Source organism: Manacus candei, unplaced genomic scaffold (assembly GCF_025592945.1).
Source record: "Manacus candei isolate 608988 ecotype Guabito, Panama unplaced genomic scaffold, ASM2559294v1 h1tg000046l, whole genome shotgun sequence".
In the NCBI taxonomy this organism is placed as follows: domain Eukaryota; kingdom Metazoa; phylum Chordata; class Aves; order Passeriformes; family Pipridae; genus Manacus; species Manacus candei.
This window is the reverse complement of record NW_026138094.1, coordinates 13,632,459-14,765,809: the sequence shown is the minus strand read 5'-3', so window position 1 is coordinate 14,765,809 and position 1,133,351 is coordinate 13,632,459. Positions and strand designations below refer to the sequence as shown.

Genomic DNA, 1,133,351 nt, shown 5'->3' with positions numbered 1-1,133,351 from the left:
TGCTGGGTTCCAGTCTGTCAGAGGCACCAGTGCCCCACTTTTTCCTGGGGAAGCCACCTCGAAATGCCTTTGAGAACAAAGGGACAGCCAAAGCCACGGGGCTGTGTCAGAGCAGGCTGGACACAATCTCTGAGGCTGGGGTGAGACTTCAGGTAGGATGTCCCACAAGGGTCTTTTTTTATCTTGGAACAAGGATAGAAGAAATTTAGTGAATCTCCATTTATGTTGGGGCAAAACTTACCCTGAGGCAGCAGCTCAGGGAAAAAAAGTGTAGCAGAAAAACCAGAGAGGAAAGTGAGCTGGTGATTTTTTTTTTTTTTTTTGTATCTCCTTCAGCAGATGTTCTCACTCTTATTCCCCATTCCAAGATGGGAAATACTTTTTATTGTTTATAATTGATATGTTATTCCCTGTTCCAAAATGGGAAATACTCAAGACACTCCCAGATTAGTCCATACAGGTTCTGAGGAGGGTCCAGTCTGAGTGAGGGAGTGTAAACCCTGACAGGGGGACTCTCTTGGATTGGATTTTTGGCAATACTTTGGAATGTGTAGGTCTACGGTAAAGCACTTAAATATGTGTTTATTTCTAATAAACCCTTAAGTCCTGTTGATTTCAAAGGGAAAAGTGTAAATTAGTGAACCCCCGAGCTGGACTCTGATATACACAGAATCTGCCTTTGGAGAGGTCTTTGCCAGCTGAACCATCCAAAATGCATCAAGAAATCCCAAGGCCACAGAAAAGATTTACAGAAGATGTAACTTTAAAATCACAATATCTTAATCTCAACTGAATGATGGAACTGCACCATCAAGCTGCTTGAACTTTGTCTATCCTTTGTTTCATACACCTTCTCCAAAAAAACATGTGCTTAGGATCTGATCTACCCTTGGCTTGCCTGAGCTCAGTGTGATAAAGAGCAGCTTCCTGCAAAATCTCTCCATCTCTTTATGTTGAAAGGACATTAATTTATGATCTACATTCCTCTTGTTCCATCACATTCCCTGGTTTGTGCCTTGAGCACACGGAGGGATGTGGGAGCTCCACTGTATCACCTGGAGGTGGGAACTCCCCAGGCCTCTCCAGCAGGGAATGCTGGAGCCTCTGCTGGGAAAAGGGCAGGGAACTGAGGTAGTTCTTGGACTCTAAAGAAATTAATACTGAAATTATGCACCAAGTCCTGGGCTCAGTGATCCCAGCCCACAGCCTTTCCAAGCCTTATAATGGCTCTAATGATCAGAACATGATGGAAACTGTGATATATTTATTAGCATCTTCCCCATAATTAATTTTCTTTACAATATTACTGTTCCCCTTTTTTCAGGGCTGCTGGTGGGGGATGACCTTGTCTTTCTTCCTCTCAGCACTGCCCATACATGTCACTCGTAGAGCCATAAATCCTCAGCGCCGCTCGCAGACAAGAACAGATGATCCCGTCCTATCTGGTGCATTAATGTACCAGCCAGCAGGACCCAAACCACAAAGGGAGCCTTGTTGATTGTGTCACCCAAAGGCAGCAGGCAGGAAGCTGAGGGACAATACTGGGCATTTACTTCTCAGATGAACAACTTGTGATCTTGCAAATCTTTCTACGTTTGCTTTCCTATAATTCTGCCTGGGCTTCTCTGGCTGCTGCCCCATCTGTGGGTTGCTCTGTGTGCAGCACACCCCTCGGTGTGTCCCCTGTTTAGAAAGCTAAGCAGAGCTTTGCTAAGCAGAGATTTGGAAGAGCTTCAATGACTCCTGAATTTGTTACTTTTTCAGCTCGTGTTCTCAGCTGAAGTGCAGGACAAAGTGTGTTCTCCTTTTATGTGCTCTGTCAGTGTGGTCTTCAGACCATCTGGAAGTGGCCTGTGGAAAAGGATCGAGGAGTTTGCCAGAGACAAAACTTTTCTCTCACCCAGTTTCTGTCTTCATTTATTGGTGATTTATTATGCTGTCAAATGGCCTCACTTGCACCCCGAAGTACTGTGCTCCCTTCTCAGGGAAAGAAAAACCTTCGAGAGCAGTTTTCAGATTTATAAGTGGAGGAAAGGCTGAGACTTGATTTGCTCAAGGTTATACAGAAAATCAGTGTCAGGTCATGAGCAGGACCACTCAGACCCCCTAGACCCTGTCCAGGTGATCAGGTTATTAAACCACTGTTTTAGGAAATAAGCAGGATGTTTTTTCCCTCAGTTCCTTGCGATAGTTTGTATTTTATTGAGAACACCCAGCTCAATGAAAGCACGTGCTTTTAGGGAACGTTCCTGGCACAGAAATATGTTGTCAATGCTCTATTGATCCACCTGCTCAAGCCAGTTCAACAACACAGGGTAACTTTAATTCCTTGTGATAGCTTGCTCTTTCTGCACTGGCTCTTCTGATCTTCAGAGGCTCACTCTTCATGCCTGATTAGGATTGTAATTCTGATATTATCTTCTGCTCTGGTGTCACATTCCCATATCTGCTAGAGAAACTCTGTAAAATCTTTATCTCCCCCTCCATTCCGATAGATTTCACCAATGCAGAGCCTTAACATCTTTTAAATCCTTTCTTAAAAAATATTATTTACCTTCCTTCCAGCCCAGGAGCTGTGGGGATTTTAGGCTGTGTGTTGAAGTGATAGAGTTTGTGCAAGAGCAACTTTGCACTCTATTCATTCAGCTTTGTCTTTTTTTTTCCCCTCATACTCATGTCCATGTAACAAATAGTTGCTGTTTCCTTCTCAAGAGAGCAGATGGTTCAAATAAAAGCAGGCGAAGATCAATGTGTAGTTTCTGGTGTAACTTGACATCCTGGCCTAAATGGTGCTTTTGTCTCCTGACACAGCACTTCTGTTATTTCATTTCCTCTGAATATTATATCATAACAAATGTGGTGCTTCTTGCAGCGTGCTTTAATGTGGAAATCCCAGCGTTAGAAATCAATGGAGTTAATTAGTAGTGATGAATGAGGGAACATTAATTGCCAGACTGGCCATTAGGATTGCAGGAGGTCACGGGGCTGTCGGAGGGGTTTAACTGGGCAGCCTCAAAAGTCAATTCAGTTTGTTGCCCTGTGTGCAGTTGGGTCAGTTTTATGATAGTGCTAATTAAATACCTCGAATAGAAACTATTAATGAAGGAAATAAGTTACATATCTGCAAAAATACATCAATGTATCAATTGTTAAATTAACACAATGATTGTCCCACTCTGTAATGGGGGGTCACAGTTGACTTCATTAGAATTATTTGAATTTACCACGGTGTGACTGAAATAAAAAAACCCTGTCAATTGTGATTTATTTGCTGACTTGCTGTGCCTCAGATTCCTCTTACTATTCACTGAGGAACTCTACAGAAAAACAAGCAGGGGATGAAAGTCACTGTTTCCCCCCTGCCAGTCCCTCGGAGCAATGAGGCAGATCTGGGCAGTTATTGGTGTGCAGGGGTGGAACAGACACTGGCTCTGTGAGCAACTAATCCTGATTTTTTCATTATCATTTCCTGTCTTGGTGTTGTGCTGGGCTCTCACCCAGCGTGACTGTGGCAAAGTTTGATAATGTCACAGAGCTTTAAAAGGCAACCCTTCCCTTTCACTATGTCAGGAAAGGAGGAGAATGCCCAAGTCCAAAGAAAACCCTTTTCTTCTTGCATGACATAACCTCTTTCGTGTTTGAAAGTGGAGTGCCAGGAGTTGAATTGCTTTGCTATTTAATCTTTACTAGAAGCAGCCCAATTTAGCCTTTGGAAGGGGGGGGGGGGAATTGGAGAACAGCAACAAACAGGAATCCACGACTGTCTTTGTGGTCCAGCTCGCTATTAATGGACCCGGGGCAGGCCAAGCTCTTGCTCAGAGCACAGCAGGTTTTTATTTACCAACAGAGGGCTTTTGGTCTTTGTGGCATCACGCTTTCCTGCTTTTACACAAAACAGGAACAAAGCTCGTGTTCACTTGATGAAATGTAAACTGACTTCCACTAAAAAGCAAACTCTTGCCCTCGCAGTGGGTTGTGTTACTTTGCAAACCGAGTCAAGGTTACCGAGTTGGAGTTTAAGAATCTGACAAGTTATCAAATATTCTGAGGATTCTGATAAATATTTTGGGGTTTTTTCTTTACATCTCCAGTTACAACAGTTGCCTGATATCTTTCAGCCAGTCTATTTGAGTGGAAGGGCATATTCACACTCTGTAATGAACCCTTGCCGTGGCAGCAGTTGGGCTGGGTGGGCTGGTGGCTCAGATCCAGAATTAAGGATTTGTTTTGGAGGAGCCCAGCTCCATGTGATCAGGTCACAGCTGGAGCACAGAAACACTAATGCAGAAATTATAACTTGTTCTTGTGGCCTAAATTAGTTGGCAAAGTATCTGGAAATTAAGAAATCAACATGCTTCAATTATTTGCTGGTTTGGAAAATCTTCCTGTAGCTACTACACGTGTCCCAGCTCCCACCTCATGGAAGAGCTGTCCTTCCCACAGGCTGGATCAGCAGGAAAAGCCCTAGCCAGGTTTTCCCATCAGGCAGGGAAAAAAAAAAAAAGGTTGTGAGCTGAAATTTCAGAGACCTCTCATCTTTTCCCTTTCCTTATTTAAAAAAGATAACAAAGGAGAAAGTTAAATATAAAAAACATTCACATAATACTAAGAGCAAAGAAAGTCAGGATTGGGAAATAAAACTGTTAAACCTATATGTTGAGTTGTACCTGAATGATCTTTGAGATCCCTTCCAACCCAAGCCTTTTTATGATGATTTCTATGATTGTATGATTTTTAATTTTTGATTTTAATTTCCATTCCCTGCCAATGGGTGTGTCCAGTCCCCCAGCATTCCCAGGGAATGACATTTCATCTCAGTGCATTAGAACTTGTCTGAAACTGTCCTGTAAGTATTATAATGAATTCATTAGAATGGACATTTTTAAGCCAATCAATTTTGATGTAATTATCACGGTGGTGTTTATTACTCAGCAAGGCAGAACAATGAATCCCAAACAGCTTTTGTTTTATTTATATCAAATGCCAATATATTAAAATAGTTTCTCTGAGCAGCAGAGGGTTTCCTTCTGCGTGGGGAATTATCCTGGGCCAAGCTTTGTTCCATTCTTTCCTGGTTCTAAATGCACCAGACCCAGGAGTGGCTGTGACAGCAGCGAGAGGCCAGGTGGGAGAAGTGCCATGAACTTCTTCCTTCTCCTCCTGAAGGCAAAATCTGTCTTCTTTGGCTCTTGAGACTCAGCTCTTCTGGTGATGCCTCCCACAAGCTCGTTTTGAGTAGGACGATCGTGTGGCACAACACTGAGGGACCGAGGAAAAAACTTTTGGAGACACCTCTTGTGTGTAGGAACAAAATATGGAAAGCTGAATTTCCAGGTTTAGGGCTTGGAGCAGATCTTCGTTGTGGATGTGCTTTGGGTTTAGGCTTGTGAGCTGCCCCACAGATCCCATGGAACAGGCACTGCAGTTCCTGCCCCAGTCCTGCTCTCTGGAACAGGGATTGCAGGTTCCTGCCCCAGTCCTGGTCTCTGGAACAGGGATTTCAGATTCCTGGTCTCTGGAACAGGGATTGCAGGTCCCTGCCCCAGTCCTGGTCTGTGGCTGCAGGAGGGATCACCTGGAGCACATCCCTGCTGTGCCTGAAATGCACCTTGTCCTGCAAAATAAATCAGTCACGGGGCCTTATTTCTTCTGCAGTTCTTTGACCTTTTCCTGTAGATGGAGGAAATGTGAAATGTGTGGTCCAGCACTGAGTTTTTGTGTGGAATGCCTCAGGCACAAAGACAGGTGCTCCATGTCCTGCAAGGGGCAGGTGGTGCCTTTTGTGTGTTGTTTTCCCTTCTGCATAAAAACTGCCCTGAAGTTTGATCAGCAGCCAGTTGAAACCAACTGTCATTGATTTCACTGGGTTTTGGACAAAATGTTGGGATAATAAACCCCAATATCTCCTCTTTTTCACCTCTGAGCATTGGTAACCTGGGATGGGGCTGTGGAGGCTGCTTTGTCTCATGGCAGTTGGCCAGACTTGCTCAGAAAAAGTTCCAGGTTCTAAGTTTCTCAGCAGTGGATTCTGCTGACACAAGTAGGCAGTGTCAAAACATGTGAAAGACTAGCAGTTGCTTTTTTTTTTTTTCTATCCTAAGACTGGAGGAAAAAAAAAAACCTACAAAAGGATTTCCTACTGCCCTGAGCTAAACTGGGGACTGTGGGTCCTGTGCTGGCTGAGTTACTGCTTAGAGCTCTCCCATCTGTCCCTCTGGAAAGTCTTACCTGAAAGGAATAAAAGAGGCTGTGAAGGACACGGGAAAGAAAACCAACCAAGGAGCAATAAAAAGAAAACAGTGAAATCTGACATTATGGGAAGAAAGCTTTTTTCAAATCCCAGGTGAAAGCCTACCCAGCGATTTTTCATTGGGCATCTAATTGATATTTTTTTTTATTTAGAGGATTAGCACATTGCTGGATTTTGAATAATTTAGGTTTAAAATGTGATTTTTGCTGGTCAGCAAAGGCAACAGGATTAGAAAACTAAATTTCCTGAGCAAAGGGGCACGTTTCCCACATTTAGGATGGTTGGGCGGAGCAGTCAGAGACCTGATTCCCTAATAAACAGCCAATGGAGCTCCCCCCATGCCCACCATCCCAGTGTGCAGGGGCCTTGATCAAGAGCTCAGGTGAGAGAACAGATGGAATAAGGAAGGAATAATTTCAGCTTATGACATTTCAGTGGGGATTTAAATGTATTTTTTCCCCAGGAAAAGGTGATGTTCCTTTTGGTTTGGGATTTTATCCCAGGTTTACTCTGAGCAGAGCAAACAGTTCCCAGGGTTAATGGTGGCCACAGCTTTGTTCTCTTTAGCATGTGCTGGGTGATCTCCCAGCTTTGCTCGTGTGGTATCCCTGTTATCCCCTCTCCAGCTGGAAATGAGTCTCACTCTTCTCAGTGGGTCATGTCCTTCTGAACTTTCCAAACCCGTGGCCTGGAATGTGGCATTTGTTGAGGCTCACTTCGGATAAATGGCTTAAGAACAGTGTCAGAGCAGCTTCCATCAGATCACTGATGCCTTCCACTGAGGCAGGCCCAGGAGAGACTTTTCTTTCTAGAAGTAGCAAACTTAGTTGAGCAAATCCCAGCTCTCAGACACGCCTGCCCTGAGCAGAACGGGGAGAATTAATACCTTTTTACTCTACAGAAAGTTGGACAGCTTGGCTGGTGTTTCAGTTAGCTTTAGTTTTGCAGTCAAGCACATAAAGACACTCACCTGTTCCATTTGCCTGATTCCATCAATTTGGGAGTGATTGGCAGGTGAGGAAGTTACAAAAACAACTTTTTCTGCCTCCACAACTTCTTCTGCCTCCTCCTTTCTCTGGTGTGAAATCCTTCTTCCAAAATGTGTCGTTCCTCCTGTGGAGACCCCGGGGAGGAGTCTTTCCACACCAGGCTATATTAGGTACTGGAATATTCCTGCACAGTTGGCTTAAAGCATATGTTAGACTGTCTTCAGTAAAAATGGCTAAAAAGTCTGTTTTCCTAACCAGTAAGATTTTGTTTTGCCAACTGATTTAATGCTCAAACAGCATTGTTACAAAACCCACACCACTTGTTTGGAGTGCCTGTTCCTTGTCATGTCAAGTGCCTCCTGGACATCTATTTTGATCCTTTTCTTAGTCAAATGTGCTTCTTTCACTTTGCTGCTTAGGATTCTGCTGTTTCCTATCCAATACTTCCAAAAGGTACAAAAGACATCTGTCCATGTAGATTTGAAAGGAGACAAGGTTGCACCTTAAACTTATAGAAACTGAACAACATAATAATTAAATTACAGTGTCTCTGCCCTGGAAATATAGATTTATGATAACACAGCATTAAGTCTTTTCTTCTCTCAAGTAATCCATTTAAAGAGCTCCCTCATCTCATCCCAACAATACTTATTGAAAGATTCAGACCTGGGCTCATACATCATCTTTAATGTATTCTTATCTAAACTCTGCCATATTCCAGGGGATACATTTTTTCAGATTTTACGGAAAATTTGAATTCAAGATGCTCCTTGAACAAGGTCTTTACCTGGGAATCCTCACCCACCTGTGGAAGCAGATGTTGTTGCCTGAAGAGCACTGTGATGGCAGCAGGAGGGGCAGAGCTGCTGGGCACGTGTTGGGGCAGAGGAAAAAAAAGGAAAATAGAAAAAATAGCCTTAATATTCAGCAGTCTGAAGAATCAAAGAACTATTTTGAGCAGATTTCAGAACAGACAAACTCTCCTAAAAATGATTAAAAATGTATGATTGAAAACTGTTATGTCAAATAACTAATGAGTTTAGAGCAGGGTGGGAACAAAGCCTGACTGTGGAAGGTGCTGAGTCAGCACTTGCTGATGGCCCACGAGGGGGTTTGGGAAGGAGGTTTTCCAGGACTGAGGGACCAGGGTTGTCATCCTGATGCAGCAGAACAGTGCTGACACTTTGAAGGGATGTAACAAAGATCCCAGAGAGGCTGATTCAGGTTCCTGGTTCGCACTTTGAAGGGCAAAATGGCTTTTTTTCAGGGCTGTTTTAAACCACAGATTTTGCAGAACTGGGGAAGGGAGTGACAATCCCACCAGCAGATAATCATTTATGGATCAGGGAATGATTTTCTCCTCTGCCCTAATGGCATTTTCCCACTCAAGGGAACCCAGGCATTTGTGTCCAATATTGCTGATCCAAGTGTTGCCTTGTTTATTAACCAGGGAAGGAGCAAAGGCTTAATTCCCAACTCACATGGAAGTTCCTTGGCATCTTTGTTGTCAGCAAAAATATTTTAGCAGCAAAGTGCATTATGAACAGAAGCAAATTAATATCTGGATTTTACTATTGTCAGGAGTTACAGGGAGAGAGTATTAAAAATCTATTTTTATGTAATGATTTTTTTTAAGTATCAATTTTCCTATTGGCTTCTTCAGGAGAATTTTTCTGGAAGGTGCTGTGCAGCATTTGAAGCTGCTGCATGACTTAAGTGCTCAGATCTTGGAGGTTTTGCAATCAAGGGAATTCTAATTTAGCTAAAATTTCATTTTGTGATGCCATAATTTTCATAATAATTTTCTGTGAGACTTTAATCTTACAAACCACTAAAAAATTGCACCTTTTTATCTCATAGTTTGGGCTATATTTTACGAAGTACTTCAAATTATTTGCTTTTTTAACTGGGAATGCGTATTTCCTTTCTGTATCTAGGAGTGCAATAATAAATGTAATTAAATTTTAGTCACTTAAACAAGCTTAGCTAGAGCATCTTCCTGCAACATGCTCTACAATTTAGCTTTCCAAATAAACTCAGTGTGTCACTGATGTCCAGAGAAGATCAATAGAATGGAAATTACAGTTTCCCTGGAAGTGCTGCAGTGTTTTATTTTTACTCAGTTGCCTTTGCCCTGCCAGAGAGGGCACGTGGCCATCCCTGCCAAGCACTTGGAATACAGGGAAGCACAGAGGGAATATCTGCAAATGATGCACAGTTTGTGTTCCTTTCCCTTTCTGGGTTTGCCATCCCACTCTGGGCAGGTCCTGAGCTGCTTTGTCTCCCCAGCAGTGTAGGGAAGTTTTGGACCTGAACTTTGCAAGTGTTTAAGCAATATTTTGGAACCAGAGGAGTGGGTTTGAGTGTCCACACCCACCTGTGCACCACCTCCATCCAGATCCCTGCAGGACGTGACTGGTGCTGGTTGCTGGGACAAGGTAGGGACAGAATTCCAGCCTGTGGGAAATGCCCTTGCACTGCTGGACCAGGGGTGTGATTTGTTGCCTTGTCTGCTGGATTCAAAGTTCCTTTTAGCTGCAGGTTCAGGGCCAAGAAGCTCAAGAGCTAAACTTGAAGTGTGCCTGAATATTTGTGTGTATTTCTGAATATTTGTGTGTATTTCTCACCTGGTAACGATGCCAAGCTCACCCTGAGCCAGGCTTTGGCACAGGCTTAACTAGTCCAATCCATCAGGAGCAGCTCCCAGGAGGTTGTGCTGCAGCAGCACAGGAAGGGCCCAGAGAGCCACTTTGGGAGGGCAGTCTCTTCTTGGTGTGATTCCTAAACAGAATAAAATTAAGGCCAACACACAGAAGTTCTTTTTTTTCCCAAGGTCTGTATTTATCCTGCCTTTTTCCAGGTTCCCCCTTGCTGTCATTGAGATTCAAACTCTTTCAGCCACCACTTATCCAAAGAGCAGATTCCCAGGCCTTTGTCTCCTCCTTACTTTCAATCTGACATTTTTATATTTCTCATTTGATGTTGATAGACTTTGGCTTCTCCTTCTAATGATAATTGGATTGGGGGTGGTATATGTGTACACACTCTTCTGTTTGTTCCAAATTGGGATCATCTCTCCTGTGCTGTGGTGAATAGACTCTTCCCAATGTTATTGTGAGGAATGAGAGTCCCACAGGAACCTCTCCCTGGCCTGGGTCCTCACTGTGGTGACTTCCAGCCCTTGTCATGATCCCTTGTGGAACAGCAGCACAGAGGGAAACTGCACATTCCTGTGGCAAACTGTGGGGCAAATCTCTTTGGTACTTTCCAGAGCCCAGGATATGGTTTTATCTTCTCTATTTCCCCTACTCACTGTGAGTCTTATTCCTCAGCTTCTGAAAACCATTCAGGATCTTGGGAGGGAAAGTTGGTGATCTCTGTGTCCTGGCCAGCCCCTAAACCCGAGCCTGAGAACCTGAGAGAACACCCCTCCAGTGCTGGGGAGTCAGACTTGCCAAAAACCATTTTAAATATTAGAAATAGGTGGAAGATGAGGGGAAGGGACTTCAGCCTGCACTGTTTGCGTTCCTTGTGCTGACCAGTGGTGGCATTTTTCATCCCAGAAGAAGGGAAGTGTTTAATCCAGCACCCTGCATGTGCTTTCTCTCCCTGTTTCACCGTGCCTTTGAAAGAGAGCATGAAAAATGCATAAATTGGACCCTGGTGTTGGACAGATTATCTTTTGTATCCCTTGGGAATGAAAAGATTTTGCTGTAGGGCTTCCTGGTGTGTTCTTGAGCAGAGCAGACAGACCTGGAGCCCTTTGCTTTCCCACTTTGCAGGCTCTTGGAGTACAACTGAGGTCCATGCTGGAGCAATGTCATCCTCCCAGACAGGGGGGAAAGCACTATCAGATAATGAGACTGTGTCATGAAGATGTAATAAAAATCCTCAGGAAATTAATTAATGCACATGTACAATAGCTACTTTACACCACAACACTTTAGCCATTTAAAATTAGGTTCTTTTTAAATAGCAAAAGCAATTAGTCTGCTCTGACTGATTGCTGGCCAATTTTTTTTTTTAATGCCAGACTTTTTTGATTTATGGCAGTGAAAAAATTAGGAAGGGGAAGGGTAAAATTCAGTGGTGGCTGTTCTTAGCAAGAAAAGCATCAAACTCTACAGCTGCTTTTTTCTGGGCTGCAGATATCTCCTGCCTCCTGCAGTCCTGAGGTAAAGCTTTGAAACTTTTAATGCATTATTTCACAAGTATTAGCTCAGTGCTGCAATAATGTTTACTAATATCTGCCATGTTCAGATGGAAGAGCTGGATGGTATTTTTTGTGTTAAATCTCTTCCTTCTTAAGGAAAAATTATTCAGGCTGAAATGTCCATGTTCTTTTTGGTGGCTTCTTGGCTTTTGGAATAAAACCTCCTGAAGTCCCTGGTGCCATGACTTTTACTTTAATAACACTAAGGCAGAATAACAGCTGGGAAAGCTAAGCAGGAACTGCAGCATTTTCATGGAATGGCCACTGGAATGACGTAGAAATTCTGCTTTTGGGGCTGGATTCAGCACAGATCTCTGCTACAACCTGACTTTGGTTCTCCTGAGAGCTTGGGCTTGGGCTTGTATTTCAGCATCTCTTTGACTCACAGCTCAGATTTGCAGGCAGGAAGTTTTACAACGTTTTTTGCAGCTACAAATAACCAGGAAAATTCCCTGTGTCAGCTCCTGTCTCTCCAAAGGTGGGTGTTGTGGAGAGACCTGGAGGAGCTGGACAGACCTGTGCTCACGGATCCTGCAGAATTTTAGGCCAGTCAGGAGCTTTAGCTGTGGCTCATTCCCCTCCTGCTCCCAGCCCATTCTGGTCTCCCATGTCCCTCCCTTTGTGGGTGTTCTGCCTGCCTGGGTTTCTTCAGGAGAGGACACATTTCCTTGGATTCTGCACGACCCAGAGCAAAATTAGGACTTCACATTCCTTTTCTTTGGTAGAAAGGGAAAAAATATTGAGCAAGTGACAGAGAAGAGGAATTGCAATGCATATTAAACAGAGAGTGATTGCTGACAGCATGCATTATGGAAAAGGGGAACCTGCACAAAATGAAATACAAACCTTGCTGGAATTTAGCTGTTAATTTAATGTATATTATGGGATTTTCAGGTATTACATTGTCTGGTGACTGCCCAGCTTAAATTTTCTCGCCGTTCCCATAATGGTGCTCTCTCTGTTCCAGCTCCATGGGAGAGAGACTGTTCATAAGAGAATGTACAAGAAAAGACAGGACAAGGAGAATGGCCTCAAACTGCCAGAGGGCAGGGTTAGATGGGATATTGGGAAGAATTCCTTCCCTGTGAGGGTGGGGAGGCCCTGGCACAGGTTGCCCAGAGAAGCTGTGGCTGCCCCATCCCTGGACCTGTCCAAGGCCAGGTTGGACAGGGCTTGGAGCAACCTGGGCTAGTGGAAGATGTCCCTCAGGGGGTGGAATGGGATGATCTTTCAGCTCCCTTTCAACCCAAACCATTCTGGGATTCTGTGGTTCCGTATTAAACTTCTTTTTGTTGTATCAGACTTGTCTGCCATCACTGGTGTGGATTCAGAGAGAATCATTCCAGAAAAAATACTTACCTTTTTCTCAAGAAGAACGTGCTCAACCCTGTGGAGTGTGTGGTTTTTCAGTCTCAAGGTTTTCTCAGTGCTTGTGAAAACCTCCCGAGTTCTTCTGTCACAGCATATGAGAGGCTGAACTGGGATGAGTGATAGTTGTGTTCTGCTCAGCCTGGCTGAGGAAAGCCAAAAAATGTGTTTGTAAAGCATATTAAGTTGGAGTGTTAATAGAAATTCTTTCACGTTGAGGTGTTGGGCAGTGCAGGATTGGTGACAGGAGCCTTTGCAGGCAGGTGAGACAGATGACAGAGCACTGAGAAAGTCCTGTGTGCCAGGAAAACAAAAAATGTGTCTGCTTTTCTGTGAGGTTAGTAAGTTAAAGAGGCTGCAAGGCAGGGAGCACAAAGGGCTGGGGAAAGGAAAATATGGGAAATAACAGAGAACAAGAGGAGAGATGGAGGAGAAGGTGCTGTGTGAGGGGAAAGTGGGAAGGATCTGAGTGCCCTGATCTGGGTTATGCCAGAGAAACTCGAGATTTGCATCCCTGTAGAGCATCGTGGCTGTGACCTGATGGATCTTGGTGTTCCCCATCTGTTATTGGTGAAGTCTCCTGTGTGTCACTTTTGTAACAGAGGGGCTTATTCAGCAGGAATTCTTGTCCCCAGATCAATGGCTCTGGCTTGAGATCGTAAATTCAACAGCTTTTGGCTGGAGCTGGAGATTCTGTACTGCATAAGAGAAAATTCAGATCATGGCCATTCTGTGAATAACATAAAAGCCAGGTGTCAACAGACAAGCTGGAGAAAATGCAGTGATACTTTTTCTGTCACTCCATGACGTTCACAGATACTTGGATTTGGTGCCAGTCAGGTGGGACATTAACATTGTATAGGGGTGGCTCAGCATGGAAAAATAAAAGGATTGTGCTCTTAGTAGGTGTGGTTGAGGTAAAGCTGAGGGAAGCTGCTGACAGATTTGCTGCAGTGGATTTTGACAGAAAATTTGCAGGTTCACAGTCTTGGCAAGTGTTAAGTACTCAGATTGTCTCAGTTCCACGGAGCTTCCCAGGAACTCGGTGTGTTGCAAGACAACTGTAAACAGCTTTTAAAAAACCTTCAAGCCATCAGTTGGGGTGTGTTTGACACCATCCAGGGTTTTTTGAAATATTATTTAGTGATGCCAAAACTTTTAAAGACTTTAATTGGTAATTTAAATAAAATATTTCACCTGGCGTAGTTCTGATATGACCCAGTGAGGAACAGCCCACAGAATCAAGGTGCCTGTAGCTTACATGAGCTCTCAAAGAACATCCCTTTTATATGCTGGGCTTTTCCCAGTTGTCCTTAGTGTTTGGTTTTCCCATTAAATTCAAGGCGTGATCACCACGAGATGCTGGAGATGGGCAGAACTCTTTGGAAGCTGCTTCCTGCCCTGTGCCACCCCTGTAACACACCTTGGAACGGGGCACAGGAATCCACAGCACCAATCCAGGCCAAAATGATCCCCAAAACACCGGGATTAGAGTGTAAAGCTGTGATGAGCTGAGGGTGAACGGCTCCAGGGCTCTGTCTGCCAGGATATTCCCTGCTGAGTCTCTTCTTCCAAGAAAAATTCACATTCTATCAAAATGAGGGTGGATTGTCTGCCTGATGCCACTGTCCTTCTATTTTACTGGGTAAAGGAAAACTCTTTCTTCCCAGCCTAAATAAGAGCCTGGATCTTTGGCCTATAAAAGCTGTCTCCCTCTTGATCTTAGATGATGGATAATTACATATATTCAAAGTGTGGCAGCTTCATATTTTCCTTTTTTTCCTCTCTCTAATGCCGAGATATTTAAACCTTCAAAAAAGTTTTCATAAAAGAAACACCCCACCTGTTTTCCCCTCATACACAGATAAGTAGGAGGCTGCATTTCTGTGAAGAAGGTCCCTTGTTTTAGGAGTTATTTTGACAGATTTGGAGCTTTCAGGGCAAAGTGCCAACCTCACCTTTTCTTCAGGCAGCTGGTGGGGCACTGAGCTGGTTTATAAGGAGTTATCATACAGTGATTACTGAGATGGCTTGTGGTAATGCTATAATGGCAGTTCAATTAATATGATAAGATCTTAATTGGTTGTGTAGAATATTGTCTTTAAATCTATGCAAAGTGCCAAGGGGACAGCAGAGGTGCACATAAATCTGACTCAGCCCAGACTGCCTGTGCCTCTCACTTGCTTAACCCCAGCTTTTAGACCACTGCAGGCACGGGGGTCTTGCAGACACTCATTTTTCCCCAGTGACTGATATTGGTGCTGAAAATTCTGTCCACAGGAGGGATATAGAAAGGACCAGTCTCCAAAAACAGCTCCTGCTCAGGGAAATGAGATGCTTGATCAGCAAAGGAGTCTGACAGGTGTATCAAAGGCCAAAAGAGTGACCTGTGGGCCTGAAAACACACTTTTCATGAGTTTCAGCTAAAAAGTTGAGCTTTTTAGGTAGAAGCTTTAACAAATCTGCAGAGCTGAGCTCAGTTGGTGACTCCTGGGCATGTCCAAGTTTAGGAGTGGAGCTCTGGATAGCAAATAAAAGTCCAATGCCAGAAGGCTTCAGCAGCCCATTAGGAGTGTCTTCAGCCCCCCAGAATTCCCAGACCAGTTTCTAATCTGGGAACTGGGCACAGAGGAAGTCACATGACAGGAGCTGATAAGGGACCTTCCTGGCCCTATTGTACACAGATTTACCTGGGCTAACAAAAGTCACAAGACCTTATCTGTACCAAAGGCATTACTGTAGGAACATTGCAGTAAATAATATTTAGTCACCTGGTTTAGATTGTAGTTATTTCCACTGAGGTTTGTATCATCTGAATGCCATGGGGCACAGGAATGTGTGAGCCAGCAGGGCTGTCAGACTGATCAGAGTGTTTGCAGTTCATAGTCGTGGATTCACAGAATCTTTTGGGCTGGAAAAACCCTCTGAGATCGACTCCAACCACCCCCCAGCACTGCCAAGGCCACCACTGACCCACATCCCCAAGTGCCACATCCACATGGATTTTAACTCCCTCCAGGGATGGGGACTCCACCCCTGCCCTGGGCAGCCTGTTCAATGCCTGAACACCCTTTTGGTGAAGAAATGTTTCCTAATATGGAACCCAAACCTTCCCTGGCACACCTTGAGGCCATTCCCTCCAGTCCTATCACTTGTAGCTTCATATTTTCTTTATAAAGAGACCCAGAAGAGAATGTGTTAAAGTGTCTGTTGGTGTTGCCAGGTTGGATGGTCACTGTTGTAGAAATGGGGAAGAGTTTTAGAAAAACAGCAAACCAGGGAGGCAAAACACCTGAATAGCCCAGGGGGTGATCAGGACACCTGGAATATTTTACTCGAAGTCTTAAGGTGCTTTCCTGTGAACTTTGTGGTGTGGCCAGTTTTGGTTGTTCAAATACAGAGTTCCCAAGAATTCCCTCACTCTGCACAGATGTTCAGCCCTTGGAACACACAAACACATCCACTGCTGGCAAGTCAAGCTGGTGCTGTTTTAAAAATCCCCAAGGAGCCAAGACAAACCCTCAGCAATGCTGTAGCTCTGCCCTGCAGTGACAAACAAAGCCCTGGGGAGATGCTCCTGTTCCCAGCACTTGCTGCTGGTTTCCCACTTCCCAAATATCGGTTGTGTCACTGGTGTGGTGGTTCCTGCTGCAGGTTCATGCCTGGAGCTTTGCTTTGCTGCTCCAGGTTAATGTTGCAAAGGAGCTGTGGTAGAAAATGTGTGGAAGGATCTGAAAGATGGTGACTTTGGGCATCAGTTTTGACAGTTTTACACAGGGGGAAGGGTTTGGAGGAAGTAAGAAGAGGTGCTGGTGGTTAAGGTGAACAGTTGGAACATGGATGACGTGGAGGAGAAAGGAACCCCCAGGGATAATAAAATTCAGTAACTGCTTGATTTGGGCCCTGAGGGCAAGAACAACCTTCCAGTACTGAGAGGAGAGGACGGTGCAAAGACTCAGAGGTTTGGACATGGTTTAATAATTCAATTTCTTGACTCTGAAATGAAAAAGGATGTTCAGGGAGAGGCAGAGCCCAGGCAGTCACTAATGAAATGAGCTGCCCAGTTCAGGGCAGGCTGGGGGGGACATGCTCTGCCCAGCAGCCAGCTGGGCTCTCACAGCAGCTTCACTTGCCCTTCCAAGTCATTCTGCTGTGCACAAAGCTGATGCTGAGCTCACACAGATGTTTTGCTGTTCCTCCTCCTCAGTGCTCAGGTTGTTCACCCCCCAGTTCTCAGAGAGCAAGGGAGCGTTTCCTTCACCGGTTCGGGCACATGTTCCCTCAGCTGGAGAAACAGTCTGGCTTTATTCTGTTTTTCCACCTCTGCCTTTTTATTAGGAAAGAGGACTGCTGCATCTTTAATGCACTACTTTACAACCTTTTATGTGGAAAGATTAACAAAAAGGAACCACACTTAATTTAAGATGACAACTTAGGTTTGCCTCTGGATCCTTTTTTGGCAGACGTTCTCTGAGTAAATTACATTTGACAACCTGAAATAAATTCAAACCAAGATTTATGCCTGCATTTGCTCACAGGGCCGTGGTTCATCAGCCTGTGTGGTTAAAAAGCTATGAAAAGTAACAACTAATTTAAAAATTTATTTTTAGACAACCTACATGGGCTACCGATGCTAAAACTTTGGTTTAAGTAACATCAGGTTTCTGAACATGTGGAGGCAATTTTTCAGTTGATAACACAGTTAGTTATAGATGTTTGTGCAAGAAAAAAAGAAAGCAGCATTAGAAAACAAGAAGAAATGAGTCATAATGATACACTTTCAGTGGCAGTTTAACACAGAAAAAGGTTTTAAAAACATACCCAAGGACACGGCATCTTTGAAAACGTTCCCAAAGGAGAAGTCAACGTTCGCCGAGATTGCCAGAATTTACTTTAGCTATTACTATGGATGAATAATTATGCTCAATTCAGCCAGTGATATGGGTTCACTGCAGGTTAATTGGTAATAATGGGTTTCATTCCAAACAGTGAGGAATGATTTTTCAACAAAAAAAAGTGCTCTCCCTGCGAGCTGGAGATGTCCTTGCTCCCCGGGCTTCGGAGGCACGGCAGCACGTGTAGGACACCAGGGCTCCTGGCTCCGGGGCACTGAGCTGCCCTCAGATCCTGTGGCTGTTGGCAGGGGATGGAACAAGCTGGAGGAACATCTAAGCTGTGCAACCTTGTCCTGCTTTTTGAAAATTATTTTCCTTCCCCCCGACTAAAATTTGAGGCTGGACAAAGGAGAACAGAACGATCTCGTTCAGATCTGCGATGCAGACAGAGCTCTGTCTCTGTTCCGTGGGTGTGAGCACCGAGTTAGTCATTTGAAGTTGATATTAATTGGACAAAGAAGGATTTTTCTGTGCTTGTGCTGCTGTGTAGAGTTCTCCATCCCTCCCTCAGTCCTGCTTGCTGCACCAGATAAATAATAATGAAGCAGGAATAAGTCTATTGATTGGGATCTGGCTGAGAGCAGGATCTGAGCCTCTCAAAGCAGAACCTTCTCTCCCTTCAGCATCTTCCCCTGAGGGATGGGCATCATTTGTCATGTGCACATATTCCCAGGAATGAGGAATATTTGTGTGGGAGACAAGAGAAGATAGGAACACAATTCATCCTGGGTAAGCCTCCTCACCCAGGTTACACCCCAAGTCATCTCTCTTTAAGTGTTCTATCAAATTCTTCCATCCTTCACCTTCTGTGGATGATTTCCTCTCTCAGCATTCCAGTCCTTGTTTTCCCTTTGTACCCAAATTGGAGCCTCTGCATTTGAGGATCCCAGTGACTGTATCAGGAGCTCTCCAGACAGCAGGGAGTAAATCTCTGCTTTAAAAAGAAAAAAAGAAACCCCTCAAAATGTAGTCCTTTCATTACTTTAGTTCAAAAAGAGGGAAAAAAACCCCAACCTCTGTGTGTATGTTCAGAAGCTGCTCAGTCTAGTTCTGTTGGATTTGTATGCAAGTCATTCCATAGAAAGAGAAGTTAGAAATACATGAATAGGACACTTCCAAGGTTGAAATATTTGTGCTGTTATTTTCTCCTCTGCCCTAACTGATTTTTTTTTTTTGTAAAGTTCCCCAGAGAGGAAAATTCTATTATAGTGTTTGGCTTCTTGCTCACTTTGATGAGTCAGATGCACCACACCATGCCTTGGGATCTGTTAGAGCACATGGAGACTGGATGGACATGAGCACCCAACTGTGCCTGGGAATGCTTCCCTCTCAGCCCCCTGAAGCTTGGAATCACAGCACTGTGTGACTGTGCCCCAGGTGCCATAAAGCCATGGCTGAGTATCCAGTTGTACCCAGCCAGGCTGGCCTAACCAGTCAGCTCTGCTCCTCAGCCTTTCTTCCAAAATATTCAACAAGCCCAGCCTTTCCCATGAGCAGCCTCTGCTGCAGGGTGTGGGAGCAGAGGTGCAAATGTCAGAATTCAGGATGTTCAGACATCATAAGAGAAGGCAGCAGTGGCTCGATGGGTTGTTTAACAGGAGGTGTGACAGAGATCAGGCTCAGCTCCTGCTCCCCTGGGCTCTGCCTGGGGCTCTGGATAATGGACTCAGCTGGGATTCTGGGTCCTTCCAAATACAAGTTTTAGGCAGTATGGAACAGGAGGGGCAGGCCCTGAGCTCTGCTCTGTGGGACCAGGAACAGCACCCAGGGAATGGCTGGAGCTGTGCCAAGGCAGGGTCAGGTTGGATCTCAGAAAAAGGTTGGATCTCAGTTGGCACTGCCCAGGCTCCCCAGGGCAGTGGGCACAGCCCCAGGGCAGTGGGCACAGCCCCAAGGCTGCCAGAGCTCCAGGAGGGTTTGGATGATCCTCTGGGGCACAGGGTGGGATTGTTGGGGTGTCTGTGCCAGGCCAGGAGTTGGAGTCAATGATCCTGGTGGGTCCCTTCCAGCTCAGCATGTTCTGTGATTGGGATTATCCTGTTGGACATTTATGGACAGTGTGGCCTCTCTCTACTCAGTTTTCCAGTGTTCTGTCTTTTGACCATGCTACCTATATCATATAAACCTTCCATACACCTTGTAGATCTTCTTGTTGAAAAGTTTCCATTTCAGTATTCTCTTAATTTTTTTTTTAATTTCTCCTTGATTTAATCCCGTGTGATCCTTTCCCTTCCTTGCTCCATGAAATCCTCAGGCACAAGGAGGTTTTCCTCAGCTGGACTGTCCTAAAAGTCAGTCACCTCCTCTTATGTCAGCACAGGTAACCCTGAAACACTGACCAGCCCTTGCCTCTTCCACTGCCCAGAGGTGCTGATTGCTCTGCCCACCATTAATTACACCTCCTGGAATCTCACCTTGGACTTTTAAAACCTTATGTGGTGTTTTTTCTAAAAGATTGTCTCAGATACAAATTGCAGGTAATTATCTACATCCATCATTCTTCCCTGTGTTTCATTAAACATGGAATTGTTCTGCACTGGTGTCTTGACTTCTCTGTTTCATTTCCCTTCCTGCCCGTTGGTGTCATTAAGGAAGTTTTGCTTCCAAGGTCTTCGAAGGGCAAGTGGGATGAAATCCCAGGGATTGGAACACCACATCTTAGAACAACACCACTGCATTCCCCCCCCAAAATAATCAAACCTACAGCATATGTCTTGGGTAAAATAACACTTTGCTTCAGGCTTTCTGACTCCTGAGAGCTGTATTTTACCCTGAGGAAATATTTTACTGCTTTTGTTCCCCAAGTCTGCCACTGGAGTGATATATATTTATATTTCTATATAATATGCTCTCCATGCAAAATCTGAGGTGACCTATACATCATGTGTTCAGGCTCAGGAAGCTGGCTCTGATTTCAGGGGCCAGGGAGGAGCTCTCCTCCACTCAGGGAGGTTATTCCAGCCTGAAGTTGCTGAAGGGAGTGTATTAAACCCTGAGATTGTTCTGTGAGTGCAGCAGCAGAGCTTTTCCAAGTGCATTCCTTGCAATGTAAATCACTTGGATTCAAATCCTGAGCTTAAGTGAATTGGTGTCATTCCACCAAAGCCTTGAAACAATCCAAGATCTCTGCTCACATCCTCAGGCAAGTGAGAAGGATATCGTGTGATGCTCTGATTTAGGAGTGGATCTAACACTTTGAAATGTCCAATTAAAATCACAAAGTTCTTTGCATTTGAATGAATTTTGAACAACACAATCCACATAACAAATGAATTTGGTTTTCAAAGGAAGTGTTGAAATGTTGCTGCTCTGGCAGCTGAGTGAGTTCTGCAGATGTGACAGGAACGCTCTGAAATGCAGCAAAACTCTTTTTGGACTGTGGTGAAGAGCAAGAAGTTGTTTTACCTTAGAATAGAAATGCATAAAAGATCCATAGGATAAATGATGGGTCTGGAATGTGGGGATCAGACAATCAGATTATTTTGTCTCATAACTGCAATGAAATTTAAGTTACACAAGGATGAGAAGGAAAGATGGGAAAGAGCACTTGATAGAGGTGCAGGTCCTGGAGCAGGGAATGGAAACCTCCACGTTGGACAGGGCTTGGACAAACCTGATCTGGAGGAAGGTTCCTTGCCCATGGCAGGGGGTGGAACAAGGTGACATTTAAAAGTTCCTTCGAACCCAAACCTTTCTGTGGTTCTGTGAATATCTCAGAGGTCAAACATTTGGCATAGTTCATATGAGAAATCAGGTATTCATATAAATGATAAAAATGATCCCCTGTTTGCTAGTCCAGGATCACTTGCAGGCCTCCAGCATGTAAATAGTGAGGGATCTGAACTACTTGGGCTGCTGGTTTGACTAACTGTGGTATTTTTAATCTCCTTTTATTTCTATAATATTTTCAGTTTTACAGGTACTCAGGTCCAGCAGTGACAGTGACAATATGGTGATTTTATCAGCTTAAGAAAAGCTCCAATTCTCCTGTGTTTCTACATCAGGATGTGGATTCTTTCAACCATAAGCAGAACCTTAATTATTTATATATTGATTATAAATATATATAAATTATGTCTGACCCACACTCGAGGAGATTTATTGGTGTAAAATCCACCTGTTGATTTTTATTATGCTCTAAGGAGTGGGAATGGGTTTGATTGATATCCCCCAACGATATTAATAATATTCTTTGTATATTTTAATGAGTGTAACTCAGCTAAATGAGGATACAGATCTGCAGTGCCAACATATTAATTTTGGAGCGGTACAAACACGTATTTTTTGTTAATGCAGCTTTTATGTTCCCCTGTAATTTCTGGAGCTGATCCCTGTGTTGTTGTGCAGGAGCACACAGGAGCAGCTCCGGAGTTATCCATCACAATTTGGAAAAACTTCCCAGCAGTGTGTGGGTTGTCTCCTGCTTCCAGGGAGGATATAATTCACTTGCTGCTTTCTGCTGCTGAGGAAACAGAGCCTTTCCCTGAGAGCAGCAGGAATTGGGCTTTAGTTACGTGTTTTTACCTTCTGGTGATCACAGAATCCTGGAGTGCTTTGGGCTGGGAGGGACCTTCAGGACCATCTTGTTCCAGTCCCAGCTCCCACCAGACCAGGTTACTCCGAGCTCCATCCAGCCTGGCCTTGATCCTCATATCTCATCCCTGTGGGAACACAGCACAGCCTTATCTCACAAGGGAAATGCAAGCTATTTTTCCTCACCTTTCCATGATATATCCTGGAAACATCTCTTTATGAAACAGGGCAGAACAGGAAAGATTAAATTGTGCTCGGTGCCTTTTCCTGATGATGATCCTGCAAACACTTGGACATCAGTGAGGTTCTTTGCCACCTTCCCTGGAAATAAATGGTCCAGTTAACAATTCCACTGATGCCAGTCAGAAGGAGCTGGTTATATCATGCTCATGTTTATGTATATCCATCGTTTGTGTGGATAATGTTCCTATAATGCTGCACAAATGAGTGCAAGTTGAAAACCCCAGCCCTGTAACTGCATTTCAGTGTCTGCCTCTGGTCCCAGGGAGAAGTGGTTGAAGTAGAACCATGAGGAAGGTAAAAAATAAACTAGAACATGGAGCTACTTTACTGGTACAAGTGTTGTTGATGGACATTAAGGTCTGTCCTGTACAGCCCTGGCAAAAATCAATCCCTGATTTCCTTCAGTGTTGTTTGATAAATTGTACAGTGGCTTTCCCAGTGCCCAGTTGAGCAGAGAGCTCTGGAGCTGGGGCAGTCCACGTGTGCTGCTGATTTAAAGCTGTGGGCTCATTTCTTTCAAAGTTAGTGGACAGAAAGCAATCAGTGAATTAGATTGTGAAAAAGTAAAAGGCTTGCAGTTTGTTTGCTGCCAAACTCTCCCTTACCCTGATTTACCAACCTCCCTAAATCCTTGGGAGGTCTCTGTATCTCACGTGGAGTGGCCACTTGAGCCAGCACTCAGAGCAGACACTTTGTGGTGTGATGTTGTTCATCAGAAAACAGTTTGGGCTTTTTAGAAAAACCAAGTCCCTTTTGGTGCCAGTTTGGGCACTGGCTCAGAGGGTTGTAAACCAGAAGGTGAAACATTTGGAAAAATGCTGCTGGATCTCTCAATCCTCAGAGGTGCTCCCAGTTTTAAGAGAGAAAATGTTCAGGAGTTTTAAACCCAGAGACTTTATACACACTGCAGGATAATAAATTATAACTTACTTTGAAATAGCTGATCAAATAATTAGTCATTGCTTGCGTTTGTCTTCTTGGTACTAGTGAAGCAAATGCTAAAATCCCACTGTTTCCATATAAAACAAGTAGCAGCTAAATACCTGTTGAAATAAGAATCAAATTGGTGGTTTTAAGAACCACCAATCTGTAAAAATTAAATTTAAATTATTTTCTAGTGCATTTTTCACAATGAAGATATAAAAAACATATCTGGTGCATTTTCAGCAATCTGTCATCTATTTGTGGCATTAAACCTTACAGGCCCTTTCATCTGTGTAACATTAGCCCATATCCTTTCTTTGAAAGATCCAGCTTTAGCTAAAGCTGTGATTACTTTGTTAAATATGTGTATGGTGCTCTTGCACAGGAATCTTCCTTTTATCCAGAGGTCTCAGAACTTGATAGCTCTTCCCATTAAGAAAGTAAAAAAACTTTACCCTTCCTTCAGAGATTCATCAGGAAGGTCAGTGCTGTGTTCCCTCCGATTTCCCAGGCTCAGCTGGGAGCTGATTAAAGCTGCCAGCTACAACTCGTCAGTTTTGGCAGAGACAACTCTATAAACTCTTTGTTATTCACTTTGCTGTGTGTTATAAATATATTTATCTTCTGCTGTCAGGCGTGGACTGGACAGGTGCTGGAGGAGCAGTTAAGCTCTACCATTAATCTCTCTAACAATGTCATTACTTGGTAACTCAAACCAAAAACATGGGCAGAATATTCAGGAACTTTCTCTAGTTCTTCTTCCAGGTGACTGAAGTGGTTGGAGGAAAAACGTTTGTTATTCCAGAAGGTTTCCAGCAAGTCTGTAAAGTCAGAGTATGTGACTGTGGCTGGTGCTTTGTATCTTTGGAGCCATGTTGTGGGGCTGGTTTTGATATTCAGTGTGTTTGATTAGAAAATTCAACAAACTTGGGTAATAAAGACTGTGTTGGACTGTGCAGGTGGCATTTTAGGAGGAGATCATCATCGTGAGCTCAGACCAGCTTTGGACAGAAGCAGAGTTGCTGGGCAGAACAGGACTGAGCAGAAGTGTCAGTCCCAGGCTGTAGAATGATGTAGAAATGTAACACAGATTTGCAGGTTGGTGACAGGAGTGTTTCTGGCCCAGGAAACAAAAAAAAGATACAAAGACATCTGAGATTTATGAACTGTGGCATAAAATCAGTGTCAGTCCAGGCCCCTGTGTGGGAGCATTACTGTGAGAGCTCTCCAGGCTGAACAAAGAGCAGAGGAATGTGCAGAACTGGCTGGGGACATTCCAGTCCAGGTTCTGTGACAAAAAGCCCAAACTCAGAGGTGCTTCCAGGCTGTCTGTGTGGGGTGTGTGTGTAGCAGAGTGATCAGAGTGGGACATGTGCAGGTTGTGCACCAGGGAAGAGCTGAAAGCAGTGGAGAGGGAGCCTCCAGCTGAGTCTGGGCATTCCTGAGCTTCCCTGTGTTTGGGACCCAAGCATTACCTGGAAGTGTTACTCTCTTCCTGCTGGTAAAGTCCCATGAACACAGAGATCACATTTTGCCACTGCAGGTCCAGGCATAATACTGTTAGTCCTGGCCTTTTCCCAGTCAGGTGGAACCTGTGTGTAAAACCAGGCTGTGCAAAGTTAAAGGCACTCTAGAATGCCCTCAGTGAAGCACAGAGTATCCCATGTTGGAATGAGGCTCTGGAAACATGGGGCTTTTTCTTTGAAGTTTGGTCTAAGACTCTTGAGACTTAAAATTAGACAGGGATAAAGACAAAGCAAAAATAAAAAAAAAAAAATGCTGTGTGTTCTGACCTGCAAAATGTCCCGGGAATTGCAGACCCAGTGGTGCTCCGTGGGTTTCTGTGGGAGCACACACAGCTGTGTGTCACATGGACACAGCAGTGGGAGCAGGGGTTCGGAGGGAAGGGAGGGCTGAGCCCTGGGGAATGAGTCCAGGGAAGTGCCAATGCTTCCTTAATCCCAGGATGTCAATGCACAAAGTTGTCTTTCTGTCAGAGCACGAGCACTGGCTCTGAGAAGGGAGGGTTCCTGCTCAAAGGAGAAAAGCTGCTCATCTCCAGCTGCCAATATTTGGAAGGGAACTGAGGCAGTTTCACAGGCCTGTTCTTCATTCAGGTCAGGGGGTTGAGCTTCTGCCTCTCTAAATTTAGGGGCTGCAGTATAACATAAACTCTTATAAACAGGTGTGTGGCAAAGCATTCCTGTTGCTTCTCCTGAAAAGATCTGAATTAGCTTCAAAGTAGAATGAGGAATTTTTGAAATCTTGAGAACTTTCTCAAGGATGTGAAACCACATGTTGCCTTTCTCTAATACTGATGGGTTTCAAAATGTGACATCATTGTGAGTGTGGGACAGACAAAAGAGCAAAGGGCAGAGTGTGATCTGGGTGGGCAGAGGGGCATCTTTAGAATCTTCCATCCTTAATTTCCTGTCCCTGCTTTGCAATCTCGTGCATTGTGCCTGTGTGTCACTTGTTTCTTTTATTCCTCAAGGGTCACGAACAAACAGCATCATTTTCTCTTACTTCTGGACTCGGCTGGAATATTATTTCCAGCTGCAATAAATTGAAATCCGTGCTGATACACAGCCCTTCCTCAGAGGCTGTATTGTACTCTGCTCTCTGAGCTGGGAGAGGTGTCTGTTAGTTATACTTAGCATCACAAGCAACGTAAATTTAGTGCTTTAACAAATTCCCTCCTGGACTTTTCATCACCAGAGCTGATGTTTACAAGTTTGAACATGCTGTTCTCTTTGAGACAGTCTGTTGAAGAAGTGGGAATCAGGATGAAGAAAGATAAACAGAGGATTTCTTCCAGGTCATGTCTGAGTGATAGTGTTAATGTGTACATGCTTGTAGTAGACTTTAGTTTCTAGTTATAATCAATACTTGACATATTTTCCCCATGATTAAATTAAAGCTGGGAAAGTGAGATTTCCCTGAGGAGAAAACAAGTGGCAAAAGAGTTCACTGGTGATCTGCATGTAATCGAAATAAGTGCTGCAATTACCTCCAGTCCATTCATTTCTTTGTCCCTGTTCCCTCCCCCTGGCCTGGTGCCTGAGAACTTTTTCGTTTATCAACCACAGCAGAGAGAGGAATAATTTATACACGTGGACTTGTTTTTTTAATGCTCTGCAGGATTTCATATGAGGAAGGGAAAAGAACCCAAGTCAACGTTGCCACTTTTAAGGCTGTATTTCTTCTGCATAATATTTTGCAAACAAGTCTGTAGGCACTGAGTGTCCTGAAGGTTCTGTGTCACAAACCAGGTGATGGAGTGATCATGTTCTCCATGGCTGGAAACTGGGACACTTTAGGCTTCTGGAAGGATATTTTTACTTTCCTAGAGGTTGCTTGGTGCTTTCTTTGCCTTGTATCCATTGGTATTTTTGCCAGGGGCTGGGATTTCACCCTCCTGGGCTTGGGCTCCTTGTGGGATGTGGATCTTCACCACAACACCTGCACTTGGGGCTGAGCAGCTCGTGGCTTCTCCTCCTGCACATCCAGCCCTGGCTGGGCACTGCAGTCGGTGTGAGTGACTCACCTGGTCCTTTAAGGACAGTTCCACGAAAATGAAACCTGTTAGGAATCAAAATAACTTGAAGAAAGGACGTCAGGTAGAAAAGTGTGGCTGGAACCATTTAAAGAATATTTTCTAGAAAATTATCCTCGACCTTTCTCTTCCCACACCAGCAGTTTGATTGGATTCTGAATGAGCCTTTTCAGAGTCCTCCCTGTAGGTCAGCCAGAACTCACCTGCCCTGGGAGCAGCTGAAGCCTGATTTCTTTGTTTCTAGGAATAGAACTCAGCAATCATTCTGCCATTAATGATTTCTGCATCCTGAGTCGCTTTCCCTGTGGCTTTTTGAAGGATTAACCATTGGAAACAAATTATTCTTTTACACCTCACAATTTGTTTTAGATTTCTCTTAGACCACGAAAACAACTGAGCTGTTTTGAATCTGGAAACTTCATATAATAAATAAGTCGTCTGGTTTTTTATTTTGAAATGAAACTTTCTTTGTGCACTGCTGTTGAACTATGAAAAACCTTTAAAAATACCTGACAAACAAAGCTGTTTAGACAGTTTTTCCTGTGAGAAGTAGGAGATGTGAGATGAGATGCCACAGGAATGTTGTCATTGCTGCTGCATTCCTGAGGTACCAGGTAACAGAGGAAGATTCTGTTCACATGCAAAGCTGGAAATTATGGTCCCATTTAATTAAAATTAATACCTCAATCTTTATGACATTAAGTGAGAGCAGTCTAATGATCATCTCTATGAAGCCTACAGTTATTTACAACCCAGATGTTTGCAGAAAACGAACCAACCTCTCGATTTTTGTGTTGTTAAGGAACTCCTGTTTGCTCATTAAGTCCCCACCTCCGTGCTTGGCTCCTTGAGGCAAACACTGTTTATGACACATCCCCGAGTGCTGTTGATTCCGAGGAGAACAGACAGAAACTGGGAATGGTTCTGCCTCAAAAACAAGCAATAGTTCAGGTGTTAAACTACCCGTGTGGAAAATTGCTCTGACAGTTATGATGTTGTTCCATCTTTTGCTAAGACTTAAACTATCATTTCCTTCCAAGGCATTCCTGTTGCACGTTCCTCAGCTCACACCCCCTGCCCTGTGCTGCTCCTGGGCAGCTTTATCACCCTCAGTGTTACTGTTTTATATTGAATTATGAGCATCCAGCTATTTATCCATAAAGAAATTAATCCTCCTTAGCCTATAACTAATATGAACCCAGAAATTGTATTTGTTTTCTAGGTGTGAACTTTGGATGATTAAAGACAACTTGAGGTGATTAAGAAGAATTTGTAAAATTGAATGTTTGATTCTACAATCCTTTTCTTTCCTTTTCTCCTCATTTATTATGTTGTGGGATTTTCATCTGGGAAAACTAAGGGGTATCAGAGTTCTTGCCTGTCCCTTGCTTGGTAGACTGGCATTCCAGGTTTAATTTAGGAGTCTAATGAGCTTCTCAGGACCATGATGGACTGGGTTTTAATAGAGGAAGAGTTGGATGACCTGGTGGACTGTAGTAACAGCAAGAAACTTAATAAAACAAATGTAAAGATGTACAGCCAGGGCCTAACAATGTGAATCTTTGCTGTGAGGTAGAGGCTCATATGGATGTGACAGAGAAGAGAGGTCTGGTTCTAGTCAGGGCTTGCAGCACTGGTTCAATGAGGTATTTTTGTGCAGAGATGGAAAAATGTCAGGCCATTTGCACAAGGCAGTGCTTCTGCAAGGTGGAGTGGGATGGGAGAGGTCAGGAGTGAACAGAAAAATAAATCTGGCAGAAAGGAATAGAAACCTCTCTCACGTGAAAACTTGTTTATTCATGAACATCATAAAGCCCTTTTTTTTTTAATTTTTTTTTTTGAGGCCACTCACAGTACCAAAAATGGCAGCATGAGGAGCAGAGTGTCCCAGAAGAAGGCTCAGATGTGGGGCTGTGTGATGGCACGGGCTTGTTCTGTCACTCAATGCCAGTGATTTGCAGGGCTGATTGCAGGCAATCATTAATCACTGGGTATTGAGCACAGCAGCTCCTTCACATCTGGGGCAAGAACAAGTGGCACCTCTTTAGCCAACCTTCTGCTCTCAGCAGTTTCAAAATAAACCCAACTCTGAGACATGAAGCAAGATCGTTATTATTGTTATTGTTATTATTATTATTATTATTCCCCTCTGTGTGTCTCTTATTTTCCCCAGGAATTTAGAGCATTGGAAACCTCAGTTTACTTCTAAGTTCAATGTTCTCCACTCTTGCTGACAAGTGTGCCACTGAACAGGGAATGTCCTGTGTGGGATTAATGGAGCTGCTGCAAGAATATTGGCAGTTTCTGAATATTATGAAGCTACTCTGTATGGGTGTCGGAGAGAAAATATGACAGGTGTTCCTTTTTTCCTCATCTGTATTGGAAAAGGCTCTTGCAAGTCAGGGTATTCTCAGATTCTGGGATTAGAGTATTCTCACCAAACCCAGGGGCTCAGTTACTGTATGTAGCTGATATTAAGCAGGAGCATTAGGATATATATTTCCCAATTTATATATATATATATTTCTCAAAGCCATAATGTCTTGGGAAATGGGAGCTAACTGACATGACTATTAACTGAAAAGCTGCCATATGGGTGTTAATACAGCACATTTATTCCACCCTTCTTTCCTAGTTTAGGCCCAGCCCTATTAAACCAGACCTGATGTTTCTGGTGAATCCCACGGCGTTTTATAATAACGACAATTTTCCCTTCACCTCCTGACAATCAGGAAAAGTTTCTTAGACATCTTTACATCAGATTGGAATATTTTTAGATGTAGATGTTTCTCTGTGTCTGGGGTCTCAGGCAGGCAAAGTGAGTGGTGGCAAAGTGTTGCATTCAGGAGCTAATGAAATCCTTCTCCTCCTGTAATAGCTGTTCCCTAAGGATTGCAGTCATTCCTTTGAAATCCCTGCTTAATCTCCCCACTTATTTATTTTGTCAGGAACTTCAGTCGTGCTGCTTTGCTGTCAGTCACCCATTGTCAAAAGAGAAGAGAATGTCATAAAATATTCTGTTGGTGCCGTCCCAGAGCTGAGGAAGGATTTACCTGCAGCCTTTGGAATTGAGAATCATTTATGACGTGGCTCATCTGCTCCAAGTGGTCCTGTAAGGCAGGAGAAACTAGAGTTAAAGGTGACTCATAATCCCAGTGTCTTCTTAGAGTATCCTAAACAAGAGCCATTGATCTAAACAGAAGTTACACTTATTACAGACTTCATTTTTTAACGTCCATAATTAGGTAATTCTCCGAAGAACTTGTATTTTCATTAATTAACATTAAATGTCATTAGCAGTCAGCTGGGCCTGATCAAAGGCAGATAAGTTTGTAGCAAGATTTCTGAGCAACAGCCCAGCATTTCCTAATGATATTATTGATTTGCTGCTCCGAGGGATCCTCACGGTGAGTGATCCAAAGTGGCCCTGGCTGGGGGTGCTTTGAACACCAGGAGCCTCCCACAAACCACTCCTGGGCCCTGCTCTGCCTCTCTTTTCCAAGGTGATGCTTTCATGGACTTTGAAAGCTGGCAAAGCGTGTGCTGTGTGGCTCCACATGAAAGAGGGGAGAGATTTGGGATTTTTTTCCTCCCGATTTTAATCACTGGGAAAAAGATTTTAAGATCTGTAGGCGGATACTTCTGAACAGTGGAAATAATGTGGCATAGTTGATTTTAATTAGTAGGCCAGCCTAAGACACAATTTCCCATAGCTCCCTAGGACTTTTTATATTTTTTATTTTTTTTTAAATGAGTTTTCAGTACTTTTTTCAAAGGTAATGATGCATTCATACTTCCCAAATTTAAATTTCATGTGAAGGCAAAAACTAAAAAAGGAAAAAAAAAAAACCACCACAAGTCATGAGGTGAATATTTGATTGGAACAAATGTGGATCTGAGCAACAGGAACAACCTCAGATGTGTCTTATGTAAGTGCAGTGCTTTCATAGGAAAATGAGAAGGAATTGAGATCAATGACATAATTATGAAACGTTACTCTTACCCTTAATTGCTTATACTTAAGAACATGAAAAGGCTGGTTTTTAAAGTCTGTGTATGTGATTAGTCTGTTCAGTTGCCTGAAATTTCAATTCGTGGTAATAAGGTGAGATGTTCCTGGTAAATATTTTGTTTAGACTGGGAAGTGTGAACATCTTTTAGAGCTAAATCCCTCTCCAGATTTCCAGCTGGCCTTTTCGTGCCTGTTTTCATTGAGATGTTAAAGGTCTGAAGGGATTATTTTAACCATACCCTTCTGAGAAGGAACTTGAAGACAGAGAAAATATAAAAATCTCTGTCAGCGTCAGTATTAAAAAAAAAAGTCGGAAAAAATGAGAAGTTTACTGTAATTTTTAAAAATCGATTTGCAATTTTCAAATTTTCAAGCTCTTAGAGTAACATTTTAAGAACTTCTGCCTGCTCTGGTTCCCACCTACTCCTTCCTACTCCCACCTTCTGTTGGAGTGCCTGGTTAGCAAACCAAAGAGTTGGAATGGGCAGAGAAATGAATGTCTGGGCTGGTGGGTGGCTCCCAACTCAAACAAACAAACAAACAGCAAAACACAACATCTCCCCATCCCCATTTGTGGCTCTGTCTGCTTTGGCTTGGGATGAGGGCATTTAACTCCTCAGCCCTTGGGAGAAAATCCAGAGGGTATTTCAAGGTGTATTAACAACACATTCCTCCAACATCAGCGTGAGGAGCTCTTTGAATGGCCCGGGATGTAAAACAGTCATTGATGATTTATTCAAATACTTTGGGGCTGAGTTTTGAAATCATGGAAAGTGTTGCTTTAGGAAGAGATGAGCTATGGTTTGGCTTCTCCCTGTCTGAAGGAAGGGATTCCAGGGAAAGAAGCAATGTCATGTGGGATGAAAGACAGGAGGAAGAGGGGATTAAGGCCAGTAAGAGTCTAATGAGGGGCAAGAAGAGAGTGTACAATCACCAATCCTGATTCCACTGGTTCTAAACTCAAAGTTCAGACATTTTCATCCACAGAGAAAATGTTTTGTGTTCAGTGGTAAAAGAGGGATCACCAAATTACAGGATCTTGACCCTTCACCCTGCGGCTCCTGGCACCCCTGGAGTTCCAGGAGCTCTGGAATTGGGAGTGAAGAGCCAGAGGCTGCAGAGGTTCCCTTGGAAGGGGAATAGTGATACAATTGCCTGCAGGGAGTTCTGGGAAGGGCAGGTGGCTGTTGATCCTGGGAAGAAATCCCCAAGCAGTTTTAAATGGGATTTCCAGAGAGGTTTTGGGCAGCAGGGTGGGAGATAACAAGCTGATGGTCAGAAGAATGTCTGAGGAGGCAAACAGCACTCACAGATGGTACCTGAAGAACTGGGGCAGATGGAAGGAGGAGACCTTAGAAAACCTTCATTACTAGAAAAACCTTCAGTTCTGTGCTCTGGAGGAGAGAGACCAAGATTATTAGATCATACTTAAAAATATAAGTTGTCCACAAGTTTGGTGCTAACCAAACCAAAAGCCTCAAGGCTTCTGCCTTTTTTATTAACTGTACTGAAATTGTATCTGATGGGAGAGGAGAGGAAAATGGGGAACTCCCTTCTTTCCTGCCAGCCTTGTGTGCCCACTGTGGAGAGGAGGACTTGGCATTGGTTCTGTTTAGTGGGATATTTGTAAGGGGTGTTTGCTCAGAGTGTCTCAGCTCACAGTAAGCTGTGTTAAGCTTGTGATACACTAAGGTAAAAAATGTATAAGCAACTATTAAGCTCCAATTCTTTGGCCTCTGCAGAGAGGTTAATGAAGGTTAATAAAGGGAAGTGTTCTCTTCCATCATCTGAGTGCTGTGGGGCTGAGAGCAACCTGGAGAGGGCTCAGTCAGAGCACTCAGCTGATGATGTTGGTGAGGGAGGAACACAGAGAGAAAACTGTGCTTGTCTTACCTTGTGGAAAAACCCCTTAATTGGTACATCTGTAAAATGATGGAAATTAAGCTCTAAAATTGCCCCATAAAGTCTGTTATAATTTTTTGTTAACCTTCTTTTCTCGAAGTAGTTAAATAAGTTTTCAGTGTCAAATTTAGGAAGAGGGGGAAGAGGAAGCCAAGGTGGTTGCAGGCACCAGTTGTTCAGGTCTGGTTTTGTCCATAGGGATTTTTCCAGCTCCTCTTTTCCTGCCAGGAAGCAAACACTTGCTCTAACCTGAGTAGCTCCAGTTCCATCTGCATCAGACTGAGCTGGCATGTGCAGATCCTCTCCAGATTCAGTTTGGCACAGTGAACTCAGTGAATTCAACCATTTACACCAGTAGATCCTTCAGTCCTTGCCTCTTCTTTCTTTTCTTCTGCCTGAGATCCTCCCCTGCAACCCCTCAATTCTTTGTGATTTATTCCTGACTGTTCCTCCCTCAGCTCTTTGACAGACGTTTTGCACAGTGCCCTGTTACTGTAAGCCAGGTGCTCTTATCCTTAATGAACAATTTCCTGGAAAAGAAAAAAAAAAAAAAGAAATAAACAATAGATAAAGTAGGTCATGGAGACAGCAGAGTCAAGAGCTTTGCATAGTGATGGAAAATTAAATAAGGCTGGGGTCATGTTCTCATTTATCTCTCCTGTTACTGCTCGAACAGGGGCTGTGATGGTTCCTGGAAAGGTGAGGATATTTTGGAGGACTGTTTGGATCTACTGGGTGTTTTGGCCACAGTCTCCTCCTTTCCCTGCTCCACCAGGAGCAGCAAAGAGGGTCAGCAGTGTTAGGCTGGGATGTTTTGCCCCTCTCAGCCCAGTCAGACCCTGCTCGGTGGGTGCAGTGGGTGCTGCTTGGGGGCTCCGTGGAGGCTGTTCCTGGGCCCCCCTCTGTGCCTGAGGGTCCACACTCCGTGCTGGGTGGTCAAGAGCTGCAGGTTTAAGTCTGGATTAAGACATTTTGCTTCTCAAAGAGCCCTCCCTGGGCCCCAGGGGGACCCTTGAGGCCCAGCACTCTCCGTCCTGGTTCACAGGGGAGTCAAGGCATGGAAAGGGATTTGGGGTCTGAGTCTTGCCTTGCTGGGACATAAATGACCTCACATTTTCCTGTGCATCTTGAGCCTCCTTCAGAGGTGTTTTTTGGGAGATGAGCTTTAGGCACTGTGAATAGTTAAGCAGCAATATTCTGCAGCTCTTTTCCCCCTCATAGCAGTGACCAGCAGGGATTGCAAAGACCTTCCCACACCAGGACGTTCTCCATGGCACAGCTCTGTGTCCTAGAGGAGGGCACATCTGCTCAGCCTGTTTTCCATGTTGGATGCCCAAATCCAGGAGTTTCTAGCCAGGCAGCTGAGTGACCACCCTGATTCTCCAACAGAGATTTGGGCTCTGAAAATCAGGTACATTTTTTGGACCCCAAAGTTGAGGCTTTTGGCTTTGAGATGCTTGAACCAAATACCAACCCTCCAGTATTGATGCCACTCCATGTATGTCCTGTAAGAAACACAAGAAAACACAAAGGGTTGTTGCAGCTTCTGAGGAAAGCTCTTTTATTTCAAGTAAAATTGGAAAATTGGCAGTTTTTACGTGGCCACTCTAATTCTTAAGCCATTAGAAATGTAAAAATTGATTTAACATTTATATTTAACAGACATCTGTAGAAAAATTTATATTCTGCATGGGCTATCAATGTCTTCAATATCTATGGAGTTAAAAACTCTTAGGTGAAGATTGCAAGAGGCTGAGAGGAAAATGGAATGTGGGAAGAGGGACATTCACGTGCTGCTGTAGCAGGGAATGCCAGGGAGGATAAAGCTCTGGGAAAACCCCCAGGAGAGCAGCTGAACATATTGGACCAGTGAGGTCAGCAAAGGTAGAGAGGAAGAGGTAGCAAACATTGGTTCCTTCCTGTTTTATAAAGATACTGAAGATAAAAAGCAGCATTTAAAAAAAAATCATATTCAGCTTCAGTGTTCATTTTATCCCAGTGTTTGGTTTTGCTTTATTTCAGTTGGTACCCCAAAAGTTCAAGGAATCCACCAACTTTAAAGCCAAATTGGGAAAACTGAGTCTGGATTCTCAGTGCAGCTCCAAGGCTTGCAAATCAGCCTTCTCCCAGAAATACTGCACTGTTTGGAAAAGGAGAGACAGGTCTTTAAATGAAATATGAGCTGTAGCACTGGGATGTGATGGTGCTGCTGGAGATCAACAGCCATCAATCTGTGTTACTTAATTTGTCCCTGGCTCAGCTGTTCACTGTACTTGGGACTTTTTTGCTTTGTTCCATTTTATTTTCCACTGAGATAAATGAAGACAAAAAGAAGGGTCCAATTGTTCTTGACAAATAGAAGTAATTTTAAAAAATATATAACCATAAAAGATATTCTACATTTTCAAACCACCTTTTTTTTTTTTTTGTTTCCTGACTTTCAGAGAATCGCAGTTTATTTATTTCACTGTGTGTCTATTGAACACCCTTTGATTTCATTGCTCCTTACTCCCATTTTCAGGTCAACTTCATGTGCACTCTTTCAATGCTGTGAAAAATTCACTTGCAATAAATGGTTGGGGTTTTTTAACTAAATATTTAGAATATTTAGAAAAATGTTTGCTTTATTTATCCTGGGTGTTCTGGGGACACGAGGCTGTTGTGGCTCTCCAAGTGTCTGAGGAAGCCCATGTTGCAATTGTTTGGGTGGGTGGCTGCGTGTGAGCTCACTTCAAGCTCACTTGGCTTCTCAGGAGTTGAGGTTTTTTGATGTGTGTCAGCTCCTTTCTCTTCTGAAGGAATGTCTGTTGGAGGCATCTTGGGAATATTCATGGGGTAGGGGATATAAATATATATAAAAATATATATATCAGGAGCCAGTGACTCCCCACACAGCTTCAGCAGCTTTAACATTCCACTGAGCAGAGGACTGGGATCAGTAGAGGGGTATCAGAGCCTGCCTGCCTTCCCTGGCCATCCCTCCTGGAGCACTGGGATGGTGGGATCAGGGCAGAGGGTTGAGCAGCCAAAGGCACAAAGTGGCTCTTCCAGACTTTCCTTGTTTACCGTGTTTTAGTGGAGAGGGTTCAGAGAAAGCTGCCCCGGGAGGATCTCTCAGCTTGCAGGAGGTTGTTTTCTCTTGAAATACTTCAGAGGCCCAGGATTTTGCTCTCAAATCCTGCCAACACCAACTTGCTTTTGGCAGGAAGCACCGTTGGAACATCAGCCATCCCCTGTCCGGACTGGCAGGGCTTGGAAGAGCAGCTCAGGGCTTGGGCACTGGGAGGAACACGAGGGTTTCAGGGGGCCTGAGTTTGGATTAATAACTTCAAGGGCCAACTGTTCAAAGGGCTGCCTTCCAAATTTACACTGGTAGTTGAGTACAAGTACGAAATTATGGGCAGAAAATCACAGATAATCTTTTTCCAAGCTGACCTTCCTGAAAAGGAGCCAGCAGTTATCTGGCTTTGGGCACCTGTTCAGCAATGTTTTTAGGTGTTGTTAATGTAATATTTTCATTATATTTCTGCTGGACTATTGATTAACTATTCAATTATTTCAGAAAAGGAAATTCAGTGTGGTGGTGAATAATAGCTCTTTGGGTTGGTAGTTGTGCTTTGCACAAGGGCTGGTGGGGTTTGTGTAATGCTGACAAAATCCTGGGTCTGCATCTCTCTGTGTGTGTTGGTGTGGATCTCACAGAGTGGATGGCAAATGCCAGACATGTTTACACATTGTTGCTTCAGTATCTAATCACTTTTCAGTTTGTGATAAGCTGATTTTTAAAGCACCTGGAAGGACAGCCTGTGCTCTTCCCCTCTGGAAGATACTGAGACTTTGGGAACTTGTGTGTCCTAAATTCCACCTGAGGTTCCAAAGCCTGCTGCTGCTGGTGGCTGTGGCTGAAGGCTCAGTGCTGACCTCCAGAAAACACTGGATGCAGAATTCTCGTGGAATTTGAACCACCTCAGCCCAGCCCACTCTGCTAAACCAGCACCAGGGCTTAAATCTTTGCCACTGTGATTTAAACAGTCTCAGACACACAGACTCTTGTCTTGACAAACATATTTCATTAGCCATAACTAAAGGAATTGCCCAGATTCCTTGCCTAGTGACATGTCTCTGTGGTATTTTGACCCACTTTTCCTCTGAGGTCACTGAAGGAACAATCCTGAGCTTCCAAAAATAACATTTGATAGGTCGAGGAGCTCTGACTTAATTATTTATTCCTGCTTTGCTCTAGCCAAGCTCCCAGTGACTCCAGAAATCAGCTGGCGAGGGTGTTACCACCAAAGCAGATCTTCAGGCTCCATAAGTTCTCCGTGGCACTGTAACAGTGTTCACTGCACCAATTGCAGCTCCCACTGGGGTATTTTACAGCTCAGAAATTTGAAGAGATTGGGATGTTCAGATCCCACTGAAATCAGCCCCCCACCCAGTTATGGAAAACTGAGCAACTGTGGTTCAAAGAATGTGAGGGGGGGTCATGAGGTCACTGCAGCAGTTGGGACCCTGGTGTGCTTTAAAGAAAAACCTTCTAAAATGACATCTTGGGAAATGGAATTGGTTCCTTCCTTGGTGCTGACCAGCTCCTGCTTAGGGAATGATGTAGCAGAGGTGGTGATTGCTGAGACTGAGCAAACAGGACTCAGGGTGCAGCTCTTTGTACCTGATGTCTGCCCTCTAAACTGTGCAAACCTCTGAATTTTGCTTTTATTCTTTCATTTCCCAAGCCATGTTAATGACATGTTAATTCTTGTCTTCCCTCTCCCTCATTAATTGTGTGAGATGCCAGTGGAGGGAACCCAGAGCACAGTCTGGTGTTTCTGCTCCTTCTTCCGTCCCTTGGATTTCTCTGTGCTCGGATGATAAGAATCACATTGTCAGTGTTTTTGTATTCTGTACCTGAGCCTTCCTGGAAGTGTTTATCTGTTTAAAACAGCTTTAAATTTTCATTAAAAAACAAACAAAACCGCAGCCTGTCATTGGCAATATTTCTGTTGGTCACGACAACAACTTTTAGAGGTGACTGGTGAGGTTGAATGGTTTTGTTCTTGACTGCCCAGAGTAAAACAAGCTCTTCTTAGCAGGTATCCCAAGCTCTGCTTTTCTTTTTTTTCAGCCCTTTCGTGGTATCTCAAGTTATTAATCCTAAATGGAGGCATCCAAAAAACCCCAATGAGTTTTGAAACTCGTGGCCTCATTTAGCTTTCATAACAGCTTGTTTCGAGCAAAACCTGCTGTGGAGCCAAATGAAGTGTGTGTTTAAATGATCCCTTGCCTAAACTATCATGAAAATTTCAGATGGGATGAGAAGGAGGGATAGCACCAAGGGCAGCTTTGTTGGAAGCTTGCTGCTACTTAGAGACTGAAATCCTGGAATCAGCAAATCCTCCGTCGCTTTAATGCTTCTCCAGTGAAATCCAACTTTTTGTTTCCTGGCTTAACTATTCTCTTGCATTTTCCTCTGTTGCTCACACCCAAATACTAGCACCCATTTTAATTTTGGTGCACATTTGGTAGAAACTGTAATTCAGCACAGAAAATGATTTATCTGGATAAATATAATAGGTTTATGAAGAATCAACGTGGCTTTGTAAAGGTTTCGTAAGTTGTTAAAGCTCTTTGAAGGAAATATGTGGATCAAGAAGATGCTGTTAGAATTCCAGAAGGCTTTTGCAAGGTCTTTCATCAAACTTCCTGAAAGAAATGAAACTTTCTTGTTGGGATGTTAACACAAGGAAAAGTCCTTATGTAAAAAAAATGTTGAGGGAAATGATAAGGAAACAAATTTCTGGAGGCTGGGAGGGTGTAAAAGGGATGTTTGTTCTTAAATCCTTTCCTGGTCACTTTGCCTGGAAGCAGGATAATGGTATTGGGTGTGATATGGCACAATTACGTTGGGATATCTAATTATTTACCATGATTTATCTCCTTTCTGCCTTGATTTGTTCCCACTCCCCCAAACACGCTCCCTCTGACCAGTGTTTTCCTAATTCATGCTTCCCAGGGCCAAGCAGCATCCAGGAGCTTTCCCCTGCTATCCTGGGAATGTGCTGGGTGTCTCCATGGGCTGGGAGGAGTAAAAACAGGATCCACTGGGAATTTTTAGCACTTTGAGGTAAGACTTTTAACACGCCATCACTTGGAAACTGGTGGGAAAAATTCTGGCAAGGTTAATTGGCTGCATGGACATTTAAACATCTTCAAAAGCACACCAGGATTTAAGAATATTGCCTGCTAGGGAAAGCCACTTCTGTAAATGTTTTCCCTGTTTACAGCTGGACATCAAATTAGGGTTTTCTGCCTGGCTTAGAGCACAATTCACCCCAAATTGAGAGAAAAGCTTTCAATTTAGAACTCTGTCATAGACTGGAAACTCTGTTTGAATTTCATGTCAAAGTCACATTATGAAATATTTTATGACAGAGATGTCAGAGTGAAATGTTTCACCACCTCTGGCCCTGAACAGGAAAGTCTCTAATGGTCACTTTTAGTTGGATTTTCCAGCCTGTCAGCCCGGGAAGCAGAGGAGAAATTCAACCTGTGGTTTTGGTTTGCTTTTTCTCCCCTCAGCCACTTAAAGTGCATAAGAATGTGACCAAAACCAGGTCCTCAACACTCAGAAAAAGCTTTATAGGTTATTTATTTCACCCAGCAAGGATTCTTTGAGGTCTTATTTTCTTTGCACGTGGGCCACATGGTTGTCTAATCATCTGCATCTCCTGGTGTCTTTGCAAACCCCAGCACAGTTTCCTCAGCAAAAGTGTTTGTAAAGTGACTCCATAGACAAATAAATTAATGATTTGCCACCTACAGGATTTCCTATAGTTAAGATCTGAGGCTTTTTTTCTGTGATGGAACCAGTGACCTGTATCAGTATTGGAAGTGAAATACTGACATTTATTCAGAAAGGAGCCAGGTATGAGAAAATGGCCTTAATGAGCACCAGATACCTGATGAGTTCTAATTAACAGCGTGTGAGACACTTGTGAAAGAACACCAGGTTGTATTTTGCATTGAAAGAGTCTCTTTCTTGCTAAATTGTACCTAAATTGACTCCTTTCACTCCTGAAAAGAAAAATCAACCCTGGAGAGACATGAAGTCAGAGTCCAGGTGGGGATTACACAGAGGACCTTTGTGTCAATTATGCTGATTGCCTGTCCTGGGAGAGGGGCAGGCCCTGGAAATATGGATATAATTTGGCTGTATCTTTAATGACATTCCAGGAATTGTCCCCCTGGAAGGCTGGTTGATGCTCCTCTTTGGAGAACATGACCCAGGGCAGGAACTGAGTGTGTGCTGTGGTGAGCAAGGCAAGCTGCAAACCCACTATTAGGTGTCATTACTGGGCTCTTTTTTGATGTTGGTTTTTAATAAATGTGCTCCTATTTTTAGAGTTTTATTCTGACTCTTGTAATAGCAACCATTCCATTTTGGTGTGAGGGTTTTTCTATTAACGGTGATCAAAGTGAAATATTTCATCTGAGGTACAAAAAGAGACACTTGAGATGAATGAGGTTCTGCTGGATTTGGGGAGTTGGATGGTTCTGATCTATGATCTGACTTACAAATTTAGGAAATTACTGGCACAAAGCAACTCCATTACAAACAAATAATAAAATGGCATTAGCATTAAAAGTTTAGAAAATAATCTAGAACCTCTTTCAAATACATTGCAAAAAATATGCCAGGTGCTATTAAGGCTTATAAATAATTCTGTGGTGTTTGTTTGATTTAAAAACTAAACTGACACATCATTTTCTTAAGAACAAATTGAGGTCTCTGAGAACTACAGAATTCAAATATGTGGCTGCTTTAGTGAAATGTGAGAGGTCTCATTCTCTTCAGAGTGAGTGAGGCAGCAGGACTCTATTCTCATTTATTTGTATTATTTTAGGGAGTACTTTAATATAAAGGTTATATAAAATTGAATATAAAAAGCCAGTAATTTCCAGCAGGAATGGATGGTCTTAAGAGCATCTTTCTCAGCATCCAGTGCATTATAAGCAAATCTTTCTGGAAAGTTTGCTTTCTCCTGGACTCAAGGGCACTACCTTCAATTGCTACTGAAGGAGAAGAAATTAGAGTGGGGGAGAAGTTTGATTTCTACTTGGAATTAATTATTATTTACCTTTCAGTTGCTGATAACTGATGGAAGGCGACGAGTGGGTGATAAATTCCCTGTTCCCAGGCAGGTTGTCTTTCCTCCTGTAATTAATTCAGCCCCAACCCAAACTGCTGAGGCTCTCAAGGAGTTAAGGTGAGCACAGAACTGAGTTTTGATTTAACTCCCCCCCTCTGAAGGTTTGCTTTTGCTTCAGCAGGGTTGTCTTGAAGTGAACTCTTCACTCCCCCATTTACTCAGTCCTGGCTGTCCCAAAGCCGTGGAGAAGGAAGAAAGGGGTTCAGTTCAAACCTATAAATACAGTGCTCAGGAAAACCTGTCCCCTGCACTTTGGCATGACTCAAATGGTGGCAGTGGGATAGTTAAAGGCATCTTTGGATGATATTTGTGTTAAAGGGTTGTCTCTGAGCTTGAGGAGCCTCATCCTTGGGTGGTTCATGTCCATTGATCCCTGTTTTGCTCAGAGAAAGTCCAGTTCTGCTCTCCAACAAGCTCCAAGTGTTTGAACATTGGGTTTGGTGGATTTGTGTCCCATGGGCACTTCAGGACACTTTTTCTCCATGGAGAAGCAGTTCCTAGGGCAAAGGGGGGGAATGGCTTTTCCATAAACACCCCCTTGCCTCGTCAGCCCTCTGGATTTCCAGAGGGAGCTTTTGCATTGTTCCAGTGGGGCTTTGGGACAGCCCTCAGGTAAAGAATGGGCACTGCTGGACTTAAATCCACTTCCTGAGGAACATTAACATTAAATCATGTTAATTAACATTAATATGACTTACATGGCTTAAGACCTATCTCTGGGTTTAGCAGAGCTCGAGGAATAATTTAAAGGATGAACTATTGCTCCCACTGGGATTTTGACTCCAAATTCACAACGGGTGTCCTTGAAGTGGCTAAGAAGGCTTTGAGTCAGGAGGTAATTTCAGAGCAGCTTTCCTGGCTCTTCATTCTGCTTTGTGATGGGCTCTTTATGCTGGGCTGTATATCAGTGCCCTGCAGAGCAAACCTCTTCACATCCCTGGGCTGCTCAGGACCACGAGGCAATGAGCCATGTGTTTTTTTGATGATCATATGAACATTCAGACTATTTTTAGGGCAATCTCCTTGCCAGGAATAATTTCTAGGACTTCTGATTTGAATGGTGAATTATGTGTCCACCTTAAATGCCTGAAGTGGATATTTAAAAATACTTTTTCCTGACTGAATGTTTTACAGATTAACACCTCTGATGCTGTTACATTTAAAAGCAACTCTGTATTTCCTATGATGATGATGATGATGGAGCCATGATGTATTTCCTATGTATTTTGTATTTTTTGACTGAACTCGTTGGGGATTTCTGGGCAAACACCACAACTTTGGTTTCAAAGCCCCAAGCAGGTGTGAGTCAGTACATTTACCAGATGAACAGTAAGATGATGAAGAGACCACACCTAATGAATTTGATACAATGTCTTTTCAGCTTCAATGCAAATATTTTTAATTCATGTTCAGTGTTCTGCATAATGGGCCCCAATGCATTTTAAGTGATTCCCCATCTAAGACCTGAAAAGTGCATTGATTTTCCTTCCTTCACGCAATAATCATTTCTCAGCCCCAGCCTGTTCTATTGACACCTGTAAACCCCATTTAAATAAATCAAAGGGGGCATTTGGGTGTTCTTCCACTTGCCTATAGCTCGATGGAAGAACAGATTGTTTTATACCTCAGTGATTTATTTGTCAGCACAGACAGCCAGTCATAAAAACAATCAGTATCAGAAATGTTCTTTGGAGGAATCATTGGGGCTGTCAATACCTTGGGTAGCTTGATCATCTAATTCATTGGGTTTATTAGGTTGAAATGTATAAATTCCTTTTAGAATGGATTTGAACTTTTAAAAAATGATATTTTTTTAGTTGATTGTTCTTTCAAGTGTTTTGGTTTGTGAATAACTCCCCAGGATTTGCATTTGCACAAAAGTAAGAAGGAGAAGGCTGAGAAGGATGTTGTCTTCAAAATTGGCTTTAATGGCTCTACTTTCTTTTTTTCCATCTAGATACAACAATGGTGGCACTTACACTGTTCCAGTGGATTCTAAAAGGGCTTATCTTGACTTTTCTGCTGGAAACTACTCTGTCCCTAAATCCAGATGATCCAAATGTTTGTAGTCATTGGGAAAGGTAAGGTGTCACCTGCCAATTTTTAATTTTTTTTGCTGACCATTTCAAAGGCAAGCTGAGAGCCACACTTTGCTAAATACCACCTTGTCTCAGAAAAAAACATGGGTTTGCTCTACAGGAATTGTACTTTTGAGTGCCTTGGAGGTTTTGGAGCATCCCAAAGAACTGTTCTAAAGCTACAGCTACAGAACATGGATCCCTGTGTTGTGTCCTTTGGGAAGCTCCTCCAGAGTTTGAGCTGGAGAATTGTTTGCATTTATCATGGAGAGACCTACAGAAATGCTGGCCTTGTGCTGTCCTGCTTCTGTCTGGTTGTTGTTGAGCAAAACTTGTTGATCTGGACTAAGTTTTAAGTCCTTCCTGCTGCAACACTGGGGCTGTTTCTGCATGGCCTGAACTTTGTGGCCCTGCCTTCCAAATCCGTGTCAGCATCAAAAAGTGCATGAAAGGCCTGAGCATGAAAGGCCCTTACAGGTAATTCTTGTTCTCTCCATTGTTCCAGTGTCCTAAAAGTGGCTCTGAGCAGGACAGTTCTGTGAGCACAGAGAGACCCCCAAGCTGTGCTGGGGCTCACCTTCATGCAGGGGCTCTTTGCAGAGGCCAGAGGTCCTGCACTTGTTTAACTTGCTAAATTTCCACTTCTATTAATCCCACACTGCTGTACACTTCAGCAAAATAAACCCCTTCACAAGAGCAAAAATAGAATCATATTTTAATGACACTGGGTTTTGAGGCCTTAATTAGGGAATTAACTGTTTGTAGGTAATGCAAGTGCAAAGGAAAGGCTGGGCAGGAGAAGGGATTTGCAGTCTGGGTGGGGAGGTGAAGTGCATGCAGAGCACAGGAATAAAATATTGATTTTGTCTGAAGAAAGTCAGCAACCTCGAGACCCAATCAAGGAGAAACAAAAATTAAATACAAAAATTGATTGGTTGTACTGACCAAGATGACTTTGTTAGTTAGATGTTAATAAATCAAAGGGAAAAAGATTGTTAGGGCTGTTGCTAGATAATAAATGGGATTGTGAAATAATAATCAAGGTTTGTGAGTGTTTTACATTAATAAGGAGCAATGTAAATATTTTACTTTTTAGTATTAAAGAAATAAAAACATTGTTGTCAAACCTGTGATAGAGGGCAAAGGAACATCTGGGGTTGGCTTGTCTAGAGGGGACAAGACAAGCAGGGCAGGAACAGCCCAGTCTTCGATTTCAAGCCAATCAGACCCTCCAAGCAAATGTTTTGGGTGCAGCCTCTCAGGGTTTAACCACATCAGCAGAGGAGAAGGAAATCACTTGGAGGATGAAGACAATCAATGTAATGAGTGACCCAGAGGATCTAATTCCTGAGTCCTGGCCCTGCCTGGCAGGATTTCAGTGTGGATTGGAGCCCTGATAAAGTGGGGCTTGTTTGTAGGTCAGCCCCTGGCACTGCCAGTATAATCACAGGACTTAGCATGGCTGACTGGTGTTTTGGGGTGGAGATTGCTGAATTCTTAGTGTTGTTGGAGCTCTCATTTCCAGTCAAATTGCCCAGTTTTCCTCCATATCCCTTCATTTGCACAAGGGGAGGTGATCCCATTCCAACCCTCTGTCCCAGTGTTCCAAATCTAAACACCACTTACCTCTCGTGGCAGTTTGCAGGTAATTCTGAGATTATTTCTGCTACAAATTAAGAGGCTTAAATTTGTGCAGCACAAAAATAAACACTCTTCTACTTTTTGCTGATCATTTTATTTGCTTGGTGAACCCAGTATTTGAAGTAATGGTGCTGCTTCATCACAATATGAAGTGGGAGCATCCCATCCTGCTGGCAGAGTGCTGAGGGAGTGTGAGCCCTTATTGCTGTGGGGAACACAAGTAAAAATTAACTTCCAGGCAGGAAGGCAACTGAGACATTCTAAAAACATGGTGGCTTCCTCTCTTTGAAAATTTGCACTAATAAATTAACCAAATACACATTTCACTTTCTAAACTTCCATGAATTTTAGTACCATTTGTTTCTTTTCCAAAAGGGGAAAAGAAACTGGTTTCATTGCTCATATTGATACCAGTTTCCACTTCCAAACTTTTCAGGAAGAGTTGTAGTTGAAGGAAGCCCTTTTGTGCTCTTTGATAATGACCAAAGTTTCTAAGATTATTGATGTAATTATTTTTCCCCCTGAACCTTGGTGAGCAGCATATCCAGGGCACTGAAACTTTCTTTCTATGTCCTTTTCCAGCTATGCTGTGACAGTGCAGGAATCTTATGCTCACCCCTTTGATCAGATCTATTACACACGATGCACAGACATCCTCAACTGGTTCAAGTGCACCAGACACAGGTAAGAGCTGATCCCCAGAAACTCAGACATTGGAGAGTCATTTTGCCCCTTTTTATCTCCTCACATCCCTCTTATTTATCCAAATGTTTGTGGTACTCTACTCCATATGTACAGAAAGATGGGGTTCAGTGCAGGGTATTTAGAATTCCAGAGAGATTTGTGCATGAAATTTGGGTGAAATCAGTGGTAGTCAGTCCCTCCTGGGGCCACTGGCCCTGCCAAGGGATTGGAAGTGTTTATCACCTGACCAAACTCTCTTTTCCAAGTGGTCAGTGCTTGTCCAGGTTTATGGGGGGAATTTCACTGCACCTCCTAAACTGTGAAGGATCAGGCATTTGAGGATTAGTGGTAATTAAAAAGGGATCCACATCTGAAATCCTGCACCCAAATCTGCACTGAAAATCAGCTAAAATGAGGATGGATCCATTTCTAGCACTGGCTGAAGAACGATACCAAAGAGTTGTTTTTTTCTGAGGCTGCAGGATATCAGTGTTACATCCATTCTGGTTCCAAAGTATCCTGATAAACATGCACTAATATTTCTAGGGAGTTTTGGAAGCCAGTTGGTCTCTTAACTTTCATGCATTCAGTTGCAAATGGGCTCTTCAGCACCTTCCCACTGACTGTGGGGTTGGAGCTTCTGTGTTACAGTGTTTAGAACTGAACAAGGCTGCAGAACTTTCTGGGGCATGGTATAGATTGGAATGCAGCAGAGTGAATTCCATCAGTTTATCTAACACGGGGGACAATAGGCTTTGTTCAATTTAGGTAATTTCCATAAACTAACAGGAGCAAAGCTGTTTTGAAATGTTTGCTGTAAATTTTGCAGTTTAAATATAACTTTTGTAATGCGGGATCACTGCTAATGCTGTGAATCAGCGTGGAAAAGCTACAGAATGCTTCACACCTTTTAATTCCTGGGGACTGCAGCATTGTGGGGAGGAAAAGGAGCTTTAAATACTGAACTAAGACTATAATGTCACTTTACAAGGCCCGAGTTCCTTGGAAGGGTTGGCGAGCAGGAACAAATCACTTGGGGTTAACTTGCCAAGGTGTGTCCTGAGAGCAGTTCCCACCGTGGTGATTTTGTTGTAGCAGCTGCCACAGTGGTCTCTGCTGGAGATCCCGTTCATTCCATCGATGAGAGCTGACCTGGCTGACGTGCAGAAATAAATCATTTATTCTCCAAGAAGCTCCTTGCCCTTGCAGTAGGACTGGGGAAATGTTTTAAGGAAGCAGCAGCCCTAGGAAGGGCTCCAGTGACTGAGTGTCACGAGCCCCGTGTTCATAACACAAGTTATATTTCAAGTTTCCAAACAAGCATCGATTCCTTTCTTTATCGTGGCTTTTAATATCAAAAGCCTTGGCGCGTTAAAAAATAATTATCGAATGCTCTCCTTACCATAATTTAACACAAATATCATTGTGAGGGGAGGCATCGATTTGCAGTGGTGTCAGATGGCTTTGTGTCCTGTGATTTAGGATCAGTTACAAAACCGCCTATCGGAGGGGGCTGAGGACGATGTACCGGCGGAGATCCCAGTGCTGCCCGGGCTACTACGAGAGCGGAGACTACTGCATCCGTACGTACAGAGAGCCTGGGGGCACAGCCACGGGCACCTGGGGGGCTGGGGGCAAATTCAGGGGGTATTGCTGCCATCCTGGCCTGCAGCAGCAACAGTGTGGCAGCAGGAGCAGGGAGGTGATTCTGCCCCTGGACTCGGCGCTGGTGAGGCCACCCCTGGAGTGCTGTGTCCAGTTGTGGGCCCTCAGTTCAGGAAGGACATGGAGGGGCTGGAGCAGGTCCAAAGGGCAACAGAGCTGGTGAAGGGACTGGAGCACAAGTCCTATGAGAGGCTGAGGGAGCTGGGGGGGCTCAACCTGGAGAGGAGGAGGCTCAGGGGAGACCTCATCACTCTACAACTCCTTGACAGGAGGTTGGAACCAAGTGGGGGTCAGTCTCTGCTCCCAGGAACCAGCAATAGGACACAAGGGCACAGTCTTGAGATGTGCCAGGGCAGGTTTAAGTTGGACATCAGGAAGAAATTCTTTCCAGAGAGAGTGATCAGCCATTGGAATGGGCTGCCCAGGGAGGGGGTGGAGTCTCTGTCCCTGGAGGTGTTTAAGGACAGACTGGATGAGGCATCAGTGCCATGGGCTGGGTGACAAGGTGGGGTTGGGTCAGAGGTTGGACTCGATGACCTCAGAGGTCTTTTCTGACCCAGCTGATTCTGTGACTCTCTTAGGGGCTGATTTTCAGACCCTCCAGGTCCCCCTGGTTTCAGTCAGAATTGCAGATCCCCAATGTTCCAGGTCATCTCAGGTACATGCATTTGAAGTGCCTGAGTAAGATTTTGCTGAAATCATTGGGGAGGGAGTAATGAAGTTCCTCAGTGCTTTCCTGAACCTGAGCTTGCTTTGGGGAGTAATTAATGCAAGCATTCACTAATGTTAAATTAGGGGAACTGAGAACACTGAGGAATAAACTATGGCACAGTTTAAGCAGCAGCAGGGTAAAGTTTCTGCCTCTTACCTTTGAAACTTCTTACCCAGGTAAGAACAGTTAAAATCTCACTGGTTTTCCATGGTTCCTGTCAATAATTTAACTTTTTAAAGCTTCTCAAACCTCTGAAGATCTTTGTCCCAGCTACCCTGTGTGAGTTAAATAAAAAGCTCTGGAGTGTGTTAGGCCAGTTCGAGGGAGACAAAAATCCAAATGGACCTTTCAGCAATTAGTCTGTTAGTTAAAAATGTCACATGTTTTCAGTATTGCAGCTTTCTGAGTGTTCTGCATGTGCCACACTTTGCTCAAAAGGAGAGTTGAGCTGGGATTTCTTGTCCAGATCTTGTGTTGTGGGATTATAACACAAGAAAAACACAAAGGGGTTCTGATCAGCATCAGAATCCAATTTTTATTGGCAGATTTAGAATGCCATGGAATAAGTTAAATATGAAAATGATACAACTATCCAGCTATGTTTAAATATCTTGACCTTGTGCTTTGCAGCTGCTTCTTTCTATATCTGTTGATGTTTTTATCTGAGTTCCTGTGTTGGATTTACATTGTAATATATGAGCAGCTCAAAAACATGGATGGACCCTGATCTCATTTTAAATGACCTTTATGCCAAACAGTTACATTAAAGGGGCTTTGGACTGTGAAAAATCACCAGCCTTTTGAGATAAGGCACTGGAATTATTTTACAGAAAGAGTAATAATTTGCTCTTTTGAAGTGCAAAGTGCTGTTACTCAAGTCCTGAAAAACATCTATAGTAACCCATTGTCTTTGGTGAAATCCTCCCTGTGTTAAGTGCGTACTTACCTCTAAATTCTTAGGTGTCAATACCATTTCAGCAGTTGTTCCACGTACTTTTATTAATAACAGTCTAGAATTCCGTGACTCAGAATCCTGTCTGGCACAGAGCATATTTATTATGACTTTTCTCTCTGCCATCTATTGATTTCTATTTTTTTTTTTTATTTTTTAATTGCCATACTACTTGCAACAATAAATCACTGCAGAGGTTTGTTACTTGAGGATTCTGATTATTTGAGGGCATTAATGTTTATTTTAAAGTAGTTTTGTTTTTTTTACTGTTGGTATTAATACTCAATGTTCTGCTGCTGCCAGGTAAATTTTGTCTTTCTGTGGTGGAGAAAGAGCAGGAGACACTGAAGTTTTGCTAATGCAGAGCAGGCAGGAGGTATCTGGGCAGAGCAGGAGCTTCATGTTTGACACAGAGCAGATAATAGTGACATTTTCTCTGCTGTTTACATGTGCACCACTCGGGGCCTTGTGTTTCATTATCTGCATGGTCAGCACAGCACAATTCCTGCCCCAGGGACATCCTCCATCTCTCCTGCCTGCAGATGGGAGCAGCAAGTGCAGCTGAGGGAGAAATGGTGTCAGGGGAGAAGTTCTCCATCGTGATGGATCCCAGAGACTTGGTCTCATTGTTTTGGTACCACAGAGCAAAAAAAAACCACCCCAAAACAAACAGAAAACCTCCTTGAAACTCTCTGACCCCACAAGCAACAGTTTGGAGGCACAGCAATATTTAGCTGATGGGATCCTTTTTGTGTCACCCCATTTGTTTGGAACACACGGAGCCCTGATCCCATTTGTTTTGTTTTGTTTTGTTTTGCCACAATACATTCCTGTGCCAACAAGCAAATTCTCTCATTCATCATTCTTTGCAGTCTGCACTGAATTCCATTTTCATTCCTGGAGGCACCTCCCTGCTTTTGCCTTTTTCCTTCCCTTTCCCAATTCTTTTCTTTACTCCGGTATTTTCTGCTGTTTCCTTGTTCTCCCATCCCACGTTCCTCCAGACACATTCAGTGCTGCTCCTTTACTTCCAGAGGAGTCAGGACACAGAATTGCACTTTGCTGTACTGTCCCTGGCAGGAAGGGAGGGAAGGGAAGCTCCAGCCCTGCAGAGGAGGTTCTCCCCATCAGGCAGCCCTTTAAAATCTCTTCCATTAGCAACCTCGGAAGCCACGACAACATGGGGAGGAGGGAAACATCCTGCAGTGAGCCTGATGATCAAAAGAAAGTTTGATTAAAAAACAGTGTGTAGATTAAAGGCTAATTGGTTCTTCTTTCATTAATAGCAGTCTTTATTTCTTGCAAAAGTTAAATAGCTTTGTAATTAACAGTGACATGTTTAGACTAGAGAAGGCTGAGTTTAAATCTCTATTAATGACTGTTTCTTGGGTGTTAAAGCAGGAGTGAAGGCTTTCAGCTACTGTTTTGATCTTTTCCCTTCTCATTTACTCATTTTTAAAGGAATGTCAGATATATGGCTTTATCTTTGTCCTCCTGTTGGGACTTACCAAATGGATTAGGTCTAATAAAATCTATGCTCAGTTCTAAATAACCAAGTTGACCCAGAGCTTCTTTCTCTGCCACTTCTCTGCTGTCTCCTTTGCCTTTTTGAGATCTGTGTATTCTGCTGCCCCATAAAATGTGGAATTCAGGCCCAAAGTCCAATAATTTCAGTTGGCCAGCCCTTTAGCACTGAGGCTAAACAGTTTTGGGGTATGAAATCCTGCCTCCAAAGGGCTTGGAATATTTTTGAGTTGCAATGGTATTGAAAGAAACCCCACCTGAAAAATGCTGCAAATGCACATCTGCATTTTTCCCCCTCCCCTGGTCTCTTAGAAAAGGTTGTTGCCACAGTGGGAGCTTTGCAAAACGATTCCCCTTCTCTGAATGTTCTTAGACTTGACAGAGCTTTTCCCTGAGCTGTCCCTGCAAACAAACAGCCCAGTGTGGGCAGTAAATCAGAGCAGGGATGATTTACTGTACTTTGTATGCTAAGGTAAGCTTTTGGCAGAGCAAATGCATAAACTGCAGAAAATCTTTTTTTAAACAACCACAGGGTTCAAGTGCCCTTCAAGGTTTTTCGTAAGGATGTTTTAAAATTATATTGCCTAGATTAGTATCTGTGGTAGATAAAACATCTCTGAATACTGTGCTGCTCAGAAAAAAAAAAAAAAAAGGAGTATTCCATGGCTTTTCCATGCTTTTTACCCTGTGAGGAGATGGTAATTGAATAGTTGCCTTTAAGAATATGTCAGGTGGAAAGATGCCCTGTGTGCTAAGTGGAGGCATCTTTGTCTGAGAGACCAAAGCTTTGTTCAGTCTGTCCATTTTCATCTTATTCTTGCACAACAGATTTGTACAGAAGGGATGTTTCTTCTGGACAACAAAGGGTCAGAGACCTGAGCATCAGCTGGGGCTGCAAACAGCAGCTCCTGACAGCTGACCTGGGGCAGAAAAACCCAGCCACAAAACACAAACTTGGGCTATTTGAGCTTTTAAGTGGTTTTTTTTCACTCTCCTACCTTACACTCTTTTTCTAATGTCTAAATCTATGCAATGTGACAGGATGCAATAATGACAGGATTAGTGATTTAACAATCTGATTTGCTGCCATTTGTCTGTCATTCAAACCTGCCAAAATCCAGTAGAGTTATGGATTGACCATTTCATGGTTCTTTCCTCTCTTGGCCAAGTTGTTATTGATCTCAGATTGTTTCTCAACACTCAGCTTTCCACATCACAGTTGCCACAAGCACCAGCAGGGCCCCTTGACTTTGACAAATCCTTCTGCAGAGGAATTGTTAGTCCCACTGGTTGAATCTGTGTGTCACCCACAGAGGTGTTTCACTCAGGCCAGGGGTTGGGGGCATTATTATGTGTGTATATATTAATTATGTTTGGATTTATTAATTATGTTTGTATATATTTATTATGTTTGGATATATTTATTTTCCCATTTTTTAGGCTCACCTTTAATGAATTTCAAAACCAAATGAGGAATGTGCTTTTAGTAGCTGACTGGAGGGAATTATGCAAATCTGGGACCGGATTGTTTTCAGGATTTTAAATAATGTTTCCTAAATTCTGTAATTCCAATAGCCATGCCAACTTCCCAGCGTGATGGATCCTTTTATAGTGCAGCCATATGAACATTCCTACCTCAGGACTGCACTCCCATTTACAGGGCTGTGTGTCTAGTGGAGTTTTTGTAGTCTTTGACAAGGCTGCCTTATTGGAGCCATATGGCTGGATTGTTAAACATCTGTACCATAGGAGTAACAATTCCAGAGCTTCCTGCCATCTGGATGAATTACAGTCCCTGCAATTCCATGCATATGCTGCAGCACCACACCGACCCCAGCCGAGTGTGCTCCTGATGGAAGGAAAAATAATGGCTCCTGTGATCAGTGCAAAACTTGTACACTCCTAGAAAACGTTGAATCAGGGGCTGCAACTTCCTGAATATTCATAATGTTTGTCCATGTGTCAGATTTGTTGGTTATTTTCACTTTATAAGGCAGCAGCTCATTAATATTTTAGAAGGAATGTTGTCCCTCTGCACTTCTCGCCTCAGTTTTGAATTCCTCGTGGTGAGCCTTCCTGGAACTTGAAAATACATTGTTTGAAAGCTGCTGGACTTTGGAAATACATTTTTCTTATCTTTATAGACACATTAAAGCTGGTGCTGGTGCTTTCTGTGAGAGCCTCACTGTTCCATTATTCAAGTACAGAGTTCTGTACATCAATAATGCAACCTAAAATGAAGGGAAATGCTAGAGCAGGACACAGATACTTCCTATCAGGGGACATCCTTTTTCTCTGTCTGATTTGGGATGTATGAGAGCAGGAAAATGGTGTGGAAGGCCATTCTTCCTATAGTTATTAATTATAGAATCAAAATGCCAGCTTTGAAATGTCTCCTTTTCTGTGTCCCAGAGATGACTCCATACATCTTTTCCCAGTGAAGAACATAGGGAAAATTATTTGGATCCCGTGTTCCAATGGGAAACTGAGCAGGAACAGGCTTTTTCTTGCTCATGCTGAGCATTTTGGAAGGCAGGTGTGTGTGGGCAGGGAGAGGGGGACCCTCTGAAAAGCGGGTCAGTTCATTTTGTGGCACAAAGTGAAGCCACCAGGTGAATATTCAGCCTAAAGATACTGCAGAGACCTCTTTGATGGGAAGGTGAAGCAGCCAGTTCTCATCTCCCATCCCTCATTCTATATTTGCAGTGTCTGGGTGCTGATGGATTTCCAAAGATGCTGGTGAGGAGTAGGAATGAAATAAGGGAAGGACTCCTGGAAGCAGGTGCAGGAGAAGGAGGAGAAACAAAATATTCGTAGAAAGGAATGAAAATAGCACAAAGTCAAAAAGGAGGGTATGCTGAAGCTTTGTAATGTCTCAGGGGGCTTAATAAATATCAGAGGAAAAATTATGCAGGCATTATAGTTGGAAAAAGATTTAGACTGTTCCTAGTGTAGCACAAAAAAGCTTTTCTGGCTGCTTTGGGCGGAGTCAGTTGGATCAGTATAAAAGCACACTGGGAATGTAGACACAGAAGGAGGCCCTGGATCCAGAGTACTCACAGTATTCCTGCTAATGGCCTGGATGGCTGGAAGCTCCAGCAGGATCAGAGAAAAAGGCCCAAGAACCGTAGGTGTCACTCATTGCTGAATTCAAGGAGAGCCATGCAAGGTTCGGTCCATTCACTTGCACACTTCTGGCAAAGTCAGGCTGGGCCCAGCTGCTCTGAGTCAGATCCACCAGGTTTGCCTGGGCATCTTCAGTCACTTCATCCTCACTTCCACATCTCCTTTGGTGTCCCAGTGCCCTTTCCAGCCCTCCTGCTGCTGGGATGCTCCTCAGGGTGGTTCCTGCCCTGATCTCCTGTGGCCTGGAGGGCACTGGTGCTGTTCCATGATGGCTTTGGGGCTCAGTCCTTCTCATCTGCTGGGATCCCCTCCTGGTGAAAGCAAGGCCCTGTGCATCCCACAGAAGACTGGTTTTGAGGACATAGACAGGCCATTTGCCATTTGTACGATTATGAAAACACGAAATTCCACAAGATCTTTCCCTCCAAAAGAGTTTTAGTCCATGAGTAGTCCAGGCATGTGGTGAGCTGGGTTAACTTATTGAATCCATAGGGGCAGAAAGAAGACAGGTGTGTGAAATTAAACATGTTTAAAATTGAAGTGAGAATCACAGAATGGTTTGGGTTGGAAGGGACCTTAAAGATCAGCTTGTTCCAACCCCCAAATCGCTTTCTTAACCACTCCTTTACATCCCTCTCCCATTGATAGATTTATTTCTCTTGTGCTCTAAAGAAGTTTTAAAGCCCAGGAGAAAATGAGGCAGAGCTGGAGAGAGGAAAAGAAGATACTTAAATCGAGATGGCCTTTAGAAAGAGCTTCTGATGTACATACAAAATCTGAGACAGCATCTTTTTCTGCTTCTTTTCTGTGTTCCTCTGGCTGGGTGTTCCCCTCCCCAGTTCACACGTTTGCTCTGGGTGTCTGGGAGGGTTCCATTATGAGACAGGTTCCTTCTTGGCTGGAAAAAAAGAGCTACTGCAACCTGTGCCAGGTGTAAGCTCCAGTCACCCCCTTCCTCATTTCTAGGCATCTTACAGGTTGAAAATGTGAATAAAGATGGATCAGAATCACCCCCAGAACATCTGAAGTGCCTGCAGCAGAATGATGGCACAGCACAGGGCGTGGGTTAACCCCAGTGCTTGCTCACTCACAGACCCACACTCCTGTTCCCTTTACCTGCTGGGATGGGAGAGGAGGAAAGGAGTGTAAAAGAAGGAAAACTTGTGGATCAAGGTGAAAAAAGATGTGAGTGAGCACGAGGAGCAGAGAAAGCCTCGATGATGTGCACACACTGCTCAGCAGGAGCTGGAATACCGGGAAAATGAACTCCAGCCCAGGCCATCCAGCCACGCTGCAGTTAATAAAACACTCATCAATATGATCCTCATGAAATCTCCTGATGGGTTTTTTTTTGTCTTTCCACCTCTTAGTTTCAGTGGTGGCAGGGGAGTGCTTGGGAAGCTGGAGCGAGCCACTCTTTGCAAATGTTTTTCCCTCGGTTCCGAGCCTTGGAAAGGCTGAGCCGGTGCTGGCAGGAGCTGGCAGGGCTGGCTGGGGGTTTGTGGGCCTTGCTCTGCCCCCTCAGCTCTCACAGCCATTTATAGCACGGCTCTGGATGCCCAAAATCCGTCAACCTGTGCAGGCAGGAGGAGGCTCTTGGCTACCTGGGTGCAGTTACTTCCAGCTCAGCTGCTCCCCAGCTCCTCCGGCGCGGGAATGAGAGTGGCTGGAAGCCTTTGGCAGGTGGAATTTGGCCCAAAGTGTTCAGTGCTTTCAGCATCTTCCTGTGCAGAATGTACATTTCTTTTCTGGGAACTTTTGGAACGCTTGTCTGTAATTATCCCATCCTTTTAGCACTCCCTCTCCTAACAATACTGATGGAATTCACACTGGGAATGCCATGTGAGCCTGATGTACAAAATACCATTCCAGGCATGTGGTGTGATCCTGTGCAGGGCCAGGAGTTGGACTCCAACAATCCCTGTGGTTCCCTTCCAGATTCTGTGATTCCATGATTCTGTTAAACCATTGTGTTTATTGATGCTGGTTTCTCAAATGCTGGGTGATACCTGGGAGTGGCTTTACTGGCTGGGAATTTAGAGAGGTTGTCATTCCCTTTGTTCCAAATTAACTTGGTTTTGTGTGGCATGTACTCCATGTCTCGTGGTAGGATAAATTATTCCATGGATTTCCAATTGCTTGTGCAGCTGCATCCATTTCTGAGGAAGATGTGAGAGCCTATAAAAATCAGCCAGTTACTCTGTGGCTTAATGCAAACAGACAGGACCTGTTAGGAAAGAAGTCCTGAAAATTCGTAGAAAGCAATCACATGTTAAAATATAAAGTACTTACAACTCTGAAGCATAAATCATTTACAGCAAAGTGTAAAAATATTAAGATGTCAAATTGTGCAGCAGATCACTGTGGGACTTCAGAAAAGAAGCAACTTCTTCCTATTGAACCTGACCTCTCACCTTGGCTGAGAACTGTGGATACAAACCATTTCTAAGGAGTGTTCACACCCCAGCAATAGTAAATGATCTGCAGACTGAGCTCACAGAATCCCAAAGGTTTGGGTTGGAATGGACCTTAAAGCCCATCCCATCCCACCCCCTGTCACGGGCAGGGGCACCTTCCACCAGCCCAGGTTGCTCCAAGCCCCATCCAGCCTGGCCTTGGACACTTCCAGGGCTGGGGCAGCCACAGCTTCTCTGGGCAACCTGTGCCAGGGCCTCCCCACCCTCCCAGGAAAGGATTCCTTCCCAATATCCCACCTATCCCTGCCCTCTGGCACACTGAGCTGTGCTTTCCTGTGGATGTCCCAACTCCTGGAGCTTTACATGGCAAAGCACCTTCCTGAGCCATTGGCAGGAGTCACTTCAGTGGAGTGGGAGACAGGGAAGGGAATCTGCAGGAAATCTTCACAGGGCAAGGGTCAAAAAGAGCATGAGAGGGTAAAATGGGTGGTAGGACTGAACTGAAGATTCCCAGAGTGCCCCCCATGGAAATGTCGTGTTTGCAGTAGTCAGTGGGTACATCAGTGCTTGTTGTGGTTCCCTGATTGTTCTCAGTGACAGAAGGTGATGTGGGCTGGAAAAGCATCTGTTAACATTTCATTCTCAGGGTCAGAGCTCTCCTAACCAGCCATGGATCCTTCCTTTAGAACCTGTTTATCCAGGCATTCCTTTTTTTCTCTCTGTTACAGGATTATAGCTTTCCACTTCAGATTTGGGTATTCTTGCACATAGTTTCCATTTTAATAAAGGGTTTTTAAGACTCCCCAGGGAAATTTTTCATGCAGCTTCAGTCCATTGCAGATTTGATCACAAAACATTTTTGAATAATTTATCTTAAGCTCAGTATTTCTAACATAGGTTTCGCTTTTGGAAGCCTCACTTTCTCTGATGCAGTAAGTCAAGAGGTATTTTCAATCTATTTAATCCCAAAGCTTTCCTTCTTTTTATCAAGATTTTTTCCTTTCTGAATACTACAATTTACTTTTCTCACTGTAATGCCCTGAAATCCATGTGCAAAACCACTAGAAAATGGCCTTACTTGGAAAAGCTTACACTGTAAGTATGTAAATCGAGTCAAATAAGGAGATTTTCTCTGATTAAAAGCAAAAAACCATATATGGAACATGTTATAAGGAGGCTTGCAAAGAAATTAAACCCAGTGTTCAGTGTAGCCCTTGGGATTTGCTGTCACACACCTGCATTCCCAGGTGTCATGTTTTAGGAAACACCCAATTTAAATAGAATTCCTTTTAAAAGCATTACTGAAAGAATCCAGAATGATCTTTTGAACAAGCACTGCAGATGCTGTGTCCCATTTCCCTTGTCATAAAGAGCAGCCATCTTCAAGAGCTTCTGGGAACGTGGGGAAAAGGTCTTGTTTCCAGCTCCCATCTTTTATCTGCAGGCCCCAGTGTGGATCCCAGGAACTGGAAAGGATCTTTTACCACATGTCATTAGCAGAAAGTTTCTCTAGGCATTAGAAATCAAGAAATTGGGCTTGATCCCAAATCAGCTGAACTTCTGCAATCTGAAGTCGGTGACAGAAAGTTTAAATGAGAATCAGCCCCGTAATTATATAAAAAATTGCTTCCTGTGTTGTCTTTTTTGCAGTTCTTTGCAGAAAGCTGCCCTGAAACACGTTGCTGTGGTTCCTTTTGAAATGGGAGAAAAGGGAAAGGAGCCTGCATTTAAATATTCCATCCCCAGCACCGTCGGTGCAGCTTAGACATGAACGTGCTCTTCAAACAGAGCCTGTCCTTGGTTTCATGGGGGTGACCTTCACTTGCATCTTGATTTGAAATGAAATCTGAGATGTGTTGGCCCTCTGGGGCCCGTGCCTGGCCTCAAGGACAGCTTTGCCTTTAGAAAGTTGTCCATATTCATCCTATTTTGGTGAGAAACAAAGAAAGGATTGTTGTCAGATTGACTGGATGAATTTTGGAATAGGAATGAAGAAAGATTTTGTTTGAGACATCAATAGTTTACTCAACTTGCTGCAGGACTAAAAGTTTTCTGGGAGAATCGGTGTAATTTAGTTTTATTAAGTGTTGCATTGCTCAGCAAAGATAACCAGAAGTGTCCTGCAGCCCAGATGGCTTCATCTGTCTACTTTTGATCTTTTAGAAACAACATTTTGGATGCCCCCATCCTCACTCTATCACACAGCACATACTCTGTACCTATGAAAATCAATCAGCAGTGGAGCTGTGTCATTTACTGTCAGAAAATAGAATTTTCTTGGCATGAGATCCACAATTCAGGGCAAGTCAGTAATCAGAGCACCACGGACATGTAGCAGGGCTACCAGATGCAGAAATAAATATTTCACTGGAACAGCAATATGATGGAATTTGTACACAAAGAAATGCTCTCAATGCCCTGAGTGTGGAACCTGTAGCAAAATAAGCAAGTGCTGTGATTTTGAGGTGATTTACAGATACAAATGTTTCAAACAATAAATTTTTTTTTTTTTTGATTTTCTTTGGCAGTATCCTCTGTGCTCCCTCTATCTCTGCTGAAATCAAACAGCTACTCAGCCAGGGTTGGAACCTGTAAATTGCTGGGCTCTGTGAGTGCTGCAGTCACAGCAAGAAAGCAGAGGTGGCTGTGCCATGAAGCAAAGCATGGGGATGTACCAGAGAAATTCCTGTAGAGAGGCTCACTGGGCTGGAAATGCCTTCCCCCAGCTGAGGAGCTTCCCACAGTCCTGCCCCAGCTCTACCCCGTCCATCTGTCACTCAGTTCTCACCTTCCTCACCTGCAGGGCAGTGGATGTCCCTCCAGTCTTTTTGAGGTGGAAATGTTTGCTTCTGATTTACCACTTGTAGCCAGTTCCTGACTCTGTCCTTCACCCCTGGCAGCTCAATTCCTACAAATCCCAGGGGAGCTCTGACTCCAGACAAAAATCCCTGGAGTGGAGAACAGGCATTCCCAGCAATGTCTGGAGTGTGGTTTGATAGCACCTGCCCTCACAGGTGGTTTAGTAGCTCAGGCTATGCTTGATCATCTTCTGGTAGGTCTGGCTGCTGCTCCACATGTTGGCAGGAAAGCTGAAAGGACCAGGAATCTTCTCCTCTATTCCCAGCCTGTCAAGACTTTCATTCCCCAGGCAACAACAACAAAAAAAATCCCCTTAAGAACAGAATGATTGAGAAGAACTTCCTCTGGTTTTGGCACAGGAGAATGGCTTCTTCCCTCTTCTCTTCTCAAAAAACCTGGAGCTTCCTGCAGGCAAATCCTATTTGACTGCGTTTAGTTTTGGTGGAGTGAGGTCTGCTGGGCCCTGTACAGAGAGAATGAAAGACAGTGCCAAGAGGAGATGTTGATATTTCTGCATTACTTAGAAAAAGATTTTGCTCCCCTTTCTAAAAGTACCACATAAAGCACAATTTGCAGGCAAATTGTCATTGAGTTTGTTGGTTGGATGAATCAAGTTCCAGTGGAAAATTAACCAGTGAAAATGTATTTTCTACAAATTGCTGGAAAGAGTTGGTCGATTTACCAAAGTGGAAGGAGTAGACAGAGGACACAGGAGGGGAAAAGCTTTCCTGGGTCATAGATCCTGCTCTGCTGATTCAGGATCTCCCTTAACCTCATTAACAGTTTGAACTGGTGCTAATGATTGTTTTGAACCCGGCAGTGAGGCAATGGGAAATCGTTTACCAGGAAAACTGAAATGCTGAAATTATCCCACAGAATAATATCACATTAGAACATTGATCAGCAGAATTGATCTCAGCATAACCCTTCCCTCTCAGCATGGCAGAACACAATGATTATTTCTAGTTGAAGCAGTGGCAGAAAATGAATAAAATCAGTTCCAGGCCTTAAGAGATCAAGAATTATCAATATTTAGAGGATCCCCAGTGAGTTCTCTGGGAGCTCAGATTCACTTTCTGTGGTGGCAGTGAGGAAGACTGAGCCTTAAAAATTGCTAAGTGATTTGGGAGTGTGACTTCCCTTGGAGTGGTCAGGATTTCACCTGAAGGAGGAATTTCTCTCTTTGCCCCACAGAGCGCAGGTTTTGTGGCTCCTGATCCCTCGGGAGCACTGGGGCTGAGCAGGATCCCTGTGTGGACTGACATCCCTGCCCTTGGGCTGAGGCCTCTCCTTAGTGTGACTTTAGTCATGAGACTGTTGAGATCAGGCCTTAGGCAGAGGCTTTGTCTTTCCTGCAGGATTTGCCTTGTTCTTAAACTCAACTCCCACCTGCCTTTGCACACATTGCTCTTGCCAGAGCTGGGCTGGGACTTTATCTCCAGGCTGAGGGATTAGTGTTGCTTTTCCCAGCCCTGTAACTGTCCACTTTGCAGGGCAGATGCACTTGAGTGCTCAGAGTGCCTTCCCACCGTCCCCTTCTGTGCTCTGCAGTCCTGCAGAGCTCTCATTGCTCTCCCAGCTGAAGGTGCAGCGTGGCTGAGCCCCCTGAGCCAGCCCCCTGAGCCAGCCGTGCTCTCTGAGTTTGCTGTCACACCCTCAGACATCATTAACTGCTCAGCACTGTCTCCCATCCCCTCTCTCCACCAGAGCAGATGAAACCAATGGGGCATCAAAATGCCACAAAGAGTCTGTTAAATGTGTGATTCCCATCGACCTCTCCTCTTGCAGCTCTGACCTTCTCCTCTGTTGCTGTCACTGTCACTGTTGCCGTTCCTGTCTCAGGGATGTGCTGCTCCAGCTCAGCTGTTCCTCAGAACCAGCCTGACTGGGATTCCAAACTGTGCTCCACCAGTCTTGCATTTCTCAGAGCTTGTAGAAAAAGTGACAGTCTCTTCCCTGCCCTGCCCTTCCCCTGGCACAGTTTACTTCCCTGTCCCCTCCCTAGGGAAAGGCCCACAGCAATGGATTGGAACATGGACTGGACAAGATTCTCATCAGTGCCAGCTCCTCCAGTGACCACTAAACTGTGGCCATTCCTTCTGGGAGGGCCCTGAGAGTCTGATTCACTGGGATCTGGCTGGAATTATTCCTGGACCTGTAAACTAGCCCATGTCACAAGCCTGGGACACTCAGTTATGGCAGGAATGTGGGAGGCCCTGTGTTCACCTCGTTAGTCATCAGAACCCCAGGTTGCCATTTATCTGCTGATAGAAAGGTAAACTAAACCACCATAGATTTTATGGCTATTAACAAATCTTCACCTCTCAGCAGATTGATAGAGGGATTTACTGGTGTTCTGTCATTGATGGCACTGCCATGTGTCAGATTCTGCTCCTGGGAGAAGACAAAAATCCTCAAAATGTGTCTCCACAATTCTTTTACTTCAGACATTCACAAGTCATTTCTGGCTTGGCCTAATCCCTGAGCTCTGCCTGGGTGTCAGGAGTGAGGATAACACACCCTGGGATCAGATCAATACCTCCCTGAGGCCATGGGCAAACACTCCCCATGGCCCAGGTGACAAGAAAGACCATTGATCCTGTTCTGATTGCATTGATGCAGAGTCTCTAATTCCAAATCTGCAAAAAAAGGGATGGAATTGCACCTACAGGAAAAGAAGCTGATCTTGTGACCCATTGCTGTTACCTGATCTGCATCAGTCTCATCTTTCCTTTGCTCACATTGATCTCCTTGGGTTTGTATTTCTTCTCTGGTACTTTCATGGGAAGATGAAAAGAGGGGTTGCCATGCTCTGAAACAATGAATTCCTCAAAGCCTGAGCAGGCTTTGAGATCTCTTCATCCTTGAAAGTTGCTAAACCTTGCATGAAAGTGCTTTCCAAGGTGATAAATTAACGGATGTATCCTGAGTGATGACCACAGAAATAGGCATTAGGCAATGCAAAGAACTATTATCCCACTTCATTGGAAGAGTTATCCAGGAAACCATCAAATTGTCTGCATTCCTGAGGGAAATCAGTGATTTAGAGAGGGAATCTTCCGTTCCACAAATAAGCAATAATCTAAGAGTGAGGAAAACCTACCTGGATGCATTAGCTGTGGTCATCTTTCTTCTGCTCCCACACCTCCCTTCCCTGAGCACAGGCGGAGAGAATCCAGCCAAAAGCTGACTCCAGGCTTCTCTAATGAAGCTGATATTGTAGACTCAGCACAGCCTGGATCCAGGCCAGTACATTAAGATGGAAACACCAGAGAGGCCCTGAGTGAACAGATTCCTAATGGATAAGGAGCAAGAATCTTCTTCATCTGTTTTCATCTGCTTTGACCTCGCTGCGTTATCTGAAACCACCGGCCGTGAGATAACGGCTGCTTCACCTCGCAAAATTCTTCTTTCCCCCAAAGTGGCACGAGGGGCTGGGGGAACGTGTTAAAATGGCCCAAATTGTTTCAGGGACACATATTAAACACTGAAGGAAAACATCACTTTTTCCCATTAAATTTCTGCTTTGTTTAGACCAGCAGCTCTCAAGCACAGGGCAAACTGGTGAGATGAGCTGAAATTAAAATACCAGCAAGATGAAAGAAAAAATGCAGGTTTACCTTTGGTTAACAGCAGATAAATGAAACTGGTCAGAGTTTGGGCGAGATCACTGTATTGTGAAGACAAACTGGCAGACACTGCCTGAGGCAGGGCAGAGAAAAGACAAGTATTTTGGAGCAATGTCCTTGTGCCACATGTGCGGTCACAACAACCAGGTCATTCTGTGCAGTTCCAGGCGAGTGCCTGAATTTCTCATTGTGTCTCACAGTAGCATCCATATCCATTTAGCAATGTTTTCCATTATTATAATGTATCTACACTTCTGTGTGCTTTCCATCACCTCCTGGCTGCACTGCCATCCCTGGGCACAAAGCCCACGGAGCCCAGGAAACTCCAGAGCATCCGGAACGCTCCAGCAGGGCTCTCCTGCAGCTCACACTGCCATGAGGGAGGGCAGCTGTTTTCTGCTCTCTGCTCTGGGTTCCTGTACACTTTGTAGTTGTCCTGGTCTTTGTTTGGAAGATATTTTGCCTGCCTGGCACAGCAGAGTGGGAGGCAGATGGAAGTTGCTGGGTCGGTGGCTCTGAACTCCCCCAGGTCCCCAGGGCCACTGCAGATGTCACCACAGCCACTGCAAGCACAAGTTGTGTTGCTTGTGACTCTGTCTTTTGTGAGATAAACACGCAAGTTATATTTTTGGACAAGGTAACAAAACCTTCCCAAGCTAAATCACTCCATACTTATTCCCCTGGAATGAAACTCTTCCCTAAATGCACTTTGACCTCCAGGAAGGAAGCTGGGAATGTGACTGTGAGGTACCAGAGGTCAGCGTGGTGATGAGCAGGGTATCACAGGGTATAACCCCTGCAACTTCCCAGTTTGGGGCCACACAGAGGAATGCAGCCCCAAGGAAGGCAGAGGAGCTCCGGTTTTGTCTGGGATAAACTCCCTGTGGTGCCCTCAGCTGAAGGAACTCTGCAGTGGAAGTGTTCTCTCAGTCTGCTGCACTGAGTAGTGTTCTCCTCCACAGCATTATCCTGGCTGTGTCACACCTCTGTGGAGAGGAGACCAGGGAAACCATTTCAGATATTGAAATTTGAGTTCTGGACAGCAATTAAAAAATCAGTGCTGGTGTTAGAGAAACCTGTGTGGCCACTTCAGGTGGGAAAAGAGTTTAATCTTCAGGTCTGTTTCCCTGGGGATTGACCTTATATGTTAAAAAAAGCCCCGTGTGTAATTAAAAAGGAAGTGATAAGCATCAAAGGAGTTGTTGCAGAACCCTTTTGTTGCCTTTATTGCATGATAAGGAGCAGTGGCTGTGTAACCTTGAATGTGGGCAAATAACTCATGCTGAACACATTGCCACAGAGATGGAATTTTGGCAGGGCTTTGATCTGGGTCGTTTTATTGCGGGGCTGAATCAAACGACAGGCTGATGTTAAACTCCCGCCAGGAATGCTAATGATGCCCTGATCAATGAGGGGCTGGATCACTCAGGAGGAGGGGTCCAGGGAAAAGGCAGACACGAGGTGTCTGGAATTCCAAAGGTTGGAGAGCTGGGGCTGCTGCACTGGCAGGAATTATGTTCCTTGCGTGGCTCCGAGTTTGCTTTACTCCAGGGGCCTTTGGCTGAGTGCTGGACAGGACAGTGTCAGAAAGTATATACTTAACTTTATTTTTCTTGACCTTTATGTGCAAGTAATTTTTATAGTTCCATTAACTAGTAAGATCATTTGCAAACCCCTGAGCAAAGTGTATTATGAAGAATGCCTTGGGGACCACTGTGTCCTATTATGTTGAATGTTAATAGAATGAAAAATTAATTCAAACTCTAAAGACTAGAGCAAGGCAAGACTTCCCTTTTATAGGAGAAATTCAAAATTTTATTTGCCATGATAAAACTTTAGAGTTGTACCCTAATATGACCTTTATAGGCCTGATTTGAATCAGGCAGTGCAGGAGTCTGATTATTTGCCTCCCTAAATACAATTATTTATGTCAAAGTTTCTCCTTTTAAAAAAGGGGGATTCTGTGACCCCCACATGGGATTAGTCACTGGTGAGCTCACAGCTACTTGTTTAGCCAGTTAATCAACCAGAGATCAGAGAACCTACAGTTCTAATGAGTGTCTTTACCTTATTTAACTCTTTAATTGCTCATTAAACATTGTCATCTTCAGCTATGCAGGACTTCAAAACACCTAAAAACAAAGATGCAGCTCCTTATAATATATTTTTATTATTTTCCATGTCACTGAATGCTCTAGAATGAGGAGTTCCATCTAAGAGTCTTCCTTCCAAGTCTCACTGCACTTTTCCCATGGGACTGGGGCACTTCTGTCCATAGATGAGTGATCAAGTAAACTTTATTAGCCTAATTATTTATTATTCTTCCATATTTATGTTAACATAGTTAAGGTGTGATATGTCCCTGTGGAAATCAATTAAATTTAGGCAAGTAATGAGGAGGAGTTTTGTTATTTGGGAAGACCAAAGAACTAGTTCAGCATCAACCTCCTTGCTGACAAATTTTGCCTTGAGCTCAGAACCAGCCTCGTTAAAAGGATAAAAATGTTGCACATTTTACATGTAAGAATGATTTATTATTGTAAATAATAACCAGCCATTTTCAAATGATTGCAGGGAGATGTGTATATTTTATTGGAAAATCCTGTTTTTCCAATATCCTATCTTGAATTCCATGTTACAGCTGTAGACTGGGATGCCTCCCTGTCTTCAGAAAGCTGATCTGGAGTAAAATAAATGCACAAAAGATTAGGACAATTAGTGACTGGAGAATTAGCCATGAATATTTCATGCCCACTGCAATTCTGTCTAAACACAAGATATGAAATGAGAATAAATTGCATTTTTGACACGCAGCAAACGTGGAAAGGAAGTGACTAATTTAGAAGGATCTTGCAGTGGGTTTAACGAGACAACACTCCAGTCACTGCTCACTGGATGACCTTGAAAAGACAGGACTGCACTTACAGCTACTGCATCATGTAGTAAAATTATTTACTTTCCTCAAGCTATTTTTTACTATTTGGGGTCTTAATACACTTTCAAGACTGGACTTCATTTTATCTTAGGGACAGTCAGAACTTGAGTGTGATGTAAGAAGCTGCTGTTCTGTAATATAATAAAAAGTGTCAGTTTGGAAAAAACTTTATTATGGAGTAAAACTGCCAAGCAAAGGAATTTCTGGTGTTGGAGTTTTTCCTTACAAAGGGCTGAAGTGACAAATGAATTTATTGCTGTCAAGAGACCTATATTTTATTTTGGTCACTTAGCAATAATTAAATCTTGGGAGTAATTATTCTTTTGTGCATGTGTTTGCTTTGTTTAATATTTTTAAACCAAACATTGCTCTCTAAGGCACAGTTGAGGGTATGTTTAGCATCCACTTAAGATGTTTACAATGCTGTTGTTTCCTTTAACAGCTCTGTGCACGGAGGAGTGTGTGCATGGGAGGTGTGTCTCTCCTGACACGTGTCACTGTGAACCAGGATGGGGAGGCACTGATTGCTCCAGTGGTGAGTAAACATTGCCAAAATGTGATAAAGATACTTGTTGCTGTGAAAAACAGGCCTTATAAAGCAGTGCTCTTGGAACTTGGATGCATTAGGTCGAAAAATGAATTTTGTCTGTTATTTTGTAATAATTAATATTGTTGGGGGGGTTGGAATGAGAGGATCTTTAAGGTCCCTTCCAACCCAAACCATTCTGGGATTCCATGAATATGTGATAATGTCCTTTCCTGGGATAATGACATTGGCCTTTTGTGCTTGCTTTTTACAAAGAAATGTGAAATGCAGTGGAAGATGCTCTTAATGCTTTTGGTTATTGGGAAACCAGTACAGATAATAGAGCTGTATAATGAATTTTTTTCTCTCTTAAATCTTTAATACAACACATTCTTCATGAAATACTCTGTGGAGTGTTGGAGCCCTTTGGAAAGCCCTCTCTCCTCATAGAATTCTTGTCCTGGTAAGCCAGTGGGAGTTTTGCCATTGACTTTCCAGACAGCCCTGGATTGCCTTGGCATCCATACCTCAGATCCATACTGCAGGAGTTAGGGAAGCACCTTTTGCAGGGGAGTTAATCCACACTTTTCAATTCTTCCAGCTGGTGAAGCTGTGTTTGTTAAACTCTCTTAATTGGCAGCTGTGAGTTCAGGTCTCTGTGGTTGGTTCCTGTGGAATGGAACAGGCAGCACAAACATCTGAGCTCTGATGTAACACAGGCTCGATATCTTATTGACATAAAAGAAATAAGCTTGTTAAATGAAGTCAATTTGTGCAGCAGGCAAGTAAATAAAGGTACACGGAGAGAGAGATGCTGTGAAATGAAGCTGAATGGATGTTTCATTTTGTGTTTACTTCCTCCCTTTCTCCCAAATTGATTGAGATCTTGAGAAAAAAACATAATTAGCAGGCAAAGAGGTAACAGAAAAGAGATCTATAGAGGGAGGTGTTAGAAGGGAATGGGAGTTAAATGTGACAGAGGAGGAACCTCTGCAGAGGTTGAAGGCAGTGGGGCAGCTCTGGTCAGGTTTTGTCTGCAGCTCTGGGGTGTCCCTCAGGCACAGCAGGAAAGGCAGCAGGGAGGGAGGATTGTTGCCATCCCTGGAAGTGTCCAAGGCCAGGCTGGACAGGACTTGGAGTAACCTAGGCTAGTGGAAGGTGTCCCTGCCCAGGGCAGGGGGGTGGCATTGGGTGGACTTTAAGGTCCCTTCCAACCCAAACCATTCTGGGATTCTGTGATTCTAAGGATGGAACAAGGGCTGTGCTTTGGGGTTTGAAGCAACCTTTTGGGATTACCTGGCATGTAGACAAGGGAAAAATTGGGCAGCATAACTTACTAAATATTCATCTCTAACAATACATTAAAAAAAGAAAAATAGTACCTTAAATGGTGAGATGATTGTAAAGATTCTCAGGAACTCATTTTGTCTTTTGATTAGTCTCAGGATTGGATATGTTTAACCTACCAGCCAGTATTTGTACAGTGCATGTGCACTTACAGAAGTTAAAACTAATGATAATAATAAATCCTGTGGCAATATGGACACACACATACAGATGTATACATTTATACACACAGAGTCACAAACTCTCCATTCTGGGTGAAGATGAAAGGAAAGGATGAGATGTCAAGTGATCTCAGACTGGTCCCATGGGCTAAAACTACCCAGTGACTCTTATTAAATTGCCCTAATCTTGCAAGTGGAGATAAAAGAAAAAGAAGGTTTTTGCTATATTGAATATTTAGCTTTTTAAAGTAATTAGGAATATTACAGCAGTGACAATGATGGAGATAGAAACATTATTCATAACTTTTATTTCCGCGCTGGGCACCGATCCAGGGCATTTCATTTATGAGGTTTCAGCGGTGGAAAGGGAAGCGTTGGCCAATTCCTAAATTAAATATGCCCTGCTAACTTCTATAAATGATAGCCCAGGATTAGCTTAAAAACTTAAGCTTTCATTTTATTAATATAATTAGTGTGTTTGCTGGCCTATAGTGCCCATTGTCTCTCCTTCCATTTGTTATACGCTGGGCAACACGTGTTCCTGGCCCAGGGGCTGATCCCACAAGCACTTCCCAGTTTAATGCTCGGGGGAGTGAATGGCCTCATGGAAGTCAGCTTTTAGTGCACACTAGAACTTTGGGTGACTGGCCTCTTTCTTGTTAGGGGACTTTGTTCAAATCAAAAGGTTTCAATCAGGGGATCTCAGTGGAATGCAGTGCATTGTTACTCCAGGTATTTCCAAGGAAGAAGGGAGAAGTGGGAGCTTTGCCCATCTGAGGTTAACCAGGTTTTTCAGACCCATGATCCATGTTTTGAGTCCTATCTTACTGTTACCCAGTCAGAATGTGGAAAACATTTTTCACTTCTGCTAGAATAATCTATCACCTACTTGGAATAATCTATGCCTACTTTCTTACTGTTACTGCTTCAGTTTTGTGCAGCTACTCTGAAGGTCACGTGTTTGCGGTGCCAGATGTGGTTTGGGATGTTCCTGCAGGGCTGTGCTCGGGATAAACCAGAGCTGTTGGCTGGATGGTGCCACCCCAAACCCATGGGGCTCTAGAACTTCCCTGTGTGGCCCTCAGTCCCGGGGATTTTGTGCAGTCACAGGCATATTGCTTTTCATGTTGGCTCTTTGAAGCGATTTCACTGGGGAAGGGATCGCCAGCCAAAACACTCCCTTTAAATTTAGAAAATCTCCCAGGAGCTGGAATGGTTTCCTGGATGATCTCTCCTGAAAGCAACGCTGAGAAGTGGAGCCTCCCTGACACTGGGGGTCGTGTGTTGTCATTTATTGGAGAAGATCTAAGGCCACTCTCTCTTGCTGAGATGCTATTTCAACAAGACCATTATAACTTTCTAAAAGTTATTTATAACTCCCTGGATTTGATGGGTGAAATTCAACCATAAGCAGAGCTCCAGCACAAGGTCCAAGTGTCACTTCAGAACCAGAAGTATGTTTTTATTATTTCGGTGTGCCTGTGACAGGAGAGGGTCTGGATCGTGACCCTGAGCCCTGATTTCCCACGGGGAGGCAAGGCTTTGGTGTTAATGCGGTTTCCCAGCGTTATCATTCTCCCCTGGCTAAAATATTCTCAGTTAAATGTTTGGAATAGCTACAGCTACAGCCTGTAGCCATGCAAACAATTTAATCATCTTGCTCAGCCTTGGTGTCGTGCTTTCCTAGAGCTCAGCCTGTAAGACAACAGTCACCAGACTCGCTTTTCGGTGCAGCTTTCCAGTGGCTGCTCACGGTACATGTTAGAGTTCATCTGTTGTCAAGGTTAAAATAACTTCAGATGAATTGCTAAACAATTACAAAAACCCCAGTGCCATATTCAGCTCTGCATGTCTCTGTACCTGTGTTTTACTGCATGCTGTTGTACATCTGTCCATGCCCACAGGCCTAGCCTTCATTTCATGCTATAAAGCTGCAATATATTAAGGCTTGATTACCATAACAATAAAAAGAGAAGTAATGAGGTATTAACTAAAGAAGCTCTTGAATGAAATGTTTTCAGCGTTTTAATGATGCCAAAAACTGAAAGGAAAAGTCTTTAAAAAAAAAACCAACCATACCTTTCCCTTGCCTTTTAACTTGTTTTGTTAAAACCATGCCTGTTTTGTCCATGCAGTCTGCACTGTTGTTTTGTTTAAATACAAAGCAAAATTGCAAATGCTCTGTGTGAACTTACCTGCTCACCTGTCCAATTATTTCAAAGCAATTAACTTCAAACAGTTGAAGTTCTGGTAGGAATATAATTGCCTGTTGGTGGTTACCTGGCCTCTTCTGGGCCTTGCTAACAGCCATCTGTATTTGCAGGCCTTTAGGCCCCAATCCAGCAAGGATTTTCTGCTTATCCTTAACTTAATAAATGATTAGAACTTTTCATCTGCTCTAGATTAAGTGTTTAGGACATTGTTGAGTAAATTTTGAAGAAACAGCTAAAAAAGACCTCAATGAAATCTAAATAAGCCTCTCACAGAATTCATCAGACCTGTGAGGAATAAAGTGGTCTTTCTTTCAGGATGTTAATCAGGCAATATATTTGAAGGATATTTTGACTCTCATGAGCGTTTTTCGTTGTGAGGAATATCACAGAAATCTTTCTGCTTAACAGAAGGTTCACAGAACAAGGGGCAACAGGTAGGAAAAAGAAAGTTCAGAGCAAGAACCCTGAACTAAAAGGAAGAAGCCTCCAAAAATTGTGTGTGCCAGGTTGAGAAATGTCAAAATGAACAAACACAGAGGTTGTAATGCAAAAATGAAGTGGTTTTTGAAGTGTTTGCTTTGCTAATAGTTTTGGGGAGAAAATATAGTACTTGCCCAAAGTGTAATTAAAGAGCTGCTGTCACAATAATGCCAAGCCATCGTTCTTGTTGCTGTGTCACCCAGGGCAGAGGGATGGTGGTGTTGCTGTCTGGAATAGCCTGGATTCATATGGATAACATAGTTTTTCTCTTAAAGGATGTTTTGTACAAACGGGAGCAAGAAGCTATTTCATCTTTATCTCTTTGTCAAAAATAGCCAAGGTCATCCCAACAGGCAGGTGTAACATCCCAGCAGGATCACTGGTGAGGGCCCAGCCCTGGAGCAGCTGGATGCTGCAGCCCTGGAGCAGCTGGATGCTGCAGCCCTGAGCCTCGTGATGAATGAGAGTGGCAGGGCTGGGGCTCAGACTGAAGGGGCTGTTTGACAAGCTGTGCAAAGCAACAGCACAGCTCCCAGGAGGAAATGGAGAGGTTTAAAGGGAGGCTGTGGTGGTTTCCAGGCTTGATTTTTGGCATCCATGTTCTCAAAATGCTTTGAACTATTTTTGGAGAAATGAAGTTCAAAGGAAAGAGTCCTGAGTTTTGAGTACAGGCTCAAACAAAATTCAGCCTAATGTGAGAGACTGATCTGCCAGACTCATTACTTGATTTTTCATCCTCAGGTTTTTAGGATAGGATTGGCTGGGAAACCACCAGTGACCACCAAAGAGGGGCAAAGGTACAAGACCTCAGCTGTTCTGAACTGTTAGTGGGCCACAGGGACATCTGTTCATGGTCCTTGCCTGGGAATTTGTCTGTGTGTGGGTTTGTATCTCAGTGACTGTGTATCCAAGTGCCAGATGAGGTGACAGAACCAGGTGTGATTTTCCTTTTTCCCCCACAGCCCCCATATTTCATTTGTCATTCCAGCTGTTGAGTGTAGATGCTGTTTCTAAAGATCTGTTTGAAGCTGTTAAACTTCAGTTGCAATCCAGTCTTAATTATTGCTTTGGCTGAAACAGAATTTCATATCCATAGCATGTGGACTTCAAAGTTTTAATACACTTTTCATTTAAGCCAAGCTCAAATTACAGCTTAATTTTGATGTGATTTGCAGACTGGGTGACAACTGCATCATGCAAAGAGATGCAAATGTGTAAAAACAAGCTCCAGTGAGGCTCATATGAGGATCTCTCCATGGCAATTACAGAGTAGAATTGATTTCTGCCTCTCTCGGCTCTAACAATTTGCTCTTCCTTAAACTTAAAAAAACCCCACCCATCTCCCTTCAATCACTGCTGAGCTGGTGGAATCAGGTAAACAGCTTGTGTTTAATTTTTGCCTCTGCTGGATGTTGGGCCCACGCACCGGGGCCTGGGCCCCGGGTTCCATGTGGGAACAGTCCCTGTGGCAGCAGCTCTTCCCGGGCCCAGCCCACGCAGGACAGGCTGTGACAGGAGTGAAGAGTAAACACAAGCTGCTGTGCAGTGCTGTGGGAGCACAGCAGCATGGCCTGCCTGTATTTTTACACACATAACTTGGCTGCTTTAAACTGGGCTAATCCATAATTTTTCATCCAGTGGGAATGTTGTGTCTCTTGCTGAAGCTCTTAATATCTGCCCAGCCGTTTGTGGCTGCTTCTCCTCACTCTGGGAGGGAGATGGATCCTCTCAGCTTCCAGGAATTAACCACTTTGGAGGTGCTGCAAACTTGTGGAAAGGTGCAGGAATCATGTTAGCCAGGACATTTCCCACAGGAACAGGGCTGAGCAAAGGGCAACAGTTCGTTCTGGAAAAGGAAAAGCAGACCCAAGATTTACTTTGGGAAGGACCTGCTCTCTGTACTTCCATGTGATTCACTGATGATGAATAGATCAGCTGCCAGTTTTTCTAAGCTTGTACTAAAGCAAGTGAAAAATAGAAATTCAGCACCCTTTGTCCTTTCTCTTTTCACCTTCATCTTCCCTGTCAGAGTCTGGGAGAGTTCTTCCCCCCTAAATCTAAATCTGGTTGTGCCTGAAGCCAAGGCAGTCACAGATCATTTCCCCAGCAGTCCCAGAACCCTTTGGGACTTCCTCTTTTGGATGATTTTGAAGAGTCAGTTTTGCTGACCTGACTCCATCTGCTCCAGTCCCTGGAGTTCTGTCTTCCAGCTCGGGCCTTGCTCTCAAGGCTTGATCCAACCTTGTACTTCATGCATATGAATAGTCCTTTTAAAGTCAATAAGGAACAACCTTATTTAAGTTAGATAAATACTTAAGCCATCATCTGAATGGGAACTTGAGGGATGAGGTGGAAATCAGGTTGGTGAGGATCAATTTTAGGGACCAGGAGTTACTGAGTATCATCCAGGCTGAGCACGGACCTGGCTTTAGGGCTCACAGCTACAAAACGGGGGGTGAGAGGACAGGTAAGGACCAGGGACCACCTGGGCATGTCACCTCACATTGACCCACTCTGCAGCCCCTGGAGAGCTGTACACGAGCTGGAAATTCCGTGTTCCATGGCACCAAACTGTTGGGCAGTTCTGTGTGCTGAGAAAATCTGGAAAATCAGTCTGATTCCTGCTGAAACCAGTGTGGGAAGCTGTGGGCACACTTGTGTATAAAGCCCTACTGGCTGCCTGTCACTAGGGCAGCATGTCAGGGGCTGATGCTTCAGAAGAGAGTGGGAAAAGGCATTTAGATTTTGGAGCAGAGAGCTGGGTGTGAAGCCTTGGGAGCTGACAGGGTTATCCAGGGAGGTTCTGTCCCACAGCAGGAGCAGTGTGTTCCTGAGGTGTGTGACTGAGCCCCCCCTCCCACAGCAGAGCCCTGGAGCATGCCTTTCACACCCAGGAGTGCACTTCAGGGTGTAACTGTTCCCTCATGTGGGGAATGGCTCCACGGTTGACTAAAACTTTTCGCTTTCAGGATAACTTCCAGTAAATGAAACCATGGTTACAAGTATTGAATGGGCTAAACACATCCCCATGCAGGTTTGTGTGGTTATGCAAGGGGGAATTTGGCTCCCAGACATCTTTTTTGGCTGCCAAACTGGTGAGAGCAGAGCAGACTTCACAGAAAGGCAGCACATGTGTGGGGAGTTGTTAGTTTTATTAATTTGACTGAGGGTTTTTCTCACTTTAGAGTAATAGCTATAAAAAAAAAGAACCCACTAAAATATCCTTTTTAATGAACTGAATTGTTAATGCTGAATTTCATTGCTGGAGCATCTTACAATAATGTGGCTCTAAATGTGCACTACACAAATGAACAGACTTTAGATCAATTTAAAAGTACCATTGGTATAATTTTATGGCCTGGTCACTAAGAGCTGTCAGAGAAAAGAGCAAAATTTCCTCTCTCAAAGCATAGGCAAAAATCTCAACTGTGGACACCCACTCAAAAATATTTCTGGGATTTTTGCCTGCTAAAAAACAAGGGGAAAAAAGTAGAGTAGTCCTTGGGAAAGCTTCTAAAGCACTTGTCTCTGTGTTAGGCATGGTGAGGTATTTCAGGGAATGCTTGGAGAGGGCAGAGCTCAGCTCACTGTCCAACACTAAGGAATCAGAAAATCCCCTGGGAGCTGTTCCAGGCACTTGAAGCTGGAGAAGCCTCAGGCCTGCTCTGACTTTTTCTGGGTTATGAATAACTGTCCTCAAAGACATGTGCTCTGACTGGGAAAGGCCCTCCCACCCCATCCAGTGCTCTGAGGATTTTTTGGAAGCTGCTGTTCCTCCCAGTTACAACACTATTTTCTGGGCAGTCTTCAAAGATTGAAATCAAAAAGGGAAACCCGAGGTCTCATTCAAAAATTAGGCTTGAAATCTCCCTTTAGGCCTCCAGCAGCTAAAATGTGCTAGACAATGACAGATATTTGTCACCCAGTGTTGGACACAAGCCTTGCTGTGTGTGGACACCCCAGAGCTGAGGCACAGCCAGGAAATCGTTCCAGCAGCACCAGGCACAGGGGCCAAGGTTGCAGGGAGGAAGGATGTGGACACACAGCTTTCCCTGGCAGTGTTTCTTTGCTTAGATGTAAATCCCAGCATCTACATACAAAGATGCTCAAACACTGTAGTTCAGAACAGAGCAGCTGGGTGTATTTGAGTGTATTTTAGCTGTGCCTTGGCTGCTGCCCTGACCGGTGCCCATCCCTCGTGCCCCCTCCCCTCCCACCCTGCCACCGCCCTGCTGCTCGGCGTGGGCAGTGTCTGTGCCAAAGGAAGTGTTACACGCTGGGATTTGTCCTCAGGCTTCACCCCTGTTTTGTGGGAATTCAGCTAAGCCCCCACAGGGTGGGGAGTCCTTATTTCTTCCTGATTGCCGTGGGAGTTGAGTATATTTGTCGTGTGGATTGGCTGGGCCCGTGTCGCAGCTGAAAAGGGACGGCAAACTGTGGTGGGCTGGGAAGAGCTCAGCCATCAATTAATATCCTGCTAGAGATGAGTGAGGAGCTGATGTACAGCTGGCCCTGATGTCTTGGGTGGGTTGCAGTTAAAATACAGCCTGGAGGCAGCTTTACTAACTTTAGAGATGTGATGAGCAGATCTGCAGGGGACTACACAGAAGTGATGCAACATGGCAGTTTAAAATGAGAGGAATGAGAGTTCCTGCATTGCCTGATGGGGATATAGCAGTGGATTGAATCAGTCTGCTATTTATTGGTTTTAAAGGTCTTTTCATGTCAATAAAATACTTGTGTATGCATAAGAGATGTCTTTTAGAGCAAAAACTGGAGATGAGTGTGCCATTATACAGGTAACACTCCTTGGGCTTTCTCCTTAGCAGAACCTTACAGTCACTTGCTTTTCTAGTAGCTTCTCCATGCAAGAGCAGGCCATGATGATCTTAAATCACTCTGTGCAAAATGGGAAAGTTTCAGGGAATATTCTTTGTTTGTCCCAGTGTTTCTGCTGTTGTGAGTACGATAGCAAGGTTCTGAAGTGAAATATTTTTGGAATTTTCTCTGAGAAATTCTGTTCTCCTAAATAATGCTCATGCAAATCCCTCTTAGGCCCCTCAAATGATACCCTGATACTTATTCATAGTCCTGATAAAACACTGAAAGAGTGTTTGCCACGGGAGCAGGTATCTCGTGTCCCCAGTGAACTGGATGTTTGTTGACAGCTTGTCTGCCTCAGTGATGTGGAGAGGAATAATGAGATAGCAGAGGACTTAACAAGTGCATATCTTCCTGTAAATCCGGGGCTGGCAGATCAGAGCCCTCCCTGCACCGCTCCAGGTGAGCGTTTTGTTCTCACTGCTAATCTTGCTTTGGCAGGGAGTGCACAGAGCCCACAGTTCTCCATAAGGAAGAGCATTCAAAATGAGGGAATGTGTCGTGACCAAAGGGATAAATGAGCAGATGGTGAGCCAGCATCATACCTGACACTCCAGAGGAGGTGGTTGTAGCATTCCCACCGACTGCAAGTTGTGAACACAGCCCAAAGCCAGGAAGAGCAGGGGGAAGGTGATGGAGGCATGGAATAAAAAAAGCAGGGCAAAATAAAGATTGAGACATGACAGGGAAGGAATTTTGGGGGAAATGGGAAAATAAGCAAGGCGAGAGAACAGCCAGGAGCAGGTGGGGATAGAAAAGGAGGTCAGTGCAGGGAGCTGGACTTGGGGCAATACATAACTGAATTTGGATGTCTTACAGTTGAACACTATGATGCATGTGAGGCACCCAGGATTTCAGCCTCGTGAGCAGACAGCTACTGGCTGATTCTACCAGGTAGAATGTACAGGTTTTGTCAAAATAAGGAAGTGAAGTGGAAGGAGAGAGGATGGAATGGCAGTGGGAGGTGCCACGGGCAGGGCAGGGAGGGTGAACACTGTTCTGGTTTCAGCTGGAATGGAGTTATTTTTCTTCCTGGTAACTGGTCCAGTGCTGTGGTTTGGATTTAGTATGAGAATAATGCTGATAGCACACTGATGGTTTATAGTCTGTTGATCAGCAGAAAGTCAAGGACTTTCCATTTTCCCTCTGCCAGGGAGGAGCTGCACAAGAAGCTGGGAGGGAGCATGGCCAGGACAGCTGAGTCAAACAGGGCAAAGGGACATTCCAGACCATGGAATGTTGTGCTGAGTGTATAAGCTGGACGCAGCTCATTGGGAGTTGCCTATCTCTATTATTATTATTATTTTCATTATTATTATTATTACTGTTCTTAACCAACATAGGTCACCTTCTTCCTGTTCTTCCCCCCATCCCACCACTGAGCAGAGTGAATGAGTGGCTGGGTGGTTTTCAGCTGCCATCTGGGGTTAAACCATGACAAAAATTTAAACCAGGTGATAACCTGACAGGAGAAGGATTTAGAGATGAAGTGCTCTGGTTAAAGTGCCATTTGTCTCTTTTTGGTGCCAGCAAAGAAACCTGTTTAAGTGTTTATGGAGGGGTGTAAACATGTGTTCTATAGCAGTCATGGGCACTATGGCTTCAATAAACACTGTGTAATGTTCAAACACGAGGTATTGAAGTGGGATGCTGGAAATTATAGTGCATTCAACTGCCAAAACTGCCTTTCCTGGGCCTGGAAGGATCGTGCGAGCAAAGAAAGTGCCGTTTTCAATAGCTGGGGTTTATTTTGTTCCTGACAAAAAGGTGAGGTGAAATACCAGGAATTTTGCACATTAAGGAAAATTTATACAGTCAAAAGTTCACCTGTATTTCTCTACTGCTGAAAATACTTTACACCTTCAGTCTTGACCCTTCCTTATGGCAGTTGATTGCCTTGAATGTGTATTCTGGAACAAGCACATCCCCCAGTCATTTCCTTACAGCTCAAAAAGACCTGATTCAGTGCAGAGAAACGGCAGGATTTTATTTATTAAACAGGCCTGTGGTAGCCCAGCAGAATATCTGAATGTTTGGGAGTGAAAATGAGAGTTCAGAAGACCTCAATCTTGTCGAAGAAAGCACAGTGAAGGCCATTTGTCAGGGAAGCTGGGAAGAGACCCAAGTGTCACAGACAGGGGTGTCACTCTCTTTGTAATGGCAAGAACTCATAAAATATGATCAGTGACCTAAAAGGTGTGCAGAGGCAGAGAATAACAATGCACATGGAGTTTCTGGAGTGTGGAGTAAAATAAAAAGAGACTTTCTGGTACACAGAGGCTTCTACTTAAAGAACTGCAGGGAGTTCACTGGGGAAAGGTGGAAAAGAGAAAGAAAGTGTGTGAGAAAGATTCCCATGCACAGCTCCTTTGCCACAGTGAGTTTTATCCACTTTCATGGCTTTGGGGTGTGTGGTGCCAGGAGGATTTAGGGCCCATTAGGAATAACAGCAAATGCCAGATGGAAATGGGGTGTGTATTGTTACTGAGAGTATTTTGTAGCAAGAAGAGCTTTGTGGGCATCAAGCAGAAAGAAGAGGGATTAAAAACTCGTCCTTTGATCTTGGAGGGTGATCATTTGACAAAAAAGGCTCTGCAGGTCATCATTTTCATTTTCAAAAGCTTTTCTGCCCACCCCACAGTGCCTGGGTATGTGAGGGCCAGGGGCTACCAGGCTACAGAACCCCGTCCAGAATGCCAAAAAAATACATCAAATTCAGGGCAGAGGGTGAACTTAACCTGCAAAATTCAAATTTTAACAGAAGATAAAACGGGAAACAAGGGACATTTTGGGGTAGTTTAGAAGTAAGAGTTTCTCACCTTCCTGCAGCCTGCTCAGATCTCACCTTTATGAACCCCATGGACTGAGCTGCAGCGTTTCAATTATGTAGCAGGAGGAGTAAATCATGAAAATTGATTACAGGCAAGTTTTTAGCCAAGGACCAAAGCCTGATACCCTCTCTGACTTATTTAGATTGCAGTGATAGTTTCAAAGAAAGATCAAAGCCTGGGAACAAACTGCAGGAGGAGGCAGGTTTGCAGGGAGACACGAGGATTCCTGTGGAAGGTCAATTTTTCCATGGAGATTGCACACTTTGCTGCTGGGGTGGGAGGTAGGGAGGCATGACTGGAAGCTTGAGGGATTCTTGAGAATCCAGAATAACCTTTGCTTCATCATCTGCTGCAGCCTGTCTGTTACTGCTTCTCAACTACATCTAGTTCAGTTGGGAGAACAGTGAGATAATACATGCATTTCTGCAAATTATACCTTCTAGGATAAATTCCAGCCACTGGAATTCCCCAGATTGCAGATTGGGAATGCCAGTAGAGCATGGTAACTCTTTTGCTGGGGTTATGATACACCTGAGTTTCAGGACAGAGCCCAGTGGGTTTGTTTTCAACATCAGGTGTAGGATTTACTTTTGCCAGAGCTTATTCAGAAATCTTTTGAGAAGAGGGTCTTGTTATTTAGCCTGTTCATGCAATGTGGTGGTGACAGCCCAGTTCTGAGTTTCTTAGGGACCACCCCCCAAGTCTCACCATCTTTCACCCTCAGCCTCTGGGCTCCAGGCCCCTTCAGAGTGCTCAGACTCACAGCTCAGAGCTCAGTCAAATACAAGAAGTTCCATTTAGGCAGGAAAAAGCTCTTCTGCTGTAAGAGGGGTTAAATGCTGGAATAGGTTGCTCAAAGAGTCTGTCCTTGGAGATATTCAAAGTCAACTGGACAGAGTCTTTGGCAACCTGTTCCAGCTTACCCTGCTTTGAGCAGGAGTTTGGACTGAATGGTCTCCAGGGGCCCTTTCTGCCTCAGCTGTTCTATGGTTCTATGAATTATTTTATTCCTGTAACTTCAGTGATCTCTGAATCAGAGCAAGAGGCTAGATATGGTGGAAAACATGGAATATCTGAGCAGGAGGTCAGAGCATTCTGAATGCCCATGGGAATCCTCTGCATGTAAGAGCACAACTCTGTTATGGGGAGCCTGTCCAAAGAATTATGTGGTTGTTCTCATTCCAAAATCCTGAAATGCCCTGGAAATCCTTATGACAGGATGTATTTTCCTCAGCATATTCAACAGGATGAGTAGAATTCCTTACTCCCATTCAGGAATTCAGGCTCTGTTCCCAGCTCTGTTTCTGGACTGCTGCATCATCCTGGACACGTCCTTTCCCTCTGTATTCCATTTCCTGGTGTATGGAATGGTGATCCTGAGTGCCTTTGGGCGGGATCCTGGACTTTCTAGATGAAAAGTGCTCCGGAAGAAATAGATGTTTCTCCTTCAAATGAGGAGATGAAGTGTTTGTGCTGTGAGGTGACTGCCTGTGTCCTGTGTGACAGGCAGAAATGACATTAATGAATGACTCTGACACGCAGTCGTGATGGGGCTCCCTGTGTTACAGATGACCAGATGTTGGGTTGTTCTTCCAGGATGCAACATGTTTGGATGTATTAGGAGGTGCAGTTTTGCTTTGTGTATGACTATGACAAATTGAGGCACAGCCAAGCCGTTAACTCGCTCCAAGGCATCTTTCACGCTCCATCCCTTCCATGAGTGATAGATGGTATTAAACCCCTGCTTTTTTTTCCCTTTTTTTTTTTCTTATGAGGAAAAACACATTGTGGATAATGGAAAGAAAATCATCAGTGCTAATATTTATCCCAACTTTGTTTTGTATCTGCGAGTTCAATGTGGTTTTAATTCACTTTTCCTTCTCTTCTGCTTCATTTGCTTTGTTGTTGTAAAGGACGTTGTTGCATCTCGGGAGAGCCTTGGATTGCATTTTGATCACAGTTTTATTCATACAGAGCTACACAAGTGGAATTATTGTGGGTTCCTATAGCTGACAGCAGAAACTCAGCCCTTGTCAGATGTTTAAACTCAATATTTAACATTTCTGAGTGGTTGCTCTGTAGCAGGTACAACTGCTCTCCTCAGAAATTCCTTCTAAGCTGAGTAGAGAAGGAGACTCAGGTAAACTCCACACATTCCCTTTGGATGGTTGGATGCACAGGAAGGGGCTGTTAATCCTGAGCAGGTGGGGCAAGGGAGAAACATGGAGAGAAGGAACATCAGATTTTGCAGAGATGAATGGAATTGCAGGGCATTCTCTGGGTTGAGCTGGTATTGCCCTAATGGGAGAGCAGCAAACAGAACACAGAGCTGTCTGTGGGGAAACATTCTGCTTCGTTAAGTAAACTAAAATTTACATCTCAGTTTTGGTTCTCAGGATCTTCACAAATTCTCTTTGGAAATCCCTGCAATGGGACTGTGGCCAGTGCTCTGCCTAACAAGGAAGGTGCTTCCCCTCCAAGTTACATGGATTCTTTTAATCCTGTGTTTTCTAATGCAGATAAAAGCCCAAAATTCTCCCTTTTCAGTAAGTCCTTCCCACCTGAAATGGTAGTACAGCACAGCACGTTAAAGTAAACTGGAAATGATGGAGAGTCCTGATGGGGAGATGTTCTGACTGTCACTCCCAGTTTCCATGATGCCTCCTGTGCTTCTTGCACAACACAGGCTTTCCACACTTCTCTCCTGAAATGGAATAGTTCCTTTAATAAAATCAGCCAAGGTCAGCACAGGTACATGAGTCACTGAGACTGTCGTAACATTCCAGAAAGGGAAGGTAAAATTATGGTAAATTAGGTTAAAAATCCTCTTTTTCTTCATAACTGAGAATTTCTTCTTATACTTCCATCACAGTGGGATTCAGGAGGGACCCAAACTTTGAAGTTTTCTATTTGGGATAGGACACATTTGTGGCAGAATTCCTTTGTCAGTGGAAGTCTGTCCACAGAGCATTTTCAGGGCTGCTCAGCCCTCTGGGAGGAGAATTATGAGGTTCTTCTGCCACTTATGTTTCCTTGAAGATCTCAGATCCAGCTCCTATCCCTCCTGAAGGAGAATTCAGTAGTTAATTGATGTGGTGTGAGCTCTCTGCACAGAAACTGAGCTTCATTTTCCCTGGACACTGCTTAGGAAACATGTTCATCACCATCCACTCCTCCAGGACTGATTAGCTCATGTTTGCTCCTCTCTCAGTGTCTTCCTCTAGAGCCACGGATTTTCCTGGTTTCAGTGCAGAAATGGAAATTAAATGTCAAACAAGTCTCTGATATTTCAAAAGAGACAGACATGAAAAACACAAACATGGCCAGAAGAAATGTTTAAAATTTTATCGTGGCCCATCCTCAGATATCCAGGGGCTGATCCCATCTGAGCAGGGGCTCTGTGGAATTGCGTTTTAAGGAAGTGGACAGACCAGCCCCAGTTGCAGGATTGTTTGGTTTACTGTAATTAGGTAAATTAATCAGTACATTAACTTCTAATGCAGAGCAGAGTTCGGAAATGAATTGCAGATATTTGCTGTTTTGATAGGATTTGGAAAACAAACCCCTCCACAGCAGGTCAGCACTGCAAGGTACCAGAGCTCTGTAAACTCCAAAATATAGTACAGAGAAAGTTATACTTGGGTTACTTGTTATTTTCAAGAGATAGAAACAGATTTGTTTGAGTTAATTATTGCACTTTCATCTAAATATATAAACATCAATGCATGACAGCCTTGGCCTGACCTGTAGTTAATAGAACTATATTCCAAACCCATGAAGCAAAGAGATTCCTCCCTGTCCCTTGCTTGTGATGTTCCTGCTGACATCACCTGCATGACCCCAGGAATTGTTTTTCCATGTGGCTGGGATTGTTCCATGTCCTGCATAAGGGACAGTCTGTGTAGCACCTGGATGATGGTGCTGCCAGACTTTCCAAGGACTCCCCCACCACAACCCTTCATATGTACCCCCTGTTAACAAAGGGACATGACAGGTAATGGTGACCATGAACTGGCACGTTCATTGAGCCTTTCTGGTGTCTCTTCGCTCATCCCCCCTGTTATGTCAGGCTTTCAGCACAGGGGTTCTCTGGACACATTAAACATGAATCAGTTCTTTAGTTTTAGGAGCTGAGTGCAGTCCTGTATCTCCTTAACAAACCCCTCACAGTGAGCAGTGTCACGTTTCTAAAGTGTGTGTGTCTCAAATAAATATGGGCCAGAAAGTGGGTGAAGTTTTTTCCTTATTGGAGAGGGAACTGGGATTTATACTGAGGCATGGCTGACATCACCAGTTCCTGAGATCCCCTGGCATGGGATGCTACTGCCACAGCCTGAAGTTAAGAAATGATCCTTTGTGCTGGACCCCTTTGGCTGTTTGTCACTGTGTCCCCCCTTGTATCTCTGAGCATCTCCCTTCTATTGCTTTCTGCTTTTATCCATTCTTTTCCTCTGCTTCCCTCCCTTATTGCCCTTAATCCCTCCTCATTCCTGGGTGGGAAGGGGCCTCCTGAGCTGCAGTTCCACTTGGAGTTGTCCTGATTGCCTGATCCAGGGGCAGGGGGGAAAGTGGGTTTCAAGGAGCTGCCTGTGGCTTTACCCACAGCGAGACGTTGCAGCACAGCAATGAAATGGCTCTCAAGCAGAGCAGGGGCAGGATTTTAGTGCCTGGAGTTCTCTGTTATTCCTTGTTTTCCATGGATGGCCCTGGTGCTGCTTGGGTAGCCCGGCTGAGAGTCTGCAACACCATTTTACATCACAGAAAGGTTCCTTTACTGTGCTTCAAAATGCCAGCCTGCCTTTCCAGGGCCCCAAATACCAACTATTCCATGTGGTTATTGTCTTAGCCAAGCCACTGTTTAAGTGGAAACTGCCAAGTGTGCCACCAGTGCCACACTCTCACGTAAGAGTGGAAAACAGAGACAGGCAATCAAAAACACTTATTTAATGTAATTTGTGATTCTGTGAATTCAACGTTTGCAAAAGCTGCCAGGCTGCCACCCAGGGGGATTTCAGCAGTGTGTTCCTGTATTTGAACTTTGAGTGGGGAGAGGAGAAGAGGGGAATAAAAAGAGGCATACATAAGGGTTTATGAGGCATTTTCTAAAATTTAGGGAATAAGAGTCCATAAAATACAAGACGACTTGGATTCACTTCAGTTCAAATAATGGGCAGAGAATTGTTTCTGCAAAATCCGTGATTGCTGCTGAGAAGCATCACAGTCACCATCTGAGCCTGCTTTCAGGTGGCTTTTCAGTACAGGTGTCCCTGCTCCAAAAGTCTAATTAGAATGAGCAGAGGCTCCATTTCTTCAGAAATTGAACCCAAACCAATCTGAGATTGGCAGGTTTTGGGAGCAGGTGGGGCATGATTAGTTTTGTGACTCTGACCAGACACTGCAGCGAATCTCCTGGCACGTGGCACCTTCCTGGTGTCTTTTGTTTGCTTATGATCATTAAAAAGTAATTAGTGAAATTAAGGAGTTCTGACTGTAAGGCACTGCCTGTTTGAGGACAAGATGGATTCTGGGGGAGAGTCTTAATTTAGTTCCTGGCCCAGCAGTTCAGATTTCACGCCAGAGATCAAAATGTGCATGGACAGGTCTCTGTGCAAGGTTGTGCCTGGGGGAAGAGCCCGAGGCTTCTCAACCTGCTTTGTGTAGCACTGCAGGGTGGGGAGGACCTGCTCCCCCTGCCCTTTCAGGACACAACATTTCAAAGATCCCAACAGTTTCAGGCAGCTCTGGCTGTTGTGCAGCTGAGGGAGGGGTTGGAGACAACCAGCACGTTCCTTCCGTGGGTGGGGAGTCCCAGGGAGCAGCAGCAGCATCTCTGGAAACAACACCTTTCCTACCTATCCAAGAGATCCTAACCAGCCACTGAAACATCTGGAATTGTTGGGGGCACTTCTTAAATTGCTGTGCCCACCACCTTCCCTTTAATCTGTAAGTCAAATCCTTATGCAGTTGTTCCCTCTAGTAGAAATTACCATCAAGACCCCCAAACCTGTCCAAAGTGAGATTGTTAGGCTTGAGAGAAGGTGAATATGCAAATATTCTTTCTAGTTATAGGGAGTTGAATTATTTGTATCCAACATAACTTTTTAATGCCCCCTTTTGTTCAGCAATTAATATTTAACAGTCTCAAATAAAACTGTCAAACAATATGTTCTTCTCAATGCAGTTTTAAAATATCTACCAATCCTTCATACTCTGTTATAATAAAACACTGGGATGGCTGATGTGAGTGGTGATTTAATTTGGATATATTAGTATGAAGATGAGCTTTAATATTCCTCTTTATTTTCTTTAGAATCATAAAATCATAGAGTGGTTTGGGTTGGAAGGGACCTTAAAGTTCATCTCATTCCAACCCCCTGCCATGGACAGGGATGCCATTCAGTAACCAGGTTGCTCCAAGCCCTGTCCAACCTGGCCCTGGGGAGGTTCCAGGGATGGGGAATCCACAGCTTCTCTGAGTTCCTTATCTCACAGAGGGGTTTGTGTGTGTGGGTGCAAAAATGTAGCAAGAAAATGCGAGTGCACTTGGACGTTGGTGACTGTCAGGTGTCCATTGGGTGACTTTTCTCTTGCACCCATTTTTAGGCTGCCTGGAAAGGTATCCCAGTTTAATTCTCTAGTTATAAGCAATTTGCAACTTGAGCAATAATCTCCATAACCTTTGCTGGAGCCGTGTCCTTGCTGTAATAGGGAAGGTAACGCATTAGTAGGCACATGCTGAGCTCGGGCTGTACCTGAGATTTAATGATATTTAACTCTGGACCTAATTTCAGTTTACAAGCGATTACACGCTGTCCTCTGGGACATTGCTGCAAAGAATTTTCAAATAAGTTGCAAAATAGTGACGAATTAACTTGTAGTCTTGTCAAAATCAATTATCTTACATGACAGCTCAACTCCAGTTTTCTGTTTGCTGCACTGCAGCATGCTAAACATCAGCCTGAGCATAAACACAAAGTCCTTGTGTGTCACACTCTGGAGCAGATTGATCCTGGATTTCATGGGATGCAAATCTCCCGGAGGCTCTGTGGAAATGTTTTGCTTACATTCACAAACCCGGAATATTTCCTGTCCTGTTTGTAAACTGTTGCTCTGTGCAATCATATAAGTGTGAATATAATTTCAGCAAAACATCCTTCTGGGTGTTGACTTGGGTTGATCAAAGTTAAAAACCTCCTTTTGGGTGGATTTTGCCAAGGCAGTGCCAGGTGAGACCCTCAACCAGGTGCATTCTGCAAACTTGCTCCGAGGGGGTGGCCGTGCCCCTTTCAGGTGAATGAAGGGATGCCCCTGGTGTGCTGGGGGTGCCTTCACACTGATGACATGATCAGTTTGAGTCAGGGCAGATAATGTGGGGAATGACCATGGGATCTTTAGGAAAAATGTCAACAACCAGTTGGATACAGCAGTTGGATACAACAGTTGGATACAGCCAGCCCCCTCACCACATCTGCTGGACTTTTGGAGGGGAAATATCCTCTGCATGTAAGAGCACAACTCTATTATGGGGAGCCTGTCCAAAGAATTATGTGGTTGTTCTCATTCCAAAATCCTGAAATGCCCTGGAAATCCTTATGACAGGATGTATTTTCCTCAGCATATTCAACAGGAAGAGTAGAATTCCTTACTCCCATTCAGGAATTCAGGCTCTGTTCCCAGCTCTGTTTCTGGACTGCTGCATCATCCTGGACACGTCCTTTCCCTCTGTATTCCACTTCCTGGTGTATGGAATGGTGATCCTGAGTGCCTTTGGGCGGGATCCTGGAGTTTCTAGATGAAAAGTGCTCTGGAAGAAATAGATGTTTCTCCTTCAAATGAGGAGATGAAGTGTTTGTGCTGTGAGGTGACTGCCTGTGTCCTGTGTGACAGACAGAAATGACATTAATGAATGACTCTGACATGCAGTCATGGTGGTGCTCTGGTGGAGTTCTGGAGAGGAAAAGGGGAGCTGGAAGAATCCAATGAATCAAATCACTTTTTCTGTATTGAGCAACTTAGAGTTAAATTTTCCAGCCTGGAAAACCCACAGATCTCATTGGTCCCTTCTGTTCCTGAGGCACTCACTCTGCACAGAGCTGGTGCTTCCAGTCCCAAACATTTAGGAAGGCAAAACGTAGCAGTTTGTATTTGTAAAGGTTTCATCACCTGCTGTGTACAAAGACATGTTATCTGTGAAAGCATAAATTCCCCTACAAAAGTCTGTAATTACATGATTATAAAAATGCACAGAGCCACTTTATCCTGGTTTCTGTCTAAAAGGCACTGAAGCTGCCAGGGCAGCATTTTGCTGCAGGGTTATGATTGGCTTAAGAGGAATAAAAGACAGTAAAGATCCATCAACATCTGTTTAGGTCAGAATCACTGTGGGAGAGGCTGCTGAAAGTTTGGAGTGGTGGAGTGCTAGAAATCTGTTTTGCAGGTTTAGCACTCGAGTTGGCTCTGTGGAGGGGCCTGTCAAATGTTACTACTGAGAGAAATACGTCTGGGATTTGTATCGCTTCCAAGCTTTAATTCCTCTGATATATTTTGGAGAACAAGTGTTACTGCAATAGTAGATATTCCTGCCAACAGATTACTGAACCAGGAAAATACTATTTCGGATGTAGTGTTGTAGGTAATGAAGATGGAATAAATGACCCAGCCACAGAAAATAACGTCAGTCATTCATGAATTGCAAAGCAATAAAACAAACATTCCAAACTGAGGAGATTCATTTGAAATGTGTTTTGGCTTGGAACGCTCAGGAAATTTGGTATGATAGATGTCCTGAAGTCCAGGCTCTAAGAAAACTGTCAGGAATCAGCAACTTAAGCTTAAGAGGCAGAAATTTGTATCTGGAGATGTTAGAGCCAGGTTCATATTAGTTATCGAAATAGAAGATGGTAGAAATAAGTAGAGATGGTAGAAATGAGTGGTAAGGAGTAGGAATAGGAAAAGGAACTGAACAGCAGACAAAACTATGTTTTAGAAGTCAAAATATGTCAGGGATAAAGTGAGATTTGCCAAAAGTCAAGCTGAGTTATGCCTATTAAAATGAAAAAAATAGGAACTGTGGAAGTAAAAAGAGAAAAGGAAAGGCTGAGGGAGTCCTGCTTTAGGGGAAATGCAACAGGACACTGGTGTCACCAAAGCTGGGCAGAGCATTTGTCCAGTTTTCTACAGGGATGATGAATGTGGGGTCAAAAAGAAGATGAATAGAGGGGAAAGAAAGAACCACAAAATATGTGAGGTGGGAGCACAGTGTGAAGGCACAGGGATGTTCCTGTAAGAGATCATCTGCCAGCTCCCAAACCACAGCACAGGGAACGTGGCCTGAGAGCAGAAATTTGGTAATAAACCTTGCCAAGGTGGAGTGAGGACTTGGCAGAGTCCAGAACATGCAGGTTCTTGCAGGTATTGCCCGTGAGGGGCTCAGTCCTAATGCAGTGTCCTGTTTGAAATCCCGTGGGGTTGTGGGTTACAGGGATCCAGCAGGGCACAGACATGGCACCCAAACCACACTGAGCACAGCGTGGCCATGGCAATACAGCTGAGTCACAATCCAAACAGGATTTCATTCCTGCTCTCTACAAATCTCTGTAAATCTCTATAAATGTTCACTGTTGTGACACCCTGTGTCCACAGTTACTGGGAAGGAACCCACTGCTCTCTTCAAATTATCTCCTTCTTTGTCCATGTTTTATATTCCATGTTGGGATTTATACCCTCCCCATGCTGGTCTAGACAACTCAGAGAGACAGAGATTCATTCCTTGGTCACAGTATCATGTACTTGCAGAAAATCAAACACACTTGCTGCATTTAACAGGGTGGGAAAATAATGTTCGTAGCTACAGGCCTGTTTTTCCAGTCAAAATAATATAAACATCATAGAATACATTTTGAAGAAAATAAGAGAATCAATTGCCTAGAAGTAAATGAAAAATGGATTAAAATAGAACATATATTTATCTAAGGTAGATAGTACAAAAGGCAGCTGATAGCTTTCTTTGATAAAATAACCAATTTTCCAGGCAGAGGAAACAGTGGAAAATGCTTTGTAAACATAAACAAGTGGAGGGAAATTGCTGCCTGATGGCTTCCCTGGAAACGTTGCCTTGCCATGAATTCTGTAGCTTCTGGGAAGTTAAGAAAGAAATGATGTTTGAAAGTAGCACATGAACCAGGTAACCCCCCCCGGGCATCCAAGCACACCGTGTGTGCGGTGTTGGAGCTGCCTCCTCCCGGCCAAATTTGGGATCCATGGTCAGGGTGGGGTTTGCACCATTCCACCACATCCCCTGTGTACCAGAGAGAGCCCTAATTCCTCAGGGGATTGGGGGGATTGGCACGTGGGTGAACCTCCCCCCCTCTCCCAGGATTCCATTGTCCATCCTGGATGCTCTTGTTTATGGAGCAAATAAACTGCACTTGTGGGAGGGGCAAATCTCCGGGCAGGACAAAGGTGCTGCTGCTGGGAACGTGTGTATCCAACTGGGAGAGCAGAACAGAGCCTGCACTCTTCCTACGAGGATGTTGCAGAAGTTTGAAACGTGCCACTGGCAAAGGCTTTCTGAAAGAACATTTGTTTCCTGATGAAAGCCCCTATTTAGGACTCCACAGTTACTTTTTAACTCCTAACTCAGCCCCAGGGTTGACCTCTGTGGGCAGTTTGAGAGCCTGCAGCTCCCAGGGCAGGATGGCCCCTCGTGAAACCTCTTCCCATGAATGTAAAGATTGTTTTCCTGCTGGGAGCACCCAGTTCCTCATCGTGGTGACAGTTCCCAGGTTGCCCTGATAGGCATCGCTGTCAGTCATTATTCCAGCTTAACATCCCCTCCTGCTGACCCCTGAATGGTGGATAAAGCAGGAGGGGATGTTCCAGCTGGGCTAGGTGGGGAGCACTCCTTTATTAAAAGCACAAATAAATTTATTTTGTAGAATTCAATTTGACTGTTACCCTCAGAAAATAACTCATTATTATCTATAGCCAGTGGCAGTGGGAGGGGTGCCCCAGCAAGATGAGGACTGACTTGTGACAACCATTTAAATATCTAGAGTGACCCCACAGAAGCATCTGGGTGCTGTAATCCTAGTAGAGGTACCTGCTCAGAAGAATAAATTCCCATCAAAACCTTTTCCTCGGAATTTGTGAGGATCCTGGGACTCTGAAAGGTGACATGGTACATCTACAGATACCAAACTGGAGCCTGGAGTGGAACCTCTGCCTTCAGAGGTCATGTCTGACTGCACCACTCATGTGGTTTCCAGGCACTTTCCATCATTCCCAGGTGGAATATTTTCCTTGGAGAGAGTCTGGGCCTTTCCTCCATAAGCTCTCTTGTGCTGGCTCCATTTTTCACTCATCTTTAATAAGCAGCAGGAAAGGACTTAGTGAACATACTGAGCTAAAGGGTGACATTCTAGTCCTGGAAGGCAGTGGGGGGTTTGGAATTGGCCTCAGTGGGGTTAGGATTTCATGCACAATATTCATTTCCTTCTTCAGGAATACTCACGGCTGCACTAATGTAAATAAATATTACCCTGGAAAGTTATCCAACTGCAATTACTTTTTGCATTACATCCTAAATATCTACTTGTACATGACATTTACTAAAGAAAAACACTTGCAAATTGCATGTTTGATTAACATTACATCTTTCCCAGTTTAAAAAGGGTATGGTAATTGAAAGCTGCATTACTTAGAAACCATGAACTTTATTTGAGCTCTTCTCTGTAACTGCAGATCTTCCCTTTTTTATTGAATATTTCACTCTGGATTTATGAAAGTTGATAACAGGTGGAAGGAAGGTCCTGTTAGAGCAAACAGCCCAGAACAGGAAGGTAATGAACAGTTCCTGCTTTGTCACTGAGCAAACAAAGGTGCCCGTGGAGGGAGATGTGGGTGCAGAGACGGGTCAGGTGGCAGGACCTTCCACAACCCCCAGTTTGTCGGTGTCTGCACCACTGGGAGAAGGTTCCAGAAGCAGAACAGTGTCTTGTGACGTGTCCTGTGAATTATTCTTGTGAAATGCCATCTCTGGAACGTTGTTCTCTCAACTCTGGTGTCCAGATTCCACACTGGTGCGTTTCCAAGGAGTTCAGCCAGGTATCAGCTGATCCCCTCCCAGGGTGGTGTCTCTGGGTGCTGTGGGATGAGCTGAAGGAGATGTCACAGGTAGTGCATTCTGAATTAGAAATGAGTTCCTCAGTTTTGGGAGTGAATATTCTGGGACTGCAGCGGTGTTCCCGTGGGAATTATTTATTTGTGCTGTCTTCCAATTTCTGTATGGGAACTAAGCCCAAAGTCAGTCCCACAGTTCAGTGCATTCCTGTTTGTCCTGGTGGGAACTGCAGGTCCTGGGGCTGGTGGGGAGCGAGGCCACTGACTCTAAGGGGGGGCAGGGTCAGTGTGGAAATGAATATGAAGAACATTGGCTCTAAACCTAAATAAATCTTACCTGTGCTCTTTTGTTGCCTCCTTATGATGCATGTATGATATAAATTCTCAAAATCTATTTTTATGCTATTGCCAGCAGCCTCCAAGTGGAGTAAGTGAGAGTTATGGCCGTCATAACAGCATCACTTATGAGGGAATAAAAGAAAAGACAAACATGTCCATACAGTACTTGTAAATCTGTTGTAAACTGTGCTCTGTGCTTTGCTACAACAGTGTTAATTTAATCTGGGTGTGCAGTTGATACAGTAAATTCACCGTGCCCTAAACTTGTGAACTGATTAATTTGTCTAAATATTGGAGTCAATTTTTGTATATAAACCTCCAGGAGCTTTTGAATGGGTGATGGTTTTGTAGGGATGAAGTCAGTTGGCTGTTAATTTGCAGTTGTGGTTCATCTCTGATTGCAGTGGGACATTCAGAGATGTTGTTCCCCAGCAGGTGAGGCAGGGGCCACATTCCAGCATAGGCTCCATATCCCACCTTGGACTGATGGTGGGGGCACAACCCCTGCCCTGGTGAGCATCTGATGGCAACAGCCATCCCTTGTCCTGCTCAGGGCAGGGTGTGGTGCTGAGATCAGAGCCCTGCCCGGGGCAGTCCCGGCCCAGGGAGGAGTTCAGTGTCCTGTCAGGGGGTCACTTCACTGCAGGCCCATGGGAGGGGTTCATCCCAGCCCATCCTGTGTGCTTCTTTGTAATTCTTTGTAATTCTTTGCCAGGACTCTCAGAGATACAACTGGGCAGTGCTTTGGTGCCCCCGGGATGTCCCTTTTTGGGAGTTCCTCAGAGCTGGGCTGTGCCTCCTCCCTGCAGCTCCTTTGGGAGACTCTGGGGTTTGGTTCCACCCTTCCCTCTGGCATAAGGCATGTCCTGGGATGGTGCTCTAGGAAAGATCTGAGCAGCAGACAAAGCTGAAGGAAATGCAAGCAGGAGTTTTGTGAGAACTCCTCTCAAACACTAATACACAATATAGTCCTGTGGAAGTTTCCCCTCTCACACAGGGGTTTATGTCTTTTTAACCCCTCAGGGCACCCCACCTACATTCATTTTACCTTCTCATCTCATTATTCAGAGGTTTGTCACACAGCTCCAAGAGGCATTCCTAGAAATGTCATGACTTTTTTCCTTTCCTTTGGGCCTGGCCCTGTGCAGTGTGCTCATTTTCAGTAAGCTGTGCTGATTAATAGCTGTATTTCTATCCATTTTATGCCCTCTGCACTCACTGGAGCAGCCAGGTCACCAAGCAGTAGAGTGAAAACTGGAAGGAACCACAGTCAAAGCACTCGGCTGGAAAACAAATAAATAAATATCACACACCTTTTTTATGGAAAACATTAAATAAACTGAGTCTGAGGAAGATACTGCACTTGAACTATCCAGGCCTTTGAAGTACAGGTCTGTAATGTATTATTTGTCGTGTATCTGCCACTGCTGCAATATCAGCTAATGGGGGAAAGGTGCTTTAATGTCACTTTGGAGTGGAGAGGAACAGGCTCAGTGAGTCAGAGGCTGCAGGAGGGGATGTTTTGGTGCTGCTTCAGTGGCTGCAGGTGAAGAACTCCTGGGTTTTCCTGATGACCGGGGTGGAGGGCAGTGCAGTCCTGCTCAGAAAGGGAGGGCAGGGTTGGGTTTTCAGTGGGGGAGTTACAGCTCCAAGAAAGATCCAGGAAAACACCCGTATCCCTCCTCAGCCCCAGGGCAGAGCATCCCTGGGAAAGGCAGGCTGGGGTTGCACTCCTTGGAGGAGCTGGATAGTTGGGCAGCTCTGGGCCCTGATCCACAGGGCACAAGCAGGAGTTTTGTTCCCACTGAGCTCACAGGAAGGAGGACTTGGCTGCTGTCCCATCCTCTGCCCAGCCTGCCCCACAAGTGTCCCTCTGCAGGGAGAGGAGGCATTGGCTGTAACACCTTTGCATGTCCTGGTGTCCTCACCAAACAGAACATATCTGCAGAGATCTTCAGAGAGCTTCTCATGCCCTGTGTTCAGCAGAACTATGATTTGGGAGTGAGTCAAAGAGAAAAATCCACCTTTTAGCATTCCTTCTAATCCAGCATCCCAAGGAGGCAGCCATGGCTTTTCTGTGGTGACAGAGGAGCTGTGACTGGTGTCTCTGCAGCGTGGTTGGTGGACAGATGTGAGTGCTGAGAACTCACACACAGTACCTGGGTTTGTGAGGAATGTCTCTGGCAGTTGGAGCAAATGACTGACTCCCATGGCTGGGAGAAACCCCCTCCACTCCAGCAGCCAGTTCTGACTGTGGGCCTAGGGTGGGACCGGTGGCAGTTTAATACATTCTCTCTCCTCCCCCAAATGATGGAGGTAAAAAAAAGTTCATGTAAGATTTTATAGTAAAGCACCCCAGGTTTCTTCAAAAGAAGGGAAGGAACTGCTGTGTCTCCTCAACATGCTGCTCAACTGGAGTGGTTTAAATATCTGTAAAAAAATGTTTACTTACAAGTTGCATAAGCTCCCACTTACTACTGTACATGAATTAGGGAGGATTCTGTTTCAGTGTTACTGTACTTCTCATATTTGCCACTGACAGCCTATCTACACCACATAAATAATCTCTAGAGCACCTAATTTAGTACTATTACAGTCCAGATGAAATGTTTATGTAATTTCCCTTCTTTTGAGATAAACTTCAGATACAGAGAGAAAATTGACTGTAAAAATGACATTGTAGGACTCTATATTTATCTCCTCTCAGTGATTTCCATAGCAAATTTACTCCATTTACCAGTTGAAGGCTTTTTTTTTTTCCTCCTGTTGCCTGATTGTAAGCATGGCAAACTGAGCATGAAATTGTGCCATCATGGCCTGTTTCTCCAGATCACACTTGTCACACTTGTAATCTCAGCAGAGGCAAAGGACAGATTCGGTGTCTGGGCTGCACTTGTAGCTGGGATCCCTCTGTAATTCCAGAGAGGCTGTTTTATGCCATGGCACCACACCTCTGCTGTCCTGGGCTGGAGGCAGAGAGGGACGTGCTGGTGTAAATATTCACGGGGGTGATTTGCAGCCCCAGTCGGGAGCAGCACTTTGGTGTGATGGGCATTGTCAGGAGGCAGAATTTAAAGCCTTTGCCTCTAGCTGATTAGTCCCATATGCATCCTTTGATGCTTAAAACCAGGGTTCTTTTCCTCAGGGCAGTAATAAAATCATCCTTTTCTGTCTCATTGTCTAACTGCAGCCAGAGAACTGCAGTATTTTTGGATATTCTGCCAGTCTGCCAAAGGCTGTTGGTGGGTTAAAACAAGTTCCTAGTGAGGAGGGGAGGCAGGCAGGCAGGAGCAGACACACAGGGACAATATAAATCTTATTTAAAGAAGAAAACAAAAGAGGTCTTTTACACCAGATCTTTACTTTTTTCCCTTTACTTTTAACTTTATGGATCTTTTTACTGTTACATCTTGCATTAACAGTGATTTCAGTCCAGTATCTTTTCAGCTCAGATTCATGTTGAAATGCCCAGTGTCTTTGGTAAAACAAAGTAAAACTCATTAGAATTGTTTTGCATAATGTGTAGAAGGTAAATCAAAACTGTGATCTCAGTCAGAGTCAGGGAAACAGCAGCAAATCCGCTGCAACCGCTGAGCAAATTGTCATAAATACCAACCCCACGGGGCCTAATATTGGAGAGCACTGAGAAAAGTGGGTGTATGTGTGGAGAGAGATCATGGAGCAAGAGATCTGATGGATGTGGAGTTGTGTAGTGTAGATGCATTTAAATATCACATAGATTTCATGAGGTTCAGAGTATGTGCTCGAGATGAGATTAGGCAGCATATGGTCTTGGTATCTGTGACTGTCAACACATCCCTTCTCCCTTCATCCATAGAAAACTGTCTTCAAGAGGTAACCTGCTGGTGGGAAAAATCACTTATTTATTGGCAGTCTACTCAAAAAGCCAAACTTAAAAAGCAAGAGTGACATATTAGAAAGTATCAAAGATTAATTCCAATTAAATATCCTTGTGAAACGTTTTCCTAGAGGGCTCTATTTAAAGGGAATGGCATAGTCATTTTGGATAAAACCCGGGCCCTTTCTGTGGGTTTGTTTTGTCCATAGTGACACAGGTGACATTCAGGGAGCATCTAACCCATAACCTTTGAGCTGCTCCATCCACCACCTTGTCTTAGTGCCAAAGAAAATTCAGCTTTCCCTGGCACCGGGTGGGGGAGGGAATTTCTGACTAACATCCACTTTTGATGTGCAACAAAAATGCCATATGGAGTCAAATTGGTGATCACTGCTGCTTCAAATAGAGTGTTATTTCTTATTTGTGACATCTTAAAAAAAAAAATTCCCGTAAAGCTTGTCTTTTAGTGCTGAGCCCCCACGTGTTCTTGGCCAAGTCCTTGATGAAAACAGGGACCGACCCGGAGAGGTCGGTTTTACACAGGGATTATTTTAAAGGGTCTGTTATTAATAAATTTTAAAGAACATCCTTTTAATCCACTGCTATACCCTCTGATTAACATGAATTCATGTCCTGTGAGGGTCATGGCATCCCAAAGTGTGGCTCTGTAAGGGGGGGGGTTGTGCAGAGAGCCCCCAAACTGGCGTGTCCCTGCTGCACCAAGGTGTGTGCACAACTCCCAACCAGGGGTGGCAATCAGCTTCCAAAAACTTCCAGCCTTTCCACCTCCTTCCTCTTCTCACTGGGGATAATCCTGACATTTAGAAGCTGCAGACAAATGCTGCAGTAGGGAAGGCAATGCCTTTTTAATGGAGACTTGAGCTGTAGCTGGGAGAGTGTAAATGTGTGTACACAATTTGCATGCATTTCAATCTATAGCTCCTGATGAATTGCCATGGAATGTTTGATTCAGGGGGGAAAATAGCCCGTGTAGTCACCGTAATTGAATGAAGTTTATTTTAAATATTCTAATGTGGGAGCAAATCCTTGTCTGCAGAAGGCCAAAGTGAGCCTGTGTGCCTATGAAACCACATTTCAGCCCCCAGAACAGACCTGGAGTAATACACAGACCTTGTGTTTGCTGCTGGCACAGAGATAAGGCCCACAGAAGGCTTGGTGGCAGTTATGGGTTTAGGATACAGGTAAATCTGTCACTGACTGGGACCATGTCCTTGGTCCTTTTTGTTCTCTGTGGCTTTGGCCATCTGTGGGCTCCTGCCCTAGCCCTGTGTGACAGGTATGTACCTGTACCTAAACATTTCCTGGGGGACATGCAGGGCTTTAGCATGAGCTCCAGGAACCCACACAGGACTCTGGCTAAATGTGAGGTGCAGCAGTGCTGTAGATATCTAAATTTTGGGACCTGACTGGTATAGACTGGGACAGGTGGAGTTCCCAGCTCTGTGTCACAGCCTCAGCTCCTCAGTGTCACCTCTGTAGCTCTCTGGGTGTCGTGATGAGCCCAGTGGCAGGAGAACACAGCCAGGGATAAGGTGAATTCCCTCTGCCAAGCTGCTCCCTATCCTAACCTGACCTTGATTAGTGGCTCTGGGAACAACTGGGACACTTAGAGTTTCATGATCTGGGCAAAGGCTTATCTCCCCAAAACCAAATCCTTCAGCATTTCCTCCTCCTCCTCCCCCGTTTTCTGTTACAAACCCAGGTTTAATTGTGTCTTTTCCTTCAGTAACCTCATTTTTAGGGTAAAAAATACAGAAGTTGAGTAGAATCATGTTCCATCCTGTGAAATACAGCAGACACACCTTCTTGTCTATACATGTGTTTAGTTACTCATTATGGTCTTAGGTTGAACACTTCTAGAAAAGACCATCCAGCCTCTTCCAAAATTGTCACATTAGATATCTATCTATCTATCTATCTATCTATCTATCTATCTATCTATCTATCTATCTATCTATCTATCTATCTATTTTTATATATCCATAACATGTAATTTATATATTCATAAGATTTTAAAAAATTCCTTCTTTTCCCTTTTTTTTCCTGTGGGTATGAGGCAGGAATTTTTTTATTCGGTGAACTTGATTTTTAGAGAACTCAAGACATTTAGGAACATGGCAGAACTGGTGCAGGGTGGAGCAGAAGCAGGAAGGTATTCCTAGAACACAGGAGCTGGAATAACCCAGCAGGTTTGGCACTGAGCCCCCACTACTTGTACCATGGCACTGATGACTCTTTGAGGTGAAAAAGGACATGATGGAAATGGGAACCAAGATAAAATGTGCATTATTATCCATCCTTTATAAACAGCCAGTTTTACAGAAGTGACAAATTCAATTTATTTCCATGAATTCTTCAAGTTGCCTGGAATGCCAGGAAACAATGTGATCCACCTGGATTTTTTGACTTGTCTCAGACCTGCAAGGAAATCTCTGGTCCACAGATGATCAAGATTAGTGTTTGCTTTGCTTCTGTGAAAGGTTACCTGTAGAGTGGCTCACATTCATTGGGAAATTTATTTCCTGATGAATCCAATTTACATTAATGTGGGCTCATTAAAAGATAATTATTGTGCTGAGAAGAGGACCTCAGCATCCATCAATAGAACATCTGTAATTGTTTTAGTCGTGTGATAAAGAGATAATTCTGAGTTCAGCTTTTCATAATGCCACTCTTATAAATGTCAAAACTGGATCCTTATTCTAACAGATATGGCAAAACTTAATTACTGTGATAATTATTATCAAGAAGCAGATGTCTAGCACCAGCTCACCTTCTCTCCATTAGCAGAGGATAGAAATCTTTAATGTTTTAACAATCAGGACTTTGAACGAGACTGCAAGGGTCATAAATGTTGAAATATCTGGAGCAGCCAAGTTTTGCTTGGGGGGAAATTGCACTTTTCAAGGCAGCATTTGGAAGACACCACTGAACAGTGATCCAGCTGCAGAACTCTTCTGTAGTTTCCCAACGTGGGTAACACTGGAATAGATTTAGTGAAGACATTAAATAGAGAATTTGGTTTTATGTGGGGAATTTTGCTCCCTGTGTGGAAGCACACACTCTGATTTTGGTTCTATAAGCTGCCTCACCTCTGCTTGTCATGATATAATAATAAATAACAGATACTTGCATTTATACCTTTGTGTCCCAAGTGTTTCATAGCAGTAACTAATTAATCATCACAGCACCTGCATAAACTGGGAATAGAGTACAACAGAGTTCATGTTCTTTAGCCTTGGCATCCCAAAGTAACAGCTCAGTAATTTCTTCTTGGTGTATCTTGGTGTATGAAAACATGTGCTTGATAACAGGAAGGAGAGAATAAAGGGAATGACCAGTCAGGAAGAGGCAGAAGGGCAGGTAAAGGATCCAGTCCAGTGCTGGAAATCCATGGAAACTGGTGTGTGTGTGTGTGAGGCGCTGGGGGATCTCCAGATGTGCCACTGAGGGAACATTTAATTCTCTTACCTGTCCTGATGTGACAGTCAGACAGTAGAAAATATCCTAACAGGGAGTGCCATGTGACTGCAATTTTTGGAGCTGGAAGTGGAATTAAAGGGCCAAATAGACCTTATATTGTCCCTTCCAACCCAAGCCATGCTATAATTCTGTGTCAGCAGCAGCTCTGCCACGCCACGTGCATCTCTAGTGAGCACTGAGTGAGGTTCTTTGCTCTGCCTCACTGGAAAACTTATACAGAAAAAATACACATTTATTGATGCCTGTGACAGTCAGAAGACCCAAACAGTCAGGAGTAAATTCATAAACACTCTTACTAGAGGGGCTCTAAATGCCTGGCAAAACCAGAGAACTGAAAAGAAGAGAAAAAAAAAACTCAGCGCTGTTTGATTCAAAGAATATGCATTAAATTCTCATTCCTAAGGTTTCCTTTCTAGTTTGTACTTGTAGCAGGCACTTGTAATTGTAAGGACATTTTTCAGCCTGAAACTTTGCTCATCTGTTTAAAGACCATCCTCAGTAGGAACCGGGTCACGTGTCCGGCTTTGGTGAAGCGGCTGCAATCCACCACTTTAATTAAAAAGTCTAATTTAAAATTACAAATGTATTTTTCAACCCATTCTTTCAGCGATATAAATGCTGAGATCCTTTGTGAAGGGTAATGGTTGCTTTGTGTAGTACTACAGTTCTCAGTGTGCCTCAGATAACATCAGGCTCCTTCATAGCCCGGCCAGGCAATGAATCCCAGTTAATAATGATGTTTGGGACATTAGCACCTTTCATCTGGAAATACTGAGGGAATACAGAAACAATACTGAAATCTCAAAGCAGACCTGCTGATGGGCAGCCCAGGCATGGAATGTGGGCTGGGATTCATGTCTCACAGTGGGTCAGGCTCTGCTCTTTACACCCCAGGCTCTCAGATCCTTCCTGTACAATGGGCTCGGAGCCAGATCTAACATTGTATTTTTATGGTGCTGCAAAGCACAAAGCACCTCCCACTGCTCCTTACATTTCACAAAGGTGGGAATATGACTGTGAGAAGGCTCGGATTCAGGAGTTCATCCATATTTAGAAAGGCATTTAGCACATCCCAGGCCAAGTTTATATATGCATGTGCATGTGGTTGAAGCAAAGAGGAACTGTAGGACTGCACTGAGCTCCCTGGAGGAACATCCAGTGCTCTGACAGGGGCTACAAGATACAACAGGGTGAGTCTGGCACCAGACCCAGTCCTCTGGCTGCCCCAGCTGAGTGCTTTCCCACTTCCATGCTCTTCTGCCCCACAGAACATGTGCCACATGCTCCCAAAGATATTCCAAAGACACATGGCTTCGTTTACTGGAATTACTGCAGAGCCTGAAGTTGCCATGAGTCCACCAGTGCAGATCACTGAGATAGTAATGCTGTTTCTACAGAAGATTTTTTATCTTAAGCCATCCCATGATTAGGAGAAAGTTGTGTATATCACAGTGAAAAGCTGGGATTCTTGAGTTCCTTCCAATATTTTTAAAGGATATCAGTACCACAGATCCAGTAGAGAAAATATACCTGTCTGTGGAAAGTTAGATGGAAATAGATACAGACTGTACCTGCAGCTGAAATAATGACTGGAGCTGTCTCCAGATGAAGAGCACACATCTGAAATACCCCGTCACAGAGCATTTTTTTCTGAAGTTAAACCTAGACAGAATCTCTCCTGAGAATAGGGAAAATTGATTTGCTTACTGAATTGCTCACAGGAAAAACTGATGTTGAAAGTTAAAGTAATTACAAAGAATGGAAAACAATTGGGTCCAAATCATGAGGTTTTTTTTAAATCCCTGCTCCTGCCTTTGACGTGTGCAGCAATGCAGGTGTCTGTCACAGCCAGGAGAGGGGATGCATAAAGACATGAGCACTCATTGAGCATAAGCTGGAATGGCTGAAAAACAGATCTATAATTTCTTTCTTCTCTCTCTTGCTTGGTTTACCAAGCTGTCCCTGGGGTGCTCATTGTTAAACATATTCATAAAATTCCTCCAACTTCAACAGAAACGACAAATGCAGAGAAAAATCCTCCTTAGGGTGAGAGCTGAGCAACACCAGTAAAATTAGCCCGTGGCTCAGGTCCTCCCTTGGTGTAAATTTACACTTCCACCCCAAATGGAGTGTTGGGGTTCACACCAGCTTGTTGTGTTTGCAGCATTGCAGTGACAGCTGAGTTTGGCTCATCCTGCTGGAGCAAATAGGAAAAAGAGAGAAGAAAATACCCTTTGCCAGCACTTTCAAGAGGATCTTCCTTTGTGATGGAAGTGTTTGTATTTTAATAAGTGCCCTTTTCACACAGTCCAGCTACTTCTTCTTGAGCCTACAGGGGAATGATACAAGTGGATCCTCAGTGGGTGACAACTGAAGGAGCCTCAGCAGTGCAATGGTCAGACTCTTAAAGCAGAAACCTGCAGCTCTTGGTCTGGAGCCCCTCACCTTTAGCAAAGAGCTCACTGTGAGGTGAGACAGAGCAGCCAGAAAAAGCACCTGAATTATGCAGTGAATGATACAGACCCGAATTTTCCCCCTGAGGAAGTCCCTGTGCTGCTTTAATGGTGATTATGCAGAACCAGCTCGGGTTTGTTGCCCTTTCCTGTCCTCGTGTTAGGAAATAATGTGTGTGCTCTGCAAATCTGTGATTTCTTTATAAAAGCTCCATCTCATGCTTTTGAATCCATATCATATGAGATATCAATCTGTCCACTTTTGTCACTCTGAATACAATAAGTATCAAGCTAATAACAATGACTGATAGAAAACCAGATCCTCCTGAAATGAGGTGTGATAGCTGAGAGACTCTGTTGATTGAAAAAGAACTAAAAGCCATGTCAGCCTGTCACCTTGCACTGACACTGCTCCCTGCTCAGCCTTCATTCTCCTTCCATCTGAGCACCAATTTCTGCTGTGACAGAGCCCAGCCAGGCCCCAGAGCTGGAGCAGGGCTTGGCCAGGCAGTTCATCCCTGTCCCCTCAGCTCAGCACCCTCCAGTCTGGCTGATTTGGGATGTGCTGCTGAGGAGGCTCTGCCTGAGAGACACTCGACAGACCTTGAATGAGCAAGCAGCAGCATCAGTGCTATTTTTAAAAAGGCTCTAACCTTCTGTTGTCCTCATCATTGATTTGTGATTGGGAAAAAAAAGAGAAGAGTAGGATTTGATAGGTGACCTCTGACATGAAGGAGCACAGCAGTGCACAGCCAGAAAAGCCAAGGAACAGGAGAAAAAGAACACAGGAGAAAGTTTTAGGTACCTCTGATGCATCACACACGTGTATATGACTGATAAAGTATAAGAAACCATATGTTTCTTATTCCAATTGTCCTCTTCACCCTTCTCTCTGAAGAAAGGATAGTAATGAAGTTTTATTACACATAAAATTAGCTTCTCTAAGTGCTACCATTAACTGGATAATAAAAAGAGTTGCCTGAATGTTGCAAAAGAATTGTTTTTTAAAATGTCAGTTAATTGCTAAATGACTCCAGCTCCTCTCCATCTACTTTATCTTTGCAACAGTGAGGACTTCAGTGGCTGACTGGAAGGTTTTATGTCCCTCTTCTCCCTTCCCTGCAAGGGAATGTGGAAGACAGAGAGAACCTCTTCCACACTGCAGCAATTTTGGTGTCTGTCCCTGTGTCCTTTTAGTGTCCCCAGGACAGACTGGCCAACCAAGTAACCAACTTCTTAGGATGTTCCCTGGGACTTGGCCAGGCCCTGGCTCAGCCCTGCTGTCACCTAAACGTTCCAGAAGGAAAAATTGCTGAAAAAATGATCACAAACATGCTTTCAGGCATAACAGAACTTCAGAAGGAGTCTTTCCTGGATTTGTGGGGCAGGGCTATGAACCCTGAGTAGGGTTTTAGCCTGTTTTAGCACTTGCCTGAGATGAACCACCAGTGAACAAGCAGACAAAGGGCAGTGGGACACGGGGCAGGTGGAGGTGAGGGGCAGGTTCACACCAAGAGGAGCAAAGCCTTTTTGGAATCCCCTTTCAAACATGTTTGCTGGTGTTGGGCATGGTCTCTGTTAGGCTGGGATCACACTCCTGCAGGACCTGGCTCTGCCTGGCTTTGCCCAGCTCAGCTCTGGGGTCACTTTTGTCTGGACCCTCCTTGCTCACAGTGTCTACTTACTGAAACCTGGTTCAAGAAAGCTTTTAAGCACGGCTTGAAAATTAATCTCACGCTTTGTTGAATAGAAATGGTTTAAATTGAAGCATCTGGGTAAGTGTCTGGCTGGAGTAAGTGATGTCATTATGAGCAGCTTTGGAAAAGCCCATCAATTGTGTGCTAATGCCTGAGCAACCCCAGGCAGGGCAATCTGACCTGGGAGCAAAGGATCCCAGGGACATGCACAGAAGGTTTTCTGGCTTTATCCACAGCTTAAATTACCAGTAATAGAGACCTGTATCACTGCCTTACACACCCATTCATCCTGCAGGAGTTCTGCTCAGTTTATTGGATGGATTACTAGGAAGGAAGTTTGGCTCTGTTCATATCCATGTCTAAGCATGTCAGGTCTTCTCATAGTGTACAGAAAAAAACACTCCTTTCCATCACATCCTGTTGTCTTTACCCTGTTCTTCTTGGATAAATTGCCTCTTGACTCAGATGTCAAGATTAGTTCCTGTTTTATTAAAAGCTGGTAGGAACATGCAGCAAACAGGTTGAATTTTCTGCAGCAAAAATGCCACCTCCAAACTATGGCCAAACTCAGCACCAAGTTTTAACAGGGACCTCAGGGAAATAATTAGGTATGTAAAACTTGTCAACAGCAATGAGGACTCATGTCCATCACCAGAAATGTAACTTATGACTGAAGAAACATATTACTTGGGGCCACATCCAGCACGGATTGTTTTGTGTAAGATCCCACTGAGTTCAGTGAGAATTCCTTTATGGAAACAGTGGAATGTGGCACCCTGGTCATTGCTTCTTAAGGGACTTCAATGACCTCAATGACTCCTCTGACTGTAGCTGCCCCACAAGACAAGGGGGGTGGTCTGAAGGTTTTCCATGATGTGGTTCTGAGGTGAATGTGTGAGTGATGTAGAAAATCCAGGTGAGAATTAAGTGGGTCATCTGAAGTGCTTGGGAATAAACTCCTCACCCTGCACTGCCCAACTGTCAATTTTAGATAGATTTACAGGGGAAAAAAAATGTTTTCCTTAATTTGCAGAGTTTATATTCATCTTCTTGAGACAATTATCCATATCCTGGCACATGGAAATGTAAATTTTATTTAGGTGTGCTCTCTGAAGAGAGATCAGAGGAATCTTAAATGTCTTAAAGCAAATCAAACTCTCCAGATATGGTTGTGCTTTTGAATATGCAAAATCTCATGTCTGGAAGGTCTTTTAGCCAGGAGTGTCTGAGCTGATAATGTTGTTTAGGCCATTGACAGTCCCAGAGTTCCTCTTCCCACAATGCAGATGTTCACAGTGATGAAATACTATTTATGAGTAAAGAAAGATGCTGTTACAATACTCTGGTAATGAAGGGAGAATTCTGTGGCTTCATTGCTTCTTTGTTAAACACAAAACCCAATAAAGGGATTTGGAGGATGTCTGGGAGGGATAACTGGGAGAGAGTGAAAAAACAGGGAAAAGGAGAGAATGGTTGAATGGTATAGATAAGAACACACAGAGGCAATTCCCTCTGGTTTATATTCTGATCACATAGCAGTGTTACTCTGGAGTAACTCCTTGAAGCTAATAGTTTATAAAACAAAATTAGTCTGGAGAGAAAAGCAAAGATTACAAATTTGTAAGAGGGGAAGAGGAATTTGACCTCATCGAGAGACATTAGTGAGGAATAACTGGGGGGGGAAATTCTCAGAAGTTGTGAATTGCACTTTGAAAATGGATGTAGGATCTACCTGCCTCTGCTGTCAGGATTTCAGGAAAGCACCAGTACAAGAAACTTTGTACAAGCTGCTCCTCCAGGGCCTTGGCAGTCGGGGCTGAGCTTGTCGGTGCCCCAGCAGTGCCAGAACCACCCCAGTGAGACCAGCACAGACACAGCCAATGCAACATTTGACACATTTAAAGCCAGGGATGCTTCAGCTTTTAAGCTTTCTATCTTTTCTGAAAATAAGATTTAGATTCCTGATCTGAAGAGCTTTGGAAGGTTTCCTTGTGGCAGCGATTTGTGTTTCCCTGGGTGAGGTGGATCTTCCTGTTGGCTGCTGTGGCCAGTTTAAAGGGTGACAGTCACTGCACTGGGTTTGCATGGCCAGGTTTTGGTAGTGGAGGACTACAGGGGTGGGAAGGTTCTGTGAGAAGCTGCTGGAAGCTTTGCCCATGTCCCATGGAGCCAAAGCCAGATGACTCTGTGCTAGCCGAGGTCGAGTCCATCAGCGATGGTGGTAGAGCCTCTGGGATAACAGAGTTATGATGGAAAAAAACCCAAAACTGTGCATTTGCAGCTGGTGGGAGGAGTGAGAACATGTGAGAGGAACAGCTCTGCAGACCCCAAGGTTGTATTTCCTCTCCCCTGTCCAGCTGACGGGAGGAGGGGCTTTGGAGGGCAGCCGGTGCCCAGCCAGGTACAACCCACCACAGTCACTGTCCAGGCAGCACATTTGGACTCACTGTTTGCCAGGCTGTGGTTAGTGCAGTCTCTGCAATGATTGGTGATTTCAGGGTGTTGTTTTCTAAAGAAGTTGAAGGCGCTTGGAAATGAACTCCTGAAATACTGTGTACCATGTTTAACTCTTTTGCAAAGCGTTCAGGAGCATCAGCTCTGTGAGGAGGTGAGCACTGTGCTATTAAAACAATGCCTTTTCAAAGCTCTGAGCTGCTGCTAAAATGTTACAATAAAAAAGTCATTCCATCCCAAACACATTATCGGTTAATGCAAACACAGGATTTTTAAAAAGCCATTACAGTCCTTGGTGCTCAGAGCAAGGAAACAATAGAGTGACTGCAACCTCATCCCGGTGACCTCCTGTGGGACCCAGTGTTCCTCTGCAAGAGTGTCACAGCGGGATTGTGACTCTAATTAGGGGACAATAGGCAGCAAGAGCTCCAGAACTTTTAAACAGGGTCAGGAGAACCTTTTGATCAACTAATAGAGTCATCTTGGGATGAAAATCGTGAATGTTAAAAGCCCATTTCAAAGCAGCATTGGAATAGAATAAGCAACACTTCAAGCACCTGAGATCAAATAAGCAATTGTTTTGGAGAAATCCTTGATCAAAGAGGCAGCATCATCAGGCTGGGAGAGGGTGAAATAAGCCTCCAAAATTCTATATATCTCAAAGCATGATACTGCACAGCCAGGGGCAGCTGCACCGTGCAGGAGCTGAGGATCCATCCCTACCTTCAGCACTACAGGAAACAACAGAAGTATTTTCCTACTTGAGTTCCAGATGCAGGGAGAAAAAAGGATGTTACCGAGGGGAAAATGCAATATGCTGAGCAGCTGGTGAGGCACTCACAGGCAGGGTGAGATCTCAGCTACAGGAATGGCTCCCCCACCTCTCCCCGAGCCAGAGTGCCAGGCAGCAGAGAGGCAGGGAAGATTTGGCTATTAGGAGGTGCAATGAAATATCCTTGTGCTGGAGAGAATTAACATGACTAAGTGCAGGCTTCAGCTTCTTGACTTTTTGTGTGTTTTGCACTTATGTAACATAATGTAGCAATAAATAATGTGGTATTGCATTAGACCATATGTTGAACATTAGCATGAGTGATGTCACACGCTAATTATCATGAACAAATGACCCATGATTTAAAGAACAGTATTTTAGAGATGTGCAAGTTTTAACCCTGTTTTGAGTGAAAAGGTGCAGCAAGTGCCAAGCAGGTCCTTGGTGGCAAGGCTGGTGAGGTCAGTGCAGGTTCTCAGTCCATGGGATAGGGATAAACAGGGATCCTGGCTGGGACAGAGCTGGAGACAAACACATCTCCAGCAAGCTCAGGCAGGGGCTGAGGGGCCAGGGCTGAGCTGAAATGCAGCCTCTGAGTCTCTGGGCTGTGGGCGGTGGTGCCAGGGGAGGCTGGGCAGGGCTGTCACGGCCCAGCAGTGCCCCCAGGACCCTGATGGTGCAGCCCAGTATGGACAGCAGGGCTGGAATGGAGCTACCAGAGCGTTCTCTCCAGTGATGCACTTCCAGGTTGTCCAGGAACAGCCTTGGAAGTCACTCTGAGCTGTGATAACCCTCTCCAGAAGGTTTGGTGTCTCAGGTCACGCACGGAATCGAGGTTGGAAGAGACCTCCACGATCATCCAGCCCAACCCTGTAGCATTGGTTCAGTTTGACCAGCATTTGTCTTTTGGTTACCAAATGTAACTTCTTTCCAAGCCAACTTCTTAACCATCCCATCTTTGATAACCTTCCTGAGAGTGATGGGTCAGATTTGGAACACATTGTCCCCTTTGTGCAATGCAGAGGTTACAGGAGTGTCCAGCCCTTTGGACTTTGAGAGTTGTGTAACAAACTAATGTTTAGAGACTATCATTCCTTGTTTCTCTTCTTAGAGTCAGGCACAGCATAGATATTTTTGATAAATTATTAAATACATCCACCAGGTAGTCAGGTTGAGCAGTGTTCATCCTAAAGGCTCAAAAAATAGTACACTGCAAGAGCAGTTTTTACTTATTATGCAAGTCTTCTTCTGCAAGCAGAAGTGAAGAGTGGGAGAGGTGGAGATACAATCCCATGTGTTGATGGAGTGATTACTTCAGGAATTCATTTATGTTTGCTAAAAAACTTTATGCAGATTTGTCCAGGTCATTTGGAACTCTGCCTCTCAACTGTGCACATGCTGAGGATTATGAAACCCCACTGAGTTCTCATCCTCTGAATTCTTTTTATCTTGTTTTCGCTTCAGACTGCATCACACTGAAATTTAGTGGGAATATGTTACATCCCTCACTGCAAAGTTACCATAATGCATTTAACATGGCCTGCATATCAATTACATCCCTGTGATGAAGAATACATGGATTAAAGAGTCTGGAACGACACATATGAAGAAATCAGGAATTTAGTTGGATTTTATAACTGTGGGCTTGGAGTCAGAGAGAAATAAAAATGCTTGGTTTTCAGTGAGAAATAAAAATGCTTGGTTTTCCTTCCCTTTCCTTCCTTGGGCAGCTGCCCAAATGTTGCATCTCTGAGTTAGGAGAGGGAGTTGGGTTTGGCTGCTGTACAGATTCCACATTCACTGAGCTGCTTTCTTCATTTAGTGAGCTCTCTCTCTGAGCAACACTGGCTGCATTCATCTTTATTAGGCAGCAATGGGAGTCACTGCACGGGAAGCCTTGATCCTGAGTCCTGCATAAAACTGCAGCCTGCAGATGCTCTAATCCTGCAGCCTATTAGCACAATAAACTTATAATTGATATACAGGTATAAGACTTCCACATCACCCACCTGAAAGCCAGGAGTTATGAAATTTAATAAACTGCCTGTGTCCTTGGAGCTGTGATCTCCCTTCATTGAGGAGAACAAAATGTCCATCAGTGCCCCTGACAATTATTAGAATCATTGTTAATGTACTATGAGAAGTAATTCACCATCAGGGCAATTTCTGAGACACAGTAGGCAAATTTAAAATATTTTATTGTGCTAATATTACAGTTACAAGTGATATTTTAGAGCAATTTGCCGTGATAATGTCAGTGCAGTGCTAAGACAAGTAGTTCCTTTTAGTGCTGTTCACAGAGAGGCTGATATCCACAGAAATGTAGCAAAGCCTCTGAAAGGCTGGTTTAATACAATGAGAAAAGGAAAATCAGTGTGATATGGCATAATTGTGAAGAGGAAAATGCTGGATGGGTTTCTCTGAGTGCGTGTCGGTGCCTGCTTTGGAGCAGTGCTGGGTAACATATTGCAGCCACACACCCCATTGACTGCACAACAGCTCTGGTGCAGTGTCATTTCCATCTTCTCCTCCCTAAGAAAAATAGAAACTCCATAAACACATGCAAAAATAGTTCACTTACCTCCAAGGCACTGTTTCCCCACATTTCTGGGATATTAAGACAAACTAATCATGTCTGTAATAAAGAAATGCTGTTTTCCCTCAGCAGTGTGCAAGGGAAGCACCATCTTCCTGGAGATGTGTATTTGATGAACTGCAGCAATGATTGTTTGATTGATTTAACTATCAGAGAGGTTATAATAATAATAAACCAATTCAAAACATCATTAACTAGCAGAGCATTTGAAATAATACAAATGAGACATTGATTCATGGGCATGTTCAAGTTTACCTTCATGTGCTGTTGGGGTCCTGAAATATTTAGAGGCAGTTTACACATAATTATGGGCACTTGTGTGGTCCTGCTTTCTTGATCATAACTAGTTTGTAGCCAAGCAAAAAACAAAAGGAGCATCTTTTGTCCCTAAAACATAAAAAGAAAATAAACAGAAGGAGTCAGGAAAAAAGCAGAAGTTTACAGAGAACTCAGCATGGGATGAGAATGGGAACCACCTCCAGCCATCCTTATGGAATGGCTGTTGGAACAGTGCATATTGGGCAATGAGTGACCTCAGGTTTGGTTTGGAAGGCTTTAGAAAGCAATGGCTCAGCAATGATTTTCTTTGTGATGCCTTTTTTTTGTGCTCCCTCCCCTGTTGGTGTCTCAGTTCTGCGTGTGGGTGTCAGTGCCCTTGTGCCTCTTGGTGCAGACACGTTCCAGGGATATCTGGGAGCTGTGGGTGCCCAGGGGAAGTGCTGACCTCTGAGGCACTTCTGTGTGAGGCTGCCATGGGATCAGAGAATGGGAATTCCATGGCTGTGTCCTGCAGGCCACACCACACCAGGACAGTTTGGAGGATCATCAGCATAAATGCAGACTTTGTCATGGGGGCTTCCCCATCTCTCCTTCCTTCTGACACTGTGACATTCTTTACATCCAGTGGGGAAATCTGATCCTTGCAGAGAGTTTAGAAGCCACAGAAGAAGCTCCTCTTGCCCTCCTGAACCCACCAGAGACCAGGTGGCCATTAAGTGGCTACTGGAGGTTTCATTCACATTTTCTACAGTTCCTCTTTTTTTGTGGCAACACAGGACTTTCTTTAACTAGGCCACACATTTATGATCAGATACTTTTATCCTTTCTTGCCAGACCCAAAGTCTTTTCTCCTGTCCATAATATTCTTTGCCTGATTCTCCTTCCTAATCAATGTAGGCAGTTTTATTAGTTACAGGATCTAATTTAACATCAAAAGAATCAGACCAGCTCTCTGGTGTGTGTGAATGACTGGCAGACCTGATTCAGGGAACACATTTAGGATTTCATAGGAACCAGGGTTTCTGTCTGCCAGCATCACTGCCTCAAATGCAGGGAGAGCTGAGGGAAACCGTGGTGGGTACAAAAGCAGCAGTAAAGACTTTTTTTTTTTGTGCCAGATCCCAAAAGTGTGCCTGTGAAAATATTTCCTGAGGCAGCTCTCCGTCAGCGCTCCTCTTAAACCTTTTAAGTCAACGTGTAATCTGGTAAATCTCATTCATCCAGATAGATGGATTTGAATGGGAACTCACCCTGCGAGGGAAGACTGGCCAGGAGAAGATAACAGTTCTTATTTGTCATTCTCTGTTATTGTAACCATATTACAGGGGATAATGAAGTGCAAGGGACAGCAATTAGTTGGTGGCAGCACAAATGATAAGCCCAGCACCAGCACTTCCATAGACTGTGGTGAGCAATGCAGCCTATTGATTTAACAGCAGCTTTTCTCCCTTTCACTCCCTGGTAAAAAACAACACTGAGATTTATGTGAGCAGGACTGTTTTGGAATACAGATCAGGCTGGAGGAACACTGGTGTGAATCCTTGGATGCTCACAGTTTAAAAAAGACCAGGCTAGGTTAATTCATAAAGTGCTTTCCAAAGCAGGCTGAATGCCGTGTGCTGCTCAGTGGGGCTCCTTGGCTTTGTTCCTCACACCTGACTGCCTATTAATCTGCCTTTTAACTGGGCCTGCATGGAGCCACACATGCTTGGAGCCACCAGCAATGGATCTCTCTCCAGGCCTCTCCGAACTGGGTCACCCTTTAGCTGTTGGTTGGCGTTAAATTATTTCCTTTTTGATTCCCAAGCCTCTCCGTGGGGCTGTCTATTGTCATGTGCTGGCACTGAGATTGTGGAACAGATTATGGGCAATCTGTCAGTTCAGGCTGTTCAAGGATAGATGAAAAATTAGCCACGTGTTGCTCTCTCACACTGAGAAATTTGAACAAAGACAACAGAAAAACTAGTTTTCTCCCATTTATTATTCCATTATTATTGCCTATTAAAATAAGGTAAATAAAGCATGAAGTGCACCTTGAATAAAGAACTCTATTGATGTCTGGCATTTGGAATTATCTGAATGTTCATGTGGATCTCAATGGAGAATAATTTCAGCTGTCTTGAGTCAGCTTCCGCAGACCACTTAGAGGCTGAACCCCAACCCAAAAATCACCTTTGGTTGCCCCTAAGAACACACTTCATCTGTAAGGATTGAGGCTAAATGACTACAGGGGATTATGCATTTAGATTAGTTTGTAATTAATGTCTCCTTGCACAATTTAAATCATTTGCTTCCTCTTTTCACTTGAAAACGAGAATCCAGAAGAATTTATTGTTGATCCTCAGGGGGGTATTTTAAGGTCAGTCCAAATCACAGGCTTGGAATACAACCAGGCCATGAACATTGTAGGAATAATTGTATGGACTTCCTGAAGTGTCCCAGGCCAGGTTGGCCAGGGCTTGGAGCAACTTGGTCTAGTGGGAGGTGTCCCTGCCCATGGCAGGGGGTGGAACTGGGTGATCTTTGAGATCCCTTCCAGCCCAAACCATTCCAGGATCCTGTGATTCTCCATTCCTTCCTCCCCAGTGCTGGGTTGTGTAACAGAGTGAGTTGCAGGCTCTGCCTTTAGCAGGGTAGGGCTTTTTTTGGGCTTGTCTCTGATGAACAGATATTGTCTGCCAGGGAACATGTTTAATATTTTCACCTGATGCTGTAGGTTAAAAAGAGAATTGTGTTGGAAATTTAGTTCTGCAAAACAAGCAGTGAGATGATAAATGCCATGAAAAACAACTCCAGTCACTGCAATGCTTAATGTTTTCTAGTCTTGATTTTATATCAGCCCAGTTATCACTACAATGTTCATATATTTAGAAGACACATAGGCAAATTAAGAATTGAATACATAGAGCTTAGAATAAACAATACTAATAACCTTTCTACAGCATTAAGGAAGCCTGGTTTTATGTCCTAAAAAAGGACATTCTGGCAGTGGCCGAACAAGGATGAGAAAGTTGTTTTGAGTGGGGAATTAGCTGGTGGAGTGATTTATTAAGGGACAAGGGATCTCTCCCAGCCCTGTCCCTGGTTTAGATGGTCTCTCTTGCTGTCTCTTGGCCAGGGCAGTCACTGGAAGATCCTCAGCTCTTGGTTAAAACCAGAAGCAGCCCCATAAATGCTGCACCTCCTCTGCCCTCTGGCAAGTTGTAGGAGTAATGATCCAAAAGGGTTTAGGAGTTTTATTGCAGCAGGGAGGCAGCAGGGGTCAAATCTGCACCAGAAAACCTATAACTAAGTCTGTAATTCTTTTATGGGCAAAGCTGCAGGGATTTCTGCTTGATTAAGGGTTGCATGATTGAGGCCAGTGACATTAACAGGCACAGTGTCCCCTCTGCATCTAAAATAGTGATCAAACATGACAGGCAAAGCCATGTAACAGCAAAATCTCAACACTTTCCTGCTGGCAGGAGCGGCTTCATGCTTCCCATACACACGCCAGCTCTATAAATTGAATTTATTTCTCATTTTTTTCTGCCATCAAGGCGATTTTTTGGAGCTGCCCTGTTGTATTTAATGTGTGTCTTTTGCCTGTCCAGGCTCTGCCCCTCCCCGGCGTTGTTTGGGGGCTGCCTGATCAATAAACGTCTCTGCTCAAGTGCTTTGCCACTTCAGGGCTCAGAAATGAAAACAGGAGCTCCAGCTCTCTTTTACTGGTCGTGACAAATTGATTCTGTTCAGTCTACCCTGCGTTTCTGTCCCTTCATGTGTGTGAGGAGGAGGGGGTTTCTCACCCTTCCCTGTGCTGGGCCAACTGGAATTCCCAAATCCTTCCCGAGATTTGCTGTTAAGTTTGTCTCGTGGCCACATAAAATGGGAACCGGTGGGATCCTTATCATTTGAAACCATTTATGTTCTGGCAGTTAAGAGCAGTAAAACAGAGACTGTCCATGCAGAAGGAACCTGCCCTTGTAATTACAATTTGCCCGTGAATATTCATGGTTGTGCAATTAGGGGAGGAATTATAGACTTAGGTGACCACTTGGGCACTTTATGGCCAAATGAAAAAGTAACTATTCATAGGTACAGGTGCATCTCTGTTTGCTTTAAAAGACACAACAAAGAGCTGTTGGATCCCCAGTGGAACCATTGGTTCCCTTCCCCAGGAGACAAGAGGACTGGCTTGTGCTGAAGGAAGGATTTTTATCCTTGCTGCACAAAACCTTACCAGGATTGTTTTCCAGTTACTGTTTTGAGCATCAGCACAAGTTCAGGAATGGATTGATCTGAAACTTTACTTATAATTCCCTAAATATATCCACAGTTTACTCTGTTTTGCAGCCAGTTTTGCTGAGACACAGAAGTACCAAGTGCTTTGCCACTTGCTTTAGCTTTTTTTCTCCTCTAAAAAGTCCATTAACAAACACTTTTATTGTTCTTAAGGGTTTGTGACACACATGAAATGTAGAACTTGCATTTCTTCAGAGCCAGTTAATGAACTGAGTGTGCATTGCTGTCTGTTGGAATCTGTCCCTGAGATTTCCAATTCCTTTTGCTTAATTTCCATGTTCTGGAAGTTTTAAAACTGTCAGCAAAGATGTTTTACCAGACTTCACATTCCGGCAGGAACCTGAACCCTGGTTTCATTAAGTGTGGAAAGGGATGCCAGTTACATTCCTTTTCCTCAGATCCCATAGGAGGAAGTATAGGTGAGCAAATCCCATTGGTGAGCAAAAACTGCTGCTGCAAGAAAAAAAGAGCAGGTAAAATATGTATCCACTGGAGAAAAATTAAAAGAGCTTTAGTCATCAATGCGGAACACACACACCACCTAATTAAATAATTGAAATTAAAGCAAATGGCATGAACTAATGAGTGTAGTTTGTGATGAACACTCAGCTCCCATTGTGCAGACAGACTTTACACGTTTTAGGTGAGACATTTTGGGGGGCAGAAGCTGTCTCTGAGTGTTTGTACCAGGGAGGAGGGCAGTGAGCAGGAGATGGATCTCTGCCCTGGCATCCAGGTGTATCCCAGCCCTGCTTCCCTGCTGGGTGACCTTTGGGAAGTCACAGCTCCTTTTTGACAGTCTCTGGAAGCATTTTGTAGCCTCCTCTGGAGTAGCAATATTTAGGAACAAAGCATTATTGTCCCAGTAATGTGTGATTTGAGTGCTGCTTTATCCTGCAGGATGGGGCTTAAACAGAATTTATGGGATATACTGGCTTGTGCTGGATCTCTGCACAGGAGTGAATCTTATCCAAGATCAATACAGTCATTCCCCTGTCCTGTGGTTTTTATGTCTTCCACAACATAAGGGAATCAGGTCCTTCCCCAACAAAAGCACTATGCCTCTGCCATAATTGTTAAGCTTGGGAATTGGGTAAACACTAAATTCTGGTTTTCCAGTGTTTTCCACTTCTGTAACCACTAATGAAATTACAGTCCTGCTCAGAACAGTGTGACATCCTGGCCACGTGAAAGGTATGTGGGAATTGTCAGCAAGCACAAGTTTTCAGTGGAAAAAGGTTTAAGTCTTCACCTGCTGACTAACAGGGCGGTGCAGTGTTTTCAGGAATGCACGAGGAGTGGTATTTTCAAGTTCTCATTTTGATTTTCCATAAGATCTGGCCACCTCTGATGGGCTGGGGGAGCCCAGCACCGCTCCAGCAGAGACTGGTGGGAACAGCAACTACAACAGTGAGTGGTTTCCAACAAATCCCATGGCTAATGTAGGGTGGTGGGATCTGAGGGAGCTGCTTCCAGCCTCTCCTGGTGTGTGGTTTCTCTCTGGAATGGCACATCATGCTCTGGACCCCAAACCTGGGGGATGCTGAGCCAGAAACTCAAGGGACTTGAGTAGTTTCATACAGTGTTTCAGTTAATTGGATTAACTTTTTAAACTTGTCCCAAACCTGTGCTTTAGGCAGCTGGATGGATGCAGTTTGTAATTCCATGTCCTTAAACACTGTCCAGTGCTCACCTGGGCTATTGGACACCTCCAAAAAACCCACTGGAGACATGAGATGCCTTCTGCTTCTCTCTAACATGGTGTTCCTGGGGTTAAAGAGATGTCCTGACCTCTTCTGATCACTAAAGACATTGTGCAACTTCATGTTAAACCAGCTCTGGGTCACTATGTCCTGGCCAGATTTCAACTTGGGTAATCACTCAGGGCCCAGAATTGGAAATTATCACTCATTTTATGTATCATCCCATTCCATTCCACTAAAGACCTCGTGGTACTTTACACTAAACCACTCTAGGTTAGTATGTCCTGGCCAAATTTCAACCTGGATAATCACCCAGGGCCCAGAATTGGAAGTTACCACCCATTTTATGTATCATCCATTCCACTCTGATGCCAGTCAGGAGGAGCAGTGTTCCTGGTGATGTGTATCAGGAACACTCTGAGGACCAAACCTTCTGGCAGCAGCTGCCTGTGGTAGAACTGCACCCACTTATACCCAGAGCAAATTTGATCTCAGTTCCTCATGCAAAGCATCTGCTGGGAGCACTTAGTGCAGGCTGGGAAAACAGCACCTCCAATGCACCGGTGTTTGCTCCTTTAATATATTTTGGCATCTGTGTGGGTTTGTTTACAAAGCACGTGGAGTTAAATGTCATTGAAAAATATAATTAAAAATCAATTAAGAGACCATTTTAAAAACAAGGGGTTGTAAAAAATGGAATTTACAATAATAACCAGACTAAGCATTTGGCATTTACATGTCTGCACCAAATAGCAATTCCCTTGTTAGCTGTGCTTGAGTGACAAGGTACTCCCTTATCTCCTGGATATAAATTCCAATATTCTTGTTATTACCGGGACAAATAAATACCTGCATAAAGACTTCTTGCACTGCCAGCTAACACCAGCTGATTAAATTCAGGCAATTGTTTTTTTGTTCTTGTCTGGGCCCAGTGCCAAAGGTATCCCATTGTACAAAGGGCCAGATTTTGCACTCAGTTTATGCTCAGTTAAAGCAAGGTAAATACTGTGCTACTGATACAAAACCTGAGCACAGAGAGATGTTTTGAAATGTTTTAATCTCCCATATGAAACCTGGACATATTTAGAAGCAGGAATGGAAGAGGTGTTTGGCCTGGAACACGATCTGATGGTGGTTGCAGCTGCTGTGACCAAACCTCTCCAAGGTCGAAGGACACAGAGTTGTGCTTGGACCCTGTGAGGTACAGATGTCCCTGTGGCACATTTTGGCTTCCACAGAACTATAGCCAGAGAGATGAGTGGCAGTGTCTCCATAAATCCACTGGGATGTGTATGTCCGTGTGTAACTCGTGTGTATGATCTGGATCCTCGGCCTTGCTCACATGAACAGGCTTTAAACAGTAGGAGCTCAAGGACTTGCTGTGGGATCAAACATCCCAAATTTATATCTAAACCTTAGGTCTTTCTACTTGTCAGTACTCATGGTCTGCTTCCCCTTCCTCTTCTATCTTCATCATGAGCAGCTGGGGGTATTCCTGAGGTTCTTGTAAAAGGAGTGGAGATTAAATTTATAAAAATTTTAAAAATCATAAGCACGTAGGACATACCAGGATGGGTGATAATGTCCAACTGTGATGATTCCATGGTTGAAGGGAAAGGGGCAGGATGACTTTTTGAAAGCTCTCTGCCAGTGCCTGTGTCCATTCCTGTTCTCCTGCTGGCAAGGTGGTTGGTTCCCTCTTCCCTGCTTGGGAATCACCTGGGAGAACAGGGAGGTTCTGCTGCTGTGCCTCTTCAGGGGGGACATGGAAGGTTGGTGGTAGTTGCTGCAGTGGACCATTTCTCCCAGGTTCTGGGTTAAAGTGATGTGTGAAACATCCCAGCCCCTCCTGTTTGATTCCTTGCTGATTGGGTTCCTCTCCAGGGTCTGGCTTTGCAGTTTTACTCTCACTCCTCATTACATGCACAGACCAAAAAGAATCAAAGCCCTCTTGAAAATCTGACATTGCAGCCCTTTAGAATTTGGACGATATGAAGAGTCTGTTTCCCCTATTTCTGATTAATCAGAAGCTTCACATGTGCCACCCTGTGCTCTCATCAGTTTAAGATGCAGAAATCAGCTCCTTTCTTTTCCCATCCCTTCCTCCTTTGTCTCTTGAGATCGTCATTAAACTCTCACTGTAACACTCCATCTCAGTTTTCAGATCCACGGGTGCACTTGCAGCAGCACCCTTACACATGTTTTATGGGGGGGATTGCTGCAGGTATTTGTTCCTTTTTGATTTCTTCTCTCATTTTTTGTCCCATGTCCAGCCCAATCACAGAGGTCATTGCCTGTGCCATCCTTGCTCCACCCCAAGCAGGCACCACACTGCCTGAGCCCTCACCAGGCATCTTCCCTCTGAGCCAGGCCATTTGTGCTCAGACTTGGAGAGAATGTGGGCTTTTTTTGTGTTTGCATATGAACATCTGCTTCAAAATCCCAAGCCAAGAAAGACAAGAAGCAAATTAAACTATTTGTTCTTCTTTCTCTCTCTTTAATATCAAAGTCATTCCTTACATGCTCTTTAAGCTTCCCCTTTTGATCAGGAGATATTAAAAATGGATCTAAACAACTCACATCTTAATCATATTCCTTTGTGAGAGCAGGGGAAGAGTGAGAGGGAGCTGGAGGGAAAAGCAAAAGCTGGTTTGCTGCTCATGTTCCTGCCAGTATCCAACACTATTAATTCCCTGCCCTGGGAGCAGGAGGAGTCCCTGTCCCTCCAGCCCAGCCCTGGTGCAGAGCACGAGGCCTCTGTGACATTCTGCACCTTGAAATCAATCTCTGCCTGTGCTGGAGCAGCCTGGGAACAATTCCCTGTTGCTCTTTGATTTGTGCTTGAGACCTGGAAAAGGGAGCTGTGAGGATGACTCAGATATTCCTTCTTCCCCCTGGGCTTTCTTGCTGTGCCAGTCACTCTTCTGGATGCCTCTGTTGCAAGTTCTCAAAAATGTCTTTAAGAAAAGTCCTAGAAAATGTCTCTAAGAAAAATGAAAAATGTTTTCACAGTCCTGTGCAGATTTTGGACAAGATTGTTTACTTCAGTAGGCAAAACAATAAATTATGGTGCTATTTGCTTTCAATCAATGAAAAATTAAAAGAGAATAAAATAAGGTTTAGCTTTTCACAGGAAATTGGTCATTCTACACAAACCTGAATTCATTCTTTGATGAGATCACAGATTTAGTTGCAAGGTCTATTAGAGTAGCCGTGCAAATAAAATACATTTTTGTGCCACGTTCGACTCAGTGCTGAAGGATATTCTGATTTAAAAAATTAGCACTATACAATTATCAATAACATGCATTAATAATTGAATAAAAGCTAAATGACAGATCTCAAAAAGCAGCTGTCAGTGTGGAATAAACATCAAATGTATTTCTGGTGGGCTTCTGCTATTAGACTCCCTCCTATCAATATTTACATTAATGATCGAGGAGTAAATATGAAATCTCTGCAGCTCAAATTTGTGAATGACAGAAGAACTGGCAGAGCACTGGTGAGGACACAGCGTTCACAGGAGCCATCTAACCCAGCTGACTCATTATTTCAGCATTCCTAGAGGAAGGTTGAAATTTATCTCCGTATTATTGGCATCCCTGCCCATGGCAGGGGGTTGGAACAAGACGATCTTGAAGGTCCCTTCCAACCCAGGCAATTCTCTCCCTTCCAACCCGAGTCTTTTTATAATTTCTAGGATCCTATGATTTTCTGCAAGGAGCTGTGCTTGGTTCTGTGTGCTCTGGGAACTCACTGTGTGTGAGGCAGGAGATGACAGGGTTTGCCAAGCAAAGGGATCCAAGGAAACAGTGGGTTTGTCCTTGGGCCAGGTGATTCTCTGCCCTTGAGTTTAACTGGCACAGCCTCGGTCGTGTCCCTATCCCTGGAATCCAACATCTCTCCAATAAATGTGTCCAGTTTCCTGCTGGGCTGAGCCCCTGGGCTGGGTGACCCCAGGGTGGCACCAGTGACAGGCTAAGCCCTGCCCTGATTCCTGGGGTTTCCCTGCTAAAGCTGGGACTGATGAGGCCAGGGAGGTGGGCTGGGGGCTGATGGGAGCAGCATTTCCACACCCCTGCTGCCTCCCCCCAAGAGCCTTGTCTGCTCAGCACTGGAGATTTCTGAGGAAAGAGGCTGTGAAGAACAAATGTGATCCCTTTTCTGCTGATGAGGCACCTCAGAGGTGAGAGGGCACCTTGAGAAGAGGCTCAAATGCTTGAAGACCCCACAAGTGAGCCCTGGATGATTTCCAGCAAAAAAACCCAATTGGCACCTCATTTCCATGTATCTGAATTCAGTTCAGTGTTGTGGTTTTAGCAGAGAGTCAGCTTAGGTCAGTGCAAAGATTTTGATTTATTTAGTGAGCTTTGCACTGGACTTTGCAGCCAAAGCCTTCTCTTTCCTCGTGCCTTAAGGACACTAAGGAATGGAATGTCATCCTTAAGGGAGGCACAGAACCAGGAGGATTGTTTTATACTTGCGTGAGTTCCAGTGTCATGGATAAGAGCTGCTCTTCCTCCTGCTCTCAGGTTGGCCATCTCTCAGTGATACTAAAAACCCTTGGAACAGGAATATTACAATGGTTTGGGGAAGATCTCACCATGCCCTTAAAGGGGTGTGAGGTTTAATGGACAGCTCTGTAAATGGCTTTGGTTTATGGACTTCACACACTGTAAAAAGGCAGCTCACTACCCACAGTCTTAATTAGAGTGCTCTGGACTATTAAGGGGGATGTGGGAGCTTTGTCTGTGCCAGACAGAAATCACCTGGTGTAAATCTTATCTAGGATGCAGTTTGGGGGAAAAAAAAAATCTCTATTTAGACTTCATATTCCAAAAACATCTAATTGCAGTAAAGTGACAAACCAAGACATTTCAAGTCTCACACACAGCTCCTGCCAGAATAGTGCAGATCTGGGAGTGTTGGAGCTCCCACAGGAGTTAAATAATGGTATTTATAATCATTTGTAAAGCCAGTCCTGTGGTTGTGTAATAGGAATGAGCCTCACATCTCCTACAGCACAAACTTCCTAAATGAGGGATGAAGGAAGTTCACGTCTGGTCATGATTTACACACTGATTTTTGATTCCAGAGTCACATCTCGGTAACTTGCAAGCCAGAGGATCGTGACAGCAGCCCAGGCCTCCTCTTTCTTAGGACTCTGTGGGCACCTAATGAATTCACTGTGAATTTTCCACTGTCAGTTTAAAGTTTGACTCCATATGCCAAGATCAGTAGTTCTTTGTCTTTCCTTCTACTGAGGGAGCCTAAACCAAAGTGTCCCTGAATGCTGAGCACTAAAATAGCTAAACACAGCAGAAAAACCCTTAGTGAGCTGCCTGGCAGCCATCCCCTCTCCAATGTACTCTGCAGGTCCATGGTTACCAAAGGCCCCATGAACCCAGAAACCAGCCTGCCAGACAGCTTCATCCTCACATCCCTCACATCCCACACTGCCTTTTTGCTTTGGGTTGCTGTGGTTCCAGTCAGCCTCTCCTTCCTCTAATTGGCAGATGTGAAGTTGTCACCCAGAAAAAATAGTAGTTCCAGGGGAAATCTGCATCTTTGAGTCACACAAACCCTTGCAAATGTTTCCCAGCTCACTCCACTTCCAGTGTTAATGAGCTGCTGTGTAACACCTCCCTAAAACTTTACAAACATCCCAGAACATGGGCAGAAGAACCTCCTTCAAGCCGGGAAAGCCCCCTGGGACAAGGCAGACAGGAGGACCTGCTCAGCCTGGGAGCTCCAGCAAGGCTGCAGAGGCTGCAGTTCCACCTTGCCTTGTAATATTGTAAGATTTATTTTCAGATCTTATCAGCAATTCACTGTGGGCTGCTCTCTGCTGAGCAAAATCCATCCATCAATCTCCTTCCGTGGCCGCGTTCCAGCCCGAGCTGAGGTGACAGTTCAGTTGTACTAATGATCAGCCTCACACTCGCATCCACATTCCCCCCCTGGTCTGATTCTTCTTCTCTTATGATAATTTAATTGATTGAGCACACTGGCTTCTAGTCAAGAAGCTCTTCTCAGCTTAACTCTCGCCTTAAAAAAATCACTGCTCAACATCTCTATAATTAGAGTTAGTTGCTAAACCCTGTATCCAGGTGATTACTGGTATATGAGAGGGACATATCTTGAACTGATCAAATCAGGGATTTAAGAGAAATGGCCTTGATCCATGTTTCACAGTTCATTAATGTCTTCTGCTTTGGGCATTTCCCCCTTTTTTGGTGTTAAATATAGCTGGGTTAGGAAGGTTCATGTGGAATTAGGACAGTTAGGGGTAATTTTGTATTCATATCCCTGTTATTGTTTGGGGAGGCTCAGTATGGCTCATTAATATTGCATTTCCAATGGAAAGGCACTCAAAAACCAAACAGTTCAATGATGTCCTGGAGCTGCAATGCAATGCAGGAATGTGCACTGCAGTGAGCTTTGGGACCAGCTCCTCCTTCTCCCCTTCCTTCCACAGGGCACTTGTTTCACAATACAAACCCAAACCAGAGGACATGACCTGAGGGTTTCCTTTGGGTTTTTTGTACCTGATTCAGGCACTGAGAGGCTCAAGAAACCAAAGGAATGTCTGGAGTGACAGAGTGTGACCATGTGCTGACCCTCCTGCCACAGAGGTGTATTTTGGGCATATCTGTACAAAGCTCCCACTGCAGAGCTGGAACTGCAGCTGGGGAAGAGGGGGAGGACAAACTGAGCTGCCTGGTTTGCTTTGCAATCACTTGGTGCAAGGTGAACATCCAGGATGTGGAAAATCTGCATCCAGAATTACACAGAGTTAATTAGGAATTAACCCCTTCCAAACCCAACTGTTCCCCTGCAGCCTGGAGAGAGAAGGTTCTGGTGAGACCTCATTGCAGCCTTTTATTCCTTAAAGGGGGTTATAAAAAAGAAGGAGAGTCACTTTCCACACAGACAGATGGGACAGACCAAGGGGAAATAGTTTCAAACTAAAAGAGGAGAGGTTTAGATGAGCTGTTGGGAAGGAATCCTTCCCTGTGAGGGTGAGGAGGCCCTGGCACAGGTTGCCCAGAGAAGCTGTGGCTGCCCCTGGATCCCTGGAAGTGTCCAAGGCCAGGTTGGATGGGGCTTGGAGCAACCTGGGATAGGGGAAGGTGTCCCTGCCCGTGGCAGGGGGTGGCACTGGATGGTCTTTAAGATCCCTTCCAACCAGACCATTCTTATCCCCTACTTCTCTGTGAGGAAGAACTTGGGGCTGATTTCAGTAAAAGTGAGATCATGCTTTACATGCAGAGGCCCCTGATTTTCTTGATGCAACGTGATCTGCTTGCTAGAAATGACGACACACAAAAATTGAATGTTTTGGGTGGTTTTTTGTATTTTTTCTTTATAGGAAACACCAAAGTAAAATTTGATTTTGCTGGATTTATGGCTTGATCACTCATCCGATTAAGAATAACGATTCCACTGCCTGACCTTGTCGAGCATCAGCTATGAAATTTGAGATGATGGCCCAAACATTTTTGCAATACAACTCTTGGCTAGTGCCTGACAGTCTATTGACTGAAATACTGTCAATGCCCAAATGAGATTATAACCACAGAAGGTCCTGATTGCTTTGGTCTGTTATTCAATACACTCCTCTCTTACAAGCAGCTTCTTGGCATTTTTTCTGGGCAAACGTAGACTTTTCTTCCCTGACAAATGGCACATCAGTCGGTCCTACAGACGGACTCTTTGCTGCAGTTTTTGTGTCCTCAGAAGACTCATCTCTAACAGGAGCCCTTGTGTGGTGTCCCAGCCCTGGGCTCTGGAATGGCCTCTCTGAGCCTTGTTGGCTGCTCAGTTTTCCGGGAATTCTGACCCAGCCGTGCTGGAGAGGCCAGGACAGAGTTCCACAGCTGGGCAGGAAAAGGAGGACTCCAGTGCCCAGCTCTCATTTCATTTAAATGAGCAGAATTGCTTTACTTCCCCCACAGGTATAGCAATTATTAAGAATTTATATTGCTATTCCTGGTGTGTAACAATGGACAGAAGCTGTGTTTGCACTCTTAACCTTTGCTGTGAGGTGGAAAGAGAGAAGCAGCAACAGTGGCTCTTATGAGACCAGATATATCTGCACCATCATCCTTTTTATACTTTGGGAGACAGTGAGTTTGTGCAGTATCATCCTTGGACGTTCCCACTGCGAAAAATAACTAGTTAATGCCTTTTTTACTTTCTTTTGTGTGTTTCCAAAATAAATCTATTCATCACTTAAACAAATCCAGCCAGCATTGCTCATGTATTCTGATTTTTCAGTTAAATATTGGTTGTGTTTAAATATAAATATTGCCCAAAATGCAGCATTAATATTTTGCCTACTGAAATGCAGTTCTGGATCTTATGAAAATTTAAACAGCCCTTATGCACATGAAAGTTTTTTTTTTTGTTGTAGTTTGCAAGGTGCTGTAACAATAATTACCAGAGTGCATCAATCATTTTTCATTGCCTCATTTGTATCATGGGGATAAGTAGCTCCAATTAAAATCCCATTTTACATAAATAGATATGGTTTGTATCAAACCACAGTCTGTTTCCACTTCTGGAATGCTGGCCATAGGAAATCTTTTTCATTATTCAAAGTGTTATGATGTGTTACTGCTTATCTTTTTGTGCTTAAAAAGACATAAGTCTGCAGGCAGACATGCCTTAGTGCAGGTTTGGCAGGGAACAAATAACTGTTACTGTAATTATCTATCAATTTTACTGTTCCAAATATTTTAGCCAAAAAGCTAACTAGTATAATCACATGTTTCTTACTGACACATTATAGTTTGAGTAAGCAGAACTGAAAATGTTTAATATGAATTAACAGCTTTAGGAAAAAATTGTAATTCTTCTATTGCTCGTGATTTCCCCTCTATCACAGCAGCTTTTCTGCTAAATGTGCTCGTATTTTCAACTATTGTGGAAAACCAAATGAGGGGAAACTTGGGGAATTATCTTCTGCTATACTATGATTAACTCTGCAAGGAAACAAGCTGACTAAAAATCAGGCTTTCCCTTTCACAGGAGCCGGTTCCAGCCCCAGGTAAAGGAATCCTCTGCCCTGTGTTCCCTGGGGGAATGGAGGGACGTGTCTCTGCCTTCCCATATTGGGGCAGTACCATCCACATTGGCTTTTCTTCTCCTTTTTGGGCTGGTGTTTGGCCCAGCCTTTGGATCTCCTGGAATTTTTCCTTAAAAACCTGGGAGCACCTTGGTTCCAGAGGGCCAGTTCAACCCCACCTTTTGCTGCAAAGCCTTTCTACGCTTTCAAAATTCCCTGTGCCACGAGTGGCTCTTTGCATCATTTCTGCAGAATTTGGAGCTCAGTGAGCAGAGAATTGCAGGAATCCCAGTGTTTCCAACAAAAGGACTAAACAGTAACTTGGGCCACGTTGTGCCTTCTCTGCCCTTTTCTTTCCCCACTGCTTCTGGAGCCAGCAAAGGGAGGGCACAGCAGTGACACTGTGGGGAGCCCTGGCTCTGTGTGAGCAGCTGTCGCTGGCCTGGCCACCCTGCTGGCCCTGTGAGCACCTCCAGAGATGAGCTGAGCTGGGGAAAAAAATAGGGAAAAAAATCCTGGAAAGAGACTGAAGCTTCAAACTGAGAGTAGTTGAGATTAGATGTTGGAAAGGAATCCTGAGTGAGGGTGGTGAGGCCCTGGCACAGGTTGCCCAGAGAAGCTTTGACTGCCCCATCCCTGGAAGTGTCCAAGGCCAGGTTGGATGGGTCTTGGAGCAACTTGGGCTAGTGGAAGGTGTCCCTTTCCATGGCAGGGGGTGGAACTGGATGATATTAAGGTCCCTTCCAACCCAAGCCATTCTGTGATTGCATGATTCTATGAAAAACGCAAGATCTGGGTTAAAATACATCCTGAGGTCTTTACTGCACTGCGCTTAAAGAAATGTTCTGGGGCTGTCCAAAATGAGGGCAAATGAGGAACTTACCCCAAATGATTTACCTCAGTTCTACAAGAACTTCCCCAATTGCTGCCTGAGCATTTGCTGTTTGCCTGAGATCAGTGTCTCCCAGCTTCACCTTCCCGCTGCTCCTGCTATGACTAAACCCCTTATTTGTGCCATAAGTTAATCACCAGATTCCTTCTCTGGAGTGCTGAAGCAGTAGATAATGTCTGTGTTTTTATTTGTGGGTCAGGAGCACGGGTTCATAGCTCAGGGATCATCAGCACCGTGAGCTGACACCAGAGTCTGTCCAGCTGCTGTTTTCTCGCCGTCACGCAGCAGGAAATCGATGGTGTCAGGAACACTGGGATAATTCTACTGTTACAATCAATACGTGCTGATTAAACTAGTTGTGTCTGTTGGGTAAATTTGCTGCATCATAATTAGAATTATTAATTAAAAATAGGAAATCAATTGACACAAATTAAGCAAAAAAAGAAATTTGCTTTATTTCTTTGACACTCTCTCCAGAGGCCCCAATAACTGTGACAACGGGGACGTGACCGAGTGGCACTTGTCAGTTTTTTAATGCTGTCCCGAGTTTTAAACATTGACTTACAAACCCTGATAATGCAGCTCCCAGGAAATCAGACCCGAGATGTCGTGTGTGGCAGAAGCAGTTATTTATTTTATTACAGTTAGTCATTATTCCCTGCCTATCCAAGAGGAAAAAGCGGGAATCGTGTGCGTGGCACCGGGGAGGGGAAGCGGCTGGGGAGCCAAAGCCTTGGGGAGCAAGAAGAGCCCACCCCCTTCTCACGCTGTTTTCTGTTTTCAGTTAACAAGGATAAACAAATTGATCATTTCTGTGCTGGTTGGAATGTGTTTCTCATTGCTGGCCACTTCCTATAATGTGCTTGTGACCTTCATTATTTTCAGGGGCGTACTAAGTGGGACACTGAAGCAGGGACAGTGGGAATGTACGTCTACTTTCCTTGCAGATCTTTATTTGCCTCTCTCTTATTTCTGGATTTTGTGCAGGGGGTTTTTTTTCCCCTTCTTTTAACCTATTTCCCTCATTGCTCTTTCCTTACAGACTCTTCCTTTCCTCCTGGTCTTAGTGATTTTCTTTTTTTCCATCTAATACTTTCAATCCCTTGTTGTCTTCCCCCTGTTCCTTTTAGACACTGCAGGGATACTTTGGGTCTTCATCCTGTGCTTTGCTCACCTGCAGCCAAATGTTTTCTCTGAGCTTTCACAGCAGTGAGAGATCTGAGGGCAGAAAGGACAATTGGTTTGGGTGAATGTGTGACTGGTGATTGCTGGTGCTGGTCAATATAAAGCACTTCTACTAATCATTGCTGGTAAACTTCTTTTCCAGTGGCATCAAACTCGCTGGAGTTGGTGGTGTTCAGCCTGGAGAGAAGGTGGCTCCAGGAAGACAAAGCCCCTTACAGGGCCTAAAGGGGCTCCAAGAGAGCTGGAGAGGGACTTTGGACAAAGGGGTGGAGGGACAGGACACAGGGAATGGCTTCCCACTGCCAGAGGGCAGGGTTAGATGGGATATTGGGAAGGAATCCTTCCCTGGGAGGGTGGGGAGGCCCTGGCACAGGTTGCCCAGAGAAGCTGTGGCTGCCCCTGGATCCCTGGAAGTGTCCAAGGCCAGTCTGGGCAGGGCTTGGAGCAACCTGGGCTAGTGGAAGGTGTCCCTGCCAATGGCAGGGGGTGGGACTGGATGATCTTTAATGTCTCTTCCCACCCAAACCATCCTGGGATTCTGTGATCTCATTCACACTGTTTTCTACACCTAAACCTGTTTTTTAAGGTGTTTTACAATAACAGTATTTCACTGGCATGTATTTCCAAGACCAGTCAAAAGTAAGAGCAAATAAAAATGTCTTTAGTTTAAAAGCCAAGACAGATTGAGTGGTTTGCACAAGAATCAGGAAAAGCAGAGTTGTTAAAAATCCCAATTCCAAAGACTTACGGTCGTGTCTCGGGCGGGCTGAGCACGCTGCCAGTTCAGACCTCCCTGGCAATTGGGAACATACAGGAGCAGGGAGGATCTATCAGATAGATTTGAGCACAACTGTTGAGTAGCTTAAGATTAAACTGTAAAACCTGGGCATCAATAAAGAACCTTACAGCAGTAGTGTAAATAGTGCAAAACCAGGTGACTGTGCTGGAGCAGAGCCTGTGAGGAGGAACGTTGGCAGCTCCGCTCGGGGTGAGTTGTGCTCCCAGTGGGAAGTAATAAAGAGCTCCCACAAGGAAAATGGGGCTGTAATTGAGACTTGAGAAAACAAGGGCTTGGATCGACAGCTTCAAATCTTTTTTACTCAGACTCAGCCCGGCAGTATTTTGTGGGTGGCAGAACAAATCCGAGGATAAATCAGGTTATAAGGCTACGCTGGGAGAACAAGTGGTGTCTTTTGCTTTCATTTCGGTGGGCTGGGGATGGGGCTTGTAATTAGTGTCTGTGCTTTCTAAATCTGTGGTGTAATATTTGTTCTGTGTCCTGGCTGGCAGCTCGGTGGCCCTGCTCCACGACAGGTCCCGTTGCTGTAAGTGAGATGTAAACAGTGGTTTGCCTGTAATTGCAGGGCAGCAGAAATCAAGAGCAAGGTTATCTTCCGAGGTGTAGCTATGATGAGCTACAATTACTGCTTTTTCAGAGGCTCAGAAGGTGGAATTAGTTAGCTTATGCATCAGATGTGCTTGTTGTTGCTTGGCAGTCAAGTGGTGTTTTGATTTTTAATGAAATTCAGAGTATTTGCATTATGAGGTTATAATTGTTTTGAAGTCCGTGGGTCTAAGAATTAGCCTGAGGTCCCTTGGCTGTCGCAGGGAAAAGTAACACCTACAAATCTGTGTTCACCTCTGACATGCTTAAAACCTCAAAAAAAACCACTGCTCTTGCCTGTAGATAGTTGATAGTAGAGTCCTGTGTTTAGAAATGCACAGAACCGATACCAAACTTTCCAAAATCGAATCTTTTTCCAGACTGCTATCAAAGAGTTGGCTTTAGCTCTTCACAGAGGTCCTCCTGCAATTCCCAGGAAAGAGCAGGGAACAGGGCATGGATTTCAGTAATGACCATGACCAGAGCCAGCCTTGCAGTGAATTAAAAGATTTTGTGAGGCAGTTGCCAAAAAGGCCTTGCTGTGTTTCTCCCAGCTCCGTTCAGCTGCTGCACTGCTGCTGCCAGGGAGTCATTCCAGGATCCACTGACCTGCTGGGTTCAGGAATCAGAAAGTTGTGAGATGGAGTCTGGCAGAGGCTGATTGAATTGCCATGTTTACTGCAGTTTCTCAACAACTTCCTTGCTTTGCTAGCAAATTTAAAAGGTTAAAAATGCAGATTTTTAAAATTATGTGCACCTGGGTTCTCGAGTCTCAGTGGGAAGTCACCTTCTTCAGCTTTTAAGTGCACAGACCCAATAATTTCCATACCTTGATACTGATCCCCCAGTTTAATTTTCTGTGTGCCTTTCAAGGGTCGAGGATAATTCTTGGGCTCATAATGTTGCTTTCAAGTCTTCCTTCTCTCAGCTCTGCCTAGGAATGAGTGAAATGAGGCAACAGGAGAGGTTTTTTTAAGCCTTCTCCAAGATTTACACCAGCTCCCTGATAAAATGTTAGAATGCTTTTACTTTGACAGAAATTAAGGATGTGCCAAATAGAGGAGTCTGCCTAGATGGGAGTTAGAGAACAGTAAAGCATTTAAATTTGCTGGCTATGAGGGCTCTGTGAGGCCAAGTCCTTCTGGGACAATATGAACTTAATTCATTTACTTGTAACAATTTTAATTAACAAATATTTGAAGAAGCTCCAGCAGTCTCTGTATGTGGAGTTTTACTGCCTTTTGGATCCCTTGCCTTGCAAAAATTCCAATTCTGCAACCCTGGCAAGCAGCAGGGAAACAAAACCTACCAGGTCCCAGCACAGACTGTGGAAAAATTTGCAGCAAATATTGTGTAACTTCTCTTGGGTTTGGTTTGTCAGAGCCCAGGTGAGGGTAAGAAACAATGGCAGAAGAAAACACGGAGAAACGACTTGTGTCCAGGGAATGTCACATTCCCTTAAGGAGAATGGGGGAGCTGGGACCTGTAAAACCAGGAGGGAGAATCATATAAAGTGTCACTCAATGTCCCTGAGTGGGATGTGGTGGGAGTTCCTGGCTGGGTCCCTTCCCCAGGATATTCCAGGTCCTGCACCAGCCGTTTCCCACTGCAGTTTGGATCCCAGGGCTGCTGTCTGTACCAACTCCACACTTCTTTAACATTATTATTGATGAAAGACAGAAAAATACTTTACAAATTAATCTCTGCAGACATAAAAGAGCCATTTTTCATCTGTTTGGTTCAGCACAGAATTATAAATGTAGCGACAAAATATACTCTGAAGTATTTATAGCATAAATCTACACTTTAGAGCTTGGAGCTGTCCTATCTCAGTGCCATCACTGACTTTTTGGGTAGCTTTGCAGTTTAATGTAATTTGCCTGTCTCAGTTTCCCTTCTATGAAATGGTGATAAAATACATTTTCCAGCTCGTAGATGGACTGTGAGAATTAGTCAGTGTTTCTTTGGGACTTTGGTGATGGAGGCAATTCTATTGAATGTGCAAAACCACATTTACATACCTAAAAACCCTACACATTTTGATCTTATTGCACAGTTTAGAACCCAAATTGTTACACATTGTCACTTTTTCATTATACCAGCCTACTTTGAATTTTCTTTAGCAATGTACTCTGAATAATTAATTATTCAACTAATAATTACCCCTTCCAAATAAAACAACTTGATTACTAAGCCTGATGAGGAAAATCCAGGCAGGAAAGAACCTTTTCAAAAACAACAACATTCTGCAGATATCCTTAATATTTAAAGAGTGAGCTATATTTAGTAAATTCTCCTGAAGCAGGGGGGAGAGGAGCGGATGCTAATTTCCTGTGTCATCAGATTTGTGCCTGTGTGTCAGCAGCATTCCTGAATCACCACCTACTCCACAGTCCCATCCACCAGGGAATAGCCAGCATTTCCCTGGGTGGTTCCTGCTGAGCAGGGAGGAAGAGGCTCTGCTGGGGGGGTCATGTCGTGTTCTCCTCATGGATTATTTAATGTCTTGGGGGGGTGCAGTGTCTGCTCTGCTGGGATGTTCTGCAGGGAGAAGAGCAGGAGACTTGTGCCATCCTTTTCCAGGTGGCACCAACATAACCCACAGTGGCCATTCCCTACCAAAGATGATTCCCTGGCTGTAAGGGGCACTGGATTGGGCCTGAGATGCTTGTGATGGTCAGAGGACAATTTTGGTAATGGTCTCCTCAAAAACCCTCTTTTCCCCTTGTGATTTTTTTTAATATGTATCTCTACTGCCACTTGGAAAATGTAGAGCTCTGAACCTTAAAGGGAATCTGGCATTTAAACCCCTTAATGCACAGATGCTGTGTTCTCTTCCAGCAAAACCCGCTTCCCTTCCCTGCTGCCATCCAGCCAGGAAGTCACGTATGTCTGTTTTGCTTTTTCCTCTTCAGTGGCAGTTGTCACTAAAAAAGAGAGAAATTAAATTAATCCAGAGAGAAAACTGTTCCACAGAGACCATTCGTGAAGGTGGGATGAACCTCCAAGAACTGACACCCAGAGCCAGGCCCTGGAGCTGCTCTGTGGGTTTTCCTGGTGTCTGGGAAGCTGACCCATGGATAATGCTGGAGGCACGAACATGTTGTTTGTAAACAGTGAGGAAAAAACATGTGGAGTGATGATTTAGTGTTTTCTGCCTGCCTGACACTTGATGGCTTAATGCAGGAATCCACAATGGGGGAACTGTTCCGAAAGCAGCGGCTTCCATATGGCTGGGATTGTGTCAAAACATTTCAGCTCAGTACACCCTAAACTGATTGTGAGGATGAAGAGTTTTGATCATCCCGTTTCTCAAAATGTAAAACAGTTCAAGAATTGTCTGTTTTTAACATCATAACAAAAAAGTTTCACTTCCCAGTTTAGAGCAACTTCTGGTTTAGAAACTGGCATTAATTTATACTTCTGTGAACAACGCTGGAACGTGGTGGGAAGTCAGAAAAAGAAAGATGTCAAGGTTTAGACATCCAATCTCAATAATTTGGGAGAAAAGATTTTCTCTTCCTGCCTGGCTCTCCAGGATGAACCCCAAGCCCCAGCAATCCCCAGGGGAAGCCACAGGGACACGGGGATGTCTTTCTGTCCTGCTGAGCTCTCGGGGTTGTGCTCTGGGTGCTGAGGGGGATGAAGCACAAGCTGCTGGCGCTGGTTCCGAGGCCGTGGCTGCTTTGCTCTCTCAGCATTAACATCCTGGAGAAGTGGTGCAGAAGAGCTGCAGCAGTGGTGCAGTCTGAGGAGCTGCTTCAGGGACACCGGAATTTTACAGCATAAAACTCCCCTGGTGCTGGGCTGTGTGTCCTCTGCCACCCCCAACCCACCCAGGGACACCCAGGTTTGGCTCCTGGTATTTAACTACCCAGTCTTTGCCTGCCTCTCTGATTATCTCTTTATTAGCAGCACATCCCACATCTCACTACTGGAGTGGTATGAAAAGAGGGTGTAATATTCTCATATTTCAGTATTTTTTCCTTTTTTTTCCCCCAATAATTTCATATTTGCTACATTCTGTTGGTAAGTTTAAGAAAGGTTTTGCAGAGACTGTGCTGAGTCTCACAGTGTGTTTTGATGAGTGAACATTCTACTTTTTACTGGGTCACACAGGGCAAGACTTTTTTCCAGAACTGTTTCTTTTTGTGTGCCTGAAAGGGACATTACTATTAATGGTTTATAAGAGAAAGACAGCAGTGTATTTAAGAGATCTGGAAGACATTAGGTAACATTAAAGAGCCATGTGAAGGTTCAAGTATGCCTAGAAGAAAAGAGAACAGCAAGCAGTTGGTGTGGATACCTGCACACAGCTTTTTGTAAGCCTTTGAACTGTTTTGGATATAAAAGACACCCCTATTTCAAAGGCCACTGGGCCTTCAGCTGCTCTCATTCTCTCTGAATGTCTGTAGGTAACAGAATTCACACTAGAAAAGGTAAGATTTTTTTCCTAGATTCAGTTACTGGGGCAGAACATCCTTTAAGCTGATCTCGTTTGGCTGAAAAGCAGTGCACAGGTAGTAGCTGGAGTGATTGGACAAGGGAGAGCAGTTTGAAAGCAAAAGAGGAGAGATTTAGCTTAAATGTTGGGAAGGAATCCTTCCCTGGGAGGGTGGGGAGGCCCTGGCACAGGTTGCCCAGAGAAGCTGTGGCTGCCCCTGGATCCCTGCAAGTGTCCAAGGCCAGGCTGGACAGGGCTTGGAGCAACCTGGGCTAGTGGAAGGTGTCCCTGCCCATGGCAGGGGGTGGGACTGGATGATCTTTAAGGTTCCTTCTAACCCAGAACATTCCAGGATTCAGTGATTAGACATTAGGACAGGACTGTAGTAAAGTGGTTCTTTTCACTCTCCAGCTACAGTGTTGGAAATAAAAGCGAATCCCACAATCCACAGTGTTTACTTTATGTTTCATTATCAATGCAATAAAATAAATTGCTTATTGACCACCTTAAAAACAACTGATGAGTCAGGGCTGCGAGTTAAGTTATGCATGAAGGATGTGCTTGTAAATCCTCTTGGAGGTGAATCTTTATGGCACAATTTGAAGCTGGATATAGCATTTATTCTATATGCATGTCTGGATTTTACCCACTGAAGGGCCAGTCTTTTTGCTGCTGTCACTTTGTCCCTGACCTGCAGACCCCCAGGTGAAGGGACACAAATCCCTGCGTGGGAATGAGAAGAAGGAACGTGCTCCAACTCTTGGCTGTTTTAGTGACAAGAAGCTTTTCTCCTTTAAGCACTGCAAATAAAGGGATATTGCATATCTGGCAAAACTTCAGCAGGGTGACCTTCGGTGCCTGGTTTATGCACTGTGAAAAACAAGGAGCTGAGCACAACTCCCGAGAGCTTTGGGGTGGATCCTGCTCGGTCCTGTGCAGTCACAGGGGGTGCAGAGGTGACTGCAGTGGTCAGGGCAGGTTCTTTCAGCTGGGTGGATTCCCCAGGTGATGGACAAAGTTCTGCTGCCCAGTTGCAGGGTGTGACTGAAGGGCATCCCGTGGGTCTGCTCCAAACTGCATCAAAATCAGCTGGAATTTCTGGACTAAGAGGGGGAAGAGGGGTTGCTTCTGCTCCCACAGCTGCCTTGCTGGGCTCTCAGCTAAAGACTGTTCAGAGGAGCAGGTAGCTGTCCATGGATGTTGCACATGGGTTTTCTCACAGATCAAGAGCTGCAAACCTGCAGTGACAGAGACCTCTCCCAGCAGCTCTGCTGCCACCACTCCTGGGCCCCTCCAGTGGCCTCTCCAACACTTGTTTGTTGGAGGATGCATCTCCCCCCTCTACCTGTCCTACAGCGCTTTAGGCATATCCAATGTGTTTCTGCCCCTTTTTGCAGAACTGATTTTACTTCTGTGCAGAGGCATTACAAGGAAATTTCATTATATAGTCAATGAAAACATCTAAAGTCCATTATAGATGTTGAGAATGTTTTACCCAGTTGGAAGACAGAATGTGGAAGTAAGTTTCTTGCAGATCTTATTATTACAATCCTGTCCTAGACAATAATAATGACGAATTGATGGAAGTTTTGCCAGAGCAAAGACTGCTGGGTTTCATACAGGGGAAAGATAGTATCTTCATTTAGTTTTATTAGACTCTTGATACTCTGCCCATGTATTTTTTAATTCACCACAGTAAAATTCTAATTAAAGAACAGACTTTGCCTCCCATTAATATGACACAAAAAAAAAAGGCATTTTAAAGAATGCAGCATCTTTCTCTACAAAAATTATAATGAGAAGACAAGCTGCCAGCGTTGTATAGAATGTTGTCGCTCCCTTATGAAGCGTTTCATGATTTTAAACTCCTTGTAAGATCTAGAGTGTCAGTAGAGTTAAAGGCTCATTAAACAGAGCAGTAATTTCTACAAAAAGAAATAGGAAATATTCTCAGGTTTTTTTTAATGTTCTAATTTTCACTTCTTTTGAAGTCTCTGTCAAAATAGCTCATGATGAAAATTCTGAAAACGCCACACTTTGATATCTGTCAGGAGTGGAAGTTGTTTCTCCCTCTTTGCTGCTTCCAAAATATATCGGGTTCATTATGGGATTTGATGAGGCTGACATCCAGATACTCAACTTTTCTTTGACTTGGAGTGATTTTGTTTCATTTATCCAAAATACCAACCTTCAGCTAGGTAACTGTTGTAAGCATTCCACGGAATACTGGAGGAATGTTCTTTAAACAAGGATTACGTTGGAAAGAAAATGTTTCCTCAGAGGATTCTAAATAAACTGCAGGGTCTCTGAAGTGCTGTGATTGAATTAGGTACCACATGTTGGAGACTCAGTGACTAATGAGATCATCAGCTGAGATTAAATCAGGGCCCAAATCAGCCACATGTTTCGTATCTGATTCAGACCATGAGCTTCAGGGAGATCAGGACAATCTTTCTGGAAGGATGAAAATCTGTTCTCCTGTCCTTAAGAAAGGGAAAAAATAGGCAAACACAAAATGAGATTAATTTCCTCCTGTGAGTAATAATCTGTCAATTTGGGGGAAAATCAGCTGATGTTCCCTTCCATCTTTCCCTTTCTATCTGATGAAGACTGGTCTATAAACTCAGAAAACGAGACTGACTGCAGTCAGTCACTCTCAGATTAACTCCAGGTTTTTGCCCCTTGGATTGATATACAAAAGCCTATTTACATATGCAAAACAGGTGCTCTGGGCAGTCTTGGAGTCGTAAACATTGAGAGTGGCACTTTCTTCATTGCAATTGTGTGTGTGTGTGTGCTGTGACTGAGAGTCTGTCCTTGGAGATAAAAGGCCCGTGCAGACTCCATTCCACAGGACCCAGGTTTGGGAAACTTCGGGCTGCAAAGCTGCAAGCTCAGGAGTCAGCAAATGCCAGGGTGTGTGAACAGCACCCTGTGCTCACATAATGAGAACAAATATCATAATTCATAGGCTCAAGTACTGAATTACTGCATTACTTCCAGCCTTTTGTCTGACATCTTATTTTGGTGACACCAACTTTATAAGTCTTATTTACGTGTGATGCTCCCACTCTGGGTTGGCTTTCCTTAAAAAGCAAATGGGGAATATGAAAAATCCCTTCAAGGGTGTCATCAGGAGGGTTCATCAGCATGGACCAGAGCCAACCTCTGGTGTGTGGGTGGTGGGCTGGGAGGAGAAGGTTCTCACCCTCCCTGTGGGGCACTTCCTACACGGAGATTAAACAGCCAGTGGCCCTTGGTGCTCCCAGGAAAAATTGTAAAAGGACTCCTGCTAAGGCCCTGAAGCCTTGAATTGCAAATTGCTTTTAATGCAGATGAAGTCTTTGAGGAATGTAGGTAATGAGTTGTCCAGAGGTGGCCCTGAGTGTCTGCAAATGACATTTTTTATTAGTTTGATCAAGTACAGGTGGATTTTCCCTGGGGATGCAGGAGCACAGCCCTGGGTGTGGGACAGTACTCTGTCCATGGAAGGGGTCCCAGCTGGTTGGGAAAATCATGGAATTAAAGCACTGGTCTCCCTAAGTGTTTGTAATAATATTTTTGAAGGGCACTTCTGAAAATCTGGGTTGTTTTGAGGTCAGTCATAGTCCATAAACCTGTTAAAACTCCAAAGTAAACAGTCTAATAGGATGAAGATGTTTTTCTGGTTTAGAATCAAGTAGCTCAGTGAGTGATTTTCCAATAACCTGGCTCATGCCTTTGGAAGGGTGTTGGTGTGTGAGGGACTCGGGACTGCTCAGAGCCAAACCCAAAGTGCTGGGAAGTGTCCTTGGAAGGGAATTCCCTCTTCATGGACCTTGTTTCAAACCTATTGCTTGGCTTCTGTTTCCAGTTGTGTTGAACTGCCAAAGTGAGTGGTGTTTGTGCAGTGACAATACAGGGGCTGTAATTTTCCTATTGGATCAAGTGCAGGGAGTAAAAATAATTGATTATTTTTACCTTTTTATTCATTATATCCAGGCATATGTTTTAGCTTTTGCTGTTTCTTTGCCCAATTCCAAAAAAAAACCCACCCAGAATTCAAGCTACATTTCACCTTAATTTGTATTCATAGAATCATTCTACAATAGTTACATTAAGGGGAGAATCCAGTACTAATTTCAAAGTAAATTCTAAAATAATCTCTCTTAAGCCATGTCCTCCTAGATTTAATAAGTTAATTTTATTTCCTGTTTGCATTTTTAAGGGCTGGCATCTCATTTAAACATTACAAACCGAATTTGGAAATATTCCAAAATATTGACTATTGACTGTGAGCTGCATTCCGTGCTTTAGCAAATCTGCAGAAAGCTGCTCTAAAGTGTGGATTAATTGAAACTCCCCATCAGCTCAATGTGGTCCTGAGCATTTAGACCAAGGAAATCAACACTGGGTATTTTTTAGCTGTGCCTTCTGCGGGAATGTTTGTAGATGTGCCACTGACTCTGCAGACCCAGGAATGGTCACTGGCTGCAAAAGAGACCCAGGGAGGCTTATGCTGATGAGAACAAAATAAACACAGACCTTGAGACCACAGGTTCAGGTGCTGCTGTGAGCAAAGATGCTGTTTTCATATTAACAGTGTGCCTGTGCAGGGATGGCAAAGCTCTGGAATAGCCCTTTTGACTCTCTCTTGTCAGGATAAATCACTCAATAAATGTCATCCCTTCCTCGGGACTCCTTTTATTTATCTGCCATTTGTGTGTTTGCTGCATTGTGCCTGACTTGTGCTGCTGCACTAAGCACTGGGTGGCTCTGTGGACCCAGGACACAGCAATTCCCTAATCACTGCTAGAGGGATAAACGGCCCTTTGGGAGTGAAGCAGCACTTCCAGCGTGTCCTGGTTGTGTATTTTATTTCCCAGGACAGAACTGGTAACAGGATGAAATAGCAGAAAAACATCTTCACTGAAAGAGGGGTTAAGCACTGGAACAGGCTGCCCAGGGAAGTGGTGGGGCCACCATCCCTGGGAGGGTTCCCAAAACAAGCAGATGTGGCACTTCAGGATGTGGTTTGGTGGGCACGGGGCTGTTGGGTCGAAGGTTGGACTTGGTGACTTGGAGGTCTTTTCCAACCTTAATCATTCTATGATTCCATGATTCTACATGCAGAGCCTGCAGTAATTATCCCTCACTTCAAGAAGGAACTGTGGTTGGGCTAGGAGTAGGGATGGCCAGAGGAGAAAACCCCTTGGTGCTGCATGAGCTGGAGAACTCTTGGTGCTGCACTGAGCAGTCTCTCCACAGGAGGATGAATCCCTCCCCTGTCATACCCTATGCAGACAAGTGTAATTATGCTTAGGCACCCAGCACCATCCTTTACAGAGTTATATTCATTTTTATCGGTGGCAATTATTCCCCAGTCCTATTTTTGAAGGTGAAGAAGTGACTAAGTTTGCACGTTTGCCAGGGAATGTGGGCACGTGACCTGAAATATGGCAGCTCCCTTCAATGTAGCATCTCCCAAGAGAACAGTGGCTATTTCAGGCTCATCCCTCACAGGACTGACATCCCCACACACAGCTAAGGGGAGCATCTGTACCTCCCTGACATCCCCCCTCTCAGGTTGCTTTCCTTATTGATGGTCTAGTTAAAGTCTCTGTATCATTTTGACATTTTAATGGCATATACATTTAGAGTGGATCGCTCATGTAAGCTTTAATCAGCTCTCTGTTCACATGTTGTTGCTGTTATTATTTATCTCTATTATGGTAACACACAACAAGAGCAGGATTAGGCTGTGCTAGGCTGGGCTTGTCTTTTAAGATGGTCTTTCTAAGCCCATGGGAGAAGGTGCTGACGATCCCGAAGTGCAGCGGGATCCTGTGGCTCTGAGCCTGCTTTATCTCAGAAACTGGAGTCACTGTCACAACCAGCCAGGATTTGCCACACTGGTGGATATAGCAAAAGTACATCTTGGTTGCTTAAGTCTTTGGTTTCTTCTGGTTTTTAATTTTCTAGTAGGAGCTGCTGGACCCCAATGCTGTAGCTGGTTACACGCTCGAGCAGTCTCACACTCGAATAGTCTCACACTTGAGTGAGCCTGTTGAGCCCAGTGGAGTTAATTGTCTGAATAAGGACTTGGATTTAGCTTATCATCTCTGTATCTGCTACCTGTGTAAAGGCACAGAAGTTATCACAGTGCAGATCTCTGAGTTATCATATAAATATCACGTCATGTTCCAGTGAAATGACACAGGTAAAGAATTTACTTCCAACTTCAGTCTGTCACTGCAATATGGGACCTAAAGGAAAGAGGGGAAGAAAACCAATAGGGATTGATAAACTCTGAGCAACACAGATCTTATTTTCATGTGAGGTTAAGGCAGTGTAAAATCAGGTGAGGGGGATATTTCATTATCACAAGTTTTACACTAACACCTTGCCAATGATTTCCACTCAATTCCCTTTGCAGTTAATCAGCACTGGATGAATTGATAGTGCATGAAATGGCCCTGCTCAGTGTGACAAATACAGGGCTTGAGCTGGTGGCTGAAAGCAGGAAATATTTCCCATCTGAGGCAAAGACTTAAATCTAGAGGAGTCCAACCTGGCATTGAGTGTGTGTGATCCCATCACCAGTGAGACAGCAGGATGTTCTCCTTGGTTATGCACATCCACTGTGTTCACCTTGGTTTTACACACACACTGTGACTGGTTTCCAACCATCTAGAGACCTGTAGTCAATCCCTGCAAGTAGTTTTAGGAACAGAAAAGAAGCAAAGGCTGTGTCAGGCATTGGCAATGACACTGTACAAGCCTCATCTTCCGGTAATTCTATTTTTTCTGTCTTCCCTGAGCTTTCAGATGTACTTTAATCCTCATTTTTATGTTCTCTCCTTAATAAATCCCCATGAAATTCATATTCTTAGCAGCTATCTGGTATGCCAAGCTGCTTTATTTTGGAGGTACTTAAACCATTTGGGCTCACTGCTTTGCAACATGCACTCACTGATGCCTTTACTGAGAAGCTTTTGGAAAAATCTGGCAGCTGGTTTTCTGGTCACTGCAGGTTTCTTTTCCAGATTTTTTTTTTTTAAATGATTTTCCAACCAATGAGAGGAATTTCTGCTCTTTCCTTCAGCACTTTGCTCTTCCCTTTGGCTGGATTGTGGAGTGAACTTTGGTACATGGAGAAAGCAAGTGTGTGACCAAATATCAGTAGTAAATAAGTGTTCAAATAAGATGGACTTACAGAAAAGGAGCTGTGGGTGGGGGAGGCACTGGACAGGTGAAACAAGATGCTTGAACTGATGATGAAAAATGGTTTTCCCTTCCTATAGAGGTTTTCTTTTTCCTTCACTTTCCTTCAAAGTGAAAAACAATAACCCAGCAGACAAATCTGATGGTTGGAGCACCCACCCGAGACAGGGAAGAGCAAGGATAGAATCACCTCTTCTAATGAGTGTTATTTACTCATATTAAGGAAATTAATTGCAGCTGGAATTGTACCAGCCCAGAACAAGGCACAATGTGCAGTTGGGGCTCTGATGTGAGGTGTGGTACAGGAGGAATCAAGTTCCCAAAGCAGGCAGGGTGAAGTTTGATCCCTGAATTCCACTTCCCAATGCTCAGGGCCCTCAGCTGTGCCTGTGTAGTTCGGATTTGTACCCTTGTGGAGGTGCAGAACTGCATCCCTTGGTGTTCAAGTTCTGCAGAAAACAAATCATTGTTTCTGGAATGGAAATTGCTGGGAAGCTCCAGCAGCTCCAGCAGCTTTGCTCCCTCCCCCGAAGGCTCACAGAGTCTTAGCAAGTGTCTGTGTGAAATAAAGATAGATCATCTCTTTCCACAGATTCTCAGTAATAATTTAAGTCTTATAAAGAATAAGATTTTGTTTGCTGGGCTCCCAGTGGTGTTAGAGAGGAACTATCATCCCTGTTTGCAGCTGGGGGAGAAGTGAGGCAAAGCAATAAACTGTGTGATGTGAGGCACGAGCAGGACTGTGCACAGGAATTTGCTTTCTGCAGGACATGAAACCAGCTCTCTGCACCTGCATCCTCTAGGACCCTGCAGATCCTTTTGGAGACCCTGGAATTGTCTTCTGTGGGTTTATTTTGGCCTTTAACACTTGCTCAAGAAACACGAGTTTGTAAACTGTAATCAGCAGTGTGGGTGGAATAATGTCTCTCTCCTTCCTCTGCTGGGAATCCTCAGAGTGTCTGACCAAGGAGTGTCCCTCTTCTCAAAATGAAGGATAAAAATACTGCCAAAATGAACTGATAGATGTTGTTTTCCAGCGTGGGTTTAGAGCCGTGTAGTGTAGAAGGAGAGGGCTGTGAGCTTTCCAGGACAAAAGCATCAGGCTTAAGTGAGCTTTACATTTACCTCACTAATCCTGGAAACAGATCCAGGCCTGGGAAGCAGCGCGTGGCACCTGGGGATTAGTTTCCATGTTTGCAAACAAAAGTGGTTGTGGAGCCAGCTCTGTTGCTGGGATTACTCTCCCCTCTCCTGCCTGGCAGTGGGTTTTACAGGAGCATCAGGGTTGTTGGTGTGATTGAAACCAGCTCTCCGAGCACAACCAGCTGGAGCTGGAAAGGGATGGGATCCTTGTTTTCCTGCTGATGGTTTGCTGAGGAAAGCTGGAGCTCAGGTGCTTGCTTTGAGCTCTGCTCAGTGCACAGCTCAGACAGGTGTTGTGCAGGTGCCAGTTGCTGTTCCTGTAACAATTTGGGACAAACTGCTCCTGTAATGCTGATTTCCCTCTCTCATCTTCCAAAAAGAGGAGAAGGGATTGGGCAGGACTGTCACATGAAGGGTTCTCCCTGTGCCTTAATGCCTTCTGTAGGGAATCTCCTCTCCTTGTCAGTGGCCAGAAGGTTCAGGGTCCTTCTGTGTTCCTGTTACTCACACAGCAATTACCTGGCATACACATTCCATACCTTCATCCCTAAGCTTGGGCAGCCTCAGGTCATCCTGTCTCCAGTGTTATTTTCTTCCCTCCCATCTATTTAGTCCAGAAAACACAAAAAAATTAAATTAAAAACAAACAAACATCCCACACACAAAACAACAACAAAACCCCCCACCAAAACAACAACAACAAACCACCAAAAAAATGCCACCAGACAAAAAAACCCCAACACCAAGGAGAAAACCTTCTTTAGAATATCTTATTTATTATCTTATGGGAACAGTACAAAGCAACTGTGTTTGATGACATTATTAAATGGACAGGATTTGCTTGGCAGTGCCACCTGCCATGAACCACGCTGCAGGCAGGATGTGATCCTCTGCCTCTAATTCCGCTATAAATTCACTCCTTCCAGCTACCTAAGAGCACTAAGAAACAGGATATTAAAAGATTTCGGTCCTGATCCAATAAGGGTGTTAAAGAAGTCCTCAAATTTCAGCGTCACAGCCGTGCTGTCGTCTCCTCGCGCGCTGAACCCGTCGCTGGGCATTGGGAAGTCTGGGGGTGCTTCGGAAAGTTCCGGCACCCGACTCTGCCGTCGGTGGGGCTGGGAGGGGATGCTGGGGCTGCCCTGTGCCCGCCAGGAGGGTGAAGTTTGCAGTGTGTGTTTGCAGGCTGTGACAGCGAGCACTGGGGGCCCCACTGCAGCAACCGCTGCCAGTGCCAGAACGACGCGCTCTGCAACCCCATCACGGGCGCCTGCGTCTGCGCCGACGGGTTCCGCGGCTGGCGCTGCGAGGAGCTCTGCGAGCCCGGCACCTACGGCAAGGCCTGCCAGCTCCAGTGCCAGTGCCACCACGGGGCCACCTGCGACCACCAGACCGGAGAGTGCCACTGCGCGCCCGGATACACCGGAGTCTTGTGAGTGCCACCGCGGGGGCGGTTCCGCGCCTGCATCGGGCGCCTTCGGTGCCGAGAGCGGTTGGCAAAGTGGGCACGGCGTGTTTGGCACTTGCCCTTGGAGAAATCAGGTGGTAGGATGGAGATTAAATAAAGGAAATCTCTCTTTTTTGCTGCTGGTTAGAGCTGTCTGCAGCACCTAAAGGGGCTCCGGGAGAGCTGGACAGGGTGTGTAGTGATATAACAAAGGCTTTAAAGTGCCAGAGGGCAGGTTTAAGGTGAGATATTGGGAAGGAATCCTTCCCTGTGAGGGTGGGTAGGCCCTGGCACAGGTTGCCCAGAGAAGTTTTGGTTGCCCCATCCCTGGAAGTTTTCAAGGCCAGGTTGGATGGGGCTTGGAGCAACCTGAGCTAGTGGAAGGTGTCCCTGCCCAGGGCATGCCGTAAAACCAGATGATCTTTAAGGTTCCTTCCAACCCAAGCCATTCCAGGATTATATGATTCTATCATAATGAAATACAATACAGTGCTAAAATGAGCTTTAAAATCCTTTATATTTTCCAGCTTGTGCAACACCTCTACCTGTTCTTAATTTCAGAATGTGAATACAATCCAAGTTACAGCTGAGTTTTTATAAGCAATTGGACTCTCTCCTCATTAGCAGTCCAGTGCAGTATCAAATGAGACTTAACCATCCCCAATTTATTTGACTTTCAATCTAAGTGAGAAAGCATTGCTGTTAACTATATCAGCTTACTATCTAGGGGGTAGATTTTAAGCATAGTGAGCAGGGATTTAGCTGTGTGACTCCTATTAACTTCAACAAGAATCGTGTAGCTAAATCCCCATCCACCACACGGAAAGTTTACCAGTAGGATTCACAAAATGTGCATATTAATTTCAGGACAGCAAGCAATAGTTCCTTGTTTAAAATTGCCCACAGTGTAACATCAGTTCTCATTAGAGATCTTTCAGCAGTTTCAGAAGTAATTATGTTTTTCAGAATTATTTAAGGGGAAAAGAGAATTCAGTCACTGAATTTGGTTGGAGATCTATTACAGGTGACTTAATACTTTTGCAGTCTATTATTATTTGTTGACCTGCAGGAAGGGGAAGATAAAAACTAAAGACAATGTTAACCCTCATAAATAAGTGATACACCTTTTGAATATTTTATTTAGCACCTGATTTCCTCATAGACTTGTGACCTCAGCTGTGGAAGCACTCACTGCTAAAGACTCTGCACACTGTTAGGAGTGCTCTCCTTGACACCAGTGTGTCAGTTCTCAGCAGGGCCAGCCCCTGATATGTGGTAGGAACATCCTCATCAGAGGACAGTCAATTAGGAGAAGAACACTCTGTAGTTTCAGAACCTTGATGCTGAAAGCACCAATGTAGGAGACACTCTTTTTGCAGGGATTAGCTTTACATTGCCTCCCCACGAGTACTGAGAGAGACTCAATGAGCTTAAATAGCCTTTAAATGATGTTGAGTCCTTGCCAGTCCATTATACACTGCAAATGTTAACATTCAGTAGCGACTGGAGAAATTTCAAGCATTTTAATCCCCTCCTTTTATTCTATTTGCAGTTTCTTTTATTGCCACATCCCATAATTCACATCGAAGGCTTCATCTTGCAGCTCATATTTTCCTGGGCTGGTTTAATGGTTATGAGTTGTCCTGTTGAGATGGGTGGAGTTTGGGATGTGCAGAAAGGTTACACACAGGCATCAGCCTTCCAGGGCTGGATCCACAGCACATAAACAGAAATTAAAGGAATCTTGGCTAACTGGCAGTGCCAGCTGAGGCTTGCAGAGGTTTCATTGTTCACACGAGGGCTCCCATGATGAGCTGTGGGGTGGGTTTTCCTCGTTTGCTGTTTCCTGTGCTGATCTCTTTGTTTTCTGTCCTTCTCTCCCCCGAAGCTGTGAGGAGCTGTGTCCCCCCGGCAGCCACGGAGCCCAGTGTGAGCTGCGCTGCCCCTGCCAGAACGGGGGCGTCTGTCACCACATCACCGGGGAGTGCTCCTGTCCCGCGGGATGGACGGTGGGTACCACTCACACCCAGCCTCCTGGAGGGCTTGGAGTGTGATTAACTAACCATTTCATTGCTCACTGTCTCAGCTGATGCTTCCCTGAGTGCCTGTCATGTGTATCTGCTGTTATTTGTCACGAGGCTTCAACGATTCCGAAACTGGGATCATCTTTGTGTGCACAGGCCACAATTCTGGGACCTGGCACATCCCTGGAAGTGTTCAAAAAACACATAGATGTGGCACTTGGAGACATGGTTTAGTGGTGTCCTTGCCCTTGGAAGTAGGGAGAGAGGTTAATTTAGACTTTACAATGCTTCTCAGAAGCACTTTTGAAGGACTAGATCTCTGTGCTTGGGAGGGTGGTGTCCTTGGCCATTGGTTGGACTCAGTGACCTTAGAGGGTTTTTCCAGCCTAAATGATTCTGGGGTTCTCTGACTGGTATCTGCCATCATCAAGTTTAAAAATCATCAGTAAATTAAGAGACAAAGGGATTGTCTCCAGGTTACAGTTCCTTGGAATATTCCCTGCAGCCTTGGACACTGCCCTCACACAGGACAGAAAACTCAAAGCTCAGCTTGACATTGTCAAAGGCACAAACTGTCCTGTTCCCCTTCAGGAGAGAGGGAAAGGGAGAATCAGGGAGAATTCAGTGGCTCAGACTGTCAGCAGAGCAGGATTGAACCCAGGACAGAGGTCAGTTCAGTGTCCTGCCCTTCCTCAGGCATCATTCCCATTGATTGCCATAGATTTGCTTGTACCAGGGGTTGCTCTGGAGAGAGACAATCTCTAACCTTTAATCCTCTGTGTCAAGAAAGCAAGGCCAAACATTTTTAAAGTCCTCAACGTTATCAATAATGCAATAATTAACTCTCCTGGGGTTTGCCAAGTCTCACAGGCCTTCGGACCATTTAGCTGTACTAAATTTCCTGGCATTTTTCCTGTATCTGACAATTAGTCTCTTGGCAAACTGGCTGGATTTTAATGCGTGCAAGTGCTCTGAATTTTTATTTTTACGTGGAGGGCCCTGCAGATCATCAGACAAATGTGTGTGTGGCTTCTGCTGGGGACCTTCTACCTGCTGGAACACGTGAGAGAGTTGCTGGAGTTCCTTTACATCCATCAAATGCTGCTTCCATTTGATCACAGCTGCTTTGAGTTCAGAAGAGCCAACCATGAGGAGCTGGTGGCTTGAGAGAGCGTGGGAGAAGAACATTGTTGCCCATAATTTTTGGTGGAAGCTGCATATGGAAAATCTCTTTCTAACTGGAGAGTTAGAGTTTCTCTACCTTGGCTTTGATATGAATATGACACCTTACCCTCACCTGGCCTTCAGTGGAGGCAAAGAAAAGGTTCTTTCCTTGAGTGGGGGAGCTAAAGGAAGGAATTCACATATTTTTGAGGGCCTATCAGTCTATTCTGGCACTTCCCCCAGGAAGTGATCAGTAAAGTGATTAACATAAGAAAAAGTACAACTTTTTCCATCTCCTCTTCTGCGTGCCAAGATTTCTCAGAATCCGAGTTGGTTTGCTGTACCCTTCCTGAACTGTGTTTTATCAGGAGTTTTCTTTTTCAAAGTTAAACCATCAATAAACAGATGAAAATATCAGAATAGAGCAGGAATTTTTACATGTCTTTTAGGATGCAGCAGAGACTATAAAAAAGAGCCACAGCACTGGGGCTGCACAGCAGCTCTGGTTGTATCCTGGCCCACTCCTGCCCAGTTCTTACAGCCTGGAGTTTCTTCTTTGCATTTTTAGGAGCCCAGAGAGACTTTTCTGAAAACTGTGTTGTTGGCTGCTCTGTCCCCAGAGGAACCCTGGAGTTAACAATTGATGTCTGAAACAAGCATAACTGAAAATTGAAGAGAGAGATCAAGTATTCTGCAGAAAGAAACTGAAATTATAAGTAAAAGCACTCAGCTTGTAAATGTTGAGATTTTAAGTATAAAGGGTCTCTCCAGGGTTTTAATGAAAAGCTGGTAATTCAGTACACAGAGAGGGATAAAATATGGGTTTTTTCATGCTATATTTTTAACTCTTGGTGGTTGGAATGGTTTGGGAAGTGAGACATGAGGGGGCTGTGAACGAGCAGGCGAGATGGGATTGCTAGACAGCATTCATTTTACTTCACACTGAGGATTTCTCTGACACCAGGAATTTTACTTGCTGATTTTGAGGCTTGAGACTGCATGTATGTACTGAATATACCATCATTTTGAAAGGAGAGAATTCTCCCTGGATTTATGCAAGTGCAAATCCACTTGGACTTTATTGCTGCTGGATGAGCTGCAACTTTTATCCTTTCCTGGGCAGGCTTATTAACAGGAGCTCAGCTCCCTTGGGAGCCTGGTGGGACATGCAAGGGGAGGCAGGGAGTGGAATAGGAGGAAGTTTTGGGGTTCTGAGCTTCTTCCTTGGATACACCACCTCTAAAGCCTGGTTCTTTCATGGCTTGTGATTTCTTTCCTCCCACCTAGTGCAGATTCTCCCAGAAGAACAAGTTGTATGGATGATGTCCTGTGGGATTTTGCCGTCCCAAGGGTTTTTCACCAAGAGGATGGTGGCTGACAGCATATATTGTTGAGCCAGTCAACAAAATGTGGCTGCCAGCATCCCACAACTTTGGGCTTTTTCCACTTGTGTGCCTTTGTGGCTGTGGGAGCCAGTGGGAGGCTGCTTTAGGGTCTCATTAACAATTTACAGGTTTAATTCTATACATCTTTCTCATTTGCTGTATTAAATTCTCCAAGCACTCTCAGGAAGTGGGGAGAGAAGTTAATTTAGCATTTACAGTGCTTCTCAGAAGCACTTTTGAAGGACTAGATCCCTGTGCTCAGGAGAGCTGCAATCTTTGCTGGCATGACAGAACATTTGTCACTGGCAACACACCCTGCTGGGTCCCAGACCATCGTGGTGCCATGTTAATAAAACACATTCTGCTGATCAGTTCTTTCTCATTGAATCTGGCCTTTATGAAACAGCTATAATTTGTGGGTTTATCTGGTTTTCTTTCCTTGGTGGTTTTCAAACTTAGGGATATGTGAGAAAATGGAGCAGAAAAAAATCTTTTCTGTCCCACAAAATACAGCAAACTATGTCAAAAGCAGAAGCTGATGAAATCAGGGCCTTAAAAAAGGTGCTGATGGGGTGAACTTTGCTGATTAGATGTATAAGCAGCAGGAAACGTTGGGCTGACATTTGATCCTCCAGAGAGGGATGTTTTGAATTCCCTGAGTACGTATTAATGCAAAAACTACGCCTGAAGATCCTCTTGGCTCTGGGGGGATGCATCCCAGAGTATTGCTTTCTCATCATTTGCTGATAGAAATCCTGTTCCTTTTGAGACATGAAGGGAGAAAGTATTTATTATCAAGATAAATGGACACTTAGGTTTTCTGATATATAGTGTTGTGTATTACTCAAGTCCAGAGACACCAGTTTTTAATGCTGTAATCTGAAAGTTCTTGAACTGAGGCCAGCCTGGCTGTTTTACAGCCAAGCAGCCACCTCTCACTGCTTGGGAAAGGCTCAAAGTGTCTGTTTTATGGTGACATTGAAGAGCAGCCTCTCCACTTTGGGCTTGTTGACACAGCTAAACTTCCCCAGCCCCGAGGAGTGAAAGCAGCCGTTATATTCCTGGTTTATATTTTGTATAAACTGTGTCTAATATGTGCTTTGTTCAAAACCCAGAGCCCTCAGGGTTTGCTTAGGGAAACAAGGCTTCTGAGAGATTAAACCAAATAATCCCAGGGCCAGACAAACACTGGTTCTGTCTCACGCTGGGCACTGTGGTGGCACTGGCAACAGCGCCACTCGCTGCAGATGCCAAACATTTTCCATTATAGGACCACAACTTCAGCTCCCAGCACTGCCAGCCTTGTTTTGGCTGGAGTTCCTCAGCTGGATCCCAGCCCTGGGCTTTATGTTTGCTCCCAGAAAAAAAAAAAAAAACAACATTCTAAGAAAGTCTGAGGAAATCCTTGTAAGGCTTCGATACTTGGCAGGGGACATTATGGGATACCCAGAGGGGAAACCACCAGAGTTTGGCAGGTAAATTCTCCAAATACATGACCCCAACCAACAGTGAGCATTCCCTGCCTTGGGGCTGAGCAGCTGGAGCAAGGCTTGCCCAGGAATTGCTTTTCCTTGTGAGCAGTGCCAGGGTGCCCAACAGGGACAGTCTGTCCGTGCTTCGCTCTCGGGGGTGGTGAAACAGGGAGGGAAAGGAGGAAACAACTCACAGATGGGGATTTGGGTCCAGATGAAGGAGAGCACTAAAAGGGAGTCTGCAACAAGGATTTGGGGAGGACTGGAATAAAGAGGCAGGAGGGCAGAAGGCTGGGAGCATAAATGGGGAAAGGAGGTCACCAGCAAGATGTGGAGTTGAGGCAGGGCAGGGACTGAGATGTGACTCCGGGGCTGGGGATAAGGAGCTGGGAGGATGGTGAATGAGGCATCCTGCTGATGTTCAGGGATTAGGCAGATATTCCACTGCAAAATCCCTTCTTCTGGCCAAAGGCTGCTGCACTGCTGATGTGATGCTTCTGTGTCATTCCTGGGGGCTTTCTGCAACTCTCCCAACCTCTTGTTCCCATCCTGCCCCATCCGTGGCTTACACAGGGCACTGGCAGGTGCCATTCTGTGCTGAGTGTGGGGGCTGGATGGGAGCAGAGGGAATGGAGTAGGTGGGATCTGAGGGGTAGTACCGGACTCCTCCAGCAGGTGTATTTGGTCTTCTTTGTGGTTGGCTGAGGAGGGACTTTCTGAACAAGAGAGATGATCACAGACTATCAGAACTCGCACAACTTCATCCTCCCAGCGCAACCTTTCCAATAATCCCTTTCTTCCCAAATGTTCTCTACTCAGGGTGTGTCCAACAACATTTCAGCCTCTCCATTTCACAAAACCCCACCAGCACATACCAGAAGGTTTGTAGCCTTCTCTGTTTGCTTTTAACCTCTCCCAAACTTTCCTGGACCTTTACAAGGGGCAGTGAATCTCCAGCTGCAGTTTACAGGGAGATCCAGAGAAGAGAATTATCAGGGAGTGGACAGTGGTGAGAAAAATCCCTCCTGGAGTTAGACAGGCATTTACTCTGGTAGCAGAGTTTTCAGACTGTCTTTAGCACATCTTATACAGATAAAATATTGCTGCTACCCTCACTCCTAGGTTTAGCAAGAAGGACAATAAAAATCTCAGCTGCATATAGAAATTTATTGCATTATGGATGTTGACTGAAATATTGCTCTTTCTGCAACATTACCAGGGGCTGGTGTGTGCACAGCCATGTCCTCCTGGAACCTTTGGAATCAACTGCAGCCAGGACTGTCCGTGCCACAACGGAGGACACTGTGACCCCGTGACAGGAAAATGCATCTGCACAGCTGGCTATATAGGAGACAGGTAAAAACCAACCCCCCAAAAGCCTTTCATTTTAACCAGGGATTGTCAATATTTATATCCCTTCTAGGACAATCTTCCCCTCTGAAAAATGGTGTTATGTTTCTATTGCTCCAATTAGGTTCATCCTTCTGAAGCACTTCAAGCAATATAAATGTGGCAATGTTATTACTTTTTATTGGCAATGCTCTCCATTTACGGGGGTTTTTAATATAACTTTTAAAATTTAATGGATTAAATTTAATTTAGATATTTACAGTGATAAATTTAATAGAGAGCATTACATGTTTACAAGATATGTAAATGAACTATCTTTGTACAAATTAATATCCTCAAGAGTAAGCAACACAGCAAGTTTAATGTCTCCTTCAGCCCTCTGTGCTGCTGTAGCACTGATCCATCTCAGCCACCAGCAAAAGGTGATAAATCCTCAAAATTTATAAACGAGAGCCTTCACCCATGAATCGATCAGAGGAGATGATAATATTGTTTTACCAAGGTGTCATGGATTCAGCAAAATGACTACACAGCAAAGTCAATGAGGGATTGCAGCACGTGCTGGCTCAGCCCTCCAGCTAATCCTGCCTGCCAGAGGTTGGGAGGTGCAGTTACAGCAGCTCCCGGGGCAGCTCTCCCTGGGGGCTGGGCTGAGGCACCTCGTGGGCACAGCTCACCAGTGTGCTCTGCTACAGCCCTTCCTCCTGTGTATTCCCTGTTTTTATGAGCTGGAGGAAGCTCATCTCCATATACTGACAATGCTACAATTATACTTTTATGCAGCAAAGCTCCTTAGAGTTCCTCCTTTGTTGCCTCGCTGTGTAACCAGCAGGTCTCTGTAGCACAAAAACATCCAACCCCCATCCCTGGGGGGTCAGGAGGCTGCTCCTTCCATCACACAGGGAACTTCCTTGTGTCCATGTTATGGACAGTGATAATTGGAAGAGGCTCAGGATTTTTATGGGATTGGATGTGGTGGAAAAACTAATTACTTCTAAATAATTGAGTGAGAGGACATCGGTGTGACTCTGTTCCCCATCCTCCACCTGGAGACAGTGCTTCCAGCCAGGGGCTACCAGAGAATTACTGTTTCTCTCCTTGTGGAGACTTTTCACTAAAGGAAGCAACTGCCCATCCTGGATCCTTATACTGGTGACCACAGTTTAATCCCAAACTGTTCCCAGCGCTGGCCATGCTTGGGAAGGCTGACAGAGCCTCTGGTTCCAGGTCTCCTCATTTGGTTGTTGCACATCCTGATGGATTCCTGGCTGTAGGTGAATGAACAGTGCTGGAGCTGCTGGGATCTCCCAGCCAGCAGCCTGCATCCCCCTTGGGGATGAGGGAAGGAGATGGGAAGGTGGTTTTATTGCTGATTGTCCTCCAAGAGGGGCTGGAGAAGGTGGCTCAGGGAGAGACTGGGCAGAGGAGACACCTCAGGGCAGAGCTGGCAGGAGCTCACAAGGATTGTCCTTGAGCAAAGGGACTGTGGACTCATCAGATCTGGGCCTGGAGAAAAGTGGGAGACGTTTGGACTCCAAAGAAAGATGTTTCTTGGGAAGACAGAAGCAGGGAGGGAAAAAAATAAGGCACAGCCAGTTGGGAGAGGTGGAAAAGAAGCAAGGGAAGGTCACATTGTGGACCTGTATCCAAGCAAAACCCTAAGGAATGGCTCATCTTCCCCATCCTGGAGCAGGGAAGTAAAAGACACCGAAGGGAGAGGCGGGAGAGCAGAAATGCAGGGGTGTGGAAGGATGAATGGGAACAGGATTAAAACAGGCAGGTAGGAAAGCTCTGCCAGCAGCAGGGCAAAAGTGCAGAAATTCCCACCTTTCAGACAGGTTATTGGAAGGTTAAAACAGGTTTATCTGTCAGCCTTTAACCCCCCTTCTATAAAGGGAGGGAGACTTCAGGCCCATTATATCCCAGTGGAGCTGTGCCCCTCTGGTTTGTCCTGAACAGACTCACCTGCCCTCACTTGGCTGGGGGCTCTGCTGAGCAAATTTGATGAGGGCAGGAGTAAGGACAAGGTCTTTAAAGAGTCTAAATTGCTTTCCTTGGCTTTGTGTTCACCCCATGTGGGCAATGGGACAGATCAGTCAGCTCCAGTTTAGCTTAAACTCTCGTTTTACTTTCTGGATCTCACGGGAGTTACAGCACGATTGCAAGGAGAGCAGGAGAATCTGCTGCACCACAAAACAGTGTTTTCTTTCATGTCTTACAAGGCACTGAAGAAATCTTCTTAATAATAACTGATATTGTGAATAACCTGCAATAAAAATATAAATACACTTTGCCTACTATCATCTTTAAATTATCAATAAGTACTGTATAATGCTACGGTTCATCGTGGTGTGCAGAAGATAATAACAGAGAGTTAGATAAATATCTGTGGAGATGAAATGGTCAGACAGGGCTGTGTGAGTGTAATTGCCACACTTTTGTTCCCTACCTGTTTTCCAAGAGTGGCACTGCACTAAATCTCCAGGAAATTGGCAGGCACTGTTAATAACTGCAGGATGCTTTGTGCTCACAGAAATGACTGGATCTGTCAAGGAAATGTATGTTTTACAAACTGGAAAGGAATAATAGCAGAGGCACAGTTAGAAGCTGAGGATGGAGTGTCTCACAATTCAGTGCCTGACAGGAAAAGTGAACATGCTGGTTTAGCTTTGTTTTCCATTTTGCCACTAAATCTAAAGGTTGAATCTTAACAGAATAAATATCACATTTTTTTGAACTATGCGAGCAGATTTATTCTCCTGTTGTTGTGTTTGTAGCTGGATCTCTTATCTCCTGGTCGGTGTATTTTGGATGGCTTTTCATATTTGTCTGTCCTACATAAACACAATCACTGTTTCAAAACAAAGAAAGAGAAAAGCCTAACAAACTTTACAGCATTATTCCTTAACAAAAAAGAAATTATGGAAAAAAATCTAGGTCCATGTACTAAGTTCATCTGTTAAGCAGGCTGTCTTCTGTTTAATATTTTGTGAAATTGCTTCCATTAATTCTACAGGTGACAGCCATATTATCCTATCCCAACCCAAATAATTATAGTACATATTAAAGTTCAGTGGATATTATAATACGAATCTCCCCAGATAGGCAGAAAGCAATGTAAATTAAACAAGAAACATAACTAGGGCTTAGCAGCTCATTTTGTAATTTAATTGAACAATGTATCTGGTTGTTAATGGTGCTATGGACACATTAGATTGATATGTTGCAAAGGAAAGATGTTTAAGTAGAAAGCTAATTCCTGCTGTGATTATTCTCGTGTTCCAGAGGAGTCATTATTAGTATTCTTTGTATAAAATTCATTAGCGGGAGCTGCTTGATCTCCAAATAAATAAGTTGGTTAAATTGTTAGTAGAAAAAGGCTAATTATGTAAATGGATTAGGTCGTCAATATTTCATTTCCAGATGCTTTTCTCCCTGCTAGGTAATGCTTCATCTTCTATAAATATGGAGTGATACAGAGCACTATTGACTAAGTGTTCATCCCGTTGAGTGCAGGGCTCTCCTCACGAGCAGGGTCTGTGCAGCAGTGGGGAATGAGGAGCTCAGTCCCCTCCTCCTGCACTTCCTTTGCTGGGAGTGTTCCAGCCCCACTGCTCCCCTCCTTTCTTTGCTTGTTCTGCTGCTGGGGATTCTGCAGGCTCTTTCCCTGTTTGTCACAAACTCCTCTCTCCCTGGGTCTCATATGAACTCCTCACCTTGGATTTGTAACCAGCAGCTGTGGTGGTGGCTGCTGGAATTCAGTCCCTGGCTGGGCCTTTCGCTGTGTTCGTTTATTTTTAGTAAAACGTGATAATCTGAAGCTGCAAAAGTAATGCCCTTCTTATATACTGCCTGTGTTCATTGCAGTTTTGCCTGCCTTGCATCACACATTAATCTTTTATTACTGATCATTATATTAACTCTCACCTGCCAGCTGTGAAATGACCTGCAGAAAGACATTTAACAATTGCCTCCATCCACCGAGTTTACAGTATACACTTTAATCAATGCTCAGGCTTAAATTAATGCTGATAGGCAATTTCCAATGTCTGGCATCCATGTGATAAGGGAATTGGGCTTTTCTTGCCTTCTTTTGCTGTTTTTATGAACTGAAAAGGCCTGTCTGTATTTCACGGTGGATCATGTAAACTCTAGTCCTGACTCATTGCAGAATTTTGAAACCACTGAATTATGTCAAGCACAGAATCAGTTGCTTTCTTTAGGACCTTGGCTGAGCTTTTCCAAATAGGAAATAGTATGAACTCTTAAATTGGTTGTGTAGGACAAGGAGACAGACTTTTTGGCAGATATGAGAATGTATCCAGTAGGGAAATACTTAAAACAGTGGATGGAAGGTGCAATTCAAAGCAATCTGTGTAGAGTGTTTACAGGTTCCATTTTTGGGTGTATCAAATATTAAAAACAGCAATTTTGAAGAAGATTCTTCACTAAGGAGCGTGAAAGTGATTTTTATTGGGATTTTATGCTGCTGAGCAGCCCTGGAGTAGGAGAAGAAAAAGTAAATTTAAGCTTTAGTTACTCAGAACACACACAAAAGACAAAGGAGTTTGTTTTCTCCTTGTTGGTATAAAGCTGATGCAATGGCAGCAAAGAGGGCAAGTAAAACTGGACATTGCTGGAGAAACTTTGCTCAGTATTGCTTAGACCACATTCCCTTTGAACCCTCAGCATCATTAGGAGGATCATGTGCTTTCAAGGAAAGTGCACAGTCCTTCTGTGATAAAGAGAAAGCAAACAGGAGAGGGGTTTTTTTAATCATTTATTCCACATCAATTTCTTATGGTTGGTGAATGGAATTGTCAAGGTGCAGGAGAGAAGAATGCACTTTGTGAATGAAGGCAATATTAAGTAATGCAAATGTTGCAGCTCTAATTGGGCAGAGATTAATGCAGTTTCAGGTAACAGCCCTTTCCATGCCGGGATATCACATCACCCCGACGAGACCATCGGTTCACAGTGTGTGACTTAACTAAAAAGCAGTGCTTTTGTATTTAGTTCATTAACAGAGACATTGCTGTGCAGAAGGCTGCAGCTCTGACTGGCTGCCCTGTCCCCTGTATCCCTGCAGGTGCCAGGAGGAGTGTCCCATCGGGACATACGGCTTCCAGTGCTCACAAGCCTGCGACTGCCAGAACGGGGCCAAGTGCTACCACGTCAACGGAGCCTGCATCTGTGACCCCGGCTTTAAAGGGATCTACTGCCAAGAAAGGATGTGTCCAGAAGGGTTTTATGGCCTCAAATGCAACAAGAGATGTCCTTGCAATATTACCAACACCCTCAGGTATGTACATCATGTAATATTGCAGTGCAGGGAGTGGTCAAATAAAAGCATTGGGAAGAATTCAATTAACTGCACACACTGCCTTTTTCTCTGTAGTTTTAAGTACAAGCATAGACAGTTCCTCTGGATTGCAAAGCTTGGATTTAAATGACCTCAGGTTTGTAACCATAAGCCTCAGTTCAGCCATCTACTGAGCACAGATCTGTTAACAGCTCTGGTAACATCTGAAACAACCTGACACACAGCTTTATCCTGTAACTAAAGTCTTGGAGGCATAAGGACCATCAGGTGATGCCCATATGTGTGTATAATAACCCACTGAAGTTTTAAAAATAGAGATATGTTTACTCAAATCCATCATTTTGGCTTTTTTTTTATGCCATGGGTTTTCTTGTTAGATCTACAGACAGCAAGGGGACTTTCAAAATGAAACCTAATTTGCTTCAGTTTATGTCTCGTGGCAAATTACCCTGTTGCAAACACTTGAGGCAGATGTATAAATAGACTGAAATCAATATCCCTGAGTCAGTCTGTGGAGCTGTAACACGGTTGACATTGTCAAAACAGACTCCTCATGTGAGCCTATTTCTGCTCCTCACTCACTGTGTGCGTGTGGGAAATATTCAGGAAAATAAATACCAGGGAATTGTACCTACAGTGGAATCAGCCTCGCTTAAAAGGTAGGGTTTTGATGTCTTATTCCCTTTTTTTTTGCTTTTTTTAGGATCTTATTCTTGAGGTTCTCATTTCTAAAAGTCAGAGCCACTTGAGCACCTTGAATTGACTTTCCCGTTGCAGCCTTGAATAAGTTTTCCAAACCTTGGAAAAACAAAAAAGAAAGAATTTAAGACTCTTCCCTATTATCCTCTTTGTTATCTTTTGTAACTCCCTGCCTTGTTTCCTGACTGCTGGAATTGCTGTTTGGAGATTCCTCCCTCCCTCCCCTGCAGTAAAGGAACCTGGACAGCCAAACCCCACCGGCCTGCTGTCTCATGGACCCGAGTGCCACATTCCTCACCTGCTCCATGCTGAGCCCCTCGACTCCCACTGCATTCCCCCCCTTTTGTGCCCATTCCTGTTCAGCAGGCAGAGCCAATTTAGGGTTGTGTGTGCTTCAGAGGGAGGTGGGATAATTGATGCCCGAGCAAACCTGCCCTTGGTACAGACATTCCTCAATTTCCAACCAGACAGGTGGGGACCTGACTGTCCTGCAGATGATGACAAACCTGCCTTGGATCTTGCTGCCTGCTGAAATATAAACACCCCCAATTAAGGATGCAAGCAACAGCTCCTAATTTGTGTGCACACTCACACTCACACACACACAAACACTTCAGGCAAATCTGTCTGTGTGCTCGAGATAGACCCTGTTTGTCTCAGTCTTGGGAGTAAACAGGTGATTTTCTTTGTGAATTCAGCTGTGAGTGGTGAGGCTTTGTTTAACTGAAAGTCAGAGCTCACAATGGATTATTTAAAAACTTGTAATTGTGGTGATACAAGTCCCATAGAGCAAGAGAGCTGCAGCACTACTGGGTTTGACAGCCAGGATCCAAAGGGTTTGAGGCTCAAAGGGAGCTTTGTACAACAGGCTTCCATCGCTTCAGATTATGTTGTGTATCATGAAATCATTGCAAAAATAACATCCCTGAGGCATGAGCTGCACATTTTACACAAAAGGTTAGTGCTGTGTTGTGCTGAGGATGTGGGATGTCTCAGGAGTTACTGCAGAGGGAGCTGAGTTGTAAATCCCTGCCTGTCACACACCGCAGCACCTGGCACTGGGCATGACTCCAGCCTGGGGTAAACACAACCTGAATTGCTCCTCAGGGTAAACTGTTCTTCAGATGTGCTGGAGGGTGGGAATATGCTCATGGACAGTAGCTGACACTGTGTCTTCACCCCTCCTGAGCCTGCAGGAACCTGCCTGTGAGCCCATATTCCCATAAAGGTGTAAACAGAGTGGAAGAATTGCAGGCCATGGGCAAGGCTGAGCTTGGCTGATGTTTCTCAGCTTAGTGCTCAATTCAGTAAGAGTATTTTAGGTGGGTTTGAGGGTGCAAGAATTCATCCTGTGTTACTCAGAGGGGTGCTCTGAGGGTTTGCCAGAGGGTCTTTCCTGAAAGAACAGACTGGCACCATCCAGCTGTGAGGAAAGAGGAGGCCTCAGGTTTGAGAGAGCTCAGAAAGGTGAAGGATTGAATCCTCTCCCAGCTCTTTTCTGGGCATGTGGTCATTCCTACACACCCTATTCCTGCTTGCTGCCTGATGGGTACATTTTATTCCTTCCCTTCCATCAGTGCTCCATCAGCCTCCCTTGCAGCATCCTCTGCTGAGATGGTATCTCTGGTTCCTTAATAAATGAGTCTAGTCTCTCCATTGATAAAATCTCCCTTTTTTCCTACATCTTATCACTGCTGTTATGGAACAAAGAGATATCAGCAAGCTGTAGATCTGCAAATGTTCTTTCATTCATCCATGGGATTTGGGCTTTCCACTTTTCAATGAGCTCCAGGAGTGCTGTCAGTTGCTGAGCTGATGGAAAATGACCTTTTCCAAAGGCACTCCACGTTCTGAACAAATCTTTTTGCTCATTGTTTAACCAGTCCCATACAGGGCACTCCTCTTCCCCCCCTCCTCCTCCCGTTCCTCCCTGAGTGTTTATCCTTACTGGAACTGGGGTCTTCCAGAGTGGTTCATTTGCTGACAGCCATCTATTTTCCCCAGAAGCAGTTTGAGCTGTTGGCTGCTTGTTGTGGTCCTCAGGTGTGTAGGATAATTAAATAAATACTTGTAGAAGGCGAGGGAAGCTCCTCTCCCTGGTTTTGACTCATTTCATCTGGTTATTGGAGAGTTGACTGGAACAGAAAGTTCTGGGGGCTTTGAGGAGCAGGTTGAGGAGGAACATTAAGAAGTACACAATCAGCTTTTCCACTTTCATAGATCTATCTGTTTTAATGTCTGAAGAGATCAGTGTGATCATCCAGTCTAACCTCCAGCATGGTAAAGGTTGAAGAACATCATCCAATAATTTCTGCATCAGAGCACAGTGAAAGGCACTTTGTGTGGGACATTTGAACAACCCCTCGACTGAGATTTAGAAAAGGTGATTTAGAACATGTTGGTGACTTGGACTGTCCTTCCACAGGAAAGGATACACCTGTAAAAAATCCTCCTCTGCAAAAAGCCCATGTTGAGACAGCCTACAGTTTTGGAAAGGAATAATCCTGGCTTGGTCTTTAAAGCAGGGAAGAAAATGAACAGCTGGAATAGTCTTGGCCACCCAGCCTTCTTGAACACTGCTGTGGAGCCAGGGTGTGGAGCCATGTGCCTTTGGGAATGTCTTTCCAAGGTCACAGACACGAGAAGGGAAGGAAGGCACTGTGACAAAGTAGATCTTCAGAGGCTCTAATTCCTGCCTCAGCACTGACAGGTTTGGAAGGACCAAACCCCACAGAGTTTGTGTGAAGTTTTGCCTTGACCTGAGTGGATAATGTGCTGCATGAGGCTGGCTTTGAAGATGTGCTGGACTGAAGGAGTGGCCCTGCAGCCTCATTGTGGCCACTTCTTTAAAACAAGAGGCATTTTAGTAAGGAAAACTGAATGTAGTATGGACACCAAGAGACAGAAAATACTGTTAAATAAGGATTAGGGCTGTTGCTAATGAAGATGAGATGACTGGTACTAATGTATAAACATAAAGTCAGAAAATTCTCTGGGAAGAAGTTGTTTTGGCTGAAAGATGTGTGGAGAACAAATTCAGAGTTTGGAACAGACTGTGCTGTCTAAAGCATTTCTTTTTCCAATTTGCCTTAAGAAAGTTACCTGTTTTCCTCCAATTACTTCAAAATTAGATGCTTAAAAAACTTAAAGGTCAAAAATGCCTTTGTGTTTTTCAGTTCAGGTAGTAAAATTCTTATAAATAAATCTTTTATTGCTGTAAATGTGGCTCAGAAGGGATCATACAGAGGCTTCCAAAGTGCAGGAAGAGCCCTGGAGCACTTTCCTTCTCAGCCAGTGGACAGCTCCATTCCCACCTCAGCTTGGCCTGGAGCCCCAGGAACACTTGGCTGCCTGTGCTCACCCTGGGTTTTCTCTACACTCTTCCTTCCTGTGCTGCAGGAGACTTGAAGAAATGCAAGTTGTTAAGATTCAATGCAAAATACTATTGTACAGCACTGCCAGAGTTCTGGAAGTGTGGCAGGTTCCCTTCCTGTTCCCAGCAAGGGTTGGAAGGCAGGTGTTAGTGGGTTTGCCTTTGGGATCCTTCTGGAACCCTCCCGTTCTCTCCCCCACCCATTCAGTGATCCTCCTCTAGAGGAATCCTTTGTGTTCATTGATTTCAGTTTATTGGGGGCACAAGAAATGCCCCCCATACACTGTGACCTGTGCTGGCAAAACGTTCCAGGGACTTCTGGCCTTGACAGGTGCCTTCAGAGCAGGAAGGGAGGAATTCTGGAAATATTTATTCAAATTTCTAGCTGTACTTCCTATTCAAGCTTTATTCTGCCTCAAGCTTTCCAACCTCAGTCCAAAGAGCATTTAGATCACTGGGCAGTCTGGATGCACGGATGGTTGGATGGATGATAGATGCATTTCTGAACTATGTTATGTGTCTGGGTACATATTTTGACCAGAATGAAGTTGTACAGAATGCCAACAGAAGAGAAACATTTCTGACACACATACATCCAGACTTAAACTATATCATAACCTGCAATGTATTTACTATGTAACTCTACTCACTTTAATTACTGGAATTGTTCATACCTCCCAGATAAAAAAAAAAGAATTAATATAAAAACTGTTTAGTGATATCAGCTGCAGATCTTAAAAGGGTTTCCAAAGGAAGAAAGGCATCACTTTAGAAATGAGAAAGATGAAGCAGAAAGAGTGAGTTACATGGCCAAGATTCCCTGGCAGGACTGGGGAGGGAACAGCTGCTTTCTGCAGTTTGGAAAAGCATCTCAGTCTCAGCCCTGCTCAAGTTAACGCTGCATCAGGCACCTCAATTGCCAAACAAGTGCTTTTGACTCAGGAGAGAAACAAAACCCTGATCTGCTCAGGCTGGTGACAGAATTGTCCTTGCTGCAACGGGAACATGGTATGGATGGAGGGACCCAAACATCTGTGTGGGATTTTCCTGGCTCACAGTCCCATGAAAGAGTGGACAGGGCTTTAGTGGGGCTGATGTGATCTCACTTTTCTGCTGGCCCTTGGTTTGGAGTCAAAGCCCCCCCATCTCCTGCAGATTCTTCTGCAAAGCCTGTTTGCTTTTTGATTCTTATTTTAGTACCTGTCAGGAGGATTTTTAGTCCTGGGTACAGAGCTTGCATCCCATGCAAAAGAGCTGTCCATGTTGATGAAGGAGCAAACCTTGGAGTAAAAGCTCTTCCCGAGTGTAGTATTTTCAATTGAATTGTCATAGACTGATTCCAGCTGCCCTGATCATACATTACCTTTGAAAGATTTAATTTAGCCAACAGATGCAGTTCTCATGGAAGCATATGATACATGCAGTAGTAGTGGAAACAGAGAAACACAAAATCCACTTTAAAACACTCCTTTAATGTTGAGCTTTCTGCTCCTATTAGGTAATGATTAATGGACACAGAGGGGGAAAAAATGGGCTTTTATTATTTTCATCTGAATGTTAAGAGGTGCTTTGTGAACAACCATAATTTCAGGGACCGCTTTGTCAGAAGAATTTCATGGATGGTAGTTTGTTAAGCTGATTAATTGTTTTAATTAGTCAGTAAAATGCTATTTATGATAAAACATATGACACTTACAGAATTTGATCCTTCTTAGTCACAACAGTATATGACTAACCTCTCCTACCAGTAATTGCCTGAAACATACTTGGAAATTACATTTTATGAGGTTACCTTGAAAATTAACATATACAATATTAATTTTATAGGTGTAAAGAAACCCATTCAGTCATGTCTACAACCTTAAACTGTGGCAATAAATAATTATAAAGGAAAATGAATCGTTTCTGTGAGGCAAAAACCCAGGAGACAGGTCCACAGAGAGGTGCCACCTTGCAGAAGTCCATCCTTCTTGTTCTGAGAATGATAAAGAAAATGGGATTTGTACAAATATTGTTTCTCATCTCCCTCACTGAGGGCTGGGCAGAGCCATTATGGTACCACAGCCTCAGCTTGGCTCTCCTGATGTGGGAAAGAAGTGCCCTAAGGAAACCTGGGAGAAGGAAAAATGCTGAATAAAGATAAACTGTTTCATGGTGGGAGGAGCAAAGAGTGAGTCTTCCACCCACAGATCCAGAAGGGCCAGACATTGTCCGGTCTTTTGGGCTCAATTCTCCTTTCTCCTCTTCTCTCCATGTGGTGTGGAATTGGCTGCATGGAAATGAAAGCCAGAGGATTAATGTTGCTCATTATTCAGCATAAAGAACTTGACTCATTTCCCTGCTTGTCCTCAGTTCAGTCCCAGGGCTCCTGGTGGCTCCTGTCCCAGATAAATCCCAAGGCTTCAGGCGGTGATCAGTTCTGGGCACTGTGATTGAATATTCCCTGCAAAACTCCTCTTTTGAGGAGGTTTTTCCCTTCCAAAGCATTTTCCTTTTTACCCGTGCCTGCTGAAAAGTTCTGCTGAGCTGGCACTCCTGAAACACAACTGACAGTGGAATGGGATGGGATGGGATGGGATAGAATGGAATGGAATAGGATCATTTAGGTTGGAAAAGACCTTGAAGATCATCAAGTCCAACCATCAACTCAGCACCACCACCATGTTCACCCCTACGCCGTGTCCTCAGGTGCCACATCCACGTGTTTTTTGGACACCTCCAAGGCATGGTGGTGACTCCACCACCTCCCTGGTGGAGTCAGAATAGAATATTCAGAACAGAATAGAGTATTGTGCCCCAGAACTCAGGTTTATCTTCACAACTCTCTTGATTGCATTCCTCCATCCGCTGGAGTTTCTCCTAACCCTGAACATCCCTCGTGGCTGTGTTACAGCCAGATAGTCCACCACATACATATCCTACAGCCCATGGATTGATTGTGGCGTGGTTGATGGCAGTGATCCAAGTCACATTGATTTGAGAGTAGAAGAGCATGAACTCCAAGGTGTAAAATAACCAGTGCTGTGGCAGTTCCCAGGTGTTTGGAGGTGCTGTGCCAGGCTGGTGTTCAGCACCATGTTCCCTGTTCCCTTCCTAAATTACACAGCTGCTGATGTTCACCATCCTTAACAGCTTTAGGTTTGCCCTGTTCTTAGATGTGCTGGGCTGTATTTTCCCCTCCTGTCCACACCTCACGAGCATCTTGTCTGTCTCTTCTGTAGCTGCCACCCCCTGTCTGGAGAGTGCAGCTGCAAGGCTGGCTGGGCTGGGCTCTACTGCAACGAGACGTGTCCCCCGGGCTCGTACGGCGAGGGCTGTGCCCTGGCCTGCCCCTGCCACAACGGGGCCGACTGTGACGGCATCACCGGGGCCTGCTCCTGTGCCCCCGGCTACATGGTGAGTGCAGGGGGGAATGCTGGGGGGTCATAACTCTCTGCACACAGTTAAAGAGGATTTTAACCTGATTTCACAGAATATTTGCCCAGAAGTGGCCGATGCATGTGTTTGTCCTCCGTTCTGTGAAAATTCCACATCATTCTCCTTTGAGCAGTGTCAACTCACTGCTTCTGGTCCTGTGCTTAACACCACTGCTGTAAGTGTGTCACTAAAATAAAGATGTGGTTTCCCATCCTATATTCTAAGTCAAGACGTAACAAAAAGGATGTCAGGTTATTGTCTGCCTGGAAGAGCAGAGAAAGAATTCTCCTGGCCTTTCAGCAGGTTCCTTGTCAGTCACAGTGTGATTTTAATAGATGGAGATATTTTAAAGTGTTGCAAATAATAGAGCAATTTATGTCTTTTCTGAGCCCGTGTGGCAGGTGTCTTTTACCTGAGCATCAGAAAGAGCTTCAGACGCCCTGAGGTAAACAAGCACTGCGTTTTAGAGGTGAGATATAAAATGGCTGAAGAAACCAGCCAAGATGAAACATCAAAAATTCAGAATTAACGATTGCCAGGTTGCAGGAGAAAGTGTCAGGGTGTGGATCCAGGTGTCCAGTCCTGCTACAGCTGGGCAGAATGGAATCCTCTCTAATAAGTTCCCTGCTCATCCAGATGTGAAGCCCCTCTTGATTCAGGAGCACACCATGCAGGAGAAGTGCAGGCTGTGTTTAAGAAACAATGCTTCCTAAAGGAAAAAAATTACTTTGAAAAGAGAATTCCACCAAAATTCATGAGCAGTTGTCTTTCTGTGTCCTTGATTTTACGTGATCTGTCCCCACAGGCCTATCTATGCATTTTCTATATTATTATGAATTATAATTACCAAGTTTATTAGAAATCAAGGGACAGGCAGCACAACTGTGTGACAAGATCCATAGTGGGTGGGTCCTGTATGAGATTAGTGGGATGTTAAAACCTTTTCAGCCTTCTTTCCTTCTAAATCCACACGTGAGGTTGTGATCACCAACAGGCATCTCCAGAGCTGTGCAGTTGGAGTCATGGCTTAAAGACACTTTTGTTCTCTGCTTCATGTCAACAGCTGAACCTGAAAGTTGGAGGTTCCATCTGATTTCCAGGGGTTCTCTCAGTGCCAGGTATAAAGAGATTTATTTAGGTGTGAGGGGCAGGACTCAGAAGTATCTGTACAAGATACTGGTACTTAAAGGTAGGGAAAAAAAAGAAGGAAAGGTCTTTAAGGTTTGATTCCCAACTCACACTGACAGAAAACAAGGATTTATCTTCTCTGTACAGTGGTGATAGACAAGTGGAGGAAAGATGAAGGTGGGAGCGTGTTAGTAACAAATACAAAATAAAAGATGCCAAGATCCTCCTTCTTATCAGGAATGCTGTTTGAGTTTGCAGCACAAAAGTATTTTGGGACCCTTTACTGCCCACATTTTCAAAAAACATACCTTGTCCAATATATATTGCCCCAAGGCAGCATTTTTGCAGGCAGGAAGCCTGGGAAGTTCCTATTGCATTGCTTCAAAACAATATTTAATCTCGTAATAAAGAGCTTTCTTGCATTGACATTTAAACAGCTTGGTTATTGAGGATAGCTCTATAATCACTGAAGCATATTTAGGCATTAGTATCATTGCTCTCACATAATATACTATAATCTCTGGCAATTAGTCCAGGAGGGGAAGTAAAGCCTTGAAATTGCTAATTTATTGCCTCTGAAGCATATTTGTCATTCGTATGCATGCCAGATGACTTGAGCTGCAGTGGTTCTTTCAAATGCTGCAGAACACAGGCTGCACAGAAAACTGGACAGGAACCTTTGCTTCCCACCCGGAGTGTCCCACCGGGAATGCTCCTGGGCAGGGAGAAGGTGCTGCCTGCAGGGGAGGTGGGAGATGCTGTGGGGCCAGAACCCTTCAATGACACGCTCCAAGCCTGACTTTCCCTTCAGATATTCCTGCCTGGCTCTTGCTGAGGCAGCAGGAGCTTTGCCTGTGGGTAGAATTTTGCCCTTGGATTCAGCAAGTCTGGGAGCGGTGGCACAGTGACCCCTGGGTGCAGGATGTGTCCCCTGGCAGAGCTCACCGGGGAGTGGTGCTCATGCAGAGCTGGGCAGAGCTCATTAGTCAGAAGAGCCATAAATGAATCCCTCCCTCTTGCTTTTTCTGGCTTGGCTGATGCAGCCACACGGGCAGGAATTTTGCCGTGTGATTGGAAAGAATAAAACCGGGAGCAACATCTTACGGTTTGCAGAAATGTTTGATCTGCAGATCTTACAGAGCAGAGCAGGCTGAGGGGTTTCTGAGGAAGAGCAGGTGATGGGAGATGGGATATAACTGCAAAATTGAACTGCAAAGGCAGAGAGGTTGGACCCATAGGATTTTGGGAGTACTGGATGCCTGGAATACACAGTGCCCAAGGAAGGACGGTGTTTTCCTGACAAAGCACTCCTCCATCCCACTCCCCAGCACAGATGGTGTGTTTTTATCTGTGCCCTGTGTCAGGGCAGCTGGGCTAGGTTTCAGGATGAATCATCTGCTCTCACAGCCAAAACAGGGACATTTTGTTGGGATGCAGAACAAGCCATTAAAATCACAAAGCATCTGGTCACCTTTATTAAATGTATTAAGTGGAAAGGCAGCCATCCCATAGGTTGATGTGGATGTGAGCAGAGCATTTAATTTTTGGAAGTTAAGCAGATTCAAGTTGTAAAATAAAAATGTACCTTGTAGCTTAGAAAAAAAAATACATTATTTATTAGCTGTGACATTTCCAAAAATTCAAATGCCAAAGCTACATAGTGGTGAGCTTGCAGTTTTGGATAGAATTTCAAAACATTTTCTCTCTTTTTTTTCGGTGATTATTTTGGGTCAGACTCAACAACCAGATTTGCACATTTCTGGCTCTAAAACCAAATGACACCATTGTAAAGCTGTTATTGGGTGTTGGTACAGGGTGTTTATGTGAGGTTCTGATGTGACTGTGCTCACACCAGGGGATGGTCTGTTTTAACTCTGGGGGTGTCTGAACCACAGAGCAGAACCGGGTGTAGATTTGACTGAAAAAATAGCTGAGAGATCTGAGTGATCCACAGTTGAACCCAAACCAGCCAGTTCTTGGAGGCAGCATTCAGGGCAATGCAAATAGGATCATAGGAGCAGAGGAGACAAGAAAATCTCCTTCTCCCAAATCACAGAGCTGCTCCCCATTGCTCCAGCAGAAGAGTCCCCACCACGGGCCTGTTGGGAACACTGTGCTTTTTGTGAAGGGAGGAGAAAGGCTGGACCAATTTAACTGAGATGATTGCAGGGAATCACCATTACAAGCACACCAGTAGGGCACTTCCCTGGAGCTGGTGTTTTAGCATATTTAAGTATTGCCTCTCAGCACTGATGTGATGAATTGCCAGTGATGCTCTTCTGGGTGGTTTTGCAAAGCCATTTACTGCCATCTCATTTGTGGCAAGAAGGAGCCTGGTAAACACACACAGGGAGTGCACAGATTAGCCTTAAAAAGTACACAGGGAGAGTCTTTACTGGTGGAAATTGGATCCTCACTCCCACATGTAAATGGTTGCTCCTTGCAATAAATTACTTGGATGCAATTAGAGGGATGGTGAGAGGGGTTTTACTGACTTGTACCTCCCCCTCCTTCCAAATCCTGCTCCAAGATGTTCTTCTGCAAGCCCACTGAACTCAGTTGTGCAGGAGGGACATAAAAGAAATCAGGATGTGCCGTGTCCTCTCTTCTTTTGTTTTTGGTTCGTTGAATTTTATTCCTGTAATTCAATAAATGTGGTGAAGAAGGCCAGAGGATATGAATTAAATATGACAGGAGACCACAGGAATCCTGACCTTGTGTCTCACAAGGAAATCTTGAAACCAACCCCCTGCACGTATCTATCAGCATTTTAGCTGCTGAAGTCATTATAAATGCTGTTGAAATACAACTAAATTCACCTTTTCCATTGCACAGCTAATTGCAACTTCCCTGCAAACAGTGGCTATCTAGAGACCTCATCCCGTGATAGGCCTTTGTTTCTTTATGGATGCTTTGTTTTCTTCTTTTGAAAAATGGATTTAACTTCAAATGCTTTCATTCTGTCTGTTGTGGCAAGGAGAGCTGTAGTTAAAACATTGCTCAGCCCGAGACACTCTGAGAAAACTTTGAGCACTTCTCTGTGGAACGTGCGGTCAGCCTTTACTTCAGCGGGCACTTAGGTCTATATTTCACCTCCAGATGACAGAACTTGTATTACTTTAAAGAGTTCATCTATTTATGCTGCTATTTTTTGAAGACCTGTCTGCTTTTATTGAGCCCTGCATGCTGGCAGGCAGAGCGGGCACTTCATCACCCAAATGAAAGAATCCGTTCTGACATTTCTCTATCCCTTGACTATATTGGTAGATCCCACACAGGCCAATCACATACAGCAGAGTATGGAAACTGGAGCAGTGCTGACCTCTAACTAGAAGATTTTTCAGCTTTTGGAATGTTACTTGGATTCCCTAAGACCTTCCAGGATTTATCCCAGTGCTGTGCATCCACAGCCACTCACGTCTTCTGTTGGCGCTGCATCAGAATTGCCTTTTAAAAACATAATTAATACCTTTCAAATATATGTCCTTATAGAAGTGCTTGTGGGTTTGGATCCCTGGCTGAGCTCAGTGGAAATCTGGGCACTTAAGAACTGAAACACAGGCTTAATTTCGGTCTCTAAGTCCATAATTTTGTCTGGCATGCCAGAATTTCTCAACATAATGTTTTCTCTACCACAGGGGTACAAATTGCTGCCAAGTTTTACATCAGAGTAAAAGTTTACAGCCTGCCTGCTCTCTGGAGTTAAAGTCAGCCCCTGGAACACACAATTAACCATAGCTGTAGCACTTAGTAAAAATAAGTATATATTATAGTGCTATAAAGCCATTCAAATGCACAGCAAGTGTATAACAAACTTTGCATGGGATAATCTCTCAGTCACTACAAAGAGCCACACACAGGCCAGTCTTGGTCTGCTCTGTTCCTACTCAGTGAGTAAAATGACCAGTTTACTCTTCCAGAGAAATGAGGAGGACCATGATTTATGTGTTATCTGTAGAGTTCAGAAGGACTTGCAGGTTGAGTCTGTTGAGTATTCCACCCATAACTCGTTTCCTTCTGGCATGTATCATATCTCTTGTTCCCTGAAGAAAACATACAGGAGAGAAAAAACAATCTTTCCCTCTCTGTTAAGAAAAATGGAAGCCCATTCTCCTGTCCTATACCTTTAAAATTCTCTCTGTTGTCTAAAAGAGAAAAAAAGTAAATAGAAAGGAGCACCTTATCTTCAATTGAATTTTCCCTGAAGGACCAAAGTCCCAGGTAGGTCTGGAGGAATTTGAAGAATCGTTGCCTGTAGGTGTTTTCTAAACATACAAGGTACAAATTTATCAGAATATTCCCTCTCTTCTACATATTTACTTTCATGATTTTTCTAAATGTATCATTCTTCACCACTTCAGAAGGAAGCAGGGAAAAAAGTGAATGAGACTTCTTTGTCTTATAAGCCCCTGGTTCGGTAGTAGAATTATTTTATAAATTTCACAAAATTCTCAACATAAAAAGTGAACCTCAGGTTGGAGATAGCAGATCTGGTTTGGGGGCTTTAACTCATTTAAATGATCCGTTTCTCTTTGAGATAATTCCAAAAGTACTTCAGTGGAAGCTCATCTCAGAGCAACAGGGCACCTCATCAAAAGGTTTAAAAAGAAAAGACGAGGGGAAAAAATCTTCAATAGAGCCTGTGTCCTTTTATCCTTGATTTACCGAGCATATCAGTTACCCCCCTTTGTTAAGAGCTCTTTTCATTTCTAGGTATAAAATAAATTCAACCATTTTATCAAGATGTTCTTGTTACCAGCCACCAGTATAAATTTTACTTGCTGTAGGTGGGGGAGAGGTTTTCTGGCACAGCAGTTGTCCAATTAACTGGAGTATTACAGGCAGCAGGAATGGTTTGCCCAGCCTGGTTTCATGAATTACCCAAGTGCACGAGGAAGATGCATTTTTTTCTCCCTGGTTTCCCATTTGTGTTCATGACCCAACATCTCCAGCCCCTGGTGAAGGGCGAGGAGCAGGGGAGAGAGCACAAGGAAGGGCACCCAGGTGGGTCTGAGCATGGGCTGCAGCTGGCAGAGAATGAATTATTAATTAATAATAGAAGTAAAACAAGTTGTGGAGCTGCAAGAGCCTTGTTTGCCACACATTTCTGTCCTTAGTCCCCCGGTCTCTCCTACCCCACTGCAGGAACACTGGCAGGTCTCCTGTGACACTTTACCTGGCAAAGGACACTCAGGTGGGCTCATGGACCTCAAACTCACATAATTCCTTCCCTGTATAACCAGATTAAAAGAACCATGGATCACACACACATTCCCTAAAAAGGAAAAGAATTTTGCCTCAACAAACACTGAATATTAAGCCAAGATGTGGAAGAAACTGATTCCTATGCTCCCGGCCTTTGAACTCTTTCCTGTTTGTTGGTTTTCCCTTTGTTTCCCCCAGTCATCCAGAAGTTTTAAGTAGAGTTAATTTTAAGAAGGTTGGGAATATCCTGCTGTAGCCCTGACTTAATTCCTCAGCTACCCTTCAAGTCAAGAAACATAGACAAGGGAAAGGCAGAGCCAGCCCAGGAGGACTGTCCCTGCTGATCCAGGAAGCAGCACAAGAGGGAAAGTCCCTGCTTGGATACAGAGAATAGTTTCTTTTTGCTGAAGAAACAGCAAAAAGACCTGGCAGATTCAAAGTGTTCCAAACAGATTTGAGAGGTTCATTTTGTCAAAGGCAACGAGAGAGAAATGCAGCCTCTTTGATAACAGGTATCAGTGTCAGTTTGAGGGCTGGGGGTGATGTGAAATACAGGGTTATGGGAAATTCAACTAAAATAAGTGTAAAGAAATGGAAGCTGTTGCTGTGCCCTGGGAAACTGTGATGGGAGAAGTTAAAAATCGTATCTACGTGGTATTTGAAAAGTGGACAAAGATAAAAATCCTAATAATTGGGAGACAGTCAGTCACAGCAGCACAACCAGGTCCTCTGCACTAACTGTGGCTGCATCCCAGGTACCTCTTTCCTGGTTTTGGTCTCTGAAGAATGCACCTTGCATTTTCTTGATGTCTTCTAGGTAGAGATAAGTCTGAAAGCTCATCTGATAAGTTTTTAAGCTTACAAATTACTTCACAAGGGGATGTGGAACAAGAAGTGGATCTCAAGCAGGCAGGAAAACCCTCTGTTCCATACAGCCTGAGAGTGAGCTGGGAAAGTGTTCTTGAAATGAAGGAACTGCCACTTTCTCATTGGAGAGAAGTTTTTCTCTCAGCTGGGCAGGAAGTTGGAAGGCCTGAGTTTATTAAGAGAAATCAAAACATCTCACACCCAGTGTTTTGGTGCATTCCTCACATAAATGGAGGTCAGGGATCTTTTATACCTATCGAGATTTTTGCATATTCATAGACCACATAAAAACTACCTCTTAATATCCCTTTCTTACCTACTTCTCTATGCATTCAAAAAACCATATTTATGTGTATGCAATGGCTGTACTTTTATTTTTTGTGGGCCCTTGGGACTAATAACAGACTATATATTTTTGCATCCCAAAGCTACTCCATCTGATCCAGGCCAGGTCAGTACAGACTGAGAATGATCTTCCTGGGCTGTGCAGTGGCTGCATGGAATGACTTGGTCTCAGTCCAGCTCCCTGTGGATCAGTGTGTCCATCACAAACCCCATTTCCATCAGCAGCGACCGGCAAATTTCCTGGCACACGGAGGAGCCTCTTTACCATTTTCCCTTCACAAACCACTGCCTTTGGTCAAGCTTGGAGGCCTGGCTGTGTGATCCATTTTGAGGTCCCTGTAGGACTTTTTCTGGGGACAAAGGGCACAGGTAGTGACAGCTTTTGGAGCAGCCCTTCGTGGGCATTGCGAGCCCCCCGGATTGTCCTGCTCCTTTCCCACGTGGCAGGTGAAGTGGGAAAAGTCAGTCCAACCTTGAGGTGGCCCTGCCACATGTCATCTAGGAAACAATGGGCATCACCTCAGTGCCAGGGAGCTGGATGTGGGCTAAACCTTAGCAGCTCACAAATGGATTCTTCTGGCTCTGCTGAATTACAGGAGAAAATATCCCCCATTCCGATCCCAACAGGGAAGATCATTATGGGGAGGCCACCTGTGTGTTCCCAGGCCTTCAGAACAAGCTGCTCCCCTATTGATTTTGAAATCAGTTTTTTATATCAGTTTTTTATGGGTTTTTGTGTCAGTGCTGTCTGTTGGGCTTGGTGCTGCTCTCCCCCAGAGCTCCTCTTGACCAATTAGTCGTTTCCGCGGGAGCACCGGCAGCCACAGCCTTTGGGAGCCTCTGTTTTCCCAAACCCTGGCAGTGCTCCTGTCACACCTGGCTGCAGGAGCTTAACAAAGGCTCTGCTCCCACCTCAGGGCATTTGTTGGATGCTTTTGAGCAGGTGAACTATTGTACCAGAGTATTTAACAAGGTCATGGGATGCAAGGGCACAGTGGTTCTCCCTCAGCTGTGGAAACTGCATCCCTTTCTTTGAATTCAATGGAACTTTTCAGGGCCTTTTATGAGCTATTCCATTTCATTTTCTTTGCTCACTCTCTTGTCAGTGCACAAGCTCCAGAAATTGCCTGTGACAACTCAAATTCTACTTTGTCAGCCCAAGTTTACCTGAGCACAGCTGCTACCTTCGGTGGGATCGTCCCAGATACACAAGGGGGGAGTTTGCCTCAGTGTCTGCCTCTACTAATGAGAACTTATTCAGTCACACAGTTTATAATTTGATAAGAACTCTGAGCAAGTCCCAGGTCTTCTCTTTCTTCTCATATTTACTTTTCCTGGGCTCTGCTGCAGTTTTATTTACCCGAGGAGCTCCAAAGTTTTCGTAAGTGGGTCCAAAGGAACCAACTTGGTACAGAAAGCCTGAAAGCCTCTGCCTTTGTTGCTGGTTGACATATTTCATGTGTTTTATCCTTAATTGGCAATGTGGCTGTGTCAAATTGCATTTCCGTTCCTGGAGCCTCATTCAGAACCAGTGGAACTCAATATTCTGTTCAGACTGAGATATTTGATCTGAATTTTGCAGAGGAATAAACTGCTTGCCAATAGCAGTGTCTCCTTTCATCTATTAGGCTTCAAAATGTGTATCTTTATCCACACTATCTGTGGGTCCATGCATTAAAGTGTTGGTACCTGGTAGTTCAAACTGCAAACTGACTTCATTAAAACCACCTAAGGATAGGATGAAGTCACAGGTTAGTTTTGCATTTTAGTTCCTGTGCAACTATACTGTCAATGGGAAATACTTCATCCTTTACAGTCAGACATGTGGAAATGGAAAATCCTGCTTTTGTTTCCTTAGGCCAAAGAGCAGCTGAAATTTCACCAAATTTTGAACGTCTTGGCCGTTGGAGTTTTGGATTTAGGAATATCTGAGAGAGATTGAAGGGGATGTCTCTTGTCTGCCTGTGTGGGCCTGCCAGGTTATTTACCAGCTTTTCAGAGGGTGCATCACAAAGCCCATTAGCTTAAAGTTGATAAAGTTGACATATTTTCTTTTTTAGATACCTTTTTTTTTTGGCTTTGATCCTTGATTCCTGCTGTGTCCAGCACATGTAGCTCCTCCTGGACTCAATCCATGGTCTGTGGGAGCAAGAGTCAAAGTGTGGTCTGCTGGACTGATTTGAGACTGTGCTTGGACATTCTCCTCAATTGTACAGCACTGCTGTGGGAGAATTCTAACAGAAAGATTGCAAATAATGCAAAACTATGGGGATTGTCAGGATAGCAGCAAATTTGGGGAAAGGTTCCTGTTGCTGAATGAATGGGTGTGTTGAAATTCAGTGTTTAAAAATGAAGAGTAATAAACTATGGGAAAATATTGGTAGGTAAATACACAAAAGGTGAGTTCTAATTTAATTCCTGCCATTCAGGGAAGGAGATCAGGCAATCACTGTGTGGAGTTTTCTGAAAGACTCAAACCCTCAATGAGTCTGAAAAACCCAAATGAATCTGGAGTGCCTGATAGAATAGTTACAACGATCAGGGAGAGAATAAAACAGGATGGAAAACCCATTTTTGTGGTATTGTGTAAATCCATAATATATCCAAATCTCAAATTATTGCACACAGCTTGCCTGATTCCTGCTTACAAAGGAGAGAATGGAAGGAGTGACAAGGATCATCTTTTATATGGAATGGCTTCTACAGAGAGTCACTTGATAAGGTGGAACTCGGCTCCGAAAGCAGATGGCAGAGGAGGATCCGATAGAGATCTGGGGAAGTGGGGATGGTGCAGGGAACATGGACAAGGAATGGTTATTTACTATTTCTAATAACACAGGAACAGGGGGCAGCCAATTAAATGATTGCACAGCAGGTTTGAAGACAAAGAGAGTGCTTTTCACGGAATGCGTAATTAAATTGTGAAATGGCCCCATAAAATGAGAATAAGAGAGTGGGATGGTTTTGCTTAGAAAAGGGGTCACCAAGGGTAGGTATGTGAGAGGTCTCTCACTCCACAGGGGAAGGGGAAGAAGGAAGGTTTGCCTGCTGGTTATCACAGTGTAGGAAGTTTCCCAATTAAAAATCAGGCAGTGGGTTTGAAGCAAGTAGATAAAGATGGTTTTTTTCTCCTTTGTATTTATAATTAAACTGTGGATCTTCTTGCCAGAGGATGTCATAGAGGCCGAAGGAATAAATGATACCTTTTATTTCCTGTTTTAGCTACTGTCCTTTTTGCAGAACTGTTCAGACTTGACAGCCAGAGCCCACATTTATTATTGCAAAAGAGTCAGGAGGCTACAGTTGTTCTCCAAGGTGGATCTGGGACTGTGCCACTCAGGCTGTGTGGACAGAGCAGAAACCATCTCTCATTTCCAGGCAAAGGTGCTTCCATAAAATAGCTGGGGCAGAATTGTCACAGTTCCCACAATGGTCTGAAGCACCCTGAAATGCTGACTTGTGTTTCCAGATGGCTCAGGCTGCTCTTAGTCACTGATCTGTGCTGCCCAAATGTGGGAAAGAAAATGATGGAACCTCACACAGTGTGTTAAAATCTTTCCTTTGCCCCAGTGGTAACCCCGACTCAGATGACTCCATTTAAAAAAACAGAAGAAAACAGCTTTTTTTTTTTATTTCTTTACCACTGGCATTCAAGGACTGTGTCCAGTATTTTGCCATGCTTAGCCAGCTTCTGTCCCCCAGCTGGGGCACAAGTTGCTTGTTCAGGTACATCTTGAAGAGTTCATGCAGGGATATACTGCTCAGGGATGTAAATACTTCCCACTAACTTGAAATAATGCACATGATGCCTCAGCTGTTTGACTTTGTGGGACATTTAATTGTGATCTGGCCACGGGTTTTGGAGAATTTTAGAAAAGCAGCTGATCAGAGTTGACTGTAGTGACAGCAGTGAGCCCCACAGATGTTTGAGCCTTTACATCTTTCCCAGGGTTAAGTTTAAAATATTCTGAGGGTTTGTTCCCTGCCCCACCTGTGTAAATCTGCAGTGGCCCTATTCCAGGTTTAAATTGCTTTAACTAGGCAGGACTTGGTTATGCAGCTGGCCCCATACTGGACATTAGTAATCCCCCTGGTACAGAGATGATTGACCTGCCCTGATGATCTGCCTGTTTTACCCAGTCTAAATCCAATCCCCTATTTTTGGAGAGGTTCCTCCTGGATAAATGTGTTTTCTGGTATTTTATTAGGTGAAAAGTGCTGACTGTATAAAAAAAAATCTCGTTCAGAGGTTGATGATCATCTCTTTTGCTCTCCACACTACTTTCCTTCTGAATACATTTAATTATATGATGCTGTATTCATTGCCTTGCTGACACTAAAGGGCTCTGCAGTTAAGCCTAAATACTAAACCAGGCAGATATTCAAGTGCTGTAAAGTCAGTTTGAGATGTTTTTGCCAGCAAGAGTCCTGCACTGATTTACAGGAAGCAAGAGGGAGGGTGAGATCTCTTGCCTGCTTTCTTTATTGAATTCTCTTTCTTTCTTTTAATGCCCATATTTAGGTGACTTGAACGGTAGGAATGGATTTTTTTAATTGCAGATAACTGATTGGTATTGGGCATATTTTTAGTGCAAACTAGAAAACCGTTCCCTGGTGGTGAGGGGGATTATGGTGCTCAGAGAAATCCAGCTCAAGTTTGCTGACTTTTAGTATGCAAAATCCAATTTTTGTAATGAAGGTTTTATTTGTGTTTGTTTTCACTTGATTTCATGGAAGGGAAAAAAAACCTCCCAAAGCTTAAATTTGCAGCTTTTATTCATCAGTTTTATTGTGCCAGAGCACTGTTCCTTTTGGCTTTATGGAGCATGTTGGAGTTCAGATGCTGGAGGGCAGGAGAGGGGTGAGATTCTGTGCACCCCCCACTTCAGAGGGTGAATTCCCAGTGGATTCCCAGTGGGAGAACCTGGTCCTGGTTCTTCTGTGGCCTTACTGAAGGAGTAACATGTGTTACACCAGTAAGAGCCTGTAACAGGCCACAGAAAATATGTTTGGGTTCATAAAACAGGAACCCACAAAGTTCAACCAGATTTTGTACAGACAATTTGGAAAATAACAAACCACAGTTACTTTGTGGTGACTTTTACTCCTCTTACAGCCATTGCTCCCAGCTTTGCTTTTCAAAACAAAAACTTAAACCATTAAAATTAAATCAAATCGTATTTAATAATGTAAGTGCTTAAAACTGACATTATTTATAACATTTTTACTTACTACTTTCTTTATAACAAATGAAGTTTCCATTTTGTTTGTGCGTGTTCTGCTGAATATTTTTGATCAAATACTGAATTTAAGGATTAGTACTTGTAGTAATTTTTTGAAACTTGGCATTTACTGTGAAACCTACTGTATGAATTAGCATATTAGCACAAATTCAGAGGTGAAATAAGGTGCTGACATCCATTTTTAAAGGCTTGTAAATCCTTGTAAGGTTATAGGAAGCAAAGAGAGAAGTTCTGCTCATTCCCAAAGGTATCTGTGCTTGGTCACTATGGCATGTCCATGTTTTTCAATGTGCCCAGAGCATGAGGTGCAGCTTTGCAGATGGCTCTTAGAGGGGTTTATGATTTCATGAAAGACTTTGGCATTCAGGCTGCCAGTGGTTGTGTCTTTGGCTGAGTCATGAGCTCTGAAGTCACTTTTGAAGTATAAGAAAACTCTTTCCCATCCCTTCCACCTTACCCCATCTTTCCCATGAAAAGGCCAAAGGGAAAAGGAGTCTGCATAAGGTAATTTTAGATGTATATCAAACTCCAGCACAGCTCCATCACATCATGTTACATGTAAAGGAGCATTTGTCAGTGCTCAGTGATCACCTGCCCACGGAACAGCCACAGGAACCTTCTCCAACCTTTTACTGCATTTTATCATTAGCACCAATAATAACCTCTGCAGGGAGTAATTAGTAACACCCAGAGGGGAAAGGAATTCTGCCAGAGGACATCATTATGTCTGGGGAACTAAAGATGCTGTGTAGTAAGGTCATGAATAAATGGTTTGAGCCCAGGGTGGAGGACAAGCCTGGTGCAAGTACAGAGTTTCCCGCTGCTGCTGAAGCTGCTGCAGAGCAGAGTCATTGCCACTGAACACCATTAAGGAAATTAGTTTGCTCTGACAGTTTGTGTTGCCGGATACCATATGTTTACCTTGAGGGAATGTTTGTGGAGAACCACTCTGGGTTAATTGTAAATGTCACAATTACATCAGTAAATATACAGAGGGGTGTCTGTGATCTGCATCGGTGCTCAGGCACCGTGTCCCGGCACGCCGGCGTCCCACGGAACGTGTGTACATAGGAATAGACGCTCTCAGGTGCTAAATCCATGCTGAGCAGCTTATCTGGGCTCACAGGCATCAGGCACAAACAGCCCCAGCCTTTGGTGTCTCTGCTCTGTGTATTGTTACACACAGAAGGCACTGCACCGTGCCCTTCTTCCCCTTCAGCGCCGAGCACCGAGCGTGGCTGTGCCAGGGGCTGCACCTCTAATTCACCTGCCCAGACACACAGGGAGGGGCAGGGAGGGAATCACACACTGCTAAAAATCTCCCATTAGCTGGAGTCCCATTGCAGGCTACCAGAGGTTCCAGTATTTTGCCTTTCAGTGCTGTCAGTCCCCCCCCCCAGTAATCTGCAGGAGTGGAGGATTTTCAACACCTTGACAGATTAAACCTCAAGAGCAAACCTGTCACACAGGTCTTTGTCATGCAAACTTGAGGCCAAGTTCAATAACATCCTGTTACTCTTCTGCATTGCGGAAGCCTTGAAAAATTGATTTTCTGTTTTGCCACTGAGTTCAGTGGAACCAGGGTTTAGCCCTCCAAGGGAATTGTATTCCTGTAGATTGTAGCTGCTTCTGAAATCCTTAATTTCACATCCTTAAATAGTCAGACTTTGAGATAGATAGACCAGGTATGGGTGCAGACTTTGCTGGGTGTTGTTGACCATTGCTGGGTTATTAACTCCCCTATTGGTCTGCAGTGCTTTTTTTTCCCCCCTTTGAAAATGCATTTCAGAGATTGAAAGGCCTGATCCAAAATGTACAGGAATAAATACAAGTCTGTGTATTGATCACCAGAAAAGGATTTTAAAGGGAGTTGGTCGTTGTTTACAGCAGGAATGTACTTTAAACAGAAACAAGAAATGTAATCTGTTAGGGCAACATTAATCCAGGGAAAACACTTTCTGGAGCGGCCAGAGCTTGTTAACACAGCAAACACCTAAGGCAGCACTGTGTCTTTAAGCTCTACTAATATTGAACAATAATAATTTTGGTGGAAGAAAATCTTCCCCTCTCTCCCTGAACAGAAACAAGACATATTATTGACTGCCATTGGGAAAGATGAATGCGCTGGCCCTCGGAGTCTATTAATATTTGATGCTGATGGATGTGAGCTGGCAGCTGAGTTATTAATGGGGTTTGGTTCCTTGGACCTCACCCACAATCCATAGGGGAGAATTAACCATAACACAAGGACTGGCTGCCCAAACCTCTCGGGGTGCTGGGAAGGGCTGTGAGTAACAGCAACAGGGAGTGTTTCTGAAGTACTTACAGGTATGGACTGTCACAGGTGGGGCTGTTTACATCCCTGCCACCATTCATTCTGATTTAAAGGGCACTTTTTGGTCACCTTTAGGGTCACAGGATTGAAGTGTTCCCCTCAGGTCTGGATTTCAAACAGAAGGAGGTTCACTGAGCAGCTGTGGATTTGTGGGACACCCCATCCTTGGTGGCCCCTCCCACACTGTGTGATGGTGTGTGATGCAGAGCAGGGGGCAGGAATGAGCTGCTCCACACCCAGCAGGGTTTTCCCAGGGCTGGCCCTGACCCCACATCCAGTTGTTTTCCATCATTTATGTTAGATTTGACCCCTAAAATTAGAAATAATACATTGGATAGATGTCAGGGGGAAGTTTTGATTGGCTGGGCCTTCTAAGTGAAAATGGTGAAGAAAATGAAGCGCTTTGGAAAGTTTGTGATGTCCATATGGGTCATTCTGACTTGGATAATAGAGATGTAAAATATCAAGTTATTTATAGCTCAGTTTCTTAACACAACTTTAGCATTTTCAGGGGTATATGTTTGATTGAATTAGCTACTCCTTCCTAGCAGGGATACCACATCCAGGCATTTACTGTCCTCATTAACCTCCCGATCTTAATAGAAAAAAAGAGAATAATCAACATAAGGAGCACAGCTGTTGATTAATTTTACTAAATAGGATAGAAATATAAAGTGCCATATTGCAAGAGTGAAGATTCAATACAGCACATTTGAAATCAGTTTATTAGAATATATAACTCATTAACAGCTGGATAGACTTGTACTGCAGCATTATCCACTTGGGCAGGTGGTGAGAGGGAGGGAGAATTTACATATCTTTAACAGTACCTGAATGCATTTAATTTCCGAGGTCATTCTCCCAAATCAAGTTCAAAATGTTAATAACAGGGTGTGCATTTATAATTAATAAAATCTTAGAGCCAGTGCTATAGTTCAAGTGCATTTTCCTCTTATGTAATTAAGAAGTTAAGTGTATTTGGCAGTTGTCACTCAGAGAGCTCTGAAGGTCTCGCTTGTCAAACCTGGGGATAGAAATCTCATTAAGCCAGGTATTTTTTTTCAGTTTAGGTTTGTTTGCAAAGTAAGTGTGTAGGTGGTGGGCAGCCAGAATGCCCAGCCTCTGTTAGTCCATAAAATAAAGCACATTAAAGTAAATGCCAGAACTCAAAGCCGTGGTGAATAAAGATGGAACAGCCTGATGTTCAGCTTGTAAGAATCACAGAATCATCTTTAAAGTTGGAAAAGACCTCTAAGGCCACCAAGTCCAGCTGTCAGCCCAGCACCACCACTGTGTTTACCACTAAACCATGTCCACAAGTGCCACATCCACATGTTTTTTGAAGACTTCCAAGGATGGTGACTCCACCACTGCCCTGGGCAGCCTGTTCCACCTCTTTCTGTGAAGAAATTGTTCCTAACATCTAATCTAAACCTCCCCTGGTGCAACTTGAGGCCACTTCCTCACCTTATTGTCCTGTCACTCACCTCACTGCAACCTCCTTTCAGGGAGTTATATCCCTTTGCTTTGGGATTCCCAAAGTGTGTTTGAGTACGGAAAACCGCAGAATCCACCCCCGTTGGGCCCTGGGCCAGGAAGAACTGACCCCCAAAGGAGCTGCTCTGCAGTCACAGAACATCAGCTGAGGAATGGAAATCCAGCAGGTGGATTTCCACCTGCTGCCTCCACCCCTGGCCCAGGTGGTGTTTTAGAGGCATCTGGATGTGGCACTTGGGGACACGGTTTAGGGGTGATTGATGGTTGGACTCGGTGATCTTGAAGGTCTTTTCCAGTCTTGGTGAGTCTGTGAGTCTCTGGTTGGTTAATCTGCTTCCCAAGGGGATATTTTAGCTCCGCATCACTCTGCTCCACTTTCCTTTTCAAAGGAATTTTCTTCTCCTTCTGGATCACTAGTTCAAATCCAGATAAGGTCAGTTGTCACAGAAATTATTGGCAGTACCAGCAGCCCTGTGTCGGACGTGGAATGAGTTGGGAGTTTCGTTCACACATGGTCTGGGTCCCTAAGTGGCACTAATTGGCTGTCTAATTGTCACACACAGGAGAAAGGCAGAGGATTGATTAGGCGTGGAGGCTGAGTGCCCCTCTGCCAGCCAGGCTTCCTGGAGCTCATTCCATGGGCATGCTGGCAGGGTAATGAGGGGCAGCGTGCTTTGGATTCGCTGGCTGTCGAGGCAGCATCTTTTCCTGCCAGGCCTTTTCAGGGGAGCTTGTTTTACTCCACCAAGGTCAAAGATACCATCTTTTACAAACGCTGCCTTCGCTCAAAAGTCAGGGGCTTGCAGGATTTGCTTATGAGCAGCACATATTTAACCGTTTCCTTTGCTCCCCCCAAACCCAAAGTTTTTTGTAGAAAATAGGATGAGTCACTGTGGTGTGAGGCAGAACTGCTGTAGAAAACATAGGGGGGGTTATGGTGCTCAGAAATCTGTCCATATTCCCTTTTGCTGTCTCAGTGTCTGATGTGTGATGTACAGGCTCCTGGAGGTAACTTGCCACGACACAGGAAACCTGACGTGGTGTGCATTTATCTCCTGATAAATGGATCCTCCTGTCAAACAGCAAAGCCTCTCACCTGCAAAACCACGTTTTGACCAATGTCTTTTCCCCTGAGCTATGGTATAGGTCACACCGTGCAATGTAGGTGCTTTTTAACCTGGAGTAGGTTCTCTTTCTCTGACATAGAACTAAGTCATTAAAGAGTGACTCACTGAAGTAGTAAATTTAGGAGCTAGTTTGTGATGTGAAAGGCAGGACTACACAAAGAATCAAAAATACCTTGTATATGCTAATGTGTGTAGGCCCAACCATAGCACTTAGTAAGTTCATTAAGGCTTAAACCTCAGTTAGTGAGGTTAAACTACAATTCCTTTAAACCTTATTGTGCTCATATTTTAATTCCCTTGTTGTATCAGATGAACAGTATTGGTAAGAATTATGTCTCTCAACCACACAAGCTGATCAGTGCATACAGTGTTACCAGAATGTAGTGCTGAAATATGCTATATTTCTGTAAAATGTGAGTATTTCCTCTCCTTTCCCTCCCTTTCCCCACACCTGGAGCAGAAACAGGACAGGGCCCATGTGTTCTGCTGTGTGCCTCCTCTCTCTGACATACACATCCCTCCTGTTCAACCTTCTTCCTAAAGTCCCAATCTCATGCAAATTAATTGAAAACAAGTGCAGGTACCAGCTATGCATCAAAAAGCTCTGATGCACCTGCCATGTCGTTTTCCTCTCTGCCAATCTGTGCAAGATGAGCATGCACGAGATCCTTTAGCTTTTTAACAGCCCTGTTCTTGGAATATATTTCCCCAGAAAAGCAGAGCAATCTTTGCACGGTTTCAGACTGTATATTTTGTGATTAGTGTTTCGTAAGTGATGTTTTGCTTAATGATCTAACATCTGTTCTAGGAGGTTTGTTTTTGTAACTTCCCCACCTCCCGCTGAACGAATGCCAGAAACTTGTCCCTTTCCTCCAAGTCAATCAAAGCACTAATTGCATCATAATCAGGGGAAGCAGCAGTGACTGCTCAAGTGCTGAAGACTCAGCAATCAACTCACAACTCTCTGCTCTCTGTGTGGAGAGAGAAAGGCTCCCTGTGCCGAGATGGGAATTTCCTGCAATCCCGATTTCTTGAGCTGACTCTGGGGTTTTTTGGGTTTGCAGGGAGAGGACTGCACCATCACCTGCATGGCAGGAACCTACGGAACCAATTGCTCCTCAGTTTGTAACTGCAAGAACGACGGTGCCTGTTCCCCTGTGGACGGGCTGTGCTACTGCAAAGAAGGTAAACAAAATTAGGATTTAGCCATTGTGGGCAATTTGGCATCAGTGCTTCTCCCCTTTTGAAGTGGCACAGCTGTGCAGTCAGTAACCCCACTATTTTCTTGTCTGCCCAAGTATCCAAGCTCAACAGGGGCTTGACTGGATGTTTTGTTTCTGCCTTGAGCAGGAGCCAGACTTCCCTGCTCTGCTGCAGGAACAGGTCACAGAACTAAGTGTGTTGGCAGAGCCACAGCTCCTCTCCAGAGGAAATGCAAAGCAATGCCCAGATCATTGGGATGGTTTTCTTTATCCCTTTGCTGCCCTGTTTGTCCAGGATTGCAAAGCCCCTGTTCTCCCTCCCTGCCTGGAGTGGCACACTGGGCACAGGGGCAGAGGCAGCTTCCTACCTGTCTTTCCTCCATCCCATTGCTCTGTTCTGTGCCTGGCCATGTTTATCCTCACCAGACCTGGCCTGACCTGCAGACTGCCTGCCCATCTCAACCTTGGGCTGGCCCCAGTCCTGCTGATCTGGGCTCCTGGCTGACCCCAGCTACCAGCCCCATGCTGGGACTGTGGGGTGGGCACTGGCTCTCTGCCCTTGCTGCCACCCTCAGCTGCCAATCCTCCCTGTGCCCTGACACTGGGACACCCCAGCCATGTGCAGGTGTCCTCTGTCACCTGAGCCTGCAAGGGGTCTTTTATCTGGGGAAACAAGAAGTCTTACCTGCTCCAGAGTCTCTCTGCAAGACTGACATCCTTTCTTCCCCCATGTGTCCATAATTCCCTCATGTGCTTGGTGGTGAGCATAACCCATGTATCCATCCAGCAATCCCCTGAGAAATCTTGCACTGCTCCACAGCAGTGTCTCTTATGTTCCCCCAGAATCCCAACATGAGCTATGCCCGTCTGACACACATAAGCCCTAAACCAGAAGTGAGGCAAATAACGATAAAATCTGGCATTTCAAACATGAATTAATGGATCACTGTAGAACCCCATTTAATGAGGGATTATAAACCATGAGTTACTGCTCAACTCCATTACATACAGCTGCAGTGTAATGAAAGTCATTGTGTGGCTGGTAGTTAAGATTTGAGCCTTAATGGCTAGAAATGATGGCCTTGGTCTTTTTTTAGGTGTAATAGCTGCTTTATATTAAATAGCATTGTCAAAAAAAAAAAGATATAATAGGAAGCAAGAAACAGGCAGCATCAAATGGCAAGTTTCTTGCATCCCCAGGGGTCAGCAGGTCTGCAGCCTGACAGGCAGCACAGCCTCTCTTGTGCTGCCCCAGCAGTTCCCAGAGAGGCACCAGAGACCTTAAACTGGTAAGAGCCAACACAGTGACACCTTCATCCATCCCCCTCTGCATGTACAGGTGCTGGGAGATGAAGCTGGGAGGTCATAATAAAAGGGTCAATCTTTGACACCAAAACAGTCTTAATTTACACTAACAAACCAGTCCTAGAATCACAGAGCAGCTGCTGCCTTTCTTGCTGTCTCTACCTCACTTTTTTCATGAAAACATCCCAAATGCTCTTTGTCTCTCCTGTTTCTTTAGGGTGGCAAGGAGTGGATTGCTCTATTCCATGTTCAAGTGGAAGTTGGGGTCTGAACTGTAACCAGACGTGTTCCTGCACCAACGGAGCTGCCTGCAGGCCAGCAGACGGCTTCTGCCTCTGCTCCCCGGGGTGGCAGGGGGAGTTCTGTGAGCAGCCCTGCCCTGTGAGTACCACTGGGGCAGTTCTGTGCCCAGCCCTGCCCTGGGAGTACCACGGGGGTGCTCTTGCACCCCCTTTACACCACAGCCCTGCTGAACACAGAGTAGGGCAGCATCTCATTTTGCCTGGCAATGTCTGAAGGAAATCATGTGTAAATAACAAATTGGGGTTCTAGCAGCTGAGTGGATGTATTATACTTTGCATTATATTTTATCAGAGCTGTTGCTGTGTTATCTGCATTTTCTTGAGCATCATTTTTTAAAGTGATTCTTCATTTGGTTCTGTATAGAAACATTAGGCACTGAGTTTCTATCTTCTCTGTATGTTAATTTAAAAGATGCGACTCAGCATTAAGAGGGACATGATAGATACTTTTGCACATTTCAGAACAAAAAACTGATTACTGAGAGGCTTTTTTTATTTATATTTTTGAAGGATGGAACATATGGTCTTAATTGCAGCGAGCGTTGTGACTGTAACCACGCCGATGGGTGTGACCCTGTCACTGGGTACTGCTGCTGCCTCGCAGGCTGGACAGGTAAAATTAAGAATTACCTTGGTAAACCTTGGGGGTTTGTTGATTTGTTGATTTTGGGGGTTTTGTTGAGTTGTTTCGCTTTGCTGTTGCATCGTTTATAGCACTGGACTCGTGACTGCAGCCTTTTAAATAATAGATTGAGACAAGATCAGCTGAACTCGCCCATATTTGAATCACTGGTGATGGTGACGATAATTGGCATTCATTAAATTTGTATTCAGATGAGTTGAAGATGGCTCCAAACCTGGAGCCAGATGTTAGCCTTCTGGAAAAGCATCCTCAGGAGGAATGCAGATCAGCTGGAAATCCTGCAGAGTTTTTCTCCTTGAACAGCCCTTTCCACGGGGGTGCAGCTGTGGGCCGGCAGGTCCCGGGAACGTCATACCTGGGATGCAGATGGGGCTTTTCTGAATGCTGAGAGTCGATACAGCTGCTCCATCCTACAAAACTCAGGTTTTTCCCCATTTTCCTATGCTTCTTCTCACACAGAAGGGCAGTTACAGGGAGCAGATCAGTGCTGCTGTGACAGAGCTCTCGTGGTGACACAGTGGCAGAGAGGAAAATTCCGTGAAGTTGGAGAGTCCAGGCTGGAGATCTCAGTGCAATTAGACCTGCACTTGACTCCACACTGATGGTCTCTTTGCCAGCCCTTGACAGCTGACACAACAGCAGTGGGGGGCAAGTTATTGACCCAACCAGTATTTCACACTTTGCTGCCTAAAATGCTGGTTAATGTCCCTCCGCTCTCTGTCGAGGCCCTGGGGGGAGATAAAGTTCTGTTCTTGCCCATAACTGCAGAACCACCAGTGGCAGTGACAGTCAAATTGCATTTATATTAACAGCGAGTCATTTGGAAAATTTAATTGTTTTTCAAACAACTACCAAGCTGAAGGAATGTGTGGAGCAAGGCAGGCTGCTCAGGCAGCCAGGGTTTGGGATCCTGTCACCTTTCCCCTTCGTTTATGCCTCAAAGCAATGCATGCCTTCTATTTCTGGTGGAGAGGACACACACTCAGCTCCCAGCAGCATGAAGCAAAAGCAGTGAAATTATGCCCAGAACATACAATGGAAATAATCTTATAAGAAGTAAATAAAATTGTAAAAATAGGACGTTCTGCACATTGCTTACAACAAAGCTACTTTTTAAGGATACTGGGCCTGCGTTGAAAAGGGCATTTTTCCTCCAAGAAAATCCATTTTAAAATCTCACTAGTATCCCCTCCTCCATCCCCTTGCCTTCCTTGCTGGCTAGAGTGCATTCATCTCTCTTTGCCATCAATATATCCATCTATCAGGCTTTACAACTCTCCTGTGCATTATTGATGATCAGCAGAGAAACAGCTGGTGGGCTTTTCCTGTAGCCATTGTGAGTTTCTTCAAGGGAGAAAATGGTTTTTAGAAGTACAATAAATTGAAGAGAGATATTTATACACACTTATTCTTAAAGTTTATTACACATGCTTCTGGATGTAGCATTCCAGAGGAAACTGCAGGAAATGAACTTTGCAGGCTGTGCAGACTGAAAGGGTGGCTTTTTCTCGAAGGCATTTGCAACAAATACTTTGTGCTTACTCCCATGCACATCTGTAAATGAACTTCACCTGCAGATACTAATTACTCTAAGTAAAGGTAAAAATAATTTCTGATGTCCTTCTTCTTTTAATTTCCATATTGGGCAAGATAAATGTGTATTACCTTGCAGGGGATTAGCTGCAGCCTAAGCACTTTATCCTTCAACGTGCCCCTGCAGTTCTGGAACTCCTTCTTCAGGATCACATTTCAGGGAGGAAAATATTATGTTCATATCCAAGACCAAGTTGGAGTTGAGACGTTGACAGGGCCGTGTAAGGTGGAAATGTTGATAGACAGAGCCAACATGTGTTTTGTCAATTCTCCTTCCAATGTTTTTTCCACTTGGCTTAGCACCAGACACAAGGATACATTCTGCTCATACTAGTTTGAAAGTATGTAATTTAAGAAACTCTTCAGCTAGATAATTATATTTTCATATTAAGGAGTGTGGCATCAGTGAAAGATTAATCTTATCTGCAGTTGTTGTGAACTGGGCCATGATGTGTATTGCGGTGCATTTTATAAATATGAGGTGATAAATAATTCAGGCTGAAATTTTTGCATTCTGGATTTGGTACTAATTAGGCATGGCCTGAAAAAGATCAGAAAAGTTCAGGATCATGGAACATCTGAAGGTTTTCCTGCCCACTCACACCAGACACAGAATTCACGTGGCTTTCTGATCCTAACAGCCACAAAACTTCATCTGAAACCAGCATATTCTGTGTGTTCATCCCAGACGTGGGACTCCCTCTTGATGTCGGTGTTTTATGTAGAGATCAAGGGGAAGATTGAACCCATTTTCTTTAAAGAGGTTTCAAGATGTTCCTCATATAAACCTTCAGGGACTGATGGATGGTAAGGGAATGGAGGAGGACTGGGAGAGGAAGGAAGGAGGCCTGTCAAGAGGAGCACACAATGTAAGTTAATAGCAGTCTACCATCCTTTTATGATGTCATGACTGCCACCCATCAAGACTCTTATTGAGGACAGTGACCTTCTGTGGGTACCAGCTGGGGAAGGTAATTTTCAGGAGCTGAGTGTACCTGGCAGATGGAAAGATGATGAAGAGATTCCCACATATCAGCCAGGAGATCACAAAGCTGTGCAAGGCAGCTGGATGCATAAATAAGCACACTGGCACCAGGCTGCTCCGAGACGTGCATATTCCCTTTCCATTGAGTTCCGTAGGGAATTGCATGTGTGCAGCCAAAGGCAGGAGTTAGATCAGATCTAGAGATGATTGAACCCTGGTGCTATTGCTGAAAATTACTCAGCCAAGCACACAGGCACGTGGAATCACAAATGCCTTCAGAGGAAGCAGAACGAGCAGGACATTTGTGCTTAAAAGTCAAAAAACACATTGGATAAAGGCTCTCATGTGGTGCAAAGTGAAACTTGTTCAAATGTTGGCTAAAATCAGATCTGTGACCTGATGCAGAGGTGAGTTCCCTCCACATGAAGGAAATGTGGGATGCAGTAACACCAAGGGCACAGCCTTGCACTGGATGGAGTTCTCCAGCTTGTACCAGCACTGCATCCACATAACCTCACCTGTACAAATAGTACCCTGGAAATGCAAAGGAGAGATGATCATATCTACTGCTGATTCAAAAAGGAAAAGTGTAGCCCTCAGAGGATCAAGTCTTGACTGATCAGACTGTTTTCTAAGGATTAATAAGGGTCTCTGGCTCCTGCTCTGCCGTGCATTTTATACACAGACACTGCTGTGCTTGCAGCTCTGTGTGTGTGTGCACAGGTACCTCAGAGCTCCCAACATACCAGTCATTTGTGGAAGAGGTGTTATGTTGTGTACATTTAGGTTAGAACGAAAATGCTTGAAGTTGGAGTGCTTGGCTGCTAATTGCATTTGGTTAATTAGGGATCCTGCACACATGGAATCCGTGGAGGGAATGGAAGCACAGAAATGCCCTGTGGTAGAGCAGCTCCTGGAAGCCCTTTGCAAGCAAACAGGTCCTGGAGAAGCAGGCAGCAGTCTCATCTTTCCCAGGTGCAGCCTTCTCTCCTGGGTGCTCAGTGACAATGTTAAGGTCATAAATATCAATTAGTCTCCTCTAATTATTAATAAATAACCTGAAGCTGGACAGAAAAGGATCAGCTGCCCTGGTGGCCCTATGGGGTGAGCAGGGAGGACGTGGATGACAAAGTTCCTGTGGTGGGTGCAATGCTGGTGGCCCTGGAGGTGACAGCTCCAGCCAAGCCATGTGGGGTTTGCAGGATGAGCTGCAAACCCCCTCGGGCTGGTCCTCCCTCCTCGAGGGGGCTGCTGGCAGCACGTTTTGTGCCAGAAACAGCTTCCTCAGGTACCAGCTGGTTAAAATCACGTAGCCTTCAGCTGGCTCACTCAGTACAAACCTCAGTAATTAACTTAGTCATGGCTGCTGGCCTGGCTTTTAATTTCTGGAGGTGTTTACTTTGTGCTTGACCTGAGGCAGGTGAGGGCTCTCTGGGAGGCCAGACCCAGCCGGTGCCCGTCCTGCCTCCAAGACCCGGGTCCATCCTCTTCCCAGTCAGCCATCCTGCTCCCAGACAGCTTACAGAAGGAAAGCCACAGGCCTGGCTGCTCTTCACACCGAGCTCTGCTCCTCCCTCTGATGAGTCTTCAGGTTAATTGGGGCAAGTGTGTCTTTTGTAACCTTTCAGCTGTTACAGGGGGATTAAATAACAAGTGATCTGCAGGGGGACGTGTTCCTGCCTCTAAATGTTAAGGTCAGTTAAAATCCTGTTTATCTGAATTCCTTTAATCTGAAATGCTGTCTTATCTGCAGCTTGTTCTGCCTCTCCCTTTTTGTCTGGCGCTCTGGTTTTGCAGATGCTATCTCAGTTATCCACTGAGCTGGTTAATCAGAGGCTTCTCTCAATAGGCAAAGCCAAAGTTTATTCAGTTTATTTTAACATCCCAAAGATGTGTGGGGAAAACAGAGTGCTGCTGTGAGATGGAAAACATAAAAGGGTGCATCCCATAGTTAATTATAAAAGAAGCCCTCATAGATTTTCCTTAATTAATCAGGATGGCAAACACAGGTATGGAAATGATCTGTGCTGAGGAACAAACATCTTGTTATTGCCTTGGTGCTTTTCACCTTCAGGCTTCATTCCTGTCTCATAGGAGCAGCCTCCCCCTTTGCTGTTACATCCAGGAAATCAAAATACATATTTCCCTGTCCTTTACAACCTCGATAACTTCCATACATTACCAGCAACATAAACTCTAATTGTCTCTTATCGTGTCCAGGTCTGCAGCCCAGTAGTTGTGGGAGTCTGGAGTTGTAGGATTTCCACGTGTGGTGGTGTGAGGGAGTTAATGGGGTCAGCAGTGTCACTGGTCACAGGTCAGGTGAGCTCTGAGGGAGGATGTGGCTGTGAGCATTTGCAGGCTGCCAGTGACATCTGCACTGTCACTCAAACACAGAAACATGTTTCTTCCCTCTTGTGGACACATTAATTCAGGAAAACTGATAAGCCTGTTACTCAAGGGAAGGCCTTTTTGAATTTTAAAGAAACAGTGGCCACTTTGACGGGGAGCTCTAAGGTATTTTTAACTTCACTTTCTCGGAGTTCTTTGCAAGAAGGTGAAAAACCTTTGAAATAATAAAAAAACCAACCAACCTTTCCATAAAATGCATTTTGTTTGTATTAATAGGATTTTTCTTCCATTGTAGCACTATCCCATTTATAATTTTAGGGCCAGATCCTGTCCTCAGCTGAAACCCAAATAATTCACTTGTCAGCAATAGATCAACCCCACGAGCATGTTGATATAATTGGGAGCTGACTTTTCCATGCATATTTAAAAAGAATCTAGGGCTTGTTTCATGCACCTCCAGGTTTTTAGCTGAAGATCCACAGTATTTTAGAATTCACAGTGTCGTGGGTTGGCTTTTTTTTTTTTTTCCATCAGACTGTTTCATACCACTGGTTTGTAACACAGAGCCTAAAATATCAGGATGGGGCAATAGTAAGTTCCTATTAAACGTGCATTTTCTAGATGTCTAATCCCATTATCTACACCATATTTTGCATTTATCACTTTTGGCAGTCTTATCCCAGATTTTTAAATTAATAATTTATTTCTGTGATTATTCTGTATCCTTACATTAGCTTTAAACAGACAGGAAAACTAGAAATTTCCAGAGTCAGTCTAAAATGGTGCATTTTAGCCTCTCTTCTGGCCTCTGCCTTTCTAATGTGGGAATCTTTACCATGTGAAAAGGTGTGCTTACTCTCTGGATTCGACAAGTGCCCTTTAGTCTATGAATGTAAGATAAGCTTATTAGAAATTAGCTTTAATTTTTCATTGACTTAATTTCAAGTGAGTTGATAAGATTTTAATGTCAGGCTGTGCTTAAAAATTCTCTCTTTGACAGGAACCTTTAAGGATGGTTCCTGCTGATACAGGGCTAATTTTCAAAAATCTGAATTATGAAGTTATATCAAAGACTTCATTGATGTCCTGACATTAATTATGTCTGTGTCTTCCTTGGCAGGTATCTGGGGGCTCCTGGTTCTCATTTGAGTGAGGTTTGGTTGTGTTTATCCTGTGCCAGATTTTGTATATATCTCACCTTTTGTGAAATCAGTTGGATTTTTGCCACTCATTCAGTGGGAGTTGGATCAGACCCTTAGACTATAATTATCATCTGCAGTAAGGCTACTGCTAAACTTCAGCATGTATGCAAATCATTGCAGTATTAAGTCTTACAAACACAGAAGATATACAAGTTCACCTATCTTTGTATTTATTTTTAGGTTTATTTTCACTTATTAAAGGACAGCTTTTAAATTTATGAGGAAAGACATAGCTTGGATGGCATCCTGGATGATGCTAATTTAATGGGTTCTAAAAACATGAAACTCCATTCTAGAGGTACCCAACCCATTTTCCATTTTAACATTTAGCCATTCTATATATAAGCTTGGCTGTGTGTACAATAGTCACCTATAAATAAATGTGGGCGAGAAACGGTGAAAAATTATTTGTGCACGTTTCAGCAGACAAAATCCTGGATGTTTGACATGCTGTGTGTGGAAGGAGAAAAGGAAAGATCACTCAGTAAACAGCCTGCAAGCTAAAATGGGGTGTACATAAATATATATAGTGGAGACTATTGACAAGAGCATTTAGTGACAGGACAAGGGGGAATGGCTTCAGACTGACAGAGGAGGGTTAGATGGGATATTAGAAAAATAGAAAAATTCTTTATACCCTCTTCTTCCCTGTGAGGGAGATGAGGCTCTGTCACAGTTGCCCAGAGAAGCTGTGGCTGCCCCATCCCTGGAAGTGTCCAAGGCTGGGTTGGATGGGACTTGGAGCAACCTGGGATAGTGGGAGGTGTCCCTGCCCATGGCAGGGAGTGGAATGTGATGGGCTTTAAGGCCCCTTCCCACCCAAACCATTCTGGAATTCTATGATTCTATTTTTTATATCTATCTATCTATCTATGTATATCTATATCTATATATAGATACGTTTTTGGTGAAAGAGTTTGCAGTGAGAAGTGTTGTAAACATCTTCCTCCCTGTTCTACACCAAGGAGAAAAAGTTGAATTTCAGTCAACGTTATTAACAGAAAAGGCTTTGGTTGTACCCCAGCTCTTGCTAAGCTGCTCTTCTCTCATGGCTCAGGGGCTGGAACATTTTTGGCTGGGAAAACAATGCAGTTTTTCCCACTTACAAGTTCCTCCCTCCTGTTTACCTGCTGATGGTCTGCTTGGATCTTTCCCAAGTTTCTCTTCCCAGTCCTGAAACTGTGTCCAGTGTTTGGGGAGCCTCTAAAGGGCTGCATGAGCTTAACTCCTTTTAGCACCGTTTTCTTCAGGTTTGCCCCTTCTGCTCATGGAAACCCTTCCTCCTTCTGTAGTGCACCCTGGAGAATACCCTGGAGCAAAGGGAACCACATCATCCTTAATTTTAGCAAACACTTTGACTTACCTCATTTCTTGTGAGGTAGGTCTCTTGCCTCAAAAGCTTTTATTGCATAAATTCCCCGGGTTGGGTGATTCATATCTGGAGATTTCTCTAGATAATTAAAAATAGGGGTAGGATTAGAGCTCCACAGAGGTACATTAGGGTCTGAGTATATTACTGGCAGAAAAACACTTACATTAATGGGTGCATAAATCGCCCATGCAAAGATGAGAGAAGGGACAAGTTAGAATTTTTCACTGGCTGCAGGGAAAGGCTTATTCTTCATTATTTAGGACCAGATCACAGAGCTTCCATTTAGATTGATGGGCTGTTACACTCAGGAGCTGCCCCTGCAAAGCCCAGGGGTGACTGATGCCTGGCGAGGGAAGGAGGGGCTCCATGGCACCAATGTGGGGGAAAAAGTCAGTTAAAAAAGCATTTGAGGACACCACAGAAGTTCACAGATAATGTGAGTGTGGCTGCTGTTATCTTTGCTGAGTAGTTTCACTATATAAAAACAAAAATAGCTTATTTGCAGACTGGATGAGCAGCCATCAATTCTTAATGTTTCCATTTAATTTTATGAGAGATCCCTTTATGTTTTCTTCTATCTGCTGCCCTCCCCACACTGATTTTCTCATTCTTCAGCATTCTTAAATGCTGAGCTGTCAGGAATTGAGCTGTGGAGCTTCTGACTGGATTTCAGTCAAACATTTCAGGGTTTGCCTCAGGTAGGAATAAATATAAAGACGCAAAAAGTGATGGAAAAGCATCAAGAATTCTTTGTGAACTCTTGTTTGTCTGCTGTCATAACACCTCTGAGCAGCTGATCCACAGCTTGGACAGGTCTTTCTTTATGTTCTTATTGCGTTTTCTACTGCCTTTGATAGACTCAAGCAGCAAAATAGGAAAGCACATGGATCTAATCTCAAATACAAAGCTGATTTAAATAGAATTGATAGGGACAACATAAGTGTAACAGCAATAAGTGCTGGGGAAAGAGAAGAGAATCAGGTTAAAGGATCAAAGACCAAAGATCCTAACCAAGCGTGACTCACCAAACTCAGGCCTCCACAGCATTGCCTGCAAAATCCAGTGCCTATTTTTGCATGAAAAGCAGTTCTTTCCAAAGCTATTCAAATGCCAGAAATAAGAGATTATTATGACTTCATGTCATGTTGAAAGACAGGTGGAGGAGAGCACAATGTTTGTGTTGGATTCAAACGTCTGCTGAAATCGTTCCTGTCATTCCTAATTGATGTTGCATCTGTCTTTACATTGGGACTATTGAGGGGAAAGAAAAAAAAATGCTGAAGATCTTATTCAGAGAAATAATTACAGTTATACACTGGTAGATGTAAAATTAAAGTACATGGGGGGAAGGGAGTTACATCCTATAATTCATCAAATTCCTCCGTCCCTGAAAAATAATTAGATGCTGGGCAGCACACAGGCACTACTGCAGAGGCTACTGTCAGGGGGATAGCAGTGGTCAAAAATAGGCCACTGGTTCTCATTTATTCCGTCCATTTTTGCTCTTCTATTGTGTTTGGAGTATTAGTTTCCAACTATCCAGAGACACAGCACAGAAACAATGGCAGGCTTTATTAAGAGCCAGAGACGTAATCCCCAGGCACGAGTGCAATTGCAGAAGTAAGCTGGAGAGGGGAAAAAGGGAGTTTTACTTATATCTGCCTTTCAGGAATTTCACCCTCCAAAGTCCTTCAGTGTGATGTAGTTACAGGTAGCACTAAATCTGCATTAGTTTGACAAACTTCCTTGAAGGCACTGAAGATTATTAATGGAAGCAGCCTATGAAGAAGATCTTCAATAGGTGCCTCACAACCCAGTTGTATGGCCTGGAGGGTTTTTTTTTTTCCTTTTTCTTGCTCCTTTTCCTGATGGTTGTATGGATGTTTAGCTTAATCCATCCCAGCCTGATCAGTAAATTTTAATACAAAGAACCAACTTCTTCTGTAAAAATTGCAGCTGCTCCGTGAAAATCAGTGACACTGAGGCACCAGACACCCCCCTCTCTGCTCACTCTGCACCAGAGCTGGGCTGTAATACATGATTTATGTTATTGGGATAAAACATTTGTCACTGATGGGTTTCCATCAGCCAGTACTGTTGCCAGACACTGAGTTGATCCAAGGGCTGGAGCCCCTCTGCTCTGGAGCCAGGCTGGGAGACCTTAGAGCCCCTTCCAGTGCCTAAAGGGGCTCCAGGAGAGCTGGAGAGGGACCTGGGACAAGGGATGGAGGGACAGGACACAGGGAAGGGCTTCCCACTGCCAGAGGGCAGGATTAGGTGGGATATTGGGAAGGAATATCACCCAGGGTTGTGAGGCCCTGGCACAGGTTGCCCAGAGAAGCTGTGGCTGCCCCTGGATCCCTGGAAGTGTCCAAGGCCAGGTTGGATGGGGCTTGGAACAACCTGAGCTAGTGGAAGATGTCCTTGCCCATGGCAGGGGGTGGAACAAGATAACCTTTGAGGTCTTATCCAATGCAAACCATCCTGGGATTCTTTTCCTCCCTTATCTCTCTCCCTGCTGCTGTCTTTTATCAAGATGCCAGTTGCAGTTCCACATGGGGAGATTCCTGCACAACCCACTGGCTTCCCCTGTGGGAAATCTGGGATGGAGTTACACCAGACACTCCCTGTGTCCCAGACAGCAGCTGCTTGGCCACTTGGTGGTAAACTGTCCTGGTAGTAAAGTGTCTCCTGTAAGGAGAAAGGCCTTGGAAGAGCTGTCCCATGTAGCTGTCCCTGAGAACAGGGCAGTTGTGACTGCTCTGGTGGGTTCAGCTCAGCCCAGGTTGTGTTTTCCACAGCACTTCAGGCCCTTAGGGCTGGTTTTCCTTCCCACTGTGTGTGCAGAGCAGGTTGGTGTGGGGGAGTGAAGGCACTGCTGGGGCTGTCAGCTCAATGCCATGTACAGAGCAGGCCAGAGGACAGCAGTGGGAATCCCACTGGAGAGCAGCCAGTGTTTGCAGAAATCCAATACCCCAAATCCACACCGGGACAGGGAGGGTTTGTGGCTGCTGTGTCACAGACTGAGTTAAAGCCACAGTGGGCTCTGCTCTTCCCTGGGCTCTGCCTTACTGCAAGAGTGCAAATCCTTTGCCCACATCCAGTGGATAACTACAATTTTATATAAGTTATGTGAATTTCAGTTAAAGTTCACCTCCAGAACATTGTTTAAGAAGGTCTTGGAAGTGTAATTTTATACCAGTGTCTGCAATTGTGAACCACAGCCTCAGGCTGGAAGATAATTCCCTGGTATCCAGGCAATGGAGTTTATGTATAGAACTGCTTCCTGCAGCTTCAAGGACTTCTTCTTCTGATAGTTGTCTTTCTAATTTCTGTATCATTGCATGTGAAACCAGGATTTTGTTCATAAATTAGGAACCTGTGGTTGTAAGGTGAGATAATACAGAGGTGTGTCAACTTCAGCAGTTTTTGTAGTTCTGGAAATTGAAAACTAATTGCTTATCAGAAATGTTCATCAGCAAGGCCCAAAGTAAATATTGAAGTTTTACATTACAGAAGGTTCCTGCTCCACTGTAAAGTAGCTGGGAGGGATGGACTTCCCCTTCATGCACCCCCAGGGTCGGGAATTGTCCAGGTGCAGTTTTAACTTCTCATTTACATTTGCAATTCAGTTTGTGGGGGAGCCTCCAAAAAGAAAATCTTCCATGAGAATTACCTTGGAGCGATATAAAGTGATAAAAACTGATTGCAGCCCCATCTTGGTTGTCTTCTGGAGATGTATAAATAAATAAGTGCTGTAATGGGTGTCAGTGGCTTCTAGAAGGTTTCCTTTTCTCCCTTTACATTTCCTTACAACAATCAGCTCCACAATGACTCATTCCCTTCGTTAGGAGTGGGAAGACATCCCTCATTACTCATTACTAAAGGAAGGACTTTGCTGCTGCACGGAACAGCCCTGGCATTTTAATTCAAGTTCCTTCCATGAGAAAGGAGCCAGTGGCATTCTTCCCCAAACTTTGTCAAAAAGAGACAAGAAATAATGCTGTTTAATTGTCCCAGTTTATAAATAGCCCATTCACAGTGACAGAATTGTAATTTTAGTGCTGCAGTCAGGAGGAAAAATACAGATTTTTCTACATTTGTGCCTGAATTTCATTGCTGGGAGCTCATGCTGAGACACTCAAAGCTATAAATGATCATATATGTGTATTTATAAATACAAAATGCATTTATTTATTTACAATTTATTGTCTGACTTTTTAATTACAGAGCACTGTAGATATATTACATAAATGCACACACAAAGCATTTGTTGTTTAAGTAATCCAAGGATATATTTGATTTCAAACTGAGCAGGGAAGACTGTTTAAAATAATTGTTTTTCTTGATTCCACTAATACAAATGTTCCTTGTCTCTTTTTGCACTCCCCTTTTTCAGATTTATTTACTTAGATAGGAAGGAATTGAGCTTGTATTAAGTTTTTACTGTATTTTAATGTGGTTTTTATTAAGCTCTACAGCATGGACCCTGCCTCTTTATAAATAAAGCTATGATCATGTATTACTAGAAACCACATTTCAAACTGTACTTTTGCCAGACTTGGTTAAGATTTTCTAGGAAGGGACATTATAATTGTGTGATTAATCTTCAGAAAAGGGAAATTTTGGCTCTGCAGTATTTCTTACTGTATTAACTTCAGAGATTTATAAAACCAACTTGAAGCTGCACCGTAAGTGTATTTATAATGACTTTTAGCTGATTTAATAATCCTCCAAGTTGGGTGGCTGTACAGATCACAGCCTCCCAACTGCAGTGCATTACCTGTGGCATCCAGATGAAGTTATCAGAGGGGCAGGAAATTACTTGGGATTGTGTTTCTCGGTGGAGATGCACTAATCCAACCCCTGGCCGCGGCGGGGGCTCCGGGACGCTTTTATCCCATTATGCAGCAGGGCCATGTGCATGGATGATAAAGAACATCTTGCTGCTGAAAGCCCAGCTGAGGCGTGTGGGCCCCGCCAGGTCAGCCGGGAGGGGCCCGGTGTGGTGGCGTCGGCAGGAAAATTTTCCAAGCCGGGTCTGTGATTCGTTTTTCCTGGTGTTATCAGTCTCCCCTGCCAGTGCCACTCCCTGCAGCTGGCACTGTTTAATGACCCTCTTAGTTCATGATCCTGCAAATGGTTTTCCATCCAAGGAGCCCTTGATCATGCAAATAGCTCTGCTAATTGCAGGTGCTGGTACTGCCTTCTCCCAGCGAGCACGAGCCTCTCCGACACCAGATCCTTAGATCACGTTTATATATGACATAACGTGGCACAAGGTTGTTTTTTAAAAGCCACCAGTTAAAACAAAATCAGTTGAAACCATACTAGAAGCCTCATGTTAAGTTTGTTGGCCCTGTGCTTTTTTTTTTTTTGTGTTTCCAAGCTTTGCTTTTCGTGATAATAAATATCAAACAACCACCCTGGGAACGACTGGAGCTGGATTGGCAGGTCTCAGTCTCCATTTAACATGCAGATGATCAGCCTGTGCTCACATATGGCCACTTGCTAGATCAGAACTTAGTTCATTATCACAGAGCTGGCGAGCTCTGGGTGGACGTGGGGTCTGTGCACAAAACCCCAGAGCACACTGCCTTAAGCAAGGAAGGGAACAGAACACAGCACAGAGCTGAATTTACTTGTGTTCAAGAATCCAAACACTTCAACATGTTTTTCAGAGCCCTGATTTTTCTTTTTTAGGTCTTCCAATTCACAACAGGTAAGTAATCAGACTTCAATCAACTGCCTATTTCCAGACCAGTTATTTGAGCTATTTTGTGACTTTAAAGCAATTCCTGACCTTCATCTCTCAGATGACATGCAGAGTTTCTTTAATGGTGCTGAGGACTGAACAGGAGCCCACTAACACCTGCAGAACTCACCTCTCTGGCGTTTTCTTAATTTTCACTTTATTAAGCAGATAAAAGGAGAGCTGTTTCCTTCCCAGGCTCCCTCGTTGGCTCTGTGAGGGGCTGCGAGGCATCAGTCCAGCCAAAAGTTTCTTTGATCAGTGAGCAGAGTAAGCTGTGGGGAACCTAATGTGTGTCTTTATGTCTTTAGGCATCCACTGTGACAACATCTGCACCCAGGGCCGCTGGGGCCCCAACTGCTCCATCTCGTGCAGCTGTGAGAACGGGGGATCCTGCTCCCCAGAGGATGGCACCTGCGACTGCGCCCCGGGATACAGGGGACCCCTGTGCCAGAGAAGTAAGATTTTCCATTCCTGGCAGGAGCAAAGCAGGTGGAAATGCTCCTTTGTGACACCAGTCAGACAAACCCACGGTTTCTGAGCTGCTTTAGCTTCCTAAGGGCAAAGCACAGCCTAAAAAGTGCTGCTGGATCGGGAAGTCAGGACTCCACTGCACGGAGTCGTGCCTTGTGTTTCTTCTTCTGGTCTGCTGCACCTGGAAGTCACAGGTGACCTGGAAGGAGCAACACCTTTCCATACCAAACCTGGCAGGACATGGATCTGCAGTGAAGTCAGGAGACCTACAGGAGACCTTTTAAACAGAGTCAGCTATGACCCATCACATAATGACAAGTGGATGAGCCTTGGCATCAAAATAACAAGTCTATGTTTTCTTATATGCCAGAAAAAGAAACACAGCAGCCTGAAATAGCTCCTGTCTGATGCTCTGCTGCTCCATATTAAAATGTGCCGAGCAGATAAAACCCCTCTCATTTGCTTTATCTGGGAAGCTGCATTTGCCCCTTAGGGACCCTAATTCACTGATCCAAACTACACACAACCATCTTCCTGTGTAAACAAGAAGTGGATTTGTCTTTTTTTTCTGCAGCAGCTCTTCTTCTTCTTCTTCTTCCTGTAAGACATTCTGCATTCCCAGTTCATACAGGCCCTTTGATTTCACCAGTTACACTCGACACTAGAACACACTCATCTCTAAAAATAATTTGTAGCTGACAGTTTTTATTTAAAGCCATTATAACAATGACCTCTAGCACTGCTGTAGTTAATGGCCTATAAGCATTTCCATTATAAACCCCAATTTCCAGGTGCTTCAGCATATCTATGTAGCTGTAAAACCTCTCTCCAAGGCTAAAATGTGGCGCTCAGAGCTTCGGGGAATTGGGGAAGGAAATGTTTCACGAATTTGAAACCTTAAGAGTGCAAAACTTCCAGAAGTTAATAGTTTCTGACCTTTCTGAGATGAAAAAAAACAGCTTAGTTTTATCAGCTGATGGCACATAGGCTATAAGAGGCAAACCTTGTTCCCAGTTTGCAAGCCCAGTAATCAGGCTGCTCCCCGAGGACATTTCCTAGGGATCTAATGGGGAAAAATTTTCTTCCTGTGAATGCTTCTGCTATTGCCTCGTGTTGCTGAAATGCCTCTGTGAGCACATGGCATGGGAATTCAGCTTGCTTCCATCTCTTCTGTGGGACTCAGGCTCAAGCCTACCTGGTGAGGAGGACACCTCCGTGGGTGAGGGCGGCTTTAGGTTGCTAAGCTTGCTCTCAAAACCATCCACATTTTTCTCTTGGAAATTCATTTAGAAACAGAATTTAGCCTGTGCAGGCAGCACTGAAGATGATACTGAAGATGATTCTCAGCCAACTTGTTCTGTCGGTGTAATCAGGATTACATGAGACACCGGGATGGTTTAGTGCTCTTAAGCCTGCAGAAATGTCTCCAGCAATGATCCAGGGTGTTTTATAGCTGGTATATATATCAACAAACCTGTCAGCTAAGTTCCAGCTGGAAATGTGCAGTGGTGTAAGAGCCTGACACCCTCTGTGAACATACAGACCAAGAGAAAATTCTCATTTGGTGGAAAAATAGAACGGACGTGATAAAGTAACCGCTGAGCCGGAACTGTAGAACAGAGAGTCACAGGAGTAAAAATAAAAACACATAAAGTCATTTTTACAGTCACTTACTGCAATTTAACATTTCTTTGTGTTATCTGTTGCAGTGAATGTTTGGACAGCGGATGGTTTTTCACCCTGCATGTGCTTAGAAGCAACAGTCTGTGTTTAGAAGAGATACTGAGCTGTAATCTTGGCTCTCTACCCTGTGTACAAATTCTGTAATAATCTCAGGTTTTAGGCAAATTAAGCACACAGTTCGTGACAAGTTTCCTCAGCTATCCTGTGTCATTACTGATGCAAATCAGATGATTTTATATGCTGTTACCATAATTACCATCTTTACATTCTGTTCATCACTGATGGCTGCAGCTCCTGCCATGACATATATAAACTGTCTGCCCCAGGTGAGCACAGGTATCACACCTCATAGGTTTGGAAATCAGCTTTTGGCATAGTTGTTTAGACATAAAATATTGTTTCCTAATACACCTTCTCTGAATTCTCAGCTCGGTTTCCAAAGGAAATGATATTCTGAGTTTCTGTTGTCTCTATATGTGTGTTTCTCTTCCTATCTTAAAAGCTTTGGAATGTGTTATTCTCCATATCTGCAGTAGGCTCTGAGGTCTCAAACATCTTAAACTCCCATGTTTTGTTGAAGAGTTTATCTGGAGCAGGTTAGAGAGACTCAAATGAATGCCCTGAGAGGGGGAGGCTGCTGAGAACTCCACTGTGTTATTGAATAGCCAGGGACTTACATGAGATTGGAAGGTGGGAATGTTTGAGCACAGGAGCAGTTTTCCTCAGAGCTTGCCCTTCATTAGACATGGAACAATCCCACAGGCTTCATCCTTGCAGCTGTCCACAAAACCGTGTTTTTCTAAATAAAGAAGTAATGGTTTGGGATTAAGACAGAGAACTGTCAAGCTCTCAGCAATGAGAAAACTTCAGAAAACCTGTGACAGCTGATTTTGTTTTGTTTCCAGTTTGCCCCCCTGGTTTTTATGGACACCACTGTGGCCAGCCCTGCCCCCAGTGTGTGCACAGCAATGGTCCTTGTCACCACGTGTCGGGACACTGCGACTGCCTGCCTGGATTCTTTGGCCCTCTCTGCAACCAAGGTACTGAGCCCCAAACCCCCAAATTCCACCTCCTTTCCCAAGTGTCTGTGACTTTGCAGCAAGGCCCATCACAAGGTTCCTGCCTTTTTCCCTTGTTTCAGCAGTTTAGATCCAAAGAAATTCTTTACTTCAGAGGGGAAATGCAAATAGGTACTTAGTCACCCTTTTGTAAATATGATGTGCTCCTGGTTTCATAAATCCAGGTCTGCAGTGCTGGATTGAACTGACTATGGAATGAGACACCTGCTGTAAATACATCAGCATCCAATGGGGTCATTTTTCTTTCTGCTCAGCCTCTCCTCCCCTGCATGTTGATGGCACCTTCATGGGATCTTTTGCAGCAGGACCTGTAGGTCCTGGTTAAGGGCAAGGCCAGCTCAGGTGCACAAGGCCAAACACCCAGTTACTGTTTACACCTCATTTGCACTGTGTTGGACCTGGTTGGGAATAGCTGAAGTCATGGACACGAGTGCAGGAGACAGAAAAGTTTGCAATGAGGCAGAGAAAGTGAGTTAATTTTCACAGGTGAAGAGCAGCTTCAGCTCCCCCACATTCCCATCCCCTTTCTGTTCCTTTGGAAGTTACTCCATTTTTAACTGTGTTCGATTTTCAGTTTTATCCTAAAAATACCCACAAAAGCATTCAGTATTCTGCAGTCTCAGTGGTTGCATCCTGCTGGGGGTGTTTCCTGCACAGGTATTTAAAAGAAGTGGCTGCCCTTTGTGAAGTCACCATCCCTGCAAAAATCGAGTGACACTTTTTAATGACCTGCTTGTCAGTAAGTTGTGAATTGCAGGCAGCACTTATGCAAAATCATTAAACATGGAGTAAGTATGTACTGTATTTCCTGTGCTGTATAGTCAACTAAACATTATACCAATTAATTTATTAAAATGAACATATTTCAGTGAATTTGTCCATTTTATGTGAAACGTTAGCCAGATTTCAAAGCATAAGCAGGTCTAATTATCCTCTTAAGAAAACTACTTTATTTTTGCTCAGATGTTCAGCACTTCTGGTTTTACTTTGAAATGTTGATCTATCCAGTAAATTAATTTTAAAATATTCATGTCCTAATTAAAATCAATTTGTGCTGCAGTTTGTCATAATGAGTTAACATGTAACTTTATTTTGTAGAAAGAAAAATGTTAATTAATGTTTTCCATTAAAAAATGTGAAACGAAGATTTCACTTTGGAATTTTCATCTCCTTGTGCCATCTCCTTTCTGGCAGCAGGAACATTCTTCCACTAGCAGCACATGCTTGTGAGGAGCTGTGTAACCCCCCAGAATTGCACAGGATTCTGAGCTACAAATGACTAAACAGCTGTTTTATGAATATCTTTCACAATCATGTAGCAAGATGGATTGATAATAACCTGTTATCGCTGCTGGAACACACCTGACATCCCACAGGGACTTTGGGAGTCCCACTTCAGAGCTTTTAGGGCTAATTAACATCACTATCTGGGTTGTACAATCAGATTGCTCCCGAGGAAAGCAGCACCAGGCCTTGCTTTACAGCTCTGTTTAAAACTGGTTGAGACATTTAAAAAGGGCTTGTGTTTGGATCTCACATCCTCACAAGAGAGCTGACGTGTCAATCCACAGCCAGGTTGTTTCAATTAAGGGGAACAACCATTTGGTCGTCTGTCTGTGTTGACATTCCAGAGGGCATCATCCCATTTCCCAGAGACAGGAGGTGCTCCTGGGGAAGGAACAGCTCTCCCTGTGTGCACCAGAGCAGTGCTTTTGTGAGGTGTGACCTGGTGCCTTTGCCAGCAGCTCTGTTTGGATCACAAATCTCGTCCTGATCCATTAGCATTCCATGTTGCAGTACAAATCAGCTCCTATTCTGAGGAAGTCTTTAGAGAACTACTTTTTTTTGTACCTATAAAAAATCATTGAGGTGATGTTATCTATCTCCATCTTAAAGATGCCGTAAATAGTGCATGGAGCTGCTGGATATGGAGCATTGGAAGTGACTGATGGTGTGGCCTCTGCAAGAGCCTGGGCTGATAGATCATTTCAGTTTTTGCTCTGCCTGTGATTTGAGGGCTTTGCTTTCCTCCTCTCTTTGTGTCTGTGTATTGTTCTTTTCACTGTGGCTGTATATTGGGTTTAGTTTTATCTCTTTCCAGTTAGGAACTGTTCTGTTTAGCACATAATTTGAAAGCCAAACCCAACTTTATCCACTCCTACAGATAAGTCCACAGTATATAGAAATACAGAAAACAATACTCTGCACATTCTTAGCTTTCTGCTGTAGTAAGAGTAGAGGATGGCATATTATATAAAACCCAATGAATCACAGCTCAGGATTTCAATCTGTGGCTGATTCACAGTCAGGATAGATTGAGGTCACCTGCAGAGACTACTTTTGAGAAAGTGAGAGAGGCTGAAGTGGTAAAACAGCTGCATAATTCAGGAAAGTGCCTTAATCACTTTTTTGACATTGCTATTATTTACCAGGATACAAGTCCAGTTCCATTTGTTACACTCTTTGCAAAGATGGACTGTATGTTTTATCTTATTTTGAAAATACATCTGTTTTTGTCAGGGAACACAGCCAATAAGAGCCCAGAAATGAAACATTTCATTCGTTACTGAGCAGAGCTTTCCATCAACTTTAACGTTAAAGATTTCCAATAATTTGGTGGGAGGTTGAAGATCTACATGTCTATTAGTTTTCTGTCACTGTGCTTGGGCTCTTAGAGGATGACTCTAGAAAAATAAATTTAGAGTTTCTTTCCTTCCAACTTCAGGACTAAGCCAGGTGGGCACACAGGGATAGGTGCTGATTTTTTTGGATGCAGCACATCTATTTAAGAGCTCTCAGTCAAACATACATATAATCCTTGGGAACCACATTTGCAGCTTAATTGCTTCCCCTTTCCAAGTGTCCAGGTCAATCCCTTCCAGCCACTCACTCGTGGTGGCTGCTGCTCATTGAATTCTCCTCAACTTCCCTGTTCTCTTCCTCTGCCAATAACCCCTTTTCTCTCTTTGTCTCTCCTCTTCTCATCCTTCCATACTGCCCTTCAATCTTTGGAATCTTCTAACTATATTGGCTTCATTCTCCAGCAGAAAAATGGATTTTGAGATCACTTTTTCCTATTGTTTTTATGATTGGGATGTGAGCAAAAAAAAAAACAAAATTAGAACTCCAATACTTTCTGCCTTTTCCTTCTTTCCAGAAGGTCGTTGCCCGTTCGGCTTCATCGAAGAAAAACGTTGCGATTCATTTTATCTCTAATTGCTGAATGTTAAACTGTGACTTCTTCATGTCCATTCTGGAGAGCCCTCAGTAACCTGCCTTGTGTTTCCAGTGTGTCCCAGTGGGAAATACGGGAAGGACTGTGCCGAGGTGTGTCAGTGCACCGAGAACGGGACGTGCAATCCCATCGACGGATCCTGCCAGTGCTTCCCAGGCTGGATAGGCATGGACTGCTCTCAGAGTAAGCAAAGTGTTGTCCTCCCACCTCTGCTTCAAAGTGACATGTTTTTGTGTTTGCTTAGTGTTTTCTGAAAGTTAGAAACAGGTTCTGGGGAAATCCCTGAGGTTTTACAGCCACTGCCTTACTCTCTTTATGGCTTATTTCTCTTAATTAATCTAAGTTAACTCTGGATTGAATTAGTTTCTGCATTTGGAGTTTGCAGAAGCAGTGACTGGCTTTTATTCCAGGAAAGGGAGGTCACAAGCTCTTATCAGAAAAGAAAGCTCCATGCTCCCTTTTAATTTCTAGCTGCATTCCCTTTTATTTATTTTTTTGAAATCATTTTCTTTCAGCTGTTACATTTAGAATTTATTAACCAGTAAATGTTTTCATGTACCAACCCCCCAGAATTGAGAAATTAGGCGGCTGAAATATTTCTATTAAATGTAATTTAATTGTAAAAGTCAACGTGGGCTTGGAGGGATGGAGGATTTCTTCTTGAAAATTGCCCAGGTAGAAGATTGGCATTTGCTGATCCCAAAGTGTCATTTCCTGAGAGCATCCCTTAATTGAAGCTGGATCACAGAGGGAGGCAATATCCGATCATTCAGAAATGTTACTTCATATTCAGGATACAACTAGCATATTAGACAGCATTCCAGAGTAAAATATATTAAACTTCAAGTGATAAAGCAGGAATCGGATAAAAACAGACGGCTGTAATTTTGCTTTTATTGTGTGTCTTCCACAGGCAGAATATTGCTGTCACTCAAAAATGGGGGGGGGGAGAAAAAAAGAAAGCTGCTCAGATTCCTCATTATATTTAGCCATGTAATTGGGAAATGACTGTTAGTTTCTGTTAACCTTGACAAAAGATGGTTTTTCTTGGAGAGCGACCATTGCCAGTCCAGAAGGCAGAAGGACCTGGTTGTAGCTGGTATGAGCCAAGGGGGAACGTGGCTGTCTCCTCAGTCACCTCCTTGTAAAGAGGGTGTAGCTCTCCCAAGGTGATCCTGGCCCACACCAGGCTCCCGTGGGCACCTGGCCTCACCTCCCGAGCTATTTCCATCAGACCATTAACCTGGAATGACCCGCAGTCGGAGCCGCACAGGAGAGAGTTTTAGCTCCGACTCCAGAGCCAGTTCTGGATTCTCTTACAGACCCTGCAGCTCTGCCTTACAAAGGAAAACTGGAGCAGGCTCCCCAGGGCAGCAGTCACAGCACCAAGCCTGTCTGTGAGGCTCCTGGTGGGATTTTGGGGTGTCCTGTGCAGGGCCAGGAGTGGCACTCGATGATCCCGATGGCTCCCTTCCAACTCAGCACATTCTGTGATGCTATTTCTGGGTGCTTATAGCACAGATACTTTAGGCCAAGTCCTGGTCAGCTTTACATTGTGTGAGTTCAGTGACCTTTTGTTTGATTAACGTCATGGCAGGTTTTTTTGGCTGCTCATTCTGGCTTTAGGGGTGTCTGTCATGTGCCAAAAACTTGCATTTATCGTCTGAGCAGGAGCCACTGGCATCCATGGAAGTAGGCATGGTTTCTGTACTTTCAGGTTTCCTGGGAACTGTGCCTTATTAATTCATGTCTTTAATAGCAAGCCATGGAAAGTGCTTTTTAAAGCAAAAATATAGTTGTTATATTGAAGGGCTATCATCATTTTGGATCTCTTAGTCTGGCACTAATAACTGTAACTTACTGCATTCATTTTTTTGGAGGGAGGCTTAAAATAACTTTTTAAAATATATATTAATATTGTACTTGTTGAAATATAAAATAGACCCGGAGATTTTAATTTAATATTGGTCCCATCAACAAAAGCAATCTGAATTTGTGGATGGGAGTTCATATTGGAAGAAGTTTTCTTTACATTTTTTACGTAATTGGAGCAGCACTCGGTGCCTCAACTGAATGTGGTAATTTTAGTGGTTGATTGCATAGCAAAGTAAACCTGAATAGCTGGGCTTTATTATGCAAGAATTCCAGAATGTCAAGAAGAAAATTAAATTACCTCCATATCTTACAAACCCAAGTCTAAATTGTCTTCACAGATAACGCCAGTAAGGCAGAGGGAGTGCCCAGAGCACACAGGGGGACGTGGTGTCGAGGGTCACTGGTTCTGTGGTTCTGAGTGCAGAGCTGATCTCTCCACATGACCCACCTGGGGAATCATGGAATCATGGAATCCCAGGAAGGTCTGGCTTGGAAGAGACCTTAAAGCTCATCCAGTCCAGGCAGGGACAGCTTCCACTGTCCCAGGTTGCTCCAAGCCCCATCCAACCTGGCCTTAGACACTTCCAGGGATCCAGGGGCATCCACACCTTCTGTGGGCAACCTGTGCCAGGGCCTCCCCACCCTCACAGGGAAGAATTCCTTCCCAATATCCCATCTAACCCTGCCCTCTGGCAGTGGGAAGCCATTCCCCCTGGTCCTGACACCAAAGGTCCTTGTCCCAAGTCCCTCTCCAGCTCTCCTGGAGCCCCTTTAGGCACTGGAAGGGGCTCTAAGATCTCCCTGGAGTCTTTCCTTCTCCAGGTGAACCCCCCCAGCTCTCACAGCCTGTCCCCAGAGAAGAGGGACTCCAACCTTGGAGCATCTCTGTGGCCTCCTCTGGACTCACTCCAGCAGCTCCACATCCTTCTGATGTTGGGGATCCCAGGGCTGGAGGCAGCTCTGCCTGTGGGGTCTCTCCTTTGCAGAGCAGAGGGGCAGAGTCCCCCCTTTGACCTGCTGGGAGAAATCCCTGTGCCAGGGCTTGACAGCAGGGGAGAAGCCACAGGTTGGCTCCAGGGTTTGCAGAGCAATTTCTGGCTGGGAAGAGCCAGTCCCTGGCTGGGAAGAGCCAGTCTCAGTCCGGGAGTCGCTGCAGCTCTGCCGTGTGAGGTTCTGCCCTCGCTGGTGTCTCGCAGGTTCTCCCTTTGTCCTTGCTCCTCCTCAGCACTGACACAGTATCACTGCTCTTTTTTTTTTTGTCAGCCGACAAATGTTTTTTGTTTCCACAGCCTGTCCCAGTGGGTTTTGGGGCCCTGACTGCTTTCATTCCTGCAACTGCCACAACGGAGCACTGTGCAGCCCCTACGATGGAGAGTGTCGATGTACCCACGGCTGGACGGGGCTCTTCTGCACTCAGCGTAAGCCTTCCAGGGACAGGGAATCTGTCAAAGTATGTGCTGCTACCTCGTGTCTCTCCCAAGTATTGCAGCCTTCCCTCGAAATCCACCTGCTTCTTACTCGGGATAACCTCACATCACCCCAAAGAAAACACTCCTGAAGCTTTCCGTGCTTTTTTGTGCCTTTAAAGGAAGGGCAAATAATTTAGATTATTGATTCGTTGTCAAGATTTCCACAGTCGATGTCCCTGCTTGTTAAGGCCCCAGTACATGTGGCCTGATTTAGGATTTCTCTTCCTAGTGCCAAATTACCAGCACTGTACAAGAGGAGATCCAATTCTGCTGAGCCTTTTAAGAGGACCCTTTCACTTGCAAGTAATTGATTGATCTCTGGTCTTTCAGAGAGTTTCTGTTTAGCATCTTCTTTCACCTCTTGAAAATGTGGTTTGTATAGATGGGTCAAGTTTTCATTCCTCTGGAACACTTCAGAGGCAATTCTGTAAGAGATGAGAAACATTACTTCAAGAAAATTGGCTGTCATAGTATTTCTGCATTTAGACCATCAAATAAATGTTATTAAACACACACAGGCTGAAAATCCATAGATTTATAGGCCTACATGTTTTGTGCTGATAACGCATCTGAGTTTGGCTTTCAGCTCATTTCTTAGTCCTTCCTTCTTCTGATTCCTGAAAGGTTGCCCAGCTGCTTTTTATGGAAAGAACTGTGCCAACGTGTGCCAGTGTCAGAATGGAGCTGACTGTGACCACATCACCGGGCAGTGCACGTGCAGGACTGGATTTACGGGCAAACAGTGCGAGCAGAGTAAGTACCAGCGTGACCTCGGGTTTCTGCTTCTCCAGGGAGGAGGGGAGTGTTTCAGAATTCTCTGCAAAAATAGGCTCTTAAATGAAGTGTTGATGTCAGCCCCAGGCACCTTATGTAATCCATAGGGAGGAGAAGGTGCCTGTGGAAAACTGCATAAAGAAATACAGTGACTCCTCTGCCAGTTGGGCCTTTTCGTTCCCAGGCTAAAGTTAGGTGAGGGAAAGCAAGTCACTGCACTCAGTGCTGACTGGATGCAGCCTTCCCAAAAAACTTGTACCTAATTAGTAGAAAAATAGCCCAAAAGCTGCATCGTGCCTTGCTAATGCTGTTGAGAGCATCAGGTTTCCTTGAGCATGAAGGAAGACAGAAGGGTTAAAAGACATAAATCCTTTCTGCTCTCTGCCTTCCAAGGAATACTGGGGCTTTCCTGCATAAGTGGTTATGCTATAGATGTGGAGCAAGTAAAGATTCATCTTTACAGGGAAAGCAAAGTTGTTTGCCATTTTGGGAAGGATCTGTGTTTAGTTAGAGCAGTGAGCAAGTGTTTAACAATGAACTCCAATTACCTTCCAAGGGACCTGGCATGTTTTACTGGAATTGTTGTCCATGTCCCGCTGGCATATTTAGCAGCCTGTGCCAAATGGCTTCTTTAAAGAACACAGAATGAGGGTAGTGCAGACTGGATGTGCTGTAGCTGAATAATGGCTTGTTTGTCCAGTATAGTAAATCACAAGAAAATTCTCACACACTGATATTCTAAATGCAACATAAAATCCATCTCACCTTACCCAGGCATTAATTCCACAGGGTTCCCTTCCTTTTTTTTGGCAGTAAGGTAATGCAGGAACATTCCTGCTAGATTTGCAAGGGAAAGCTTTAACTGGAGCTCACTGCATGGATCTTTATGGAAGTGTTTGTACATGTAACTTAATTCAAAAACATCTTTTTGCACACACTTGCATTCAGCAAAGTGAATATCTCGGGACCAAATGTGTGTGCTCATGGGGGATTATGTATGGCACCTCTGTAACTCTGGAAGTGGCCAACTTACTGTGAATTTGGGTACAGCCCTACTGCAACCATCATCAAAACAGGAAACTAAAAAGTCCCACAGTAGAACTGCACATTAGCAGATTTTATACAAGAAGCTACTTTTTAATTCGACCTCTGTACAAAGCCTGAGGCTTTCTTTTCTGTCCAAAATACAAATGTATTTATTTATCTGTTTTTCTGCTGTTTAATCTAAAAGAATCTCTTCATTAAGGCTCCTTCCTTCTCCAGATCCTGCTGAATGGGCAGTCACACTGCATTGCAGATGAAATGCCTAATTGCAGGCATCATTTCTGTGGTGCAGTCCCAAAATTTAGGCTTTATTCATTACAAGTAGGCTACAGGTTACTGTCAGAATGAGCATTAATTGTAAATTTTTTTTTCCTTATTTGAGGACCAGCAGATTAAAGAAAGAGATACAACTTTAATACACACTGCAAATCATTACACAGATACTGGCTAGAGTTCTTTACTAAATATTAAATTTTGGCTACTAGAAGCTACTTAGAGACTGACACTGGGGAGGTGTCTCATGCTATGCAAAACATTTGCAGGGACACACAGAGAGTCACACATTAAACAAGATATTTTCTATAGTATCATAACAAGTGTGAATGCTTTCAGTAATGCTTCTTCTCCATGGAAATAAGTGGGATGTGACAGACATTGTTTCTTTCAATTTATTATTGAATAGTTCCTCCAGAAGTAAAGTCAGCTGCCTACAGATTTATTGTAATAGCCCATCATGATAATTGTATGAATAAATTTCTCAGCTGGACATTCAATCATTTCGTCTTTGATAGAAATACAAAGACAGGACAAAAATTCCTTCTGTATCAGGAGTCCTGGTACAGAAGCAGAGCAAATCAAACCATTCAGGTGCTCAATTCTGCAATTCCACCTACAATGTTCTGTTCACCTGCTGGCACTAGTAGGGATGAGTAGGAAAGCATGTGGGATTTGTTTGGTAAAACTCTATTGGGTTCCTATAAATGTTCATTAAAACTTTTCTTTGCAACTACTCCATGAAAAAAAAAATCAGTAGGGTGGTGGAGAATGCTAAGCTTTTTCAAGGTGTTGTCTAAAGCTTCTGAGCTCATGCTCTGCCAAATTCTGAACATTTATAACTTTTAAATCCTTTGTGCCTATTATTGATTTCGTCCTTGGGAAGTCTTGTAAGACTTTTCCAGAAAGTTACAGCTTAATAAGTAATAAATTGTGCATGAAATACATTTATCTTCTGCTTTAAAATAATAATAATCATCTCGCATTAGAGTGTTATTGTGGAGACCCTGAAACCAGGGAGACTTTTCTACAGAATTTTCCATTGCACCCATTCCTGAAAACAGCAGGAATTCTTTCCAATGTTTTTCCTTGGCTTCCCAGAGTGCTCACCAGGAACGTTTGGTTATGGCTGCAAACAACTTTGTGAGTGCATGAATAATGCTACATGTGACCATGTCACGGGGACCTGCTACTGCAGCCCAGGCTTCAAAGGAATCCGGTGTGATCAAGGTACAGTGGGATTCTGTCTGTAAAACCCCTCTCTCTTTCTCTCTCTCCCCCTCTCCAGTGATGTACTTGCTTTAAAAAAAAAAAACAACAGTATTTCAAAAATGAAATGCACGATTCAATTTACAGTGTGTTATGAATTACTTTTAACAGCGGCTCTTATGATGGAAGAATTAAACCCCTATACTAAAATTAGCCCTGCTCTTGGATCAGAGAGGCACTCAGTGGGAGCAATCATTGGAATTATTATTCTCCTTCTAATTATTATGGTCTTGCTGGCACTGTTTGTGTGGTATCGACGGAAACAGAAGGAGAAGGGCCATGACATGCCAAGTGTATCTTACACTCCAGCCATGAGGATGACTAATACAGATTACTCACTTTCTGGTAAGGGTCTTTTTATGTTAATCAAATATAGACTTATGTTCCTGTGTGTTGGGGAAATACAAGTTTCTGTGATGTGTAACACGTGTTACTGAGCCACAAAAATAATGACACTTCCGTTCTTCCCCTGAATACCGTGATCTGTAAACACATAACAGGGACAGGAAAGCAAATATCAACTGATTTAAGCTGCTTTATATGTAGAAGTTTACTTAGCACAATGGAGGATGTACCCAGGCAAGAAATGTGCTGCATGGCCTTTAAATCACCTGCATTCCTTTTGCAGTGCAGAGTTTTCCCTTTGTGAAACCTTGAGAAGCCTTTTCTTGCTTGAGGAAGGGGATTGACTGGGTCAGTGTTGCAGTTTGTGATTTGAGGTGTCCTGTGTGTTGTCACTCTCTGCTGAGCACAGACCTGTCCCTGTCATCTAAAGAGCTGGTGTGAATTCTCTTCCCAGGAGCTGATGAAAGCAGGAGGGAGGAAGGGGAAGGCTCTTTGGAATCACAGCATTCCTACTTCTTTCTGTCTTCTGCTACTGCTGTGGAGTAGCAGTAGCAGAATCTGCTTTTCTTGGCAGACTGGCTAAACTTTGCAGGATCTGATCTCCTTTTTAACACTGTCATTCTTCTTCATTCCTCTCTGGCCAATATCAGAGAGGATGCCAGGCAGGAGACAGATTTACTTCCTTTTGGTTTGCTCTGATCTGTCTCTGGTGGGAATCTCCTCAGGGTTTGCTGCCCTCTGACTTCTCTTCCCTTTAAATGGCTAAAACTGTAAGTCCAGTTGAGTGCAAGCTCCTGAGACAGGCAGAGGTTGGCCCTGCAGCTCTGCTTCCCCAGGCCTGCAGTGCCTTTTTCTTTCTGCTCTCTCCTGTGAGTGCACGAGGCCCATTGGCTTCTGTGCTGTCTAAGGGTGACATGGCTGGAAGCTTCCTTCTGGAATTCCCTGCCCAGGATGCACCTGGAAGGAGCCTCTCCCTTTAATGATAGCAATGCCTGGCTACACCTGGAAGTTAATCCCAGATCTTCTCTCATGGCACTGTGACCTCAATCCTCGTGTCAGGGACACGTTTTCCTGCGATGGCACCTCCCACATCAGGGGCTGCCTGTTGAATACCATTGACCAAACTCACATTTAGACCACTCAGTAGAGCATTCCTTTTTCTGGTAGCTACAAGATGGGGGCAAAAGTCATCGTTGGATTTCCTCCCATTGCTCCTTATGTTTGAATTTTAGCTTTGCTGGCTCTTGCTTAAGCTGCCCCTTTGGGTGAGAAATGAATGAAAGTGTTGACAGAGGGGGTTCATCTAATCCTTGGCTAATTGCCAGCACAGCTTGGCCTGAAATTTGTCATTTCAACACTATTTGAGGAGCCAGACCACAAACATGCAAAAGACAACTGTGGCCCATCTCCACAGCACGGAGGCTCTGGGTTCTGAGAGAGCAGATCAGAGACCCTGGCATGGAAAAATGTCCTGAACTTTTCAGTGATCCATTTCTATCACATTGGCACCTTATCCATCTGTGTACAAAGCCTGCTCCACCTCATTTATCTCTGTGCTTCTCTAGTTAATGTGTGTGCAACCCAGCATGTTTGAGAGACACAGCTCAGACACTTCAAAGTAAGGAGAGGAATATTGTTGGGAGTTCCTGAGTGGAATTATTGAGCAGCTCCTTTCAGAACAAAAATCTGTCTTTTTTTTTTTTCTCCATATTTTGCTATGAAATGAGACTTCCCAGTGGACCTGATGGTGTCCCAGCCTCAGACACTGCAAGAAGTCTGGAAAAAGGATAATGCTGGGAAGGAATTCTCTCATCCTGGAAAGTTAACACAGACAGATGACTTTCCTCCTCAGCCATAGAGAGAAAGCCATGATGTTTGAAGATGTTGGTAGCCCAGGACTGTGTTTGTAGGTTATGGCCTCATGGGCTTTAATTTGCCGTGTAAAACGTCCTTCACGTTCCTCTCAGGTGCAGCCACCTATCCCAGAGCTCCTGATGCCATGTGATACTTAACTCCATGAGGAGAAAAAAATATTTTAGGGATGGCTGAATTCCTGGATACATCATAAACATCTGAGGGATCCCATTCTTCAGCTGCATTGAACCTGGGATCTCTTGTGGTCCTGGGGCAGTGACAGTGAGGTTAATTCTGGCCCTTGTGGCACTGTTGCTCCTTGTCAGCCCAGTTTGTGAAAACCCTCAAGTACCAGTTCCTCACAATCCCAAACAGCTCCAGGTCAGTGGTGTTACCTGGGCTTCTCTAGGAAGAAATTGGATAATGGTTCTTCCCTGTCCATCTCAGTCAGTGATGGAGATGCAGAGATTGGGTCTTTGCTCTCTCCTTTCTTCGTGCAGTCCTCGTAGCAATAGATATTTTATCACTCAGGAAGCTACAGTGGAGTGGGGTCAACCATCTCTTTCTGGAGGTCACAAGAATGATTTTCTTTCTTCTCCCCCTTGGAAAACTCTCCCATCTGAGCTTGCAGAGGAAGGTTAGGAAGTTAGAAACACACTGCTCCATCTTCATCCCATTATAAATTGCCTGCAGGTATCAGCATTGTTTCAAGTTGTGGCTTTTGTTTTAGAAGGGCATTTACAAATTCTAGACAAAGGCTTCTGAAAACTCCCTGCCAAATTCTGACTGTCCTCCAGTACATTCTCTCACTGAGAGACTTTGTACCCATCAGTAATTACCATCCCAGCTTGGGCCTTGCCAGTGCTGCTTCACCTCCACAGAGCAGAGGCAGGAAAAGGTGCTGGTGTGCACCTTCCTCAGCAGGAAATGGGGAGGTGGATAGTGAGACAAGATCAGAGATAAGGAATATCAGGATGGCAGGACCACACTTGTGTATCTGAGTACAAGTGTGCAGGTGTGTGTTGCAGAGGATCTGAAGGACAGAAGCAGTGTTGCACAGAGGAAACAGGGATCCCAACCCTCACCTGGAGGTTTGTATGTGGATTAAGGGCAGAATAATATGCAGATGTACTTGTCCAATGAATATAATCCCATGTAAACTCATGTACTTTGGCAGGAATTCCACCTGGATGGCTGCAGTCTCCAGCTCTCTGTGGGTTGTAACATTATGGCTCTCCTCAATCACTAGTTATTATTTTGCCTGTTTGCTCTCATTTGGGTAATGGTGGTGTTGTTTCAGAACAGAGTCACACACACAGATCCCAAGCTCCTGGAGGCAGCAATTTCTTCCAGCACATTAATTTGTTTCTGGAGGATGTTTTTGGTCTTTGTGTCCTCAGCTCTCCCAAGGCTGATAATCCCTGCATATGTGTGAGAGAGATTATAAGGCAGGGAAACCCCCTGGGCAGCCCTTGGACCCTTTTGCATTTGTGGATGAAGGATGTGGCAGCAAAACACACACTCTGCCCAGCAACCAGAGGAAAAGAAAACCATCCATGCTGGGAGAGCTTATCCACAACACTTGGATCTGAGAGCAGACTTTCCCAAATAAGCCTGAAATCAAAATGGTGCTCCCCAGCATGAAAACAGATTTTGAAGTGCAGGTTGTTTTGTTCAAGGAGATGGGGACAGAGAGGAAAACTGTGTGGCAGTGCTGGAGAACAGCATAGATTTCCTATTAGGACTTTCACACAGACTTGGGTATGGGCTGAAGTGATGTCTGAGGTCTTACCAAGGCCTTGACAAACTTTCTGGGAGGGGCGAATCCTGTGCTGAGAGCCAAGAGCTAAGCAAAGCCTGATAAAAATAAAGCACCGTGGATCCTGAAGCCCAGACAAGACACTTCCAGAAATGATCTGCAGTTGATGTGTGGTGGGAGGTGGCAGAGTGAACCCTCCTGCTTGGAGCCTTCAGCCGCCTCAGTGACACTGTGTGGGCAGAGAGGACCCACACAGAAAGCAGAAAGCAGCTCCATTTAGCAGTTGAGAAGTCTGGGTTGGTACTGACTGCAGTGCTCACTTAGTCCCTTTTTTCGTGCCCAGTTTTCACACCACTGTCCTGCAGCTGCTCCAGGGTGGGGACTGATGCTCCCTGTGTCACCCCACAGCCTGGGCTCAGTCCATCAGGTGATAAACCTTCATCCAGACCTCTCGGGTCTTCCTCTGGAGCAGCCTCAGGCTTGAGGGACTCACAGCAAGACTCTGCCATCATGTGTCCCTTCACAGGTCTGATCTCCCCATGGTGACATTAACAGCACCTCGGCACTATTTTTGTTTTGTTTTAATTTAAATAATTTCCTTTCTTTTAGGCATTTAAGTTTTTCATTCCCGTTCAGAGCAGAACAGAATTCTCCCCTTTGGGAAGAGCAGGGGGGTTTTTTGTGGGTTGTGGGGTTTTTTGCTGTTTTGGTTTTTTTTTTTAAGCAGGGACAGCATTAGATTTGAATTTGATTGAATATTTCCAGCCAGCAGTTACAAGAGCTTCAGGAATAAATGTGTAGAAAATGGACTGTGCTATGAAGGTAAATCAGCCTGGGTGGGTACTTAAGTATCGACCAAATGGAACTGTGTAGAATGAGGAATTCTGAGTACAGGGTGGGGATAAAAGGGCTGTGGTGATGTGTATGAGCTCAGGGTCATTAATTCAGCACTGTGCTAAGTAGTAGGGCAGTCTGGGAGAGCTTTATTCCAGCTCCTTTTGGGTGCAGAAAACAAGCTATGGCCAGATAAGCTGGGGGTGAACTTGTAAGGTGTCAGGTGGTCCCTGCCCTCAGCTGAGTGATAAGGGAAGGGGAAGGCAGAGCTGGTGTGACTCACCCATCAACACTCACCCACAGAGCAGACAGACCCAGAGCCAAGTGTCCATCTTTAGCTGGGAACACAGGTTGTGAGGAGGGTGAGGAACTGCCTCGTGCCAAGCCCCCCTGAGCAGGCTCAGGGCTGTGTGTGAGCAGCTCTGTCTGTGTTTGTGGGGGGTTCCAGCCCCAGTTCTCACTGGCAGGCCCCAAGAGGTAGGTGTTTTATGTTGATTTTATTGCAAATGTCACAGAGTTAGAGCTGGGGAGGTGGCAGAGCCCTGGCTGCAAGAAGTTCAATGCAAAGACTTCAGCTCTGGAATCACATCCTGATCTACTTCATTAGCAACAACCCCGGAAAACAACTAGGACTCAAAGGCTCTGCTCTTACAAAACAGGGCTGCCCTGGAAAATTCCTATGCACGTTTCAGCAGAAAAGAAGTGCTTGGTCAGACCTGCACGAGCAGCTTCCCCTCAGCCACAGCACTTACGTAAGAGACACCCTGCAGATAGAGGCCCTTCCTTGAAACAGGATACGCTGCAGTAAATTAAGCTAAATCTAGATCTCCACAAGATGTCAGCAAAGCAAAGTGCATGTTCAGAGCGAGGCAAAGGCAGAGGGCAAGGGGAGAGGGGTGGTGGTGGCTGGGAAGCCCCTCAGTGCCAGCCGGGGCCGTGCCCTCCCTCACCCACCGCTGCCAACCTTCCCTAAAGGTGTGGGGGGTTCAAACAGCCACCCCAGCACTTCATTACCCTTCCCACATGAAGGTGTTCCCTATAACCGACCTCTCTGCCTACAGTGTAAGCCTGGGGTTTATTAAAACCCATTCATTTGCTTTTTACAGGGCTTTGTTGTTTAAGTGCTGCTGCTTCGGTTTGAATTCTCCATCCGTTCTTCTGATGGTACTTTGAAATATTTATCAATTTGTTATGCAGCTGGAACCAGATTGGGATTGATGTTTTCATTAGAACTGCCAGTATAAATATGATGCCTTTCTTGGTAAATGTGTTTATAAGTTAAAGCGAGGAAATAGATAAAATGTCTCTGAAGATAACAATGTAACTGCCCAGGTTTGCCTTTCAGGGCTCCAGATTTCTGTTTTAATAAGCCTTTATACAAAATGTAAAATGTTTGGGACTTCTTGGTATGGTTGTAGCACCTTGATTTCCAACTTTACTGCTGGTTTGGTAACAAAAGGTTTAATTTTTTTTCATAATTACTTCTGCTCAGTAGCTCTTAAAAGTTTTAAACTAAGGAAGCAACTGTGTTGCAGCCCATGCATTTCCCAAGTTTTGCATTCCCTCCCTCAACCTGCAAAGCAGCTGGACTGTCAGGAATGGCTTTTTTAACATCTTCAAAAAGATAATGCTGCGTTAATTAACTATCTTGCTTTTTTCTCCTATGTGTAATGCTGATAGTCAAGAGCTTCACACCACAATTCAGGATAGATTGTATCTGCAGATGTTTTACAACACCCAGAACTCTAACCAAGGTTTCTAAACTAGATTGTCTCTGCCGTGTTTTCAGTTTCTTAAGGACTGTTGTGGCTTCCAAAGTACTTTGTGATGACTTGTTTTCTCCCCAGATGTATCTCAAGGTAGCGGCAGTGTACACTGCTTTTCCAATCCCAGCTACCACACTCTCTCATGTGGTGTGACCTCACGCTTCTTTCCCAGTAATCTGGATGGAAACAGCTCCAGTAAGGTAGATATTACCCCACCCCACTGCAGCAATGTTCTTATCAGTTCAAGGAAATCAACCCAAGCACTGTCTGTTGGATCCTGCTGTCTGCCAGCTTGATTTAAAACTCCAGGGAAAGGTCAGCTTTCCCCTCCCAGTATCTTTCCAGTCTCTGGGAATGGTAACTGGAGTCTCACATGCCTGTCTGGGTCAGCAGGGCTGGGTGTCTTAGCAACTCTGAGGTATTTTGGTTTCTCAGAAGAGATAAATAACCAGATAAATATAATTATCCATTAAAGGAACACAAGTAAATCAATGAAGCATTAGGTCACTAATCTCACTTGGCTATCCCATTGTTTCCCAGGCCAGCAGACACACAAATTCCCTGCTGACACAGACAAGCAGATAGATGCAAGAATGCACCTGGGGTGCTTCTGAGCACTGTTCTGACTTACCCAGGGACATTCTGGGAGCTCTGCTGTCACTCCTGGCTCTCCAGAAGAGCTGTTCCCACTGCACTGCTCAGACATCCAGGAGTACCTTCCTTATCACATGTTGCTATTGATTCCCTCAGATCATTCATGGACAAATCACCACTTTGGCAGTAGATTTAGGTGTGGTAAATGGTAAAACAGCTCTTCCTTTGGAGCCTTAATAAGCCAAGGTGGGACAAAGCACAGGGAGAAAAAGGAAATGCAATTGATTTCATCAAGGTTGTCAGCTTTAAAAATGATGGTACTTGCAGGCTGTGTCACCTTAATCCAAATGTAACTACTCACTGGAAAGCCATAGGAACAAGATTAATGCCAAAAAGACAGTATTGTATGAGACAGGCAAAAATATCTCTACATGTGCTCCTGGAAGTCATTTCTTGGTTATTAAAAGAAAATCTCATTAAAATATAATAAAAAGGCTGGCTCCAGAGATTTCTCAGAGAAATGTTTAGACAGATGTGTAAATATGTTTTCTGATGTAGATGGTCCCCTTGCACCATGCATTTTTGCTCCCCAAATTGAAAGTGCAAACGCTCATAATGTCAAATTTAGGATGAGTGTCCATCTGGGCCACTAATCCTGTTGCAGAAATTTAAATGAATTCAGAAAAGGTCAAAGCCAGCACCTCTCCTGGATTCCCAGCCTGCAGTGCCATCTCCTCACAGAACCACTTCAAATATTAAGCTGCTGGAAAGGTTTAAGCCCCAAGTGATGCATTGGGATCAGCCTGGAAGCTGCTCCCCCTGCTTGCAGCACTGGCTGTCCAGAGTCAGTCAGCAGCTTGTCCTGGTAGTCACTGAAAGAAAAACCAATGGATTTAGTATTTTCAGGGTGTTTATCTCAATATATGGCCTGATATTTCCTTTAGCTCTCTCAGCATCTCACTTATTAATGGGAATGCTCTGCAGTACTGAAGAGCTGAGATGGCCAAAAACAAGCTTTGTCTGTCTGCAGCTCTCCAGCCAAGTGAGACAAAGGAGCACATAAAGCCCCACTGGCTGCCTTAACGAGTTCATTTCCAAATCAGTTTGCCTGGTGCCATTCCCACTTTCTGCAGAGAAATGTGCACAAGTTGTACTTGGAGGATTCATTTCTTTATGGTGCCAGCTGGGGTCACAAAGGAACCAGCACAGATGCAAAATGAAAAGAAATGGCAGAGGAATCTCTGAAGTGCTGAGCCAGAGCCCTGGATGTGTTATCTCTCCAAGGAGATCATGCCTTGGGGTGATGGACTGGAGCCATTCCTCTCTCCCTGCCCTCAGAGACAGCTTGGGCCACGTACAAGGCAGGACCCAGGAGATGCAGCCCTTGTTCCAGCCTGAGGAGGGGCCTCTCTCCTGTGTTCCCCCATCCTCTCCTCTCCCTTTCCCTCTCCCTCTCCTCTCCTCTCTTTCTGTGTCTTATTTTGCTTTTTCTCTCTTCTTCCCTCGGTGTTCTCTCCACTCTGTTATCTTTGGTTTTTTCACAACTCTTTTCCTATTCTCTTTTCCTATTCCTATAATAATATTTTATTGTATTTCCTATTCCTATTTCCTTTTCTCACCCAACTCCACACATATTATTCCTGTTTTCCTTCCTGCTCTCCTCTCCCAGCTCCAGGATCCCTGGCTCCAGGGCTCCCAGCACAGCTGCCCGGCGCTGTGGCTGTTCCCTGCTGTTCTCAGGGGGCACGGTGGTACCTCCCCCAGGGAAGGAGGTGGGTGAGGGTGGCTGAGGGCAGGAGCTGAAGGGCCCAGCACTGCACTGAGAACCTCACTTTGGGAGATGGGTCTGTCTGCATAGGATGGGAGCAGTGCCCAGCTTCCCACATCCCTCCCAGGACCAGAGGGAAGGTGTCTCACCTCCTCATTTCCCTCTGCCAGACAGACATTTGGCCACTGCTCAGGACCCTACACATGTCCTGGAGGTAAATCATTGAAGTTGCTGAGAGACAAATACAGGTGGAGGCATTAAAACCCACAGGGCAGGGTGGTTGTGCCAGTGGAGCAGGGACTGGAACACAGGCAGGAGGAAAACAAGTGGGAGGAGAAGGGGGAGAGTATGAGAAGGGACTAAAAAAAGGCTTGGCTGCTTTTATGTGGCAGAATGAATGCTGAGGGGGAGCATGATTGCCATCTCTAAATACAGCAAGGTAAACACGAGGAGGGAGGGGAGCTATTGAAGTGGGATGACAGCCCTGGCACGAGAACAAATGAGGATGAACTGGCCACGAATGCATCGAAGCTGGAAATTAGATTTCTAACATCAGATCAGTGAGATTTTGGAATAGCTTCCTAGGAAGACTAATGGGACAAAGAAATCTGATTACTCTTAAAATGGAGCTTGATCAGCTATCTAAGGGATTATGTGCCTGGGTGTCTGCAGTAAAAGGCAGCAGGACTCAGGGACTCCGTGATCAAAGCCCTTCCAGTCCTGTGTCCCTGAAGCCTGTTCCAGCTGCCAGCAGGAGCTTGTTGGGCTGAGCTCTGTCTCTGTGCAAGGTCCAGGAGAATGGATCTGCATCTCTGGGGTTAAGGAGGAGGCAGAGGCTCCAGCATTCCAGTGCTGGACACCTTGCACAAGTAACTGCTCTCCACGTGTGAGTGGGTTTGCCAGGTCAGCTTGAGTGACACGCTGGAACCGTTGAAGTCAAGAGATATTTTACTGTCACTTTAAGTGAAGCCAAAACTTGACCTTTGCTCCTACAAAAGTTTTGCCTTTTTTTCTAATGACACGTGGAGCAGCAAATAATAGTGATGCTGCGAGTTACCCAGGGGTGTCAGACATGAACTGGAGTGAAATTGTGCCACAAAATTAATGCAGCAGATTTTCCAAAGCAGATAAACAGAGATACACTCCCACCTCCACACCTGTGTCTTCACATCAGAGCTCTCACTGCTTGAGCTGAAGACCAGATTTCAGATGCTGAGGACCTATTTTTCTCAGAGGGCATTTGGCAGAACCACTCTCAGGGCTTCAATGCCAGCTCTATATTTGAGTTTTTGAGTTGTGCATTAAAGTGGGGATATATCTCACTTTTACTGAACACTGCAAAGCTTGTGAAGATTCCTCTGTATAAAGCATGGGGCTGCTGCAATGGTCACAAGCAAATGGAGGATTCTCACCTTGAGCTTTTGCAAAGCTCATAATTCCACCCTCACCCCCTTCCAGGTGTTGCTGGTTTCTACAGACATCATAAAAATCAATTGCTATTAGATGTCCTGAATTTTTAAAGCCAGCAGTTTCACATCTATTAAAGGAAGTTCTAAATTCTACCAAAGACTTCACATAAAATTAGAAACTGCAAAACAGAGGTCACTGGAAATGGTCTGACTGGATGTCACCCAGCTCATAAAAAGGAATTCAGCCACAGAAAGCATCATTAAAGCACCTTTGACTAAAACTTACCCAGGAAAAAAGGAAGGCTGCAAATACAGAATGGCTGCAGAGCATCCAGGATGGGCATGAAAACTGAGCAGCACTGGCTTGGACCATGGAAATCTGAAGCCAGTAGTCAGGGAAATTAATGGCAAAGCTCTTATTGATTGCTCTCCTGGAGGATAAAGGTATGATGGAGCTCCTGCCAGAGCTTCTTTGCCTAATCACCATGGACTTCAAAAACCTGGGCATTGACAAATGGCTGGGGGTGATCAGGTGGCCACTGTCATCTAGGCAGCTATTTCAGCCAGGCAGAGAATGACTTTGCTTTGCTCATGCTGGTGTCTCATTGATCTTAAAGGAAAAGTTGCCAGATGTGAGGTAGTTTTAACCAAATTGCTAAAATTACCAGCTAGGGATTTTAATGGAGAAATTTATTGTGAAGGATTTCTTCCTTCAGAAAAGCAATTTTGCTTCACACTAAAAATTGAAGTATTTTCTATCTTAAAAAAAAAAAAAAGTTAACAAATTATAGTGTGTTAAGAAATGATAGTAGCACAAAGAGACAGCTATAATCACATTTCTTCCTAATTGCTGCATTCAGAAAAACTTAGAAATGTCCCCAAATCATTTCATTAAAAAAAATCAATTCTAGCCTGTAGCTCTTCATGCCAAATTTTAGGTTTGTGAGCTGATTTATAAATCCTGCAAACCCAGAGCTTTTAATAGAAACCCCAAGACTTTAATAAATGTGCTCTAAGTGGTGCAGCTGGGTTGGAAATCAGCATTTGTGTTCTGGCTGCGAGTTCTGAAGAGAAGGACGAAGCCATGGGCTCTGAGAACTGATGTGCCAAGGTGTGTTGGGCCAGGATTCCTCCTTCAGTGGCCACATTCCAAGCTGATCTGCTCCTCATGCCCTTGCCATTGCTGTTTGCCTGGCTGCCCCACTGCTCCATACCTGTGCCTGCTGCCAGGCTGTCCATTCCCAGTTTGGGGGAAGCACCAGGAGCTGCTCAAGGATAAAGAAATGGCTCCTGTGCCATCAGCTGGGAGATGCCAACGCACAGCCCGTGCCAGGAGCAGGAATGTGCAGCCACAGCCACTGCTCTGGGGCAGGGATTGCTCTGGAAATGCTGCAGACAAGCAGCTTTATCAGCTGTCCCCCTGCTCTGGGCATGTCCTTGAGGAGAGCAGCTGGAGCAGAGGTGCCTGATGAGCTGATGGCACGAGTTACCTGCGTGGGAACGTGGACAAAAAACGAGAAGGAGCAGGAGGAGCCCCGGACACAGCGATCACTGGAGCTGCCTGGTGACAGATTCATGGGCTGCAGGGCCTCAGGGGACTGTGGGGATCATCTGGCTGCACTTCCCACTCAGCACAGGGCACAGACTGCCCTGAATTAATGCCTCGTGCAAGGTCAGCACTGGTGGCTCCTCAGCAGAGTCTCCTTCAGCCAGTCAGGTTTGGATGGGTTTGGAATGGGCTCCTGGGCTGGTGGCACAACGGGACCACGTTTGTGACCACACCTGACTACATGTCCTGAGAGCACCTGGGAGCTCCTGGGAGCTATGTCCCCCTTCCCTCAGGTGGCATATCAGGAATTTCCAGGAGTGCTGGAGGACTCCAGGATTCCTGCAGAGCTTCCTCGGTGCCCAGGGACAGCAGGATCACTGCAGGCACAGGGACAACATGGGGCTGCACCCTTGGGGGGGTGGCTGTGGCACTGAGGGCTGTTGGACAGGACTGTGAAGGTGGGTGAAAACACCTTTGGACTGTGGCTGTAGGTGCTGGGTGTCAGCTGGGATTTAATATCCCAACAGACTTCAATACATCAGTGGGGTTTTTCTTTGTTCCAGATCTAAAAACCCACTGAGAAAGCTAAGCAAAAATTAATGAGAGGTCAGGAACAATGAAATGCTGTGGTAATTTTGAATACTTTCTTTCAGTTTTAACCTCCTTTTTGTTAAGCATTTTCTTGTAAATACAGTAAAATAGCAGAGCTGAACCCTCTGAAGAGAGGCAGGAGGCTTCCCAGTGTGGAAGCAGACACGGGAGAGCAATGATGGATTCATAATTAATTTTTTAGAAACAGGGGTGGGATTTGCTCTTGAATTGACGCCTCCTCAGGACCAGCTGTATTGCATCAGGTGTGGCTTTCAAGGGTAGAACATGAAGGTGGAAAACTTGGCAGCTTTAGCAACTACAGTGATTCCCAGACCCTCCTTGCTGGGTCACTTGCTGATCACCAGGGGCTTTGTAGTGTTAGAGCCCCTTTTTGCTGTGGTTCCCCAGGCCAGAGGAGCCTTGTACCCCCAAACAGCAGCCCCTCCCCTTCCACTGACCACAGAGAGCTCACCCCAGAGCCCCAAATCCCCTGTGCCTGCCTTGGTGTTGTGTTTAACCATCGTTCTGCTCAGTGAGGCTTTGACAGACGGCAGAGAAACCCAGAGCACATTGACAGGGATGGTCAGTACACCTTTTCCAGGCATTCCCACCACAGCAACATGGGATGTGTCCATTCCATGCCTCAGGCACACAGAGGGTCCCAGCTGCCACGCTGGGAGAGTTGTTCTTCCAGCAGCAGCATCTGGATGGCAGCCCTGGGCTCCTCTCCTCGCTGGCAGATCTGCACAGGGCTTTGTGCTTCACTGTTGCCAAAGTGATTTTCCTTGAATTGAGAGAGCTCTGTCACCATCCCATCTCTTGTCACTGAACACACAGATGTCTCAGCAGATCCCCTCAGTTCCAAGCAGCCCCTCTTTGCATGCTGATGTGGGTGGGTTTGATCCATCCATCTCCATCAGTTATTTTGGAGCTGCCAGCATGTCACTCCATGTCCACAGGCATCCAAGTCGTGGTACTCAAGGAAATCCTGAATTTTCCAGCATGTTTTTGTTCATTGCTTGGTGAAGTGACTTTCCTTTGTGATTTTCCCTAATGCTAGTGAACAGTTGTCAAACCCATATAGATAAAGGGCTGAAATGTGAGGCCAAGGTAACAGTCATCTCCCATTTTTATTCCTGACATCCTTGGGCTGGAGTCTCGGGTGGGAACTGTCTGTTTCTTCCAGCATTAACCCATTATCATACTTTTTGAACAGCTCAGTAACAAAATCCTTGACAGAGAAACTGCAGACTGGAGACCCTACAGCTATCTGAATGAACTAGGTCAGTAATTTTTAAACACTTTAATCACTTTAGTAGACTTTAGACTAATTCCAGACCCAAGTCAGCCTTTCATAAAGGCATTAACAATAATGATGAATATTGTTGTTGTCTTTATTTCACCATCAGATTTGCCAGCAGTGAAAGGTGGAGAATTGAGAATTGTTTCCTTTACCACAAACCACAGACTAGGAGAGCAGAGTCAATATTCATTCCAGCCTCCCTCCCAAGGTTGCTGGGTTGAATCGCCATCATCTACTCCATAAATGTTTTTTTAAGGACTGACCGAGGACATTAAAAATTCAGATTTGGGATTTTTTTTTTTGGTTTTGTTTTTCCTTTTCTTTCATGCTTAATAAAGCTCAGCACTAAATGCTGGCATGTTGATGGAGGTGTGGAGCCTCTGTGGGAGCTGGGCCGTGCCATCCGCCCTTATCTCCCGGTAAATCACACCCTGCCCCCTTCTCAGGCAATTCTCAACCACCAGCCGGTGCAGCCAAGCCAAGAGTGAAGTTTAATTACCTTTCCTGAGTTTATTCTCCCTGGCTTAAGTTTTAACAGGGTTTTCAGCAGCTCTTAGCTCAAGTCCTGCCCAGATTTAGTGCTTTGGATGGTATTTGTTTTCCTATCTGAGCACTTGGAGTTTGGCTTCTCAGTGGCAGAGAAGCCATTTGCCCTTTCCTTTGCTGGGATTACTGATATCTTACTGAAAATATGCTGTAGGGGGGGAAAGTGCAGCATTAAGGGGTATTATGGGATTTTTAAGGTCAACTATCTCCCAGCTCACATGGCACAGGAATGAGCCCAGGGCAGCACCAGGCATCACATCCTGTCACAGCTCCTGGCACACCCCAGGCCTCGCTCCAGAGATCAGGCCTTCCCTGCATCAGGAAAATCACAAACCTGTCAAGCTTCAGTGCAAAACCTTCTCATCATCAAAACCATTAATGTGCTTTGCTGTATAATAACCTGCAGAACTGCTGTTGTGCTTATCTGTACATGACATGGGGGCCAAGGGGGGTCAGGGTTTCCAAATGCTCCTCAGATCAAGTTAATTTTCCTTTTACCGTTTTGCTGCTTTTTTTTGCACACTTATTTGCTTTATTTGTGTTTATCTTGCTGTGTCCTGAGCTCCCTGTGTGCCACATCTGTCCTGCATTCATGCATTTTATTTTACTGGCAGAAGCAATGCCAAATGCCTCTGCAGTAAGAAGTGCTAAATACTTTAGCTTTTAGCTAAGTGGTCTCCTGCAAAACACTCAGTTTCTCCCATGACATTTTTGCATCCAGGATACCTTTTTCTTTCTTTTTTTCACAGTAATTGATGAAAATGAGATTTTTTTTTTCTTCCTTTTCAGTACCAGAATTAATGTCTGCTCATGCTGACTTTCATAATGTTGAGTTCTTGCTCAGATCAAGGCCATTTTTATATGAAACTGTAAAATGTTTTCATTTCTCGGTATTACTTTGGTGCAATAAAAGCTGCAGATTCCACCTGTGCAAATTTCAGAAAAGAAGTGAAAATCTTCAATGTTGAGTTGTAAACATGAAATATTAGTGAAGCCCCGTGGGGTCACAGAGGGGATCTTGACCTTCAAACTGCATCAGGCATGGAAGTACCACAGTTAAAGACATGATGCACCTTCTTATCCCACTTCCAGCCTTAGGTTTATGACACAGATGCCCCAGCTCGTGCTCTGGAAGAGCAGCCAAGCATTGGGTAGGGCTGGATTCAGTTAAAAAGAGTTAAAATGGCCTTGGACAACTGCACAGCTCCTGTGCTGTGACCCTGAAATGTCCTGGAGAGCAGAGGTGTAAGTGAGCAAGAGGTGGGGGAGAACTTAAAGGGAGATGGAAGAGACATTGAAGAGAAATTTGGAATGGATGGAAACCTTCAGCTCTTCTGGTCACCCCCCTGCCAGCGACCCCTCCGACTGTGGCAGTGATTCCAAAGGATGGGACCAACCAGATGAGGAGCATCAGGCTCACAGGGGTGTCTGTAGGCTTGTTGGAATTTGCAGGTGTCCTAAATATTAATTATAGTTGAGAGAAAGGATATTGTAAGAATACCTATGTGAAAGTTAACTCGGACACTCACCTTCTAAAACCTGCAGTCATAAGGAGTTTTCTTAATTCCAGTGGATCTCACCAGGCTGCAGGTGTTCTACCTGTTTTGCAGGACTTTTGTTTGCCAGGTTCATGTTCTTTCTTTCCAAGTGGGGAATGCAGGGACAAAGCCTGTATTTTCACTACTGGCACATTTGCTTGTGAGCTTCAAATATGGGGCTTTGTCAGAGAGCTGGTCTTGTCTGTTCTAGGGATGAGCACGAGTAATTCCCATGGACATGGGCTTGAGAGATCAGAGTTTGGGGACTCTGGTGCCAAGAAGAGGCAGTTTTGTCACCTCCCTGTGTGTCACTGCCTTCCCAAGGCAGCCCAGTCCTAGTTACAAGGAGGGGCTTGGCTTTGCAAAGTTCTCTGGTCTCCATCTCCTGCTGCAGAACAGGAATTTGACTGATCTCTGCTGCTCTAGTCCTGTCTGCATTGAGCAGTGGCAGATTCCAGCTTCCAGCTCCTCTCCCAGGGGAGTCAAAACTCCTGAACCACATCCTGAGTTCAGGGAGGGTTGTTGTGCTCGTTGGCTGCAGTGCTGGGCACAGTGAGCTGCAGCAAAAACAGTTTTATGTGTAATGTTTTTTTAACAGCAGTCCTTGATGCAGAGACTAAAGTGTGATTTGCAGCCCATCGTGAGGGACTCGAAGCTGAATTTATTCCAAAGGACCAAAGCCACTAAGTTTGATTCACAGCTGACTCTGCATTTTTCTCAAAGCCAAGAGGTGTGGAAAAGTATTTCCAGCTGAGACCCTGATTTCACCCAGCAGATAATTTAGCTTCAAAGTTAAACATGGACTTTCATAAAATGCCACATTCCTGGCCTGTTTAGGACTTTTCCACATTAATGACTTCTGCAGGTTAAAGAATAATGTGTCCATCATTCATTTCACCTCCTGAGGAGCACAGCGAATACACAAAAACGGGTCATAAACCCGCAGTATCATAAGAGAGAAAAGAGAAAACTAAAGGCAGAATTACAGGGAATAGGTTGGGAAGGGTCATGTAGGGCTCCCAAGAGCCCTCCCTATGGGTCAGCCTGGGTCCCCTTTGCTTCCCTGCCACAGCCCCTCCCCACTGTGACCTGTTGGGAGCTCTCCAGCTGCTCCCACCCCAGCCTGGTGTGAGTTCTCCTTGCTGGAGGCACCATGTGAAGCTGCCCAAACACTGCTTGGTGTTCCTGCCCTTGGAGATTTGCTCAGCCCTGGCAGGAGGCCGTGTGATCACCAGGGATGGCCTTGGGGAGCTCCACTGCTGGGAAAGGGAGCCCAGTCCTCTTGGATGGCAGCCAAGGGATGAATTAGCTCCATCCTCCTCGCCTGGGACTCTGCCCTGGCAGGAGAGAAAACCAGCACTGAGCTAATCCTGCTGTGTGACAGAGCTTCCCATACCTCCCAGTCAGCCTTGCCCTCTGCATCAGGAATTGGCTCAGGATCAGAGGTGGAAAACAAAGCAGAAGGTGCTCCAATGGATTGGAGGGGTCACTCTTGGCCAGAAGGGGAAGGGCCCCATCACAGGGAGCACGGTGGTCATGCACCACCAGCCCTGTTCCTGTGCTCAGGGCTGAGCTCTGAGAGCCAGAGCAGAGAGGGTGGCTTGTCTTTGATGTGCCACTCACACATTTATTGTCTAATTCAGTCATTTTCCTTATTTAGCAAAAAACCCAAAGGTGTGTTGATAAAGGCACTGGTACAGCACTGCCTGTGGCTGTGACAACTTTTCTGCAGAGACCAGAGGACACTCAAGGACAAATAGCTGGGAAGCCTCTGGGACACACTGTTTGCAGGGCTCTTTTCCCAGCCTAACTGAGTTACTTGACTGGGAATCCCATAAGACACAAAGACATTTCTCAGTAACCAAATTTGTATTGATTTTCCTAGTCAATAAGAAATACCAGACTCTATAGTTAAAGAGATTTAAAGGCTTACATTAGATTTGCCTTTTGATTGATATCGAGGGTAATCTGCAATAGTGGAAATGAAAGAGGTTCCCATCCCCTTCTGTCTCTGCTTCCATGAGGAAGAGCAAGTTCCTATGGAGGCACAGCTCTCTGCACTGTCAGACCACAGTGGGCACTTAGGGACTGTTGTCACATCAGCTATTGAACCATGCAAATTTATGAGCAAAGTCATAGTAGGTAATTCAAGCAGATTGTAAACACCTCAGATCTAAGGCTGTGAGTCAAATAACCCACTATCCACAAACAAAACAAAGCCTAAAATTAGTCACAGAGTGATGCAACACAACCTGCAGACTCAGGTTGGAAAGGACACGTTTCAGGCTTCTTTCACTAATCCAAGCCAGTGTTTCAGTAATGAATGTACCAGCAGATGATTTTTTCCTGATCTCCTAATGGATGGCTGTTCTTGGTAACCCTGCTGCAGGAAAGCCCTCCCTTCAGGGAAGCTCTTAAGCACATGCAGAATTCCAGGCGTGCACAGACTCCCCACTGAAGCTGAGTGTGTGCTCACGGCTGAGGATGTGCTTAAGAGCCTCCCTAAATGAGGGCCCTGATGTACAGTTTAGAGGGAAGAATATATGCTGCTCAGTAGTCAAAGCAATCCAATTTACATAAATATTTATTTGTTTTCCATTATATATCATTTTTATGCAGGTGCTTGTGGGATGGATAGACGTCAGAACACATACATAATGGAAAAAAGCTTCAAAGGTATGGTATCCAGTGCTGCAGAACCCTGCCAGGTGTGAGGAGGGTGTCCTAGAAGAGGTGAGATAGGAGCCCCTGGGAGAGAGGCCGGGAGAGACAGGGAGGGACAGAGCCATGACCCACACAAGCTGCCTGCTGGCAGCACTCCTGGGGCCATGAATTATGGATTCAGGCTTCCCAGGGCCACAGGCTCCTGCCTGGCACAGCAGCACAAGGCTAAAGGGAGGGCTCAGCTGCAGGGCAGGAGGGGCAGGTGGAGCTGGCTGGGCAGGGGACACTCTTGTAGGACCCACTGGCCACCCACGAGGATCTGGTGGCAGCTGCTGAGGACAGCCTGGGGTGCTTCCCTGCTCTTGGCTTAAGCAAAGCCCCTGGAAAACAAGCTGCCCCTGCCTCGTGCCCTTTGCTGAGAGGGATTTGGAGAACAGCCCTCCCTGAGGTCGTTGACCCCTCACATGGCAGGAGAAGTTATGGGCACTGACTCCAGGGCAGGTCTAAAAAGGGATCCGGGATGAGTCCTGAGCACAGGGCCCGCTGGTTTTACATTTCACTTGTCCTCCAGGTTTACATTCAAAACATTCCAGTTATGCCTGGACCACAGGAGCACTTGGCACAGTGGTTCCCACAAGCTCCTGGCAGGTCGGGCTGGGATTTAGCACATGGAACTTGTGCTCCAGAAGGTGGAGCAAGGAATCTGTCTCCTGGGAATAGGCAGGATTCAGGGAGAGGTCCTTGCTGTGAATCCAAGGCTGTTGTGTCTGTACATGCCTGGGAATGTCCCTCCATCAGCCAAGGAGGGCACTACCACAGTAATGTCCTGGAGCTGCTCTTGGCTGAGTCGTGGGGGCAGAACCTCACACAGAGCTGGGTTCCAGACCCCCACTGCTCTGCCAGGCCTGAGGTGCTCCAGAGCCACACCTTTATCTGAACTAACAAGGAATATCCAAAGCTGTTCCTCACACAAAGCAATGATCAGCCTGTAGCCAGGCTTAGAGGTCAATAATCACTTTGTAGCTGCTCTTTTCAAAATACAGTGGTGCAATATTTGCTAAAAATTCACCTTACTGCACAGAAACACCAAAGGAAACCAACAATCCATGACCCAGTCTTTCTTAAGAAAGCTAGAATTAAAATATTAAAAGGGTTATGTACATATATGATATATATTATATACAATATACTCAATCCACTGGTTTCAGCTCCTTCAGTGATTCTCTTTTTCAGAAGAAAAATCTTATTACATTATAGCTAGTTGTTCTCTTTACATGGAACTATTAATTTAATTAGTTTAAAGTAAATTACTGTGTTTACAAGGTTTAAAAGCTGCTTGAAACATGCAGCAGGAGCTCCCATCCATAGGCACAATCACACAGAGGGGAACCAGTGGGAACAGAGGAAAAGAATCCCAGTGAGAGGGAACTATGAAATGTATTTTCTGTTCCTACGTATTTTGCTTATTATTTAGGATCTGAACCATTTCTTTTACATGTTTATCTCCTTATAAATGGAAAAACCAGGCCCAGAAGCCATGTCAGGGCAGCTGGGGAGTTCTTTGTGCTGCTCAGCTGCCTCAGACGGGCACGGCTGGCGCTGGCAGGGGCAGAGTGCTGGGACACAGGGACACACCTGGCTTCCCAGGGATTTTGGGGAGCTTACCTGCAGGCAGTTGGCAGCTGAGGGTTCTCAGAAGCAGCTGCCTGTGGCTGGCTGAAGGTTCCCACAGTCCCATCTGAAGGTCAGTTCCTGGACCTAGGCAGCCCCGGGGCTCTGGGGCAGCGTGGGCACCCCCAGTCCCAGGGGAATTCCTTCCAAAAGGAGCTGGGAATGTGCCCCATGCTCAGCTTGCAGCTCTTCCTGCCCTGCCAGGTGCAGAGTTAGCCCTGACTCACCAAATTCCTCTGAAAGATGGAGAAACTCCCAGTCCCAACCAGTTGGATTGTGTCAGCAGAGAGGCTGGGTGGGCGGGGGCTTGGTTTTTACCTGCTTTCATCCACTTTAAAAACCTGGTCCTTTCCCACCTGTGTGGTCCAGCTGGGGAAAGCTTCTCCTGCAGCTAAAAGTGGTGTTTGGTGCTCCTGGACCAGCTCAGAGCCTGGGAGGGGGCACAGGGACCTGGGGCTGAGGTCAGGCTGTGGTGGTCCTGCACCACCACCCCCTTCCCCAGTTCTCCTCCTCGGGGCTGGCTGGGGGCTGCCCCAGAGCAGGACACCAGGAGAGGGGTGTTCCCTGTGCAGCCTGACACAAGGAATGCTGCCAGTGGAGTGCAGGGGGTCAGGCACAGAGGTTTGGGTTTGCCAGGGTTGCTCCCAGTGTCTGACAGAGAGGAGCAGCAAGGGGCTGGGTGGCACAGTGGTGGCACCTGGTGACAGGGGCTGAACAGTCACAAGATTTCCAGAGCAGCTTTCTGAGCAGCTTCTTTCCTGTGCATGGTGCTCAGTGACACCATTTCCAAGCTTTTCCTTGCAGCTGAGTCCTTTTGTATTTTTTAGAAGTATTTTTTTTTAAATGAGTGCTGATGCACTGGTGGAATAATGTGACCTCAGGCAGTAACATTTTAAGGAAAAAAGCCCTACTCTTTGCACAACAGCCAGGAAAATCCCTGGAGCTGGAAGCACTAATCTCAGGGTTCAGCCTGGTTCATCTGGGGTTTGTACAGGATGTGTCCCCACTCCTGAACAGCAGCACTGAGCCCTTGCTGTGCTACTGTCCCTGCAGCAGCCAGGGTTGGGCAGAACAGGGACAGCAGTCAGCAAGGCATGGCATCCCTAAGGGGGATTAAATGGCAGGAACAGCAGGTTCTACCTGTGTGCAGCACCTTTCCTCAGCACTTCCAGTGGGGCAGTAGGTTCCAAGGCTTGTCACTAGGATGCCAGGGGAAATTCAGGGCAAAAGAGAGGAACCCAGTCTGTGGGAGGGACATTTCCAGTCCCTGCTAACAAAAATAAACCCTCCAAAGGTCTGGTGATTGGTATCCAGGCAACATAGAAGGCAGGGAATGCAAAATTAGAGCATATTCCCCATATTTCTCTGGAAGTCCAGCTGATCCAGTGCTTCCAGTGAGTCCCAGCACTGTGGTGACAGTGCCATGGGTCGAGCTGAGCTTCCACCTCCATGAGAGCTCCCTGTGGGTACAGGGGAGGATGAGGAGGCAGCATGGCCAGAGCTCACACAGGGCCTGCAGCACCACGGGCTGAGAATTTCTAAACACCCTTGTTCTGGTTAAATTAATTCATGAAATGAAATCTGACAATCGATGCCAGACTTCTTAATTATCCCCAAATTACCTTAATAACAAAGTAACTCAGCTGTTTCTCCATCCCTTAAATTCTCCATGATCCTGCCCACAGTGTTTCTGGTGGGCTGATGGCTCCCTGGTGTGCAGCACATTCCCAAACATGGGCTGGTGCTCCATAAAATATATTTATTGTATCCAGAGCGAAGGTCTGATCCCAGGGTAGACACAGAGCTCCCGTTTACGTCAGAGGGAATCTGCTCCTGGGCATGTTGTTTCCCAATCTCTTCTGGGGAAAGGCAGTTCCTGGGAGAGGCCAAACGAGTCTGGCAGCCTCGGGGGTGTTTGATGGGAGTCTCCCTGCACGGTCCTGGGAAGGGCAGGGCTGGTGCTGAGGGACACCTGCCTGGCAGGCAGTGTCAGCCCTGGCAGCAGGGCAGGTGAATTTTAGCTTAGGAAAGTAAAAGCAGCTGAGCTGGACTTAATAAAATAGCTGATGTGCTGGGATTTTTACCTGTGCCAGCTCCAATGTGCCCAATTCCATGAACAAACCAGCACTGACCCAGCACAGCTCTGCAGGAGCAGCATTTCTCACTCGGCCCTTTTTTGCTGTAGTAGTCTCCAGTCCTTTATAATTGACATTTTATTATTCTAAGCCCAGCTCTGGTTTGATTTGTTCCCTCCCAGCCGTGGTGCCGACAGGGAATGCTTTGTAGTGGACACTCAGGGCACAGGGAGGATCCTGCCTTTTGCCCCATGAAGGTTTGCCCCAAAAAGTGTTGCTCAGCAGCACAGCTTGAGACAGAGAAGGAAGTTTGTCATAATCTCCCTGTCTTGCCCCAAAATGTAGAGCTGGCTCGTTGAAGGCTGCCCAGGCTCTCCTAACAAGCACTACAGACCAGGAGCTGTAACTTGCTGCCAGGGAGAGCTGAGCCTTTCTTTGGCTGAGAATGGAATAAAAACCTCAGGAATGAGTGTCTCCTCATCCAGCCATGTCCCTGAAGCAGTGAGTGCTCCCACTCTGGCTCCTTGTCCACGTGAGAGAGTTCACTCATGCACAACCCTCCCACTGACTGAAGGCTGGGGCCCAGTCCAAACAGGTCTTTTCAATCCAAAGATTTTGATTAATGGATTAATTCATTTGTTAGTCCTTGTCCATGGTCTCCTCGTCTCTCACACCAACAGATCCCAGACTCTGGCACCTGAATTTGAGTCACACACACAGAACAAAGGCCAACAATGCTGAGCTCACTCATGTGCAGGAGCCTTTGGTCTCCCAGGGTCGCTCCATCGTCCTGTAGAAGGATGGGATGGGATGGGGCATTTTCCCCTGACTTGTACTGGGAAGGGGTTGGTGAAGCTGGAGGGCCAAACCCTGTGTCCAACAGCCAGGGAATTTCAGTGTTCCTTGGTTCCCACGTGCTGTGATGTACCAAACCAGGCGTGTTTCACTTGGAAGCAAAGGCACTGCTAATCTCACCCAGGCTGGTCAGACAAGGAGGTTCTTAGTTTTATAAGTAAATAAACACTGCAGTGGTGCCAGGGCCTCTGCCAGCCTCCCAGCCCTGATGGTCCCAGCACGTCCTGCTGGTTTGTTTGTGGTTGAGCTGGTTTCACTGACCTTGAGAGCTCAGGGCTCTCCAGACTTGCCGGTGTCCCTGGAACTGGAGCCCAGAAAGGCAACCCCTCGTGCAGGTGGCAGGGCACGACCTGGCACCTTGCTCAGGGCTGAACCGAGGCGAGGGGCACCAGGCCCAGGGGGTGATGGACACACAGACACAGACAGACACAACCCCAGAGCTGGTGGAGGGAGAAGCACACCCAGTGGAGCAAACCTGGCGAGAGAGGGAGCAGGATGGGGCTCGGAGACGAGGTTTGTAAGGGAGGAGCGATGTCGTGTTGTCTGTCATTTCTTAACCTGAATTTCTCTTTTTGTCTCCCATACTAGACAGCGGGGGCAGCTGGGATTGCAGCTATTTTGCAAGTCCCACTATTTCACCGGGAGTATTTCATATATACCAGGATCTGCCTTTGTACTGTAACCCAGCACAAGAAAATGCCTCATCTTTCATTGCATCGCTCTAATTCTAAATTACTGGCACTGCCCAGCAGGATGCACACGGCAGCAATGGCACGTTCTTGACTGTCAATGTTAAGACTTATTTATTCTCTATTGTTTTTTATTTTTTGAAGCAAGACTGGCACTGTACCTTGCAGCAGGCTGGCACAGCCCAGCCAGGGTCACGGGCCGGTGGTCACAGCTCTTGTTCCCCCCACGTAGCACCTCCGTCACCGTCTCCTTCTCTCCAGGGGAGAGGAGCAGGAGGTGTTTGCAGCAATGGGGGGGGTAAAGCAGAGCAAAAGTGAGGCTCAGACAGAGTATTGACCCCCCCTGTGGAAACCCAAGTGTTCCAGCTGTAGGATGCTGGATAACCCCAAACTCTCAGGGGGCCACACATGCAAAGGCTGCACTGGTGCAGTTCTGAGCCTGTGGCAAAGCTGTGCATTCCAACACAGGGCCTTGGATGTGCCCAAAGCCCCGGGACACTCACCCTGCAGCTGGCCCAGCAGCCCCAGTCCCAGCAGAAGGTCCTGCCTGCAGAGCCGACTCGTGGTCCCGGGCGGGGTTAAACACGGCTCCTTAGGAATTAGGGGAGGGAGGGAAGGCACTGCCACCTCAAATTAAACGTTGCAGTAAATGACAGCTAGAACCTTTTACAGCAAAACCTTCGGTACTGAGCAGGTTTCCATTTCTTTCCTGCCAGTGAGTTGTGGATGCAATGGTCTGGAACACCCAGAGCACAAGCGCCGGGTGTCTGTGCTGGATGCGTCGAGGATCCTCCTTACCCCCTGTCCCCTTGTCACCCCCAGCCTTCCTGCAGAGGCTCAGCTGTAATTAACTGAGTTAAGCTAACGACCCTCACGCTCCCACCCCGCTCTTGTTTTGCAGATTATATGAAAGAGTCTGTGTGCAGCTCCAGCACTTGTTCCCTGAACAGCAGTGAAAACCCCTACGCCACCATCAAAGACCCCCCCATTTTAACCTGCAAACACTCCGAGAGCAGCTACGTGGAAATGAAATCGCCTGGTCACAGGGAGTCCCCGTACTCCGAAATGCCAACTTCATCCACAGCCAATAAAAACATCTACGAAGTTGGTAAGCAGTGGGTGGCACGAGGGCTGCTCCAGCAGCTGGGGGGTTCAGTGCAGAGGCTGGTTTTCTGCTTTCCTGACACAAGTAACCTGGACTTGGCACAGGGCAAGGAGACACTGGCAGTGGGGGGAAGGCCTGAGCACTGGTGTGTTGATTTGGGGAGCTAAGAGCTGTGGAGGTGGTATCCTGAGCTGAAAGGGACTCACAGGGATCATCAAGTCCAACTCCTGGCCCTGCACTGACACCCCAACAATCCCACCATGTCCCTGAGCATGCTGTCCAAACCCTCCTGGAGCTCTGGCAGCCCTGTGGCTGTGCCCACTGCCCTGGGGAGCCTGTTCAGTGCCCTGCCACCCTCTGGGGGAAGAACCTTTTCCTGATATCCAGCCTAACCCTGCCCTGGCACAGCTCCAGCCATTCCCTGGCTCCTGTTTGGTGCTTTTCTCCCTGCTCTGCCCCACGTGCTGCCTCCTGTGCTGCCCGTGAAGCTGGAGGGGGATGAGATGGTTTTGGAGGCCGACGTCCTGTGCTTGGACAAAACACACGAGGACAGTGACTGGTTTTGGGAGTGCTGCTGGTTGCCATAACCCAGTTTTCCTTGCTCCCCCAGAGCCCACTGTCAGCATAGTCCAAGACGGCCGCAGCCGGAGTGCCAGTTACCTCCAGAATCCATACGACCTTCCCAGGAACAGCCACATTCCTGGTCACTACGACCTCCTCCCCGTCCGGCACAGCCCGACACACGGGCCCTCTTGGGACAAGCAGTCTTAAAGGGATGGACTCCACTGTGCTGCCAACACAAACTGTGAGGAAGCAGAGGAGAAGCCGTTCCTTTTCCACGCTGTGGGATGCTGACGGATGTGGACTGGCTTACGCAAGGACCTGACGTGACACAACATCAGCTTGGGCCAACTGCTGCTGCATGATGTTATTTATAAAGACATTTTTATATGGGTAACTGGAACTAACAGAACCTCCTCCACGTGTGGCTGGAGTACATCACCCCAGGAAGGTGTCCACGTGCTCCAGGCAAAAACTCTCCGTGGCTTGTATTCTAACCCTGGCTTTGCTGTAAAATAAACCACAAACACATGCTAAGTAGAAGGACTTAAAGATGTACATTTTTACCAACTGCATCAAGAAACCTTTTACCTTTAGGAACAAGGTGACTGGGAATGCACTGGAATTGATTTTCATCTTTGTCATGGGAATGGACATTTTTCTGAACGAGAGCAGGGAAACTTGTCATTTCACTGTCAGGACCCCTCATTTACTGCCACCACCACGTGCAGCCTGTGCAGATCATGCTCGGTAATTAGCATTGGGATTTTCATCTTTACACTCAGTACCAGAGGGTTTGAGTTGAGGAATATTAACACAGACACTTTCTGTGCCGTTTTTTAAATCTTTCCAAATGTCCCCTGATCTTTGCTAATGACCATTTCCACAATGAGCCTCCCCCCCACACTTTACCACGCTTCTGATTGGCACAGATGGGCTTTAATTTTCCTTATACAGCTTCTCTTTCGTTGGCTAAATCCAGCAGATCTGTTAGGCCTGTAACCTGCTGCACCTCCCTTTCCTGCCCTGGGACAGTGCAGGTCTGCACAGACCAGCCCTGGTTTCATTTCCTTTCCCAAAGCTGAGCCACAGCAGCTTCTCTCTCCCATCTTTTCAAACCATCTCCTCGTGGTTCACTTGTCAGCATGCCACTGATGACACCCTTTAATTTGCTGGGCATTACCCTGTAGTGCAACGTTATCCTTTGGTGATTCTACCTGAAATGTCATTAAATGGAGCTGAAACTGGGTTTTCTTTTTCAGCAGCTGTTTGTGAACTAAGTATCACGGGGCTGACCCATGGTGAAGTTTTGCATTGCACCACCACAATTATTTTTTTTTTAATTTATAATCTTTATTGACCTAGAAAGTAGAGTACTTGCCGTTAGTTCCTTGTAGATTTTGAGCATGAAGTAGTATTGACTCTAAGTATGTAATTTTATTAGGCAAACGTGGAAGTAGCAAGTTGATGCCTCTTAAATATAAAGAAATATTCTGTTGCACATTCGCCAGCCTGGTGGAAGCAGAAGAGAACGGAACCAGATCCATCAGTTTGCTCAACACGATCCCTTGGGTGAGCTGCTGGGCTTGGGACTGGAAAGAGAAGCTCTCCAGCTGGGAGAAAGTGGCTGGATCCTGTCTCTGTGTCAGACCAGGATCACTTGGAGCACCGTGGAGGGGCCCATCCTGTCCCCACAGATGGGCTCAGCCATGGGCTCAGCCTGGGAGCCCTGTCCTTGGGAATCCTGCCCTGGGAGCCCTGTCCTTGGGAATCCTGCCCTGGGAGCCCTGTCCCTGGACATCCTGCCCTGGGAGCCCTGTCCTGGGGAATCCTGTCCCTGGGAGCCCTGTCCCTGGACATCCTGCCCTGGGAGCCCTGTCCTTGGGAATCCTGCCCTGGGAGCCCTGTCCCTGGACATCCTGCCCTGGGAGCCCTGTCCTGGGGAATCCTGTCCCTGGGAGCCCTGTCCCTGGACATCCTGCCCTGGGAGCCCTGTCCTTGGGAATCCTGCCCCGGGAGCCCTGTCCTTGGGAATCCTGCCCTGGGAGCCCTGTCCCTCGGAGCCAGGACCCACCAGGTGGTCAGGCTGGCTCTGAACCCCCCAACCTGAGCCCAGAGACCCCCCAGGCTCCCGGAGCAGCCGATGTCCATGTCCCAGGATCATTCCCACACGATTCCCTGAATGCTGCATGTGTGCATGGGGGCCCTGACCGAGCAGCAGTAGCAGTTTTGTTTTCCAGGAAAGCCTTATTTGAGATGTAAGTTATTTTGTAGGGCCAGTAGGAACATATTTTATGTACATGAGCGGAAAGACTTACCTCAAAAATATCAAGAGAAAGGCAGTTGGATAAGGAATACTCTTGTGGAGCCCTACCTTGTCACCCAGCACAAGCAGCCCCAGCTGCCAGCCTGACCCATGTTTGTGTGTTGCTGTAGTTTGCAATGAGACTCCAGAGAGCAGAGATGCGCTCAGTTGTTGTGTTGTTTTTTGTTTTTTTTTCAAAGCAGGATTTTGAAACCAAATGCAATGATGCATAGAGCTTAAAAGGGAAAAAAAAGCAAGCAAAACCAACAAAAAAAGGTACCTTCTTGTATATTAGCATCAGCTTAGGAAACAGGCACCAAAATGGCAATACTTTTTTAAGGCAAGACAGATTTGTAATATATTTGTTCACTGTGCAAAGGTATCCTACCTTGTACAAAATAAATTGAATTTCTCTCACCGTGTAGTTCTCAAACGTACTCATTTGCAGAGCAAAGCTTTCAGGCCCTGCACAGGTCCGAGTTCTCCAGGTGATGGGGCTGCTCACGAAGGGGCTGCCCCCCCCTCAGCCAAAAACCCCCACGGGCACCAGGCGCAGGACAGAAAAGGCAGGATGGCTCAGAAAGGCCAGTGCTGTAACTCCAGATTAACCCGGAGTAAGGCCCAGCATCAAACCAAAAGGTAAGTGGCTCTTTACACCTTTCTCCCAGTTCCTCAGCAGTTTGTCCTCAGTGGGTCTGAGTGAGAGCCCTGGGGATGCCCAATCCCAGCTGGACAAGCCCCTCACACCCCCCAGAGCAGTGTGGGGTCAGTGCCAGCACCACTCACTGATGTTCACATCCTGCACCTCAGCGGGGTGGGCACAGTGCCCTGGGCCACTCGCAGCTTCCCAGCCCTTCAGGGGGGGTGAAGGTCCTGGAGGATCCAGCCCAGCACAGTCACCCAGCAGGAATGGCACACAGGACACATGGAAGCTGCCTCAGCCAATGAATCAGGAGCACAGACCGGCAGCAGAAACACCTTCAGAGGGAACGACTCCCGGGCAACGCAGCACTGCGACTGCTGGAGCTTTCCAGCATTTGGGCCTCACCCTTCTGAAAATCTTGTTAACTAAAGCCCAGTGTGTAATCTTCTTATTTGACAAGACACACTCAATAAGCTATTTAAGGCTGGAAATTCATCAGGTTGAACCGATGAAATAAGTAATTCCAGCTTAATAAAAATGTCTTTTAATCACAACAATTACATGTCCTTTCTGCTTAAGAGTCAGAACCTCAACTCCCATCAAACACAGGAGCTACTGATGCTCATGAACAGCTTCATAAGTGATAAAGTTGGGACTTTCAAATATGTAAATGACAGCAAAAACTTTTGGCAAGAAAGCCCATTGTGCAGCATTAAATGGAGTTCTCAGAATCTCAGCAAGCTCCTTTCAGGGCCCAAAGCAGTGTCTGTTGCCATCAGTTGTCTCCCATTAGCAAGGAAGAGACACTTCAGTACACAAGTAATGCCAATTATGGAGCAGAATGATTAATCAGCAGCCAAACAGGAACAGTCCCCCCTTGGGTCAGCATTCAGATGGAATAATGTCTTGCACTGTCTCTCCCAAAGCACTTTGGGAAGCACCTTCCTGCCCCTGGAGTGTCACCCAGCCCAGGCCAGGCAGGAGCTGCTGCCACAGCCCAGGGAAGCACAGCACAGACCCCAGGAACAGGAGGCAAAGGCTTTCCCAGGCAGGAGGTTCCTTCTCTGTACATACACCACTGGATTATGCTTTAGAAGTCTCAGCCTCTCACAGGGGTTTCTGCTCCCACTGGCTGTGCTGCAATTCCAGCTGCTGCAGGAGGAAGAGTTTTGCCTAAAACCACACGAAATCCGGACCTGATGTGACAGCTGAGTCCAGTCACCTGCTTACAGGAATGAGAAAAGGAAGTGGAGTGAAACTTATCCTGCATTTCCAGATGACAAATTTAGAGCTTGGCTGCTGCAGGGAATCAGTTAATTCCAAAATATGCTCCAGTCTGGGCAGAGAAGGTGCTGCAAGAACAGCTCCCACAGTAATCCAGGACCAGGCTCACTCCTCATCCTCAGTCCCAAACTGCCTCAGTCTCCAGAGCCACTGGCACTGCCCCACGTGCTCCATGGGTGCTCCTGGCACCACTTCACCAGGACACCCCAGTGGGATCCCAAGCTTTCATCCTTTCCTGCAGAAGGAGCTGTTTGTATCCCACAGGATTTTCTTTCTCATGGCAACGTGGGAAAAAAACCCCCAGGTTTGTAAAAGCTATTCAGAGGTTTGACTGGAGTGAACCCACAGAATTCCTGAGTGTAAAAGCTCCCTGGAGCTGCCAAACTGCCCTGGCTCTGAACTGCAGCAGCCCCAGAAAGCTGCAGACCTGCTCTGAGGGAAGACAACTGTGTTACACGACCCTTCCAGGTCCTTTTCCAGGGGCACTTCCACTTTAGTGTCTTCTCACTGCCTGCTCCAAGAAGCTCATCAGCTTCCAGTAAGGAAAAACCTTCATGTCAAATCCCAGTCCTCCCAAAAAGTGCACCCAACACCACAGTGAGTCGTCCCCTGTAATTCTTTATTAGAATCATGGATGAATATATTTTAAATCAATCTAAAAAAATAATGAATCGAAGTACAGTACATGCATAAAATACAAAGTAATTTACAAACAGATCAAAGGAGCATCTCCAGAACTAATACCAGGAGGAGAAATGGAGTAAAAAACAAGAAGTGACCGACTACAGCAATGCCTTCCGTGTGCCTCACACGTCATGAGCACCGCGAGACAGGAGGGTTGGGATGGAACACAGCTGGAAGTGCCAACCACATTTTGGATGTTCCACACGGGTCGTATCAGAGTTTGAGAAACATCCCCCACAATCCATTACTTCCCTGTAATTGTATAAATAACTGCAGGCATTTACACAACAAACAGTTCCTCTAAATAGTGTAGGAATGCAGTGCCCGTAGCCCCAGTGCCAGGGTTGGTATGTTTAGGAATAGCAGAGAGGGATGTGCAGTGACAGAAGGCACAGTTCATGTATCCCTGAACAAGCAAATCCGACTGAGGGTTTGTAGGGAGCGACAGACAGCAGGAAAACTACTCCAGATGGTTTTGTTCAAGAGCAGACAGCAAACCACTGGAATTATTTAAAAATACTGGATCAAACAGAACTGAAAACTAAGGCTAGGTAGTTGAAGTTGTTGATTCATCAACTCAAGCATTCGAATATATTAATATAAGTGGCATGCATTAACAGGTGTGATGTGTGATATGTAATATGTGACAACACCCTTCAAGTCTGTGTCCCATAAAAAAAAAAAGGCATCCTCAAAATCCTGATACCACCAGCACTGTGGGGGCCAAGCCTCAGGCAGCACAAAAACAGGCTGCAAGCTCCAGGGTTGGAGTGACCCTTCCCCAGGGATGCAGCTCCCTCACAAAGGGCCCCTCAGTGCAGCCCCAGCAGCTCTGCCTCACATCAACCTCCTCTGCAGCAGGTGCCAAACCACAGCACCTCAGTCACAGGTTGCCAGAACCTGCTACTTGTTCTCGAGAAATTCTCTTTTCTCCCCCATAATACTCTACAAAACTTCACTTGACAACCTGAAGAAGCAGCCAAAAACATTTAACTTACATTAAAATTGCACTTCAGAGCAACGGGCGCTTGGCCAAGCTTTAGGTGCAGATGCAACACCTTCAGACAAGGAAAGATTATCCTGCCCAGAGATACTTTCCTCGTTTACCTGACAGTAATTGCTTTGTGAGGAGCAGAACAACAAATTCAAGTGCTCACTAAAGGTTCCTGTGCTCTGACTAATGGGCATCGTGTTGGGAAGAGATCAGTTGAGTTCCAAACAATTTACTGACCCCAAACCGACAAGTCGGCGTTGGGAAAATACTGCAGCCACATCCAAGAAAGAGACTGATAAACACTGAAATCAAAGTGTCTTAAGACATGGAGAAATTCAGAAGGAATAAGCAGTGACTAAACACAAGAATGGAACCACGAGAATTACAAATATATTTAAATCTTGGACCTGGGGAATATACACAGCCTCTTAGGAAAGAATGGACAATTTATATATTCTGACAGCACTGCATCTTTGGTTTGTTTTCAGTGGTGGGGGGGACATGGATGGGAACCACGTTGTTGCTTGGAGACATATCATTCTCACGTCTGTCGGACATTTGCTTCTGGGAGACAATGCGATAGATCTCTGCAGGGTGAGAAAGAGCTGATCATTATGAGCACACCAGCACAGTGCCAGCCAGGACTTACACCTGGGGGGAACCAGGCAGAGCTCTGGGATGACACAGGTAACACAAAGAAGCTTTCACAGCAGGTTCAACTGCGGTGCTTTCTAGGTTCAGAAAATAAAATGCATTTTTGCAAAAGAAATTACTTTAACAGCTGTTTTGCTTGCCTTGAGATAAGAGTAAATGGACAGAATTCACGAATTCCTTTGCTAGAAATCAGAAGCTATGTGAGCATCCATTTCTTCTGAAGGTCCTTAGGACTCTGTGGATGGGAGTCACATGTTTGCTCATGTATCCACAGACAACAGCAGGATTAAAGGGAACCACTCCAGATTCCTCTCCCTGATAGGACTGCAGGGGCAATTCCTTCTCTCTCAGCACACCCATCACGTACAACACCTTGTCTACCATCCCAACAGTTCTAAATCTTCAGAAAAGGTCGATTTAGGCCCAAAAGGGGAGACTGAGCCCCTTAAGCAGCACATAAAGCCTTTACAAAATGTGCTGTGTAAGAAAAGTGGGCTCCAAACAAAGAGATTCTGAACTCAGGGAGCGCAGGTTAAACCCCTGTGCCTTCCCAGCACCTGCAGAGAGCCCTGCCCAGTTCCTGGGGTTTGTTAGTGGACAGTGATGCTGCACAGAAACTCAGAGCAGCTACAGCAACATTCACTTCAGCTGCACAGAGAAAGAGTAGAGCATGTGTAGCACTTCACCCCCAGAAAGGAAATAAAGCACACCAAAAATAGAACGTGGGGAACTCACTTGCAAATTTGAGTTTGAAAACCATTAAAGTTTAAAAAAAAATAGAAGCTTGCTAAAGGTCAGCTTTACAACAAGCTTGGAAGTGTTTCAAATCCAGCAAAAAGCCAACAACATCCCATCTTCTGCCTTTTCACAGAGAAAAGTGTGCTGGCAACAAACACACCAGCAGTGCCAGCAGCAGAGCCCCCAGAGCAGGGGGCTGTGCCCACACCCTGTTTCCACGTTCCATGCCCTGTCAGAAGGTTCCAGAGAAGCCCAGGCTGCCACAGACAGGGTGTCTGCACTTCCCTCCTGCACAGCAAAGCAGGAAGAGCCCAGCTCATGAGCAGCTCTGGCAAAACAAAGTGAAGGTCCGAGTTCTTTTGGGGGTTTGGAGTCTCATATCAGCTGGATAATGACTGTCCAAACACACACATCACCTGATCCCAAACCAACACACGGCACTTCCATCAGGAATTTGCCATTAGTGAGTAGCCTTTGTTGGGAATTTTGATGAGCTGCTGCTTAGTGCACATCCTGACATCATTTCTGAAGTGGAGCAGCCTTGTGCTGAGAGATCCTCACACAGCTGAGTGCCTGTGATGGGATGAGATGGCACTGAGGAGCTGAACAGGGTCCCTGAGAAGCCAGGCTTGAAAGCTGTCCCCCTGAGGCAACAAGCCAGCACTAATTTAAGCTGCCAGCACAGAGGCCAAGTGCTCCCAGGAAGAGCAGGAGCAGGGCTGCACACATCCATGGGACTGCTGGCAAAATGGACATCTCTCATAGACACCATGCTGGATTTATGGACTGCACAGGTAACATCTACCTTGGAAAGAACTGGGCCTCCAAACTGACACCTCAGACTGACACCTCAGACTCAGACAGGGACAAACTGTTCAGAAAAGTGAATTTTACACATGCATTCAGTACAGATCGAGTCACTGAGGCAACCAAACAGGAGCTGCACAGGCAGGAGGATTTTCTGATATCACCCTTCCTCGAGCTCACTCTTCTTTCCAACAAAGAGCCAAACAATTCTCAAGTTAAGTGACCCCCACAAAAACAGACCTTTAAAGTCCCCTGCAGCCCGTTGTGGGAACCAGCAGATAAGGATCAGCTGGGCCCTGGAGAGCCTGTGTGTGAGGTGGGAGGAGCACAGCTGGATCTGCTCCGAATTCCTCGGGACAAGCCTTGTGCTCCACTGCCCTGCCCCAGCTCAGGGCTGACAGCCAGTTCACCTCCAGGAGCAGAACAATGGCCTTTCTGAATCAACAGGAAAAGCCTCTTGCCACCTTTGTTACTGGGAACTCTCCAGTAGCACCTCCAGCAGCAGCCATTCTCAGTTTCCCAGAGAACTTCCTGAACAAGTTCATGCAAGTCCCTACAAGAGCTGTCACACACTTCCTCCACCCTGTAAGCCAGGACTCACACAGGGGCACTGTGTAACACCCTCATCTGACAGCAAAGATCTTCAGCAAACAGCCCCAAAGCCCTAAAAACAATCTTAACAGCACCAGTTCCATTACTGACAAAGGCTCTGTCCCTTCTGACTCTGGGAATATATTCCCATAATTCCCACTTCCACAGTCTGCCCAGCAGCCCTGCAAGTGAATCCCCTTCCAGCACTCCCAAGTTTGTTGCTCCCTGCTGCTTCTCCCTCCTCTGCAGTGCAAACTGGGTGCAGCCACAGCCCAGATACCAAACCCTGCCTTTCCCTGGGGGAGCTGCACTGTCACCACACAGAGCTGTGCTGCTGTGACAGGGGAGGGGGAACAGCCCAAAGCTGCTCTCACTGGGGCAAAATGCCCAGCAGCAAAGCCTCCAGTGGAACTGTGTGCAGGCCTAATGAAGATGTGAGGTTTTTAATGAAGCCACAGCACTCTGGGCTCTGCTCAGTGACTGAATGAGACCTTATTAAGGACACATTCAGCAGAATGCACCACTGCATAATGGGGGACTGTGAGAGACAGGCCTTGCACTGTGAGAGCTGAGAAAAAGGGATGTTGCTGCCTAGGCCAGTCCTTGGCTGCTCAGCCTGCACTGGGGTTTCATTCCTTTTCAGGTGTACAGAGAAAACAAAAGAGGAAATCCCTCGATTTTTTGATGTTAATTCTCTGATGTTGTTTCCTTGGTGATGGGATTCCTTAGAGATGAAACCACAGCAGAATGCAGTATGGGAACAGAGACAGCACAGAGCCAGGCAGACTCCAGTTTACTTTAAGGATGCTTTATCCTGCTGTGAATGCTCAGAGTGGCTGGGATCATAATACCAGTCTCTCCTATTTGCCAGATGATACAAAGCAGCTTTGTGTGCACAACAATCAGCCCTTGCAGGCCAGACATCTTGGAACAGAAGAATTTGGATAGGGACCACTACTCTAAGCCACAGACAGAAAAGGTCCCCAAAACCTCCTCTGGAATCCACAGCAGGACAGGAAGCCCACTAAATGTACAATATAACCCCTCTAAAAGTTCTCTCTAATACTAGGAGAGGGAAGAAGAGCTTTTATCCCTTCTTCCACCTGTAGCAACAGATCACATACTCACTTAGGCTGTGCTAACTACAAAATGGACTCATATTTCCCTTGGCCAAATAATTCGAAGTGGCTTAATCTGAAAATCCAGGTGTGGGTAAATGTAACATGGACCCTTCTACACCTCCAGGGAAAGAACTCTCACAAGTTTCCAATAGTGCCCCAACCAGAACAGCTTCAGGAGGGCTGGAAAGAAAAGGGGGTTGCTGCAGACACCTTGGCCACGACAACCTGTTGAGGAGATTTCCCAGGAGCTGGAAGAAAGTCTCTGGAGCAGCCTGGGGTGTCTGTGGAGCAGCTCCCAGCACTGCAAATTCCAGCAGAGCTGGTGCAGCAGCACATCCTGCCCCTCCTGTCAGACACCTCTGCTCCAGCCGCTGGCACTGCCTGCTGGCTTTGCCAACATCCCTCTCCAGGGGACAGCGAGCATTCCACCCACAGGCACTGTGCTGGGAGGCTGCCCTGCCAGCACACCATCCATGATCCTGCAGGGTGACTCCAAAAACCACATTCCTCAGATGACTGCTCCCCTCTTTCCTTCAGTGAGCCATTAACAGCTAAAGGCAGCTGTGAAGTGTTATCAAGGAGTTTATTGGCAGAACAGTCACAGCCCAGATGGAGCCGACCTGCTGCTAAGGCACCATTTACTTCATCTTTATCTCCCTGGAACAGCAGCTCCTGTCTGGAGAGAGCCACATGCCCACTAATCACAAGTGTTTTTTCCAGCACAGTTGATCTGACCCCTCCTGAACATGGATCCTGTCCACAGGCCCAAGAGCTCTGTGCCCTAAACACTGTCACAGCAACGTGCAGGGCACTCTGACATCCATGGAAAAGCAACAGCCTTGGCAATCTGTCAGAGTCCTCTGAGGGCAAGTTTTAATCACTTGCTTACCCATTACAGACCACTCTGCTTACAGAAATATTAAACCAGGGGGGGAAAAATCAAACCTTCACCAATTAGAATCCAAACTAATTTCTGGAATAAAAGGCACTGCTGGAAGCATGTGAGGAGAGAGAAAGCACAGCCTAGGCTGTGGCCAAGAGGTGAACTGCTCCCCATGGCAACAGCAGCGCATCCTCTGAGCATCACACAGCTCTGAGGGAAGCAGCAGCAGCCCAGGGCACACAGGGAACTTTCCACCTCCTCAGCATCACTCAGAGAACATAATGGTCCAACAGCAGATGGGGACAGCGAGGTGACCAGTTTATAGTGGCTGTGACAGCCTTGGGAGGGAACAAACACTGCCTGATATACTTCATGTTGTTTTATTAGTGCTGGTGTATGAACGTTAATTAACTAACCTGCATCTGAGAGCCCCAACCCCTCTGCAAGCAGGAGAAGCAGCAAGGCTGTTTGTTCTACATGACACACAGCACATCTGGCCAGAATCTGACCTCAAAGTCTGGGTGCTCCTGAGAGAAGGGACACCAAGGACACAGGTCTGAAGGAGGAAGCCTCAGGTTTAGCAGTTATAAGTGAGCAATGTCCTTCTCCTGAAAAATCCATGTGCATTTTTGACAGGACTGCCTTTAGGCAGGTGAAGAAAACAGGAAATGCAGCAGGCATCCCAATGGCACTGCACTCAGCCACTCCTTAGTCATCCACCCTCTGATGGCAGTTAGTCATGTAGGGAGTCAATGTATAAGCTCACAGAACTTCTCTCTTTGTCTTTTTCATTTTGTGCAACACTGAATAACAAATGACTACATTGAAGTTAAAAGGGAACCACATGGTTTAACTAAAGAGGAAAAAAAAAGTTCTTTATTCATCTACCACTTTTAGCTGGTGTCTGCACAGGAGCACTTAGGAATCCACTGTAAAAACACAATAGAATCAGAACTGTTGGAGGCTTCTTACAACCAAGGATAAGACAAGAAACAGATGGACACAGGCAGCTAATACCCCAGCAGCCTAACATCTATCTCCAGTGCTAAGCTGTCCATAAAGCATTTCAAACAACTGAAGAAATGCTACAGACTTTATATTTTTACTGCAATAAATAACTTTCTAGCTCGATCCTCACTGTATTTTCCAGTATGACTACCAAGTCCTTCTTGGTGTATTTTTAAAAGAATGCCTAAAGTAGCTGGCAAAGAGGAAAACAAATTCAAATCTAGCAAGGTGCCAACGTCACAGCAACAAGATCTGATTAACAGACACACAGTTATAGTTCAGAAGTGGGGCCACTGCTCATACCAAGCAGATCATGTATCCTGGCACATGCTACATTGGGAAAGAGGGAGTTTAAATTTGCAACTGGAAAACATGTTGGAGGCACTCAGAGAAAACAGGGAGACTGCCTGGCACACCTAGAACAGAGTCACAACCAGAGGAGTGCCTCAGATGTCTGAAAGCTCAGACCAGAGATTTAGGTGTGTTTGCCAAAGCTGAGAATGATGAAAGCTCCAAAACCACACAGGCCACTGTGTCCCACTGTGCCCTGGCTGCAGCTGACAGGGGGTAACACAAAAGTCCCATGACAGCCAGTGATTTCCACACCAATTTGTGAATTCCTACCCCAGCCTTTATAAGCCAGGGTTAAATTAAGGTCCCCCACATTGTTGTAGTTGAGTGTCTCAGTCTTAACAAGTTCTGCCTATCTAAACAAGGCTTTAAACAAAAAGGAAGTACTTTGTCCACAGAGCATAAAAAATGCAGCACTCACTGCTGTCACACGTCCCACAGGCCAGAAGTCCAGGCAGGACTATTAAATGCAATGACAGCAACTTCCCTGCAGCTCAGGAGTCACTGTGTCTCCAAGGAAGGATCTCTGCTCTTTCATCCCTTCTCCCTTGGCAACTGCTGTGGGCACCATTAAAGATGGAGCCAAACTAAATTGACTTCTCCTTTGATAAACAATGGCTGTTCTAACTTGATGCCTGCATGAGACAATTCCCTCCTGTGGGCACTCCCTGTAATGGGAGATGGAAGCTGAAACACAAACCAGGCTGACCAGAAACCTGGGGCAGATCAAAGTGAGCGAGGATTCATTCCCGAGTTCAAGGCTGGCCCTTCAACTGTGACACTTTGAAACTGGACTCCAAATCTTAGGGCTAATGAAGAATGACTGAATAGCAAAATTTTTAAACACTTTATAGGCAAAGAAAGCCCCATTTGCATCATATCTGAGCAGCCTTCTGCCCTTCCCCCTTGAAACACAAAGCACTGGATGACTCACCTGTCAGAATAGTCTGGAAAGCTGCTTCCACATTTGTAGAGTCTAAAGCAGACGTCTCAATAAATGACAAACCATTCTTCTCTGTGTGGACAGAAATACTATAATTAGAGAGGTATATCATACATCTGCTTCCCATCTGGAAAAGCTTCTGTGCCAAATAATATCTGTAGTGTTCCCGATGAGACACACAGGTATCAAAAGAAAGTATAACAAGTTGTGGGGTTTTCCCCTTCAGGTGATCTGAAAGTGATACCACCCAACAATAGAATTTGCACCCATCCCCAAGGACAGGGATCAGCCCAGTGCTGTGTTACTTTAAGGCACAACTTCCTGCACTCCTGAAAGGGAGAACCTGTTACAGTTTCAAGAACTGTATGAAGAAGTTTCCTGGATTTTCTTTAACCTCATCAAGTTTCTCCACCTCCCACCTAGTATGTCACAGCAGCTTATTTAACAGAGAGGGGAATGACACTCCTCCAGCTGCAGGCAGGAATCCTCACTGGCCAGAAACTCTGCCACTGCAGCTACAGCAAGCCTTAATATAAGAAATCCAGCTACACTTCTGGATGAAAAGAAACTGGGCCTAAAACAAGGCAAGATTTACAGAAACCAGAATTATTGTTCACAGACCTTAACTGTGCAACAAGAGTCACAAAGCCAGTTTAATGACAGTCTCTTCAGCCACGGTACCTGTGTGGGGCTGCAGATCAGCTGGGGCACTGAAGGCAAGACACAGGGGCAAAGCTGCCACCACACAACTCACTCAAACCTACAGCCACAGGCACAGTTTCTGTGGGAGAAGCAGTGCACAGGCAAGAGAATAACTGGTTTAAAATTACCAAGTGCCTCTGGCTGATTCTTGAAATGACATGCATGTTCTACAAGGCCTCCTTTCGGCCTGAATTAGCCGTGTGACACCGAGGGACACGGCCAGCAGCAGCTCTTCCCTCCCACCAGCAGACTGACACGCCCAGGGGCGGGCAGGCAGATCCCCAGCCAGCACCGGGACCGACTGTGAGTTCACCCACCCGCGAAGGCTCTGGCCTCGTCGGTGGGGACGGCCCGGAGGTGGCGCAGGTCGCTCTTGTTGCCCACGAGCATGATGACGATGTTGCTGTCCGCGTGGTCCCGCAGCTCCTTCAGCCACCGCTCCACGTTCTCGTAGGTCAGGTGCTTGGCGATGTCGTACACCAGCAGTGCCCCCACGGCCCCGCGGTAGTACCTGAGGGGAGAAGGGCGGGAGAGCGACGTCAGCGGGATCAGAAGCGACACATTACTGGGAAATAGCTGTTATTGAGCTGCACAGAAATACCCAGGGAAGCGGAGCAGCCAGACGAGGTTACAGCACAGGACCAGCAGAGCAGCCAGGACAGCTCAGAGCCTCAAACCCCATGTTTGTGGGGAGAACCCTCCATCCCAAAAATGGAACTCTGGAGTCAGTCACCTTCCACCCCTGATCCACCCCTGTGAAGTGTCCCCCACCCATCGCCGTGGGTGCAGCACGGGCACGGCCCAGAGTGATAAAGAGACTGAATGACTCACTGGATCATAAAAATGTCAACGTGATCTACTCCCTTCACAAAAGGCCACTTTAGGGCCCAAGAGGCACAGTAATGCATTCAAAAAGAAACAGGCTGTGTTCTCTCACCTCACAACTCCCTCCAGCTCTACTGAAATCCAGCTTTTGCTATGCTGTTTTTTTCCAATTAAACAAGCACACACAAAGTGAGCAGTCTTTCCTGGCTGCTACAGGAGGGTTTCTGCTCTTAGGTTACCACTGATAAAACCTCCAGGAACACCGATATTACTTTATCATTCACTTGCACTGAAATGAGTCTCTCAAAGCTCTTGCAATTCTAGGCTTGAAATGCCCCCATTTAGGTGTCACGAGAGCACAGAGCAGTAAATCAGTCTGCACAGGGACACACTAGATCAGGTTTCTGGGCTGAATAATATTTAACCTTCCTCCCACCTCAGGCCGCGGATATTACCTGATAAAACACAAACACCCCCTGTCTGCAGCTCCTGAGGAATCGGAAGGGCCCACAATTCCCCTCCTCAGCCAAAGCTTCTCCCCAGCCCCCCAGGGGTCACTTACGCTGAGGTTATGGCTCGGTACCGCTCCTGCCCTGCAGTGTCCCAGATCTGAGCCTTTATTGTCTTCCCATCCACTTGAATGCTCCTCGTTGCAAACTCCACTCCAATGGTGCTTTTGCTTTCCAAGTTGAACTCATTGCGAGTGAATCGAGACAGGAGGTTGCTCTTGCCTACCCCGGAGTCTCCAATAAGGACAACTACAAGACAAGAGCAGCATAAGGATCAGATTCCAGGTGCAGATGATGCATCGACAGTCACCTGCAATAAACATTTATTTTTGGGAATGAAGCATGAAGGAAAAGAATGGCAACACTACCACGCTTGTCATGGATCTGCTGCCCAAGGGTTGGAAAACCTGGAAAACCAGAGCTGCCACATTCACCAGCATTTTGAACAGACACTAGACTGGACTTTTACTGGTTACATTTCAGTCTCCTTTGCCCAGCATGGAAGAACATTCCTCTTCCAGGAAGAATGTACGAGGCTGTCACTGCAAAAGTTGGGGACTGGTTAGATTTCACATCCTTGTAACAACATTAGAACTAAAAAACAAAACAAAATCCCCACAATAACACAACTGAAATCTGCTTTGCTGAAGAAGTTCAAAACGCAGGGCAAGCAGCAGACTCTGCTTTACCACAGAAAAATCTGTGAATGGAAAAAAGAACCAAACCAAAAAAACCCCAAGGCCACCATCACCCTGAGAGACAGTTTGAAATGTTTGCTGAACCACAGCTCTCTGCCCTTCTGCAGCCCCTCTCTGCTGTTGTGGCTCCTGGACACATCAGGCCAAAGCCTGGAACTGCTCTAAAACACTGCTGGGGTATCAGTGGGATTCAGGATTGGAACCACCATCCACACCCTTCCCTGACTCAGTTTGACTCATCCCAGCACCAGTGCCAAGCAAACTAATTGGAGGGATTCAGCTATGCTTGACAAGAGAGTGAGAGAAGGTTTAAAGTCCAGTTCCTTCAGGAAAACAGTCATGAGGATTCACTGCAATAACCTGTAATGCTGGTTGAAAGGTGCAAGGTTAAGTGTAACTTAAAACTCAGTCACAAGATGCAGGACATTGGATGAAACATGTTCACAACCTGAGTCACACCAGCAGGAGCCTCTCAGGATGATCTTCTGCCCTTAACAAAGATAAGGTACCAAACCATTAGTGAGGGGAAGGGAAGAAAAAGAGGATAAAATCCTTGAGAGGAAAGGCTGATAACTAAGAGTTCAGCAGTGAATCAATATCGGGCCAAGCAAAAAACTGCACGCTCAGGTGACACAAAAAATGTTGTGGCTTTGCTTCTTTAGGAAAAACCAAATACTTGCTAAGTTACACACATCATTAACAGCTGAGACACCACAACACAGTGTTAAAGATTCTGTGTGGTGCAACAGAGCGATGAGTGCACCAAAAACATTCAGTCACAGGAGAAACCCCCCATGGAGCTCAGTCTAGCAGTGCAAACACTCCCATCTGCTGCTGCAGCCCTGTGCACATCACCTCCTGCTTAAATAATGCAGAGCAATTCTGGCAAATGGGACTTTGCTCTGACTGGAAGGGCAGAGCAGCACCTTTTAAACTCCCTCCCATAAATGAAAATTGCAGCAAACATTGGCTTCAAAAGGCCTTGTGCAGAACACTTCATCAAAACAAACATCTTCCCAGCTTCCCCTGCCAGCTGACTCAGCACACAGCCAGCCAAGCTCTGAACTTGCATAAAGCAGAGTGGCTCTGTTAACCACTTCTGTTTATGAAGATCACAAGTGCAGGTAGGTGGCAACCCATGCTGAATGCAAATAGGAGTGTGCTTTCCTCTGTGCCAGGTCAGCACTGCTCCGTGTGGCTGCCCCGACACTGCTGAGCAGCTCTGCTGGCACCGGGGATGCTAAATCGTGATAAACCTGGGGCAGGGGACAGGGCACGGACTGTGTCACCTCCCCTGGCAAACAGCCGTGGCTTCCCTCTTCCACTGGCAAGTGAGTTCTCCAACACTGTTTTGGCAGGTTTAGGCCATGGTTTTAGATGACATCATGTTTGTAATCACTGGGACGTGTTACACACAAATGTGAGCTCCCTTCACACACCTCAGTCCTGCATCACCCAGCACTAGCTCTGGCAGCGGCCAGAAACTCCTCTGAACAAGGAAAACAATCCACATCCATCATCTCCTTTTCCAACAGGATGCATCATATACCTGTTAAGTATCCCCTCAAACATAGTTTTATTGTTCAGTGCAAACCCCACCTTCAAGTCACTTAGTAGATGGATCCCTTTGATTCCTCTGCCAGGTTTTTTTCCTTACCTTCTCTGAATCCCACGCTGCTTATGCTCTGAATGGTTTCCAGCACCAGATTAGTGTGTCCCAATTAAAAGGGGAAAATAATACTTTCCTCCTTGAAGTCAGCTATTTCCTCTGCTTAATTGGGCCACTGCAGCTCCTCTTGAATACAGGCACGAGAACAGCTTGGAATGTCAGCAGGCGCCTCAGACTCCTCACACCTTCTGCATTTCTGCCAGTCTGGGCAAGTATCACTCTTTAAATACAATTATGAACTGAAACAGCTTTAACAGCCACTCAGATTGTGTTATTCATTGCAGTTTTGCTTTCCTTATCAAACCACTTTGTTTTGATATTTTATACTACACACTGCTCCGAGGTATTACATTCCTTGCATAGAAATGCAGTAGGAATGACCCTGGATGGCCAAGTCCCATTCCCAGTTTCTGGGAGGGAAATGACGTTATCTAGGCCATGATAAAGCTAATTGTTCCTGCACACACCCTTTTATTGGGCTTTTCTTCCAGAAACTCACTCCTAATGGTTAGAAATTGCCTTCTAATTTTCAGGAGAAATTAGTGGTGTCCATGTGCCAGCATCATCCATTAGCTTATTAGAGTCCTCTCCCAATGGTGTTTACACTGGGGTATTTACAGAAAGCAACCACATCTTTTCTGGGCTTTGTTGCATTTGCTAAACAAGCCAACTTGTCAAAGGGTTCCTTATAAACACATTGTCCATTTCCCCAAACACCTTCCCTACAAGTTTTTCCACTTCTTTCCCACACAGCCAGAACTGCACACATCACTCTGAGATCTCCCTGTGATGCACAAAGGGATTTTAATATTTCCATCTCTACTCCAGGCATACCTGGAGCTGGAATTATTTTTCCTGACCATTTCACCTCGATGGCTCAGTCTGCCTGTGGTCAGACCTAATTGTTCAGCTTTAAGCTGTGAAACTTTTACTTTGCCAAACTCCTATGAGTCCCCAGGCATAAAACCTCACATCCCAAATCCCAGCTCGTCAGGAGGACTGCAGTCATCACCAGCACACACTCTGACTGACCCTGTCCCAACTCGCCTCATCAGCAAATTCCTGCGGTACATCAGCACTGGAAGGAGGAAGATCTGGAGGAAATGTTTTAGCAAGTTCAGCCACAAGAGCCAGTCCTGAAATCCATCAATAACCTGCTTTGGACCAGCACTTCCCTCACAGGAGCAGCACCTTAGGAAGCTTCACAGCCAAGGAAGATGGTATTGGCAGATCTGAAAGCCATGGAAGGGATCTCCCAGCCCCAAGCCACTGGTTTAGTGACGGGACAGTTCAATACTTGCAACCATGTGCTTAAAATCAATGCATTTGATTTTCTACAGCAGTTGCTACCCCAGAGGTTTAGGACAAACACACAAGCATTTGGTGGAGAGAAAAAAAAGTTTTAAAAAAAAAAAGAGTATGAAGTCCACACTACTGTAAAAATTTCACTCTGTAATTCCAGTTTTATTTCTGTAGAAGACCAAAATAAGAATTCAATTTCCTAAGCTGCATGAGAAGCAATTTAGAGAATCATGCTGAGGAAGGATTATTAATTTTTCACCAACATTCCAGCTCACTCACTCAATTTTTATTTCTGTTAAACCTTTTACTTAAAAATTTTCAGAAAATACTTTAATTATCTCATGAAATATGCTACTGACAAAGTAATCAGGTTGAAAATAGAGTCCAGCAGCACTGGCTTGTGCTGTCTACAATAAAAGTTATTACACAAGTCACACAGGACATAATTTAAGACAAGACCACCAGCACTAGGGAATTACAGTGGCTAAAATCACTTGTCTCTGCACTGAGCTGTGCTATAAAGAGACATATCAATAAAAAGTTTGGACACGTCTTCATGATCCCAGAAGAACCTGCTGATGAACCTCATCCTGCCCACTTCAGCTGGAGTTTAAAGAAAAAATGGATAAGATGACTTGATTCTACACTCTGCAGGCAGCAGGTGATAACATGGTCATGACTTGTGTTAATCTCCCTGCTCAGCTGTGCCCCCCTTTTATTCACCCCTTTTCTATCACAGAGAGAACTGGCCTCTTAAAGGCCCTCTGGGGTCGGGGTTGTTTGTTCCCTGTCCATATTACAGGGAACACCTCCAAACACCTCTGCAGTAAATGGCTACACCAGGAGGTTTGTTAGAGCACAAAACTGCCTCCACATCTAAGGCAGTGAAGGCCAAGGGCTTCCAACCACTGTCCAAACCAAGAGCTGCCATGAAACCACTTTTCCCAACACGTTTATCTAAACACGGGGGGGGGGGGGGGGGAAAGGGCTTTCTAAACCCCAAACCAACAAGTTGGTTCAGTTTCAGAGCATTTCCTCAATATCAAAGGGAAAAGTTGGAGAAATGAACGTGATGCAAAGCAGGGAGCAGACAGTTGAAACTGGAGGTTTTCCTAACAATAAGCTGAATGTCACCACAAGGCAGAATCATGCTCAGAAATGAGAAGTGTGCTCCCAAATCCAGAGTTCCAGATGGTTTCAAGGTGCAACCATAACCTTCCTGAGCTTTGTCCACAGAAAACTTCTCCTACAAGTGACGGTTCCTTTGATAACTACTCGTCTACTGCAAGCACATTGATCAAAAAGATAAAAAAGTTCCTGTATTTAAGCCAGGGTTAACTTATTAAGTAATAAAGTAATATCCTTATAGTACCATTATACTTTCCTCCTATTAAAATTAGAGCAAGATTTCTACAAACTGCACTTTATAGGCTTTGTGTTTCCTCAAGGGCAGCGCTGGGAACAGCAGGCACTGCTCTCAGCCAAACCCCAAAAGCATGGAAGAACACAAAGACATGTGGCTGGACAAGAAGAATTTAACAGAAATTGTCTTTTTCAAGTCAGGCTTAAGCTTTTCTGTATGCTGAAGTGTTGCAATAGAGTCAGGAGAAGGGTATTTTGTAACATGTTCATAACCCCAGAACTCTCCTACTGGATTAAGTGTCCTGATAGACCAATGCACCCACACCCACAGTCTGACCATCAAGAACTGATGTCCAAGAAACATTCTGTGTAACAGAACACTCTAATCTCTGTCCCAGCCAGCCCTTCCTCTTCAAACAAGCAATACCTTCAGGCTTGCCATTGTCACCATCACACTGAAATGCCCCAACCAACACTGTTCTTCCTCTCTAAGTCTGTGCAGGCTTTCGATTTCATTTATAGTATTTATGGCAATGCACCACTCCAGAATTTGCATATACATCTGTGGGACTCTGTCCTTCTGCTTTCACCTGCTGCCCAGTAATAGAAGCATTACAGATATCCAGAGAAATTATGACAAACAGAGATACTTTCCCTACTTGCCCTAATGACTCACTGTTCTAATTCTGATCAAGTTGTACATCACTTCAGTATAAGGGCTGTGAATCCATTAGGTCTCTCTTCTGATTATTTTGATGCCTTTCTCCATCGTTTTAATTCTACAATATCCCTTTCAAAATGGAAATGCTTGTCCTATCTGCATTTCCACTCCATTCCCAAGATGCTCATGTCTCAAATTCAAACGCTGACCTAACGTTCCCCCGAGTTCCCATTTCCTTTTCCAAGAGTGTTTACCTACCCCTTGCCTTTTTGACCAGTGCCTAGTAAGGAGACATTCAGTTCACAGACCTACTTGCAATAATTTCAAGATCATTCCAGAGCGGTGACAGCTTGTTTAGAACCACCATCACCTCTGGGAAGTTACAGAAGTTTCCAGGATTTGTATTACTCTGCATTTTTATGTTATTTCAGCTGCCACATTAATCCCAGTTATGTGACACTGCATCAACTTCCTGCAGTCCACTTTAGCTGGGCAAAACCCAAATGGCTCATCTTCACAACAGCATTTCCACACCATTCCCAGCTCTCCCAACAGTTTCTATGAACCAGGCTCAACAGAAAAAGCTTTAGGAGAGGCAATCAAATAAACCAGCCCTGAACTTCTCCCTGTAACTGGATCCAAGCTTTTTAATTCCCCAATTACATAAGGAAGTAGGTGTAATAAAAGATAGGAGCTCTCCCTGAAAACTCACTGATATTCTCAGGCTTTCACAGCTAAAACATTAATTACAAGCCCACTGACAGAACTGCAGGAACAAGTGAGAGCAACTCAAAGGTTGTGATAACCTGAACACAAGTTCCTGCAATAAGGCTGCTGGATGTGATTGAACCAGTGCCCAGCAAGGCCCTTGCCAGTGCTGCAAGCTGAGAAAAAAGGCCCTTCTGGAACTTCCTGATTTGATTTTAATATAGTACAGATAACTGATTCATAGCTAGAAATAATACCACTTTCCACATGGAATTGGATAAAACAGGTAACAAACGAAAAAAAACAAAACCAACCAAAAAACAACTACTCAAAGTTATGACAGAAGCTTAAGGGTACAGAGGAAAAAAACTCTGATGTTTTCCTTTACCTTCATGATGACAAGCATGGGGTCTCTCACCATCACATCATAACAATCAATGCTCTAAATTCAAATTTGCAACACCACACCACAACAAACAAGTACTTTTTACAGGACTTTGCTTGCTTTTACAAGAGGGCTTAAAAAAATTGGACAGTGAACTTCCAAAACCTCAGCACTTCTGCACACGTTTCACAGCGTGCTGTATGAACCTGGACGGCAGGGGTGGCGTTTTACTCTGCGGGGAGAGAAAACTGGGTATTTAACTACAATCTGCAACGTTTTACCCCAACTTGCTGCTGTACGGCAGAGTGCAGGGACATCAGCTCTGGAAAACAAGGAATTCCTGCCCTTCTCTGCTGGGAGCCAGGACAGGCTGGGAGATCCAGGCCAGGCTGGGAGATCCAGGCCAGGCTGGAGCAACCTGGGATAGTGGAAGGTGTCCCTGCCCATGGCAGGGGGTGGAACGGGATGGGATTTAAGGTCCCTTCCCACACAAACCATTCCAGGATTCTATGGTTCCATAATCACTGGGCGTGGAACAGCAGGTACATTCACCCCTCGCCAAGGGCTCGGAACGCAGAAGGCAGCAAATCTCGCTCTTTTATTAAATTAGTGCATCATTACGAACGCTGAGCGTATCTCAGCCCCTCGGCAGCCCTGTTCAACAGCCGGAGAGGGGCCTTATCAACCTTGAGGAGTCCTTATCACCCGCGGGCATCCTCCCCGGCGCTCTCTCCTCGCCAGCCCGCCGCCTGCCCCCGCTCAGCCCCCGCCCGGGCACCGACACAGCCCCGCTGCCCAAACCCGCCCGAACGGGGCATTCCGGGCCGCGGGGGAACCCCCGAGAGGTGCCCGCGGCGCTGCCCCCGCGCCGAGTGCCCCGCGCCGCCTCACCTTTGAACAGATAGTCGTACTCGTCGTCGCGGGTGCCCATGGCGGGGGTCGGGGCGGCGGCGGGTCGGGAGCGGAGCGGGAGCGGGGCCGGGGCCGGTCCGTCCCTGCAGCCGCCGCGGCGCTTCCGCCCTGCGCGCTCCGCCCGCCCGCCCGCGGCCGCTTCCGGGGCAGCGGCGCCGCCGCCCGACCGCGCCCGGGGCGGTGCCGGGGCCGTGCCCGGCCCGCGTTACACCGAGCGGGGGTCCCGACCGGCCCCGAGCCCCCCGGCCCCGCCACAGCCCGGCCCCGCCACAGCCCGGCCCCCGCGGCGGCTGAGGGGGCTGCGGGGATGCGCTGCGGTGGGAAGGCACTAGGGGCGGCCGGGAGAAAGCACTAGCGGAGCGGTTCCATGGTGTAATGGTTAGCACTCTGGACTCTGAATCCAGCGATCCGAGTTCAAATCTCGGTGGAACCTGATACTTTTCTACCCGCTCTTCGTTTTTTTTTCTTTTCAGCCTCATGTGCCCAAACGATGCACGGACACGCTCCGAGCTCCCCAGGTTCCTGTTCCCAAACGATGGATACGCACATTCCGAGTTCCCCGGATCCTATGCCCAAATGATGCCTGGCCACACTCCAAGCTCCCCGAGACTGTTCCCAAATGATGCACGGACACACTCTGAGCTCCACGGGCTCCTGTGCCCAAATGATGCCCACATGCACTCTGAGCTCCTCAGGCCCCTTCACACACACGTGTAACGACCACATCTCGCATCACCTCTTGCCCGGTGCCCACCAGCCCATCCCTGGGCACAGTGTGGGTGCCCTTCTGCCTCCACGGACAGACGATGACTTCACCCGAAAGCCATCCACAGCCACAGGGCAGCTTGGGGTGGGTTGGCAAGAGGTCCGCAGGTCTCACAGATCCTTCCTATGAACTGGTCTCAAAAGGGCATGTGAAAACAATGGAGCTCGTGGTGGAGGTGTCAGAGCTCTTTCAGCTCATGAGGTGTAAAGGGGCTGCAATCACAGGCCCCTTCCCCACTGCCTACACTGCCCCAGTCACCCCTGTGTGCCCCTGTGCCACGGGAGACACCAGCTCTGTCATCAGCTTCCCTTGGCACAGGCTTGAGACCTAAAAAGCAGAGGATAAAAATAGCACTCGCATCCAGATGATTAAACCAAATCCCTCTAAAATGCTCTTTTCCCACCAGGCTGCCGTTAGCAGCAGCATGTTTGCCATGGCTGCACTCAGTGGCTGTGTCATCATTCCTGTGCGTGCAAAGTAACCCCCGGGCACCGGCAGCAGCGCTGGGCATCAGTTACCGTCTGCTGGAGGGACAACGAGCCAGAACGTGATCCTCTGCCTTTAAAAATAAATAGTTCACGCTGCCTCAGAGCCTCTGAGAGGGGCAAACAAAGCATTAATAATGGAGACACAGCAAGATGTGAGCCCAGTGTGTCCCACCACAGGAGCACAGTGTGAGATTGGAGCATTGGAGTCCAGGCTCACATCCTGCCACCAGCCCCCACATGCCCAGGCAGATCATGCACCTCCAGCTTCTTAGAGGGGCACAAAACCCAACAAGCATTCAGGGCTTCACATCCCCAGGGCTCTGTTCCATGTGTCCCGTGGGAATAATTGCATGTGCCAGTTTCCATAAGGGCATTGCAAGGCCAGACCTTGGCAGAGCAGAGAGCACTCTGGTAGTGTAGCAGCAAGGTGGTCTCTGTGGTCTTTGGATTCATCCTTTTTGTCTCCAGATAAACCCAGAACACCCAAAATCTTGAGTCTGAAAATGCTCATCCCGCTTCTGCCGCCCCTCTCAATCCTCCAGTGTTGAGAAGCACATTAAAAGGATAATGGATATTTGTCTGTGGAGAGGCTGGGATGTATTTATAACTCGGCAGTTCAGGTTTCCATCTCACATCCTATTTGTACTTCTCCATTGAACTTTGTTGCTAAAAAGCTATTAATTTTCACTTGATGCTTCTCAGACCTGGTTTCATCCTCCAGAATTGCTATTAGTGCAAAAAACACTAAAAAAATTACACAGATGAACTATTTTTAATTATTCTGCAAGAGCCGTTCTCCTTTCTGTGTTTAGGATTTTGTTGGTGAGCCTGGAAACACCCTTTATTTACATTTTTTGTGTGCGTAAGTGTTACTTCCTCTTGCACCAAATTGCAGATGTTCCTCATCTGGAACTGGCACATCCTGTGCAGGACATCAGGGCAGAGAGTGAGGGTAGTGGCTCTTCTGGTTGAGCTAAAAATCACAGTCCCCGTGTTGCTGCACTGCTGTCACTTGTTGAACATCAGCCATTACGAAGCAGAGGCATTTTTAGCAATCATTTTTACCAAAACATGGACATTTGTGCAGATTGCCATGTAGCTGAGAAGCAGTGGGGGCTCTTTCTAGCTAAGCCTGTTTAAATGCATTTGATCATTTAAAATCAGATTTTTCATGGTGAAAACTGAAAGAGCTCTGTGTCTAAAGAAGAATCAACAGAGCAGGGCACGAGGAGAGCACTGGACTAGCTGGGAGCTCCAGAAATTAAAGTCTTATATCCTGTTCAATCCTGGGTTAATTTTGTTGCTGTTCAGGCCCCAGATGAGAATATCCAAACCCTCAGGAAATGTCACTGTCAGCACAGGCTGGTTTTGGCTGCTCTGCTCTTTCTTTGTGTCCCCTTCTGGAGCAAGCAGGGATGGGGAGTGGGATGGGATGGCCCAGGACACCTGCCATGCACATGAAACATGGCCAAAAAGCAGAGGTCAGGCCTGAAAGAACAGAGGGCTCTGTGCTCTCTGACTGACAGCTTTTAATGGGAGAACAGTCACTCAGCACTGGCATTTCTGCTGCATTAATTGCCATTAGTGTCATCCTTGCGGGAACACTAAATTCATGGCAAACCTTGAATTAGCACACTCTCGTAATTCCTAACTTAGGCAGAACCATTTGCAGAGGCAGCATGTTCCAAGCAACTGGAGCAGAGACAAGGAATGATACTCAGCTGGGCCTTGGATGTTCAATTAAGAGAAGAAAAGCAGCAGAGGTCACACTCATAACTGCGTATTTATGGTTCTGTTCTGGAAATTCATACAGAGCTGCCAAAAGGGCCCAGCACCATTAATGTGCAGATGTGTGTCAGGGCTCCCAGCTCCGGCTGCCCCAGGCACTGTGTGCAGGCTCTCCCTGCACCTGATTTTCATTTCAGTCTCCCACTTCCCTCCTCCCACCAGCTCCTGAGACCCTGAGAGAAATCCTGGCCTAATAAAGTGGAAAATCTGCCACCATCTCCGATGGCTGTAGCATTCCTACAACAAGGTCAAGGTCTCTTTGCAGAGCACACCAGTGGTGTTTGACATGGAAGCGGAAGAATGTGAAAGAGGGATGGCCACTATTTGTTGCTGATCCCAGTTTTTCAGGCTTGGAAATCCCTGCCCACACTTTCCCAAGCCCATCGCCCTGCAAAGCTCAGGGAAAGATTTGGAATTGGAAATCGCAGTAATTCAAAACTGTCCTTGAATGGCTGTTGACCCAAATTCCTGTTTTCCAGATGAAAGCAGCCCCTGGCTTCCCTGGGGCAGAAGGCAGGAAGGACAAAAGCAAAACCCCAGAACCTACTCTGTTTTATCAGAGGAGAAATATTTCCTAAGGGGAAAATCCAATCAATACTTTGCAATTTCCTAACAATCCATGAATCATTGCAATTATACAGAGATAATTCAAGCTTTCCAATCCAGCTGCTAAATTAGACAAAAGCGTACTCTTAGCACACTCTACCCCCAGTTTGACACGTCAGTCAGAAAAAAACCCCTTCAAATATAAAATCCATGCACAGAAATAAAGAAACCCCACTCTTTTTTAAAACCCTGGACCAAATTAAAGGGTCTACAATGTGCAAGGAATTCTATTTTTCAGGTAATTTTGTGCCACAGGTAGGAGTAATGAAAATACATGGAGTCAAAAGGAATTTTTCTGCTGATAGCTCACTTGAATTCCACCATCTGAGTTCTGCAGCTCTAAGAAGAAAAGATATAAGATGAAATAGACCAAATCAAAATTAATTTCTAGATCAGCCTTTTCTTTCCTAACCTTGAGGTTGGAATAAAAAAAAAGACCTGGATCTGAATAGGGACCTATCCAAAAACCAAACGTCATCCTGGTTTTGCTGTTCTTTAGGGGTCTCAGCAGCACTGAAGAGTGGCAAGGGAGCAAAAAAATTAACCACCTTCTGGAGACATTTTTCACTGAGACAATACTATGGAATAAGCAGAAAGGAAGGGAAGTTTTCAATGTGCTTTGGGGAGGAATTGAGTGCACGCCTCGATGACTTGGTGTTCCTTGTGCTGTCAAAATGAAGTCTTCAGTTTCCCACATCCATTTTGGACTCAACACTCATCTCTTTGTCTGCATCCGCTGCCTCCGGAGACATCCCAGCAAGATAACACTGGCAGCCCCAGGATAATTGCTGGCCAGGATACCATTTCATAGAACCATCACTCCAAATCTTCTTCCTCTTACACGCCCTGCCACAGAGGTTTATTTCCTACCTAGAGTCAAAATCTGCTCGATGTTGGTGTTGGTTCCAGACAAATAGAGCGACAGCAGAGCAGCCATTGTCACGTGGCCCATCATCCTCTAATTTGGATTCGAAAGCGAGGCCCTGGGGAATGAAGAAGGCAGTTTGGCTTCTGTGGCCAAGTCATTCTCTGCTGAAACAACCAGCATTGCTGCTTGGCTGTGCTCAGCATGGAGATGTTGTGAAGCTGCACATTTGTACAGGGAGCCAGGCTGAGACTGTAGAACTTTGCTCATTAAGATCATTAGAGAGCTGTCTGATGGAACAACTGGGATGGCTTTGATCTGGCAGAATACCCTTCCTCCTGTTCCCAGACCTTGGGAACCATCCAGTTCTCCACAATTATTTTTTTCAAGTCATGCAAACAACACTCTTTGGGTTTTTTATAGGTTGCAATAACTTCTTCAGGAAAACTGCAGGTTGTAACAGCTATAACAAGATTAATTTATTAAATAGAAACCCCGATATTTCAATGATTCCTCTATAAATATATTCACAGTTGGTTTTGCCAAGAAAATGACAAAATGTTTCTGATAATCCCAAAGATATTCCCTATAAATCCACTAGGTGTCCTACTGTTTTCAAGCAATTAGGCTCAAGGTTTGTTTGGGTTTTTTCCCTAGTTTTGCTGGCGAGGAATTAGTTTGAGGCTTTAGTGGAATTAGGTCTGGGTTAGCAGGTTGGAGAGACGTGTACGTGTGGTTTGTGTGACACAGCAGGACATCCGGCTCACGGCGGCAGCTCTTTTGGCAAATGCCACTAATGCTTCCCACAGAGACCAACTCAAGGTTAGAGGCTGGAAGAGAGGAGGGAAAAGAATCTGCCTTCCTCTCTTGGGAATGCTAAACAAGATCCAGCCGAGCCAAATCCTCTTTTCAGTCAACCTTGGTCATCTATTTATAGGACTGCTAAAGTGAGCCCAACGCTGACCTCAGAGGTGGTGGCAGCACATGTTTAACCTTCATCAGAGCTGCTCAGCACAGGCTGCAGTTGTGACATTCCTGGTCACTGCTCCAGTCCCTGATGGGTGTCCCACTGCTTGCCAAAGGCCAGCACAGCACCTGCTCACGAGGTGTCCTGTCACTCCCAACAAGGAGGGCATGTCAAATGCATCCCAAGGAAAACAAGCTGAAAAACAGCCAAAGGGTAATTTTCTCATCTCAGAAAATACTTGAGGTGGAGTGTGGCCATTGGAGAGTGGCCAGATGCTTGGCTGCTCCCTCATTGTGTGGCCTGGAGCACACACATCGTATCCACCGTGCAATCCAGGACATCCCTCAGCCACCTGGGATTTGGTGCTTGCACTGAGCCCCAGCATGGCAGGTTGGAATTCTCTGAAACAGCCATCTCCTAGGTATTGAAAAAGCACCTTCATTATTACAGGGTTTTTCAGTGCTCAGAAGTGTGATGGATCAGTGAGGGACAACTACAGGGTGGTGTTTATGGTCTTGTCACTGAAGCACACATCACATGCTGTGCAATCCCTCCAGCCTTGTTTTCCTGAGCAGTGGTTGTTCCATTGGCAAACACCTCCCCATTCACCCTCATTTCACAGGGCTGCCACAGCTTGAATCTACCCACATCTACGTGAGGCAAGTGAGGAGAAAATCGGTTTTATTTTCTATTTAACAAATGCCAGGGGCAAAGATGCTCTAAAACAATGAGATTCTCTCCTTTTCCAGTAGGTGCTTTACGGCCAGAAGTCCTGCCCAGAGCTATTGGCTGTGCAAACAGGCACTAGGCAAGGTGTCAGCACCAGTTTAATCACAAGCTGCATGGAGAAATCAGAGGGGGAACAAGAGCCTCCTGTCCTTGGCCCGCCAGGATTCCTTGCCATCAGGCATTGTGCATCCCAGGAAGCGCCGAGCATCTGTCCTGTGCCATGTGTTACTGCACTGCCTCTCTTCCCTGCTATTTGTGCTGAAGGTATGACAGTCATTTTCCTGACAACCTGCAAGAAGAAAAGGATCTTCCTCTGTGTGGATCCATAGGCACCTGCTGCAGCTCCACGCAGCGTGCACCATATGTGGCTGAGAGGGGGTTTAACCTGGTCCAGCGTGTGTTTGCTGTGCCACAGAACAATCACCTCGAGCCTTGCCATGATTCAGAGCATTATGTGTGGGAGCCATCTGGTCCCGTAGCTGAAGGAGCAAATGGAAAATGTGATGAAAGCACAAACAGTCACAATGAGAGAGACTGAAAAGATGTGTTGATATTCCAAGCAGGAGTCTCCTTCCATGGGGGGTAATCTCATCATCCTCTCTCCTGCTCCTTCCTCTGGAAAGCTGCTGTCAGGCAGGTTGCACTCTCAGCTCAGTGAGTACAAACACCTTTGGAATGCTAAAAATATGTTTCATGTGCTTGAGCAAACCTCCTGAGACAAGAGTTTTCTCAGCAGCCAGCTGTGCAGTGAGTAAGATGTGCCAGCTGCTTTGGAGCACAGCACATTTTACGGAGCTTGGATTGATCCAGAACTCTGGCTGGTTTAAAATGTGCTCTCGATTAGGATTAGTCACTAATATTTTCTCACTGCTGTGCAGAATTACAGCTCATGGTTGTGACAGACTGAAAGGAGTTCCTCCTCAGCTTGCCTAGATGTTCTCAGCCCTGAAGTAGAGATGAATTTTGGAGGGACTGGAGCACTGAGGGAGCAACAAGGAACTCAGTGCAGTGGATAGGGTGGAGTTTAGGATGGCTCGGATTTGTGTATAACGGGTCCAGGATTTTGGAGCCAGTCTGGGTTTCCCCCATTCTGGCCCTGGTTTCTGATGTTTGAAGGGCACAGGGAAGGCAGACAGAAGATGCTTATTTTAGTACATCTCTGCAGGGAATGCACACGTTTCAGACAGGTACACATTTGTTTCCTCTGACACCAAATTAATGGGAATTGATGTATTGATTCTGCAATTCTCCTAAAAATTGCTTCAACTTTTGGCCTGTTCCCAAGCTGGTTAAATGCAATGTGCACACAGTTCAAGATATATATTTAATTATTCTAATATTAATACAGTTTCATAAATTCAGTTCCCTGTGAAATCCAGAAGATAATAGGATTGAGAGCAGTCCAGAAAGGCAAAGGTATCTGAGGCTGCATCCCCAGCATGGACAGCAGGTCAAGGGGGGGATTCTGCCCCTCTGCTCTGTAGAGGTGAGACCCCACAGGCAGAGCTGGGGTTGGAATTGGATGATCTTTAAAGAGCCTTCCAACCCAAACCATTCTGGGATTCTATGACTCAATTATACAATAATAACCTGATCAGTCATTTGTCACTCTCAAGCGTTACATCTACTGTATTTATGAATATTCCCACATTTAACTAATTACATACTGTCAAAGTACCCACCTTATGTACTGTATTTGTAGACTATGGGAGCATCTCTGTGCCATGGAGGCTCCTGGTCCCAGAAGGAGAATGGATCTTGTATTAGGAATGGAGTAAGAGTCTTGCATTTTCTTCTTTGATCACTGTGGCTCTGCTTTTATGATCTCACCAGGAAAGTTACTTGATGTTTCTATATTTTGAGTGTCAGCATGGCTCCTGCAAATGTTTGAAGTCATCCTTGTGCTTCATTTATTTTCCAGCAAACCATCCTCCATCTGCAGTTTAAGAATAGAACATAAAAAAAACTGCATAAAACCCCAAAGCACAGAGCATAGAATTTCTGGGCAAAATTCTCTTCTCACCTACGCTTTCCTAACTCTGGAGTAGTGTCTTCATCTTTCTCATTGTTACTCTGAACCCTGCTTTCATCTCATGGTGTCTGACCCAAAGGATCTGCCATACATGGTTAAATCTGATTTCATCACAACTGTTGCAATATCCTAGACAAAATTACAGTCTCAGAGGAACTACATAAAGATGCCACGGGCCTCAATATCCTAAAAATATGCTGCTGTCAGTGGTTCCCTGTTAGTAGTTTTCCATGCAAATGAAAATCCTACAGTGGTGGAGAACTGCTGAACTATGTGGAGCAGAGATTTTCTCCACACACACAAGCAGAGAATCTGCACGTTTTGGCTGAACTCCCTTTTAAAAATTCATGTTTGAGAGCTCTTTCTTTAAACAAAGAAACGGTTTGCTCTAAATTGTTTGGTATTTATTTTGTATAACTCCGTTCCTTGGCTGTCCATGCTATAGAAATGCTGTTAAGCTCCAAGAAGACAGATTGCCTGGACTGGAAGCCCCAGCCCTGCTCCAGGGAAGCACATGGCTTCCTCATGATGATTAGGATGATTATAATTACTATTCAGTATACAGGGCAATTGTTTTTGGTGTTTAAAACAGAACAAAACAAAACAAAACAAAGCAGGTTTGGAAAGGAAAACAGAACATGAGGAAAAAAAATAGTTGTTAATAGGAAGTGGTTGACCTTCAGGAAGTAACTCCATATGCAGACTCTGCTATCTAGCATTTCCAGTCATCAGAAAATGGAAAAAAACCCCTGCCTTTAAACATCCCAAAGGCCCTTTAGAAAACAGTGCACCTCCCTTTCAGTAGGTATAACCTTTTACATCTCCTGTCCAACAGCTGCTGGTGTCAAAGGCCAAGCGAGCAGGACGTGGAACGCAGAGCCTGAAGTTTTTCGGCGGTCGCTGGAGGCAGAACCATCTCAAGCTGTAGCAGATGTTCACTGGCTTCCTGTCTGCCTATCAGCCCCACAAAGGCACCTCGGTGTGGTTGTTGTGCCCGGGGTAACTATGGAGACCCCAGCCGGGCTGTGCGGGGCCGATACGCCGAGCGGGCCCTGGCGCAGTCGGCTGTGACCGATCAAGCAAACGTTATGGTTTCTAAGAACTCGCTCTCGTTTTTCCATATGTACATGAGTCATTCCCCCCACACGGCAAGGAAGTGGCAGAGCACAAAATCACTTCAGAAATGCCTTTCTGAGGTGAGGGTGTTACTTTGGCTTCAGTGTGTTCACGTTTCATATGTTGTTTCTAGTACACCGTATAGATCCTACCAACTGTATTCCTCCAGAGCCTGGAATATGCTCCAGAAGAGAGTTCTTAACCATCAGTTTAAATATCATTTCCACTAAACATTTTTCCTTGCTGTTTTAATTCCTGTTTATATTCATCATGAGCTCCTGTAAATTATAACTTTGATATGAATGATTATATGCAAGTGTTAGAACAGTGCTCAATCTATTTTAGGGCTTTGAGATAGTTTAATGAGACTGATTTTTACACTGATGCATTTAAATTAATATGCATTCCCAGTGCAGGCAAGACCCAGGGCAATTAAGTTTATTACTTAATAGACAGGAGTGCTTTTCCTCCATGAAATAGAAGAAATAAAGGAATTTACTTTTTATAAATTCTAGCACAGATGTTTTGCTTTAATAGTGACAGAAAAGGATGGTTTTGGAATGGTTCCTGTGCCCATGCTGAAACTGGAAACCAAAAGTGACAGCTCTGATTTACCAGTGGTAGAAATGGTTACAGATATTCCCATGGGAAACAAAGGATTTCAAAGGAACAGTGTCTCTGTTGGTGTTTGCCACATATCAGGGAAAAAGGTAAACATTATTGCCATTTTTAAATTGTTGGTAGCATTGCAAATCCCTGTTGACCTGGAAAATGCAAACAGTGGGCACAGTGGTCTCTGGAGTGCTCCTTCTAGGAGTGATAATCTGTGAATTACAACTTTTTTATGGTCCATGTTCCGGGAGGAACTGAAGCCCTTTGGGACAACTGGTTCCAGGGGAAGTAGGTGTGGATATGCTTTTGAGAAAATGAGCTTCCATATGAAAGCTGTGGACCTAAAATTCAGTCACCTTCCTGTCCCCAAAGGCGAGCAACAACAAGGCAGTGCATGAAAGAAATGAGAAAAGTTGTTGAGATCAGGATATGAGGGACTTTATGCAAAGGACAGACTTGCAGGCAAAGGTGGATCTGATGAATGCAGCGATGGAAACTGCCTGAAGCTTCCGGGAAAACAGCACAAGTACAAAGCTGAAAGAGGAAAAGAAGGAAAAAGGGGACCCAGGGATTAAACTCGGATGAATTGGGAATGTGGAGGAGGTGAATACAATTGTTTTGGTGAGTTCCTGGAAGGGATACAGTAAATATATTTTAAAAGCAACATATTGGCACTTGACTGGATAAGAGAGTTTTTGTTTGAAGTATTTGAAAATTGAGGTCAGTACTTAGACTTGGACTGTAAGGGGTAGCACAGTTGGAAGCAGGATGGATGAGATGGCTTAACAGGGCTTCATTGTAGTCAAATTAATTCAGTTTAAATAATTAATTCTCTTTTAAATTGACTCCACTCTGCACACTTGACATTTTGGAAAAGCTGCCATTGCTTGGCCTTCTGGTAAATGGTTTTGCATCTGTTTTCCATTGTTTCCCTCTTGAAAAACAAATCCTTGTCACTAACAGGAACCATCAGCAGCATGGAACAAATTGACTTGCCAAAGACATTTCCTCCAATTCCATTATTTATACTGGAAGTCTTTTTGTTGTATCGAGAGTCAGACTGTGATTTTTAAAAATTGCCATTTATTAAGGTAGTTTTTTACTGTGTTATGAGTCAAATTCAAACTTGGTTATGTGAATTACTTTCTTTGCATCAACATTGGTCATACTTTTTTCAAGGAGGTGATGAACCAGTTAAATTAATCACCAATTCACAGTTTTCTCTGCCTACCTGGTTTTGTAGAGCCCCTTACTGTTGCAGCAGAGGATGCCCAGGTATGAGCCAGACCAGATACACCACTCTCCCTCCTCTGCTCTCAGCACATTGATTTTGAGCCTCAACTGGCTGAGATTGAGAGGATCCATAATATTATTTGGCACAAATTGGGTTAAACAAATAGGGTTCGTATTTTACTCTCAAGGTGATTTGGTTTGTATTTGCTCTCATATCCTTTCTCAGCTGCAGGCTGTGGGCCAGTTGCTAAGACAGTGTTCACCTCCTCTAAACCCCCCCATGGCAGCGGCAGTGATACATGGCAAAGGAACACAACCATTAATTTGGGGGATCTGATGAGTTTGGGGGCTCCCTCAGGTAACCTGGAGCCAACTCCCAGAGAGCTCAGCAAAGGGCAGAGCCTGGGCTGACCTAAATTCACGGTGACTCACCGGGGAGATTTACTGTTGTTACTCTGTTTTGCCCGTTTCTCAGCAGTTGCTCACACTTGCAACATGGACACTCTTACCTGACCCAATCAATAGATGAGCAGTTAGGAGCCAATATAATACAAGATAATATTGTAATAAGAGAAGGGAACATTCCAAAGCAGTTACAGAAGGATTTCAGATAATTAGGAGAGGAGTTTGGGCAGTGATACAGATACAGAAAAAGCTTCACCCGAGATAAAATAACAGATACTAAAAATATCTGTATTGAGATGAAATCCTCATGACTCAGTACTTGAGCCAACCTCCATTCTCTAGGAATTAGTAAGATAATCATGCAAACAGGGCAGATCGTGGTCTATCACCTTGCTCCGGGCTTACACTTCCACTTCAAAGACGCATCTTAGGCTGAAAAAGGACAGACTCAGGTCTGAATTTTCAGGGAAATTGCAGATTTTTGAGGTATGTTCTGTAGCTGTAGCTTTTTAAAAAATTGGTGGGTTTATTTCTACCTAGAAAAAGTTTAATAGGGAACACTCTGGGTCTTGAAAGGCAAAAACACTGACAGCAGGACCCGAGACACATTCTTTATATCAACCAGAACATAATTTTAAATACCTGTGACTCTGTAGCTAATAGCTGAGGAGTGATGAATCCAGCTTGCAGAGACATGAAAGTGCCATTTCTTCTTTTTTTTTCATTCTGCACGATGTGTTTCCTAACTAGATGCATAAGTATTGAAAGTCCTGTAAGTATTTAAAGTATTTGGAAAGAAATGAGTATTTCGAAAAGTATTTTGACTTGCTGCAGAGCTTCAGGAAAGCAGAAACCTGTGTTAGGACAACACCAGCCAAAATCTGGGTCAAATTTCCCGTGCAGATGTGTCAGAAGCATTTTGTTGGAAGCTCTCCATGACAGTTAGTGAGAAGAGTGACCCAATGTTTTCTCACTGTACAAAATAACCGTTCTGTTTGATGATGTCATGGGCATGAAGCACTGCTTGTGTTTTCACAGCCCAGGCCTGTTTAAGCTTGTTTGGGAGCAGAGATTTCTTCTCTCAGAACACTCTCAAACAGGGAGTCTGGCAAATCTCTTTGGTACATCTCGACTGATCTCAATCAGTTTTTGGAATTTTAATGATCTGGGTTTATTTCCAGATAATGACTATTTATGTAAATGAGATGCCTCATAAATAAATACGGGAATTTTTCCATAATATTAATTACAGGCTTTATGGTTCAAACACTTAATATCCTAAAGGTGCTGTGTAATATACTAAATGGTGCTGTGGATTGTCTTTGAGTTTATTGACTTAGTTATTTTGTTATTATATTTTAACTTGACTTACATATATTGGACTGTGTTTCCTGAACTAAAAGAAGCTGTGCAACGTGCCTGGATACATCAAATGATATCAAAGGACCATAAAGATCAAAATGCATCATCATACAGTGGAAGTAGCAAATGGAACCCAGATTTCAGAATGTTTTCATGTAAGAATCAAATAAATTAGTTTTACTTGGAGAATCTCAGCTTAAGTGTTGTTAGCCATTTACTCAAAAATGAGATAGTTCTAAATTAATTATAATCCTTTGCACTTCTATTGCTGCTTCTCTTGAGAATCTCAATAGTGTTCTACAAACATTAATTAAGCCTAATAGTACTCCTGAGAAGTGGTTAACTGACAGATACACTTCACCCCTCATGATATAAGTGAACTCTAGAACAAAACACAAAAACTTTAAACAGCAGGACTACACAGGAGTTTAGAGCCTGAAGTAAGTCAGGCAAAACTGTGGGGAATGCTTAGGTAATCGAATGCAATTGCTTGGCGTGGCCAGGATTCGAGGATAAATAAAAGTGCAAATAATGAGGAACTGAGATCTCTAGTGAAGGAAAGTGGGTTTTTATCTGATGTGAGAGGAGATACCACAGTGCCACAGTGTCACGTGGCTCTGGGTGGTGAACTGGACAGATTCAGAGGAAAACTGCTATTTGCAGAAATCACCTCCAGATGGGCCAAAGAGCCGGAGCCCACATGGAACCTTTCAGGCTGATGCCTGAACAGCAGGGACAGCAGTTAAGTCCTTCTCTCACCCCTGAGGGTACAGGAGCTGCTGAAAATAGCAACAAACCAGCAGTATCAGTGTGTACACTGACAGCCCCAGACTGTTGTGTTTGCTGGCCAATCTGCATGCACAATTTCCTTCCTGATATTTCTCCAGAAAGAGCAGCTTTTGTTATCTTGCCCTACTGATGACAGCAATACTTAAAACAGGTTAGTGCTGGCACACACAGCGAGTTGGCTTTGGTACATGCATTAGGACTTGGACCATCCTCAATCAACCCTCCTGCTGTCCCGTTCCCACAAAATGTGCTACAAATATTTGTCTCAGAGCTTCCAGGGCCTACGGGAAGAGCCATTCCAGAACATGCTCCAGCTGTGCACAGTTATTTGCCTGCTAACAACAGGACAAGAGGTATGGCATCACCTGCTTGATTCCCCCAACCCACAGCAACACAGCAAAGCACAAAGTTAACTGTTTTCTCCCTGATTAATCCCAAAGGCTGTCCCCTGGGGCTCTTACCATCCCATCTTTGAGAGCTGCTCCATGCTGCAGTGCCTTGTGAATAGTTTTAGCAGTTGCTGAGGGAAACTTTATGATGCACAGTCAGAATTCTCAGATGCACACTCTGAAATCTTGAGGAAGCAAATCAGCACTGGAAAGTGGAATGATAATGAGTTTGCATCAGAATTTTATTTCTAGAAATGACTTGGAAGCAGTTGGATCTCCTCCTTGGATACATTTTTCTTTCCTTTTTGTTTTCCAGCATTTCTGTGCTTCTGGGACCACAAACTCTCACATAAATATTGGCAATACATCCTTGCTGAGAAAGTCTACCTACTGGAGAAAAATTTGCTCATTTTATCCAAGCAGAACACCTAGACAATGCAATTAGACAATCAGACTTTATCCTTACTCATATACAGTAACATTCTTAATTGCATTTGTGAATTGTAGTTCATGACATACATGACTCTGATGCCTAATGAACTGCATGCTTCTGCTGAGTTCGGTGGCCTTTGGATCAGACCCTGTGTTTGCTCCATTTCCCATATTTTTAGCTGCTTCTGTAAGTTCTTTACCTAGAGAAAGGTCTGAAACTTCTTTTTTTCCCCCATATATGCATGATAACTCTATTGCCTGTTATATAATTTATAGTCAGTAGTTTCCCTGGAGTGCAAAAGGCTTTTCAGAAATACTATACTTGAATCAGTAAAAGGAAGGGTAGCTGCACTGTTGTACTGCTGCATCATAATATTTAGATACTTTATTATTTCATAATCTGTCCTAGAATTTAATCATTCTGAGCAGGGACAGTCTCTTTATGTAAAAAGGGATAACTTCCAGATTTTCAAATATGCATATATTAAAAAAAACCATGAAGATGTTGCTTCATTTCTAGTGTGATCCCATCTTGCCAAAGGCTCCATTTCAGTGCATAACCCTCCGGATGCAGATCCATTACTGCACCATAAAGTGGGTTACTGGACAGGGGAAGGCAATTCGTCCTCTGAAATGCACAGTCTTGTTTTGCCAGTTATGGAGTTTATAATTATCCATTATCATTATCTTTATGATTGTTTTTACCAAGGTTACAGATAGGTCTATTCGAAAGATGCTCTGTTGGGTTCTCTTGGAGCCTCATCCTTCTCCCCGTAGGTGTAAATGAGCGGTGCACACAGCACAGCCAAGTGAGCTCAAAAGGAATAAAACTGGTCAGAAAGTGAACAGACTAAGCCCTAAATTGCACACTTAAGACACTGAAATCGTTTTGCCTATGGAAGCCAACCTCTGCCAGGAAAAACTGGGAATAGTAATAGCTGGGGCTTTTTTAAAGCACTGCTGAAGTCTCATGAATTATAAATCATCACATCTCACAATCCTGGGACAAAGTCAATTACAACCACGTCCTGGGACAAGGAAGTCCTCCCTTCTATTCCTGGCTCTGTCACTGACCATCTGCCACTTGTCCTCTGCCTTGCTGGAGTTTACCCATGTGTAAAACACAGTTAAAATAAGCTAAACCATACTCTGAAAATTACTTGAGTGCCACAAGGTAGAAATTTGGGGTTGTAACATGGAAAGAAATGGTTCTGTGGTTGCCAGTCTGCAGAAAGCCACCATGTCTCGCTGGCTGCACTCCGGGGGAGGCTAAATCTGGCTGCCAGGGCTCCACCCTGCACTTGAGAGGCAGCAGAATCCCACAGAAATGCCTGGTGCCAGCCCACCTGCACTGCATGCAATTGTTAACTTGTTTAATTAACTTACTACGCACAACAAGAATCTGATCCAACACTGACTGGGGTTAATAGGAAGAATTCTGCTGACTTAATGATCTTGGGGTTGGTCTCCACGTGCATGTAGAGACCACTGCCCAGAGATCCTGAAAATCCCGGGGAAGGGAAAGGCTTTGTTTGAGTGACACATAGACACATCTCTGTGCAATGAGCCTGGCAGGAGCTGGGCACACAGTAAATCTGTCTCTGCCTGTACAGTAGCACTATTCACTGGTGCTGCTCTTTATTCACAAATAAATACAGCACTGCAGCCATGATTCCTCACAGACCCTTTTGCACATGGTTTCAGATGAGCCCTAATGCGGAAAATTGATGACAAGCTACGCAGGAAAGCTTTGCGGTGAGATTTGTTAGGAAAGGTGACTTGACAAAGGTGGTGACAAGCTAATAATGAAATGGAACATTGCAATTAAATGTGCTGGTGGGGATGAAAGTGTGCCAGAGCCGAGAGTGTGAGCAGCAGGTAGGTCAGGGAGAGAAAGCAGCAGAGGCTTGATGGAATCGGGTGGGAAGGAGGGGGAGATGTAAGAACAAGAAAGACAGGACAGAGATAAGCACCGTTGGCTGTGATGGCAGCATTGGGCAGAAACTCCTCTGGTGTTTGTGTCAGGCCTTGCACAGCGAGATCCCCATCCTCGACAGCAATTTGTTGACCTTGACACAATGTGTAATTAAATGCAGATAATCCTAGAAGGACAGAAATGGTGGAGGGAAATAAATCAACAGCAAATCAAAGACATCTACAAAAAATTTTACCTATAAAATGAGCTGAAAACTGCCACAGAATATTTAAGAACTTTGTTTCTCTAAAATGAAAGTTTCCATTACGAACAGTCAAGAATATTTTCATGGCTGTGAACTTAAACCCTGCAAAGTGAACTATTCGTACATCTGTGCGGGGATTTTGCCTCAGTATAACAGCAGCTGAAACAATACTCTTAGAAGTAGGAACATACCCATTAATCTTGGGTGTTAACACTGAAGGCTAAAAATTATGCCCACGTGAAAAACCAGCAAAGGCAGAGAGAACAGAACACTTTGCATATCAAAATTACTATCACAAGCCACTTCACCATTGCTATTTACTTGAAAAGCATTTCCAGGATTAAAACATAGCAGAAACTGATTTGGAAAAATTTCTACCAGCACTTTAAATAATTTAATGCTGCTGCCCGGGTAGAGACTGGCTTGTGTCAGCTGTGGCGTTTCCTACCTGAGGGGTAAGAGGAGCAGCATTTCTGCTATAAACAATCAAATTAATAAAAGCATGTGGGGGAAAAAAGCCCTGCTCTGTACTTTTTTGCTTTTATATTCTCCTATTTGGTCGGATTTCTCAGAGGGATGAGGTAAACCAATACAGCAGGTTTGAACACATTCACAGTACAAATTCAGAATTTCACATGGATCTTGTGTCTTTATGACGAGCCACATCTAAACCCTCAAGCCAAACATCTAGAAGGGAGGGAAGCTTGAATTTAAAGCCAAAATTGTATGGTGGGATCCTATCCCTAAACATCACTTTGGTATAAAATTTGGATACTCAGGGTTGCAGATGTCAGAAAAGTAGTATTTCTGTGTTGGTACAGGCAGGAGGACTCCTTCTGTAGCGCTCAGCAACATCTTGACACGCTGCACTAATCTTAGCTGCGCGCACTTAAAAGATTATTTTTGTCCCGGGTTCTTTTTCTAGTCTTTGATGCAACAGCCTGCTGCGGGTTACATCAAGCCTGCAGAAAATCCCTCGGTTTTCTCAACCCTGGTTTTCCAGACAGCCGGCACCTCCTCCGGGTCCAGGCGACGGGCGCCGCAGGTGAGCCAAATCCCGGCCTATTTGGGCCGGAGATTGATTTCTGTTTAAACTAAAGATGCCGTTTAGATCAGAGGGCTGAGGTGGGGGGAGGTCTGCGGTCTGTGCGTTGCGTTTTAGACGCTTTCACCGAGGGCGCCCCGCTCCCCCCTCACAGCTCGGAGCCGCCGGCGCCGCGCTCCGTGAGGGGGAAGGCGGGAGCGGCCGGACCCGCGGCGGGAGCGGCGGGGCCGCGGCGTGAGGGGAGCCCTCAGAAGGGAGCGGGAGCCGGCGGGCAGCGGGGCACGGCCGCCTCCCCCTCACGAAGCGGCGGGACCCGCGCCCGCCCCGCCACGCTCCCGAGTCACCGCCCGCCTCCCCCGCCCCGTGACAGCCAAGATGGCGGCGGAGGGGAGGGGGGATCCCGCCTGAGCCGCCCACACGGCGGGAGGCGGCGGGGGCGAGCCGGGCTCCGCTGGGATGCGATAAGGGCGCGGGCACCGAGCGCGCTGCCCCCCGCACTCCTTTCGCCGCCCGCTCCTCGCCCTGCGGAGCGCGGCCCTCGCCTGAGGTGAGGGCGGCGGGGTTGTCACCGCCGCGGGGCGGGGGGTTCTCCGCGGCGGTGCCGCGGATCGGGGTCGGCGGGCAAGGGGCGTGGGGCTGTCAGCGCGGGCGGGGGAGGCCGGCGCGGGCGGGCCGGGGGCTGGGGCGGCGCGGGGGCGGCGGGAACTTTGCGCTGGGCCGCGGTGGGAGGGGGTAAAACTTTCTCCTTCCTCCTTGTCCCCGGCGGGCCGAGGCTCCCGCCGGCCCCGGCCGGGCCCGAGGGGCTCCCTGGGGGGCGGCGGCGGCGGGGCCGGCCGAGCCCTCCCCGCGGGCCGTCCATGTTGCACGGGCCGGGGAGTGCGTGTTTGTGTGCGTGTGCCCCAAATCCATCCGTGCGCGCGTCCCCCCGATCCGTCCGTGCGCTCCCCAGACCCAGGCGGGTGTGCGTTCCCCCGATCCCCGGGTGTGTGTGTGTGTGTGTATGTATGTATGTGTGTGTATATGTGTATGTATGTGCGTGTTCCCCCGTCCCCGCGCGTTCCCCGGACCCACGTGCGGTTTTTCCGCGCAGCAGCAGCGCTGCGTCAGCCGGAATCGCCCCGCGGCTGCTCAGCCCCTCGGTGCCGTGTCTGCGTCCCGGTTTTCCCTTCGGCGAGCCCGGGTTATCCTATACCTGGATTAATGCGACGCGGTGCTAAAAATTAGCCCTGACATTTTTATCGCCGTTCCGTCATGAGGTCTGCGCGTAGCACAAGTTGCTGGCCAGGGGATGGTGATATTTAATAGCTTCCCGGCGATGGTTGTTATTCTGGAGTTAACTGCGTTTTGAAACGTGCCGCTTCTCCTTTGCTCAAAATGAGGTCTTGACTTGGTGCCTGACTCTGAAACTTCTTTTTTTTGAATTAACAGAGTGGAAGTGTGGTGTTCTGGGCAGCTTTTTACTCTATTTCACAATTTTTTTCTGGAACTGTTGCTCAAGCAGAGGTTTCCGTAAAAAGTGTTACATTACAGTGCATAGTCTTTCACTTTCTGAATGATTAAACCCAAATATTTAATCTTGGCAAGTATCTGGTGGTTTAGGGAAACTAATTGAGTTAGTCTAGCCAAGGAAGGTCGAGGGGAGTAAATGGATTATTTCTGGTTTGTGTGTCTAGCAGACAAGTCTTACTTTGTAAGAGTCTCCTGCTTCTCTCATCTTGTTAAAAATTTTATATATTTAGGGTATTGGTGAAACTTCCATATTGCTTTTAGAGTATTGAGGAGTTCACTTAAAGTGAACATTAAAGCAGAACTGCACCTCTGGTGAATTTAGCCAAGTTTTTTAGGGTTAATCATGACTTGGCAGTGGGATTTTTTCATTAACAAAAATGGAGCATTAGAGTTTTTGTGGTTAGCTTTTGGGGAAGGGGAAAATTGCAAGGAGCTCTAAAGGCAGAGCAGAAAAACCATTAAGCTTCTCTACAGGCTTAAGAGCTTCTGTGATGTACATGTTTTACTTGTAGAAGCATTGGAGTCCAGGTGGTTGAGTACTTTCCTCAAGTTATGAGTGGCTTCTGCTCCTTTGGAACAGGCTTTACCCAATGGCTGCTTCTAAACAGTGAATTTATTAGAAAGTAACACAAAAGATAAGATCTGTTTCTGCAAGCAGTAAGATAAAAGGCACAAAGACTATTTTTTTGAAATATGGGCTTCCTAATGTTTTCCCAGTATTAGGGATTTTCATACGTGTGAGTTTTCATATTTTTTGTAGCAGTGTGGTTGTAGGTCTGTGTTTCTGGTGAGTATCTTGTTCTATAGGATATAAGACCAGTATGGTGCTTAATGGAATTACTATATGTGTTAATGGCAGTATTAGCAATTACCTAGTTAATACAGCCAGAGTTAATTATTAGTTAGTAAAAGCACAAATATTGACACAGTCTGGCACACACTATGGAGCTCAGGTGAGTGGAGCTGATGCAGGTCAAGCGTTAGGAACAATGTAAATAACCTGGTTCTATTTAGAATATGTGCTTGAAAGGGAAAGTAGCAAAGTAGAGAGCAGAGCCAGCTGGTCCTAAAGGGAGCGAGGCTGTAACTCGTCCAACTGTTCTGTGTGACTCTTAAAACAGAACTGGGGGCACCACCACTGCCAGAAGCCAGTCTGGCAGTTTTTAATCTACAGGATTTTGTATTGAAGGGTTTACTAATTTCTAGGTTAATTCCTGCTGTGGTGTGTGATAGCTGCAGAAAACTGTCTTGTGACTCTTGAGAGAGGAAGATGATTCTTGGACCAAGCTGAATGATAATGGGGTTTGTTTGTTAACCTTGAGGTTTGAAAACTGGATAAAGAAATTTGCAGCGTCACTTAAATATTCAACATCCTTTTTGATTTCCATCGTGCTTCCCAGCAGCTGAGTTGCAGTGACTTTTGCAAGTCATAGTTGGCTGAAATGCTTTTTATAACAGTGGCTGCAGGAACAGTTGTGCTTCGTGGTCAAACCCAGACAGGCTGAGGAATGGGAGTAGTGCAATAGGTACTTAGTCAAACCCTTTCTCAATCTTAAATTTATCTCCCAAAATGAAGACTTGCAGAAAATCTTCTTTCCATTTGTTGTCCTTTACTCAACTTTGACCTCAGTTTTTAAATGCAATGTCGGCACGACCAAAAAGTTGGAGGCTAAACGTTCTCCAGTTTAAGTTGGACTGAAAATAAAAAGTCAACATAACCTTGTCACCTTGTTCAAACATAATGTTTGGGGGATTGGTGGTTTCCAAGTCTGACAGAGGCTTCCAGTAGTTAATGTTTTGATACACGTGTACCTGTAGAATTAAGGTATTTGTTCTGAAGCTTCCTGGAAAGAACTGTAATACTGAATAACACTAGTAATGAAAGAACCAAAAAAAGACACCCAAATAATTTCTATATAAGTGCCTTACCAAAACATGATGCAATTTATGTGGCTTGGTGCATTTCCAGTATGTTTCTCTTGTTTGTTATAATATTTTAATCAGGTTCCCTGGAATGTATTAAAATTTCAAATTGTTGTTATGATGACTCTTGTAAAAAAACCCAAACAGAATAACCCCCCCAAATCAGCATGTTCCCTCCCCACTTTGCAGTTCCACTCCAAAACCAAACCTGTTAAAATTTAGGACCTTTTGAAGACAGTTTGGGTTGAGCTTTCCCTTACACAGCAGTGCAGGTGTGGTTTGAAGGGCTGAGTTCACTTGTCCCTTGTCCTTCTGCTGTAGCTTCACTGAGTGGTCCTGGGCAAGAGCACAGGAAAGGCCCTGGCTCTCTTCCCTTATATATCAATTCTGCTTTTAAATAACATTTGCTACTGTGGACACAAATAATGATTTTTTTTTTTCTGTACTAAAAGCAGCAAATCCTCTGGAAGCTAAAACCAGTTGTGCCTTGCTTTAATTGAGGGATAGCCAACAGGTAGGGGATGAATATGTATAAACAGTGAGTGCATCATCACTGTTCAACTCTTGTTTAAAATCAGCTGTTTATAACAGTGGGTACTGACCAAACAATTACTTGAAGTGAATGAGGTTCTTTCCTATGTTGCATAATAATTCTTGGATATTTTCTGCGGTCCTTCATGTTTAGTCTATGCCTGGTCTGGAGGTTTGATCGGGGACTGCTCTGGAAATACACTGCTGATGCATTTGTGCTCACAAAGTGCCCCCACAGACTGCAGAGTCAAAATCAAACCCTGCAAGGAAGGCTGTGTGGGGCAGTGCTGCTGAGAGCTGGAGCACTCATTTCAACAGTCTGTGATGCAGAACTAGTCACTGGTAGTTCCCTAAAGAGCTCAGAAACAGCACCAGGAGGAAATTGAGAAGTGGAAATGAAAGACTTTAGAAAGTGTTGGCTGGCCCAACTCTTAAATGGTGTATTTTTACCTTTTCAAAGGTAAAAATAAAAATATTGGATAGATTACATATATCTAATATGTATCTCTCTAGTAGATGTATTAGATAGCAGTTCTGTAAAGGCTGAAATAGAGTGAAGTAAGTAATAACAGGAGGAGAGTGAAAAAAAGGAGGAACTATGATCTAAAAATAGGAGAAGAGTAAGGAGGAGTGTTAGAAGTGAGTTAGCCAATTATATCCTCCCTGTTTAATATTTACTGTAAATTTTGACTTTTTTAATTTGGGTCATTAAAAATCATTCCTACTAACGAATCAAATAATTTCAGTTTAGCCATCTGAAATAAAAATGGACAGGCAGTAAGTGTGATGTGTGAGTTGTATGTACACATATGAACATGAGAAAGCCCCAAGAGGAAACCCCCACTTGGTGTACAGGCTTTATGCAAACACAGAGAAGGGCCTTGGGGGCTGGACTGTTGAGTTTTGGTTTTGTCTTGAGCTTCAGAAGAAGCTTGTGGGCTTAGGGAATTATTCTCAGTATTCCTAACCCTCCAAGATCAGGATCAGCAGTGGTTACCTGGGCATGTCATTGCTCTTGAACTAATACTGTGATTTTTGGGAGGAGACCCTGATGTTGCTTTATTTTGCTGGCAGGGAAACTGTCCCAGCAGTACATGGTAGTTGATATATTTGTAGCTGAGCTGCTGGTGGTACTTTCCCACTTTTTTGTCTGTGGATGAACATTTTGGTAACTGGATGTAGAGATTTAGTAGATGAGGGAGGTATTAGTGAGTGCTATCCCTCCATTAAACCTTTCCAGTGGTGTGTAGATGATCTGCAGAGAGCAGTTACAGCCTGGCAGATGCTGTCTTTGCATGTCAGGCACTCTGTCTATAATTGTCATCATCCAGTTGTCCAGTTTTCTCATCTTAGAGGGCATTTTTGCTGACCAAAGGCAAAAAAAATCACATAAAACATTTTAAGTCGCAGTTGAGGTCTGTTCTTAAATATAGCAAAATGTGTTAGAAACAACTCCCACCTGTCTTTCCTTCCAGCATGCCTTAAATTTCAAAATTTAATTTGGGTAGAGAATGGTTTCAGAACAAAACTGAGGTTGGCATGTGTGCCCAGACGTGGCTGGGTGAAAGCAGGTCACTTCTGTCGCTCTTGGTTGATGCACTTTGACATTTCCAGCTACAGATTTTGGGTTTGAAGCTCAACATTGGAAGATTTGCTGCTTTCATTTGCCTTTATCTGCTGTGCCAAGGAAAACAGAACATTGTGTTTGGGGGATCTCTCCTTTTAAAAAGTTGTCGTATAATAAGTAGTTGTACAAAAACCATGGACCAGCCGCCCTCCTGAACTGTGCTTTGGATGAAGTAATATTTACATTTTATAGTGTTTGCTTTGGCTTTCCTCCCCCTCATTGGCTACAATTTGTTTTCTGTATCCCTCCCTATAAACACAGTTGTATTTCAGAAATCCTTTCCATTCTTTAGTGGTGCCTGTTGGCCATAAATACTGTAATCTAGAAAGAAAAGTGGAGGTTTTAAGACTGATTTGTCTCTGTCACGAATCTTGTGGGATACTTGAACATCACTTCCTTGAATTTTTGGAAGCAGGGTTGAATTTCATGGGGTTTTCCTTATCATCTTGTATTTTGAACAAGTAGATCTTTTACTTTATTGGTGGAGAACAACAAACTCGTTGTAAATATGTTCTGCAAGATGCAAGTAATACAAAATAGAGTTGCAGGTCTGACTGTCTTTCTTATGATGCATAAATATATTTTTATTTTTTATTTTTCTTGCATATAGTTGTCCTCGTTGGCTTTCCAGATAGGTGACTAGGAAAGGAGTTTTTTGAAGTGTCCATGGGGAAACTATTCATGTGTTAGTGCTGCTGAATTCCTGGACTTTTTGCAGCTGTGCTTGAGGTCTGCAGGTGATCCCTAAATTTATAATTTCTGACACTCCTGGAAACTTGATATTACAGATCAGACCATTGGGGGAAATTGTGCAGTGCTACTGCTGCCTGCTCTCTTTGTAGCCTTGTGTGAAAATGTTCCAAGTCAAGAACTGGAGAATAACTGGCTGTGACTGGGGCTGGTCCGTGGTGCTGTGGGGGACAGTAAAGAGCAAGGAGACTGTGTCACCCACTGGAAGCAGAGTTGGAATAAACTGGCTGGATGGAAGAGTGTGTGTGTATTGCTGATTGTGGAGTAAGACTGATCTGCTTAAATATCAGAATCTTGCAAAGAAAAATGATTTGAAGTAGGCTTTGGAAGGTTATTGGGCTGAAAGAGCACTTTGGTGGCTGGCAGAGTCCTGGGAATGGACATGAAGGTATCGATTGTCAGAAAATAATGGAAGAGTTGAGATCATTTGAAGGGGCTGGCTCAACTGTGCTTTGATTTAGTTTGGTTTAAAGCATCAAATGTTGTTTGCATTCTTAAAATATCAAATTTTGTGCTGCATTGATATTTTGTTTCTTAAGTTTAAAGTCTGGTTTTGTACTTTTTTAATAGTCAAGTGACATGTAACCTTACCTTAGCTAGTGGGTCCTACAACAATTCACAGAGTTCATTTCATGTGACTGGAGCAGTGGAGTGTGCAGAAATTTAAGTTTGAACAAATGTGTGCATTGTTTAATTCTTGTTTTTACTGTTTCTATAGGGAATGAAACTTTAACAAGAAGTCTATGTTAAAGCCTGGCTGACAGCAAGAGAGGCAAAGTGTAGAAGCAATGCCCTGATGAAAAGGTAGGGAACACACTGCTAGAGTTGTCAAAAGGCTTGTATTATGACCTGGGAATTCCTGTGGTACTAGAGGTGCTTCTGCTTTGTTCCCAGGATTGTTTGCTTGCTGTGAAGGAAATGCTGGGGAAAAAAGGCTTGTCTGATAACTTTTACCAGGCAGCTTTGGAAACATGAAGCTTTTTCCTTGTGTAACTGCAGTTATTCACATGTTCTTGAGGCTGTTGAGCTCTCATGTGATTTGTGCTGTGTCATGGCTGAGAAATGGTCCTGAGCAGCCACAGCAGGACTGCCTGGTCCAGTTAACTTCACTTTGTTCTTGCATGACCAGCTGCCATGTCCCTGTCAGCATCCTTCAGCAGGGTAATGCAACAGTACCCATGGGATGAGTTGAGTTACTGGGGACTCTTAGAACTTACTGACAATTTTTAATAATTGGCCACCAATTTGTGTCTCTTCATCTACTCGTCACGTGCCTTCAAAGGAAGGAGGTTCTTGGAATATGATTATGTGATGAGTACTTTAAAAAAAAATCACCATGTTTTAAAACAGTTCAAAGCTTAATTAAAAAGGTGTGTTGCAGAGCCCTGCACTGGTTTCCAACCTGCTCTAGGAGACATTCATTCCTTGTTTACAAATGGAACATGTCTTTGGAGTCAGGCTAACAAAGTAAAGTGTCACCTGCTTTAAACAGCAAATGGATCTAATAAGGAACTCAAATTAATAAGCCATTTAATAGTCTCAAAGAAAAATGCAGGAAGGAATGAGGATGAAGGCAAGGAAGATTAAAAGATTACAAAGCAGTTGTATTTGTCTGCCAGAGGTGGACTGGCAAAACTCTTCTAATGGAGCCAGATGGTCCTTGCTGCTGTCTGGGAAAGCTGGCTCTTGGAAGAAGCTGGAATGGCTGGAGTGGTTCTTCTGGTCTGCAGCCACTTACAAGTTACCTCTACAAAATTCTGTGGGTAGGAGCAGGTTGTAGGAATTAAATCAGGATTTTTTTCCTTGCAAACAGCGCAGTGCAACTGCAGGAAATCCTGCTTCATGAAGCATCACTCCTGTTCCTGCTGCACATCCACACCAGGTCATGTGGTAGGGAAAAGCTGATGTGTGCTTTTCTCTTAGAGCATTTGAATGAGAAATGTGACCTGTTCAAAAAGCTTGGACACTGGTTGAATTACAACACTGGTGACAGGCAGCAAGAGTTATTAATTAGTATTCCCTAAATGTTTGTGAAAAAATATAATGATATTAGAAAATTAACTTGAATAAACAACGAAACTCAGTTTACTCTTTGTCTTTCAGCAGAGTAATCAAGCTAATAGTTTGTGGTTGTGTGGGAGGATTATCTGATTGTTTCCTCTGTTCCCATATTTTTAGAAATGGCAAAAAGCCCTCTTCTCCCACATTTATATAGTCATGATCTGCAAAGTCTGTGTGTGTGTTTAATAATGTTTTTACAAGCGACTGTGCTACTTGCAAGGTTTGGATTCTTACTGATGCTTCTGATGTTCAGTTTATAGTGGTATTAATTATATGCAGTCCATTAAAAATGATTATCATGAGATGGCTCAAAGACCATGGATTGCACTTGTTTCCAGGGACTTTTGTAAAATCCCATGGCATTGTCTTCAAAGTGCAGCCTTTCATCCTCAGCTTACTGAAGTGTAGAGAAGCAGTTGAAGCTTCTCAGTGTGGCACTAAGTGTAAATGTTGAATTTCTTCTGGAACCAGTTGCTTTAAGCAATGCTGTTGTGCACTGTGACTTTTTCTGTTTTCTTTTTCTTGCGTGTTTTTATGCTTGGTTGTTTTGGGGGTTTTTTTCAAAGCTGACTTGCTGTACTGTGAGATGTGTATAACATGCTTTGAAATACCTTCATGGTAAAAGCTCCTCCAGAAATTATTCAGATTCATCAGTTTATGTGAAATGCTTTTCACAGAATGATTGTTTGTCACTGAGTTAACTCACAGTTATATACCTCCTTTCTGGGGTCTGCTAACATGAAGTTGGCATGTCTGCTCTCCCACTAACCAGATGTTGAAAATTTCAGTATCAGGGCAGCTCTAGTAAAGTCTAAGTCAGCTTAAATAAAATACCCCTGCAGTATATCTTCTGCATTTTATCCCATTTTTAGCTGGAAGCCTTTGTATCAAAAGAGAAGGACGATAAAACCTTGATAGAATCCCAGAATGGTTTGGGTTGGCAGGGACCTTAAAGCTCACCCATTCCACTCCCTGCCATGGGCAGGGACACCTTCCACTAATCCAGGTTGCTCCAAGCCCTGTCCAACCTGGCCTTGGACACTTCCAGGGATGGGGCAGATTTGAAGGGATGATGCATCATCAGCCAGGCCTTTTTTCCCCCCCTCCCTTCTGTAAAATCTGCATTAAATTATGAAAGTCTTGCTGACTTGTCTATTATGTGCTATAACCTTAGGAAGCAAATTTGTGTGGTAGCAGGTGTTTGTATGTAGGGGATTCTAATTTTAACTGGCTCTAAATGAGCAGAGCTTGTCCCAGTTTTTCTTGAAAGTGCTTTTGGGAATAAATGAATGTTTGAATTTAAGACTTTTGGTATAAACTTAGTATGAAATAATGAATAGTGAGATAAGTCTGATTCTTCAGTATAATATATATGTCTTTGTGTTTATTTGTGATGCTGTCTGGGCTGATTAAACTGGAATAGGGCTGCTAATACATTGGAGTTAAAAGGCTTGCTTGCAATTTTAACAGCCATCATTTGTAGAATTTTTGATTACTAAAATATTGGTTTCATTTCAGCTTAAAAGGCATTGTGAATCACTCCAGAAATCAGTGTAGGTTTGTGAAATGATGCTGGTGGGAAAAGGAACAAAACTTAATATTATGGTAGCTAAAATGTGGTATACCATGGTTACGTTTTACAGAGAATTGTTAATGTTTCAAAGTAGTTAGAACTTCAGTCCTGTTAGCTAAGAGATGTCAATGTTTGGTCTTGTGTCAGTTTAAAGATGCTTTGTGAAGTATCTTTCCTCTCTCCATGCATTTGTTCCCAGCCTGTGTGGATTCCCTGAAGCCAGATGGACAGTGAGATAATAGGCACCATATGCAGAGGCTGAATTTGTGTGTCTTTGGATATATCACTCAAGGAGGAGTTTGAATTTGTAGTTATTACTTTCATGTATGCTGAGGAACATATTCCAGATGTTTCTGAAATAACTGAATTTAGGTTAAATTAAGCTTAGTTTTGTGACTGCATTCTCTGTTCTCTCCAAGCACAAGCTGAGCAGTTATTTTCAAACGGTTACTCTGCTGTACATTGGTGATTGTTTCCCAGGAATCGTGTTCTGAAGTGTCCCATATTGCCTATTAACCATATAGAAAGAAATAAAGGTTAGATAATTTGGGGGATATTTTCTTGGCATTTTCTTGAATGACGTAAATAACCTTGAATAAAAACTTTTACTCATTTCCTTGCAACTTCAGAAACTTGTTGAGTGAGTCAGTCCAGCAAAACACAACCAACCTACAGAATAAGAGCAGGAAGGAAGCTGGAATTGCCTCTCTTGCAGTGGTTGATGAGTTTGGCAGGGGTGATCAGGCACAGCCTGACATTCTTCCTCCTTGAGCAGGAACTGGGGCTGGAAATCTGAGGCCAGCTTGAAACAATTTGATCACATGCTCAGTATCAATTTATGACATAATTTTCCTCATTACCAGTGAGAGATGTCCAAATTTATTTTGTTGTAACAAAAAGTTGTTGGTAAAATCCAAGAAGTTTGATGAAGCTTAATACTCAGCTACCTAGACCAAAAAATAAAGGGAAATAAAGCAAAGGGAATAAAGGTTCCATGAAAACTGAAGTCTTGTACCAGCCACTCAAACTGTTTTAAATTCTGTTAGTGCAGTTTCTGACTGTCAGCAAGCTCTTGAAACTCCTGCATGGTAACAGTTTCTCTTGCAACAAAATTTTGCACCCAAACAAAATTAATTTAACAAAAGGGAGTCTTAAATAGCCTGTCTGGTTTAAAAAGTCTGGAACTCGATGACAGTAAACTTCCTGAAGCTACTTTAGCAAGATTCCAGCACATATGAGTGACTTGGATAAACATTTTTAGCTCATTTGTCAATACTCCATGAAACAGCATTTTTTTAATTTGCAAAATCAAGCTGTAAAATAAGTAAAACGTGAATTTTAAGTGGCTTGCAAAGGCATTCAAGAGCTTCTGACAAAGAGAAAACTGAATCTCCTGACGTGTAGTGCCATGCACTGCTTGTCTTCTCATCCCACCACAGATGTGTATCCTGAGCTGAAGTTAATTTACAACATTGGCAGCAAGCACTGCAAAAAATACTGTACAGGAAGAGTTCATATGTAAAGAATTCTTTTATCGATGCATTCCAGGAACAAAGAATATAATTTCCCAACACAGTTTGGCTGGAACAGCAGGACTCTATTCCTCCTCATTCCGAAAAACTTCATGTGGTCTTGAATGTTTTTGTTTCACAGTGGTCTGTGCTCTATTGAAGTGGACTCAGTTTAAGTGTTTCGTATAAAAGCTGGTATGTCCCTGGCTGTGGATGAGTTGCCTGTCAAGGATCTGAGTCCCAAAACACTGTAAAATGAAATGGTATCAACTTATAGCCTGAAAAAATACTCTGTGAAGATCTGGCCTTGATATCTGATGTAAAATCTTACAGCTGCAAATATTATATCTTTAGAGTAATCAAGACAGCCTTTGCATATATGTTTAATATTCAGGAAGGAAATTAATTGCAGATGAAGCCTTGGAAGATCCATTGTCATGGTGAGCTGAATGCAGTAACAGACTGTAGGCAGAATACACAAGAACTGCTTTTTGGCCCAGTAGTGACCTGTTTGCAAAACTTTGCACAGAACTTTGATGTTACTGCTCCTGTTGTTCAGCTACTCCAGTGTGTAAATTAACACAGAGAGTCCACTCTGGTTTTCCATTCCAAGATTTAACAATTAACTCACAAGACTGTGGCTCAGAATCCCAAATTGGGAAGGGTGTGATTACAAATGAAAAGCGCTACGTGATCTGACGCTGAATCTATTCCTTTTGTATTCTTCTACTGTGTGTTTTTAAAAATAAACATCACCTTATTACTTCTGATATCTTCTAATTGCCTTCACAGACACTGGCATCCCTTTCTTTCTCAGCAGTTACAACATCTTGTGATGGAAGATGGAAGACAAAGGGGCCCGTGTTGCCGACTACTTTGTCGTCGCAGGATTAACGGACATCTCCAAACCACTGGAGGAGGAAATCCACTTCAACGACGCCTGCCATAAAATAGCCAAGCCAAAAGAACCCATCACAGATGTAACAGTGCTTAATAAATCCCTGGGGGAGGAAGTTCCCCAGGGATATAAGTGCATAGATGTCACTCCCTCAGGCCTGTCTGCAGATCTCAACAACGGCAGCCTCGTAGGACCGCAGATATACCTTTGTTATCGCCGGGGAAGGGACAAGCCCCCACTCACTGATTTGGGGTGAGTGGTTTTTCTGCTCCAGTGGGTGCTTTTCACAGCTTTATTTGACTAATGAGCAGATAAGGCAGGTTTCTTTAAGTGCCATACTTTTTAAATACAAGGCAAAGCTCTAAACAGGAAGATATTTGTTGTCTTGAGAACGCGGTAACCTGGTTTGGTAGGGAAAAGGAGTGCTGAGTGGATTTTAATGACAACTGTGATCCTTCACATTTTGGAGTTTTCAAAGCCATTTACAGTTTTCAATGTATATACTTAGATTGGGATAAGATGCTTAACCTATTTAATACAGAGTGAAGAGAAGGGAGTTGTGTGACATTCTTAGCATCAGGAAATGAATCTTTAGTAGACCTGAAAATAACACTGTTTTGCAGTAAACAGAATGCTTAAAAGCAATTATATGTGAGGAAAACTAGTATGATTTTGTCATGAAGATCTTTTGTTAGAATGCAGTTTGATATAATGTGATCTGTAAAAATGTTCAGAGAGGATGTAAGAGGTGCTGTTAAATTAGTATTACTTGGTTACAGTTCTCAGTGTAGTGTTGGTATTCGAAGTGCTTTAAAAATGTACCTTCTCACTTTTTTCCCATCCCATTTTAACTAGGGTTTTATATGATGGGAAAGAGAGAGTGAAGCAAGGCTGTGAAATAATCCAGACCACTCCCTATGGTCGTCCTGCCAACATCAGTGGCAGTGCCTCGTCCCAGCGCGTGTTCATCACCTACCGCAGGGCCGCCGAGAACATGACCCAGAACGCGCTGGCTGTCACAGACATCTGCATCATCATCCCCAGCAAGGGAGAGACCCCCCCTCACACCTTCTGCAAGGTCGACAAGAACCTTAATAACAGTATGGTAAGACTCAAAATCTGCGTTTTGGGCGCTTGGTACTCAGCGATGTAACGTTTGAGGAGTATTTGTGGCAGCTCGTGGAGTACCTGGTGAGAAATTTTGAGAAGTGCTCTCCAAAGATAAAGCAAATACTGGAAGAGTTGGAGGATTACATTCCTTCGTTACTGCTTGGAACAAAGTATTTTTGGAAGCCTTGGAGCAAATGTTTTTAGTGCTGACTTGGAAATGCTGACTTCAGCAGCTTTGGATTGGTCCTTCAGAACCTGTTGTGTCACCAGAGGTTTTACAGATGTGGCTGTTTCTGACACTGATTTTACTGGTGTCATGGGAATTCTGTATCTAACAAATAGTTTCTGTTTTGTTCTAAAACTCTCCCATCACCTACAATGCTATTTTATAAATGTTAATCTCCTCAGTGGTTTCACCAACTTCTTATTTGAAGAAAGTTGCATGTGAGGTGATGTTGGAAGCTGTTGACTGCAAACCTGTTTAAACCCTTCACACGGTTCCTGACCTGCTAAATTAATACACAGGTGTCACAGCACTTGGATTTGCAGAACCCAGTCTTTAGGTGTCTCCTGGTCAAATTTGCAGCTCCATTTCCTGGCACTTGTAGGGTTCTCAGAAGTCAGTGTGCTGATGAGGATGCTGACTGCATATGCAAGTAGGATCATGTTAAAAAGATCCTGGGAGCTGATTTGTGCTTGTTTTTCAATAAATGCCTGTAGGCATTAACAAGTGGATTTCTCAGTTCTACCAGTCCCTGTGTATTGTCTGGGTTATGGAAGTTCTGTCTTACGGAAATTGTTACATCTGTGTTCCCTCTGAGGGTGCTGGTCTTTTCTGTCCCATGGCTTTCCATGTTCTTTATTTTCACGTCCAGAATTTGAAAACTTAAAATTATTAACAGTGTGAGGTTTTCCTCCACTCTTTTCTATTACATCCTTTTGTTATATTTCATCACTTAATCCAGTAATTTTTTTTATTTTACAGTGGGGCTCAGCAGTATATTTATGTTACAAAAAGTCTGTGGCAAAAACCAACACCATATCATATAAAGCTGGTATGTAACTACTATTTAGCCTTTCCTTATCTTCAATTCAGGATGTAAAGGCTCATTTGTAATGTGATACATTTTGTACTGAAGAATTATTGGACACTGTCTTGCCATTATCAAAAAGGGAATCTTTCCCTGAGGAATTCTTTTAAAACAATGTCCTAAAATAAGCCTTAGAACTATGTATCATGACTATTTTATTTTAGAATTTTCTTTTAGTGGTAACTGTCTTTTAAGGATGTGTGTGTGTATATATATATATATACAAACAGAAGAAAATAGCACAAAAAATATTTGATGCATTTGCATGATCACTTTCTTAAAGAAACATTTTGAAGAATCCTGTAGACTTCCACACTACCCTGAGTATCAGTGGCACTGAGCTCTTTAAGTATTTTTGGATTGTGTATCGTGTTTATTTTGTTGTTTTATTTATAAGACAGAATTAGATTTGCTGTGACTCTGATGAAACGTGTTGGGTTTTCATTTTTGGTTTTTTTTAAACCCTGATTTTGTTTGGCATGCAAGTCATGAGCATGATTCAGACTTAAGCTTTAATTCACTTATATCCCTTTGAGATGCTGCTCTCTGTAAACAACAGGAGTTTAGGTTGTACTAAAAGGTGGGCAGTAAATTTGTAAATAAATAAAAATGTGGTAGCTTGCACAAAATTTTGGTTCTGGGTTGGGGGGAAACTCCACTGCCCTTCTTGATTACCAGTTTTTACTGCTTATTAACGTTTCACTTTATATTGGAAAAGTGTGTAGTGATGCTGTTCTCTGATGCAGAGAAATCCCAAATCCTTTCCTGCAGTATCCCTTCTCAGTTTGCAGTCCCCTGGGCTGGCAATCAGACAGGATGGGTTGCTCCAGCCATCTGATGTAACTGAAGACCTGAGTGCTAAAAGCCTCTGCTTCAGAGCTGCATGTTTTACAGCTGGGTTTGAAATGAAGTGTAAACACGCTGGTCTCACAGCACAGTAGCTGAATCCTTGGCTGAGGTGGATCAGTATAATTAATTGATTCTATTTATATTAAAAAAAAAATCTAATGTTTAACATATATATATATTTCTCAGGGAACTTTTGTTGGCATAATTGAAAACCTCAGTCTTATTTCTCAATTATTCATGGTACCGTTTTTTAAACTGGATTTTAAATCTTTGTTTGTACTGATGATGAATGTGAAATATTACAGTATAACAGCTGAGATGCACAAAGCCTGCAAACAGAAAAAGATGAAGTACTTATTAATAGTTCCTAGAATGGAAAGTAGGATTTCAGTCCAAGGCTTTAGTCAGGTGATTACTCCTTAGGCTGTGGCAGCATCTCCCCTTCCATCTCTTCCCTAATTTACAACTTTACTGATCTTCTGAAGTTAGTGTAGGCTCACATATGAATTTTCTAGGCATATTTTGTGGAATGAGCTATTACAAATCTCCTCCTGCTGTTCCTTCCATAACTACCTCTTTAAACCTTCCCTTTCTAGGTTTAATATGCAGATATCCTGAAGAAGATTATGAATCATTCCCATTACCAGAATCTGTGCCTCTTTTTTGTCTGCCTATGGGTGCAACCATTGAATGTTGGCCATCAAACAGTAAATACCCTCTCCCAGTTTTTTCTACCTTTGTGCTAACTGGAGCTTCTGCAGAAAAGGTACTTTGAAAGCTTAAAAAAGAAGTTAATAATTCAATTTAAAAAATGTGGTTGTTTATCTGTTCAGGATTATGATAATGAACATTTTCAGAGGTAAACTTGAAACCTGTTCATTTGGGCTTAATTCAAAGGCTGCTGTAAAGAGTGACTTGCATTTATTTCAGAGCTGGACTGTTGATCATAAACCTGTATTCCTTTGCTTTCCAGTCCTGTTAGCCTGTGAAACTAGAGAGCTATAAAATTTGACTGCATATACATACAAGTATTCTATTTTTATTGCAAGCATGGAAACGACCTTGCATGTACATACTTGTTCTAAAAAGTAAATTGGATGTCAGGGAATACTGCTTTGAGTTGCATATAAAGGATTTCTAAAATAGCTCTAAAGGTAATTGTAGGAGCAGTTGACTGTAGTTGTACTCTCCATAATCATTATTTTTCTCTCCCTTAAACAGTTTCATAAATTACTCTTTCTCATATGACTTTTAAGTGTTTTAAATAATTAACAGACAGTCTGGATTTTCACAGCCATAAGAATATTCTGGGATAAATTGCTTCCAAAAATGATGCATTAATTCAGCTTTTCAAGCAGTAACACAGACTTGATTTTCCTTGTGTGTTTGGGGTTTGTTGGGTTGCTTTGAGGATCGAGGCCGAGTTACTGACTTCGACCCCACGATGTTTTCTGCAGGTGTATGGTGCTGCTATTCAGTTTTATGAGCTGTATCCTGAAGAGAACCTCACAGAGAAACAAAGATCTCAGCTGGGCTTGGCAGCTGCTGCTGAGGGCAAGTCAGACACGTGCAGAACAGTTCAGACAAACAAATGCATCTGTCTGCTCTCCCACTGGCCTTTCTTTGATGCTTTCAAGAAGTTTCTCACCTTTCTGTATCGTTACTCCATTTCTGGCCCACATGTCCTTCCCATTGAAAAGTAAGTCATTTCCAACATTCACAATGGTGTTTGCAGTTGATAAGAGCTCTTTTTTTTTTTTTTTTATTCTAAATTTCCCGTAATACTTCTTTACTTTAGTCATCAATATAATGGTTACACTAAATGAAACACTTTTCTCCTGTGATTAAATGTATCTTTACCTACTTCCTGAAAAAGTCTAGGTTTTTATTTGTGATTTAAGTGCCTGCAAAGGTCTCTGAAAGCTGTTTTAATTAGCTTTGCACCCTTTAGCCATAGTGAGGAGCAAGATTATAAATCCTTTCTTAATCTTGCACACATCAAGTCAGGAGAATTAAATACATAGGTTTGCATTTTTTCAAATGCCTATTTGTAGTGTAATGAAAGATGATAAAGCAGATGGAATATTTTGCACTAGTAATTCTCCTCTGTTAGTGATAAATAAAACTAATTTCCTTCTCACACAAAGGATTTCACATTTTAAAATGCAGTGGAAGTCCTCACACCCCAGAAGTGGTCGATACCTGTAATTGATATGTAACACCATTTAACATCTCTAGGCTAAAGTAACATTTTACTGCATCAGATTTCAAATACACCATTTGCTTTCCTGTTTTATTGCATGGCAGTCTTTTTTTCTGCTTAAACTTCAATATTAACTTTTATGAGGAGTAAGTATTTCTGGTGGTTGTTTGTCCCCTTCATTATTCCACTTCACATCACTGTACTTGTTTTAAAATTCTAAGAGTGTAAACTTCCAGTGATGAAGATGAAGGTTTTTGGGTTTTTTTTGGTTTGGATTTGTGGTTGTTTTTTTTTTAAGCTGAGGTTTTTGGGATTCTGAGTTTTGTGAATGAATAACATGAGAAGTAAATATAAGAAATGTTTAATTTTGATTTCTGTGGATTTATTTGTCTATTCTGATTTCTCTGATTTGTAAACTGACTGGTCAACTTACCCTGGATGATTCAAATATGATTCTAATATATTATCTAGCCTGGTTTCTCTGGCTGTTTGAATGAGATGAGTGTCTGTGCCATGCATGTATTTGAACACAAGCAACAGCCCCTTCCCTTATGTGATCAATATTCCATATTTTGACCACCACCTTCATACACTGGTAGTGGAGAAAAAAATCCCAAATCAATGTTTATTTGTGGATTTGTCTGAATTTCTTCAAAATTTGGGTGGTTGTCTGTGTCATAATGGTTAGAGTTGCAGAAATCCCATAAAGGATGTGCTGTAGCATTTAGTTTAGGATGGAATAGCTGTTTCTCCTGAGTTTTTACTGATTGCATGTCATTCTTCTAATGTGAAAGTATCTATTATGTAGAACTACACCTTTAGAACTTATGCAAGTTTAATCAATTCATAAAACTGAGAACGTGGTCAAATTCTTAAAACATTTTTCTGTATTTGTATATATGGAAAAACTTTACTTTTTTCATCAGCAATTTTATATAACACTTTCTATTTAGAAGTGAAGAAAATGGATGAGAAAAATGACTCTCTTTGATATTCAGCTGTGAATATTTTTTGCAAATAACCAGTGCTGGTCTCTGAGGGATGGTGCTATTTCAAACTCTCTCTGAAGCAGGATTATAAAATGGTACTGTGATATTCAACCATCAATATTTCTACTTTACAAATTTAAAAAAAAAATTTCTTTGAATTTTTCAGTCTCATAAACCAAGTTTGTATTCTGAAAGATAATCTGGCCTCTCATTTTGGTTGTAACCAGGAGAAAAATAGGTTTTGAAGGTCAGAATATCCTGTTAGGGTTTAGGTGGTGGGGTTTTTTTTGTTCTCTGTTTTCTGAATGAGTATGTTCCATTTTTTTATATAATGATCTCTCTTACTGGACAAAATTTTGTCTTGTGGTAAAGCAGTTTAAGATTAATTTCTACTAAATCAGTATTTTTTTCTTTTCCTCTAGACACATTTCCCATTTCATGCATAAGGTTCCTTTTCCATCCCCTCAGAGGCCAAGAATTCTAGTTCAGGTAAGTGTAATTTTCTTTAATAACTGTATCTTAAGTGAAGATAAAACAGCTGTTGAACAGGTTAGTGAATGAAAAAATGTAGTTTTTATTTCCAAATTTTTTTTCCTGTTTTTTTTTCCCCTCTGAATTCATACACTTAACAGTGAGAAATCTGTAAAAATTTTGTTTCCAGTTTCAGGCTTTAGTGAATTACTACAAGAAAGTGTTCAGTGAGCTTAGAGCTTAATTTTTTTCAGAGTATATGGAAATTAATGAGAAACTATTCAAAGGCAGCATCTGGTTTGACTTTGCAATAGCTTTTGAACTGTTTTCTTCTTGCTACTGTATGGAGGCTGAGTGTAAAGTAAATAAATAAAATTAAATGCAGATGTGAAGTGTATATTCATGATTACCCCTCTTCCCAAGGGGCTTCATCCTGTCCTCTCCATATTAGTACTAGTGAGACCTGCAAGAGCCACACACATTAACAAGGGGCACTTTATCCAAAATGACCCTTATTCTGTCCTACCTGCAGGGCTGGGAGTGAAATAATTGCAACAATTGTTACCTGTTATTTGAAATTTCAGCTGCATCACAGTTGGCAGGAGAGAGGAAATCCTGATCTCAAAGGCTTCTGAAGTGTTATTAAATCTTCTTTTTATTTCCTCCTAGGAGGCAGAACGTTAAAATTTTATTGCAAAGATATCTGTTCTAGTTGTAGTGTTCTACCAATCCTGTGGTTTTGATTAAGTCATTACAAAATTGTTATTCTCTGTTATTTCTTGTGTAACATAAAATATGGAGAGCCCTGTGCAGTTTTCAGTCTTAGTTGTGTAGCCCATGTGGTAGTGAAGCTTTTCAGAGCAAATACAATCTTGGGTTATGTCTTTATAGTGTGTAGTGAATATTGAAGATCCTCCTCACTTACTTGGTTATTCTAAAGAAGTTGATATTTCTTACTCTTACTGAAAAGGGGCTGGAGAACAGTCACACTGAAACTGTGTCTGACACTTCTGTCCCTTTTCTTATGGAAAGTTCAATTCAAAACCCAGGAGTTTTACATCTTGTTTTGGGTTTTTTTGTATTCACGTTCAATGAAATATTTGTGCCAGGAAATACTAAGCACGTATTTACAGAGAGTAAAATTGAGTTTAGAGAAAAGCATTTCATTTTTTATAGCCTGAAGTTTTAGGAAACTCTGTCAGAGTATACATGGGTGTATATTCCAGACCTGGATAGAAGTGTTGTGAAATGATGTCTGTTTTATCTTACTTTCAGTATGTTTTGTGCATCAAATTAGTACAACTGTAGTAGCTGATAGTACAGACATAGAAAACACTGCTTTTACAGTAGGCAGTGGTGGTTGAGGTCTGTGAGTAAATACTCCCTTCCAGCTGCTTCCAGGGACTTGAGTTGTGTTTGAAACTGCACTGAATAAAAAAACCCAGATCATACCTAAGATTTTCCCCCAAAAATAGTGTGGGAAATGCCTGTATTATTGAAAACTACAAGCTTTTAGGATCTCATTTCATGGAAGAAATGTAATTCTCTCTGAAGCTTGTTAACTAAAGCATGGTAGCGTTTTGCTAAACAATTCTGCAATATCTGTAGAATGTCTTGCAGGTTCCTATAATGTGCTTTCTGAAAATGAGACCTGGTATATTTTAGTAACTGTGTGTGCCAGTCTGGATGTGTAACCCATTCTTAGATCCTGCTTAGCATCTGTTACAAGTGAGAGAGAGAGCTTGGCATGTCTCTGACTTTTTAAGTCTCAAAGAAATTACAGCCATTAGGAAAACACTCCGGAATGTTCCCATTTTGCAGCTGCCACCGTTGATAGGCTCCTTCTGACCTGAAATCTGCTGGACTCTGCTCTCCATGTCCTACATCCCCTTATTGCACAGATGTTCCTGTGCTAATGACACTCTCACAACCTGCAAACTTGAAGAGCACACAGAGTAATGTTTCTCCCTCTGGAGAACGGGGGCAATAAGTGCCCCTTCTGCCTGAGGGAGACGTGCTCTTCAAATAGAGATTTAATTGTGTTTATCTGCCTTTGCTGAAACACTGAAGTCAGAGGACATCAGGCTGATGCTTCTTTTCTGGGAGTAGTTTATGAGGGTTGCCTCAGGCTGAAAAATGAGTCCTTTGAATTCTTCCACTGAACAGGCTAACGGTGCTGGTGGTCACAAGGTGACTCACTGGAAGACAAATCCAGCATGTGGAGTGGTGTGGCCATCCTCATTTGTCAGGGAATGGGATGTAGCAGCAGCCTTTGTCAGCTCTGCTATGTGAAACATGCAGGGAAGCAGCATTGCAGGGACTCCTTAATTCCAATTAATGTTTGCTGAGTCTCCAGGCACAGCCCTGGGTGACTGAGAGCTTCTAGGTCATCAGTCTTACCTTCTGGCTTCTGTCATCTGGTCACCTGCAGTGGGTCTGGGGTGAAACAAAAGTGAAACGTTACTAAAAGTTGTCAGAACTTGCAGCTTAGTTTTTACAAGTTACAACTTACTGAGTTACTACTGCTTTTATACAAGAAAAAATATAGGGAGGATTAAGCCAGCTGGTATCTGTTACCTGGGATTTCCTGTGGCTGAAAACAGCAGCTGAGCTTTGATAAACTGATTGTGTGTTGGTGGTGTTGTACTGATGAGTCTTCCCAGGCATGCTGAATATATGTATGAATATATGGTTTTGCTTGATGTCATGTCACTATAAGAAAGAAATGTGAATTCATAGGATCTTTGTCTTGGATCTTCAGCTAATGCAAATTTTAAAGATTCTGTCAGAGCTGAGCAGTCTCTACCAGTCAAGAGCCTAATTCTCATGCCTTCTGAAGAAAATATGGCTTTACATTATGACCTGCCATCTCTCCCCTTCATGAATTTTTATCCATCTCTTTTCCCCTAAATCCAGAATGAATTCCCCCCCGGCCCCTGAAAGCTGTGTATGAACTGTGGGTCCTCACTGCCCTTAAAATACAGAGGGCTTCATTTTTCAGCAGTTAATGTATTCAATTTTCTGCAGCATTAGCTGGTTTAAAGTCCTCTTTATGAATATGCAATATATTCAGTTCGGACCAAGAAGGGAAGATTGTGCTTTGCCCAGTTCTTATTAAAAGATCCTGATGCATGTCATTGCACAGCACTTCTTATAGTGCTGTACAACTGGGATGTACAAGGTTCAGCTCAATTTAAATAATTTTTAAGTGTTCTTTCTTATAGTTGTGTGATTTCCAGTAAATATTTCCAAAGTTCAGAATAAACATGACGTATTTTAAAATCTTTTTCCAGTTATCTCCACATGATAACCTGATCCTTAGCCAACCTGTGTCATCACCTCTCCCACTGAGGCAAGTAGCAGCATCTTCTGTAAATTGTGAAATGTGTTCTGATTTATGTCTTGGAAGAGATTTAGTATTTTGAGTTGCAGTTGTGTAAATTAACTCACCTCGTCTCGTGCCTTTGGAAGCTGGTGTTCCTGAAGTTTGTTCAGATTAGACCTGACAAGGATACATTCTTAATTAACAATCTATGGCAGGTTTTTTCAAATAATTGTAGCGGTTCTTGAGGCAGAATATAAATTGTTAGATGCCCTTTTTAGGAGTTGGTGCCTGGGCTCCTAAGGTAGTGCAGCTTTTGGATTGCAAAGGGAATTCAGGAGTTCTGTGACTGTCTTAACCTTCATGTCTCAGTGCAGGAGAATGATTAATGAAAGACATGTTGTCTCCCTGTAAATTGCTTCTCAGAGAGAAAAGTCATCATTCATGTGTCCTGAAAATAGTCCCAACTGGTTAAAGAGTCTCAGGGAATTATGGTTACTGTTGGGAAGTGACCATTCCTTACTGAACTGTGAAGTGTACCAAATAATCTTCTTTAAAGGAAATATTTGCAGATTTACACTTATTTTGTTACTGAACATTTCTCTTTTTATTGTGCTTTGTAACTCACCAGTGTGTATGTATTGTGTTTATATCCTGTAACAGTGGAGGCAAGTTTTCTACACTACTTCAGAATTTAGGACCTGAGAATGCAGTGACTCTGCTTGTGTTTGCTGTGACAGAACATAAAATTCTCATCCACTCCCTGCGACCTTCTGTCCTCACGAGTGTCACAGAGGCATTAGTCTCTGTAAGTACTGGGTTTTAGTCGTGTATTGTATCTGTAAATGGAAAAAAAATGGGTTTTAGATAAAATCTGGTATTTGTAGTAGTGCTGTTAGCCTTCAAGGTTGCTTAAAAATAAAAGATACTAGAGAGAAAAAACTAATACTGCTGATGATATCCTACAAAGACAAGAGAAAGAGTAACTGGAAAAGTTGAACCTGAAAGAGTTGCTGGTTCTTTGTATATAAATATTGTAAATAAGTGTTGTGTTTGGTCATCACAGTGCACTTAATACAAGTTCCTGATTTTCCCAACTAGCACTGTATTATCTCCTGTGGAATTTTAAGTGCACGTAGTTTTCCTGCCTGTCATTACTAAGCAATTCTTTGCAATCTCTGCTCTACACAGTCTGCTATCCTGAAGAGCTTTTCTTAATGGATTTTTGAGAAATTAGTGCATTTTTTCTTTAATAGTCTGCATCTGGATCTTCAGTAAGAATTATCTGCCGTGTTAAAGAATTTTGAAGTTAGTGTGGTTTATACTTGCACAGACTGTATTACACACATTTAACCTGTGTTTTTGTCTCTGCATGTTTTCCAAGATGATATTCCCCTTCCACTGGCCCTGCCCATATATTCCTCTCTGTCCCTTGGCACTGGCAGATGTGTTAAGTGCCCCCTGCCCATTCATAGTGGGAATTGATTCAAGATACTTTGATCTCTATGACCCCCCTCCAGATGTGAGCTGTGTTGACCTGGACACCAACACAATTTCTCAGTAAGTATTTAATAATCAACTATTTTTCTTCCATGTTAATTTTTTTTTTTTTGCTTCGTGTTTTCAAAGACAAAAAGTAGCCTTTTGGAGGGCTGTTTCTTTTAAACCTCTGAACTTCCTAATGTATCATCCTTCTTGAAATGAACATGCTGGAGATGATATCTCCTGTTCAACACAGCAGAGTGGAGGCCCAATCATGGCACATTATTGCCTTTTATTCTATTACATTAAAGTCTTATTGCACACATTAGCACTTTTCCTGGATTAACCATGTTGTCTCTCACTTGATTATCCCTGGAGGAGAATTCTCATTTTTCATGATCAGCTTTCTCAGTGTTGAAGAAATTCTAATCTCTTTTTATGGGCATCTGCTTGAAAATTATAACAATTAAATCATATTCCACATGAAACACAGGAACTTCACATTGAGAATTAGAGATGTGAACTGTCATGGGTGAGAGAGTCTTAATTAAGCCTTAAAATCATGCCATCATTAACAAACTGAAATAACAGTATTGTAATATTACTTCCTCATCACTGTGTGGAGTACTGCATTTTTCTGTAACACTAATTAATCTACTATCTAAATTACTGGTAAGAGACAGCAGTGCACTGATAAAACCACTGGGAAACATTATATTGTTATGATACTGAAAGCAAAGAATTATTACCTTGTGTTGAGGTGATACAAAAAAAAGACAGAAGATGGTAAGGCTTCTAATTCAAGATTCTAATACACACAAATGAATTAAACTCGTAATTTCAGAATTAGACTGTTATTTCACTATAGTGCTGAATATGCTCAGTATGTACTTGGTGTAACATCTCAAAGTCTTTGCTCAGGATTCTTTTGTATCATCCTCCTCTTGGTAGCAGATTTTTAGCATTACTGTGCCTAACTCTAAACTTTTTCTTCCTAAATTTTCTTGTGAGTTTATTTTTGCTTCAGCAGTTGTGTGTGGATTTAGAGAAGTTTCCATGTATTAGGTATTTGTCAACAGAAATTTTGTCAAGGATTTTGTGCTGACACCAAGTTGGTGTAGCAGTTATTCTCTGAAATTTTTAGGAACTAGTTCAAGCTAGGCTGGGATGATTTTGGCTTTGTTACTTTTTGGTCAAGAGGAACATATTTTTACATTTCTTCTGATGTTTGTCTAATTAACTACATATTCATTAGTTGAAAACAATTTATTTCTAGTTATTGTTTTCATTCTACTTTAACTGATTTTTCTGTGCATTTTCTTAGAACATGTTAATTCTGTGTCATCCCAGGGAAAAAAAGTATCAATCAAATGTTTACAACTTTTGCAGCTTTGTAACTTAAAGGGCAATGAGTCTTCCTGGTGCTCTCTTGATAAAGATCATTGGAATTTGGAGTTGGAATTTGTTTTATCATGATAATGATATAATTTAAGTCCAAATCTATGTGCACTAAACAGAAAGCAGTTGCCATATCAGATTAATTTTGGGTTACTTCATATGTTTTAGTCACTCTCTCCATGCAATTTAAGTAATTACAGCTCAGATCATGACATGAGTGGTGGTTGCTGATGCAATGACAGAGGATTAATACCATTAATCCATCTTTTATGAGTTGTAACTGGATTGATTTCAGTGCTGGAGTGTGGCAGTGTAATGATCATCCTGAAATATGGGGCATTGGTTGGATGGCTCTGATCCAACCTCCACACAGTAAATCAAATTTGACTTTGTTGGTTGGTTTTCAGTCCTGTTTTAATGGAGTAAATTTGGTATATTCTCCAGTTTCTCTGGTGGGGTGGAATATCCTCTGAACACATTCCAGTGTACACTCATACTCTGGTTTTTTCCTTTCCAGAACTGGAGACAAGAAAACTCTTGCATGGAAGATCTTACCAAAGAAACCTTGTAAAAACCTGATGAACACTTTAAATACTTTATATCAGCAACTGGCAGAATGTGAGTAGGAAAGTACAATAATAAGGTTTATGTTGGATGTGTGTGCCACATTAGGAGATAAATAGGTAATTAAATATGTTCTGAAGTCACCAGTTCCTCTAAACATTTTTTTAGTACAGAAGGTCAGAACCTAATAAAGGACTTTTTTTTTTGTCTTTAAAGTCTTTTCATATCTTGACAATTGAGGTAACTTTGACACTCAAGCTAACAGTACTTTACCTAAAATTTGAAGATGATAATAATACATTTAAAGCCCCAATGTTTATAAATGTTTAAGACACAATTATTCTACAATTTCTAAGTCAAAACCGGTTGTTGATAGAATCCTCAAATATTGCAGGGCAAGGTTTGTTGAACCTTGATGTGAGAAGCAGAAAAATGGATAGAGATGATGTTAGTGAAATTCATTAAAGTGGAACACTCTTTTTAAAGGCTTTTTACACCTTGATGGCTACTGAGCTCATTGGAATTTAGTTGTGTCCTGATCAGAATGTACAAACCCAGAAGTTTATTGGGATGTGCTGCACAAGGAAGGGTATAACTGATAGGTGATGAAAATTACCTGTTCCTTCAGAATTTTGATGTATTTTATGTGAGGCCTTTTTTCTAAAAAAATTTAAGCCTTATGTTCTCTATGTAAAAATAGAGTGGTAGTGATCTTAAATTCGTATTAGAGTAGGTTGCTTAAATGTGATATGAGTGTAAGGTTGGCTGTAATTATATATAAATGTGGAGAGACAGTAATGAAACCATCCTTGCACTTTGCTGAGACATAACTAGAATGTTACCATACTCTGCATGTAGCAGTGAAGTTTTAGCTTTAAAATGTAGATACAAATACCTGAATTTAAGAATAGAGATTTTTCTAGATCTTTTTTGAAAAAACTTTCTCTCTGTTTCAGCATTTTGCAGTGTGTTGTATTTTAATGGCTCCACTCTGCATCTGGGTGGTGTTTTTCTGCATATATAGGTATTTAATGTGCATTATCTGCTCTTTGGGAGCACTTTGAAATGAAAGGCACTGTTAAAAAAAAAGGTAACACATCCCAATTATGTATTTGGCCTAAAATATGTTTCTTTAATCAGCTCATGTATAGATTTTCACATGTTTTTACAACCAGCTTTCTTAGAGGGCTTTTTAAAGCTCTATCTATGCTGGTTCTCTCTGTTGCTGTAGTAATTACTTACAAGATAAGTATACCCTGCTTTTGGTGTTATCCAAAGTTACATGAGTTATATAAGGTCAAGCAGAATCCATTGTTGCATATCATGAGTGAATTGGCATATATTTTAATCTAGTGCAAACTTAATGGGGTTCAGTAATCAGTGAATTTAGTAGCATAAAGAGAATATTTTTTACCATTGTCAAGGGGGGGAAAAAAAGGAAACCATTATAATGTTTTGTTCACAGTGCAACAGCGACCTAGAGAAGATGCATTAATGGAATTGGCAATGAATGACTATGATTTTAATTCTGGGAAGAAGTTGCATCTGTTGGATCTGGAGATCCAGGAAGCATTTCTGTGTTTCATGGCTTCAATACTGAAAGGTTACAGGTCTTATCTCAGGCCAATAACAGAGGCACCCTCTGAAACAGCCACGGATGCAAGTTCTCTCTTTGAACTACAAGGTGAGAAGTTACAGACTTGGTTTGTGTATATTAATTTATTATTTTAGATTCACTCTTACATAAAGAATAAAGGCATTTATGTGTTGGTGTTGTAAATGGTGGTGAAAATGTAAGTGCAGACAAAATTACGCAGAGTGGCAAAGATTGCAGAAAGGTTATTGCTCATTAGTGGAATTTATGCTGGATTTTTGGTCAACTCTTCTGTTCTGGGCATTCTGACTTGCTTCTGATTTACTTTACAGGTTTCCTCAAGAGTCGGGACCGTTCCCATCAGAAGTTTTACACCCTGATGACCAAAACCCAGATGTTCATTCGCTTCATTGAGGAATGTTCCTTTGTCAGCGACAAGGACGCCAGCCTGGCCTTCTTTGATGACTGTGTGGATAAGGTAAGTCTTGGTGTGCACAGAGCTTTGAACTTCTGCTGCTGGTTACATTACCTGATACAGGACAAGCAGAATATATTTGAAGTGCAAGTCTATTTATATTTTTCCTTTTACTTCCTTGTTTTCCTAGTCACTGTAGCCTTCCACTTTCCTTGTTTGTCAGGCTTTGTTTCATTTTCTGCTTCAAATTCTTGACTGTAAATAAAATATGAGAACATATATGGCAGCTTCTGAAATACTGTCCCATTGTGAGAAGTGCAAGAAGAAGAACTGAACTGAAACCCCCAGTCTTATATCCCTGTTTTTATGAATATTACAAGAAATTCCACACCCAGTTGCCATCTTACAGGCTACCTGTAACACTATTCTGGGACACTGCTGTTTAAACAGAGTGCAGTTATCTGGGATTTCCTGGAAAGTAGGTCACCTGCTGTTTATTCCACAGGAATTAATACTGAAGACTGATAACTGCTATTTACAGTTCATATTTATGGATATCTTTAATGTGGAAGTGCAGAAGAGCTGTTTTGAAAAGAAGTGTGAAAGAAGTAAAGTTTGAGAGAAATGTAAAAGCATAGTCTAATGCTGCTTAATGCTCTTCATAGCTTTTGCTACTCTCGATATTTTAGTAGGAGTAGCTCTCAAAACTCTGCTTTCCAGTTCTGCAGCATGACTTGCAGGAATTCATGTGTTATAAATTGAATTAATTGCAAACATTTCTGTAATGTAGAGTCGATTATCCTATAGCTCAGTTAAAAACTCTCCAACATGCAGTGCTTGCTTTGCTGTGCCAGTTTGGGCTTAAAAACACAAAATCTCATAGACAGAAATACCCCAGTGACTGAACCATTGAGCTGTGCTTGGTTTCCATTGTGCTACAGTTCAGTTCTCTGGCCAGAGTTAAATGGGATTTTTATTCAGAATGCAATGACCTTTTAAGTGTCAAATTCTACCTGTTACGTTTCATTTCGCAGAATGGTTTATGAGGGTGCTGAAGTTGATGCCCTCATTGTAATTATCTTGTCTGGGAATTCAGACAGCTCTTCCAGAACAAAAAAAAAGTCATGCTTAGGTTGTTGCTGGCACTGTGAGACTGCACATAACCTGTGGAGCTGTTGGGGCTTTCACCTTTTCTAAGAGGTTAAGTAGCCATTCTTACAGCTGAAAGAGAGACTTGTCTGTTCCACTGCCAGTTATTTTGCTCCTTGATGCCCTGGACAGCTTCTTTCCACTGTAAAAAACTGCTCATGGCAGTGCTGTGAGAATAAATTTTACAGGAAGCATTTGTACTTCTCCAGCTTCTGTTTCTGGCACGGAGGATTTAATTCAGTTTTATTGAAGGGCCAGCTGCTTCTGTGCTAGTGGTAACTGTGGGGAAACTGAGGCACTGGCAGTACTATGCTCTTAGAATTGCTTGTGAAGCCAGGTTTTCATTGATATGAGGGTTCCCATGTAGGATTTCTTTGAACAATTATATATTTGCCTCATCTTCTCTTTCCTGCTTCTTCTTAATTTCTCTTATTTCTGATACTCTGCTCACCAGTAGCATGCAAAGTAAAATATTGATGTATACCAAGGATTGCTGTACCAACTAGAGCCTTAGCCAAGACCAGATACCAAAATTGAATTATTCCAATAAAGTCAATATTTATTTGTATATTAATGCCTTTCACTGGGTGACCCAGGACCTGGCAGGGTAGGCATGAAGGAGTGGTGTCATGGGTTGGAAGGTGATACAACACCTTCTTATGGGCAGTTACAGGCCACTGGGTTGAGACAGATTTCATGTACTGTGAAATTAGTTATCTATAAAATATCATCTAAGCCCTGCCTCAGATAATTTGGAAGAATAGTTTAAGCTGAAGAGTAATCTCTTCTGCATGTTATTTGGTCCTAGACAGCAGCAGCAGAGATTGTAATTGTAATTGATTGCCCATTTTGCTGGACTGAAAGATCTGGGGTAATTGTCTCACAAGTTTTCATTTTCCCAGGAATTCAAAAATTATCTCAATTCCATGCATATTTAAGCTACTGGCTGGATTATATTTCACTGGTGAGACTTGTAGCTGTGGGGTTTTTACGTCCTTAGAAGTATTTAAATTGCCAAGCAAGGTTTAGTTTATTGCTGCTTCTCAGCAGCCATATGTTCCTTCTCCTTGGCTACTTCGATTTGTTAATACTTTCCATCTGTCTCACGCAGCAAAATGTGTAATTAAGGACACCTCTTTGTATGTTTATCAAACTTTAAATATTCAAGAATTTTATTGAAACTACTTGATATGTTTGCACCTCACTGAAGGAGATAACTGGAAAATGCTTCTTCTTGTACATCAGTTCTCTGTTGCCAAACTCTTAAGGCATGGAAAACATGCATTCTTGAATTCCACAGGTTGCTTATTCAATTCTTTGAAACAATGTACAATTTGGCTGTAATTTGGTTACCATTTAAATTAGAAAACCAAAGTTACATCCGTCCCCCTTTAATTTTAGTAAGGTCACACGTTTTTATTCCCTTATCTCTTTGGAAGCACGTGTATTTGTGCAGTCTCTACAAGTAATCACGACATTAATGACCCTTTAAGTGACTGCAGTTGCTGGATGGTGGTGTGTGTAGGTTCTGTGTACGTCAGACAATTGGATAAGTTTTGGTATTGTTTTCAGTGGTTAAAATAGAGAAGCTAGAAAATAGCTCTTAAAAACAGATTTCAAGTTATTGCTGCAGTTAGAAACATAGTTCTAGAAATGTATTCAGTAGGATTAATCTCTTTGTACTGCTTTTTTTTAGCTGAGAACAGTCAATTCAGACTGTTCATAAAACTTGGATTATTGGGTTGGGGTACAGTTTACAAAAAAGATGCAACACTCAGAGCTCCCAATACAACTGTGCAAGGTGTCCTTCCTTTTAAGATGCTGCTCTTTGATGCAGGTACAGACTGTCCTGCTTGACCATTTAGCTGTAAGAGCAGAAAACACAGTGCTGCTGGTAGAATCTTTCTCTTTTAACTTCCCTTCTCCAGGTGGATATGGACAAAAGTGGGGAAACACGGCTGATTGAGCTGGACGAGTCCTACAAGAGCGAGCACACGGTTTTCATAACCCCCCCCGAGATCCCTCCTCTGCCAAACGGGGAGGAGCACCCTCTGCAGTACAGGTGAGCTCAGCACACAGCAGGATGCTGCCCAAAATCCTGACAGTTGCCCTTGGAGAGTGTAGTTTCTGGGTTCTTGTGATAAAATTTTTCCGGTCCCTTTTTGTTGCTCACGTAAAAACGTGTTTGTAAAATGCCTGGTGTGCCAGCTCCTTTGAAGTTTTAATTCTGTGTGTGTGCACATGGAAGCAATGATGATAAAGCTGGCTGTGTGATCACAGTACATGGTGCTGGCTCTTGACACCTTTTAAACTTGAAATTGAAATAATTGGACCCAGTCCATTGGGCTGTTGCTACTATTGATGGTGATACAACCTGCAGATACTCTTTGGAAAGAGAGTATATCACAGATTCACTGCAAACTGGTGTTAGTGATTTAGTAATTGTGTCAAATGGGTTTGTCTATTGGTTTCCTTATTAATTCTGAGAAACGTTCTTATATCTAATCTTACTTAATATTTTGGAAAGTTTGATATCGTTCATATTGATTTTTATAAACCTCTGTCATGTGATGCTCACTAGGGACTGAGCCACACAGATTATTTTCTTTTCTTAACTAGAATCAATACTAATGCATTTGACACATTAATTAATGAAAATGCTATGACAGCAAATGTATTTATCAATTTAAGTTCCTTATGCTGAATAACAGGTTAAGAGACTGTTTGTGCAGACATATGAAATCATGCAGAGGGATTAGTAAACCACTTTGTCAACCATGTCTTTAAAGGTTTACTTTAGTGTTTTCTATTTCCTGTGAAGCTTCTGGTGCAACTGTAATTGATTTCCTTTGCTATTATGTGACATGTTTTGCTTTGGATTTGACTTGCAGGTCTTAAGTGTTGCTTTTCTTTTACAGCTATAATGGATTTCCAGTACTAAAACTAGAATTGTTTGAACGACCTGAAGGATTTCTCACAGCACCAAATAACAAACTGTCCTCAAAAGCCAGTAGCCCCAACAGCCCATCACCGATGTTCAGGAGAACTAAACAGGTACTTGCAGGTATTCTTGGAGCATGAGGTGCTTTGGAAAGGGCCAGGTTGAGTGTGGCTGTAAATTCTGACTGGTTCTTCACTGATTCAGTGACTGTGCTGATTGTTCTTTTGATGTTTAGCTGTGCTTCTTGTCTGCACCATATCCTACAGGGCCCCTGTGCACGTTGCCACTTGCAAACTGTAGGGCTTCCACATCTGCTTCTTTTCACTATCCAGAGCTTTTAGAGGGGCTCTAAAGTTTGAAGTAATAGACAGAAAGTTAAAGAAATGCAAGGTTTTGTCCCTGGAATATTGCACAGCAACTGTTTTGATATCACTCACTCTGCTTTCATTCTTTCCCACTTTGACTACTTTGCTGATATTAACATTGCATTTTCTTTAGGTGTAATGCTACATGTTCAGTTTTTAACATGTAAGTTTGTGTCATGTAAATACAGACAAGTAATCGGTGTTTCCTTCCAGGAAATCAAATCTGCACATAAGATTGCTAAGAAGTACTCATCCATCCCCCAGATGTGGTCCAGGTGTTTGCTACGTCACTGCTACGGCCTTTGGTTCATCTGCCTGCCTGCCTATGTCAAAGTCTGCCACTCCAAAGTCAGGGCTCTGAGAACTGCCTATGATGTGCTGCAGAAAATGCACACCAAAAAAATAGACCCACCTGATGAGGTAAAACAGGTCAACCCCAAAAGTCTAGAGGGCAGCCCTTGGGTTTCGCTGAGGGAAACACGCGTTTGACTCACTGTTTTTCCAGGTGTGCTACCGGGTCCTCATGCAGCTCTGTGGGCAGTATGGGCAGCCTGTGCTGGCTGTGAGGGTGCTCTTTGAGATGCAGAAGGCTGGCATTGACCCCAATGCCATCACTTATGGCTACTACAATAAGGTAAGAGGTTTTTGGAACGGGGTGAGGGGGGAAAAAATATGTGATTTTATCCAGGCAAATAGAAACGAGCAGAATAAGGGAGCAGTTCAGGTGTCATTCTGTCATTTCTGGTGATGGGAAGAAATAGAAGACAGAATAATTGTGTGGTCTTTGTTTTTGTAGGTATAGAAATCTACTGTATAACTGCCAGTGTAACTCAGTGTGGAATTTAAGTTAATGGCTTGATTTGTCCTTGATGTTTCCAAACCAGGCTGTTCTGGAGAGTACCTGGCCTTCCAGCAATCGAGGTGGCTACTTCCTGTGGATGAAAGTCCGGAACGTTGTTTTAGGAATAGCACAGTTTAAAAAAGCATTGAAAAAACTGCCAGCAAGCACCACACATACACATTCTGGTAGAGTATTCACATCCTTCTCTTTTTTTATTTCTGTGCTGATAAGATAGTTATTCCAAAAATCTTTCTTTTGCGGGTTTGATAAAACTGTTTTAGAGAAAAAACAATTCCTGCATAATTTTTAGAAAAGTCTCTTCTTTTTGTCTTTGAATCTGAAAATCTCCTTTTTATTTATTGTATCACCTGTTCAGGGGACGATATGAACATGAAATTGGTGATAATTATCCAAATTCATACAATAACCAGTCTCATAACTGGCAGAAGCTTCTGCCCAGCCTTGCTTTTTTTTTGTTTGTTTTTCCCTTTTTTTGACCTAAGTTAAGAGGCAACTAGAACTAGTCCTTGAGTTTGCAGTACTGTTTGCAGGTTCTGTGTACCAGCTGCAGTGATAATTTTTGTTTTTATCTAGAATATAGTACAGTATCTGAGGCTTTCCTTCTCCTTTCAGTAAAGATTTACGTGATGTGAACATGAAATGGTTCTATGGCCATGCCTGTAGTTTGTCTTTTCCATAGGTGCTACTTTCCATGGTATTTATAACTTACTGCCAGTAAAGCAAGATAATGCATTGTAAACTACCAGCAATATAGTTTAGTTGTAGTTGACCTTGGAAGGCCTTTTCAACATACACACAGAAATATATGAAGATCATCTGACTCATCTTTCAAAGTCCTCCAGTGATTCCAGATATGTACAGATAAATCTTTGCCCTGACAAACAGAACAGATATGATGGCCTTATGGTGAGATTATTTCTCTTAGACCCCAGAGACTTCAGTCCTACTTCTGGCTCTATCATTAACCTTTTGGATGACCTTGAACAAATTTGCTTTATTTCTGCCTGTTCTTCATGAAGGTGACCTTCCTGATAAACCACTGTTTTGAAACCCAGCCATGCAAAGCATCATATAAGAGCTTAGCAATGCTGGTTGCAACTCAGACTATGTAAAACAAGGAAGTGTAATCAGTCCTTCGCTAGGTAAACTTCCATTTATGTAATTAATACTATTTGCTTTTGACATCATCTGATTTTTTGAGATTACTTTGCATGAAAGCACCTAGGTAGAATGTGCAAGCCCAAAAACCGCTCCATAAATTCCAGAATATTTTGCTATCTTTACAATAGCAACAGGGTTTTTACCCTGTCTGTAGACATTCAGAGCAGTATCTGTAGGGAAAAGAGGGGAGGGAGCTTTGAGCCATGTTGGACCCTCTTGATCTGGGACAGGTGTTTGCTGGTACCACCTAAACTGCAGGAGAGTAAATGCCCTGGTGCTGGGGGACTGACTTGGATAAAGGACACGGAGCGTGTGTGGCTTGAAATGCTCCCTTAGTTTCTGTCTATTATAAATCCTTATTTATCTGCTTAGTTAATTTGCTTTGTGACACCCTGGAAGATGAGTCACCATGTTGGTGTGAAGTAAATTTGGTTCTTGAAATCACTCAGACTATATTGGTCATACCTGGGGCAGCGTTTTGTCTTAAGAATGACCCCATAAGTGTCTTGAATATTTGCAGGGGGTTTTTTGGGTGATGTTATTTTTATTTTAATCTTGTTTTGCACACAAAGTCGTGGTTCCTCTGCATTGTTTCAGGGGTTTTTTTGCTTTCTAGAATAAACCCATGAGAATTAGATGCATTAACTATGCTAAAATCAAACAATGTTTAGATGCCTCTTAGAGTTCTTGAAAAGATGTGACATTTTGATCAAATAAACCAGGCAACAGAGTCAAAGCCAAGTGGTGCTTTAGTTCAGTATTTAATCAGAAATGTTGCCAATTACCCTTTAATTTCATCCTGTAAAGCATCACTTCAATGTTTATACTGTGAAAGTAAACCAGTCCTTTTTATCTTTTTTTTTTGTGCTTGGTGAAATGTTCACTGTTAATTAGAATGTACTTGATAAGAGGCCTTTGAATTACTGTGGGTATTCAATTTATTCTGTTGAACAATGTCACAGTATTAAATACCATAATTGCCTTTATTCTGCCATCACCCTGCTATGATAGGGGGACTTTCAGACACTGGCAATAACACATCATTCAAAGAAGAAGCCAAGCAAGGGAAAGCTTGTCTTCAAGACATCCAAGAACAAAAGGAGGACAAGAGAGAGAGTGACTCCAGTTCTTGTATGTATCTTGTGAATACAGATATCTGGTTCATTTGGGATAAATAAGGATTTCAGCAAGAGCTAAGTGGGACAGCTGATTTTCTGCACTGAGTGTGTGTGATAATGCCCATTTATGCCCTGCTTTAAGTTCTTTCTCTAAACGTAATTTTCTGGATGTCTGATGGTTTCGCTTTGAAAATTACAGTTCTTTTTTTTCCTCTCCTCTGTTTCAAATAAGTGATAATGGCAACATAAAGGCCTAATGATAATTATAGCTTAATGGTTTTGTCTTTTAAAAAAATTAAATTGCATTAGAGACATGATCTATAGAAAAGCCTTTTCTATCACTCTATTTTCTTTATAAATCCCATAAGAGGAGAACAGCTGAGTTTTTGCAAGTCTGAGAGATCTAAATTACCCAGCTCCTTGGAAGTCTCAAAATTTAGGAGATGCATCAGAAATGAGAAGGGGTTCTTTTCTTCAGGATTTACATCTGCTGCCCTTGATCCCCTTAACTGCAGTTGAGCAGCATCAGTTTTATGCAAGCATATAACAGATCAGAGTGGAGTAAAAATGTATAAGTACTGCAGATTCCCATATATATTCATTGAAAATACTCTTCTTAATAAAAGTTCCCCCAGTAATATAATTGCTCAAATTTTTCAGTGTGCTTTCCCCTACTACTTCAGTTAACCATTCCCATTGTCAAGTGGTGCAAAAGTATGAGGAAAATAAGGAATTAGTCAAGTTGTTTCAGTGTTTTCACCACAATCTTTCTTCTAGCACTAGCATTTCTTCAGTTTGCTTGAAAAATTGTCTTACCCATGATCATGATAACATACGTATAAGATTACAAACAATTTATTTAGGTTTAATAAAACTTCCGAGGACACAGAAAGTGTGAATTCTGATGAAACTTGTATTACTTTTAGCCATAATTAGGACATTCGTGGCTCTTTATAGTAATATGATGTGCTGAAAATGTTTTGCACTTCTGGATACAATATGATAATATTTAAGTTGCTTGAAATCCTTTAGAGAAGTAATTCTCTCTTTTGGAGAGTCACCTGCAACAAAATTTATCTTCCCTATCTACAAGAGGTAAATGTGAATACTGTAACACTTGCGTAGTCGTGGGGATGATGAGATGAACAAGGGTGGTCTTAATCTCCACAACCACCACAAATCCTAGTATGGCTTTTGGGCTCTGTGTAGAGGAGCAAATGGAACTTTCAGTTATAAAAGTAATGCTGGGAATTAAACTCTAAATAACAGAGCCCAAGCAGGATCAGCCCGTGCATCAGGGGATGGGTGCAACGTGCTGCCTCCTAATCCTGAGAAGTGATAGAAACTTGAGACTGAAGAGAAGTGGTGTTGATTCCCCAGAACTGTCCTTCTCTGTGTGCAGTGTCTGAAGTGGAGAGCACAAAAGGCAGTGGTGACTGCCTGCCCAAACTGAACTACCACAGCTCCAGTGAGGACAAAGCCACTTCCAGCATCGTGCGGCTCAACGGCACAGTTGACAATCCCATGGCAGAAGGGAGCAGGGGTGAGTGGAGGGAAAATATTTGGGTTCTTGTTCAGTTTTGTGTATATATTTAACTTCCAAGGAGCTCTGAGTAGTGAGACTGAGTTGAGTTGTCCACTAAACTTTCAGTATTTTATTGGTGTGATAGCAGTGGCTGATGAAGTCTGTGGGAGTGAGTTTGTTACAGTCACCATATGTTGTGTCAGGAAGATGTGTCTCAATATTCTCCATTTCCAGATTTTTTTCTTGTTTGCTCTGGTTTTTTTGCTGTAGTTAACATCTGCTTGCAAAATCCCAAAGTCTTGTTATTTTCTTATAACCTCCAGCAACTAATAAATTCCTTCAGCATGGAAAAGAAGTTTCTATCAGTGCAATTAAAAGAAACTTGGAGGTGTTTTCACAAGTCTTCTTGATGGTGTCTCTCAAATTACTCTTGGCTTGTATGATTTATTCACTCTTAAATGTTTTATTATCTTTGTCCCTTCCTAAGAGTTATGACCATGGTCAGCTCAGCATTTCAACCCCTGGCACAATCATAGTGAATTCCCTCTCTGTGTTATAAAATGTTTGAAAGATGAGGCAAATTTGCATTCCTTTGTACTTCTGTTCAGTTTTCTTGTATAGCAACAAATAGAGCACCTTGTTTCATCTGTTTTTCAGAGCGTTCTGTGGGATTGCTCTTTACGTCATCTTTTGAGGATGCCAGTGAAGCAGAAGTTATAAAAAGTAAATCCTTAAGAAAGAGACATAAAAGTGCAGTAGAGCCTGATTTAAGGGAGATACCATGGGAAAGCAGGAGCAGGACCCTGAGTGGGGATGGCCTGGTGGGACTCATGATGAACAGAATCAATCAGGAAGCAAACCCTGGAGAAATGGTTGAAAAACTGGGAGCTGATGCCAAAATCCTGTCCAGTGCATTGCAGAAAAGCATAAGGCCAAAAACTCTTAATATCAGAACTTCCTCTTTAGGATCTAAGAGAGAGAGCCTGGAGAAAGAATCCAGTGATGAAGATGCAGCTTTTGATTGCAGTTTTACAGATAAAACAGAGTCTCCTGTTATCTTTGATCTGGAAGACCTGGATGCAGAACCAGAAACTCCTACAGCACCTCCAGTGAAATCCTCCAGTGAGAAACCCAGAAGGCTGCAAAGGAGAAGCAGCTTTCCAGTAAAGCCAGTTGAAAAGACAGATGTTGAAACTGGATTTGACCCACTGTCTCTGCTGGTTGCTGAGACAGAACAGCAGAAAGAGGAGGAGGAGGAGGAGGAGGATAGAAGTGTTTCCACTCCCTCTGCCAGAAGAGATTTGGCTGAAGAAATCGTGATGTACATGAACAACATGAGCAGCCCTTTGTCCAGCCGTGCCCCGAGCATTGAGTTGCAGAAACCCTCCGATGACAGAAATGCTAATAAAAAGAGCCCCACAATCATCCAGCCTTGTAGGAGGTCCAGCCTTCCCCCAAGCTCCCCAAGGCCACCCAGTCTTACCAAATCCAAGAGTTACCAAGCAAAAAATGAAGAAAGGCCAAGGGACAGGCTTTGGTCCTCCCCAGCTTATTCCCCACACAGTCCAGCCAGGGAGCAGCCACAGGATACAACCAGTGCATTAACATTGGTGTCATCACCCTCATTCAACTTGGACACTCTGTTAACACCCAAGTTTGATGTCCTAAAAAGCAGCATGTTTTCTGCTGGAAAAGGGGTTGCAGAGAAAGCAAGCAAGTGGTACTCCAAGTTTGCAATGTATGCTGCATCCTCAAAGGTAAATGTTTGGGATACAAGTTCCTATAAATTAAGGAAAAAACCTTGTAAAGCTCTAATCACTGACTCTGATCTGATAAATCCCCCGTTTGAATGACATGTATCTTTATAAACTATGTACACTTAAGTTGTTTTAATCATTTTTTCATTTACCAGGACCCTAATTTTATTGTCCTGAATAAAATTTTAGTCTACCCTGGGTTTTGAGTGTGTTTATAATGAGAAAACATAAGTCTGCATTGATGTGTTGACAGAATGAAGATTGCTCTGCTTTCCCTTTTTAACCTAAAACAAGCCCACTTAAATAAGCAATACTGGTTTTAAGCTTTTATTGCTTTTAGGAGAAAAGGGAAATCTGCTTGGATTGATTGCCAAAGTGATTTAAGACTAGTTTTGGTCTGAGGTCACTTGTCAGAATGTTCATTGTCGCTACCAATTCAACCCAAAACCCTTGGGAATGAAGAGAGGCACAGTTGCCTTGCCTATCCTAATGTATTCCTACAACTGCTGATAATTTTTGTAGCAACGGTGGGAAAAAGTTACAGGGTTAAAATTGTTACATTTCCACTTAGTTATTTTTATTATGAGAATCTTTAAAAAAATCCTGTGTAGCTGTTTAACCCAGAGTGAAACTTGCCTTGTCTGGCATCAGTTCTGAACACAGATCTGGGATTTTCCAGGGAAGGAGGTTCATGCCTTGAATGAACTGAGACAAAGAAGGCTACCCCTTTTTTTTCAGGAATATTTTGCTTTCCAGTCATTTTCTCAGTGGAATTGTGTTTTCTTCTCTCAGGATCAAAATTCAGACCGAGCAAGTGTTTCATCTCTTGGAGCTCTGGACTCAGAATCTACTTCTCTCACTGATGAAGATGTCTGCAATGATTTTGAAAGTGCTTCCCCTCAGGAGAATGCCACATCAGAAATTAAGGGCATTGGCCTCAGCAGGACAAGCCTGGAAAGCTCAGCTTCCCACGATGGCTCAGCTAAACAATTTGACCAGTGTGGTAAGAGAAGCTTTTGCATTGCATTCATCAGTCTGTGACAAAACAAAACTATTCCAGTTTTAGAAGTTGCTCTTCCATAATTCTCAGTTTGAGATCATCCCAGTGACTAGTACTTTTTCTGGAAAGAGTGAATTTTTCCTTTCCTACCTGCAAACTATTACTCATACAGATATGTCCACGTCTATGGATTTTGTTACTGTAGAACCTTGGTTTGGGGTTCCTTGTGAAATAATGTGCACAAATCCTGTTTCTGGATGCTACAGCTATGCAAATAGGAGACCCTTTGGGTTTTTGAGTATTCATATAATCATCTTATTTGTGTAAGCTGTACAGCTCCAGAAAATTTCTTTAAAAATATTCTCTAATGGTGACTTTATTGCTCTGATTTTGTTTTCTAAAAGTAATACAAATAAATTTTTAAAAATTGTTATCATTTTCTCTAAGCCACAGTTGAAGCTGATTCTCAGACAGACTTTGTAGATTCTTTTCCCAGTCTGTGCTGGATAATTGGTCATGGCTGTGGGATGAGTTTCTGTGCTGCTGTCATTGTGAGGTACAATGTGTTAAGCACAATTGGGATGAGAGGAAGGTCTGTACACTGAGATCCCTGGATCTGGCTTCCCAGTTCATGGGATGTGGAGGAACTGGAGAGAGGCAATGGAGGGTGGCCTGGAGATGAGGGATTGGAGGCTGAGGGGAGCCTGGCTCCATCATGGTGCCAAAGAGAAGGATCAGGGATGTCTGCAGTCACAAACAGCACCTCTTACCCTTGCCTAGTTCTTGTCCACATGGAAAGTGTGGGTATGAATTACTTACAATTTATTTCCAAGCCACCAACTGTTGTTATCAAAGAAAACTGAACATATGGAAGTTCTGTGTTGGTAGCTTTTATTTTTGCCTTGGTTGGTGCTGGGCAGATGGTGGCCCCACACTCCACAGGGCTTACGAGTAATTCGAGTTTGTTGTCTTCCACCACACATTTTATAACTGCTGCATTGTTTGGGCAGAAAAACAAGTTGCTAAAAATGCATTTTCTGAATAACTAATACTTCGTGTTTCTTCTGTTAGCAGGCTCTCTTTCAAAGTTCCCTTTACCTGACAAATCAGAGTTGATATCTTCTTGCAGTACAAGCAGTACCAGTGTGTTCCACAACTATGCTATGGAGGTACAGGATGATTTATTGATTTTAAGTGATACACTAAAAACATATGTCTTTAAATATAGATGTTACCTGAACCTCTGTTAAGGTTCAAAGCTTCAGACTAAGCCACTGAAAGATAGATGAATATTTTTGTGATAGAGTAGATTTGATTTCAAATCCTGCTCTAGAAAGGTCTTTATTGCAGTCACACCTTTTGGTCCTTAAAGCTGCAGTTCTCAAGAGTTTGAGAATTGGATGCCATTGAATTCAGGCATCTAAATCCCTTGTGGAGATAAATTTGTTTGAAGTGAAAATACCAAGCCTTAAATAACACTGTGTTTAAAAATATGAAAGAGAACTAGCTATTTCTTGTTGTATTTTCTGGTAAGATCATTTTTCTTTTCACTGTTAGGCTGCTTTTGGTTGGCTCTTTCTTCTATTTCTTTTGTTTGTTTGTTTTTCACTGGATTTAGAATAATGACTGGTCATTAGCATCCTTTTTTCCCCTCATTTGTATAGTAATGATAGTCATTACAGAAGTGTTTAAATTCTAATAACAATTTATGTAGCTGTGTAAATATTCCTGTGCGGTTATGTTTGCAAACAGATTACAAATGACACGTTATTGTTAATAGAAAATATTAAATAGCTGATTTTAATCTGAGAAGCCATAGAAGGATGAACTTGTATGCAAGTGGTGTGAGGGGGTTCACCAAAGGGCAGAGATTTTGGCTGCAGGTTTAAGTACTTTGTGAAAGAAGAGTATTTTTGAGACCATGTTCCCGTGTGTGCAGGTCCTCATCTCCAGCTGCTCACGGTGTCGGACCTGTGACTGTTTGGTTCATGATGAAGAAATCATGGCAGGCTGGACAGCAGATGATTCCAACCTCAACACCACCTGTCCCTTCTGTGGCAACTTATTCCTGCCTTTTTTAAGCATAGAAATCCGAGACCTTCGGCGGCCGGGACGGTAAGAGCAGTGCCTGAGTTGTCCTCAATTTTGAATGCTTATTATTGGGAAGAGGTTTTTGTTGGGTTTTTTTGTTTTTTTTTTTTAGATCAAATTAAGATTTTTTCTTTCCCTGCAGGTACTTTCTGAAGTCCAGCCCTTCCACAGAAAACATGCAGGTCCCATCCCTTTTTTCCAGTCAGAGTGGGAAGTCCTGTAACACCACAGCTGCTGTTGGCCTCACTACGTCTCTGATGTCTGTTCAAGAGGATATCAACTCAAATAGGTAAATGTGCATTTCCTGCATAGAAATCACTCAGGTTCTCTGTGGGATATGCATGTACTCCTTATGAACTGAAATGCATTTAATAAGACGCTCTCTGAAGAGTAGAGATTGACTTGAGAGAGGATCTCTTTGCTGCCTCTCCCTTGTCTCAGTTGGCCACATCAAGCTTTCTCTGCCATTTCATCCCTGATATAAAAATTCGTGTTGGCATTTGTAATTCTGCAAGTTTTATGAGCTCTTTTGAGGATGTTTGTGTTCATCATCAGTGCAAGGAATAAAAGTTGCACTGGAACATGAATGAGTGTGGTGGCTGACAAGGCAGAATTCGAAGTGTCAGGTCAATTATTTCCAGTTTATTTCTGTCTGTTTGTGTACATGTCTGAGAACTCAGAGTAAGACAAAAACCTGAGATTATTTACTTTTTTCCTCTCCAGTAGCAAATCTAAGCAGCATGACAATGTTTGTGCCAGAAGTATCCAGATCCCCTCAGGAAGAAGACAAAATACGTCTGGGTCAGAATGTACAAGTCACCCTGTGGCAAGGAGCATCAGTACTTTTGGTCCTTTGGAAGAAGATGGGAAGGAAAACCAGAAGATCAGCCATATCATTCCTACTGGTAGCCTGCCTGCTACTTTGCAAGGACCAACAGTGTGTAGTTTTTCTACCTTAAAAGTCATTTTTTCATGTGTGCCATAGATTAGAGAAATGTGAAACAAGCATTAACTAAGAGAACAGAACTAACCTTCCTAAATTACAGGAAATACTAGGTTGTCTTATTTAAACCAATGTTAGTTGTAGCTTTTAGATGTTGGTGTGTCTCATAGGGAACAAAAGCATTTATGAGACTTTGTAAAGATAGTTACCTTTGAACTAAAGGCATTATTTCTCTTTTATTCCAGGATTCCTTGGGCCTGGAATGGCGCTTGCCTAGTCCTGATCCTATAACAGTTCCTTACCTCAGTCCTCTAGTGGTCTGGAAAGAGCTTGAAAGCTTACTTGAAAATGAAGGGGATCATGCAATAACAGTGGCAGACTTTGTAGATCATCATCCCATTGTGTTCTGGAATTTGGTCTGGTATTTCAGGCGCTTGGACTTGCCCAGCAACTTACCAGGATTAATACTTTCTTCTGAGCATTGTAACAAGAACTCCAAGGTATGACATATGAGAAGTGCTTGTTTTCCCATATAGGAAATCATCAGGTAACAGAGTAACTCTTAGAAATGTCTTACAATATGCTGGGCCCGGTCCTGAGTTGGTGAATAATTTGTGAACTGAAGGAAAATCTGTGAAACTCTGGATCTTGGGCTCAGCAGTACATGTTTAACTCCTGCAAGTCAAACTGTAATTTGTGACCCTCAGTTTCAAAGAGGATAAGTTTCTAATTAGTTTTATTGCTATTTGAGTAGTTAGGCAGTAGAAGGAGGAGGAATTTTAGATTTTAGGACTGTAGGAAGATACACAAAATACTATGTCACTGAATCCCATTCAGATTTAGCTTTCTCTAGTTTTAATAGCAAAACTTTTTACCATGAGGCCTGTAGATGTGAAGGTATATGTTAAATACAGAAGTCCTTTGTCATGACTTTGTAATAAAATACTTTTGTGTGCATTCTCCTGTTCAGATTCCACGGCACTGTATGTCAGAGGACAGTAAATATGTTCTTATTCAGATGCTCTGGGACAATATGAAATTGCATCAGGATCCGAGGCAGCCTCTGTATATTTTGTGGAATGCTCAGAGTAAGTTCTGTTCCTGTGGGGTTTTTGGTGGTGTTTTTCTGACAAGTTTTCATTTTGAGCAACTGAAGCCTGTGTGTTGAGAAAAGATGTCTTTGTGGATAGTTCACCCACGCTACAGTACTGTTTTTTGATCATACTGCTTTTTGTCTTGCAGGTCAAAATCGCACTCTTTTGTTTGAGAGTGAGTGTTCAGTTTGGTGTCGCTCTTCTCAGTTTGTGTGACTTGTTTTGGGAGGGTTCTGTGTTGGGCAGTAAACTGCTTGAACAGATTGAGTTTGCCAGCATTTTTGTTTCAAATCATTGACCTGTGTTGCCAGTGACTTTTTCTTCATTGGAAGGGAGGAATAAGAGGGAATACTTTCAGTGACTCAGTTCATCCACTTAGCTCATTGCCTTATTTCTAGAATTTGCTTACTAAGAATTTTGTTGCCAGTGTTGGATCATCTGCCTGAAACCAGCTCATGACCCATTGCAACTGTTGAGTTTTCTTATGTGCTTTCTGTGTTTTACACTGATATTCTTTTGGATTTGATGTTTTTGTTCACTACATACATGTCGATGTTTTCACAGCTTCTGTAGCCTCCCACCCTTTTTTTTTAACAACTTTCTGCTCCCTGCATGAAGACTCTATTTATTCTTACAGCATTTCTAATGTTTTTCAGCCCAGAAGTACCCAATGGTGCAGTTGTTGCAGAAGGATGATGACTCCTTTAACCAGGAGCTCTTGAGGAGTATGGTGAAGAGCATTAAGATGAACGATGTGTATGGACCGATGAGTCAGATATTGGAGAGGCTGAACAAGTGGCCACATATTAAAAGACAGAGGTGAGAGCACCAGCCTGCCTGTGTGGAGGAGAATTTGGCAACAATGAGGGTGTTGTAATGTGAATTACATTTCCTTAGTGTGTTTTGCAATGAAAAAAGCACTGTTTTTCATCAGTGTTCTCAAATTTGTCACTCAGTCTGTAAATAATCCTTTTTTTTCATGATAACTTTCACAAACTTAGTTTCTCCAATTTTTTCATAAAATGTTGTTGCTTTTTCCTTTCCCTCTCCCGTTCACAGCCACTTCTTCTTACCTCAGAATGAAATCAAGTAGGGAGTGTGTATATGTGTATATTTTATTAACAAATGTTATTTATATGTTAATGGATTTTTTAAAATAAAAACCCTAGCCTTATTTCTAGGGTCTAAGGGTAGATTTGGGGGTTTAAATCTTCAGTAGAGAACAGAAGAGCTAAGAGAGGTTAGGTTTCATATTTAGGAAGGTTTTTCCATTAGCAGTGGAATTAGTGAAAATTATTTCCTGTGAGTTTCTGTTCCCTGGATTTACTGATTTATACTGGGTTATAGAACAGTCTTGTCAACAGCTGCAGCACTGACAGGGTGTTTATTTGCTTGTCTGCTTGCTTTTTCAAGCTAATACAGAAATGCAGAAAAGCAAATTGGAATTTGGGAATGTGGTTGGAACTTGCCTTAAGTGCATGTTTCTCTCTCCATGTACTTGGTACAACTTCCACAGTCGTTGCCTTAAGGACCTCCCATGAGTGATTTCCATATGTAGGGAATCCAGGGCATTCCCCAGAGGTCAGAAATGACAACATTTTGGAGGTGGCACCAGGAATTATGTTCAAAATGCCTCTTTCTAAAAATAACTTTATTTTTAAATGCTTCAATCTATTTTTAATATAGATTGTTTTGTCATATATTGTTGCAGTATAGAAATTAACTTTTTATTTTTACCGTTTCAGGAGCCTTTACAGAGAAATACTGTTTCTTTCACTTGTTGCCCTGGGAAGAGATAACATTGATATAGGTGAGTTTTTTCAATTATTAACTGAGCACAGATGATGAGTGTGTGCAAACTAGTTGTTCAGCTTTTAAAAAAAATTAGATGAGTGCCACTCTGTGGTAAGTGCCAAATAAAAAGGACTTTATTTTTTGCTGATAAATGAGCTGTCATGGCATTTGGGTGTTTCTGAGCACTAGGAGTTGTTTTTCCCTCCCTGCAGATGCTTTTGACAGAGAGTACAAAATGGCCTATGACCGACTGACCGCTAATCAGGTGAAGAACACTCATAATTGCGATAGACCCCCGAGCACTGGAGTGATGGAATGCAGAAAGATTTTTGGAGAACCATACCTTTAGATATTCCTGGCTAAAGAGGTGATATCTCTGACGTGTACCTGTGTAAAATAACCACTTCAGTCACAAGGAACATCTCAGTCTTCAGTGTTGGAGAACGTGCGTGCGTGGAGGCCTCGGGAAATTGGGCCTGTCTGCGGTTGTGGAGATGGACAGAGAGGAAAACGGGCCAAATATTACTGCCCTGCTCCCTTGTCCTTTCTGCAGATCAATGTGTAGAAAGGAAGGTTCTAAACAAAATCAGTTCTTTGACTTGGGACAGCAGATTACAGCTCCCTTAAAACAAAAAGTAAAGAAAACAGGTGGACAGAAACAATGCACTGAAACTAATGTGAGCGAAGGAAATGCTTCAGAATCTATTGTTTACATAGAATATTCATGATGTTATGAAGAGCATACAAAGTTGTATTATACATATTTTAAATTGTTTATAGTAAGTTGATATTTTTTTAATTTTTTTAAATTACTGGAGTGAATTTTAAATGGACTTGCTGCATAAGCAATACAGTGCTTATTTTTTTTGCAGTACACTGCTATTTATAGTAACTTGTCCAGTTACTTTTTGAAGAGTGATTGGTTTTAAAGCAGAATAGAAAATGTTAACCTTCACCTAGACAGTACTTAAGATCCAGGATTTCTCTCATGCACACTTGGAAAACGTGTTACCACAGCAATCAGAAGGAAGGTATGGTAAAAATCTGTAAAACTCTACTAATAATGAACACACTGATGTCTCTGTAAAACACTTCTGTAGAAATCTCCTCTTCCTCTCGTGTTCCCTTCCCTCCCCACTCCCCAGGAAAGGGAAAGCCTGTTGAAGAGTCCTACAGATTGTAATGGAATCAGCCCATCTCAGCTGTTGGCATTTGTTGGTGTGACCTCATCCCAGATGGAGCACAAAGCAAATGCAGCAGGTTCCTCACAAACCGCAGCGTTCGGAGTCTCGGTGGTTGTGTTAAAACACACTAAATATGACACGTTCATAGTGCTAACCCAAAGCTCTTAACTGAAGTACAGACAGCAAACCTGCTACAGGGAATTTATAGGGAATGTAACTTATTGGGGCATATTGTGCATAGTTAAATGTACTTGGAATGTTTGGTCTCTATTTCACAGGCAAAGCAACTTTTTTTTCTCTGAAGAGAAGCTCTGTGTCAGTCCTTGTGGTGGAGTCATGGCTTTTGCCTCATGTTTTCTTGTTCTAGACATTTAAAGAAATGTTCTGTGCTCTCAGTCACATAGCAACTCCTCACCAGAAGGTAGGCTACAGGGAAAATATCAGAAGTCTTGTGTGGAGGTGGGAAAGCAGACATTGAACTGTATAAAACACCCTAAACAAATTAAATCATGCTTTAACAAATAGCTTTATTTTAAGTAATCTTAATGCATTTTCCAATTCTAATTTCTTTTAGTTGTTACTGTTAGAATATTTCTAAATATCAGCTGTTACATTAGATTTTATATGGCAGTCTGCCTACCAGCAGGTGTTTTTAAAAACATCTTTAGTTTGCAAGTGTAATAAACCAGCAATATTTAGTTAGGCAGAAAGTGCTAAACTTTAAAGCTCACATTTACTCTATTAAATGAAATAGAGCGAGCCTTAGAGGCTTACATGAGAAGTAATGCTGCTATGAAGCTCTGTAACCTCCTCCCAGACCTCTGTAAAGTCCTAAGAAGATGGTGCCCTAAGGAGAAAGGGTTTAAAACATGCAGAGCTGCAGGAATGTGCTGTTGATAATTGCAAGATGCAGGATACAACTTCCATCGGGTAATGCCTCTTCTCTAACGTGCTGCTAATTATGTAGCTGACCTTTTTGAAAGTATCCCCCACCCTGAGGTGGAGCTGGCAGTGCTACCCTCAGACCGTTGTTCACATTTAATTTATTTTAACCATTTTGATGCTCTTTGTCCTGCCACGCTTGTACAGTGTCCCTCGTGCATGACATGGAGCTCCTTTCCTCGCCCAGGTACATGGTAAACACACCCCTTTGTTCTTCTGAGCTGTTGTGAAAAAACAGGCTATTTCTGACCATATTCCCTGTGATAGCCCTTAGTGTGCATGGATGCTCTGCTCTGTGCAGCAGGAATGCTGCATTACCATGGAAAACTCGCCTGCAGTAGTTGCTGTGTATTTGAGCTCATCCCCGTGTTCCCAGCTCCCTGCAGTTCTGCTTCCCATGCCATTTACCACTGGGGTAGCCACTGTATTATGGGACCTTCGGGCCATGAAGGAGAGAGAGCAAGTACTTTTTCCAGAGCTGCCGTGGTGCTCAGAGGGGCTGAGCTATGACCAGGCTTCCCACCCCGTCCCGGTGTGGCGGAAGCGCCGAGCCCGGTCCGTCCCTGGACACGGCACTGCCGAGGTGTGTTGGTGCAGGTGATCCATCCCAGTCCCAGCTTCCTTGTAAGTACTTCCAGCTGCCTTCAGACTTAGAAACCCAGCACTTTTGCTGCTTCATTCCGGTGTCCACAGTCCTGCAGTGTTACCAGACAGTAGGTGCTGCCCCAGGAACAGGATTGTCCCTCAGCCTCCCAACAGTCCTTCAATATTCCTGCATCCCCAGCGTGGCACTCCTGAAGCATTGCTGATGTTCATTGGGGTGTGCTTTTGAATTATTAGATCATGTAGTGGCTCATCAAGTGACATCATTATACTTAATGAATTGTTTAATAAGGTCTGTTGCGAGTCAGTCCACTGTAGAAATATATCAAAATAGAGTTGGAATAACAATACATTATAAATGGGAAATTTTCCTCATTCGAGTCATAACGTTCCAAACGTAGGTCCCGAGGTGGATAATTTTTAAGCATCATGCAATTCAGTGTTGAAACAGTTTTCAAATCTCACTGTCCTTTATTAGAAAAGCAATTTGACTATATTTTCCAATACTGCAAAGATGGATAAATAAAATATTTGAGACATATTTTCAATTTAAAATTTTGTATGAACTGAATTTTCTCCTTTTGTGTACTAAATAATGCTTATGTCCAAAACCTTAAACAAAGGTTTTACATTTGCAGTGCAATATATATTTTGCTTTACTTATGGTTCCACTGGAATAATTATTGGAGATGAAATACCGAAATGTGAATAGGAATTGTGCTGTTTCTCTGACACTGCCGTGTCCCATTTGAGAGGGTTTGCTGTTGGTTCAGTTACAGCCTGATGAATTTGACTTCCACTGGCAAATTAAATGATTTGTACCCCAAGAAAGAGAAAATTCCTGCGTGCAAAATCTTTGTGTAACAAATGGGAGATGCAAACAGTAATAATAGAGAGGGGTATTTCTGGATATTATCTCACTGGGATTTAAAAATGGTACTTTGTTAGTCTGCAAGCAGCACTTTTTAAATGAATGGTTGTAGATTTGTAAATATGTAATGTTTAAATTTTATTTACCAAAAACCAGTATGTTGGATGTTTGCTTTGGTTTGTAGTTCCTTTAAAATAAGCAAAGTCAGTGTTCACAATGTTAAGTTTTTTTTTCTGTCTCATCCAAAAAAAAAGAAGTTTTACAGTGAGTCAATAAAAAGCTTAAAATCTTTCTGGTTATTTTCATTAACATTTTATTAGATGGATTAGGAACGTCTGCAGCTCTTAACTGCATTGTTTGCTCTCGTGAGGTGTTAACAATAACCCTCCCAGGTTTGTTGAGGTCAGTGGCATTTTTTCATCATATCTGTGTAGAAAACAGTGCAAACAACAGGAATTAGTGCTGGATGCAATAGTCTGTAAATAGCAGGGATTAGTGTCAGGATGAAAACAAACCCCCAGCAGTTCAACTTCTTGTTGCAGTATTTGATTCCTGGCTTTAGTTTTGATCAGTGGTAATGTGCTATTGTCACCCCAGATCCATTTTACATTGTAGTGGTAAGATGTAAATCCAGGTGATATCACGTTTTTGCACTTAACATAAATTTTAGGGCCTGTGTTGCAAGATCAGGTACGGATTTAAAAGGATCTTGGTGCAGTTTGAGAGAATTCACTGCTGAGATGCAGCATGTGAGGCCACACGGTGACGTTAAGCAGAGGAGTTGTGTAGAGGCCTGGCCACATGGGGCTGGTTCTCTTCCCCCAAACTAAAACACTGATTTCAGAGAGTTTGAGCAGTCCACTGAGTAATTTAGAGTGTGTTCCTGAAGAATTTCTATAATGGGTAAACATTTTGTGCTGAAAATCAACTCCATTAACTTGAGGGGATCAGCCATACTGAAAACTGAATGCATCTGTATCACATCAGCCTTTGCCAGGAGTGCATAAACATGTGCTATTTGATAGTGTATCTGTTCTGATCCTAAAGAAAAACAGCAAAGGCTGACATACCACTTGAGATTTATTTATTTTTAGCAAGTTAAAGATATTTTATTCTCAGTAAGTTTGTTACAATTCTGGTTCCTTTTTTTTCAGTAGAACATTTGCTACCTTAAACCCCTTTTGATGCTGCTGTATCCTCACACACATCTTGAAGTGTCCAGCCATCATACAGATACTGGGCAGGATATTATCTTGTCTTCTAACATCACACTGATGATCAGAAACACAAAGTAAAGAGCAAACATGGTGAGCCCCAGCATTTTGTTCATTTTCCATTTACAGACAGCGATGGAGATAATCACAAACAGGAGCATGAGGAAAAGGAGAACAATTGCACAAAACAAACCATTGCTGCTCACTGCCACGGGGCTGAGGCCATTGAAGACAGAAAAAAGGAACCAGGGAACTGGCAAGCTGCAAGTAAAGGAAAAGTAATTGAAATAAATGTTTTAAGGCAGTTCATTTTCTGCATCATAACTAAGCAATTTTTCCAAAGTCTTACAGGGGGGAAAAAAAATGCATGATTGCATTCCATGTAGCTCAGCATAAATCTAAACTAGATGTTGTTTGTATCAAAATTGCATTTGGATAATGCTTCCACTATCATAGTGCAATCCAAGAGGCTGAAAGGACCTATAAATTAAATGTCTTGGGCTGTAATAAAGAAATGTCCTGATGCTTTATGATGGAAGATACAGGCACTGATCCTGCCCTTGCCTGCACAGGAGCTGGATGTTTCTGAGTGACCAGATCTTGTTCCTGCCTGTAAATCTTTGATGTTTACCAAAGATTTCTTGAATTTTTGTCTTGAAAAAATGGTAATTTTCTGTTGATTGAGAATTAGGTGAAGATGGTGGGCTGAGCTGTAACACTTTGTCTTTCCTGGCTGCGTTTGGGTGTTGTTTGGTTTGGGCTTGGGTTTTTTGTTTGTTTTTTTTAAAGGAACTGGTTGCCCAGCTGCCCTTCATTTAAAGACAGCTAAAATTAAATAAATGGGTATGTTTGGAATAAAACCAGCTTTGTATTTCAGAAGAAATGCATGTTTTAGCACTGAACTGGTACTCACCCAACAGTGATATCAAAGATGTTGCTGCCCACAGAGCTGGACACAGCCATGTCACCCAAGCCCTTCCGTGCCACAATGACACTGGTGATGAGGTCAGGGATGGATGTTCCTGCTGCCAGGATGGTCAAACCCATAATTTCCTCTGATATCCCAATTGTTTCCCCAACCTAATCAACACAAATTGGGTAGAGCTGTTGGCACTGGAACAGGGACTACAGTTGCTCTGTGCAGTTTTGGGGTTTGTGCCATACCGGAGTTAAAATAATCTGAATCCCCTAAACATGGGAGCATTTTGCTGCTTTGTAGGATTAGAAAGTTAAATTTCAGTGTCTGTTGATCCTGGATTTGCTCTGCAGTGCAGGGAATCTGATCACAGTGATGCCAACACTGAGCAAGGTCAAGTCAGCCACAGCACAACTCTGCTGTCCTCAGTCCACCTCTGCTGGATGTTGGCCACTTTTTCCCTCTCCAGATTTAACATCAGCTATACAAGATCTGAGGGCTTTTGGAAATGACAGGCCTTGGATTTATGGTATGATCAGCTATATTGTGCATGTGCAATATATCACTAAATACAGAATGGGGGGGTGATTCTACAAGATGGAAGTATTATTTCCCAGAATACCAGGTGAACATTAGGGCAGGGGGAGTTGAGATCATTTAGCAGCTTCCAGAATCAGACCCTTTATTTTCCTAGAATTTTAATTAGATAATGGATAATTATGTTCTGCACAGAAACATTCATCAATGAAAAGTCAGAATTAAGATAAATCTTGACAGTACTTTTCCTTTCATTGCACTTTCCTTTCACTGATGCACAAACTCCCTTGGAAGCTCTTGGAAAAGAATGAAGCTTTGTCAAATCAAAAAAAAAAAGGAAATAGAAAATTCCCTTTTGAGTTCTAACAAAACAAAGTTTCTACTGTTATGATGGGCTGCAGCTGTAATTCATGAGATAAAATGCCAAGTGACACTGTTGCCTCTCTCCATCTACTAGTTCTGAACTGGTGATTTGCAGAGAGAACACAAACCCCTCACCTGGTGAGCCCACCACACCATGAGGTAAGAGAACACAGCAATCCAGAGGATGGATCCAAAAAACGTGATGACAAAGAATTTTTTTGAGTCCTGTCAAAATCAAGTTTGGAAAGAAAAAAAAAAAAGAGAGAAGTTTCAGGCAAGTTAATAATCCCCAGTGAAAACTATTCACCCGAAACACTTCCCTGCAGTTGATTTGCTTTAACTTGGACCCTGGTTTCTATTTGTATTTCTGGTTTTCAGCTCGATTAGGTGACCTGTAGTTGCTAGAATTTGTGGTTTATTAAATTAAGTCTCTGTACAACGTTCCACTGCAGCTGGGCCTCCTGTCCCACCCCCTGCAGCAGTAACAGCACTTCAAGTATGCAAAGGCTGCAGACATGGAAAAATGGAGCTGGGGACTCTTGCCCAGAGGAAATCTATAGCTCAGTTAATGACTCCAGTAGCAGAAAGAAGACAGATTCTTACAGGGTTCCTGACGTCAGGCAGAGTGCTCCAGAGAGGAAAGACAATGGGAAAGAGGAAAAGGTAAATGGCTTGTTTTTTCCTTGTTTCTGGCCATTCCAGAGATAAGGGCTCATCGTTTTCATCATCATCATCATCTGTGCTGTCCTCATCACTGTCTTCCTCACTCTCAGAGCTGCTGTCTTCTGAGCTGTCACTGCTTGATGAGGGCTGTAGATCAGGATAAAAAAAATTAAAAAGCCAATGTTTTCACATCTCCAAGGAGCTGCATTTATTCCCCCTGGCCTCACCTGGGCAGAGCTCAGATTTGTAACAGGGCTAGGGGCACCCACAGGCCCCATCTCACTACTGTGGGCAGGATCCAGGCTCATCCTACCCCAGCACCTGTGTATTGTCAACTAAATTGCATCTGTTAACTAGAACCACCTTTTAGATGAGGTTTTGACACAAACTGTCCTTGAAAATCCTTTCCTCATCAGAACAGCCAAATTACATCACCTGGAAGGAGGGATTTGGGGAGCAAAGCAGAACTGTACACAGGGGAGCACAGGACAGGCACATCCTGGGATCTTCCCTTGCCCTGGAGTACCCCCCAGCCTCAGAGGAGTGGAAAATACTATACAGGATCAGTTGGTGTCATATTTTGGACCTGATCTGTGTTTGTAAGCCAAAATGTTTCAGCCAAATATTAATAAATCACTTCACAGTCTATATATAGCTGCCAGTGACATAAGTTGGATCCTGTCCCAAAAGCTCTGGAGAGGGAAGAAGGGAAGTACATGTGAAGGTCAGCCTGGAGGGAGCACTTCCTGCCTGTGACCCTGATTTCAATACCTGTCCATCCTGTGGTGCATCTGCCTTCTGTGTGGCTTTGCTGGGCTCAGAGTCATGGGCAGGAGTTACCTGGATGGTGCTTGGGGCCTTCTTTTCCTCTTCTGCAAAAAGCAATAAGAAGGAACACTGGGTTTAATTGTCAGGGGCTCACCTTCCCCATGGGCAGCAGGGAGATCTGACCTCCCTCCCAAAATGTGTGGCATTTCAGGTGAAACCCTGTCAGACTGCCTAGGTTGGTTGTGATTAGTAAATCTGGGCAGAATCTGACCCTCCTGGAGTAGAATGAGACCTTGATGTTCCTGTGATCTCCTCTCCAGAACTGCTGTAAGAGACACGTGTAACAAAAGGGAAATGCTAATTACCTCATCTACAGCTGATGAGTATTTCCTGGCTGCTTTCTGGATTCTGAAGATCTTACTAAAACCATCCTTAAAAGCCAGAAAGGATGTAAAGCCTTGCTTCTTTTTTGTTTTGGGGTTTTTTTTTGGTTGGTTTTTTTTTGTTTGGTTGGGTTGGGTTGGGTTGGGGTTTTTTGTTTGTTTGGTTTTTTTTCCAGTGAAGCATGGGAGCATTTTCCAGGGAGCTGCTTCTTCAAGGCTTCTGAAAAATGACTTGGACGTGCTGCCAGACTTTAATCCCTGATCATTTGGTGGGGATTCTAAAGCAAATGGCAAAGTGCTGACACGTACAAGGAAACAACTGCAGTGTCCTCTGTGCTGTTCCTGTGTAGCCAAGAGGGACACGGAAACCTTCGTGTGTAATAGTGTGGAAACAAGGACAACACAGAGCACAGGTGAAGTCAATGAGATGTTGGTAACACACACAGGCAATTGTTTTTTAAACAGTATTTTTCTCAAGTTTAGGCTCACTCAGGTGAGGCCCAGTGTTGTGGGATGCTGAGGTCCCTGTGTTGTGTGGAGCTGGGACCTTCCACACAAAAGTTTCCTGTTTTTCAAAATCTCCATCTTCCCAGGCAGTACAAACCCGTGTTGTAGCACAGCCAGCTCAGCCAGGCTGTGTGTCAGCAGTGAGAGAGAAAACCCAAAAAGTACTGAACCGCCAGAGGTCAGGGTCAGATGGGATATTGGGAAGGAATTCTTCCCTGGGAGGGTGGGGAGGCCCTGGCACAGGTTGCCCAGAGAAGCTGTGGCTGCCCCATCCCTGGAAGTGTCCAAGGCCAGGTTGGACAGGGCTTGGAGCAACCTGAGCTAGTGGAAGGTGTCCCTGCCCAGGGCAAGGGTTGGAGCTGGATGGGCTTTAAGGTCCCTTCCAACCCAAATGATTCTGTGAATCTATTCAAGGGAAGAATGCACAAACCCTTAGACAGATACAGAAACAATCAGTGCAGCTGATTCCCTCTGCAGGAACCTTCCATGCTCTTCTGCAAGTCTGGCAAATTTCCAAGCTAAACTGAAGGTCCTTTGTTTTAACAGACACCTCAGTTTGAAGGGTCTACCAAAGACCAGCAGCACCCAAGTGCTGCCTGTAATGGCCTGACTTCCCTTCTCCACCATTCCATGGCCACTTCCACTACGTCCTTGTAGCACTCCCTGCCCCGTCTCTGTCTCACTGAGGGCTCCTTTGGGATGGCTGTTCCTGCCCACACCCATCCACTGTTTCCTGCTGCACTGTTACAGCAGCCTGTGAGCAGCAATAACACAGACCTTGTGTCAGACCCTGTCTCAGTGCCAGCCCTGGGGTGTTGTGTGCTGGGAAGGTGAGGGCTGGCACTGCAAAACCAGGCAAACAACTCTTGCACTCACCTTCTGGCTGTGGGCCTTGTCCATCCAAGGTCTCTGCCTTGGCCGTGGCCATGTTGCTCAGGATGTCAACCCTGTCTTTAAATTTTTCTGTGGATGAGGAGGACATGTCCATCAGCAGCTGTCAGCTGTGAAACCCCCTTTACCTCCCCCCTACACACCCATGCTCTTGCCCCTTTCCTCTTCCATGGCCTGCAGCCAGCACTGACCTGTGAGCTGTTTGGATGGGACCCCAGGTTTTGGCTGCTGCTGTTGATCATGGCTGGCATGTTTAAATGTTAGTGCTGGAGCAATTACACCAGCCATTTGAGAGGTAACTAATACTATCATATTCTAAAGAGAACTAGAAGAAAGAGAAATCCTTTCCAGGTCATCAGTGCAGAAGGGTATCTGTACTTCATAGGAAGCAAATGCAGAAAGAACAGAGGAGGAGTTTTAGTGCAATATCATCTTGTTCCTAAGGGACTATTGATTTTTTTCAGGCTAGATTATGTGCAAACTAAAACTGACACCTTCCTCTTGCCATGTGGCTGTTGAAGAGGCCTTAGGGTGCTACCTGCAGCCTGGGGACCTGATGGTAAGGGAAAATAAAAACCTTTTATCTTCCAGTTCCCTGGAAAATTATTGATTTCTCTAAGTATACACAAGTGTCTGCTCTGCTCTGCTGGCACTGATCTAAATTCCTGGTGTCCAGGCTGTGTAGGAGATGATCTTCACCAGTGCAGGGTCCAGTGCTGTATTTCTGGGATTGCTGGGGGCTTCTTCCACTGTGAACCATGTTGTGCTCTGCTCAGATGAGCTGCTTTATTACTGGCTTACAGTGAACTGTGAAACTCTGTGTGTGTCTCCATAATTCAGTGTTGTGTTCAAATCTCTTAGTGCTGACTCTCACTGAAATGGGACAAAACAGAGGCTCAGAGAAAAGCCCCATTTTCTCTACTCTGTGCCCTCTGTTGAGCTGCCCACCCCACAACTCAGCTGAGGGTTGCAGGGTTTGCACATGGACAGGAGCCACAAGGAACTGGCCACGCTCTGCTTGGCTGGCGTGCAGGGCTGTAAATTCATTTCCTCTGGAAGTTTTATCACACTGATTTAATCCACTGTGCTGTTGAGTACACAACCAGAACAGTGCTGTTGTCATCTGCCTCAAGGGCAGGGCCCTGCCACTTTATACATCACTGTGATACTGATATAATAAAAATTGCAGGCCTGAGGCCATGAGCTGTGTGGGCAGATCAGATTCAGAGCTGAACCTCACAAAAATCAGTAAATTCTGGTGTATGTCCAATAACTTTGTCCAGCTCAGACATTAAGACCTCAGGGGACAAGTCCTATTCTGGTGAGATTCCTGTTAGTGTCTGACAAACATTTTTCACCAACTGGAATTTCCACTGAGCCTTGGAATGAGCACTGGACTGAGATGAAATGATGATAGAATCCCAGAATGATTTGGTTTGGAAGGGAACTTAAGATCACCTTGTTCCAACCCTCTGCCATGAACAGGGACACCTTCCACTATCCCAGCTTGCTCCAAGCCCCGTCCAACCTGGCCTTGGACACTCCCAGGGATGGGGCAGCCACAGCTTCTCTGGACAACCAGTGCCAGGGCCTCCCCACCCTCACAGGGAGGAATTTCTTCCCTATATCTAATCAAAATGATGATTTTTTTTCTCTTTTGAAAGGCTGGCTGGGACGCAAGAGCCTGACTCTTCCATGCTCCTTGTCAATCCTGAAGCTCACCAGAGGGGATGGGAAGCATTTTGCTTCCTTCCCCCTGAGCTGATGTGCTGGGACATGCCTGGGTGCAGGGCAGCACAGAGGTGATCCATTGCTCCCAGTCCCCTCTAAGCACTGGGCAATGCATCTTTCTGTTCAGCTTTTCCCTGAAGCTGCTGCAAAAGCTCCTGTCAGCAAGGTCAGGGCGGTCAGGCTCAGCCTGAGGGAGATTATATACATTGAAGCTCCTGGCTCCCTGCCCTGGCCCAGGCTGGGAGTGGAGCCCTCAGCATCCCTCTGTCAGCACAAACAGATTAGGCCCAGGCCCCTCTCCAGTCCTCAGGAGATCAGTCTCATCTGGAAGGGTGTTAATTCCTCTGACACACAATTCCTGTGTGGACTGAGGCTGGAGGCAGAGCTGGCTCTAAGCTGGGCTGATCTGCAGGTCAGCACGGGCAGGAAGGATGTCCCTGATCTCAGTCCTTGCTGTGCTGGATTAGCTGTGCAGGGCAGGGGCCCTCAGTCCCCTGGGGCATCCACTGCTGGCAGCTCTGTCCCCAGCTCTGAGAGCCCATCACACAGGACAACTCTGTGTCCAGGGGCCCTGAGATGCTCTCCAGGAAAATTCCTGTCGCATGGATTGACAGCACCCAGGCTGGACTTCAGGTGGCAGCTGAGCTTTTACCTTGAATTTGGCTCTTGGGTTTAATGCACTCTTTGGCTTTCACAACACAATCAGCAGGAAGGATTTTTTCTTTACAATTTAGCATGAACCTGAAGGATTTGGAGATTCTGCTGTCTAAAAGTGGAAATAAAAAACCAAACTCATTATTCCTTTTGCTCCTTTGTATCTTGATTCCTTAACAAGTGATGGAATGCTAAGGAAACAAGGAGAAACTGTAGCTGCCTTCAGCTTCTCACTTGGCTCTGGCCTGCAACCTTGCCTGCTGCTCTGGGCTGGTCTAATTTCCAAAACCATTAGCTTGTTAACTGGGGCATACTGAGGACAGGCAGCTCTGCTGCTGGAGCCTTTTTCTTCATTCAAAAACAAAAGTTAGCTTCTGCCTTCTTCCCTGCATGACTGGACTTTAAAGGATAATCTGATGGTAAGACTGGAGGTTCAGCAATGAGAGGGTTCCTGAGTATTTCCAAAATCTTTTTTCTTTTCATTCCCCCACAGTTCTCTCTGGTGTCAATGGGGAAAATCCTGAAAAGATCTCATGCTCTGCTTCTACACACTTCCAAAGAAAGTGGGGAAAAGAATAAAGTTGCTAGAAATTCCTCATTAAAAAGAATAACCTTCTGGAGAGACTGTTGTAGCCCATCCTTGCATCCCTTTGTGTCAGACTGAAGTACACGTGCTCACACTCCCATCTAGTGGCTGCTGCACAGACAGTAACTCACACCGTGCCTGGCTGCTGGGACAGGCTTAGGTTGGATAGCAGGAAAAATTTCTTCATGGAAAGGGCTGTCCAGCCCTGGCACAGGCTGTCAGACCAGTGGTGGATTCCCCATCCCTGGAGGATTTAAAAGGTATGTAGATGGGGCACTTAAGAACAGAGCGGGGGAGTGCTGGGGGAGCAGTTGGACTCTTGGAAGGCTTTTACAACCTAAATGATTCTGTGGAATGAGCAGGGAAGTTCTCATTCAGAGAAGATCCAAACTGCCCCCCACCCCCAATACTGTCTATTCAATATAGTCCTTGGAATAGCAGCCTCTGTAGCAGGGACAGTGGCTTTTACAACTGCATGGAAACCTCCCAGCAGCCTATTCCAGGCTGAACTGGCTGGAACTGTCCTTGGCCTCATCTTGCAACTCCTGCTGAGGTCCCAGGGTTTCCCCAGGGCACTGGCCTGGACCAGAAAGCCAAGTGTGTGCTGGCCTGGGGTGGGAGATGCTGCACAGAGACATCTGGAGGTGTGGGAAGGATGAGAAGGTGCTGGGGGGAGTCTCTGAGTGGCAGCAGCCCCTCAATCTGGCACTTTTTGATGCTCAAGGCAATGGCATGTCCTCTTGGAAGGTTTTGGCATTACCCTGGTGCTGTTGATAACACCTCTTGGGGGAAGAGGAGGCAAGGGCAGTAGGGCAAACTGTGATGAGTTGTTAGGCTGCCTAACAGGTTTGGATGCCTTTCCCAGACTGTCAAAGCAGACACTTCTCTGCCTTGCTGTCCTCACCCAACCTCCTTTGTTCCCTTGATCAGTTTGTGCAGCTGGGATTTTGATCTGGAGAGTCCTTTTTGTAACCTCTATGAGAGCCAGGAGAGAGGTGTTGATCTGCTTAGCTTCCTTCTCTCTTTGAATGGACAGCAGGTAATCTCTTAAGAACAAGTAGGGCAGTGGAGGGGTGGGGCATGAGCTGAGCTAGGGAAGAAAATCTAAAAAAGTCTTTTTTTATGTGTTTCACTATTTCTTGGAAAATGAACCTCCACAGTGGGGTCGAATTAAAGTTTAATACAAAGCAGCATGTTAAAAGTCTGTGTACAAAGACCCTGGCTCTGTCTGGAGATGAGGCTTCTCTGCATCCTGGGCAGTTTAAAAGAGTCTGGACCTGAACTGATCTTTCCCTGGCCCTGGGGAGCTGCCCATTGCCTGCACTGTGCTGAGAACACACTTTGCCATGGCAGTGATGGCACCACAGCAGTGCAGGGGAGCTTTTAGAGGTGCTTGGTGTCAATCTAAACCATATAGAATTGGCCTAACCATCGTAATTGGAGCTCATTTTGTGATTTAAATCCCAGCTGGGATATTAATCACTGTCAAAATGATAATTCTTCAAGGGTTTTAACCTCTTTTTGTGCTGCTGTTTCAGGGCTGGGGTGAGGTCTGAGCTAAGAAGAGGAAGGAAGACACGACTCATGTTTGCTGCCCCTGCAGTCAGAGAGAGCAGAGATGGGGGACAGCAGTGACTGTCACCACTTCCAGGGACCCCAGCAGCAGCTGCCACCACAGCAGTGACCAGCTTGGCACAGGCAAAGCAGATGTGGCAGGACCAAAGCATGAGGTGTTTGTCCTCCCAGCACTGGATCAGAAGAGACATAGAGCTCCCGACACTACCTGTGACATGCAGAGCTGCGTTCCAGGGGTGAGTTGCTGACCCCAAAACACTGACACACACAGCCTGTGTTCCCAGTTAAACCACTCTGCACCCAGGGCAGCAAACCCAAGTCCCTCCAGTGTGGAGCATCCACTCACCTTCTGCCAGGGGGTCCAGGGTGTGGATCATGAGCTGGAAGATGGTGCCGCGCATCTGGGAGTTGTGCAGGGAGGCCGAGCTGCTGCCCCGCTGCAGGGCTGGCCCAGGCTGTGGAAAGGCACAATCCCAGTCAATCCCAGTTCCCTCCTCCACTGGCCAGCCATGGGCAGACAAAGGGGCAGCAATTTAACCAGCAGGGGAGGAATGAGCTGTGCAGTGTTTGCTGGGGGGGAGGACTGACCCTGCCAACCTCTGCTCTGGGAGCCCAGGCAGAAAATTAGCCACAAAAACAGGTAAGGAAAATCACTTTCTGAATTTCTGTATGCCTGTTCAAAGCAGAGGATGAATAGCACTCTGCTGGTCAAATCCACTGGGGAAGCCTGAGCTGTCTCCTGGTTTTTATAAAAAGCCCTTTGAGGACAGGACTGAGCCAGGTGTCCCCTTAACAAGGTGTGAGCATTGTGCCTGATACGAGACAGGCTTTGTCCAGTTTTTTTGCCACAGAATTTGACACTTTTATTCATGACCTGACATGGGGAGGGGTTCAAAATGCAATGACTTCAGATCCCTGTGAAGTTGCTTAGACCTACCTGCAGCTTCCTCACATCTGGTGGCTTCTTTGTTCCATCATCTGCAGCTGCCCCAGTGCTTTTCTACAAGCAACAAAGAATGAAAATGACTGATCCCTTCTGCTGCTTCACCTGCTTTTTTAGGATCTAATGATCCCTTAGGCTGCTCTCTGTGAGGAGGTGGGACAGCTGACACCAATGACTTGCATGGATGCTACTGAAAGAGCCTTCCTCAAATTCCAGCAGAGTGAAAGTGCAAAGGGGTATTTTTTTTTCACAGTGATTAGCATTACTTTCCAACATTTACAATTTCTGTAATTTATTTCTCCCAAGGGATAGGTCCAGCAGCTCTGTCATGCTGCTCTGCATTAGTGAGAGTTTTCTGTCAGCTCCAAGTGCAGGGTTGGATTCAATTTGTGGTGATTGATGTCCACAGTGATGGGTGTCACTGCAGGATCTTGGACATGTACCCCACTGGAATGTAGCACAGGAGCTGTCAGGACTCCCAGCTATGGGCACTGGGTGAACATCAGACCAGGGGGAGGAAGGAGAAGCAGTTTCTCAATTCTGCACCACTTCAACCACCCTCACCCCCCTTCCTCCCTTCCCTTAAGTGATGTGGAGCACCAGGACCAGAAGGCAGAGCATGTTTGAGTGCCAGGGACACACAACTGACCAGCAAAGCCTGCAATGTCAGATGAGAGTTTGAAACCAGGTGGTCTCTGCTCAACAGCTGCAGTAGCACAGGTCAGGAGAACAAAGGGGCTGTGGGAGAGCTGAGAAGGGACAGAGGAGGAAGGAGCGGGCTGGCACACTCAAGATGGCAAAGCTCAAGTGTTCTGGAGACCCTTCCTGCCCAGAGCTGCAAGTCTGAAAGGGTGGTTGGCTCTGGGGACACCTTCAGATACTCTTTTTGTGAGCAGTCAGCTCTTCCTTCAAAAGACACCGAGGGAAGGTCTCAAATCTGGAGTTACAGCCACAAACCTCCTGAGCACAGAATCCCCCTGAGCACACCCAGCTGGGGTCAGGGCATGGAATTAGGTTTGGGCACTTGGATCTGGTTGCCAAATGCTGACCAGGAGAGCTAAAGCTGCCAAACCCCTTCCTGTGCTGCAGATCAGGTAACAAGTGACACCACCAGCGTCCCACCTGGCTGCAGGGAGGGAAAAAAGAATTTCCTCCTACACCTCTCAGCCACAAGGGGCTGGGACAGAAGCCTTTTCCCCCTGTTTAACACAGAGTAGTCCAATCTTGTTCCTAGACTAAGAATGTGTTCCTGCAAGTGTTCTTTTTGAAACTTTTACAACAACCAAGAAAGCAAAATCCCACATGTGTCTTTGAAAGCAGCTGAGCAACCACAACTGAGTCCTTTAGTAATTGCATGGTAGTGATGTTCTCTAATTTCTTAGAATCTCTCTCCAGATTGCATTTCCCTCATTTTATAACCATAATTATTGACCAGTACCTGTGTTCTGAGGTTTGAATATGTGCTTTTTGAAGGAGATGTGGTTTTTCTTTATGGTTTACACTAGAACAAATTATTTCCAACTTGCCCTCTGAACTCTAAGGACACCAACCTTTCTCACATGCTCTGCTGATGCTGCCTGCACAGCACTGAGCTTCTTGTTCAACTCCTGCTTCACCCATTGCTCCAGGTACACGTTCTGTTTCATGGTGAATACGTATGTGGCATAGGCAGTCAGTAAAAGGAGGCTTTCCCACCAATCAATGACACTGTCTAGGAAAAACAGGATGAGCATCAGTAAGTCTACAATGTAGAATGAGATGTCTCTAAATAAGGGCCACCATGTCAGGTGGAGTATCTCCCTGGAGAAGAGGGCACAGGTGCCAATGACAAAGAGGATATTAAACACTGCTGAGCCCACAATGGTACCGATGCCGACATTGCTGTGTGAGATGAAGACACCTATGAGGGAGGTGAAGAGTTCTGGTGCTGATCCACCTGCTGCCATGAAGGTGGCTCCAGCCACATCTTCAGAGATCTGCAGCTTCTCTGTGATCACTCCCAAAGCAGGGACAAAATACTCATCACACACTATGGCCAAGGCCACAAACACATACATCATGCCAAAGATGTGAAGGACAACCCACCCTTGCCTGCGTTCTTCCACACTGAACAGGTCCTGGGGATATTCTCCTTTGGACTCATGGGGTGGTTTTTTGTCTGGGTGGCTTTCACTGGCATTTTCTTGCTGTGGGGTTGTATCCACTGGAGTAGTGACGGGCACAGCTGGCTCAGCATCCACATATATACAGTGCCTTATTTTGGGTGCTGTGGCATTGCCTCTCCCAGAAGTCTTGTTGCTGGGGGGGTCCCTGGAGGTCACTTTGACAGGGTCCGTGGGTTGGGGGGCTGTGTGTGATGCTGGAAGGGCAGAGGGGCTGAACTGGAGCTGGTAGAGAGAGAGGACCAACACCGTGGCAAGAAAGAAAAGGATTCGGTTCCTTCGTAGCCGCCTCCTCCGTGGCAAATGCATTTCCTGAAGGTTCAGAATCCAGAGCTGTGTCCAGCAGCCACTGGAGACTTCTCTTGGTCAGCAATTCGAATTTACAGCCACCATTGGAGCTTCCAACTGATCTTGAGCATCAGGAGTGGAACTGCACAGCACAAGATGCAGAATCCTGCAAAAGAGAATCTGCTGTGAAAAATTAAGTACTGCAACTTACCACCATTTGGGCAGCAACACTTCACTGGCACTCTTGTATTTTTCAGTAAGAAGAAATGGACTTAAATGAGTAAAGGCAGATCTAGATCCAGGGTTTAGTTTATTTTTTTTATATACGACTGTAAGTTGTGCTGATTAATAATCAAAGGTTTGGCTTAATAGAGAGGAGTTGGCTGAGACAGTCCAATCCAAGCTGAATTCTGATTCCACCAAATGCCCACATCCAGGAGATGTTAAGGACTGTGTTTTCATTGGAGTGCAGTTGCTATTCTGTAATATTAACAACTGGGTCAGAGTTCTGCAGGAGGAGAGGATACAGCTTCTGTCAAGGAACCGACTTTTAATTGCTACAGCTGATGCTCTGAAGGCAAGATCAAGCTGGTAAAACCTCCTTCTAAACCAGTTATTCACCAAAATAAGCTCAGCAGGAGGATGGGAACTGCTTGAGAATTCCCAGCAATGCTGGTCCGTGGCTTTCCAGCCTTTCACTCCCCAGGAAAGTGGCCAAGCAAGGGTGAGTTTTTTCCCTCAGTGTGAGGAAAACGTGGTTCTGTGGTTCTACTAAAACTGGGGGTGCTGAGCAGCCATTTGTTTCTATGACTACATCTTTCCAAGCCTTTCTGTAGAATTCAGAACTGGCAAAGTGGAATTGTAATCATACCTTTTATTAGGGGGTAATTAGCATATCTTGAATAATTATTTGAGCAGCATTTAGAAAGGAAGAGGAATTGTAGATGCCAGAGAGACAGATCCTGCAGCTGTGACAGTCTGGAGACAGGGATTTGGGGCTGGACAGCATCTACCCTTTGGCACATCTGGAGTGTTCTATATTCTAATGTTTTACCTCAAAATATCACTCTCCATGGATTATTTTTCCTCCAGAGTGGAAATGTTACATTATTCTTTAACTGGATGTGAATCATAGTTTTCTAAACCATTCTCAGATAAGCTCTTCATGCAAGTTATCACACACTTACCCTCTTGCATAACACCCAGGGAATTAATCAGCCTAAATTTCTTGCAAGACAGGCATTATTATCTTCATTTAAATATCTGGGAGGATCACTAAGGCAACACTAATAGAGGGTCATGGGAGTACCTAGATAAATAGATTATATAAGCTTTGCTTTTCATATGTAAAAGGATCATAAACATGCATGTGGCAGAACTGCATAATAGGTATAACAAATTGGACATTATTATAAAATAACTCTCCTTAACAAAGACAGGAGAGTTAAAAGAATGGCCTAGGGAGGACACAGACATGTGCACATACTTAGGGTCAGTTCTAAGAGCTCTCCAACCTTTCACAATTCCTGACCACCAACCTCTTTGTTTCTCTAGCCTGGTTAAGTTTAGCAGCTTTCTTACAGTTAACTCCTGGTAAACTCCTTTTTCTCAGCTCCTGCCTCAGCCAGGCAAGATCCAAACCAATCAAATAAACCTCCCCAGCCTACCTTCCAAAGACGTGTCCAGGAGGAACAGGAGTTCCAAGGGCTGGGTGTAGTGCTGGAAGCTTCTTTGGTACTTAACAGCCCGGTGGGAGATGCTGTTGCAGAGGGAGATGGATGAAAATGATCCCATTTTCAGGAGGTCTCCTCTGCCAGCACAGCCCTAATGCAAGGGAGGGTCAGGTGTGAAGGACACCTTAGTGGGGGACAGCCAATCCCATTTAATACCCACAGGCCCTAAGAGGATTAAGCAGTATTGTATAGATTTGGGTCTATCTCCGAAGCCAATACCTTTGTCTGCTGCCCCAGGTTATTCCCAGTGTGAGGGCAGGTGATTATCTGTGTTACAAACTACAGGATTGGAGCACCAGCCATGGACATGGATCACCCTCACGGCAGCTCCAGGGGGCAAATCACCCTTAAACAAGGCCCTGGAGCTCCATTTTGAGGCATCTCCTACAGCTGACAGGTCAAATGCCATTCAAGCACCTTTGTCACAATGTGTGTCTACTTTGCAATGCCAGAGGGAGCGTTAAAACTCTTTTTTTCTTTCTGGAAAAATCACTCAGCTCCCACGCCAGGAGCACTGATGCAGAGGGAGGCAGCAGCCCCTCACCGGCACAACAACCTTGGGATGGTGTCCAGGACTCTTCTGTGGCATGGACATGGTGCAGCTCCACAGAGGAAGAAATGACAACAGTCCTGGCCAGAGATTTAATGGTCACAACAGCCTGATCATCAGATTTGTCACAGGGAAATTAGAAAATTGTTGTTTGATTTTGGGCCACTCGTGACAAGAGAGACATTGAGGGGCTGCAGTATGTCCAGGGAAGGGAATGGAGCTGGGGAAGGGGCTGGAGCAGCAGGAGGGGCTGAGGGAGCTGGGGGGGCTCTGCCTGGAGAAAAGGAGGCTCGGGGGGACCTTCTGGCTCTGCAGCTCCCTGACAGGAGGGGGCAGCTCCCAGGGAACAAGGGACAGGAGAAGGGGAAATGGCCTCAAGCTATGCTAGGGAAGGTTTAGATTGGAAATTAGGGAAAAATCCTTCATTGAAAGGGTTGTCCAGCCCTGGCGCTGCTGCCCAGAGCAGAGGTGGAGTCTCCATCCCTGGAGGGATTTAAAAGCCATGTAGATGTGGCACTTGGAATAGGGGTGGCTTTGGCAGTGCTGGGGGAGCGGTTGGACACGATGATCTTAGAGGTCTTTTCCAACCTGAATGATCCCATGATTCCATGATAATATTAAAGCAAACCGCTGTCTGAACGCACAGCTCCAGGGGCACATCCCCACTTTGCAATGGCATTTATTCCCTTCCCCCGTTCCTCACTCCCACAGCTGGGAGAAGGAGGCCCACTGCCCAGCCGGGATTGCTTATCCCTAACCCCTTCTCCATGCACAGCGGTCATTTTTACAGCGGCACCGCATTCCCACAACTCCGACATCCCACAGAACGCTTCCCGCCTGAGCCCCGGCCCTTCCCGCCCGCGCCGCGCGTTCCGGGGGGACGCTTTCCGTGTCGGACCCATGGCGGCGCGGCGGGCCCAGGGTGAGCAACACCAATTCCCTTCCCCCGCGCGCCTCCCTCCGCTCCCCCCGAACATCCCGGGAGTCTCCGGGAGCGGCCCCGCGGAGCGGGAAAGGGTGGTGGGGAGCGCTGGCTGCCGGCTGGGCGGCTCCCGGAGCGCCAGGGCTGCTCCCCTTAGCGCGGCTCAGCTCCCGCCGTGTCCGGGCCTTCCTTTACCCCCGGCGGGATGAGCTGTGTGTGACCCACTGAATCTGAGCCAAATCCCACGTTTTGGGCGAAGTGTTTCGGGGTCAAGGGTAATTGTCGCTTCTCCCCGGGGTCAGTGTGAGGGCGAGCTGCCTCCTGCGTGTGACTCCTGGGGTTAAGAGTTGAGTGGTCTCCGTGGGCCCCTCCCAGCTCGGCACCTTCAGTGATCTCTCCGTAACTTTGATAAGGATTTGTGCCTTTTCCTCCCTTGCAGGCGGGTGATCGCAGTTCTCCGTGAGGGCAGCGGGAGGAGCAGCTCGCCATGCCCACGGTGGTGGTGATGGACGTGTCCCTGTCCATGACCCGGCCCGTGGCCGTGGAGGGCTCCGAGGAGTATCAGCGCAAGCACCTGGCGGCCCACGGGCTCACCATGCTCTTCGAGCACATGGCCACCAACTACAAGCTGGAGTTCACGGCCCTCGTGGTGTTCTCATCGCTCTGGGAGCTGATGGTGCCCTTTACGAGGGACTACAACACGCTGCAGGTAGGGAGGGTGCAACACAACAGCGGGAAACCCTCAGCATTTTAAACCAAAATCAGCCAATTTCACCAGCAATCGGGAGAGAAATTGTGTGTTGTGGTGTCATCCTGTGCACGACATCTGGAATGGAGTGTTTTGTCGTTATTTAAGTGTAGGGGAAATCAGCGGGTTTGAAACATTTTGCTGTTTTGTGGGTGAGCCCAGGAGTGTGGCCAGTTAACTTAAAAGTGGGGATGGAGTTAAACATGGGAAAGAGCTGCCTCAAAGCTCTAAAACTGGTTGTCTGATGTTCCTGTGGTTTTGCTCATGATAAATGGCGCAGGATGATGTCCTGGTGACAGGACCATTGAGAAGGTCAGGTGATTTGGCAGAGAGAAGGTGCTTTTGGGGGTGTGTAGCAGTTGAAGCGGGGCAGGGATGAGAATAAGTGATTTTAGGCCTCACAGATGTGATGGGAAGTTGGGAGGAGGAAGTGAAAGGGAGGAAATCCAAGAGGGAAGTTTCCCATGAGTGCAGTAAGACACTAAAAGCCTCCGAATGCAGTAAAAATTGTACATATATATCTTGTTATCATACCTAATATCAGGAGGAAATGACACATTGCTGTCACAGGGCACCATGGTTTAGGATTGTCCATTGTGGGACAAACAGATTTTCAAAGAAGTTCTCTGTTCTGTTTGCAGATTTAGAGCAGTGTTAAGAGTACCAGGGCATCCTCTCTGACTTGTTTTCACCTCCCTAAGGTGTTCATTTGAGGAATTCTGAAAGCCAAGAACCCAGCCAGGCTCCTTTAGCAGGTTCATCTCACAGCTGCACCCTGTGTTAAGTGTGAGGCTTTCACTTCAAGGAGAAAAGCTGGTTTATGGATGCAGATGGAAGGTTTAGGGTTTGTTACTCTCTCTGCCAAAGAGTTTTTGTGAGACAAACTCCTCATGAGAGTTCTCTCCTTTCTGAACCTCTGAGAGGCTGTAGCTGCTCTGACACCTGCGAGGATTTTCTCAGCTAAATGTTTCTTGTTAGACTTTGCTTCAGATTTTGACTTTTCTGTTTCTTTGAGACATACAAAGGATTTTTTTTCTCTTGAGGAGCTCTGTTTATAATATTATAATTCTTTCAGAGTCAGCTGTCATTGTCTCATGGTTTCATTCATCATTTCTTTACACCTTTCTTTCCCTTTGTGTAACAGTGCAGTTGTGTGACCATGCAGAGCAAACATCCTGACTCACCAAGAGCCAGGAGTGACTGGTATGTGTCTCCTGGGAGGAATATTCCCCCCAGGAATGACAGTGCTGTTTGTCTTTGCAGGAAGCCCTGAGTAACATGGATGATTATGACAAAACCTGCCTGGAGTCAGCACTGCTGGGGGTTTGCAACATTGTCCAGCAGGAATGGGGGGCAGCAATTCCATGCCAGGTACACCTGATTTCACTGTTCGTAGCATCCAGTGCATCCTGAGTTTTCCCTGGCAGGGGGATTGGAACTGGATGATCTTCAAGGTCCCTTCCAACCCAAACCATTCCATGATTCTGTGATTCTATCCCTGTGAGTTGCATTAGAAATGTAAATGTAATTTGAAAACTCTGAATGCTCTCAGACATGCCTGTGCTACAGACCCACAAAGAATTAGTGTTTTGGATGGATCTGGAATGGGAACAGAAGGTGATGTTTATTTAAATATTCAGCAGTAAAACCTAGGCTGTTTCCTGTCCAGTGTGTTGTTGTTGTGCAGTGGATTATAAAATATGGCCCAGGAGCACCATTGTGCAGGTTTGGCATTTGGTCTGGGTGCACTCTGCTGGCCCAGGAGCCTCACTCGGGGTGGAAAGGGTGCAGTCACACATTCAAGAACCTTCCTTCCCCAATACCTGATGCTTTCCAGGGCTTGTAGCAGTTCCAGGTCTCAACCACCAGTGTGGGACTGTGCTGAGTGTGTTTTGATCTGACTTCTTTCCCAGATGAGTCATTTGACTTGCAGCTGCTCACACACTCCAGCCAGCCCTCAGAGCTCTCAGCCTTCCAGATTTGCTGCCTCTTATGGCAAAGTTTGCTTTTAACCCTCAGTTTTCTGAGACACTTGATGTAAGTTCAGTAATTTAGCAGCTCAGTGAGCTGGAAAGATGCCTCAAGCAACATTCCTTAAGGAGAAAAAGGATAGAGGTTTATGGGTTGGGTAGTGCTTCACAATCCAACGCTGATAAAAGGCCCCTGGGAACAGCAGACATTCAGAGCAAAGAACCAGAAAGGTGTAAAAACCAAACAGAGATTAAACCTCAACAATTTGGTCTCTCATTTGTGTCAGGGCTCATTTTCCTGGCACTTCAGGTGGTGGTGGGGTGATGAAAGGCAGTGGGGAATGTGCTGTCAGGGGTCTTGGACTGGAGGAAAACATCACTGGTGAGCAACAGTTCAGATGGGAGCTGAGGAGACTGGAGAGAGAGAGAGAGAGACTGAGGATGGGGAGAGGATACAAATCTGGATGTAGCAAATACACATTGAGTTTGGATTGAATTTGATTTTCCTTACCTCCCAGCCAAAAATCATGCCTGCTGTTGCTGTGCAGTGCTGAAGGAGCAGCTCTTTCACTGCTCAGTGTCTCAGCTGAGTGTAAATGATCCCATTATTCAGTGTAACCTCTTAGTGCAGGTTCCCACAAGGATTGAATGTGATGTGCAACTCAATAGAAAAATGTGTATTTTTGCTCTAATAGTTCTGAGCAAACTGCAGCTGTGTTTGCAAAGAGTGAAGATAATTAATACTACTTTTTTATGGTTTCTGTGGCTTGGAGTGGAAGTCGAGTTGCCCTCCAGATTCTGCAGGAGAACTGGGCTTTATCTTCCACCTGGAAATAAGCCTGGAATCCTTGAGTCCCTCAGCATCAGGCTGCTTTTTTGGCACTATAGTCACTGTGCTTCTGATGTACACTTAGAAATTAAATTTATGGAATTTAAATTCCGGTGCAGTTGCCTAATGACAAGGAAATGCATATTTGCCATGCACAGTTTGAATCAGGATGGTTCAATCTTCTGTTTTCTGGGAATTTTACGCGCGGTCCTTCCCTCAGCCCGGCGGAGGGAATCCCGGTGGGAGCGGGGTTTTTCCGAGCTGCAGGAAGGCTGCTGCGATGTTTCGGTGTTGGTTGCGCCCTGCAGACAGGAGTTCTCCCCGTGCTGTCCCCCCAGGTTGTCCTTGTCACCGACGGCTGCCTGGGCATCGGCCGCGGCTCCCTGCGCCACTCCCTGGCCACGCACAACCAGCGCAGCGACAGCAACCGCTTCCCGCTGCCCTTCCCCTTCCCGTCCAAGCTCTACGTCATGTGCATGGCCAACCTGGAAGAGGTGATGTCCTTAACACCTTCCTTCTGCTCTGTTGTGGGGGATAACTGCTGGGTTTTTTCTGAATTAACAACCAGGGCGGCACAAAACGTCCTTCGATGTTCTTGTGCTTGAGGTGTGCTTGACATTCCAGTGTTAGTTATTGGCTGAAGTGTGACTGCTAAGAAGTTTATTATTGCACTGTTATTATCTACTACTGCTGCATTATTGTAGTAATCTTTATAAATCATGCCAGTTTCCCCCTGGGGAATATTAGGCAATTTTAATTTATCTGCTTATGTTGTTACCATTACTGCATTAATTACACTGAATGCTTTTGTGGGGTTTTCTTAACCTACAGTTAAATTCTTGACTAAATGAATTCTGTTGTAAAGATGCTCAACTCTTAAAGTATAATAGCTTTATGTGGAAATGTGAGAGCAAAAGTGAAGTCTCCAAGCCACTGTCCAAACCAGCTTCCCTTAGTTTCGAAGAAAAAGTGTTGGTTTTCTTTCCCTTACTTTTCTCCTGCAAATCTGAATACCAGCTTTAAAAATCTCCACAGGAGTTAGAATTCTGCTGAATAAACAATGTTTAAAAAGAAACCTATTTGACTAAGGTTCCTTAGAAAAGGTTTTATTAATAGCATTGCTTTTGACCTGACACCAATATTCCTGTGTCCATACAGAAGGATTTTCTGCTTAGGCATCAAATAGATATCTCAACTTCAAGGTCTCTTGTCAAGGATGATCCTTCTGATTAAATTGATGGATTGAAGTGTTGTTTACACATCAGGATAACTGGGAAAATGTTTAAAATAATTTTTCTATTTCTGATAAGTAATAAGAGAACATTACCTGGGAGACCAAGAATGTTGCTTTATTTTGAAAGAAGTGAGATAACAAAAAATCAGGAGAACATCCAATCAGATGCTTTTTGCTGTGGTGTGTATATTTTCTTAAAACATACTGGTTAATAAAAAAGAGAGGAAGAAGAACACTCAACAAAAATATTTCCCTTTGTTTTTTTACAGCTTCAAAGCACAGATTCCTTGGACTGCCTGGAAAGGCTCATTGATTTAAACAATGGGGAAGGGCAGATTTTCACCATTGATGGCCCCCTGTGCCTGAAGAATGTGCAGTCAATGTTTGGGTTAGTAGATAATAGGCCTTTGGGAAGGTTTCCAGTTAGTATCTCTAAAGGAAAACAAATACAATAAGAAATCTGGTGATATGAGATGTTCTAATTAAACTTCTTTTTCCTTTTATTTTATGATCTTGTTACCTGTATTTTCATCTTGACCTTCGCTGGTTAAGGTCAATATTTATTTTAATTATTGTGTAACCAAACCATAGCAGTTGTTTAAGCTTGGCAGACAGAACACAGTAATTTCCACAGCTATTGTTCATTTGCCATCAGTGTGATAAATGTGCTGCTCTGTTCCATAATTTAGCAACACTAGAACTATTAAATTAACTGTAGCTTAAAAAAAGTTTTGAGACCTAAGTTAGTGTGCTTTAGACAAATAATTTCCATTTGGTATGTTTTATGTTTTCCTTAATAAGTGTTTGTGTTCTAGAAAGCTGATAGACCTGGCTTATACACCATTCCATGCTGTTCTCAAGTGTGGCCACTTAGCATCTGATGTGCAAGTATTTCCCAGACCTGAGCCTTTCATTATAGATGAGGAGATAGACCCCATTCCTAAAGCAATTAATACAGGTAACAAACCTTTGATTGCTTTTTGACTTAAACCCATTTGATTTCTGCCTTTTCACTGCCAGCTGTGTAGTTACTGTTTCATTCACCATCTCAATCCATCTCTGCAATTATCACTCACTGACTGTGTAATGTTTGGGGATGTGGGGACAAGAACATCCTCCTCTTTCATCCATGAGTGCCTGGTGAAAGGGCTAGAGTGGGGCAGAGGCACTTGCAGAGCTCAGGGTGCCAGTTTTTAGAGGCAGAGACTGGAACACAGCCACAGGCTGCTTTCCATGAACACCCTCATAAACTTCATGGGAGACAGGAGAGATGTGTGGAAGAAGGGGCTGCATTTTGTATTAGAGTTGCCTTTACCAGAAAGAATCTGCAGGATCAGGTGAGGCAAAGCAGCATCTTTCTGGAGGTTTCTTTGAGGAATCCATTAGAAGTGGAATCAGGAGGAAGTGGTGAGGCAGCACAAGTTGAGATTTATGAGATTTAGGTTCTCTGTCATCCTGGCACTTCTTGCCAATAGTAAATTATTTTAAAAAACAACTGTACCAAGAAAAACCTTTCTCAGCCCTCCCACGAGTGCACACTGCTCCCATGAGCAGCAGGTATTTCTTTCCTCTCCTTTGGCATTTCTAAAACAGGAGTGGGTTGTTACAGTGTAAAAGTCAGTGTCCACAATCCTGTATTTGTCAAGTAGCACAGCTCGTGGGCAGCTGTGTGTGATGGAAGTTATGTTATGTTTTTATCTTAAAAAGTCATGGTATTGTGAATGGTTATTAACATTCAGAGACCCCAGCTGAGGTTTGGGTTCTCTGTGCTGCCTCATTGCTTCAGAAAACAGTGGTGTAAGAAGTGGTATTAAATTGACTCCATCCATTTCAGCTGTTTCCACATCTGACTTAAACCTGTTGTCTCCCCACAGATCTAGAAATTGTTGGGTTTGTAGACATAGCTGACATTTCCAGCCCTCCTGTCTTGTCCAGACACTTGGTACTGCCCATTGCACTTAACAGAGGTGAGCAGGTTTGGTTTTTTTCAGCAAAAAACTACCTCAGGCTTCCCTTGTAATGTCTGTGGTGGTTTAGACTAAAAGCACAGATTTTGTGCTTTATCAAAATGCCAGATGTCAAGTTTGTGTGCTGATGTTAAAATTAAAACCTTGAACACAGGGTTTCTTATTTTGAATACTGTGTTCTTTGGGAAGTTCATAGAGGGACCAGGGTCCTTAAAGCATCATTGTTTGTAGAACATGCTAAACTTAAAGCTAAAAATAATAATGAGCCATGAAATATGTGGTGCAAGATGAATATTTAACGCCTGTGAGTACAATGCAGTGGAATATTTATGTATCATTATTGTACTACTTTGCCCAAACAGTTCATTTAGCAGCTGTTTGTTCTACAAAAGTATTAATTAACTCTTGCATGCAGACAGTAAAGGGTGGTGTCATGGGAAGAGAACTGGTGTGTTTGAATTTATTCTTATGTTTTCTCTTTGTTTGTCTTTATTCTTCCCCAGAAGGGGATGAGGTGGGACCTGGGATCACAGATGACACCGAAGATGAGAATTCAGCAAATCAGATTGCTGGGAAAATCCCCAACTTCTGTGTTTTATTACATGGCAGCCTCAAAGTGGAAGGCATGGTGGCTGTCGTCCAGTTGGGGTATGGAGCTGGATGTCTGCCTGAAAAATCTCTTCCTTTGCTCATTTGTGCTTTATTTATAAATTATGTTATTTATATCTGTGTTCTGTGCAGAACTCTGCACTGCCAGACAAAGCTGTGGATTTCTAATCACAGAGATGTTTCTGCCAGTACAAATTGCAAAACATTGAGCCCCCACACAGTGGGAGGGAGGCAAAGTCTAGGCACAGGGGTGGAAGATTTTCAGCCTTTGGGGCTTTGCTCTTTTCCATAGGCCAGAGTGGTATGGAATGCTTTATTCACAAGCTGATAGCAAGAAGAAATCAAACCTCATGATGTCACTCTTTGAGCCTGGTCCTGAGCCCCTGCCATGGCTGGGGAAGATGGCACAGCTCGGCCCCATTTCAGGTACTGCTTGCACTCCTTTGAGTAACTCTGACACAGTCAGTGTGCTGTGCATGATTTTGCCAAATCTTAGTAGCTAAGCCTGTTTGTTTTCTTTTTTTTTTCCTCTCAGATGCAAAAGAAAATCCTTATGGGGAGGATGACAACAAGAGCCCTTTCCCCTTGCAGCCCAAGAACAAGCGCAGCTACGCCCAGAATGTCACAGTCTGGATTAAACCAAGTGGCCTCCAGGTAAAATGATGAGGTTTTGGTGCTTCACTTTGAGCAGCAGTGGCCATCTTAGCAGGAAAGTGGGGTCTGTGTGTGTCCTGTCTGTTTAAGGTAATTGCTTTATTGCTTTTCTTTCATTTTTATGAACACTGCCTCTTCACAGTGTCCTGATTAAAATGCAATCAGAAACCATAGCTTGTTTCATGAAAGCTCTGTCTCCAGTGTAGCATCTGGCTTGGTTTATTGGATTTAGTATAATTACCATTTCTGCTTCAGCCTTTGTGAGCTGCAATGTGTCAATGGCCAGGATAATTTATCAATAAAGAGTTGAGGTTTTTTTCCTGTAGCTTTCCCCAGCAGTTGCCAAGATTTTTGTACTTTTTTTCCCCCTCTTTTCTGCAGACAGATGTACAGAAGATCTTGAGAAATGCAAGGAAACTCCCTGAAAAAACTCAGACCTTCTATAAAGTGAGTAACATTGCAGGCTGGCCCAGGTTTGACCCATGCATTTAACAGAAGAAGCACAGTGTCTGTGACTGTGGGATGTTCTGTGCAGGCTTGTAGGGCTGTAAGAACACAGATGCTCTGCAAAGGAGACATCCTGAGTCATTTTATAGGGTCTGGTTTCCATGCCACCATGTTCTCTGTCAGGGTGGCACAGACATGTCATGTTTACAGGTGTCCCTTGTGCCCCCTGCTCCTTCCACGGTGAACTTCTTTACAGATTTCATGCTCTTGTCCAGGCAGAAATAAGCTGGAGGATCAGACAGAAATAGGAACACAGGTGTCATTCTGAGTCTGAAAATGTCTCTCATATTTTGTCTGCAACTGAAGCAGAGAGAGACAAAATTCCAGGCACATTTGGCCACATCACAGTAATCCATAACTGGACTGTAGCTGGAAGTTATTGTCCCTCTTGCAAGCTTAGTGCTGAAGCAGTTTAGTATTGTAGCCCTCAGAGACTTGAGGAATGAACACCCTTCGAAGTGCACATAAGCACTGTCAGTTTACAGTGAAGAAAAATCAATATATCCACATTTTATGTGGACACTGGTTCAAGGCAGCAGTTGGTCAGTCAGTGAAGCCTCAGCTGGAGCCCTGCTGAGACAGACAAAGTAACTGAATGCACAGAGGAGAGAAGGGGGGATTTTTAGGAAAGGATCAAGGGAAATCCAAGGGAAATCCAACTGTTTAGTCGTGCCACTGTGATCATCCTCAGCCCTTTTTTTTGAAGCATTTCTTACCTCGCGAGCAGCTGGGCAGTTTCCAGCAGCCGAGCTGTGAGTAACCATCACCTTTAAAGAAAAAGAAGGAAAACCACGTTTCACATGAAGGCTCGGAGCGGCGTTAAAAGGGAGTCTCTGTGCTTGCAGGAGCTGAACCGTTTGCGGAAGGCAGCGCTGGCCTTCGGGTTCCTGGAGCTGCTGAAGGGCGTGGCGGACATGCTGGAGAGGGAGTGCACCCTCCTCCCCGACACCGCCCACCCCGACGCCGCCTTCCAGCTCACCCACGCGGCACAGCAGCTCAAGGTGGCGAGCACCGGAGCCTCGGAATACGCCGCCTACGACCACAACATTGCCCCTCTGCAGACAGACTTTTCCAGCAGCAGCACTGAGAGGATGTGAAGCCTCCATTTCGGGAGCTTCTCCAGGCTGAGGCTCGAGTGGTTCTGATTTTCTTGTCCTGTTTACTTTTTAGGGCTGTTTAATTACTGTTTGGAGACCTTCCTGTCCAAAGGGGGATTTTGCATCAGCGCTCTCTAAACAAACGTAGCGAGTTCGTGGTGGCTTTAGTCAGACCTGGAAACTGGGGAAAGTGTCCCAAGGCCAGTTATGGTGTTGGATGATGGGTGGAAGTTATTCAGTAAAAAAATGCCGTTTGGGGCAGCTCGTGGCTTTTGGCCTCTCCAAAATGCAGTTACTACGTAACTGAACTCGCTGGTAAGAGTATCCTAAAAGGCAGCTACTCCACTTTATAATAAACTTCATCAGTCCAAAGAAAATGTGTGGGAAGCAAGATCAGAGTTGGAGCTGATTTCGGGGTGTTGGCCCTGGTTTTATACCCAGCCTGACAGCCAGCCTGTACTGCCAGAGCGAGTGTTATCACTGGCACTGCAGTGCTTATGTCTGTGAAAGTAACTTAATCTTGGGGGACATTTTTTTTATTTGCATAATATTAATAAAGAGCAATTCTTCAGGAAAATTTAAGTTGGATTTTTTTCCGTTTTCAGAGCAACCAGGCTGTGTGGCCTAAAACAGTGACCTGGCGAAGGCTCAGCTTGCAGCTCTTTATCACATGTCAGATACCAAATTATACAACTCCTCGTGTGCAGGGAAAGAACAACTGAAGGAAAGCAAAATTTGGTTGTAAATCTTTATTAATAGAAACACATTCTTGCTGAAGGACTAAAGTTCAGTAGTGTAAGATCCATGACAGCCTGCACTAGGTACCACAGTTTCACTGATGGATACATAAGGATTTCATAACAGAAGTTTAAATGCCCAGAGGAGAAAATGGAAGTATGAAAGTGATCCTTGCTGTTCTGTTGCTCAGCTAGTTCAATCCTTGGACATACTTCAAACATAGGTACAGTGTGTGCTAAGTGAAAGATTGTGTAAGTAGTGCTCAGCTCTCCTGAGTAAAGTCAGCTGTGCTCTCCTATGAGTGGGAGTCTGGAGTATCCCCAAAGAGAACTTGGATTACACCTCTTTTGAGAGAACACAATTTGTGAAGTGCAGCGTGGAGCTTGAACAGGTTCCTTGTTAAAGTCTCCTTATAACAGTTTCCTTTCCTTTACAGTAACAATCACTGGGTCCATATCACAAACATTACGCTGTTTGTTACTTTTTGTATAGAAAATAATTTTTCTGGAGGATTCCTATGGTTTTACAGTAGAAAAAGACAACCAGTAACATAGCACTAAGCTAATGTGGACTGCTGGCATTGCTATGCAGTGCCCTGGGGCAGTGGCAGTTGGGAAACAATCTGTTCATAACCACAGTACAGTTTAGAGTAAACTTTCTGTACACCTCTGAACTGGATTAAGGAGGCCAGAGGGATCTGGGATCAGCTATGGGAGGCTCGGGGTGAGGGGCATCCTGAAATAAAGTCAACTGAAACAAAGGCTTCCAGGTGAGACAGTGATGAACTGCAGTGTGGGGGGAGCTTCTCTTTTGTTGTGTTCTTGCTGTTGTTTAACAAGCACAGAAAAAAGGGTCCTTCAGACCCCATGTGGGATCTCCCTTACTGAGGTTTGATCTGTGCTATCTCTATAAATAATAGAGTTTATTTGACCCACTGCTCCATCCCACCAGGGGCCAGTCAAATCAGACACACCAACCTCTCTGCTGCAGCCCCAAATGGAAGTAGAAAAACAATTTTGCTGCCTTGCTCAAGGCCATAAATACAGGAGCCACAGCAGTGCCAGGATCCACCAGTGGAGCCCCATCTCCCATGACAGTTCCACGTTCTCCCTTTGGGTGGGATGGAGTTCTTTGGGGTTCCCATGCCAGGAGAAAGCTGGTACCTATGTTTCCTTATTTTGCTCTGTTTCAGTGCTTGCTTTGCCAACCAGGAAAGCATTTCTGCCTCAGAGGGGCAGCTTCCTTTTCCTCAGGACTGGATAGGATGTGTAGCTACAGGAATACAGGTCCACACAGCACTCTATTCTGTTAAGGCTGAACTAGAAACAGGCTAAGTGATAGCACTGAAATCAGCATTAGCTACTTCCAGTTTTAATCCTGCAGAAGAAAAGGGGGGTATGTGCTGAGCAAGTTTACCCCAGTGGTTGATAAACACCCAGACACTGTTCACAGTGGTCTCAGACTGTGCTCCTCCTGCCATCAAGATGCATCCCAGGAACAGCACAGGCCAGCTGAGGGCATATCCCAGCCTCAGAAGCCCTATCTGCATGCAATATTGAAAGAGCAAATCTCCAATTAAAAGATAAACACTATTTCTATTTAGTGCTGCTCCACTGATTATAAGCATTTCATATGCAGATAATAGGATTTCTTTCTAATATGCTGGTTGACAGGATACAAGTTTGTTTAACTGCTCAATGGTAAATGCCATGCACAGGTGATGGAAAGGGAACAAAATCCAGGATATGGAAATGTTACCTGAATTCACTATGAAATCATGAAATCTAGCGTGGTCGTTTCATTTTTACAAAATTCTTTACATTACAGAGGGTAAAACCATAAGAATTGAAGGCTTATCTTGTCATCAAGTGAGACAAGAAAGCATTGCAGTCCTCCCTCACTTCATCTTCCTCTTCTTTGGTCCAAGGTGCTGTTTCCTTTGCTTGTAGAGGTGACGGAAGTTTACAAATATCCCTGGAAAAGAACCGAGCATTTAGGTAGGACATCGTTTTAATGCTACCAGATTAAAAAAAAAACAATAACAGAAACCAACCAACCAAACCACCACAGAAAGAAATAAATTATTTAAGGGTGTGTGTAGCACTGAAAGCTAATGCAAGTGTTGTTTTGCTGGGTGAGGCAGGAGTTGCTGCACAGGCTGTTTGGTTTGGCTGCTCAGAAGGTTGGTTTGTCACCTTGTGACACCCACTGTGCAGAGCTGTGGAGGATGAAACAGGTATTTTGGAGTGAAACTCGATTAAAGGTTGGCTTTAAGCAATGTCTTAAGGGGAGAAAACTAGTGAAAGCTGAGTTTAAAATTCCAGGTTAGCCTCTAGAGAGCTGTGGATACCCAGAGTGCTGGGTGTGCCTACAACAAAGTTAAATTGTGTTTAAAAGTGTAACACCAGAAACCAAGTATATAACAAACACCTTTCTTCTTTAAGTGCACTATTTAAAGAACCTTTTGTATTGTTTCCTGGAAAAACATGACTTCATGTTACAGTTGTTATTACACTGCAATGTTTAACTGAATTGCTTTAATTTGAAATTATGTTTAGATTTCCACTAAATCATTGCAAAGCTCAAATACCACATGAAAGGTGAAACTAAGTACTCTAAGGTTATAAATACATGTAAAAATTATTCTTTTAACCCAAGTTAATGCTGATAATTTGTTGCCAAGGTGTCCTTCATGAAGGGCTAATCAGTTCCCCTTCATCACTGACAAATTTACATGAACAGGCCACAAGGATAATGCTTAACCTCAAGCAGTTTTGTGTTGCCATGGTCCCCAAGATGCAGGAATTTAATTTTCTTTGAAAAATCTACTTATTCAGGGGGAACTGGCCTTTATATTTCCATAGTGAGAAACACAACTAAATACTTACCTAAAAACAGGGCTATAAGATATATTTGAAGCACAAATGGGAACTGGATTGTGACATTCAGTGGGTTTGGCAATCCCAGACTAAATTTCCCTGTTTCACTGAAGATTGGGATGGATTGGACGATGCAGACAGCTGAAAGCAAAGGTCACCATCATCATCAAACACAGATAAAACGTACAGTTACCCAGCCCACACCACCTATTTCAGGCTATTCCCTTCTTATTTGCTCTCTTTCATTAATTGCAGCAGTTTTGAGGCTGTTCAATGTGCAGTGTGGTGGGAAGCAGCTGAGGCAGTGCAGCAGTGAACCTGCCTGGTGAGACACTGCTCCCACACCCAGCTGCAGCCCCCAGGGCCTGTGCCAGCAGCATTTACCATCCACAGATACCCACAGCAACCAAACAGGCACAGTCCTTCCCCTGCTTAGTGTTGGGCAATGCCCAAACCTCCTCCTGCCTCCCAGACACGGGTCCTGACAGGTACAATTACAACACAACCATCAGCCCCTGCCTGTCCTCTGCAATGCCAAGGTAATGTGAAGATCTGTGAGCTTGAACAGAGGCACAGGCAATGATTCAGTATGAAAGACAAAACACTTCCTCAAAGCAAATCTATGTATCTGTTGTTCTATTTTATTATTTTTAAGTCCAGCAGCCAGGAAAAAAAAAAAAAGTTATTTGCCCCACCTTGAATTCCTTATTTGTTAAATGTCTTTTCTGGACATACCTTCTGACAAGCCCCCTAAGGGGTAGAGAGGGATCCAGACAGTGTAACGGAGCCAGGTCAGTGGTTTCCATTCAATTCCAATGCAGGAAAGCATGTAATAGGGATACCTACAGCCAGGGGGGGAACAGACAGACATGGTTTAGAATGAGGGAACAGACACTGTCTAAAATGGAAGCTGCTACTAGATTTAGTCTTTTGTATATACACTGTGTAGTGAATACCATTCCCAAATGGCACAAGAATATTCAAAGCATTGCTCCTATGGATGACATGGACACACAGCTATTTGGAAGCTTACAGAACTCATATTATTATTATTATTCTGAACACATGGATGAAGGCAACTGCCTGTCTGCCTAATAAACCTTTCAAAGTACTTCTTTTCCAAGAGAAACATCTCATTTAACAACAGAAATTCAAAGCAACTGAACCCTCAAGATAAAAAGCAACAGGGCAGTATTACTTTAGTCTCCAGCCTTATCCCAGCTTTTGGCAGATGGAACAACCCAGGAAGGTTGTGACAGTCCATGACTCAAGGAGCTTTTTTTTACCCTCTGGGGCCAAGGCATTAATGCCACCCTTCCAGAAAGTACAAAGATGAAAATCTTCTTTACAGAGTCCTTGGCAACAACCACATTGTTCTGTGCACACCTGCTGGGAGACAAATCCCACCGACCTGAACAGCTCAGTGATACTCCAGAAGTAAAATATGAAGAACACCACAGGTTTGCTCTGCATTTCCTCCAGGCTTCCAAGGATAACAAACAAAACAAAATTCCTTCCAAATATCTGTTTCAGAAAAACAAATTAAGGAACAGTCACACTCTATCAAGAGAAAGGGCAAGTCTTTGCTGTCAGAACCACCCAAGATGTCTACTCTTCACACATCTGAGCACACAACTGACTCTGCAGCTGAGCTGTGACCTGCTTCTCTTGAGTGGGCATCTTGCTCTGTATTTGGGCACAATCCAAGGGACCCAGCCTTAAATCATCCACCCTTGTTTTTATGCACAACCACCACAGCCAGGATAAAAAGGACACTGGCACCAAACCAAAATCACGTATTTTTTTTATCAGCTTCTTGCCTTTGCTGTCCTGCACTCTCTTAGCTGGGTGATGGAAGGAGACAGCCTGCCACAGCCAAGACTGGGAAGCATGGATTCCTGCCTCTGGAATAATAAATCCTCTAGCCCAGTGCCAGTGAAGTATCACTTATTTTAGTAAAGTCTCAAACTTGTGTAAAATAAGCATTTACTTTAAACGTAAGAGCAAGGAGAAGAATTTTAAAACATCACCTGCACAACAGAAGGTATCAGAGGGGATCTGACCAGTCCTATTAGTGAATTCATGATCTCCATTAATGCCAGGGTCTGACAGAAATACATCATATCAGAAATAGTGTGGAATGTGTCATAGAAGGAATCTGCAAGACACAGGAAGCCAACCATTTTAGAGAACAAATGAATTTCCATGCTCGGGAAGCTGGGGCAGCAGCACAGCTTGTGATAACAGGATTCTGGCTGCATTTGGAAACAAACATGATGCATAATTATGTAACTTCTTTACAGGCCTTATCTTGAACTCACAGCAGTTGGGCCAGAAACTCTGCTCAAGTGCTCCATTTCACACACAGAAGGATCATGAGCTATTTCAGTAATGACTCTACCAAAAAAGCAAGAGTGCTGTACCTCAACAGAATGGATTGTTCTTGCTTCAAAACCAAAATATTCTGCCCAGATCATTTTCAGAAACACCAGCATTGCAGTGAGAGAGACATTTTGCTCCAGCTGATTGCTTTAGGAGTGATCCTGGCAGAGCACAAATATCATCATAAAGTACACAGCTCTAATTTAGAAGAGGACACTGTTTTTTTACCCTTGACACTGTGATGGCCTTTGAGAGGCTTTTCTTGTGCTCTTTGGCAACGTGTTCATGGTTTTGTTCCTAAATATGTCTCTCTTAAAATTTTGCTATTTAGAAAGTCTTAAAAACAACACTAAAAACCAACCCAAAACCCCCCGTGTAAACAAAACAGTGCTTATTACTTGCCTTTTCCTAAGATGAACAGTCGTACTGTCATGTTCACAAAAATCCAAGAGAATCCCAGAAACTGCACAAGATTATACATGATCAAATATCCCTTCTTTAGGTGTTTGAAAGCTGAAATCAACAATAAACACATCAGCTGAGCAGAGCACAATGGTAACACTTGTGCAAACCAGGCTTTCTGAGAATAAAGCTTACAAGGAAAAGGGAAGCTGTTGATCACAGTAAAAGGGTTCTGCCTGCTTTTACCATCTGATAGAACTCAGTTACTGCTAATTAGATTTTTTACATTCCTCAGGAACTGCAGTCCATTTTGACTAAATTTCTAATAGCTCACAATACAAAGATCCCCTCCAAGACACGCCAAGCCACTCCAAACTGCTCCAAAGAGCTGAGGTTCTCATCTCAGTGACAAACTTTCTAAACCCCTTTACCCACTAAAAAGATACAGTTACTTACGGTCTTTTGGGACTCTGGATTCTATTTTCATTTTGTTAATCTTTTCTTCTTCCTTAAAATGAAGGATAAGGTTTTAAAGACTGTTACTGTACCTAGCAAGTAATTTGTTCACCATACTACTGCAGAGCTAGTGGGTTTAAAACTCAGCTAAGCAGCCAGTTGCTAGAAGGTATAAATTTTCACTGGCATAAAAGAGCACATTCATCATCCAGAAATTATGGTACTGTAAAAGCCAGAGGGTGTTAACCAGTTATCCTGTCTTCAGTGTGTTTTGTTCTGGTAATTAGATGCTTTTGCTGAAGAAGCCTCTGTTTTCTGTGTTAATTCTCAGTTATTAGTGTGCTGTTTCTTACATGACCCACCAGTGACCTGAAGGGAACTGAGAACATCCAGCCCAGCCTGCCCTTCCCACTGTTCCTGGCACTGCAGTGTCCCTCCCTGCTCCCAGCTCATGGCTGTGGAGAGGAACAGGGCAGTGTTTGTTGTAAAAGGGATTTGCAGGAATGTGGTCTGTTCCAGTCTCTCCCAAGTCAGTCCTGCACCTCCCTGCTGCACTGAGCTGCTCAACCTCAGCAGGTGGTAGGAATGCACCAGCAGGGCCTGTCCAGTGGCTCAGGAAAGCCTTAGAAATCCTGCTTCCCAGAACAAGCAATGCCTGGGACTGTTGCCTCTGGGCTCCACATGGCACAGGGATATGATCCTCCTATGGATCAGGACACCGGGCAAGGCAAGGAGCCAGCACACAGCGTCCAGTTCCAATTCCAACCAAAACGTGCCTATTGCTGAATTCCTGCTTACAGCTTGAACAGTTTCACCAATTCTACACAGGATCTATATGAAATGCTCCCCTTGCTTTGTGAGTGGCAGCACAGGCCACGGGTGCCCACAGGACTGACCTTCTCCTTCAGCTCCATTTCCGCGTCCGACTCGTCCAGCCAGCGGTCGAAGTCGGGGGCCAGGAACAGCGGCCGCTTCTCTTGCTTGGTGAGTCTCTCCCACCAGTTACTCTCTTTCTTCTGCACAGTGATGTTCAGCTGCCTCTGGGTCACCCTGCACACAGGCTGAGGGCAGACACAGGGGCTCACATCAGCAGAAGGACTAAGAAATGAGTTCTGAGACCGAGTTGACACCCCAGTTCTCCTGACCAAGGAGGTGGGGATGACACAAACTGCAGCACAAGCATCTCTCTGCCAGCCAAGGCATGGAAGCAAAGGGCAGCCCAGTAGAAAGTGGCAGCTGGGATGGTTGCAGGACTTGATGAGCAGTTTGGAAGCCTGCTCATAGCACAGCACCACTGCATCCCACCTGGAGACAACAGTGTGGTCATTGTCACCCCTCTGCACAGTGGCAGCCCAGGACCTCTCCAACCTTACAGCCCATGGCATTGTCCTCTTGGAGCCCACCCTTGCTGCCCCCATCACATCCCTCTGCACCTCAAGGCTGCTCTGGGTGGCACTGCCTGTCAGACCAGCTGAAAGTGCTGCAGCAGCACCAGGAGCTGTGTCCTTAACTGAGCACGTTGCCCCAGCACTGCCCTGTCAGGGCTGGCTGGATGCTCCTCAGACATCTGAAGGCTGCAGCTGTAATTTACAGCTGCTGTGCTTCGTCCTTGCCTGCCAGAGGCTCCACCTCACTGCTGGCCAGCCTGGCACCAGCCAGGGGAACTCATGGTACACATCAAATCTAAAGGAGAAAACCTTGGACTGTGATACTTCCCAGTCCCAACCATCTGTGGTTGCACAGAATTCAGTCTGTTCTCCTCCAGTCCCCCCACAGTGACTCATGGTGACTCACAGACTTTTGGAAGGAGGCACCTCTACAGAGACAAGGACTTGCCTTCCAGGCCTGGCTCCCAGCAGAGCCCACGTCTGCCAGCACAGGGGACAAGCACAGGCAGTGACAGGCACCTCTCCCACACTGGGGGCCAGGCAGGTGACAAAGTGGTGGCCAGACCCTGGAACCAGGAGCTGTTCACTGTCTGCCACCCACAGGTGGCAGGAGCCACACCACAAAGCTGCCTGCTGGCAGACCCTGGGAATTCACCCTCCGGCATCTCCTCCCTTGTTGGAGCAGCAGAGGTCAATGGTGGCTCTATCCCCAAGTCAGCCAGGAACAAGCAGCACAAATCCTGCCCTGGTAGCACAGCCCAGAGTTCTCCTTTTCCCTGACAGCTCTGGGAGGCAAGGACAGACCTTCCACCCACTTGTGAGTAGCTCAGAGGGGCGGCTCTTCCAGGCAAGCTCTCTCCTGTCAGGCTGCAACAGGGATTAGGGGAACATTTCTGCAACAGGAGCCACAATGTCTCACAACCTAAGAAACCTGCACAAGCCAGAAAACATGAGTTCTCATGACTTTCTGCCTTTTGTCAAAGCTGCAAAAGCCATAAAACATCACACTGACACTTTGCAGCAGTGTTCCCCTGCTCTCCAGTCAGGGTTGCATCAGACAACACATTGCTGGATTCTCCCATTATTTTGCTGCTTTAAATCTTTAAAAAAACTTAAAACTGCTGTTTAACAAGCCATACAAGCAAGGCCCTGTGTCTGTTAGAGCTGACCCATGGGAGCACCAGCTCCAGTGAGGTGATTTGCAGTAAGACAGGAATGTGGCTGAGCACTGGGATGGAAGAATGCCACATACAACTTGGAGTTTGCAACAGTTATGGAGTCACCAGGAAAACCTAAAAGGCATATTATGGACACAGCACACAGCCAGTTTCCTTTCAGGAGTTAGAAAAGTAAAAATACCTACTTTAGGCTCGACAGGCTCAAGGAACTCGATCTCAAATTCGTAGATGTTGTCCCCTTTGGCACCATGACCCTGAGCTAAAAGACAAGAATCAAGTCAGTGTGAAGGTCCCAGACAGTTCCACACACCCCACCTGCACAGGAGGCTTCACACACAGAAATATTCAGCAGTTATTTCACAGCACTTCCCCCACCTTGCAGGGAGATAAGAGGAAACCACAAGACAACGGGGAAGACACCAAGAGCCCAAAATGCGGCTTGGAGGGGCAGAGCAGGAGTCGGCAGCTAAAGCTGCTGTAAGTCTGCACCCCTGGAAAAGGGTCCCTGCTGCAGGGAGGCAGTGTCAGATTCCCAAAGGAGGGATTCAAAAGGCTAACTCAAATCCAGCTGAAATCTCCTGCCCTGGGGGATTCAGGCTCTGCACTGGTGAAAGAGCACCCAGGGAGAGGGGTGCCTGCTGGGCTTGTAGGATTGATGTGGGGAAGCCCTCCCAACAGCAGGAAATGAGGTAATTCCTCATTTCCCACACTGGTCTCGTCCCCAGAAGGGCTCCAAACCCCTGCACTGTGTTTAATTCCCACCCTTCCACGCTGTAAACTGATCCCAAAGTGAAGACGGTGCGGAACTCCCCCTATCAAATGGCCTGGCTGCAGCACACCAGGGAGGCAGCAGCTCCTGGATGAGGCATCTTAAAGAAATTCAGGAGAAATAAAAGAGAAAACCCAATAGAAGCAGTGACAGCAGGTCCACAGCACTACCCAAACATGCCAACCAGGACCAGCTCCACAGTACTGGAATGTGCAGCTGTCCAGCTGCCCAAAAAACATCTTTGAGGGCAAGATCTGCTTTACCTTCCAAATGGAGCCCTAGTTCCTGATGTGGAGGCTCGATAACAGTTGCACACAAGGTCTTTGTGAAAGGAAAAGCTGCTAGGAGTTCTCTCTGGGGTTTGGCTGACCAGGGACAGGAAGGATATATGGAAATTCCACTAAGATTTAAATATGGGGAGGTTGGGGTTTTCTTGTTAGATAAGATAGGGCTTGATGTAGTTCCCAGGGCTGGAACACAGAGGGCTGTGGGTGGGAGCCTGACAGATCCCAACATGCCTGTCAGGGAGGCTCCTGCCAGGATGGGGACCAGGCAGCTCATGGTGGGGACACCTGGGACAGCAGGGAGGGGGCAGGCTGAGACACCCCCCCCCCAGTGAAACCCCTACCTCTGAAGTGCAGGACATTGTCGGTGATGGTGATGTCCGGGTTCTGCAGAGGGAGGACGTGTGTTAGGTGGCAGCTCCCACGCCCACAGGGATCAGTGCACCCACCCACCCACCCATGGGGGTCCTGTCACCCCACGCCAGCACAGCCCTCCCCGGACCCTGAGCACAGACCCCACCACTGCTGCTGCCTGTGGGCAGGGACAGCCCCCGGGGAGGTCCCCAGGTGAGTCTGCCCGAGGGTCCCACAGGTGTGTGTCCCTAGGTGTCCCCAGGTGAGTCCCCCCAGGTGAGTCTCCCCCCTTTCAAGTGACTCCCCCCTGAGTGTCCCACACGTATCCCCCTCCCCACGGGTACCCAGGTGAGTCTCCCCCGCTCCTTGCAGGTGAGTCCCTCCAGGGTATCCCCAGGTGTCACTCCCCCTCAGATGCTCCCAGGTGTCCCCCTTCGGGAATCTCCCCATAGGGGTCCCCAGGTGAGTCTCTCCCCCCCCACCCCTTGCAGGTGAGTCTCTCCCGGGTGTCCCCCCTCCGCAGGTGCCTCCAGGTGTCCCTCTGTGGGTGTCCCCCCACGGGGGTGTCCCCCAGGTGTCCTCCCGCCGGCTGTCCCGCAGGTGTCACCCCCCGGGTGTCCCGCAGGTGTCCTTACCCAGCTGTCCCCCTCTGAGTGTCCCCTCACGGGGGTGTCCCCCAGGTGTCCTCCCTCCGGCTGTCCCTCAGGTGTGTCCCCCTGCGTCCTCCCTCTCCGCAGGGGAGTCCCTTACCCGCCCCCCCCTCCCCGCCAGGTGTCACCCCCCGGGTATCCCGCAGGGGTGTCCCCCCGCCGTACCCGCACGTCGCTGAGCTCCACCCTGAGGAAGATCTGGCGGTGCCGCTGTGCCCAGTGCACGTGCGGCCTCAGGCTGGGCCCCGCCATGGTCCCGCACCGCCGGGGGCGCTCCCCGCGCCTGCGCACTGCGCGCCCGCCGGGGGCGGCCCCGCTGCGCCTGCGCGCGGGGCGGGGCGGGGGCGACCGAGCCCCCTCAGAGCCCTCAGAGACCTCGGAGCTCTGGGGCTGCCGTGATGGGCAATCGCAGCGTCGTTTCGGCTGGAAAAACCCTCCCAAACCGAAAGCTTGGTGCATTTTCATGCTCTTGATTACATTTGTTGAGAAAATAAGGCGGAAAATAAGAGGAATTTATTGAGAAATTAAGGAGAGTTTGGGAGACACGTAATATATGTGTGTACATATATGTGTATATATATATGTAGATAGATAGATAGGTAGATAGATAGATATGTAGAAAGAATTACTGCCTATAGTGGTACTCATGCTTAAAAAGTTCATGGAAAAAAATTACATGTAGAGAGCATTATCAGTTTTTTAATGTGTGAAACTTGATCAAAACAAAGTAAACGAGTAGCCCACAGCAGGTTTTAGAGTACAGTGTCCTTGGAAAGAGGGCACTAGTGTGTTAGTGTAAACTGTTCCCTCAGCACTGACAAGATACCTGCTAAATGTCTGCAAGTGCCACATCTCTATGGCTTTTAAATCCCCCCTGGGTATGGGGACCCCACCACTGCCCTGGGCAGCTCTTTCCAATGCTTTACAACCCTTTCAATGAAGAAATTTTCCTAATATCCAACCTAAACCTACCCTGGTGCAACTTGAGGCTGTTCCTCTTGTCCTATCCTTACATGGGAGAAGAGACCGGCCCCATCTCAGCCGTGACCAGGGGAGGATAGAAATGTAGAAAATGCCAATCCTGTGTGCTCCAACCTCTTTAAACTCCTACACTGCCATTATTCCGTGCCCCGAGACCTCCAAGCACTGGCACAGGCTGCCCAGGGCAGCTGTGGGTGTCCCATCCCTGCAAGTATCCAAGGCCAGGTTGGATGGGGCTTGGAGCAACCTGGGATAGGGGAAGGTGTCCCTGCTCATGGTTGGAACGAGATGAGCTTTAAGGTCCCTTCCAACCCAAACCATTCCATGATTCTGTGATAAAAAGACTAAAAAGTGACAGCACTGATTACGGTGATACTTCCAAAAATGATGCCCCTTGCTCCCTCAGCAGCTCATACAAGAGCCCTTTGCCCATGGCCATCCTCATTCCAGCAGCAAATCCATCCTCATTCCAGCAGCAAATCCATTCTCCCTCCATCCCAGCTTGGCACGACCTCTTCCAGCCTTAGGGTTTTCTGTGTGAATCTCCACGTCGGTGGGAGACACGGACCCCGTGCCCCAGCCTGCCCTGGATGGAGGATTCCCAACCTTTGCCACTGCTGGGGCTGTGCAGCTACTGCAGAAGGTGGGCAGAGCTGTAGCAATGATCTCCAGGCTGCTTGATTTGGGAACACAAACCCCAGATACCCTTTGGGGCAGCGGGTGGGGAAAAACAGTGTTCAGGTCCCAGTGTGACCCAGGAATTCCACCTGCACCTGCATTTACCAGGGGGCACCTGCAGCAAAGTTGTTTTTTCTGGTTTATAGGGGGGCAAAAAAGATTTCACTTGACAAAAGGGAGCTTTAGTTTGGAAATTCAGGTGCAGAGAAATGAGTGGCTGAGGGGTCACTGAAGCCTGCGAGGTGTTTTGGGGCAGTCACTGCTGTGGAGCCTGGGAATGTTTGGAGGGCTCACTGCTTTGGAGCCCAGTGGTGTTTTGAGGCTTCACTGGAGCCTTGAGGTGTTTTGGGGGCTCACTGGAACCTGAGGAGTGTCTGGGGACTGACTGCACTGGAGCCTGGGGATGTTTTGGGCTGTCTCTGGAGCCTGTGATTTGTGGGCTCATTGCTCTGGAACATGTGGATGTTTTGGGGGCTCATTGCTCTGGAGCCTGGGAGTGTTTTGTGGGAATCACTGCCCTGGAACCTGAGGGTGCCCCGTGCTGAACACTCGTTATTAGCAGATGGGAAATTATTATTTTTTTTTCTGCTGTGGGCAGCGTGTCCATGTGGAAATGGTGGCATTTGGGGAGGGCGGGAGAGAACGAGATTTTTGAAACCGCGGGGTCCCGGCGCACGAGGGAGGTTGCAAGACCTGACCCCCGTTCATTGTGCAGTGTGTATGCGTGTCCCGGCCCCCGTGCAAAGGGTGAGGAGCGTGTCCCGTATCCCGTGTCCCGTATCCCGTGTCCCGTGTCCCTGTCCCCGTGTCCCGGGTGGGTGTCGCACCCCCGCAGCCCGGTCATCCTGGCCGGCAGGCGGCGCCCTCGCCGGTGCCGCGCTGTGCGGCCCCTCCCGGGAGCGGAAGCGGAAGCGGAAGCGGCGGCAGCGGCCCGGCGGGGCGGCCCGGCAGCAGCGCCCGCGGAGCGCCGGGGAGAGCCGGGGTGAGTACCGCGGGAGCCTGGGGCGGGGCGGGGAGGGGACTCCGCGCCGGGGAGAGCCCCTGGGGTGGGCGGGAGGAGGGGGCTTCACCTAGGGCGGCCAGGCCTTCCGCCCCCGGCCAGGCCTGGCCGCTCCCCCGCCCCTGGGGGACCCCCCTGGGACCTGCCCACCGCTCCCTCGGGATCTGCCCCGGGCCGTGGATGGACCCTTGGGATCTACCCCCGGCCATGGGGGTCCCCCCTGGGATCTGCCCCCGGCCTTGGGGCTTCCCCCGGCATCTGCCCTCGTCCGTGGAGGGATTTCCGGGATCTGCCCACCGCCCCCCCCCCCGGAATCTGCCCCCAGCCTTGGGGGTCCCCCCTGGGACGTGCCTGGCCGTGGAGGGACCCCTGGGTTCTGCCCCCGGCCGTGGGGACCCCTCCGGCATCTTCCCGGGGCACAAGCCCGGGCCGACACCCCCGTGCCGGGTGCCCGTTCTCGCTGTTATCGGCTCGGTAACGTTTCCTCCTGTTCGGTTTTTATCTTTTTTGCTGTGAGAAGTAGGTCGGGTTAAGACGCAGCAGCACTCGGGTGTAGGTGGGGAAAGGAGACTTTTCTTTGTTGGAATCGTGCAGATTAAACGGGTTCTGTGATTGAGGTTTGGAGGCTCTTGTCTGAGCACAGCACTGCTCTGGGCACGCCTCGGACCCTCCTTCCAGCTGTACAGGGCTGTTCTATTCTGGGGGGTTTGTGCTATAAATAGCGTCGACAAAAGAAAGACCTTTGTTTGTTGGGTTTGTGCTGCCAAAGGTGGATCCAGACCTGCTGGGCTTTGCTTTTGGCAGTTTGTGTTCGAACGGGGTTGGGCCAAGGTGTGGGACGTGTCTTTGTCACTCCTCTGAGGTGTCTCAGCGGTGCCGAGCTGTGGGAGAGCTGCTCCACCAGGGAGCTTTGCCAGCTGCCCAAGCTCTGGCCTGGGGATTCAGGGATCCTTCAGAGCCTGTTTGCTCCAGGGAAGAGCTTTATTTAGGCTGCATTAGTGCAGTCTTTCCATCCTATATATAGAACCCCCTCCCTTTGAGGATTGACAGTCCTACACCTTGGATTCTCCAGGAATGAACTGTGTGGCAGGAGTTTATGGCCTGGATCGTTTTGGAGCTGCCCTTGGGTCTGGGATTTACAGTGGGAGGACTTGATTTCCTCCTGCCAGACATCTGTGCTGATAATGCCAGCTCAGCTACACTTGTTGAAGCACAGCTGAGTGCGGGAGGAGATATCTGCTCCATAAACAACCTGCTGGGCAGGATGGGGCTTGTGCTGCAGATAAATCTGTCTGGGAAAGGCTTTTTACACAGTGTCCCCTTTCTCCTGGTATTTGCAGTTGTGGCCCCGGGGTGATAAAATAGTGGTGGTCGTTTCTAGACCCTTCTGAGTTTTGTTTGAAAGGAAGTGCAAACAAATCCAATAAATTATAGGAGAATAATGGGAGTAAGGACATGCAGCTGTTGTGAATGGCCTGATGGTTTCACAGCAACTACGGGTGTTGTTTCTTCTGAGCAGTTTGTCCCTGCTCTGGCTGCACTCCTGGTCATCCCCCATTCCCATAGCAGTGCAGGGAGGGGGCATTTGTGCAGATCACAGGGGGCAGGAGCAGAGAGGAGCTTAAAGGGGAAGAATTCATCCACTTCATGAACTAAAATGAGCAGTTGGTATGTGAGGGTGTGGGAAAGGCCAACAGCCATAAATCTGTGTCTCCATGAAGTCCTTGCTCCCGTTCTGAAGAGCCGAGTGGTGCCTTTGTTTTCCAGAGCAGGAATCTCTTTCCTATCCCTCTTCCTTGTGCTGTGGGGTTTATTCCCCACGTGGAGCGATGGTTTTCTTTGCTGTGGGGTGTGCTGGGGGTCTGCAGTGGGGCTTTGCTGGAGCTGACCCTGTGCTGTCCCGTCCTTCCAGAAACATGCAACATGGCAGCAGCCATGGAAACTGAACAGCCGGCGCTGGAAATCTTTGAGACCACGGGTCGGGAGGAGCAGGTCCCGAGGGAGGAGCAGCCAAAACTGGAACCTTTCTATGTGGAGAGGCATTCCTGGAGCCAGCTCCGGAAACTGCTGACGGACACGCGGAAGTATCATGGATACATGATGGCAAAAGCCCCTCACGACTTCACGTTCGTGAAGAAAAACGATCCTGAAGGGCCCCATTCTGACAGGATCTACTATCTGGGTAAGCTGTGACAGCCCCTGTCACTGCAGGGCTGTGGGGCTCTGACTGCTCCTGACAGCTGGGATTTCTGGCAGTTACACCAAAAGAGATTCCGGGCCACACTGGCTGGGAAAAAGTCAGGAGCATGATCTCAATGTCTCCTTAAAACTTGTGATGTAACCTCCCATGGGAATGGGTGGGGGTGACCCATTAGAGCCGGAAAAGAACTGTAAAGTGTCCTCTGTTCCCAAGTGTTGTCCAAGTGTTCCCAAACTGGAAGTCTGTTCAGTCCCTTTTCTCTCACCCCTCTCCCAAAGCTGTGCAGGTTTGATCTCCTCTCTCTCAATGACAGATATTGGGTAGAACCTTGTTCTCCTTAAAAGTTTCCTTCCAAAGCAGCGATGATGTGTCATTTTAGAAGTCCTTTGTGCCTCAGCTGCTGATGGAGCAGGTTTTCCAGGGATCCTGTGGGGAATAAATAGCAGTGTAGGGTGGGGGCAGCTCAAAGAGTAAATACTTTTCTCAACATTTTTGGTCTTGATAAGGAAGAACTTGATGCAGTTTGTTGTTCTTGGCCTTGGTGCCTCACTTGGGCATTGCTTCACTAATTAATGTTCATTTGATAGAAGTGATTTGGCTCTGCGAGTGATACTGTGAGCAACCCTCTGGATGGCTCTTTGGAGCAGCCTTTGTGGGAGAGGAATGCTTTTGTCAAAAGCTGCACTAGATGAACATGAATCTGTGAAAACCTGGATTAGGGAGAGAAGGGAGAGAAGCAATGGCTGGAGCAGAGGCCTAGGAGCCAGAGCCATATTCTATCCCTACTGCTCACCACTTAGGCTACTTTGCTTAAGCTCAGGTTTGTGATTCACCAGGTCTTTGCACGTGCTGTGCAGTGACATGGCCAGAACACTGCTGGTCAGTCCCTTTTTCCCCTTTTCAGAGGATGGGGATCATAATCCTTGAATGGTGCTGAGTTCAAGCACATCACAGGGGGGTTAAGGCTGAGCCCCTGGGATGAGCTCTGGTTTCCCAAGTGCTGCTTCCTGAGCTTGGCCTTCCCTGGAGCACACCTGGCTCCCTCTGGGCTCATCCCCATGTGCCTGGGCAGGAGCCTTCAGAAATCTGAATAGCACTGAGGGAGAGGAGCAGGAAAGGGACATTCAAACCTCCCTAAAGGATTATTTTTTTCCATTATCTCTGAAACACGAGCTGCATCATGTATCCCACTAGAGGATTTGGCAGAAAGGCCCTCCTTGATTTATAAAGCTTATGGAATAAAAGGGCAGCAGGAAGACACAGACATGCTTCAGGCAGAGTGGGGTGAGCCTGGGTGTAATTCCTTGTCCTCTGCCTTTTCCATGAGTTGCATTTCTGTGAAACAGGGAATTCCCAGAGTGGGGCTGCAATGCAGAGACCATCAGTACTTTCTCTTGTAGGAAGGGCCTGGGAAACTTTCTGGAAATTCTGTCAGAATGAATTATTAACAGAAAGCTAATACACCTTTTGTCTTTATTTTCTCCTCCTTTTCCATAGCAATGTCTGGGGAGAACAGGGAGAACACACTCTTCTACTCTGAAATCCCCAAAACCATAAACAAAGCTGCCGTCCTGTTGCTTTCCTGGAAGCCTCTTCTGGATCTTTTTCCAGTGAGTCATCATTTCTTTTTCACTTCAAGGACGTGGGCTTCAGGCTTGCACCTGTAAGCCATCATTAAAATTTGAAGTTTATTGTCTTAAATATTTTAAGATTCTCCTGCAGCCATCTCAAAGCCGAGCACAGCTTTCTCCTGTTTGGAATCATAGCCTCTGTGTGTGCTGGATGATTCCTCCTTTGCTGACAGAGATGGAAAATTCTATTTTACATCCAATTCTGTGCTGTGAGATCCTGGGGATTGCTGGAGGAGCCTGCAGTCTCCAGTCACTTCCCTGCTGTCTTGCAGGGGAAGTGATGGTTCCCCCGAGGATCAGCCGGTGGCTCCGTGACTCATGTGGAGCAGAGCATCCCTTTCCCACTCACTGCAATGTGCATTCCCTTTTCACTGCTGCACACAGCAAGCCTGCACCATCCCATCCCAGGCAGCGTGGCAGGTTGGAGGCGGTGGGACAAACCCCACATGGCATGAGGTGTATTTTTCCCCATGTTATCTCCCAGGGCTGTCAACCAGACATAAAACCTGGGCTGCGCTCTCCTCCCACCAGACCAGTCACTGTGTGTCTGTGAACATGAGCAAAGCCTCTCCTGCTCATTCCAGAAGTAACAGACCTTCAGGCTGGTCCTTCTCATACCAGGAATATTGGGAACAGTGCTGGTGTGCTAGGGAGGGGTGGCTGTCAGGTTTACGGCTGTGTGGGATCCGATCGTGGCCTGCACCTACGAGTGCTGATGGCAGCGGCAGAGCAGGAGTGGGCTCCCAGCCGGCAGCAGGATTCCGGAGGAGGAGGCAGTCTGCACAGCCATCTGCTGCTGGAAGCTCAGCATGCAGGGATGCTCCAACAGTGAGGCGTGCAGAGCAGAGGTGTGATTGTGTTCTCTGCCTGTTTTCAGGCCATCCTGGACTATGGGATGTACTCCCGGGAAGAGGAATTGCTGCGGGAGCGGAAGCGGATCGGCACCGTCGGGATTGCCTCCTATGATTATCACCGGGAGAGTGGCACCTTCTTATTCCAGGCAGGGAGTGGGATTTATCATGTGAAGGATGGAGGCCCTCATGGATTCACTGTGAGTTTGCTCCTCTTCTGTCTCTCTGCTCTGGCCAGGAGCTCCTTTGACTTGGAGTGAGAGCAGAGGGCGTGATCATCATCAGTTATTGCAAATGACCTTGATAACCCTGGAAAAGTGGAGAAGTCCTCCACAGGGATGCATTTCCATGGTCCTAGAAACTCAGATGGAGGATTACAAGAAATGGTAAAAACCATGGCAGCAAGGCAGGACAGTAGATATTTTTAAATTATTTTTCACGACTAGCAATGTCCATATAAAGCAACAAAAGGTTCCCTGCTCTTCATGGAGTCAGAAGTCACATCAGAGACAACTTCAGTCCCCAAGCTGCACTTCCAGGTCACTGTTCAGGGGCAGTGCTGGATGTGTTACACCACTTGGCTGTACAGCTTGCAGAACAAGCAACCTTTACTCTGCTGGTGCTGAAGCTGGACTTCAAAGCTGAAATAATTTCTCATTATTACAACAGATGCCTGGTGTCTGTCTAACCCTGTTGTCAGGGGGAATTTACTGTACCCTGAGCTGCTTTTGGAGGACAAGGTTGCATGTTCTGCCAGCCCCTTTTAGGGTGCTGTTTTTAGGAGTTTGCCAGGATTCTCTAGACAAGCTGCCTTCTGATTTGGGGCTGATCCTCAGCAGTGGGGAGAGAACCCTGGTAGAGCCTGTACAACCATGGTACAAGCACAACTTTCCCTATAAATTACCTGCATGGTATTTTTGTGTGTTTAAAACGAGTAGATTCATCTGTAAACATGTATTTGTAGTCAGTGTCCACACTGCTGTGGCCTTCTGAAAATCCAGGTTACTTTGTGTGTGTTCATGTGTCATCATTACTTTTTTTGTTGTTTTTTTTTTTTTTAAAATTCCAAACAGCAACAGCCATTGAGACCCATCCTGGTAGAGACCAGTTGTCCAAATATCCGGATGGATCCCAAGCTTTGTCCAGCTGATCCAAATTGGATTGCGTTTATCCACTGCAACGACATCTGGATATCCAATATAGAATCCAGGGAGGAGAGGAGGCTGACGTTTGTGCACAATGGTAATTAATGCACCCTGAATCCAACCCCTGCACCTCCTCTGCACTTTTTCTTGCCAGACTGAAGTGAGCAGTGGCACTAAAGGTTCTCCTGAAATCGGGCTCGTGGCCACTGTTTATCCCACCTTGTTTGTCACGTTCTGCACGGTTCCCCTGGTGCACATACTGTGGGATGATTCTTTTCCCTGCACTGTGGAATCTGGCAGAATGAGTTGTTTGGTGGGTACATATGGAAGGGCTCTTCTCCTGAAACACAGCACATTGCTTTTTACTGGAACAGCCTTTTTTGTGTGTGGAGGAGCTGTGGGTGGAATAGAGCTGGAGGAAAGTTTCTGTCAGTGAAATCAGGCTGCAGAGACTTTGAAAAACAATTGAGGCAGTTTCTGAATAGCACTGGGGTTTCTGCTGGCCCCTCATACTCAGTGACCTGGGTCCTCACTTCTTACCCTCTCCAACTCTATTTTAGACCAGGAAGAAAGAACATGGGAAATTGTGGATAAAACACTTTTTAAAAATCAATTACATTTTGTGCTTAAACTGTGTAATTTAAATTTTAGTTAATTAAAATTCCTGACACTTTATAATAATGCTTTAGATTATTCAAATGTTAAATATTAAAATATTATGTAAGTACAGTAAAAATAAACTGTAGCAATGACTCCTTCTCAGATGATAATTATTTATGGAGCGCTGCTAAGTTACCTCCAGGGTAACAGGAAAAATATTGAAGCCCTATGGATATGTCATCATGTTGAGGTGTTATGTAAGTCTGTTACTTTTGGGTTGCACAGGGAATGAAATACTGGTGCTTTCATTTTTCTGAATGTTGATGTTTTCAGTTTCAATTGTTCAGGAAAGGTTTGGGTTGTTTTTATTTCTTTGATTTTCTTAAAAGTTGTGATTCCACCTCACCGAGCTCAGGTAGAGAGAACATTTTCTTTTTTGACCAATTGAGAGCCTGATTAGGTAGGAGTAAGAGGGGAGGATGGCTTTCTTTTCCTAAAGGAAGCTGCCATGCCAGAGAGGATTAAATCCTCCCTAAATAAATCAACAGGGAAGGGTGGAAGCAGAAGACAAATCTGCTGAGAAGTCAGATTTATTATCGTGTAGTTCTTCCCAGGGGGGTGAACTCGGGTCATGTTTGGGATAATGCAGAACTGGTTTGGTTCTACAGCACATCACAAACTAATTCTTTGGTGTCTGTTTTTCTAGAACTGGCCAATGTTGAGGAGGATCCAAAATCTGCTGGCGTGGCCACTTTTGTGCTGCAGGAGGAGTTTGACAGATACACTGGCTACTGGTGGTGCCCAAGGGCACACCCAAGTAAGTGTGGTGGATCCAGGCACGAGTAGTGACTTCTCTCCTCTGCTGTCCAGGGCAGAGTTGTTTTTTTTTCTGTTACTTGTCTCTATGCAAGATGGAAACTTTATAATTTCTTTTGATCTGTCAGCACTGGGTATGTTACAGGGGCCTTGTGAGCACTGGAAGAATAGACTTCCCTTCTCACAACAGAGGTGGGAGTTGTAAGAGTCTCAGAGTTTTGCTTAATGAAACATGAATCACAGGCTTTGTTGGATTTTTCTTCTTCCTTCCAATCTGCTTGTGCTCCTGAGATAATTGATGCCTGCAATAACTGATAACGAGAGCTGTCCTGTTAATTCTGCAATGTTAATTCATTTACAGCACTGGATGGGGGTAAAGTCCTTCGAATTCTTTATGAAGAAAACGATGAGTCAGAGGTGGAAATTATCCATGTCACATCCCCCATGCTGGAGACAAGAAGAACAGATTCCTTCCGGTACCCCAAAACTGGTGAGAGCCTGAAGCTTTACATCCCTGTGTCTGGGAGATGTGGAATTTCATTCCATGTACCTGACAGCAGTGACTCTCCAAGCCTAGAGCAGGGATGTGTTGGAGTGGTGGAAACATGTTTGGGGAAGCTGCTCTAGAGCTTACATGGGTCACTGGTGACTGTGCTGATGCTGCAGCCATGGGGTTACTGAGGGCTCTGTCTGGGTGTCAGGAGTTGGCAGAAACTCTCTCTGATGGTCACTATTTTGGAGCTGCTCTCTCAGATCCTGGCAGATCTGAGTTGTTGAGGAGCTGGTTCTCGTTACAGCCCCGTTTCCTGAGGGAACAGCTGCAGAATGACACCTTTTGGTTTTTTGGGAGGGTTTCTGTTTAGCTGCTGGCAGTGCCCTTGCAGTTCAAGTTCTGAAGGAGTCAGTTCTCCAGGATTGCTCTTGGACTTTGAACAGCAAACTCAGCATGTTGCAGCCTGCCAGGAAAAACTCATGTGGTCATATTTTTGAAAAAATGTATGATCTGGAGGCTTCAGCGAAAAGAGGTGAGGGCAGGCTTGAAGCACATAAACTGGAGTGTCACTGGAAGCAGGGAAGTGGGATTTAAGCAGACCTGCTGAAGTCTGATTCAGTCAGGTGTGAAGAGTTTGACCCTTCTGAGATGTCCCTGCTGTCACAGCAGGGCATGTGGCTCACAGATAACAGTGCTTTGCTCTCTTTCCTCACTGCTGAAATCTTCATTTTTTGGACAAATATCTTCTGTTTGGGTGACCTTTCCAAGCTGCAGAATTCATTCAGATCTTGCAGATGCCCTGATCCACTGGGAAAAGTCTTCTATTTTTCCTCATTTACTACTTGTTTGGAGGAGAGGGAAAGGTTCACTTTGAGCCTGGGAAGCAAGAGGTGACTCCTTGTGGTTTTTGTGGTGCTTGTGGACACCCAGATTTCTGAAATTATTCAATGCAAAGAAACTGAGCTAACCAAAACCCAAATAAAGGTTTTAGTCTGTGGGTCTCAGCTTCTAATGTGAGCTGCAGGGACAACACCCCTTTCCTGTGGAATGTTATGAGGGTAAAGCTTGAGGAAGTGGAGAACATTCTTCCCTGGGAGAAGTAAGGACTTAAATAGGTTGGCACTGTGATCCAAGGCAAGTAGTTTCACCTCAGTGCATCAGGTTTGGTGAAGTGGGAGCACTTCACAGCAGCATTGAGAATATTCAGAGTACATGGAATTGCCATGTGACTCCTTGTGGATCAACTGGCAGTGGATTTATTCTTTAAAGTCCCTCTTCCCTGTGTGGAACAGGGCAGGGGCTGTACAGCAGGATGAGTTACTTCTTTGTGGAAAGAGTTAACTTTAGATTTTCACTGATCAACAGAAATATGGAACTTTATTATCTTAATGGCACTAGTGATGGCAGTAGGCTTTTAGGTTTAATTTTCACAGTTAATTTTCACAGATGCTTTTTAGCACTGGGTCATTTTCTATGTACTACCTTGAGAATAAGAGCCAAACAGGGAACCAAAGCTTGCTTTGCTGTACTGATCACTCCTGAGCATTTACTTCCAACTAGTATCTGCATCCATTGACTGTGAGAGAGAAGGCTGACTGTGACAGTAGCATGTTTGCAGGATTACAATCCACTAAATCTCCTCATGTTTACAGTTCCCTACCTGGTTCTGTGCTGTCTCACACAGGCATGGAGGTTATGTGATCAAAGAGCATTCTGCTGTTTGCCTTTTCCAGTTCTGTGTGAGTAAGACCACAATAATCCCAGCAAACAACTGGTGCCTGACTGGTCACATCTGTTTTTACAGGTACAGCAAATCCAAAGGTCACTTTCAAGATCTCTGAGGTGACAATCAATGCAGAAGGCAGAGTAAGTCTTTGTTCTGTTTGTTTGCCAAATACATAGAATTGCTGTGATTCTTCTTTGGTAACATTCATTTTCCAGTTCAGTACAAAGGCACTTTCTTGGTTGTGATGGCTTACTGGCTTCTCTGGAGGCAGTGCCCTTGGCTCATTCCTGGTGTCTGTGTGCAGCAGTGTTTCTCAAGGCTGTGCTTTCCTTCCCTACCACTGGTGTAAAAACCCAGCTGCAGAGCAGAGCATTTTAGGTGTGGGTGGTTAGACCTTCTGTGACTGATCTCTTGATTGGCTGCAGATATTGGGAAAATTTGATTGCAAAGACAATATATCACCTTACAAAACCATATGGAAAGAGATGAACTTTGCTGTTGCCCTGGGATTTTTTAACAGATGCAGAAATTTCCATAGCCCAGTCCAAGACCTTTGGACAGCTGGGAAATCAATCTTACCAAACAGATACAGTAACAGCCATAAATTATGGGGATTCTTCTACTCTTGAGCTCCTTCAGCCATCAGCAGTCACCTGTTGGGATAGTGATGCTGGTGTCAGCCAGCAAAGGCAGGGAAAGCCTTCAGGACCCTTTGAGTACCACTGGAACTTGTTCCCAGTCCCAGCAGGAACAGACTGCAGCACGTTAATAACTGGAGGTCATGCAGGATGTTCAGCACCTGCCCATAAAAGCACCCTCAGTACAAACCACCTCCCCTTCCCAGAGGGGAACTGAGAGTTCCAGTGAGTTGTCCGAGATGAAGGATGGATTTGTGAGCAGCATCCAGGCTCCCTGATCCCAGCCCTGGCTGTACTGGTAGAGTGCAGCTCTCCTGCTGTGCTGCAAAGGCTGAACAATCTCAATTGCATGAGCTGCACAGAAAAAGTCTTCTGTGTCCAGACTCTCATCGTGCATGAAAAAACTGGTTGTGGGGGTTCATCTCAGTGTCACTGAATTGCTGCTTTGTCAACAGATTGCAGATGTTGTGGATAAAGAGCTAGTTCAGCCCTTCGAGATCCTCTTTGAAGGAGTAGAGTACATTGCTAGAGCTGGGTGGACGCCAGAAGGAAAATAGTGCGTATGTTACTCCTGTCTCTGCTCAGAGGGTTTGGGGTGATACAGTCAGAAGCAGATTGTAGCGGTCTCTCTCTTCTTCCAGCTTAAGCCTGCTTTCACTTTTACATTACTACCAACTCGTTTGTGCAAAGGGGACCATTTTTCCAAAAGCCAAACCAGGCTCCTCGCTGTCTCTCTCCCTGGTCCCTGGCCCCGCTGCTTTGGTTTTGGGCACTCGCAGCCTTTGGTGTGTGTGTCCTCTCAGCGTCCCTGTGAGAGAGAGTGCAGTGCTATTGTCCCCATTTTACAGATGGGGAACTGAAGCCCAGAGAGGTTAAGTGAGAGGTCACGCAGGAAGTCTGTGGCTGAGGAGAGAAATGAGCCCAGTCCCCCAGGCCCTAGGCTAGAGCCCTAACCACTGGACCATCCCTGCTGACCAGACTTACTGATCAGAAAACCTGCTGTAAGTGCTACTTACATTTGCATGTCATTTTAACCCTGTAGATGATGTAGTACAGCGTTTCTAACTCACCAGAAGCTTCTCCAAAAGGGTTTTTCACCAAAAGGGTTGTCCAGCCCTGGCACAGCTGCCCAGGGCAGTGGTGGAGTCCCCATCCCTGGAGAGAGTTAAAGGCCATGTAGATGTGGCACTTGGGGACATGGTTTAGTGGTGGGCTTGGCAGTGCTGGGGGAACGGTTGGACTCGATGATCTTCAAGGTCTTTTCCAACCTAAATGATTCCATGATTTTCCAGAATTGCACTCCTCCAGTTTTTGAATCTAAAGATGGCTTTCACATTTTTAGGTTTTTCCCCCCCTCAAATGTGGAAGGAATCCAGGGACACATTTGCTACATTATCCTGCTTTTTGCAGGATAATTGTTAGAGCTACATGCAAAACCATCAGAATATGGCAGGGGCTGCTGCCAATCCATTGAGGTGCCAGTGTTATTCTCTGCCAGGTGTAGGTTTAAAGCAATAGTATTTTTACAAGCATCCTGAAATTTCAATTCAGATTTTTCTGCTTCATTATTCCCTCTGATTTTTCTCTTCTCTTTCTCCCTTGAAGCACAATTCAAATCAGGGAGAATGGAACGAATTAAACTTTTGAACCTGCAGTGCTTATGCAATATTGAAATGAAGTGAAATAGGTTCTCGTGTTGTGGAAGAAATTTGTTTATGTGGGTGAAATTTTGCACGTGACTTTGTGCTTAATTTGCAGTCGAACATTCCTGGCTCCCCCAAAATGCCTGGTGCTAGTGAGTGTCTGCTGAGATTTTCAGGCCTGTGTCATACTCATGGTTGCATGTTATTTTCTCTAATATCTGTCTCCCCAACAGCATCTGGTCTATCCTGCTGGATCGCTCCCAAACTCGGCTGCAGATAGTCCTGATCCCTCCTGCATTATTCATCCCCACAGAAGATGATGCAATGGAAAGGCAGAAACTCATCGATGCTGTCCCAGATTCTGTTACACCTTTCATTATTTATGAAGAAACAACAGACATCTGGATAAATGTAAGAATTTGAATTTCAACCTTCTCTGACAGTTTGTAGCACTTGAGCAGCGCTGGTGTTTTTTGTGCTGCCTAAGAGAGGGATCCCACTGTGCAAGTTCTGTGCATATTCTGTGCTTCCTGCTGTTAAAAACAGTATGTAGAGAACAGGAAGATTTGGGATGTGAAAACAAGAGCTGCTTTGCTTGAGGCTGCACAGTGTTCAGAGGCAGGAGCAGAGCCCAGGGCTCTGGGGGTCCTGAGCACCCCCTTGCCCACAGTGTTACTGCCACTCTGCAGCTTCTTGGTGCTGGTCCTTCACCACCAGATTAAATATTCTTCAGCCAACAAAGATGTAGCAAGATGATAGTGGGTGAACAAGTCCTGAGAGTCTGCTGACAGGCACTAACTCCCTCCTGAACTACTGTTTTTGGTGAAATAGATTGGGGTGTGATGTTGCGGCAGGTGAACAGCAGGGCCTGTGCTGTGACCAGACACTGGTGTGCCTGGTTACTGCTGCAAAAATGTGCCCCTCCTCACACTGCTGCAGATACAGATCCAAGGATCAAAGGGAATGCCATTGGAGGTGTACCTGGAGCATCAATCACTGGCAGGTGGCTGGATCTTTCAGCAGAGAGCACTTGCACAAAGCCTTCCAGTGAATGGTCCCTATACAGTGACTGCCCTCTATGATACCAAGTTTTCTCCTTAGCAGTGGTGTCGTGGTTTCAGGATGGTGCAGTGAGTTTTCCTTCCTCCAGTATTTTTACTGGCTGGAGTGGTTTTTGACTGGCAGCTCATCCTGTGCAGATAAATGCTTCCAAGTCCCTCAAAGGGTTTTCCCTTGAAGGAAGAGTTCTTGATGAGTGGGAAGATGACGTGAGCTCATCTTTCTTAAAATAACCCTTCAGTTGAGGGCTTGCAGACAGCACAGGACAGAGGTCTGCAGGGCTGGACCCACCCCTGTGACCAAGCTAGAAAGGCAGGTGCAGAAAAACTTCATTAGTTTGGTGACCACCATATAGAGTTAGACTGGCAACAAGCTGGAACTGTAAGGATGCGGCACTGGCTGCAGATCCCCCAGCTCAAAGTGTAACTGGTTCTCCCAGTAAGGGACAGTGCTGCACCCAGTTAGCCTGGACTGTGTGGTGTGTGTTGAGCACCAAGAGGAAGGTGTTTTGTGTGACTAATTACAATAACCCACTGCTCTGTCTCCACAGATCCACGATATCTTCCATGTTTTCCCCCAAACCCAGGAAGATGAGATAGAGTTCATCTTTGCCTCCGAGTGTAAAACAGGATTCCGGCACCTGTACAAAGTCACCTCGGTGCTGAAGGAGAGCAAATACAAACGGTCCTGTGGAGGCCTCCCTGCCCCCAGTAAGGGAAATTATCCTTTTGCTTTAGTTGGGCATTTGCTGCTGCCTGGTGAGGAAATAAATGTCCTTCCAGCTGGCAGGAATTACTATCTTATTGGAAACTTCTGCTGTTGTCCAGGAAAGCTCTTCCCTGTACAGTCATTCCTCTTGAACAGAAATTCTCCTGTTTTCAGCATGCATTAGTTTTAACCCTGACCCTTCCTTATGGACTAGAGGGAAAACTTTCCAAAAACCAGATGGGGGAAAAAAGCTCCCTGTGATACTGTGAGACTTAGTTGGCTTTTCCTTGTCACTGCTGGGGTTTGGTCTTGCTCAGATGCAGGATGTCACTGTGTGCAGAGCTCCCAGAGTGACTTTTCCACAGCATGTGTCCTTTAATTTGCAGTTTCATGCTGGGATACTTAATTTACTTGGTGTGTGTTAAACTGAACTCTGCATGCACAAAAAATACACCTAATTTTCCTAGAGGTCCTAGTTTCATGCAACTGTTGGTGGGTTGTTTTTTCCCAGGTAGCCTTATATCCTGGGTGGGTTGGATTTCTCTGAATGCATACGAGTTTTTTTCTTGTTATATCTCCCTCGTTCTAAGGGAAATTAGACTATCTTAGAAAAGCAGAGTTGTTCCTGTTGCAAAATTGCCCATTTTTTGACACTTCACGTTCCCTTTACCCACCCATTTTTTAAGTGTAAAACCTTTATTTCTATGCAAGTGACAAAATACTTTAAAAAATATAAAAGTAAGTCCTGTGAATCCTTTCACATATATTTCACAGAATGTTAAGTAACCCCAGACCTGACATTGTCTGGGGAGCTGGCAGAGCTGGGGATCTGCTGCAGAGACAGGTTGCTCTTGGGCTTAGTTCTAGGAAAAAAGCTTGGGAAGAGGAAGAATTATTGTGACTGTGTTTTGTAAAAATTTAAAGTGTAAAATCTCTTTATGTTTGTTATTTGCAGGTGACTTCAAGTGCCTCATCAAAGAGGAGATAGCGATTACCAGTGGGGAATGGGAAGTGCTTGGCAGACATGGATCCAACGTAAGCCCTGCTCTTCCTGCACAGATATCCTGCCACACACACTGCAGGGAGATGGTCTCTTGGAGGGATCACCATAATCCATTAATCCTGTCTGGTTTTAGCCAGAATACACAGTGTTTCTGTTCAATATAACTTGTCAGCTTGCACAAGGAGGGAAGGAATGCTCCCCAAACTGCTGCTCTTCTAACTCTGAGCTGGGTGAATTCTTTGATCATTTGAATCAAACAGCAGCTCACATAGAAGTGTTTTACTGGTTTGGTCTTTGTAAAGGACTTGGAAATCCTTCCTAGTAATTAGAAATGGGATTGGGGAATGAGATGTACAAGTTGACCTGAGTTTGAATCTGTTCTGCTGTCTGCTGTCCCTCCAAAAGAAGGGACAACTGAGGAATATTTAATATAGCAGGGAGCTGCTGCCTTGATTTCCTTCTGGGATGGTTTATATCCTACATGATTTGGGAAAGGATCTGAAGAGTGTGGAGGTGACAAAGAATGGGAGACAGTTATTTAGCACAGCAAACAATAGGGGAGACTGGGAACAGCAAAGAATTTATGTGAGAGAGCTGATCAACTAGGTGTGAAATGCAAACTGTGACAGAGTTGTGGACAGTGAGAACTGTCATTTGGCTTTTATTCCCTGCGGGTTGCTGGGCTCCAACTCAGCACTATGGAAGTGGGCCTGAGGGGAGACCTGGAGGCAGAAGAACTGGGTATTACTTTGATAAGGAACAATCTTGAGGGATGTGTTGTCTGTTTTGCTTCTGGCAGATCTATGTGGATGAAACCAAGAAACTGGTGTACTTTCAAGGCACAAAAGACTCACCTCTGGAGCATCACTTGTACGTTGTGAACTACGAGAATCCCGGGGAAGTGAAGCGACTGACAGAACGTGGATACTCCCACGCCTGCTGTGTCAGCCAGGTCTGCCTGGGGGTGCTCTGCCTTGTCACCAGGCTTATCCTTCATCAGTCAGCAGCCAAGGCAGTAATTATGTATAACAAAAGCACATTTTTTGCCGTGTTGTGGGCTCCTGTACGTTGTACAGTCGGTGTGTAAAACCACCCTGGAAACCAGATTTGACCTTCCAGTTCATTGCTCTCCAGGTCACTTCAGGCAAGAGGAGACAGGATGAATTGTTGGAAACTCTTTGAGCCTGACTCTTTTTCTGAAGTGGATTAGAGAGCAGTGACCAGAGGAGATAAGCCTGGGATAGCACTGGCTGGAGTTCCAGGCATCCAGCTGGGAATTCATTACCCAGAGGGAGGTGTGTGACCAGGTCCTCCTGCCACTGTTGGCTTTGCAGGTGTATCTTTGGCTTTGTAGTGTTAATATGAGCCTTGCCAAGGACTGTAGCGTTTCAGAGTCAAAAGTGCTCAGACTTCCTGCTTTAATTTGGTCCATAAGCACCTTCTGAAAGATGTAGATACAGAAAGAAATGTTCAGTTTTACTTGTGCCTCTGCACTGAGGAGTTCAGGGCATGCTCTTTTTCTCCCCAGGACTGTGACATGTTCATCAGCAAGTACAGTAATCAGAAGAACCCCCACTGTGTGTCACTGTACCGGCTCACAGGGTCAGAAGATGATGCAGCTCACAGGACAAAGGAATTCTGGGCTACCATTTTGGATTCAGCAGGTAATGGCATGCATGAGGAACAGGAAAAGGACAAGCAGGGTCACAGGATGAAAGATAACCCCAGCATATGCTTGCTTGAGATTTGCTCTTGTTGTGGGTGACTGGACTTTTGTCTGAAACGCAGCCTTGTGTGAGGAGTTCTTGGAATTACAGGAGGGACATTTTCAACTCAGCAACAAATGGGCGTAAACAGACCATGAAGGAATTTATATGGAAAATACTAAGTTTTAGCTCAGGGAGGGATTTAAGTGCACTCCTTTATGCTGTGCAATGTGTCTTTTCATGGGTGTGCTCCTGGGGAGGGGTGTGCACTTCTTAAACAGTGTGTGCTGCTGCCTGCTCCTGGGATTGTGGGACAGCTCTTGGGCTTTGTTTTCTGTTGTGTTTCTGTTCCCTTTCATCTCACTTTCCCTAAGGCATGCTCCATATCCTGTGCTTTCCACATACTAATGTGTGAGTCCTAAAAGGGGGTAGGAAGGGACAGGACATCTGTAATGGCTGTCAGGGGAGAAGAGTTACTGTTGTTAGCAGGAGAGCAGGGATGGGAATGTGATAGGGCTGAGAAAGCTCACCTAGGGCTGGGGCATTCCCTGTCTCTGTCTATACCCAGCCACATCCACTGGAAAGCATGGGAGAGCTCTGCTGGGATTACAGTGAGGCTGGTGACAGGGCAGGGCTGAAGCAGAACTGCATTATTCATCCATGCCCTGTTAAAGCAGGCTCCCTGTTCCCTCCCATGGCAGGCCCTCTTCCCGATTACATTCCTCCTGAAGTGTTCTCCTTCGAGAGCTCCACGGGGTTCACGCTGTACGGAATGATGTACAAACCTCACAACCTGCAGCCTGGGAAGAAGTACCCCACTGTGCTCTTCATCTATGGAGGCCCTCAGGTGAGTGGTGAGCAGGGGGTGGGCTGGCTGGCCCTCTCCTGCAGGAGCAGTTCCTGCTCCATGCTGAGGGCAGCATGTGGTATTTTACCTGTTTGGTGCGTGGCTGCTTGGCCAAAGGTGCTGTAAGGAGTCAGGATTTCCAGGTCTTGGATTGAGGCACTTCCCTTGTCTGAGAACAGCAGCAGAGATGGAACTGGGGCAAAGGGGAGTCAGGTAGTCCCTGTTCCCAGTTCTATCTCCCTTTCCTCTCCAGGTGCCTCACTGGAGCTCAGTTCAGCTCTTCATACCTGTGACACAGAATGGGGGAGGAGAGGAATTCAGCAGGGAGTAGGGGTCTTAAAAACTTTACATTATAAAAATATAAACCATTTAAAGGAAGGGAAATAGAAATAAAATCAGAAGTTGGATTAAGAGGTGACCTCTGGATTCTGATTCACGTGTGGTTGTGCTGCTCTTGTACTCCAGGTACAGCTGGTGAACAACCGGTTCAAAGGAATCAAGTATTTCCGACTGAACACTTTGGCCTCCTTAGGCTACGTTGTGGTTGTCATTGACAACAGGGGCTCCTGCCACCGAGGGCTCAAGTTTGAAGGAGCCTTTAAATACAAAATGGTAAGTGGAGCTCTGAGTCTGGCTCTGTGCTCAGCCAGAGGTGGGTCTGAGTCCCAGTGTTACCTGAGCTGAAGCACTGGTTTGGTGCAGGTGCCCAGCACTGCCTGGGTTTGGGGACAGGAACTGGGTATAGGTGAGATTTGAGGGAGGAAAGGTGCTCAGTGTGGGAAAGACAAAATGTCTGTGAGGTGTGAGGCAGCTCCAGCTTGGCAGCCCTGACACACAGTGGTGCCTAAGGGGGGCTGTGACTCCCACCAGCTGCGATTTGCAGGACGCTTCCATTCTCAGCATGGGTTACTCTTTGGCAGCAAAGCTCTGGAGGTGGTTTCCTTGGGAAATCCTGGGAATGAAACTGTTTCCTGTAACTAGCAGAACTTGCCTCTGCCTGTGCCTCGCAGGGGCAGATAGAGATCGATGACCAGGTGGAAGGGCTGCAGTACTTGGCGTCGCAGTACGACTTCATCGACCTGGACCGTGTCGGCATCCACGGCTGGTCCTACGGAGGATACCTCTCCCTCATGGCTTTAACACAGAGGTCAGATATCTTCAGGGTATGTTCATGCATTGAGTACTTACTCTGGTGGTGCAGACAGAATTTTTCCTTTAATTGTGTGACCTCCCATGAGTGTTCACAGCACAAAGACCTCGGAGCTTGCTCTGGACACGTGAGGGCACAGTGCAGTTTCTTCAAGGCTCTTCTATTTGGGTGACTTCAGAGAGAAGTTGCTTTTCTATTTATTCATTCTGTGGTGTTTCTAATTAGGCTTCCAGGCTTTGGTTATTTTTTTGGTATTTCACAGACAGCAGATCTAGAAATCCGTGCACTCTACCTTTGGGCAGAACACATTTACCATTCAAGAAGCCTGGCATGGCAGAGGAGTGGGGAGTTGTTGGGGTAGGCCAGTTTTTCTGGAATATCTGAGTCTGTTCTCATGAGCTGGGGTGAGGAGGAGCAACTGTTTCCCCCCAGTCAGCTGAGCACAGATGGATGTTCCCTCTCTGGGTCTGTGTAAGAGAGCTTGAAACTGTTGGACTGTTGAGCTCTCAGTGACTTAGCTGTGCTGGTGTAGCTCCACCAGTCTCAGGTCACCTGTGCTGAAGGTGCCTTAGTCTCAGCTGCTGCCCACTTTGTGCCAGCTGAGCTCTTTGTGTTGTGAACCAGGTAAGAGAAACCATCCTGCTGAAAAACAACACCTCCTTCTCATCCTCCCTCTTTCCTGCCCTGAGAGAGTAGTTCCTTTGCAGACAGATCTATTCTCAGATCAAATTGCCTGTGGTGCTTCGTAGCAGTGTGCTCTGAAGCAGCCAGGAGGGCAGGCTGGGGATGAGGAGAGGTGCTGAAATTCTTGTGATTGCCTGACTTTAGACCACTGTAATAAATGTCCAGACTGCCTTTGGGCACGTCTCAAAGGCAGAGGTGTGGGAAGAACTGGATATTGCTCTCGGGGTGTGCTTTGTACTTTGTGGCTGCTCTTGCTTTCTCCAAGTCCGACCTTAATATTACTGGGAGGTTTAATGATTATTTGTCTCAATCCATAATGATTGTTATATTTTTACTTTTAAAAACGCTTACCTTGCAAAGGGGAGGGTTTGGGTCTTTTTTTCCACAAACCTCTCTACAAGCTGGTGGTAGCTGAGTCCTAGGGAGCCGTCATTCCCAGTTTCTGTTAGATATTCAAATGAACCTAAAAGCACAAAAATCCACAAAATCCATGTCCCTCAGCAGCCCTTGCAGGTGATTTTGTTTCTGATTTATCTGTAGGATCTCCCTGTGTTCAGCACATGTGGGTCATAGCCCAGCCGTGCCACGTGTGAACTAGGGGAGGGAGGGTGGGCAGTGCTTTGTTTTTTCCACAGTTAAAGCAGGATAAAGCTGGGGGAGGGAGGGACATGCCTGGTCAGGGGTTGGTGTTGTCATTGCCCTCTCCTGTGGAATTCCCAGGTGGCTGTAGCTGGAGCCCCCGTCACGCTGTGGATTTTCTACGACACGGGATACACGGAGCGTTACATGGGCCACCCGGAGCACAACGAGCAGGGCTATTACCTGGGATCCGTGGCCATGCAGGCTGAGAAGTTCCCTTCTGAGTGAGTTTGGTTCTGCCTCTTGCCTTCTGCTTTTCCCACCAGGAAAGTTCAAGCCCCACGGACACATTTTTATCTCCCTGTTCATGGCAGTTGGGTCCTGGAATCACAAATGCTCGCATTAAATAATAATTAAAAAAAACCCACCAGTACCCGACACTAATAATACTGGAATGAACATTTGTATAATTACAGGCCATTCCATGTAATCCTTTTCATAGTAGCTATAATTAAAGAGTATCTTTTATGTCTAAAGAAATGACAAACATATCTTCAGCTGTGATTAGCACTTCAGAGCCACATTAAGTGGAACAAAAATTAGTTGATCAGGATGTTTTCTGCCTGTTCTGAGGCTATGTCAGCACAGCAGAGCAGGCTGGGACCAGGAGCTTTCTCACCAAAGAGCTGACAATCAGCAGTGTTAAGCAAGGTTTAAGTCCTTGCATTGTCCAAGCCAGGAAATATTGCTGAGAATAAATAAGATAAACAGATAAAAGGTCTGACTGTGATATGCACGTGCAGGAAGAACTTTCAGAGGAAGAAGGAATAAGTTTGGTCCATCCAGAGCAATTAACAGCAGTGAAGTCACTGCCTTTAATGGAAACGTTTTTTTTCCAAGGAGTGTTTTTGAATGGATGTGTGTGGACTGTGAAATGGCTGGGATGCTGCCTAGAACTGTTTGCCTCTTGCTTTTCCCAGACCAAACCGCTTGCTGCTGCTGCACGGGTTCCTGGATGAGAACGTTCACTTCGCACACACCAGTATTCTGCTCAGCTTTTTGGTGAGAGCTGGGAAACCCTATGACTTACAGGTAAGGCCAGAACCAGGGTGTAAAGGTGATGTGTCTGTCTTTGGGGAGTCCAGAACTAGAACTTGCAGCATGGCTGTGCAGGGCAGCTTGGAATTCTAGGATAAAAATGTAGCATTTGAGCCCAGCATTTGTTTAAAAGTAAGATTTTACAAATAAACAAAAAAAAATGGGCAAATGAGCAGCTAAGGCTGCTCCCAAGGAGGTCTCAGTTGGGAGGCAGTGCAGGAGTGTTCATGCAGTGTGGAACAGGGTTATGAATTTGATTAAACCCTGCTAGTCAGGCAGGTGCAGCCCAGGTATCCCACACCACACTGGGAACTGGGAATGCCCTGATTGACGGGATGGCTCTGGGCAGGAGCTACCTCTTCTCAGCCAGGCTCAGCCCTGGATCAGGGGGTGCAGTGGGTTCTCTCTGGGTTCAGGCAGTGGAGGATGAGGTGTGTTAGCTCAGAGTTAATGCAGGGGGATTCCACGGACATTTGGAATGTGGCTCTGGGACGGGTTTAGACGTTGGTGCCCGCAACTCTTGTGGATATCTACAACTTTTTTTTCCATTTTTAGATCTACCCTCAGGAGAGACACAGCATCAGGGTGCCTGAGTCAGGAGAGCACTATGAACTGCACCTGCTGTATTACCTGCAGGAGAACCTGGGCTCTCACATCGCTGCCCTGAAGGCCCTGTGACCAACCCCTCCACTCCGCTCCACGGGCTGTGCTCCGGACGAGGAGGTGCAGGGAAGGAGAGCAAACAGGATGGAACGTTGCATTCTGGTGCCTGCCACACGTACACACATGTACACACACTCACAGACACTTTTTTTAGAGAAGTAAATTTGGTGCCATACAGGAAATTAAAGTACGGTGATTTAATAACTTCGAAGTTTAAGCTGTAAATAAAATCCACTGTCTGTGGTATAACACAGTACCATGGGTGTTCTCTGGGGGGAGGAGCTGAAACTGAAAATAATGTCCTTCTGCAGCACCAGAGCTTCACTTTTTAAAAGCATTATGACATAATTGATGTATTTTTACAGTGTGTTCCTTGGTATCTTATTACATAATACTGGATGATTTGCTCACTACACAGCAGGATTTTGTTTACCTGAATGGTTACAACTTGTATTAATTTTAAATGCTATCATATAGCTTTTATGCTTCATGAGGGGGATGTGTCTCACTCCTTAGAAGCTGGTCACAAGTTGGACACATCACCTCTCTAGATGTTAATTGTTTTTTAAGAAGAAAGACTTTTAAGCTGCCTCCTAATGAATTTAAAGTTTGGATTCAGTTCAGTTGATACCAGGTTCTTTGATTCCTTCTCCCCCAGGATAAATCATTCTCTTTTTCTTCCAGCAACTTGAGATCCTATCCTGATTGTACTTGATTTCAATGGGGAAGTGAGTTGATATTTTACTGTGATATGGACATAACAATCTTTTATTCTGAGGTGCAAACTAACTTAAGTCAAAGAGCTGAAACTCTGTAAATTTTAAAACAAGCTTCAAAGTGCATCCCACTGACATTTTTCCCTGATGTTCACTGTGGAGCTGGGTTTGCAATACTCTTTCCTTACCCTCACATCAGCATGATATAGGCATCTGCATCCTGTTAGGATTTTAAAATTCAATACTCTTAATTCTGCAGAGGATGTGGGGCAATATGAACTGTTACATAGAATTTCCTGCTGTATGAGGGACTTTTTCCCAGGCTCGTGCTCTGTCCAGTCCCCTGTTCCTGGGTCTTTTCTAGCACTGCTCTGTAGCATGATAATGATGCTGATGCTGTCTCTGAGAACCCCTTTCCGTGCAGCTTCAGGTAACCCCACAAATCCTGGAGGGATTGCAGTCCCAGTGGCTTTGCTGGTGAGGTTTTAACTACACAGCAGGCTTGGCTGAAAAGCATAAGGGTGTGAGGGCACTTTTAACTGGCAACAGATCGTTTAGGATAGAAATCCATAGCAAAATGATTCTCTTTAATCCAGGAAATTCCACCCCTGGGACTTGCCTCTGAGACTCCAATAAGTTTTAATGGTTTTCTTAGAAACCCAAGAACTTCCTTTTCTTCCTCGTTTGGTGCTAGAGAGGAGCAGAGCACGATTTTCTTTTCATCTGCTGAAAATCTGGAATCACTCTTGGTGTTTACACTCTTAGTACTCCACATGTTGTAACCTTGTACTTCCCTTGATTTTTGTGCTGTTCAGCTCGATCCCGAAACTGGGGGATTGAACAGAGTCTGGCTGTGTCGGATCAAACCGCATCGTTTTCCAGTTAAACTGCTGGCCTTGGGCACCGAAGCAGTGGGAGCTGGTGCACTTACACGGTTGTAAAATCCCTGTGTGAGAACAGGATCTGGGATTTGGGCCACACAAAAGAGCCAAAGCCAACAGGCCTGCAGTGAGGGCGCGTTCCCTCCGCAGCGGGGAGGTTCGGTTTGGGCTGTTTGCTGGTTTTCAGACCACAGTGATTGCAAGTGGATCAGTTAAAATGCCACTGGCAGGTCAATAACGGGTTTATTTTGGGAAGGGCGTGGCAGGGAAGGAGCCTAGCTCCTGGAATGTCTTTTCTCAGTGGTTAATTGTGGCTGAGGCAAAGGCAGCATCCCACTGGTGTGTGCTACAGTCAGCACTGAGAGAGGAGAAACACAACAGTGAGTGGAGACAAGAATAAGCTGTTCCTCTGGAATTCCACTGTGTTCCCAATGTGTTTATGCTGTATTATATATACATATATCTATATCTGTTCATATATACATATATGTATAAAATTACACGTGGATGGTATCACCTTTTCCAAGGTTGTTTATATTTTGTTCAATATTAAATTAACTTGCTTTTTTGGGGTGTTTTTGTTCTTTTTCTAGAGGTGATTACCCTTGAATGTAAATGTATATGATTTTTAAGATGAAATCGATCCTTTTGTTTAAAAAAACAGAACAAAAATGGCCTTCATCAAACAGTGCTTTTTTTGGGGAACTGAAGAACTGAATGTTATGCAAGTAAACCAGGCTGGGTTTGGATTTGAGGCAGGATGTGATTATAAGCGCTGACATATAACTTTTAATAATGCATCCTTCCCCTGTTTTAAATATACACATCGAAAAGCTATTAAAGTACAACGTACTGTAACTGCTCTGTTTTGCAACATAAATTATGGATTCTTCCTTTCCCACCATTTTCTTTCCTTTTTACCGTAGTTAAGCACTTTAAGACCCCGTGCTCTCTTATCCTGTGGAAGTGCTGGAGGATTTATCACCAGAGTTTTGTAGTTCTTGCAGAAGAGATGCCTTAGATGAAGTCTGATTCCAGCTAAATTCCCAGTGAAGAAGGGCAAAGCCTGTTGTGATCGAGACTGCAGAGGTAGGAAGGTGGTGTCAGTGCTGAGGGACTGTTGTATCCATATTTTTAGGGGGAGTGGTATTCCTGCACCTCCTATGGTGAGGTGCTGACCTTACAGTCCTGGAGATGGGAATGTTGCTCGAGGAGGTTTCCAGCCTGTTTGATATTTGGGATTATACTTTGTCACTTTCTGCATGTTAAAAAAAATCTCTTGGTTAATGTGAGTTTTCAGCAGAACTAGTGAGATCCTGGGGGAGCACGTGCAAGGGAGGTTGGAGGAGGAAACCATCCCTATGGCTCCCAAACCAGAGGCTGGAATGTCCAACAGGACACCTGCCCTGAGCAGGGGCAGGACTGAGCCTTCCTTGGTGGTGGCACAGGTGTCTTTGAGATGAATGTTTTCATATATTTAAGGGTATATGTGAAATATGGGGATCTGAGTGCTGAGATACTGAATTGTTGAGTGTTGGTGCCAGCAGTTCCCCCCCTTTTGAGGTGCTTGGGATGGGTTGTGCTTGTTTCTGGTGGAAGCACGTTCTTTCACCCCATTTTAATGCAGCTTCCAGTGATGCCTCGTGAGTGTGGGATGTGCAGAGCTGTTGGGTTTCACCCCCACCCCCTTTGTTTCTCATGGTCTCTTTTTATTCAGAACAAAGTAAAATTAGTACCTACCTACAACTGCTTATTTTTTACAAACTCAATGGAATAACGAGCTCAAAGCACTGAGTAAAGCTTTGAAAATAACTAACTTCATTGTATTAGAATGGAAAATGCATTCCCTACTTATTAGTGGTGTTTGGGAATAGGCTATGGAAAAACTTTCTGAGTGGGATGGTGTGGTAATGCTTGAACCCTGGAGCACCTACGTCTGAGACTGGGTGGGAAATCATGGAGAACTCACAAACTCCCATCCCGGGGGTCCCAACCCGTATTCCCTGCCAGGAGAAGTGGGTTGTGTTCCTGCTGGGTGTCTGTGTGTCAGACAGGCTGCTGGCATGTGACACCCAACTTCTGCCAAGGCAATAACCGAGTCTCAGTAACTGAAGCATCAGCCAGATGAGGACACTGCCTTGAGCTGCCTGTTTGAGTACCAGGGCCCTGTAGGGCCTTCCCGTGTGCCCCTTTGGAGGGGGAAGAGAGATCTCCCTGTTTTTACTTGGCTGTTGTGCACAGTAGAAGTTCAGGTGTTTAATTTGAGAACATGAAGTGCCTGCTGTTTGCATTAACAAAATTGCATGTCTCACTCCAGTGGGTTTATTGGGCTCCCTCCCTCCCACCCTCCCGAGCTCCATGGCTTTTAATCATGTAAAGTGGAGACATTAGTTTTGCTGCATTTTATTACGAAACCTTTGTTGCAATAAAGATGCTGCTAAATAAATTGAATTAAATGTTGGGTTTCTTCCTACCCTATTTTCAACTGTCTCTCTCCTTGATTTAGTAGAGTTTGTGTGTAATTAAATCTCCCTCCTCATTGTGGGAAGGCAGCAGCGATGTGTGTTCGGTGCACGTCGGGTGTTCCGCAGAAGCATCTGCCATGTCTCCTGTCCCTTGTGGTTTGGGAGATGGATACCGTTAGGATACCATCAGGAAGATCAGGCATTTCCTTGGCATAACTCCGTTCCCTCTCCTGAGTGTTTCCATGGGAGTGCTGTTTCCAGCCCTCGGCAGCCACCAGCCGGAGCTGTCGTACCGGGGATGGCACGTCACAGGAGGTGACCCTGGAGTCAAGGCTGGGGGACACAGGGACCTGTGTGTATGGAATGGACTCCCCAAGAGAGGAGATGTCCCTTGCTCCAGTCAGCTTGTGCTCGGCCTCCTCTGTGTCTCTGTGAGCAGAATGGGCTTGGCAGGCACCCCAGTTCCATGTAGTGCTGTCCCAGGAGGTCTGGGGTAGCTCAGCACAGTCACAACTCATGTTTTCACTCATTTCTGATTTTTCACCCATGGGGAAGCACCCCCTGTTTCAGTGGGAGGGAAGCACTGGCGTGTGCTCATTCCTACACGAGGCTCCCAGTTTGCAATCCTTAGTGTGTTTATCCATGGAGGTTTTTGAGCCCCAGGGGAAAGGAGTGAAGATTTAGCCTTTCAGGGCTGAAGTCATGGTTTATTTTTAGTGTTTGGGGTCGCAGTGCTGGTCTGGGAGGGGGTAAAGGGAAAATCTTTCCTGGGAGAACTTATGGCCTGGGCACAATTAACCTTCTCTTCAGTTTATGGGATTAGTAACAAAACTGCAAATGGTAGCTGGGATTAAAGGGCTGCATTTTCCTCCCCAGCATCAAGTCTTTTCTCAGGCTGATCATCCTCTGGGCTGCTCCTGCCAACAGACCTGTGGACAACCTGTGCTGGTTCACCTGAGCTCCTCGGCACAGGCACGAGCATTGGCCCCACTGGGCTGCACGTTTCCCAGGGAATTCCCAGTGCCAGGATTTCCTCTCTTGAAAGCAAACAGCAAAGGACTGCTCCAAGGTGAAAACCAACAGCAAGAAAATGATGACCCAAAAGCAGCAAGGTAAGAACCTGTGGGAGGAAGGAGCAGGGCTGGGGCTGCATCCTGCTCCCTCAGCACCTGGTGCTGTGCTGTTTGCATCCTGTGTTGGGTTTTCATGCCGGGAAAAAAAGCCCTTTTGCTCTTCCAACAAGGATATTTTGGCCAAGACACTTTCACCGTTGCCCTCCCTCTTTTCCTTTTCTCTTCTCCTTGAGATTTTGTTGCAAATAGATGAGTAAATACCGTGTACGTTCGTGTGGGAGCAGCGGTGGCTTGTGGTTTTATGATTTTCCCCCAAGCTGTGATTCATTGCTTTTTACATTTTTTAATCTATTCCCCGCACCCCCTCCTGCTCTCCCTGTCTCTGTGCAGCCCAGCAGCTGTCGTTATCAGTGAAATGACTTGACATTATTTTGCTGTACTTTGTTTCTATTCATTGATTTGTTGAATGAAAACTATTTATCTGGCACTGACACGCGAGATTGGAGCCTTTCAAGGAGAGGCAACTCTGCGGTATAATTTTGCTCCGAAATGAGCAGAACGGGAGCTCCACATTAAACCAGCCCAGCTGAAATCCCTGGCCCCGTGGTGGTGGAGGAGAAGCAGCAGCTGCACAACCTGCAGGGCTGGTTTATGGGAAAAGCATCTTTCCTTTTCCTGCCTGCCCCTGGGCAGCCCTGCTGGGGAAATTGGGGGTTGCTCTGGGGTGGGGATGCCGGGAGGTGCAGGTGGGGAGGCAGGGGCTAGGCAGCAGGTATGTGGTGTCTGACGCTGGGGGCCCCAACACCTGAAGGATGTGGTCCTACTGCAGTGAGTCTGGAGGAGGCCATGGAGATACTCTGAGGGGTGGAGCCCCTCTGCTCTGGAGCCAGGCTGGGAGAGCTGGAGGGGTTCAGCTGGAGAAGAGAAGGCTCCAAGGAGACCTCAGAACCCCTTCCAGGGCCTAAAGGGGCTCCAAGAGAGCTGGAGAGGGACTTGGGACAAGCGATGGAGGGACAGGACACAGGGAATGGCTTCCCACTGCCAGAGGGCAGGGTTAGATGGGATAGTGGGAAGGAATTCTTCCCTGTGAGGGTGGGGAGGCCCTGGCACAGTTTTCACAGGGAAGCTGTGGCTGCCTCATTCCTGGAAGTGTCCAAGGCCAGGTTGGACAGGGCTTGGAGCAACCTGGGCTAGTGGAAGGTGTCCCTGCCCATGGCAGGGGGTGGACAAGATGATCGTTATGGTTCCTTCCAACCCAAACAGTGTCTGGTTCTGTGATTCCATGATTCTTTCTGGGTGCAGGTGAGTCATTCCTCTTGGCGTGATGAACACAGCAGCGTTGGAGCAGTCTGGCCCTGCTTCTTTGCCTCCCATGTTCTCCATCCCTGTAAGTTCATCCCCTCTTTAATATCAGTCATCCAGCAAAACTCACCCTCTGGATCCCTCCTGGGACTCAGGAAGTCTGGAGAGAGGGTTGCATCTCTCTAAAAACAGGGGACAGTGGCTGCTGTGATTTTAGTTAAAAAAAAAAAAAAAACCAGACCTGGGCACTGCCACCTCAAATGCCAGAAGATGGTTCCCTGCCAGCGCTGCTCAGAAAAATCCCACCTCCTTGGCGCCATCAATCCCATCCGCACAGCTTGAAGGACACGTTTTGCCTGGGGAATACGGTCTTGTTTGAGGGATTCAGGATCCCTTTTTCCCACAGAGCCCTGGCTCCTTTCTTCCCGGCACAATCAGCCCTCTCGCCGCTTTTCTTGCCTTTTCTTCCACCGCTTTCCCACATTCTGTTCACACCTTCATGAATATTCAGAGGCCATTGGCCATATGAAGCTATTGAGGGCTCTTGTTAACACTCCTCCTAATGACATGCACCTTCAATAGAAAACAAAAACACAGATAAGAGCTTGTTAGCGCAGACCCTTGTTCCCCACCTAACAAGGTTTCCATTGACTCGGACACTTGTGGTGACACATTGCTTGCTCTCACTGTTGCCTCTTTTGATTTGCGACTGGCTTTTACCGAGGGGTGGGTTTTTTCCTTCTATTTTTTCCCTTCTTTTTTTTTCTCCCCCCCCCCTTTTTTTTTTTTTATTGTGCAGTTTTAAGCTAATTAAGAAGGAGGTCAGGTCTCCCCGAACAAAGGGCTGCAGCGGTACAATGCGCCTCGGGAGCGGCGTGCGGCGCGGCCCCGAGCCGCCCGTGGGCTCTGGGAAAGCTGCGCCGCGAGTGGCACAGGAAGAGCCGCAGTTGGGTCAAGAGGTGATTAAAGCTCTGAAAAGGGGCTCAGACCACCCGCCGCGGTTCCCAAGGGCTCCCCGGGTCCCAGCCCGGCTGGACATCCGCGGCGGCCAAAGCACCGTGGGGTGACTCTTCCACACTCGGCTTCTGCGAGGTGCTCCCAGTGATGCTGCCCTCAATTTATGACTGTACCCAGAGAGCAGAGCCCCGCAGCCACATCCCCAGCGGCACCGACTGCCACCGGGCTTTTCCCTGGGACAGGAATCCCGTCGGGCTCCGGCAACTCTTCTTTTCCCTCCTCCGGTTGTGCTTTGCCTCCCTCCCGCCGTCACGGCTCTGCTTTCATTAGCCGGGCCCACCCATTCGATAGCGAGAGATTCCTGGATTGTTGTTGTTGGGTGTTTTTTTTTTTTGGCCACACCTCATTATTCCTGCTATTATTAGGCTCTCGCGGCGTTGTTTGTCATCTTGTCAAGGCCCCGGAGTTTCTATGGATACTGGTCCCCTAAGTGGCCATGCTATCAATTAAGACAGCTCCGTGTCTGAACCCTTCCCGGGGACTTTGCGAAGATCCAGAGATAATTTCCCTGCAGTGCTCTGCTCCTGACGGAGCTGCATTTTCCATAACGACCGCTGGGTCAGAGCTCAGTGTATTCGGGTTTTCCAAGCCTCAGAGGCAGGAGCCACCTGCTTGGCCAATCGAATCAGCTTGAGGGTGATGAGGTGAATAATAAACCACCCAATAACATATATATATATATGTATATGGCAGGCTGTAATAAATAAGCAATAATGAGATAACCGTCACAGTGATGGAAGTAGGAGACCAGTGAAAATAACTGCCATGGAATAACAGGATGTATGCTTTATTTTGCTTTTCTGAGGCTCTCTGGGAGGAGGGAAAAGCCTCCTTTTTCCTTCTTCATGCTCAGCTTGAGGGCAAACAACTGCGGAAAGGCGAGAGGATGGCAGGTGTTCCTTCTGAAAATGAGACTGCTGAAAGTTTCCAAGTAGAGCAATCGAAACTTGTTTTCCTTATGGAAAGCACCATAAGCAAGCAAAATGAAAAGCACATTATTTCCAGTGGGAAAAGCAGGCAGAGGAAAATTATACTGGGTTGGTCGGGACTGGGAACAGGCTGAGCACAAGGAGTAGCACAGCAGTTTCTCACTCTCACCATTCCTTGCACACCCAGTATGTTTCCACAGACAAACTGGCGTCACGCAGATATTTTGTCTCTGTGCCTGTACCAGCTTGGTTTTGCCCTCCCTGTCCAGGTGAGCCCGACAGAGGCACATTGCTGGAGCTCCCCAGCTCCCAGCCACTTCATTTTCCTATTCCCATCTGCAACCGTAAAATGTAGATATTTAATGATTTCTCAGAACTATCAGGAGGTTTGCAGCCTTTCAGCCAGAGAGAGACTGTTTGCATTTACTCTCTGGTGAGAATTAGTATCTGGGGGCAGGAGGCAGCAGGGGAAAAGGCTTTGATTTGGATTTGAGTTTTGGCTGGTGATTACGATTCTTTATATGCTCTAAACCAGTTTATCTCTCCCTAGGTGGACGTGTGCTGCCAGCAGGGCGATAATATCCATCGAGGGCTGCCCAGAGGTCCAAGGAATAAACTCATCTGTTATTAGCTAATACAAGGAAGTGATTCGATATGGGTCTCAGAAGCTGCAGTAGATAAATAGGATGATAAATGTTGGCATTAGCAGACGTGACTGACTCCTCTGTCTCTGTGATTTGGTAGTGCCCAGTAATTAAATAGTTGGAGTCTAATGTATTTTAAACTAGAGCCGCAGCCTGTAAATCACGGAGATTATGCTCTTCCCTGCTGTGCGCTCTCCGGGTCAGAGGAATTCCCACTCCTGAGCTGCAGCTGTCCACAGCCCCAGATGGGTATCGCATCAGTCAGGACCAGGAAAGGCAGCACTGCTGGGCCTGGGCTGTAAACCCATTCCCAGAGCCTTTCCATCCCAGCAGGGCATCGTCTCCAGCCCCAGAAGGATCCCAACCCATGTCCTTTCCATCTTGGGTTGACTCCTCAGTTGTGGCTGGAGCAGCTTCACGTCCACAGGCACCTGAGGTCACTGCAGATCCTAAAATACAGGGGGCAAAGCATCCCAGGGGGGTGATTTCCTCCCAGACCCTGTGCTATGCTGTGTGGCTGTGGGAGCATTGGCCCCTTGGGCTGGTTTTGCCTTCAGACATGATTTTTCAGGGCTGTTGTTTTCAGTGATCACCAAGGTTTAGTTTTCTTTGCAGCCAGACCTTCTGCTAAATTAAAATGGTTTGTCTCTTTTTTTTTTTTTTAATAGAGGTTGTCCAAGAAGGAAACCCAACTCTTCCCAGAGCAGCTTGAAGCCGTGGTTGAATTAAAAGTGACTTTTTCTCTTTATGCAGAACTAATTTTTTTCTCACCTTTTAGTGGCCAAAGCTGACTCTTCTGCTGGAGGTTAGTTGTATTACGCAGAATTTCTCCATTAGCAGGGGATGGATTTAAACATTTCCATGCTATTCAGCCATTTTATACCTTTTAACACCATTCCTGGATTAAAAAGGAATGAAAAGCTCAGGCTTTCACTGGGAAATTTCTCTGTGATAACTGGCCACACATTCAGCAGACATGGCTTTACCAGAGCCCTGCTATGATGACTCTGAAATGCTGTCTGGACCCATAGCTGGGATAAAACCTGTCCCCACTCTTCCTGCATATAATTATTTTTAATAAAATCTATTTGTACCTCAAATTCTTTCCTCTTCCAAGTGTTTTATACTAAAAAATTCTGCTGTATGTTATGGTTATGGTCTCTGAGCTCCTCCTGCTGCTCTGCACTCAGCAGCCACGAGAAACTTTCCTCTGAGGGGAAAGATAAAGATGAGTTCTCCTGTTTTAGCTAAAATAGACGTTTCTTTACTCTTTTGATTAGCAGAAGGTGATGATTTTCACCCCACAGCCTGAAGCCACCACTAAGGTTGCTTTCGGCAAGATCAGCAGCAGTTTAACGACTGGTGAGCAGGAGTTATTGGAGAGGAGTTGTGTTTTGGAAAGCATAAGGTATAACCTTCCCCACTGGGCTTTGCAGGGAGTTGGATTATCTGTAAATCATCCTGTGGCTCGATTTTTTTTCCATAGGCTGTTGCTGTTTTGCCTTCCAGGTTATTTTTAGCCCATCTGTTCCAGGTACTGCTGTGACACATGGCCCACACAAACCCGAGGGACTTCACCCTGGGAAGGGTCAGGTATTGGCTGCCATCGGAAATCAAAGGACACGGGGACCTTCAGACTCTCCTGGCTCAGTGGTGGACTGTGGTAGGGTTAAGGATCATCCCCCTTTCCAGGTCCCACTATAAGTCCCTTCTTTCCATGCTGTTGTGCCTGTCTGTGCTCCATCCTTTGAACAGAGGCTGCTCCTTACCTTGCACATGGGGCATCGTGGGTGGGATACTCTGCAGGCTGTGCACAAACCAAAGGGATAAAGTTTTCCAAGCTGTTGCTGAGGGTTTGAATGAAGGAACAAGTGAGCTCGTGGCTGTTGGACCAGAGAGGCTGTTTGGTTCTGAGCATGGAGCCACGGAAAAAAGGTACTGGGAAGTGTTGGTGTAGAGCTGGCAGAGCTGCCCAACGGCAGCTGGAAGCTTTTCCCATGATGAAACATCTCTGGAAGAAATTAATTCCCAGTCCTGGATGACCTAAAGTCCTAAGAGTTGAAGAAGAATGAAAATGCCCAAATCCCTGAAGCTGGAAGTTTAGGTTTCCTCCAGCCTGGTCCCCTCCTAACCAGAGCCCCACCTCCTGCAGCAAATGGTGCCTCTGGTTGCTAAATGCTGAGAAGTAACTCAAAGCAGAGTGGTGTGTGGAAAGCAGTAGAAGCCACCTGATCTGATTCCAGAGGGATTGGGATGTTTTTAGCCAAGTGAGGTGATAAATGGAAAATGCAGCTGGATGTAGATGAACACAAAATGATAAATTGTGGCAGTGAATGGAAAGGGTGGAAAATAGCAGGGGCACATCAAAGGTGGAACAGCCAGAAGGGAGGCAGGGGTTGCAAAAAATCTTTGGAGTAGTGCAGATAAGACTGGATGAATGGAATAAAGTACCCCCAGACCCTGCTGTACATCAGCACAGGGCTGAAAGGGTTGCAGAGGTTTCCCACATACACAGCCAGCCCAGGGCTTTGCAGCAGGGACAGGGACTGTGTCCCAGGAATTGCTCCTTACAGCCCCTTTGCTCTGCCACCTCTTTTAAAATAGGAATGATGGGTCATTACTGCAAATGTGCCGAGTTAATTCATTGGGTTTGTGTGTGTGGAGTGGCAAACAGGAAAGCAAAAGGGTTCAGGTTTGCCTGCAGCCACCTTTTATGGTCCAAGCAGCCAATTTTCTGTGTAGCTATAATAAATCACGGCGACAGACACACAGGATGGTGTTGTCTTTATGTAATTATTCCATAAATCGCCCCATTTTCTCCCCTAGAAAGCCCTCCCAGTCCATTCTCTTTTATTTGCTGGAGTTGGTTGGTATCCTGAACACAATACAATGAATGCATTTGAAGAACTTACTTTGTAAGCAAAGGGTGAGGAGAGGGAGCCTGCTGCTGTTTCCATCACGGCTGTTTGCTCCAAGGGGGATTTGCAAAGCAAGGGAAACAACCTTACAGCTCGGGAAATCGAGCGTGAACTCCAGGGCTGAAGGGAAAGCATCTCCCTGAAAAGCCAGTCAACACAGAGCCGAGCTGCCAAAGGCAGGATGGGTGAGGGCACGGGGAGAGGGGCTCTCCTCCTCCTCCTCCTCCTTCACTCAGCTCTTCGTTTCACGGGGCTGTGGGTTGAAGGTGCCTCCTGTGCTCCCTGTATTTAGCTCCCACCCTGAATTTTGAAATCCCTCACCATAGTGACAAAGGGAAATTTTTGCATCTCTGAGTTGTCCCTGTGCAAGTGACATTTTAGGGCCCTTTGGCTTTCCAGCTGCTGCAGGCGGTGCCATCGCTCAGCCCGGCAAAGTCACCTCTCTGAGCGGCATCTCCAAACCATCTCAGCTCCCTCCTGCCCAGATTTGCTCTTAATTCTCTTATTCCTTTCCCATTCCCATCCCCTGGCTAACTACAGTTCCAGGCTGCTTAGCTGGAAGCTCACAGACCAGGGCAGGTTCTGCCTGCAAGGAGCCAGATAAACTATTCTCCTGTGGGCACTCGCAGCTTTAAAACCCCAACAATTTGTGTACAGCGACACTTTGGGGACCTCTTGGCTTGGCTGGTGTTTTGATAACTGAGCTTGTGCTGTTTCTCTCTCCCCCTGCCCTGTAGAAGATAGTTTTTTTAACAATACAGCAAGTGGGAAGGAAAAAAACAAGACCTTTTCTCAACAAGGATATAAAACTTCCATCAAACTGGCTGTGTCACTAGAGACCCAAAGGTAATAAGTTGATCTTACAGATGTATAATAAACCCATTTATTAGGTTTTTATTTTAAGAGTTGGTGGTATTAATTAGATTGATATGGCCCATAAATCACTTGATTTGGCTGAGCCCTCAGATACTTGTAATTTAAATTAATACAAGTGCAGTTTAATTAATCTGATTAAATCCTGGGACAAGCAAGGCACTGTTTGCAGCATCCAGGAGTATATCCTGGGGAAAAGGAGTATTTTAAGTTAAAGCAGCTTCTTCATCAGAGGGCCAGGTTGGCTCAGCTGGTGAATCAAGGTACAAGAGTGGAGCTGCAGAAGATGCAACACAAAAAACAGCTACTCTGGCTCTGCCCTGAGACCTGGCAAAACTCAACACAGCTTCAGGGCCAGGAGGGGCTTGAACTTCATGAACTCATGGCAGCCACTCTGGTTTTGGGGAGTCCTGATCATCTTTCTTCCTTTGGCACCAATAAATGAATTCTCAGAAGGTGAGTTTGAAGCATTGGTGAGCATAAACCACGACCTGATCTCCTTTGTGGTCACTAGCTTGATTTTTTTTCTCCCTTCAGTGCTGCTGAAAGGAGATAACGTTTCTTTCCAGGAGGGAATAATCCATGAATTGGTTCTTCCTTGCCCAGAGGACTGGGTCCCTGCCAGGGAGCTGCCGTGTTCCCCAGGCCATGAGCAGACCTGGACAGGGGACAGAGCGTGCTGAGGTGGAGGTGAGTTGGTGTGTCCCATCCAAGACATGCCTGCTCTGCTGTTTCCTTCCCATCCCCAGTATTTCCCCCTGGTGATGTTTCTGGGTACAGGATGGGGGTAGTGTGGATTTCATTGTGGATGGAATGCACCCTCCTGTGGGATACACACTGCAGGGTGCTCTTACAGCAGTGCACCCGTCTGCTTCCCAGCCTCGAGGGTTCCTAAACCTTCTCCAGGTGGGTAACACCAGCTACACCACTGGTCTTTCCATCTAGTTTTTCCCATAATGCTCTTGCCTGACAGCTCCCAAAATTGATGTTCCCTGCCTGCACAGCCCAGACAGCTGCCATGTAGCCTTCTCCCCATGATTTTGCTAATTTGCCTTAATCTCGAGTTTAAGTGAGCTCCTCTATGGATAAGAGTGGAATTCAGACCCTGTGGTCTGCCCTAGTTTTCTCTGTTGCCCACAAGCTGTCCATGTGGGATGGTGGTGCAGGTCTGGTGTTTACACTAGCTCCCCAGAATCCAGATGGAAACCCTTTCCAAGGATACCATGGTATGTTCAGCAGCAAAGCACCAGCCCAGGGCTCGTGCAGCCGCAGGTTATTTCTGTTCGAGTATGGACGCCATAAAATATGTTTTCTTTGAAAGCAGGAGATAATGCTATTACAGCACTTGGATTAATCTAATATTCTCCTTCATCTTCAAAAGAGAATTGCCTAAATTGCCAGAGAGAGGCACATTTTATGAGCCCTTCTTAAGGGCTATCAATCAAACCCTCCAAGAAAGGGCACTGATGCCCTTTTGCTCGCGAGAGGGGAATCGGATTCCCCACGGCTTTGCTTCCAGCCCGCTGCAGCCTTCCCGTGTAATCGCTGCCTCACAAATGGTCTGGCCATCATTTTCTGCTACTGGTCCAGAGAAAAAACCCACATGGAGGAAACCTGTAAGAAGAGAGGGAAAACAGCCCAATTAAAGGCAATGATCTCTTAGCTCTCTGCCCTCTCTCCCGCCTGGATGAGGCAGATGTAAAACAATAGCTTTATTTGTGCAAGTTTTAATTGGGTAGTTCAAAGGAAGCAGCAGAGGCTCTTTTGATCTCTCGGTGTGTTTGAATGCCACGTTGCAATGGTGCCTGCTGGCCACGGCAGTGACCTCTGGTGTTAATTAGTGTTTATCTGAAATCGAATTAGCCCACAATCGGGAGAAAGCAGAGCGAAAAGCAGGGGATAAGCAGAGACTGGTGCGGTTCTCAGTTAGAGGTAAAAGCAGGTCTGCTGGAGCTGACGTTAAAATAACTCTGAGAACATTAGGTTTTCACTTTGTTTTTCTAGCACTCTTGGTCAGATGGTCCCATTTCTCTTCCTAATACCCCGTGCTGCCTTCATCTTTGCTGAGTCTGCTGGTCCGCACCGCTCGTTGGAACTTAAACCATAAACCAACACCGAACAATGATGCATTATTTATAGCAGACCGAAGGCTGCAGGGTTGACAATAGTGCAAAGCTTCTCTTTCTTGTGGTCAGTAATCCATAAATAAATACATCATCTATTTAGGTTTGCAGAGCTGTCTGATGGATGGGAATAGCCTGCATTATACAACGAGGGTACTGAGGACGCTGTGAAAGCCACCACCTGCTTTTGGGGCAAACTGGGTATTTCTGAGTACCAGCAGTGAAACTCCTGAGGGAGGCAGGGGTGCAAGAGCTGCCCAGTTGCCTTCCTGGTGCTCATCTCTGGGGCTCCCTCAGGTAAAGGGCAAGGGGGTTCAGAAATACATAAAAATATCAGGTTCTCTGCATGAAATATTAGCAAAGACAGGATTTTGTAGCTAAAACCACCTCAAGAGACAGTTATACTGTGCTGGTTTCTGAGTGGAGAATAGCCAGGGTTGTGGAAGTCAAACATCTGTCCACCACAAACATCTGCAGGCCTTCAGTGTGTTGGACTGGATGAAATCCCATCCTCAGATCAGATCCAGATCTCAAAGTTTCCAAAGTGCAGGAATGGTTTTTTTCCAACCTTACTTTTCCCTCCTAAGCCTGTTTCAAGTGGACACCAAGCTGGACTTTGCTGCTTTGCACCAACAGCGAGCTGGCTGGCGTGGAGCAAGTCCCCCCCAAAATATCCTGGTGACACTGACTTCATGTCCTTGGGCAAACAGCTCTATATTTTCTGGGATTAGCCACAAGAGGGTGGCATGAGGATGTGCACCAGGCAGCCTCCCTGCTTCGCTGCATGGCATTTTATAGCCAGCTCTGTAGATTCAATAAAACTTCAGAACAGATCCTTATTTTTGGCATATGAACACATTTCCCACTACAAAGGAGTCTGATGGGTGTTTCTGATGGCAGCACTGGCTGTTCCTTGATGTTACATGTGCTCTTTATACTTAAAACCAGGCTTAGTTAGTAGGTACCACAGCAGCACATAAAATTTAGACTATTTAGGAATCCAAACTTTTATTGGTCCTTGGTAACTGCTGTAGGGAGAAGTCCACAGATGTTGTTTATAAACTAATATTATTTTTCATGGTCCTGCACGTTTATAAGACAGTGATGTTCCACACAACTGCTCTGTAACACGTCGGGATGGTTCTTGTAAGGTTTTATTTGGTTGTAGCTGACAGTGAACAAGCCCATTAAAAAATATGCACAAAAAAGACTCAGTGACAGGAAGAGAGACTGACTGAAATGGAGCAGACTCATTTCATTTGAAACCTGCCCAGCCTGGATTGCCTTGACATGTTTTTTTCTGAATCAGACTGTCAGTAACCTAACCCAGGTCACTCATCTTGAATAATCACAGAATCAAAGAATGGTTTGGGTTGGAAGGGACCTTAAAGATCATCTTGTTCCCACCCCCTGCCCTAGGAAGGGAGACCTTCCACTATCCCAGGTTGCTCCAAGCCTTGTCCAACCCGGGATGGGGCAGCCACAGCTTCTCTGGGCAACCTGTGCCAGGGCCTCATCACCCTCACAGGGAAGAATTTTTTCTTAATATCCCATCTAAACCAACTCTCACTTTGAAGCCATTTCCCCTTGTTCTGGCACTCCATGCTCTTGTAAAGAGTCCCTCTCCACCTTTCTTGTAGGTTCCCTTCAGCATCAGTCGTTGTGTCTCTGTGTAAGGCACATTCACATTTGATTTTCCAAAGCCTCATTGGGGTGTCCCAGGAAGAGCAAGGAACAGGGCACTGTCCAGGTAACAACACAAATCAAGGAGCAAAAAACCCCACTCCCAGTTTGATGTGCAAAGCTTTGTAAATGCTGGAACTTTTTTACCTTACTTTAACATGATAGTTTTCCATGTGCAGGCAGAGAGGTGATGCTGGTGCTCAGAATCCACCCTCCCCTCGCTCCTGCTCCATAGCCTGGCACTCTCTGCATCAGAACTCCACATCTTTGATTCTTCTGCAGGGTTTGAGTCTCTGCTCCCCCGTGGCTCTGGCTGTAGGACCAGGGCCCTTGAATGCAGAAATCCCTTTTGCCATGAACGTATTTTAAATACAAGCTTCCGAATCTCATTACGTGCTGCCTTTTCCTCTTCCATTCATTTTCCTCCTAACAATGCACCTGCCAATATCTGCCCCTGAGCTCCATTTTAAGCAGCGTTTTCCATAGTTAATGTCACACTCTTGCTCCCAATCTATCTTTGGCAACTGCTGACTGCCTGCAGCAGGACCAGAGGAAGAGGGAAAGCCCTCCCTGGGTATAACAATAACACAACACCCATTCCTGGAAGAATGATGAGATAGGCTGTGTCATAAATATTTATAAGAGCGAGTGTAATGAAATGGATGTGTGGGATGCTGAGTCTCCCTTAGGGTTTGGTCATCACATGTTTTTCCCCTCTTTTCTTTCTTCTCTGTGATACAGAATTGTCCTGATGTCCCCGGGTTGTCGAGCAAATTGCTCATTGTGTTGCTCACTTACACAATGCATGTTATTATGTGCAGCCAGCTGCTCCTGTTTGGCATTGCTGGCGCATACGGAACAGGAGGCTACCGCCACTTTCCTCGTCTGGAAGTCAACGTTCCCTCCAGCGCCAAAGTTGCTGCCAGACCAGAAGAAGTCTGAGAACAAAGCGAGTCCTGGTGGTGAAGTTCCCCGAGAGACTCCCTTTCTGGGAATACCAAGGTTGCAGTTTTGCAATGAGTTTGAGCAGATCCAGCTTTGTGCTGCTGTTGAAAGCTTCCTCCTGCCTCTGTCTGTATATTCCTGTGGCTTTCCTTGTGTTGGCACTAACTCCTGGGTGATTGCATGGGGAGCTGGAGCAGGGGACTGATTTTGTTGTTATTGTTGTCGCCAATTAAGTTTTCAGCACCATCCTTTCCTCTGTCCAGCTCCAGGCTCATTCAAGCACTAATGCTGTCACAAAGGAAAGAGCAGTCAACTCTTCTGGTAATTAGAGCAGCTTAAATCAGTCATAAAATGTCAATCTCAGCTCTGCAGCCCTGTCTGGAGTCAGGGATAGGCAGAAACCAGAGCAAGGCTGTGTTTGAGACTGGGAAGTTTAATCCTGCTTGGGAGAGAAAGTACCTAAGCTGTGAATCTTCTTGCTCCTCACTGCTCTCTGAAACAGCTTTCCCGCTGTTGTTCTTTTATTTTAGGGGGTCTTTTTGTTTAGCAAGCCTTGGTTTTTACCTGTGTTTGTTTAGTATCTTCCACAATTAGATTCAAGTATTCTGAATCCTGCATGGAAGTGGACATGGGCTGCTTAGTGTGGGTTTGGATTCAGAGCCTGGAGAAATTCTGGTTCAGATCTCTCTGTAACACATGCTGCTGGGCTCCGAGGCCTCTTGCACTAGATCAGCCTTTCAAAAGCATAGATACCCCCTTGGCTACAGGCTGGATGAATGGGAAAACCCTAAAAATGAGGGGTTTGGCCCTTGAAATGGGACTTTACGCCCTAAAAATGTGTCTCTGGATGTTCAAAATGCCTGCTGAGCTAAACAAATTTATAGCAGCTTTTGCTGGACTTCTCTAGTTAGCTGTTATTCCTGGGATCTCAAACAGAGATATGTACTGTCCATACACCTAACTCACAAAAAGTTTTTGGAGCACAGAAATAATGTCTCTTAAAGGAGGAACAAAAGGCTGAACTACAAACACCTGCCACTTACTGCTGCTGCTCTGCCTGTCACACTTTCTTCTCTCAAAGTATCAGAGGTTTGCAGCTACTGAAAGGCAGAAAGAAACTCCTCATGGGCAGGAATGGGAACGCTGGGGAGTCTGTAGCACATAAATGGGGGCTTTTGCTGCTCTAAGTATTGGGGCAGAAATGCCATTATCCAGGGAAGGAATGTCCCTTCTGTTGGCAGGGCTGCTGTCACTTTGTTCTTTACAGACTGACAGCCAGGGAGTTATCCACTCCTTCCCAAATCTACAAAGTGACTCCTTCTTCAGGCTCTCCCTCCTGTGTGAGTGCCACGGGAAGTGATTTCACCTCTGTGAGCAGACCTGGTGTCACTCCTGCAGAGCACAGGTGTTGTCAGTGTGAAGGAGCTGGTGCTCCGGGTGATGTTACTGCTGCTTTCTCAGCTCAGGGGCTCTTTGCCAAGTCATCTTATTTTTCTTTTCCCCAGGGATAGATATTCAAGGAATATATGTTGCAAGCTTGGGTTTGTCGAAATGCTGGTTTCGTTCCTGTTTCCACAGACATGCAAGAAGACAGAGAGGTGCCACAGAGGAATCAAGTAACACTAATATCAGAGAGCTAACGCAGGAGTTAGACCTGGGTCTTTCAAAGCTGGTGGCTGATTCTAACCCCCACCTGTTGACACGGAGCTGGATCAATGCCTTAACACAGGCAGGTGGCCTTAGCCAGAGCGTGCAGTATCTTGCAGACCATTAGCAATTTTATTATTTATATTACCCCAGACTTGCCTGACTGCAAGGTAAAGTCTTCCTTGTTTAAAGGGAGGGAGAAATGTCTGAGATTTGAGGAAAAAAAGAGCAGAGCTGTGTCTGAAAGAAACCCCTGACAGGCACAAGGAGATATTCCTTTACAGCCTACTTAAAGCAATTTGACAGCAGCCTTAAAACCACCTCACACAGAAAGGAGCAAGTGGGAAAGGCCCAGAGAGAAAGGAGGGTTTGTGGGTATTGTTAATCTTTACCTCCACGCTGGCGTAGGGCAGAAGGGAGTGTGGATATTGCTATCCCCTTTTCTTTCCACAGGGGAGGTGAGCAAATGGATGGTGCAGGAATGGGGTTGGGGGATTTGCTGTGTCCTTTCTACCCTCCTTCCCAGCAAGGTGTGCTGTGAGTGTCCACCTGATGCTGGGCAAAGCCTCCCTGTACATCTGTCCAGAACAGGGGGCTGCTGCCTCTCAGGGCTTGTCTGTGCTGACAGTGCCAAGTACAAACTTAGAGTTGCATCACTCACAGGAAACCTGCTTCCCTCCACGCAGCCTTTCTGGTTTCATTTAAGTTTTTATAGCTCATTATATAAGCTAATAAATAGGAGGATCAGGATTAAGAAGGTTTCTTTTTTAATATTCCGCATAGCTGGAGCCCTCTCCACATTCCACCCTGCTGTGATAAAACATCCTGGTGTGCGAGGCAGCTTCATCTCCCTTTGGAGGCCAAAGCAGACCTGCTCCAAATGCGGCTGCCCTGGTGTTCGGTGCCACGTGCCAAAAGAAAGGTCTTGGTGTCACTTTCTCTCAGGACCAGACCTGCACTTGTGGCTTTACGGGTGTGTGGAGCTCGTGTCTGGGACCCAGCCAAGCCAGGGGCAGCAACTTTGGGCTCCATCTCTCATCTCCCTGCCTCATGGAGATGAGCTGGGCTGGTGGAGGGGTCCTGCCTCTCTCTGCAGTGATGGGCTGCACACGTGCCACACCGTGGATTTTATTTGCTTTATTTTTGCAGAACAGGCTAGGCTTTGACGCCCAATGAACAACACCCGGAGAGCTGTGCCCCGAGACCGAGCCCCAGCAAAGCGATGGCGATGCGGTCTCTGGTGTCCGATTCCCTCCGCTGCCCAGCCCGGTGGTCAGCGCGGGAAGACCCGGCAGCACCGACGGGCAGCGGGGCCGCTGAGGCGGCACCGTGAGGGGAGCGCGGCGGCTGCGGGCGGCGCAGTGCCCTCCGCGCTCACCCGTACCCGAACTGGAAAAAAACCTAAAGAGTTTGAGGGAAATATTAATTAAAACCCCCACATAAAATGTTATAAATGCTTGTGGCTTGTGGAGCCGCCGTCGGAGCTCCGCACCTGCCGTGCCCTCCTCCCTCAGGGAGCGGGACCGGCCGAGGCGTCCCCGGGCAGCACCGTGCGGGGAGCGCGGCGGCTGCGTGCTGCGCGGTGCCCTCCACACTCGCGCGTGGCAAAACCGGGGGAAAAAAACCTGAAGAGATGTGTGTGTGTGTGAAATTAATTAGAACACACACATAAAATGTTATAAATGTTTGCGGCTGGCGGAGCTGCCGGCGGGCGGAGGAGCCCCGCACCTGCCGTCCACCCACCCCCCCCCCCCGCCCCTCAGCGAGCGGGGCCGCTCCCCCCGCCCGGGCTGGCAGCAACCTGTTGGTGCGGGCGCTGCCGGGCGGCGGGAGGAGCCCCTCGGAGGGGCGGCCGGGCCGCTGACAAAGGCGGAGCAGCGGCAGCCCAGGGCCGCCCCCGGCAGCGGGGCCCGGCGGGCAGCGCGGGGCTGGGGCTGGGGCCGGGGCGCTCGCACAAGATGGCGGTGGGGCGGCGGGAGAGCGCGCTCCCCTCGTAGATGCGGCCGCGGCGGCCCCTGCTCCCGGCGCCCGGCGGGGCTTACATGGCGCTGGAGGACCTGCTGCTTTGTCTCTGCTTCTCCGCCCTCACCGTCCTGGCCGTGCAAGGTAGGTGAGGAGGGGAAGAAAGGAGGCTGGGAGGGAGAGAGGGAAGGAAGGGGTCGGTGCCCCCCAGCCCGCGGGCGGTTGCGGTGCCACCTGCCCTCGCTCGGGCAGCGGGCGGTTCCGCGGGGTGGGCTGCCCGGACGGGACCCTCGCACCGCCGGTTCTCACCCCCTGTACGAGCCCTCTCTCCCGCTTAGTGACTATTCTGCCCCAGTCACCCTTTCCCCCCTTCAGTGGCCGTCCCGTCCCTCCGTGGCCATTCCCCCCTCTCTCCCCCATCCCCTTCTTCCCTCCCGAGTCGGGCGACAGCTGCGCCCGTGGCCTCAACCCGTGCCTGGACGGTGCCTCCTTTGGGGTCACCTTTGGAGGGTGACCCTGGGGGTGACACCCTCTCATTTGGAGGGTGACACTCCGCACAGGGCCCCCCCTCAGTGGCGGGGGCAGCGGACCGGCAGCAGCGTTCCCCGGTCTGTGCCTGGACAGTGGCAAGTGCCCTCCGGAGGGTCAGTGGCCGTGCCAGGCTGGCCGGGGATGAAGCGCTTGGCCGGCGTGGCCAGAGCAGGCCCAGGTGTGTATAATGGGGACCCTCGCTGCCCTTCGCTTCGCTGCCGCCGGCACGGAACGTGTGGCCAGGCAGATGTCCCGTTGGGCAAGGAAGTGACCCACACTCCTCGTGCCCGAGTTTTGCAATGGTTACGCAAAGGGCTCCGTGCGGGGACACACGTACACGGCCGCCGGGCGCGTTTGGGACTTTCTGCGGTTGCTGTCGAAGTTTGCACCGAGGGTCAGTCAAACTGTGGACCTCGGTGTGCACAGTTCATTCCCTGTGCATGCACGAAGGTGTAGGCTGGCAGAGTCACTCTGAAAAATGTGAGATGTCCCTCCTAAATGGGTTACTTATGGTGGAGAAACCATCCCTATGTCATTGTACATTTTTATTCCTTTTATGATGCATTCAGGTTCGGCAGAGCATAATAACAGCACGTGGATGACTGCAGGGTTGTTTTCTTTCTTTTTCTTCCGAACATTGTGAGCTGCTGTGAAAGGAGTAGGTTATGAGTCGACATAGGTGCTGTGGTAGAAGTGAATAACGGTACATGTAAATGGGCCGTTGTCACCAGTGCCTGTGGGTTTTCCTGGATGGATGGCAAGCTCTGACCCCACCAGCAGCTGGGCTGGGTGGGAGCTGCATCTCCAGCTAAGTGGATCCCGAGGCTTGTAATCGAGAACAATGATCTTTAAAAAAAAAACAACAGAAAAAATGGGGGAGAGTGGAGTGGATGTTGTTTTTCCAAACCCACTTCAACAAGAAAAGTTCAAATGCTTTGCGGGAATTTACAGTTGTGGCTTCTTGGCGTTTTTTGCAAGCAATTAGGCAACGAGTGAAAATTGTTTCTGTTTGTTTTCTAACAATGGGCCACATCTTGTGTAGGGAGGCAGGGAGTGCGTCCGTGCAGTCCCTGGACGTGCGGCTTGGTACATGCTGATGTGCTTTCCAACAGGTGGGTTTGATTCTGAAAAGAAAAACATGGACTTGTTTCAATGTGAAATTAATTTGGCAGAGAGTTGAAATGGTTTTGGGAAAGTCTGTGTTTGATCCCAAAGCCCATGTGTTTTCATCCAAAGTTCAAACCTCGCTGGGTATGGAGTACCTAAGAGAGAAGTAGAGTGGAAAACCTTCCTCCCCTCTGGACTCGATGGAAGCAGTGGCACTTGCTGCGGATGTGATCCAGTGTTTTTGAAAGCCTTCTGCTGTCTGACTTTGAGCCTGTTTTCCCTGCAGTAGCAGGAAAGTATTTAAGGAAAAAAAACAACCACAAAACAACCCCTCTCCAGTTGACTCCGGCAAGGGGGTTGTGCTGGTGCCATTCCTTGGGGCTCTCTGCAGCGAATGTGTTGATGGGAAGTGGGCTGAGCTTTCCATCTGAGGGATTAGCTGAAATCCATCTGGGTTTGTGTCATTTGGGTTTGTGGTTGAGTCCTTTTGCTATGGAACAGATTTCCTTTTTCGACATCACCTTGCTTGAGCCGTGATTTGTTTTATCCTTCCTGTTACGTTCTCCTTGGCAGCATGACCCCGCTGCCTGCTGAGTGCCTGTGCCGGGGAAGTCGGCATTCCCATTGTTTGGGAATCACTGTCACCCGCCTGCGGATCCGCCGGCCCCGTGCCTGTGGTGTTGCAGTGTCACTGGTCTGAGGGATGGGAGATGCAGGGATGACATGTTTCCTATGGCCCCCAAGAAATGGGGGGCACTGACAGTGCCAAACCTTGTGTGCACAGCGAGGGTTTGCCTGTATCCCATTTCCAGGGGCAGGTCTCTCCCACCAGAGCTTGCTGCCGCTGTGCCAGAGCTGTTGTGACAGGCTGCTCCAAAGTGGGGAATGTTCCTGCTGGCATTTCACTGTTTCTCTTCTGGCGTGTGAGCCTGGAGGAGAAACAGCTCAGGCTTGGTTCTGGTTTTGTTTTCCCTAGCTTTTCCTTCTTTTTTTTTTTTAATGCCCTCTCCTTTCACTACCTTGAAGTCCAGAGTGAAGCAGGACCTGCTCGTTTTCAGGCATCTCCTCCCTCTTTTGCAGCAGAGTTTCTCCCGGCAGCTGCAGCAGGTTTGATGTGCTGCAGGGGCCCCACGGGGGTGGGTGACTACTGGTGGTGCCTGAGCCACCTCGGGTGCAAGTAAGAATGGAAAATAAAATGTCTTGCAATCTGCCTTTCCTGCAATGAAGGGAGACAATTCTCCCTGTGTGCAGCCTGGTTTGGAGCTGGCAGCAGCTTCTGTGGGACAGCACAGAGGCACCAGGGCTACATGATTTCGGGAACAGCTGAGCTGGGCTGGGGGTTGCATCCAGGACATCTCACCTGAGTGCCCACTGTGATGCTGGGCCAGTGGCTTCACCTGCCCTGGAATCCTCATGGCCCATCTTTAGACAAATGTAGAGATGTTCCTCTCTGTCAGAGGTGTGGAGAGGATGAAATCCATCCCTGGGGATGTAATCCATCAATAAATGCTCAGCATATATGTGATCTTTGTCACTCTAGTGTACAGCTATCCTGAGGACAGGGTGCTGGGCTGTCCCATGGATTTCTGACTCCTGGTCCCATGTTGCTTGCCAGATGATTTGAATTCTTACCTCCCTCGGGGCTGCTTTCCCAAAGGCTGGCTGTTCTCCTAGGGAAAAAATCCAGGTGCCTGTGAACCAGTCTGGGCATTTGCAGCATAAGAGATGTTGCTTTGCACCATTTACACGCTCCTCTCCTGTTTAAATGGCTGCAAGGCCATTAAGCCTAGTCATGGTTATATAATTAAGATGGGAATTAATATTTAATCTGATTGTAATTTGTTGCTGGAATCCATCCCAAACTGTATCTCTGCATGAGGTGAGTGGGTACCTGAGGGAAAACTGAGGCCAGTGTTACACATAGGGGATTTTTTGCTTGGACACTGGCAATTACAGGCCTGCCTTGGGTGACAGAGAAACCCTAACCTTTACAAACCCTGAGTGATCATAGTCATTTTGTTATCAGTAGGAAGCAAATGTTTGTTTTATAGTCAGCTGTAATACTAGAGGGGATATGGTAAATCCCTGTTATCAGTATTTGCCAAGTGCATGTTGGGCCAAAATCAACTCTGGTGCAATTTTGTTACTTTCTGGAGAAGAACTGGACCTGCTTTTCTACAGTATTTTTAGCCTGGTTTTTGAAGGGGAAGAGCTGTCGTTGTGCCATCTGGTTGTCTGTCCATCTCCCTTTCCTTTTTCCAGTAATTCTGGATGTGCTGGTCAGTCACAACTGGTTTGAATATGGAGAACTTAGGGTTTTTGCAAATAAGCAACCAAATAGAGGAAAGAAATGCAGTTTCTGCATGGACTGAAGGAGAGGCACCAGCAAACCTACCTGGGAAGGAACCTGAAGTGCCTCAGCTGCTGGTAGAGCTTTGAGCAGGTCGTGCACCTTGTTTGGGTGGGACAGGGCAATCCACTCACAGCACACAAAGCTGCAGGAAATCACCATCTCAAGTCTTGTAGACACTTGTTTATTTTTGGAGTCTTTTCTGCTGTAAAACACGCTGTTGTTTTATGATTACACCAGTGTTCATGTCACAAGGCTTGGTGACTCTTTTGCTTTCCTCTCTTCTTGGGAAAGCACTTCCCAAACACAGGACTTGGAGCTGCTGTGACTTTGACTCTTTCCAATGTCTTTGTGATGGTCACTTGCTGTCTCTGCCTCAGTTTCCCCATTTGTTCTGCTGGGCAGGAGATGCTGTTGCACACTGTAAACACGAAGAACACCATCACTCTAAGTGCCCTTCTTGCATGTATTAAATCCCATGAGTAGGGGACCTCCAAGTTCTGCTTGTGCTTTTCTGACTTAACAGCTTGTTGGTGAGAGGATCCACAGTTGCTAACCCTGAATCTGCCATCTTCACAGAAAGCAGGATTGAGCTGTGTTTTCACATAGCCCCTACAGAGCTGCTAAACCCCCACCAGATGTGGGGGGAAGTCTGAAGAGCTTCTAGTTTGTCTGGCTTTGAATATGCTGAAGTCATCCTTGAAGCATGGTTGAATCTCCTAGTTCTGAAAAGTAATGGAGCCTTCAAGGGAGAGGAAGAGCTGATGAGTGTTTCCTTGCAGAAGGGCAAATATCTGCTGGAACTGCAGCTGCTGAGAAGGGAAATTCCCTGGGAGGGCCCAGCCAGGTGCCATCAGCCTTGTTTGAGCTAACACTGTCCTGTGTGTGGGTGTCAGGACACTTTGTGAGCGTGGAGGTTGTGGAGCTTCTCTCCTGGACGTGTTTTCCTTCATGTCACTGATGCCCTTTGGTGTCTGTGTTTCACTCAGATCCTCTCCTGCTCCTAATCCATGGAATCCTGCTGCTCTGATATGGGCTTGCTTTATCTGAGAAGTCCAGCAGCTGCTGTGTCTTATCTCCGTGGGTAATAAACATACTTTGTGGTGGTTATGATAAGCAATTACTGTATTCCAGGGAAACTTTCATATCAGATGTTCTGAAATAATTTAAAAATCTTTATCAGCATTTTAAACGCAATTGCCTGTTAGTGCCATATTAAATCCAGCTGAGCTGTTGAATAACCTGGTTTTTTCTATCCTTTCCTTTATTTTTCATATTTTAATTTTTTTTTCCAGATCTCTCATGGATTTCTGGAGGACAGGTCGTTAATATTTAAGGTGTGTTAATGAAATGTGAGCATCCCCAAGGCTTGCTCTCAGCCCAAATTGGTAGGAGAATTAAAATCTAGTGTGTGAAGTGTTGCATTTGTGCACAGTCTGCTGTGGCCCTTTCCCTTGTTCTGAGTGACTTCCCTGTTCCCATTTCCTGCTCTGGTCTTTGAACCACATTCCTTTTGGAGTTGGGATGGCTTAGCACCTTGTTAAATGCAAGACTTTGAGAAATTAAACTGTTAAAATGGTGCTGGGATGGCAGAACTTGCAGAGATGTGGAGCAAACTGGGATGCAGAAGCTATGCCAGGCTGGCATCAGGATGTGATAAGGTCCTGCTTTCTGTTTCACTGTCTGTGCTGGGAAATGTGCATCCTTGATCGTTTCTAAATTGACTGTCAATAGATGATCAAGTTAATTGGTGTGACCAAAAGGTCATTACTTAATGGGATGGATTTCTCGTGCCCTGTTGTGCGGATACACTGAGGGTTTTGGCAAAACCTCTCTGTTCATGCACTCAGAGATTTGATAAATCTTCTTTTTCAGAAGCATCATCAGTGCTTACACATTCTAAAATTACCTCAAATTTTGCTCTTAAGGCAGGACTGTCTTCTCTGTGGCTCTTGGCTGGCTGTTGGATATGACTGCAGAATGGGTACCTGTATTTTCCAGACAAGGGCGGAATTTTCTCTGATTTTATAAGAAAACTAGTCATATATTCACTAAGTCCCCCCCATTTGTTCGTTTGTTATTGCAATATTTGTTTGTTTGTTGTTGCAACTGAGAAAGCTTTTATGTTCTTTTGGAAGTCTTTGTCCCTTTTTTGTGCCTTTTTTTGGCTCATGGTCTAGCGAAAAATTCCACTGTGCTCCTTGTAGTGGTGATGTGATGTGCTCTTACCTTTCTGGAAATACCAGTGCTGCCTTAAAGGAATGATAACCATAGTCCTTTTCACCATGTTGACCCAGAGGGACTGGGCCAGTTGCAGCCCATTTCTGTGTCCTACCAGTCCCACTTTTCTGTTTTACTCCTGGCAAAGCCTTGGGAGAGCTTGTAAGTAAGAGACAGGGAGCCAAAAAAAAAACCCAAACCAAAAAAAACAGAACAAGGATTGGGGAGGGCAGAGAATTAGCAGATGTTCAGGCTGATGGGAGGGGTTTAGCACATGGTTTGGGGATGGGACCTGCCCCTGTATGGGAGATAAGGGTTGTGTAGGAGGTTCTGGGGCTTGTTTGGGGTTATCTTCAGCAGGGGGTACAAGTGTGGCATGGGGTGGAGGAGCGGGGACTGCAGGCTTGGCTCCCTTGTTTCCTACTTGATAGGTATTTCCCCTTGTCACAGAGGCTCAGGCAGCCCTGCTGCTGGAGAATTCAGGCTGTCACAGGAGGGTGGTCATGTGCTCCACAGGTCTGTGTGGCCTGAGAAGATGCTTATGAAGGCATAAGCATCCCTTTTTATCTTATCCGAGTGCAATTTGCCAGGATAAGATAAAAAGGGAAAAAGAATCTCAGCATCTGATCCAACACCAGCTCCTTTGCTGGGTTGGCAAAAATTGTTTAGATTCTCCCTCCCAAGAATGGTTCTGTAAACATAATACTGCCTATTAGCCATGTAAATTACTGTCATTGGTGGCAATTGTGATGGAAAGATAAGTATCTTCAAATTCTGGTTTGATTTACCCCTGGTGCCCCCCCAGCTTGCTAAGCAGTTGTTTGTGTCAGTGCTGATTGCTGCTTTTGTCAGAGAAATCAAAATATTGATCAAAATTATTTAGCTCTGTGTCCCCTAGGTCACAGTAAATGCAACTTTTCTTTCTTTCCCTTTGTACTCTTCTCTCTGTACGGAAAACAAAGGGAACCTTTCCTCGAGAAGATGAGCCATACGTTCCCAAAGTCAAATGTCAGCCGCTTGAAGAGGGTCCTCAGGAGCAGACTTCGTATCTGGAGGCTTTCCTCAAGAGTCTGTCAGTGGAAAATCTGGCTGGCAGCACCACCACAAGTGCTATTGTGGGGTTTTCTTTACGTGCAGAGTGGGGAGAGAAGGAAGTTTCTCCCAGCTGCTGGCAGAGAAGAGCTTCCCATTTACTTCACGCTTGTGGCTGCTGCCAGGATTTGCTGTTTAGCAGCAGAGGAGTTAAGTGAGGGGTGAAAGGCTTCAGCAACACTTCAGCTTCCAGGCACGAGGCTGAGCTGTCAGATAATTCTTCTCACTCTTTGTTTTTTACACCAGTCAAGGCACTTGGGTAGTTCTGAATGTTTTAAGGCCAGCGAGGCTGTGCTGCTGTCGTGTGTGCTGTGGGAAGCTGAGCATGTTCCTTGTTCCAGGTTTAATAGTTGTGCTTGAACAAGAGCATCTCTTAAAAAGCAACATCCACTTCTGACTCAAACATTTCCTGTGGGTGCTTGTCCATCTCAGCCCCTCGGGAAGCTGGTTTGGTGTCCTTGCTCAGTGCTGGGCACCTTCAGTCTGAGTTTACCTTGCTGGGGTTTAGAGGGGTGTGTGAAGACAGGTTCAGGTATGAAAAGCCTCCCTGTGAGGATGTGTACACTGACCACGTTTCCTGTAACCTGCTCTTTACTAAGCCAAGTACATGCAGGTCCTTGATTTTTTCACCTGTTTTTCATCCCTAATCTCACCCTTCTGTAGCTGACACTAGTAAGTAAGCCCTGCTTTTCCCAGAATTGGGTGTTTGCTCAGCTGGGGAAATCTCTTCCTACTTCAATTCAGAGCCTGATTTCTTGGATTTAGACCCTGCAATTCCCTGGGGGCACCTGTTCCCTCACAGCTCAGTGCAGAGCTGCTGTTCAGCTCAGGCAGCAAGTGCTGGATGTGGGTTTCCAGATGTGGTGGGATCAGAGCCAAGCAGAGGGAAAAATAAAGAAACCTTTAAGCTCTGAGAGTGTCTCTTTGCTGAGCAGCCAGGCTGTTACTGAGGCAGATTTTGGGTGTTGCAGCAGGACCCTCACACACAGGAAACCAGAGGAAGCATCAGGATGGGGCACGTGTGTGTAACTTCCATAGGGATTTTAAAGAGAAAGGCTAAACTGGTATATGGTATGTGCAGGCCTGTAAATGAAAATTCCTGAATATTTATTTGTGTATTTTAAAGTTTGTGAGGTTTAAAAAATGCTGCCCTCCTAGGGAATATTTTCTTCTCACCAGAAACTTGTTAGACTAGAAATTTGACAGAACTAGTTTTTATGACATTTCCTGAGCTGAACTAACTGTGTGTTTTGGAAGGGGGAAGACAACGATGTGGATGTGTGTTTTTATGTAGATTTCATTAAAAATGTGACTGGGATTATCCTGCGAGCTATCTGAGCGATGTGAAGGTCTCTGCTGGAAAATGCAAGTGATTATAGGCTGGTGACTAACAAATAATCCCTGGCTAATACAGGGTGGGCTCAGTTAATGTTAATCCCTGCTCAACAGTAGTAAAAGTTAGATCAAGGAGATTTTGCAAGGCTGTTACTGACCTGAATGTGAGAATGATCACACAGCCTTCCCTAAAATGAAACTGGCTCTCTGGAAGAGGCATCGTTCTCATCATTTGCCTCTTACACTGGAGAAGGAGCTGCTCAGAGACCCAAAATTGCCTGGTTATGAAGATGAGGATTTCTCCTGTGCTGGTGTTACATGCTGAGGCACAACAGATCTCATTAAAAGAGGAGCAGCAGTAATTAGTCTAGATTAATGGAATAAATCTAGTTTTAGTAATAAATTGAGGCTGGATTCCTTGGTCCAGAACAGCCACCATCTCTAGTGCTAATCTAGCAGTTGGATACACAGAGGCAAAACTCTCCTCACTGTGGAGAGAAGTGGGTGATCTGGGGTGTTTTTGCTGAAATCTCAGTGTAAATCCAGGTGTTGTTTTTAGGTGTGTTTTGGTGAAATAAACAGAAGCCCAGAGACAGGCAGGGAAAAGCATCCCAGCCAAGCCTGGACCCCACTTGATCCATGAGGGCCCCAAAGTGGTGTGACAGTCCCCACAGGAATTCTGCTGCTCGGATACTGTGCGTGGAAAGTGTGTCCTTCACCATTTGGAAGCAGACCCAGGGCTTTTACTGCTTTGTCCTCAAACTGTCAGGTTTCAGCTGGCTGCAGCTTTGGAAAAAGGAAAGATTTATGTGCTCTGAAGAGAAACTTGGGCTGACAGTGGGTAAATGCACTGTAGATGCTGGGAAATTAAACAGCCAAGTAGGTGTGAGGGGTTTTTGAAATAGGCAATGAAATATATTTTCCCTGTGTTGTTATGAGAGATGTAAGTTTAAGTTTGGAAGTGGGAGGGCAGATTTCCACCCATTCTGACCCTCAGTTCTAACCATGTTCAAAAGGTGGTACTGCTCCTTGTTTTCCTCCACCTGCATGTGCATCCCCATAGCCAAGGATCTGGGCGTTATGTTGCTGTTTTTCCTGACACGATCCCTGAGCTGTAAGAGCTCACTGCATTTTCAGTGATAACTGAGTTTGCAGATTACAACCAGATCCTGTCTTTTAAAACTGGACTAGGTAAGAAGTTAGGCCAGGAGGATCAAAGTCCCAAGGTGATCAGGTCCTGGGTAAGATCAGTGAATTGTGTAGCTGTGGGCACTCCTTAGACATAATAGTTTAGCATCTCCTTTTATTATTTTCTGTGTCAAACCTGCCCTCTTATCTGGTGTTGTCCAGGCGAGGCTGGCTGGCTGTGTTGATAAGGTACCTGTGGGGGTTAGGTGATAACAGGAAGGAGCAGAACATGGCCAGATAAAGCCAGGGGTGGTCCACACCGGTGGAGGGAGCTGGTGTCAGACACTGCAGGCCAGACAGTGAAGCCCAGAGGGTTTTGTGACCCTGCAGTGAATGGTGACAGGGCTGTGCCTGGACAGTTATGCTCTGTCTGGACTGCCCACGCTGTCTGTGCTCTGCAAAATTAACTCCTGGCCTCAGCTCCCCTCACCTTTTTCCCTTTTGTTCCTGTGCTGTGTGGGTGGTGTGTGTGTCCTTGTCCTCCCAGGGAACGACTCCTCTCTCGGGGTAATGTGGGCTTGCAGTGACAGTGGGCCTGCAGTGACAGTGTCTGCACTGAGCTATTAAACATATTTGCCCATTAGTTCTCTTTGTTGCTGTTCTGAATTGTCTTCTCTTCCCCTGTGTGCTGGCTCATTATTTCTCATTAATTCATGGTTTGTGCAATTACCTGGGAAATGCAGGAGAGTTGGCAGGGGTTTGATGAGCCTGACTTATCTTTTTGGGGGTAGATGAGTTTGTACCAATACAGCGTGGAAGAGTTGGTTCTTGTCTTTTCAGAGTGACAAGTTGCACACCCTGGCCTTGCTGCAGGAGCTCTGTGGGACAGGGTGGCTGTTTGGAGAGAGCTGGAAAGCACAAGGAGCAGGAAGAGGGTCTATATGTGTATTTTCTTGGGTACCTGGTACGATTGAAACTAGAGCTGTTCTTGCCATTCTGTGTCTTCTCTGTACTGTGGCACTTTACACCCTGCCCTGAGGAGATTCTCCAGACTTCAACCCCAGCCTATCAAGAAAATGTGAGCAAACAAGGGAGGCTCTTTGCTTGACTTTAAAAAACCAGAAATGTACAATAAATAGTTCCAAATACATGCCAGGGGATTTTGTTTATTGTGAGAGCTTTCAGCTCAGAGGAGTGCGTGTGTCTTGGGATGTCACCAAAGTGACACCCCTGCAGAAGGGTTCTCTGCCCTTTTTCTTTGAAGATAGCATTTCAGGTAAGAACAGAGGTGTGATCTGGTCCCTTTTTGTGAGGAAAAAGCCAGCACACAGCAAGATAAAAGAGCTGTCACTGGGTAAAATGTGGTAGTTTGGCTGCTTGTACCTTATGTTTTACTGACAAATATGTTGTGCCACTGGTTTTCCCATGTGAATGCTCCCAATTTTTAAGGGTTGTATTCATACGTGGACTTCCCAGCTGCTTGGAAGGACCTCTTGATGGAAGCTGGACTAATCTGTTTGCTGGATGGCTTCCCAGCTAGACTTCAGGCTGTTGGTGAAGGAGCTTTACCTGCCCTCCTCCTCCCATTTTTGTGTTCAGGTGAACTGCAGAATCTCATTACCCATGGCAGTGGCAGGGCTTTGAAGATTTCTGACCTAATTATCTCATTTGCGCTGTGAGTAGCAGTAATATCCATGTGCTGTCAGGGAGACTTTGCTATTGTGGCAGCTGTACAGTGGTGGGAGAAAAAGGCCTCGTGAAAGGGCTCATGCAGAGGGTTTGCTTCCCACAGCAATGGGCTGGCTCAGGCTTCCTGCACATTCCAAGATGAACAGGTGCTTTCCTGCAAGATCTAGGTGGGGTGAATGTGGTGTAAGTGAGAAGGTACCATTTTATGGACTCCATCCATGGCCTTGCAAATGCATTTTTGGGGTTATGTTTGTGAGGGTCCAGCTTCCAAGGTTAAGTTATTTCTTTGTCAGGACTCTAAAAGCAGATTAATGTTGTGTAGAATCTGCCATTTGACTAAACAGCATCTGTGGAGGGGCTCTTTGGTTGTGGCATAGTTTTGTGTTCTCTTGTTCTCTGGTGGGTAATTAATTACAAAGGAGGTGGGTTAAATATAGGAAGTTTCAGTGGTGTGTGAGGGCTGAGATAGAGCCGTGTGCTTGCACATCATTTGTGAGTCTCTCCTAGAGGCACCTTTCCTGTATTTATTCTTGGATACAAGGAATCTTCTGCTGTTTGAGTGAAACAGGTCTGTTATTAACTCTAGCTATTCCCACCCTGAAACTTTATCAAAGTGTTGCCACATCTCTTGTAGGTAATGAACTTCTGAGGCAGGCATGGTCTAAGTAATACTAAACTGTGTGTAGCAAGAGGGGAAGGAAAAGGAGTGTGGGAATATTTGAGGCCTTGATCATCAGTTGAAGGAGGAGGAATAAGAAAGATCTTTGATGATTAAGATCTTTGATCTTGAAGATGATGAAAAATTCAGAGATATTAGAGTGTACTCTATCCTGGTATAATTTCTTGGGTCTTTTTGGATCAGTATCTCTGTGCTGCCCCTGTGTTAAGGAAACAGCCACAACCACGGCCAAGAAGGATGGAGGATGGTAGTCACCTGATGCTACAGGTGACTGGTCCCCTGAGGGGCCTGTAAGAGCTGTTTTCTTTGGCCTTCTCTCCAAGCTGTTGGTTCAGAGTCATCTTCCAAGTGTCTGTGTGGTTGTGGCTGGGTGGAAGGCAGTGGGTCGGCTCTGGTGGCACAGGAGCTGTCACAAAAGCTTGGCAAAATGCTGGTTCTCCCTTCCATGGTCTGAGAGGTCTGATCTGTTGTGAAGCCAACCAGTCTCTCCAAGGCTATTCTCACTCCCAGTAACCCTCCCTTTGGCTTGTATATCCAGAACACTGATTGCTGAGTAAAACAAGTGTGCAAAGTCAAGTAATCCTTGCACATCTTGAGTATTGCTTTCCCTTTCTGTGGTTCCACATAGCAGCTGGGAGAAAGTTGGTTTGGAAAACAAAGCTGTTAGGAACTGTTTGTTTAGACACAAGGCAAAATGAAAGTGGAAAACATAATCTGTCTGTCCCCCTCCGCCTCCCACCTTCTTTTTGTTTAAAATGTCCACATGCCATTTACTTTCAATAAACAAAAGATGTTTCTTATAAGCTGGTGTTTACTTGTAGGGGAATGTGATTTATTAGGGAACAGAAATCCCTGCTCACGCCTATGTTTTCAAACTGGAGCAAGAGTTCATAATTTTATAGACCTTTCAAGAAAAGATTTCCTAAAGCAAACAGTGAGGAACTGTTAAATTACAGTCACGTAAAACAACAGTGTAATAGTGTGATTGCTCAGGACTAATGGCTTTATTATTCTCTAACAAATAGGAGTGGTTTGGGCTTGTGGGAGATAATGTAACTAACTTCAGATTCCTCTAGTCCTCTTAACAAAGGAGATAAGGACTGGATGGGTGTTTAACTCCAGCTTTCATCCAGGATCATGTGGGAAAGAGCAGCTTTCAGAAAAGCCATGTAGAGTTTCTCTCTAGAGCCTGAGAGCCACTGGAGTCTCACAGTGCCCCTCTGAGTTAGACAGGGTCTCACTCCCCCAGCATTTGCTTGGGGTGTCTCTGTGACTCGTTTTCTCTTTCGAGGGAGTGAGAGAGTGATACAGCTCTGTCCAGAGTCACAGGTGGTGGGTGGGGGCTGTATTGGGGCCTCTCCTCACCCTGTCAGCTCACAAGTCCTGCAGGACTCCCAGGCAGTCAGAATGCAGTGTTCAGGCCAGGACTTCAGGAGTGAGCTGCTGTGGGTTCTGCTGAATTGTTCAAATCCCTGGATGTGAGCAGCAATGTCCTTGCAGTGCCTGGCACTGTCATATCTGAATCCCACTGAGCCCCAGGTTTGGACCTCATCTACTCTTTGCTTTCCACAGCTGCTCACATGGGGCTTACGTGAGTTGAGGTGCCAGATGCCTGGCCTTGCCTCTGCCTTGTGTGTGTGTCACCTCCAGGTGCTGATGGTGGTGAAAACGGCTCCTTGAGGATGGTCTGTGCTCCCTCTGCAGCTCTGCCAGCTGTGCAGGACACTTTGTCACTGCAGGTAGTGAGAGCTGTGACAGTTTGGGTGGTCTCAGCTGCAGCTCCTGCTTCCTACAGCCTTGTGGTTCACATGTGTCTGAGGATTCCTGCCTGGAGCCTGGGTGGGATCCCTGACAGATGCACAGTGCCCTGGCTCTCCTCCAGCTCCAAGTCGTTGCAATGACCTCTGCTGAGACATGTGTGTTGAGAGGGACCCATCTCCTTTGCTTATGGGTTTTTTTTTCTCCTAGTTCTCAGCTTTTTCCTGTATATCAGGCTCATTTCTGGCTACCCTACATGAGGCACTGGATTATATTATTGGGTTGGACCCCCCGGCACTGGGGTGTTACACCTACACATGAGCTGCTGAAAAACCTTGTACCAGCATAGCTGGTACAAAGATTATTTCTTCACTTAGAAGAAATAATCTTTGCGAAGAGAGCTGTGGCTTGTAATGAAATAGCTTTACAGTGACATAGTTTCAGTGCTGCAGTGTGTCTCTGCTGGTTTTCAGGTTATTCCTGGCTAAAAATATTGCCCATTAAGTCTTCTGGAACAGGATGTAACCGTATTTTAAAGGTATTTTATTCCTGTGTGTTATTGCTAAGTGGTTTAACTGATACTGCATTTGGAGACCTACTTTGTAGGATCTTTTGTCTGAGGTGGAAGTTGAGGAGAGAATTAAGTGAGCGTTTCCGATGGTGAGGATGTGGTGCTGGCATGGAAGGCTGGGGGGGCTGGGAACTGGGAGCCAGGACTCGAGATCCACACTGGTGCCTGGCTCTGACTGATCGGAGCTGCTGGACCAGCAATTTCCATTTCTGGTCTTCCCTACCCCCAGACAACGAGAGAGACAGAACTGCATGGAAAAGAGTTTTACCACCTACTTCATTTGAAGCTGGATGCACTTGAGATGTGTTGAACAAATGGACAGTAGCCTTCCTTCTCCCTGGGGACAGCTTTTACATGGATGGGAAGCTACAGATGGGGCCCAAGGCAGAAATGCAAATAGGCAGGGCTGTGATACGAAGCATTTGGCAGCATCGCAGGCTTAAAAGCGTCGTCCCCACGGCTGCTTGATCCTGCTTTCTCAGTTGTGCTGACACAGCTGGTTGTGGGCTGTACTGTGAACTGTGCGAGTGGAGCTTTGACCTCCAAACTGTGGGATTAGCAGCCTTTGCTGCTGGCACCGTGGAGCTGGCCAAGCCCATTCCATCCCAGAGCTGCTGGTGAGAAGCCCTCAGAGATGTCCTCGCTGCGGTCACAGCTTTGCGGAGAAGAGCAGTAGTGAGCACAAACAGCTAATTAGTTTTTATAACCCTCTTTTGTTTACTTTTGGAGACACGAGTCCCTCGCTCGCTGGCTGGCTCCCACTCAGTGTGGTGACAATGTCAGCGCGGGTGTGGGAGGCTCAGGTTACACGGGGAGAGTTCACACAGGTTTGGTTTCAGCGCAGGTCTTGTCCCCGAGCTGTTCCAGCACTTTCCTGGCAGGAGGCAATCGGTGTCAGAACAGGTTTGGCCCTGAGACTGTGGAAAAACCCCCAGTTTTGAGGGACAGATCTCCCGCAGTAATGAGTTCAGTGATGGGCTGAGTGTTTTTTGTAGATGATGAAAAGGTCAGATCTGTTGCCTGGGTTATGTAGAAAGGTTTTGTTCTGGAACAGGCTGCTCCTGATCAGCTCCTGTCTCTACTGAGCTGCCAGGCACTGCTCTAAACTGTTTTTCCTGTATTTTCCCCATCAGTGAGTGTTGGAGAGGTCACTTTTTCCTACGTTTTCCTCATTGCTGAGTGCTGGAGAGTTTACTTTTTATGTTACTATGGTTTTTTAAGGCTGGAAAGTTTTGAGTTCAGATCAGCAACTTTAAAATATCCCTGGGTTTGGAACCTGCCCTACTTGGAGTTTGGTTTTAATCACAAGTTTTAACAAATTGAGTCTATTGAAAACATTCTCAGTGAAACACCCTCATTTTTTTTGTTCTCAGAACCCCTTAGCTATCTTGGAAGAAACAATATTTTAATTGAAGCCATGATAAAAGCAGAGCGGCAGCAGTTGTTGTAAAGCTTAATTTATTAAACAGCCTTATTTTTAATGCAAAAAAAAATCTGTAAAGAAAAAAAAAACTGTACGCTTTAAAACTGTCAAAATAAAACCTACAACTTTGAAGTCTTAAAATACTTTGGGAAATGCTGAATGTTTTTGACTGGTTATATGGAACAGCTGAACTGACTTAACTGGAACAAAATTAGAGGAACAAAGAGGTTTTGTTTCCAGAGTGTATTCTTTGCCCTTTGACAGCGCTGTCTGGCTCACGCTCCAAGTTAGATACACGGAGCAGGTCGCTGTCAGCTTCCCCCCCTGTCCTTAGACTTCCCACATAACCAACCCACTGGAACAACAATAATATGCTTATAAAAGGGCAAAAATTACAGGGAGATTGGGGGCAAGAGCAGAACTTGAACCTCCTGTAACTGTTGGGTTGGTTTTTTTTGAAGGAGTCTTGTATTGATGGTGCCACATGTCGGTGTGGGGGTACCACAGGCTATCAGGGCTTTTCCTGGCTGGTTGTTGATGTTGCATCCTGCACAACTGGACCTTCTCAACATGATCTTGAAGTAAGAGCCTTGCTGTCCATAAAGATGCTCTGAAAGTCTCCCAGTGTTCTCTTCCCATGTACCCACATCGTGCTTTCATCACCAAGAGGGTGAGATGGTTCCTATGCACATGGGGTATCCCTGGCATGGTAGCTGGCACCCCGGTGCTCACGTGCTCTGTTCTTCTGTCATTCAGGGCTATTTGCATGAAAACAGCCTCTCAGAAAAGTCAGTCTTCTGTTGGGGAAGGGTAGACAGCAGGAGGAGATGAGCAGCTGAGAAACGGGTCTCTTGTTTCCATGCAAATATCCTATAAAGAACAAAAGAGGGGGAGAAGCGTGCTCAGAGATGGGGTCTGCCAGCAGAAAGGCTCCAGAGTTGTTTTCCATGAGTGGCATCAGGTCCATGTGAATGTAATTTTTACACTGTTGTGGCTGTGGGTCTCCTGGGTGAGTCACAGATGCTGCTTTTGTTTTGGACTTCTCGAGGGCTAAATCCTCTGTCTGTGGGAATTTTACTGCTGACTTCACTACCAGAGAATTAGGGCTTTTGGGGTCTGCTGCTGGAATGAGTTGCCTCTTGTTCCCAAATCTCAGCTTGTATAAGAGGTAGGATGCAAATTAACACAGCAGTTGCCTTGTGTGCCCCTGGTTATATCACTGTGCCTGGCTCTGAGTGTCCTGGGGGTGGATTTCACTGGCTTTAATGACTGCACTGTGGTTTCTTTCCCAGTGCATAGGAAAGTGCTTATTTCCCTTTCCTTGGCACCTGAGTGTGTTGGGAAGGTGTCAGAGGGTGGGAAACCCTGCATGCCAGCTAAAGCCACTATCAAAGCAGGGCTGTGAGCAGCAGCCTTGCTGGAGTTGACTTTGAATGTCTTGGAGAGAAAGTGGGTCTGGAGATAGGGACAGTGCTGTGATGTGCTCCAATCGATGTGTCAGTGACAAAGAGCTCTTGGGGACTGGCTGGCATTCACTGCAGCAGGAGCTGGGCTGGGTTAAGGCTTGGCTGCTCAGAGCTGCCTGTAGTAGAGGGAACCAGCTTGATAATAAAGGTAAGAGGAGTATCTGCACGTCTCCCTCTTCCATCACTGCCCCAGCAAGGCACAAACCTCCGTTCATCAGCATTCACGTCCTTTGCACCCATGGGTATGGAGTGAGTTGCAAGCCAGGGCTCTGCTGGAGCAAATGCACATGGAATTTAGTAGCTTCCTTAGAAATAAGTATCAGCAAGATGTCAGAGAGGTTAGGCTCATTACGAGATCTCATTAATTCTGTGGAATACCCTGTAGAGAATATATTAATATTCTTATTCTGTTGACATATATTAACATATATAATAGTTGTATAATTGTTACTAATAATTATGATAATAATAAGCTTCTTCTCGTAGACATGTCAGAATGGATATTCAGAAGTCCCTGTAGGTACTTTTAAATCACAGTTGATGGACAGAGGTGCTGGTGTTCTGAGAAGTGCCAGTTTTTTGCCTGCTCCTGGCTGGGAGCAGTGTGAACCTGGAGGCCAGATTTCACAGGAACAGTTGATAGTGTTTATCAGCACTGGTTGGCTGGCTCAGGCAGTTTGGGTGAGGATGTTCTTATGCTTTTAGCTGGAAATTACCATTCCCTACCCTGATGTTTGCTGCCATTCAGCAGAAGCACCTTAATTTGAGGTGTGCCTGCTCCTGTGCCATTGCAGGGCTGCAAAAGTAAAAGTCACCCTCAGCCTAAAGCACCAGTTTGGAGAAGCCCATTCTGCTTTGCCTTACAAGAAGATCACTGTCAGTGACACTCTCATCCGGGGGTGTCCTTTCTTACCAACTCCAGGCTTTTCAGATCCTGCCCCAGATGAGATAAAGGTCTTGGTTGTGTGTGTTACGTGTGCACAGTTGCTACCCTACTAGGCCAAGTCTTGACACTGGTTGTAATAGAAAACCAGAGGGTGCCCTGATTTTTAAATCATTAAAAGAACTTGAAGACATTCAAGAAGCTTGGAGCTTGAAAGGTTCTGGATTTAAAATGTCTTCTCCTGTTTTCTTAAATATGAAACCTGCTAACAAGCACACGGAGACCCACAGCGACTACAATGCAAAGCTTGGTTCAAAGGGTACAGCTCTTCTTGATTTATTGGAGAACATTACCCTGTGGCATATCTGAAAGCCAGATACAGGGTGACAAAGCAGCATGCCTATGGCAAAGCAGTAATATTCACAGTTGTCCAAAGAAAGATTTAACTTTTCCAACCAGCTTTTACTGATGCAAATTGTCACCCGCTGTGTTGCAATAAAGAGCAGAAATAACTAAATATGAAATGCTGACTCCTAAAGGGGAGTCATCTGAAGTGCTTTGTGTTGCAAGATTTCATGAAAATGGTTTTGAAATGTTCTGCTGCCTTTACCTTGCAGAGAGGCCAGTGGTGCCAGCTGGCAGGTGCTCTCAGCAGTGCATCATCCCGGGGGTGTTCGGGGTGGAGCGTGAGCGCTGGAACATCCCGTCCGGCTCACAGGGGTCAGAACAGGATTGTTCCAGCAGTACCTTTTTTTTTTTTTCCTTTTTAAAAATAAATAAATTAAAAAAGGCTTTGTCCAGTGCAGGTATAAAAGTCTCCAGCTTGGTTTCAGTCTCTTTTTTTTCCTGGCAGCAGTTCCAAATCACTCCCTTCCCTGGCAGGGGATGGCTCTCTAAAGTACATCTTAGGGTTCCTGCTCTGTAGGATCAATGCAGGATGTGTTCAGTGAAGGTCTCTTTCATTAAGTTCATATTATACAATATAAAGGGCATTTTTGTTCCTAGTGTGACCCCTTTGCTCTGTGTTGTAGGTAACTTGCATCCTGGTGCCCAGTGTTATAGCTCCTGCTTCCTTTATGAATTGCTCTTTCTGCTGCTCCCATTGTTATCCTTGCCTGGTTTGGGGTTTTGTGGTGTGTTTTGGGGTTTTTTTCTGTTTTTTTTTCTTTATTTTTTTAATAGCCTGCATTAAAGTTGTATGGTCTTTACAGCAGATATCTTGGGCTTGGTTTTATTTTATGTTTATGAAGCATCCAGTACAGTTTTGTCTTGATCTTCAAGCAAGACCACCCCAAGCTAAACACTCCAGCCTGTAGTCCTTATCCTGCTGAAGCTCAGATGCTCTGGTTTCCCGGGGTTTTGCCAAGACCCTGCTGGGCCAGGTCCAAAAGGTGAATTCAGACACCACCCAGCTTCTCTAGAACTTTGTTTCCAGCTTCAATCCTTGCATCCTCTCCCCTCAGTCTAATTAAAACCTGCTGTAACGAATGCTGTGAAACCAGCTGCCATGCCTTGGCAGGTAGCAAAGCCAGGGCAGCGAAACCTCCAGCTAATCCATCCATGCTATGAAGTCATAAGAATCTTGTTAATTTTTAAAAAGCCCTTGATGCCCACTAATCCAAATCAATTTTCATTTCTTTCATAAAGTCGTGCTTCCATTTAGGCTTCAGCTAAGAATTACAGCTAATTTGTTCGATTTTATAACAGTATAATTGAAAAAGTGATTTTAATGTCCTGGCAACCATATTCCCTTTCTTTGGTTGTTAATGAAAGAATCCATTAAAGTTAAATGATTTGGGCACAGATTCAAGTTGAATCGCCTGAATATTCTAGGGGAGTGTTTCTGACCATCTGCTGCTCTGTCATTGGCGTTTGTGTTGTAAATGGGACTGAGAGAAGGACTTCACAGGTCTTGTTCGAACCATTAAGCATAAAATATCATTTTAATTTTCTGATCTCAATGTAAATAGTGGAAATGCTCAGGAGAGTTGGGTCTGCTCTGGTCATAAAATCGCTGCTGGGCCGTGCTTCCACGTCCTTTTTCGGGGATCTCATGGCTGTTTGTATTGATTGCAGCACATCATTCAGGGTTGTGAGTTCCTTTTAATGACAGGCACGACAACTGGAAGTGGAGCCTGTGAAGGGGAAAGCACACGTGATGGAGAAGTGTTTTTCCTGCTGCCTGGAGTCAGGGTCGCCGTGTCCGTCTGGTTGCAAAGGGAGCAGTGAGTCCTACACCGGGCTGGGAGCGGGAACAGGGACAACTAATACATGGGAGCAGCTGTTGTCATCGCCTGCTCCTTTGCATATTGCCCTGGTGGGTGAGTTAGGGCTCTTGGGCCAAGCTGGCACTCAAAGCACAAGCCTTGTTTGCCCAAGCAAGGGCAGAGTCAGAGGGCTCATGTCCTTTCCCTGTATCACACTCTTCCTCTTTCCTTTGCTGCCAGGCTTTCTTGCTGTGCTTGGTGACATGGGACATGCCTGACCTGCTGGAAAGCAGGATGGACAATGAACCACACCATGGAATCCACTGGAGCTGGCTCTGACTCTCATTGGAAGTAGATGAGTCTTTGGGTGTTCTGTTAAAGCTGGAAGTGTGCTTGTCTTGCAGCGTGAAAAAAAAAGAAAATAAAATCACATGCAGTGTGTTTATTTGGAAATGTTGAAGTGCAGCCCAAGTTTCTGGAGGCCTTTGAAATGAGGGAGAGGCAGGGTGGGCTCTGTCCGTTTGCTCCAGAGCTTTACACTGCATTTTGCATCTAAAAGTTTGAGTTGCAAAGGGTGAAGAATTGTCTGGTAGAGAGGATGGGACTTGTTGGTTGGGAAGTTTGGCTGCAGGATTCAGACCTGCAGTGGGGACAGTTGCATTCCTCTGGGCATTGACTTTTCCCAATGTTTGAAGTTGGGTATGATGCTTTTTCTTTTTTTTTCTTCAATTTCTGTAGGGTGGTGAGATCTCGACTGATAAAATATTCACTGTTGGAACTGAGCATTTTTCGATTGAATGTATTTATATTTGTATCTTTGGAATATACAAAGCCATTAACCCAGGGGAAAAGAGCTACAAAATACACTTAGAGTTTTAACTGTAGCCCAGAGGTGAAGGATCTTTGTGTATTTTATTTGGCAATATTGGCTTCTGGTTAAGTGACTATTCTCAAGAGGGATAATACTGGAGCTTGTATCATACTGCATACTTTTAGTTTTCTGAGGCATGGAGAGATGAAAGTATATCCTAAAAATATGCTAAACTGAAATAGTTGAAGTGTAAAAATAGGTAACATAACAGATCTTGTTTCAGACTCCTCTGTGTTGTTTGCAGATCAAATGTGTGTGCGATGAAGTAAAATCAGGAACTTGTGCATCTCACAAAAGCAAAATGACTGGGTTTCCTTTCAACATCAGTGAAAAATGCAGGAAGTCGTTATGTGTTTAAATGTTTTCCGTGAAGTCATGCAAATCTAAGGCAGTCATTTTAGCCTGATGTGGTCCTTTAAACCAGCAAATCTCAGGCTTATTCAGCTCGGACCAGTGCTCAGCAGCACAATTACAGTCACTGCAGCAAATGGGCCTTCTGATGTTAACACCAGCAGATAACAAAAATAGCATTTAATAACTTTCATTAGAGTTAGTGTTTCTAGGGCTTTGGGGCTTTGCTCTTTCAAATCATTTACATAATTTGCAGGTACAAGCTGCTGTGCCAGACTGTCCATCTGATTCTCTCTCTGATCAGAGCATATTAATGCACTTGTTTGATGGTCTGTTACCAGTAATTACCTTGGATTGCATTAGGAGCATTTCCAACATTGCAGCTGGTCTGTATTTTTCACTAAGTGTATTTCAGGGCCCAATTACAGGACTCTGATGTGTTATTGTTCCAGTGTGCTTGTTCAAGCTTGTAATTTTAATGTGCCTCCACACTGTAAATCTCTGGATGCAAACCCAGGGCTCTGTCCTGAGTTCCCCACGCATCCCGTGCCTGCAGCAGCTTCTGTAGGGATTGTCTCAGCTGTTCCTCACTGAATTTTTGAGAAGGGAAGGACTAGAGCCAGGAGGTGGAGGCTGCCTTGGAGATGTTTGTTTATAGAGTGAAGCCTCAAGGTTGGTGTGTGGTGTGCTTGGTGTGGAGCAGGTGGGAAAGGCACAGGAACAGCTCAGCTCTCCCTGCCTCGGGCAGTGTGGGGATTGCAAAGAGGTTTTCAGTGATTTTAGTGTTTAAGTCACTTTGGCACTTTAATAATCATCCTTCAGCGCAAGGGAGGCTTACACTGATAGTCCTGTACACGGGGACAGCCCTCCCTGTTCTGCTGTCAGCACTGTGAGGCACCCTGGGGAGAAGACCTGAAAAAGGCTGAGTTCAGCAAATCTAGATTTCAGCCTGTTCTAGACTTATCTGCCTTCAGAAACCTTTCTGGGGTCAGAGAGGAGAAATACGAAGGCTTAACCTTTGTGAAAGTCAAGCACTTTACCGTTATAATTGCCGTTGACAATTCAACATGATGAATAAATTATTACTGCTATTGATTTGTTTCATCTTTCTGGACCATTTGTTTGCAGGGGATACATCAGAATAACACACATCTCGATGAGAATGAGCTTGATTTTGAGAGCTGGTGTGGTGTTTGTCCCTGTCTGCAAGGCATCATCCAGATATTTGGGCAAACCTGATGCTTCTATAGGAGCATGAGAGCATTTAGTCCTTTCTAGAAATCAGTTGATACTTTATTAAGTTGGAGTTTCCAGGGTTACACGAGCCACGGATTGGTGGCTTTGATAGTCTTGAGTGGCTGAAATGAGCAGCTACAGTTGACTTTAGCATTGGGAGCACCTTTAAAACTACTTAGATGGGGACGTTTTCAACTGTTTTATTTCCCTGATATTTTCCTTGATGTATGTTATATTTATACACAAAGATATTCACTTACCTATGTGAAAAAAATGAACTCAATCCCAGCCTAAACCAGCACATATTTACTGTAATTACAGCTTTAGATGGTATCATTCTTTACAGGTACGACCTATAAACAGCAATGCAGCATTGCTTGTGTTTCAGATAATGTTTCTTCCATGCCATCCCTTCTGCTCTCTTGTTTTTAACTGGGGATTTGAAGAGGGCAAAGCCCAGAGGCTCTTGCCCAGTATCGTTCTTCAGGGAGATGCTCCACCTTGCCCTGCCAGTGCTCATTCTGGGTACCAGTGTGTGGTGCCAGGACAAACCTGAGCTGGGGACTGACCAGGACACTGCACACCATGACCTGCAGCAGGATCTGTGCAGGGTGTGAGGGGACTGCTCCTGGCATGGCCTCATACCCGGCCCCCTGACGTGGGGATGGTGACACTCTCCGTGTGCTGTCTCCTGCTGCCTGCAGTGCTGGGCTGGCACCCAGCTGCTCCTGAAAGGCTGGGATCAGCTTAGTGACAGGGGATGATCTGAGAGTCCCTGGCTGCCAGCTGGATAAATACTCCTGCAGCAGTGGGAGATGATGCATTATTAAATAAACCATCTAGGTTGCTTATATGCAGAATTAGGATAAGGCTGAATTCCCACTGGTGAGCACTGCTCTGCTGTGGCTGGATATCAAGTGTTAATAAAATGGTCTTTCCAGCAGCTCTGGATATAGCTTTTAGGAGCCTTCTGTTCCAGAGAGGCTAAATGGGCGGTGCAGGTATAACTTTCTTGTTTGTGTTGCCATTACAAGGTGGAAAGTTCCAATAACATCTGGTCATTGGAAAGGGAATGTAGGGATCTTGACCCTTCCATCTCATAGGCCTTGTTATGGTTGAATGGAAGAATGTTTTCTGTTTTACTGTGCCATGGGGAGGCTGAAGAAGTGATGCATGAGGGGATTTAGGTGCCCAGCTCCTCTTGCAGCCTCCCATTCTGCAGAGATCATGGGAGTGGGGTGCTCCAAGCCCAGAGCTCCTCCGGCTCTGCTCTCAGGGCTGATGTTGCTGAGCTCCCAGCATGCAGACTCTGTTGAGACCTCCGTCCAGATTGCTTTCTGGGTCACCACTTGCAAAGTGCAATTGCCCTAAAAACAGACTGAGACCAAGCTATTGACTTGTAATTGTCAATGCATAAAGTTTCCAAGAAGAAAGAGGGCTTTGTGTTGCTTTAATGGGGACACACTGAAGTATAGAAGCTCTTTGAATTAGACAATGGGAACGTAAAGATTTTCTACAGCTCTAAGAGTGTCTGAAGAGCATCGGCAGAAGGTTGCATTAAGCAGAACAATGGCACAGTAGTTGGCTTGCTGAGAGGTAGGAAAACCCTTTGGAAGTAGTAACTTCACTTTTCTTCGGTGCCGTTCACTCCCAATTAAATAAGATTAATTGTGCTGTTGAGTTCCACGGGTTCAACATCCAAAATAAATACATAAATTAAGGCAGGCGACAGTGCAGAGGCTCAAATGCAGTTTGAATTCCTGCCACCTCCTGCGGGATGTGGAGGAGAGAGAGGAGCCCTTTCCTCTCGCTGCCTGATCTCCCACAGAACACACACGACGGCCGAGTGCTCTGCTCGCCTTGCCTGAGCCGCTTTCCTTGTTCCTGGGAAGGTTTTCTTTGGCTGGAGCTCTGCAAGGTGCACAAGCCAGTTCCAAAGTGCCAGATGTGTGTGGAATAGGAAACATGCTGGCCAGGCTCCAGGCTGTGGGACCTGCAGCACAACAGCGGCTCCCCAGGAAAGTCTCTGACTGCCAAGAACTAGAAGTGATGTCAGCTCTGGAAGTGTGTCAGATTAGAAACCCTTGTACTTTGCTCCCTGTGAAGTATTAATCTCCCAAGGCCTGTGCTGTAATGGGTCCTGTCTGGCTCTGTGCAGCTCTCTTTGTTTTGGGCTGGAAGTGTTGGAGGGGGTTTCGTGGGAAGGCACTGGAAGCTGTCATTCCTTGGCTGCTTTGGGCTGTGTGTCCTTGAGCTGCTCCCTGGGCCTCACTCAGCTGTGCTAAAGATGGGCCTCCCCTGCCTTGAAGTGAAGGTCTGAGCCTTGGAATTGCTGAGTGGGGGTTGTAGGAGTGGGCTGGGGGTTCTAGGAGTGGTTGTGCCTTGGGATCTTGTGTGTGCCTAAACCTCTTTGACTTCCCCCAGCTTGACGAGTTTGTTCAAGAGAAGATAGAACATCTCAACCAAATACTGCCTTTCTGTCTGCCTTAGGGACCTTACTCAGGGATTGTGGATCAGGTGATTCCAGCTATGTCAGGTGCTGTCCAAAAACACAGAAGCACAGATATGCCAGTGCACAGAATCACATCCCTTTGGGTTTATGCCTGTATGTTTTGTTTTTACAGTAATTACTAAACCACAACTCGTTCTCCTCTGCACAAAGCCATTTGTCCCCTGTTGAACAGTAACCTTTTATTTGCTCATGCTGTGTAGCAGAGCTCAAGGACATCTTTACTGCCGATAGCCAAAATTTCACCAGGACAAGCATCTCCCTTGTCTGGATTTTTCCACCTTGATTTAAGTGGTTAAACCTCAGGGAAGGAGAATAGCCCTGTGTGCAAGGAGACAAGTGGGAGTTTGTGCTGTTCTTAGCCATGGAGAGAAAGCTCCCATCTCCATGGGCTTGGAGTATTGCACGTCCTGGATGTGCAAAACACTGCTGTGAGGGTCTCACCTCTGCCCAAGTAATTGCATTGTCAGGGATCTGTCGGACCTCGCTGTGTTTCTCGCTCACACTTCACCTGCTTAGTTACAGATTTGAAATTGCAAACCCAACAGAATCCATTCTTTTTCCCCTTTGCTCAGTGGTAAGTTTGGCTATTCCTGCCTCCCTTTGATGCTGAGGAGAGGAGGTGACAGGAGTGGAGTTTGGCTGTATGCTGAGATGTGTGATTGGGGAAGTGATGTTGGCTGGTTTAATGCGGGTTTTCAGATGCCTGCCTTGGCTCTGAAATCAGGCTGGCAGGGGCTGTGCTCCCACGGAGGGCAGAGGACAGCTTTGTGCCTTGAAGATTTGACGACCTTTGTTCATTTGAAACGCCTTGTTTTTTTATGCCACTCAACAGGAGACTTTTTAATTTACTTCACTGGGCCTGGACGCTGGAGGTGGATGGATGGCTGATGGAAGTGAGGAAATAGATGGAAGAAAAAGAACATTTTTCTCCTGGGCTGTTTTTATGCACATTATAGCCTAGGGGTTTGCAACATGGGGGAGAGTAAAAAAACCCTGCAGAGCCTGGGTCAGAAAATATAATTCTCGTGGGAACAAAATGCTTTTAACTTGCTGCATCAAAGACCCTCCCTTCCAGGGCATGCTCTGTGTTTGAATACATCTGCATTCCTCCAGAACTCTGTGTGTGAATGCACATGTATGTTGTGTATATCTATGTGTAAGTGTGTACTTTTACATGATTTATAATCTCGAAGCCGTTCCTATCTGCCTTGGAATAGCTCAACAGTTGAACCTACTTTCCGGAGGAGTCAAAAGCAAAAAGCTCTCCAGGTCCAAAGCCCAGGTCTGTAGCTGGAACACCTGCCTGGAACTGAGGTGTGAAAAGCCCTCCTGGCTCCTGCCCTGGAAGCCCCCCTTGACTCCGTTCACCACAGCATCACCTCGGGCAGGGCAGAGGGTGAAGGTGAGCAGGAGGCTGCACGAGCACGTGGCTCTGTGCTTTAGCAGGGCCCTGCCCATTCCTGTCACTACAGGGTGAAGAATGGAGGTTGGAAATAGTCAGGAGCTTCTGTAAGCACTTAACATTCCTCATTTCATTTGTCTTTGATCTCACTTGGACTAATTTTACTCTCTTCTGATCCTTTCCCTTTAAGGGGCTTTTATCTCATTGTCAGGCTTGCTAATTTAGTGCAGTGTTTTGAACCAGACCTCCTCCTACATTTCCAGAGCCTGGAAGGTATTTTTTCCTTAATCAGGGGGTGTTTATGCAGTTCTTTGAACATCTCAGGACAAGACTCATAGTGGGGCTTTTTGCAATGCCCCGTTTGGGTCCTGGACCCTGCTGCTCAACCTCTGTATGCTCAGTGGCCTGTCCCCCAAAACTGCAGTATTTTGGGGCTAAAAGGGCAGGAAGGAGGGCTGGATGATTTGGGACAGGTCAGAGCAGCCTGATGTTGGATTGGAAACTTCATTTGCCTAGCAGGAGGCCTTTCCAGGCTGAGCTAAATAACAAATAACACTGGGTTGTCACATGTGTTTGACCAACCAACTTGGATCCAGGTAGGTTTTGACTTTGTGGAAAAGAGCTGGGTGATTTGGGGATATAGAAACTTCACCACTTGTTTTTGAAAAGCAAATACTACTTCTTGCTGTGATGGAAAGTATGGAGCTGTTTGTTCTTACTCTGCTGAAAGCAGGTTGAGTGAATTTTTTAAGGAATTGAAGTTTGAGAGGCTGATAATTGCTTATTAGCATGGGAAGCTGCACTGCAGATCCCTGCTCTATTCCTGGCTGCCTGAGCCAGCCAGCTGTCCCCTTGTGCTTCACCTTTGGAAGAGGAGGAATGTTTCCAGCAAAATGCCATTCTAATTACTGTCTGAAGAAAATAGAAAATAGGACAGATATATGGGCCGTTCCCCAAGCGATGAACAGGAGCTTCTAAGGACAACAAATGTAAGGGAAAGCAAAGAATGAGGACTTTGGAGAAATGTCTGGATCGTTGCTTCTCCATGGATGAGGGTTCTCATGTGGATGGGAGTTCTCATGACAGCATTTGAGTTGCCTCCTGTCCTTAGCTCAGCTGAGTTCTCCCTGGCCACAGACTGTTAACCCTCCCCTGTGTTTGGCCTTGTCACCTGCACAGGTATTTGGGGGGCTTGATTTCTCCCTATTTCATACAGCGTTTTGGTGCTGGCTGTCTTAGAGGGAAGGCTTCCAGGGGCAATGTCTTTCCAGTACGTTTGGAGCAGCCTTTCAGGTTCATGTTCCCTTGCTTCTGCCCTCCTGTGGAGCCACTGAGTGAGTTCTGTAGCTTGCTGTGATCCTCGGAGGACTAATCTGCTCCAGGAGAATGAGTGGGCAGAACTGCCCTTGCGGGAGGGGTTTGGTGGCAGTCCCTGTGTAGTGGCCTGGATCTGCCAGGGCTGTGCTGGCTGACAAATCCAGAAATTACATTGTGGTGTGTGCATGTGGGGAGCTCAGTGGCTGCTGCTTCTGGCTGTGCCTTCTTTCCACACAGTGTGAGTCAGCAGTATGGTGGAAGCATCCATGCGGGAAAACCCTAAATCCAGGGACTTGCAAGCAGCTCTGTGTTGGCAGTGGCTGCCCCTTTGTCCTGGAGTACAGCACCTGGCTGTTGTGCTGACTGTGACATGGGCATCTCTGCATCCTGCTGGAGTTTGGCTTTGGGAACTGGGAGATTGCCCCCTGGACCAGCTAGTGAAGGTGACAGTGCTTGGGGCGGGGTCTGTTCTCTCCCATAATGATGGCAATCAACAGCCAGCAGGCAAGTAGGGACTTGTGGAGCCTCCTCATCACTGAAGGGACAGAACTGGCCAACTCCAACTCTTGGTGGTTGTTCTACCACTCAGCAGCGATGGCAAACCCGACAAGTTCCCATCCCATGGGCACCGAATTGGCCCCGCACGTGGGCAGGGTTGAACCCTTCCTTCCAGGGGCACCTGCGGTTTCTGGCACACGCCTTGAAATAATTCCATCTCCCTGCACGTGTAATTTTGCGTGTCATTGCCCCTAATTGCATGCTTAACACACACTCTTTTAAAGTGCAGCCCTTTTATCAGCAGTAGGTAGTAGCAGGTTTAATAGGGTGTTTGAATTCCTATAAAATTAATCTGTAGCCTTCTGCGATAGGAGACGGGCAGGGAGCCATGTGGTTCATATCCAGTGTTGATAAACTTGTTATAGAGGCAGGAAACATTTCTGATTGGAGCAGTGACAAAATAATTTGGAGCGGAGCCATAAAAAGAGTGGATGGTGATGGTTTGAGCACAGCAGAGATTGAAATTGCTGGTGTGTGGAAGCAGCGCTGCCAGCTAACATTGACTTAGTGTCTCTGGAGGACTCTAACGGCAAATGCATTTTATTAATGGCAATATTCTTTTAGGAAATGCTGAGCATTGTTTCAGAGGTGGAGCTCCCCTTGAGTACGTGGGTTTGGAAGTTGGCCAGACCAAGATCTGCTCAGCTGAGCTTGCTGCTGGTCACTGCTCCGGCCTCAGGCTGCAGCAGGAAGGTTGCCTAAGGGCATGTGCTGGGTACTGTCTGCTAGCAATTGGAATATCCTTTTCTAGTGGGAAAAATGCACCCATCCATTCTCATTCTGGCTTCACCTATAAGGGGTAAAATGCTCAGAGACAGCAGGTCATGTTTTTAGCCATTCTTTTGTTGTCTTTGCTTTGAAACGAGTTTCCCAGTCGGTGAAAGTCAGTGGGAGTTTGCTGTCTTAATGGATTCCCAGCTGGACTTGAGCTCTTACTGCCACTGAGAGGGGGACCTGCTCCAACCAAGTTGTGGTCACTGTTATGGGGATGCCATGCTGGGCCTGGATACCCGTGCAACTTAGTTGTCCTGTGGGGGTTGATCAGCCTTGGAGGAGGCTCTGGTGTGCAGGTGAAGGGGAGCCTTTGCTTGTAATGGGCAGTCATGGCAGGTTGGGCCCTTACTGCATCTTCTGTGCTTGCTCTTGCTGTTGCCATCACTTCACTGTCTTCCAGCTGTTTTCTGCTTGAATCTAGCCTGGAAAAAGCAAGTGTGGATAGGAGGGTTGGCTGCTGGACCCAGTGGAGGGTGGCAGAAATGGTGCAGGTTGTGCAGCCACAGGGGTGTGTGATGGAGAATGCAGGGTGCAAGTGTCATGGGAGGTGCTGGCCACCTCGCAGGGCTGAATTTCACCTGGTGTCTCCAGCCATGCTTCCTTTGCTGTGTAAAACTGGGATGTGATTAACCAAGGAAAGCAAACCCTTCTGCAACACTGTCTTCTCTTTGCAGGGAGCCTGTTGGAAGGGGATTCTCTGGACCTGAGCTGTAGTGCTGGTCCTGCAAAGGTGATACTGGAGCCAAACCAAGAAGTGGTTTTGGACTGTAACCTGACCCCTGCTGAGCAAGTGATCAACATCACATGGAAGAAGAATGGGTTTCCATTAGTGGAGCAGGAACATCTCCACGTGCTTCCGAATGGATCGCTCTTCATCTCATCCCAGGCTGTGGCAAAGGACAGTAAAAATCCCAGTGCTGAGGGGAATTATTCCTGTGTGTCTCACAGCTCCCTAGGGACTGTCACCAGTCAGACGGCTGCAGTCAGGTTTTCAAGTAAGTGTTCTGGGTTTTTTTGTTGACCTTCCTTCCCCTCCTGGTATTTATACAGAGCACCTGCTTCCCTGAGAGTTTGAGATAAAATGTCTATGAAGTCAAGTTCTATTAATGATATATAGGGGATTAGGGATAGTCCACAAATAAGCAGCGTTGACTTCCTGTTATCCCACTGTGAGCACCCTGTGTAACTCTCCCAGGTAAGTGCCATCAGCCATGAATTAAAAACAGGACCCTCCTCACTCTCCAAAGGCAGGGCTTGTTTTTGCAGGGAACTTCACAGCCCCGAGGGCAGCACCTTGTGCCTGGGGAGGTGACTGGGGGGGGTCTGGCTGTGACAGCTTGTGAGGTGAATCTCTCTTGGTAATGGAGGAGATGAGGGAAAGGGCTCTTCCAGGTGGTTTCTGTTTGGATCTCTGAGAAGGACATTCCAAAGTCTGAACCACTGAATCTTTGCATGGTGTTCAAGAATAAAATTCCTTTGTGTTCAGGGCTGGTTCCTGGAGCTATTTTAAGGCTGTGAGTGCCGATAAGTGATTCCTTGATGTACAAAACAGATGAGGTTAGAAAATAATGCAGATACAGCAACACTTCTCTCTAGTGCAGTGACTTATGGAAACATTGCTGAATGCAGGTGCACAGGACACCATCAGGGCACTTGATCAGAGCTGTGGTGGGTGAAGATGCAGAGTGGATGTTCTGACACCCTCTTTACACTGGGATGTTTTCAGCCTCTGGTAGCCCAGGCAGGGCTGTCCAGGTTTGGCCAAGTGGGTGTTTCAGGCTGTGAGTGCTTTGCTGTAGAAACCAGCATTGTTGATGAAGCTTTGCCAGATCAGGGGGAAAGTCTTTTACCTTTGCAAATGTCCTGCTTTTCTGCTCAGAAAATGTTTAGCATGCAGCAGCCACAGATTGCTGGTCACCCATCCCTCCTGTTCCCTCCTTTCTGTGATTTGTGGTGCCAGGTAAATAGCTGGTTCCAGCATTTTGTTAAGTGAAAGGACCCTGAGGGCTGTGGGGATGAGTCAGGGATCCTGCATGGAGGTATTTTCTGGGGAGGTGGAGGTTGGAGTCCTGGAGTAGAAAAGCTGTCAGGAGGACAGGAGGATTTATTCAGCTGCTCCTGCCCTGGTTCCAGACAGCCAGAATCAGGATATATTCCCTTTTAGGAGTGATTTGTGTTGAAGTTTGCACTGTGCCTCTTGCCTGGTTGCAATGATTTGTGTCTCTCTTATGGTCCTGGGTTTGGTGTTTGATTTCTCATGAGTGAGAACAGTGGAGACACCTCAAAACCAGGAGACTGATTTAAATTGCCCTTCCTTCCCCCTGGATTTTTCCAGAGGAGCCTACATAGGTGATGCCTCTTTCCATCTAATTCTGGGTTTCTCCCAGAAATGGGGAACTTCAGGTGAACTCTCTTTCCTTGTGTGTACTCATGTGTCTCATTTTATTACCATCTGCACAGGGAAAGTGCTGCCTCTGTGGCACACACATGCACCTGACATACCATAATAGCCACTGCTGAGCAGAGAGCAGTGAGGGGATTGATTAATGAAATGCATCTCTGCTTCAATTTGTTCTGTGGGCTGGGCAGGAGCCCTTGCTCTCTGAACATTCAGCTGGAGCAGGTGAGGATTGTAAAAGCTGTTTGCTTGTGGATGGAGTTATTCTTTGTGCTGATTGCCCTGGGCGCTGCTGATCAGGACAGGGCAGTAGAAGAAAACCTGTTCAGCAGGTGGGATGTGTTATTCCTGCCATCAGCTTGTCCTTCTGGCCTGGAGGGCCTTTGCTTCCCTGGGATGGCGATCCCATGTGGGGATGTGGGTCACTCTGTGTGTCACCGAGTCTTGCAGTGACAGGTAGGAGGGGTTCAGAATACCTGTCTTTCTCTGCACTGCTTTGGTGCTGTTAGTGTGTCTGCCATGTTTCAGGGAGTCCCCTTCTCCTCCCTGGCAGCCCCAGAGCAGCTCTGGCACCTCTGTGTAAGGGCTGCCAGCTTCCAGGTGGAGGGAGGGGACGCTCCAGGCAGCAGTGAGCCTGGAGCTGGAAGAGGCTCTTTGGAGCAGTCAGGCTGGAGTGATGAAGGTTGCATGGTGTGTGCAGGTTGTGGCACTGACGACTTCCATCCTTCCACCGTGGCCCAGGAGTTCAGTTTGTTGGCATTCTGTTGGATAAACATGTGGCTCAGAAGTGCCCAGTGTTCCCTGGCACTCTGTGTGCCACCGAGGGAGATCTGTGCCATGGTCCCCATCCACAGCTTGTGGCAGCGGTGGCCGTGGCAAATGGGGAGGAGCAAGGCTGTGAGAAACGTGGTGGGAGTGTGTCTGTTAAATGAGCAGCTGCTCAGGCTGATGAATCAGGTTGGTGGGTTTCTCAGATCCCTGAGTGTTCCCACATGGAAATACCAGGGGCGTTGTTGTAGCTGTGGGAAGGTGTAGCTTTCTACCTGTTAATAACTACATTGGTGGAGATTTGTTAAAGCTTTTAATTTAGCTTAAACATTTTGTGCGAAGGGAGGTTGTAGAAAATTACAGTAATTGTGACTGTCAGATGAAGACGTTTGCTGTGCCTGGAGGGAACGAGCCAGCGCCTGTGGCTGCTGGCAGCGAGCTTGGGAGGGGTTTGGAGTGTTCCTGCACCTGGAGGCCAGGCCAAAGCAGGAATCAACCCACATGGGCTCTCATGATCCTCTCTCCACACGCACAGCGTCTCTCCTCTGCGGTGCACGGTGTGTATGGGATTTGAGGAACAGCAGGCTGGGATTTGCTCTTACTTTAAGGATTTATTTTATGGATTTTATCCTATTTATTGTGTGGATTAGGTGCCTAGGTGAGTGAAGGCTGATGACTGTAGGCAGAGCCAGGCTGGGCAGGGTGAATGCACAGGCTCTGGACCATCCGTGGATGTGCTGCTTTGAGTAGGTAGGGAGCTGGTGGCTGTGGAGAGCAGGAGCAATCCTGTGCCTCCGTGTGGCCCCTCAGGCCGAGCCTGTGCTGGCTCTGCCCTGGGGCCCTGGCAAATCACTCCCATGGCTTTCTGTGCATGTCCCCCTTCCACCCCCGGCCTGTTCAGAGGTGAGTGGCTCAGGGATGGGTGATCTGGGTGGTGTATGTGATCTCAGTGGGGGCTGAAGCCGCCCCCGTCTTGGAAACACCTACTAATAATTACAGAAGGTACAAAGAGGACGAGCACACAGAGTCTGGGGGCAAAGCGCTGTGGGAGAGAGCAGCGAGCCCCTTTCAGAAGGCTGAATTCCTTGCATAGACTGCATTTTCTGCCTAGGGTGTAGTGTTGCTGGCTGGCAGTCTTTCCAAGCTCACAGCCTCCTGCATGGATCATGCTGCTGGGAGAGGGGGAGGGTGCTGTGTTTCACCATTCTGCAGTCACCCCTGGGCTCAGGGCTAAAAGCCTTGGCACACACGGCTTGGCTCCAGCTGGGTTTAACATGTCAGCGGGGAGGGAGCTGCTGCTCCACTCCTGGAGGCGCAGAGCCCGCAGAGCCCGGCACTTTGGCATGTCACCGAGGGCAATTTGCTGTAATGCTCTTCACCTTCTCACCTGCAGTGGGTAATTTTTACAGAGTGGCCTATTAAGGTGTTCAGGATAATCAGTGTAAGGGGCGAGGAGGTGTTTTGTGGCTCGGGATGGCTTTGCAAGCTAAACCTTAGCCGAGGAGTGGAAAATAATGTTGAGTGTGTATTGTCTTTGTTTGCCTCTTCCCCTCAAGCATCTTCTTTCCCTGCCTCCCTACGTGAAAACCTCTCACTTTGCAGCACTTCTGCAGCAGCCCCTTCCATCAGAACGTGTTTGTGGGGGGAGAACAGCCCCTCCAAGGATCCCTGTGGCCCCGGGGTGAGCAGTGTGTTGGAGCCTGTCCTGCACTCACTGTGACTCCTCTGTGCAGTGCATTGGAGTAGCAGGACCTGCTCTCCAGTGCTCTCCTCCCACAGCAGCCTTGCCTGGTTCTTTTTCCTCCCAGCACCAGCTGTTACCACCACAGCTCTGAGCCTGGGTTTGGTAGCACTGGAGGTGCTGGACATGTTCTGCCTCTTCCATTTCACCCTGGTGCCCCTTGGGATGAGAGAGGGATCACAGCTTTGATCCCAGTGTTGGCCTCAGTCTGATGCAGATGCTTGTGGAGCAGTGATGAGCCTGACCAGCACGATTGTGCCTGAGCCTTGCAGGGCTGAGATCCAGAGGTCTTGTTCAGTCCTGCATCAGAGGAACCTTTTCACTGTTCTTACCTTGGTTTGGTGTTGCTTTCTGTGCACAAAAGATCCCTGTTTGTGTTCCTGTCCTCTCCTTCACCAGGGAGGCTTCAGGCTGCTGCTTGCAGAGGCGATTTTTTCCAGTCTATCCCTACCCCCACTATCCTCATCCTGTCAATGGAATGTGACGGAGCAGCTCAGCTTCTGAGTTCTCCCTGCAAGAGTTATCACAAGAAGGTACTAACAGCCAAACCAGTTTGCTGGGCATTGCCAGGGCTGAAGCTTTGGCACCCACAGAGCTCCCAGCTCTGCCGGGAAGCTGTGACTCTGCTTGGGAAGCCTGGCTGTTCCTGCTGCTCCGAGCAGAGGGACACTCCCTAATCAGGGGCGCTGTTTAGTCACGCTCCTCCACATCCTAATGAGGAATCTGTCACGGGCACATTTCTTGGCTCTTTGCTTTTGAAGAGCCATTCCAGAGCCCAGCACAGCAGGCAGATGGGGCTGTGGATGGAGGTGAAGGGCAGGATTCGGTTCTCAGCAGGGAATTTCAAGCTTGCAGGCACAGGTCTGGCAGCTGATGGGCAGGAATAGCCAGGACAGGTTATTGCCTGGTAACCCGGGTAGCCCAGGAGGCTCTGTCACCTTTTGTACACCACTATGATGCCACTTAATAATGAACAGCAGAGAGGCAGGTGACCCAACATGAAGCAGAGGAAACAGAGATGCCTACAGATTTCTTCTTTTTAGAAGGATTCCTCCCTCCCATCGTGACCTTCCCAGGTACATGACCCTCCAGAGCCTGCCAAAATACTATCATTTATACCTGTGGGATGAAAAGAGAATAATGGGAAAGATGATTAAGGATATTTGCTGCCAGGAGAAGCTTGTTTTGATGGTACCATCCTGAACATGTGCTGGCACTTGATGAATTTTCTTTAAACTCTTGGGTTCAGCAAGTTTTATTAACATGAGCTTAAAAGATCTTGTAATCTGTAGAAATGACTCTGTGTTACGGGGGGCTGCAGTGTATATTTGAGCATACTAAAGCAGTTGGCTGAATTTAGGCCTTACATATTAATGTCTTTTTCAGGTTTTTTTTCCCAGAAAAATATTTTTCATTGCCATTTGTATGGAATTGGAAAAGTAGACTTGGTGGACAGCTGGTGGGAGAATTTGGTCTGTAGCTGCTGCGGAGAGCAATGAGTTCCTTGAAACATGTGATAACTATTTAAATTAAAGAAAAACACTAATGACAGCTGAGAATATGCCGAGGTTAAAATGGGTCATGTAAAAGTATTTCATTTTCAAAACTCTACATACTTTCTCAAACTAGCACCGCAATAAAGCGTGTTTGTGTGTGCATGGATGTTTGTGTGTGTGTGAGTGCAAAGAAAACTTCAAGTTTGGAGTCCTACAAAATCCAGAGCAATGATGGATGTTCTTGGAAAGCGGTGGTGGGACAAGCACATGATTGTTTTGGAGGGCCAGAAGGTCACTTGGGGTCCTTATGAGCACAGTGCTGTGCTTGGCCCAGCAGTCAAGTGTGTTTTCTGGCTGAAATTGATGTCTATTGTGCCACGTTGAGGGTTTCTGGCACCGTGTTCCAGCATTGCTGGATGGTTTGTGCGGCAGGGTGGGTTTCACAGCAAGGGCGGTTTAACAGAGACGTATTGAAAGCAGGAGCCAGTTCTTGTGGTGGAGAAGAATACAGGCTTTCTGCCCCCATCCAGGAGCCTGCATGAATATTCAACTCTCCACCGTGTGACTGAGATGCCTTGAGGTTATGCCATTGATAGGACAGATGCTGACAGCCCCGGGGGAGGATTTCTGCTCCCAGAGTCAGCAGGGTTTTGCTCTGTGCATGGAAGGGGGGGAAGATGAGGCAGCTTCGTGTGAAGGATGGACAGGGTGCGGTCCAAGAGCAATCCCAAACCTTAGTGCTTTATCTCCAAAACAAGTTCACCCTATAGTAAAGACACATGCAGACAGGGGTGAGCCTTGGAGAGCAAGCAAGTGTCCTGGCATTTATGAAATCCATCGTCCTCCTCTTAGCAAGGTGTCTTTGTCCCCTTGGCTGCATCCCGTCTGCTTGAGTAGGATAAGGTTGGTTTTTGCAGGTAGGAGAAGGAGGGTCATAGCCCTTTCAGCCTCTGCCCCTGGTCTCCAGTACTGCCAGCCTGTTGGCAGTTGTTTCGTGTAAATAACTTGCCATCTGGCTTTATTCTTCCTCTTGCCTTGCTTTAATTTCCTGTGGCTGCAGGAATGCTACAAGACAAGGGGAAACTCTCATCTCTCCGGCTGTGGCATTTCCCTTCTGTTTCTCATTGTGCATGTCCTTCCCAAACTGAGCAAGGGAAAAGACAAGGAAGCAATTTAGGAAGGTAGCTGCTGAAACCAGCTAATTGCCTGCCTTTCTCTCACGCTGTTGCCTTGAGGGAGAAAATAAGGCAAGAAGCAAATTTGCAAATTGAAACCTTTCGGTTACTGTTGCTCGGACTGCTGAGGGTCTGCAGGGCACAGGAAAGGGAGGAATTGCGCTTCAGGTTATCTTTGGGAGAGAAAAGCCTTCCTCATAGCTCATACATCATAGCAGGTTTGCATTGCTCAGCAGAAGCACTGAGTTATTAACTTTCCTTCCCTTTTTCTTTCCCCAGCATTGTCACGCTTTTTCCAGCAGCCAGAGTCGCAGACGGTGGAAGAAAATGGCATGGCCCGGTTTGAGTGTCGGATCGAAGGGCTGCCCTCCCCTGTCATCACGTGGGAGAAGGACCATGAAGCTGTTCCAGCAGAACCCAGGTGATTCCCTGGTTGCTTTCCTGGGTTAGCTAGAAAAAGAGCAAAACAGAACCTGACTGTTCAGGATGTGGAAATCCTTTCTAAGAAGGTAGAAATGATCAGGTTTGGGCCTGTTAATTAAGTGATTTAAGAGGAGGTATTCGAGGGACCCATGCAACATATAAAACACCTAAATAAAATTAACTTTCCCCCAAAGATCCAAACCACAGAAGACAAAAACTCAACTTGATATTGTGCTGTGTTACAGCACAGGACCTGTGTGTGCCTGGGACAGGGCACAGCAGCTGCAGCGTGGACTGCCCTTGGCTCATCCTCTGGTACAAAGTGAGGTGGAATTCTTTGGGGGACTGGGACCTGGCATGAGCGATATTTCTCCATTTGACCATGGGGTACTGGGTGTACCCAACTGAACTCCATGATGTGGTTTTTCTTTTTCTGGTTGTGGCTTTAGAGGCAGTTGTTTTCTTCACCAGTTTCCCACACGGATTTATCTCAGGGTTAATGACTCTTCTAGAGCACAGTGTGTGCTCAGTAACCTGGGAGGTCTTTCTCTTTGTTTTACTCCCACGTTGGGAGGGCATCTAATAAAAGACCCTGAATTTTCCTTTTTTTTATTTTTTTGGAAAAGATGAGAGTCCTGCAGCATGATACCTTTTCCTTAATGAAAGTCAGTTAAAGGCATGAGAAGGGGATAAACTATTAGTTGGCTGTTAGTTGGTCTGTAGACATGACTTCTACAGGGGATCAGTCACTGAATTGTCCTTTTGTTCTTAAAAACTCCTTTTCTTTTCTGCAGAAGGAGCTGTTTCCTTCCCAGGGAAGTTAATCCAAGAGGCAGGAGAGGAAAGAAAGGGGTGGGGTAAGGTTTAGGAATACTTTTGCAGCAGTGGCTTTCTGTAAGAATAACCACTTATATCCTTGAGTCCGAAGTGTGGCATCTAAAGGTTTATAGGAGGCTGTTGCTTTGTAAGGAGAAGAAAATTAATTAATAAAAAAGGAAGGGGAAAAAAAACCCAAAAAACAAAAAAGAAGGGATTGCAGGGAGAAGTGTGCCATAGATAGGGCAATGGCTTTTTAATGAGACAGCTCGATGGATATTGTGAAATTACTTGCTCAGGGATTGCTTTCATCACAGGCAGCCTGAAAATTGTTTTCCTTGTAAAAGCCAGGCCATAATCTCTGGCTGCAAATCTTGCTTTTTAAATCATGTTCTAGCTAATATGCTTTTTCAGAAGGATTTGCTTTTTTTTGTTGTTGTCTAGTTGTTGTTGGATTTAATATAACCGGCTTTCGAAGGAATTAAGTGAATTCCAGGAAACGCTGGCTGCCAACCAGAGCTCTGTGTTATCCTCCCTGCATCGTGCCTGAGGACCGGATCTGAGGCTGCCCTGGTTGCTGTGGGCTCCCTCCTGTGCACACAGGGATGAGCCTGTGCAGATGCAATCCTGTGGCTGGGCAGGGGTGGGGGGGATGATTTCATAGTCCAGAATAGCAAGGTTGGGAGGGGTGCAAAATCAGGCTCTGAGGCTGGAGATACAACCCTGGAGTAGTGCTGTTACACCAGGGCTTGGGATTCCTTTTAAGACAGAGAGAATAATCGTGGAAAACTCACATTGCTTCCCCCTCTTCTTTTTCTGTTTCCCCTTTTCTCTCTCCCCCTCTCCCCCTCTCCCCCTCTCCCCCTCTCCCCCTGTGGGCACTCATTACAGCCTTTGCCCCTGGGTGCAGGTTCTAACATGGTGCCACCTCAAAGATACTGAAGGCTAAGCTTAAAAATTAGTTAGACACCCTAAAGGGTAGTAAAGTGCTGATTGGTGTTTTTGGAATACCTTTCCTGTCCCTGTTCAGGACGAAATCTAAACTCTGTGCGTGAGTAAGGCACAGAAGTATTTTGCAATTCTGGCTCTGAATTATGTTGAAAAAACACAGTCTTAAATCTGCAGCAGCTGCTGAGAGGTGGCTCGCAGGATTTCTCTAGACTGCAGTTGCTCTGGGGTGTGTGCAGCATCTCTTGGCGTGATCTCTTCTCTCTTTAGATGCTGGCTGGGTTTCATATCAGGCTCCAAATTGCCGTTTATTTTCTCTAGAGCCAAGATGAGCACTTGCTATGAACCAGAGGCCTTTGGAGGTCTGCACAGCACATTCATAACCTCCAGATCACATGCTCTGCAATCACAGTATATTTTTCCACATTTTGGCTAAGGGAGGGTTTTATCTGTGTGAAGAGTTTATTTCTGTGCAGTGTCAGGAGAGCCTTAATATGGCTCATGTTCAAATAGGGCTCTTGAGCTGTGAGAAAAAGGACTTGCAGACTTTGAGTCTGCAACAGAGCTGCAGGTTCCTCACTGTCCTGAGGATTGGTGCTTTGGTCTCTTCTGGACACCTTCAAAAGGCTGCAGGAAGGGTGTGCTGGCAGTTTACTGGGGAGAACATAGGAGAGGGAATTGGACTGTTAGTGCTGGAGTGTTCTGTGAGCTGTAGGGTTGCAGGTTTTGGACACAAGGCAGCAGTGCTTGATTTCAGTTCTTAAGCACTGCCCTGATGAGCAGCTGTGAGCCCCTCTGTGCTCTCAGGTACAGTCTGCTCAGGGAGGGGAACAGCTACATGTGCGTTCCCTGTTGCTCTTGCTCTGTGTCCGTGGTAGTTGTGCCCTGGTCTGAGTGTGCTGCCCTTCAACCTGCTCCAGGTGGGGCACTTGCCTTTCACTGCCCTTCAAGGCTGGCTCCTGTGAGATCCTGACACTGCAGCTGTCAACAGCAGAACTCTTGAGACTGCCAAGGTTCCGGTGTGTCTGTCTGTCCTTTGGTTTTTGTGTTCTGCTTAATCCACAAAGAAGGTGAGCAGACAGAAAGCTCTGCCCTTTGCGTGGAAGAAAAGCCCTCGCCAACTGTCTGCTCTGAGTCATCAGGGAAACTTCCTTGCAGAGAGCCTGGGGATGGAGCAAGTGCCCTTTCAGGCTGCCTGGAGGCTTCTAGTTCAGGGCTGCTGGGGTCCTGAAGAGCTGGAGGCTTTGTGAGCAGCTAGGAGAAATGATAGATAGAGAAATCCTGCCTTTCTTCCCTGCTCGCTTCCCCAGCAGAGCAATCCTTACCTCTGCCGTGCTTTCCCAACAGGATGTACTGCATTAAATAGACCTCTACCTTGCTGAAGGGATCATCTGAAGCTCTGTGTTGATGGAGTCTTCCCACTCACCCCCCTTGTCTCCAGCTCCTGCTCACTTTAGAAACACAGTGGCTTGTTTTCTGCCCTCAAGAGAAGCTGAGAGTGTTGGGCATGACTGTGGGCACGGTTCTGACCCCACTCTGAGAGAAGAAAAGCCACAGGCAATTTCCAGAGGTCCTTCCTAGCCTTGTTGAATCTGTGATACATAATTGGAGTGTCTTTTTGTGGCTGGGAGATGCCTTGCCTGGTGTTTGAAATATGTTGATATTAATTACAGACTCAAATAGCAGATGCACGACAAAAATAAATATTATCGCAGTGGGAGGCTTTCCCTCCACAGAGCTGAGGGGATGCAAATATTTGTCATCTTTCTCCCAAGTCCTGATGAGGCATCCTGATGAGGGCTTTTGGGTGCTGCCTCCTCTGAGGTCTCTGGAGCTTGATCATGAGCAAAGTGTCTTTGTAAGTAGCGGGATCGTGGCTTTAGGGATGTAAAGCATTGTGGCATTGGGTTTGTGTACATGGGAAGCTTCAGCTGGTCTGTGTCCATGAATCAGGCTGTAGGATTGTGCCAGTAGAGGCAGAATGGTCACTGGAGGAGCTCTGGTATCTCTTGAGGACAAGATGTGATGAGCTCAACTGCAGCAGCTGAGGTCCAGGATTGATGCTAGACTTGTAGCAGGGACATTTGTCTCTAGAACAGACTGCTTAGGGTAAGGGATGTGTTTCCATTACTGCAGATTTAGGAAAAATGTTTGCAGGAGCAGATGTGTGTTTGGGGATCGTGGTTTGAACGCAGGATGAGTGATCTCTTAAGGTCTTCCTGGCTCCATGACCCTTGTTCATGGCACTCCAGCTGTCTCAGCACCTGGAGAACCCCAGTTTTACTGACTGTGATCTTTGTGGATGGCAGGACTGGCATTCGTGGTTATAACTTGTCTTTGTGCTGTTCCCGTGGAATAGCTGCTATCCCTGCCCTCAGCAATTGCCTTTGAATGTGTCCTCTTCATAATGAAGACTGATAACCCAGAGCTGCCTGTCAAACCTCAGCAGCTCTGTTTATATAGAGACTTGCAATTAAAAATGGATCTCATATATAATTAAAAAGGATCACGTAGGCTTTGCGCCTTGCGTTCAAGAATAAAGAGGCTGCCATCTAGGAATCCAGGCAGAAAATGGAGATGCTGACAGCCAGCTCCTACTTTTATGCTAATTGCTAATCATCAGCTTTGTTCAGTGTAATGCAGCAAGGATTGTGTTCATGTCGTGAGCCTTGTAGCCATTTCACTCCGTGGAAGTGTTGCTCAGTAGCACCCCATGGGCAAATGGGGGGATTCTGAGTGCCCAGCTGTAAGTTTGTCAGCTTGTGAAAAGCCAGAAACTTGTGGAAGGAGGAAAGGAATCACCACAGCCTGGGAATGGTGCAGATTCAGATGGCTGTGCCGCGGCTGCTTTGGCCCATGAAGGTGCAGCCGTGTATCAGTTGGTCCCTTCGTGCACTTGAGGTGCAGCAGGAAAAGGATGATGTTCAGACTTCTTTGCAATGTGTTTTTTTCTCTGGCAGCCAAATCTTTGTGAAAAGCAAGTGCTGAAACTGGCTGTAGTGTGTGTTCAAGCACCTGTGTGCTTGGAGACATTACAAGTGTGTACGTAGATGTGTGTGTGTGTATGGATTTGATTTGTCCTGTCAGATGGTTTGTGTCAGCAAAGCCCTCTTAACCTGGTCTCTCAAACACAGATTCTGTATTGTGAAGACTCCAAGGTGATGGATAGGTCTGTATCTGCTGCTTTTGAAGAACCACAGGTTGGGTTGCTCAGAGGTTTCTTGATCCCACTCTGCCGTCATTACCAAGACACGAGACATTTGGCAGGGAAAAGGAAAGGATAAAAGGGCTTTGAGGGATCAATAGCTTGGATAAGGCACAGCCTGTCTCACACTCTTCCTTTTGCTCACTCAGGTTTATAACTCTTCCCAATGGTGTCCTCCAAATCGTGGATGTGCAGGAGAGTGATGCCGGGGCTTATCACTGCGTGGCCACCAACGCCGCCCGAAAGCGCTACAGCAACGATGCCACCCTGAGCGTGGTGAAAGGTAAGGAGCTGGCAGGAACCTGCTGGGCTGGGCACAGGTCTGCCAGGTACTCACTGTATGTGGTGGCAAGCTGGGCTGAAACACCCGTGGCCATCCCTCCTGCTGGCGTGGCTCTGCACGTGGCCAGATTTGGCTAAAACTTGCAGAGAAGGCGTTTTGTGAAAGGTTTCTCTCTTTACTCTGATGGGATAAGCAGGCTGGGTTGGGAGGACTCCTTTGTGCTCTGGGGCCATTAGAAGGGCTCCCTGTTTGCACCTTAGGAAGTGCAGCATTGTTGCAACTCCAGTGGCCTTGGATGGCAAGACAAGCGAAGGCTAGTATGGACAGAGGAAGGTGTTTCTCAAGTGAGCAAGAGAAGGAGTTGGAGGCTGGAGTAGTTGGCAGGACTGTGTCTGCCCGGATTGCCTAGCACAGGCCAGAGGAGGTTGAGCACAGTTACATCTGACTTGCATGCTGTGTCCATATTGCTGGCTCTTTGCTGGTGCTGGGTAGGCTCCAGGGATCTTTGTGTGGTATTTGGGAACAGCCTCAGCTGGATTTCCTCTAGTGACACAGGCCTTTGGAGCAAGGCTCTGGGTGTGAGCTGTCCTTCGCCTCCCAGTCTGGGCCTCAGTCTCTGAGTGCATTTTTCTTTGTAAACCAAGAGTGCAGTGGGCAAGTCTGGACATGAGAACGTAGCTGAGATCATGAGTGCAGTGGGGGTCTCCAGACTCCAGCATCCTTCCCAGCACGCCTGGCTGCCTCCCCAGCATTGTATAATCCCCTTCTGCGAGTGGACAAACTCAACAGGGCTGGGAGTCTGGCTGAGCTGTCCCTTCTCTCAGGACAGTGTCCCCCTGCCACGTCTGTCCCCTGTTTGTGATGACCCCGGTGTATTTTGCTGGCAGCTTTAACCTTGAAAGCTCCAAAATCCTTCCCAGCCCCTTTTGTCTTTGTTTGGGATTGTGTTGCTTGGCATTCTGCTCCCAGTGTAATTTCACAGCGATGGCTTTGCTGTTCATCCATCAGCAGGGAGTGTAATTAACTGTGGAGCCTGAGAACACACCTCTGATCAATGGATTGTGTCGTGGAGGTAATCTGGGAGGAATCTGCAGTGAATTCGTGAGCAGTTGAAAGCTCTGTATCTAATTGCCAGCCCCTGCCAGATCCTCTGTGTGTTTAATGAAGCACAGAGCCGAGGGGAGTGCTTCCCGTGGGCAGTTCCACACTCCAGAGACAGCTCCCGTGTTGGGCACGGTTTGCCATCGATAACTGATATTGATCGAGCTGCAAAGGTGAATTCGCTGTCCTTGGCATCATAACTCGTTCTGCATAATTGCATCTTGTAGCTCTGCAATGTTTAATCTGCTTTGCAAATGGAGGCAGTGGAAGAGGTTAAATGGGAAGCGTTCCTTCTGGAGCACCAGCCGGCCCAAGCAGATTTCTGCCTGGAGTTCTCACCCAAATCTCTCTTCTGCAGCACCACACCACCCGCTGGCTGCTAAAACAAATATGCGAGGTTGAGTTTTTCACCAGATTGAGCTGATAGTGATGAAAAACATGCCTGTTAAATCTCTGGGGTTTTTTATAATTGGGGAGAAGTATCTCCAAGACAGATGGGACACTGCAGTGACCTGTGCAGGCTTCAAACTCCTCCACCAGTGACTGGCATGATATTGATCCTTTTCTGTTTCATCACTTCACCATCAGAGGCACATTTTTGGATGCCTGGACTGGCTTGAGGAGTCTTTCCTCCCTGTTCAGAAGCAGCTGATAGTAGTTAGAGTGATGTGGTCAGGCAGAAATCCTTTGCCAGTTTCGAAAAAACTAAACCAAAACAAACAAAGAATTCCAGGAAAAATAAAAACACAAAACAAACTGAAAAACAAAGAAAAAGGAACAATAGCCTGAAATTACAGCTATTTAGTGTTGCTTGAGTTGCTTGTTTGGAAATATCAGGGACCAAACTCTTATGTGTCTGCAGGCAGGAGCCACTAAACTATTTCCCTCCCTGCTGATGGCTGGGGAGTCCTTTGTGCTGAGGTAAGATGATAATCCAGCTTTTAATTCCTGCTGCACTGCCAAAGGCCCTGGAAAAGGTTTGTGCAGTGGGACCATGTGTCTCCTTACCAGCTGTCCTCTGCTTTGGTGTCCCTCTGGCAGCACTGGCAGTGCTGTGTGATGATGATCCAGTCTGTGCTCGGGGCAGATTTTGGGGTCTTGCTAGTGATGATACAAATGCTTCCAGCACTCAGGCCTGGGAACATCTCGTGTTCATGCCCCTTCCCCTGCCAGACAGGGCTGATTTGAACGGGCTGTGCATAGCAAAAGAATCTGTTTCCCTATAACTCTTCTGCCCAGTTGTCCTGTTCCCGTTCCCCCTGTTGCCGATGTGATGGCTGGGAATTGTTCCATCTCCCTTATTAAAGGCCTTTTCCCAGTAAAGGCAGCAATTAGCATGACACCTCCTTCTGTCATATCTGCACGACCTAAAACCCCCAAAAGTATTGTTTCCCTGGACAGCATGACTTCCCCCTCCTAGGGGGAATTCCAGCTGTGCTGTGTGTCCATGCTGGCCTTCCCCAGGCAGGGCAGGGAGCGGCGGTGCTGCAGATGTTTCGGCTGTGCAGACTTCATGGTGCAAATTTCCAGACCTTCCCTGGGGAAGCTGGAAGGGAAAAGAGAGCAGACGGGACAGCAGGATACAGTCACGCAGGCCTGCTGTCGAAATAGGGATAGCTTGGATTTTCCCCTTGGATCTGCACCGCTCCCCAGCGGACACAGTGCCAAACACAGCTGGTAGCTCCGTCCCTTCACCCCTCACCTGGATAGGTGATGAATGCCCAGCCTTCTCTGCCAAAAAGGGCATTAGGAGCTGCCTGTGGGATGCTTTTCCCAGGCTCTGGGTGTGCGTGCTGCTTTTCCCTGGGGTCAGCTGTGTCTTGTTTCTTGTAGCAACTTTTTCTGGAGGCAGGCTCTGGAGCCCTGCTCTGAACTTGTATATAAAGAACAAATTCCCTGTGTGTCTTGATTGTGTTCCCAGTCCCTGACATGCACATGGAAGTGTTGCCACGCTTCATAAAGCAGCTCTCAAAGAGGAGTAGCAGAAAGTCTTGGGGAACATGACGTGTGGTCTCAGTAGGTCACTTTACCTGTCACTTCACTTTTCCCCTCCGTGTCATGCACACGCTTGCTCTCTGTGTGTTTTCATGGGAATAGGGACTCCCTCTTGCTGTGTGTTTGCCCCACCACTGGCACAATGGGGCACAAATAACAGTCAGAAGCTCTGCTTCTGCTGGAACAGTAGATTTTTGCAAGGACTTTATCCCTTCTGTTTTTAAATGACACAAGGAGTGGGACTCCCCCTAACTGGCATTGCATCATCCCCATTGAATGAATACTGGGATCTTTCTTCTCCACAACAAAGCTCAATTTCACTTTCCTGCAGTTCATCCTATTAGTTGTGGTTGCACAGTGTTGGGAATCAAAAAATTCTTGTTCCTCCTTGGTTTTTAATCTCTTTGAGTATGTACAAACAGTGTGGTGTCCCCTAAATGACCTAAAGAAAGGATCTTGGCAATTTTAGAATCTAATAGAGATTCTAGGGTGAGAGAGGTACCAGACGTTCAAACAAGACCATCCATTTTGAGATCCCAACCCCACAGCTCCTTCCTGTAGATCTCAGTGTTGGTGTCTTTTCATATTTACTGGTTATTGCAGAGGAGTCGTCAAAGTATGGTTCTGGGAGCTCCTGGGTTCTACTTCCCTCTCTGTTGTCGGGCTGCAGAGGAGAATCAGTTCCTCAGCACTTTAATTTCGGTAAATAGGGATAATGTAATAAATAGCCTTGGAGTTGCCCTTTTGGAAGGGAGTCAATCTGGAGAGTGATTATGGGCATTTGTTGGCAGAGGGCTTTGAGGGGCACGTGCAGAGGGATGTGCAGACATAGACCTCAGTGTGAATGTGGGATTTCTGTTCCTCCTGCCCTCTGCACCCTATTCCTGGTCTGTGTGTGTGGGGTGGCCGTGGTTGCTGTTACGCATATGGGGAAAGACCTTTGCCTCAGACAAGGCTGGCAAGAAGCAGGATGTGCAACAGCTTTCCCCCAGTATCAACAGAACCTCTCTCAGGGGTGATGTTTGTGCAGTGCTGCTCCAAATGATCCTCTCCCTGTTCTGCAGTAATGCAGAGACAGGAGAACAGAGTGGGGCGATGGGTGGGGGTCTGGGCTGAGCCACTGAGGAGTCTTGCAGCAGCTGAGCACGTCCCCTGTGAGCTGGGATTTAGTGCCGTGTTATTAGAGATGACACTGTGAGATTGCCGTTGGCAGAACATCATTTACGCTGACAGTTGTAGCAGCTCGCTGCAGCAGTGTCCCAGGAAATGGATTTTTCAGCCAAATATGTGTATGAAATACAATAACAGGGACAGAGCTTGGAGGCAGCGAAACACCTTCAGGTTGTTTTTGTTCTTTTGGTGTTTGCATTGCAGTGGCTTGCAGGAACCAAGGGAGAGCCTTGGTGGTTCCTGCTCCAAAGGGCTGTAGGAAAACAGAGCCGTTGACTGGGCTGAGCTTTGGGGATGGAGGGGAAGGTGCTGATGAAGTGAGCAGCGCTCGCAGTTGGCCACCACCTCGCGCAAACAGACGTACTGTTACCACAAGTGGATTTTCAGTCCCTGCATGTGCGAATGACGTGCTGGATGCTGCCTTGGCGCTCAGCCTGAGCCCTAGCACCACGTGCTGGGCTTCTCTCGCGGCTTCCTGCACAGGTACCGTGCAGTCAGGGGACAGGGAAGATTGGATTTGGGTCAGTGCTGCTCTGGTGTGACCTCCCTGAGTGCTGCCGGGCATTGATCCCGTGTGTGCTGCCCTTGGTGGAGAAGGGCAGCGTTATCCAAGAGTGGAGGGATGGTCCTACCTGGACAAGGGTGGTCTTCCTTCAGCAGGAACCCATATGGCAGAGGCAGCAAGATCCTGCAATGCCGTGGGGACACAGCTATCCACAGCTGTTTGTGGGCATGGGACACTGCTTCTGGGAGGCAAGAGTCATGGGAATGTTTAGGAAGAGAAAGCACAGGGTGGGATAAGGCAGAGTCATGGGAATGTGTAGGGAGAGAAAGCACTGGTTGGAATAAGGCAGCTGCATTTTTGCTCCAAATGGTTTGCATAATCATCAAGTGATGGAGAAGGAAACATCCCAGTTCCAGCCTGGAATTGCCACGTTCCTGTTCCCTGCGCCTCGTCTGCTGGGTACAGACCTGTCACTTTTCCCCCCTCTCCTTTTAGCATCCTGTTTTTCTTTGCCCTCTGGTCTCTCACTTCACTAGCAGTTAAGCAGGGAACTGCTCTGCACTTGGCATCCCAAAAGCTCAGCCATGAGGACTCTGTTTACGTGTGTTTCACAGCTCGGGTTTCCTGGGAAGCAGGTATCTGAAGCTGTTTGCATAATGCATGTGATGGATTCTGTAAAATGCTCTTGATCCTGTCTGAGGCAGAAGGTGCTAAGCAAGCCATGGTAAGTGTGAATTCAGAGGAGATACACAGCATTTCTATCTTAATAAATAGATCATTAAAGCTAAAAGTGCCCTTTTGCCCAACAGGAGCTGTAAACTTTCACTCTGTCTCCCTTTTGCTGAGCCTGGCAGTGCTGGTGATTTCAAGCACCCATGGAACAGGGTTGGGACCACAGATTTTGGGTGAAACTTGTGAAGGGCTGGTGCAGGTGTGCATCAGGTACCCACCCAAACACACAGCTCTGCTTGGCTGGGATTTGTAGGAGGCCAGCATGGATCCCACCCCTCACATCACTGAGGGAAAGCTGCTCAGAGCTCAAGTGTCAGCAGCTTGTTCTGGGAGCCCAAGGGGGAGTTCCAGCTCAGCTGTCTGTGAAGTTTGGTGGGGCTCTGATATGCCACACTCCTGACAGCTCCAGCAGCCTGCAGTGACAGAGGGTTTGATACAAAATGCAGAGCCCTCACCTCCCATTAAGCACAACAGCTAAGCCCGAATGGCGCTGAAGTGAGTGGCAACAGACGTGTCAAGGATAATAGAGCAGAACAAGGGATGTACAGCTGGGAATAGGTGAGCTGTTTCCAGGTCCTGAGGGGAAACTGGTCTCTTCCACACGCGGCATTAGCTTGAGCTGTCAGATGTGGCCAGCTCTGCCTCCAACTCCTGAAGAGGAGGGATGGCTGCATTCAGGGGTGGTTTGTGGTCCTCTGGTGTTCTTCATCTTACTAATCCAAGTCTGCTGTGCTTTTGAGGCCTACTGGAATAAGAGCTGGTGTTTGGTAAGGCTCAGACTTAAGCAGGGTGTAAGCAGCAGGCTCCATTCAGTTGTCCTTGGAGAGCCTTTTGATGGTGGCGTTATCTTGTAGTGCATCAGCACATCTACACTACAAGGATCACACCTGGCCTCTCTTGGAGGGTGTGGGACAGGCTGTGCCTTCGTGGTGGGGCTGGAAGGGAGCTAAGAATAGAGACCATAATTAGGTCAGCAGCTTGCAGTGGGCTGTGGGACAGGAAGGTTGATGGGTTGTGGTTGGGCTCCTGATGACACTTGTTAATTATTAATCGCTGGTGTTACAGCAGCGCCTCAGTATCTCTCTGAGGTCAAGGGCTAGCGGTGCCCTGCGGCAGTGACAGCATCCAACAGCTGGAGTGAGGATGTTGGAAGTGTCTGGGGGCAGAGCAAAGCTCATGGTCCTGTTGCTTTAGACATGAGACAGACACATGGAGCAGCCTTGTCCCTGTTTCCACGACCCTCCAATGTCTTCAGGCCCGGTGGTGCTGAGGAACAGGAATGGGGTGAGTGGGCCCAGCTCGTGGGAGAGGTTGAGTCAGAAGCTGAGCTGTGCTGCTCTGAGTGCTGCCTTGGATATCTTGGATGCCAGGGATCACTCAGAACACAGCTGGGAGTTTGCCTTCAGTAGCTGAGAGATGTTCTTGCCCAACTCTGTTTCCAGTGCAGCTGAGGGGCAATGCCACAGGGATTGTGGATGAGAATGAGAAGCAGGAAGAGAGGAAGGATGGGATAAGGAAGACTCTGTGTCTTCAGGCACAACCTTAGACAGATCAGGGCTCTCTGTGGCACTCAAAAAGTGTCCGGCCGAAGGGCTTTGACAGAATCTGTGGGTATCAGTAATGATCTTTCTCCATGGAAAGCCAGCTTTTCTTCCAGACTTTTCCTAGAAAAACAGATTTGCATTGTCCTGAGTGAATGCAGATGCATCCATCTGCTTTTAGTTCTCCCTTCCAAGTTGGCAGTCTCCGTTTGCTGCCAGACTGTGTTACTGTGGGCTCCCAGTGTGTTGTGTGTTCACAGCGTAGCTTGTGGGAAGCATTCTGTGTACCTGGCACCAGGGAGACCCCACCACGAGATGCCTCCCCAAAATGTTCCTCTTTTCAAAGCTGTGCATGGTAGCAACATGAGGGGCCGCCTCTGACAGAGGGAGTGGGACAGAGCACAAGCTGTGGTCACAAGGAAAGCAGGTTGTGTCCTCCTGCACGGACCAGGGCCTCCAGCCTGATCCCTCTCTGCCTCCAGCCTGGTCCTTCTCTGCTGTCACTGGATGTACGTGAATTGCAAATGGATCTGATGTTGCAAATAAATCTGAATTGCAAATAGATCTGATGAAATAGGTGTCAGCCCCTGGGAAACATCAGCCTCAGAGCACAAGGAGGAAGTGACTGGAGTGAAATGTCTCCGGTCACTGAGGCAAGGTGAGTAAGGAGGAGTTTCAGGGGGACTTGTGAGCCAGAAGGGCCTCCTGTTGACCATGTCCCCATTTCACTTCTGTGTAAGAGGCAACAAAAAAAAAAAACCTTACAGGTTTTTTCCTTGGAAATTTCTCCTGCATCATCCTGGAAGGTGATGTGCTGGCCTAGGAAAATGACAAAGAGCTGGTGTAATGATGGTTAAAAATGACATGAAGATGTTCCCACTGAATACAAGAGGCTGGCAAGTTTATGTCCTCAGGCCCAGTTGGTGTTTACTGATTTGGACGGGTGTCTATATTTAAAGCACTGATACTGTGGCTTTTGTTAGGGATCTTCTGATGCTCTCTGGCTGTTACTTTTGCATCTTCACTTCTGTGAAAAGCTGTGTTATGAACTCTGAGCAGATGGAGTCACAGAGATGCTGAGATGTGCCCAGAGCAGCACAGTGAGTTAGTGGCAGAGACCAGGGGAGACTTTCCCTTGAACCACTGGAGCAGAGCCTGGCCCTGCTGGGAAGCTGGGACATCATCCTGGCTGGTTACCAGCCATGGGACATTCCTGCTGCACTGTGGAGGTTCCTGTTGTGGTGGTAACTTTGCAAAGCAGCCTCTTGCAGCCCTTGTTTTTCTAGACTGTTTCTGGCAGCTGCTTGGGAATGGCTGGGGCTTGCAGTGCTTTAAGGGCTCAGCTTGAGTAACATAAGCTGTCTGGGTCTTAGGGTTAGGGCAGGGAGACTGCTCTGCTGTTCTTCAGACTGGAGATAGACACTCAGGGACACTGAGGTACCTCTGCTTTTTTCTTCACTTCTCTTTCTTGCTCACCTGATCTAAGGCTCAACTCTCACTGTACACCGAGGGATTTTTTTATAAGCAGTTTGTTTACAATAAGGTCTGTGATGTGCCAAGAAATGCTTATCGATTAGTAGTTATTATCTAAAACATTATCAGTGCTGCTCCAACACTGTCTTTCAGGCAGCTCTCAGCGTCCACTGTGCCCTGAGTTTGGGTTTCCTATTCCATTTGCCACGTTCCAGCCCATGGTCCACTTCTTCTGCCTCCTGCAAACTCTCCGTGATGTATCTTTAAGCTTCCAAGGATTCTTCAACCCTTTAGCTGACTTGGGCTGTGGCAGAAACCAGGAATTCCCAATTCTCAGCAGCTCTGTGTGCAGTGGGGCTGCAGGGCCGGCGTGGCCCCTCCTGTTTATTTTGCCTGGCTCCGGCTCGGGGCGGTGCAAATGGAGGCGCTTCCAAGCGCTCTGGGGAAGCGAGCAGGAATTCGTCGTGCAGTCTGGCTGGCTCCCGTCCCTCTTGGCGTGGTGAAGAGCAGTTCCAAATGCGTGTACGCAAACAGAGAGCCAATGTTGACAGCTTTTCAGGAGCTGGAGTGGTGGGCAAAGCACACCCCGGCTGCTCTGCGGCAGAGCTAAACGAGCCCTGGACGTGCAAAACTCCGTAGCCTGAGGGACCAAGGGTTTGGGGGGTGGGGGAAGAGCACCCCTAAAAGTCCACGGCGATTCCTGGAAACCTGCCACTGCTCAGCCTCTTCCTGGGCTTCTGGTTACAGAGAGTTCAAGGTGTCAGCTTGTGGCTGAGCCAGTACATTAAAGGATTTAATTTCCGAGCTGAAATTTGTCAGCTGTATAATGAAATGGAGAGGAATGAAAGAGGGCTGCCTGATGGCCCCTCTGCCTGTCTGGACTGAGATCCATGTGCTCCCAGGGCTTCCAGACACAGGACATGGAGCTGGGCAAAATGTTGAACAGGCTGTTTCTCCAGCCAAGAGAGAAGCCATTCCTAGAGCAGCCTCTCCTGCCACACTCGTGGAGAGACCCCAGAAGCTGTGACAGGTGCTGGTCTGAGGAGTGTGCCCAGGTAGTAAATGGACACTCCTCATCCAAACTCATTAACCTGTCTCCATATCTTTTTTTAATCATAGAAGTGTATTTAATCTATTAAATTCTCCATTTTGCATGTTTATGCAAACATGAGAGGAGTGGATTTTGTGAAGTGTAGGTTGGACCATACATTTTGGGATCTATTTGCTGACTTCTTTGTTGGGGATTTTATGACAGTAGTTTGAGATACAAGTGCTGCATGTGGAGATCTCTTAATAGCACTAAGAAAGTGATTGAACTTCTGTGTTTTAATCATTTATTCATGTTTCTTTGTGTGCTGCTTTAAATGCAACAGGATACGCCACTGCACCGCTGCAGCAACAACTTAGTAAGGAGGAAGAGAGACTGTCCTCGTTCCAAAACATGAACATAAATTCTTCCCTGTTCAGCTTTTCAGTTCAATGTTTGCATTGACAAATGCATAACTGCTTACAAAATGTTTGGAAGACGTGAGGTAAAAAGACAATACAAAACTGATTTACTGTGCTCATAGGTATTATTGGACAGAAATAACCTGTTATGACAATACAGTGACACTGTGCAGCAGAAACCGAGTTCCTTTTCAGCCTCCCTTCCCAGGCGACTCCTGTGGTGACCCAGACACTCCACAACTGCCTGGAAAGGGAAAGGAAAGGAACATTTCTATGGGCAGTGCTGCTGCCACATTGCACTGGGACAAGTTCTGCTGTCCCAGTACCAAAGCATTGTCCGTGCTGGAGTTTCTGCTGTGGCACAACACCTAAAGCTCCTGCAAGGCTTGGGAATCAAAGGCTGCAGAGGAATTTTCAAGGCTGAGAACCATCAAAGAAGAACCAAGTGTTTGGTGAATTGAGTCCATAATCTTGTAACTAAAAGTCACCCCTTCAGTGTCAGGAAAACAGAACTTGGATCCAAACTGCCACAGGCACTGGTATAGCAAACGTGGAAGAAAAAGCCAAAAAAGGAAATGGTAAATTTTGGAAAGGATATGTGGTTGCAAGAGCTGTGTTTGAGGAGGAAAGGAGGCAGTGTTTGACTTGTGATACTTTGGAGAGGCCTGATTTAGGGTGTCAAAAGGGCAGCACTCAGCTTCTGTAGTCACTTATGAAAAATCCCTGGTGCCAGTCCTCTCTTGGCTGCTTTGCTTTCCTGTTTGCAAAGCTGTGCCTTGCTGTGTTTGGGTGAGAACGGTTCAAAAAGAAGAAATGCCTGTTGCTAAGGGTGCTCAGGTGTGAGATCTGATGTTATTTATATTGCCCCCAGAGCAGATATTCTGTAGTGTTCAGATACAGTTGGGCAAGTGTCTTGCCTAGAGATTTTATTTGCTAATTATATCCTGTCCTGGGTCTAGTCCAGAAGTAGAAATAAATTACAAATAAATTTCCAGGACAGTGTAAAGGGAGGAGGAAGGCAGGTCTGGAGGATGTTTTTTCTCCTCCATAGCTGCTGTCAGCTTTCTTCCTGAACAGTCTAGGAGGTCTGTGAGTTATCCCAGAAAAGGGAGAGAGCTCAGGAGTGGGAGTAGGACACGCTCTGCAAACACAGCACCCGCATTTTTGAAGGTGTGTGCTTTGCAATGGGTAATTTGCCCCTTTATTGTCTGCAGAGTAACAGCAGTGACAGCATTGACTTTCTCTAATGAACAGCTGCTCAGTGCTAGGATCTATTCCCGGAGGAGGCTCGCAGGGCTGAATAAGGTTTCATGCTCCTCCTCCAGAGAGGGTGAGAAAGTTCGTGGAACAGAGGTTGTTGCTTGATTGTTGGATATCTCCAAATCTTGACCTGCTGACAGCTGAGAGCTGAATGTGTCGCCATGCAAGTCGTGTTTGACCTTCCAGCACTTTTACGGAGGCAGGGTGTTTATGGAGTCGGGAGAGAGGTGTTAGTTCCCAACCAAGAAGTCATCCTCTTGTCACTGCAAACGACCATCACAAATTGGCTGAACAAAAAGCATTTTCCTCCTGTTGCACTGCCTGAATTCTTCGCTGATGCTCTGCACTAACGAGAGCAGGGAGGCGGGAGAGGATCGCTCTTGAATTATGGATGCATTAGAGGCAGAGCCAAGTTATGAACTCTTGGAGTTGGAAATCACTGATGTATGTTATAACTTAAGCCATGACCTCAAATAAACATTCTGAGCTTTGTCCCAAGCAGCTCCCTGTTGACATCCCTGCTCATCGTTCGCCTTCGCTGTGAAACGACGCAGCTTGGATTTGTGGAGGTCAGGCAGGAGGTCTGTGTGCTGAGAATCTGTCTGGCTCACTCACTTGCTGTCTCCAGGTTCCCTGTGCTCCCCTCCCCACCTCATTTTGCTTTTATAACACATGATCATAAATGATGTGTTGTATTTCCTCTGTGCCTGCCCTGAGCCCAGCTCCAGGCACTGAGAGATGCCTGTGAGAGCAAGGGTACAACGAATGGAGCACCCAAATTTGGCCTGACTCTCCTATCTCATGACAGGCAACTGAGAAGTCCTCTGTGGTGAGTCGCTCAGAAACAGTAAAACTGAGGAGAATATTTTGAAATATTTCTGCAGGTGATCAGTGAGTCTCTTGTTCTGTGGTAGCACCTTTGGTGTCTCCCTGTGCAGTCACAAGCGTGTGCACAGGTTAACAAACTGTGCAGGAAAAGAGCCGCATTCTCCAACTTTCAGTGCCCAGAGGATTTCCCTCAGTCCTATGCAACAGTCCCAGTCACCCCAGAGCCATTCCTGGCACCCCATAGGTGGGCTTTTTTCAGTAAAAGAGTGTAAAATCGATCCACCCGATTCAGAAGGGCAAAAAGTCCACAAAGGCCATCAGTGATGGTGAGTTTTGATGTGAATCCATGGGCTCTGCCTTGGGCTGTGCAAAGCTTTTGCCTGGAGCAGCTCTGCCGCTTGGAGAGGCAAAACAAAGCTGGGAGAGGGGGGAGAGATCTCAAAGCCCAAGTTTTAAATAGCAGCACTGTGAAAGCTTTTAATACCCCAGAGCGGCCAGCACGGCGCAGGTGCATTCAGTGACCTGTTTTGTTCAGGCAGTGAAAGATGGCTTGGAAACTGCAGCTCTTTTTTTCCTTTGGTTCTGACAATATTCCCTCTTGACCTGAAATGGTCTTAACGGCAGTGGAGACAAAAAACCTCACGTTGGTTTTACTCTTTGCTGCGTGTTGGAATCCCCTGTGTGGAGGTTTTCCGGGTCAGCTTGGTGCTGTTCTTGGGAACTCCTCAAACCAAATGAAACCCTGTTTGTGCCAGTGAACCTGTGGTCCGTTATGTCCAATGGATGGCAAGGGAAAAATGCGCTCCAAAGGGGTTCAGTTTAAAGAGGAGCTTGGCTTGTGGACTTGCTCTGAGAGACCCACGGTGGAATACAAAGCTGGAGAGAGATGTGTTTGTGTGTGCAACCTGTGTAAGGGGCATTCATCCATGCACACGCCCAGGAATGCACTGGGAAAGCAAGCAGAACTGTTTGGGTTTATAATATAATTTCAGTAATAATCAGATGTGAGGTCTGGACTAATATGTTTTCCCAATAGCTTTTCAAGGCTGAAACTGTGGTAAAATCCCTCTTCTGGTGACTGGCAGCACTACCAGGCAGCTGAGGGACCAAGTGGTACAGGACAAGTGCCTTCAGGTGAAGTTTCTACAACCTGTAAGTGCTTTTGCCAGTCAGCACCTGGGGCTGTGCACCTGAATGCAACAGATGAGTGTTAAAGTCAGGTTTGAGGAGCTTTCTCTCTTCCTCTGCCCTAAGCTCGGTAGAGAAAGCTGCTTGGAAATCTGGCAGGGAATATATTGCCATCTGGCTGGTGTTATTTTTTCACTCTAGATTTATTTTTTTCCCCCAGCACTGCAGAAAAAGACAGCTTTGTGCACACAGACGTGTTTCAGCCATGTCCTGCCCAGCAGGTACGCGGCAGCCGGTGGTGTTGGGTAAAGAATCTCACTCCCGTGGTAGGCTGAAGTCCTGCCATGTATATTCCTGCTTCCAGGATGTGGGTTGTTGGCTGCTGCCCTGCTTGTTTTCATCAAAAGCTGCCGTGGCCCTGCAGTCTGATGCAGGACTAGTGACTACTTGTGGATATTAGTGCTTTGTTGAAAGCTGCTGTTGCAGAGAGCCTTGCATTTCCTTTATCCTTCAGCTTGGGTCCCTGGTGTGAGAGCTCTCATGTCTGTTTTTACATTAAGCCCATTTTTTGTCTCAGTAGTTCTCAGGCCCAGCCTTGGCACCACAGCGACCAGGACTTTGATCTGTTTATCAGTGAGACCTCAGAATCCTTGTGTGATGTGTTTCCTTCTTGTCCCTGTGCTGTCCCCCAAATTGTCTTGCTGCAGCTGGGTTTGATGGCTGTGAGGTTGCAAGTGTCCATGGACAGAATGATGGGAGCAGGTAATGATGTGGTGGAGCAAAGCCCTGGCCAGCCCAGGAGACTGTGTGTGCCTGCCCACTCCAGCCCCTCTGTGCAGGGTGCTTGTTCCACTGGAAGGAGGACAACTGGCCTGGCTCTTCCTTTGTGCCCCAGGCCAGCTCCTATTGCTGGTGTTTGGCCAGGGCTGGGGTTGCAGGTCAGCCTGGTCCGACCACTGCCCCAGGTCAGGGTCCAGGGGTACTCCTTGGTCTCTGCTTCCATCTGCTGGACAAGCACTGGCTCCTGCTCGCTCCCGGTCTCCCTTGGTGCCTCAGGGATTCTGCTGCTCCTTTTGACTGTGCTCATGCAATACTGCAGATGGAAATCCCTTTCACGCACGTACGGACTGGGAGAACATTTCAGTGTTGAACCAACTCTTTGGCAAGACTGCCCTGCTTAGAGTGAATGGCAGTGAGCCTGGGGATGGGCTGAGCACAGCACATTCAGTGCAGCCCTCTGTGGCCTCCTGCCATGCAGGCAGCTCTGCCTGCTGAGGCCAAAGCTCCTCTGCTTTGTATCCACAAGGAATTCAAATATGGGTTGTTTGAATGCTGCATGAATGGCCAGGGATGGTCAGGCCAGACGTCCAGCAGTGCCATCTCCAGAAGTGACCACAGCAGATGCTGGAGGACAGCATGTGAAAAAACTGGGCAGAAAGAACATGGTGCTTTCCTTGGACAACTCCCTCAGCATCTGACAGTCAGGATCCCTGTCAGACAGAGTATCCCAGTGAGGACCATTTTGGGCTGGGGACTGCAGTGATACCATATTTAACAGTCCCAATAAATGTGTCTGTCATGAACTTGTCTGAACCTCTTGGGTTTTGAACTCTAGAGCATCCTGAGAGTTTGCACTGTGCAGAAAGGTCCTGCTTTTATTTGTTTGAGACCTACTGCCAACAACTTTCTCTGCAGGCCTAAGAGTTACTGGTGCTACGTGACTCCTCTGCATTTACTTCTCCCTTCAACAACAAAAGTGTCCCTCAGAGTTAGAGGTATTTGAGAGAGCTGGAAGAACAGGGCTGCTACTGTTGAGGGTCAGGAACAGTCTGGTCTGCTCAAGAGTGCTCCGGTTGTTTTCATCTGACAACAGAAATTTGGCTGCTGCAAAGGCATTTCCTTAACCTTCCCTTAACCTCTGCTCAGCAGTGGGCAGACACAGGCAGAAGGTTGATTTCAAGCAGAATATCCCATTCTCAAGACATTGTGCAATGCAGCCTGGAGACCTTCCTGTAAACCTCGCTCGATTTAAGTGTTGGCTGTAGGTCTGTGCACGTACAAGCTGCTCGGGGCTCTCTCCTCCAGATGTGTGATGGCTGATCAGTCTTTGTGCTGTCAGGTGAAGGCTGGGACACAGCCCTGACCTTTCCTTGCTGCAGTTTACAGTCCAACATCTGGCTGTTAGGATTTCAGTAACCAAGATACTGGATTCTTCCCAAGCTGTTCCAATGCCTTGGCGAAAGCTGTGAGTGTTGGTGTTGCTCTGAGGACAGCAGTGACTTTTTCTGTCTAGAGAACAAACATCCACGTGGCAACAGTTTATGAAGGTGCTGGGTTGAAACTACTAATTTTCCTTGGGAAATCATGATATTAATTTTTACTAAGGCCAGCATGATTAGAGTAAATCTGCAGGGCAGATTCTTCATTGCTTTAGTAAAAATATCATAGTCATGTAAAAGCAAGACCTGCTTTTCTCCTCCAAGTGGGCCTGAGCTGTTTCCACACGTGAGACAGCCCAGGGAAGCATGGCCAGGGAGCCTGGGCTCTGCCTTCTCTGTTTCTCTAGGGACTTTGCAACTTGTAAGGACAGACTTCTCTTTTTGTTTTTGCCATTAGGTCCCCAGCCAGCAGGAGGAGATGTCACCATCGTGGCCGCTCCGGAGAACACCACGGTGGTGGCCGGGGAGAGCGTGGTGATGGAGTGTATGGCAGCTGCTGATCCCACCCCCTTCGTGTCCTGGATACGACAGGGTGAGTATGAGGGAGAGGGTTAAGTTTGTGTTGTCAAGGGGAACCTGTGGATACTTTATTTTAAAAATCTATTACAAGGTGAAAAAATCTGTGGGACGGGAAGGGTGCTCTCTATATTGGTACCTAATGACGTAGGTGTAGGGTGTCCTTGCTGAAGTGGAATTATTAATTAAATCTTGAAGGTTACAGAGCACACAGTTCAATTTATAGTTGTTTGACCTGTGAAATACATGATGTTCCAGTTCCTGGATGCCTTTTGATCTAAATTAGTCTTCCTTGTTGTATGAACTTGGGCAGTGAAGGTCATGAAGATGGGGTCAGGTGCATGTCACTCCTCCGGGGACTCAGAGGTTACTGAGGATACTGCAGAATCTGCCATTGCACTGGAGAAATAACTTGTATTATCCTGCAGCATTTTAAGAGTTGATAAGATCTGTTAATCCTTGGAGTGACTGGGACTGTTGCAGGGAGGTTTTTGTTGAGTGGAAGGATCGAGGAGCTGCTGAGGTCTCGTCAGAGGTGTACGAGTGAGCTGGGATGGCAGATGTTACCCAGGGCTGATAGCCAGAGCCACGAGGAGGATGCCAGTGTCACTTCACTGAGAGTCACATCCATCAGATGTGTTTCAGAGGCTCTGACTGAAGATATTCTCAACTCAGAGGTTGATTATCTCCCAGAAAAGGCTCTCAGTCATTTTCATAAATCCGGGTCACAATTAAAGACTCCTCTCCCCTGTAACTGTTAATCGTGGTTGGTTTTCAGCCCAGATTTGTCCACGGGCAGTGATTTTAGCATATAAAAATATTTCCTCTTCCCCACAAAAAAGGAACAAAAAAATCTCAGAGGATACAACTTTGGAAATCAAAGCAGCAAGGATTAAATGTTCTGGCAGAAATATTCCTGGTTTATCCCGTGCACTTCACAATTATAAATGCTCAGCGTTCCTGTGCTGATCACTTACTCACTGCTTTACTGAGAGCTGCTGATGCCCATAGCAGAGTAGATATTATTAGAGTTAATTATCATTGTGAAAGTTTTTTGGAAGGAGGGAAGACAAGTGGGAAGTAGGGAAAGGTTGGTGTACCAGTTCTTTCCATGCTTTATTTCAAGTGTTTGCTTGGTCCCAATCTGCCTCCTGGTGTGGACTCTTCAATTAAAAAAGATGGATTAACAGTGCTAGTCGTTCTGTGTCACACAAGCATGTTTCTTTCCAAGCCTTCATTAAGGAGCAGGCTGGGTTACTGGACCATTAGTCATGCAGGGAACACCAAGGATGTACCTCCAGCTTGCCAGTTTGGCTCTTGCCAGCCTTGGTGGTGTCAACTAATTGCTACCATCTGGAGTCAGGTTTTCCAACCACTCGAGTGCAGACGGGGTGTGCAGATTGTCTCCTCCTGAGTGTGCAGCCACTGAACTGTGAGGCCATGTGAAGCCCCCCAAAATGGAGGGAGGGGGCAGAGGGTCTGCTCTCAGCCACATTCCCTGCTGATGGTGCTAAGCTAGTGCAGCTGCTCGCAGTGGAGGTGGGAAGTTTTCTTCTGTGTGAGATCCAGGCTCAGCTGAAGCTGTGAGAGGTAAGGGCAGGCAGTGCTGAGGTTGTGCTGCTGCAGGTGGAGAAGAACAAGGTCTGGTGGTGCACAGGTAGGTTTTGGCAGGTTTTCCCAGGCTGCTGACTTGTGCCAGCCCTCCCATCCAGGCCTTTCCTCAGCTTGTCCCCAGCTCTGGGCTTTGTCTCCTGCATCATTCAGAGGTACCAACACCACATCCTTGTGTTTCTCAGACCAGATCGATGCTGAGAATATGCAGTGCCCAGCACCAGCCTCTGCACTGTCCATGATGCTGAGAAGCCCAGGGCTAGTTGAAGTTGTAGAAGGGCCACTTACAGGCAGGGATACGGAGCCATCCTGTCCTCCTTCCCTACTCAGCAGTGCTGAGCACCTGGCCAGGAGAACGGGGAGAGGGCAGCTCACAGCCCATGTCTCTGACATGAACACTGGAGCCCCAAGGAGAATCAAGTGCCTTCCTGATATCTCACAGCCAAGATGGGGACAAGGAATGAATCAGGAAGCTCAGTAAATTTGGGATGCAGAGGAGGGAGGAACCCCTGAGTTGTCAGTGACTCAGCACTCTTGCTGACACTGCATTAACGAGTGAGGGGAGGTGTGTGTGTTTGTGATGGGGGTCAGCAGGCAGATCCAGCAGCTTTTCCAAAACATGTGTTAGCATGGCCTTCCCTTGAATGTGCTGTTCCTGGGGGCTCTCATTGCAGGCACACCCAAGGCATCAGAGACTATTTTGATCCAAAACAGAACTTCAGTTATTACAGGCTAAACTAAACCTTGTGCTGGTGTTGGCTTGAGCTGTCAGTCAAGCACTGAGGCGTGTCCCAGTGGGAACCCTCCTCTGGGATGGAGTTTGGGATCTGGGGGTCTCTCCACTTCCCAGCTGCGATCCTGGTGTCGTTTACAAGCGCTCATAAAGGGCAGCCTGGGGCTCCCTCCCACATTTGTGCACGTTTCTTCCTGCAGATGGAAAGCCTGTTTCCACAGATGTGATTGTGCTGGGCAGGACCAATCTCCTCATTCCCTCCAGCCAGCCCCATCACTCCGGGGTGTACGTCTGCCGGGCCAACAAACCCCAAACCAGGCAGTTCGTTACCGCCGCCGCCGAGCTCCGGGTCCTTGGTGAGTAGAGAGCAGGGAAACGCTCCAGGTAGAAATGCTGACCGGGTAGAAATGCTGACCGTGTAGCTGTGGATTGTGTGGACCAACATCCAGGAGATCCCCAAGGAAGTGCATTTGTGGCCTGCGCTGGGTAAGATGGGAGCCAGGTTAGAGCCATCAGGCCCTGGATTGGGATAGCTCTCAGTGGGAGTGTCACCTCTTTAACTTGGGGTTTAGTTCCTGCTATTTACTGAACCGTTTTATGCCTTGTTCTCCAGGGTTCTCCCATGGAAATCTCCATCAGCAATTAACTTTCAGTATCGTGGAAGCCAACAGGGAGAACAGCCTAGGATCAGGGAACGCAGCACATGATTGATACAGAATTTATTTTTTCCTTTTGGACAGAGTCTAAATTAAGCCTCTAGAGTCTGCCTGGCAAATCCTATCTTGTAAGCAAAGCTGCTGCTGAATAAAACATAGCACCGAGTGGGGAGGAGAAGGGATTTGCTCTGCTATCTTTTCCTCCTCCTTCCCGCATTAATTTACCCTCTCTCCTCCCAGCTACTCCCAGCATCTCCCAGGCTCCTGAAACCATCTCCCGCACCCGAGCCAGCACGGCCAGGTTTGTGTGCAAGGCGGAGGGGGAGCCAGCTCCCACCATCCACTGGCTGAAGAACGGGGAGCCCATCCTGTCCAACGGGCGCGTGAAGGTGCAGAGCAGCGGGAGCCTGGTCATCAACCAGATCGGCCTGGAGGACGCCGGCTACTACCAGTGCGTGGCTGAGAACAGCCTGGGCACGGCCTGTGCCACGGCCAAGCTCTCGGTGATCGTGCGGGAGGGTTTGCCCAGCGCTCCCAAGAAGGTGTCGGCCGTGTCCCTCTCCAGCACCACAGTGCTCGTGTCCTGGGAGCGCCCGGAGCACAACAGCGAGCAGATCATCGGCTTCTCCTTGCACTACCAGCGGGCTGTGGGTGGGTGTCACTGCCTGTGACCTCGTTAAAGGCACAAGGCACAGGTTGACTTTCCCTCCCAGCAATTCCAGTTGGTTTAGCTCTTTTCATTGCAGGTAAAGGAGTTTTCTCTTGGAGTCAGCACCAGCCTGTGGCAGTGCCTGCGGATTAGCCAACATATTCTGACTTGTTGAATGGCAGTAGCATGTCCACATAGCTGAGTTGTCTGGATTCTTATGGGACTAGGCACTTCTGATTTTATACACATTGATTTTATATGCAAAGGCTGTGATTGCTAGGGGAGATATTAACCAGCTACATTGTGTACAAGGGCAATCACTAAATTGTTCACACCCAGAATCTAAAGTGAGATACTTGGATCTCTTGGTGTCTGTCTTCCCAAAGAGCCAGCAAGCCAATATTCTTGCTGAACTGCTGCCAGAGCTCCTCTGGAAATTAAACTGGTATCTGCAGCTACCTCAGCATGGAGCTCGAGTCAAAATGGAGGTGTTAACATTGAGGCATTGGATGTTTCTGCTCAAAGAACTCATATAAGAGGTGGGGTTTGTGCAGGTGCTGGGGGAATTGGAGAATACATTGATTTTTAAAGTGTATTTACACTGTGGACCTTGTGAGTTAAGTGATTTTTTTTTTTAAGAGTGTCTTGGCAGTTCACTGACCTGCTCATCAGTGTTTCCTTGGCTCTAGGAACAGATAATGTGGAATACCAGTTTGCTGTCAATAATGACACCACTGAGCTTCAAGTCAAGGACCTGGAACCCAATACCAACTATGTCTTCTACGTGGTCGCATATTCCCAGCTTGGAGCCAGCCGGACATCCTCTTCCATCATTGTCCAGACCCTGGAGGACGGTGCGTTGAGTTAGATGGGCACTGGTGCCTAAAAAATATTCCTGGCAGTAGCAGCTCCTAGAAACCCAAACCTGCACCTTGGTCTGATCATCACTTGGGTGATTAAGGGCATGAAAATGACCTGGCTGACAGTGGGGCCCATGAGAATCCTTTGGGAAGTGCAGTCAGCTCCTCAAGGCTTTCACCCAGCTCATACGATATTGCTCCAGGCTTGACTCTGGGCCAGACTTGATTTCAACTCAGAAGAAACATCTATTGCAATTTGTAGGGGTGGGAGCAGCCTTGAGGTCAGCTTCCTTAAGAGCCAGTAGTTTGTGTTGATTTTGCCATTTATCACATAGCATTTTGTGAGCAGTAGAGGCAGAGTGCCAGGAGGACAGCTGCCCAACGGGAGGACATGCACAGCTTTCCACAGGCTGCAGGACAGAGGCAAACAGTGATGGTTTTGGCAGACCTCATGTGCTTTATGTGCTTTTAATGCTCCCGACAGTGACCTGCGTGGTCCCGTGTGTGTGTGTGTCTGAAGCCTGAAAGCATGAAAGCTGCTGCAGCCAGAGCTGTTGTTCTTGAGGGAATGAGGATTCCCAGGCTGCAGTCTGGATCTGTGAGCCATTTCCTTCAGTGTCTCCTTCATGCTGCACATACAGCACAGGCTGATAGCTGGTGTGTGCCAGCATGCCCAGTCTACAGGGGATATGGATCCTTGGGAGCAGTGTGGCTGGGCAGGCTCTGCTCAGCCTGGAAGTGGAGCAACCCACCATCTCCCCTCCCCAGACACCCCTCGGATGCTCTGAGGGGTATTGGTTCCCCTGGGACAGACGCTGTGTCACCAGTGGCTGTGGCAGGGCCAAGATCAGGTAGTGGCCTCCAGCCAACTCAGAGACCTGGCAGAGATGTGTTGAGGTCTTGCTCTTTGCTGACTTCTCGTGGTTGATTCCACCCAGTTCCCAGTGCTGCCCCTCAGCTGTCCCTGTCCAGCATGACTCCTGGTGACATCCGTGTGACGTGGCTGCCCCCTCCTCCAGAGCTGAGCAATGGCAAGATAACCAAGTACAAGATCGACTACTGCACCCTCAAGGAAGGTGAGGGGAACACCATCTGGGGGGTTGAGCCTTCTGCTCCAGGGGTGTTAACAGTGTGTCATGGGGAGGGGAGGAGGTCCAAGGCTGGAAATGGGGGGACCCCTCTTACCCAAGGCAGAGCAGCTCCCTTGTAGCCTGGCCCTGCTGGTCATGGCAATGCCCCGTGCTACTTCACACGACTTCAAGGTGCCTTTTCCTGTGACTGTGAAGGAGCTGTGTCCCCAGGGGAATGGCCTGACCCATGTTTGTGCTGCTCCGGGAATGTCTGCATAGGCAACCTTTCACTGCCGTCTGAACTGTGTGTTTTGGGGGAAGAGCTTTACGCTGCTTGGGGACGAGGGGTAAATGCTTTCACTTTCCTTAAAATGGAGTCTAATCAAAGTGATCCCTGTGGAAAAAAACAGAACCACAAGTAATCCTGTCCAGGCTGTGTTGCTCTATTGCTGAGTGTTTTCCAGTTTTATTTACACTGTCAGGTACTCTAAGCAGCGTTCAGCAGGGATGGTAACATTTACCTACACTGGATGTGGCTGTTCCAATTCCATGTGTGCTTGCTTTGCAAATCCTTCTGGGTATTTGCTCTCATAACCGTCAAAGCTCTGCAGCTTCTCACTTGCCAGGGTCATGATTCTTCCTGAGAGAAGGATGGGGAGTGTGAGGTGCTGGACGTGTTCCCATTTATTTGAACTGGGTTAGTAGTCTGTGCTGTGATTCCTGGCTCTTGTTCTTTGCCTTGAGCCTGCACATGGCTCTGTGGCGTTGTAAAACCTTGGAAACACTTGCAATCCAGGGATCACACTCAGCAGTACTCTGTTACATAGCAGAGACAGCGCTCCCGGCTGAGTTAATGCCAGGGGAAGCTGAAATTAAGACCTCTGCATTCTCCAAACAGGCAACATGAATCTTCAGCAAGACCAGTTAGTTGTTACAGTGAAAATCCCAGGCCATTCTCAGCTTAAATTTCCTGTTATCCCCCTTATGAACTTGGGTGGGCTGAAGAGGGAGTGATAAAACCTTCGTCTGGCTTGGGTGAAGGTGTGAATTTTGCAGAAAGCAGGGCTGCTGGACAGTTCTGGTTCAAATTAAGGTGAGGATTTAAATACAGCAGTGAGAAGCAGTGGAACATACCATCAGCTCCCATCAGCTGTGCTCATGTTCTGCCGTCATGTCAGCAGCAGGGTTTCTGACAGCTCCCTCCGGGCAGGCTTCGTGTGCTGAAGGCAACCTGCAGTTTGGAATGTGATGAAGGGAGTTGTCAGTCAGGATATCAGCTCTGCCCAGCCTTCAGTTCTGGTTTTTCTCGGTGGTGTGAGATTGCACTGGGCGAAGCCAAGCCAGCCCAGGGCATTCAGACCACGTGGGACAGCAAGGCTTGTGGCTGCTCAGCTGTACTTCCCTTTGGCTGGGAAATCCCTGTTTTCAGTGGTGTCCCCTTGGTTCCAGCAGATCAGGTCACCTCCATCGAAGTGGGTGGAAATGAGACCCAGATCACGCTCTACTCGCTCCATCCCAACAAAGTGTACAAGGTCCGGATCGCAGCCAGCACCAGTGTGGGATACGGGGCCCCCTCCGAGTGGACCCAGCACCGGACTCCTGACAGAGACAACCAGACACATGGTAGGAGCCTGGGAATGCCTGGGATTTGGGGCAGGGTGTGGGGAACTTCAGGCATTGTCAGAGATTCTTGCTTTGCTTTGGGAATTACGACCATTGGTTTTGGTTAGAGCAAAGTGCTCACATTTATCTTGCTGCTCAGCAGCCCCTGTACCTCTCCCTGCTTGCCTGGGCAGTGGGTCTTTCCTCCCTCCATGTGCAACTGGGAAAATTCATAGAAAAGAAAGAAAGAAATAAAACCCCAGACCCCAATGTTATGACATTTGGGAGGGAATAGACAATTCTGCCAGGCAGAGCTGAGCCCACACCAGACTCTAGCAGTGGTTAAAGACGGGAATATCTCAGAATACATTGGAGAACCCCCATAGTGGCTTTGTGACATGGTTGTATCACCCAGCTGGGAATGTAACTATCCCACTCTCCACTGTCAGGCAGTGGAGACATCCCACTCAGCACAGCCTTTCCTCGCATCCTTCCCTCGCTACTGAGGACAGGGAGGATTCAGTAGAGCAGGGAAATGGAGACAAGTGGCTGAACATTTTTCTCCTGTTCTTTTTCTCAGTTCCCTTTGCCCCAACGGAATTGAAAGTCCGAGCGAAGATGGAGTCTCTCCTGATAACGTGGCAGCCCCCAGCCAACCATGCCCAGATATCTGGCTACAAGCTCTACTACCGAGAAGTGGGCCCAGAGGAGTCCAGCAATGAGAGCCCCTTGGATGGTGCTGAAGATGAGAGCTGGGACGTAGGACCCATAAAACTCAAGAAGAAAGTGAAGCAGTACGAGCTGACTCGACTAGGTTAGCTGGTCCCATCTTCCTAGCAGTTGGTGTGGAAACCCAGGGCCTGTCTCTTGCACTTTGCAGCATCCCAGGGTGCTCCCAGGAGGCTCAGTTGTTTGCTTGGCTGGAGATACACAGGGCCAGGGCCATGTGGGCTGTTTTAAGAGCACTCAAAATCCTTTCTGGAGCGGGGCTCTGAGCAGAGTTTAAGCCATGGAAATTTCTGATGCCAGTGTAGCAGGGCTTGTATTTTTAACCAAGGGTTACCAATATACTTAGTGTATGCTAATAAGTGGTTCTTAATCAATTAGTGTTTTTAATGTGTCAAGAGTGCCAAGATTGAAATCTCCAGTCAGGACAATGATCTCTCCTTCCCTGTGTGTTTCTCAGGAGCTCCATAATTGCATCCTGTTTGAAATCTCTCTGTATTACAATGCAGAGATGGGATAATTCACAGCATGCTAATTTTGGGCCAGTATTCCCCTGTACCTCCCCCATAAAGGAAGAGGGATGGAAGAGTGAGTGTCCATGGCTGGAGAACATCTGCAGAGCAGTCAGATCTGCCTGCCTGGCTCACTGCGCTCGGTGTTTCCCATAAGGAGTTATGTCCCTAACATCTGATTGTATTAATTAATTGATTTGCCCGTTGATACAGGATGGACAGAGAGAGGGGAGAGTCATGGAAGATGAAAGTGGAGTTGTTCTGTCCCCCACTTCATGCTTCATCCCTGTTTCTGCCCAGTGAGCCGAGCCTGCAGGGTGCATGTGTGGTGTGCTGGTTCATCTTACACTTGTAGCATATTTATTATGCACGGTGGGAAGGCCAGGCTGCAGCACCTGGAAGGACTGGTCGTGCCATCACTAAGTGGGTTCCCAGCTCTGCCACAGCCATCCTGCTGCTGAGAGGGTGTTAACAGTGATGAGCTTCTCTGAAGAACTTTGGTCTGTAATTATTGCACTGGGGGAACCACATGTGAACATCATCACGCGCTGCTCTAACCACTGGCAAGGCAGTCAGCAGAGGGGCTCAGAGTGGGCTGAATTGGTTCCAAATGCTCTGGCACAGTGATGCTGAGAGGGCTGCTTGTTCTCCTGTAATTACTTCCTTAAATTTGGGCATCCGTCAAGCCCTAATGGTTTCCTTATGACCTGGCGGTTGTGTGTCGGCTCTTGCTGTGTCAGGAACGGAGTCTCGGGTTTCTCCCCGCCATGGATGTTCCCTTTTCTCCCCTTGTGCTGTTGAATGATGTGCTCCTGCACGCGTCCAATAAAGGAAGGGTCAGGAATCTGGTTGTGCTGAGGAAGGCAGGGGGTCTGGATATGAAACAAGGAGGAGCGGTTGGGATTTAGAAGGGTTTAGTTTTACGGCGCTGAGCTACTCTGTGCTGGTACTTAGGTCTGCATCTTGTAGGCAGAGCTGGTAGTGGTCTCAAGAAAGGTTGGCAGCCCTAATGGGATCTGCATGTGGGCTGATGGAGAATCAGCTGGGGGGATTTCCCAGCTCATGGATGTCTGCCAGGGAAGCACAGCACTGGAAACCTCTCCTGTGATTCTCCTGTAAAAACAGAGAAAACACCCAACACTGTGTCTTGGGAGTACCTACAACAATCATCAAGTCCAACTGCTTGACTGCTGACCAAAAGTTAAAGCAGATTCTGTCTAAATGCCTTTTAAACACTGACAGGCTTGGGGCATCGACCACCTCTCTAGGAAGCCTGTTCCAGTGTTAGCAATGGTGTCAGGAAATCCCAGGCTGGGCACTGGGAAAACCAGGCTGTGGCTCAGATGTGGTCACATACTATGTCAGTGCAGGCAAGGTCCAGCACAGTGCCTACATGTCCCCTGACTGAAGGCAGCACTCTGCCCCTTGTCTTGGTTTGAGGTGTGGCCTGAAGGACAAAACTCCTGTCCCACTCCTTGTTTCTGCATAGCTCCTGATTGTCCTTGGGGTTTTTTTTCCAGGACACAGCAGGGCAAGAAAGGAAGCACTTTGTGGGGTGAGAGGTCCCTTCGAGACACACCCCAGGCAGAGGTGGATGGGGATGCAGAAACAGCTTTGGCCAGAGCTTCTGGAGCACAGTTACTGTTACTACCATCTCATGCTAATCTGTGGAGCAAACGGTGTCTCCTTAGAGTGGTATCACTAATGTCACACCTTGTGTATGCTGAAGTCCTGGTGAGAGATGGGCAGCTATTTAAGGGCACATAAGAAATCCAGCAATTTCGTGAGCCCACAGAATCAAAAGGAAGCTGTCCTGAATCACCAGCAGGGTGAATCACCTCAGGGCTTTTCCCTGAGGAATTCTTACTGATTTCCATCTTACTCTCTGTACTGGTGTACAACTACCAGGACCATAATTTATTCGAAAAATAAACGGTAAGGATCTGATCCTGTCTTCCACATTCCCATGAAGGAAGACTGCATTCCTCTGGGAGTCTGGAAGTTAGGGTATTTTCCCACTTAAAGGAAAGTATGGTTGGCACCTGGCCAATATGAGCACCTTGAAACGCTGAGTGAAGCAACATATTTAGCATATTGGATATATTATGCAGTCATTCAGATTAGTGATTTGAAATGATCTGGACTAGATTATTCTGCTTATATTTAATGTATGATGGAATGCAGTGAAATACATCTGTTTTCATGCTGCCTACTAGCTTCTTGACAGCTTGATAGAGCTTTATGTCTGTCTGTTCTAAGAGCTTGAACATCTGGGACTGTGTATAAAAATTGAAGCTAAGCCTCTGACTGAGAAATCCAAAATACCCCTATTTTCAGGATGTGAGGTGCTCGATCTTGTAGTTGAGCTCCCCTGGCTTCATGTGTAAGTGGCTGCTGTGTCCATCCTGCCCGGGGATGGAGATGGAGGACTTGTCCTTTCCTTCACTTCATTCCCCAACAGGAGCTTCCCACAGCTGCATCACATCTGTGAGCTCTTCCTCATCCTTTGGATCACATCATCCACAAAGAGCTCGTGTCCTAGCAAAGCCCAGCCAAAGGCTGGGGCAGGAGGAGGAGTGCCTGTGCTGGTGAGAGACGGGCTGTGGGGCTCTTTGTTCCAGCCCTTTGGAAGTTGAGTGCCCTTTGGTCTCATCCCCCTTGTGTGGGTTTGAAACGTTTTTTCTGTGGCTGGAGAGTGTGGAAATGCAGATCAGGCTGTCTTGGAGGCAGACAAAACTCTGTTTGCTTTTGGGATTCTTTAGGGAAGAAAAATGTGGCTGAACTGTTTTTATATTCTGAGCGCGAACGTGTGTTGTGGAGCAGAGAAAGCCTTTGGTAATTGGTACCATCAGCCTCTGGGAGCGTAATCAGGGCAGTAATAATAAAATTGGCATCAATAGGAAAGGTTTTATTCTGCTTACGTTGTCTGGCAAAGAGAGCAGTGATCTATGAGGGCAGGGAATGAAGAGGCATGTCCCAAATTAACAAACTTCATCAATGCACTGCAGCCAAGGCAACCAAAGGCGGTGGTGGACTGCTCTGGCTGGGCTCCTGAAGGAGTGGCTGCTGCAGGGAGTGTCTTCTTTGAGAACTTTGTATCTCCCAAGTTGTTTCCTTGATTAAATATCTCCATTAAAAAAACCCTCAGATGTTACAGCAGAAGAGTATTTCAACTGATGAAAGGCTGGAGGAAAAAGAAGTGAATTTTGGACCTCACTGCTGGGACACAGAGCACCCTGTCCAGCAGCTCAGTTTGGGTCCAAGTGTGAGATTCCCCACAGTTCAAGGCTCTCTGATGGGAGGAGTGTGTAATGAGGCCTCTCGGGTTTCTGGTGTGGGTTTTCTGTGCACTGTTGCTTTTCTAATTGCAAATCAAGAAACTGCAGTGGAGTCAAAATAGTCACAATACAACAAAAGCTGCCAGTGACTTAACAGGGCTTGTGAGGACTCGCTGGAAGGAAGGTCCTCACAGCAGTGAGTAAATCAGAAAGAACCATGGAAATGAGAGGTGCATTTGGGAGAGGAGAGAACATCCTCACTCCTCAAGAATAAGCAGTGCAGTGCATTCTCCTCCATGGGGGAGAGAGGAGTCACTGTGCAGGTTTCTTTAGCAGTTTGCAAGGGAGAAAGATCAGGAGATCTTGAGATGATGTGCTACAAACCAGGACACTGGTTAACCCTTGGGGGCTGGGGCAAGTCCATTTCCAGCTGATAATTTCTGTAAAAAGTGAGGGGAGAACTAGAGAGCAGCTGTGCTGATACATGCACCAGCTGTGAGACAGTGTTTGTATGTGGGAAGCCTGTAAGTGGAAGGGGGACTCCCTGCTGTAATTTAGGTATTAGGTGATATTTATTTAGGTATTAGTTAATAAAAACATATTTATTACGTTCAGGCTACTTTCTTGGATGATGAGAAAAGCTGGTCTGATCAAAGAAAACATGTCTAACTGGGGAGGGTTGGTGACAAAAATAACCCCAGACAAACCCTGATTGATTTTTTTTTTTTCCCCAGTTCCTGGGAAACTCTACGAGGTGAAGCTGGTGGCATTCAACAAACACGAGGATGGTTATGCAGCTGTTTGGAAGGGCAAAACAGAGAAGGCACCGGCGACAGCAGTAGGTGAGCAATCCTCTTTGTTGTCTTTCTCCTCTGCTCGGCATGTGGCTTCAAAGGAAGGGTAGGGGGAAAACTACACAAGATGAGCTTCAAGAAGGACAATATCAAAATGGGGAAGGTCCCAATATAAGGCAACGTCCACTGACAGTCATTGCAAAATGCATTGGAGGAATTGGGAAGGAGAGAAAGGAGCAAAATATCCCCCTTCTCATTAGGGTTGTTCTTACGCTGCGTGTAAGGTTTGCACCACCCCCAACCGAAGGGGAGGAGGAGAGTTTTGGGATGTGTGGTGGGGGAATTACTGTCACGTACATCTCCACATCTCTTTTCTTTTTGTTTTGCACCACAGATCCTCCTGTACAGAAGGGTCCTCCTCTGCCTCCAGTCCAAGTCTATGCAGAGTCCAACAGCTCGACTTCCATATGGCTCAGGTGGAAGAAGCCTGACTTCACAACAGTCAAAATTGTCAACTACACCGTGCGCTTCAGCCCCTGGGGCCTGAAGAACGCCTCTCTCGTGACATACTACACCAGGTAAAGAGGGATGCCAAGGGTTCATCTGCCTTGGATTGCTCATGTCAGCCATGAACACAGGGCAGGAGCAACCTGCATGGAATTTCCAGTACTTAGCAAAATCCTGGGTGCTGGAACATCTACCGTGGTCACAGATAAGATGGGAGAACCATCAGGTGTTCATGACCTTGTGCTGTGTCCTCTCTCACCAGCTCTGACGAAGACATTCTCATCAGTGGGCTGAAGCCCTACACCAGGTATGAGTTTGCCGTGCAGTCCAACGGCGTCGGCATCGATGGCCCCTTCGGCAGCGTGGTGGAGCGCTTCACCCTTCCCGACCGTGAGTAGTGACGGGAACTGAGCCCTGACTTATCCTGCTTTTCCCTGAACCTCTGTCAGTTCCCTCCTGATGTACCCTGAGAGATGTGGTCTCAGACCCCCTCTGAGCTCTGTCCCTGGGGGCGAACGCTCTCCCCCTCTTCCTGCTGCTCAGGATGGGTCTTGTCTCTGCCAGGCCCCTCCACTCCTCCGTCTGACCTGCGGCTGCACCCGCTCAACCCCTACGCTGTGCAGGTGCACTGGTGCCCACCTGTGGAGCCCAACGGCATCATTGTGGAGTATCTCATCCTGTACAACGCCAACAACACGCAGCCAGATGACATGTGGACCTTGCTGACGCGAGAAGGTGAGCCTCCTCCAGGTGCTGCAGTACCCCACCACTCCTCCTCCTGCCTCCTTCCCTGCCTCTGGAGCGCTGGTCACTCAGTGCTGCTGCCCTGATTTTTGCCTCACCAAATACTGAAGAGCTCCTGGTGCCAGCTTTCCTGGAGCGCCTGCTGGGCCTTGCTCCTGGTCACATCAGAGAGTCCAGGGACATGACTACTGAGAGACATGAAATCAAACATGTCTAGGGCTGAAACAGCCATTGTCACCCAGGAAACATCCTGCAGATACAGGCTGGCAGCCAGTAATTCCTAGAAAAACGTGTGCCAGCAGCACCATGTGCAGTCTGTATCATCAGCTCTGTGAACAGCAAGTTCATTAATACTGAAGAGGTGTATGAAATGCCTCTTGGAGCTCATGTCACAAAATCCCTCACTTCTGAGGGTCCAAGCAGAATTTTGTTTCTGCTTTGCTGTAGCCTCTGAATGTTCTTGAAACTGCACATTTTAAATTTCTTTTGACTTGCTTTTGGTCAGGAAATATCTTCAGCACTGAAGTGCATGGCCTGGAAAGTGATACGAGATACTTTTTCAAGATGGGAGCAAAGACAGTCGTGGGATCTGGTCCCTATTCCAACGTTAAGGATGTGCACACCCTCCGGGAGAAGTTGTCTGGTATGAATTCCCCCCTTGTCCCGGGGCAGGAAGTGAGAGCTGTGTTGCTGAAGGCCATGATTTGTCAGGAGTGACATTTCTGATTGCCAAGCCATTGCCTGATGTCACTGTGTAGGATGTGAGATATAATTCTGTGCAGGCCAGAGCAGAGGATCACAGCAGAGCCGTAAGATGTGCAGCTCCAGAACCCATCCCACAGCCAAACTTCATCCCTCTTCCCCGTCCCAGTTCCTCTGGAAGGGCACGTGCAACCTTTCTGTAGTGTGAGATTAATTAATGTGCACAGATGCCAGTTTGCTTTAAATTATCACTGCCAAGAAATCTTCCTCTATGTGTATAGAATCATAGAACCATGGAATAGTTTGGGTTGGAAGGGACTTTTAAAGGCATGGCCTGTTGGGTGTAGTACAGCAGGTGCTTCTTTGAACATGAGAGACTTTGTACCTTCTTCCTGCTAGCAGCCGAAATAGTGTATCCATCCTTCCTTCCCCTCCTAGATGTCCTGGATATTCACTCTGTCACGGGGATCATCGTGGGGGTCTGCCTGGGGCTGCTCTGCATCCTCTTCTGCATGTGTGCCAGCTTCCGAAACAGCAAGCACAGGTGGGTGTCACCTCACCTGGGCAGCAGGGAAAGGAGGCTGCTGTGGAAGGAGACAAATACACTGGGAGCTGCATCCCCTGTCCAGCTGCGCTGCCTGGGATACAGTGTAGGACACAGTTAATGCACAGATTGAATCTTGGGAGTGCTCACTGGATAAGGAGCATATTTAGTATAATCTTTTCACTGATTTATTTTCTCAGTAATTTCTCTTCAATTTGTATTCTCAGACTAGTAGGAGTTTTTTTTTCAGAGAAAGAAAAAGCCCCAAGAAAATGGAAGAACCAGATTATTACCTGTGTCTGTTAGTGTGGGCAGTATTTTGCTTCTGAGGTTGGACAGCTCTAAGGATGTTTGGAAATGGTTTGTTAACTTCCAGCTGGGAAAATAATGAAAGACTTCCCAGTGAGTGACAGGCTGGTTTAAGGAGGATTGGATGCAGCCCAAAGCCCCCTGCTATCCCAGGGGTCTGAATCCAGCCACAAGCATTTGGAAAGACCATGAGCCGAAAACAGCTCAGTTGTTGAGAAGAGCTCTGAGCTTACAGCAGATCTCAGGACTAGGGACAGGCAGCTTCTGGAGTCTTGTCCTAATGTGGCCACTGAACTTCCCTGTCCTGTTGCATCTCTTACCTGTAAAGCAGAGGTGACAGGAGTGACGCAGCTCCCCGTGGGCCAGGGTTAGTGAGTGTCCTGCTCCAGTGCTGGGACTCATGGTGTCTGATGGCCTTAGGATCTGCAAGGAGAGCTTTGCATCCCTCACTGGGATTTGTCTGAGCTTTGGGATTAGCAAAGGTGGTGGAGATGCATCTGTGGTGAAAGCTGTTACAGTGGGATGTGGACAGAGGATCCCCTTCCTCTAGAGGGGCAGGGCAGGGCTTGGGCCGTGGGCTTCCACAAGGACCAGCTGAGATGTCAACTCTTGCTTGTTTTCCCTCAGGGAGGCCCTGCCAGGCCTGGATTCCCAGGCTGCTGGCAACCACACGTACTACCACCGGAACAGGCAGGGGATGGCTGCTCCCAGTGCCACCCTGGACTCACATGAGCTTGAGTCCCTCATGTCCCCACTCCCAGAGGATGCACCTGTGCCCCTGGGGGACATCACAGAGCTGACAGAGGTGCACAGCCTCATCCACACGAGCCTCCCTGAGGATATTCTCCATGGGAAGAGGAAGGTAAGGACACATATGCACATGGCCACTGGGCTCCCACCCTGGGCAAGAGCCTTTGTTTGGTGTGTGGTACTGGGAAGCCAGAGTTGGATCCTGTCCTGGCTCTGCAGTGCTGGCAGAGCTGGTGCTGGGCAGCCACACATTTCCCTCTTTGTAAAACTGACTGACTCAGCCTTGGCTGTCAGATCTAATTTGGGATCCCTGTGCCATCTACTACTGCTTTTTACTTCCTGAGACAGCGATCCCTCATCCCAAGAAGCTGCTGCCAAACTTGGTGCTGCAGAAAGCTGCACTTTTCCTTTTGCTGTGCCATGTGGATGGTGTGAGGAAATGTGATGGCTAGAGCAGACACTCAGCCTTTTGCTTGGAGTAAAAAGAGCTCTGTCCATGAAGAGTGTATCCACTGGAATGCCCTAGAAGATAAACAAGAGGTGAAACTGTGGGGTTTTCGTGAACCTTATTTTTTAAGTTTTTTCCGGCCCTTCTTGGTTTGCCTGACATTGCACTGTCTTTCATTCCTCCCTGCCCATTTTGTCTTTCAAGCTTGCCTGAAACATTTCATTCCATTAGGGAACCTTTAATTGGCCTAATTTAGTTAATCTGTTTATGTCTCTCTTTGTAGCCCTGGGAGAGCATGTAAAGTAATTAGGAGGTTCAGTAAAACAAATGTGTTGTGAGCACGTGGGATTTCAGGTTTGCATCAGCGATGCGCTCGTGGGTCACCGGAGGGAAGGTGAGTTCAGGTACCTGGCTGACCATGAGCTCTCACTGGCTGTGAGAGGCAGTGCAGGTGTGATCTTTTGGAACCTCAAAGTCTTCTGCTGAGCTAGAAGACACCTTTAGTATCCCTGCAAGCTGAAGCTGTGCCCGTGGCCATCCCCGCCTGCCGTGTCAGATCAGCGCTCAGCTGAAGGAGAGGCTGTTTGTTTGCAGCCAAGCCACATCCAGGGATTGTGGTGGAATGTAGCTGCCTGTCTGGATCCAAGCCGAAGAGTGTGAGGAATTTCCTACAGCTCTTTCTGTTAAATAAGGAACAAATGTTTTCAGGGATGGGGACTTACCCTTGAGAACAGGTCGGGGGGGGGGAAGTTCCCTTCTTCGTGAGGCCTTTCTGGGGGCAGCATATCCAGATCTCTCTTCCAAAGCAGCAATCCTGTCTGCAAGGGTTTAAACCGAGATGTGAATGTGTGCAGAGCAGGGGCTGGAGAGGGCAGTGCCAAGGGCAGTGCCAAGGCCTGGCTGCTCAGGGCTCAGCCTGAGAGCTGGGGCCCTCAGAGGCTGCCAGTGACCAGCAGTGAGTTATGGCCAGAGACCAGAGCTTTGGGGAGGGGGACAGTTCTGGCTGCAGGGTCTGTGCCTTCATAATTAGATGGGAAAAGGCTACTGCGAGTTAAATTCAGTGAGGATTTTTTTTTTCATGGATGTGGATAGGCAAGCAAGGGTCACTGGGAAGCAGCTGCAGGCAGCCACCTGGAGAGCAGAGTTGTCACCAGTGCTGAGCAGGGAGGTGACCTGGCAGGTGGTGTGGTGGCCAGGAGCAACAGGCTGTTGTTGCTGGGAGTGGGCACTGGAGGGAGATGTGCTCCCACGCAGGAGACCCCGCTCCCTCCACTGCCCAGCTCCTGCTGGAAGTGTCAACTGAGCACACTGCATCCTGTCTGTACTCTGTATAATGTACAGAGTATAATCCAGGGTGAAAAGACTCAGAAACACATTTATGCTGCAGTTGCCCAGAGCCCTATGTCTGGAGGGGGCTGTGATGTTCCCTTGCTGGGTGATCAAGGAGTTGGGCAGTTCTCCTCTCATGGCTGGAGCAGTGCACACCTGCCCAGTGCCCACAACAATATAAATCATGTCTGAGCAGCTGAGAGTGTGTGCATCTCCCTGCTTGTACACAAAGTGCCTCTAGTCGAGTCCCTGGAGTGGGTGTGGGTTCCTTGGGTTGTCTTGTGTGCTGCAAATAGCTCCCTCCAGCAGCCATTGAGTCTGGAAACCCTCAGGGACCCTGCCTGGAACAGAGTGTTGTGGGAGCTTTGCACCCTGCAGTGACCAGCTGCCTTTGTTGCCTTCTCTTTTCTTCTCTCATGCTGTGTGTGGTTGGGATTGTGAAAATCCATGGCAAGGAATATGATAGAGCCACAGAAAAGAGAAAATCCTTGTGGAAGGAAATTCCTGGTCCAGCCTGGCAAGGGGAAATTCCCCAGGGTGCTCTAGGTTGGATAGTATGACTGGCAGTCTTAGACAAAAAAGAGAGGAAGTGAGAAATGTCGGAAGGATCCCTTAAATAACAGTGTATCATGTCACCACAGAGCTCAGGATGTTGGCTGGGGCTGACTCTTGGTGCAGTGCTGCTGCCACTGCCAGGCAGGTTTGTGTGGCTGTGACCTCCAGTTGCCTCCTTGTCTCCCTGTCCTCAGGTTACACGCTTCCAAAACCTGGTTTGTGTTGTCTGGATGGCACTTGCCATTGGTGGTGGCAGTGATTGCTGCTCTGTGTCTGCAGGCTGCTCACATCCTGGCTTTTACTTGGCATTCTATGGATTATTCTTTCTTGGTTTTATTCTTGTGGCAGCCCGAGGTTCCAGTGGAGGTTGGAGGCTCCACGTTAGGAGGTGTACAGACACAAAGAGGGGACTGTCCCCATGCCATAAGGAGTCAGAAGTGAGCAAATGTCACTTTGCAGGTGTGAGGCCAAAGGGCAGAAAGTCTTTAAAAACACTGAGATTGGAAGAGACTTCTGCAAAGAATTTCAGGAAAGGGTTTTGAGATGTCCCCTTGGTTGTTTTCAAGAGCACCAGTCCCTTCGAACTTACGGCTGTGATTCCTCTTGAGCTCTTACACATAATGCTGGGGGTGCAGGACGGTGCAAGTGGAAGGTGGGACAGTCCCAGAGGAGTCTCCTGGCCCCTCATGTCCCTGCCTGCAGGACAAGAAGGTGCTACTGCAGCCGAGCTGTCAGCACAGGGCCCCTCTGGATGCTGGCAGCTCCATTGGGCAGGAGAACACAGCCATTTAGTGGCCCATTTTCCTTCCTTTCTGTATGTTTCCCAGTGGTCACAGGGAAGGATTTGTAAAGACAATGACAAGTGATTTTCCTCTCTTACTGTCTTCCCCTTGCAAGTGACCCCTCCCTGATGCCCTGGGTATCCCTGTTAGAACTGACACTGTGGAGCACAGGCTGTGGAGATGCAGCTCTGTCTCCCCTGACAGATGGACTGAGGCTGATAAAATGGCTCTGCTCCAGACAGCTCTGTCACTGCTGCTTGTGGGCCAAGCAATTTAGGGGGTGGGGGAGAATGTTAAAAAGCATCTGCTTTCCGTGGAAGACTTCAGCTTTTCATTGAGTGAAACCAAACCCAAGCGTTTTGGCTTGGAAGTGTTTGCTGTTGTGCTTCTTTGCGAGCTGGAACCTTCCTTGCTTGCTACCCTGCTCCTTCCCTGAGGGCCTCCTTCCCGCAGGACTGTGTTTCCCATGAAGCATCCCTGGGACTCGGAGAGCAAAAGCTGTAACACATCAGGGAACTTGGATCTACCCGGGTTGTTTGTCATTTTCGTGTTGAAATTTTTGTGTGTGGAAAAGAAGTCCCAGTGTTTTCTGAGAAGTCTCAGATGAGAGCTGTGATCCTGGTGACAGCGAGCAGAGACTCTCCTTTATCTGCTAGGGAAGAGGTCTGTGTTCTGTTGCATCCCAGCTGTGGGCAGGGATGTTGGTATGTTTGCGTGACACGGAGCTTTCCCGCTCCCACCGGCTGTTCAGCAATCCTTTCCCTCTGCTATGACACTCTCAAAAGCTGAGCACATCTGAAATGCCCCCAGCCTTGTTTTGCACAGGACTTCAAGATCCTTTAAATAACCATCCACATAAAACAGGGGAGGTTTCAAGTTGAACTTTTCCTACGTGTTCATTCTCAGCTCATATATTTGCATGAAATCATGACTTGTCACTGAGAAGGTAACACGATCTAGGCACGTTTATACTAGCCAGAGTTTCTATAAAAAGGCTAAAATGAGAAGGCTTGTTTGCTTTGATAAGGATTTAGCTGTAATGGGAATGCCTTTTATTGGAAGATGTTTTTATTAGTTTTCATTCTTGTGTTTGCAGTGAACTGACAAAGGGATTTTTCCCTCGTTAAATTAGTGTTAGACTGACACTCCTTGCTCTTTGCCTTCGTTACTCTGTTGTAAAAACCGAGAGAACATTTCCTTCCATCACCCACTCACTAGCCTCCCTCAAGTAAAGAAATCAGTATCATTTATTACACCAAAAAATGCTACTTAAAAAAGCAGCAAAGCTTTCAGACACTCAAGATTTGTTCAGGTCGGTGATGAAAACAGACCTACAGTTAATTGCCGCTGCCCAACCTTAGAGCCTAAGCCCCAACAGGGATTTGATTTTTGCCTTTTTTTTTCCCCTCTCAAACATAATGTGCTCGAACAACATGTGGGACACAGGCCATGTTGTGTGGCTGATGGTTTTTTCTGTTTGTTGAAAGTTGCAAACTGGTACAAAACAAGTTTGTTCTTCGTTGCAGCCAATTTCAGCCAGAGCTGAACAGGCTGTTCCCAGAGTCATCAAAACCTATGTAAACATGGCAGATTGACATTTCCGCTAACAGATGGTCCATGGGGGATTGCAGTAGAGCTGCCTGTTTCTTTCCACGTTTTTTGGTATTCACAAGATGCCTGCAAGAAGGTTTTCGAGTTTGCTCTGTGTGTGTGTCTGCGCACGATGCTCAGATCTCTCTGATGGCAAATATGCATGCAGGCATCTCTAACAGGACACACATTTGGTGCATGTGTGCAGATTTGTGTAGGTTCGGCGCTGAAATCTCCAGGCAGTATTTGCTCAGTAACGTATGTTCCTTGGAAGAGGCACAGAAGCCATCAGTCAGGGATGGAGCTGCAGAAAGCCTTTCAGATGGCAGCAGAAGCAAATTGAACACGCTCCTCGAGCACTCGCATGTGGAGATATTCCTTATTGTGAGCTCTCTGGGATCGCTTGGTTGATTTCTTGCTATTAAAGTGTAGTTTAATGATTGTCCACTTAGAAAGGGAGCAATTAGGGAATGCTTTTGGCTCAGAATATATTGCTGAGGATTGCAGAGAGAGAAATGGCAAAGACACTGCCTCAAGCATCCACGTCTAAATTAGCAAACGCTTGATAGCCACTGCACTGGGCTTGGACGTCACTGTTCTGCAGGGTGCTGGCATATCAATGAGGCCTTTCACTATTTGTCTGCTAAAAATTACATCCAGAGGCAGCAGCAAAGCTGCTGTGACTTGGGAGTCGTGCTGGGATGTAACGCAGCTCTGCCTCCCCCAAGGTGTTGAGCCCCTTGGGTGCCTGGATGAGGGTGGACAGAGGGCTCACGCAGGAGCACTTCAGTGTCCTCTGGCCAGCCCCGACAGCACAAAGTAGCATTTGCTTCTTGCTAAATAGCTGACTTAGGAATGCCTGGCTCACACACAACATCTGGTCATGTATTTCTACCTAATTTCCAGCCAGATGGACCGAGGCACAAGGAGGTCAAATGACTCACACAAGGTCAGGCTGATGTCAGAAATCTCCTCGCTATCTCGGCTGGACTCACGCTACGTTGGCGTGAGTTGGGACAGATTTGGCCTAAGGAGCAGATTTGGGACAGATTTGGCCTAAGGAGCAGCCACATGTGCAGAGCAGGAACCTGGGCTTCTCCTGCTGACAGTGAGCGATAGGTGGTCAGTGGGTTTGAAGAGACGTGCTGTACATCTTCCCCCTGCACAGCCGTCCTGCTCACACCACCAATATGTCATGTGCATGTGCACACTCGCTGTTGTCAGGGCAGGATTTTCTCCTCTTCATCCCTGCATCAACCTCTCTTCTACCCAGGCAATGTGTAACATCTGTGGAACAAGGCCAGAGATAATAGGCCTGTGTGGTCCCTAAATCTGAGAGTGTGTCTGTATATGTATGTGTAGTAGCAAGGCTGAACTCAGGTACATGCAGGACAGCCCAATAAAATCAAAAGCTGGAAAGAAAATACTGTTCTGCCTGTCAACTAATAGTCTGAGCTGTTAAATAACTTCAGCTCTTAAAGACACACATTTCCCATACACAGAGGTGTGCATTCAACAGTTTATTGCAAGGGGAAGCTGAGAGAACCCAGAACAAATTGCGTTCAGCCCATATAATTTAATTAGATCTACAAACAAGGTAACACTGGTTGCCCAGGGGACTTAAAGCTGAGCTAAGAATTGCTTGGTGGTCTGTTGCAAAAAAAAAAAAATAAATTAAATGAAATAAGGCCCCCAGTTTTGTGTCTCTGTGTTGATGGGTAATGTCAGAGTGTTCACCCAAGCCCTGGCTTGGAGAAGGAATTCTGTGCAGAGTACCATTGTCTCCAGCTCTTACTGGAGCACACAGGCCAGTGCCCACAGGTGAGGGTCCTTCTTGCTGGTGCCAAAGCAAATGCTGTGATCGTTCAGCTCCAGATTTCCCCATCCCTTTCCCTTCCCAGCTCTGCTCTGTTTCTCAGTGGGCTCGTTCTGCTCTGGGCTGTTTGTAGTTCTGCAGGGAGCTGATTTCAGGGGACCTCTAAATGATGTCTGTGCCATGATATACCTGTTGGTCTTGCAATTTAAGAGTCAGTGGAAAGACCCTTTTACAACCATCTGGCATCTTTTATCCCCATGCTCTGCATCAGCCCACGTACCAGCAATAAAGCCACTTCTAAGGCAGCGACTGTGTGAGTCCACTGCAGAGCATTTTCATTTTGATGCCATCACAAGTGTCCTCCACGTTTGTTGTATTTTCCCAACCTGCACTCTCCTTTTTCAAGCTGCTTCTCACATCTCTTGTATGAGGCTAAGAATCTGTGTCTGTGATAATTGGATCTTTTCTCCTCCCACTTTTCTCCTGCAGTCTTCATGGAACAAGTCGACCACCCAGCCCTGGACAAACAGCATTGCCAGATATGGGGACACCATCACTAAGGAGCCCCTCTCTGCTGTGAACGGGTCACTCAAGCTCCCCTCCAGCACAGGGCAGAAGCTTCTGTTACAAGCTCTGGTTTATGATGCTGTGATGGTGGGTGTTTGAATTATTGACTTATGTATTCTGATGTGGGCTTCCTATTTATGTTCCCCATCTCTGTTTCTCCTTTTTGCAGCCCCTTTTTGTGGGCTTGTTCTTCTGGTGATGGTCAGGTGGGCTCAGAAGCTCGGTTGTCAGTGGGGCTGTGGCATTCCTGGTCACTGAGGCCCTGGATCCAGGCACCAGCAGTCTGCTTGGAGTCTTTGCTGTGGCCATGCAGCACTCAGCCCCTTGAATGAGTTAGGAGCTGCAGAGCTCAGCACAGTCATTAAGATATACAGCCTGATGGAGGGATTGCATTTTTGGCTGTAAAAGGAGTCAAAGATCAAGGGTTGATTTAAACTCCCTTCTCCAGATAGGGCAGAGCAATTTCCACTGCACTTGTGTTCTTTATGTGGGTGCACAGACTGGGAGGAAATCCTATTTCTGATATTGCTTCATTGGAATAAACATGCACTCCCGTGTTTGGGAGAATTTGTGCAAGGATTGGGATGTCTGTGCCACAGTCTCAGCAAAGCAAGCTGGCACCTGCTCAGGCTGACTCTGTACCAGAAGATTTCTTTGGTTATTGTTTTAAAAAGTTCGTCCTCCACCCCCTGCAACTACTTCTAAGTAACCCACCTATGTTTCCTTCCTAGACAGTGGTGTGAAAATCAATTATACACAGGATGTAATTAACATTGTGGATAGAGTTAAGACAATGTTTTACAGCCCAATTACAGGGCACCGTTTACAGCACAGCTTACCCAGCAGAGTTTGTCAACAAAAGGAGAAAAGTGTTAAAATATGTAAATGATGCTCAAAGTTGGCTTCAACAGAAAGAGCAAATTACACGTGGGATGTCACTTCCATACCCTGAATTGTCTTCTTGCTGCTACATCACACTCAGCCCAGAATTCGAGCGTTGATTGCCTAGAGAGCTCTTTGTGAGCTTCCACAATAATTTGTCTGTTAAATTATTGAGTGATAATCTCATGGAATGACCTGCTTGTCAGCCAGATTTGTGGAGTTCTGTAGCCTGAGCTCTGCTTAAAACACTGCAGAGCAGAACTTACTGTTTTCTTTCTGAATTCAAGTGCTTGAATTTACACAGACTTTTGCAGGCTGTGACCAGGGCTCTAAGGAACACACACTTTGTGATATGTAGCCAAAATTAAAGCAGGAAATTGAAGGGAGCCCTGCTATCTCTCTCTGAAGCTGGTTTCCTAGAGTGCTGCCCACTCAGCCTTTTGAAATCTGGCCCTTAATATGGAAACAGACTGGTGAGTTTTGAAAACTGTGGGACAGAGACTTGGAGGAATGGTTGCTCCAGCCTGCCAAGAAACTGTGGGCAAATCACTTTGCTCCCTTGGGACTTGCTTTCTCAAGTGTAAAATAGGAATAATGATCCTGAGGTGATTTGAGATGTTTCTTAAGACTTCAGCTCTGAGAAGCACATCAAGATAATGTTTAATAGAGGCGTGTGTACATCTCATTGCACTCTGTGGGATTAAAAAGAAATACATTTCAGTGCTTGGTTGGGTTACAGCCTCAATTATCAGACTCTCACTTACCTTACCTTCTTTTTTTTTATTTCCCCTCTGCTTAATAACAGAATGAAACAAAGAAAAGCCACCCACCAGCCAACCTCCACCAAGTGGAAGCAGAGGTCATTGTCCATTCTGATTTTTCAGCCTCTGACAGAGACTATGACTCCCAGCTGCACACCCTGGAGAGTGAAGAGACAGAAATCGAGGACCAGGAGCCTGCAGAGCTCCCCTCAGGAGAGCTGGTTCTTCCTGGCTCTCCCAGCTCCCAGCAGGACACAGGCCAAGTGTTGGTGGACTGCACAGGGAATTTGGAGGCTCAGGCCCAGGCTGACACAAAGACTAACAAACCAGAGGCTATTTGCATCCCTGGGCTCACCAACGGCTTCCACAGCCATGGAGAAAGTCTGGATTCAGTGGAGAGTGGAGACTCGGACTCCATCCAGGAGGGCGGGCGGGATGTGCAGCCAGTCAAGGGCCAGTTGCTTTCCACGGCCCCAGAGGAAGCCCCGCTCTGCAGTAACTCTGGTTTAACCAGTCCATCCTCAGCATCTGAGAACATGGCATGTGTCCACAGCCACAGAGAGTGACCTGACCCGGTGCTGATCACGGCAGAGCTGTGAGGTGCTGCCTGCCCTCGGCTCATGGAGCCCAGCAGGAGCTGAGCGGGCACAGCACCTCCCAGAGCGGGGCTCGGACCCCTCAGCTGGGCACACGCCTGCAGGAAACCAGGAGGTACCTTGGGCAGGGCCGTCTCCTTCCTGCTGAAGCTGGTGAGTAGCTGGGTGTTGGTGGGAGCAGGATCGAGCCGTCTGCCAAAGCCTGACGCAGAGAACCAGGATGGAACGGAGCCTTTTCGCGCTAGACCGGGGCTGTCACTTCTCTGGAGTCCTCCAGGCGACTGGCAAGACGTGGTGTAATGCTGGGAAGTGGCAGAGCACACTGAGTGATCCTCCTCAACTGCCTCTGCACTGGGAGTGCCTTGGCACTGCCGACTGTGCCGGGATGGATCCTGTCCCGGGAGTCCCGGGAGGGGGTGGAAGCCGACGGAAACAAACGCAGTGAGCTGCAACCACCAGCCTTTTCTGCCCTCCCGTGGTTAGAAGGATTCCCAGGCTCTCTGTAACTTCTGCTAGCAGGCTGATGTAGTGGCCTTTTATTACACACTCTACGAGTGCCTCTAACAACTTGTACTAAATAGAACCTTCTGCAGCGTCTGGGTCATTTCACCAGCCTGGACTTTGTTTTATGTAGGTTCTTGTACCTAATATTTTAGGTACACATCTGTCCTTTTAATGTACAACATGTATTTTTATTTCCTTGGAACATCTTTATATTATTTAATTTTATAAAGTGGAATAGTGTGTGGTATAGAGTAGCATTTTTACTACTTCTCTCTTTCTTTATTTTTTCCTCCCTAACAACACAACTACCTCATGTCTGTTGGAGAAAAAAAAAGAAAGCAGTAGATCTACTCTTTTGTTATAGTCCATTATAGGTTTTAACTTATTCTTATACTGCCTTTTTCTAAAGAATATGTTTGCACTGGTTGTTGACTCTTTTTTAACACATAGTGCTGCAGATCTGATGTCTCTTGCTTTGTTTCTTTGACACCTTCCCTACAACCTGAGAGTTGGGTTGTGTCTCTCTGTAGGACTGTGTTTTGCAGCAACTGCCAAAGGAGACTGCTCCAGCTGGTGGGATGTCGATCCATCTCTCATTAAAAAGCTTATACTAATGAAGAGAAAGAAGAACCAACAATTGCAAAAGTAACTTGTGATCTTGGGGAAATCTATTTCATTTTTTGTGTGTGCCCAAGAGGAGACATCTCAGATGGTTTTGATTTCCAGAAAGCAGCACTCAGCCTTCTGTAAGCAGTGGACTTGCTGAAGGCTTTGGATGAACAAGTGAAATTTTCCAGTCACTTCTGAGAGTCCTGGCCAAAGTGCTTTTGTGTGGATTTTTTTTTTTCTTGAAGAGCAGAGCACTACCAGAGCCTTTAAAATGAAAATCAAATCCTTGGTCTCATACCAGTCAGTCTAGTTTGAAAATCATCTGGTGACTCTTCCTGATGATGCTGTTTGCTTACTGCTGACACGTCTCTCAGCCTGGCCCTGCCTGGAGTGGACTTTTCTCCACCTTTTCTTTAGCCCTGCTCCAGGCCTGCAGAGTTCAACTGCAAATGGTACCAGTTGGACCAGCTCCGCAGAGGTAACAAGCATTGGTAACTCTGGTCATGAGTGTTTGGTAAATGTTTTGCCTTCCTGGAGGATTCAGAGATCTGGCCATTTGTTTATTTAAAAAATGAAGGAAAATATGCCCGTCTCCCTCATTTCTTTTTGGAATTCCCCCAAAGCTCTATGGGGGAGCCATGTGCTGACCTGAGATCCTGTAGAAGACTTCAGATTTTGTTTTTTGTGGTGAAATCTGGATGGAGGTACCACTGCTTGCAGCAAGGAGAACTTCACTCTGCTGTCACCCTGTCCCTGCATCTGTTGTGAGGAGCCATGTCACAGTGTGCCCTGTGTGTGGAGCTGAGCTGCACCAGCCCGTGTCCCTGCAATCCATCACACCCTGAGCTCCAGCTCTTCAGCAGAGGAGAACCTCCAAGCCTCCATGTACCCTGTTGGGAAGGATATTGGAGCTTCCACCTCTCCCCAGCCTGCAGCCTGTCCTCCCAGCACCACACACTGCTCTGGTAACTGGCTGGATTTCAAGTCATTGCGCTCACTCTGTTTGCTCCAGCTGCTGCTTGGTGTCTTGAGGAGTCTCAGAAATGCTGTTCCATGCTCTGAAGAGCCATAACTCTGGAATGCTGTGGGACAGAGACTGGAAATCGGTGCCGGCGAGCAGGTGAGGCAGGAGTTAGTGTGTGTGTGCTACCAGAGCGAGGAGCTAGAAAGGCAGAGGATAATAACCTCCAGACCCCACTGCCACAAGACTTTGAAACTCATGACTTAGCAGGCTACAGCTAAGGCAGTGCAGTGTTATTGCAGGCAATAGGGGCAATTCACATTCTATGGGAGTGGAGGCAGAGGCACAAACCCTCCAGCTGGGCAGTGTCGGGCACTCACTGCAGAGGGTGGGGGGATGTTCTGCAGGTGGGTCTCAGTTCCCAGTTATTTCCCTGGAACAGTCCTTGCCCTTCCCCAGTGACAGAACAGGCCCTGCACAAGCCATGTTGCCACTGCTGGGGTGCAGAAAGGGAGGAGGACACTTTTCCAAAATGCTCACTCTAGGGAACCACTCCAGGGGAGCCCTTGGTCACTTCCTTTCACCTCCCAAACCAGTTCCTCTGCCCTCACACACGTCAGGGTGCCGAAGGACCGCTCCTGCTGAGCATCCTGGCTATCAGAGGGCAGTGCCAGGAGCAGTTTGGCCAGCAGCAGGTATGACCAGGGCACCAGAGTTCTCCTCCCAGCTCCCTGTCAGGACACAGTACCTGGGGCAGGTCATGGACCAGCCCTGAGCTTTCCATCCACGGGATGGAAGGGGATGGAGGCTTAGTCCAGTGGCTGATATAGAAATGTGCCACAGTTTTCGGGAAGCTCCCTTTTACATGCACCCTCTGCTTTGTCTGTACTGACTTTAGCAATCCCACAGCCATGAGCTGAGCTGCCTGAAGCTGTCCCTGCCTGTCACTGAAGGCAGGCACCGTTCCCCTGGATCACCTTGGGCCAACCACCAAACCACCACAGTAGCTATGTGCCCCGAGAGCTTTGGGGGAGATGCAGGAGAGCACAAACAATTCTGCTTACACATCCCAAAAATACTTTGTCTCCTCATGCTGAGGCTTGTTCTGGTCTCATTACACCTCACCAAATTGTACCAGGATGTGAGACTGGCAGCGTTTGGATGTCCAAGAACTGTGGTGGCCTTGGGCTCATAGGCCAAACCTCAGCTACAGAAATCCAGGCCGTTCCCCTGGAGCCAGGAGTCAGCCCTGGCCGGCAGCAGCGGAGCTGTCCCTGGACCAACACTTGTCCCCAGGGAGTGCTGGGTGTCCGTGTCCAACTCAGCTGTGCTCCAGGTCTCTCCTGCCCAGAACACATGGGGACCTTTCAGCCCCAGCTAGAAATGAATTGAAGAAGACACATAATACACACTTGATGTGTAAAGCTGAAACAACCAGTGCATATATTTTTTTATCATGGAATAAGTAGCTTTCTTGCAGATTTCTCACAGGCACACAAACTGTTGATACCTTTAATTACCCATCATGCTTAATATCTGTTCCTGCACACCAGGCTCCTTTCTCCCTTTTCTTCCTTTCAGTAACACTAAAGATTATTGCTGTTCAACTTTTTTGCTGGTGTATATTGTTTTACATTGTTAAAATGTCAGGTTTGTCTCACTGGCATAATTTTGTAGTATTAATGTTACTGTTTGGCTACACAACTGTATATTCCCCATGCTGCTGTGAGAGTCACAATTCTCAACCTTTCATTTCTTTTCTTTCCTTGTTACATGAAAAACATGACTCAGAAAACCCTCTATCAGCTTTTTATTGATTTGATTTCTTACTTAACAGACAGCAAAGTTCTGGTTTAAATAGTTCAAATGAGATAACTTATAATTTAGGGTTTGAGAATCTTTTTACATTACTAGTTAACAGTCCTGAGATCAGCCCATGAAATATGCTGTGTAAGAAAACAACCATTTTACTAGAGCACTGTATATGTTTTTGGTCTCATTAGTAATAGATGTTTTGAAGGGATCATTGTGTCTTTTCTAATCAATACTTTTGTTAGAAAAGCAGTGTTTAGTCCAGCAGAAATCTACCATCTATTTCTGTTATTGCTTGTATTTTCAAGTTAAATTTCATTTAATTTTCTGCACAGTGCATAAGGATGTATAACCAGAACTTGATCTTGTTTGAAGGTTGTGTCTGTGTTTGGTTCCATGCTGTACTTTATTATAACTTTCTTTCTTCAGAGACTGTTCTTACTCCACAAATACTCTTTAGTGTTAAAAGTGTAAGAAGACATTGTCCTTATATTCCTTAACTAATGGGTTATTAATAAAATGTTTTAAAAAAAAGAGTGGAATTCATCTCACAATTCAGAGTGTTACAGCTGTGCAAGGCTGTACCTTGCTGGGGGAAGCAGTGGTGGGAGCAGGATCCAGGATTCACACTCAGTTCAGTGCCTGAGCTCATCACCATGAAGGCTGGGAATGTGGGATGATAATGGATGCCTGGTTTCTTAGGGGTTCTTCTGGAATTTCAGACAGGGGCAGAGTTTGAGTTCATTAGGCATTTCTGGATGCTTGCTCATTTCTCAGTTTTGAACCAATTCCTATAAGGAAAAAGAAAAATTATTTGTCCAGTTTCATGCTTCATCTTGCTGTGGAATTTCTTAATGGGAAAAATAAGCAGAGGCATCTAGCAAATGAGTGGTGAGACTTCTCTTGGATGGCACACTGGGCTGAATGCTCAGTGGCTTCTGTCCACGGAGATTGGCGAGAGGATATCTGGCGGTGCCCGAGGACATGCTGTTAACCTCCCGTGCATCTCCCTTCCTTCCTGGGATGCATTCCCTACTTCGGTAGATAGTTTCCATTATTACTTTACGCTGCCAGGACTACAGAGCCATAAAATCTCATTTTATCTGCATTACAGAGGTAATAAATCTGCGCTTAGCACAGTGTTCTCTGATAGTGGTTAAAAGGGAACTCTGTCAGATGGTGTAACTCTGATGAGTCTTTCTCCTAATGACAGGTAACCCCACAAACGAGCAAGGAAGCACCTTGGGGGAGGGGGTGATGGGCAACTCAACAGGATCCTCAATAGACACACAGAAAACAGTTTCTGCTGGGGAATACAGCTTCCAGAAGCAGGTCCCAGGGTTGTCCCACCACTGCTGGCACAGCTCTCGGCTCAGTACCTTGAGGTGGGTGCCATGATTTTGGCTCCTGCTCCCTATTGCTCACTGACCACAAAACAGATGCTAAAACCCCGTGTGTACGTATGTAAGTGAAAAGCTCCCAGGCTGTTTGCAGGCAGGGAAACCACAATTACACATAGAATAATAAATGGAGTGAATTCAGACAAGTTAATCTCCCACTTCATCCGCTGAAACTACTAATGGTGTCTTGGGGACCTCAGTTTGCAGTTAATTGGCATAAATCAGGAGCACAACTGGAGCTGATGGAAATTTGCTGTGCAGGGAGTGAGGGGTGAGTGATGCCCTCTGAGGGCAGCTCTCTTGGAGGATAACCTCGTGTAGAGGGAGGACAGATGGGTCAGCAGACCCTGTGCCACTCTGCAGGAGGGAGGACAGAGGAACAGACCCTAGGACTGCTCTGCAGGGTAGGGTTTGGAGCCTCAGTTCAGGCTGGACACTGTCACTTCTATAACCCTGCTGCTTTTCCAAAGGCTCCAATTTCTGCTTGCAGTGTGATAAGCAAATTCCTGCCTCCAATACAAAGCAACTTTTCTAAGCCCTCATGGTTACAGGGCATAGAAAAACGAGTGCTCTGAATTCCCGCTCTCAGTTGGCTGCAAAAGCCCCAAACCTGCCTTTTTCCTAAAAAATCTCATTTTTTTTCACACAAGTCCTGTTGTTTGGGGGGACTGCCCACTCTTCCAGTTTTTGAATGTGCCACCAGCACTATCACCAGTGTCATTTGCAGATGCAGGGCTGAACTTGGTGATGCCATAAACAGGTACCTACCTCCCCCAGCTCCTGGGTCCTGCCAGTGTGCACGGCAGCAAAAGCACCCAAAATCTGTGGTTTCTGGGGAAAACAGCTCTGTGAAGCACATGGTGCTTTATTTCTCTTGGAATTATTAATTCCCACGAGCTATCCTCAGTGACAGTGGCGTCCTGGAAGCTGCCACAAGCCCACGATGGCTGCGAGCATTATAAAAATGCTGGTGGGGCCCCATGGCAGGAGCCAGGGAGTCGGAGCAAGAGCACGGCTAGTGCCAAAAGGTCAGGGACAGCGCAGAAATTCAGATGTTACCGAGAGGCTGGCGGAGCCAGAGCAAATACTTCCCCAGCTGAAAGCAACCTCGTACAGCTCAGCCCTCCACTAAACGAGGGAAGCTTTAATGTGGAGCAGATGTAGTGACGTTTTCCTTCCTCGTTAGCTGATTCCGACACGCTCAGGGTGCACCATCCAGGGGAGCCTAACATTGCTCTTCTTCACAAAGGGGTTTTCACCAGATTTCTGGGAATGGTTACATGGTTTAGAACAGTCCATCAAGATCTGATTTTAGTCTGAAAAAATAAATTAATTAGGGTCCACTTTTATTTCTTCTTAGTTGTTTTCTCGCCAAGCAAACACCACAAGAGACACTGAGCTGTCCTTGCAGAGATGGCTTTTGCTGCTGACAGTGATGATGGGAGTTATGTTTGTGGAGAATGTGGGCCAAGGGACAGGGCAGGATCAGTTGGAAGGCACAAAATATTGTGTTGGTGCTGGGGCCGAGAGCTATATAGGGACACATTATTCTCATTTCATGCCAGGAGAGCAGACAAATTATCCTGCTGTGGCAGCATTTAGGAGCAACTCATCCCTTACTGGGTCCTTCCTCACCCTTCCAGGGTGAGCAGGCTAGTCCAACATCTGCTCGAGCCACCCGGGTAAGTCACCTTAGGATAGCGTTAAAATCAGAAGCACTGAGGTGGGACAAGCCAAGCACTTCTTCGTTCCTGTGAGCTTGCCCCAGTGAGGGGAGCCCTGTGAAGGGAGCCCCGGAGAGCGGAACTGGTGAGGGGAGGCCCTCGAGGGGGCTCTGATGAGAGGGGTCCTGTGAGGGGAGAAGCGCGAGGGGTCCCCGGTGAGGGAGACCTGTGAGGGGAGACTCGTGAGGGGGCTCCGGTGAGGGGAGACCTGTGGAGCTGCTCGAGGGACGGGAGATCCGTGAGGTGGAGACCCGTCAGGTAGCACTGGTGAGAAAAGCTCTGTGAAGGGAGCCCCGTGAGGCGGAACCACTGAGGGGAGAGCCGTGAAGGGGGTCTGAGAGCTCTGTGATGGGAGCCCCGTGAGGGGGCTCCGGTGACGGGAGACCCCTGAGGGTCCCTGCACGCTCCCCGCAGGTCCTGGGCGCGGAGCGGCCCCTCACGGGGGCCGCCCCCCGACCCCTCAGCCCCTCGTCCCCTCAGCCCCTCGTCCCCTCAGCCCCTCGTCCCCTCAGCCCGGCCGGCGCTGGCGGCGCCCCGGCGAATGCGCAAGATGGCGCAAGGCGCTGCCCGCCCGCCCCCCGCCCGCCGGCGGCCCCGCTCCCTCAGCGCCGCCCCCCGCCCGCCCGGCGCGGCGGCGTGTTCGCGCCGAGGGCAGCACCGCCGAGAGCCGCTTTTCCCCTTTTTTTCCCCTTTCCTTCCCCCCTTCCTCACCCCTCCCGCCCCGCAGCTGGGGGTGGTTCTCGCCTGCCCGCCCTCCCTCCTCCCCTCCCTCCCTGCCGGCGGGCTGCTCCCTCCCCGTGGGGCGCAGGGAGGCGAGCCCGCCCGCCCGGGATGCCATGGCTCCGCCGGGCTCCGCGCTGCCCGCCTGCCTGCTGGGGCTGCTGCTGCTCGTGTGCCGCGGAGGTAAGAGCCGGGCTGGGCTGGGGGAGCGGGCGGGGGCGCGGACACGGACCGCGGACCTGCCGCCGCGCCCGGCGCCGCTCCCGCCCCGCGGCCGCTCCGTCCGTCGGTCTCTCCCGCACTTCGCGTCCCCTCGTCACCCCCGAGGTGGCCGGGGCAGTGCTCGTCCGCGCTCCCCTTGTCCCTCCCCATTCCCGCTGCCGCTCCCGGTCCCTCTCGCTTGCCCGCGGTCACCGGCAGCCCCGCGGCACCGGGGCCGAGCAGCCGCGCGGTGTCCGCCCGTGAGGCGCGGGGGTCCCCGCGGGGCAGTGGGGTCGTATCTTGGGGCTACAGAGTCCCACACCAGCCCATCCAGCGCCTTCATCGGCGGAGGTCCCGAGGTGCTCCCCCCGGAGCGGTGCTTCCAGTTGGAAACCCCGTGTGCGGGGGGCTCTGGGGAGGGATGGTGGAGTTTGTGGAGCCCGAGCCCCCGCCGCTGGCGCTGGGGAGGGATGGGGTGGCTGCCGGGGCAGTGGCGTGGCGGGGCATCCACCCGTGCCGGGAGGGCAGAGCCGGGATCGTCACGGCGATGGGAGCGGGAGGCAGCGCCCGGCGGGCGCGTCGCGTTCGTCAGGAAAGGAGATGAGAGACAGAGATGTTGGGTGACAAGTTGCAGGGATGAGGGCGAGCAACTTCAAACCTACGAGTATATTGTGCTCTCCTGTAACGCTCAGCTCTGTCCGCTCCGGTAACACAGTCCATCGGACCAGGGCTAGACGACAAAACATCAAAGGGAGCTTTCCCGGCACCTCCTGTGATAAATGGCAATATATTCCTTCTACTGGTGATACTGTTTAAGCGGGGGGCTAATCTGAGAAAGATGCTGTTCTGCAGCAAAATACTCGTGTGCATCCTGCTCTTGTCTCGCTTAGCAGCCTTAAAGATAAGGAAAAGTAGGAACTCAGCAACGTGCTCTAGTGGAAGGTGTCCCTGCCCATGGCAGAGCGGTTGGAGCAAGATGGTCCTTAAAGTCTCTTCCAACTCAAACCATTCTATGATTATTCTATGAGCTGTTTAAAAAGAAAACCCTGCAAGCATGGTCTGACCCAGCATGATCAGAGAGAAAAAAGTGTGTTAGATTTATCAGAGATAGCTGCTGGGGTGTTTAGGAAACAAGGCTGTGGACTAAGTCCCATCATAAATCTCGCCACGTGGTCCGTAGCAGCCACGGCGAGGAGGAGAAGCCAGTGTAACTCGCATAAAATAGACGTGATCTGTGAAGTGGATGTAATGAAGCAGGTCTCGTTATTCTGTTGAGATTCCTGGATAGTGCAATGAGGATGGTTGAAAAAGTACTTTTTTTTGTTTGTTTGTTTGGAGGGAGGAAGGTAAAAGAAGTGAATACTTGAAAGCAAAACTTTAGCAAGTTGAGTTCGTGTCTGGGTTATCGCCTGCTGCTGTCCAAATTGCTCTGTGTGTTTGTTTATGCTGCGCATTGGCGGGTCAGTGGCTCCTGACTTTGGGGTGTGTTTTGCTGGCCCCGCTGAGGAGCGTTTGGCAGCACTTTCAAAGTTTCTCTGTTCTGAGTTTTTTTTCCCCCTTCGGAGGGTTTAGTCGCTCTCTGTGGTCAGCAGCGAGGTAAGGCGTTTCTGCGCTCCGCTGAGTTTACCAAACCCTCCCGTGCCGGTGTCAGCGAGCGCGGAGCAGCCTGGCCGCGGGGACGGACCGTGTGTCGGAGCTGTGCGGGACACGATGCTCCGCTGCCAGCCCCGAGGTTTTCAAACTCCCCAAAATGCTGGTCTGGCAACTATGAACGAGGTGCTGGGAGCTGCTGGTCAGCGTGGAATGGGCTCAGCAGCGAGACAGTATTTTCTTTCTTTTTTTCTTTTTTTTCTTTTTCTTTTTCTTTTTTTTTTTTTAATTTCCTGGAGCTCTTTGTTCTGGGTAGTGGACAGCTTTTGTCTGTTATTGCTGAGCCCGGGATTCAAAGGCAGGCATAGGATACGAGAGGCTCCCCAGCTCTGCTCAGTAACAGCCTTGGAATTAAACATCGTCATTTATATTTAAGTAGGCTTAACTTCTAAATTATTGAAGCTATAAGCTTTCACTAATTTCTGCTCTGTATGGCTTTGTTGGTGTTTTTTTTTTCTTTTTTTTCCAGATGTAAAAAAAGGATTGCTTTCTCCTAAATTGGTGTAATACCCTGTCTTTTTTCTTAATATACACAGAGAGTATCAGGTATCATTTCCCCAATAACACTCAGAGACTGTATGAAATTCAAGCCCACATTTGGGCTTCATCTCTCTTGGGAGGCTCAACAGGAGAGTCTTGGGACGTGGTTTTCCCACGTGGTGGAGGCAGCAGCAAGCTGTGAAATGGGTGGGTGTCTCACAGCCGTATCCTCGTGTACCATGTTTGGGAGCTGTGCTGGGGACGAAGCTGATGGGTGTGAGTATGCAGCCAGCTGTGCCCGTGGCACTGAGATGCCTGCTGGGACCATCAGGGTGCCATGATTAAACTTTGGAAGTTTATAAAGCAAAGTGAGAGAGAGGACAACAGGGCAGGTCGGTCCCCTCCTCATCTGCCCTGCCACTCCTCCCACAGGGCGTAGAAATCCTAAACTAGTCTAATTGCACCTTTTCTTATTACTTATCAGGCTCTGGACCTTGCACAGGTCAAGCTCCTATGCTTGCTTAGAAGCTGGCAGAGGGTCTCAGATCCAGGATTAGAACCCAATTCCCTGTTCCTCTCCATCCTGCTCATTCTCAGTTTTGGCCCATGTGCTATCTGCCTGGCATGGGCCAGTAAGGAGCAGCTCAGCAGCAGCACTGCCTGGCAGAGAGCTGCAAAACTGCTCCCGTTTATGTCTGCAAATGGAAAGGTTTTTCTCCCTCTTTTCTGTCTGCCTGAACTTTTTCTTTCTCTGATTCCCTTGTTTCTGGAGGGTCCTGTGTCACAGTGTGTGAAGTGCTAAGCAGTGATCCCATGCAATGCCAGCCCCTTGCTTCACAAACCCTGGGACTCTGCTCCAAACCCATGGGATGAGCAGATCATGTGCTTAATTTTGCAGCCTGCACCAGATCTGGGACAGAAGATGTTTTTTCCCCACTGTATTTCATGCTTTGCACTCCTGGGCTTCTGACCCTGGATATCGTCCTTTTATTTGTCTGACAAAACAATGCAGGAATCCCCTTCTGCAGTTTAAGAATTCCCATTTAAATCAACCGAATAACATTAGGCAGGAAGAGGAATAGTCCATTCAGAATTACTTTGAAATCACAAACTTATTTGAACTTTACTGGAGCTTTTAGTTTTACAGAGTTTAGAAACTAATAAATTATGTAGCAGGGCTCATGAAAATCTACCCGAGTCTGCTTATCCAAAAGAATATCCAACATTTTGGTTTTGCAAGAAAATAAAAATAATTGTTTACACATGTTCAGGAGTCATTGGCAAGCATATAAAACTGATGGTTAAGGAGGTGACCATGTCAATAATTACAGTTTAAGAGAAGAGAGTGGGAAATAGGTGAGAGATGAGGAAAGCACAGAGCACACTGATCTGGCCTTGCTGTTATATCGGGTGTCACCGTTGTATCGCACCCTCCACTTGAGAGCAGCCCAGTCACTTTAACAACCCAGACCTGCTCCACGCAGGTAATTTAAAACCAGAGTTTCAGAGCAGAGTCAAGGATTTGCTGCCTGGCTTTTTTTGTTGTTCTTGCACATGTGATTATGAAGCTGATGGCAAGTCAGGGGATGCGGGTTGTGGCGGGTGGTTCTGCTGGGTTGGGGAGATGCTTTTGCAAAAGGATCGTTTCTACTGAAACCTGAGAGCACATGAAAAGGGAGAGAAGAGCTCGTGTTTCAAGATGCTGGATTTGGAGTGGGCAGGGATCGGTGCAGTGCTCTGCTCCTTGGCAGGAGCGAGGCGATGCTTTCCTGCATCCTTAATTTCAGCGTGGGAGGTGATAAGGCAGAGGGGATGGCAGAGAGGAGGGAGCGCTGGGTTTGCTTTGATATAATTTTGTTTGCTGGACTCAATTAAGAGTTTCAAATGTTTTGATGTGCACAGAAACTTCTCCTCCTCCAGAAACACCTTTCCTTCCTTTTCTTTGCATGCCACCCAGTCCTGCCTGAATGGAAGGACTCAAGCTGAAGTTCAGGGGCTTTGTTTTGGCACTGTGATGCCAAGTTGCTTGTGGCTCTTTTGGCAGCCTTGTGCCATCCTCCCAGCCACCATGTCTCTGATCCACAGGCACCATCACCCACCGTGTGGCCAGTCCATCCCCTGCTGGGTCTGTGCAAGGGGCTGGCTGTGGGGACAGCCACCTACCTCCCTGATGCTTTCCTGCGGGGTCAGGGAATGAAACTGGCTGTTGTCCCGTTCTGCATTAGAGCAGCCTCGGGGGCTGAAGCCTGTGGGGACCCCGGCTCTGGCACAGCATTTCCCATCTTGGCCGCTGCCTTTGCTGTGCTCTCCTTTGCTGCACGGTTGTTTCTGCTCCATGTTTGTGTCGCTGATGCCCTCTGTGGTGAAGCTGTGATCTGGTCAGGGCTGTGAAACACGTGGGGAATGCAAATAACAGCGCATCCTACGCTCGGCTTGCTGCCATGCTCTCGAGATCCTCGCTGTGGATGGAGCTACCGTGGGTAATTAGCTCAGGAAAGGTCTTTGCCCTTTCCAGCTATACCAACAGGTTTTATCCTGCCTTCATCAGGATGGGGGAGCCCGCAAGGGCTCAGAGCTCGTCCTGGAAAGGCTCTTTGTGCTGTGAATGCTTCCAGCTTCCACAGCGTTCAACAAGTGACCTCCTGGGATTTGCCCAGTCCGGTCTCAAACATATGAAAATTATTTGGGGCAACTTCTCCAGCTCTTTGGGCTGCGCTTGCCTTCCTCAGCTAAAATCTGTGTCCTCACTGAGGGCAGTGATCCTGGATGTTTCTGAGTTCTGCATGAGGTGGCTGAGAGGTTGTGTTGTCCCCGACAGAGACCTCCTGCAATTGCTTAACGAGTGGATGTGGTTTATGCTCCCTGATGGAAAAATCGCTTTATATAACCTCCTGTCCTAAAGGAAAGGGAATAAAAAATTCTGAGCTAGTAAACTTTACTGCCAGCAAGATGTGGGGCCTGTTACAGCCTATTCTCCTCTTCTTTAAATGTAAATTTTTCTGGATGCCCTAAAGAGCCAATTTGCACTTTACTACAGTGCAGTGCTTTTCTCCTTAGGGTCTGGGTCAGCCTCAAGGAGATTTAAGAGCGCACCAGCTGGATTTTTAGGCTGCCAATTTCATCAGCCTGAACCTTGTTATAATCTGTTGGAGAACATCTTTCAGGTCCATATATCTCTTGCTTCCATATCCTCCCATTTGCAGGATTTGAATAAAAAACAACCCACCGCTGAAAAAAACAGGAGCCATTTTTCATAGGGCTGGCCCAAACTGCACCCAGGTTTTTGGCCCTAATACTAACCTGCATCCCACTATAAAATCCTCTTGTCCTGGGCATCTTCTTTTGGCTTTATTGAAGCAGGGCTGGAGTGGTTATCCATGGGGGTGGTAATGCTGCTGGTATGTGCTGTGTTATGCTGGGAACAGAGTAAATCAGAAGGGGGCAAATTTCTGCTTGTGAAAGGCAGTTTGCAGGTGGATGTCGTGCTGTTGGTGTGATGAGAGAGGAGCTGGGGCTGCCTTGGTCTCCCCACCAGTGCTCCTGATGATGCAGTGCCAGGAAGAACTGGGTGGACTCAACTGCTCCCGCAATATCTCGCCTTGCCACGAGCTCAGCCCCGGCTCTTGGCAGCTCATTTCATCTCTCTGTGATTAATGTTCCCTGTCTAGAACAGGAGTAATAATACGGGCTTCATCTGTCGGGACCGTGTGCTCTCAGGGCAGGGATGGCCCTGCTGGCTGCAGGTCTGGATGGGGTCCAGGGGGATGAGCCAGGATGTGACTGAGGTCCTTGGCAGTGGATGTCACCGCTAATTAGAGCAGTGAGATTAGCTGCTGAGGCACAGGAGGGAAAGCCAAAATCGTGTTTCCCAAATCGAAAAGGACAATGCTAGGGTATGAGCAAGTTCTTTTGAAGCTTTGAATGTGAATCACAGTGTCAAGTAAAAAATAATTAAACTTATTTTTTTTTAAATGTACTTCAAAGTGTCTTTTAAGCTTCCCATTAATTCGAAGTTCTTTCTCTCAGCACTAAATAAATCTCTTGGTTCAAAAGCACAAGTGCTAATTGGTTTCTCTGAGTATGCCTGTCTGCTTGATCAATAGGGGAAGTAGTTTTTGTTAAATATTTGCACATATAGTCACATATTGTATTGCTCAGGGAGATGGTAAATGTTTCTCAAAAGGAGACTTGTAGAGTGAGGATTCCAGTAATTTTCTTATGGCCTTTATGTCAGAGCTAATCAGACTTCCTTCCTCCACCCCTTTGCAGAAAGCAAAGCGGTTTTCCCTCGCGTGCTGCCGGTGTGGAGACGAGCGGGGTTGTGCAGCTCCCTGCCTGACACCCCTGCTCTGACTGCAGACCCTGCCACTGTACTGCAGAGCTCACAGTTTGTGCCTCAAGCAGGGAGTGGCTGGGAGCCACGCTGCCTCGCAGATCCTTTCGGGAGTTACCTGGGATGGTGTGTGGGATGAGCTGGGTTTGGATACGAAGCCAGCTGTTGGAGATGGATGGGGCTTTCAAACTCCCTGAGTGAGCATGCACGGCCTTGGCAATTTCCTCACTGTCTCTCAATTAATTGCACTTTTACTGTTTCCATGTGCTTGCAGACTGCCGTTTACTTCCAACTTTGCAGCATTGTTGCTGTGCCCTGTTGGTGACTGCAATCAGTTATTTATGCTGACTGAGTTGGGTCCCTCTCTCCCCTTGCTCCACTGCTTCCTTGCTCTGCCTGTGCTCTCTCTCTGGCCCATCTGAGCTGGTCTCTAGAGCAAACACCAGGAGCCTTCTTGTCTCACCATGGAGATTCCTCTGTGAGTGTCTCTGTCCCTTTATCTCTCATCATGAGCATCCCGGGAAGGCAGTGCTCTGTGTTCTGAGTCCACCTTTGTGACAGGTGAAAGACAAAGGTTGGTTTCTCCCAAATCCCCAGATGGGATGGGCTTGCTTTTCCATGTGTCTGGTTAGTTGGTCAACTGTCCCTGAAGCCCCAGGAAAGAGTCAGTGGGATTTCTTCAAGGTCTAATAAGCATTCCATGAGAAAAGCATAAATTGAGGTGGAATTTGGGTGCTCCTGGACACTGCACAGTGTCTGCAGATTACAAACCAGTTGCACATTGTCACACCTCAAGGCACAGTTCCAGTCCCAAATACAGCCTGAGGAGATCCCAGGACCAGCCGTCCCCACTCCAGCATGTGCCTGAGGACACCAGTCCTAATTATGAGTGCCATCACTCCTGCAGCTCCAGCAGCCTGGAGTGAGGATGCAGACCGAATGTTTATGGAGGTAAACATGATTATCTCCAATCACAGACCTTAATGATGGTTGTTATAATGACAGCAGTTGTGGGAAGGGCATGTAATTATGTTGATTCTTCCTTTTATTGTACATATAATAATAAGCTGTTTTATCTTAAGAGTACAGGGGGAAGATGGGGCATTTATTTCATTAGGGATTTTTTCTGATTGCCTGTTAGGCTAAATCCTGAAATTTTCAATCTTTCTGGAGTCAGAAGTCCCCTTCGGTTCAGTGTCAGAATGTGAGGGTCCTTATCCTGCCTAACTGCCAGGAGCACCCACACAGGGAATGGGGCCCCAGCATGGTGTTGAGGCTCTGGCCACTTTGCAGAAAAATGCAGAGCATTCAACTAATTTCTTAATTTTCACCAAAAAAAGAGTAATTGATGGGTTTGTGCTGGCTGCAGTCTGATTTGCTGAGAGGACCCCAGGGCTATCTCATAAAAAAGAAGTCACAGTGAGCGATAGATCACCGAGATGGCTGGAGCTAGCCTGACATTTTAAGACTTAATGGGTTAATAAAGTGTGTGTTTTAGGTGTCTGTCACTAAGTAGGGTTTGTCCATTCCCTGCACACACTCATACCTTGTTGGCAGTACCTTTGGCCTGCCCTGCACTACCACTGCTGCCTTTGTCTGCTCCGTCCATCTGCCTCAGCTCAGGTTGCACTCAATGTTTATCCCCCGTAATCCAATTTAAGTTGCTGTAGAAAGCAATGGGGATTTACAGAAAGAAAGAAAAAAAATCTCACTGGTTTTGCAGAGCAGAAAAGACAGACTTTTTTCCCCTTCTCTTTCTTTAGTGTAACTGCCTCTTCTCATCTCTGTTATTCTTACCATGCATTAACAGTCTGCCCTCCACCCTGGTTTTGAGCCTAGTGTGGGGGATCCTGTCCTTGGTGGGGTCTGTATGAGGGGCAGGCATTACAAAGACTGTGCCGTGGCTGATGTTTGCCAAGAGATACTGCCTTGTGAGTCCCAATTCTGTGAGCAGCTGTGGAGTTGGTCCCCTGGAGCCCATGAAAGAGGGGAGAAGCTGTATCCCAGGTTGGGAAACCACCCACGGAGGGGCTGATGCACAAGTGAACTGTTAGAAAGGCTTTCTCCACACTCAGATGAAATTGTAGTTTTCTTACTCTCTCCTTTAAAAAGAATTGCCTCCATCCTGCGTTTACACCCTTCAGATATCTCTGTAACTGCTCTTTCTTGGTTGCTTTTTATCTCTCATGTCAGCCGGTATTTTGGACCAATCTTTAAGCAATAGCTCTATTTCTGTCATCTTCTGTAGCGTCTGATCATGACTATAGGGCAGATTATACCCTCAAAAGGTGTACTGGACCAAGTGAAGCATAGCATGCCAAAGACACAGCGTTTAAACGTTCTGTTGGCAAAAGAAGTAAATTAGGACGTATCTGTGTGATGGGAAGCGAGGGTTTGCCTATTGTTGTTACAAATTCTGCAGTAACTTATCTCTCGCGGACATCGTTTAGCGTAATTGCTTTGCAAGAAACCTTTTGTGTGGCTGAGCCAGAACATTGTGCATTTGTATTTCGGTGCTTAACTTGCTCTTCATTAAGGGCTGAATAGCACCATCCTTCGGCTGTTACAGTGTGAGAGAGACCAAAGCGACAGAAGGGCATGGTGTTGTGTGCGAGAGGCAAACAGCCTCCTGCTCTGCCAAGCGGGAGAAGTGTCGGGAAGACGCCGGTGGCAATATGGTCTGAATCGGGAGATGCCGATCCTCCCTTCACCCCCGCCGACTGTGCTGCAAACGGGTCTGGGGCACGGCGCAGCCCCACTCTGCCTGGTCGCGTGGGGAGAGGGATGGATTTCCAGAACTGGTGTGAACTTCTGCTCCTGGGCTGGGAATGGCTGACACTCTGTGCTTGTGCAATTCTTTTTGTGCAAGAGACAATTTCCGGGGGGGCTATGGCGTGGGACTGGGGTTTGGCAAGCCACTGGAGGGGTGTGCCTGGCCATCCCCTTCACTGGAGCCTCCAAAGGCAACCTCGAAGGACCATGCCTGTGGTTACGCCTTTGGAAATCGCACCCCGAGATTTTGAGAGCAAAGCCTTGGGAGGCACAGCATGCCCAAGGGTTTGTTGTTTCTCCTAAACACTTGCACCCTGTAGCCCATCCAAAATGTTTCCATCATCCTCCATTTGCTGCAGTAGCAGTTGACTCTTGCTGCTCCTCATGGTCACGCTGCTGACTCTGTTGTTCTCTCTTCACTTCAGATTTTGGCCGTTCCTCCGAGCTGGCATTCGTTGTGGAGCCCAGCGATGACATAGCCGTTCAGGAGCAACCCTTGATCCTGTACTGCCAGGTGGAGGGCATCCAGCCCATCACCATCACGTGGAGGAAGAACGGTGTGATGATCGTGGACAGTGAGAATGCCTTCATGTTGGCCAACGGGTCGCTCTACGTCTCCCGCTTCCAGAGGGTCCGGGGAGACGGCTCTTCGGACGAGGGCGAGTACGATTGCATGGCACAGAACCACTACGGGCTGGTCGTGAGCCGGAAGGCCAAGATCCAGGCAGCGAGTAAGTGCAGGCAATCCCACAAGGGGCACTAGCTTTGTTGGGAAGCAGGAGGGCAGCATGGTGGGTGCTGGGTGTTCAGGGAGGGAGGGAGCACTAAAGACAGGGAAGAGAAAATGAACATGGAACTGGTATGGATGTCTGACTGGTATCTGATCTGTGTAGCTGTCCAAGTGTGAAAGAAGAGCTAATCAGCTTTCTTGGGTAGAAAGCTAAAAACCACCTTCCAGCAGTAAATTCCCTATGTTGGAGGGATAAGGTACTCTAAACACACACAGTGAAGTCCTCTGTGGTTTGTGTATCTCCTGTGGTGAGTTTGGAAGCCCCTTTGCTGTGCGGCACAGCTGGGCTCTGCTTGGCAGGCAGTGCTTCCCAAATCATAGGCAAAGACCTTCTGAAGGTCATGGTGTCTTTCATTTTGTTATTTAATGCTGGCAGTGTGGAGGCAGCAAGGTCTTATTTACTACCCGGCGTGGCAGCGCCTTTGGGGGCAAGGCTAACAACACCAGACAGATTGTCTGGTGGGGGAGCCTGGAGGAGGAGACAGATGAAAATGTCAGTGAGGGAATGAAATTTAAAGGTGGGGGAGGAAGAATTCCAGGGCAGGCTGTGACTCCAGCCCTGCACACTACCCAGCTTAGCCCCTTACATTGCCCTGGCTGGAGCGGTTGGGTCCTGTTGGGTTTCCTGGTTCTGCCCTGCCAGCTCTGGTTGCTGGTTTGTGTCTATCCCAGGACTGATAGCGGAGCTGGAGGGTCATGGTGGTTTCTGTCCCTGTTGTGTTGGTGGCCAGCTTTGCCCACAGACTGTAGGCCCCGGGGGTGCAGCCACTGATCTTTTTGCATTCAACCAGGAGTTGCTGCTGGGTGTAATTTCTATGTGAATGTGAGGACAGGTGTCTGGTACAGCCCTGAGCCCTGTCCAAACACTGGTTTGTTAAGTAAGTTCTACTGCAGGTTCTCCGACTTGCGTGGGAGATGGCTACTGCTCTTCTTTCAGTGCAAGCCACTTACCACTGCTTCTGTTGCGTTCACAAATCACACCATGACTTTTTTGTGCAAAGCTGGAAAGGTCTGCAGCAAAGTCTGGGGCCGAGGTCCCCCATCTGCACTCCCCAAACCGGGGGGCCTTTCGGAGCGCGGCCGCCCGCTCCCCACAGCGCTGGGGCCGGCTGGCAGCCCACCAAGGGAACACTTCAGCCCTTGTGTATAACAATCCCCGAGTGCGTGAAGTGGCCATCTGCAAACCTAGCTTTTCAGGAGTGTAAGAAGTGACATTGTCCAGGAGCCAAGGGCTTTGGGTCTGTGCCAGATTAGCAGCTGGATCTCAAACTTGTCAGTCTTGTGGTGCTAAACCTTGGAGCACTTTTGGTGAATGGCTCTGGCATTTATAAACTGGAAGCCAGCTGACACACAAGCACAATGTCAAACTTCTTGGACCTGTAAACAGGAGATGTGAGAGCCAGAGGAATTACCTTTGGGATTGTGGATTGTCAATAAACACTGTTATCTCAGCTCTTGCATCAATATGTATGTGATGTGCTGTGTGTCCCTGAATAGTGTTTCCTTTTGTAGCCATAGTTTCATGTGAATCAAAATGAAAAAGGGATCGTGTTGAAAATGCTCTGGACTCTCTTCTTGCTTCGGGCTTGGTTGCTTGCCAGCCTTCAGAAGAGGTCTGGGTGAAGCTAGCACAAAACAGGGGGCCCCTGGCCTTGATGCCACAGGTGCCTGCAGATAATGGGAATAAAACAGGATGTTGTGGGCAAATGTAACCTGCTGCTCAGGGCGAGCTCCCCTGCTGTGCCTGAGCCGAAGGAACATGCACTTACACTCAGGACTCGACTTAATCGTAGATGAAATCTCCTAAGAATGAATCTTAGTTGTACCCCGAGCCCCCGTGTCTCACGGTGGTTACACACAAGCGACAGTGATTTTCCTTGCCCCAAGTCCCAATAAGCCAGTCAGAGGAGAAGGGTAATTATCCCCATTTGAGAGATGATGGGACCACTGCATCGAAGGAATGGGTGCTGGCTGCCTGGGAGGGGAAAAATCCCTAGCGCTAAGCAGACCTTGGCAGAGCAGAGTAAATACTGCCGGTGGGTAAAACCTCATCCCAGTGCTGATCTCACCTTCCCTCTGAGCCTGACATCTGAACACAAAAGCAAAGGAGAAATAAAAACCTTTCACAAACAAAAATCTTGAAAGTTGATCAAGGCCGTGCTACTGAGGAATAAAAGAGATCTGACAGAGCAGAGCCCCTCGAGAGCTCTGTTGCACTTTTCGCTGTCTTCAAAGGCAGGCTGTTAGTCTCATATCACCGTTACAGACCCTGGCTTTGTATTATTGCTTGGAATATAATCTTCTTGGCTCGGAGGAATGTACATATTTGCATTCAGGAAATGTGGGCTGGATATCATATTTTTATGTTTCAAAATTACTTCAACGCTTGGCATTGAGTAAAATTTAACTGGAAGAGTATGCTGCTCTCAGCCGCTGCGCGTGCGGCCCCAGTGGGCTCAAGGTACCGGCAGTTTCCCCACAGGGTGGGCGCTTCTTAAAACCTTCCTCCTTAAAAATTGACTCATTAAATTAATTTAATTAAAATTCAGGGGTATTTCTGTATGTCGTCATTCTTAATGGAAGATACTCAGAGGAGGGAAATGGACCTTGGCTGGTTTGTGGATTGGCAGGTCAGGTGCTAAACACACTGATAATATTTTTGTAGTGTAACCTTCTTTTGAACAAGCATGAGTGTGTAAGAAGCCTACGCGTGACTGAGCTGAGGGAGGCCCTCAGCATTTCCACCCTCTGCCTGACACCCCGGTTGGAATTCTTTCAGTTGCTGTTTCTGTGTCTGTTCAAACCCTAGTGTGTTAGTTTAAAAGGTTGTGGAATGCAACATGTTTTTATAATCTGATCAGGTTATTGAATACAGATCTTTTCTGTCTCCTAATGACAGTTTCATAATTTCACATGACTCCGAGCTGTCTTAATTAAAATCAGTTTCATAGGCAGAGTGTTCTCTGGAGGCACTGCTTGGCTGTGTCCTCGTGGGTCTCTCTGAGGAGCTGGATTTCCCTTGTGCATGTCAGAAGCTGAGCATGCCTTTGCTCCCTGTGGATGGAGATACCCTGTGGGCAGTAGTACCATCCAGAGTCCACTCCTCTGGAAGGTGGGCTCCCCAAAACACAGCCACCTTTCTTCTCATCACCACCCTTTGCTTAACTTGGCCTGACTTGACTCTGATCGTGTTGTCTCATGGCATTTCCAGCCCTTTTTGCCGATACTGTAATTTGATGGACCTGGCTCCACATCATCATAAATCACAGCCCAGCCGGTGGAGTAAGACCCATTGATTATATCACTCAATAACAAGCAGTTACCACTAATTGGAAATCACCATCAAACTGGGTATCAGATCAGGCTCTGCACGTACCCAGCCTGAGAGTAGCAATTTTCCCTGTTTGATCTGATGCTTAAAAAAAAAAAATCAACAAAAAAAGGAGAGAGGGGGAGTAAGTCGATGGTGCAATTTAGAGCCAAAGAGGTTTCTTGAAGTTTGGTGAAATGGACCTGCCCAGTATTTGAAGTACTGTGGTACCTGATAATAACTCAGGAAGCTTTTCCTTCCAAGCTGCCTGGCTAAGAGAGGAGGTTGGGAATCACAGCGTTGTTAAAGCAGCAAAGATCTTCCCATCGTTTCAGCTCCTCTGCACAGAATATATTCAGGGTTTAACCTGCAGCCCCCTTTCCAGGCTCTGGGGTGGTGGGAAGAGCTGCTGAGCCCAAATAATGGCAGCATTTATAAGAGTGTAGAGACAAGAAGGAAGTCTAAAAGGATTAGGGAGAGACAAAGGGGGCTGATTATTTTATGGGTCACAATACAAGGCATTAGAGTGAGATCACAAAGGGATGTAATTACAAAAGAAGGCCATACTGGGGGGGATCAAACCAGGATTAGAGTGGGAAATGTTTTTACACAGTTTTGTTCCACTCATTATGAAGTTAGCATTTTAAATTAAGGTTTAAATAAGGTGGCACCAAAGTTGTCACCAAGGTATTTCCTGGGCAATGCCACTGTTTGGATGCAGATTGTGAGTCTCAGTTCAAAACACCAAGGCAGACCTTAAGCACGTGGATTTGCTGTTGGTTTTTCTTGTGCCTGTACAATATCTGTGTTGTCAGCAGAGCCCTACCTATGGCTTATGCTTGGCACAAGTGAACCTGTTTCTGCAGTTGGAAGGGAGATACTTTTGTGATGACTTGTTTTAGTGGTGCAAAACGTGCTGGAGGTAAAGGTGTGCCCTGGTGTCGGTTTATGGTTCTGGAGACATAGTCCTGTTACTTCCAGAACTTTTAGCTAATGCTTTCTATTTTTATTTTTAAACTGCATTTTATTGCAGTTTAACCCCTAGTGCTACATGCCAAGTTTCCTCCATCCATAAATGAGATTTTTTTTTCCATGTTGTGGCTCCGCTCCCATTTAATGCTCTTTCTTCTCCAATGCTGAGCAGAAGGGCTCAGTCCTGATGCCAGTGATGTTTCTTTATTGCCTGTGCTTTGAATGCTTATGGTAAGCCCAGAGCAAGTTCTGGGCTTGTAGCAGTGGGTCTCGGGGGAAAAATACCCATGAGGAATTACTAAAGGAAAAAAAAAAGGAAAGAAAAAGAAATTAAGCAAAGCAGAAAGACTGTGAGAGGTTTCCAGAGGATGGATGTGATGGGTGAGTGGGTTATTTCCCTCCATCAGCTCTTTTGGCTGCCCCTAGGACATGCTGGCTCACGTGATGCTGCCTCTCACATCTGTACTGTAGCAGTGCTTGGCCCTGTGTGTGCTGCAAAACAAATGTACAAATATCAGAGTCACCAGGGGAAGATTGGAGAGATTTGACTGGGAATTTCAGTAGATTTGCAGGATTAAAAGAGTTTGTCACTTACCACCCACAGCATTTCAGCGTCTGCATGTAGCAGCCAGGATTCATCCTGAGACTTGAGCATATTATAAGACCATATTTCTTTTGGCTGCTCATTTCTTAGCAGTGTGATAGTTATTTAAATATCATCTTGCACTTCTTCGCGAGGCTTCTAAAGTGGATGCGCCAACCTCAGCTCCGGCAGCGTTATCTCTCATACAGGGGGGCTGCACTGCAGGCAGTAATGTCACTTAGTCATTTATAGAAAGCTCAGGGGAAATATATCAGAAGAATTTCATTAATGGCAGCACTGTTGAGTTATTTGTCTCAATTAACTCTTGGAGCACAGCTGAGGAAGTTCTGACATCTCCACAGCCACACCTGCAGCACGAGGCAGTTTCTGCCTGCTTTCTTAACGCGGGCTGAAGCTCTGGGGAACCTGCACGGGCAGTTCTGTGGGGACAGCACAGTGCCCAGCCCTATGTGCATTTATCCTGATTATCCTCTGCCTGCTGCTCTGCTCCAGCCTCTCCTCGAAGCATGAGGTTATTTAATTTGTGAGGGCAGGTCTCTGCTACCTTAGTCTTCTCCTTGGCATCATAACCCCCCTCCCAATCCCAATGCTGTCACCCAGAGCAGCTCTTTACCTAATCTTAGTTTAAGGATTTGTAATGCCACTAGTTATATGGTTGTTTTGCCAGCAGGCTGGGGGTAACCTGATGGTTATATACAGGTTTCACTCTCATTTTGCCCTATAGGAGTCCCAGCTGGCTATGATGTGGCCAATAACATCCATGCACCAACTGTGCCTCAGTTTTCCTTCTCTGAACCCAGGATAGGTTTACTGTCAGTGCCATCATTTGCACACCCCTGTGAACACCTTGGGGGGGCCAAGCTGATGTTTTGTGTTTATCAGGGACCCAGGTTAGCTGGATGTGGTTTTGCTTCCCTGTAAGGGGTGTGCAGTCCTGGGGCCAGGCTAGGGCTCAGGGGAGAGATGGGCTGCTTTTCTGCCACTGTTCATTGGCAAAACTGTGAGTAGGAATCAATTTTTGGAGGCATTTGACCAGAACAATCTTGATCTATCTGAGTACCCCTTGTGACTGGGATTTGAGGACCCTGCTTTGAATGGTTGGGGCCTTTGGGTGCAGTAGGGACATGAGCAAGGGCAGACCTCACAAATCCCTTCATATGGGTGCGTCCCTGCACAGGGGCCAAAGCTGCTTTCCTGGGCTGGCAAGATGGGACCTGGGAGAGATGTTGACCAGAACTCCTTGATGTCAAGGGGTGCTGGATCCCCACTCCATGCACCTCCTCTTCCACTCCAGTTTTGGCTCTACCCACCATCCCGACCCTGTTGCTGGGAGGGGTGTCTGCTCCCACTCCTCTTAGGCACAGCATATGGTTTTCAGAGAGGTTCTTGCTTTAAACCCAATTTTACAGTTGGGTTGACTGAGGCAAAAGGAGGTCAAACGATTCGCCTGAGGTCACCCAATAAGTGGCTCAGATTAAATCTCAACCCATGACGCTGCCCGTTCCCAGCGCTGGCTGTGCTGGCCAGACCAGATGGCCTTCTGAATGCAGCGTCAAGATCCTCGGCTTTTTCTCTACCTCATTGTTCTCCATTGTGGGCTTCTGAATGCAGGACCTTGAAAAGTGAGAGTCATTTGGATTTGCTGAGTCCAAGTTATTCTGTCTAATGACATGGATTTGCAGGAGAGGGTTTAAACACACTGTTTGCTACAGAGGTTGGAATTTTTTAAAACTCTCTCTGGCTGACCAGCTGAAATTGGTCCCTTACCCTTTCAGCTGCTGTGCTGCTGGTTCACTGACTGCAGGGCTGCCCTGGCTTTGTATCTGTACACGTTTGTCCGTAGGGCTCTCAGGTCCTGATTCATGGGATAATTCCCCAGCACTGCACACTCTGGTCTGTTTGTGCAGTTTGTGTCTTCCCCCTTAGCTTGGTCCTGGGATTGCACAAGGGGGTCAGTGCAAGGTGGTCCTGGATGTACAGTGTTGTGTTTGCCTCTGGGAATCTGCAGACTCTTGTATTAGCTCTGGAAATGCAGATGGGATGCTGATATCTCCCTCCAGATCTGGTGTGTCCTGTGTCCATACATCACCCCTGACCCAGCAGGGGCTACAGGTGAGGTTAAAGCAGAGCATCGGGTATCACAAGATGAGCTCCATCCTTGTTCTCTAAAATAAGGAGCTGCCTGGAAAAGTGCTGCTCTCTTTTGGAAAGCAGGTGTGCAAATCCTTTGGACTTGCAGAGCAGAGACCATCTGCCCATGAAGCAGCAACCCCTGGGTGCCTGGGGCAGGCTGAGGTCCTTGGGCAGTGGGGGGGTCTCCTGCACCCACACATCCTTCTGCATTCTCCCCCGTGGGAGGGCCCACACTCTGACCTTAGCCACTCACATGCCTCAGTAAGTTGGCACCTCTTGAGCATGCCTTGATTAATGGTGTTTTTTTGTCAGTCCTAAGAGGCCCCATTATGTCCCTTTGATGCTGCATTTCGCACTTACCACTGTCACTGAGCTCAATGACTAATTTTCACAGGTCATGGGAGAGGGACAATGGACCAGGCCACATTTGGAAGAAACAAATGAAATTTTGCTGCAACTGAGAGCACTAATTAAGAGTGAGGATCAATTTGGGTGTACAAAAGAGATAGTTTTAGGCTGGTGGTGTGTAAATGAGTGGCGGTGTTGGGGAGCGGAAAAGGTTCAGTGTGTGCATACTTGAGCTGCAGCATTGTACTGTGCTGCATTTCATCGATTCTTCTGTGCTCATTCATCGAGGAAAAACCAAGTGTTTTCCTGCCTGCTGTGCCCGGGGAGGGCAGGGACAGCAAACCTGCCAGATCAAGTCATGGTTGATCCCTGTGAGATGTTTTTGGCCAGGAGCAGGAGATTGTGTTTCTTCAATCTCATTGCTCATCTTTGAGCATGACACTGCAGGTTGGCTGTTGGCTTTTGAGCACAATGCATGGCACTCCCTGCCCAGATGTGTGGGCAGGATGATGACCATCCTCATCCCAAGCCATAGCTCGCCCTACCAACGATTGCACTGTTTGCTGAGACTCAGAGGAACACTGATTTGGAAGAGGTGTCAGAGAGGGAAGGGGCACAGTGAACTTCCATCAAGGAGGATGTCATGGATGCAGCAGAAAAGACAAGGAAAAGCCAGGACTACACAAGCTGGATTCATGGCTTCACTGAAGCCACTGAAGCATTGCAGAAGTGTGATTCAGGTTAACCCTGAGTCAGGGTTAATGTGTGTTTAGGATGAGCTGATTTCAAGTGTCCAGGTGCCCAGGCTGTGGCAGTTAAAATCAGTTTGCAGATGGTTTTGGTAAAATCATGTCTGGTTTTGATTGGATTTGCCTTGGGCAGAAAGGTAGGAGCATCAACTGTAGCATCCTTTTGCCAAGAGCGTCCTCCAGGGCCTGTGGGGTTCCCATGAAGCAAAGGCTAAATGGATTTGAACCCAAACACATTTATGGTACTGAGCAAATCTCCAAAATGGTCAGGTGGAAACAGCAGTTTCATTTTCCCTGTTGCTTGGTGTTGTTTGCCCACAACCATTTTTTCCCCTGCAGCTCAGCAGAGAACGATGGGACGTTCTGCCTCAGCCCAGGGAGTTGCTCCTGGGCTCTATGTGGTGTCATTGCCCTAAATATTCAAGCAATGCAGCCCCATCCCTTTGGTCCCCAGCATGGCAGCTCTGTCTGAGGTGAGGGTGCTTCCCAAGGCACTTTGTTGGCTTGGAGCAGCATCCATGTCCAGCTCACCATAGTTTCCCACGGCAATGTGTAAAGGGGCGGGAGGAAAGTCCTGACTGCATCTTTCATTAGTGATCCTAATGCTCAGGGGGGGAGAGGGCAGGCAGGGCCCCAAGGGGGTCAGCTTGAACTCTCTCTAAAAAAAGGAGGGGATAGAGAAGAAAAAGTCTTTGCGTGCTTGACTGGCCATTGGAAAGATGACAACAAAAATTATTGTTTTTTTAAAAAAAATTTTTTTGATGGCCAAAGAGAAAACAGCTTCCTTGTCCCTTGAGACATCTATGGGTGCTCTAGACCTTCTCGAGGGCTCAGGCTCTGCAGGCACCCTGCACCTCTAAATGACAGGGACTGGGCAACATCCTAAATACAGAGCCTGGGATACTCTTAAAGATCCAGACTTGACTGTTTTGGCCAAAGCAGTGGGGGAGTTGATGCCTTGGGAAGCCTGGCTCTGCTACTGCCATCCCATGTGACTTTGGGCAACTCTCCCCGTGCCCTCGTATCTCCAGGAATTGGGATGGTGACATTAGTCCTCCCCAGCTCCCCCTATCCCCGGTTTGGGGGTCCATCGCTCGCCAAGCTGGTCTGGGGGGCCCTGACCCTGCTTGAAGCTGTCAGAGCTCGTTATCAGCACGGGCAGCTCCTTCCCACCGCAGTGGGTCTGGGGAGGCGGGTCCCCTCCGGGCACAGTGCTCAGCGCTGATTGCACCGTGGCTAATCGGGGTTGAGGAGCTGGGGTGCTGCGTGGCCCTCACGGTGCTGCCAGCTGTCCATTTTCATGAGGCTCCTGCCTCTGACTTTTCTGAGACCTTTGAGCTTGTACCCAACCACCCGGGAACCAGCCAGAGGGTTCAGAAGTTCTTTTATGGGAAGACAGAAGTCTGTGCATCATATATTTGTATGCAAAAGCCTCTTAGACGAGGCGTTGTAAAAGCCTCTTAGACAAGATGTTTTAAAAGCCAGCGTGGCATAGGTGCACAGGAGGTGTTTGTGTTGCTGTGCTGGGGAACATGTATGAGCCCTTCTGGTTTAAAGCGTGGTTTGCATGCGTTTGAAGCACCTCTGTGATTCACACTGCTGCATCCCGCGGGGAAAACGGGATTTGTTCTCCTACAGCTCCCTGCCCAAGGGGAGCCTGCTTAATTTTTCTTTTACTAAGTTCCCCCAAGAATGAGAGAGTACCTGATCTTCCAAAAGCATTTCCAATGTTCGGAGAAGTCTGGATGACTCACAACTTTTAATTAGCTCTCCTGACCGAGGCAAGGATCCCTCCCTTCCTCCCTCCCTCCCTAACAGAGAGGTGGTGATTAGAATTACAATGAAGATAATCCAAACTGTATGTGTAGGGTTTTCAGTAAGCGGAGAACAAAGCAGGACATCCATCTGGTGAGTGTGAGCCCATAATACCTTTCTGCTCATTTCTCCAGTGCAACAGGAGCTGCTTGGGACGGAAGCGGGCTCATTATTTTGGAAAGGCTTGCTGACACGCAGAGTGGGGCTGGCTTGTAATCTCTGAGGCACTGAAACCGCTGCTCAGGAAGGAGCATTGCTTTTAATTTTAAGTCTACCTTTGTATTTCTCCTTGTTAAAATCTGCAGCGATGAGGGATACCAGCCTCTTCTGAGCCTGCCGTTAATTAGTGTGTGAATGAGAGATGCCCTTAGTTTTAGCAAGGCTAATCAAAGCTGTAAGGGAGTTTTAAAAGGCAGCCCAGCTAAGCCTGTCCTATGCAAACATCCCAGCAGCAGTGAGGAAATGCATTAGCTGGGGACAACCTCCTTTCAGAGTGATGCTATTTCCCCTCGCTTAAAATCTCCTCTGTGTCAGAGCTCCTGCCTCAAAACTTGGGCGTCCCTTCATACCCTGTCTTTGCAGCGGGAGAGTCACCTGTGCCATAGGATCAGCTTTCCCATGCCGTGCCCTGCAGCAGCAGGAAAGAGGCAGAGTTTGCAGCAAAGCCATGTTGGGCCCTCAGCCACACTGTGCTTTATGGCCAGCTGGCTTTTGCCAGGCTGCTCCAGCCCTGAAGAGGACAGGCACATTGTGGGACAGGGACAACAAAAAGCTGTTGTGGAGGAGCTGTGGAGGAGCAGCCGGAGGAGCAGCCGCCGCTCGCAGCCATGCCGGCGGTGCAGCGCATGCCTCGAGTCCTGCCATGGCAACAAGTTCATCCCTAGGCCAGCACAGTGCTCGCACAGGAGCCAGCCCAGCCTGCAGCATCCCCGGCAGGACCCAGGGAGGCAGGGGGGATGGCTTGAGGTTTCATGCCTGTGAGATGCTCTGCCAGCTTCAATACTCATGCTGGTGGTTTCCTGCCCCAAAAGGAGAGGAGAGCTGCAGGGAGATACTTCTGGAGTCATGAGCTGGGCAGTGCTGGTGTGCACAGTCGTGGTGGCTCTTGCCTTCCAACACAAAGAGCTCAGGAAGGATGATGGAGAGCTCGGGTCCAAGGGAATGTTGGTCAAACACGAGGAATCCATACCTCTTATGAGCGTTTCAAGCACCAGAAAGATCCCCCCTGCGTATCAGAGCTAGGTGCAGCCTTTGCTTGGAAGGAACTGTCTTTCCAAGCCGGGATCCCGGTGCTGAACTTGCCGCCGGCAGCCCTGGCGTGCTGGTGGAGTGCAGCTGGTGCAGCTCAAAGGGAAAATATGATCAGCTGTTGAATGGCAGAGATTTGAGATGTCACGCCAAGGCTTCGCATTTCCATTTTGCGAGGCGTGCTGTGAAATTCATAGGTGGAGTATTTCTAGGAAGCTGCTTTTCTTCCACTAGGAAAAAGTGAGGGGAAAAGCAAAAAAATAAATAATGCGCTGGATTGACAGCTTCCAGCATTAAAAGCCTGATTTGAGCTGTCTCTCCCCTCCCAAAATCATGACACTTTTTCTGAGTTCTTGATATTAAAAAATAAGAAATTATTATTTCCTTTAGGTTGCCTATTGGCTTTTAGCTGTTATGATGCACTTAAGTCATGTTTCCAGCATTTGTGAGTCGTGAGGGGAAAAAAAAAAGCTCGAAAACATCTCGGTTTTAGCATAACGAGAGCTAAGGTTGACAGAACTGTGAAATCCTGAAAGTTGGGGCTTCACGGCATTGCCAGACATCAGAAGGTCCTTGATGACATGATGAGAGCTGGGAAAGCTGAATAAACTGATGAGCTTCTTCCATTCTCGTCCCTTGTCATGTAAATAGGCTCCAATCTGCATGTCAGATCCCTTGGGGAAGGAGTGTAATAACATTAAAAATAAGGCAGCAAGCCTCCAAAGTGAGTGTGTGAGTGTGTGTGTGTGTGTGTTAGCAATCTTTAAACAGGCAGAAAATATGCTTGGAGCAGTTTGGAAGGGGTGAGAGGGCTCCTCGTTACCGCTCTGCTTCGGATGCAAAAAGGTAACTGCCGGGGCTTTAAAGAAAGTACTTTAATGCCACATAAATATAATTGCTTCGATGAAATGTCTTTAGCCTCCTGAGGGAAGTTGTAGTCTGTGAGCCTTTAGATATGAATGGACGACTCTGTAATTGCTATTGTTTCGGAGACACATTAGGAAGGCCTAACGCTGATCGCTCCTGGCGTGCTGTGGAAGCGGAGTCGTGGCAGTCCCAGGCAGCGGGCAGGGAGAGGGGATTAGTATGCACTTTGCAGGATGAAAAACTGACAAACGCTTCAGGACTGGAAGTTTTTCTCCTAATTAGATTGTGGGCTTGTGAATTGTATTTGATTTTTTTTTTTCCCCCCTTCTCCTTTTCTGGCTGATATGCAGAGTGAAGGTATCTAATTCTTGGCAATTTAGGCTTTCGATAATGAGCTTGAAGGCAGCATCTCAGAGGAGTGCAGAATTGATGGGTTAGTACATCAGCTCGGTTAATGCAGTCTCCTGACTCTGGCAGGGTCCAAACCTGCTGGTTCAGAGGAAAAAAGCAAGACAAGGGTATCGAGAAAAAGTATTTTTTTACTTTGTTAATGCTGATTAGTAAAACACGGGATATTCTGGTACGTGGGATGTGCTTCTGTCTTTGGATTGGGAGCAGCTATGTGTAAAAATCAGAACCTGGGCTTGGAGATCATTCCTAAGAGATAATTTGGGTTGTCTCCTGGTTTTGGAGATCGTAAGCATCCTGTTTTCCAGCTCTTCTTCCATGGCATAGGGCCCAGAAAGGCTTGCAGGCTGGTCTGGCATAGTAGCTACTAGGCAGGAGCTGGAACACCTTAGCCCATCCTAGCAATTCTGGCATTTTTCCTGAAAACAAGTGAACCCATGGTCCTGAGAGGCAGCAGTTGGATGTTTCTTCTTGCAAGAATATCTGTCAGGTAGAAGCCAAAAAGGAGATGAATTCTTTCCTTGGGCTGTGTGTTCGTCTACCCTGCAATGCTGGTCTCCTCACACCATCCCCTGTGCAGCTCCAGCTTGTTTGATGAAGTTGGTTCCAAAATGTGTGGGAGCTGCTACACAAAAGGCCTGGAGATGGAGCCTGGAAGGAGCTGTTCTGGGGACAAACCAGAAGAGATGGGGTGAGGTCCTTCCTGATTGCTCTGTCCTCGCAAAGGGATTGATACAAACACACCCCATCTGCTGCACCGTGAGCATCCTGTTACAGAATGAAAAGTAGTAGTAGTAGTTTACTTTTTTACCAGTAGTAACTGGTGCTGTCCCCTGATTGTTGAGCCTCAAGTGGTAAATCTTGGTCTTACTTGGAATCTGTTTTCATTCTGAAGATTTTTACTGCCTTCAGAAGCTTCACTTAGAAGAGCAGGATTTTATGGCTCTAAACTGTTTGATTTTAAAGAATTGGTTTCTTTTCCTCATGGGCTTTTTTAAAATGAAAATGAGAGGAGTCATGTAATCCTTAATGTACATTGTCCCAGATTAATAACACTACTTTTCACAGTGAACATGATCCTGGCCCGCTGTAATTTACTCTCCATCCTGGCTTGCTCTTAATTAGGATGAACACTTCTGTGAAAACTCCACATATGGCCAGTGCCAGCTTCCATAATAAGTTGCCCCCAAAAAACGTGTGGGACGAGGGGTAGTGAGTCAATGAAAATCCCAACATAAATTGACTTTTTGTGTCCTGGCAGTGCTTGGCTGAGAGCCAACAACAATAAGAGCCCGGCATGCCAGAATTCACAGGCAAATAACACTTTTCCATTAGAGCATCCTTACGAGACACCCTCCCAGCAGCCGTCCTTCCTTCCTGCCACTCATTCCCTTGTGTCCAAGGAGGCTGTCGAGGCGGTGAGCGAAACATCTCGGTGTTGTGACGGGGTGCGATGAAAACATGAGTGACAGAGTGACATTTTGACAGCCTGACTTCAGGTTCCTACTGCAAATGTAAATACGCTCATTTGAATCCAATTTACACAACCAGGATTTTTTTAACAGAAAGTAAACGGAGGATTGCTTAAAGGTGACTTTTGGGGGGTTTATTTCTTAATCCGGGTTATTTGTGCGTTTTTTAATGGGTTCAGCTGCAAATTTCTATGGTATTGTGGAGGTCCAGCCCACTTTGCTCCAGTCACGTGTTTTTCCATCAAATTGCTTTGTTTTCTCCCAGTTTAATGCTAATCCCTGTCTGAGTTGAGAGACCGCCAGCAATGTAGTTCATTAAATGTACCTATTGAGCAGCTGATAAAATTGAACTGCAATCCCATCCTCCTCAAATCAAGGACTCTTAAACAGCCAATAGTCCATTTTATCTTTTTCCTAAGGAGTCTAATGTGTTGCTCTTTCTCACTTGGAGACTTGCTGTGTTTTCACTGGAGAAGAGTCACTGAGTGTCTTGTCAGGTGGGAACACGAATGGCTGAATCGCTCTTCGAAGTATGATTTATTTAGACAGTCTTGGCACCTTGGGGATTTCTCATTCCTCCTTAGTGCTCCTTGTAGTAAATCCTCCCTGAGGTTGGGTTGAGTAGTGCTGGAAGGTAAGGTGCAAGTTCTCATCTCGGGAGCAATACAGCTCTGGCTCAGTAGCAGGTGGTGTGAGATGGTCCCTCACAGCATGGGGATCCACCTTGGATGCAGATCTCCTGTCCTTCTGGGATCTGACTGCAGCACTGTCCAAGTGCCTTCCTTCCCAGGTTCATTTTCCTCCTGGTTTTCTCAGAGGGCTATTTTTGTCTCTTCTGTGTTCCTTGGAGCAGCTGAGTAGCTCTTGATGGCTGCAGTATTTCGGATAAAGCAAGTTGACCAAAGAGACCAATGAGATGGACCATGGCCAGATATGGCAAAACTGTAGGTAAATGAAGCTCACTTGAGGCTGGACCCTTATCCCAAGATCCTTAACCAGAGCAGGATGTGGTGCCTGTTACCCCACAAATGGGGGTCACAGTGGGCAAACAGACTGGGCTCAGCACCAGTTCCCAAAGGGACCGTTTACTAAGGAGAGTTTAAATAATATTAGAAAAAATTTCTTCACAGGAAGGGTTATCAAGCATTGGAACAGGCTGTCCGGGAAGTGATGGAGTCACCATCCCTGGAGGGGTCTAAAAGACATGTAGATGTGGCACCTGGGGATATGGTTTAGTGGTGGCTTTGGCAGTGCTGTGTTAGTGGTAAGATTTGATGGTCTTAAAGGTCTTTTCCAATCTAAATGATTCTGTGATTTCCCCGAGTGCTGCAAAATGTCGGGAAGGCACAAGGGATGTGAAAAGAGTGTATAGGAATCTGGCTTTTCATGTGGTTGTATCCTTGGGCCAAACTAGATTAAGTGCAAGCTGCTTCCCTCTGGTTGCCTTCTAGCTGAGAATCTGCGTCTCTCCCACAGGGAGAAGGACCAGGGGAGCTCATGTGTGTGTTAAATCCGACTTGTCCTTGTGGGATTGACTGGAACTTTCCACTAGTTGTATACACATGGTTTATCCTTTGGGTCCTATGGGTTGTATGAGAATTACCTTGTAGCTGCTGGTCCTCAAACATAACCCTGAGTATTTAAAAAGTTTTGAAAACAGATCTGGGGGTTTCAATGGGGCTTTCTGTTTATTTGGCTTTTGTTTGTTTGTTTGTTTGGGGGTTTTGTTTGGTTTTTTGTTTGTTTTTTGTTTGGTTTTTTTTTTACTGCACATCTGTTAGTGTATGGGGGGTTTTGTCTGTACAATGCTCTGTTCCTGGGTCTGTAGCTGAAGTGGAGGAGTTACCTTGGCTAAGATCTAGCAAATCTTTAATTTTACCCACAGATACAGAGATCACAGAGGCCTTGTAGCTGTAGATGTTTGACTTGGGCTGCCTTGGGACATGGAGGTGAGAGATGGGCCCCTAGCAAAGCCCAGGTTTCACACCCAGAGTTTTGTCCCTCCAGGGATTTCAGCAGCGTGTGTCGCTGCCGGTGCACAGAGATGTCACCCAGGATTTCAGTGAAGGAGTAGCAGATTGCTTCCTCCTTACACTGAGACCTGTGAACACCCATGAGGGATGCTAATTAAGCATCTGCTTCCTTCTCAGTTTTAAGTGAAAGGGTGGCAAGTTAAAGTGACAGTCAGACCTCATTTATCTTAATGAGGAGGGTCAGGAGTTTAATGGAGTTTTGCTTAGTGAGGGTGTTTCAGCCTGCCTTGTGTTTGTTTGGGAGATGTCTCTACTTTGTAAGTCTACAGGGCTTTTTAGCTCAGGTGGTGTGGCTGCCTGGGATTTAATGCTGATGGCCTCTGGAGTTGTTCCTAGGGAGAGGGTTTAGGAGAAATCCAGGAGGCTTTCTGGTGTGTCTGCTGTGATGTGGTAAATGATTGGGATAATGATATAGTGGACTTTGCAGATGACTTTTCCCTGGCCAGCGTGGGGCTGTGTTGCCTCCATCTGAGATGTGCTGTGCTGAGAGACGGTCACTTTGAAGCTCTTTCCTATAACAGTTTAGACATTTAACCAATGTACTTAGCAGATACCAGCAAAAAGGGGGGGGTTGTTTTTACATTCCAGAGTCTCACCTTGTACTTACCACTTCTGAGGTCTGTTTGACACCATGCTGACATATTTACAGTGTAGCCTTACTGTATATAGATGGAGTAATCAGCCAGTCACTCAGGGCTGCAGCAACTAGGCAGAAGTAAAGCTGTTTTTACTAGTTCACGTGCAGCACCACGCTGTGTGCATAACCTCATTTCTCAAGCCTGTTTCCTAGGTATTGAGCACAGACCTGAGCAACACCTACCCCTTAATGGGACAGAGCTCCAGCTAGTCTGTATCAGCACAGCACCAGCCAAGAACAGCCCTCCATCTACAAAGGGCTGTGCCAAGATTGGCGAGGGAATTCATGCAGGGCCAGCAGAGCAGGTGAACTGCATCACTGTCATTTTTCAGAGGGGACACTAAGGAATAGAAGGGGTGGGATGCTGCTGAGAAAGTCCAGAACTCTGCTGCAGAGCTGGCGTGGAGTGTGAAAGCCTTCAGTCTCTTGGGGCTGCGTGCCCTGCCCGGAGAGGAATTCAGACCTGCTCTGCTGGAGTCATTCGTGCTCATTCAAAGCCAACATCAAAAGGTCCCATTCTAATTCGATGCTTTTTAACGCACAAATGGCAGTAAGATCATTAATTATTGCACTTAACCAGCTTCAGTGATTAAACACTGTGTGTTTGTGAGTGTCAAAAGCTGGCAAAATCTTTCTGGCGCTCTAAGGGAGGAGGAGGGCTCTTGCCTCCTGTTGAAGTTGGATGATGCTGCAAGGAGGCAAGGGCTACTTGCTCTCCAGAGTCACATCTCTGCTGGGGTATAAACTCCCTTTGACCCAGAATTTTCACGTCATGCTTGTTGACCTGTGAGTGCTCTCTGCTCCTGCCTTGCTGCCTGGGTGGGGAGGCAGGATCATGTCTTTGGAACAGGGAAGCAGTGGTGTGGGTGCTGTGGGAGTGTGGAGCACCTTGTCTCATCCAGACAAATATCTCTCAGGTCTCCTGTAGATAAACATCCGTTGGCTTGATTTCTGAGGTGTCCAGCAACTGTAAGTGTTACTTCTGCTCCACCAAGTGCAATGCAGTGGGGCTGGAGTGGGGACCATTCCCTCCACCTTGGGAGATGTTGGCTTGAGATAGAGATGCGTTGGCCTGAGCTCTTCACAAGCTGAGGAATTCTGCTTTGAGCTGTTTTTGTAGAACATGGCTGGTGGGCTGCAGGAGAGCCAGGCAGTTGTTTTCCATCCAGCCAGGTTTTGTCACCTACCGCTACCCATGGGGAGAGAATTTCCCCCCTTCCTTCACAGTGCAGAGATCTCATTGTTCCCAGCACCTGAGGCATGCAAAATCCCCCTTGCCATCCTGGAGGAAGGGTCCAAGGGTAACCATGACTGATTAGTGAGCCCTGAGCAAAATACAGGCCAAAAATCTCACACACGTTACTGTGCAGGGAGAGAAGGTGGACCCTGAAAAGAGGGTACAGCTCCTGCCCTGGAAATCAGCAGCTACAGCAGCCTTGCTCCCATGGGCTGTGACCACCCAGCAGAGCTGGGCTCTGTGAAGGGTGACACTGGGAGGCTTGAATTGGACCTGAAATAATCAAACTCTCTGTCTGAGTTTGTGTTTGGTACGCGAGGGGGGCACATCTCTTGCTGGACTAATGAGAGGAGGCCTATGTGACATTTTTATGACTCCTTCCCAAGCTATTTCCTCCAAGTTTTAGTGTTAAATTGGATTCCTTTCCCCAGCCCCCTGGTGCGGTTGGGAAGGCCATCTGCAGACAGAAGAGTGATGCAGAGATAACACTCCTGGGGTGGGTCTGTCTTGACTTTATGGCTCTTATATCTTTCTTCTAGGGTTCCCTGACTTTTTGCCAGGCACAGACACATCTCTGAGCATTTCCTGTGGCCCTGCATTAAGATCTGCCCAGCCTGGCACATCCTGGACCTCACAGCCCTCCCAAGGCTTTGTTGCAAGAGGTGTTTTAGAGCAGATGTCCCAAATGAGCATTTCCCAAGTTCTCAGCCCACTAGAGATATTCTCAAGAGAAACATGCTTCAGTTTTATAATGTAGATGAGCCTCTCTTTCTTTCTTTTTTTTTTTTTTCCCCCTCCAGTTTCCAGCCCCAAAAGTAGGCGGTGAATTCTAAGGCTTGAGGGAAGCAACTGCACAAAAGCCCATTACAATCCAGTCGCATTGTGCAAGGTGAGGATTTGCAATTTTAAGCAGAGGGAGAGGGAGTCGTCACGATAATTACATATAATACCTAAAGTACCTATAAATACAGATGTATATTTATATAAAGCCTCTCCCAGCACACGAGTTCTCTGTCTGGCTGGGGTTGCCAGACCACCCTGTCCTGCACAAACAAATGAGTTAGAAAGTCCGAAATTCCATCCCTGCCTTTCGGGGCTCGTCTGGGGAATTCCTGAGTAATGGAGGTTGAATTGGGTCACAAGGGCAGTGGGGAATAAATCTTCAAAGGTTAGCTCTGGCATGAAGTCTCCTTTTTTAGGCATGTGAGGGATTCTTTTGTTTTGCTTTGTTTTCCACAGGCCCCCCCCGGCAGGGGAACAATACCTCGCTGGGGCCAAGCCTGGCCGGGCACAGCCCTGCAGCATTGTCCGGGGGGCCGGGGAGGGGGCCGTGGGGAGAAATGACATCTTAAAGAATGGTGCTTCTTCTTATGGACACTTAGTAGATCAGTGTGCATTCAATTAACCCTATAAACCGTGCAAGGTCCAAGGAAAGAGCCTTTCAGGCATTATGGATTGAAAGTATTAAGGGGGGTGGGGGGAGAGCTGTTGGTGAGTCCAGTTTAAATAAAGCCCATTAGGCAGGGGCAGTGTGGTGGGGGTGGAGAAAGGGGATGTTTTTCTTCTGAAAATGAAATTCAAGCACAGTCTCACGTACTGGTCTGGATTTTCTTTCAACAAAGTTAGGAAATCCTTGCACAGCTCAGGCTGGGTTCTTGGTTAGGCATTTGGTCCAGCTGTCTTCGGGTTTGCTGGCTTGGGAGTGAAGGGATCCTGTAGACTGGAAGGTGGAAAAAACATCTTACAGGAGTATTTTCTTCCTCCTCAAATTTCTGCTCAACCCTGCATTGTGTCCTGAGCCTCGGCTGTAATAGCCTGTGGGACATCCCTGACCTTCCTGAGTGCAAGTTTGATGGTCCCCTGGGTATGAAAACATCTAAATGCTTCTGTGAAGGACCAAAACATCTTGGTTTTTCCAGTTGAGGGTCTGATATTTTGCAGGATCACTGCAAGGCAGTGCTGTATATTGAAAATAGGATATTTATTTCTGTTAATACTGGGAGGACAGTCAAATTTTGAAACTTTTATGTGCTCCATCATTCACCCCAACCCCCCAGTGCCAGTAAGGGCTGATTAGCCCCTCCAGGATGAGAGCAATATTGTGAGAAGAGAGATGGAAACAGCCAAATTTCTTTCCCTGCATATGGCTAATATTCACCTGGAGAAATCCAACCCATTTGTAGATATTAAACTAGACATAGTAATAAGTTCAGTATGTATTTCAATTTACTTTGCTGCAAATAGATTTAATTTACCAACTGCAGAGTTTTAGATGGAACTGCCTATATTCCTGCCATTTTATGTGACGTTCTGAATATATTGTACGTAAAGCTGTAAATTAATAGGCCTGTTTCTGATTTGTTGCACATATGACATGGACGTGCAACTAAATTAACAGTGAAGTCTTAGTGTTGCAGGGTTTAATTGTATTTGCAGATGAATTAGCATCTAATTCCTCTGTCCCTTCCTTAGTGTGAAGTACACTGGAAATGGTTTTTTCCCTGAAGACATGGGTATTTTGTATTGTTTGAGAGAAGATCCATGAGATCTGCTGGATCTTGGATAGCACAGCGTTGTGGGCTGAAGAGCCTCTAAATCCAAGCTGAGCCTGTTAGTTGGCTGTTCTTAGGTGGGATGTTTCATGAATTGGGCCTGGGCAATGTCAGCTGTGCTAATTCACTCTCGTGGAGGTGCCTCCACATTAGTGAGCCAGGAGTGTGGACTTCTGAAGCTGCTCTGCTGGTAGTTGGTAACGTAAAACTCAACCTGATTTTGAGCAAAAAAACAGGCAAATAAAAGCAGCTGTGGTTTTGCCTGCTAATGAAGTTTGGTAGTGCCAAATTAGGAGAGCATCCTCCCTTACTCCCTCTGCTCTGTATTGGTTTCCTAAGGAAATAGCACCTGTGTAGCCTCTTTATCTTGGGAAGTGGTGCAGAGCTTGGTGAGAAGAGCTTTGTGCCCTGTGCTCCTGAAGATCTGCCAAACTGTTGGGCTTTTCAGAGGAAAAGAGCTGATGATGTGGGGCTCAAAGTACTGCCCCAAATTCTTCCCTAAAATGCACTGTTCCCTCAGAGGACAGGTGAACATTACTTTCAGCTGTAAATTGTGTGGGTGCTTTACTGCTCTTCTGGATTGAGGGCTCTTTGCACAACACCTTTGGAAGCTGCCTCCATCCTTGGCAACTTAGTAGCATCTGTTGACCTTTTTTGACCAGCAGGGATGAGATAATGGAGTCTTGCTTTATTACCTCTTTTAATAATTATTCTGACCAAAGTAATGGTTTGCTTTCTGTTACGCTGATTCGCTTTTACACAGCACTGAGCCCTTCCCTTGATTTAGAAGTAGCTTTTAAGTCCATCATAGTGCAGATCACATTCTAGGAATAAATACTTCTTCTTTCCTGAACAAATATAGACAGAGTCAGCAAATATGAAGCATCTCTTTTTCCTGTTGTCACAAAACTGTGGCGCTCCTGAGATTGATCTGTGCTTGCTCGAGGGTGTGCTTTAACGGGAGCACATTTGGGATATAAAGTGGGGAAGGCTCTCAACAGCTTTTAATTGGAGTTGTTGCTTTTGATGGGGCTGCACTAATTTCCAGTGGCTTCAAAGCTGGCGGGGAGTGAGGAAGGCTGGTGAAATCCCAGCTCCATCCACGGGCAGTGGCAGGTCCGCTGTTGCCTCAGAGGGATGTGGTGCAACACTGCTGCACTTTGGGGAAAAACAAGAATTAAATCCAAACGACACCGATCCACGCACCGGGGCTGTGTGTATGAGCTGGAATTTAAATTTGTGTCTGTCACTGCCTAAGAAAGAAATCTGGGCCACGATGAGAGTTTGTAAGGGGAAACCAAGCTATTCCCCCCAGAGCCACTTTCCTAAGCCATGCCTGGTTGCCAGTAGCTTCCTGTCTGTTGTTAGTTTTTCTTTTCAAATACAATTTAGTTTCTGCAGACCAGTGGCTTTTAATGATTTCCTTTGAGTCCATGCATCCTCTGGAGCAGCCCTCTTCTCCCTTGACATTTGATGTGGGAATGTGTACATCAGTATTGTTACTTAAACAATACCCTTCAGGCACCGATGCTGGGCCCTCAGATAAATCACAGATGAAAATGAAGCAGAATTGCTTGATAAAAAGTCTGCAGAGTGCTGGCATGCAGGGAACAAACTGCACAGAGTCCAGGTAATGGGAAATTCGGTGTGTTATCTGAAGACCCATGTAATTAATGAACAAGAAACCTGTTTACTCTGAAAATAGATGGCAGAGTTGCTATAATGCCTTTCTGCTTTGAATGCTGAATGAGCATCTCTGGAGGAATAAAAGCTTTAGCAGCTCGAAGTTGCATCTCAACCAGAAAGACGGGTTGGAGACGGCGCTGAGCATCAGAGCTGTTTTGCTTTTATGAAGAATATGAAACCAGCCTTCCTTCTAATAAACACCTCATTTATTTTCTCTTGGCTCCTAAGCGATCTCGTTTGCAAATCGTGGTGCGGGCAGAACAATTAGTGGATTCGATTCAGTGCACATGCCATTGCCAAGCAGGAAACAAGCACACTGAGCATGAATAGCATCAATCTGATTTTCAGGCATGTGCAAGTATCTGGCACTTCAGAGAGCTTTGCAAACAGGCTGTATTTCTGATTTTCCCCTCTCTTTCCATCCTGATCATTCCGCTGCCGTAGTTGTGTGTCTTACAAAGGGCCCACAGCTTCCCCGTTAGGGCTGCTGGAGGCCTGGTAGGCTTTTACCATGCTCAGTATTTTATCCCAGCTATTTTCCACGTGTGGAATCCACCTTGGCATTGCAGCGTGCGCTGGGAAGGGGAGAGCTGTCCCTTTAACCGCGCAGAGCATGTGGCTGTTTTTAGTTAGAGCTCTTTTAGCGAGTTGTCTCAGCACATCAGGGCCCCACTTTCATCATGCCTGGCTTTTTTTTTTTTCCTTCTCTTTGAGTCCTAGAAGTCAGAGGCCACAGGAGGGGTGACAGAAAGCAGTGACCTCTGCATAAGCGGGGGACCAGATGGCCACTCCTCTTCCTCTGAGCCTTTCTCCCCTGGCCCCAGGGCACAGATCTGTGACCTTCGCTTTAACTGAATGCCCAGACTCTGTGACTGGGGCTTTGACATGCTCTTTAATAGGCATACATTATCCCTCCGTTGCTAAAAGCCCAGAAAACTGGGTTCATTTAGATGGAATTTAAGTAAAACTGTTTGGATTGGTCTTGCTATCCCCTGGCTGCCTCCTGTTAAATTGTTGATCTTAGTGCTAATGAAGGGAAATGCACTTACAGACGGGCTGGGAAGCATTTTATTTTCAAAGTTTAGCAAAAGCCAGTGTTTTCTGACAAACGAGGTGTGCCTTCACGGTGTAAGCTCTCTTGTGTGCCCACCCACGGCAGGAGTGATGCTCTGGTACCCCGACCACATCAAAGTCTTACCCTTTGCTGGTGGACTGGGCTTGGTTTTGCTCCAAGGTCTGTCTCTCCGAGTTAAAGAAAACTTCTGATGTTAAACAGTGGCAGAACTTGGGTTTGTAGCCTCTTGCAGTGTTTGCAGGCACAAGGGGGAGATGTAATCACTAATAGTTAATAATTCTCAGTTCAAGCCTTACATGTTGATTTCTGAGTGTGAGCCAAACTAGAGTATTGCAATGTGGTAACACCTCATGGTATCGAGCTCAGGGTTGTTGAGAATGGGCAAAAATAGCCCTGAGGAGAAAAGACTTTATTCTCTGTGAATCTGAAGTCACTGTGTTTTTCCCCAGTACCCCAGTAATTGAGAAGTTCATCTGATATTTCTGCCTGGTCCTGTAGCTGTTATTAGAGGAGGCCAGGCTTTCCTTAGAGCAATTTGTGAAATGGTAGCTGTGCTCTTCAGGAATGTCTCCTCGGGAGAGACTGGAAATATGCTGTTTTCCAGCCGAATGGAAATGCAGAGGTGTGTTTTTCTGCTAATGACCAGCAAACATCTCTGCTGATCGGTCGTGGATGGCCTCCAACCTCTGCCAGGCAAGCGGATGCTGAGGAGGGGCTTTATTAATGCCTACCATTTCCGAGGGGTTAAGCACATGAAAGTTATTCCAGGAATTTCCTTTCCAGGGCAGACCTAGGGAGGTAGGTATAAGCAAAGGCCAGTTCAGCCCTGCTGAAAGTGATGGATGCAATTCTCTTTGAAGTTCCTGGGAGCTGCATTTCCTCGCTGTGCGGCTGAATTGAATCCAGAGATCTTCAACTGTGAATCCGTAGGCACAAAACACGGTTATGTGACATCTGCTGTGGTTCATCAGCTACTGGAGGTGGGAAGGGGAGAGCAAAGAAACTACCAGGAATGCTGGATGATACCGGAGGTTTGACTGCTCGCAGCTCGTGTTCCTGTTTTCAATTAAATTAGAAAGTATTTGTGGATGAAGTGACCCATTAGTTGGATAATAACACTGCCTTATCACGCCTGCTTATCAGTATTAGTTATGCACTATAAAGCCCATCCCAAAGCCCTTGGGGGAATCAATTAAAGTGAAGGGGGCAGCTTTGTGTACGTGTGCGATGGAGCTGCCGTGAGATCCATGGGGTACATCCGTGCTCCAAACTGTTGCACGTTTGGGGCAGAGAGTATTCCTGAGCTTGCACACCAGCCCTGCCTGCAAGCTGTCAGCATCACACATCTTTGTTGCCTCCACCAATTCCTCTCTGAGCAAAAGAAACAGGCCATAAATTTGCTGATTATGTGCATTTAGGCAGAGTAGCTCCCTTAATGGCCTTTACGATGGCTGCAGCCGCCAGTGATGGAGTTTTTGCATCCCCAGCTTCTAATAGTAGATGGTTGCTTTTTCATGCTGTACATCCCGTTAAATAAATCTGAGCCAGTGCTAACGGATTGCTGATATTAAACTGCAGAGGGAGAGATTAAAAATATTTTCCCTGTCTGCTTGGAAAGCCTGGGAGGGTTTGTTCAAGTGTGGTGGGGTTTTTTTAAAGAGAAGTTAGGAAACGCTGTTAAAAATAGTCTCATCTGTCTTCACCAGAGTCTGAGCTGAGAGGCAGGTAAGGGGAGCCTGATTTAATGACATATTAAATAGAGAGCCAGCTCTCATCTGATCCCTCTTTGAAACGCTGCCGAGGAGCGATCGGTGCCCGTCTGCATCAATAATTAGACCTTATAAAGTATTTAGAGTCGGGTGGCACAAGTTGCTGTGGTGGCCAATCGCCTGGAAAAGGCTTGATTTCCAGGTAAAATCTCCCAGTGTAGTGATTGAATCTGCTAACGTTTCAGCTGGCCAAAAGGAGCCAGGGAAAATCAGCCTTGCCCAGAGTCTTTCAGGGCCGCAGTGCAAGGAAAAACGTGGTGAGTTGCAAGGTCCATTAGAGCTGTTGCCCCTGGGGCTGCAAAATGGCCGTGTTGCTCTTGGCCAGCAGCGAGGAGGGGTCGGAGGGGAGAGCTGAAGTGTGGGGTGATGTGGGGCTCCTCACCACAGCCCCTTCATCCCCCCACCCCAACCTCCCCGGCGCTCAGCTCCAAGCATCCTCTCCTTGCTTTGAACTCGAGGAGCTGTCACACCTTAAGGTCAGGCAAGGGGGCCCCGCTGGAGGGCAGGGGGAGGTGGAGGGAGCAGGATGTCATTTTGTCATTAGCCAGGCTTCAAAGGCAGGCAGGCACCGGGGAGGGGGGAGAGGAGCTGCGGGGTCACGGGGGGTTGCAAGCCCCTTGCCCAGCCTCCCTGCCGGCCGCCTCACCTGGTGCACAGCTGCTCCGGGAGGAAGGAGCCCAGGGATGGAGGGATGGAGGAGGCAGTGTGGGGAAAGCCTTTTGCCCTGTAGCCTGCCAAATTTGCTGCGAAAGTTTCAGGCTGGGGCAGATCTTCAGCGGTGCTGGGATGGTGGTGAGAATCCCTGCCTGTGTCAGGGCGGCTGTTTGAAGCGTAGCCCCCTTGGAGCTGTGGTGCCCAGAATGATTTAGTGGGGTCTTGGAGACTCTGGAACATGATTTTGGCTTGCTGAGGGTGCTCGTATTGGAGGCTGGTCAGAAGGCTCTGTGCCCTTGTGTTCATACATCATGCTTTGGATAGCCTTAGACTTTCCTGAGTCAGCTTCAACATCAAAAAATCTGCAGAGTTGGTTTAAAATGACAGGATTGCCAAAGGATAAGAAAATCCCCCTCATTTTGCAGTTCTGTGAATTTGTGCTCTGGCTATCTTGAGCACAAGATATCTTGATATCTTCCTTTGGGGTCCTCTGTCAAGACTTTTCTCTGCAGCCACTGGGGAAGGGTTTGTTTATTCCAGCTTAAGCCGGGGTTCTCCTGCAGGTCCCCTCAAGCAGGGCTGGAGAGAAACACTAGCCACTGCAGAGCTGGAGATCAAAGCACATGTGTTGGCAGTGCTGGGAGGCTTCTGGTATCAGATGCTCTTTGACCTGTCCCTAAAAGAGCTGAGGGCCCTGATGCACATCGGGAGCCGATGGAGGAGCTGGGCGATGGGATGAGGAGCAGCAGCTCCAAGAGCAGCTGGGCAGCGCATGGAGCAGCCAGAGCCAGCAGAAACATGGCACAGCTCTGCTTCACAAGCTCCTTCCATCCCACAGCCTCATCAGGCTTGTGTGCTGGTAATTAGGATGTTTGCTGTCATTTCTATGGGCATGACAATGCATATTCATCAAATATGTAAATTAACACATTAAGCTATTTGCATAAATCTTCTGGATCCAGGAGGACGATGGAGATGAATTGCTGTGAGAGCAGCTCTGTAAACGATTCCCTGGTACCCACAGTGTGTCATGCTGGGTCCTGCACGCTCTCTGTGGGTGCTCTGGTGATGCAGAGCAGGAACTCGCTTGGGTTAATTACTGCGAGAAATCCAGGCATCTTTACCTCTGGAGCGGGATTGCAGCTGCCTTTGCCTGGCAGCTCTCAGGTGGCCTTTCCTCCCAGGGGAGGATGGGTTGGAGGGGTGGGCAGGCAGGTGAAGAGTTATCCATGGAAAAAGCAAGGCTGCCTGTGCACTAAATGTGCCAGAGGTCTCCAGTGAACAGTAACACGTGGAAGTTCGTTGGGCTTGCTCTGAGCAGTGAAATTCCCAACAAACCCCCGGCACAGCCACTGCCTCCAACACATCTGGTACAACCAAGAGGAAAATACATAAGACCTGTAACCCTTGCCTGCAGTAGCTTAACAGTACCTCTGAGTATTGCTTCAAATACATATAATAAGTCTGAACTAATAAAGTAACGAGTTTATGAGCTTTTTAAAGATTTTACTAGATGAATGGAGGGCCTAATAACACGATTCAATTTCTTAATATAAACAACGTATTTGCTGCGGCCTCTTAAAATATTCCTGAGTTTAACTGCAGAAAATCCAGCGTATGATTTATATTTCTGGCTGCTGGAAGCTCTGGCTTTCATTATCTGTGTATGCTGCAAATCCAATTATGTAATATCACTGAGATAAGGCGTGTAATGTTTCACGTCTAATTGTTCTAACATGCAAATTTTTTCCAAGGCTGGTGTATGTTGGGATAAAAGGAAGGCAGGGGCTGTGTTTCATGGGTGTAGGTTATGTGGGTGGAATCGGGCTCTCTGCAGGCTGTTGGATGTGTTGACTCGGGTGTGTTGTATGCAGGGTCTCTGGGGAGCTCTCCAGGAATCACAGGTTTTTGGGTGAATAAAGTGTTGGCTAAATGCAACCAAAAAGCACTCCCTTTCCTGGATGGGGAGATCTGTGTATGCTGCAGAATATTTCACTGATCCAAGCATTGCAACTCATTTTTTCCCTACGAGGCCCCTTCCATGGGTTTGATAATCCCTTTGGTGTGAACGGAACAGCTTGAATCTAGAGCCTCCCCAGCTGTGAAATCAGGGTGTGTGCTGAATGCAGCCCCGGCAAACAGACTGTGCCTGCCTGGCTGACAGTCCAGGGCACTTGTTGAATCACTGTATTGGATCAAATTAACATTAATTTTCTAGGTAGGTAGTTTTCATCTGTAGGTAGGAAAGAGACTACGGACCTAAAGAAGTTCTGGTACATCTTGTTAAAGAGCAGCTTATGTGCTTTTCCCTTTCTTTTAGGCCTTAGGTGTTATATCACTGTCTGAACACCTGTGGACACGTGTGTGCTCATCCACGAGTGCACGGACTTAACTTTTGAGCTGGCTGTATCCCTGTCCCATCCCCTGGTGGGATCCCATCTGACCTGCACACCCGGCGCAGGCAAGAAGGCAGGGAGGGTTGGACAAAGCTCAAATCTTCCCTGTTGCATCCTCAGAATGCAACCAAGGAGCATGTCCTGACATGGGAAGAGGATGCCATGGAAAGAGGCAAATGGATGTCACTTGGGAGACCCAAATCTTCATTTTTGGCACTAGCACAGACACTTATATTAATACCTGCCCATGTTAGTGAAACAACAGGTAGCAGCATGCTGTAAGTCAGGGGGCTTTGTGCAGTCTGCTGGTCTTTGCCTTCTGCTTGAGGCGTGCTTGTTTTCTCTGGAAGGGACTGGAATAGGGGTGCATATGAGGTTGGTGGCTTTGATGGCCTTGCTTGTTGACCACAGCACAGGAGCACATGGAGAGGTATCAAAAACCTAGCTTTTCTGTCCAGCTTTCTATTGCCTGTGGTGAGCTGGCCGGGGGAATTTAAAGGAATAGTTTTAAGCAGAATGTTAGGGTTTTTTGGCCCCATCCACTTGCATACATGACACATTGATTGGGAAGTGCAGGCAGAGCTTCTCAGCCCTTGCTCTTCCTTTTGGGCACACACACCATCCCTGACAGGTTTTGGTGCTGCTGTGGTGTTGGTGACACTGTCCAGCTGGTGATTCTGGTCCTGGTATTTGACTCCTCTGAGGAAGTTTTCCACTAGTGATCTTACAACCACTGGGCATTGTGCTCTGGATGTGAATAGGTTCCTTTCAACCTTGTTTTATTCATCATCAGCAAAGCATGAAATTACAGTGGAAATGCTAATAGATTTCCTAACAACTTGCTATCTACTTTGGTGAAACAGTTATTTGTTGACTAATTAGTAAGTTAATTGTTTTATACTTCATTGAGGTCAGGTTGCTGTTTTAATGTAGAGGGAGGAGGTGTGGGCTCTTCTAAATAAGATGCTGCTTTAATGAGCAGTTACTATCATCACTTGGGCTAAAGTGTAGGGAAATGGTAATGGTATCTCCAAAGGAGATACTTGGAGCCAAAGGGTTGAGCTGTCCCCAGGAGCTGGGACAAATCCTGCAGGGGTACTTGGCTTTCTCTGAGCCCATGAGCAGGACAGGCTTCTCAGCTCCCAGAGCTGCTCACAAGCTTTGGGCACGCTAATTAAAACCATTCCTGACATAAAGAAAAGCATCTTGCAGAAAGAAAGGAAAGACCTCTCCTTCCTGCAGTTTATGATTGAATGTATGAGTAACCTGGCCTTGGGTTTCTGGGGCATGAAGTCTTTTCACTGACTTGATTTATGTGATTTAAAAAAGAAAAAAAAGTTTCCTGCTCTCCTCCTTAGTAACTTTCTTCCCCCTTTCTTCCCCCTCCTGACCCCGTGCTCGTGGCCAGGAGAAGTTTTCTGGATTTAGAAACAACCTTTAAAAGATATCCATGTATGGATGGAGGCAGTCGGGAAAGACTCCTCTGGGATGGTTAAGCCATATTGCTTTGGATATTTTTTAACTCTTCCTTGTTCTTCCTCTCCCTCCTCCTAATTAGGGCTTTGTTGTAATTACCTGCCTTAGCCAACCTTGTCCTTTCCCAGTTAAATAACCCTAGGACTGTGATGTGAGTCAGTGGGTTTGTGCCTCTTCTCATTCTTCCTGCTGGGCTTATCTCCCATGTGGGGAGGGATTTTAAGATGAAGGAGGGCAAGTTTAGATTAGATATTAGGAAGAAATTGTTCCATGTGAGGGTGGGGAGGCCCTGGCACAGGTTGCCCAGAGAAGCTGTGGCTGCCCCATCCCTGGAAGTGTCCAAGGCCATGTTGGATGGTGCTTGGAGCAACCTGGGCTAGTGGAAGGTGTCCCTGCCCTTGGCAGAGGAGTGGAAATCGATGATTTTTAAGGTGCCTTCCAACCCAAACCATTCTATGATTCTATGATGGTAATTAGTTGCCTTAATTTTTCTAGTTGCCCTAATTTTTTTAGTTGCCTTTATTTTTTTTCCTGGAGTGGCCAGGTAGCTCTTAAGTCTTGGTAGTGGGACTTTCGATGTGCTTTGTCCAATAAAGCCTTCTACATGGATTGCCTGGCAGGAACAATCCCTGGAGAGCCAGGAAATGGGAGTATTTTTGCAGCCTGCATCCAGGTGCGACTCCGACATTTCATGCTAGGACGGGCTGTGAATACAGATCACACCACTGCTTCCCATCCTTATCCCAGGCTTCTCACTGGGAAAAGGGCCCTTGCTCAGAGGCCACCAGGGAAGTGGGTTATAAAAGTTTTATTGGTGAGGCAGAAAGATGTTTCCAGCCTTATTGTTCCTTGGGAAATAAGAGAAGAAAAGACAGATAATGTTTTGTCACTTTATTAGATTGGGAAATCATCTATAAAGCAGAGGTGTATTTCAGACTGAGCCCCCATGTCTCTTGTTAATGCCAAGTCAGCAGCATCCAGCTGGTTGGATGGAGGGTTTGGATGATGTGAGACTTTAAAGGGGTCCTGTTTCAGTGGGATGAGAGCCCCAAAGGAGCCAGATGTGTGGTGAGAAGACAAGAGCTACCAGCCTGGGCATCCTGCACTCAGCCCTTGCAGTTTCTTGCAGCAATGCAACCAAGTGCTAATATGCATCTGTGACAATCTGCAGGCTTGAAAACTCATCCTTGGGGGAAACTACCTGCCTGGTGGGTAGATGAGAGCTTGTACATGCTCAGGGTTGTTGGTAGGGCACTGAGGGAGAGCACTGAACCATAAAACGGCCTTAAAAGTGGCAAGTCCAAGTGAAGTTATGCGACTTAAAATGTTTTATCGTGTCGTATGCCAGGGCTATTAGTCCCCTTCTGTGCTTCCATCAGGCAGCATGGCAACCAGCATTGAAGTTTTATCAGATATTAAAACCTGCTTTTGAAATTTCTCCTAGAGCAGAATGCTAAATCAACCTCTTCACGGTGATAATTTTTTTTTTCTTCTTCTCCTTTTGCTGTTTCCTGCCCGGCAGCTTTACCTTTGCTTCCATTTCTCTCTCTCATTTTCCATCAGCTCTATCTGTAACCATTTTGTGTTTTATTGAGCATGAATGAATGGTGATGCCTTTTAGATGAGTGATATTTTCATCTGAAGATGCTTGTTTAATATAAGCCTCTACTCAGCTGTTATCCCAGTGGTGCTTTGTGTTTACCAACAGATTATTTCAACTAGCTTGAATTTGGAAGCAAATTAATTGCATGGAGATGTTATCTGCCCTTCTCCTACCCCAGCAAAAATTCTGCTTCCCTTCTAGTGGGATGTTACGGACCTGAAACACCATTCAGAGGCAGTGTGAGCTGTGCAAGGGCTCCAGCTTTGCTCCTGGGGCTGAGTGTAACCTACGCTCACCATATGCTCCCACCCTCCCCTTTAGGTAAATGGGGGGTGTTTCTGCCTCCCTGCAAATGATAGCAGAGACCGTAATCACTCAAGCTGCCGCCGTGTGGGTCTCGGTGCATTTGGGAGTAAAATTCTCCATCTGTGGGAATAGGTTATGAATCCAAAGTCATTAGAAAGGGTCTGGGTTTACCCTTGGTGCTGTAAGCGGGAGCTCAGCTGTCAGTGACAGTGATGGATCCCCAAATACCTGCTTGTTGCAAGGCATTGCTGCCACCCCCAGAGGTTCCCTGGGCTGTGCAACAGCAGCTGGACCTGGGGATGCTGAAATGTGCCTCAGTTGTTAAAGGTTTGGGTTTTGCTTGGTCTGAGGTTTGTTTTAATGATTCCCTGGAGGTCTCTGCTGGTTGAGTTCACCCTGGGGGAGGTATGTGGCTATTTTTTGGCACTGGTGACGAGTGGTGCTCCTTTCAGGAACTGGGTTCCCATCAGTTCTCTGAAGCTGGTGACAAAGAGGAGAAACAAAATCCCTTCCTGAAGGCTGACTTTTCCATTTGCCCCCAGATGGAGGGGGCAGATCTTTGTGCATGCTCCAAGCCAGAGCTGAGTCCCTTCAGGGAGATCAGACCTGCATCAGACATGGTTCAGCATCCAGCCATCCCCAGAGTAGCACCCGGGAGCTTTTGGAGGCACAGCTGTGTTAGAGCAGGGAAGGAGGAAGGATTGCATATCCCTCTGGGCTGGAGATGGGCTCTTCAACACACATTTCCATGCCTTGGGAGCATTGTACATCCGTAGTCCCTTGTGGTTCTCTTCTCGATCCTCATCCAACAACTGGCAAGGGAAGGGCTGGAGCTGAACCTCGTGTCCTTGACAAGGTGCTCAGCCAGCCCTTTGCTGCACCAGGACAGCACTGAATTTTCCCTTGTGATCCAGTGCCGGGCTCTGCATCCTTATTCAGTCCCTAGTGTTTAGGGAAATCAGACATTCGTGGCAGTAAATTTTCCTTTGGGACATGAGTCCTCTGGGCTCCACCCTGCCAAAGCCAGCGGGGCTGCTCGTGGGCAGAGGTGCCGCTGTCGAACCTGCTCCTGAGCACTGCTATCGACATCTCCATCCCCTCCTCTGCGCGTCCCCGTGCACAGCAGTTTCCCGGCCGATGCTCCATTAGGGCATTCCAGGGACATTAGTTAACGAGGCTGGTTCTGAGCGCGCCGTCGGTGTTAATCTGGGCCGTCCCCGCCGCTGCAGAATTTGCATCTGGCCGGGATTGTGCATCTCTCAGCCCAGCTGCCTGCGCTGGATGAAAAGGGCAGCGCTTCCAGCTCCCGTCGCCAGCAATTCCTCTCGCAGTGACCGAGGGTGGCTCTCGCAGCTCCAGCCCCGCTGGACACGGCGCTGGGCTGTGGCTCCGGGTCCGTGCTGCCTCTCAGCGCTCCCCTGGCCGCCCTTCACCCGCACAAGTTCTCGCGAGCAGGCCACGCATCTGCATTAATTTAGATGGCTTAATGTGGGGAGCTCATCAGCTTGATTTCCCCCGTGGCTCTGGGAGTCAGCTGGGGCGCCGGGGCCTCCCATTAGCGGCCCAGCCCCGGTGCCAGATGGCGGGTGATGGCTTGCGGAGGCTCCGGAGCTGACGGGCCCCATTGTGTGAGAACACAAAAGCGAGCTAGCTGGGCTGGATGTTTTTTTCTTACCCCCTTTCTGCTTTCATTTTCCTTCAGCGCTGTCACCCTCACAGCTAATTCCTGCAGCTCTCTTTATTTATTTATTTTGTTTCGTGGTGGGGAGGGCTGTGAAGTTGCTGACGATGTTTTCCATGAGGATGCTCCTGCCTGGTGCCATATCTCACAGACTTTGCTATTCTCCTGTCTTTTACTCTGTGCCTGAATGTGCACGTGGGGTACACAGTCCCATGAGCACGCACACCCACGTGGAGTATCCTCTTGGACAATTTGGTCACATAAACAAGTCGTTAGGGTATCACAGTGGGTCTCCTGAGGGGCCATTATGTGCCACAAGGTTTTGTTAAGCTAGATTTAATCACCATCCTGAATATTTCACGTGTCCCAGCAGTTTTTTGGGTCTCTAACAGTCTGTGCTATGATCACCTGTTTGTTACCAAGTTGTCATCTCTCTAGTTAGTGCCAGAAAAGTGCCTGTTTTGGGGTGGAAGTGTTTTTTCTGGTGAAAATGCACATTTCAGGAGGAGGGAGAGGACTGATGCCCCAGGCTTGGTCCAGGATGGCCTGAGCATCCCTGCGGGGGCACCCTGAAGATCAGCCTTACAGAGCTTTGGCTCTGGTTTCCCCAATGTGCTGGGAAAACCGGGGCAGAGCTTGAGTTCAGAGCTCAAAGTCACTAAAAATGCCTCCCTGCAACCCCTCCATTCAGGTGCAGAGTTTGACCTCTACCTGCTCCCTAAAACCCACATTGCTTTTGCAGCGCCGCCACTCCTTAATATTTAGCATCACTCCAGTCCAGGCAGATTTCCACACTCATGTGTGCAGCCCAAACACTTAACAAACTGGAATTAAAATGAAATTTAATGCTGTTGGGGAGCGTAGGTGGCTAAATGTTGTTAACCCTGGCATCTGGATGGGGAATGCATCCGGGAAGCAAATGAGAACAGCAAGTGGATGAGCAGGGATAGGGACAGAGGAGTCCCAGGTAGTTGCAGGTCTGTCTGGCTGTCCCATCACTGAGAGTCTTTAAAGGCAAATAGTGATATTTAAATTTGGATTGTGTGGCTGCTTGAGAGTCCAGCCCGCCCTCTAACTCTTCCTCCTTCAGCAGGAGGTGCAGCACTGAGCCCTTCTCCAGGCTGGGCATCGGGTGCTGGGTTTCTTTTCAGCATCTCCTGTTGTCTTTTGTCCATAATGCTGAATTTTGCTGCCAGGGGTTGTTTGGTAGGATAGGTGGAGAAAGGTGGAGGGCGCAGGGGCTTGGTGCATTTGCAGAGGGCTTAGGTGGTGGGAGTCACAGGAGAATCTGTATCTCCTCATCAGGGAACCACTGCTTTGGGAGTCTGGCAGCCTGCCCACCTGACCTGCCCAAGTGCATTTCAGGATGCACAAACACAGGCAGAAGCACAAACATTTGGGTAAAATATTTTCAGATTCCGCAGTAGGAAATAACTCAGGGTCTTCCCACCTCTTCTCCTCCTGACAGATCGATAGAGCCCCTCCTTGTAGCCCTGCAAGCTGATAGTTATCCCATCCGGGAGCATCCCTCAGGAATTACGTTCTTCAAAGGCTTCCTGAGCCTCTCGGCCCTCGCCTCATGTTACCCAGGGTTTCTCGTCGTATCCTATTCCCATAAACAGTACCAATGGTCTTTGCAAAGAGAGGACAGACACCACCTGAGGTGACTGGTGTTTATCTAACCCATGATAAAAAAGCGAAAAAAAAAACCCCAAAACTGAAGCATATATCTGAATGCCTTAGCAAAGTGCTCCAAGCTGAAATTTTATTTTTCTTGACTGTTTGTTTTAACAATTCCCCACAGAAAGGACTTGGGTGTTTCTCCTTGCCAGTAAGAGATGCATATGCAAAATTCTGTATTTGGTTGTGGCACAGGACAGGACAGAGGTTGGATGATGGCACATCGCAATCCATGGGCACAGTGAGGTTGTCTTTCTACCACACAGAAACCTGCTCTTGTAAACCATCTCGTGCAGAAATGACGCCAGTGCAGCCTAATGTGGTGAGACTGTGGGTGCAGTAAAGTGCAGAGCCATGTGATGACCTCTCAAGAACTCAGTGTGCCTCCTCTTCCTGACAGTTTGCTTCCCTGACGTGATGCTCTGGGATGGTTTAGTGCTGGTGGTGATTGCACAGGCAGTGTTGTCCCACCAGCCACCACTTCCCGGCACGTGCCCGTGAGGATGTGCTGAGCCAGGAGCAGCACCACGGGGTGACAGGAGCGTTGTCTCCTTGACCCACCACTCTTCTCCTGCCACCTCTTTTCAACAAATCCTCAGAGGTAATGAGTTTAATTTGATAAACCAGGCCTGGGGTGAGGTGTCACGGTGGGTTTGGAAGATAAGCCTCGCTGCTTCTTATCAACAAGAAGCCAGTGCTCCCTGGAGAGCTGTGTTTTCTGGAATGTGTCCCTGCTCCTTGGGTTCAGTGATGGTCTGGTGATAGTGAGGAAGATAAAGATGGTGAGATTGGTGGTAACTATGGTATTACTTCCTTCCTCTGCGTGACCATCCTCCACATCCTTCTTATTTTTAACCATTCTCCTGTGTCCCCGCTTGTGTTTGTCTGTCAGTATGGTGACGTGTCTCCCAGTCGTATTTAGGATGCTGTGAGGTGTGGAGGGAGGAGAGAGGACTCTCTGTGGGTGCAGAGGTGCTTTTGGATAGAGGGGCTGCTTCACATGGACCCGGCATGGAATGTAAGCTCTCACCTTGTTGTGGGAGTGAGTATCTGGCTCACGGAATCCAGCCTATGTTACCACCTGTGCTGTATTATAGAATCATAGAATCCTAGAATGGCTTGGGTTGGAAGGGACCTTAAAGATCGTCTACTTCCACCCCTTTCCACCTTCTACTAGACCAGGTTGCTCCAAGCACCATCCAACCTGGCTTTGGACACTTCCAGGGATGGGACAGCCACAGCTTCTCTGGGCAACCTGTGCCAGGGCCTCCCCACCCTCCCAGGGAAGAGTTTCTTCCTATCATACGTGCACACGTACACACCCCACTGTGTGTACACTGACAGGCGATGCTGGGGTACAGACCCAAGTAGAACCATCCCAGCGGAGGCGCAGCAAAGGAGTTAACACTCGCTGGCTCGTGCACAGAAACACAATCCCCGTCTCCTCCGAGCTCCCGGAGAGAAATCGGTGAAAACATCAAACCGCACGTCCTGTACCGTGGGGCCGATTCGCCGGAGCTCTGAACTTTCTCTTTGAGGTGGTAATGGCTTGGCTGGCAGCCAGGAGCGGCAGCCGCCAACGGAAAGCGGGGACTTCCAGAGATAAGCTATTTTCAGCCAACGGGGCTTCTCGCCACGAAATAAATAGAAAAAAAGGACGAGCTCTACGTCTGCGGTCATGTGTCCCGCTTTCGTGGATTTGGCCTATTTTCTGAAGAATGGCTGTAATTCAGCTTGAATTTCCCCTGGATTGCTGCCAGCAAAATAGGAAGCTGTTGCTATTGCCAAGGAGCGAACAGGAGTTTATATATGTAACTCAGCCACAGGGATGGGATGACAGCTAACGGCTTAGCTGCTGCTAGGAGGAAAAGCAGACCTGGCAGGAACCTGGATTTTCTCAGGATCACGGTGGTTCAGTCCTTCCTACGTCTTTTATAGTAACACCTTCAATCTGGATTGGACAACGTCGGAACACAGTATCTGTGCTCAACACCAAGGGGATAGAAGCAGAGGAGCTTTCAGCATTTGGGAAATCCACCTGTATTTGAGTGAAAATCAGAGTTGAAATGGACAGAAAGGAGCTTTAAAGCAGTCCTTTGTAATGCTAACTCTGTGCCCCACTTGTTACAGGTCTATGCTGCAATCCTTTGGTTTCTTCTGTCTCCTTCCCCTGTGCACAGGCTGTGTTTTTCTCTTGCAATGGTGTGAGGCAGCTCCTCTGTGTCAGCAGATGGAAATCCACCTTTTTGTGATTACTTTTCTATTTGTGTAACTTCTTTAGTCAGCATAAGCACCATTCCCACCTCTATTTCATTCCTTAATATAGAAGGAGAGCAGTTTATCATGCTCGGCACAGAGTATGGACGTGGTGAAAGGCAGACTGTTCTGAAGGATTTGAACTTAATTTCCATCGGACAGAGAGACCGTTGTTTGGGGTACTCCCACAGCCGCCTTTCCCCCGTGCTCTGGCTGCCGTGGGCCCACAGGGAGCCTTTGCTTTGTGTCTTTGGGCAGCTCTTCCCCCTGTCTGGACTGTGTGTGCTGGGAGCTCTGCAAGTCTGTGATGTTTTAGAGTCTGAGGAATACAGCTGGGACTCAGACCTGCTGTGGGATGGGACACAATGCAGAGGTGTGTCTGGGTACCACAGAGTCCATCATCTCTGCCTGTTCTGTCACAAAGACCAGAGTGTCTCTCTGTGCTGTGCTTGGGTTTTTGCCAAGATACTTCGTGCCACACGTTGGACCACCAGATTTCACAGAATCACAGCTCAATTTTCCATGGACTTGGCTGTCCCAGCCATGCAGGAGCAGCGTGGTGATCGTGGCTCAGCAGCACTGAGTGCTCACTGAGCTCCCTTGCCCAGGCAAAGCTCTGACCGTGGCAGGGCTGACCCTGCTGCAGCAGAAGGGAAAATGAAGAGTGAATTACTGGCACTGGGGCTGTTTGCTGTCGGCCTGATAAAAATGGCACCTTGCCCAAGTCTTCTATAAATCACAGGTTCCATTCGGAAAGGAGTTTTCTGTGGTAATTAATGAGCCAGTATAAAGACATTAAATGGAGAATGTGTAGTGATAGAAAGGCTTGTCATTCACTGAGCCATCTTCCCCCATGTGAATAACCACGAGGGAACAAAGGCCAAACTCCTTATAGACTGAAGTGCACTATCTCTGATAGCTGGGAATGAAGTAATTCTCTGAAAATAACAAAGGCGCAATGAAATACATTAGTAAACTAATTACAAGAGAGCTGGTAAAAACAGATGCTGAAAATTTAAAGCTATTACTGGAATGATTGCTGGCAGAAAAATGGGGGCTGACAACAAAAAATTAAAAAATGCATCTCATTTAAAATTCATTAGCCTGTAAATCAGGACAGCTCCCTGTCTGAGAGCGAGGCTGATGGCATTTCCGTGGGCAGACGTGATGAAAAGCTTCCTTGCCTTCACCTTTTTTTCTGGATTCCACTGGTGCCTCCGGAGATGCCGAAACAAAGTGCGCGCTCGTTGGTGAGCACAGAAAAGCAGGGAAGCCGCTGGCTTTGCTCAGGGAGGTCTGAGCAGGGATGGTTCTACCCAGAGGCGTTGCGAGGGCTGTGGTGGAGCAGGATAACGCCTCGTGCTTGGTTGGCTCGCTGCCTCTCCGAGCTGATAAAAAGCAGGATTGCTCGTCCAGGCTCGATATCGGAAGGAGTTGGCTGCAAACAAAGTGGTCCAGGGCCAAAACCAGCTGTGTGGGAGCTTCCTCTTGTACCGTCTCCATCAATATTTGGGAGAGAGATGGAAAACATCGTTATTGTGCAACAAATCAAAATGGTAACTATGTAATTTGTCTTAATTGTGTGTGTCGGAGTAGGAAAAACACGAGGAGCTCTGGATGGGAATCTGGCAGGAGAGACCTGCCTGCTGGCAGTGTGCTGCATGCTTTGCTCTGCCCTCACCGAGCCAGCCTCTCCCAGAGGCTTGCGGGCAGCTTGCCCTTCATTTTCTCATTATTTCAGGGGTCTGCAGGGGCACTTGAGTGGGATAAATCATCAGCATTTTGCAAAGAGCGAACATGTGCTTCGGAGGAAAGTCCTGAAGAAGCTGTTGCTGTGGATGCAACAGGAGGGAACATCTTCTTGTGATGCTGGAGGGTGCCCTGCTTTGGGGGGGGGAGCCTTGTGTGATGCTGGGGTTTCTTAAAAAGTCACCCCACAAAACCAGAGGAGCCCTCTGTGGTGACTTACACCTCTGGGCAGGTGTCACAGCAGCCAGTGTTGCCCAGCCAAGATCACCCTCGGTGCTGGAACACTGTGCTGTTGACAGATAACTTCCTCCTGCACTACAGAATCACCAGCCCCATGTGCAGCCTGCCCAGGCAAATTAAGAGTTGTTTATGACATTTAATACTCCCCCTTCCCTCCAGCAGCAGGGCGGCAGGACCACAGGTTTGCCTTCACAAATGGTCGCCTCAGGATACACTAAATGCTGTCACGAGCCAGGGAGCAATTTCGTCTTGAAAAATTACTGCAATAGAGCTCCCTGATAAAGGTCTCTCCCAGCAATGCCTCCCTCTTCACCAGAAACTTCTTCTCTCCCTGAAACCAATTTGAGAGCGCTAAAGGGGCTGTTTATTAGTCAATTCCCCTGCAAAACAAGAGGGTGCTGGAAGATGAATAACCACCCTGGGCTGCCTGTTGTGCTGCTCTGCGTAGCAGGTGACACAGTGGGATGCTGCTGCCTGCTCTGAGCATGGAGGGAAGTGGTAAATTTGATCCATGGGATTGCCAAGATCCATCTTTCAAAGTGGTTTATAAGGAGCAGCGTTGCCTCGTGTGTAAAGTGTGCCACTGGTACTCCAGGGATGATGTTGGATTTGGGTTGTGACCATGGGTATCATTTTTTGCCTGCCTCTGAAGTGACCAGTAGGTTTGTTGGAAATGTCTGAGGATGCCCTGGTGGCTCCCATCGAGGGCGTTAGTGCCAATGCACGGGAACTCACTGCTCTTACTTCCAGGCTGGGATGATTTCTGGCTGCAGCCACATTGCAGGAGGTCTTGGATCTGAGCAGGCAACATTTGGGCAGTGCTGCTGCATGAGGGAGAGTGTGGTGAAGGCTAGATGCTCTCAGGGGTTTGTTCTGGCATTGGCAGCTCTGTCCCCCCCAAGTCATGACAACAACTGTGATAGGGTGTCAGATATTGGGGACACTCCCTGGCATGCTCTACTGGGACAGTGTGAGCACAGTCTCTCTCCAGCAGAGCAGCATTTTGTGAGCTTTATAGAAATTGTGAGGTTTTTCAGTATAAAGCAGCCTTTGGAGTTTTTAGCTCCTGTTCTTTTCCATGCATGATGTGGAGGCTGCATTTATCCGGACAAAAATCTTTCCCACTCATGGCAGAGTACCCCTGCATCAGCAACCGATGGTGCTGTAGTTATTTTTCCAATAAGTGAGCTATAATCAATACCATGAATATGCTAAATGTTCTTTAGGACTGGGAGATGGGCTTGGAGGTGTGTGATTGTGCAGGAGAGGCTGGGTGTGCTGGTGATGTGGAGCACATTCAATGGAGCCTCAGGAAGAGGAGTGGAGCTGCAGCACAGGCATTCAAAGATTTTCCAGGTGCCACACCAAGTCCCTGCAGGGACTATATCCATTGTCCTCCTCCCAGCCCTGGTCCTTTGCTTGTGCAGGGCGGGTAGAGCAACCAGGGACCCCTGAGGATGTTTCCTCCGACCCCTGCTCTGCGTGCAGTGGAGATGTGTTCATTACTTTCACAGGATATTTATCGTCTCCACACAGAAGCAGCCCCCACAGGGCTCTGTGCTTTTTTCTGTTTCTCAAAGCAACAAACCCAACAGTAAATCATGGGTCAGCAGCGTCCATCGGGGCCGTTCATTGCTGTGAGGTGGGGAGGTGACCTGGGCTGGATTTGGCTCACAGACATCTCACATGTTATGCAAAAAATTGAGAAGCCATAGTCCCAGATCAGGCAGCAATTTGCCTCCTGGTGGACTTGAGTCATAAGGTAGTAGATTTTTTTTTCCACTCTCCTCTTGTAAAATATCTGTTGCATGTTCCCTTCTGTGGGCAGCTGCTGTGTCCCACTGCAAGGCATTATCTTGGTTGTCTCTCTTTCATCCCTGTCCCAGGGGCATAGGGCAAGGGAAAACAACAGGCCAGGTGGAGATAGACTTTGTTCCTCAACCAGAGAAGTCCATCTGATGTGATATCTTCTCAACCTTGTTTAAATTATTCCACTCAACTTGGATTGCATGTGAAAACTAGAGACATGAGGATACAAAATGCAGAGAGGGCAGAGAGCCTGGGTCATCCTCCATCCTTGCTCTGAGTGATCCTGTCAGCTCCAGGGGGAGAAAACAACAGCCAAAGCAAAAGAGGAATGAGCATTTGTTTGCAAATATTCCAAATAAAAAGTGTGCAAGACTGACCTTCTTTCCCTGTTCATCTGTACACAGAGCGAGGTTGGGTTGTCCTCCCTCTCTCATCTCACCATGTATTTTGGTTCCTCTTAAATGAGCTGCATTCCTCCAAAAGGTTTTCCTTGCTTCAAACTCTCCTGAGTCTTGCAGCCCATTTTCTTTTGAGATCTGAGGCCCAGCGTGGACAATAGAGATTTGGGATTTTCCCCTGCTATGATTAGTGGGCAGGGGCAGGGAGGATTTTCTTCTGTGCTGGGAGAGGCACGGCTGCTCTTTAATATTTTCCCTCCTTTTCCAAAGCTGAGAGAAAGGCGATTTTTCTTCCCTTTAGATGTGAGCGGAGGGCCCCGCTCCTGCTACTCCTGGAGAATTAAATAGATAAATGGGCGGCGCTGTTGTTCACGCTTCACTATGCACAAAGCAACTTGCATTCAAAATTGGGCTCATGGCAGTTCAGCAACAACCTCGCACAAAAGCGTCATTAGACACGCAGGGCCGGCTCGCAGGCGCAGAGGCTGCTCTGCAGCTGGAGTAGCCACCGGGCTGGCGTGACGTGGCCTTTTATTTTAGCTTCATAAAAATGCAATTTTTAAAATTTAAAGGGAAAAAAAAATGTAGAGAAGGAAGATGCGGTGTCTTTTTTCTGAGAGACTTGGGAAGGCGCCGCTGTTGGAAGGCAGGGGGGAGAGAGGAGAGAGGATGGGATTTGTGGTGTCTACACGCCCCCCATCTTTTGTGCTGGCTCTTTCTTGCAGGAGAATCCTCCATTTCCAGAGTGTGGAAGGGACAAATGAGGGACCTGTGTTGGCAGAGCCTTCACCTGCTGACTTCTTTGAAAATATTCCCTGGCTGGTTACTAACTTAATGGTGAAGGTCTCCTAAGACAAGAGGGAATGGAAAATTTAATCCCTCTGCTTACCTTGGTGCTGGTGGCTCGCAGGGAAAACATTTGGGAAGGAGTTAGGTGCTCAGTAAATCTCACAGATCGTGAAGGTTGGTTCTGCTGGAGCTCTCAGCCTGATTTGAGAGTGGTTCAAGTTTGGGTTTAATTGACATGGTAGTCATGTTTTAGAAACAACTCTGACTTCTGGTCACCCGAGGGGAAATTCAATTTTTTAGTAAATAGGGAAATTCAGTATGAAAATCAACAGCTGTCGCCATCACTGGGGTGAAGCCAATCTTGGAAGGGGTCTACTTGCCTGTGGCTTGTTCTCTTGCACTGGGCAAATCATTTGCCTCCCAGATTTTCACTTTCCTCAGCTGTAAAGGAGCTAACAAAGCCTGCCCTTGGCAGGGGCATCTGGAGGCCCAGGTACTGGAGACACATCTCATAAAGCTCTTCTTCCTTATACCATATTAACTTTGAGGCATTTTAAGGTTTGAATTATACAGGTTGGTGGCAGAAACGTGAAGAAAGGGTCTTCACTTGAGGGCTGCTGTTTGTGGACTGTGTGTCATCCATGGTGGTGAGGATGCTCAGCTGTCCCCAGCATCCTTCTGTGTCAGAACCAACCTGGGTCTCTGTTTCCCCATAAGTAATTTAAAAGCAAAAGGCAATGTGATTGCAGAACTAGCTGGGCTTCCCAAAAGCTCTCCTAACACCATGCTTGGCACTGAACCTTTCAAGCGTTCCTCCTCTCCTTGTGCCTGCACAATGTTTGTGTTTTAATGATTCTAAAGGCCTGGGATTTGCTTTGACATACCAAGTTAATGTTTTCTTTTTCTATATCAAATCTGGGTCAATCTCTGGCTTAACACTGATGCTGTACTGAGCAAAAAAGGATTGGCCACTAATGGTTTCAATTTAGTTTTTTATGGAGTAGAGAAAATTTCACTCAATACTTATTTTCATTTTTATTCAGTTGGCCTTTCCACAGGGTCTGTTGGGATGGAGAGAGTGTTTGTGCTTTGATTAGAGCAGACCCCAGAATGAAACCTCTGTGAATATGGATGAGCTGTAAGAACTCACCTACACTGCATCCATAGGATGTGTCATCAGGGACTGCGTCCCAGTGGGGGTTAGGTGGTGGATGATCCCAAGCATGGGGTTCTTTTTAGGGAAGAGCCTCACTCTGATCCAGTCTCCTCCTAGGTCAGGATCCTATAACATGAGGGAAGAAGGGATGAGGAGTAACTCCTCTACCTCATGTGTCAGTGTGGTTGTAGACAGCTCAATCTGAACCTAGCCTTGGCCAACATCTTTTGGGAGGAGGCTCTCCCATGCCTGCAGTGTAGGAAGGCTACCAGGACCATTCCTCATCTGCTGTGAGCCCTTTTTTTTTCTCCCTGCCCTGTGCCAATCTCTGTGTACCGTGAGGTGAGGTGGAAGCAAAAGCACCAAGACACCACAGCTTGGAGTGTCAGTGTGGAGCAGTGAGTGTGCTTGTGATTTATGTTGTTTTTATGGCTTGATGACACCTGGAGATGGCAGAGGGAAGTTTGATGGGAACAGGGTGGCATTCACCCCCTCTGATGATGGTGAAAAGGGCCTGGGGCAGCACCAGTCCTGCCATTGGCACGTGGATGCTGTCTTGCTGGATAGCGGAGACCGCGGGCAGATGGATTAGAGAGAGCCTCCCCTCTTAGGAGCTCGCGGGTGAACATTGTGATTGCATGTATTTATTTTTAAAATTATTATGGCCATTAGCATAGAAATGAGCTGCAGCTCCCTGGCTGCTGGCCAACCCCACTCGGGCTGGCGCAGCTCCTCTCCATGGCAGCTGGAACAATAGTGCCCAGCGGATAACAGAGGTCCTGGCTCTCGCTGGGGAAAGACAAGTGACAAACAGGAGCAAAGCACTCTGCTCCATGAGTTTGTTACAATCAGGTGGGAGGCGTATAAAAACCTCACCTGGGTGGGCAGAGACTTAGCCTCTCCAAGCAATGCCCTGTAAAGCAGTTGAACTCCTATCCCTCTCCTCTCCTTCCACCTGGTGATTTATTCCCAGGCTGAAAACACCAGCTGATCACTTACGTGGAAGTTTTGTTGCTGTTTTACAAGGGACACTCCAAAAGTCTTTTGTTTCTGCAACTGTAAATAAACTCGTAAGCCTGTTTTAAAAATAGCATTTTGTAGCTCGGTGCATGAATTTTTAATGCATCTTCTGCAAACCAGCTGGTCTTGGCAAGGGTCACAGTGTTTCCTAGGCATTTAACATAAAACTGTGCTTCAAAGCCACATTATAGGGTCGTTGAAGAGTAATATTTTACTTAACATCCTCATAACTGAATTATTTATAACTTGCCATGTTTTATTCATGATAAATATTAATACTGGTGTCTTTAAGAGTAGAGGTTATTGCTGCAGTTTTACCTATAAGAGGTGATATTATTGAAATAAAGGAACGGCAGTGAATTCTGTAGCCAGCAGAGCGAAGTCTGTGCCGGGGTTGTTCTCATTCACACCTCCCTCTTCTTATCAACCCTGTCAGCCACTGAAAAACCTCAGCACTGAGCATCTGTACATTTGAAAGGAATTTTCCTGCAGGCATTTGAATCCCTCTTTTTTTTTTTTCTTTATTAAAGAAAATTTGCATCATTCTCATTAATTCTTGGATTCATTTTTTGGTGAGGGTTCATATGCTTTGGCTGCAAGACGCTCACCCTGGCCTGGGTCTTCTTGCAGGCTTCCTTGAGCTCTCCTGCTGCAAGCACCCCTGGATCCCCCATTTTTTGAAGCATCCCTTGCCACCTTGGAAGAGGGATCACCTGGTATGGGAGACCCCCACAGCAGCCTTTGGGCTCCTTCCCACATGGCTGAGTGCTCTGGGACATGATCAGTCTCATTTCAAGGCTAAATTTATGTGAATTGGGTAAATTGCCATTGCACCATTGGGCTCCATCTTTTACCAGAGAGGATAATTGCATTAGCTTTCATCCTGGGAAAGGGAAATACAATTTTCTCTGATCTTTCGCCTTGTGCTGGTGTGTTCCCATCTGGCCGGAGCATCGCGCAGCCACCCCTGATCCTGCTCCCATTGGTGCATCCCAATGTGGGGCTGGCTGCCCATCCCACCCTCATGGCTACAAACCCATCCCAACCCTATGGCCGTGCAGGACCAGGGCTTTGCTCCGTGTTGCTCCATCAGCTTAACAAATCTGCCGTCAGAGGGTGGAGAGCGGTGGTTGCGGGAGCAGCGCAGGTTAATGCAACACATATTTAATGTATGATTGCTAATGGCCATCTCCCATCTGCCTGAGCCCAACTGCAGTTTGCAGATGAATGATTAAGCTGCCCTGACACACAGGCAGCTTGTACCTTAGCAGAGCTACAGTCATTACACTTGATACATGTAAAAGGGGACGAGGCTTTCTTGATTGGGAGAAGGGTGTCATCGGGCTGGGGCGGTGAAGCAGAATCTCTCTTGGACTTTATTTTCTAGGATAATGTGAGAGATCTCCCCGTGGATGCAGCACTTTAAATGAATCATGAGCTAAAGAACCACTGGGATGTTTATTAGCTTCGAATATGTTTATTGCGGAGTCAACAGGCAGCACCTTCCAATTAATTAATAGTAATAATTATGGTATTATTTATGTAGCTCTAACAGCATGCCAGAGTCTTTCCACATGATGGTTGCAGCTGTGGCTGTGCTGGAGCAGGCTGGTCTGTATTTATCCTGCGTGGTGGGGTGTGTCATTCGCTGTTGGGTGGTCCCAACCCCAGAAGCCTCGCTTTGCTGAGCTCTTGGCAGCTGCTCTCTCTGTCAGCTGAACCCTGTTGCTCCACATCGAAGGGATGTGGCTGTTCCTTCTGCGGTACTGGAAGGCAGAGCATGCAATGAATGGGAGCACGTGCAAAGAGAGATGGAAATCAAGGGCTGTAGGTTTTACCAGGGTGTTGGAGAGCTCTCCTGGTCAAGGTATTTAAACAAAGTGAGTTCAGGAATCAAGCTGTGCACATCAGAAGGATATTTACAATGTACCTAAGACACTGGCAGCAACATAAAGAATGTACGTCTCTTTTCTGATGTAGGTCCAAAACCTGCTCAAGCTGTTGAGAATGACCTCTGATGCGTGCCAGTGCAGTGGCTGTGTATCTTGCTGGTCCCATAGACCTCACTGAGAACCATGTGGGTCATGGAGCATGGCCTCCTGTTCTGGTTGTGCAGAGGCAGGCAGATATCAAGAACTTGCCACTAGTCCTGTTTGTCCATGCAGAAGGTTAAGCTACAAACCAGCCTTCTGCTCTTGCATTACAATCCCATTTGCTAGCTCTGGGAAATTAGGGTGTTTCTAGGTCATGTGAAGGTGTTGACATCTTCCGGTTGTGGATCTCTCTTCACATGTGAATAATTTTGTCTCTCTTTTTGCCTTCCAGCGATGTCCGACTTCCACATCCACCCTCAGAACGCAGTGGTGGAGGAAGGTGGTGTAGCAAGATTCCAGTGCCAGATCCATGGCTTGCCTGAGCCGGTCATCCTATGGCATAAGAACAGCATGCCGGTCAACACAGACAACGAAAGGTAGGACATGTCCAGGCCATGTGCTGCTGGCCTTCTCCAGGTGCAAGGCAGTGGCCAGGCTTGCTATTGCTTTCACAGCTGTGCCCAGAGACAACTAACCTGGGCTGAGGATCTTGGCCAGTGTTTCTGCCGTGGAAGACTCTTTCCCTTAGTGTTGTGGCTTTTCTGGGCTTGCTCTGACCAAATACCATGCAGAAGTACTGGTATCTCCCAGGAGAGGTAGATAAAGCCCATTAGCTGATTTTGAAGATCTTGCACTGATCCTCCATGATCAACCCTCCTTCAGATTTGTTTTCCAGCTTGAAGAACCTGCCCAGCAGTCCTCAAAGAGCTGAGTAGCTTTGGCATCCATCATCCCTCCGTGGCTCCATTTTATGTAACTCATTCTGAGCCAGATCCATGACTTAGGACCTTCCATGTACTAAACTCTTGCAAGTGCTGAATTTCACTGTGGCTATTAGACTTTCCTTCCCAGGTGGACTCCCTTGTGTGTGGCAACTGCAGAGAGCATTCCATGGAACCATGGGCTGCCATATCCAAAGCAGTTCTCCTAAAGAGAAACTCCAGCTGCCTCCCTTCCCAGCCTAGACCCGGAGCAGCACGTCGCCACATCCTGTGTTTGACAGGCTCTCCCTTCGCATCGGAAACATCCCTCGTCAGGGTTTGATCCTCGGAGCGGCGTGGGACAGGTGGCAGGAAACGCGTGCTCTGTGCCGGCAGCCTCCAGGAATCCCAGCTGGAGCTCGGGAGCCGCACACCCGATGGCGGGAGACAATCGGTCACCGCACACCTCGATCGCGGATTGACGCCCGTGCCTTGGGAACAGGCAAAACCAGGAAACTGTAAATACTTTCCTGAAAGCCCCTATTCTTAAAAATGTCAGTTCTGCAACCAAATGTGTTTGGGTTCTTTGGAGGCAGGAGAAAACACGAGGGCTGGAACAATGCCTGACCTTTTCAGCGTGGCGGTGAACTTACAGTAGAAGGACCCAAGAGGCCCAAATCTGCTGTGGAAAACTGCAACTGTCAGGTTTTGTTTTTCCTTGCGTTTTTCATCTGAGTTTTTTTTAGCCCGGCACAGGGTTGATTTGTTAAGCTTGATCTCCTCTGAAGGATTCTTACTCATACAGGTGCTGAGCTGGGGATGTGGTAGAGCAGGATGACTGATCCGAGGTGGCATCAGCAGAAGTAAGGGTCAGAGAACAGGACCTGATGCCTTGTGGCATCCTGATGAGATGTAGCAGGACAGATGAAGTCCTCCATGCACCATTGATCCTTTGCATTTGATCTCGGGGACACAGATGTGGAGATGGTCAGAGATGTGGCAGGGACTTGAATGTGACTAGGACTTCTTTAATCCAAGGCTGAGTAACCCCAAGGCTGAGGAGCTCCAAGACCAAGAAGTCAAGACTTTTCTCCAACCCAGAGAGCTCCAAGCTGATCTCATCCCTGCTGGTTCTCCTCCAGGACAGGGACCTTGCCCAGGCCCTGGGGCTCATGGACTAGGAGCAGTTTTGCTACATTCGTGTCCTGATTTTGAACAGATTTGGCTTTTCGAAGGAGTAAAGTTACTGGGGAGGTTTTTTATTGTCAGCTCAGTAGATTAATCTCTGACACCAGAGCCTGGGTGATGAGAGTTGCTTCTCTAACTGAATTGGATTTCTGCATTAATCATGCCTGGTGCATTTCTGCGTATAAAGTGTATATAAATTTGTATGCCGAGTCTTGCACTCGGAGGCTTTGAAGGCAGGATAATAGCTTTGGAATTGAATCTTCTAATGCTGTGGGCAGATTGTTAACAAAAATGAGGGCTTCTTGTGGTATAATTCATCCAAAACAATGGGCATTTTAAAGTCCCAGAGAGATTGCAATCAACTTCGGGCCGTGTAAAACTGATTGCTGTCACGCCGCCACCGACACGGAGCCGCACGTTTGGAACCCGGCACGGGGAGCAGGTTATAGGCACTTAACCATATGCTGATATGGAAAAGATATTCTGCATCTTCCAGACGGAAATGGATTATTAACTCATCACGGTGTAATGGCTTACTACCAGCCAATTTAAACACGTGGTTGCCAAGCAACCTGTAATGTATGTGTACATGTATGTGTGTATGCACGCGTGATTTAAATGTACCCGTGTCTTAAAGATATGAAATATTTATTGATGTTTACATTTGCCCGCTCAGTGTTTATTTTAAACACGCCTTTTAATGCCTGTGAGGTTTCAAGGTCATGTGGATTTGAGAGCTGGACCTGGAGTGGGGAGTGTGGAGCACAGACTTCTCCTGATGCTTGTCCATGGTCTCTGTGCTGCAGCTGATGAGTGATAATTCCCACGTCATGATAAATCCCATGTCACCTGTGTTCATGTGAAAATGCACTGCCAGAGCTTTTCCACAGGTTAAATAGGAAGCATTTACTTTGTAGCCTCCCAGCAAAAGTCATCATTTCTCAAGGATGCAGCAGGAGATAAAGAAAGGGAACATACCCCCCTTAAAGAAGACCAGAGGCTCATGTATCTATAAAAGTACTGATGCAGTGACAGGCATGGGCTTGACCTGCGGGGACCACATGCCTTGGTGTGTTGGCACCTCCGCACTGGGATGTGGGAGCCAGCCTGCCTCACCTGGATGGGAGTGCAGCCTGCTGTCACATCGTGCCCTGCTTTGCAAGCTTTTGTTTCTGCTTTTCTCCTCCCACAGGTACACACTGCTTCCCAAGGGGGTTCTCCAGATAACGGGACTGAGAGCAGAAGACAGTGGGATATTTCACTGCGTTGCCACCAATATCGCTAATGTGAAGTTCAGCCGGGAGGCCCGACTCACCGTGTCAGGTTAGTACCAACTACACTGTCCTGGCTGCCTCTCTGTCTTCTTTCCGCTGCTGTTCTGAACCAGGACAGTCTGGGAGAGCTGCAGGCTGACAGCACTGAGAGGCATTCCTCTGTCCAGTCGTAACACCTCCTGTGTTCTGGATTGTCATTAGTTCCTGCCAGATCAGTCCATTTGATAGCAGATAAATCTGTCTCTTTGCCTGTAAATTAGTGCCAGTTTCTGGATAGAAGGAGGACAGTGAGGAAATTGAGTTACAGCAACTTTACATTAAATAAATTCTTTTGGAAACATGGACGATTCATCATTTCCTTATGAGACCTGCCCACTCTGGAAGTAATTGCAGCACACAGGGTGATCAATTCTTTATCTAATGAGGGAATTGTAGGCTATTAGCATTGCATGGACTGAAGCAGCCTAACCTTCCGTTGGAAGATGAGAAGGAGAAATCCTGAGCACCCCAGGCTGAGTTTTGACTTGGTTCTTTATCCGCATTTGAAGTCAGTGAATGAAATAGGTTTTCACCTCAGAAAGCTTCAGCTGAGGAAATACTGGTGCCTTATGGTCTCCTCCCCGCAAAAAAGGCCAAAATCACATACTTGCTGTTTGGCTTCTTGCTGCCCAAGGTGGGGTGTGACGATCAAGCAACCAGGAGTGAATGACACCTTTGTGCCCTGTTAGAAATGCCTTTCATCTGTTCAACATCCTTGTATGAAAACAGGACAACTTCCTTCTCCTGGATGTCAGGGCACTTGGGAGGTACCTTCAGGGAAGATAAAAGTGCCAAAGAAGTAGTCACTGCAAATTGTGGCTGTGTCCTGCTGGCAGGGTGAGCTCTGAGATACAGGACTCCAAGTCAGAACCCCCCTAAGATTCTGGGTACCCACTGTGCTCCCCTGTGACAACAGTGGTGACACATCCGTGGCTCTCCAGTGGGAGACATTCCAAATTCCCTGTGGAAATGTAGATTACATCTTTGGAGATAAGAGGCAAGGGAAATCTGCACAGGACTGGTTGGGTGTGTGCTTCTCTTTGAGCTTGTTTTATGTGCAGCAAAAGGTCTTTCCCTCGAGCTGCAATCCTCCTGTCCATCAGATATACATAATTGCTGATACCCAGGCTTGTCAGCCTACAGTCACATCTCACAGCTCCCCATCACCCTCCAAAACGCTGCCTGGCCAGTGGTTCTGGAGCAGAGACTTAACACCTCTACTGAGTGTCGGATGAGCCTCTGCCAGCAGTGAAAAAGCTGCATGTGTGAAATGGGGTGAAGCTGAGGGAAGAGTGATGCTGTGTGTATCAACTCTGACGGGCAAAGAAAGCAGGTTAACTGGTTCTGAAAGACCTGGGAGCTTTTGGTGCCTGTTACTTATCTGTTTTCTTGATCTATTTGAACAGTAGCCACGTGGAGGGAAAAAAGAACAGTAAATTATCGACGTGGTGAAGTTCTTTGTGTCAGTTTACTGGCCTGAGTTATTATTTCTCGCAGGGCAGAAAGCACTAGTTGTTCTCATCTGACCATCCCTCATTTCAGATGGATATTTTCCAGGTTTCCTGTCTGTGAAACATTTGTGGTTTTTTTTCTCTTCCTTAAAGCAGTTGGATGATGGATACAGGCACCATGTATAAGTGTCTGTTGAAGGGTTTGGATCATGCTTCAATGCCTGCATGTCAGCAGAGCTGCTGTAATGGGACATTTGCATGAAAAACCCGTTGCAGTGGGTTAAACCTCCATGGAAAAGGTTTGTGCTCTGCGGTGTTTGCTAAGAGCACACAAATATCTGTTAGACCAGGACAGCAGGTATGTGTTAGCATGTGAACCCCAGGCTTTGGCACAGCAGCAGAGGCTGTGGTGAACCACAGAGGTGGCACAGAGACGTTGTTTCACTGGTGTGGGTGTTGTGTCAGTAAATACTGAGCTAATGGGTGCTGTGCATGTGGAGTTTGACATGGTGGGGTAAACCAGTATTCTTGCAAATCTTTGTGTCACCTCCCACTTGTGTCACGGGGTGAAGGGAATGGTTCTCTCTGCTCTTCATCACGGCAGGAGGGCTCCCTCTTTTCCTAAGAGGGCAGCAACTTCAGCCATTGCTTCACCCAGAGAGAAGCACTAAGTCTGCCTGCCTGGGGTTTCCAACCAAGCCCTGACTGGGGAGAGAGGAGGGAGAGGATGAAGATGGGCTCTGGAAGGCTGTGTGCCCTGCAGGGCACTGCCACACCCTGGTTGGAGAGGAAGAGGAGGGTGGCTGCCTGTGGGGGATGAAGGAGCCTGCTTGAAGTGCTTTCCCTCCTCTCCCTGGTTGCAGGGCTGCTGGCAGCGAGTGATGTGGGGATGTCTTCCAGTCCTGCTGATTGATTATTTTCAAGTGCCTGCTTAGCAGAGCTGCTCCCGAGGGGCTGCCTGCCTCTCTGTGCTGACACCTTCCCAGTGTGAGCTGCATCTCTCTCTGCTGCTGTCCTTTTGATCAAGATCTGGCAGGCGACGCTCCCGTCCCTGCTGGAGTGCCTGTCACTGCTGGCGGTGCCGGGGACCTCCCAGTCCTCACCTCGATTGCTGCTGGTGGAGTCCCTGGGGACCACGGGCATCATTAGAGCCTTTTTCCCTTTCAGAATAAATCCCCCCTGGGCTGCCCTGACCCCTGTTGTGCTCCAGCAGCGCTCCCCTGCCACGAGTCCCTCGTTTTGTCACTCCTTCCTCCCCAACCCTGCATCAAAGGGCTGTTCTGGTTGTAGAAGGAAACCTCCTCCTTGATGGTGGGGCATGGTCGGCCCCTGTGCATGGTGCTGATGTCTGACTGCAGCATCCCTGCTGGATCACTGTCCCATCTGCCCCTGGAACTGGCACTGTCATAGGCATTGGGCTCAGCAGCAAAGCTACAGAATCATTCCATGGCCTTTGCAGGAGAAGGTGAGCAGCAGTGCCACTTCCAGAGCTGGGCAGGGTTTGCCCAGACTCAGGGAGCTGAGCCCACACCCCAAAACCTGAATGTCTGCTTAGGACTCAGAGTATAAATCAGAGTGAGATTATTAAAACACTTTATTGTCAGAATAGTGTGTTTTATAAATTCTTCTTTGATCTCAACTCCCGTTTGCTGATATTCTTGGGTGACCTTGGACAATTCATTTCATTTCTCTGTGTTTTGAAATATTGAAATCGCTATATAATACGCTGATAATACCGTATTATTCTAAGCGTGAACATTTAGTATTGTGATTTAGAACAATAAATCTACATGGGTTTTAAAGGCACTCTGAGGTACTGAGGGGAAGGTATTGTTTTTCGGATCTCTCGGGGTTAACCAGCCGGTCATATGAATTTATTGTGCATTCTGGTTCTCATCAAAAAATCTGCATTTTATGGCTTGCAGTGAAATGCATTTAGTGAGAAAGTCAGCTCTTAAGTCACACTGACACGGTGATTTTTCTTGGATTTTACCCATTTACACACAAGCTCGGAGTCACTTTATCGCTCCCTGTTTAGCTCCTGTAGGAACAATTAACAGACGAGGTGCTCTGATCCATGTTTGCCCTTGGACCACTGTGAAATCCCCCTGCTACACCCTGAGCTGCTGAGAAATGATAACACTCGGAAGTGCAGGAAGAAAAGAATGTTTTTCTTGGAGAAAAGCCCCTGCAGATATTTTTTGGTGGATCACTTCTCTTTAACAAGCTTTTTGGACATTGGAAAGTCCACGGAGAGGAGTCAGTGTGAGATGATCCCTACGGCAGAGCCCAGTCAGGGGCTGTGCTCCCCAGCCCTCCCTGTTTCCCTCTCCTGCTTGGGGGCACACGACCAGCACAAGTATTTCTCTCCACAGGTGTACAGAGCTTTCTTGCCAGCAGCAGCTGTCAGATTGATGGAATTCCTTAAACACTGCTTGACCTCAGCATTTCTGGAGTGTAACCCAGCTCTCATCGGAGATGGGGAGAAAGACTAATGCACAGGTTTTCAGTGTTCCTGTTTGCTGATGGAGAACTGAGAATATCCATTGGTTTTCCTGCTCTCGTGCTCCCAACAAATGGGAGTAAAGGCTGCAGGGACATTTGGCCCAGGGATAAGGCACTTTTTAAGGACTCAGAAGATTTGGGTTCAGCTGTGGTATTCCTGACACAGGATGGTGGTTTTGTCCCATTGTCTTGTCCTGTCTAGTGAAAAGTCCTGTACCTGGATTTTATTTTATTATAAATCTGTGCATCATCTTGTGTGATGGGTTTCATTCTTGGTTGCTGCCACTTGGTGCTACTGTAGTGCAAATAAATGATTAGTCATTGTGTTGTGAGCAGTGAATGTGTCACAGTTAGAGGAATGGGATGCATCCTCTCCCTGCAGGAAAATGGCAGGGAAATAACAGCCCCATGGGCTGCAAGCATCAGAGGAGCATCACCTCTCAAAAAGATCCTCAGCAGGAGTCAGGGACTGGCACCTCCATCACTCTGTGTCCCAGGACAGGGCTTTTGGAGCAAATGACAGCCAGCAGCAAGAGAGGCTGCTCACAGAGACAGATTTAGGCATTGTGGACTGCATGGATTACTTTATGGCTTGAGATGCTGAAAGATAAAGCAATTCTTTCATTTATTTGCATTCCTGCTGTCCTGTATCTTGTGTCCTCCCTATATACCATGGTTTTCCTGCACATCTGCTCTCTGCAGTTCACAGTGCAGTCCCTTCTTTACTCTGCTGATATCCCTGTGTTAACAGGGCTGTTTGTGGCTGGTCAGTTGGCTCAGGGGTTTCCCCAGGAATATCAATGCACACTTAAAACATGTTCAGACTGTCATGCAAACATCGTGCTCCTTTTGTTTCAGGTGCATCTCAAATTTATTGAGGATTACACCAGCCACATCATTTACAGTTCTAGAGTGGTTTGGGTTGGAAAGGACCTTAAAGATAATCTTGTTCCAGCCCCCTGTCATGGGCAGGGACACCTTCCACTATCCCAGGTTGCTCCAACCCCCATCCAATCTGGCCTTGGACGCATCCAGGGGTGGGGCAGCCACAGCTTCTCTGGGCAGCTTGTGCCAGTGCCTCACCACCTTCACAGCAAAGAATTTCTTATGTATATCTAACCCAAATTTCCCCTCTTTCAATTTGATCCCATTACTCCTTGTCCTTTCACTGCACTTCCTGATGGAAGAGGATGTGTGCTTAGAAGAGATGTACTTAAAGGATGCGTGAAGTCCTCTATGTTTCCTTTAAACAAGAGATAATCAGATGCCTTTTAACAATGATTCTGTCCTTGCAGGCTCTCACTCCACCGTTTACAAGGACCCGATGATTCTCGTGGGGCCGGAGAACCTCACGCTGACAGTGCACCAGACCGCTGTGCTGGAGTGCATCGCCACGGGCAACCCCCGGCCCATCGTCTCCTGGAGCCGCCTCGGTAAGCCCTGGGGTCACTGGGATTTCCTCCTGCTCCTCCTCCCCAGAGCCATCATGTGGGAAATAGGTAGATGCCACTGACTATTTTATACAACAAGTGATTCACCCTCTCCCTTCCCGCTAAAGCTAATTGTAGGCTTGAAGTGCTTTTTATCCTCATGTCTACACTGGTTTTTCTCTCTGCCAAGATCCTGTTTTCAGCTGTTACAGAAGTGGGTTGGTTAAACCTGTAAATGTTTCTTGAAAGGTGATAATTTTATCTTTTCTCAAGTGACAGCATCTTCTGCTGCTGCATCAAAAACATCACCACTGTTGGCCTAGAGAAGCAAAATCATACACAAACACATATTTCACGTAAAAAGAGACTTGAAAGAAACTTGCTACCTGTTCAGGGAGTTTTAAAACCATTTTGAGGGAAAGAGAGTGTTTAAAGTAGTGTGTCTGAAGCTCTGAAAAAAACAAATGCTTGCTGCTGGGGTCCGTGATATGTTTTTAAATCAGTGTGGAAACCAGAGATAGCGTCAGATGGCATCATGCAAACGATGAAGAGCAAAGGGCTGTGTTTCTCCAAGGGTTGTTTTAGGTTCTAACTTTGTGATAGTAGCTTGGAACCTATTTTGCTCGGAGCAGCACTTCCATTGCCCTACAGAAACCTGTGCTGAGCAAAGAGCTGATAGATTTTGCTTTATCTTCCAGAGCTTGTAACTCTGCCTGTGCGCGCGGTATTGGGTTGGGTTCACTTAGTGTTTCCCAAGCCCTCGTGGTCCACAAGTGATGTTGTTTTTGGGATGCTCATCTCCCCTTGTTCCCCAAGGTGGCTGTGAAGCACGAACAGGGTAATTCTGTCTTGTGCTGCTGTGCTGGATGTGGGACTTCACCTCTGTGGCTCTCCAAGGGCCAGGGTCCAGCTCATGGGCAGGGTGACTTCCCACTCCAGACTTGCCTGACAGGGAATGAGGACATGTATCCAGAATCAATTGCATGATTTTTCTGTGTTTGCCCTTCTGCTTGCATCCTCTGATGGCATGTAAAATCAGCCTGTCTCTGCCACTAGCTGCTTTTTTTGCCTCTGGAACCATAAGTATCAGATTGATGCTGTTTTAAAGATTCCCCAGACACGCTGTATCACTGGTTTGGTTCTCTTGGACACAAGGCAGCTCTACGTTAGCGCTCAACTATAATAAACTACTTTATAATTGCCTTAATTATAAGTGCTTATTACCTTCTTCAAAACACTTGTCTCCATAGAGCAGTGCAATAATGAAGATGTAATAGCACTGTGTGATGTTTGTCTGGATGGTCTGAGCTCAGCCTTGCCTTCCACCAAAAATAAATACCCACTCCACGCAGCACTGGGGCAGAATGAGAGCTACTGAATGGGAAACAGATCCTGTTATTTTCCCTCCCCTTCAGCAGGAATGGTTCCTGTCCAAAGCATCACGAGGTCTTGTTAATATGACACAGATCTCGACAGTGATGTGGCACATGAACAGGCTCTCTGATGACTCGGTGGGTTTGTCATCTCTTTGTAGCCATTTCGGAAGCACTTTCATGTCTCTGTGTCTGTGTGATCAGGAGGACGGAGAGGGGTTTATTCTGGACAGGGAGATCCTAAGAGTATCTGTCATCTCTGGCTTCCTCCCATGGGGAGGTCTTCCTGAAGTTCCTCCTACAGAGCCAGTTTAGCTCTAGATAACCAGTTAATTGCACAGAATCGTTAGGGTTGGAAGAGATCTCTGGAGATCACCTAGTCCAAGCCCCCTGCCAAGGCAGGAATTTACTCAGCTTAGGAAAAAACCCACTTTTAATCCGTTCCCAGGATTAAAAAAATCCATGGCCACGAAGTCTTAGAGAGATGCAGCTGATTTAGCAATAGACCTGACTTAATTTAAACCAAAAAAGTCAATTCTATGTGAACACCTTTCTTGCCTGGTCAAAGTAAAGAAGAGCTGTGGCATTGCCATTGTGCTGGGCTTTGCACAGGGCACGCTGCTGTTTTGGAGTCTCTCTCTGATCTCCTTTGCTCACAGTTTTGACATTGTGGCATTTCTGTCAAAAAGGAGCAAAAGAACAATTTTGCTTTCACAGCTTTCTGGTACAGGGGAAAGCAAGCCATAAACACCATTTGCACTTTTTGCTTTGGCTTTGCTAAAAAACCTGGCTGGTTTTCAGTGGGAAAGGCAGCTATATTTTGCTTGAAGGGAATCATTCAAATTCTGGGCCAGTTTTTGAGTGTCGCACAATCAATTTTGAATTTAATTTCCTTGGGAATATGTTGTAGCCCCCTGACCACAAACAGAATTCCTGTGTCTTGCCGTGCATGAAATGTCAACATTCGTTAGAGAGCAGGCTCTGAGAAAGATGTAAAATCATTAAGGGTTTGTTCAGGGAAGATAGGGCTTTTCCTTTCAGAGCTAAGCACTTCAGGCTTGGACCTGTATGTGTGCACAAATGAATATCCTGGGCACTTACTGCAAAGCCTTTTGAATGAACGACGATTTTAATGTATCCTTACCCTTTAACTGACAGGCCACTGAGCTGGCCTCCATAAAAGGTACCAAGGCAGAATAATAAACTATTTAGAGAGATATAGAAAAGTGAGGCGAGAAAGAAAGGACAGTGATTATCTGATAGCGTTATACAGAAGTTGTCAGAAAGGGCCGCACAATGGGAAGGAAATTACTAAAGAGGGAGCCATTCAAGAAGTAAACTATACAACAATTGTAGGAGCCAATTAATTGGTAACTTATTGGACACAGAAGCTTGCAATAGATGGCTGACTGGTTGACAGGAGCACCGTTCCCGTAAGTGTTTAGAAATAATAGAGTAAATTTCACCACTTCACACACTGAATAGTCAACTGTTGCAATGTACTCTAAATATGCTAATCCACAGTGCCCAGTGTCCGCCCGAGCAGGAGACCCATGTGTCTAAAAAGTGGAAGGCTACTATGACACAATACAAAGAATTCACAAAAGACCTAAATGATCAACATTAGAAAGTTGTTACTTTCTTTCTACTTGCTACTTATCAAAGAAAGGCGTTCGTGTTGTTGCATATTCATATCGCCTGGCACGTTTTAAGGGGGCTCTGTAATTGGTGCCGGTGTGCCAATCACCCGGCTAGCAGGCGGAGAATGGGCTCCAGAAAGCATCACATACACCTTGGAAAAATAAATAATGCGGCTCCCAAACCGCAGGCGTCTTTCATCCAGACTCCATCCCACCAGGAAACATGGAAGTACCTAAAGGAAGGCCTGGAGAGGGAGATTTTGCAAGGGTGTGTGGTGATAGGACAAGGGAGAATGGCTTTAAGCTGAAAGAGAGTAGATTTATTTTGGATATCAGGAAGAAATTCTTCCCTCTGAGGGCGGGGAGGGCCTGGCACAGATTACCCAGAGAAGCTGTGGCTGCCCCATCCCTGGAAGTGTCCAAGGCCAGGTTGGACAGGGCTCGGAGCAACCTGGGATAGTGGAAGGTGTCCCTGCCCATGGCAGAGAGGTTGGAACTGGATGGTCTTTAAGGTCCCTTCCAACCCAAACCATTTTATGATTCTGTGAAGTCTCTGCTAGGCTGTAGTTGGAACATCTTTTGCAAGCATCTCCCATTTGGAGAATGGTCTCCTTTATTGGGGTCTGTCTGCTCTTCCCAACAGCTGAACCTCCCCCTTCTGTCCTCATCAACTGAGCATCGACAGAGAGAATCTGTGTGACATTTCCACACAGACTGGCTTTTTTTCAGCCCTCAAATTTTCTGCTTTTGACTTCATAAAAAGAAGTAGAAGGTCACATTAAATGAGCAGTGGTTTCAAGCCTTCATGGGTCCCGAGAGCTTTGGGAACTGAGCGAGTGTTAGCTTTTGCAGTCTTTCAGCTCTCCTCCATGGAGACATGACTTGGTGATGGCAAGTGATGCTGGGATTCACAGGGTTGGGATTGGTTGATCCAAGCCACTCTTCAGGTCTCTGTGGAAAGAAAACAGGGTTAAAATAAATAACAACCTTTGCAAAGCAGGTGTGAGATTAAGTCCCTCAGCACAGCAGTTCTGCAAAGTGCTGAGCTTTCAGGATGCAAGGAATTTCTTGGGTAAACACTCTGTATTATTTATATGTGTTGTCACTGTTGCTAAGTTGGACTAGATATTAGCTGAAGACTTTCTAACTGACTGCAGGACAGCTCAGGCTGAGTGAGGCACAGTAGAGTGAGAAGGATGGAGTAGGCTGGGAAAGTAGAAGTATTTCTGCAGAAGCCCTTTTCAGTGCTCTTTGGAAGGGAGGAGTTGAGTGAGAGGTGTCTGGGATGATCTGGCAGTGGTCTTTGCTGGCTGTTAGAGGTGGTCACACTCTCTGACCCAAATGGCAGATCCCTGAGGTTTCTGAGCTTGGAGAGCTTTGTCCTTCAGGGAAATAAAAGGTTCTTGGTTTACAGGAGATGTTTCTTCAGACCACCACACCTCTAGTTAATAGCTGGAGCTAGAGAGAGAACTGAGGACATACTAATGCTGGTATTTGGACTGTGGGGAGTACCTGCTGCAGGCTGGGTCTTTGCATGCTTAATTTATGGAGCACATTATAAATAATACAGTAAAACTACTGACATTCAAGTCACATTTCTGTGGTATTTGTCAAGGCAATGATGTGATGAAGGATCCAGGTACGGCCACTTTGCATCTTTCACTGGTGTCATCCCTCCCTCAAGAGAGAGATTTGATTTTTATGCCTATTGTAAATACAGACTTCCAAAAGGTCTAATTTAAAAGATGAAATCAAGTTCAATTTGAATTTAATTCAGACCTCTCTACACTTCAGTTCAAGTGCTGGTTGGAAGGAATGGTTCCTTGTTACTGCTCATTAAATGTGGGACAGGTCATGTTTTACTGTCCTATTAATGACTGAGCCATTTACTGCAGCAGTGGCTTGGCCAGCTATGTGATCATGTAATCATTTAATGGCATTGTTTTTCTCTCTCTAAAAGACCTGGGCTTTTTTCTTTGCAATGCAAATAATGAAGGGGTCTGGCATTGCCTTCCTAATGAAGCAAGGAAGCCTTTAAGTTTTGAAATTTCCTGAAAAACAATATGTAAAGAGCGTGGCATGAGATGGATTTGGGAAGTGCTTTGTAGCTCTCTGTCCATGCTTTGCTGGTGTTTCCTAATGTGATATTGCTGTTAATCCAAAATGAGATCCCTTGCTTTTGTGGTTGTATTGGGTTTGCATGGCAAGGTTTTGGTAGTGTGAAGGTTAGAGGGGTGGCTTCTATGAGAAGGTGCTGGAAGCTTCCCCCATATCCAATGGAGCTAATGTCGACTGACTCCCAGATGGATCTGCCACTGGCCAAGCTACCAGTGACAGGGGTAGTGCCTCTGGGAGAACAGATTTAAGAAGGGGAAAAAACCCAAAAACTGTGCATTTGCAGCTGGAGAGAGGAGTGAGAATATATGAGAGGAACAGCCCTGCAGACCCCAAGGTCAGTGAGGAAGGAGGGGCAGGAGGCGCTCCTGGCTCTGGAGCAGATTCCTGTGCAGCCCATGGTAAGGCAGCTGTGCCCCTGCAGCCCATGGAGTTCCACAGGGGAGCAGAGATCCACCTGCAGCCCATGGAGGACCCCAGACTGGAGCAGGTGGATGCCCAAAGGAGTCTATGACCCCCTGGGAAGCCCACACTGGAGCAGGGTCCTGGCAGGGCCTGTGGAGAGAGGAGCACCCATTGGCCGAGGCTTGCGAGGTGATGATCACCTGTGCTGCCCTCACTGATGCTGCAGGGACATGACTCTCTGTCCCATCACCTGCCTTTCCATGAGGACCCAAGCACTGGCTGGGCAGCAGGTTACAAAGTGGCATTTCTTGGTTGATGGTTGGTTTGTCCTTCTCCTTGAGCACTGCTTTGCCTTCATCTTTTCCCAGTCTATTCCAGAACCTGTTGGTTATGAATGGCCCAAATCCTCATAATACTCTTTATTATGCAAAGCATGATATTACATCTAAAACGTGGTTGCAGGATAACTTTTAACTAGCCCTGCATGCTGTCTGTGTTGGAGCATGAAGCTCAGGGCAAGATTATGGCACATTCCAACAGAGCTTCCAGGAGGAATTTTTCAGATGAATTTTTCCTTCTACTAACCACAACTTTGAAGCACAAGACACAGATTTTTCTGCTGTAACAGAGCACACAAGTGTGGCTCTTGGGATGGTCAGGTGGGGACATCACCCGGGCTGGTTCTTGCTTCTCCCATTTCTGTAGGTTCTCCATGAGCAAACTTGAGATAAGAACTGAATTCCCATTTCCCATCTGATGAAAGTGTGCTCCCTTAAGCTGCTCCTCCAGTAAAATTCCTCCCCTTGCCCTCTGCTCAGACACCCTGACACGTGCTAGGCCTGATTTAGAGCTGCCTTTGTCAGACAGTGCCTTAAAACACAAATCAATGAAACAATAAAAAGCAATAGCCTGATACTAATGAAACACGTTGTAATTAGAGCTGGCTGGGAATTTTCCAGAGAAAACAAGCTTTGTTGGAAAAAAAAGTGAATTCCATGATACTGAACTATGTCACATGCCTCAGATCCATCATTCAGGATGGAGGCAGCCCTTTCCAATTTCCCTTCCAAGCCAAAGCATCTGAGGAGATGTAACCACCAGCTCAGAGTCTGGCTTCTTGACCCTGAGCTGCTGTATGCTCAAGAGCTAAAGAGTTGAAAATCCATTCTTCATGTATTTTTCAAGGCCACAAAAAATCTGTCAAGGGTTAGCAGGCAAAAAAGTGTCACTTCTGGTCAGGAAGTCCCCAGGTCATAAATTGCTGATGACTGGGAGAGTGCATCAGGGAAGCACTGCTGCAGGCTCACTGGACTTCTTCTTGGAGCCTTTCCATTGGAAACAGGCTGTTGAGCTGGTTGGATCCTTGTCAGTCTAATATAAGAACCCAGGCAATGGTTTGCAGAAGCTGAGATGATTTACCTTGGTTTAGCCTCCTTATTGAACTGTGTCCTGCAAAGAACATCAGCTGAATCCCACTGACCTTACTTGGTAAATCCCAGTAACAGAACATGGCACCACTCTGTAAGTGCCTGGACTGGACCTCACTGAGGGCTCTGTCCTGGGGAACCTCACACAAAGGTCCAGCATGTGACTGTTGTCCTTCTCCCCTCCTTTCAGATGGTCGCCCAATTGGTGTGGAGGGGATCCAGGTGCTGGGGACAGGAAACCTCATGATCTCAGACCTCACCGTGCAGCACTCTGGAATCTACGTGTGCGCCGCCAACAAACCCGGCACCCGCGTGCGCAGGACGGCCCAGGGCAGCCTCGTGGTACAAGGTGAGCAAACCCTCCTCACGGCCCCTGGGCACTGTCATGGGGTGGGTTGGACAGCTGGTGACTGCACTCCTCTGATGGTACCAGACACGTGGTTTCCCAAGTGGGTGGGTGTGTCTGTGTCCCACACAGGTGAGTAGCAACCAGGTATCATTCTATTGTGGCCTCAGCTGCAAGAGTTGCAGTGGTTTCCCACCCCATCACAGGCATTTATTTGGCTTAGCAGACTTCAGTTTTTTGTTGTTAATATACTTTTACATCTCAGCAGGAAGCACAGGCTGAATTAACCAACCAAATTTGTCTCATGGTCCTTAGTGATACAAGGACATGGTCACTGTTCTCATATTGGACACCTCTGAGTGACAGATACCACTCCTGCAGAGATATCCAGCAGTAGATACCACTCATGGAGTATTGCTCTCCAACTGAAACAGCACCATTAAGTCTAAAACCATTTCCAAAAAGTCTGCAGGACTGTTTTCTTCAGCAGTAGATGCTGTGTCTGAGCCTGTTGCTGTGACCTGAGTGAAGCACCCTTTGGGGCCATGCCCATGGATTGCAGGTTTCTCCTCTATCCACAGCAACTGTCCTGAAATGCTAAAGGACAGTTCAGCCCAGAGTAGAGATCAGCACTGAAGAAACCACACAAATCCCCTCCACATGCTCCGTGCAACCAGTCTCCATGGTGAGGGGAGCCAGGCAAGTATTTGAGAAGGCAAACCCAGCTGGCAGCGAGCTCTGAATGGCAGCAATCCGCCCCTGATTACAGGCACTCACCTCCTCTTCAAGCTCGTCCACTTAAAGCATCTCGTGCTCTCATCAGTTCACTCATTAACTATTGACTGATGATATCCTGAATCTAAAATTACACACCTCCTGCTGGAGCTGCTAATTGAACCTTTCATGCTGGTGATGGGCAAAGTGCCCTGCTCCAGCCCCGATGCTCACCTGACAGATCCCAGGAGCTGGTGGTGATCCAGCCAGCCAGGGAGGAGCAATGTAGAAAGGGTGCTTTACAGGGTTGCTCATGCCCCCTGAGCCCCAGGTGCTGATCAGACATGAGAGGAGGTGAAAACTCTGGATTTCTGGGTGAGCAGAGCAACCAGAGGGCCTCCCAGCTGGCACGACTATGAGTCTTCTTATTAATAAACACCAACCCAGGCATGAAGAGCAAGTTTGCTGTAGATAAAACCCTTTGGAGCTGCTACAGGACAGCTCTGCACATGGGACGTGTAGCAGAGGCTTCCTAAGTCCAAATGTCAAGCTGATGTCCAGGAGGAAGGGAGGCAGAGCCAAAAGAAGGTACTTGGAAAATCTATGAAATTTTAAAAATACAGCTATTGAATACTGTTGACTGCTCCTGTTAGCAACTGAATAAGATGGTGAAATGTAACACAGCTTCTCATTGCTACACATCAGTAGCTTTTTGGAGAGTTGAACATCACTTCCTGGTGCTGGAGTTCAGCTAGGGTAGAATTACTATGTATTTTTGTCCAGGGAACCAAGATGAGAATTTGTCCCTAAAATGTTGATCACAGGCTGTTGGAGCCCAGCCTTGCTGTGGGGGAGGGATGCTCTTGCGTTCAGCATCAGCAGAGAAGTTGGCAGTGGTGTGGAGGAGTGTGGCCAGTGTGTCCTTGGTGTAGCCCTTAGACATGAGCTGCAGTGTCCAGGACCCCAACCTGTGTTGCCCATCCTTAAAATGCTTCATGTTTTTTGGGGGACTGTTGTTGCCCAGGCAGGGTAATGGCAGACCCTGGCCAGGCAGCTGAGCTCATCCCAGGTTTGCTCACCCTCCCTCTGGAAGCAGCTTTTCCTTCCTGTGCATCTCATTTTGCCTGAATTTTCCAGCTGAGAGGTACAAATGATTGCTGTTCAGGTTTGTCTGGGAAGAAAACAGCGATAATGACTGACATGGGAGACTGTGGGTTTTATCTTTGTCAAGATGTCAGCGATGCAAATTACATCCGCAAAGAGAAGAAAAGCAAAGAGCGGGCTATCAAAAGCCTGGTTGGAGAGGAAGTTAGCACAGGGCTAGGACAATACAGCGTCCTCAAAGCACGCCAGGCCAGGTACTTGCTGCCTTTATTCAGGGGCCCTTGAAGTGCCCGGAGGCACAAATTAACTTGCCCCTCGCCTTTTGAAGGAGGCACGTTTTATAGGTGGGAAACGCGGGGAGAAAGGGCGATGTTTCCTGTTGTAAGGGGAGAAGCTGGCGGGAAGCTGGGGCTGAGACCGTGTCCTCCCTCCTGCTGCCAGCAGTGGTCCTTGTCCCATCACAGCAGCTGCATGAGCAGAGGTGTCCCAGCGCAGGGCTCTGCTCTTCCTCCTGCAGTAATGTCCTTTCCCAATGCAGGCTTTCCTTCAGATCATCTAACGCCGTCTTATTATCTTCCTGGGAATTCCTCCTCCCTCCAGAGGAGAAGGCGTCAATCCCCCGCTCCCTCCCTCCCTGCCCTCCCCTGGCCATTTAGGCTCCTTTGATCTCTTTTGTAAGGTTCTCACACAAGAAAGTTTCCATTTTCCCTTCAGATCCCGGCGCAGCCATTTGAATATTGCTTTGTGCCGAGCTGCCAGTGAAAGTCTCACGGGGGGAGTTGTGGAAGGGCCGAATGCGGCGCCGGCTGAAGCGGAGGGTGTGTGTGCATGTGGGGCGAGGGAAGAGCAGGCTTCGGTGGAAAGGGAAAAAAATATATCAAAGCGCTTTCCCTCTACCTCCTGTGCAATCTTTTGTGCTTTATTATGTGTTTGGTGTCATAACAAACTGATGGGCTGTGAATGGCCAGATGGTCACCAGTGTTCTCCACTCCACGCTTCATTTCCTCCTGAAAGCTATGCAGAAAAATGAGATCCCATCTCATAAATGAGGGCCCATCTTAAGGACATGGGTTTGAAGGCTCTGCTGACAATGACTGCCTTGTTTGCCTTGCTTTCTGCTGGCAGGACCGGGCAGTGCTCCTTGGTCCAGCAGATCCGGCCACCGCTGCGCTTCCTGATGTTTCTTCCATCGTTCTTGCTCACTGGCATCATGAGCCATGGCTGGGGGGGGTGGAATTCAGAAGCAGATGTATTGCAGTTGCTGTGGCTTAGGCTTGGCTCTGTACTTGGTTTGTCCTTTGAGTTTAGCCCTAAGTTCATGCTGCAAACTAGTTTCAGTATGTGCTGCTTGAGTCAGTGTCCCCCATGGACAGTTCCCTCAGTTCTCTTCCTGACCACATTTTCCTTCTCAAAAAGAGCCACCATCTAGGGACAGGTGGGTACTCAAATCTTGTCCATCAGGATGCTGGAGTAAGATGGGGTGTCTGAGCCCTCTGGAGCACTCTCCCAGGACTACACCAGTAGGTGATGTGGGAACATATCCCACTGCTGTGGAGCTCCAGCCTGCACCTTGCTGGGACAAGAATGTCATGAGGGCTGAAGGACAGCCTCCATGACAGCCTTCATGAGTGGTCTCTGCCTATTTTCCAGGGAACATGAGCACAGGTTCCATTTTTGGCCCTTGCAGTCCCATCACTGCTACTTACATCACTCACATAAGCATCTGGGCATCCTCTGTAGTCAACAGAGAGAAGCCAAGTGAGCAGCAGTTGTCTTAAATCTCCTGTCACTGGTTGCTATGCTCGACTGACTTCCCTGTTGACCTGCCTTCTGCTTGATGCCCTTATTGTAGGTGCCACTAGCCTAATTTATGAGGTTTTGTTGTTTCCATGTTATTCTTCCTTCTCCTTACCTCAGCCTCCCTCCCTCCCCCCCGCCACAGGCTACTTGAGAATTATTGACCCTTCATACTGAGGTGCAGTATGGATCCGTTTGGCACTGGAGCATTGTCTCCATGCTCTCTAATCCTTAGGCTCTTCTCAGTGACCTGTCAGTGCTCCCTGATCCTTGGGACCTTCTCTGAGCCATCAGGTGCTGCAATAAGCAGCAACCTCATGGCAAGGAGAGTGAAGCTCCCTGGTGTCTTGGGGGACACACTGGTGTCCCTGCTGACATGAGATGTCCCCAGAGAGAGGGAGCCCATCTGGGTCTCCCGTTTCAAGCCGCTGTGACAGTGCATCTCCATTGCTATCACAGTTTGCTGAGCACAGTAAAAGCTATTGAATCACTTCGTTAATGATTCTGGGGATGGTTTGAAGCGTTATTGCTTTTGGATACCAATGTCACGCCTTTAAATATTCATTACAACTGCATGATCCCCTCCCTCCCATTAAGTCTTGAATAATCAATGCTCTGTTTTCTTCATACTTCACAAGCCAGGGCTGGATCCTGCCCACTCCTCCTTGCCAGGTGTGAATCCTCTGCTCTTAACAGTGATCTCCATTAGTACCTTTGTTAAGATCTTGGTGGAGGGCTGAGAAACGCTTCCTCTGGCTGCCTGCAATGGCCTTTTGGCATTTAGTGTGGAAGAGGAAGAGGGGTTCAGGCCACTGCATGTCCATGCAGGGTGGGATGAGCCCTGACAAGATGCTCTATTAATTATGAATGACGAGGGCTGGGGGCCTGGCAGCAGGCAGGGCTTGGCTCCAGGCAGGGCTGGCAACAGGCAGAGCTTGGCTTCTGCTCCCTTTCCACTAATCCAGGGACAGAGATGGCAAATTCTTGGTTCCTGTTGAAATTGTTTGGAAGGATAGGGAGAGGACTCGGGAAGAGGAGAGCAGACATTCTTCTGACCAGGAAAGGAGCCATTTGCCCCAAGACATGCACCAGCAGCTGCCTGAGGGCACTCTGCCTGAGGACACTGGTATGGACACCAGGTCCAGGGTACCAGAGGAGCATCTCCTTGGAGCAATGTCCATGTTAGGACCCTCGTGGCGTTCAGACCACTTCTTTTTAACTCCATGGATTTCCAGACCATGGGTTTCTGCTTCGACGACCTGGGCCGTTTTGCCACTACAGCTCCACTCTACTGCTCCTTCTGCACCAAAAGGAGTAGGGTGAGACCTGAAAGGGACAGAGCAATGCCTGGGAAAAGCCAGGAGCAGCAGGAACAGCAGAAGGGCATCCAAGTCTTGCAGCGAGGGATGCCATGGAGCAGGGACAGCTCAGCACAGCAGAGGTGGGAGCCATTCCAAGGAGCCTGCTCCCCAGAGAGTTTAAGCAAGTTAAACTGGAGCTGGGGTTTTGCTTTGGTGGTGTTGAGTGGGGCAGCGAAGAGGAGGGGGAACAGGGACCCGAGGAACCTGCGGGGCCATGGCACTGAACAGCACCGCTGGCGCCGAGCCAGCGGCCGCAGCTGCACGTTCGTTACCCCGAGTCACACGCGACACCGCTCCAATTACTCCCTCTTGACACGGGCTAATAAGGGAGGATAAGGAGAGCCGGCGCTTCCAGGAGGGTTATGCCGGATGCTTCTTTCCATATTTAAACTTTGTTTCTGCTGGAACAAACGGTGGGTTTGAGATTTGATGGAGCGAGGGGGAGGCGGAGGCAGAGAGCCAAGTGGGACCTTTAATGAATCTGCATCGAGGAGCTGGAAGGTGGCTGTGCCCTTCCTTGGCATCGTGGGTTTGCACCTGCGAGGACTGCGGGTGCAGCTCGTGAGCCCAGATGAAAACAGGGAGGTGCACAGCCACTTGCAAAATAATTGCTCCCACAAAACCACGCCAGCACAAAGCAGGGGGCGGGAGGATGAGGGAAATCAAGTCTCTAATGTTCTCGCTGCACGCCACAAAGGGACCATTCACTGCAGGGAAGAGGGATTTTCCCCTTGTTTATCCTTGCTCTCAACTTTTATTGAACCTGTGTCCTGAATTTTATTTTAAACTATAGGTCTAGAGGAGTTAAAACACAGGAGGGAAGTAAAAGGACAAGAGGTTGATTGGCACCTGGGAAGTTTAGTGGGAGGTTCTGGAAATATGTGTCCATTTGATTGCTGAGATAAGGTCCATTAGTAGACCAGAGTGCCAGCTGCAGTGGCCTGACAATAAACTCTGTTGGCAGACACCAACGTAAGTGCCATGCTCCACTTCCCTATGATTATTAAAAATGAAGGGGGGGGGTTCCTTTGAGGGGGACGGGCTCTGTGATGAATTTCTGTGTCTTCCTGCTTGCAGGACTTCCAACATGCATGACTTCACTCACACACACAAACCCCTTTCGCTGCAGTTGGGCCATGTTGCAGCAGCAGCAGCGCTCTTCTCTTGCCTGCACGCAGCTGGGGAAGAGCTTTATCCCCCTGAACTGCTACAGCAAACCTGAGGGCTGTCTTGGCCATGAACCACAAGGCTCTGCTCTTGCATCCTGCCTGCAGCCTGGCCACTCCTCAACACGTTTGCTGGACCAGTTTGCTCCCTTCTCCCATCCCTACATCTCTGCTGGTGGCAGAGCCCCCCAGCCTCATGCTTGGAAAATGCCGGTGAGTGGCACTGAGTGGGTCTCCCTGGATAATCTTGCTTTTGTCCAAAAAATTTAACACCAACCATCAGTTATGTGATGTTAGTCAGTGAATTTATTATGGGCCTGTGCCTCGTATCTGTCTTCATTGTGGCTGCTGGTGGTTCCACCTGATTTTGGGTTTCAGTAGCAACATGGAGTATATTTATCACTTTGCCCTTTGAAGCAGAACTGCTTGAATAATCTCACCTCTTTGGCTGTGTCTGTCAGGCCCTGTTTTCTGTAGGCTGATATGCTGGTTTATTCTGATAAATGATTTTAAATCTAATTTGAGCTGCTGGAAGGGGGGAATCACTTTCTGTTTAAGAATGTTATTGTCAAAGGTGAAAGCATTTGGTGACAAGGTGAGCAGCAGCTACAGGCATGGTGGAGTCTCTTGCCAGGCTTGGCAGGACTCCAGCGGTCCCAGGCTGCAGATCTGGGGTAAAAAAGGTTCCCCAATCTCTTGGTGCCAGGAGATTTGCAGAAAATCTGATATTTACTGTGGAGAGAACTCCCTGACAGGTTGCTGTACCACATCCATACATTTCTTTCCATTTGGAGCAGTTTGCTGATGCTATACGGGTCCTTTGGGCAAAGCTAGGGTGTTGATCTCACTCTGCCATTGATGAAACAGCACATCTTCCCAATTTCATCATTGGGGTTGCTTTCAGTGGAAGACTGGGGAGAGGTAAGGGGGCTTAAACCTTGCTGCTCTTTGTCTGAACCCTGCAGGACTCACCTCAGCTCTCCATCAGTTCTGAGCTGGCCTTCAGATGCCTTCTATGAAGCTGTGACTGCCAGGATGGGCAACCAAATAGCACTGATCACAGACACACCATCCAAACCAGTTATCTGCTGCCTATGCTGTGACTTGGCCAAGTATCCCATGTTCCCAGTCAGACAAGGCTTACTTGCAAGGTTACTCTTTGTAGCAGGATAAAGAGGGATCATCATGACTTTTCTCACCCTCCTTCTCCTTCCTCCTCACAGCCCCTGCAGAGTTTGTGCAGCATCCCCAGTCCATTTCCAGGCCAGTGGGGACCACTGCCATCTTCACGTGTGTGGCCCAAGGGGAACCCCCTCCCCAGATCACTTGGCTGAGGAACGGGCAGATCCTGGAGACCAGTGACCACATCAAGCTGAAGAATAACAACAGGTAAGTCCTGCTGGCACTGCAGTGCAAAGGGATGCTGGATTGCTTTCTGCATAGCAAAGAGATGATCTGAAGGTGGAAAGTTCAGAAGGAGATCTGTGGCTTCAATTTGGGCTTTGATACAGTAAAGCACTGCTCCTGCTACCTGCATCTTGTAGGCTTATATTTCAGTGCTCTGTGGTTTTTTTGTGCCAGGACATCAGCATTAGATTTTGACTGTTGATACATGAACCTAGTAAAAGTTATTCTTTTGTCCTGGTCATCATTTGGGTATTTCTGGAAGGACTAAATGTTGTCCCTGGAGCTGACAGGAACCACACTCACTCTGCACTGGAGAAACTGTGTTTAACCCCTGAACATTGACCTGCCTGGTTGTGCAAATGCAAATACATTAGAAATAATATTTGCACGGAACCTGACTTTCACTAAACTTCAGCCTTTTATCTCACCAGGGAAGAGTGTTTTCTCTGAGTACTAAATAACTGCATTTTCCTGTGAGGGGATGAGGATGTTTGTACTGAGGAAATGATACAGTGGGATGCACTTAGTGGGAAAATTACAAGTCGACGATGTAGTTTCTATGGAAATAGCATGGAACAATATACTACAAAATAATAGCACCTGTGTTGTAAACCTGAATTATTGGTAGAGGTTTGTACTCTGTGGTGTCATATAGCTGCTCTCTATATTAACAAATGTGTCTCATGAAAGCAGCTACCCAACCTCGCTGGAGGTCAGTTTAGACAGTTGGGAAGTGCTGTGCAGGCACCATGACTTGTTCCTCCGGGGAGAAGAGTGAGTTTATTTTTCTAAGTTTCTATATAATACGGCTTTTTGTTTTCAGGTTTGAGGGGTTTTTAAAGCTTTGTTATGTGAAGGATGGAAGAAGGATAAGGTGTGAGTTATGATAAAATCTCTGTCAGTGGAGGTTTTCTCTGAGCTGGGAGTTTTTAGAGCTTCAGGGAGCTTTGTGTGTGCACATACAGATGCCACTCACAGCAGGCTTGTGATCTTCTAGTTCATTACATGGGTTTCTGAGGCATGTCTGCCCTTGTGATACGTACAGAGCGGAGATGGGAGAAGGGAAATTAGTGCATCCCCTTTTATTGATGAGGAAGCAGAGTCAGAAGTGACCAAAGATTTCCAAACTGACACTGAATCCAGCTCTGCGTCGTACCCAGATACCTTGCTTGTGAAATCATTCCTTTTCACTGTTGGAGGGAAGTAGAAGTCGGATCTTTGGTCATGGTTCTGTCTTCTGGCCAGGTCCCTGTGCCTGGAGCTGCTCTACATGTGCATGTGAGCTGCGACTTGGTGAACGTCACTGGAACCATTTCTTATGGGAATCATTTAATGCAATTTAGCATCAGTCTTTTCCACAGCGATCTAAATGATCAGATTACAGCATCTGGCACAGGCTGAGGGAGCTCAGCCCGTTCCTGGGGCTCAGCTGACACGTGGCATCTTCTCAAGCCATAGTAACACGATTGTAAAGCTGAGCCCTAAGGCCGCTGTACTCGACAGTGTTGAACTTTTATTTTCTTTCGCACTAGTCTTGGTCTACTCCAACCCCCAGCCTCAGGCAAGTGGCCATGCCTGGTGTTTCCAAAGCTGTCAGTCTGGAAAATGCCCTCGCTGGTGCAGCAGGTCTGGGAGCTCCATGAATTGGAGGAGACACATCAATGGATGGGGGGGGGGGTTGAGCTTTTTCAAGTTGTCCTTTGTTTCACTCTCACGGGCATGACAAAGTGCTGTAACTCACTTAGTTCCAGGCAGAATCAGTTTGTGGTTATGCCTTGGATTTGTCAGTCTATTGCACTTGGAAAATATATGTCTGTGTAAAGATGGATCTCGAATCTACTAGTAATGAAGCTACTAAACTGCACTATGAGCTTTTTAATTAGATTACATGGTTTCCTAGAAAATTCATTTGGATTAAAACTCTGCTTAATATTGCCATAGAGGTCTGAATGCCCCTGAAGGGATCCTTAGGAAAAAAAAGGATGAGTGAATCATCCCAAAACATATCATGTGCTAATTGATTGCAAAATGTGTCTTTAGGAGCAACTTCATTTTTGTAAATTAACACAACCAGAAGTGAGATCCAGACCTGCAGAAGATGGTGGATTTGAGATGCTGCTTTGCTTCTGCAGCTTTAGACCTACTTCTGTGTGTAGCAGCATGACTGCACAAACCCACAGCTGATGGATCCCTTGGACTGTTGCTTCCCAAAGTTGGGAAGGGCCCTTGGGCATCTCCCTCACCCACACGTGCAGTAGCTCCAAACCCAACCACAGCAAACCCACAAGGTGAGGGGACTCCAGAAGCCCATCATTGCTGGGGTGGGACAGCAGCTTCAGGACAGGGTTGACTGGAAATTGGATGTGGCTGCTGATGCGACACCAGAGAGTCACTTGCTAAGTGATTTCCAGCCTTATAGCACAGTAAAATCAGCCTCACAGGCTGCGTCCGATAAATACCTCCTCCCTCGTGGTCCCTCAGATGTGAATTCCCATCACCTGATGTGTTGACGGTTTCTGGGCACATTAGCATTAAAGATCAGCCTTCTGCTGTGCCCTCTCCAGAGGTGGTTGTTATGTTTTGAAAATGCCAGCTGTGTGGGAACAAAATAGCCAATCGATGATTAGCAAAAAATCAAAAGCAGTTCTGGGATAGCGGATAATTGTTAATGAAAAATGCATGAAGGCTCAGGCGTGGGGAATTGTGGGGTTTTCCATTAAAAGCTGTGAATAAAAATGACTGAAGGAGCTGACAGTGGGGCTGCCTTGCCACACTGGGGATGGAGCTGATAGCTGTGGGCTGATGCTGCACTGAACCAAGCTCTCAAATGGAGAAGCTGATGGAGCTTTTTGGACTTTGATGGAGCCATCCCTGTGTCCAGGGTCTATCCCTGTCTGGAGATCTGAGATGCCTGTATTGCTCCTGGAGTGATTTGGGTTGATCACAATCCAAATGCCTGAGAGGTGTAATGGGCATTTCTAGCAAAATTCCCACCTGGCATCACCAGCCATCCCAAAAGCAGGAGTATCACTGCAGGAGGAAGGGGTGGTTACTGGCCAAGCTAACCATGGGCATGTTTAAAAATCATGCTTCTATGTTATTGCTTCAAAAATTACAAGGAAGCATGAAATAGTCCCTGAATCATCACTCTGAAAGGTTTATTGCTTTTCTACCTTTGACCCAATGAGGTTTGGGGAGGTAATTTTCAGCCCAGAAGTATATCACACTATAGGGTTTATGTTGCCATAATAGCAAGGAACAAAGGCCAACGTCTTCAGAGGAGGCGGGCTCTAAATATTGATTTTTCAAGAAGATTTTATTTACAAAATGGTAATTAAGGGACTTCATTTGTTCCACCAGAACAAATGCTTTGTTAGCATCCAGGCTCAGGTGGCGTTTGCTCTCCTTGGTGACCTTTGCTGGTAAACTGTCTCCTTTTTAAATTCCTCCTCACTGGTCTGCACTTGGTTTAGTGCTCTGGGAATGTCTCACTTCAAGGGCTGTGAATGTTCAAGGTTCGTCAGGGAAAATATTTCTTCTTAAATGAACTTAAGGACAACTTTGCTCTTCTTGAACTCGTCATGCTGCTTAATCTCAGCAGTGATACAGAGAGGGGCCTTCAAGCACAAACATCCAAGCACTTGGGACCAGACAACCTTTTTGGTACCAAACCCAGGGAGACCAGAGCCTGTCCTTCACAGAGTGGCTTTTTTCTGTAAAACCCACATTAGCTGGGTGCAGAGAGATGCAGATGGGTTTGTACATCCCTTTGTGGTGCACACACCCCACAAACTCTTGGATTTGTAGGGATTTGGAACCCCTTAAGGGAGGATAGAGCAGCCTGCAGGTTCTTTATGCCGTGCGTTTGAAAGCTGTTGTGATTGTGGGAAGGGTACCATATAGCAAATCATATTTCAGTTCCCATGACAAATAAGTATGTGGAGGACTGGGATGTGAACCAGCTGCTCCTTATTTAAGAATAATTTATGGGTTTGACTTTGGAAGACATATGGAAATGGCCTTTGCAAGGAGTCTCTGCACGAGCATCCAAAGCCTCGCTAAGCAGTAGGGCATCAGTGTGATCCTGAGGTGTTTTGTGCTTCCCCATGGTCCTGCAGAGGACTTTTCTGTTCCCTCCCTGGGAAAGGATTCAGTTAAGTCTGAGATTGCACTCTCTGGTTCATGAAAACAGAGTGAGTGGCTGGGACCAGCAACACCCCTCCAGAAGCTGTGCTTGGGTGAGTCTGTAACGGCAGAATCGGGCTGTGATCCTGGCCAGGGGGCTGCAGTACCTGCTGAATATAAACCAGTTGGAAAGAGTTCCTTCTCCTGCATAACCCGACCCAATTTCACCTACGATGCCCTATGTGATATTTAATTTCTGGATGTGAAAGGACATGCTTCTGAAGGACTGGGGGTGATATAAAGTGTCCCTCTGAGCTGCTGAGTGTCACTCTTCAAGGTTTGCATCTTATTCTCAGCCTGTATGAGGGAATCTTCAGAATACAGGGCATTTCTGCAAAGCTGCCAAGAGCCAGCACAGCGGAGGGCAAAGGCTCCTTTCCCCCCAGCTGGCAGCCCAGGGATGGATCATCCAGTGCAGTACAGCACAACACAGTCCATAACAAACAGAGCAGGGATGGGGCATCCCAGTGTGGCACTGGTGGCTTTCTGTAGGTGCTGGCACTTAAACCGCTGTCCCTGCTGGCCACAGCCTGTGCTCTGCATTAATTTCACCACACTCCCTCCTTTGTGCCTGTGCATGCACAGGCCGATGCCCTTCCAGATGGGCCCCTCTTCTTTGTGCTGCTGAATCGATGGAGAGGGTTCCTTCAGCTCACAGACTTTTTCAGAGGAGCCTTTGGAAAGCCAATCTCCGGTCACCGGCCTGGACCCCTGACCCGAGCCAGATCAGTCATCCTGATTGCCTATGAGCTGGGAAGACAGCTTGGGAATACCGCGGCTTTGGAGCAGCGGAGGCCTCTCGTTTCAGCTCAGCCGGGTGTGAATCTGCAGCAGCTCCTCTCCCCACTTCCATCAATGCCTGTCAGGGCATTGTACGGGGATGTGATGGAGCCCTGGGCTCGCCGAGCAGCTCTGGTGACCAGCAGAAAGCCTTCTGGCATCTCGCCTCGTCTGACGTGCTCACGGCGCTGCCAGTCTGGCACTCGCGGGAAAGTTTTCCCGCAGCAGATGTCCCAGAGTGACAGATCTTTTTTCCTGTTGACGGGAAGAAATAAAAGGACACTGCATATTTCAGATGGTTGACTCACAGAGACGCTCTGCACCTCCTCACGGAGCAACTACATATTTTCCTTTTGTTTGAGCTTCCTTAAAAAAAAAAAGAAGAAGACAAAAAGCAGCGAAACCTGGTACTGAGCACTGGCCCTGCTGCACCTCATCCTCCACATCCTGGGAGGTGATGCAGTGGGTGAAGGCAGGGAGAATTTGGCTGTAGCTGAGGTGGAAATGGATGCACGGATATCAGCTGGGGTGATGCTGGGGTTCATGTAACTCACTGCCAGCCCCTGCCCTCCTCAGGGCAGCTGCCAGTTTCCGAGGTCACGCCTGGGCTTGCAGGAAGCCTCCTTTGGAGGTCTGCCCGTGGGTGCCAGAGGGTCCCACAGAGAGAGAAAACCCTTTTTCTTACAAAGATGATGTTTAGATGCTGGGCATTCTGCTCATCAACTTCTCCACACTCGCACAGCCAAAAATCCAGCTGTGTTACTGCCCCCTTGCCTGCACATCATTCCAGGTAATGTGGGCTCCAGGTGGCCAAGACTCTCATTTCACAGCTCATCCAAACACAGCTGAGTAAATCTCAATGAAAATGACCTTTTTGAAGCCTGAAGCAAGTTTCCAGCTACCTGCCATGTCAGCTTTGCATAGAATGTTTTATTTATTCCTTCTGACTCGACTGTGCATGACAGAGGCTCTGCTCAGCTCTGGGTCCCACTGACCAAGTGCTGTCCTTCCCAGGACCACTGGCATCCTGCACATCATCTGTGTCATGTGTGAAGAGCTTTGCTCACTCCCCAATCCTCCCAGGAGAGAGAAATCTTTGGCCTCAGAATCGCACCATTGTCATCGGGTTCCTTGCACTGCTTTCCAGCCTCTTCCCTCCTCTGCGTCTTTTCTTCTCCCCACGTAAAAGAAATTAAATACACTTGGAGGCAGCAGAGCCTAAAAACTCCTTATTCCAGGGCTGCTTTGTGCCTGGGAAGCTGAGGGCTGCTCTTGACTCGTGTGCCAGCCCGGCCTGGCCACTCCTGGGTGCCCAGATGCGCAGCAGCCACATGGAAATAATCCCTGCACTGACGGGGCAGAGGGAAGTGCTGCTGCTCCTTCCACACATCTGCTTTGTGCAGGGCTGGGAGTGCAGCTCTGGGATGGCGTAATCCTGCCTTCTGCCATCTGTCCTCGAAGGAGTCAGCCCTTGTTGACACAGCTGAGCCACACATCGGGTCCTTCCTCCCTGCACCCCCTCCCAGCTCTGCCTTTCTCCTTCCATTTAATCAGATACGTTGAGCCCATGGCTATGAGAGGAGCTTAGGGCTGATTCTCGAAAATCACCATATCAGCTGAAACCATCACATTTGATATTCCATTTACAATGTTTCCAAGGAAACAAAGGTACAGGACATAAATAGATGACTGTTAAACATTTGCTCACTCACCATGGCCCTCGATAATTTGCAAGGCAGAAATAAGAATATTAAATCAACAGCAATAATAAATTTTAATACAGGAAGGCCAATATTTTGCTGCAATTAGAAGAAGCATTTGTTCTGACGTACAGGCAGGCAGTGGCAGGTTATTTATCATCTCCACTTCCAATGTTCAATTTTTCATTTACATAAAAGGCAACTTTGATTATGATTCCCAAAAAGCCATGAAGTGCTCCTTGCATCAGCAGGAATGCTTGGGATTTACTTCTGTGCAGCCAAGTCCCACGTCCACCTGGAATTCACTGCAGGAGAAGAAAGTAATTTATTTCTCCCTAGAAGCAAGCAGTGGGTGTGGATTTGGTTAGTTTTGGGTCATTTCTTACAGAAAAACAGCAAAAAGCTCATGTGAGCTTTGACCTAAACCAAGAAGATAATGCTGGAGCTTGGAGGCCTTGTGGTCTCCAAAGCATTCATGTGGAGCCAGAAGTAAACCACAGTGCAAAGGAATTGGACAGGACTGGAAATATGGATGCAGAAACAGGGATTAATCCAGAGTGGGGCACATATGGGTGACTTAAGGGCATTGTAAGCATATTTTATCACAACCTGAGCTGCTGCCTCGGGGTTGGGTAGAAACATCTTCAATGTCAAAGGCTGCCTTTCCAGTTCCAGCTCAGAGCTGGAGACTGTGTGACATTCCCCACCCCATGTCTTGGAAGGGAGAGACACTGGGTATTTATTTATTTATTTAAGTGGCCTCGTGTCTGATAGATAGATAGTTGCAGGTCTTAGACTCATAGAATCATTAAGGTTGGAAGAGACCTCCAGGACTGGATCACGTTGTTCCTGGCTTAGTTCTGAGCAGAGCTTTCACTGATAGATCCCTGTTTGTGAACAGATGTTATTAAGAAAAGCTGCTTTGCACGTTCAATGACAAGACAGAGCTAATCTGTCACACAACTCTTTCTGAGTCAGTATTTGCTGGTGGTGCAACCCTTGAGCTGGTCTTGAACTTGCTCTGGTTTTCCACAGCCATTGCTAGAGTCACACAGTGCAGGAAGGGCCTCCAGCTCATGCGGCCACGTGTACAAGGACTCTGGTTGTCCCTGTGCCCATCAAGCCACTAAACACCTCTGCTGGAGGTGGTGCAGAGGTGGGCACCGTGCTCAGGAATGCACTTGTTTGGGAGGCTGATAAACGGCTGGCTTTCCCCCTTCCTTTAGGAATGTTTTCCACCAGTGTAGCCAGTGCCTGTCTTTACCTTGGACAGTGAAAACGGCATCTAAGCCTGATGTGGAGGCACCCAAAAGCAGGCTGGCATAACTGTTCTGGTTGTTTCACTGGGAGAGAGCAAGCTTTGATGCACCAGCATCAAAAACACGCTCAGAGGCCTTGCAGACAAAACCTGTGATTTTCTGGTAAGCTTTGGGTTTTGGCTCGTGGTGATAGTGTTTCTGGAAGTGCAGAAGCCAGAGCTGAGTCTGTAACCCTGTTGGATAAGTCAGCTAATCCCAGTGTTACCCTAAGACAGCTCTAATGTGCTATAATGCAATTAGAGCATCACCAGAGGGCTTTCTGGCTGCATTTGATTAAACTTGGCTTAGGAACCATGTGCAGTGCCTGGATGGGTCTCACTGGTGTGTACTGGAACTAAGCCAGTTAAAGCTGATTTAGGTGTGTGGATGCACTTCCCAGAATCTCAGAATGTTCTGAGTTGGAAGGGACCCATGAGGATCTTCAAGTCCAACTCTGAAGTGAATGGCCCATACAGGGATTGAACCCACAACCTTGGCATTATTAACAGCAGGCTGTAACCAACTGAGCTAGTCTCAGGGTCACTTGCCAGAGAGTCATCTCTGTGGTGTGGCTGGGATCCTCCTGAATCCAGGGCTTCAGATCCTGCTGTTCCCATCCCACCCTGTGGGATATCCACATCTGGCTGTACTTGAACCACAGTATCTGCAGGCTGAGAAAATCTGCCCAGTCATGGGTTCCAGGGAATGACACATCCACCTCCTGGGCTTTTCCTTCCCCAAAATAACCACCCCACAGCTTCCTGGGAGCTTTCTGTGGAAGCAGAGGCTGGGGGGTGCCCTGCCATTGGAACCAGCGTGGATGTGCTGCAGAGCAGTCAGTGAGATGCTTGTCCCTCTCGTGTCCCCCCACAGCACTCTGTCCATCTACGGGATCAACCAGACGGACGAGGCCATCTACCAGTGCCTGGCGGAGAACAGCGCGGGCTCCACGCAGGCCAGCGCCCGCCTCACCGTGCTCTGGGCCGACGGGCTGCCCAGCCCCCCACAGGCCGTCAGGGCCGAGACCGTCTCTGCCACCACCATCCAGGTGTCCTGGGAGAAGCCCCTGCAGAACACCAAGGAGATCATCGGCTACGTGCTGCACATTCGGAAAGCCGCAGGTACGGGGCTGCAGCCGCTGCCCACAGCGTCCCCAGCCTTCCCTTGATTTACCCACTAGGTAAAACCAGGGAGTCTGTGCTGCTATCTGTGTCCTCCATCACCTCCCTGTTTCTGAAGGATGGAGATGAGGCTGTAGTGCTTCTGTAAATACCAAAAACATGGAGAGGGTGAAGCCATGTAGTCAAATCTTGCTGCCCATGTAGGTCTCTGGCAAAGCACACAGAAATCATTGAATCAGGGAATCATAGAATGGTTTGGAAGGGACTTAAAGATCATCCAGTTCCAATGCCCTGCCATGGGCAGGGACACCTTCCACTAGACCGGGTTGATCCAAGCCCCATCCAACCCGGACTTGAAATGTAAGCAGAAAAGTGTGTGGGCAGGTGCATGTCCCCCCAGGGACCACAATTACCACTTGCAAGATCTGTTCAGTCTCTTCACCTCTGGCAAAGCCTGACGCCGCTCTGTTCTCTGTCCCTTTGCCTTTCAGATCCCGTCGAGATGGAGTACCAGGAGGCTGTTAGCAAGAGCACCTTCCAGCAGCTGGTGACTGATTTGGAGCCCTCGACCAGCTACAGCTTTTATATAAAGGCTTACACCTCCCGGGGTGCCAGCAAAGCCTCAGAAGTCACGGTGGTGAGCACGCTGGGGGAAGGTAAGGAACGCTTTGCGCTTGGACCATCAGATGCTGACACCCGCTGTGCGTAACCACCGCGCGGGCACCCCGACACCACCCGCAGCGCTTTGGCACACAGCCTGGGGTGGTGAAGCTCCTTGTTTCCGCTCTTCCTCACTCTCTGGGATACTGTGTAAAACTCACTTGTATCGTTACAGGGGGGTTGACTGATTAAAGCGCAGCATCGCCTCTCACAGCTGATGTTGTAGCAGGGGGTGAGTGCAAACCTGCCTGGTCTCTGCATTGCAGCTGCTCTGGGCTGTTCCTAAACTCCTTGCTAAATGCAAATTTCCTGCTCAAGCAGCATCTTCCAGCAGTTCTGGTACTCACAGCTCTTACTTGATAGGTGATACACTTTTTAAGGTTTGATTATTTTTCACTCTACTCTGAACAATTCACACTAGAGCTGAGCTGTCCTGACCTACAAACACCTGCCTTGTAACAGCCTTCTGTTTCAGTGGGACATTAGGGTGACCTCCAAGGCTTTTTGGCTGACTTGGCCACCAGTTAGCTTCCCCAGTAAGAAAGTGGGTGCTCTAATGCAGGACTCTTGCACACAGAAACCACAGCCCCAGTGTGATCTGTCAGCTGGCATTTTAGGAACGTTTTCCTAGAGACTCATCTGCCTCTCCAGCCCCTCTGAATCCTGGCTTGTCTCACATGGAGACTAATTTCTTAAGAACATCATTCTCATGAGTGCTCAGGAATTATGACTTTGCAGTGCAGAGGGCCTTGGGTGTGAGGATGTTATTTAGGATCAAATGAAAGAGTGTGTTGACTTCCAGGTGGGGGATCCAGTTCTCATTCTGCTCTGAGCCCTTGCAGATATTTATTACAGAATTTAAGCAGCACCACCAATAAATCCTCGCCCTGCTGGGTTGTTGCCCTGCAAGTTTATTTTCCTTGGTACTCTGCAGGGAATCAGTCACCCTTGGAGTTTGTTTTTCCTTCCAATTTAAAGGCAGAAGGATGCACTAAGGCAAAGCTTGAAACTCCTTGACCCGGGGCTCTGAGTTCAGTCACAGGAGCTACAAGCCAGCCATGCTCCATAGAACTCGGTGGCTCTGCAGAAGTCTGGGTCAAGGGAGAAAGGACTTTTTGTCATGATTACCTTCAATCACAAGAGAAATAGTTAGGGATCTGGTAATGGGATCATAAATTTCCTGGCTCTCTGAACTTTCAAGGCATGACTGTCCTGCTTTGCTGTCCTTTAAAAAGGGCTTGTCCTGTGTAATGAAGCTTCAGCAATTAGCTCTCTGATCAGGAGGGACAAGCTGGCTTGGTTCAGATCACTCAACCCCAGCCTGTGTTTGACTTGTAGGAAGGTAAAAAGAGATTTAAATGCCTCAGTTGGCTTCATTTGCTCACATTTCTTCACTTGGGTACCTGTTGCCTTCTGCTCACAGAGGAGAGAGTCAGTCAGAGAGCCAGGATCTGGTGGCTTTTGTCACCAGGTTAAGGTTTCGCTGCAGATTTGCCTCTTCTCACAGCCAAGATGTTTCACCCTGTGCCGTCCCAAGGTGCACAGGAGAGCTGTGACCCTGCTGGGCTCAAGGAGCCCCTGGATCTGTGCTGACAACCTCAGAAAGGGATGGGTTTTCCAAGACATGCTGTACTGGCAGCCAGGGATGGGTAGATCTGGCAGCCAGGGGTGGCTCGGTGGAGCCCAGATAGCACTTGTTGGAGTGGCCAGCAGGGATGCTGCCAACTGGAGACTGGTTTGAGTGAATGTGTTCAACTGGTATTGTCTGGAGTAGGAATATGAAATCTTCCTGAGAAATACTGAGGAGCAGGGCTGCTTTTGGCTTGGGGCCATCAGCTTTTCAGGGGTAGCAATACGCTGAGAGCACGCTTGGCTGAAGCCTCCAATGCTTTCTAGATGCTCCTTCCTGTGTGCCAGTGCTAATTCTGGATGGAAAGTAGAAGGGATGACACTGTAGAGAAACAACCCAAGTGAACCTTGTCCTCCAGAAACTTCACTCACTGGGAAGGTCCTCCTGCCTCCTCCCTGTCGTTCTCCTTTACGCCGTTTCACAAATGCTGTGGTATTTTAAACCTCAAACGCTCTCCGCTTCATTAAGCAGCACACACTCCTTGTTCTTGTCTTTTAATGCTTTTTAGGGTTTTCTCCAGGACTTTTTGACATTTCTCTAGGATGAAGACTGTTCCTTTAGTCATCTTCGGCTAAAGACGCCTTCAAGAAGAAAGTTGAAATGACCTGGGGAAAATTCCAAACAGCACGGAAGAGGAAAACAAGTATCCCAGCCCTTAGCATGAGGGAGATGCCTCACTTATAGTAGCTCCATATTATGTCTTATATATACTTCTGTGAAGCACCTATCTGCTGGTGTGTGTACCTATATTTACACACACACAGATATACTCCATTGTATACACTTATTTGTGTAATCACATTATAAACAGCACGTGCATTCTGCAAGTGCATCTACCTATAATCAGTATTATACATATATATATATATATATACTCAAAGTTTGAATAAATACGATATATTTCATACTTTGAAGGAGAGATATTCTTGTGGTTTTTATTAAATGTAAGGCTCTGCAACCGTAAAATAAAGCCAACTCTTCGCAAATCAGGATGGCCCACATCAGTGTTTCTTTGTCCATGGGATAATATGATAATTTCCCTTTCTGTGGTGTTTTCACCCGTGGTTTGGAAAATGATGCTTTAAGCAAGAGTCTAACTTCTCAGAGCGGGGATTTTGCCCTAGAGGGAATTGGGAGAACGAGAAAAAAGGAGCATTTAATTGGATTGCAAAAATTCTCAGCCTCGGGAGGAATGGTACCTTCTGGTATAAATAGAATTTACTCTGTGTTTTGCTCCCAGGAATTGCTAAGTTCAGCCTTCCCAGCAATGAAATGGACCTCAGAATAAATCCTAGCAAGAAGAAGTACTTCAGCCCATTTTTTTTCCATTGGCAACTCTCAGGCAGGATGGGATCTCATTAACCTGACCCAGGATACTGGGTCTTTCCTCCAGAATCCACGTGGAGATGCTCAGCAGTCAGCAGGGACTTTTTTATCTCCGTGTGCTTATTTGGAGGGCATCAGGCAAAGCCCCTGCAGCCTGAAGTGGGGCATCACTTTGGGAAGAGAGAGGGTTGTGCAGATCCTCCTGCTCACCTGGAGAGATGTCCTTCCTTTAAATCTCCTTGTGGAAAAACTTGAGCTCTCGGTGCCTGGGAAAAGGCAAATGGTTGTGCTGTGCAGTTTTACTTTTACCAGTAAATTGAGGAAATGCCCTTTTTAGCTCTCATCAGTCTCAGATTGACACGGCCACGTTCCATCTGCTCTTCACCATCGCTCACTAATGGTCGTGCTGAACTCTCTGCCAAGGGCTGGGTTTGCTTGTCCTTAGAGACCATTTGGGGAAAATCAAGCCAGAAAGCAGCTTCAGTCCAGTGCAATCCCAGCAATCCTTACAGTTGGGAACTGCTGAGCTTGTAATCATGTGGAATTGGAAAAATAGCTCTGCCTCAAAGCCTGGAGGCTGCTGGAGAAGCAGGGCTGTCCTGCTGGATAGTTCTGCTGTGGGATGTAGCCAGGCTCACTGCCTGGTGCACAAAAACCCTTTTCCCTCCTGGTGCTGGAGCAGAGCCCTGGGCAGGGCAGAGCCTGCAGCACCTGGTGCTTTGCACCTTCTGGATGGTGCCAAAGGCTGGGGAGGTGATGGGAGCGTTTGGCCTGAGGATGTTTTGTGGAAATGAGGGTAAAAAAAATCATTGGTGAAATGTCCAAAATACCCTGCTGAGACACATCTTGGTGTTGGTGTGATCAGTATAGGAGAAATGGAGGGTGGGGGAAGCGTGGGTCTGTGCCCTAGTGCTGCAGAAGGCTCGGGGCAGGGCTTGGTGCAGAACCAGCTTTGGAAAACCCAGATATATCTGCATCCTAAGGAAATTGGCTTTGGTTTGCAAACCTTTGCCTCTCGGCCCAGGCTGATGGGGTGGGGCTGGGCAGCTTTTTGGGGACCTGGGGAAGGAATGACCTGTCCCCCTCTACAGCACACCCCAAGAACCAGGGCAGGGTTTTGGGGTACTGAGCAGAGCAAAAGGTGTCCTGGTGGACTTTGAATCAGTTGCAGCAGCAGGGACATCCTCCCAGCTAACCCCCCATGCACCCCTAAGGCCAGGTAAGTGCCTGCCTCCCAAAACAAGCCATCCCCAGCTGCGCAGGGATCTCAGGCTGCTCAGGTGTTTAGGGCTGTTGATGAAGATGACCCTGTTCTCTCTTGAATCCCCAGCACAGAATCACAAACCTCTGTCCTAAAGCCGATGGGGAGAGCAAGCCCCCTGCACCCTGCAAGCCAGTGCAGGTACCTGGCACGCTTATAAGATGGATGTCTCCAGCTCCATCCCTTCTGGTTCCTTCCTCCCTGGGGGATTAATCACTGTGAAAGGTTCTTGCCTCAGGGTGAGGGCAAAAAAGTGGAATTTGAGAACGCCTTGCCAAAGTTGCTGCATTCCTGCCTTGACCCGACTGGGCCGAGCATCAGATTGCAACTGAAGTGTAAAAGTAGCTTCTGCTTGCTGGTCTGAGCAGAGGAAACCCTTGGAAACTCCTTCAGCTCCATGAAGAAGTTCAAAACTGTTAAACCAGATTCTGGTGTGCTCTGATTTTTCTCAGTCTCAGCTGGCACATTCTTTGGTGCAGTGACCGCAGGGAAAGGCTGCTGGGGAATTTCTCATTATGCAGACTGAAAAGCACATGCAACCCACTGTCTTTCTCTCTCTGTTTCAGTCCCAGCCATGCCATCCCTCTTTATTAAAGTCATTAACAGCACCGCCGTGCAGGCGACGTGGGAGCCCTCCATCAAACTGGGCCAGCACGAAGGCTTCAAGCTGTACTACCGCAAGGTCCACCTGGCCCAGTACACAGGCCCAGTGCTACTGGCCAGCAACGTCACAGCCTACAACATTACCCACCTGGGTGAGTATGGTGACACCCTGTTCCGTGTTCCCGCCCCGGGAGGGTCTGTCCTAAACAGCAGGAGAGAGCTGGCATGTGTTGCCCAACCACTAAATGAGAAATGCAGGAGCTCTCCCCCAGGTTTTGGAATGCTTTCCCATGAACAGGTAGTTCTTTGCAGCATCCTGTGTGTATTTGGTAAGATGTTCGTTTCCCAAACAAGCCTCACTCGTGGTGACACCTGGACTGTCCTTGTGTCTCCCCCGGCAGACGCGTCGGTGGTGTACGAGGTCAAGCTCCTCGCCTACAACCAGCACGGGGATGGAGACTCCACTGTCCGCTTCGTGTCCCTGAGGGAAACCGTGGAGAGGACAGGTGAGGCAGGATGTGGGTCTTGGTGGTGGTTTGGGAAACTGCTCTGCAGGAAGGTGGTGAGGCCAGACACATCCCCCAGACCCCTGTGGCTCTCACCTTTAGCCACTCGTTTATTTTCAGCATCACAAGTAGTGCTGAAGCAAAACCCTGCAGGGCTGGGACCACCTGGTGCTGGCCCTGGGGTGGCTTCCTGACCATGTGGCTTGTACCATCCCCATTGGCCAGTCCAACCTGATGACTTTTGGGGATAAAACTAACCCAATGTTCCTGTAATTGCCAGTTTTGTCCCATAAGCTTGAGCTAGAGGCGAAGCCATGAACATGAACAAGCCCCCATGCCTAGGCTAAGAGCTGCCATCCTCAGGTGAGATGTGATGCACTGAGCATCTCCACTCTCCTGGAGCTCTCCTGGATGTTTTGACCTTCACTAGTCAAAAGGGAGGGCACGTGGCTTTGGAATGGGGAACGGATGCAGAGCACAAGTGCTGCTTTATGTGGCAGCAGAGGGGAAACCTCTAGAGGGAATCTCTTAACTGATCACACCTTTCATATTCATCTATGTGTAAAAAACATCCTGCTGCTCTTGGAAGCCTTTTAAGCCTTCCAGTGGGAATATCTTCAAGAGATAGTTATAACTCCTCTGTCTGTATTGGAGTAAATACTAATCTCACTGGCATCTGCCTGCTCAGTGCTTTCCATCAGGTCTCAGCCTGCTCTGGCATGGTCACCACCTCTCATCTCCCACCTTGGGCACAGGGGATGGCAAAAATTAACATCAGAGTCTTTTCTGTTCATTAATTGTGTCTAATGACAGCAGCCAGGTAATGGGGCTGGCTCACTATGGAATTCCAGTCCTGTGCTTGCTCTGAGTGTCTTCTTGGAGTGCCAGGAGCAGGGAAGCTCCTTCAGCAGGCAGTGACCCCCCTGCCAGCTCTGCATCTTTATCTCCTCTTCCCATACACACAGCCCAGGCTCCAGCTTTGGCTCTGGGCTCCCCAAAAGCTGGAGGAACAATAGGAGAGAAACACCACTGACTCCCCAATCCCCCTTTTTTCTGACAGTATTGAATCCCCCCTGTGATTGCATGAAGGACGAGCAGAACAATAAAACCTCCACGACCGGCATCATCATCGGGATCCACATCGGCGTCACCTGCATCATATTCTGCATCCTCTTCCTCATGTTCGGGTACCGAGGAAGGTAGGGATGCTCATGTCACTGCTCAAAAGAGGTGATGGTCCCTAATGCCATGTGGGTGTCGCACCCTCAGTGCAATGCTGGACTTTATAGGATGGATTGAAGGATGAAGGAACGTAGCATAGGGATAAGGCAGACTCAGGCTTGGGGGAGGGAATGGGGGAGGAACCATCTTTCTCACCCTCAGGCTCCATCTCTTTATTTTTCAGGCTGCTGATGTGCAAAAACGTGCAGGAGCAGCTCGCAACCCCACAGATCCCCAGGAGCCAGCGGAGCGCCGCAAGCTTCGTCCTGAACGGGGCCGCTCGCAGGGACAGGGACGACCGGGACTTGAACGGAAAGCAGCTGGATATGAACGAGCTGGAGAGGTTATTCCCAGCATCCCCATCCCAGGAGCAGCAGGATAAGGGAATGACGGTAAGTCCAGCGGGATGGGAGCTCACCTGGCTGCATGGCTGAGCGCATCAGACGTTGTCACTGCACTGTCCCCTTCTCTCTCCTCAGTCGGCTCACAGCCCGCCGGCCCCCCACGACGACACCCAGATCTCCACACTCCCTCTGGACGAGTTCAGCATCATCGAGGAGCAGCCAGACCCCCTCCCAAAACCCTCCCGTGGCAGCAGCCCCCCTGCTCCAGCTCCCGACCACGGTCCCGCCAATGAAGGATAAAACTGCCAAGACTCGAAGCCTCTTGTGGGAGTTACCAGAAACCAAACCCGCGGCTGGTGATGTCTTTACGAGTTGTCAATCTCAGGTCAATTGAAGATTTCTACGGTCTGATTGTTATTTTTTTGTTTTGCTTTATTTTTATATATATATATAAATATATATATATGTATACAGCCTTTTGGAAACTCTGTGAAGTTTTATCTTTCTGACCTCTCCTTCGAGCCTCTCGGTGTGTTTCTTCCGATGACGGCTTCGTGGAGACTGGTCACGATGAATTTTCCCCTCAGCTGCTAAGTAACAGACTCCTTGGCAGAGTTTGACAAACTCTCCCGTCTCTGACAGACTGGGAATATGGTGGAGCATCTCCTGGCATCCCAGACTTTTTCCTGATCAGCAGCTTTAGGACTACTTTTTGGATCTATTTTTTATTTCCAGAAGACTGGATTTGGAGAAATCCTTCTAACTTGACTCCAAAAATCGAGGCCCAGGAAGGCTGTCTCTCCGTGGATTTGATGACTTTGTACACTTTTGCTATTTCTCAGGATACTTTTTTTGCTGATTGACTCTAAATAATATGAAAAAAAAAAGGCAGAAAAATAAAAAAAAAAGAGTGTGTGTGTCAAAGGATGCCTGAGGGCTACTGAAAGACTTGGACAGACAACCCGAGTGAACTCAGAACCTACCTCAACCGGAATGAATGTCTTCTGGGAAGCAGAAATGCCTGCGTCTTCCTTCGTGTTCAAAAAGCAAGTAGCATAGCACTTGGTCAGTACAAGCATGGTCCTACCTCAGCAGTCACGCTCTGTACCTGCCGCCCCGGCGGCTTCGTCGTCGTCGTTCCCGTGTAAAGCACTTCCAAACCTTTGAAAGCAATGTTCTACCTCAAGCATGAGAGAAGCTCGTGTGTGAGAGTGTGAGAGTGAGTGTGAGTGTCTGTGTGTGTGTGTCTGTGTGTGTGTGTCCTCTCCTCTCCCCCAGTTCCTGCCTCTCCCACCCTGCCCCTCATGAAGCACGATGCTTCACTAGTGTTATGAGCTTTACTTTTAGGGGCTCCGGTGTGATTTTGGAGATTCCTGTCGTGGTTTTTTTACTTTAAAGATTGTTGGGGCTGTCACAGACAAGCAGTGTGGTGCTCTCTGGTTTTCCCTGGCATTGCTGCCCTCCCAGGGCTGATTTGGGTGCTGGTGGTGGCTGCCTCAGTCCATTTTGGGTGTATAGAGATGGAGTACTCAGCTGCCAGCATTGGAGCCAGGGCACCTTCCTGCCTTGTCACTGTGCTGATTCCCAGCAGGATGATTTATGGCACGTGCCAGCATAAGCACCATAACACACCCCTGGGGGGTGGCAACCTGGATGTCAACATCTAGTCCCAAAGCCCACCCTGCCGTAGGAGCGCCCACGGGCAAACAAACCCTGAGACAGTACTTCCAGAACCCCCTGAGAGGCTACTGAGCTGCTCCCAGCTCTTCCAGCGCATTTCCAGCCACAGGAGAACATCCAAAGGATGAGTGGAGCCAAAAAGGGCTCAGTTCCCTGGGAAGGACAAGGCGAGGAGGATGCTGGGGGCTGCCGGCAGCTGCCCCTTCCCGATGCCCAGGGTGGGCAGAGGAGCTCCTGACACCAAAGAGAGGGTTTGTCCCCTCCAGGGATCAACCACCAAACTGCCACTGTGGGGTTTGGGTTGTCCTGGCGTGGTGCAGCCTCGTGAGTCGGTGTGTGACCGGCATCATCCGTGGGGTGAGATGGGGGCAGGGACGGTGCCTGTTCCCTGCCACGTGGGTTGGTTCAATCCAGGCGAATGTGAAGGTTTGAACTCTCTGTGTAAGTGGTGGTAAATCAAATGTTGCCGTATCTGCAAGGACAGTGAAAGGAATCAGGAAAGGAAATGAGTTTTAAGTTTTAAAAAAGGTATTAATTGTATTTTTTTAAATGGTACCAGTGGGAGAGTCCCTTGTGTGAGAAACATCCCCATCACTTGCCCAGCTGGCAGTGGGATGCTGCCCATGGCCATGCAAATAATACCACACACAGGAGGATGAGCAAACGCCTCTTCCCTGTGCTGGGCCGGGTTAGCTGGGAGCAGGACTCTGCCCTTCCACATCATCTGCCTTGGCCCTAGCAGATTGAATGGCACCAACCTCGAGAGCAAGGAGCTCTTGAGGCTTGGTGTTCCTAGCCCCCTCCCATTATAATTCCTCTTCCTGTTGACATCAGGCAGGACAAAAAAGATGTGAAAGGTTAAACTTTGCCGTTAAGCCCCCAAACAGCCTCTCCCCACCCCACCAAAGAGGCTAGATGGGCCATCAGACCGATCCCTGCTCCCAAGGACATGGGGGGATGTTCCCTTTTGTGACGCTGGACCTGGAGACAGCCTGGGAAGGGACTGTGGGGGGACAGCGCCATGTGAGTCTGACAGCACAGCCCATCACAAGAGATGGAGGATGGAAAGGGCAGGAGGGAGGAGGAGACACCAAACAGTTCAAGTTATAACCTCATATCAAAGACAACCCGATCCTCTCCTGCCATCCCACTCCCACCCCAGCCCAGCTTTTGTTATTGTTTTTTTTGGTGTGTGTAACGTCACCGTTCACATTGAATAAGTACCGTTGCCAAAGTGAACACAAAACCTAGAGTAGCGTTCAGCTCAGACTTCCTGAAGCTGTGAACATGCTATTAATTTAATATCATATTATTGTGATATTGTAATAGTAACAAGTATTTGTCACTACTTCCTTTTATTAAAGGGAAATGCTGTGCCATTTGACTAGTTGGAATACGATAGTGTGTCAAGAGTAGAGCTTTTTCTTTTGGTTTTTTTTTTTTAATTATGCAGAAATGTGGTGGCTTAAACTAATGCAGATTCTGTGTTGGTTTGAGACAGTTGAAGATGGATGTAAATCTTTAAAGACTATTTTTTAGAAGTCTAGCTTTTCCTCTTTTTTGGGGTTTCTTTTCCACTCTTTTCAATCCGTACCATTGGGACGTAATGTAGATGGTTGCGGCAACTCAGCCCACGAAGGGCTGGGGCTGGTCTGGTGATCCATCAGGAGGGCATGGTCTTCCCTGACTTATCCAAGTGCACAAAACTGGGCAAAAAGACCACTCAAAATGGCACATTCTGGCTTTGTGCCTCTCAGCTGGAGAAGTGACACATAACAGCCCCTCTTGCTGTACATCAGTGCCTGAGCCAGGCTGGACACAAAGCTGTGACAACCAAAAACTTGGGAAAGTGTCACTTAGAGTATGTCTGGCCTTGAATCTGTGAAATGAGAAGGAAAAAAAGAACAAAAAAGAGCCTGTGTTTGGTTTCAGCCTGAGGGACAGCCTGTCCTTGATTCATCCAAACTGCTGCCCAGAGATAAAACCGCTGGGTAATGGGCAAGTGTTGGATCCAGTGCAAACTGCTGGCAACCACCCATGTTTGGGGTAGGAATCTCATCCTTTATTATTTTTCCAAGCAAATAGTTCCACTAATTCAACCCTCTCAGCTGATCCCAAAAACCCTCTTATTTTCTGGCTGTGGTGAGATGAAATTATGGGAAGGAATAAATATCCAAAAGCTGATTTTTTTTTTTTAATTTTTGGTAACCCATAATGGGCACAACCTATTCTTGGAGCTCTCAAGTTGACCAGAGATGGCTGCTACCTCAGGGATAGTATCCACATTGTCTTTAGTTGAACAGGGAATAGTTTTATGCTGTGACAGGGTATTTTCACACTGTTGGATTCGGGTATTTATTTGTCTACCATTATCTTTCTTCTTTCTTGTTTTGTAAAGGTGCTGATATATTTAAGTGCTGGTCCAGTTTGGGAGTTTTAAATCTTCCACCTCAGATTATAACAAGGGACTGTAGATTTTAAGTTGGCAATAAAAGAGGAGAGAAGCTACAAAGCAATGTTGCTTCTGGATGGTGAAGGGAAGCTGAGTGACAGCACTGAAGTCTGAGAAGATCAGTTATAAAAAAGGAAATTAAAAGCTTATGAAAACAAACGGGGGGAGCTACTTACTCACTTCATCTGTGCAAACAGTGTGTGGAAATCTATCCCTCCCTGTGCGTGCCAGAGCGGGCAGGTTACAGATCCCATCTAGCAACTTGACGCCAGCTCATTTATTTCCCTCCCCACCAAACTAAAAAAAGGGAAAGAAAAGTTGATGGCCAGCTCCCAGTTGGTGTCCAGTCACTAGCAGTGTCCCCCAGGGATCAATGTCAGACCCAGTCCTGTTTAATATCCTTACTGATGATCTGGATGAGGGGATTGAGTCCACCATTAGCAAATTTGCAGATGACACCAAGATGGGGGGGGAGTGTCCATCAGCTGGAAGGCAGGAGGGCTCTGCAGAGGGACCTGGACAGGCTGGATCCATGGGCTGATTCCAACGGTGTGAGGTTCAAGGCCAAGTGCCAGGTCCTGCCCTTGGGCCACAACAACCCCTGCAGCTCCAGACTGGGACAGAGGGGCTGGAGAGCAGCCAGGTAGGAAGGGACCTGGGGGTCCCTGATGGCAGCTGGACATGAGCCAGCAGTGTGCCCAGGTGGCCAGGAAGGCCAGTGGATCCTGGCCTGGATCAGGAACAGTGTGGCAGCAGGACCAGGGAGGTGATTCTGCCCCTGGACTCGGCGCTGGCGAGGCCACCCCTGGAGTGCTGTGTCCAGTTGTGGGCCCCTCAGCTCAGGAAGGACATGGAGGGGCTGGAGCAGGTCCAAAGAAGGGCAACAGAGCTGGTTAAGGGACTGGAGCACAGGTGCTGTGAGGAGCAGCTGAGGGAGCTGGGGGGGCTCAGCCTGGAGAGGAGGAGGCTCAGGGGAGACCTTCTCACTCTACAACTCCCTGACAGCAGGGGGGAGCCAGGTAGGGGTTGGTCTCTTCTCCCAGGTAACCAGCAGTAGGACAAGAGGACACAGCCTTGAGATGTGCCAGGGGAGGTTTAGGTTGGACATCAGGAAGAATTTCTTCACAGAAGGGGTGATTGGGCATTGGAAGGGGCTGCCCAGGGAGGCGGTGGAGTCTCTGTCCCTGGAGGTGTTTAAGGACAGACTGGATGTGGCATCAGTGCCATGGTCTGGGTGACAAGGTGGGGTTGGGTCAGAGGTTGGACTTGATGATCTCAGAGGTCTTTTCTGACCCAGCTGATTCTGTGATTCTATGAAAGGGAAGGTGCCTGGGCTGGAGATGGGGATGAGGGAAGAACCAGCACCCCCAGCCAAAAGTGCTGCTGGCACAGGGCCATGGCACTGAAGCCCACTGGGAATCAGGGAAACAGCTCCAGGTTTACTCCACGGGCAGAGCCTGGGCTTTGGCATCATGTGGGAAGAAGGGACAGGGCCAGTGTGAAGCCCAGCAAGTCAGGGACAAGCCTAATTTCACAGGGCTTTGGATCAGGGTCTGACTTAACAAGTGAAGAGGGATTTGTACTTTGATCGTATTTCCATCATTTAAACTTGCAGTATCTTTACATTTGTAAGAAAGTCATAATAAAACTGATGCTAAACCTTTGTCCCAGTCCTTTTTGGGAATCAACTGTTAGGAGTAATACTAAAAATCCAAATTGCAAAGCACTTTTCTACTGTTTATTTTCTACCTTTCTTACTTTGAACTGTCTTGATATTGAAATCCCACTGATCCCATGATTGTTAGCTCTGTATTAAAAAAAAAAATAATAAAATAAAACCCAGGTTTTTTGTAGTTTGCTCTGTTTAGATTTTAGCCTGTGGCTACTTGTACAAGGAAAATAAAGCTAGAGTAAATGAGTCTGAGTGGGGCTTTTCTTTTCACACGTGGGGTTGTGGTGTGCGGGTTGTGCAGGGGAACTCAGGGCATCACCACTTCACAGGGACGGATGGTGACTTTATGTCCTCTCAAAGAGCAGCTTCCAAAATGCAGCATTTAAGGACTGGGTGGGTTTTATTTTGATGTTTTGCTCATAAAACTCCAGCCAAGCCATCAGCAGAAACCTGCTGGAGAAGGGGGGCTCTTTGGGAGGTGGGTGAGATGAGACCTCCAGGGTCACAGTATGACACCTGTGCTTGGAAATGCAAATCAGATTCCAGTTAATCCTGGCTCCTGCTCAGTTATCCCTGTGTCTGCTTTTCCCGCTGCTTCGGGCGCTGACGGGGCAGCACCTGTGAGGGTGGGGAGGCCCTGGCACAGGTTGCCCAGAGAAGCTGTGGCTGCCCCATCCCTGGAAGTGTCCAAGGCCAGGTTGGATGGGGCTTGGAGCAACCTGGGATAGTGGAAGGTGTCCCTGCCCATGGCAGGGGTTGGAACTGGATGATCATTAAGGTCTCTTCCAGCCCAAACCATTCTGGGATTCTAAGGTGTGTCCTTGCCCCAAAACAGGGGCTGTGAACCATGGGCCACCCTCCTGCAACTGCCCCACGTGCTGCAGCACTGCACAGAGGAACAGCCCCATCCCCTCCTCCTGGAGCTGCCCCCAAAGCCAAAGAACAGTCACAGTGAAGGCCACAGGGAATAAATCAGTGAGACTGAGCCCAGCACTTTGTAAAGAGGGTTTCAATAAGCAGGTGAGTGAAAAGTCCCTTCAAACAACTCCCTGAAGCTCTTGGAACTACTAAATTGCAGCATGGATTGTCCAAATATATACTTCATAATAAATACCAGCATATAAACTGATTTTATTTCCCAGTGGCAACACAAGAGGTGAAAAAAAGATCAGAGTGGGCTCACTCTGGGGATTTCCATGTAAGTTCAGTGGAATCTGGTGCTTCAGATAGCATTGTGGAGTCAAGGTATTGCATAGAGCTTGTGGCTTTCATTAAAAAGGACTTTCCCTGACTTCATGGCAATAAAAGAAAGGTTTGACAATATTAATCTGAAGTCTTAGAAACTAAAGAAATAAAAAAACCCCAAGCGATAGGTTTAAATTGCTTTGATTTTTGGCTGTTGGAAATATTAGGAGCCTCAAAAAAACCCTGAGTGCTCAAAACTTATCTTTAGGAGGAGAAATCTCCTTTTGACCGTGCGCATTCAAATAGAAACATCTCGAATCAACTCTTCAGCTCCAGAAATATTATAAAAAAATTGAGTTGGGCATTTTCAGCTCCGAACGCTGCATTCCTGCCTCGGATATTGCTGGAGAAGATGTTACTGCTAATGTCCCAGTTATAACCCTGCCAACACAGGGAGAATTTATAATATCCCATAAAGCCCTAACTATGGAAAGGTCATTTTGGCGTTAATACCACTCGGGCATCACCGCTTCATTTGCTGACACTTTTACAGAGCCACGCTTGATTCCAGCAGGGCAGCTGTAAAACCTTTATAGTGACATCCTCAGCCTCCAAAAATCATCTTAAAAATCAAGAGCTGGAACATCTTCATCAGCAGGTGCAAGTGGCTCCAAAAGGATCTGCTTGCTCTCAGTGTGGGGTCTCCCAAAACCCAGGGTGAGCACCCCAACACACCGCTCTGGGGGGGATTTTATCCTCAGATCTGGTCTCCAGCCCTGTTATTCCCAGCACCCTCAGAGCCCACCAAAATTAAAAGTCTCCTAATTTCATACAAAATTATCAACCCCTCGCCTTGCCCAGAAAGCCATTTCCTTAGTGCTAAAATAGCTAAATTAGTCTTGCTCAGCATCGTAACAGAGCTTGTCTTGTTTATTGAGCGATAAATATAAAGGTACAGTAACTAAATTCATCAGTCCCTAAACGCAGCCGTTGGGAATGGCCATTTCCATCATCCAATCTACGGCTGCATGAATATTTCAGAGTCCTCTTTCCCTTGGGTGCTCGCCTTATCTCTGGAGCCTGGATATTATTTTCTGCTTTTCAGCTTTTTGGATGTATTGGAGGAAATGTCATTATTTGGACCTGGGTGGATTACAGTTGACTTTCCTAAGCCAATTTATATTGGCAAGCTGCTGTTTTTAAAAACCCCTATAAATCACTGCCATGAATTTTAATAATATAACGTGGTTTCAAACATGCTCCCTTAATACATGACACACTATTACAGCCAGCAATCGCTCCCCGGGTCGTGAACTCCGCTGTACCGTCACCTTCGGCGAGCGCCGTGCCGGGACGAGCGATGCCTCGGCCAGAGTCATGGAAACACCCGTTCCTGCCCCAAATATCTCGGTGTTGTGGTGATTGTGGTTTAACAGCGTGACAAGAATGCTCCTGTGCTTACTCTGACCCACTGCACTCGACCTTATCTGACTACCCAAAGCCTAAACGGCAGAATTAAATCTTGAAACACGCATTTAGGGACTTATCCCATGAGCCCCAAACGCTCCTCAAGACAGCCCTCTGGGGGCTTTGGGTACTGGTCATGTCATGGTCACCACCATCAATGTGTGTTTGAGGCCATTTAATTAATTTCTTTATCTGAACTTTGCTTAAAGATCAGGGGTTCCCTCCCTCCCTGCCAAGACCTATTCCCAAGGCAGAGCTTGGAGTGAGACCTTAGAAGACGCTGGTGTAGAAATCATGAGGATTAGGATTATTTGCTGATACTTCCCTTAATAAAGATATAAGATGCACATCCAGAATGTGACTCCGAGCTGGAGGCCAGCTGGATTCACAGCTCCAACTGGTCCAGAAACTGCCTCATGTCAGGAGACGAGGCCAGACCTCCTTATCCCCTGTTCACTTACTTTGATGATCTCTATCTTCATCTTGTGCAAATTATATTGATTTTCTTCCCATCCCCATTGCAAGGACCCCACGATGTCTGCCAGCTCTCAAGGGCAGACATGCGGTGGGGAGTGGTCTCCTGGTCAGAAGAGAAAGGGCTAAGAGGGATGGGGAATAAAAGCCAAGGCAGAGAGGAGACTTGGGAGACCTTCTTCAAGGAACCAGGTCATGGAGTGTCTCCTGTGGATCCTGGAGCTGATGATGGGGTTTGGTGCTCCAGTGGTGGCACTGGTGATGTCCCCACTGGAGAGTTGCTTGTTGCCCCATTTTAATTGCACAGAACCAAAGGATAAGAATATTCCATCCCTGGAAATGTCCAAGGCCAGGTTGAAGGGGGGTTGGAGCAACCTGGGATAGGGGTGGAACTGGATTATCATTAATGTCCCTTCCCACCCAAACCAGTCTGTGACTCTGTGAATATAATAAGCACATCTGAAGGAAAGAGGGTCGTTAAGGGACAGACTAATTGCAGGCAGGAAAAAAATAACGAGCCAGACTTTGCTCTTTGGCTTCCAAAGGCACCGAGGGCTCCTCAGCGTGGGCAAAGGGGTTGCCAGGACCTCCCCAGACGTTGCCACTGCCTGCTCAGCACCATTGAGCCCTGAAGCAATCACTGGTTTAATGTTCTTGGGTGAAAAAAAAATAAAAATCCCGTTTGTGCAGGGAGCAAAGAGGCTTTTCAAAGGCTTTCGCTGTGATGATTTACCCTGAAATGTTGTCATGTTCATCATTAATCTATTTTTTCCCTTTTCTGTAACTTAACCTGCGACAAGCCGACATTGTAAGTGCTTGATTTTCCAAGAATAAATTACAGTTTCATAAATGGTATTTTGCTTCGCTGCTCAATTTGCAAGTGAAATGATGCCAATTGCTTTGTTCACAGGGTTTTATCTAGCACGAACAATACCATCCTCGAGATTTATTTATTTTTTAACCCTCAAGTTATTTTCAGAGCCTATATAACAGGAATACATGGAGAAGTACACGACAGCCCATATGTTTTGGCATTATCGACTAACCACGAGCAGATACAAGGGCCCACGTGCCTATAAAACATCGATCTAGGAATGAGATGTCACACACAGAGTGAGCCACTGCCCAAAAAGAAAATAATCCCTTACATCAGAAATATTTGCAGTTGCCCCACACTGGGTTAGACAGTGCCCTGAGTGACTTTTTAGATATGTGATTTATGATTTGGGGCTGGCAAATCAACCCCCCTAGAGCTTTCCCCAGGGATGCCCAAGCTGCCCCATGGACCAGCACATCCCCAGTGGAATCTCCAGCACATGGGGTACCCCAGCCCCACTGAAAATATTGTGGGGTTTACACCAGCTATAATTTTTTTTCCTATCATGATAAAATTATGAGAAAAAGAAAAAAAAAAAGTAAGTTTGAGCTATTTACATTTTTGAAATGCAGAGGGGTCCTCCCTGCTGGGGATACCAGGCTCTGTCCAGGGACAGCCAGGGCCACACAGGTTGGGATGTGCCACCATTAAACCTGGTCAATCCTCTTTCACCACAGGAAGGAAAAGAGGGGAAAAGTCCCTAATTTGGTTAATAGACTCTGGTTTCTCCTGAGATTTTTTTAACCTGCACTTTTTGGAGAGACCTTGTAAGAGATGCCTTCTTTGGGGAATGTTTTGGATGTTAATTCACTTTTGGTATAAGACAAAAAGTGAATGGTAATGGTTGTATTTGGAATGGAAACCTGGTGTTTGTGCTCACCAGTACATTAGGATGAGTTTGTGAAGAGCCTGGATCTTCATCTCCACCCTTGAACTGAGCAACCCCACCAGAGCTGGTTTGTTATTTGGGTTAATAAACCATTCAAGCCAAACCATTGAGTTCTGAATCTGCAGGTGACATGGGCAGTAGAGGCAATACTCACATTTCCAACAGAGAAACTGAGACACAGAGAAAATATTTTTCTCTCCCCCTTCAGATATGAAAATGTATTTGTTCTCATCCTCTCTGCTTCTTACCCTGCTTCCCTCACCCCTCTGGAGGAGACCTCAGGAAACGTTTTTCCTTTTCCCTTGCAAGTGAATGTTTCAAGACCTTCATGAAGTTTGGATTTGGCACTGAACAAGGGACAAATTTCCAGCAAGAAACCCCATCACAAAACAGAATTGTCACCTTTTGGCCAACCCCAAGAGGCAACGTGGAAACTCCAGCGAAATGAAACATTCACAGACAGACAAAGCATGTCCCGGAGTCCCTGCTGAGGACATCACCAGATTTTTACGATGAGAAAAACCAGATTAAAATGGAATTTAAAAGAAGTGAGGAGCTGCAGGTACCGTGAGGACGGGTCCCTCCATGCACAGAGCTGTGGCCATGAGCTCCAGGCTACAGGGGCTGGGCTGCTAATGGCTTTAAGCGGCGCTAATTGATCCAAGCAGTCACTGTAATTACGGAGCGGGATATGGTGGCAAAACACTGGCAGAGCATTAACTGCTGCGAGAGGAGAAATCCAACTCGCTGGCGAATCGATCCTCGGGCAGCCGGCACTGACAGCCCCCGCCCCAGCGCTGAGGGTTTTCCATTGCGCTGAGGTTTTCTGCAGGAACGTGCTGATTTCAGGAATATTTGACGGGAGGGAGAGTGGCTGTTAGCTCTTTTAATCCATTTCTTTGCATTTTGCCTTCAAGCCCAGGCTGAGTCACTGCACAGCTCCCTGGCTTTGCCCAAGCCATGGCAGCCCCTAATCCAAAGGTTCCCGAACAAAAGCACTGGATATCTTGGTAATTAATTAGTCTTAATGACAACCTCCAGCAGCATCAGTGCAGGGTGTCATAAGAGCCACCATGAAGAGCTGTGCCGTGTGTGCAACAGGGACCTGCTCTGGTCCTCTTCCTAGTGCAACTCATTAATTATTCTAATTAAAACACACGTTAGTAGGTACTTCTGATGGCAAGGGGCTGTGTGGGGCTGAGGGGGAGTGGAATCAGCCCCCAGTTCCTGCCTGAGGCCATGGGCTCCCAGCAAGAGCCTGAGGATGAAGAAGAGAATGAGTGGGGGAAGGAGAGGGGGACAGCACTGGGAAGTGAAAAGGTGTAGGGAGATGACATTGTTTTGCAATAACCTCCCAACCTTCCTTAATGCTGCTGTCACAGCGCCGATGTGCCGCGTTAATTAAAACGAATGGTACATGACAGAGCAATAATTCCATTATTTCTCCATGCTTGCACCTCCCTGTGCTTCATCCTCGAAGAGCGGGGCAGGGGACCGGGATGTCAGGACTGGGGGTCCCTGAGCAGCCAAAGGTCCCTGACCTGCTGCCTCCTGTCAGGGACCTGGTGCCACAGCAACAAAGGCACTCGGGGCTCTGCGGCTCCTGATCCCCTGCACATCCCACGCCACTGCTGCAGCAAATCCCTGCCTCCCCAGCCATGAGGGTCCACATGCCACAACCACACAGGGGCACACTGAGGGCAAGGAGGCCCCTGGAGCCATGGAGAGCATCCAGTAAAGAGACGAACCCTTCTCTCCCACAATTAACAGCTGCAAGCAACAGACAGGGATGGATTGGTGGTGAATCCACGGTTTTGCTAAAATGCCTCCTCTGCAGAGGCTGTTCTCCCCCCTTCCCACACCTCTCCCTGCCTCTGTCCAACAGCATTCCCAAAAGACTAAACACCTTTGGTTTCCATGGCAGCCTGATTTTCAATGAGCATCCTTCAAGTCCTAACTGGAAAGAAAGTGTTTCATTAATGCATACAGGACACACTGGCATCTCCCCGGGGCGACAGTATCCTTCCCCCAAAACTAGAGTCTTCTGCCCATGGCTTTTTTATTTTAGTGGATTGATGGATTGACAGAGCCAAGGGAAAGGGCTGGTCAGGCTCTGCCACTGACTCCTGAAGCTTGCTTAGAGAGGAAATTGGGCTGCTTTTTCTTGGATGAGATTAAATAAGTAAAGTGATGTTGAGCATCAGGAGGTGGCACATGGAGCTTCCCTCTGGAGCAACTTCCTCTCCTCCAGCCCATGGGGAGGGGACATTGACACCTCCTGAGATGTCCCAGATACCAATCTCCTGGTTTAAATTTGCCCATTTCCATCAGGGTCTGCTTCTCTCTCCTGTTTAACACAAGCTGAGCAGTTTGCACACTCACAATTTGCCATTTCTTTTGAATTTAACCCCATTTAATGGCTCTGCCAGGCAGAAAGTGCCCAGAGCTGGGGAATGGGCAACTAATGAACTAAAGATTTGAAGCACAGCACTTCAGTCCTGCTGGATTTCATCAGAAAGCGCCCAGAAATCATAAAGAGTCCAAGGACAATCCCCAAAGCCCAGGGGTGCCGGGGCAAAGCGGGGTGTGTTTGCTACGCCACGTCCAAATAAAGAAACCATTAAGCAGAACGAGTGAAATTTTTTAGCAGAGGATGCCCGGGGGAGGATGCAGAGCAACCCAACCTTCGCTAGCCTGGGACCCTTCAAAGGTTTTTTAAGAGACCTCAGGTCACGGCCCAGCCTCGGCCCTGGCTTTTCCCAGCCCGGAGGATAATTGCCGTCCAGCCGTGACGTACCCTTTCGCTGACCCCGCCGGGGTCCCAGCCACCCTCCAGGATTTGGCAAGGACAGATATACGGCTGGACCTCAGGGGGCTCCTAAAAGCAGGTCACGCCGAAACAATAAAGCTTTGTTGGAGGCAAAGAGGGAGCGAAGCCGCGGTCAGCCCCGACCGCTGCCGCGGGATTTACTGCCCGCAGATGGGGTGGGGGCTGTGGATGATGCGCCGAGCACCGCGCCGGGGCAGCCAGGGAATGGGGAGCTGGGAGAGTGTCCCCACACTCGGTGTGGTGTTTGGTTTGTATGTGCAGCAGCATCTTTAGCTGCAGTAGAGGCTGCTCTCCAGAGACCAGGATTTGGGAGCGCTCAGGTAGGGAAGAGAGGGGTCCAATTCTTTTGGATGCCTCCCTCTTCCTGGTGGGATGACTAAATCTGGATCTCGCTGAGCTGAGTCCCAGAGCAGGGTTTGCCCCCAGGGAGGTTTGCTCTGCTTTACACATCACCTGACCTTGTGATGAGCCTGGCCGTGTGGATCCAAGCATTTCAGAGGGATCTGAACCTCAGTACTCCAACCCTGAAAGGAAAGCAGGATGTTGCCACACATTTATCCATCGTATTTATCCAGGAGGTTAGGAGGGAGCTAGAGGGACATGATAAACAGCCTGTCCATGCACAGAAGGGTGGTCAAAGACCATCAAATGTAAATGCAGATAAAGAGGTTGCATAGGACACCAAGGTTGAGATAAAAGGTATTAGTTTTTAGGTGATTACCTAACAAAGTTAATTTTAGCATATAATGATCATCCACCTTAGTGCCTCCTTATCCACTTTCTTTGAGAGGACACACAGTTCTCCATTAAGACTCAAAAGCTTCATGCACCAAAAAAAAGCTAAACACATGTTCACTTGTCCAATAATGCTGCCTGCACTGCATGGGGCTTTTTAACAGAGAAAAGCATCTTTTCCTTAATCCTTCTACAAAAACAGGGCAGTTATCAGAGCCAGATTTCAGACCAGCCTTGTAGTTTTCTGACCATCCTTGTCCCACAAGCCCTGATGCATTTCCATGGCACAGGGCAGCCCATGAGCCCCCACAGCAAAGCCTGTGGTGCTTCCACGAGGCAGCTCTCTGCCAGGAGAGAAAAACCATTAGAGCTCCCAAGAGCAGAAACAGGTTGGAAGCCGCCAATGTCATTAAATGAATATTCATAAATTAGTTTGCTACATAAACAATATTAATATCACACCTTCCACCTTCAAAAGCCCGTCGCAGGCAGGGACTCATTAAGACCCCAGACTCCCAGCAAAGGCCACTTGCAGACTTTTGGTTACATGGAAACTCAGAGACTTTATTAAACACGAGCAATATATTTATTTTAATAGAGTACAAAGCCTGGATTTGGCCACCCTAAAACACCACTCAGAGCTCCGATTCTTCGAACAACCCGATCAAACAAGGCTAATGTGTGCAATATATCTTGGGTGAGTAATATACAGCCACATTTCCTGCTCCATTTACCCAGTTTTAACTACACCTGACCTACTCTTATCCTAATAGAAAACGGCTGCTCTTCTCATTGCCTGTCCTCCGCACATGTTTTTCTGATAATGACCAAACCTAAATCACTTCCCTTTCTCCTAAGTGCTGGGCACCAGCTGTCTTGTGACATTTAACTACAACAAGTCCTTTTGCAGGACCTCCAGGACCTTCCTGGGGCCCTGGCCCTCCGTCCCTGTGTCCTGTCTCCATCCTGCATCCGGGCATCGGAACTAAGGCATTAAGTGAAGTGGCGGGTCCTGACTTCAGTCACAACAACCCCATGTGATGCTACAGGCTGGGGGAAGAGTGGCTGGAAAGCTGCCCAGTGGAAAAGGACCTGGAGATGCTGGTTGACAGCGGCAGAACATGAGATGCAGTGTGCCCAGGTGGCCAAGAAGGCCAGTGCCACCTGGCTTGTGTCAGCAATAATGTGGCCAGCAGGACCAGGGCAGTGCCCATCCCCCTGTACTGGGCACGGGTGAGGCATCTCAGATCCTGGGGTCAGTTTTGGGCCCCTCATTGCAAGAAAGACATTGAAGTGCTGGAGTCTGTCCAGAGAAGGGAATAGAGCCGGGGAAGGGTCTTTGAGCACCAGGAGCAGCTGAGAGAGCTGGAGGGGCTCAGCCTGGAGAAAAGGAGGCTCAAGGGGGATCTTATCACTCTCTACAACTCCCTGACAGGAGGTTGTAGCAAGGTGGGGGTTGGTCTCTTCTCTCAAGTAACAAGCAACAGGACCAGAGTAACAGCCTCAAGTTGCACCAGGGGAGGTTTAGATTGCATATTGGGAACAACTTATTCACCAAAAGGGTTGTCCAGCCCTGGCACAGCTGCCCAGGGCAGTGGTGGAGTCATCACCCTTGGAGAGATTTAAAAGACACTTAGATGTGTCACTTAAGGACACGATTTAGTGATGGTGCTTGGCAGAGCTGGGTTAACAGTTGGACTCAATGATCTTAAAGGTCTTTTCCAACATAAATGATTCCATGATTCTATAATCCCAGCCCCATGGGATGTCCCTGTTCAGCCTCACCCAGGAGGCACGTGGAGGAAAACCTGGGAGCTGCCTCAGCTCTTGCTGCCACTTGCTTTGCAAGCCAAGGTCCCTGCATCAGTGAGGATGCTCTTGTGAGCAAGCATCACACATCACTTCATGCCAGGGTGAGAGGTTCCCCCAAACCCAGCAGCATTGCCTCACAGAGCAGGTTCAGCTTTGTCAGGGAAAAAAATCTGCTTCCAGTGGTGTTCCCCCCCCATGGAGCTTAGCTCGGAGTGTTCCATCGAGGTGGATTTAAAGCTTCCTGAGCAGCGTGTTTAAATGGCCAATTTGACCAGAAAATGTGCTTGATTCACAAGCGCTGGCTGCGTTTTCTCCGGCGCTGAGAAATCACAGCTATATTTCATTATTGTTACTAATTGCTATAAAGTATTATGGGGAGGCAATGGCACAGGCAGAAAGAAATATAAACCATTTGCAGTCTATTGACCCCAGAGAACATTTCCCGAGCTTGCTTAGGGGTGCAGAAATCGGTGCTCGGTGCAAATAAATGAGCAAAAACCATTTTCTGAAGGAATTAGCACAAGGCACAAGCAAATTGCAGCAATTGTCTCTCTTCTTTCTAAGTGCTGAATTGCCTCTATAATTCCCCATCATTTAGTTGCATAAATCTTGCACAAATAAACCGGCAATTTGCATATGCACAGAAAAGAAATTATAGAAACACGAGGAAAGAAGTTATATTTTTCCTTCATGAGCTGGAAATAAATATGCATTGCTTACTGCCTAAGCTGTGTTTGGCCCAGCTCAGAAATAAAAATTTAGGAAACCCTTTAATTTTCAATAATAAATACATATCAGAGGATGAAAAAAAAAATAATGTGCGGCATGTGGAAGCCGATAGTTTCTGGGTTGTTGCATCATGAAGTGAGATGGCTGCAGCAGCAGAGTTGTGCATGTTCAGGCAGAGGATGAAACGTGATCACAGAATCATAAAAGCCTAGAATGGTTTGGGTTGGAAGGGACCTAAAGTATCACCTGATTCCAACTCCCTGCCACGGGCAGGGACACCTTCCACTAGGCCAGGTTGCTCTAGACAATCCATGGATGATGCTGATGCCTTCACAACCACGGCCAAGGGATGCAGCTTGCCACGGCTGCTGGGAAAAGCGATGCTGAGGGGTCAACGCAGCTGCCTCTGGTGTGGTTCGATCCAGCCCTTACTGAAATTAATGCAGAGGCTTTTGGGGAAGCAAACATCTCTTGAAGGCAACACCCCTTTATGAATCGTGTCCGCCTTCAGCCATGAAATGCCTGTTTGTTTGTTGTGATTTCTACACAGTGCTCTGAGGTTTCAGTACTACAGAAAACCCAGGGTCAAGCCCAGAAGCGATTAAATTATCTCTCTAAATTACTGAGCCATAACGCACCGTCTGGCCACAGACCCCACGGGTCTGTGGGACGGAGGCACCAGTGGGCAGCAGGCGGTGGGAGCGACTCCGGCTGCTCGTCATGCTGGTGGAGGCTTCCCAGAGGAGCAGAATAGCTGTTTCCGATTAACTCCCCGTGTGACTGATCTCATTCTGGAATAAGAGGGTGTTATTCCAAAACACCATAATCCTCTTCCAAATGACTTAATCGCATTTGGAATAACGTGCTTTTCTTCCAAAACATTCATATAGGAAAAAAAAATCAGTGGAGAAAAGAATCAATCAGAAACAGCCCTTTGGAATAACACCTCATGCAGAAGAGCTCTCAGAGGGGATGTGCAATACTGCACTGGTTTACAAAGATTTAATACATCACTATCTGCAGTAATTCCTGAAGGCTGAGAAAGCAGCACGACTGAGGCCTGTGGCATCTCCTCCTTCCTCATTTTGTCTTCAAAGATGTGGAGCTCCACAATGATCCCACTACATGCTGGTGCTTCAAGCACCCACACTGTCCCCTGTGGTCCCTATGGACCATATGTGGCACCTCCCCATGTCACATGGCTGGAGTGTTGCTGCAAAACCACTGCTCAGGGATTTGTCAGTCAGGCCAAACTGGAAAGCTAAAAGAACGTAGGACGACCCAGGCTGTGTCCCCAGGAGAAGGTGCCACCAACATCCACCAGCTCCCATCCCACAACCCTTCTCTTTCTCTCCTCTGCATCCTCCACACCACGGGGGCAGGAAGACCCTCGTGTCAAGGAGGAAGCAGCAGCAGCAACCTGGGATGAAAGCAAGAGCTCTCACATCTTTCATCCATTAACTAATCATTCCTCCTGCACAACACATGTGTCGATTCATCATAGGTGATCAATACCTTCCTTGAGGCCCCAGGATGATGAACGTCTCTGCTGATATTCAAATGACCTTGAGAGAACAGGGGCAGCTCCCTCGGGCACAGGTCAAAGAGCCAGGACAGAAGCGCTCTGTAAGATGATACGTGGTCCCAAGACGTCTCTGTAAGGCACAGAGAAATGTTTTTTGCTAGAAAGCTTCTCCAACAAGGGAAGATTTTAAATCATGCAGAAGCTGGAAGATGATGCTGGACCAAGAGGATGTGGATTTTGTGTGCAAGGCTGGAGCAGAAGGATGTGACACCTGCCTGCAAAACGTGATTCCCCATCCCATGCTCTTGCTCTGGGATTAGGGTCCTCATGGCATCTCTGTGTGTGCAGTCAGAGATGGATCAGAGACTGTGATCTCCATTCTTGATGGAGACCATGAGTCTCATGTGCTCCTGCGTGGCTCCTCTCTCAGGTGCAGTCCCTCGCTCCATCCTTAAGATCTGTGGCAGGGTAAGGACCAACATTCACCCTCTCCAAACCACCGTTCATCTCACCAACCCAGCAGGACCCAGAAGCTGCTGTTCTTCTGCGTGAGGAATTTCTGTATTCAGCCACAGGTCTTCCCTTTGTCCACTTCCAGCAATGCCAGTGGGAAAATAAACCCCAGTCTTCCTCCACGTGCAATGCAAACCAGGCTCAGCCCTGTGGGCTGCCCATGGACTACAATGTGTGTGGTTTCCCTTTCTCAGAAGAGTAAAAGAGAAAAATAACTAAAGATAACTAAAGTAGTTCCCCACCTTCAGAGAAAGTGAAAAACAATCCTTTAAGACAGCTGTTTGTCCTGCAAAGCTCCACGTTTTGCCCCAAAAACTAGAACTGAAAGAAATTCTGAGAACTGGCAAAGCTCCTACAGCAGTTGTTTGCGTGATTTAGGTTAAAAATAATTGCTGTCCAGGCTTATCTGCCTGACATAAGTAATTAGATCACAGAGTACTTATAAGCTGCCATTTCCTATGAGCATATTTTAACATGGCCTTTATCATTTGACCTTTATATGTGCAGTGGCTCCATCCGCTCCCTGCTCCTGTGATGGATTTATTTTTGAAGATTGGGCTCAGGCTCGCCCGTCCTCGGGCAAGGATGTGGCACAGGAGACATATTACAGCCCCAGCAGCTTCTGCAGTGAGGAGAGATCCTCCCTTCACAAGGAGGAAATGAGCCAGACCCAGACCCTGCTGCAGCTCCACCAGAATTAATCTGCAGGGTTAAATTTATGGGTTGCACCAAGGGAAGTTACTGATGGGCTCTAGAAAGGGTTGGCACTGTAGAACTAGTGGGACATGGCAACACACCACTGGAAGAGAATGGTCCTTATTATATGAGATATATTCATATATCTCACATGTTCATACTTTCCCCAAAAATATTCACACTTTTCTCCCCAAAAAATGGAGAAGCCTGAAGATTCTTTCTTGTACGTCTGAAAAGCAGAAGATGTGCTTCTCAGCTCATGGAGGAAGCAACTCCCTGACTCCCAAAGCCCAGAGGAGGCCAAAAGCAAAATGCCAAGAAGGAAAAGGACTCAAGAGATTCAGTTCGCTGTCAGTATTTTCAGACACAAAAACAGCCATAGGGAGACTCCGATCCCATGCACAACAAACCCTACAGATGCACAGCAGGTGCTGGAATCCTTCACAGCTGAACAGCTCTGAGTAAATAAAAAAAAACCAAAATCTAAGACAACATCAACTATTTCCTTTCTGTTTTTATGAATCTCAGACTTGAGTAGGCTCCCTCTTCCCAATGATATCCCTTGAGAAGCAATTTGACTTTGCTGGAGCTGTCAGATTTGCAAAATAAGAGATTTCCTTTTTTACACCTCACTCAACTTTTTTATGAAATCTTCTTTCCTTCTAAAAAACATTTTCCAACTCCCCTCACTACTGATGGATTTGTTTTTCTTTTATTGTCAGAACCTTCTTAGTAACATAGAGACCCTAAATTTGAAGAGTAAGCAGGGACTGCTAATAAGTTGGAGTGTGTATTTATTGCAGTGACATCTGAGAGACTGCTTCTAAGACAATATTTCAGAGCACCAGCTCAACTCCCATCCAGCTCATCCAGCACTCCACACCTTTGGAGTATGTAGAAAAGCCAATGAGGCAATTCATCTCTTGCCACAGATAGGACATGACACGGATTGAAAAGATGCTGTATCACCCACTCAAGCAGGCTTTCCACCAAGGGCTGCCTTCCCACCACATCTTGAGCAAGCCCCCAGTCCATTTGCCCTGGTTTCCTGCTGGTAGCTCATGGTGGATTTGATGAGCTGAGAAGGACTATCAGTCCTATATAAAAGCCAAGGCTGTGTTAGAACAATTGCTTTCAGAAGTGGTGCAGATGGGAATAGCTGCTGCAAACCAGAGCTGTTTCCCATCAGGTAGGCAAAGCCAAGGGTCTCTTCTGAGTCCCACAGAAGTTTGTTTCATCGGTAAGTTTGTCTCCTTTAAGGGGAGGTAGAATAGCTCTTAATAGGATTTCAGGACTGATTTATCTATCAAGGACAAAACCCCACAATGAGACAACATCATGGGGAGATTATCCCGTGTTCTCTGAAGGAGAGAGCACAAGATTATCCCAAAACAAGGCTTGTTTTGGGATAATGACAGATAATTGGTAACCCCCTTTCAATAGCTGGGTGATCCAGCGAGTACTCCCAAAGTAGAAAAGCAGCAGCATTTCCAAAGGGAAGGAATCCAAGGTCTGATGTGGACTCAGTCTGAAAGAAAAACTTCTGGAAAGGATCAGGGCAAGGCCATGAATTTATGAAGTAGTTGTTCGGCTGACTCTAATTTTTAAAGCATTATTATCCTTTTAGCAGGGCTGTCGGGTAGATGGAAGCCAGAGCCAGTGTGATGAAGAGCAGCTGAATAGCAATTTGCAGCAGTTCCTCCTGCCTTCCACACTTTTTTTCTGCAGAGCAGCGAGCCAAATTGCTTGTAACCAGCTTACTGCAGCCCGAAATGCTGCAAAAAGGGAAACTTCTGGGCTGGTGGTGTGAGGAATGAAGAGGGAGAATGAAAAGAAGAGGAATGAGAAATGAAGAGGAAGAGAAACACTAATGGCAAGTCTGGAGACCCACCGACATTCCAAAGCCCAAAGCCAGGCAGGTGATGGGAACATTTGCTTCAAATCCTTGGAGATTTTTTCTAGACTGACCCAAAGGGAGCAAACCAAAGAGGCATTTCTGCAGATTTAAGTGCCTTTTGGTTGCCATTGCAGCAAATCCTCACCTTGCTCACAGTCACATTCTCTGCATTTCTCCAGCAAAAGCAGCTCAGTCGGATGCAGCACCTCTCTAACCTTCCAGGTGCTCACATGCCACCTCCCAAGTAATGCAATCAAAACAATCCAGCTAAAAGCATTTCATCTGGCCTAGGCTGAAATGAATTGTTTCTAATAAAACTAATGCTCTTTGGGACAACTAATGGGTGCTTATTAGTACAGGCAATGGACTATTCAATCAACCATACAGGGAAACTAATGGGGATTGATGGCCAAAATACAAGATGAGGGCTTACCTCTTTAAATAAACAGCTGATGGGCTGGTGATCAGACTAATCTTAGGTATTTGTGGGGAGAGTTCATACCTAACTAATAAAGAGACAAACAAAATATGTGGAAAATAGCCTCACTGGGTCCCTGGGGGTTTTAATGTTATTGCCATGGCAGCAGGTGGGTTTCCCAGAGATGCTTGTCTTTCCAAACAGGACAGGTTTGGGAAAGTGTCCAAAACCCAAGATACTTATACCTTTTTCCTTTAGCAGGCAGAGGAATGGAGTGATTTTCAGAGCTGAAAGAAGGGCACATGCACCTCTGGGGCTTCCAAGTCACTCTTCCCTGCAGCAAACCCTTCCTTGATCTCCACCCTCCCATTCCTTCCCTTTGAAAGGCCTCTGACCGGATCACAGATGGCAATTCCTATGTGACAGATCCTAATGTCATTATTGACGACAGACCAGATGTCCAGGGAGGCATATTGCTCCTTTTAATCCAAAATTCATCAAGAGCCTCACCTTTGTAGTTTAGGGTGAGTGTAAAGGTATCTTCATGGGAAAGGGTTGGGGCCACACATTTTTTTCCCTCTTGCTTCATTTTCCCTTGGAGGAGGGGAGAGCTTTGCACAGCTTGGCTGGGAGTGACTAAACCAGACACCAAAGGGGTCCTGTTCTTAATAGCAGCAACATTAAAATGTTAAAAAAATCTCTCTTGAACTTTAAAAGGTTCTGGGAAGGGACATGCTTCATGTGACAGCGTGTGTATGAGCCTCAAGCCGTTACAAAGTGCTGCTCCTGGTCCCTGCTGCATTTTAGGTGCATAATTCCTAGTCGAGAGAAAGAAATAATTCCTATTTTGGGTTATGGAGCAATCCTGACTCCTAATGTATCAGTTTGTCTCCTGCCTGTCAGCTTAATATGACATCTTTTTCCATAGATTAAGTGCTGTATAGCTCTCCTGCCATAAGGCACAGCAGCTGGATGAAAAGGGAATGACACGGGATCAGCGTACGCGGGAGATGCGGTGTGGACCACAGCTAGTTAGCACCAGGTAAAAATCCACAGGTGACTTGTTCCCACGAATATTTTAAAGCAAGAGCTCTCATGCTCATTATCTCTCTTGGAGACAGGGAAAAAATCCCAACAGCCTTTGTGGCTGGGAAGACAAAGCTTTGCTCGGTGGGAGATGTTCTATACGGCATAATGTATGCCGGGAGCAATCCCGGTGTTTTATGGGCCCGGTTAGTGTGAAGTGCAAAACAGGCTTGGGGCTGAGGCTGCATTATTCATGGGGGACCTTAAATATTTCAGTGCGAGACTGAGGTAGGGAACAACATAACAATGGTGTACTGTCCTCTTTCTTCCCCTAAAACCACAGTTTGTGTTTAAGAAGGCAAGCGGGTAATCTTTTCCTTTCAGTGTAATGCCATGCACTGACACATCCCAGGGAAAAGCAGGATAACCAGCCAGGCAAACCCCACAGTCCCTCCAAGGGAGGGGGAATTGTCCCGTCCAAAAGATCAGTCCTGTCTTCGGAAGAGGAACAACTCAGTGCCTGACATTTATATTTGGAGATGATTCACCAGTGCTGCTGTGCGTGAAGGGACACATCAGCAGGTGGGTGTGCAGGCAAGGAAAGTTTCTGGCAGTTTTTCCCCTCCGAAGCAGCGGGATTATTTCCACACCACTCTCCAATCCCTCTCCTGTGTATGACTTACTTATCAGAGGCAGTGGCTGGGTCACAGCAGGGCAGTGGGAAGCTGCATTCTAACCTGAAATTGCAATATTTGGGCTAATGTGGTCAGAGCAGTGAAGGGCAGAGGCAGGTGAGGAGGCAGAGCTGCCTCTGTGCAGATCCACTGCTGCCATCAGCTGGCAACTGGAAACCAGCACAGGGCACATCCTCTCCCTGGGACAAGAGCTAAACCAGGCACAACACACACCACTTATGCCAAACACTCCACTGGCTGTTTCCACTCCAAAGAGGCATTTTGGGGCACAAAAAAGAGCAATGCAGCAGATGGGATGCTCAGACACGGGGGAAGGCTGGACCTCTCCAGGCAAAACTTGCCTTTAAGTGCTGCTTTATCCTCTCCAGTGCCATGGAGCTGAGAATCACTGAAGCTTAGGGACGGAGTGAGGGTGTGGACAGGGTTGGGTATTTTGGAGCTCAGCAGCAGTGGGATCACTCAGGCAGCTTCCTACACACTGTTCACACAGTGCTGAAGTTGGACCAGAGCTCTGGTGAGCAGTTCCCCTGCAGACAGCCTGGGTCTTGCTCTTTATTCCTACAGCTCTAGTGTGGTGTTGAGACTTGTGCAAAGTGAGGTTTGGCCGAGCTTCAGATAACCTGTTATTTAAGATAACATGATTCTGGCCAGACCTACATGAGATTCCAGACCTTTCTCACTCCTGTTTCCTTTCCTGCAAAAGACCCTGCAAAGATAAATCTTGGCAGCTGTCTCTTGCACGAGATAAAACAGAACCAGCTCTCCAGATCTGACACAGCTGAACTGCACCAAAATCCATGTCTGCTCTTTCTAGAACCATCAGAAAGAAACTTAAGTGGCTTCCCCAACAGTAAGAAACCCTGAGATTTTAGTTCTGATGATTAATTTCTCTCTCATGTTCCTTCTCAGCTTAGATCACAGTTCATAGAGAGAAATTCAGATTTCATAGCCAGAAAACCTTATACTAGTCCATTGTATCAGTTTATTTCTGACCTGTTACATGTTCTGTGTTTCCTACGTGGAGTCATTTGCATCCAGCCCCTTTCAAAACAAAGCTGCACAACTTTTCTTTTGAAATCAGCCCTCCAAAGGTGAGGAGACACAGGGCTCAAATATTTCTGAGATAACAGCCCTTTATTTGCCAGGAGATGTTGCTGCCCCTGGGACAACTGGTGTACATCCACAGGTCTCTTTCTACAGGACTGATAGGACCACTTTAAACACTGTTCTTTTTTTTTAGATTAACTGATAATTAACAGGCACAGCTGTTGCATCTTTGAGAAGATGAAGAACACAGAGACTGCAGTGAAGGGGTGGGCATGACCTGCACATGTCCCATGCCAGAGCACTTGACTTCCTCCAGCAAGAGCATTCCCGAGAGCCAAATCCTGATGCAGCCCCTGCACTGCCCTGGGTATCCCCACATAATTTATCTCCTTGGAAAAGCTGCAAAGCTCTCATCTGGAAGGTGGGGAAGAAGCAATAGGTCCCCCCTTGCTGCAGGGGTGTCCCTGCAGACTCTCCCTGTGCCACCAGGCAGGTGCAGCGCAGACATTCGGGTGCTGCCATTCCCAGCTCCTGCCAAAGCTGACCCAGAGGATCACTCCTGACCCAGCTTGCATTGGAGCCCGTGACCTAGAGGTGAACTGCTCTATATCCCATATCCAGTCTCCCACTGAGTTTATTTTCTGGTGTGGCAGATCAAAGACTGCTGTAAGGAGAAAATCTATCAAAGGCTCAGCACCCTAAGATAGATCCAGCTTGCTTTTATGTTTACTTTTAACAAGCATGCTCCTTCCTATTGTTCAGCAATCGCTTTAAAATGGATAATTATCAGATTTCCCTATTAATGGGAAAAATCAGGCAGCCATAAATCTTAAAATGTGCTACTATCTGCACACTGCATGTATCACATTAGGGAAAAAACAATCTGTGGAGAAAAGCTATTACAGAGTGACCACGGCTCGGCTCAGCAGCTGGTTTTAATTTCAGCAGAGGATCCCCTCTGCTTCCCAGCATCCACCAGCCCTGCTCTTCCCACTGCTTCCCTGTAAGCACTGCAAAATTCCAGTGTCAGCCTTGCACATCACACACCACAGCAACTCTCTGCATCTGAGACAATGACTGCCAGCTCCTCACTGCATCTGCCTTGTCCTTCATCCAATCCTAGAATCGTTTGGGTTGGAAGGGATCTTAAAAATCATTTCCTTCCACCCCCCTGCCATGGACAGGAACACCTTCCACTAGACCAGGTTGCTCAAAACACCATCCAATGTGTTTGAAAGAAGTGAAAAGTTCTTTTATTCCCTCTACACAGTGACCCACACAAAGCTGAACATGGACTCAAATGACTGGTGGACACACTGCCTTTCAAGTCCTGGTATCTCCCTCACTGCACAGAGAGCAAAAGAATAAGGGCACATGGGCCAAAAGGTACAGGTTGGTCTCGTGGTTAAAGCAACAGACTGGCACTCAGGAAATTCCAGGTGGGACTCTGGTTCTCTCCCTCAAAAAGGGTTGGAATCTAAAGTAGCCATGAGGACTAGTCTGACTTTTTCTACAGATTTTGAGTGGCTTTGGGTAAATTGCTTTCTCACCCTCAGTTCCCATTCCCTGTGCTTGCTGGGATACTCATGCCCATTTTGCTGGGATGCTGCAAGGATTATCTGGTGTTTGGAAAGCTCTTAAATCCATGTAATTCACAAGTAACAATTAAATATGCTCCTGCTTTTAGATCAGAACTACAATAATTGAGAGCTGAGCACATTTTGTTTCGATTTTCCTATGACTGTCTGAGTTCACTGAGACAAGTGACAGAGAAACGTGATTCATCAAATTCATGACTATTTCCAAAACAGTTTACTTTAATCTGAGCAATGGGAAAAACGCTAAAGGCAAGACTATTTTACCCAGCTGACTTAAGAAGGCAGTTTTATTCCATATTTCTGTTCTCAATAAACATCCCAGGACAAACACATTCCCTGTAGCAGATCTATGCAAAGGACAAAAAGCCGTTAAATCCTAAGGGGGGGGGGGGGCAAGGGGAAGAGATAAATAGTTTACTTCTATTATCTTTACCATATGTTCTATTCCAACTGGATACACATAAACAGCATGTAATCTTCAAGCTCAGCTTTAGACTCTTTGAAGTGACCTGACCATACTACTGATTTATTTCAAACTAACCTTTCTCTTTGAACCCTAGGTCAAGGTTAATTCTATAATAAAACATACCTTATACAGCTGGCTGTTCCAGTGGTGCTAGCAAGGAATGAAGCCCTCAGTCACAAGCATTTGTTTCACTGAGTGTGGTATTGTATTTCTATTTTCCCTTCCCTGTATTAATTTCCTTCACAGACCCTAGTTAAGGGGAAAAAAACCTCTTTTCCGGTCCATGAGATCAATTTTAAACACACTGGAATTAAATGAAGACATTTAAGCCACATTTCTTTGCTGAAATGCATCCGCCAACACCAGAAACTATTTTTATTACGGTCTATGTTTAATAATCAGATCTTCAATTTCATAAGAAGCCGTACAGCCACGTTATTCAAACTCCTGCACTGGCAACGACCCTTTCAGTATCTTTTACAAAACCATCTTTGCACTGAATCACAGCAAATCACCAAGGATAGCTTTTCTATCTAGGAAAATAAAATGGGAAAATGGAAATACATTTGAAAGGCACTTCTCAGAAAAGCAGAAGAGAGCTCCTTGCCAGTGCCCCTGCCAGTCTTGCCTGTCTGTAGGTATTAAAGGTAGAAGCCCTCCAAGCAGGGGTACAAAGATGTGGGAGAAAGCTTGGGATGTGGGATGCAGTCACTGGGAGATACTGAGGTGCACAACATACTGCTGAAGGGTTGCTCACCAAATTGTTTTTAAAAGGACTGGAAAGATGCTTTTGAATCTCAGCCTCCAGCCCACAGAATGCACTTGCAGCACTTAAAAAGCCACAGCTCCAAAGCTGAACCAAAGCTGTTCCATATTTCTCCTGACTCCAAAGCCTTGCCAACATGGTGCCTCCTGGAGCTATCGGGAGAGGGATGAATAGAATTCTTCTAGGTCTGGGGCTTCTGCAAGGCACAGGCTGGAAAATCTTATGTGCTGCAGGTAACACCAGGGGGAATTGTGCTTCCCCTCCAAAGGAACAATGACTTTATCCTCACACGTTTTGCAGGCCTGAGTCTACAATGGTTGATGTTCAGCATCAACAGCACACAAAAGGTGCACCAACCTTAAAACCGGCCCAAAAAGCTTTCAGTGCTTCATCTCTGCCTTAGGGGCTGCTTTGTAAAACAGGGTTTAGATGAGTTTGAGCAGACAGCACTCTCGGGCAGCATCAATGCAGCAAACTTGTTATCTCATCAATATCTGTCACTGTCGAATGCAGCTGAGCTTGCCGTAATGGAAGCACCATCCATTTGGAATCCCAAAGGTAGGCATCAGTTTTGGATCAATGCTCTCAGAATCTCCATTAACTATTATGATGCCAGTGATGTTTTAGATCTATTTTGGGTTAATTTCTTTATGCCAGGACAAGGCCACAAAAGGTCTTCACTGCACTCTTAAAACACACAAGAAGTAGTGGCACTGTAAGCCCAGCATCCCCAGAACCGACGCGGTTCCAAGGAAACCCTTTTCCTTCCAGCTCTCCACTCCCAAATCACCATGCTGTCTTTCTCTTCCAGCTTCTCCTCAGGGACTATTGCCTGTCCCCACTCCTTAGTCACATGCCAAGATGTCCCCCATAGCAGAGCCCCAGCTGACAGTGCCCTCCACACCCCGCTCTGTCCAAAATGACAGCCCCGGGCATGCTGGGAGGTAAAAGATACAGCATGCAGAAATTCCTGAACAGGAGAGTCTTTACCTGTCACAGGGGTATCAGCAGTACTCCTTCTCTCTCCTCTACCACAGTGAGTGGTATCTTAAATGAGATCACTGGAATTATATCAGCTCAAGAGCTAAAAATAAAAACGTAAAATTCCATCCAAATGTCTTGAAAGAGACACCTCTACCATTTTCTAATCTTCTTAAACAGGCATCAAAAATTATTACACCTAATGATTTATTAGTGAATGAAATCAGCCAATTAGACAGCCAAGAACTGATTTTTCAAAAGGACCACACAGAACAATTTAATATCATGGGAGATAATAAACATGTCCTGAGCTGGATCATTGAATGATGTCGCTAACAGCCTGTCAGAGATAGCAGATATTTACAGCAGAATAAGGCACCACATCAGATAAAGTAAAATACATCCTCTCAAGGATATAGAAATACGGAAAGGAATTGCTCCAGCTGCATTTTAAGTCTGGGTAATTTCCATAACTCCTGAGAAAAAGCTTTGTGTGGTGCTAGACCTCTTCTTAAGTCACCCATCCATGCTCCTGGTATGCAGGAGACCCTCTGGAGCAAGCAAGGGAAAAATAGCACAGACCTCACAGGCTGGATGCTGTTTTAAAGAAAAAACAATATCCAGACAACTAGTAAATTGGGTAACCTAAAACAAAGGTACCTTTAAAATCCTTTTATCTACACGTTGCCACTAGATGTGAGACCTAAGCAAGTATTTGTGCTGTTCTAGGACTGATGGCTTCCTATTGAAGCCTTGTTCATGCAGCTGTTACTGAAAGACTCTTTTTTGATAAACTCATAAAAAGCAAGTAAATAAACCTGTAAAAGGCAAGTAAATAAACCTATAACTCAACTTGATTTATATACATCATTGTGAAATACTTTGCAATTTAATGTAACTGTGCACAGCCTATGATCTATCTGGTCCTATCCAGAATTTAGAAACCTCCTTATATCCCCAAGCCATTTGAGTGGGTGAGTAAGAACAGGAACTCTGCACTTGAATGAAGTCCACATTTTGTTTGCTTTGATACCAGTTTGCCCTTAGACAGGATGTAATACAGCTGGTGTTCCTGTTTACTCTGAGGAAGGCTGCAAATTGCACCTCCACCAATCTCTGGAGATCCAGCTGTGAGACAAGAGCCCAGTAACAGGTATCCACAACTGACCTTAACATTTTTCTGAGTATCTGCAATAGTCCGTGTGTCACCTGCATCAGTTATTCCATGGATATGTGCAATATTCCTCCTGAATGAAGAAATCAAGAAAGGTGTTAGAAGATATCCCACATAGCGAAATATTTCCAAAATTGTACTCAGGAGACCAACAGTATTTGGGTTGAGGAGACCTCCATCCTGATGATGGTGATTTCTAAAACATTTTGGAACCGGAGAGATGCTTCTCAGCACTAACACTGCATCAGGGAGGAACACTGAGCCCCAATCTCAGGCAACACAGTGAACGCCACCTGGTGAAACCAATGGTAAGAGGTTCAACTAAAATGTAAATTCCTCTCCCTTAATCCTGCAACACCAGCTTGCAGAGATGACTCAAACAAACATGGATTCATTCACAAGGCTACAAGTTTGGATGATAAAGGGAGCTGTTGAGGAGTAATGACATCTACATGTTTTTGACATAAGGAAGCCTGCTAAAATTAGAGCCACATAAAACCAAAAAGCAGTCTCCCTGGATGACCTTTCTGGCTGATCTGCGTTGCTGTTTCACATGAATGCAGTGCCCAAGTTGTGAGTTTGCATCTGCCATGCCCCAGCCTGGGATGCTGTGCAGGGGATGGGGCATGAGCCATCTGACATGGTCATGGTGCAACTCATCCCAGTACACTGCCATCATCTCCCCACTGTCCCCTGCCTTGGGGTCCTGATGCTCTGGTGTCACGGGTACGGAGAGCTGGGCTCCCCTCCACATCCTCCCTGCCCCATGGGCCTGTCCTAGTCTATACCTGAGGGGAAGGTGACACTTATCTCCCCTGACCCATAACCCCTTTCAGTCTCTATCTGAGAGGAGGATGCAAGTGCCTCCTTTACCCCTCTCCTATCTGAGGGGAAGGCACCTAAACTCTCCCAGTCTCTACCTGAGAAGAAGACGTCATTTCCCCTCTGTACCCCTTTCATGGTCTCTACCTGAGGGCAAGGGGCCATTTCTCCCCAAGGCCCTTCTCCAGGTCTTCACCTGAGGGGAAAGCACCATTTTCCCACTGCACCCCTCTCACAGACTCTACCTGAGGGGAAGGTGCCATTTCCATCTACACTTTTCTACTGGTCGATACCTGAGGGGAAGGTGCCATTTTCCCACTGTATCCCCCTCCCAGTGTCCATCTGAGGCAAAGGTGCCATTACCCTCCGTATCCTTCTCCCAGTCTTTGCCTAAGAGGCAGGTGCCATTCCCCCCTGAACCCTCTCCCAGTCCCTACCTGAGGCGAAGGTGCCATTGTCTTCTTTACCCCTCTCCTGGTGTCTAATTGAGGGGAAGATGCCATTGCCCCCTGTACCCCTCTCCTGATCAATACCTGAGGGGATGGCGCCATTTTCCCACTGCACCCCCCTCACAGTCTCTACCTGAGGGGAAAGCACCACGCCCTCCTCGTACCCCTCTTCAGATCTTTACCTGAGGCGAAGGCACCATTCCCTTACTCTGTACCACCTTCCTGCTCTCTACCTGAGAGGAAGACGCTATTGTCCCCTGTACTCCTATCGTCATCTCTACCTGAACTGAAAGTGCCATTTTCCCCATGAGCTGCTCTCCTGGTCTATACCCGAGGGGAAGGCGTTATTGCCCTCTGTACCCCTCTCCCAGCCTCTACCCGAGGGGAAGATGCCATCGTCCCCTGTACCCCTCTCTGGTCTCTACCTGAGGCGAAGGCGCCATTCCGCCCGCACCTCCCTCCTCCCCGTCCCCGACGAACGGCCACAGCGGCCGCCCGCCCTCGCTCCCTCCCAGCCGTGCGGGCACCGGCAGCGGCCGAGCGGCGCGGGGCGGGCGGCGAAGGCAGCGGGGCGGCGCGGGGCGGAGCAGCGGGGCCATGGAGCGGCCCCGGCGGCGGAAGGGGCGACGCCTGCGGGGCGGGCGCTGCCGCCGTGTCGGAGCGGCCGGCGCTCGGCAGCCGCCGCCGGGCATGTCACCGCCCGGCCCCGGGCCCGGCGAGGCGGCCGCGGGCGCCGGGGAGGCGGCGCGGCGGGACCCGCTGGCCGCCGACCTGCGGTGCAGCCTGTTCGCCGCCGCGCTGCAGAGCTACAAGCGAGACTCGGCGCTGAGGCCCTTCCCGGGCCGCTACGCCAGCGGCGACACCAAGGACTTCGAGGGGCTGGTGAGCGCCGAGGAGCAGCCGCTCCATGGGCGAGTCCGGGCTGCCCGCTGAGGGGAGGGCGGCGGCGCCTCGGGGGCGTGGATGAGGCTGGATGAAGGGTTTATGTAGTCACAGGATCCAGGTTTGAAAGCACAGTTGGGTTTCTGAGCGATAAACCCGCGCTTGGAAGCGCCAGCGTGGGGGTGTGAAGTAGCGAGCGATGGGTAACAGGTAACGAGAGGACGAGGGGAAGCGGCCTCAAGCTGCCTCAGGAAGCTTTGGATTGGATATTAGGGGAAATTTCTTCGCTGAATGGGTGGGCCAGCACTGGAACAGGCTGCCCAGGGAAGCGGTTGAATCACTGTTTCTGGAAGCGTTCGGAAAACTTGTACATCTGGCGCCTGGGGACGTGGTTTAGTGGTGGGCTTGGCGTTGCTGGGGTAGTGGTTGGTCTCAATAATCTTAGACTTAGTGTCTCTGTGATTCTAAGAAGTGTTAGAAGAGCTTGCCCCTACATAAAATTCAATTAGTATCAAAGAGTTTGCATATTACATGGCCTGAACACCCCATATCAGTCCTGCTGTACATACTGCCCTGTGACAGCTTGTCTTCTCTCAAGAGTGTGTTTGCTTGTTCCTGTACATACTCTACAGATACTGCCGGTAAATAGAAATATTTGTAACTTCTCTGGTATTTGCTTTCAGAGCAATTGACAAACTTTCCCACAAACTGGATAGAAATGTTTATATCTCAGAACAGAACCTGTTTTTCAGTTTGTTGGGGTGAAATATTGTTTTGTTTTCACTAGAGGTCCCTGTTTAATCACAATGGAATGAAGGAGCTTGTGCTAAATGCCTCTGTTGTTAGCGTGCAGATATCGATGCTCTACCAAGCCTGAAAGAACTTCTGGAGTCTGTTCCAAACACAGAAAAAAGGACCTGGGATCTGTTCAGTTGGATTCTATCATCTAAAGTGTTCACGATACAAAGTACTAAGAAACATGAGGTAAATTTTGAATTCTTAAAGTCTAGATTAGAGTTTGTTATTTTAAGACAAACCTGCACTTCAGAGAGTATTTCCTCCTGCCAGAATTGGTTATTGTGAGAGCTTGTATATACAGAGGTGGTTGTTTTGTATGCAAATAAAATTTTCAGGAACACTGGTTGGAAGAATTAGTTATCACTGTCAGTTGTTGATGATGGACAGTGATTGTAGTTGGTTACTTGCATTAATGTAGTATGTATGTGAATGTTCTAGACCAAGATAGCCCAAGTTGTGTGTCACTGAGAAAGACAACTCTGCCTTCTGCCCCCAAAATGGAAAGGTTCAGCACCACTGAGGTACTTCTGTAATAGGGATCAAAATAGTTGTAGAGATTAGCAGCAAGATGAAAACAACTTCTGTTTTCACTTTTTTTTCTCTTCCAAGATCAGCTGATGAATGTATCATCTGAGTAGCCAAAGTAGAATTGTGATATCGTCCTTACATCATCAAATAATTTATAATCACAGTTCAGGGTTGTTTGGTTTTTTTTGGAAAGAAGAATTAGGGTTTAACTTTGATAGCAAGAAACTGTCAGAATTTTTACTGCCTGCTTACTCCTTCTGAATTGTGACAGTGTTGAATTCTAACTTGTAAAAGCATAATCAGAATACATCAAGCAATGCGAAGGGACAGGAAGCAGAATTTCCACTGAGTAATCTGACCCCATAAACCAACACTCATATTCCTTCCTGTTTTTAAGTACGAGAAGATCCAGGAGCTTACAGGGATGTCTGGGACTGCAGTTCCTGCTCCAGACTATCTCTTTGAAGTTGTATATTGTGATCAAATGAATACCAAGTTTGCTGAGACCAAGGGAGAGCGGGACCTCATCTATGCCTTCCATGGGAGCCGCCTGGAGAACTTCCATTCCATCCTGCACAACGGCCTGCACTGCCATCTGAACAGGGTGAGGCTCCTGCTATTGGCAGTGTCTTCTCTTTGTCACTTGCAGATAGGGACACTTTTTAAAAATAGGCCCAGAATCCTTCTGGGGGTGTGAAATGCGCTGATGATCTTGTGCTGCTGTTTTCACTTCAGCTTAGGCCTTAGTGGATGGTTGTGTTGGATTTTCTAGTGCAGCCCAAGGGTAAAAACTGGAAGTGGTGTGAAACCCTTTTCTCCAGCGTGACAAATTATGACTGTCCTTTGCTGCTTTGTAAGCAAGTGTGATTCCTCTGAAAGTATTGGCTTGTCTGACAGCCTGCAGCTGGACAGTGCCTGTCCAAAAGGGTGGAGGAGGATAGTGGCCCAGGCATTGTAGAGATTCTCTCTTTCTGCATGGCCTCGTGTTTAGGTCAGCAAAGTTTTAGGTGCTACTCACAAGTGGAGCCTTCTTTAAATGGCCTGGTTTAGGGAGACATCCCGTAGGATTTGCACCTCTTCTGATTTCAGTGGAAAGGCAGTTGGAACTCCTGGCTTTTTGTGTCAGCTGTAAGTCAGCTTTGACACAGCACCTGCTTGACCTTCCAGTCAACCTGGACTATGCCTTTTCCCCACATTCTAGATGAGTAATGGCTTACAGGGTACAATGGACTTACTGGATTAACAATTTTAGCTAGTATGGCAAATCCTCTGATTCCAAGTTATTAAAACACTTTTATATGAAAGGCATTCATAACTGAAAAGTACTTCCCTCTTTTCTAGTAAAGCATGGATTTAATCCAAGTAAGGCCTTGCCTTGTTTGGGGAGGCTGGATTATTTAGATGATGACAATCTCAATAAATCAATGAAATGCCTTTTAACAGCAGGGCAGTCATGTTGATGTAAAATACTTATGCTGGCAAATGAAATCCAAATCTGGGAAAGCATGAATCTGTCCACACCAGGGGCTGTGCCAGACAGATAATTTGAGGGATAGGAGAGGGCAGCAGCCCCACCCCGAGGAAGCTGTGCCAGGACAAAAACAGTGCATGTTTTTGTTTGGCCTTTCTGACCAGGCCCAAGGCGGGTCAGAAAAGCCTTTTGTAATTTACCTTCAGAAGCAGAACTGTCAGTCTGAAAGCAAAGAACACTTGTATGTTGTCTGAGGTTTGCACTAGAGGATTTTAGGACAGATTTCTGCTCCGTTTCAGACATCCCTGTTTGGTGAAGGCACCTATCTGACCAGTGACCTGAGCCTGGCTCTGCTCTACAGCCCTCACGGTCTCGGCTGGCAGCGAAGCGCACTGGGCTCTGTCCTCAGCTGTGTGGCTGTTTGTGAGATCATTGACCACCCAGATGTGAAGTGCCAGGTGAAGAAGAAAGGTGAGTCTACCGCAGTAATAACTCTGTGTAGTAACTACATCTGTGCTTCATGTTGTTTTTCTTTCCCTGTTAATATTAGCAGCTCCTTGAGCACTGGGTGGGAGACCCACCTCCTTGTCACCCTGGTCTGGGCCATAATGTCATCCATACCAAAGATGACTAGGAGTGGTATAGCCTCAGGCAAACTTCTCAGTCTATTCTTGGATGCTGAGGGATTCAGGGGAATACCAAGACTAGATCTTTGGTTATCTCATTCCCATTCTTCTGGTGGGTGTGTATGTGTGTGTTGGTTGCTTGCTTTTTTCACAGTTGCTTGAAGTTCTGTGTATTTTGTTTGCTTTTCTGTTCCCCCTAAACCCTCTTTTCTCCTCCCAATTCAGATTCAGAAGAAATAGACAGAAAAAGAGCAAGAGTGAAGAACAGCGAAGGGGGGGATGTACCACAGAAATACTTTGTTGTCACAAACAACCAGCTTTTACGAGTTAAATACTTGCTAGTGTATTCACAGAAACAGCATAGGAGGTAAGAGTTCAGCTGTCTAGAGTGATGAGTGTGCTATAACAGCCAGATAAACACTTCTCATTGTTGAAAAGCAACACAAAACAAGCAAAAAAATACACTGCACTGCCAGAATTTGTTTTCAGCCTGTTTCCTATGGAATTGAGGCTTACAGCATCATGTTGCCTCTGTCTCACTCTTTGACGTTCTCAGGCTCAGCTAAATTTCCTTTTTCACCAGACCTGTAAGCACTTACTATCTTTGAGAGCTCTAATAATCTGTTTGTGGCAGGAGACCAAGAATGAAAGTCTGGTGAGTGTAGCTCTTAAAACTGGGGCAGGTTTAATTCAGCTCTTATCTATCCTGAGTGGCAGCATTCACTCGGCTAATCAACACATGCCTGAGGGCCAGGCAGCTACAGCTCCAAACCACAGAGAAAGGTGTGAACATGGGGAGAAAAGATAGGATTGTGCACGGAGACTTAGGGAAAAGGGATGTGGTGAAAATCAGGCTTTGTTAGTTACAGGGATTGTGGAACAACTTCCTGTTTTTATTGCATTCTCTTAACCACTTAATGAAATCTAAGGTACTCTTTGCCAAGGTATCCATGGATCTCTGACAGAATCCATGCACTTTTCCCTTTTCAGGCCTTCTAGTCAATCTTCCTGGTTCTACACCCACCGTTTTGCCATAATGATGATGCTGTACCTGCTGTTGTTGATAGTGATTGGGGCCAGCAACTCGCCAACCTTCATCTACTACTGGCACAGAATGTTTGACTCGGAGAGATGAATCACCCGAGATAATAAACTGTTGTTTTCACCATGTGCCTTAAGAACAGCTGATCTGCAATGCACTGCATCTGTTCCAGAGCTCTGGAAGTCGAGGTGCCTGGAGCTTTCCAGTTCTGTCACCCATGTATTAAATCCTCACGGCATCTCTTCATTTTTTTCTTATTTCTGTGTTCCTGTGATTCATGAGGATGCCTGGTACAGCTGAAAAGGATCATAGTGGTGCAGCCTAGCATGAACCAATTGTTAAGGGTCCATAGGAAAAAAGGATATTTAAGATTAATAAAAACAGTGTGAAAACACTCAAGTGTAACTTATTTTCTGTCAAGCTGAGGTATGTTTGCACAACTGGGAAAAGAGAAATTTTCTGTATGTCAGGCAAAGCAACCTGTTAGGAGTCTTATCAGTATGTCCTCAGAAAGTGAATTTGGTGTTTAGAATGTATCTGTGCAGATGGGATCACTTTTTAAACTAACTTTGGCCAGGAACTTTTATATTTGAGCATAATGATTGTAAGAAAACAAAACCAACAAACCAATGAGAAATAAAACAACTGCCAAAATGGAAGAAGTTAAATGGTTTCTAGTATGTTTTTTTTCCCCTCTGTAGAACATTGTTGTGTTTTAATCCCAGCTGGCAGCTAAGCAGAAATCCAAAGCATAGTCCCTACACTACCTGCTAGGAGGAAAATTCTCTCTACCCTGGACAAAGCCAGCACAAACATCTACAAGGCTTGTGCTCTCAGCCATGATGTGTCTTGTCCTTGGTTAGTGTGCAAATCAGACAAACTCAAGCTGTTCATCATTAATGCTGAGTAAGGATTATTCTTATCAAACTGGGGATTTGTTAGAGAACACATACACAGGTATGCACAAGTTGTGCAACAGACACAGAGCAACACCTTCCACCTCCTCACCAAGTCATTTGTTACATAGCAAACTACAACTACCAGAAACAGAGAAAGGAGCAAAGAACGATCCTCTGATTATTGCCTGGGCATGGGATAACCCCATGAAGACCCAGGGAAGTTGTAGGCAAGGAAAAGCCAGATAATGTGCCACAGTTCGGTCTTGATAAACACAAGTTTTCATTGCACAGTGAACCCTAACCACAAAAAAGAAAAAAAATCTCATCACATTTCCAGCAAATGAGTCTGTGATTGCTCCCTTATTCATTAAATATTTCAAAGAAAATCTCTTCTTCTTCTGATGCTGTTCTGGTACCTAACTGCCAGAAATAATGTCCTGGTAATCAGGTTTTCTTAACTCAAGGCTGAGAACAAGTTGATTTCCAGAAACCCCTCTTCTTGGTGGCTGGAGCTAGACATATTTATCCCAGTTAATTGTGCTGCCAGAACAAATTTATTTATTCACCATACAACTTGCAAAACAAGAACATTATAATCCAATTCCCCATTGCCTTTTACAGCCCGTTAATAATGCTCAGTGTCAAAGCATGTTGTGGCGCCTCAGCCCAAGAAGTGTCCATGCTAATTATAGCAGTGATTTGCAATTAAAATATACGTGAACTTAATAATTTATTGTGCAACAGATTCAACTACTTTATAGTAGTTTACTCCTTGGTATTTCAATGCAGAAACTTGGGGTTTGAGACACGTGGGTCCTGGGAATAGGTGCCCATTTTTGGTCCACCTCAGCATGTTATATTAAATGTTGTGCCATATAAATATGCAAGTTTAGGGGAGGTAATGTGCCAGCCAGAAAACCTAGAGTATTTGATGCTGGGTAGCTAAAAGCTAGGTACTGGGTAGCTAAAAGCCTTATATGTCTGAAAAAAAACCCATCTTTTGGAACAGATGGGCTATTTGGGGCCCTTTGGAAAAGGTGGAGGTTCGGCAACAGTTGTGGGATGGCTGTCTTCTGGCACTGCAGGGAAAGGCACAAACCTGGGAGCTCCTGAGCCAGATGACAGGAACACAGCAAGCATTTGAAGCTCTTTTCTTAGGGTTTCTTTGCATAGGAAAGTTTCTGAGAATAAGCAAAAGGAGTAATAATAGCTTCAGGCCATATCCCCGGAGAGAAAAAGCATTGTGGGGGCTCATGGCAGACATGCACAGTCCAGCTCTGCAATGAGATCAGCAGGTATTAAAGGAAAAAACCCAGCCTTTTCTGTCTTTATCAGTTTGAACAGACTTAAAAAAAAATAAATAAATAAGGGGGGCTGCAGGTAGAGGCAGAGTCCTGATATAGTGTCTGGAGTGTCCCTTGGAGGGCTCATAGCCCCATTCCTTGCTCCCAGGCCTGCAGGGATGCTGGGCACAGCCTCCTCCGTGCCCCAGCTCCACAGCTGCAGAGCAAGGCAACGGGAAAATATTTTAAATACATCTAAGATGCTCACATTCTACCTAGTGGGCTGGCAAAATACTTAACATCCTACTCCCACGCTTGTTTTCTGTGCTCCCTGCTGATTTCAGCATGTGTTTCCCAACGTGGCGAGGTGCAGTCAGCTGGATTAATGTGGGTATTGTGCTGAGTAACTAACAGTATTATGAATTAACCCCAAGGTTTGTGTTAGCCTCTTAAGCCACTTGCGTGGCTCTTTGAACATGCACAGTGCTATGAAAACACTAACAGGGAATGAATCAGAATTTCCTCCCGAACAAAGGGCTGCTGTGTCTGAAACGGGCGGCCCAGGGTGAGGAGTTGTAAAATATAGAGCTACCTGTGCTTATTAATGTGTTTGTTACATTACTGTGGTGAATATTAAAGAACTGTTACTGAATCAGACAAACTTGATCCTGCTGGGACTGCAAGGAGGAGCATGGCAGCTGGTGCTTTCTGGTGGGGACGAGCAGGTTTCGTGGGAGGATTTTCCTCCCATAAGGGGAAATATATAATATACACATAAATATAAGGGTTTTTTTTCACTATATATATGTATGGAGATCTCAGGAGCCAGCTGAGGAGAAGGGCTGTTGGAAATCAGGGGTTTGAGGCAATACGGGCAGAGAGGGAACCTCTGAAGAAAGGATCACCCCCAGGGTGGGGAGAAGCAAGGGTCTGGGATTCATGCTCCTGGTAAGTGATGCAAAAATCATGTGCTCTCTGCAGTATGAGGAAATTTAAGAAAAGCAGAACCAGAAATAGAGGAATATCCAAACCAGGCCTAGCTTTGGTCCACCTATGGCAGGACCCAAACCCAGGTCGATCCCAGCTCCCCCAGGGAGGTGCTGCCCACCTGCTCACTCCCCCTTCCCACATGTGGAGGGCACACGGCTTGGCAGCACACTCTTCCAGTGACATTTTCCTTCTGTCATGAAAACTGTCACTTTGGGCACCTTGCCCACTCTCCAGGCTTCCCAAAATGTCCATTTTAGCACCAGCAACAGGAGGGAAGGTATCAAAGAGGTGGGCAAAAGGAATAGCACTGGAGTGCCCACAAGCATCCCAAGGGATGTGCCATGCTTCCCCTAAGGACCAAGGTATGTATACTAGCCAGCATCCCAGTTTTCCTGCTCTTCATAGAGGTCTTTTCCAACCTAAAGGATTCTAAGATCATTGAGTCCACCTCAAGCCAAACCTGCTTCAGCCCTCTCACTGTACCCATGGGATGTAAAAATGGTGGATCCCTCACAGAAGAGAAAAAGTGCTTTTTGCTCCTCAGAGAAGATCTCCAAGCTCTCCTGCTGCTGGGCAAGAGAGGACATGTGGTCTTAAGTGCATGAGCAATGCCAGACCTGTTCCCTCTCACTCAGCAAGAAGTGGATGAAGAAAGTTTTCAGTAGATTAAAGACACTTTCCTGCTTATTGAAGGCTTGCCAGAAAAACCAACACACCTTCAAGTTCTGCCTCCCATCAGCCATCATAAACAACATATACAGAGAGACCAAAGGAGTGTTGATGAGTATAGCTTCTTCTACTGTCAGCCATATCCACCACCTTACAAGAGGCCCATTTTTGCCAGCCTGGCATCAGCCAACTCCTGCATTGTGTAATTAACCTTGAGCAGGACGAGCCCAGGAAAGTCATACTGTGATTACTCATCTTGTTGGAGTTTGGATGCTTCCTAAATGGCTCACACTAATCTCCACCAGTTGGTCTGGGCTCCTGCAGTTCTAATTGATTTTTTTTTTCTCCTTGGGCAGCATGTTTAGCATAAATTGTTAGCATAGGGAAAGGCAAGTGCCCAACATCAGACTACAGCTCATCTTGAGTGCTCTGGCTTCCCGTGTCCTCCTTGCCCACCCTCAGCCAGCCTGCAAGGACTGCTTACCACCCCTCCACCTTTAATAATTTGTTATCTGGGGCACTGGGAGACCAGTGCAGATCCTTTTTGACTGATGGGGAGCCATCCCCTCTTAGAGACAAGATGGAGAAAAGGCCCCCTCAATGCCCAAGGGAAATTTGCTTTCTTGGGCAGAGACATCTTCCAGCTCCCTACACATGCAACCACAGCAAGCCAAGAGTTGTTTTTAAAACAAAGCTCTTTCATCCTGATAAAGTCCAGATGCATGTTCAAAGCTGAGGTGGCCACAAAAATAGCCAAGGAAGTGCTTCCTGCCAAGTCCAGAGCTCCTGACTGCCCAAAGTTTCACAAAACTAAAAAAAAAAAAACACAACCCACCTGGCTCAAAACTAAATTTCTCTTCAAAAGGAAAAAACCACATTTAATAACAATCATCAGAGAATGAAAAAAGAAATAATCCACTATTTTCTAATTACCTGGAAAGGACAACACAATTGAAAAACCCCATCTCTTCAATGCATACCCTCCACGTTCTCAAGCAACCTTTGGCACTGTGGTAGAAAGCAAATAACCCATTTTACTCACCACAGCTCGACCGACTCCTCCAGAAGCCTCCTTTGCCCTCACAGTGCAGCCAAAGACTGTCAGCCCCCACCTGGCACTGATAACTACTGATGGGCCCCTCCATCCACCAGCTGTTTCCCATCACCTTCCCTGTTGGGACACTTCTGGCATCACCTGTGGGGTGTCTGCACCTGCCCTGCTTGGGCAAAGCCAAGGGGCTGGCACTGGGCTGGCATTGGGCAAAGCAAATGTGTCCAGCAAGTGGTCTGCAACCTGCCAGCTCGTGCCCTGGGACATGGGGACAGAGAGGTCCAGAGGGGTCCTGGGCAGGGTCATGTCTGGTTATCACTCTCTGATTACCCCAAACACCCTCCCTCCTGGTCAGCCCTGTGTCCCAAACTGCTGTGTAAGGATGCGTCCATACCATCCCCTGCACACCAGAACATGGAGCAGGGACTGTTTTCCCTTCTGGTTATCTCCAAAAGGGAGAAGAACCCCCACCTTATACCTATCCACTGTGGTTCTTTGTACCCTTCTTGTCGAAGTCAATCCATCCCCACAGAACTAATGCCCTTCCATTAGTCAACTCTCAGATATTTAGATCTTTCCCAGGGCTTGTCACACAGCCATGGGAGAACCAGGCAGGCTCTGAGCCAGGAGATCCGAAATTTCCAGGGAGCTTTTCCTACAATGGGTGGAGTAAAAGCCTGTGATTGCACCTTTGCAGCCTCAGGGTGACACCATCCATGCATCTCCACACCGGGGTGTAGCTGCAAGGGGCACTTGAAGACTGGACACCCCACAGACATGGCCCTGGACCACAGAGGACATGGCGAGTCTCCTCCCAGGGGTGGATGCTGGAAGTGTGCAGAAGCTTGACCCCAGAATCAGGGATAGAGCATGCATAGGGTACAAAAAGGATGTTTTTCTAGTTGTCACAGGGCTGCCAAAATATGGCAGAATGACCATAAATACCCCCAAATATTTTTCACCCTGAGTACAGGCAGGAGATGCATTCCCTGTTCCTGGCCAGAGACCCTCACCCACCAAAGCTGGGTGGCAAACCTCCTTAGAACAGTCTGCAGAATGATCCTACGGGACAAAGCAGCCCCAAAGCTGTGCCTCCCTTCTCCTTGTGGGTACATCTCTCCATCAGACTGCACTGGCAGTTGTCCCATTGGAGCCCCCTGAGGCCACTCCACCATTTACAGCACCATCCTTGATGTTCTTCTCTGAGGCTGAGATGGGTTTGTGTCTCTTGTGCCTGGTGATAGCTGTTTCGATGCCCCTGAGACACAACTGCACATCCTCCCGAAAGGAGGGGGTGTAGAGTCCATAAATGACAGGGTCTGTGCAGGTGTGCAGCAAGCCAAAGAGGAAGAAGCTGTGGTTGACATACTCTGGCATCTTCTGAATCATGGCTGGCTGGAACCAGTACCACAGACCCAGGAGGTAGTATGGGGTCCAGCAGATGATGAAGGTGGCAACAATCACTACGGTCATCTTGAGAGTCTTCATGCGTGCCTTGGAGATGTGGTCATTCTGACTTCTTGTCAAACCTGCCAGGGAGAGTCAAAGGGATAGTTGGAGATGGGGGGAAACCAGGAGAACACAACCATCTTTGCTTGTGCTTTATCAGAGTGGGGAGACCATCTCGTGGTCCAGTCCATGGCCCACAGGAAACAGAAGACAGCAAGGAACAAGGTCAATTAGTTTGTGTAAAACCCCTTAACTGGTTTTCCTTCAAAGGGTGTGGGGACAGACCAAACAACAACTCCAGGCTGGAGCAGGTTCAGTCACGGAGTCATGATGGACACTAAAGGGCTGGGACCTGCTTACCTTTATTGATCTTTAGCTGCCTACTGATCTCCCAAAGGATCCTGATGTAGCAAACAACCATGACGCTCAGGGGGGTGATGTAGAGGGTGGTGAAGGTGAACATGTTGTAGACAGTTTCCTCCCAGTGTGCCCGGAAGCTCCCGTGCGTGACACACTGGGTGAAGTTCCCTCCCGGAATCGTGTGCAAGTGGAAGAGGAAAAGCTGAAATGGAGAACCAAAGAATTACTCAGAGAGGATTTGGAACAGGGCCTATGTCCTGTGCATGGAGAGCAACTGGGAGAGGGGCTCTGGGCACCTAACTCATGGTTTGGTCAGGATGGATGGGATCTAACAGCTGAGAAATCTTGTTTTCTCACCATAAAGAATGTTATTATGGTCAGGAACTGTTCGGATTCATCTTGGTCTGCTCCAACATGTTTTGCAGTGGTGCAGTGTGGATTTTTAGGAGAAGATTACCATGTGCACAAGGAATTAAAACATAGTGGACACTGTTTTTCCCCAGCCCTGATGGTGGCACTGAACAGGTGCTGTGAGGAAGGTGCAAAGCAGCCCTGACCACCCAGCACACAACCACGCTGCTTCCCTCAGGCAGAGCCAATCCGGTGGTAGTGGAGTCCATGGATTGGGATGGACTGGCTGGGAATCCCTTCTCCAAAACCACCCCAGCCTGGGCAGACTCCACAGGGTAGGCACAGAGCCCTACCTGGGGCAAAGCCAGGAGCACGCTGCCGGCCCAGGCGGCGCGGAGCAGCATCCCATTGCGGCGGTGAGCGCGGGAGAAGGGATGGAGCACAGCTGCGTGCCGGTCCAGGCTGATGACCACCAGCACCAGGGCAGCCGCATACATGGCAAAGAGCTTGAGGAAGTTGAGGACCTTGCAGGAGATGTCCCCTCCATACCACTGCACCGTCACATTCCACGCCGCGTCCAGGGGCATCACTGTCACCGTCACCAGCAGGTCGGCCAGAGCCAGGCTGAGGATCAGCGGCTGCACGTGGGATTTCCTCCTCTTCCTCAGCAGGCTGCCCAGCACCGCCGCGTTGCTGCCCGCCGCCAGCAGGAAGAAGATGGCTGTGATGATCACACGGACCTTCGCTGCTCGCGTGAACCGCGGCTCGACCCAGTACTGGGGGTAGGCAGAGGCTGAGACATTGGTGTCCTCCCGCGTGGTGGGGCAGTGGGCAGATGCAGGGAGCTGCTCCTCGCTCATCCCCTGCCGAAATGCGAGTGGCAAAGTGAAGCCCTTCTTAGGGGCTGTGTAGCTTGCTGCAGCTTCAGTGTAAGGAGAAATGGGGACAGGGTGGGATCTGCACTGGAGGCACCAGCAACAACCTGCCAGTCCTGTCCCATCCCGTCTTGTCCTGTCCCCTCTGTGTTGCTCATTTTGCCAAGGCACCACATCCCCCAGGTCCGGCCACCCTCCCTGGCTCACACTTGCTGTAGCTATAGTGACTGCTCACACAGACATATATTTTTAGCTCCTTGCGAGGCAGTTGAGCAGCTGGGAAGCAGGAGTGGTGGCCAGGACCATGGGACCAGTTGCTGTCTGCCAGCATCCTGCTGGGAATGGGTCACGCCAGAGCTGGCTGAGCCTGTGCTGGGGCAGCTGTGCTCGGTTCAAGGACTCATCCTTCCTAAGGGGGTTTGCAAGCAGGGATCATCTTTTCAGAAACCCCACAGCCCTTTCCATTAATGTGTTAAATCTTAATGGTCCACCTCTGGTGCTGGATCTGGGGCCATTGGTGGGAGCAGACAGGGGTGGCCAGGAGGGGAAAATGGGGATTCCACACTGTTCAGGGACTGACAGTGGCTCTTGGGAGAGGATCACAGTGGAATTTAGGAGCCTGGACTTTCACAGGACCCTGGCAGAACAAGCTCAACATCTCTGTACCTTTATCTTCATAAGGCAAAGCAGGAGGAGGAGGGGAAGATAGAACCCCCCTACACAGGGGTGGCAGGGGGGTGATTAGCAGCATGGTGGTCCCCCGTGCTTGATTTGATTTCCCTTTTTTTCCTGAGCAGACCTCCCATTTAAAGGGCTAATTCTTCCAGCTCTTGGGGATATGAGCTCTTAACAGTCTCAGCTGCAGGCACAGTACATCTCTTACTGTTTCAAGCACCTTCCTGTTTGCTGATCCCAAAATAAAGCATTCCCCACCTTTGCGCGGATAACAGGAGCAGCAGAGATCAAATCTATCTCCCCAGCTCTGCAGGATGTTGATGCCAACACCTTGCAGCAAACCACCCTCCTCCAGCCCCACCACCCGCACCCTGAGCCCCCATTCCCTCGCTACCTTCACCCTCTCCCTCCCCAAAGACCAGCCCAAAAAACAACAAACTGCAAAAATAAAAGGCAGTTAAAAAGTACCAAGTTGCTTTCTGTCTGTCTAGAAGAAATAAGGAAAAGCCCACGTCCAGGTCAGGATTTATCCTGGCTGATGGGAACATACCTGGCATATGCATGCCCTGATGCCAAGAGAAGACGCTCCGTGTCTTTCCCACGGGTCTCCCACTGCTGCGGTGCTGAGTCAGGATGTTCCAGTGTTTCTTTGCATCACCTCCCTGCAACAAACCTTGAAGCAGTAAAATCTCCCCTTGCCAGCGGCCAAGCCGGGAGCGACGCTGCTGTTAGCACAGACGTATGCAGGCATCTGGAGATGGGAATGCTGCTGCAAACATTCCCTGCACCGGCAAACCGAGAGTGGGGCACGCTGAGGTGGGCACCCACGGGCAGCCTGGCTCAGGCAGCCACCACCACCCCTGCCCTCATCAGCTTAACGAGCTGCCCTATTAATGAGCAGGCAGTGGGGATGATGACAAAGCTGCCGTAATGCAAGAAATGGCCAAAATTCAAAATATTGTGGCCAAATGTGGCCCTGTGAGGGATAAGTGCCAATACTCCCTGCACTGGTTTGCTATAAATACAGGAAAATGAGTTAATTATCCCTGGAGTTGGTGATGAATGTCCCGTTGCTCAGACAACCGGGAGACTCACAGACACACACACACACACACACCCCCTCAGCGATGCTCCTGGACCACACGGGTCCGTGGGAGCATCACAGGTATGTGCCTGGACTGGAAATGCTGCAAGGAGGGGATTAGTAAGAAGAAACTCGGGGCATTTTGCCACTATAATGAATACACTTTTTTTTTTCTGCACTCTATCAGTTCCCATCTTCTTCTTTCTATGTTTCTTGCAGCATAAGGCAGTGAGAGGGAAGGACCTTGAGAGGGACAAAGAGCTCACAAGAGCTTAAAAAATATGATATGCAATGCAAGGGTAGGGAGGGAAACTAAGGACACTGTGCTCCTCTGGCCAGCAAAAGAGCTGTAGGGGTGACAGAGGGCCAGCCCCAAGCCCTACTGGGGCCAGCACCAGCAAACACATTCCCAGTGGCACCTTGGGGACTTTAATGACATGCGAATAGACCTTCACATCTCCTAGGCTATTAAATTAAGGAGTACATGGTGTACAGATCCCTGCAGGTCCCAGGCTGGCAGTGGTGGCTCTGCATTTTTCCCCAGGAGGAGGAGATTCACTTTCTGGGATAGGTTTTCCATCAATAAACCCCTTCCCACTTATTTTCAGGAGGAAATGCCCAAGTTCTGAGTGGGGTTGCACCATCTCTGAAATTACTCTGCTGGCAGGAGTGCTCCTGGGCACAAGCAGAAAAGGATTTTTTCCCCTTTGTGGGTTTAAGAGTCAAACTGTGTGGCAGTGGGAGCAGCTCCTGAGAGCAAGAGATGCTGCAGGCACCGGACCATGTTCACCCCAGAGTCCCCTAAAACCTCCATCACTTCTGCATGGAACTGCCAAAAGGGATCAGGCTGGAAACTCTCTGCTTGAAGCCACAGAGGGAAATTCCTGCATTCAAAGTGCTTTACATCCAAGAGGAAAGAAAAAAACAAACCCCCCATTAGCACTGCCCATGAGCACCAGCCACTCCTGCAACGTGGGAGGGGACTGTCCCCATCACTTCCTTACCTGGCAGGGGCATTGCCCCTCAGTGCCACAGGAACCAGCCTGGTCCCTGGGAGAAAAATAGCAGAAAACCCACAAAGAAGTTGGGTGGAAGCCTGTTTGTTACAGCAGCCACCTCCTCCAGGCGTTGGGCTCCTGCTTAAAGTCGAGATCCGGCCCCACACACTCATCCTTATTTTTGCTTTCGTTTAGCCCTTTGCACCTGCATGAAAGCAATTAAATAGCGAGTCAGGAATGTATTCTGTGTTTGTCCTTCGTTCTGGCTGCTGGCCTTTTTGTCTAGAAATGTCCTCCTCATCCCCGACTGTATGATGCAAGAGAGGGACAGGATTTTTCTTGGGAACTGTAAGTCTTGCTCATGACACAACAAAGCCTTTAGTCCTTGTTCAGAGAGGATTTTTGTAGCATACCATCATGCAGAAATGTCCTGGGCATGCATTAGCAATAAGTCTTATTTTAAGGGTGGGGTCCCTAATTGAAATGACTATTTTTCTCCAGCGTTTGGACAGTAACCCCCTTGTGTTTTCTCCCTCTTTTTTTTGTTCATCTCCTCAAAGGTCAGCTTGGATGTTGTCTGCTCAGCAGCCTTCAGCCGAATCTCTGAACACTGGTTTAACAATCAGAGTGGTTTGGTCTCCAGGATTAGGAAACAGTGCTGGCAGGAAGGGCTTGTTTCCATACATCCCAGCTTGGCTCTTCCCAAAACCCTCTCCTTTTGGGATGGTGCCCCAGTACATCCCCAGAATTACAGCCCAGCACTGGGTCATGAGGGGACAGAGCATCCCCCAGCATCCCCAAATAGGACTTATCTCCCCAGATCCCCACAGATCATCCCAGGATGCTGGAGAAAACAGAAACCAGAAAGCCACACTGGGTAGCACAGACTCAGTGGCAATTTCTGCACGAGCAGACCTTAAATAAAAGTGTTGTGTTTTTCCATCGGACATCCCATATAAACTGGGATCTTATCCAGGGAAAACAGCGTGGGATATAGTTTCCATTAACCTACTGCAAATGCGGGGCAGGGAACCTGCTGCTGTTTATCCTGACAAATCACTGCCAGGGTCTTGGCTTCCCAAAAAAAGAAAAACTTTTGTTTTCCCCTCTGAGAGAAACTCCAGCTGCTGGGAATTATGGGGGAGTAACAATGGGTGATTCTTTGGCTGGACCCATCACCTGCACCCTCACTCCCTGCACCCTCACCCCAGGCAGGTGCTTCTGCCAGGCTGTCTGCCAAAAACTCCCCTATGCTCAGAAAAACCTCACCATTTCAGGGTTTTTTTAAATTCCGATATTTTTTCCCCCTCCAATTCTTCTCCTCCTCCTCCAAACCTTGAATTGTCTCGTCCAAGGAAATTTTTGTCTCATACTGGACTCGAAACAGAAAGTCTAGTCAGGGACATCTGACATGCAGTGTTTTTGTGAGTAAATACCAGCGTCCATGAAGTCATTTCCCGGGGTTAGAAATGAGCTCACCTTTGGAACGGCTTCTCTTCTTACCCAAAGTTCACAAGTCAAGCAGTTGGGAAGCTCCCAGTTTTCTACCTTCTCATTAAATAACAGCATCATAAAAACCAGCACGGTGCCCCCTCTGGCTGTATGCTACAAACAGGTCCTGAGCAGGGCATCACCCAAAATTCCCTAAAATCTTTGCAGCAAAAGGCAGAGGCTCAGTGGTCACCGGGGATAAACCAGCACCTCATTCTGCCTGCTCAGCCGGCCCTGGCCACTCTGCCGAGCCTGCCAGGGCGGATGGTAATTACTGCTCCTCTGGGGGATAATCTGGGTCATCCCATCCTCCTCCTAAAAACCTTTGTTTAAAGCAGAGGGAGGGATCTCTCCTGCCCTCTGGGCTCAATTACTTGGTATATTGTGTCTTTAGACCATTTCTTGGTGAAACAATGCGCTGTTTCTCATTCAGCTTCCTACATTGAAGCCTCGCTGATAAAAGCCCTTCTCCAGCAGAGATCGCACCATCTGACAGCGGTGCTGAGGAAATCATGCTCAAACCTGCTGCAATTCCCACCTTTTAAGACCCTAGCTGGTGCTTCTGGTGCTGCTGAGCCCAGATGTCCAGAGCATCAATCCCAGGGGTTCCCCAAATTCATATTTTCCCATGAGGAGCAGCAGCCCTCAGGGTCTTTCCTCCATCTTTCACCAGGATATTTTGACCAGAGCAACATCCCCTTTCCTCATCTTTAAACTGGGCAAGAGAGAGGAGAGAATTTATCACCCCAAACCAAACCCTGTGGTCAAGCTCCAGGAAAAATGTTGGGATTTGGTGCCAAGTCCCATCTGCTCACCACCAAGTGATAAAACCTGGTTTTGTGCATGCATTGCCACTACACCCACAGCTTTGCTTCCCTGCCCGAGCTGGAATTTATTTGTGGGGAGAATTATTGGGGAACTTTCACCTGGCACCTCAGTCCCATGATGGTCCAGTACCCAGTAAAGCAAGAAAATGATCCATGGGGTGGATGGAGGGGCCATGGGTCCCTTTCAGCTCTGGCACAAACTGATCTGGCCACAGCTCCCACTACCCTAACTGGGTATTTTTCTTGAGTTGGAAGAAATTATGAAATTCCAATGTTTTCGTTGTGACTAACCATGGAAGTGAACAATTTTGCCCTTGTTTTTGGACTGGGTTTAGTTGCTCTTCTTGCCTTTGCCTTCTGCACCCTCTTTTATCCTCCTCTTTTTCTACTCCCTTTGGGACCTGTCCATCACATTGCTCGGAATATTCTCCTCCCTCCAAGCTCCTAGATTGGATTGTGTGTCTCCAGGCCATATTTCAGTGCTCCTTCTGGATGCTCCTTCCCAAACATGTGCCAGATTCAAGGGCTGGTCTGCTTTGTTGCACTGGGGGAGAGGTGAGATGTGGGGAAAGCCAACATCCCTGAGGGACCCTCGGCAGTGTTACCCGGGGCTTGCAGTAGCAAGAAGCAGGGAACACTTCCCCTGACAACTCTTTCCCATGCACTTCATATCTCCAAGCAGTTTTCAAGGCTTAAACCCACCCCTGGGTCAATTTTATGCAGGGACATGATTCTTTCCTAGGCATTTTGGAAAGGATCAGTGGCTTGGTGGGGCAGATGCCATCAATGCTGAATTTAATGAGCCAGAGAGATATAATTTCTGCTCTCTGTGTTTACCCTTCTGCAAAAAACCTGCTCTGAGCCAAACTCTGGGGCCGCAAGACTCAAGTATCCCTTGAGATGAGCATCAGTGCTGACATCTCCTCCCATCTGGGAGGCAGCGCTCAATCCAGTGCCAGGAGTACCGCAGTGAGTTTCTCTCCGGAAGGGCTCATCTCCCATGCTGCCTTCCCAACCTGCTCCTGGCAGGTTTCATCTCAGCCAGGCCAAGGTCCTCACACTGGGAGCTTCCAGTCCTTCCTTCAGCAGCACTTGGAACCCACCAAACCCTCTGGTGTGCTCCCGGCAAACACACATTCACCCTCAGGCGAAAGCTGATATGGCCACGTATTCCAGGGGGAATCCCAGCAGTGCTGGAATTAGCTCGGCAGAGACCAGCTTTTCCGAGCATGCCCTTGGCACGACGCATAAGGTCGTGAGATGTTTTACATCTCCGGTCGCCCCCATGACCGCAGGCACTCTGGGAAGGGGAGGCATTTCCATGCTGTCTCCTGCCAGTGCAGATGGATGTTGGCAAACTCTTTCGGAGCTGAAACCCGGGGGTGGATCGGCACCAATTATCCCAGCCCAGGCTCAGCTCCACGTTGCTCAGTGCAACAATTGCCCCGAAATAAATTCCCAAATGGTTCAATGAGGAGTGCCCACCACCCACTCAGCTCCATCACCTCCACCTTCTGCCCATTCCAGGTAGAGGTTCATCTACACACTAAAAAAGCCCTTTTAACCTGAAGCTCTATTTTCATTGCCGTCGCTGTTGCCTCTGGTTCAGCTTGCACAGCCTACACCTCTTCCATGTGCTCCCACTTGATCCCTGCAGAGCAGGAGAAAGACAAACTGGAAGATCCAAGCCCTCCCCTGCACACTCATGGATCACACAGGATTTTGCTGTTTTTTAGGAAAAACTGACTGATGTTTTGCTGCTGTAAATCACTGTGAATCTGCCCACCTCGACCTGGTTTATAGCAAGAAAACCAAGGAGGAAAAGGCACAGATGAGACAAGGGATCGCCATCCCATGGGTGGGAGGCTGTGCTCCATGGCAGCACGGGTGCCCAGCCTGGAATGCATCCCAATCCAAAGCCAATGCCCGTAAATAAGAGTAATAAATCAAGGATTTCTTCAGGAGCAACTAATTACCCAAATCAACATGGGCTTTGACACAGGATGGTCTTTGTCCACCAAACCCTGTCCAGAGCTAAAGCAAACAGCCAGCAGGCTGTGGGTTGAAGCTCTGCTCCTGCCCTTCCTTCATGGTGTAAATGTCCCCATTGAGGTGCTGCCCTGGCTTGGACCTGACCACATTCCCATCACACCCGTTCCCATCCCGCGACTGCTTTTCCATCATTGATCTGAGGTTGTGCAACAGCTCAGGCCCTGCCACAAGCTCACATTTGACAGCAAAATGTTCCCAGCAAATACTGGTGTCATTTCAGCACATGGCACCACGATGCTGCCCTGCAAGTGTCCCCGAGCAGTTAATGCTCCAGGGAAAGGTTGGGATGTGCATAACTCATTGAGGGCTTGAAAATAATGGCCTCCTCCATCTTGCAGAGAGCTTTTAAATGAGCCAGGGATTCTTACCTTAATTTCCCCAGCTCAGCAATGTAATTAAAAAGGGATTTACTATTGAGACACTTCCAGTGCTTTCACAGTATCACCCGTCTCTGCTCTTCCAAGCTGTGACGGGGAAAGAAAGACTGCAAATATGGACATGGCATCCAGTAGGGAAATCCAAATGGAACTCTGCAGTCCAGAATATCCCAGTGACCAGCAAAGCTCTCCCTAGTGAATGTGGGTCTGGGAGTGGGGCTGTATGTATGAGGCGGCAATGCAGGTGACAGTCCCTGGGCACTCGGATAGCAGACATGCCCTGCAAAAGCACTACAAAAAGTCCTTTTCCTTGACAGATGGAATCATGGAGGAGAGGACACCCCCTTTTATACATCAGGGGGTCAGTTGTGTTGTTCTTGTGCCAGCAGACATCTGGGGGCTCACCCTGTAGCCAGACCTCATGACCAGCACAGCCACATCCACTCGTTCTCCCCTCACTCCTGGCTCTTTCATCACTCCAGAAAAAGCCTTCCTGACCTCCACAGCTAAAATCAGTCTTTCCCTTGCTCCTGGCTCTCCTGGTGTCACCACTCTGCACTGCCTTTTGTATCTGTTCCATGAATGAGTACGTGAGATGAGCACTGCTGAGCCATGGTTGAAGCTTTAGCTCCTAAGCAAGGCCTTCCAGAGGGGGTAAAGGTCCTCTCACTCCTTTTCTCCCAGTCACAGCCTGTAAATCCTCATCCGCACAGTGAAAACAAACTCCAGTAGTTCATTTTTTTGGCTCTTTTCCAAAGCTTTTAGGCAACTGGAGTGTGATTTTGTGCTGATGAAGCAGTGGAGGAGGGCTTAAGTGAAACAATATTGTGGTGGCTGCACGGTTTGCTCCTGGTTCGGAGCTCAGAGTGAGCCCCAGGGACTCCCCACATCTCCAAGTCCTCCTTCAAACCATGGAAATCGCCAGTCCGGCTCCTGGGACAGCAAAACAGGATTTCAAAAACAACATTAGCCACCCCTGGAGCATGGCTGGAGAAGTGCTGGGAGCCAAGTGCTTAATGAAATCCCAGCTCCCAGCTCTCCCTCCTAAACCGCGCAAACTTCCCCAAAGTGTTTGGGATGGAACAAAGTCATCAATCAGTTATTTTAACTCCCAGCTCCGTAAACAGAAGCAAGCCCAGAAACATGCAGCAGGGGAAAATAACCGTCAGCTCCCTTCGGTGGAGCAGAGAGGGCAGGGAGGGAGGATGAGGGCAGCTGGCTGGGAACTGAGCATAGCCTTGGGTCCCAAAGCACATTTCATGGGCCCTACAGAGCATTTTACAGACCCCACAGCCTGTATTTTACAGACCCCACCATCCCTACCACCCTCCTGGCACAGCTGGCTTTTGATGATGGTCGCTCAGGCGATGCTCTATTGGAAAGGGTGAGAGGCACGAAGAGCCAGGATGGGCATCACTAGCCAGTTTTCCCCTAGATTATTAGATGAACACAATAAAAGTTATGGATATAGCCACGAAGGAGCGTGGGGAGGGAGATGCTGCTGCACCATCTGCTGTGACGCTCCTCTGACACTGCCCCAGCCTCAGCACTAGTCAGGGGGGCAGCATAAAGCATAGCAGTGTTCACATAAATACATTATAGATTTGTAATTACACATTAGTGATGAAACCATGGAAAAACCCAGGAGATCTGAGGAGGCTCCTCAGGGTCAATCTGGGAGGGGAATGAGCCCAAGAGGCTGTGGCTTTGCTGCTTTCTGATGGGAAGCACCAGCCTTAGGCAGCTGAACTCACTGATGATGGGCAGAAAGGAGTAGTTTGGTCTGGGATACATCCTTCCCGCCAGCCATGGGTGCTACAGCCCTACAGAGTGACCACCTGCCTGACCCCTCCACCCCATGGATCAGGGAATTATTCACCTCCAGGCATGGAGAGCAGCTGAGCACCTCCTGGAGCCACAGTGCTGCCAGTGGTGCTCAGCACTGGGAACACATGGGGATCTTCTCATGCTGCTCCATCCAATGTCAACCACATGTTGGAGCTGCAGAGAGGGATGGCCAAGCCAAGAGAGATTGTGCAAACAGACTTTTCTAGAGACTTAGGTTTTGCATGAATTCACGTGTCCCAGATCTGCTCCTGAAGACACACACGTGTCTCCAGAGCTTGTCTTGAAGGAGACGCACTGGAGAGGAGACACCCATGCTGAGGGAGCTGCAAAATGGCCTGCAGAAATGCCTGCACCTGTTTCCATAACATAACGAATAATATTTCATTCCTTTTGCAGAACAGAACATTTCCTCACCCAGCAGTGATGGAAATTAATGGAAATTAATGGAAATTCATGCCAGGATATGGGCAAGCAGCTGGTGGGACCAGAGGTGCCTTCCCAAGGCACTGATGTTGTGTTAGGGGTTGGTCAGCCATGGTGGGAGGTAGGTGCCATCCAGGAAAGATGAATTCCTTGCTCTCCACCTCAGCACTTTTCCCACATCTTGTCCTCATCACAGCGGGGAAACACAGCTGAGCTCCGTGTTTATCTCAGAGGTCTGAAGCTCCCAGTTCACTGTGTGCTCCTTGCCCACCGCATAAACATTCTGCCATTTTTTGGCACATCTCAGGTGTTTTTTCCTTTTCCCTCGTAAACATAAACAGGAGCGGGTGTAGGTCACCACCGATTATTTTACGTGACATCTTGATCCATGTTCCTCCTGCACCACTCCCTCTGGCAGCGGGGCCGGCAAGGATTACTAGGAGGCAGCTCAGGACACCACTGGCACATCCCACATGCCACTGGCTGCCCCAACACCCATCCCCATTCTTGGGGGATGGCTCCTGACACATAAAGCTTTCACACCACACTCCTGCAGCAACTGGCAGCACAGTGCCACAGTGCCAGGGCTGCGTGCATGGGTGGCAGTCACTTGCACCAGGCCGCATGCCTTGTCAACACTCAGAAGCCCCAAATCCACAGACCAGCTGCCACAAGTTACATGGGAAAAAACATAGCTGCAGAAAGAGGAAAGACCTGAGGGGTTGAAGCCAGCCTGGGGCAAGCAGGCAGCTCTGGTTAGGGGTTATTGCTGGATCTCCCCATGGCTCGAGGGAGATGCAGTAACATTTATTTGCAAGGATGGTCCTGCCTCTGCAGCTCTGTGCTACTGCTGGTGTAGTAGCACAAACCAATCCCTCTGGCTTTGTCCCACATCCTCACATCCCCACAGCAACCTCATTTGACCCCTGCTAGAGCCAGTGCAGGGGCAGAGGTGAGCAGGCAGTGCAGGGAATGGTGCCCAGCTGAGCCATACCCCAATGGAAGGGGGGAACAACAAGGGCAACGCTGGGTGGGCACCGCGTTTGTCACAGACCACGTAAAGCCAAAAAAGCATCCCCAAAACTCATTGCCTGTTTTCTGTATCTCCACCTTGAACTGTCGGCAGCATCTGTTTTAGATCCAGACCCCAGGTGAACCCCTGACAGTGACGGTGCTGTGCCAGGATGCAGTGTCCACACTGGGACGTGATACCCACTCCGTGCCCTGCCCCGCCACGCCGTGGCACCGCTGCCAGCCCCGGCGGCTGCCGCTTCGCCGCAAGTTTTTGTTTACCATCACCTTATTAAGGGATTATTCAGGCTGCGGTTTCCTCGCGCGTCCGATCTGTTTGTGCTCGCGGTCCGTGGCTCGCTGCCATCCTCTAAGCTACACGCCGGGCTATATAAGCGACCCCGCCGCCTGGGCGGCAGGGAGCCTCGCACACAGCCCGGCTCGGCACGGCGCAGGAGAGTTTCGGTAAGCTGCAACTTTCTCTTCTTCCCAACCGCCTGCAAATCCCTAAACCCGCAGCTGACAAGCCTTCGCCTCGCCCCCGGATCTCGGCTCGACTGGCGGCTCTGTGGCGAGAGGACGGGACTCTCCTTAATTGGGGTTTTTATGTTTTTTTAGGTAAGAGAAAAAACGCAACCCAACCCTGCTAAATTTTTCCCCTCCGTGGCAGACAGCGATTATATAATTCTGCTATGTTATTAAAGCGGCGTAATTAACAGTGGCTGTGATTGAAGGCGAGGTGGAAATTAATTAATGGGTAGATGAAAGCATGGAGGCTGAAAAACATTGATGAGGTCTCCTGCTTTCCGCTTCTCCCTTCCCCATCCCAGCTAATGCGTTACGGGGACAGCGGGAGCGGGGATTCGGACAGTGCTTTACTCACACAGGGCTTTTGATCTCCCGCGGCTCTGTCCCGCACCGGCTCCCTCAGCTCCCTGCCGTGGGGGGACGCAGGCAATTCCAAACCTTCCCTGCCGCCAAGATCCAGCCGCTTGAACCCCCCCTTTCCCAGCATCCCGTGTCCCGGGGACAGAGGGACGTATCCCATCCCAAACCCAGCGCTGAACAAGTCACAGTCAGCTCCAAAAATAGGCGCCGAGTGGGAAACAGGGTTAATTTTTCCTGGTTATTGTCTGGCTGCAAGTTCACGGCCCCACCGTAAGCCCACAAAACACCTCTCATGTGTTGCTTGTTATTTTTGCTTGATTGGGATTTGCTGAGCCATAATCAAAGTATTTCTTAGTCCCACATTCCCCAGTCTCAGAGGGGATGGTTAGTACCACTTACGAATAACAGTGTTCTTACTGCTGGCTGCCCTTTGTCCGGCACATTTTATGGGGAAACTGAGGCACTGAAAGGCTGAGGCAACATTTCCTCTCCCCTGGTTCACTAATTTTGGATGCATAAAATAAAGCACCAGCTGGTTTCACTTGGGATAACACCAGCTCCATGGGTACCTTCAGAAATTAAATACTCAAATTCTTGATGCCACAGGGCAAAGGGAGTCACAAGGTCTAAAGTGGCTGAGTTGGGAAAGAGTGATACAAAGCCTCAGTCCCACATCTCTGCCTGCAGGAAAAGGAAAATATTGAGCTACTTGCTCACACTTGCAGCAAAGACTTGGCTTGTGCACGGGGTTTTCCACTTTCAGAAGTGCTTAGGAGCCGTCCCCTTCCCCACGTTCTGGGATGTACTGGGATAAGATGCTATCCTTGCACTACACAGTTTGCAGGCAGAGGGATGGAGACATGGAGATGTCCCTGTTCCTGCAGGGAGCAGAGTGGGGTGTCAGGGGGCCTGTGGTGCCGTGTGGGCTGTGAGAGATCCCTGTAGAAGTATTTAAGCTGTTCCAAGGCACGTTAAGGAGATGTCATTACAAAGCAGTGCTCTGCAGAATAGATTTGGGCTCAAGATGTGACAGTGAGAAGCAGAGGGGATGCGAGCACAGATGTGGAGCCCCTGCTGCTCCTCCCTGGGGGGAAAAATGAGGAGCTGCTGGGGTTGGGTGGGTGGGCATGGTTTATAAGCTGCCTCATGGCATGCTTTGAACTGGTTCAGCTTGGGAGAAGCTTCCCAAAAGCAGCAGGACCTGGCTGAGCCTCAACCTGGCTGGACTTGTCTCTGCAGGACTGGGGAAGGCGTGGGACGGCTGTGGAAACTCCAAGAAGCCCCTGGTCATCTCTGGAGACCACAATGGTCACTGTGAAAGGCTGGATCCTCCTCCTTCTCCTCCTGGGAGCCACATCCATTCTAGGTGAAGGTTATACGTTCCTGTTGCAGTCCCCGCACTGTCCCTGCCAGCGCAGGCGCGTCTGTGGCACCGCTGAGCCAGCAGACACAGCCTGACATCCATGCGGGGTCCTGGTCTGGGTCAGAGCGGCATTTGCCCGGCCAAACAACTTCCAGACGAGGACTGGCTCCCATCCAGCCCCCAGAGCATGTCTGTGAGTCAGCCAGGCTCAGCCAGCCTCTGGTTGACCAGGGATGAGCTCACTAGCCCACTGGCAATGCTGGGATCATCCCTGCCTGCCATCCCCAAGACCCCACATTGTCCAGTCCTCACCCATGGGAGCTGGGCACAGGGGAGAGCTGGTGCTGGGGCTTTGCTCCCCAGTTTAAATAGGACTGGTCCCAGCAAGTACCACAGGAACCAGCCACAACCACCAGCTCCTTTCAGGCATGCAGGTGGCCAGCAAGCGCAGAAACCAGTCCATGTCCCATCACAACATCCAACCTCATCCACCTCAGGTTTGTTTCTCCCTGTGCAGGGAGAGGCAAGATATATTTTATCACTACAGGTATAGAAAGATGAATTGATCTGAGCTGTTCCAACACAGGAAGTACAAAAAATTTTCCTTTGGTGATAAGGGAAATAGAAAGTTTTTATCATGCCTGAGCTGCAGTGATGCTTCACTCGGCATCTCCTGCACTGCAACCCAAAGAGAAAGCAGTAATACTGAGCATAAGGATGCCTGGTCCTTTGAATCTAATTAATAAGTTTTATCTTTTGTATTCATCTGATTTATTCTTTCATTTATCAACCCTTAGGACAAAGGATTCTGAAACCAGCCCTCAGCAGGGTCCAGATAGGACAGAAAACCTTCAGCCCGCTGGTAATGCTCAGCTTGGAGAGTAAGTTAATTCCCACCTTGGGTGGATTTCCCTTGCTGGGACAATTTTCCCAACAATTTACAACCAGCCAATCTTATTTGAGTAGATGAGGACATTTAGGGTTAGAATCATTCTATGATTCTGTGATTTAAGCAATGGAATAAATGTTAATAATCCATGACCTCCTGTAGGGTTTTGGCTATTGCTGACACGCTGTTGGCTCCTCTCCTGGAAAAGGGAAGGTCACCATGTGACCATAGCCCCGACTCCTGTGGGAGGCATGCGGGGCTGGGAGGGTGAGAAGAGCCCAGGGATGGGCCAGCACATGCTCTGACCTGCCTTTCCCTTGCCCAGCCTGTCCCCATGCTCAGGGCAGTTTGTGACACCATTCCTTTAGAAGTAAAGCCTGTGAGGCATTAAAGACCTGCAGAGCCCACTCTGCTCATTAATTCCTAGGAGATGCCTCAACCACTCAATCTTTACTGCCCAGCACTTGCAATTTAAATTCCAGCAGGCACTGAAAGGGCTGGACATGCTGATGCCATATCCAAAGGATTCATGTCCTAGCCTTTTGTCTGGCTCCCAGCAGCAATCTTAGCCATTGGGAAGAATCAAAGCACCAAACCCCTGGAGTCCCAGAGGTCCCCTTCACTTGCTAAGAGTTATTTTTAGGAAAACTACCAGGAGAATTGTTTTCCCCTCGAAGTGGATGACACAGGGCAGTGGTGCTGAGGCTGGCTCCATGGCTGGAAAACCCTGCTCAAATCACCCCCAGTGTCCTCTGCCCGCAGGTACGAGGAGCAGCTCTCGCCGGGGAGACCCGACCTTCACCTACGTCAGACGCAGTAGGTTCCTGCCGGCGGTGCCATGGGGTATCCCTGTCCCTACCTCCCCACATCCCTGCCAGAGCTCTACACCTCAGCTTCTCCCTCTTCTTCCACTTTCTGCTTTCTCTGCTGTTGAGGTGCTACGCAGAGCCATATAATGCTTTTCCTCCACTGCACTCCCTTCTCCATATCCTATTATCAATAGCCCTGCAGATTAAAGCAGCTGATCCCAAATGAGCTTAGGATCTTGCTGAGACCCAACTTTACTCTGCTACACATTAAATTTTTGCTAGGAGAGAGCACAAATGGCCATTTATCCATGGGATGGGACCATGTTTCCAAGCCCACCTCCTCCTGCATCCCTCAAATTACTAAATAAGGTCATGGATGTGCTACTCGGGGTGCTGAAATGGAGGTGCTGATGTGCCAGCACATTAAAAACTTGCCCATCTAAGCCAAGCATTCACTCTAAACCAGACATGCTGCTCCCACGGCTGCTCTCATTTAAAGGGTCTTTTACACCCACATGCTTTGTTTTTGGCCATCACTATAGGAACAGTCCAGCCCTGTGCCTGTCTGCCTTTCTAGGAAATAACCCAACCTGCTTTATTACAAATTAGGTGGAAGAGTAGGTACAGGAGATGACACAGCACACATCTCCAAGAAACCCCATTTTTAGAAACTTTAGTCACAAGCTCATCCTTGCAAACATTATTAGAACATTGTCATTTAAAAACAAGCCCAAACCTCATACTTGGAGTGGATCTCATCCATTCAAAGTAGCTTAAATTAATAACATCTAGTAGCCCCGTTAAAGAAACTCTTTAAAAATCTAACCCCATATTAAAGTCTCAAATGTCTTTTGCAAACTCTCTCCGTGTTTTACCAGTCAGCTGGTCCCTGACGTGCTCAGGCTGCTCAGTAGCATCTCAGGCTTCTGGTTTGCACACAGTAAAAGTGGTGCTCACAACAGGACACACGCTGCCCCTATAGAAAACATATGTTGAAGTTTGGTTAAAGCCATTCAACATGGTCATACCAAAAATTTTACCCTTTTTTTTTCCCCCCCTATTTAACCACATTTGAAACACAGGCAAGTGTTGCCCTTCAGACAGCATTGAAATGACAATGTGTGTTTGATTTCCTTTAAGCCAAAGTTATTCAACACTAAGCATGAGCTGCCTGCACTTTGCTCCCTTCGAGTTTATCTTAATCATCCTGAATTCGGTAGCCTGCGGGGAATTAAGTCAGAAGCCTTCAGACGCCTTCTTGTGCTTTATTTCTCAGCTCCCTGAAATGCTTTGAGTCTGTTTAATCCATGTGGTGCATAATATCCAAATGTATAGTCTGAGCTACATAGAAGCTGCTAAGAAAACAACTGCCCAGTTTTGGGGCAGCTGTGCGTGTAATGTGCGTCTCAGTAACACACCACTGATGTTATTCAAGGTCCACTGGTGCAAGATTCAAAAAGGTTTTTGTCTCCATGGTCGAAATGGAGCGAGTGCTCAGCAAAGTGTGGCCAAACCGGGGTGCAGAAGCGTACCAGATCCTGCCTAGCTGAGCGCCTCTGGGGCGTGCACTGTAATGAAGCAACTGAGGAAGGGCGGCTCTGCATTGGACATGTTTGCTCAGGTGCTCCTATAACCTCACTTACGGGCAGGGGAGGATGTCCTGGTCTCACCACCACGAAGGCGTTGTGTTCCCTTCGCTGTCATTTTACCATCTTTCTCTCCTTTACCAGAATTCTGTGATTCCCAAGCAAGTCTGGAGAACAGAGCACAGGGAGTTTATAGCCAAATAGCAAGATAACGGGGATCCAGATATGGGGAATCATCAGGGACTCACAAAGATCTTGTCAATATAGAAAAACATCCCATTAATCTCATTATAACAGCAGCTCTCAGGGTAGAGTTAGTTGCAGGCAGATGCCTCCATGCAATCTCCAAGAAGGAGAAGTGTTGGGAATATCAAATTGCCACAGCTCCTGCTAAAGGGGCTTGTAATCAATTATGTTATTCTTATAATCCGCTTTTAACAAATAATTCTGAAAACAGTCAATGTTTTCTGCAGGAAAGTTGTTTCAGGTTTTCTCTGATTTCTTACATTTATTTCCAGCTTTGAAAAAAATTATCAGGTAGTTGCTGCACAGGGATGGCCTGTGATTATAAAAGGAATGACCTGAGCTTTAGAAAGATTATTATTCAGGACTAATCACTATAGGTAATGAATATGTTTCAGAATCACTGGGAGACCAATTGTTAAACCCATTGGGTAATGCTCACTTGGCAATTACCCCACATCCTGCCCAAGCCAGGATACCACTGAATAAGGGCAGACAGCTTTTGGTATAGGCTACAGTCACAACTTTTGGGCATGAATTGGTAACAGAAACCTAGAAAGTTTAAGGCATTTGAATTTGTAATTTTGCCAGGGTTGAGCTAAGAGCTCACAGTGCTGAGCTGGATTCAAATTTCCCCGGAATTCAGCCCTTTGGGGAAGGTAAATAACAGTTCCTAGCTGTAATTATATCCACGTGGCTGCTTTCTACTAATTGTCAGGTTCAGAATGACATCGTCCCTGTGTTTCTAATGCACAGCTGTGGATAATCAGGAAAAATATGCTTTGGATACAATTTATTCCTTACGCAGTATCTGCCTTATTGCATCTAAATTAAAAGCAGACACGAGATCATGCTGTGAGCATCGTGGGGCTGTTTTTTGACCTGCCTGCCTCTCCTCCAGGCTGCAACATCACCTGCCCCATGGGCCGTGTCAATGCTGACTGTGACTCCTGCATGTGTGAGGATGCCACTCTGCACGGGAAGGTGTCTCTCGAGGATGGGTCGCCCGCTGACGATGCCCGGGTCTACCTGCAAGCCAAGAAACTCAAGCTGCTGACAATGGCCGACAACAGAGGCATGTTTAGGATCCCAGGGATTTGTCCTGATGGCAAAAACACCCTTAAAATAAAGAAAGCCAAATATGCAACAGCGACTGTCACCGTGCCTGAGAGCACCCGGAGAAACCTGGCGATCCAAGTGCAGCTGCATCGATCAGGTAGCCCCAAAGAGGGGGGGATGCAGGAGGCTTTATGCAGTAATCAGAAATAAATTGTGATTTTAGGAGGGGAAGAGTAACGAGATGACCTTTTCCTTGTCCTGCAGGAAAACCCTACATTTTCAGGAGCCCTGAGGACAAAGCCAGGAGAGTGGGACAGAGTGTGTCATTCTGCTGCGACGCCCGCGGGAGCCCAGCCCCTGACCGCTACCTCTGGTAAGGAACTCGAGTTCGATCTGCCAAAAGTCTTAGCTGTCCCATGGATTCCAGTTTTGCCTCCTTACTCTCTCCATAAGGGTGGGGTTATAGGTATAAACCAGCTGAATATGCTGAGAACTGATTGCTGCAAGTGATGGCTTCCTCAAGACGTGCAGACCTGGCACAGCAATGTCATCTGCTGAGGGATTCACTGGAAAAACACACCAAATCAAAAGAGTTTAAAAACCTCAGCAGAAAGACTGGCAGCTCTGCCTGCCCACCAGCTGCCCAGCAGCCACATCTCAGTACTGCTAGGGCAAGGAGAATAATTTTTAGGTGATGCCACATAACCAACCTAAAAACAGGGAAACTGAGGCAGAAGGTCTGGCAGAATCCACGTGGCACGATGCAGGATTAGGCCATCGCTCTGCTCTAGCCAGGCAGTCAGACTCTGTCCCCTTAACTGTTCCTGGCAGGTACCACAATGGCTCACTGCTGGATCCCTCCTTGTACAAATATAAAAACAACCTGATTCTGAAGAACCTGAACAGAGAACAGTCAGGAGAGTATTTCTGCAAGGCCAGCAGCGCCGGGGGGTCGGCCAAGTCCCAAGTTGCCAAGCTGGATGTCATAGGTAAGAGAAAATGTGCCTGATGCTCTTCAAGCAGCTGGGGAGGCGTTGGTGTTGCAGGAACCAAAACTGTGATACATGTGGGAAAGAAAAGTTACAGGAAAAATACTTGAGTTTGTTTCATGCATCAATTTGCAGACAAGCTTGTGTGAGCTGGTCATGAACCAGATGCCCTCTACAAACTGGAGTTCTGGACTGCAGATGACCTGCCAAGCTCAATCTGCTGTTTTCAGTTGGTTTCCCACTGTACTTGCTGCCTGACATGGGAATATTGCTGTTTGTTTAGGGGTCTTTTAAAACTGTAGGACACATTTTATTCTGGCCATAGTCAAAAAGCCAGGCAGCAGCAGCTGGGATGCCCCCTGCAAACAGCTCTTAATCAGGGACCTAATCCTAAAGCTGAGCTACCTGCTTCACTGAAACCAGGCCAGATGAATTCAGCTAACCAGAATCCTGCAAAAACCTCACTCTTATTAGGAGAAATGTTTAGCTGAAAGGGTTTCAGACCATATAACAATGTCTGTACAACTATATCATGCTGCTCATTAAGAAATCCTATTCAACAGGAAGAGAAGAGGCACCCTGTGACCCTCAGCCCCAAAGCCACCTCATCCGACTTCCTCATGACTGCTTCCAAAAAGCAACAGACTCCTTCTACTATGATGTGGGCAAGTGCCCAGCAAAGACCTGTGTGGGGAAGCTGGATAAGGGACTCCGGTGTAAGGACAATGTCTCCTACTGCTGTGGGGTATCCAAAATGGAAACCAGGGACATATCCTGCAATGGGTACACACTCCCCACTAAAGTCATCGTGGAATGTGGCTGCAAAAAATGCACTGAGACCAAAATAATGGTTCGAGGCAGAGCCACAGCAGCAGATAATGGAGAGCCACTGAGGTTTGGCCACATCTACATGGGGAACAAGAGAGTGAGTATGACTGGCTACAAGGGAACCTTTTCCGTCCATGTCCCAGCAGACATGGAGAGACTGGTTTTAACTTTTGTGGATCGGCTGCAGAAGTTTGTGAACACAACAAAAGTTCTGCCCTTCAAGGAAAACGGAGGTGCTGTGTTTCATGACATCAAGCTACTAAGAAAGAACCCCCCCGTTACGCTGGAATCCACTGAAACCAATGTGATCTCTTTGGGAGAAATGGAAGAAGATGACCCAATTGCTGAATTAGAAATTCCTCCCAATGCATTTTATAGGAAAAATGGAGAGGCCTACAGAGGCAAAGTGAAAGCCAGCGTGACATTTCTGGACCCAAGAAACATCTCCACAGCCCCTGTGACACAAAGTGACCTGAACTTTGTAGATGAGGAAGGAGATGTATTTCCGCTCCGCACGTATGGCATGTTTTCCGTGGACTTCACTGATGAACGGGGCACTGAGTCCCTTAATGCAGAAGATGTGAAGGTTCATTTGGATGCTGCTCAGGTCAAGATGTCAGAGCACCTGCAAGAGATGAAGCTTTGGTCCCTGAACCCAGAGACAGGGTTGTGGGAGGAAGAAGGGGACTTCAACGTTGAGAAAAGCAGACGGCACAAAAGGGAGGAGAGAACTTTTTTGGTTGGGAACATGGAGATCAAAGAAAGGCGGCTTTTTAACCTGGATGTTCCGGAGAGCAGACGGTGCTACGTCAAAGTCCGAGCCTACAGAAGTGAGAGATTCCTGCAAAGTGAGCAGATCCAAGGGGTTGTGATTTCTATTATAAATATGGAGCCAGAACCAGGGTTCTCCTCCAACCCCAGAGCATGGGGCCGTTTTGACAGTGTAGTCACTGGTCCCAATGGTGCTTGTGTGCCCGCCTTCTGCGACGAGCAAAACCCTGAGGCCTATGGAGCTTATATCTTGGCAAGCATGGGGGGCGAAGAGCTTGAAGCTGTGCCCTCTGCTCCCAAACTCAACCCTGCTGCTATTGGGGTCCCACAGCCATACCTCAACAAGCTCAACTACAGGAGGACAGACCACGAGGACTCCAACACTAAGAAAACAGCATTCAGCATCAACATGGCCAAGCCAAGCCCCAATTCCCCAGAAGAGAACAATGGCCCTATTTATGCCTATGAAAACCTTAGTGAATGTGAGGAAGCTCCTCACAGCGCTGCGCACTTCAGGTTTTACAGGATAGAGGGAGACCGGTACGACTTCAACACCGTTCCCTTCAGTGAAGATGACCTCATGAGCTGGACTGATGACTACCTGGCGTGGTGGCCCAAGCCCATGGAATTCAGGGCCTGCTACATTAAAGTGAAAATAAACGGACCCCAAGAGGTGAACGTAAGATCTCGTAACATGGGTGGGACGCACCCGCGCACCATTGGCAGGCTCTATGGGATCAGGGACGTCCGCAGCACCCGCGACCCCCAGCAGCGGGACGTGTCGGCAGCCTGCGTGGAGTTCAAGTGCAGTGGAATGCTCTTTGACCAAGACCGCGTGGACCGCACGCTCGTCAAGGTGGTGCCACAGGGCAGCTGCCGCCGAGTGAGTGTCAACAGCATGCTCCACGAGTACCTGGTGAACCACCTGCCCATGGCCACCAACAACGACACCAGTGAGTACACCATGCTGGCGCCTCTTGACCCACTGGGACACAACTACGGTATCTACACCGTCACCGACCAAGACCCGAGGATCGCCAAGGAAATCGCCCTGGGCAGGTGTTTCGACGGCTCATCTGATGGCACCTCCAGAACCATGAAGAGCGATGTGGGCGTTGGGTTGACTTTCACCTGTTCGGAGAGGAGTGCAACGGAGCAAAGCATCTTCCAGTCTCAGAGGAACTCGGGCCAGCAGTCCATGCTGGTTCAGCCAGGGCAGAGCCCCGCGTACCGGAGGCCGCCAGCAAGCCGCCGAAACAACCAAGTCAGGATCCCCATGAGAGGTCAACGTCCCGTCTCCTAGAGCTGTAGAGAAGCATTGGTAAAGTCACTCATGCTCAATTAAATACAATTTGAAAGTAACATCAACCTGCTAATAACCTAATCAAAAGCTGGTAGGTGTCATTATTTGTGAGACATAATTAAGGTGCCACTTTTTTTTTTCCCCACCAGAAAGACATCAGGCAAAAATTGGGGGCCAGCAGCAGTAGTGAGTTCATGTCTTATTAAATGCATCCATAAAAATCTTCTTTCTGCCTGACATTAAACAGCTTCACATGATAGCCTAAAGGGAAGACTAAACACATGATTCAATTAAGTCACGTACATAAAACATTCTTCTGTTCTGCAGCTGCAGACTTTGCCAGCCCAAGTACCTGTACAGTAGTTGGTAACATGAAAAGGAATAAACTGATTTCCTCATACTGAATTCAACTGCAAGGTTTCGTACTTGAAATGTAAGTATTTTATTTATTTCTAGCTTGTTTTAGAATGACTGTACTCAAGCTAAACTACTGGCAGCTGCATTTCTAAGAACTCATATGCTCAATAGCACAGAGAAGCCATATGGATTTGTAGGCTCCACGTGGATAAAGCTAGAGTTTTCTCTTGCTTCTTGCATTATTTGACAAGAAAATCCATGCTCTACGGTAGGGTAGGTTAATAAAAAAAGTAATTTTGTAACTCTGACAACGCTGTGTCACTTCTGTGTTTGAAATGCCCAAGTAAATAAACCACATGTAGAGCAGAGCAAGGAATAACCTGCAGGATTTCACCTTTCTGTTCAGAAACAGGTCAGCTTTATCAGTGTGAGACTGATCCCGGGTATGGGTGAGGGGTTTGGTGGGTGCCTGGTGCTCCCCCAGGTCCAGGGTTTGGCCATGGCATGCTGCAGTCAGGGAATCTGTGCCCAGCTTGAGATGTGGAGAGTCAGCAACAGTGCTGGGAGAAGCAGAGCAGCAGGTCTGGGCAGAGATGAATTAAAGAATAAAACAAAATGGAGGGAAGAACCTGTGCTTTAAGGATTATAGGAAACCAGGCAATATAGAGCAGGGCTGGGTGAAGGGACAGGGAGAAGACAGGCTTCCCTCACACTCAGCAGCGGGACACTGCTGGGCAAGAAGCTGCTCTTAGCTGAAGACACAGCTGGCCACAGCAGGGGTCAGGCAGTGATCCCTCAAGTGACCTATTCCATTTCCCTCACTACTTCTAGAGCAACAAGGACCTCACCAGCACAGAAGACATCCTGTGTTTGTTTACTCCCAAACACTGGCAATAAATTTTTAGGGTGCAGACAAGCCAGCAAGCCTCCAACAGCGAAATTCCCACTGAGAGAGATCACAAATAGGTGGGCAGCGCTACTGGGTGCAAACTGGAATTCAAACATTTCCTTCTCCTCCCAGTCCCCTGCGATGGATATGAAGCCAGTTCTAGGTCTATGCTGTCACACCTACAGCCCATCAAGGGCAGGGGGAATCTTTCAATAGCATTTAGCAAGCTTCAGAACAGGTTCACAGGTCTGACACAGGGCAGCCTGAAATATGCTTAAAAAGGTAAAAAAAACCCCTAATAATCCAGGTTTTTAGGCAAATCGACAGTTATCAAAGACAAGCAGAAAAGGAAGAGCTGTGGAATACTCTGGCACATCCCCTTCATACCAGTCAATTTAGACTCTGTGTATTTTCTTTTGTGTCTAGTCTGCTGCAAGGGCTTGGCTCGAGCCGGAGCCAAGGCAGCCAGTGGGGAGCATTAGCTTGGACCTTCCCACAGAGCTCTTGGCTTGCACAGAGAAACGTCTCTTCCCTCTGCTCCCCTCCTCCTCTGCAGACAGATAGCCAAATCCCAAACTTAGTTTCATCACTTTGAGGGTGAAGTAACACAAATGACTTTCACAGACCAACCCAGGAGATAAAGGGATGAAAGCAGGCTCAGGAGACGATCCCTGTGCCGCATGTGGGCTCGCCAGTCAAACACAGCAGAGTACAGGGCTCTTCCTCCTGGGGAGAGATGTCTGTTTAACAGCACTGAAACGGTCACAGCCCTACAGCCTGGAACAGCCAGGAGCTCTCCAAGTTTCCCCAGACTGTCCCCCTCTGCAGCTTAGCACTAACTTGGAGGAACAAACTAATCTGTGCACTCACTGAGTCCCTGAGCTCTCCGAGGCTGCTGGCAGAGCGTGTTGGACACAGAGCAAGACAGAGGTTTCAAACACGGGTGCTCAAGCACTACCACCAGAAAACAACCTTGGTCCCACAAGCACCACTCAGTGCTAACACTTCACCATCATTCCAAATACATTAAGCAAGTTTATATAGAAGAAAAGCTGCACCAGGTCCTGGCATCCCCCACTCACACAGGTTTTATGCTACAGTTCAGTGTCAGTTCTGACTTCTCCAGCTTGTGTTTATGGTCAGTGTATGGCAATGTCCTTTCTGCAACCTGAAACCTAACCCACACTCCCACATATCAAAGAAGAGGATCAGCTGGAGGAATGCAGGGAGGCTGGGACTCAGCTCCTCCCTCAGCCTTAGCCTTCGGACCACCAACCTTGAGGAACAGGCTGAAGCAGGAGACCTGGCTCCTAAACAGCAGCAGGTTTGTGGCTGATGGCAAAGCATCTTCCATTAAGGTCACTTAGTTTCCAACCCTCAGATAAATCCAGTGACCTATCCCTCCATTCTGTTTCTAAAAAAAGGAAACTATTGCTTCCCAGAAGCTACCAGGATGTCAGCAGTTGGGATAAACAAAAGGCGAGATGTTCTTGTCTAGCCTCAACTTTCAAAATTATTTGGGGGTTTTGCATGTAACTTTATAAAAAGACTCAAGTATTCCTCTGATTAGTCACTTACATTTTTTGTAATTTATTCAGAGAACAGGAATAAAAAGGTTTCCTAGGAAGCAGGGGAAGTGGGAAGCTCACGGAACACGAAACAGATGCATCTAACTGCAGAGTCACCAGTATCCTGGGAAATATCACTCCCTCTAACACTTGTTTGAATTCCATAATGAAATCATCCCTATCCAACACCAGAGCCCTTCTGGTGCCCAAACATTCTGCAGTTCTGCCAGTAATTTGGCCTCAGTGATGTTAAACTGAGCTATGGTGGAGCCTGGGTCTGTGAATACCTCTGCTACTTTCCCTCTGTCCCCTGAGAGGAGAACAGCTGTTTTATTTTGCTAGGATCCCCTTCCAATGGCCAGAGTGGCTGTACTCAACTTCAGCAGCAGTGCTGGGGATTGAATCACTGTGACTTGTGTTCCAGAGTCAACCCTGACATGCCATTCCACACTTCATCAGTGAAAGCCCTTTTTTTGTTTTGTCCGTTCTGCAAAAATAATCAGATTTTCATTACCTACTGAGTCAAATCCCAACAGAGCCAGGTGAAAGCAAAGTTTCCAAAGAGACATTTTGGCTAACAGCTGCCTGGGGAACACCAATTCCCTTTAAAGCTTCCCCATATGCCAAAAATAGCATGCCAAAGATTTCCTCCATAAAAAAAAAATAAATTAATCTTACCTTCTTTTGCACAACTGGGGTAAAGTTGTGCATATTCAGAGCTAAGATATAAACTGTTAAGCGACACAGAACTGTCCAATATTTTATAACTTCTTGTGTAGAAAGCAAGTGAAGCCTTAAAGCAAACTGCAGAGATCAAAAGATTAAGTTACAAGTACAGGTACCCTGGCTGCAATATGGTTTAGACATTACTTGCTATTAAACAACTCACTGAAGACATTCTGTACCAGATTTTCACCATCTTCTGTCCAGCTGACCTGGGGTTTTGCCCAAAAGAGATGCAGCGAGCTCCATCTACAGGGATCCTGGGCACATGCCACCTCCAACTTCCCAAAAACGCAGGGAAACTCCTCCCTGTTGCTCTATGCTTTAGTGAGAACTGTAATTGCTGCCAGCCAGCAATACCTGACAGCAATAGGTCTCACACGAGGCTCCATCTAAAACTGACAAAAAACCATACACAAATAAATTAAAGAACTTTTAAAGAGTTTTCTTCAAGTCATTCGTAGGAACAAAGTGGTTCATTTAAGAGTTTGGTTATCTAAGAACTTTTAATCTTGACTTTTGTGCCTGAACTTTTGACACTGTATTCTTTCTGTGGGAGTCACACCTCACTGTTCGTTTTGTTCAGGTCATAAATGAATCACAATTCATTTTCCAGTGCCCAGGGACCTGGGACACCAGAAAAGTTGGGTCCTGAAATACTAAAATTGTTGATTCCCAGTTAACTAAAATACTTCTCATAAATCCAAAATTCTTTATCATTAGTGCTTAAAATTATCTCTAAATTGTGGTGGTGGGTTTTTGGGTGGGATTTTATTTTGGTAGACTAATTTCTCTGCTAATTCAAATTCTGATACAATCCATGCCTGAGGCCAGAGCCCCATCATGCAGCTGATTAGTGTCAAAAACCTGTCTGTGGGGAAAGAGAAAAAACGTTCTTATCCTCAGCAAACACTGAATATTTGAATTCCAATGATGCCTATGAATGTTCTTTAAAAATAACTGATGAAAAATTCCCAGAAGCTCCAGCAGGGAAAACACAAGGCAAGCAGCCATGCAGTTATGACCACTGATGTAGTAAAACACAGAAAACTCCCAAAACCACCACTTTCCCGAAAACCACCAAAAAAATCACTCACTCACCCAACCTTTCTACTGGCATAAGGCAATAACTAACCTGTCACAGACTGATCTAAACAGACTAAAAGCAAAATGACTCCACAACCTTCACTTCCAAGGAGTGGGTAGGAGCAAAACACAAAAATACATCATTTGCTCGGAAATTAACTTGCCAGATTTAGATCTTCTGCAGCACAGACTGCACTGAGTCTGCAGCCAGAGGCAACAGGAATTCTCCACAGCAGCCTGACTTCCACCTTGCTGCTGTTTCCAGTTTCTGACTCTGATTCATAGGCTTGGATTTCTTGGAGGACCGTGTGTTTTGGAAAACCTGTCAGAGGCAGATTAATGTCGGACCAATGGCAATTAAAGAAAAATACAGCAGCATCTGCTTTAACAGATGCTTCTTCAGAAACATTTTAATCCTTGTCATGTAACACATTCTTCTAGATTTTTTGCTTTTACTTCAGTAGAACTCAGAAAAAAACAGGAAAATGTTGAGCAAATAACATCAGAGCAGCTCCTAAGATGTGGCCAGTCTTCATTTTGCCGTTATCCTCACAGTGCTACCTTACTTTTAAGAAAAGAAAGTTTAAAAGGGTCACCAATTTTGGGGTTCTTCACATGAAATACTCATATATATCATTAACCAAAGGCTGAGGAAAAGCCTGGATTAGATTAACTCCTCATCATGGAGAAAGTACCATAGCAGAATGTAAACTTTCTGGATGGATGGAACACAAATATTAAAGGGGATGTATCCAAAGATATGAAAACAGAAAGGAGAAGGAAGAAAATTATCATGGGCAAGAAAAGATTCTCTAGACCTTCACAGCTAAGTTATTAATCTCAATGTGGGGATATAAAGGGCGTTTTAGGGTCCACAAGAAAATCAAACTAGATAGTCTAAGTCTCAGTGAGCACTAAACTCTGAATTAGAGAAGCACTGGACTTTAATATTTTCATATCAAAGTAACTGTGCAAAATTTATCCCTGAGGAAGATTATACCAAAAGTCCTCAAAGAGAAATTGAAAACGTTGTATAAAAATAAATTTATTTCTCAGCAGAGGAAATGGGGATTTTATTTACCACCTTCAGCATTCAGAGACTCTCCTCCTTCATGGGGAAAGAGGAGGAATCAGGAACCCACGATGAAAATATGCAGATGACAGTAGAATCAAACACTTTGGGAGGAAACCCTTAATTAAGCTGAATGTTATAGGTGGGCTTTGAAATATTTTATATTTCTATTAACTTACAGACATTTTAAAATACATCTATTGTTTTATATCCTGTGCCAGTAGTACCCTCTCTTTCAGAGTCTTTTTTTGCCGTGCTAAGTTTGAGTGTTTGAAATCTGCATTCCTGATGAACTGTCCGTGGATTCTGTTGGAACCAAAAGTGCATATATCCGTTGTAGAAGTCAACTGCTGTAAGCTTCTTCTTTAATATGACTGTTTTGATTCCAACCCAGCCTTCCTAGAAATAAAAACAAATAAAAATGGCATAAGTTTCTTCCACGTTTTAAAATTATCTTTAGCTCTTATTGGTTGGCTTACAGAATACATTTTGTTTAATGTCATCAGGTTTACAAGTCAAAATTCTTGCTTGCACGTGCAAAGCCTGTTAGTGGAAATTAAAAGTTTAAGGTAACAAACAAAAAGTCTTGTGCTAATGTAAAGTAGTAGAGAGAATAAAAATGGACAATTAAAACAAAAGTTACGCAATACACGAATACTAAAAACCTCATCTTGGCAGTGAATATAAAACAAATGGGAAAAGCCTACCTTGCATCGAACTATCAGTGTTTGGGACACTTTATGGAACAGCAGTGAACCAGGAACAGCCTCACAGTCATTTAGTATTTGATCTAAAAACAAAGCAAGATCATCTTGCATTTTTATGCCAACGAGCGCAGAGAAAGTTTGAAACAATTCTGTCTCTTTGAAGCATGATAACAATCTTGTGTCAATATTTTGCTCAAAAATATTTTATTGTATTCTGTGTTTTATTATAACCAAATGAGCAGAACAGTCACCCTCTGGCACTGCATCTGATCCATGAACACTCACTAACTGTTTGCTCTGGCACATCCCTCAGCCAACATAGCGCTCAGATTCCTGCAGAAAATGGTTATAAAATTTAACTTAACAGATTAATTTAAAAGTAAATACCAGCAAAACCAGGGATATTATCCACTTCCACAAAATCCAGAAGTTTAACAGCAGTGCCCTTCCAGAGCGTCTGCAAAGGAAACTGGAAACAGAAGACACAGTGAGAATATATTCACAATTTCCAGGCAACTGTCTAGTGGGTTTTTTTCTTATGCAAAATACCTATGATTATAACATTAGGGGAAAATTTATATATATGTCTAGATAGGAGACTTTCCTTGTTCTTCCTTATCTCTAACTATTATCATATGCAGGACTGAGTTAAGCAATTAGCTACAACAGCCCTTTCACTGTAGCTGTTTGCAGTGTTTACTCTCATGCAGAAATGTCACTGTAGTGTTTTAAACCCTCTCAAACACATCAGGGGAAATCTCAGAGCTAAGGGAACAATATAAAATTACTGAGCTGATTTCACACTTGGCATCATGTTCACAGGAATTCTCCTTCACATTAATTCCACCTCCAGTGCTAAACTATCAGGATTTTAAAACACATGCTAAAATTACAGAGGCTAAAATAACCAAATCTGAGGTTCAGTCATCAGTTAAAATATCTACACCAATGTCAGCCATGCTAGAGGTCAGAAAAGGGTTCAAAAAAATCCACTGTCTTACCATACTTCCTATTGCACGATGTAGTTGAATTATTTGTTTAGCTGTTTGCTCCTCCCATTTTATACAACTCTTTGCTATAGAGATTTTAGGAGCTAAGGAGGGGAAAGAGAAATCAGAAGATTTAGAAGTTTGTTTTGCATCTTTTTGCAAAAACAAACAGCTGTGCTACTTTATCCTATTTTAAACCTCAGTTTATCCTGACCAATGGCAGGTTTACCATCCAGCCACAGGTACCTCAGACAACAACTGGAGAAAAGGTTTTGTAAAAAGCTCAGTTTGGATTATTTATATTTTAATCCCAGTTGTTCTCCTATTTACCCACTGCACTGCAAACTGACACCATGTTTACAAACACAGCTGTAACCCTTTTGTCTGCATTACAACCGAAGAGTAACAAACTCAGATTTTGTGACATCACCACTGATTTTGATATTGACAAAGCCACTCTGAAAAAATAAATATAATGTAGTATGTCTGGAGATTTCTGAAGCATTTTTAAGACAGAGAAGGCAGTGAAGAGACCATACTGAGAAAGGAATTTAAACAAAAATACAACTCAGTACAGCAGGAAACTTAGTTTTCCAGCTGATAAAAAAAAAATTACCAAGTCACATTAAACAGTATGCATACCTACCAAATGTTACTCCTTCTTTTGGCTGCTCTTTTTTGTTTTTTAAGCTTTCAGGCAAGTTTTTCAAAACTGCCAACAGCTGCAAAATAAATTTTGAACAGGGTATTAGCCAAGCTAAGTTTAAGCAATAATAAACAAAGTAAAACTCAATTTTTCAATAGTGAAACTTTCTTGTGAGCTTTTAGAAAACTGGGTAAGTATATAAGAAGTATATAAGACTTGCATCATACACACAGATACACTAAAGGCATTCTTCCCACTGAATTACAATTAAAAAAACCACAAGTATTTTTTAATGGATTATATCCTCTCAGATATTTATTCCAGAACAGGACAGAAGCTGATTATTAAGATGAAAAAGTTGATATTCACTTCAATGAAAGAAGAACCTGCACCGTTTCCAAACACAGCACCAAGTTTCAGATCATTCTCCTTTTAAAGCTGCAGTTAACTCAGAACAAGATTGATAAGAATTCTGTTTGCACATGTTCAAAGCGAGGTACTAATTAGAAGTGACAGAGTTGGCAGGACTTTACCATGTTTGCACCCATCTTTGCTAACATCCCTTCCAGCTCCTGTGCTGTACAGTGGGGAGGAACAGCAACCTCTTCTTGCTTAATAATTGGACCTACATCAAACCTGCGAGGAAGAAAACACATGAGTTTACTGGAGGAGCTGAAACTCAATTAAGCAGTTCAAAACCCTACATTCAGTACATTAACTCAGTTACTAATTACCCCTTTTTCTCCCTATGAAAGTACTTTCCAGGTGTCATTTTCACATTATGAAATGTTTGGTTTGCAAGACAACACAGGGAAGAAAGTATTAGATCTATCTCAGCAACAAGATTCACCTCAGCAAGCTTGGGCTGATATAACACACAATTCACAGTTCAGAACATGAGATCTCAGAAGAAACAACCTGAAGTACTCAGAGGAAATTTTTTTTGCACTTTCCTAAGATCTATTATCAGACAAGCATGTAAGAAAGAAAAGGTAACTAAGATAAGGTGTTTCCACAAGCCTTTTAAGCCAGATTTTGGGCTGAAACTAAACTATATAAACTGTCTCATGCCTAGACAGACAATTGCTTGTCCTCTGTTCACTTACAGGTGAACAGAGGACAAGCAACAGGTGACTCTGAAGTCTGAAAACCAGATCTTTTATGTCCTGTCATACCAAGTCTATTGATAGAGCTGTGTGTCTGTTGTCTGCTCCCTGTAATAATGCTAATGATTAGAGAACAGGTTTGGAGTGCAAATTACACACTCACTAAAATACTGTATTTGTGACAAATCTCATATGGTCAGATGAACATTTTTAAGTGTTTCTAATTTTAATATTAAACACACATATTAAATAATAGTCATTATATAGACTGATTTAAATTATTATTTCAGTGGTGATGATTTAAAGTCCTGAGAGGCAATAACAGCAGTGAGTTGCTTGAAAGGCACATCAAACCTACCTTTTTGGTCTTATTTCCATAATTGTCACTCCAGTCACCCTATCACCATGAAGCACAGTGTGGACTACGGGTGCAGGACCACGCCATCGTGGGAGACAGCTGGGATGGATGTTCAGAACACCACTAAAATGAAATTCAAAGTTAGAATAGGAACAGTACTTGGAGCACACATAAATGGGTGTGCAACACACGTGACAGTAAAACTACTTTCAGAATTATCTGCTCAGACCATCTTAAGTGTTACTGGTTTAAATATACACCTAAAGGAAAATTCACACTATAAACTTCAGTTTCTCAGCAAATACAGAGAGATGAGAGGAATAAAGGTAAACACATTCTGCTGCACCATTTGCATAAATTTGCATCAATGTGTTAAAAGAGAATGAACCTCACATCCCAGGTATGTTGACCTAACCTGCTACAAGTCACAGGTGCTGACTCAAAACCAGAGTACAGTGACAGATGTCCTGTCCACTCACTTACTATGGGAACTGCAGAATCAGGTCCTCACTCAGGAGGCGTCCGAATGATGCCACCACCCCCACATCGAACTGCCCCGCGGGCCCCGTGTGCGGCCACTCGTGCACAGGCAGCTGGAGCTCCCGGGCACAGCTCCTCACGGGCAGGTCCCCGGGCAGGCGGGACGGCAGGGTCACCACCTCCAGCCGCGACACGAGCGGGTCCTCGCTGGGCTCTCTGGAGGGACAAGGAGTTGAAGCCTTGTAATGGCAGAGCAAGGGAGAGGCGAGGGCTGGGTCACCTCCACCCCTCGCTGTGCCCCTGTGCCCTTCCACAGCACCTGCCTCTCCACCTCCCACCCCCTCCCCGGTCCCCCTTCCCTGACCCTGCCCTCAGCCCCCTCACCACCCTTGAACCCCACACCTCCTCACAACCCCCACAGTCTCTGTGATCCTGGTGCATGGACCGACTAATACCGCCGCGGTCCCTGTCCCACCCTCAGGCTCCTTCCCCTCCTCTTCCCTACCACCCTCTGCTCATCCCACGGTCCCGACCCCTCCTCATGCCCCAGTGACCCCCGAGCCCCATCACCGGCCTCATCTCCCATCCCTCAGTGCTCAGCCCTCCCTCACCCTCCCCAGCCCCTCAGGCTCCGCGCCCCTCAGAGCCCGACTCCCCCTGAGGCCCCTCTCACTGCCCCGTGTCCCCTCAGGCCCGTCCTCCCCCAGGCCCGTCCCCCCTCTGGCGGCGGTACCCGGCGGCCCGCAGCGCTCGCAGGGCGGTGACGGCGAAGCGGTCCGTGCCAAAGAACAGGACCCGCCATGGCGGCCCCTCGCGCCAGGCGCGCAGCAGCCGGGCCCGCATCGCGGGGCTCCCCGCGCGGAGCGATGACGCGCCGGGACCCGCCCCGGGGCGGGGCCGCCCCTCAGCGCTGGGGGGCCGCGGGCACCGGCGGTGCACTGTGCACTTATGGAATATCCCGAGCTGCGAGGGACACGACAGGGGCATCGGGTCCCACTCCTGGCCCTGCGCAGGGCACTCCAGCAATCCCATCATGTTGTCCAAACGCTTCTTGAACTCGGGCTCGGTGCTGTGAGCACTGCCCTGGGGGAGCCTGTTCCAGTGCCCGGCCACTCTTTGGGTGAAAAGCCTCCTCCTGATATCCAGCCTAAACACCCCCTGACTCAGCTTCATGCCGTTCCCTCGGGTCCTGTTACTGTTCACGAGGGTGAACAGATCGGTACCTGCCCCTGCGCTGCCCCTCGTGAGGGTGCTGGAGACCCCCATGAGGTGGCCCCTCGGTCTCCTCCAGGCTGAACAAGCCAAATGGCCTCAGCCACTCCTCACGTGGCTTCCCCTCCAGACCCTTTACCATCCTTGTGGCTCTCCTTTGGATGCTCTCCAATAGCTTATATGTCTTTTTGATTTTCTGGTGCCCAAAGCTGCCCCTAGTCTCAGACTCCTTTCGATAGTGCACAGTGACAAGACAAGGAGCAATGGCCATAAACAAAAACACAACAAGTTCCACCTCAACATGAGGAAAAACTTCTTTACATTGAGGGTGGCAGAGCACTGGAACAGGCTGCCCAGGAAGGGTGCGGAGTCTCCCTCTCTGCAGACATCCCAAACCCACCTGGACACGTTCCTGTGTCACCTGCTCTGGGTGAGCCTGCCTTGGCAGGGAGGTTGGACTGGACATCTCTGTGGTTCCAACCCTGACATCTCTGTGGTTCTGTGAATGTGGTGTGGGGTGGTGGGGCTGTCAGGGCAGCCCTTGGGGTCTGTGCAGCTCTGACAGCTCCAGCCCCCCAGTGTCGGTGCTCCCAAGCAGTGTCACTGTGGCCACAGCCCTGTAACCCTGACCATGAATTGTCTGTGCTGCCTCAGTGCAAAGATAATGTGGAAAAACATTGTGGGCAGAAAGGGGTGTTGACCCCACAGCCACTGCTCTGACAGCATTTGAAAAGCTGATTTCATTGTCTGCCTCCATGGACAGCTTCATTTTAACAGTGACAATAACTCAAAGAATGTTTTCTTGTAAACTATGGGGTCAGAATCACCACTTAAAGAACTGTCTTCTCCCATAACATAAGTATGAAAATATTTTATCATTCTGCTAAGAACATTCTTTCCCCGCATGGGAAGATGGTTTATTTGTGTAGCTATTAATGTAAATCACATACAGAGATTCCCTTGTGCATCTAAATCACAGTTTATCCTACAGTCTTTGCCACTAGGAATTTCTGCAGCAGGGAGTGTGAGAATCTGGAAACATTTCCTATATGCCAGTGAAAACATGTAAATTACTTGGAAAAGGAATAGTAGAATTTTATGTTGGATACACGAGAGAAGGATCAAAAAGGAAAGTGAAATTTTGTGCCACACTAAGCAATGCTGTGCATATTCATTCCCTTTTTCATGTCTGTATGCCCATCATTATGGTTTTCTTCTCTCAAACATTGAAGACGCCACCATTTTCAGTGGTAGAAACACAGGGAAACTAATGAGAAAGGGCTGTTACATGTTAGGAAAAAAATGAGCCAGGCTATCCTAACGGAGGTTCTTCCGTTCCTGCACACTGAGAAAAGGAGAATATGCTACCAAATACAGAGGTAATTTCCTAATCAATATGTAAAAATCAATTGCTCAAAAGAATTTATAATTTTCTATTACTTTGGAAATCCCATAAAAATCCTCAGCTCGGTTGTGTACAGTCTTCAATTCCACAATCCAGCTGCTTCATCTCAGTGCATAAATGAAAGGATATAGTTAAAAAATGTAAACAAGAGGGTAGCAAGGATGAAGGAATGGCTTCTGCTTGAGAAGAGAGTAAAGCTCCCAGCATGGTTCATCTTGGAAAGAAGATGGGGAAGAAGGGCAGGTGAGCAGTGTGACTTATCATAAACAGGGGACAATTAGTTGTTGCACAGTGACCAAGTGATTACAGACACTTATGGGTATCGGGCCCTTAAAGAGAGGAAGCAGTGTTCTGCACAGCGTGTAATTTCAGCCCTTATATCAGATGCTGAAAAATTTGATCACATAATACCTCAGATGCTGGAAAATACTCATGGCTTCCAGGGGTGTGCTGCACAGTCGCTGGCTGGAAGGCTGGAAGGAGACATCTTGTGTGGTGACAGCGAATACCAGTTCTCTGAGGTCTTGGGCAAAGCCCTGGATTTATTACCAGCACTTCAGAAAGGCCAGGGATGTACCTGTGTGTCTGGATGGCCCAAATGCCACCCGAAAGCTGGGAGTCTGAACCCAGAATCCAGGTGCTGCTCGGTGTTCATTTCCAGGTATCAGATCCAGGCACTGAATGTGTCCTCAGCACCATGTGTGAAGCTTCACCTGCTGCTCCTCCGGGACTTAAACCCTGGAGATGAATTCTCACTTCTGGCAGTAGTTAAGGCTCCTGGAAATATTGTAACTCCATACTGAACTTTTGCCAGACTTACACATGAAGTAATTAATGTTACATTTGTAGTGAGTTTATGAGGTGGACTTAAATTCCCCCAAGTACACTTTCTCCCAAGTGATTCATCCTCGGCTCTGATACTACTGCACAGTTCAAACAGATTATGCCTGTTATTCAGTATTATGCCTTGGACACAGTGTACGTGTATTTTAACTGAAGATTTATCTTGATATAAATTTTTTTCAAAATGAAAGCAATTATCTGATTGTTTCACACACAAAAAAAAAATCTAGCTTTTCTGCTGCATTTGAACTCTGCTTTTGTACATGGAATGGAAAAAAAAAAACCACAACCCTGCATGTTTAGTTGTTCTGTAACCAGGCATTTCAGGTCAAAGACACTGAAGGGATCAAAAAAGATAAGCAAAATTAAAACACCAAGGTCAGACAAGCTCTTCCCAAGAGTAGTGAAGACAGATCCGAGGAGGAAGCAGAACACAAATCAACATCTTATCTGCACTTTGCTTCCTGGCCAAGACAATGAAAGTGTCTCCAAGAAGTAAAAAGATATTGCCCATTAACCTGTGCCAGTGTTGTCAGGGGAGACAAAAAATCAAACACTCACAGCCTTGCTGAAGAGGTTTCTCCTGAAGCCATTCACGGTTCTCTGGAAAAGGAGAGGATTACTGGGCACAAGAGCCAACTCTAACCAGTGGGAAACTGTTTTTGTTTCCATGTACATCACGCTGAGTCCAGCTCAGCCACTTACCTGCATCCTGACACTATTTTTGGGGGGTTATCATGGGTGGAACAGGATTTGCTGTGCTGGTGCACCGAGGCTTGTCCCTGAGCCACACCACTCCACCCCAGGGATGCAAGTGGAGGCCACCCATGGCTTCACTACTGCCTGGGGGACACTGGTCTTGCAAGGGCTGCAGGAGGGATGTGGGGTCTCCCATATGGGAGGAGCTGTTGGACACCTTTCCTACAAACAGCCCAAGGCAGGACTGGAACCAGGTGGTCACTGTGGAGCTGCAGAGGTGCCTGTGATGTCCCAGGAGCCACAGGTACTCTGTGTCCTCTGATCAGGCTTCTCCACCTGGTTTTGGTTAGGAAAATGTGGATTATACCATCATGCCCAGCTTCCACACAGCACTTGGGGAAATGATTTTTTTGTAATTAAAACATAGATACATAAATCAAGCCATGTAGAAAATTGGGATGAAAAGGAACCTTCTGGGGCTTTGAGGTCACCATCCACCCGTTACAGTCACCTCTTCACCATGGGCAGCATCTCTATCCTTCTACTCTGAGATTACTCTGGGACCAGGTGTCTTCTCTGCACCTTTCCCAAAGCCAGAGGATTTGGTTGTGCAGCTTGTGAGACCTCTTTTGCTGGCCTGTTCCTCTACCCCTTCCCTGGCACTGCAAAGATCACAAGGGCACTGGAAAAGCCTTCCCTACTCTGATGGCACTTTCTAAATGATCCTGTTTGAAATGAAGAGGAAAGACAGCACAATTTGCAGTGTGGTGGGATGTCCCAGCTGGAACTGCCTCCCCCAGCAAGAGCAGCTCTTGTTTCCTGGAGGATGCATTTCTGAGCTCCCATCTGATTGCTGCTAGGCTGAGGCTGAGCAGTGAAACATCTGTTTGGGACTATACATGTCTGCTGGATGAGATTTCACAGGGGCAGCCAGGGAAGCTCTGATGCAGATGTGAGATAGGATTCAAAGGATTAATTGCACCGGAGCAAAACTTCAATGCCAAAGATCACAGAATCATAAAATGGTTTGGGTTGGAAGGGACCTTAAAGATAATCTAATTCCAAACCCTTGCCAGGGGCAGGGACACCTTCCCCTAGACGAGGTTGCTCCAAGCCCCATCTGACCTGGCCTTGAACACTTTATTTCAAGGAAAGCACTGAGAACAGGACAAATATAAGGACACTGTGCCCATCTCCAGTTAAGCTGGAGCTAACCAGTGCTAGCTGTGTGCCCCAAGCACATCACTGAGAGGCATCTCGCGTGGTTCGCAGTGTGCAGCTCCATCCATGAACCAGGTAGTTCAGGGAGGAGCAATCCTCCTTTCCCAGCGTGGCTGCCACAAAAAGCAGCACATCAGCCTGCAGAGCCTCTTAGCAGACTATTGACTTAGCCAGGTGTTGCCAGTACTTGTGAAACAGGGATGGCAGAATCTCTGGTAGGTGCATCGTGCTTTGCCTGCAAAGTTGATTGCTCTGGTAAGATACTCTGAGAGCCTTAGAATAACCATTCACTAAAAAAAAAAAAAAAAAAAAAAAGGGTAATATCTGCTTTATCAGGACATGCTTCCTGTATGCAATGAGGACAGAGGCAGGCAGAGTGAACATTATCTTTAACTCCAGGGTAACTTATTACTGAGTGTCATTCTGCTCAGTGTGCTCTTTTAATACTGATTGTGCCAATAGCTTCAGCAAATAGGCTGGAAGTTCCTACAGTTCATTCTTTGGGAAAAGGTCATTCACCTCACACTGTAAATGCTCCCACTAAAGAGGTGTGTTTTCTTCAGGGGTTGGAGTGTACCTCACCTGTTGGACTGGCCTTCACACATGACTCAGGAGCAGAATGAATCACAGCTCGTAGCACATCCAGAGCAGGAGGACAGGGAACCTTGCCACTGCATTGCCACAGGGACATTACCACTGATGGGAGCTCGGAGGAGACGTCTTGGGATGACAGGGCTGAAAGAAGAAATGTAGCTTCCTCCCTGCTGGGAACTGCCTGTTTCTGGTGAGTTAGTGGAGATTAACGGGCATTCCTGCTGCACCAGCTGCTGGGTTAATTTATAGCTATCTGTAAAGAAAGGTTTATTTATTTATTTATTCCAGCTAGAAAGCTCAAATCCTTGGAAATTTTAAGTGAAGGCTGTTTAAGGAGAGACTGGATAGCAAGTGAGAAGCAGGCTGGGATAACTCCTGCATATAAAAGCCTGGGAAGCAGTCAAAGGAAAATTTATAATATAACTCAGATTTGCTCTTTAACTTTTGGCTTCACAATGGTTAACAAAGAGGACAAACTGCCTTCTTGCTTTAATATTTTAAATATTAGACATTTTTTCTTGTGTTCTGTAATGGAACTCAGTGCTTAATGTACTTCTATAAACCAACCCATCCATTTGCATCTCCGTGATGTGCCATTGTATATCCTCCATGAATCCCAAAGACAGAGCATCCCACTTTTATACTGCATTTGGAATAACTGACGCATTTTAATGCCATCAGTTAAGATAAGATAATCACCAGAGAGAGTCTGGATGAGAAGAGGAGACTGTTTTTGGAAAGACTGATGATATGTTCTAAATACATCGTCCCATATTGTGTAGTGAGTATTGAGCAGGGAGTCCAGAGGGACATTATCATCTTAACAGAAGCTGTGCTTGATGGTCTTTCCAGAAGATTATTCCCCATCTTTACTTATATCAATATAGCATAAAATGCACCAGCTCTCTCTCATTTGAGCTTCCCATGTTGTACCTGAGCTGGGAAGCAACCTCAGAAGGGTCTTAGATGTCTCCAGAGGGATAGAAGACCGAAGTCTGCAGCTTGGAGTTGCAAAGACCTGGATCCAAGGGCTCATCCCCATCCATCAGCAGCCAGAGTCACTGCTGAGATGTGCAGGCTGGGCAGCGATGGAGAAGAACATCCCCCACGCTCTCCCAGCATGTCTGGTGGAGCAGTGCTCCCCCACACTGGGGTGTGGGCAGCAGGATGGAGCAGCTGTGTGGGGGAGGCTGGAGGAGATGGCTTTAAAAATCTCTCTTTCAGACTGGAAGATCCAAACTCATCAGAATTGTGAGACTCTCTGTTTCCTTGCTGGGGAAACTGGTGTTGCAGGCAGAGTTCTGGATTGTGCTCAAGCTCTCCTCTGGGGTAGATGCACTGGCCTGAGAACACTGTTTTGGAGCTTTGATGAATGAAACTAGTTTGGTTAGTGTGATGTACAGGTAAAAGATCGGTAAAATAACAGGAGTTTCCTTTAAGGTATTTTACCTAAATTTCCTGTTAACGCACAATAAATATCCGTTCTGCTGCTGTGTTGTACCTGAGAAGTTCTGGCCTCCCACCTCTGGGGAGACTTGGCAGTTGGTCACTACTTTATGAAGTAGTGAAGTACTTCCAGCAGCTTTCCAGCATCCCTGCTGTGCACGGACACCGGGAGGTGGCCCACAAGTTATGAAACACCTTAGGAGAAAATCAGCAACATGCTTGTCAAATATTTCTGTTTGGGCAAATGATTAGTCAGAAGCCTTGCACAGCAAGATTTAACACATTCAAGTGCCACTTCTCATTAGGGTGTAGCTGAGTTGTAACTTATTTTCATTGGCACCAAGACTTTATTTCCTCCTTTGTGAGGGGTGATCCATGTGAACAAGCTAAAGGTTACCTGGATGGGAAGGTAATTGGCACACTTCACTGCAGGGAGCAGGTTTACCCACATTTTCCGAAATACAAAGTGGACCACGTATGTACTTGAGAGTCCCCTCCTCAAAGAATTGCTAGCAGGTGGTTTTCTGGCAGCAGGGAGCAAGCCTGCATGCCTGGCTGGCTATAAAATGTGAACTTTGAATTGTGAAGACATTGAGAATGGGGGCTAAATAGTAGCAATCATTAGGTCTATAACCGAGGGGACAAATGCTTCCCCGAGGAGTCAGCAGCAGCATTGTTGACACGCCTGGCGCAGTGGAATGTGGCCATGAGCAGTTTCCAGGGAACAGTTTCAGACAGCTCCAGGCCACACGACAAAGGCAGGTGAAAGTTGAGAGTATCAGACTGCCATAAAAGTATTCATATAATAATTAATGGCCTGTGGGGCCAGAGTGCCTGAGGGACGCACGTGTGTTGTGGTGTCATTGACCTGCCAGTGGGTGATGGTTCAGGTGAGGCCAGTGAGCCGTGGGCTGGGGAGAGCCACCTAAACATCTCACCAGCTCACAGTGGACAGCCAGGAACCCCTGCTCAGGGCAGGTCCCTCCAAAGGAGGCTTAAGAAATAATTTGGACCAGCAGCCATAAAAGCTGGATTGATGCCATTGGCAAATGAGGGACTAAAGGTCAAGGAGGAGCTTTCTGCTTCCCTGAGGGATGGGAGACACCCTAACCTCAATGGCAAGCTGGCCTTGCCTTGTCTTGAAGCTCAGCCCTCCACTTCCTCGTCTCCACACCCTTATTCTACCATCCATGGATTGGCAGCAGGTAGGCACTGTCCAAAGTATGTGCTCTCTATGGATCATGTCAGGGGAGCAAGGAGGGAAGCTTAGAGAGTTTGTGGAGGGGCTGGCTCACAGCAGCTGAGCTCACAGCTCGTGGGATCACTTCGGCAAGGGGCCCAACCCCAGGCAGCAGATCCTGTGCCACACCCACTCCCTGTCACCTCAGTGGCTCCCAGATTTCTGCACCCTGTCCTGGCAGCTCAGACTCATGTTCATAGAAGAAAACATGCCACAGCTGCAGGGGTGCATGAGGTCCCCTCTCTGGATACAGAGCTGGAGCAGAGAGGGGAATCAGGTTATCCCTCAGCTCAGTTTCTTTGTCTCTTTCCCAGGCATCTGCACCACTGAAGAGACACTGGTGAAGGTGTGATCCATTCCAGCTGCATATACAAATATGAAGATCTTCTGGTTAATACCATTTTTCCTGCTGCAAGGTAGAGTCCTGGCTTAGAGGATAATGGTGTGGGTGAAGTAGGTCACATGTGCAAAGACCTTAACTTTCTGGAAATATTGTTTCTTCTCTCTCTGGGCCCATTTTCCTTGGTTTACACCAGCAGCAGCCTGGCTCAGCCATGGGAAAAGTTGCCCCCAGTTCCCGAACTGGGTGTCATTCCCATTTGCACTCTGTGTGTGTGTGTGTCCTGTGCTTTGGGGTTGGCCGCACTCATATGTTGTTTTCTTTGCAGACACTGAAGCTTTTCTGATAAAAAATGCTAAATTCAACCTGTGTTTACAAGCCAGTCCAACAAATAGGAATTTATTACTGGAGAACTGTAATCCAGAGTCAGATTTCCAGAACTGGTCTTGGCAAGGCGACTCTTTGGTGAATCATGGCACGCAGAGCTGCCTCTCTGTGTCAGGGGCTGACAGAGTGCAGACAGGTCTCTGTGCCAGCACGGGCTACACAAGCTGGGACTGCTCCAACTCTCTGCTCTCACCTCTGGGCACCAGCCAGAGCTACCTGGTGGCAAACAGGAAAGGAGTCACTCTCGGTGACGTGAGAGGCCTCAAGGCCCAGTGGCAGGATGCTGCGGACAGGAGCGTGTGCGAGGAGAAAACCGGTGAGTGCTGCTCACCCAGGGACCAGTGGTAGAGACACCTGCACTGTTGGGGAATGTGAACAGGCCCTCTCAGCATCCTGGGGTCTTTCCAACCCTGGTGCTCCACCATAATGGGGTCTGCGCCAAAAATGCTCTCCAGTTCTCAGTGCGTGATGAGGTCAGGCTGTGCCCTCAGGGCTGCATTCTGCCTGATTGGAGAGACGGGCTGGGCAACCCTGGGAGCGAAGGGGAAGGTCATCTCCTGTCTGAAGGGCTGCAGTGAGTGACTGTTGCATCTTTCTGCTCTCTCCTCCCCAGCCAAGGCGGGGCACAACAGGTACTTCCCAGCTGCCCTGACCAGCCCACAGGTGCATGAGCACACAGCAGGCAATGCCGCCCTTCTGCTGGGCATGGACCAGGAACAGCTGGAGGAGCTGCTCTGGTTCTTCCGCAGAGAAGACCGTAAGTGCCATTGGTGTTCCTGTGCTGAGACACAGCCCTTGGCTGTTAACTGTCCTGCCTAACACAGATGCCTGAGGGAATTACCGGAGGAGGGGATTTACCCCGGACATACAAAGCCTCAGTCTCACCTCTGGTGAGAAGAAGCAGGCCATGGGTGAAGACAGGCAGGAAGCTTTGCCGAGATAATGTCTCCTCCCAGAGAGGGATTCAGCCTCTCTCCAGGCAGAGCCTGCCAAGAGAGCAAAAGTCTGGGATGACCAGTGATTTTGGCAGGGTGGAGGGGGCAGATTGATATGAGGAGGTCAGTGCCATGAGGATCAACGTCAAAGGCACAACAATCAAGGGTGAAGTCAAGGATGGATCATCCTGGGTGTCCTCAGGAAATTCCTGGCTGTGCTTTGTGGGTCACTTTTTGCTGTGCCTGCTAATGCTGCCTCTCTGCTTTCCCCAGCCTCAACATGGAATTACTCTGTCCTTGCTCTGTCCCTCGCAACCTTCATTTTGGGTCTTGCTCTCCTGACCGTTAACATTGTGCGAAACAGGTGAGATGGGAAAATCTGGGGACCTTTTGGTGTGTGATGGTGTGCTGAACCCCCCCAGGCAGACAGACACAGGGGTTTGGAAGGACAGGACAAGCCCTGATTGATAGGGAGAAAAGCAAAGACAAACTCCCTTTGAACGGTATTTTCTTATAAAATTGTGCCTGATCCCTGCTCTCCCGATGTGTCACTTGGAACAAGCCACTTCTCTTCTCCTGACCCTGGATCCTCAGCAGTGAAGGGTCTGCACAGCTCTGCCCAGCCTAACAGGGCTGCTGGGAGGGAAGTGACCATAACTGTGTGGTGTGAGATGCCCTCCCGTAAGTGCAGAGGCTCTGGAGCAGGACTCCCAGCCTTTCCCCGTCAGCATTCCATGCTGTTCCCCTGTTGCTGCACAACAACCCTGCAGCTGAGGAGCAACTCAGTGTTTGTTACAGCATGAAAACTTACCTCTGGGTCAGAGCTGTCACCTTCAGAGGAGAGAAGAGCTAATGCTCTGAGCCTGCCAAGCTCTCCCTCTAGTGCTGGCTGGGTGCTGCTCCTGGCATCGGGAGCACTGTGCTCTCCAAGTGGGAATCCCACAGCTGTGTGTGCTCCAGCACTTCAGAGCACTTACCTGGCACGGTGCAGCTGGTGGGGTTTGCCCTGGTGTGTTCCAGGGACACAGTGCAAATTGAAGGCTGTGACCATCACCAGGGTCCTTGCCCCCAGAAGTGGGCTGGGCTTGCTGCTTCACTCCACATGGCCCTGTTGTGCCTTCCCTGCAGGAAAAGGAAGATCTTCATGAGCAGAAACGCAGAGCAAACCCCGCTGCAGGCTGAGCTGGATGCCACGAAAGCCCTGATACCTGTGCAGGAATACAGTCCAGCTCAGCCACAAAAACAGGAGCCAGTGCCCCAGAACCAGAGACCAGGGGAAGTGGTGGTCCAGTGGAAGGACGGGACCCTCACGTCCCTGTACATGAATTTGCCTGAGGAAGCCATATAGCAGCAGCTGAAGTCAGACCATGTAGGCCCTGAGGAAGGTATTGGAATATCTCATTTTGCAGAGATGGAAGTTTAAAAATGCAGTTTAGCCTGGGGAAAGAAAAGACAAAAAGAAGAAAGCAGCAGAGTTGCACCCAGAGGAGAGGCCCTGGCCTCAAGGCAACCCCTGCCTCTCCAGCTCAGCTCTTGCCTGGCTGATGTTCCCCTGCAGGTTTTGGCTGCCTCCAGCCTTCCCTCTGGCACCAGCTTCACCCCTTCCCTCAGGTGCTGCAAACAGCTGGGAGCTAAGCCAGGGCAGGAGGTAGGAGGTGGGAGGCTTGTCCTGCAGTCAGCCACTTCCCATCAAGAAAACAGCCACACTGTATTCTTTTCAGAAATCATCTTTATTAAAATACTTTCCAAAGTGGTGGATCAAAATCCCATATTGAATCTCTCTCTATCAGTAAGGTCATATATATATATATATATATATGGATATATGTACAAATATACACATGGATATTTTACTCTGCAGAGTAACTGAAACTCCAGGGAGAAGCAAAACATTTAACCTGATAGAGCACCTGAAACCAAACACCCAGCCTTTGGCCCTGGCTCGGGCACAGGCAGACCCTGGTGTGCTCCAGGATTACTTTCATGCCCTTCACTGGGCACACGTAGAAGCCATGAAATAATTTAGGACATTTTTGGAGATACATCAGTCTTTTAAACAAAGGCTTTTCAGACCATGTCCTTGTCAGTGAAGCGTCTCCTTGCAAAGCCTTTGGAAAGGGACACTACAGTGTAAAAAGTTGATTAAAAAAGCAGCAGTTTTGGTGTGACATAGGTCGCTGTGTGGGAATCAGTTTCGGGCCACCTGAGGCCTTCAGTCAGCTGAAACAGTATCTGCACCTTTTTTATTTGGATTTAAAATAAAATAAAAATTCCTCCTACTTATTGCTCAGTCAGGGACCCGTGGGATGAACGAGAAGGGTTCCTCCATGCTGGATTAATGATTAATTGTCCCCTCCTGGGCTCCTGTCGCTGTGTGCCAGGTGCCCAAGCTGGCTGGGGGCCCTGGGGACGCCCTTGCCCTCCCAGTGGTGCCCATGGCTCCGGCTCCTCCAGGAGCTGTTGGATCTTCATGGAAAACCGAGCTGGCCCCGGTGCCAGTGGCAGGACAGGGTACAAACACCACAGCAGTGCTGGGCAGGGGCAGGCAGAGCAATGCAACATGTTGGACTCTTGGCACCCTCCTGCTTGCCAAGTTGCCACCGCTGGCTCTGCACTGGCACAGAGACCAGGGCCACCCCCTGCCAGCAGCTGCTGAGATGCCCGTGAGTCCATCACAGAAGGTCTCAGCCCTTGCAGAGCCAGGAGGATGGGTGAGGGTCTCTCACCTCCCTCTCCACAGCCCACAGGGACGTGTCCTAAAATATCTTGAAGCCTTTCAACAAGGTGAGCGTGGGAGCCTTCCTCTTGCTCTGAGCCCGCGAGGACTTGACGGTGACCAGCTTGGCCTGGGCCACCGAGGGGATCTCCTTGTAGTTGACGGTGGAGAGGGTGTTGAAGGTGGCCAAGCCGTGGTGGGTGGGCAGGGCCAGGGCCGCGGCCACCGGCGGGCAGGGCCGGTCCTCGGTGATGAGGAGCGGCCGGGCGGGCGGGTTCCACTCCGCCTGGCGCCGCACCGCCCGCACGGCCTCGTGGAAGACGTGCTGCACCCCCGTGAAGTCCTGGCACGCCGACACCTCGTGGAAGAGGCACCCGAACCTGCTGGCCAGGGACATCCCTTCGGCTGAGGGCACCTGCCTGGCGAGAGCGGAGGGGAATGGCTGCAGGATCCCTTGGGGCACTGCAGCCTCCTGAAAAGGGTGCAGGCAGTGGACCCTGCATCCCATGCCTGCTTCCCGGTGGGCACAAGGGTAGCACTCACTTGTGACCCTCTGAGACAAGCAGGGTATGTGAGTCCAAAAGAGTTCAGCCTTTCCTGAAATCCCATAGTAATGAGCTGTGTGGGTCCCTGGGGAATCACACAGATTCCTGTGCTGGGGATGTGTGCCAGGGACATGGGGGTGGGTGTGATGGCAGTGCACTGGGAAGTGGGGAGGAGACCCCTCTATGGGGAGACACCTCTGTGCTGGGAACACAGGGGGTTCAGCAACGCATCTGACTCAGGGACCTGAGGGACCACAGAGAGGCACAAAAGGCCAGAAAAACACATCGGGCACATCCAGTCCAGGACTAGAAGGCTGCAGAGAAAGGAAGGGCATGTCCAGAGGGGCTCCTCTGGCTCAAGCCCTGCCAGGGGTGCTGACGCTGCCTCACCACGCAGCTGAAAAACATCCCACTGAAAAATACCAACAGGCTCAAAATAAACACATCATTCCCTGGGCAGGAGAGCAGGAACCTCGGAGATGTGGGAGGACGTGGCAAATACTAACAGGGGTGGAAATACCCTTAAAAAAAATCAGATTTGGGTTTTGCATCCCAGCCGGAGGATGGGAGGATCTGTGAGCTCTGTCCCATCGGGAGCAGCCCCATACCTGTACTGGTCCATGTCCAGCTTGTTTCCCAGCAGGAGCACGGGGCAGTGGCGCTGGCAGCCCCGCGCGTGCAGGGCGAGCACCTCGAGGTAGCGCTGGCAGCCCTCAAAACTCCTCCTGTCCTCGATGCTGTAGACGACCAGGAAGGCGCTGGCCCAGCACAGGTATCGCTCGCAGTTCTCGGGACCATCCTGGGGGTGAGAGTTGCGGCTGAGCTGTGGTCCAGCCATGATCCAGCCATAATCCAGATGGATCACGCGAGCAGTGCCTCACCTGGTCAGCCGTGTCCATCACCTTCAGCAGCACAGGCTGCTGGTCCACCAGCTCCTCCGAGGTGTAGGTGTCCTCTGCAAGGAGAAGGGTGGTTGTGAGGATGAGCTGGGATGCCCCATCTTCTCCAAAGCCAAGCAAAGCCCTGGATGCTTGGGATGCTGTGGAACAATCTCAGCCCTGATGAGGAGCATCCTCCACTAATGCCTCGCACTTTGCTCCTTCCTGAGACAATGTGATTTTGGGAGACTGGTGGTGATGCTGCTGGGCAAGCCCAGCTAGGAGTGCTCATTTCCCCCTGTGTGCTACAAGCGTGGGCTCCAGCAGGAGAAGGAGAGAGAAGAAGGAGCCCAGCACAACAGGCGCCCAGCACTCAGCCCTTATCTAAAAGCCTCAGCCTGAAGAGATAAAGCAAGATGGGGGCTTGACATGGGGCTGTTTCCCAATAAATCAGGCGAGAGGAACGGCCCTTTCTTTTGGAAGCAGGACAGGCAGGGAGAGCCGTTCAGCCATTCCCCCGGGAGAAAGATGCTTTCTCTGGGCCAGCTCCTAATGGATGTGTTTCGGAAAGGTTTTGACGTGGGAAGATGAAAACACATTCCCAAAAATATTCGAGTAGGAAAGGATTTATCCTTCTTTCCTAAGAGTCACTGAATTATTAGGGGCCAGAGTTGGTTCCTGGACAAGGTCCATATCTCTCTAATGTCCCCGATAAATCATTTATGGTTCTTCCCTGTGACCTGGAGTCAGGCCCAGAAAAATAGTTATTAATTACTCAAATGAGTGGAAAAAAAATGCCCAGAACTGCTTGCTGCAAAACTCAGCCCCCAGGGTCGCTCCCTCTGCACCCTCCTCATTCCCCCAGCCCTTCCCTTGCCTGACACCCCTGGGGTGAGCAGGAGGCACCAGAAGCTCCCCAAGGAGCCCCAAGAATTCAGCTTTTGGTTTCTTCAGGGCAATGAGAGGAGCCAATGTTCCCCTGTGGGACTTGCCCACAGAGAGAGAGGGCGCTGCTTTCACCTCTGTTTTTACAAGTGGGTTTGGATCAAATCCAGCCCTTCTTGTTGTTTTTCATATAATTTTGAGTAGGTTGGGGTTTTTCCCCCCTAAATGCCATATTTGTGGGAAACACGGGAGATGGGAAGGGTACTCCATGGGGCGACAAAGAGTCTTACCCAAGTTGGGATCATATTCGCTGATGAACCTCTTGGTTAGAAACTTGACAGTCAGGGCTGCAAGGAGGTGAAAGAGGCAGGTGAGGAAGGTGTCCCCCCGTGGCACTGCCGCCCCCGCAGCCCCCCCTGTGCCCGGCCATCCCCGTGGTGGTGGGTGCCTGTCTCACCTGACTTGCCGGCCCCTCGGCACCCCAGGATGGCCACATTGCACTCGGGGAGGGGGGTCTGGGGCGGCCGCTCGGCGCTGACTCGGGGTTTGCCGAACATCGAGGACATCCTCGGTCCTGCGGGAGAGAGCGAGGGGGGACATGGGGCACCCGCTGCCGTGCCAGGTGGGTACCTTCTCACTGCCTGGCTCGTGGGGCGCCCCAGCCTGGGCAAAAGGGGGCTCAGCAGCACGAGGGAAGAAAATCCCCCCTTCTCCATCCGCCTCCTGGAGCCGGGGTGGCCGGCATCCCCATCCTACGCTGGTGTCCAGCACCCCACCGAAATACAGGGACCACTCCCCAGCCCTCTGCCCACCCTTCACACCCCAGAGAGAGAAGAGAAACGCAGCCTCCCACCTCAAAAGCCAGGGCCGGAGGGGACGCGGGGCTGGCCGGGGGCGATGGCGGGGCCGGGGGAGCAGCGGCCCCTGCACGGCCGGGGCTGCGATGAATGAGGCGGGAGGAGGCGAGCGCGGCTCCCCCGCTCGGGCTCCGGCCAAACTCCTTGTAAGGAAAGCGGCCCCGCCGCGGGGCTGGACACGCTGCCCCGGCCACCCCGAGGACGGTCCCCCCGGCAGGGCACTCCGACCCCCCGAGCTGCCGGGGCTTCGGGCAGGGACCCCCGGGCCACCACACCGTGTCCCGGCACCTCGATGTGTCCCGGCATCTTCCTGAGCCCCTAACACTTCGCTGTGTCCCCAGCTCCTCGATATGTCCCCAGCAAACCCAAGCCTGGTCCCGCTGCCCTGGCCGAGGCCAGTGCACTCATCACACCTCCGGCAGGCAGAAGCAGCACCCCGGAGCTATGCTGCCTGTCCAGCCACCCTGCTCACCACCTGCCCGGCTCCTTCGGATGCAGTTAAGCACAGACACCTTCTGCTGCCAGCAGAGGCTTTGCAGGGGGAAAAAAATACCCTTTTCCCACCCAAAAGACTCGATCCCAAGGGGAAAAGAGAGCCCAGGAAATACTCACCAGTGCCCGCACCAATCCATCAGCCAGCACCCAGTGTCTCTGAGCCTGAGTAGGTGGCAGAGGCTGAAGTCAGCGTTGTCATGGCGATCAGAACCATTTGGGATGGGGCTCAGTGCCCGGGACCGCAGGATACAGCCCCTGGGCCGGCCCTGAGGGGCTTCTGGGGGGGGCATATCCGAGGCTGGGGGGCGAGGGCTGCTCCGTGTCCACCCAGGGCTGCTGCGCCATTGGGAATATTGCCCATTAATGCAGGCAGGATATTTTTAAACCCTCCCAAAATAGTCTGGGAGTGTAGAAGTCCCTGCAAGATCCAGGGATGGGGAGGATGGGGATTATGGGGATCACTCCCCTGCAGGAAGCAGAGCCCCTCTGGGGACCCCCAGCTCCCAGACCGCCTTTGGACACAGGTCAAAGAGACTTAAAAGCAATCAGAGCTAAATGTGGTATTTTAAGCTGGGTATCCATGAGGATCAATGACAGCAGCACAAGTGCAAAGCTCTTCCCTTCTCCTCTAAACTGAGATTTTTGGGGAACCTGCTGGTGCCATGACCCTGGGGCAGTGACTTTGCCATCCTGTGCTGCCCTGAGAGTTCCTGGGGGCTTGGATGAGGGGCTAAGGAGGGAGGAAAAAATAGACCTTCAACAGTGTTGGGCTTCTCAGGTTCAATTATTCACCAAAACTAAAGACCAGGTGCAGCTGGTAATGGGGAGACCTGGGGAGCAGCCCCTCAGGTGAGCCCTGTTGTTGGCCCTCTCCTTGGCACCCCATGGCAGAGGTGAAATGGGATTTCTAGCCATGAAAAGCTGTGAATAGCACACAAATCAGCAATGTGCCACAAATGACACTTTTCTTCACTGCCAACCTCTATGTCAGTCACAGGGGTTTATCTCTGCCCACAGCCAAGCATCACAGGGAGTAGGTGAGCCCTGAGGCCAGAGGGGAGTTTTTTGCTGAAAAAGGGTCACTGCACTTCATTTTCCTCACCATGAGATCCCCACATGAAGCACAGCCTGGCTTATGGCTCCTTGTGCCTGGGCTGGATGTTGCCTGGGTTGCTGATGCCTCCTGCCTGGGGAGGGTCACAAAGGAAGGTCTCTCCCTGCCTGTGGCAGGCAAGGCCCTTTCCCACAGCCAGGCTGGATGACAGCAAGGTTTGCTGATGTTGTTTACCTCCCTGTGGCCGTAAACTCCACTTTTTAAGGGAAAATAAAATAGGATACTGTGATAATGTGCTCTTCCCAGCTGTGCAGATATGTTGCCCTCCCTAGGATGGGGAACCATCTCTTTAGGGCATTGCAACGAGGATGCCCGAAAGTGAGGAGAGCAAAACCCAGTTTCCCAGGAGTGGCTGGGCACACTCCATGGGATAATCTGGGCACTTCTGCAGTGCCCAGCCCTGGCCGGTGATGCTGGAGCCCTGCCTGAGTTTGGGTGGGCAGCTGAGCCCGGCGGATGCCTTTGAAGGGCCCCGGTCACGAGCTCAGCTATCTTTAGACCAAGGTATTTATGTTACAAGGCCATCGGGCAGCGCAGCAAAGGCATCAAAGGGTGGAGGAGGCAGGAGGGGGCTGTGCTGGGGCACGGCACAGAGGGGCATTGGCTGCTCCCCCACCCTCAAGAGCCACTGACCCCTGGGTGAGGATGACCCCGGAGGAGGAAGGCTCCCGGGCAGGGCCCCCAGAGCGGGTGCGTATCCGGGTGGAGGAGCAGTCGTTCTGTGTGGAGAAGACCCTGCTGGTGGAGAGCAGTGAGTACTTCCGTGCCCTCTTCCGCTCGGGCATGAGGGAGAGCACGCAGGAGGAGATCGGGCTGGGGGAGCTGAGTGCGGCCGGGTTCCTCGCCATGCTGCGGGTGCTGGAGGGCGAGAGGCCCATCCTTGGCAGCGAGGAGACCCTCCAGGCAGTGGAGTGTGCTGCCTTCCTGCAGGTAAAACCCTTGGCCAAGTACCTGATCCACTCCATCAACTCCGACAACTGCATCCTGCTGTACCAAGCTGCTGCCATATTCGGCCTCCTGGATCTCTTCCACTGCGCCGCTCTCTATATCAGGGACAGCTATGCCGAGCTGGAGGAGTACCTGGACTGCCTCTCTGATGACCTGTTGGCCTATGTGGAAGCCCTCCTGCCCAGCACCTTTGTGGCAGTGGGAGCCCACACACCCACCTTCGAGTTCTTGGAGGACCTGTCCAGGACCATCTGCTACCTGGACGAGGAGACCAACACGTGGAGGACCCTCTCCTGCCTTCCACTGAGCGCCAGCACATTCCTAGCCGGCATGGCAACCATGGATAATAAGATCTACATCGTGGGTGGCGTCTACGGGGCCAACAAGCAGGTGGTGGAGAGCAGCTTCTGCTATGACGCTGACGCCAACGCCTGGAGCGAGTTCCCCAGCCCTCACCAGCTGCGCTACGACGTCAGGCTGGTGGGCCACGAGGGCTTCCTCTATGCCATTGGGGGGGAGTACGAGAAGATCTCACTCAAGTCCGTGGAGAGGTACGATGTGGCCTCCAGCACTTGGACGTTCGTCTCCGACCTGCCGCAGCCCAGCACGGCGGCGCCCTGTGCCCAAGCCCTCGGGCAGATCTTTGTTTGCCTGTGGCAGCCACTGGACACCACCGTCATCTACGAGTACGAGACCCAGCAGGACGAGTGGCTTCCCGTCACCGAGCTCAAGCGGCACCAGAGCTACGGGCACTGCATGGTGGCCCACCGTGACAACCTCTATGTCATGCGCAACGGCCCCTACGACGACTTCTTGCGCTGTGTCATCGACTGCTTCAACCTGACGTCGCGGCAGTGGACGGCCCTGCCTGGGCAGTTCCTGAACAGCAAGGGAGCCCTGTTCACTGCTGTTGTCAGGGGGGACACCATCTACACTGTCAACAAGATGCTGACACTCCTCTATTCCGTGGAAGAGGAGACCTGGAAGCAGAAGAAGGAGCGAGCAGGTTTCCCGCGCAGTGGCTCCCTGCAGACCTTCCTCCTGCGGCTGCCGAGACGTGACCATGACATCGCGACGTAGGTGGTCCCCCATCCCATGTCAGGATGCACATGGCTCTGCACTTGCTGCTCCCCTGGGCTCCTCTCCTCCTCCATGGAGTTGTGCTCAGGTCCAGGGATGCCTCATGTTGGATCCTGGAGGTGACACTAGACCCTGCCAGAGGGGAAGGGACTGCAGGCAGTTGCTGCTGTGCCTGCCTGCCCTGCACGAGTGCAAAGTCCTGCCAGACGTGGGCTCATGAGCCAACTGTGTGCGTGGCTTCGTGGCTTCTGCAGAGAACAGGTACCAGAGAGGTGCAAACAGGGGGTTTATTTATTCTGACTACACTCTGAGGGTGTGCAGGACTCCACCTCCTCTCTTCCCTGATGGGGAATCATTCATTATATCTCAGAATTAAAAGGAAACCTATAGAAAAGCTTCTCATTACAGAATTTTCATTACTCTTGGGTTTGGTTCCCCCCCCCCCCCTTCTGAAGGATAATACCTCCTAACAGAGATCCATGTCAGGACTCACTCCTGCCCCTGAATGCTTTTTCAGCTGCAGCTCCATTTCAGAGCCGTATGTGGGAGTGTGGTTCCCACACAGCCCTGTGCTCCCCTGGGATATCTCCATGGCCACAGCAGGGTCCTGGGAGGAGGAGGGGAGATGGGCGGTAAAGAAAAGCAGCTCCTGGGCATTGGTGCTTAATGCACTGAGGGTTTTCTGGGACCTGGGAACCATCCATCATCCTCCCAAGCCTCAGCAAGACTCAAAGGGGTGGCAAGTGCTGGCTCTCGTCAGAGGCTTGTTTGAACCAAGTCAGGGTCTTTTGAGGACATGGCAAAACTTGGAAGTACAGAGGGTACAAAAAGGGAGGGAGCACCACCATTGCATGGTGATGCCAGGCTTGCAGAGCTCCAAAGCCAGAGGAGCTGTTCCCATGAGATCCCACTGCCTGGAGTGGAAGGTTGCTGACCCTCAGCACCAGCTCTGGGGGTGGCTGGAGAGCACAGAGCCTGTGACTGCAGTGCTGGGGGACCAGGGCAGCAGCAAACCCAGACTGTGGTCAGCTGGTCTTCCATCCATGGGTCAGGCTTTGGGCTGCTGTGCTGTCCCGGCTGGGATGGAGCTGAAGGGAATACCAGCCAGGATGCCTCAAATACCTCTGTGCTGACCCTCGCCAAGTTCTCAGCATTTTCAAAACAGTTCCCTCATTTGAGAATAAACCCACTCAATGCAACCACAAACCAAAACAAACCAGAAAACCCCAATTTGCAACCATGGCCAGATGGATGTGCCTTGTCCTCATTTGTTCCCTGCCACTGGGCCAGGCTACCACTCTGCTGTCACCTGTGATGGGACCACAGCCCTTGGAGGTGCAGGTCTGGCAGTGGCACAGGGGAGGCAGAGGTCACCGAGGGACCTCCCCCACCTCTGCACCATGGGCAGCATAAGAGGAATTGTGTTGGTGTCCCTGGGAGGACGTTACAGGAACCCATCATGTCAAATCCTCGCTCCCCTCCCAGATAAAGCCAATTAACATTTCAGGTTGTCTTCTCCTAACTGAGAGCAGCATATGGAAACATGCTGCTTTAAAATCATTTCAGATTGAACAAACAGCTTAAACCTCCATTAAAATAAAGTTAAAATAATTCTGTTAGTAAAATATTTATGTTGGGCTCCTGTGGCCAACCCTGGACTGCTGAACTTGGCAGGCTCTCCCCTTCCCTCCAACTCCAACACCAAGTGATACAACCTCCTCCCCACCTCCACACGCTGTTTTTTCGACAGTTCAGAGGTTTACAAAGATATCTGTAGACAAAATGCAGAAGATTTTAAGTGCAGCACTTAGGGGAAAGTGCAGGTCTTGGCAGGCTGTTGAGTATGGCATGGATAACCCAAGAGAGGAGTCATTTGTTGCATCTATCAATCCGGACCGTGATACAGAGAGTAACACAAGATAATTTTAGGTGCAAAGGGAGCACAAAAGATACAGCTCTTACCTCGGCAAGAAATGATGAGCCAGGGTCAAGGAGGCTCCTCTAAGGAGGGTGAGAGGCTGCTCAGCCTTTGTGGGCACGACGCTGCCACCAGAATTCAGCCCTCAACGTTTCACGCTGCTGGCACCAGCTCAGCACCTTTATCTCCCCCTCTCCATCCTCAGGGGTTCGTTCCGCCAAAGATCACAGTTCCAGGCGACACGATCGTCCTAATCACAGTTTAACCTTTTTCAAGTTTCTTTTTTAAGGTGACATCATCTTGGCAAGAGAGGACGTAAGGAAAAGCTGTCTGTAGAACGGACTTGCCTTATAAGGGCCACATCAAAAATAAAAGCTTGTATAACCAAGGGAAAGCTGGAGCAAAAACAGGGCTGGGAGATTCAGGAGGAGCCTGTGAGCTCCTCGGGGATATCTCCCTTGGTCACACAAGGTACCACATTTTCTGTTTCAATGCCATTAAAGAAGGGCAGGAAAAAAGCTTCCTTGGAAATGAATGGGTCAAGTCCCCCAAAACTTGGATGCCAAGTTTCCTTGTCCATCCAGGCAAGAATGAAGGCAGCTGTGGAGAGATGTACCTTCCTGCTGGTGTTTGGCATCCACCTGGAGATCCAGGGAGAAGGGACACAGTGTTTTACCTCAATGGTAGTATGTTAGACTGAGAGATTATTTGGAAGGATACAATGGAAAAATGGTACTAATGCAACTAACGAAGGATTTTCTCTGCTGGGTTGTGCCAGTTGGCATCCTGACAGGAAAAGACACAAACACATTGCAGAAGAACCCCCCAAGCATCTTTACTCAAAGAAATTACATCTGTATCTAATTCACAGGAAAATAACATACTTTATGTGAAAACACTGTCCACTGTTCCAGTGCCAAACCAAGACACACATCCCATTCTCTGTCCTTCAGTTGCATACAGAAATTCCCCCGAGCATCCAGATGTTCCCGATGCTGACTTTCATGCTTAACTTCAGTTGGAGCCACTGTCTTCACAGTTTAGGGAAACATCCCCTGAATTTTCCTGATTTGGGCAGAGCATGAGGCCAGTGAGCAGTTCCCCATCTCTCTGTTCTGATTTCAGGAAGTTCCCTGAGGACAAACTCTTACCTCCACCATTTTGCATTCAACCTCATGTATTTCAGAGCAAGGGCAGCCTGTTTTTTTTCCTTACCTTCATGGAATTGTGTATTTTTATCACATTTCTGGTTTAAAAGGAGAAGCTAATGTGATCAAATTGGATTTCAATTACAATATTCAATCATGACTAAGTCAGCTGAGACTCTTACCAAGCCAGGACCAACACATGTTCCTTCAGATTTTAGGAAAACAATTTCTTCTGATGATTTATATAATCTCTTAAGAATCCACATTTGATTGTAGCTGAAAACATGACACCCATCACCCCAGGTGGAGGGAGAACACTGTGGTTTGGGTTTTGCAAAAATCTAAGCCGAAGGCGGTTTGGATCTTATTTCATCTAATCTGAACAGCTGAGATGATCAGGGTGGGGATGTGTGGGTGAGGAGATAAATATTCCTCCTATGAAGTCGGTGCCTGAATGATAAACACTCTTATGATGGATGTCCATAAAATGAGATGAGACACCAAGGAAGAGCTGTGAAGGTCCGTGATGGGTTGTTTCCAGGGGTGGGGATGGAGCAGCAGAACCACCTGAGTGCTTCTGGTGCAGTCTGGAGAGGGGAAGCTGTGATGGGTCCAGGGTGCTGCTCAGTGGGTTTTCATCACGAGCTCTTCCAGTGCCCTCTCCCTCTGATTCCCACAGAGCAAAAGAACTTCTTTGATTTCATTTTGCTGGAAACCCATATCGTTAAACTGAGCCAACAGATGCAAGAATTCAGCTGCCTGGAGGAAGAAGGAAGAGAGGGGAATGATGTTATCATGGATGGATCCATCGTGGGGTTGCAGCAGAAGCAGTGCTGTGGGACAAGGCAGCAGCCAGACGCCCTGGCTGGGTTTTGTCACCGCCAAAGGGCACCACAACAGCAGCCCGAGGACACACACACCCCTGGTAGCATTTCAACTTCTTAAATAAGAAATATTTAATAAAGTCAGCCTCCAGCTTCACTTATTCCTTATAAAGTTTGTATCAATTCCATGCAGTGTTTGTCTGCATTATAAAGAGGGCAGGGAGAGGCAGTGAGCACAAGCTGGAATTCATTTGTCCTGCTTCCCTCCTTGCTCAGGCTGGGCCCCAGTGCCATGACATCACCTAGAGCTGTGTCCTCAATAAATAAACCTTCCCTGACACTGACACCTGGGCAGCCCCCACTGTCACTGCCCTAATGAGCAGTGACACGACAATCCTATGGGTTGTTGGCATCCCAGCAAACACTGCCAGCCCAGACTTCAAGCAGTTTCACCTCCCCAGGCTCTTCATTACCCGGGAAGAGACTGATGATGGAGACCAATTCCCAGTGTGTCACCACAGTTTTTCTCCCTGGAGGAGAGCTGGGAGAGAGGGAGCAAGAGCAGCTGTTGGTGGGCTTGGGACAGGATTCCCTGCACAGCAGGTGAACAAGCATCATGCTGCACAACAGGGTGAGAGGATGGATGGAAATGGGGATGGAGCAGGTGTCCTTTCCCAGAGGGTCCTTATGGGGGTCCCGCTGGTGGCAGGGCAGTGGGTCTGACCCCCATGAGGGGCAGTGGAAGTGGAGGGAAGGGTACAGCCCGCTGGAAAAGCGAGCCCGGAGGACACAGCACAAAGGGCTGGGTTCTGCCATCCCACTCTGACCTTTTTCTCCGAGTACTGGAACATTTCCATGGCCTCCTCCACCTGCCCTTCCTCGTAGCCCTGCTTCAGCAGCCGGTCACAGGCACCCAGGTAGCTCAGGAACTGCAGAGGAAGACAACCAGGTTAATCCAGCCTTGCTGGCACAGGGAGTGAGGGCAAACAGGAGCCCACCTTGACACCAACCAGGCACACACCATGGGGAGGACATGAGCAACCCACCATTGCTGGTTCCCATCTGATGCTCAGCCAGGGTGGTCTGTCTGTCCACATGATTCCCAGTGGGAGATGACAACATCTTGGTCCCCCTCACCCTCCCAGGGTGGGAATGGGAACAAGGCAGAGGGAGGATGAGGAGCAAACCAAACATCTGAACCTCTGAGATACAGAGCAATGGCCTCTAGGCTGTGGGTGAGGCAGAGCCTGTCCCCGTGGGATGTCCCCCCTCAGCCAACCCCACATCCCTTTGATGCTCCGGGGTTCAGGCACCCCTGGGTTTGCTCCAGGGTCCGAGCGCAAAACCTACCCCAGGGGAGACCCGTGTGCTGCCATTACTGAAAGTAAACAGTTATTTTTGGCTTTCCTCGTTGTTCTTGGAGTGCTGACAGCACAATTCCCAGCAGTATCTTTTAAATACCGCGAGAACCACTCACTGTCCAAAAACATATGGGACAGACAATAATAAATGAGCTATACAATAGCAGGGGGAATAAAAACATCCCATGGGTCTCCCCAGAGCTGTGCCATCTTCATCCAAGGACAAACTGATTCATATCTTCCCCAGATCCACCAGTGCATAGACCTCCACCCTCCCCAGCACTGCCCTAGCCAAGGGGAAGGACTCAGTAAAAGACCACAAAACACATGAAAAAGGCAAAAAAGTCCCTCAAATGTTGAGCTGATCTAGTTTGGCTGAACAGCAGAGTAAGGATTTTTAGAAATGTCAGCCTTAAGGAGCAGCTCAGGGAGGAGACAGTCACTGGTCACTGGCATTCCTAACCTGATTTTATTTCCCTCGTTACCTGACCAGTGACAACCCCAACTCATTGCTGTATTTTCTTGCTCTGTTGTGGCAGGAATAGCTGCTCACTCATGGCACAACACAGACAGTCCTGGCAGCCTGGTCAAGCCCAGCATGAAATCGATGCCATTGTCAACTCAATGTTTTTTATAATTTTCTCCTCAAGAAGTTTTTTAACGCTGTTGCCCTGTGCCTACAGCTGCCTGGGGAGATGGGTGCTGAGCAGCTGCAGCCTCTGTCATGTCTCAGCTCACAGGTACATCGAGGGCTCCATGGATCAAGGATGCATTTTGAATTGATCAATGATCGTTGAGCAAAATGCAATGCTGCATTTTTGGTTTAGCCCTTGGCCATAACATGATGAACCTCTGGCACGTCAGGGCAACTAACCCTGCTTGAGCCTTTCAGAAAAGTTCTTTCACCAAAACTGAGAAGGAATCGCCTCTTTAAGGCCACAAACTTGCCTTCTCTATCAAGGTGGGCTTTGCTAGTTTTGAGTTGACACTGCAAAGAAGTTGAGCAATTTTTGTCTACCATCTGGTACTACAATCAATCCTCAGAGTTGAAGCTGTTGTCATCACACACTGAAACCCTGCGTGACACAGCAAGCAATGAAGAGCACCTACAGCTCTTCTTTTTAACTTCAGTTGGAACACATTTTGCAGGAAGGTTTAGCCTAATTTGGTAGTTTTGTACTTGTAAGAGATGCACAAAAGGTCAGGCTTTACGTTTTATCTTGGTTGCATTGGGCATAAATGGGAAAGATGGAATCTGCTGGTGAAGCAGGCACAGGATATAAGGCAGACCTTGTATTTTGGTGCAGGAATCTCTTCTCCCAGGGAATGGGAGTCCCAGTGTTTATACAGAAGGGAGCAGGCTGTACCCACTTCCATCCTTAAAAAGATGCACTGTTTCTGCATTTTGAAGCCACAAGACACCCTCTCACGGCTCTGTGCAAAGAATGTGGGCTGGGCTCTGTCCATCTCCCTCTGCCTGCATGAAACCTCCATGAATTGAGGACACAATCTTCCCTTCCCACCTCGGCTCTCCTGAAACACCAGCGAGGTCTGGAGGGCTGGTCCAGCCGGGGTGACTCAGGAGGGAGAGGGGAGCTGCAGAATGACTCAGCCACAGAGTAGCTTCGTGCACCGACCAGGCGGGTGGGAGCTGGCCCACACAGCACAGGCAGTTCCCAGGGGAATGGGAAGGAGACTGGCACCCAGCACAGGCTGCTTGGCACTGTGCCTGCTCGTGCCTCTGCCAGGATCTGCTCCTGCTCCCTGGCATGACAGCTTCATGGACATCCCTCTTGCTGAGTTTCAATTAAGCCCCTTCTCTTTCTGCAAGAGTTACTTGGGTAATTTAGCCCTAAAATCCTCTGCTGGGATGGGCAGGTCCAGCTCCAAGCTTGGCCAAGGGAGTCAGAGCCAGCATCATCCCTCATGTCATAGATGCTCCAAGGCCCCCTTGGACCACTGTGGACCACTATCTGCACAAGCAGAGACCTCAGGAATGGAGATGCAGCACTGCAGGCAAGGATGTACTCAGACACCAGGGGTAGGAAGAGTCTGTATGTTAATTGTTTTCAATAAATTCCAGGTTATTATAGAGGGTTCCTCAGGAAAAAAGTTCTGGGACCCCGTTGCAATGCTTGCATGGATTCCCTGCTTGCTGCAAGGCAGGGAGTTGTGTTTTGGAGAGAGCCCAGCCAAATCTTTGCGGTATTCGTACAGTCCTGCTCTGACAGGATAAACCATGGTAATCATCACACAAATCCAACAGCCGGGAAAAAATGATATGCAAAAAGTTTCCATGTATGGGGGCAAAATTTGTACCTCAGAAGGACATGAAGCTCCACACAACAGATTGAACAGATAACGAAACCAGCCGTGATTACATGCTGAAAAGCTGAGGGCGACTCATTGCTATTTTATTACAGCAAAAGTGTGATCTCATGGAAAAGCCTGTCAGCTGTGGTCTGACACCAAAGTGGGAGAGCCAAGGCAATCAGAAATCCACCTCAAACAAGACAGCCATTCCTTTCTCCAGGAAAATCAAGTTTTCCTTTACCCAAGGTTTCCCGCGGTGCCGCACCAGCTCCACCAACCTGACTTAAGCTTTGCCTTCCCGTCTTCTGGAGGGTGAGGATGGCTTTGTGCGTGGGGTAGCCCAGGGCTATGACGGGCTCGATGAGGTCTCGCTCCTCTTGGCTCAGAGCGGAGAGCAGGTCAGCCGAGGAATCCGGCTGGGATCTGAGGGAGCTGAGGGGTCTCCCAGGCGTGCAGGCAGGGGGGAGGCAGGTGTAGGGGCTGAGGGACTGCAAGGAAAAAACAGAAGAGAGTCTTATTGCTCCAGCTCATGGGATGATGTCAAACACCCAGGCTGAAGCAACGCTTTTGAACACCGGCAGTTACCTTGCTGTCTCCAGAAGAGGAAAATTCCTATACATGAAACATCCAATGGGCATCAAAGGAGACTGGATTTAATTAAATCCAGGCTCAGCTATAGATACAGATCAGATCAAAGAGTGCTCAGGCTGGGTGATGTACAAATACACACAGGCATTTAATCTTTCCTTAATTACCCCATGTCTAGTACAACTGCCTATAAATAACCTGGTCATTCATGTGTCCAATGGTTTTAATTGTAGCTTTTCAGTAATTCATCTCCTAAAATCTCTCAAGTAGCTGGATGAGATGTGATTTCTCAAAAAACATGGTGCAATTCAGATTCAAGGTGACAGAGTGATATTTACTCCATCTTGTCATATCACTCTTTCACCAATGATTTGTATTTTTAATAGGACTATGAAGTCCAAAGTTTCCTAGAAAAGATATGATGGCTGTAAAGGAGCATTTCCCTATAAACCCCACCTACATCTGTAAGAGGGGGGTAATAGAGAGAAAAGAGGGGAAAACCTCTGTTATTTCACTCTTTTTTTTTTTTAGTGTTTCAATTGATAATCAAATAAGATCCTGCTTGTTTGGAAAAACAGGGGTGTTTTGACTAGGACAGAGCAAGTAAACATGCACAACCTCAGAGGAAAAAAGAAACCCTGCCTTCACTTCTTATGAAAACTCATCAGTAATTTCTCATGGGTCCAGTGTTCCTGAAGTCTCATTTTGAGTCCATTTTGCTGCCCAAATGAGACCAATTCAATGCCCTCCGCCTCCCTCCTCTCTCAGCACCAAGCAAAGGCAGCAGCTCACCGGCACTGTGGGTTTGTGCCGCTTGATGGGTGGGATTGGTGCAGGTGTGGCTGGAGGAGTTGGCACCAAGGTCCCCAGCTGGGACACGTCCTGGGCTGGCCCGTACTTGACACCACGGTTGGTGCCGGGACACTGTGGGAGCAGCCGTGGCACCGGGATGCCCCTGCCCCCCGTGGCAGCTCTGTTCAAAGGATGCACCAGAGCAGCCAGCTTCCTCCTGGCTGCCTCCAGCTCATTCTTCATGTTGTTAAATATCACCATGGATCTTCTCTGCTTGCTAGGGTCCGGGCTGGCTGGGCTGTGGACATTGTTCTCTGGTGAGGGCTCCAGCAAGCCAGGTGATGTCTTTGGTCGAGTCTGGTAAAAGCTGAGACGTGAAGCCACACTTCTCCCAGAGCTTCTCCTCCTGGAGAGGAGCTTTTCATCCTTGTCATTCTCCTCCAGGGAGGTCGAGGAGTACTCATCGTCCGAGTAGTCGCCCTCCTCCGAGTGCCAGGTCTCGCTCTCGGTGTCGGACAGGCCCGCCCTGCCCCTGGCGTGCCCGTAGGAGGTGTCGGCGGCGCTCATGCTGATGGATCGCCGCACCGCCGCGTCCCGCGCCCGGCCCCCGTAGCTGTGGGCGGGGTCCACCAGCAGCAGCCAGCACGGCGGGGCCGTGGGGACGACCTCGGAGGTGACCCGGTGCCGGCAGGTTTGCTGCTGAGAGGCCACTTCGACCCAGTAAAGCACTTTCCTTTCCAGGGAGAAGTCGTGCTGTGGAAGAGCGAGAGGCAGCTGGTGAGGACACCTGAAACCAGACCACCTGGCACCGAGCAAACCACTCACTCTGCAAGGCAGCTTAAGGGCTGCAGCCTTCTCATATCAGATCCTACTTCCCTGATCAGGGCTGGCTGTAGGATTGGGCTGTGCCAGCCTCATCCCTATAGGGAATCCCCAAATTTACACTTGAAAAAAGTCCCTGTATAAAGTTATTACTATTGTGAGTTGTACCTACAATTCTTTTGAGAAGTGTTTTATACTTAGAGGTGGTTTTGTGTCACTTTGACTGCTGTGGAAGGTGGGAGGGTGCAGACAGGGGATGTGGGCATCCCAATTTTAGGCAGCTGCAGAGAGGCACTGCATCCAGCCACAGGCTGCCCTCAGGGTGGTGGCAGAGTTTGTTTGTGGCTCTCATTAGTGGCACTTCAAGCACAGGGGCTCTGGAGCCACCAAGGAGGGTGATGCCACCTCAGGCAGCAGCAGGACCAGCCATGGGAGTCTCTTGTGGCGCCAGGGGCTCGGCTGGTCCCCAAACAGAGTTGTCATTTCCACATAGTCTGTCTTAAAATATAAGCTTGTTTGTGACTGAAATCTGAGGATTTTCCTGGAACAAACAAGCCTTGCCCGTCCCAGAGCTCTCCAAACAAGGTCTCCTCCGGACAGGCAGGCAAGTACATTCACAGCCCAGGAATGCTGTTTTTACTGCTCCTGCCACTTGGGTCATCTGTGGACCCAAAACAGCCTCCCTAAGGAAAACACCCCCACGTCCCTCCAGAAGGATCAGCCTGAAGCAGCAGCACAATCTTGCTTGGCCTTGGCGGGGAGCATCAATGCATCCCAACTAGGGAGAAACACGGGATACTTTATATACATATATATATAAAAATTTATATACATGTATAAATATGTGTATATATATAAAAACTTACATACATATATAAATTTTGCATATGCTGTCAGTACAGGTAATGTTGCCTGCTTATATCTGTTAAAATTATTGATATTTAATAAATATTATTAATAAATGAGACAGTGATAATTCCAAAGTAGAAAACAACCCCAGAGCAGAAGTTTGTCCTCCTATGCCAGAAAGACCCAAGCCTCCTGCTTGGACAGGATTTTTAAAAGATAACCCCAAAACAACTCCTTCCTCAGTTCCACATATCACAAATCATCCTCTCCTCCCAATACTGCTGCAAACCAGTCGAGTAAGAGGAGATCAACTAGGATGTGCCCCTTCTCTCCTAAGAAAAGGAAAGCACCACTGACATCCCTCTGAGCATCCCCCAGCAGTGATCTGGGTGTGGACTCACCATGGTGCTCATGAGGATGTCGGTGCAGTCGGGGACCTCGATGTCCGGGGTGGTGATTAAGGGGATTTCTCCCCCTGAGTCCCCGTCGAGGCTCAGGGCCATCCTGAAGGGAACTTCATCCAGGTAGCTCATCACTCCTGCCTGATTTCTTGCTGCTGGAGGAAGGGAGGAAACAGAACTGTAAAAGGCGGGACTCGCACCTCTTAACTTGGGTGGAAGGAGAGGAAGATGAGCTTTTTCAAGAGCCAGCCAAGTAAAAACCACTGTGTGCATTGCCCAGATGAGCAAAATCTTATTTATTGACACTGGGAAGATTTGTCTGAACTAACCTTTGCTATTCTCAGCTTGAGCCAGCAGGACCTGACCAAGCTTACAGCTTTCTTTGGCAGAGATCCTGAGCATTTTTCTTCACTTCCACCTCCATGCATGCCCTGCTGTTTCCCATCCCTCCTGCCTCTCCCTCCCTCTGCTGCCCTTTGCATGATCCCTTCTCTGAGCTGGGGACACACTGAGCACTTTTTCCAGTTACAGAGGGAGAAACCACAGCCAAGGAGAACACCTTGCAGGTCTCCTCTCCCTGTGTAACCTGTGGTGACAGAGCTCATGCACACAGCCATGTGCTGCTAAGCCATCACAGGGAGCATCCTGAGGGAGGAGGGAGCTGCAGTGAGGACATCCTCTCTGGCACCACAGCAGCTTATCAGGAGCCAGGCCAGGAGGCTGGTGCATGAGGCAAACTTAACAGTTAGGGGGATGTCAAACAAGCCATTTTAAGGCCAGATTAGCTTTTAGGAACCATCTACTCATTTTAAGTGTGGTGATGGTTTTAGAGCAGGGGAGACAAAAATTTCTGATGAATTGGGAATGGTGGCACGGAAAATATTACTGCAATAGTGTAACCATCAGCTCTCTACAGATGTCTCAATTTAGTAAAAAGCCTCTACTTGCTGCATGAAGCCTTGAGCTTCCCAGTGATGACAGCCTGCAAAATTATTTCTTTTACAGATTATCAACTGCTAAGAGTTGGTGGCTCATCTCCCCACGAGTCCTGGCACCCACAGCCTGTGCCTGCTCATCCCAAAGTCCTCAGCAGTCATCCTCAGGACACACAGTAAATACTTGTGTGACATCCCATCCTCAGGACACACTGTAAATATGTGTGTGACATCCCTAAGTGCTTCTCACAGTCCTTTTTTCCTTTTAAAACAGCTTTTTTGACAACGAGGATAAACACTCCACAAAAAGGAAATATTTAGATGAATGTATACAAGGATGAAAAAACCACATGTTTAATGCAAAAATAAGAGTCTATAAGGGGAAATGGGATTCAAAGTAGTTTCTTATGTTGGCAGAGGACTAACAAATTGTTTCCAGACCACAAACAGACATGAGTGACACACACAATCACTCAGTGCAACTCAGCTGGTCATTATCAGAATGACAACAGGGTTGTCTCTTGCCTGCTTACGCCAGGAGCCTTTAATACCTCTGCCCAAGCAGAGCCCCTAACGAGCTTTGTGCTCCTGCACATGTCCTGCCACTAACACACGACACAGGCAACGTGTGGGGAGCCCTCACGGAGCCAGACCATCTGCTCCAGCCTAAGAGGGTTCAGCCTAAGGGACAATCCACGTCAGCGCGGACAAAGACAACACATGAAAAGACCTGCAGGCAAAACCACCTTCCCCAGCTTTCTGCAGCTCCGAGCACGGCCCCTGTGTGCAAGGGTGACAGACCCTCTCTGCAGCTTATGCTGTAAACTGACTCTTTCCAAAATCCCTGTGTACACGGTGCAAAGGAAAGTTGTGTCTCGACATCTGTTACCCAGAATGGCTTCACTTGGGTTCAAATGCCACTTTCAGGTATGAGGATGAAGAAAATATGAAGATGGTACCTGCTGTATTTCACTGCATAAATACTGTTCTCTAAGAAAGGCACCCACAAGTGTTAATTCCCAGTTTAGAAAACAAGAAGTCCTTTGGGGTGGGTGTGATGACAAGAAAACCGCTACTAGACAAGAATAAAAGATGGTCAGTCCTAAACACCAACTCACACCAGAAGGCAACTCCTAGAAGGTCTCTGAGCTTGTACCCCACACCAGCCCTGCCCACTTTCACATCACAGACACTGGCCAGTGCATGAATCAGCTCACATCAGGAAGAGGATGTGCCTTAACATGAGAAACCTGAACTGCAGCGGGACCAGCGGAGGAATAGGATGCAAAGGAGTCTTGGAAACACACAGCCAACCCCTGTCTTCTTCTGGACTATAGTAATTTTTTAAAACTTAAAGACAGTAGGAAATACCATACTCAGACAAATCTGACTCTTCAACATGAAGACAACAATTTTTAAGAATACTCTGTCTCCACATATTTTATGAGTTGAGATTTTAAACATTCCTCTCTATCTTCCCCACTAAAGATATAAAATATTTTAATGCATACATTGCTAGACAAGAACAAATACACAAAGCAAACCACAGAAAGTTTGAGGGATGGAAATATACCTAAAGGTAGATCATCCCCTGGCATTTTCACCCCCTGTGTTTATTAATAAGATGAAGTTATCCTTACCGTCAGACGAACTCATGGAGCTCTCCTCGCAGGGCAGGGAGAACAGGGCTGCTGCTCCACTGCCTGCTTATCTACTGCTCAGCTCTTTAAATTCCTGCAGTGTCAGACAAGCAGCTGACTTGGACAGTTTTAAGATAATCGTAGCTTAAGTGGTTGGCTTGTCCCTCAGACGCACTGACGGGATAAGGAGCCTAATTGTTTAAGCAGAGCATCCTCCGGTCACTAAGCTTCCTGAACTGGAAGTGTTGGAGTTGTATTGTTTTCATGCAATTGTTTTTATTTTTGAACTTGTGCATTTTCATCAGGGAAGACTCCCCAGGATCTGACTCAGCCTTGGGTCTGGAATACCGAGATGCTGGAAGTGACAGGGGGATGTATGGAGGAGGAAATCAGAACTCCACCTCCAAAGGACTTCCTGGTAATCTGTATTTTGGGGTGCTGCAGGTGAGCAAGAACTGCAAACTTCTGCACTCACAGTAATTCTGTTAAAAACTACTAGGTTGTGTGCTCTTACTAACAGAAACCAGTGCAAAGCTTCAGCCAATAAACTATTAACATATCACATAAGGCCCAGGTGTGGAATTTAGGCCATGACGTCGCCTCCTCCATGGATGACGCGCTGTTGTGACGCCAAGGGGAAAAGCACTGGAGAGATTAACTCGATTCCCACACACTGGGGCTAAGCAAGAATCAGGTCTGCAGCTCTGGAAAGGTGCCACGACCATCTGCATAGCCCAGCAAAGCCCCAAATCCATATGGCCCATCACTGTCACAAGCAAACTGTCCAGAACACGGATGGCTTTGATGTCGGATGCCTCTGTCACCTTGCAGGAGGGTTCCTTCACACAAACCTTTTCCCAGCAATTCTCTCTATGTTGGAGTCGTATTTGATGCCAAGTATTCAAACAAATCTCTCCCTCGTTGTAAAAGTGCTTCAAATGGAAAAAAAAAAATCCATTTTTCTCTATTTATTCTGCACAAAAAAAACAACTTACAAAATAGAGCTGTGTTTTGTAATCAAATATTACAGACATGATGTGTCCTTATACAAAAATAGCTATATAGGCAAAACAATTACAGTAGGACAGACTTCAGATTTTATTGGTTTTTTTTCCAGCAGGCTTATTCATCAAATTTGTGTCTATTCACATGGCTGTCTGACCTATTTCACCACAGCTGGGAATTTTTTCCATGTTGTGGTACCAGTTTTAGTCCACAAAAGTAAAATGTCAACAGCTGCTTTAATCAACCTTGAAAAACCTTGTCTTGTTTGTACTTCAAACTTGTAATAGAGTTGTTTCTACACCCAAAAATACAGGAACTATTTTGACAGTGATACTTGACATGCTTCATTTAAGAAGAATAATATGTTTACTAATGGGGTAGATATATATTTTAGTATTTCTTTATTTCTGGAGATTTCATCATCTTCTATAAAGATAAAAGCCACTAAAAATAGGATGTTAATACTGGCACAAATACCACTGTCAGCAATGTTCCTTTATTAAGACTCAGATTTAACAAAAACTCGCAGCGGGACTGTAATTCCACACCACGAGAGCCCTGGCAGCTCTGGGCTTGCTCAGATATCTCCCTGCACAGTCAGACAGCAAAAACAGTTCTTAAAACTTTTCTTCAAGACATTCCAGTAAAGACTTTCCAGTACCTGGCTGCTGAAAGAGAGGATGAGACTTCCTCTTCGGGCCCTCTCATATTTAACACATGTAATTTTAATGAAACAATCCTCCAACGTTAACACAATTTATTACTAAATCATCTGACAGCAGTGGCCCAAGTGTCATTGGTGGGGAGACTGGGGAGAACCCATCCTGGAGGGATGCAGCTTCCTTCGGGGTGGTCAGCTGGCACCAAGTACTGATCCCATTCATGCCTTTAACAGAGAGTGTTGAGAGGACAGCTGGTAAGATTTATAATATACCCACAGAAGTGTTTTTCCACACTGATCGATACACAAACCACTATAAATTGTACTCTGAAACTTGTCTGTCAAAAGACAAACGTAAAAATCAACTGTACTGCTGTTAAATGCAATAGGTATGCATGAAGTGCACTCTGTCTCACATGGGCATCTGTTGGATATGACTCAAGCAAAAAGCTTGAAAAAAACCAGTACAAACTATTGCATAACCAAATTTGGAAGTTGACAAACCAAAAGGGATGCTGATTTTACAATCTCAACAAACAGTATTTGTCATCTTTGACAAAAAAATAAAGATTTTTACCTGATCTGGATAAGAGCTGCTACAGAATGCTCAGCTTGTAAGTAGTAGTCTCTGAAGGGCTGCAACAGATGGGCGAGTGGGAATTCAGCTGTGAAAACACAGAAACAGAAATTGTTCAATAATCCAGAAAAACCTTTGATTCTAGTGAGTCTTAGAAGCCCCAAATTTGCTAAGTCATTTGCTAGTGCCCAGCTGTAACTTGAAATCAGGTCCCTATGTAATATATTAGGGACTAGTTACATGTTACTCGTCTCCTGGTCTGTACCAGAGCTGTCAGAGGAAAGCCAAGACTATCAAAACTTTTCCTGCCTCTATCTTCTAAAGAAAGGGAACAAATGGACACTGAATCTATACAGATTACCTGAGTTGCACTGAATCACCAGACTAAAGCATCTGTTGGGTGCTGAAAGTCTTCAATCTATTCTATTTAGCCTCTATTCAGCTTAATCTACAACCCCCTCTTGCAAAACAGTATGAAATCAGCTTGAGATGTGCTGCAGTCTACACTGATCAGCTGAGCTGTTCCTCTTACACCACAGGTGTTAAGAGCACACTATGTTTATTCCACCTTCTTCTCAGACCATAAATTACTCCAGTGGATGATTTCTTTCTCAACTAGTTCTGTGCCTACATTTCAAACCTCAGTGTCTGTGAGATGCGGGTGTGGTGTGGAAAAACACTTCTAAGTATGGCACGTAGAATTTACCTGGATCCCCAAACAGCTTGGAATCCATTTCCAGTTTCTGCTGTAGTAGTTTTTCCCTTTCCTTCTTCTGTTTCTTTTCCATTTCCCTCTTTCTTTCCTCCTCCTGTTCTCCTTCTAGCATAACCCTTAATGCTCTCTCCTCAGCCTCATACAGCTCTGTGCGAGTTTTGAGCAACGTTTTCAGACTCTCCACCTGAGTTTCAAATGCTTCATCTGCTGAGGGGGGTGGACAAACACCTGAAGAGAAAGAGAAGTGATTTTAAGTTTTCAGATTCAGAAGAGGATTAGTTATCAGACTTGAGAGCAGAGCTGGCAAAATCTCAGAGAAACATGAGCTTAACCTTGTTAACAGCTGGAATTCTTATTGGAATAATTGTTCTATCGAGAGCAAGCTTGGAAAAACAGGAACACAACCACTTGTGAATTCAGCATTTTACAGCTATTCTCGTAACTAAAATCCACTACAAAGACACAGCTTTTTGAAGCTGCACCTTGCTAGTCAGCACAGGGCACCCTCAACATCTTATTTCCTGGGTGTGCAATAAAAAAAGTTGGGTGAAAATCTTGTAATTCACCTTTTCTGGCAGCAGCCTCTTTTCTCAGTTTCCGAAGCTTTTCCAGCCCACACAGGACATCCACCATCCTCTTGGTGTCTGCTTGTTTCTTCCGTACTTCAGACAAGACACTGTCAGCAGCGGCCTTAAGCTCTCGTTCCTGTGAGAGACAAAAACAGACATCATGTGTGAAATATCCCCTTGAGGACAAGAATCAAGTGGTATTTTCCAAGAGATGATTGAAGCACTGGAGATCAGTTACTTCTCAGCAACAGCTACGAGTCAACCATCCAGCCTTGCCTTTTTAAGAAAAACAGGCTAAAACACCACAGTTTTCAGAAAACAAAAAAGAGTGCTGTGGGACTCATAAATTTGGACCAAATCATGGGATCACGGAATCTTTAAGGTTGGGAAAGACCTTTAAGGTCAGCGAGTCCAACTGTCAAATCAGCACCACCACCATGCTCACCACTAAACCATGTCCTCAAGTGCCACATCCATGTTTTTGAACACTTCCAGGATGGCTAATGAACTCATAAAGCCTGATAGCCTTTAACCACATAAGTTTAGGGAAAACATTAACAATGAACAGAAACAACCTCAATTCCACAGCTCTGCAATTAAAGACCATTAACCTGCCACAATCTGACCACAAACCCTTCCTCAGCAGCTGCTCTGGACCATCCCAGCAGCAGACCAGCAGAATGGGAGCTCTTTGGCCAAAAACCAACACAAAAACCAACCGAAGTGCCTACAGCACTTCCCAGGAAGGCTAATTTAAGGTGGTTTTATTGCTTTGGAGACATTTTACTTCTGGGTGAGACCCAAAAGCTTGCAAACAACAAGCTTTAGAAGGATGAGAGCAGCAGGCAAGGCTGATGGATACTGAAATGGTGCTGAGCACCACAGGGCAGCTGTGAGCAGCGTGGGCAGGCTGACACTTGGGACCAGAAAGGAAAACCTCCAGCAGTTCAGAAACAACTTAAATCTCAACTGTCAAGGGCTAGGACATGAGCATGGCAAAGCTGAGATGCCCACCAAGGCTCTCAAGGAAGAAGCAGGGCTGCAGACCTTGGAAAGGGCATGTCTCCAAGAAAGCTGAAGTCATGCAGCACCCCGGTGGCACCCACTGACCCGCGGGGCCCTAAGCCGGGTGTGGGGCAGGCACAGACCACTGCGACCCCATTACTGGCTGGTCATCCCACCCTGCAAACGGAGCGACACTCAGGAGCCCCCGGGGCAGGCAGGACCAGGCGCTCGGGGCCGTACCCGGTTCTTCTCCTCCACCTCCTGGATGCACTTGGCCCGCCATTGGTCGATCTTGGCCTCCCGCTCGGCGGCCCGGGCCACCGCCTCCTCCTTGGCCGCCCTGGCCTCGAGCTTCCTCCGCTGCAGGCGCAGCCTCCTCTTCCTCGCCCTCTCTGCCTTCCTGCGCAGCTCCTCGCGGTATCCGGGCTCCCGCAGGGGCCGCACGACCTCCCGCAGCTCCCGCAGCGCCGCCTCCGCCTCCTCCCGCGCCCGGGCCCAGCCCGGCCCGTCGCCCTCGGCCTCGCTCCGCCGCAGGGCCCGGCACAGCGCGGCCACCCGGGCCACCCGCCCCAGCGCCGCTACCGCCACGGCCCGGGCGCTGCTGGGGTTGGCGGCGGTGGGCGGCGGCGGCGGAGGGGGAGCGGCGCGCCGGCGGCCCAGGAACTGCGACAGCCACAGCTCGTCCTGCTGCCGCTGCGCCGCCGCCTCCTCCTCGGCCCCGACCCGCGGCGGGGCCGCCGCCAAGTAGGGGCCGCCCGGCGGGAAGCGCGGCCCGGCCTCAACTACAGGGCCGGCGGGCGGCGGCAGGAGGAAGGGCGGGGGCGCCGCCGGCCCCACCGGGAAGGGCGCGGGGCGGGCAGGGGGGCCGGGGAAGGGCGGCGGGAAGGCGCGGAAAGGCGGCGGGAGGCGGGCGGGGAACGGCGGGGGCTGCGCCATGATCCCCTCAGCGCTCAGCGCGCCGCCATAACGCCGCCTCAGCGCCCCCTCAGCCCGGCGCCGCAGCGCCGCCTGGCGGCCCGGAGGACCCGCCGCCGCCCGCCTCTAGCTCCGCCTAATTAAAAAAAATTAACCTTCAAAAACTACCCCTAAAACTTCAAGTATCTGGGGATGGCGTAAGGGATGACAACTCTCTCGCTGCTTGAATATTCGCTTTTATTCAAACGCCAGAGGTGAAGTACAAACTGTAGTTACACGGCATTTTTGTTTTCCTTAAAAACAGTTCTTGGGTTACAGAATTCCAAACAACTTTCAAAACTAAGTTGTTGAACAGTTTCACCTAAAATGTCGTGGGTTGTTTTTGTTTGTTTGTTTCGTTGTTTTTTTTTTCAATCTGTTTAAAAAAGGATTTGAGTTAAAGGATTCAGAATTAAAAGCTGTTATATTTTTTCACTCTACAAAAAGGAAAGTGAGGATGCAGTTACAGATAGTTCACCACAGACTCCCATTTTGGGGGGACTAAGCTTCTAGAAATATCCTCAAATCCAAATGCAGCTTTTTCTGAACCATTAGTGGGTCATTTAACCTAAAAAACCCGGAAATCCTAAGGGAAGTATGTGTTGCACCTGGCTACAGCTGCATGTCACACTGCTGCTAGGGAAGAACGAGCAGTACATAAAATTTACATGACAAAAATTAACAACAAAAATAGGGTCAATAGATTTTCGGTATCCTTTCCTGTCCTAAACCATTCACTAGACTGAAAAGAAGGATGAAAGTTTTATTTGAATAGTGTGAGTTAAAATTTTAGGGAAACTCAAGTCCACGTTATCACCAAAGGACAAAACAAAGTTGTAAGCGACAATTTTAATTCCTGAAACAAATCAAAAACATACAGGTCCTTTAGTGTTTTTACAAAGACTTTCCTAAAGGATTGAATTCATTTTGGTGGAGAACAGAAGAGGGAGAATCTCTTTGCTGTGAGACTAAAAATCAAAGACAAACCCACAAGATGCAATACTAGCATTTGAGAATATAACTTAAAAAGCACTGTATCCTGTGAACAATCACTACTGATTACAGCAAAAATATTATACATTTACTTTTTTCATCTCTTAACATTATAAGATAGGTTGGGCAAATAGCTGGCACCAAAAAATTGATGCATGATAGTTCCAATACGTTAAACAAAATGTACTATATTAGAACATTAATATTTAAAAATTTATGGCGACTTCTCGTCCAAATTCAGATGGTTTTACTGCTTGTTCCGAGGAACCTCGTTGACCCCTCTGGAGAATTAGCAAATTACTGACTTCACCTTCTCTCACAGTATCCAAGGTGACTAAAGCTTAACTCCCAATGGAGACGTGAACGGTATTATTGGATATTTAAATTACTGTAACAAACCAGTGTCACATTTTAGCAGAATCTCCCAGCAGTGTCATAAAGTGTGTCCCAGTTTTTCCAAAAGGGCTTCCTCCCCCACCAATGTAACAAGTCACTCCAGCACCCGTTGGGTTTCAAACACCAGCAGGAATCTAACACTGACCCAAACAAACCCCTGTGAGCCGTACGAGGAGCTAAGATAGTTTACTCACCCTCTACTAATTATTAATTTTGATTTCCCATTTGTAGAGTAACATTATTGTAAAATCTAAGTATTGGCAGCACCTGTGCTGCTGGTTTAGTTTCTGCCAAGAGCAGTGCAGGTGCTGCTGTATTTGCTATACATTTTAATTGAACAAGTGTAATATACAATTCATATTTGAGCATTATGCCATCCCAGTCCACACTGTCCATCAAATCAAGGTGATGCTGCAATAAGATACACGATCTGATTTAGCTGATAAAGTTCCTCATCACGTATCGTATCTGAGACAGATCCAGTCCTTTAGGATCAGCCTGAATCCAGAGGCAATCATAAGGAAAGAACCCAGTGAGCTTTATGCAGGTGACCATTCTGACAGCGTTTAATGGTTTGCAGCATCTGCCTGTCGGGGCCAGCCTTCCTCCTCTACGCCAGAGTCGTATTCCTCCTCGGATGACTCTTTAGTGGGAGCCCTGGAATTCAAACATTAGAAACTGAGGGAAAAACAGTTTCCAGAAGTTCTGGAAAAAGTTCAGACCTTCTGATCTGGAAGTGGTACTGTGCACATTTACAGTACCACCAGTACACAGTCTCACTGAATTCAATTAACCTTCTGATTTTCAGTAAGCTGTTTGATTTAATCAATAAATTTAATACTTCTGGTCCTCTACAAAAAATCACTTAAAGCATCAGTGTAATACTTTCCACTGCCACCATGCTCTGAGACACCAGGTGTGCTGAGCCAAGCTTCAGCACAGACAGATGAGTACCTGTACCTCAGAGGAGAAAGTCACTCAAAAAACACTGTCAGGGTAGAAAGCAAGACAGAATTACTGGATTTGAGAACTGAAATTTAGGAACTAATTTTTTAACCTGTTTTTAACCTGACCCATTCTCTCTCTGCTCCATCCGCTCTTCACGAAAATTGTTTCCTTTTAATCCAGATTTGTCCAGTGCTTTCAGCATTCCACATCATTACCATAACATGATCTTTACAACATAAAATTGATTGTTTTAACAAGAGTTCAGCAAATCAATAGATGTGCCTTTGTGGCTCTCCACTGCTGCAAGAGTAATGCAGAAAACGGCAGCAACCTGGAGCTTGTATCAAAAAACCACTTTGGTGGTAAAAACTAGGGGGAAGGAAACAGTTCGATTTAAGAAATGTCAGTACAGTCACAATTATAATTTACTGCTATTTCTACAGGTATACACACATAAAAGCCTTAAAGTAACTTCATATATGTTATTTTTAAATTTCTGTTTAAAAACTAAAGCATGACAAACCCAAGGTCTCTAGGACAGAATGGGCACTAATTCAGCTGTGTACAATATACAGAGCATTGGCTCTTTTTTAGGTTGTGTGCATGGATTTGTGTTATCCCATCAGAATACCTGTCTAGTTGTATTACTGGTCTGTTCTGCTACTTCTGTCATGGTTTTACCTAATGTATCCTGGCTCTTTTTTGCCTTCTACAACATCTTTGTCAACTTCCACACAAACGATGTCAGAATTGGGCACTTCGAACATGGGCTCCAGCAGCAGCTTTTCCTACAAAGAAAACAGAGGGAAAATATTTCTGTACACCTTCTTCTATGTGACAATATGGCCAGCAAATGATTTTCAGAGGTAAAGATTCTTCTTGGAAGAACTCTGAAAATCCAGTTTTAGAAAGACTTATTGTAGCCATATAAGAGTTAGAGTTAAATGAAGTTTTGACTGAAAATTGGCACACAAATCCAGGGAGTTTAATTTACTCTATGTAAGACTTAATTTACTCACCATTATAGATCGAAGACCTCTGGCACCAGTTTTTCTGTCCAGGGCCAGTCTGGCTATAGCCTTCAGTGCATCCTCAGTTACATTTAATTCACACTACAAAGAGAAAAACGGTAAGTTCAGTTAATAATTTCATTTATAACTCAGTGTGTTGAGTGCAAGCATTACTGGAAACACCACTGTATTTATAAACACGAATTCTGAAGAGTCATCAAATAAAGATTCCAACCTTGTCCATGCTGAACAGAGCCTGGTACTGAGGGACCACAGCGTTCCGGGGCTCCGTGAGAATCCGTACGAGGGTTTTCTCATCCAGGCTGTGCAGAGGAACCACCACAGGCAAACGTCCCACAAATTCAGGAATCATGCCAAACTCTATGAGATCTCTGGCTTCCACATGGCGCAGCAGGCGATCCTTCTCCTCAATATCTTCCTGTGGATCCGACTCCCCACTTATGTTGGCAAGATCAGCCGCTGCTGCAGCCCTTCTGCCTTTCCCCATGTTAGATGGTGTCCCAAATCCTAGATACTGCAAAACAAACATGGTTCTGCTACAGAACTGCATTAACTGAGTTTTCTTGATGTAAATAAATCACTTTCCATGTGTACTAAAAAATCTGCACTGACTGATGCCATTACATATTCATTCAAGCTCAAGAAATCACTTGTAGTAAAATTAGACCCCCTGCACACAGTTTCTTATAACATTGACTCTCAGTGAAGGATCAATACTTGAGCCTAAGAGCAAGCTTTTCTTAAAATAAAGAAGGTTAGTAATGTGTCCTGGTCAGTTTACAAATACCAGTGACACTTCATAAGTGAAGGAAATGCAGGCAAATATGTTTATGTGAAAACCTACATTAATGTGAACAATATTTCAGTCAAATTAGAAACAGGGTCCACATTCTTCCAGAAAGCTGCAGCCAGAACTCTGTCTCCAGACACCAAAATATGAAAGAGTGAACTGCATGACAAGGTATTTTAAGATAATGACAGTTTTTAGCACCATTTGCTCAAACAAACAAATCCAGTGTGTCTACAAATATAGCAAGACCTTTAGAAGTCAGTACTGTGAACGGTAATTAAGATGATGATCTTTCAGCTCAGGTACAGCCTGATGCACTCACTTTTTCATTTTTCCTCCTGCTGATAATTCTGTCAAGACCATTAAAAGCACCAGAAGCTACAAAGAGGATGTTCGTTGTGTCGACCTGCACCGTTTCTCCGCGGAGTTTACGAGAATTCTTTTCTGGAACATTTACTATTGTGCCTTCGAGTAATTTTAACAAGCCCTAAGAAGGAGAGAAGAAATAAGCAATGAAAAATTCCTCTGTGTAGCATCATGTAAGAGGGCACACAATGCTGTGCTTACTTTCATGGATGTATTTACATTTTTTGTTCCCTTATGCCTTTATAGTAACAGTAAGTGTCTAAAGAAACGACTTTTCCACATGAGAATCCCAGTCAAGGACAAAAATCTTCCTTTAACGTGACTCCTATTGTGACATTATGAGCTGCACGTAGTGATGAGTTGCTCTAAGAGTTATGTTAAAATGAGAAATGTTATCTGATCTTGCCTACATTATGCAACTTGCTGTCTGAATGCTGCCAAGATGTTTTTCAATTAAAGCATTTCAATGAAGCCACTCTCAGATTGCTTTTATTTTCTTGAATGAAGTCAAGAGGAAAGATGAGGGATTCAAAGGTGATAACTAAGGAACTGAGGAATTATGACTATAAATACCCATGCTGTTTGACATATGACAGGATATGTCCACTCTATGGGCTGTTCACTTATGAAGTAAAAATCACTCCAGGGAAGTATTTACCTGTTGAACACCTTCTCCTCCAACATCTCGTAACTGATGAATACCAGGGACGCTGCCAATCTTATCTACTTCATCCAGAAAGACAATTCCTGCAGTTACAGAGAATGGATTTAAGGAAGACCCCACTTTTTAACAGAAGCAAGAATTTACAGGGAATAACAGCAGCAGACTGTTCTACTTCCCTACTGCAGACTGTAAAAACATGGGCATTTTGTCCAACTATGGACAAGGACAAAAGTACAAGATGGAATAAACCTGAGAAGAGCTCTAAGTCTGTCTGATTTAAAGTGTTAAAATTTAGGTACATGCAAGAGGAATATAAATTACTGAAATACTGGTGGTCTTAAAAGTTTTGAGCACTTAGGCAAAATTAACACAGAGTAAAAGTTTACCCTGCTGGGCTTTTTCTACGTTGTAGTTGGCATCCTGCAGGAGTTTTGCAATGACAGATTCAATGTCTTCCCCAACATAGCCAGCCTGGGTCAAGGTAGTACAATCACAGATAGCAAAGGGTACATCCAGGCATTTAGCCAGAGTCTGAGCCAGCAAGGTTTTACCTGGTAAAATAAAAGCTGCATGTTACAACTGCCATTTATTTCTCAAGAGCACACAAACCCAAATATTTGCAGAGAGACTTTTAACAAGGGCATGTAGTGATAGGACAAGGGGGAATGGCTTTAAATAGAAAGAGGGTGGGTTTAGATGAGATATTAGGAAGAAACTCTTCCCTGTGAGCGTGGTGAGGCCCTGGCACAGGTTGCCCAGAGAAGCTGTGGCTGCCCCATTCTTGGAAGTCCTCAAGGGTTTGGAGCACCCTGGGCTAGTGAAAGGTGCCCCTGCCCATGAGCATGGCATGCTCATGGAATGAGATAGGCTTTAAGGTCCCTTCCAACCCAAACCACTCTAGGATTTACCATAGGATCATCATTGTAATTATCAGACATTCTGAACAATGCCAGCATGTTCATATATTCACATAAGAATATTTTACAAGGGAGATAGTTTTCATAATCAGTGTTTTCTACATTGGCAAGCTGTATTTCTGATTTTAGTTGAACAGTGCACATTTAAGGCAGCTTGAAATGCATACAGTGTCACAAATAAAACGCCACACAATATAAAAACCAGAACACATGTACTTGCAGAGTTTAAAGATTAAATAAATCAGTAGTCCTTTGCAGACACTCAGGGTGCAGTGCAAAGTCCAATTGCTCCTGCTTTGAAGTTGGGAAGAAACAGAATTAAAATATTATTTAGTGAATGTTCTCCCAAACAGTCTGCAAAATGCCATCACTTCAGCACAAACACTCCCACTTCTTATGAACACACAATATAATTTCTCTTTACAACCCCCTGCAGCTGATCTGTCCCAGAGGTGAAACAACTCTTTCTAACTGCAGCATCTCAGCTTGCCAGCAAAAGCAGAGAAACTATAAATGCATTTTATTCCAGCTTCGTCAAAGTGGCATCTTTTATTTGGTCAGTAAATATAGGCATTAAAAATAGAAAAAAAAAGAAAACCACGACTACAGCTCCTTCCTTTTTAAGGCCACTTAGCTCAGTGTGTTAACGTGGCACGAAAGCAGTGAAATCTCAGCTTGAAATTCACAGGTTAGTTTTTTTATACACCAAATTGGAATTATCACAGGAGATTTTGCTCAATTAAGAGCAAATTCCATGAAAAATGTGACATCTATAAAAACATGCAGCTGGGTACCTGATCCAGTTGGTCCAAGTAGCAAAATATTACTTTTTTCAAGTTTTATGTCGTCGTTGGGTGAATCTAGTACTTCTCCTCCCCGTTTTTCCTGAGGTATCTGCTGGTTCATTTGTTGCTGCATTGATGCTCCCAAAGCATTCCCATGGGGACTGATTCCAGCAATCTGCAGCAGTTCTGAAGAGAACAATCACAGCACTGTTTGAGCACCAGCAAGGTCTGTCATTACCTTAAATACACAATAACAGCTTGGTCTGTTCTGCAAATCTCTAATTCTCTATGTACAGAAGTTTACAGATAGGACTGCAACAGAAATATGGCACAGTTATTACAAAAACATGAGTTCCAATCATGTTTTTGCACAGGCATATATGAAAAGAATTTCTAATGGTAGAGTGGATTACCTAAAAATACTCCTCTATATTTAAAGACAAGACAAAATTTTCAGTCCTTACAAATTAACTCATTTTAACTGTAATTTTTTTTATTTTTTTTAACATATGAGAAGAAATAAACCCAAATTGTTGATCTCCATGATGAAAAAAGTACAAGAATTGGATTTTACCCAGCATTTCAAACTAGTCACTAGAGACTATTCTACAGTAACATCAAGAGGAGGTATTGCAGAGGAGGACACGAGGAGAGAGTTCACTTACTTGTAAATCTGTACTCATCCTCCCGTCTTCTGATTTCTAATTCTAAGAGAGAGGATGAAAACAGTAATAAAAAAAAATAAGTTTATAAAGACTTATAAATTCTCCACCTCTTGCCCTCTTCTGAATACATCTCATCACTATCTATGAGTGTATTTCTAGCAAGAAATCCCCACATGAACTAGTTTTTATTGTTGTCAAAATTAACCCAAAACCCAATTTGCATGTTTTTAAAATGACACCAAGCTTTCTACTTCTTAAAACAGTAATGATCTGTTACCTCTGATTAGATTTTCACTTTAAAATCACCTATAGAAGGGAAAAAAATGCAATAATATAATTTTGTTTGAAAAGGCTTCCTTAAACTCTCCCATTTATATCTGAGTGCTACAATGTAAGGCTTTACATATTTCAAAGTACTATTTGTTATAAACATTCATTATCAGTCTCTCTGGGTATGCACCATGTTATCTCCCTGTGGAGGGTCAGGAACTTCCTGGTGCCAGGTACACAGCTGCTCTCCTAAAATCACCTGAACACTGCTACTAATATTCCCTCCTCAGTTTAAAGTCTTATTTATATAAATTTAAAAAAATTAAAGATTTCTGTTTGCCTAACATGGTTTTTTTTTGCAACACAGAATAAAACATCTTAAAAAAACCTCACCAAGGCACACTTTGAGTCAGAGATGGTAACTTAATCCTACTTCTAAAAATAAATTAGATCAACATAGCTACACACTTACTCAGTAGGAAAAGTACAGCCAAGAGTAACTCCATCTATACCTGCTAGATATGGAACAATACTATGGTGACCACTGGATGCTGCCAGCAGCAGCAGTTGAGGTTAGAAATCTAAGTACTCACCAATTTACCTATTCAAAATATCACCTTCCTGACCTGCATTGTTGCTTGCAGCTTAAGCAGCAGATTTACTGTTAAGCAGTAAATGAGATTAGAAAGAAGAATTTAGGAGGCTCGCCTTAGAAAGTTAAAGGAGAATACCTAATAATATGTATCAAAGAAAAGGGCTAAACATTTAATATAGTAGGCAATACCCCAGGCACCATAAACCTTCTGGATTACCATTTAAATACATCACAGGAGTTCACAGTGAAAATTAAATTTAACAGAAATTCTTTTAGATCATCTCACTTACAGAACATCTAGTGTCAAGGTAAAACCTTTCTCAGATTTATTAAGTTAGGGTCCTTAAATGATAAGTTTTATTTGACCCGAAAAATACCAAACATCATACAAACCTCTTGGAGTTAAAGAAGTCTGCTTTTCAACTTCTGCTTGCTGCCTCAGGTTAGCTGGGATATTATTGTAGATCCTCTTGTAATGATTATACACAGCAACTGAAAGCACCTTCTTGGCAAAACACTGACCAACAACGTATTTGTCGAGGTAGTTGTAAATCTGAAAAATAACTCAATCTTAGCAACACTTCTAAATCACCTTGCAGAGAAACAAAAAAACCAGTATATTGTGCCAAAGAGGGACTTTGATCTAAACCAACCATTACAGACCTGAGAAATAGAAACTTAATATCTAAAAAACCAAAATATATTCTCTGTTGATAAGTTTACTTAAAAAACATGGCTCTTACACAATCACATTGTGTCTGTCAGTTCTGCCCTAATAATACACAGACACAGTCATTTTCCCCTGAATTTGTAAGAGGAACAGAAATTTCAAGAATACTTAATTTCTTAAAAGAGGCCTCTCAAGGAGCTTCAGAGACCATGACAGTCCACCAGGAACTGAGAAACAGCAAAAGCTGCCTCACTAATCAGGAGAGGGAAACCAAAGGACTTCAGATGGGTCATGGCCACAAGCTAAGCAGCCACAGCTCTCACCCCAAATCAGGCCAAATAAAAGGCTCTGCAACTACAGGAGGAAGCTGATAAAATAAGGATGCAGAACGTGAGGCCGTAGCAGGAAATCAAAGATACTCTGGTTGGTGAGGGATGAGGTTACTCTCAGGGTCCCAGGAGGAAATCAAGGTACTGGACTTCAGTCACAAGACAAAGGTAGAGGGAAACAAGCCCAAATACTTTTATTGGATCTACTTGTTCCCTTTATCAGTGCTCTGCTGGGTCACACAGCTCTCACAGGTTTAACCTTGAGCTAATCATCTTTATTGTTTGTTGCTCTGTCACAGCAGCCCTTTACACACCTGATGAGGGTTAAGTGCAGCATTTCACCCTGCTGGAGTACAAGGGGACAAGAATTAAGAAGGAATTAAGAAGGTACCTTTTTCGGTGGGGGTGGTGGCTTCTGCTGGAATGCCAATTTCACAGCTTCTGCTGCTGACTCAGGCTCTTTGATGATGCTCTTTTTTGTGTCTGCCTCTGACAGTACAACAAAAAAGTGGTGACACTTCTCACACTTCACAAAACGGGTGGAAGCTGCAGAAAAAGTGAAACAAAATGGTGAGAGGAATTGCTTTGACAGCATTCACTGAACTGCCCGAGTTCCTCACACAGGACAAACACCTGTAAGACAGCACAGCCACTTCCCCTTCCTTCACCTTAGAAGATTTAAAAGCAATTACTGGCCTGTGAAATTTGACACAGAAGGAATACAGTTTGCCCCCAAAAGTCACAACATAGACAGCAACCAAACAAGGGATTAAAAAGCAAAAATCTGTTTGATATTTCTCCAGTAGCATTACACTTGATAGGAAACTCTGCACCTCAGAGAGGCAAAATTAACGAGGGCTTTTTGCAGAAATTGTTTCTAACTCTCCAACTAACAGCAAAAGAAACATTGTGGTTAGGGACAGACTAAGGTGAGGTGAAGCTAATTTAGATATCAAAGACTGCTTTGGCAGCTCCTGGTCCTGCATCCCACTGGCTTTGGAACACTGTGGGTCAGGCTCGAGTCACCCGAGCCCAGGACAGAGAGCGCAGTGGGGTCACACAAAGGGCTCCACAGAGGCAGCTGTGGTATGCAACAGACCCTCAGGACTTGGATGTTTTCTAAGATCTTCTGCTTATTTATTTTTATTGACAACACTGGAACAAATTTCTTTCAAATTCCAAAAGTTAAACCCTCCTACTGCTGACTTTGTGAACTATGTCTCAAGAAATCATGTTACCTGCAAAGAGTGGTTTCAAAAGCCTGAAAACTAGAACCTGCACTGCTTCTCTTTTACTTTGGAAAAGCAAAGTTGAAATAATAAAAATAGTCAGCAGAGAAGAATAATAAAATATATTTGCAATTCAGATTAGGTCCTTTCTAACTGTATTACTGTGCTATTAAATGCAAATCACATACAATGGCACTGGTTTAAAGTAAATATATTTGTAAATGCATTCAATTAAAAGCAAAGTAAATGTAGCAAAACAACCACATGAAACATTTCAATGTCCAAAGTTCCGAAATCATAAAAGGCTTTTAGAAAATGGCCTGAACACTGTAGCACCAGCTGATTACAATAACACCCTCTAGCAATAAACAAGCTGCTTATTTATAACTTGTTGTTGCCTTCATGGAGCTGGCATCAGCAAAAGAGGAGTGGGTGGGGTTTTTCTTACTATTAATCCCACCTTATACCTGGATAAGCAGGGACAATGGATTATTTTAAGAATGAAGCACCTAATACTGTGACCATCACAGCTTTATCAACTCTAGTCCAAAGAAAATTTGTGTAACAGCCTGAAAGTTCTCCTGGCAACCTTCCAAATGATTTATCTGCCTGGATGGAGAACCACTTGCATGCAGCCACTCCTCTTACATAACTACTATTTAGCTACAATATTGTAGGAAAAAAACCCAAACAACCCAGCCTTTCTCCCAGTGCTCACCCCAAACACCTCTGATATTCTTGATGGCTACAGAGCCACGAGGCTGTTGTGCTTCTTTATATAATGCTTTATTTAGGGTGGAATAGCCAGAGGAACAGCTGCTCCCTTTACAGACCCACAGGAATGGTTAAAAAAATAGAAAATAAAGAGCAGGCCATAACAGCACTGCTGTGCATCTTTAAAACATCATCCACTAAAAAAACTGAGTACACTTATCAATTATTTCAAGCAGCACAAAGGAAGGTTATTATAAACTTGCTAATTTTCAGCAAGACCAATAGGGTCTGTAGAGAAACTGATGTATGGGGTGCCTTGGGGAGGAGACTGTTATCAAACACATGAGACTGGGCAGTTTCTATCACCTACACAGCAGTCTGGGGGAAAAGCATCAATATGTGCTTTAACAGAACAAAAAAAATTGAGAAATTGGCTCTGAAATGTAAGGACACCAAGTTTAAGCACTGTTACCTCCCTAAATCTGGGCATCCAAAATTGCAGGCAACTTTGCTAATCTTAAATACTGCCACGTTTTTATATTTTCTTCTAGCAAACACTTCAAAGCACAGCAAAGAACCTTCACATAAAATTACCACCTTGTCATAAAGAGGTCTGCAAATATTTACAGTGTGCCAAAATGCAAGTCGAGTGCTGTTTTCAAATCAGGCAACATTACCCCAGAGGCTGCATTTGCAGAGGGATTTCTAAAGTCTGTGTGAGCTGACCTTGCTGAAGAGAAAGGCTGGGTTTTTACAGCACAGGAAACCAAAACAATTGGAAGATTAATCTTAAACATACTCGTAGGGTTGAGATAATGGGCCACTATCAAACTGCTGTAAGGTAAAAAATCATCAGGAAAATGAAAGCAGGGGAACTAATTCCCTACTGATGTACAGTGGCAGGGAAGTCTTGCTTTGGAGGATGGAGTCCTGATGGCATCAGGTGGAGACAGTAAAAGCAGCATCTAAATAAAGCTTCTTATGCCAATCAGCTTTTCTGCTATTGGATTTCACTCTACATCTGAGCTCACGTCTTATTTCACTGATCACAAACTCCTTACAGACTTTCACAACCCAAAACAATACAGGAACTGCTGAGAAAAGAGGTCAAAGAAAAATGATTTTGTTGTTTGCATCACATTTTCCCTTCATTGTTAATCACTGGAAAACCATTGCCAAGCAATTCCCTGGGCAAGATTTGCAGATACAAAGTGAAGCCCCATCAAAAACAAACTCCACTGGACGACCAGCCTGTCACACTGCCACTCAATGGCAATTAATTTGCTAATGAATGTGGCTTTTATTCAATATTTTGTCTCCCTACTTCTCTCAAAAATCTAATACTTATACTGAAACAAATGCTAATTGCATGTTTTCCTTTGGCTTTAGATATTTACTTAAGCCTCAGCAGGTTGGTAATTCAAACCAGAACTGAGCAAATTCATCATTTTTTCCTGACTAAGCAACATCAAAAGCTTATCCAAAAAAATCAAGTTACAGTAGGTTTAATACAACCTGCAACTCAGTCATTTGGGGTAGAACAGGACAGATATTTGTTTTCCTTATTCGTTTCTGGTTTATTTTTTTTCAAATAGTTTTTAAGATAATTAGAACTTAGCTCTTCTGTTTTCCAGCTGCTTTATGCAGTTTGCCTGGAAAGCAGTGTGCTCAAATTAATAGACTAAACCAGAAAGATACAGGACCTGAGAAAACTTCACCATGAGTCACAGGAATTTTGGAGAAAAGTGGGTTTTCAGTCCCAAGCTCTTTACAGAACCTGTGCCATTCTGATACTGCAATTCAAATGGATTTTAGACTGTATATATCAGACCTTTTCTCCCATAATGTTAGTATGAATAAATCCTCTTCCTAAGAAAGTTTTAAGCATGCTTAAATATTCCCAGCAACACTGACAATATAATAAACCACATCTCTGCTTTCCAGGGACACGCAGTGATCGTTCCAGGGCGATGCCTGAATGGTATTTCCAGATAAAAGCACGAACTCCAGCACCAAGGGCAACACACCAGGGAAGTGAGAGAGTTTCAAAATGACTCTGCCTGTTCATGAATCATAGAAGGTAAATGAGCTTAAAAATCCTTCCACTGTTTCCAACCACACCTAGTCCAGGGGGAGACCAGCATATTGAACAGCAGACAGGATTGTATTTCTAGTTCCATGGACTAGGCCCAGACTTTGCAGAGCACATTGTTGCCTATAGTTTCAAACAAACCAGGAAAACAACTTTGTTTCTGGGGGGAAAAAAAAAAAAAGAAACTGAGGCCTGATCCTTTAAGATAAATAAATACATTGCTGTTATTACAGAATTGCCGTGTGATTCATGATTTTAGATCATTTTAAATGAGTAGCAGCAAATAACAGCACATCCCCTCATTGTTTTCACCAGCTGTGATATGAACAACTGCTGAACACGTTTATGCTGACCTTGTCTTAAGCTTCTTAGTGCACAAGTCTGATTATGACTTGGTACTTCCTCCTTGAGCCCCACCAACTAACAATGGGTGTTTGCTTTCTGACAGCTGTTTTCTAAGCTGGTCTCAGCAGTGCTGAAATAAGGTGAAATGTCTTCAAGCCTGACAGACCCTAAAGCATAACTGGCATTAATTTGGATTATACTTCCAAAAAAAGCGTAGCTATTGCTGCTGGAGAACAGGCATTTTGGATTTTCTAGTTTGCCTTCTGTTTGGAATGTTTGCCTTCTGTATGGATCTGACTTTGCCATAGAAGACTGTTCTAGTAAGCCATCTGTCAGATACTAATTCCTCTGCTGGATAAGCACTTTGGTTATAGTACATGCAGGATTAAAGTTTTATTATTTAGGAAAGAAAGGACAGACATTACAAATGTACATATATACAAGTATATATTTATAGAATAGACAGAGACAAGTATTAGTAGTTCAAATGGTATTGTTTATGCAGCAGCAAACTATTTTAGAACTGCACATTCACAGTTACAATCTGAATTCCACCATAATATTCCCACATATCATAGGAATAACACAAATGTACCCACAGAGACAATAAATGATTACACCAACAGAGCCAAACTAAGCATAACAAGATTTCTGACATCATATAATTAGGTAGGATAAAACTTAGACTTACACACAAAGGTCTCCACATGTGTGCACAAGTCACCACATTTCGGGCAGCGCAGCTGGTTCCCTCCTTTCCCAGAGTTTCCAGAGCTTGACTTTTTACTCCCACCCTCTCCAACAGATTTCTAAAAGAGATTTCCAGACAATTATCCCCAAAACAATGGAGCTGGTACAGCAGGCATTTCACATGGTGCTTATGGAATCAAATAACCTGAATACTGCAATTGCTGAATGATGAAATAACTGTTGTCAGGATGGTTTAAAGGCTTTGAAAACTCAGAGGAACATGACATAAACACCTTGAAGTGTGAACACATCTGAATTTCCCAGGTCTGCCAGTTTTGGATGCCCAAGAAAAAGGTATCCCATACCTACATCAGAACTGCTCGACTGGCACTAGAGCAATAACAAGGTAAACTGTGCCAAGAATGTTTTAATAGTGTATTTTAATGTTTTAATGCCAGAGAAGAAAACAAATCTCATTTAAAGAGTAATTTTATTATCTCAACTGTGTTGATTCTAAGGGTTTCTGAAGCCACAGCTCTTCTCACACCCTCGACAGGTGTAGCCATGCTACATCTGTGCTAAAACGAGCATCTCAAATTGCTTGGAAATATTGTATTTTTTACTTCTAAGGCAGAATCCTACTTGTCTTTCTGCATGTTACCCTGTTTAGTGGTGTTCAAGGTTATAATTTCTTAAAATCTACATCTGTTCTATGCCTTCATACTTTGATTCTTGAAAGTTATTATATTTTAGGAAACAGCAAAGATCTCTCTTCCCTTTTCTAAGGCAGTTCCCCATTGTTTAAACCTTGCTTGCCTACTCATTTCTCCTCACAACCCTTTGCAAGAAAAAAATACAATTAAAATTTTTTTATCTTCTTTATTTGTTTTTTTGAATCTAAACCTTCAGAACACAACTGTGCCATCTGGACAATTCCTCAGGTATCACAACACGCCATACTAAGGCAAAGTTATTGTCTGTGAACTCTCAAAATGTTATTTGCTGACTAAAGAGCAGTTTTATTCTCAGGTAATCATTTATCTAAAGAAGCTGTTTATTAACTATAATTATAGAGAACAACTAGGATGAAAACAGACTATAATTGACTAACAAGAATAGAGCTCATGTCCTCACAGACTTGTCTTGCTTAACACAACTCCCAAATCGGTGCTAAAAAAACACAAACATTTTAAAGTGTACTTACTTTAAAAAGCCTACTTGGGAGTAGCAGGTTTTTGAAGGAGAATAATTCTGATGGCTACTCTTTCCTGAGATCCTGAAACCCGTTGTGGATTTAAAACATCCTATAAAGTTTTCAAGTGTCTCTTTACACTGGGTAAAAAGATTTATAAAACTGGGAAAAGCGTTGTGGGATGTTTATAAGGTTTTTCTGCTAAAAAATTCACAGCACAATTTATCTTTTCTTCACTGCCAGTTGTAGCATTTTGAAGGACTGGAAATGTCAAGAGCTGGCAAAAATGTCATGATAATTCTAAGTAAAAAAATCAATTAAAAAAATGTAAGGAACGTTTTACATAAACTATTGAAAAACTCAATTTGTGAAGGTTACCTTGTTTCCATCTCCAGAACCATCTTTGCTCGCACCATCCTTTGAAGCAAAATATGCTGGTGTTTCTGAAAAGTTCCTAAGAGGAATTCGTTTTAGGGAACAAGTTTCAAAAGTCCCAAGTTTTCCTAAAACAGGGATGCGTGTACGACCACACGTAATACCTGAAAAAGAAACGTAGAAGTTAAACATTAAAAAACCCTCCAGTTCTAATCCCGATGCCACCCAATCCCAGAACGTATTTACATTAAATGCAGCTCAAAGGTTTTGGCAACACAACACTCACATTTCAATTATCCAAAATAAATCCTCTTCGCCACCTTAATGTTCATCTCAATTAAAGCTGCCTGGATTGTCCAAAAATGACCCAAAAGTAATTTTAGGTCCTCTAACGTCAGACAATGGAGAGTCCCGTTGTGGCATGAAATAGGGAACATCCCAGTTATGAAACTGATCCTCAGAATGATAAACACGATCAACTCACAGCATTTATTGTGAAATAATTCAACCCCTGAAGTCAGACAGAGACCTTTGAAGTGTCTCTTTATTATGCAAAAATTGCCAAAAGGGTGTCTCGGACTCGGTGAACGCATGTCTGGATTTGGCTTTTGCTTGGGAACTCTCCTAAAAACTCGTTTCCAGGAATCTGAGGCACCACTTGACAACAAACTGGTCCCGAAGAAAACTGAGAGGCCATGTCCTACTTGGCAAAGGCAAAGTTGGCATAATCTTAACTTTGCTGAGATACCTTACAGTCAACATGAAAAAACAAAAACCTCATTGAGAAACTAAACAGCCTTTTCCTCCTCTTGCAACACAGGCAGGATTGCATTTCATGGCTGTGACGTGAACCAACATATGTTGTGCTTGTGATTTCAACACCAACAACAGCCTGGAATCCATATCTCACCTCTCTCATTTAAAGAGGCAAATTTTCACTTGCTCTCTGGTTTTGATAAGGACTCTGTGCCCTACTGACAGCAGAGCTGTACAGCAACAACGATAATTACAGACCTGCTGATTATACGTGGTGTTACTGCTACAGAGATGAGAGAAGCCTATTGAAAACTCCAAAACTATTCTAAAAAAATAATAAAAAGAATGGCAAGAAGAGTACAGTTAATTTGCTCTGAAAGAGGCAACAATGACAACAAAGAGGTGGAAACTTAGCTGGAAGAGGACACTTAAAAAAATTCACCTACTGTAAGAGGAAAATAAAGTTACCAGAAAAACTCTCACAGGCCTCTGAAAAGTCACAACCAAAACAGCAGCACCAAATGAGATTTGAAGCTGGTTTATTAACTTAGATGCTGCTTAAGATTCCTGAACCTGAGGAGGACTGGCAGCTATTTTTAACGTGACTAAAAATGAATCTTTTAAAGATGTCTAACAGCATTTCTGTAAACGTGAGGGAGGAACAACAATCAGTCTGCTTTCCCATCCCTAATTCCCCTTGCTGAGTGCCACTGCAACACATTCCAGATTACACAGGATAAACTATGAAAACATCACAGAAACTTAAAAATATTGGCTCTCTTCCCCAAGCAGTTGTGTCTTTCAACTGAATCTGCAGAGAACTCCGAAGGCTCCCTGTGCCAAGTGCACTTGTCAGGAAAGAATAAGCTTTGGAGAGTGTTTACAATGCAAGAGCTGTTCTTGTCTTGGAGGCTTATTCCTCATAGATGGTTCCTTTAGTGAGAGTTGGTTTAGAAATTGAGAAAAGACCCCTTAAAATAAAACAACCACCACCACCTCACCTCTCCTGAACAAAACTTGAAGTCACCCAACTTTCCTGCAACACAGGGAGATTTGGCCTGTGGAGAAAAGATGAAGCACTAACACAGAAGCTCAAACAGCTTAAAGAGACCTGATTTTAATTCATAGAGCTCCTGTGAGACAGAAAATGCACTGAGAACTGTATGAACTATGAAGCCATGTCCAGTGTCGAGTGCTGAGCTGGGAAGGCTAAACCAGGGGGAAAAAAAAAATCATATTACTGCTACATCAGCTTGTGGCTGAAAAGCCACGTCCCTGTGCTTGTTGTGAGGTCTGAGTGGTGTTTTTTTGACAAAATATCATTGTGTAATTACAGAATGAAGCAGAAAGAAAATTATCACAACTACTTTCTTGCATAAATAAGCCCAGAGGCAGATTTTCAGGAGAAATCAACATTCCAGCCTGGCAGCTTCCACTGAATGATCCAGATACTGGTAAATATTCCAACGTGTAACAGCTGCCAACATTCACTCACACACCTGGCAGTGGCTCAGGTGGTTCTTTGGAGCAGTAAATTTAAAGAATGTGTCTCTAAAGCTGGAATCAATCCAGGGTGTTCGGATTAGTGCCTTAAGAAGTGACGGGAAGCTCCTTGACACCTTATTAACCTTTAATTGATATTTGATGAAATAAATACTGACTTTCGGGCCAAGTTTCAGATATCTTGGAAGAATCTATTGCTCAAGAAAGCAAGGGGGAGACTGTGACAGAAGTGAAGGCTCATCTGTCCCACACATTCTGAACACTCTCAAGTTTGTACCAACCAGCAACAGCAAATAAAGTGCTGACACCTAAAATCTTTCTGACACAATAAAGCACCTGGCAGAAGACACAATTCGTTACAAGAAATGCACCAAAATAAAACTTACTTATTTTTAAACAACTTCCAAAGAAAGCTGATACAAAAACAATTGTATTACTCTCTACCTGTGTTTTAGTCTCATCTGTTTTTTTGCACAACCCTCTTAAATCTTAGATCCGACAAAAAAAAAAAAGCAAATTTAAAAAAATATAATTCTGAAGCAAAACCAGAACATTACTTGTTTTAAAGTTTACTTTTTGGTGGGTTTACATAAGGACAAGCTGGGGTTGAAAGTATTGTTTTAAACCTTCCAGCACAGGTGATGTCTTGAGATGTAAAGTCAACTACAACGACTTAACCCACCTCTCAAAGGCAACAAATCATCTCTGACTCACCCAGGACATTGCCAAGGGTCCAATAATTCAAAATATTGACGCAAATGTGGCCACAGTTTTGGGGGGGGTGCCTGCCTTTCACCCAAAGCATCTCATGGTTTGTCAACTCTCAGTACCCACAAGAACGCCAGGAATAGGACAAAAACAGTAAAAAAGCAACAGCCTCCCACCACTTCAACAGAAAAAGGACAAAACCAATAAAAAACCAACATCCTCCCACCACTTCAGCTTCCAGCGAGTGGTCTGCACAGTCTCTCTTCTACAAAGCTGGAACTAAACAAATACTTTCCGCCCATCGAAACCAAGTTTTTATGAGAAACATTTCAAGTTCAGGCTGCGGAAAAGGTAGGCTTTTAACCAATTAAGCTAATAAAGCGATTTTAAGCTCATTAAATTCCTTTACTCGCACCACGGGGTAACACACTCCACCCGACAGCTGCCGAGCATCACTTCTGTCGATACAAACTCTATTCTAGAACGCATTTTCCCACAGCGAGGGCAACCCCCCAGGAGCTTCGCATCGCACAACGCAGGCATTTGCATCAGCAAACGATTAACAGGAGGGACTACGAGTCGCCCCGCGGTGCCGCCAGGGCGCGATAAGGGCAGCGGCGGGGCCGGGGCTGCCCCTCAGGGCCGCGGGGCCGGCGGGCCCGGGCTGGACGGGCGCGGCGCGGGCGGGTCGGGGCGGCGGGTGGCCGTTACCTCTGCGGGCGGAGGGCAGCGTGGAGCCGAGCAGGCGGGCGGCGGCGGCGCAGCTGTGGCAGGACATGGCGAGCGGCCGCGCTCCCCCCGCCGCCGACAAGGCCTCGCTGGCGGCGCCGCCCGCCCCGGTAACTCCCCCCCCTCCCGCCTCCGTGACACGGCCTAGCGCGTCACCGCGGGACTGCAGCTCCCAGCGGCCATCGCGCGCCGCGGAGGCCCGCAGGCAGCCGGCCTGGCGCGCGCGGCATCATGGGAGATGTAGTCCAGGCGGTGAGTGGGCGCGGGCGCGCCGCGGGGTGTCATGGGAGATGTAGTCTGCGAGCGACTGCCTCGGTCTGCCCGCGGCTCCCTCTATCGTCCCAAAACACCTATTATTTCAGGTGATTCCTGGTTTTTATTCTTCTTCCTATACACTACATGAGAGGAGTATTTCCCTTGGACCGCAGAAGTAATTTTTTAAAAAACCTTTCGTGGAAATATCAAGCTGAGACGGAGAGTGGAAAACTTCAGGCAAAACGAAGCGATTTTAGGAGTGGATAGAAAATGATGCACTGTGTCGTGGGGTGATTTTCAAGCAGGGTATATAAATACATATAAATATATATTGTCTAATGAAGCGCATCCTTTGGGCACGTCTCACGGAGAGCGCACCTTTAACCGGCAGGTCACTATAGGTCTGTTTCAGCTCACCTGTTTATCACATACCAGTTAAACGGAGCTAATTGACCCCCGCCCGGTCATTAAGAAGAATGACTCAGTATCACCTGTCAGAGAACAGGTTGCCCGTAGAAGCCGTGGCTGCCCCGTCCCTGAGAGCGTCCAAGGCCAGCTCGGAGCAACCTGGGATAGCGTCAGGCGCCCCTGGGGGCGGAATGATTAAGTTTTACAGCCCCTTCCCCCTCACCACTGGAATTACAGGGCGGGCACGTGACTCCCACCCCGGCGGCGATGGCGACGCGAGAGCCCCAGGCCCCGCCTCCGCCCCGCCCACCGGGAGTCACGTGGGGGGCGCGGGCGCAGCACCCGGAAGCGGCGGCCGGCGCGTGCCCCCGGCCGGGCGCGCGGGGCTGGGGGGGGAAATCCCGGTCCTCATCCTGCTCTTCATCTTCATCCTCATCCCTGTCCTGCGCCTCGTCCGGCATCCTTCACCAGGCCCTGCCAGCCCGTGAGCGCCCAGCACCGACCGGGCAAGGTGGGGGTCTGCCGCTGTCGCTGTGGAGACGGGCCTGCTGCCCCTGATTCTCAGGGGGGCTCTGAGGAGCCGGGCGGGCCCTGAGGTGCCGCGGGCACCTCTCTCATTGTTTGGGACGGTGTTACTCCCTGAGGGGCTGTGCCGGGGGCGTCGCGGGGCTCTGCAGGGGCAGGGGGTGTGTTTTAAGCTCTGGAGGGACCCCTGAGGGAGAGTATTGGGCCTCGGCCCGTCAACCCCGCCCTGGGGTTCATTTTCCGGGGGTCTCTCAGGGTTCTGCGGGGGGGAGAAGCCCACGCTGAGGGTGCTGAGTGGGCAGTTGTCTCCTTTCCCCTGCAAAGCTGGGGGGGGGAAGTGTGACTGAGATGGGGATGGAGCAGAGGATGGGAGTGTTGCTGAGGGAGAGGAGAAGGTGCTGCGGCCGTGCCCCAGTTACCCGTAAATCTTTTCTCATTGCCTTTCTAAATCAGTAATGAAAGGAGCATGTCATTGGTGTGGTGAGGTAACTCACAAGGAGAGCATTCCCAACTGCTTGTCATTCCTGTAGGGGAGTTGTTTTTAGGAGATAAGATTTCTTCGGGTTGTTTGGTTTTCCTAAAAATGAAAATTGGGTCTTCAGAGCCTGGTCGGTTCTTTGTGGTCTGAGTTACCTTTAGTGGCCGAGTTTGTGGTTCAGCTTTTCTGCAGCTGGAAAGCATGTGTTGCTGTTGACATGAGTGTTTGTGTGTGCAAATTTAATGCTGCATTTCTGTGGCAAAGGAAAAAAAAACCAAACAACATTTCAATAACAGGATATCAGCAAAAACTTCTTTAATCAAAGACAAACTATTTCCTCTTTCCTGAAAAGAGGGGCAGCCCTTAGGAGTGGGGGGCACAGATGCATCTTTATAAGGAACCTGGGGAAAATCAGCCCAAGTGTTATAGGCCAATGGTTCACTTCTACAAGTGATAGCAGGTGAGCTGCGAAGCTCAAAATTTAGATTTCAGGTGGACTCTAAACTCACTATGGCATGAGACGAGGTGCAGGTGCAGGACAAAGTTCACCTGCATTGGAGCCTTTCCTTACCCAGTGTAATGACACAGCTTTGTGCTTCCAACCCACAAGAATCACCTTAATGGTGCTGAAGGACTGAGGGGGCAGAAGCAGGGAGGTGATCACAACGGGGAGAGATTTGCCAACCCTTTCTGGCAGGCAGAATTATCAGTAGAAAGTCTCCCTCTCCGGCGCCTCCGTGTCCAGGCAGTCCCTGGCGGTGACTTTTGCTTCTTGGCCCTGTCAATATAACACTCCCAAGATAATGTGTGTTTTAAGGCATTTCCTGTAATTTATGTCTGCCACAACTTTGTCACGCTGTTGTTTGCTAAACAGCTTTTAGAAAGCCACTGGTGTGTGGTTATGGAGAGGAATTAGTCTGAACCGCTGCTTCCTTTCTCCAGTGATCCGCTGTCCCCCAGTCCAGTAATGCGTCCTTGCACCTGCTCCACTTTGGAAATAGGTATTTCTCACTTTTGCTGTACTTTTACCTGCTGCCAGACTGTGATAGAGAGCAAAATAATTGGAGCAAGCACCAAAATGAAACTACAAATTCGCCACACAGGTGAACTCCCCACCTGAAACCCTTGGACATGAGAGGTGTAGCTCGTGCTCTGTGGAAGGTGTGTGTTGTCTTGCAATTCAGAAGGTACTTCCCCTTTTAAAATTCATGTTTTCTGCACCTGGAACGTGGCAAATGAAGACTGAAAGATGAGGAAATTGTAACTAACTGTTAATCCAGCTGTAACCCTGTAAGCTGGTTAAGCTGCCCACCGGCAGCTCTCCTGCAGGGAGAAATGAATTGCAGTGACTCATAGAACACAACAAGGTCTTATTTTATGAAGAATTAAGAAACAAAACCTATTGATTTAGGCTTGGCAACTGTTAAGTAACAAGAGCAAAAGTTTCTTTGTTTTGTTATGCTCAGTGCTGTGTGTGAATGCATGAAAATAATTTCCTGAGGCAGTTGGCTTTCAGGGTGAAGCTATTGAGTCTCCAAGCTTCAAAATGTTTGATGCTATTTGTTGTATAAATGGAAGCTAATGGTCTCTTTTAAGCTGCTTTAAAAAAAAGAGTTAAATCTTGGAGTTACCTCAGTGTTTATTACTAATTAATGGAGTATTATAAGATGCTCATTATGTGTGCTTGGACATTCTGACTGGGGAGTGAATTAGTAGCATTCCTGTGTGGCCCCAACTCTGAATCAGTTTGTTCCAAATGTATTAATTGTTGCGTTTCAAAGGTCTCTTCATTGGTAACTCCTGACAAGAGTCTGCTTCTGTGTGGATAGAATTGAAATTTCAGGAACCTTCTGTAAATTAAGCCTCGGATCAGATGATGTTCCTGATGTGCTCTGGGACTCCTCTGGGTCAGTTATACTCAGATGGAAGGACGTGATCTGAATACTGAGACATGAAATAATGTCTGTGGTGTGAGCTGCTGAGTGAATTGGATGAATATTTATTAGCTATAAATCTGGAGTGCTTTATCAATTTAAAACAAATCAAAAACCTGCTTTAAGGCCTTAAGCCACTTACAGCCTGCAACACAATTGAGTTTCTCTGCAGCTGTCCCAGGGGGATGCTGTTACAAAAGCGTCATCATTTTACAGTTAGGGTGGTGCAGTAAGGCAGTCAGGTGACTGCCTCTTGGGGGAATAATTACATGGTTTGTGATGAAAACTGAGCAAAAGTAAACTTGGTGTGAGTCAGAGGTAGTGCCATCAACTGATAAGAGCAAATCCCCCTGCAATGCTTTATATCCACAGCACAGCTTTCAAGTGCTGCCCACGGGAAAGCTGCTGTATTGATTTCTCACTTTCTCTTTTGCAGGCTGACCCAGACTGAGGTTTTTCTAAACATCATGGGAGAGATTAAAGTCTCTCCTGACTACAACTGGTTCAGAAGTACAGTTCCTCTTAAAAAGGTATGTACAGCTGGAATTGTCTTATGGGTGAAGTCTCCTTGTTTTGTAGTGGGGGGAAGCCAAACTGTGTGGTTAATGCAGGGCAGCTGTGGCTATGCTACTGACCTGCTTTATCTCCTGAACTGTTGCCCCACGTGTCATGTGAGTGCATGAAAGCACACCCGTAATTTTCATGTATTTCTTAAAGGTCACTTCTGCAATGTTGGGGAGCAGAGACTCTCCCAGCTGTGACCCACAGCAGCAGTACCTACTGTCCTGACCCCAACCATGCCTGAGGAGGAGACTCCAAGGAAATAGTGTGTGCTGGGGATCACATGTGGCCTCTCAGAGCTGCCTGTGTGCACTGCACCGAGGCAGGGCACTGACCCTGTGCTGCCAGAGCCACCTCCACCGTCCCTACACGTCATCCTCAGGCCAAAGCAGCATCTAAAGGCAACTTCTCAGCAGTTGGACTTCACACAGGGTTACTGAGAAGGGGAAGATCCTTAACCATGGTGGAAAACCCCAAATGGTTTCTTCTGCTTTGTGTCCTTTAGATGTCTTTTACTTAATCACACTGTCCAACAACTTTCTCCTCTCTCTTGGATTTCTCCACTTCCTTTCACTGAACCCCAGGGCAGTGTTGGAGGTGTGCAGTCCCCAGGGCAGTGTTGGAGGTGTGCAGTCCCCAGGGCAGTGTTGGAGGTGTGCAGTCCCCAGGGCAGTGTTGGAGGTGTGCAGTGCTCCAGCTCCCGCTCTGTACATGCTGAGGACAGAGAAGGCACAGGGTGCAGCACTAGGACGTGGCTCCTGACCGGGTCAAGCTCTCACGTGTGCCTTTTGCAGGTCAGGCTTGCTGAGGCTGTGGTTACAGCCTGACCTGCAGCAGCAGCCCAGGCTCCTGCCAGACTGAAGGACAGTGCTGCCTTTCCCCCCAGCCTGCTTCTGCAAGCACAGTCTCTGATGGGGCCGTACATGCTGAGCAGAGTCAGTGGCCTGCTTAGCTTGGGGTGTGTTATAGTTTGGTTTTGGGCTAAGCCGACTTCCAGTCGGTTTGGTTCCCTAATCTGGATGGCAGTGTTGGCTGCAAGAACACCTCTAAGGCTGTAGGATTTTCATTCACTTTGCCAGTTTGTGTGTTCTGCAATAAGAAAGATCTGTTGCTGTTGACTACACGTGCTCTGTTTGTCCCTGGCTGTCCAGCTGTTTCTGGGCAGTACCGGACCTGCTGGGTCTGTTTGTGTCACGCTGTTGCCTTCAGGCAGTACCTCACCAGGTCAGCAAAGCCAGGAGAAAGTGTTTCAGTGGAAAGAGGTGTGAGTGCTCTGAGGCTCTGTTTTATGGGATGCAATATAGTGAGCTGGAGGTTGTGGTTACAACGGTGCTGCTGCCATGGGGATGTTGTGACACTGCAGCTCACTGCCAGCAGCCACTGCCTCCAGCTGCTGCGAGTGCTCAGGGTTTCATAACTGGGGACATGTGTAAACTGAAGCTGATGGTGCCCTGGTGACCTTCAGACCAGGGAGTGCCTCACCCTCATGAGTGATTCCGTCTGCTCAAAATCGAGAGATGCCACAGTGGTGAATGTGGGGTGTGAAGAAGATAGAAATAAACAAACCAGTCCTGGTTACTGGAGAGAGAAGAAAAAAAAAAAGCCCAATTTGAAGATGTAATTAATATCTGAAGCTCTTTGGGAATACATTTGCATGCATTATTCCCCCCAGAAGTGCAGGAAGGAATGACCAGCCTTGGTGACTGCTGTCAGATCAACCTAAGGAAGCAGAGCCACAGCAGTTTGTTGGAGAACGGGCTGAGATGTTTCTCCTGACAGGCTCAGGAAATGCACAGCTCCATCACCCTTCCTGCCCTGGCCACATATAGGAAGTACAGCTCAGAAAATAACATTTCTTGACTGAATCTCTGGCTTTGGCTGTGAATCTCCATTTACATACACTGCTCCCTGTCTTAGATAAGTCATTCTTAAAAGTCTTCAGCAAGGGACACCCTGGCCTTGCAAAACTCAAGGGAGCCACCCTGAACAGGTCCAATGTTACTGATGGGAGGACAGCTGAGAATGGCAAGGCCTGGAGCCCAGGAGTTGTGTTCAAAGGGTAGTTTTGGGGGGAGTTGGAAGAGCTTTTATAGAAAGTTTATGTTTGAATGGTTTCAATGATCTGGAAGCTCTGGTATGCAGTCTTCCTTTTTTTATAAAGACTTTAGAAAACAACAGTATCATGTGATTCCTCATATGCCCCCAGAGCCTGAAATACTGGCTTTATTAGGAGCAGATTTGTTAGTCAAGCAAATCTGATTTGTGTTACACTGTTCTCTGATTGCTGAGAAGCTTAACTGCTGGGTTGGAAATGTAAATTGTGCTTGTATATAACTGTTCAAAAAGCTGTAAAATCTTGATGCAGAGGAGATGAATTCCCACTGTGTGACATGGGCTTTCCCCAGAGGTTTGTGCTTGTTATCTGGTACAAGCCACATGCTTCTGCTGGGTTGTGAAGTTGAAAGGAAATGTTAATAAACAAAACAGTTTGCTGGTAGAACAGGCCCTGTCAAAACAAGTCAGGCTTTAGCACTGCTAGAAAAAAAGACCCAATTCTTGTACTTTTGAAGATATTGATGAATATGAGGAGCTGCTTATTAATGGTAGCACCTCATGTGAGAATAATCTGCCTCAACCAACCGTGTGTCCTGGGCACTCCAGATGCTCCTGAGATGATGCCAGATGATGGAAGTGTTTTTCCTCCCAGCTCAGCTTTGCAGTGCTGTCCTGGGAGCTGCGTGTGTCTCTGTTTCTGGCAGGCAGCTCTAAGCATTTCAGATCAATAACTTGTGTTAGCTGCTTAATTCAGCAGGTCTGCATGGATCCAGACCTGTAACATCTTCTGTCCATGGATGCAAATGTTGATGATTGTTTAAAAGGCTGTCCCTGGGGCAGTGCTGGCTCTTCCAGCCTCCAGCTGCTGCTCTTGGTACCCTGAACTGACCTCCTGGGTCTCTCCTGAGCATGGAAGTTCCTTCCCTGAGGTGCAGTTCCTTGTCCAGCTTATCTCAGGGTGCACAAAGCATTTGGTCTGATGGTGCATGGCTGCAATTCTGCTCCAGCTATGCCCACACAATGATTGTCATTCCAGTTAGAAAACAACCTTAGAGAAGAAAGTTATTGTGAGGAAGAATAAAAGATGGTTGTGAGTATGATAACATTTACTAGATGATGGAAATTTCTAGAAGTAATCCTGGAAGCTGGCTGAAGAACCTCACTTGTCTTGTGTTTCTTGTCCCTCCTGTGCCTCTCCTTCCAGATAATAGTAGATGATGATGACAGTAAAGTCTGGTCACTGTATGATGCAGGACCGAGGAGCATTCGCTGCCCACTCATATTTCTCCCTCCTGTAAGTGGAACTGCAGATGTGTTTTTCCAGCAAATTTTGGCACTGACTGGATGGGGCTACAGAGTTATTGCTGTGAGTATCCTCAGTCCTGTGTCCGAGTTGGTGTGCTCGTGCTTGTTGCTCTAATTAGAAGTTGGATAATGAACTTCTTAGTTTTGACTAAGGGAATCCACCAAAAACTTGCTGCTAAGTTGCACTCTGGAGTAGGTAGCGTGTAGATCCAGGCTGGAATCTGCTGTGTGTTCACAGCAGCATTTAACCAAAACCTTGTGCATGCACACAATTAATTTCTCGACCTATTTTTCCCCTTGTGTGTCCTGGACACAAGTCATTTTTGCCTCCAGCTGGATCTTTAGTAGTGCTGAGGCAAACACAGGAGTTAGTTCAAGGTTTCTGTGTTTTCCTTTTGGATGGTGGATAATGTGGTTCTTAGCCCATATAATACCTGCAAATGCTATGTCACTCCTTCAAACCCAGCCTGCTCTTCTGTGGCTTCCCAGCTCCTGAGCTGAACTGAAATGGTTGATTTGTACAATATTAAACAGCCTGGTTTTAGGAGTCCTGCTCTGTCTCTTGCAGCAGTTAATGATTTCTGTAGCTGTTACGTACTACAAAACTATTGAAGAACAGTTACAGCCTCCCTTCCCACTGACTACAGGATGAGGCAATGCTGCACTTTCCCCAGCAAACTTGCTCTGCAGCACTTTGTGTGTTTTTGTGTAAGTGAGGGGGAGGTGTTTGCACCCTTGGACTGTGGGGACCTTGCTGAGGAGCCTCACCCTGCAGGAGAGGCAGGTTGATGTCCCTAAACCTTTAATGTGAGAACCGGTATGACTTTGAAGCAGATTGATCTGAGACCAGCTTTTCCTAACTTTGTATAATTTTAGTTGCAGTATCCAGTGTACTGGGATCACCTCGAGTTCTGTGATGGATTCAGGAAACTGTTAGACCACCTTCAGCTGGATAAAGTGAGTGCCTGGAGATGGGGAAGTGCATGTATCCTTGCAGTAAAAACCTGATGTTTGAAAGGGTCTTGTTTGAGAGCCAGGGTATAAAATAGGACACAAAAATGCAGGCTATAAATAAAGAGGCTGTGTTGCAATTTCACATTTGAAACTAGTTTATTTTTGAAGGTGAATGCCCTTGGAAATTGTAACACTTGGCCTAAATTCAACTGCTACTCTATGCTTATTAAAATGTATGGGTTGACTTCAGTTTTTCATGAGATCCCATGGAAGTTATCATTCCTAACTCACATAGTACAGAACACCACAGTCAAGTACCTTGGGTTGGAATAGTTATGGAGAACAAAGTGAAATGTTTGGGGTTTTTCTTAAGCTTGATGAACACAAAGAAGTTTGCACTGTGATTCTGTGTGGAACATTTCCTTCTGTCAGTATTTATCACATTTATGTCACTCATAAAACCAGAAGATGAATGGAATAGTGATTGTTTCAAAAAATGGGTTATGGGGACAGGGTAAACTTGAAAGACCTATTTTTGTCATCAAGCACTGTGGCTCAGAGGTTACATTTCACAAGTGTAACGTCATCTGTTTTTTGGGTTTTTTCCTTGTATTAGGTTCACCTTTTTGGAGCTTCTTTGGGAGGCTTTCTGGCTCAAAAATTTGCTGAATACACACACAAATCTCCCAGAGTTCAGTCTCTGATCTTGTGTAATGCCTTTAGTGACACTTCTATCTTCAATCAGACATGGACAGCAAACAGGTAAGGAAGACTGGGACAAGCAAGCAGACTTATGGCATTAATTTTTTGCAATGAAATGTCCCACTGATTGGGTTGGACTTGTGTCTGATCTCATTCAACTGGGTAAGGGAGGTGTGGGATGGAATGCTTATGACTTTTAAAGCTATACCACAAGGGGAGTGGAAATTTTCACAACTGAGAGTGTGGAATTAGACAAGTTGTTCTGTGATCCTCTGTGGATGTGTGGTCAGATTTAAAAACTCTGCCTGTTTTCTAACAAAAGTTCAGGGCAAGAAAAGTGTTCTTCAGTGTGTTTAAAATACCCTTTTGCCATGTAAGATTAAAAGCCTCCCAGAACATTTCAAGCACCAAGCTGCCATGTTTTCCATCTCTCTGCTCTTTAAGCTTTTTCAGGATTTCATTTGAAGTTAAGGCACAAAGTCTGTGCAAGGAAAGGGAGCGTTTACAACAAAACATCTCAGTGCTGGAGTCCTTGGTGATTGAAGATTGTTACATCTTGTTTCTGTTCTAGCTTTTGGCTGATGCCTGCTTTTATGCTGAAAAAAATTGTCCTTGGCAACTTTGCATCTGGTCCTCTAGATCCTGAGATGGCAGATGGGATTGATTTCATGGTGGACAGGGTAGGTATCCGTGTGCTCCAATGGCTGTGGTGTCACTGTAGATTTACTGAGCCAGGAGGGTGTAGGGATTTCTGTGCTTTCTTCGTTCCCTGGCCCAGGAGGGAGGAGTGAGGAATGGATCTTTAGCAGGTGCTGCCTGTCACAGCCCCAGCAGTTTAACTGGTGTGGTGACTTTACCTTAGTTGTGTTTATTTATGTAGATCAAAAGAGAGGAAGTTAAGGAACTAAGATGAAAGAGGAGAAAGTACTGGGATACATCTGTAGGCCATTCCCTGGGGGCAGGAGCAACTAATGGAACATGCTCTAAGTGTTTGTCTCATGCAGACTAATACTGAGTTGGAATTATAACCTTCATCCATTTAAAACTATCTTCTCTTTGACTTTATTGTTCACATTACATTAACTTTCTGCAGTGAAATATGTTATTAAATCAGTGTTTCTCTCTCCTGCAAGCTGGAGAGCCTGGGGCAGAGCGAGCTTGCCTCAAGACTCACCCTCAACTGCCAGAACTCCTATGTAGAACCTCACAAAATCCGAGACATCCCTGTAACCATTATGGATGTAAGTTCACGTCAACTAAATTTTTTTCTTAAGCACTGTTTTCTCCCCTTGGCAGATGGGCTTGATATTCCGTTAGCAAGTTAGTAAGCACTTGCAGCATGTAACTTTGTGTTTAGGGAAGCCTTGTGCTGACTGGGCAACACTGTGACTCTTCTCTGCTACACTGAGTTGGATATTGGGTGCAGTAACTCTGCCATATGTTCCAGTACTCCAGCCTTGGCTTTCTATAGCTGTCAGTGCCCAACAAGTTTGCTTGTTTTCATTTCATTACACTGTTCCACAAAGAAGCTGAGAGGCACTTCTAGGAGCAACACAGAGCCAGTCTGATGTAACAACAACATCTGAGATTCAGAGCTGACTGCTGGGACTTGTTCTGTAGGTGTTCGACCAAAGCGCGCTTTCGACGGAAGCGAAAGAAGAAATGTATAAACTTTACCCCAATGCCAGGAGAGCTCACCTCAAAACAGGAGGCAACTTCCCCTATCTCTGCAGGAGTGCTGAGGTCAACCTGTATATTCAGGTGAGTCTCTGAATTCAAACTCAATCTAAAAATGTGTTTAGCCACAAGAGCAGCAGGAAACTCCTGCTCTGTGCTTGTTTTGTTTCCTGACTTCCCTGAGCTCTGTGTGCTTGGAGATCTCTGATACCAAAGGGCAGGGTTGGAGCAGCCACATTCATGGAGGAGCAGCTTTTGGGGGTTTTCTGTTGTACTCCTGAGCCATGGTTTCATCCTCACAAAAATTACTTGGAAGGAATGTTTCTCCTCTATCAAAACAGTGTCCTTCTACAGCTGTTCCCGTGTTATTCCCGTGTCCCACAGATCCACTTGCTGCAGTTCCACGGTACCCGGTACGCAGCCATCGATCCCTCCATGGTCAGTGCAGAGGAGCTGGAAGTCCAGAAGATCAGTCTTCACACCAGCAACGAGCAAGAAGAGCAGTAGGCTTGGGAGTGCCAGTGAAGCAGAGGCATCACTTTGGTGGTCTTCCTGTGTACAATCAACTGTTCCCACTCTGCCTTTTCCCTTGTGTTAGCCGATTATCACTGTGTGATTCCTACAGGATCAGCAATCAGTGAACTACCCACGGACAGAAACCTCCAGCAGTGTAATAGGATAGATCTCTTTAATTTTTAGTCTTTGGATTCAAGGAAGCATCTTTGAAGACTACACTTTTAAACAATAAAGACATTTTTTCTACCAAAGTCTTCACTGTCATGTTCTTAAGCAGAACAGTATATTTCTTTTTATATTTTTCACTTGGCTGTATATATTACCACATGCAGATTGTGTCCTTATAAGCTGACATATATTTTTGTTGAATGTTTGATTTAAAAAATGTTTAAGTGACCATGTTGCCATCACTTATTTGCTTCATATGTTGTGTTGTAAGTTAGTTTGTTTCTATTTGAAATAAAGCATTTGAATTTTTAACTTTCTTGCTGCTTAAAAATGGTTTTCAATAAAACTTCACTTTCAGCAAGTGTCTCTTGTTTTGACTCCAAGAGAACAGCAGTGGAGTTCAATACAGTCCTGGTTTGCCTCTACAGACACCTCTGGAAATGAAGAAAACCAGCACTTTCTGCTTGAATTCCCCAAGGTTGCACTAAGTAAGAATGTTGTACTGTTTTTTAAATAAAGATGACAAGATATAACTTGCAAATTTGAGGGTACGATCTAGATTTATTGAAATACAGACATTATTTTCCCCTTGCAATGCTGTAAAAAAGAAACATGAAGTATTAGATGATGAATTGGTATGTAAGGAAACTATATGTCCTTGCCAGAGGTTGTGTAGTTAACTGATCTCTTGAAAAGATACAGTTTGAAAAGGTAAGAGGGGTCATTAGTCACCTATTTGATTTATAAACAGTACACCTCTGTTAATGTAAACTTATAAACACTATATATGTTAATGTTGTTCTCAGAAACTTTTTGTGAAGAGTCAAAGCATTAAAGATCACAACCCCTAAGGTTCCAAAAGGACAAAATGGTATCTTTGATTTTGCTTCTTAAATTCCCACCATAAGAGGGAAGTGACAGACACCCCCCAATACGGTAAGTAAAGAACACTCCTTAAAACAAAGGCTTTTTACCCTCATTAACTTAAAAAACTGACAAAAATTTCTGTACAAACGTGCTGTAAATAAGTTACAGTAAAACAGTGTAATATTTCCTGATACAGTGTGACAAGTGAGGCTTGCTCACTGAACTCCCTTTACAGTACCCAGACCATAGGAAATTGCTGATAAAAATCTCCCTTCTGTGTAAAGAGGCATTTTTGACCACAAGCATTTGTTTTACCCTTGTCATTCCAGAGCCAGAAGGGTGCAGCAGTGCCAGCTGTTTCTGACAAGAAGCCCTTAAGTTGCAGCTGCCTTTGAGCAGCAGCAGAGAAGTGTTTCTCCTGTAGCTCTGAGACCAGCAGAGGCTGCTCGCGGTGTTACATCGCTGTGCACTTCCGTGGAGAGGTGGAGTCTGCGTTGGCTTTTTTCCGGATACTTTCTGAAAGAGAGAATGTTCTGCTGCACGGAAGTATGGAGCCATGGCAGGAAGAGGAAAGAAATGACATGTAATGGAAGCAAGGGGGAAGGGCAGGTGCTTTCAGCTTGTGTGAATTGGCTTCACTGAAGTTTTCCTCTGTGTGTGTTGTGTAACCCCAGAGTTCAGATAAATTGATTTAAATAATGCTGAGTGAAGGAAGACAAAAGTATTACCTGCTAAATCTCTTCTTCCAATCCCCACAAGGCCTTCGTACAGCCCCTTGATTGGATTTTCTCCTGCAGTATTCACGCCATGGAGCCAGATCAGCAACATCCTGTGGCCGTGTTCCCTGTAGCTTTTAGTGCCTGGCAAGATCAGACCAGAAATGGAATCCCACCCTTGGAGTGCATGGCCCTGACTAGAGCAGATTTCTGAACTGGTGGGTCTGGACACCCCTTCCTTTGGATTTTACTAGGAGGCTCCAAAGTATAGTTTAATTTCCTGGTTGTGGTCTGATTGCTGGATTCATGTGAAACTTAATGGAGTGGCCCTGCATGAGCTTGGACTTGTTGGCCAACCTTTCATGGCAATACAGAATTTCTGCCTTCAGAGCACAGCTTGGCCCCTTGCTCACGTTATCCAAACTACAGAGTCCTGACAGGAGCCAAACCAGACCCTCAGACCCTGCTTCTGTTAATGTATCTCTTAAACTCTAAATGGAACTTCACTGCCTTCTTGGTTCATATTCTTCAAAGAAAAAAAATAAAACTAGCAAGTTTCTCCTGTCCTATAGAACAAGAATTGTAGCATGAACCCACCAGCCTGGTAAGTGCCTCATAAGGAATGAGCTATGAACCACTAATCCCCCTGCTTGTGTGCTTTACTCCTAGACAAATTCCAGTGTGTAGGTAAGTCCACAGTCATTAAAAGCAGAATTTTTAACCTAATCTTTAGGTTGTTTCAAATAAACCAACAGGTTTCCTTCCTGCTTTGCTCTTACTGCAGCTGAATCTCCGAGAAGCACAGTTCAAGTGAAGGAAGGAAAATACCTGGGAAATTTTTATACCTGTCCATTGTTGCTCAATGGCCCTAACGTGAGCATCTGTGAATTTCCAATAATGTGCCAGCTTCTTCCATTCCCCAGGTTTGAGGTACTTAGTGGCTAATCTCCACATGACTGAGCGAATGTGCTGTGTTTCCAGCCTGTGATCTTGCTTAAAGGTCAAGTGCTTTGCCACCCATGAGTCGGAGTCGCTGTTCAGGTTGTCCTGCAAAGCCAGAACAGGGGTTTCAGTCAGGGTGCTGCAAGGGTGCCTGTCATTCTGCAGCCTCCCACACCCTCAGCTCTGCAGGTCGCTGCAAGTTCATTCTGGCACAGCACTTTTTTTTTTACTCTCTTTATTCCTGTTTTGCTCTGTACTAACCAGGCACTTTAACAAAAAACATTAAAAGCCGCTTTGCTGGAAAAACCCATGGATTGTGATTTCCATTTCTATACTGCTTTTTATCTGGCCTTGGTGCAGGATCATTTAATTAAATCTCCTGCTTCCCTGCAACACAGGCTTGTGCTCACAGCCTTTACATGCCCTGCTGCAAAGAGGCTGGATGACATTCCCTAGGGCTGCATGGGAAGCCCATGAAGGGCCTGATCTACACAGCATTACTCCTGAAGCTGTGCCTGAGCCACAGGTGTGTGCCCTCCTTTCCTTCCTTTTCTTCTCCCTCTAGAGTCCTGGTATGGGAAAATGCCCAAAATCTTAAGACACAAGGGATGTGGCATTTGGCTGTACTTTCCACATGCTCTGCTCAGCTTGGTTTGGGCACAGGCCTGGGGAAAGCAGGGTTTCAGGTGGCAGACTGGGGCTGAGCAGCTGCAGTTTGAGAGGAAAGCTGGTTGTATGACTCCAACAAGAACTGATCACTGCTCTCAGGAGGAGTTCTCTTCCACTGCTGAAAAACTCACCATGTCCCATTTGGTGACATTAGGCCAAGCATTTTCCTGCTCAGTCCTTCAGTTTTTCCTCGAAAAAGGAACAAATGCTATCCAACCCCCTTCTACAGGGCTTTGGGAACAGCTGTCAAAGAACCTTTGAAAACTTCTATTCCTGGCAGCACAGCCTGGGATTTCTAACAACAGGGGCCTTTTTAAATAAGGAAAGCCTTAAGTTGATGCTGTTGGCACCATGAAGACTTCTGTTTTTGTTAAGTAAGGGGATGAAAGTCGAGGTCAGGCTGCCACAGGATGCCCTGTATTTCTTTTCCTTTGACAGCTGGTATGTGGAGTCTCAATGGAGTAGATGAAGCTCCACCTGCCCTGGAAAGGGCAGGGGATGGTGTGTGAGCTGCTCACCTTTTCCCATTTGTAAAACCTATCAGCTTTGATAATCATGTCCACCAGGTTGATGTGATTGCCTCGGGCAGCGACATCCAGAGACGTTTTCCCCTGCTGAAATTAGAAGGGGAAAATGAGCTGGAAAAGACCTTTCACCTTAGGAGGTACAAGCTCTCTGTTACAGCAGCAGGACTACTGAGTAATGCACCCAGCCAGGACCTATTCTCCACCTATAAGCAGCAGATGTGAGCAGAAACCAAATTTCACACAGAGAAGTGTGAATGTGTTCCCTGACTGAGTGTTACTGTAGTTCCACAGAGTGCTGGTGGGTGGCAAGTTCAGCCAGGTGGCTTCAGGTCTGCATGTGCTCTAACCCACTGAAGATGGCAAACACTGCTTTGCTCTCTGCCCAAGCCTCTTCAGCATTTTCTGGGCACATACCACACTTTCAAGCCACACCACACTTTCAGGCCACATGCAATTTACCTGATGCTTCTAGAATTCTGTTGATATTTAATTAGAGGGCAAAAGCCCTGGAAACAATGCCAGATCTAGATCAGATACTTTATCCTATTAAAATATGTGTGCTCTGATTCTTAGGGTATTATTGCTTATCATTATTTGAGATCTTTGATATTAATGTGTGCAATAGCACAAGTAGAAGCAGAAGAAACGAGATCAACTGTGAGAAAGAAAAGGTTGCTCATTGTGTGAACTGTTGTCTACCTGCCTTTCTCTCCTGGAAAACACAACAAAATAACCTATTCAGCAGTGTTTTAAGGCCTTATCCCTGGAAATATCCTGATTTTAATATTACTAGCCTTCCTTGGAAATTATGAAAGACAGTGGCAAAGACTATCTATATTTTTCCTCCATACTCCCACAGGACCTATTCAACCCATGGAGACTTTACCTTGTCTGTCAGCTTCAGGTTAACTCCTGCAATGAGAATCATCTCGGCGATGTCCTGCCTGCCGTGCTCTGCAGCGATGTGGAGTGAGGTCTGCTGCCTCTGCACAGGGAGGGAGAAAGGACTACATTTCAGAGAAGGACAAGTGTGAAGCTGGAAGGACAAGGCAGAACATTACCAGGAGGAAATGCTGTAAGAATGCTGTCAGCTCTGCCCTCCTTTCCCCTCTACCCCTTTTCAAGCTGCGGGTTAAACACCCTCCTACCTCCAACTAGAGTTGGTTTCCTCTGGCTGAGCAGAACTGGTCTGTCCCTGTCCCAGGACCAGCATTAAGAAGCCTCCCTGATCTAATCCTCTAGGCTTCAGTCTAGATAAGGAACATCTTCAGCTCCATAAGGCTCTCTAGGGTCACTTAGAGGATTATATTATTTCCTATTATTTAAACAATTTCTTTGGGCAGGTAGTTTGGCCATGGCAGGGAAGGACCTGTGCCAGTTCTTTGTTCCTGGGACACAGGGCTGGGTTAATGTCCCCCCTTGGGATTGTTTAATGGAAACAAGTAAAATCAAACACAAAATGTGGCAATTTCATGGTGTCGTCAGGAGGGAACATTGCTACAAGAATGAACATTAACTGAAACAAGCTCTACACAAAGCCCTTCATTCAGAAAATTACAACTTGGTGAGACAACCAGCTATCTGCAGGCTTGCCTCCCTTTCTCAGCCCTCCAAATGTTTTGCAGAATATCTTCCAGTTTCTCCCACTTGCTTCCAACAAGGAGGAGAGAGCTGACTGCAGTGCTGCTGTGCACAGGTCCCAGGGATGTGGCACAGCCCATGTGTTGAATGCCATCAAGCAATTATCTCACTGCAACACTCAGAATCATTTCACTGGTTTCACATTTCCTAAGTTGCGCTTCCGGGTTTTCCACATTTTAAAGCACTTCTCTTTAACCCTGTCCCCAAGGTAATCAAATCCCCCCAGAAACTGGTTGACATTTCAAAGACAAAGAACAGGAGCTGCAGTCTTACATTATCTGGAATGTCAAGGTCACAGCCTGCCTCGATGAAGAGCTTCACCATGGCTGGGAAGTTCTGCAGGACCGCGATGTGTGTTGCTGATGCATTTTGCTGTTGAAAGAAGACCCTGTGCTTAGGAAGAGCTCAGCTCATGGCACTGAAAGGACCATGCTGTGCCCAGCATGTCTTATTCTATCACAGCTGCCACTCAGCACTGGGGGCTGACTGGGGATATTGCAGCACTGGTCCTTGCAGAGTTGCTTGGTGCTCTCGAGCAGCTCCACAGACTTCGCCTATTTTAAGTGGTAAGAGCGTTGAGAAGGACTTACATGATTAACAGCATCAGTGTGGATTCCTGCATCCATGAGGATCCTGGCTATCTCCTCATAGCCATGCAGAGCTGCGTAATGAAGGCAGTTCATCTTCTTCTGAGAGGCACCTCAGAAGAGAGGGGTGTTAGTCAGGGCTTCTTCTCAGAGGCTGCAATTGGTACAGACTGCCCACAGAAAGCTCTCTGCTTCCCTCCTGCAAGAGCCCCATGGCCCCACACTGACAAATTCATGGATTGTCTCCACAGCCAAACCAGTCCCAGGGAGCTTCACCTGCCCATTTGTACAAAACCATGTCTACCTTCCTCTGGTCTCCCTGCGCTGTTCCTTAATGCTGGGCTTCACAAGGCCCAACCTGGGAAGCCAGGCATAAATCCACAAAGTAGTGCTTGGAAATGGAATGACCTCCATGGAGCTAACCTGGGTCTGGGCATTGACATCAGCTCCTGCTTCCACGAGCAGCTTCACAGAGTCCCTGTGACCCCCCTCAGCAGCCAAGTGCAGAGCTGTAAGGCCTTCCTGGACAAGGCAGAAAAGGACATAGGTAGCATTTCTGTAGGCAAGGCCAAGACAGAGCAGCAGAATGAGCAAGACTCTATCCCATCTGAATCCATGACATGGTAAGGTACCAATTCTGAGGGTCAGGGATCTGGAACTGGAAACCCATGACCCTCAACCAGATTCTCTCTTCTGAGGGTTGTAGCTCATTTCTTTACAAGAAAATAGAAACAAGCAGAATTCTTAAGTGATTTAATCTGGTTTTATTACTGCTCTTTGAACAACGGGCAGCTCATCTGGGGGGAGACAAATGCTACCGGTTACCACAGAAGGTGGCTTCCCCTTTGTTTCAGATCTTAATTACAATCAAATACACTTTTCAAAGACAGTAATGAAACAAGACTAAAAAAAAAAAATGCTGATAAACTTAATTGAGAGTGTGCCCTGGAATAAATAACAGTGATACTAAGCCAATATTTGCCATCTAAATCATTAGCTGTGTTCCAGCCATGTAATTTTCCAGAGCAGACCTGTCAAAAGGGAGATCTCAAACAGAAGGTCCATATGTTCAGTGACTAAGTCAATACTATAAAGCATGGTGCAGTTTAGTTTAAAACACATTCAAAAACCATTTAGGCACTTGAATGTCCAAGGGTCAGGGAGAAAAAGGGAGATTAAATGGAGTGATAAGGCAGGTCAGCACATACAGCAGGAAGAGAAGGCAACACTTTAGAGCTGGAAATCGGTCCAAGACGGATGTTGCCTTTCACTGATACTCTTCAAGTGGCACCTGGATTTACCCACACAGGCTTCAGATAAAATCAGCTATTTTCTTGACCTCTCCTGTCAATACTGACTATTCAGCCTGGTGACTGTGGCAAGAATGTATTTCTAGGGAGGAAAAGGGCGAAACTGATGTGGTTACTATTTCATTTAAATGTACTTACTGAGTTTTTTTCATCAAGGTCCACTCCAACACCTATAATCTTCTGCAGCACAGAGAGGTGTCCATTTTTAGCAGCTAAATGCAATGCTGTATTTGCTTCCTGAAAGTAAACATTACTTCGTAAATATATGTATCACAGGACTGTGTGTTCATACACCACAACCTTGCACAGAGTATATGCAGTGTATCTGAGAAGGAGGTTGTAACCAGTAGCACAAGACTGAAGCAATCTTCTAATAGTTGCAGCAGGGAGGGAAGAAGCCCAGCTACCTTAAACTGGAGCATGGTACACCAGGCTTGCTGCATGTCCTGTTTGAAAAGCCCTGGAGAGAAAGCCAACATGGACTGAGGTGCAAATGGCTTGAAGGTGGATAGGGGAGAAAAGCTCTGACATACCACAACCATAGTTAAAACTGTGGAAACTCGCCTTCATGAGCCTTTTGGTATCCTGTTCCCTGATTTTCATATCCATATCATTGGACCTCACTTCCCTTGTGTGTCATTTTATGCCCATACCTTGTCTTTGGCACTGCAAGAACAACCCAGTCGAATGAGGAACTCCACCACCTCTAGTCTCCCATACTCTGCAGCCAGGTGAAATGCTGTCCTGTCCATCTGGGAAAGGAAACAAGGAAACACAGTCCAAAGAGGCTCAGGAAGCAAAAGATCAGATCATCTGCTGCAAGAAATACAATGATGCCTTGGGTAATAACCCATTCCACAAAGGGCAGAAGTGCTGCAGTTATCTTTTATTCTGCTGCTTTTATTCTGCATTATATTTGGGATGACCCTAATAAAACTAGGTGAACAGAACTACCCACTGGGGCAAACAAGCATATTGGTCTCACCAAACACTGGAAGAGGTCTAGAGGTCTTTTCAGTGGTTATTTCCTATAAGTGGAGCATAATAAATAATTTATTAAAAACAACTAAGGATTAAAAAATTGACTTCATATGTAAGCCCCCAGTTATAGGGTGAGCGAGGACCCCTTTTGGGGAAAGGCAAATATCTTGTTGCTTCATTTAACTCCCAAGCATCAGAGTGGGGATCACTCTTGAAAACATGAAGGCCATGGAGCAGAAAAGAATGTGCACTAGCTCCTGTATGTTCTTATGCCATCTCCAGGAACAGATCAGCCAGTGCTGGAACATGCTGAATGAGGTTCACCCTTGGTTATTACTTACCTACAACACACTCAGGAGCATCATCAGCAAGAGAGTATGACACTGAAATTCCTGAATTTATTCTGCAAAAGTCCTGGCTGCTAGAAGTTTGACCAGAGCCAGAATCACCATGATCCCTAAGCCCACTCTGCAGGAAGACTTCTGGGAATAGCATCTGACTCCAAGTCTCTTCCCAAGACCAACAGCAACATCCCTGCTAAACTCAGCAGAGCAATATCAGACCTCAAGAAACAAAGCAGTGATGAGCTGTCCTACCTTGTCTGTCTCATCCACACACACATCCTCCAGGACCTCCATGATGAACTCTATGACCTGGACGTGTCCTCTCTGAGCAGCACAGTGGAGTAAGTTCCTGCCATTCTGGAGAGGAGATAAAGGACAAGTTCAACTCTGTGAGACAATCTCTTTTGACAACCTGATCCTTTTAGCAGACCCATTCCACGCCTCCCTGCACCTCTAGGGCTACACTTCCTTCTGCTGCAGACAGCAAGTTATGACTGGAGTATTAATGCTGCTTTTCCCAACCAAGGTCTGTCTTAGAATACACAGACTGCTGACCCACTAAACCCATTTCCCACTTCTGTAACACTTTCCACATCAGCACTGCACAAACATGAGCTGAGGATGCTGTGTGCATCTCTGTAGCTACAATTATTGGATTACAGCTGTTTTAGGAATAAGCCAGAGTGCAGATGGCATTCCCCAGAGTAGGTGCTGTCACACAGGACTACCTAACCACAGGTAAGTCTCTCTCCATCCCTCAGCACCATCTAGAGCCGTATGATGGACCCACACAGGGAGACTCTCACCCTGTTGACACGGTTAGTCTTGGCCCCAGCATTGATGAGGATCTGCAGGACACGGAGGTGGCCAAACCAGGCAGATAGGAGAAGAGCATTCATTCCAAACTGGGCAGAAGAGATACTCACAGTTAAACTGCAGCCACCACCATCCCCACCGTGGAGGAAAGCTGTACCTTTAGCTTCATGCAGTTTCCCAAATCTATTTGTTTCTCACTGTTGTTTTTTCTAGCCTCACTTTGTCCAGTTATTACTATTCCTGCCACAGATATTCACAGCAGCTCACACCTGCCTCCAGACTGCTGCTTCCTAGTTAATGGTGTGTTTTTGCCTGGTTGTTATGGGGGAGAGAGAATTTGCTGACTGTCCCTGTCGTCCCACAAGCCCCAATAATATGACCAGAAGAAGCCAAGCATCCCCATGCTCTACAGAAAACCTCACAGATTCCACCAGCCTACTCCCAGTCACTGTGCATGCAAGGAAAAGGCCAAAAGACACCTCTGAAAACAAGTCTCGCTCCAGCCCCTTGCTCAGCAGGTGCCATGTGCCACTCTGTGCCACCCACCCAGGGCTAAGGTGAAGTCTGTCACTGCTGGCCCAGCACCCAGTCCCTGGCACTCCCCCAACACTGAACACATTTGCAGGACATGCAAGGGAGAGTCGCCTCTGTACACTGTCTTCGTCATCCACGGGGACATCGTGACCCAGGAGCAGCCGCACAGCATCCACATTCCCTGCTCCCGCGGCCCAGTGCAGGGCACTCCGGTCTGTCTGGAAGGGAAGGATAGAGAAGGAAGGCTCATGTATGCAGAGTGTGTGTGTGTATCCACCAGCCTTCCTGAAGCCCAAAATCTCCTTGGCCAACCATGGAGCCAGAATTTCTCACACCGTGCAGGGTCTTCTTTGGACACAACCCTCTGTCTCTCTCCTCTCCTGTCGGGCAGGTGTTAGTCACCTTCTGCTGAGGAACTGCAGGTCTGGGCTATAACAACAGCACAGGAGTGAAGAACATTGCTGCCCATCAAGGGACAGACTGAAACAGTAGGGATGTGTGTAATCCCATATTTCCATGAAGATATTGGTCAACAAGGAGAGAACTGCACTGGGGACTGAGTTTGTCCCACAGCCTTGGCATGCAGAGATAGCAAAATCAAAGCCTTTCATACTGTCTGTATCTGGCACAGAGGTTACAAGAGGAACCATAAATGATCACCCTCCCTCAGCACCTGCAGCTTTCCAGTGTGGTCAGGATGATAGTGGGGGTCTCAGTGTGTTGAGGAACTGCTTGGTTGCCACAGGCTCTATTTAGCACAGGGTGGTGTATTTTAAAGCTTTGACCAATTAAGCAGCTAATGAGAAGAGCAGCGTTAAGGAGCTGCAGTTCTGAAACATGCCCTCAGCACTTCCTGCAGCTTAGAGGTGGAAAAACCCAGGACTTACATTGTTTTTGGCTTTGATGTCAACCCCTCTCCTGATGAGCTCCTCCATCCTGGCCGTGTCATTCCGCTTGGCTGCGTCATGGAACTCCTTCTCTGACTGAAGCACTGCAGTAGAGCAGAAGAGTGAGCATTAAAACAGGGCTGGCAAGGAGCACAGGGCAGCATGCCCCAACAAACCTCCTCTTCATCTCACTGGCCCCTGTGGCTTCAGGGAAGGGTGACTGTGGAAAGATTCTTCCAGCAAGAATCCCAGTCCTGCAGATGTTGGCATGTTTGCTGGATTTGTCCTCTCCCACTGTCTCTCCTTCCATGAGTATCCCTGTGCCACATCAGTGCTCTTCCAATCCTACTCACTTCTCTTCTAATTCAGTCTCTTTCTCTTCATGGATTTGCTCTAGCTACAAAATCTCTTGGTCTATGAGGTCCATGTTCTCTGGGCCATGTCCTCTGGGCACCTCTAAGGCCCAGAGCCTGTGTAAAGGCTCTGACACATCACCCTTTCCTCCATCCTTCCACCTACATCCCACCACTCGACAAGGAGGCCTTTGCACATGGTCCTGCCGTCCCCCTCCAGGCAACCTGAACCATCCAAGCAGCACAGAACTGCCAGCCTGGCCTGTGATTAGTGTTGCATCTCTTAATAAACCGTGGCAGTTCTGCATATAATTTACCACGACTGGCAGTATTTGTCCTGCACAGTTAGGCACAATTTAAGAGTGTTTACTCTCCATGCTGGGCCTTGCCCCAGCAATCTTCTCCTTGATCGAACAAACCTTCCTGCCAAGAAACAAGAGTAAAGCTGTGACTCTGGGGCTGCCACAGCCCCACAGGGAGGCTCTGAAAGTTTTTGGCACGGCTGGTGTCAGTCTTTTTTGGACTCGGTCTCTGCCCTACTGCTTTTGGGAAATTCTTTCAAGAAGTGCTTGACTCAGATCCTCAGCCTATAATATTCCACTGGAGAGCTGGCCCAGAGGCTTTGCTTTCTCCTATGCTGCTGCAGAGCTCAGGCTGCAGTTTGAGCATCTCAATGCTACTTCAGGGGCTCAATGCAACTTCAGTTGGTTTCAACTTATCAACTAGACACTAACCACATGCCAAACAAGAGGTGTCAAAACATATTGTTCCCATTCCACCACACTGAGGAGATAAATAGGAGATTTGCTGCCTAAATAGCACTACCCCATTTTTCTGTTCAGAGGACACAGAAGAAAGGCAACCCTACTGTGGACTCTTAGAGCAACAGAGGTATAATCTCATCCTCCAATTTCGATTCCCCTTACCTTCAAACAAAAAAACTTTAGCTCAAGAAAAGCACAAATAATACAACAGGATCATTCAATAGTGTGTTCATCCACTTAACACCAGACACAATCATCTGAGAGTGTACATTCCACAGTGTTGAACCTGCTGCTACAATTGAACCTGCTGTCCAGGATTTGGACACTGATTTCTGCAGAAGCAGGATTTCCTGTACTGTATATTAAGACTCTGTTATCATGTCGTCAAGGATGTTAACAGGATTGCATTTCCACACTACATGGACCCTTGATTTGAGAGGAAATATCAGGAGAACTTATGAAAAACACGTGGAGTTTTTGTTAATTATCAACACCAAGGGCGACATACACACACACCTCCTTGTAAATGCTACTCTTTCAGTGGAGTAAATTCTATGTTTCAGCTAAGAAAATGCTGCTGCCTCTGCTCTCCAAGTGACAGAAATGTGTTGTTACATTTTATGGTCACACAAAGCATCATTGCCAAGAGATGCCAAAGCACCCTTTGCCTTATTTATTCTCTCTTCTACCTGTAAAGATGCAGTAACAAACCCGGCATCACCAAGCCACAATTTATCTATTTTCAGCAACACATGGAAAAACCATTTGGTGGTCTGAGTTTTCTGTTTAGGATCCACACGACTCTGCTAGCTCTGTAAATGTAAATGCACTCCTCATCATGGCATAAACCCATCCAAGAGAAGCATTTTGGTGGATATTTAGCAGTTTTACTTCTCTTTCAAGCTCAGATTCCAGAGTGTTTTGTAATTTGTGTTACTGAATATGAATTCAGTTATCCCAAAAAGCGTGGAACACATTTTAAATTATTTACCCTCAGTCCAATGCACCAACTCGTGGGCAATTTATTATGCAAGAGATGTAAAAAAGCAGCAAAGGAGATGAAAGACATGTAAAGAAATGTGATAAAACCATCCACAGGGCTCTAGCTGGAGCTGCAGGACACAAAGACAACCCAGGATGGGGACCAGGGGATAAAGGGGGCCAAAACCCCCAAGTGGGGGGTACTGGAGTTATATGCAGCATCTCATGGGTACAGGATGCTTTGAGGCAAAACAACTCTTAATTCACGCGTAGGTTTATACACCTGCTTTGTTTCTGAACGCATTTTCATGCATCTGGTTATTCCTTGGAGCATCGCCGCTCTGTCCCTGACTCCCCCCGGCGCCCGCCCGGCCCCGCTACACGAATCCCCCGCCACGGCCCGGCGCCCCCCGCCTCGGCCCCACTCACGGGTGTCGCCCTCCGACGCCAAGTCGTCACCCATGTCGCGACACAGCGGCCCCGCCGCGGCCGCCTCAGGGCGGGCTGACAGGCGCGTCCCCGCCTCCTCACGGGCCGCCCCGCCGCCGCAGAGCGCCTCTGTAGCTTCTCTTTAAAGCAAAATATCATAAAACAAGCTCTGCTCCCGACAAACGCGGTTTTCTCGGGCCGTTTTGGCGTGATTGGAGGGGGTACGTGGAGCTGCCGCCATTCCGGCCGGGTGCCGCCCCTCACCTCAGCGCGGCTCTGCTGAGCGCTGCTGCTTGGAGGTGGTGGGTGGTTTAATTTAAAATTAATCTAACTCTCTTTCCGAAGCAATTTAGGAGGAGAGGGATTTCTGTTCTGTGAGAAATAGGGGGTGAGTTGTTGCTTTTTTTCCCCTGAAAGCAGGGGTCAGAATTTGGTGTTCTCAGGGAATGAGGTGCTCTCATTACCACAGGTCCGACAGCGAGTGCAGGAGGGGGCAAAAGGGCTTTTCCCTCAGAGTTTTAGTGAATTCTCCATTTTCAGCATCTGTGAGTGGTTTTGTATTTTATTTCTTCTCCATTTTGGTAGTATGATGAGGAAGGAACCAGGTTGAGCTGAGGCTGGGGGGAGAATCAGACCTGTTTCTGTGGGTCCCCCAGACTAATCCCCCCTGGAATACTGCATGTGGCTCTGGAGCTCCCCAGCATAAGAAGGATGTGGGACTGATGGAGTGAAGTCAGAGGAGGCCACAGAGATGTTCCAAGGTCTGGAGCACCTCTGCTATGGAGACAGGCTGAGAGAGTTGGCATTGTTCACTCTGGAGAGGAGAAGGCTCTAGGGAGACATTATTGTAGACCTTCCACTACCTAAAGAGGCTCCAAAAGAGCTGGAGAGAGACTTGACACAGGCCTGGAGTGATGGGACAAGAGGGAATGGCTTCAAACTGACAGAGAGCAGCATTAGATGAGATTTTGGGAAGGATTCTTTCCTGTGAGGGTGGGAAGGACCTGGCACAGGTTGCCCAGAGAAGCTGTGGCTGCCCCTGGATCCCTGGAATTGTCCAAGGCCATGTCGGGTTTTGGAGCAATCTCCTCTAGTGGAAGGTGTCCCTGCCCATGGCAGTGAGGTGGAACGAGATGAGCTTTACGGTCCTTTCCAACCCAAACCAGTCTATGGTTCTTTGCTGGTGGTCTCAGGATAGGAGAGGTGACATCAGGTTTGTATTCCCTCCCTGTACCATGCTGGTCCACAGACCTGGTCCTTGTCAGAACTCCCTGGAGGAGTCTCTTGCAGCCCTCCCTCCTCTCTGTACCGCTGATTTTGGCTGGGAGCACATGCTGATCCCGGTCACCACATGAGGGTGCCAGTGCTGTTCACCTGCCACGATTTGCTGCTCGAGCAGCGAACTCCAGGGTGCAGATGGGGCTGTTCCCTGGCCTAAGGCCAGTTTTGGGGGACACCTCTGTCCCGGGGACCTTTATGAGGGTCTGTGATGCTCCTGCGAGAGAGCACGGGGCATTTGGTGCAGTGGGAGATGTGGGGAGGCAAACAATGTCCTGGAGGGATGCAGAGATGCAGAGATCCTCTGCTGCTCCAGACACATCCCTCTGTGGCCACAGTTACACCAGAGCTGTCTGCAGGGTAGGGAGATGGTGTTTTCCGACTCACTAAAGCCCAGCACTGAGGGTCTCGGTAGCCAAAGCACTTCACTGATGCAGTGGGACCACGAGCCTGCCTGATTGTGAAATGGAGAGGTGGAACCTAAGCTCTTGAGCAAACACAGAATGTGTGGGGGTTTATGGGTAGCTCTCAGAGCTTTGGATTTGTGTTTTGTTTGCCTTTTATTCAAATTGAATTAAAAAAAAAAAAAAGACCCTCTCTCTGGTAGGAAAAGCGAACATAAGGTCTGTCTAGATAAAGGGGAAGCCCTTCTTTTGTACAATAGCTCAGCGGGTAGGGCATCCTCCCCAAGGAAGGGGGAAAGCTGGGCTTGATCCTTGCTTCTGCCAGAGGGGAGATACAAACCCTGGGCCACACGAGACCCCAGAGAGCACCGTAAACAGCAGGCTGTGAGCATGTCTGGTGTGGAGAGTTTTCCTTGCTCTTTCCTGCTATTTTAAATAATTAATGATTTGATGGATCAGGGAGTGGAGAAGGCAGGTGTCCTGTCTCCCTGGAGAGCAGTCTGTGCACCCGGCGAGACGGAGCCTTGCTCTTTCTCGATGAATATTTAAGTGTCTTCAGACAAACTGGAACGGTGCCAGCAGGAATGGCTGAGAAGGGCTGAGCCCTTCCCACTGGGTATCCTAGTGCCTGGGGGCTGGGGATACAGCCCTGAATAGGGCAGGGAATAAGAATAATCCCTGCTTGTACGGACTATGGAAGCACCAGGCATCCCAGCCTTAGGTGGAACCTCCGGCTCTTGCTCGTCTTTTGTTATGCTGTGAGGCATCCTTGGATGGAAAGCTGTCTGGATTTAACCTGCCAATGTTAATGTCATTGTCATTGTCTTCCAGAGCCTGAGTCAGCCAGGACTGATCATCCACAGCTCTTCTGCTGCTTAATGCTGACCTTGGGAGAGAAGTAGTGCAGATGTACGGAAAGTTCACATCTGTTTGTGAGCTTGGGTGTTTCCAGCAGGCAGAAAAAAGCTATGTAGGCAGTTCCTTCTGTCCTTCCTGAAGAGGTATGTGTTCAGGGGTGGAAGGGACCAAGCCTTTCTGCTGATACCGAGTACAGAATGCTGTGACAATTTATTAACGACACTGAACACTTGCCTGGTGATCCATTTATTAGCTAACAGACCTAAAAGAGCTTCTGGATTTTTCCACTAAGGTTGTAGCATAACAAATGATAGGGGGAGGTGGTAATTTGATCTCTTTTTACAATATATTCCAGACATTGACCCCATCTTCAGAATGGTGTTAAGGTCTTTGACTTTCTTTCACTTGAAGAATAATTTTAGGTGAGCCAGCTACGTGCTCTTTGTCACTTAGAAGTGAAGCTCTCCAACAGAGCATTCTGTGCTCTAACCTTGCATGCACAATTTTTATGTACTGGTTTAGGATAATCATTATTTTCAATCACATTCAAAAATCATCAGCTAGGCTGCTTAAATCCATGTCATTTTAAAATGTGCCTCTGTTAGCTCTCTGGTTTAGGTGTATACACCGTGATTTTAAAGTCGGTCAGATTTGCAGTTAGCCATGTAATGCAGCCCACAAACCAGTATGTGTTTATGCAGAAACAGTTGCTTACCTAAAGGTTTAGCAAATTGGACTTTAATTTATAATCTTCCTTTGGAAGCAAAACTGGAAGGTGACTCCTCCTGCCTGCAGCTGCCTGTAGTTTGGGAAGCCAAGCCTCTGCTTTCCTGGAGCTGCCCACAGCAGGGGAACCTGGCTGGGGAGCAGCCTCCATCCCTGGAGGATTGTCTTTTCTGACATATGCTGCCACAGCCAGGGCATTGAATTTTGCATGGGAGAGGGGATAACCACGTTCCTCTTTCACTGCTGATGGTCTGTTTTTACATGACAGGGTGTCAAACAGCCCAGCGTGCTGAGGTAGCAACCATGGGCTCTGCCTGGCAGCACCTAAACCAGATCTCTGGGCTCTGTGGTACACAGCTGCCATTGATGCCATGAGGAATTGTATGTTTGTGCTGCTTAATGTCCCTGCTGTGGCTATGAAAGGGACTAACCATACCAGTTCTGTGTTCTGGCTTGCAAACTGTGCTTCCAGATATGTCCCATTAGAATGGAATACACGTTACAGCTCTGGCTACATGGCTTCATGTGTGGCTCCAGTTTATTTATTTTTGTCTGTGCTAGGCTTTTAGTTGTTCTGTAGACTAGGTTATTTTTGGTGCTTTCTTTGATAACTCTGTTCCTGTGACATGCTGTGGAGCCAGAACTCCTCTGGGAACATACCAGCAATGCACACAAACATCAGCCCTGTAGCTTCTAACTGTCAACATATGGAGCTTTCAGAAGGCCTGGATACCTAATGGGACTCCACAAACCCACTCTGGAAGCTTGAGAAGCCATCCAGCATTTTCCTCAAAGGCTGCATTCATTTCCTTGCAAGGCTTCCACAGAGGAGCAGCTTGTTAGAGGGACCTGTGGAGCTTGGAAGCTTTGCCAGTAATAATTCAGGCCCAATTTTGAAGTCAAATATTTAGCTAAACAGAGACTGTCTGATGACTGGATTAAACACAGACTGCATCTGAGTGAGCTCAACACTTCAGGTTTTTGTCAGTGTCCATTTCACGAACCTATAATTCCATTTTTCCTGTCTTCCCAGACTCTGCTCATCCTGTGTCGTGTTTCAGACATCACAGAATGAGGTATTTCAGCAGAGCTGTTGCTCCTAGCTCAGAAAGCAGCCTGAATCACAAAGTGATGTTCTCTGCTTTAGGCTTAGGAGTAATCCAGTATTATGGGATTGGGAGGAAATCACATTGGAGAAATTGAAGGGTTTGTTTGTTTGTTTGCAAGAAAAAGTCTGAAGGAAGTCAGAGTTGTCAGAGAGAGTTGGTGAGTGAGCCTTGCCCTGGGAGACTCTGCTGCATGGTGTTGACACAGATAATTCAGTGCATGTAACTGGAGGTTTCAGCTGGTGATTTTGCACTTCCCTCTCCAGTCACTCTCGCTTCCCAAAGCCGATAGGCCTTTAAATCCCTTGAAAAGATAAATGGGCTTAAGCTTCTATGTAGCTTTGAAAGTGAGGCTTACACATAATTAGCACTGTGACCGGGGTTGTTCCTGTCGATCAGGTCACTCCTGTTGATCCCTGACCTCCACACAGAGCTTACTGACACTATATCTTCCAACTTGGTGTATCCTTCCAGCTGGGAAGAGCTGGGCTCACATCTATCCTGCAGGAATACATGAGAAGCAAAAAAATACCTGCCCAGTACCATTTGTGCCTGAATGATATCTTAGAAAACACTGTAAGGGGGGAAAATTTATTATTTCTGTGATGCTTTGCTGAAGGAGGTCAATATTAGCCCATTGTGTTCAAACCTTCTTAATGCCTGAGTCCCAGGTTTGACCAATGGTTGGGAGATTACTGGTGTGACAACCTCTGTCTCATGGTGATGATCAGTTCACAGTGGTCATTCAGTGTTTTGAACTACTTCCTCTATTGGAATCATGGAGGCTGGTCTTTCAAAGCTGGGAATAAACCCCCAGTATGCTCTTAAAAATCTACTGTGTGACCAAAAGTAAACATATCAAGGAAAGATCTAAAGGGCAAAATATTCTTTCTTGAATTTAGGAAGAGAAGTGGTGCGATGGAGCTGGGGTCCTGGCCCTCCCTGGTTCAGATCTGATGGATAACTGAGCAAGTGTTTGGTTATGGGAGGTGGGAATGGCTGCCTTGTATAAACCAAGCAATAATCAGACACTGAATCCTAATCTCCTCGCTGACATGCCTGCAGGCAATGTTTTTATTCTCACTTCCCTGCATGTGTAAAAAGAGGGAGGATCCTCTGCTTCCTGGGCCTCTGAGGACCGTCTGGCTCCTAAAGGCAGTCTCTTCCCTGCTCTTTACAGGACAAAAGTGCAGCTGAAATGCAGGATCTTATAACCATAAACCCAAAGTGCTGAAACTACTGCCAGAGGCACAGCCCCGGGCTGCTCTTATGCCACACCACAGGACTTGATGCAAAACTTGAAGCAAAACAGAAAATTGTGTTTGAGGATTTAATAAAAGCAAAGTGGAAGCAAAGGGTTGCTCAGCTGTGATGCCATCACTCCTTTCTTCTCTGACCCTATGGAAAACCATGGAGTGCAATAGGAGCAGGCAAGCACACTGTTAGGAGGCAGCAGTGCAGCTTTGGAAGTGTTTCATTTCTCTCTCTCAGCAATTTTCTTCCAGAGCCCAAAACATCTGTCTCTGCCTCCAGCCACATGCAAGTGCACCAAGAGCATTTTGTTCCAAGCCTAATGAGTAATTTTATGGTCTTGGAATTTGAGAGGAGAGGGGGCTGGGACAGCAGACGGAGTCATGTGCTCTGTAAGGAGTTCTGCTGATGTCGAATCACAGCCTGATGACTTTTGTTTTATTGCAGCCCACCAGGCTTCCCTTTAAAGTCTGCTGCTAGAGTTGCTGGTGATCAGTGCAGGAACAGCTCCAACACAGGCTGCTGCATTCCAGGGGCTTCCTCACTGCTGGGCACAACAAGCAACAGGGAAAATAATGACATCAGTGGAGAGGAGGTGGGGGAGCTCAGCTGGGCGTCAGCTCTGCTCTGTGTGCAGAGGGAGCACACGTGAATGCAGAAAGCACTTTGCCTGTCCCGCCTCTGCCTTCAGTGCTCAGGAGGGGTGGGAGAACAAACAACCCCAGGCAGATGTGTAATCACACCACCTGAGTGTCGAGCAGATGGTGCTGAAATGTGGGGAGGCACGTGGTCTGAGAACAGGTATAGAATGAGTTGATTCCAGTTGTCGCTGGTCTCCAGTGTTTTAAAAGCACAACCCCAGCTTTCCCTTTGAGAAGGACAGTTATCTGTGGGGAGAGATAATCTCTACACAGCACAGGAAACAGAAGGCAGATGCTGTCATATGTTTATCATATGTTTCCACCACAGGGTCTTCCTTTGGGACAGGCTTGCAGATCCCGGGCCCTGAAGCAGGACTTGGCACAGCTCCATGGACACACCATGCTGTGTTTGTCAGGGGCAGAAGAATATACAGAGCTCTTCCTCCACCTGCCTAGGTTCTCCTGGTCTGAAGAGCAAGTTTATATTCACTCACTGTGACTCAGCTATAGAGTCTGACTCATTTTCTTGCTGTTACTCATAGAAAAGGAAAGCCAAATGGCAACCAGTCTGTGCCTGTAGCCACCTGTAATTCTCCAGCTTTCTGCTGTTAATCTTTGGATGAGTTTGTCGGCACTAACACACTTATCCAGCTGAAACTTTTAATACTTCTCTCTACAGAGAAAGACTGATTAGAAAATAAAGTTTTCTACCCCTAAAGCTAAGAGGAGGTGTACTAAATCTCCATGGCTGCTTGTGGAGGTCCTCAAATGGGACTCTTTCAAGCAGACACTTCACAGGGGTAGCAACGGGCTGAGACCAGATGAAGCAACCATCAGGCAGAACTGGGAACGGCTGCAGAGTTTCTGCAGCTCCTGAGCTGACCTCTGTGGTCTGAAGGAGGTTGCTGGTGGTCTGTCTCTTAAAGGTGCTCAGTGCTAGGAGATTCTGCTTCCAGTGACATTGGCTTGTTGGTGACCATAAATCTGTCTCACCCACTCTCTTCCCACTTGAGCTGTTTGGAGTTCTGTGGGCTGCCAGTCCTCAGAGGAGGGGATGATGTTTTACTTTGTATAGGCCTTTGTTGCACTGCCAGCTCAGGAGTCTCTGCTCCCTTCAGACCTGGGTGTTGCTCACTTGAACGTAGTTTGTCTGCTCATCAGGGTACAGGGAAACACCAGGCCCTGGTTCCTTCTCTTGCAGTATGATGGGTGGCTTACTCTGTGCTAGACACTGCAGGAGCATGAGTCAGAGCTGAAAACCTCACCTAAGATCGGGATAGGGAGGCTTTAGCTGTGAGGTGGGAACCAGTGCCTGCCACCACAGCTGGGCCAAACCCAGCCTTTCCCATTTCAGCCTCATTCCATGTCAAAACCACAGTGCAGCCCTTCCTGCACTGCACAGGAGAGCACAGAGCAAAATCCAGGTGGGTGGGCTGTCCAGAGGACAAGGAGGATCTTGAGTCTGGAGCAGGGCCGTGTTAAAGCTGAGGCAGTTTCCTCTTGGCTATGGGAAGCTGAGGTTCAAGTCACAGGGCTGAGTTTTCCAAAAGGGAGTTTGGCCTTAAACCTGGCTCTGCCTTCTCAGCAGCCTGCTGCTGGGTGAGAGGCCACCCTAGGGTTCTGCCCTGTCATCATTCTCCTTGATCCATCTAAAGAGCTTTGATAACAATTGTTCCACTGACTCTCATGAAAAGCTGGGGTTTTGGTTATTTTCTGGTGGAAAAATATTTAATTGGAAAAATTCCTGCATGGCCTTGGCATGCTTTCAGCTGGCATGCTGCCTGCTCCTCTCTGAAAATACTGCTGGTTTTGACTGCAAACACTTCTTGTGAGTCTGGTTTCTTTGGTTGTGATCCCTCACTTGGGTTTCTTTTCACCTCGAGCAGATGGTAGGAGTTGGCCTCTCATTACGTGGCACTGAAGTGACCTCCTGGGGCTGCCTGCGTGTCCTGCTGCCCTTCATGGCCAGGCTTGGCTGAGAGAGGCTGGAGTGGTTCTGTAGGATTTAAGGAGCAGGCACTGCCCTGCTGCTCCTGCCTGTCTGCTGTTAATACCCAACACCGCCCCCAGCTCTGGCAGCCGTGCTTGCGAAAAGCTCTGCGGGCAGTGGAAGCGAGCTGGTTTCATCATGACAATGTAGTTATCCTTTTAAGGGAAAATTCCCTCTGGGAGCCAACCCTCAGTTACCTCCTGCTCCAGTGCCTTCTTGCTGGAGATGGCTTGTAACACAGCTGAGTTACAGACACAGGAACTCAGTCGAGTGCCCAACCGCTTGGAAAAAAAATAATAATTAAACTCTGTTGGCCTCCGTTGTTTGCTGAATCTAGAAATTGGGGTCAAAACCCAGTGGCTGGCTCCCCTCATCAGTGCATTTGTGCAGAACCAATCCGTGGACATTACATCTTCAAACCCAGATGCTATTCCCACGGTATTTATGGCGTGTGCAGACCCCTATGTGCATGTTCTTCCCTAGAGCAGTTTGTTGCAGTATTTGGGAGCTCTAGATAGGACGGGCCTGGTGACAATTAGCCAATGCAAGCGTCTGCAAAATGCCAGGAAACTGGGGTAGGCAGTGGCTGCATTTCAATTTGCTGTTATTCACTGTGGTGAATGGGGAGGGTCCTCCAAGGGCCCTGATTCGGAGGCTGAAAAATTCCTTCTATTCTGCTGACATGTCTCATAGTCCACGGGAACGATGTCTAACCAGGATGGGGCTGTTGTGGAGGTTGCCCTCTGTCTCTGCCACAGCAAGCAGAACAGGAGCTGTAGAGAACAGCCTGTGATCTTTCTATTCTATAGGAATGGTGGCCTTGGCTCCAAGCCCCCAAATTTACATCTCTTGTGTTTAGCACTGAAAATACTTTAATTCCAAACAAGCAGCTTACCAGAAGAACATGACAATCTTGAATTCAAACTTTTCACAGGAATGAGACCCAACTCCTTACAGTCTTCCTAGGGACTCCTTCTTTTGATGTCTGCAAATTTACTGGGATTGTGTGAGAAAATGGCAGTTTCTCTCATTTAAAAAAAGAACCCTGTACCTGTTGTCTTGAGCCAAAATAAATGGACCACAGCTCATGGCCTGACTGGATAATCTGTGAATGAAACAATGCTCCTTGGAGAAGCAGAGGAGCCAGGCTGGAACCCTGTGCCATATTTTGAATTAAAAGCACAGGCATCCTACTTTGTCTGCCTAGGCTGAAAGAGCTTTCACATCTTCTCAGCCTTCCCAAGGATTTAATTCTCTTCCCTTTATCTAGAGCAAGGGGAAAAAATTTAAAATTTTAAAACTACTGTGAGCAAACAGGAAACAATTACATGAGCTCCATCAAAATATGTGATTTTGTACTTTTAAATAAAACTCTTTGGGTTAAATACTTAAAAAATTGTAAATTAACTAAAGTGTTGAAATTGTGTTTTCGAGCTGCAGAGCAAAACTGTCCCCTTTTGAAATGTAAACTTTTCAAAACTAATTTTTATGCTTTTTTTTTTTGACCATTGCACTTTTACACAGCAGCAGCCCTCTGTTAGCAGCTTTGTGTTGCTGTTTTGACCTGAAAATGTTTTGCCAGAAAATTTTTCACCAGCAGTTCATGTGAGGCCCCAGTTCCACCCTCTGAGGTGGGTGGTTTTGAACCCACCTGGATGGAACAGCAGAAGGGTGGCTAAGCTGAGAGCAGTCCTGCCATTTGAATACATAACTATTGTTTGCACTGATGACCTTTCAGAAATTCATTAGTTCTTGGCAGTTGAAAACGAGTGGAATTTATTTGCCTCGCTCAGGAAATTCAACCCATGCTGTTGAAAATTCAGTGTTGCTCCAGAGAAAGAGCTGATCAGAGGCTCTGTGGTTGGGCAGGAAGGTTATCCCTGGGATGTGGACTGGCAGTGGAGAAGGTGGGTGCAAATCTCTATCTCCTGTGATCTCCCATATGACATCTGGCCATGTTTTTTCCTTTGAGCTTCATTTCCCCTTCACCACAGTTTCTTGCAAAGCCCTACAGTACAAGAAGAGCTGGGCAGTGCTTTGCTGTCATGGTGATGTGGTCTAAACAAACCAGGAGGATTTTGCCAGTGTTTCAAAACTCACTTCTCATCGAGAATGAAATAGCAGAGGAACTTGCAGTTTTGTTTTGCACAGATCCTTGCCCAGTTAGTCATGCTGGCTTTGCATTATCTGCTGGGCTTTTGGAAATCTTATCATGTTTTATAAATTTCGGTGTTAAATATCCCAGTGTAGGGTGTTGTACTAGATAACTTGTATCTAAAGCAGATAAGCATTTCACCTGGAAGAAGCAGGTTTTTTCTGTGCAAGGTAGGTTTTTCTGGAAGGAAAAAACGGCTATCCTCCAAAACTACTCAAGTTTTTGTGGAAGGGAGGGAAAAATATTAATATAGTTAAAACCTTCACCAAGCATCTGAAACTATTTAGAGACCAAGAGGGAATTAAATATTTCAATAAAGGGTAAAGGAAAGCCAGTAACCAGCTTTCAAATATCCTGATTTCTGGATATGGCTCTGCTGTGTACTTCTGAAGGAAAGGAGACTTTGGATCTGTTTGCATTTAATAAATGTCATATCCTTGTGTGAGAATGGGAGCCAGATCTTGGCATTGCATTCCCATGTCTTGCCCTCTTCCTGTCTCTGACCTCTTCTCCTTACAGTCTCTGCTCCAGATGGCTTTTTCTTTTCCCCCCCAAAACATTTCCAAAATATTTCAAGTTCTTATTTATTATTTTAAATGAACAATATGTCAGCTATAACAGAGCTATATAGTATTTTCCTACTATGTCTTGTCCACTTATGGGCTACGAATACAAGTTCTTTAACTGTGATATTGGCCAAAACAAGCAGGATTTGGAGGTCCATTCCCATCCCTGCTAAGGGTTAGAAAAGTCATCAAAGGACGAATTCTCAGAATTGGCTTTTTGTTTGTTTGTTTGTTTGTTTGTTTGTGGTGGTTTTTTCTGGTTTTTGGAGCACTTCATGTGGTCATCTAATGTTCTGGTTATCTAATGTTTACTGGAACATGTCACTAGTTCACCAATTAAAAATAAAAGTTAGGCAAAAAAAATGGAGGTAGTTCCAGCTAGGATTCCCTGCATTTTGACTTCTTTCATTTATTGATTTTGGGTTAATAATTATAAAATTAATTGCCAGCCTTCGGAAAACGCCCATGTTCTAAAGCATAAACTTACCTCTCATGGGGGGGAGGATGTGGGGAATATAAAAGTGGGGATTGTAGATGTAGGGGATGTAGAAAATGGCTTGTGAATGCAATGAGGGTGAGGAGTAAGGGTTTTCTTGGCAGCAGCACAACTAAAACTTATGGAAAGTTTCTATCAACACAGCGCTGAGCTTTCTAAAGATCAGTTGTTCTGGCAGACAAGGGGCATGAGATAAGAAGGTGGGTAGAGATGAGAACTGAAATCTGGAGCAGGAGAAGAGGATAAATTTGAGGAGAGCCATCCAGGCTGCAGAGGTTTGAGCACGGTCTGCAGGGGATTTCTAGGGCACATTTATCATCTCACAGCTCCTCAGCGAGAGGAAAACCAGGGTTAAAGACCTGAATAGCCTGTGAGGTTTATCATTCCCTGAGTCTGGTTGCTGAGGCTTCTTCCAGTGTTCTGTGGAAACCCTATGGCTGAGAAGGACCTCAGGCAACAGTTTGATCCACCTTTCTATGTGAAAGAAGGTGAGATACATTGTCCTTCTCTGCACATCTGCTCCTAAGAAATCCCAGTGATGGAGGTCCCTCTGTGGATCCCACTCTGGAATACATCCACCCTGGGCCTGGAAGGCTGTTCTAATTAGAAGTCTCCAATGTTTTTTTGCAGTAAATTAAGCCAGCTTTGTTTTTGTCCTTTACCTAGTCACTGTGATGAGCTGTCGACAGCCATTCCTGTTGCAATAATGTCTTACAAATGGCATTTTGCAATATTCCAGTTTTCTTTTTTTTTCTATAGGTGTTAAGACGTGCTTTATGTATCATCTTTAGTAAAGATGCACTAAGGTAGGATTCTTTCACCATTTCTTCATATGTTGTGTTTACAACCTCTAAACTGCCAAGCTGGGTTAGCTCAGGAAGAGGGGACTGACGCTGCAGAGCTGAAGGGAAGCTGGTGGGACTGGATCCCTGATATTCAGGAGGGGATGAAAATAATGTGGCTTAAAGTACCTCACATTGATCTCAGACATCAGGATTGCTGCTGAGAACGAAACTGTTAATGTTTTGTGGCATCACCTACCACTGGTTGCCACAGGAATACTGTGGGTTGCTCAGGCGTGAGGTAAGGGCTAGGAGAACACAGTGACTAAGTTTTCTGGAATAAATCAAGCGCTGGCTTTTTGAAGCGTGTAAATTTTCAAAGCACAACAAAACAGGGATCTCCATTCTCTAAACACAGCAGGTACCTTCTGTGTCTACAGATTTTCTGACTCTTAAACTGGAAAGAGGAAATCTTGGAGAACTTCACTGTTGATGACTCACATTTAAGATAAAACATGCGTTTTTTAATAGCAAGAATAATTAGTCATCAGTGTAGGCTAGCCAAGGCTGTAGTAAATGTTTTGGCCCCCTGGGACTGGAAGAGCTCTTTCTGCTCCTTTTCAGTTGCAAATTATTGAGTTCTGTAGGATCACTGTAAGGAATCTAGGACCTGCATTTTCTATTTCAGATTACACGAGACAGTCTCTTCAAACCACTAACCCACAACTATCCACTGAATTAAAAGCAAATCAGGCAAATGATTCATATGCCAATACTATGAATATTTTCTTTTGTAACTTACATTGTTTCACATAGTGCTAGGTGCTTCCCTTCCTTACAAACATTAATTTAAGGCCAAAATAAGATGTGCTGTGTGTTTTCTTAGTGCAAGAAGAGAGTGCCCTTCCTCTACAGCATATCTGTAGAAATCAGCCCCATGCCTTGGAGATTCCTATAAGGAAGAGCCCCCTTCCCACCAAAGGGTTAGAGGGTCTGCTGACCACATTTTTTTAGCCAAATGAACATTCTTATTATGCAATAATATTGCATACTTGCACTCTTTTCCTTGCTTCCTTGTAACTTTTGGACCTACTGACCAGTTTGTGCCCAGTTTTCACAGAAAGAAAGCAGTCACTGTGATACCAGCTCCTTCTCTTCCTGCAGCTTCCTGGCATCCGAGCAGAGGAACAAGGCTCTGGTGTTGCTCTGGTGTTGCTCTCCGTCACTGCTGAGTGAGCTCCACATTCTGTAGACACCCAAGAGTCCACATGAAGATGTTAAGGGCAGCCCAGCCAGCACTGCTGGAGACTGCACTTGGTGAGGTGATGCTTCCCACTGCTTTCCAGAGGGAGATCCTGGCCTTGGCTGTGCTTTCTGGCCAGGGCAGCCAAGCTGGCAGGCAGGGATGAGTCAAGAACTGCTCTGTGTGCAGCAGCAGTTCCAGCTCTGTGCCAGCCACAGCCCCCAGTGCTTCTCCTTCCTCCCATGTTGTGGTTAGCACAGCATCACCCCAGCCTGACCACAGCCTGTGCAACGTTCCCTCCTCCAGGGCAAAGCCTTAACGTGCTGCTCCTGGTGGCTCTTCCTTGCTCCTCTTTAGGACGAATAGCTCTGAAACAGCAGATTTTTAAAAGGAGGTTTTATTGCCAAATCTCAAAGCTCTTTACAAGCAGGAGACAAAGTGCTGCCTTTCCACGGGCTGCAGCAGCTGCTTTTCAGATCGTCATCCACACTTGCTCGCTTGCAAACTCACTTCCTTCCTGTCACAGACCTGTACCCTGGTGGCACAGCCCGAAACACACTCACACCCCAGCACTCCATGCCCAGAGGGCTTTCAGGCACAAAAAAAAAAAACCAAAAAAAAACCCCAAATAAACCCCCAGCCTTAGTGCAGCCAGGAATTAGATGCAAGTTTAAATGTAAGTTTAAAGGAAGATTAAAAAAAAAGTGCATGGTGGCTGGCAGGATGTTCGCTGAAGATGCGAGTTGCTGTAGGAGACTGAAAGTTTTAGGATGAAACTGTTAAACCTATTAGAAAATATAGTTAAAACCAAGAGTCTCAGAAGGAGAGTTACTGAGTGCTACAGAGATTCCACTTAAGTTATACCTATTTACAAGACATAATACAAATCTAGTATGTTCTGTTAGTACAGCATATACAGTAATTAGCTGTAGCTTGTAAAATGATTTAACTTGCCCATTTCCTAACAGATATAGGGTATTTACCTGTTAGGATTCCTACTGATGGGTATTCAGTAAAATGTCAGACATTTATTCATTAGAATATTCAGTATAATATAAAAATATACAGTAAATATAAGCACATCCTCTAGGTTTGGCTGTAACAGATAGGGATGTCTGGGTATTTTCATCAGCACTTTGCCAGATGAGTATCCACAGTACACACTGCCACAAGAAAACACTTGTGAGAGCAAAAAGCATTTGTATATAAATTAGGGGACTGAGCTACCCCATAAGCTGTTGGCATTCTCCTGGATTTCAGTCCCAGCCTTTGATTTGCCAACCCTGGAGTTTACGACTGGCTTCAGCTTTGGGATATGAACCTGTACCCAGAGTTTGCCCTGGTTTGTGTATATTCCTGTTAGTGTGAACTGGTTTTTTTCCCATCTAATTTATCTCGTTATAGAACAGCATCTTGCAAAAGCCTGCCCGCTCTCTGGAGCTGATGTCCCTCGACTTCCAGTGCACACCAGGTTCTGACAGCTCACATTCATACCACACAGTGTTCGGTAAACAAAAGTGCACATGCAGAAAAATACATTTAGATAGCAGATAGGCACTGAATTATTGTCTGTGTTCTTAGCCCTTGTCCTAAGTGTGTCTGGAAAGGTGAATATGACCCACAGTTCACATTGACTCTACAGCAGCAAATGACACAGATCCAGAGCTTGCTCCAGGCTGTGTGCCTGGGGGTGGGCTTAGGACATAGGAAACTTTTTTGTCTCAAAGCAAAGCTTTTTGGCACCCGAGCCCTGAGTGTTTGACTATGTAGAATTTTCCACTAGATAGAATAACAAGTGAATTCCCATGTGACATCTCTGCCTGTCTTGAGAGGGGGACAGACCACTAAAACCAAGGCCGTTTTAATCAAAAGAGACAGAAGCATGGGTTGTAGTCACTACCTGTCTTACTGGCTCCAGATGGTGAAAAGTAGGATGTTTGGAAGCCCAAAGCCAATATTTCTGTGCTCAGACCTGAAGAGCCCACTGCCCAGCCTAAGAGGAGGCTCAGATGAAGCTTTACAGCTGCTGTGGGGGTGTTTGCAGCCCACTGCAGCCTTGTGGGACCTGGGAAATTAGAAGAAGAAGAAATGGATGAACTAAGAGGGAAGTGCTGGCAAATGAGAGAAAAGAGTTTAGGTAGCGTGTCACTCCTTAGAACCAGACTGGGAAGGTCAGCCTTGCCTTTGCTTTCAGAGTCTGGCTCAAGCAAAGGAGAAGCCCTTTGGGCTGTCACATTCTCCTAAGAGCAACTCTAGAGAACAGGGGAGGGGACCCAGCTCAGGTCTCTACAGCAGTAGTGCAAAGACATGATTTTGTCACTGCTGTAATCAATAAAGACCACAGGAACTGTGGTTGCTTTCAGCAGGTGGACAGGGAAGCTGTGGGAATTGTGCTGAAGCCTTCTGCAATTCCTTCCTCAGATCCTTCTGCAGCGATGCATTTTAATGTACTTCAGCAACTGGGACCAGCCCCGAAGTTGTGCGTGCACAATGCCTTTTCCTCCATGTCTGCCAGTTACAGAGGTCTGGGCCAAACCCTGGCTCTCAGGCTGGCCAGGACACTGCAGGTAGAGACATGTTCCATGGGAAGAGGGATCTCATCCAGACCCGCTGCCTGATGTGCCTGCTCCTGTCAGTTACTTCCCAAGACAACACTAAGGGAACGCACATCCCCAAAGCTCCCTAGTGACAGCTCTCCTGGGGATCTCCCAGAGTCAAGTTCTCCAAATGCCTGGCTAATTGTTCCCAACAGTGCTGAGGGGATTCAGAGTTACCAGATGGGTATGGTCCTCAATAATAAACGTGTCGTGCTGCTAGAAGACACCTTCACAGGCCAAGTGTAACCTCAATTTCCCTATTAATTTAAGAGGAAAAATCAATACCTGCCTGGTAATGATGCCTTGAGACTTGTGCTCACGCAGGCAGTCCTTAGCACACCTAAAACTCTGCAGGACCAGACTCAGAGTGCCTTCATACAGCTGCTCCAGATCAGGGACACTACTTGGAGCCAGGAATTGGCCAGTTTGGTTTGCCTCTGTGTGAGGTCACTTTTTAACTGTGGATGTGGTTTTGAGAGTGTCTTTGGAGAAGATTAAACCGTTTATCTTTACATTCCTAAATGTCACTGGGCCAGGTGGTCTGGGAAACCTTGCCAGCAAGTGAACAAACACTGTCTACATTTATCCTTAGATGATTTAACTGGGCAAACCAGATAGGTGCCAGTGTAATCTGGTATCTGCTTGTCTGTAAATACAGAGAGACAGGGGCTTTTGCTAGAATAGCCTTTCTGCTCCTTTCAAAAAATCTGGCTTGGTCGGATTACCAGTAATTTTTAAGGCCTGATCCATTGAAAGGACTTTGGACAGAGTCCTGGAAGAGCATTCACATTTTTGAAACTGTTCACTGTCCTGTAACCTTCTGCTGTGCTAAGAGGATTAGAACCAGACTGGTATGTACAACATGAAGAAAGAAAGATGCTATAACTGAAAGTTCAATTCTGCCCCACAAACATGGTGTGTGCACAGCGAAAGACCACCTTTAAACACTGGCCTAGCAATGGTACAAATCATAAATGGCAAATGTTTAGCTTTGATTTTGAGAAAGAAGTCTCTGCAGAGTATGTCAAGGAGCACTTCTCCTATAAAGAGTCACTAGATCCTTTTGCTTTTCTTTCTGTTTCTGTGTTGCTTCTTTTTTCAGTTCTCCAAGACCTTTAATTTCTTGCAAAACTTGTGTAGCTTGACGAAGTTGTTCTACTGCCTCATTGAGCAACGTCTCTGCCATCACTGGGGGTCCGTTCCCCTCCTGAGCCTGCTCCAACCCTTCACGTAAAACCTTCTGCAGAAGTTTTTCTGCCTTTTCCCTTTCATTAGCAACTTTCTCCTCCATTTTAGCTAAGCATTGATGGGAATCCTTCAGGAAACCTTGGCCTGCAAGTGCTCTCTGTTTATTTTTGGAATCAGACAGCAAGTCTCCCAGAGAAGAACTGCGAAGCTTGAGACCTGAAGTGCATTCTGTAGAATCTTTCTTCTCAATAGTTGCTTTTACACTTTCGTGGTCTGCTTCTGTAGCTAAGGAAGTCTCTGTCTCTTCTGCTGAAGTTTGCTGTTCCTTCTCAGCAGCAGTTCTCCCATTTCCTTCTTCTGTTTCAGTTGCTGGGGATGTGAACTCTGCTCCCTCGCTGGCAGAGATCCCGTTCACCGGGGGCTTGGAGCTGCCAGACTCCAGCTCTTCCCCAGCTTCCAGGTCACCATGGCTGGAGTTCACTGTGGCAAGCATTTTCTCTGACAGAACCTTAGGAGGAACAGGAGGCTTTGCAACATCTGCAGCAGCAACCTCAGCCAGGTTGTCTTTGCTGTCATCTCCTGATGATTCCAAGTCTTCTGCCTTTTTAGGCTCAATGGTTGGTTGGTCCCAAGCTACTTTTAGCTTGTCTGATACATTCTTAGGAAGTGGAACTGGAGGTTTTGCTATAACCCTGTTGCTGACCTCAATGAGGTTCTCCTTGTTTTCCTCACTTGGTGCTTGGGATCCTTCTGCACTCTTCTCTGGGCTTACAGAGTCCTCATCCTTGACATTTACACTGTCCTTTGATGTGACGCCTTCTTTAAGCTTCTTATCTGGAGGCACTGGAGGAGACAGAGCTTTTTTATGTTCCTGGTCAGGAACACTGTTGTCTGCATCTTGATTTTCTCTTGTGCCAGTGGGTTTTATAGGTGGCATAGGTGGCTTTGGAGTTTCTTTCTGAGGTGGCTCATTGTCACTTTCGCTGACAGTGGAATCAAAGGTCGGCGGTCCGTTGTCTACTACATCCAGATCCAGTCGCAGGATTCCATCGGATGTACACTTGGCAGCCTGAAGTACAAGAGAGAAAGCTTTCAATATCTCTCCCATCATCAGTCCTGTGCTCCATCCTTTAACTTCAAGTTAAAGTGCAAAACCCTCACAACCAGCATGGCAAGTGAGGCATTGCTGCTTCAAGCTGAGAGAGTTGAGAAGAGAAGGCTTCGGGAAGACCTTAGAGCCCCCTCCAGTGCCTAAGGGGAGCTTCCAAGAGAGCTGGAGAGGGACTTTTCACAAGGGCATGTAGTGATAGGACAAGGGGGAATGGCTTTAAACTTATTAGGATTAGATATTAGGAAGAAATTCTTTATTATAAGGGTAGTGAGGCCCTGGCACAGGTTGCCCAGAGAGGCTGTGGCCTCCCCATCCCCGGAAGTGTTCAAGGCCAGGCTGGATGGGGCTCTGAGTAACCTGGTCTAGTGGAAGGTTTCCTGCCATGGCAGGGGTATGAGATGAATTTTAAGGTCCCTTCCCACACAAACCAGCCCTTGATTCTATAAAAAGCACAGAACTTATTTTACTACTTCCTTTGAGAACGTCTCAAAGCCTGTTCCACCATAACTGTATTTCTTAGTTTTCCTGAGGGTGCTAGTGTTAAGATTTGCCATATTTTTATCCCTTGTCCTGTGGTGGCTGTATCCCTCTGCCCCCTTCATTTACAACGTGCCTACCCAAAGGCTCACCTGCTTTCTGCTTTTGAGACTGTCATATTTTTACTTGAACAGATAAACCAAGTTGATCTTTAGATTGCATGGCCAGGGATACTATTGTAATCCTGTTGCCTTCTGCTTGCTTCCTCCAACCTGATGTCATCCCCATCTTACCAGGGCCAAGCCTCAGCTGGTTAAACCTCCTTCAGACCACAGGCTGTGTGCAAATAGCTCTAGTAGGGAGGTTTTCCTAAAAAGGATGGACTTAACAAAGACATTGCAGTGTGTAAGCTCAGTGGCCCAGAGGGAGAAATGCGGTGACAGTTCCTGTGTGAGGGAACCCAAAACCACACAAAGGCATAGCTGCAGCCAGGGCCAGGCTCCTGCAGTGCAGGGAATTTAGTTAAAGTCTCTCTTTGCATTTCCAGCCCATCAGAGAGACAGAGACAAGCTGCATCCTGGCCCTGACCTGTCCTCACCTGGCCTGCTTTGACACTGAAAATAATCTTTCATCCCATTTCCTTCACGGATCTGCAGCCAGCAGTTTTGATACACATCTTTCTGCAGGCTCTATTCCCTCCCTTTCCCCTCATTCCTGCTTCTGAATTTGTAAGCCAGTTTCCCCTGATTTTGGCTGAAGGTGAGAGGTCTTACAGGTATTAACCTTGGAGATATCTTGTGAAAATAGTGATCTGAGCAGAGAGATGTCTTTAGTGCCTAGGGAAGGGCTTCCCACCTTACCCAACCCATATTAGGCAACAGAGAATCCACACTTCACTGTTGCTGTGACTATTGTCATGTTTTCTTCTGCAGTTTTATGGAGGAGTGGATGAGAATCTATGATTCATTCCCATGCATTTCTCTGGAAGAGACATTCTCCCTCCATTTCTATGCAAAGTAAAAAGTCTCAAGGCATCTCATTTTCTGCACAAGGGTCATCTGAGTGCTGTGCAGGCACATAAGTCAGAGTTTTGGAAGTTTGAAGAGAGAAGGTTTGATTTAAAAACCTTTCTTGGTTGAGATTAATGCTCTGCTCAATTATCAATCTGTCTGTGGAAACTTTTTCATAAATCACAGGAATCAAACATTAGTAAGAACCTTTCCCATGGAAATGAACTGCAGGTTTATTTTGTGGTTTTGCTTTTTTTTTTTAAGTGACAGATCCAGAAAATCAGTTAAGAGTAGACAGGCTAGTCCATAAAACTGCCTGGGAGAATAATGAATTGTGTTTCAGACCTCAGGAAGGGCTTGTAAGCTTGAAAGCTCATCTGCTTTCTCCAGTTAGCTTAATAAAAATACAACTTCTCCCCACAGACTGTGCAGTTCTTCTACCTTTAGACCACTGTGGCTACAAAACTGTCATGTCTTAGAAAATAAATACAGGAGCTTCGGTCTCTTCTGATGAAAATGAAACTATAATGGTTCTCAACAGATGGTGAAGCAGCTTATGAGTTATGGAAAGCTAAATATATGGTAACTTGTCACAGAAGATACAGATCTATGGGAACCTGGAGCTTCGTTAGGGAGGTGTTGGCACAGTCTTTCCCAGAGGAAGTTGTTTCCCTCATCAGCTTTCTCTGGGCTGCACCTGGGGTTTTCCCTGGGGTTTTCTACCTAAGTGGAAGGAGCAGCTCTTGGTGATTCCAGCTGGTGGGATGGCTCACTGCAGGAGGCTGCACTTACCTCCTTTAGGTGACTTCTTGTGGGTGGTCTGCGCCCGTGGGACACCTTCACCCTGTCCCGAGTTACATGGTCCAAGGAAAGGCTCTCGTCTACTTTCACCTTCACCAGGGAAAGAAAAAAGCAAGAGGATCATTAATTTCTCAAGATATGTCTATACTAACTGTCACACATGAAGGGATGTGGGTGAATCACCACTAGTCTCTGCCTCAGAGCTCAGTTACAGCCTGCCTGCAAAGCCCTGCATGTACATGACAGATATTTAAGGTCTCACAGGTTTGCAATGGCTGAGCTCCCCTCCACCTAAGGAGCAGGAAAGGCTGGACACAAGGAGCTTTGTTGTCCTCGCTGCTTGGACTGGGTCCTGCATGTGGCAGAGCACAGCACCAAAACTGCTGCTGCCATCTTAGAGGTGAAAGCTCATTAATAACCATGACCTGACGGTGAACTGTATCAGCAGTGCTTTGTTACAGCCCTTCCCTTCCACAGCTCTAATGACTGCAGGATGCTGAGGAGAAGGTGTGAGCAGTGACCTGGATTAATTGCAACTCCAGCTGAATTAACAAATTTATTTCCTGGAATCAGATGAGAAATCCACTGCCTCACACATATAGGGAGGGAGGTCCCAGCGCCCTGACAGGTAGCTCTCTGTGACCACCCACCCACCCACACTGCAATGGCCGAGGGCTGGAATCTGCTCCATGCAGAGGGACTTCAGTGGCTGCGGATGGTGAAACATCTGCACGTTCCTGGTACCACAAGTTTGTACAATAGGAAAGCTGGCAAGGGTGAAACAGGAATTTAAAGGGAAAAATGGGTCCCAACCCCTGGCTGATATGGCAGAGTGGTTTTACAGCTCTTTTAGCACAGAACAGCTAATCCAAGCCAGCTGAGGGCTTGACTCATTAGCCTGTGCCTGGCCTGTGTAGAAACACTTTAAATCTGAGGTTTGATCCTTACTGGAATGAATGAGAATTAGAGGCTGTATCCCTCTGTAAGGAGGATAACCCCAAGTCACCAGGCAGGAAGGTGACCTGAGATCCCACCTTGCTGTGCTGCTGAGGGGTGTGCAGAGTTCACTGCCCCCTGTACCCACCTGCTTTTGCCCTCTGCTGAACAAAAGTAAAGCCCAAGCTCTCAGAGTTCACACCTCTCATTGTATGTACAGCACTTAACCCTTTTCTCAAAACTTTTACTCATTGCTTTGGTTTCCTTTGCTGAACAGATGTTGCTGATTGTTTTGCCCCTCCTTACCCTGCTTGTTTCATTCTTGTGTCATTCCCGTGGTTTTGGTTTTGTGCACTTCCTTTCAGTTACTGAAACAACTGCAGAAGAGATGCTGCCCCTTTGGTTTAGCACAGGGCTGATTCACAAGCTAACAGGGAGCAGGGCAAGGTTGAACAGCCTCTAGGATGTGCAGTCTTCATCCTTCCCTCTGTGCAGCAGGATGGGAGGAGAATTAAGGAGTGCAGGTGTGCTGGGGCCAGCTGAGAGACAGGCAGGTTTGGCTGGGGCCATGGAGTAACTTTCCACCAGACTTGTCTCTAGACTGCAGGCAGAATAGCTGGTGGACTGAGTCACTTCAGATTTTTCCAGCCTTGAAGACTGGGCTATGTCCTAACCAAATACCTCCATTTCTAAGCTGCTTGGTGCTGAGGATCATGGCAGCATGGGGAAGATATGTCTCTCCAGGCTGCATCCCAGCTCTACACAACTCAGCATTGCAGCTGCTTCTCTGCACCAGCTGCTTCCATTGGGAGAGGGGAACTCCCATGAATTCTCTGATCCCAAACCCACTGAAGCCACCAAACCACCTCCCACCAACTTTAGTGAGCTCTTGTGTCCATGGGCCTCCTGATGTCAGCTCTTAGCAGCACAGGCCATCCCTCTGGCACACCATCTACTCATCCAGCTGCTCCTGCCTCCCTGCATCTAACCCTGTCAGAACAGAGGGAAAGGCAGCAAAGTGTAGGAGGGTACAAATGGCTCTTTCACATGTTCTGCCTTCTTGAGCTGGGAACTGAAGAGGCTAAAAGCTCCCAGCCTGAAGGGAAGGAACTTGCCTGGCTTTGCACACTGTCTTTCTCTTCCCTTGGACCATGGCTAGAACGCAGGGAGGACAGGGAGAACGAGGGTTCAGGCAAGTTCTGCTTTTAGCTAAAGGAGCTGTGGATGAGGACTGACACAGAAACACAGGAGTTTGAAAACTATTTCTCTTACCTCATCAAATATTTTGTTTTTGCCTCTGTTGATCCCCTCATTAAGAGCTTTTATCCATGATTCCTTTTCTTCCAAAGTTGGAGCTTGAAATTTGATATCATGAACCTGCAAGAGCAGAGAGACAATTTTTCCCTGAGCGTTCCTTGTCAGGACCAGAGGTAGCTCTGAATCACTTCAGTTTCTATATAACTTCCAGTTCCAGCCTGTGTTTAAACTGCAGATTCCTTTGTGCTTTGGCATAGCTCCCATGAACAGGATTTTGTTATGCTGAACAGCCTGTTGCTGTAGTTTTATTTTGGTAACTAGTAACTAAAGTAGTAAGAAAGTAAATTTCTTCCTTCTGCAAAACACTTGGAATAGCTCTTAAAGCAGCAGTGAGTGGTACAGCAAATGTTTACACTGTGCACAGTCTCAGACTGAAAGTCCAAGTCATCTTGGGCTGGTTCAGATGGAATAAAATACTTTATCTCCCACTTCCCCCAGGCTGCAAGGAACAGAAAGAAAGGCTGCATGCAGTGGGCTCTGCCTGCTTCCCTGTTCCTGAGGCTCTGCAGAACAGAGCTGATATGGGAATCCAGGGCACTGACCTTGGCTGCACTAATCCTGGCTCAGCTGAGCAGGGACACAATGAGGCACAAGGGCGATGTAAGTGAAAAAATTCACTGTATCTTTTTCTGTTTGCAAATGAAATCCGGCAGTGAACGCTACAGAAATGAGCGCTCTGGGGGGCTGAAGAGCTGTCCTAGGGAGAAGGGAAGAGCTGGCCATACAAAAGGGAGCTGGCAAGATGCATGGGTCACAAACAAGGAGGGAGGACGGATGATTGCATGGCCTGTCCTCCAGCCAGCCAGCTCTTCCCTTCTTCTAGGGCAGCCCCATGGCTTTGCTCAGTGTTTACAATCTCTTCTTGACCACAGCAGGGACAACAGATAGGATGTTATTTACTTCACTGCTGTTTTCTCTGAGCACCTCACCAGAATTGTGTAGCTTTGCCCCAGAGTACACTTCAGGTGAGGGAAATATCATCTTCACATTATAGGTGGCTCCATGGCAGACCAGCTGGAATCCAAACAGCTCCATGTGGTGCCCTAATCCACACTGCCCAGGCACACAGGAATGCTCCCGTGCTAAAGAACATCAGCAACGTTGCAAAATCAAGCCCTTAAAAATGAGACACTCCCAGTGTTTCTGGGGCTGTAGGGATTGTCAGCCTGCTGTGTGTGTTCCTCCCAGCACCATCCCTAATGACAGGATGGCACTTCTTCCTGAGTTATCCCATTGTGTGTTTTATCCTCATGGGTCAATATATCTTACTGATTGCACTCTGCTCCGGCCCTGCCCTGAGAACAGGATTCCTGATTCCCCCATCAATCTTTTTCCTTTCCTGCTTATCACTAAAATATCTGGGGGCTTCACAAGTTCCTTTTCAGAGCAACTGAAATAATCCACCTCTTACAGGTGTGGAAGTGAGATACAGAGAGGCTCATTCAAAACATACTGGTAGGGTCTTGTTTGGAATAGTTTTTTCATTCAAAATATACTGGTGGGGTCTTGTCTGGAATAGTTTTTTTTCAGGTATTTAACATCCTATAGGTATTCTTAACCTTCCCACTGCCTTCTACAGCAGTTGTAGTCTCAGTCTTTTTGTCAATGAGGCCCCACATTCTGAAATCATGGCAGTGTCTATATAAAACAGGGACTATATTAAATGAGAGGGACAAAGCTAATGGGTGACTGACAGTCGAAGGCTCTTAGCAGCTCCTTGTTCATGGCACAACAAAGCCCCAACTGTTCTGGGTCTCAGCAACTTCTGAAGGGACCATCAGAAATTCTGCAGAACTAAAGCCTGATCTCCTCACAGCCACTCCTGCTGCTAGAAACCAACTGTTCTTCCTTATGTATTTATTCCTGGTGTTAATGCCGTGGATTTACATCTGCATAGCCACAAAGTGCCAGACCCTCCCAACACGACAAGCAGGGAGTTAAGGAGCAATTTGAGGAAAGATGATTTATTTGACGAGTTTGCATAGAAGGTAACAGGACCACATCCCTTCCTGAGAGTTCAGAGGAGAGGATAGGGCTTGACCCACAGCCCTCTGGAAAAAGAGCCCTTTGTCTGGGGTGCAGAAGGGCCACTCTAACCAGGGAACTTAAGGGAAGGCAAGGCTCCAAAATGGAGTGACGGCCAGATTTTGTTTTAGTCCGAGCTGGCCTGGTTTTGTGTGTGCTTAAAAACTTTTTTTGTTTGGAAACGATTTTGCCCCAAAGCTTTGTGATTATAAAAGCTTATGAGAAAGCTCTACTTGTGAGCAGCTGAGCTGCTGCACTGCCTGGCAAAGACCTGGCAGCCTGCACCAGGGTTTACAAAATCTCTGTACATGTTGTTCAAGGGAAGGATTCCTGCCTCTCTTCAAGCTTCCTCTTCCAATGCCACTTTCTGTGCCTCATTCCAAATAAAGCCTCCCAGACTGTGACTAAGCGCTGGTGTCAGCAACTCTGTGGCAGAGCAGAGAGAACCTCGGGAGGGGGTGGCTCATCGTTAATGAGAAGCTGAGATGTCCCTCTGGCATGCAACCCTTTGCCATCAAATGCAAATCCAATGGATAGTGAGACAAGGCAGGAAGGAGCCGGGGGGGATCTGGTCTCAGTCGTGCCTGTAACTGGGGCTCTCTGCACTACTCTGAGACTCCCAGGTTCCTTACAAACAAGGAATAAATGAATTTATCTTTTCTCATTTGAGTATTTACAAATATCAGCAGATGCACCTGAAGATGGATATTTCCCACAAAATGTTAAGCTGGGTCTGTTCTCCAGCAGGAATTTAAAGCAGAGAGTCAGTGACACCAATATAAGAGGGCAGCAGGCAGGGTAACACATTTACACTCCTTCTTGCTAAGCCAGCTGAGACTGAGTCATGCCATAAACAACAGGCTGGTGTGCCAGGAAAAGCTGTCATGGCCAAACCTAGTGACCATTGTAAGCCCTGAATACAGGCTACGCAATTTACTGTCAGTTGCTCAGAGCACAGCACGGCCAGTCAGCTCCTGCTGAATCACTGCCGAGATGTCATGAAACAAGAGCTCCCACACGGATCACTGTCCGTGACGGCAGCGGGCACAGGCTCCCTGACTGCTCCTTGTCTTCCTCAAGACATCAGTCTCCTCAAGCACTGACAGTCTGATGGCTGTGCTGAGCCTGCTTTCCAGGAAAGAGAAGTGTTCCCGGGGTCAGGCTGTTGTACTTGCACTGAATGATTTAACAGACAAGCTCTGGAGAACTGTGTAGCTGCAGTTTAAGGCCTTTACCAGCACTTGCTCTTTGCTGAGCAATTCTGCTGATCTGCAGCAGAGGTGGGCGACAGAGACCTGTGCTTGCTCCTCACCTGTTCCAGTGCAAAGCCTGGTGTTGGGGCTGGGCTAAGCTGGACTGTGAACTGCTTGTGAACTGCTGTGGGGATGCTGACTGCTGACTTTTGCTACAGGGTGGTCACCTCCAGCAGAAGCTGACCAGAGCTGGGTCAGTAATGACTTAAACCACCAAGAGTGCAGCAGAGTCTCTCTCCCAAATGTGAGGTCATTTCCTGCCTTCTTCTAAATGAATTCATCTGGTTAGATCATGGAGGGAAAAGTGGAAGCCAAGGGACTCCCTGCCCGTGGCAGGGGAGTCGGAACTAGGTGATCTTTAAGGTCCCTTCCAACCCAAACCATTCCATGATTCTGTGAGATGATTGTCAGAGTATTCTGGTGGTTTTCTGCAGCTGAACCAAGAGCTACCTCATCCCTGGGAATAACACAGCATCTCTGCCAGACCCCAGGAGCAGACTCCTCCATGCCTCACTGCATTCTACTGCAGCTTCCAGGCTGAGCCCCTGGTGAAGGCAGTTCCAGGTACCTAACAAAGGGAAAAGTAAGCAATGGAAGTTTGCACCCCTGACTGCAGGTGTCTGGCCGTGCTAGGGAGGAGCTGCAGGGCTTGCTGGTGGACTCTTTCCCTTACTATCACCACCCTCTTCCCGATGTTAAGACTTCCCTGCAGCTGAAGGCTTTCAGACCCACTGAGTACCAGACTTGTGCCAGTCTCTTGTGCCAGTCTCCAGGCACTTTACACCAAGCATCATTTACACTGCTTTTTGCATGGTGAGTACGTTTTAAAGTCCCCAGGCCAAGGCTGGTGCCCTTTCTTAGAAGGCCAGCTCTCTGCATCCAGCAGTTTTCATTTAATTGCTATGGGTGGAATGAGGCATTTGATATTTCTAAGCAGAACAGGGCTTTTCAATACTGCCAGCTTCCCTCCCTGAAGAATCGAAGCTCAGGGGGCAATGCTTTCTTTCAGTTCCATACCAGTGCAGGCGTGTGACATGCTCATATTGTCACAGCCTGACACAAATGTCATCCTTGTGAACAGGGCAAGCAGAATCTGGGGTACATCCATCAAAGGCCAGCCTTTAGCAGGGCAGTTTATTTATTCAGGTGAAACTTTAGCAGCCGAGTAGTTTTAACTGACATTCATCTCTGCTCTTCAAGAATATCCCATCCAAGATTTAAACTGGGCTCTCTGTATTCAAGAGGGAGACTCTTATTGTGCAGAGAATGGCCTTTCCTAGCTTGTTCCTAAGTCCCAAAAACTCACTGGATTTCTACCTTCCTCAGCATTATATTCAGGAGATGGAGGGGGAAAAAAAAAAACAACCTAGCAAGATGTGGTGGCTCACAGGGTGATTTTAAACTGTGGATGGCAGCAAGCCTCCCAAATGGAAAATGTTTAGCTGATATATATCGCCACAGCTGCAATTTCAAAACAGAAGAAGGACAGTTGTGTACGTTGGCCCCCTAATTGAAGCCTGTACTAACATCTGCCAAAGTATGTTGTGTGTCAACACCCTCACCAGATTCCCAGCCAAAAGGAGGGTGGGAGGGGAGCTACAAACAGGGAACTTTTCATTTATAAAAGCCCTTCCTTTCACCAAAAGAGCCTTATAAAAAGTAGCCTCTATCTAGGTCTCCATTGAATCAGTGGCATGAAAAACAGGGGAACTGTAAACTTGCCAGCATGCCAAAGGGATGAAGTTACCCTTTCGGGCACAATTTGGGCATATTTTTCCCATAGCAAGAAATAAAAGGTTTAGGAACAGTCTCTCACCCTGTGTTGATTCATGGAGCAGTACAGAGACATATGCAGCTATTACACACTTCTCTCTCAGTGACATACTTGCAGATAATACTGACTCCTACCATGCTGCCCATCTCTGAACACACAGGGTTTAATTGGCCTTCCTATGAATAGGTGTGCACTTGGAATTACAGAATCCTGTAATGATTTGGGTTGGAAGGGACCTTAAAGACATCTAGTTCCAGCCCTTCTTCCATAGGCAAGGATACCTTCCACCAGCCCTGTCCAACATGGCCTTGGACACTTCCAGGGATGGGGCAGCCAAAGTTTCTCTGGGCAACCCGTGCCAGGGCCTCCCCACCTTCACAGGGAAGGGTTTTTCTGTGATGTGCTCTGGGCTCTGGTTCTGCACCAGAGCTCACCAGCCCAGGGTGTGGATTTCCAACCTTCCATCACTTTGGTGCATGGTGCTTAATATCACTTCTCTCCCTGATACAGACTGTGGCTACTTGCAAAACAAACATTGTTCACCTTCTCTCTCCATCCCCACCCTGGTCCGCGGGAGTGTTTTGGGGCAGGACAGTCCTTGTTTTGTTGTTTTGAATGAAGTTGAGCACAATGATGCCCTGAACTCAGCTGGGGTCTTATTGTATGAATAAACACTAAGTGACTGAAGTGAAAGAATAAGCAACAATGACAACAAGGACTAAACAATCTCCATTTATTTAAACAAAATAGAGATGGGGGAATGCAGCAAGTCAGTATTTTTGCCTACTCATGTTCTTATGGAAATGAATGTGTTTTGTCCCTCACAACCTCTCAGATTTGCAGGGGGAGATTTGGTAAGATTTCTTAGGGCAATAAAATCACACTGAAATTAGAAATAAGTCATAGTGTGATGCCCCAAAGCAACAGTGAAGCATCCTAGACCATAACAATGCTGAAATGGATAGCATGTAAGTAGGAACTAAGGAGAACTTCCAAGGATATGCAGTGATGATGAACCTGGATAGGAAGCAAGGCAGGGTGTCCTTGCATACAGCCAGTGCTCCTGTGGATGTACAATCTCATTGCAACACCAGCCTTGGTTTTAGGTTCAGGATCTAACTAGATGCTGTGCAGGAAGCTAAAGAGGTGGAGTTTCATGAATTCTGCAAAATAAATCTTTTTTCCTAGGAACTGTTTGGCTGCAAGTAACTTTGCACTGGAATTTCTCAGATCACCAGTTCCAACTTCAGGAACTATCTCGCTACATGGATTGGGATTACTGATTTAACTGGAAACTGGGCAAAGCTGCAGCACCTACAGCTGGGACAGGGACACATCCTCACCCAGAGCACATGGGGGAACCACAGGGAACGGTCATTCTCCACTGCACAGGGAGTACTGGAAGAAAGAAAGTGACAAGGCAGGAAAAATACCAAGAGGAAAAAGTTGAGCCATGGCAAGACCCCTTTCCCCATGACAACAACAAAGTCTGCATGACAGTGTTGTTCCTCCTTACACACTCCCAGCTGCCAAGGACCTAAATCTCAGAGCCCTTCTGCTCTGGGCACAGCTGCCTGGGAACTCATTTTGGAGTTAGCAGACTGGAGGGTGATGAGAAAGGCAATCCTACCTTCTTACCCGGGGAGCGGATTAAAATGAAACGGTTTTTCCTTTTTAGTAGTGCACGCAGCTCCTGGCACTTGTCATAACTCTCCAGTTCCACTGTTTCTATGCACTTCTGTTCATCCTGCAGAGAGGGAATGAAACATCATTATGAATAGGAGGCACTGAAATCAATCATATACCAGCAAACTCTGCACGTCTTCCCCTTGCATCTATCTAAAAGCTCTTCTGCCTTAAAAATAACCTGCATGCAGACAGCAAACCCCATAAATCAGGCTGGCACCTCACTAAGAAAACACCCTGGTCTTTAAGCTACAGTCCTAGTGGTCCACAGTGGCTGAGCAAATAACAGGTTATGGACAGTAACACCAGCTTCTGCCATAGCTGTTGGCCTCATCCAGGGATCTGCAGCCAGAAGTGACACTACTTCCTCCCCACAATGAAAGGAGGAGATGTGATCCTGCTTCTTCACAGGGAAGATGACACAAGCGTCACCATGGTCCAAGCAGCCCCCCAGGAAGCCCAAGGCAGAGCAGGGATAAGAGGGGAGCCCGGCTGCCACACTGAGCTGGGGCGGCTGCTCCTCATGTCAAAGAGGTCAGTGGGAGCCACGTGCGATGGACAGAGTCCTCTCACAGCCACGCTCCGAGCTGTCAAAACGCTTAGGGTTGGAAATACGGTCCCACAGAGCCAGCAGAACTGTCTGGGCCAGTGTCTCAGCAGGGAATATTTATCTCTGGAGTATCTCCACTGATGACTGCAGGCCACGATCTTGGCTCATTTTTCCCAGTAACATAACTAAGATTCCACACGTGGTGCGTGGCTCGGTTCAGCTGTGGAGCACCATCCCTAATAGGAATCGCAGCGTAACGCTGGGCAGATAATATTCTTCATGTCTCAGTAGCCCAGCAGAGACCAGAGCTCCCTTTAGCTAAGCACAAATGAGCAGTGAGAATCTCTGAGCAGCTCTTGCCGGTGAAGTGCTACAGTCAGCACAGCCCATGAACCTCTCTGGTACCATCCCAAATTAAAACTGCTGGCCATAACCAGCCCCAGCTCAGGCTCTGCTCCCAGGGCAGTTCCTTGCACCCGTATGACTTTGTATTTAGCAATTCCTGTAGCGGAGAGGGGGTGTGGGATGAGGAAACATGTCGTAGCCAGGAAGCTGCTGCGTGGCTGGAGGCAGGGAATGGAGAGTTCAGAGGGAAGTGGGCTGCGGGGAATTTCCTCCTTTTACCACTTGACATTTAAGTTGCTGTGCAGAGCCCAGGCTGTGTTTCAGTTTTCTTAACCCTCCTACCTGGGGATGGGGGCCCGGCAGAGCCGATGCCGATACACAGAGCAAGGTCTGAGCCACCGAGGGATGTCTGGATCTAATTTAGGTTTATTATTTTAATGACATTACTGTTTATGTCATTTAACACTGAGTAGGTGAATGTGAACTGGGAAAATGCATACTAGGAGGAGGAGATTAATCCTGCCCAAACCTAAAACCCAGCCGATAAAATCCTGCTGACGCTACTGAGCCCTTTGAAGGCTCCTGCTGCAATCCTGTATTGCAATGTCACTGCAAAAGGACAGGGATGGAAATAATAACCCCTCAGCGGCCCACAAATGACAGAGAAGGGTGAGGTCAGGAATACATGCCTCGGGGATGGGTGATCTCATCCTGGCCTTGGGTGGATGACCGCCCACGTTCCAGCCCTGCCGCGGCCGGTGCAGCTCCAGCTCCTTCTCTGGAGCTCAGGATGTGGAGGGCTTGGCAGCGCTCCGACCGGAGACCAGCACCACGGCTCCTGCCCACCCTCCCCACTCTCAAGAGCAGCACTGTCCCCAGCAGAGCCCAGTGGCTCCCTATCACCCTCCTTGTCCACGCCATCCTTCCTGCCTTTTGGAACTTTGATCCCGTGCAAGCCGTCCTCCACTTTTTAAGGACTGTGGAGCACTGAGCTGGGGAGCAAGGAGGACCTGGCAGGGTGGAGAGCTGTGGTTTCACTATGAAATTGCCTCTTGCCTTCCAGCTGCCCCTCTCCTCCCTGGGGAGGCCCTGGGGACTGTGGTCTGACCAGGGAACAAGGGCAGAGAGGACAGGGACATGCAGGACCCTGTCTCCCAGGGACACCGATTTGAGTGTGCAAGCTATGGCTCCTTCCTCTCAGGGACCTGAACTTCCCAAGTGAATTATCCTCTTCAGGGAGGGAGGGGAAGAAAGCAGCCAGAGAAATATAAAAACTCCAAGTCTGAGGCAAAGGCAAAGCATCTGAGTTCAGGGAGCACCAGAATAGGGCTTTTGTCTCTGTTTTACCCTTGGCAAGCAGCCATCCCCTCTCCGTGAGCCTACCTGGGTCACAAAGAGATCCTTTATGTCTGTCCTGCACCACCAAGATGAAGAATGAAGAATGAAATACCCAACCCTGTCGCAGGTCTCCAGGTCCCTTCAACCTCCTGGGATGTGCAGGACACTCAGCATCACAGAGGTCACTTCCAGAGTCCTGCCCCAGCCTACAGGTGTCAGACACAGGCTCTGGACAAGCTCAGTCCTGGTACAGGAACCCCTACATTCCTGATTTAATGCAGAAAGACTATTCCATTAGCTATTCATGGAGCAGATCCTGTGACTTAAACATGTCTGTGTCTGTTGGTTTGGCCCTTAAGAAGAAAATTACTGAACACCTGGACACATTAATGCATGTGCTTAACCTAAGAATCACACTTGGCAAAGCTCCTTAATGAAAAGTTGATAAAAAGGGCGGAAAAAGACTCCTTGAAATTTTTATTTATATGAAGGTATAATGCTCAGCAAAGATCTCCTCACTGACACACATTCACGGGCTGGGACCCTCCATTCAGTGTAAAATGTCTAGATCTGAAATAATAATTTATTTCTGTACCTGAGGCTCTCAAAGTGTTTTAATAAATCACTTTTGGGTATACCTTGCTATCGCTTTACCAGAGGCAAAATACAGATGATAACTGCCTGACTGTTGAATGCCAAGTGGATCCTTTGACCTCTAAAAGACTTTGTCTAGTAGGATTTTTCCCTGTCAAATAATACACTTACAAAAAACCCCTAAAACAGCAAGAAAACAACTCCAACCACTAGCTACACTGTTTAGGGAAAAAAATCAAACCCAAGACTGATGCTTTCTAATCCATGGAGCGATGATATTGATCTGTTTAGTCTCTCTATATAGCATTGCCTGGTCTTCAGATGCTCTCTGTAGGTTTTTTTATTCTGGCAAGAATATGTAGAGACAAGAAGACACGAAATCCCATTAGAAAATAACCTGCTTGGTTCTCTGTGGACCTGCACAGTAGTTTCTCATGATCCCAGTATTTGCATCAGTGCCTCCTTTCCTGAGATTTGGATATGTAATTATTATACAAATATTTTCCTTAAATGAGTCTTCATTTAGGTGAGGGTACAGATGTAGGGTGCTGTAGATGGAGGCACAGAGACAACAAGACATCCATTTCCCTTCATTTCCCACCCGCTGAAAGAAACCTGAAGCCGGGTGGGATGACTTTCACCCCATCTGCTCCAGGGAACACAATAACCATTGGCCATTTGCCTTTAGGAGGTGGCTCTGCTTTAAACCAAACCCAAAGCCTGACTAACAGATACAACATGGGGAACACGCTCCCATGGCAGGTCAGGAGCTCATTCCAGGAGATTGCTATTGATGATGATAAATACAGAATTTGTGTGCTGCTCAGACTGTACTTTCCGGTGACACAGTACAACATTCCTTCCTGTATCTTGTGTTGCCCGCCCCCTCTGCTCTTGTTTTGCACCTAAACCTCAGCTACAAGTGCAGCCAGTCTCATGCAACTGCACCAACAGGGTGGCCTGCACAGGCAACAACTGCTAAAGGCAACATCAGCACCTCTTGGTGAAGGGCTGGACACGGGAGGGGCTGATAAAAGCACAGTGAGTCCAAGGCACTAGCAGTTCCTGGAAATCTGATGGGCTCAGACCAGCTAAAATATTCAGCCTCTAAACCTGCCCGCCCACATGGAAGCTGACCTCCCTCCCATTTAACCCATCTAATTTAGGATACATATGGAAATACGCCTGTATTTCTGTTGCCTGAGGTTTTATCTCCTCTCTTCTTCCAGGGCTCCAAGTCAGGAAGAACTGAACAACCACATTTTAAAATGTTTCAGCCTGAGGATGGCCTGGGATGCTGTGTCCTTCTCCAGGGTCACACAAAGCAGGTATTTGGAGAAGATCCAGGGGGGGAAATGGCACCTTGAGCTCCAAAAATACAAACCACCACAGCACACTGCACTGCAGACTCTGCTTACATGCTGGCCCTTCTCATCTCAAAAACTTAGTTCCCCAATTGTAAGATGGAGACAACCACACTGCCCTGACTCACGATAAAGGAAGATAAATACAGTAATAAACATGAACTGCCTCGATTCTGTGGCAACAAGACCCCTCCTGAGTGCAGAAAATTGCCATTTCCTTTGGTTCCCCTGTAGTAAGTCTGCACAATCACATGCTATCCTATTGTGCTACCAGATAATTTTGCAGCAATTTCCTCTCCCAAGACATCTGACTTCACTGTAAGCCAGTTTAATAGCCTATAGATATTAACATGATCCCTTATTTACAATAATGGGACCTTGCAGCTACTGTAGCTTACAGATGCAATTTATTACAGGATGTTACCACAATCCGCAGGCTACCAGAAAACATTATGCCTGGTTGTTACAAATGCCATTTTCCTTGTTTAGATAATAAAATAACCTTTTAAATGATTGGGATTTTTCCTTCTTCTGATTGTCTGTGAAAATTAATCTTACTTTAAAAGCCTCCTTTTCCCTTGTGGTAATGAGAGCCCCCATGTATCTTGTTTTTAAAGGCATGCCCTTTCCAAAAAACCTACGTCATATTCATAGATTTTGAATCTGCAAGTTCCTGAAGCTTCAGCAGGAGTCAACAGGTGTCCAGAGCACTGGAAAATGGTCTGCAGAGAGTCAACAGTTTGCAGGACCAGGCTGCATCCCTCTCTGTATGAGAACCCCTCCCGCTTTTCCTGCCTTCTGAGCTGTTCATCACCTGACATCGACTTCTCCTGTCATTATTCTCGTACTCTCCATGACATTTCATAGCTAAGAACAAACGCCTCCGGAAAGCTTTGGGATTTGGGAAGAGCAGGAGGGTTCGGCATAAGGGAGGAGGTAATACCCTTTCACCTAATCTGTTTATAACAAAATCTTCTTTATTAGGCAATAGTATGTTTTTTAAAAAAGAGAACCGAACTCACTGCTGGTCCCGTTGTTCCTGAAATCATCACAGCAATGCAGCTGCTGAGACATTTCCCCATTCTTCTTCCCTCGACACGCTGCACAAGATGCACTACGTGATTTTGCTTTTATACCATCCTGGTGCCCACACATGACCCAGACCCCCTTGGGTCAGACACCGCAGAGGCACGTGGTCCTTGTGCAGACCATGCTGCCCCATCCTGCTGCACACACAAACTTCGAGCCACCACATACCAGCAGGGCTCAGACTTATTCACCTCTCACCTCAAACCCCCCTCGGTTGAAGCTTGTGCTCTGCACTGAAATTTCTGATTTTTGGGGCAAACTCTGCTCTTGCAGAAGCTGCATCCAGCCCAGGAACTGAGGGCCTCACTCAGGAAAGAGCCACCTCTGCAGCTCGGCAAGACCAGCCCTGCACTTTTCATTCTTCTTGCCTGAAAACGCAGCACAGATTTCACTTGGCTCTTATTTCTCATTTGTCTGGAAACAGCTCTAATCGCAGCCATGAACTCAAGGCATGCAGTTTATCTGGGGAAGTCCAGGACAAGGTTCCCAGGGGTCCTTTGCTCAGAACTGGCTCAAGTAAAGGGAAAAGATGAGCCAAATCCAGACTGTGTCCCTGCTTAAGGAGGACAGCAAACACAATATCTCCCTGCATCCATCAGTGGCTAAAAGAAACCCTGAAGAGTCTGGTTAGCAACAATCTGAGCTGCTTGAGGGGTGCCAAACAGCTGCAGGGTTGCCTGCCATCCCCTCAAGCAGCAGGTGGGAAGTCAGCCTGCTACAATCCACTTTTATCCTTCAAAAGCCAAAACCACATTGCACATATCCTGCTTCCGCCCGAAGCTTTACTCCGTTCACCTTCTCACAGGATGTCCTGCCCCCCCCTTTTTTTTTTTTCTTTGGCAATGGCACTGTCAAAATATTTACTGGCTAAAATATTTATGATATATAATATACTCAGAAACACAGCTGCTGTCTCTTTTTTACAGCATTTACCCTTCCTGGAGTAAACTGAAGAAGCCCTTTTGAAAGGAATGGGCTGCAGGGAAGAGTGAAAAACACAGGGACATACATGTGTCCCCAAGGGCCTGATCCTGCCCCTCACTGAAGGCTGTTAGCTGTGACCATACCTCGTCCTCGTAGACCACGAGCTGTGTTTTCCGTAGCTGGATGTAACGATCCTTCCACAATCCCAGGAGACCCCCACTGCTTTTCTTAATCCAGCCATATTTCTCTGCAGTTGGAGCAGACTTGGGTTTCTCTGACACCTCCTCCTTTGTATCCTGCAAGGAGAGAAGGGAGAGGGAATTATATTCAAAGCACTTTTCATGATGAGAAAGCCTTCCCAGAGAAGATCTCAGCACCCACCAAACGTGGTCCCTCCCTACCACATCACAAGGGAAAAGACTGGCATCTTCCAGAGGAAAACTCAGCCAGCTCACACAGGACTGGAGAGTGGGCACAGACCCCGTCCACCCCTGGGGACACTGTTGGGATGGCAGCAAGTCCACCTTGGACTGCCTCCTCTGTGCAAGTACTCCCTGCTCACTTGTGCACCAAGTGCACCTTGAAAATGAGCACCCTCCTCTCCTCTTTGCTTCTACACCTCTCTGATGAATCCCAGCAGCATGGATCCTGCTGGCATCAGTAGCAACACTCATATTTTAGCTCAAGGCCACTTCTGCAAGTTTCTCCTCTGGGTCTACATTTGGTCATCATGCCCAAAACAACTCCCATGGGCAAATCCACAGCATGAGGGCCAGGACTTCATCCCATCTGCACTAAAATGTTCCTGGCAGGCTCCTGCGTGGGAAGGACTGGCAGAGAAGACAGCACCAAGAGTGGGGGTGGTTTTTTTGTCCTCCCTTTAGCTCCTTGCTGTTTGTCACAGCCTGCTCTCGCCTGCCTGCAGCAAGCACGGAGAGCTCCACTGTCCTGCACTGGGATGCTGCTGGTTTTCCAGATCTGGTAAAAACCAGGAGACGCAGAACTTCCCTGCATTGAAGAAACCATCAGAAAAATCCAGTATCAACATTCTCGTCAGAGACAGGAAACCTAAGACAGGGAGCAGGTGCAGTTGGGCTTATTAGCTGATGCCTTCACCAGCAGACTAGTTAAAGATGAGAGCTTTCCTCCTCTCCAGTGTGCTGGAAGAGCCTTTGCAGAGGCAGGATCCCCCCCATATCCCCTCCCTTGGAGTGCCCTGCTTCTTCCAACATCCCATGGACCTCTCAATAAGCCTCTTTCCCTCAGCAAGGTGAGGGGAATCCCTCGCTGAGCCAAATCCCCGTACACAAACACCTTGCTAACCATGTGACTTGTCAGGAGAGGCCAAGCCCAAATCCTCCAGCCTCCTCCCAGGAACCCCACTGTCCCCTAGACTCAGTTTCCTCCATGTCTTCACCTCTAATAGCAGCAATCCTGCTGCAGAAAGCCGGCACACAAAAAGAGGATGAGTGACAAAGGAGAGTCCCAGACATGCCAAAATGGCCCTCACTGCTCAAGCTGGACTGGCTGGAGCTCAGACATCTTGTTTCATAACACGAGGAAATCCCGCACGAATAGAAAGGAGTTGGAGCTGGACACTCCCATGGTCAGGACAGAGAGAGTAGAGATGGATGAGCTCCAAAAATTCGGAGGAGAGCCTTGCTGATGAATCTGTTTCCATGCACCAGACTTCCAGTGAACACACCCTTGGACAGCAGCTACCATTGGGTAAGCTGTTATTCCAAAGCGGGAGCTTGCACCCATAAAAATAGGAAAACCAACTTAAATACACCCTGCACCCACATTTATTCTGATCCCTGCTAAGGTCAGGAAGAGGCCGGGCTTTGCAGGTAGGCTCAGGTGCAGACTGGGAACAAGAAACTCAAACGAACCCTGTTTCACCTAAAAGAAAACCAGGCCAAGACCTGTAACATCCTTGTCGCATTTTGCAGAAGTTATTTCAATTGTACTGAGCCGTGTCTGAAATGTCCACAATACAGGATGACTGAGCACCAAAAAGTTTTCCGGGAAGCGAGGGGGGACTGTGTGGCGTGGGCTTTTTTTTAAACTTGACTTTTTAGGTCGCCAGGAAGTTGTATTCAGTTGAGATCTGCGACTTCAGCAAACATCAATTCCTGCACAAATATAGACCTGCTGGTTTCCTGATCGAGCACCCTTTTGATGTCATTTTTAGATAATTGGGCATGGACTTTAACCTCCCTTGTAGCAGTTTTGAATGGATGAAGAGTTTATTGTATGAAGAGTTTATTTCAGTGAGTCCAGACCAACAATCAACAAAATGCTTTTACTCTTTAAGGCTTTTCTTGCTTGGCAGATAAATTTTTGCTGTTCTTTTTCCCCACCTGGCAGAAAGGCTGAAATCACATGGTAAATATGTCTATCCATGCTCTGCTCTGCAGAGGGAAAACTGCTCTAGTCTTAAAATAAAAGTACTCCTGTGAAGACACTGCACATACCATCTACCTCTGAAAAGCAACCCATCCCAGTAGAGCTGGGGCTCATGCTGACACCTCTGCATGAGGCTGAGCTGGTTTGGGGTCTGGCTCACCAGCTCTCCAGCCTTCCAGGGACAGCACCTCCCCTCCATGACATGGAAGGGTGGCCTTGGAGCTCACCCTCTCCCCAGGCCACTCCAGAGCCCTGGTTGGAGCCACCTGTCTAAATGGAGCTGTGCGTGGGGCTCCCTCAACACCAGACAGGACTTCCCACTGTGCCAGGACCTGGGAGCATCCACATAGAGGATCCACGACTTCAAGCCCCACCTGAGCAGCCCAGGGGAGGGAAGGTGAGATGGGATGCAGATGACAGGGCATCTGCTGAGAAGCAAAGGGCTCTGCCCCTGTCGCTGTGCAGGAGTCACCTGAGCCTGAGCTGTCTCCTCCAGTCCCCACTGTCAGGCAGAAGTGAGGGGTGTGATCCTGCACTCCAGGGGGCTGCTGAGCTGCTGGGCTCTGGGTCAGCAGTTTTCCCTTCACACACCCAGCACATCCCCAGAGGGGGGGCAGGTGCTGTAATCCGTCATCTGCATTTTAAGGATGTAAAAAAATTGTGGATGCAACTTGGCTATTTGTTCCTGTGAAAGCAAGAAGAGTCCTGGAGACGGGTTGCCTGACATTTTTTGCAGATTATTTTTATGCCACTCCTACCCTGAACCAGCGAGGGGAGGTTGGCTCCACCAGGATCAGGACATTGAGTCCATCCTGCCCTCTCTGCTTGCAATTCCACAACTAAAACAGGAGCATGGCACAAAGACATCAGTTGCTGTTGTTAACTCAGCTGTATTGTGAGCATCATGCAAGAAACACTAACATATCCTTCATGGGATGTTCTTGTGCTGGATTCATTCCTGACACTGCAGTGAGAAGAACTGCATGAGAAGAACTCCTCTGACATCAGCCAAGCAAGCCAGGGTAAATGAAGGAAGAACTGAGTTATCCCAGTGCTGGATCATGCCAAAGGCATTGCTCCCAAAACCAATCCATAACCAAGCCATTTTTGCATCTTATATCACGGTGGCATTAGAAGTGAAACACAAGTTCCACTCTTCCAGCTTGGTTTAGCCTCACATTTCGCAGCTCAGCAGAGATCCCAAATCAGGGGGACAGGATGGCTTTTTACTTAAAAGTCAGGCAGTTCTTTCTCCCCTCCCTGCCCTGTATTTTACAGGCCCACAAACCCACATACTCTTCATGTCTTCCAACAAAAAAAACCCCAAGAGTTGAACCGCGGTGGTACTTCTAAAGTTACACACAGTGCACAGAAGTGCCTTAGCCAGTTACAGCAACTTCATTAAAGCAAGCACCTCACTTACCACACAGTCCTCTCTAGCAAGGAGCAAATGGACAGGAGACAACCAGCATCCCCACACCTCCACTCTTTTCCTCCCTTTCCATTTTATCTTCCAAACCTGGCTCTTAGCACTTCCACTTCTCCCCGGCTCACAGGAGCAAAACTGTCTCACTTGAAATGAACTGCTCAGATCCACGTGGAACTTGGGGAACTGCATCTGACACCCCCTTCCGCAAGTGCTACATGGAGGATCCACGTACTGGTAACAAAGAGCGGCCGGTGAGGCCCTTGGTCGATGCTGGGGTGGGTGTGAAGCCCCTTTGGCCGGTGGCCACCAGCTGGAAGCAGTTTCTCTGCCGTGGATTAATTTCATGGATGCCAGTGGATAATAACAGCTCTCAGCCATTACCAACCTGGGCTGCTTTGTCGTTTCCCTGCTGTTTTAAAAGAGCTTTCATTCTTGCCACAGAATGTTTGGAGCTGAAATAAGAGGGTGTGAGGGGGGAGAGACAACCCACAACTACTGGGATCGCATGTGCCAGAGCCTGAAGTCCTCGGGCAGTCTGTACTACCGGGAGCGAGCTTTGTGCATGACCAGCAAAACCTCATTCAAGGAAAGGAAGTAGGAATAATTGCATGGCCAGACGAGGGGAGAAAACGACTTGTTTAACTTGCTAACCAATTTGTGGCATCTTAATCAATCCGCACAGGGATGGATCACTTGGGCGTCATCCGATGGATGTGAAAAACTACGTGTGCAGGAGAAGCACTGCTGCCCTTCTCTGAGTTAACCCCGTCTCAAAGAGAGGAGAAGAACAGAAGTGGGGAAAGCTGGAGGTGCGTAGACATGTCCAAGCCGGCTGTCTGACCCAGGCCCGGCTCCAGCAGGGCAGGACAACACCCCAGCAGGAGTCACACGGGATGGCCCGAGCACGCGTGGAACCAGCGCCGGCCGAGCCCGGCAGCCCCTCCCCGGCCGGCCCGGTCCAACATCCCGAGGGCTGAGGGGATGCGCTGCCGAGGCTCTGCCCGAGCCGCTCCGGGGGCTGCTAGGTATGGGGACCCCTCTCCCCACGATCTCTATCGCTGTCCCCCGGGCGGAGCGGGGCCGGGATGTCCCAGCGCCGGCGGACATCCGAAAACACCCCGAAGTGGCCGGTGCGGTCCCTCCGCCTCGGCGGGCGCTTCTTCCGCCCGGCCCGCGGGTCCCCCAGCCCCGAACTGCCCCGGGGGTCCCCCAGCCCCGTCCCAGGGACACTCCCCTCCCGTCCCGCTCCCGGCCGGACTCACTTGCTCCATGGCTCCTCGCCGCCCGCTCAGGGGCTCGGCCGCCGCCCCGCTGCCCCGCTGGGCTCCGGGCGGACGGTCATGCCGGGGGTGCCGGGCCGGGCCCCGCCGCTCTCGCCTCCGCAACAACTTCTCGGGGAGCCGGAGCCGCGGCAGCAGCAGCACCGCCGGGTTTCCGGCGGCTCCGGCGCTGCCAGCGAGGAGGCGGGGATGCCCCCGCCGCCGGCCCCGGCCCCGCCGCCGCCGCCTGGCCCGGCCCCCCCGCCTGGCCCGGCCCCGGCCCCCCCTGCCGCGGGCGTGGGGCTGGGAGCCCCCGGGACGGGCTGGGACTGTGCCCGAGGAACGGGGGTGAACGGGATCCCTGCGCTCAGACGGCGGCTGCGGGGTGGGACATGGACTGTGGGATAGGACAGGATACCCGGGGCGGGACATGGAGCTGGGGTGGGAGAGGTCCCCAGGGTCAGATAGGGTCACTAGGCGTCAGGCCAGACCCCCGTGGTAGGGCAGTGTATTTGAAATCGAAGGGTCCCTGAAATTGGAAGGTCCCCAGGATCAGGCAGGGTCCCTCGTGTCCATCAGGGTCCCCAGGGTCCAATAGGATACCCAGGGTTGGGCAGGGTCCCTGGGGTCAGATAAGGTCCCTGCGGTCAGGCAGGGTCCCCAGGGATCAGACCAGAGCCCCGCTGTAGGGCAGTCCCTGAAATCAGCAGGTCCCACAGGTCAGGCAGGGTCCATGAGGTCTGACAGGGTCCCCAGAGATCAGATAGGGTCCCATGGGATCAGACCAGACCTCTGTAGTAGGACAGTATCCCTGAAATCAGAGACTTCTCAGGATCAGGCAGGGTCCTGGGGGTCAGAGGAGGTTCAGGGTGGGACAGTGTCCCTGGGGCTGAGGTCAAGTCAGGTCCCAGGAGCAGCAGGACAGGGAACGGGGTGCAGAGAGGCGAGAGATGCTCCACAAAGCTGGCATGGAGCAATGCCCAGGGCTCACGTGTAGCCACGTGGCTCCCACAGCCACAGCGATGGCTCCTGGCCATGGGGTGCTCTCTGGACAGTGGATTTCAGCAGAGGGGTGATGCCATTCCATTCACCCAAGAAAAACAGCTGGGGAATGGTCTTCAGTGGCAGAACTGGTTAACACAACTAGTCATGCTCAGAGCTATTGTTCTCCACTGGTATTCAGCTTTGCAGACTTCTGCAGCTATTTCAGGCCTGCTGGAGGGCTCATGTACCCAACAGCCTGCCTGGTTTTTCTTCTAATTATTTCAGTCAGTCTAAAAAAAGACATTACCTCCCTCTGCAAACCTTGCCTCCATTGTTCTCAGCAGAGAAAATAAGAGGGAAAGGAGAAGAAAAGTCTGACATCCTCTACCTCCAGGTTAAACCCTCTTCTGCATAGGTATGGCAAGCACTGGGAGGAAAAACAGGAGGCAGCTTCTGCTAACCAGAGGTAGAAGGGATAGCAGAGCATCCATCAGGGCTGGCTACCCCCATCCTGCAGGGCCAGGGGTTAATGGAGGAGCTGGGAATCACCCTGGGACACACCAGGACTTGAAATGAGAAATCCTGGTGCTGTCAAGGCGCGTTGACAGGAAAATGATTGCCATGTCAGCAGAAAGATATCCCACATGGGAGGGAGCAGCTAATAGCTGTGCTGGGTTTTGACAAGAGGCTGAGGCACCAAACACACTCAGAAAAGCAAACGGAGGACAGACAGTGTCTAACTGGCTGTCACCGGTGTGAGTGGGGAGAGAAGACCAAGAGGGGGAATCCATCATGCTGACCACCATGGTTGGGGCATTGCCCACACGCTGCACTCACCCTCCTTCTCTCACCTGCAAGATTTTGGGGCAGGACCCCCCCAGTTTGCTTTATTTGCACAGGGCTGCAGGAGCAGCGGGGGCAGAGACAGAACTAGAGCTCCTAAGAGAAACTACACACAAATAATTATTAGTGATAATTAGCAAAAGCACACTGATGACATCTCCTTCCTATCAGCTTAGCTCCGGGTTTGGCAAAGGCTCTGGTCTCGCTGAGACATCCTCTTGTTGTGTAAACACCTTCTGTGGCCTCCCCTGCTTCTCCTCCATGGTCAAGAGCCAAAGTGGGCAAAGAAAATGCTGCCATGAACGTCAGTGATGGCATAGAGGGGCCTGGCCAGTAGCCAGGAGGGTTGTGAGCATCCTTCAGATTCCTCCTTTACCCAACACAACAGGCACCTCTGAGAGATATGACAAGAAAATCATCATTCAGAGCTGTCACCAAGCCAGGGTTAGCTCTCTGCTGCCTATGACCAGATGAGAGCTGGTTTAAAAACATGTTTTCTTGTTTGATTTTCCGAGCCATCAAAATGGGGCTTTGCGTGGGGGGTGGGAGCATCCCAGCTCACCTACAGCCTTCTCAGTGGGAGTGTGAGAGCAAGACAGGGTGTCACAGTGCAGAGTTTGGCTCCAGGATGGTGCCAGACATCACAAAATGAACAACTGAAAAAAGGTGATAATTTAGCCAGGCTTTTAAAATGACCGAAAAAAGACCCAAAGTACCAGAAATGTTGTTCAGTAATCTCTGTTTTCCTGGCAGGGCTGGAGGAGGTGAGGGGAAACCTCTGGCTGCACAGATAGGGTGTGGGCTGTGGTTCCAACTCTTCTGGAAAATTTTAATCGGTCAAAAAGTGGAGAATATTTTTAGCATGCCATCAACGTGCATGTGAGGACATGTGTGCTGTAAGAGCATGTGCTGCAGAGGCCACATCCCTGGGATTTATCAGCTATCCTCACACTTGCAGGCAGACCTGGAGAGACCCACTGTGACCCCACCAGCAAGAACGCAAGAGCAGCTGCTGCAGGGAGACCTGTCATATATAAGAGGATGCTCAGTGCAGAAGAACATGGAGGTTGGTCCAAAAATGCTGCAGGGAGAGGCTTTGGGCACCTGTCTGCAGGTGGGTCGGGCTGCCCTGTTGTCTTCTTCACTGATAAGAGATGGTGGAATGCTGCTGCCACAAAGTCAAACAGAGTCACGAGTGATGCCAGGGAGGGTGGGCTGGTGAGTCACAAACTGAGGAAGTTTCCATGCAAGGGGACCCATGAGTCCTCCTGTTCCACACCTCACTGTCAGCATCTGGGGTCTGGGAAAACTTGGGAGGCAGAATGCAGAGGAGGATGGGGGTGCCGGCTGCTCTGGCCTCAGAGACACAGCTTCCCCAAAGCTGAGACAGGACTGGGATGGGTGGGGAGTCCCTCCTGCCATCCCAAACGTGGGCAAACCAGTCTCTCCAGCCACAGACACCACATGAGAAAGCTGTGGTTGCCCTCGTGTCTACCTGCCGTCCTTTCCCTGCTCCAGGCAGGGAGCTCCGGCTCCTGCATCCAACCCGAGGTCCCTCGTGACCAGGGTCAGCCACTCCACCTGCTCTCGCCTTGGTTTTCCTCCACCTCAAATGGCAATAACCCATCTCTGAGGTGCTGTGTAGCCAAGTTCATTAGTGCCTGGATTCGTTAATTGCTTTCAGCAGGGCTGGAAGAACAGAGACAGAATTATGGCAATTGCCCTGTTATCTGCTCATCTTTGGGGAGGAGGAGGTGGACATGCTGGTGAGGCTGGACGGCAGTGCTGGGCTCACTGTGGCCACAGGGCTCCTGCTCTGAGCTGGAGGAGAAATCCTCAACCCCTTCACATGCACAGCAAATTAATGTGGATGCTCTTAATTTCATCTATTTGGTTGGGGCTAAAATAAAGAGGCCCAGAAAAAGAGCTGAGTCTGAATGGATGCTCAAGGGTAGGACTGAATTCAGGCTCTTGATGCCAAGTAGAGCCTATGGCACCTTCTGCTCACAACTGCAGTGTTTGTGGGGATAAACCATTTCTCAGGTGGAGCACAGTCCTCTAAACTACATGTGCTAGACAAGAACTGTGAAGGTGGCCACATCCTTGGGTGATGCACAGGGAATTAACAGCTGCAGAGGCTAAAGGAGATGGGAGACCACAGATAAGGGGCTAGCATGGAAGAAGGGCTCTCCTCACCTCCCTGTCTGCTTTCTGGGTTTAAATGTTTTGTTTCATGGACAAACCATCTGAAAGGTTGGTGTTTACAGTCACAGTCCCTACTGCAGCAGGGTAATTGGAGTTAGCATGCCTGGGCTGGGGTTTTGCCAAAGTCCTGGTTCTACCTGTTTTCCTCTTGGCTGATACTAGTCCAAGGTTCTGCCCAAATCAAACCTGGGTTTTCCAGCCACTCGTGCTCCTTATTTTAGTTGCACGTTTGAAAGAGAAGACCCAGCTATCTGCCACAGCCATCAGCCTGCAAGTGCCTGCAGGAACTCGTGTGCTCTCCCTGCTGATCTTGCTGGTTTTGTAAGGAGAAGCAGTCCTGCAGAGGACATCTGGTGCTCACAGGAGGGACAAAGCAGATCCAAAAGTGTGGGTAAGGAGGTCACTTGCTGGGGAAAAATGGGGGAGGTGAGTGGTTTAAGTGATCTTAAAGCCATCAGTGAGTTGAAGGAACATGGCCAAGCCTTGTGGCACAATGGCAAGTGGGCCATGAGCTGCTTTGTTCTCTCTTCTTCCTTTCTGTTTTAACTCAGTGTTAGCAGTCAGCCCTGCCAAAAGGCAGCGGGTGCAGGCTGGAAGAGGTGCCCAGTGATGTCAGAAAATCGCTGCTGGTGTCCAGGTGATGTCCATGGTCTGTGCATGGGCAGGACAGGTGGGAAGAGATGAAGAACCTGGTGGGTGAGAGATCAGGATGACTGTCCTGCTCCATTGCTGCATGGAGTGAGTGGGAGCAGTGTGGGGCTGGAATTGTGTGGCTTGGATTGCCCATTCTGCCTTTAATCCTCGAGTCTTTTGCAGCCAGGGAGGTGTCCCACATACTGTAGGCAAAACCCAATCCCTGTGTAAATGGCTTGGAGCAACTTCCCACATCCCTCATCTCATCACTCTGTGCCTGGGGCAGTTGCCTCTGGGCTTTCCCAACAGCTCTGTGCTGTTCCTCGCCTTCACTGACGTTTCCAACAACGACAAAATACACCAAAAATAACCCCTGCTCTCTGGCAGGAAGGTAGGATATAAACACACTGACTGTTTGTTAGTGTTAGTGTGTGCTGGGCTTTCAAGCCAGGCTGAGCTTGAGGGGGATCGCTTCCTGCACCACAGTCCTGACCTCCTGCTGCCTCCCTACTCTGTCTAGGCCGGGGAGCTCCCCAAAACACCTCTGCTCGGTGCATGCCACTTTGAGAAGGTGAGGCTGCAGTCCTGGAGGTGCTGGAGGGACTTTTCTGGATGAGGTTAAGGTAAGGCAGCATCTCTGGGTGCATCGAAGCCACAAGCTTTCCTCTGAGAAATGCAACACTGGGGTCCTACTGGAGCCGCTGGGATATATATATATATATAAATACTATATATATATATATATGTGGTAATACCCTCAGAACCTGATATTTACTATGATAAGAAGAAAACCATCAGAGAAGTGTCATCTGGCACCCGTGGCACTGATGACACCAGGTAATATGATGCTGCTTCGTGTGCTCTTGCTCTCAGGGCCCTCCCTGACCATGTCTATTCTCACATCCCTGCCTTATTCCTGGGGACAAATCCTGCTCCTGATTATGCCCAGTGCCACCTCTGAGGCTGGCAGGTGCCCTCTGTGCTGGCAGGGGAGCAGCTGGGGACGTGCCAACTGTCCCTGGGCATGCAAGGACCTGCTGTTTTTGGGGACCGATGATTTGCACAATGAGTGGTCATGGAGCTTGGCTAAAATTATGGTCCCTGTCATTTGGATGAGCACGTGGGGAACAGAGGGAAGCCGCAGAAGGGGTTAAATCAATAGTTACATTTAAATCAATAATCTGATTTATGGTCCTGTCCCAGTGATGCTGCCTTCCTTTGTCCCCTGGTTTGAGGGCAAAAACCTCAGTGGCTGATTCTGAGCCAATGTTTCTGTTGTGAACATGGATTTTGACACACACGCTGCAGGATTTGGTCTGGTTTGTTGATTTTTAGGGGTAGACAGAAAGCAAAAATGAAGGAAAAACCTGACCATGGCTGGGAAAATCCTGTCTCCTGGAACAGGGTTTCAGGGTGATGCTTTTCCTGAAGTGCCTCGTGCAGCAGCTGCAGATATGAGCTGAGCCTTAGAGTGAGCAGGGAGGGGAGTGAGATTTATAGCCATGCCCTGGGTGTTGTGATGACTCATGAGGTAGGATTGGATCAAGTGAATTCTGTAGAATTTACAGCAAGTAAACCCTTTCACATGCAGGGCTTATCGTGTTGGCCTGTTGTGTCCAAGAGGTTCTGGAGGTATTGCCCTTGGCTGAGCAGCCAAGGTGAAGCAGGGACTGTGAAACACTCCCCTGTGGTGGGTTTTCCTCCTGCCATGGGCTCATCCCTCTTTAACCTAGCGGTAAGGTGGTACTGGGACCACGAGCACTTTGCCCCCCTCTCCCAGCGCTGTGGCCACCTCTCAACTTTTCCAGTGAGGCCAAGACCTTGGTAACCAACTGCCCAGGTCACAGCTGTGCCAGTGTCCCACCCTAGTGATGATCCAGCATGGATGAAACCAGCTGTGGGACTCAGGATAAGGTCTGGCCGAGAAGAACACGTGGGAAGTATTTCCTTTCTAAAACTGAAAAATGTAATTAATAACCACTATGAGTCTGAGAGGGGTGAAGAGAGGGGCTCAGACTTTCTGACAGCCACAACCTTTGCAATAACGCCCATCTCAGCAGCCTGATGTGCTACTGGCTCGCTTGCTGCCTCCAGCATCCCTACCGCTCAGTCTCCAGCATCCTTGCCCCATCGTCCCTTCAGCCTTTCCCTTCAGCTCCATCCCCTCATTCCCCCGCATCCCGAGCCCCCGCTGCTCCCCGGGCAGCATCGGCAGCAGCCGCTGCCCTTCCTCCCGCCCTTCCTCCTCCCCGCGGCGTGGTGCCATCCCCACCTAGTGCCGGCCCGGCGCACCGGCCGCCGGTCGGGGCGAAGACAGGGATAGGATGGAGCTCCCCGGGCTCGGGGGGCCGTGGCACATCCCCCACGCCCTCGGCTGCACCCAGACACCCGTGGCACGGCCCCGCTGGGATTTTCCTCCTCCGGGCCCGAGGGATGCTCCGGGGTAAAGGAAGAGTAGGAGAAAACGCGCTGATTATCCTCTGCACTGCTCCGGGGGATGGGTACAGGCAGAAGCCACCATGGACCCTGGGGATTTTTGCCGCTTCACGCCCCATCCCGCATCTTCGGTAAAGGGAATGTTACCCTTTCCAGCTCTGGAAGCTCACGGCAAGGGGACAAAGAACAGGGCCATGTCCCAACCCCACTCATTGAGGGCCGGGGATGAATCCCATCACCGGGGATGGACCCCCTCGGGCATCGCTCTGGGGATGCTCCTGCACATCACAGGTTCGGTGTCCTTATCAGTGGCATTTCCCAAGGACAAGTCCACATGGACCCCACATGTCTCAGCACCCAGGGAGCATCACCTCCCTTGGTGCCCCCAGACCCAGTGAGGACCAGCTGTTGATGTCCAGGAGTGAATATGAGGGCAGTGAAAGCCTTCGGCAATGCCCCCCTGTACCAAGTCTTCCCTTGCTCCTCTCCAGCCCATCAGGGACTCCCAGAGCCATGATGTTTTCAATTTTCCTTCTCTCTCTGGCTCCTCAGAACTATGAACAGCTTCACACCTGCCCCATCCCTGTGGCCAAGGGCTGTTTTGCCTAGCCACTGCCCAAACCCCACTTTCCTTGGGCTGTCCAAGCCACTCAAGGCATCCAGAGGCACCTCCTGCTCACCTGGGACAAGGTGGAGAGCAGCCATCCCCTGCTCAACCATGCCAGCCTCCCTGGGCTTGCAGCATCCTCCATCCAGTAAAATTTTGGTTGGATGGAGCCTCTACATGTTGCTGTATCCAGTCCTCAGAAGGAAGTGGCTCTTTGCACTGAAATTTTCCATAATTTTGCTCTTCTTTTTGTGCTTTCCTATCTTTTGTCTGGCTCTACCACCCCCAGGCCGTTGCACAGGCACTTTCCTCAGCTCCCTTGGATGCTGGGGCCTTGCTGTCCCAGCCCCATGGGAGATATCAGGGTATCAGCCTGATATCCCTGGCTCAGGGGTACTCAGAGGTGGGGGGGATTCTCTGCCAGGGGGATGCTCCCACTTGCCCACAGGGTGCTATGGAAAGCTGAGAACATGCTCAGAAATTTGCAAAGACCCCAGGAAAGCATGGGAAAGATGGACTGCAGGGTGGGAGAGGAGGCAGGAAGAAAGGAAGATTAAGGGGCAATGTGGCCTCCTTCATATTTCCTGATGAAACAAGGAAAAAGCCCAACACTGCCCCTATTTTGCCTTGGAAAACCCCTTGCAGCTCAACCCTGAAAGCAGGATTCAGCAGCTCAGAGTAACTCAAATGTTTCCTCTGCTGCTTTAAAGAAAATGTTGGAACAGAGCAGGCTTAAAGCCTGCTGAAGAGGCCCATTTATCTGGGAACTGAAAGAAAATATTGGGATAATATTTGGAAAAGCCTGTGAATGGGCATGGCCCAGCATGTGCCGGGCAGCAGCAACCTGCAATCTGCAGGGGGAGAAGCCACCCTCTGTGTGTGGTTAATTTTCCCCTTTTCCCTCATTTCCTTCCCATTTCCTTCCTGGCTCTTTTGCTGTGCCTAGGCGGGTCCTTGAGATGTTTCCCACAGGAGAGTGGTAGTGCTGGAAGAAAAGGGGATTTTTCATGGGCAGGATGGACACAAACCCTGCCTGGTCCGAGTATCCTGGGGGTGCTGGTGGGGAGAAGGTGTTTCTTTCCCCTGGTTAACAACCAAGGCTGATCTGCAGGACTCGCTTAATCAGATATCACTGAAAACCAGGCTGATTTCTGCCTAATTGGTCAGTAATAACCATTTAATTGGCAAAGCTACAACGAAGCTGCAGCCCCCCTCCCTTCCCAGGGCCATTAGCAGCATCTATTTTAACATTTCAAGCCTGGCTGGGATTCAATAAATGGGTTTTGATAGGGTTTTTTCACATTTAAAAACATTAATGTGTGTTCAAAATTCGATTGGACATCTCATTTGGCTTTGAAGTATAATTATGCTTGATGAGGACTAATAAGCAGCTTTCAAAATGAGACCAGGTTAGCATCTCTCCTGCCGTCTCCTGCAGGGAAACCAATATTCCCCAACAGCTGATTTTTATGGGACTAATACAGACACATCCAGCACTCCATAAAACCCTGCTTTGCCTTTGACTTTCTTTTTAAGGGTCTTTTTCCATTCAGGATGGGGTTTTATTGCTGTGGAGTTTTGCTCATTGCAGTATTTCCCTCCGCCACGGGTCTTGGGGTGCTTTTGCAGGATGCAAAGGGCAATTTGCTGAAAACAGACTTTTTTACCTCCCATTTTCCAGCCTCACGAGGAAGGAAAATAAACACTGGAAGTAGGTTTTTTTCAATGTGACAAAGGGAAAACTCTTAGCCCCAAACTGACCCCAAGACTTGGGGCTTTGGTGTTGGCTTGAAGCTTGGCTGCAGGCTGAAGCAGATGCTGCCATTCCCTGGCACAGATGATGGCTGATGGTTGAACTGGTGTCGAGGTCGGCCCTGCTCTAGCAAAGCCTGCCCTAGGTGGAGCTGCTTCTCTTCAGCATCGCGGCCGCCCAGAAAACCCTGGATCCCATCTGGCTGCCCAAATACCTCCTGCCTGCAGCTTCTGAGCAGGGCTCAGGCAAAAGAAAACCCACCCAAACTGTGGGTTTGTGTTTGTTTTCCGCTCTCCCCCATTGAAATTCCATGCCAAAGGTAAGCTTGCTTGGCGATTAGGCTTTGGCAAGTCTTGCTATGCTGCCGAAACCTCCAGGAACGCCCTTGGTGAGCCCCAAGCATGCTCTGCCACTGGGATGGGGAGTGAGTGCTGGCTTGTTGGGGATCGTGGGGACATTAGCCCACAAAAAACTCCCTTCTCTGCCAAAAATTGTCCCTTCCCAAGGGGATCTCTCCTGTCCTTTACCAACAGGGTGATCCCACCCATCACTCCCACAGTCGTCTCTCTGGCAAAGCTGCTGCTAACCAGGCTCTGAACCCCCAGATTCCCAGCTGGGTCAAAATGCTCCCAAAACCCAAAGGTGACAAAGGAGAAAACCTGTCCTGTTCTGTCCTGGCACTGCCAGGCACAGCTCTGGGGGCTGGCAGAGGGGTTAATGGCCCCCAGCCAAAAGCTGTGGGGGAAAGACCTTTAGTCAGGAGCGCTTGTTGCTTGGATAGCTCTCCTGCATTTTTTTCCAAGGCATTTTGCAGCAATTAAAGAGCTGCAGGTAAATGCCAAACCCCAGAGCTTGGTGAAGGTGCCAGCTACTCTGCAGTCAGGACAGACCCGGCCACTGACTCCAAGCTGACCATGTTCCAGTCCTAAATAGCTGCTTTTCAGGGACAGGTGGGTCACAGCAAACTTTATTTTTCTGGAAACAGCAAGTACATTGTGCAGAGCAGGCTTTCCAAGGATGCTCCCCACACCCTTTTCAGGAAATACCACGCAGCTCTCCTTCGTGCCATGCCAATTTTTTTTTTTAATTGGCATAAATGATAGCCTCGGCAGGGACACGCCGTGTTTTCCCTGGGCTGTAGGATTTTATTTTGAAATCACTGCTGGTTTGATCTTTGCATCTCTCCACCCCCAGGCTCATCTCTCTCTCTCTCTGTGTTTCTGCTCCCAGTGCTTGCTCTGGTGCAACAGGGTTTGCTGGGAAGTCAAAATGCACTGGGGGGGCTCATCCTGTGCCAGTCACAGCTGGATCCTTGGGGACATCACCCAACCTGGAGACGTGAAATCTGTGAAATAAAAGATTTGAGTTTGATCTGACAAAGCCACCACAGCAAGCAGAATGTGGTCATCCCTGTCTGGCGACCCCCAGCTCTCCCTGGAGTCCAATTTTTGATCCCAAGTCCAGCCCTGGAATCATCATTCCAACAACAATGGCTGTGCTTCCTTTGGGGGAACCCAAAATAGCCTCCCCCTGCACGGTGACAACATGTCCCCCACGCAGCGCCGGTGTAACCGGCTTTTCCAAGACCTGCTATTCCAGGGGTGGGGTTGAGTTGGCCACAGTTTATTACCAGCTCCCTCTTGGCTCCAACGCTGTTCCCTGGTATGGTGCTCTTGGATGAAACGGGATGGTGGCAGCAACCAGGAGAGGAGGAGGACGGGTTCCTACCTCACATGTGGATGTGTCATGTGAGGTGGGTGCCACCAGGGCAAATCCTTGGGGTATCCTCCCTCTCCAAGTACCCTCTCCTTGAGGATAAGCCCTTTTGCACCCCAAGTATTCCAAAACAGAGTGAGTGGGAGCCAGGACAGCTCAAGTGCAGCTCCACAGGGATGCAGCGGGAGCTGGAGCATCTCCCCATCCCACCACACCTCACTTGGGCATTTCCTTCCTTGCCCTAATTTCCAAAATAACAGTAAACCCAAAAACTATTTGAGATGGGTGAGAAGGTCTGGGTTTGTTCCCTTTCAATTCAAGACCAATCACACAGGCAATTATTTTAACTTATTGATTTTCCCACCCTGTGAATGTCTGTGCTGGGCCTGGCAGTCCCCAGAGCGCCCTTCGGCCACTGGGCTTCAATTGTTTCTAAAATTCCAGATCTATCTTTTGGATATTTTTACAGGCCTGAGTGCATAGCGGGGCCTTTCTCTTTTATTTTTTATTACTAGCGTTTTTACCAGGATGACATTTGGACTAGGCAGGAAAATCTACTTGCCTGCTACGCCAGTACCTGACAATCAAGATTTAATCTTTTGGAGAGGAAGAACGCGTCAGATGGGAGAAAAAAAAAAAAAAGAAATCCAGATATCTGTGAAATTGCAGGAAAGCAGAGCAGGAGGAGCTTGCAGGAAATCTCTAGCCCAGCCTGGAGCAGTGCAGTGACTGCGCAAGCCCCGACCTCGCCGGACAGATGTTGGTCTAATTACAGCTAAAACCTCTGGCACTGGGGATGCTCCGCTTCCCGTACCCCGAGAGTATCATCGCAGCCGGCCAGCCTCTCTAATCCCCAATTTAAATCCCTCTGGCTGCTGCCTTCAGTGCTTGGAAGAGGTGCTGGATGGTAGGAAACCATTGGCACATCCTCCTCGGTCATCCCTGTGGTTCTGAGCTCTCCCAGCCTGGCAGGAGCCCTTTTTTTCCCTGTAATTCTCCCCGTTTCTCACTGAGAGCTGCCAGGGATCAGAGATTTATAAAATGGGTGTTTCAAGCACTTGGAGATTAATTTCCCTGTGCCTGGGGTATTGTGACCAGGGCTGGGCACCAGCATGGAGCTGTCACTCATCCCCACCTCTCTGACCTTCCTCCACCTCATCCCCTCCTTCCTCCCCGTCATATTTGATGTCACCTCTTCAGTCTGAAAGCAGTCTAATCCAGATTTAGGAAGGAAAGGAAAAAGGCAGGGACAGGATTTTTCCAGTGGGCATAAATCTCCTGGGAATTCACCCAGGGTTTTCCCAGCTGCAAAGCTGGAGGTGGCTGCGTGGTGACACTGGTGGCATTGCCAGAGCCCGTGTGCTGTGTGACACATCAGCCACGGGGATGATGCTTCACAGCAGCTCCAAATCTTATTTTCCACTGGCAAGTTTCACCATCAGCTCACTCGTGTGCAGGATTTTACCATTAATACTCCCAAAACCATCTGGCCACTAGTGAGTCTGGGGTTATTTTAACACCTAAAAGGACGAGGAGAGAAAAAAAAAGTTTGTTTGAGATGAGTGAATATAAATGGAAAACTACTGATTTCTCCTTCAGATTTACAATTCCCTGGAGTGGAGCAGGGACGGCAGTCGAGAGCCCTGTGCTTTGCAGTCGCAGTGTGCCAGAGTGAGCTACGGAAAGATGTTGGAGCCATTGTGCTGCTAGACAGGTTTGAAAGCTGGTGTTAATGAACTGGTGTTAATGGGCTGGTGTTAATGGGCACTTTGATGGCAAGAAGTAAGCGCTGGAGCCGTGAAGGGGTTGGAGCTGGAGGGTTCTTCCACGTGGGCTGTCACCAGGGTGCGGAGAGTCAAGCTGCAGTAACTCCTCGGTGCAGACAAGATCCTGAACCACATTGCTTTAATTATGCCAGCGCAAATTTCGCTCATTTGGCTAAGCCTGGGAGCTACAGAAAGAGCTATTTCCAGGTGTGCTGGTTTAATTACCGCATGCCCTGGTTTGCCCACCGCGTGCAGCTGCAGGGCCGGGGTTTGTCGGCTCTCCAGGCGCACTGGGACACATTCGCAGCCATCAGCACGGTGATGGCCCCGCTCACGCCTCTGCACGTCCCTGGGACACGCACACGGGCTCCGCTTGGGTCAGATAAATGGGGTTTAACCTGATTTTTGCTGTAATCTCCATGTCGACAGGCTCTCAGCACGCACAGGATAAAACCCCAGCTCCTGTGGCTGCGGGGTTTCACTGGGCAGCTCCCGCCAGCCACGTTGGGGGTCCGGCTGGTCGATGTCCCCGAGCCAAGTGGCCGCCCTGTCCCGGCATCCCGGGGGTACCTCTGGACCGTGTGTGTTTGCAAAATAGCTTTTGTTTGCTTAACTCCTTGCACTGGAGCAGGCAGAGGCACAGTTCCCGCCGCCCTGTCCCTCCTCCGCAGGCAGGGACAGGGTGGCAGTCCCGCTGCCCAGGGCAGTGCCAGCCCCGCCATCCCACCCCTGGAAAAAATAGCACCTTTTGAGAGCCTTATTTGTACTTTCCTTTTCTGAACCTGCCTTAAAAAGAAGGGCTCGGTTTTCAAAGAAACTGCATTTAAATGACGTTCTTCCCTGCCCGTCCAGCTCTCAGCTATAATCTTATTGCCGTACGGAGCAATGAGCGTGAGTGGGACGTGGTAGGATTTTAACTGTAATTCATGGGCAGATATAAAACTGCCAGGATTATTATGAATTTTATTCAGGAGAATTTAAACGTTACTGGTTCAGCAGTGCCTCTTCCCGTGCTGCCTTTGCAGCAGCTTCTGTTTAACCTCCGGGCTGGCAAAATTTATTGCATCATTGGTGTCTCACTGTAATTCTCCAGGTTTTCAAATAATCCCAGGAAAAGAGTTAAACCGGAGCCTCTGCCTTAGTCTACATCCATTGCAAAGCATGTGGGGCCAAAGTCTGTTTTTCCTGACACCCCTGGTAAATCCCATGGGTTCATCTGGGAAAGTTGCCACTCTGAATTTCAAAATTATGCCAGTGAGAGAGGGGGCAGGAGCTGTGCAGGGACTGTAGAGCACCAAAACTGTGGCAATCAGTGCTTGGGTAAGGCTGTCACCCCCCTCACTTGCTGTTGCAGGCTGAGCTGCAGACTGCCAGACCCACAACAGGGCACAAGGTTTTATTGGTACCAGTAACTATTTCCCAGGCTGATACATTGGGAGTTGTGGTCAATGGCCTTGGGATGGAAGGTTTGGGATGCAGGATGTGGATGGGTTTTGTTTTCAATGGGCCACTGTAGTGGGGTGGGGAGTGCTCCTGGACGTGGATTCAGCCTGATTCTCCCGGGATTTGCCTATTTTTCACCACCTAACACAGAGGTGATGACGTTTCGCACCTCCTCAAGGCAACCCCTTTCCCATCTCCACTCCCTTTGCTTCAGAAAGCTTTTCCCACCATCAGACCCTAAATCTTCCCTGCTGCCCCTGGAGCCCATCCCTCCTCTGCTCCCTGTGAAGATACTTCGACCCTCCTTTGCACCCCCTGCCGACAGCAGTGACCCCCACAGATCTTACCCAGCAGAAAAAAGAGGTGGATGTTGTGAAACCAAAGGGGTTTCTTTCATCTGTTCTCACCTCTCCTGTGGCTCTGCCCCTCTGCATCTCTCTGCACGTGCGTGCGTCGCACACGTAGCACACCCGGCACCCGCCAGCCCTGCTCATCCATCTTACACACCTTAATCAATGGAAAACTCGAGGAAAAGCCCATAAACCAGATGGCAAGTGAGGATTGGATTTGCAATGTGCTGGTACTAATGGAAACCATCCTTCACCACGTAATCAGAAGGAATGGCCACACACAACCCATCACTTCTCTCAAGGGGCAGCCCTGCAAGGACATGTGGGATGATGAGCCCTGGAGGCTCCAGTGTTCCCATGTGCCATCACTGATACTCACAGTGATTTCCAACAACGGCTTATGGCGGGCACAGAGTCCCCAAATTCCTCTTTGCCCATGGCAACAAATTGGCTCATCGTTAGTGCAAGCACAACACACTCTGCACACAGAAACCCTCCAAATCCCCATTTCCTGCTATTTCTAATTTCCCATGACATGCCTGTCTGTGGCACAGGGGCTCACCTCCGTCTGCCTCTCTCCATGGACTTGCTGCCTGCAAACAGGCCAAATCCAGCCCAGCGCAGGAGCTGCCAGAGGATTTTGGCCCTGTCTGATGCAGAACAGGCTCCCTATAAATTTCTCTCGGATTAATCTCACTGCTGAGCTGGGAGCACTTCCCTATTCCCTCGGGCTGCCACTACCTTACCTGCCCACTGCCAGGGCTGCTACAAACTGATGGCAATAAGACCATGATTTTCCTCTCCAGTTCCAGTGTTGGGACATATGATGTGCCCAGTGCCCCCCTTCGCCCAGCCCGTGTCCCCTTCCTGTTGCTGGAATTGCTTTCCTGATGCTTCCTTGCCATCCCACACCCAGGTGGGATTTGCAAAGCTGTTTGGGGCTTGGGAAGGTGTTTGCATTCAGATGGATGAGGCCGAGGGCTTGTGCCCCAAATGCCACTCGAATCTATTCAGGGACTGGAAAACAGACGACACCCACTCCGGGAATCACAGCCACTCTGAGACCATCCAGGCTGGAGCCTGTGGATGCAGCTGCTCATTGCCAGAGCCCTGGAAGACCTGGGTGCATTTCCAAAGCTCCGGCTTGATTCAGGTGAAGCTCTGATGTGATGCCAGTGAAACATCCCTTCATTTAGGGCAGTTGTCAGTTTGCTGCCCGGCTCGGCTGGTGCTGGCAGGGAGGGCTGTGGAGCAGAGCATCACCCACCCACTCCCAAGCCTGGCCTTTTGTATGCATGCCACCTTCTCCAAACAAAACCCATTTTCTAATACCCCACGAGGTCTCTGCTATTCCCTGGACGGCCTCCTTGGGAGGCAGAGTCAGCACTCCAGCTCTTCTGCCCATGCCCACGGCTCCCGGAGGTGCCCCTCGGGCCCACCTCGGCCAGGCTTGCCCCAGATTCCTGCCCCAAAACCCTCCCCACCAGGCAGCCCCTCCTGGCCTTTTTCCTGAGCCCATGAGGAGCTGGCTGGGGGTCGCCTGGGGATGTAGGAGGGTGCCAGGGGCATGGGGGTAATGGGGGTGGTGGGGGTGGAGGGGAGATGTCCAGGGAATGTGGGGGGCAGTGCTGCAGGGATGCAGGGGGAAGTGCAGTGGGAGATGTCTGTGGGGGTAGCGCAGAGGGGTGGGCGAGATGCCTGGAGGGATGCTGGGGGAATGGGGGTGGGGGAGATGCCTGGGGGGATGCCGAGGGATGGGGGTGGGGGAGGTGCAGGCAGCATGCTGGGGAGGGCAGTGCCAGCGGGTTGCAGGGAAGCAAGGGAGGCTCAGGATGGCTACCCAGGGGGTGCAGTGGGCTACCTGGGGAGTGGAGCCGGGGGATGCATGATGGGATGGCTGAGGGGATGCAGCGGGAATACCGGGAATGTCTCTGGAGCTTGCAGGGGTACCTGGGGAACAGAGTTGGGAGGATGCATGGGGGGCTGCCCAGGGAGGATGCAGGGGCACAAAAGACAGTGCCGTGGGGTGCAGGGGGAAACCCGGAGGGCAGTGCTAGGGCATGCAGAGGGATGCAGAGACTCCGTCCGAAGGGTGCCACGAGTTACCTGGGGAGCAGAGCTGGGGGAATGTATGGGGAGCTGACTAGGAGGATGCAGGGTAGGTGCTCAGGGGGATGCAGAGGAGATGCCCGGGGGGAAGTTGGGACACAAAGGACGATGAAGTGGGGTGCAGGGGGAAACCCGAAGGGCAGAGCTGGGGCATGCAGAGGGATGCGGGCAGATGCAGAGGGATGCAGGAGGCTGTCCGGGGAGCAGCACCGGGGCGAGCAGAAAGGACGCAGGGGACACAGGGGGTTGTTCGGGGACATGCAGGGGGAGCCGGGGGGGGTTCCAGGTAGCAGCACCGCGGCATGCGGGGAGGATGCAGGAGGCTGTCCGGGGAGCAGCACCGGGACGCACAGGGGGGACGCAGGCGGTTACAGGGTGTTGTCCGGAGATACACGGCGGGGGGACGCAGGGCCATGCGAGGAGAGGTCCGGAGCGCTGCCGGAGGCAGGCAGGGGGTCTGCAGAGGTGCGCGGGGGGGTTTCCGGGGAGCAGCGCCGGGCACGCAGCGGGGCTGCCCGGCGGCGGGCGGGGGGGACGCGGGGGGGCCGTGCCGGGGGCCGCCCCGTCCGCCCGCTCTCCCGGGCCCTCCCCGCCCCCCCCGAGCATCCCCCCGCCCCCGCGGGCTGCGGGGCCGGTTAAAAGGCGCAGCGCCCCGCTCCGCCCAGCCCGGCCCGGCCCCGCACCATGCCCGCCGCCGGCCCCGGCGCGGGGAGCGCGGCCGCCCCGCCGCCCGCCCGCCTCTGCCTGCTGGCCCTGGCGCTGCCGCTGGCGCTGCCCGGGCGCGGGGCCGCCGCCGAGCCCGCCCGCACCGTCTACACCAACCACTGGGCCGTGCGGGTGCGGGGGGGCCCCGCCGAGGCCGCCCGCCTCGCTGCCGCCTACGGGTACATCAGCCTGGGGCAGGTAAGGGACGGCGAGGGGCAGCGGGGGGCGAGGGGCAGCGGGCAGGTGCGGGGGCACCGGGAGCGGGATGCGGGGGGGTCGCGCTGGGGGCTGGCGGGAGGGATCGGGGATCTGCCGGGGGTTTGCGGGGAGCCTGGGACCGGGGAGCTGCCCGGGATCTCACACCGCGAGTCCCGGGACCGGGAAAGCACTGGGAGGAACAGGACCAGAGAGGAGCCGGGGGTTCCGGGAAGCTACCGGGGGTCTCGGCACCAGGGAGGCGGCGGCGTCCCGGAAAGCTGCCGGGGGTTCCGGGACCGGGAGCCTGCGGCAGATGCCGGGAGCTGGGAGCTGCTGGGGCTCTCGGTGCCGGGGACCTGCCCGCGGTCTCGCACTCTGGGTCTCGGCACCGGGAAGCTGCCGAGGGTCCCGGGACCGGAGAGGCGGGGCGGGGGTCCCGCGGAGCTGCCGGCACTCCCGGGACCGGGGCGATGTCGGGAGATGGATCCCGGGCTCTCCTCGCTGCCGGGGCTCCCGCCGAGCTGCGTGGTCTCCCGGGACCGAGGCGGTGCCGGGCGTCCCAGGACTGGGAGATGAGCCCCGGGAGACCCCCGGAGCGGTCGGGATGAGGATGAGGACCATGAGGAGACGCTGGGGGAGCGCTTTGGCCTGGGGGCAGCCCCGGCCCCGCTCCCCCCCGGCTGAGTGCCCCTCCTCGAGGTGCCCTCGCCCCGCACCGCCGGGGGGGTTGCACAAGTTCCTCCCACCCCGGAAAGTTGCATTTATGGGTTTAACAAACTTTGGACTCTCTGGCCTGGGTTTATCTGAGATTTTGGGAACACGGAGAACTTTTGCTTTCAAGCCCACTCAGCACACGGGTGGCTTAAAGGCGACTTTCAGCACAGCAGCTCGTTTTCCTCTCTATTTCTTCATCCTCTGTAATCCCAGATGTGGGCTGGTGTCCTCGGAGTTTCCTCCAGAGTTTATTGCCATGGTGCTTTTTTGGCTGGGAGGCACTTCAGGTTGTCCTCCTGCCCAAGGTGTCTCCTGGACTCCAAATTATAACCTTGCTTTATATCGCAACCCTGCTTTTAACCATAATTAAAGTCACAGGGTGCTGCGTAAACAATCTTTTTTTGGGGGAAGGCTGGATTGGGGACGTTGTCTCCTGTCCCCGTGTCTGTGACCTCCCATGGGGGATAACCCCTCATGTCCCACCCTTGGTCTCCTACCTGCTGCAGTCGGCTCTAGTCCCACCAAGGAGAAAATCTCTTGTGTTATTCAAACGCTTCTGTCACAGGGCTGGGCAAAGATGGTTGTGCAACCCAAAGGGCTTTTCAGTGTTTATCCCTCTTCAGACAGAGAATATCTTGATTGAACTTCCCACTCTCCCGATTTGCATCAGCCTAACGTCAGCTCCTGGTTTGGGGTTTTGCTGTGTCCCTTCCCTGCTGGAGCATCTGTCGCTTCTCCCTCCTTCCCCAGCATCCCGGTTTTCTGAGCTCATCCTTGTGACGCTGGAGGCATTTGGCCTACGGGCACAATGTGTCTCCACTGGAGCATCCATCCCTCCCCTCTGAGCCCTTTCCCGGGGCAGCCCCGTGCAGGCTGGAGAGCAGGGGAAATATTTTTGTGCTTGCATCAGGGTGTTCCTGGCTCCCGCCTTTCCCGTGGGTACTGGGTACTGGGAGCTCGTGCACTGCTGGGGCTTCCCCCGCTGCTCTCAACGCCTTGCCTGCAGCCCTCTGGCTTCTCAAGCCCCTTTGGCTTTTCCCACTGGATCTTCTCAAGGGCAAAACCTCAAAGAACCACTTTCCCTGCGCTCGTACACTTGTGCGTGACATTTGCAGCGTTGTGCTTGGGTTTTGTGTTGTGGGGGCCTGGGTGTCCCCAGCTTCTCCTGCTGCGTCATCTGCTTGTGGAGCTGCTGGGGATGACACAGTCCCCAGTGAGATAGGCCCTCCTGGGAGGCCTGATCCTGCACAAAACCTGCTGGAAAACTCTGCCAAGGGTGTATCACCCTGCCCTGGGGAGATGTTCGGGTGGAGTCCGATGTGGTGGGGGAGGAGGACGAGAGGTGATGGTCACTGGAAGGCCCAACTAGGTGCAAGGTGACTGCAATGGTGACTGGTGAACTCTTTTCCTTTGAGATGCAGTTCTGGGGACTCCTGACAAGATACTGCCTGGGAAAGGCATTGCTGGGGTTGGCACACACAGGTTTGAGCTGTTCCTGTGCCCAAACCACGAACTGAGACACTCCAAACCCTTCTGGGTCATGACAGAGTGACATTTCCCTTGGGGAATCACTTGCGTCAACTTCTATTTGAGTGAAGCAAACAACTCAACAAAAGAAGCAGCTCTTACAGCCCCGAACGCCTGCTCATTCCTCCCCGCCGGGCTTTGTTGGCGGCTGTGCCGGGCGAGCCGGGACAGGCCTGGCCGAGGGCGCTGTGAGGGCTGAGCGTGGCCGGGGCCCTGGGCAGCCGCTGCCCGGGGGTGGTGATGAGCCTGTTCCCATCCTGGGTGCAGGGTTTATGCGGATTTTTCCTCGTGTGGTGTCCAACGCTAAGTTTTAGGAGGGCTGGCACGTCCTCAGCAGTCCCACCTGCAGTGCAGGAGGTGGATGGGATTCGTTCTGGGCTGGACTTGGAGCTTTCCTGGATTCCTGTTGTCTGGGAGATGCTGGAACTTGCAGCTCTGGGCTTGATCTTTACTGGGCTGAATACGTCCCTGACCATCTGAGAATTCCTGAAATTCAGGGGCTTGAGCCCTTGTCCATGATGGGAATGGGTGGTGTCCCCAGGAGGGGAGTGCTTGCAGCCTTCCTAACTGAAAACATCCTCCTGGAAGACACCCGTGTAGCTGCACTTCACAGAGATGGGATGGTTTGGGAAAGCTGCTGGAGGGCTTGCACTGCAGAGCCCTCACTGAGCCGACTCACCATGTGGAGAACAAATACTTTTCCATTTAAAAAAATGGCATTTTTAAATTCTTCTCCTTAGAATACCTTGGGTGGAATGGGGCCTCTGGAGGCCACTGGGACCAACCTCTGCTCAGTCTTTCAAGTTAGACCTAGCACAAGAAGGTTTTTCTTATTTTTTCCCTCTGTAAATCCCAGGAGGATAAAGAACCTGGGGCACAGGGTGCTTTCCCTGCTGCTCTGGCCATGTATCCCCAGAGCCTGTGATGGGGTCATTGCCCTCCCTGTCCTCTTGCTGATTTGCATCACATGGTAATTTTGTGTTTATTTGCAAAAAGGAAGGAAGAAATCTTTCGCTTAGGAAGGAATTGTTTACTCTGGTCATGGTGAGGCCCTGGCACAGGTTGCCCAGAGAAGCTGTGGCTGCCCTATCTCTGGAAGTGTCCAGGGCCAGGTTGGAGATGATCTTTAAGGTCTCTTCCAACCCAAGCCATTCCAGGATTCTATGGAAAGCCCTGTGCTTTCATTTCCAGGCAAAGTGAGCAAGAGACAAGGTGGCCTTGCTCAAGGTTTCCCCAAAACGTGGAGAAGCTGAAGCATTCTCCTTCCCTTTCCTAAGTATGAGTGGGTTTGATGAATGGGTTTTAAAAGGCAAAAGCAGATTGTGATGAGCAGCTGCTTTATGGGGATGTTAAAGAAAGTGCCCAGCTCTGCTGTAATGCAAAGAATACAAGGGGAGGGGGGAAGGGGGAACAGGGAGCGTTTAAAAAAACTCAAGTGGAAATAAATTACAGAAATCACACCAACAGCAGTAAAGTTGGTGAAATGACAATCTGGCATAAAAGGCAGAGCAAGACTAATTAAATATTTAATGCCTGTAAGAGGCACTGGCACATCCCAAGGTATCAAGTGTGATAAAGATGTAAGTAGTTGTCATCTGCTTTAGCATCTGATCCGGACAAACCTGTTTGCTCCCCCCTGCCCTGTTGCAGCCAGTCCTGGTCTGGCCTCAGGAATGTCACCCTGGCCCCTGGGTCACACATGGTCTTAAAGATGTCACCTCAGCTTCTGGGCCACAGATGTCTTCATGTAGCGTGGCTCTTCCTGGTCCTGCGAGCCAGACACAAGGAATGTCACTGGATCCCAGCATCCAGCTCCTGACATGGGACGTGGTTTGAGATTTTTTTGTGGGGGTTTTGGTTCTTTTTTTTTCTTTTTTTGGAAAAAAAAAAAGAAGAAAACCAACCTCAGGCAAAAGGGAATTTATAGCAGTGTCCCAATTTGTACCCAAATTGTGTGATCTGGGAGCTGCATACCAGTGAGTGTAGCTTTTGGGTCATTCCCATCCCTCTGGCTGTGAATCCCCACGGGATGTTTCACATGAGGTGCCTGCCTGAGATCCCTGACTCATTGCATAGCCCCAGGACTTTATCTGTGCTTTTGGGATGAAAAAAGAGGAGTTGTGGTGTCTCCAGATGCCAGGATGAGAGGGCCGGAGGCAGCACAGCCACCCCGGGGCTTGGCAGGGTGGTATGGCTGGCGCTGGGTTTTCCTGCAACTGCTGCTGTCCCTGACTCCAGACTGAGCACATTTATATCCCACACTTCCCAAGAGCATCCCAGGGCTATCAGGGATCCCATCACCTCTCCTTATGGGCTGTTCCTGCTGCCAGGGCGAAGCCAGAGCGCGTCGGGTGGGGAAGGCAGGAGGATGAGGCACAGCTCCCCTGGCTCCGCCGCAGCTGCTGAGCTCATTTTTAGCTCATTATTTCTGCTTGGGAGCTGATGAAAGGCAGTTTGCAAAGATGCATTTAATGGGTGAAAATTCATAAAAATGTTTTCCGGGCTCTGTTGTGCCGGTGCAGCGTCCGACCACCAACGCTGTTTGCCGCAGCGGTGGCACCGGGGTCCGTGCCAGCATCCTGAATGCCCCCTGCACCCCAGGAGCTCTGTGTGAGTGAGGGACTTGGGGTTCAGGGCACGGTGGCACCAGGGTTTGTGCCAGCATCCTGAATACTACCCTGAACCCCAGGAGCTCTGTGTGAATGAAGGATTTGGGGTGCAAGGCATGGCTGCACTGATGCACAGAGGGACGCTGCCAGTACCAAAACGGGGGACAACCACGGGAAAACACACTTTAAAAAAAAAAACCAAACCAAACAACAAAAACAAAACACAAACCCAAACGAACTCTTTTTTTTTTTTTTTTTTTTTTTTTTCAGATTGGAAGCTTAGAAAACTACTACCACTTTCACCACAGCAGGACATTTAAGCGCTCGACGCTGAGCAGCCGGGGACCGCACAACTTCCTCCGCATGGACCCCAAGGTACGGGGCTGGGCAGCCCGGGTCCCCTGACCTCTGTGGGGATGGGGGTGCCTGCTTCCCCCTGGAGGAGCCTGTTGACTTGGTATGGGTCAAGTGTGAGCCAAAGCATCTTGGGATGACATGTTATCCCTGAACCATGGCCCTGCGCATGCAAGGGGTGACTCATTGGACATGGGGACAGAGAGCGGTGAAAAATACTTAAAAGTGACTAAACACTAACATCTGCCTGAAAGCCAGGGAGAAGAAAAGGGGGAAAAAGCTTTCCAGGATAGAAAGGCTGTTGCATGCTCAGGGTGTTGATCCAGTTGCCACAACACTTGCTGCCTCAATGGTTGCTATGTGTGAAATCCTTGGCAATAGCTCTGCATTGCTTTTTCCTAGAGCAAGCATCCAAAGGGATTTTCAGTGCAGCTGAATTGACAAAAGTAATGGGGAAGGGGGGCAAGAATGCAAGGAGGGACCTGGATGAGCTGGGCTTGGGGTGGTGGGGAAGGGCTGGGGCTCTGCCTTGGCTCTTCTCACCCAAGCCCTGTGAGATGGGACTTCTGTAGAGCAGGGAAGGGTTAATGGTGGGGAAGGTCTTCTTTCTTTTGGAGAGGGGAACATAAACGAAGAAAAAACCATTTTGGTGAAGGTACCCATGCTCTAGCAAGCTGCTGGTGCTCACACCAATGCCTGGCTCACACCCAGCCACCCTTGGGATGCTCTTTCCCGAGGCATCTCCAACCCACTCTGTACCACATGTCCCATCCGCATCTCCCCAGGTGCTCAGAGCAGCCCTGCCCTTCCCAGCCAGCCAGCTTTCTGGGGAAATTTGCTGTTAAATATTTGGACAAGGTCTGTTGCACAGTTCTGAGGAGGTGCACGCGTGGCTGCGCTGCTGGCGGGGAAACCTCAGCGAGGGGAGCTGGTGCCCTGGAAGTGTGCTGGGCTTTAATTAAAGCTGTTCGCCCTCGGGGAGGTGCACAGGCATCCCAGCAAACCAAGGATTCGGCTCTGCATGTGAAATACCTCCATTTAAATGAGTCTGGTTATAATGCAAACTAAATCAATTGGCTTTTAGTCATATTAACATTTACCTTACCTTGCTCTATGGGCTGCAAGCTGGATCAATTAGCTCCTGTTCTCTTAATCCTTCCTTATCAGTTCAAGGCCTGTTGGCATGTCTTGTCTCTCCCCCTTTCCCATGTACATTTGCAAATCCTCTTGGAGATGCATTTGGATGGCACTAGCTTAGCATGAATGCAGGAAAACCTCACCTTGAGGCACGAGGACAGGAGCTGGAATAGGGAAGATGGAAACAGATCTTGCAGAAATCCCGAAGAACCAGCCCATCCAGTTGTTTGCAGATGTTGGGTGGTTCCTGCCTTCCAGGGGCTATTGTTTCTAGAGCTGTTATTTATGTTTGCTGTGGGGGTCGGTGGCACAAGGACCCACAGCCAAGCTCTCCACCCAGAGGAGGAGTCTGGGAGAGGGGAAACCCAGCACACACAGGGCAGCACCTGGCAACCTGGTCCTTGTGGGACCACGCTGCTGCACAGCTCCCCTCTTGTCCCAAGAGACCCTGCAGTTGCTTTGTTTGGGGCTGATATGAACCAAGTGATGTGGCAGGTCATGGAAAGGGATGAGGAACATGGCAAATCCAGCAATTCTGGGGGCAGGTCGTAGCAGTGAGAGTAAGAAGTGTGGAGGGACAGTGGGATGCAGAGTTGGGTCACACCATGCTGTGCCACTCCTCTTAGGGCTCCACTTGCAGCTCTTGTTGCCCTAGACTTTCCTGGCTCTCTGGGGTGCTCCTGCTGTTACATGCAGGGCTTGAACCTCCAGCTCACTGCTTCAGTCTCTTTAATCCACACCAGAGGATGCCATGGCCTCAGTCCCTGTCCCTCTGGCCACGCACCGTGGCAAAATCAACTTCACCTTAATTATCTGTGCCATGCCATGGCAAACATATGCTGGAACCAACTTGTTTATCCTGGATCTCTGCTTCAACTCACGTGCATCCACTGGTATAAGTCAAGCAATCACTTTTCTGGAGCTGCAAAGGGAGTTGCACCCTCACCCTTGCTGGTTATCGTGTTTGGTGGAGCCACCCAGGCTGGCTGGGTTGGGGCATCACCTGCTGAAAATCTCAAAGTGAGGGGGAACATATAAAACTGCTGCTCTGTTTGCAGGAAGGGCGAAGGGTTCAGCTCAGTGATACCTGAGCTGCCTCATGGGGTCCTTTGGTGCCTCTCACAGTTACCTCCTTACTGCTAATTGTACCTCAAGGTGCTACAAGAGAGCTGGAGAGGGACTTTGGACAAGGGCCTGGATTGACAGGACAAGGGGGAATGGCTTCCCACTGCCAGAGGGCAGGGTTAGATGGGATATTGTGGAGGAATTCTTCCCCATCAGAGTGGTGAGGCCCTGGCACAGGTTGCCCAGAGAAGCTGTGGCTGCCCCATCCCTGGAAGTGTCCAAGGCCAGGTTGGACAGGGCTTGTAGCAACCTGGGCTAGTGGAAGGTATCCTTGCCCATGGCAGGGGATTGAAATGAGAAGAGCTTTAAGGTTCCCTCCCGACCCAAAGTAGTCTACGATTCTGTGATAATTAGGGTTTGCAGAGGTAGAACAGGGACCCCTGGGTCTCAGGACTGTAATACCTTGGGCTAGTGCTAAAAAGACTTTCAGTTTTTTAAATTTCCAAGAAGTTTTTCCCTCACCCTGGATTAACAATAGATGTTGATCCGAGTTTCACAAGCCACAGGAACTGTTGCAGGAATGCCCCAGGCTCCTTCCTGCTTGCCTGTTTTCCCATGCCAGCCACATTGATTTATCAACTCCCCCTTGAAATCAATGCCCTTAAACTGCTGATTTCTCCATGTCCACACATACTGACTCCAGGCTGGCAGCACTGGGGCTGATCTGGAGCATGTTTGAGATGAAGACATCCCCACAAGGCATCACAGCTCTTGGCAAAAACCCTGCAAAATCCCATATCTTCCCATCATTCCTGCATCCAGCAAAGCTGCAGGGAAAGGCAGTAGCTGTGGCTTGGACAATGAGACCCATGGTAACGCTGCCAGGGAGTGGTGCTTTAAGGAAAAAACCCATAACCTCTATTTAATGTATTTTTATTTTTTTTTTTAACTAGACCATGAAGTGGTATTTTTGCTTCCAGTGCTTAAATCCATCACAGTACAAGCAAAGCAGTGCTCTGTCGTCAGCCAAGGCAGCGTGGAAACTCATTTTTCTATGATATATATTTTTTTTTCCTTTCAACAGTGTTTTTTCTTTAAAATATATATGTGTTTAAAACCCAAGCTGTAGGCAGGAAGCTGTCGGGTTTCTGACACGCAGAGCTCCCAGTCCACCTCCATCCTAGGTGCAAAGCTATAAACTGTGCGAGAACTCTGACAGTTAGACATAAATGAGCCCAACAAAAGTTGTGTTTTGGATTTTGATTCTTTTTGTTACCAACCCTTAGTCACAACAATAGAGACATCCCCATGAGCAGCTCCCAGAAGACCCAGAGCCGTCAGGAAGAAAGTGCCCAGCGAGGAGGGATGTGCCACAGAGCCCTCCCAGCTCATCAGCTGGTGCCTCTGTTCTCTCCCCAACGTGGACACCTCTAAACATTTGGTCTATAAATTATTTTGATAATCTCTTTTCACTAAACTTGGGCTTTACCTTCATGCTGAAGGCAGGAAAGCCCTTTTTTGTGGGGAATAAAAGGTTTGGGGGGTTAATGCATGCCAGGGATGGGATGTGACTGCTCCCAGATCAGCACCGTAGGCAGCTCCCACCACAGCAAACACCAGCATTTCCCAATCCTGGCCTTCTCCGGATCATTTCTTGTTTGATCTCTTTGCATGTCATGCCCTGCTGAAAAGCAAACAAATGTCAGAGTGATCGGCTCCAAGGCCACCTCGCCCTTAGCCAGTGCCAAAAACACTTCTCTGGAGCTGACCATGCCCCCCAGATCTGCTGTGGCTGTGTATGGCCATCACACATTTTTGGGAAACATGTATTGTCCTTGGGTTAATCCCCCAATTTTATTATTTCGTCAGGAGGAACGAGCTCGAAGGATGAGCAGCCCTGGAGCCAGGTGGCAAAGTCTCAAGGCTGAGCTGCTGCCTCCCAGCCGGAAGGATCAGCCCAAAGACTAAGCCAAGCACCTGAGCCTTCTCCAAAACTTTGACTAAACACTGAAATATGTTGTCTGTCTCCAGCAGGACTCCAGCATGTGCTTCTGTGCTTTGTTAAGCCAGGGGGTTTAGGCTGCACTCAGAGGCGACGTTATTTATACTCGAGGGTTTTGCTGCACCGGGAGAGGAATCTGCTCCCTGGCTCAGAGACCACAAAGAGCTGAGCTCACTCTGTCTGTCTGTCCATCCATTCTTTTCCTTCCAAATGGACCTGCTATCTCCACAGCAGGTCTGGCCAAGGAGATGAGGGTTTGCCAGAGCATAAGGTGATGCTGGGACGGCTCCAGGCTGTGGCTGGCGTCACTTCTGCATCCCATATCCCGTTTCAATGGGCAATTCTGGGCTCTGTGCCCGAGGCTGATGCTGACCCATGTCTCTGCTTGCAGGTGGACTGGCTACAGCAGCAGGAGGTGAAGCGGAGGGTGAAGAGGCAGGTCCGAGGGGAGCCACACGCTCTGCCCTTCAACGACCCGGTGTGGCCCAACATGTGGTACCTGGTGGGTATTTCCCTGCAAGGATCCCTCTGCCTTATGGGGGGCTCCTGTATTTTTAAGCAAATGCATCATCAATCTTTGTTCAGCCCAGCCAGTTGTGACATACCTTGATATCAGCAAATGTGCTTGGCAGGAGGATTTTAAAATTGTGGACTAATGCACGTGAGAGTCCAGTTTGAAGCGTTGCACCCTCGTTAGCAGCCCCTCATCATGGGCTGTGCAGCAAAGGCTTGGGAGCAGCACCACTGCATTTTACCCATCCCAGAGCTGCAGCCATCTATTTGTAATATCATTTTTCTCCTGCCTGCGTCATCGATCTGTATTTGACAGGGAAATTCATTGAAAATTAAGGGTGGAAAGGAAACGAGCTCTTCAAAACCCAAGAGCCCACAGTATTTGAAATGGAAGAGGAAAAGAATAATAGGGAGATAGCATTGCCTGGATTAACTGCTGCTGGATGGGTTTGATCTGTGGAGTAAAGTTATAACAAATCTACGAGTTATATGGCAGGGGGTGGGTTGTAAATATATTTTCTGGTTGATTAAATGGGCTCCCAGCCTGGCTGTTTGCTTAGATGGGCTGGAATGGGGTTGCAGCATTTTGCAGCTGTGTTTGTCTCTGTAGCACTGCGGCGATAAAAACAGTCGGTGCAGGTCGGAGATGAACATCTTGTCAGCCTGGCAGAGGGGCTACACGGGCAAGAACGTGGTGGTCACCATCCTGGATGACGGCATAGAGAGGAACCACCCCGACCTCCTGCAGAACTACGTGAGCTGGGGGATGGATGGGCGGGGGTGAACGGCTGCGGCTGATCCTCGCCACAAGTTGATTTATGGAGAATTTCAATGTATAAACACAGCTGAAGTCTGTGCATTGGCATATTTAGAGGAAAAGTTTTTCGGTTTTGTTGTTTTTTTGTTTGGTTTTTTTTTTGAGAAAGCTTGAGATGTTTTTAAGAAGGAAATGAGGTTTTTAGATAAGAAGGTTTGGGGGAAACTCCCTTTGCAGCTGCTTGGGAAGCAGCCGCCTCCCTCTGCTCACCAGGGCAGAGCCAAAAACCTGCATGAACGCGCTCAGCCCTAGCTCAAAAACCAAATGGCCACAGTGGAGAGAAGGGGGGTGCTGGACCCAGCAAGATTTGGGGTTCAGAGGAGCAGTTCCTGAGGTAACAGGATGTTTCCCCTGGGAAACATGCAGTACTGCAGCCTAAAACTATTTATCCTGAGGAAACAGTCAGAAACTAAGTGGAAAATGTCGTTTCCTGCCCTGCTTGGCTCCGTTGGCCACCACTCCAGCTGCTGGCCACCACAACCACCTGGTAAGTTGAATCTAATGGTGGCAACATATTTTCAGGATCCTCTTGCGAGCTACGATGTCAACGGGAACGACCACGACCCGACTCCGCGCTACGATGCCAGCAATGAGAATAAGTACGTGATGCTAATTGCCATGGGGCTGGGGTCTGTGGGGTCCTGGGAGGCTGGGTGTCCCCCCTGGGATGTCTTCCAGGTCTGTGGCCTTTCCCCATCCCCAGTGCTGCAAAGAAGGCTGCATTATGGGCTTTGCACAGTCACTGTGTTTAATGCAAGTCCAGCCAATTGCTAGTGGACCCTTGGGTCATCAAACTACAGCACTGTTGGGGGTTCCTTGCCCTGGCTGGGGATTAAACCACATGAAGTCAGGATGGGTGGCTGAGATGGCAAGCCTTGGACACACATTGTGGGCTTCAAATAAATGAAAAATAAAAGTGGGATGGGTACATGTGGAAAGGAAACAGGAGTCCGAAGAGGAGATTTTATCAAGGTGCAAGATGCAAAGAGGAAATTGCATTTAGGTGCAAAATGCAAAGAAGCAAGTTGCATTGAGGTGTAAAATGCAAACAACAGATTGGATTTAGGTGCAAAATGCAAACAGCAAATTGCTTTTGGCATTAGATTCTTGCACCCTCCAACACTTGCTGTGGGCTTTGGGTAAGGACTCTTCATCTCCTGGGGCACTTTCTTCTGCCGCTTTGGCCTCAGGGCTGGTTTTGGGGTGCTGGTTGGGGGTTGGCTGGAGGGACCCTTTGCCATGGATATCAGCTGATGGGGGATTTCTCTTTGCAGACACGGCACTCGCTGCGCGGGGGAGGTGGCGGCGGCGGCGAACAACTCGTACTGCATCGTGGGCATCGCCTACAACGCCCGCATCGGAGGTGAGGCCGCACCTCTGCACTCCCCTGCCCTTCACCGTCCCCCCGAGGCACTGTGGCCACCCTAGCCACACTGATGGGCTCCCGGGGTGGGTGGTGGGAGGCTGTTCCCCCAAATACTGCCAGGAGAGTCTCCTCCTTGATGCCTCAGCTGCAGGGAACTCCAGGGGTGTTGGGGGAGGATGGGTGATATGGCATGCAAGGGACCCTGGCTCTGCGTATTTTGGGGTGGAAACTTTCTGCTTGGGCTGCATCCTTGCTGTAAGGGTGCATGTGGATTGAGGATGTGGTGGTTTCACCCCCAAAAGTCCATAACTGCTCTCGGGGGGTCTGTCCTTGGAGTGGCTGTGTTTGCTGTGCTCCGTGGTGCTGGTTGAGCTTCAGAGCTGAAGTCACTCATTTGTGGGTGGGGTCAATATCTGCAGATGAGCTGCTTGGAGTGGGGGGTTCTGGGGAGACCCCCAAAATACTCTCATGGGCAAAACACCAGGGAGGTGTGGGGCTGGAGCTGTGTGTAGGGCAGGCACTTTTGCACAGTCCTACAAATAACAGAGTGTGCGGGAAGCAAATGAATCTTTATCACCAGATTGGATCCTGGTGGTAATTAGCATCTCAGAGTTCATTTGCATTAGCTGAGCTGATTTGACCTGGGGCAGTCCTGGCCAACCCAATGAGTATAACACCCCTGGGGAGATGAGGGTCTTAGTGGGGGTGGGAGTGCAGTGTCCCATCTACATGGCTGGTGGGACCATGCAGGGGACAAATACCTGGAGCTGGGTCCTCGCCCTGGGGGTTTCAGCCCCATCCCTGGCATGGCTGTAACAGGAGAGGGGTTTTGACTGCAGCCCCTCCTACCAGCCCAGCACTGGGAGAATTGACTATTGGGAGCATGGACCCAAGCACCATGGGGTGGATTTGGGACTTAATTACTTCTCTTGTCTTATTCATCCTGGCTGTGTAAGAAACAGCTTTTGTTAGGGTTGTGTCTGCATGGGACCAGTGCCCACAGGGATCCTGCTCCTGGCCAACCACCTCCAGTGATTGCCTGTGTGGGGAAAGTCCCCACAGGGAAGAAATAACCCCGCAGAGGGTGAATGGGGGGACTGGCAGGGGCACATCAGCCCATCCCATCTTTCTGCCTCCTGCACATGTGATGGCTTCTTGCTTCTTAGAAGTTTCTTGCCCCTAAAAACCCACCTCCAAGTGCAGACTAAGCAGCAGCTGAGCAAGGCAAAGCTCCTGGTGGGGTTTAGTGCAGTTTTGGATCCTGCAGGATCAGGCCATTCCCTTCCTGCTCCTTTTCAAGCCCATTTCTCTGCAGCTGCTGGTGGAGACGAGCTTTAGTTGTTGACTTTATGACGACCTATGGGTCTCATTTTAATTTGCTCCCTTTAACGAGTGCCTTGCCCCAGGGGTGTGCTGGGGAGGTGTTGAGTGAGACAAGGCACCTGGCAGAGGGCTGGGGGCTTCCCACAACATCAACAGGCAAAGGGGAAAAATACAGTCTGAGCCAGATGAAGTTTGGGATCATGGAGGAAAACACGCTATAGCTGCACCAAGAGTGATTCTAGATGGATTACACAAATAAAGCAGCGATTAATGAGCACAACTTGTTGGGGAAGCCTATTTGTCACACTTGGAGAGCTCCCATCTAATTTTACTGGCTGCTCTTCAGCGCCCTTGCGTTGCTTTTCATTTGCTCTGGGCAAAACACATCACTGCTCAAGCAAAGGGCTCCTGCCATTCGTCCTCCTTTTCCCTCTCCTCGAGCGCTCACTTTGGAGGTTGGTATTGCTCCCTGTGTGGCACAAAGCTCATTTATTTTGCAGCATCCATCTCTGCTCCCTCCTGCTCCCCATTATTTGACCAGGGAGCCTGGCATTGCGGGTGGTTGTCTCTGAGTTGTCTCTGGGCTGGCTTTGGGTTGGCTTTGGGCGGATTTTGGGCTTGCTGGTGAACATGCCCACATTTAGCCAGCACAGGCCCCATCCCTCTGCTGGTTTTCCTTGCTGTGCCGCAGCCAAGTGCAGCTCAGACACCAGGCTCGGCTTTTAGCCCCTTCTCCTCGTGTTTTCTTGTTGACAAAGAGGAAGTTTTTGGGAACTGCTCATCTCCCTGGTTTTACATTTCTAAGCTTGGTTTTGGCTGATCGGGGGCAGCGTCAGAAAGAGATATTTGAGTTGACTGGTGTCCAGAGTGCAGCTGCAGCTGGAATGACATCTGCCTGCATTTGTTTGCTTTAAGACAAAATACATGTGGAAGGGGAAATGCATTTTTATAAACCAGGCTATCCCTGGCTGACAAAATACGATGCTGAAATTTCCAGCATGTCTTTTCCTGCAAGGGCTGTTTCTGGGCAGCCCGTTGGGGTGCCTGGCACCCTCCACCCACTGTGCAGAGTGGAAATCCTGCAGGGGAAGGGTGATGGAGAGCAGAGCGGGCTGTACTCTCATAATTCAGCAGTTGGAGGCTAGGGGTGTGCAGCAATCCCCCATCCCATCCCACCATGGCTGAGGGGCTCTGCCTGTGAGTACCCTGGCTGGTGCCTGCTGGCATTCCCAACTGGAAGTGAGGGTTATCCCAGATGGCACTGTTCAGCCATGAGTTGGGGTCCTGGCTCCAATTTTGGCTGTGCAAAGCACAGCCTGGGGCTTCTCCCACTCCAGAGAACTGCTGGCATCAGTTGGGCAGTGATGGGATTTGGGGACTGTCACGCTCATCCCCACTCAAGGGGAGAGGCTTCACCCCGCCAATGTGCCTGAGGCTGGGCAGGCATGAGTGATCAGGAAACTCCAATATCTTCCAAGGGGAGAGACGTGTTAGCTAATGAATTAAAAGGGAGGGAAAAAAGGTTTTTAGTGGGTGGATTTTGCCACTGGGGAGTGCAGTTCCACTCCCACCACTCCCACCACCCATTCCCCACTAATGGAGGGGAAGTGAATTTTAACCTCCCCCTCTCCATCCCTAGCCATGAAGCCAGCAACACAGAAAACTTCCCAAGCAGCTCCCCAGCATCCCGCTGCCAGGCTCGTTGGCATGCAGGGCCGCGGGTTGAAGCTATTCCAGGCGCGCCTGAGCCGTGCGGTTTCCGCCGCCGCTAACAAAGCCCTTTGATTGCAATCCTCATCCACGCCATGAAGCCCTAATGTCTGATGTTTTTGTGCTTTTAGGCATTCGTATGTTAGATGGAGATGTAACAGATGTTGTTGAAGCGAAGTCGCTTGGCATCAGACCCGATTACATTGACATTTACAGCGCGAGCTGGGGGCCAGATGATGATGGGAAGACAGTTGATGGACCTGGTCTATTGGCCAAACAGGCTTTTGAGCAAGGCATTAAAAAGGTGTGGATCCCACAGCGCCCAGATGCGCTCGCCCTCCTCCTCCTGTCCCGTGGGAACGCGTGCCAGGGCCGTGGCCGGCCCGGGGTCCGGCGTGGGGATGGGCAGCTCGGCCCCCTGAGGTGATGCCAGCACTAGGGCTGGGGCGGGGGGGAAAGCCAATCATCTCTAATTTTTCCTAGTTTTCCCCGGCGTCCCTAAGAGCTCCGGTGGATTTTGCGGCCAAGGGTGGTGACGGCGGGAGGTGCCTGGTGATGGCGCGGCCCCGGTGGGACCCCTCGGCATGGCCGGCCCCGGTGGGACCACCCGGCAGCACCGGCAACCAGGCAGAGCCCTGGCAGAGCAGGGAGGCCCCAGGTTGTGTTGCGAAGCTCTGCCAGGATGAGAAACCCAGAGTAGTTCCTGGGGGGGGTGACTTTGCACCTTAAAATGTCCTCCCTGGATCCTGGCATGGGCAGAAGGGGACACGCCCACGTATCTCCAACCCCTTCCTCCACCCTCCCTAGGCCCCTGGTATCCTCTCCCAGAGGTCTCCACCACGTTAAGCATTTCCCTGGTTTTCCACCTGGAGCAATCAACTGTGTCACAGCTGGGCAGGGACACAGGTGCCACCACAGGGTCCAACAGTGGATTATTATCCTTGAAATCCTCCAGCAAGAAAGTTCAGCCAGCATCACATGTGATTGACAGCTGTCAATCAGTCCCTGCTGGGGATGCCCCGTGGCCCTTCTCTTTCTGGAAGCTTTTAAAAAATGCCCAATATTGGCTAAAAGCATCAGGAAAAAGACCTTTCTTGGCAGCTTGGTGGGTGCTGTGGATGAGTGTCACGGCAGCCCAGGGCTCCACATTGTGTGTTCCCTGGGTGCTTCAGAGAACCTGGGGTTGGAGTTTTGCCACCAGCAGCCCCAGGCTGGGCTGGGAACCCCCCCATTTTGACCCCTGCCTCCAATCCTTCCTCTGCTGCCTCTTCTCACACCGTGCTGGGATTTTGGGCGGCCACAGGCTGGGGTGAGCAGCCTGTCTCTTATCTAAAAATAGGGTGGAGTGTTTTTCCCACTGTTTACTTGATTTCCTGCTGGGGCGGTGAGCCTGCCGAGGAATCCACTGAAGTGCCGGGGAGTTCACGCCATGTAAATACGGGGGGAACAAGCTGCTTTTTAGACCTTATTTTTCCACGCAGGAGCAAATGGGTGGCAGCAGGGTCCTTGCCCAGCACAGCCCCACTGTTTTGGGATGCTTGTTTTTGTCTCCCAGGGGACAGCCCTGTCCCCCAGCTGCCACTAGTGTTTGTGGCACCCACTATCTCACGTGCACAGCTCTTAATTGCCAACTTCTTCTCCTTAAATAACAAGGAAAGCTGCAAGGAGATAGTTAACCACCACCTTTAGCCCGAGCAAACAGCTGTAACTGAGTTATAAATCCTTAAAATTGAGTTTTTAATGGAAACATTAAAATAACCTTTATCTATTAGCGATAGGACTGCGCTGGAGTAATTTACCATCTTGTTTCTTGTTCCTCCAGCCACACTTTATTAGTTCCCGAGCTAACGAGGGGAGATTTATCCTGGTGGCTCATGGAGTGCCGTTGGGCAAACACCCAGGCCCCGCAGTGCTGCAGAAGCAGGAGATGCTGTGCATCCCACAGCCAACCATGAGCAGCTGGGGTGAGCTGGATCATCCCCACCTTGGCCAGGGAGGGATTCCCTGGCTCAAATGATGTTCAGATCCACATTTTATAGCTGCAAGGAGCCCCCTCTCTAGCATGGTGTTGGCTTAAGAGGATGGCAAATGAAGAAGTTGGGTGTTTGGGGTGTGCTTGTAGGAATCTTGGTAGTTCCTTGTTTGAGAGCAAAGGGAAAGAGTGGATTTTTTCCCATCTGAGGGAGCTGCAATATGCAGTGAGCTCTCGGAATGCTGTCAGGTGTTAGATGTGTATTGTAGTGTCATTCATGTGCCTGTTCATGTCCTTCATGTGACTGTGCTGGCTCCAAACCCAGTTTCCAGCCCTGCCTGGGCCTCGTGGGGATGTGGGTTTGGATCAGGTCTGAGGAGCCTTCTCAGCTCCCATGGGGGCAACACTCGGGATGTGGGATGCAAGGGAGGTCTGGGCTCCCTGTCTTTTGATCCCAGTTGAAATCATTGCTACATCTGCACATGCTTCAGCAATCAGTGCCTGGTTTTATTTCTCTGATTAGGGATTTGGGAAGCTTGGGTTGCATGCAGTGGGACTCGTCCTTGGGGGTGTGTGGATTTTGGTATGGGCGAGCTGGACGGTCACTGTCTGTGCCAAGTGTGTGGGCTGGGATGCTGCCTCCTTGGAGATCCAGGAAACCCTGGAAAGCAGGGTGGGAGATGCCAGCAGCAGGCTTCGTGGGCTGGCAAGCTGGGTCGAGCTCTCCGTGACGTGGAGCAGGGCAATAATTCCCTTGGCATTTGCACTTTTTCTTGCAGAGCTCCAGACAGCTCTGTTAATCTTTGCTGGGGAAATACCCACCCAGTTTGGCTGGGAGGCAGCCCAGATAATGAAAACTTTCATAAAGTAAGGGAAAAGCCTGACTTAGCCTGTGTATCCAGAGGCAGGGTCAGCTCAGAAAGCCTCTGCTCCAGGAGGGGGGCGAGACAGGTAATAAACATCCCGCTCCCCCTGGTGCTTAAAACCCACAATAAATCCCAGTGAATTCCTCCAGAGCAAAGCTGCTTTATTATTATTATTTTTATCATTTTTTTGTGGAGGAAGCTGTCGCAGAGCAGTGGGAGAGAGGCAAACACCAGATCTGCCCAGGCGAGCGCCGAAAGCTCTCAGTGGCAGGAGTAGCCGCGGGGAGGATGGGGCTGCTCCGCCGTGTTCTTCCATCGCCTGCCAAGCCCGGCAGAGCGCCATCCTCCCTGGAGAACTCTGCCTTACAGGGCACGGAAGAGAACCAGCCACTTCATTTCCTGCCCCTAACCCCCTTGGATCACCAAAAATCCTCCTTTTTTGGGATGGCGGCACCTTGCTTCCAAACCCCTGCAGGGCTGGGTTATTCCTGGGCGTCCCGGTAGTGGATTGGATGGAGAACAGGGCTTGCCCCAGTGACATCAGCTTCATTAGGGGCCCCTGGTTGGCACCAGGGCTGCCACTGCCAGCTGGGATTTTCCCTGGCTCCAGGGAGGTCTGGGTGGCTGGTGCAGCCTTCCCGCCCCCCCAGTTCCCACTGGGCTCCCACAGCTGTGCCCAGTGGGGATGGCTCCATCAGATGTTCCTGCCAAGTGATGGGGATTTAAAAATTAAAAAACAAACAGAAGGAACCTAAAGAATAAGCTGGGGAAAGGTTTCTCATGGTTTGGGTGGTTGGTGAGGTGCTTTGTGGGCTTGGGAGACATGGGGTTTGAGGGGTTTCCTGCCAGTTCCTCATAGAACCAGGTGTTACTGGCTGGTCCAGGGACTCTGAGTACCCAAGATGTTTTTCCTCTGGAAAGCCTGTGGAAAATGTCAAAATCCCATTGCTGGAGGCTCTCCCATCCTCATGGGGAATTGCTGCCTGTAAACTGGGGCTGGCTGAGCTGAGGGGAGTGTGTGTGAGACTGACCCAGGGGGCTGAGCGCTGGGCAGGATGGGACCTGTCCTTCCACCCTCATCATACCCTATATCCAGATCAAAAAATCAGACTTATCCCTTCCTCCCTGTGCCAAGATGGCCTCTCATCCTGGACAAACAACTCTTCTAACCCTCCATCCTCTCTCTGCCCACAGGGTCGCAGGGGACTGGGGTCCATTTTCGTCTGGGCGTCGGGGAACGGCGGCAGAGAGGGCGATTACTGCTCTTGTGATGGCTACACCAACAGCATCTACACCATCTCCATCAGCAGCACCACTGAGAATGGCTACAAGCCCTGGTACCTGGAGGAATGTGCCTCCACCCTCGCCACCACCTACAGCAGCGGGGCTTTTTACGAGCGGAAAATAGTGAGTTTTACCCCAGCATCGAGTGGGGCAGCACCCCCTGGGTGTTTTCGGCGTGGCTGGGCTGTGGGTGATGGCCCAGTTGTAAGAGCCAGGCTTTGCCCTTAGCTCTGCGGTGGGTTTTGCTCTGGTCGTGAAATGCTCAGGGATGAGGTGTTTTCCCTGGTAAATGGGTGAAAGGGCTGGAGGTTTGCAAAAATACCCATGTAAATATTAACCTGTTCCCCAAAGGCGCTTGTTCACTGTCCCTTGTTTGAAAAAAAAAAAAGTTAATTTTGAGGATTTGTAGCCTGAGAGAGAAAAAAGAGGGAGGATGGAGGCATTTGGCAGGGATGTGGCAGCTCCAAATGGACAGCTGAGACTTTAGAGGTCAGGAATTGCCTGAAAGTGTGTGCATCTGTGGATCAGATCAGCTTTCCTACCTCCCTGCTATATTTGCCCCATCCCAAGAACTGCTGTGTTCTTGTCATACCAAGGCTGTTCATTACTGACATCCTCGTGCATCATCTGAACCTTGGGCAGTAAAGCATCACCCACTGTCACGGCACCTCATCCGAGCTGGGAAGGGAGTTTTCCACCCAAATGAGGGTTTTTTTTGACAAAAACTGTTTGGTTTTTTAACAAGTCGATTGATTTTTGCATTCAGGAGTGGGGGGTTTGGCACCTAAAAGATGAATTTCCAGCCAGAAAACAAAATCCAAATGGCATTTTCATGCCACTCAGCATTTGCATGGCTGAAGCCAGCAGAGTCCAGTGCTAGTGGAGCGTTGCTGGGAAAAAAAAGCAGATTTCAGGGGCACCTTGGGGTGGAATCACCAGATTAACCCAAAACTCAGGAGCCTGTTAAAAATGTAACTAATGGAGCATTTCTTGGCCCACTTCCTCTCTCCAAGCTTTTGGTACCCAAACACTGTGTTCTGTTCTGGAATAAAAAAGCTGAAAATGGCTTTTTTTTATCCCTATGCAAATGGAAATTCTTGCCCCAAACCAGGAGCTGGAGGCTTTAAGAAAAGCATTTAATATGGCACAGCTCAGTGTGCACCCATATATGTGTAGCCACGGCAGCTCTGCCCTGCTCACATCACTCCATCTGCCTTTCCCTCCAGCTGAACTACAACAAAATTGATGGCTTTTTTCCTTTTCAAATAGTTTTTGCCTCTTTAGAAAAGTGAAACTTAAGAAGGGTTGTTTCCTCATGCACCAAATGTACCTGCAGACCATTTTTGGGGCTCTGGGCACTGTGATGGCACGTGAGCCATGGCAAGGGTTGGGTACCACAAGGATCAGCTCCGCTCTGGCAGCATCCTGAGCAAACCTGGGGTGCTGGATGGGGTAGTGCCCATGCTGGGAGCACCTTGGGAGCTGCAGCTCCTCTCCCCACAGGTCACCACGGATCTCCGGCACCGCTGCACCGACGGCCACACCGGCACCTCCGTGTCCGCCCCCATGGTCGCGGGAATCATCGCCTTGGCTTTGGAGGCAAAGTAAGCGTTACCTCACCAGGAAAAATGTTTCCATGTTCAGTACCTGGTGAGCAAACCCAGGAAAAAACAAAGTGGTTTTTTTTTTTTTATCTTTGGAGTGATTCAAAATAGGACAAAGTTGTTCTAAATGGCTCCTTTTTGGCGAGGTTTGATACAGCGTTGTTGTTTTGCATCTTCCCGCCAGTGTTTTATTGATCTAATTCTTCATCTGTTGAACATTTGGGGTTGGTGAGATAAGTCAGGCTTTTCAGCTGGTGCATTGAAACTGCTGACAGCAGGATCCAACAGGAGTTTTATAAATCCTTCCTGTAGAAAAAAATATCGGAAAACATCACAGAAAATGGGAAATGTCCGTAGAAGTGATGGTTTTCAGCAAGTGTTGCATTTCTGGGGGTAAATGGCTACTTTTGCATAATGTCAAAAACTCACACAGCTTGACCAACAAGCGGCACGCTCCCTGGTTCAAACAAGCTGTTCTTTTCCTCTTGTCCCCATCCCGTTCTCATCCCAGTCCCATCCTGGTTCTGTTGTGGTCCCCCAGCCCAGGAACGGCCCTGGGGCATCCCTGTGTTGCTTCATGGAGCATCTTCTCATGAGCTTATTATTATTTTTATGGAGTGGAAATAAAATTAAGGCTGGGAATAAGCCTCAGGGCAGCACTGCACTCTCATCCAGGGACGGTGATTGTGGTTCCAGTCCTCCTCCTCCGGTTTAATCCCAACACCCAAGTCGGGTGAACATATTTCCGGAGATGCCGTTTTCATTACAAGTATATTAAAAGCTTTAGATGTAATTTTTGAATTGTTTAGCTGAGGCATAAAACGCAACATTAAGTACGAGAGCTTGGTGCTCAGGCACTCCATTATGACAAGAGAGAATAAATTGAATTTGTTTCCTTAAATGCTGCTCGAGAGCAATATAAATCCCAGCTCGAGATGCCGAAGAACTGACTGTAAGAAAAGCATGGAAAATTCTTCAGCAATATTTTCTGGGCTGGGGTCTTGGGAAGCACAGAGCACTTGGTGTCCTGCACTCTGGACGCACAAACCTCACGCAAACCCAGTCTGGGGGAGTGGAAACAATTTGCATTTCATTTTTCCGTTAAATGAGCAACCCAGGGATTTTTCCAGCAATTTTTGCTGTTATTGCTATAAAGGGAAGGTTTGCTCAGCATCATGTATCAATGAGCCGCTGAGCCCAGTACCCTGCCTCAGGATGTGCTTCATTCCTGATCTCCTGCATGAAAACGGGGAAAACACTCCTGATTTGCTTCATTTCTACCTCAGAGCATGAGACCTAAATTGCCTTATTCAGGAGTAAATCCTGCAATGCCTGTAGACATGTGGCATCTCTCCCTGGGGCATTGACCTCTGCTGGGGCATCCCAAGCAATGGCCAACCTCCAGGCAGGGTGTCAGCATTTAAATCATCAATTCTTTCCCGCTCAAAAAAAAAGAGCAAGAAATTTTTTGGAGGTTTTTTTAACCCAGTGGGTGTCCCTGCTGCTGCTGGGAAGACTGGGAGCAGCAGAGCCATCCCACGAGCCCTGTGTTGTTGCAGCCCCCTGCTCACCTGGAGGGATGTCCAGCACCTGCTGGTCAAAACCTCACGGCCGGGGCACCTGCGAGCGCCCGACTGGAAAACCAACGGCGCGGGGCACAAAGGTGAGAGGAGGTGGGGGTGGCACGGTGGAAACAGAAGGGAAAATAAAGGTCTCCAGAGCTTTGTTTATGGGGAGGATTCCCCGTGTGTGGCCACTGTCGGCTTCCCTGGGGGTTCCCACCATCAGGCTGTTGAGGGGAGGGAGGAGAGGGCAGTAATTCATGGGGTGAGATGCTTGGAACTCTTGCTTGGTGGAGGTTTGGAAGCCTTGTTTGGTGGAGGCTTTCCTGAGCTGGAGTGTTTCCTGTTCCTTTCCGTGGGCTGCTCCCAGCAATGGGTTTTCCATGGTGCCAATGTGGATTTGGGGTGTAACTTGAACAGGGTGATGAGCTCTGTGTGTTGAAGCAATGGAGTCAACTGTGCCTTCCTTGATAGTTGGGGGATGCTCCACCAAGCACTGAGGAGATGCTCCTGAGCCCTGCTTGGAAAGCAGTGGGTTTCTGAGTCTTCTCTCTTTCCAGTTAGCCATCTATATGGCTTTGGGCTGGTGGATGCTGACGCTATTGTGGTGGAAGCCAAGAAGTGGAAGATGGTTCCTCCCCAGCACGTCTGCGTGGGAAGCCTGGACAGGGTGCCCAAGTGAGTGTTGTGGGGTTGGGTGGAGTGGGGTGCTCTCCCAGGGCATGCAGATGCTTGGAAGGAGCATTGGTGGAGCTGGCTCTTGCTATGCAGAGGCTCAGATCCTGTCTCAACATTTGGAAAGGGAAATTAGGAGTCAGGGTGGCTGGGACAAGTCCATGGGCAGACAAGATGATGTTTATGGATTTTATGGTCAGAGTGATCCACACCATCCACTTTCACTTCCAAGATGGATGATCAGCAGGCAATTTTTGAGGGCTGACAGTGAGAGACCAAACCCAACTTTCCTGCTGGGTCCTACATGAGCAGTGATGTCTTGGTCTCTCTGCTCTCTTCCATCAAACATTTTCAATTGAAGGGACCAAAAACTGGTGCTTTGTTGCAAAGGTTTCCAAATTTCCATTGTCTGGGATCTTTGAGTTCAGCTTCGGATTCAAACCAGCTTAGGTTCACATCTCATCCTTGGTAGGTCAGTCCCTGCTAGGTTAAAGGGTGGGATCACGGATCTGACCAAATGGACCCTCCTGATTTACCACTGCCTGGCTGTAGAGTGAGAGAGTTGTTAATCAGAAAAGTCTCTGGAAGACTTGCATATGCAAAACAGGAATGAATGTGGAGCCAAGTGTGTTCATGAAGCTATTTATCTGATACAGACACTAATTACAGCCCAAAGAGGAGCACTGCACTGCTAATTATAATAAAGCAGTGCCCTTGCAGCCCATAAGGCACAGATCCTCGGAGCAGTTCAAATCCATCTCGTTACCATGCGGCAACTCAGCAAATTCCCATGCTAGGACACTGGGAATGGCAATGGAGGAGGAGATAATTTTTGCTGTGATAGCAGTAGGAGACTGGGTTCAAGTATAACTGGGTGTCCATACTGCTGGGAACTGTCCCCATCATGACTCTCTGCCCGACCCTGGCAGGTACATCCGAGCTGACCACGTGCTGCGCGCCAGCACCCTGAGCAGTGGCTGTGCTGAGCACCGTGACCAGCACGTGCTGTACCTGGAGCACGTCGTGGTGAGGCTCAGCATCTCCCACCCGCGCCGGGGAGACCTCCAGATCAGCCTCGTGTCTCCAGCAGGAACCAGGTCGCAGCTCCTCGCCAGGAGGTAAGAGCGGCCGGAGCCAGAATGTGTCCTCTGGGGGGTTGCTGCGAGTTTCCTCAGGGTTTTTTGGGAAGGTGGGGGCATGCCCAGGTCTCTGCTGCAGAAGGGCTCCATGTAAGGGTGGGCGCATGCAAGGAATCATTAATCCTAACCTTAATCCTTAATCACCTATCTACCTTTTCTGATAAAATCCAACATCCAAAGTCACATTTCTTGGTGCGTGGCATTACCATTGCAGGGTGTTCGACCACTCCAACGAGGGGTTCAAGGGCTGGGAGTTCATGACCGTCCACTGCTGGGGGGAGCGGGCGGCGGGGGAGTGGACCCTGGAGATCCACGACACGCCATCCCAAGTGCGCAACCCCGCCGTGCAAGGTGAGGACCCCCCGGAGCCCACCAGTTCCTCTTGCTCCCAAAGCTCATTGCAGGCTATTTCACTTGGCTGTATATTTTGCTGTGAGTTTTTATGGTCTCCAGCAAAACAGTATTGCCCAAATTTCTCATAAGTGGGAATAAAACATCAGCCCTGAACACAGGAGGCTGCCAGTCTGGCTGAACCATGAGTGGATTTTCTCCCAGCAGCAGCAAAACTCGCTGCACCCGAGAGCCAGGTTTCCAAAATTAAACCGTAATGAGCCAAAACAAGGAAACCCAAGAGCTGTAATTGTTGTTTGTTTGTTTTGCTTCGCTGCTGGGACATCTGGCGCGTGGGCTGGTTGTGCAACGGCGCAAGGGGACGATGTCCCTCGGGCTGCAGACAGACGGACATCCTCCCCGGGCTGCCACTGTGCTGGCAGAGGGTGGCTGGGCTCAGCCTGGCCCCTGCATGTCCCTGTGTCCCCCTCTCCCTGGCTTGGCTGCCTGCTCCCAGCAAAGGAGCCGTGCTGGCAGGATCTGGCCCCGCCAGGAAGGGGCAGCTGCCTCGCTGGCTGGTGGCAGCGGGGCATGAGGAATCCTGCCTGGGGCTGGTGTGTGTTGTGGGGGTTTTAAATCCACACAATCATTGATAGGAAGCCAGGAGCATATTAAAAAATTTCTCCCACACGATTTTCTGGCGGGAGGTGCACGTGGGGGTTCGTTCATTGAGCACAAAGTGTTTCTGTTTGCTGCCTTCACCCGAAATCTTTTGAACTCAGAGAGCAGCAGCAAAGCGCCCACGGAGCTGATTTTTCCCCAGTATTTACAGTTCATGGCGGGTGTTTCTGAGCCCCTCAAGGGCATCAGGGCTCAGCTTTACCTGTCTTGGCAAAATGAAATGAAAACGAGAGCGTTTAGGCAGCCCCTCAAAGGATCTGCACCGGGTTTGAAGCAGAGAGGGTAAAGCAGGAGGAAAAAGAGGGAAGATGCTCCCAGCTCGTAGCAGAAACTGGTATTAAATGTTAATTTAATACCACTAAATTGGTTAATCTAATACCAATTAAATAATATAGGTGTCCTGTTGCTGGCACTGCTGCATCCCCACGTGAGCCCCGTGCAGCCTGGGCTTTCTTCACATGGGATATTTTAGATTTAAAGCAAATTTAATTCTTTCAGTGAAGGCACTTCCCCAGCAGAGCTGCCTTGCAGACTCCACGCTGGCACTGCTCAGTGCAGCAGGTGGGTCCTCTCATCCCTTGGGGAGAGCCAAGGGATTTGGGTATTGGAAATTTTAAGCCCTTCCTGGAAATGCAGGGATTAGGAGTTAAAGCCGAGCACGCCATGGGCATGAAGTGACTCACGTTGATGGAGAATCGAAAGGAAAACAGCCTTGGAAAGAAACAACAGCATTTTTGGGCTCCCTCCCCAAAGCCATGTGGATCGTAGAGGGTCTTGGTGTGGGTGTAAGGCCTTGGGAGGGGGGTCCTACCAGGTGTGCCACAGTCTGGTGGCTCCCACAGTGTCTTGAGGGGTGCCAGGCTCAGACCTCTGATATATTGGGCAAAGGGATGGCTGGAACTGCAGCAGCAAGAAATAATCCAGTGTGTGCCAGGCGGCTTTTGTCAGACAGAAATAATCCTCTATTGTGTAGCTTTTAAAGTTACTGGCTCTCTCCAGTGTTGGACACGAAGTCTATGGTGTTGCTGAGGTTCGTCAGATGATTTATAGAATTAAAAATCCCTTGTAAGTGCCTTAAACAGCTGCTTCTGTGTGGGCTGGGAGCTCAGGGGCTCCTCAGCATTTCTGGGTGTTCACTGTTTGCTCTTCTGCATTGCTGTGCCAGTGGTGATGCCCTGATGGTCCAGTCCATGCTCCTCCTGCTTCCCTGAAAACTGGGTCCCGCAGGGAGGAGTGAGACAGGGAACAGGATGGATGACATTGTGCCTGCCCCACAGGGAAGCTGAAGGAGTGGAGCCTCATCTTCTATGGGACAGCTGAGCATCCCTACACTGCACTGGGTGGGCCCCAGTCCCGTGGGAGGTCGTTGGAAGTGCCAACATCGGAGATGGAGCCATCAAGAGCCGCCTTCCTGCAGAGCCAGGTGGAGGTGGCAGAGGAGGAGGAGGAGTATGCAGGTAAGTGTCAGCTTGAGCTGCCACATCCCCACCAAAGTGCCTGGGAAAATGCAAACTCTGATGAACTGGGGGAGCCACAAGGTCTGATCCTGCCTGGGGCTGAGGCAGGCTGGGAGGAGCAGTGCCTGTGGCCAGCAGGACGGTGAAATTAGAAGGTAGAAAAATGCCCCATCCCAGCACTCCTGCCACAAATTGCTGGTGCAGCTGTCTGAGGGGTAAAAAAAGCTCTGCCCACCTTCCCTCCTCTGCCTTGGGCAGGGGTGGGTGTCCCTGTTGGTCCCTGAGGAGCAGGTCACTCTTTCAAAGCTGCTTCTGCACTAGTGTTCAGGCAGAGGGTGGGTGGGTGGGATACATTTCTAGAAGGATGATCTGCAGGAGAGATGAGCACCCAGAGCCCTGCAACTCCATAGGATAGATAGGATAAAATTTATAATATAATAGGTATAGGATAAGACAGGTGAAGAGTCTCCAACCCTTTCCCAGCATCTGTCAGTTCAGGGAGGGTGTGCTCAGGGCATCCTGGCAGTGGGGTCTGGGGGATTCTCAGCTTCTCCCCCCACTGAACCAGTCTTTCCTCACCCAGGTCCGTGCCACCCCGAGTGCGGCGACCAGGGCTGTGATGGTCCCAACGCCGACCAGTGCTTGAACTGCATCCACTACAGCCTGGGCAGCATGAAAACTGGCAGGTGAGGTGGTGGGGTGTCCCTGTGGGGTCCCTGGGCAGCAGCAGCACCTTTTGCCAGGTCATGCACCTCAGTGTGGGTGATAAATGTTTGCAGAGAGAAAGATACGAGAGACAAAATGGATGGAGGAGGAGGTGTGGGGATCCCTGCCTTGGATTAGGGTACAATGGGGTGGGGGATACAAAGTTGTAGAGCCCTGAAGGACTTTGGCCATGTAATCGTGCTGGGGAAGAAGCACTGGCATCACCAGCTGGGGCCAGCCACGCCCAAGGGACAGCTAGCTAAGGAGACAAATCACTTCTGGAATTGGGGTTTCTGTTCCCCAATCTCTTGGGTTGGCACAGGGAAAGTTTACCTGTAGCTGGGACAAGAGAGTCCCTGAGTCTGTATTACAGACCCATGACTTTCAAGGCACCCTAAATCTTAAGAATAAAAACAAACGAGCCCAAATGTCCTCCAAGGCTGGGGGACACCCCAAATGCTGTGGGTGAGGGGACAGCAGCAGGCGCCTGAGGCAGGAGGTGGCACCAACGCCCGGGTGCTCTCTGTTCCTCCCCCAGGATGTGTGTGAGCTCCTGCCCCGCGGGGTTTTTTGGGGACAAAGGCGCCCGGAGGTGCCGCCGGTGCTACAAGGGCTGCGAGCGCTGCCTCGGGAGGGGACCGACCCAGTGCACGGCCTGCAAGAGGAACCTCTACCACCACCAGGAGATGAACACCTGCGTGGTGCTGTGTCCCACCGGCTTCTACGCCGAGGAACGTAAGGACGTTTTATCACTTGCAAGTTGTAGCATGAGGATGTGCAGGGGTTGCTTCTATTTTAAGCGCTATGGGTGGAGGAACACGCCTTGATTTTTGAGTATTGGCTTTGAGTTTTCCCCCTTGACACACTTTGCACACAGTGAAGGGAGGAGGCAAAACCTCTGGGTGTTCGGAGGGTGGTGCAAAGCAGAGGTGCTCAAGTCGGCTCTTAATTACAAGACTGTAATTAATGATCCTAGTTGCTTGCAAAGCATATTTCTTCTTAGCAAGCAGTGACAGATAAGGTCACCTGCAATAGCAGGGATCCATTGGGGTGGATGTGCCTCTGCTCCTTGGGGAGCTGGCACTGGGGTGCAGTGGGGTTTTACAGCTCTGACTGCTGCTTGCAAATCACTGTCCGCATTTCATTCTCCCTGCCTTGCTTTGTTTTTTGAAAGGTCAGAAACGTTGTCTGAAATGTCATCAAAGCTGTAAAAAATGTGTTGGCGAAGCAGACAAATGCACTGCATGCAAAGAGGGATTCAGGTAAAACACCAGCACGGGACGAGTTTATACCTGCAGCGTTGGTTTAAATTTGGGATTTCCGATGGCAAATTAGAGAGTGAGTTAGTTAAAGAACCAAGATCCTGCTTCCATGGTACTAGGTGGTGATTAGTGTCCCTTTCTTAGCCGAAAACTATTATTTAAATTTAATTTCCTTTTCTGCAGCTCTTGCCAGGGTGGTGGGTAAGTGCTGTGTAGGGTTGGTCCCAGGCTGAGCTGTGCCAGGCAGGCTGGGAATGATCCCTGCAAGCCCAGAAACCCTTCTCTCAGATTTATCCAAGCTGAAAATTTTATCCAATATACCTGCTGAGTGGGGATAGTAAAGGATGGTGGTTTTCCAGCAATGCTGGTGCAAGCAGGGCAGCCCTGGCCCTGTGAGGAACACTGGGTGCCCTTGCTGCTGGCCCCACAGCACCTGTGGGACAAAGAGCTCCCCTAGGGAGGAGCTGTTTCCCATCCCCAGTTGCTCATGGGAATATGATCCCATGGCACTTTGCAGTGTTCGGGCACTGTGAGTCAGAGCCACGGTGTAGCAGCGGGGCTCGCTCAGACAAAGAAATTCCCACTGCCAAAAGATTATCTACTCCCTCGGAAAAGCACAAGTGGAGGCACTTGTCAGACATAATCTGCACGGCGCTTGTTTTTTATTGTCCAATATCCTTTTAAGCCAGGACTTCAAATCATCCCTGCCATGGTGAAGCAGCACCGGCCCAGCCACGGCACTGAACCAATTTCCTTTGATTCCAGGGAGCCTTAATCGTGCAAAAGGTCTTTGGGAGAGCCTGGCTGACTGCCCATGGGAAAAAAATAATTTTATTTCCTCCCAGATAATTAATTAAAGAACCTACAGCCGTCCCTTTGGTCCAGGCAGGACTTTAATTTCTCCTGAAGCACTGGCTGGCTTTCTGACACGCTGCAGGCTGAGGCTGTTGTAGGACACGGGGGGGTGTGGAGCTGGGGATGGGCTGAGTCCCCAGAGCCCATAGCTTTGGGGGCAAACATCCTCTCTGCTTCCCTAACAGCCTGGCAGGAGAGAGCTGTGTGCCCGAGTGCCAGCCTGCTATGTACCTCAGCCGGGAGCCCCGGCGCTGCGAGACCTGCCCCGCCAGCACAGGTAAATCCTTCACCCCACAGCATCCCCATGCAAAACCCCAAATCCCTCGTGCATCAGGAGCAAATACCCACCACATCCACCCTGAGCCAAGGCAGAGCGTGCCAGAGGGGAAGCAATCCCAACTCTCCAGCACATCCCACATTGTATGTGTTCACACTGGAAAGGTTTTTAGGGAGTTTTTACATTTTTATTGGAGCCGTTTTTTACTTCCCGGTCTCCCTGAAGCCAGGTGCTTTAGTTTAATAAGGTTGTGGGGGAGGCCATAAAACTCTCTTGGAGTGATGGAAGATGGGTTTGCAGCGGATAAAAATGTCAGGCAGCTGAGGCGTGTTATCCTGACTGCCCCTCGGTGCCGGGCTGGCCGCTGCTGCCTTCCCCCAGCTGCCCAAAGCCTCTCCCGTTCCCTTTAAATCCTGCCTTTCTTGCCTCTTGCAAGTCCAATTATTTTCCATTGTTAATGTTTGCGCCTGCCCTTGAAATCATCATAGATCTGATGATAATATGATCTCTAGACAATTCATGTTCAGTGGCGTGAACCTCTTCTATCATACATGGGCAATTTCCTTAGACTAAATCCAAAATATTTATTGATCTTGTTGGCAAGCGTGGAAGGGAACAGGCTCTTAATCCCATAAGAAAATTACTTCCCTTCTAATTCTTATTCCAGTCAGTGTAAATGTACTCCACCACAATTATTTTTCCAGCCCTTTCTTGCCTCCTTTTGCTGCATAACCATTTCTCAAGTCTGGTGCGTGGAAGGCCTCTAATGATAACACCTCCATCACTGGAGTTTGCTGTCCAGCCACAACGTGCTGGCATCAGAGTGGGGTCCTCTGCTTTCCCAGCTCCTGTTCCAAGCCCTTCCCTTCTCCAGCTCCTCCACAGCCCAGTTTAGCATCTCCTTTTCCACTCTATGCAGGGTGGGAAGCCCAAACTAGTGCATGCTTGGGAGTGGTGGCTCATGGGCCTGAGGGGATTTTGATGTGCTGTTCCCCACTGAGCCCTGGTGGCCGACTCTTGGTTCTGCAAAGGGACAGACACTGAGTCTTAGCTAAGAGTTTTTGGGGTGGGAACTGGCGTTTTTGAGATGGAAGCTGAGCTTTTTGGGGTGGGAGCCAAGCAGACATGCTGGATGCTGGTGACACAACAATCACCTTGTTCATGAGCAAGGCAGAGCCAAACTGGTGCCCCCTGTCTTATGTGGGGCTGTGGCCACACTTGGACTGTCTCCAAAATCACTCACATGCCATTTTGCCCTCTTCCCTGTCCCCACAGGGCTGGGAGAGGAGGACTGCACCCCCTGCACCCCCGAGGGCCCTGCACCCCACTGGCGCTGTGTCCCCGCCTGCCGTGAGGGCTTTTACCCCGCCGACAGCCACGGGCTGCCCAACAAGGTCTGCAAGAGGTACGGAACCACCCTGGTGGTGACCAGAGCGAAGCTGGGACTGATGGGGAAGCACTGTCAGCAATGATAAAGTAATGCCAGAAACAGCTCACAGCTGGAGCTGTTTACTAGGAAGATTAAAATAGGGATGAGGGAGCCAGGGCAGCCATGGGGCTGGACCCCACACACCCCTACCCTGTGGATTTAAGAACTCCCCTGCTGGAGCCAGCCAAGGTGTCTTAGGGCTATAGTGGAAGGGGCTCAGCCCCGGCCCCAGGCTCTCTGGAGGAGGTGTGGGAGGAATGGTAATATTTGGGTAAATACTGGAGCTTTCAATTAAAGCTGCTCCGTTCGCCCTCTGGCCACGTTGAGGAGTGTTCCCCGCTCCCTGGCCCAGCAAGGGGCTGCGTGCAGGAGACAGAGAGGTGCCCGGAGGCAGCAATTTGCTCCCACTCTCCGGCATCTGCTCTTCAAGTGGGGAGTGGGAGTGGATTCAGCCTCATTAAAGCAAACACGAAAGGGAAGGATTAAAGGTGACTTGGGAACACACAACACAGTCCCTGCCTGCCTGGGGTTTCACTCACCTGTGCTTGGTCTCCATCAGGGAGGAACAAGGGACCAGCATCCCTTCCCAGGGATTTCAGGTACAGTTTCCACAAGCCACTGTCCCCAGGCAGGAGGCACAGCTGCTGGGCTCTTCTTCCTGAAGAAAAGGAGGGGAGCAGCACAGGTTCCCCTCACAGTCCTTTTCCTATCTGGGATTGCTGGGAGGAGAGGTTCATGTCTCACTAAATCTTCCCAGCAGGCAAGAGCCTTTGGGATGTCACTGGGCATTGAGCTGGCACCACTGACCCCATTTTCCCAGGGCTTCAGTAACTTTTCAAGGTTCAGATTTGCTGTTCGGTCTGGATGTCACAGTGCTGGTATGCACATTTTCTGGCTGACAGCCCATTTTAGGTGGCTGGATCGGGGTGTTAATGGTTCAGACCACAGCAGGGTCTCTGTCCCCAGGTGTGACGATCACTGCTCAGCCTGCGAGGGCTCCAGTGGGAACTGCCTTCGGTGTAAAGAAGGTTTCAGCCTCCTGGGTGGCTCCTGTGTAACAAATGAAACCTGTACCAACGGTAAGAGACAGAGCTGCTGGCACCACAGTGCCTCCCTGGTAGGAAAAATGAGGGGTTTGGGGGATTCCCTTCACCGTGTAAAGCCAAAAGTGCTGGAGCTCCTGGGCTTGCTGGGGCACAGCTGCAGCGGGCTGGGCTCCAGCTGAGGCAGGCAGGTGGCTCATCTGGCATTGCTGCCAGGATATCTGCCTGTTGCTCAAACACATCCAAGTGTTTGTATTTCGTTATACTTTAGTCTTGGGGCTAATTCTCCCACTTGCTGCAGAGCCCTTTTATTCCTTCATTAAAACCATGTGAAAGATGCCCTTAAAAAGTGACTCCTTTTCAATTCTCTCTCCCCAAACACTGGAGTGAATTGCATCGCCTGTTACGTGCAATGTTTGTTTGTTTAAAATGTTAATCTGCTCTCATTTTCTCTTGTTCCTCGCCTCGGCCTCCCAGCTGACAAGACTTTCTGTGAGATGGTGAAATCAAACAAGCTCTGTGAAAAGAAGCTGTTTGTGCAGTTCTGCTGTCAGACGTGTCTTATGGCTGGGTAAAGTTCAGCGGCTGCGTCCATCCAGGACTTCCACCGACTGCCAGCCCAGTTTTGCCAAATGTTTAGGACAAAAAGTTTATTTTTTCAGCTTTGGGAGAGTTTACATGGTGCTGTCAAGCATTTCGCTCCTAAGTTTGATAGCTTTAATATCACTGTCAGCGCGTTTCTATAGCAATATGTTAAGCAGAGATCGGATCGTACCCTGAGTGATCACGTCCTGGGAGCAGCAGACAAGCGGTGATATTAATACTCTCAAACACTCCTCGTGAGCAGGGACTGATGCATGATCCATGTACACACGCTTGGTTCTTCGCAGAAATCCTACTGACCTGCCGCTCCGAGCGGCTGGCGGGAGCCCTCGCCGCGAGGGATGCAGGACTCCACACCTGCGAGGAAAGAGCCGTTTGTGGCTCACTTTTCGGTACCCTTCTCTGCTAGGTGAGAGCTGATACAGACCTGAATTGCCAACGGCTCTGTACACAGGTAAAACGATGAACCGGGCGGTTCCGGAGCGGTGCCCTACAGCCCACTCCGGAATTCCTGTTCGGATTCGGTCAGTCGCTGTTTCCCTCTGGCCGGGGCGAGAACTGGAGGTTTGAGGACCAAAGCATGAGCTGACCCACGTGGCTCTGCAGGTGTGTCAGCCCAGCAGGGAACTGCAGGCAGGCAAAACCCGTGTGCCTACAGGGGGTCTTAGGGATTTGGTGGGGTTTGTCTGCACGGACCAGCCTTACCACGAATTGTATTTCCCTCCTGGAACTGCGAGTAAGTTGCTGATTAATTCAGTTCTGGAACGAGCTAGATCCTTCCTCTAAATGAGATGCTGTCCCAGTTAATCTCTTCTGGCATTTTGTGTCATCATCCTTCCCCTGTTTTGCTGGGTATACCCCTCTCTCTCACAAAATCCTCCTATTCACGGCAGTGATTTTTCTTGGGCATCTATTTCCCAAATGAGACATTCCGGGGATCCAGACAGGAAACTTAATTCTACAAAACCCTCCCCCGAAACAAACTTTTTCATGCTCTCTCTTAATAGTAAGTCATGTGGTGTTTATATAATTGTGTTTAAAATATCCTTGGCTATGTTGTTTTACAGATTTTTAAAAAATAACTTATACAATCCTTGTTTTTTCTCTGTGGATTATTTTTTATATGGGAGTGGGGTACCTTTTTGTGTCTTATTCCTTCTCCTTTTCTCCTCTCTGACCCTGCAAAGCCAGTCTTTGCACCAGACGTATGTAAACACTCTTTCCTACGCTGCATGTTCTGATTTTCATTGTTAATAGTTTTTATGAGTTAAACCTTTTGCCAATGAAATCCTCAGTGTGAAATGTCACTAGTCCCTCACAGAGCTGGGATAATCCCTGCTTGGTTTCAGCTGCAGTGACACGTGCCCTGCCTGGGCTTGCCCACTAGAGCTCACCTCAGCCAGGTGGAAGAGGGGAAAGCCACACTGCCACTGGTCCTCACCTGCCTGGGCCAAACCCAAGGAAAGATGGAGCTTTGGTGAACTGACCTTTTAAGTTAATAAACTATTGATCTCCCCTGACAAGTGAATCTGTGCTTTTTCCAAGTTCATGCAGCTGCCATCCCAGCCAGCAGCAGGGCAGGGATGCACCGTGAGTCTTTATCTTGCTGGACAAAGCAGCTCCTGATCAGCCCAGAGCACCTGTGGGAGAAACACTCAGGAACAGATGAGCTGCATCTGCTGAAACATCACTGTTGTTCTCATAAAGGTCTTTCACCTTTACCTGCCCTGTGCCAGGCTGGGTTGGCATCCCTGGTGAGGTTTGGGGCTGTGCTTGGGCACGGCTGGGTGTGTTCTCTGGTGTGGGGCATCCTGTGTGAGTTGGCAGGAGGGCTTGCTCCCTTTTCCCACTCATACAAGGAACATCCTGAGCCCCCTAGTTCCCCACTGCAGTTCCCAGCGCAGGGGAATTGTTCCCTGTTGGCTGTCTGGGGAAGGAGAGGAGCCGCTGGTGTGTTGGGGAATGGAGGGAGCTCTGGAGCCTTTTGTTTTTCGTGTTGGTTTTGCAATGTTTAACCATGGGCCAAGTGCCCAGGGTAGTGTCTGGATATCTGAAACTGAGCTTTTTAAGTGTGAAAAAAAGAAAAGAATGGAGCCCTCCACAAGGGAAGATCCTTTCTCCGAGATGTGCTGCTGTGGGCTCCTGTATCTTGTAGGTCTTCACATTTATCAGATGATAAATGTGAATTAATCACATGCAGGGATTCCTTCTCTTGCCTGAGGATTCCCCTTTCGGTCTTGGGCCAAAACAGAGGTCAGAACTGGGGTGAAATGCTCCTGTCTTCTGCCCCTGTGGTTGTAAAATACCAAACTTCATTTTTGTTGCTGTGTTAGTCAGAAAAAAGGAGCTGTGGCTCGGGATTACTGTGTCAGCCTTTCAGTTCTCTGGCTCACAGCAGCTTGCCTCTAAATTCTGCTTCTTGGTATATTTAGATGTACTGAAATGCTTAAAAACAAAAAAAGGAAAATGTTTACTCTTATATCCCTGACATAACTTAAAATACACACTGGGGGAAGCAATGAAATTTAAGATGACCAGTCTACGGCAGCCTCAGTTTTATCCTACTTTCTGCTGCTTTCAAGCCTGCCAGGGAAAGAGAAACAAATTCTATGCATCAAGTTTATGCAACAACATCAGCTTCCAGCCTTTCCCTCAGAAATCATTCTTGTAAAGTAATAAAATTCAGATTATTTCTCCAAGCTGTTGCAATACTTGCTTGGAGCTATTTAAGTCTGGCTCTGGTGTGCTCAGAGTATCAAAGTGGCTGTGTCTTCAAGATAAATGCATATTTAGGCAATTTATTAAAGCTCATTTCTCTATTGTCTCCTGGCACCAAAGCTAAATCTATAATAGCTGTTTTCTGGAAAATCTTAGTGCAGCCTGACTCCTCGTTTGCTGCTTGGCTGTGAGGCTGCATCCACGGCCATCTGCCATTGTGCAGTTGGCAGGTGGGGAACACACATCTTAAAAAACATTGCTTTGACTTTCCATTGCAAAGGAAGGGCTGTCGAGAGCTCTTGTGAAGCATCTGAGCCCCAGAATCCGTCTGCTCTCAATTCCAATTCCACCAAGGCTGTAGGGCCGAGGCAAACAGCTGCATTGTGCCGAGGGAGAAAGGCCCGTGTTTTCTTTGGCCTTGTCAGAGGTAGGACCTGCTTTCCAGAAGGCTGAAAAGAGTCTCCTTTTAACAACTGCCTGAAATGACTAAAGACTGTTGTCTTTCCCACTGCGTGAGTCACGTACAACAGTGCTGCTAATTCCTAGTTTTTTCTTGTGACAGCTCCCTCTTGTTCTCTAACTGCTTTTAAACAAATGCAGATGTTACCAAAGCCTGGTAACATCTACGTGCTTTCACTTGGTGAGGGGGTTTTACAGGAGGGAGCACAGGAGCTGCCTGGCCCCAGCTGACCCCTGCAACACCGCAGTCCTGGGGAAGGAGCCAGGCTCATGCTCAGGGTGATGCTCCAAATGCTCCCAAAGGAAAAGTATGAGCCATCACTCTGCAGTGCCAAGTGTGGCTGCAGTGTTTAACCTAATATCACATCCTCTGGGTTCACAGAAATGTTATGGCTTGTGAAAAACGTCCTTCCCTCGATAGCAGTGGGTACAGGAATCGTTCTTCCTCACCTCGCTCAGGGAAACCTTGAGGGATGGGGAAGGATTTCTCCAGAAGCAGTGGCTTGGTGACATTCAGCAGGTGTTGGGACTGGGGGATGGCCAGCTGCTTCTTTTCACATGTCACCTTCAGTCCAGTCATCCCTGTGGTTCACCCAACTCCAGAGCCCTCCTGCCACCAGCTGAGCCTTCCCCATGGAACCAAGTTCCTCGGCCACAGGCAGAGCCATCTCAGCTCCCCCAGCACTACTCCCAGCTCTTTCTTGCTGTTCTCTGCATTCCTAAAGCAGGTAAAGGGGATGCAGTGACATCTGAAAGCACATTTCATCTCACAGATAAAGGATGAGTGTCATGCCATAGCCTGTGTCGTGTTCCCAGCCCATCACAGCATCTCTGAGACCAGGAATTCCTGTGGAAGTGACAGAGCAACTGCTCCAAACACTGCAGGGGGAAGGTGCTTATGGGCAACACCATGTCCAAGAGCAAAGGCTGAGCTGCTGCTTGGAGGGAGAGCACCCAGAGCTGTGGCTGTTGTGGACACCGTCCTGGCTGTATGGCAGGAGGGGAGCAGCAAGTGTTGGAACACAGAATTCCACCGGCTGAGCACACAGTAGCCAGCTGTGTCTGAAGGGAAGCAGCCCACCTGCTGCCAGTCATTGTGTGAAGCAGATTCCCAGCCCACTCCACCTGATTTCTGTGGATAAATCCATGCCTGGCAACACCAGAAGTTGGGAGGGAACCTCTGGTGGCATCTTTGTGCTGCTTTAGGGCACTGTTGATGGCAAAGGCATGTCCTGACTGGGTTTGGTGATCCATGGCTCAGGTACCAGGGTGGGGGCTGGCCCCGGGAAGGAGAGGGATGCCTGAGATAGTATTTTGGGGGGTACTGGGGAGTCTGTGTCACCCCAGGGATGGTGCTTTGGGGAGTAGTGGGGGGGCCTGTGTCACCCCGTAGATGAAGGGGATGCTTGGGATGGGGCACCGTGCCAGCCCAGGGAAGGAGGAGGATACCTGGAATGGGGTTTTGAGGGGTTTGGAGGGGGTATGTGTCACCTCAGGGAGGAGGGGTATGCCTGGAATGGGGTACTGGGAGGAGGGTCTGTGTCAGCCAGGGAAGGAAGGGGAAACCCGGGATGGGGTTTTGGGGGGTACTAGAGGGCTTGTTCCAGGCCAGGTATGAGGGGGATGCCTGGGATGGGATTTTGAGGGGTTTTGGGGGGTCTGTGTCACCCCGGGGAGGAAGGGGATGCCCAGGATGAGGTTTTGAGGGGTACTGAGGGCTCTGTGTCACCCCAGAGATGAGGAGGATGCCCGAGAGGGAGTTTTGGGGGGTTCTGTGTCAGCCCGGGTAGGAGAGGAACGCCGGGCATGAGGCATTGGGGGTCTGTGCCAGCCCGGGGATGAGGGGGATGCCCGGGAAGGGGTTTGGAGGGTTTCGGTGGTTTCGTGTCAGCCCGGCGATGAGGGGGATGCCCGGGATATGGTTTTTGGGGTGTTTGGGGGGGGTCTGTCCCATCCCGGGGCGGGGCCGGGGCGGTTCCCGCCGCTCGCTGTCTCGGCGCTCGGCCGCGCGGCCTGGGCGCGCTCGGCGCTCGGCGCGGTGTCCTGAGGGGGCGCGCGCGGCCTGTGGCGGCGTGAGGGGCCTGTCGGGGCTGCGGCGATGGTGAAGCTCACGGCGGAGCTCATCGAGCAGGCGGCGCAGTACACCAACGCCGTCCGCGACAGGGAGCTCGACCTGCGCGGTGCGCGGGCCCCGGCGGGGGCTGTGCCGGGAAGGGGCCTGCGGGGGCGGGGGGCTGAGGGCTGGGGGGGGGTTCCTGGGGGAGGCCTGGGAGGGTGTTCCTGGGGGAGGCCTGGGAGGGTCTGTGGTGGATCCTGTGATGGAATCTGGGGCTTTCCGTGGGAGGAGGCGCCGCAGCAGGTTGGGGAGGTTGTTGGAGGGGCTGCAGTGAGAGAGGTTGGGGACTGGGGGGGTTAAAGAGGCTCCTGTGTCGGGGAAACGTGGGGAGAGGTGAGGAATTATAGGGTCGTTGGGGTTGGGAGGGCATTTAATTATCTCGTTCCATCCCCCAGGGAGGGGAAATTGGGGGAAATGTGGGAGGAGGGTGCGGTGGAGGGGGTGGGATTTGCCCCCAGCAGGGGGGATGTGCTGCAAAGGTGAGGGGTCACATACAGGGAGGGGCTTGGGGTGTCTGCTGAGGGAGAGGGATTGAAAAAGCCACGGGGGCTGTTGTTTGAGAGGGAAAATTTGGTCTGTGAGTGGTGTGGAGGAGTCAATCCCGAGGTGTTTTGACTGAGACTTAGCATCTTCGGTCCATCCAGACGTGCCCCCCACACGCTCTGCTTGCTCTGTTCTGCTGTGCTGTGGGCACCACCTGATCCCTGCCTTGGCCTCTCTCCCCAGGCTATAAAATCCCAGTGATTGAGAACTTGGGAGCCACTTTGGACCAGTTTGATGCCATTGATTTCTCTGACAACGAGATCCGAAAGCTGGATGGGTTCCCCCTGCTGAGGAGGCTGAAAACTCTGCTCATGAACAACAACAGGATTTGGTAAGGGGCTGTGTTTGGGCCAGGTGGGACCCTGGGGCAGAGGAGGATGCTCCTGGGAGAGAAGTGTATGTGACTGTCAGTGCTGGGTAGGTGCAGAAGTGTTTGTTTTATGGAAATAAAATAGAGGTGCTGTATAAGCCCTCTTTGATTTTCCTTCCTCTTCCAGTGCAAAAGTCAGTCTTTGTTTTTCAGCCAGGACAACGAGGTGCAGAGTTTGAAATTTGGCCAGAACTTTACATTTCTTTAATCATCCCCATAAAGAGAAGAAAACAGGGATACCTGCAAGTGCACGAATTTCAACCGATATTGCACCCAGTGCTCTGGTATTTATTGCCAGCTTTGTTAGGAAAAGTGTTGTAGTGGGTGCTCACCCAAACTTCTGCCAGTGCCAGACTGGGTTGTTTCACAGGGCAATCCTCTGTGTTGTCATGTTTCTGTGTGTGTTTTCACCACTGCTAATCCCTGGCCTAAATTAAACCTTTGTTTTTTGTTGTTCTTTAGTCGGATTGGGGAGAACCTGGAGCAGGCTCTGCCCAGCCTCACAGAGCTCATTCTCACCAACAACAACATTGCTGAACTGGTAAGCTGTGGTGCAGGATAAAGCTAAACAACCTTAAATTTGTGAGTTTTATCTTTCTAATTAACTATTTTGCTGACAGTAGTGCCATGTGCTTTAGGTAGTAGTTGGTTCTTTTTCTTTAGAGTAATATCATGTGGATTTGGTAGTAGTGGTGAACATACTTAAATGAACATGATTTGCAGCTTGCACAAAGCTTAGTAGGTTTCCTGTTAAAATACTTGCAATACTTCTAATTAATCTCTAAAATAGATAAGAGTTCAGGAACTTTGTTTTCAAATATTTGCTTTTTCACTAAATGGACTTAAGAGTTTCTTGCTGTGCTCTCGTTACCCAGGGTGAACTGGATCCATTAGCAACTATTAAATCACTGACTTACCTGAGGTATGTAATCCTAAAAAGAAAAGCTGCTCTTCCTCTGGTGTTTGAACTCTGCTGCTGGCCTGGCTCTTTGCTTTGGTCTGGAATGTTCTGCTTTTTATGAGCTGTGACAGATCCTTTATGTCTAAAAATTGAATTAATAAACAACGTTTCCACTGCGCTTCATAAACATCTGGTATTTAATGTCTGAGGCTTTATGTCACTGAGAGGCTGCTGGACCAGTGAGATGTAACATCTCTATAAACCAGCAAGGGCTGAGGTAAACTTGACCTTTAAAAACCTAAAACCAAAGGGTTTAAAGTTTTGGTTGTTCCAAAATACTTTAAAATATGTGTAAGCAAGGACTTTTCTGTAACCTTACATTTGATGTGAGGGACAAGAAGAAAAGTAGTTTGTCCTATGATTTTTCAGTTGATAAGTGTCCAGGTGAGAAATGTGATGATTCAGTTATTTATTTGGGGTTTTTATTCTTATTTTGAGGTTGTTCTTTTATGTCCTTCTTCAGTAAAATCTACTTATTGATGAAGTGCAAGTTTATACTATTGTTTCCATTATACTGAAGAACTGTCACTAGGCTTTTTTAGTGGTGTTATTTGTTGTCTGTTACAGCAAAAGCTACATGAATGCATTTCAAGTAAATTAATGTATTTCAGTACAAATGTATTTTAAAATATATTAAGGACTTCTTTATAACCCTTATTTACTTTATAGTGTTTTAAGGAATCCTGTAACAAATAAGAAGCATTACAGATTGTACCTAATCCATAAAGTTCCCCAGGTCAGAGTGCTGGATTTTCAAAAAGTGAAACTCAAAGTAAGTCTGCTTTCTTTTGATTTAGCACTTTTTTTTTTTTTTGCATTCTTGAAAATTCCTCACTAACAGAAAGCTTTTTGGCATAGCTGTAAATTTTATTGAAACTCTTTAAGTGGCTCTAAAACACGCTCCTTGTTTTCTTTCATAGTTTCATTCTGTTAAGGATATAGTCTGTTTAATTATGTGTAATTAATTTTTACTGCCTTTGTTCAGTGTTATTCTTTTCTGTCCCTCTGGTATTGGTAGAAGACAGACCTCTAGAGAAAGAAATGAGCAATCACACAGAGCCCTCAGCTCTCGGTGAAGTTGAATGTGGGAAAGAGTTTAATTTTAAGAGCATGAGGTTGATACATCTTTGAGCTTTTTGGGCAATGTTTATCTGCTTGTTCTTACATCTGGTCCCCACGTACCAATTTCAATGATGAAGATGAGCCAAAGTGTCTTTTCTTGGCAAAGGCAGGAGCTTTGCAAACTGTGATGTTCTCAAATTAACTCTGTGTGTGTGGTATCGCTGTAGGAGCGACAGGAGGCAGAGAAAATGTTCAAGGGCAAACGGGGTGCACAGCTTGCAAAGGATATTGCCAGGAGAGCAAAAACGTAAGATAAAATACACAAATTTACACTGGCATCCTCCTTCAGAAACACCACTTCCTTCGTGTGCAGTATCAGGCAGAAAACTGGAATATCAGCTGCTTGGCAGGATGCCTTAAAAGCTTTGGGAGCCAGAAGTGCCTTGTCCAAGCACCCCGAGTTTTGGATGGTGGTGAATACATCTCAGGAAAATCTTTGAAAGAGATCTTTGGTCAGGGTGGATTCATTGAAGTCAACAAGCAGGAAACATACATTTTATTTTTTCTTTTTGTTATTTAACTGTAGAGAGGTGGCCATTGTCTATTTTATGGGGTTTTTTTCCCTAGATGATTAGTAACTAAAATTTTTTATTTTGCCTGGGAATATAAACTGTAAAATGTGCTGGAGTTATGAGGATAAATGCAGATGAAAATCTTTAGTTAAGCTATTACAAGTATATGTTTATTTAGTTTAAATCTTAAGTTGTACATCGTGTGTTTTGTTTAATCTTTGATCAGCCTATTTGAAAATAAGAATTCAGATCATGTATGTCAACAGCATTTCCAAATTCATAGTTAAATAAAAAAATGTCTTGAACTTATGTAGCATTTAAAGCTATAATAGATGGACTCCAGCTGTAGTTTGTGAGTGGAAAGGAATTCATATCTGTGATGGTTTTAGAACAAGCAGCTGATTGAACTAAGTAGCTCAATAAACATGAGGAAAACCTTTCTATAGCTGCAAGAGAGGTTGCAGCACTCTGGTGCTGGGTCAGCAGTTCAGGAATTTCTTTCCAGCTCTTTCTATTTTGACATAGTACAGATTTTTCTCTTTTTTTCCTTAAAGCAGTAGCAAATAACCTTTTCCTTTGGAGTGTTAAGATGACACCCAGTCTAGCATAGGCTTTAATATATTCTGTTGCAGTATCTCATTAGACACAGGAGAACAGGAAACCCAGTTTCAGTTACTCTTTGTTCATCCACCCTGCTTTTGTAATGGCAACAGACCCTCCTGAGTGTTCAACAACATCCAAATCGAAGAGCTTTTGTCAACTGCCTAATTAATAGCTAAGTTCTGCCTCTCTTTTTGAGCAGGTGAAAAGGTGTGGGGGGGGGAATGGGACAGCAGGACAAGGTGCTGGTGTTTCTGAAGGAGGCAATTCTTCACTGTATCAGTTTGTTAACAAAGATAAGATACTACACCTGATTGAATGAAATGCTTCCAAACCCAGTTTGGAAACATTTCAAGTTAGAGAAGCACCAGTTCTTCAAAAAGTCTAAGTGGTCTTTATTTTTCCTTTGAAGCTTTAATCCAGGGGCTGGTCTGCCAACTGACAAAAAGAAAGCTGGGCCCTCCCCAGGGGACGTGGAGGCAATTAAGGTAAATGTGTCAGGAGAAAAGTGGAGGAGAAAAACTGTGGTGGATCCAAACTGAACAAATGTTTCCTTTGTTCAGACAGACAGATCGGTGTGTCCTGACTTTTGGTTAGGTGCTTTTTCTGTAATTTTTCTTCTGACTTACCTGTTTTTTGAGAACTTAAAATGAAAGTTAGTCTGAGCTTAGAGTTCTCCCAGGGGAGAGCAGTTTGTTTAATAAGGAGAGAAGCAAAATTGTACTTAGAATTTTCTAGAACTAGGATTTAGTAGAACTTTCATAGGAGCTTGGAAGAAAAACCTGTTTCTTATGTTAATTCTGGGCAGAGCGAGGTGCTGAGTGTGAAGATTCACTGTGTTCTGTGTCTGTTTTCAGGCTGCCATAGCAAATGCCACGACTCTGGCTGAGGTGGAGCGACTGAAAGGTTTGCTGCAGGCTGGGCAGATCCCTGGCAGAGAGCGAAAATCAGGTCACTTGACTTCTGTTACTCTTGTTTCCCAAACAGAATCCACCTTTCTGATGCTTTATGCAATCTCAGTAGGGACTTACTAGAAAAGGACACTTTGGGAGTTGAAAAGCTCGTTTTAGATGAGTGTAACTATCATTAGAAGGACTATGAAGCACATCCTTTACTCTTAATTGGTGTAGGATCTGCCTGGCCTCGAGTGCAGCTCAGGGCTGTTCCTGTACTCCCTCCAGAGCAGGTGCCAAACAAGGCACTTTGCTGTATTGGATAGCTCCAAAATTATTTTTTAAATACTTAAAAAATATTTTTTAAAATGAGATTAATTACAAAGTCCATCTGGACTCATGCTGAGTGTCGGTGCCTGGGGTGTGGGTGCAGCAGTGAGTCCCTGGAGCTCTCCAAGCACACACAGCCCATGGCAGGGTCCACACGTCACCTGTTTGCTGTGTGTCAGTGCTGCTTGGATTTTCCTTCCTAATGTTTTTAAGAACTCCCATTATTACTCCTTCTGTGCAGAGGGGTGGGAAAAGAACATCAACGCCTGTGACAGCTGCCCTGAAACTCTGTCATATCCTTTCAGGCCCCTCGGAGGATGGCGAGGAAGAAATGGAAGAGGACACGGTGCCCAACGGGTCGTAGCCGGCTCTGGTGCTGCCCCGGAGCCCTTTCCTGCCCCACTCGGGGCCCATCGCCCCCGTCCCTGCACATTTCGGTGTCCAATAAACCAACGGTCCCTTTTTTTCCCCGTGGTGTCGCGAACCCTTCCCGGGGCGGGCGGGACCCTCTGCGCGCCCTCATTGGCCGCCGTGCGCTGCCCCTCTGCTCTCATTGGCCGGTGCAGCCGTCATGTTACCTCAGCGCGCTGCCGCGGTGGCGCGTGGCTTCCTGGAGTTGGCTGCGGACGAGGCGGTGATTGGCGGAGCGGGGCGGCGCCCGGACGTGAGGCAGTGACGGACAGGGCGGTGATTGGCGCTGGGGCGGTGCATGGGGAGGTGGTTGGCGCAGGCGGTGACAGACGGGGCGGTGATTGGTTCAGCCGGCGGCGGACGGGGCGATGATTGGTGCAGCGGGCAGCTCCTGGACGTGAGGCCGTGACGGACGGGGCGGTGATTGGCTCAGGCGGCGGCGGACGGGGCGGTGATCGGCGCGGGGGGCGGGGCCCGGCTCAGGGGCGGTGCCGGACGTGAGGCGGCGGCGATGGCGGCAGTGCTGGAGCCAGTGCTGGAGCTCGGCGGCGATGGGGCCGCGGCGGGGCCCGGGCCGGGCCCAGGGCCGTCGTTGGGCCGGGGAGGTCTGGAGGTGCTGCAGCACACGGGTGAGGCGAGCAGGGGCCGGGGGTGCGGGCGGGGGGCGGCGGGGCAGAGGGCGGGGCCGGGCGGGCCGGTTCCCGCGCGGGCCGCGCTCACTCCCGGCCTGTCCCCTCGCAGTGGCGTCGCTGCTGTCCAGCTATGGCTGGTACATCCTCCTGGCCTCCGTCGCCGTCTATCTGCTCGTGCAGAAGGTGTCCCGGAGCCTGGCGGCGCGGTCGAGCGGCCCCGGAGCGGCTGAGGCGGCGGAGGGTGAGTAAATAGAGTAAAATAAGGCCCCGCGCCCTCCCCGGGGCGGTGTTTGTGCCCCTCCGGGTCCTGCCGGCGCTGCGCGGTCCGGGCGGGGTGTCTGACCCTGCTCGGACCCACACGCGGGTCTGGAGTCGGTTACAGCCCAGAAGAGGTTCGGTCCTGAGGGATGCCCATGGGGAGCGATGCTCGGGATAACAGCGTCAGCCCACTGTGAGGGAAGAGATCGCTGGGAAAAGCTGGACCAGGAGAAGTGTTTTTAGAAGGTTCTGAAGGAAGGGCTGTGTCCGAAGGGACGTGTTTGGGAGTGAAGGAGCAGGGCGCTGCAGGGCGGGGGAACAGCTGCCCCTTGGTGGTGCGGGAGCTGAGGGAATGGTGGCTAAAAGCTGTTGTGGTCACTTACCAGATAACTTTCAAACTTACCAAACAAAACCGAAACGTCCAAATCTAAACCCAGGGAAAAATATTAACATTCATTTTTTATTAGTATTCGTTATTTTTCTTCAAATTATTCCTTCCCAGTTCCTGCTCTGGCAGCGCTGTGTACATTTGGGGTGTAGCAGCCTCCTGTCTGTGTTATCTCAGTGAGTGTGGCACAGGTTGCAAGGCTTACACAGTCAGGAGCCTGCTGTAAAGCACAGGCTGTGCCTGTGGATCTGCCAAGTCCACGAGTGCTTGGCACTCATCCCTTTGGAACCTTGAATGCGGGGCCCCAGAAAACCTCCCTTGCGTGCCCTTATCCCACTGCTGTTCTTTTGTGGTGCTAATTAAGTCGTGGTTTAACTGCCAAAACTGCCTGTAAAGTGAAATTACTGAAAGTGCTGACATTTGTTTCACATAGTCATCACTGGATGGTGCAAACATATAAGGAGGCCAACAAATGGGGAGATACTTCAGCTGCTGGGGAAAAAAGGAGAGCAATATTTGCCTTTTTTGGGGTGTAATTTCAATTTTGATTTCTCTTAAAGGCCAGTCATGAAGAGAAGTGGTGACTCAGTGTAGGTTTTCCGAGACCTCCAGGTGTCTCTGGAGAGATGTGTCATGTTAGTAAGTGATTTCTGTGCTGGTGGGGTGTGTTAAATCCACTGCAGCACTGACACAAGCAGGACCTTTTGTGAGAAGGAGTAGGAGTGAATGTGGGCTGGTTTGCCTCATCCTTCTGCGTAAAAGAAGTTCTCTGGGTAAAAATGGGATCCCTGTCAAGCCTGGGTGATATTTCTGAATTTATCTGTATCAAACAAATGCTTCAGAAATAGAAGCAAGTACCCCAGAAGTGTGAAGTTAATTTTTTATGGGTTAGTTACATCGTTGTCCTTATTAATTAAAATCCTGCTTTAAAATGTGAAAGCATGATGAAATTTAAATCAGCATATAATTTACTGTAAAAGATTAGCTGGGAACTGGACTTAAGCTGTGATTTTCTGCAAAACAGCTGCAGGGAGAGATGTGAGCCTTTCCTTGTTATAATTCTTTAAGGAGATCATCTAGAATTTACTTTGCAAACTCCTTCCCAATTTCCTAGAGCCTGATGTGGTGGTAAGAAGGCAGGAAGCTTTGGCAGCAGCTCGCCTCAGGATGCAGGAGGAGTTGAATGCACAAGCAGAAAGATACAAAGCAAAACAAAAACAGGTAACCAGAGAGTGCTTCTTTCTTTAACTCATAAATTTGTCATCAGGTACTTTGCTGCTGTTAAAGAAATTATTATTCCATGTTAGATGCAGACAAACAGGAGACTCGTTTTCTCTGGAATGTTGATGTAATTAATCTCTGTGAACTTGCTTCTCCACAAGTGATTGTGTGCCAGGGTCACTGTGGGCCTGATGTTGATTTTTCCCCAGGTAAATCTGTACCTGCAGGGACTTAGTTGTGTGTGCAGTGAATGGCTGCAGGGGATTTACTGGCATTTAGATTAATTGTACCACTGCATACGTGTGTTGTTTGTTCTTAATGGTAAATGTGGGTGTTTGTACCTCAGCACTGCTGCAGTTTAAGGGTTTGAATTACAGTTTGAGGTAACAAAGAATAGCAGATGGCTGTGTGGGGCAGGGCAGAGGGGTGGGTGTGATCAGCAAGTTAGTCCCACCTCTTCTGTTTAGATTAGATGTTAGGAAGAAATTTCTCCCTGTGAGGGTGGGGAGGCCCTGGCACAGGTTGCCCAGAGAAGCTGTGGCTGCCCCTGGATCCCTGGAAGTGTCCAAGGCCAGGCTGGATGGGGTTTGGAGCAACCTGGTCTAGTGGAAGGTGTCCTTGTGTGGAACAAGATGAGCTTTAAGTCCCTTCCAATCCAAACCATTCTGTGATTCTTAACCATTAATTTCTTTGGTTTTGTGGAGAAATTTCTCTAGAAGAGAGCTGGGAGAGTTGTTGGTAATGAATATTGGGATGTAAATACGTAGCTGACTCTCTTCTGAGGAACCCCATGTTGAGCATTGAATTCCTGCCATAGGCAATATTCTTTACTTAGTACTTTTTATAGGCTCAGGATTTAAGCTTGCCACTTGGTTCTGTTTTACTTTCAAAATGTTTTAAAGCATCAAGTGGCCAAAAGAAGCTGCAGACACAGTCTGAGGAGGGGAACATCCAGACACAGTCTGAGGAGGGGAAGATGTGGGTGTGTATAAAAGTAAATGCTTCCATAAGCTCAGAGTTACTGCATCACATAAAGGTGGATCCCTTGGGGTTTGATGAGTCTGTTGTAGATGTTTCTGAGGATTCTGTTCTGAAATCTTGTATGTCCTGGATTTTTTTCTGTAGCTTGAAGAAGAGAAGCGGAGGCAGAAGATAGCGATGTGGGAAAGCATGCAAGAGGGGAAGAGCTACAAAGGAAACCTGAAACTGAATCAGGTAACAACCCTGTTAATCAGATCACACTTGTATTTATGTGTTTAAATTAACTGAAATTCACACTCAGTAACTTTCTGCTTCTCTGAACAGCAAGAAGCACAGTCTGGTGCCTCCACCTCAGCAGTCCCGAAATCTAAACCAAACAAAAAGCCTTTGCGAGGAGGTGGTAAGTGTGGGATCCTTGAGACACCCTGAGCTTGAAACAGAGCATTTATGCAGCTGTGTCTGTAGTCATTGCACAGACTTTTTGCCTTCTTCAGTGAGGAAACAAAATGTGCCTTACAAATGAGCTCTGTATCTCTGGTCAGCTGGTCTGCTCTGCACTTTGTGCAAAAACCTGTCAGGAAGTTTTTGTGGTGCTTTTCCCCGGGAAAACAGTGCTCCAGGTTTTTTGTTAATGCTTTTGCCATAATTTACTGAGATTTTTGTCACTCAAAATTGCAGATTTTTACAGTATTTCTGGGATGCCTCCCCCATTATTGTAAAAGCCCAATAATTTAATACCTGCTCTGTCTTTCAAGCACCCATAGCATGAGCGAAATGCTGGAAGTAAATTTGTAGATTCAGGAAGATGAAAGACTTAATTATGCAAAATCTGACCTTATTTGTCAGATACCACAGTAATGACCTATTGAATGTATAAATCCTGCAGAGTTTATCTTATCAACTGTCACAAAGCACCAGAAGGTCTCACCATTAAACTCACTGTCACCTGCTGAAATTATCTTGATGGATGAAACGCTTTCTGTGGCCTCACGTTGTCCTTGTTGGGCTCTTTGCCATACACTGGCCATGCAGGCAGTCTCCTGTCTCTCCTCTCAGCCCAACAGCCTGTGCCTTACCTGCAAATGCTGCTTTGGGTATATTTTAATTACAGTTTTCCATAGTGTAGTGGATCGTGTAGACAGCCTTAATCATAGCAGGCTGAAAGGGAAAACCCACTTAGCACTGAGTAAGTCACTTGATTAAATGTATAAAAGCTGCAGATTCTTGGTGAAACATATTAAACCTCAATAATACTGGAGTGATGAAATTTCTGCTTTGAATATTTTTTCTGACATTTGAAGGAATCAAGAAGTGTGATGTCTGATCCTGTCAGATACCTTTGATAGCTCTCACATGGGATATTTACCTCCCTGGGGGTGAGTAATGTCTGGGTAATAGCTGTGCTGAGAACCAGGATCAGGGCTGAGGCACTTTTCCAGCTTCTATCTGTCCTAGTTTAATCCTAAGCAAAATCTTTGCTTAAGTAACCAATTATAGAGTTAAAGGTCTTGGATCTTCTCATGAGGTGAAAGAACCATCTGCACTGTTCAGCTGCTGAATTAAACTAGAAAGTGAAACTTGGCTACTCTGAGAAAACAAATTTCGAAGATGAAGGTGATGCTGGGAGTTTCAGTGGAACATGGAAACCTGCCTGGTTAACAGTGCTACCAAAATGTGGGTTCTTTGCTTTGTGCAAAACAAACTGAGGACATTTGCCAGGTTGTGTCTTTCTGAGTGTGTCCTGAAATGAGGTTACCCATGGTTGCAGCATTGGGATGTTCAACTAAAGTGTATTTGCCTTACTGCCTATGCTTGCCTTTTCAAATTCTCTAAAAAAATACCTTGCACTAGTAGTGAGTGGATTTACCTTTTGACCTTCAGAGTATTCCATGCAGGTCTTATTTAAGTTCCTGACCATTAGGGCTCTTAGAAAACAGTTACACTCCCACAGTTTACTGTAAAAGCTGCTGTTACTTCTCTGTTTATCCTGCAGAGCAGCACTACAGCTTTAGTTCAGACTTAGAGAAATCAAATGGTAATTAATTTCAATTTAATTTAATCCAAATTGATCAAATTAAAACACAAGTGTTTTGCAATGGCTTTTACTGTTAGCACTACAAAAATAAGCCCTCTCAAGTCTGGATATTTTCTCTGCTTTCATTTTCCATAAAATGCTGCCTATGTAATAATTATGAACGAGGCGTAAGTAATGGTGAGATTTATTTTTGGTGTTCCTTGTGTGCTGGTGAAGGGCTGTGGAGGATGACTGTTAACACAATGGATTTCTCTTCTGTATTCCCAGGCTACAACCCACTGTCTGGAGAAGGAGGTGGAACGTGTTCCTGGAGACCAGGCCGGAGAGGCCCGTCAGCAGGTGGATGAGGTTAACCTCCCTAGTGCCCCATAGCACTAGCAGGCTTCATCTTACCCACTGTCTAACTGCCTAGAGGTTGCCTGTCACAGGAACTCCTTTGGGGCTGGTTTAGTGCTGGTGGTCACTTAAAACAACCTTTTCCAAACTGCATTGGATGGTCCTACACAAGAAAAATACCTGGTCCTCTTACAGAGGACAGAGAAACAATTCCAGCATAATCAGTTATTTTTCACTCTTCTGTAGAGAGGGAGCTTAGTCTCCAGCCAAGGTGAATCACCTGGAATTGGTAGATCTGGGCTCTCTGGCTCTTCAAAACACTGGCCTCAGGCAAATTTAATTATCTACACTCTGTTTACCTCTGTAAAATGAGGATATTAACATATGTTACCAGATCTACTGTGTTTGTCTGGAAGGTCCTTTAGAGATGAAGGATATTATCATTTGCAAACACTTTGAATTTAGGCAGAGGGACTTTCAGGAAAAACCCAGGTGATCTGACAAGCGCCACGGATTTGCACTGAAGGCCAGTTATTGCAGAAGAGTCTCTGTGACAAGTCAGCTTGAATGATGTTTTCCTCATAAATGGTAAACAAACCAGTGAGGATAACTGATGCTAGACATGCTAGACAGCAGATGGGGGGGGTTCTTGCTATTCCTTTTTTTTTTTTTTTTTTTTTTTTTTTTATTTCAACTGCTTTGTAAAAACAAGACACTGTTAATATTAAATATGATTGCAAACAAATGATAAATCTAGTACTTACAATCTCGTGGTTTTTCTACAGCATCTTTTCACAGAAGGCAGGTGTTCTAGTGCAATAAATGTGTATAAAGCAGGATGGGAGATGAGATGACCCTGCTGCCAGGTTGTGCAGCACCCAGGCTGAGGGTGGTGAGTGCTGAGCTGAGCTCTGGCCAGTGAATGTGTCACACTGGCAAGTGAGGGGCTGCAAGGAATAAGTGTGTGGTCTTTATCCTTCTGGTGTATATCCAGATAGAACTGCTCATCATAACTGAGCTTTGCAAACATCCCATCCCCTTGATTCACTCTCTAGCACAAAATGCAACAGACAGATAAAATCCAGGCTGTCTTTGGAAAAGAGTGAAACAGTCCCTGTCAGCAAATTACAAGTGTCCCTGTGTCCTGTTACTGAGCTTGTTTGTAGGCACTGGAGTGTGTACCAGTGTTCCTTGTGGCTTAGGGCTGCCTGAGCATGTTTCTAAAGACTTGCTCTTGGAATCCTTGTGTTCATCAATAGGTACAAATGCCAACTTTGAATATACTGTTCATGTGCATTAGATATTCTCTTGACTATAAATGAAACAGGAGCATGCTACCAGTGAGTTTTAAAGTTGCCAGATATTGAAATGGAAAGGTGAAGAGCCTTTTGCTTTAGACCTCAAAGTATGTGTTCAAGTGTGTGGAGATGGTGAAGTGGGAATGCTGTTGATGTTCCTATGGAAACTAATTTCCTGGCTGTTGTCCATTTTGATATGTAGACTTAAATTTCTATCATTGTAACACAGGTATGTAAGCTCAGATTTTAATCTTTAACAAGGCAAAAGAAAACTAGAGGTGGGGAAAGATATTTTCAAGGTCTGAAGATTCCTCCTCAGGAAAGAGGACTAAGTTGTAATCTCACTCCTGCCTTGGGGAACATCTTCCCCTTGTGCTGGGGAAACAGGCAACAGACTGATGTGTTGTCTTCAGAAAAACAGCTGGGGGAGGTTTTGTCTTAATGAAGCAGAAATCCTTGTGCTGATAAAATGGTTAGGATGGGTTGATTTAATTCAGTAAAAACATTTTAAGAAATAAGCAGGTCTGGACTGAGCATGTGCTAATCTTTCTCTGTGACTCAAGACTTGCTTCTGGCTAGGACTAGGGATATGGCTTTTTGCCCAATTCTGAGATTTATTAGGACATACCCAGTAAGAATGAAGTGATTTACATGTTTCTGGAAACTTCAACCTTCTCTCTCCCCTTTTTTTTTTTTTAATTTTAATCCTCAAGTTCCTAAATTTTTCTTGATCAGACACTTCTAAGCTATTAAACAGTGTGGGAGGAAGAACCTCAGTTTGTAAAACTTCTTTCTTGGCTCATAACCTGCACAAGATGGAAGGGTTTTTCCTCTGACTTCAAATGGAAAGCTCTCCCTTGATCACAAACATTATGGAAAGGTGGTTGCTTGCTGCTTTATAGCTTAAGAGTGAAGCATGCAGAAAGCATTAGGTGAAAGTGAACTATTTAATGAATCCATTGTTCCTGCTTTGGTATGAATTCCCAAGAACTTGAATTATGAAAGATCATATTAAAAAGCCTTCAGGAGATTTCTTTTTCCCCCCACTAGAGCAGTTATGCAAGAAACCTCTTGCTCTACTAATGCAGATGCTCTGGAAATACCTTTACCTGGAAGAAGCTGGGTAACAAACTTAAGAGTTAATTCAAGGCTATTAAACATCTGTATAATGGTATTTAACCACTGAAGAGTAATGTATTTTGGGTTTTGAAAAATCCTAGATCAAGCAAGTGTTCAGAGGCACAAAATTCCTGAAAATGTGCAGCTAAGTATTTTTTATTGCTTTTGGATGATTTATATGCTGGAGGAGCAGATTTTTTTGTTTTCTTTAAGTTGCAGATGAGATCTGGTTTGTGCATAGTTCTCTTAACTATTCATCAAGAGATACAGCACTGGAGTTAAAACTGAACAAAAAAACCCTGTGTTGTCACACTCATAAAATTTATTTGGCTTTATTTATGCCTTTCAAAAACACTGTGAAATGAGGGAAAGATTTTAAGAGAGATATTGTGTACTTGGGCTTTTAAAAAAATATGTTGCTTATGCTGGAAATTTTTAATAGACAGCAGAAGATGGACTTGGGGGAGTGAGGGCAATCAGGGAATCTGTCAGCAGAGTTGTTCCCAGGCATTCCAGAGTTATCTGTGTGTTAATCAAAGATCAGTGTGAATGAAAATGATAATTACACCTGTATCTGCAAGGAACAGCTGCCCTTGCAGAGTCTGAATGCAGGTGTGGGATGCCAGTACTAACAAATTTCATCTGCTGTGTTTTATGCAGGTCTGTACTATTTTGACTCAAAAAGGAGTTGGGCCGTGCTCAGACTCTGCTGATACTCAACTCAGGTGTTTAAATTAGGGTGTTTTTTCTTGGGTTTTGTCTTATTCCACTCTCTAGAAGATGACCTCACATTCCAGAGCTCTGTGAAGGAGGATGGCATCCAGCCTGACAGTCTCCTGTACATTTTACCAGCAGCCCTGTGGTTACTGGCTGCATCTAGACCCCCCTGACGCTGTTCTTTCTGCCTCCTGATCAACCAAGTTGCTCCCTTCTATGGGTGATTGTGTTTTTGCAAGCCTGGCTGCACATCAGCACACATCTCTGCATCAGATGGATGAATTTTGCCCTTGTACAGGCTCAAAAGTGGCAGCTTTTAAGGGATCAGTTTAGCCAGGAGTGGGGCTCAGTGTGTTTCTGTCCACGCTGTTGCTGAACACTGAAACTATATAATTTCCAGCTGTAAAAAAAAGCTGGTCTAGACTTGGATGGGCTGAAGCCTTGGGTTTTTCTTCCCCCCCCCCCCCCCCTTCCTTTGTGGAATGAAAGCTTGGCTTTTGAAACAGCTCTGCAACCACAAAGGAAAAGCACACGGCTGCTGGCTGGGTGGTGTCCTGGCCCGGCTGCACCGTTGTAGCTGATTTTGTGGGAGCTTCCAAGCCAGCTGTTCCACGCCTGACACACACCCTGCCCATATTCCCAGCTCCAGAGCCAGCAGCTTCAAAAACTTCCGTTATTTTTTTTATGAAAACCCGATGTCTGCAATGGGATAGGTCCCCTCAGCTCAACTTTGGGGGGGAAATGCACATTTTCGTTGCAGGTTTCTGTTGCGAGGCACTGGCAGGTGGGCAGCTGCTGTTCTCATGTATTTACTCCTGTCATCATTTGTGTTTTGAAAAGCACTTTCAGCACAGAGCAGGATCTCCACTGATACATTTTCATTCCTCCCTCTGTGTCTAGTTTACTGATAGTTTGCTGATCAAGGTTCTCTCTGTGTGCTGGTTGCCAAGCTGAGCTTCCGAGCTGGTTCTGTGAGTAACAGTCATGCAGGAATGGCAGGGAAAAGAACTTAGAAAATTATATTTAAAGAGAATGGAAGGAAAATCAATATCCTGAAATACCTGGCCTTTCAGTCTAGTTCTAGTGCTCTGCATTAAAATGGGGAGTTACCGTTAGCTTGGCCTAAAAGATGCACTTTGAAAAAGCCAAACCTGGGTCCTAAAGCTTCATCTCACACTAGAGGGGGTAACACTGCCTGTAAATTCCATTTCATGGATAATGTAATTGCCACTTCTTCAGCTGTTCTGCATTTTAGGTTATCACATCTTGATGTTTGCTTTTTAAATACACATTCTAGACTTTTCCAGTGGTTTGTTGACTCGGATCTGGTGGCAGCACGTTAAAAACAGATCACCTTCCCCTCCGTGCTGCAGAGCTCGAGTGCCTCTCCTGCCACCCGGGCGATGAGACCTGGAGGCTTGAGCAGACGCCTGAGGGGCTACGTGGGGAGCAGGAGGGGTTTCCATCACCTCCCAGAGCTCCCGAGTCCTAACTCGGCCCCGGGAAGGCGGAGGCCGGTGCGCTGCACTGCGGGGCCGGGCCGGGCGATGGCAATGTCGGGCCGGCTTGGAGCAGGAGCGAGTGGTGACAGTTCTCCCTCAGCCCCTTGAGCGGCACCTTCTGAGTCATTCGGCTGAGAGGAAAGCCTGGGTCTGGTCTGTGGCAGGACCAGAAGAGGATGGGGAGGGAGAGAAAGAAGTGGGTTCTGGAGCTGGGGAAGGAGTTTCTGCATCATTTGGGAAAATGCAACGGTACTGGAAATACTGTGACAGAGACAAATGCTGCTGGTTGCCCAGTGAGATTTTTTCCACCATGAGTCTGCTACCTTGAGTATATGAAATATGCTCATTTTCCAGTGCCTGGGCAGTTTTTACAGTATAAGTACTGGAACATTCATAATTAAAGTTTCTGGACCATTCGGGAAGTAGTTCACTTCTTTAACTATTATTTTAAAATGTGGTAAAGAGCGTATATTGTAGAAGGTACATCCTGCAAGTATTGGAGTGGGCCCATCAGAGATCAAAACCAATGAGAAAGAAGTGGTATAATATAAGATAGTCCCTTTTTCCTCTACAGGGCAGAGTTTCCTCTGTGGAAGAAATTTTTTCATTTGGTATTAAGGTTCTTTAGTCCAAAAGGATGAGATCTATTCTGTATGCACACACACACACAGACACCAACTCACCGCCTCAAGGACTTGGCTTTTTCATTGTTTAAAAATAGGATTACTGTTTTGTTAATCTGATTATGAATCTAAACCATGTGGGCCTGTCAAGTGGGCTCTTGCTGGCTGGTCCGGGTGCTAATCTCGCTGGAGTGAGTGGGATGGGAACATGGAGAATGAGCACACACAATGTGCATCCTCTGCAGATTTTGGAGAGCCCTCAGAATATTTCCTTAAGCCATCCCACATGGAATAGAAAACACGCTGCATAAAAATGTGCTTATGCTTGTATACAGTGTTAGATGAGAAAAATACCATGCCTTTAATATATAGGAGCCATAATATATAGTGTCAACTGTTTATTGAGACTAAGAGCTGTATTAATAGGGGAAGGCCCTTAAAGGTGATTATGCAGTATGACCCTTCTCTGCCATCCAGATTAAAAACATACTTAGGCAGGTAACAGCAGGGTTACATTTCCACTGGAAGAAGTAAGCTATTCTCTTCAAGTTTTCCCTTAATCTGCTTTTTTTCCTTTTTTTTTTTCCAATAGTGGAAACAGCAACTGCTGTATGCAAGAGCAGGGGAGGGGGCAGGAGCAGTAGAAGGGGCATTTGCCTGCCAGCACTTTGGAATGTGAGTTTGGCACAATAAGTGACATAAAGGGAGGCACTTGGATGTGCACCATGGTGTTCCCAGGTGCCACCCCCTCCTTATAGCTGGACATCTCGGCCTTACAGCCAGGGGTGTGATCTCGTGTGGTGACAGCATGAAGTCTGACAGTGCCTCCTCTCCAGGTGGCACCAGGAAATTGCCCCTTCCTTCTCCTGCCCCTTCCCCAAGTGTTCTCACCCCCTGCATTGAATAGCTCCAGGACTGTGATTGCTGTGGAGGTGCAGGGGGGTGGGAACACGCCGAAGGGGAGCTCGGGGCTGAGGAGGTCTAACAGGGCAGTGTGCTGCTCTGCTTCATCATTTCCATGTGTGCTGAACTTGCACGGAGTTTTCAGTTCTGATGACTAACTTCTTTTCTCTGTGGGAAGAAGCCAACTGACAGCTCCCCAGCCCCAGCCCCAACCTTTCTCTTTTTTATTGCCTTTTAGCCACGCTAGCTCTGCCTTTTCCTGTAATTCATAGGCCACAGTGGCTTTCCCTTGAATCAGGAGTTTTTTACAGCTGATTTGGAGCACGCAGAGCGTAATCCTGTTCCTGCTTATGGACTTGCCACATGTGCCTCTCTTGGAAAGGAGTGGCCTTACTTTTTATTTCAGCTTGAACGACTATTGGTGTCCTGTATTTTAGGCTTGTGGGGAGAGGGGAGCAGCAGAGTTTGGTGAAGAAGCTTTTCAAAGTGGACTAAAAGATGTGCAGAGTGACACAGGCTGAGGATAACCCCAGACTTCATGGAAAGGGATCAGGGTACCTGTAGTTAGAAATAATAGTGAAGCATTGCAAACCTTGGGAAATAGAAAGGAATTACAGTAGTGGTTGGGAAGGGGGTGGTAAGGACAGTCCAGCTGGCCTTTGCCAAGCAGTGGTGCTCCTGCCCTTCCCTCACTTGACCCATCTTGTGTATTCCAGTTTGTTCTTCCTTTCCCTCTTTCACCATATAGTTCTTCTCTTTGCCTTCCCACAAACACACATCTCAATACCTCTGTGTTCTGCTCATGGGCAACTGAAAGGAAAGCGCTCTTTTTTTCCTATTCGTTGCTTGATTTCTTATCTAGTTTCTATTTATCTTTAGTTCTATGGTTGTTTATTACCATAAATTGTGGTGGTCTTTCTGTTCTTTGTTGCTCCTGACATCAAGGGTTCGCCGGTGCTGACCTTGGTATGAGGATTGCACCATTAGAAGAGCAATAAACCCCCACAAAAGCATTGTTTTCAAGACATGTCATCGAGTTCTTTAGAAAAGCAGATTGTCTTATTACTTGCTCAATCCCAGAAGTGATACAATTACTTGTGATACATGGATCATAAAAATATTTTAGGTATGGCTTTCTTTGGCTTATTAATGTAGAGTATTAATTTGTTAACGGCTTCCTGTCTTGCAACTGTTCTTGCTCAAAAGAGCAGGCTGCCATTACACCGAGACTTTTCTTCTTCTCAGCTTGTTGTGGATGACATCATGATATAAATAAAATGCAAAATGGCAGTTGGAAATGCCGAAGTGGGCAGGAAATGGAAAAAACCCACAACGATAAGCAGGAGGTCAGTGGGTTGTACTTCTGTTAAGACTGGAGGGGTTTTTTCCTGTGAAATGTGAAGGTTTTGGGGCTGCAGTGTTTGAGGCTGAAGCGCTCTGTAGATGAAAAGCACGTGGAGAGTCAGTTTGGACAAAAGAAAAAGAAATCTTTGCTCAATAAAGTCTTCACTCTTGAGCAGTTGCTGTAGCCTGCGGATGGAAACAGACTGACCTATTTCTGGTCGAGTTAATTAGCAAGGTGGGAAAAAACGGAGGGCTGCCTGTGCCTTCACTCCCTGGCACCAGGGCATGTGCTGCAGGAATGCATCAGTGCCAGGCAAAGGGGGCTGGAAGGCTGCTCCTCCCCACCTGCCTCCCCTCCGGCTCTGCGTGTGCCATGGGGCAGGGCTGGGGCTTGGGCAGCAGGAACTCCGACCTGGTGCCTATCCTGAGTCAGGGTCCCAGTGTCCCAGTGCCTTCCCATCCTGGACTGAAGGGCTGGTGTGCCAGTCCTGGCCCCTGAGCCAGGGCTCTGCCCTGGGGTCTTGGCGGAGGGTGCTGGGATGCCTGTCCTGGGGTTATGTCCAGGGCGTCAGTCCCCATCCCCAGATTTGGGCACCCGTGTTCTTTTAGCCTCCTGTCCCAGCCTCTTGATCTGGGCAGCTGGTCTGATGTTCTGGTGTGCCAGTCCCAGGGTCCCAGTGTGGGGTACTGGATCAGGATCCCTATCCCCTGTGTGGGATGCTGGATCAGGGTCCCTATCCCCTGTGTGGGATGCTGGGTCAGGGTCCCTGTCCCCTGTGTGGGATGCTGGGGCAAGGTGTTGGCCCCTGTCATAGAACCACAGACTGGTTTGAGTCGGAAGGGACCTTAAAGTTCATGTCACCCCAACACCCCTGCCGCGGACAGGGACACCTTCCACTGGACCACGTTGCTCCAAGCCCCGTCCAACCTGGCCTGGCACACTTCCAGGGACGGGGCGGGACGTCCCGCTCCGGGGTGGGGCTTTGCGAGCCGGTTGCCGGTCCCACCGCGGCTCCCGCTCCCGCTCCCCTCCTCCTCCTCCATCCCGTCCCCTCACCGGGACCTCCTCGCGGGGTCCGGGGGCGGCCCCGGGGGCTGCACCCGCGGCGGCCCCGCCACCTCGGCGGCGTCCGGGCGGGGCCAGGGGCCGCACACGGCGCCTGTGCCGAGGGGCAGGGCCGGGGAGGCGGGCGGCCCCCCGCTCCCCTCCCTCCGCTTCCCGTCCCTGCCCCTTCCCCCATGGCGGCGCTGGGCGCCTCGGCGCGGCTGGCGGCGGCGGCGGCGCTGTGAGCAGCGGGGCCGGGCGGGCATGGCGGGCCGCGGCCGCCGCGCCTGGCTCAGCGTCCTGCTGGGGCTGGTGCTGGGCTTCGTGCTCGCATCGCGCCTCGTCCTGCCCCGCGCCTCCGAGCTGGCGGCGGCGGCGCGGCCCCACCGAGCCCGCCCGCAGGGCTGCCGCCCGCCGCCCGCCGCCGCCGCCCCGCCGCGCCGCCCCGGCCCGCCGGCTCAGAGCTTCCTCTTCGTGGGGGTCATGACGGCGCAGAAGTACCTGCGGAGCCGCGCCGTGGCCGCGCACCGGTGAGAGGGCGGGGAGGGGGCCGAGGGGCTGCGGTCGGGAGGGCTCGGCGGGGCTCGGGTCCGGCGGGCTGCCTTGGGCTGGGGTCTGTTCGGATGGGCTTGGGGTCGGGTTGGGTCGGGTTGGCTTGACTCGGCTCGGTTTGGCCACGTTGAGCTGAGCTGGGCTTGGCTCGGTTCGGTCCCATTCATCTGGGCTCGGCTCGATTCGGTTTGGCCACGTTGAGCTGAGCTGAGTTTGGCTCGGTTCGGTCCCATTCATCTGTGCTCGGCTCGGTTCGGCCGGGCTGGGCTCTGGGCACGGCCGGTCCCCCCGAGGGACGAGCCCCCGGCCCGGGATGCCCTTGCAGCCGGGATGTCCCCGCCGGCCCCGGGGACCGCTCGCCCTTGCCCGAGGCAGGTGTTCGCGATCCTCGGGGCACGCTCAGCCCCGGCTCTCCTCGCACCGTCCCGGGCGCAGGGAGGGAGCCCCGGGGCGCTGTCCGGGCGGGTGCGGGGTGCAGGAGAATCAGTGCCCCGAGCGCTCCTCCGCTGCCCGGGCAGGTCGGCGGAGATGCGAGGGATCGAGGGAGTCGCATTGCCGCTCTCACAGGGTCTGGTTCAGCCAAGTGCTGCCTGGCAGGTGGCCCCAGCGGCTTTGCCTGAGGGTCAGGATGCCCCACAACAGCGAGGGGGCACCGACCGCTGGTCACCGAAGGGGGCACGGGCGTCCAAGTGCCTCGTCCCTCAGTGCTTCTGCCTTGGCACGGCTGCGCCTCGCTGGTGCAGTCCTTGGCTGCTGCTTCTGGGGAGAGCTGACAGCCTGATGGGAACAGTAATAAAGTTTGGAGACCGTTGTGACCGTCTGCATAGGGAAGAAAAGACCACTGCACCAAGCCAAAAGCATGTGCTTGGGAATGAGACCCAGGAAAGGCATCTGGGAATAAAGAGTAAAACCCACCTTTACTCGCCATAGCTGCTGCTGAGGCTGGACCAGGTAGTGAAAGAGCTTGGATGAGGGAAGTCAGCTTGGGTGAAACACTCCAAGCGTTGGGCCGGTGGAGCTAATGCAGGAACTGGGGGCTCAGAGCCGAGTGCTTGTTACCTGAGCACACCTATTTTTGGAGCAGGGGCGATCTTTGTGCTGCTTGCTGTAGCCCGCGGCGTGGTCTCCAGCTGTAGCTGGGTATGGCCGTGAGTGCTAACAGGAATTCTGTCCAAAGCCTCGGCAGCATCAGGATAATCATCTCCTCTGTGAAAGACGTGTCTGTGGCTTTGGTGAAACACTCTGCTCTGCTGAAATATGCTGGAATATGCTTATTGCTCCGGCGTCCGCGCCAGCAGGCAGTGCTGGGAGGCTGCGCGGGAAGCCTGGCTTGGGAAATCTGAAAGAGTTAAGAGCTAAAATGTGAGCTCGGGTATAACCCCAGCTCTGGCTGAGCACTGCACAGCCAGCACCATGGGAGGAGCAGCCAGGAGCTCTGGAGAGGATCTTTAATAAAACATCCCCTTTAGTCTTGTGCTGGAACAAACCCTTCTCCGTCTCCCGCCTGCCCTGGCTGAAAAGTACTTGGCCCTGTTGGCCAATAAGTACAGGATGGCAAAACCGTGTATGATGGACCATCTCCATCTCCTTCTCTGCCCAGCTCTGGTTCCAGGAAATCTCTCTTTATATCAGCACCAAATGCAGTAAAATTGCTTAATTTGGGCAATCTGAGGTATATTGTCCACCAACTATGATTTTAATGGAAACTTAATTCCTTCTTTCAGTACTAGACCTATAATTAAGTTGCAGGGAGAGCATGATTGGTGCTTTGAAATGGGTGAAAGAATCTGTTTCTTTAGGGTTATGTTCTTTTCATCACCATGTGGGATGGAGCATTTTGGATTGCAAATCTCATGTGCTGTGTAATTTACATTTACATACAGAGAGGCTGGAGTTGTGTTGGAACATCACGTAACAGGTTTTCTGGCAGAAGAGCTTGTCTAGCATCCATCAGATTTTGCGTCAAGAATTCAAGAAAGGGAAATTTATCACAATATTGTCCAGAGATTGATGTTATTTGGGGAGGAATTCGCTTTGCTGGTGTGGGAAGGATTCTCATCCCTGGTTTTGCCCGTGCTCGCTGAGCAGTCGCGTGCTGTGGCAGAGCTGGGTTTACAGAACCAGATCTGCAACATCTGCTCACACAAAACAATGGCTAAAGATGCAACTTAACAAATCCAGCTAATGGAACCGGGCTCCTTCAGCCCTTAGAAGGAGATCTGAGTATCGCTTTTTACCACACAGCTATTTTGGTTTAACCTCTAGAGATGATGTCTGCTCTTGGAAAGGAGGATAAAGAGACACTCAGCAGTGTGTAGGGCTAAATTCGTTTTTGTCACCTCTGTCGGTGAAAGAAATCAGCTAATGTCCTGGTGACAGGAAGACATCTTCGGGGGAAGGTAGGGAGGGGGGAAGAGGAAGACAAACCTGAAATCTTAAATGGCTTTTGATTGCCATGAAGTACTCAAGCAGACAATTGCTGGGATTACTACATTGACAAAGCATCCTGGTGAGCTGAATCGCTGGCACAGCCAGTGAAATGGGAAGCTGCTAGCAAGGCATTCCCGGGGTGGCAGCGTGTGCAGAGCCTTGATACCACGCTGAAAGGAATTAGGGATTCAGAGGCTGAATACCTCCAAATTGCTGTGGCTCAAAGGCCATTTACAGACACAGCTAAAAGGGACCGGAGCGGAAAGCATTTGCTGATCCTTGCTGCTGTGAATCCAGATAGGGTCTAAAAGAGGGGAAGCAATCCACTTCCTGAACATCAATCATGAGCAAAATGACCACTGCAAGGCAAATCTCAGGCCTGCTGGATTTTCGGGAGCAGCTGGCTCTTTGAAACAGTCGTGCTTTTGTAGTGTACGAGGCAGAGAATAAGCTTTAGATCTACAGGTTTTCGCAGAGCAGGTTTGCAGCCTCAGCGGTTATTGCATCTGACAGCCAGGTTAGCAGAGCTGCCCTTCCAGGAGGCCGGTGAAGTGCAGCAGCAGGAACTGCGGTGTCACATCACAGGACAAGGAATAGTCAGGAAAAGAGCCGGGCAGGAAGGAGTTAAAGTATGGCTGGGGTTCAGGGAAAGTGCAATAATATGTGCTAATGGCTTTGCAGTTGAGGGGAGTTGTCCTAAAAGAGCTGCGGGAAGGAGAGGATGGGAATAAGCAGGCTCCCAGAAGATTTAAGTCTGCTGTCTCAGGAACAGAAATATCAGGCAGTTAACCCATTTTTTTTTTTTCCCTTTTTTTTTTTTTTTTTTTGCGTAGCAACTAGATTTCCCGGGAAACGTGGCAGGAGAGTAGTGTGAATGCAGTTAATGGCGAGATGTCAGCGGCTGGCCTTTGGCAGTATCTCTGCAGGAGCACAGCCGCAGTACTCGGTTTGGGACAGTCCCCACGGCACCCTCCAGTGCCATGAAGACCATGAGTGATGCCCAGGGCTTGTGCTGAGCCATCCCTCTCCTGTGGCAGAAGGATGCCCTTTGGAGGCTCCATTTGCTGCCACACTGGTAGTGGTGGCTTATAGAAAACAGTGTGCACTGAAATCTAAATACCTGAGTGCTTGGAAAGGCTTAAGTGAAAGGCAGCCAGAAGGATTTGGGGTCTAAAGGAGTTCATATTATCTGTCTAAGCCTGCACTAGCTGCTGCAGAAGTGTAATACAAAACACATTGTTGTGCTACTTTTGAATTCAGAGCCTGGGTGGAGGCTGTTGGGTGGCACTGGGGGTCATGTGAAGTGACTTTGAACATCGTGACATCGCAGTACGTGTTTTACTTCATGTGTGAATTGTACCAGTCTTGCAATAGCGAGGACTCGGTTCTGTCCTGCCCTTGTACCTTCCAACAGAAACATGATGTACTTGGGCTTTCCGAGCAGTAACCTAAAATTTGCGAGAATGTTTAAGGAACAGTATGAAACAAATACAGTGAGAGCAGCTGGCGTTGGTACGTGGGAGATAAGGAGCAACAAAGTCACCTACACACCCCACAATAACCACACTGCCCAAACCTCTGGGACGTTTGGGCTTTGATCTTCGCCTGACCCGTTGACTGTTGGTGTGCCTATGGGTGATAGATCCATTTCTGTCCCTGCTTCTACAAGGAAGGTGGCTGGATATCCACGGGCAGAAAACTGGTGTCACTTTAAATTGGAAGAGTTTAGTTCAAAGGACTCTTAAGAGCTATAGAAGCTGCTTGGGTTCTCTGGTCAAGCTGCCCTACAAAAACTTGACAGGAGCTTTTCCTCAAAATCTGAATTCTGTAATGCAGATCTTAATGACAAGGTCTTTTAAACCTATCTGGAGATTTTAGCAAACAGCTTTTTTTGGTGACCTCTCATGATGGTCATGTGCAGCACCATGTGCAGGAGCAGTATGCTGGTTTCCATGCTCAGTTCTCCTGGCTGAGCTGTGGTTCATTGCTTCCCGTGCAACAGGTGTTGCTGGAAAGATGGGACCTTGAAGTTATGCAAAACTAGCCCTAATACAACATGAAATTTAGCTGCATTCAAGACATAAGTCTTTTATGTCTGTTATCTTCCTGAGTTCTTCACAAATTATGATTTTCTTCAGTGTAATTATACAAGATGACTGTTTCTCAAAACTTTAAATGATTTCTCTGATCTCCTCTAAGGGATGTTCCTGAGCTGCAGACAAAAACCATTTTTTGTCGTAGTGTTCAGCTTGGGTCTCTACAAAGGGAGCTCTGTCTGCATAATACCACTGACTGTGCTTCTGCCGAGTCTGCAGAGCTGATAACAAAGCTAGGTAATACAAATAAATAATAAATACTGGAAACTCAAGAATAAAACATTCAAGATCTCTGCTTTTCCTGCTTTAAGCTATGCTTTTTGAGCTTCTTTTTGAATGAAGAAATAAACTTACGACAACATTTGATGACTGTAGTTGTGGTCACCTTTTAGAAGATATTGGGGGTTTTTAGCACACTCAGTGTGCACAAAGTTTTCTGTATTTTGTGAATACCTGTGCCAGCTGGGATAAAATCTTTTCACCCAGTTTGCTTGTGACTTGCTCAGATTAGGGTATATGTAGGGTATCCAGTGTGCAAAATCAGTTGAGGGGTGATAAAATTGACTTGGTAGCCACCAGTACTGGAGACTGATGTCCTCTGCTAAGAGCTTTCTCCTCAGGAAGCGTTACTGATTTTGTTTGTGTTTGTTTAATTTTCACTTTGTTTCTTGCCAGAAGACAAGCTTCTGCTTTGTTAGAGTTCTGTACCTCTTGCACTGAGAGAAACCAGGTCACACACTGTTGTGCAGGTGTTTTACCTCCTGGGGAAGGTAATAGAGAGCCTTGCTGTCCTGATTCATGCACATCCTCCTGTTTAGGCAGCAGATTCAGATTACACGGAGGAGATAAGGTTGGGATCTGTCAGAGCAGTTCAGTTGCTGGGTTTTTAAATGACCAGTTCAGGACATGTATCAGTTGTATTCAGAACCTGATATTTCTCCTTGGACAGAGTCAAAATGGCTTTGAGCTGACTGAGGCCACAAGCAAGTGATCACTGCAGCCAAGGTGTTCTCTGCAGATGTAGATGCAGGAGTCTGGTGGCAGAAATACTGTGTCCACATGTCCTTTAAACAGCTGAGGGTGACAGGGCAGTGCAGGGGAAAGAGAGCATCAAGTTTCAATAGAAACATTTTCCCTTGTTTTTTTTTAATTATCAAACATACAGTTCTTTTTCAGATACAACCTGCAAGTCTTATATTGGAGAACCCTTGGCCAGGAAAGCAATGTCAGTGGGTGCTGGTGGGGCCACAGAGGTGGGGAGATGTTGAGACAAGAGCTCTGTGCTAAGGAGCTGAAGGGGTCAGGTTGCTGCCCATAACCTGAGAGCAGACATGATAAACGAGACTGGAGGTGGGAGGACAGGCAAGAAATGTAGGTGTTAACACATTAATCTGTGGAGCTGCTGGTGATCGAGCCAGGTCTGATTCTTTGCAACATTGGATAAAAAAATTAAAAGCTGCTTTGATCAGAATTCATCTCCTTGCATTTACCAGCCCTCGGTTCTGCTGTTATCAGCTGGGGTCAGAAAAACGTGCTCGCAGTTCATCTTGCTGTCTGTGGTTTGGCTTCTTTGGCTGAGTGCAACATGTTTCCTGAGCAAACTGTTCTCTGTGTATTCTCTCCCCAAAAAAGGGCCGCAGCGAGCTGCGGCTCCGACGTGAGGAGCAGCCCGTGGTGACTCCATTGTTTCAGCCTCTGCCGAGCTGTGCTTGCGTTGACACAGACACTCGGGCCATTTTTCCATGTGGGAATGTGTTTTGCCTGCTTGGGTTCGAACAAATGCTCAAAGCCACAGTCACAAATAACACGTCGAGTTGTCTCATCCCAGAAATTGTGTTGTTGCAGGAAGTGAACAAAGGCTCAGTCAAGCTGTGCTGGGGCTTGATCGATGTGGTTGATGTGGTTGACGTGAGATCCCAAGGCTGAAGTAACGTTTTGGTGCCGACCCAGGTCGCACACTGGTCCTTGGGGTGTGGTTATTGTTAGGACCTGGTCTTTCTGTCTGTGTTGTGCTCCTCACATATGAGGAATATATGGTTTACTCTCTGTTTTACTCCTGCATTAATGTGAAACTTAAGTATGGCGCAGACACACGGAAAGATGGGCTCAAACTGGCTTCAATCTGAGGTTTTTAGGGCAATGAGAAGGCTGGGAATCAAACATGCCAGGGTTTATGGATGTACATGCATTTTGTTCCCTCTCCATTGAGTGGGAATTCTTCTCTTGACAACACTTTGTGGGTCCTGAGGTGAGGGTACCTAGGTGGAGAGCAGGGAGTAAATTTAAGCTGGGAACCAACAAAATGGGTGGTGGTTTAAAAAAGAATTAAAAAAAATAGTTGAAGACAAATCCTCATGAATCCATAAAGGAGCTAAAGCCTGGAGTGATAGAAAACACCCTATGTTGTCCATAGATTGTATTCATTACAAAGGCAGATCTTTCCAGGTATGGAGAGCAAGTCTGAAAATTCATTGTTTGCTTTTGAATAAAAAAATCAATAAACAGAAATTTCCATAAGACTTTAGCTAATAACTAGTCCTGGGTCCATCCAAAACTCCCTTGGGAACTGCTTGCAGTGGATGAAATTTTTCAGTAGCTTCTTCTGCCTTTTCTTTCTGTGAGATGAAAATTGAAATGCATCAAGTACTTTTAACAAAGAGAAGTCTTTTAAACTTAGATTGGGGGTTGGTATGGGAAGAGCTGTAGATGATTTGTATGTTGAGTGTGGGTGTCAGAAAATAAACAGCAGAACTTCCTTAATGATTAGTGAAAGGTCAAGATATGATCATGTCACGTTTAAAAGGGGCAGCTTTCCGTGCTTTAACAGGATATGACTTATAACCAGTAGTACTGTGCATTAATTGCATGACTGATTAAAAGCCTCATCACCTCTGCTGTGAAGTCAATGGGAATGTTCCTATTTGCTTCACTCTGTGCTCTTTGGGAAGCTGGGATCTAAACTTTTCCTACGAAACACTACCCATGGCAGTAAGAAATCCAGAAGACAAAGCTTTTAAAGTAATTGGGTGATATTAATTACACACAACTCAATTAGTGTGAAACTGTTAAGGTGTCAAAGTTGATGTTTACGTAGGTCTAATTAAATACCTTTACATTTTCTGGTGGAGCTTAAGGAACAATTCTTCTGATGAAATATATTTGTGTTTCAGACTTCGCACAACAGATAATCTGGAGATTTCAAATTTCAGATGGTCTGTGCTGCCCAAAATCTGCTCAGGTTTTGGCAAGAAACCTGTGCTGAGAGGCATCTGGTCAGAGTGACAGTGATGCATTTAGGGAATACTGTGTCCTTTACCTTGAGAGTGTTTTCAAATTCACCTTTAGGTTATATTCTGAGCATAGTCACCAAATATAATTATAAAATATTCTCCCCCTTTACAAAAAGGGGCAAAACTTGTTGGTTTACCAATGAAAATAGTTTTCTGTGAGGGATATGTGATCTCTGCTTTTTTCCCCCAGATAGAATCTCAGAAAATAGTACTGAAAGCTTAAAATTAATAATTTTTAGGGCAAGGCTGTAACAGTTACATGACTGAAAATCCTCCCTGGAGGAGACAGTGTTCTGCAGTCTGCCTTGAGGAATCATCCTGCAGCTCTTCCTGCCATATAAGTGACCCAGTTTGCCCACGCAGATGGGTTGGATTTGTCAGAGGAGCACGGAAGGTGTGGAGCAGATGTTGTCTCTGTGCTGCTTTGCGCAGAAAAAGCTCCTCTTCCGTGATGTTCCTCTTCACTAAAATCTGGAATGAAGTGTCTGGCAAGCTGCTGGAGGTGTGAGTGTTGGTAGCACCATGTTATTGTGGGAGTTACATGTTTTACAGGCATCTTTTAGGACTTGACTGGTATGGGCAAACCCGCCTGAGGTTACTGTTCCTCCATGTTCCCTGCTTTGCTTCTTCAGGCAGCATCTGGAGAAGCTGCTGTTTGGTTGCTTTTCCATGGGATACCGATTCCTTGCAAGTTCATGTGAATTTACTCTCTGGAAGTCAGTGCTTCTGAGTGCACATTTGAGCTTTTGGAGAGGCTTAGACGGAATGGAAGGTGGAAATGATGCTGAATAACTTGCAGGGAAGCTTTGGAAGTGTTAAATCCAGTTGTATGTGAACTGTTTGTCCATACTGGCTCCCCCCTGTATTTTGTGGCCAATACTAGTTAGTCCAAAACTGAATGTACATAAGAAATCCTGCCTTCCACTGGTGAACTGCTACTATCAACTACTTTTCTAACACGTGGAGGTGCAAAAATGATATTCAGATGCTTGTCATAGCAGAACTTTTTGTGTGTTGTACCAGTTACTCTGTGTGCCATGTCCTCATTTGTGTGGTAAAAAATAACCTTTCAAGGCGTTTATTTGTAAAGCAGATGAGGTACAGTCTCTGGTAGCACTCTCTGCCTGCCCTGGTTTGCATACTTAATTAGTCCTTCTTGTCTTTTTCATTCTAGAACATGGTCCAAAACCATTCCTGGCAAGGTCGAGTTCTTCTCCAGCGAGGGTTCGGACACCTCTATTCCCATCCCCATCGTGGCGCTTCCAGGTGTAGACGACACTTACCCACCCCAGAAGAAATCTTTCATGATGCTCAAATACATGCATGACCACTACTTGGACAAATACGAATGGTTTATGAGGGCTGACGACGACGTTTACATCAAAGGGGACAAACTGGAGAACTTCCTCAGGAGCCTGAACAGCAGCGAGCCGCTCTTCCTGGGACAGACCGGGCTCGGCACCACGGAGGAGATGGGGAAGCTGGCGCTGGAACCAGGCGAGAACTTCTGCATGGGGGGGCCAGGAGTGATCATGAGCCGGGAGGTGCTGCGGAGGATGGTGCCCCACATCGGCGAGTGCCTGCGGGAGATGTACACGACCCACGAGGACGTGGAGGTGGGGAGATGCGTGCGGAGGTTCGCGGGAGTGCAGTGCGTGTGGTCCTACGAGGTAAGGATGAGGAGCGTGCTTTGGGGGAGGGAGAGGGGAGGGTGGGAGAGGCTGCAGCAGGGGAGTGCTGTTGTACATAGCAGTTCCTCCAGCCCTCGCCTCCCTTTGCAGCTTGACCACCCAGCTGTACAGTTTCTACACTCTTTGTTTCCTAGAAGTGTCAGGAAAGACCTACGGAAATATGGAAGTGCAGCGCTAAGGGAAACAGAGTTGGACACGAGGCGCATGAGGGATAGGGGAGGAACATTCATCATTCGTAACAGATATGTTTATTTAGACAGAAAGGGAATAAGCTTAAATCAAAATGGCCACGACTGCCTGCAGCCCTGACTGCCCAAACCTCTTTTATCTTCTTTAGCTTGTCATGGTGCGAGCGTGGAAAATGGATGATACAATTACCGTGTTTCTTACCGCAGTGGAAATGTGTGAGGCTGACAGATGTTTGCCCTGACACTGACAGTTTTTTCCCAAACTAGAGATGTCTCCTGGTGGCTGGCACTGTCACCCTGCACGGCCCATATCTGCTGCTGCCCTGGGGACTCGCTGGCAGCCCCACCTGCTTGGCAGGTCTTTGATGTCAGCAGAGACAAACCACCACTCTTGGTGATGGCTTTGGACGAGCCAAAACTCATGGTCTGCCCACACTGATATGGCTGCAGCTTTGGCATTTGGGGGAAAAAACCCCTGAGAGTCCCAGCCTGCTTGTGGCAGAGTCTCCTGCTGCTGTTTGCTGGGGGCTGGCAGCTCCTCTCAGGAGTGAGAGGGTCTTCTCCTGCCTGGGTGTACTGGGCTTTTTGAATCGAGTCCTGGGTGTTTGCAGACTGTCTGATTGAAAACACTTACAGGGCTTGAGCTGCAGTTTCACCAGAGCGAATGCCAGTAGGTCTGTCATAGAACTAAGGGAGAAGCTGAAAGCAGAAGAGAGGGTGAACAGGTTTTGTACACAAACATTTATGACTTGACGCAACTACCACTTTGTCCTTTTATGAGATGTGGTGAAGGGGGGGATTCTTCTGCCCGTGTGACAGGAGCTGTGGTCACAAACGATGACAGATATTGCTGCTGAGCCACTCTCTCACTGGCAAAGACTTGTGTTCAACTTCTGACACCGAGTTTTTGCCCCTGAAAGCTGTTGCCTCGTTTCAGTTCACAGTTCAGTGACGGGAAAGCCTCTGAGGAAGGGGAAGGAGGTTTCCAGCTGCAGTAATTCATTCATATCTTTTGTACCTAGAGATTTTCTGGACTAACAGTGTCTCTCCACGTTCCTTGCTTTCAGACCTGGAACTAGTTTATGTATTGCCAGCATTGTGGTTAGAAGTTTGTAAGGAGTCAGTAACTTTTTCCACAGTTTTTAGCCGCATAAAATTTTTTCTCTAGACATTCAGAGTTGAAATAACTTCTGCTGTGAGTGCCTGTACCATGTGGCATTTGATTAAGTTACTGAAGGTTAACATTTTGGTTCTACTTAAACTGGCAGAGCTCTCCCAAATTCAGTATGATCAAATGTTGGATTGAAATAGCTAATGACAGCACACAACTGCACTAGGAATGCTGTCTGACAGAAATAGATGGGGCTTTTCTCAAAATCAGTTTTGTTTGATCAACTTCTGTTAAATTATCCCTAGTGCTGGATTCTCCTGAGTGCCATGAATTACTTAAAATTGGTTTGTGTGAAGTGTATAAAGTGTAGGATGTTCAGAAGTAACCCAAGAGTGTGAGATGTTAAGGCTCAGCTGTTTGGGGAGGAGGGAAGAGTTTCAGTGATGAAAGCACTCTGCTTCTGCAAGGAGTAGGTCCACTCTCATTTACTTGTGGCTTTTCAATTTAAAAACCTGTCATCTTTTCCTTTTTTTTTTTTTTCCTTTTTGATGTGGTCCTCTCATTGCCCAGACAACTAGATGAAATGTGCCTGGTATTTTATTTCAGATAAAGCAATAGCTGTGTGAAGTAACACAGCTGTCGTAACAGCTGTGTTGGGAAAGCCTGGTGTAAAAGCGACATTTTCCGTGTCTTGTACGTTCACGAACATCAAGTAACAGGCCACTGGAAGTGAATTGCAGAGTGCTGTATTTCAGCGAGCTCCTGATGGAGGAAAAGGTTTATCTGCGCCTGCTCTGCTGGGGCACAGCCACCAGATCCCTCACAATTCCCATGGAAAGGGAAGCCGCGACGGCACGAGGCTCAGCAAACAAAGCGGCGTTGGCCTCAGAAAACCCAAACCTCAAACTTCTCCTTTGCAGCCTGCGCTTCCTATTCTGGAGAGGCTCAAGTGGCAGCACAAACGAGTTGCTCAGGGCTTTTCAGTCACCCCCCAGCTCACTGGTTTTAGTCCGCAGCATCTCAAACGTGGAATGCGCTGCTGGACCTCTCTGCGGGTGGCTTTTCCCCTGCACTGTTCTTGTGGTGGGCTCCCTGCCCAGAACCGTTTTACTCATCTACATGACTGTCACTGCCCCCTTTCTCCGATTTTTAGGATCCCACAATGTCTTTACTGTGCTGCTCATCTTCCCTGGCCCTGGCCCTGGTGTTGTGCCCAAATGCATCACCAGGCCTGGCTCTGTGTGTTTTTTCTGCTCACAGCAGTCTGTCTCAAAACCCCTTTTTTCCCCCCCTTCCTGTGTTTCTGTCACTGCTCTGCTCTCCGCGGTGCCTCTTAGACCACTTCATTAGTGGCACCGGTTATTGCCCGTTTCAAGACTTGTAAGGATTTGTTCACACTCTTCCTGCCGTCAGGAGCTTTTCAGCAAATACAGTAGAGGAATTGACACCAGGATTCTTTGGACTTCCTGTGTCATCTCACCCCAGAAAAGAGGCAGCAACAGCCTGTGCAAGCTTGAGAACCGAAGCTCCCTGGACTCTGGGGAGCTTCATCTGACCCCCCAGGCTGCTGCTCCAGGAGCAGTTTGCTGCCCATGGTGGATTTTAGGCTCCTGTGACCAGGCTCGTAGCGGTTGCCCTATTTGACACAGGTCGAGTGAGTCACTGGTGAGACATGCCCGTTAAATGTGAGTTCTTTAGGGCAAGGATTATCATCATTGTAAAAACAAAGCCGAGGCTGTCGCTGCTGTTTGACAAATAGCTGTAAAACTCAGTGCTCTATAGGGTGGAGCAGCCAAGGCCAGAGGTTTCATGCAGCAAACTGAAAGAAAAAAGTAATGAAAAGAATGGAGCTGTGAAATCTCAGAAGTTTACAGAAGGGAGCTCGAGGGTCTGTGAAGCAATGTAGAGTGTGGTCATTCCTCCTAGGGAGGACCAAAGGCTTGTACTGAACTTGCTCTGGAAGTGAAGTGATTCTGCATTTCTAGTGAATGTTGGTATTTTGGACCTCTGGCGCACTTGCTGCGTGCTTTTCTCAGAAAAAATTTACATACTTAAGTCTCCTTCCTTCTCCTCTTGACTTTCACCAGTAGTTCTCCCAGTTCATCTTGCATGGATCACAGGGACATAGAAGTTTTGTTTTCTCCTACACTGCCATGTGGTGCCATGTGTGGTCTTGGCAATTCAGCCTGAGAACAAGTTTCAGTTTTGAAGACAAGCTCTCTCATTTGTGATTTAAACCATCCCAACATATTGCTGACCTCAGTTTTCATTTTGAGTCTGATATTTCCTCTAAATGCACCTGAATTACGAAGCCATCGCTGTGTAGCTTGGTTTTGTTTCAGTCTTATTTCGTAGCTTCTGCTGAGTATTGTTCTAATTTATGTTAAATATCTTCTCAACTTTAATACAAGCTCTTTGTAGCTGCTAAAAATCAAGGTAGTGCTGATATATCCCATTAATTTATTCACTAATAAAGCTCTTCTGACACACACTGCTTTTAGGTGATGCTGCTTTGTGTCCTGCAGTGCAGCAGAAAGAGCTGGATCTCACAGAGTGGCTTATTCTACCTCTAATTGCTGGTGTAAATACCCAGTTGTTTTCTCTGGTTTTTCTTCTGTTCTCATTGAGGCTGTGGGAGAAATTAGGTAAGAAGCAGCCAAATGTGTCTGTGTGGAGGTGGCACAAGTACTCTTAAATACCCTGAAATGAGACAGGATTTTTTTATGATATATATGGAAAAGAAGGTATGACAAAGGCAGCAATCACATCAGGAAACGTGAGCATCAAGGTCCAACCTTCTGGGCGTTGGTGAAGGAAAAAGTAGGGCAGTGGTGACTGGGGATAGCAGGGGGCTTCTGGGAGAAGGGGGGTTTGAATTAACATTTTGTGTGGTCTTTCATCTGGAGTAATTGAAGATAATTGCTACTGTGAAATTCACTGAAGTTAGGAAAGCCCTTAAAGTGCACATTATATCTGCCAAGTACATTGACAGTGCCAGAATGTACCATTTCTGGAATGGACTCTCCCATGGGCAAAACTGAAGTTTATGGCTTTCAGTAAGACAGCCAGAAGTCAAAAAAAGATGAAAGTCCTGCTGTGATTGATCAGATCTGAAACACTGGGAAGAGGTGCAGCTGCTAACAGCTAATGTGCAGTTCCTTTGCTTTATCCTCTGAGAAAACCTTTCTTCATTATCAAAAAAAGGAGATTAATCCTGTTGTAGGTGGCTCATGTGTGGCACACTGTGTGCAGTGGCTGCTGCAGCATCTCAGAGCAGGATGTAAAGAGGTGCTGGGCAGGGTGCTCTGAAGCACCTTGGTTCTCTGCAGACACTGAGGGCAGTGGGGTTGGACTGTGATGTTTGGTCACTCTGGCTCTGTAAACCCTCACCTTAGAGTCCAGACTTGTCTTGGTGGTGGGAGCACCCAGCAGCACTTCTGAAATCAGATGCTCTAATATATGTGTATTGTCCTGGCTTCAAAGCTTGTGCTTTTTGTCCAAGTCAGAGCATAGGAACTTGGCAAACCCTGACAGCACAGATATCTTATCTCCCTGGGTGTGCAGCCCACTGCACCTCTTCGTTCAAGAAACCTACGATACAAATCGTGTGAGAGAGGAAGGATACAAATGTGCCCAGAGTTTTGGAGTGGATGTTTATAAATCATCTTTCCTCCAGCAGTAAATTTTATCTTCAAAATGCTTCTGAGATGTCTTTTTGGCTTCAGATTAAGTTGTAAGTGGGTGGCCATGCGTTCTGGGGCTGGATGGAGATTGAGCTCCCTGAATTGAAGGTAATGAGGAATGGCATTTTGTCAGAGGACAGACAGGTAAGACTAGAGAAGAGCATTATCTGGGCAGAGCAGGTGATGTGTGGGGGTCAGTGTGAGACTGAAAATACGTGACTGATGTGACAGGGAGTCACTGTGAGGACAGTGGGAGAGGCAGCGTGGTTTGACCACTGTGGTCTAATTTTAGTGTTTGCTGAGGAGAAGGGCAGAGAGGTCAAAGGAGAGAGTAAAGGCTGCAGGCTGGGCTTGTGAAACCAGGTGTGGGTTAGGAGGGTTTGGAGTAAGGAGACTTATCTTGGGTCTGCACCCAGGTCCTGACCTGACTCTTTCAGTTCAGAAAATAGTTGAGTGTTTGAGAACCAGATATTTCAAAGAGGGAGAACTTGGCATCACTAAATTATTTCTTAGTGACTTCTGAACTCAGGTTGGTAAAGGTTTCTTCTGTGTTGCAGAACTCAAGAGCAAGTGTAACAAAACTGGATCACACTCCCTTTCTGCAGACCATCCTTTTCAAAATGGAAGGCTGTGTGGTTCATGCTTACACAGAGATGCCTTTCCAGGCTACAGAGACTGTTTTGGACTGACCTAGTTTTTATGAGCACACGGTTAATCTGTCCTTAGTTAGCTGGGTGACTTGACCTAATGCCTAAGCTGAGGGTTGCTGAAATGAAGACTTTGATGGTGTCGTGCAGACTCTTAGGAAGCTTCAGTCATGAATCCAGCAAACAGAAGTATTGCTTTTGTCCTCATTATTGTTGTTGTGAAGTGCAGTGGTTCGGTTATAAATTAGGATCTGTGCAGCCTGTTGAGTTGAGAGAGCCATCAGGATTAGTTGTTATCTTGAGGACAAGTCAGGAAAGGCTAATCCTTCATTGCATGGCAGGACAAAGAACTCTAGTAAAATAGCTCATCATCCCAGTTTCTTAATTAAGGCACTCAGAAGATAGGTGAGGATTTGAGTTTGTTCTGTTGAGCAGCAGTGGGGATAGGCAGAGGGAGGTAAGTCAGACTAGAAGCTTTCTATTGTACTTTTTTCTTTTAAACTGATGGGAAAGCCATCCCACAGGGTAGATTATTACTTTACAGCTTGCTGGAGTTGTGAGACTTGGAAGAAACAACATTGTGCTGTGATCAGAGCTGCACTGTTACTTGCAGGAGAATCCCACCTGACTGGACACCTTGGAAGGACACTGTTAAATTCCAAATCTAATCAATACCAAACCCAATAATACGTTTGTAGTCAGTTATCTCCCATGGGTCAGTTAAATCTGACCAAATTTTGAGTTGGCAAGTTTCTTTTTCCATTTTATTTAGTGCTTATTTCTGTGTATAAAATACAAGGGTGGGGGAATAAACCACTTCATGGTTTCTGTATAAACAGAATCTCTGTAAATGTCATACGTGACTCGACAGCAAAAAAGTAAATTAAAAAAAATTGTCTTTCTCACTAAAGGGGACATGAAGTGTTTTCATCTGGGGCTCTCAGTATGGAAGTTATTATCTGGTCTATATGTAGAGGGTAACTGTGACCTGGATGTTTGGGGGAGGGGGGGTTAGTTGTATTAATTTGGAGAGAGTATTTGCATTTCTCCCTTCAGTCTATTATAGCTGAGTCCTGTGAGCAGCTTAAAGCACCAGCAGCATGGAGATGTCAGAGCCTGTAAGCAGGGGAGAAAAAAGCCAGACTTGTTTGGTGATGGGAAATAGAAATGAAGTGCTGATGTGGGGAAGGGGCTTAATATAAACTTAGCTGAGGTCACCAACAGGATGGCAGGAACACACAGCTCCAATGCCTTCAGTGTAGTATACTTGGAGTATGGCTTTTTGAGAAATACTGGGATCTTTTCAGTAAAACCAACTGAATTATTACAGAGAAGGAACAAAAGTTGGATTTTGTAAATGTATGGATATGGTGGGGTATCTGTTTGTTACTTAAAAAAACCAGATTTAATGTAAAACGTTGTTTGCTTTTGAACTTTCAATGGATCAACACAAATAATTATCCAGAGTTGGTTTAGGCTGGTTGTAGCCACAGTGGTATGTAGCTTTAACCTGTTTTGAAGGGCTTTCTTAATGCTTTTGGAGCAAGTAGTTCCTATCAGGCTCACCCTCCTGAGAGAGCACTGAGCAGCTGCTCTGTGAGCGCATCCCTGGGCTGACAGTGTACCAGGGCAGTGTCTGGGGATGCATTTCTGATCCCTGCAGTCACATTTTGCCAGTTCACACTGTTGGCAGTCGCTGGTCTGCTGCTGGTGCTGGGAGAGAGACTGAAAAGAGCTGTTAACACCAGGTGACTCCTCACCCCGGCCCAGGAGTTGCCAGTTCGCCTTTCGGTTCTCCTGAAGTCACTGTCCTCGATGGATTTGTGGTCCCCTGGTGCTGACAAGGCAAAAGGCAAAAAGCATTTGGAGTGCTGGCACGTTCCTTTTTCTGTAGCTTGCACCTGCAATTACAAATGAAAACTGCATGTGTTGTCTTCCCATGCATTGTACCCAAGTGCACCTGGTGTGTCAGGAAGGAGCTTGGCTTTTTAGGCCCTGGTGGGAGAACCATTGGTTCATGGAGGGACAGGGGAGGTGGAAGATGACAACCTGCAGCAGGCAAGTAGCAGTTTAGCTCAGTGCTCTGGACTGTGTGTGATGGCCCTGTGGACCGTGTGAGTCCCTAATCTGACTGCACAGAGGATTAATTACCCTGCATTTGTCTAACCTCATTTCCTGTAGACACCTCCCAGCTGAAGAGCTGCTGTTTTGTATTCTAAAACCATCTGATTTGAAGCAGAGAACTCGATTCTACTTTGCTGGACTGTTACACCATCTTAATTGATCTTTAAAATGCTTAAAACATTTTCACACTAATTTCCTGTGTTAAAAGCTTATCTGGGCTCCTGGTGGTGTGAACTTTCATGGTTATCAGCTGGAGACCTCTTAAAATCTTGCCAGAAATCCCAATTGCCTGAAGGGTGGGGATTATCTTCCTGCATGCCCAGACCAAAATGACCTTTATGTGTCACAAAGAAGTTGGGAACTTAATTGGAAGAGTTTGGGGAACTAACTGGTTTTGTTTTCTTCAGTGCTGAAGTTTTAGCTGAAACTGGAAGTCCTTGCAAAACTGCAAGTTGAGTCCTGGTTATTTCTGGTTAGTTTCTTACATAAAAGTACCTTTCTACTGTGAAAACAAGTTAGTGTCAATGTTTTTTTTTAGTTGTGTTCTTGAGCAAGTTAAAAGTGCTGCTATAATGAAGAGGCCAAAATAAAAGTTGTGGCAGATTTTTCTCGGATGAATTCTCAAGAACCGACTGAACTTCATGTCTGTTACTTGCAGCTTGTGTGGTAATGGTGATTTCAGGAAAAGAATCAGAACCTGCATATCGTTTATATTGCTATTAAGGGCCCAAGCTATTAAGGACCATTTTTTAAGACTCTTGGAGTAGGAACTGTCCGATTATCATTTATCCTTTGTCCACACTGCAGTGTTGTGCCCTGATGTGAAGTGTTGCTGATAAGAGGACAGCCACTACAGCGAGCTCCCTTTTCCAGGTGAGCAGCCCAGCAGTTTTTCCACTTTCAGTGCAGCTGAAACTTCAGTGATCATCTTCTGTGCTTGGTGATCTGATGTCCTGGGATAGGGCAAACAGCTTCCTTTAGCGTCCTGGTTTATAGCTGAGAGCACGTCAGTGCAGGATGGGAGCCCTGAATGTTTGTGCAGAGCTGTGGGATGAGTCTCCTGGAACCAGTGCTTTAGAGTCATTAGCTTAGAAAGAGGTTTAGGGAAAGGCAAAGACTTGCTCTCCTGTAATGAAGAGAGCACAGGTAGGGTCATGCCCACTGGATCTAAAGTTCCACCCAAGTCTCTAGGTTTAATCCTTCCTACTGAATGGCTTTAGGGAGCTCCAGCTGAGTGCTGTATTTTTGTTCTTGGAAGCAGCCTTCAGAAACATCCGATACTCTTTGTGGATTAAGCACAGGTTTTTAGACAGAGGCCAGGATTAGCAACGAAATAAATGGGAACCCGTAGTTTGGACTCAGCCAGCAGTTCATCAGAAAGCAGGAAGGGGTGGTAAAAAGCTGCTTGTAGCTCCAGAAGTGCCACTGTCACCTTCTTCCAGCTGCGAAGAAAAGCGTGTTAACAGAAGAATAAAGAAGGACGTTGTCAGAAAGCTGCTCTGCCTCAGGGTTGCCCCGGCCTTGCTGAGCAGGCAGCCAGCATTTGGATGCTGTGTCCTTGCCCGCTGTCCCCGTGGCCCTGCTCAGACTGTGTGCATCCTGAAAGGCAGGCACAAGTTTGCTCATGAAAACTTGTTGCCTGCTCTTGTCCATGGTTGCCACTTCAGATTGGTGCAACTGGTTAGAAAAGTGCTCTGAGAGCAGCAGCAGGGTATTAATGAAGGTTCCTCTGCTCATGGGCCTTGAATGGGTGTAATTACTTGGCAGTAACTTCTTTAAACCTTATTTGAATTAAGGCTACATGTTTTGGCTGGTTATGTCACCACTGAATTAGCGAGGAATGCAGGAGAGAGTGCTAGTTTGTATTAACTGAGCTGCCTTAATCCTTTATAACCGTAGGTTTTATTATGTATTACTGTCTTACAGAGAGAGAAAACACTTGCCCAGGGGACAGCAGAGTTCACTCCTCAGCATCTCTGCATGAGGGCAATGTTCTTTGTCCTCAATAAGGACTGAGAAAGTTCTTAGCAGGTGGGGGTTGAAAACTAATATAATGTGTAATTCTGCACAGATATTCAGTGGGTAACTGTATCTTAGGTCTGAGTTTTTTATAAGACTTTTTTCCTCCAGTCTCCCTTAATGTATGGGTGCAGGGTGGGTTAAATGCCTGACCCAATTTTTTTAATGGTTTCCTACAGTCTTCAGACCAGATGCTTCACTAAAAACAGTCCTGTCCAACATGAGTGACTCCAGAACATTCACCTCCTGCATTCCTTGTCCAGGTCAGCAAAAATATCCTGCCCTTGCATGTGAGTCTTCCCTGTCCTGACAAAGGGGACATTTTCTTAACCTTATCACAGATGATTTATCAAGAAGCCTTACCCTCACCTTATCTTACCTTGTTTGTCTAACCTTATCACAGATAATTAACTGGCATACTTGTTTTTATAGCCTTCTCCTATTGAAGACACTTCCTAACATCTTTGGCCAAGGGCAACTTTATTAAAAAAAAAAAAAAAAGCAAACATTCAACAACAGTGAGACAATAGCAGATTTAATCTTCATAAAGCAGCAGGGCTTTTGCTTCCCTGGGAAGGTTTGCTAACTGTGGCTTTTCCAGGTTTTGGACAGGGCAATTTTTCTTTGACTTTTTCAAGTAATCTTTTTTCCCCCCCTTCTCTGACTCCCTGGAGTTGAAATGTGCACTGTAGTCACTGCAAGAGCCTTTTGCAGTTGCACTTTGTCTTGCTTGTGTTTTACTGGGCCCAAGTGGAAGCCTCCTCTGATCCTGTGGAATAATGTGTTTGGCTGAATCCTGAAGTTTGCCAGTAGTAGTATTGCTGCTGTGTGTGCTTGTACTGAGGAGAAACTGTCCACGTGGTTTCTTATCTTTTCTAGGCCAAAAATAACGCCATGGCTCCTGCAGCCTTAAATAATTAGCCTAATTTCAGAGCTGGAAACTAGGGTGAAGATGAAAAGTGTATTTTAAAATATACAAAATAGCAGCTGGGTGCTGAAGCACTGGGATGAAGAGCCTTTGTCTGGAGCTCTGGATGGTGGATCAGAGGTGTTTTGTGGTGATCTCTTGCACGGAGAAGTCTCTGCTGAATTGCGGGTTGGCTCAGGTTTAAATCAAGCCGCGCAGTTCTGATGCGGGGACTGCGAGCGGGGGAGATGGAAGCCGAGGGCAAAGCCACCTTCCTTGTGGTCGTAGGGTGGCTCCTCCAGATCCCTGAGGTGGCCCTGCAGAGCCAGCAGGTCGTTTCTCCAGCCCGCGGCGTCTGCCTTGTGCCATCTGCCCTCGCGGTTCCCGGTGCAGGGGAAGTGTGAAATGTGTAACCCCGTTTATTCTGCGAGGTGGTCAGGGCCGTCTCCCGTACAGAAAATGCCTTGTTTCTGTTCAGCCAGCACAAAGGCTCTTTTATAGCTGCTTGGCTATACATCTGTCGAGGTGCCTCAGACTGTTAGCACTGGTTGCTGTTTGAGGTATGCAGCTCTGAGGCTGTGATGTACAGTGATATGTTGTTTATATGTTGCCTCCCTTTCCTTTTGAGGATAGGGAGCTGTGCTGGGTCCTGCCCTGAACAAAGCTGGTGTTAGTTATGGGATGGACTGGTAGCCTGGAGATTTTCTCTTTAAAAACAGACTGGAATCCTTCTGTTTCACACTTCCAGTTAAACATCTGAATTTGGTGATGTGACTGCAGGACAATAGAACTTTCTCTGGGGAAAAGTGTGTTGAATTTCTGCTCCCGCGACAGACCTGGCTTGAAAGACATTGTATGCACCATCACAGAGGGACCCCTGTCCTTCACAGGGCACTTAGCTGGAAAAAAACCCTGACTTCCTAAAGTTTTTGAACTTTGTTGCAGCCTTTGGATTAATTTTCCCATTTTCTCCCTACCTCCCCTGATATTTTTTTTTTCTCCTGCACGTGTCCTCATACTCATTTCACAAAGACTTTGCTGAAACCAGTCCAGCCCAGAAATGCACACTCATCTTTTGAAATGTAGGGGAGGGAGTGAGAGGAGGCTCTGTAAGCCAACAAGGTCCTGGTGAGTTTGGAATCTCTGAGTTTGTCTCCTGTGGCCTTCAGACATCTTAAGGTTTGCCATCTCCTGCCCACTGTGTTTGGTTTTCTAAGTTGGTTTTCTTTAGCCCCGCAAAGCTATCTGACAGCTCTTCAGTTCCATTCCCAAATAGCTTTCTCATGCTGTCACTGCTGGCTTCCTGACTTAAAGTAGAGCTTGGGTGGAAAAATAACTTTTCATCAAATTACCATGAGATGGGTCTCACGGGACAGAGGAAGAGCACGAGAGGGATGTGCTCTGTTTTATGTTAAGATCTTTTGCTTCGGTGTTGATCTTCTCTTCTGTTCCATCAGGGTGGATAAATTGTGAAATCTGGTATCTGAGTGTGGCAAAAGGTGACTTGGGGTGGGTCCATGGCATGTTCCACCACAGAGTCCCTGTCCCTGGAGAGCAGCAGCTCTGCCCTGCCCAGGCCCTGGTGTCGTGCCCAGCTCTGCCTTGGATCATGTGCCTGTGCTTGCTCCCCTCTCTGGGGTGTATTTCTTGTTGAAGGTCTGCTTTGGCTTTGAAGATGCATTTAGGCTTTTTGTGGCCTCTTTCACAAGAGGGTGAGAAGTTACTTTTGAACTTAATTTTAGACTGGCTGTCGTTCTCGAGCGAACTTGAAGTGTGGTTTTGACCTTGCTCGCAGGGAAACTTGGAGGAACCTGATTTCCCAGCACACCCAGGGAACTGTTACCTCGGGTCTAGAATTTTGTGCTTCGACATCAAAGAGCTTTGCAAACCTTTCCCATGCTCCTTCCACCCTGTGGAACAACAGCTCTCCCTGCGTGGCACGGGGTTATCCCCAGGGCACATGAGGAGGTACCGTCAGGGCAAGGTGTAGAGCGTAAGAGGTCCTGACTCTGTGTCCTGCAGCCAAACCACACCTTCCCTCCCCTCTTTCACCAGTCACTTCAATTAAAATTCCACCGTCAGGGCTGAAGGGAGGTGAGGCAGGAGCAGACTTGTTTTCAGGAGGGAGAGGGAGAACCGAATTTTCTGCTGGAGTGGGCCTTTTCCCAGAGTGGGCTCAGGAAATGTCCCCTCCCCGCCAGTTTAGGTGCAGGACAGTCACAGGCAGAAATTGCAGAAATAATCAGCATGCTGTGCTTCAGCTCCCCGAGGGCATCAAAGAGGGAACGAATTGAGCTGGAAGCAAAGAACCCTGCAGACAAACCTGCAGTTCTCCATCAGCCTTTCTGAACCGTGGCCCAGAGCAATCACTGAAGATTATATCTTAATAAAACTGGGGGAGCCTGGCTTGCAGGGGTGCAGATGAGGCTCTTTGCTGGGATTGGAGGGAGAGCAAAGTGGAGGAATGGTAAAGAACCTCTTGAAGGTGAAAGGTGGCGAAAGCAAGAGAGTCAGAGTGAAACCCAGGGGGGTCTTATTCATGTGGTGGAGTCCAAGTAATTTCAAATATTCTAAACAGAGGTCCCGCGAGCAGAGAGATACGAGGGAACCAGATTCCTTTGGCATTTGCAATATCAGGCTGGCTAAAGTCAGTGCTCTTGTGCAACGCTCTGCCGAGCGGTTACTGAGCAGATGTTGCTCCTTTTGTAACTGCTGTTCAAAATGCACCAGTTTCTTGCCATGAGGGAGAGTTTGGCTGCCTGTGTAAATCAGGGAGCTGTTTTACAGGTGCTCACCTCTGCAGAGGACCAAGAGTGACAAAATTGAGGTGGGGAGTGCTGAGAGTGGAGGAGAAGCAATCACTTGCAGTTGCTGAAGAAACTGTCTCCTTAAGGAGTGAGGACAATGTGAACCTTAAATGTGCTTAACCTTTGTTGCAGTTTCTCTAAAAAGGGTATGGGAGCTGGGTATGTGGTGGGGGTGAGCAGAGAAGGACTGAGATATGCCTTCAGCAAGGAAATTATATAAATTTCTAGAATAAATGCAACTAAGCAGTAAAATGTTACAAGGTGCAAGCTAAGGAACAACCAGCTGTTTTCCCTGGCTCTCGCTATGACACAGCTCTAATCCTCAAAGCCGGAAATCATATCTGATGGGCTACAATAATCTTATTTTTCCTAGACGTAGAACTCCCCTATGCCTGTCTCCCCTAGGCAAGGTAGAACACCTGCCAAGAAGGCAACATGCTCTGAGCCTCAGCTACTTCCACATGCCAGCAAAACCATTCTGCGTGGAAGTGACAAGTGTGATGCTGATGGGACGTGTTCTGGCGTGGCATCCAAGTTAAATCCAAGTGGGGGCACTTGTGCACCTGACTGATGGCCAGCTCAGGAAAAACACTGAGCAGCCTGCATTGTGGCTGGTGTAATTTCATGCCTGGTTACCGTGCAAAGACAGTCAACCCTTTACCCAAAAACGGGGTCTGAAAGTGACTCCTCAGAGTCCAAGCGGAGAGCGTGCGGTGAAGAACAGTGGCTTGGATTTTGTTTTCTTTGGTAGCCAATATAACGTCACTGGTTGTCTTTGTGTCTGCCTCTCTTTGTGTGGTGGGACAAAAAAGCCGTGTCCAGTTTGGGATGGGTGCCAGTTTTATCAATATGATGATTATATTCAGAAGAAAGGAGCTGCAGTGGCTCTTGTGGTGCCTCGATGGTAAATAATAGTAAAATATGGCTGGCTCTTAATATTCTGGTTAGACTCCCCTGATTGCCACACACTGGAAAGCACCCCTTTTCATATTGCTGCATGCTCATGCACTCTGTGGTTAGCTAAAGTAAATGTTCACATCCTTGTATGTGCTGGAATGTGACAGAATCACTGTAAAATATTCCAGACCCTGTTCCTGAGCATTGTCACTTGGACAATGCTATTGCAGGGTTGGTGTTCTTTCTATTTATTTTTTAAATCTTCAAGTGTTTTGTAGATTTGCTGCAGTCCTTTCTACATGAGGCTTTGGGGATAAAGCCATAGCTATAACTTTGAAACTTGGAAATATCTGTACAGACTCAGTCCTGCACCTCACACCAGACAATAATGAGCACTGAAAGCTAAACTGAGCCCATTGATATGGTGATGATCAGTACTTTTTTCTTTCTGATTAATATTCAACCTGTGTCTTCTATAATGTTCCAAACAAACCGTGGGATTGTCCATTCTTCTTAGATCCAGTTGCCCGGTGGATTTGAGCCCGTCCTGCCAGAGAAGCTGCTGGCACTGTGTCCTGTTAGGGCAGTATGCATGTTGGCCTGTGTGCTGTGGTTATATGTATGATCCATTCTGGGTTGTTTTTCATTCCCTGAGAGTGATCCTGGGCTGAAGGTGACAGGCTGCAGTGTGGAGAGAGTTCCTCCTGTGTTTGATCTGCTGCGATGTGGAGTCTGTAATCCCGTAAGGGTTGCTGTATCCCTGCTGGGAGTCTGGGAGCTGTGCAGGAAGTGCAGAGCACTGTGTGCTCCAGCCTTTGCCCTGGAACGCTCACATGCCAGGAGATTTGAGAGAGGAACAGTGAGTGGCAGGGCACCACACAGTGCCATGGGCAGCATTAAGTGAGCAGAAACAGATGCAGATATTTTGAATGATGTTTTCAGTTGAAGCGAATTCAGTTTAGACAAACAACTTGGCAAAGAGAGAACTTCTTGTCTGGGCTTTAGGAGAGCTTCCTAGCTGCCCTCTTGGTCAAGCTGACTGCTTTGTATCCCCTTTAGTTCTCGTCTGCCCTGTTTTCCTCATCACTTCCAGTGTGGAGTGGCCACATTGGTTCTCCCATGGGATCAAGAGCTCCTGTAGGATCTCTGCTGGGTGTGAGCCTAGGATCACAGCCACCAAAGGAGAGCCAGCAGACTCTCAGAGGCTGGGGATAAGCCATCCTGTGGCTCTTGGACATCAGGAGAGGTTTGAACAAGGCATGTAGCATTGGGAAGGCCGGCACTTTCCGTCCCATGCCAGCTTTTGGCAAGTGTCCTTTTGGCTTTGAGAGCGGGAACTCAAATGTACAGGTTAACTAGGCTGAGATGGCAAATCTCCTGGGTGTAAACTACAGCAAATGTCACACCAACGTCCCAAAAGGGCAGGAGGATCTGTCAGGTGGCCAAACACACCCTCCCTCCTGCCCCCTGGAACCTCAGCTGAAGGTCAAGGCTGAGGTCTGCTTTTCATATCAGGGTAGCCTGGGAAGCTCATTGATGTGTAGTGTCAGTGGAAGTAGGAAATTGTGAAGATCTGAAGGAGAATTAAAACCTAAGGACATGCAGAGAGCACTGGGCCGTGCTCATCTCTGGATTGTGCACTTCAAACCCGAGCTGCTGCTGGGTACATCCCTGCTTGCCCAAACCACAGCAAATTTAGCAGGATAATACTTCACAGAGATGGTAGACCACTCTGTTTGTTTCTCTCTCTTCTATTTGTGGGGAAATGCTGGAACAAATGGAGATTTGCACATGTGCATGTGAGATATATCTATGTATATATCTCTATATATCCTTGTATGTGCAGCCCTGCTCCTTGAAGAGAGAAGGTGCTCCGCAGTCAGTGGTGGCGAGATGCTCTTCCAGCATTTCTACATCACCTCCCCCTGAGCTTTCAAGAGCTGGAGCTGTTGGGATGAGCAGGGAGGTGAGAAGGGCGAGGAGTGAAGTAACACGTGCAGCTCATCCAGGCTTCATTTCTCGCTTTGCAATAAAGACGACCTTGCTGGCTTGGTTGCTTTAGGTTTGCTGCAAATCTCATCCACTCAGCAAACTGGTGGAGGGAACTGCTGGCAGTGTCTCAAGGTACCAGTAATAAAAACCCAAGTGATTATAACATTATTTCATTTATAACTGAATGAAATACGTAGGGGATGTCTGCAGCAGAGCGGTTATTTGACAGGCAGGCAGCTCTGCTTTGTGGGGGAAGAGGGAGGCTGGGGAGCAGCTCAGGCTTCCCAGCACTCTCCATAGGCACAGCTCAGGATGTGAGCTTTTTTTCTTCCAGAAAAAAAGATTTCTAGGAAATGCAGGATGAAGTGGTCTTTGTTTGGACTGGCCACACAATCCCCTCACGAGCAAACACTTTATCATGCCAGTTAGGCTGTGATGAGTGATGTATTACAGTAGCAGGCTTGTTCCTCAGTGTAACTGCTGCTGCCTTTATGGCCAGAGAAAACCAGGCAGTGAACTTGCTTGAAGCAGTTTAGTGCTAAAATTGCTGTTAGAGTCCTTTCAGGGGAAATCCTTGTGGCGGAAGGCTTTCACATTTATTAATTAGCCTAATTTCTCTACCTTGTGAAAGACAAATCATTCCAAAAGTAAAGAATCAGGTCCAGGTAAATTTATGTTTAATGAGATAACGTTATGACAAAAGAGAACATTGTAGTTGATCCTTGCGGGTCCCTCCCAACTTGGAATACTCTGTGATTCTCTTATACAGAAATGTATTAGAAATGCCTTTTGTAGTCATAAAATGCAATGAAGATTTTTTTTTTTTTTTAGTTTGCATTTCCCTTCCTCTCCAGCAAAACCTCACTGAATACATCTGGACAATGAATGTTCTTTTTTAGGGATGAACACACAATCTCAGAGGTTAAATTTGCCCTGTAAGGTGTTTGCACTCACATAAAGCTCTTTTATGTGTGACATTTCCTGCATTATAGCAACTAGCTGTAAAAAATGAGTGTTTAAGGAAGACTTAATGTCACATAAGCAAGGCTGTACTTAGCTTGAGTTTCCTTTTTAAAATGTCAGTGTCACTCAACAAAGCCCTTAACACCTTCCTCAGGTTGCTGCCAGTCCCAACCCTGACCTGGTGCGTGGGGTATCCATGACCTCAGTGGGTCCAACTGGGTAATTCTTGCTGTTGTGAGCCTGGGAACTGCCTGTCATGCCTCTGATAAAGGTGCATCTTTATTTATTCCCCAAACTGTGTGTCCAACACCTTGGCTACCACAGAGACCTCCAGTTAGTAACTCACTGAAGCAACCTCTCAGTCCAGGAGAACTTCACCTGAGTAGAAACTCAACCCAAGGCTCTTCTCAGCACATCTCTCCCAGGAGAAGCTTATCCATATTGTAATTTTTAAAAAATTCCTTTTATCCATTCAAGACTATCACCCTCAGGACTTTACTTGCAAGGCATGAAGCAGACCCTTTGCTTAACATGAGCAGCTGTGTGTCCATTTACTGGCTCAGGTCACTCCTCTCCATGCGTTTAGTTGCCTTTTTCCTTTTTTTATTTTCCCACTTTTTCTGTTACCAATAGGTTTTGGCCACTGCTTTTAAAATGATGCAAATTTCTATCTTGACTAGAAGAGGCTGACCACTGAAGCTGCCTTGCTTTTAGTGCTATTCCGGATGTGTCTTTTTTTTAATCTCCTTTTTTTTGTTTTCCTTCTTCAGTCAAGTCTACAAAGAATACTCTGTTTTACGTGCCTTATATGTATGATTTCTTCTTAAAGGACGACTCATTTCCTCTACTTTAGAGGTATTTTCTGAAATCTGTCACTTCCTGTCTCTTTCTTGGCTGTCTGATTTGCCAGTTTTTACATTTTTTTGTGACTGTTCCGCTCATTAACTTCTCAGATCCTTTGGGAATTGTGTTTTGCCCAGGCGAGTGAAACTTCTTTTTTATTCTCTGGCAAGAAATATTTGCCGATTAATTTAATTGCTAAATTGGCTTCTAAGCAGAAGCAGGCTTGGAAAACTGAAGGGGAATTAATCATGCCCGCTTAACAGAAGGGACTTGAGAACGTGGAGGCTGCACTGAAGACGTCAGTGAAAACCAGCTAACAAGCTTTTAGTATTTTGTCATACTTTTTTTGATTTCTTGCTGGCTTTCACTGCTTTTTGCCTGCTTGTAGAACAGACTGTTCCCTCCCAGGGAGACAGGAGTCTTCTCATCTCAGGAGAACACTGACTGGCTCCAAGGGTGAAGCCGCTGCGCACCTGAAAATTCACATTACCAGCACAAAATACACACGTGGGAACCCCCACGGAGGGAGATGTGCAGGTCCTTGTGCTGCTTTCCAGTACAAAAAGCCAAAAATCCTAAACATCCTGAGTCATCAAGCAAACAAAAATGTGGTCCACAACCTCTGTGTAGGTTTGGAGAGTCAAGACACATTCCATGAGCTGGTACACGAATGAGCTGGAGGAACAGCTCAGATCCACAGGTTCATGGGCTGTATCAAGGCCTTCACCCTTCACCTGTCCTGCAGCAAAAGGAAGGGGGTTCCTCGTGCAAAAACGGCCTCACACTGACAAATGTTTCTCTTGAACTTCCTACAGACACATCTCAGTCGATTTGGATTGATCTGTCTTTGATGTATACACAATAGGAAATTAATTCTGCTCTAATAAAATGCCCAGTTCAAAACAGCCAGTGCTGTATCAGATGACATTTAAGATAATTTTGTAATTAATATATTTATACTGAAAGTGAAACACAGGTGAGTTACAGGAGCTACTTCTAAATAAGACCTGGCATAAGGTTGAATTTTCCTCTGATGTAAATGGGTGTAACTTGATCAGATACCAGGGTTATGCTGATGTACATCAGTTAAAGATTAGAGATCTTGTATGTGACTACATACAAGTACTACAATAAAATACTATGGTCTAAAGGTTGTTTTTGTTCAGCTTTTCATTAAAACAAATTGAATCTCATTTGAAAAAGCTTCTGCCTGCAAGACTACATGTCTTGAGTGAGCTCAACTTCATGGGACTCCAAAGGCATTATTACAACTTCTGTAATTACCCAAAATAGCTGTTCTGTGCATAAGATTGGCATGACATTAAAGCTCAGTGTCTTGGGCTCTTGCAGGACTAGGCTCCAGTAATGACTCTTCCATTATTGAGCTGGGAATCTCCCTTTGAAATGCATAAAGTCCTTTATAAATACTGAAGGTGTATGATGTATAAAATGTGTGATTTTTATTAACTGTGTCAGATCTGCTCTTGGTAGGAAATGTCAGTAAGGCCTTGCAGGTACTGTGTCTTGGGGAAAAAAATGGGAATTTAGGGAGCAAATTTTGTGTTTGGAGAGGTAGGAGAAGCAATTTTATTATGAGTTGTTATCTGTTTTGCCTGCTGTCTCCATTGGCAGAGGGAGGGATTAGCACTGTCATGGCAATATTAGGATATTAGGTTTGATATTTGCAGGTTAAATTAAGTGGAAGAAAGAAATGAGAAGTTATGAACATGAAAAATGCTCTTAGGTAGGTAAAATCACTGAAGTTATTCCATACATTAATAAGTGACATTTCTTATAAAATGCACATATAATACTAAATTCTCCAAGGTGCTTGTAATTTGAAGAAATACTTTCTTGCAACCCCTGGATAAAGACATTGAGTTTTTCTGCATCACTTGCCATGCGTTAATTCAGACATGCAAATAGTGACTGAAGAACCTGATTTCCATAGTGCAGGAAGTGTTTTCTGAAGAACAACCAACCCAGAATAGTGTCAGCATTATACTGAACATGGACCTATGCTTTGAAAATTTTTTTTTTTTTTTGCTGATTAAACTGGCTCCCGTTGAAAATCTTCCAGTTCTACTCAATTTTTATTATTTTTGCATTTGTTTTTCAGTAAATGTTAATAATCTGAGAACTGCAGTCCATTGATAATTTTTGAATTATTCATATAGCAGTTGAGCAGAGCAAATATAAATCTAATCAGTTTTGTTAAGTGTATCAGAGGATATAAGGCAGGTGTAAATGAAAACACACCTGTGGTTCAGGCAATATTTTGTCCAGCTGAATGGTTTGGTACTCACACAGTTGAAGAAATGAACAGTTATCTTGTGCACATTGGTGCATATATGGAGATGTAAATGTGCAGTAACTGGGTGTACAGGTTTCTGAGATACCTTCTTGCTGAGGGGTTGGTGAAGCGTTGGGTGCCTGCTAAGGGCTTTGACCTGCAGCTGGGAAAAGTAACAGGAAAATATGCAGTAAACCTGAAATCTCCTAAATGGAGGGGGGCAGGGTGTTTTTGAAGTAGATGAGATTAGTGGGACTTGAGATGATGTCTATAAACTTTACTTTTCCTCTCCCTTGAAATCTCAAGGGAGAACCCAAGACTTCTTTCTTGATCTATTTTTTGGCTTTGTTGTCACCAAGTACTGTCTTGCCTTAGGATCAGAGAAAACTACCTTAACTACACTGTTAACTGGTCCCCTCACATTTTCATTATTGCTTTACAAATCTTTGTATCATTTTAGCAGATCATACCTTGGCTCCTTTCAAACCCATGACATTACTCTTCCTTGTACACAGTCTGACATATACTTGGGTAGTTTGTTGCTGTGCTGGGTTTTTCCCTAACTCTCCTAGTTTTGCAGCCAAGTTTCTGCCAGGAACATCCTCAGAAGGTGCAGTATTGGAGTACACGAGTGATTTTTGGCTCCCCGGCCCTGAATGTGGGGATACCATTAATATATCCCAAAGCAATAGCCTTTTTGCTGCATTGGTGATTAAATGGCTTTCTAGCTCACACTGGAGGATGTTTCTCCTTTTGTGAGAAGGTCTGTCAGGGGCTGTTAAACATAATGGTCCAAATGCAATCTCCAGCTCAGGAAGCTCTTCGACTGCTGTAGCTGCAAAACAGTATGAGGGTAGGGGCCATCCTGTATCTGCCCTGCTGCTTGGACACATCCCAGAGGAATTCACAACTGCCCACTATCAGACCAGACATGATCCAGGTGGGCCTTTATTCTGGCTCAGCGTGGCTGCTCTGCATTTATATTCTTAAGTTCCTTCTGGTGCCGCCTCTGTCTTACTGAGTTGCCCAAATGGTTCTCCAGCTGGCTCACGAACTCTGGCTGTGTGTCATCTGGTTTCACTGCACCAGTGGGATGCAACGAGATTAAATACATTAACTGTTCCTCTGACCCTTCTTTTCCAGCTCTGTGAGCTTCTCTCTTCCACGAGGAATGTGAGCGAAGGCTTTTACTGGTGCGGTGTCACCTTTTGGTTTCTTCCTCCATAATTAAGTGATGGGCCCCCCTCCAGAGCTTTCCCTCCCCTGGATGGAGCCGTGTGACTGCTGCTGTTTAAGCTGTTTGTGATGTTGGTCTCTTAAAAAGCATTACTCTTGAAAAATTGTACTGCTGATGCTGGGGTCATCTTCTCCCACGTACCCATTTCTCCACAGACTTTAATTTCTGGTGCTTTTCAGTCTTTCCCTGCAACCAGATGTCTTGTGGACCATTTTTTTTTTTTTGTGGTGGATTTGCTCTGCTTCACTGCTGTGCTCTGCATTGAGAAGTAGCATTTAGTTTGCTTCAACCCGTTTCCCCCCCTCTTATTACCACCCAGAGGATCTTGTGAGCTCATTTAACAGCCTTCAGCCTCTACTCTCTACCTGTTAATATTTTTCTTTGGATTCCTACCATCCTCTGGAGCATTGCCTCTTACTAATTGAGAGCTAATGCTAAGTAGGGCAAACATTGTAAAGAGCAGCTTTTCCATGAAGAGGCTCTTTAATTGCTGGCAGGAGAAGGTAATATCTGTAGTGTTTCCTCTCCCTTTGCTAATGCAAGTTCAAGTATTGCCCTTCCTTGCTGGTACGTGAAAGCATTTTAATAAAGGTTAGTGCTTTGCATTTGTTGGTTGTGGTTAATGAAGCTTCATGGTATAGGATTATTTTTGGTATGAGGAAAAGAAACGGACATCTGACTGGGTGTATTCCAGTAATATCAACCTTAAGCTTATGCAAGTGCTTCTGAGATGTTTGCTCAGATAGGAAAGATTGCTAGGAGATAACAGACCAAAGGGACCCTCCTGTACAGGGAAATCCTAAGAAATGCCAGGGCAGTGGCTTCAGTTCTTGCCTGCTCACTGGACCTTGGCAGGTTGCACAAGCAGTGTTTGTTTGGCATGAGTGCCCAAACCTGGTACCGAGGTGGGTGAGCACGTGCTGTCTCCTGGTTCTCAGCAACAGATCTTGTGCTTTCCTCCTCGTGTCCTGGGAACACGAGCTGCTCAGTGGAAAATGTCCTTGACCAAAGTGCAGTGCTAAATCTAGTTGTCAGTTGAACTTAGAATTTATAGATGGGGTTGGGTTGCTTTTAATGAGAATGCCTTGTCTTGTTTCTCTCCTCCTCCCTGTCTTTAAATCTGCCTTGTCCTTTACAGCTCTCCAAAGGGCACTGCAGCAGAAAGGGAACACATGAACAATGCAACATGAAGCCAAGAGCTTTTTATATTTGACTTAATAGCCTTTCTTAAAGAAATTTGGCCTAGGGCTAGACGTTTGCAGGTGGGAAAGGTGGAAAGACACACCTGCTTTCTCTACTGATGTCTTATGGTTTAAGAACAGTGCCTAGGTTGTTCCTTCTTTGGGTGATCAGTAGTAGTGATGATTCAGGATTTCTGGCTCTTGGAGTTTTTATCAGGTTTCTATTTCTTCTCCCTCCTGAAGGAAAACTTTCCATGTTTTGAATAGAGTCACATGGCAGGTTAATTTGTGCCTAACCTACAGTGCTGGGTTTTGACCCGTGTGTTTGGTTGGAAAACCCCAGCTGGCCTCAGCACAGAGGCCTGGGCTGCTCCTGAACCTGAGTGGCCTTTCCACTTACCCCAAAGCAATGATGGACCTGACCTGCTGAACCAATCCAACCTGAAATGGTGGCTCATTAAAATCCAGATACCTCTTAAGCACTGGCATGGACAGGAGAGCAGAGCATTTTCACTCAGGCTCCCTGAACTTTTGATTTGTTCAGGAAGTGATTTCCTGGGTATGAGTCTGTATCAGTACTTTGTTTTAAACCAACCCCTTTAATTAGGCTTTTGACAGAGACAGTGGCTTTTGATTTGAGCACTCTTGTAGTAGCTAATTAACTTCCCAAGAATTTTGTGGACACTTGGATACCACTTATTTCAGAAGGTGAGGAGTATGTCTTTGTGGAGTCTTTTTTACCTCTGATATTCCAGTGACCTTATCTTGCCTTTGAAGCTGTAGGTATTTCCAAGGAAGTTAAGCTGGTGCTTATTCCAACCCTGCACTACTCATTCTGTTTGTGTTGTGGGTTTTTTTTGTTTCTTGTGTAGAACAAGGGGAGGATTTGGTAGTTCATCATAGCTGTTGAATTGAGGTCATGGAAATGAATATTTAAATGGAAGGCTTGTTTAGGTGAAAAACAGTATTGAAAAGTCTCTTAAAAACTTGTTGTTAATAATGATTTTTGTAGTTGGAATGTGGTATGTTTATAGTATATAACTTGATAATGTCCTTTTTCCTTTGCCTGCAACCTTTAGAATAAATAGTATTACATTAATTACGGAAAGTTAAATAGCAAAAAAACTCACCTAAATTTTACTAATATTTGCAATCCCATACACGTTTCAAAATGCTGGAGTTTTAAGGACAGAGTGAAGTTAGTCCTCGTTCTTAATCCTTTTTTCTACTCTGGGATTATGGCTCCCACAACAGAATCAGACATGAAAAAGGGATTTTTGCAGCAGGGCTTTGCCTTTGCTGTATCTTAAGCACAAAGATAAGCATGTTTATGCTTGAACATGACGACACTGTGGAAAATAATTGTTGATCTGATTAACTCCATTGAGAGGGAACTTGCCTTCCTGTGCTTTATGGGTGTTCATCTGCCCGGGGCGGCAGAGGCTGAGCCACGAGAGCTGCGGCTTCATTTCCATTCTGCAGCCACTCAGAGGATCGAACAAGTTTGGACAGCAGACAAAAGGCAGGCCTGCGAGAGTCCCTTCTGCATGTCAGACTTTGACAAGTTTGTGTGCTTAAAGAAGCTGGAAGTAATAAAGGCTGAGCAGAAGAGACTTCTCAATACCTTTAGGAAGAACCAAATATGAGGGGGTTTTAATGTTGTTTGATTCTTTTGTTGGTTTTGCTGTTGTTGTTGTCTTGGCTGAATTTATTTTTTTTTCATGAAAAAAGCGGATTTTTATTTTCACCTCTTTTTCTTTCAATCCAGGAAACCTGAAATTGAAATTGGCTTGTATTGATGGCTAGATAGAGCTGAGAAGCAGACAACTGGAATTTCTCTCTCAGAAAGCAAGTATTCAGTTAAATCAGTAAATCCCCCTATGACAGTTTAATCCTAAACTGGAGCACAAGTCTCATGCAATGAAACAAATGTCCACAATATTAGGGAGGACTCTCAGAAGCCTCATTTAACTGCTGGAAATAAAGACACACTAACATGCTGCTCATTCCATAAATATTTCCCAGTTGTAAGCCATAATGGGAAAACACATTACCTTTCACCACAGCTGTGATTAAACATGGCAGGATTGCTAAACCATCAGCATACAAAACTCTCTTAGAGTGTGCACCCACGTGAGGTGGTGTCTTTCCTCTGTCCTTAATTTTTACCACAGCTGAAATGCAAAGCTTGGGGCAACAAAGTGTGATATTGTGTCTCTGTAGGGTCAAGCTTAGGGAAATCACTTGTTCCTTACCTGAATTCCATATTTTGAACAGCAGTGTCTTGGACAGGGTCTGGACTTAACACATTCAGTCTGCAAGACCACCACAGTAAAGGATGAAGTGTGATGGAAGGATCTGTCTTTCCTTGATTAGATTTCATCTGGTTTTTGTCAGTCTGTAGCCCCATTTCCTCTGTGTGTCCTTTCCAGGTGTGTATGTTTGTACCTCACCTTTTGCTTTGTGCTCTCTGCTCTGCCTGTACTTGCCTGTTTTGTGTCACCCTACTTTTGACTTGTTAAGTTTGGAGGTCAGAGAGAGGTTGGGGTTTTTGCTGCGTATTTTTGTTGTTGTTGTTGTCTGTGTTTTCTTGGCTGCTTTTTTTTTTCTTTTCATATTGTTTCCAAGCCTCATGGGTTCTCCTCTAGGGTAAGAGAGAGCCTTTGGCCATCCCAAGACTGTAAATTATAAACAGAATTGCCTTTAACTTGCAGATTTTGAGCAAATCTTTCCTGGAGTAGCACTGGAGGTGGTGATTAGAGCCGAGGTTGGTTGTCTGTTGAGTGTGAAGTTCTCACAGCTGTCTGGCAGAGCTGTCTGCTTGCTGCAAAGCCTTGTTGTACAGTTGGCTCGGGATCCATGGCAATAAAGTATCTTCTGACAAGTTATTTTTCTTTTTTTTCTGTTAAATTTTTTTTATTTTCATTTCACCCTTTTCTGACTCTAGCACATGATTTGAGGTCCTGCCTACGTGACAGTAAAACAGGGCTTTTCTTCCTGACAGTGGGCACTTCTGGCTGCTCCCCAAATCTCCTGCTCTCCCATGGGCAGGGACATCGTGTCTGGTTGGAGACAGCTCTGCCCAGTCTGTAATACCACTTAAACAGTCTGTCATCTGGCTTATTAGATGCATGGGAAAGCAGTTTCTTATACCTGTCCAGTTTCCATTTCCAATTTCCATTCTATGGAATGGACATTTCCCATAAGTCATACAGGAATTTTATGACAAAACCTTACCTAGAGCCTATTTTGGACAATGAACCTTGTGTTTTAGTTTTCCTCTTTGTAAGGGATTGTTCATAAAATGCTGAAGACACTCATTTAAATTCATCCCAGAAGTTTTGCATGCTGAAGAGATTTCAGTTTATTCCAGACACTTATCAGGAGAAAACTTTGGAAGCAGAACTGTGCGTAATTGGATATGTGCACAGAGATCCCTGCAGGGTGTGTGTTTCAAAGTCTGTTGTCTCTGCTGTTAATAACAGCCCAAAAGACCTCAGGCATCTATTTAAGGCTTTTTTACTAAGGGGTACAGTGAAAAATATATATAATTTAATACAGTATTAAAATGCTAGTCACGTGGAAAATTGACCTTATTTGAGGTACTAGATTATCCTGTAAGTCCTCATATTTGGCCTTGGTTTTGGTTCATTTTTAAGGGAGGGATGGAGGCAGCTGGTGTTTAAAATACCTCAGTTTCTTTTCTTCATGCTTGTCTTCCAAGCATTTAACAGTGGCGAGTCTGACTGCAGATTGTCTTTACCTGGCACGGACTCCCAGCGCCGCCGGCTCTCGCTCTCCAGCTCCTTCTGAAGGGGGCATGTGAGTGCATTGGTGAGGGCCCTCAGAGGTGGTTCTCAGAGCTGGATGTGCTGCAGCTTTGGCTTTTTGTGGCCCAGCTTTCCAGGGGCTGGGCTGGAGCGCTGTGGTCCGAGCTGGCTCTGTGTGGCACGTGGGCGCGGTGCCCGGCCGGCCGCGTAACGCTGGGCAGCCTCTCCGCGTCCGGGCTTGGAATCACAAACGGCTGCTTGGCAGGGAGATCAAACCCTTCTGAGAACTGCAAGGGTGTGAGACCAGACACAAGGATGGGCACAGCCCTGGGTTTCCTTCCCAGTCCCTCAGCTGTAGCTCGCTGTGGTCGCTGCTCCTTCATCTAAGGAATCGCAGAAGCCACTTGTCACAGTGCTGATGTTTTCTTGCTGCTTGAGCTGTCCAGCCGTGCCTCACTGTTGGAGAGGATCCCCTGGCAGGACCATAATTTGCTTTTTTTGGTCAGGGTGACCAAATTCTAAGAGTAATAGACCAGTATTCCTGCCAGTCAAGCACGTCGTCACTGGTGGTGGCTGTAATGTGAAACCCTCCCAGAATATATCAGACCATAGAGGAGACAGACTGGGGGAAACCTTTTAGAAGCCTTCCAATACCAAAAGGGGGCTACAGGAAGGCTACGGAGGGACTTTCCACAAGGGTATGCAGTGATAGGACATGGAAGAAGGGCTTTCAGCTGAATGAGGGCAAGGTTTGATTAGTTATTTGGAAGAAATCCTCCCTGTGAGGGTGGTGAGGCCCTGGTACAGGTTGCCCAGAGAAGCTGTGGCTACCCCATCCCTGGAAGTGTCCAAGGTCAGGTTGGACAGGGCTTGGAGCAACCTGGGATAGTGGAAGGTGTCCCTGCTCATGGCAGGGGGTCGGAACTAGATGATCTTTAAGATCCCTTCCAACCAAAACCATTCTAGGATCCTGTGATCCTCTTAAGAGTTACCTTTGGGGGATATCCCTGTGAGCTTCTCATATCCAGCAACATCCTTAAAACAACCATTAGCTGTCCTCGGTGGTGATTAGATTACAGCATTTCAAATGTCCACAGTGATCAACCATCTCCTTTCAAAGGCTGTGCAATACACATAGAATGACTCGGAATGGTTCAGAAAGCCAGGGGCAGCTGAGATGTTCGGGGCCTTGAGCACCCTCATGGCCCTGCAGCCACGAGAAGGAGACAGTGGCTGCTCCTGCAGGCTGCAGTCCCCAGGTGCAGCAAGGAAATTCCAGAGGCACATTACACTGAGGTCATGTTTCTCCCAACTCAACTCTGAAATGACTTTTTGTGCATTCCCTCTTTTATCCTCGCTGGGGATGGCGGCGTGTTCCGGTGCGTCGTGCGTGTGGTGACAAGCTTTGTAAGAGCTGCTTCCCACAACCCAACCTCGCTGCAAGGCAGCAGAAAAAGGGCTTTTTCTGTGAAGCGTTCAGAGTCTGGAGGGATACACATCTTCTCGTGTTCCCTGGCTACTGAACTGAGAGTGGTTGGCAGTCCAGCACGTTCACAGCTTGAGGCTTGGGACGCAGCTAGTCTAACGTGCTGGTGATACTGCTGACATTGCATTGTGGGACAGGGAAGCAAAGGTTGGCAAGAGATGACATTGTTCACTTTCCATACATGGATTTAAGTTTTCTCATTGTTTAAAGAAGGGATTTGCAAACCTTTTGGTGTGTTCAAAAACACCGTCCCAAGGTATATTCGTCATTTAAAGAATTAATGTTGAAGCCTTGACAGTTCAAGTGTACAAATGAAGGGAAGTTTAGAGGAGGAGCCAAGTTTTCTGATTTTTTTTTAGTATTATTTAGTCTGAGCAGAAAGGCTTTCAGGCCAACAGCCCATCTTCAGACTGGAAAAGAAGACTTAGATCTTGAAAGCTTGTCAGTCTCTTTGCCCTCCCAGCCCCTCGGGCTCCTTGTTTGTATCTGTTGGTCTAATAAAAGGTATTACATCTCCTGAAAAATGTTTCCTCGCTAAACATTTAAACACACTGGTTTGGATTTGTCAAAACTGTCTGGACGAATTAGGCGGGTTTCCATAACACTCCTGAGCAGCCTTTAAATCATGAAGATGGATTTGGAAATGCTATCCGATTTTTTTATTAAGTGGGTGGTAAAGTAGTATGGACAGTACAGAGACCTTTAATGTTTCAGTTATTGAAAACTTCTCAGTTTGAAGTCTAGGTAGTGTCTATTTAAACACTAGTCCTGCAGCAGATGTTTGCTTTGCTTTCCTCCCTTTTAATGCAGATGGGCTTTTTGGTTTCTGCAGCCTCTGCTGCATCATCATCTCGTGTTACCTGCAGCTCAGTTATGTGTTTCTGCAGGAATCTTTGCTTTATTTACTGCTGTTGTCCACTGAACTCACCAAACTCATTATTTTCCATGAGATATCTGCACGTTCCTGTCTTTGGGAATCACTGAAATGTGTTCTTTGCCAGCAGCTCCTAATGTAACATAGCAGCAGTTACTCACCTGCTTTACGAGGTGATGTGCCTTGATGAGCATTTGCTGCCAGCAGACTTGATAATCCCTCCAGAACACATCAATAAAACAGCTCCCAAAATACCATGGACATGTTGCAAGGGATGGGAGTCCAGCCTGCACCTGGCTGCTCCAGCTTTGTTGTTCCCGGGGAGAAGGGCTGTGCCAAGGTGGTGTGCTGGGGAGAGCATCCCCTCCTTCAAAACACATGGATACAGTGCAATGTTCAGGTTCTTGGCTGAGTTCTTGGGTTTTGGTGTTAGCCGAGAAAAATTTTTAACCATTGTTTCTCAAATACTTCTGCAGATGAACCTAGAATTGCTACTTTAAGGATCATGAGACCATTAACATTCTTGTTTCAAATTCTGACCTTTAAAACAAAAAGCATTTGGTCATATTCACAACATGCAGGCAAGGGAGAACATGGAAAGGTTAGTGCAGCCCTGGGTTTGTTCCCTTCCATAACTGCACTGCAGGAGAATTAAAGACACTGTGAGGAGCTGATTCTTGTTCTTGCTGCACTGCTTTTTGTGTTAACAAGCAATCTTTGTCAAAGTGACAGTGTACCAGAATCCATGGTACATGAGACAGCCCAGCTGATCTTTTTATAAATTACATTTTTTTAACCAGCTGAATGGAGACATGTATTAACTGGGTCTGGCTACCTGGCATTCGTGAAGATCTGGCTTTTGAGCACCCAGTGCTCTGCTCTTCAGTGGCCTCGGTGACATTGCTGCCTTTTAAAATTATTTTGAGTGTTTGGCAGCCCATTGACAGACCTCACTTTTCCCCTTGAAGTGGGTAGTTACAGGCACACAGATAATGGTTCCTGTAGGTGTCTGCAGGGCGGTGTGAAAGCAGGGCCTGAGTAGGAAGGTGTAAAAAACACTTACTGTAGCTTTCTTCCCAGAGTAAAACAGCACCTGGTACCTGAGCTGAGGCATTTCAAGTCAGTCTGGGTGTTGCTGTCCCACCATCAGGGAAAAACACCCCATGACTGCAGCAATTTGCAGTATTTGAAGAAGCTGGAGGCATCTGATTTTTGTCCTGCTGCTCGTACAGACCTCTTTGAGGTGCTGCTGTTTTCCAGCAGTAGGTTTGTCCTCCAAAAGGCATTTGCTAGAATTAGGTTTAGTTATAATTCTCCAGCACTTAGTTGATTTGTTAAGTCCCCAGACCTTAAAGGAGCACTCTTTAAACTGTCACAGCCACTTCTGTTACTCATATTCTATTCTCTGTCCCGTTGACTTCCAATTTCACACAAGCTTATGAGTTAAATATAAAGGGTTTATAAACTTATCCAGCATCTCTAAGGAAAATAGAAAGTCAGTGGACTGAATTTAGCGGTGCTGAATACCTGTTTGAAGGTAGAAAATAACAGATCTCCAGAAATGTGCTCCTTTCTCTTAGGCATCTAAGAGAGGAGGGGGGTTTTTCATGGGAGCTTGAGAGCAGAGTCCTTTGGACGGTGAGGTCTTTCCTCTGAAATCATCCTGTATTTTTTTTAAGAAAAAGAGGACCTAGTCTTCAGTTTCTGAACCTCTTGACCCCCAGAGGATTTTGGCCTCTTCCATTGCCTGTAGTGGCCAGTCCTGATGCCAGCAGGCTGGGAAGGCTCCCCAGGAGATGAGTAGGACTGTCACACTCTCTCTCCAGTGCAGAGGCAGTTTCTCTTTCTGCCAGGATGGCCTTTTTATTTTGTGAGTCCCTGAACTTTGCAGGAAGAAGTGACTGTAGGAGTTCAGTGGAAATGGCAAATTTAATGGTTTCTAAAACTAGCAAACATCTCATTTCTTCACATCCTACCCTCTGTGGAGGTTTCCTGCTGGTGCTGTTGATGACATTTATAGCTGTTGCTAACAGGGAAAGGGCACAAAAAAAAAAAAAGACTTGTTATTTTTGCTGTCATAGCAGTACTCAGGACATCAGCTTTAGGAAATTGGAACTGGAGAGCTCTCTTATTAGCTATTACTCTTCCTGTCCTTTCCATGCTTGCTCCCCCAAACTTCTTTGCAGTATTCTGCAGCATGAGGTTTTGAAGAATTTGATAATTCACTTTAACCACATTATCTGATTTACATGCACTTAACCTCTGTAAGAGCTAAAAATCTTATTTCTTCTCTTGAGTGAGCTGTTTTCATCTCTCAAGGCCACCATACAACTCCAGAACTCAGACATGCCAGGGAAAAGGAAATATTCATCTTCTGTTACAAGTTGAAGGGAATAAGGTCTTCTGTGCACTGGCCTGTTCTTTAATATCCAAATGGCTGCTAAAAGGATTTTTCCACTTCTGAGCTGTCTGTGCAGGGACTAGGAGCTCTGTGCTCTTCCCCCACATGGGAGGTATTCCAAATGTTTAAAATGGTTTGAGAATGAATCTAGAAGAAACCTTGTAACAAACTGGTAGAGCAGGGAATAAATGTGTAATGTTTAGAAATGCAGCATTTGGTGTGCAGTTTTCTTTAAAAAAAAACAAAACGCAATGCAAAAGACTGAGGAAAATTGGCAGGGGAAAGGAGACTGAAGATCAGAGTTCCTGCATGGAGTGGTGTTGAAATCTGCAAGCTCTCTTGGAGTAATGGGATTTTAAGGGAGACTTAGTCTAAACCCCCACCTTTCTGGTGGTTGTGCACCTTGCATGACCTGTATTTTTAGTACATTTGCCGTGTCACAGCACTTACATAGGATTTTGTTCTATTAAAAGCAGTCGTGGAATCATAGACTGGGTTGGACTGGAAGGGACTTTAAAGATCATTTCATTCCAACCCCCCTGCCATGGGCAGGGACACCTTCCACTGTCCCAGGTTGTTCCAAGCCCCATCCAACCTGGCCTTGAACACTTCCAGGGATGGGGCAGCCACAACCTCTCTGGGCAACCTGTGCCAGTGCATCAGCACCTTCATAAGGAGGAATTCCTTCTTAATATCCCATCTAGCCCTGCCCTCTGTCATTTTGAAGCCATTCCCCCTTGTCCTGTCACTCCAGACCCTTGTCAAAAGCCCCTTCAGGGGGCCTCTTATGTCTCCTCAGAGATTTCTTCAGGCTGAACACCCCCAGCTCTCCCAACCTGTCTCCAGAGCAGAGGTATCAGGTAGGTTCACATAACACCACTACAAGCAAAACCTCTTCCCTGCTTTCACCAGCCTCTTGGTTGAAAAGAGGGATAAGTGAACTGGAGAGCTGACTAAGGCCACGTGCACTCAGCCCTGGGCAGCAGTGCTGCAGCTCCTCCTGCACACACACCCGGCTGGGTTTCATCAGCCTTGCTGCATCCTCTGAGTTCTGACTTCTGTGGCTGTTTGAGGTTTGCCCAACTTCACTTTAGAAGGTGCTGTTCGGGCTTGCTGTGAAGCAATGATCTGGAGGGGATGTCTGATATTTCTAATCTTTTTAAGCTACAGTTTTACATTTGGTCCGACACCTTCCTCCTTTTTAGGTCTTGATGCGGTGCCAAACTTTGTCTTTACTCAGAACAACCCTGCAGAATTTGGAAAGAACTCTTTTCTTCACATCTCATTGCCTTGTAATTTATATGGTTTGCTCAAGAGTGCTCTGTGTTGCTGGCGTGTATTTCCAAAAAACTGTATAGGAAGGAGTTCAGTTCTGGAAACTTGTAAAAATCTAGGTAGGCTTGGCTACTCACTCAAGAAGATGGCAAGGGAAGAAGGCAGTTCTGGTTTTGAGCTCACCCTGTTATCCAGACAGCACAATTTCCTTAGGGGTCCCAAGGTGTCTTTTTTTTCCCCTTAAGTTACAATTAGTGCATTGCAGTGAACTGCTACCACTTTCCCCCCATCATGTCTTCCAGAGTCCTTGCTTTGTTCATACTTTAAATATTAATATAAGGATTAATTCCTATGGTAACACCATGAAAGTCTTGGTAATTATTAAAGGTAACTCTTCCAGTTTTCTCACTGTGCTGCTCCTGAACCTCTCCCTAATCCCCTTTGACTCACACTGAAGGTTGCTACCAAGACCCTACCAGGATGAAAAGGTGGGAGGAAGAAGTGACCCAGCTTTAAAATTTGTTTCTTGCCAGTTTTCAGCCCAAATCCTTCCAGCACAACAAAGGAAGAATGATCTCTTTGGCTGTGCGGTCGCAGAAGAATAAAATTCTGTGTTTGAGCTTTAAATGGATTTGCTGGCGTGCACTGACAAGATGTTAAGGCTTTGACAGAGGGAGCTTTTATTGAAAGGAAGAGGAGAGATGTGGTAGTTTCTTTGGTTTACCTTCCCAATTAGGTTTTGGTAAAATTAACTTGATTTCCCCCCTCCCCTTTTAATTTTAATTTTGTTACACGTGCTGCCAGAAATCAAATAACGTGTGTGTGCAATTCGATTTCACCTCTGGGAGAGCTGCCTTTGGCTTTCCTGGTCAGCTGGTGCTCTGCACTCTGGGTGAAGGAGCTGAGCATCCCTTAAATCATGGCAGTTTATAATTTTAACTCTTTTGTGTCCAAAAACTGAGATACCTCAGGAAAGAAATGCTGCTGTGCACCTTTGTCACGGGGGCCAGCACAGTGATGTACTCTCTGGGTGTCCTACTTACTGGTGCAGCAGAAGGACCTGAATTTTTAATCATGATAATATAATTTGTCTTGCTTGCAGAGATCAAAAGGTTGTAATCATCTTCTCCGGGAGAGAGAATGCAAATTTGAAGCGAGACAATTTTAAGGTTGTTTGAGGGGTGTTTTTAATGTGCTGTCTCAAGCTTTGATTTGACCAGTTCACTCTTTGTTACCTTCCTGTTGCCTTTTAAACCTGGAAACAGTAATTGCTGTGCTAACAACTGTCATTAGATGTTGTTTTGCAGTGTTATTTCCTCACGTGCTCTTCCTTCAATGCATCAAAGTGCTTTTAATTACGCTGACTACGTTAATTACACCCATTACAAGATTAGGCTGATTTTTCTGATCCATATCTGATCTGAACTTTGTATTTGCCTCCCATCAAGAAAAGGACCTTTCAGGTGTCTGCACTGGTGGCCTTTTCTGACAGCTCAGTGCAGTGGGTGAGGCTCTGGGCAGACTTGGGGGTTTGCTGTGTGTTTGGTGAGTCAACTGTTTGCGTTTGGATTTTCTGGCTACGTGAGGGCAAATACGGACCAGGGTGGGGGGGCTGATGTGAAAGAAGTCTTGTAGATGTGAAAGAAGTCTTGTAACTTTCCTGAGTTTGTATTAACAGGGGACTGACCAGGTGGCAGCAGCACTGAAGGACAGGGACGTGGTGGGCAGAGAGTTCCACAGTGAGACATCAGTGTGTCCTTGCACAAAGATGGGCAACAGCAAAGATGTGTTGAGCAAAGGATTGCCAGGAGGTCTGTGGGCCTTTCCCTCTGCTCAGTCCTGATGTGGCACATCTGGAGTGCTGGGTCCAGTGCCGGGCTCCCCAGTACAAGTGAGACATAGACATACTGGAGTCCAGTGACACACCTTGAGAAAGGTGTGAGAGGACTGGAGCATCTGGTGTGTGGGGAGAGATGGAGAGAACTGGGGCTGCTCAACCTGGAGAAAGGAGAAGTGGGGGGATCTCATCAACATGCATAAATACCTGGTAGAGTGGTAAAGAAGACGGATCCAGTCCTTTCTCAGTGATGCTTAGTGTCTTGAGAGGCAGTGGGTCCAAACTGGCATTCAGGAAATTACATTTAAACATAGTATAGAACTTTGTTACTGTGAGGGTGGTCAGACATGGGAACTGTGTGTCCAGAGAGGCTGTGGAGAGATGTCTCCATCCCTGGAGACAGTCAACAGTCAGCCGGGCAGAGTCCTGAGGAGCTGCTTAAACCACCCTCTTGAGCAGAGTGGTGGGACTTCATGATTTCTAGGGGTCCCTCCCGGCCTGACTCATTCTGTTACACTTACTGAAGCTTCTAAAATGGCCTTGGGACTGGAGTTTGCCATTTGGTAACGGCTGAAAACGCAACCCTTTTGCAATCCTTGTGCAATCAGCCGTTGCCTGTTGGATGTGTGAATGCAACTCCAGTTGCAAATTTGAAGCGAGACACGTCACACGTATCGAGAGAAGGAGTCCAAGTTGCTTGCTCATAAAACATTTGAGACTTGGGGCTGTTGACTGCAAATTGGGCAATGCACTCAAACTGGGGCTGTGTGTGGTAAACCTCTATCTGTGTAATACAAGGGTAGGGAACCTTTTCATTGCTACTGGCCCAGTAAATGTTTTCAACACGTTTAACAGGCCACATCTTGACTCGCACTTGTTACTGTCTGTATTGTGCTATGCATAATAAACTAGAACAAATAATATGGCTGGGAGCCATATGTTCCCTGTCATTGGCTTACTAGGGCGGAGATTTTCAGTGGAGATTGGAACCTTTGGCATCCTTGTACATGATGTCTTGCTCAGTCATCTCTGTTCATGCCAAATAAAACTGCTCTTGTTCTTGGGGCTTGTGGTCTTCAGGGAGGCTGAGGCGTTAAAAGTTACAGGTTTGCCACTCTTTTAGCCCCATAAGACACACAATTTTTCCCAATCAGGCTGGGCATGTTCCACACTGACGCATGTCATGTGAGTCCATTAAAACTGACAGTCAGCACATGGACATTGAACGTTTGCAGGAGAGAGACCCAAAACCTGCCTTCATTAATTTTACATATTGCCTCAAATGCATTCATGTGCAGCTAGAGCGGTATCCAGGAGTTTGTCCTGCCATCCAGGCAAAATTGCAGCCTGCAGTAAATAGGGCTGATTGTGGGAACTGCCTTTCCTCTAAAGAGGCATCAGGATAACAAGCAACTTGATGGGTGACTTTCCTTTTTGGCCTCCTGCAGTGCTTTGAAAACCTGGGTGGTCACTTGCATTGTCAGCATCTCCCTTTTCTTTTAAAAACAGGGGGGTAAAAAGAACTTTAAACCGCTGTTTGTCCCAGAAACCATAAACGAGAACAAAGCACTTGCAGGGTACTGTGGGGTTGATGCCTGGCCCTGGTGCACGGAGCCCTCAGAGGTGACGTCCTGAGGGCACTGGGGTGAGCTTGAGGTGAAAACACATCCCTTTGGGGCACATCCAGCACGTGCTTAGGGAGCAACACACTCACTGCCCGGGAAGGTGCACCTGTCCTGGGGCTGGTGGTGCAAGGCTGACACTGGAGTTTTGCCTTCAGTGCCTGAGCCTTCCCAGCGCAGCGTCCCCTCCCTAGAAGGCAGGATGGGTGCCAGGATGATGGGGCTTACAACCTCCCAGCACAGCCAGACTCAGAACCGAGCCTGCTATGGGGAGTGGAGGAGAAGCTGCAGGGAGGAACAGGTTGCATGGTGGAGGAGGGAGAGACGTGTGTGCTCCCCACCTCCATCCCTTCTTCAATCTGCCCTCTCCAGCTGTGGGTTCCCCTGCTTTTTCAGGAGGGCTGATCCATGCATACCATTGGACTCTGCTCCTCTCCTCAACAGAACTTTGTAGGACATCAGCTGAAAGGGTTGAGCTGGGGTGTAGTGTAGGATAAAGGTGAACAATGACCCTGCTCTAGCAGGGAGGTTGGACAGGTGACCCACTGTGGTCCCTTCTAACCTGACAGATCCTGTGATTCTGTGATCCTGGTAGTGTGTACAGTAACTTTGACTCCTCTTTCTCCCCCTGCAGCTTGATTTGACACATGAATTTTTAGTTATTTAAAAGGAAACCCCAAAAAGCTCCAACCTTTCCCTGTTTTAGTTTGGTGGGGGTTATGCCTCCTTTTTCAGCAGGTGAAGTAACCCGTGAGAGCAAAGGGGCTGAGATGTTACCTGGTCCTGGCTGTGCTGCTGAGTGTGAAACTCTCCACAAAAAAGGGTGTGAGGAGGAACAGCAGCTCTTTACATCCCCCTTAAGGTGAACAACTGTTCTGAAAGAAGTCCAGTGCTTCTTTTCTTCTTTTATTTTCCTAAATTAATGCAGAAAATAAAGGAAATCAGGGCTTTGCCTGCCAAATCTGATAATTTCAGTGATTTTCCAGGATGCCATGTTTTGTCTTCTGTTGATTAAATGCCTATTTATAGGGGGAAAAAAATCATTATGGATTAAACTGCCCTGCTTTTTCTCTGATTACATGAAGGTCAATTTGTATATAGTCTAAAATTAAAATTGTTCCAAATTGAATTGTTTATAACCCTTAGGCTTTATATATATTTAATACCCTTACATTTAGCTTTAAGCAAGAAAGAGCACTGGTTCAGTGCAAGGCACTTACTAATCTTGTCATGTTACTTTTGCATTTGTAGTGACTCCCTGCCAGTAAACTTAACATTACCTTCACCTTCAAGGCAGGGAAGTGCTGTGTTACCTAGATTTTTATGCATATATCTGTGCATATTTATCACTTCTTAAATATGGAAAGCAGGTGACAGAGGAGAAATGCTTCAACCTGGTGTCAAAGGATATCACTGGGGATTTAACTGTGTGGATCCTTCAGGCCAAGGAAGGGTAGAGGGGGGATCATACAAAGAATATATTTCCAAGCAAACTGTTCTCGTTTATTGTTATCTACACTGGAAACCTGGCCAACAGGATGAGGGAAGCTCATACCACCTCAGCTTGGTACTGTTGAGATACATCTAAAATGTTATCCCCCCAACTCAAAAAGGTGGTGGAGAAACTGCAGAGGGTTTAGCAGAAGGCCACCAAGGTGGCCAAAGACCCACTAGTCACAGATGTCCTCCAAGGAGGAGATGAGTGAACTGGACTTGTTTCCTCTGGTGAAGTAGTTATGGATTCATCTCACAGTCACCTACAGCTATTTGAGTGGCAGATGTGATGGTGAGAGAACCAAACTCTTTGGGATTGCCTGTTGATACAAGGAGCAATAGCCACATAATGAAGCTCACGGGGTACAAAGCTGTGCCAGTAGCCCCACTTCCAGCAGGAGATTGGGCTGGAGCCCTTCAGAGGTCATTCCTGATCAGAGTTTCATGAGTCCTGTGAGGAACTCATTCAGACTTCAGGGGAAAAATGTGCAACAGCTGTCTACCACTGTGGTCTTGAAGCAAACAAAACCTGATCTGGCGAGCCTGAATGTGGCTTTGTTCTGATGTCTTCTGAATGACTAATGCCGTGAGGAGGTGGGTGGGAGCGAGGGAGGCACGGACAGGGAACATCTGGGTTGTCACTGCGTGGCCAAATTGCCTACAAGTTCAGCCACTTACACCTATTTAATGTGACTCTCGTTGGGATGGGTTTAATGTTGAGTTTTGTTAAAACCTGAGTTGTGGTGAGCCTTCTGGGGTTAGGTGGGATGGATTTTTTAATCATGCTCTGAAAGAATGTCAAGTAGGAGCTGGTGTGTGAGGAATGGAAGCAAGACACCTTCTCTGGGCTTGCCTGCATTGGGGACAGCTTTAGGATGTTGTTGTCTGGGCTGAATTTTTAGGCAGGAGGTGGCGAGGAAGTGAAACAGATCTTGTTGTCACATGTAACATAGATACTCCATTGCAGTCTTGGCAAAAATTCCTGGCTTGTCAGTGATACTTAGTTTGACCCTCTGTAGTGCTAGTAGGCAAAGACTGTTGTGTGTGTCAGGTTAACACCCGACAGGTTTTTAGGTTAACTCCTGTGCACATTTCTCAGCACGCCAGCAATGCGTGTGGTCAAGAAGGTGTCTGCTAAGGATGTGGTTTAGCCCTGTCAGAATATTGCCTGGGGCAAAATGGTTTCATTTAGGGTTTATCAGCTGATGTCAGGATATCTGGGGTCTGGCTTCTTTCCTGGATCAGCTGCACCTCATCAGGACACACCGACAGCTCTCTCTCCCCTTCTGTCTCTCTTCCCTCACAGGATATGACAAATTTTCATTGACTTCAGTGTGATTTTGTCATACTCTGTGGGAAGCAGTGGGCCCAGAACAGATACTGCTGCTCTTGGAATTTTCCAGCAAAGATGTGTAAATCTCTTTTGTACAGTTTCCACTGCTCGCTGTGGCCCCGGCCGTGTCATCTTGGACTCTTGGCTGCATCTTGGGTTTTCAATATGAAACTGATAAGCTGACCTTCAGGCTGAATATTTCTGGGGAGGGAAGAGGTTGCAGAGTTATTGTACATCTTGCATTAATTAAAGGTGAAGCTGTGCTTGAAAATATGCTGTTAAAGGCACTAGGGAGAATATGACTGTAGGAAGGCAGAGCTTGGATATCCACCACGCTGCTTCAGTGAGCAGTGGTGGTGAATGTCCACAGACTGTCCACTTTGGTGCTGATGGCTTAATTTAAGGCTCTGCAAATGCTTGTAAGACCTTCCTGAATGTGAAATGACACAGTGGAGCAACGTTGGCAGTGCTGTTCTGCTCTGGCTTATTTTTGACTGGTTGGCTTAAACCGTTCTATCCACTGTCGTGGCTTTTCGTGATTCATTTTTAGAAAGTACAAGCACGGAAAGCCGTCTGTCTGGCTTACTTTGCAGATTATGTCCAAGATTTTCAGTAGCTTAGATATGACCACGGTCTTACTTCCTTCTGTCTGAAGGATGGCCGCCAGATTGAGAAGGAGCAGCGTGCATCATCCCACTGACGCACATCCAGGGAAATCCGGGAGCTGTCTGCTGGAACAGCTGTTTGATTTTTTTTGAAGGAAACCAGAAAAAAAAGAAAATACAACCCAGGACAAAATTGAGCAACAGTGTGCGATACTTGAGCCACCAGTGCATAGACTGATTGTCTCCACTGCTGCTGGACTCAGACATTCGATAAGCAAGTTAGAGCAGCACTTGGGAATTTTGAATACAGTTGAGATGTCCTAGTTTGTGAGGAGTCTCAGAGCTGTGCCTGTGGGCAAATTATTCAGAATAATGATTATTCAGAATTTGAAGCTTCCAAATCAGGGAGGAAGGAAGGGATACGTACTCAGGAGCTGAATTTTTTATTAATTTTAAGTGGAAAAATTCGAGCAGCATGCTTTTAATTGCAAGTGATGCGTTTTAATGTGTTTCCTTCAGCTTGTGTGGCTGGAGAGAGTTACATCCATAGAGAGAATCCTCTATTTCTCACCACTTTGTCCAGAAGAAAGGGTTGAGTGGCTGATCATGTTAAAATGCCTTTGCTGTGTTTCTGGGGAGCAGATGACAGAAGAAAGCACAGAATGATGTGAGAGCAGCAGTGAGACCCTTTGCACTGCTGAGGTGAGGGATGTCAGTGCTGCAGGAAAGAGGGTATGTGAAATGAGTATAAAGAAATCCAGCCTGTCAGCCCCTCTGACAGCCTGTCCTGCTCTAATACAAGTCATTTATGTCAAGGTGGCAAAGCAGCATGTCCCTGTTGTGCTGTGAGTCAACATAAGGAGAGATGTTGAAGCAGATCCTCTTACTTAGCACAGTCTAAAACAAGCTAATGGGATGTGCACTCAGCATTGGATCCAAGGGAGACAAAACCCCCTGATTTCTCCAGCGTTTCTTTTCCCCTGGCACATGTTTTTGCTGGGCAGTTGTGAAAATTTTGGCTCATGAACGTTGGCACTGGACTTATTAAAAGGGAAAAAAAAAAAAACACTCCCTTCTGCTTAACCTCTTATTTCTGTCTTCTGTATCATCATTGCTTAATTATTGCTAATAAGTATCAGGGAATTTAAAGGAGAGATTTCATAAAGTCTGTAATGAAATCAGCAGTTGGACAATAGAGGAATAAAATCTCTAATTATCCAGGCTGGGAGTTTAGCTGGGATAGTTTGGCTGTGTATTCAGCAGTGTTATGTGCAAGATTACGTGTCCTTCTGGACAGATCTTTAGCTTAACTGGCTCTGTGGGAGGTGACAGGGATCAAGCCAGAATCCTATAGTATGTAGAGTAAGTCATGCTAGGAACTGCACATGCAACTTTTATTTTAAAGGGGCATTTTGTGTAGCATTTTGTGGATGGGAATGTTTGAATTGGTGGTCAGCAAGGAAATAGCACAGCAGGGAATTTCACTAGGGTTGATGCTAGAGACACGTCTATAAAATATTGCAAGTGTATAAAATACAGCGTGTATGTGTGTTCTAGCATGTGTGGTTTGAGAGGTTTATGGTCCTGGAAGGTGCATCTCAGCACTTCTTCCAGTAAAAACTCAGGTGAGGAGTCTAGACAGAGGTGACGGAGGATTTCCCTCTGAACAGGAACCCAGTAGAAGCTGGAAGCTGGAGTGAGTCTAATGGGAGAGGACAGGGCTTGGGACTCTTTTTGCCTTTTTTTGTTTTTGTTTTTTGTACTGTAGTTACCCAGCAGTCCATCCAAAAACAGTTGACTGTATTAATTCTCCCTAAGTGAAAGCTTTACATGGGTGTAACTCTTTCTTTTCTTTGGCAGCCAAAACATTTTTATTTCCAAAACCAGAAAAGTCTGGTTTTTTTTTTTTCTTTTGGTGCCATTTCTAGGTAATGGAGCTTCAGGAAACCCAGGACTTACAAACATTTTGAATTAAATTAAAAAGAAAAATGGGGGGGGAAAGGAACACAAATGCAAACCAGGGAAGAGGGACAAGGGCAGTGCAACATCTGGCTGCTGGGATGGACAGCGTGGAAAGGGCATGGCATGGGGGGGTTGTCATAACATTTGAGAAGAAACACATTTTGAAGCTTCCAAAGGCAAACTTTTTATGGAGCACCCATTAACCCCTAAACCTTGTTGCTGCAACACACTGATCTACCAGAGCCTTCCGTGGGGTTAGGAAGGATTATGGCCAGATATCAATATTAGCCTTGGCAGCCATGCTACAATAAAAAAAATGTGTATTACTTGTGAGCTTTCCTGGGCCAGGGAGTGAGTGAAGTGGGCTGAAGAGTGACCATTTCAGCATAGGGGTGATGTCAAATGGAGGTGACCATTCAGGGGATTCCTGGATCCAGGTAGATCTGGACCTCTCTGCTGCTCAGTACTCCAGGTGGGACTCTGCTGCTGATCCCTGTGTCTGTCAAGAGCTGGAAAGCAGGTTTAGAACATAGAATGGTAGAATATTTGGGGCTGGAAGGGACTCTAATGACCATCTAGTTCCAACCTCATACTGTAGGCTAGGCAGGGATGCCTTCCACTGGACCAGGTTGCTCAAATGGGGCAATAAAGGGCATCACTGGAGGTACTGGTTTAGTGCAAGCTCATGATTGACACAGAGACCCCACAGAAAGCAGAGAGCTGAGCCATGTAATAAGCAGGTTCACCTGTCCTGTCACTGCCTGCATGGCAGCAGCACAGTGGGGAAATCCTTCACATGGGCCCCTCCTCTCTATTTTCCCTCATGATTTATCTGCAAGAGCTTTCCTGGGTCAAAAGAGACTTTGGTATTAAATATATCTTCAGATCATGTCTTTCTCCTTGCCAGGTGTCGTGGTTTAGCCCCACACAGCCACTGGCTCACTCTCCTGCTGGTATGGGGGAGAGAACTGGAAGGGTAAAAGTGAGAAAACTGGAGGGCTGAGATAATGACAGTTCAGTGGGTAAAGCAAAGCCACACATGCAGACAAAGCAAGACAAGGAATTCTTCCCCACTCCCCAACACAGGCAGGTGTTCAGCCATCCCCAGGAAAGCCAGGCTCCATCGTGCCTAACAGTGACTTGGGCAGACAAATGCCAACACTCCAAAAGTCCCCTCATCCTCCTCCTTCCCCCAGCTCTGTGTGCTCAAGCATGATGCCATATGGTCTGGAATATCCCTTGGGTCAGCTGGGGTCAGCTGGCCCAGCTGTGTCCCTTCCCAACTCCTCATGCCCCCCCAGCCTCCTCGATGGTGGGATGAGGAGCAGAACAGTCCTTGACTCTCTAAGCACTGCTCCTCAGTAACTGGAACATCCCCGTGTTACCAACACTGTGCTCAGCACAGATCCAAAATACAGCCCCCTATAAACTAACTCTATCCCAGCCCAAACCAGCACAACAAGGTGGCAGGCAAGGGATTTTGTCTCCTTTGCTGAGGCTCCTCCATGAAATCTTTCCTGGCACTGTTCTCACAGTGTCACTGGGGACGTTGCACAGGTTTATGGATCCCTACCCAGATTTCCAGAAACTGGCAGTCTCCTCCTCAGCTGTGAGGTAAAAAAGTCTGGAGTTCCAAGGCAGAGCCAAACTAGCAGATCTCTTCTGAGCAACCTTCTTCATCCCAGCAGGGACAGGTTGGTTTGGTCTGCTAAAAATAAGTTTGTGCCAGCTCTGTGGGGAGTGAAGCGTTTGGGTGTGCAAACTCTCACATGGAACAGCTCATATAAAATGTGCTTTTGAAACTTCAGTGTCCTGCATTTCTCCTGTCCCCCAGTCCAAAAACATCCTCTGGGCTCAGCTGGATGCTTCCTTGTAAAAGAGGACTAAGTGCTGGAATATGACTTCACAGCTAGAGGAGGGAGGTGGTGTGGGGTTTGTGTGTTCAGCGTGGAAAACCTGCGAGCCTTTTATTATTTTTTAAAGCACCTAGAGATTTATTTTTTTTTTTTTTAATGCAGGGACCATTTCCCCCTCCTTGCTGTCCCTGGGAGCTGCAGTGGTTTCCTGCAGGGGCTCAGCCTGTCCACTGGCTCGACGGGGTTTTCGATGCTCTTTCTGCGAGGGGTATTGTGTGTGGTCGGCGGGTCTGAGATCTGAGAGCTGAAGGAAGTTGAAGTCTCTGTTTGGGAGTTGAAATACTTGAGGAGAAGTAATTGACCATAATCTGACAGCAGATCTCGCTATGCAGAGGACAGCTCATCACCATGTTAACAGTAACGGGCTTTCCAACGGAAATGGAGCTGATGGATGTTTTCTAATTATTCCCTTGTGTTGCAAATGTTAGAGAGCCAGCTTGAGATCTCTGCCCAGAATTCAGAGCCTTAATTTGTTTGACCTTTCCACTGCTGCAGACACAAGGCTCTGTGAATTGCAGTCATCTTCATTAATTTCTCTATTGTTCTGGGGATGCAAATGAGCGTGTTCTTCTGCAGATACTGTGTGGAAGATGGAGATACAGCTCGGTGTTGGGCAGCGCCTCAGCGTGTTTGAGGAGGATGTTGAGCCATGCCTTACTCTGGAGGGTGATCTCCTAGACAGGTTGAGGGACATCCTGGTGACTGGAGCTGGAGATCTGTTTAAATACACTGATGCAGGAGGGGTTTCTCTCCCTTTCCATATCTTTCTTAGAAATAACCAGATATTGCCTTTGAAAACATCCATTTGGACAAAGAATGATACATTTCACATAACATATCTCAAGGATGTATAGTGCTCCAATATCATCCTCTTGGTTTGAAAATATTATTCCAACTAATCAGCCTAAAAGTCCTTTGAAAACACGTGTTTTTTCCACTAGTTTGTCAGGGAGACTTTTTAGCCTGGCTTGCTTTCATTTTGTAATGAACAAAAGTTAGAGCTGCCAGGCATCTACTGGTTCAGATGGATGTCCTGGTACCAAACGTGTGTGCATGTGTGTCTGTGAATCACCAGTGGGTGCAGCAGTAATTTTTGGTAAGTAGGAGGCAGACAAAATTGCTGGTTATGATTTGAAGTCTTGCCCACAGCAGAGCAAGCAAAAGGGATGAATTAGAGACAGGAATAGTAGCACAGCCTTTTTTTCTTTTTGTGTGCAGGAAACCTCAAAGCATATAATAAACTATTGCCATTTTGATTACCAAAAAAAAGAAAATAAAAAAAAATCCTACCCCAAAAAGCTGAAAGCAAAGATAAAATAAGAAAACCTCAAGCCTAATGGGTTTGCCAGTAATAGAAATACATCCCAGAACAAAAGGCTGCAGGGTGGTTTTTTATATCTTGTATTCAGTACGCTGGATTGAAAAGAAATTGGCAAAAGTGTGTTTTTAAAGTCCCCACCTCGCTTGTAGCTTCTTATTTTTGCCTGGGAGGAGGAGTTGCCTTCGTGGCAGCCAGCATGAATAGTGGGGAGTATGGGAAAAGACATAATTAGGATAGCATTAATTGCCCTTATCAGAGGATTTATTTTACAATGCCCTTTAATTCAAGCTGCCCCACCATAGTTCAGTGCACTCTCCAGCGATGGCTGTTTTAGTCCTGGAAGCTGTACAGGGCCTGGCCAGGGACTGTGCAAAATCCGCTGCTTTTTGACTTCAGTGAACAAAGAGCCGTTAAATTGCACTAACACAAAGCTCCTTTGGGCTGTTCTGCACCGGTGGGACTTGTTTGAATCCTTATAAATACATTGAACTGACGTTGGCACTTTAAGTAAAGCCTTTCATGTCCTTTCCATGTAATGAGTATAGCCTCAGCCACAACCAGTAATCTGCTTCCTTCTCTCATCCCTTCCTTTCCCTTCCCCCCGGTTCCGAACCTGCTGCTTCTCATTTAGTGAGGCTCATCCCACTGTCTGCTGAACTTCCCCACATCTCAGCACAGCTCAGGCATCGTGCACTCCTGGCAGGCCTTCCAAGAGGGGGAAAAGTTGGTAGGGAATGCTGGTTTTCTCTGGATACAAATCAGGATGCATTTTAATGACAACTTGGTGAGGTTTGGAGCATTGCACCGACACAGATTCTCATTGAATGTCTCACTGAACCCCAAAAAAATTACTTGTTCCTTATCCTCTTGCTGTGGGTGTGGGAACACAGCACCTTTCTAGCACTGCTGGGATGTGGTGGGGCATAGGGAGAAAAAGCTAAAATCCTGAGTCAGCATTCCCTCTCCACTGCTCTTTTAGAATTAAAGTAGGAGTTTTTTCGTCTCCAGCGCCGACAGAACTTGGAGGATCCAGCTGTACTGCACGGCAAAGTGCCTTTCAGGGATATCTGGCCCAGCTGCTGAGCTCCACCCAGGATAATAGTCTAAGCAAAGCAAAACGCTGCTTAATCCCAAGTCACTTTTTGTGCCCACAGTTTAACTTGGAGTTCCTGCTCTCCCGTACTTATCCTTCAGGACTGAGGCTTGGCTCTCTCCAAACCAGTGTCATTACCGAAGCGGCGTAAAATGCGCCACTGGATTTGCCGGTGTCTGGAGGAATATTGTGTCCTGGCAGGTTCATGGGAGTCTCCTGTCCACGTTGATGGGGAGACTGTGACTGCAGTGGCTGATTCCTGGCAGCGTTTGGTGCCTGGCTCAATGCACTGTTTGGCAGTGGCTTTTCCACGAGGTGCGGGGCACGGCGGTGCCCGGAGCTGGCGGCCACCGCGCCATTCCTCGTAGGAAATTGGATGCTTGCAGTTGGCACCGCTGTGCCGTGTTCCCCACGGCCAGGAGGGAGGCAGAGCAACACTGCAGCCGGGACAGATCCGTGGATCTGAATCGGAGCCACAGCTCTGAATCCACTTTTCCTGCCCGGAGCGTAAGCGATTGGAAAAGCAGGTGATGTTTTCATTGAGAGTTGTAGCTTGTAGAGCACTTAGTTCATGTCCCCTCCTGGACTTTGCTTGTTTGATCTCATATGCATCACAGGCTGTTAAGTTTCACCCAGGTATGTCTGTATTAACTCAAGAATTTCAGCCTAATCCAATTTTGCTCTGGAGAGACAAAGAGAGAGGTTAATTCCTGATTGTCTCCACAGAAAATGATTGATTAGGTGAGAGATACTTAAGTGGTCCTAAGAGAGAGGCATATCCCACATTGCAGCAGGAGAGGCTCTGGGGGAAGGATTTAGTCTCCCATCTGTCCTGCATGGGAATTATTCCTGACACCAACTCTGCTGACCAGCAGTGACCTTCAGCATAGTAACTAGCCAAACCTCTTAAAAAAAAAGTCTATATCTTACATGGGACTTGATCTGGTGAGAGAGGCTCAGAAGCTTCTCAGAGCAAAGCCCCCATGTGCCCCTCTGATCTCCTCCTCCTAAATCTTTTGCTACCACAAATACATTCAACAACACCAAATCTTCCCTGATCCTGGTGGACAGTTTCTGAAGCTCTCAAATAAAAGTTCATTAATACAGGGCTGTAGTGGTGGGAACAAGTGGAGATAAAGGCAATTATAAAGTAATGACTTATAAAGAGAATTCAGTGTTTCTGGTCCAGATGGGATGGTCGCATCTATGCAAGGGGGATGCTCTGTGCAACAACTCCCAGAAACTGTATTGAAAGTATGTTTTCTCCAAAAAAAGGTTTTAAATCTAATTTTTAAGTCAGAATAGTTGGGCAGTAGTGTATTATCTTGCCGACTTTCTCCATTTTTGGCAAAACTGTTGAAAAGTTCAGCCGCTCTGACAGTGTGGTGCCCCTGTTTTCAGCTCTTGGATCTCGTTGCACCTTCAAATCAGTAATGGAGGCCTATTTCCATATTGTCAGATAGGAACTGCCCACACCTAGCGTTCAGATTGGGACTACCCTTTGTAAATGGCTTTCCCACCCCATTACTCCTGCTTCATAGTAAACCCTCCAATGGGCAGTACTGTGGTGACAATTCTTTTGTGTGCCAGGTGCTGAAGTAAATGTTTGTCTGTCAGAACGTGCCTTTTGAATGTGCTTTGCCCAAGAGAAGTCGGTGTCAATAGCCCCTGTTTCTGCTGTTTTTAGAGTTCTTGTATTTTTCCATATGCCTTTGCGTCCCTCAGTTGCAGAGGCTGATTCTGCTCTCCAGTCCTGTTCTGAGGTAGAAAAAGTGGCACATTTCAAGTGCTGAGTCAGTGGAACAGTGACACACAGCAGCACTGCTCTGCCGTGTGGTCCAAAGAGCATTTGGAATGGAATAAATCTTACAGTCCTGTTAAAACCATGCCAAAACACTTTTCAGACTGGGAAAATATTAATAGCAGGCTGAGATGAGTTTCTTGTGGGCTGTCATCTCCAGCTTTAGCCACCTTGGGCAGGAGGATCTGCAGGGGTGATTGAGCCAAAATCTGTGAGGCTCATTCTCTCCTTAGAGGGGAAAGGAACTGATGGTCAGATCTCCAAGATTTTGTTTAATATGGTCCCTTTTTAGGCCACCGACCCGGCAGCGGAAGGTCTGTGTTCCCAGATCTTTTAGAAGAGTCACAGGGTGAGGTTGCCAAGTCTTCAAGGACTCTAATTATCATGCTGTAATTCCATCTCCAACCTTAATAAACACAATGTCTTGAGGGGTGATCTGCTTTCGTCCTCCTTTTGCATACTGTGGGGTGATACAGGAATGTTTGCATTTTTGGCATTCTTGATTTTTAGGTTTTTCTCTTAAAACGAGAAGAGAGACTGCATGAAAGTCAAAGGAAGTACAGTCAGTCGTCAGTGCAGTCGGGGTAGAATTTGCACAGCTGCCAGAATGAGGTTCAGATATTTTACTGGGTGATACAATATAAATGTTTAATTCACAGTGCGTAACACTTTAAATAAATATCACTTGGCCACCCTCTAATGAGGATATGCTTGACCATTGACACCTCATATTCTGGCTATAGTTTCTCTCACTAGTTTTTATGGCAGACTGTACATGTTTTATAAAAACAACATTCAAAATACAATTTATTCAGTCTTGTCTAAAATGAGTCTTCAGTTTTGTAACGTCACATTTGAAACCCTGCATTTAAATTGCTGCTTGCAGACAGTTTTCAGGATTCAAACTGAACTTAAAACTGACTTTTATGGAGCAATAAACTGCAATGTCATATACTAGATGGTGGCAACATACAGCTACTGTCTACTTTTAACTAAAGGCCTTGATGTTTCTCCTCTATATTCCTTCCTTGAGAGACATTTCCTTATTCCCTACATCCCATGCCATACTGGATCCACCTGCATGCTGTTTCCCTAGGGGTTTTCCCTGTGCTGAAGGAGGGGAACAGTTAATTTTTGAGCCTGGCTGCATGAAGGAAGCAAAAGTTTGGTTAGTGATTATTCTTTCTTGTTGCTTTTTGTCCCATAACTGGAACTATTTCTTGGACTGACCAGTCAGAGAAAGAAGAGGGGGGAAATAATGAAGGTGCTGCGGGAGGGCTCCCCCCACTCCTTGTTGGAATAGGTGGGAGGGCAAAGGGAGCAGAAGGAAAATGCAATTGCAACCATTGTAAATAAGGATTTCCTAGGTAAACAGGGATTTGTGTAGCACAAATCCACTGGAGTGAATTATTTGTTGCAGGTGTAGCGAGTCCCTTCTGTTTTCCCCACAGCTGCTGTTTCTAACTGTGCTTTTTTCACTTTTGGTAAGAGTTGAGTATCTCTAATTTGGGTCAGTATTAGTTCTTAAGATATTGCCACGTCAGAACTGTGCCCTGTCTTTCTGGGAAGATAAGAAGTCATGGTTAGATGAAGGCAGCTGAGGGAGGAGGCAGCTCCCGACCACCAGTGAGTGCTCTGTGGGCTGTGGGCTCCTGCAGGCCCTCGGCAGCTTTTCATCCCAGCTCCCCCTGGTTTTATGTCAGCAGTGAGACCCACACAGTGCTGATAAAGGTTTGGCTATTTCAGTTTTGCTGAGGAGGGCTTGGCAAGGCATCACACCTCTCCCAGCATCTTCCTGGACTGCCTTTACACAGGGGCTGTAGCTCTTCCACGTAGTTCTTGGATGGAAAGCGTTGCCCGTTGTGCCGAGGGAAGCTGCTCCAGAAGCTCACTAGCACCACTCCCCCGTCCTCAGGCATGGCTGTTCCTGCTGCTTGTGTCGATGCCAGCACTCAAACATCAGGGAAACCAGAATGTTTGCACTGTGAGCTAATCTACTCTTTAAAGATGTTAGATAATGTAATAAAATAGCTCAGCGGTGCGTTGCAATTACCTTTCACATTTCGTCATGCTTCGAAAATTTTTGTCTTCTGAAACTGGGGCTATATTTTTAGTACAGTGCAATCAGAAATGTCTGGCCAAGAACCTGATATAGTACCTAGGAAAATGGAAATATTCCTTTAAATGTCTTCCAGAGCTGTGGTTTCCTCTGAGTATTAAACTCCATTTGTTATGTTCTGATTACATACTTTGGTCTGGGTTATATATGACTTGGTTTTATAATTCCATTTATATGGACAGTTTGATCTCTTCCTTGTATTTTTAATAACAGAAAGCAAAACTTAGACTTTTATTTTAGCCTGAGCTAAGCATAATTATTTAGTGGGCAAGAGAATCAAGATTACATTCTTGTGTTTGCCACGGAGGCTTACAGATTATTATTATTTTGTTTTTTCTTCATGGTTATGGCCAAAAGATTCATGCTATTAAAACCCAAACCATTATGTCAGGGTAATGGTTTCTGTAACTTGGAAGTGAAGAAAGAAGCTGAATCTAGAGCTGGCTAACTTACCAGTGGATTTGGAGTGTATTTGACATTAGGGTTTGGTATGATTCAGCAGTGACATGAATTAGTGCATCTCTTACAAGCCCGCATTGTGGTGAGTTCACACAGTTCACTCTTTCTGGCATTTTGCAACACTCAGGGCACAAATTATTAGGAGTGCTCTCAGCCACTCCCATAAACTATGACCCCATACTGTCTTCTGCTCTTTTCCAGTCTTCAGTACATCTCTTTTCCTGTAAGGAAATTTATGGGCTAGAACTTATTGCACCACTTCCTATGTAACATGGCAGAACTGTATGATCCCCTGCAGCTCAGAAAGCTCCAGCTGGCACCTCGAGCGAGCCATCAGCTCTTGTTACCACACACCTTCTCATGCCCATGAACCACCTGATCCCTGTCTAGTTGCTCCCCTGTGGCACACAAAGCAAAACCAGAGCAGGGCAGACCAGCTCAGGTAAATGTCCCTTCAAGACAGTTTCCAGTCTCGGTACCAGTGGGAGTTGTCTGAAGGGTGAAGAGGAGAAGGGTGTTGTGGATAGGGTTAGGTTTTGATGTGCATTTTTTGATGTTGTGGGGTTATTTTACTTTCTCTTTACTTTACGCCTTTGACAAACTGGAGAGGCTGACATTTAATGGGTTGGGTGGTTTCTCTCCCATTCAAAGTGGACAGGAGGGCCACACCACGGAAAAAATCCAACCTGCAAGAAGCCCGGGAAGCTGGACTTTCATGGTAGGGAGGGCTTTGACCTACTTCTTAGCTCGTTGCAGATATCATTCTGCATCTGCTAGGATGACGCTGTTACCCCACCAGTGGGCCACAGAACCCACAGGACACTCATCCTGTGTCAGAGGATGGGGATTTGCATAATGAGAGGGCAGCAGCAGGCAGGCCCCGGGTGTGCTGGGCCTTCAGTCCCAGCAGTAAAACCTTTTTCTTAGAAATCCTCCGAGTGTGAAATCCCAGCCCTCAAGAACAGGCAGTACTTCTGTTGAAAATCAGCGTAAAGCAGTGAGCAGTGCAGCATGTTGTGTAAATCACATGTGTTTGTCTCCTCACCCCTCCGAAGTGAGGCGAAGAAGTACCCTTGTGAGTTGATGGATTTAGTGGGGTTTGTATGTGATTTAACGTGCTTCAGATCAGTCACGGTGCTTTATTTCCTAGGCTTCATTAAGCCCATGGTCTGCCCGTGTTGTGATCGTCACTCCTCGCAGTTCTTACCAAATACCAGTTTTAATATCCGGATATAGATTTCTTCAATATCCTGCAATGCATTTTTCGGTGCTTTTCTGGGTAATTCTAATACTAAACAGTCAGTGATGCACCAGGCCCCTGGGCCACGTTTTCAGGTTAGCATAATGCTTTCCATCTTTCATCTTTGCGCAACACAGGCTGCTGTTACGTGTTGGGGTTTTTTTAGGACACACAGTACCCAAAAAGAGCTGCTTACTTAATAGCACTCTAAGACAACACAGCCCTACTGTAAGTTCACCTCTTCTGTTCTGATCCGTCCTTGTGTCTTCTCCCTTCTACTCTCCCTCTGTCTTTGCTCCTCTCTTTTTTTTATCTGTGGGAAATATCCAACGATGCACTGTTTCCATGGAGAACAGGAGATCAGCTCTGTATTATTCTGGCTTAAAGATCTGTAGAAACAAATGTCATTCCAGAGGGGAAAATAAAAGTTCTCTTCTGACAGTATGCTGAATAAAAAGATGGCAGGCTGAACAGATATGGCTAAATTTGTCACCTGTGTTCCTCTGGCACTACTGAATTAACTGTAAAAATTTCTGTGAAGGGAGGAAACAATTATTTTGCAAGTCAAGAAGTCAAACTTCTCTCAGAGACAGAGATTTGTTTTTTGCTGGTGTGTATTGAAGCACTTCTGGACCTGGTGTAGATTTGTCTTCTCCGAACAGAAAAAAAAGTGCCTTTGAACATATTATCATTGCCTTAAAAATGAAAAAGAAAATTATCCCCTCAGGCATTTGACAGGAGGCCAGACCTCAGAGGACAACTGAAGAGAGACAGACAGGTTTCTAACATCTGTTTTGGGTGGGTGGATTGTATTTGACTTTGGCGTTCACATCAAGACAAGGCAAAGGCAGCAGAGGCAGGGCTTGATGAAAAGCACAGTCCAGCAGCCATGAAGTGAGGGTGAGAATCCTGGGATACATGCAAGGCTTTCTGTAGGCTGTAGAGAAGAATCCTGTTAACGCTGGATTGGGCATCCCAAATCAGGTTGTTGCTATAGAGTGATGACTGACAGATGTCCTTGACACATGTCCTTGAGTGAAGCGAGAGCCTTCCTCCCACCCTGAGTTCTCGGGGTGCCTCCCTGCTAGATGAGTTGTGTTGAACAGTGCTGCTATTTTAAGACTCAAATGGTGTGTCAGTGCCCACTTTGTTTTCTGACACAAGGTGCAGCCCCCAGGGGTGAGTCATCAGTGGATCCCTCTGCCTCCAGCTGAGCCTGTTCCCAAAATTTGCTCTCGGTAGTGCTTTCCAAACCTGCTGCCGACTGTGAGTTGGGAGCACCTATTTGTTCATGGGGTGCACGTCAGAACCCTTATTAGCTCCAGCTCAAAACCGCAGTGAGCTCGGGAACAACCTGCAGTTCAGATGACACAAGTATATCTCAGAAGAGTACTGAGGAAAATGCAGCAGAAAGTAGTCCTGTGTGTCCTCTGAAAGCCCCATTGAAGGGCTCTGGCTCCCTCGTGGATGTGCCTTTGTGGGACAGCAGAGGAACACAGTCCCCATCCATGCACCCTGCCCTCCCGGGCTGGTGCCCGCCTGCCTCTGAACCGCGGCGATTTATAACACCCCGAGGACACGAGTGCCCATTTCAATGCAGCTTTAAGCTGTCAGGCTGTAAATTGTCTTGGTTCAGGAGCTACTTCAAAGCAGCCCAGCCTTCCTGCAGCAAGGAGAAGGCTTTTTGGCAAACCCAGCACAAGTCGTTTGCTATTCATGAGTCAAATCCCCGATATGTTCTTGATCAGCAACTAAAAATGGGTCATAAGAAGACAAGGCATTGCTGTCTGGTGAAGGAAGCTGCAAACTCCACTGGCTTTCCCCATCTGTTGGCTAAAGCTCTTCTGCTTTCTCAGCAATGGCTTTTCCTCCCTCCCTGCCATTTTCCATTGTACTCAGCAACACTGAGCACCCACAAGGTTTCCTGAAGCAACAGGACCTTGACCCAGCAGGCAAACCCACCCAGAAGATCTCCCATTGCCCCTGTCTCCCAGATGAGTGAAAAGTGTCAATGGGGTATGGGAAAGGCACTAATGAAAATGATAAATTCCTTCAAGATGCCTGGTTTACAAATCTGGAAGGGCTGCAATGGTCAAGGGAGAGGGAAAGGAAACACCAGTTGGGTGCAAGCTGAGACTTGCAGTCTGGCAGCTGAGGGATGGAGGGACCAAGCCACAGTGGCTGCAGGTAATGGGCACAAGTTTTGGAGCCAGGTCCACTCTCCCAAAACTGCACCTGCAGCAGCTTGGTTGCAGCCAGCAGAATGAAGTGTCCTCCAGGTTGGAAGCAGAGGAACAAAAAAAACCCTACTAAAGGACCGAAAAACTCCTTGTATGTATGGCTAATGTTCAGAAGAGAGTTCAGTGTGTTGTGTGAGTAGCAAATCCTTCCCCAGGCTGGAGAGTGTTTGAGGCAGTGGGTTTTTTTTCCTTTCCATTTCTAGTGGCTAATGCATTTACATTCAGCATAACTGCATTTATCAGGATCCACATCTCCTGTTTTAATTTAGAGCATTACAAAAGCAGCAGCTAAATATTCTTTTTGTCAGAGCTGGATGATGGATAGTGAACATCAGCAAGGCTTAAACACCCGTGTGGAGGTGAATCCCTCGCTCTGACAGACTGTGTGTAATGCAAGAGGCACTTGGTTACAGAGCACTGCAGAGTAACTCTGCTTGTTACTTTTCCAAACTGTGCCAGACAGCAAACTTCCAGAAAACCTCAGACCATATACAGTTAGCCAGCAACACTATGTGAAATCTTTAACCATATTTGAACGAACGGGCTGACTTGGACACGGCAAGGAGGGAAATGCCAGTCTGCCTGACAGCTCGTTTTAATAATGAGAAAGTTGTTCCACTGACAGGAGGACAATAAAAACTGTGGCTGCCTAGAAAGTTGTTGCCTTTCTTCTGGTTCGGGGTATATATGAAGCTGCAGAGGAACGGGCTGGTCCTGTGCACGTGCAGCCAGGCTTTTCCCTTCTTTCATCCCTTTTCCCTTCTTTCACCACTTTTCTTTCTGGGGTGTTGAATCTGCACCCACCCTGCCAACCCTATCCAAGTGAAGCTCTGGTTTGCATTAGTAAATCACTACTTTCTCATAAAAATTGCCTAATTTTCAATATATTATCCCCTGTGCTTCAGCTTGTAGTTAAAGCTATTAATGCACAATTTATGGGAATTTTGGCTTACAGGGCACAAAAGTCAGATTCTTAAGAGATTATCATCCCTCTGATAATCAGCACAGGGCAAACCTCCACAGCTGATCCTTCACTGATCAAGGAGCTGTATCTTTTATCACCAAACTACTGTGTATTGCACGTCATTTAGATGGCAGAACTCTGTGAGGCAGAGACCTTGTCATGGAATGGTTTTGGCAGTGCCACGTCTACACTGGGATGATGTACATATGTTTTCCAGTGATGAGACAGAGGGCAGGTTTTGCTTTTAACCTCAGGAGAGCAGGCAGGCTTGAAGTCCTGCGTGGTAGTGACACGAGCACTGGGGAAACGCTTTCGCAATCGCGGCATCTCGCTGTGGAAATTCCGTCTGTGTTACCGCACAGTGCTCGTTACCATCACTGCCTTCTGCAGCTCTGTTATCCCCGGGCCAGGGCTCAGCTGTGGATCCTCGTGGGCTGACTGAAACATGTGGCTTCTCCACATAAAACAAGGGTTTGTGACTTTATTTCCCTCCCCTCCTCTGAGCAATTACTAAACAATTCTTTTGGTGAAAAAAGAAAAAAAGTGCGCGCGGTTAATCCCCACACTTGAGAACAATGCTGTGCAGCTTTGGTGAGCCCTGGAAGCTGTCATCCTGCGCTGCTGCCCGTGTGAAAGGAGCTGGTGATTGAATCCAGGCCCTTGGAGACAGTATTCAAACCAGCTCCAGAAATGGTGGCTCTGGCTGAAAAACCATTTGGAAGATGAAGAAGCGCTCTGAGCTCGCGGGCTGGCGAGAGAGGAGGCGGAAAACCATCTGCCTGCGTCACAAACTGTTGGGCACCAGCTCTGTGGGAGTTTGTAAGGAACTCCATAGCTTGTTCTGATTTCCTACCAACGGGAATAAAAGGAGATAGATATTCTTTTAAATCCAGCTTGATTTAGGAGAACCAGCCAGAGGATCATGGAGTAAGTTCCCATTTCATTGCTGGGTGCCTTGGAGGGGTGTCCTGCTGAGGCTGGACCTGGGCAGGAAACCCAGCCTTGCCTCATGCTGCCAAATCCCCTCCTGCTGGGAGCAGGGCAGCCTTCAGCAATGGCCAACAAAGGATGTCTTCAGCATGACCCTGGAAAAAGCAGTTAGAGAGCACCATGTTGGAGCACTCATTGAAATCCAGGCGTGGAGGAGAGATGGCTGTGCCATCCAGTTGACACTGCAGAAATTCACCATCACCTTATCCCTTGTGCTGTGCCAAACCAGGTGTCACCAATGAGACACAAACAGAGCTGAGTGTGATCCAGCGAGGCCAAGTAGGCAGAATGAGCCCACTCTCAGAGTGTATTTAAGTGCTGGCTTGCTCTGTGTTTCAGATACCCTCGCCAGCAAGAAGTGGTGTGCAGCTGCCACCTCCTAGGGACAGGCCACCACCAGTTTGGAAAGGGCTAAGGTTTCAAGAGTGAATCCTAAACAACATCCCTTCTTCCAACTGCTTGCCTGGCAGAGGCACAACACAGCAGCCCCCACGGAGCGGCTGTTGTGGCAGCTGAGAGGAGGGTTCACTAGCAGAGAAATTAGAAATCCTAAATATTTCCAATTTTCTGTCAATTTTAATTAGCTGATACTAATGCAACTGGCAAAAAAAAAAAGCGCTTTTACCATCAGTTATTAGGAAAACATAAAGCAAATGGATTTATAAATGCCATTGTGGAAGAGGCTCTGTCACTTCAAGGCTGTCCTGGCACCACAGGTTTGAAGGGCTGCAGCTTTGACACAGGCTGTTCAGCAGTTGGCCTTGTCTTCGGGACTTTATTCAGCATTCCCAGCTCCCCTCTCGCCCCTTTCCAAAAGATATATTCCTGACCCAAGTCTTTTCAAGGAATCAGAAACAGCAAGCATGGCCTGTTGCCATGAAAAAGGGGGCTGTGTCCCTCCTCTTCTAAAATGGTTCTGCTTAAGCCGGAAGTGATGAACGTCTTGAAAATGAGTCTGTGTTTTAAAATACACCCCCACCTTTTTACACTCAGGGAAGAGCTGCAGTAGTTGCTATTGTGAGGCTGAATCTTTGCCTAATTAAATTCACAGTAATCTCCTGTGAAGGCTCAAGAGAGATTCAGAGCTTTGCGCTGATGTGACTGTTCCAGTCCTGTCCTTCAGTTCTGTTCCTGTGACATTGTCTCCATGTTCTCCATGGCTCCACGTTCCTCCTCGGGGATGGAGGTTCCTGAAACATCCTGCAGCTGAAGGAAGCTGTGCTGGTGGGCACATGTGGGCAAGGCTGAAAGGGATGGATCCTGGAGACAGACCCACTGGAACCAATCCTTCCCCCAAGCTTCCTGCTGAACCTGGTGTTGGCAGAGACCTGGAGACCTGGGGTGTGGTGCAGGATCACTGCTGTCCCCATGCAGTCTGGCAGAGAGGCTGCACTGCTCTGGCTTGATTTCTGATGTTGAGGTGGTGAGTGGATGCCTGGGCTGCAGCTGAAGTTTCTCCAAGCAGAGGGTTTCTTGTAAAGCAGCAGCTTGTGGTGGCCTTGCCAAGTGGACCAAAGAGGCTCATCATCCATCATGGCTCTCAACTCCTACAAAACCACTGGATATGGAAAGTAGCTCCCAAATAAGAATCTTTGAATTCCATGAACAGAAGTATTTCTAAATGATTACATTACTGCTTCTTGAAAACACATGGTGGAAAATCACACAGCAGTCCAGGAGGGGTCTTCTCTTCTGTAGTCCCTGCTCAGAGGAGACTGCAACCCTGTAACTCTGCTTTTAGCATCCAAAAAAATATTGACCAGGGTGCCAGAAGCTTTCTGCTCATCATCTCCAAGAAACTCCCCTCCAAGGGTCATGTGCTGCTCCTCTGGAATCTTAACACTTTTCGTGAGAAAGAGCAGATACAGACTTCCAAGACTGTGGCTCTGTCTTTCATGGGCCTGTTGAAATTCATAATGAAAACCAAGTTTTCTTGTACTCTGCCTGTACTGCAGAGTAAAAGTGTGGAGTTGACAGCAAGGAAAAGAAATCCTGAGACAGTATATTGGGTGGGCAAGTAATTTGGCATCATCCCTGAGTCTGGCCCTTAAAAGAACAAATCAGCGGCGAGTCACTGTATCCCTGGTTTTGTTTGGATCTGGGACAGAGGCTGAGGAGGGAAAGCTGAATCATTTGCCCCATGGGTCAAAGCCTTGAGCAAGGGGCGAGCCTTGTGCAGCACAGCAGTTTGCACCAGAACTCGTAATTTGGAAATTATGCTAGAAACAGCTTTTGAGAATCATTTCTCAGGCAATCACAATGACAATTAGTCATTAGCACCTACGATGTTCTGATTTCTTAATAGCCATAGCACAGAACATTTGTTAATATTTAGTGGTGTTTTATTTGTTTTTGTTTCTTTCAAAATCAGAACCTTTTGGAAGAAGACCTTGCCATCACATCCAGCTTTCTTAGGGTTTGCACAGTTAAATCCAAATATCCTAAACTGGCACATTCTGTTTTATCTGGTTTCTGTATCTTCATCTAGACCAGGAGGATGAAGCTCAGTTTAATGCAGGGCCAGGAGGAGAGAAGTTCTCTGCTTCCTAGCTGGAGGATCTCAGTTCCCAAGTGCCTTGGACTGCTCCCACGTGTAAGTTTTGGGTAATGAGATCGTCAAGCTCAGGGTCAGAGGCGAGGTACTCGATGCCAGTTTTGAAAACCCATTCATTTTTGCAGGTTTTCTTCTTTCTGTTGCCAAGCTGGAAATACTTTAAAGGCTACTTGGTTTGAGAAACTGTAAATGAATAAGTAATTTTTAAGCTCTTCTACTTGCTTAAACAAGAAAGGATTGGGAGAAGAACAGTTGTTTAATTAAACAGCTACTTGGTATGGTTCACAAAAGCTTGAACTCCAGCAGTAACTCTCTTAATTCACAGATTCCTTGGGAATTCAATGACCTTGAGTTTGCTGTGCTTGAAACTTGCCTTAGTGCTTGGCTTCCTTTCTGGAATACTTAGGAGAGGAGAGCTGTGCAGAAGGCACTGCGAGGCTCTTGAGCGAGACCAGCACTGCTTCACTTAGGATCATATAAGAAGAGGCATTTGTGCTGTACAAAATAAACTTCTTGCTTCAGAGCATGCCTGGAGTTATTGCACCCAGAGGTCACAGCTGGATCTGCCTCTGCTTCCCTAGTAATCTGCCATGGAAATTTTGAGTACTGGCTGCTCGGGATGATTTTCTTGCCCCTCTTCATGAAACAAAGCAAATGTGAACCAGCAGCACATGATGGATGTTGTGTGAGAAGTAACTTGTCTGAGGAATCACATCGTTTAATCGTGCTCCAGAGTTCAGGGCTTCACTTGCCAGCTGAGAGGGAAGTCTGATCTCCCAGCGCCGAGTGGCGTTTCCTGCATCCTTTCCTGTAATGGCAACTGGGGAGGTTACAGGCATGAACGAGTGGCCAAGTTCAGTGGAAATGAGTGTTTATCCATTACTTCCCTGTGTTTGTCTCCACCATAATAACTCTCTGAAGGAGTGGCTTCAGTCATGTCAGTGTTTAGCTGTGGGATCACACATAAAGTATCAGGACTTAAACAGAGAGAACCTTGAATACCCAGAGCTGTATCCAGAGGGTCTCTACAGTCTCCCCCTCCACCACAGGGATGTCACCAGTAAACAAAACCCCACTGTTCCTTCCCTTATTGATGACATAAAAACCAGGAAATAATGATCTGTTGTGATTAATAACTGCAAAGTGCCAAAGCTGCGTGAGTGCAGCTACAAGTATTTCATGAAATTCCTTGGGAAGTGGTTGCACTTCAACCAGCCAACAGGACCTGCCCCCAATACACCACCTCTGCTGCATCTGTGGAAGGAGGAGCAAGGAGAAGATAGGGGTGAGCATCTTGCCTACTTTGGGCTGCAGAGCTATGGACAGGGGCAGGGCTGTCCCAGCACCGGTGTTACTCCCGTAGGAGGACAGCTCCAAACTGGCTGTGGAGAGGGACCACATGCTCATCCCCTCCAGACAGAGGTGCTCGGCACTAGATGACATTAACCATATTTTAATTAGCTTGCCTTTGTAGTTAAAGCCCATCTTGGGCATTTCGAAACCTGCCATACAACATGTCCTGTCCATGATTGCTTTTCATGAGACTTGTGGGGCTGTGTTCTCTGGGCTTTGGTAGTACAATCTGGAGCTGTGAGAGAAAGCCCTCGGGGGCTAATCCATGGCTGCAGGCCAGTTTCTGCATAAACTGGTCTTATTTTTAAAGTCCATTTTCTCCAGTACACTTTTTTTTGGCCTGCAAAAGACTTCTTCATTTAAAACGAAGAACATAACACTCTCTCCTTTCAGTTGGTCTTTTGGACACGAGCCAGCAGTGCCCACAACAGCTGTACCACAGTTTAAACATTCAGTCTCTAATGGTTTGGGGAACATTAGGGTTTTTAAGGCTTCAACAGGTCTAGAGTAAATAGTGGTCAATAAAGAGTAGCTCTTCTTTGTATCCCTACACTCTCAGTGCTCCGCACTAGAATAAAGCATGCTTAGAATATAATCATTGCAAAATTAATATCCATGAAAGGTTCTTTTTCTGAAAAGAATCATAGAGGAACCTGTTTCACTAAAAGAAGAGTTTGCAGGAGTTCAGCTCTCAGGGCTCTGGTAACAGGCATGGGGAGGTTTGCACGTAATGTCTGTTGGAGACGTGCGTGTGCTGGGCTTGTGTCGCTCCCCACGTATGTGTTTAGTGGCTGCTACATGGGAGGAGCAAATAAATTATAGGTATTACTTTTTCTGTGGCCTTCCTGCACCCCGCTATTAATGATGTACACAAGAGTTAATTATGATTTTTTTTTGTCTTCCTTATGGCTTTCCAGTATTGTGTGGAATTGGAAGTTGGTGTGTGCTAATAGGTAGTATTTAGCATAGAGTTTTGGACCCACATAAGGTAGAAATTATGTTAGCAGTGATTTGTGATAGTTGGGCATTGCCCTTGTTAGTCATTGAACCCAATGTTAGTACTGTCTTAGTGATTTGAGCTAGTTGATGTTGGTGAGGAGCTGTCAAACAGCATGGAGGGAACTGCTCATTTCCTCCAAGTTTGTAGATGTGGGTGAGAAAATACAACCACTTCTTATTGTGCAGAAAAGCCTATGGGCATCCCAGGGCTTCTGTGGCCCTGGGTCAGTGTCCACGGGCGCCTCGGCCCAGGAAGGGTTAAATTGCTCCATTGGCCTCTGGCCACTCAGACTTTGTGTACAACACTTCATGCTGCTGTGAAAAAATAGTTTGTGAGTCCTTGTACTCTCCACAGGGAATTTATTAACCCCTTCCAATACTCTTTGTGTTTCCTGACAGTGTACCTTGGCTCCCAGATGGGCGATTGGAGCTGCAGGAAGCTGGCACATCCCGTGCCCACTGCAGCTTGCAGAATGAAGGGAGACAAGAGGGACACTGGACTAGGAGAGGGAGAGACTTCACAGGAAAAATATTGAACGTGCCAGCCTTGCAAGGCATTCTTGTGAAAAATAGGATTATGTAGAAACCTGGCTACTGTGGTGCCTCTCATTAACTGCTCTGCAGGACTGGCTGGAGTGCAGGGTTTGGGCAGTTGTCACCTTTTTGGCTGGAGCAAGGTGGCTGTTGATAGGTGCTTCGGTTGTAAATTGCTCTGTGTTGAAGCACCAGTAAAGTCTTGCTGAGATATGTTTTATTTTCGGTTCCGTTTTTGAAGCAAGGTAGTTTTTGGAAGAGGCAAGATGTAGTATTAGAAGTTCCAAAGTTAACCAGTGTACCTAAAAAGTGACTCCTGAGGGGCAAGGCACAGTTTCAAAGTATGCCTCTTAACTTTATTTAGGGCCATTTGCTAGAGGTTCCTATCTTTACTTCCATTGGGAAGTTTCATAACATTTTCCTACCCATCGGTATTCTATTAAAACTTCGTTGTGTAATCTAAAAGTCTTTCTGCTTCTCATGGTTTCCTCCTGTAGCTAATTCAGAATGCCCTAGGTAGCAATTTTGGAGTAAATGCATTCAGACTGCGTGGTCTTGATTTTGTTTTCTTATAAATTCAAAACAAGATTTGAAATTAAGTCCTATTGTCAATTTTCCTTTAAATAATGGAAATCAGATAGTGACGTGATTTAAGAACTTTTATCTAATGTCACAATACTCCTGGGAAAACCTCTGCCTTTAGTTGTAGTTAAAAGGTCAGTAAAATTATTGCCATATGCATTTAGTGCTTCTCATTATTTATATATGTAGCTCGAGAGAGGATAGATCAGTGGAGTCAGTAAAATATCCATGTGGGTCCTGCAGTGTTGGGCTGATCTTGTTCTTCCCGTGTGAGCTCTCCACTGTAATAAATTGTGCTCACAGGACTGACCCTAAGTGGGTGTGATTTGAGGTCTCCTAGAGCCCTTCACAGGAACAGCGAGGTTCAAAGTGACCAAAAAATAAAGTGTTATTAGTAGAGGAAACAATATGGGGATAGAAATGAAGAACATCTTTGGGTGAGTGGAAAAACATGCTTCGTTTGGATAACTCTGCTGAACGTAGGATTAGACCAGGCGACCTCTGCCCGTAGAGCGCTTTTAAATCTTGCATGACTTCTAAAGGGATATTATGCATCTCGACAGGCAGCTCATCTGGGGCCTGCCAAGAGGCCATGGCCAAGATGTTCTCCTTTGGCTGCATTGCTGTACAGATCCATCTATCCTCTGGCCTGGATTGCTCCCAGACAGCAGGCACGCAGCAGGGATCACTTGGGGGAGAGCGGGAAGAAGGTGAACTTGAGCAGGAAAGAAGGGGTGGGGGGCTGTGGGTGACCCATGAAATAAATGTCCTTTCTTTCTCAATCTGGCTGAAATTCCTCCCTCCCTCCTTTGCAATGAATTACATTTGTTCAGATTAAAATCCACGCTTCCAGTAGGCACAGCTTGCTCCCGAGCTGTCGGCAGCAATGCGCCGAGTGGCAGCTTTCAGCGTGCACACAGCTGGTGTGTTAAGATAGCAGCAATTAAATCCAGGTGTAGGTTTATTCCTAGCTTCAGTGTCTGTCCACAATAATGGGAAAAATGCAACCGAAGGCCTAATAAAACAGGCCTTGCACTGCCTCTGAGCAGCTGGTAAAGGGAGGGTTTCTGTTCCGGTGATTTTCCCTTTAGTGCTCGGGTTAATTGCCGTCATATTTGAGCCATTCTCGCTGGTTTTTGTTTTCAGTTTAGCTCTTTGCTAATCTTTACAGCCCTTTACAGTCCTCTGTGGTTTATTGACTGTGTTACCTGTAGCAAATTCTACTGGCAGCAACATCGATTGGGTCCAATATTGAATGAAGGTGCAGTGCCAGCTCCTCTGGCAGGTTGATGATGTTTGTGCTGTGACATAGAATCATGATCTTTTTAAATTTCCTTTACCTAAGCTGGTATATACCTTTGGCCTCTAGGGCTTTTTTCTCTTGTCTTTCTTTTTTTTTTCAGCTTATTTTCCACATTATCATCGTGATTTCTCTTTCATGCTATCAGCTACTGCCTGTGCTACTGAAAACAGGAGAGCTGGTTTGTCTGCTTTCCTAAGGCTTGTAAATCTAATCTCAGGTCTCTGTCTTCTTGTTTTGAAATAGCAGTTTCCATAAGATGTTTTTATCGTAGTGTACACATGCATCCTGTATTACCTGCCTTCTGGAACTCTAGGAATCTCAGGTACACTTTACTGACATTTTAAAATGACAGCTGTAACCTCGCATTGCAGCACTTGAAATAATGTATTTGGCATCTTGACTAAAACATTCAGCAACCTGGATTTTGAATGCCTAACCCCGGATTTTTTTTTTATTGTTCTTTATTATTATTATTATTATTAAAACAATGGGAGGCAGACAAATAGTTAAGAGTTTTGTAGTGAACACTTCATGGTGTTTTTTCCTGGTGATGGTGTGTTGTTGTGAAAAAATGAGCTTACAGTTGACTTACTGCTCAGTTGTTTGCCCGATGGTGATATCTCTAGAATGGGCTGTACTAATCCCAAATCCATGATAGATGTTTCTTTCACCAGTTTACAATGAATAATCCTCTTAATTTCCTTGAGTAGCAGCTGGTATTGCTACAACCTGTGCCTAAACCCAAGAACAGCTTACTCAGAAAGCCTTCTGGCCCTGCAAGCGAGGAGGAATTCTCTCCCAGCGGGGTTGCGTGGGCTGACTTTCACAGGGACCGCACTGCCGGGACTGTAATTTTTCCTCTCTCTCTTCTAGATGCAGCAGCTGTTCTATGAGAATTACGAGAAGAACAAAAAGGGCTACATCCGAGACCTGAGGAACAGCAAAATACACCGAGCTATAACACTGCACCCCAATAAGAACCCCCCGTACCAGTACAGGCTTCACAGCTACATATTGAGCCGCAAGATAGCGGAGCTGCGCCACCGGACTGTGCAGCTGCACCGGGAGATCGTCCTGATGAGCAAATACAGCAACACTGAAATCCACAAAGAAGACCTGCAGCTGGGGATGCCGCCCTCCTTCATGCGATTCCAGCCCCGCCACCGGGAAGAGATCTTGGAATGGGAGTTTCTTACAGGAAAATATTTGTATTCAGGTGCCGACGGGCAGCCCCCGCGGAGAGGAATGGACTCATCTCAGCGTGAAGCGTTGGATGACATCGTTATGCAGGTCATGGAAATGATCAATGCCAACGCTAAGACCCGGGGGAGGATCATAGATTTCAAGGAAATACAGTATGGCTATCGCAGGGTGAACCCCATGTACGGAGCAGAGTACGTTCTGGACTTGTTGCTCCTGTACAAGAAGCACAAGGGGAAGAAGATGACGGTCCCTGTCCGGAGGCACGCGTACCTGCAGCAGACGTTCAGCAAGATCCAGTTCATGGAGCACGAAGAGATGGACGCCAAAGAGCTGGCCAGCAAAATCAACCAGGATTCTGGATCCTTGTCTTTCCTCTCCAACTCGCTGAAGATGTTCGTTCCCTTCCAGCTCAGCAGATCCAAAGCAGAGAGGAAGGAGCTCAAAGACAAGAAGATCAACATCCTGATTCCTCTCTCTGGGCGTTTTGACATGTTTGCAAGGTTCATGGGGAATTTTGAAAAGACGTGCCTCATTCCAAACCAGAATGTCAAGCTGGTTGTCCTGATTTTCAACTCCAACTCCAACCCTGACAGAGCGAAGCAGATCGATCTGATGAGGGAGTACCGCTCCAAGTACCCCAAGGCTGACATGCAGGTTCTTCCCGTGTCGGGGGAGTTCTCGAGGGCGCTGGCTCTGGAAGTCGGATCTTCTCAGTTCCAGAACGAGTCTTTACTTTTCTTCTGTGATGTTGACTTAGTGTTTACTGCAGAATTCCTCCAGCGGTGTAGAGCCAATACAGTTTTGGGTCAACAAGTGTATTTTCCCATCATTTTTAGCCAGTATGATCCAAAGATTGTTTATAGTGGAAAGGTTCCTAGTGACAATCATTTTGCCTTCACCCAGAAAACAGGTTTCTGGAGGAACTATGGCTTTGGTATCACCTGTATTTACAAAGGTGATCTTCTTCAAGCAGGTGGCTTTGATGTCTCCATCCAAGGTTGGGGCCTTGAAGATGTAGATCTATTTAACAAAGTCATTCAATCTGGCTTAAAAATTTTCCGAAGCCAAGAAATTGGAGTAGTCCATGTGCATCACCCTGTTTTTTGTGACCCTAATCTTGATCCAAAACAATATAAAATGTGCTTGGGGTCCAAAGCTTCAACTTATGGGTCCACACAACAGCTGGCTGAAATATGGTTTGAAAAAAATGACCCAAATTTTGGGAAAAGCAGCAATACTAATGGCTCAGTGAGGACAGCCTAATGTCCAGCTATGCTGGAAAAGACTTTTTTTTTAATTATCTAATTTATTTTTGGGAAAATGTTTTTTGATAATTCACTTTTAAAAGACCACACAGGATATATTTTAGAAATCATCGTTGTTTTCTTACAAAGCGCTCGTTTCGAGAAGAACAAGGCCCTTGGGTTTTTTTTGTTGTCGTGTTTTTGGTTTTGAACAAAACTGTGATCAATATTTGCCTTCAGACAAAACAAAATAATTGTTTAAGAGTTATCTGACCAATCAGCGGAAATCTGACTTGAATTAGAATTTCCTTATGAACAAAAGATTGTTTCCTGCCGTCTTCGCTGCTGGGATTCTGTAAATTGGGACCTGAGCGTGCAAAGCCAAGTGACAAAACGCTGTGTGTCTAAATGTTTTGGTGTGACTGCTGCCGTGCAAAGATTCTGCTCCTTTGGTTCAGCATAGCCATGAATTTTCAGTTTGTGTTAGACCAAACCAAACCGCCGTGGCGATGACAAGGGTGGTAATCGCACGAGGGGGTTTTTCCTAATTATTTCCTGATTATTTCAGTTTAAAAATACACTTCCACTTACTATGGGCAGGCAACTCCAAGGGAGGGAAGGAAGTAAGCACAACCCGCGATCCGGTTAGTCCCTGTAGAAATTGTTGTGGTTTATATTTGGTCCATATATGGACGGAATGTTTTAGGAATCCGTGGTGGGTTCTGTGTATTGTCCTCAGCCGCTGTCCTAGAGCTGAGCGATGCGACCAAGAAATGCTGAGGTGTGATGTGGGAGGGGAAGAGGCTGGGAAATGGAAATCTCTTGCAGCCAAACGGCAGCACGCAGCGAACAGTCCAAGATTCCTGAAAATAACTTGGAAAACTCCTCTGCACCGAGTGTCCTGCGCCCGATCGCATCGACTTTGTTCGGTCAATTACGTGATGTTAATGGGAACAATTATTACGTTTGATTACTAGTTTTGTTTTGGGATTATTTTTTTCTGTATCTTCTAGACCGTTAATTTATTTAATATCCATTGTTTTAGATTCTTGACCTTTCCTTGAATATCTGTTAGTCATTTTAATATTTTATATATATATATATGTGTGTGTAAATATATATATATATATTAGGAATGTATTGCATCTTCTCACTGATAAGGTAGTGTACATCATACTTATAGTAAATGATCTCCAAAGATTACTTTCTAAAATATTTTTTCACGAATCTTTCTTTCCCCCCACCCCGAATTTCTTTAACATTTTTGGAATCACTTCAGTGAGCTTATGAATTTATTTGGTATTCTAAGAGGAACTGGGGATGGGGAGGCCGAATACAAGGAAAGTGTGATCCCTGTGAATGAACACCTAGTAAGGTAAGAAAAAATACACAAAATAAAGTGCCTTAAAGCCAGAAAGGGAACCCTGTACATTGACACTTAGACAGTGTATGGAAATTGTCATTGAGCAGATGATCTCTTGGGACCTACCTACCTGTAAATATCCTGCTCAGCAGAAACAAAAAATAAAAACCAGTGAACAATATATTTTTCTATCATATCCTCCAGCACCATTTCGTCTCATTGCCCTCCGTTCTACTTTGCCTGCTCTTTGGGAAGTGAAGGCGAGTGAAGGAATGGAGAAAAGCTGATGTTTAGGTGGTTGTTGCCATGTTTGAAGGGACCTTACAGAGCAATTACTATTCAAGTAGAAGAAATAACTGTTGTTCACACGTGTGGAGTACAAACTGCAGCTAGTGTAGAGTCGGTGTCTTACAATATTCATCATTTTCTGGTGACAGTCCCAAGGATGTAGGTACTTGGATGAATTCAGTGCATGGAATTTTTGTTTTCCTTCTCTCTCTCTTTTTTTTTTTTTTTTTGAGACTTGCTTCTAAGATGCAATAAAGATTTTTTTTTATTTGCAATTGGAGTTGCTCACGTGGTCAGTCCGTATCGTTTCATCCGGCGTAGGCACAGCGCAGAGGTGACATACCTTTGGGAAGTCCAGGTAAAAGGATCTCCCATCTTTCCAAGGGTTTTGACCTCTCATGTCGTGTTTTGGCCTGGAATAAACTTAATGCCACATCCTGTGGCTGTGGGGAAAGGGAGAACAAACCTCTTCATCAGACTTCGGCACACAGCGCTGTTGAGCTCTGCCATCCCCTGGTTTTGACTTTTTCCTCATGAAAAGATTCAAAGTACTTTTGCTGTCTGAAAATATCTGCAGCTATAGATTCCAAATGTGACAAGGCTGAATGATGTCATAATGTTTTGTGTATTCAAAACACAGTAAAAATAATTTTGAAGTGGGTTGAGAACTTATTTTTAATAGCTCTGCCAGTTGTTCAGTATTGGCGTGAGGCTTTTTTATGTGAAAACTAAGTCCCAAAGCAAGAATCTTAGGGATTGCAGAAGTGTTTCTTCACACAAGGAAAAGGGGAAAAAAAAGCAACTTGTATTTGTGGCTGCAGAAAAGAGCTTGAAGAATAGGAACCCTAAAGAACCGCACCAAAAGAGAGGGGGGAAAAAAAGCCCTGTATTGGTACTGTATTTATTAACATTTATGATTATGTAGGACTTTTTTTAGCCCATAACAGCTGGTAAAAGCAGAATGTATGTAACTGGAAAAAGCCATTTAATAACCAGCACCCATCTGGTATTGGGGTTTTTTTGCTCAGTTGCTGCAGTTCTAATTCTGTTACCAAATCTGTATTAAAAGTGACTTTTCCACCAAGCTTGCAGGCAGCTCTTGAGGCCCCACATTGTTCACACTGGTCATGTATTTTATGGACTCACAGCTTAAAAGGAATCAATTTTAAAGTTAAATTTCCAATTATAGCCCTCTGTGATAAAGTCTAACTGTATAAAACCCATTTTATAATAAAATAAGTGGTATTTGCTGCCCCAGTTGTAAGGAGATGGACAGGTGGAAGCCATCGGTGATCAGGTGCTAACCCAGCCTTCACAAAAATCCCTTCTGGGGCTGGAACATTTTATCTGCAATTTACTCCAGTTGTTTGGTTTAGAGAGAAGTTTCCTTCATGCTGAGAAGCCCGTTGGTGCTGGGAAACCCCAGAGGGTTTGCCTCTAGGTAGAAGAAAATGAGATGGTTCCATCCTGAAATCCTGAAGAACATGGTGACCAGTCATGTGCTGAGCATTGCTGTCTATTGAGATGCTTGTCTTCTTCATTAAAACAATTAAAAATGTGAGACACTTCTTTCCCTCATTTTTCTGGTGTAGGTAACCCGGGTTGGATGCTGTGCTGGCCACAGGCATCCTCACAGCAATAAAACTCCCACCCAAGCAGAGCTTTGCAGCCCCTCAGCACTTGGATTTAAACCCTTCACCTTCTCTGAGCACCCATGGAGGTGAACACTGTCCCACATCCCCGTGCCAAGGATGAACTTGCCCGTCAGAGCTCAGAAAAAACTTTGCCATTCCCACTTTCCTGGAGCTCACGGGAGTTTCTCACCCACGTTGGTTTGTGCTTGGCATGTTGGTGGCCCTGGAGGGCCTTGGGGGTCCCTTGTGTCTGCTGAGCCATGGGAGTGGCCACCTCCCACCAGGGACAGTGTTGTGAAAAACACTTGGGATGACCCATCACCACCCTCACCCTTCAGGGATTTTTGCTCCCTCAGTTACCAGGACGGGTCACCCCCTGAGGTGACCATCAGGGGGACCAACAAAGGGGCCTAAAGCCAACACTGGCGAGGGGGGTTGGATTTATTACCACTTTTTTAGAAGCACTTCCTTCCCAGCAGCTTTCTTTGCTCAAGGATCAGGGATGGTGAAAAGAGGCAAAGGAGACAGGGAGAGCACAGACCTGGGAAAGTGCTCACACAGTGGTTTCAGTGACCGTTGTGCTCCATGTGACACTGAAAGAGGTGAAACATTTGTCTGTAACTTTGCAGAGTCACCATCTGTGGAAGGATTTCAAGTTTTTTTACTCACAGTGGGATTTATTACCTGGAAAACTCAGTGACCAGCTCCAGGCCTGCACAGCTTCCCTGGACCAGGCTGGATGGTTCCTTTCACCAAAATCAGCAGAAAGTCCCGCTGACCCAAATCTGCTTACTCTGAGTTTCTGTGGAAGCTCTAACTTTACATTGCAAATTATTGGCCTGAGCTGTTTCGCATGAATACCTGCTAAAAATACCCTGCTTGCACAGCCAGCAGCACTTGGGAGCTCTTTGGAAAGAAAATCTTGCAGAGGCATTAAAAATGAGGAGCAGGTCAGTGCCCTGCCCGAGGCAGATGCATCCAGGTCCCACTGGGCTCCTCCTCTGCTCTGGCCATGGTGATCCCTGGGCTGGTGGGACACTGCCCCTGTGGGACCTGTTTTAAATCAATGTTTTTGTGCCCAGGTCTTCCCTCTGCCAGCGTGAGTTATTGCACTGACTGGAGCAAATTCAGGGGGTTTGATCTCAATTGGAGCTCCAAAAAAGCCACCTCCTCCCTGGGCATGGGCAGTTTGGAGACATCCTGGGCTCCCCAGGCAAAGCAGTGCAGCCACATCCCATGAGGAATCCTTTCCCAACTCTTTTACTGGATTTTACCTGGCTGCTGCTGCCAGGAGCACTTTTATTCCTCACTTCAGACCTGCTGCTGACGCTTTCCCAGGCACATGAAATGTGTCCACGCCCTTTCCAAGCTCCAAAACCCATCTCCCAGCTCTCCTCCAGCCCAGGAATCTCTATCACCTTCTAAATCACATTTATGAGCCAAGTGAAAAAAATTGAATTAACATCAAAAAAATACCAGCCCAAATACCGGGCTGGCTGTGTTTACTTTCACACTTTAATTCAATAAAAACCTCAACTTTAATTGACCTGAATCAGCTCCAACATTTCCAGCATGCTGGACTGGAGTGTCTTGGAAATCAGGGGTCCCCCCTGCATGGCTGGGGGTGCTGGGAGGACTTTGCTGGGGTCCTGCTCCGCCTCTCACTGACTGTTTTAGAACAGGAAAACAAACAAATAACAACACCTTGGTGCTTTGTTGACTTTTCACCAAGAGGGCACAGTTTAAAATAATTCCACGATAAAACAAACTTCCAAAGCAAACGGGCTGTGATAAGGGCAGATAAAGGCTGTTTGCTGTGTTGGGGTTGGCTTTGCCAGTGTTGGCTTAGCCAGGATGGTTCTGTGTGGTGGGGCAGGACCATAATGGCCCTGAGGAACCTGAATCACTGGGTGTTCCACGTCATGGGTGTTCCACCCCAGTGCAATCCCTGGCACCATCCTCATCCCAGTCCCCATCCTTATCCCCAACCCCATTCCTGGTCCCATCCTTCTCCTCGTTTTCATCCCCGTCTCCATCCCCTTCTCCATCCCCAACTCCATCCCTGGCCCCATCCTCATCTTTATCACAGTCCCCATCCTCATCCCCATCTCCATCCCCAGTCCCATCCTCATCCTCCTCAGTTAAGCCTCCAAATCCCGACGGAGCTCCCATCCCACTGCTGCCAGACGGGGTAAGCCGAGGACAGGCCAGCAGCCTGAAATAGCCACAATATTTCCTGTCCTTTTAAAGTTTGCTTAAAGAAAACTAATTTCCTCTGTCCCTTTGGTAGCAGAATACAAAGCAGCCAGTGCTGCCCCTTTCCCCACCTCCCTTAGAAATCATCTTAGTTTTAGCGTGTGGCTCCTTGCTCGCAGGAGGCAGCTGGGAGAAGGGGCAAAGCCAGGGGGGTCTGGGGCTCCAGCACTGATGGCTCAATTAATTCCTGTGCCAGTAGATCCTGTTGTTCATCTCCCTCAGCTTCCTTGATGAGCAGTTAACTGCCCTGGCACCACCACCCTCCCACTGCTGGGGCTGGTAGAGGGGGTTAATCTCGTTTGAGAGCATCCGCTTCCCTCCAGTGCCGAGCCCCGTCCATGTGCTCCCGCTGCTCCCAGACAGGGCTGAGGGAAACCTCATGTTGACAAAATAAACCCAAGCTCTTTTCTTGCCTCTCCTCGGTCAGCTGAAGGAATAACCCCCTGCCAGGCCCCTGCTCGGGCTTATTTTTAGAGGCTGAAATGAAACAGTGAGGACTGTGATAAGCACATCTCCCTGACCTGGCCGGCAAAGGGGGGCCAATAAAAAATGCCACTAGTGCAGTGTCATTTTTGGAGGAATCTGTTTATTTTAAGATACATTCTGTTTCTGAAGAAGGATATTTTAGCAGCCTGCAACAGAAATGTGAACCAGAGGGTTAACCTGCCCGTTCGGCCTTGGCCAGCCTTGCCGATGCTCACACAAGTTCCTTGGGTTAGAAAAGAAAAAAAAAGGTCCAAAATTCAAACTGTACACTTTTATACAGGGTGCATAGCCAGGCTCACTTTTTACACTGCTGTACATGCTTGGGATAACTAAGTGCAATTGGATTCAGAGCCAAAACAGCATCCCAGGCCACTAATGAAGATAAAATACAAGCTGTGGTGGGCGGAAGCTGCACAGATACACAGAGGCAAACTGAGCTTATTGTGTTCCCACTGCTCCAGAGTGCATTTCCCAAGAGAAAGAGGAGTGGAGCAGAGACAGCTTATGAACCTTCCCCATCACGGGGCTGCCTTCTCTTACACCAGAAGTATCTGTCACACCCAGTGGCTTTGCTTTCCATCAGCTCCACTGACAGTTGACTTTGCAGCAGTGCAGTGAACCAGCTCACTCACTCGAGGTGCAGCATTCCTGGCAGGTTTTTCTGGACTCCCTCACAGGAACACTGCACCACAACAGCTTTTAGGAACCAGAAACGCAGTGGCCAGCCACAGCTTACTACTGCTTCCTACACCTGGGTGTCTGTACACAGGGACTACACCTGAAGTAGCCTCTAACGGAGTTGCAGGGAGGCGGGAAGCAGCCCCACAGTGCAGGGTTTCCAGCAGATGCATTCCCCTGGGAACAGGGTGGATCAGCCCACCGTGCCCCTCACTGCCGGCCAGCGGGCAGCCAGGATTGGAACGTGCTCAGGCCCCCAGGGAAGAGCTAACGGAGCTCTCCTGGCTGACATACACATGATCAAAGCAGCAGCAGCAGCCAGGGTATGCTGAAGGCAAGGAAGGAATTTAAAATGGGGAAGAACAAACTGGAAACAGAGGCATGAGCAGAACTGCAGCCACCTCCACCTTCTGCAGGGGAGTCTGTGATGGAGCAGGAGAGCGGAGAGCTGGCTCAGCTCATCCCTGCCCTGCTCACACCCGTTTCTTCATTCCCCAAAAGCCCTGATGGGGTTCCAGCCCCGGGAACCCCGCAGTGCTCACTAGCAGCAAACCAGATGCACACTTCCCCCATCACCCCTCATCCCCTGCCTCTCTGGGCCGTGTCTCCTAGTCCGGGTGTGCTTGGAGCAGGACGCCTCCGTCTCCCGTCGAGCCTCGGGTCCCAGCTCCACCAGCACTACCTCCTCTTGCGCATGCAGGTTTCAAGCCTTCCCAGCTCCTCGTAGGCCTGGTAGAAAATGTCAAAGTCTCTGGCACTCCAGCCCCTCCAGACAGCCAGGCACCGCTCCATGTTTTCGTTCTCAAAGCAGCACACAACCGTGTCCTTTGCTACGAGAGCCGCATCCACCAGCATCCTGGGGAAGGGAGAAGAGAGCAGGGAAGGGCATTAGGGCAAAAAGCAGCTCTGCAAGTGCAGCACCAGCTCACGAGCTTCCCTTCCAGCTACCCAATCTTTTCATAAGCTGCAAATCCTTGAGCAAGGAGAACATAACAAAGGGGGATCAGAAGCTGTGTCACAGCAAAACCAAGTTATAGGGGAAGAGGTTTTTAAAGGGATTCAGATACCTAAACATTCAGGTGAGGGCTTAAGTCTGCCATGGCATTTTGAAGTTGCTGGTAATCTCCTGATTTGCTAAATCCACACACTCTCGTGCCTGCTGCCAGCTGGGCATTTTCAAAACAGCTCCATCATGCCACAGCTGACAGGCTGCTGAGAGATTCCACAGCCTGGAATACAGCATGGAAGTGGGATGGAGCCTGGCTCTGCCAGCTCAGGGTCTGAGCCCTGAGCCCAGAGCAGCAGGCATGGCTATGGTAGCAGCCAGGGATCTGTGAGGTCCATGCAGGTGTCACCCTGCATGACAGCATCATGATGTATGTGCTTCCCTTTATGGTCTTCACTGAAGCTGGTCCTGCAGATACCCCTGAGGGAGGTGGCCAGGCAGACGACGACACTTTTACCCTTGCAGAGTCCAAGGGACACAAGTCCAACCTTGCTGGGCTCTTTTTACTGCAGATGGGGAAGGCCAGCCCCAAACTGTCTCCCAAGAAAGGCCTCTGGATGGGATCACTGCCCACAACGGCTGTCCTTGGCAGCTGATTTTCATCATAAACTGCCCCTACAAAGCCCCCTCCCCTTCCTGCTGTGCTCTGCCTTTGAAGCAGTCAGGCACTATCCTGCTCTTTATCCTGCTGGTAAAACAGGGAGAGTCAATGGCCATCATGCCTGGACCAGTCAGGACAAGTGTGAGATGCTGTGTCACCTCACCTTAACTCCACACTCAATTTAGGTGAAGCAAAACAAACCTAAGAGTATCTGTGACCAATAAAGAGAATACTCCCCTCCCAACTAACTGATAAAGACTCTTATTTCCCGAGTAGAGGGAATGGCAGGAGCCTTTTGATCTCCTGTTGTTTTTGCCTGGTGGTAATAAATGACCATTTATAATCCTTAGCACTGCTTAACCTGCATTTGTTTGGACATAAATAGTACAATCCCAGACCGGTATTTAAGTGATCAGCAGGAACACCCCCACCTCTCCAGCAGTTATTTATTTACTTGGACTCTCCTTCGCTGTATGAAACATTTTAAATTAACGTATATAACTGCTCCCCCCTGTGCTCCAGGGGCCGTCCCCGGCCCGTCACTGCCCACAGCACAAAGGTGCTCATTTAGAGCCAGAACATCAACCTGACCCCCGTGAATGCAGCCACAGACAAGCACCGTGCTCTGCATAAATACACTTCTTGTTCTGAGCATGGGGCCTGAGCCTGCCAAGCTCCACCAACCTTCTGCCAGGTGCCCTCAGAGCACCGGGAGCCAGCACCAGGCAGGATCAGGCCGACCTTATCTCATTGTTCACGGTGCTGCCTGTTTCATTATGGGGGTACTTGATCTCTGTGGATTTTGGAGACTCACAGTACGTTCCTCTCACCATCTGTCACGCTGAAGAGCGTGCACGTGCCTCGATGTGCAACCAGCAAATGTGTCTCCTCCAGCTGGGAGGGCCGCTGGAAGCCAAGAGGAAGCTCCCAGGAGCCCTCAGAGCCTTCAGAGCCCCCTCCTGCCCCCCAGTCCCCTTGTGCCCCTGGAGACTGGTGTGACCCAGTCAGCCTCACCCGTAGGGAGCCAGCTCCCCAGCCTTCAGCACAGCGATCACTCTGCCCCGCTGGGTGCCCGATTCCTTCTCCAGCCCGATAACAATGATATCCCCTCCTCTCCTAGAAAAGAAACAAGGGAGATGTCACACATGCTCAGCAATAGGGATGCTGACAGCTGAGGAAAATCCATGTTGGATATCCATCCTCTGCTGCACAGTTGCCTGCAGCATGACATCTTGCGGGGAGGGGCACTGCAATGCCACAGGGACATCCTGAATCCACTGCAGTGAGAGATCCCATGACAGGCAAAATCGGCTTCCCAGTGGTTTCCAGCAGCTCCACGGGAGGCAACAGGACTTGCCAGGGTTGTGTCCGAGCAAGGAAGCTGCCTGCTCCTCTTTGTTTCCTCAGTAGCTGGGGAAACAGGGCTTTGAGTCTGACCACCCCCTTCTCATTCTGCTGAAATCAATCCAGCAAGACCAGTGGCCATTCTGCTCAACACCAAATACTTTAAAAAGGGGTAGAAAATGGATGTATCCTTGTACTGAGAACAAAGTTTCTTAATGGTAAAAACTTTCTGGCCAGGTGAATCACACTGGGAATGCAAAATATCTTGAATTAGCCTGAGTTAACCTCATGTTCAGCCCACAAGGGATTTTGATAAAGTTGCTTTGATAAGGGACCTGCTTACCTGGGGATCCATATGAGGTCTTTCACTGGAAGAATTTTGATGGCTTGGAGATGCTCCGTGTCATCACCCACAGGCATAGCATCATGATCCAGGGAAGCCTTCAGCTCATTGAATTTCTCAGACTCCTCAAAGTCTGTGGAGAATGGTGCACTGGAAGAGCTCATGGGCGAGCTGGGTAGGCTGGAGGGGCAGCGGGTTACCCTGCTGGGAGGCGAGGAGGAGTAGGAAGACACAGAGCAGTAATCCGTGAGCGAGTCCTGGTGGTTCAGGATCTGGGTGCCCACCTCTGGGCTGTACATAATGCTCATGTCCCCCACTGGGCTGTTCTCCACCGCTCCGTGGTTGATGGGGGCTGTAGCTGGGATGGCTGACGAGGGCTGCTGGATTGTAAACATGTCTCTGAGGGGGCTGCAGTCTCCACAGAAGTAGCGTGCACAGAGCTGGTAGGTGGTAGCATGGTACATCACCAGGAAGTTGCTTTTATCGTCCAGACACCACACCACCTCCTCCCCGTGACACTCGGAGTTGCAGGCGATGGATGTGATGACCGAGGGTGGGCTGAAGGGCTCCAGCCTCCTGCTGATCTCCATGGAGGAGCAGTCGATGATGAGGATGCCGGGGCCGTTGCTGTACCACACCTCTGCCCCACTGTTGGTGATCTCCATGGCCTTCACGGGGTACGGGTTCTGCCGGGGGTCGTCATCCGAAATGTTGAATTTGGACCTGTTTGCTGTGTGGGAGCACAGGTAGGAGCAGCTGTCCCCTGGCATGCCCTGGGACACTGAAAACACGGCTACAAGTCCATCTGACAAGCCAGCCAGCACCACATATGAGTTCTGCAAGAAAGAGACAGTAGGATCTCACAGAATCGCAAAATGGTTTGGGTCAGAAGGGACGTTAAAGATGATCTTGTCCCAGCCCTCCCGCTATGGGCAGGGACACCTTCCACTCGACCAGGTTGCTCCAAGCCCCGTCCAACCTGACCTTAAACACTTCCAGGGATGGGGAGTCCACAGCCTCTCTGTGCCAGTGCCTCATCACTCTTAAAGATTTTTTTCCTACTTCTCTATGTCTCTGCAATACAAGACCTTTCAATCCCAGAGGCTCTGGCTGCTTCTCGTATACTGCAAGAGCACGGGTGACTTATCCCAGAACAGTGATAACAGCAACATAAAAAGAAGTCATTACCAAGAAGCTGCTGCAGAGCCATACTCCTCTCACCCAGTATTACCTCTCTTTTACTGGCAAGGGCGGACAGACGGACCTGGCAGCCTGCCCTAAAGGTTAAGAAATTCAAGCTGGAGTATGTCCAGAGACAGCCATCATGATCCTTGGAATCCAGTTGTAGAAACCCAGCTCACTTCCAAAAAGGAGTAAAGCTATCGCTATCAGTGTAGGTAGGAGAGGAATGGAAGAAATGCAGTAAAAATGGAAAGAGGGAGCCAACATCCTCGCAAACAAGAGCATCCAGTGATTGCTCCACATCTGATGCCTGCTGCTCTGAGACCACTGCACCTCCCAGGGACGTTCTCTGGGTCTGGGATCCCTGGCAGCTCAGAGGCATCCCGGTGAAGGGCACAGCAGCAGCAGTTCAGCAGAGCCCCAGCCAAGTGCCATGAACAGTTCTGTGCATTGGTGAGAACCTGCCCCTCAGCGTGCAGACGTGCTGGCCGTGGCACTGCGGCGATGGATGCCCTCACGTCCCATGGGTGGGAGCTGCTGAGGAGGCCATGGCTCACCGACTCCTCCAGCTCATCACAGCAGTGCAAAATGCTGTTAAACAGACTGGGAAATGGATCTCTTGGGAACAAAACTCCCCGTGACCTTGGGTCTGCACCAGAAACTCCCTGATCTGTGAAGTGGATAGAACAATACCTACCTCAAAGGCCTTTCTATTTCCTCCCTGGAGAGCAGTATATTCTAAAAAAAGATCCTTTTACCCAGGACTTTTTTGCTGTTGTTTCAATCTGCCTGGATTAAGCACAGCAAACCAAATAGATCCTGACAGAGCACCACCAACTGATCCAACACAACCTCACCCCTCTGCAGCCTTGCCATGGTGGGAAGCCTGGGAGGGCAGTGAGATGGGCTGAGGGCTTGGAGTCACCCCTTGCTGCTCATAAATTCAGGGATCCTTGTGCCCTTCCAGGGATCTTGGCTCTGCCAGCCCTGGAAGAAAGCTCCTAGGCTGTTTAAACTCCCAGAGGCTGAAATCAGTATGTTGACTTGCTCCAGCTATTGAAGGGCAGATAGTGCAGGGTTATTTAAGTGTTAAATATTTAAGTGTTATTTAACTGACAGCTCTGTTTGCAAGGCTCATGGAGAGTCCTGGACAAAGAGACACTCTCTGCACACCAAGTATGAGTAAAACCACGAGAGCGCTGAGCCCTGGATGACTAATCCAAATCACAGCAGAATTTTACTGTAATGGGAAAAACTAGGGAAGCAAGTGGAAAGTTGTGAAATGGGCCTTGGACTGTAACTCAGTCCAGTCCCAATTCTCTAACCTCTAATTAAAAGAAACCCCAATGACCTGCAGTGCTCAGTGCTGTGTCCTTGCTGCCATGTGCATCTGGTGCAAAGGCTCCTGGTTATGGCTTTGCCAGGGAATTGCATCAATAGGTTGGAACATGGCATGGTGCTTTGCACAACCTGGGTCTAGGGTTACTTTTTCTTTGGAAAGGAGTTCAATTATTTAAAAATGAATAAAACAAAGCAGAAGAGCCCACATTTCTCTGGTGAAAATGGTCCAACTTTTTCAGTCCAAAGGACCCTGCACCAGAGGCATTTCTTACTAAAAATGGAAAATTTAAATTGAAATGGGAACATCCGATATTAACTGTAATGTGGGTATGTCAACCTGAACTGCTCCCAGTATGACACAGGACACTGTTAAAGTCTTCAGAGATTATAATTTTGTCTGATTTGATTTGATTTGAAAATGCTGAATTATCCAAGCATAGTCTTCATAAAAAATATTTTGATTTCTCTGATTAGTGTCAGCTACTGCAGGACAGAATCCATATTCCCTTTTGGGTTCCACAGGCCAAGTTTCCCTGGCACTGAGCAGTTGGCACCATAAGCAGGCAGAGCTGGGTCAGTGACCCCTGCCTGGTGTTGCTGGTCATACTGATGCCAAATCCTATCCTGCCTGGGATAGCACAATGGTGGAAGCAAACTGGGAAGATACTTTTTGCATTTATTACTCTCTGCCTTGGCTTTGAGGGCTCTTGGGACCTGCTTCTATCCAGCTACTGTTGTTCTCTCAGAGAGATAAGAAATGTGAAGTGGGAACTCAAATCACAGAATCACAGAATCTGTCAAGTTGGAAGGGACCCACAAGGATCATTCAGTCCAGCTCCTGGCCCTGCACAGGACCATCCCCAAGGGTCACATCATGTGCCTGAGAGGATCATCCAAGCCCTTCTTCAACTGTCAGCCTTGGTGTTGTGACCATTGCCCCAGGGAGCCTGTTCAGTGCCCAACCACCCCCTGGGGAAGAACCTTTTTCTAATATCCAACCTAAACCTCCCCTGACACAACTCCAGGACCTTCCCTCAGGTCCTGTCACTGGTCCCCACAGAGCAGAGATCAGTGCCTGCCCCTCCTCTTCCCCTCAGGAGGAAGTTGTAACTGCAGTGAGGTCTCTCCTCAGTCTCCTCTTCTCCAGCTGACCACACCAAGTGCTCTCAGCCACTCCTCTCACAGCTTCCCCTCCAGGCCCTTCTCCTCCTTGGGATGCTCCCTAATAGCTTAATATATGAGAAATGGCCTCAACCTGCCATCTCTCACGTGTCTGAGCCAAGGGAGTGACCGATTTCACGGAAGACCATGGTAAAGGTCACCACCCCACAGGTGCCACCGACTTGCCAGAGGTCATTTGTTGCTGGTGCAGGTGGTCAGGGAGGCAAAGCCCTCCTGATCAGGGTATTCCAACAGCGACCAAAGGCAGGCAGGGCCGCAGCCTCCAGAAACCTTAAGTAACTTTCTCAGAATTCATTTTCAACATTTGGGCTCCGCAAAGAGCCAACAAAAACACGCAGCAACAAAACTGCATTTGAAGGCTGGGTCCTGCCAGCAGCCCTGCTGTGCCAGGAGGAAGGCCCCAGAGCGGGGCCGTGACGGTGTGGGATGTGCAGGGATGAGCCGGCTCCAGACGTCCTGTCCTGGGGCCGGGGACAGCACAAGGCTCGGGGCCATCGGCACGGCCACTCTGAGGAGGCTGAAAAACATGATACGGCCCTTGACACCAGGGCCTGTCACCTCCTCCTCCTCCTCTGATCCCTGCGGGGTCTGGCACTGCTGGCAGCACACACAGGGCAGGCTGCAGCCTTTAAATGCAGCTTTTGTTTCCATGTGTTCCAGGTTTCTGCAAGAGGCCAGAGCCTTGCACCCATTCAGGTCTCTCTCTCCCTTCCTCATCTCTTTGTAGGACTGCTGCAAACTAAGTCAGAAAGCATCTTGGTTTGCTGTTTTTAACCTGTTTGTGCACTTATTTGGTTTTTTTTCTGAAAGGAAATTTACTGAAAATTGTATTGTTTACCAAAAAGAATGATACTGGTGACAGAAAGCACGCAACAAAAAGCTTAAATTATACAAGACTTTTTCCTGCTGGGTGAGTTTCGGATTCTGGGCCCCTCTCTGTTGCTTTTAAATTTCCATGATGCTTCCTTTGGATGAGAAACCAAGTTTTGGAAGCTATTTCTTTTGGATCAGCCTTCCCAAGGCAGTCGTAAAGAATTCCCCTTCCCAGCAACATCCCTCGGCAATTCTCTGACTAAAAGTTACCTCACATCTCATCAGCTAAAGGCTTTCTTCCCAGGGAAATGCAATTCCCTTCTCCGCTGGACAACAATGACTCTGATAACTCTGACAGAGCTTACTGGTCACACAGTGAGTGTGACAAGTGTAAGCTTTCCACTCAGATTTTTTTGGAAGAAGAGGTTGCTTTAGTTCTTGCCAATCTGGTCTGCACATCCCCATGGCTGCTGCTCTGGCCATTTCACTGCCAAACTCATTCATAGAAAGGAGAGAGGAAAAAGTAAGTCCAATAAACTAAGAAGGAGTGTGCTGAAGGGATGTGGATTTCTGGAAGGTTGGGTAGGGTCGGGGGAGGAAGGGAGGTGTCTAGACTCAATATTGCTATTGTAGGGCCTGGCATTATTTATGACATTTTCTAGGCAAGCCACAATCTGGAAATAGAAACCAGGAGACATAAAGCCACTCGTAACCCCTGAGGAATGGCTTTGCAAGCTGTGTGACAGTGGAAAAGCTGAAAGTGAAAGACTCGTTCGACTGTCCTGGACAAAACCCCAGGCAGCATGAAAAAGAAATTTGCCTTACACATCAGAAATGAGACTCCACAGCAGAGAAACGCTGCAGGTCCGGGAGCCAAAGACAGTCGACAGATGAAGCCTCCCAGCAGGAGAAATCCACCCCTGTGCCAACTTCACATCGATGCCCTACTTGAGTCCTACTTACACCATGTTTGGAAGTGAAGCAGCACACCTTACACTAACCATCTGCCTTGGATTCAGTCTGCAGGGATGTAGCAGTCTGAGTAAACTAGCCAGAAATGGACAATAGCTCAGGACCGGCCTGTGGTATAAACCAGCCCCACTGTCACTCCCAGAGCTGCTCCACGTTGAGCTTTCAGACACATACCAGTCTGCTGGCATTTGCAAAGACTACACAGTTACCAGTAATGTTGGAACATAATTATATGTTTTCACTTGAGGTGGCTGTAAGCAAACCGGAGGTAATTTAGCTCGAAAACAGTTTTTATACATCTCCCAAGACTTGCCCACAATAGGCACCCATGTCAGATTTCTCTTGCCAAAAACTGGATGCTGGCCATTCCAGAACTAGATAGACAGCATATAACTTGTGTTATTACCCATAAGAGTAATTATACATGTTATTCATAACAGTATTACCCAAAACAGCTGTATTATCTCAGTGTTCTCATTCAAAACCAAAACAGAAGTGTGGCTGAGCCTAGGTAATATTATAGATGACCGCACACAAATAACAGCACACATCCCAGGAAAACAGAGGGTACAAGAGGCAGGATATACCCACATCCTAAATTAGCACTCAACAAATCTCTATTCTAATTATTGTTTCATGCCCTCTCTACTTTGCTTGATCAGCCTAAACCTTGTCTTCCAGTGATGTGGAAACAGAGCTGGAAAATTTCCTTGCAGAGAAATTTGATCTATTTTGACTATTTTCCCAGCAGGCTTGGAAGTGACAGCTTTGGTCCCCTGACTCAGGTTCTTGCCCACACCTCTGTTTTCTGGCAGAGACACGAAGACCAGGAAACCTTCTCCTCCCGGTGCCAAAATGTTCCTGGGCTTTGCAAAGTCCTTCAACACCAGCTCAGTCTGGCAGCTTGGCCCGGGAGCAGACAGCTGAGTGTCACTAATGCCCCTTTTCCTTTAGGTTGCTCCTTACCTTTTTGACAACAGGCATCACTAGGAAGCAGCTCACAGTAGCAGGAGTGTCTAAACCCTTCAGTGGAGTCTTTAAGGGACACATGCCCTGCAACGCATACACAGAAACCTTCTGGTCCTGTGAAAGAGCACAGAAAATTCTGTAAATGCCAATCACCTTCCATGCTTTCCATATTTTGATACTTGAACGGGATCTAATTGGTTCCAAAACCAGTTTTTACTTGTATATTTTTGGGACCCAAAATCTGGATATCTGTTTTCCCTGGAGAGTCTTTGCCCTGTGGGTAGAAAGCAGGTGCTGCCCTCCCAAGAATGAGCTGTGGGCAATATACGCATTATCCAAAAGCCACTAAAAATCACCACCATAGGGGTTTTATCACCACACCTAAAAGCAGTATTTGACAATCCTGACTGCAAAAATCCCAAACAACAACTGAAGCATGTTGTGTGTTATTTTGCATTAATACGTCAGTTCAGGGAAAGCTGGTATTACATTTTATGTGGAATTACATCTGCTCCACAACTCATAAATCTACTAGATTCACCAAGAGCACCCAGTTTGGAGAATAGCAACATATTCCATTTTGATCCAAAAGGTGGAAATACAATACTTTAAGATTTTTGAATTTTAATTTTTCTATATTTACTGTTCTGAAAAAAACAACAATATTTGAAATTGATCTCTATTTAAGAAGAGAAAAACTCAAAATAATTGATTTTTCTATGTGGTAAAAAAAAGATCTTTATTCTCACCCAGTTACAGCATCCATGCCAGGGTGGAGTGAATTAACCAACACAAATTATTTATTCAGTTAGTGTGTTCTTTTTTTCCCCACTCTGAAACACTGAATTTCAGGTATGTTTCTTTTTTTTTGGCTGTTTTTCCTCTGTTTTGTGTCAAATGACCATGTCAGAATTGGCTGACACTAAACACAGCCCTTTTTGATGGGTGGATGGGGGCTCTGGGTTATAAACCAGCCCTGCTCTCTCACTCTTATCTTTTTAGCTGCAATTTTCCACGGTGAACACAAAACTTGGGTACCCATTTCCCACCAACTTTGAAATCCCTCAGGCCTCTTTCAGAACCCCACCCTTAAATGCATGGTTTCTGTCACGGCTTCCCTTTATTGCTCACAGATAAGGACATTTCCCAGATGAACCCCTGGGTACAGATTGCTCCAATCCCAAGAGTTTTCCCTCGGAAAGCCGAGGTTCCCACGATCGCTTTGAGCACCAGGAGGCAGGATTTGGTTCCAGGTATCAGCTACGTGACAGGGAGAAACAATAAACCTGGAGACAGCAGATGCAAAGTCACAGTGCTCATCTGAGAAGCCCATTGTCTCACCCACTCTTGGCTTTACTAATTTAACAGGCTCTCTCTCTTCGTTTGTGTCTCTCCTAACGAGGCCCCTCTAGAGGGGGGCTCTGAGGCCCAGGCAATGCTCACCTCTGTGGCTGCCCAGAGGGCATTCTGAAATTTTAGTTGGCAGCATAGCTTCATTCCTGGGCAGCTCATCCTCTGCACTTCCATGACTCCTTTCTCCAGATTCACCACTGTGTAGTTTCTGAAAAAGGAGCAAATAACGATTTCCTGTAGCCAACATTCAGCCTGCACAGACTACAGGACAGTACATGGCACTTGTGGCCAAGCCATAACACAACTGTCCAGATGTGGATGATGCTGCAAGGACCTACACCCCTCCAAATGGTCCTTGTAAAGAAAGAGAAATGCAGATGTGCCACAGCTCTTCCTCAGGAGGCAGATGTGCAATTGCTCCTGTGAAGATTTACACTCAGCTCTCTGATTTTGCATGGAAAGGCTCAGGGCAGTGTACATGGTCTGTTACTATAATTCAGCTGTGAGACAAACAGCTCCAGCTCAACAGCAGTAATTAATAGCTGGGAAGTCTCAGCCCATCTTGCCCATTAGGTTCTCAAGAGAATATCTGCTCCATTTCCAAGTTCACTGCCTCGCTATTATCTGGCTTCATTATTAATCCAGCACATAAACAGAAGAGCATGATTCTTCACAATAAGAGCCAAGATCTGCAACCTGATCAAATAATTTATAAATCTGACTAATTAATATTTTTTTGTAACAAAAAGGATTTTATTCGTTTGGGGAAATTTTTTGAGTTTGAGTATTTGAACAAATAACTGGATATTCACGACCACATCTGTGAGCCCCAGATGTTCTACCAACTGTGGCACAAGCAATTACACATCCTGAAATCTGTCACAAATAAGTAATTTGCTATTCAGCAGTCTCCTAAGTGGATTGTCCAGTCAGGAAGCTGATTCACTGAGATATATCGCTGCGAATATTTGGACATCATCCACGTATTCAAAATACATCTGTGAGTGCCATGTGTTCCACCAGTTTAGCAGGAAGAGTTACACTGTCTGCACTGAATGACTGACCAGGCACCACAAATAGCAAAGCAAATAATTCATGAACAAATCACGTACCCTTCCCATTAGCTTAATGGTTTCAAATAATGAACACATTATTATAAAATTCAGATCAGTTTGTGAATGTTTCCAAATAAGACTGGGGCTATAAAAATCAGTAGCATCCATAAAAACGAACCTAACTAGCCACGGGTCACATGTGGCTGAGCAAAATGCCATCATCTCAGTCACAATTTAATAACATTTTAAGCACATGCCTTCAGTACGGAATACATTTTACTGGCAGTGCACACTTGGATGCACACACAGCTCCAGGCATGTGGTTAACTCCCGATGATTGCAATAGGATTTAAGCATGTGCTTAATTGCTTTGCAGAAGAGAGATGGAACTGCAGCCTCAATTAGGAAAGGTTTAGTGTTAAATGGTCTCATTAGGAAAGGCAGAACACGTCTGTTCTCATGTGCAAATGCTTCATCCTGTGTGTGTGAATCATTACATTGCCCTAATCTTCTCCTCATATTAACTGAAGCAGAGTTAAGCTCATTAAATATCCTTTATAAAGAAACCACTGTTCCCAATTAAAAGAGTTTGGGAAAACAGTGTTCACCGTACCCTTGGCATTCACCCAAATTCACTTTCACCTTCTTTACCTCCCTCCCAGAGGCAGAAGTGAAGACGCTGAAGGATTTTTACTTAAACAGGAAAAAGAAAAAAAAGGAAATTACCAATATGAGCCATCTCACCTGGTGTCTTCCTTCCCATCCCAGAACACCACAGTGTATTCCTGTCCTTGGGAGCAGAAGAAGGAAGCCTGCTTCCCACAGGGCAGCAAGTACATGAATGTTGCAAAGGTAGGATCTTTCATCTGTCCTACCACAGAAATGGCCAGTGGACGCTGAGGGGAAAGGAAAAGAGAAAGACATATGTCAAATAAAATGAAATAGAAGAACCATAATAAACAGGAGGTTCAACAAGGCCAAGTGCGAAATCCTGCACCTGGATCAGGGCGATCCTAAGCACAAGTACAGGGAACTGGATGGCCTTTAAGGTTCCTTCCAACCCAAACAATTCTCTGATTATTTATTAAAGCTTGGTCTGTCATTCTCTTACACATTTTGCTGATTAATTTCTTCAAGTTTATGGATTTTGGGAGCTGTCATGACAGGGTGTAGCTGTTTTGAGAGACAAGCTCACCTTTGTCTGAAGGACAGCAGCTCTGAAACACCGAGCTGCAATTAACGAAAAATGCAATGTAGCATAATCCTTTTCTCATACTTTCAACCTTTTTCTTCCTCATACCTCCTTTTATAATCTCAGGGTTTTTGAAGTCTCTGTAGTTACACTCACAGCGTGATACTGGAGCTGTTTCTAGAAATTACGAGTAATGTCTTGCCCTGGTGAGATCAACAGCCTAACTGCCATTGACATCAAGGGACCTTCCAGTCACCACAGAAGTGTAAGGCCACAGATCTGTCAGCATTTCATTCAGAAAACTCCCATTTAAGTCAACAGAAGTTCTGGGCCAGATCAGCAGGAGGGGTAAACAGGCAATCGATGTGTTCTGCTGTACCAAGAGCAAGCTCAGCCCTCCTGCTTGAAGAGGGCAGCCAGATCAGAAAACACGAGTCAGGAGGGTTGTCTTGTACCTTTTCTGGCTTAGTGTCCCAACACTCCATCATGAGTGCCTGCATCCTGTAGAGCTGCACCTCCTCTGGCTGCCCCAGAACAGGACGGATCCCTTTGGACAGCTTCTTTGCAATCTGGAGTTGGTGGTGTCCCAGCACAGGCCGCTGGCCAGACAGCAGCTCGTACAGGACCATCCCATAGGAGAACATATCGACCTAGAGCCAGAAACAGAGAGGAAAATCAGGCAAAGCTCCCTTGGTGGGTGGAGAGGAGAGCAAGGAAGGCCAGAGCAGGAAAGCAGTGCTGCCCACCATCATGGACAAGGGAATGTAGCCCCAGGCATGACACCAGCCACCCACCACTGCCACAGGGCTGCCCCACAGATACCCCCAGTCACCTTCTCGTCATAGACAATGCGAGGCCTGATCTCAGGGGCCTGGTACCCTGGTGTGCCCTCCACGCCCAGCGCGCCCTCGTGGAACGACTGCCGGGAGATCCCGTAGTCGGAGAGTTTGATGTTGATGTGCTCCTTGACATCCAGGGACCACACCAAAATGTTGTCTGACTTCAGGTCGCAGAAGATGATGTTCTTCTTGTGCAGGTAGGCCAGGCCTGTCACAATCTGATACGCTATTTTGTGTGTCAGCATGTGTCCCAGCGGCACAAAGGAAGACCCTGGCACAAAGGAACAGTCTGTCTTCAGCTCCTGTAATTGCCATAACTGCCTTTTTCTCCCCCTTTCTCTTTCTCTTTTTAACTCCAGAGCAATAACTGACAACCTTTTAAAACATCACTCAATGCCACCATTTAAAATGACACTGTTTTTGTTACTATATGTGTCTGACAGTCCTACTAGATTCTTTTTTTTAAACTCTTTCACTTCTAGGCTCCTAAATCTTCTGGTGCAAATTAATGTTTGACTGAAAGTTGACACAAAGCCAAGGTGCCAAGAGGGTCAGATGGCCTCAACTTATCTTGGAATTAGCATCGTTCATTTGACAGCAACAGAAATGAAGATACTTATGAGATAATTTAGAGTGCCAGACACCCATCTGCAGGGGGAGGAACACAGCACCATCCATGCAGCGCTGAAGTGAGATGCACTTCATATTAATTTGCAGAGAAATTGAAAATCCAGGTCTCCAAAGTAGTTTTGAAAATCGTGAGCAGCAATTTTTACTAGGTTCCCAAAAGCACAGCTTAAGAACAATTCCACCCCTCCCACTTCCCCTAGTCTGGAAAAAAATCCCCTCCAGCAAATCAAGCAGTAATTTAAATATTGCTGACCATTTGTCACTTGGAGAGTGATCTCTCTCAGTGGGGAGACCCTGGCTTTACCTTTGGAGTTCTCAGACAGCACAGTGGTGAGGCTGCCCAGGGGGGCCAGCTCGAGGGCGAAGCAGAGCGGGTGGATGCTGATGCCAATGAGGGACACGATGCAGGGGTGCTGCAGGGAGTGGAGCATGCTGGCCTCCTGGCGGAACTCCGAGAAGTTCTTCATGGCATCCATGGCTCTCAGGTGCTTCAGCATGGTATCTGGCAAGACACAACTCCCTTCTCACTGCCCAGCTCTGAAACTAAGTCACAAACTCTTTGGAAGGTGCCAATCACCAAGCAAGGGCTGCAGGAGGAAGGCAGCTGGTGGGATGATACCAACAGCAAGGTTTTAAGTTGAATCCTTGTGTTGATGCATGAGCCACTAACAGACACTGACTATAAGCAGGATATATATGGTACCTCAGGAAGCAAAACCTCCCTTGGTCCTTTAACACCAGGCTCTGGTGTGTCTGGCACACGCTGATCTCATATATCACCTGATGACTTTGGAAAACTCATGCTGTGCTTCTCCAAGCAGGGACTCTGTGTGGATGTCACACTACAGACCCTTTACTGGAAGGGGTCTTTCTCTACTGTTTCCTGGCTTTCCTGCCAGATGAGAGACCCATAATGATCCTTCTGCCATGGGACCCCACAGGCTGCTCAGGAAGGTTGGGTCTTCCCAAAGGTTATTTGTCACTGGGACAGCAGCTGGCCTCCTCCACAGCTCAGGAGTTCACCACATCCTCCCCTGACAAAAATGAAGAATATAAGCCACTTTCCCCTTTCCTTTGTCCATGGACTGAGGCTCTGCTGGGATCCTGGACTTGACATGAGAGCCCATCCCTGCCTGGAGGAGTTGGCAGGCTCAGAAGGATTCCCAGTTTGCTTTCTGCAGCTGCTGGCACAGATGGGACAAAAGACTAATTCAAAGGTGGAGACTCACAAGTCCTTAGTGCAAACCCATGCAAATCCACACTTCTCATGGTCAGATAGGTTGGGAACATGAGACGAAATCTTACCTCCCACCCCAGTCCAGGGCTCTGCCTTGGCACCCTACAAATCCACCCACTGATCTGCAGGAGAGAAGCTCCTGTGTCAGTGACCTTCAAGGCTACAAGTGTTCATGCAGAACTCTAAGCTGCATCCTCCTCCTCCATTGAAACACACCAGTTTTGCTATTTATTTCAAAGCTGTATTTAAACAGGTGCTGCCAGCACTCTGGAGAGCAATGGCTCTTTGGCCCTACCTTGGGATCACAGATTGCAGGAGATGATTCCCAACACCAATTCTGTACACTGTACCTGCAGCTGAAGTGGGAGAACCCTTGCATTTTTTAATCTGAAATCTCTTCACAGCCACTGGCTTTCCTTGGTATCGTGCCCGATATATAACAGTTCCACTTCCACCCTGGCCAAGAACGTTGTTTTCATTTTCACTGCATTCCAGTTTGCTATTTTCCAGGAACAGTCTGCCAAGGAGAAATTGGGGCTTTTTAATTAAAGTTTCAAAGACAGTGTAAATTCATGTTTTTAATGTGATTTCCATTTTCACAAATGCTTGATAGATTCTTGTCTTATCTACCAAGAGGACTGGATCACCTCACCTATCTTGGTCATCTCAGTGTACTCTATGCTGGCTCGTGTTGTACAATGGATTTCTCCCAGAAAAACTTGGGCAAATAAGCAAAAAAGGTTTTTTACTAATTTATCCCACAAGAATCAAACAGATCTGGAAAGCACATAAGCTTCTTTTCCAACCAGATGACACAAATACTGATACTTGTACCATTTATCTGTATTAACGATTTTTTTTTGCTTCATTTACCTCCCATTCCTCTTCTCTCCACTGAGGCAGGACAGGATGTTTATGAACAGCCCCACACTCTGAAACCTGATTATTCAAATCAGCTTAGTGTTCCCAGGCTGTAATTCATCATTTCCCCACTCTCCCAGAGACTACTTTTACAGCTGTTCACACTTCAAACATCTCCACTCGCCTTGCACCCGTCAAATAAATCTATAGGAGATAGCAGTGTGAGGAGGGCTGTCTGACAAGCTGATGGGGTGTCTGCCCAGAAAAATGACCCCAAGAAAGCAACAGAGGCCAATGGGAGCACAGAAAGCTCTGACAGCAGCCAACAGGGCAGTTTGGTCTAGAGGTTCTGCATCGGGCACTGAAAGTTCTCAGAGAGTGTGAACCAAAAGAGACCCTGGTCTCCTGTCCTGCCTGCTGTCAGATCTCTTGTTCTACACACTAAGTAAGAAGGGGTATAAGACCAAACCCATCTGGGAATGCAGTTAAGCAGCTTAAAGATTTGGCAGTGCTGCTCTGGGTAGGGAAGAGCTGTTTCAGCTGTTCAGTACTGCCACACATCCAACACATCAGCAGCCCTCAGCCGAGCAGGAGCCTCGACTCAGTGTGAATTCTCTTGTGGTGCCTATAAATTCACTCACCTACGGCCCCTTAAAAAAGTCAGGCAATTTCAGGGCCAACCTTGTGATGCAGCAGCACTTCCTTTTGGTTTTGCCACATTAAAATCTCCTTTGTGGGATCCCAGAAAGACTCCAGCTTCAGAAAGCTCTGGCCAGAGAACTGGGCAATGCAGGACAGCTGTGGCTTGAAAAAGGGACTTTCACATTGCACCACAGTGATCTCAAAGGACCCCCGATGTGATGACTCGGTCAGCACACAGCTATTGTCTAGGCAAGTGCACTGAACACCAGGAGTGCAGTTTAGGATGAATTGCCAGAGCAGGGATTGAGAGCAGATGGATTTGTTTCTTGTGGTCAGTTATGTTCCTCTAGCAGAGATAACTTAGGAAAAGAGTCCAACTGAATTACATCGGTGCACTGAAACTTAATCAAAGGCCCTCAGAAAACATTACCTGGCAGGAAAATCAGTCATGAAAAGCTCTGGGACCAGTTCTTGGAGAGAAACGGGGATGTCAGGGTGGTTGGGACATGTGATGTAGTCCAGTTCAATGGCAGTCAGGACACAGTCCTCCATGTTAAAGTACTGGGCATCCTCCATCCTCTCACCACATTCGTTCTCCTCCGCCTTGGCAGCTGCACAGATGTGGCAGGGCACATACTGCTCCATCAGCAACGTGCCATCACTCTCCATGGCTGTGAGGGCTTCAGAGCAAGCAAGCAAACAAACAGAAAGCAACATCATTCACCCGAATCTGAGGAGGAACAACAGCTCCAAGTGCATCCGAATGTCTGCAGGCACTACCTGGATCCACTGGCTGAAAACAGTCACGCTCATGAAAGTAGCAGTGCACTGACTGGAATAGAAAATAGCTTTTTCCAAAGTATGCAGAGATAGCAGGGACAGCACTGGGGAGACAGGACTGGGGACACAACCTCACACCTCCCCTGCTTTGGGCACAGGTAATGCACGGGCTGGTGAGGAAAATATATTCAGGATCAGCAAAAATTAGAAGTATGTGAATAAAGCACTGGAGAGACCCTCCTGGGTGCTGGGTGTATCTGTCTTCCCAGACTGCAAGCTGCCAGATGGCTTCCAGTGGGGAGCAGGTATGGGAATGGGAACGGGAATGGGAATGGGAATGAGAGCAGACTGGGAGGCACAGCACGCTGAGCTCAGATTGAGCACTGCAGGTGCAGGTTCAGGGTAAACACTCGCCTGCAGCAGCCAGGTTGAGAACACAGTTACTGTGGGCTCCCTCATGGGCAACATGAGAGAAATGTGGATTGTACCAAGATTAAGCCTTTGGGAGGTTCACACCTTTCCAGTAAGTACAGAGGGATTTTGTGGTGACAGGCTCTGTTAAATGCCCACAATTAGTCAGGGTGAACACAGACTGCAACCTTTGAAGTCATGACTCTTCTCAAGCTTCAGTGATTAATGTTAGCATTATTTTAATCCAAAGGCAAATAAAATGTTCTTTTATCTTCAAAACACGTAGAACGTGAATACATGAGAGTGCACCACTGTTTCCTCCAGAGAGCCTCCAATTAAGAGACTTTGGCAGTGTTTTCTAGACCAGTGTGGGATGACAAAGAACACTTCAGATTCTGTTTTGGTTTTAAACTAAGTGATTTGGGGTTGCAAACAGCCCACTGGGTAACAGCAGGATCTGTGCTGAGCACAGAAAAAACAGCTGCAGGAGTCAAGGAAGTCACCTTGGCACAGAGTCCTTGGTACCACATTCACTCTTGCCTCTCACATCACAATTTTATAACTTGTAGGATGTTAGAAATGGTGGGCAAATTCTGATCCCAGCTGATGCCAGAATGAGGTCTATCTATTAAGAGACAATGCCAAGTTGCTTGGGCCAGATTCTGCCCCTGCTTCAAGCACTGGAAGAGTCTCTTGAACTCCTACAGGTCCTGTTTGAACTGCAGTGTTTCACCTGTGCTGCAGTGACTGGCAGACTGAAAGACACAATGTCTAGACCAAAGGGTGTTGCCAACTAACTTCAATCTGTCTGCAGGTTTATCAGTTTTTATCAAATATTACTGGGTTGAGACCGTCAGAGTCTGAGGGGTCTTCAGTTAACATACAATACTGTGCACTAGGAGAGCTCTGTTAAGGAACCTTCTGTACAAAAGACATAACACTGCACAGAAAATCAGTGATTCTCTTACCAGGAAACCACTGGTCTATCAAAGAGTTCACGTGGTCCGTGATGAACGCCATGGCTGAAAAGTCTCTCACTTCTGACTGGGAAATTATTTTAATTCCACCACTTTTTTTCTTTTTCCAGTTCACATCTGAAGACTCAACACTGTAAGAAAGCCAAAAGACAGACCTGTGAAGCCTTTGTGAAGTATCAGTGTCAACAAGTTTTCTTTCTGTCAGGAAAACTGAGTTCCATTATAACACGTTCATAAGCCATCAAAACAAAAAGCAGTCTAGCTTTTGAGGGTGATTTTCAATTCAGTCTGTTCTGCAAATGACTTTCAGAATAGAATTCCTGCACAGAAATGCCAGTTGCTCACAGAGGGTAAATGCTATAGAAGGTCAGACCTAGAGAAAACTCTGGCCTAAGTGAGCTGAGTATGATGGAGAGTTTTGACAGATGCCCCATACAGCATGATGGAAGGTTGGGAGTTTTAAAATCAGTAATGAAATTCCAGTGGAATAATAATATGAATAAGAAAGATTCCAAAAACCATTAGGAAAAGTTTATTGACATAATTTTTGCGCAATTCCTATGAAACTGTAACCCCTGAAGTATTTGGAGAAATAATAGTATGACCACTACTGTGGCCCAGAAATTGGGATTCCAGCCTGTGATTTGCAGTATCTGGGTCCAAGCCTCTACTGAGCTTTGAAACTCAGTAAAGTCTCTGTCTCCTTCTGATCTCCAGCCATGCAACAGCACCAGTGGTCCCCCCCCCATCCTGGCAGGGACTGAAAGAGCAAATGCAACCACAGTCCCCTGTTGCACAGAAGCAGCTCCATTGACCTGGATTACTGACACACGGTGGTGAAGTTTTAGGATTTAGTGGAAAACTCACTGAGATAAGGAAATCTTTGCATGTGAAAATGCATGATTTTACACTGGCAGAGTCCTGCTCTGAATATCGCTTTCTGTTCTCAGGCCTCTTTAAATTGGTGGCTGCAATAACAGATAAGGTTGATCTATTCAGAACTGGCAAACAATCAGTTATAGATCATTTTTGTCACCAGTTGTTACCAGATGAGTTATGTCCATTAAAGAGCCTCCTCTTCTCCTGCTGAGTGAGCACACAGCATGAGTCAGGCCCATTCATCTCCATTGAGCTGATGTGTTTCATACACTCTATTAGTGCCCTGTCACACATGCTGCATTAGGAACACAAATTACCTAAGATAGCCTCCATCAAAGGTAACGAACAGACCTTCCTGCCAGTAAACAGTGTGAGTCCTTTTGACTCGGAATGTGCTGCAGCGGTTCCTTTGGGTGCCTGTGAAGCTGTAGATGGTCACCTTTTTGTTCCTTGTCTTGGTGTTCTTCTTGTTTTCAAAAAGCTGAAACAGGCAGAAAACGAAGAAATCGTTAAATTGCCGAGATTTCTCTCAAGGATGTTTTAATCAAGCAATAAGGTGACTTCTTTTTTTGGCTTTCACAGGTGCTATCGTAGCTTTTCCACTAAAAGCGACTTGTGCTCATAAAAATTTTTGCAATGGAATGGAAATACATGTAGTAAAATAGGTTTTGCAGCAATGGAAATGTTTTTCGTGCCACTCAAAAAAAGAACACTTTCATATCAGTGAACAAAGTTAATTCTGTGACTGTGACATTTGTCATATTTATTGTGCATTTGCAGAAACCCGAAGAACTAAATGTTCTAGTGAGTGATAAAGTCTGCCTTCAATGCTGAGAGTTAACTTTTCCACCTGTTTCAGTGGGAGGAAGATGGCTCTTCTCCAAGACACTTCAAACCAGCACTTAGAGCAAAATGTATTTCTGTTTTAAAACCAGAAAGTTAATCTGCAGAACTCCCCTGTGCTCATTGCTCCAACATTTATTTGACTGCAGACGAGTCTGACGCCTGGGAACCTTTCCATTCCCTTCATGAGGACTGGATGAAGTTCCTAGGAAAGGTGCTCTAGGATTATGTAGTGCCCATGAGGATGTAAGCAAAGGGGTTGCCAAGAGAGCCCGTTAAAAGAGGTTATTACATGGTTTGAGAAGCCTGGAACACAGAGGACCTTCCAAAAACAGGTATCATGTTTTCCATGTTCTGTAAATCACTGACAGACCACAGGTTAATGGAGAGCTGTTAAGAAGATATCAGAGCAGTACTATAAATATTTTGCAGGTATTTATTACAGCTTCAGACAGAAGCTGCTGCAAACATATGTCTGCAATAACATCAAAATTCACTCAGCTCTCAGAACCTTCAAACACTACTTTAATGACATTCATAACACTTGCACTAACAGGGTGCCTCATTAAGGCAACAGTCCTGTAATTTTGTTCCCATTTCAACCACAGACATTCAGATAGCTGACTTTGGTGGAGCTATTCCAGATCTCCTCTGGCAAACACTGCGAGCAGAGTCTGGCCTAGTGGGATGGTCGTGGACAGGAGCCGCAGGCAAAACTCCAATTGCTTGTAATTGGAAGATGCTGGAGGTACTGAGACCTTCCCGGGGATCATGTTATAAAGAGGCTGTGGAGAACTCAGGCTTTCTTCCCCAGTGCCAATTGTTGTTCTCAATGACACCTACTGTAAAAACAGAATCAGATTTTGATTGCAGAGTCTCATCTCTCCCTATTTACTCAAATAATGCTATTGAAGTCTGTGACTAAAGCGAGCTGGATGTGAAGAGACATCCCACTTACACTGAACAACTTCAGCTGTCTGTCTTTGCTTGCAGAGAGACACAGTAACCTACCTGGAGGTCCATCTCTGCCAGGCTGATTAACATCCGGGCTATGAATCTCTGCCAAAAGCCAACAGGGACAAAACTCATCTTGAAGACCCTTTGGACTGTGTTTGTGGTCTGGTGGCAGAGCCCATGGATATCTAATGCTGGCTTGGTAGGAAGCAGATGAGGGAGGAGGTAGCTGAAACACATCAACAGCTCAGATTTTAGCTACAGCTTGTAACAGTGAGTACATTGTTACCGGATAATAAGGCGATTCAGTCTCCAAAGAGATTTTTAATGGCACGGCCCACTGCATATAAAAAAGCTTTTAGACTTAAGCACTGCAGCAATACATGAAGAAATTAATTTACACTATGGAAGCAAGCAGAGGCAAAACAGACATTACATAATCCAGCCAGGGCTATTGGACAGGGCTAAAATTGATGTAGTGAGCATTTGTGTACTCACAAATTGATGCATTAAAATACAAGAGTCATTAGAATAGCTGTGATGCTGGGACTCGTTTCTTTGGTACTACTGTGTCCTGGTAACAAGCAGGGGATTACAGCTGTGGAGCAGAAGACAAATGCAAAAAACAACCTACAGCAGCTCAGGTTCAACAAGCCCAGAAGGTGGGGAGAGGTGGTGCCCTGGGAGGTGGCAGCAATGCAGTTCCAGGCTGCAGGGACTGGGCTGCTCTGGCTGTGCCCCCAGCCCCAGAACAAGAGCACCTCATGGGTCAGCACAGCAGAGTTTCTTGCTGTTCCACACTGCAGCTGACAGATCCCTGCCACATCCCTGACAAACTCCCAAAGCAAGAGTTCACTTTGCCAGCCTGATGGCAGCAGAGAAATCCCTTGTCTTGCTCAGATTCCTCCTGCAATCAGATTATCAGGTACTTTGCCCAAGTGTGGGGGAGACTCAGTGTTATCTGCGCCTGACCAGGCATCAGGAACAGAGTTATGCTGGTGTAGGGCACCACAACAAATTATTTTCAGATCTCCCAGTAAGCCCAGAATATTCATTTGTCCTGCTCTTTAGTATTTTGGAAGCTAAAACCCCTTGGAACACCAGAACTGTTTCAAAAATTATGAGCTTTTGGCTTTCAATACCTGCCAGTTAATCTCTTGACAGTGATTCTCTTCAGTACCAAATACATCCCAGGATGCCTGTGCAATCTAAAATGTTATTTGCTTACAGGCAGACACACTGCTGTTTTACCAGTGCTGAGCCTGAGAAAATGTGTTGGCATCTGGGCTCCTCATTGACGGGCACAATGACAGCAATGAGGCACGTGGCCAAGGGACCTGACCAAAGTAACAGTGGCAGAGACCAGACACACAGCTAGAACCAAGGCTAGGTCAGAATCCAAGGCTTTAAGCCTCTCACGTTTTCTCTCTAGCAGCTGCAGTACTCTGTAAAACCTGAAATATCAGCTCAGAAAAAGCAGTCATCATTAGAAAACAGCTCTCTCCATATGTCACAGTCCATAACATCTGATGACATCTTACACCATCAAATAATCCGTTCCACGAAACATCTCTGGAATGTAAAACTACTAAAAAATTCACTTATAAATTACAATAAGAATGTTCACTTTTAACCCTAATTTAACAAGAGGAACACAGCTTAATTACGTGCACCTTAAGCACAAAAGTGGAGTGCAACAAACTAAAACTTCTTGCTCTATGAAAGTAGTGGATGTATCATAAGTCAGCCAATAAATTTTCCTCAGCACATCCAAGAAAGGGTCTAGGAGTATAGGAAGGGCCAGTGAGGCCCTTCTGGACCACAACTATATAGTGGATTATAACACAGATGGTGATTCGACGCTCTTGAGCAACAGCCAATGCAAATTTTGAAAATATGTGAAACATGCCCCCATCCACCCTTTCAGAACAGAAACTGGCAGCTGCTTTCTCTACTGACTGCACAGAAACCCTATCTGGCAATCTAGACAATAATTGCAGCAGCACAGTAACAAATAACTGCTCTGTGTCTGGCTAGTACATTAAATTAATCCAACCTGCTACAGCTACAGTTCGTCAGTGGGAAGAATATTCTGCTAATGTGGCTTGGATCGCTCAAAAAAACATTGGGCAGGCCATGAAAAAGCAGTTTCCTTGTTCCCGAGGCACAGACAATGTAATTGCCTTGGAGAAAAATGGCAGATAGTGACAAGGAGTCCAAAAGGCATTTTGGACTGAGCAGAAACATTGCTGCTTTATCTGTGTTAAGCCTGAGAAAATTTGTTGGCATCCGGGACTGGATAAGTGACAGGCATAATGACAGCACAGAGAATGCTGCACTTGTGCTGGCATTCAGAGCTCCCGAGGGGCTCAGGGCGATGCAGCCGCGCTGTCCTGGAAGGGCAAGGAAGTGAAATGCAAATGCCACATCAAAAGTGCAATACAACTCTGGTTCCACCGTCAACCCAACAACAGGCTGTCGCCAAGCAGATGGGAGAGAGAAAAATCGCAGGGAACTCTGCCCAGAGGAAAAGAGATCGGGGGGCAGAGGGGAGGAGGACTCATTAACATTTAAAGAGAATGAGGTTTCTTAGACTATTTCTAGGAAAACTATTGATCAACACCTATTGAGGATAAAAACTGAGTAAATCATGCCACTACTGAAGCTACGCTTTCCTGATTTCACTAGAAATAAAAATACTACTACTTTCAGGGCTGACGTAATAATTGATTACCCAAAGTTTTCTGCCACGCTCTGAATGGAAGAACCTTTCACTGGAAGCAGATGACTCCAGCCCATCTATATTTCAGGCCTGGCAGCCACAGGCTCACATCCTCCCTCGGCTGCAGCTGTGTCAGCTGAGCGCTCACAGCTTCCACCTGCTCATCGCCACATCCCCGGCGGTGTCACTGCCCCTCCGGGCTGGTGGCTGAGCCTGTCACCAGCCTCAATGCACCCACGGGACAAAGACCTGCTCTGTAAAGCTTTCACAGTAGCTGGTTTGGACCAAAGGATGCTCAAGCCAGGAAATACAGCCCGAATGGATGGGCGCCTTCCATTACCCTCTCAAATACTTTCTCATCACAAGATCCTTGTCCAGACAACCACTTAGAGTGGCAAAGCCTGTTAATATCCATTGATTAAATGGACATTTTTCTCCAGTCTGACTAAGTCTCTCTAATTATCAACTTACCTGTTATTGGCCACAGGCAGTGCAATTTCAAACTTGGCCAAGAACTGGAAGTACTGCTCTTCGGTCTGCTCAGTGAAGCCCGTCCCAACCAGCAGCATCCTGAGATCCTCTGCTCTGATGACTCCATTCTTAGCTACAGACTTGGAGCTCTTAATGTTGAAAATCCTCTGTAGGCACTCCGAGAGCCAGACTGGGTCAAGGAAGTAGAGGTTCCTCAGGCCGTGGCTCGTGTCTGGGAAGTGCAGTAGTGTACCTGTTTCTATGAGAAAATTAATTGCTGCAAAAAATAAAGAGTTGGAGATTAGCAATAGACCAGCATGAGGAAACCACAGTGCAGAAGAATGAGATTATGAGGCAGTTTGTGCAGTTTTATGCATTCCAGATATATCCAGCACGTAGCCAAGTCAAGAGAGTAACATTTATCTGAGGAGTGCTGCTATCTGACACTCCACTTGTAAACCCCTCATCTCACTGCTTCACAGGCAGTATTTCTGTCCCCACGATACCTCCCCTTTACCCTCCTCCTGCCATCCTCACAGGGAAGGGCTCTCCCTGCCTCCTGTGGAGCAAGGCCTCCGTAAAGATCACAAGACTGGGGCCCTACAGAGAAGTCAGCCTTGAAACTATGGCAACCCTCATTCTTCACAGAGCAGAAACGAGACAAAGCTTGTTTTAAAAAAATAAATAATAAAATCAGCAGACTCAGACCATCCTAGAAACTTCCCAGTCCCCTCCCCAAAGTCCCATTACTAATTTGCTGTCTTGCCAATTTCTAAAGTGACCTCTACACTGGTGTAGAGCACTTCATATTTACTACTTGGGGAATATTTCAGTTGGACACACATATTAATTTAGAAGAAATTATTGGTCTGATCTGACCTACCAGTCTGCAAGTCTTCGTAGTCTTTTATGTCATTTCCAGGTGTTTGCTCAATCATCAGTTCTATTTGCCTATCTGTTAGATACTGTACATCATCATTCTGACTCCTCCTGTGCTGTTCTGCAAGGACAGCTTCTTGAAGACTAAGGTAACTTCTTGGTATCTGCAAGCCACACAAGAAAAACAGCAGGATCAGTATCAGACAGCCATCACTCTGCTGGGGATGAACTGGCTGCCATCTCCCCTTCACAGGGATCTCACAGGGCTGTCTTTTCCCAAAGCCAGATTGCCATCTTTATACTTCACATGCCTCCTGCATCAGCAATAACTAACTCCTAAAGTTCACCTCCCAGCCCAACACTAAGCCTCCCAAAAGGCCCACTTTGGTAAGTATCAAAAAGAAATCCCAGTTCTCACCAATCTCCCTGCAAGTTTCTGTGAGCAAATTGAGCTGCCAACGTCCTTCATGTTGCAAGTGACATGAAAAATCAGCTGCCGGAGTCCCTCGAGGCCTTCCAGAGTCTTACACGAGAGCTCACTGCAAAAGTCATGCAAGGGCGAAGATTATCAAACCTTATCAGCACACGGGCTTCCTTTCCAGGCTCACTTTCTCTTATCAGTGGCTTTAAATTTCCTGTGTCAGCTGAATGGGAGGAAGGCTGTCAGTGAGCATTTTTAGCTCAAGTGGCCTGGAAAAGATATATTAGGCCACATCTGTATTAGGACAACCTCTGCTCTGTGTGCTGCATTCACTGTGCACTGCTGTTCTGTTCCCTGTGCTCAAGGATCTCTGGGGACGTCCCTGGCAGCCTGACCAAAGTCATCCCCCTCTGTCTCTTCAGTGCCACACACATCCTGGAAGGGATTGCAGGGAGGAGGAGAACGCTGTGCCCCAGCAATCTCTGGAGACAAGTCCAGTTCTCCCTGCCTCAGATCAAAGAGGCACAGTGATGACTACCAGACACCTTTCCCCACCCTCATTCCGGCCCTCGCTCAGCTGGATCCTGTAATCTGGGAATTGATGCTTAGATCCTAAAAGCTGGCCTTCATTATCTCTTTAACAGCTAAAAACATGCTCTCTCCAGCTCCTACTAGTTTTGGTCTTTTTATGGACTGGATAAGAACAGTTCTTTTTCACTTTTCCCAACAAAGAGTCTTTCTAACTGATCCTACATGTGTTCCCATGGCAGACAGAAAATCCTTTTCTAAAGCAGGATGTTCTATCTCAAACCTCAGCCCTCAGTGGCACTGGTAAGAGTGTTCTCACTGGGATGCTGGAGGATCTTGACCACTGATAAAAAGCACTCTGGGTCACCCACACTCCTCACACTCCTCTGGCCACATAGAGCTGCTCAGAGGAGCCCCTGAAGGTGGACAATGGGGTCCACCCAGATGGGGCATGGGAGGGAGAAGGGATGAAATCAGGCAAAACTCCAACTAGGAAAAATGCAAGGGGAAAGGAAGGTGAAGAGGAATGTGCAGGATGAGTGGCAAGGGTGTAAGAAAGTCCCCTTGAGGCAGAATGACTGAGATCATGTTAGAATGCTCTGTGGTGATGGGAAAAGAGGCTTGAGGTAACCCAAACACAAAGCTTCCTCCTTCTCACTGTGAGTCTTTGATCCTCATCTGGGGTCCCTGGTACTCATCCTAAGGGAAGAGCCAGCTGGGGTGCCTGACACAGCGCTTGGATCTGCAGAGCAGTGTGTGGGAGGTGGCTGATGACTTTGCCAGGCAGCAGATGGGAAGTGCTGGGGACATTGCAGTGCCCTTCCTCACTTGCCAGCTGCCACCTGCTCCTGCCCCAGGCAGTGGTGATTTTACCCTGTGTGGTGCCAGCCCGCTGCATCTACATTCACCCCTTGGCTGACAGACCTGCTCCTCTCCCCAAGGGCATTCTCTGTCAGCCAAAGGGAGGGAGAGGAGTCAGACTGCATGGCCTGACTGACACCCACCTTCCAGGCAGCACCAGCCCTCCATTATCACACTGGAGAACTCGGCTGGCACAGGTTTGGGCTGAGCTCAGGGGGCTGACCCACTCCTGGTCCAGCCAACGCTGCCACGTGAGCCGTGTTCTCACATCAGGTAACACCCACACAGCCTCCCCTTAGCAAACCCTGCGGCTCCCATCCTGTAACAGTCACGCTCTCACTCTTTGCAGCATTAATTAGTCAATCTGCACCTTCTCTCCTTGTGACTAATAAACTGTATCACCATTTAATGGTGACAAACCTGAGTGAAGCAGGAGCAGTAAACAGGCTGGTCAAGGTCATGACTTTGGAGCTTGCAGCTCTCAGATCGCCTTATCCGACCCTTGAGCAACACTGACCTTCTCTCTCATTATGCTACATTATCTCAGTCAAAAATAGATGAAATGCAATGCTGACGAGTCCTTAAATCGGTCCCGTTGCCAAGGAGATCGAGTATTTCAAAATTGTTTAAAGTGACATAATAGTGACTGATCTTCATAAAGGCACAAGTACTCACTGCAGGTGCTTGAAGGTGATATCTGGGAAGCCAGTTGCTCTGGATCCAGAGGGAGACCGACACAGAGCCAAGACATATGCCCTCAGAGTTGCTATCCTCTCAACACGGAATTTTGTTTCAATTAAATCAAGGTGTGTTCCTACTACGAGCACCACTGAATTTGGAGCTTTGGCCTGTAAGAGAAAACATTGTCAGTGATCTCATCCAGATTACATCGTGGTAAATGCAGTGAGGACATGTGAAAAGTATAATATTTAAGAGGAGGGAGTCACACGCATTAATAAAGTTTATATATACATATATATATATATATAAAATAGAGGCAACCTGTCATGGCAGCCTGACAACAGCAACAAGCGATCTGGGTATTACAGAAGTTCTGCAGAACACAATCATCTGCTGCTACTGCAGAGCAGGAAACTGTCAGCTTGGGTTTATTACATCAGGGTTTAACATAAAGGGAGTTGCCCTGTGGTATTAAGTTGCTGCAAGTCAGCTCAGTGATGGGAATCATGTTTGCCCAGACAAAGTTAACCCACTCTGTAGCCAGAAGATCTAACTGTGACTTCCTGTAAAAGGCTCCTTCTGCTCTGGAATGGAGACCTGGGGAAGTTACACAAACTTTTTCACTGGAGGCATATGGAAAGGTGAGATAAACTGCTAGAAAAGTCTAAATCTACTTAATACTGAATCAGAGCAAAGGAATGGATGAGATGATCTCGTGGTTTCTTCCAACCCTTCCATGACTGTATTACAACAATGGAATGTATCCAGATCTCAGGGAACGCGCTGCCAAATACAACGGCATTGCACAGGCTCAAGCAGGGATCAGACTCCCCATCCAAATGACTTTGACCACAGACAAATATTCAGATGCAGCAATATATGTTTATTTGCAGTCAGTCCATTTCTCTCTTACAATTCTTGCTGAAATCTCCCAACCAAAATGACACCAAAGTCAATAGGAGTGGTGCCTGCACCAAGCCAGACCAAAGGGCCCACTTGGCTCAATATGCTGTCTGGAGGTTAATGAGGAGTACAGGCACAGGGTCACATGCAGAGGTTTGCCCTGCTGTGCTCTCCCACTATCCAGCAGCCCACAGCTCACCGACTTCCTCAGCATGCGACAGTATCTCTGAATTAATAGCACTTGATGGATTTTTCTTCCACCAGTCTGTTTTTCCAACTTCTGACACCCACAGCACATTGTAGTTCCAGTAAATTCCACAGGTTCTGTTGTGTTTAGGATACTTCCCATTGTTTGTTTCAGTTACCATCTCATTATTTCACTTAATCTCTCCCAATTCTATTGTAAAAGACCATGAACAAAGGCTCCCTTGTGGTTTTCTCCTTACGCCACTAAGTCTACACATAGCCCTCCTCATTTTTCCATACTTTTACCTACCATGTTCATTTTTCTCTGTATTTTTTTCTGATGCTACTATGTGCTTGCTGGGATGTATTAAGGACACAGGCACATCACATATTTTTGAAATATCATAATTTTACTTTCAGATTTGTTACATAGTTTGGGTTATCGATAGCTGCCGACCATTAAGACAATATTTTTGTAATGACAAGATGTTTCTTTTCTGAGAGGCGTCAGCTTAGAGCCCATTTTTATGTATGCAATGTTAAGACAATTACCAAATAATAAACATTTACAAAAAATTATGTACATGTTATTATAAAAATCATCAACGTCAATGAATTCACTGCAGCTCTGAGTCTCAGCTGAGACCTGTCTGGGAAATACTCTCTGGCTTACCTGAATCTAAAGTGTTAAAAATATAACCTCAAGACTAATGTGTGTCTAACCCGCACAAGAAAGAAAATGCTTCAAACCCCCCTCAGAGCACAGTGTGGTCAAACACTAATTCCAAAATAAGTATGTTCAGCCTTACTTAGCGAGGGTTTATAAATCAGCTTTTGTTTCGTTCTCTGCTGTGTGTGAGGGAGAACAAAGCAAATGATAAATTTAAACCACTGAATATAGCGATACGCCTACAGCATAAAGGCAAATGAATTCCAAAAGCTGTGCAAAATTCATAGCCTGGGGACTTTTTAAAAGCAGACCAAAAAAGAATCCGTAATATCACATATCTGCATGCTGAGCTCCTACTACTTGATAAATAGATACCGCCAGAGCCCACCAGTGACTTCTTACCTCAATGTTCAGCAACCAGAACTGTAAGTTTGCCACAGCTTCTTCCCCCAGTGCCAAGTTCCAGACCACTATGTACAATGCTTTGTCTGTGAAGAAACACTGATTGACTGTAGACATGCTTGCTGGGCCTCCGATATCCCAGACATTGAACTCCACTGAATCAACCTACTTAGACAAAGAGAAGTGTTCAAATCCAACGGTGGCAGTAAATCACTGGGAGATAATAGCTGAAGTATAAACCTATGCCTGCATAATGTATGACACAAGAAGGGGTTCAATGTCCTAATTGTGCCTCCAGGAAAGATAAATCAACAAGCAATTGTTAAGCATGGCTACCACTTCCCCACAGGAAATCAAGACTAATTACTCGCTACTAAAACCATAGAGGTGCCCTTGATGCTGGTAAATCTCCAGTTAATGCTGGGGATTCTCCAGTACAAACAAGGATCTCATTCTGAGCACTGTATTTCACTGCATCTGGAATAGAAACTGTTTCATCCTTGTCTGTGCCACACTTGACAGGACTGGTGAAGCTACTTATCAGCCACTGCCATGGGGAACAGGAAACCCCTGCTGAAATCACTTCCACTGAGCTCAGACTGAACCCAGCCAAGCAGAATAGGGATGCTTAGGAGATGGGAAACTTCTCAGGCCTTTCATAAACACCTCCTACATGCTGCTTTGAGGTTTCTGACGTGTGTGCCACGCCAGAGATGGGCCAGAATTACAGTCACTGTAAACCAGACTCACTGATTTCTGGGGGAATATGTAAATGAAGGCCTCCCCAGCTCTGGCTCTCTTCCAAGTATCTCTGCATCCATTCCTCCGTGCAGCCTCACAATGGCAATAAGAGGGAGCATGGCTCTCTGCTTAAATGGCATTCAGGCTCCCAGCTGCAGTAGGAAGCACCTATATGCCTTGGAAGCTCTGTCCCTAAATCACTTGGCTCTGGGGAGGCAAGAAGCCTGTGATTGAGCAGAAAACTCAGCCACCATCCTCAGAGCATCACGTAACACTGAGTGAGCTGTTTAGGGCTCTGGGTCCAAGCACTGTCTGATCCCACACAACAAGTTACCCTATGAGGTTTCAGCAAGTGTCTCAGCAGGGCTCTGATCTCCCACCAGAGTCCCAGTGTGAAGTCTCCCAAAAACAGCTGGAAGAACTTCCATATTGTTTAAACCAAGCCCTAACTAGCACAAGGGCTGCTTTGTTCATCCAAAAGACCTTCAGCTGTGAGTGCGTGTGTGGAGAGACAGAGACTCAGAGGTAGGGACAAAAGCCTGTTCAGCATCTTGATCCCACTCCAGGTCTCTGATGCTGTCTATGTTTTTATTTTATTCAATAACTCTTCAACACAAAACACACAAATCCCTTCTCCCACCAAAGTCTTCCCTTTAAGGAGCCAGCCTGTGCTTGCTCTTTCTTTCTCTCTCTGGCCTGGCATTCTTTGCTGTAGAATAGCTGAACTCAGCAGGCTCCTTCTCCCATTCCAAAACAGTCTGGTGGTCATGGCTCTCATCTGGGAATGGAGAGCCATGCATTTGCACCCCCTCAGCTCCTACAAGATCTCAGGACCAATTCTGCAGGCTCTAATCCTTGGGCTACCATGCAGGTGGTGGACAGGGCCACCTAAAATGCTTGGATGAATTCAGTGCTCTCCAGATGAGTTCAGTATGGGTTGACACACTCCCTGAATGAGCCATCTGAGATCTGGGTGTTTAAGGTACGCCTTAGACATCCCCGGATCAGAGCAGAGGTCAGGTATCCCACCTTCCACCCACCTTCCCCACCTAGGACAGTTCTGATATCAAGGGACTCCAGCTTTAGGTACTGATGTCCCATTTTCTGGCCTCAAGTGAAAGGACAATCTTCTATTGAGAAGCTGATTTAAAACACTCTCTCAGAATTTGTGTCCAAAGGCCACCCGAGCTAGGACAGCCAGAATTTCAGCACAAGAGTCTACACACACTCTCTCTCTTCAGAATACAAAGTTGGGTGCTCAGGAAAACAGAACTGTCCTCTAGAAAAAACTGGAAATGAAACAGGAGTTGCAATGAGTCTAAAAACACATCACTTGCTAGACAATGGAAATTGTTTTTTGTAAAAGGGCTCACAATTTCAGCCCAAAAATTGGACACTGCAGGGCTCAAACATCTCCCTGAAGGATAAAGATCTCTGATTGGTTTTCACCTTTGCCTTGTGTCCCGCTGGCTTGGGGAGCTCCCATTTTGTCGTACGTATGGTGGCATCGCTGTGCATCATCTGGGGGACCTTCCCTGTCTGCAGGATCTCCACCAGCGTGGACTTTCCCTGTCGTGGAGGGCCGATGACGATCATCTTCATGAGCTTGCACTTCTCTGCCTTGCGCAGCTGCGCTCGCAAATACGCCAGCACCGTTTTGGGGCCTGTGGGGGGGAAGGGAATGGGCTTTATCTGGGGTTTGCAGTCACAAACAGCACTGCACAAAACCTGCTGCTGCAGACACATCAGCTGAGTTAATATTTTCCCTGCAGTTTCGCTGTGGGCTGAGACAACCCGGAGAATAAACAAAGAAACCTCCAGCGGACAAACCTGAGACAGAGACCCCAGAGAAAGGTCACTGCTCTGAGGCTCCACAATGGAGCACTGTAAGGAGAAACAAATGCTGGGGCTCACATGCTCCAGAAGCTGAAAGGAAACATAAAATACTAATTTAGTATTGGAAAATACTCAGTTTTTCCTTCTACTTTTATGTTTCCAGTTAAAATTAGATTTAGGCTTCAACAGTATACTGCTGGAGAAGGAATAATTCCTAATAACTTTGTTCCCACAGGACTTTCTGATTAAAAGGCACAAAAAAGAAAACAGTATTGTAATAGATCCAAAAACCTAGCAGCTAGCTCACAATACAGTCCCTTCAATGGGACTGTGACTGCTGATGCTAAACATTTCAGTCTTTAGAAAGACCATCTAAATACCCTAAAATATACACACTGAGGAAGCAAGCCACGGAATTTATCTGGCATGCATATTGCAAATGAAATATTGCATTTATAAGTCATCATTTTAACACGTGATCTATCTTAAACTGATCCTACAGCCAGAGCTTAGCACTGGTTATCAAACTTGCAAATGTGAGTAGGTTTCCCTGTGCAATTCCAGCTACCTGCAACAAGGGCTCGGGCACACACTGTCTGTTCCTGTTCTTGACCATTAAAAGGAAGAGATTTTCATTATATGTTCGGTCAGTTTAATAAAGAATACACAGGATCAGCCTTACCCTCTTTTCTGATCTCTGCAGGAACGTTACTGATATTTAGTTCCTCGATATCCAGCTGCCAGAGATTAGCCAGCTGTCCAAGTTCTGGAGGAAGCTCTCGGATACCAGGGTTACTGTACAAAAACAAATAAATCTACCAACAACCAGGCTTTGTGTGTAAGTAGCTGCTCTCACGGACTCTCACATTACACTATTCTCTCCTTGTAGAAATCTTCCATTAACATTTTAATAAGACTACTCAGCACTTTAATAGCAATTTCCATCCTAAAAGTGATGTATAACCACAATCTATCGTCTGAGGCAGACAGATGTAATCATCTTTACTGGATAGTTGAGGAAATAAAGGCAAAAATGATGAGTTATTGAATCTAACACTACAGAAACAGACAGCAAAAAGCCAGAATGAACTAGAGGCACATTAGATTCCCAGGCCTGTGTTCAAAGCATTAGATCATCTTCCCCAATTCAAAAGACCAGCCTCCTCCTTATCTAAAGCAAACGACGGGCCCAGTTCTAACAAGGGACTGACTATTTCCAGCTTTTTGATTTCAAAAGCACTGGACATCTGGGGTGGGGCTCCACAGAAGACTGGTCACTAAAACAACATGGAAATAACACTGCAAAGCTTTTCCAGGACACAGACTTACTTTCCTAAATAAAGTTCTGTTAAACCTTTCAGAAGGCAAACGGACTGCGGGACAGAGTCCAGCTGATTGTCGTTCAGATAAAGAACCTCCAGAGAATCACTCAGAAATGCTGGAAACTCCAAAAAAGGACCTGGAACAAGACAGGAAACAAATTGCACCTTCAAAAAAGCAACAAACAGGCATCAAGGCTCTGAACCAAGAGCTTCACCTGAACTTTGTAGGCAGGACATGAGGTCACGTTCATTGGCAGGGACCACCATGAAGTAAGAGCAGAAAAGCAAATGGCCTTCAGTGACAATCAAACATCAGCGTTCACATCTCAATGTTTTAATATCACGGTGATGCCTGTGTTTGAAGGTGACAGTGTCCAGGACTTCTGGGGTGTGAGAGAGGAAGTCCAAGATTGCCAAAATGACTATACATCAGGGGACAAGTGGCACTGTGGAATAGATGGTAGTATCTTGTGAACTGCCCCTGTTCCAGCCTAACAGCTGGCAGTGAAAGGGCATATGGAGGGCACAACTGGTTCTCAACATGGCACTGAAAGGGCACGCCAGTGGCACAACTGGTTCTCAACATGTTTTTTCCATATTGCCTGAGAAAAGCCAGAAGCCAGTCAGAATTTATGGTCAGGCCCCCACGTTGCATCCTGGAGTAATTTATGGTGGATCAAAGTCAACAACAACAGAGAAGAAAACCCAAGCTGCAGCTGACAGACTGATATATGCTGCCTCTAAAACACACTCGCGTTTACCCCTCTGTTCTGTTTTACTTTGCAGGGACTCAGGGCACGTCAGACTCTCTCCATGTCTGAGCAGCAGATTGCGTATTTTGGGAGCAACCCAAGTAATAACAGCAACAACTGCATGGCTGAGTTGCTGCTGCTGGAGAGGTTCAAAGGGAAGTTCAGCTGGTTCCAAAGAGCATCACTGTGCTCCACAAATTGCTCCTGGGATAGTGGCATGAAAAGCTGCCATGAATTGTGTTGCTGCATTAAGTGTCACATTTATCTACCAAGGAGCATCCTGAAGTCAAGGGAAACCAGGTAGACTTTGAGTCTGATTAGGAAAGTACAACCAGCACCACCTGCTGCCTCCATGGTCAATCAAAGCAACTCCCTGAGATGTGAGACCCTGCCTTCGTCAAGGACAGGACAGTTCCACTTCCACCAAGATCTCCTTCCCTTACAGAAAAGAGTTGAGGAACTGTAACCAGACTTAGCTGAAAAAGAAAATAAAATGGAAGAGGTTTTCTCAGGAGAAAACTCCCCAGTTCTAATATTAACAGCATTTTCAGCCTGAGCTGTGATCAGAAAAGGAGTAAGATAGAGTCCCACTGTCTGCAGGGGTGTTTCATATACATGACAGGACTGACTGGTGTGGGCAGAGTGTCACAGCCTGCCTTTGAGTTTTCAAATAAAAAATCATCTTTGGGATTATTTTAGGAGAACAGCAGGCTTATTCATGGATGCAATTCACTTCCTTTCTGGCTCATCGCTGGACTTAAACTTTTCATTGTTCCTCTTCAATATGCACCTAGGCACAGACAGATTTAGTCCCCCTTGGACACGTAGGAGCAACCACCTAAAATAGCAGCAAGAGTCTGAATTCACCAAAGAGTCCCAGGTGGAAAGGGGTGTACTATATTGGAAGCAAGCTCGAGGTGTTTATGAATTGTAATTATTTATTCATGAGTTATTTAAGATTTCTCTGGCTTGAGCTCAAATTTTCTTTTAAAGAACTGTAGAAAAATTAAAACAAATCCCATCTTGAAAATATATTTTTGGATGAGTAAACACCACCAACGCCACATGCGTGTGCAAGAAGTTATTCTGAGATTTATCAATCAAGTATAGTGAGCATCCATAAATTATTCTCTTAAAATAATCTAGACTTAAGTAAACAGCTTTGTTGGTAAATCAGATGAAAACCTGCCCCCCCCTTCCTCACCAGGAGACTTCTGTGAGCAGCTGATGTACTCCAGCTTCTGTTTTCTCTTGATGTTCTTTAAATTCTTGGCCACATCCTCTAGTCTCACCAAGCTATACTTGGCAGAGGAACAGAGAGAAGAGGATGAGCTGGCTTTGCTCTGTCTCTGTGGCTATTCAATTGTGGCACCAGCCAGGTGGGCTACTCTGTGCCCTCCTGCAACCTGAGGCCACCTGAGGCAGCTCAAAGTTGCACCAGGGTATGATGTGCCAAGGCTTTCAAATGCTACTCATGCAGAGTCCATCCTCTCCTCCTTTATGCAGGGGGTTATGCTGAGTTTGCAGCATGTAGACGTTTCCATTAGGACAGCAATTCCCTTTTTAAAGCTGGTTTTAGTTGCCTTTGCCTGCTGCTCCTGCCTTCCTCTCCCCATTTTTACATGCTGCTGTAGCACTTCACAGAGAAGCTATGGGGATATGTCAGACTGCACAGATTCACAAGATTCAGACTCCTTCTCTAGTTGTTCCATGTTCAGGACTTCACCAATGTCACAGCATTTCTATTTACATTTCCTACTTGTGACACAGAGCAGACCAACCTCTGCTCCTCCTTAGGGTGCACAAACACTTCTCTGCACAGCAGCCTCTACTTCCATGGACAGTAAAATGAGTAGGATTAGCTTTCCCTGGAGGTTCAAGTAGAGCTTCTGCCTCCCAGATGAGGAGACTGGAGGTGAGCATCTCGAGCCCTAACCTACAGCTATGGCTGTATGTGCTGCATTTACCAATTTTAATTGAGATCATACACAATTTTCAGGGGAAATGAGGAGAGTATTTGCTGCAGGAGGGTCTCCCTCCCATGAGCAGCCGAGGGCTGCTCGGATGTGTACAGGGAGGCATTGGCTCTATCCCATTCTGCAGTTGGCAAGCAATGCTTTAGAGCCAGGCATTCTGCAGGCAGCCAGAGCAAGAAAGCTCTCTAAGTGCTTTAAAGTAAAACAAATAAACAAAAGAAATGGAGACAAATCCCACAGAGATCAGGAAGCAGTGCAATATCTGAAGATATTCCTTTGTTCTCTCTGGGATTTCACGTGCACTAATCCACAGCATTTCTTCTGCTCTGCCCCAAACTGTGGGTGCAAATCACAGAGACAGGGGAAAACGTGCCATTTACAAAGTCAGCAACAGAAACAACTCTAAGAGTAACAGGGGTAATTATGGGTTAATTTCCCTTCAACATACCAGTTAGAACTCTGGCTACAAAGCATAACCTTCATGAAAAGAACAAAAGCTCTGTGAAAGAAACAGGTTTCACTCATTTTTCATCTTTCTATATTGAAGGTACCAGCCAGCTACACTATTTCTTTAGAAAAATTTTATCTAAACATATTTGGTCTCAGTTAAATGCTGTCGCACTTAAAATCCCAGATGAATTTACACTGATTTCCTTCCAACCAAACTCCACAGATTCCTGCTGCTTCCCATCTCACCTGGCACTCTCATTACTTGCCTCCCCACGTCCCCCTTACCTGCCTCTGGGCCACCACGCACCCTGTTCTTTGTGGTGAAAAAGGGAATCCGCTTCGTTTTAAATCCCTCGTCGTTCCTGTGGGACAAATTGTGAAATTTGGAGAGAAGAGCTTGGACAAGGCATTGAGTTGCATGCCCAGGATACTACATGGTGCACAGTCTGGCCCCATCAAGGCTGTTGATCCACAGGACAGCCTCTTACACATTCCCATCTGCTTTGGAGGGACGGGACTGAAACCTGCTGTGCAATCACAGAGTCAGACTCCACCAACACTCGTCCAGGCCCAATGGTTTTCTCCTGGCAAATCAACAGAGCTCCTCAAGGCAGCACTTCCAGCTCCCAGGGTGAGAGCACTTGACCCCCAGCTTTATGGGTGTCAAGGTTAAGTGGGCTGTCAGACAGCAAATTGAAGAAACTCCACAAGAAGCACTGGAGAACTGACCTGCTGCCACTCCCTGCCCTCACCAGAGGGTCTCTGACAAGATGACCCACCAACATGACTCTGGATATGCACTGAGACATTCAAAAAATGGCAATCTGTTTTTTGCAGCTGACACAGCCGCTCCTAAGGACTCCAAAAAAATGTGTTGGACAGGCACCCAAAAGAGGAGATATCAGCGTGACACGACACAGTGCAGTTTTGGAGAAGATTAGGGACCTTTAACTCTCTGTGTTAAACATCCATATTGGAATTTCTAAACAGAAGAACATCACTCTTTTACTGGATGACCTTTTTAACATCAGTCTTAGAATCATAGAATCCTTCAGGTTGGAAATCTTCTCTACGAATTTACAGCTGGTTACACTTCCATTTAAAAACCCAAGATTTTTCTTTTTTTCCAAAACAATCCTCCCACACTAACTACAAACTGCAGTCCAGCCAGATGGTTTATGGTTAAGATCTGCTCCCCACAAACTGGTTTTTGTAGTAATGAACCGCACACTGGGTTAAAGAAATTCCTACATGCTCTGAAATTAAAGTGCCATTATCAGTAATCTATCCACTTAATAAATGATATAGTGTGCTAAATGCCCAAAGAATTAGCAAAGGATAATTCATCACTGTCACAGACACACAATATACTGAGGGACATGGTATGTGGATATCAATGCCTTCTATGCAGGTGATTAATTCTCTCCTGACACCCTTTGTGTTACACGAGGGATCGGGTTTGCTATTATTTCTTCAGCTTTTGTTTTCTCAGCCAAAATCTGAAAGAAACACTTACTTCCCAAGTTGGTTTTTTGAAAGATCCAGTGATTTAAGTTGTTTGCAATTCCACTTATCCTGCGAAGGCAACGTAACTAACTGATTTCCCAGCAGCTTCAGGGACACCAAAGCCTAAAGAGAGGAACAGCCTGGAGTTAGAAGACAGAGTGCACCAAACACACAGAAAGAGCTTTTTTAGTGTGGCTATTAAATAACAGAAACACCAAGAAAGTACATCTTATTCATCAGAACATCCTGTCCGTGCTGCCCAGCATGCAAACATTTCCTTCTTGTCCCCAGCAAGCATATTCTGCACGGAGCAGCACCACTCTCAGCTCTGGGAGATTATTAGTCTACTTGCTGACAGATGCACTTGGAAACAACCCATGCAAGAGGACATTTCACTTTAAGTGAGGAAACCTTTCCAAATGGAAAAGAACAGTATGATTTACCAACACAGCATGCCACGTACGGATGAGAATATACGTATATATGTGTGTGTGTGTGTGTGTAAACTGGTGTTCAGAGCGGGCTTACACCTGTTGTGTGTGAATAAAATCAAGGTGCAAAACATGAACTGCTTCACACAAGGAAAGATTTTAATCGTTTTTTTATTACATCTCTATTAAAGTGGAAAGAATTTAAATTAGCTCTCCAAGATCTATACAAGTTACCCACCGAGTTTTTTTCCCCACTCCCGCCAGAGACAGAAATTTTAAAACCAAGTGAAGCTGACCTGACACTGTACAGTTAACACCATACAGACAGGATTCAGCTGGAAATACCACAAATAAGGTTAAATATGACGTTTCCTTTACACTTAACTGAAATATAAAAGAAAAAAAATGCAGTTCCCATTCAAATCTGTGAAGTTTATGCTCTTCCATCTGTCCTTAATAATGTTGAGGCTCAAATGATCATTTTCATTTGGTTGAAAATACAATTTTCCACTGAGAAACAGTCTTCTATGTAGAGTTTCCAACCAAGTTTACTCTGCAAGTTCCCTCCATGAAAACTGAGATAAGCAGAATGTCAGCTGAATTATCTCATGCCACAAGTACAGCACTATTAATGAATTATACCCCAAGGAAATCATGTTTTACCAGCAGAGACTTCAGCTTCAAGTATGTTAAATGTTTTATGTGCTCCACATAATAATAAAGGTTTATGCCCCTTTTCATCGAGCAGGATTAACAATGTCTCACAAAGTTTGTTGGCCTTCCTCCCCTTTTCTTAGATTGGAAAAATATGAGGTATCCACGTGACAGAGACGATGGACAACCAGCAGTTGCTGGAATGGGAATTATCATGCAAAATGCTCCCTCTAGTGATGCGAGAGGGGCCTTGCTGGGATTTGGGAAAGGTGGAGCAAAATAAAGAACTGAAGACAGGCAGAGAGAGCCACTGGAGGAAAGGGTTGGAAAACTGAGTCCTGACAGCCAATGCTTTTACCATCACTAGTCTTCCACTGGCTCAACCTCCCTTTGGAAGGAAGGCCCAGCCTGCCCTTGGCGCCTGGTGTGGAGCTCTCTCCAAGTACCAGCATGGGGCTGTGCAATGACAATGCCTCAGACTTCTCCCCAAAACATCCCTGAGCAGGGGGTGGGAGGAAAGGGAGGCCACACGTTCCAGAATTAGCACAGACTCGGTCCTGTGTGGTCTAGCTGGGGTGCTTCATTCTCAGTCAGCTGTATCCGTGTTACATGTCCCCCCAAACACTGACAAAAGCCACTCTCCAGGGAGGTGAGAGCTGGTGAGATTCTATTCAATGCTTATGTGCTGTCTCCATAGGGAAAATTAGTGATTTTCAACTGGCTCTGGTTCTTCATGACTGTAATTCTGGAGATGTCTAGTCCTTGTTTAGCAATTGCCTCTCATCTCTAACTTCTCCATTTTTGCTGCCTTACAGGATGAGAAAGGGGCCTCCAGAAGGGACACAACGGCAGTGGCAGACAAACTTCCTTCAAACCTGCTGCCACAGTTGCAAAAAGGGTGTTAGATTATACCTGAGGGAAGGAACTGCAGCATTCAGATTACGGTGCCTCAGTCAGCTCATGATGTGGAAAAGTTGACCAGAGTCCTACTGGAATAATTCCACCCACTGAGGGTCAGGTGTTTTCAAGAGAAGTAAACTAGTCTAGAGAACTAAGACCTGGTTTGGAGAACATATGGCTGGTTCCTTCAGAAGGCAACAGCCAGGAAAGCTGAGGAGGTTTCTGCTTCTCTTAACCACATATCTAGCATATATGTCATATTAGCAACTGTGAGCTGGTCCCAGTCTTAAGATTCCTCCACAAACCATGCAAAGGGCAGTGCTAAACTACAAGTCCCACCAGTCTAGGTCAGAGACATGCTTTCAAGTCACAGGCCTCCTCTGCTTTCCAGTTTTCCCAGGGAGAAGACAGTTCACTGCTGTTCCTACACAACAATAATACATTATATGTAGGAACATGTTACTGCCCATTTCTTCCCCTTCCCACATCTGCTTCTGGAGAGGGCTGGAGTGTGAGTGCAGCCCTATTCACCAGCAAAAACTCTACAACCAAGGAGTAGCCCAAGTCAGGGCTCACCTAGGCATGGACTTTCACCTTCTATTTGCTCACTGCACTCCAGCCCTCAGGGGACTGGAAATATCTGCTATTTATTTATTTTATGAAGACGTATGGACAAAAACTGACACAATTTAGGGCAGCCAAAGCTCACTAACTTTGAAAACAGACCATCAGCAGGGATGGCACTTAGGTCCCTGACCCTCTTCACTGGTGTCTTTGCACCCCTCAGTGGCCTCTGAGCAGCAGCACCCAAAAACTGTGCCCTCGAAGCACCATCTAGTGTTTAATACCCGTCATGGTGGCTCCCACCCACTGGGATGATTCTGAATGCATCCAGAAAAACCAAGTTTCGGAGACAATAGTCCATAGGATTCATTCTGTTTCAGGAGAAATGCCAATTGAAAACAAATGGTTCCCAGAGAGCAAAGCCAAATCTGCAGGGATCATTGAGGAGAAACGAGGGAGTTCAACCCTCAGTACTTTTGTTCCAGCAGGAGTAAAAGGCACCTTTTCAGAAGACTCCTGAGATCCAAACTGATCCAAACTGATCCATCATTTCTGCAACCTTCTCACAGAGGCCAGCAGTGAAAAGCATGAAACTTCTGCACAAAGATTTACCTCTGTTTCTCTCTCCACGACCCCCAGTTTCACAATCTGGAAGGGAAGCTTGGAGGCAAACCTCAAGTTCTGCCTTGTTTTCATGTCAAAACTATGTGACACCACATATTCTGACGAATTTTGATGTAAAACTATGGATCTGTGTCTCATCCACTGGCAAGAAATATTTAATCTACAAGCTGAAAGATTACAAAGGTCTCAAGTAGCATTGTTTAGGGCATTCAAACATACTGTTCTCAGCACAGAAAGACTAACTCTTAATTACACAACACTGGTGTGCCAGATGGAGAAAAAACACAACTATTTGTGAGCATTTTCAAGAACATCAATATTTCAGTGGTTGGAGCTCAAAGCTACAATGCTGTTCTGGTCCTGGTCCAAACTGTGCTCCCAGTTTCTGAAAACAACAGGCATCCAAAGAGTTCTCAGAACACCTGTGTCAAGAGCTATCACACTGGATGAGGGACTGAATGTAGTGATTCAGGTGGTTCCAGGCTGCTCAGAGACCCTCTGCAGTTGCACCAACTCAAAACTGCACGCAGTCCCCCACCTTAACCAGCAGCCACTGCTGGGACCTCAAGGTCTGAGTCAGTACTAGGAGAAATACTGTGAAGTATGAAGAAATGACACTTACCTCAAGCTGAAAGAGTCCTGGTGGAACTTCTTTCAGTGAGTTCTCAGAAAAATCCACTTCTCTCAGGTGATTTTTCCAGAAAATAGTCAATGCATCAGGTAGGAATTCCAGAGAGTTTCTAGATGCCTTACAACATTTCTAGACAATATAAAAGAAAACACACAGAGTAGTAATCATCTCTTTAAATAATGAGGCAGCTGAGCTGTCACATGTTAAAGGCATTAATAAATTCATTCTAGGTAATCACTTTTAAATATTTTGATCTAGCTAAATTATTGCTCATGCAGGCACATGGGATTTGCTACGGAGATGCACTCAACTGATGGGCAAATTCTTTGGCGGGCAAAAAGTATTTCAAAAGTTATTTTGAAAATCATCCCCATTTGCTTTTCAACCACAAACAAACACTTCACCAGAGTATACTGTTCTGTTACAATAACAAGGAATGAAATCACAGTGATGGGTCGATATAGATGTCCTACTTAGCCATGGGTTTGGGCAAAGTTAGCTTTGAATAAAGGCTGAGTGTTCTGTAAAATGATCCTAACAACAATCATGCTCATATGAACTACAGAGAAAACTAATACATCCATGTAACAAGACGTTTCTAGAAGCTTTTCACCAATGCCATCAACACGGTGAGAACAGGGTAGAACCTCAGAGAGAATTGATCTGAGACCCATAAACCAAATCAGGCAGGGGAACTTCTACAGAAACAGAACACCCTTTAAACACTTGACAGCTTTTCAAGCACCACATTACATATTTTGCATTGTTTCAACAGTTTTTTCAGCCTCTGACTGTTCAACTGAGCAGTTCAACTTACCAAGGGGCAGGCCCAGGGATCTGGAAACACTTTCAGTTGATTTCTGGAAACATTCAGTATGTTTAGGGACTTGAAGCAGTATAGAAAAACCGTTGGAAGTTCCACCAACCTGTTGTCAGAGACGTCAAACTCCTGCAGCTTCCTTAAACCAATCCAATTAGTTGCTAGAAAACATGAAACATTGTGGACTTGGTATAAGCATGACAGCACTCTGATCCAGCAAGAGTAACAACACTTACTTGCTAGATAAAAGCCAAAGGATTTCATAAGGGTTAAAGAACAACCAGGCCTTTTAATGTACTTCAGACAAAGGACTGAGAGACACTGAGCATCTCCACCTAATACTCATTTTAAGTCATTGTCATACCAGTTTGGGGTCCTCCTCTGCAACTCAGCCTTGAAATGTAAGCAAAATACTGCACTGTACGTACTGTTTTCCTCGTCAAATAACTTCTCCATATAGTTTTTGGAAGCGATGAGTTTTTTAAGGTTTTTAAGATGTAGGAATCCAGTAGGGAGAGTAGAGAGCCTGTTGCTGGATACATCGACCTCAAGTAACCTGTGAGTACAGAACATAGTCAGTCAGGCATCAATAAAATGCTAGCAAAGAGTCCTGTTGCCATAGACATCTTTTTTTTACCAGGACAGCTTTAGTTCTGAATGAAAGCAGCTGAAATGTGCCTCACCAGGCAAAGCATAAAGCCCTAATTAGAAAATTAACCCTTCCAGGGAGCGAAGTGGTCTGGATAGACAGACCAGATCATTGATATCAACCAGTAAACGTTGATCAATCTGAGTCAGCTCAGGTCTCAGTCTTAGAGGAATGGGGCTCACCAGAACTCGAGAAAAGCAGAGGCAACATGAGACAATACAGGAATGAAAGTCCCTACAATTGTCCTGATGACAACTAACTTGGAAGTACTGAGAACACAAAAGCACAAATCCTGAGATAAACCTTGCAGCAGACAGAAAACAAACCAAGAAGCTCCTGCAGTATGCTCTTCACTCACACAGTTTCACACGAGCACATGGACTCATTTGAACCTGCTCTCCATAGGGGTTCAGTCTGCTGCAGGCATCCAGTGCACACACCTTGTACATATGATTTCATCAGATGACTGTACACTGGGTAACTCCGTCAGCTGATTGTCAGCCAGGCTGAGCTTCCTGAGGTTTATCAGGCCCCATGGGATCACGGATGGAAGGGAGACCAGGCAGTTGGCAGAGAGATCAAGCTCAGTTATCTGACAGGAGATATCTATCAGCCAGTCTAGATCCACCCAGGGCAGTTTGAGGTTTGACCAGTTCACACACAAAGCCTGCATACATCAAAGACAGAAGAGAAAACCACATTAGTGAAGTCCCAGTTGCTCTCGGCCTGTCTTACAGCACTGGGAATCTGGCAGAGCAGAGCACAGACCATAAACATTTTGCTCACTTTCCAATCTGCTTCTAGGAACTAAACTGACTCAGAGATGAAATCATGGCTGGATATCAGCAGCTCCTGCTGTATCTGCTCCATGATCTCACTCCAAAGACCATAAGCACACACAAGCAGGGGATCTGGACTTCTTTCCAAGTCCATACACCAGCTCTAGCCAGCCCCTTGCCTGAGACCAGCACACCCCAGCCTCTAATGGTGAGTTTTCATGGGGCTGGATGTCCCACAGGACACATGCCACCCCACACCAGCAGCATGTTATGAACAGATCACAGAAACCATCCTGAATCCAGACTTCACTGACAGAACCTCGCTCTGCCCCTTGGACATGGTCTGCATTGCTGCCCACATCTCCAGGGGACTCTGGACACCAACAGAAGCTCCAAGAGAGTCCCGAGGAGCCCTGTGGATCAGGCAGCCTCTGACATGCCAATGGATTCCTTGTGCATCTGTAGAGAGGACAGGGACAGATCTGCTGAGGGTGGAAATGACTTTTCAGAAAGAGGCCTGTTGCTGCAGTCATTAATCTGTGCCCAGACACTGCTCTTCCACCTTAAACCTTCCAACAACAAGCAGTCAAACCGTTTTGGGAGAGGTTTGGGTTTTGCAAAGGAACACCTGGGAAAGGCAGGGGAAGGCAAATAACTCCTGTAAAGCATTGCTAAACTGAGCTAGAAATTTGCTCAGTATCATTTAGGAAGACATTTTAGTTTCTGAGAGACATGATACTGGCCATTGCCTCCTTTCTAGACAATGTTCTGCTGCTTTTGACAGTAAGACGAGGAAGTCATTTTCTCCTCTTTTGAGAAAAACCAGAAGCTGTTCTGAAAGGCATCACTACTTATATCCAGGCTTGAGCTTGGACAGAAGAAAACATGAAAATACAGTGGTCATCGATGCAAGGAAACAACCCAAGGCCTCATTTTCAAGATCACCTTATTGCATTCCAATCTATGTTCCAAAATACACATTTGTAAAATGCTATTCCCAAAACATTTTCATACACTTGGTATTTTTGACATAACTCATCCCCAAAACAGCCTCAATGGAATGATCATTAATTCTCCACCAGGAGGCAGCAAGGACCCAACAGCAAATTAATTTGCTTTCCAATGCCCAGTATTTAGCTCTGAAGACTTTAAACCCCAGATTTAAAATGAAAAAGAATATATTTTGGGAAGGGAGAGAAAAAAGAGAAACAAAGGTCTATCTCAAATGGTTATTTGAGACTCAGAACTCCAAGTAATGTAGATCAGACTGTTCAAATGTGTAGGAGAATGGAACAAAGGGTAAGCACAAACAGTTGCACTTATTGACAGCAATTGTACTTAGTGTAGACACAGTGCTTTTCAAATCTTTCCTACTGAGGCCTCAAGACAGTCCTGCAAATATGAATGGAAATATTATGCCCATTGTATCACTGGGGAAACCAAGGTAGAAAGTACAAGCTGTTTGTTTAACAGTTACATTCACCATCACACCACAAGGCATCCCTGTAAAACATTACAAGCCAGCAGCAACAAGAAATCAAATTAAGCAGAGTATCCATTGCTACTGCAAAATACACAATATCCAAAGGTAGTTACACTGCAAAGCTTCACACTGACACTAAACAGTAAAATGCTTTACCCTTGATTTTCCAAGTCTTAAAGGCTTCCTGCTTACAAACTCTTGTTTTAAATTCTGCATGCAGTTTTTGGTAAGTTCCTCTCACCTGCAACACATACCACAAATCCCCAGGCCTAGGAAAAAGTATTTGTCCTTGAGTACACGACCAAGGCAGTAATAACAAGACCTACAGCCTTTTTTTATGGGGTGCAAGCAGGACCATGTCTCTCTGCTGCTTCTCTTTGCAGACTGATACCCACCTCTATTTTGCATCTAGATTGCTGTGTATCCTTTCCCTCAAAAATGCAGAGCCATGGCCTCAGGGTATTTAACATGATAAAAAGATACCTGCAGAATTCAGACAGTGCCTCCCCAAACCACAGACAAGATTGTGAAATCCAGCACCTGCTGTGAACGCTGCAGGACTGGTGTCCTGCCTCCAAGGCAGCTTTTTGAATCTCAGCAATCAGTGCCCTCCTTCCCACTCAATCCTCCTTCCCATCCACAGCCAAGGACTGACTATGTCTCTTCCATCTGAGTGCTGCAAACTGGGGGATCGGCCCTTTCATCTGACTTAGGGAAGTGGACCAAATACATCCTGGTACCAGTGACCCGATGTCAGGGGAGTCACCTCAGCAGTTTACTTGGAACAGGACTCTGCAGTGAAAATGTAATTAAGTGAAAGAAAGCCTGGCAGCAATGCCACAGAGGGGATTTCTTCCCCAACTCATACTTAATCATCCCCACTATCTTCCTAGGAAAGCCTGTTTCTTTGATGCCAAAGGTCTATGATGCCAAATGTGCAGAACATGGTGATCAACCCCATCCTTCTCTGTTTGGAATCAGCTGGGGAGCTCTGTGCTCAAATGACAGACAGAGGATGTCAGCTCTGGGCACAGCCTGACTCCAGGCACCTCACTGCTCCTCAGAAGGGCAAGTAAAACCTCTGCAGACTCCCCTCTCTTGCCAAGGGAAGGATTTCTCAATATAACCCCTGAAGACTAAACTGAAACCTCAACAACACCAATGTCAGGGGATGCACTGAAGAAGGCAAGAGACTGGAAATTGTGCAGAAGCAGGAAACCCCGCTGCTCTTGGGCAAAGGATCAACTATAAATATGAAAAATATTTACTTAAATCTGAGACTGTCTGGTAAGGTGATTAAAAAAGGCTGTTGTGCATTTCTCCTAAATGACGTGACGTGTCCCAACAGAACCTCGCTCCTGCCATACGTGGGATATTCTGAGGATGGTGATCTGCTTCCTCCATCAATAGCACTGCTGTGAATCTTGAGTGGGACTGCTGCAGATCTGTATACTGATGGTGATGTAACCAGGATGTACCAGGCAGGGGATAAAAAAAAAATGAGAGCAGGATCCCACACATACATACACATTTGTATGCTTGTATATAAAATTATTGGTAAAATATTTCCTAGGGAAAATGCAGCAGCCCAAGCTCTGTAATGGAAAAAATAAATGTATCTCCCACTGCACACACTGGAAACTTACATTTATCTCCATGCTGACTACACCTATCAAAGTCTGGAATCTGTGCCAGGCCACTGTACTGCAGAGGGTCTTTTTGGCATTTGTTACCTGTTCCTGTAAAAATGGACCACTTCCTCTCTTTAGCAAGACTGTGGCTTGCTGTGGGGATAAATTTATGCCAGGGGGGCAAAAAAAAGGAGAAACAGATATTAGAAAAATGAGATGTAACTCCTCTTGTCTCAGCAAGGGCAGCACTGCTCAGTGCAGTGGCTGTCTGGAAGGTGTGGCAGCCAAAACGAGCTCTCCAAGCACATTTTATGCATAGCTGGAGCATTCACTACTGTGAAATCCATCGGAGGTCAACTGTGCAGTGTTTCCACTCAGAGATAGCACAGATGGGAGAAACCCTTTTGAAGTTCTGGACTCACTCTGAAATGCTCAGTGCTTGGTCTGCCTTGTCCGGGAGGAGAGGCTTTCTGACATCCAGCTCGCTGCCACACACCACAGCCCAGTCCTGCTTCCTCCCAGAGCAAAATCCATCACAGCACTGACACAAGAAGACTTGAAATCACGAACCTTCTGAGACAAGGAGAAAGCACTGGGACTGTTTGTTTGCAGCTGCTGTGAAGTTGTGTTTTAAAAGATTATCAGGGCGTGTGACTATCCCTTCCCAGAGACCTGAGCTCTGCAAACAAACTGGGACAGATCTTCCCGAATTTGTCCCAGTCTGCCAAAGTGAATTCAAAGAGAAAGCATTAAATAAGCAAACATATTAAAAATAAACAGCCACTAGAAAAAACAAGGTCAAGTTTCTGGGTTTTTTTCTTTGCTTTTTTCTTTCTTTTTAAACCTGGCCCTTCTGGCAATTAGCTGATGTTTTAAGACTGCTCTCTTCTTCTTCGCTCAGGGTGTGACAACAGCAAAGCTGAGTCATTTTTACAGCAGCTAAGTTAAATATTGCCAGCAAATTCACATGGAAAACAGACCTCTTCCCTGTGATTCAAACATTTATTCCAAGTTTATTCAAGCTGAATTATCCAGTTGGATTTTTTTCTTCTTCTAAAAGGCATGTAGTTTTATCAACTCTTATCCCACATCTAGGATTCAGCTTCCTTTTGTTTACTTGTCAACAAAATTAAGAATAGCACAGGGAGGGTTCTAAATCTGCTGATTGAACCTAACCAAGTCAAGCTTGCTTATGTGGTCTGTAGTCACTAACACTCAGAACACCATCAGCAACCCAGTGAGAGGGTTTTGGCAGGAAAACAGAGAATGGAGAACTTTGCAAAACTCTGAAAACCTCCCTGCTTATTTTTACTTAACACCAAAGCAGAATCAACAGCCTGCAATGTTACAAACTGAGCAAACAGATACTTGACTGGACTGATTAGGGACATCTTTCCACTGCAAAAAATTTTATGAACTGATGAAAACTATAACTATTGAAAGCTCAAGGCTCTGATGTTCCTATTCAGTGCTGGATAAACTACATAGTGACGAGGTGAAAATGAAAAATGCCTGATAGTAAATTGTTGGGAAACAGCATAAATAATATGAAATACTACGTGCTTCCCTATAAAGCAGTAACAGTGTGAGACATTCCTCAGTTCTGAATAAAGGACATTTGGATAATAGAGATTGAGAGTACAAAGAATATAGCCTTGTCATCAAAGACATTTAATAATAATGAAAGGTATTAATACCCTGCATGAAAACAATGCCACTCAACTGTAGATCTCAAAGCATCCATCTCAAAGTACTAAGCCTTCAACAGCTGTGGGATTTGAGGAGTTTAAATCTCCCCATTTTGCAGTGGGAGAAAAAGAGACACAAATGAATTACCAAAACGGTCAAAAGGTTGTAAGTGGCTAAATATTAGTCTTCAATATTAGTTTTCAACTGCTTTTTGTCAGCCTCTGTGTCCACCAAAAAACATTTCTGTGGGACAAGTACAGCTCAAGTAATATGATCTGATCACACACCAAGCTGCTCCAGAAAGCCACATCTGTCCTGAGCAAGTGACAGTGAAGCCTACCAGGCATGTCTTACTGGGATGAGATCCTACATGAGGATCTCAAGTAGGAAAGATGCTGATGTGAGTTTGCTCTGCTCATGCTCCATGTTGTCAAAAACCTCATGAGCCCATTTGTATGTGCTGTCCCTGAGCTATCAGACACAGGAGGGTTCACTCTGTGCCACACTGACACTCTGGGACAGCACAGAGCTTGTGGCATCAACCAGAAGGAACAACAAAAACCCAGATGAAGTGATTACCCCGCGGTCACAGAGAAAACCTGTGCTAGAAGAAGCCCAGCTTCTCCTTTGGAAGACTTTGAGATTAAAGTGGATGTTTCCTTTCCCCAGCACATGCCTGGTCCACACAGTGGTGTTTGAGTTGCCACGTGGAAGTTGTCACACACCCTGTCTTGCACAAGGTCGTTTAAAGGCCATTTAAAGGCCTAATGTTTTACATCTTGTAATTCAGCTCTGCCATCAAAGTCACTTTGACAGCTTGTTCTCTAAATGGATAGCAAACCACAAGGCTCTTAGTTGAGAAGAAGAATCACCAGTCACATGGTACACAAAGACAATTATCAACTATTAACATGATGCCCCTTTAAAATAACATCTCTTCAGACAGATAAATGGTTACTTACTGTTTTTGCTGGAGCACTACCTGGTAGTGGGCTGGTCTCAATGAAATACTTCCTCAGAAGGTGTTTGCTGGATTCAGGACTGTCCATCAGGATGTAGGAACAAAAGAAAGCTCCATTCCGTAATAAAAACACGGCTACATCTTCATTCCCTTCAGAGAAAAGCAGATTGTTTGTTCTCTTTGTCTCATGTAAATGAACCAACAAGGAGCTGAACAGAAATCCTGAGAAATAACCACTTCTGAAAAAAAAAAAACCATGGGGGTGTACAAAAAGGAAACTGAACTGTGTAAAGACTGTTCCCTCCAGTGACAGGACTCAGTTTGGTCAAACTGAGACAGCACAGACACTGTTCAAAAGCACTGGCCCAGGCTCCTTTTTCTCTTTTTCCCCTGTCTTATTAAACTGTACACACAGCTGTGCTTTGAAGTGTAAATTATTCAGCCTAATTCAAGCATGTGTGCCAGAATGTCCATAACAATAATGCTTTTACTTGCAAGGGTTCTAGTTTTAAAGGGTCCTTTCCCTAGGAGTTTATAAAGGAAAGTTCAGCCTCTCAGCATTCACAGTAATCTAACTTCAGAAGGCGCTGACTTACATTTGGCTGAGTCAGAAGGTGCAGAGCCAATTTTATTTTACTTTATCCCACTGGAAAGCCAGGCAAGCCAGTCCCCACTGCGAACAACTCAGGCCATTCTTTATAGGCACAGCAGAAAAGGGGCAAAATTCGGGAGCATGCAAATACCCACCTGCCTTTATAGCAGCATAGAGGGGCAGGCGGATGAGGACGGGGAACTCGTTCTTCCTGACGGCACAGCTCTCGGGGTCGGCACTGTACGCACGGATCAGGAGCTTCACGATGTCCAGGTGGCCCTGCTGGCAGGCTATGGCCAGCATCCAGTTCAGGAGCTGCTGGCAAGTGTTAGGGCCTACCAAAAAGACATGGCATGAGACTTAGTTAATGCCACAGGGCTGTGACGTGCAAGAAATATCCACAAGTAATGGTTGTGCAGAGGGTTTGGGTACAGGGTGAAGCCCCTGAGGACAAAGGAACAGAGTGCACTGCAAAAGTGTGATAGAGAAGAGCCCTAAGCACAAGGTTTTCAGCTTTGCTTAACTGTTTTTCATTACCTACCCAGCTAATGGGCAAATTTTTTTAATGTCCCCAGTTTAACCTAGCAACAGTAGAAGGTTCTGAGGATGCCAGCTAGAATACAGGCAGATAAATCAAACATCTGATCCCCAACAGAGGTGGCAAGGGACACCCAGGACTATCTTTGCATCCAGATCCAACAGACATTAGATCCAAACATCCAGGGTAGGCCACTTCTTCCAAGTTCATGAGAGGGGATACAAAGGATGGGGAAAACCAGATGACTTTTCACGCTATTGGGTGAATAAAACAAAAATAAATGCTTCACTCAACAAAAAATAACTGGTTTAGTTTGTTTTTCTGCAGCCTGAAGTCTGCCACAAAAAATTTCATTTCCCCTTAAAACATTTCATTTTTGGTGTACTCTTTACTAACAATTCCTAGTAAAATCAGACAAATGTCATGTAAGGCTAAAACTAAAAGACCACATTTTGACCTCTGCATGAATTTGCTGATGTTTTCTTCATTTCCAAACTGCTTTTTTTTCTGAACTAATGTTTTACCCGTCGAACACAGTTGTCCTCTAGATGTGCCTAATTCTGTGCATGCAACTAAACGCCCATGACAAGATTATTTCTGCCAACAGTAAGGAGTCCTCAAATCTCCTCTGATTCACTGCACCATTTCTGTTTGCTTTACAAACTCATGTCCCCTTCAAAACACTTACAGGAACATCCAGAAGCCCAAGTTTACATGTCAACTTTTTTTTTGCAGCTTATCCATGAGGAAATTATAGGGTTCTTTGCATTCTTAACAACTGGACTAAATCCCTCACTCTCATGCTACAAAAAACGGGCTCCACTTAATCTGTAAGCCACAAGAAGTTCTCACTGTTCCAGAGAGACTCATTGCAGTGCATCAGCCAAACTGCAAATTCATGCAATTTATTCCTAAGCCCTGTGATTGGTTTCTGTGTCATTTCCCAAGAAAACAATTGGAAAGTCCTGCACAATAATGCCTGAAAGCAAGTGTTGGAGGGAATTTGGTCAGTTCTAAACCGAGCTAAGTTTCCAGAAACTACTCAAGTCACTTTTCATTACTCAGTGTATTACATTAATATAATTTGATTTTTGCTACTAGGTTAATCAGTTTCTTTCTGGCTGAAGGAAATATTACATTTAATTGTATCCCCCAAACTGGAACATTTATTTTGCTTACCAGTGCTCTAACAGAACACCAAATAAGCAGGTTTCCCAACAGGTTATTCCCGTTCTCAGTGAGGCCACTGGCAAGTATTTAGTGAGGAGCTAGACCTATTTGCAGGTCAAACATTGCAGAAGCCAGCTTAGCTCTTGTGGTTACTGCAGTGCCTGAGGTCCAGGCAGTGACCTGCCCCAGATGCTCTGCAGGACCACTGGACCCAAAACCCATGGAGGGTCCCAGGGAGAAGCAGCTGCCAAGCCCACAGAACATTGAGAGAGCAACAGGGGACCCAAACACAGCTCCTGGCCCTGACTCAGAGCAATGCTCTGCCCCCTGCCCCTACAGCTGCCTTAAGAACTGTGTCTGAGCCTAAAAATGTCTCCGTTCTGCTGTAAAATAATTGCTGAAATAAAATTTAAGTAAAATATAAGGATGATTCTAAAGGAAGAGTTCCCCTGATAGTCAAAACAGAATGCCAAGGAAAGAACAAAGTGGGTGCCAGCTGTGCACCCAAACACCCTCATCAGCTGTGCTACTCATTCCCAGCATCCCTGGGACTGCTGGATCAGCAGTGCAATTATGCTTTTTCTCAAAAATCCCCTAATTTCTCTGTAGGGTCTGGAATGTTACCCAGCTGTGAGGGCTGATGGGAATGAACTGTCTAAACAGCATCTTCCTCCACTTCCAATTTGCAAACATGGAATATTTTTATGTATATGTTTCTTCCCCCACAGGGAAAATTTTCTTCAAGCACGGTAGAGATCAGATCCCTCCACGTACTTTCCCATGACTAAATCCCTCCCCTTTCAAGGAATGCGAAAAAACCAAATAAATGCCTGCTTGAAGCTCCAGCACACAGCTACCAAAATGCTTGAGGAGAGGCAGAGACAACCTTACCACGCAGGGAATCCAGCAGCTCTTTCACGATGTCCTTATGTCCAAAATAAGCTGCCACCACAGCTGCATTGTCATCATTAGGTTCTGTTGGCAACACCACCAACGCTTCCTTCAGCAGGTACCTCACCGCCTGCAGATCTCCATATGCTGCTGCAATTCCCAAAAGCTGACACTGGTAAAGAAAACAGAGCAAAAGAAACTCTTCTGTAAAGGCAGAGAAAGAGCATTTCCAGAGCTATGCCATTTATTTGTGCCCATGCTGATGCACGCACGCTCTCACCATGGTTAATTGAGAATGTCATAAGCACTAGTAGCCTTTAGAATCATTGGTGTGGTATATTAATTATATTGATTTATTGGGGGGTTCATTACAGTTTTTTGGTATGGCTTTGACAGAGAAGTGCCTGAGGCACAGAACAGTGAGTGTAAATCCATTTTTCATGAAGCAACAGTAAAAGCATTTGCACAGCTCAGCTACAGGGTGTAGTAGTTCCTATTTTGGAAGTGGCCTGGACTTGATGTGCAGGTGCTCTCCCAAAACACCAAGATCAGTTCTGTGCAAAGAGCAGGTTCAAAATAAGGGCTCTGAAGACAGAGCAGTGCAGAAGCTAGCCCAGAGTTTGTGATGTAGCTCCAAACACAAGCAGCAATATCTGCCCCATGGGCCATCAACCATCTTCGTACTGATGGAGGAATACATGTTTTGCTAAGTCTATAAACTGCTTCCTTTTTACGGGGAAAAATGTATTTCCCTGTTTTGGTGACCACAGCAGCAGCACCCCTCCTCACACAGCCTCCTGTTCCTACATGCAGTGTTCCCTGTGGTCTGCCTCATCTTCCAAGGGTAAACAGTGTCCCTGAGTGTGTTCCTGAAGTGCCTCACACAACCAGCTACATCTGGGACTCGCATACTGAATGGATTTTCTCCATGAAAAATGACAGCAGCTTGGCATTTGGGTTTCTTTCCCAATAAAACTTGAGGAAGAGCAGCAACCTAACCTTACCTTCTCCACCTGCAGTGCAGTCTCCTCACATGACAGCTTAATCAGCTCTTGGGCCTTGCTGGTGTCCCCAGCTTTGTAGGCATCCTGGATGCTTTCTGTCACAGGGGTCTGAATTACGGAGACTTCTCCAACTGTGGACTGTTTGCCACCCATGTCCACAGTTCCTGCAGGGAAAATAGGAAAGAGGGGTCAGGAAGAAGTACCTGCTCATTACCCACGTACAGCTGCAACGTCAGTGAATCCTGGCAATAAAAAAAAAAAAGGGCTGAATTATTTTCACTGGAATATTTACTGCACACAATTAAAAAGAGAGCCTGATAAAAGAAAGTGATAATATGTTAAAGTAATTCCCCAGAGGGACATGAAACTAAGGGGGACTGTGAGTTCCCCAAACGCTCCCAGAGGTGGTTTCCAAAGGATGGTGTGAAAACTCACACACACAGACATGTAAACTCTGCAGCTGCCTGGCACAGTCCCCCTCCTGCTGCAGGAACCAGGGAAGGGAAGGGCTTCCATGGGACTGGCACCTGCAGAACTCCTCCAACAAAGAAATCTGCACAACCTGTAAGAAAATTCTGGTATCATTGGTCTTGCTTCAGTCATATTTCACTCCTGGCAACCTAACAAAGCCCTTCCGTCCTTCTCCAGTGCTTTCAACCAGAGCTTCATACACCTCAATGAGGATGAAGGAAAAGAAATTGGGAATATTTTTACTCTGAAGATTGTGCAAGATGCCCAGTGTCACCCCAATCAATCCTGGAGAATCTCCCAGACTAGACTTTTTTTTTTCCTAAATGCCATCAGGAGCCAGAAGAGCTTTTACATGTCAAAGATTAAAAGCTGCAAGCCATTAGAGAAGATGTTTGTGGGTGGCTAAAAAAGAGGTAGCCATGAAGTCTCATACCCACCCCTCCAACTATCAGGACAGGGAAAACTGCAGGAAGATCACTGAATTCCAAGATATTCAAGTCTATTCCTGACCAAAGTGTAAGATAGAGGGAAAAAAAAACATTTTTCACTTGAAAAGAAATGGTTTCATGCTCACTTTTTCCTGTTGTGAATTATTATTGCTTATTTGCAACAGGTTAAATAAAGCCCTTAAGCCCACAGATTTTCACATATGTTAATAAGGATTTTATTTTTTAAACAGGCACATATGTCACACAGGGCTTAGTTTAATGCAGCCTGGAAAAAGAAGTAAATTTGGAGTAACCTATACATGTCAGTAAATATCTTTGAGTAATGCAGTCTGATTCACCAATAGATTCTGACTAACACTTCTCATCAATTATTTAAACGAAGCTCAAATCACTCAGACATCAGAGAAGGCTCCAGAGATTCGTGCCATTAAAAATGTGCCCACATCAATAACCTTTCTCAGATGATGCAGAACGTGTGAAGGACAAGGAGTAGAAATCAAGGCTGATGAAAGTGGGATTAAATTACAGCACAACAAACAGCATCTCAGAGTTCACTTCATGTCCATGCAGTGCCTTCATAATTCTGCAGTTTTAGGGAGCACATGGGAAAAGAAACTCATCCTGCATTTGGTCCTGTCTTTCAGAGTAGACCACACACCTGTAAGGGATCTCTGAGAATACTGCATATGATTTAATTCTCATTTTAATGACACCAAAGGTAGGAAATGCAAATGGTTCTTAGGCAAGTAACTGTTTAAAGGTTGAGAGAAGGGAGACTCTTTAAAGCTAAACAGTTCTCCAGTCAAAACAACTCAGAACTGGACTAAGTAAAATCAAAAAGTACAAATCCAAGCAAACCCTGCAGTTACTGGAACATGCAGCCTCCCTGCTTGGCGCCCTGTGATGAAATCCTGAACCTAGAGAGAAGCTCTGGAATTCCCCTTGGAGGAAAAAATGCCTCAATTCAGAGATACAAAACAGCTGGAAAACTGCTCAGCTTCCTGCTCAAGAAGCCCTGCAAACCAGGGCTGCAAGAGCACAGCAATTTAACTTGGTTCCTACAAAAATTCTGAAAGGAGGGACAAAATTTACTCTTTTCCAGCCTCAATCCTGATTTTGGGGACTGTCACTCAAGACTCACATCTCCAGCTATTCCAGATGTAAAGGCACATCCTTTCTGCTCAAGAATTTTGCAGAGCCATCTTTCTTTCTTTTTACATCATGGCCAGGCAGGGTGGAGGTACGAGTATCTCACTGAGATTCGTGATTCACTGTTCATTATTCATCCTGGTGTCACATCCTTCTCTAGTAGAGAGGTCTCCAGCCAACCTCCCATGCATCCTACACTCCAGAACTCTCCTTAAAAGAGCATTTTTCACCTCTCCTACTGGAATTGCCCCACTGTGCACAGGGGAACCACCAAACCCCTTGTCCAGGGGGCACAAGTAGGATCACGTATCATAACTGAGGGAAGGAGGAACTCTCCATGCTAGACTCTTAATCCCAAGACTACTTCTGGGTTTTACCAAACAACTACTTCACAAAACAACTTGGCTAATGTGTCATGCTTCCTCTTACAGTTTTGGCCCCCTCAAAATTTCTTAAGTCCTTTGTAGTGTAATGGCTCAGTTAAAACCATTGGTGCCACCACCACTGCTTGGAGAATGTGGGCTGGCCATCAACCAGCACAGCCTGTCCATGTGTGTCAGGTGCAGACTTCTGGGCTCTCCAGGAATAGGAAGGTTACAAACAGCTGGGTCCATGGAGTTCATATGCTCCCAGAAGAGTTTTTGGGATATTCATTTTAGTTCTTAAACTCAATTTCAGTCTTGTCAAATTTTTATTGACCTAAGCAAAACTGCTCAGCTTTGAGCATCTGAACATCCATCAAGTAGAAGTCAATAAAAGTTTCATTGAGTGCAAGAAATTTTGGCAATTCTACTGTTTGAAACCAATATATTTATATGAAATATTCCTGGCAAAAAGATAATGCTACTCATCATTCAAGTTTCTTACGTAGCTGTCATCAAAGCTTCCTTCTATGATTCCATTCTGCAGAGTAAATTCACCTCCTGCCTAAGACCTGAGGAAAGAAGCTGCCAAAAGTCTTCAGAAAAAATAGTCTTTGAGACTGAACTAATTACAAGCCTGAAAAGAGCAAAACTGGTGAGATACAAAGTGATAAAAAAGCTTGCCCTGAACCAACAGCTGTACCCACAAGATCCTGTCTAAGTTAACCTGAGCTTTCAAAGGTTAAATGAGAGAAGGTTGGCCATCCATTCCCAAGTTCCCAAAAAACACAAAAGCCATCCATTGCATCACGCCAAATAAATTACCCAATTCACAGAAGACTTCCTGGTGACTTAGTAAATGATGTATTGACTTCTGAACTACAAGTGGAAAATAAGAAACAGCATGTTTTATAATCTTAATTTACTCACCAGTAGAAGGAAAAAAAAATGAGGAAAAATATATTCTAGTGACTAAAGACTGTTTTATTTTTACAAGATACATGACTGAACTATCATCAATACTGGCATTCATGCAGGCTGGGAATAAAGTTTTGCCAAGACATGCATCAGTCATTTTTAGCAAAAATCTGGGTCAAAACCCAAAGAAATTCTGCCTCTGGTTTTAACCCTACAAATCTCAAGGTCTTTACCTGAGCTCTTCATGGCTTTCCTGGCAGAGTCACCTCACTCACACACAGCCTTGAACAACATGACATGTGAGCAGCACTGAAGCTGAATAATATTGAACCTCTGTCTTTGGACTTGATCATCAACACGTTGAGCGTTTAAGCCTGGGTGTAATAAAGTGCTTTTAATTCTTAGATTGTACAGATTTAGGAACTGGCTTCTGTACTTTGCAGAACAGGGTCTGTATTACTCACAACAATGCACATTGTTATATGCAAAGCAGCACAGTAAGTGATGATATTCTAGCAGTACTCCTTGGATATTCCTGTAATATGAAATGAAATATTCAATGAAAATGAAGCCATGGAGTTTACTCCAAATCATTCAGCCTCTGCATCTCTGCCTTGCATTTGCTTAACCTCTTCACAGATCCATGGCTTCTTTTCTTGCTTTCCACTAATGGCTGTAAGCAAACCCAGGGCTGTTTGTCAGGGGAAAATGGCAGGCATTTGCTGACACTAAAAACACATCCCTCATCTATTCCTCACACTCCTTAACAGCTTGTAACAAAATAGCCAACTATGGAAATATCTCCCACTCTTGATTTCAATGTTTTATACTTTGGAAGCACCTTTAAAGTTTGGTTTTTAACTCAGTAAAAGCCTTTTATAAAAGCTAAGGGTAAAACTACTTTTCGTTAAAAAAATATCCCAATGCAAACAGAGGTTATCAATAAAAAAAGCAGTCCTATTTCATTGCCAATAAAAGGGTACAAGGTACCACTTCTAAAGTGCAATAGACTGCTCAGAGAAACAAAATAAAAATGTCTTATTAACAATAAAGAGTACCATGAGAATTTCAGGGGTATGTGTAGTTACACCCTGTCACAGGCCTTGTTATTACAGTAGGTGAAAAAAAACCTCTAAAATTTCTAAATTGACAGTATGCCAGTATTATTAAAAGGGGAGGGTTTGCAGGTCAATGCTGTGAATCAGCAAACAGCTGCATAACAAAGCAGCACACTGTATAGATGATTATTACCTTTATTTCCCAAATCACTGCATCTCTGTCTCTAACACAGACTCACAGAGTTTGTAAATGTTACATTAGGCCCTTTTGTAAGTTCTTTGGCAACTAAGCAGGATATTCTTATTTAGCAGAGAAAGATATAAATGAGATGCTTAACCCAGGAAGCTAACTTACTCCAAAACAGAATTACAATAATAATAAAACCTTAAAACCACTACTGACCTTGTCATAATGTGTGCAGGTATTTCCAGAGACGGGAGCAAATCCAGATGATACTCTAACACAGACTCAGCAATGTAATTAAGCTATTAATTCCTTGGACTGATAACCACCCACCCCTGCTCCAGCACCAGCAGCTCCTACAGCAGCCACTGGATGGAACAGCTCTCAGCTGGCTGGCTGCTTCTTTGTCTGAATTAACTACTCCAGTTTAGCCCTGACAGTTATTTTCATCTCCATGTCCCATTACAGCGAAATCCAAGCCTCTGGTTCAGAGGATGTGGAGATGGGGGTGGGCAGGGCCTCTCCGGGCTGAGCTCAGGCATTAATTCCTCAACAGCACCAGATGGATCCAGCTAACCTTTACCAGCTTAATCTTTTGCCATTTTGACTTCTGAGTGCTGCCACAGCACAAATAAAAAATGGGACAGAGATGAGGTTTAAGATGCTCTGAATATTCAAAGCCAACACCCCCAAACACTTAAAAAAACTCACCAGTGTCGCTGAACATTTTTCAGTACTACCCTACAGCAGCTTTGCCCAGCTGGTTTGCAAAATTAATGGAAAGCCATGTTATTTCTTGAGTCTCTGCAACAGACTCGTGTATCTTCTGCTGCTTTGAAAAACTTCAGGCTAATAAACTGAACAGCAGCCCACAGGAAGCCTCTAGTGATTTCAAAGGATGATGGATCTGCCCTACACTGCACTTTCCATTCAGATGTGGAAGAAAAATTTCTCAGTCCTTTGGAAATCTTTGAGATACTGAAAAAATACCATCCCAAAACAGGAAGAAAAGACCCCAAAGCCCTGGGTTCTTCAATAAAAAAATAAAGCAATACATTTTTAAGTCAGCCCAAGTCAGTAAAAATGTTTCATGAAACAAAGATACCTTTTGTGTTCCTTCTCTAATTAGCTGACACTTCAAAGTAAAGTTTCATTTGCTTTTTTTGAAAGTTGAAAGATTTTGTTCATTCATGTCATTCATTCAGTTCTTAGAAGATAAAGTCACAGACCAAAATCTCTCCCCAGGAGGGAAGTTGTGCTCCCCACTTGCCCACACAGCCCCACAGGCAGGACCTGCCCCAGAACCATTCAAAAGAGGGTCCTGCAGCAAGAAGGCTGTGATCTGCTACACCTTGTTCTCAAATTTGGGCACAATACACACAGCTCAACCAATTCTGCAATGAAATGTCCCTGAAAGGATTAGAAAATGGTCAGAACTACTTATAAATCCCCCTGTGAGAAGATAGGATGGAAAGTTACAGTAAATCCAACTGAGAGGGAACAAGACGGTTTATCTGGGAAGTTCAGTACTCCCATTGAAGAAACTGTGCCAGATTTGGGCCATGTCCTTCTGACCCTGATTAACATCTCTCACAACAAGTGAGACGTGCCAGCTTCCCAGGACAGTGGGAACCCTCCACACACTTTTTCTGCCCATTTTCTGTGGTTCCATTTCCCCCAAACACCCATTATTTCAGCTGATTAAAGGAGTGGCTCTGCACTAAGAACTGTCTGCCAAGGCAGTGGAAAAGATGATGTACTGAGTACAAAAGCCACCCGCATCTACAACACAGCTCACAATCAATGCTCACTGCCCCTGAAAGAAACTTATAACCCTAAAAGAAACCAGATATGAAACACAGAAGAATGCCATGAAGGCAAAAGTCCAGCACTGAAGGGATTTTTTTTTTCACTGGTAACGCATATTCTGGAAGTATTTTTAAATTGTTTACATGCCAGCACCACACATACAACGTGCTGATCTGCATTGAACATTTTCCAGCAAGCACACAGGAGCTCCTAAAGGGCATGCTGACAATTTTAGGTACAGCTGTGCAAAGTGACCAATTATCACCAGAATCATTGGAAATTTTCTATTTAGAAACACTCTTAACCTGCAAGGAAAAAAAGCATTTGCTAACACCAACCTAAAAGGAAAATATTAAGTCTCGGATGGAAAAATGCTTTGGACTCCTGCCTTTTCACTGGGCTCCAGAACTGATTTATGAAAAACAGACGCCTCCAAAGGCTTCAGCTCCTCACTTACACAATCATTTTTCCCTCATCCAGGATAATGAGCGACAAGGGGACAGAAAAGCCTCAAATACTGGTAACACAGACTCAGCAGGATCAGGGGCAGTATCAGCATCTGCCAACACCAGCACTAAGCTGGGGCTGAAAAGCTCTGCCAAATCTGAGCAGGCTCAGATCTCCTGCATTTGGTGTGTGCAACTTCCAGATTCCCGGGACTCTGGGAATTATTTGTACTGTCCAAGAAGTTAAAATGAAAGCGAGCTGGTTATTCCTTGCTGAAGCACCAAAGAGGCTGCACAAAGCCATGGCAAGGCAACCAGGTCAGAGAGACCCCTTCACTAACTCTGTCATCCCATTTTCCAGCACCATGGACTGGGAGTTGCTGGTGACAGTGATGGTTTTACTCTCTCCTCTGAGTACGAGTGTCAGGTCTAAGCAGCTTCACATGCACATGTTCATTCTTTTCAAACTGAGGAGCACCAGTGGCCACAACACATTTCTCAGGGGTCAGATTGGCTCATGAAGGCACTATCCCCCCTGGCAGGCACACACCTGGCCTTTGGACAGGGAAGGAATGGGACGGGGATGACCTCCAGCAAGCACAGGGCAAAGGCTGGCTCACAGAGCAGGGGGATGCCCCACATCCCTCCAGTAATGCCCACTTTGGGGCCAAAGCATCAGCAAAGACCACAACCAGCACTGACAAGTGTTAATTTTCACCCCCAAAGCAAAGCTATTGAGGGAACCAAGAGAGCTCCAAATGGCCAGAGAGCCAGTTGCTGTATTGAAAATAAGAATGACTCAGCTCTAAGTGAAAGTTGCTATTTTTGTCTTTTGGCCTCAGTGATTTGGTTCCCATCCTACAGCTTGAATCATTCAGAAATATGCTTCTGCATGCAAGGCCAGCTATGCCACTCTTGCTTTCCAAATTTTAAATTGGAAGATATACATTAGGCATGCAGAAGTATGACTATGCTTTTGGATTTTCTTTGTGCTCGTTTCCAGGCATGGCAGCAAAGAGAGGATTATTAAATGATGAAAGGTGTCTCTAGTGAGACCATTGCTGTCCAATTGAATCAAATATTACAGCCATGAAACCAAACCAAGATTGGATTTCATTTGGAACTTCATAAAATAAAATTTCATGGCTAACTTTGGTTTCTTCTGAAACTTTCCCTTAAGTTCAAGCTTTCATCAGAAGGAGAAAAATCCCATGCATCAGCGTTTTCTCTCTTTCAAAGAAACAATTTGCTCAACGTTCTTCTAAAAAAGAAAATCATTAATTATTCACATTGGGGAGGCACCAACTCATGGCCAGCCCTGTTCTACTACAACCTCCTTAGACATGTATTTAAAGCTTGGTTTAGAAAGAAGCAAATGCTTTTAGCCCCAGCTGGGAGGAGCTCAGGAGGGACTCCCTGTATGAGTGTGAGGGGAGGATGGGCCCAAGTCTCTGCCCAGGTCTCCTCTTAGTCCAAGTCTTCCACTGGCTCCATCAAAGACACATCCAGTGACCCCACAGCTTGGCTGAGTTGGGAAAAGCAGCTCCTAAGCTTATGTTTCACTGTAATAACACATGTAAACACCCTCCTAAGTGGAAAACCCATTCACGACACTGCAACTCAACTGCTGGTCAAAAATAACAGCACAGAAGCTGCCAAAATCTGTCCCTTCAGCCCCAGGGATGCTACTGGGAATAACAAGCCTCCAAGGGGATTTCAGAGAAAGAGTTGGGACACAGGAAGATTTTGGAAAGGCTGTTCAAAGAGGAGAAAGAAGGGGAGACAATGTTAAAGAGGTATGTGAAATATCCTGCACAACACCAGTTTATCATTTTCAAGGAAGATTATGAGAATCTGAAGAGGTGGAGAAGACAAATGGAAGAAATGGAGGATTTAATTACAAGACTGGAGATGAGAAGAGCCTGGCTTGTTGAGCTTGGAAAAATGAAATCTAGATGGAGATGGGAGTCCTGTCTATAAATACATCCAGAGGGAGACACCAGGGAAGGAGAGCTATTTGTGTACAGGCTGTGAATACATTTTAGTTGACAGTTAGAAAAAAAGTATAAAATATTGGAGAAATGAGGCTTGGAACAGTCTTCTATAAAAAGCAGAAGCAACAGACAAGTCAACTTGCTTAAAGCAAGCCCTGCATAACGTTTAGGAGTGTGACACCAGGACACTGATCCACACACTCCTTCCAGTCCTACAGCCAATGTTCCCACATTAAACGTGGGCAGGAGTCAACCCAGCTACCAAGCACTGACTCCTAACACATGAAATTATAGCAGCTTCACAGTCTACTTTGAGGAAAGTTTGGAGAATGAGAGAATATTTTTCATTAAACAAACTGACAGATCTGGGAAAAGGCAGACACATCTAAAGGAAGAAGCTTTTCAGGAGATTTGAGGGGGTAAACATCCCACACAGCAAAATCCAAGTTTAGTGCATGTTAGACACAGTCCAACAAACCTCTTTAACTGTGCCTACCAGCCTAATAAAACACCTCACTCTTTGCTATCCTCACTTCTCATCACCACAACAACTCATCACCACTCTAGTCCAGTTTATGTAAAAGTGTTGCATGCAGAGGAAAAGAAAATGCAATCAAGATATTGGATATGGTTGGCATCAAAAGAGTTGAAGGGGCAATTTGGCAACAGCAGAGCCAAGGGAAGTGCAGAGCTGGGAGGATGGATATGACACTCTGGAAAAGAAAAAAAATCAACTAAACAGTGGAGAAAGTGAGGCTCCAGCCCATGATGTGACCCTGCTGCAGGTCACAGCATTTTTAGATGTCTGCTCCAAGGTAGAGACAGCAAAGTGAGGCAGAGACAGCAAAATGAGGCAAGGCACATTTCATCCCCTTCTCACCAGCCTTTGATGAACTCTGATCCATTGCACTCCTGGTCCAATCCATACAAATGGCTTTGATTTGACAGCTTTTATTCCCACCCTGCCATTGTGTAAAAGGTCCAAGGTGCAAAACATGGGAGAATTGTGACCAGGATTACAAGCTCACTTAAGGAGCCAGGTTTTTTGTTTTTCAAGCTACGGATGAGATCTGAAAAGAGATCCTGTCCATTAGTGCTACAAAAGAAAATAAAATAAAAAAATTATGTTCCTGTTTGATGCAAAAATAAAAGCAATTTCAAAGGCTCTTTGATGTGCAAGACAGAAAGACATGCAGGCAGATTCTGGAGGAGGTCTTGTCTTCAGCAATTACCAGCACTCTTTTTGAATCCTACTCCCCAGACAGAACTTTTATGTGAAGCAGATAATCACGCTGCAGAGTGTATCAGCTCTAAACCTTGTGGCTTTTCAATTAAGCAGCAGTAACCTCTAGTCCAAAAACTCCTTAACCAAGATGGGAATAAAACAAACAATCCCCCGAACCAATTAACTGCAGGTGAAGCAAATCCAAAGACACACATGCTTTTAAAAGATTGCAGTTTGAGCCCTTCTCGGGCAGCCATGCGATATTTTGATCATTAAAGCAAGTGGTGATGCAATTTCCACAGTGACCACAAACATACCAAGAATACTTGAGCTAAATTTATCCAGACTTCTTGTTTGAATCACTGCTTTGGGTCGTTATTTTTCCATGATTTTCAACCAGGCACAGAGAAGGAGTTGTGGACAGACTGGGACTGAGCTTTCCCCGGCAGTACCCGAAATGCCAACCTTTATGCTTGGGAGCCATATATTGACTATTAGAGAGGAAATAAAGCTGCTCCTCCAGCTCCCAACCCCAGGTCCCTGCTCCTTCCACCCATCTCCTTCCTCCTGCCCTTCCTGTGGCCGACTGACCCTTTCCCTCACCCTCGGGTGACACAACACAGGGCCTGACTTTGTAGACAAGAAGTTCCCAAAGCTCACCATGGATCTGTTGCCCTCTCCAACTGGAGAGGGTGAGCCAAAAAAGAGAGGATCTGCACCAGATTTCCCACTACTCTGTGCATCTCCATACTCATACCCTGTATGAGTATAAAATATTGGAGAAACGGGGCTTGTATACTCATACAGGGTGTGAACTCCTCCAGATCCCAAGTCCTGCCAGTCTGTCTGGAGCAACACAAACTGCCAACCCCCAGAGCCCCTCTGGCTGCAGGAGGGCTTTGGGAAGATTGAGAGTCTTCCCTATAACTTAAAGACTTCTTTTATAAGTTTTTTAAGTGAGGGCAAGGCACAAATTCAAAGCATGGAAACACTTCTGTTGTGAAACTATCAGCAGTTTACATAAAAGAGCTGCTGCTGTGGTGATACATAATCATGCAAATAAGCAATTCCCGACCCACTAATGAGCACACAGACTTGGATTAAAGAAAGGAATTAAATATCAGCCTGACTTGATGTCAAACCTGAAAGAGAACCTATTAAGAGACAGACTTCACGGTTGAGTCACCATCCCTGGAGGGATTTAAAAGCCCTGTGGATGTGGCACTTGGGGACATGGTTTAATGGTGGGCTTGGCAGTGCTGGGTTAATGCTTGGACTCGGTGATCTTAAAGATCTTTTCCAACTGTAAAAATTCCACGATTCTGTGATTCTACACAGCATATTGGGAGCTGAATGGTACAAAATCCATCCCCCACACCCCCATCTGCAATGCAAACAGTTCCTCCCAGCTCGCTGCCTCCTGCCAAGCAGCGCCCTGGCAGCCCCTTTATCGATCAGAGCAGTGAAAAACAAACAAATCACAGACTTAATGCTGTAAGGATCCCTGAAGATCCCATTATGTCAGCGCAAAGTCTTTAATGGGTTTTGGATAAGGCCCCCCACAGGCTTTGGGGAGGATGAAAAAACATAATTCATTGCATTTTCTTAATGCAAGTATAAAATCACACACAACATCTCTGACAAAACAATAAATCAATTACAGGCCTGGTAAGGGCTGAGTTGGTGTGAACACTATCAATTGCCTTTTTCCCACTGAAACAGAAGACAGCGGTTCTATGACCCCAGAATCAACTCTCACCTGAAAGCTGCCTTATAAATCACACCTTACTAAGGTTGTAAAAAAGTCCCTGTGTACAAGTTCTAAGGGCAAAGGGTTTTCTTTACAACCTTATCACCTTATCTTTGTTTTTTTCCCAGGCTTCTTGATAGACCTGTCGTAAGTTACATTTCAACGTAATAAACCACAAATACATTTTAACAGAAAGGTGGAAAAAGAAAGCTGTAAAGCAGCAGATAATGCCAGATCCAGCTCAGATAAAGATCAATTTTTTTACTATTGCCTGTAAATAAAACTGGCTCTCAGGTTGGAATCTCTGCTCAATTAGCTTCCCAAGGTCTTTACTGCACCAGTGGCTCTCCCAGCAGCTCTGCCCTCCTTGCTACAGCCCTCAAGTTCAAGAGTAGGCTGGCTCTGATGGTATTTATCAGGAAAACTGTAAATGCCTCAGCATTCACTGCCCTTTTTGATAATCCAGGTTCAGTTTGGAGAGATGTTGCAACACACAGCTCTGCTGTAGTCTGCACAAGAGAGCAGGTTTAACCACAGGCATGTTCTGCTGCAGACCAGCCTTCCGCATCAGCTCTTGTGAGATTGCACCACTTCTGTATGAAGAGTTTATTTAAATATTTAAAAATACAAGCCTATTACTGCTTTACTAGTGTACTTCCTATTCCTGCTGAGCATTTCCTACTTCTCCTTCTGCAGGGCACTCTGCAGTGAGACTAACTCACAGACACCTGTTCTGTTTTTTGCTTTTTTTTTTCTTTTTATCATAGGAACATTTCAGTTTGCTGTCAAATTAACTCACAGCTTAACAAGCAGGAAGAAAAACAGAAAACCTTCAAGGCTCATTTAGTCTGATTATACAGAACTTCACAAAACCAACACACTTTGCAGGTCTCTGTGTCCTCACATCACGTAACAGATGCTCTCCTTGTCCTTCTCACCCCACGCTGTCACAAAAAACTCAGGGTAATGTTACTACAGGGTAAGGTGTGGATGGAAAAAGCAGGACAGAGGCTGTGAGTACTTTTTCCCTGTTCTACAGCACAATGTGTCACAAACAAGCCTAACTCAACATACCCCAAGACTCACTGCTGGCCCCGGCTGATGTGAGGATTTTAAGGTTTACGTGGGGATTTCATGAGGAACGAAGTGGCACCAGTGGTGCTGCCAACACTGCTTTTCCCTTCCTCCTCTACTCAGCAGGAAAGATTTTTAAACAAAGCTATTCACACTATCAACTGCAAGCTCCTGCCCTTCATGTTTAAGGCAAAAAACTCAACAGCGCAGAACTGCAAGGAAATTATAGAATATGTTGAGTTGGAAAGTACCCATCAGGATCACCAAGTCCAACTCCTGGCCCTGCAAAGGACACCCCACCAAAGATCTAATCTGGAGGCCATGTCCATGCCCCCCCAGGAGTGGGCGGGCTCTGCTTGCCTTTATTGCTATAAAGAAGTCATGTTTTTCCTGTAGACTTTTATTTCTGAAGTGGGTCTCACACTGCCAGGCTGGCAGCTGGAAGGCTCGGGTTATCAGTGAGTACAGAATGGAGAGCAAAAGCAGAGTCTGTGAAAGTTTCCATCCTTTCACCTACAGTCCCATTGCCTCCCCAGACTGCTGCACCCCAAAAAGGCCTCAGCCACACCTGCACCTGTCCTGCCCTGATGCAAACAGGGAGCGAGGCTGGATGCACAAAGGGTGTCCCAGGACAAGCTGTTCCACTTGCTAAGCTCAAGTTATCACCACTCAGTCCATTGTGAAACTTTCCATATAAAATTGCACTTGCTCCTGAGAAGTCCCTCTTGTTAAAACTGCTCTTTAACTCTTCCAGTTCAACTCTTACTCGCACAGGAGGCTTTTCTCCCACTCAGGAAGCTGCTCTGCTGGCAGCAGCTTTCCCTCTGAGTCATTTCTGATCTGAGCCATGGCCCAGGAGGGGTTGCAAAGGTCACAACCATTGTGGGTTGCTTCTTTCTGATAAAACAGAATTCCCTGTGTGCTGCAGGGTCACCACAGCACTTTCAAAGCACAGCTTTAAGGGCCTCTGGTCCACTCCAAATGACAACTTGAGTCATTATATTCTGGTGACTTGTTTGCTCCCTCATTTAATATTTAGGTCTCTTTTCCAGGCATATTGCACTTGTCCATGTGTGCTTCCCTGAACAGTGGAAAGTCACCAGCTTACAACTGATTTGCCTCAAGAGAAATTGTGAAAGTTCATTTAGTTAATATCTGTAAAGCTACTATAAAATTTCAAGCAGCTATCATTGGCATCATTGTCCCTAATTATGTAATGTTAGATACATTCCAAGATAACACCCCTTTTTCAATGCTCATTTCTAGATTTAGCAGGAGAGAAGAGACACCCTCTGGCATGTTTGAAGGATAATCCAATTCCACCTCCGAGACACACACCAGTGGCACATGAACATTCTGCAACTTGGAATTAAATTCACAATAAGAGGGAGATAAGCTCTTTAACAGATGTGCCCTTACATTTCAGAAGACAATGTTTGCTCTCCTACATCTTTGAGGAACTGTCTCCTAGAAAACCATATAAAAATTAAATCCCAACGGTAAAATTTCATAAGATTCAAAGAAACCAACCAGTCTGTAGAAAGGAGATGAATCTTTACGCTTTTCTAGGCATTCACACAGTGATGTCTTTGGGCTTCCATTGTATTTCCTATAAAATTCACATTATGTCACCTCCACATATTACGCAGAGCTCTTTAACCAATTTTAAAAAAAACCAAGCCCTGTGCTTCATGAGAGACTGCAGCCACCCCCGTATCTGTGCTTAGTTTCTACCTCTTAATTAGGACAAGATGAACAAATCCAGGAGAGAGGAAGCAGGGTCTGAGGAGGGAGATGTTACTGCATCCAAACCAGAACCTTATCCTGCACTCCAGTGACAAATCTGTGCTGTGGACCAGTGGGTGCTTAATCAAGTCAAGCCCAGCACCATCTCTGGAGGGCAGACAGAGTCCAGCTCTGAAACACAGCTCACCCACTCACAGGGAAAGAGGGAATCCTGCTGGGATACAGGCAAGATCCCTGCACTGCCGGGAGGAATAGTAGAGGAGACACGAGAGTAAGGTGAGCCCTGGAATCACCAATTACATTTTCTAACTAACAGTGATGCTGTGAACATATTCTTCACATACCTTTGGCCAGGGCTTCATAGCTGTCTGGGGAAAAAAAAGCCCTAGAAATCACAGGGCTTTGAAATGCTCAAGGCAGTGGGTGCACGGGGTACCTGCTGGAAGGTGCCTCCGACGGACCCGTCACGGAGCCACCGGCACCACTGCACTGTTGGATAAACCCCTCCCAGCCACACACCTGCCCTTCCTGCCCCAGAAAACAGACTCCAGGCTCTGCAAGCACTAATGAGGTCGACAGCATTAAAGAAATGATCTGGGACCTCACTCCCCTTTCCCAGCAGTTCCCTCTGAATGGAAGCAGGAGGCTGCATCCCCATTGTTCATAAAGGCGCGTAAACAATAGGTTCAGATGTGGAGGCCGGATGAGTCACCATGTTCCTGACTCCATCCCTGTAACAGGATCCAAATGCAGAACAAGGACCAGCTAACTTAGGGAGTGGACCAGTTAGCTGATGACAATTACTCTTGGCAGGACCCAAACAATCCTGAAATAACAATGAGTTTAAGCATGTACAGTATCCTTATAAAGAGCAAATCTACCAAGGCAATACTGGTGCCTTGTATAAAGATCTTAAGCTTTTCAAGGATCCCTCTGTGAGTTTTCCAATGCTGTTTACCAAACAATATAACCCAGGCATGTCAGTATAGAAGAGTCTTCCACTAAGATCTGTATGCTCCCAGTCAACCAGTTTAACTGAATATGGTTACATAACAGCAACATGTAATAAAGTTCTCAGGAAAAAAAAACTGAACTCAGAATGCAGAAAATGTAACTATTTCACTCTTCACTTCATTATTAACTCATAAAATAATTTATTTACTGTATCTTTAAACAGTGAGAAAACTTGTCAAATCACTATTGCAGAACAAAAATGTAGCAATTTGAAACACTTTTGAATCGTTAGAGCAGATTAAAATTCTTCTCATGGTTTGTAGCTTAGTATTCAAGTGGAGATAATTTCTTCCAGAGTGAAACTCAGCGGATAGGATTCAAGAATTTTAAGAATATTCAGTAACCAAGTGTTATAGAAAGTTACAATGCTAATTAACAAAAGCAAAAGCAAACAGAAAGATCAGTATTACGGAACAAGCAGAATACATACAGAGAAAGGAAAGAGTTCCCAGAGCTCCCTGTGATGCTGGTGAGAAACGTCTTCAAACAAGACAAGGCGGCCTCTGAATAAACTATCAGGTTTTGCTTCATAGTTGCTGATAAAATCCAAAATAAGGCTGCAAAAACATTAGCTTCTGCTGAGGGCTGCTTACTCACTACAGAGCGTCAAACACACCTTCTTCCCACACTTCAAACGCAGATGCTGCCTCCTAATGAAGCACTTGCTGCAAGGGGGGAACACCGTTATACAAGAACCAGGAGGCTATTTCTTGCTGCAGAAACATAACTGGGGTTTGACTCAGAGAAACGCAGCAGTGCCTGGGAGCTGAGGGTTGCAGCGAGAGAAACCATCCAAAAATAATTTGGCTGCTCAGGGAAAAAAAAAAAAAAAAAAGAAAGAAAAAAAATTCACAGGAAGCAACCTGAAGCATATGTCCCTGCTGAAAGAGGAATTTCCACCCATGGATTTACTAGATTACATAAACACAGACCTTCTGATCCAGCCCAGCAATAAATCACTGCAAGGCACTGAATCGAAGCTGACAGTAAAACTGGAGCAGGTGAATATCTGTTCAGGCTGAGAAAGGATGCTCTGATTTTAGCAGCTTTCATACCCTGAAAACCCACTGCATCAGTGACTGGGAACATATTTGCATTCACACGCTGAAAAAGCACAGATCTTGTAAAACATATTTAGGAACTGGGGAGACATGATACATATATTGACTAAATCTGTAGCCTTTTGGAGAACATCAATCTTGAGGGGAATGCTATTCTTACCACCTGAGCAGCTGAACATCAGTCTCCTTGGAAGTAAAATTCCTTGGTAAATTTTCAAAGATTAGGGCTCAAAGATCTTTCATATCTTTAAATTTCATCAAAACCCAGTGGCTGCTGAGTTCTCTTAAAACCTTTTGCTCCCAATCTGAACAGGAAAGAAAAAAATTCTTCCTATTTACCATTTTGTGGATCCATGTTGCTCTCCCTGCAAACAGCGGATTCCTCAGTTCCCACACACCAGTACATTCTGGGTCCAGTTGTGAAGGTCCAACAGACAAACTTTCCACAGCACTTCAAACTGAACAATATTGTCAAAGCTGAACGATGTCCATCGTGCACATGCAGGAGCAGAGACAGCTAGTAAGCACCATCCAGAAGAAACATCATTTATTCTGTTTAAAAATAAATAACAAAACAGATTAACCATTGTAGTATAGAAATTGCTCATTCCCCTGCATTCTAACACAGTTGTCTAAATATTGTTTTGCAGAAATGTACTCATACTATAAATATAATTATTTGCATAATAGCTTTGTTAAGAGCATAATATGAATTAGCAGAGGGGACTAACAATTTCTCCACTATAGAAAGATAATGTTCTTAATTTTTCACCACCAAAGCAGCTCAGTCTTTGGGCAGAGGATGGTGGGCAGGGGTCACAGCTGCAGTTTCAGATTCTCCCCAAGCTGATGTAAAGGCAGAGCATTGAAACCATTCAGTGCAGCTGGAAAAATCCTAAATGCAACCTCAAAACCTCTCCCATCCGCAAAGACAACCACGGCTCTTGTAAGACTGTGAGAAATACTGCTGTGGTTACTGAGACAATCCTCTGTAGGAATGAAAAGAGGGCAAAGAGAAACACACCATCTCCTGTCCCCTCTGCCCAGTCCTCTTAGAGAGCTTTCCTACCCTGGAAGCATCAGGCTTCTTCAAACAGATTCAGGGAGGCAGATCAGGCCCTTAGGAGCTCTTAAAGGTTGGCTTCTTCTGAACTGTCTGGCACAACAGCCAGCAGAAAACTGCACAGCTCAGTCTTCCCAGGCAATTCCAACTCCCTCCCTCTTCAGAGCTGCACACCCACCTTTTAACTTCTTTTACACAGAGGTTAAAACTATGAGTGACTTTGCAGTGTGTGCCAGACCAGCATCAGTGTCCCCTCATTTTCTGCTTTCAGTTTCAGTCAGTAAATGCCTCTCAGATGTAAAATGATGCCCCTCAACCAACTCTTACTGGTTCGTCTCATGTCTGGTGTGTGATGCTGAAGTTTTGATTTGAGGCTCTAATTTGGCAAAGCTCATGACCCACCTCCTGCTTTGACCAGCAAGGCCCAAGATCATCCCTAACTCTCCCTGAGCAGAACTGGCTTCCTAAGTTGGGATCAAAAGCCAAAGAGAATACAAAAATATGCTGATCCATCACCAATCTTTGTGAAGCTTTCTGTCCTCCCTTCTTACATTGCGTTTTAACCACTAGCTAACAACACTAAAAATCACTGCATCCTACAGCAGTTGTTTCTAAGCAAATATTTCAGTTTTAGGTGCACTTAGAGGAAAACAGCTTCTGATGACCCTGACTGTGGTGCCTGGCAGCAGGAACCAAAACTCACACCCCTGTGCCCCACAGTCTAGGGTGTTGCAGGAGGCTGAGATGGAGGTGATCCTTAATGCCAGATCCAAGCCCAAAAACTGGTGAATTGGGCAATGTTGGGGGACTGGATTCTGCCCTGTAACATGCCGAGTTCCCACTGGAATCAGCTTGGCTCCTGGGCTGAGCTTCCCTCAGCCACTCTGGCAGGCACAGCTGCTGCGCTGGGATCACACATCTCTGCCATGCCAAGGGTGTGATGCCACAGGCAGAGGTGTCAGGGAGGCTCTCACACCTCCCAAAAGCTGTCCAGGTTGTTAACCCTGACCAAGGAGGGGATGAGATGCTTCCAGCCGCTGCCTCCCCTGTGCCCTCGCTGCAGACACACTGAGCAGCTCCAGCAAAAATTAACACTTCCCCCTGTACACACCAACAGACCAGCTCTCTTAGCAACTGCTCAGTTCTGAGGCATTTCCTTGCTCTACGATGGGGACAAACCATGTGCACTCACAGTGACTGTACAAGAAACACCGAACAGGGGTCAGCATAAACCATGGAGGCTTGAAAACCATCCTACTCCTGATTTTTAGCCTTCTACTCAGCTTATTCCCCAGGATGAAACTTTCCTTGTATAGAGTAAAAGGAAAAAAAAAAAAACTTTCAGGAAAAATAGTGGTGTGGTTTTGACAATCAGTTCCCTCTAACTGTAAGTAACTACATGTGTGTTACTGCCACACAGCGCCCATGTAAGCAGGATTTCTGTATTTCAGGACCTTTGTGCAATACAAAAAAACCCTGGAGAGTTTACCTTAAGCAAGGTCAACTCAACTGTAACACGTGCAAACACCATGTTTTGATTTGATTTAGAGAGAAGGAATCTATAAGATCTGCAGAATCTCATTCAGAAGGAGAAGGACCACACAGAATACACCTGAAGTGGGATTTACATCCATTTCAGACACTTCCAGTTTCTCTCCCAAGAGCTGCTACTGCCAGCTGTCAGACAGTGCCCCAGCACATCTGACTGTGCTTGTACCATTCACCTCCTCTCCCCTTCACCAGCCTGCCTGGTCTCATCCCGTGTATTGTGCCTAAACCCAGCCAGGCTCCCAGAAACACCGCGGTTTGCCCGAGATCACTTCCCAATTCATGAGAAATCTGCCGAAACTTCAGTTCTTCGCTCAAAACACCTGTTGTTTTTAAGAATCCCTCCTGTGATGGGAACAGCACGGATCTGAGAGGCCCAAGGGCACAGTCCGGGTGGGAATGCACAGACCCGCCTGCCGTCACACCGGGCAGGGTGATGGTGAACCTGGGGCTGAAGTGGCCGGCTCGGTGCCAGCACAGGGACCCCCTGCCCTCCTGGGGACCCCCTTCCCGCCGGGACCCGCATCCTTCATCCTTGGGTGAGCTCTGCGCGGCGAGTCAGCCCCTTTCTCCCACACCACTCTCGACTGGGGAGAGCCCAGGCACTACACCGCGATTCGGGGGGGTCTCACAAGCCTTTCAAGGCACTTTCCAGTGGCCGAAGCGAGTCCCGGGTGCGAGCGGTGCCCGCCGGGCCGGGCGGGACGGCCGGGGAGGGCGGACCGGCAGCGCCCGCCGCCGCCCTGCGCCTGCAAACTTCCCTCCCAACTTTCGTTTTCTTTCTAAAAAAGCTACTTTCCCCCTCCCTCCACCCCGCTCTCCACCTGAACCGCCCCGGCGAGCCCCAGCAGCCTCCCCTCGCCGCCGGGCAGGTGGCCGAGGGGGCACCGAAGCCGCGGTACCTCCAGCGTCCCGGGCCGGCGGTCGCTGCGCCGCTGCCGCCTCCTCCTCCTCCTTCTTTTTCTCCTCCTCCTCCTCCGGCGCCCGCCCGCCCCGCTCAGCGGAGGGAGGCGGCAGGAAAGGGAGCGGGGCAGCGGCGCCTCCCCCGCCGCGGTGAGGGGCGAGTCCTGCGGGCCGGGCCCTCGCCTGCCCCCGCGGGCAGGGCTGGCCCGGAGCGCTGAGGGAGGGAGGGAGGGCACAGGGCGGCACCGGCCCCGACCCGCGCGCCCGCCCCCACACGGCCCCGCGGGCCCTGCCGAGTGGGTTTGTTTTTTTTTTTTTTTAGGAAAAACCAGACTGGGAATTGCGGGGGCCGGAGCGGGACCCCCAAGCTCCGGCGTGGCCCTCCCGCCCCCCGGCCGTGTGGCTCCCCGGGCACCGCTGCCCATCGGCCCGGCACGGCCCGGCCTTACCGGGCTGCTCCGAGATCTCCGACTTCCGAAGTTGGTCCTTCCCCGGACGCGCCGAGTTTGCTCCCCGTTGGAAGAGCAGAACGAGATTGCTCTCTCTCTTCGGAAGGAGTCAGCCGGGCTGCGCTCCAGCGCTGGGCTGGTGTGCGCAGTCCTTCCCCATCACTGACCCGTTCCTCTCCGGGAGCCTCTGACAAGCCTGGAACTTTCCTGGACAAGCCTGGAATTTTCCCCACCCATTGGACCTACTAAGAAAAGACCATTTCTGCGTGCCTTTTGCTCTGCTACTCCCAGGGATTCTGTAACTTAAATACAGAGGATGTTTTTTCTTCCCTGGTCCGTACTTAGCAATGGGTCTCTGATGGTCATTTAAGGATGGAAAAAGCCGTGCCGACTCACTGAATGACTGTGGCAGCCTGAGATATGCCTGGGATGCTTCTTTGGAGTGATTATGGAAACAGAGAGGTGCTTTTACCTGTGTTTGGGTCCCCATCAATCAGTCTCAAGCTGCAGCCATAGACAAGAGAGTGAGAACACACCTATACCATCATCTTTTAACTTTTAACACAGCTAAAAACCGTGTTACCCTTTACACCTCTTAATCAGCCTGCTGCCTTTTACGCCTCACAGCCCAGCTCTTACCCAGACATTTCTTACAGCTTTTTTTTTTAAGCACAATTGTTTGAAAATGCACTAAAATAACTTTTCCCTTTATTATGACGGAAACTCTAACTTCCCCAGGCAATAATTCATCCACACATTCAAGCTAACTTTTCCCTTTTTCCCTCCCCAAATCTCATCCCACTCTTCCTTTAGTATCCATTGATTGTGTCACTCACAGTAATTCCTTTGTATCTCCAGTCTTCCCCTTTCTAGAGTCTAAAAGCTTCTGAGCGATGCTGTTAGCAAGTGGAAAATTCAAGGAGTTTGGCTTGGCCTGTGTAGGGAGCTGAGAGGTATTTCTCACACATCAGATGGGAAGAGAATAGAAAGACAATGGAATGTTCTTGCTCTCTATCTACATCACAGATGAGGGAAATAAGACAGGAATGAGAATGCATTTAGCAGAGTCACATTAGTGGTGGATGAGTCTCAAAGGGGTCTAGGAGCAGACAGACCAAGGCAGGAAGCCCCATCTGTCTGCATGATCTCTTCAAATACTTCCATTTTGGGTCTCACCTCAGAAGGAAAAGAGGATCCTTCTGACTTTGTGCTTGCCCCTGCCAGCTGCAGCTCCACTCTCCTCCTCCCTCCACTCACAGTAAACGGCACAACTCACACAAGTGGCTGTTTGCAGGGTGAGCTGCACACCCACACTCCAGCTTTTATGTGCAGAGCACTGACCACACTTAGCACTTTACTCTTTTAAAACAGGCCAATTCTTCACAAATTGTAGAAATTAATCCAAGTGCAGATTCCCTCACAGTTTCCCGGTGAGATACTGAATCCTCAGACACACCCGTTTCACAAAGTTAAACATTTATTAGGAACAAGAACTATTACAAAAAAAGATACCCATAGTCTAAATATATACATGAGGTTTAAACATAGCATTTTCATGTACCTTTAGCTATAAAAATACATTAGATTAACTGTATCCTAATTTATAAATATAGTTTTTTTTCTTTTAAAAAAACAACTAGTATTTCATATGAAAGCCTTAACTGTGCAATGAAAGAAATATATATACCCTCTAAGGGGTTATTTTAGTTAGTGTCTAGTGTTATATAACTTAGAAAATTCAGTGTGTAGAGTCAAACCCTGATTTATACAATAAGAGATAAATTGAAAAATGTAAAATTTTTAAAATACATGATTTTAAAAACATGATAAGGGAAAAAAGTGAAATATATATCATACACATAAAGTCAGAATAGTAGGATTTAAAGAATTTTAGATGATTTCAGTTTCCACCACTGTTTATCAAAAATACATCAGAGATACATCAAGATAACCAGCCTTTTACTGTTTGCCTCACCTCCCTACTGTCTGGCTGCAGCCCAAGAAAACCCTCAGGTAGGCAAGAGTAAAATGTTTGTCTGAAAAGATGTTTGCACTCTAAGTGTTTTACAAAAATAAAAACTTATGTACAATGTTCCCATTTGGCCTTTCACGGGGAAGGGAGGACATTTTCGTCACTGGATGGGGAGATTTACCTGTCTCACATCCCATGGAAGGACAGGCACCTCGTTACAACTGTTGGAGGTATGTCATGTAAGAAGTTAAGTGGTGTTGAAGTGCAATTTCAACGTTCACTAACTAATAAGGAAGTTTAGGCTCATGCAAACATTTTCCTTACTTATTGCCACCCACCTTCCTTCCTCCTCCAAAAAAAGCTCCACTCATGCAACAGAACTTGTTACTGACTATCTCCGAGCAAAGGAAGGTACTGGTTAAATCCTTGCTTGCAGCAGAGAAGAGAGGTTAGACCTGCATTTCTGCTTCAAGCGCTGACAATTGGAAAACTCCAGGCAGGAATCTTTATGAGTGTTCCCTGGAGATCTGTTGATACGCCATAAGGAACCTCCATGGGTTTGTTCTCAGAGGACAATCCCAGTGGGATCACCTGAACTTCCTAACAAGCTGTCACCACTAACTCCTGCACACTCACAGCTCCTGCAGACTGGGACTTGCCGTCCTTTTGCCAGTGGTTCTCCAGTAGAGTCAGGAGGAGGAGGAGGGAAAGCAGTGAACCCAGGAACTGAAGACAGTGTGTGGCCTGTCATTAATCCCCTAATAATGTCTGGGCATGCAAAGCAGTTACTGCAGGAGGTACTAAGATATGAACTTGGTGTGACAGCCACTCCATGGACAGCTGTGAGCAAGAGACAATCCAACACAGTTGGTTGCTCAGTGAAGGATCAACTACTCCATGTGGCTACGAGATGACAGCACTCACAGGGATAACCACTGCAAAGCTCTGGCACATTTAGGTCCAGCCATAGCTTATCCATAGTAATTGGCTTGTACACCCACCTCTTTAGCACTTGGTGGTGCTTGGGAGCACCTGCCTTTTCATACTGCACTTCCAGTATGTATTTTTAAGCTACATTCACACAGGATAAAGAAGCAGTGAGAAGAGCTTATAGTTTTATGCTCACAACAATAGCCCTGGCTCAAAAAATATAGAGATGTTCACAAAGCCTGAAAGTTACAGAGAAAGAGAGAGCAGGACAGCTTCCTGCAGCTCTTCTGCTCTCTCCCCCAGGTCAGAAAGACTGGTGTAGGGTGTTTTCTGTGGGGTATCTGCCATGCTACGTGCTCAGCATCCAACCTGGTGTCATCAAGGTAAGTACAGTGCAAAATCCTCCTGCAAAAAGTGCTGTAGTGAAGGTTTGAGATACAACTGTGACTCACTCGGAGCCAGAAGGGTCAGCAAGTCAGTGACTTGCATTTGCAGCATGTGTAGTGTGTGCACACCAAAACATCAGGTTCCAAAGATACTTGGAAGTCTAGTTCTGTTAGGTGAAATACTGGCCCCAAAGGAGTCCTCTAGGAAACTCCCACAAATCTCATTCAGGGCTAGAATATCACCAGTATGGAGAATGCATGTATCTTTACAGAGACTAAGATAGCTCTTTCAAAGAGAAGTTCATTACAGATCCTTCCATGAAAGCTTGCACTCAGATTCCAAACTCCAGCTGCAATGTCCACGCAAACTCCACCAACTCCAGCCAAGTTGTACTAACCCTACCACTCGAGTCCATCTATGCCAAGTGAAACCCAAATGCCTCTGAAGTTGTCTGCCAGCCCGTGCTAATGGTACCAGCAATCTCTCTAACATGCCAGGCATGTCCACGTCCTTCAGGGTACAATTTGAAAGCAGATGTCCTGCAAACACCATGACTGACCATCATTTTAGCCACAGGTAGCAGGCAGACGAACGGCCAGGGAATTGCACAGTACAAGAGTGTACTGCCAGTAGGGTCAGGAAAATCAGTTTTTGAAGAGCCAGTTGATAAAATGGAGTCCAGTAGATTCAGTGTTTCTAGAGGAATAAAGACAGGTGTTTCCATTTTCCTTCCTACCCCTCCCCTCCCCCTTGCTCTGAACACATCCCCCGTGTGTCACATTCAGAGTGTCAGCATTTTAGGCCTTCTGTTCTCATGGACTCTTCTGGGAGAGTTTGATGGTGACTGTTTTCACTTCAGTATACTCTGCCAAAGCATATTCACCACTGGAAAAGAAGAGAGAGGAGGGAGAGGGACAAACAGTTGTAGCATGTTAATGTGTACTTCCCTAAGAGAAGAGAGTTCTACATGTCTGCACTTTAACTTCTCATTGCCAGCTGCTGTAGAGACATCAGGCCATTAAAACCAGTTCTGAACCAACTTAGACCAGCTATTGATTTGTCCCACCACTTCTAATAACTGCTAAGTGCACACAAGGACATACAACTTTTGTAAAAGAAACATGGAATGCTTCTGGTCACTGTAACCCACAAGGTGACACCTTGTGACTCTGCCTAACGAAAACTGAGTGCTGCAATGAGCAGCCACAGAAGAGTCAGCCACATACATGCAGTAATCAGTGCTTAGTCAGTAATTAAAAGTTAATTTTTCACTGAAAGGAAGCTTCTATCTACAAGTTACCATGGCATTTGTTCCAGAAACATACTGATAAGAGAGCCCACCACTGCATTAAATGGTTGGTGGAAACTGGCTCTATTCCCATGCCTTGCCCAAGGGATAAAGCCCTGACATCCTTTAATTAGCCAGGCAGTCAGGCAAAGTAAACCATAAGGTCTCAATATATCTATGTCCCATTTGAGGATTCATTCATTTGCTGTGCTTAGCAAGTGAGGCACCTGAATGTCCCAGAGCAGCAGATGCACCAAGAACAGCTACTGGGAGTGGTTCCTGGACTTAAATCTGGCTTGTGAAAGAAAAAGTGCTCTAGATTCCTCTAAAGAGTCTGCTGAATGGTGTAAGAAAATCTGTCTCCCTCCTATACAAGAAAAAAATTAGGATTTAAGAAAATTTCTCAGCTCACCTCTAACTTATGGGATGACCTTGGTTTAAAAATTTCAGCTTTAGTAACTAATTAGAGCTGAAATGTCTGGTATTCCCACTGCAACAGGTCAGGTTGGGGAAGAGGGACAGAGGGTCCTTCTGTAATTTAGCAGCAAGTTTGGAAGGTGGGATGTAGAATGATTTTGGAGATCATTCATTCCCACTGGAAGAGGTCCAACTAGGAGCAATGATACAACAGCCAAGGGAGGCCCAGATACCACCAGAGAAAGGTGGAGAAGGTTTGGGGTAAATGCCAGTGTCCCCAGCCAAGGTGTCACACTTCTCTCTTGATCTAAAAACCTAACCACTATAGAAAAACGCTTCCAAGTGGACTTGCTTGAACTGGAGTTATTAAAAGTTTATAAAACATATGAAGGTACTCCTGAAGGAATGCTTTACATACACGCTGTACTGGCTTAGCACCTCCCACTGCAGCCTGCTGCAAGCCTGATAGTTTAAAAGCAAATTCAACAGTGTTTTCACAGTCACAATTGTTATTGCATTCACCACCCACATATAAACAAAATATTGAGTAAAACTTACAGTTCTCTGCCATTGCCTGACATTTTAAAGCCACCGAAAGGAGCCTGTGCATAGAGCGCGTTGTAACAGTTGATCCTACAATAAAAACATCAATTTTTAAAAAGACAATTCAATACCAAAGAGAAGCAAGATGATAACAACAACAACAATACAAAAAAGGGCTGAAATCTGTCAGTTTTTTCTTTATACAATTCGGTCACTTGAGAAATCAGATTTTAGCAATTAAACCTTATTTTGTTGCAGAAACACAAAACTTTTGAGTGGTACTCAGACTGACCCACATCTCACTTCATAGTCTCCAGTGGCAAAGACTTTCATGCTAGAGTGGGAATTTAGTCCTTGTTCAGAGCTGTGATTAAAATAAATAGTCCAGCCTATTCCCTAGTTTATGAAGCACATTCTGAAATGAACATGTTTACTCCAAAAGCTGTCTAAACACCCACAACCAGGCCCAGCATCCGCTTCCAGGTATAGAAAAAGATTTGGACTGTATTAAACAATTGTGTTGCAGTAAAATGAAAGCACTGTGCCCATTTCTATAGACATGTGGGAGAAAAAGCTAATGCAGACACTTCCTCAGCACCTCAGTAAGATCAAGTGACTGAAAAGGGACAGCTATGGCTTGTGCTGTAGGTCTGCAGCTCCATGTACAGCACATGTATCCTTCAAAGCCCAACATCCCATTTTTACTTAAATATTTGAGGCAGATTCTTCAAGTGCCAGCTCTTGAAATCAATCCTTTGTGTGCATCAAAATCAGACATCAGATCAAATTCCTATATTGAGTGGGAAAAAAAAAATCAAGATTCCATCTTTAAAATGATTCTAATATAAAATAAGGAATTCTGTAAGCAATAATAGCTGCTCTTTGTGACAGTGGTGTGTTGCCATCTACTGTCCACACTGGTTTGTGCAGCAAAGACCCAGCTGGTGGTGCCTGAAGATCACGACACACACACACATAGGATTTGAAAGGCATCATGTCTGGTGGAATTTACTACAGTTCCGACATTTCCAGGGTTGTTCAGACAAAGAACTACATCAACTGAAGGAAAAACCAATTCATTTCTCGACAGACTGTCGATTCCTCACCACCTTATTTTGAGGAATGGATGTTGTTTCTGAGCAGCATAAAGAATTAAACAGGTTACTAATACATCTCACCTCCAGCATTTATACGTGATTGCAAGTCATAAAGCCCTCTCCCCTCCCAGGAAACCAACTCCCAGCCCACACTCCATTCCCACACTGCTCACCAGACCGTTCCTGACTGCAGAGCTGAAGCCAGAGTTAAGGCTCTGTCCAGGTTCTTTGTGAACACCGCGGCCGTGAGTCCGTACTCGGTACTATTGGCTCTCCTTATCACCTCTTCTATATTCTTGAACTTCATAATTGGCTGAACTGGCCCAAAAATCTGCATATATCGATTAAACTTTAGTACAGGAAAGCCTTTGGTAATCACGGTAATTCTGAAGTAATTGGAGTCAGATGCTTTGTTTGGATAATACATTTAAAATGTTACATCCTAGCCTTCTAGAAAGTCACTGATAGAGTCTCTTAAAAACTACTAATGAAACTTCAAAGGAAGCACAGTGATGTGCTGTATACAGTGCTAAGATCCAACAACTAATGGATCATTTCTAACAATCAAAACAAGCAGAATTAGATCTGGACAAGTTTCAAATGCTTCATCCTTACTCCTTGACAACTCTCCTTTTGAACTCTAAAGCTGAGTGTACTCAATTAGCAATTAACATATTTCAAGGACTGCAAGTTTCCTTCCTTGATTTTAACTCTGGTTTTGTCACTGTGTGCACTTTATTTGCATGCACTGCATTTACCACGTCTGTGTTTGACCACAAACTTGGCTTCCCAGGCCTCACAGCACAATGAACCCCACTGAAGGTGAGATGGAGACTCCCTTGTCACTTGGGCTACCTTTAGGGTCACAGAAGGGTTTCTAAATGTCTGTTTTGGGATATCCAGGTATTTAACTGGAGCCTCAATCCTAGGCAAAGGGTGAACATGCATTTGCAACAAAACTGCAAATGAATGAAACTGGATAAGCTTCATGAATCATGACTTGGGATTTGGAGTCAGTTCATTAAGAAAAGGCCTGTCATGGGATTTTCAGCTTTTTCCCTCTATTTTTAGAATGTAACTCATGCCCTGAGTGACTGATATCTTTCCCAAGTTCCTTAGAGATTCTGTGGCAGATCTGAGACATTTAAACATCCTGCCAGGAGTGAGCAGCAAGCAGCCCCATAAAAAGCACTAGGCTAAACTATAAAATACAAGTGCCAGTTAGACTTTGGCAACTACTTCTTTTCCATTGGGGAACACGATGAAAAGTAGATTAACTTCTATTTCAAAGGAATATCACAGGATCTAATCACATGCAGCTTGTTCAACATTTCTGCAGATGAATAATGAAAGCCAGAGTATTAGATCTGCACTTTGCTGGCTTTGAGCATGTTTTCATATAGGAAAGAAATGGTCAGCCTCAGGGGATTTTGCCATGAGAATGGAATCTGGGATTGTTTGAGACACTAAGGCTACTTGAGAGAAGTTCTTCAGTGGCCATTCCTTCCCTCCTCACCAGCTGCAGGCCCCAGAGTTCTTTTCCCATAAAGCTTAACTCTGTCTTTAGAAAAACCTTCAAACTTTAGGACAAAGAATAAATAGAACTGCTCCATCCTGCCACAGTTTCTATTACTTTTACTCAGTTATTTATATTTAAAATCAAGGATTCAGACAGAAACCCCTCCATGACCGTTACTACTAAAGAGGTATTTATCCAGGTAAGGCATGTGCTCATATTTTGCATTATATCAAATTCTCCTGAAATGAGAACTAAAAACTCTAGAGTAGTGTTAACTACTGTGTTTGTATCTGGGTTTGTTCTTGTCCAGTGAGTACACTCACAGAGCTAATTCTCTTTTGGAAAACCAAAGAAAATGAGGGAAAGCAGCAAGGCATTAGGAAGGAATGGCAAACAGACACTTATAAATTGCATAAAAAATGCTGCTAAAACATTTTGACAGTTTTTTCTGTTCTGCTTTTTCCCTTCTCCTCTTACAACTCACACACAGAGTCCAACCTGAAGCTCATCTTGCAGATACTTCATCAGTAGAACAGATTACTTCTACCCTCCTCTCAAGTTTTGATTTCAAACCACAACCATACCTCTTTCTTTCCCATTTACAGTGGTAAATGCAGATGAAATTCCAGTGACTTGTACTGTACCTCTTCTTTGGCGATCCGCATGTTGTCAGTGACCTCTGAAAACACAGTGGGTTTTATGAACAGGCCTCTGTCCTCAATGGCAAGACCCCCACACTCCAGCTTAGCCCCTTCTTTCTTCCCACTTTCTATCAGCTCCAGGATTTTATCAAACTGTTTTTGGTCAATCTGTCAGACACAAAAGGAAAAGAAACAGCAGCGCCTTTATTATCGTGGTTCCAGAGACCAAGTCAAGGAACGTGGCCCAGGGGCAGGTTTGCAGGGCACTGTCAAACCAGGTCAGTTAACACCTCAGTTTAGGATAGGACAGTCAGGTAACAAACAGGGTGAGAGACAAGACATGGGCACAGCCCTGAGCCACAGGAAACAGAAGGTGAAGTTGCATGTGATTGTGTAATCTGATCTAACAGTTTGCTGCCACATGGAGGGGTCTCCCCACTTTCCCTCCCTCTGTGTCCTGGATATGCACTCCCACAGCTCACCTCACTCGAGCTCTAGGACTTACAGACCTTCTTCAACCACTGATTTATCTCAGTAGCAGCATGAGAACAGCCTGAGATGGGTTTTGCTGGGCTCAGCAAAGGGATCTGACCAACAGAATTGCTGCAAGGGAGGGAGAATCAGGGTAAAATTCTTACAGAGGTGTTTTAAAAAGAGTAAAACTAACAAAAAGCTTGACAAATGTATTGAGGTGGTTAAATAAAGGACTCCACCCACTGGTTTGAGGTGCCCTGGCAGCCTGGGGGGTTATTCTGAATGCCAGGTATCTCCAGATGCTTGTGCTGTTCAATCCCCCTCCCTCAGCATCTGTTTTTATTTCAGCAGGGACAGTTGCCAGTTGGGACTGTTTACATGGAGTGTTCCACACTTGACTCCTCCAGATTACAGACTATATCCTGTCCCTAGTTAATCCTGGCCACACACAATCCAAGTTTTCATGCTTTTAGACAAATATCAAAGCTGCAGGAGGGTGTCCTTGGGGTACTTCTGCTACACAGAGAAAACAGAGAACAGCACATCTGCTGCCACACAGATGTGTGTGTCTCTCATGCACTGTGGACAGCTTGTACCAAGTGCTTGTGTTCTCTCCAGTGTTAAGGTGCTACCCAAGGACACACTTCATACATGCTACTGCACGAGGAAATGTGTGTCCTCATGTAGGATACAGTGTCACACAGTGAGCTTGGCAGGTGTCAGACACGTTGTCTATTTGCCTGGTTGCTTAGTTGCCAAGTGTAAATAATTTGAAAATATCTGCAAGTGCTTTCCATCCCGGCATGTCTGTGATCCAGACCAATCCAGTCCATCCACTTCACATCACAGAAAACAAAACAAGGATATTTATACAGCTGTAACTTGTTGCAAGGCAAACTACAGTTAGATGAAAAGACACTGGGGAAAGAAAACATTTGTAAAAATGACATGCAAGGGTGGAACTGTTTGTCATTGTAACTAGAGCTTGCAAGGCTTGTTTAAATTCTGTCCCCTACTCCACTATTATTTATGGTTCAAGCATTGACTTCTATTAAAAACACATGATCTGGTAAAGCAAATTCTACTATTTATTCATCTAATTCAATAGAGAAGGAGGTTTCTAAGGATGACTGCAATGCCGAAAATCTGAGAACCCCCAAATCTTCATCTCTTGCTTCATTTAAGTCAAGACCACAAGAAGTTTTTCCTTTTCAAATTCTAGCATTTGTAATCCTGCAAAATAACCCACAACTGGGTCCAACAGTATTGGAAACAGACCCTTTCTACTTACATATTTTACTTTCACACTTTAATCCTGAGGTGCATGTATACAGTCAAAGGAAAATATTCACCATCTTATAAATCAAATGATATGTTTTAGGCTGAATAACTCCTGGCTAACAATTGCCATGATTAGTGTTAATTTTATTCCTGTAGACTAGGTCTTACAGTCCACAAATGCCAGTATTTGGGGTTCTAAAATAGCAAAAGTAGTGTAGTCTTGTTCTAATCTAATCCCTGTTCTAGTCCACCAGGACATTAGTCTCATCTAATGCAGTTTGCTGTTCCCAGTTGTATGATGCCCTGGTTAACCAGTTTGCCATCTGTGCAGATTTACTTTATTGCTTCCTGTGATACAGCTCCCAGGAATCCAAAATTAAAAATTGCCCTTGGTCTGGATTTGGGGTTGGCACTCTGCTCAAACAGTCCTGATCACCCCACAGGTTCCTTGTGGTGTCCTTTGAATTCCAGCCAGTCAGCACTGCCAGACACATGTGAGTTTTGGAGAGGTCTCATCAGAAGCATGCCTCATTTCTGTCTAAATTTAATACTGTTTAAAGCTGACCTAATTTTGATCAGAGCAGTACAGTTTATATCAGCATAACCCAATCCTGCAGCTGACAGAGTCTTTTCCCCACATCCATGCAATGAGCACCCATGCCAGTGCCCAGTAATGCACATCAGGGAACTGACCTGAGTAAAACATTTCTTCCTCACTTCCAAAAAGGCTGCATTAGACCTGAATCAGCCCATTCCCCAAACCAGTTCAGTGCAATGTAGGAAGAAACAGCTGCACATGGGACCACTTTTCCAGGACTAGCTTACATCAACTTCTTGTGGAACAGGATTGTCATCACCTACAGATGATGTAGGACCAAAAAGATCATGGGCTACAAACCCTGTCAGCCTAAAGGTTGGCTCCAACTCCTTCCCACTGTTGCCTTCTAAGTGACCATCCCAAAGTGGGATCTATGCAGCAGCATGTGGCCATTTTTGTGATGCTGTTGTGTATGTTCCCCCTGACCTACACAAAAGGAGAATGAAAGCAACAGGCTGGATCTGAAGCACCTGATGGGGAGAGATGAAGAAGAGGAAGACAGATTATTTTTTCCTGGTGATTCTTCCCTTATCCATCAGTTCAAGATAAAAAAACCCCTCACAGCCAAGCAGGTTACTTCAGGAACAGGGAAAAAAACTGGAAACTTCACAATTGAACAGTAACTTGTGGGCAGGTGTGAATCTTTGCTACTTTAGAAGGTATTTTAAGTCCTTGTGACACTGCATCATTTCTCTCCTCTGCTGAAGATCCTGTGTGTGCCCACAGCATAGGCTCCAGAGAGCAAGGAACCAGAGCTGAAGAGGAAGAGGTTGTTCCTTTGCACTGGTAACCACATAAAAGCTTTGGGATTTACAGTTTCCTCCCCCTCTCAACACCTTCCCATCTTGGGCTTTGACAGTTGCATGCACAGGAGTTCAGGTGTGTGGGGGTGTGCTATCTCCCCTAGCTACAAGTGTAACAGGTAAGCCAGAGCAGGGAAAGAAGACAGATGGGCCATATTTAAAATCTGACCAGACACTGCTGACTGGACTCACTGTTACCCTTAATTACAGCTCTGTATGCAAGGAGTCTCCCTTAAGCCACAGTGATCCCAGAGGATGGTGCTGTGCCATAGTTGTGCCCTGAGGAGTGCTCTGGCAAGAGCTGGGAGCACAGATGAACTGAAATAAGCAGCCCAGTTCTATGTGTTCCAGTCACTGCAGGGTGTTTCACCCTTTAAAACCTCACTTCCTGTGAATTTAGGGGCTGTTCTCATGAACTCAGTGGTCTCTGTCAGCACAGCCAGGTGAACATGGTCCTGATGGGACCAATAACTGCAGCTCACTTACTGCTTCTGCTGGATAAGGTTTAGGATGATGTCATATTAAAAAATACCAAACAACAAACAAATGCCCAAAGCTGGCAGCCCTTAACAGAAGGTAAGAGTAGACCTTGAAACAGCTTGAGGGTCAGCTCATCTCTGCAGACAAGTCTCAGCATGGGAGTATTTTTCTCAGACTTCTGAGCAGTTTGAAATCTCTTTCTAGGCAAGTTACAGGGCTGGATGCAGCCTCAGCATGAACAGGGGGTGTACATCATCTTATTCCCCATGCAGGAGGACATGCCATGCATGATTCATGTGCAGATTCAGGTCCAGATAAGGGGAGGCAGATGTCCCCAGAGCCATCTGTTCTCTGAGGGATCCTACACAGCATCAAGGAAATTAAACTCACAATGCAGTGCTGAGAACAAGAGGCCTTGGCTAGAGATTTCTGGGAATTCTGCTTTATTTTTGGTAGCAAACAGTGGGCCTGTTAGAAGATCTGACCCAAGGATCACCTTCCTCCAGAGCTCTCCAGCACAGCTCAGATTGCGTCAAATGCAAAAACTAAGAGGAAGGCTCTGGAAGCATTGAGGAGGCCAGTCCTGACAGCAGCTTGGCATGGTTCTTCCTCCTAATTCAGCTGAAACTTTTCCAAAGGAAGGGAGCAGAGAAGGAAACTGAGGACTCAGGAGTCCCTGGGCTCTAACTACTTGTCATCACCAGCACAGCCAAGAAGCTGAATGGCCATTCGGCTGAACTCTTCTGAGCAGTGCTATGGCTCAGTGCAACGTGCTTTGTGTTACTGGACCAGGAAGACAGCCCCTTCCTTAGAGTTGGATAAGAACTGAATTAAATACATTTGTGTTTTTAAAAAAAAAAAATTACAACATAACATTTCAACAGTTGTGATTAATTGATATTTAAAATGGAGAGGAAAAATAAAGCCATGATACATTACTCACCCCTCGGCACTTCTGCTGGGACCGTATTCGTAAAGATAATATTTACACAAGGAAAATTAAACAAAACCACAACCAAAAACCAAACAATAAACTGTTCTCAGGCACACAGTTACCTGGGGCCCTTGTTCAGTTCTGGCATCAAAGGGGTCTCCAACGAGTCTCTTCTTGGCAAACTCCACGCTGCGCTTGACGAACTCCGGGTAGATCTGCTCCTCCACGAACACCCGCGAGGCCGCCGTGCAGCACTGCCCCTGGTTGAAGAACACGCCTTGGTGGGCACATTCCACTGCCAAGTCCACTGCAAGATGGCCCAGGAGGAGGGAGAAGTGTTACCACATGCACAGTTTCGACCCTTCCAGTGTTTCTTTTCTCTTTGGAAAAACTCCTCAAAAAAAGGCTGACGGGTGGTCTACACCCAGTGGAGGCACTCACAGGGCCTCCCACTGCCCCCAAACCAGATCTCTTATTGTACCCACCCCCCCTTCCTGCCTTTTGTCTCAAGGTCTAGTTTGCCATAGTTCCTGATACCTTGTTCCACAAGGACTCACTGAAGGCACTGACCAGCTTTTCTTGCTGTGGGAATTCAAATGTGGATTCCTGGATACCATGCATTGATTCCTAAAGACTAGTTTCAGTAGTGATTATTCAGAAAGCAGTGTGCCAGCTTTGGCCAGGTCCTTGCAAGGCTCCCTATTAGCAACTGGCACAAATACCTCTGATTCCAACCTCTGCTGTGCTGAGCAGGAGAGTGGAGAATATTTTCCTGATGCCCAAATACAATTTTCCAACTATTTTCATGGTCACAGGTTACACGTATCTCCTAGTGTAACAAAATCACAACAAAACTTGTTAAATGAGCCCTGTAGACCTCCAGGATAGAGGTGAAGGCTGGATTAGATCAGGTCCTACAAAACTCTCCTGTCACAGGAATGCCTGCACAGGGGCTGCTTTCTAGAAAACTGCTTTCCCCCGTGCTTGGCTGAGGCTCTGCAGCACTGCCAACCAAAAAGAAAGCATACAAACAGCAGAAATACAAATGCAAGATTTATCTGCAACTGCAGCCATCCCCAGAGAAGGCAACACCAGCCATGGGAATGATCCCTGCCCCGGGGAAGAGCTCCAGCGATGCAGAACTGTACCCTGCTCTAAGACAGAGGTTTTCTCCAGGCTTTGGGGTGGATGTGGTGGCAAACCCCAGCCCTGTGAGCTGCCAAAGGACAGCAGAGACACACAAACCCCACCATGCTCAGCCTCTTACAGCAAACCCAGCAGCCCATACTCACAGTCTGCGTCTGCACACACGATGCAGGGGTTTTTCCCTCCCAGCTCTAATGTCACCCTTTTGAGGTTGCTTTTAGAAGCAGCTTCCTTGATCAGTTTGCCAACCTGCATCAGTGAGACACAAAGAAGATATGAGTTTTTTCCCCTGAAAATCTCAACTCAGTGTGCCAAATGTGATGCTGACAAGGGTGGAAGAGCCCAGCAGGAGGCTGAAGCAGGTAGAAGTCAAGGAGTCTGAGTTTCCTACTGCTGTGCCAGAATTAAGGTTTGGTTTAGGCAGATCTGAAAGGGTGAGCTATGTGAGAGAGCTACAGGATCTGTACCCTGAAGTTATCTGCTACTCAGAGCTGTAGAACAAGGCATTTCCCACCCAGTGCAACCCAGCCAGCAACACTGGCAGTCAACTGGCTCCAAGGGCTACAAGTTTTACTTTTAAAAATTGCAAATTTAAACTTCTTAAGAGTAAATCTTGCCAAGTCAATGATAGGAACTCACTGTTCCTATCTGATAGCACTCCCACACCAAAAAGCCATGCAGTGATTTTGACATTTAGGAGAAAACTAATACTTTCTGACAGTTTAGGCTGAGGTGCTCCACACACAAGAGTAGCTGAGACATGTTCCATCCGAGGCAACACCTGAGGATGTCAACAGAGAAACTCCAACTAGTCTGCCATGGCACTTTCTGCTCAGGAATCTGCTCTGACCACCTATTGGCATTTATCTGGCCACCCTCTCCTGAAGGGGAGGATTTACTCTGCTTCCAGAGTTTAGTCATCTAATTTTGTTAGAAAGAGTAGGAATTAAAGTTATTTGGAAGCTTTAGTTGTTAGGACAGGTTAACTTCTTAAGAGTGACCTTATATTTGAATTTGTTTCTATTATAACTGATTTTCTTGTATTTTACCTTTGCACATGGAAACCTTATTACTGCCTAAAAATACTGTTTCCCTGGAATGGAACTGTGAGCAAGGAAAGCATGGGGCAGCTGGCTGGCAGTTACAGGTCTGTATTTCTCATGTAACTTTGTAACTCGAGCATGACTCCGAACTTCGCAGTACAGATCATCTCTAGTCACTCAGAGCTTAGTCCTGGAGACAGCAGAAATAAGTGATACATCATAGCTTTGCAAGAGGCATTACTACAAGCTAGCTGGCCAAAGAGGAGTAAGTTAATAAAGTAAGAGAAAAGAAGAAATCTAGATGGGAAAATTCTCATGGAGTTTAAGATCAGTATTTCCAACCTGGCACTGAGCCTGAGCTGGGGCTTAAAAACTAAGTCAAAATATATTTTGAATTAGCTTCACTTCCTGGCTCAGAAACAGTAGCATTGTGCTGCAAATACTGCAGAGATGCAGCTGAACTCACAGATGGGTGGAGGGGGAAGAGAACACTTCTAAATTACACATGCATTAGCAAAGAATCTGTCTCCCTCGGTGTTTCCTGCACACCCATGGATTAGGAGACAAGCACAGTGTCCACAGGAGTTTTTTTGCCTACAGGCTCCAGCAGCTGAGATTTTCCTTCTGCCACTAATCCACTGGATACTTCTTTTTCATTAAAAACCCAAACAGATCCATGTGGGCTGGATGAGTCTATAAGCTCCATTGTTTTCACACAGCCAGAGTCTCATCTGGGCTAAAAGTTTCTGATCTAGGATTTGGAGAGAAGCATAACACTGAGTAAACTCTGAGATTAGACCAACTATCAAGAGAGTAAAAGCTTATTGTTAACTTTTACTTTATTGCATTTGTGTTTGTTGCCATGATCCCAGTAGAGAAACAGAGGCTTAACACACCTTTTCCTATGGGATATGCACAGCAGTTTGGATGTACACAAAGCCACTAGATGGTAGTGTTGGTAAATGCAGCAGCTTTTGAGTGTTTAGAGTTACCTTTACCGGCCAAGAACACCTTTCAAGGTAATTTGTCATCATTATACATTCAGATTACACTCTGCAGTTATGAGGACAGACATAAGAATGGATGAACTCAGCAAATGCTCAACAAGAACAATGTTCCTCAAAGAAATAAAGAAGAGACTATATTTGCCTCAACTGCCTCCACTGGTGTCAGCATTTCCATTCTTTGGACACTGCCTCTCTTCAGGGGGTGTGGATATGCAAGAAACATTTAAAGCAGTCAGTGGAAAAACATTCACATTTCTAAGCAATCTTTTGTTTGAGAATTTTCAGCAGTGATTACTGGAGGCAATTTTTTTTGCATGTCTCAGCTGTGCTCAATTCCATGGACTTGGCCAGGCCATGTGCACTTTCCCCCATGTAGGTACAGAAGAGGATGGCTGTAGGGGACTAAGAGTGCAGAGGTCTCACTTCCACCCCTCTAATAAACAAGTCAGATGCACCTATTTACAGGAAAAAACTGAATAGAAGGTGCTTTACTGTGCAGGTCTCAGAAGAGGCTGAAATGTTAATCCCCTCCACGTCAGCAGAGGAAGCCTTGGGCACGGGGCCATGTTTTTGTTTAAGTCCTAAGTTCCTCAGAGGTAACTAAAGCCAAGGAAGAATTGTTCAGGGCTCTGACTGACATGTTTTCCAGTTGCAGGGCAGGACTGGCAGGAAAACTTGCCCAGAAGCTCCATCAGGTCAATGACATGGTGTTAAGTCACTGCCAGCCTGCCCTGTACACTGTCTTGTATCAGAGCACCTATTCAGTTCTGACAAAAATATGGTGGTTTGGCAAAACTCAGCTTACAGAGATGTGGGATCAGCACAAGGACCTGAATTAGACAAATACCAAACACTTCTGAGAAGTCCTGTCCCACAGAATGTGATGGAAAAAGGTGTTGGCTATACAGAAATCACCAACATTTCATTGGTCCAGTCCTATGGGAATGACAGTTTAGAAGAGAATGCAAAGAGGGACAGCAGGTGTCCTATGAGAAATCCATCACCTACCTTGGTTGATCCAGTAAAAGCAATTTTATCAATATTGTCATGGGTAGAAATTGCAGCTCCAGCTGTGGGGCCATAGCCTGGCACAATGTTCACCACACCAGGAGGGAAACCCACCTGAAACAGAGGTTAAATACAGATCTGTAGAGATTTTGAGAGCACAGTTCGTTTCTCAGGGAGCTTGAATTAGTTGTACTGTACTCCTTGGAGCTCTTACCAGATACATCCCTGTTTTCCAGACTTTCCAGTAACATGGCTGGGTGCTACCAGCTGGAGTAGACGTGGGTGAAACTCACAGCCATGCTTAGGAAATGCCAAGTTTCAGTAAGAATTCTTGGAGAAATCCCAGTTTCAAGTCTAAAGAGAGTGAGTCTTTTGGCCAAACTTGGCCCCCAGCTACTGCAGTGCAGCTGGAGCCAAGGGGTAACTGAATGAAAGTTTGCTTTGAACAAAGGTTGATGTTTGTGGTTCTTCAGGGGCCAGAGGGATTAAGAAGTCAGTAAAACCTCACTAGATGATGGGGCTAATAAAACAGGAATACAAAAGCAGATGGTAACAGACTTATGCAAGTTTCCACCACATTTACAACCTAGATTAGCCAACTAGTAATTTTGCCAAAAGAGACAAATAGCAAAACTTTAGGTGAAATTCTAGTGCAAGGAGAACTGAGAGATTTACTGGAGTTTCAAGGATTATGCTCTTCTAGGTTAGTCCTTCCCTACTACTGATAGCACAAGGTTGTTTTTCCTGCAATTTCCAATGATGGAATTGCAGAATGTAACACATTTGCTTTGTTTCTTATGACTTTTTAGTATAAAAATCTCAATAAATGCAGTTTCTCCTTTTAAATAAAAAAGGAAGCAATTGCTCATGTACTATCTTGCAAAAAGTTATCCTCATAAGACCTTTTTTCCCCAGTTTTCCCTTCATAAATTGAAAGGGCAGTCTCATTTCTTCTCTAGATGTGACAATGACAAAAGTGCACTTAATAGAGTTTGTGTCTTGGCTAATGAGTTTTCAAGCAAACACTGCGTGTCAAACTGTGCAAGTAATGGTGTTTGGAGTAAGCAGCAAAGCCACAAGGAAGCAAAAAATTGGTTCAGGACATCCTGAGCCAAAAAGTTTTTTCTGTTTTTCAGCAAAAATGAAAGCCAAAATATTTTGGTTGGCCTGAAATTATTTCATTGAACCCAACACGTAGCTTTACTTGTGTGGTAACATCTTCTGCATCCTTTTAAAGATGAAAACCAAAAAAGTTTAACTTATTCTTCTGAAAAACTGCAAAGAATTTAGCTAATTTTGGGTGGAGAAAGGAGCATCTCCAAATAAAATTATTCTGCTCTAATTACACTTCTGCCTTGAAGATCAACTGTGAGAAACAGCGAGCTTAGAATTCCAGCTCAAAACATTAATTTTACCAGAACTGAATGGGTTTTTTTGGGGGGGAAGATGCTATGCCTGTGTTTGGGGAGCTGCATGTCAGAGTGAAAAAAGCAGTGGTGTGGCAGGGCTCACTAAAAGCCATGACAACTGCACTCACCTTGTGTGATCTTATTAAGTCAAGCAATTGTAGGAAATATTTCACTGGTATTATTTTTCCCCACTTCCTTTCCTGATGGAGAAGCCCTAAGTGTCAATTATCAACATATCCTTCTGTTTTCTCCCAGGCTAAGCCAAGAACAGACAAAATCATCAGCATCATTTGACTGAGCCTAACAAACAGACTTCCAGCTGAGAGGAAAAAGCATACCCACAACTCCTTTGGTTTCCCTCAGTGAGTCACATCTGTAGCCATAGGAAGCTGATGTTCTGACCAGTGCTGGAAGGTTCTGTGCACCTCCCACCCCCTCTGTATGATGAACAGGGCACAACAGATCATACCTGACAAGCCCTAAGGCAACATTTTTAAACCCCCAACCTACAATCTTCCCTTTATTTCAGTTGACTTTACAGGCCAGACATAGCTAAATTGTTCTATGAACCACAGAAATGACAAAGAATTGTTTCCCAGGACACTCTGTCTTGGTTGAATTATCCCACTTAAAAACAACAAACACAACACTGCTGTCTAATCACACTCTTTTTTGTCCCATTGTCTAATAAAACTGAGTTGTTGTTTTTCCCTCATTTGGGAGAAGGGAAGACAAGGCAGAGGAATAAAAGCACCATTTTTTCTCTCTGCAGTTTCCTGAGAAAGGAGAAAAATGTACAGGTTTTGTGATCTTTGCTCCCAGCCAGTCACTGTCAGTCACGAAGGTCTTTGTGAAGAAACACTGAATACAGAGTTTGTTCTCACTTTCCCTTGTGAGGCTTTAATATCTTTAAAATTTAAAACTCTGGACAGCCAATTCAAAAATTCTGCTTACAACCTTAAGAGAACCTCGACAGGGTGTTGAGATTTCCTCACCTCCTTGACCAGAGAGCCGATGTACAACGACGTGAGGGGAGTTTGTTCAGCTGGCTTGATAACCAGAGTGTTCCCACAGCACAGGGCTGGTGCCATCTTCCAAACCAGCATCAGCAAGGGGAAGTTCCACTGCAAGAACACAAGTCACGGGTCAGACCAGCCTGGCACAGTCACCTACTCACTTCCACACAGTGTTTTCCCCACCTTCTCACAGCTCAGGGAGAAAAAGAACTGGGAGGAAAGCCATGAAGAGAAGTATCTGCTTACAATACTGTGTTTGCCTGGACTACAGAGCATAACTTCCTTGATTTCCCCCTGAGATCCCTAATATTGCTGGCAGTCCTCACGCTAATCCTGTAAGTTGGACAAATTTCTGTATGATGTGACCTCATTCTTTACGGGAGTTTGATCACACTTCGTGTAGGATTTTGGCTGTTCACAGAAACTGTGTTGGAGGCAGTTTCCTGATGTATCACTTTTGCACAGCATCCGTATGTGGGGAATCGCAGGGTGCAACTACTCATTGAAAAAAACCTCATTTTTGTCTGTTAGGCATTGGCTGAGTAGTCAGGAGTTACACAATACCATTCAGTTCCAGGTTTATAACTAGGAATCTGCAGTGGGTTGTTCAGTCATGGAAATCTAGGGGAGTTCTTATCCTCCCTTCAAATTGTAAATTGTTCCTTTCCAATTAGTTTTCTAATTTAGAATTAGGAACCAGTCCACATCAGTTTACTCTGTGCTAATCTCTTTCATGGTCATGTGTATTTGTAGATTTTGGAGCCTAAGCAAGAAGTGGAAAATGTAGCTCACAATGAATCTCAAAAAGGTCATTTGGCAGTAGAAAGGATTTCTTCATTAAAAATAATTAATGCTGCTTCAGGGATGATGGAAGCAGGCCAACAGTAAGGGGACTTCTTGTCAAGACTCAAGCCAAGGGCTTTAACTATCAACAAAGAAGCCAAATATGTTAGGAATCCACAGATTCACACTTACAAAGAAATTAGCAGTGTAACTTTTAAGCAATGAGTTCCGTTCTAACCCAGCAGCCTGAGACAAAGCAGAATTTAGTCTCAAGTGCTATTCTTTAACATGTTTCACTCTTTTTCCCAGGTCTGTTCCATTTCAGTGATCCTCTCCAATGGCCACATCCCATAATTTGCCCATTTGTCTTTTTCTCCTAAGCCTTCTTAGAGGCCTGACTTTGCATCTTGAGCCATTCACACCCACACTGCTTTTCTACACTTTCAGAGCATGACATAGCTCCATTAGGAGTTTTCTGCTGCAGAGTGACTGGTGAAAATAACAGTAAAGGACTCCAGGGCTGCCTCATGATATCACCTTGGGATAAAAATCAGCCATATGCTGCACTTTCTTAGAACCTCCCTTGCTAAGAACACTGGTTTAAATATAGTCAAGCCACAGGAAAAAGGGAGGACTGTTAATTGGTCTAGGGAGACATATACAGAACAGTGACAGAATCTTTTTCAGTCAAGTAGGAAGATAGAAACCCACGGACTGTTGGTGTTACTGAGATCGAATTGGGAAAAAAAAACTGGAGAAGATTTGTTCTGAGTAAACTGAAGACAGATGTGGTTTTGTTGACCCCAATCATCCTTTTTACAAACACAGTGTTGAACTTGAGTCAAATTTGGTTCTGTATTTTCTATTGTATTTATTGCTGATCTAGGGTCAACCTGAGATCTTACAAGTCCCACTGTGTTCCCGTACAGTGGCCTTCCAAAGCATCCTACATCATGTAGGTTTTTCAAAGGATAGTTTCCAAAGCACTGTTGAGTGCCAAAGGTGGACAAGTGTGACCTTTTAATTGATGATTGGTGTGAGGAACCTGAGGTTTTGATCTTAAGTCATAAATTCTGCTCACAAGCAGTCACATTTGTTGCTCAGCCAGGAAAGCTGTGCAAAAGTTACCAAGACAAATGTCTGATAAATCCTACTGACCATCTCCCACTCTGCCTCACCCTCACATTGCCAAATAGACCATGTCCTCTTATCACTGGCAATTTAGATTCAATCCTGCTGAAAGAAAAAGCAGAATTTTCCCAGACATCTTTGGGAAGTAGTCTAGACCTGGTATTCCCAGGGTCCACATGCATTCAACACCCTACATGCATTTCTTTCAGTCTCTCCTTATCCCAAAGGTCAAAATCCTCTGTGGACTCTTATTGATCCAAGTATATAATCATAGAATACCCTGAGTGGGAAGGGACCCATTAGGATCACCAAACTCCAACTCCTGGCCCCGTATAGGACAGCCCCAAGAATCCCACCATGGGCCTGAGACCATTGTCCAAAGGTTTCCTGAACTCTGGCAGGCTTGGTGCTGTATCCAAACAGAGAATCTTGACACAACACCATTTACCTCATGACTTACAGGATACCACATTCAAAGCATTTTACAACCAGACAGGAACAAACTATGTCTTCCATGTAGCTGTAAAGTCTTCCTGGCTGTCTGTTTAAAGAGAGCAAGCAACACATGGTAACACTGGAGGTATTCCAAGAACTAGCCACACTGTCCCCTCAGCAAAGAACGAGACCTCAAGGAAAAGAAAACTCTATTCAGTGAGATGTAATCCCAGAAAGCTCAGAGAACAGCCAGGCTTTATTAATAATGGATATGATTTAAAACTCAAAACTATGCATCAGCACGAGGCAGCAAAGAGCCAGCAGACGTAATGACGAGATGGGTGTCCCAGCAGTGTGAGAGTCAGAGAGCTCTGACTGGTCTCTGGTGACTGGTGTCAGCCTCAGAGAGGAACAGAGCGTCTGATTAGGAGACCCACCCTTCCATTGCAGGGGATTTCTGCTGCCAAGAGCAATTGGCATGGGGGTAAAACAAGAAACTACATCAGGCCACTGAGATGGGAGTTCCCTGCAGAACAGCTGGGCTTAACCAGGGAGCAGGAGGCTGCAGTGTAGGATGGGAGTGCACATGGACTTTCCCAGTTCTGTGGGAGATGCAGGGCAGCATCACTGGTACTTACTGGGGTTATGGCTCCACAGACACCCATCGGCTCGTGCCGGGTGAAACACACAAAGTTTTCATCTGCAAGACAGAGGATAAAAAGACAACAAAACAGTCAAAATCCTCACCTGCACAGAAAATGTGTAAGACAACTGCACCTAAAAGGCTGGGGACAGAACTAAACCTGTGTTAGACAAAGAACCCCATATCTGTTCCTCTTAACTCGTGCCTCTGGGACATCCCAGATGGATGGAGATGTCTCTGGGTAAAGGTCTTGTGTCAGCTCCAAAGCCAAACACTGCTCATGGTTACAGTGGAGCCTTTCAAAACCAGGGATTCAATTCCTTCTGATAAATCCCTGCATTGAGGTTGAGCTCTTCACCACACTGAAGAGCAAGCACAAATTTCATTCATGTTGTGTCTCACTGAAGGAAGCAAAGAAGTTGTCTCCCTGAGGGGGAGTGTTTTTAAACCCATTTTGTACAGGAATCATGTTCAGTGTAACAGGAATTGCACTTCTGGTAAGAACTCTGGGATTAAAGTAACACCATTCATCTTAAAATACTGCTGTTACTCTTTCAAAAAGAAAGCAGGAAGGACATTTGCCTTTCAAATTCATTCTTGCTGAACACCCAGTTTTATTGGGAAGATCTGAGAGAGAACATGAACACTTCTAATGAGAGTTTTTGGAAGTGATCTCAAATCAGGACAAACAAGCAGTGTCCAGGCAAGCAAAGCTTTACACTACTTTGAATAAGGGTGACATCTCTATTTATAAGGCTGACATGACTCCCTTTGCTGCCTGCAGAGACTGAACCAGTCAGCCCTTCAGAGTCCTTCTCCTGGTGAATAATTTTTGTCTGCAGTGCCTGTCATTTTTACAGCCTCAGTGATCACCTGCACACAGGGACAAAAAAAGGCTGAATTTGAAAATACACCACTTTGCCCATTGTGCCACATGGATATTCATTGTCTTGATTTGTTCTCCCCAAAACCATACTTCAACTTATATAGCTGAACCAAAGCCTTCTTTCTGTGTGACTGCGCTGACTCTGCAGCCTAGGAAACGTTTTGAAAACCTCTTTTAAGTGTCAGAAAACTTGACAAGGTCCCCCAAAGAGCTCAGTGCTTTGACTCCTGAGAGGAGTCAACAACTCAGACCTCCTCTTCAATAAAAGTTAAGAAAAAGCACCACATGATCTCTCTGAACATCTGAGCCAGCAATACCATGGATGCAGGAATGTCAGTGAGGTGGGAGACACTGGTGGATTCCACATCAACCCTCTGCCACATCCCTGTGGCACCTGCAATGGCACAAGCTCTGCTGCCTTCATACAATTCTCCCCAGAAAACTCTGTCCTTACACTCTCTGGTATCTTAATTTATTTCAGTGGTCCCTACAAATAATTTCCCCTATAACATGTGGGGTGTTTTCCTTAAGAATTAATCTGGATTCAAAACCAAAAAAGTTTCTCTGTCAAAAAAGCAGCAGAAGAGCTCATCCATTATTTTTCTGAGATCCATACAGGCCTTGACATAGTTCTTCCATTAGTTTAAATATTGAAACACCTCTGCTTAAAATGCATCCTGGGATAGCAAGGAAGAGCAGGTTATTTTTGCAGGTTTTCAGAAGCCAGCCTTTCCACGGATCTCCCTCCCACCCCCTAAAGCCCAATCCCATCCCAGCTCTAAAACTGGGTCTGAAGGAACTCACAACTCACCCACTGGGATAGTTCTGCCCTGAATTTTATCAGCCCATCCAGCATAATACCGAAGTGTTTTTATACAGCCTTCCAGGTCAATGAAATAAGCCTGAAGAAAAGGTTTTCCTGTATCCATTGTTTCCAGAGTCTGAAAAAAACAAGTTAAAAAGACAAATTAATGGGTTTTTTCTTGGGAAAAAAAAAGCTTTTAGAGTAACTCTTTCTCAGCTTTATTTTGTCTTATTCTGAAGACACAGGGTGTTCTTCCCTCCTCTTATATTTAAGGAATGAGCTTGTAACACAAATTAGGCAGAAGGGAGACTAGACCAGATAACCCTGATCCATGCAGGAGTTGCTTTGTCCAGTGGCTGTGATGAAAGGTCACCTTCCAGAAGCCCCCAGAAGGTGAGTGTGGGTGGGATACAGGGGGTCTGGGGCACTGGTCAGAAACAAAGCCAGTCATGACTTCACCATAACTGACCCTCCAACGCAGATGTTCTGCATTCCAGATGGTGTCACTGAAATCAGTCAGACCCACTTGCCTTTTATGTGAAAAAAAAAAAAAAAAAAATCTATTTTTTCTACTTCATAACCCTAAACCCAACCTCTGAAAAGCCTCTTTTGTCCAGTGATAGAAAACACATTTTTTACAGAGTTCTGGTGAAGTAACCTCTGGGCTCAGATCTGTGCTGAGACCAAGGCAAGGCAGAAGTTGCTCCACTGAAGCTGCACCGGTGTTGAGCAGCCCTAAACAAAGTCCAGGCTCAGCCTGTGTCCTTTGCACTGTTCTGGACATTAGCTCAGGGAATGCTTTGTTCTCCACTCAGGTCATTAAATGGGATATTGGTACAAATGGCCAGCACATCCATAAAGGAAGTACTATCCCTTGGTAGATTGGAACATCTTTGTTTACACATGAAGTCATACCCTGTCATCTTCCACAGACATTAGGGTCCAAACAGCACTTGAACAGACATTCCCCTTGGAATGACTGGGATTGTTATCCACTGAATGTCTGCTAAAACAACTGATTTTTATAAGTCATTACTTAGCACACAGCCAAGGCAGCTAAGGGCTGGTGTTCTGCAGTGCAAACAGCAATGCCAAACAAGCCCTCCCAGACTAGAAGGACAGAGAAAGCTTGAAGTGAGTGCTCTGGTTATGGAAAAAGCAGGATCCTCTAAAGTCACATCAAAAAGTGAGCAAAAATGAACAGGGTTTATTCTCACACACATTTTTTTCCCCACTTTTATTTGCTGGCCAGAACTGCCTTTAGATCCAAATAGTTTGGTTTTGTCCTGCTGAAACTGAAAGCTGTCATGTGGTTGAGAGACACTGTGATGGGGAAAGAAACTCAGCTCAAAGCAGTCATGCAAGTACAGGCTCCTAAGCACATCCCACATGTGTAATTCCTACTGACCTCAGCAGGACCCTGGCTCAGGAACCTGCACCTCTGACAGCACAGAATGTCATAAATGCCATTCCCATGAAGCTAAAAGTGCAGCATTGAACTGGAGAGTGCTCAGATCCAAGAGCTTGGGTATGGAGGGACAGCAGCCCTAAGCTGAGGATCTGGGAGTGTGATTTGGAAAGATGTGCAATGCCCATGGAGTCTAAAGGTTCCTACCAACTGCAGTGTGTTTTAGCTCAGGTTCTCATCCCCTTGTTCTGCACCAGCAGGACTCCTCCAGGACAGGACCATGGAACCATTAGCAATAGTTTTTCAGTGCAGATGTCCAAGTTAACACAGCTTCACAGCTATAGACAGATTTTCCTGAGCCAATACATTCAGTAGGGAAAGGAACGGTTCCCACTTACACACATTTTAAACTTTGGATGATATTCAGCAAGAGAAAAATTCTCTTTCCAGCTCCCCATTTTAGGGGAAGAAATTTGCACAAGTGTTAAACTGGCCCTGCATTTTTGTAATAAAGACTGAGTCAGCTGTGGTGGTTTGGGGTTGTTTTGGTTCATTGGTTTTCTTTCATTGTTTTAGTATGTTTTTTTAAAAGATAAGAGCTGGACAGCTGTGAACATTAATGACTGTTAAGCTAAGAAAAAGTGTGTTTATTGCTTTGAAAATTTGAGTACTAATATCTGTAATCACTTCAATAACTAGCTAAAGTTTTGAAGAAGTCAACTATATAAAGTCAACTTGCAGAAAGAGGAAGAAAGTCATGATTCCTATATAGACTCTTCTGCCCCTCATAAAAAGGAGAAAAAGAAAAATATCAGGTATATGCGGATGCATCAGAGGGATGGAGCTGAATTATCAGCCAACTGTTGCTGGTCTCTCAGTGCTCCCAGTACTTACTGCCAGGATGACTCTGTCTCGCTCCAGAAGATCAGCCAGTTTGTGCAGGAGTCGTCCTCTGCTTGGGGCACCCATCTGTCTCCATGGAGAGCCCCTCTGGAATGCTGCCTTGGCTGCCTCCACTGCATTATCCACATCAGGCTGCAGCACCACATACACAAGAAAACCTCAGGTTACAAGGAAGGAGCTGGACAATGGCACAGAAACCCCACTCAGGCTGGTTCCTTATTGATGCTGTGATGGCTAAAACCAAGTTGTCCGACAAAACCACTCCCATTTTACTCCTGGATTTGAATCCAAGCCTGGAATATGTTTCAGGTTTGGCCTGGGCTGGTAAACAACCTTGAGGTCAAAGTACCAACAGGGTCTTGCAAGGGCAATTTAATGTAACTGATTTGTTTATAAAATAATCCAGAATCGTGTTCCTGCCAATAGAGGATGTGACACTGGGGGAGTTGGAGAAACAAGCATGACAGGCCACTGGCCCACATGAATCAGCCTCCTCTAAACAAGTGTGGGCAGGAAAGTCCCCCAGTGAGATCAAGGTTTTATCTAGGGGAACAATCACAGCTCAGATCCCACCACTCAGTCCCCCTGGAACTCATGCCAATGGCAGTTAACACACTAAAAAGCTCCCTTAGATCCTAAAACACTTACAGAACATCTCTACCAGATGGGAAAGGGTTTGCTCTTCAGTAACATGACAAAGGCATTTCACCTACACATACTTGGTTCCATTCTCCCTTCATCTCCCTACAGTTTTACCATCCTCTCAACCAAATCTAACTCTGTTTACCCAAGTGACTACTCAAGTGGGCAGCAAGTTCCCTCTCTTTTCACAGCACCACTTCCCCAAAGCTTCATGCATTTGGTCTGGCCACAATAGACCCTCAACTCCTCCCTTCATCTCACATACATTGATTAAAAAACCAAAGCCAAGGGCAACCTCACAATCCAATGGAATCAACAGGAACATTGCCACCAGCATCCACGAGGCCAAGGCTGTAGCCCAAGCACACATAAAGCTTTGGACAGGCTCCTGCTGTATGTAATGTCTGGCACAGCCTGTGCCTCACTTCAGCTGATGGAGAGCTTGCACCTCACTGCAATATATGGCTCAAAAGGGTGGGAAAGGAGCCTTGATTGTTCCTCACAGAACTTCACCAGTTGCTCTCACCTACGTCTAATGCCAGGTCTTGTCTGGACACAATTAGGAAATAAGCCTCTGCACTGATCCAGCAAGGTCTGGCCACTCTCCCCTCATGGGGAGATGTGTGGTGCTCAACCAAGAAAAAATGTTATAGGGAGACATGTTGCCACCTCAAAAAGTTCTTGGTCAAAACAGCAAGTCATCACCCAAGGCAATGGCACCTTAGATTAAAGTTGGCTCCTTTTCTTTACAAACACATTACACAGCTTTGAAATAACCTGATTTATACTGAAGAAATCCACCCTTTTGGAAGAACACTGCTGGGGAATTATTGGAGGAAACCTGTGCTGCTAAGGAACGGCTCTGGTCTAGCAAAGGATGCTGGTAAGGCAGAGTGGTGAGGAGCCACTGAGTGCAGACAGGCACATCCTGCCTGGAGCCCGTCACCTCCAGGCACAACAGGCCTTCAAAACTGCTCACTCCACTTGAGTTGATCTGGATTCAAACTGGCACATCATGAAATCTGGAAGGCACCACCAGCCACTGCACACTCAGGTACTCCCCATCCTGCCTGCTGGAATGAAGGCTCAAGCTGAAAGGCAGCAATATTTTACATGACAAAGCAGGCAAAGGAACATAAAAAGCCTGTCAGGTTTAAACAAGTCTTCCCTTAGCAGTAATTAATTAGTTCTGTACCAGCCTGGGAGCACTGACATGCAGGGAACTGGGTCTGCAGTGGCACAATGCCTTTGCTACTGAGGGTCTCAGAGAACAGGGGTGAGATGGCTGTGTGGGCAGAGGACTGCAGTGCATGCCCAGATCTTCCCCATCCTCGAAACATGAGAGCACAAGTCCTGCTGCAATTCCTGTAGATGGTTGTCTTCATTCTTGTCTCTTTTCTCAGACATGATGGGTACAAATAGCAGCTCAGGGACTGCAGTCACTGTCACACAAACAAACAGGCTTTCCCTAAACACCCTCAGGGTAGCACCACCAAGTGAGATCCTGAGAGCCTGCACAGCCTCAATAGGGCTGAGAGACCAGCAAAAACAAGGAAATTCTTCAGGAAGGCCAAAATGCCATTCTTAATCCATCCTGTTATGACTAGGCATTAGGGGAGTCTGAATGGCATGTTCATTGCAGGCATGTTGCAATAGGTAGGCACAAGGCGTGACAAAGGGACTCGTAACTGTCAAGGTGCCAGGAACACATTGTGGTGCACAAAACCACAGGAGGAGGAGATCCTGTGCATCCTGGTGCTCAGTCTGGATCTATAACACATTGAGTATTACACAAAAAGCTCCACTAAGAGAATATTAGGATTGCAAAGTCAAGCACTGCAACCCTGGAAGTGCCTGCAAACCTTCATATCCACCTTGGTGTTTGCATTATGATACAACCCCCAGTTACACAACCACATACCTTTCCCCCCTGGATAAAAATCACACTGTTCTTTGTTCTAAGCTACCTCCTCCACTTCCATTTTCCACCTCAAGTCTTGCTCATTGCTGCTCCCTTTTTCTCCCCTGCCCTTTTTTTCTCTCTCCTGTGTCTTCCTCACAGTGAAGATCCAGTGGCTCCGTGAGTGGGAAAAACACCTGCAAGAAAGCCTCACTCTGCTTCAGTCCCACAGTGCTTCATTGTGGTCACTAAGGAGAACAAGGGTGGAGCACAACCAGTGGAGACCATCTTTGTTCAATTCAACTACAACTCCTTCAAAAAGCCTCCACTGTGCACATCTTTGGAAAGGCACTTTTCTGACATGGGGCACGAGCATGTCACAGTTTGTCAATTAAAAGAGGTTCCCTGATCTGCTCCCCTGCAAACACATTGCATTGCTTAACTTCTGAACGTGAGTTCAAAACAGCCACAAAGAGCATCTCAACAGCCCCAAGTATCCAAAATCATTCTTGAGGGCATTGGAGTCTGCTGGACTCTTACCTCAGCCTACCACTACAGTCTGAGGGAGACAGGCTGACTGTGGACAAATCCCTCTCACAACCCTTCAAAGATCCATGTGTGGCAGTGAACTGTTTAGAAGTGACCATGGCAGACACTCCATAATGAGTCTGCTCGACAGTCACAGCTGTGGACCTGCTGCCCGTGCTCTGAGGCCACCAGCTGAGCTGGGCACTCTGAGGAAGGAGCACCTTTCCCCTGCCTTTGATGGATGTCAGCAAGCTGCTGGAAGGAAAAAGCCTGTCTCCAGTTGTTATTGGCAGCACCAACGACATTAAAATGGCACAAGTATTCCTGATTTTACATCAAGACAGAGTGGAAGTTCTGGGGCTTCACCACTCCCATGAGGCAGAAGTCTAATGAAGAAAGTTATTCCTTTTCTGTTATCAACCTGGCAAACAGTTGGACACTAAGACACTTTTTGGGAGGTAAAAAGCCTCCCAACATCCAGTGAAGACATCTGCCATTTTATTTCCAGGGCTTCTTTTTCCACACAGACTTTTCTTTATCCCTCAACTGTCCCATCAAGGACAATTCTGTAACTAAAGAACAAACAACAAAACTTTTCCTTCGAGGCTCATAAAGCATTGGCCAAGTTTCAACACCAGACTGAACTGTCATCACTGAGATATCGGCTGCCAAACTCCCACCCCTCACGTGCAGCCTAAACAAAACACTCTGCAAGGCCAGGGAGGGGCAGGTTTCTGTTGAGGGCTTGGAAAGTGGAGTTCTGCTCCCAGCCTGTTGTGAAGGCAGAGCCAAACCTGGCACAGCACAGCTGAAGCCAGAGCCAGTACCAGGAACTGACATCCCTGGGGTGGCACTGAGCAGCACAACAAGTGTGGTGGCACTTACGGACACTGGCAAACACCACCAAATACAACTCACCACTTCCTGAAGAGAGCCCAGCAGACTGGAGTTACATCCGGGGGGAAGTCCAACCAGGGCAAATGAAGCCTCAGAGGACTTAGCTTGACCACATCCCACTGTCCTATGGCAAGTGTCACCAGAAGCCAAACAGCTATTTGGGGATTGTTCTCACCCACAATTGTTTTCTAAGTAATCCAGATCCAGGTCTAACCCGACTCAGTTCCTTGGAAAAACCTACTTACAGCAAACAATTATTGTTTTATTTTTTTAAAAGTATGATATAAAGGGGTGGAAGAGGCTTTCAGTAACTAAACCAGAGTTACCCTACATTCTTTCCTGCAATTTCCATGCACAAAGGAGTCAGCCTCCCATGCTGAGTATCCAGGGACAGGAATCCACTGATTGACCCCAAGGAAAGGTTTACAGTGATTCTCCTGCAAGCTAAAAGCCAAATCCAGGCAGGGACAAATCTCAAGGAGGTAAGCTGCAAAACTGGGCTTTTAGTTCTGCATAACAATTTTCTTTAAGTCAGTAAGAGGCAACATGAAACGCTCCTCTGTAGGTGCTTGAGGAGACACTTAGCTCAGGGAACAATAACAATGTCATGGTTTGTGCCTATCAAAATACAGTTGCATCAGAGCTTCAACTCCACTGTTTACATGCCACTGCAATTAAACACAGTTGTGTCCTACCCAGTCAGTATAAAGAAATTACACATAATGTTTGGTTCTGCCTGGATCTGTTAATTGCCCTATGGATACACAAATCCCCCATGGCAATGAATCCTGGAGGCTGCTTTAGTGCCATCCAAAAAAGCACAGCTACCTTACACAACACTGCATTGCATTCCCAAGCAAGTTTGCTCCCATCTCCAGAGGGTCAGGCTTTATACTCTACATAGTACAATACCAGAAAACACACTGCCCCTGCTCAGCTAGTCTCAGTCCTACTAGGAAAGGATCTCCAAGGCAGCTACCTTGCTGGAAACCAGGCATTGGGCCTCACAAGTGTTGGACAAGCTTAGGCACAAAGAAAAAGATCTCAGAAATGGCCACACTGCCCATAGCAATGAGCTGCCAAAGCCTTGGTACAGCACAGCAGTTGAGTCACCTTTCCATGACACCCTGTAAGAAGCCAGCTCTTGGGCCAGCCCTCTTCCATAGGTCAGACCAGTTGGCCCCTACGTTTTGGACAAAAAGTGTCACATTTGATTGTTCCTCACCTCAAACTGTCACAAATCCTCTTACAGCCCAGGCTGACTTACAGCAAACCAGGGCTAGCCAAAGACTGCTAGAGCTCTTGAGATACTGGTTTGGTTTTAACTGGGAGTTGCCACATTTGTGCAGGAGGCCAGAACCCACAATACCAGTTGGAAAAGCAGCACCACATCTCCAGCAGTAAGTGGTCAGTGTTTGCACGACTGACCTCAAATTCCCCCAAGCACTCAGGTTATTTGTTGACTATGTTTATAAAGAGACAAGTTTCAGTTCAGTGTGTCCAACATGCTGCTGTGCAGCTGGTTTATAAACCACTCCCAACACAAGGCCCAAGTCCTGTCAGGGATGTGCATACACCATCATTACTATTTCCTCAGGCTGGCTGCTCCCTTCCAGTCCATGCCACAAGAATGATGCTCAATCTCATTCCTCTGACAGGGCTCAGCAGCCAGTTCCTACCAGGGAAAGTGCCTCTGACGAGTTGGACAGGATTGATCCCACCCAGCCCATGTAATTCTTGAGCAGCACATTCAGTGCCCCAGACCTTCAAATCAGTCTGGCCAGATGGATGTTGTTGTTAAAAGTCAGCTTTTCCCCTGTGTGCTTCCCTAGAAGCACTTCCAAAGAAGTGCTTTGGAAATTGTCTTCTGCACTGCTTTTCTACCAACACTCACCTTATCTCCTTCCTCAATGTCACAAATCTTCTCCAGCGTTGAAGGGTTGTAGGTGGGGAACTTCTTTCCACTTGTAGACTCGTGCCATTCATTGTTAATAAATATCTGAAGAGAGAGAGCAAGGGAAGTGGGATGGGCAGGAGAAAGAAAACACTGATGTAGACAAAAAAAACCCACAAGTGCTTTTCAAAGGTCCCAGAGCTCTCTGATTTCCATTGGTGGCGAGTCAAGTGCGCTCAGTCTCTCTGCCAGGGAGACTGTAATACAGAAGCATTTATCCAAACTTTGTGCACCCAGTTGGTTTTGAGCAAGAGGAAGGCAGAGGATGGGGCTCACACAACACACCATCATGATCTGGCAATGAGAAACAGGTGGGTTTTGAAATACATCTCCATGGGAACACCAAGCAGACACCAAGAGAAGCTTGCATGGTTCAAGCAAAAGGAGCCCCTTGTTACATGTCAGTGCACAATATTCCTTGGCCGTTTGTATCCTCCCTGAGCTACTTCCACATCTTGCTCCCCCCTCTGGCAGCACCCAGAGGAGGGTGGGGACTGGCTCAGTTCTACCCCACCATGCCTTGTCACAGGCTGGATCAAGCCTCCCACGTCACTTGGAGTCATCTGTGACAAGATTTAAGTGTTTCAAAATATTGCATTTCCAGAGCAAGAACAAACAGTCCCAGCATTGCGTAACTGAAAATGCATTAAATACTGGAGTGTTGTTACTCACTGTAAACAGAACATGAATACCTATATACAATTAATTGATTCAACATGCATCTTATCCACGCTGTGATCTAACTTGGCAGTGTTATATTTTATAAATATACTTCAAGTAAGATTAGATGAAGTAATCTTTATTAGTAGCCTGCTAGTGGCTGTAAGCTAGTACTTTTTTTTGGAAGTCATCCACATTTGCAATCTTGTTTATGAGTCTCTACACACCACCAGGAGATTAATGTTGCATCTCTTACGTTCGGAATTCCCACTGCTTTGGGTCATAATTTTCTTTCCTTGGGCAGTTTTTTCTTCCTGAAAGGGCTTTTTTCTTACTATTTCTTCACAAAGCACGCAAAATGTAACTGGTGTAGAAGCTGCACAGTTGGACCCACCTGTTTCACACAGGCCAAGAAAGAGACCATTTTGCCAAAGATGTTGCCAAGGGAAGTCACAAGAAAAGATACAATGTTAGAAATATTAACTCCAGTTTAAGACACCAATGCTCCTGAACTACCTTTGTTATCCAAGTGCTCCATTTTAACATTCACACATTTTAAATTCAGTTTTTCTTCGTTTCACTAATGAAGAAGAGTCACATTATAAATACGAGAGATATGACAGGAACTGTAAAATTAAAGCATCAGGTATATGCTCATAAACTGAGGACTGGGGAAGGACACCGTCTTTCCTTCACATTCAACATGAATTCTGTGGGAAAATGATGTTCCTACAAGTAGTAAAACATGAGAGTGACAGGATCAGACTGTTTTAAATGTAACATATACACTGGCATCATTCTGGGAATTGCACCACATATCCCGAGTCTTTGGTGCCAGGAGTTGAAATCAAATCGAATAATTTATCATCTGTTCATGCTGCATACCCAGGATTTGAGACAAGGAACTGTGGACAGATCACTTCCATCACACATCCATGACAAGCACTAAGCTGCTTTATAAGAAAGATCTTTGTTGAAAATTTTTTCCTCTCCCCCAACCCCATAACTGGTAGAACCAAAAATAAAAAAATCTCCTCTAAGCAGAGGAAAACATGCTGTCAGCTGTAAACATCTGGTGAAACTCAGAGCTTGTACAAAACCCCTCGAAGTTTTATGAAAATTGACTGCTGCTCATTATTTACTCAGATGCACCAGCAGCATCAGATCAAACATCAAACTCCCACTTTTAATTTACATTGGTTTCCACTTTTAAGAGACTACCTTGTTACTTCCAGCACACAGAGTCTCTGGCAAAACTCTGGAGAACAAAACTGCATGTATTAAAACACACACGGCTGCAGGATAAGATCCCTAAGGAGTGTTTAAAAGTGTTCACAACAATAAAAATAACAAAAACCAGAACATTTGGATGTTTAAGAAGAACTCGAATGGCCGTGTCCATTTTGGACGCGGGAAAGAGCTGTTTGTGCAGCATTACGCCATTCTGCAATCAGCAGCTGCAGATCCAATTTGCTGCTAAATGACAAGTTTATCTCACAAATAAAGGGCAGATAAACTTGGGATGTTAAAAATTAATCTAGTCCAGTGATTACTACTAATTGCTAATCTGTTTCACTACTTCGGATGCATAATTCAAATCAACACCTCGCCGGACAAGCTATTGCTGTTTACTTCTTCTCACTGCAAGGGAATAATCTTCAAATGCTCCTTTTTTTTTTTTTTTTTAAATACTTAACACAAAAATGCAACAGTAACACACTAATTCAGCCCCTCCAGTTCTTTTAGTCCAGCCACAAAGTTGAAATTACAGCAGCTGAGGCTCCTCAGCAGCATAACCAGCCGGGACATTTTCCTCACTGCGCAAGGCAGAGGGTCAGGCTGTTGTGGAACAAAAAGCGACCCGGCGATCGCAGAGCTACAGCTGTGTTGGGAGCAGGGATTTCTGCAGCCCTGCTCAGCTCCACGCCAGCCTCACCTCTGAGGGATGGAGTTATCGAGCTCAGGAGCCTTTGGTTTAATCCAAAAGGTCAGGAACAACCGTTTAAAGGGAAGCTCAATGAAGAGTGGAGAGGTGAGGGTTTGTGTGGGTTCGATGCCTGACTCCTCATCCCACAGAGAGGCCATAGAGGAGCTCTGTTGGGACAGAGAGAGTCACCAACAAGACTCACATGAACACCACTTCTAGAGCTGCAGGATGGCTCCAGTCTCATGGCAAAGCTCTTCCATAAGGCCCAGTCCTGCTGGACACTGGTCCTTCTCAAGGCTTGCCAGAACCCAAATCCACCCCTGGCACTGAGCCCCCTCCCAGCAGAGGAGCTGCAGACCGGGTCAAGGACAGTTGAACACAACTCCAACAAGCAGCTTCCTGAGGGATAAAACCCCCTCCTCACCCTGCCCGGGCTCACCCCATCCAAATCGGATTGCACTGAGCACCACTGCAGGGCTGGAGGCGTTCAAGAGTGGGTTGGGAGGGAAGATGGTGCCAGGCACCACAGGAGCACAGAGCACCTGGGGCAGCACAACAGCTTCAGCGGGGCCATTTTATTTAAAAAAAAAAAAAAAAAAAAGTTAGTTTTTGGGCTTTAGGGATTGGGGCAACAGCTGCTCCATTGGAAATGCCACTGTCACCTGCTCGTTCAACCTCAAATCCCCATAAACCTACTGTCTCAGGCACCAGGAAGAGCAAAAGAGTTTAAGAAAAACAACACCGAGGGTGAAAACTCTGTATTAAAAACCTAACACCTCGCCGCCACAGGGACTCCACCAAGCCCCGGCCCCGCCGCCCACCTCCCCACGGCTGGCGAGCGGGCTCACCTTGGTGTACTTCACCTCCAGGCTGCGCAGGGGCCGCGGTAGCGGCGGCGGCACTTTCCTGTCGGGCTGCCCGTTCTCCACGGCGCCGTTGAGGGCGGCCATGGCGGCGCCGTCGAGCCCGCGCGCCGTCTGCCCGCTGACAGTGCCCGCGCCGCCTTAAGAGCGCCGCGTGCGCCGCCCGCCCGCCCCCCATTGGCCGCCGCCCCCGCCCCGCGCCCCGCCCCGCCCCGGCCCCTCGCGCGGCCGCAGGTGACGGGCGGCGCCGCCCCGCCGAGGCAGCGCGGCCGCCGCGCGGGGAACGGGGGCGCCCGCGCGCCGCGCGCGCGACAGCGGGAACCCCTCAGGGCTGTCGAAGGGCTCCCCTCAGGGTCCCTCACGGTTGTCAAAGGGCTTCCAAAGGGCTCCCCTTTGCTCCCCTCAGGGTCCCTCACGGTTGTCAAAGGGCTTCCAAAGGGCTCCCCTTTGCTCCCCTCAGGGTCCCAAAGGGCTCCCTCGAGACTTCCAAAGGGCTCCCCTCAGCGTTTCCACAGGGTCCCAAAGGGCTCCCCAAAGGGCTTCCACAGGACTTCCCTCAGTCCCAAATGGTTCCCCAAACGGCTTCCCACAGGGTCCTTTGCAGCTTCCCAAAAGGTTTCCAAAGAGTTTCCGAAGGGTCTGCAAGGGGTCCCCAGAGGGCTCCCCAGAGGGCTTCTGCAGGGCTCTGACATTGCTCCCTCCGGGCTCTCCACAGGATCTCTTGGGGCTCCCACAGGGCTCCTTTTGGGGAGCAGAGCAGTCACCATGGCTTCTAAAGTGTGGCAGCGGGATGGGTCTGGGGAGGAAGGGCCCTCTCTGCTGCCTTCGCATCCCACTCAAATGCACCCAGAAGTCAGTCACGGGAGGACCGTTGTAGGGTCTCCATGGGAATACCACCACCCTCCCCAGGCACGGTGTTGGACTGTCCAGACAGTTGTCCCCTAAGTTGTCATGTTACACCTTCTACCTCCAGAACAAGGGCCTTTCTCTGCTCTTCCTGGTGCCCTGACATCCTCACCCCAACCTGCTACACCCCATCCTTCACACAGAGCCTCTGGAGAGGTTCCCAGGACTGATAGTAAGAGAAGAACATTACATCAAATGTCTGACGTGCAACGTCTGACAGCATCCTGCGTGTGTACAGGAGTCTGGGACCAGTTTGACCACCCCAGTCTGACTATCCCATTTGAAGGACTTCAGCCCGCCAGGGCAGGACCAGGCCCTTCCACAGAAATGTCTTACACTGATAACCAACATATTTGTGTCCCACCCAGCCAATCTCCAGTGTGGTGTTCATAGTAGCATACTTGGAACGTCGAGAAAGATGCTGTCTTTCGAGAAGTCCTACAGGATATGGAACATGTCTGAAGTGACAGATCTAGGCTCTGCGCCTGAACAAGTTCATCATGTATTGCTTAACTTCATTCTGAATAAAATATGTGTAAGTCTCTGCAGGCTGGGGGCCAGGACACTAGGAGCACCCTTACACCCCCACACACATGGAAGATAATCCAACATATTTTCCATATAACAAGTGGCAAGATGCCAGAAGTTATCTTACAAAATGTTTCACAGAATCGGTAATCCCCAGCAATAGTCAGCACTTTGCTGTTAGAATACTCAAAAATACTGGCGCTTCCAAAGGCAGATAGCCTGTGATATCACAGTGGCGTAGAGCTAGTGCTGATTCAGAAGGGAAAGTACCCTGCTGAATCAAACCCTGCTCCCTGCAGCGCGATGTCCTTGGTGGTCGTCTGCCCAGATTAAAACCTATCTGATGATGATTGGTGCAGAAATGTTCCTTCCATTTTTAACTATTGCTATTTCTCACAAAAGCATCAAAGAATCCCTTAAACAAATACCAACATGTTCCTAGTCCCAATGAAGAGGAGTTTGGATTCAAGCTATGCTTAGGTGTAATCTGTACGAGGTGACTGAGAGGATGTGCAAGTTGAAGTCTAAGATGGAAAATATTTCTCTCTGTTATCTCTGGAAAAGATGTGGCCACTGATCCATTTTAGGGCTTATTGGCAACAGAACTTCTTTGGGCCTCTAGTAACTCACCATTTCTATTTTTACCAGAATGTATCACAACCCTATAGGCAACAATTTGATAGTTCAAAGGAGCAAATCATTACAGAGGTGACACATTATTAATAGAATTTATCCATTTCTATCTGTATTTTGCCTACAGAAACCCTCAGCTGAAGTGGAGAATACTCTTGCAATTAGAAGACAAAATATGTGGATGAGGAGAAGGATGAATAAGAAGTTCCGGGACAAGCAGTGTCTAAAGAGTCATTCCAGTGGGCCGTCTCATGTGAAATGACCTTGTTTCTTATCTCTCATGAGGAAGATTTTATACAGGACTTTGCTGGGAAAACTATTGCTCCTTTGAGTCAATGTTGGTGCAGTATGAGATATACCTAAGGCAGAAATTCCATATACAGGGTTTGGGGATGTGTAAGACCTTTAAAAGGTTGTCCGAAGCTAACGAATGGTGAGTCAGTGACATATGAAAGAGCTGAAATAATAAACTTTAACTGATATATGTAGCATATGCAGTGCTTCCACTAGTAGTGTCACAAGGAGAGTAGTGAAATGTTTCATTGTCAGTTTTGTGGACACTGACTGGTCTCTTGTTAGGCAAACTCAATCCTGTCATAAACGGGAACTCCACCAACCCCAGGAAAGATGTGTCTTTTGTCACTGGTGCTTATGCCAGGTCCACAGAGGTGGAAATACTCACATCTCCAGACTGCTGAGTGGGAGATGCCCTAAAAGCAACAATAGAGCCCTGATAAGAACAAATGCAAGACATTTCACATTCATTCCCGTGCTCCTGGAGGGCCATGCCACCACTCAGATAGAAGCACTGAAAAAATGGGATTTACCTGAGTTTGCAGCAGTTGATAACTGTGTCAGAAACAAGAGGAAAAGCATCTGCTGATGAAAGGTCACATTACTACTGAGTCACCCTGTTGTGTTCTCCTGTTGCAGAGATCTCTGCAGTATGTGTCCTTAACCTGCTGAAGGGATGGTGATGGCTGTGAACTCCTTGGAGCTGTGCTGCTCTGCAGAGCTGTATCTCACATAAGTTCCTAAACTGAGTAGACAGGGTGTCCTCTTCCATCCAGAAGAAAGATTGCCTTCCCTCTGTTGGATCAGACACATACACTCCTAAATCTGATGCCAGTAATGAGACCTGACCACAGTTCCCTGTGCTGGTCTGTCTCTCGGTGCCAAGGGCAATTACAGGACGTGTTCTTGCATCTGAGAGTGACTCTACAAACTGATCAGTTGACAATTCAATGATTTTTTTGCATCTAGACCTCAGCCTGTGCTTCCAGTTGACCAGCAGTCCCTTTGCTGTGTAGAGCAGTTAACCTGGCACAGAGCCAAAGCTTATCCTGCTTATTTTCCATATACCCCGAAGCCCATGCACACACAAACATAAATACGTGTGTGAAACAATATACTCTGAAAGGCTACTGAGGCTGTGCACTCCAGCATTCAACAGCCTGCAGTGTCCAGAGTTTGCCTGGCTTTCCTCATCCAGATGAACTGTAATTGAGTTATCCACACCCTTTTCCTACAGGCATCCCCTCACTCCACATTGGCAATGGTTGCTGCTCCTGAGGGAGCAGCTCCCCCCATGATTTATTCTCCTCTTGTTTAACGTGCAGCGATGGGGCTTTTTACTGCCTGTTATTCAAATTGGGCTTTGGGCACAAAATTATTCATTTCCGTGTGGTTTTTCCACGGTGCTCATGACAGCAGTGTCTGAGTGTTTCACATGCACCATTTCCTTTTCCAGCAATTCTGAGAGGATGCTGACCCTGTATTATCAGTGAGGAAAGAAGACAGGCAGCGATGAATTAAAGAAAGGGTCTTCATAATTCTGGATTCTCCATGTGAGTCACCTACAGCCCGAGAACTGTGATGACAGACACACAGAGCTCAGCTCCCACTGAGCTCAGCTCCCACTGAGCTCAGCTCCAGCAGTCATTGTGCAACAAACTGGATCTAAAGATCTCCCACCTAAACACCCAGGCAAGGCAGAGCACGCAGGTGAGTGGGCATTGCTCTCCAGCGACTTCAATCTGAGAATTTTCTTAATTTTCTTAAACCTAATATTCCTGTAACTTTTTTTTCTGTGGGTAGTTTTCTTGGGTTTGAGTTCATTTTTCTCAGTAAACTTAAAATTCATAAATTTCATCCCTGTTGAGCAAATTTTCCACGATATGGGTTGGCGGCAGAATGGATCGGTTTCAATTGTGATATGACTGGCATTTTATGGACTCCCTGGTAGCAGTAGTGACTGTTTAATTGATATGTAAAGGCAGTGAGATGTGCTTTGCCAGTGCATTTTGATTTGCTTTGTTTTCCCAAATATTTTCTGGCTGCAAAATAGTGATAACTGAAGTGCTGCCTTCAGTTGTGAAAGACATCACATCAAATTCTATACCAAGACAAGTCTATGCAGTTTATCAAAGTATACACGTGCAATTCAAAAGGATTTGAATTCAGAGAGGTGCCATAAAAAATAAAAATTAAAATAAAAATTAAAAAAATCAGACTGTTCAGACGATACTTTGCAATTTGTATGTATTACAAATTTTTTTGTAATACATTACAAGTTTTTTTGAGTCAACCCAACCTTACTTGGGCTATTCTGATGCCTACAATCCCTCCCCATTGGTAGTAGTGGAGGAGGGTTGTAGGCATTGGATATATATTGGAATTTGAAGCAGCCTTACCCTGTGAACTCAGCACTCTCCAGGTATTTGTATCACCCTTCTTGTGCCCTGCGGGTTAAAGCTTCCATTTTAACACATCTGAGGCTAAAGACTTTCTTTCCCTGTTCCTCTCCACCTCCACAAATCCTGTCAATAAAGGTGAGGAGAAGTGATGTGAGACTCTGTGAGATGCGATTTGTGCAAACATTTGTAATCTTAAACATGACCTCATGATGCAAACCAGGACTTTGGCGGCTCAAGAGAAAACACAGCCTTTTTATGTATTGCACTGTAATTACTTCATGAAGCAAAATCCTCAGTCAAATTAATTTTCTTCATGCATATCATAGGTATTAAACTGTGGCTAGGACTGGCTTTTCCTTTAGCTTGCCTGGCTCCAAAAGTAAATCGGAAAAGTAAGTGGCAGGGAAATAACAAACAGCTGAACGATTTGAAGCCTTTTCTATTAAAACAACATCTATTTCCTCTCACCTTCACCTCTCCCTGCCAGGCCAAGCACTGGAAGATGAGGAGAGTGGGAGCAGGAACAGAAGCAAGTGCATGATAACCTACTAAGATAGTGTCTGTGCTGTGAAGTTCAAGGGCCTGTTTCCTTACAAACCACTCAGTGTGTCTGGCACCACAGAACTGATGGGAACCACTCCCTGCATTGATCCAGCCATGCAGACCTGAGGATTATTTGCCTACAAACAGCTATTGTTTGCAGGATTGGAAAACTAAAAAAAAACAAATATGTTTGTTTTCTCCACAGATCATGTTGCTTCCCACTTTCTCCTGATAAGACGCATCTGGGGCCAGTGCCCAGGTTTCCAAAGCCGCGGTTGTCCAGGCAGGAATAGAGGAGCCTAAAATGTGCTTTCTTCTCCTGCTTCTTCCTCAGTGTCTCTTTGCTCTCACTCATCCTCGCATCTGTTCTGGGCCCAGTGCCCAACAGTTCTGCATTAACGCCTCAGTACACACAGGCTCGCACAGCTGAACAGTTTGCAATGCAACGTACCCGGTGCCGTCATGTCTTCCCGAATCAAGCTCCTGCAAACAATTTTTGTTTACGGGAAGAATCACTTGCCCTCATAATGCTACTTGTGAGCTGTGCCCAGCTGACTCGAGCCATTCCAGGTCTTCCCAGAGAAATGGTTTTGCAGAGCACAGTCACGAATCTAGGAAACACAGAACAGAGCAGGTAAACAAACATCTTTAAAGATGATCCTGTCTCAGACCTTGATCCTGCAAACCCGCACGGGCTTAATGTTAAGCATATGAGCAGTCCCAGATGACTTCAGCAGAGCTACTCACATTCTCACAGAGCAGAGTTTGCCAGATCAGAGTCTTTATGTCTAATTGCAAAATAAAAGGCAACTCTCCCAGTTCTATCAACTGTAATGAATTGCTATTAACAGCACAATTTAAAATAGCCGTGGGGCAGATCCCTGGCAGACCCACTGGGGATAAAGGGATGTGGACTTGTTGCAACAGAACCTGGAAATACTTTTTCTTGGACAAAGCCCTGTGCCAGTCATATGAAACACTAACACTGATGAGGTTGTTTTTGTAGGCTTCGACCTGTGCAAAGCTTTTTTTTGTGGTTATTCTCTGCACAGTTCCTCCCTTTTCTACCTTCTGGGTTGAATTCTGCTGTTTGAACCAGAAGCTGGAAGCTCTGCTTGGGGGTACTTTCTATAAGGATTTGATGATGTTCCAACGTCCAAAGGTACCTTTACAAGTCAAAGTGGGAAAAAAAACAAACCACGGCCCCTGTCCACCAGGCTTTTGGCACCAGGTCAGCATCCACGACCCTGGGCTGCGCGCGGGGTCCCATCCGTGTCCCCTCGGGTGAGCACAATAGGCGACATTGTGTCCCGTCGCTTCCACTAACGGCGAGGCGGGGGGACAGGCGAATCTGGGGGCACAGAGAGCAAAACCCACCCATGCCTGTTAATGAAGGGCCAGCCCCGGGCCCTCATTAGGAGCCCGCCGGGCCGTGCCCCGGCCCCGCCGCCCGCCAGTGCCGGGGCCGAGCGCGGAGCGGCCGCCGCGCTCAGCGGGCGCGGAAGGTGGCGCGGCCCCTCCGGGCTGGCGTTTGCACCTGGGGCTGCCGCGGTTTAATGGACTTTAACACATGCAAACAAGAGCTTTTGTGTGCGGGCACAAAGGCTGCCCCGGCGCGGGGCTCTCCCCAACACTGCCGCATTGTTTCCCCTCCGCTGCTTCTTGTCACCCTCCTTGTCAGAGTTTAATGAGGACAACGAGGTTTCGCAGGCTCATTTCGCACTTCAGCAACTTTCTAACACTTCCCTAACGAGGGAGAAGGGGCCGGAGCGATCGGGGGCGCAGGGGAGGAGCCGCCCCGGCAGAGACCCGCAGCCCCGGGGTCGGGGCAGGTGCGCCCGGGGTCGAGCCGAGATGCGGGACCGAGCCGGGATGCGGGGGCTCGGCCCCTTCCAGCCCATCTCCGGCATCTAGACGTGGCTCCATTTTAAGAAAAACGATTCGCCGAGTTTAAGCTCGGCCGGGGGTGTCCCCGGGGTGCTCGGAGGAGCAGCGATGCTGCCGGGGAGGCGGTGGCCGCTGGCACCGCGGTGGCAGCGGCAGGGACCGGCCCCGTGGCTCGGAGCGAGGCGCTTCCCCGGAGCAGGAAGTTTTCCCGGGAGCAGGTAGCGTTCCCCGGGCTCTCCGGGCCGGTGATCTGCAGTTTTCTCACCTCCCGCCGTCCCCGCCGAAGCCGAGCATCCCTCCCAGAGGCCAGGAGGGAGCGGGGTGGATGCTCGGCTCCTCTGCCCCCATCCCGGGGCGGTTTCTCCCCAGCCCGAGAGTGCGTTCTCCCGGCACCGCTCGGCGCGTTCCGCTGCTCCGGGGCAGGACGGGGGGTCGCGGGGACCGACGGGCGGGAGATGCCGAGCGGGGTCGGCAAAGCCGCCCAAAGTCCGCATTTGCACCGTTCAAAGCCCTCGAGGTGCTGTAACCGCTCTGGGCTTTGGGGGGGTGTCCCCCAACCCACCCAACGCAGCCATCCCCCCTGGGAAGGCTTTATTTCCCCCTCTCCAGCCAGCCAGACCGTAGCTGCGGTTTTCGATGGAGATTTCGGGGAGGATTTGCCTTTAGCCTTTGAAAATCCTCGTCTCTGCCTCCTGTTCCCACGACCGAAATCTCCCCTCCGCTTTTTTCCTTACTTCCCTCTCCTGTGCGTGTGAGAACTTTGGAAAGCTCGAGAAGTCGTTTAATGCAAAGGGATTTTAAAACACAGAAGTATGCGGTGAAAGAAAAAAAAAAAAACAACAACACCCCAACCGCTTAATTAGATACTTACCGAAGGAGCCATTAGAGCCTGCTGGGTATAACACGGTTTATAAGTTCTCTGGCCACAAAGAAATTCAGTAATTACTATTTTTTCCTCCCTTACAATGGGATGGGTTAAGGACGGAGTGTGATAAACTTAACTCTGTTCCCGGGGTTTTTGCAGATTAGTCTTTGGCATTCGCTGGTAAATACCAAGTGAATAGAGACTGTGTGACCACAGTCCCTTGAATTAGGGACAAACATTTCCTCTGTGCATTTTAAATAATGCTACTGCCAAATATTTTGTTACCAGAGATCATTATCCTTTTGAATGAAAAGTCGAGGAGTAAAGGCATTGGTTTTGTCTTTGCTGGTGTGGAACAGACTATATGATATCTAGAACAGCAACAAGCTTTCACAAATTGCTATATGATTTCTACTGCCAGGTTCTGTGATATTGGATACGACATAAAAATAAAAAAGCCGGGCAGATAGACACAGAAACTCACAGAAACCACCTGTATATTTTGTTTCAAAGGGAAATCTCAGCTATTGTCTTACTGGCTCTGGTTCTGTTAGGCCTTGGATCTGCTTAATCTTTAAAGCTATTCAAACAAATTGAATGATACAAGGCAAGTCTTCTATAATTAATCCGGATTCTTGAATTTTGATACAAACTTTTATGTAACCGAGAAGTTTCTCCCTTTTCCTTGCAAAGACACTAAATAGACACTAAGTCCTTCTGTCAAGAGCGCTACCACGAACAAAGTTAAAAGGAACAAACCTGGAAATTTTCCCTTTGCGAGGAAGAAAGAGATGCGAACATAAAGTCATGGGAGAGCTAGTAGTGGTGCCTGGACAGAGACCAAGGTTTAAAGTGGCCCCTACGCTACAAACCGCAGGAACAGGGACACAGAAATGGTGGTTTGTCCCAGGCAAAGCTTCTGCAGGATGTTAATTTGCCTGTTTATCTGAACCTCCCAAGGACTCAACGCTGGCACTCAAAGGTCTCATTTGAACCTTCTGAGATGTTTGTTCTTTCACTGCTCCAGTCCAAAGAAAATGAAAACGATGCCACAGGGTATGGAAGAACTTGTGACGTCCACGCTGAACTGCCACTGCGGATGCTGAAGGTTCAGCTGTGGTCTGCTCCTTCTCACGTTATGCAATTTTCTCTTGGTATTTGGCAGAACTGCCCCAGAACAGATACTTTGCAGAGCTGTGCATCCTGCAATGAGGCATTGCTGAAATCCCCCAATGTATGACTCCCTTGTAGGAGTCAAAATTTTATCCAGGTTATGAGGAAAGGAAGAATTATGTTGTGGGTTTGGGGGTTTTGGGGGGGGTTGTTGTTTGTTTTTGTTTTTTTTTATTTGGGCTGCCTCACCTGTGACTTCAGTGGAAAATCAATACACTGAGAAAGGTCTGTAGATCTGGACCTGCTAAATAACTCACAGGTTGCAGATACAGTTCCCCCTGAGGCCACTGGTAAAACCCTCACAGACCCAGGATGGACTCAGCTGGTGCCAGCAGCTTCCAGCTTACCCCACAGAACATCCACTGACAGCCTCTGCTTTCTGACTCTCAAGTTTCCCTCACCCTGTGCAGATTTTTCTTTTTGTCACGTAAATGCAGCAAAAGAATTAAAAACTTTTGATTTTGAAGTTGACATCTATGGAAGTGATGGTTTATACAGTGCAGTGTATGGAAAAGCACCCTCTGCCTTCAGGGAATTACCTGATGGGCCAAATGAATTGGGTTTCCTTGAGTTTCTGAGCAGCTGTGGCTGACTGTCTTTTCACAGACACAAACAGAAGTGGTGCTGACTGTATGGACAGAGCAGAAAGCTGTGCCCAGAGTCACATCAGCTGCTGTGCAATCTTGTCCTCAGTCATATCAGGTGATTCCCTCTCTGCTGGATGTCCCACCCCTCATGCCAGGCAACAGTTCCACCTTGTACTCATCGAGGTGTAGTTTCAAACCCTGTGCCCAGGACACCAGTGCTCTGAGTCAGCCCTTCACCCCTCGCATTACCAGCTTCTCCAGAACGGTGACGCCCAAGTCTTGTTCTCCATTCCCCACAGAGGTGTCACATCCTTGAGGTTGTCTAAAGACCATCTGGAGTGAGGCTGTTCCTTTTAGGATGGAAAAAGAAGGAAAATACAGACCAGACTAGTTTCCCCAGTCCCCACAGAAGAGGGGAACCACCCAGAGTTACCCATGCAATGGCTCAAAAGGATGTTTTTTGGGTGCCAGCAGCTCCCAGATGCTGCTACCGATCCCAATGCCAATGCCACTGGCTCTTGTCACAGCTGCTCAGTGCGCCAGGCCACTGCTGATAACACTCTCCAGGTGTTCAACCCGAGAACAAAGGCCCTTTTCAGTGGCTGCTGAGAAGGAAGAAGCCTCCTTGCTGGATGGAAAATGGCTTTCCTGCATGGCAATATTTGGTTACAGTACGATCTGTTACTTCAGAAGAAGCCCCGCAGAAGGGAAGGTAATTTGACTCGGGCATGTAAAAAACCATTGTGGGGGCTCTTGTCTGCCTCCTTCCTCTCCCCAAAGAACTGAAACAACGTTGAGCTGTGATGTTTCATCCAAGCAAAGGAAAAGTGGAGTCTGGGATCATAATGTCTTGCTATGCCCATTGACATCAGGGTGAGCTGGTTCATCATCCTGGAGAAACCAGGCTCCCTGCAGAGTCCCAGTCACTTACCTGCCTGTTTAGCACAGAAATCAGTGTCTTCTGAGCACAAAACTGAGCTGAGAAAATCTATGTGCTGGTGAGAGTACAAGCCAGGGGAGGTTTTCCCTCAATCCATGGACCTGAATTTCAGTGCTTGTGTTGGAACATCTTAATCAAACATTTCCACAGCAAAACTCACACTCTTTGCACAGGGATACCCGAAAGATAATTTGGTCCTGCGGGTGAGGGTGAGGAGGTGGGTCTGGGTATATTTGGGTTTATTTCCCAATGAGATTAGCCTTGGTCCATGCACTCTGTGTACTCTGGCACTGGAGGGATTTCCATGAGGTGGTGTGCGACCACCGACCGCAGCCGTCTAGAGGTGGCGCATTCCCCCTTTCCCACACAACCAGCTGCCAAGGGAAGGAGCATCCCTTGTACAAGCACTGCCGTGATGTTGCCCGTATATTTTCAAAACCAGTGGTCCCAGCACCAGCTGAAGGCTTTCGTGCTCTCCTACAGCCCTCCAGGGTTATAATCTCCATAAGATAATCCCAGGATGTTCCTTTGCCATGTTCAGTCTCCCCCTACATTATCCCCACACCCTGTAAGCTGTTCTTCATCCAGTGGGGAGGTGGTGCCCTCTGATATGCAGGAGGTGACTTATCTGAAATTATTTTGCCTGCTTCCTTCAGATAGAAGTGAGAAGGACAATCCAAGGAAACACTGAGGAGGCATTTCCCATCTCTGAAAGAAAACCAGAGGGATGCTGTGCTCGCCCCAAATGCACATGCTTAAGGGAAGAGCAAGAACATGAAACTTCTTTTAAAATATCTGCCATTCTTACATAAATTATCTATACATAAAGCTGAACATCTCCTTTTAATTAAGCAGAAGGACAGTAGCTTAGACATTGCACTTTTCAATCAAGCAGTACTATTTCCTATTAAAAAAATAAGCTTCCTTAATTCTTGCAGTGCACTAGCTAGCATCTATACAAACAATGGGATTTGGCTGACTACAGTTAAAATATATTTGATTACTTCCCTTTTATCTAGTTCTAGGTTTACTGTACTTTTCCTTGGATGGCAAATAAGAAGCTCTTTTCTTCTAAGTGACAGCAGGGAAAAGAATCAGGTTGCTAATTTACCTGAGACCCAGGAGTGTGTAATGATAGATGTGTGCTGGAAACTACAGAGTGGGCTTTCTAATTTTGGGGGGAGGAGAGAGGGAAAGCGTGAGATTCGTTAATCTTTCAAATTGATGTTGCCTTTGCTGATGGACTTTCCTGGTTGTAATTACACACACATCAGGAAACAAATGCAGTGAGGAGGAGAGCTGACAGGAAGCTGGGATCTAAGGAAATGTGCCATACAGGAAACAATTAAAATGGGAAATCACCGTTCTCCAGGCAAACAAGGATACAACATGCTTGTGGGTACTCACAGGATCTCTCTCAAAGCAAAGGTTACACTTACCTGTAGTGGTTTAAGAACACATATATGGTCCAGGAGCAGCTTGGTTAAATAATCAGAAATCCCTGTGTGGATGTTCAGACCAGCAGACCTGCAGAGCTTCCAAGAGCACGTGTCACCTGGGTCCTTCCACGGAGCCTCTCCATCAAAGTCTTCTTGGAGAGATGTGAAGGAAAGGGGCAGGTGGGGAGGGAGAAGGGAGCATGGATTGCAGGCAGGCAAGAAGGGTTGCACCTATGGTTTAGGTTTTTTTCAAAATTAGTTTTCTGCCCAAGGGAAAGCAAAACCCCGTGCATGCCCACATTCCCATGATGGCCAAATAAAATGGGCTAAAGCATGAACAGCTTTGGGTGAAAAGTTATTCTCTAGATGGGAAAAGGAATCTGAGCCCAAGTTAAGTTTGCAGTGAAGATCTGCTGTCAGTCTGACTTAGGAAATGTTTATTTCCTCCTCTCCTGGAATTCCTTTGCCTTCTGGAATCCTGTGAGCAGGTCAAGTTCAAGCCAGGCTTTCCCCTGGAGAGGCACATTCACACCAGCCAGGAGAGGAGCTGTGCTGGAGAGTGAGGATGAGTCACAACACAGGTGAGTGCCAGGGACAGTTCAGGTGATCTGAAGCAAAATCATATAATTTTTTAAAAGATTTTAATATTCTAATAAATGATACCTTCTTTTTGTTCCCTAGAAGATTCAACCTACTGGTTCTTCCCCAGTTCTACTTTAACTTGTTCAGATATAAAGTTGGTTATACAGAAAAGCAGAAAGATGCCATAATTCCCTGTAGGCATGTTTGTGTGTATTCTGCATTTCCAGCAGGCCCTAAAATATCTACAGGATCACCAAGCAAGCAGATTTTGTCTGTCTTTGTTGTTTCATAGAAAAAAATCCTATCATGACTTTCAAGTAGAAAAAAAAATTAGAGAAATAATAACATGACCCAACTGCGAAAATATTTTTTTTCATGAACTATACCAATGAATTGGAAATGCAAGTAGTAAAATGAATTGCCAAAAGTATCAAATATATGCTTTCAATAACTTTTTTTTTTTTTGTTACCTAGTAAAATATTTTCCTGGAGAAGGGTTGTTAAACCCCTTGGTGCAATATAAAGGTGCAGTGATGTATTGTCTCAGAAGTGGTTTAATGGAGTTTTGGGGTTCCATTTTCTTGTACATATTTTCAACACACGCGGTGCGTGATCAATTTGGATTTATAAAATGCTCTATATTTCTTTTTAAGCAATGATCTTAACTTTTAAAGAATGCTGCTTAGTTGGGAGAGCATGTGTGTGTGTTTGCATTTTGGCAAGGCAGCAAATCACATACGATATTTATGTCATTTGAGAAAAGTATTTTGTGTGTTTGCCAAAACCAGCCCTTTCTAAGAACCTAAAGGTATTTGATCTGCCCTAAAACACAGTTTTAGAGGAGGATTAGGTGTGCAGGAGCAGTGAGCAGAGGGAAGGTCTGTCCGATCTTTGTGGTGTGAAAGGGCAAGATTTTAGACAAACAAGCCAGATCCTGTTTCAGTTCAACCTCTTTGACTCTGTTTTTGTGAAAATCAGTTTCAGACTTACCTGTGGCTTTGCTGCCAGTGAGCTGGACTTTTGCAACAAGTTTAGTGATCCACTGTGGCATCGGGTAGAAGAAGTCTGATGCCAGCTCTCCTGCCACAGCTCCTGTGAACAGTCCAGGGAGGTCAATTATTAAATGTGCAGAGCAACGATGGCAAAAGGATGGTGTCTTGTGTTACACCAGTGAATCCCCCTCGGGACTGACCCACTTCAGCCATTTAACTGGGCAAAACCAACCAGGAGCTGAGTGTTTGGAGACGGGGAAAATGTGGGGGTTGTACGATCATGATTTAGCCGTGCCCCGGTCTCTGTTCCTCCTGCTTCCTTTATCACAGAATCATGTAATATGCTGAGTTAGAAGGGACTCACAAAGATCATCGAAGTTCTACTCCTTACCACTGATGTGACAAGGATCAGGATCTGTCCTTGGTCACCTGATATCAGCTGCTGCTGATTTGTTTCAGAAGTGAAAGCCCAGTGCCCTGCTCACACCCCAGCTGGCCGTGCAGACCCGCTGCACTGACATCTTTGTGCCAAATCCAACGATATAACCTTTCATCCAGAGAATTTCTCCATTCCCCCTCCCTTCTTTTTTTGCTTTATCTCTCCCTTCTATCTTCAGCCTGTCGGGACTTTCACATACCTGCAGCTGACAGCTAAGAGATCAGGAACTTTGATGTTGTAAGGGATATTTTATCTCGGGTAATTCTCACCAATTCCTACCTTATTGTGTAGGATATCCAAGGACTCCGAGAGTGAGCAACGCCTTTGTCTGGTAAGATCAGAGCAATTTGCAAGCTTTTCTGGGAACAAGGTCCAATAAAGGAACTTTAGAGATATAATCTGTCAACCCCATTGAGCAGCACTGTGACAGCAGCCTCAGGATTATTGACAGTTTAAGCATCGCCTAGGACAGAACAAGGCTGGGGGTTCGAAGCTACTTGCAGTAAGATTGTTTGCTGAGGAAGCAGAAGAAAGCCTTTATACCCAAATTCACCAAGTTTTTATCTGATTTCTCCCTCACGCAAACAATAGACCCTGCAGGGAGCTGCTGCTTTTTGGTAGGAGTCTGGGGGGAAAAAACCCACCCTTGGAGGTGCAACAACCTCTAATTCACAAAGTTGACCTGATTTTGGGGCTCTAATTTCAAAGGGTCACCTGGTAGAGCCAATCCTGAGCCTGCAGCCACTGGGAAGAGGGTGAACTGCCACTCCAGTGCCCCAGACTGGTGAGTTTGTCACCTGTGCTGTGTGGCTTTGGCATCACATGCAGCTGTGAGGACATGCAAAGCCTTTTCTGTTGCCAGCCCTGTGGTAAGCACCCTGTGGGGCAGTGGTAGCAAGGGTTGTGATGCTCTGAGCTCTATTCCTTTAAACCTCTTCATTCCTGATGAGTCACATTGAGCTGGTAGAGGTTTTACCTCAGATCAGCCATTCATCATTTCTTCAAGCAGCTGTGGCATGGAGGTCCCTAGGAAGTGTCTGATGGGAAATGCTCAGCAGTCTGTCCTCTGTTGCCTTCACTACCCACGAGCTGGCTCACTTCAGCAGGGTTTCACTGTCATGTTTCCTCACCATATTTGATTTTTGAGGATTTTCACCATTACTCAACATATTTCTGAACCATTGTTTTCCCTTTCTGGGCAAACATTTGCTTATTTTATTTGCAAGGACTTCTTTTTCAGCAAACACCCAGGCCTTACATCTTTATGAACATACTAGCAAAGACCCCAGCTCACCTTCAGTGGCCACAGCTTGATCTCTCCCAGCAGTAATTTTGGGATAACACCTTTCTGCAGAGGCAAGGAACAGTCCTGGATCCATCCACTCCGGTCTCTATCCCTACCCTCGTTTCCTTAGTCATCAAGCTGATGTTAATTTGCACTCCTGGTAGGTGTTGAAGCTTCCTGAGTAATTGATCTCTGCTGATTGTTGATCAGACATGTCAGTGTCTGAGTGCCAACTTGCAATCAAGCCTTGGATTGCTCCCCAAGTTCCTTTTCTCTTGCTGCTCACTCAAACCTTTCTCATCCTTCACACCACGTTCTCTTCCCTCCTCAAGGATGTTGCTGTTCATCCAGCATTTTGAAGCCAACACTTTGTGACCTTGGGGTAGAAATCCTGTGGCTCAGTGGCAGCTCCACAGAACGAGGTGTAGCCCAAACACGGATGATCCCAGCAGTGTGGTTTTGTTGGGTTTCCAACAAAATGCTGAACTCTGTACAAAAGAGGAAGCAATTTGCAGGTAACCCCTTTCCAGCCCCTCCACTACACCTCAAAATCACATGTCAAAAATGCTTTTGCTGATGGCAGAAGAGCCTCACCCAGCAGAGCTGTGCCAACAACAGCAGCAACAGGCAGTGAGCAGGGCAGGCAGATATCCATCCCTCCAGCTGGAGCAAAGGGGCTGCCAGCAGCTGGACACCAGAGGAGAGAGTGCTGTGACTGCTGGCAGAGGCTGAGGCTGCTCCCGAGGTTGCACCCAGGATTGCATGGGAGCAAATTTCACCATTTCAGTGTCTCCCCCTGCCCCAGGCCAGTTTATTCCTGTAACAGGTGTCCTGGGGAAAGCAGATGGCAGGAGGCAGCAGGAAGCAGCTGTGGGTGGTATAAGAGGACAATCCTGCCAGCCCACGCTGGACATGGATCCTGTAGATCTCAGCTCCTGCCACCGAGGGCAGAGCAGTGCTGGGCCCCAGGAGTGAGGCTCTGGCCGTGCCTCCGAGCACCCGACACTCGACAGGAGGCCCTTGCAACAGCTCCAGCGCGTTTCCTCAGTAATGAATCCCGACTTGTTTTCCCAAATCTCCTCATAATGACTCAGTCTGAATCTAATGATGCAATCCTGAAGGGAATCATTAGCTCCCAGCTAGGAGGGTCGGCCACTCTCCAGCTCCAGCCCACGTGGCTGCTGACTGGGGTGTTGTGTCGTGCAGCTCTACATACCCGTCCCGGCGCGTGCCAGCTCCTGGGTGGACGTTCTTTCTAGGGATACCTCACCCCATCCGTCCCATCACGGCTCATGCCAGCACTTCCCTCCCAGTCACCAGGTTTGGGATAGAAAGGGACAGTGTGTTTTCAGTCAGGTGAGATCCCAGTGGTGGTGTTACCTCCTTGCTGAGCTGGCATTTGCAGTTCAGACCCTTCCTCCCTGCAGCTCGAGGACCAGATGGAGAAGTGACTCGGGGGGAGATTTGCAGAGCAAACACCCTTTGTGCTGCCTGTCACTCATGTGGACAGAAAATCTGACCAAATCTCAGCAGAAAAAAACCAAAACAAACCAGAATTTTCCAGCCACCGCTGGCATTGTGTCTACACTGGGTGACACACAAGAGGCATCACCACGCCAGATCCAGTCCCAAATTAAAAGATCTCCCACCAACAGCCTTTCCCACAACAGTCTGAAGCAAACTGTGCATGGGCTGCTGAAATGCCACTAATTCCACTTTCCACTTCAAACTCCATGACCCTGCTAAGGCAGAAGCCTGTCAGTGACATCTTTACTGAGGGTCACACACTGATGTCATTTGTACATTTGTTCACTGCAGTTTGATTTTCCAGCTTGTGCTGAGATTCCAGCACAGGGTGTAAAATGATTTACTGCAGAGAGACAGTGGCGAGGCCAAGAGTAAACTCCAGGTATTGTTAGTCCCAGGATACTATGACAACCAAAGAGTGTTGGAAAACACTCCCTGCCACTGCCACACACTTCTATTTATCAACAAAACCAGATTTACTTTGTTTTAGTCTTAGCAAGACACTGTTTCACTGGAGACCACTTAAAATGAGATTTATCTTCCTTGGAATAACTACAGACTCTTGCATTTGTAATTCATTCCCCTCCTATTTCTAATCTCATTTCTATTGAATGCATTGTTTTTCTTTCCATTATTTATAAAATGAGATCATTAAAATGAATATTGGAACTCAACAGGTTTGGGGCAGAAAGAGACTTCCCTGCAGACGCATCCCAAACAGAATTCCTTGGATTGCTGCAGAGCCTTTCTCAGCTAAATAGCAGAGAAGAGCTAGTTTTATGCCACAATTCATGCCTCTGTTTTGACATTTTGGGGGGTCCCCACTCTGCTCCCAACCCAAGCAGTTACAAACCTCTTTCAAGTTCTTAAAAAGCAGCCATTTTTCATCTCAAGTGGGATGGGTGAAGCAGCTGATGGAAAGAACTGGGAGGTCCTCAAGGATGCTCTGTAATGCAGGTTGTTATATGACCCTTGGGAATACACCAGTAGGTTCTGGATGCAAAGAAGAGATCTGTGGAGAAGGGTTTTAAGGGAATTCTTTTCTTCATTAAACTTCTACACTTAAAAATATAGGAAAAAAGGAGCAAATTCTGATCTAAAAAATAAAGGAGAAGAAAGAGCAATTATCATCTAACCAGGCTTAAATCTGGAGTAAATCCACTGCAAACTACAGCTTTATTCTGGATTAGTACTGGTATAAATTAGTCTAGGAGCTGCAAATCCCAGCTCTCTCCTCATTCCCAAAAGACACAGCCGTGAAGGTCTAAGCATCTACAGTTATGTATTGCATGAAATATTTCCTGGCTGGGAAAATCTCATGGGACAATGATCAGGAGCAAGATGGTGCAAATAATTAGTTCGATTGAAAGTAAAGGCACACTACTAAAAATAAAGAGATGAAAGTGGCTTTCCCTTTGCCAGTTTTAATACAAGCAATATTAGTAGCAGCTGCATTTCAACCCATTTTGCAGATAACTGTGAGGGGCATTCTGGAAGCTAAACAGTTTAATTGCACAGGCTACCCTTTAATTTAGGGTGGTGAGAATGATATGAAGGACTCATTAAACTGGGGCATTAACCATGGCAGAAAATAAAGTAGTTTCTTTGTTGGAGAAGATCTCACTGCCCTCCAATCACTACAGTAAATTGTTCCTGGGAACGGCGGCGGGGCAGGATGGGGAGATAGAGACACGTTGAGATAGAGGGAAGTGAATGAAAAATAATTGGTACAGTGCTCTGCAGATTGTATGTCACTGCAGACAGTTATTTAATAACTCTCCAATTATTGCTGCCAGCTGGGGTATATTAAGACACTGCAAGAAGCCAGGCCAAAATCCCCCAGGCATGACCGCTGACCTGGCCCTGCGCTTCCTTCCTCCCCGAGGATGAGGAGGGGGCATGCTGGGGACAGGCCGTGGCTGCTGGGCAGCCCAGGGGGTGTGCTCCCCTTTTCCCAAGGGATTACAGAGCTTTGCCCATCCCTCTTGCCCCCAGCTCTAAAGATGAGGTGGTATAAAGCCAGTTTGGGTTCTCCCTCCCGCGGGACACAGGGCGACTCTGGGCAAGCGTTTCCTTCAGCTTAAGCATAATTAAGTGTGGTGTGATGGGCAGTTCATTTAGCAGCAGCTCTGGTTTGAGCCAAGAGCATTTCCCCGTTGCCCCCGGAGCTGGCTCAGCTCTCACAGCTCTGGGCTTGTACTTACAAAGTCTGGGCAAGGTCCATCCTCTGTGGCTGGGGGACAGGAGCTCTCTGAACCATCTTGCCTTGTTTCTCCTCTCAGCAGGGATATGGTGTTTGGAATGTTTTCCTTTCTTTGATTTCACTGTCCCCACTTTCTACCCACTGCAAAAACTCCACATCACCCAATTCATCAGTTTATTGGGTGATATCGAGTTGTAGAATCACTGAATGGTTTAGGTTGGGAGAGACCTTAAAGATCATCTCATTTCAACTCCTCTGCCCCAGGCAGGGACACCTTCTCCTAGGCCAGGAGCTCATGAGCAAACCACAGTTGGCCACCAGACCAGAGATTGTGGCTGGTGGCCAACTAATATCGGAGTGGGCCAAAAGGAAGAGCCAAAGGCACTTCAAGCTTGGAGCCAGAGTCCAGTGGCCACTGTGACAGTGAAGCAGCCAGAGGGACACTGGGGACCCACCAGGCATTTCTGCAGTGAGCTTCACAACCTTAGGGGCTGTCACTGAAGCTCTGAAGATCAGAGCTCCGTGACTACACAGCCTTTCCATTTACTTAAGCACAACCTCAAATCCAACAGCCACCAAGATCTCTCTCTCAGAACCACAGAACAAAGCTTGACATGGTGAACCTCAAGGGCTCAAAAGCCCAGCTGGAAACTGAGAGCCCAAAATACACTGTCTGAGACCTGCTGCTGTTGGGCATCACCAACACCACAGCTTCACACAGGGCAGGTGACACCAGCCCAGTGGGGACAACTGGTGGGGCAGTCCCCAGGCCCTGGATGCCAGTCCCAAGGTGGGTGTGATGACAGAGTCACCTCGCCCTTATTTCCCAACAAACAAAGCCCTTTTAACGACTCCTTCCCCAAGCTCAGGATTGGGTCCATAAAACAGAAACTGCACTTCAATACCAAATGAAAAACATGACTCACAGACTGTAATTCCTTTCTGCAAATACCAGAGGAGAATATTTCATTTGGCAAACAATCGAGCCTTACAGTTTAGAGCCCTTAATGTGATTAGGGACAGGTTCTGCAACACATTTGTAACTCCAGGTGATTTTGCTATATCTTTTTGGACTGTGACCAGACACAAAAATGCCCTTTTGCTAGATTTGGATCCAACTAAAATTGAGGAGAATCAGATGTCGGTAAGACCTTTACAGTTTGATCTTTACCCAGGGGTATCACAACACGTTTCAGCTACGGGCTGTGTGGAGCATCTTTGCAATCTCAGGCTCTTGTTTGCATTAAGCCCATACCTCCTCTGATGAGTGATAACTCTTCTATAGCTCATCTTCTGTAAATGAGCACGTGCTTCTCCTCTGAGTTACTGTGATATGGGGAGGGAGAGAGTACAAATACTTCCACTGCCTCTATAGACACTACTTTGCTTCCTTTAAATCTTTGAGCACCCTGGTCTAGTGGAAGGTGTCCACTGTGGCAGAGGGGTTGGAACTGGGTGATCTTTAACCCTTCCAACCCAAACCATTCTGTGATTCTATGATTCCACAGTTCCTGAAGTGCTTCAGAAATACCAATCATTCTTAAAATGAGTTGAGACCAGGTACCCCCTCCAATTAGAAGAGCCCAACATTCAATCCAAAAAGCAAAAGCCCCAGCATTTTGCAGGATCAAACCCCTTCTGGGATATTTTCCAGTCTCACACTCTGTCTCTGCCAGTGTTTCTGCCTCAGCTACCAAAGGCTGGGCTGCAAACAAATTAAATTAAGAGCAAAATCTACAGGGGAAGGAGGTGGAAGGACAGCTCAGCAGAGAAAACCGACATTGTTCTGTACGTGCAGCTGAGAAACAAAAACAAGCCTGACCTTTACACTGTTGATAAGAAGAAAATCCCAAGTTTCTTGTTCGTGAGGACTCATGCACTGGCTTCACCAGCACTGGTGGTCGGGCTGTCCATCACCTTCCTCACGTCTCATTAGGAATTTTTTGTGGAAGGAATGTCCATTGCTCAACCAGAAACTGGATCAACCCCTTAACCAGCATCGTGGCAAGATGACACTATGGAATATTTATGGCATCATATTAAAAAAAAAAGAAGAAAAAAAAGAAAATACACATCCTAACAGATTTATTATTTCCTAGGAGGAGGAAAATTGGACTAAGGACAAACCCACATCCTTGTACCAAGCAGGTAGGTCAAAAAAGAGTCAGCAATGGAAAAACCAGAGCAGGTCTGTGCACATGAAAGCCTTGCTGCCACTAAATGGCCATCACAGCCACAATACAAGGTGAAGCAATATGCTTGAAGTGTTTTATGATGTTGTTGATCTCTCTGACTCCAATAGCTCTGCTTTAGTAACACCGAGGGAAGGGGAGCTGGTGTGGGACACCTGAGGTGGTGCTTTGTTGGGTGGCAGTGGCAGCCTGGGTATCCCATAACCTGGAGCTCTTCACATCCCTCAGAAACAGGAGGTCTAATGGTAGGAATCTGAAGTCAGCAGCATTCAAATCAGAGAGGAGACATCTGGTTTTGAATGAGGGCAGCCAACCACTGGAACACGTCCGGAAGGAATGCAGGGGATGCCTCTGCACTCACTGTCTTCAAAGCAAAGAGGGAATTTCTCTTCTGGAGAGGTGTGATCCAGCTACAGGTTACCAAGGCTGGGGGTAGAAATGTCTTGGTCAGAGTGAATGATGGACATCTGTAAGTGTCCAGCGTGTGCTGTGGCAGTACTGGAGCACAGTCTCGCTGAACAGGTCTGTGTATGAAAACACACACGTGTGCAGCCACATGTGGAAATCCTGGGGGAGTTACAGAAACCCTGGCACCAGCAGCAGGCAGAGACAAGCCCAGTAGCACTTGAGCAAATCTAAATAAACCAAGAATTTCAGGATTTTGTCCTTGTGTGCTTTTCCAGGTTTTTTGGGGTTTTTTTTGGTTTTTTTTTTTTTTTTAAATGCCACGGGACAAACATTAAGGCCAAAACAAGATATCTGCCCTTTGCCCACTTTCACAACCCAGGCACGAGGCCAGACTGCGAAGTGAGACTGGCCAGGATGTGGTTTGGTGCTGTGGCTGTGCCAAGGTGATGGCAGCTGGGACCCCAAGGGCCAGGCTGGATCCTCCACCAGCACCATCCCCTTCCCTTCCTCGCATAGGGCTGGAATTCTGGCCATGTAGGTCCCTGAGCAGTCTCACCCTGGGTCAGAGGGGTGATGGACCCCTGGATCAGCAAATCCCAACTACAGCAACTGCAGTGCTGGCCACGAGCACAGCCAGGCATGAGCTGCCTCTGCAGGGCATTCCCAGCCCCATCCCTTGGTCCTTATTCCTGCCACCTTCCTCCTGCCACAAGACTTGTCCAGCCACACAATAAGCTGAAAACCCATCTGGTTTTGCGTGCAAGGATATCCCAGCTGTATTTGGAGTCTCCCAAGATGGTTTGCCACCTGGGAACAGGGAGCTGTCACATATGGAGGGTTTTTCAGCACATAGGTACAAGATCAGTTATGGACAAAATGCTGCTTTTTTATAACTATTTTCCCCATTTCTATTCCCCTCCCCTTCCCCTTTTTAAAAAATATATTCAAAAAAATCATTAGTGTTGCCCCTCTGTACCATCTGCAGTTGTCAGGGCACTCAGCTGGGATGCAAAAAATGCAGGTCCAATTCCACCCTCCAGCCAAGGGAGGTTCTTTCAGCTTCTGTCAAAGCTATATCTGAATACAACAGGCACGAGAAAAAATAATAAAAAATATCATGATTCAGTAAGTTAGAAAGCAACACACACAAAAAACCCAGATCCTGTGACCTTATGGTCATTCCCAGGAAAAAACAACTGGAACAAGCTCGAAGCAGCTGCAGTGGCTGGTTTCATCTCAGCCCTGGGGCTGGATTCCCTCAGATCCCTTACAAATGCTCAGGGAACCTTCGAGCTTCTCTCTGTACTGGGGACTGGTTAAAGTCTCACAGTTCACAACAGCAGTGGAGTGAATCCAGGCATGGTCTGCAACAAGAATATGAATATCTCGGAAGGAAAACAAAAGCTCATCTTCCTCTGGTTCACTCTTTCAAAGGTTTCTTGAAACTTTCTGACATTCTTAACTGGTGTAAATCACATAGCTCCCCATAAGCCAAGAAATGGGCAACTATAACTGAGGATACTGAACCAGTTCTAAGGAGAAAAGAATCTTCTGTTCAGTACCATAAAAATAGTGATATAAACCCCCCAAACGATCTGTTTTAAAATGTATTCAATAGTTCTTGGACTGCAGTGGGCAAGAAGCTGGACTGTTTTTCCTGCCAAGAAAGAAAAAATTTCAACTTTTTCAAATATTTGCAACACCAGATGCCCCAGTAAAAATTTTCAGTCCATTTAAAAAGCCCTTATTTCTTAAAAAACCATTTTGCACAGAAAACATACCAGATGTAACCAATACTCGAGGCACTGCACAAGGACCACACGCTCCCAGCTCAGCCCCTGGGCAGGACACCCAGCACTGCAGGGATGGACAGGATCAGATGGATGTGAATAGGGAGCTTGGAGAGATGTGCTGAACCTGGACCAAATCCTGCTGGGTGCTCAGCATCCTCAGCTTGCTCTGGGAGTGACCCTGGGAAGTGCTGGAGGCTGGTAACAAATATTGGGAGAGTCTGTTCCAGAGGGAGCAAGGAAAATCTGAAGGACTTGGCTGCATGGAGATATATGGAGCAGCTGCCACATTTTCAATCACCCCTGACATCTTTTATTGCCCTGGCAATTGAAAGGTTATTTGCTGAGAGCCTGTGGAGGGAGATAAAGATGACAGAGCACCAGAGCTTGGTCCCATCTGTGGGACATCCTTCACTTTGAACCACTCCTGGCACCTTTCAAAGGGATTGGCCTCCTAAGGACAAAACCACACAACACAAACATTTCAGATGTGGAAGGAAAAAGGAAGCAAACATCCCTAAAGGCGAAGGTCCATGCTTGTGTCAAACCAACCAGCTCCAAGTGCTATTACTTTGCAATCAGTGAAGTCATTAAATTTGCTCTCTGGGGGGGTTGGTGCATGGACACAGCAGGGAGGGTGAGTGACAGGAGCAGCTCTCCTTGCACTGAGCTAAACAATCCCAGTTTTAATTAACGAAAGGTATCCCTAAAGGAGGTGATCAGAACAACAGGATGATCACACAGACTCCTTTTATTGGTTGCAGAGCACCACTTCACTTCTCAGTGGCCTGCAATTAGAAGAATCACGGAATGTGTTCCACGTCTTGCCATGGGCAGGGACACCTTCCACTAGCCCAGGTTGCTCCAAGCCCCGTCCAATCTGGCCTTGGACACTTCCAGGGATGGGGCAGCCACAGCTTCTCTGGGCAACTTGTGCCAGGGCCTCACCATGCTGAGAATCAAGAAATAATTACCATCAGCACTGACCCTGCAAACTAAATACAGAGTGAGAGCTTGGGCTCCCCTCCAGCACAGGGCTGCTCATGTGAGAGTGTGTCTGTGGCTGCAGCCTCCCCCCTCAGAGCCATCTGATGGAGGGTGAGGATGGAGGTTACACACAGCCTCCCACAAGAGACAGGTTTCAAGGAGGTGTTTTATGAGCTTTTTCCACAGCTTGGACCCTCTGAGAAGCTTCCAGGTGCACTTTCCCATTGCTCCCTTGGTCCCACGGCCGCAGGGGCTTGTACGTGGGTGTACGAGGGGGGTGACAAGTAGCAGAGGGGGCTGCTAACCTGAGAAATTCTTCCTCTGACACAGCCATTCACCAGAGCCCGAATAAAAACTGCTAGGGGTCACAAGGGAATCCCTGGATAATGCAAATAACAGCACCAACAGAGAGCTGCAAGCACTGCTAATTCCTCCTGCAGGATGTCCACAGGTGGTCACCACCCACCTGCCCAAGGGGGGCTAAAATCTGCCTAAAACCTTCCACCTGCCCTCCCCAGTCCCCACTAGCTTCTGTCTTGCAGAACCATTAATTAATAAGCTTCCCACCACTGACGTGGCATTTAAAGGGACACCATCATGTAATATCTGTTTCCAATCACAAATTTGGGAAGAATAAGGCTTTATATACCTTGAGGCCCCAGGAGGAATGGGGTGGTGATGATGATGATCCTTTAAACAGCAGCAGATGTCAAGACCCAGAGGAATCATTTTTCTTCCAAGGAAGGAAGCAGTGATGAAACAAAGGCACCTTCATTGAGCAGAACCTGCATTTCCTCCCATCACATGGGCTCTGTTGAGCCAGAGCAAGGGAAGAGCTCAGGACACCCCTTCCCATCACTGGGCAAGCCCAAGGTGGCTGTGCTAGCCATGCTGTGGGATGTCCCCAGCTGAGCAGCAGAAGGGAACCAGCTCTTGGAGCACCATAACCCTCACTTCATCTGAACATCTTCACTCCAAGACACCTTCAGCCAGGACACACAAAACCCCACCTCATCCAGGTCTTAGCAGAGCCCACATGGGCACTTCCCTGGCATTAACACAGGATTTACCTCAAGCTGATGCTTCAGTAGAGAAAAACCACCACAGAAATGTAATACTGGGTTTCTCCAGCATGACCAAGATAGATTTTCAAGAGCATCTCTGCAGGAGGTCAACGCTTAAAATCTGGACCCTGGTTCAGAGCAACTGGGCACTTGTCTCCCCGTGCTGTTGGCCTGGTCCATCTTTACCCCATGGCTCAAACCAGGTGCCACCCCCTTTTCACAGCCAGAGCAGAGGGTTCCTTGGCTTAGCAGAAGCAGCTGTGGGTATTTCCTCTAGGACATCAGTGAGGGTGGGTTTAATCATCCTGATCAGCTCAAAACTGGAGAAGCATCTCAGCAGAAGGAAAAAGAAACCAGATCACAGCCTGAGTTAACAACTTCTTTTCTTCTTCCCCAGGGAAAAACCACTACCTTCATCCAGCAGCAGAAGCAGGGCAGAGAGTGTGTGAGCTCAGAGCAACCAGAGGCACAGCTTGTGATCTGAAGCCAAAGCCTTGAGTTCATTTAAGCAACCCTGGGCTGGAATATCAGCTCCTGGAGCCCAGGACACAGAGCTGGGCTCTGCCTGCATCTGCCTTCACCCCTTTGTGGTGTCCCACAGCACCTCTCTGGTCCCAAGAGATTTCCAACTCCATTCTAGCAGGATCAGGGCACAGCCTGTGTTCCTCCCCCACCCTCACACTATATAATCAAAATGCGTTTTGTTTTGCTGGAGCTTCACTTTGAGTCTATGACTCCAAACTTATCCTTCTGGGATTGGATTTCGAACCCAATTCTATGTTGGAAACCACTAATTTTGTTAGTACCAATGTGGTAGGGCTCTGCTTTTGGGCAGAGGAAAACTGCTTATTTCCATTATTTTTAATAAAAAATATTCAAGAACAATTCAACAGATTTCATCCCTAGTGGCTCTCAACCCCAGCTCTTGTTTCGACTCAAGTACAATCCTAAAACTTGACCCTCTATTCAGCCTCAAACCCCAAACCTTTCCACAGGCTCTGGATGGAAAGTTACTGACCCTGTATCTGAGCCAATTTCCAAAAACAAAAATAACTTGCCTGATGAAATTTCTGTAGAAAAAAATAAATATACACACACACACACACACAAGCACACCATATATACCAGAAGGGATTAAATCCTCATGTTGCAAGAATTTAATTTAAAAAAGCCAAGACATTGTAGGAATGCAAAAATATCACCTCAGCCTGGTAACCTTTGGCTTAGGCATGCACTTCCACAGCTAACAAACGGGAATGTTTCCTCTCCAGCGCTGGGAGGACCGGTGCCACTCAGGAATGCCTGGCTTCAGCCCAGTTAGAAAAGGAAACCAGCAACCCTTTACTAGTGGGGCCTCTGCGGGCTCCTGGAGGCAGCCTCTCATCCCACGGGCTCGTTATGGTTCCCGCTTTCTCCATCACGCTCCGAGCGCCCCGTTCCCAAAGGCGCTGCTAAGGAGGACCAAAGAAGGGCCTCTGCAAAATGACACCACGTATTTGCCCGCTGCAAATCCAGATTATTATTGGTTTTCTTTGTCCTCTGGAGGTAATGCACAATTTTCACCCACACCCTGAGCTCCAGGGTGTTACAAGTAGATCCGTGTCCACTGCTGTCACCTCCCCGTGCGAACACCAGCGGGAAGAACACACCGGTGTCTCCAGTCAGGTTCGTTCAACCCAGAGAGAAACACCCCTTGGGAAATACCCAGTACCTGCACAGGGGCAAGAAAAAGTTCATTTCACACCAAGGTTAAGCGTTTTTTAATAGGACCCTGTGCATTAGCAGAATTCCTGGCACGTCCGAGCCTTGTTTAAAAGGTGGACGGGAAACTCTCTGCTGATCTCAAGTTAATCACAACAACCAAGGGACTGACCTGCAGGAAACAATCCTCTAGGTACTGACGTTACCCAAATAAAGCCAGCAGTTTCTCTGGTTTATTGGCTGTGTTTTTCCCCCCAGCAGGCTTAATTTATGGTAATTACTAGGAACTATGGATTAAATTAATAAAAAGGAAATTATTAAGGTTTCCTGACCCAGAGGCCAAAGGTAAATAAAAAGAAACAAACTTCTCTAGATGGAAATGCTTCCCTGCTGCTTTTGGGACCAGCAGAGAAGTCTTTCAGTGCAGCAAGAGAGAGGACAGGATTTTAGGAAGGAGCTGTCTCATCTTGGATGCTGGGATTCTGGGGAGGACCATCTCATCCAACAGCCTGGGGAGCCCTGAACTATCATGGCACGACTATTCCCTGGCAGTGGACTGGGTAGGGAACTGAGCTATGCACAGTGTACACAGCACAGAGTCATGTTAGCAAAGAAATAGAGATCTCTGTTGGATGGGAAGAGACTATAAAAATAACACACTGCAGAAATCCAGCTTAATTCAAACTACACCAAAGTCCAGGGTCCTGTTCTACATCCAGCTCTGATCAGAAGGGGTAATTCTCTCCTGCCTGGTCAGAGCACATTTATTACTGCTTATAATCCTTACATACATTTCATACTTTAAATTACCATTTTGAATGTTCTTACACTGTTGCAGAGTCAGACTGTTGGCATTTGCCAGACCTGGCCTTGCCATTCCTGTGTATAAATATGGACCGTGTTCAGCAGAGGCAGAGCAGGGTGTGCAGATGGGGAGGGCAGAGGGAATGGCTCCTGCTCTGCTTTCCCTGCAGGATCAGTGCAGAACAAAGACACCAAGTTCTGCTCTCAGCAGCAGCCCTGGAGCTCATCACCCTCTCCTCTACCAAGGCCCTCCATATGTACAGTGAGCACTTCCAGCTTCATGAGCCTTGTCCAGCACAAAGTCTGTCAATGACACAACCTGAAACCATCTCGTGCTCTGCAACCAACTTTGGGCTGTGCAAACAAGCTCATCCAATGTGGCCAATTCCATAACAAGAAGTTTCACAATTTTTAATACCACATATATCTATCTTTAAAATAGATATATGTAATATATTAAAAAAAAAAAAAAAAGATAGGCTTTGATACAAGGTTAAAAAGAACACCTGAAATCACCTCCCTCCCCTCACGGATCAAGTAAACACAGCGAGCAGGTGAACTTGTATTTAAATACACCCTGACTGTGTTTAAGAAAGAACTGTTACAAGCTCAAATCCTGAGAAAGGCAGCAAAAACCTCCTGGAAGCAGCTCTGTCAGGGCAGGCACGAAGGAGCGTAACCAACATTTACAGTGGGCAATTGTTATAGTGAAAACAAACCTGGCAGATTAGATGTCACTGGGGAGGGATATCAGCGTCTGATCTAGGTAAGGACGGGGCACAGGGGTACCTGGAGCCTTGTCAAACTCAATGCTCTTATGTAGTAGGTTGAATAACAGAACAATGTTTACATTTCCCCTTGTGCCCTAAGTAGTTTGGAAGTTGGACACCTGAAAAGCCTGAATGGTTTTCAAAGCTGCGCCAGTGTCAGGTCTTGATCACCAAAGCCTCGACTGTTCCTTACCAGTATCCAAGAAAATAAAACTAGAAAAAGCAAAATAACCTCAAGTTATTGCTGCTTCTGAACGTGGACATCCAGTAAAAGCAGTATAAATGATGGAAAATCCAGGAGGTCTCTCACACTGGAGGCACATCAACCACGTGCATGGTGAACACAGCAACTCAAAACACAACCAGCCAGCTGAGAACCTGATGAATTCCAGCCAAGAGGGAGTTTTCTTGAGCTTTTTCCATATTAACACATTGAAACTTCATATTGAAAGTTCTCTACATATACAAACAAAACTATATGCAGTTCATGGCAAAAACCACAAACTGAAGTGTGTAGGAAGGAAACATCCCGCGTGCATTGGAGAGCAATAAATGCTGTATAACAAAAGCACAAGAATCATGGAATTATAGAATATCCTGAGTTGGGAGGGACCCACAAGATTCATCCAACTCCTTGCCCTTCACAGGACAACCTGTCCCAGAAATACTGGGTGGAGGAAGTAAAAACTTTAGATCTCTAGCCAAGAGGATCAGAGGTTGTGACTGGATTTGTGTCTCGGTCCAGTGAAAGATGGGGTGACTTGTGTGATACATTTATCATTCCTCCTTACTGCTGCCCACTCTACAAAGCAGGTGACCTTCTTCCATACTCTTTAGCTCCCAGTTCACTCTGATCCTCACAGAACAGGCACCTGGGATGCCCACAACCTTGTGTGAAGAGCAATGCCCCTCCCAAGCCCACCTAAATGATGAGGTTTCCCTAGGTAGAACCCACTGAGGCCAAGGCAGAAAGGAGAATTTTTCCTCTAGGAACTGATTTCATGCTCACCTGTCTGCTGTGGACACCAGAGATGTCAGAGCCCTGAACTTATCCCACTGCACCATTAAGGTGAGCTCTCCACGTTGCACCTCCAGGCTCATTTGATGTGATTTAACAAGGTCTCCTCCAGCCTTGGTCACCACAAGACTCAGGCAGTTCTTCACCCTCATTTCCAACACAGCTGTGCTGAAGGTGGTCACAAATGCTGTGGCACAGATGCTTCAGGTGCTCCAACAGCTGTTGAACAGCCACAGTTTTCATTATTGTCAAACTGGGGTGACAACATCGTGGTGTAAAATTCTATTTTGCTATTACTGCCAGCCTGGATCCCAACACGCTTCAGAAGCCAAATTAGTGGTTCCAAAATTCAGCTTCATCATTCTCTTCTAAACTCGTGTGCTCTCCAGAAAAGTGAGTCCCACTCCAGCTTGAATTGGACCATTTCATCTCGTCCCAGGGTCAGATGATTGTCAGTCCATCAAACGCTTCTTTGAAAACTGATTTCTTGCAGATGACCATGATTGCTATAAAACAGTATTTAAAAACATTTTAATATATGAAAAGAACTTTCCTCTCCTCTTATATCAACCACATGTTTGAGAAGGGGCCTGGGGTTTACCACTGCCTGGTGAGAAAAATAGCAAAAAAGGAGAAAGGATAATGGGGTGATAATGACTGGAAATGTATGGATTGAATTTGGGCTCCATTTAAATACAAGAGGACAATTTGCAACTTGGTGGTGTAGGAAAACACAGAGAAATGTTTGTGGCTCAAGTGTGTATTTGAATATAGAAAAATGTTTTGTGGCAAACTATATTTCTTTTAGCACAGACAAGCTCTGACCAAGCTGCCAGCTGCTGAAGTTGTGGTACTCACCCAGCCCAAGCAGATGGGCTCTGTCTGCTTGGGAATTCCTCAGGAGAATCCCTATTTTGGCACTACCACTGGAGGATGGGGACTGTTTGCAACCCCATCCCGTCGCAAACCACATCCAGGAACAAAACTCCACCTCCACCTTGTGCCTCCAAACTCCTCCCTCTGTTTGACCTATCCTTAGGTGATATCTTAACTTGGCAGTAATTAGTAAAGGAGCCAACATGAAACTACACTTCAACCAGGAACTTCAATGGAATAATTTTAATTGTTGGCCTAGATGATGCAGTTGGAGTAGATGATCATTTTAAGTCCCATTCAGCTAAAAATATTCTACTCTATCCTACTGAAAGAAACCACAGAGGAATCAAGTCTGGTCCCACTTGGCTCAGGTTATCAGTGTCTTCTTGTCCTTGGAAGGCTCAGGTGTTTCTGCTGTTTTTATGGTGCTGCATTTTCAGGAGTTTGGTGACAACACTTAAACCTCAGTTGTAGTCAATGCCAGACTTCCATGAATCAGATAATTTTCATAAACAGCTTGTTGCTTGCTCTACTGGAGGCAGGCATCAAAAACCATAAAATATTTTACAAAAAATTGGCTGAAAGCAAATTGTGACTTCAGGGCTTCTGCTTTTGTGATCCCTTCCAAGGAGGGTCATTTTAAAGAGAGTTCACTTTGAGTAGGTCCTCATTAAGGACTGAATTTGTAATTCTCCGTGAAAACTGAGCCACAGGAAAATAATCATAGTTGAAAATTCACTCTCCAGAGTGCCCAGAGAAGCTGTGGCTGCCCCAGCCCTGGAAGTGTTCAAGGCCAGGTTGGACAGGACTCTGAGCAACCTGACCTGGTGGGTGGCACCGGACTCACTTTTCTTTTTCTCCTTGGTGTCCTGTTCTTCCGAAAAAAGGGTGCAGAACAAGGAACAGACCAAGCACAAAAGTACAGAAAGGCTTGTAAGAACATTCTTCCCTATTAAGCAACTGGGCTGATTTTCCCTTTGTAAAAGATGAAGCAGATTGACCAAAACACTTACCTGGACGTCTCCACTCCTGACAGAAACCCTCGATTGCCTTTGTCACTTTAGCACATGAACACAAGGCCAAATGAAACACATGTTTACAGCTATAATGAGGATTAGCTTTGCACTAAAAAAGTTGAACTACAGTCAAAATTAGATGGTGACATGGGTATTTGCCAACAGCATTAAATGAGAAATAACAGAGTATGAGGTTTCTGGAATGAATAGAAAATGTATTGTTTAGAGACCTTTTTGGCCAAGTATCAACATATGCCAATACTTAAGACTTCTTGTTCTTATTTACTTACCCCAACAATAAAACAATTGTTGTTTTGTGCCAACAGCCTGACAGACTGGTCCTGTACCTTAGGAAATACAGATTGGATATTATTTCTCTCGTATCAGCTTCAAACTACTTAAAAAAAAAAAAAAAAGAGAGATGCAAAATAATTGAGTCCAGAGGAGAGGAAATAAGTGAAGGAGGTAATCGATTTTAATAACATATAGCATCAACACACATTAGGAAAATATATAAAACAGAGGGGGGAAAAAAGCATTTTCCCATCTCAGAAGACCTGGCAGTGTTTGGATGTTCTTCCAGCCCCAGGCTGGAAGTTTATCAGTGAAGCCTCAACAACAGCAATGGTTGATCTTCACCCAGCGTCCTGCTCAGTGTGAGCCCTGAGCAGTGAGGTAACCACCCTCATTCCCACTACAAAACCAAGCAAACTGACGAGCTAAAAACCCAGGAAATGCTCTCCAAAGCAGAGAAATTGAAATGTGTTTGCAGCTGAAACATTCAGTCTCCTTCCTGGTCTAACCACTCTCTCCGTGGCGTCGCCCACTGCCAGGCCACCCCTGTGCTCAGAACCAACCACTCCTTGCAGGATTTCCCACCTGGGAATGTGCCTCTGCCCTGCTGCCGTAACACCACAGCTGGAATAGATAGAGATCCATACCAGAGCTTGGTGTGGACACCTTTCTCCCAAGGTCAAAGGGGGGGGGGGGTCTCTGCACTGGGATCTGGGCACACTCCCAGCTCATTAACGCCTGTGGCAGGAAAAGCACAAGCAGAGAAGGTACCTACAATGTCTGTAGTGTCCACACATGAACATAACATGCCTCTAGGGGTTGTGTACATTCACCTCCTCCTTTACATCATGCCATCCTTTAACAAAACATAAATAAAGGTATCAATTGTTTACCACCTGCCCTCTGGATATCCTGCGAAGGTTTTTGCTCTGGGAACACGAAGCAACACATGTCAGCATTAACTTTTCTGCCTTTTTTATACGGCTATAAACAGATCCATTGATTTTCCCCACTCCTCCCACTTTTTAATTTTGCAAAAATAAATGCTTTCCTGGACAGTCAGAGTTCATTACTCAGATGGAGCACAGCTCCCCTTGTCCTGCCCACAAGAATCGTAGAGCCATTTAGGTCAGAGAAGATCACAGAATCACAGAATTTTTAAGGTTGGAAAAGGTCTTTAAGATCTAATCCCACCATTCCCCCAGCACTGCCAAGTCCACCACTAACCCAGTGTCCCCAAGTGCCACATCTGCATGACTTTTAAATCCCTCCAGGGGTGGTGACTCCACCACTGCCCTGGGAAGGCTGTTCTGATGCTGGCCCACCCTTTTGGTGAAGACATTTTCCCAACAACCAATCTAAGCCTCCCCTGGCACAACTTGAGGCCATTTCCTTTGGTCCTGTCCTTCATTCCCTGTGAGCAGAGCCTGACCCTCACCTTGCTACAACCTCCTGTCGGGGAGTTGTAGAGAGCAAGAAGGTCCCCTCTGAGCCTCCTTTTCTCCAGGCTGAGCCCCCCCAGCTCCCTCAGCTGCTCCTCATCGGATTTATGCTCCAGACCCTTCCCCAGTTTTGTCACCCTTCTTTGGACACACTCCAGCCCCTCAGTGTCTCGGGTAACACACAGTTAAACAAGAGGTGAGTCTGAAAAGAAGCCACTGTGTCCTCCAAGAGCTGCTCTCCTCCCACACACTCACATCCTCCTTGGCTTCCACCTCGGCAGCCTCCAGAAGCCCCCGGCTTAATCCCGTTTCGTTCACATTGGGTCAGAGCACAAGCTTCCCAAAAATGTAACCGCCTGGAAAACCCAGCATCCCTGCAGCTGGGTCTCCAGGAGGGGTTTTCACACACCCCCTGGTTTTGCAGCAGGGGACGAGGACATGGGACCGGAGGAGATGGTTACACAGCGTCTCTTCCTGCTCCATTAACTCAGAGAGCCCAGAGCAAAGCTCCCCATCTGCACAGCCCGTGAGTCACCTCGGGGCTCGGGCAGTTTACTCTATATATTAGTCAACAGCAACAAACAACACAAATCCCCAGACATTAAAAAGCCTTGTAAATTTTTTTCAACTTTTTTTTTTTTTTTTTTTTAATTCCCTCCCCAAAAAATTTGGCCACGGATCTCTAATTATAATTTTCTGGAGACTTAAAAAAAAAATAAAATTAATTGTGGTTTCTATAAACATGAGGATAAATTACTACATGTAAATATTGGTTCTCAACAGTTACTAATGCCTCTCAGGGGGCTGTTTTTATTTTACTGAGACAGAAAAACGAAGTTGTAAAAGATTTTCTTTGTCCCTTTTGCTCATCATGGAGGGGAGTGGGGTTTGAAAAGATTTCTTGTATTCACCACCAAATGCTTTCTAGCTGATGACTTTTGACAGCATTATTAAGTAAATTGAAGGGAAAGATTGATTTCCAAGATGATGCATTGTAAAGTCATGAGAAACAAAACTGAAGCTTTTATTCCAGAAATGAAGAGGCAGAAAATGCAAGGAAGACACTAAGACAGACACTGTACCACCCACCAGTTCCCCTTTTAAAGCTTCCAAGCTGACTGGCAGACAGAGCAATAATGAGGAAATTATAAGAGTTGTGGGGTTTGGGTTTGGATGAGGAACACGATGTGTGTGAGCATCCCTGAGGCTGATCCAGACTGTATGAGCTGCTTGGATCCAACTCTTGGGTTACAAGATTTACAAGGACATGCCGAGGTATAACATATTTACAGCTTCTCATTGGGTTAAAAAAAAATGCCCTGAGAGCATCATCTCTTCCAGTATCGCCCTGTTACAGCTCTGGATTATCATCCAGGTATGGAGGAGGGAGAAATTGGAAAGCCAGAGGAGAACAGACCTGAGCAAACCTTCCCTGGGCCAAAGCAGCAGCGTGGGGTTGTACAGCTCCAGTTACACCTCACAGAGTCTGACCTCTCAAAGCTAAAGACAAAAAGAAGTCGCAAAAAAGGGCAAATCATGATCCAGGCTCTGAAAATACCACGAATGTGTCACCACAGCTGAAATACCACTGCTAATCCTCTGCCTCCTCTGACACAACCATTGGGGGGAAGTGTTTCTGTACCAGGGCTTGTGGCAGGTCTCCTGAGACCACACCATGGGTGGGAGCCCAGGTGAGATGCAAGTACAAGATACCCCCTCCTCAAACAACCTCTCCCCTCTTGATGCACAATATCCCATTGCCCCTCCAGCACAGCTCTGCACGAGGCCACACTCTGAACCAACCTGAGGCACTGCTCTCACTCCAAAATACAAAAAAAACCCCAAACATCTTATGTTTTGTTTATTTTAGTGCCAGATAAGTTCCCTGATCGTGGCCACAATGTCATGTACAACTGAAGAGCAGAGGCTGCAGCCTGGGAGCAGAAGCAGACAGAGAGAGGAGGAGGAGGCATCAGCACAACAAGCTGGAAGAACCACCAAACTGGACGAGAAATGAGAGCCAAGACAGAGGGATCTGGAGCAGAAGCCTTGTGAGGGAGAAGGCACTCTGGGTTCTTTAAATGAGGTCATTGGTCAAACCCAAAGTTTCTCAAGCAAGGAAAACACAGACCCTTTGGGTGAGCAACCACATCAGGGCAGGAGGTGTTTGCCCATGGAAACCCATCCACAGAGCCCCAACACTGCCAGGGAAAGCACTAAGCAGGTCAGGGAAAGAGACTGTGTTGCTTCAAACCAGTGACATTTTGCATTTGGCTCTTGTGCAAAGGCTGCAGCTTCACTGCCCTGTAATGAGTTTGCCTGGCCCCAAGAAAGCACAGCCCTTGCTGGGACAGAGCAATGAACACGGAGAGGCAGAGCCCAGTGACGGAGCTGGCAGGGAACCTCCTGGTGCTCGATCCCAAGCAGAGCCACAGCCCCAAGCTACCCTGCCCCTTCCACCAGCCCGTGGTGTGCTGAGCGCTCTCCAGACAGACACAGGGAGATGTGGTTCCCACCCAAAACAGCTTCCAGGCTCCAGCTGGGCAGAACACAGGGAGAGCACACCCCACGTACACAGCTATGCTAACCATGCATTCACAGACATGTCCCAGTAACAGAGCCCAAAAACTGCTCCCAAGTTACTCATCTTGCATGTCAAGCCAGTCCTCATGGTTTCCATAGGCATAGGGGAGAGGTGGGTGTCTTGCTTGGTTTCATAACAGCACTGCACGCTGGTGTGCAATAAATAAAGATGAAATGGAAATAATCCAACCCACTCCTCTTTGAGCACTGTTCAAGGAAAATATTGCAGCTAGAGACCATAAGCAGACCCAATAAATTTGTTCCCCCCTCAACCCCCCGCCCCGTTCCCCTTTTGTTATTAGGGTGTGACTAAAACATCACATTTGCAGCATCAACTTTAGGTCTTAATTAGAGATTCTTGCTGCGAGCTCAAGGGATATTTTAAAGTCACATTAAAAATATCATAGGAAGTCGCAGCAGGCACTCAGACACAATGCAAACCTGTGAGTTGGGCTGCATGAAACACGCAGTTGTGGTCCCAGGATTTTTCCTGTATCTTCAGCCTTGGATTCCTCTGGTAGTGTATTATCCCCTGTGGATATTGTACCAAGGGAAGGCAGAGTGGGTTTCATAGACTGCATGCAGCTGTCCCCAGAAATTTATATCTGAAGGACTGCTTGACTTTCTGGAGTCAAAAATGGAGAAAGTGGGGCTGTATGACAAGGAAAAAGCTTCTTGCCTGGGCTGCTGCTTAAGACATCATTGTCTGGCTGTGCTTTCTACCCAGCACTCGCTTCAGACGACTGAACTTGACCTATCCACCCATCATAAATTAAATTCTTTGATCTCATCTGTAACAACACAGAGCCCTAACAACAATAGATCAAACTGCAGCAGGGACAATATGCTTATTCTTTACCAACTAAATTTTAATTAGTAAACAGGGCGGGGAAAGAATCCACCTTTGCAGAACAAAAAGGGAATGAGAAAGCATTTAGTACTTGAAAGAAATCGCTGATAAAAAGCAGAGGCATCTTTCAGAGCTCTACATCCTTGTTCAGCTCCTCTGAAAAACCACATCATCCCCAAACCATTAAAACCAGGATGGATTTCACATTGTAAGGAACCGCCGTGAAAGTGAACATCAAAAGGAGCTGGGGAGGAGGAAGCAGATCAGGTGGGACAGAAAGGACACGATGCCTTTTATCCACTGTTCACACGGAACCATGTGGATGATTATCCGTCTGTATCCGTGTTTGGGCTGCCTGGTCCCTGTGGTTGGTACAGCAAAGGCACAGTCAAGGCTCCCCCACCTCGAGGGGTGTTCAGTGTTTGCAGAGCAGCCTGGAAGAACCACATGGCTCCCGCCGTTTGTTTTCTGTTTGCACAGGGTGGGTTTATTCTCACAGGGATCCTCGTGGGTTCCCCTTTACACCAAACAGCTTCAGGCAGCTCGTGATTTCCAGGTGAGCCTGTCTGCTTTTGGCAGCCTGGCTCCTTCCAGGCAAGCATAAATACTTAATCCAAGTTTTCCCATCAACAGTGGCACTTGTCAAGGTAGGGATTTCCTGCGGCTGTGCACCTCAGGTCACTTTATGCCAAAGTAGGAGCAAATCCCAAGCAAACCTTCTTTTGCTGGAGCACCCATGATGTTCTCTCCTTTCCTGCTCCCTGGTGGCTCATACAAAGGTACAGTGAGAGCTCAACTGGTTCCTTGGTGGGATGCCAGACTGCACCTCTCACCTCACCCCAGCCCATGGCTCTCACAAAACCAGCAGGTATTTTGCAGACCCTGAGGTGCAGAAAGCCTCGTTTAGGGAAAAAGAACATGGACTGCTGTAGATGACGTGCTCACATCAGGATTGTTTCCTTGGGAAAGCAGCTAAACCCCCAACATGGCTTATTAAACCTGCCTGACACAGGAAGAACACAAGCCAAAACCAACCCAAGCTGTTCCTGCGGTGTCACCACATCCCAGGCAAACAAATCCAGACCACGAGCGGGAAGCGAGCCCACGGACAGGGACACTTCACCAAACCTCCCTGAGCACTGAACTCCCCGAGTTTAACCTCGGCAAATGCCTGTTGTGCCAGCAATGCCCTCACTGGAGCTTGGAAACAGCACCACACTCCACGTGTCCTCAGGCAGGTTTGATATGAAACCAAATTCCTGTTGGGCCGAGGCACTGGGATTTCATCGGCTGCAGGCGTCTGGCTGTAAACAGCTACTACCTTGAAAAAATAGTAACAGTCCAATTTTAATCAATAATTCAATTAAAAAAAGGAAACTTCCAAGCAATGAATAAATAAACCAACTGCAAAACCTTTTTCCAGCTGGTTGTCAGTGTTTTTGAGCTATTTTACTAACTGGTGGTACCAAAACCCTCCATGGTTTGTTTACCACTGAAATGCAACCCCTCTGCAGTGCAAGGCTGTGGGAAAGGAAAAGAAAAATCTGGGTTTCAGCTGAAGTTATGGGATGAATTTCACATAGGAAAAATCTTAATGAGTAAACTGGAATTCAGACTGGGCACTGGGGCAAATACTGAGGCTTATATCAAGTGTCAAGTGACCCTAAATGACTAGAGATAGGTGAGCTGGTCTTGTTTTTGTGTCAGCTGCTGATTTCCAGGACAGAGGACACAAAGTGTGACACCCTGCAGGTCCTCCCTCCACTATGTCTGATGTGTGATGGGAACCAACACCCAGCCAGGTTCCAGGTACAGCTCCCAAACCGAAAACACTTAAGTTTCTATGTTTTACACGTCCACTCTTGAAAAGATATTTCATTTTTACAAGACAGGTCATACACAGACCAATGACAGATTTCATTAAGAGGAGAAAGACAACGGAGAGCACAACTGTGGCTCTTTTCTTTGGTGAGTTTTCAGTTTTCCCTTAGAAGTTAAAAAGTAAATAAATGGGGTAAAGTTACCCCATTGAAGTCTCTGTGAGCACTGAGAAGATGAAACCCCGCCCATGCCAAATCAAATAAAGGAGTCGGAGTTTCCGTGGCCCAGAAAGGACCTAGAAAGCACCAACCTCTCTGCCAGTTGTGCAGCCACAGCACCCAGGAATAACGTGAAAACAAATGAGCAAAATCCACCCAGAGCATGGGCAGGACCCAGCTTTCGGTTTGACCACAACCGGAAGGATAAAAAAGAGGAATCCGTCACCTCATGGATTTTCAAACTATGGTGACAACTGGCATCCATTAATTACTGATGCAGCTACGGCTGCTGGGCACTTTTGAGAACCAGCACTGGACACCCAGAAGGAGAAGGACTTGCTTCTCCTTCCCTTGCCACTGCAGACGGTGCCGAGGCCACGCAGCCCAAGCCCATTTTGTTCCTCGGTGGAATAACAGATGGTGTTGCCACCTCCCACCACTCACTGCCTCGTCAAAGCCCTGTGTCGTGTGTGTGGTCCACAGTTGGGTCATGCAACCAGCCAAAGCCCTCAACTCCATTTCCAGTTCACATCACTCTAATAGGCCCTCAGCTGGCCCGAGAAATTCCCAAACATCTCTTTCTACAAACAAGGAATTGGGTTTCCTTTGTCTTGCAATCAGGGGAGACAAATTCTCCCCTTAACCACAGCTTAATTTATTCCTTTTGGTTGCTGTTGCCTCCACCTAGTGCAGCTGTCTAGACTGGGGTGGTGGTGGTTTGCTTTCCTTTTTTCCTTTCTAGTTGGGGATTTTTGGAAGCTGCCTTTGCTTCTTTCCGAAACAAGTTTATTTTTAGTGTCACTTTTTCCATTGGCAAAAGATATTATGGCTGAGAGAGCTGCTCTCAGAGGAACAGAGCTGCTTTCAGTATGAAATGGAAAAAATCTGCCTGGTTGGAGGCAGGAGCAGGAGGAAGCAGCCGAGGTAACAGCGAGATGGTCAAAGCGAAGAGGGTCCCACGCACGCCAACGGAGGTGCTGCCCTTGGGAAGAGCACAAGTCCCTTTCAAACCCAAAACTTCTTAATCAAGGAAGGTTATGGTATCTTCTGACATCCTCTTGGACTGATCTCCCCCTTGGATGCAGCTCCACGTGGGAGGATGCCAACATGACTTGCACCTGCCCGAGCCACAGTATTCTCAACTCTTCTCCCGTTGGCTTCCAAGAACAAGTAAACACTTGTCAATGAGCCACCTGAGAGCTTTAAATAATGGATAACCTTGCCACAGGAACCTTCCTCCAGCACTAAACAGTTCCCAGGTGATTTCTCAGGAAAGGGGATCACAGGCATGGCTTAATTTTTTTTTTTTGCTCTGCTGTTTACTACCCTGCAGCCTCCTGGCTTCCTTCTCACTGTGCTGACCTTGTTTGCTCTTTCAGATTTCCCACACTTTTTCTCCAAAATATGGACCCCTCTGGTCTTCCCAGGATTTTCCTGATGTGTTTTCAGAAAGCTTCAGCTGGGAAAGGGATGGCAACTTTCAGCCCTGAGTCCCCTTCTCACCTGCAGAGCTTAATCCCACCACAGTGCTCCTCTGCTTAATTACCACTAGTTTACTACCTTGCAAAGGGTAAGGGTGTAAAAATCCAACATTTTTTTTGTAAAGGGAGAGGTGGACTTAAAATAATTGGATAAAAATAAGTCTGGTCTCTTATTTTTCCAGCACCACTTTTCAACATTCACAGCCACCAGACCAAAGAGTTCCCGACACCAGCCTGGCTTCACTGAGCTCAACACACCCCAAATACAGCAATACCAAGAGGGCTGAAGGAATGAAAGTAATATATGTTAAGGCAAACCCTGCAGGCTTTTAGATTAGGAATGAAGAGGTGGGGGAGGGCATTAAAACACACACACAAAACCCCAGAATTAAGCAAGCGAGACCATTCCAGTTGAGCTGTTTCAGCCATTGTCTTACAACAACTTTAAACCCAATTGCTTCTTTTTAATGAGGTATTTTCTTCCTCCTAACCACCCAAATCTAATCCATGATGTTAGTCCAACTCAGAGAACTTAAAATCAGAACATTGGGGTCTTTCTTAATCCTCTTAACTTGCCAAAAGGTTTTCTGATCACACACCTCTTCCTTCCTACTTAAGACTGGTTTTTTTCCACCACCCTTTGTCTTCTGTTTACAGCTGTGAGAAATTAGGATCCAGGCAGTAAAATCTCTACATAACAAATGAGCATTTAGAGATGGCTTGCATGTTTCATCGAAGGAAACCAGGCATGTTTTCTTAATTATTTCATCAAATCATATGTATCTAACTGTTGCCTGAGCTCAGATACTCAGCATTTCTTGAAGGACATTCTTTAATCCACAGTCTTTCATTCTACTGAATAATTACCTTCAAAAGATAAACCTTCTCTCATGCTATGGCCACTTGGCACCTCTCACATGATGTGGTAGGTCAATAAATCTTTTGTGGTGGGACAGGATCTCACATGAAACACAGGAATCTCACCTTACTGTCCTTACAGGCCTTCCTGCAGCCCAGTATCTCAGGAGAGGGCACAGGGCTTGACCACTGTTGTGCTCTGGTCATCCCAGGGTGATGTCAGGGCTTCTCATACGAAGAAGCTGGAAAAGCTCTGATCCAGCACTGGTTGATTCCAGGGCTCCCAACCAGAGGTGTATAAATACATCCAACATCTGCTGTCCTCTCAGAGTTGGATCTTCCATGATCCTGGTTAGACTGGCATGGGAGACTTAGACAACACTGGGCATCTAAAGGATGCTCTGCTGTGAAGAGCAGGGAACCACACTGGAGAGAAAATTGCATATCAAGCTCTAAGAGGAACCCAATTAATGAAGTTTAATGGCCAGTGAGGGCAGCAGGCATCCTCAGCATTTCTCCAAGCCAGTTCCAGTTTTCCCTTAAAACCTGTGAAGTGCTGGAGCTGCTGGCTGAGCACTGGCTCCTGCAGTCATTCCTTGCTGTTAGGCTGCATTGAACATCCCAAGCACAGCTGATGAGCCTTTCCCACCACATCAGCAACCCATGCTGATAGCAGGAGCTGCTTTCCAGCTGAGCGGCGTGGAAGGTGCTGAACAATGCAGAGCCATGAGTAAGCAACTGTCCAAGGGACAGTCCCTGCCATGTCCCCATCCAAACTACGTTTGAAAACAAAAACAAAGAGACACTTCCTTCCTGCCTCTCACTGCTTTAGTCTTCTCAGAGATATGGGTTTTACTGAGTGGGCCACTGCGTTGAGATGAACTGGGAGCCAAGCAAAGGGCTTGAACCAGAACACGACCTGGCATCTGTCCCAAGTTCCTTTCGAGTTTGGTTAACATTCCCCACCCATCATTTTTCATGTGCATGTGCCACATCACTTCCTGGTTCTGATTTGCCTGCTATTTGCCCCACGGGTAGGGTGTTACCCATCGAGACTCAAAAACCAGCAAGTAACCCCTCCTCCCCCTCCTCATAAACCCCACACCCATCTCTGAGGGATCCAAGCATCCCTAGCAGGAAGGAGTCCAAGAATTCTTTATGCACATAAGAATGTCCCCTTGCCACATCATAATCCTGTTTGCTACCAGTGCCACACACTGATGGTCTAGGTCAAACTCCAGATGTTAATAAACCTCAGTAACAACTGTTCAGAGAAAATGCAGATAATTGGTCTCCTACCTGCCATTAGGAGAAAGAAAACCTAACAAAATACATGACCAAAAAAAAAGAAGTTCAATTTAAAAAAAAAAAATGCATCTTGGTTGCCTTTAACATTCTTTTCTAAAAGCTAATTTTAGCTCTATGGCTGGAACTTAAAGGCAGCTGCACATCTGGTGGGATCTGCCAACCTCCGTGGGTCCAGCCCACAGCACTTCTGTCCTCCTCTGCTGAAAGCAAAGGTTTGGGATGCAAAAACACAAAACACAGAGGGTTAATTAACAGGGAACTCAAGATGTTTCCCTGTGCTCCCTCAGCCTTGGACAAACTTGGATGTGGATGGCCTCGCTGTGGTCAGGTGCCGACTGTAAAACAGCTCCTTCTGTTTCTGTTGCCTGTGTTGCTCAGCTATAAAAGCATTAATACTTGGCTGGTTGTCACCATTTTTTTCACTGCCTTTGCTACTACCATGAGTTGCACAAATGTGCTATACTTGGAAGAATCCATGAGCAGCAGGCAAAGACAGCGGTCTGGGATCTGGGCCGTGCTATCTGTAGGTGCAGTTCTCCTGCCTTTGAATCCCCGTCATTACCATATATGCCCTTCAAAAATAGTTTCCAGGCAGATGTTTATATTTTGCCATTGGATTGGCCGAGGTTCTGAGAGGATCAGATATGGTCAAATTCTGCTGCCAGTGCAGATAATGCAAATCCCCCCAAGATAAGAGAGGTGAATTATCTGCATAAAGTCACAGGAATTACATGCCAAGCAAGAGTTTCACAATTAATCAGGAATCAGAGTTGTATGCACTAAACTCCAGGCAAACCCAAGCAATTGGCTAAGTTATTGATCACTTATTTCCCAGGTTATTCCAGTCCTTGCTCACTTCCAGCCATGAGCAGTTCACATTATTATTTGCTTATCAAACCTTCTGCTCCATCACACACATTGCATTAACACATGGCATCAGCATCCTGCAATGATACAGGCTGCAGAACACAGGTGAACCATCTTGGATGCATGTTCCTATGTGGAAATCATCACATCCAAATACCTGAAACACAGCATCCACTTCACTACAGCTCTTGATTTCCACAGTGTGCAGAATAATTCAGCCCAGGGAGTGTTTTCTGCACAGTGGGAGCTTTGTGGGGCACCTGAAGGTGCAGTGAGCAGGTCAGAGCATCACCAGGCTTTGGTGATCTTTCCCAGTATATCCACACAATGATCCAGAATTGCCATTAGCCTTTCTGGAGGTATTTTTAAAGCTTTTTAGGACAGAAAACAGGGCTCTGGAGGAGTGCTTCTGCAGGTTTGTTACCTGTGTCCCTCCAAGGAAGGTGGGTAAGACTGAATCTTTGAAGCTTCATGTGCACCCTGCTCTCTGAGCAACACTTCATCCAGGCTTTCTCTGCCTGCCCCCACCTCATTCACCGAGTTTGAATCCCTGTCTCCTCATGGATATATATGGATACATATGGATATACATACAATGAGCACCCATGGGCCATACCACAGCCAAGGCTGCCCTGCTCTGACACTTGGGCTTTTGCCTGATCTTCCCTACAACAAAACCCATTCCTAGGTGTCCCACCTTGTGCCCTTCAATCCATCCCAATAAACTTTCTCGTTACATGCTGGGTTGTAACAGGCAGAGCTGTGAGCAGCACTTATCATGCTATTTACAGGGAGGAAATTCATAAAACATGTTCAAAACTTTACAGGGAGAGCAAGTCTTTCCAAAATAAATCAGGAGCACAGACTGAGCTGTGCCAAAATCTCTTTGCTTCACGTAAGAAACAAGGTCTCTGCAGGGCTTCCTACCTGTGAGAAAGGAACAACTCGGAGCTGAGGATGCCGCGTGTTCCCTGCGCGCACTCTTTGGCCATTAGGACTTCCTCCAAAATTTGTATTTTAATTTAGTGCCTGTTTAGGTGAGACAGGCTCACCCTAAAGAGGAGAGTCAGATGCTGGGGCAGGCAATAACTTCATTTAGAAGGAGGAAGGAGGCAGCTGGAGAAGAGGGGGAGCGGATGTGTGAAGCCCCGGACCGGGCGGTTGTTACCCCAGCATTCTTCACCAACTGCCGTGGTCTGTATAATGTGGGTAGTTTGGAGCAGTTATGCAGTAAATATTTTTTCCCCAAGCACTTTTCATGCTCGAGTTTTAAGGTTTTCAGAGGGATTTTTTTATTTAAAAAGAAAAAAAAATAATTTTTTTTTTTTTTGAAGGAAGATCAACGACTTAATGAAAAAAGCCTGAGATGCAAGAGCGAGGCTATCGCTTCAAGAGTGCTTCCAGATTTACATAAATAACATTCCTGCTGCATAAACATCTTGGCAAAGGCAGAGCATCTAACCCCCCTCCTACTCCATTGGCCTCCACTAAATTCTGCAGAATATTAAAAACCCCTTGATGGTAACGTGTTCTCGGCCAGAAACAAATCATTAGTTTGGATGAGGGCATCAAACTGCATCTGCTCTGTTCCCTGAAGTTCCAAGTGCAAGAGATTTAGGAGGGAGGGGAGAGGATTTCTTTGATAGAAGGGTTTAGAAAAACGGCAATTGATAGAATTTTTAAGCAGATACAGAGATGAGGGGATGAGCCTTTCACAAAGACACATGGGAATGGTCGGGGATAATTAAACGTGGAGATGGGCTCAAGCTGTGGAGTTTGGAGGTGGATCTGAATGCTCAAGATATCAGAGCTTTTTTCTACCCACTGCACATGGCTGAGATGGTCCATTGATCAACTTCATCAAGAGTCAGGAAGGGGTAAATCTTCATCTCTAAGTGAAAAGAAGAAAAATAAATGGTAGGAAGAGGGGAGTTATGAAATACTGCAGGAAACTCTACTCAGCTGGAACGGAGATGTGGTGAGGGAGCTTCCCTTTGTGCTGCAGGGCCATCTGAGCCCTTGGCATGGGGCAGCAGAGCCTTGAGAGTGCTCCAACACAGGGCTCTAATGGTACTGGATGTTGCCCTCTTTGCCAGAACTCCCTGTGAGAAGTCAGTGAAGAGGAATAGTACACATGGAGCCAGTTCTTAATTCACCTCTGGGTTTTCTTGCACAGAATGAATTACTTTGGGGTCAGCTCTAGTCTTTCTTGAAAGTACCACATGGCCAAAGCCACCCAAAGCAGCTCCTGCCCACCAGAGCAGCAATGATTGATCCTACCAGAGGAGGAGCTCTCCTTTACCAGCAGCATTAATGAAAATCAGGGGCAGTTGAGGGTCCTCTTTTCTTTTCAATCCAGCTTGTATCTCGTGTTTTTTCCTCTCCACATTTCTGCCTCCTCAGAGGTTCTTCTTTAAGCCCACGAGAACATCCTGCATGGATCTGCAGGATGATCTCCTGAAACTTACTGGTCTTAATCAAAGCCTAATCTTCCATGACAGGACAGAACAGCCTGGACATCTATTAGATTTAGCACAGCTACTTTGAGCAGTGCTGTTATGTCCAAATTATGCAAGCTAGGCTTTGATAGGCTTTGGGGATTTTCTCAATGGTTCCTTATGAGCCTGTTGGTGCCCCTCACATTTCAGTGACCAAAATATGAACATTAAATGTATTTCCTTTCCCACAGCTGGATACTGTCCCATCTGTTCTGACACAGCCAAAGTGTCAAGTAAGCCAGGCAAGGCAGACAATTTTTCATGCAAATCTGTTGACTTCAGGATTTTTAAATATATGTCTTTTTAATAACCCACAGATTATCTCACAAAAAAACCCCAGGTCATTTGCAAGAGTTCCTCCAGCAGTCCTTGGCATCGTTAGCCAACATTGCAATGCACATATATTATCCTCAGAGGAAAACCTGGCAAAAGGACAGAAAGAAATGCCATGTATAGTCACTCCAGTGGTTTAGCCTGGGATGTTGTATCTGACAGGGCTCGGCCTGGATGATCCAGAGGGATGCACACAACCCCCAAATAACTGCACTCTCAAAGCACTCTCCAGCTGTGCAGCACAGTACAGGTAGAAGGGACAAAAAGCAGATTTAAAGTATTGCATCAGTCTGGGATCAGGATTCCATCAGACATGGCCTCCTTCCCTGGCACCTTCAGCATCTCTGTGCCCTCCTGCACCAGGGTGGGCAAGTCCAGACAACTCTTCTGATAACACCACGTGGCTGGGAAGCTGCAGCAGCCACAGAATCAGGTCTCAAAAGGATTCACACAAAGCCAAGGAAATAACCTGCTGACCAGCCAATGTCACAGGTGGCCAGCTCAGTGCAAGCACGAGCTCACAACTAATTCAATTCCAAAATCAGCCAATCTCTCAGCCAAGGAGCAGCCTCAGCTCAGAACACACTGCAACTCACTCACTCAACTGATCTCTTGGAACAAGGTGAACAAATGAAGCGACTTGTGCCCAGGAAACACCACACCACAGTGACACAAAAGAGCTTTTCTCACCTCTTGGTTTTAAAAACCACCATTTCAATCCCCTTGCTTTTTAATGAGATGCTCCACAATAAAACAGGCTGGAAGAAACAGCTGGCAAAGCATCCTGTGATGAAAGCCTAAAATGTTAACTGCCTTCCTGCCATACTTCATATGGTAAATTTGCCATCAGTTTGGGATACCAGCCCCCCACCTGGCAGGAGAGGATGCTGCCAGGAGGAGGATGCTCACAGTGGCTTCCAGCCTCTGGATTTCATGCCCTTCTCCCAGAAAAGCCTGCTCTGGTGGGCACCCAGAACACACCTGCTCTTACCTGGGGTCTGGGAAAAGACCAAACTGAGGAGAAACAGGAGATCAGGAGGAACCAAACCCAGCCCAGACAGACACACACCTCTCACTCTTTTAAAACTTACATGGACATTTGACTTACCCAGGTGCAGGTCGTTTCTCCATATTTACAGCCTGGTTTACAGAACTGGTTTACAGAACTACACTGGGAAGCTCACACGGTGAGCTGGGACAGTGGGACACTTCCATCCTCTGGAATTACAGGAGGAATAGAGAACTTGCTTCATTGAGAACCTCCAGCTCTTCCAGCAGCTTTTCCTGGGGCAGCTCTGCAATCACAGAGAAGGTGCCTGCCATTCCAGCAGCAAAATTACCATGAAAGAGGCAGTCATGGGCTATATGTGGAGCAAGCAAGCCTCATGTAGACCCAAGGCACTGTCTTAAAAAGCAGGCCATCCCCTGTTCCCTAACACATATTTTTCCTGGGAATGGAGGAACCACAGGTCTCTGGATAACTTGGGAACTTCGCCACTTCCTCCAATTCCCTCCTTTTTTTTAAAAAAAAAAAAAAGAGAGAGAGAGAAATTAAAAGAAAACCCAGCTTATTTTCTGAAACTCTGCTTTAAAGAGCTGAGCTCCTAAACCCTGAGTGCGTGATGCAGAACAGCTGACTTTATGTAAGACTTGTTATTAGAAACAGCCCAGTGCTGAGCTGGGATTTCATGAGATGCACCTCGTTCAGACGCCCCACGAATGTCTGTCCGTCCCCACGGCCCGGCTGGGAGTGAGGAGTTTGCTGCCTTTCAGTGCCTGGGGCAGCTCCTGACTCAGAGATTCCTCCACGTTATTTTCCACGGGAGGAAGCAGGAGTTATTTTGCAGAGGGTCTGAGCAGACTAGATGCCAGCTTCTTGCTGGTAAATACCACTTCCAACCTCACTCACAGGCTCCAACAGATGTTTCTGCTTTTCGGAGTAATGGAAATTTTATGGACCATTTTCTCCTCCTTCTCCTGTTCCCTAGGATGGAGCAGCAGCTCCAAAATGCCCTGAGAAACACAGTGGTCTCCTCCTAAAATGCACTTCAGAGCAGTGTCTCCAGCAGACCAGGGAAACAGTCAAACCACTCAGCTGTGGGTTGGTTTCATCTGGAGAACCAGACACCATCTCCCACCAGGCAGCTCCACAAAGGCTTCCCTCTCCAACAGCTTTCACTGGAAAAGCTCAAAATCCTCCTGAAGGGTGAGTTGGTGGCTCTCAAGCTGGGTAGAGAGCTCAGGGGTATGCACAAAAGCAGGTTAAAAAGATTTGGGAACTGTGGTGTTATTTTTCTGCCCTTGTTTTGGTCTACATTCCAAATTTCGCTCATTGCAGCTGGGGAAACTGAGGCACAGAAAGTCATTCACTGCACTGAGTCAGAGCAGAGCTGGGACTCAATCCTCACTTCCAAGGAACTGGTGTGCTCATCACAAGACAGCACTTCCCCCAAACACAAACAGTGTGATGGGACAGACACTGGGAAAACCTTTGCCAATGTAGACAAAGTGTGGGATAACAGGGTCTGATGTACATCCTGAGAATCCCCATTTTTCCTGGCTTCACCCTCATGTCTCTGGAATCAGTCAAGTGTGTGTGAACTCCACCATTCCCCCAGACTGCTCAAATCCTGTTGTAATGCTCCTTAAGCAAAAACCAAACAAAAACTTGGGGAATCCCATTGACTCACACCCCTTTTAATTATTATTTTTTTTAAGGGCCCAGGACTTAGTGAATGAGAATATTATCCCATGGGGATTGAGAATACAATGGAAACAGGAAACTTTCAAAAAGCATTTCTGTGGAGATATTATCTCAGTGCTGTAGGACACAAGATTTACTTAATTGCAGCCAAGGAAGTTTTAGATTACGCTTTGCAATGTCTGCACGAACGTCTCAGCTATCACAGGGAAGGCTCCTTCCATGGTTATTTCCTTTAAGATATGTGCCTTTCCCTGAACACCTTAACTGGAGGGGATTTGGTGATAATGCAAGTGGGTTTGGAATACTTCAAAGCCTTAAATGAGATTCAGGGCATCACAGCCCATGATAAAGAATATAAAATTGCTTTTTTAGCAGATGACATCCTGCTTTCTCTCAGTGAAACACAAGCCTTGGAGAAGTTTGAGAGGTTAACAATCCTGTTTCTGGTTCTTTTTGTGTGCACAAATATGACCAAGACAGAGGCAATGCCTCCAGGCACCTCCCCAGCAAAATCCCTCTTGATTTTCCATGCCAGCAGTCCCTCGAAGGATTCAAATCCATAAGAAGCCAAATCTCTCTTCACTTAAATAAACTCATAACAGTAAGTCTCCGACCCTTTTATGTGACACACATCATGATTTTCAAAGATGGTCTAACTCCCCATTATCTATGCTTGATTAGCTGCACTTACTGCAAATGGCCATCCTCCTGAGCACTTCATTTTCTGCAGGGTCCCCCAGTACTTGAGCCTTTAACAGCACTTGAACCTAATCCCACACCCCGGCCCTCCAAAAAAACAGACAAAAAAAGAGGAGAAAACTGAGTGGAATACTCAGCAGTTTTACACAGCCCTGGATGGGACCAATTTCACCCTAAGGGGCATCTAAGAATCCAAGTTCCTTGTACTGCAGGAATGGCAGAAGGTTTCTGTCCTGTGCCCCCAGTTTTTACTCCTTACACTTCATATTCCTACTCCTGTTGCCCCTGGTGTTCTCAGACCTCATGGCTGTGTCACTGCAGCTTGTTCAGGGCTCCAGCATCCCAAGCTGATCAGCATTTGAAGGTTCAGGCACCAACCTGGGATCACTTGAGCTCTTCCAACCTCATCTGTGATGGAAACACCACCAGCTGCATCCCCGTTGTTCCTTCACTTGCCAGTTCTACTGAGATCTGCCGAGGATGCTGCACCTTTGGAACCTCCAACTCACAGCCATTTCAACCTTACACTGTTGAAATGGGTTAGTGGGTCCAAACATCTCGGGAGAACTGATGGACAGAAACAAGCCCATTTGAAACTGGGTTTATTTTAAGGGAAAACTCAGATCACCTCCACATGGAACAGCCACGTGCTGTTTTCTGTTCCAGCCCAAATTCTTGTTGCCACCATGAGGCTCCAGGGAAATCAGATCATCAGGGTCATTCTGGCATCCTGGAAAATGGGCAACATGGAATGAACAACCAGGTCTCTGTATACCAGGGGCTTCTCCAGCAGCCCAGGAGGATATTGGGACCTCCAGTGAAGCTGAAAGGTGTTCAAAGGCATCAGTGAAACTCTACGTTAACTTGTCAGAGTGGAAGAACTGATCCTAACACTGGGAGACTCCAACTCAGCCCTTCAGGGCCAAGACACATTGTTAACAAAACAACCCCAAACTAAGTAACCCAACTGCCCTGGATTTCTGCTAATTTAGGAAGGATGCAAGGTTACCCAGACAGAGAGATTATGGGTTCAACAGCCCCAGCTCTGTGCACACACAGGTGTGTGCTGTGACATTCCACATGCAATGGGCCAGTGGATCACCGGCACAAGGTCCCAAAATCTCCAAGGCAATCACTCCATACCTCTGGACAGAACAATTTAAAATTCAAAACACGAAAGGAAAAAAACAACAAAACAAAATACTATGTTGTACCAGAGAAAGTGAAGAGATGTTTGTGTTTACTTTGTTTTGAAGCACAAAGCAGAGCACTTGTATCCCCTGAGTGTTCCTGGGTCTATTATTACATCTGTTCTACCAGATTTTCCTGCAGCACTTCCTCTTATTTCCCAGGAACAATGAAAGCCATGAGCTCCATGCCAAGTGGCGAGTGTCCCACGACCTTCTCCAGCTACTAAGCTCGAAGCTACTGAGAGGTTTCCACAGCTACTACAAAATGATGCAACCAATTATTTCCATGTGCTGACTTTCAAGGTATCAAAAGAAGAACCATCTTTCAAGTAACACCAGAAGAGTAAATGACGACTAATTTTTAATCCTCATTACTTCTTTCCTGATGTTTCTAACAGCTTCTTCTGAAGACTTCTGTGCCTTTGAATGTGCCCTCACACCACAGTGAGGCTTGGATTGTCCCACAGAGACCTTAAAGCATTACCAGGGTTATCTGGCAGTGGTTATCCACACGTTGAGCTGTGTCCAAAGAGACACCCTTCCACGGAGCTGGAGCTCTGAGCTTGCTTTCAAAAGGTGGCACCACCAGACCCCAGCACTGGTGGTTCTGCAACTGAACAGCCCTTTAAATAAATCTACAAACAGCCAGAAAAGTGTCTCTTTTTTTTTTTCTACGACACAGCCCAGCAGGTTGTGGCTCTCACTGGCACTACAACTGGAGCCCCATGTTCACTTTAAGCTTGCCTTGTCTGCTGTCACATCCTCCCTTCTTCCAGCCAGCACCAGCTCTTGCACAGTTACTCCAAGAAAACCAAGCCTAGTGCCCACCATCCCTCTGATGACCACGTGGGTGTTGTGTGGGTTTTAGTGCCAGCACCTCCACTTGGTCCACTTGAACTGCTCACAAAACACCACCTGAGAGACTGAAGTCACCATCTGCTCCTTGCAAACTCAACTTTCTGCAAAGCTGTGCAAACAAGACTTTGAATGGAGAGCTAAGAAACAAATTTATTTTTCCAAGCCTCTAAATAAACAAAAACTTGTGGGGTTTTTTTTCCACGCTCCAAACCAAGATTGAAAAAGGATCCTCCTTCATCCATCATCCAGCTAATCCATCCTTGTTGCTAATGGGAGGAGGTATCTCCTTTGGGAAAGGCTGCCCTCAGTTGGCACAGACAGTCATTCTATTATTTTAAGAATACTGCTTTTTTACTTATTTTTAAACTGAATCAGAAATACCTGGGTGTTCCTCAGGCTTTGCTGCCCTGGCTCATTGTTTCATGGCTTCTATGAACATCCCCAGTGGCTTTAGACCAGAAACAAGACACAAAGCTATTCCCCTCACTGCTGACCACCATTCCCCAAAAGTTACCTGCTTATTTAAGCCAATTCTGATAATTTCAATGGATAACAATACTTTTCAGTTTATGCAGCAACATAAGTTTGCTCCTAAAAACAAAGGACTTTCTAGAATACCACTCACTGAAATATCTCAACACTTGAGCACACAACATCACATCCATTATTAACATAACCATCATTTAGAGCTACAATCAGAAACGGTAACAAAAATGTATCACAGTAGTTTTTCATCTGCAAATCACATGTATTTTTCCAAAATAAACAAAGTGTACTCTGCTCCCTCCCCCTTTCAGCTTCCCCTGCCACAACCCCCACAACCAACCTCAAGCAGGGAAGAACAAGCCATAATGCAGAACAAAAACAAAATAAAATTGAAACCTGATAAGGCCACATTCTCAGGGAGAAGCCATGTGTGAGATATTTCTGCTTAATTATTTCAAGCAATGTATGGCCCCTTGGCTGTCACCAAGGTTGGCCCTGTCAGGCTAATATCATGTGGAACTATTGTGCAGGGAATCACTGGATACTTCAAGTCCTTGAGACCCAGCTAATCAGCTCATGTTTCATATTCTTTTCCCAACTTTTACACTGAAATAGAGCCCGTGCTGGTTTGTGTCAAGGCCTTTTTCTTCTCTTACAGGTGTTAGAGAGATATTTGGGAGCAGAGATGTGACATTTATGGGTTTGCATGCACAGACACTGCTACTGGGTAAAAAGCAAGTTTTCAGTCTCACCAGACTGCCATAAAATGTAGTATGAAGTCAGATTGCAGATAAATAGTGATTGTTGATTATGGCTAAGGAAACAACTCAGCAGGAGGACATTCCACTGCCCGGGTTTCAGCTGGTCATGCCTCAGTGCCTCCTGTATCTGGTTGAGAAGACAGGTGCTTTCAGTCCTAAATGATACAGGATATTGAAAAAGCACCCACTGATGATACTAGAAAGGGAGCTGTTTGCTTTCCAAATAGTTCCCCTTTGAGCTGAGCTGGGGTTTAATACCTAAAGGGAATAATGACATGATTTTTCCTCCGTTACACAGTGGAGTAGATAATAGACATTGTTTAAGTAACCTGGTGTGTGATGTAACCCTGCTTCCATGAGAGTTTCAGTGCTCTTCTCATGGAGAAGGCAAAGGAAAGTGCCAAACTCAAAAGAGCCAGAACACCTTGATGTACAGAAAGCCTCCAACTAACTTTCTAAGTGCAGTAGCAGTAACAAAAAACCCCTATTGCCAAGACAGAGCTCGTTAATGAGCTTTAACATTTCTAAGAGAAGCAAATGAGAAAAGTAAGGGTAGGGGTGGTGTCCTGAGGAGGATGATACAGCAACAAATCACTTTATAGAACAGAAGCAGCTGCACAGGGTAACAGCAAGGATGAAATCCCACGAGGGAAAGCAGAAACTTCATGCAGGCAAGGAAATCTGGCAGCACTTTCAGATGGAGAAATGGAACAGCAGAACGAAGGTTTAGATGGCACAAAGACCCACCATAAGGAAAAAGGAAAACCCAGCTCGGTGCTCTCTGCAGAAGCTGGTTTCAGACAGCCCATCCTGGGGAGGAAACACTGGCAGAGGGAAGCGGGAAATGTGCAGTGTTTACAAACACGACGTGCAGAGGTGACCCAGCGGGGCGGAATGTCCCTCGCGGAAAGGGAGGGGTGGAAAAATGAAGAAATTCGGTAATTTAACTTCCTGGAATAATGCTACTTTAAATCTCTTAACGAGGCATAGATCATGCCTTGTAAAATGTGGAAATAATGCCTGTGACAGTAAAAGGAACACGAACACCAGGCCCATTCTCCCTGTGAAGCTCCGGAGCAGCTCCCGTCAGGCTGCACGCACTTGAGAACGGAGCCAAACGCAGCTGCCCTGGGTAAAAACTGCATCCTGTGTTGTATTTTCAAACCAAACACTTAAAGAGGCTGCTGGGTTTGGATGTATTTCATTTCCTCTGCAGCACAGTGGCAGTACTGGCATTTCCAACTGATACAAACAAGGAATTACAGAATCACACAACAGTTTGGGTGGGAAGGAACCTTAGGGATCACCTTGTTCCAAATCCCACTGACATGGGCAGGGTCACCTTCCACTAGATCAGGTTGCTCAAAGCCCCATCCAACTTCCCAGAGCCCCAGCTCCCAGGGATGGGACAAGCATAGCTTCTCTGGGCAACCTAAAATTAAAGATAATAAATGAATCTTGTAGCTAGAGAACAGAAGCATCTCTCAGGTAACAAGACTAAAGCTTAGCAAAAAGGGAAACCAAATCGAAGTTTAAGCAGCTGATTCAGCTCTGCCTGCGTCAGAGCATCCCTCCTGCAGGCACAGGTTCATGTGCAAGGGGAACATCCTCCATTATTTTCCAGTTAGCGGAAAATTCAAGATGTGCAATCCTCAGTCTGTTTCCTTTCCAAAAAAAAGTCTAAAAGTCTTCTGTCTGCTGAACCTTCCAGCTATTGGTCTTATTCTTACTGCCAGGAGCTGGAATATGATGATTACTTTGTCTTTTGAGACTTCTTCATCCTTTAAGTTGTGACTTTCAAACTTCTTAAATCACACAAATATTCCCATTAGAATGTTTATCTGAAACAAAGATGGATCAGTTGTTCCTTCACTTTGTTTTTAAGGCTTCTTTGACATACACTCTTGTCTACCACTATCAGCTCAAGTGGTCATCCAGAGTGGACAGGACATCCAGGCACTTACATTCCAACCTTCACTCCTTGTTACATGTACTCTTCTTGTTTACATCTCAAAAGATGAAATTCTACCCCAGCGTACATTGTGTTTGTTTATGAGGAACTGCTTCTGTCTGCATGAATTTCCCTGTAGAGGTTTAGAAGAGGTCCTGCCCTGCTGTAGCTGCTGAACTGCGAGGTTCAGAGTTCCAGAAGAAACCACCCAAACCCATTAAACTTTAACTGAATCAAAACAAAACACCCCACTGGAACAGCAGCAGTACTGCTTGAAGGAGCAGATGGAGCCCCCGGGGTCCAGAAAATATCTCAACCTTGCAGCTTTAGTGGCTGACTGTATCTGATGGAGGGAAAAGCAAACACAAAGAGCCAGGCATATTCCTCACCACAAGAGCCCATTCCCAGTAGCTGCTTGTGGATCCAGGGAAATTCCTGCAGGTCTTCTGTGCTTCCCATCCAAGCAAGTCCATTGCTCACCTGAATGCAGCCAGCTCCCAAAATAGCAACTGAAGCCACTTCTGGGGAGTCCTGTTTCTGTCCCTTTCCCCAAGAGCTGAGCATTTTTTTCTGGCTGAAAACACCTCTTTCATCCCCAGTTCCCTCCTTTATTTGCTTGCTCAGAGGTTGAAGCCCCTGCTCCACCGATTGCTCTTAATTTGGAAGCCCATTCCTTTAGCATCAATGTGCCCTTACCAAGCTGTGAGCAAAGCTCAAGTCTTGGCCTTTTCCATCCTCAGCCACCGAGGATGGGACACTGTGGATGGTCCACATTCATAAAATGGCTCATAAAAGTGAACACAAAGGCAATTAATCTTACCAACAGTGCAAAATCCCTCAGGGTATTTAAAACTGGAACCTACTGTGAAGTGTTGCAAGAACAGGCTGCCCAGGGCAGTGGTGGAGTCCCCATCCCTGGAGGGATTTAAAAGCCGTGTGGATGTGGCCCTTGGGGACATGGATTAGAGGTGGCCTTGGCAGTGCTGGGTCAATGGGTGGATGTGATGATCTTAAAGGCCTTTTCCAACCTAAATGATTGTGTGATTCCATGAAAATAATACTGTGAATTCCATCTGCCTTTGAACCACAATGGTAACACAGAGTAACATACACAGAGAAAACCATGACTGATGCCACACAGACAGCAGTGGCCATTGAATCAGCTATTGCCACCAAGAAGTCTTGCCACTACCCTGAGTAATACTTTAAAAACACTGGCACAATCTTCAACAGCTGGCACAACTGCAGAGAGAACAGAGAATCCAGCAAAATAAGTGATGCTCCTCTGCTTTGTAAATCCACAGCTCACCCACGCCCCAAGCATGACATTCAGCTCTAGAATTGCCCTTCCCTACATCTCAGGAGTTTGTAATAAAACCAGAGAAGTGATAAAAACAGGCTGTATACCAAGAAAAGTGTATATGAATGACAACCAAGAAAAGTGTATATGAATGACAACAGCATGAAGATGAACCGAATGGAAAAGCTGAAGAGAAAAAACAATTCACTTTTTTTCTGAAAACATCAAAAAATTAGGGGAAAACCAGCAAAAGAATCAGTCAGAAAAGGAAAGTATCTTTTCGTGTACAACAGTCACTTGATTGTGAAACTCATTGTCATGGGATGTTCCAGATCCCACACGATAAGGGGATTTGCAAGGAGCAGTGGAATCAGTGGGTGATGCTGCAGTGAGGGCTGGTAAAGCACTGGGATGGAGGTGCAACAGCCCAGCAAGAGCCATTCCCAGAAGGCACCAGAGAGGGGGACACCTGCCCTCTCCTTGTTTTCCTGTAAGTAACAGCCAGTAGTTATTGCCAAAATGAGATGGGTCTACTATGAATGAAAAAGAGAAACTACTGAGGAAGGAGCTTCTGGGAAGAGAACAGGATGTCCATGTCCCCTGAGCTTGATCCCAGCCCACTGCAGATGGAGTTTGAGACCAGAAAGCTCGGGGCCTCTTACTCCTACAATCACCTCCCACCTCCCTTCCAAAGGGAAAATGTACAAACTGCTGTAGATTTTCCAAGGCTCTTGGGAGACTCAGTCTCTGTGTTGCCCTGAGCAGCACAAAAGGGGGCTGCTGCCTCTTCTACACCCACTTTTGTCTATTAATCAATTTACAAGAACAAGGAGCATCCTTACAATATGTGGCTTTTCCACCAGTATTTTGCTATTACATGTCCTTGCAGTCTGAAATCTGCACAGACTGACTCACTTGAAAACTCACCGTTTTCTTCCATTTTTTTCAATACTGTGTAAGAATTCAAAAGAGCCCTATTTTAAAAACCATTAGCCCCATAATCAGGTGGTCTGGTTCTTGGCTTTCTACCTAACAGTAGTTCAGATTGTTTCAAAGGTGCTCTCCTGGAATTTAAACACCATGTACAGCCCTCCACTGCTTTTCAAAAGAGAGTTTTAAAAAAAAAGAAATATTTTAGATATTTTTGTCCCATTACAAGGTCATTAAATTGCACTAAGCCATTGCCTGACCTGAAGGATTACAGCTTTAGAGTTTTGCAAAAGACTTATTTTAAGCTCATAAAAATCAAGGTCCAGCCTTGCTACACTTTGGAGCTGCCAGAAGCCACCAGCCCCGCCAGTGACATCCCATGCCCAGCAGTTGTGCTCTTCATGGAGCCACCACATGGCAGGGCCTGCCCATCTACAGCTCCCAGAACATATTTATACATTCACTGTATGATTCCAGCCTTGTTTCCTACCTGCTGCCTGTTCCAGGGCAGCAGGAGCATTATTTACCTTGACTTTCTCCAAGGTTTTTGCCACGTCTCCTCGCTCCTCCTCAGAGTGTTGCTCTGCTCCATCCCCGCTCCTGCCTCCACCTTGTGTAACGGGAACATCACGTCATCCCATATTTCTGGATCCAAGTGAAGGCAAACCACATTTTCTAAGATCCCACATGACAACACAGCTAATTCAGTGATAATGGGGATGACGCACACGAGGTTGGAGGGGGCCAGGAGGTTCCATCTGCCAGGCAACTCCTCAGACTGACAAACAGCTGCTGCTTCAAAAGGAAGGTCTGAAAAGTTTTGGAGGGATCTGTTTTGTTCACACCTGCAGCACCTAAATAATTCCATAAAAACAGCAGAAGCAGAACATGTTACATGTACCTGCCAGCCCCAGCCAAGCTGGGGTCTCATACCCAGCACACCCCTGGGATTCTCCTGTGTGCAGCTCCCCATCCTTTGGAACTGATTTGCTTTGATATTTAGAAGACCCTCAATATGGATCACGGGGTTTCACTTTCACAAAGGTATTGATTTCCCAGAAAACAGAATATGGCTTGTATTTAGTCCCAGTCATCTCTCCATCCTCCCTGACCACCTCCCCACACACACTCCCGGGCCTCCTCTGAGGAGACAACCTGTAAACACCAAGTCAAACCAGCCCATATCAGGATAATTAGACACTTACTGTTGATCAGCTGATCTTACAAGAATGAGAAAAGACCAGCTCCTGTTTGCCAGACACGCTGAGCACAGACTGCTGTGAGCATGAGACACATCACAGGGTGTGGGGGAGCTTGTGTTTGTCTTCTAAAGATCCTCCCAAACACAATTACCTGAGAGCAGCATAGACAGGTGGGCCTATCTTAACACCCCAGCACCTTGATTTCAGAAGCTGGATGAAGCATGTACAGCCCTGGTTTATTTTTGTGGTCCTGAGGATTTTGATGGAAAGGTGTTGGATGTTACTAAGGTTCATTTATGTTGACATTGTGTATTCTTTTTGCCTCTATAATTCTAATTTTTTCTTAAGTTTCTTTAGCAGAGGAGCTCAAACCAGCTTGCCCTTATGGGACTACCTGTTTCAGCAAGAGTGGTCCAGGTGTGTCTGCTCATAGGCATCCTTATCTCAGTCTGGAGCAGTTCCTCCACTCTCTCCTCCCAAGGTATTAAACCTTGATGTGCAATTTCCTCACATTTACCACAGTGAAATAATGTACAAATTTCTTGCCCAGCTTTTACTTCATTTTGAAGTTTAAAACCAAACAGCTGGCAAGTAAAATCCCTCTTGGTCTTGAGTTGCCCACAACACCCAGAAAGTCTCTTGCTACTTTCCAGCCTCTCTCACAAGGAATCTGTCCATGTGTTATGACTGACTGAAGACATCAGACTCCACAGAGTGGGGGAAAAAAATATCTAATTCTTGTTTAGAGCTCTTCAGTCCCAAAGTGACAAAGGTAAACGACTTAAATTCTTCCCACATCTTGGCCATCTCTCTCAGCCTCCCTCTCTTTCCTCTCCTGTAATTCTTACTGTGGCCTACAGAGGAGTTACCAGAAATCTTCACTTTGAGTCATATCTCGCTGTTACTCATCCTTAATCACATTACACCTAGACTACTGAAATATGTGTTTAAAATATTCCAGGAACTCTCCAGATCACTTAAGCACTCCGGGTCTGGAATCCTTTGGCCAGAAACAACTCCTTTTCCAGGAAATGGATGATATCACCCCATTATCTGTCAGCTGCACTGCCCATCATCGCAGCCTTCACAGCTCTCTGCTGATTTAGTCTCCTCATCCACCCACTTCACTCCAACAGACGCAAGAAGTGACGACAGTCGGGATAAAATTCTGCCATTTTCAAGTATTTTGCTGAAGCCGTCAAAATATATCCTCACAGATTATCTTTGCTTTCCCTGGGGCAGAGGAAGAGTGAGCACTGACCTCCTCTGGGACTCTGGAGAGGTTGTGGCCCCCCAGCCTGTTTGACTGATTGAGCAAATCCGTCAATGAGCGTGGATTTTGCAAAGCTCCCACTTTCACCCCCACCACAGGGAGCTGATACAAGTCACAGGCACTTCCCACTGCACAAACTCCATGCAGGGTTGATGCATCCGAGAAGTTTGTGCCAAGAAGGGCTTTGCTAAGTCACCACTCACTCCTGAAAATCCCATTGTGAGAAAGGCAAGGACATGGGAACAGATCAGCGACAGCAGGAAATGGGGCTCACACTTCTTATCTCAAAAGGTTATGGTTTTTTGGGAATAACCAACTAACTGGAGTTTATTCACACTGAATTCAGGACAACTAAACCACAGTATTACTCACAAGGAAGCCAGATGTTCTGGGCTTTCCTTACCTAGTAAGAGCAGCAGCAGCTGGATTCCTGCAAATACACAAAATGACAGGGAATAGTGGGGAAACCTAAATTTTTTTTCTTTTTATTTGTAGGGGTTTTTTTCTCTACAGCAGTGTGTGTTTGTGTGTGTAGAGAAAAACATACCCTTTGATTAGGACTTGAAAGTGTGAAATGCTCAGACATCAGATCCTGAACTCTGGTTTTAGCAGAGATTAAATTAAAATACAGTAAAATATGACTGGTGTGATAAGAACAAAAGGAAGCATCAATAGGCAACCACATTGGGTCAGGGGGTCTGCTGTACCACCCCAGTGCCATACTTCCAGCAAGGCTATACAGAACAGAAGGAAAGTCTTGGGAAAGCCTTGGGAAAGGACTGGAATGGGATAATTCATTAAAAACCATATGCTGTGAGCACACAGGGATCACGTGCAGCGAGTCCCATCAGTCACTGCTGCAGTCCCTGAGAGCCAAGCACGTGCATCGGAACCACCTCCAGCACACATGGCAATGGGATCACCAGAGTGCTTCCTCACAAGTCCTGTTAAGACAACAGAACAACAACTATCAACAAACAGAGCATCACCACATTTCCCACCAGACCCAAGGCTCACATTAGGACAATCAACCCAGCAGCTGCTGTTAAGGAGAGCTTGCTTAAAACATTATTTCTGGGTGTATTGCATCCCTCAGTTGTTTGGTTGTTTTTTGTTGTTTTTTTTTTTTTTTTGTTTCACCCTTTTGGACCAAATTCCTTACTTATGCTCCTACAGTCCACAGCTTATCCGGAAAGCTCCCCTGCCACTTGAAGCCAGCTGGTGTGACTGTGAGCAAAACACAATGACTCCTATTCTGGATCAGCTTTTACAGTCCCCACCCTGGAGGTCTTTCTCTGTTATCTCCAACTCTTCCTTACTTCTTTACAACATCTGGGAAGCTCTCCTGAGGCTCCAGAAATAAGCACTCGCTATACATCCTGTTTCTCCACCCCCCATGACATATTGTAATGAATACAGAAAACACATGCTCCAGTATAATTTGTTATCTCATGCAGAGCCATTAGCATCAGCTTCCTTCCCTGGATGGACTCAAGTCAAGCTCAGAGACAAGTTTTCCAGGTTGCACATGCCACATGTCTCCTTGTTCCTTCCCTCCCTCTCCTCCCATCAGGGACTATCCTTCCTGATTACCAAGCTCAAGGAAAAAAGAACCAAACTTAGGAGATCCCTTGAGACACTGATCTGCCTGTCCTATAATGCAAAGCAGCTTATTAGAGTCATTTGAACAACTCAAAAGCCATATAAAACCAACACAGATTTCACTCATTCCCACCAGCACAACAGCACCTTGTGATTCCTGGTAATAAAAAGGTAACGGCACCGATGGGACAGAGTTTGGAAGTTCTCCAGCCTGTCTCAGCTGAGGAGCAGAGGGATTACTCAGGGCTCTCATAGCTTAGCACCAGACACTGCAGGCACGAGGGATGGGGGAGAAGGATGGAAATCACCTACTCTGCAAACTCAAGGGATAACTTCATGGTGAACCCAACAGATTCATATACTGTGCACAAAGAAACTGAGCTTTGACACGCTGGTCAACATGCTTCCTGTCCTCTTTTTTTTGACAGAAGCTACAAAAACTGCTAATCTCTTCCAGTTCTAGTTCCAGTGGCTGCTGGCTCTCTCGTGCAGGCAGAACAGGCTCAGTGCTTTCAGCTCTCAAGGTCAACAGATCAAGACAGTGGCCAGTACAGACGACAACACAAGAGTTTCCAAAGCTGGGATATCCTCTTGCTCTTGTGAGTTGGTTTTATTCAGCACACAGGAAAAGCCTTCCTAATACAGGGAAGCTCCTGGTGAAATCAGAGTGGTTGGTAACTTCCTCCTTTCCTCTCTCATCCCCAAGTCTGAAGCCCACCAGGGGTGGTGGGAGACCCACTGACCTCACCAGGCTTTGGCACAAAGTCTCAGCACAAAGGGCCGATGGGGATGGAGTTTGGGAAGCATGGAGGTGGCTAACAGATCCCAGGACATGACAAAGCACTTGGAGCATTTGCATACAAATGCTCTTTGCTTGCTTATTGCTTCATCTGCTGCTTGTAAGTCTTTTTAACACACCCTTTAATTTTGTTATTACAAAAAAGAGTGCATGCAAACAACTGCCTGAAGTGAACCCAAGCAGGGAATAATCCATTAAACCACTGTGCTTATATTCAGAAAAGTGTTAGAAACCCCCCTTTGAGGGGAAAAAGGGAAAACCTTTAGGATTCAGGGAACTGCTGCAAATACACAGCCCTGAGTTACATGAGCTGGAAGGCAGAATTCAAAATGTAAATGTTCATATTAAAACAAACTGCTAATTAAGAGCAGGCTCCATTATAGAGATTATACATCTTTAGAGACTCTACCAGACATGCACATTTTCAGCCCCATGCACAAGTTCCAGGGAAATCCTCCCAGTCTGAACCCTTTTTGTCCTTCTTGTCCTCCCTGACCCTCGTGGCCATTACACAGCTCCAATGTTTAGTCTAGAAAATTCAGGGCCAGCCTCTGAGGGGAGCCATGAGAAAGGAGCAGCCGTGGCAGGGCCAAGTGACACTGTGCCCTGTTCCCTGAGCGGGCAAGGACCTCGTGAGCAGCTCCAGCAGAGATCCAGCCCCGATTCCCAGGCCTCCGACGGGCTCCTCCGTCTATTCAGCACCATGAGAGCCACAAAAACAGCTCACTCAAAAAAATGCCCAAAGTGACCTTGTCTAAAGATTATCTGCAAAATCTCCCCCCATCTCATTTTTAACGGAATAAAAGTATTTTCAATAGTAGCAATGTCAGGGTTTGGGCCAGATAAACAAGCTACAGAGACCGAGTGCTGAGTTCCGTGGATGCAGACTGGCACGAAATTAGGAAAAAAGTGCACAAATGACCTGTCAGATTTTAACCCTAGAGAAATAAACTCCAATGTTGATGCAAGAAAAAAGTATTTCTCAAGGCATGGCCTCATATCATTCCCATTATTTGCCTTCTTATTGCCACCTGTTATTTTGAGAACTGTTTAAATAAAAGAGACACAGAACCAGACTATCATACGTGACATTATTTCTCTAGCACTAAAAATGGCTTTTAAAAATATACAGTTAATCCAGCGCAGAGCAACTTGATTTACTGAAATAACTTGACAGCCTGAGCTCTGAGAGATTTTACCAAACTTCAGAGTTTACCTTGCTGTTGAACATTGGGTCCAGACCTCTGTACTCACACCCAAAACCAGGTGGACATCTTTTAAAGACACATTGGGTTGCTCTTCAGAACTTCTCTTTCAAGACAATCTATTGAAAGGGAAAAAATAAAGACTTGCCACATTATCCTGAGTTGTATTAACTAAGAAAAACTGTTGGTATCAGCAATAGTTCAGCAGAATGAGTGATGGAGAGCAAAGTTTGAATATCCAGTGCAACCCATAAAGAGTTGGGCAGCCTGTCCTGTGTGACAGCAGCACACGACACCAGCACCAAAATGAGCAGCTCAGTGTCAAAGTTATCAGGGAAAGGGGATTTATTTAAAAATTGTTATCTTGCACAACTAAAATGACAATGTGCCAATTGTTTTCTTCTGCACTGAATCACTTCCAAAAGAAATCACAGCCCGAGCCTACTCCTAATCTCATCTCTGTCTTTCACACTGCTTAACAAGGAGGACTCGGCTTGAGACAATATTTTTTAATAATCTAAAGTCTCTGATTACCCTACAGAAGATGAAAAATACAGAAACAGCTTTTCCTTTCTAGCCCTCAGAGAAGGTGTTTTAGGATGGGAAGGGGAAGAAGAAAGCAGGGCTCAAACACCCATCGAGCCACGCACACAGACACCCTGAGGCGTGAAGTGACTTCCCTTCACACACTGATGGGTCCTCTTGGTGTATCTTACTGAGAGATTTGGGGGAAAAAAAATCTGGTTGGATTTAAAGCCTTACATTAAGGAAAACCAAAGTTTTTCAGGTGAAGGAACCAGTATCTTTGCTCTACAACATCTCTTTGCTTGCACAGTAACAAAATGCCCCAGTAACAGAGTGCAGACCACGGAGGCTCTTTGGGGTAAGACCAGATTTACGCTGAATTAAGAACAACACTTGCCAACCTGATGGTAACTTAAATGTTAACTTTCTGACAAGGGCAAGCAGAGTTTCTTCTGGCATAAAAAGCCCGGTGGTGCAATCAATGATGGTCTGTTCAGGCAGATGCACCTACTCTGCATTCATAACGTAGCCACAGAACTGCTGCTCTCGGTTTCAGCACCACACACGTTCTCACATCACACCCAGCACAGAGAACAGCCACTCTGCTCCTGAAACACAGGCAGCACAGGGCTGAACAGACACGTTTTCGTCTCTGTATCTGCTGGAGACTTTTGTTCTGAGTGATGCTGCTTCAAAGGAGAAAAAAGAAGTCTTTCTTCTGAGCACATACAAGTGCCATTGAACACACTGTCAAAAATAAAGGTTGGATGTACAAATTCTTACTTAGAAGAGCATCAGAAATTTTGTAAAGACACAAGGAAATAAGTCATCGCATTCAGCCGGTTCCTTGTTCTCTCACCTCCAAACAGAGAAAAGCAGATTTCTGCTGGCTTTTTTTTTTTTCAATTAGCTTACAGTAATTTTCCTTGTATGGTAGAGATTCCTACTATTACAGCTATTGAGGACTCGAATTCCACAGCATACCCCCAAGAATGAGTAATGGTCTCATTTTCCATCTGCAATACTGTGCAAGAGCCAAGGGCAACCCATTGACACCAGAGTATTTGGACCATGAGTTTCAGTTTTGCCTTCTGCTCTTGTCAAAGGCCACTGCTGAAAGCCTCCAAACAGAACTTTATAAAAGCAGCTTTTCAAGGTTCAATAGAAACTCAAATTAACTTATTTCCTTTGTCATGGATTTCTGAGTCATCTTTTCCAAGGGAGGGGAGAGGAAATATAATCAGAGAAGGGAATTATTCCTATTCTACAAGAGGGAGCAGATCTACACTAGTCATCCTTTATCTTGTCATCTTCCTGACCACAGTATTGTGAAAAGCCCACAAGCAGAAATGGCAACAAACATCAATGAAATACTGTGCTCTTTATATCATTAAGTCCTGCCATGAGGAGGAAGGGAACCCATCGCATCTTTCAACCCTGCCTTTGTTGCACCCACCACGCTTGCTGGAAGGGACAGCACACAAAATGTTATGCAAAACCCAAGTCATTCCTGGGAGTTTAGGAAGAAGAATTCATTACGTGGCAGAAAACTTTCATTTCAGTGTGTCTTTGTTGACTGAGCTATAAAAGCCGAAAGAATCTGCCACAAGACCACAACTGATCTGTGGAGGGGGAAACAAACAGTCCTGCTCCCCCTTCCCATCAACTTCTTCACTGAGTGCACCAAGTTCCCAAGACAGGAAAGTTGGAAGCATGGGGAGATGGGGGACGGAGTTGAGGGAAGGTTGTACCTTGTCCTGGGTCTTACCAACATGTCAAAAGGTGTTCATGCCAAAGGGTGAGGTCACAACCTCCAAACAACTTGGTGTCCCTCTCCAACAGGTGATGAAGCTGTTCTGCACTGAAACAGGACTTATCATTACAGCTTTTGAGCTTACCCATTTAAGAAACATTTTCTGGGAAACTGTGTATCTGGGACCCACCTACCATCACACCAGACATCAGAAAGGTAAAGTGCTTTCTAGTGAGAGTTCAAGCAAATACCTAAAATCCAAATCCCCCTCTTTTTTCAGCAAGTGAAAGGAAGGCCCATTCGAGTCTCTAATCTGCATTTTTCCTTCCCTTTCCATCTAAAAGAAGGAGCATTTTGCTGCAAGGGTGTCAAGCGATATGAATCATCTTTAAAGCATTCAGTTTAATTAGACAAGGATAAGGGGATTTAAACGACGTCACTGAAATCTCGTTCTCTGCATGAACCTCTGTCATGAGGCAGAGGAGTGGAATCAGTAAAAGTGAAAAAGCGATGGTTTCGTTAAGCTTATTTGTTACAGCCACTGCTCTTGAACAAAGTGGTTTTTATGGCCGTGAACCTCCGTAGGAGCAGAAGTCGAGGTCAGGATGGCAATCCATCATTTTGGGGGAAGAACTGTACTGTAACCTCACATCTGTGCACGGCAGGAATGAGAGGCAGCTGTGAGGAGCCACTTCGAGAATTAATGCTGCTTAAAATCATGATGTCTCTGTGCTGTGGGATGTTCTGGTAAGGCAGATGAGTCAGGGGAACTTCAGCGAGCGTCAGCTCATCTCCTGCCCCTGGAACAGATCCTGCTGCCAGAGATGGACAGACAGCTGTGGAGCTGTATCCAGACCTCATTTACACACTAGAATAAAACCCCGAGTTTCTTAATAGTACATAAAACAGTCATTCAGGGTTTTAATTCAAAGTGGGGTTTTTTTGATGCAGAATAGTTGACTT

At 46.5% G+C, this 1,133,351-nt stretch overlaps 28 protein-coding genes, 3 long non-coding RNA genes and 1 other non-coding gene across 83 annotated transcripts in view; 17 read left to right on the top strand and 15 right to left on the bottom strand.

The window, feature by feature from the left end:
- The window catches only part of MEGF11 (multiple EGF like domains 11), a 261,299-nt gene extending 26,144 nt beyond the window's left edge, over positions 1–235,155 (top strand). For 4 of the 11 annotated variants that reach the window (XM_051796849.1, XM_051796850.1, XM_051796851.1 and 1 more), the window contains 26 exons: positions 38,896–39,006; positions 41,028–41,149; positions 43,050–43,173; positions 45,394–45,495; positions 46,978–47,078; positions 65,757–65,849; positions 140,320–140,566; positions 142,470–142,590; positions 147,846–147,982; positions 153,066–153,278; positions 160,593–160,767; positions 179,600–179,720; positions 181,260–181,423; positions 181,855–181,957; positions 195,555–195,701; positions 198,306–198,440; positions 201,769–201,897; positions 204,879–205,007; positions 205,683–205,811; positions 208,251–208,379; positions 208,530–208,763; positions 215,058–215,176; positions 222,104–222,170; positions 226,894–226,950; positions 233,130–233,336; positions 233,944–235,155. In XM_051796849.1, coding sequence (XP_051652809.1) covers positions 43,058–43,173; positions 45,394–45,495; positions 46,978–47,078; positions 65,757–65,849; positions 140,320–140,566; positions 142,470–142,590; positions 147,846–147,982; positions 153,066–153,278; positions 160,593–160,767; positions 179,600–179,720; positions 181,260–181,423; positions 181,855–181,957; positions 195,555–195,701; positions 198,306–198,440; positions 201,769–201,897; positions 204,879–205,007; positions 205,683–205,811; positions 208,251–208,379; positions 208,530–208,763; positions 215,058–215,176; positions 222,104–222,170; positions 226,894–226,950; positions 233,130–233,336; positions 233,944–234,104 — 3,336 coding nt within the window. In that variant the 5' untranslated portion in view covers positions 38,896–39,006; positions 41,028–41,149; positions 43,050–43,057 and the 3' untranslated portion in view covers positions 234,105–235,155. Of the gene's footprint in view, positions 1–38,895; positions 39,007–41,027; positions 41,150–43,049; positions 43,174–45,393; positions 45,496–46,977; positions 47,079–65,756; positions 65,850–140,319; positions 140,567–142,469; positions 142,591–147,845; positions 147,983–153,065; positions 153,279–160,592; positions 160,768–179,599; positions 179,721–181,259; positions 181,424–181,854; positions 181,958–195,554; positions 195,702–198,305; positions 198,441–201,768; positions 201,898–204,878; positions 205,008–205,682; positions 205,812–208,250; positions 208,380–208,529; positions 208,764–213,141; positions 213,199–213,869; positions 214,097–215,057; positions 215,177–222,103; positions 222,171–222,296; positions 224,567–226,893; positions 226,951–232,127; positions 232,311–233,129; positions 233,337–233,943 lie in introns of those variants that run through there. The other 7 variants (XM_051796854.1, XM_051796853.1, XM_051796856.1 and 4 more) reach the window with 7 other exon arrangements.
- A 3,569-nt stretch (positions 235,156–238,724) lies between these two features.
- On the bottom strand, positions 238,725–256,778 carry RAB11A (RAB11A, member RAS oncogene family). The gene is made up of 5 exons (XM_051796924.1): positions 256,613–256,778; positions 248,990–249,185; positions 247,920–248,113; positions 246,892–246,972; positions 238,725–240,391 (listed from the first exon to the last, which is right to left on the bottom strand). The coding sequence occupies exons 1-5, from the start codon at positions 256,650–256,652 to the stop codon at positions 240,252–240,254; spliced, it is 651 nt and encodes a 216-aa protein (XP_051652884.1). The 5' UTR covers positions 256,653–256,778; the 3' UTR covers positions 238,725–240,251.
- A 216-nt stretch (positions 256,779–256,994) lies between these two features.
- TRNAQ-CUG (transfer RNA glutamine (anticodon CUG)) lies at positions 256,995–257,066 on the top strand. The gene has a single exon. It is a non-coding gene; the product is annotated as a tRNA-Gln (tRNA).
- A 5,167-nt stretch (positions 257,067–262,233) lies between these two features.
- On the bottom strand, positions 262,234–276,191 carry LOC127475416 (uncharacterized). 4 transcript variants are annotated; one of them, XR_007906201.1, is made up of 6 exons: positions 275,509–276,191; positions 273,186–273,314; positions 270,853–270,985; positions 268,883–269,010; positions 264,525–264,778; positions 262,234–263,131 (listed from the first exon to the last, which is right to left on the bottom strand). It is a non-coding gene; the product is annotated as an uncharacterized LOC127475416 (long non-coding RNA). The 4 variants fall into 4 exon arrangements; XR_007906202.1 differs by lacking the exon at positions 275,509–276,191 and adding an exon at positions 274,168–274,416; XR_007906200.1 differs by lacking the exon at positions 275,509–276,191 and having other exon boundaries at positions 262,234–263,321; positions 273,186–274,416.
- DENND4A (DENN domain containing 4A) lies at positions 274,347–323,999 on the top strand. 8 transcript variants are annotated; one of them, XM_051797255.1, is made up of 32 exons: positions 274,347–274,437; positions 281,496–281,581; positions 286,740–287,072; positions 287,676–287,925; positions 288,916–288,985; positions 290,467–290,636; positions 291,328–291,569; positions 293,485–293,551; positions 296,827–296,885; positions 297,519–297,663; positions 298,240–298,415; positions 300,253–300,353; positions 301,765–301,983; positions 302,226–302,371; positions 305,386–305,519; positions 306,376–306,511; positions 306,977–307,183; positions 307,269–307,397; positions 307,648–307,789; positions 309,798–309,917; positions 311,307–311,447; positions 312,087–313,186; positions 313,979–314,189; positions 315,258–315,355; positions 316,126–316,301; positions 316,420–316,566; positions 317,001–317,214; positions 317,466–317,720; positions 318,191–318,308; positions 318,971–319,133; positions 320,060–320,124; positions 320,321–323,999. In XM_051797255.1, exons 3-32 carry the CDS (start codon positions 286,765–286,767, stop codon positions 320,455–320,457), a joined length of 5,646 nt encoding a protein of 1,881 aa, XP_051653215.1. In that variant the 5' UTR covers positions 274,347–274,437; positions 281,496–281,581; positions 286,740–286,764; the 3' UTR covers positions 320,458–323,999. The 8 variants fall into 8 exon arrangements, with proteins under 8 accessions (XP_051653215.1, XP_051653213.1, XP_051653214.1 ...); XM_051797253.1 differs by having other exon boundaries at positions 286,715–287,072; XM_051797254.1 differs by lacking the exon at positions 274,347–274,437 and adding an exon at positions 274,830–274,984 and having other exon boundaries at positions 286,743–287,072.
- Positions 324,000–324,781: 782 nt separating this feature from the next.
- Positions 324,782–340,906, bottom strand: SLC24A1 (solute carrier family 24 member 1). Its single transcript, XM_051797263.1, has 11 exons — positions 340,761–340,906; positions 339,557–339,713; positions 336,990–338,055; positions 335,434–335,496; positions 334,843–334,951; positions 329,936–330,022; positions 328,173–328,273; positions 327,342–327,548; positions 326,874–326,963; positions 325,836–326,002; positions 324,782–325,183 (listed from the first exon to the last, which is right to left on the bottom strand). The coding sequence occupies exons 3-11, from the start codon at positions 337,908–337,910 to the stop codon at positions 324,934–324,936; spliced, it is 1,995 nt and encodes a 664-aa protein (XP_051653223.1). The 5' UTR covers positions 337,911–338,055; positions 339,557–339,713; positions 340,761–340,906; the 3' UTR covers positions 324,782–324,933.
- A 143-nt stretch (positions 340,907–341,049) lies between these two features.
- Positions 341,050–351,330, top strand: INTS14 (integrator complex subunit 14). 2 transcript variants are annotated; one of them, XM_051797259.1, is made up of 12 exons: positions 341,050–341,094; positions 341,534–341,803; positions 343,106–343,213; positions 344,980–345,135; positions 346,145–346,263; positions 346,691–346,833; positions 347,750–347,842; positions 348,346–348,490; positions 348,744–348,877; positions 348,987–349,105; positions 349,487–349,552; positions 350,458–351,330. In XM_051797259.1, exons 2-12 carry the CDS (start codon positions 341,582–341,584, stop codon positions 350,707–350,709), a joined length of 1,557 nt encoding a protein of 518 aa, XP_051653219.1. In that variant the 5' UTR covers positions 341,050–341,094; positions 341,534–341,581; the 3' UTR covers positions 350,710–351,330. The 2 variants fall into 2 exon arrangements, with proteins under 2 accessions (XP_051653219.1, XP_051653220.1); XM_051797260.1 differs by lacking the exon at positions 341,050–341,094 and adding an exon at positions 341,104–341,369.
- Positions 351,331–351,443: 113 nt separating this feature from the next.
- Positions 351,444–362,473, bottom strand: HACD3 (3-hydroxyacyl-CoA dehydratase 3). The gene is made up of 11 exons (XM_051797262.1): positions 362,355–362,473; positions 361,530–361,572; positions 360,318–360,391; positions 358,463–358,627; positions 357,567–357,618; positions 357,111–357,221; positions 356,357–356,484; positions 355,738–355,850; positions 355,062–355,168; positions 354,336–354,467; positions 351,444–353,421 (listed from the first exon to the last, which is right to left on the bottom strand). Exons 1-11 carry the CDS (start codon positions 362,439–362,441, stop codon positions 353,345–353,347), a joined length of 1,089 nt encoding a protein of 362 aa, XP_051653222.1. The 5' UTR covers positions 362,442–362,473; the 3' UTR covers positions 351,444–353,344.
- A 252-nt stretch (positions 362,474–362,725) lies between these two features.
- Positions 362,726–386,333, top strand: DPP8 (dipeptidyl peptidase 8). Of its 6 annotated transcripts, none has more exons than XM_051796548.1 (20): positions 362,726–362,744; positions 366,761–367,030; positions 368,546–368,658; positions 369,557–369,730; positions 370,604–370,772; positions 371,982–372,092; positions 372,453–372,581; positions 374,389–374,450; positions 375,404–375,504; positions 376,825–377,002; positions 378,201–378,360; positions 379,314–379,393; positions 380,161–380,313; positions 380,890–381,025; positions 381,769–381,914; positions 382,380–382,526; positions 382,925–383,077; positions 384,469–384,611; positions 385,308–385,419; positions 385,981–386,333. In XM_051796548.1, exons 2-20 carry the CDS (start codon positions 366,772–366,774, stop codon positions 386,101–386,103), a joined length of 2,649 nt encoding a protein of 882 aa, XP_051652508.1. In that variant the 5' UTR covers positions 362,726–362,744; positions 366,761–366,771; the 3' UTR covers positions 386,104–386,333. The 6 variants fall into 6 exon arrangements, with proteins under 6 accessions (XP_051652508.1, XP_051652512.1, XP_051652506.1 ...); XM_051796552.1 differs by lacking the exon at positions 362,726–362,744 and adding an exon at positions 363,793–363,813; XM_051796546.1 differs by lacking the exon at positions 362,726–362,744 and adding an exon at positions 364,755–364,830.
- Positions 386,334–407,086: 20,753 nt separating this feature from the next.
- Positions 407,087–498,413, top strand: IGDCC4 (immunoglobulin superfamily DCC subclass member 4). Of its 3 annotated transcripts, none has more exons than XM_051796535.1 (20): positions 407,087–407,410; positions 437,401–437,721; positions 444,584–444,725; positions 449,846–449,979; positions 465,778–465,912; positions 468,441–468,596; positions 469,137–469,547; positions 470,235–470,399; positions 471,344–471,481; positions 472,925–473,098; positions 473,658–473,891; positions 478,328–478,435; positions 478,782–478,965; positions 479,157–479,284; positions 479,459–479,629; positions 480,144–480,281; positions 480,779–480,884; positions 481,821–482,055; positions 488,953–489,117; positions 490,718–498,413. In XM_051796535.1, the coding sequence occupies exons 1-20, from the start codon at positions 407,302–407,304 to the stop codon at positions 491,237–491,239; spliced, it is 3,876 nt and encodes a 1,291-aa protein (XP_051652495.1). In that variant the 5' UTR covers positions 407,087–407,301; the 3' UTR covers positions 491,240–498,413. The 3 variants fall into 3 exon arrangements, with proteins under 3 accessions (XP_051652495.1, XP_051652496.1, XP_051652498.1); XM_051796536.1 differs by having other exon boundaries at positions 407,088–407,410; positions 472,928–473,098; positions 490,718–498,412; XM_051796538.1 differs by lacking the exons at positions 407,087–407,410; positions 437,401–437,721 and adding an exon at positions 447,839–448,349 and having other exon boundaries at positions 444,628–444,725; positions 490,718–498,412.
- A 428-nt stretch (positions 498,414–498,841) lies between these two features.
- On the top strand, positions 498,842–595,936 carry IGDCC3 (immunoglobulin superfamily DCC subclass member 3). Its single transcript, XM_051797183.1, has 14 exons — positions 498,842–499,182; positions 508,861–509,166; positions 555,679–555,823; positions 558,528–558,658; positions 563,900–564,037; positions 571,185–571,343; positions 578,706–578,871; positions 587,726–587,973; positions 588,465–588,629; positions 593,417–593,605; positions 593,855–593,959; positions 595,020–595,158; positions 595,365–595,572; positions 595,660–595,936. Exons 1-14 carry the CDS (start codon positions 499,116–499,118, stop codon positions 595,822–595,824), a joined length of 2,331 nt encoding a protein of 776 aa, XP_051653143.1. The 5' UTR covers positions 498,842–499,115; the 3' UTR covers positions 595,825–595,936.
- A 41-nt stretch (positions 595,937–595,977) lies between these two features.
- LOC127475392 (uncharacterized) lies at positions 595,978–626,979 on the bottom strand. Its single transcript, XR_007906186.1, has 4 exons — positions 626,825–626,979; positions 625,123–625,201; positions 596,508–597,676; positions 595,978–596,389 (listed from the first exon to the last, which is right to left on the bottom strand). It is a non-coding gene; the product is annotated as an uncharacterized LOC127475392 (long non-coding RNA).
- A 2-nt stretch (positions 626,980–626,981) lies between these two features.
- PARP16 (poly(ADP-ribose) polymerase family member 16) lies at positions 626,982–632,414 on the top strand. Its single transcript, XM_051797176.1, has 6 exons — positions 626,982–627,281; positions 628,128–628,265; positions 629,005–629,211; positions 630,378–630,549; positions 630,930–631,071; positions 631,695–632,414. The coding sequence occupies exons 1-6, from the start codon at positions 626,997–626,999 to the stop codon at positions 631,837–631,839; spliced, it is 1,089 nt and encodes a 362-aa protein (XP_051653136.1). The 5' UTR covers positions 626,982–626,996; the 3' UTR covers positions 631,840–632,414.
- Positions 632,415–632,759: 345 nt separating this feature from the next.
- LOC127475386 (gonadotropin-releasing hormone II receptor-like) lies at positions 632,760–661,031 on the bottom strand. 3 transcript variants are annotated; one of them, XM_051797174.1, is made up of 8 exons: positions 661,016–661,031; positions 656,052–656,161; positions 655,284–655,384; positions 642,437–642,635; positions 640,899–641,010; positions 639,152–639,661; positions 638,448–638,649; positions 632,760–638,167 (listed from the first exon to the last, which is right to left on the bottom strand). In XM_051797174.1, exons 6-8 carry the CDS (start codon positions 639,656–639,658, stop codon positions 637,761–637,763), a joined length of 1,116 nt encoding a protein of 371 aa, XP_051653134.1. In that variant the 5' UTR covers positions 639,659–639,661; positions 640,899–641,010; positions 642,437–642,635; positions 655,284–655,384; positions 656,052–656,161; positions 661,016–661,031; the 3' UTR covers positions 632,760–637,760. The 3 variants fall into 3 exon arrangements, with proteins under 3 accessions (XP_051653134.1, XP_051653133.1, XP_051653135.1); XM_051797173.1 differs by lacking the exons at positions 655,284–655,384; positions 656,052–656,161; positions 661,016–661,031 and having other exon boundaries at positions 640,899–644,792; XM_051797175.1 differs by lacking the exons at positions 640,899–641,010; positions 642,437–642,635; positions 655,284–655,384; positions 656,052–656,161; positions 661,016–661,031 and having other exon boundaries at positions 639,152–640,472.
- On the top strand, positions 650,818–661,855 carry CILP (cartilage intermediate layer protein). 3 transcript variants are annotated; one of them, XM_051797162.1, is made up of 9 exons: positions 650,818–651,077; positions 652,587–652,713; positions 653,508–653,591; positions 654,362–654,415; positions 655,844–656,029; positions 657,139–657,453; positions 657,561–657,669; positions 658,128–658,285; positions 658,849–661,855. In XM_051797162.1, exons 2-9 carry the CDS (start codon positions 652,653–652,655, stop codon positions 661,185–661,187), a joined length of 3,306 nt encoding a protein of 1,101 aa, XP_051653122.1. In that variant the 5' UTR covers positions 650,818–651,077; positions 652,587–652,652; the 3' UTR covers positions 661,188–661,855. The 3 variants fall into 3 exon arrangements, with proteins under 3 accessions (XP_051653122.1, XP_051653121.1, XP_051653123.1); XM_051797161.1 differs by having other exon boundaries at positions 654,362–654,442; XM_051797163.1 differs by having other exon boundaries at positions 650,861–650,924.
- A 4,975-nt stretch (positions 661,856–666,830) lies between these two features.
- Positions 666,831–672,356, bottom strand: MTFMT (mitochondrial methionyl-tRNA formyltransferase). The gene is given in 10 exon segments (XM_051797167.1): positions 666,831–667,130; positions 667,132–667,281; positions 667,590–667,672; positions 667,977–668,058; positions 668,591–668,682; positions 669,225–669,300; positions 669,758–669,860; positions 670,689–670,811; positions 671,172–671,384; positions 671,902–672,356. Coding segments are annotated over 10 exon segments (1,413 nt in total). The 5' UTR covers positions 672,342–672,356; the 3' UTR covers positions 666,831–667,079.
- A 4,798-nt stretch (positions 672,357–677,154) lies between these two features.
- Positions 677,155–683,767, top strand: SLC51B (solute carrier family 51 subunit beta). The gene is made up of 6 exons (XM_051797177.1): positions 677,155–677,332; positions 680,143–680,244; positions 680,497–680,871; positions 681,169–681,312; positions 681,764–681,854; positions 682,619–683,767. Exons 2-6 carry the CDS (start codon positions 680,205–680,207, stop codon positions 682,836–682,838), a joined length of 870 nt encoding a protein of 289 aa, XP_051653137.1. The 5' UTR covers positions 677,155–677,332; positions 680,143–680,204; the 3' UTR covers positions 682,839–683,767.
- Positions 680,835–693,022, bottom strand: RASL12 (RAS like family 12). Of its 5 annotated transcripts, none has more exons than XM_051797182.1 (6): positions 687,984–689,359; positions 686,972–687,088; positions 686,805–686,861; positions 685,633–685,706; positions 685,360–685,550; positions 680,835–682,612 (listed from the first exon to the last, which is right to left on the bottom strand). In XM_051797182.1, the coding sequence occupies exons 2-6, from the start codon at positions 687,078–687,080 to the stop codon at positions 682,324–682,326; spliced, it is 720 nt and encodes a 239-aa protein (XP_051653142.1). In that variant the 5' UTR covers positions 687,081–687,088; positions 687,984–689,359; the 3' UTR covers positions 680,835–682,323. The 5 variants fall into 5 exon arrangements, with proteins under 5 accessions (XP_051653142.1, XP_051653140.1, XP_051653138.1 ...); XM_051797180.1 differs by lacking the exons at positions 680,835–682,612; positions 687,984–689,359 and adding exons at positions 683,202–684,625; positions 692,971–693,022; XM_051797178.1 differs by lacking the exon at positions 680,835–682,612 and adding an exon at positions 683,202–684,625.
- On the top strand, positions 689,426–691,435 carry KBTBD13 (kelch repeat and BTB domain containing 13). Its single transcript, XM_051797166.1, has one exon. The coding sequence runs from the start codon at positions 689,491–689,493 to the stop codon at positions 691,006–691,008; it is 1,518 nt and encodes a 505-aa protein (XP_051653126.1). The 5' UTR covers positions 689,426–689,490; the 3' UTR covers positions 691,009–691,435.
- A 1,675-nt stretch (positions 693,023–694,697) lies between the features above and the next one.
- UBAP1L (ubiquitin associated protein 1 like) lies at positions 694,698–706,372 on the bottom strand. Of its 3 annotated transcripts, none has more exons than XM_051797169.1 (7): positions 706,266–706,372; positions 704,600–705,531; positions 702,025–702,179; positions 699,953–700,705; positions 698,851–699,060; positions 695,726–695,827; positions 694,698–694,833 (listed from the first exon to the last, which is right to left on the bottom strand). In XM_051797169.1, exons 2-7 carry the CDS (start codon positions 704,613–704,615, stop codon positions 694,699–694,701), a joined length of 1,371 nt encoding a protein of 456 aa, XP_051653129.1. In that variant the 5' UTR covers positions 704,616–705,531; positions 706,266–706,372; the 3' UTR covers position 694,698. The 3 variants fall into 3 exon arrangements, with proteins under 3 accessions (XP_051653129.1, XP_051653130.1, XP_051653128.1); XM_051797170.1 differs by having other exon boundaries at positions 705,451–705,531; XM_051797168.1 differs by having other exon boundaries at positions 702,025–705,531.
- Positions 705,555–710,122, bottom strand: PDCD7 (programmed cell death 7). Its single transcript, XM_051797172.1, has 5 exons — positions 709,372–710,122; positions 708,124–708,262; positions 707,549–707,785; positions 706,843–706,930; positions 705,555–706,490 (listed from the first exon to the last, which is right to left on the bottom strand). The coding sequence occupies exons 1-5, from the start codon at positions 710,065–710,067 to the stop codon at positions 706,373–706,375; spliced, it is 1,278 nt and encodes a 425-aa protein (XP_051653132.1). The 5' UTR covers positions 710,068–710,122; the 3' UTR covers positions 705,555–706,372.
- A 300-nt stretch (positions 710,123–710,422) lies between these two features.
- Positions 710,423–729,962, bottom strand: CLPX (caseinolytic mitochondrial matrix peptidase chaperone subunit X). 2 transcript variants are annotated; one of them, XM_051797164.1, is made up of 14 exons: positions 729,820–729,962; positions 726,145–726,305; positions 724,576–724,693; positions 719,896–720,050; positions 718,899–719,058; positions 717,641–717,682; positions 716,985–717,161; positions 715,660–715,824; positions 715,268–715,356; positions 714,566–714,730; positions 713,668–713,967; positions 713,442–713,534; positions 713,104–713,210; positions 710,423–712,131 (listed from the first exon to the last, which is right to left on the bottom strand). In XM_051797164.1, the coding sequence occupies exons 1-14, from the start codon at positions 729,884–729,886 to the stop codon at positions 712,041–712,043; spliced, it is 1,890 nt and encodes a 629-aa protein (XP_051653124.1). In that variant the 5' UTR covers positions 729,887–729,962; the 3' UTR covers positions 710,423–712,040. The 2 variants fall into 2 exon arrangements, with proteins under 2 accessions (XP_051653124.1, XP_051653125.1); XM_051797165.1 differs by lacking the exon at positions 717,641–717,682.
- Positions 729,963–730,851: 889 nt separating this feature from the next.
- On the top strand, positions 730,852–741,732 carry SPG21 (SPG21 abhydrolase domain containing, maspardin). 3 transcript variants are annotated; one of them, XM_051797129.1, is made up of 10 exons: positions 730,868–731,011; positions 732,607–732,664; positions 733,874–733,967; positions 737,258–737,419; positions 738,235–738,315; positions 738,929–739,074; positions 739,586–739,694; positions 740,148–740,255; positions 740,635–740,775; positions 741,076–741,732. In XM_051797129.1, the coding sequence occupies exons 3-10, from the start codon at positions 733,905–733,907 to the stop codon at positions 741,196–741,198; spliced, it is 933 nt and encodes a 310-aa protein (XP_051653089.1). In that variant the 5' UTR covers positions 730,868–731,011; positions 732,607–732,664; positions 733,874–733,904; the 3' UTR covers positions 741,199–741,732. The 3 variants fall into 3 exon arrangements, with proteins under 3 accessions (XP_051653088.1, XP_051653089.1, XP_051653087.1); XM_051797128.1 differs by lacking the exon at positions 732,607–732,664 and having other exon boundaries at positions 730,852–731,011; XM_051797127.1 differs by lacking the exons at positions 730,868–731,011; positions 732,607–732,664 and adding an exon at positions 732,690–732,763.
- A 44-nt stretch (positions 741,733–741,776) lies between these two features.
- ANKDD1A (ankyrin repeat and death domain containing 1A) lies at positions 741,777–754,907 on the bottom strand. 4 transcript variants are annotated; one of them, XM_051797126.1, is made up of 15 exons: positions 754,724–754,772; positions 752,197–752,300; positions 751,429–751,527; positions 750,766–750,864; positions 750,212–750,316; positions 749,288–749,386; positions 748,773–748,871; positions 747,748–747,846; positions 747,328–747,426; positions 747,011–747,109; positions 745,983–746,081; positions 745,088–745,183; positions 743,804–744,005; positions 742,968–743,102; positions 741,777–742,822 (listed from the first exon to the last, which is right to left on the bottom strand). In XM_051797126.1, the coding sequence occupies exons 1-15, from the start codon at positions 754,755–754,757 to the stop codon at positions 742,617–742,619; spliced, it is 1,674 nt and encodes a 557-aa protein (XP_051653086.1). In that variant the 5' UTR covers positions 754,758–754,772; the 3' UTR covers positions 741,777–742,616. The 4 variants fall into 4 exon arrangements, with proteins under 4 accessions (XP_051653086.1, XP_051653083.1, XP_051653084.1 ...); XM_051797123.1 differs by having other exon boundaries at positions 741,777–742,758; positions 742,971–743,102; XM_051797124.1 differs by having other exon boundaries at positions 742,765–743,102; positions 754,724–754,907.
- A 2,334-nt stretch (positions 754,908–757,241) lies between these two features.
- On the top strand, positions 757,242–789,643 carry LOC127475369 (uncharacterized). Its single transcript, XR_007906181.1, has 3 exons — positions 757,242–757,406; positions 788,451–788,549; positions 789,203–789,643. It is a non-coding gene; the product is annotated as an uncharacterized LOC127475369 (long non-coding RNA).
- Positions 768,601–796,009, bottom strand: PLEKHO2 (pleckstrin homology domain containing O2). Of its 2 annotated transcripts, none has more exons than XM_051797121.1 (6): positions 795,699–796,009; positions 790,742–790,894; positions 784,339–784,455; positions 777,612–777,716; positions 775,395–775,493; positions 768,601–773,073 (listed from the first exon to the last, which is right to left on the bottom strand). In XM_051797121.1, exons 1-6 carry the CDS (start codon positions 795,705–795,707, stop codon positions 771,841–771,843), a joined length of 1,716 nt encoding a protein of 571 aa, XP_051653081.1. In that variant the 5' UTR covers positions 795,708–796,009; the 3' UTR covers positions 768,601–771,840. The 2 variants fall into 2 exon arrangements, with proteins under 2 accessions (XP_051653081.1, XP_051653080.1); XM_051797120.1 differs by lacking the exon at positions 795,699–796,009 and adding an exon at positions 794,822–794,999.
- Positions 796,010–800,862: 4,853 nt separating this feature from the next.
- Positions 800,863–847,417, top strand: PCSK6 (proprotein convertase subtilisin/kexin type 6). 2 transcript variants are annotated; one of them, XM_051797118.1, is made up of 22 exons: positions 800,863–800,983; positions 808,472–808,586; positions 818,564–818,668; positions 823,243–823,353; positions 823,975–824,118; positions 824,704–824,780; positions 825,456–825,544; positions 828,712–828,884; positions 832,613–832,825; positions 834,206–834,306; positions 835,866–835,969; positions 836,429–836,546; positions 837,473–837,661; positions 837,897–838,033; positions 839,971–840,150; positions 840,734–840,836; positions 841,394–841,590; positions 842,030–842,117; positions 843,158–843,249; positions 844,525–844,654; positions 845,645–845,757; positions 846,199–847,417. In XM_051797118.1, the coding sequence occupies exons 3-22, from the start codon at positions 818,657–818,659 to the stop codon at positions 846,294–846,296; spliced, it is 2,469 nt and encodes an 822-aa protein (XP_051653078.1). In that variant the 5' UTR covers positions 800,863–800,983; positions 808,472–808,586; positions 818,564–818,656; the 3' UTR covers positions 846,297–847,417. The 2 variants fall into 2 exon arrangements, with proteins under 2 accessions (XP_051653078.1, XP_051653077.1); XM_051797117.1 differs by lacking the exons at positions 800,863–800,983; positions 808,472–808,586 and adding an exon at positions 813,219–813,443.
- Positions 847,418–851,524: 4,107 nt separating this feature from the next.
- Positions 851,525–857,416, top strand: SNRPA1 (small nuclear ribonucleoprotein polypeptide A'). The gene is made up of 9 exons (XM_051797130.1): positions 851,525–851,681; positions 852,344–852,491; positions 852,993–853,071; positions 853,406–853,452; positions 854,161–854,263; positions 854,781–854,860; positions 856,138–856,213; positions 856,583–856,676; positions 857,254–857,416. The coding sequence occupies exons 1-9, from the start codon at positions 851,600–851,602 to the stop codon at positions 857,310–857,312; spliced, it is 768 nt and encodes a 255-aa protein (XP_051653090.1). The 5' UTR covers positions 851,525–851,599; the 3' UTR covers positions 857,313–857,416.
- A 411-nt stretch (positions 857,417–857,827) lies between these two features.
- Positions 857,828–863,974, top strand: SELENOS (selenoprotein S). Of its 3 annotated transcripts, none has more exons than XR_007906179.1 (7): positions 857,828–857,988; positions 858,101–858,232; positions 859,752–859,858; positions 860,984–861,073; positions 861,164–861,239; positions 862,365–862,513; positions 863,142–863,974. XR_007906179.1 is itself a non-coding variant. In XM_051797131.1 (6 exons), exons 1-6 carry the CDS (start codon positions 857,871–857,873, stop codon positions 863,219–863,221), a joined length of 603 nt encoding a protein of 200 aa, XP_051653091.1. In that variant the 5' UTR covers positions 857,834–857,870; the 3' UTR covers positions 863,222–863,965. The 3 variants fall into 3 exon arrangements, 1 of the variants encoding a protein (XP_051653091.1); XR_007906180.1 differs by lacking the exon at positions 862,365–862,513 and adding an exon at positions 862,141–862,215 and having other exon boundaries at positions 857,829–857,988; positions 863,142–863,971; XM_051797131.1 differs by lacking the exon at positions 862,365–862,513 and having other exon boundaries at positions 857,834–857,988; positions 863,142–863,965.
- A 7,773-nt stretch (positions 863,975–871,747) lies between these two features.
- CHSY1 (chondroitin sulfate synthase 1) lies at positions 871,748–949,212 on the top strand. The gene is made up of 3 exons (XM_051797119.1): positions 871,748–872,291; positions 881,304–881,799; positions 945,713–949,212. Exons 1-3 carry the CDS (start codon positions 872,026–872,028, stop codon positions 947,303–947,305), a joined length of 2,355 nt encoding a protein of 784 aa, XP_051653079.1. The 5' UTR covers positions 871,748–872,025; the 3' UTR covers positions 947,306–949,212.
- A 1,141-nt stretch (positions 949,213–950,353) lies between these two features.
- Positions 950,354–1,030,507, bottom strand: LRRK1 (leucine rich repeat kinase 1). Of its 4 annotated transcripts, XM_051797115.1 has the most exons (35): positions 1,029,939–1,030,498; positions 1,026,765–1,026,977; positions 1,025,795–1,026,171; positions 1,009,716–1,009,879; positions 1,008,712–1,008,883; positions 1,006,268–1,006,447; positions 1,005,522–1,005,670; positions 999,418–999,644; positions 998,757–998,884; positions 998,326–998,489; positions 997,500–997,637; positions 993,715–993,827; positions 992,484–992,560; positions 989,028–989,157; positions 988,381–988,493; positions 987,312–987,526; positions 985,122–985,286; positions 982,955–983,127; positions 980,888–981,008; positions 980,474–980,633; positions 979,591–979,867; positions 976,455–976,626; positions 974,918–975,081; positions 973,713–973,852; positions 971,984–972,233; positions 970,401–970,567; positions 969,118–969,315; positions 968,177–968,454; positions 967,800–967,994; positions 966,897–967,048; positions 965,188–965,305; positions 963,742–963,858; positions 957,286–958,121; positions 956,613–956,714; positions 950,354–954,847 (listed from the first exon to the last, which is right to left on the bottom strand). In XM_051797115.1, exons 4-35 carry the CDS (start codon positions 1,009,866–1,009,868, stop codon positions 954,670–954,672), a joined length of 5,922 nt encoding a protein of 1,973 aa, XP_051653075.1. In that variant the 5' UTR covers positions 1,009,869–1,009,879; positions 1,025,795–1,026,171; positions 1,026,765–1,026,977; positions 1,029,939–1,030,498; the 3' UTR covers positions 950,354–954,669. The 4 variants fall into 4 exon arrangements, with proteins under 4 accessions (XP_051653075.1, XP_051653073.1, XP_051653074.1 ...); XM_051797113.1 differs by lacking the exon at positions 1,025,795–1,026,171; XM_051797114.1 differs by lacking the exon at positions 1,025,795–1,026,171 and having other exon boundaries at positions 1,030,389–1,030,457.
- Positions 1,030,508–1,031,847: 1,340 nt separating this feature from the next.
- Positions 1,031,848–1,066,884, bottom strand: ALDH1A3 (aldehyde dehydrogenase 1 family member A3). Its single transcript, XM_051796555.1, has 13 exons — positions 1,066,732–1,066,884; positions 1,063,237–1,063,341; positions 1,057,367–1,057,507; positions 1,055,071–1,055,200; positions 1,053,369–1,053,430; positions 1,050,361–1,050,489; positions 1,047,957–1,048,070; positions 1,045,045–1,045,147; positions 1,043,875–1,044,059; positions 1,039,186–1,039,350; positions 1,037,196–1,037,353; positions 1,035,941–1,036,015; positions 1,031,848–1,034,562 (listed from the first exon to the last, which is right to left on the bottom strand). The coding sequence occupies exons 1-13, from the start codon at positions 1,066,831–1,066,833 to the stop codon at positions 1,034,490–1,034,492; spliced, it is 1,542 nt and encodes a 513-aa protein (XP_051652515.1). The 5' UTR covers positions 1,066,834–1,066,884; the 3' UTR covers positions 1,031,848–1,034,489.
- Between the last annotated feature and the right edge of the window lie 66,467 nt (positions 1,066,885–1,133,351).

What these genes read in the sequence shown, in the direction of transcription:
- RASL12 (XM_051797180.1), bottom strand. Translation starts at nt 687,080, where the DNA reads ATGTCCTCGATGTTCGGCAAACCCCGAGTCAGCGCCGAGCGGCCGCCC. An exon ending in CGAATATGATCCCAACTTGG is followed by an intron (nt 685,707 to 686,804) that starts GTAAGACTCTTT and finishes TTCTCCTTGCAG; the next exon opens with AGGACACCTACACCTCGGAG. An exon ending in TGATGGACACGGCTGACCAG is followed by an intron (nt 685,551 to 685,632) that starts GTGAGGCACTGC and finishes TCTCACCCCCAG; the next exon opens with GATGGTCCCGAGAACTGCGA.
- IGDCC3 (XM_051797183.1), top strand. Translation starts at nt 499,116, where the DNA reads ATGGCTCCGCCGGGCTCCGCGCTGCCCGCCTGCCTGCTGGGGCTGCTG. An exon ending in GGGCAGCCTCGTGGTACAAG is followed by an intron (nt 571,344 to 578,705) that starts GTGAGCAAACCC and finishes TCCTCCTCACAG; the next exon opens with CCCCTGCAGAGTTTGTGCAG. An exon ending in CTACAACATTACCCACCTGG is followed by an intron (nt 593,606 to 593,854) that starts GTGAGTATGGTG and finishes CTCCCCCGGCAG; the next exon opens with ACGCGTCGGTGGTGTACGAG.
- SLC51B (XM_051797177.1), top strand. Translation starts at nt 680,205, where the DNA reads ATGAAGATCTTCTGGTTAATACCATTTTTCCTGCTGCAAG. An exon ending in ACCATTTTTCCTGCTGCAAG is followed by an intron (nt 680,245 to 680,496) that starts GTAGAGTCCTGG and finishes TTTTCTTTGCAG; the next exon opens with ACACTGAAGCTTTTCTGATA. An exon ending in GTTCTTCCGCAGAGAAGACC is followed by an intron (nt 681,313 to 681,763) that starts GTAAGTGCCATT and finishes TGCTTTCCCCAG; the next exon opens with CCTCAACATGGAATTACTCT.
- PDCD7 (XM_051797172.1), bottom strand. Translation starts at nt 710,067, where the DNA reads ATGGCGCAGCCCCCGCCGTTCCCCGCCCGCCTCCCGCCGCCTTTCCGC. An exon ending in AGGTGGAGGAGAAGAACCGG is followed by an intron (nt 708,263 to 709,371) that starts GTACGGCCCCGA and finishes TGTCTCTCACAG; the next exon opens with GAACGAGAGCTTAAGGCCGC. An exon ending in AGAGGCTGCTGCCAGAAAAG is followed by an intron (nt 707,786 to 708,123) that starts GTGAATTACAAG and finishes CTTTCTCTTCAG; the next exon opens with GTGTTTGTCCACCCCCCTCA.
- DENND4A (XM_051797255.1), top strand. Translation starts at nt 286,765, where the DNA reads ATGGAAGACAAAGGGGCCCGTGTTGCCGACTACTTTGTCGTCGCAGGA. An exon ending in TTCTCTCTTTGAACTACAAG is followed by an intron (nt 301,984 to 302,225) that starts GTGAGAAGTTAC and finishes TTTACTTTACAG; the next exon opens with GTTTCCTCAAGAGTCGGGAC. An exon ending in AGAGAGTGACTCCAGTTCTT is followed by an intron (nt 309,918 to 311,306) that starts GTATGTATCTTG and finishes CTCTGTGTGCAG; the next exon opens with TGTCTGAAGTGGAGAGCACA.
- LOC127475386 (XM_051797174.1), bottom strand. Translation starts at nt 639,658, where the DNA reads ATGAGCGAGGAGCAGCTCCCTGCATCTGCCCACTGCCCCACCACGCGG. An exon ending in TGCTCCTGGCTTTGCCCCAG is followed by an intron (nt 638,650 to 639,151) that starts GTAGGGCTCTGT and finishes TCTCCATTTCAG; the next exon opens with CTTTTCCTCTTCCACTTGCA. An exon ending in GCAGCTAAAGATCAATAAAG is followed by an intron (nt 638,168 to 638,447) that starts GTAAGCAGGTCC and finishes TCTCCCTGGCAG; the next exon opens with GTTTGACAAGAAGTCAGAAT.
- IGDCC4 (XM_051796535.1), top strand. Translation starts at nt 407,302, where the DNA reads ATGCGGCCGCGGCGGCCCCTGCTCCCGGCGCCCGGCGGGGCTTACATG. An exon ending in TTCTCCATGGGAAGAGGAAG is followed by an intron (nt 482,056 to 488,952) that starts GTAAGGACACAT and finishes TTTCTCCTGCAG; the next exon opens with TCTTCATGGAACAAGTCGAC. An exon ending in TGGTTTATGATGCTGTGATG is followed by an intron (nt 489,118 to 490,717) that starts GTGGGTGTTTGA and finishes GCTTAATAACAG; the next exon opens with AATGAAACAAAGAAAAGCCA.
- ANKDD1A (XM_051797126.1), bottom strand. Translation starts at nt 754,757, where the DNA reads ATGGGTGACGACTTGGCGTCGGAGGGCGACACCC. An exon ending in ACCTTGATGAAAAAAACTCA is followed by an intron (nt 747,847 to 748,772) that starts GTAAGTACATTT and finishes TGCCTTGTCCAG; the next exon opens with GAAGGCCTTACAGCTCTGCA. An exon ending in ACCTGAAGCTGACAGACAAG is followed by an intron (nt 745,184 to 745,982) that starts GTAAAGTCTCCA and finishes TTCTAATTTCAG; the next exon opens with CAGGGGAAAACGTCTCTGGA.
- PLEKHO2 (XM_051797120.1), bottom strand. Translation starts at nt 794,866, where the DNA reads ATGAAAGCTCTTTTAAAACAGCAGGGAAACGACAAAGCAGCCCAG. An exon ending in TCCGCTCCCCGGGTAAGAAG is followed by an intron (nt 777,717 to 784,338) that starts GTAGGATTGCCT and finishes CTGCTCTTGCAG; the next exon opens with GTTCATGATATCAAATTTCA. An exon ending in CAAGAAGTCACCTAAAGGAG is followed by an intron (nt 773,074 to 775,394) that starts GTAAGTGCAGCC and finishes CTTGTACTTCAG; the next exon opens with GCTGCCAAGTGTACATCCGA.
- KBTBD13 (XM_051797166.1), top strand. Translation starts at nt 689,491, where the DNA reads ATGTTACAAGGCCATCGGGCAGCGCAGCAAAGGCATCAAAGGGTGGAG.
- CHSY1 (XM_051797119.1), top strand. Translation starts at nt 872,026, where the DNA reads ATGGCGGGCCGCGGCCGCCGCGCCTGGCTCAGCGTCCTGCTGGGGCTG. An exon ending in CGCGCCGTGGCCGCGCACCG is followed by an intron (nt 872,292 to 881,303) that starts GTGAGAGGGCGG and finishes TTTTCATTCTAG; the next exon opens with AACATGGTCCAAAACCATTC. An exon ending in AGTGCGTGTGGTCCTACGAG is followed by an intron (nt 881,800 to 945,712) that starts GTAAGGATGAGG and finishes TCTCTCTTCTAG; the next exon opens with ATGCAGCAGCTGTTCTATGA.
- DPP8 (XM_051796548.1), top strand. Translation starts at nt 366,772, where the DNA reads ATGGCAGCAGCCATGGAAACTGAACAGCCGGCGCTGGAAATCTTTGAG. An exon ending in TGACAGGATCTACTATCTGG is followed by an intron (nt 367,031 to 368,545) that starts GTAAGCTGTGAC and finishes CCTTTTCCATAG; the next exon opens with CAATGTCTGGGGAGAACAGG. An exon ending in TACCATTTTGGATTCAGCAG is followed by an intron (nt 381,026 to 381,768) that starts GTAATGGCATGC and finishes CTCCCATGGCAG; the next exon opens with GCCCTCTTCCCGATTACATT.
- LRRK1 (XM_051797113.1), bottom strand. Translation starts at nt 1,026,831, where the DNA reads ATGTACTGGTGTGTGGGAACTGAGGAATCCGCTGTTTGCAGGGAGAGC. An exon ending in GCTGCTGGATTCCCTGCGTG is followed by an intron (nt 1,006,448 to 1,008,711) that starts GTAAGGTTGTCT and finishes TCTTTTTGGTAG; the next exon opens with GCCCTAACACTTGCCAGCAG. An exon ending in GATGGGAAGGAAGACACCAG is followed by an intron (nt 965,306 to 966,896) that starts GTGAGATGGCTC and finishes CTCCTTTTTCAG; the next exon opens with AAACTACACAGTGGTGAATC.
- HACD3 (XM_051797262.1), bottom strand. Translation starts at nt 362,441, where the DNA reads ATGGCGGGGCCCAGCCTGAGGCCGCACGTGCACTGGGCACAGCGGCAC. An exon ending in TGGAGCTCAGCGACGTGCGG is followed by an intron (nt 361,573 to 362,354) that starts GTACGGCGGGGG and finishes CTCCCTCTGCAG; the next exon opens with AACCCGGACATCACCATCAC. An exon ending in AAATGGAGCTGAAGGAGAAG is followed by an intron (nt 357,619 to 358,462) that starts GTCAGTCCTGTG and finishes CTTCATTTTAAG; the next exon opens with GAAGAAGAAAAGATTAACAA.
- SPG21 (XM_051797127.1), top strand. An exon ending in GGGGCTACAGAGTTATTGCT is followed by an intron (nt 737,420 to 738,234) that starts GTGAGTATCCTC and finishes GTATAATTTTAG; the next exon opens with TTGCAGTATCCAGTGTACTG. An exon ending in TTGATTTCATGGTGGACAGG is followed by an intron (nt 739,695 to 740,147) that starts GTAGGTATCCGT and finishes CTCTCCTGCAAG; the next exon opens with CTGGAGAGCCTGGGGCAGAG.
- SNRPA1 (XM_051797130.1), top strand. Translation starts at nt 851,600, where the DNA reads ATGGTGAAGCTCACGGCGGAGCTCATCGAGCAGGCGGCGCAGTACACC. An exon ending in ATGAACAACAACAGGATTTG is followed by an intron (nt 852,492 to 852,992) that starts GTAAGGGGCTGT and finishes GTTGTTCTTTAG; the next exon opens with TCGGATTGGGGAGAACCTGG. An exon ending in GGGACGTGGAGGCAATTAAG is followed by an intron (nt 856,214 to 856,582) that starts GTAAATGTGTCA and finishes GTCTGTTTTCAG; the next exon opens with GCTGCCATAGCAAATGCCAC.
- ALDH1A3 (XM_051796555.1), bottom strand. Translation starts at nt 1,066,833, where the DNA reads ATGGCCGCCCTCAACGGCGCCGTGGAGAACGGGCAGCCCGACAGGAAA. An exon ending in GAGACAGAGTCATCCTGGCA is followed by an intron (nt 1,055,201 to 1,057,366) that starts GTAAGTACTGGG and finishes TGTTTTTTTCAG; the next exon opens with ACTCTGGAAACAATGGATAC. An exon ending in CTTTTACTGGATCAACCAAG is followed by an intron (nt 1,045,148 to 1,047,956) that starts GTAGGTGATGGA and finishes TCACTGATGCAG; the next exon opens with GTTGGCAAACTGATCAAGGA.
- INTS14 (XM_051797259.1), top strand. Translation starts at nt 341,582, where the DNA reads ATGCCCACGGTGGTGGTGATGGACGTGTCCCTGTCCATGACCCGGCCC. An exon ending in GCCCATTGCACTTAACAGAG is followed by an intron (nt 347,843 to 348,345) that starts GTGAGCAGGTTT and finishes ATTCTTCCCCAG; the next exon opens with AAGGGGATGAGGTGGGACCT. An exon ending in ACAGCTCGGCCCCATTTCAG is followed by an intron (nt 348,878 to 348,986) that starts GTACTGCTTGCA and finishes TTTTCCTCTCAG; the next exon opens with ATGCAAAAGAAAATCCTTAT.
- CLPX (XM_051797164.1), bottom strand. Translation starts at nt 729,886, where the DNA reads ATGTCCTGCCACAGCTGCGCCGCCGCCGCCCGCCTGCTCGGCTCCACG. An exon ending in GCTGCCCTCCGCCCGCAGAG is followed by an intron (nt 726,306 to 729,819) that starts GTAACGGCCACC and finishes TTTCTTTTTCAG; the next exon opens with GTATTACGTGTGGTCGTACA. An exon ending in GAGGAGAAGGTGTTCAACAG is followed by an intron (nt 714,731 to 715,267) that starts GTAAATACTTCC and finishes TCTCCTTCTTAG; the next exon opens with GGCTTGTTAAAATTACTCGA.
- PARP16 (XM_051797176.1), top strand. Translation starts at nt 626,997, where the DNA reads ATGGAGCGGCCCCGGCGGCGGAAGGGGCGACGCCTGCGGGGCGGGCGC. An exon ending in CCAAGGACTTCGAGGGGCTG is followed by an intron (nt 627,282 to 628,127) that starts GTGAGCGCCGAG and finishes CTCTGTTGTTAG; the next exon opens with CGTGCAGATATCGATGCTCT. An exon ending in TGCACTGCCATCTGAACAGG is followed by an intron (nt 629,212 to 630,377) that starts GTGAGGCTCCTG and finishes GCTCCGTTTCAG; the next exon opens with ACATCCCTGTTTGGTGAAGG.
- SLC24A1 (XM_051797263.1), bottom strand. Translation starts at nt 337,910, where the DNA reads ATGCATTTGCCACGGAGGAGGCGGCTACGAAGGAACCGAATCCTTTTC. An exon ending in CCTGGACCCCCTGGCAGAAG is followed by an intron (nt 330,023 to 334,842) that starts GTGAGTGGATGC and finishes CCTCATCCACAG; the next exon opens with AAAAATTTAAAGACAGGGTT. An exon ending in ACAAGGCCCACAGCCAGAAG is followed by an intron (nt 328,274 to 329,935) that starts GTGAGTGCAAGA and finishes TGCTTTTTGCAG; the next exon opens with AAGAGGAAAAGAAGGCCCCA.
- SELENOS (XM_051797131.1), top strand. Translation starts at nt 857,871, where the DNA reads ATGGCGGCAGTGCTGGAGCCAGTGCTGGAGCTCGGCGGCGATGGGGCC. An exon ending in ACAAAGCAAAACAAAAACAG is followed by an intron (nt 859,859 to 860,983) that starts GTAACCAGAGAG and finishes TTTTTTCTGTAG; the next exon opens with CTTGAAGAAGAGAAGCGGAG. An exon ending in AAAGCCTTTGCGAGGAGGTG is followed by an intron (nt 861,240 to 863,141) that starts GTAAGTGTGGGA and finishes CTGTATTCCCAG; the next exon opens with GCTACAACCCACTGTCTGGA.
- PCSK6 (XM_051797117.1), top strand. Translation starts at nt 813,225, where the DNA reads ATGCCCGCCGCCGGCCCCGGCGCGGGGAGCGCGGCCGCCCCGCCGCCC. An exon ending in CCGACCTCCTGCAGAACTAC is followed by an intron (nt 824,119 to 824,703) that starts GTGAGCTGGGGG and finishes ACATATTTTCAG; the next exon opens with GATCCTCTTGCGAGCTACGA. An exon ending in CCCAACAAGGTCTGCAAGAG is followed by an intron (nt 844,655 to 845,644) that starts GTACGGAACCAC and finishes CTCTGTCCCCAG; the next exon opens with GTGTGACGATCACTGCTCAG.
- RAB11A (XM_051796924.1), bottom strand. Translation starts at nt 256,652, where the DNA reads ATGGGCACCCGCGACGACGAGTACGACTATCTGTTCAAAG. An exon ending in TACCGAGCCATAACCTCAGC is followed by an intron (nt 248,114 to 248,989) that starts GTAAGTGACCCC and finishes TTCTCCCCTCAG; the next exon opens with GTACTACCGCGGGGCCGTGG. An exon ending in TTTCCAGACTATTCTGACAG is followed by an intron (nt 240,392 to 246,891) that starts GTGAGTCATCCA and finishes CTCACCCTGCAG; the next exon opens with AGATCTATCGCATTGTCTCC.
- CILP (XM_051797161.1), top strand. Translation starts at nt 652,653, where the DNA reads ATGGTCACTGTGAAAGGCTGGATCCTCCTCCTTCTCCTCCTGGGAGCC. An exon ending in GGGAGCCACATCCATTCTAG is followed by an intron (nt 652,714 to 653,507) that starts GTGAAGGTTATA and finishes ATCAACCCTTAG; the next exon opens with GACAAAGGATTCTGAAACCA. An exon ending in AGTGCAGCTGCATCGATCAG is followed by an intron (nt 657,454 to 657,560) that starts GTAGCCCCAAAG and finishes CTTGTCCTGCAG; the next exon opens with GAAAACCCTACATTTTCAGG.
- UBAP1L (XM_051797168.1), bottom strand. Translation starts at nt 702,297, where the DNA reads ATGCACACAGTGGTTTTTACTTGGCTGGCTCTTGAAAAAGCTCATCTT. An exon ending in GAAGGCAAAGCTTAAGTCAG is followed by an intron (nt 695,828 to 698,850) that starts GTTGGTGGAGCT and finishes CTTCCTCTGCAG; the next exon opens with TTCCTGAGCTACCTGGGTGC. An exon ending in TCCAGTACTCGGAGAAAAAG is followed by an intron (nt 694,834 to 695,725) that starts GTCAGAGTGGGA and finishes TTCTTCCTCCAG; the next exon opens with GCAGCTGAATTCTTGCATCT.